We start from the raw sequence: 1,153,433 nt of genomic DNA on the forward strand, positions 1-1,153,433 counted from the left end.
GAACTGGGAGAGTAGGGAGATAGATCTGGAAGACACCTCAGGGGGATGCATATTTCCTCTTGAATTAGTTTCATATCTTAAATGTGAAGTTCTCATGAGCTTGTATTTAAACTTTAATGTGGCAAATTACATAAACTCTTTAATAAGAGCCAAAGGTCAAAAGTGCCCTCTTAGATTTGTTTTCCTTTTCCACTAAAACAGCATACCAAATCTGAATCTGATTAAGCCTGCTGAATTTGTTATCAGTGCTAGGAACTATGTATTCTGTCCAGAAAATTAACTTCACCTAGAAATGCATGTTTTTGTGGTTTTACGCCACCCCCCGCCCCCACAAAAAAAAAAGCAGGCTGGCTAGAAAGGCAATAAATCCTGGGAGAAGCCAAACTTCATTCTTCCTAATAAAGAATTGGGTTTGCACATAGGCTGAAAACAGGGCTGAAATTCTGAGTTTTGAAGACACATAATGACTTTAGGTTAAGTTAAGCTGTCAATGAGGGATGCCCTGGTTATTTTCTGCCTATCACTGTGTTTGAGACTTAGACCATATCTAGCTTTATTTTTATGCATCTATGTATCTATCACCTATCCATGTATATTTATCATTTAACTATCTCAAATTTTCCCAACCTCAGCACTACTGACACTTTAGATAATTCTTTGTTGTGTGTGTGTGTGGGTGAGGAGGTGGGGCTGCCCTGTGTACTGTAGGATGCTAAGCAGCATCCCTGGACTCTCACTACTACCCACTAGATACTGGTAGCATTCATTACCTATGGTAGTATGTATAACATAATAATAAACTATAATAATATGTAATAAATACATATTCTCTAGGGGAGAATATGTTTTCTACCTATTATCCTTGGTGGCAACCAACTTTTTCTGTGAACACTGCTTTCGGATACTGCTTAGAATATGTCATAAATTAACAGACAACATTTAATTGTTTCACTGAATTAAGTTAGTGAATCCATAGCAGATCATAATAATCCCAAAACTAAAGCTTGTTTGGTATATAAGAACTAGGACTTTTTGAGGGAGAAATGGGATTTTCTTGAATTTAAAAAGTGTTTCTTTAAATATCAACGGTCAGAACCCCAGCTGATTTAGGAATTTAAAAAAATGGACCAACAAGATTTGGTTTCTGAAAGCAAAGAGAGTTGTGCTCTATGTCCCAACTGGAAGACTGGGAAGAGATAGCTTTGTGGGATGCCCTGCCCCTATAGGGTGCAGCCAGAGCAGAGCAGAAATGAAGAAAAGGTCTTAGCTGGCTGGCTCCAAGTTTTCCTTGGCTACTCCTTGATGAGAAGGTAATTGGAGGTGTTCATGTGTCACAATAAGTGGTGTGGATAGAGTGGTTGGAACTTGAGAGCTGGGAACCTGCTAAGAGGTGTGTGTAGTGTTACTCTAGACAAAGGGTCCCATCCCAGAGGCTGCTATGAGTGGGACATTTCAGTCTGGGGCCAGTGAAAGGATGAGGCTGAATTGCAGGGCCTGGGTGGGAAACAAATTAGCAGGGATGAAGATCAAGTGTGTTGTCTACTCCACCTCTACCCATGCTTTGCCAATGAAATAGCCTTCCCTCACTTCCTCCCCACACTCAGACCACCCTTCCTAGGATAACTACAGAGGTCAGTAGAAGAGAAATTCTCAAGTTGGCTGGATTTAAGCTCTAAATAAACCACACTTCGAACCAGAAGTGACCTTTTTCATTGAATTCACAAAGAATTCTTACGCTAAGTGGAAACAGTGGCTTCAACTGAGTTTAGTTATAGAGAAATAATGTACTTTTGCATCTTAATGATGTGACTGGAAGTTTTAAACTTCCTACAAGTATAGAACTTACTAAAATAGCTAAGTCCAAAAATGTTGAAGAATAACATATTCAAAAGATGACTCACATTTTTATATTTATATCTTGAGCACCTAAAAGAGTACTCGGTACACTGGAAGTTTTCAAAGCATTTTGTTGAATGAAGGCACAAATACTAAGGAGAGGCCATTGAGAGCAGTTAGTAAAAGTGTAGATTCCAGAACCAGATAATCTGTCTTTAAATTTTCTCTCCACCACTCATTTTATGATTTGGAGCAAGTCACTCAATGCTTCTGAGCCTTAGTTTCTTCGCTTGTAGGAAGAAGGGAATCATGCCTGTCTCTAGGATAACTATGGGGATGAAATAAAAAACTATATATAAAATGTTCATCCCAGTGGCTTGCACACAGTAGGTCCTCAATCACTATCATCTAAAGTAAATCATGGCAGGTTTTTAAGAAAACATAAGTGATATCATTTCAATTTAAACTTTAATTTTAAGCAAAACCATAATGAGCACAACTTGGGTCAGTTTCTTAGAATCAAAATCTGTGGGTTTATATTTTCATGATGTATCAGACCCCTCTATACCACAACTGCTGTGTCATGAGTAGAACATAGACATTAGACTCAGAAGTTGACAAATGACCCTGGGCAGGCCATTAAAACTTGTTAAGGCTCTTTGATTCCATCATCTTGTAAAAAGGGAAGCATATTAATTTTTACTTCTTAGGCTTTTTCTGAGGATGAAATGAGTTCAGTTAGAGCAAGCGCCTTATAATAAACTTTTGTTAGGCATTTGTTTTAATACCCCTGGAGACTGGCTTCCATAGCCAATTGCTTCAAATTCAGTAGCAAAATTTATTTCTTCCTGTGCTTGACTCAAGAGCATATATGTGGAAGTCTGTTGACAAGAGTAAAACATTATAGCAATGGAGGTAGCAGTGTGTGCCCTACCCCTTCCAAGTAATTCTTCTACCCTGTATCTCTTCAAACAGGAGCTGGGTATACTTGAAAATATTGAACTCTCTTTTAACACTAGCAATTATTTAAGGGCTCCCAGGTCACCTACTCTCAAGAGGCAGACAGAGTGGAGACCAGCATCAGCCTAAAGTCAGGAATGAACAGTTTGTCAGAGCTGCCTTTGTTGACCTTGCCTTATGAAATTTTATCTAACTCCCTAAACTTGGTTTGCTTGACTATTCCATCTTGTGTTGCATGACCTCTATAAACCTGATCCCTGGTTTAAGTGACCTCCATGGCCTCATTTGCTGACTTTCTCATTCACTCACTCATTCCTTCAGTGATGAACTATATTCAAATTGTAGTTAATCAGTGATACTGAGTCTTGTGGAAGATCAAAGGATGATTCAGGACTTCACTGTGCCTTTACACATCTCAGAGCCTGAAGGGGAAGGAAGAAAATAATTACACACAGATAACTAATGCTACAAATGTATTACATTTATATGCCTGCTTGTACTACTAACATTCAATTATATATATGTATGTGTGGTGTACAAGTGTATATATGTAATACAGATGATAAATGACATAAGAAGAATCCAACTCAGATGTTTTTAGAATTTGATGAAAAAAGATGACAGATAAGGGGCTCATGCAAATCTTTGCTGAAGGGCATGTGAGGTGGTTTTTGGGCACAGATAATATTTGGGTGTAAGGAGAGAGTGCCAATACAGTTATTCATTTTATAAAAATTTGTTAAACTACACATATATGCTTAACTGAAAAAAATGTTGACAGGCACTTTAATCATCATGTTTCTTAACTTTGCACTACATTCTCTGCTCCTCTGACCATTCCAAAATGTGGTATCTGAAATATATATTTTAATTAGGCTAACAAAATTATTTTGTCAAACCACTTCTAACAATAATTGGGGTGTACTGATGAAATGGAAAGCCAGGATTGGGATTCATCCATCTAAGTCATCTAAAACCCCAAAACTAAGATAATTTTCTCAGAGAAATATAATCTATAGCTCTCTCTCTGTGTTCTTTGACTCACTCAGTATTTTTCTTTTAACATATGGATAATATTGTTTGTCTCCCTGAACTGTGTGGCTACTATGGGAGTTTCTAGGGCAATTTGTTTAAGTACTTTAATGAGCCCAGTGTATTTGAAATCAGTTCAGAAGATCTTTCTTCCATGGGCAGGCTGACCAAGGGTTCAGAGACCAGTTTCTCCATCACAGCATAAGACACCTTAGCAGAATCTACCCAATGGGTGGAAGGTGAACTCCTCACCCACAGTCCCTTGAGGGAAATTGACAACTAGATTGGTGAATGACTGAATGGCTTGTAGGGCTAGGGATGGTTGTGAGAAGGACAGAGAAGGAGAGGTAGAGTGAAATATAGAAGAAAGGAAGTCCAGGTACCAAGTGGAGAAAATGTTTCATTGACAAGCAGCCTTGGAAAGTAAGAGATTAGGAATCAGGGACTTAGGGGTTAAGCCTAAATGTGGGGATTTGTATATTCCAGTTATGTTTCAAAATCAATTTATAATAAGTGACACAAACTAAACAGAACCACTAAAATAAGGATAAAAGAGTAAGAACAACATAATAAACGAGGAGAGAAGCAGTTGCTTAGAAAGCAAGTACAGCAGAGTCATTAGAACTTAAAACAATGATTAGCTGCAGGAGCCATGGGAGCCAAGGCAGGAAGAAAAACGAGACTAATTACATAGTTTGCATGATACAAAGAAAGAGGAAACCATTTTACTAGCACCAAGAGATAGATATTTTAGCCAAGCATGATGGTCCACGTCTGTAGTTCTAGCTACTCGGGAGGCTGAGGTGGAAGGATCATTGAACCCAGCGCTTCAAGTCCAAGTTGGGTAATATAGTGAGACAAAATTTAAAAATAAAGGTATTTTATTCAATGGGTCATGTGGTAGGCAGAAGAATGCTTTCCCCCTCCCCCAAAGATGTCCTAATCACCAGATCTGTGGGAATGTTTCCTCACATGACAAAAGGGACTTTGCAAATATTATCAAGTTGAGGATCTTGAGATGGAAAGATGATCTTAAATTATCATGGTGGGCCCAATGTAATCACAAGAGTCTTTGCATAGGAAAGAAATAGGCAGGAGGGTCAGAGAAGGAGACATGATGATAGAAGCAGATGATTGCTGGAAGGGGACCATGAGCCAGGCAAGGTGGGCAGCCTCTAAAAGCTGAGAAAGGCAAGGAAACAGATTCTTCCCTAGAGCCTCCAGAAAGAATCAGCCCTGCTGAAACCTTGATTTTAGCCTAGTGAGAACCATTTTTAGAATTCTGACCTCCAGAATTATCAGACAATAAATTTATGTTGTTTTAAGCCACTAGATTTGTGATACTTTGTTATAGCAGCAAGAGAAAACAAATATAGATCTGTTTTATAATAGACTAAGAAAAAAATCACTAAAATATAACTTAGATCACTTCTGTTGGGACTAAAAATAATATGGCTGATTTATGTAATGTTCTGGCAAGGCTGTCTAGATGTAAGAAACCAGGTACATGAGAATTATCTGAAGAGATGGTGAACAATTCAGATCCCCAAGTCCTTCTCCAGTCCTGCTAAACAGACTCTGTGGCTAGGACCCAGGAATGTGGATTTTTAACAAGCAGGTGTAATATCTATCATTTCTACATACAAATTACCACAAATGTAATAGCTTGAAACACATACATTTATTATTTCAGTTTCTGTGGGTCAGAAATCTAGGCAAACCTTAGCTGGTTCCTCTGCTTCAGGATCTTATAAGGCTACAGTTAAGTAGCCAGTTGGGGCTAGAGTCTCATCTGAAGGTTTAGCTGGGGAAGGATCTCCTACTAAGCTCATTCATGTTGTTGGTAGAATTCAGTTATTTAAGGGCTTTTTTCCTCTCTTTATTTTTTTATTTTTCCATAGGTTATTGGGGTACAGGTGGTATTTGGTTACATGAGTAAGTTCTTAAGTGTTGATTTGTGAAACTTTGGTGCACCCATCAACTGAGCAGTATATACTGCACCATATTTGTTGTCTTTTACCCCTCTTATTTAAAGGCTTTTTGACTGAGGGCCTAGGTTCCTGGCTGGTTAGTGGTTGGAGACTGTCTTTAGTTCCTTATCAGGTGAGTCTCTCCAACATGGTAGCTTGCCTTATCAAAGCCAGCAAGAGAGAGTCTACTAGCAAGATAGGGCTTACAATCTTAGTAATGTAATCAGGGAAGTGTATGCCATTACCTTTGCTATATTCTATTGGTTAGAAGCAAGTCACAGATCCTATTCACATTCAGAGGAAGGGATTACACAATGGCGAGAATACTAGGAGGAGGAGATCAATGGGAATCATTATCTGGGATGCTGTTAGGTTGCTTCTAATTGACCTAACAGCATCCCAGATGATTTTTGTGTATGACCAAGTTGTGAAGTACTAACTTAGGATAATAATTAATAGAAGGAATCAACCATTCCAGCTGGGTTTTTGACAGGAAATGGATGTGAAACAATTCAAGACTGTGGGCTCTGGTGATGTCTCTGTTGTGTCCTTTTCATAACAAATGCTGTAAGTTAGCATAGTGTCTGGAACTTGGAGATAGCCATTATCACTACTTTCAGGCCCCTCTCTGCCTCTAGTCAATTGCTCCCTATTCCCAAGTTGACCTCAACATCTCAGGGGAGCCACTTTGTGGGAAAAGTGGGTAGGAAAGAGGGGGGGGGTAAATTGGCATGGTAAGAGTGGGTCTCTGTGGAATTCATGAGTTCTGATTATTTTTAGTTTCTTCTCAAAAAATGTAAATTTTGTCCTATCACAATATAAAGAGAATCCATTTCACAATTTACACAGCTGATTTTAAATACTATCCTATTTCAAGCTCCATCACATTTTCCTCAGATATTGAAATGTTATTCTGGCAGAAACATTGGCATGTACTTGCCAAGCCCTCCTGGGCACAACACTAAACATTTCCCAGCCCCTTGCAGTTAAGTGAGGCCAGGGAATGGAGTCAGCTTGTGGCAAGTGGCCTGGCTGCTGAAGCCTCCCTCATGGTCCCTGAAACTCTCTCTTCACTCATCCTTAGCTGGATGTTTGAGAACACAGAAAAGGCCTCTGAGGCCCTTGTGATGGCACAGGACTAAAGGAGTCTCTGGACTGAAGAAGCCTGGGGCCCCAGGCAACTATGTGGACTTCCCCTCCACTCTTATTGGCCAACTGCACAAGAGTAAAATGTGAGCAAGAAATGAACAATTGTGCTGTGATGTCACTATTCATTACAGCAGCTGACATTACCCTAAGTAACAGTTGTATTGTTTTCTTCTGCAGAATGGAAGTCACATGCTTGGTGTAGAGGGACATGTAGTAGTATAGTTCATAGGGGTGATGTTGATGTGCATATTCCCTTTGTGTTCTTTTTCTCTAAACTATACATTAGTATGGATCATTCTAGATGTCAATTCTCTATCTGTGGAAATTGAGCTCTTTCTCAGTGAGTCTGTATGACAGGCCAGGCCCACTATTCTGACTCAGACACTGATTCTAAGGGGACGGCTTGCCCTGAATTGCCATACTCCCACCAATCTAAATTGAAATAATGACCACCTGTGCCCCATCCCACTAGACTAGAGAGTCTTCATCCTGATGCCAGCCTGGTCCAAGCATAGGTTGGTTACGCTATTTAGACACCCTGTAGTGGAACGCTGGCTTCCACTTGAGAGTTCGGGGACTACTCAGACATTGTCTTATTTCTACATTAATACACTAACCTGTGCCGTTAAGGTACCAGCCTGTCTTTTGCAAAACCCCAAGACTTTCATTTTTAAAAGGGGAAAAAATGTCATTTAATATGTGTGAGGCCCTGTACTCATCATACATCATGTTTTATGTACTTTTATTTAAATGTCTGGGGTACAGTATCCGGATTATATTGAATCTCAGAGTAGTAAGCTTCCACACAGCTAATATGTGGGGAGAACTGGGATTAGGAGGCAAGTTTAATTCCAAAGGCAATACTATTAAGTTGTGTGTGTGTGTGTATAATGAATAGATTTTAAAACATATAGAAATATACATGTGCATTGAATAGTATTTAAACCATGTATACATATGTATGTATAATGAATAGACTTTAAACCACAAGTGCTTGAGAGTTGAGAATTTAAACCATATATATTTATGCATGTGCTGTATGCATATAATAGACTGTAAACAATGTTTACACATACATGTGTATGTGCATTTAATAGAATGTAAACCATGTATGTATGTATATGTGTATGCATTGAATAGGGTTTAAACCATGTATTTGTGTGCATGTGTGTGTGTGTGTAAGGAACAGAGTTTTCAAGGAGATATATTGACTTGGCCAAGGACACAAAGCCAGTGACAGAGGTGGAAACCCATTCTGGCTTCACAAATCTATGAAAGTTGGCCTGCTCGAAGTTCTAGATGTTAACTTCTTTCAGGGTAGCTTCTAAAAAATTCAGTACAATACATATTTGAAATGTTTTGCAAAGGGCTAGAAATACACACTTTCCACATCATGCCAATAGAAAAAGCCAACAGACTATATAAGATGAGGTTGTGCTGTGGTTTATAAAATAATATTAATAATTATTTCCTGAATTCATTATAATGCTGTATTTGAAATCCTGCTTTTAAAAAAAATTCATGCCATCTCATATAACAAATTCAGAGTCTGTGGGATTTATGCAATATGTACAATAATATTTTAAAGTACAGTTCTTAAGGTTTTTTATATAGTTTAAAAATATCTTTAACTTGGCATGCACATATATGTGTGTGTGTGTATTTTTATATATATATATATATATATATATTTGGAATATCATCTCCTAAACCAGCTATAAAAAATTTGGTAAAAATAGGACTTGGGCAGAAAATTTTCTTAGCTGGTATTCAACTAATAACTTATTTACTGAATGAATGAATGAACAAATGAATGAATTACTGATATGAGAATGCACATTATTAAACCTGTATGGTAATTAAGGCAATGAAGTATATACCATGGATTTTCTAGAGTAAAACTAAAACAAGATAAATTACACAACACCATTTTCCACACATATGAAGTGATTGTTAAGTTACACAATGTCACATCAGTTAACTGATGATAAACATCTTGGCAGTTTGGTTGATATTATGAATTAAATTCTGTATGGGTCATGGTTGCATATTTCCCAGTTTAGGGGGTAAATAATGAGGTCTTGATTTGACTTTTAATTTTCTAAACAACACTTTGGTTACATTTCTAGAATTTCGTTATACTGATTCCATATCACAAGCCCCTCATGTTCTTGGCTATGTAACAGGATTTCTCAACCTTGGCATTATTGACATTTGGAGCAGGATCATTCTTTGCTGAGCAGCATCCCTGGACTCTATCCACCAGATGCCAGTAGTCTCTGCCTTAATTGTGACAACTGAAAATGTCTCCATTCATTGCCACGTGTCCCTAGTGTAGAACCACTAGTGTAGAAAATGCAGGATCACATTTGAGAGATCAGGGCCTTCCGCAGGGAGCTGTAACCCATGATCTGGACTCCGTTGCAGCTTTCAACTTTTATCTCGGTGAGATTCAGGATGTTGACTTTCCTTTTGACTCTTAGTTGGCCCTGGGCCTCTTCTTTAGAAGGTATCCTGAAACTAACCAATGACCTTGTCCAATTTCTCCATCCAGTTTAAATTCTGGCCATGTGGCTAGAACTATTTTCCTCCATCAGAATAACTAAAGTTTAAAGTTCAATTCTCACTAAACTCTCTTGGGATCTAGCAGATCTACTTCAAAAAGAATGTGCTCTTATATAGGCTACTTTTAAAATTATTTAGACAGGAACAGATATTAAACTTCATGCATTTCACTTTGCTGACATCTGACAGCTATTAAAAAAAATCGGACGAGCATACATGTTTACATGTATCTTCTTTTTCAACAGAATTTCTCAAGTAAACAATCTCTTTTGTCTACACTTAGATGAAGTTTTAATAATATTTCATTAAGATCTCCATAAAATTTGCAGCAATATTTACCTTTTATTTTCATTACTATAGGAATCAATCACTTTTCCTCAGGAAAAATTAGGCTTCCACAAACACCCTACTGTTTAAGAAAAGCAGTTAATTACAAACACTAAAGGTTAGTGTTTCAGCCCAGAGTTAAAATGAAGAACCTCTCTTATCCTTTGAAACAAATAGAGTCTACTCCTGAATTTGCTACCAAAAATATATTTTCACTGATGCTCCCTGTTAGTTAAATCATGTCTGAAATTCCATAAAGTAAATGCATTATGTAGTAAATGGGCAGTCATCATTTAAACAAAGGAATATAAGTAACTATGCCTCTATACAAACAGAAGAGTTCTCCAAGTCACTCTCAAGTGCTTCCTCACTGTGATTCAAGTTTCTGTAAGTTCCTGTGTCCAAATTTTCAAATGTTGTTGTCGACAAAGTCCTCTGGACATAACATTTTATGCTTATCTACTCTTGGTAATTTCCTAATCGGTTTATTTGGAACCAAGATATGTTATTTCAAGCTGCAAGGTCTTCAAACCCAGCATGAGAAATCTGGGTTGGCTCCCATCTGCCTCTTAATTCTTTTCTCTTAATAACAATCCAGTAATCCAATTTTAGTTTGCATTCAACTCAGTGCTCTATCAGGAGGTATGGAATTCAGTTTGCTCATTTGATTCCCAAGTGCCTGGGCTAAAAATATGTCTTGTTATTGTCAAGGAAAACAATGCAATTTGAAGACTTATAAGGAATTAAAAGGATAAGAAAGAAGGAGGGGTGGAGCAAGATGGCCAAATAGGAACAGCTCCAGTCTCCAACTCCCAGCGCGAGTGACACAGAAGACTGGTGATTTCTGCATTTTCAACTGAGGTACTGGGTTCATCTCACTAGGGAGTGCCGGACAATCGGTGCTGGTCGGCTGCTGCAGCCTGGCCAGCGAGAGCTGAAGCAGGGTGAGGCATCGCCTGCTTCAGGGGAAAGGGAATCCCTTTTCCTAGCCAGGGGAACTGAGACACACAACACCTAGAAAATCGGGTAACTCCCACCCCAATACTGCGCTTTAAGCAAACAGGCACACCAGGAGATTATATCCCACACCTGGCCGGGAGGGTCCCACACCCACGGAGCCTCCCTCATTGCTAGCACAGCAGTCTGCGATCTCGCGGCAAGGCAGCAGTGAGGCTGGGGGAGGGGCACCCGCCATTGCTGAGGCTTAAGTAGGTAAACAAAGCCGCTGGGAAGCTCGAACTGGGTGGAGCTCACAGCAGCTCAAGGAAACCTGCCTGTCTCTGTAGACTCCACCTCTGGGGACAGGGCACAGTAAACAACCACAAAAGCAGCAGAAACCTCTGCAGACACAAACGACTCTGTCTGACAGCTTTGAAGAGAGCAGTGGATCTCCCAACACGGAGGCTGAGATCTGAGAAGGGACAGACTGCCTGGTCAAGTGGGTTCCTGATCCGTGAGTAGCCTAACTGGGAGACATCCCCCACTAGGGGCAGTCTGATACCCCACACCTCACAGGGTGGAGTACACCCCTGAGAGGAAGCCTCCAAAGCAAGAATCAGACAGGTACACTCGCTGTTCAGCAATATTCTATCTTCTGCAGCCTCTGCTGCTGACACCCAGGCAAACAGGGTCTGGAGTGGACCTCAAGCAATCTCCAACAGACCTGCAGCTGAGGGTCCTGACTGTTAGAAGGAAAACTATCAAACAGGAAGGACACCTACACCAAAACCCCATCAGTACATCACCATCATCATCAAAGACCAGAGGCAGATAAAACCATAAAGATGGGGAAACAGCAGGGCAGAAAAGCTGGAAATTCAAAAAATAAGAGCACATCTCCCCCGGCAAAGGAGCGCAGCTCATCGCCAGCAACGGATCAAAGCTAGACGGAGAATGACTTTGACGAGATGAGAGAAGAAGGCTTCAGTCCATCAAATTTCTCAGAGCTAAAGGAGGAATTATGTACCCAGCGCAAAGAAACTAAAAATCTTGAAAAAAAAGTGGAAGAATTGATGGCTAGAGTAATTAATGCAGAGAAGGTCCTAAACGAAATGAAAGAGATGAAAACCATGACACGAGAAATACGTGACAAATGCACAAGCTTCAGTAACCGACTCGATCAACTGGAAGAAAGAGTATCAGCGATTGAGGATCAAATGAATGAAATGAAGCGAGAAGAGAAACCAAAAGAAAAAAGAAGAAAAAGAAATGAACAAAGCCTGCAAGAAGTATGGGATTATGTAAAAAGACCAAATCTACGTCTGATTGGGGTGCCTGAAAGTGAGGGGGAAAATGGAACCAAGTTGGAAAACACTCTTCAGGATATCATCCAGGAGAACTTCCCCAACCTAGTAGGGCAGGCCAACATTCAAATCCAGGAAATACAGAGAACGCCACAAAGATACTCCTCGAGAAGAGCAACTCCAAGACACATAATTGCCAGATTCACCAAAGTTGAAATGAAGGAAAAAATGTTAAGGGCAGCCAGAGAGAAAGGTCGGGTTACCCACAAAGGGAAGCCCATCAGACTAACAGCAGATCTCTCGGCAGAAACTCTCCAAGCCAGAAGAGAGTGGGGGCCAATATTCAACATTCTTAAAGAAAAGAATTTTCAACCCAGAATTTCATATCCAGCCAAACTAAGTTTCATAAGTGAAGGAGAAATAAAATCCTTTACAGATCAGCAAATGCTTAGAGATTTTGTCACCACTAGGCCTGCCTTACAAGAGACCCTGAAGGAAGCACTAAACATGGAAAGGAACAACCGGTACCAGCCATTGCAAAACCATGCCAGAATGTAAAGACCATTTAGGCTAGGAAGAAACTGCATCAACTAACGAGCAAAATAATCAGTTAATATCATAATGGCAGGATCAAGTTCACACATAACAATATTAACCTTAAATGTAAATGGACTAAATGCTCCAATTAAAAGACACAGACTGGCAAACTGGATAGAGTCAAGACCCATCAGTCTGCTGTATTCAGGAGACCCATTTCACATGCAGAGACATACATAGGCTCAAAATAAAGGGATGGAGGAAGATTTACCAAGCAAATGGAGAACAAAAAAAAGCGGGGGTTGCAATACTAGTCTCTGATAAAACAGACTTTAAACCATCAAAGATCAAAAGAGACAAAGAAGGCCATTACATAATGGTAAAAGGATCAATTCAGCAGGAAGAGCTAACTATCCTAAATATATTTGCACCCAATACAGGAGCACCCAGATTCATAAAGCAAGTCCTTAGAGACTTACAAAGAGACTTAGACTCCCATACAATAATAATGGGAGACTTCAACACTCCACTGTCAACATTAGACAGATCAACGAGACAGAAAGTTAACAAGGATATCCAGGACCTGAACTCAGCTCTGCAACCAGCAGACCTAATAGACATCTACAGAACTCTCCACCCCAAATCAACAGAATATACATTCTTCTCAGCACCACATCGCACTTATTCCAAAATTGACCACATAATTGGAAATAAAGCACTCCTCAGCAAATGTACAAGAACAGAAATTATAACAAACTGTCTCTCAGACCACAGTGCAATCAAACTAGAACTCAGGACTAAGAAACTCAATCAAAACCGCTCAACTACATGGAAACTGAACAACCTGCTCCTGAATGACTACTGGGTACATAACGAAATGAAGGCAGAAATAAAGATGTTCTTTGAAGCCAATGAGAACAAAGACACAACATACCAGAATCTCTGGGACACATTTAAAGCAGTGTGTAGAGGGAAATTTATAGCACTAAATGCCCACAAGAGAAAGCAGGAATGATCTAAAATCGATAGCCTAACATCACAATTAAAAGAACTAGAGAAGCAAGAGCAAACACATTCAAAAGCTAGCAGAAGGCAACAAATAACTAAGATCAGAGCAGAACTGAAGGAGATAGAGACACAAAAAACCCTCCAAAAAATCAATGAATCCAGGAGTTGGTTTTTTGAAAAGATCAACAAAATTGACAGACCACTAGCAAGACTAATAAAGAAGAAAAGAGAGAAGAATCAAATAGACGCAATAAAAAATGATAAAGGGGATATCACCACCGACCCCACAGAAATACAAACTACCATCAGAGAATACTATAAACACCTCTACGCAAATAAACTAGAAAATCTAGAAGAAATGGATAATTTTCTGGACACTTACACTCTTCCAAGACTAAACCAGGAAGAAGTTGAATCCCTGAATAGACCAATAGCAGGCTCTGAAATTGAGGCAATAATTAATAGCCTACCAACCAAAAAAAGTCCAGGACCAGATGGATTCACAGCTGAATTCTACCAGAGGTACAAGGAGGAGCTGGTACCATTCCTTCTGAAACTATTCCAATCAATAGAAAAAGAGGGAATCCTCCCTAACTCATTTTATGAGGCCAACATCATCCTGATACCAAAGCCTGGCAGAGACACAACAAAAAAAGAGAATTTTAGACCAATATCCCTGATGAACATCGATGCAAAAATCCTCAATAAAATACTGGCAAACCGGATTCAGCAACACATCAAAAAGCTTATCCACCATGATCAAGTGGGCTTCATCCCTGGGATGCAAGGCTGGTTCAACATTCGCCAATCAATAAACATAATCCAGCATATAAACAGAACCAAAGACAAGAACCACATGATTATCTCAATAGATGCAGAAAAGGCTTTTGACAAAATTCAACAGCCCTTCATGCTAAAAACGCTCAATAAATTCGGTATTGATGGAACGTACCTCAAAATCATAAGAGCTATTTATGACAAACCCAAAGCCAATATCATACTGAATGGGCAAAAACTGGAAAAATTCCCTTTGAAAACTGGCACAAGACAGGGATGCCCTCTCTCACCACTCCTATTCAACATAGTGTTGGAAGTTCTGGCTAGGGCAATCAGGCAAGAGAAAGAAATCAAGGGTATTCAGTTGGGAAAGAAGAAGTCAAATTGTCCCTGTTTGCAGATGACATGATTGTATATTTAGAAAACCCCATTGTCTCAGCCCAAAATCTCCTTAAGCTGATAAGCAACTTCAGCAAAGTCTCAGGATACAAAATTAATGTGCAAACATCACAAGCATTCTTATACACCAGTAACAGACAAACAGAGAGCCAAATCATAAATGAACTTCCATTCACAATTGCTTCAAAGAGAATAAAATACCTAGGAATCCAACTTACAAGGGATGTAAAGGACCTCTTCAAGGAGAACTACAAACCACTGCTCAGTGAAACAAAAGAGGACACAAACAAATGGAAGAACATTCCATGCTCATGGATAGGAAGAATCAATATCATGAAAATGGCCATACTGCCCAAGTTATTTATAGATTCAATGCCATCCCCATGAAGCTACCAATGAGTTTCTTCACAGAATTGGAAAAAACTGCTTTAAAGTTCATATGGAACCAAAAAAAGAGCCCGCATCTCCAAGACAATCCTAAGTCAAAAGAACAAAGCTGGAGGCATCACGCTACCTGACTTCAAACTATACTACAAGGCTACAGTAACCAAAACAGCATGGTACTGGTACCAAAACAGAGATATAGACCAATGGAACAGAACAGAGTCCTCAGAAATAATACCACACATCTACAGCCATCTGATCTTTGACAAATCTGACAAAAACAAGAAATGGGGAAAGGATTCCCTATTTAATAAATGGTGCTGGGAAAATTGGCTAGCCATAAGTAAAGCTGAAACTGGATCCTTTCTTTACTCCTTATATGAAAATTAATTCAAGATGGATTAGAGACTTAAATGTTAGACCTAATACCATAAAAACCCTAGAAGAAAACCTAGGTAGTACCATTCAGGACATAGGCATGGGCAAAGACTTCATGTCTAAAACACCAAAAGCGACGGCAGCAAAAGCCAAAATTGACAAATGGGATCTCATTAAACTAAAGAGCTTCTGCACAGCAAAAGAAACTACCATCAGAGTGAACAGGCAACCTACAGAATGGGAGAAAATTTTTGCAATCTACTCATCTGACAAAGGGCTAATATCCAGAACCTACAAAGAACTCAAACAAATTTACAAGAAAAAAACAAACAACCCCATCAAAAAGTGGGCAAAGGATATGAACAGACATTTCTCAAAAGAAGACATTCATACAGCCAACAGACATATGAAAAAATGCTCATCATCACTGGCCATCAGAGAAATGCAAATCAAAACCACAATGAGATACCATCTCACACCAGTTAGAATGGCGATCATTAAAAAGTCAGGAAACAACAGGTGCTGGAGAGGATGTGGAGAAATAGGAACACTTTTACACTGTTGGTGGGAGTGTAAACTAGTTCAACCATTATGGAAAACAGTATGGCGATTCTTCAAGGATCTAGGACTAGATGTACCATATGACCCAGCCATCCCATTACTGGGTATATACCCAAAAGATTATAAATCATGCTGCTATAAAGACACATGCACACGTATGTTTATTGCGGCACTATTCACAATAGCAAAGACTTGGAATCAACCCAAATGTCCATCAGTGACAGACTGGATTAAGAAAATGTGGCACATATATACCATGGAATACTATGCAGCCATAAAAAGGATGAGTTTGTGTCCTTTGTAGGGACATGGATGCAGCTGGAAACCATCATTCTTAGCAAACTATCACAAGAACAGAAAACCAAACACTGCATGTTCTCACTCATAGGTGGGAATTGAACAACGAGATCACTTGGACTCGGGAAGGGGAACATCACACACAGGGGCCTATCATGGGGAGGGGGGAGGGGGGAGGGATTGCATTGGTAGTTATACCTGATGTAAATGACGAGTTGATGGGTGCAGCACAGCAACATGACACAAGTATACATATGTAACAAACCTGCACGTTATGCACATGTACCCTAGAACTTAAAGTATAATAATAATTAAAAAAAAAAGGATAAGAAAGAAAATGAGGCTCTATTAAATTTAATATGTCATCTCTCAGTTTTCTTTATTTAAAGGGCAACAGAATATGACTGTTTTCAATACAAAATATTGAAAGTAGAACTTAAAACAACTTTCATAAATAAGGAATTTTCTGAGGTGCTCCATGGATGACTCTGAAGAGTACAGGAATATCATGCGACACGACTGAGAGGATATGTTGATCAGCAGTTGATGCAAAAGTTTCTTTCTTGCCGCCCCAACTTACCTGTGTTATTAAGCCTCATAGCTAAACTATATTAGAGTGCTGGCAAATATTTGTTCCTCTCTATACAAAATTCTTAGCTTCGATTGTTGGCTCACGATATTTTAACCAGAAGAAATATCTCGCTTTAAATCAATTGTCCCAGGTCTCAGTTTAAAATTGGTGATGTACTGAGAACATTTCTTAGGGACAGAACTCCACTACATCTGCCTACCAGGTGGCAGAAATGTAAGTACACAGAGTAAATTTTATATCAGAAAGGCAGATAATTCTGACACAGGCAGACAAAGAGAAAAGCTGCCAAAATAGAGCAGGGAAGAAAAATACCTTAAGAGTGTTCCCCTTTTTACTGTTCCCTAGACGTGTCTCACCCCCGTCCCAAATTCTTAAAAGTCACCCTACAATTCAGGACTCCAAGCTCAGACTTCTCGTGTTCTTGTTGCGGCTTCTGACCTTTCAGCTGCCCCACTGATAACCTAGCATAAGATAGATTAACTAACCATATGCTGAAAGGTTGGACCATCCCTTAGGGGATATCAAACTACATGGAGAACTCTATGTCCTGGCAGGGGAAACACAGTCTAACCCAATTTTCTTACCACTGCATGCATTTCACGGGCCTGGGAAAAATGGATCTTCTTACTTGTTTTACCAAACTCCATGAAAACAAGACTAGGTGTCGCCCAAACAACTAATCAGAGCCTGGATTTTATTGTGGCTCGAGGGGAAAGCAGAAAGATCATTGACATTTTCTTGGCTCTAAAGCTACCTTAGGGGAACCTTGCAACCCAGACATTCCTCAAGGGATACCAAATATCACTGTACTTGATGTGGAAAAGCATATTAACTCAAGAACCCAGATATTCTTATTCTTGTTTTGGAAAATTGATTGACAAATATGAAGACAGTCATATTTGACATAAATATCACGCTACACTTGTTCTTAGCGCCTTCTTAAAGTTTAGTACAAAATATTGAGCTAATTCTCAAAGCCTCCTTTCTGATGCCAGAAAATATTTATGCAAGAATTCTATGCATTATCATCAGCAGAGTGCCACTGCTCAATCTGAAGTCATTGCCTGCTGGAATAAACTCTCTTCCAAAGCCAGAAATCTGTCTTCCAACAAAACAAACATCCAACACCAGAATGGCAAAGAACCACAGTCCTTTTCTCAAAGCCTCTTGGTCAAGGTGGGAAATATTTTAGTGATTATTACAAACACAAGTGGCATTACCAGTTTCAATCACTTCTTTACTTTTCATCTCTATTGCCCTTTCTTTGGTTCAAGCTACCATCCTGTCTTCCCTACAGTACTGCAACAGCCTTTTTGTTTTTGTCTTGTTTTTGTTTTGGTAAAGGTTGTTGGGGTGTGATTTACATACCATAAAGTTTACCCCCTCTATGTGTACATTTCAATGATTTTTAGTAAATTCACTGACTTGTACAACCATCACCTTAATCCAGTTTTAGAACATTTGCACACCTTCAAAGAGATTTCTCATGTCCATTTACAGTGAATCTCCATTCCTCCCTTCCTCAGGCTGCAGGCAGTCACTAATCTACTTTCTGTCTCTCTAGATTTGCCTTTTTGGATATTTCATATAAATGGAATCATATAATATGTGACCTTTTGTGACTGGCTTTTTTTCACGTAACATAATGTTTTCAAGGTTCATCCATGTTACAGCATGAATCAGTACTTCATTCCTCTTTATGCCTGAATAATACTCCATTGAATGGATGGACCACATTTTATTTATCAATTTACCCACTGATAGACATTTGGGGTCGTTTTCATTTTTTGGCTATTATGACTAATGTTGGTGTGAACACACACATACAAATCTTTTCTATGTTTCACTTTAGGATCAGAATTGCTGGGTCATGTAGATTTATGTGTCACAGTCTCTGAACTCTTCTACTTGTCTCACATCTGGGCCCACTTCAAGACCTTCTCCTTACTATGGCTAGAATGGTCTTTTTTTCTTGTTGAAATGTCTTTATTCCTAAGGTATGATCTTTCATACTTCTTTTTAAAAAATTATTGTAATGACCACATAATAATTATACATATGTATGGGGGTACAGAGTGATATTTTGATGCATGTGACTGTCCTGATTTTTTCATTACACATTGTAAAATGATCTTTTGAAACTGAAAATTCACATGTCATTTTGCCTGGTTAAAAATGCTCCGGGGGCTTCCCATTGTCCTCGAGTTAAAATCAAAACTTTGCAACACTGTTTGTGGGGCCTTGTATGATCTGTTTTCATTCTGCAGCCTCTAATCTTATTCCTCCACTTCACCTGGCTCCTCAATCTTCTCTGTATCAATCAGACTAAATTCTAGTTTTCGGTACAGACTGTGCTCCTTTAAGGCCTTATCTTGGGCTGTTCCCTCTATCTAGAAATCTCCTTCCCTTTAGGGTAGTGGTTAAAAGGGCAGCTCTGGAGTTAGACACCTGAATTCACCAATGAAAAGCCATATGACTTTGGGCAAGTCATGTCTCTGTATGTCAAATTCCCCATCTTTAAATCGAGGATTAATAACAGATCTTGACTCATAGGATCCTTGGAAGGATGAAATGTGTTACAATGTGCAAAGCATTTTAAACAGTCCTCAATAAAAGTTAGTGATGGCCAATGAATTCTTCATTTTTTTTTGGCTTAGATTTAACTTTCTTCTAGAAACCTTCACTGACCTCTTAAGTATGGGCTAGCTCCTTTCAGTGTTTCCATAATACTCTGTTCTTGTTGTGTTGTGTCATATTGTTATTGCCAGTTTACTTATCCGTCTTCTCCTGGTAGTCTCTGAGTTTTGTAAGGCAAACCAGAGTACTTCCATCTTCAGCATCTAACAGAGAGCATGGCTCACAATAAATGCTCATTAAAATATTTGCTAAATTGAGAAAAACTGTATTAGATAGTCTCTGTGTTCCATTCATTCCCACCCACCTTTGCCCAATTGTCTCTCTCAGAGAGACCTACATGAAATGTATCATCTAGACTACATACCAGCTGTGGTAAATAGTTAGGTTGGGTTTGGCCAAGAGGAAGCTCTGGCAAGAGATAGATGAGTGGGTTGAGGAAGAGGTCATGGTAATTTCCTTTCCACTTCCTCCCTGCTGTGGTTCTGCCAGTGACTGCATTCTGCTATAGCTATGGCTCCTGTTAAGACATCCCACTTCCAGAGCTCTAGCTCTTTCTGGTGCCATTACAGACATTCCCTTCTCTTGCCCACTCAGACCTAGGAGTGGCAGCTGCAGCTTCCCGTTATTGCTAATCCCATGGTGTTCTACCATTCCTCATCAGTCTTTAGCCCTGCCCAACCATCTGTAAAAAGTTCACTATTCTCTCTCCATGTAAACTCATTTGAGTGTGCCATCTGCTTTGTTTTGAGACCCTGAATAATAACAATGACTGAGCATAGCCATTCCTGCTAGGGGTTTCAGGTGGCAGAGAGTGGGGGAACTCTTTGTGTGTTTTGTTGGAGAGATAGTGGTGGGGTAGAATATGATTTCACTATTAAATAGCTTGCAATGTTTACAGTTCTTATTTTTATGTGTATATACGTCACTTGCCATATGCCAGGATGTGTTATTGCCAATGGTTTCCATATGGATAGTTCATAAAGCATTTTACTGTTGGATCATTCTTTCCGGTGCACTCTGTAGTGAAGACTTGGTAGCAGTGCTTGACTTGATTGATAGAAAATCATAGTCCACCAAGTGCTAAGTCTCTTCAAGTATCACAATTCTTTCCAGTTCCAGCTGATGGTATATTTCTTAGGCTATTATTTCTAGTTCTATTTGAGAAACAATGCTGGATATGTGAGCCCATAATTTTCATTACAGGAATAGGTTTCAGACAGCCGAGCATCAGACTCTGAAACCAGGAAAGACATATAGGTTCAAAGACCACCTCCTGGATATCTATGTCTCTTGTGTTAGTCTGTTGACGTTTATCAAGCACACACTCCTTACAGAGCCTGATCCTATTTGCTTAGTTTCTAAGAGACAGGAGGCTTGAACTGACCCTTCAGGTATTTTATGATATAACTATTGCTTTGTGTCAAATAGGTGGTCTTCTTGCATATGAACTTGGAGTTATAAACAGCACACACAAGGCCTTGGCATTATTATCCAGTTTGCATAATTTAAAATGATTCTTTGATTAGTAAAGCTCAGATTTCAAGAGTTCTAACTAGATTACTTTGTAGCCATTAAAATTTGTCTGGAGCTAAATGTGAGAGGCTATACTGAGGAATTGATGGTTTTTTTAAAGTACATATTCTAAAATTATGGTTATATTTGTGTCCTATAGCTGTTGTAAGAAGTTACCACAAATTTAGTGGCTTAAACAAAGCAAATTTATTATTTTATAACTATGGAGGTCACAAGTTCAAATGGATGTCACTGGGCTAAAATCAATATGTCAGCAGGGCTGTGCACTTTCAGGAAGTACTAGGGAATAATCAGTTTCCTCAGTTCTTCCAGCTGCTTGGGGCTGCCTACATTCCTTGACTCATGGCCCCTTCCTCCATCTTCAAAGCCAGCAATGCTGGTTGAGTCTTTCTCACACTGCATCACTTTGACACTGCTTCCATCCTCATACTGCTGCCTCTGACTATCTTGTCTCCCTCTTTCACTTACAAGGACGCTTTTAATTATACTGTGCCCACCTGGATAATCCAGGATAATTTCCCCACCTCAAAATCCTTAACTAAATCACATCTTCAAATTCCTTTTTGCCATGTAAAGTAACATAATCATAAGCTCCAGAGATCAGGATGGGAGGCCTTTATTTGGGCCTACTCCAATCTTTGGGGCCATTATTTTACCTACCACACCTATTAAATAATTATTTAAAAATTTAAAAACCTTTATCTTTGCTGTTATAAATAATTAAAAATGATGGAAATAAAAACTAAAAACTAAAAAGCATTCTATGGGTGTTTTCAGTTTTCTCCTGAGGCCATAAAAAAACTGAGAAACATTCTGTTACCTTGATGTCTTTAAATGGAAATAAACACAAACACTTTAAAGGACTTAAATTTTTTGAATTTAAAATGGCTAATACAGGTAAAATTACTGAAGTAGAGAATGTGCTCAAAAATAGTCCTCTATTCATTGCATACCATTTTGTAATACATATTATTTTCCCTAAGTTAAGAAAAAGGAATATTTCAGTAGTAATGATTATAATTGTTTAGGTTTCAGATGTCATTTTGTGATTTGGAAAGCTCTATGAAATAATTTCATAGTTCATATCATCTCATCTTCAAAATTAATAAAGAGGAAACACATTTTTTAGCCTATGTATATTTTTTACTTAAGTAGCTTTGGGTTTGGCTCTTTACAAGATAGGAACTAGAAAAATTTTTGGTTTCTGTGGTGGAAGCTAGGAATTCTCCCCCTAATTCACAAGCCAACTATGATGTATGATTCTTCATTTCAGCAACTGAGAAGACAATTGCAAAGTTTGAAGACGGCCAGGTTGTACTTCTTAGCACCATACAGTGTCATTGCCATGCCACTGTACTGAAGACAATGAAGTAAATGGCCAGCCAACAAAACGTACAGTAATCAAAAAGATAACTACCTGCCAGGTCAAGGAACAGGGGTGACGCAGACAGATAAGGCACCTGCTTTTGTGGTACTTACATTCTAATGGTGAATGAGAGAGAAATAATACACCAATAGGAAGGTGAGCCAATATACAAACAATGTAAATCCAGAGAATGGGAAATGTTATGGTGATAGTGATATGCTAGGTTGTGTCTGTGCCAGAGGGGAGGCTACTGTAAGGGAAAATGTCTCTGGGGAGGGGACATTTGAGCTGTCATTTGATGATAAACAGCACATCCTGTAAGTCCTTAAAAACCCAAATCCCTGATCTCCAAAATGGAGTATGTGCACTACCAAAGGCAAGCAAAAGAATCTATTGGAGTTTCGGGAAAAAAGATGAGAACTTCTGTTTGTATTTATTTTTATTTAGAAAACAAGAAAGAAATTAAACTTTGCTAACATAGGGAAGGAAAAAATTTCCATCACTAGGTTCGTGGCCAGTTTTCTATAACAAAAATTAGATTATTAACAAGAAAAAAAAACATAGAAATTTATTGAATATAAGTTTTATTTAACACAGGGGCCTTCAGAAATGAAGGTTCAGAATAGGTAAACTTGCATATTTGTATACTTAAGATTGATAAAGAATGGACAGTCACGGAGAAATATGATTGGAGGACGAAAGGATATGATCTAATGGTAATAAACTGGGGGGAATTTAGCAAGACTTGTTTGTTCAGATTTTTCTCTGCATCCCTGTGTCTTCAGATAAAAGGATGTTCCTTTCCTTCAGGTATAGTTCCTTTCCTACAGGGAGGAAACCTCTCACACTAGGGTCTTACAACTTGCTTCACGGGAGAACTGTGAAGGGAAGATGAGAGTGTCCTCCCTGTTTCTGCTGTTTTTCCAAATTTCAAGGTGCCATATTTTGGGGTAGTGTGTCCTGAACCCCATCACTAATATTTACATTTTTACATTGAAACCCTATATGTGGCCCATGTATCAGATAGTCACCCCTACTCTGGAGTATTGCAATGTATTGCACTGTTATATTATCTAATTTTAACTTGAATAACCCTCACATAATGGACCAATGGCTTTGAAAGTTTTCTACAAGGAAGCCACAGGTTGAGGAAGTACTACTATTGCAATCTTAATTCAGTGATAAGAAAATGTCAGAAGCAACTCTTTTCCTACTCCAAGTAGGCCATCATCAGCCACATTATGACTCTTTATTCAGAGTCAAAGATAACTCAGTCACAAATATTTAGTATTATCAAGAAATTAATATACAGCATGTATTAGCAATTACTTCCATTCTATACAAACTGTACCCTAAGAGGGAATTGTGCCTTCCCACAGGATGATGCTATCATGGTGAGCATCACGTTTCAAAATATTATCTATTTATGTCATCTTTATTCCATTATGTATGTTTTATAAGACACAACATGTATCGGTTTCTGGTTCATGTATGTAATTTGTAAATATATATATATATATATATATTTAGAATACATGTGCATTTATTGTTACTTCTACACATGCATAATCAAATATACTTTTCAATCGTTGCTCTAAACTATTTGATAGCTACGGCCCTTGTCAAAGACTCTCAGCAACTATATATAGGGCAACCCATCTCTGAATTCTGAAACTGATTTTCAAAGATGGTATGAAGTTTTCAGCATAATTAAGGTGCCAAGAATCACATAATCCAACAGAATCTAGATGAAGTGGCAATTTCCTGGTGCTTTGGAAGGTACATTCTAATTCCAACTAGAAGCTTCAAGGCATCTGTGCTAATCCCTAAGGCAATGCTGTAATTTCTGTGTCTTTAGTTCATATATATGGTGAGGGTCAAGATTTCTCTGCATATTTATCCCCCAGAAATAGAGTTCCATGAGTCTATACAGGTCCCATCATCAGCAAATTTTGTATGAGCGTGTGTGTATGTGTGCCTACACGCAGGCACAAACATACACCAAAGTGACACCAACCAGTCTTCCCTTGGGCTCCTTGTGATTTCATCACCTTTGAGGTGTTTCGATATTTGTCCTATTTTAACATGGATAAACTATTTTATATAAAAGTGGTTGTTAACTTTCTTTGGTCTGTAGCCAAGAAAATCTAGAATGCTGACAATGAATATATTTATAATTAAGAGTTAAATGTATTTTAAAGTATGTGTGTCTATTTTACTCTAAGTGGTATTGATGAAATAATTTTCAATTTTGTTTGTCCTTAAGTATAGGCATTCAATGCAGCAAATTTTCAGATGCTTTCATGTTATCAATTGTCTGTGGTAAATAGCAACTGGTAATATTTAAGGATTTCCTGGTGACTAGATTGGGATGCTTTTCTCTTTCCCAGGAGAAAAGGGAGCTGCAAAGGTGTCTGAAGGTTTCCATGTCCTATATCTCACATTTATCAAAGCAATAACTGTCCTATGAAAGGATTTTTCTCCTGTTCACTCTTTCTGCTCCCTTTGTCCCCTCTTCAGCTAGGCACACACATCCACTTCTAAGAACACAGACTAACTCATCCCAGAAACACAAGCAGGGTAGAGTTACTGAAGTCTCAGCCAGTCATCAGCATTTTCAGAGATTTGGTTCATTTCATTCCCATTGTTCATCTACATCTATACCATGCCATTCTTTGAAGTGTAATGCCATATAAAGAATTTTAATAAAAGTATTTTGTATAGGCAAATATATCTGTGCTCAGATAATGGTGTCCTATCTTTCTGAGGAGACAGATAAATTTATGGGAGTGTTCTAAGGAAGTCGCTGCTTCAGGCATTTATCTGTGTTGGTGTTGGTGTTGGTGTTGGTAATGGTGTGTGCGTGTGTGTGTGTGTATGTGTGTGTGCATGCATGTTGGCAGAGGTTGAAGGAATAGGCTTTCATAGAAAACCATCTTTCCCATACTGTGGGAAAGAAGACAGGTTGGAAACCACTTAAATTACTAATCAAATACTACCTGATGGTCCATATCAGGTACATGAAACTTATGAAAGTGGCTTGAATGATCCAAGAAAACTGTATATTTGGACCTGATTATTTGTTCCCTGGAAAATCTTTTCTATCCCTTTCTTATTTTTACCAAATGCCCTAAAGGTAGATTCTGGATGGAAGGTTCAGGGAATCTATGAGCTCCAAATCTATTTTAATAAAAACATTTCCAGTTCTCAGCAACTCGGGGATAAGTGACAAGCTAGCCCCTATCTGGGTGAGGCAGTTAGTGCAGAGAGGCACCTGGCAGATTTCATCAGCAGTGGGAAGGAAAGGGTGGGGATGAAGCCTCATGATCAGTTTGGTCTCTTCTTTCTTCTCTCCAGAGACCCACTTAATCATTTCAATCTTTCCATATCAAGGTCCTAGTAAATTTTTCTTTGGAGAGGACAACTTCCCAGGAATTTTCCAAAGCCTGCTGTCCTAAACTAAAAACACAGAAACTCAAGACCCCCACCCACCTCTTATCATTACAATAAACATGTACCACAATAGGATGGTTTAATTTATTTTACATGTGGAAGATTTTATTAAGTTTAAAGTAGATGGGTACACAGTTCTTTCATGCAGCTGCAGTTTATGATGAGGGTAACCCAAAACACATGACCACATGATAAAATAATGTAATGGAGTGCTTCAAGAATTCTGAGTGGACAGAAGGTTGGAAAGCAATCCTTTGTGTAAATAAGAGCTGGTCTCACATAATGGTAGATGCTTGTAGATCTAAAATCCAAAGAAACATGCACTTTCCCCCAGTATGTCATTTTCAGCATAATAAACATGATTCCAAATGCTTTTTTTTTTTTTTTTTTGAGACGGAGTCTCACGCTGTTGCCCAGGCTGGAGTGCAGTGGCGCGATCTCGGCTCACTGCAAGCTCCGCCTCCCGGGTTCCCGCCATTCTCCTGCCTCAGCCTCCTGAGTAGCTGGGACTACAGGCGCCCGCCACCGCGCCCGGCTAATTTTTTGTATTTTTAGTAGAGACGGGGTTTCACTGTGGTCTCGATCTCCTGACCTTGTGATCCGCCCGCCTCGGCCTCCCAAAGTGCTGGGATTACAGGCTTGAGCCACCGCGCCCGGCCGATTCCAAATGCTTTTATACAAATATTGTCACATGAAAAGCCTGGAGGTCTGTCATTCTCCAACACCATCTATTTGGACAAAATTTAAACCTAGAAATCACTGGAGGGGCTGTTTTTTATGAAGGTAAATTCAAGAAAGGTTCCAGCATTTCTCTTCTTGATCTTGCTGTTAGGTCATCGACCAACTCACTTCCTTCTGATGTTAGCCCAACTGGAGGAAACTTCTTAGATAACTTTTGCAGGTGTCTCATGTTCCGGAAGCTCATTGACTTTTTTTTGGCTAGTCTAGCTGCACATCTTCAGGCTCTTCAGACAGGAAAAACATGCAGCACTGTCCCCTCTATCACGACCAGGGACCTGTTCCAGCACTTAGGAAATCTTTGCAGAATGTTCTTTTTTTGCTCACAAGTATAATCCCCTCACAATACACAAAATACTAAGAGATAAAAATGCCATTTTGGAAAATATTTTGGATGGCATACACACGAATTTAACTAAGCATGAAATAGTGTAGTTTACTAGGAAGAGGAGATGCTGTTGAGTTAGGAGGCTTGATTCATGGTCCTCACCCTGCCATTCACCAGCTGGTGCAACTTGGGCAAGTCACTTTACCTCTGTAAGCCTCCTTATCCTCCTAATCTTAAAAGGCACCAAGAATATCTCCCCTACGTACTCACAGGGTACTTGTAAGAATTGGATTACTTGAATTACTTATTGATATACAATGATTGCAAACTGTGTTGAAGAAAGAGCAAAGAGTTACTGAGTTACTTCTTAGGGAATATTTGGTAAAACCAGTTCATTTTTCTGGATGAGTGATCCGAGGCATAGGAAAGAGAACTCAACATTTCTCATGGTTACACAGTGGATGTATGTTTAACATACAAAACAGTAACACAAACAGTTGTTTGGACTGTGTACTCACTATAATATTTTCCATGATATCTATGTGGAACCTGTTTATAGAACATGACAAGAGTATTTTTTCTCTAAACCTCTGCCTTCAAACATTTTCTGTCTGGCTGCCAGTTTCTTCCCCAAAGATATCCCAGGCAGATCCTTCTATTGATTGCTTATTTTCTATTTGAAATTGATCATCTCAGTCCATTATAAAACTTCGGTCCCATATTCAGCTTAGTAGGAACTCCTCCTCTGGGCTCCAGTGCTAGGCCTTGGCTTGAGGGGTTTTAGATAGGGAGAGAGCTTTTTCCACTTCTTTCACATTGTTCTCTTCTAGGTTCTTTCTTTTTATTTGGTGTCAGGGCTTAGGGAGAGGGAACAGGGTTGGAGGTGCCTGGGGGCAGACAACTCTGATAAAATAGGTACCTTTGTAGTCAACTCTCTGTTGACTATTGCTCTTCCCCGGAGGCCCTGTGCATACATAAATAAAATGCCTGCTCTGTCCTACAGTTCACGGAAGTATTTTTCCAGAAGTCCCTTGGGATGGGTCTTTCCACTACACAGTTCTCAAATGTGAAAGATGTGCTTCAGTTTGATTCAACTTCAAAGACTGTCTTTAGTGGTGGACCACACAACCTCTTGCTGTCAGGGACCCCTCACCCAGTAGGCAGCCATCATGGGTGGGGGCAACAGCCCAAACCCAAGTACCTTTCTTTATGTCCATTGGACTCATGGGAAACCCAAACATCCTGGACACATCCAGAATGTATGCTCATTGGTCTCTGCCATCTCCCTCTCCAGTGATTGTCTTGCCCCTACATCCAGAGAAGAAACCAGCAAATCTGTTATGTAAGCAAATAGCTAACTATGGAATAACATTCCACCCTCCATTACTGAACCTTTCTCATCACTTGACTTAAAATGTAGGTGTTCTCTGATGATTCTCCAGTGCATTTCCAGACTTCTGCTTGTAAAGGCTGAGGAAGTTGGTGAGGAGATTGCAGTTGTTTGGGACCTCCCAACTCTAATCAAGTTCTGCAGAGTTTGTGAACAGAGTGTGGGAATACAAGACGCCTGTTATTTTCACCCAGGTATCTTTATCTGCTCAAATGTGCTGTTGAGTCCTGCTGGTAAGTTTTTATTTTGGTTATTGTACTTTTCAACCTCAGAATACCTATTTGACTTTTTTTCATTAATTCCCATCCCTTCATTAAATGTTCTCTATTTAGTGAGATTTTGGTTCTTTACACATGATTTCTTTTAATTCTTTGAATATATTCAAAATCACTGATTCAAAGTAATTGTCTAGTGAGGCTCAAATCTGGGCTTCCTCAGGTACAGACAGTTTCTGTTGACTGCTTACCACCCCCACTCCACCACAGTGTATGGGCCACACTTTATTATTTCTTAATGTGTCCATAATTTTTTGTTGAAAACTAGATGTTTGAAATAATATAACATGGCAACTCTGGAAATCAGATTCTTTCTCTTCTCTAAGATTTGTTGTTATTGCTACTTGTTGTTTTATTGTTCATTTAGTGACTTTCCTGAACTAATTATGTACAGTCTGTATTCTTTGTCATGCATGAACACTAAAATCTTTGCTCAGTTTAGTGGTCAGCTAATAACTAGACAGATTTTTTTAATGTCTGGAATTAATAAGTCTTCCAGTCTTTGCTGAGGGGCATTTTGTGCATGTTGGGTCATACCTTCAACACTCAGCAAAGCAGCTTACAACTTGGCCTTAGCCTTTACTTCCTGCCTGCACAGATCCCCAAGGTTAGACAGAGGTGAGAACTTGGTGCCTTCTTATGCCTTTTTTGAGCATGTGCACAGCCTTGGGCATGCACACAGCCTTACACATGTGTGTAGCTGTCCAGATTCTCAGAAGTGTGTCAGAGTCTTTCAAATCTCTCTATGTATATCTCATTCTTTAGCTTTTTCTTTTAAGTTTTTTTGGTTAGCCTATTATTTGCCCTAACTGTTATCTACTGCCTGAGTTAGCTGAGATGTTTAACAATCATCTCTAATTGTTTTAGACAAACACTCCAGGGAAAATGCTGTTTGCACGGTGTGAGCCCTGAGTCAGGTCAAATAAAGACAGTCTCATGAATGGGGTCTTCCAGGGAACCATCAGATAGGTCAAGTAGACAGTTCTATGGGCATGAAGCTCTGAGGGAGATCTAACTCTGATCTTTCCCTTCCAGTGGCTGCTAAGCTGCTGATTTTCACCACGATTATGGACTGTTGGTTTTCAAGGCTACCACAAACCTGGGAGGCAAGGATAGAAATAGTACAAATTAAGATGCCACAAGTCTTGCTTTTCTTACTGAGATGCAGTCATTTTTTTTTTGAATAAATGCTTTCTGGATTTCTGCAAGTTTTTTGGTTAATTTCCATAGTTCTGAAAAAAGTTGATTCTGAAGATGTTTTGCTAGTGTTCTCATTTCTCCTATAAAGGAGAGAGTTTTTGGAAGTCTTTCCTTTCACTGCCATTCAGTTTGACCTTGGGGTCTTTGGCAGTAACTCTGGTACAAGAGAAATGGAATTCTTCAATAGCCTGTACATATACTAAGCACATATCTGTCTTCATTCAGTTATTTAAAAGCAAAAAATCCTCTTTACCTTCATTCACGTGGTCCTTTTGGGATAGCAGCTTGTGGTCATAGGTAACAAATAATATTTCTTGGCAATTTTACTTATGAATATCATATTTATACTTCTGTAGTCAACCACTATAATAGTTCTAAACTATGGCTTTCACATTATTTTAAACTTGTCACTCTTGGAAATGGCATCATCTTGCATTTGGAGTACAGATCTACACTTGGTCAATGTTTTCTTGTGGATCTGCCCTAAGTAGTCTCTCTGGATCCCCTAATGATCATAATGAAATCAAGGCCATGGTGTAGCATCTTTAACCTTACTGCTGTCTACACTCCCTCTAGGATCTCTAAGCTTTCAGTCTAACTGATATACACAATACATATCATTGGTTCTGGTTCCCCTACACACGTTTATTTCCCATGCATTTCCTTCTTGTAGAAGTTTGGCAGAGTATGAGAAAAGGAATAGAGCTCTATGTAACCTATGGGTCTAGTCTGAGTGTTCTAGGAATACCAAAGTTCTTGTAAGGATTGCTCTCTTAGCCAAAAACTTAGCCCAAGACACAAACCTTTAGGAGATCCTAGAGATGACTCCAGGTGAATAGATCAGATGGGCTGCCATGCCATAGCATCCCAGCTCACCATTCTTCTTCACTGCCTTTGCTTTCATTTTGGTGGTAGGGGCTACACCTGTTTACCCATATCTGGACTTCTTCTTTCCTGGAACTATGGGAGGACATATACTTAACCAATCCCCTTGCCATTAGACAGAGGGATGTGACTAGTAATGGCCAATAGGCTGTGGGCAGAAGTAACTTGCATCATTTCCCAATTGGGAAACTTTATCGCTATTGTGAGACCTTACAGCACTCTTCCCACTGATGTTATGGCCAGTGATGTTCCATATGTTGTTATTTCTATTAACCCAGGTCCCAGAGGCAGGATAACATAAAATAACATCCTTCATGGGCATCTGCTATTTATGAGGCATAATACAAAAATAAACTTCACTGTGTTATGTGACTAAGATTTTGGTGTTGATTGTTAATGCAGCTTAACCTGCACTAACCTGACTCATCTCATGATTTTAAGCTTGGCTCAACTATGGTCCTCTGGTTTGACTACCTGCATCATTTTGATCACATACGTCACATTCATCAGCATCTTTGTGCTTATTTGATGCTTAGTGAAGGGAGGCAAAAGCCTCATATTTTTTTTTCTCTCTGAGTCTCACATTAATATATAAAGCTATTAGCAAACCAAATATTACTATCATTTTCTTTATATCTCTCTCAAAAGAGGTTTATTTGACATAGACTCAACTAGCTAAAATTTAACTTATAAGAACATATACATACTCAGAGTTCCTATGCCTCTTTATAACTTGAGCAAACCACTATCATCTTGGGTTTCCTTTTGCTACTGTGTAAAACAAAGACAAGAGTGATATTTCCCAACATGGCTATGATAATGTGTGGTTGGGGGGTTGGGTATAACTAAGAGGATATTAGGGAAAGTTTTGTGTATTTTGCATAAAGTTCTGGAGTGAAAAAAGGCACTCCAGAACTTCCCAAGATGGCCAAATAGGAACAGCTCCAGTCTGCAGCTCCCTGTGTGACCGATGCAGAAGGCCACTGATTTCTGCATTTCCAACTGAAGTACCTGGTTCATCTCATTGGGACTGGTTGGACAGTGGGTGCAGCCCATGGAGGGCAAGGTGAAGCAGGGTGGGCATTGCCTCACCCGGAAAGCTCAAGGGATTGGGGGATTTCCTTTACCTAGCCAAGGGAAGCTGTGACAGACTACCTAGAAAAATGGGACACTCCCGCCCAAATACTGTGCTTTTCTCAAGGTCTTAGCAACTGGCAGACAAGGTGATTCTCTCCTGTGCCTGGCTCGGTGGCTCCCACACCCACGGAGCCTTGCTCACTGCTAGTGCAGCAGCCTGAGATCAATCTGTGAGATGGCAGCCTGGGTAGGGGAGGGGTGTCTGCCATTGCTGAGGCTTGAGTAGGTAAACAAAGTGGCTGGGAAGCTCAAACTGGGCCACCACAGCTCAACAGGGCCTACTGCCTCTAGACTCCACCTCTGTGGGCAGGGCATAGCTGAACAAAAGGCAGCAGACAACTTCTGCAGACTTAAACGTCCCTGTCTGACAGCTCTGAAGAGAGCAGTGGTTCTCCCAGCATGGTTTTTGAGCTCTGAGAACAAACAGACTGCCTCCTTAAGTGGGTCCCTAAACCCCATGTAGCCTAACTGGGAGACACCTTCCAGGAGGGGCCGACAGACACCTCATATAGGCAGCTGCCCCTCTGAGACAAAGCTTCCAGAGGAAGGATCAGGCAGCAATATTTTCTGTTCTGCAATATTTGCTGTTCTGCAGCCTCCACTGGTGATACCCAGGCAAACAGGGTCTGCAGTAGAACTCCAGCAAACTCCAACAGACCTGCAGCTGAGGGACCTGACTGTTAGAAGGAAAACTAACAAACAGAAAGGAATAGCATCAACATCAACAAAAAGGTCATCTACACCAAAATCCCATCTGTAGGTCACCAACATCAAAGACCAAAGGTAGATAAAACCACAAAGATGGGGAGAAACCAGAGCAGATAAGCTGAAAATGTAAAAATCAGAGCACCTCTGCTCCTGCAAAGGATCACAGCTACTCACCAGCAATGGAACAAAGCTGGACACAGAATGACTTTGACCAGGTGACAGAAGTAGGCTTCAGAAGGTTGGTAATAACAAACTGCTCTGAGCTAAAGGAGGATGTTTGAACCCATTGCAAGGAAGCTAAAAACTTTGGAAAAAGATTAGATGAATGGCTAACTAGAATAAACAGTGTAGAGAAGACCTTAAATGACTGGATGGAGCTGAAAACCATGGCACAAGAACTTCGTGATGCATGCACAAGCTTCAGTAGCTGATTCCATCAGGTGGAAGAAAGGCTATCAGTGATTGAAGATCAAATTAATGAAATAAAGTGAGAAGACAAGGTTAGAGAAAACAGAGTAAAAAGAAACGAATAAAGGCTCCAAGAAATATGGGACTATGTGAAAAGACCAAATCTACATTTGATTGGTGTACCTGAAAGTGATGGGGACAATGGAACCAAGTTGGAAAACACTCTTCAGGATATTATCCAGGAGAACTTCCCCAACATAGCAAGGCAGGTCAACATTCAAATTCAGGAAATACAAAGAACACCAAAAAGATACTCCTCGAGAAGAGCAACCCCAAGACACATAATTGTCAGATTCACGAAAGTTGAAATGAAGGGAAAAGTGTTAAGGGCAACCAGAGAGAAAGGTCAAGCTACCCACAAAGGGAAGCCCATCAGACTAACAGCAGATCTCTTGGCAGAAACCCTATAAGCCAGAAGAGAGTGGGGGCCAATATTCAACGTTCTTAAAGAAAAGAATTTTCAACTCAGAATTTCATATCCAGCCAAACTAAGCTTCATAAGTGAAGGACAAATAAAATCCTTTATAGACAAGCAAATGCTGAGAGATTTTGTCACCACCAGCCCTGCCTTACAAGAGCTCCTGAAGGAAGCACTAAACATGGAAAGAAACAACTGGTACCAGCCACTGCAAAAACAGGTCAAATTGTAAAGACCATCGATGCAAGGAAGAAACTGCATCAATTAACGGGCAAAATAACCAGCAAACATCATAATGACAGGATCAAATTCACATATAACAATATTAACCTTAAATGTAAATTGGCTAAATGCCCCAATTAAAAGACACAGACTGGCAAATTGGATAAAGAGTCAAGACCATCAGTGTGCTATATTCAGCAGACCCATCTCACGTGCAAAGACGTACATAGGCTCAAAACAAAGGGGTGGAAGAAGATCTACCAAGCAAATGGAAAGCACAAAAAAGCAGGGGTTGCAATCCTAGTCTCTGATAAAACAGACTTTAAACCAACAAAGATCAAAAGAGACAAAGAAGGACATTACATAACGGTAAAGGAATCAATTCGATAAGAAGAGCTAACTATCCTAAATATATATGCACCCAATACAGGAGCACCCAGATTCATAAAGCAAGTCCGTAGAGACCTACAAAGAGACTTAGACTCCCACACAATAATAATGGGAGACTTTAACACCCCACTGTCAATATTAGACAGATCAATGAGACAGAAGGTTAACAAGGATATCCAGGACCTGAACTCAGCTCTGCAACCAGCAGACCTAATAGACATCTACAGAACTCTCCACACCAAATCAATACAATATACATTCTTCTCAGCACCACATCACACTTATTGTAAAATTGATAACATAATTGGAAGTAAAGCACTCCTCAGCAAATGTAAAAGAACAGAAATCACAACAAACTGTCTTTCAGACCACAGTACAATCAAATTAGAACTCAGGATTAAGAAACTCACTCAAAACCACACAATTAGATGGAAACTGAACAACTTGCTCCTGAATGACTACTGGGTAATTAACGAAATGAAGGCAGAATAAAGAAGTTATTTGAAACCAGTGATAACAAAGACACAATGTACCAGAATCTCTGAGACACATTTAAAGCAGTGTGTAGAGGGAAATTTATAGCACTAAATGCCCACAAGAGAAAGCAGGAAAGATCTAAAAGTGACACCCTAACATCACAATTTAAAGAACTAGAGAAGCAAGAGCAAACACATTCAAAAGCTAGCAGAAGGCAAGAAATAACTAAGATCAGAGAAGAACTGAAGTTGATAGAGACACAAAAAAAACCTTTCAAAAAATCAATAAATCTAGGAGCTGGTTTTTTGAAAAGATCAACAAAATTGATAGCCCACTAGCAAGACTAATAAAGAAGAAAATAGAGAAGAATCAAATAGATGCAATAAAAAATGATAAGGGGATATCATCACTGATCCCACAGAAATACAAACTACCATCGGAGAATATTATAAACACCTCTATGCAAATAAACTAGAAAATCTAGAAGAAATGGATACATTCCTGGACACATACACCCTCTCAAGACTAAACCAGGAAGAAGTTGAATCTCTAAATAGACCAATAGCAGGCTCTGAAATTGAGGCAAAAATTAATAGCCTACCAACCAAAAAAAGTCCAGGACCAGAAGAATTCAGAGCTGAATTCTACCAGAGGTACAAGGAGGAGCTGGTACCATTCCTTCTGAAACCATTCCAATCAATAGAAAAAGAGGGAATCCTCCCTAACTCATTTTATGAGGCCAGCATCATCTTGACACCAAAGCCTGGCAGAGACACAACAAAAAAAGATAATTTTAGACCAATATCCCTGTGAACATCGATGCAAAAATCCTCAATAAAATACTGGCAAACCGAATCCAGCAGCACATCAAAAAGCTTATCCACCACGATCAAGTTGGTTTCATCCCTGGGATGCAAGGCTGGTTCAACATATGCAAATCAATAAATGTAATTCATCACATAAACAGAACCAACGACCAAAACCACATTATTATCTCAATAGATGCAGAAAAGTCCTTTCACAAAATTCAACAACTTTTCATGCTAAAAACTCTCAATAAACTAAGTTTTCATGGAATGTATCTCAAAATAATAAGAGCTGTTTATGACAAACCCACAGCAAATATCATACTGAATGGGCAAAAACTGGAAGCATTCCCTTTGAAAACTGGTACAAGACAAGGATGCCCTCTCTCACCACTCCTATTCAACATAGTGTTGGAAGTTCAGTGCAGGGTAATCAGGCAAGAGAAAGAAATAAAGGGTATTCAATTAGGAAAAGAGGAAGTCAAATTGTCCCTGTTTGCAGATGACATGATTGTATATTAAGAAGACCCCATCGTCTCTGCCCAAAATCTCCTTAAGCTGATAAGCAACTTCAGCAAAATCTCAGGATATAAAATCAATGTGCAAAAATCACAAACATTCCTATACACCAATAACAGACAAACAGAGAGCCAAATCAGGAGTGAACTCCCGTTCACAGTTTCTACAAAGAGAATAAAATACCTAGGAATCCAACTTACAAGGGGTGTGAAGGACCTCCTCAAGGAGAACAACAAACCATTGCTCAAGGAAATAGAGGACACAAATGTAAGAATATTCCATGCTCATGGATAGGGAGAATCAATATCATGAAAATGGCCATACTGCCCAAAGTAATTTATAGATTCAATGCCATCCCCATCAAGTTACCAATGACTTTCTTCACAGAATTCGGAAAAAAAAACTACTTTAAAATTCATATGGAACCAAAAAAAGAGCCCACATTTCCAAAACAATCCTAAGCAAAAAGAACGAAGCTGAAGGCATCATGCTACCTGACTTCAAACTACACTACAAGGCTACAGTAACCAAAACAGCATGGTACTGGTACCAAAACAGAGATATAGACCAATGGAACAGAACAGAGCCCTCAGAAATAACACCACACATCTACAACCATCTGATCTTTGACAAACCTGACAAAAACAAGAAATGGGGAAAGGATTCCCTATTTAATAAATGGTGCTGGGAAAATTGGCTAGCCATAAGTAGAAAGCTGAAACTGGATCCCTTCCTTACACCTTATACAAAAATTAATTCAAGATGGATTAGAGACTTAAATGTTAGACCTAAGACCATAAAAACCCTAGAAGAAAACCTAGGCAACACCATTCAGGACATAGGCATGGGCAAGGACTTCATGACTAAAACACCAAAAGCAATGGCAACAAAAGCCAAAATTGATAAATGGGATTTAATTAATCTAAAGAGCTTCTGCACGGCAAAAGAAACTACCATCAGAGTGAACAGGCAACCAACAGAATGGGAGAATATTTTTGCAATTTACCCATCTGACAAAGGGCTAATATCCAGAATCTACAAAGAACTCAAACAAATTTACAAGAAAAAAACAAACAACCCCATCAAAAAGTGGGCAAATTATATGAACAGACACTTCTCAAAAGAAGACTTCTATGCAGCCAACAGACACATGAAAACATGCTCATCGTCACTGGTCATCAGAGAAATGCAAATCAAAACCACAACGAGATACCATCTCATGCCAGTTAGAATGGTAATCATTAAAAAGTCAGGAAACAACAGATGCTGGAGAGGATGTGGAGAAATAAGAAAGCTTTTACACTGTTGGTGGGAGTGTAAATTAGTTCAACCATTCTGGAAGACAGTGTGGCAATTCCTCAAGGATCTAGAACTAGAATTACCATTTGACCCAGCTATCCCATTACTGGGTATACACCCAAAGGATTATAAATCATGCTACTATTAAGACACATGCACAGGTATGTTTATTGTGGCACTATTCACAATAGCAAAGACTTGGAACCAACCCAAATATCCATCAATGATAGAATGGATTAAGAAAATGTGGCACATATACACCACGGAATACTATGTAGCCATAAAAAAGGATGAGTTCATGTTCTTTGCAGGGACATGGATGAAGCTGGAAACCATCATTCTCAGCAAACTATCACAAGGACAGAAAACCAAACACTGCATGTTCTCACTCATAGGTGGGAATTGAACAATGAGATCACTTGGACACAGGGCGGGGAACATCACACACCAGGGGCTGTGGGGAGGTGGGGGCTGGGGGGGGGATAGCATTAGGAGAAATACCTAATGTAAACGATGAGTTGATGGGTGCAGCAAACCAACATGGCACTTGTATAGCTATATATCAAACCTGCATGTTGTGCACATGTATCCTAGAACTTAAAGTATAATAAAAAAAAAAAAGAAAAAAGAAAGAGGCACTCCATTCAACGGAGTGGTCTGGAGAACTATAGACCTTTGGAAGATGGTGGAATCTGTTTTCTATTTTCTGACATTTGTTACATGCTAAAGCCGTTTGGATGCTCATTCTCCATTGAGATATTTGGCCCCAGCAGTAGGTAGTGAAACATGGACTTGTTACACTTATTTACTGATTTAAGAATAGCAGCTAATCCAGTAAGAAGAGGATAATTCTTATATCAACCTGAGAGGGTAACAAAACATTGTGTTTCTGCAAATTCTAAATGCTTTAATTTTTAACATTTTATTATTTTGTTTCTAAAGCAATGGCCACTTTTTATTAAAATAGTAATATGTTTATGCAATGTTACAATAATAATTGCTATAGTTAGAAAATTTGCCCCTCTCAAAACTCATGTTGAAACTTAACTCCCAACATGGCAGTGTTGATAGGTGGGGCTTTTAAGAGATGATTGGATTACAAGGGCTCTGCACTCATGAATGGATTAATTCATTCATGAATTAATGGATTAAAGGGTTAAGTGATTAATAGGTTTTTGTGGGAATGGGACTGGTGGCTTTATAAGAAGAGGAAGAGAGGCCTGAGCTAGCATGCTCAGTCACCTTGCCATGTGACTTTATAAACAATCAAATGTGTCCTCTTGAAGTATGCCTTGGGACTCTGTAGAGTCCCCACCAGCAAGAAGGCCTTCACCAGATGTGGCTACCCAACCTGGGACTTCTCAACCTCCATAACTGTAGAAATAAATTCCTTTTTTAAAAAATAAATTACTGAATTTCAGATATTTTGTTATAAGCAACAGAAAATGGACTAAGATAATAACTAAGCTTATAAAGGATATGCAGGGATAACCACATTTCATTTCCACTCCAGGCATTCAGGTTCCAGTCCTCCCAGAAGCAATCCTTACTACTATTACACATTATATGCATATACAAGTATAATATGTGATACGTACAATGTTTAAAACCTACCCTTCCCATATATATCAACATAAATTGGAGAGAATGTGCACAGTATTTTTGACCTTGCTTACTTAACCTTGATTTTTTAAACTTAACAATGTTATCTTGGTCATTGCTCCTCTTTTGTCTATATAGATTTATCCATTCTTTTTAATGGCTAAATAATATTTCATTGTACATTTGGGACCTGGCTTATGGTGCAGATGGCCAAGCTGGAAAGCTGTAGGTGGGTCTGGCTCAAAATTATAGCATGCACGATACCCATTTTGATAGCACAGTTATGCTACATTAACAAACAATCCCCAGATGACAGACATTTATGCTTTTTTTCAGTCTGAGGCTATTGCAGACAATGCCATGAAGATCTTGCTCTACCTTTGTATACATGTGCAAGTATACCTAAAGAATAGGCCGGGCACGGTGGCTCATGCCTGTAATCCCAGCACTTTGGAAGGCTGAGGTGGGTGGATCACTCGAGGTCAGGAGTTTGAGACCAATCTGGCCAACATGGTGAAACCCTGTCCCTACTCAAAATATTAAAAAAAAAAAAATGTACTGGGTGTAGTGTGGTGCATGCCTGTAGTTGCAGCTACTAGGGAGGTTGAGGCAGGAGGATAGCTTGAACCTGGGAGGTGGAGGTTGCAGTAAGCTGAGATCATGCTACTGCACTCCAGCCTTGGCAACAGAGCATGACTCCATCTCAAAAAATAAATAAATAAAAATAAGATAAAAATAAAGTCTTAGCAATCAAGTGCTGAAATAAAAGGTATGTATATTTTTGTTTACTTTGAATAAACTTTATATACAATCAAATGCATCCTCTTTAAGTGTGCAGTTTGTGTATGTCCATGTTACCCTCAACACAATTCAGATATAGAATATTTGTGTTTTAATAGGCTTTATTATTACTTAGGTATGGTAAAGGCTGACAGAGCAGGAAATGACTGCCATTCAAAAGACAGTTTATGATACTCACAGTTTTCAAGAGAGGGAGTACACTTCTCACTACCGGGGAGTCACCTGGGGAATCACTGAGGGTAAGGTAATGAAGCCAGTGGGCAAGAGAAAGAGGAACTGTGGGTCTAAGGCTTTATCATGGTTTCTGGAGGAAGCACAAGGGAGGAGAAATGACCTTTGGTTGTTAGGGAAGGGAATGTAGACTCTGGATTGGTTGGTTTGTATTTAAAGTGACTTAGGTATTTCACTGGGTTGTCCAGAGCAAGGTGTGTTCAGCATATGCATGCAGGGCAGATGTTAAAGTATCAAATTTACAGACGGTACAAACATGGTTAACACAAATTTCATCACCACAGACGTTCCCTCACAACTGTTTGCAGAAAATCCCTCCCCAAACCCTAGCTCTAGGCAACTACTTACTTGCTTTTTATCAACATAGTTTTTTGCTTGTTCTAGAATTTTACAAATGGGATCATACAGTGTGCGCACTTTTGTGCCTGGTTTCTGTTTCTCAGGAGAGTTTTGAAATTCATTCATGTTGTTTTGTTATTAATAGTTTATTTTTTATTGCTGAGTAGTATTCCATTGTATGAATATACCACAATTTGTTAATCCATTCATCTTTGATAGACATTTGAATTCTTCCTTGTTGTGGGCTATTACAAATATTCTTGAAAATATCTTTCAGGGCCACAGGTGTACATTTCTCTTAGGAAAACACCCAGGCATGTAATTTCTGGGTGTGTGTTTAACTTTGTAATAAACGGCCAAATGGTTTTACAAAGTGATCATGCCATTTTATACTCACAGCTGTATACGAGAGTTCCAGTTGCTCTAAATCTTTTCCAATACATGATATGGTCAGTTGGGATGTAGATTTTGATAAATATTGTGCTCCAAATGTGTATCAGATGCAACGTTGTTGGTTGTTTAAACCAACGTCTGTTCCCACCCCCTTTCTTTCTTGCCTCTCTGCATTAAGCTAACACATTCTCAGTCTCCACTGCATCTATGAGTGTTGGATTATATCACAGTTCCAGCCAGTAGGGTATAAACCAAAGTCTGCTGGGACCTATCTAGGTAAGCTTTTATTTACATAATACAGGAAGAGATGTGTCAGCACTACTTCCTCTCTCCCTCCTTGCTCCTTACTGACTTGAATGCAGACATGGTTTCTGGTGCTGTGGTATGCATCTTGCCACAGTGAGAGGGAAAGGTCAAGAGAACCACAACAGATAATGGAAGCACTGAGCCACCAAAACAGAAGCCACATACCTTTAAACTTCTAATTAGGTGAGAAAAGTAAACCTGAACTTATTTAAGTCATTGTGCCCCAGGTACTCTCTTACTTGCAGAATATCGGACTAACATTTTTGTGTGTGTTTATCATTCATTAAAGAATACAAAAGGGAGTCAACAGCTGGTACCTCTATTGCATGGTTTTCATCTTTAGTGTTTTGTTCTTTTAATATACATTTACTTAATTATGACTGAATTTGGAACTTCATTTGCTTAAAAGCTATTCATTGTCTTTTCTGTTATATGCCTGTATACATCTTTCAGATAATGATTCGTAAAAATCTTTATATCTCAATAAACTCAGTTCTTCATCTGTCATTTTTCATTTGTCTCTCAACTTTGTGTAGGTAGGTTTTTTGCTAATCAGAAATTTTTAGTTTTTATATAACATGCTTTAAAATGAGATGTCCTATATTCAAATGTTGTTTTTGCTCTTTACCAGTTCTGATTCAGGGACTTTTCTACACTCAGTTATCTATCATTAATATGGTGGGAAATCCTTCCTAGGGTTCCTTTGAGGATAAAATGAGTTAATACATACATTATTTTCTGTGCACACCAATTAACTGAGAAGGCATATAATCAGTAAGGCATAAAGTACTTTGATAAATAGAAAGATCGTGGGGTTTGGAGTCAGGTGGACTCCAAACATATTTTCTCCATATAATGAGCATGCAAATATGAGGTTCCACTGTTATAATTTACAATTATGCTATTTACCTCATTATTAGGATTCAAGTTGTTTTCTTTTATGTCTTTTAGAGTTTGTGTCTTGCTTGGAAATCTGTTTTAACTATAAAATTATGTTTAAAAAAATCTCATCTTTTGAAATATTTATTTTATGATTTTTAAGAAAAATTTTGTTGCAGTTAAAGAACAGAGTTTTAAATGGCAAAGAGCAAAAGAGTAAAGGGTTTTTCTTTGGATGGTAGACTAAGGGATAGATATTAAAAATACTTTTATCTGACATTTTTTTAGATGGTTGGAATAGCATACAAAGACACAAGACTCTAGGCTTTCCAGTGTCTGAGGAACTTGCTTGGGTAGTAGATGTGAGTGCAAAAGCTGTTGGAAAATATCTGCTGTTTGATTGATAGATTCTTATAAAATGAAATGAGGTATATGTGGTACTGAGTTGAGCATGGGAAGGAAAGCATGCCCTGGATATCCTCCCAGGTAGCAATACTCTCTAGGAACCACGTAGTGGAAAAGCCTAAGACAGATGATATAATTAGAGTATTAGCAATTATTTGCAAAGTGCTATGCTTATTATTTTGTAAATATGTATTAAGAGGAAAGGCCAGTGCAATCAGATTGTTCTGGACTCAAGTCCCAGCTCCTCTACACCCTGTGTTAGATGACCCTGGGGGAGCTAACTGCCCTCAATAAACTTCAATATTTTTTTCTATTAAATGGGATAAACATGAGTTCCCATGTCATCAGGTGATTGTGATGATTGAACAAGATCATGCAGTGCACTTAGCACAGCGACTCTTCTAGTACACACTAAGCACCCAAGAAATGTTACCTGTAATTATTATCCAGACAACACCATTAGGTAGGTATTATCACCCTCATTTTGTGGATGAGGACAGTGCTGTCCAGAGCGCTTAATTAGTTTTCCCAAGTTTATCCAGCTAGTAAGTTATGCTGGGATTTGAACCCAGGTCCACCTGACTCCAAACCCCACGATCTTTCTATTTATCAAAGTACTTTATGCCTTACTGATTATATGCCTTCTCAGTTAATTGGTGTGCACAGTATTTAGATCATCTTCCTAAGGGAAATCATACCTGAAGTCACAGAGAAGACACTTTCTTCATTTTTTCTTTGTGAAATTGTGGCTCCCCTACGGCTTCATCTATAGGTTATAAACAGATATGTGGATCATCCTTCTAGAGAAATCATACCTAAAGCACTAAAAACACTGGCTTTCTTCAGTTTTTGGAAAGACTGTATTCATATTTCCAATCTTTTCTAAAAATGTGGCTCCTCTATGACTCCCTCTGTAGTGTACATACAGATACATGGTAGGTCCAAGTTGGTCTCCCAAGATCAAATTTTGTCTCCCTTTTGGTGGTCTCTACTAAAACAATTTGTTTTAGTTTATGAAATCTTTCAATGCCATTATCAATTGAACTTAAAATGTTATCAAAAATTTAAATTATTATTAACACAAAAATCTAAGAACTATGGACAGTCTGCTTACTGTGGGCTTATCTCTCCCTCGATGGCTATATAAGGGTGGGAATTTCATTTTTTTAACCTACATGAAATTAGAATTTTACAGTACATGCCAAACAAAAATCAGCATTTTTCTCAATCCTATTTCCATTTTAGACTGTAATTTTGCATTGGCTTACATTTTAATAAAGTTGGCATTTTTACATCTTCCATATCTGGAACATTTCCAATTGGCTTTTTCACATTGTGAACTGAAATAGTAATTCAGTTGTACTGAATTTGCTTTGAGGAATAAACCACCGCTTTTGCATTTTTCTCCTTTATGATTTACTGATTTTCAAGATGTGGCAGGAAATATAGAAATATAGGTATACATATATTGTATACATGTATATATGTACTATATACATGTGTGCATATGCACAACTGAAGTTAAAGTAAGAGTTGCATGCATAGTTGAGCTTACTGTTAATTTGATTTATTCATATAGAGTAGCTCTGAGGAGTGAGAAGCTGAATAAAAGCAAATTTAAGAGAGAGAACAAAATATATATATGTAGATTGTTGAGAACACAATTGTTTCCATCCCTTCACTGCTTCTGGAAAATAAGTATTATTTCAGTTTGTTCAATATTTAAATTTAAGAAGAATATATTCTGTCAAATCAGTAACTCTGGTAAATCCACTAGACACCCTATATCAATGTGACTCTTAAATGTTTGAAATACTATGACAGCAATTCAAGAAGTTTAAAGGGTCTTACACTTTTACTACCTTTGAAAATAAAGGGGAATGTAATTTGCCTGTCAAGAATAGCCACTCTGCCATTTTGTTTGAGGGTGAGAGCATGGTGGGGTGACCAACCATTCCATTTGCTTGGGATTGGGGAGGTTCCCAAGATGTGAGACTTTCAGTGCCCAGGATTTTCCTGGGCAAACCACAATGAGTTGGTTAGCATAGAGCAGGGAAACCTGTCATGGGTGTTACAAATTACACCCATCTGGGTTTGATATTGGAACACGTGACTGTCCTTCAAGTGCCCAGAACCGAGATCATCCCTGGAAATATTCACAGTGTCTAGATGGAGGAAAAAGTCCTGAAACCACAATAAAATCTTAAATGTTTTAAAAGGCTATAGTGAAGGCCTTTTGTAGTTTGATTTCTCCAGAATAGTCAGGATGTTGATATAAACAAAACATTTTCTAAAATTCAATTAAAGAAAACCAACTCTCCATAAGATAAGTGTCAAGTCTAAAATGAACATCAACTTAGTGGTTTGCCATAAGGGAAAGAGATGTTTATATATGGTTAAAATGCAATATTATGTTAAGAAGGCAATTTAGAAAGTAGCTTCTTTTATTATCATAAGCATTGAGTTCTCTAAGATAATAGGATGCCCATTTTACGTGAAAAAGTCACCAGCAGCTAATATTCTAGTGGCAAGTCCCAAAAAAGCTATACTTGAATCTGCCACTGTTGCCTACATTCAGCTATGTCCAGAATTGGGGACCATATTGAAATGCATTTTGTGTAAAGCAAAGAACTCTGAAAAGAAGATATTTATGCTCACAGATAAAATATTAAGTGCTTTTAAAATGACTAGACACCTCTCTTATCTCTTGTTCACAACTGGCCATTGTGAACAAGTTTTCGACCAGAACATTGGTTGAGGAAAGCATTCTGGTTGAGAACTTTTCCATCTACTTTTGAGTTGATTACACTGCTAGACAATATGCACAGACGAAAGACAAGAGGGGCTTGGCCTAACTTTCTCCTTTTCATTCTATAAGATGAGCCAGGGTATAACTCAGATGTCAGCTGAGCCATGCTTTCCCTTTTGATTGTCATTAAGTTGGTTGGTATCTCCATCCCAATACAGTGGAGGTCCTCCATGGATTCATGGAGGTAGGTGGGGCTTGGGTTTCTTCTACTTGTTTCTGACTCAAATTTCTGCTTCTGATGAATTAGACTGTTGTCTCGATCACCTTACCTTACTGAGTTTATTGTCTTTTGGTGACCATAGGCTTATGCCACTCAGATCTCCCTTTATGAGAACTTGCTGCCAGGAGTATGGTTAGCAGACAGCCACCAGCTCTTGTGCGTACAGCTCCCCTGTGGCATTTATGCCCTGACGTCACTCCCAGCCAATGACTGAGCACAGCAGAGGACTAGAGACAGACCCCTGTCTGATGTGGATTCCTCTAATGTGAAAGCTTTGTTCAGGGGCTCCCCATTAGCCAGGCCAAGATGTTCTTGGAGCTGCACTGCAGGTTAGTTTTCTGTCCCAATCTTCCTTCCTTCCTTCTTTCCCCTCACAGGTGTCAGAGTTGCATCATGGATTAATGACTCTCCCTGACTCCTCCTGCTTATCTTTCACTGACACTTTCTCCATCTGCATATGTGCTTCTTACAGGAGCCAATTTGACACATAGATTTTTCTTATTGACCTGTGCTAGACACCACTCAAAGTACCAATGACACAAAGTTCTATGTATAGCAGTTTTTCATTGAAGGCTGGAGGCACAGGATAGCATTCACCCTGTTATACACCAAATGATATGAAACTGAATCTTTAGCATCTCTGCCTTAAAATACTTTGCTCACCCCCTAATCTTGGAATTTCTCATGAACTGTCTTTCCACAGGCTACAACTTCTTGTCATGTCTTTCACATTCCCAGCCATGTATCATTTCTATGGTATCCATTCTGCACTCAATATTTGCTGTGCCCCCTAGATTCTTGTTAACATCTAAGCCATTGGGATATCATCTGCCACAGCTCAAGAAGCCTATCATTTATCTTCCTAAAACTGTCAAGCCAGGGTTAAAAAAATGACATTTTTTCAAACCCTATTGTGCATTATTAAGGATAAAGAACCACAAGTCTCATGTTTACAGATGAAAAAGGGACATAATTTCCATAACTCTATCCAACCAGGAAGTATTTCTTCATTCTCTGAAGCCATAAGAAAGAAAAGAACATCAAATTGGGTTAAACCAATGGTATTGTGGTAATAATTTTATATATTTGGTTCTGGCATTACATGAAGATGAAGCATTTATCTATTTCTTATGGTCAACATAATTTTAACTCAATGTGCATTCTTTCAACATTTATGTTTAATGCTACCTGTGTGCCCAATGCAGAGTTTGTTTTTAAAATAGTAAATCCTTTGTTTGTAAATATAATTTCTTACATTTATTTCTTAGACACCAGTATATGTAAAACAATTAAAGACACCTTACAACATTTCCATAAATACTTATAAAGAATTTGAAAAATTGTGTGTTTAGGGCAACACTTTTTGTTTGTTGAACATTTGGTTCAATGGTTTCCTTAACTCTTTCTTATTTTCTATGATTTTTACCATAGACAAATGCTTCTTCCACTCAGGAAGTTGGTTGTGTTTTAAATAAATAAATGAATGCAGACATATATGTGACCATTTTATAAATTTATATGTTTATTTTTCTGCCTTTTTTGTGTATGTATGTATTTCCTTCTGAAAGCACACTTGGCCATAATTATGAAAGAAGTACATTACCAGCGACCACAATCTCTGTGTTGAATATTCCTTTTCCTAAACTTTCTGACCTATGACTCCTGGAAGGAGGAAGCACAGAATGGCAGTGATGCTAGGCTGATACTTCTAATGATGCTTGTCTCTCTGGTACTTGGAAGGTAGGATGCATCGTGAAAAAACATTCTTCAACCAGAATAGTTTGGGCTACAAAAAGCAGTAGAGCATGGGATACTGCCCATTTTCAGCGAATGAAATTTGGAAGGAGGATTTCAGAAGTATTCTGGACAACTTGCCCAGTGCTTCAGTCCAGTGTTTAAATGCCAGTGGTGTTTAAAGTGAGACTGCTTGGAAGTCTAAAAGCCTCACATTCAAATTTCATTGCAAAGGGAGCATTCTTAAGTCACATGCAAAAAATATTATGTTTAGGTTCTGAATTATCTGTGTCTAAGCCCCTCTCCATTCCACAGTTAACAAAGATCAAACAGAAGTAACATTTCTGCCCTTATCCTCCTCTCATTGCATTATTTATTATCACTTGAAGCATTATGATGCTGCTAATCGTATGACTGTACAGCCTGACTTGCCCCTTGGGAAATACTCCCAGGACTAGAGTCTGCCAAGGCTAGGCTAGTCTTAATCTACAATTGGCAAGTCATTCATTTGAGATATTAACCAAGATGAGCCAAAACACAGCAGACTATCAGTCAGTAAGAAAGAGAAGAGAATGCTCAAAGAAATTCTCAAGAGGGAAAATGGCTCAATGAATGGCCATGGACTCAAGTCCCATAACCTCTCCACGTCTCAGTATACCTCTTTGTATAATGGTAGAGTTACACTGGAAAATTCTGGTGTCCTTTTAGTTCTAAAAGTCTATGAATTGAAGTATATGTATGTATTTTTTTGAATGACATCAGTGCCTTATCAAACTCTAAATCTGACAGAGCATCCTTTTTTTTTTTTTTTTTTTTGAGACAGAGTCTTACTCTGTTGCTCAGGCTGGAGTGCAGTGCTATGATCTCTGCCCACTGCAACCTCTGTCTCCCAGGAGCGATTCTCCTGCTTCAGCCTCCCGAGTAGCTGGGATTACAGGCACATGCCACCCTTCCCTGCTAATTTTTGTATTTTTAGTAGAGGCGGGGTTTCACCATGTTGGCCAGGCTGGTCTTGAACTTCTGACCTCGTGATCTGACCCGGCCTCCCAAAGTGCTGGAATTACAGGTGTGAGCCACTGCACCCGGCCCTGACAGATCATCCTTCAAAGGTGCACCCCTTGTGTTTTGTTTCACTAGTTTCACCATGTTAAAAAGAAAATATTTCATTTAGAAACCAACTAGTAAGCATAAAATTAAAAAATGTGGTGGAAGTTGTCAGTAGATATCCATGTATGTGTCAAAAGGTGATGAAAGGAATTGTCCAATTTGTTAACACCTCATTTTTGGATCAGCTTCGCCATAAATACCTTTCTCAAACCTCAGAAAGAACAAGAACAGAATATATGTAAGCTGGGCTTATTGAATGAGTCCAAAGCCTTGTCGGAAGATATGAAGCCTTGAAACCATAGCTTCTCACTAAGTGACACTCAAATGTATTCCAACTCTGCAGTCTGCCACTTAAAGGAAGCAGTTCTTATTACATCCTGGGTTTACTTATTTGTTTGTTTTGCTTCGTTTCAATTTTACTGAAGTTTGATCACATCTGGCAAATGTCTACACAGTAGAGGGGAGAGGGAAAGAGATGAAATGGGAATAAGGGAATAAACTTGCCATCGGAGGAGGGAGAGTTCCAGAAATATTTTCTACACAAGTTTCCATAGTAAGCCAATGGTAATAAGGTCTCACCACATGCCAGGCACTGGGTGAGGCCTACAAGGCACCATGCTAGATGGACATCAAACAGAGAGGGATGAAACGCAGCCACTTGGCAGACACTTCTGAGTTAAAAACCCTTTTGCATGGGCTTGAGAGAGGCTGTTGTCCCCTGGAGAGGCTTTGGCATGGCCAGAAGAAAACATCAAAGACACTCCAGACTTCAAATCCCCTCCAAGGGTGCGATCAGCGGGACAGGAAATGGCAAAGTCATTCTAGAAGGGATTTGGAAGGGAAAGGGCTTATCCAAGGATGCCCCTCACCCTGCACATGAGCTCTCACCGTGTGTACAGTTAACAGACATGATACGGTGAACAGCTTGGCACCCAGTCAGTAGCAAGTCTTACCCTAGCCCCCGACCAAGAAACTGTGGGGATAAGGCGACACAAGAAAAGATAGTGCAATAAGGATGTTTTGTCGTCTTCATGGTCAACTTAATAGTTTGAAAGGATACTATAGAACAGGGAAACTTGCATTCTAAAACAACAGAAGCACAAATAAATAACCAAAGATAGAAGTCCAAAGACCAAAGTCAACCAAAGGAAAATGAACAAATAGGTTTTGCCTGAAATAATATCTGGCATGCTAAACTAAAATTTCTGGTAACCCAGCAGGGTTGCTTCATGCTTATAGTACCCCAATATGACCAAGGAACCAAAAGTTGCCAACAAACACAAGGAAAGGCCTTTAATTCCATGTCACTGGGAAATAATGACAGACTATGAAATCTGTCCATGTGCAGAGCCCAAACAAGACTGAAATTTCACATGCGGCCTGCCATTGAAGTGGGATCATAAAAATGAAGTCAGCCAAGCTGTTTTTTTTTTTGTTTTTTTTTTTTATAAATACAAAGAGCTCCTACAAAAACAAGGAATAGAAACTTCTTTGAAGAGACAGGAATGTGCAAGCAAATGTATGGGATACTGTGGATGTATATTGGTTGATTAAACCAAAGAACACATGCCACATATGTATGCGTACACACACATATTTGAAGTTGAGCAAAGCTGAGATTTTTAAAGTAAAGCTGCAGCAAGCGATACATTTTTTAATGAGTTCCCAAGCCTGGTAATCTTCTCTACCACATGCCTAGTTAGCGAAGACCCACGCATGTAGCTTGATAGCTGTGTAGCATAATGGTCAAGCTTGGAGTTTCTGGAGTGAAACCTTCTGGCCTTAGCAGCTTCACTACCAACTATCAGTGTAACTTAGAAAAGGTCCTGGACCAGATCTCAGACAAAATGGGCATAATGGCAGTACTTACCATATATGGCTGTTGTAGGTATAGTGAGCTAATACATGTAAAACACTGGACTGAATCCTAGCACATATTATGGACTCAATAGATATTCACTATTAATATCATAAATTTATCATAAGCTCTGTGCCCCATATGTCTTTGTAGTATGCACAGCAACAGGGCAAAGAGTAAAAACAGTATTTATTAAATACCTGTTGTTTGATTTACAAATTAGGACTCTATTGTTTGTTTGATTTCCTAAGTCCCACAATATAACTGGTGACCTATAAAACAAAATTGTTTTCTTGTCTTTTTTCCTATGTGGTTATTTTCATCAGTTATTTTAAAAAATGTTTTTTCCTAGTGTAGTCAGTTTTAAAAATTCATCTTCTTAGAACAAAGTAAACACCTGTTCTTTGTCATTAGTATTAAATTCCATAAATAGTCCTTCTGGAGCCCAGCACAATATTAGCACCTCAGAATAATGTTCCTCACGATATCTCCAAGAAGCATATTCTTCAGATGTTCCTCTTTTTAAAAATACCATATTAAAGTTAATTTGAAAATGCTGAATTAAACAAAATGCTAATCAGGCATGCAGGACTTATCAGTCATAAAAATGCTAATATGTGCTGTGGATCTCCAAGAGATGAATATAAAATGAAATTCTGTGTTCCAACAGGTTACTTGTCCACACAATTCCTTTTTCATGGAATTACCTCTCTCACAGAACTATGACCCTCATACAGCAGTAATGCTCTGTGGTAGGCACTTTGGGACATTCTATGTTCAAGGGACGACCTGAAATCTACTGATTTTATCCTGGAAAGCGGGAGTCACCATCTCATTAGAACACAGTCACTTTTCCACTTAGGTGGTCTGCATATAAAGCAATGATAGCTAGAAAACATCAGTATCCTGATCCCCAGGGCTGATTCTGATGATTTTACTGGATGGAATGGCGTTTTTTTTCACTTGCACTACTCCCTGTGTAGGTTCCTCCTGCACCTATAAGCTGAGAAATATCAAATTCTTAAAAAGATGAATGTAGTACTGGTTTCATTCAAGGGCATCACTTATTCTGGATGTGCATTATGCTGAACACATCATCAGTGGATACTGCAAGAAAACACAACCTTTATTTGTATTGTGCTTTCCATAGTCATTTAAGCCTGCATTACAATTTAGTTTCTTGATTAGTGTTTCCCAAACTTTAGGATCATAATAATCACCAATGGAACTTGGGAAAAATCATGATTCTTGAGTTCCACCAGCCCTGCAGAGTCTCCAGTTGGGAGGCCATGTGTTTTGAAATGCTCTCCTAGTGAGGCTTACGATCAAGCATCTTTTGGAAATTCAAACTTGGTTTCATATTACATGTTTTATTTTTTTCCCAAATACTAGAATTCTAAACAAAACCCACTGCATCAGAATCTCCAAAAGTGGAATGGGTATCTGTATTTTTAAATGTCTAAGAAATTCAGAGTCAGTTTTTGAGGGGAGCCACAGCTCTATACCATACCCCAGAGACATACTGACAGCTAGGGATGAAACTGGAAACCAGCTTCTCCAATTTGAAGTCCCAGGTTTCTTTCATTGGACCACTTAATACTGGTCATGAGGTACTGACCAGCATGGCACCCTAAATGGGAGGAGCCCAAATACATACTGAATGAGTAAGGAAGGAATGTCAAAAGTAACACCTGAAAATAAATACTTTCCTCTGAAAATAGGCTGCGTTGAGAGCAGGGAATTCGTCCAAAATTTCCCAGTGTGGTCTGACCAATAGGCTCTTCTTGAGAAGATGTGATCATTCCACTTTACCTTCCAGTATTTTCTACAGTGGAAAATACCTCCATAGGTTTTCTTCAGGACATGAGATACCTCCCCAAACATTACCAGGCAGTTTTCTGACTAGTGATATGTTTTCCCAATATATTTTCATTTCTGTTTTGTCCCCCCAACCATGAGCCTGAATATATATAGAACAAGCTCTCCACAGGGAGACATGGCCTTCTGAGTGGGAAATGTGTGAGCCCTGCTGTAAAGGAGGAGACTCATCATCAGCTATTAGACTCTGGACACCTCATGCTAGAAAGAAGAGGCAATCTCAAGACAATTACAAAACTAGCTAATCATACTGTCAGCCCGGAGAAACTCTTATTTGAAGAATTAGCACAAATGGCAGAAGGAAGTGAGAAAGAATTAAAAGAGAACTTCTGGAACTAATTTTGTTAACATGATTCCTACAACAAGACACCTCTGAATAATCAAGACGTAATTTCATTTGTAAAAAAATTTTTTATATCTCCATAGGTTTTGGGGGAAACAGGTGGTATTTCGTTACATGAGTAAGTTCTTTAGTGGTGATTTGTGAGATTTTGGTGCACCCATCACCGAGCAGTACACACTGAACTCAGTTTATTGTCTCTTATCCCTCATCCCCTTAAGATGCAATTTCTTGTTAACAGTTAATCTTTCCTGGGAGATAAATTTTAGACTTACAGAAGAGTTTCAAAGATAGTACAGAGAGTTCTCATATATCCTTCACCTAGCTTTCCCTATCCTTCACATCTTATATAACCATCAAATTTTTATTAAAACTAAGAAATTGACTTTAGCTTAATACTATTAACCAGAGTACAGGACTTATTCATATTTCCTCAGTTTTCACACTGATGAAAAAGAAATCCTGTTCCTTGAGAGGTTTTTAAATCAAGACATGTCTTTTTTTGTTGTTGTTGCAGGCATCCATTGAGGATTCCACATTGCATTAACTTATCACATTTCCTTAGTCTCCTCTATTCTGTGAGTTTCTCTTTCTTTCCTTGTCTTTCAGGACTTTGACACTTTTGAAGAGTACTGGTTACTTCTTTTGTAGAATGTCATTCAGTTTGGGTTTGTCTAATGTTTTCTCATGATTTAGACTGAGGTTTCACATTTGGGGAAATAATACTACTAGATCACCTAGCTAAGCTGGTATCTGCCAGAATTCTCTACAATAAACTTACATTTTCTCTTTGTAATTATTAAATATGTTGGGAAAGATACTATCTAAACAAATATCCTGTTATTGCCTAGACTATCACCCACTCATTTTAACATTCATTGGTGGATTTTTCCTGAGACAATTGCCACTATAGTTTACTAATTCTATTTTTGAACTACTCAGTTTAGAAGTTCTATTTTTTTTATTTCCACCATTCTTTTTACTTTTATTCATTGGAATTCTTTGTAAGGTACAGTTGTTGCTTCTCCTCCATTTAAGACAAAGTATTGAAAGGATAGAAACAGGGTATATAATTTGAGGTAGACTGGTAGAACAGCATGCATAGTTGACTGGATCTTCGAATATGATACTAGACCACCACCCACTGATAGTATTCTACTCTGAAGACAAGCAAAACATGCACAGGGCTGGGCACAGTTGCTCACGCCTGTAATCCCAGCACTTTGGGAGGCCGAGGCAGGTGGATCACTTTAGGTCAGAATTTCGAGACCAGCGTGTCCAACATGGTAAAACTCTGTCTCTACTAAAAACAAAATTAGCCAGGCATGGTAGTGTACAGCTGTAATCCCAGCTACTCAGGAGGCTGAGGCAGGAGAATCGCTCGAACCCAGGAGGCGGAGGTTGCACTGAGGCAAGATCGTGCACTGCACTCCAGCCTGGGTGACAGAGTGAGACTCTGTCTCAAAGAAAAAAAAATCAACAACAACAAAAAACCATTCACAGGACATGAAAAGTTCTGGAGTTTAAACCTAAACTCCAGGTTTAGGGTGGAGCAGGGTGGAGATGATATGAGAAGGGGGTTGTTCCTGGTGGTGTCCATCTGAAGAAGATGAAGCACTAGCCAGGAACAAAAGTATTTCTGAGGTTCAGAGAGTATAAAGGCAGAAAAGGCTGAACAGGTGAGTGGCAATTGATGCTTGGTTATAACGCCAGCCAATATCAAAAGAATCCAAGCAAAAGGTGGCAGGGCCAGTGACAAAATTCCATAAGGAAAATAGGCCAAAATTTCATGGGGCTTAAGACTGAACACAGAGGACTTTGTATGACAGCAGGGAATCCAGACAAATGTAATAGACCCAGAAAACAAAAAGATTAGCTGGTATCATCAGAACTGTTCTCTGTGAATGGCCAGAAAGAAAATATTTTAGGCTTTATAGGCTGTATGGTCTGTTCAACAACTCAACTCTGCTGCTATCACATGAACATGACAATATACATTATGTAAAGGAACGGCCATGGCAAAATTTGACTTGCAGTAGTAGCCAGAGTGCAATTTGAGCACTATATAATTTAACTCTTGATCAGGCCTGTCTTGACTTAAAAACTTCCCAAGGGGCAGAGAACTAAAAAATGACTATGGTCACTTAAAATGAGGCATAACAATTTTACGAATTCTTGCTAATGAGAGAATCTTTGTGTTACTTTAGTTATTGTTTTTATCTAGATAGAGGGGTAAGCATTACTTTGGAAATTAACCAAGTTAGTTATTTATAATACATTTCCCCAAATTAGATACATTACACACTTTTATTTGGTAATTAGAGTTTAGAAGTACATTATGTTGAAGTTTCTTGAGATTTTTTTGAACCAAAATTGAATATAAGTCACTGTTATTATTAAATGACCTCTTAACTTGAAATTTTATTACATGAGTAATTTGAACCAAGTTCTTGCCTTGAATTATTTCAGTAAGTTGAAATAAAGGAAATGCTAAGATTTTCTCCATCCTTTGATTCATCTCTGGCGTGGTGTTTTGTTTAATGTTCTCCTTAAACATTATACCTTTGAAATATAAGCTTTTAAAGCATAATAGTGACTAAATAGAGGAGGATGAACCAGGGGAGAACTTCAAATCATTTCACTTTAGGAGGGTTAAAATATATAGAAAATGTTAAACGAATCCTTTTGGGAGTGAGATATCAATTCTATTTTCCTTGCACCCTCTGGGCTTTTCTTGAATCTTTGAAATCCTTTCCCTATAACTGGAATCTCTGTGAAAATATTTCTGCATATTTATTCTCAAGTAGCATAAAAACACTTTAGAATTCTTTGTTAACTTAATTTTATGATATTTTACAATTTTGACAGCCTTGGAACTTAAATGGACACAAATATAATGCCAGATAGACAAAATGCATGACCATTCACCTGGGAGATGAATAAAAAGAAAAATTACCTTTCAATATTTTCAGTTTCCATAATGTTCTATTAGTTCCCTGGAAATTTAATTTCAAACACATGTCATACTTTACAGATTTAATGTGAAGTACAGGAATAAATTTCAGTAAAATATCAAAAAGATGTTTTCACATTTTAAATTTCACTAGACTGAATATTGGTATAAGACATACAGGATCCATGTCACAATCTACTATTTTGTAACATTTGGAATTGAAATATTATGCAAATTATTTTTCATCTAAGAATTTTTTTCAGCAATTTGCTTTTACCTTGTGAAAAAAATAATAGTTTCATACCCCCAAACCAGTAGACAGACTATAGAATCATTTGGGTTTTAGGGCTATAGAAATTCCAATTGTTATATTCATGCTTTCCTTTGGGTATAAATTAAGTAGGCCATGGGACAGTTTTGTAGAATGACCACAGCTTTACAAACCTTATGGTTCAGCAGATGTGGTTGTAAGATATGGGTCCACTGAAAAATATTCACCACTAAGCAATTTGAGGACTCCATTCTGAGGTTTTGATTTAAAAACCTGGAATTTCCAACAGAAAATGGGTAGATTTACCATCATATTGGTCTTGGGATACAGAAATATTCAGTTGTCTCACGTAAGCAACAATGTGAATCAGGAATATTTCAAATTGCGGTATTTTTACAAATCTGCAAGTCATGAGCTGAGAAAGGTTTTCAGCACATGCAATGACTCCTATTTCAGTTTCTTTTTGTTGACCTCAAGATATTCTGGGGCTTTTCTTGGTGTAAAAATTAGAAGTCTTCATGGGAGGCATTCACTTTGAAAGATCACCTCAATATTTGAGTAAATTATTTGAACAGTGTATTCTCTGATTAGTAAAATATGTGCATTTTCAAGTAAATGTGGTATTATTGAAGTGTTCTAAGACTTTAAAGGAAATATCATAGCTACAATCATTTCCTGGGCTGTGGATTTGAATAACATTATCCATATGTACATTGAGAAATTTCATAAAATCCTGAAATGCAGAGGAACCAAGTAAGTACCTAGACATCCATGAGAACAGAGACAAAGGAGCTTCAGAAACACATTAGTCAACCTCATGCTTCAAAGGTTTGAGTTAATAAAAAATTGAGTCAGACCAGCAGTACTACTTTCATCTAGATCAAAACTTCCCACTCTAATTCCTTGACTGTGAGAGGAAAGTGTATTTCCAGATTTTTCTTTGTAAAATAAAAGAAAATCTGAAAAATGCTGACATACTTCCTCAATGGTTTTAGAACTTGTGAAACTCATTATGAAACTCGTTGAGTTACAATCTAACATTTCCATAAAACAGGAAACGCTGATGAAATTAACATGCTAAAAAGTTGCAAGGGAAACCTACCTCTACAATAAGGCAGGATTGCAGTGTTGATCCTCAATGAGTGCTGTTTCCCCACCTGGGGGATAATTCCTAGTTGGTGGAATACTTAGCCCTCAGAGCCTTTTAAGATGTTCCAGTTTTTCACTTACTTTCCCATGGAATATTCAGAGTATCACTTATGGTTTTATTAGTCAGAACTCTTTGGTTGCCCAATCATGACAATATTTATTTTTAAATGTTCCTGTTTACTTGTAGTGTCCTTGAAAATGACCATACAAAACCTCACTGAACTCACTCATATAGATAAATGAAGACCAGGAAGAATAAAAGTACTGTTTCAATTGCCTATGAAGTTGTCTGTTTTCTCTCACTAGATTATAATCTCTGTGAGGGTAAGGACATTAAGCATTTATCCTTCAGGATGTCATCAACACTAGTATGGTAGTTTGTACGTAATATAGGAGCTCAATAAACATTTTAGTTTGATTGATTACATCTGGGGTTATTAGACCCTACACAGTGTGTTTCCTCTACTTATTATCAATTAAACTTCACAATGACTTTTCCAGTTAGGCAATATTATCCTAATTTGCTAAAGTTCCAAGGTAACATCATAGGAAAGCAAAATAACTGAGATGAGAACTCAGGGTTTCTTAGTCCAGATTTATTATTTCCACTCCCCATCAGCTGCCTGAGAAAGTATTCAATGGACAGTAGTAGTTTAAAAATCTTTTCTCATTCCACAAAATAAAGGATAATAACTAGATAAAAAAAATTTTAATATAAATACCTAATATAAGAATCCTTTCTTGACCACAGAAAAGGAAGGCTTTTGAAATCCATTATTCCTTTCAACTTTGAAGGAACAGAAAAGTCTTCAGTTAATTATTTAGAGAAAAGACTTCCCAATCCCCAATCCAATATTTTCCTAATCACATTCCTAGTTGGAACATAGGCACTGAGTTTGGAACCTGAAGCTTATTTCCTGTCTAAAATTGTTTTCATTCATTGTATGTGAACACTTGTTTTTTTATTGCAAAGTTGTTTACAAAGTTGAGCTGCTGGAATACATTTCTTTTAATGAACAAAAGAGTGATGGAATATTTAGCTGGAAGGAATTCACAGAGTTGCATGCAACTCGGAAATAGTTTTAAGGTTTAAAAGTTCTAATGTAGGCTTTTTAGTCCAAAGTGGAGGAATATACAGGTAAAAAAAAATTAATAAAAGAAGTGAATAACTCAGGAAAGGAAGTTTCACAGTCTCTTCAAACTAAACAGAACTTGCTTTCATCTAAAAGAATGTTTCATTCAGTAAACATTAATGAATATAAAATCCTTGCTACATGCCAGGCATCAGGATACAAAGTTCATTAACATTGATCCCTACTCATAACATAAAAGATCAATAATTTTGTATCTTCATAAAAAATGGCAAATGATTGTTATTCTAAAGGCAATTCATATAAGTGAGAGCAAATATTCAGAACCCCAACAATTAGAACAATAATATCAACACATAAGGCTGAGATCAACTGCATATACAAGCTACCTTGAAGACAAAAACCTGGTACTTGGTCTATAGAATATGTGAATCAAAAGAGTGTTCCTTTTTTTAGTCGGTGAAACTTCAGTCTTTTTACTTAAATTAAGATATAATTCATGCACCATAAAATTTGCCATTTTCAAGTGAATGATTCAGTGGCTTTTAGTATACTTATAGAGTTGTGCAATTGTCACAACTATCTAATTCAATTTTCATCACCTGAATTAGAAACTCTGTACCCTCTAAGCTGTCACTAGCTTTTCCCTCCTTCCCCTAGTACCTGGGAACCACACATCTGCTCTTGGTCTCTATGGATTTGTCTATTCTGGACATTTCATATCAATGTAATTATATAATACATAGTCTTTTGTGATGGACTTCTTTTACTTAGCATAATGATTTGAGTTTCATCTATGTTGTAGCAGGAATCAGTACTTCTTCCCTCTTTATAGTTGAAAAATATGTCATTGGGTGGATGGACTACATTTTAATCATTCTTTTGTTGATGGACATCTGCATTGTTTATATTTTTTGGCTATTATAAATAATGTTAATATGAATGTTTGTGGACAAGTTTTTGTGTGAACATCTTCCTTTGATAGGATCAACTTAGAAAAAAGAAAATAAGGGTGAAAAAGGCAGCTAACACAGTGCCAAAGACAGCAAATGGCTTATTATAAATCCATAAATCAGGATTCTAATATTCCCTAATTATTCTGAAGATAAGTCACTATGCCCTTTGCTACAGGACATATTCATGGGCCCCAAACCAGGCATACTAAATTTGAATTTCCAGGGAAGTAGGGTGAAAATCTCTATATTTAAACAAGCCTCCCAAGTGATTCTAATCATTAGCCAAGTTCAGGGAACACTGGTTTAGTCTTTGCAACTCAAAGTTGATTCCTGAGAATCTCTAGCACTGCATCTCCTGGAAGCTTGTTAGAAATGGAGAGTCTTAAGCCCAACTCCAAACTTATTGAATCAGAGTCTCATTTTAACAAGATCCCCAGGTGAAAGGACTCCTTATTCAATAAATGGTGCTGGGATAGCTGGCTAGCCATAAGCAGATGAATGAAACTGGACCACCACTTTCCACCATATACAAAAATTAGCTCAAGATGGATTAAAAACTTAAATATAAGACCTAAAACTATAAGAACCCTGGAAAATACCATTCTGGACATGGACCTTGGGAATGAATTTATAACTAAGTTCTCACAAACCAGTTGCAACAAAAACAAAAATTGCCAAGTGGGACCTAATTAAACTGAAGAGCTGCACAGCAAAAGAAACTATCAACAGCGTAAACAGACAGCCTACAAAATGGGAGAAAATATTTGCAAGCTGTGCATGTGACAAAGGTCTAATATCCAGAACCTATAAGGAACTTAAACAATTGAAAGAGGAAAAAATAAATAACCCTATCAAAAAATGGGCAAAAGACACGAACAGACACTTCTGAAAAGAAGACATACAAGCATCCAACGAACATGAAAAAATGCTCCACATCACTCATCAACAGAGAAATGCAAATCAAAACCACAATGAGATACTATCTCACACCAGTCAGAATGGCTATGAGTGAAAAGTGAAAAATCAACAGACACTGGCAAGCCTGTAGAGAAAAGGGACATTTATACACTGTTGGTGGGAATGTAAATTAGTTCAGCCACCATGGAAAGCAGTTTGGAGACTTCTAAAAGAACTCAACACAGAGCTACCATTTGACCCAGCAATCCCATTACTGGGTATATACTCAAAGGAAAATAAATCATTCTACCAAAAAGACACATATACTTTTATGTTCACTTTGGCACTATTCACAATAGCAAAGACATGGAATCAGCAACCTAAGTGCCCATCAGTGGTGGACTGGATAAAAAAAATGTGGTTCATATATACCATAAAATACTATGCAGCCATAAAAAAGAATGAAATCATGCCCTTTGCAGCAACATGGATGCAGCTGGAGGCCATTATCCTAAGTGAATTAACATAGGAAAATATCTTAAGTGAATTAATGTAAGATCCCCAACCCTAGTTGCACATTAGATTTTACCTAGAGTGCTTTTAAGAAATATGATCCCTGTGTCCCACCCCAGAACAGACCAATTAAAGCAGAATCTCTTAGGAGTTGGAGGTTGGGCATCAGTATTTCATTTGATTATTTTAGTCACCAGGTGGGTTTAATGTGCAGCCAGCGTTGAGACACCTAGGAAGTGGTGATCCCTCTTCGGCAGCGGTCCCCAACCTTTTTGGCAAGAAGAACCGGTTTGCTGGAAGACAATTTTTTCCCTTGGATTTGGGGATAGGTTTCAGGATGAAACTGTTCCACCTCAGATCACCAGGCATTAGAGTCTCATAAGGGGTGCGCAACTTAGATCCCTCGCATCCTCAATTCACAATAGCGTTTGCGCTCCTCTAAGAATCTAATGCCACGTATCTGACAGTAGGCTGAACTCAGGAGGTAAGCCTGCCACTCACCTCCTGCTGTGTGGCCCTGTACCGGTCTGCTGCCTGGGGTGTGGGGATCCCCGCTCTAAGTTAAGGCTAAGAGGTGAGTCCAAGAAGAATACTACGTTGTCACACAGCCTTTCCCACTGCAATATAGGCATAACATTTCATGTACTTAATCCTTTAGTCCCACTATTTTCAAAAAGGGAAAAGGGAAGGGAAGGAGGAAGGGGAAAGGGAAGGGAGAAGGGAGAAAGCGAGTGAGAAGGGAAGGAAAATAAAAAAGGAAGGGGGAGGAAAAAGGAAGGGAAAAGGAAAGGGGAAAGGAAAAAGGAAGGGGATGGAAAAATGAAAGGAAAGGAGGGAAGTAAGGAGGGAGGGAGGGAAGGAGATATAAGAGAAGAAAAAAGTATTATAATATGCTACATAAGAACCATATAGTTTGAATCAATTGCAACAGTTTTTATTGGAGCATATAAAAAATTTCCCAGTTAAGTTTTTAAAAATTCTGTTGGGGTATCATTTACATACAGGGAAATTAACCCCTTTTTGTGTATTGTTCTGAATTTTGACAAACACATAAGCTTGTGTAACCACCAGGGCAATCAAGGCACAGCAATTCCTTCACTCCCAAAAATTTCACTCATGCTGACTCTGTGTAGTTAGCTCTTCTTTCCACCCAAAGACAACCACTGACCACTTTTCTGTCTCTATAATTTTGCCTTTTCAGAATGTCAAATAAGTGGAATATTGAGTCTGGCTTTTTTCACAAAGCATAATGAATTTCAGATTCATCCATGTTGTTTCATGTATCTGTAGTCTATTCCTTTTATTGTTGAATACTATCCCACTGAATGGAAATGCCACTGTTTGTTCATTCACTCACCAATTGTATGTTTGGGTAGTTTCACACCAATCGATGTTTGGGTAGTTTCTAGCTTTTGGCAATTATAAATAAAGTCACTATAAACATTCACATACAGGTTTTTGTGCGAATATATATTTTAATTTCTCTTGGGTTATTACCTAGGAGTAGGACTGTAGCATTGTATGACAATTCTGTGTTTAACTTTATAAGAGACTGCTAAGCTCTCTTCAAACAGATCCCAGTGTTTTGGCTTCTCATCAGCAATATATGAGAGTTCCAGTTGTTTTGCATACTTGTTAACATTTAATACTGCCAGGCTTTCTGGTTTGTTTCTTTTAGTTTTAGCCATTCTGTGTAGTGATATCTCATTGCGTCCCTTTAAGTTTTGATGCCCTAAATTATCCTCAACTGTATTTTTTTAAACTTGTTTTTTAAAATCTAGCAGGTAACCTGTTTTTTTGTTATTGTTTCTTTTTGGTTTCCTAGCATTAAAAAAAAAACTTGTGCAGAATCAGACAGAAGAGTATAATAAATCTGTGTGAACTGATCACCTAGCTTCAATGATTGTCAGTATTTGCCATTTCTTTTCATCAGTCACCACCATCAATTTTGTTTGTTTCTGGAGTCCTTTAAAGCAAATTTCATACTTTATTTCATTAGTTAATATTTCAATATGAATTCCTTGAGGAACTTCAAAAATAAAGCAAAGGTAATCATGTATAACAAAATTAGCAATGATTCTTTAATATCCGCTAATAATCAGTCTATTTTCAAATATCCTCAATTGCCTCAAGCATGTCCTTTAAAAAATTGCTTTGTTTACATTTAATTTGCTTATGACATGAAGAGGAAGCTATAAAATCCAAGGTCCTACTTTTTTTCAAATGATTGTGGTTCCACTCAATTTTCAGAAATAGTTTGAAGTCAGTTCAGATTTTACTGAGCTATAGTTTATCTATTCAAATTATATTTTTGTTATATAACAGCAATTGGGAATTATAAGGCAAATATTAAGAACATTGAATTGGCATATCATTTAACTCACAGATCAAAACAGTTAAAAGATGTCTGCCACTAATGGACAGTACAGTCAATTGATTCTGTTGGCAGTGAATATATGGGTTGGCATTACCAGCCCAGGGTAGCGGGGAGAGGACAAATGCGGTGGTAGGGGAATTGGAAGGGATTCTTTATTTGGCCAACAGACAGAAGGGCTCACTTCTCTCACCTGGCATTGTTACAAATAAGGTTTGTTCATAGTGGGCCCCTAGCACAACTATGGAATTGATAAAACACTATCAAGAGGTGTGTGTGTGTGTGTGTATGTATGTGTGTGTTGTCCCAGAGGTTTCATCCAAATACAATTTTGGTTTTATTTTGTTTAAAATAATTTTTTCTTTCTTTCACTTTAGTTAGTAAATAGAAAAGACTTTATTTTGAATTTGTTCCATTGTTGCTTTTATCTTTTTAAACTGCAGTTTAGTTCACAGCCGAGTTATATAAAAGTAATTAATATTTAGATTTGAAGATCAGCATCTCGGTGATTTCTGTTCTGATTTTTTTAAGTATATGGTTCAGTTTAGATTCCAGATTGGAACAAGCCTTTTTCTTCAATCCAAACCTATATGGATTCCTACAGCCTTGAGCTCTTTTTCAACATTTGCACAAATGTATTTGCTTGCTCTATTACCGTTTAGTACAGATAAGAAGGTTCAAGTAAATGTAACCTGCACAATAAGAATATAATCACTGTTTAAAATCAAACTTCAGAACAGGTCAACATGGCATAATCTCCTGTATAAATGATCTGTAATTTGCCTCTCCAGATAGTCATCTTGGCCCTGGAGTGGTTTAAAAGATAGTAGCTGCCAAAAATTGTTAACCATTAAACAAAGCTTTTCTTTTCTTTTATGTGGCAGGAACAAAGGTACACTTTTAAATTTGTGTCTGAAAAATGCATTGGTTTTGAATCCAATTCACTCTACAACCCTTGCTTTTGGGATCCAGGAGGAACCTTTCCAAAAAGGGTTTTTGGGTTTTGTTTTGTTTTGTTTTGTTTTGCCTTTATGGAGTGACCTGAGCCAAGGTATGTGCGTTTTATTTCCGGGGGCAAAGTTGACATAAAGAAAACTTGGAAAACCCAAGGGAGGCTTGAAAGGACTATGTATTACACTGGAATGTATTCCATCAATTGTCAGAGTACTTAGGAACACTGAGTCATCATGGGGAATGTCCCCTTCATGAAGGCAACAATGGGTTTGTATTATGGAGAATATTCATCTCTCTCATTGAACCATAGTGCAATTTGGCAGTCCACACATTCGCCTTTCATGGTAGCTAAAAAGTAAACATTTGTATTTATGTTCTATTTCATAAAATTAGACCACTATATTGCTTCCAATGTCAAATAATTCTGTAGTTTCACTTTCAAGGCAACTCTAGAAGACAGTATTTTAAGCACTAGGGGACTTGAGATGCATATATAACCAGCCTCTTATGGATTCAATTAGTTACCATTAGAACCTGAAGATCTAAGTTTCTACTTAGTTCTCTGTGCTCATGGTAGGTTTCTCCCAGGGGATTTATTTCTTTTTTTTTTTTTTTTTTTTTTTTGAGACGGAGTCTCGCTCTGTCGCCCAGGCTGGAGTGCAGTGGCGCAATCTCGGCTCACTGCAAGCTCCACCTCCCGGGTTCACGCCATTCTCCTGCCTCAGCCTCCCGAGTAGCTGGGACTACAGGTGCCCGCCCCTGCACCCGGCTAATTTTTTCTATTTTTAGTAGAGACGGGGTTTCACCATGGTCTCGATCTCCTGACCTTGTGATCCGCCCACCTCGGCCTCCCAAAGTGCTGGGATTACAGGCGTGAGCCACCACGCCTGGCCTAGGGGATTTATTTCATGGTTACATTTGGTTTCTGCCAAATTCTTCTCTTGATATTTAGAATGTCTTTTTAGACCTTTACCAATGGAAGGAAAATGCCAGGTATTTCATCAGCATAATGCACTTATATGCCAAAGCCAATCAGATTATCATGTTACTTGCCAAATTCCTTAGATCATACATGTTGGCAAAGTAATCGCTTCCTTCCACCTATTAGATTTGTTGTTTTTAATGCCAGATGAGAGAAACAAAGATACTTCAAGCAATCTTTTATAATCAGGTGACTTGCTACTATGAACATTTAGGGTTAGGCAATTCTTTGTTGGAGGTGGGGACTATCTTGTGCATTGTAGAATGCTTACCAGCATCCCTGACCTCTACCCACTGTTCCAATAGAAACCCCCTTGCAAGTCATGACAACCACAAATGTCTTCAAACATTGCCAAGTACCCCATGGGGAGCAAAACTGCCCCCTGTTGAGAACGAGTTTTATAAACAGCAAGACAGGTATTCATCCTCAGTCTTTTGAATTATTTATTAATTAATACGTTCCACAGTTGGCTTCTGTGTAAGGGGTGGTGCTAGACATGAGGGACTATTGGATATGATCCTTGCACATGGCTTGTTTTCACAAAGCTTATGAGTTAGCCTAGGAAGCTCACAATCTAACCTCATTCTTAACATCTCCCTGGCAAGAGTCAAGAATCAGGTCAGTGTAGGACAGGACCCATTTGGAAACTCACACCTTGCACTGGCTCATGACCTGCCTATTTGACCCTGAATCCCCAAACCAGAGCACCTGTGTAGCCTCAGTGGGCACTCAAACAGGGTGATTCCATTCTCTTTTGAACTCTTCCAGGGTATTAGATTTGTGCCATTGATTATCTACTGCCCAGTTTATAGACATTGTGTACAGTTCATCATTTTCTTATTTTTAATGATTAGCACCCTCCGTAAGGTGGATTTGGCTGGCTGCCTGGATGAATGGTTCGGTTGATTATTTTGGAGCATTTTGGCAGCCAAACTAAAGAGTTTGGAGACAATTTCTTTTAGTATGGGAATGACATGGCTGATTACTTAGTAATATCCACATGTCACGGTGCTGGGAAGATTTGGAGAGGGGACAGCATGAAGCCAAAAAGATAATAAAATGATTTTATATTCCTCCTATGGATCAGTAAAGTACAGTAGCAGAACAGCAGCAATATCAATGGGGAACAAAGGATCAAAAAGGAGAGCCATTTCAAAGAAAAAATAAATAAGATTTTGGAAGAGGAAATGATCATTACAGAGAAATTGAGTCAAAGGACTCAAGTTCAGTATGTGTAGATATGAAAATGTGGTTTCTCCATTAAATACAAATACAGGTATTGAGATGAATAAAAGATATCCTGATATACCGAGGCCATCATTCTTCATGTAACTTTCCTCATTTGAAAGTAATATTCTTATGAATTTTCTATTCTTACATTAAGTCTAGCTGTAAACTAAGAGCAACCAAACAGGAGGTAGGATGATTCACTTTTTTAACAATATCACATGTAAACAATGCTGTAAAAAGCAATGCAATATGAATACAAGAGGCCTGAAATCAGAATCAATAAATCTGGGCTCCCCAGATGATGTAAGTGAAGCCTCACATGGCATTATTCACCACTCAGTTCACCTCACCACATTTCTCTTTCCTCAATGTGAAAAAAGTGGCTGACAAGTGAAGCTTTCCTTAAATTGTAGTATTTTTAGAAATGCCAATTATATAAATGATATCCTCCTTATTAGTAATCTTCAAGTAGTTATATAATGTGCAGAATCATCTCAAGCACTAATTTTAAAGTAAATGAATATTGAGTGTCTCATATATGTCAGACCACTTTTCTGGGCACTGAGAATAAAGGGGTTTATAAAATAAAGTCCTTGTTCTTTTCCTCTTGGAGTTTACACTCTAATAGGGGAGACAGATAATAAACATATAAAGAAATGAATATGTAATAAATCATGTGGTAGTAAGTCCAATGAAGACAACTATGGCACTATAATAGGATTGAAGGTGATTGAGGTGTTATTTTTGATCAGTGAAGTGACATGTGAGGAGACTAGAAGGAAAGCAGGAAGCAGGCTATGCAGTGTACTAGAGAAGACTATTCTGAGCAAAGGAAACAGCAGGTGCAATGGTCCTGAAAAGGAGGAGTGCTTGGCCCCTTAGGTAAACATCAGTGAGGCCAGGTGGCTGGAGCAGAATGAGTGACAGGGGAAGGAGAGGAAGTCAAAAGGGAGTAAGAGCCAGTTTATTAAGGGCTTTGTAGACCATGGAAAGGACATCAGGGTTTTCTCCCCAAATGTGATGGGAAGAAATTGAGAATGTTTTGAGTAGACAATGACACAATCTGATTCAGAGTTTCCAGCAGTGGTTCTCAACCAGGGATAATTTTTGTCCCCAGGGTACATTGGGGAATGAATGTCTGGGGACATTTTGGTTGTCACAGCTGAGGAGAAGTGCTCCTGGTCTCCAGTAAGCAGAGATTAGCGATGTTGTTAAATGTCCTACAATGCAAAGGACAACCCCTTTCCCTTACCACTGCCCATTCCCACCACCAACGCACACAGCAAAGAATTTTCTGGGCCAAAATGTCAACAGTGCCTGTTTACAAGATATCTCTACCATTGTGAAGAGAACAGACTGTGGTGGGGCCAGGGTAAAAGCGGGGTAACAGTAGGAGTCAACTGCATTAGACTCAGGTGTCAGGGGTAGAGACTGGAAAGTGGTCAGATTGGGGATACACTGTGAAGACCACAATAATAGAATCTGTAGATAAATTTAGTATAAGAGATGACTCAAGAATGACTCCAAGTTTTCTGGCATGAACTACTGAGCTGAGGAATTTAGGGAGAGTAGCCAGTTTGGGAAGATATCAAAAATTCATTTTTGAACATGTTAACCTTGAGAACTTGCTAGCTATCTAAGTGTAGATCCCAAGTAGCACTCTATAAATATAAATCTTAGAAACGTGAATCTAAAGTTACATGTTTGGCTGCAAATATAAAGTTGACAGTGGTATTGCACAGGATTCTTAATTGCAGACAACAGTCCATTCTAGCCAGTTTAAATCAAAAGGGGATGTTACGTAGTTCCAACAATCTCTGGGTAGGATGGAACAAGACCTGATATTATTTGGTCAGAAACAATACAGCCAGGGTACACATCCAGCCACACCATAGGAAAGTTCTGGTAAAAACACCACTGTTGCTACTATCCACTATGACTTTAGGGACTGGAAATTGGAGATGTACTCAATTTGCCTCAGACCAAGCAGGTGTCTTAGCCTTCATGCTAGATAATCCTATTATCTCTCCTAGTCACAATTGTGCCCAAATCTTGTACCTGTACATTTGATGTCACATGTCTCCACTCTAGCTATAAGAAAAACATACAGTTTTAGCTTTGCAGTTTCTGTAATATTGGAAGGCGAGCTAGAACGGTTTGGAACGAGTGTTAATAAGTCAACTTGCTCCCTATATGCCTCAAGAAGCCACTGGCATATAGATGGATTTTACAGTTAGGGTGTTTGATATGTGGGGAGAGAAGAATATTTAGTGGGATGAGCTCTTAGGCATCCCAACACTTGGATGTTCAGTAAGGAGACTGAAAAGAATAATGTAGTGACAGGAATGAGAACCAGGAAATTGTGATATTCTAGAAGCCAAACCAGGAGGGTATTTCAAGGAATAAGTGATCAACTGTATTGAATGGTGCTGTCAGATCAATTATGGGCAGACAATTAACCAGTGGATTTGAAAACACTGAGGTTATTCATAACCTGACAAGAGACAATTCAGTGGAGTGACGGGGACAAAAGCCTGATTAGAATGGGTGCAGGAGAGACTGGGAGAGGGTGAAGTGGAGACAGTGAGTATAAAAGGGACAGAGATATAGTCCTGAAAGTTGGAGGGGGAAATGGGGCTAAAGAAGGGTCTTTGTTTTCAAATGGAAAATATTTAAAAATTAAATATTAAAAAAAAGGCATAACATGGCCACATTTTAAAGCAATCCAGCCAAGTTCTATATTGTAAATTCTCTTTCACAGAAATTGGTTTATATCTTGGTCTTTGCCAATACTGTGCTTTTAAACATTGCTCCTAATCATTTAGAAAGCCTCCATGGGGAATGCCAAGAGATTTCTGATTAGCAGCTCATTGCCCTCTGAGCCTTTTATGCATATATACATATACATATATATGTGTGTGTATATATATACATATATATGTATAAAAAATCATTGTCAAGATCATCCTTTCACAACTGAGATCTCTGATCTTGTTCAAGCTTTTCCTAAAACACTTTTCACTTTTCTCTACTTTTAACAAACGAGCTTCATTAGAAAATACTACCCTTTGTTATCCATAAGAGGAGTTCACTTTAGAAAGTGGTAGAATATGAAGATCTTGCTGTAATAATATATCTCTCTTCATCTGCTGAAGCACAGCTACTATGAAAACAGAATGAGTAACTTCTTCCATTCAACACTCCCAGCTCTACCTAAAGGGAACATGTCTGAAGAATTAAGTGATTTGGTCACCTTTAATACATTTTCATTTCCATAATATCCTCTTAACAATTCAAGTGACATGTTTCTCCATTTAAATCTCCCACTGGGCATCTCTATCTTTTCACAAACTGTTTTTAGTTATTATATTTGTATTGTCTATGGAGATTAGGTTTGCTGCTACAACAAATCAGGGGAGATTTTAAAGGATGACATTAATTTGACAATTTTAGGAGTATTTATTCATATCTTTAAATATCAAAAGGATTAGAACAGTCATTTGGTTTTTTCCTTATATATTTTGTATGTTAACTTTTTGTCAGATACATGGCAAATATTTTCTTCCATTCTGTAAACTGCCTTTTAATTTTGTTGATTGTTGCCTTTGCTTCGTTTGATGTAGTCCCACTTGTTTATTTTTGCTGTTGTTGGTTGTGCTTTTGGTGTCATATCCAAAAACTAATTGCTAAAATAAATGTTAGGGAGCTTTCCCCTGTTTTGTTTTCTAGGAATTTTATGGTTTCAGGTTTTACATTGAAGTAAATAATTTTTATGAATGGTGAAAGATAGGAACCCAATTTTGTTCTTTTGCATGTGACTATTTAGTTTCCCACCACCATTTATTAGAAAGACTATCCTTTTCCCACTGTGTATTCTTGGCACTCTTGTCAAATATTAGTTGACCATATATATGTGGGCTTATTTCTGGCCTCTCTGTTCCTTTCCAGTGGTTTATGTGTCTGTTTTCATGCCAGTACCATACTGTTTTGATTACTAAAGATCTGTAATATAGTTTGAATTAGGAAGTGTGATGCCTCCTGCTTTCTTCTACATTCTCAAGATTGCCTTGGCTATTCTGGGTCTTTTGTGGTTCCATAGGAATTTTAGAATTTTTTTTTTCTATTTCTGTGAAAAATGCCAATGGAATGTTTTTAGAGGTTGCAATGAGTCTAAAGATCACTTTGGGCAGCATGGATATTTTAACAATACTAATTCTTCTGATCTATGAGCACAGGATATCTTTCCATTTTTTGTGTGCCTTCAGTTTCTTTCATCAATGTGTTATAGTTTTCAGTTTACAGATCTTTCATCTCTTTGGTTAAATTTATTCCTAAGTATTTTATTGTTTCTGATGCTGTTATAAATAGGATTGTTTTCTTTCTTTTTTAGATAATTCATTGTTAATGAATAAAAATGCAACTAATTTTTCATATGTTGATTTTGTATTCTGCAACTTTATTGAATTCATTTATTAGTTCTAACAGTTTTTCTGGTGGAGTCTTTAGGGTTCTCTTGACATAAGATTGTGTCATCTTCAAACAGAGAAAGTCTTACTTTTTCTGATTGGGGTGTCTTTTATTTCTTTTTCTTGCTTAATTGCTCTGTCTAGGACTTCTAGTAGTATGTTGAATAGAAGTGGTGAGAGTGGGCATCCTTGTCTTGTTCCTGATCTTAGAGAAAAAGAATTCAGCTTCCCACTATTGAGTATAATGTTAGAGGTGGGCTTGTTATATATGGCCTTTATTATGTTGAGGTATACATCTATATCCAATTTGTTGAGAGCTTTTATTATGAAAAAATGTTGAATTTTGTCAAATGTTTTTTCTGCCTCTGTTGAGATGCCCATATGATTTTTATATTTCATTTTGTAAATGTGGTATATCACATTTATTGATTTACATGTCAAACTCTCCTTGCATCCCAGAGAAAAATCTCACTTGATCATGGTATATAATCTTTTTGATGTGCTGTTGAATTTGATTTACTAGTATTTGTGCATATTTTCAATTCTTTTCAGTTTGCTGAGGTTTATTTTATGGCCCAGAATATGGTCTATTTAAATTCAATATTCATCACACTTAGTGAATATTCATATATTTCACTACAGAAATATTCATGTGATTTATTTCTTGGGGCTGCCCTAGTCTTTAATGTGGGTGACACACTGTATATGTAGCATATAATATTCTTAAAATTTGAAAAACTGTGAATTCTGAAATACATCTTTTTTCAGGGATTTGGAATAAGAAATTCTTGGTTATATTATCATCCTTGTGATCAAGAATAAGTTTATATTATTTTTAGATTGTCACTGACATGAAAACAAATAAATTTTAAAATTTCATAGAAGAACTTGCAGACTCAAAAGAATATTTCCATAGACCATGGGGTCTGTGGTTCCCAGCTAAAAAAACTTAGCAATGATGAATTTACAGTATAAGGGTTGTTGAGTTTTCTTTGGCTCTAGTTGCTTTCTCAGCAAAGATCTTTGAAATGCTAAACTATCTGACAGGCAAATTTGGCTGGCACTTTTGCTTTGGATTTTCTTGGATGTGATCAGAATTGCCAAAGGTAATCAACCCCATTCTAGATCATAGCAATCTTGCTTATTGAAATCCGGTAATTATCAGTTGTAACTAAAAAGTTCTTGTTGAATCCAAGAAGGTTAGCAGTTTTAGAAGAAATTCTAAAGCCATTCCAAAATATGTGGTAATGAGCTGGAGGCAAATAATATATTTAAGGGTCCTTATAATTGCAAGCTTTAGTCCAGAATTAAATAAATAATGCCAATCTTTATTAAAAAATATTGTTTAGTGAAAATGATCAAGAGGCCTCTGTTGTGGTCGGTCATGGTGGCTCATGCTTGTAATCCCAGCACTTTGGGAGGCCAAGGAGGGTGGATCACTTGAGGTCAGGAGTTCGAGACCAGCCTGGCCAACATGGTGAAACCCTGTCTGTACTAAAAAAATACAAAAAATAAAAATTAGCCAGGCATGTTTATGTGTGCCTGTAATCTCAGCTACTCAAAAGGCTGAGGCAGGAAAATCACTTGAACGCAGGAGGTGAAGGATGCAGTGAGCCCAGATTGTGCTACTGCACTCCAGCCTGGGCGACAGAACGAGACTCCATCTCAAAAAGAAGAGGCCTCTGTTGTGTAGGATGAGGGGGAAAGACTCCAGATCAGCTACAAAAGTTAACCCGTTAAATTCAGTGGACACTGTATAGGCCAGCCAAACTTTTGGGTAAGAGAAAGACAATACAGGGAGAAAAAAACAGGCAAAGCTGTGACATGGTTTGCATTCTTTAAACATAAGCAATCAAGGAATCAAGAGAATCATGGGAAATTGACTAGATATTGTAAACGATGCCACAACTGCTCTGCACATTATGCACTCCTGATTGCCCAGGAACTAAGACCTCTGCCTTATTTCAATAACATTATAGAGAAATTAATGTGCTAAAGAGGAGAACAGTAATTGGGGGTGGAGCAGTACATCATCTGGTTGGCCCCACCTTGACAAAGTCTTGAACAGCAACTTGGATTTGATGTCATTAAATAGAACAATATTAAAAGTTACTTTTAACTGGCTGCTACTGCGTTGCTTCCCCTCTGGACTCTGGTTGGACTTCATGTTAAGTAATAAAAGTGATGTGATTATTCATTCCAGTTGAATGACATGGTCTCCTCTTGGATACCAGCTCGAAAGGAAAAGTTCAGGAAGCTGAGACTCAGGACTGGAAACAGATGAATGAACCATCTCACCATGCCCTGTGCAGGCTAGACAGTGAATGTCAGTGGGATGAACCTCCCTCTCCACCCTGGGGCTGGGGAAAGGTGGCACACGGAAAGTTAATAGGTTTTACATAGCATTCCTGACAAAGCACTTATTTTTCATTTATATTTAACCTAGATGTTTAAAAAACCCAAAAAAACAGATCAGAGTTTTTGAGGAATCCGTTACTAAATACAACCCTTGGTCAGGGATGTTACCTAGAAAATCCTATTCTGATTCCACTCCCATTTCAAATTTAGGAAATATACCTGCTGGTCTCAGTCTCCTCTACATCTGAAATCAACTTCAGAGGCAGAATGGAGATTTGGTTAGGTAAATGGTGGGTATCTATAGCATTCTTTGAAGAGAGAAAAAGGCAAAGCCAGGGCTGCAGGCAGTCATAAGTAGAATTCTTACACCCCGTGAAAAATCAAGCTGTGCATGATTCTGTTTCAGCACTGTCTACTCTTGGTTGCCTTAAGTGGCTACTTCCAGTGAATGCAAAGTTCAGTCTCCCAAACTGAACTGTGTACCTGAATATTCTGGGAAGGTATCCTTATTTTATTTTCCTTCAAAACCCTAAAGCCTGCTGGCCAGGTAAAGTAAGAAAACATATGGTCTTTATTTAGTTATTTTGTCCTTACCGCCAAGACTAAGAGGAGGGTGAGGAGTGAAGATTTCTTGGCTGTCTCCGATGCTTTCCTTTAATCTTACTTTATTTGCTAAGAGCTAATAAAAAAATCTGAAGTGCTTAACTGTCAAGTGTTGCTTTTTTTCTGGGCATTGGTATTTGATTTGTTTCTTGGCCTAAATTCCCTCCCTCTTTTTACCACCAAATGGGCGATTGTGAACATCCTTTGTAATGCTGTGCTCATTCTCCTTTCTTTGATATATTTTTCATCTTCTTGAAGTTATTGTCTTTTTCTACTCTTATTCAAAAATTTAAGCCACACTCATATTGGATTTATACAAAATAATTTAATTATAGAAGTAATATTTTTGGAAAAGATGAGAAAATCATTTATAATTTTACTGTCCAATTGCAGTAGCTCTTGATTTATTCTCTTTTAATATGTGTTGTATTTTCCATAGTGTCAGAGTGTGCATAGAATTCTGCTCTGAATGTCTTTCATGCCACATTATCCAATCAATATGATTTCATGTTCACTAATTCTGCTTTGTAATAATTAGATTGCTGGGGTACGCCCAAGATGGCCAAATAGGAACAGCTCTAGCCTCCAGCTCCCAGCATGAGCGACACAGAAGGTGGGTGATTTCTGCATTTTCAACTGAGGTACTGGGTTCATCTCACTGGGGTGTGTCGTGTCAGACAGTTGGCGCTGGTCCTCGGGTGCAGCCCGACCAGCAAGGGCTGAAGCAGGGCGAGGCATCACCTCACCTGGGAAGTGCAAGGGGGAAGGGAATTCCTTTTCCTAGCCAAAGGAAATTGAGACACACAACACCTGGGAAATCAGGTAACTCCCACCCTAATACTGCGCTTTACAAAGGGTCTTAGCAAATGGTACATCAGATGATTATATCCCACACCTGGCCCAGAGGGTCCCATGCCTACGGAGCCTCCCTCATTGCTAGCACAGCAGTCTGAGATCTAACTGAAAGGTGGCAGTGAGGCTGCGGGAGGGGTGCCTGCCATTGCAGAGGCTTAAGTAGGTAAACAAAGCCACCAGGAAGCTCGAATTGGGTGGAGCCCACCACAGCTCAAGGAGGCCTGCCTGCCTCTGTACACTCCTCCCCTGGGGACAGGTCATAGCTAAACAAAAAGCAGCAGAAACCTCGGCAGAGGTAAATGCCTCTGTCTGACAGCTTTGAAGAGAGCAGTGGATCTCCCAGCACTGAGGTTGAGATCTGAGAATGGACAGACTGCCTGCTCAAGTGGGTCCCTGACCCCTGAGTAGCCTAACTAGGAGACATCCCCCACTAGGTGCAGACTGACACCTCACACCTCACACCTCACACGGTGGGGTACACCCCTGAGACGAAGCTTCCAGAGTGAGAATCAGACAGCAACACTCATTGTTCAGCAATATTCTATGTTCTGCAGGCTCTGCTGCTGATATCCAGGCAAACAGGGTCTGGAGTGGACCTCCAGCAAACTCCAACAGACCTACAGCTGAGGGTCCTGACTGTTAGAAGGAAAACTAACAAACAGAAAGGACACTCACACCAAAACCCCATCAGTACGTCACCATCATCAAACACGAAAGGCAGATAAAACCACAAAGATGGGGAAAAAGCAGTGCAGAAAAGCTGGAAATTCAAAAAATCAGAGCGCATCTCCCCCTCCAAAGTAACGCAGCTCATCGCTAGAACAGAACAAAGCTGGACGGAGAATGACTTTGACGAGTCGAGAGAAGAAGGCTTCAGTTAATGAAACTTCTCAGAGCTAAAGGAGGAACTATGTAACCAGCGCAAAGAAACTAAAACCTTGAAAAAAGAATGAATGAATGGGTAACTAGAATAATCAATGCAGAGAAAGCCATAAAAGAACTGATAGAAATGAAAACCATGACACGAAAATTACATGAAAAATGCACAAGCATCAGTAACCGACTCAATCAACTGGAAGAAAGAGTATCAGCGATTGAAGATCAAATGAATGAAATGAAGTGAGAAGAGAAGTGTAGAGAAAAAAGAGTAAAAAGAAATGAACAAAGCCTCCAGAAATATGGGATTATGTGAAAAGACCAAATCTACGTCTGATTGGTGTGCCTGAAAGTGATGGGGAAAATGGAACCAAGTTGGAAAACATTCTGCAGGATATCATCCAGGAGAACTTCCCCAACCTAGTAAGGCAGGCTAACATTCAAATTCAGGAAATACAGAGAACGCCACAAAGATAATCCTTGAGAAGAGCAACTCCAAGACACCTAATTGTCAGATTCAACAAAGTTGAAATGAAGGAAAAAATGTTAAGGGCAGCCAGAGAGAAAGGTCGGGTTATACATAAAGGGAAGCCCATCAGACTAACAGCAGATCTCTTGGCAGAAACTCTACAAGCCAGAAGAGAGTGGGGGCCAATATTCAACATTCTTAAAGAAAAGAATTTTCAACCCAGTATTTCATATCCAGCCAAACTAAGTTTCATAAGTGAAGGAGAAATAAAATCCTTTACAGACAAGCAAATGCTTAGAGATTTTGTCACCACCAGGCCTGCCCTACAAGAGCTCCTGAAGGAAGCACTAAACATTGAAAGGAACAACAGCTAGTAGCCAGTGCAAAAACATGTCAAAATGTAAAGTCCATTGATGCTAGGAAGAAACTGCATCAACTAGCGAGCAAAATAACCAGCTAATATCATAATGACAGGATCAAGTTCAGACATAACAATATTAACCTTAAATGTAAATGTACTAAATGGTCCAATTAAAAGACACAGACTGGCAAATTGGATAGAGTCAAGACCCATCAGTTTGCTGTATTCAGGAGACCCATCTCACATGCAGAGACACACATAGGCTCAAAATAAAGGCATGGAGGAAGATCTACCAAGCAAATGGAAAACAAAAAAAAGGCAGGGGTTGCAATCCTAGTCTCTGATAAAACAGACTTTAAACCATCAAAGATCAAAAGAGACAAAGAAGGCTATTACATAACAGTAAAGGGATCAATTCATCAGGAAGAGCTAACTATCCTAAATATATATGCACCCAATACAGGAGCACCAAGATTCATAAAGCAAGTCCTCACAGACTTACAAAGAGACTTAGACTCCCATACAGTAATAATGGGAGACTTTAACACCCCACTGTCAACATTAGACAGATCAACGAGACAGAAAGTTAACGAGGATATCCAGGAATTGAACTCAACTCTGCACCAAGTGGACCTAATAGACATCTACAGAACTCTCTACCCCAAATCAACAGAATATACATTCTTCTCAGCACCACATTGCACTTATTCCAAAAGTGACCATATAGTTGGAAGTAAAGCACTCCTCAGCATATGTAAAAGAACAGAAATTATAAAAAACTGTCTCTCAGATCACAGTGCAATCAAACTAGAACTCAGGATTAAGAAACTCAATAAAAACCGCTCAACTACATGGAAACTGAACAACCTGCTCCTGAATGACTACTGGGTACATAACGAAATGAAGGCAGAAATAAAGATGTTCTTTGAAACCAATGAGAACAAAGATACAACATACCAGAATCTCTGGGACACATTTAAAGCAGTGTGTAGAGGGAAATTTATAGCACTAAATGCCCACAAGAGAAAGCAGGAATGATCTAAAATCGATAGCCTAACATCACAATTAAAAGAACTAGAGAAGCAAGAGCAAACACATTCAAGAGCTAGCAGAAGGCAAGAAATAACTAAGATCAGAGCAGAACTGAAGGAGATAGAGACACAAAAAACCCTCCAAAAAATCAATGAATCCAGGAGCTGGTTTTTTGAAAAGATCAACAAAATTGATAGACCGCTAGCAAGAATAATAAAGAAGAAAAGAGAGAAGAATCAAATAGACCAATAAAAAATGATAAAGGGGATATCACCACCGACCCCACAGAAATACAAACTACCATCAGAGAATACTATAAACACCTCTACGCAAATAAACTAGAAAACCTAGAATAAATGGATAATTTCCTGGACAATTACACTCTCCCAAGACTAAACCAGGAAGAAGTTGAATCCCTGAATAGACCAATAGCAGGCTCTGAAATTGAGGCAATAATTAATAGCCTACCAAACAAAAAGAGTCCAGGACCAGATGGATTCATAGCCGAATTCTACCAGAGGTACAAGGAGGAGCTGTTACCATTTCTTCTGAAACTATTCCAATCAATAGAAAAAGAGGGAATCCTCCCTAACTCATTTTACGAGGCCAACATCATCCTGATACCGAAGTCTGACAGACACAACAAAAAAAGAGAATTTTAGACCAATATCCCTGATGAACATCGATGCAAAAATCCTCAATAAAATACTGGCAAACCGGATTCAGCAGCACATCAAAAAGCTTACCCACCATGATCAAGTGGGCTTCATCCCTGGGATGCAAGACTGGTTCAACATACACCAATCAATAAACGTAATTCAGCATGTAAACAGAACCAAAGACAAAAATCACATGATTACTTCAATAGATGCAGGAAAAGCCTTTGAGAAAATTCAACAGCTCTTCATGCTAAAAACTCTCAATAAATTTGGCATTGATGGAATGTATCTCAAAATAATAAGAGCTATGGATGACAAACCCACAGCCAATATCATACTGAATGGGCAAAAACTGGAAGTATTCCCTTTGAAAACTGGCACAAGACAGGGATGCCCTCTCTCACCACTCCTATTCAACATAGTGGTGGAAGTTCTGGCTAGGGCAATCAGGCAAGAGAAAGATATAAAGGGTATTCAATTAGGAAAAGAGGAAGTCAAATTGTCCCTGTTTGCAGATGACATGATTGTATATTTAGAAAACCGCATTGTCTCAGCCCAAAATCTCCTTAAGCTGATAAGCAACTTCAGCAAAGTCTAAGGATAGAAAATCAATGTGCAAAAATCACAAGCATTCTTATACACCAGTAATAGACAGAGAGCCAAATCATGTATGAACTCTGATTCACAATAGCTTCAAAGAGAATAAAATATCTAGGAATTCAACTTACAAGGGATGTAAAGGGCCTCTTCAAGGAGAACTACAAACCACTGCTCAGGGAAATAAAAGAGGACACAAACAAATGGAAGAACATTCCATGCTCATGGATAAGAAGAATCAATATCGTGAAAATGGCCATACTGCCCAAGGTAATTTATAGATTCAATGCCATCTCCATTAAACTACCAATGACTTTCTTCACAGAATTGCAAAAAACTGCTTTAAAGTTCATATGGAACCAAAAAAGACCCCACATTGCTAAGACAATCCTAAGCCAAAAGAACAAAGCTGGAGGCATCACGCTACCTGACTTCAAACTATACTACAAGGCTACAGTAACCAAAACAGCATGGTACTGGTACCAAAACAGAGATATAGACCAGTGGAACAGAACAGAGTCCTCAGAAATAATACCACTTCTATAGCCATCTGATCTTTGACAAACCTGACAAAAACAAGAAATGGGGAAAGGATTCACTATTTAATAAATGGTGCTGGGAAAATTGGCTAGCCATAAGTAGGAAGCTGAAACCGGATCCTTTCCTTACTCCTCATATGAAAATTAATTCAAGATGGCTTAGAAACTTAACTTTTAGAGCTAAAACCATAAAAATCCTAGAAGAAAACCTAGGTAATACCATTTAGGACATAGGCATGGGCAAGGACTTCATGTCTAAAACACCAAAAGCAACGGCAACAAAAGCTGTTGTAGGGACATGGATGCAGCTGGAAACCATCATTCTCAGGAAACTATCGCAAGAACAGAAAACCAAATACCGCATGTTCTCACTGATAGGTGGGAATTGAACAATGAGATCACTTGGACACAGGAAGGTGAACATCACACACCGGCCGCTATTGTGGGGAAGGGGTAGGGGGAAGGGATAGCATTAGGAGATATACCTAATGTAAATGACGAGTTAATGGGTGCAGCACACCAACATGACACATGTATACATATGTAACAAACCTGCACTTTGTGCACATGTACCCTAGAACTTAAAGTACAATAATAATAATAATAATAATAATAATAAAATAAAAAATAAAAAAAAAAATTAGGTTGCTTATTCCACCGAGTGACATTGCCTCAATTTACTTGACCATCCTTTTCTCAGTGGGACATTTGGATTGATAATATCTGCATTTAAGGCTGTATTAATGCTGACAGGAGTTTTGTACAGCAATCAAACCTACACAAAATTAATGTGTAAGGCCTAATAATGTGTGAATCTTTGGATATGAAAATGACAAGTTATAAAAGTTTTGTGACAAATAACAAGAACAACTCTCCTTGGTTAGTTTCAAGACGTTCTTACAACTGTAGATTGGGAAAGTGAGCATATGTATGATAATACTTAAGAATGAGTATCAGCATTCTTAAAAAATAAAAGTATCACGAATACAATCATCCATACCCATGGTGTCAATTTGCTGTCATACCTTTTCTGTAGCTTACTCTTGAAAACGTGACTCTTGATATATCCAATCCCCAGGTCAAACTAATTATATCTATATAAAAATCTTCAATATTGGTACAATATAAGCATTTATTTCCTCATCAATTACATAGTAAGTAGCCTTTTAAATATCTTTCCATGTTCTAATATTTACACATTCTAATTTTTTTTCAGAGAAAATTAGAAAATTGATTTTTTTTCTTCTAGAAGACTTGTATTTATCTGTAGACACTAAAAATGGAAACTAACAGCTTAATAAACCTGACTGCATTATTACTATCCAGCCTAATCACCTTGTTTTGTGATAATCTGGAAATTGTAAAACAGACAAAAGCATGCTCTTCATCCTTTGTTAATTAGTGACTACACTATCTCTTTTTAAATAAATAGTGCCTCTTAATCTGGATATTGATCCTTTTTCTTTTTAAAATTCTTTCGTTAATGAAATACTTGAAATATACAGAAATCCTAAAGATTCTTGATGCAATCATCTCCTAGTCAAACACATTTTACCAATACCAAAACCTTTTAATAACCTTATAAGATCATTACTTTTTTCTTACCCAATCTTTTAGTATCTCTTTTCTTTCTATTTAAATATATTTTTCTTAAATTCTTCTCTACTTTATATACCTGTTTTGTTTTGGTAATTGGCCTTTCTCTGGATATATATTTTTTGCTCTCTCAAACTATTTAAAAATAGCTCGTGTCACTTTGTTTCATGTGTTTCTCTTGTGGGCAGCATATGGGTACATTTAATTTTTAATCCAATCTGATAATCTCCATGTTTAATGGTTTTATTAATCTTTTTGTGTATATTTTTACTGACGTGATAAAATTATTTATGCTGTCTTTTTTCCTTTTTCTTTATTATCTTTTGATTTGCTACTATTTTTATTTTCGCTTTCTAACATCTGTGGGATGAATAACTTTTTAAACTATTCTTCTTTTAATAAGATAAGGCTTGCATTTGTATTACTTTAGTGGTTATTCATACATGTTAGCATACACAGCAAGTTTAAATTTATCTAACAGCTTTAAGGTTATTTGGTAGTCCCACCCTCCTCCAGGACATAGCAAGAGCTATAATGCTTTAAATAGCCATAGAAACTTCCCATTCTCTTGTTATTCATGTCTATAATTTTACTCTTATCTCTTTCAAAAAAACTTTTTTATCAGAGTTATTTATGTTTATTTACATATTTTATTAATTTTAGGCTCCCAATTGCTTCTTGTACCCCACATTTTCTTCTGGGTTTCCATTTCTTCATTCAGAAGCCCCTCACTCCTTGTAACTTTAGTGAGTGTCTCTGGCTTTGAGTAACTGAAAATGTCTTGTCTTTGCTTTTGCTTTAGAATGATAGTTAACTGGGTATAAAATCCAGTGTTGGCATTTATTGTCAACATTTTGAGGTTATTAATCCATTATATTCTGGCATTCATTTCCAATTACAAAGAAATACACTGGGAATATAACCAACAGGATTCAGTTCTCTGTCTTTTCTCTCTGGCAGCTCTTAAGATATTTTGTATGTTACCCTTTTTGTATGTTACCCTTAATATTCTGTAGTTTCATTTCAAGTGTCTAGGTGTGGATTTATTTCCATTTATCCTCCTTGGTACTTGGAGCATTCTTTTAAATTGAAGACTCATGTCTTCTCCAATTTAGGTATTTTTCAGCTATAATAACAGTCATTTCCTCCATTCTTGGTGCCCCACTTCTCTGATGCCACTCCAACACAGTCAAAGTGGTGGTTTGGGGCATCTCATTACAGCCTGGCCAGAATGGAAGTCTAAGCTCTGCACTCTGCCTTTGCTGGCTGGGGTAGAGGTGCAGCTGCAATTTGTTCTTTTTCTTTTCTTTTCTTTTCTTTTTTTTTTGTGGAGTTTGACTAGTGTAGAGTGGTTAGTGTCTAAACGTTCTTCATATTGCCAGTTGCCCTTTTCCTGTTTTTTGGCTAGAGAGATCTGGCTTTTCTCAGGTTTTTTTTTTTTTTTTTTGTCTGTACCTATTGGCATTTCCAGGTATGCAGTCTGGAATATATGATGCAAAAAGAAAACCTCAGGTCCTAAGGTCCCTAGCTGGTCTACCTTCTTTTCTCCACCTTTCAGAGGCTTGTTATATTTGTTTTATGTTTAATGTTCAGGATTTTTTGTGGTACTTAGCTGGAAAAATAGGAAAAAGCATATCTACTCCATCTTCCTAGAAGCAAAGCCTATGTATTTTAAAGTATTTGTCAGACTCCTCCATAAATTAGTTTTTAAGTAGGAAGAACTTAAATAATGATTTAATTATCAATATTTTTGGCTATGTTCCTCATATTAGATTTCTTTGCCTGATTTTGCATTTTGGTTTTCAAGCACATTTTGAGAAAGAGGTTTTGCTTTATTTCTCTCTCTCTCTCTCTTTCAGTGATCCATTGTCTTTTTCTAGTCATTTCATGATTTCTTTCTCAAGACACTAGACTTCAATTCTAGAACCAGGTTTAAAATGTAATTCAAGGTCCTTCCTTTTTCTCAGTGAGCTACAGTTATCACAGTTCTGAACCCCAAGGCATTTGGTGACCTAGCTAAGTTCCTAGTGGATCAGCTATCTTTGAGTTCTTCCACTGGTTTGGCCTGTAGGTAACTATGAACTCAGTGAGTGGCAGCAGATTTTTCAGTCTGTTTTCACTGGTGGGGAAAGAGGAAGCCCCACTTCAGCCCTAGCTTTAAGCAATGAGTTTGGCCCAGTGCATCCGAAGTGGAGATGGAGAACCAGAGGGCATGTTAGTCTCGCTTACTTTGAAGCCCAACTGTCTTCTGTTAGGCTCAGGTTGTGAGAGGCTGCTGGGTTTCACGTTTCTGTTATTCTTTCTTTTGACCACAGCAATATGTTGGCCAGGATGGTCTCGATCTCTTGACCTCATGATCCACCCTCCTCTGCCTCCCAAAGTGTTGGGATTACAGGCGTGAGCCACCGTGCCTGGCCTATTACAAGCTTTTAAAATATTTTTGATATCTCATTCCTATGTGTTGGGAGCAGAAACTGTGCACCAAAACATGAACTTGCTGGGCTATCTTAATGGAAAGTCTAAATTTTACTTAAACACCTTTGGAGACACTTGTGGGGAGTAGTTTATATAAGATAACAAGCTGCAAAAAGCTCAGATTAGGTTAACTTCATTAAAGAACCAGTTTTTCGTTAATATCATGTATTTCTTAGCAATTTGGACATATAATTACGTAGTTTTCTTACATCCCCCTTCATATCAACCCATCATCCAAGTAACTTTGTGTTAAATTGTTATTCAGTATTATTGGGTGAATATAAGCCAAATGTGTACTATCACTAAATTTTCTTCTAACCTTCTATTCCCCTAGTGCTCATAACTGTCTCATTTTCCTAGGCTTAGTTATTTTTTTATCTATGGCTAATTCTTCTCATATCTTATTATGGGTAATAGAGATTTCCATGCAGTCAAATATCTCAGTTCATTTATCAGTTACCTTTTTCTCCTTTCTGACTTTCCTCCTTTCCTCCTTTCTGACTCTCCATCTTCATGTCCATTAAGGCCAATTACTTTCTTGGACTTCTGACAGTTGTCTTCTGGGAACTTCTCTTTGCCATCAATCTGGGGATTCCCTTTTCCTCTTTCATATGTCGGATCTCCTTTCTAAGGACCTCACTACTTCTTTCTGGATTTACTGTGGTGTGGCTTATGCTCTAGAGACTTCCTAAGAAAAGATACATGAGAGATACCTTTTTAAAAAATATTTGTTTTACTTTCACTCTCAATGAGTAGGTTGGCTGATATAGCATTCTAAGTTGAAAATTATTTTCACCTAGAATTTTTGGAAGTCATTGATCTATTTTCTTCTAGCTACTAGAGTTGGTAAGTCAAATACTGTTTTTATTCCTGATCTTTCATATGGGACCTGATTTTTATCTCTGGAATATTTTATGATATTCTCCTAATCATCTGTATTCTGCAGTTTCACAATTGTGTACCATCATGTGGGTTTTCTAAATTCTTTGAATTATGCTCTCAGGAGGTCTTTTCAATCTTGAGACTCAGGTACTTGAGTTCTGGAAATCCCTTTTGAATTAGGTGGCAGAACAACTAAACTTCTCATTGGAATTTAGTTTTTCTCCTTCCAGAGTCCACCCCCAACCCCTGTTCTCCTTACATCCAGGTAGGCCAGATGATAAGTTCTCACCAATAACAGGAGAAGTGACATCTGGGCTAAGGCATTGTAGAGGTAGGTGGCTTACACTACTCTCTTTCTTCCTATTTGCCAGATGGATGCAGCAAATGTCAAGGTGCTAGGATGGTAGAGCCACAAGGTAGAAGGATCATGGGTCCCTTAGTCATCATAAGGAGACAAGCAGCTTAGTAGCCAATAACCATGGGCATTCATCTGTTATGTGAGTGAGAAAAGTACTTTGTGAAGCCACCGATGTTTAAAGGTTTGTTATAGCAGTCAGTGTTCCCTGACTGATATATTTTTTGAAACATCCTACCAACTGCTTTCTCTGTTCCCAGATTTCTGCAGTGTTGATCAGTGAGATATTCAACTTCCTAGATTAATCTTCTAATTTCTTACATTTTCTCACATCCTATCCATCTCTTTGGCCTTTTTTCTCCACTTTTGGTGAGTTTGATTTGATAACTTCTTTCAACTATCTTATTGAAAAACTTTGGAGGGGGGATGGAGAGGGAGAGGGCTATCATATTTTTTTAATTTCCAAGAATATTTTCTTTGATTCTTCTTTTATGGTATATTTTATAGTATATAGTTCATGTTCGATTAACTCAATAGTCTTATCTCTGAGGATAACAATTATAGCTTTAAACTATTTCCTGATTTTTATATCATTAATTTCCTTTTTGTATGTGTATTGGAAGCTATTTCACAATGTCTTAATGATACAGGGCTGCAATACTTCTTTAGATTGAAGTACTAGAAGTCTGACTGAAAGCTCCATGTGGGTCAGGGAGCAACTAGTGAGCTTCCTGTAAAACAGTTGCATGGGCCACTGGCTTCTTCACTGGATGAGCTCCAATTATGAGTCATGAATTCTCCACTTGGCCCTGATTTTCTGAGAACAATACAGGGACAGGAGATTGGGTGGGAGTGGAGAGTGGGGTTCCCATCATTTTCTATGTATACTTTCACTTCACCCTTACCTTCACCTTAACATGTGCCAGGTATTACCCCTAGTCCCAAGTCTCTCTAGTTTAACGTATGCATGGAATAAGACTTCTAGCCTTATTACAAGGACTGGGAAGAAATAATTGCCTGATATGAAAACTAAGGCTGGGTTATGGAGGCAGAGCAAGATTGGTTGATTGGGATCTTCCACATTCCCAGAGTTCTGTAGGTCAAGTGGTGTCAGTAATTCCTTTAGCCAAGATGTGGGCAACACAGGAGAAATAGTAAGTGGGGCATGGTTTGAGGTTCTAGCTAATTGGCTTTTTTATAGGGTAGAAGGACCCCAGCAACAAGAAATGAGAGATAACCTGGATTTCCAGGGTATCTCACTCTGGAGTTGATTTGGAAAGTCATACCCAGAAACAGAAGTGAGTGACTGAGGACAGTGAGACAGGGAAAGGAGAAAAAGCCACAAAATAGTGAGTTATCAAGTTGGTAAATAGTGTGGGCAACAGGGGCTCAAGCTCAATTAGTGCCATCTGGGGAACTAGTAGAATAGATCTCAGAATTGTTACATCAAACTAAATGGAAGTGAAGTCATTTATCTATTGACTCTCATTGCTTTCTCATTGGTTACTCTTGGGGCATCAACATCCCCGTCATACTTCAGGGGAGTGGCTGTTCAAGGCCTAAAGGGTCTCTCTCTGCTTTGAGGAAAGTCCTGAGCAACAAAGCAATGATATACCAAGACTGAGATATGACATGTTGGCAGTATGCATGGAATGTCCATCTAAGATGCAGGGAGATCAGTTAGGTAAGAGCACATAGTAAAAGATACTATGAGTATCTGCTACACAGGGTGGTGGAAGGAGGTGACACAAGTGACTAAGCAGAAGAGAGGAGCACCTACCTAGCTCAAGGGGGTCAAAATCAGAGAGTTCAAGCAGAGATCCTCCAAGAGGCCCTCAAAAAAGGCTCACATGACAAAGGACCAGCTTTATACATCTGCCAAGCATAAAGAAAATGAAGGCAACTCAGAAGGGACCAACTCCATTCCCTTTCCCTTCCCTTTCCCACTCCTCCTTATGCCCAAACTCTTGAGTGGTCTGCCCAACATGCTAGGGGGTTGGGGAAGAGGAGAAACCCAAGTTGATGCCCATTTCTTCACTGGAGGATTCAAGTCTGGGAAAGGGATAAAGTGCTGCCTTTAAATCAAGCTTTCTGTTTTCATCTATATCTTGGATTAGACAATGACTTGAGAGCTGAGACTATTTGCAACTGTCTATAACCATAAAAACTACATGTTACCTGAGAAAGAACAGAAATTTTTTCATCTTGGGGAAGGGTGCATTCAACCCTTTCAAATAAAAGTTTTATCAGGAATGTAGCAGATAAGAAATAAAGCTACATTTTGATTGTAGCATTGGCTGTGCTTATTTGACCTACATGTATCTTTTCTTATTTTCTAGGGTAGACCATATTTTCCACAGTGAAAAATGTGATGAAGGATATGGCAAACAGAAAGCTTGGCTTGAGGCTATGAGAATGAATCCAAATTCCTTACCACTGCTCATAAGGCTCAGTGTGGTCCTGAGCCTGCTTATCCCTCCTAGTCATGTAACATTCTCTTCTTCAAATTCTATGCTTCACCCACAGGGAGAACCCTTCACTTCTGGCAGAGCACCAACATGTAGTTCCTCCCCCGTCCTCCACATTGTTGTTCTCTCCCCACTCTCCCACCTCCTCTGTTTTCTCTTATGTTCACCTAACTTACTATTCACTAGATCTCAAATTTCGCCTCCTTCAGGAAGACCTTCAAGCACCCAAGTTCCAGGTACTCTCTGTGCTCAATCTCTCCTAGCACCTTATCACTACTATATTTACTTGTTCACTTTGTGGTGTACTCCTTGCCCATACCCACTATTACAATCTCAGTAAGAGATGGTCTGTCTGGCTCTTGCCTGCATCTCCAGAAGTTAGTATAGTGTCTGGCATACAGTGGGAAATTACTGTCAAATGAATTAATTTGTGTATTTACATAAAACGTCTGATAAATGTACATCAATCAAGCCACAGATTTTAAAAAATAAGCTTTACTGTAAATAATAAAATGAAAAGATATAGGAACTATCCTGGAAAATTCAGGATTTATGTTGGCTATATATAGTAAGTATATATCTCTTAAAAGAGTGTTTCTCAAAGTGTTGTCTCAGGACCAGCAGCATCACCTGGGAGCTTGTTAGAAATGCAAATTATCAGCAGGGAAACCCACCCTACCTCACTCCCAACTCAGAAACTCTGGAAGAGGGGCCCAGCATCTGTGTTTAATAAGCCCTCTGGGGCATGCTCAAGTTGAGAACCACTGCCATAATATTTGAAATGCCCCTCCCTGCAAAGAGCTTAAGTCATATTTTAGAGGAGATGGTGCGTCTATTAAACATCCCTGAAAGTTGAGATCTGTATGTTCTCCTTCTCCTTGATGTCATTCAAGTTAACCATCCAAACTAAAGACTGTCCAACACAGTCTATTACAAGAGGACTCAGCTGGAAAGGATTACAAATGAGCACTACTGTCAATATCTACAAACGGTCTCCAGGTGTGTGCATCTGGCATGCCTCGCTAGGAAATCACTGGATTACTTGCTTCATTTAGTTCTGCATTTTAACAGTCTGACATTTTAAACTTTATGGCTGGATTTTTAATCAGATGGGTTGATCTCTGTACCTATCTTGGCATGACAATTTACTTTGTGGGAGAGTTGAATTAGCAAAGGTGTTAAGCCTCAGGTTTGGCCAAGGGGAGAGGAAGTGACATTTAAAATGTATGACCATTCCATATGGGACTTAAGATCAAAGCCTCCTGTTGGATAAGGACAGTGAAGAGCCATGTAGAAATCATCCAGAACCTTCAGTGGTTATTTACTGATTCCTTCACCTGAGGAAGTTGTATATTCTTAAATCCCTTTCAAGTTCAGGGAGACAGGAAGTCTTGTATCCTGGGTTAGATTATATTTTATCCATGAGGATCACCAATAGGACCAATGGGAAAGACCTAAGACATAGGAAGGAAAATACATTTTTAAATGTAGTAAAACAACAACAGTAAAAACAAAAACAAAAACAAGAAGAGCACAAAGAAAGAAAAAAAGAGTAAAAACTTGTCAATTAGGGTTAACAAAAAACAAATAATAAACAAATGAAAAATACCAGACACTACGTAGAGAAGGAAAAAAAAAAGAGAAGAATAAAAATGCCAACCATCTTACATGCTAACGGCTGTCTACTTATTCTTTACAATTGCTCTGTCCATGAAGGAAGCTGCTAGTCATATGAGGCTATTTACATTAAAATCAGTTAAAATTACATAAAATTAAAAATTCAGTTTCTCCATTACACAAGACACATTTCAATTGTTCTATAGCCACATGTCGCTACCATATTAAACAGCACAGATTAGAACACTCCCATCATCATAGAAAGTTGGATTGGAAAGTGCTCCTATAGAACTTACTTTAAGATCAAACTTGTACTTTTCCCTGTCCTTCCAGGGGTATCTAAATCCACAGAATATGGAAAACTAAAAGGTTAATGTCCAGGGATGCAAGTAATTTTGCTTAGTTGATGAATCAGAATTTTCCCTGAAATTCAGTGCACACATGGTCTGGTTTGTTTGTCTACACATCTCTCAAGCATATATTCAACACAATTCAACACACCAAATGTTAACTTGGATGCCTGCTCTGGGCAAGATACTACCCTGAGCACCACCTGAAGAGTAAAGATACATATAATATAGTCCCTGTTTTCCAGGGACATATTTGACAGAGCATGTAAGACTAGGACATAATTATAATACAAGATAAGAAAAATAGGTACATTGGGAGGGGTATAAAATAAGGTGTGCGTCTTTAGTCTTGCTGTGCATATAATTGCTTTGTTAAAAATACAGATGTTTCAGCATCATCCCCAGACAGGTGTATTTGTTGGCTCTGAGAGAAGCTTCCAGCATCAAGCATGTACCTTCTTTATGGATGCAGACATCTGTAAGATGGCTGGTGGGTTTAAGGAGGCAGGACAGTACAAGGGAATGGGCATTGGTGTGGAGGTCAAGAGAAAAAGGATTTATAAACTGGCTTTGGCACAGATATTTGTGTGCTGTTGATCAAACCACTTCAGCAACTTAACTAGTGACTATGGTCAAAATGGCTGATTATGATTCATGTTTGAATCTTCAAATGTCGAAAGAACAATTTAAATCCTTGAGTAGGAAAATGAACTCAGGCATTAGTGAGATCTGAAAGGAATAAAAGGGAAACCAAGTCCTGAAGTCACCAGAATTACTCAAGGGACTTAAGCCAAACCAGAGGACAATATATACAATCCTTTGGGGACAGACGAGTCATTTGTGATACTTATCAAGCTATTAATTAGTATAGGTAGAGCAGCAATCCTTAAGGGAAGAACATCCTCTTTATAGAGAAATAGAACACTTTTGGAATACAGGGAAGCATTCCTTAGGATACAATACATAAAACTGAGAGTAGCTGGTAAAATTATGTACAAAGATGCTGCATTTATCAGGTGAGAAATGAGTACCTTTCTGACCACATATTATCCATAGATATCTCCTAGCCTATTCCTTGGCAGTAATGGCTTTCACATTGATGGCTGATTGACTTGGGCCAGTGTGATGGACACCTCTCCTGTGGCTGTGCGAAACCAGAAAAATCAATACTAAGTTTGTGGTTGACTTCAATCCCATTGTAGCCTAAAAAGCACATAAGTATTTACATTTTAACTTTTTCATCCTCATCCTTGGTTTCTTTCTTGTCCATCTATTCTAAGATATTGCAAATACTTCCTTCCTCCTTCCTTTTATTTCTCCTCTCCTCCTTCTCCTCCCCTTCCTGCTCCTCCTCCTCCTCCAAGATTGGAGATGAAGGGGTTTGCCGTTTCTTAACTAGATAAAGCAGATAAAGAACAAGAATATTGGCTCACTCAAGGTTGTCCTAATTTCCTTCATTTTAACATATTTCCTCACCACCACCAGAATGCCTTCTCTAATGACAAACAATTTCCTGCTGTACCATATTTCAAGACTTTAATCCTTGTGAATGGCCATGCAAATGTTAGATTTGTAAGTCATAAGCAGTTTTCTAAGGAATTTTTAATCGAGTTTCATTGGACATGCAGGCTAAAATGCAATTTCTGGCTTTTATTACACACTAAAATTCTGTCTTTCAAATAAATCAGCAAAGGAAAATTGGGGTGCAATACACAGCAGATAAGAGGCAAGACCATCATATAAGACCATAGTAGTTGTACATTGCATAACTACAGGAAAAGTCATTCATAAAGTCTTTGATGTGAATAGTGTTCCCTGGAGTTGTACAGCGTACAACCTGCTCAACTGCTCATGACAGACATAACAGTAAGATTTCTATATAATTATCATGGGTTATTTGTTCTTGTAATTAAGTGTTTATTGGGTGCTGGTCATATGTCAGGCTCCGTGCTAGATCCTGGTGAGCTAAAGTAATGAAGTCTCTGTCCTCATGGGGTTAATATGACATTAGGAGGGTCAAAGAATTAAGGAAGTATTCATGATGAAAGCATGTTAGGTACTACAATATAAGAATTATAGGGTGACATGGAGCACAGAGAAGGGAGCCCCTTTGGGATGGGTAAGGGGAGATTCCTAAAGCAATTGACATTGTTTTGAAATATTAGAAATAAACAGGAATTAGATAAGCCAAATGAGTAATATGATTGGAGTGGAGGGGGGAGGGGATGCCGAGGAGGGAACATTCCAGAAAGACTATTATGCATGAAAAGAACTAAATGATGTGTGATGTGCTGAGTCATCAGCTACTTCCTGATGCCAGTTTTATTGGAGCCAAATGTGCTTGCTGTATTAGTGCTCATGGCAGAGTCAAGCCATGGGTCATGTTGGAGAAGATGTTATCTCTAGGCAGTCACATGGACAGGTGTACTTTGCACCTGCTTGGTGACACTTGTCTCTAATCTTATGTTTTGCTCCAAAGTAAATGGGGTACTTTACTCCCCACTCAACTGTGGGAGCTCATTAAGAACAGAGTATGTCTTTGTTTCCGATGTCCTTTATGCTATCTTTGTATGTGGCAGGTGTCCAATAAATATTGATAGAAAATAATAAAGCTATCATCTAACAAGATAAATCAGCATAAGATAAGGACTTGGGATTCTTTTTTCCTTTTTCCAACCTTTCAATTAAGTGAAACCAACAGACATGTAAGCTGGGAAGATTTTGAGCCTGGTTTTTCTGATTTCAATTGTGTTGTTAGTGAACACATAAAGAGTGGTTTCCTGATATTGTAATATGACAGAAAAATGACATTTAAATAATGATATTTGCAGCCAAAGATCCATGATCTTATGTTTTGATTCCAATCTTATAAACACTTGAAAGTAGCTTTATAGGTATCTTGGGCTAAGACACCTCTGAGAGAGCATATAGTTCTTGTGCAGTCATTGGAAAGAAAACACAGTATCCTGTTCCAATAAAAGTTTCAGACATGGCAGTAAATCAGGCTTGCCTTCCAGAATGCAACATTAGGCCATCGGTTTGGGCATAACATTTGGTAATATCATTGAGACACTGAGAGTGCTCACCATAACCCACATATATCTGCAGTTCCAAGGGCAGCTTTATGTTGAAGCCAGAACATGACGATGGCATGCAGTTTTGTTTTTTTTTTTTTTAACCTCATATGGTGAAGACCATAGAGACTACCAGCCAGTAACCCATTAACAAGATTAACTTCCCCCTTGACACCAGGGGAGTGACTTTTCTCAAAGCTCATAAAATATCTTTGTATCTCCACTGATAAGTTTGCAATGACAGTGGGGAAAGTTCTCAAGTTATTTCACTCAGCTTAAATATTTTTAAGAACTCTGATTGCAAAAATGCTCATTGACCTTTCAATTACACCACTCCTTTCTCTTATTAGTGACAATGTTGCCAGCAGCAGGGAGGATGAGTGACCTAAAAATGTGGGCTTTCATAATTTGGCTGATATTTTCAGCTTGTATTTAGGAGATTTTACTTCCAATTTTCTCCTGGCTTTTGCACTGCTTTAATTTCTCACAAGCTCTGTTTCCAGAATAGCTATGCCAAATTTGGTCATCCATGACGACAGTGGGGTAAGTTATAGAAATATTGGGCTCTAGATTTCTTTGGAGAACAAATTTGGATTTAATGCTGCCAATACCCCATATTTCTTGGGAGAAATATGCAAAAATCTTTGGTTTTACTTATAAAAATACTCAAATAAATGAATAAACTTGCCCATTGAAGAGCTTTACATTTACTGTATACTCTCATTACTTTAAATTCTGATAATCTTGGACTACATTGGGCTATTTCAACACTTAAGTTTTCATGGTTTCTTGAGGCTTTCAAAAAAACAAATGTACTTTTCAGGTACAAATAATCGATATGTTACAACATTGATATAAATATCTTTATAATTGAGCATCTTTCTATATTTGCTTTGTGCACAGCTATCCAGTGAATTTTTTGAAAAGAATGACTAGTTCTATAAATATTTCTCTATATCCATCAGCCAAAATATGTTAAGGCCAGACTGTCACCTAGATAATTTTAAAATGGCATACTTCCAATTGTAAAATGCAGTTCAAACCACTCATCATTTTCAGTCTTTTGGCATCTCTCTGGTCCTGAGGTCTATGTTCTTATAGGCCAGCCCAGCTCCTAGGAATACTCAGGTTGATCACAGTATTCAGTCACTGTGGCTACAGAAAACAGGGGCTAGAATATCCCAGTGGAGTGTCTAACAACTGGAAGGAGCATATTGGCAAACAATCCCATTAGCAGGCAGACAAGAGATTTCAGGAAGGTTCTTCCCCGAGCTGGTGGGGAGCAAGAAAATACAGCCCTCCACCATTGTAGGAAAACTAGAAGGGATGAAGATGGTATAGCCCTAAGGAGGCTGAGCTGATTCTGATTTACTGAGATTCAGATTGAACTCAAGAGATGAGCCAGTACGCTACAAATTGAGGTGGCTGTCCTGGGAACAAAGAAGAACTCCAGTTATATGAACCAGGGGCAAGATCAGAGCCAAAATGGCAGACAGGAGGGCATAAGAGGATATTCTGGGCATTAAACCAGAATTCCTTATATTACCCCCAACAAAGATAAAGGTTGGGTCTAGAAACTAGCATGAGATTAAAGTAAAGTGACTGTGCCAGGGTGACTTCAGTGGGTGGCTGTTTTCACACTGCTATAGAGAAATACCTGAGACTGGGTCATTTATAAAGAAAAGCAGGTTAAATCGACCATAGTTCACATGGCTGGGAGGCCTCAGGAAACTTACAATCATGATGGATGGGGAAGCAAGGCACGTTTTACATGGTGGTACGAGATATAGAGAGGAAGTAGTACACCTTTAAACCATCAGATCGCATGAGAACTCATTCACTATCATGAGAACATCATGGGGGAAACTGCCCCCATGATCCAATTGCCTCCCACCAGGTCCCTCCCTCATTCCAAGAATTCCAATATCTGATTCTAAGTCTTGAAGACTAGAAATACCGTGAGATAAAGCTTGGGAATTCTCCAGGATTAATTAGAGAAAGGATGATGACTAAAATGAGACTGCTGTTTTCACTTTTATCCGATCAGAACTCAATCCCCTTAGCCAACCTAAATTTTAATCTCAGTGCTGTGAGCCTAATTTAACTGCTTCTTCAGAATAAGGAAAATAATTACACCATGCAAATTTCAATTGCGAATTTTCCCAACTTAGGAAAAGATCAATACAGTTTAAATATTTGTCCTCTATAGGGCTTGGCAACAACATGGCTAAAAATAAAAGTGATATTACAACTAAAAAGAAAAACACCACTATAGCCATGCTATTGCTGCAGAAATTTTCATATACTTGACCTCTGATTAACATATCATCTCTCTAAAGAGCTATTCCCAATTTTACTCCAGTGTCTTAGTCTGCTCAGGCTGCCATAACAAAATACCATGGACTAAGTGGCTTAAACAACATAAATTTATTTCTCACAGCTCTAGAGGTTGGGGAGTTCAACATCAAGGCACTGGCCAGTAGGGTTCCTGGTATCTCTCCGAGGTCCTTTCTTATAACATCACTGATTTCACCACGAGGGCCCTACTGTCATGACCTCACCTAACCCTAATTATCTCCCAAGGACGCCATCTCAAATACCATCCTGTTGGGTTGTAGGGCTTCAACATGAGAACCTGGGGTGGAGGCCAAAAACATTTGGTTCATAACATCTGACAAGGCTTTCTTGAGACCAGAACCAGCTCATGAGAAGAGTCCAATCAGGTAAGCATAACTGGGCAGTTCCTACCACTTCTCCTTGGTGCCCCTTATTCCCCCAGGTACCAGTCCCTTAGTGTCCTCATGGGGGCCTCTCTCTAGGATTTGGGGAGCAACTGAAGGGGGCAGCACATTCCCATGTACAGAGGGCCGACCATGTGCAGGGGCTTCACAGATATCAACTTTCACCCTTCCAACATCCCTGCTGGGAGCATCTCTTCCATTTTCAGAAGAGAGATATTTGGCGTTGAACCAGTTTCAATAATTCATATGCCCATGTCACAGAAAAAGTAAGGACTAGAGCTAGTCTTTTCTTAAAGATACAATTCAGATATTAGAGAATTCACCCTTTCAAAGTATACAGTTCAGTGGTTTTTAGTATATTCATAACATGCAACCATCACCCCTATCGAATTCCAGAACATTTATATCATCCCTAAAAGAAATCCCATACCCTTTAGCAGTCACTCCTCATTCTTCCCTTTCCTTGGCTCCTGGCAACCACTTATTTACCTTCTGTTTCCATGGACTTGCCTATTTTAGACATTTCATATAAATGGAGTCATACATGTTTTTTGTTATCTGGCTTATTTCACTTAACATAAACATTTTCAAGGTTTATCTATGTTGTAGCATGAATCCCTACTTCATTCCTGTTTATGCCTTAATAATATTCCATAATTAAAAGTGGTTTTAATCATCTGTTTATCAATTGATAAACATTTGGGTTGTTTCCACCATTTTGGCTCTTATGAATAATGCTGTTATGAACATTCATGTACAAGTTTTTGTATTGATATATGTTTTCCTTTCCCTTGGCTATATACCTTAAGAGTTGAATTGCTGGGTCATATGGTAACTCTATGTTTAACCTTTTGGAGAACTTCCAAGAGACCTAGTTTTGAACCAAAATATGTCTGTGTCACCACATCAAGCAGTTATTACAACCTCCCTCAATCTTTGTTGCACATTCTAAGCACTTGGAGACCTTTGAAAATACCTTGAAGCCCAGGTGTCCCCTGTGCAAAAGATTCTGATTTAATTGGTCTAAGGTGGGGCTTAGACACTGGTGTTTGTTCAAAGCCCTGGGTGGATCCTACTGGGAAGCCAAGGTGGAGAATCATAGCATTCCACTTTATGCATTCCAGATCTATGGACCTTTCAGCTGAGGTCAGTCTCCCTACTGTTGATAAAGAGAAATAACAGGCTAAACCACTCTGGGAAGGTGTTTCCCCTTTCTTGGCCACATGATATTTTAACAGAGTAAAGATGCATATGTCTTTGAGCATTAGATTTGCCTTTGAAGCATGGTGAGGCTATGGTAGGCCGGCAGGCCCCTTGGTGCCTAGTGTGCATCCATGAAGGTAAGGGCCCATTACTTTTCCTAACTTCTGAGATAACGTTATTGTCTATGAACCTTGCGATAACCCTCTGAGACAGTGATTGTCATGATCCCCATTTTATAGATGAAAATGCTAAAGCTTGGAGAGTTTGAACCCCTTACCCAAGGTCCTCAAGCAGTGGAGCTGGAATTCAAACTGCAGGCATCCAACTCCAGAGTTCTCAGTTATAACTGATGTGTGATATTGACTCTATTCTAATAAACAACTTTAACAAAAATCTGTGATATTGACTCTCTTCTAATAAACAACTTTAACTCTATTCATCTTAATTACTGAAAAAATAATCACCAAACATAGTGCTCTATATGACCAAAACCAAAATGAAACACTCTGGTGAGAAATGAACCAAAGACTTTGAAATCTGGCTAAAGGCATTAAGAAAATAAGTACTGATATCAGAAAATTTCAGATGTTCTGTCTTCCAAACCTCTGTTGGGAACCTGACCCTAGAGCACAAGATATATTTTCCCTGTCCCCACGATGGATATATTTAATGATTCTTTTCTGGTCTGAGAATGAGGGTTCTGATAATGCACCATACACAATTATATCATCCTGAGTCTGGGAGGACTTTTGAAGGTTGAAAAGCTTGCTAAAAGTTTAACAGCACAGTGCAGCCTCAGCTGCCATCTCCTTCCACTGACCAAACCATATCAGTTTCAAAACCATCTCTCTCAGTAGCCTCTGGTTTTATTTAATTTACTGCATTTGGAATTTGATAAGTTCCTGGCTAGCTTTCACATTCTTTTGCATCCTAGTAATTCACATATTATCTTTCAGCTTTCAATTCTTCAAATCTTCTAGTTACTCCTAGAGAAAAACTGCTTTAGTGTTTTATCCATTTAATGCCTCAAAAACAGTCAAACACGGGGATATAGATTCTTATCCCAAAAATGTCACTGTGGTCCAGGAGCTCCTCAATGTCCAACGTTTTGGGAGGTCCATTTTTTTTGTGCACGCCCCCCACTGAGGATCTACAGATGAAAGAGTGTCCCCGCCCCACAGGAGCTCACATTTTTGTGGGAAGAACAGACAACAGCCAGTTAAAAAATAATATAGGCATTCCAATAGAGGTACAGTATGTGGTGCTGCTCAAACTCATGATTGAGGAAGCTTGCACAGACTGTGGAGGCCAAGGAATATTTTATTTTGGAGGTTGTGGGCCATGATGAGTAAACAGTGACAACTGCATACCAGGAGGTGGGAGGGCATCCCCAAAGCATCATCTGTGAAAGTAGATGTGATCTGAGCACAGACTGTGGGACATGGAGTGAAGAGATATAAAATGGCTAATCCATATATAGTCTTACTACATGCCACTCATAGTTCTTCCTGCTTAATCCTCACAACTCCTGGGAGATAGGTACTATTATTTGGAGATGAAGAAACTAAGGCAGAGAGAGGTCAGAGTGCCCAGTAAAGTATAAATCTAGGATGCAAACCCAGGCAGCCTGGAGCCAGAGTACACAGTTTAATTCTACCAGGCAGGTATGCAGAGCATGCATGAGATCATGACTGACTTTGCTAGTTCATTCCATTCATTCATTCACTCGTTCATTCATTCATTCAGCACATATTCATGGAATGCTACTATATGGCAGGGATGGTAGTAGACTTGAGGATAAAACAGACAAGGCCCTTGAAATTCTATCCTTAAGGCAATGGTGTGGGCAGGGCAGTGGGCAGGCTGCCATTTGACTAAGATGCAAATGGAATAATAAGACATGGGCCCTGCCTTCTGGGTGCTCAAGGTCTAACAAGAGAGAATGCTGTAAGAACAGGAAACATTCCATTTAAAAAATTCGTTCAATATTATGGAAAAAAAATTTAGACTGAGCATTGAACCTAACAAAAATTAATCTTAAAATGAATAAGTGAGCAAAGATTAGTAAAGAATAGGTTATCATGCAAATGGGAGAAAGTTGGAGATATTTGATACCAATCGAAAGGGGATGCAACTTGATATGAAGAGTGAAATGGAGCAAAGGCAGGACAAGCTTACAGGGCTGGCAAATGCCACCTGGAGGCACCATGAACATGACTTGGGTCTCTGTCAAAATCCTTCAGGGTCCAGGCACCTGTAATCCCAACACTTTGGGAGGCAGAGGTGGGAGGATTGCTCGAGCCCAGGAGTTCAAGGCCAGCCTGGGCAATATAGAGACCCCCACTTCTACAAAAAATAAAAAAAATAGCCAGATGTGGTGGTGCATATCTGTAGTCCTGGCTACTTGAGAGGCTGAGGTAGGAGGATCACTTAAATCCAGGAGTTGGAGGCTGCAGTGAGCTATGATCACACCACCGCACTCCAGCCTGGGTGATAGAGCAAGACCTTGTCTCTAAAAACACAAACACAAGAGCCCACAAAATACATCAAGACTTCTCTTGGAATATTCAAGGATGTTGTCAGTACATAGTAGCACCTGGAAGCCAGCCTCAAAAAGCTCTCTGGCTGACCAAGAGAAGAACTAAAGGAAGATAGTTACAAATTCTTCCAAGAACATACCCAATTCACACACTCTGGCCTTAATGACTTTGGCAGACTGGGCACAAAACACATGACCCATCAGCTCCCGACTGACTGACTTGCCCCAATGTGAACTGCCACGCCCCTACTCACCTCCCCTACCTCTTTCAAAACTTGCCAGTGACAGGAGAGTGGAAACTACTGGGCTCAGAACATTTTTTTCTTAAAAATCTTTCCAAAGTTCCTTTTTAAACCGAAGCAGAGACAACACTTTAGGAAACTCTTTCCAAAGCAGATTTTTCTGCTTGACCAAAGGTATAATTTTTCCTCCAGGAAGTGAAGGCACCTCATGCTGGTGTAATCGAGTTTCCCTGGGAAGAAGCCGCTGCCCCCTGGGTGGTCATTGCTATTGAAAAATTAAACACAGATGTTTGGCGTGTCGCCTCCCCATGCATCCCACTCTTTGTGTGTTTCCTCTTAGAGAGACAGGAGTGGATTCAGGACATCCCTGACATGCTGGGCCTACATACTCATCAACACGTCCATGCAGTTTGCTGTTATATGAACCTCTGAAACTAATTGGTCATCCAGTGAATCCATCAGGCACCACCATATTGGTTATCCCTTCTCCCAGCCATCATCCCAGCCAATGAACACAGCAGTATGCCCCTTCTTATTTGAGGAATTGTGAAAAAGCTTACAATCTGTGAAATGCAGATTTTAAAGCTATGTTCTTATTTACTCTTTTGGGAAATAAATGCCAATTATTTTAACCTTTCATATGAAGGGGAAATGATAGGGTGAAGGTTGTTTCCCTAATATGGTGCTATTAAGTGAGGATAATGGATATTGACTTGTTAGTGCAGCCACTAATTAATAGTAATTTTTGAAAAATTATGAGCAGAAATAGGAATGGGTTAAACTTTTAAATCTCACCTTTACAAATATCCTACTAAGTCTTCTATCTTAAAATAAAAACATATTTATTCCTGTCCCTCTCAAGTTAGTCCATCCTTTATTTCCTGTCATTTATAACAAAACTTTTGAAAAATTATCTGGACTCCCTGAAGCCAATTTCTCTTTTCCCATGCATTTTATGCTACTTCAATTTGTTTATGTCACTATAAAACTCATTTACATGAAAACTTCCCAAACATAAAACAAATCAGCTCTGTTTTTCAGCTAATTTCATTTTCTTTCCAGTCCTCTACTCTCTAATTTTAGGACCATGCTGTAATCAGGCTTGTGCATCAGTGCAAGCTGGCTTCCTGTACTAGCTCATTGCTATGCTCTTCCTTGGTGGGTCCTTAAACAGGCCAATAAAATCATAGTAAAACACTGTCTACAACTTCATTCTGCAGCACAAATATTAATCTATTCTAAGTTATTATTTGCAGGCAGCAGTATTTTCTATTATCAACAAATCTGTACAAATCTGGTATGATGCCAAAAAACTTGTCATGACACACAATTAAAATACTGTGTTTCCACCCATTTTAGTCAGGGCCCATAAATAGAGTATGTGTACATATGTCTGCTGTGTACCCTTTAAGAACACAAATGTCACTTAGTCATCTTGCACTTCTATAATTGTGCTCACTGAATGTGTTGCTTCCTTAATGATAACTGTAGGCTAGGGTGATTGATTGATTTGGAAGTGTATTCACTCTCCAATAGTAAGCCCTGCAAGCAACTTTTGAGTAATTATAGGGTAGGGAAGGAATAAGTCAAAGCTTTAAAATCATCTTCAAAACATGCAGCCATTTCTCCCATCTCCCAATTTTTCTCCAGATAGTGACACATTTCTCAACTTCCTTTTACAAGGAGACTCCTTCCAAGTGTTGTTTCTATTTCCTCTTTCCACTTTCCTGCCTCCCAGTCTTGTGAACCTTCTCTTTTCAAGCCATTGCAGTCACCAAAGCTGTTTTAATGAAGGATCACTCGTTACTTCAACATTACTACATCTAACATTAGTTCTCAGTCCACATCAGGCGTGGCTCATGGGCAGCATTTTACAAAGCTCATCACTGTCCCCGAAACACTTTCTAGGCTGGGCATGGTGGCTCGCACCTAGGATTCCAGCACTTTGGGAGGTCGATGCAGGAGGATCACTTGAGGCCAGGAGTTCGAGACCAGTCTGGCCAACATGGTGAAGCCCTGTCTCTACTAAATACACAAAAATTAGCCAGGCATGGTGGCACGTGCCTGTAATCCCAGCTACTTAGGAGACTGAGGTATGAGAATTGCTTGAGCCTGGGAGGACAAGACTGCACTGAGCTGAGATCACACCACTGCACTCCAGCTTGAGTGACAGAGCAAGACTCTGTCTAAAACAAACAAACAAACAAAAAGGAAAGAAAGAAAAAGAAGAAACATTTCCTATTCTTGACTGTCAGGATAGGCACAGGAAAACCATCTTGGTTTTCGTTCTGCCCCTCTGTTTCTCCTAAGCCTGCTTCACTGGTCCCTTCTCCTCTTCCTTTCTTGTTCCCTTTTTTTTCAAATTAAGGTGAAATTCACATAACACAAAAGAAACCATTTTAAAGTGAACAATTATATGGCATTTAGTACATCCACAATGTTGTCCAGCCATCCACCTCTATCTAGTTCCAAAACATTGTTATTACTCCAAGAGGAGATCCTGTATCCATAAAAAGGTCACTCAACATTCTCCCCTCCACCCAACCCCTGGTAACCACTCATCTGCTTTCTGTTTCTATGGATTTTATTATTCTGGTTATTCATATCAATAGAATCATGTCTTGTGTCTGGCTTCTTTCACTTAGCACAAGGTTTGCAAGGTACATCCATGTTGTCCTATGTGTCAGTACTTCATTCCTTTATGAATGAAGACTATTCTACTGTATAGATAGATCATAATTTATTTCTTCTGTTGATAGACATTTGGGTTGTTTAATTTTGTGCTATTTTTGCCCTTGACTTGTTAATATCAGCATGCTCTGGGGCTTAGTCCTTCCACCTCTTCTCTCTGTTTTCCTTTCCATATCACTCTTCAGTGGATCTACTCCCATTGCATGATTTTATGTGATATCTGAATGCTGTATATCTCCAGCTCAGACCTCTCTCCCAGTTAAATATACTCTTATATTTAACTGCCTGCTCAGCATCCATTGTTGGGTGTTTAATAAGCATGTCAAATGCAACATGTCTAAAATGATACTTTTTATATTCTCCCACCTACCATTTACTACCAATCCTGCTTCTCCCAGTCTTCCCCATCTCAGTTAACGACAACTCCATCCATCTGTATGCTTTGGCCAAAGTACTTAGAGACACCCTTGATTCGTCCTGTATTCATATTTGATCCATCAGCAAATCCTATCACCTGCTCTCATCACCTCCACTTGGACCACCCATGTCCACACTACTGTTACTCTTTTCTGGATTATCACAATGGTCCCTTGACTGGTTTCTCTGCTTCTGCCAAGGTTGGGTTATAAAACACAAAAAGACACACACACACACACACACACACACACACACACACACACATACGCCAATATCAACTCCTCAGGACTCTGTCTTCTTGGATGTTTTCACAAACTGCTAGCCTGCTTCTGATTATAAAAGATTTCTTAGGCAAAAGCATTATGACCTTCCAGGAGAAGTTGAAATGTATCCATTATCAGCTGGCGAGAATACTCTCAGATGAAATAAATATGGAAGAAATGACTTTAATTTATTCACTCTCAAATGTGCTTGTTTTCTGGCTTTATTTTCCTTGTTTCCAATCCTTAAGGAAAAAAAAAATCGACATAAATTAAGTTCCTTAGGTCTGCTCCAAGGGAAAGGAACAAATCCTTCTTTGTGCAATTTCGATAGTAATCTTCCTCCATCCATTTTAATATATGGACTAACTTCTAACACCCTGTCCAGCTTCTATTCCATATATGTGAATTAGCTCCATGTTGCCTAAGTATTTAAAAGGACAGTAAATTAACTCTACTGAACCTACTCACAAACAAAGGTCAGCATAGCAACACCAAAAACTTAAATCAGGGTTCAAGTAACCGCAAACTATTTTTTTTTCTTGTCAAATGTATAATTACACCACTATTATTTTCAAGAAAACAAAATTGTGATATAATATAATTGCCAACTTATCTTTCCATAAGGCAGTGATTTTCACCTTGGGGCTATTTTGTCTCCCAGAGCACATTTGGCAATAGCTGGACACATTTTTGGTTGTTGCATGGTGATGGAGGATTGCTAGTGGCATCTAGTGAGTAGAGGCCAGGAATGGTTCTAAACATCCTACAGTGCAGAGGGCAGTCTCCCATCACAAAGAACTACCTGGCCCAAAATATCACAAGTGTCAAGTTTTAGAAAATTAGCTTTGAAGTTACAACACCCATTTCTCCATGGGACCATGGGAGATAAGTCTAATTTTAAAAGATTTACATTTTATAAGTAGACTTCTGGTTTTCAGACTTTTGATGCCTTTCATTGAAGTCATAGCTTTTACATTTTCATCTCGGATAATGTTATTTAAATTAACATATGTCATGTTTAAAGTAACCTATATAACACTAAACTGACTTTTGGAACTACTATGAGAAAAACTCAGTAACAACTAATTTCCTGAAACACTGATCTGGTACCAAACAGATAACCTGGAGATGAATAGAGAAGCATGAAGCATAGTACACTGCCTATAGTGTGTGTGGGAAATATCTGGTGATGTCTTGACTCCAGTTCAGGATGTGTTTGAAATACAAGTTTCTGGATGGTTTGTTAGTGCCTACATTTATCAACCTGATATAGCATTCAAATCTTTTTTGGGTCTAATAGGGTCCCACAATTTCTATAAATGAACATGGTGTGAGATGACTTAGAATGCTTTTATTTCAAAACATTCAAATCAATCTCTCCCTATTACATGTATAAACATAGGTATAGGTATAGGTATAACCCTGTAACCACTGAGGCCATATTAAATTAAAAATCTCACATCTATTGTGTTCTCTACTTTAAGAGGTTAAGTAAAACATTAGCTTCCCAGAATGTGGATACTTAATGGACTTTAATGAAGATCTAGTGCAACCACTCCTTTTTATTACAAATGAGGAAGGAGAGGATCCCAGAGAATATGAGACTTTTCCAAGGCCACAGAGCTGGTTATTGGCCAATCCTGGACAAGAGCTCCTCTTCTGTTAAAATATTCTGTGATTATTCCAACAAGCTAATTTTTCTTTGCTTAACTTATTTGAAATCAAACTTTCCATAACTGCTGCATAAAGTTGTGTTGGCTAATTTATTGTGAGTCTATAAACTTGGTATAAGTCCCTGAGCAAGTTACTTATTCCCATCCTTTTGTCTGAAATGAAAATCTTCCACTAGGCACATAGCACAATGCTCTCTTCTCTGAAGTGAGCTGAAAAGTGTTATATAATTCAGGCTTTATAAGTGCAATGTGTGATACATAATACTTAATATATAATACGGTACAGTTAATGATTTTTTTTCTCATAATGACTTTTGAGGAATTCTACCACTTTTAGAACAATACTTTCTTCCCAGATATCAATTTTTTCACCCCAAAACACACTAAATAAACTAAAAGAAGTGATATGTCAACATTATTAATTTAGACAAAGATATCTTCACCAATTTACTTGACACAACAATTTTTAGTAAGAGAATACAGTAATATGAAACAAGTTTTATGTCTACCATGCTTGAATGAACTCAAAGGATTTTGCTTGGTTTTTAAGCTAAGCAAGAAGGATAAACTGGTTGATGGCTGTTGGCCACATGTGCCATTTCCACATTTTTGAGACACACCTTAATATTGCTCCCAAAGTATATATTTTTTTCAGCACTATAACTATTTGTAAGTGTATTCTGAATATAATGCAACCATGAGCTCTTAAAGATTGGGAAGTTGGGAAAGAAAACGAGTCAGAACAAAATGACTCAACAGATCTTCACAACATTTATATTTATAGGTACAAAATCTACTTATGTATTTATCTATTTAGTATCCATTTAATCTAATTAGTGAACTTTTTTATTTCATGGTTTTCAGTAATGAATTACTGTTGTTAAGCAAATAATAAAACTGAAAGTGATTTGGGATTTTTATCATAAAGCCAAGTACTCAAGCACTCTCCACAGTTACAACTCTACAGGTTGCCACTCCCTGTTCCCTAGCAGAATTAATTATTAAAACATTTGATTCCAGATCTTTTACTCTCTTTGCGTATCTTCTCTTTTTATCTTTTCCTACAAGCTAGATACCACAGTATTGTAACAGACACTTCAAAAATGCCTGGAGTCAGGCATGTGACTTTATTAGGAGGCTCTGGCTGGAGCTTTTTGCAATGAAAACTAAATAATTCTGCATTCAAATGGAAATGAAAATATTTCATCCTGAATTATCTTTACGAGATGATTTCAGCTTTAACATATGAAAATAGCAGTTGAGATTGTTATCTGCGAATTTCTCAGGAGCTCCATTTTCGGACTATGTGGTCTATTTTAAACACACCATATGGATTATGTACTCTAAGAACTACTCTCGACTAAAAAAAAAAAAAAAAAAAATCTTTGCAAACACAAACCACCCAGCTCTAAAGTCCCAGCTGGCACTTCTGTTACCCATAAGTGCTCTCTTCTGTTTATGTTTCTTACACCCACATGTATATATGTTTGCAGTTGGAATCCTTCACCCTTGTCTCTTAAAAATTCCTTGAGCAACAAGGCGACTGCAAGTGAGATTTTGCTCCATTTCTTGTAGCACGAACAAGGCCAACACTGCAGGCAGACAGCTGGTGAGAGAACACATGGTCCAGAATCTTCTCCTCCTCCTCCTCCATCTAAATTTGCTTGTCTTGTATTCCATTCCCTTGAGGCTCAACTCTCTGCTCTCACTGATGCCACCCAGTCTGATGAACCAGCATTTCCCAAAGATGTGTGTTTTAGCAGCTGTTAGCAAGAGTCCCATGAAAAGATGGGTTCCGTGGTTAAAAGCATAGGAAGTCAGAACTTCTCAAAACCTTTTATGCCCAGGAGTTTCCATGTTATTGTTCATTTTAAATATATTAGATGGGATAGAAAAGTACAGATTTTTAAAAAAATGTTTAAATATTTTCCTATTTCCCCCCTGAGAGTCCTATAGAAAAAATAGATCATAGAACTCTTTTTGGGAAATACTGCTAATGTTAATGGTGCAAAGGAACCTTTCAAGATCTAATACTATATCCCAGTGGCGTGAGTCTCAAGTAGTACAGGCAGGCTGCAGGGGAAGCTATTTTTAAATAAGCAGAGCTATTGGCACATATCAGGGCCCACCACACAAGTGGTGGCCAGTTTCAGTCTGATAATAGAGTTCCCTGTGACACAGTCACATTGTCACACATCTAGGAGTGACAGCAATGATTTCAGGGATAATGAACTACACAAGCGGCAATGCAGAAAGTAGACATAATTTTAACTGCATTTTTTATGAATTACAAATAGTAGCAATCCTTTCATCCTCCACTACACAATGATTACCTTAAAAATGGTAGTCAGGTTGTTCCTTGATGTTGCCCTGGGCTCGACTAGGTACAGGGTCTGGCACACGCATGCACTCCATAAATATTTGCAGAATGACTCATTGAAGCAGTGATCACCAGATTTGGTCATTCAGCTCAGTTTTTATCTTTCTATCTTCTCTACGATTCCAATCACCTTTTCACATATGATCATGGGAATCTGTAGATACGTAAACCAGAGAGGGCACCTAGTCTGCTATTTGTCAACAGTCTGAAAGCTGCATCTATTAGATGAATGACAGCTCCCCTATCTTTACAAACCCCAGTAAAAGAGTCTTCAAATCTTCCTTGTTACCTTGTTTCAGAGTTGAATTACACTCACTACTAGGAAACTCAATCTCAATCACACCCTCTATCTTGTGCAAGCATTCAAAAGGCACTGGAGGGATGGTGGCCATTTCCCTGGATGTATCAAGTCCAACCATAACCCTTTGGCAAAAGCACCAAAGAAACAGATTTTTCTTGATGCATGAAATCAGATGAAGGACATTCTCTGGAATCTAATTTCCATTCCCACCTTCTAAAAAACACACACACACACACACATATACACACATGCATATATCTGTGTGTATGAGAGTGTATTTATATGTGAGTATGTGTGCTAATATCATCACTTGGCTAATCATGTAGGTTCAAGATTTTAGCCATTTTCATATCCTCCTCCTCCTGTGAACTTTGCTCATTTAATTAACCACTGAATTGGGTTCATACTGCTTCTGAAATGATGTTCATGCCCATTGGATCATCTCCAAATTACTACTACTAGTTCAGCCTTCTTTCTCTTTTATTTAGACTATGCAGTAGGCTTCAAACTGGTAGAGAGATGTTTCCAAACTCCCCATCCAGTATTGTATTTGTATGGCGACTTATAACTGCTAAAATGTCTTCTAATATATTATTTTATGCATATGACAGTTCTATGGACTAGGCAGTATGGCCTCTGTGTGCAGATGAGGTCGTGGTGAACAGTAAACAATCAGCTCAGTGTCCCACCACTATTAATTTATGTGTCAACAAATCACCTCTTTTTTCCCCATAGACCTTAGGTATTTTTCAAGTAAGTTGTTAATGACTGCTAAACAAGAACGTATTAAGTGGGAACAGACAAAATTTGTCTTTATATATAATTTTAAAAGTTATTAACCATCAAAATATTAAAATAAATATTTATATAAAGTTAAATAATTCTACTTGAAATTAGTTAATTTATACTGTGAAAAATTATGCAATTTTTAAAATTCCTATGGGCATGTGAAAAGCAATATATGGCCATGAAAGAATTCTGTTATTTCCTGATTGTTGGGGTTTGTAGGTCTGACCAAGTAGAACCACATGTGGGGTTCAGACCCTGCATTTGTCCATTCTTTACTCCCAGCATAGGATGACTCTTTCTAGTATCTCCAATTTGCCAAATCCTGCCCACCCTCCAAGTCCCAGTTAGTATGCCATTCCCCTCCCCTATCTACTGCCCCATGAGGCCTTGTCTGTTACCTTAGGTTGTTGTTTAAAACTCTCTTAGGGAATTCAACAAATCCTAGCCTAAATCATAGTTATCTAGGGACACATTCCCCAGCCTTAGAGAATCATTCATTCATTCGCTGATTCAACAAATAACCTTTCAGCATTGCTACCATGCCATTCTGGGACCTGAAAATAACGGGAGTGAGAAGAAATAAATTCTGTCTTAAGAGTGCAATCTTGTGCAAGCAGCTGTTGTCTTTGTTATATCACATATATGAGTGAATAGTGCTGCTATGTCCAGTCCAGCAAATCTGACTGCAGATCTCAGTTTTCTGAGGCTGTTTATTCTACTGCCTCTCTAGTGTAGCCTGAGACTGTAAATTTATCAGAAAGAAATTCAGCATTTCAGCCTTGCATTTAGTATCTAACAGCTAACTGCACTTCAAATAGAATGGCGCTTCTTTTGAGAAAGAGGTATCCCTTACATGAGCCCAGCATTCCATGAACCAATGAACGAAAATGTTGTTTAAACATTCTATTTCCCCCTGAATTCTTCTCTTAATTAATTATGTAGCTCAGGGTAGTAACAATAGTAAGGAAATCTGTCACAGCCAGAGCTCTTTTTCACTAACAAACTAATTAGACCTTCTTGTTTATGTTTATATTTATATTCATATATGAGAGTGAGTTAATTTTATAAAATACTCCGAGTTCAGTGGGAGTGAGAAGTGTCCATGGCATCCTTGAACAATCGGGGACAATTGTTTGAGAACTTGGTGCTAACTGTAACTGTCAGTTCATCATTTATATAACAAACTCTTATGAAGAGGTGTTTCCACAGCCAGCATAAACCAATATGCTACCATTGGAGCAAAGGGAAAAAAACTTTCAGTAGACTTTATAAATTACAGATTCCATCATTATTTTATGGGTTGGCTAGTTCTTTCAAAGTAGGATTTGATATGGCTTACAAGTTAGTATATAAATTCCAAAAAAAAAAAAAAAAAATAGGGAAGTGAGGTCATGGAATGAAGTAGAAAAAAAATGTACACCGGCATATTTGATGGCACTAAACAAGTTTAACTCTGAGCTTCTTGCTGGCAAGGGAAAAAAGAGAAAAATGACGAATAACTGAGATATCATTAGCAGAATAGACAACATATATGAATGTTCTCCTTGGCTAACCTCCTCAGTTGGAGATTAGACGGTAGTTTCCTCATCTTTACCTCTCAGTTTGCTAAACTGGATCTTCCTTTCCAAGTGGAAGTGTTGGCTCCATTAAGTTTTACTAAGTTTCCTCTGTAATCAAAGGCAGTATTGTGTTTATAGCTAATAACTGGGATGGCTGCCTTTTCTCCTGACCCTGGTAATCCATTCTTCAGAGAACAGCTAGAGTGATCTCTCACAAACAGACATCAGAGCAGGTCTGTCACATACCCACCATCCTCCCAAGACTTTCCATCACATTTAGTATAAGTCCAGACTCAGACTCCTATGCCTAACCCAGAGGTCCCCAACCTTTTTGGCACCAGGGACCAGTTCCATGGAAGACTATTTTTCCATGGACCAGGGAGGGGGTATGATTCTTCCGCATTACATTTATTGTGCTCTTTATTTCTATTATTATAACATTATAATACATAATGAAATAATTATACAACTCACCAGAATGCAGAATCAGTGGGCACCCTGAGCTTGTTTTTCTGCAACTAAATGGTCCCAGCTGGGGGTGATGGGAGACAGTGACAGATCATCAGGCATTAGATTCTCATAAGGAGCATGAAACTCAGATCCTTCGCATGCAGAGTTCACAACAGGGTTCACACTCCTATGAGAATCTGATCCAGCCGCTGATCTGACAGGAGGCAGAGCTCAGGCGCTAATGCAAGCGATGGGGAATGGCTGTAAATAGAGATGAAGCTTCCCTCACTCACCCGCCCACCATTCACCTCCTGCTGTGTGGCCAGGTTCCTAACAGGCCAGGAACCAGTACTGGTCCATGGTCCAGGGACTGGGGACCCCTGCTCTAACCCACATGACCCTACAAGATCTGAACACTGCCTCAGCTTCCAACTCCCTTTCTTTCTCTCAATTCTACTTTAAGCACTGTGGTCATCTCTCTATTTCTGGAACACATCAGGCTTATTTACTCCTCTGGGTCTTAGCACTTGCTCTTCCCTCTGTCTCAAAAGCTCTTCCCTAGATTTTCACATGGTTTGCTCTTTCATGCATTCAGAAATAATGCAAATGTTAAATTCTCGAGAGGTGCTTTCCTGATGACCACAAAACCAGTCTGAATATCACATTTTATCACATTACTGGGTCTTATTTTCTTCACCACACTTAGCATCTGAAGTGATCTTGATGCCTGTCTCCATTTGCTTGTTTGTCTATGTCATCACTAGCATGTAAACCCACAAGAGAATCAATTTGAATATCTTACTCCCTTCTCTATCCCCCCAGAGTTGTGCATGACATGTGGTGGTGATGAAGAAATCATTAATGAAAGATATATTATAAATGTATTTTATTATTAAAATATATAAAATGAAAGAGAAATACAAATATATCATAGTTATTTCCTTTCCCAAACTATCTGGTTAATGTCTATATCAGTGAATTCACCTAATACAGGGGTTAGCAATTTTTTTTCTGTAAAGGACCACTAAATAAATATTTTAGGCTTTGTGAGCCATATGGTCTCTGTCTCAATTACTCAACTCTGTGCTTGTAGCACAAAAGCAGCAATACATAATACATAAACAAATGGGTGTGCCTGTATCAATAAAACTTTATTTAAAAAAATAAGCAGCCATTGGATTTGGTCCTTAGGCCACAGTTTAGCAAATGCTAATATAGCATGTAGATCATAGTTAGTATCAGGAAAATCAGAGTTGCTGTTAAAAGTAAAAACAAATAAACAGAAAAAAAATCAATGTTAAAAAGAATCCAGAACACTGGAGCGAAAATTCATATGTATAAAAAATGAAACAATAATAAGAATAACAAAAGAAAAACCAAATAGCAGCAATGCCAATGTCCATATCCTGGTTTAGGCCACACTCCCAAGCTTCACTCCATGATTGTGAAAAGATGATCCTCTCTCTAGAATATGCTGATGAGATCATACCTGGAAAAATGTAGGCAGGTCCAGGCACTTCATTAAGGAGAAAATGGAAAAAAATGTCCAAAAACATTGGAAAGCTTTCCTAGTCGCTGGAGTGCATTCAGAAGCATGCAACCAGAAAGGCAGCTTGGGAGGTGAACAGTTGCAGCAAGATTAAAAAGGCTGCAGGCTATGAAACAGGGTGGAATAAAGAAAAACTACAGGGGACACGTGAAAGCATTTATGTAAGAATGCTGCACAAGCTGCAGAAAGAGTTATGTGCTGTTCATTTTATCTGAGGATTTGAAAACATAAAATAGAATGATATTTGGAAAATACATATTGTATCCAAATTTTCCTACCAGAGTTTAGAAAAAAAATATTAATATCTCTTCTTTTTTTTTTGGCTTTCCTTCTCCTTTTTTTTTTTTTTTAAATTTATTTATTATTATTATACTTTAAGTTGTAGGGTACATGTGCATAACGTGCAGGTTTGTTACATATGTATACTTGTGCCATGTTGGTGTGCTGCACCCATCAACTCGTCATTTACATCAGGTATAACTCCCAATGCAATCCCTCCCCCCTCCACCCTCCCCATGATAGGCCCCGGTGTGTGATGTTCCCCTTCCTGAGTCCAAGTGATCTCATTGTTCAGTTCCCACCTATGAGTGAGAACATGCGGTGTTTGGTTTTCTGTTCTTGTGATAGTTTGCTAAGAATGATGGTTTCCAGCTGCATCCATGTCCCTACAAAGGACAAACTCATCCTTTTTTATGGCTGCATAGTATTCCATGGTGTATATGTGCCACATTTTCTTAATCCAGTCTGTCACTGATGGACATTTGGGTTGATTCCAAGTCTTTGCTATGGTGAATAGTGCTGCAATAAACATACGTGTGCATGTGTCTTTATAGCAGCATAATTTATAATCCTTTGGGTATATACCCAGTAATGGGATGGCTGGGTCATATGGTACATCTAGTTGTAGATCCTTGAGGAATCGCCATACTGTTTTCCATAATGGTTGAACTAGTTTACAATCCCACCAACAGTGTAAAAGTGTTCCTATTTCTCCACATCCTCTCCAGCACCTGTTGTTTCCTGACTTTTTAATGATCGCCATTCTAACTGGTGTGAGATGGTATCTCATTGTGGTTTTGATTTGCATTTCTCTGATGGCCAGTGATGATGAGCATTTTTGTCTCAGCCCAAAATCTCCTTAAGCTGATAATATCTCTTCTTTTAAAAATCTTCCAGTGATTCTAGAAAATGTTTCCAAGAATATATTTACATTTATTTAGCACTTCACAGTTTTAAAGTTACATTTGGATGCTCCATTCCAATGTGATCATTGAGGCAGGCAAGAAAAATTTTACTATCCCTGTTTTGTAGATGAAAGGACAGAAGTTCAGAGACGTGAACTGGGTTGGCTAGTAAGTAATTGGGTATAGGGCCTAAGCTTTGGAGCCATGTAGATCTGAGTAAAATTCTAGCTTAAGTCATTGGGCTTATTACTACTTAAGATAGAACTTTCTCTGAACATCTACATCTTCATGGACTCAAAAAACACACTTGGGAAATTTCTGGCTCGACATGAGATATAACTGAAGTACTTTTTTTTTTAAATGTAGCTATCCTTGGGCTTCACCCAGACCAATTAAATAAAAATTTTTGGGAGTGGGACTCAGACATCGGCAATATTTAAATATTCCAAGGTACCACCAAAGTTGAGAATCACTGATCTAGTACAAGGGTTGGCACATGTTTTCTGCAAAGGGCCAGATAGTAAATATTTTAGTCTTTGCTGACCATTTGGTCTCTGCCACAACTACTCAACTGTGCTGTTCCATGGTAAAAGCAGCCTTAGACAGTATATAAACAAATGGGCATGGTTGTGTTCCAATAAAATTTTATTTACAAAAGCAGGCAATGGGCCAGATTTGGCCCAAGGGCCATGGTTTACCAACCCCTGATCTAGTAGAAGATTTCTATGGAAAGAGATGTCTGGAGATGTTAAAGACCTCATCATTCATCAATAACAAAATCAAGGCCAGGATCCTGCTGTTCTGCCCACTGGCCTGCTGTGGTCCCACTACCAGCTCTCTCTCTGTCTTGGACATGCTGTGCTTTATTCTCAACAAGCTTAAAACATTGCTCCAGAATAACATATCAATCATTTAAGGGGAAGAGGGCTGCCTTTAGACAGAGAGAGCCATGGTTTTCAGTCCCAGCTCTGCCACTCATTAGCAGAAGCAGTTCCTTCAAACCCTCTGTGTCTGAGTGCCTTCATTAATAACCCAGATATGAGATTCCCCACAGGGAATTTCTATGTGGGTTAAATGAGGATGAAATGGCCTGGCACCACGGTTGGCACATGGTAATTGCTTGATACTGATTCCACCACCTACAGACTTTTATTATTTTAAGATGTGCTCTTTTACACTTCATGTAAAATATTGGAAAAAACTGAAGTCTTAGGAAGAGATATACATTTTACTAAAATTTACTCTCACAATCAGAGAGGAGAAGGAACATATTTAAAAGGGGATTGAAAGAGGGGTAAAGAAGGTATATGAAGAAGCTCCCCAAAGAGATTCTGATGGCCATGCCCAATGTGACACCAACTGAGCCTAGAGTCTGAATAGTCTTCCAGCATCCCAGAATTTGAAACAAGATGAAGAGAGTGCAAAGATTATATATATTTTAAGTCAGATATATGAGAAACGTGGTGTGGGTTTGTTTACTCCATCCTCCTAGGCTTGGTGGCTTAAATATGAATCTAAATACCATAATTCATTATTTTTCATTGAATATGAGAGACATGTTAGTCAAAGTGTGACTTCAGGATTTAATGGACATGATAAAATTGATTTATACTGATATTCGTGAATTCACTGACTTTTTAAAATATCTTAGGGTGGTCATCAAGCTACCTATCTTTCCACTGAGGTTTAGAAGATTTCTATGTCACATATTCTAAAAGATTGGGATACTAATTCCTATGAGCAGGAATTATTGGTTGACTGTACAACATCCATTTCCTTCCTTGCTTGCTAAGGGATCCCTATATCATTCAGAGATTTCTTGCTCCTAGGCCATCATGTGTTTCATGTGAGGGAGTCTGAACCTATGCTCAGCTCTACTTGTGGACCTGATTGATGTAGAAATAATGTACATCTTCTCACTTGTGATTGGACAGAAAACGGGTATGTTACCTTATTCTGGCCAATGAGAGATGAGAGGAAGTCACATAGGGCTTCTGGGACAGGTTTCCTAATTCTTTTGAGAGGGCAACAGGAGAGACTGTCTCTCTTCTTTCTTTGGAAAGCATTGTCTCTGTAGGCAATGCCAAGATCCATCATCTTGCCTAAAGTTAATCTGATAATAAAGGTGGCCATGGGGCAAGTGGTATCAAGAACTTGGATCCTTGTTGACATCATTATGTCATGGAATCAACCACCCTGAACATGCTGCATCTATGGATATTTCTTTATGTGAGTTAATACCTCTCCTTCTGGTTCAAGTCAATTTGATTGAGAATGTCTTGGTTCCAAAAGCATGCTCCTGAAGCCAAAGTACAGCATGGAGTAGCATATTTGCTACATTTGGTAACCTGAGGCTTCACAAGGAATGCAAGTAGTCTGGCATTTTGAAGATTTTGGAAGAGACATGTTCTTTATTAACAAATTTCTACAGACAAATCTCACAGCTGGATGGCAATATACCCAGAATTAATACCATTAATCCTTAGGGAAAGCAATGTCTTTGGAGTTCAGACCACTTGAATGCACGCATATTTGCCAATCTTGTACACAACTCAAAATTTTGGTTTTAATTCATCGTTTCGAAGTACAATCAAATGTTCACCAGAGCAACCAAATGAGAAAAACTTAAATTTATGGCTTTAAAATGATATAGGTTATAAATTATTTCTCTTAGCTCAGCATTTGAACTTCCTGTACTCATTCTTCCCGTAAATATTTATTGAGCTCCTATTTTGTGCTAAGTGTACAGAATATAGAAATAAAAAGGGCAAAAATCAATCCTTTAAGGGAATCAGAGGCTATCAGAGTCCTGTACAGTAAACCTTTCTGCAATGATGGAAATGTTCTATATCTCTACTGTGCAGTACAGTAGCCCTAGTCACCTGTGGCTAAAGACTACTTAAAATGTCGCTATTGCAACTTAGGAACAGAATGTTTAACTAAATTTAATTTTAATATAAATAGTCACATGTACCTAGTGGTTTCCATATTGGATAGTACAGTCTAGATGGTAATGCAGACAAGAAAATCAAAGGTGATGATATACTATGATCTGTACCACAAAAAGAGATGCATCTGGCTCTAAAAAGTAGGAATCCAGGGGAACAGTGCCTAAGTAATTCAGTCTGGGGCTAGAGGGCAGGATAAGGAAATACATCCAAGGAAAGTGGACCCTTGAACGAAGTCCTAAGGACAAAGAGAAGTTAATCACTGAATCCACTTTCTGTCTCTGACATTAAAGAATTATATTTGCATATTCTAGTATGTCATGAAATTAGCATATTCATTGTATATATACATTGGAGCTTTCCTGAATCACTCCACATTTGATCCAGAAGGATTTCTACTTGACGTTTTATGTTAAATACAAAATATTTTATGTTAATACAAAAACACTCATGTGCCAGTTTAAATAGGATATCTACAAACTTGTTTTTGAGCACATGCTACCAAAATAATTTTATCTGATCCCACTCTATGCATGACTTTCTCTCTCATCTATTCTAAATATTGGTTTTCAGATTACCATTAAAATACATATCTGAAAAAGTAAACCTCTAGTTATATAAATAGTATGTGTATGGAGATTCATTTTTCTTTCTATTGCTTATAGTTCACTGAGAGAGTCATTTCTGACTCTTGAGCTCTTTCTGAAGCCATGAGGCGCACTTGTCTCTGGAGCAGAACTGAGTGCCCACCTCTGTGAATTGATTCCAGGTCCTATCATACCCTGCATGGTTCCTAAGCACAACATTCTGTCTCTCCTGAAGGAGAGGAGCTGGGAAAATCTGCGTGTCTGAGTACAGTTGGCTCTAGAAGATTAATGGGTGAGGAGCGAAGAGAACAAATGTGGGCAGGGGTACTGCTGTGGAGGAGAATCACCAGGAGGCCTGGAAAATGAGGAAATGGAGAGGTAATTGGATCTCAGGTGATAGCAACAGAATGGACAGGCTTGGGGCAGAGGTGAGGAGAAAATGAGAGCACTATTCGGTTGGAAACACATTCAATACTGGAAGCAAAGATGGTTAAGGCTTTAAAGTAGGTGACTTTTAAAAATGTGGAGGATGCAACCTTGCATCCCAGGGATGAAGCCCACTTGATCATGGTGGATAAGCTTTTTGATGTGCTGCTGAATCCGGTTTGCCAGTATTTTATTGAGGATTTTTGCATCGATGTTCATCAGGGATAGTGGTCTAAAATTCTCTTTTTTTGTTGTGTCTCTGCCAGGCTTTGGTATCAGGATGATGTTGGCCTCAAAAAATGAGTTAGGGAGGATTCCCTCTTTTTCTATTGATTGGAATAGTTTCAGAAGGAATGGTACCAGCTCCTCCTTATACCTCTGGTAGAATTCAGCAGTGAATCCATCTGGTCCTGGACTTTTTTTGGTTGGTAGGCTATTAATTATTGCCTCAATTTCAGAGCCTGCTATTGGTCTATTCAGGGATTCAACTTCTTCCTGGTTTAGTCTTGGAAGAGTGTAAGTGTCCAGGAAATTATCCATTTCTTCTAGATTTTCATTCGCAAATCAATAAACATAATCCAGCATATAAACAGAACCAAAGACAAGAACCACATGATTATCTCAATAGATGCAGAAAAGGCTTTTGACAAAATTCAACAGCCCTTCATGCTAAAAACGCTCAATAAATTCGGTATTGATGGAACGTACCTCAAAATCATAAGAGCTATTTATGACAAACCCACAGCCAATATCATACTGAATGGGCAAAAACTGGAAAAATTCCCTTTGAAAACTGGCACAAGACAGGGATGCCCTCTCTCACCACTCCTATTCAACATAGTGGTGGAAGTTCTGGCTAGGGCAATCAGGCAAGAGAAAGAAATCAAGGGTATTCAGTTAGGAAAAGAAGAAGTCAAATTGTCCCTCTTTGCAGATGACATGATTGTATATTTAGGAAACCCCATCGTCTCAGCCCAAAATCTCCTTAAGCTGATAAGCAACTTCAGCAAAGTCTCAGGATACAAAATTAATGTGCAAACATCACAAGCATTCTTATACACCAGTAACAGACAAACAGAGAGCCAAATCATGAATGAACTTCCATTCACAATTGCTTCAAAGAGAATAAAATACCTAGGAATCCAACTTACAAGGGATGTAAAGGACCTCTTCAAGGAGAACTACAAACCACTGCTCAGTGAAATTAAAGAGGACACAAACAAGTGGAAGAACATACCATGCTCATGGATAGGAAGAATCAATATCATGAAAATGGCCATACTGCCCAAGGTAATTTATAGATTCAATGCCATCCCCATCAAGCTACCAATGAGTTTCTTCACAGAATTGGAAAGAACTACTTTAAAGTTCATATGGAACCAAAAAAGACCCCGCATTGCCAAGACAATCCTAAGTCAAAAGAACAAAGCTGGAGGCATCACACTACCTGACTTCAAACTATACTACAAGGCTACAGTAACCAAAACAGCATGGTACTGGTACCAAAACAGAGATATAGACCAATGGAACAGAACAGAGTCCTCAGAAATAATACCACACATCTACAGCCATCTGATCTTTGACAAACCTGAGAGAAACAAGAAATGGGGAAAGGATTCCCTATTTAATAAATGGTGCTGGGAAAATTGGCTAGCCATAAGTAGAAAGCTGAAACTGGATCCTTTCCTTACTCCTTATACGAAAATTAATTCAAGATGGATTAGAGACTTCAATGTTAGACCTAATACCATAAAAACCCTAGAGGAAAACCTAGGTAGTACCATTCGGGACATAGGCATGGGCAAGGACTTCGTGTCTAAAACACCAAAAGCAATGGCAGCAAAAGCCAAAATTGACAAATGGGATCTCATTAAACTAAAAAGCTTCTGCACAGCAAAAGAAACTACCATCAGAGTGAACAGGCAACCTACAGAATGGGAGAAAATTTTTGCAATCTACTCATCTGACAAAGGGCTAATATCCAGAACCTACAAAGAACTCAAACAAATTTACAAGAAAAAAACAAACAACCCCATCAAAAAGTGGGCAAAGGATATGGACAGAGATTTCTCAAAAGAAGACATTCATACAGCCAACAGACACATGAAAAAATGCTCATCATCACTGGCCATCAGAGAAATGCAAATCAAAACCACAATGAGATACCATCTCACACCAGTTAGAATGGCAATCATTAAAAAGTCAGGAAACAACAGGTGCTGGAGAGGATGTGGAGAAATAGGAACACTTTTACACTGTTGGTGGGATTGTAAACTAGTTCAACCATTATGGAAAACAGTATGGCGATTCCTCAAGGATCTACAACTAGATGTACCATATGACCCAGCCATCCCATTACTGGGTATATACCCAAAGGATTATAAATCATGCTGCTACAAAGACACATGCACACGTATGTTCATTGCGGCACTATTCACCATAGCAAAGACTTGGAATCAACCCAAATGTCCATCAGTGACAGACTGGATTAAGAAAATGTGGCACATATACACCATGCAATACTATGCAGCCATAAAAAAGGATGAGTTTGTGTCCTTTGTAGGGACATGGATGCAGCTGGAAACCATCATTCTTAGCAAACTATCACAAGAACAGAAAACCAAACACCGCATGTTCTCACTCATAGGTGGGAACTGAACAATGAGATCACTTGGACTCGGGAAGGGGGACATCACACACCGGGACCTATTATGGGGAGGGTGGAGGGGGGAGGGATTGCATTGGGAGTTATACCTGATGTAAATGACGAGTAGTTGGGTGCTGACGAGTTGATGGGTGCAGCACAGCAACACGGCACAAGTATACATATGTAACAAACCTGCACGTTATGCACATGTACCCTAGAACTTAAAGTATAATAAAAAAAAATGTGGAGGATGGCTTGGCTTCTTTTGGGAGTTAGGCGGGGTTCTGTTGGATTTGAGGAGCAGTGGGGTATGGATAACACAAATGTGGAGGTCAGTGATGCCACATTTAGAGAGATCACTGAGGGGGTAAGGCAGATGGGAAGGAGAGCAAAGTAAGGGGCAAGAGAATAGACAGGGAGCAACCACACAGAAGAACTAATGTGCTTGGAGGTTCTCAGGCCTTGGAAGAGGCTGTGGAGCCCAGATTAAGGTACTAAATGAGACAGTCAGGACAGAAAGAGACCTGGAATGGGGATAGATTGGGAACCACAGGTCTGTGATTCACATTAAACAATGGAGAATATGTCCCAAGAGTGCCTTGCTCCAGCAGAGGAAGTATGATGCCATGGTTAAGATCCCAGCCTCTGCCACCATTTAACCTGATTTGGAATTCTGTCTCTGTGACTTCCGGGCTGTATGACCTTGGACAAATCACATCGTCTTCCTGTGCCTCAGTTTCTTTCTTTCTAAAACAGCAATAGCAACAGTGCCTTGCGTGTCATTGTGAGGATTAAGCAAGTTAATATATGTAGTATATGGGAGAGGTGGAAGAAGGGAAAAAGTCTTTCCGAACTGGAGATCTTGAAGTTTGGAAAGCTTTGATTACTAATGGTGGTGGCAGGGACAAGTATCAAGGGTGAGGTGAAAATGGATGCCCAGAAAGTGCTGGAGATTGAGGAACTGGCAGATAAGTGTGTTGGGAATAACCTCAACATAAATGTTAAAGGAGAGCAAGCATAAAAAAGAGCAGAAAGGAGATTAAGTTTTTCTTGACAGCGTTTGCAATTTTAATATTAGCAGATATTACTGATCAAATATGCTAGCCTCTATGGTTGGCAGTTTATGTTCCTTTACCTCATTTTCTGCTCATGACAAATCTGCAAAGTCAATGTTTTCTGCCTTTTCAGAAAAAAGAAATTGAGACTGAAGTGGTTTACGTACAATGCCAAAGCTCCCACAAATAGCGCATGGAAAAGGAGCCCTTAGTACCTGGGCTTTTCTGACCATAGCTATATCATTGGAGGAAAGAGAATAGCTCAGATCGCCAAATTGCAGTATTTGTTGAGCTAAGATGATGATGTCAAGGGGAAGATAAGGAAGAATGCAGAAAAGATCAGTTTGCAAGACTGTAGGCTATTCGACATTGCAATCTGTATTTGGAAATCTAAAAGAGAACCAATCAGTTTGCATCAGTTCTTTTGGGTTCATTGCAGTTACCCACTGAACTGAGGAAGCTCTTCTTTTCTTTTTTCTCTTCTTTTCTTTTCTCTTTTTTTCCTTCCTTTCCTTCCTCCCTTCCTCCCTTCCTCCCTTCCTCCCTTCCTCCCTTTCTCCCTTTCTCTCTTTCTTTCTGTTGGAGAATAGCATTATCATTCAGATTGGTTTGAGTGTCTGACAATGTTTTATGTAGTCTTCTTATTTCCAAGCCTGAAAAGTTATTCCCCATGTAATAGTTCCACATTCCTTTTGGAATGTGTAGCATGATATGCCTCCCTCCCTCCTAGCACTTGTCTTCTATGATATATGCCATTTCATCCCTTTAGCAATTGGAAAATGTATTTCTAGAAGCCACTCTCTTGGCAATTGGTGCATTATTTTTCCATTAAAGAGAATATCCATGCATTCACTAAGAATTGCAGGTTTAAAGTGTTTTGTAATAATCTCTGGTTGTTTGTCAAGCAGAATTTCTGTCTGAACATGAAAATACAACATGAATATGATTTGCAACCATTCCACAGGGTTCCTAATTTCCTCCAGCAACACAGAGTTATTTTTCTTCATGCTTAAAATCCACTACAGGTGCTTACTGCATTTGGTCTCCTTTGGAGGTACATGTTCTAAGTCTGACACAGGAAAAAGTTGAAAATGTTCTAACCAAGTAATCCCCCCATTCCACAATCTTTTAACTCTGATTTATTCCAAAGCTGAAAGTATTCATCACTAGTTGAGCTAAAATAAACTAACTCTTATAACATATAATTAAATTACTGGCAGAAACAAAATCTGAAATCCCTCCACAGTACTTCACATAAACATCAGCAGAATAATTGGGTTGAGGTAAAACATTTTGTTGAAAGGCCAAAAAATCTCACCTGAAGGAATTTTTTTCCCCTAATCTCTGATGTTGTTTAATTTTCTTCATAATTACCAAAAAATTCACTTTCATGTAAAATCTTCTTTTCTTTTAGCTCTTCTTTACCTCACTTCTCTTTCTATGTCTTTACCAGAAACTGGGAATAAAAACATTAGAAAAATGTTTATACTTTTAGCTGATAGTCTCTCCAGATCTGGCTAAAATAAATTATGCATATACTCAGTATTCACAATTTCTAAGTTTAAATTCTAGAAAGGGAGAGTGTTACATTTCCATTTTGTCTATCTGAGTTTTCTTTTCAGTTGACCCAAGAACAGACTCGATTATCCTCAAGACTTTGTAACCAGGGCACATTAATTTGGTGAGAATAGTGATTTCCGGTTTCCTAATTAAATAGCCTTAGGGAGAGGGCCAAAAATGGCCTATTAGAAGCAGCTATGGAGTGAGGCACTCATGGAGAAGAATGAAAGGGGCAAGTGAATATAGCACCTTCAACTGAAATATCCAGGTGCACTCTCATTGGGAGTGATCAGGGAAACAACTACCCACAGAGAATGAAGAAAAGCAGGATAGGGGGACGGCCCTCCCAGGATTGACACGGAGCCAAGGGAACCCCTACCCCCAGCCAAGGGAAGCAGTGAGTGATTGTGCAACCCTGGGAAACCGCCACTTCTCCCACAGATGTTTGCAACCCATGGATCAGGAGATCCCCTCATGATCCCCTGCCACTAAGGCCTTGGGTCCAACACACAGAGCTGTATGGAGTCTCAGCAGGGCAACTGCTCAGGAACGCACAGAGACCCAGGAACTTTACATATTCTGGGCCCAGGATCCCCAACAAACATGTCTGCAACTCAGGCAAGTCAAGAGGTCCATACATATCCCTAGGAAGGGGACTGAATCCAGGAAGCTAAGCAGCATCAGTCCGCAGACTCCACTTCCACTGCACCTCTAAGGTAAGACCCACTGGCTTGGAATTCCAGCCTGCCACTGGCAACAGCATGAAGTCTGCCTGAGATGGGACAGTTCCCTCAGTGGGAGGGGCAGACCACCATCTCTGCTGTTTGATAGACTCAGCCATTCCAGCCTGTAGGCTTTGGAGAGTCTAAGCTGACAGAGGCAGAGGCAGTTCCCCAGCACGACATGGCTGTTTTGTTAAGCATAGCCAGACTGCTTCTTTCAGCTGGACCCTGGTCCACTCCTCCTCTTAGGTGGGTCCTCCCAGCCAGGGTGTCTGGCCATCCCTGCCCATGTTCTAAAGCAGACAGAGTTCTCACTTCACCCTGGGACTGAATGCCCAAGCAGTAGGGTAGGCTGCCACCTCAGCTGTTTGAGCGTCTCAGCTCATCCAGCCTGTGGGCCTTGGAGAGCCAAAACTGATCAGGTGCTGAAGGGATCCCCAACACAGCACAGCTGCTCTACCAAAAAAGCAGCCAGACTGCTTCAAGTGGGTCCCTGATCCCATTCGTCTTGACTGGGTGAGACCTCCCAACAGGGGTCTCCAGTCACCTCCTACAAGTACATTTGGGCTGGCAACAGGTCAGTACCCCTGGGATGGAGCTTCCAGAGGAAGGGGCAGGCTGCCATGTTTGCTGTTTTGCAGACTTCACTGGTGATACTTCCAAGTACGGGAAACACCAAGGTGACTAGGGTCTGGAGTGGACCCCCAGCAAACCACAGCAGCCCTATGGAAGAGTGGCCAGACTGTTAAAAGAAAATCAAACAAGCAGAAAAACAACAGCAACAAACCATAAAAACCCCATCCAAAGGTCAGCAACCTCAAAGATAGAAGGTAGATAAGCCCACAAAGATGAGGAAGAATCAACTCCAAAACACTGAAAATTCAAAAAGCCAGGGTGCCCCTTTTCCTCCAAATGACCACACCTCTCCAGCAAGGGCTCAGAACTGGGCTGAAGCTGAGATGGCTGAAATGACAGAAGTAGGCTTCAGAATGTGGATAAATCAAACTTCACTGACCTAAAGGAGCATGCTGTAAGCCAATGCAAAGAAGCTAAGAATCATGATAAAACAGTGCAGGAGCTGACAGTCAAATAGTCAGTTTAGAGAGGAGCATAACCAACATGATAGAGCTGAAAAACACACTACAAGAACTTCACAATGTAATCACAAGTATTAATAGCAGAATAGAGCAAGCAGAGGAAAGAATCTCAGAGCTTGAAGACTGTCTTTCTGAAATAAGACAGGCAAACAAGAATAGAGAAAAAAATAAGAAAAAGGGATGAACAAAACCTCTGAGAAATATGGGATTATGTAAAGAGACCAAATCTATGACTGATTGGGGTACCTGAAAGAGACAGGGAAAATGGAACCAATTTGGAAGACATACTTCAGGATATCATCTAGGAGAATTTCCCCAACCTAGCAAAACAGGCCAACATTCAAAGTCAGGAAATGCAGAGAACCCCAGTAAGATACTCCACGAGAAGATCAAGACACATAATCATCAGATTTTCCAATGTCAAAATGGAAGAAAAAATGTTAAGGGCAGTCAGAGAGAAAGGCCAGGTCACCTACAAAGGGAAGCCTAACAGACTTACAGCAAAACTCTCAGTGGAAACCCTACTGGCCAGAAGAGATTGGGGGCCAATATTCAACATTCTTAAAGGAAAGAATTTCCAACCCAGAATTTCATATCTGGCCAAACTAAGCTTCATAAGTGAAGGAGAAATAAGATCCTTTCCAGACAAGAAAATGCTGAGGGAATCTGTTACCACCAGACCTGCCTTACAAGAGATCCTGAAGGAAGCATTACATATGAAAAGGAAAAACCTTCACCAGCCACTACAAAAACACACTGAAGTACACAGACCAGTGACACTATGAAGCAACCACATAAACAAGTCTGCAAAATAATCAGCTAGCATCATGATGACAGGGCCAAATTCACACATAATGATACTAACCTTAAATGTAAACGGACTAAATGCCCCAATTAAAAGACATAGAATGGCAAGCTGGATAAAGAACCAAGATCCATCAGTATGCTGTCTTCAAGAGACCCATCTCACATGCAAAGATACACATAGGCTCAAAATAAAGGGATAGAGGAAAACTCACCAAGCAAATGGAAAAAAGAAAAAAGCAGGGGTTGCAATCCTAGATTCTGACAAAACAGACTTTAAACCAACAAAGATCAAAAAAGACAAAGAAGGGTATTACATAATGGTAAAGCGTTCAATTCAACAAGAAGAGCTAACTATCCTAAATATGTATGCACCCAATATAGGAGCACCCAGATTCATAAAACAAGTTCTTAAAGATTTTCAAAGAGACTTAGACTCCCACAAAATAATAGTGGGAGACTTTAACATCCCACAGTATTAGACAGATCATCAAGGCAAAAAATTAACAAAGATATTCAGGACCTGAACTCAGCTCAGTATCAAGTGGACCTGATAAATATCTACAGAACTCTCCACCCCAAAACAACAGAATATACATTCTTCTCATCACCACACAGCACTTACTCTAAAATTGATCACACAGTCGGAAGTAAAATGCTCCTCAGCAAATGCAAAAGAACTGAAATCATAACAAACAGTCTCTTAGATCACAACACAATCAAATTAGAACTCAAGATTAAGAAATTAACTCAAAATCACACAAGTATATGGAAATTGAACAACCTGCTCCTGAATGACTTTTGGGTAAATAATGAAATTAAGGCAAAAATCAAGAAGTTCTTTGAAACTAACGAGAAAAAAGATACAATATACCAGAATCTCTGGGACACAGCTAACACAGTGTTGAGAGGGAAATTTATAGCACTAAATATCCACATCAAAAAGCTAGAAAGATCTCAAGTTAGCAACCTAACATCACAACGAAAAGAATTAGAGAACCAGCAAACAAACCCCAAAGCTAGCAGAAGACAAGAAATCACCAAAATCAGAGCTGAAGTGAAGGAGATAGAGACATGAAAAATGCTTCCAAAAAATCAATGAATCCAGGAGCTTGTTTTTTGAAAAAAATTAATAAAATAGATAGACCACTAGCTAGACTAATACAGAAGAAAAGAGAAAAGATTCAAATAAACACAATCAGAAATCACTGATTTCTGACCCCACCGAAATACAAACCCCCATCAGAGAATACTATAAACACCTCTGTGCACATAAATTAGAAAATTTACAAGGAAGGAATGGATAAATTCCTGGACACACACACTTTCTTTCTCAAGACGGAACTAGGAAGAAATTGAATCCCTGAATAGACCAATAACGAGTTCTGAAATTGAGGCAGTAATAAATAGCCTACTAACCAAAAAAAAAAAAAAAAAAAAAGGCCACCACCAAATAGATTCACAGCTGAATTCTACTAGAGATACAAAGAAGAGCTGGTACCATTCCTACTGAAACCATTCCAAAAAAAAAAAAAAAAAAAATTGAAAAGGAGGGACTGCTCCTTAACTCATTCTATGAGGCCAAAACCTGGCATAGATACAACAAAAAAAGAAAACTTCAGGCCAATGTCCTTGATAAACATTGATAGAAAAATCCTGCACAAAATGCTGACAAACCAAGTCCAGCAGCACATCAAAAAGCTTATTCACCACAATAAAGTAGGCTTCATCCCTGGAATGCAAGGCTGGTTCAACATATGTAAATCAATAAATGTGATTCATCACATAAATGAAGACAAAAACCACATGATTATCACAATAGATGCAGAAAAAGGCCTTTGATAAAATTCAACATCCCCTCATGTTAAAAATTCTCAATAAACTAGGTATTGAAGGAACATACCTCAAAGTAATAAGAGCCATATATGACAAACCCACAACCAGTATCATACTGAATGGGCAAAAACTGGAATCATTCCCCTTAAAAACTGGCACAAGACAAGGTTGCTCACTCTCACCATTCCTATTCAACATAGTATTTGAAGTCCTGGCCAGGACAATCATGCAAGAGAAAGAAATAAATCATATTCAAATAGGATGAGAGAAAGTCAAACTATCTTTGTTTGCAGATGACACAATCCTATACCTATAAAACCCCATCGTCTCAGCCCAAAAGCTTCTTAAGCTGATAAGCAAATTCAGCAAATTCGCAAAATACAAAATCAATGTGCAAAAATTGCTAGCATTCTTATACACTAACAGGCAATCTGAGAACCAAATCGCAAATGAACTCCCATTCACAATTGCCACAAAAAGAATAAAATACCTGGGACTATAGCTAACAAGGGAAGTGAAGGACCTATTCAAGGAGAACTACAAACCACTGCTCAAAGAAATCAGAGATGACACAAACAAATGGAAAAACATTCCATGTTTATGGATAGGAAGAATCAATATTGTGAAAATGTACATACTGTCCAAAGCAATTTATAGATTCTATACTATTCCCATAAAACTGACACTGACCTTCTTCACAAAATTAGAAAAAACTATTTTAAAATTCATATGGAACAAAAAAGAGAGCCCAAATATTCAAGCAATCCTAAGCAAAAAGAGCAAAGCTAGAGGAATCATGCTACCTGACTTCGAACTATATTACAGGGCTACAGTAACCAAAACAGTGTGGCACTGGTATAAGAACAGATACATAGACCAATGGAACAGAATAGAGAACCCAGAAATAAGACTGCATATCTACAACCATCTGATCTTTGACAAACCTGACCAAAACAAGTAATGGGGAAAGGATTCCCTATTTAATAAATGGTACTGGGAGAACTGGCTAGCCACATGCGTAAAATTAAAACTGGACCCCTTCCTTACACCATATACAAAAATCAACTGAAGATGGATTAAAGACTTAAATGTAAAACCCACAACTATAAAAAACCTAGAGGAAAATCTAGGCAATACCATTCAGGACATAGGCACAGGCAAAGATCTCATGACAAAGACAACAAAAGCAATTGAAACAAAAGCAAAAATTGACAAATGGGATATAATTAAACTAAAGAGCTTCTGCACAGAAAAAGAAACTATCAACAGAGTAAACAGACAACCTACACAATAGGAGAAGATTTTTGCAAACTATCCATCTGACAAAGGTCCAATGTCCAGCATCTATATGGAACTGAAACAAATTAACAAGAAAAAAACAGACAAGCCCATTAAAAAGTGGGCAAAGGACACGAACAGACACTTCTCAAAAGAAGACATATATGCAGTCAACAATCATGAAAAAAGCTCAATATCGCAGATCATTAGAGAAATGCAAATCAAAACCACAATGAGATACCATCTCACACCAGTCAGAATAGCTATTACTTAAAAGTCAAGAACAACAGATGCTGGGGGGTTGTGGAGAAAAAGGAATGCTTTTATACTGTTGATGGGAGTGTAAATTAGTTCAACCATTTTGGAAGACAGTGTGGCAATTCCTGAAAGACCTAGAGGCAGAAATATCATTCAACCCAGCAATCCCATTACTGGGTATATACTCAAAGGAATATAAATCATTCTGTTATAAAGATACATGCACGCATATGTCCATTGCAGCACTACTTACAATAGCAAAGACATGGAATCAACCTAAATGCCCACCAATGATCGACTGGATTAAAAAAAAAATTGTTACATGTACACAATGGAGTACAATGCAGCCATAAAAAGTAATGAGATCATGTCCTTTGTAGGGACATGGATGGACCTGGAGGCCATTATCCTTAGCAAACTAACACAGGAACAGAAAACCAAATACCATGTGTTCTCACTTATAAGTGGTAGCTGAATGATGAGAACACATGGACACACAGTGCGGGGGCAGAGAGGAACAACACAAACTAGGGCTTGTTGAAGGGTGGGAGGAGGAAGAGCATCAGAAAGGATAGCTGTTGGATGCTGGCTTAACACCTGGGTGATGGAATGATCTGTGCAGCAAACCACCATGGCACGTAGCTACCTATGTAACAAACCTGCACATCCTGTACATGTACCCCTGAACTTAAAATCAAAGTTGGAAATAAAAATAAATAGCCCTGAGGAACACACCACCCACCTGGTCCCCAATACACATATGCTACTCAATCACTCTGTACTTTTACCCATTCAGGAACTTGTTAGGATAACTTCAGCTTTGTTTTGCTTAGGAGTTTGTTCTTTCTGTCACTTGAAATTTCAAAATGATATGGTCATTTCAGAAGCCAAAATTGCAGTGTCCACACCACATGGAAAATTTGTAGGTCAACACTTTCAGGATTCACCACAATATGAACAAGTTAATACAATGGTGGTTTACAAGGCAATAAATTTTTCCTCCAAGGTTTCGTGGTACCATTTTCATATTAACTTCTAAGTTTGAAAAATTATCTTAACCACCCCCTCCCTTTTCCTGTTGAACACCAATTTTTAAATTATCTGGTGGTTTAATAAACTTCTCTTATTTTTCCACACTCTCTTCAACTGTGCTAGTATTTTTCAGACTACTCTTCTTTCTAAATGCAGGGGGCAGGGAGAAAAAACAAAAAACTGGACTTGAATTAGGAAATTTGGGATTGGCCTCAACTCTGTCATTTATTAGCCATGTGACCTGTGGCTGGTCCTGTGATGCCTCTGAGCCTACTGGGCTCATCTATAAAACAATGATATAAATACCTACACAAGTGGAGGATTCAAAGATATGGTAGTTTGTGAAGAAGCTTTGTAAGTGCCAAGAGGCTACACATAGGTAATTTTTATTCAGAGGCATCTTTGTGACATAAAATATCTGGCAAAAGAATGCACTGACTTTCTTCTTCTCCCACTAGGAAGAAAGAGCACTGTCTCAGGTATCAGCATTCACTGCTGTAATTACAAATGTCTTCCCACTCTGAACTCCAGAAAACTCTCCTTCTCACATTTCAGAACTATCCCAGGCCTGTTCTCAAGAAGGTAACTCTACTCCTACTATTTTGCAGCCCATAGTCTACTGATAACATGTCCATATGCCTTCATATTCTCTAATGTCTCTGCCCCTTGCCTTATCCTCAAGGCTCTACCTCCCTTCCCAGCCTTTCCAAAGGAAGTTTGATTGTTCCTTCTCATACTTCCCATGACTTGGGGATGGGAGTAGAATGACTAGGAGGAGATGGAATATTCCCTACTTTCTTCTGTAGCTTTTAGGTTTCTGCCCCAACATCAACATGCTATAATGTTCCTAGTTTGCGGGGGTGGGGGTTGTTTTGTTTTGTTGAGACAGGGTCTTGCTCTGTCACCCAAACTGGAACACAGTGGTGTGACCATGGGTCACCGCAGCTTTGACCTCCCAGGCTCAAGTGATCCTTCCATCTTAGCTTCCTGAGTAACCGGGACCACAGGTGCATACCAACATGCCCAGTTAATTTTGTAATTTTTTTGTAGAGATGGGGTCTCACTATATTTCCCAGGTTGGTCTCAAACTCCTGGGCTCAACAGATTCTCCTGTCTTGGCCTCCCAAAGTAATGGGATTATAGGCATGAGCACTGAGCCTGGCTCTGTTCCCAGGTTTTAAGACTTTTGTCATATACTTACACATCTCTCCTTTGCCATTTATTGTTGTTCCATTCTGAGACACATTGCCAGGTCTTTTAAGACACTAGGCATCCACTGCTGTCTTTCTTTCCAAAGACATCATCCTCCAAGGCACTGACAACTGTACTGATGCCCCTTCTGACACCACAGTTCACAGATTCTTGTCCTTCAGTGCACTAAGAACTCATCTCTTTGGTACTTCCCCTCTAAGGAAGCATTGCAATATACTTGACCATTTCATTTTTGAAATTTCAAAATGATATGGTCATTTCAGAAGCCAAAACTGTGAGATTCCTCTAATAGACCACAACCTCCTGAACTTCCTATGCTTTCAAATCCTGATTCCTGCTTCTCCTTCCTCATGATAGCATCCACTTCCTGGATCCCTCCCTACTTTTCTAGTGGATTGCCAACTGTGGTCCAATGAATAATGACCCTCCCAAAGGTTTCCACATCTTAATCCCTAGAACCTGTGAATATGTTACCTTACATGGAAAAGGGATTTACAGATGTTATTAAGTTTAGGATCTTGAGATGAGGTGATTTTCCAGGAGCCCAAAGTAATCACAAGGATTCTTATAAGAGGGAGGCAGGAGGATTAAAGTCACACAAGGTGATATGAGGATGGAAGCAAAGACTGGAGTACGCAGCTATGAACCAAAGAAAGTCAGCAGCCTTTAGAAGCTGGGAAAGGCAAGAAAGATTCACCCTGGGGAAGTAGGGAAGACCTAGCACTGACACCTTGATTTCAACCCAGTGAAACTCATTTTGGATTTCTGGCCTCCAGAACTCTAAGATAGTAAGTGCTGTATAAGCCATCAAGTAGGTGGTACTTTGTTACAGCAGCCATAGGAAACTAATATACAACCATAGCTGAGTGGCCTCTTGATTCAGTTCTGAAAGAGCCAATGGTCAATAATTTGTTTTTCCCTTCACCCTAGACTTCTTCTTGCCAATTCTCAACTGACTTCTATTACAATTATGGAACTTTTCATTCCTACACATCCGTTTTTGAGTGATGTTAGAGCAGACCTTAAACTAGTTAATTAGGATCATTTATGAATTGCTGAATTATATAAATTTTCTTTTTCCTTGAAGATTTCTCACCAGTGGCTCAGTAGCAGATGCTGAAAATATTTCTACTCTCTCTGGGTTACCAAATCCACTTCCACCCATTTCAGTCTTGAATGAACCCACCTTCTCTGACAAAATTGAGATAATCTACAACCTTTCAACTTTTTTTTAGAACTGTTTTTAAATATATAATTTATTTTTTCTTTTTAATTGATATATAGTAGTTGTACATATTTTTAGGGTACACATATTTTGATAGATGTACACAAAATAGTTAGAAAAGAAGATTGGAATGTCCCCAACACAAAGAAAAGATAAATGTTTGAGGTATAGATATTCCAATTACCCTGATTTGATCATTACACATTGTATACATGTATCAAAATATCACATACACCTCCTTCTGCTTTTAACTGCCTCTTTTCTTCCCTCTTGTCTCAAATTCAGTGCCCCTTTTCCTTCTCAGTTCTATGTATGTCCTCTCCATATCCCCTAGATCCCATGCCATTCTGCATCTTCCTGGGTCTCACACCATCTATTAGCTTCAATCACTGAAGTGCATCAGGAGTCTAATGCACTGGGAGCTCCACTCCCAGGTTCAGGGAAGCACTACCTAAACCATCCAAGATAAAAATCATTCTCAAGTTGTTTCTCAAGGTCCCCAAAGCTAGATCCACAGCTTGTTTCCTCTTACCATATTTTCTTGCTTTAAATATAGAGACTTTCTCAAGTTGAAGAGAGCATTCTATTGTTTTGCCTTTTGGAGACACACAGGAAAAATAATAGACACAATGACATTAATAGGAATTATCTAAGATCAAGTGGATTGCAAATATTCTATACCATTGTCTCCATAAATATAAAATGATCCATTTGTTTTGTTTTGTTTTGTTTTGTTTTGGAAATTAGGGTCACTCTTCCCATGATACCTAAAGAACTGTGCCCTTTGTGTAATAGACACTCACTAAATATTTATTGAATTAAATATTCAAAACAGCTCAGTGAAATGGACATTTTTCATGAACTTCATCATCATGGGCATTGGACTCTTAACCGAAACAGCTAGATTTGCCTTCAGGTAAGAATCTCTCCATCTCTGTCCCCATAAATTTGTTACAAAATAATATTTTCATCAGTGTATAACCTTTACCATGTGGCTTCCTACTGTGAAAACAGAATTATGTGCTTTCTACTGCTGACACTGATATATGCTTGTTATAGGCTTCAAAAATGTCATGTAATAGTTCCAAAAATTTTTGTTGGCAATTGAAGCCCATGGATGAAGAGAAAGAAGCATAAAAGGGAACAGTTGTGTATATATATGTGTGTGTGTATATAAATACATAATAACTGACATTATGTCGATGTTAAAGATGTCAACATTTTGGGGGAAAAATATTGCTTATTTTAAAATGTCTAACATTATTCTAGCCAAATAAATAAAGAACCAAGCTCTTGGAGAAATATAATCCTTTTGAAAAAGATATAGATTTTTTCATATAGCTATTTTCTTTTTGCTTAAATTAATTGCACGCGTATGTAAAGCACACAGACCTATATTTAAAAAGTATATTACATATACTAACCTTCTCAAAATTTGTATTTTCAATCTGTGAATTTACATATATATGAAATATATAAACCATTTCAACGATAGTACCAGAATACATTTTAAATCCCAATTTATGAAAATATCTTAAAGAAATTATGAAGACATTTAAATAAGAAAAGCAATATGGAGTACTGAGAAGAAAGTACATGTTTGAGCTAAATCAACCTGGATTTGAACCTTTATCACTCCCTATGTATTATTTCATAAGTTCAATGCCATTAATACCAAAAATTACATATAATAATATTGTAATTCTCATCATCCTCAATGTTATGGAGCTTAAACGAGTCACAGCCTTTCCAAAAACATGGATTTCTTTTCTTCCTTCTGTTTAAGAACTATATCTAATTTTTCCCCCAAGAATGCCCAACACAATGCTTTAAACAAAGTAGATATTCAACAAATGTTTACTAAGTCAATCAATGCCTTGCAAATCACTTGGCAATGCACATTTCCTATTTTCCTCCACACTGAGAAAAACCTTCACAGATCAATCAAGTTAATCATTTCCCTTAACCTAAGAACTACACCTCATTTTCTTTCAGAGAACTTTACATTTTGAGTCTCTATGAGTTTCTTGTAAATTATCTGTCTTCCATGGGGCTTGGCAATCAAGTGGCTAAAAAGAAAAGAGATGCCAAAATTTAAGGAAAAGGAAAACACATCATTTTAGCCATGGTATTGTTTCAGAAGGTTTTATACACTTGACCTTTGATAAACATGTTATTTTTCCCAACAGCTATTCCTGATTTTACTCCAAGGTGGCTTTCCCAAGACCAGAACAAGCTCATGAAAAAAGAGCCCAATCAGGAAAGGGTGGTTAGACTCTAATCACCCTGGGCAGTCCCTGCCTCTTTTCCTTGGTGCTCCTCATTCCCCTGCAGGTACCAACCAGTCCTTTAGCATCCTCATGGGGCCCCTCTCTAGGATTTGGGGAGTGAGCAAAAGAGTCAGCACATCCCAATTTATAGAGGGCAGACCATGTGCAGGGGCTTCACAAACATCATCAACTTTCACCCTTCCAGCATTCCTGCTAGGAGCCCCTCCTTCATTTTCAGAAGAGAGACATTTGGGGTTCAACCAGTTTCAACAGATCATTTGCCCATGTCACAGAAAAAGGAAGGATTAGACCTAGATTTCTTTTTCTTAAGATACATCATATATCACACAACTTGCCCTTTTAAACTATATAGTTCAGTAGTTTTTGGTACATTCATGATGTTGTACAACTATCACCACTGTCTAATTTGAGAACATTTTTATCCCTCTAAAAGTAAACCCCATACTTTTTAGCAGTTACTCCTTACAACACTCCACCCTCAGTCTTAGGCAACCACTACTTTCTGTCTGTATGGATTTACCTATTCTGTACTTTTGATATAAATAGAATTTCATATTCTTTTTGTAAAAGAAAGAAGTAAACTAGGATATATTTTATATACATATAAAGAACCTATAGAAAGATATTTTAGTCTGTTTGGGCTGCTAAAACCAAATACCTTAGACTGGGTAATTCATAAATAATAGAAATTTATTTCTTACAATTCTGAAGGTTAGGAAGTCTAAGATCAAGGCACTGGCTGATTGATGTCTGGTGAAGGCCTGCTTACTGGTTCATAGAGCCTTCTCGTTCTGTCCTCATATGGTGGAAGGGGCGAGGAAGCTCCCTGGGGTCTCTTTTATAAGGGCACCAATACCATTCATGAGGCTCTGCCCTCATGACCTAATCACCTCTCAAAGTCTCCACCTTCAAATACCATCACATTGTTATTACGTTTAAATATATGAATTTTGGAGGTATACAAATATTCAGTTTATAGCAATGAGGGAAGGGGAAACTGAAGAGATTCTAAGGGTAAGAGGGGCTCAACCCACCACTGTCTGCAGGGGCCGGGGGAAAGCAAGAGAAAGAATGTAGGCAGCTGCTGGAAGCAGAGTGGTCTGACTGACAGCCAGCAAGGAAACAGGGACCTCAAGCCTACAACCGCATGGAATTGAATTGGCCAACAACTCCAAAGAACTTGGAAGTGGATTTTTCTCAGTCTCCCGAGGAGTGCCTAGTTGGCTGACACATTGATTTCAGCCTTGTGAGCCCCTGAGCAGAGAAACCAGCCAAGCCAACTCCACTTCTGACTTACAGGGCAGTGGGATTTTGTGTTGTTTTAAGTTGCTACATTTGTGGTAATATGTTGCAGCAGCAATAGGAAACTAATACATACCTAGCTGTATCATTTTTCTTCTTATTATAAATAAAGATTGAAAGCTAGTGGAAAACCAAACAGACCATGCTAAGATAATTGAAAGTAAGGCTAGTTTCTCAGTGACATAACTTATCCAGTCAAAAGGCCATGGTAGTTTTTAAATTTTGCTTTGCGTACCTACGCTTAATAATTTTAGTCTGAAAATTGTAATTTTGACAAAAATCCCCAGGGAAGCAAATCTTTCTAGTAAAACTTGAATGGCAGGCTTATTATCCCAATGTTCTCTGTCTCCTAAATCTAGAGCCTTCCCTTAATACTGAAATTCCAGGATATAAACATGGTTTCTTTGATTCTTAAGAAGTTGGTTAAAACTGATAAAAATTAAATTGATAGACTCTAAAGAGACAGACACTTGGCTTAAAGGAGGATGTTTGCCTTATCTAGGTGAAATGTCTAAAGGTTAACTCTGCACTTTATCTAACCCTTAACCATACAATTTTTCCTTTTGGTATTGGGTATGTTCCAGAGCTTTTCTAAAAGAGTTTAATGTTATTACATGGGGAAAAGGGTCAAATAAGTGGTCTTTAATACAGAATTAAGATGAAAGTTCTAAGAACACCATTTCTCTTATAATGATTTAGCTCTATATAGCTAACTACTTTGTGTGAAAACAAAAACATTTCAAAATTGACTACATTCTATGAGAAAAAGCAGAAATATTTTTCCTACCTAATTTTTTGGAAAAGTTAAATTAATTAATATTGAAAAAAACCCTACAAATTAATCTAGTTGTTGGGTAAAATCTACTTATTTTTAACATCATCTCTCCTCTTCTAAGACCTTCTAAGCACCTCTTGCTACCTACTGCTGATCAATATTTATTTCAGTAGTTCTCAACCCGGGGAGATTTTGCCTCCTAGGGCACATTTGGCAATGACTGGAGATGTTTTTGACTGTCACAACTGGGGGTGTGCTAGTCAATCTAGTGGGTAGAGGCCAGGGGTGCTGCTGAACTTCATACAATGCACAGGACAGCCCCCTCTACAGATAATTGTCCAGCTTCCAAATGACAATAGTGCCAAGTTTGAAAAATTCTGGTTTAGGTGGATCTGGAGAGGTGGGTCAGTAATGAATAAAGATATGGGGTTCTCCATTTAGGACAATTAATGAAAGCCATGTTAGTACAGGATTGTTGTGAGACAGGGAGAGGGATCAGGAAAGAAAGAGGTTTGACCAATGTCTATATTAAACTATATTAAAGTAACAGAAAGAGGGACCAAAAAGTAGAGGCAAAAACCAAGTGATCAGAGAAATAGGAAGACAAGGATAACAGAGTGTCACAAAAATAAGGGGGAGACGATTCTGAGGAAGACCTGCTCAGCAAGGTTGAATGTTATGGAGCAGTAGTGTTGAATGAGCACTAAGGAAACACCATGACTTTCATACTAGGATATTATGGGTGACCTCCGAAATATAAGCTTTAAGTGAACAGTGAATTTTGGGGAAGAGTTCAAGGCTTGAAGGAATAGGAACAGATGCTTGTTTTTTTTTTTTTTTTTTAATTTCTGTTTATTTTTGTTGTTTTATTGCCTTTTTAAGACAGAAAAAAATGGAGAATGTGGTTATGCTGACAAAACCACCACCAGGCAGGATAAAAAATATCATTGTGCTAAAAATTATCCTCCAAAATAATTAGCATTTCAATAATTTTAATTTTTTTCACAATTTCAAGCAATCTCAACATTTAAAGAGGCATATATCACATATGACATTTAAAGGGAGATATGAACTATCTTGTGAAAACTGAGACATAATTCAATACAAAGAAGATACTCTTCCCTCCTTGTTCTTCTTATACCTAGTTGTAAACTCCAGTTTATGCAACATCCAACAATTGAAAGTTAATTGGATCTGAACAATTAGTCAACTGGGATGAAGGGAATGCAAAGAGGAGAGCATTGCTTATACTGCTCTCTGGCATGATGACAACCAGTTGGGAAACCAATTTGGTTTTTGTATTTTTCAGCTGATTTTTCTGAATAGTATAGAGAGGTTAACTCTGATTTTCCCATTTGAAACCTAAATGGATTTGACATCAAAACCATTTCTTTAAGTAAAGCATAAAAATAATCTATTCAACTGTCTGCCTCCTTCATGCTGGGCTGCTGGTTGCCATGCTGGACTGCGAACTGTCACACCAGGCTTGAAAAGCCATTGCTTCACATAAAACCCAGGCCCGCCCCCATGGTCCCACATAGCTCTTGATGGGCATGCTCAGTGGCTTCTTGGATCAGGCCTGAGAGCTGGAAAGAGCTCGAAAGTCACTATGGAGCAGCAGACAGAGTCAATCAAACGAGAACTTCCTTTGGGCAAGTGCAACTACAGGAAACAATAATAGACTTCAGATTTCTGGGAGGGATTCTTCTTATCCAGTCTCTTAAAAACAGAAAGCTTTTCTCAGACCCTTAAGAAAATTTAGTTCTAGCTTTCTTTTAGCTTTGGGTTGGAGGGAATGTAGCTGAGTAATAACTAACAAGTATAATGCATTCATGGGGGGGTGGCCAAGATGGCCAAATAGGAACAGCTCCAGCCTCCACCTCCCAGCATGAGCGACACAGAAGATGGGTGATTTCTGCATTTTCAACTGAGGTACCAGGTTAATCTCACTGGGCGTGTTGAACAGTCGGTGCTGGTCAGCCAGTGCAGCGTGACCAGTGAGAGCTGAAGCAGGGTGAGGCATCGCCTCACCTGGGAAGCTCAAAGCGGAAGGGAATTCCTTTTCCTAGCCAAGGGAAACTGAGACACACAACACCCAGAAAAGCGGGTAACTCCCACCCTAATACTGTGCTTTACCAAGGGTCTTAGCAAATGGCACACCAGGAGATTATATCCCACACCTGGCCCAGAGGGTTCCACGCCCACGGAGCTGCCCTCATTGCTAGCACAGCAGTCTGAGATCTAACTGCAAGGAGGGCAGCGAGGCTGGGGGAGGGGTGCCCGCCATTGCTGAGGCTTAAGTGAGTAAACAAAGCCACCAGGAAGCTCGAATTGGTTGGAGCCCACCGCACCTCAAGGAGGCGGGCCTGCCTCTGTAGACTCCTCCTCTAGGGACAGGGCATAGCTAAATAAAAAGCAGCAGAAACCTCGGCAGAGGTAAATGCCCTGTCTGATAGCTTTGAAGAGAGCAGTGGATCTCTCAGCAGCACTTGCTGTTCAGCAATATTCTATCTTCTGCAGCCTCCGCTGCTGATACCCCAGCAAACAGGGTCTGCAGTGGACCTCAAGCAAACTCCAACAGACCTACAGCTGAGCTGAGGGTCCTGACTGTTAGAAGGAAAACTAACAAACAGAAAGGACACCCACACCAAAATCCCATCAGTACGTCACCATCATCAAACACCAAAGGCAGATAAAACCACAAAGATGGGGAAAAAGCAGTGCAGAAAAGCTGGAAATTCAAAAAATCAGAGCGCATCTCCCCCTCCAAAGGAATGCAGCTCATCACCAGCAACGGAACAAAGCTGGACAGAGAATGACTTTGACAAGTTGAGAGAAGAAGGCTATAGTCGATCAAACTTCTCAGAGCTAAAGGAGGAACTACGTACCCAGCGCAAAGAAACTAAAAACCTTGAAAACAGAATGGATGAATGGATAACTAGAATAATCAATGCAGAGAAAGCCACAAAAGAACTGATAGAGATGAAAACCATGACATGAGAACGACATGAAAAATGCACAAGCTTCAGTAACTGACTCGATCAACTGGAAGAAAGAGTATCAGCGATTGAATATCAAACGAACGAAATGAAGTGAGAAGTGTAGAGAAAAAAGAGTAAAAAGAAATGAACAAAGCCTTCAAGAAATATGGGATTATGTGAAAAGACCAAATCTACGTCTGATTGGGGTGCCTGAAAGTGACGGGGAAAATGGAACCAAGTTTGAAAACACTCCGCAGGATATCATCCAGGAGAACTTCCCCAACCTAGTGAGGTAGGCCAACATTCAAATTCAGGAAATACAGAGAACACCACAAAGATACTCCTCGAGAAGAGCAACTCCAAGACACCTAATTGTCAGATTCACCAAAGTTGAAACGAAGGAAAAAATGTTAAGGGCAGCCAGAGAGAAAGGTCAGGTTACCCACAAAGCGAAGCCCATCAGACTAACAGCAGATCTCTTGGCAGAAACTCTATGAGCCAGAAGAGAGTGGGGGCCAATATTCAACATTCTTAAAGAAAAGAATTTTCAGCCCAGAATTTCATATCCAGCCATACTAAGTTTCATAAGTGAAGGAGAAATAAAATCCTTTACAGACAAGCAAATGCTTAGAGATGTTGTCACCACCGGCCCTGCACTACAAGAGATCCTGAAGGAAGCACTAAACATGGAAAGGAAAAACAGGTACCAGCCATTGCAAAAACATGTCAAAATGTAAAGTCCATTGATGCTAGGAAGAAACTGCATCAACTAGCGAGCAAAATAACCAGATAATATCATAATGACAGGATCAAGTTCACACATAACAATATTAACCTTAAATGTAAATGGACTAAATAGTCCAATTAAAAGACACAGACTGGCAAATTGGATAGAGTCAAGACCCATCAGTTTGCTATATTCAGGAGACACATCTCACATGCAGAGACACACATAGGCTCAAAATAAAGGCATGGAGGAAGATCTACCAAGCAAATGGAAAACAAAAAAAAAGCAGGGGTTGCAAACCTAGTCTCTGATAAAACAGACTTTAAACCATCAAAGATCAAAAGAGACAAAGAAGGCCATTATATAATGCTAAAGGGATCAATTCATCAGGAAGAGCTAACTATCCTAAATATATATGCACCCAATACAGGAGCACCCAGATTCATAAAGCAAGTCCTTAGAGACTTACAAAGAGACTTAGACTCCCATACAATAATGGGAGACTTTAACACCCCACTGTCAACATTAGACAGATCAACGAGACAGAAAGTTAATGAGGATATCCAGGAATTGAACTCAACTCTGCACCAAGCGGACCTAATAGACATCTACAGAACTCTCTACCCCAAATCAACAGAATGTACATTCTTCTCAGCACCACATCACACTTATTCCAAAAGTGACCATATAGTTGGAAGTAAAGCACTCCTCAGCATATGTAAAATAACAGAAATTATAACAAACTGTCTCTCAGACCACAGTGCAATCAAACTAGAACTCAGGACTAAGAAACTCAATCAAAACCACTCAACTACATGGAAACTGAACAACCTGCTCCTGAATGACTATTGGGTACATAACGAAATGAAGACAGAAATAAAGATGTTCTTTGAAACCAATGAGAACAAAGATACAACATACCAGAATCTCGGAGACACATTTAAAGCAGTGTGTAGAGGGAAATTTATAGCACTAAATGCCCACAAGAGAAAGCAGGAAAGATCTAAAATTGATACTCTAACATCACAATTAAAAGAACTAGAGAAGCAAGAGCAAACACATTCAAAAGCTAGCAGAAGGCAACAAATAACTAAGATCAGAGCAGAACTGAAGGAGATAGAGACACAAAAAAACCCTCCAAAAACTCAATGAATCCAGGAGCTGGTTTTTTGAAAAGATCAAGAAAATTGATAGACCGCTAGCAAGACTAATAAAGAAGAAAAGAGAGAAGAATCAAATAGACACAATAAAAAATGATTAAGGGGATATCACCACCGACCCCACAGAAATACAAACTACATTCACAGAATAGTATACACCTTTACGCAAATAAACCAGAAAACCTAGAAGAAATGGATAATTTCCTGGACACTTACACTCTCCCAAGACTAAACCAGGAAGAAGTTGAATCCCTGAATAGACCAATAGCAGGCTCTGAAATTGAGGCAATAATTAATAGCCTACCAAACAAAAAAAGTTCAGGACCAGACAGATTCACAGCCAAATTCTACCAGAGGCACAAGGAGGAGCTGGTACCATTCCTTCTGAAACTATTACAATCAATAGAAAAAGAGGGAATTCTCCCCAACTCATTTTATGAGGCCAACATCATCCTGACACCAAAGCCTGGCAGAGACAACAAAAAAAGAGAATTTTAGACCAATATTCCTGATGAACATCGATGCAAAAATCCTCAATAAAATACTGGCAAACCAAATCCAGCAGCACATCAAAAAGGTTATCCACCATGATCAAGTGGGTTTCATCCCTGGGATGCAAGCCTGGTTCAACATACACCAATCAATAAACGTAATTCAGCATGTAAACGGAACCAAAGACAAAAACCACATGATTACTTCAATAGATGCAGAAAAGGCCTTTGAGAAAATTTAACAGCCCTTCATGCTAAAAACTCTCAATAAATTCGGTATTGATGGAACATATCTCAAAATAATAAGAGCTATGGATGACAAACCCACAGCCAATATCATACTGAATGGGCAAAAACTGGAAGTATTCCCTTCGAAAACTGGCACAAGACAGGGATGCCCTCTCTCACCACTCCTATTCAACATAGTGGTGGAAGTTCTGGCTAGGGCAATCAGGCAAGAGAAAGAAATCAAGGGTATTCAATTAGGAAAAGAGGAAGTCAAATTATCCCTCTTTGCAGATGACATGATTGCATATTTAGAAAACCCCATCATCTCAGCCCAAAATCTCCTTAAGCTGATAAGAAACTTCAGCAAAGTCTCAGGATACAAAATCAATGTGCAAAAATCACAAGCATTCTTATACACCAGTAACAGACAAACAGAGAGTCAGATCATGAATTAACTCCCATTCACAATAACTTCAAAGAGAATAAGGTATCTATGAATCCAACTTACAAGGGATGTAAAGGACCTCTTCAAGGAGAACTACAAACCACTGCTCAGCAAAATAAAAGAGGACACAAACAAATGGAAGAACATACCATGCTCATGGATAGGAAGAATCAATATTGTGAAAATGGCCATACTGCCCAAGGTAATTTATAGATTCAATGCCATCCCCATTAAGCTACCAATGACTTTCTTCACAGAATTGGAAAAAACTGCTTTAAAGTTCACATGGAACCAAAAAAGAGCCCGCATTGCCAAGACAATCCTAAGCCAAAAGAACAAAGCTGGAGGCATCATGCTACCTGACTTCAAACTACACTACAAGGCTACAGTAACCAAAACAGCATGGTACTGGTACCAAAGCAGAGATACAGACCAATGGAACAGAACAGAGCCTTCAGAAATAACACCACACATGTACAGCTATCTGATCTTTGACAAACCTGACAAAAACAAGAAATGGGGAAAGGATTCCCTATTTAATAAATGGTGCTGGGAAAATTGGCTAGCCATAAGTAGAAAGCTGAAACTGGATCCTTTCCTTACTCCTTATACGAAAATTAATTCAAGATGGATTAGAGACTTAAATGTTAGACCTAAAACCATAAAAACCCTAGAAGAAAACCTAGGTAATACAATTCAGGACATTGGCATGGGCACGGACTTCATGTCTAAAACACCAAAAGCAACGGCAACAAAAGCCAAAATTGACAAATGGGATCTAATTAACTAAAGAGCTTCTGCACGGCAAAAGAAACTACCATCAGAGTGAACAGGCAACCTACAGAATTGGAGAACATTTTTGCAATCTACTCATCTGACAGAGGGCTAATATCCAGAACCTACAAAGAACTCAAGCAAATTTACAAGAAAAAACAAACAACCCCATCAAAAAGTGGACAAAGGATATGAACAGACACTTCTCAAAAGAAGACATTCATACAGCCAACGGACACATGAAAAAATGCTCATCATCACTCGCCATCAGAGAAATGCAAATCAAAACCACAATGTGATACCATCTCACACCAGTTAGAATGGCAATCATTAAAAAATAAGGAAACAACAGGTGCTGGAGAGGATGTGGAGAAATACGAACACTTTTACACTGTTGGTGGGACTGTAAACTAGTTCAACCATTGTGGAAAACAGTGTGGCGATTCCTCAAGGATCTAGAACTAGAAATACCATTTGACCCAGCCATCCCATTACTGGGGAGATACCCAAAGGATTATAAATCATGCTACTATTAAGACACATGCAGACGTATGTTTATTGCTGCATTATTCACAATAGTAAAGACTTGGAATCAACCCAAACATCCATCAGTGACAGTCTGGGTTAAGAAAATGTGGCACATATACACCATGGAGTACTATCCCGCCATGAAAAAGGATGAGTTCGTGTCCTTTGTAGGGACATGGATGCAGCTGGAAACCATCATTCTCAGCAAACTATTGCAAGAACAGAAAACCAAACACCGCATGTTCTCACTCATAGGTGGGAATTGAACAATGAGATCACTTGGACTCAGGAAGGGGAACATCACACACCGGGTCCTATTGTGGGGAGTGGGGAGGGGGGAGGAATAGCATTAGGAGATATACCTAATGTAAATGACGAGTTAACGGGTGCAGCACACCAACATGGCACATATATACATATGTAACAAACCTGCACGTTGTGCACATATACCCTAGAACTTAAAGTATAATAATAATAATAATAAAAAGTATAATGCATTCATTCTCTTTAAAGCCTCTACCATACTATTTTAGGGGTAGAACTGAAGCCCAGTGCCATATGCATTTCAGCCCCTGTGAGTTGTTTAGCTTTGCCCTGTGTCACAGGGTCTCATCTTAAGTCAGTTTATATGAAGGGCTGTGGACAGAACATCATATTCTTTGTAACTACTGGAAAATAAAGACACCCTCCTTCTGATGTGAGTCCTATAGCATCTTGCATGAAAAGGAGAACATTATATTATTCTTGGTGATGAGAGTAGATGTTACCTAGAAGATACTCACATATACAATTTGATTTCCAATTCATTAGCACATGAGCTGGCTACCCTGCCATGTTCCCCCACTGGTTCAGCAAGTCCACAACCCTCAGTCTGTCCATCCCCCTCTTCCCCTTTCATGACTTTGGCATGACACACACTTATGTCTCTCTAACTCCTCCCCATCTACCACCTTGTCCAACACTTCAGAGTGGCACCCCAGGATCTTGGCATTTAAGTTGTGAAAAGTTACCAGGCCTATGTGTATCAATGGCCCTACTGAACGCTCATACAAAGAAATTATAGTTTAGTGTGAAAAACCCCATTGCCTTTGTAAATGCTGCGATAACACTCATTACATCAGAACAGAGCCAAAGAAAGAAGCTTAGATTTAATCTGTTTTAATCTCAGTTATTTCCTAATATAAAAGACTGTGGGCATTTTCACATTCTTTGGAAAGATTAGCAAAGGCCAACATGAATAACAAATTGACATTTCTGAAGTTCTGGAAGAGCCAAAAGCAATACTAAAGGAAGGCAGACAGATCAAATTTCTGAACAGAATTATTTTTCTTAGCAGAGTTTAAAAGTTAACATTAGGAACAAATGTTAAACAGCTCTGCCCGGTTATTTTTCTTTACCTGGAACACATTTTGCCAAACAGTTTAACTGACAATTTAGAAAGACACATCTTGATGTTATTTTTTTTGGTGAAGAGTATGTTGGTTCCCATCAAATTGTTGAATATTTGTGTTAAAAGAGATCTAAAGAAAAGTAATCTACGTCAGCCTTTCATTTCATAAATGAGGAAAGTCAGGCTGAGAAACAGTACCCAAGCATCCAGTGTCATAAAATAACAGATTTATGACAGTTCAGGCCTACGACCCTGGTTTTCTGATGACTTATCCAATGATCTTTTCATTATCTTTGTCCCTTTCCTCAAGAAGATTATATTTTATCATTATATAGTATTAACTTGCTCCATTATAACCACATTCCAGTTTGCTTTGATGTATCTTGAATCAAAATAGCAAAAACAAATTGATTCTTGTGGCTCTACTTGTCTTAATGTCCCACAAAGTCACTGATAAATGCTGTGAGGGTTGGGTCCATCCCAGCCCTTGAATATAGATATATTCACATCTAACAGAATTGTGAAATGAAAAGATTCCTAAGATATTAGTTCTATGACAGGATTCTATATCCTAACACATTCTGCCTTCCCTCTTAGTCCTAGACATGGGATTTAGTCTAAACCAGGGTTTCTCAACCTTACCACTACTGACTTTTAGGGCCAGATAATTTTTGTTGGTGACTATCAACCTGTGCCTTGCAGGGTGCTTAGCAGCATCCCTGACTTCTACCCACTAGATGCCAGTAGCACCCCATCCCTAAATTGTGACAACCAAAAATGTCTCCAGAAATTGCCAGAAGTCTCCTGGGGTGGGGGTACAAAATCACCTCAAATTGCGGATCATTGGTCTAAACCCTTTAGCAATTATATAAACCTTGATACAAAATAGGAGCAAAGCAGAGATGAAAAGTGGGATACAAAGGAACTTACTGGCACCTTTGACTATGAACCTTCCTTGGCTCTAAAGCCAATTAAATGTTTTGGTGAAAAAAAGGAAAGTTGTTTTAATCAACCATATGCCTTTCCTCACTCCCACCATACTTTTGCCTTAAAGTAAGTTTTTGTTGCCATGAAAACAGAGCCTGCCTGTTTGTAATTATAATATTATTCTGCAGCAAATTTCAGAAAGTGCCAATTGGTACACTTCCAACCTCAAATTCTCTCCCTCTTCATCTCCCTTCCCTAGCCAGGAGTTTAGAGAAGAGGAAGGAATGAGAGAAGAATGTCTGGTATCCTCAGCTCTGACCTCTTAATGCCTGCACTCAGCATAAAACTCTCAGGTCTCCAGGACCTGGCAATCAAACCTTCCAACACGGCCCTGTCTCGGACTGAATTTCATTTGCTCAGCATTTTCACCCAAAACCACAGAACTTTGATAAGAGTTAGTCAGGACTCAAAGATGGTGAAGAAAGGGAAGGAAGAGGTAAGACAAGTAGAGCCATGAGAATCAATTTGTTCTTGCTATTTTGAGTCAAGATACATCAAAGTAAATTGGAATTTACTTTGCAAGTAATACTATACAATGGAGCAAGCTAATACTATACAATGATAAACACCCATTCTTTCTTCAATTTTTATTTTTATTTTAAGTTCTGGGGTACATGTGCAGGATGTGCAGGTTTGTTACATAGGTAAATGTGTGCCATGGTGGTTTGCTGCACCTATCAACCCGTCACCTAGCATAAATACCCATTCTTAATGAAAATGAGCTATGGTATTATTTTATTCATAGCCTGTGTTACATCTCTGAATATGTCAGTAATAAACATGCTGTAGAAATTTAATAGAAATATCGAATAGATGTGGTTATAAACATGCTGTAGAAATTTAACAGAAATATCTAATAGATGTGGTTCTTACATAATTTCTTCTCTGGCATTTCATAGCTTGAGATATAATTTACATATAATAATTTGTTCAAATCTGAACTGTAAAGCTCTATAAATTTTTGCATATGTATATATTCATGCAACTGCTTCCCAGATGAAGACATATAACTTTTTCATTATAGAAAGCTTCCCCTATTTCCATCTAGTTAATACCCACCCTTACCTCCCAGGGCAAGCAATATTGTGATTTCTACCAATGAGAGATTAGCTTTGTCTGTTTTTTTATCCCATAAATTAAATTGTACAATATGTACTCTTTGTGCCTTTTTTCCTTAGAAACTCAATGTTTCTAAGGTTCATTCATTCAGTTTTGTGTGTCAATGGTTTGTTCTTTTTTGTTGCTATGTAGTATTCCTCCATCTAAATAAAACACAGACTCCTGTTGATGGATATTTGTGCCTGTGTATATGTATGTGTCTATACGGACTATTATGAATAAAAATGCAAAGAAAATGGGATGTACTAGTCTTTGTGTGGATATATGCACTTGTTTATCTTGGGTATATAACTAAGAATAAAATTATAATACTAAAAATGGAAAATATTAATCATCAAATTGAATTTTTTATATTGTTATAAAGACTTGAAGGACACAATGATCTTCTCCCATTTATTTTACACAAAGGGAATATAGATAAACCTTTTAAATAATTAATCAGGAAAATATATTAATGCAGATGAAGACACAGAACACCTGACAGTAAGGTGAATATAGAATTTTTCATGAAACTGGGAGACTTTCTGAGTGAAAGGGGCATGATCAATATTTATATTGGGACTGTTTAACCTGGACTTTGCTGAGAAAACTGGATCTTATGGCCACTCATGCTAATTCTGACTGAGAAGATGGAAACTAGGCCAGACATCTAATGCCAACTTCAGAATCAACTCCCTTTTTGACCTTGGTCAACTTGTTTAAACCTCTGTCCTTTAATCATGGCATTGGTCAGAATATTCTCCACTGAAATTTTATGAAGACCCCATAAATGGCAAGTCATAAATCATAAACCTCAAAGCCAATAAAGCTGTCCTGCAAGGATTGAGAGCTGGAATGCAGACTTCCAGGGTTGAGATGTATGCTTTCAAGAGCCTGGTTGTACCCGCTTCTAAAGTGCCACTCAATTAATTTATGAGGTTCTCTCTTCTCTTTCATTTACTTTTCCAGTTGTGACTTAAAATAAGTTTTGGCTAGCCACATATGCTCTATGTTATTTCACTGAAAAGATGTGAACTGCAAATTACATCAGTGGTTGCGACACATTTGGCAATATCTTTCCTCTTCATGCTTCAGTCAACTAGACTTACTGTGTGATGAGAATCCCAGAGGCCCAGTGTGACAGTCCCTGAAATTTTCACTAAGTCAAATCCCATGAAATTGTTTCATCGAGCTGACACTTGACATTGGGGGAAAGGGGGTTGGCATTATCTCATCAAAGTTGGTGTTCTTAGGCTCACATGGGACAACAATGCTTTATTTCTACCATGTTTAGAAACTTTCAGGCAACACAAGACAATAACCACAAAACAGCAATGCCATTTGAAAAGGAGGGGCTGCCAGTTTTTGCATGCATTTAAAACTACGTTTGTCAAAAACAAAAAGCAAAAAGATAGAAAATAGGTCTCTTGCAAGGGAAACAAGGTATACCGGCTACGTTTAGAATGTCCCCAGAGTCACTGGATTGAAATAATTAGTTGCAAAGAAAGAATAAATTTAGGTAAAATAATGATAATCTGATATTAAGGACATTGTGTTTCCTACTATAGAAAAACAGCCATTCCAAGTGAATTCATTGGGGAGTCATAACCTGTTGCAAAATTACAAGTTAGAACAAGGACTAAAAATATAGCATAAAATCAGAAACTAAAATACTATTTATAACATGAATTCTTTTTTATTTACTTTTAAAAAATTATGGATACATAATAGTTGTACATATTTATGGGGTACCTGTACCCCATAAATTGTTATATATATAACTATACATGTAATAGTTTTTATACAAGCCTGTAATATATAATGATCAGATCAGAGTAATTGGGATAGCCATCATCTCAAGAATTTGTGCTAGGAATATCCAATTCCACTCTTTTAGTTATTTTGAAATATACAGTAAGTTATTGTTAACTATCAGCACCATATTGTGCTATTGAACATTAGATCTTATTCCTTCTATGTAACTGTATTTTTGTACCCATTAGCTATCCCGTCTTTAATCCCCCCCATCTAGGACATGAATTCTTTGTGGATAAACTTTTGTTTTATAAAATCATCATTATCTTACCGCTAAGTTAATATTTTCGAAGTATAAAACATTTTTCACTGAGTGTATGCCTTCTAGATTTCAAATACAAAAATGTATCCACATTCATTAATTTCAAAATATATACTATGTTTTACATAAACATATATATTTTTAAGTTTTTAAAAATCCATGTCTATTTCTAAATCTGAACACACACACACACACACACACACACACACACATATACACCATACACAGTCTTCTTCCTACCTTTTGAGAGTCACTGCCTTCTGAAAAAACCCTTCCTAATGTAAATTTTCATAAGCAAAAAACAAAATCACCATTAATATGGCAAAGTTTTTAAAATTGTAAAGGTTTTATACATTTCCAATGCCCAAATTAAACCTATTTATGCTAAAGCAACACCAAGTCACACTAAAATGAACCCGGTAATGTCAATATTTAACACAAGTTGTTATAACACAACATAACAAGGGAATAGCCCTTTAATTCATCACTAACATGGTTACCTATCTGCATATGTTCCATTCTTTCCTAGCAGTTATGTATCATGCATATCATGCATGTAAACCTGTGATCATAACACACGCATTTGACCATCATTGTTTAAGTAATTGCACTTTTAGTTAAAAAATTAAAAAAAAAAAATGAAACTACCAGTGATAACAATGCAAATGCACCTGAGATCACGACTATTCCAAACCAGCAAACCAGGAGTTCTCTTGGAGGAAGAGATGGCAAGAAGCACCAACTGTTTCGTGCCTGTTCCATAAAACATGGCCATCTATTTTCTTTGGGCCAACCAACGAGCATTCAAATGCCCTTCCATCTGTCCTCTACCAAGCCCAGTCATCATGACTGGGTCATTCTTCTCTAGCGTTCTTTAAAGACAGCCAAGCGGACACAGGGGTGCTATCTGCAGAGTTTGGTGAGGACCTGATCAAAGATAAGGTGACTTTTGAAGCTGTCCCATATTAAGAGGTGTCTAGATAAGACAACAGAGTAGAGGAACAAAAATATACCATTTCAGTTAGAGCAAAAGTATCTTTATCTGTGTTTGTGTTAAACACATGTATGTCCATGTGTGCCGTGATGCATCTAATCACAGTTGGCAAAGTGTTCCTCAGTAATTTGCTGAGCTAAGAGACTTGGTGTCACTGGGAGAGAGTGAAGCCGACATAAAGAGTGTAATGCTTCCTTTGATAAAGACAATTCATCTCATCCCAATGAGTCTCTCCTTTTGCTTGGGATGCCCAAACTCTCCAAGGAAGGAGTGGAAAGAACAGAAAAGATGAGGGAGACAGGAAACCAGAGCAGAGGAGAAGAGAAGATACAGCAACCTGAGACAGAAAGTTAAAATCTATCGAGGATGGGAATTAGAGAGTTGCAGGTATGGACAGGGCCTCAGATACTTCCCACTCTAACCATCTTTCCCACTCTGAAGGAAGCAGGAAAAAGAGTACTGGGGCATCAGCCAGTCCTGCCCAGACTCCTCAGAGCCACCATTTTCACCCAGACTCTGTCTAGAACCCAGGTGGCTGCTCAACTCAGCTCACTTTGTACATGGGTCTCTGCATCCTCTCTGAAAAAAGTTAGGTGCTGGTCAGTTGAATGTGGCTATAGAAAGTAATGAGGAAGTATTCATGGAGATGACCAGACAAGTGGAGCCTTCTTAAGAGGAGATGCCTTAGGACTGGAATCCCTTAATCCATGGTTTTCAGCCAGGGGCATTTCTGACCCCTGGGCAACCTTGAACAATGTCTGGAGATATTTCCAGTTGTCACAACTCAGGGTAAGGGAGGATGCTACTGGCTTCTAGTGAATAGAGGCCAGGGATGCTGTTAACGTCCTAAAATGAACAGGGCAGCCGCCACAACCAAGAATTATGTGGCACCAAATGTCACTAGTACTGTGGCTGAGAAACCCTGGCCTAAAAGAAGCCAACCCTAAAGGTCAGCTTGGTGATGCAGGAGCAGCCAGATTACATGGCTAAGAGGGACATAGTTAGACAGAGTCAGACATGGGACATCTCTGGGCTTCAGAAGGACTTTAACTCAAGTGGATGAACAAATGAGAAGTCAGAATTGTGTTGCTGAAACGTCAGAAGTTTCAAAGTCAGAATCAAGATTCCAGCAATTACTTGATGTTTCCCAGTCTTCATTTTTTCATCTGTAAGACTGGGATCCTAACATTGCTCCATAGGAATTTGCTAAGACTAAAGAAGATATTATTGAACATGAAGAACTTCTCACCAGTGATTGGCAAGTAACAGGCACTTCACAAAGAGCACTTCTCTTCCCTTTTCTTGCTCTAGGTAACCTCTGGAATGAACATTACAGAGATATAGCAAGGAAGTGGATGGTTGGATCTTTTCCCCACAGCCTGACATTTTCAGAGCTCCTTGATCTTCTTTCCCTTTGTAATTTTTTCTTTCTACCCCACCTCCTTCTAAGAACGGAAATTTCCCATCCATCAGTGATCACAGACTCAGGCAAAGGCTTGAGGTGTAACTTTTTTCACCTTGTGACTCATGAAAATACAGTAGGGTGATCTCACCAGGAATCTATGCACATAAGAGACTAAAGAGCCTCATAGAAAATAACTTACCCTGGAAGAATAAAAAATCAACGGGAAAAGAGTGTTTCAAGGACAACAGCAAACTTTGAAAGAAAGGGGTCATTCTAAGCACAGCATAAGCCTCATCACGAATTCACCCTCAATCTCTGGACAAGGAAACATTAAAAAATACCTAGTAAGAACCAAAATTGTTTCTGCAAAATTTCTAAGGGCTACTGAAAGCACAAATATTATTAGATTTATAACTATGAAGGAGAAGCTGGCATTAGTGGAGACTTTGCTTATGAGGGCTGCCCACTTTATTCTGACAACCAAGTTGGTGATATGGTGGCCTCTATCCACCTCTATTCACCTTGACAGAATGCATTGGTTGCAACTGTAGCAGCAATGCTCTTTTTAAGCAATCAAATTCCTCCCCACAGAGACTCAGAGGAGGGGAAGAAAGAGGTGGTGTACTAGTCCGTTTTCACACTGCTATAAAGAACTTCTGAGGCTAGGTAATTTATGAAGAAAAGAGATTTAATTGACTCACAGTTCCATAGGCTGTACAGGAGGCACAGCTGGGGAGGCCTCAGGAAACTTAAAATCATGGTGAAAGGGCAAAGGGAAAGCAAGCACGTCTTCACATGGCAGCAGGAAAGAGAGAGAGTAAAAGGGGAGATGCTACACATTTTCAAACAACCAAATCTCATGAGAACTCTATCATGAGACAGCATTGGGGGGATGGTGCTAAAACATTAGAAACCACCTCCGTGATCCAATTACCTTCCACTAGGCCCCTCTTCCAACATCGGGAATTACAATTCAACATGAGATTTGAGTGGGAACACAGAACCAAACTATATCAGGTGGTGTGCATTCCCGCAGCATGGGGAGGACACATAGAGTACAGTGGGCACATTCTCTGGATATCCCCAAGATTATGGAGGGACAACTTGAGCAGTGGAGGCCAGAGCAGCCAGAGAAACACTTTTGGAGGTTGCCACTTTGCATTCTTTTCTTACTCGAACAGTTATGGCACAAGTTATAGTATAAGAGTAAACCATTATTCTCTCAGAACACCCAGTGGGTCTGCTTTCCTGTTGCTAAAAATCCTAACACCAGGTTTCAGCAGTAACAATAAGATGTTCACTGTGTCCCTGTAGCCATGCAAATACTGCAGAGCCTCAACTTGAGCCCACAAACCTTTGACAGGACAGATCCACTATAGCACATGATGGTGTTATGGGTAGGGGGAGGGAAATTACTGCTCTTATAACTTAGCTGATTCTCAATTGATGCTTCTAAGTTGCTGTATCCTCACTTCCCCACTAAAATTAATACACTGAGTCCAAATCTTTCTGCTTAGGGTAAGGAAAAGTAAAGCTAAGGCTGCTTGACTTGCCTTATGGCGTGCTGTGAGACAAACGAGAGCCCAGGGTCCCTTGCTCACCTTGACCATCACTGCCTGACCCTTGGAATCTATACAGTGTAAATAAAGATCTGAGGGAAAAAATTCCTGGCTCTCTGTGATGTTTTAGAGGAATGCAAAAAATTAGACCTAAGGCATTTGCATTGAAACTCTTACATTCCATTATTCATATCTGAAGCTCTTTTGCTGGTTCTTTATGTCTTTTTATGGACAGGATGTTAATCTTAAATCAAGATTGTAAAATTAAACAATTTTAAATATATGCATGCTTAACTAAAAGATTTTAGAGATTAAGAATCATTTGTAAAATTAGATTTTACATATTTGATTTAAAAACATGTATTGAATGTTAGCCCCAAGTCCCCAAATCCATTCATTTGTAGGTACTAAAGGCTCCCAAGAGGTGAGTTGATTCTAGCCCTAGCCCAATTAATCCTGACTCTAAACATTATATGTGTATTTTTATTGAGTGCTTCCAACATGTCGGGGTACTGGGCAAAAAGCTGTTTGAGCACTGTATCTAATATGTCTGCAATACTTCCCTCTTCACTGTGGGGAAGAAATGTTTCACTCTCCTCTTAATTTTCATATATATATATATGCATCTGTATCACACTTCCCTCTTAATTCTCTTACATATGAATAATTTATATGTGTATATGTGTGAATACACACACATGCATTTATATATACATAAAGATAAATGGCACCTAAAGTATGGCATCAGTGCTCACTCCAGCTCATTGATTCCCATGGGTTTGTGGGGCCAATGTCAAGCTTTTCATGAAAACAAAAATTTCTGAACTTTTTATTTAAATATCCTTGTTATAGTCTGAATTATGTCTCCCCCAAATTCATATGTTGAAGTCCTAAACCCAGTATCTTAGAATGTGACTGTATTTGGAGATAGGGCCTTTAAAGAGGTAATTAAGGTAAAATGAGGCTGATAGGGAGGGCTCTATTCCAATCTGACCAGTGTCCTTATAAGAGAATCTTTGGGACACAAAGAGACACACCAAGGATGCATGCATACAGACAAAAGACCATGTGAGGACACAGCGAGTAAGTGGCCATCTGCAAGCCAAAGACAGAGGACTCAGAAGAAACCAACCCTGCCGACACCTTCATTTCACACCTCTGGCCCCCAGAACTGTGAGAAAATAAATTTCTGTTGTTTGAGCTACCCAGTCTGTGTCATTTTGGTATGGTAGTTCTAGAAAATGAATACGCTCTCATTTTTGAAAATTCAGGTTTTTAACAGCACTGTGTAGGTCAAACAAAAACACAACTAAAATGAAGAATGAACTCTCATACATAACGGGAGTGTGCATAAATTGCTTCAATCTCTATGGAGGGTAACTTGGAAATATCTATCAAAATTAAAAATGATTATTTTTGAGTCAGATATTCCATTCCTAAACTATTTATCCTGCAGAAATATTCTCATGTGTGAAGTAATGTGTTCAATATTTGTTGCATCATTTCAATACAGCAAACCACATACATGACCACTGATATGGGACTAGTAAGTAAATTATAGCACACCTATACAATAGAATTCTGTGTAGTTATTTTTTAAATGAGGCAGCTCTATATAGAATGATTTTACAGATAGAGTGCCAAGTTAAAAAGTATCAGAACTCTGTGTGTGTGTGTGTGTGTATAACCATTTGTGTGAAACAATGTGTAACGTGTTTCAAAATGGCCCCTCAAACTGGGATGTGAAACAGAAAAAAATATATCTGATACTGAAGTCAGGGTTTTTGACCATGACCTTGAGGTATTTACTAGGGACACCATACCTATACCCAACCAAGATCTCTCGGCCCATTTCCAGATGAGCACTCAAATTTCTCAGTGCAGTTGGAGCCCTGCCCTACACAGCTAAGAGAGGCTGTGATCATCAGACTTCATTACTTCTTTTTCCCTGGGCAGGCTTCTACTCTGGCCTTTCCTGGCCCCTCCCTGCTTTGCCACTAAACACTGCCTGAAATATGGACAGCCTACCCAGAATGAACTCTCCCTTTGTGATGTCTCCTTGGGTGCCAACAAATGGGCTACTACTATATCCCTCTTTTGAGCAAAGGCTCTCTATGACCTGGTTAAAGCATTTAGCTTAGGTGGCAAGAGTATTCCATGGAGCATAAGAACCTCATTATTTATATGATCAACTAAATCTTACAAATGCTGCATACAGTTGCATACTCACAAACACATTAGCATATAAAGACTCTGAAGTCTCCGCAGTGCAGAAAAGTGGTTGCCCTTTTTCATCCCACAGTTGCCCAAGATTATTTAACTTATGAATCTTCCCTCTTTGTTGCACATCTATGTACATCATGTAAAACTAGTATTTCCTAGTGTGTAACACACTTGAGAAAATCTCTTCTAAGCCAAGTCCAGCTTCCATCCTTTTTTCCAGCTTGCTCTTCATAGAAAGACTCCAATTACCTTCCCAAACAAGGCTCCAAGGATCACCGCTAACAAGAAGAATAAAACAACAACAACAACAAAAATAAGACTAAATAGGAGAGGGAGAGAAACCCAATAAAGAGGCAAAATTTTTAATTAAATGTCAAATTTTATAATTTGATGGTTCTACTTATTTCAGATTAAGAAAAGAAACCTGATCATGGAAACTAATAAATTAGAATCCAGGAGGCAAGCAGGCAGGAGAACAGACAGGAATGTTGAAGGTCACGGCAGGCAATGGGTCATAAATCAGGAGCCAAGAGAACACAAACACCTGAAAGGAGGTCAAGGTCAATGGTTCTACTCTGGACAACCCACCAGGAACCATTAAAAAGCCATGGGAGTGAGATGGCTATAGATTCTTACCCAACAGATGATTAAAAGATTACTAATTTGGTTTGATTGGCCTGAATTCTCAACAGCCAACATGTTTACGCATGTTGTGCATCTAACGGAGCACCATTAAGATGGCTGACACTGTAGATCTGTGTATTTATTGACATAATTCTGACAGACTTTTTCTAACAAAATGTTTATATATTTTTTGTTTGTTCATTTGTTTCGTTTTTGAGATGGAGTCTCGCTCTGTCACCAGGCTAGAGTGCAGTGGTGTGATCTTGGCTCACTGCAACGTCTGCCCCCCAGGTCCAAGCGATTCTCCTGCCTCAGCCTCCTGAGTAGCTGGGACAACAGATGCACACCACAACGTCCAGCTAATTTTTGTATTTTTAGTAGAAACGGGGTTTCACCATGTTGGCCAGGATGGTCTTGATCTCTTGACCTCATGATCCGCCTGCCCCGGCCTCCCTAAGTGCTGGGATTACAGGCGTGAGCTACTGCACCCAGCCCAAAACGTTTATAACAATATAGAAATACATTATATTTCTAACTCATGCAAAGGTGCCATATGAGCAAGCAACAATCCTGCCCCAAGATCTGCCTGGTCTCTGGAAGGCCATGGAGGTAATGGCAGGAGGGCAGCTCTTGAAATCAGATGACCTGCATTCTATACCCAGCAGTTTTCCTCACCATTTTAGGTTTCAATGTCCTCATCAGCAAAATGAAATCTGTTCTAGATGATGTTTCAGTTACATGAATATATTAGATTCTTTCTCACCTCTGATTTTTCACATATGCTATTGCTTCTACTTGGAATGCTTGTCCTTCACTCATCCCCAGGCTGGCCCTCCACATTCTTCAAGTCTCTGCATAAATGTCAAATTTAGAGAATGCTTTCTCTTCTACCTTGGTTAGATCCCCTACTCAAGGCTTCCATCAGACATCCTCCACCCACCATCAATTCACATCAAATGTTATCATAATTATTTTTTTCACTGTTTGTCTTACCCACTAGACTTTAAATACCCATGGACAGAAAACCTCTCTCTCTCTCATTCAGGGCTGCGTCTCCACTACCAAGCACACAGTAGAAACTCAATAAAAATTTGTTAGACTTATATGGAGACCAATACATCTTTTTTTAACTTTTAAGTTCAGGAGTACATGTGCAGGTTTGTTACACAGGTAAACTTGTGTCATGGGGGTTTGTTATAGAGATTATTTCATCACCGAGGTATTCTCATTTTTTAAAAGAATTTTTCTGTATCTAGTATGCCACTTCGTTTGTCAAAGTTAGCCAAATTCACTTGTCTCCTACTTAAGAAAGTTAATTCTTGAATTCTGATTTCTTATCCCTGCACATTTTTATAAAAATAAAGTGCTATATAGGCACAAATATATTCTTATAAAGTTGTATATGTTTTGAGCGTGTGAAAACTAATTTCTACTTTAATTGTACTTAGCAACTCAAATGGAATGGAGTCGTCTTATTAATAAATACCCCTCCTCCCAATTTACTTAGCAAATTCAGATTAATTAGGACCATTTTACTTTAAAAGAGTGGACTCTTGGTGTTAACAGTGGGAGTGGTGGTGAGGGAAGTTCTGTTATTATCGATATGGAAATATCTTGATCATTTTCTCAGGGAAAGAAATCAAGATAAAGAACACGAGAAGTGTGATTTGCATGATCCCCCCACCTTGGTCCCATCCCCCAGTCTTCCAGAGGACTTCGTCTTTGGCAGTCATGTTTTGGAAGGCCAAAAATGATCCTCTGATACTAAAAGGGAATAGAAAGATGAGACCAACTGGATCTTATTGCGAAAAGGGGCAGCATTTGAGGGAGGTGGCATATACCCCTACAGGAGGAAGAATTTACTCCCTGGGAGGTAAGATTCTCAGCACTCACAGATGTTTAACAGCACAGACTGTGAAGCTGGACTGCCTGGGTTCAAATCCTAGCTCTACCCTACTATCTGGGGAAACTTTGTATGCTACTTAATGGCATGGTGTCAAGCTCACTCATCTGTAAAAATAGGGATAGTTATGGCAACTACATTATAGGGTTGTCATACCGGTAAAATGAATTAATGCATTCTGGAGATTAGAAAAATGACTACCATAATAAGTTCTCAATACTCATATATGTCAAGTTGGACTTATATTATGTTTAGCTCTATATTCATGGGCAGGGACTGAGAGGGAATTGCTTTTGTAAGATACAGAGTACACGCCAGCCTAGCCTGAGGAAATTGGCAAAAACTGAAATGGCAAAGTTCCTTTGGGTAGGGGAGCCCAAAAGAGCTGAGGTCACTTAGAGGCCAGACTATAATTGCTTGAGATTCTCCAAATTCTCTGACTTTGGTGTAGGCAGTGGTAGCAAGGGAGAAGACAGAAGGCAGGTGAAGACACCAGTTAATGCAGTAAGGGTGACAGAACTGGGAAACAAAAGCAGCCAAGAAGCAGAGATGGGAAATGCCTGGAGAAGATGATCACTAGACTCCCCAGTTAAATGTTTGCTAGGCTTTCCTTTTTAGGTGCCTTCTGGAGAACAGCATAACAAACTACCTCATGGTATAGGAGGCATCTAGAGCCCAAAGCCTGTATAATTGTTCCTCAGTTTTTTCTCAACAGGGAAAATCCTATTAGATAATTCCAAAGTGTTCCAATCACCCAGCCTCTTTTAATGGTGCCCCCTGGAGTTGTGTAACACAGATGCTGAGCTGAGAGATCATAAATTATGTTTCTCCATCTATAAGTAATTTGTTAGCCTATTATTTCCACCTTATAATTCTGTACCGTTTCCTTTCACTGCATAACAGAAACTAATTTATATCTGCAATTAATTTTTGCATTTACTTATGTATTTATTTAGAGACAGAGTCTCACTCTATTGCCCAGGCTGGAGCACAGTGGTACCATCTTGGCTCACTGCAACCTCTGCCTCCTGGGTTCAAGCAATTATCCTGCCTTGGCCTCCAAAGTAGCTGGGACTACAGGTGCATACCACCATACTCAGTTAACTTCTGTATTTTTAGTGAGAGAGGGTTTTACCATGTTGGCCAGGCTGGTTTCGAACTCCTGACCTCAAGTGATCTGCCTGGCTCGGCCTCCCAAAGTGCTGAGATTACAGGCGTGAGCCACCATGCCCGGCCAGTATTTTCATTTAGAGGCTACTGATTCATCACTAAGTTGTCAGGAGTGATATGTGTATGTTAAATAACCTCTTTTAAGAGGTTATTTAGAAGAGGAAGACACAATTACTCACTTCATTTATAAGAGTTGGTCTATTACAATTTGGTTGTTCCTTTCACAAAGCATTTGTGACATTGTTAGAACTTGTCATTAAGTCCCTTGGCGGAGGGCTCTACCTCTAATCTTTGCCCAGCACTAGCTTCTTACTGTCCTATTTTCTCACCCATCTCACACACTGCAACTGAAAATTGTGGCTGGGCTTGCATATGTAATTAGAGTTGTGCCTCTTTGCCAGGTGGTTTCTTCCTCCTCTACTAATTAGTCTAGTTTTCCCTTTAAGGCACACAGGAATTATCAGTTAAGTCAAATGAAAACAATAGTCTGGGTGATGTCAGTTTTTGAAACTGTTGATTACTTTCCATATTATATCATATGGTCATGAGGATTACTCTGCACTTATGGGTAAACTATTCAGCTACTCATTAGCTCAATCCAGACACATCGAGGCTTGTCCTGGTTTAACTAACTTTTAAGCCATGTGACATGGAAAAAAACGAATTATTCTTCAAGAGTTAAACTGACTATCATGCTAAGACCTTCCATTCCTGATGGCATTTGTAGTCATTTTTCTCACAACCCAACAGTTCCAAGACAAGGATTTGGAAGAAAAAGCAACAAAAATAATGGTGCTTGGATATCTCTTAAGAAGCTAGAGTCATATTTTGCAAATATATTATTGTCCATTTTTCAAGCATCCTAACAGGATGTGATAGACTCAGAAGCTTCCCAGTAGTAGCATAGGTTGTTCCAACACTTTTAACGTACTAAATTCAGAGGTTTATGGTTACCCTAGCACAAAGAATAGCAGCTTCAGATGTTGGTCATGGGGCAATTGTTACTCTTACTCCCATCTCTGGGAGTTCTCGAAAACTGTGGTCCCAGAACCAGCAGCATCAGTATCACCTATACACTTGTTAGATAGGCATATTTTTATGGCTCACTCCAGACACAATGAATCAGAAACTCTGTGGGTGGAAGTCAGCAATCTGAATCTTAACAAATTGTCTGGGTGACTCTGATACATCTCTATCACATGGAGCCCCATTGCCAACCATAAGGCCAAGTAGATATGGGCAAAGGAGGTCTGTACAGGTTTTGGTGAAATCCTTAAAGCTCATACTGTTACCATGAGTCTTAGACCACAGAAAGCACAGTGTTAGAATCATTGTTAATTCTATGCAGAAAAGGAAGAAGGAAAAAAATACGCCAATTTCCTGGTAAATTTCCCCAACGGTTTTAACAATCTTTACCATATGCAAAGTATAATGTTCTCAAAGATTAAATACCACTCTTGAGACTTAAAGAAAAGAGAATAGAAGACCATACTTGGGAAAAGAAATCTCTCTCCTGCTATGGGAGAAATATAACACTTATTATTAGGTAATTCAAAAATCTGTTGCACTGGTTTCTAAGACAAAGAAAACTTAGACTGGGTCGCCAAGATGAATGAGAATACCTTTCCAGAGTGACTTTTTCAGTGTTGACACACAACTTCTAACAAGAAATGTTCCTAAAGAGTTTAACCTAATTACTAAAGTTCTCTTTACTCCTGTCATAAAGGAAGGGGAGGGGAGTTCAGGTAAAATTGCCTTGAAATCGGAGTCCCAGACTCTTACACATTCCTTACATTCATGGCATTCATGACACTATCAGGAGACCACCCGTAAAGACAGACAAAAGGAGATGGACTGACGGCAGCACAAATACTAATTATCAAAGCCATTGCCAAGTGGTTATCCCGTGGAAACACATTTCTGTATAGTCGATAAGTGACAGCAATGATAACTGAGAGTATGCCAGCCAGTAGAAGAGCATGAACAGAACAAGATTCTTCCTGACCTTATCAGTAAGAGAGGACTTTGAGGGAATGGAGATGCCTGGGCACTGAGGTCACCAGCACTCAAGAGGCCACCCCACCATGTCCTCATCCTGTGTGAATCCAATTGCTTACTTGGATTAGCTTTGCCACTTTACAATAGATGCTTAGAGGAAATCAAAATAATTTATCATGCTAAGTGAAATTATACGAACAGGACTAACGGGGTAATTTAATGAAGAGGCACAGCCGCTTTGTTCATTAGCATTGGCCTTGGTCAAATTATGGAATTTCTCATTGCTTCAGTGACCTCATGAGTCTAGTGTGAATATTATTGCCAACATATTACTAGAAGACTCTTGAGAGAAATGGATAAAAAGGGGTGGGTTCTGTTGTATTGTACTCTAAAATTTTGAATGCATTTTTATTTGTATTTTGATGAACAAATTAGAAATAGCCCATATTCCAAGCCATTCTCACTGGAATCAAGTGAGGAAATCACTAAACCAGTAGGCAAGTATCATATTTTGCCTAACACTGAATGTTAAAAAAAGACCAGTGAAATGCTTCTATTAATAGCAGAGTTCTTCATTCAGTGTGTGTGTGTGTGTGTGTGTGTGTGTGTGTGTGTGTGTGTGTGTAGAAAGAGTACTTTAAGCCAACTAAAAGGCTAGATTGCCAACAGATCCTAGGAGTCTGAGAAGTTTGAGATAAGCGATGGTGATATAAACATCATTAAGCACTGAGTCTTTTAGAATACATATTCTATAGCTCTCCAGCAAACCAAGTCTTCACATGAGGAAGTCACTGAGGCAGCAGGTAGATGCCATGGTCCTGGTCATTAAGGTGACTCTACATTCACTTCTGCTTGCTAATGGCATCTCTTTGGGCCAGCTCCGAACCTCTCCCTAAGCAACATCAGTCCTTTAGGCTTAGCCAGCCAGAGTAGCTATGCCACGGCCCAAGGGCAGGGCAATTAAGATTTATTATGTCATATCAAGGGAAGAATTCCAAATACTGGGCCCTTCACCAACAATGCAGCATCCTCACCCTCCCACTTCAAGTCCTGAAATGTTTTCAGTAAAAATAACTTTAGCTAATCACAACTGCTAGGAAGGACAGAGATAATCTCAGTGAGGTCACAACAAGCTAAAAATAAGTTTTTTGAGATCAAAGAGTTATACTAAGAAGGAGACAGAAAATTGAGGATATAATAACTAATCTTATATCTTTCTGCTCTTTCTGAACCTCAGTTGGGGCTTGGATGCTGGGATGAAGGTGTTTGTCCCACACGCCAAGCCATATGCTGAATCAATTCCTAGTTCTATACAGAAAAGAAATATCATTTTAGTCTCAGATAAATTAATAGTATGCAGCTCAATAACTCAAAACAGAAAAAGTCATCATAGTGACAGAGTTGTAAAAGTCAGTTGCAGGAAATTGCACAAAATAAGCAGAATAAATATTACTGGAGTGAATTGGATGTTTTATACAACAACCACCTGACACTCCAACTTTCTTTCAAATTTCACTTTTCCTCCCCTCTCTTTTTTGCCAGATGAATGTACTTCCAGCTGGACTTAAGAGAAGCAACGGTGTCTAACAACGATTCATTAAGAAATACACACCTGTCATAAACGCAAGACCCTCTCAGGGGATATATTGAATTGCATTCCATGCTTCCTATGAAAAGGTGCAATGAAAAAAAAAAAAAAACAAATTAACTATCAACTACCAGATGTTTCTAGCATCTCTATTAGTTTGGGAAAGATGAAACAATTGCTGCATTGTACAGATGTGTAACTCACATAAGTATTTCGGATGTGGGAGGAAGGCTCAACTAAATGTGTCTTGAGAATAATTGATCTTTTCTTTTTGGCACTGCTTCATAATAACAGGAAGAAATCTCCTCCTCTCCTTGAATTGACACATTTTTTACCACCACTAAGAATAAATGAACATATATCTAAAGGTGCAAGCGTATGGATATGCATTTTCAGTCTGACTTTGCTTCACTGCATCAATTATAATTATCTTGAACTTCCTGGTGACACTCATACATGCACGTTTCATTATTTGAAAGCTTTCTAGTCATAGAAAGTTCTAAGTACTGTAAATCCCATTCTCCAAATAATAAGAATGGAGTCTGGTGAGGAGAGATTGTGTGGTCAATGGTACAGAGAAGGACAGAGCTAAAACTATTAGAACCTATGCTCTAAAACTATTAAGAGACAATATATACAAAATGTTTGAGTTACTCTTGTCCTCACAATCAATGCTTGATGTTCTAGTATATGGAGAAGTCATCAATATGTGTTACTCAAGAAAAGGGTCAGGAGTATATAGTGGCAACAGCCTCAACTTCTGCCTATGGTTCCACATTATTGCATCTCCCAAGTGAATGGGCTTTGGCTTCAGTCCTTTGTCATCTCAATGCCACAGGAGAGCTAAAGAACGGAAAGCAGAGGGGGAATGCCATTTTATGTCATGGAGTACAGGGCTCACAAACAGGCTTTAGCTCAACATGCCAGATCTGATGGATTTTCTCTAGTGACTGTCCAGCCTCTAACTGGAAAAGGATTCTGAGGTTGTATCTGGGCTTAGGTAGGAAGAGAGTTGAAATCTATTAGCAACATTTGCCAGTACTTTGGAAGGAGATGCTATCAGCTCATGAGGAATTTTCCACCTTGGGGCCCTGTAACGGTTAAGAATGTGGACTTTGAGGCCAAACCGATCTAGGTTCAAATACCATAGCTATACTAACTACAATCTCTGTCACACTGGGAAATTTACTTAACCTCCCTAAGACTTGATTTTATCCTCTCTCAAGTAGGGCTAACTAATATTATCCAAAAGAGCTGATATAAAGATTAAATGAAATAATGTATGGAAAGTGTTTTGTTGATTTCATGTCATAGAGTAAAAGCTACCAGAATGACAACTGTGGCTATGATAGTCATAGTATCCCTAGCCATAGTAATAGCAGTAGCAGAAGTATCAGCACTAAGGTAATAGTATCAGCAGCAACAGTCTCATAGTTATGGTAACAGTAGTAACAGTGGTAATATTAGCACAATAGTAATTTAAGGACAGGCCTAATTTTTTTTTCTGGTAGGGATTAGATATGAAAATGAATGAGAGAGAGAGAGAAAGAGAGAGAGAGAGAGAGCAACATGTTCTGATTAGCCAAGTAAACTGGAATCAGAAGCCACCTCTGGAGCTTATAGTACACAGGTAGGTAATCATCATTCAGTTGAGGTGACTCCCTCAGTCCCAGAGAGGTTTGCTTTTCTCTCTTGGTGCTCTCAGTAGTGTGGCATGTGCCATATCTATTGTACTGAAACTGTGCTGACACTCCTGAGGTGAAGGGTATAGCTTGAGCTCTCCAAGAAAGAGATGAGGCAATGATGGGTGGTCAGATATTACTGAAAATCTTTCAAAGGCAAAGAAAACAGAAATGGAGGGATGGCTACTGTCCCCTGAGCCAATTCATTATCCCACTGGTACCGGCCCTTATGATCCTGCTTTTTGAGTGGCACCTAAAGGTTAGTTATCACCTATCTTGAAGAGTTGAGAGCATGTGTGATGAGTAAGAAAAAGGGAGTTCGGGAGCAGTCCAATGTTGAGAACACAGGTGGTGACTATGTTCCCTTTGGATTCTGGAGCCACTAAGTGTAACAGAGTGGGTTTCACAGAATCAAAGATCATGGATGTTTTATAAAGGCTCTGTGCTTCAGTTAAAAGACAGTTCAATTCATTAGAGAAATAATGGTCAGCTTTGCACCAATAGTGGAAAAAGAACAAATTCAGGAGGAGGAGTTTAAAAGAATTTTAAAGAGCACTGCTGGTGGAATAATACAGGAATAGCAGCTATAGATCATAGACTTTTATTCCTGGAATAAACCTTTGAGATCATTTCATCTAACACCATTATTTACAGATTAATAAATGTACATCTTATGAGTAACAGGCATGCAGAAAGAGCTTTTAAAATCAGGAGTTATTGGACTAAAGAGAGAGAATGAGTCCAGAAATGGACATGCAGACTTTGGAGTCATCTAAGTACAAGTAGTAATTGAAATCATCGATGATGATACAGAGGGAAGAGATCCATTTCAGCTTCCAAGCAAAACATATAGAGAGTGACACACCCATAATGAAATGGCCAAATGGATACCACCCAAACATAGAGAACTATATGGTCCAAACAATGTGAATAAATAGAGGAAATTGGATGGCTATATTTCACATTTTTTGGCATATCAAGTGAACTTTAATTACTTTTTGCTCCTGGGATAAATTTTTCTGTCTCTCAAAGATTCTTAAGGAAATAAAAGCAGATTCAAAATTTGCAGTGTTTTTGGGAGGCCAAGGTAGGCAGATCACTTGAGACCAGGAGTTCAAGACCAGCCTAGACAACATGGTGAATCCACTCTACTAAAAATACAAAAATGAGCCAGGTGTGGTGATGCACACCTATAGTCCCAGCTACTCAGGGCATAAGAATTGCTTGCACCCAGGAGGCAGAGGTTGCAGTGAGCTGAGATCCCGCCACTGCACTCCAGCTTGGGCAACAGAGCGAGACTCAGTCTCAAAAAAAAATAAATAAATAAATATTTTTAAAAATTGCACAATGTGATACCACTTGGCTAAAACATATAAATATGTAAAGAAAAAAGAGTATAAGAAAGGTTGAAAAGGTCTAGTGGTGAACCAAATACTTATGATTATATTACAGAATGCAAAAATAATCATTCTTGCATGCAAAGCTAAACGAGTTAAAATAGTATTAAATATTAAACAATATGGATCTACAGTGACAAATAATTCCAACAAAAATCATAAGATGTGCCTACAAGAGGGAGGAATGAAAAAGAAGCTAATGACCTCAATTTAGATGGGATTCAAATAGTTTTATTAATTTTGTGACACTGATAATTAGAGATATACAGGTTGTGCATATTCTGTAATGTAACAGTAAAATCATAATATAAAATACATTCAGTGCTTCTAAAGAAAAAGCAGCCCCCAAAATAACTAGTAGTAGTTATGAGCACTGACTACTAAGATATCACTCTGAAAACATTTGTTCCTATAGCCCTCTCAATAACCTTACCCAATGGGTACTATTTTTATCCCTATTTTTCAAGTTTTAAAAATGAGAATATTTAGGCACAAAGAATTTAAGAGCTTCTGATTCTTGAAATATTGAAATGGGACCCATGCCCAAGTAGGCATATGCTTGAGCTTATGGTCTTAAACCAATATTCTACACGTGGATCAAAAGATGAAAACCAGTAAGAATAGTAGGAAGCTGTTTAAAAAAAACATAAATGAAGACATCAGAAGATAAAATATATTAGTATGAAAATAAACAGATTTGTTAAACTCATCTAAAAATATTTTAGCAATAGAATTATATATTATTTAGAAGAGATAATATATAGAACAAAATGTTCAGAAGTATTAAAAATAAAAGGATGGCAAATATGTATCAGGAAATTGAAAGAAAAAATAGAAATCATTAAATGCAGATTGCAATAAATAAAAAATATAGCAACACTACACTAATCAAAGATATAATCCACAATAAAATATAATAGTCAAGCAATGCTGTCCAATAGAACTTTCTATGACAATGGAAATGTTCTATACTTGTTCAGTCCAAAATGGTAGCCACTAGGCACACGGGGTTTTTCAGCACTGGAAATTCAACTAGAATAACATATAAACTGAATTTAAAATTTTATTTAATTTTAATTAATTTAAATGTAAAATGTCACATGTGGTGCTTACCATAATGAACAGTGTATGTCTAGGTCTCTGTAGAAATACATATGAAGTAATGTTGCTATAATTAAACAGTTTAAGAGAAGCATATTTCAGTGTTTTATTGTAAAACAATTCTGAAATATTCAATAGGCCAAAACAAAATACAATATAGAGAAACTGAATAATTTAATTGCTAAAATTACTTAATAGTTACATATAGAACTTTGCCTCAAGGAATGTGTATTCACATTCAGGGATGTTTACAAATTGTCACCCACAAATAGCCTATTTTTAGATTTCCCCAAAGTAGACATTTCACCAGCTACAATGTACCGACTTAGAAATTTATAACAAAATTTTAGGCAAATATACACCAACAAAAACAACTAACTGGAAATTTTAGAAGCATTAATCTAAATTTGTGCACGTATATAATGTAAATAAGCTCTACAACTAAAGATAATTACAACATATCAAGATAAACAGGTTGTGGCAAAATTATACTGAAAGGTAACTTCATAACATTTTATTGAAATTAATCAATAAAACAGTGGAAATAAATGAGCTAACTCACTTACCAAGAAGAGAACAAGATTACAAGAAAAGTCAAGAGAGGAAATAATAAAGGTAAAAGGCAAAATTAATGAATTAGAAAATAGAACAAAGTAATAATTTCAAAACCAAATACCTGAGAAATTGAAAGACTAAAAAAAATACAGAAAAACCCTCAGTTTAGTTTTAGAAAACAAAACTGAGAAATATCAAACACCAAAATGTGGAAATGAGAAAGGGAATATAAAAAACAGTCATGGAGGCCGGGTGTGGTGGCTCATGTCTGTAATTCCAGCAGTTTGGGAGGCCAAGGCGGGTGGATTACCTGAGGTCCAGAGTTCAAGACCAGCCTGGCCAACATGGTGAAACTCCATCTCTACTAAAAATACAAAAATTAGTCGGGCATGGTGGCGGGTGCCTATAATCCCAGCTACTTGGGAGGCTGAGGCAAAAGAATCACCTGAGCCCAGGAGGCGGAGGTTACAGTGAGCAGAGATCACGCCACTGCACTCCAGCCTAGGCAACAGAGTGAGACAATGTCTCAAAAAAAAAAAAAAAAAAAACCCATCAAACTATCTGCTGTACATTGAAAAATGACACACCTTGGAAACATAAAATTTACCTCAGATTTAGTATTAGAAATTTTATTACTTTGATTAAGCACTTGAATATGTCAAAGGAGAAAAATGTTATTATTTCAAGTGGATATTAAATGAGCATTTGTGTACAAAAGATTTGAAAAGACACTTCAAAAGTAAAATATACGGATAGCAAAAAACCCCATAAAAAGATGCTCGACATCACTAGTCATTAAGGAAATGCAAATTAAAATTACAATGGGACACAACTACACACCTATTAAATTAACTAAATTTTAAAAATTAACCATACCAGGTGTTGGTGGTGAGAATGCAGAGAAGCTAGAACTCTCATAGACTGCTGGTGGGAGTACAAAATCGCACAACCACTTTGAGAAACAATTTGGCAGGTCCTTTAAAAGTTAATTATACACCTCCCATACACTCCAGCCATTCCAAGAGAAAAGAAAGTATATATCCATAACAAAGACTTATACATAAATTATCAACCCAGTTTTTAATAGTCCAAAACTGGAATTAGCCAAAATGTCCATTAGTGGGTGGATAAACGAATTGTGGCATATCCATACAATGGAATACTATTCAGCAATAAAAAGGAATTAACTACTTGTATAAGCAACCATATAGGTGAACCCAAAATAATTATCCTGAAAGAAGCCAGAATAAAAGAGAGTACACATTGTATAATTCAATTTATATAAAATTCTAGAAATTACAAACTAGTCTATAATGACAGAAAGCATGTCAGTGGTTGCTTGGGGATAGGAGACAGAGAGGGGCTAGAGGGAGGGGTTGAAAAACATAAGGTAACTTTTGGAGGTGATGAGTATATTCATTATGTTGATTTTAATGATAATTTCACAGGTGTATATGTATGTCAAAAGTTACCTAATTATACAGTTTAAATGTGTGTACTTCATTGTGTGTCAATTGTATCTTTCAACAAAAGGGCGGAAGTGAAAGAATAAAAAAAGATTTAACAGAAGCATTCTGAAAGAACACTAGTACACATTAGCTAGAATAGACTTGACAGCAAAAGAGATTTCAAGGTATAGAGGATCTTCATAAAGTAGTAAATGAAAAATTCGCCAGGAATATGTAAAGATCCCAAATGTGTGTGCATTCAACAGAGTAGCCTCAAAATATATAAAGCAAAAAATGGAAAGTACTACTAGGAGAAATTGTGAAAATGATACTCATAGTAATAGAAAGGAAGATGACTCTCTCAGAAATCAAGTATATAGCAAGGAAATAGAAGACTTTGACAACACAATTAACAAACCTTAACTAATTGAAACAGAAAATTTCTGCACCCATCTAAGACAATTGAGCTTATTTTCAAATATTCATGGAACATTTACTGTAATGACCATGTAATAGTTCACAAAGAAAATCTCAACACCAAAGAACTAATATCATACAGCCCATATTTTCTAATCACAATTCAGTAACATACAGCGAAAAAATCATATTTAAATAATAATAAAAATACAGTAGGGATCTAAAAATCACACATCGAGTTTCCAATCACACACATCAGCCTAGATACACACATGTTCACCTCTATACCTTCCCCAAACACTATTAAAATTACAGGGATATAAAAAGGCCAAAACTCACAAACATAAAGAAGTAGGGGGAAAAAAGCCACAGCCACCACAGTTTGGAAGCAGAAATAGAGATGAAATTTACAATGGTAATAAGAGAAAACCCAAAGCAGGACGATTCATACCATAAAACTCCAGAATCACTCAGGAATTAGAACCACTGGTTACCTTTAAAATTGGGTTACAGGTAAAGTTGAAAATAGTACAATTAGCTGCATTTTAAAAAGCAGTTAGGGACATGTATCTCTTCCCTAACTCAAATAATCTGGAAACTACTCCCATTTCAGTAAAGGTCTGCAGGCCTATTCGCTGGCAGTGATGAATCAAAGGCACCCTGGACTTGCGGCTGGTCAGAGAAAAGGGTGCTGTACTATAGTCAGAACAATAAAGTAAAAATCTACTGCCTGATGAGTGAGATCCCACTGAGAAGCCAGCATTAAACACCCCAGGAAGAGATGGAAAACTTCTCTCTGGGAAACTCAGCTCAAAGAAAAGGCTCAAAGCTACTGAGATTTGTACCCCCCACCTTACCCAGATAACTCATCCCAGTGATCCTACATTAAAGTCCACACTCTATAAGGCCCTCCTTCCCAACACCCACACAGGAATCCAGATCTATCAATTAGCTCTTTTTTTTAACATGCTGGAAGCAAAGGATCCCCAGACCTTCGAGAAAGCCTCTAATGTCAATGATAGGTGAATACCAAAGAGGAATTGAAGAAAATAGAAGTAAATCAGTGAGAAGATACTTCAAAAAACTATAATATCATCCAAAAGATAAAAAAGATATGGCATTTGGGAAAGTAGAACAGGGTTTTATTTTTAAAAAGAAAGAAAGAAAAATCAGATCATAGAAATTAAAATCATGATAACAGTAATTAAAATTTAGGAGAAGGAGGAGAAATTTAGAAGGAGGATTAGAAGTTGACAATCTTTACCAAAAATTAAAACAAACAATTGGGAAAACTAGAGAGGAAGAGAAAAACATTAGAAAATAAGTTTAAGAGGTCTAAAATCCAAATTATTAGGAATTTCAGAAAGAGAGCAGAGAATAGTGTAGGGAGAAAAGTATATAAGAAATAATACAAAAATAAATTTCCTAAAATTTAAGAAGTTTCCAGATTAAAAATTCCTGTCAAGTACCCAACACAACAGAGTCCTTCAGTCAGGTTAAGGACTACTCTGTTATATTACATGGCTACAACACAGTGTACCATTAACAGTTAACTATATTCCAGCGAAAAATACAGATAGAGATATTCCTGTCAAGGAGCATAAAGATACATGAGGAAAGCAGCCCACAGCATCTTTGTATCATTATAGGATCAACTTCCCTATGTCGCCAGGAGGAAATACTCATAGAAATGTTCTGCCATATAATAAAAAAAAAGACAAATACCATATGATTTCATTCATATGAGGTACTTATGGTATTCAAAATCATAAAGATAGAAAGTGGAATGGTGGCTGCCAAAACCTTGCTGGGAGGAAAGAAGGACAAGTTGTGTTTAATGGGTACAGAGTTTCAGTTTTGCCAGATGAGAAAAGTTCTGTAAATAGATGGGGATGGTGGTTGCACAATGATGTGAATGTATTTAATGTGACTACACTGTACACTTAAAATGATTAAAATAGTAAATTTTGTTACACATATTTTACCACAATTAAAAAACATTAAATAAGGTATTGGGGAGTTATTGGGAAGCAAAACATTCAAAATTTTTTCTTTTGTAAAATAAGGAAAGAATGAAAGAACACTTTTAGTTAACATTCTCAACTGCATATATATTGATGTGTACACACATAAAAACATAATGTGTGTATAGCATTTTTCACTCAATATTTAACTTTGTTATTTCATACTGACCCCAAATGCATAGGTGTTTATGCAGATAATCACATGACTACATATAGTAACTCAGACTGTAATTTTACTGAAAATGGCTTTATGTTCGTGGGTGGTTATACTTATACTTAACCTAGCATCTTTTGTCTTACAATTATATGGCTTAAAATAAATGACTAATGTGCAGACATTAAAAACGAAAAACAGAAATATAGCTGGGTGGTCAGACAAGCTTTGCATTCTTTAAAGAGAATGTTCCAGAATGGTAAATTTATAATAGCATATGTTCAGAATATAAAGCAATGAAAAAGTATCCCCCCTTTATAGTTTTCTGCTGACAAACATCTTTTCTTATCTCTCTCTTCTATTATCCTCTTATCGGGTTAGAAACAAACTTTGAAAAGTTATCTTACTACTCTATCAGAGCTTTGAATGAGGATCAGTATTACACCATACTATTTATAGCCTCTAAGCAGGGAGATTTTCTGAGCTCCCTGATAACTCAGGTCTGCTTGAAATATCTTCTTCTCTTAAGTAATCAAAGCTCTTTATTTCTTTCCCACTTTGCATTTAGTGGAAAAAGAAACAGTTGAACTCTATGTTTTAGGTTCAAATTATTTTTTAATGTACTAATTGAAGAAACATTTTAAAGTAGATTAACGCTAAAAACAATAGTCTCATATACCATATGAAACCATGTATGTGCCATTCTAGAAAAGGAAAAACTTTCACGACAGAAAAAAGATCAGTAGCAGTTGTCTCGGGTCAGGGGTGAGAAGAGGGGATTCACCGTGAAAGGCCATAAGAGAACTTCTTAAAAAAAATTCAATAGTTTTAGTAGTACAAGTGCTTTTTGGTTACATGGATAAATTGCGCAATGGTGAAGTCTGGGCTTTTACTGTACACCCTTCACCTGAAGAGTGTACATTGTACCCAGTAGGTAATTTTTCATCCCTCACACGGAACTTCTTGATTGAAGTGGTGGTAACCAATTGTACATAATATCACAATGTATCACATTGCACACTAAAAATGGGTGAATTTTATTGTGTGTAAATAATATCTTAATTTTAAGAAATGCTTTGTTAAAAAAATACCAACCCTGTAGTCTCACTACTAAAACACAATCCCTATTAATACATTGGTGTGTTTTCCAACACCATTTCTCACAGACACTTATTTCTTCATTTGTAAACATAATTTGGATCATATAGTTTTTTTGTAGCTTGTTTTTATAACAATTTATTGTAAGCACTTGCTACATTACATGGTCTTGGAAAATAATCATTTTCAATGGCTACCTAATATTCAATCAAGTAATAGGAATTACTGAATGGTCAAAACTATTTAACCACTTGTCTATTGATAGCCACATTGGTTGTCACCAATTAGTTATATAAGTGTTACTGAGAAAAAAAAAATTTGTGCACAAACTTTTTTTTTCTTTAGGCTTCAAAATTCAGAAGTATTTTTAGGATATATTTCCAGAAGTACAATATTGAGCCAAAGGGTATAAACATTTTTAAGGCTCTTGCCAAACTCTAGATTCTTGTCAAAAAAGGCATACTAATTTACACTGCTTCCAGCAATGCTTAATGACCTTGTCACCTCCCCAGAATTGGATACATTATTTTTTTAATCGTAAAGACTTCCTAATGACCTCTCCCCACAGCCTTTCAGCCATAATTACCTCCTCCATTTTGTGTGTGTGTGTGTGTGTGTGTGTGTCAAGCTTTTAACAACTTTTCCTTTTTTGGTCCCTGTCTTCATTCCTCATCTTCTCTTCCTTCTTCCCTCCTGTCATCCCCCTAGGTCCCCTTACCTCTCCCACTGGTTTCTACTATAATTGATGTTTTTCTTCCTTATTCAGTGGAAAACCTCCACTGTAATATAAATTGGGAAGGAAGGTGTTGCTTTGACCAAAACAGAACTTAAGGCATGAAAAAAAAAAAAACAAAAAACAACTCTTCCCTGGAACATAGCATGGCCAGAGAAGCCAAAAGCATTTCAAAACCAAACTGGAGTATCAGAGACCAGATATTGAAGACTGTCTTAGGGAGAGGGAATCTGGGAGGGCAGAGCACTCAAGAAGACAGATGTGAAAGCTGTCAAACTTCCTGACTACATTCCTACATCAGGGGATAATGCTTGGAGGACAGCAAACCTTGGTCTGATGGGTATATCTTCCTAGATGTAGAGACACAGGTTCTGACTGTGTCGGGGTCCATGCCACCTGGACCTTTATATTGAGGCACCTGACCTGCTCTCAGAGTTGCATGACCCCTTGATAACAGAGGGAAGTGTTAAGGGCAACATGAGTTTGTGAAGGATTCAAGGATCCTAGCATGGTGTCACGAAAAGAGCATGAACCTTTGAGGCAGACAGACCAGGTCTGACTTTGTAGTTCAACACTTACTAGTTCTTACACATGTTAGTTACTTAGCTTCTCTGAACCTCTGTTTCCTCATCTGTGAAATATATTATCATTTCCTTTCTTAAATCTTTCCTTTCTTAAATCTTTCCTTTAAACAGCAAAAACCTGGGGACATAAGAGTAATCTGGCCCTGGTGGAACAAGCACACAATAATCAGCTAAAAGAATAAATAAATTCATAAATTTCCCTCCCCAGTTTGGACTCTGGGGTTAGTTATTTCACTGGCTCTCCTGAAAACCTTCAATTTGTCCATTATGCCCACTTCTGTCAACCTCCAACCCATAGTAGTCATTCGCTTTCACCATTCCTAAGTTTGTACTGAAGGCTGCTAAAAAAATTACATGAATGTTGTTAGTTACCATTATAAACGTATTTGTGATCCAGGATATTTCTGTTTGCAATTCATTGGATATGTCACTATGAAAAATGCCAGGTAAATATAAGATGAAAAGGCATGGGATTTGATATTGATGGTGAATTCTTATACCAGCAATTAGAGTGTGGGGCTCTTTCCCTTTGGATCTAGAAGTGGGCAGGGAAGAGTGTAGAGATGATTCCAGGTAGGATGGGACAAAATGGTAATAGCACATTAAAGGAACTGAGAATAATTCTTGCTCCTGGAGGAATCTTTCACAAGATGCAGAATTGTTGTGTGTCTGTAGAAGAATCTGGGGAATCCAATATTCAAAAATCACAGATGAGGAATTGATGAACTCAAGAACTAAATATCTAGAAGTAGGGACTAAGCCAACTCTAGTTTTTTAAGTTATTGTCAATGCTGAAAGTTATTGAAGGATTGCGAATAAAATTTCCTAGTTAGAAATCATAATTGTTAACTTCTGAAAAGAAAGGTTTCTGTACATGTGCCAAATGTTTCCATTCATGTGAACATATAAATTTGAATGTTGTTATGTGGATCACCTGTTGAAAACTCAAACTAAGGTGTCTGGACTGTCAGTATTATGCTCACTTGGTTGCCTTACCAGAAATCCTTGAGGGTAATAATTACCTAAGGAAATTTTTCACGTTGTCTGCAGTGATTTACCACAAGGAATTATTTGGGGGTTTTATCACTTAGAAATCTGTAAAGGAAATGAAGACTGTTCACTTTCTACAGAAAACCTAACCCATGTACTTAATGCTTACTCTATTGTATTTATTTTATGTACATTTTACCCTCTTCTAAAACCTTGAACATAGGGGTTGCAAGATGAATTAGTGGCAGTACCCACTGAACATAGTTAACATTCTGATGTATGCTATGTGGAATATTCCAGTGAAAGGAAAATATTTTTAAAGGTAATAGCAGGACCTTCGTGTTAAGATGAAGTAAAATAAGACATTAATTTCCAACAGTAGAAGACTCAAGGCTGCTTGAGTGTCACTTCTAGTTTTCTTTCTACATCTTTGATGTTCCTTTCCCAGTTTTCTGTCTTTTATACTGGTTTCTTTCTGTCCCCTTAAAATTACACCTCCCCAGCCCCTATCCAGATCTCTGCTCCTTTTTTCCCTATATACCCTCCCTTGTTTATTATATGCATGCCCATGACTCCAACTACCACTTAATTACTAATGGTTTTGAATTTTATCTACAACATTGACTGCTCTATAAAATTCCAGTTGTGTATTCCCAACTATTTCCTTCAAGTGCTTAAAATTTGATGCCTAAAATTAAGTTATCCTCTCACATTCACTTCAGGACTTGCCTTTCCCACTATAATTCCCATCTCAATGACTTTCATTACTATTCACCTAATAATGTAAATTAGAAAACTTGAGTTATCCCTATTTTCCTTCCTCATGACCCATTACTTTGTTTGTTTTTGGAGACAGTCTTGCTCTATCACCCAGGTTGGAGTGCAGTGGCATGATCTCTACTCTTTGCAACCTCTGTCTCCCAGGTTCAAGTAATTCTCATGCCTTGGCCTCCCGAGTAGCTGGGATTACAGGCATGTACAACTACACCCAGCTAATTTTTGTATTCTTAGTAGAGATGGGGTTTTGCAATGTTGCCGAGGGTGTTCTCAAACTCCTGAGCTCAGGCAATCCACCCGCTTTGGCCTCCCAAAGTGTTAGGATTACAGGTGTGAGCCACTGGGCCCAGCCCCATAACTTTCAATGTCATAAAGTCCTACTGATTGTCCTCTCTAGAGATCTCACAGATACACCTGCCAGTGCTCCCCTCACAGCCACATCTTCACTGTGACCATCTCATTAGGGACTCATTATTTTTCACATGGACTATGGTATCAGCTTCCAAACTGGTACTCCCACCATGAGCAACTCTTCATTCATGCCTCCTCCCAATACCACCAGGGTTCTTGCTTGAAAATAGAGACATCAAAATGTCTGTCAGTCTTTCAATTAAAACTGTCCAAAGTTTCCCCATTGCTTATGGAATAAAGTCTAGATAATTTAGAACTATATCCTAGTTTGCCCCCAGATCTGATATTAACTTTTCTCAATCTCCTTATATTACTCCCTACCTCACTACCAGTGGTCACGTCAAAACCATCCCTATCACACTCTAAACTTAGTCTGCTTCCTTAATTTCTTCTTTTCTTTGCACACCCTCTTCTTTCTGCCTTGGCCAAACCATAAATACCTACATATTTCTATCAGTCGAGGTCCTCAAGTCCAAACTATACCCATTCTAGCAAAAGGACATTTATTATAGGATACTGGTAGTTCACAAAACATACTGACTGGTATGAAGAAGCTTACAAAGTTTCCAGAAGAGTCAGGGACTTTTGTATACTCAGATGCCAAGAACAATACCCAAATACCCTAGCCTCCTCTTTGCGACTCAACATCACAGATTTCCTCACCCCTACATTGCTCACACTAAAGCTCTACTTCTGTCTCCAGAAGGCAAAACCCACACACCTACCACTTCCATTGCTCACCTCTATATCAATGTCTCTTGTTTACCCCTCTGACTGCTGAAATCTAGGTAATGGGCAAGTGTTTAGCTCCAAGTAAGTCTGGTGAAGAAAGGTTTTTGCCTTCTATATTGGGGATGCAAGAAGTTTCCCAACCATTATAAGAGTGTTTAAAGGGTCTAGGCAGCTAGAGAATCTGGCAACTATCCACAACATCCTCCCTCTTTGATGACCACATTTATATGTCCCTTCCAAAACTAATCAACAGATTCCTTCAGGCAATTGGCTCTCAATCTCATGAGGCATACCCCTACCGTGGCCCTCAGCATGCAGTACTGGAATTATGCATTTACGTTTCCCTCACTTAAAAATTCCAAAAAATCCTTGAGCATCATGGGTATGCCTGATCTTTCTTTACATTATTCTCTTCTCCTTATTTAACATATAGCCAATGCCTGGCAGATGGTAAGCACTTAATAAATGTTCTTTTTGGGAAAATGAGTAAAAATTGGAGTCATAATTCAAATGCTCTTCATCTGCAAATATTTTAGTGATATACCTTTAGCTGAATTCTTTTACTCAATATCCCCAATTCAAGGGAAGATTTTAAACTCTGCTGCAATAATATAGCATTTTAATACACAAAGTGTTTAACCAATATTAAAACCCTTTCAAATAGTATGTGGTTTTCTAATATGCCCTAGCAAAGCTGAAACTCTAGCATGAGTGTTCCCAAAGCTTAACAAAACATAAGCAATTTGAATTCAGGATCCTATGATGTCATTAACAAAGATGTGACTTTGAAATGGAAACAATAGTAGGGAAGAGTTCTGAGAGGAGATCTCAACTATAAAAGTCATTTTAAATGAATTCTATTTGTTTTGTTAATAATCATGGGATTTGCATTGATGTTATATTGCCTTTACTTTAAAGCGGTCTCTATGGATCTGCTGACAGCTTCATGAGCTGACTGTGACAACAGTCTATGTCCAATGAAAAGAAATGGGCAAGTAGGGAGTATGTATTTTTATAAGTGAACATAAAGAGAACAATGAATAAGCAAGTTCCCTTTTTATCTTTGAAATATACATGCTTAACTTTTCGAAAGAAAATTTGGTCATTCAGAGCCAATTCAAGCTATTTAACGTCCATCTTTGATAGCCAGTTAGTCTAAATTGTAAATCCATTAGTTCTGTGAGAAGAACAATTCACATAGAGCCTGCATCGTCCCTCCCTGCCCCTGTTCCCTAAGTTGTGGCCCTAATTCCATGGCTCTGCAGTCTTGTAGAGTAGACAATGTATGTGAGGGATGAGGGGTGGTATAGGAGAGGCATAACACAACAAATACCAAACATATTAGAAAACACTTGCTTGAAAAATGTGCATCTCAGATCCACCTTGATCACTGAAAATAAAGGAAAAAACAAAGTCAATTTTTATATTCAAATCCGCTCTTCTCCCCACATTTTTAAAGACGAAAACAAAGAAAATGAGAAACTTGACACTGATCCAAGATCATTCATTCTCTCTTAAGTAACAAAACTTCTTTAATATGAAAGGAAAACCATACGAACTTCCCTATCCTAAATGCACTTACTGTATTCATGAGTTTTTCATTAAAGAGAAGAAAGAATCTAGTTCAAATTCCTACAATAGTATATTTATCATCACAGGTACTATACAGGGCTAGTTTAAACATACCGAGAGCATTTCAGTTACAATATAATCTACTTTCCAATTATGACAGCTTAGTTTAATTTCATGGTAGACTTGGCAAGTGAGGAAGGATGGACAGGCATTCATCCGTAGTCTTGATACAGTTCTTGGCTTAATTTCACCAATATACAAGGTGAGCTATGAGGGACCATTAACTAAAGTCCAAAAGACCATGTGGAAGATGGATGTTTATTCAATGAAATGACTATTTTCTCAGCCTGTTTCTACACTGTGTGAATAAGGATTTTCCATCAGATGAAGAAAAGAGAACATTTCAGAAATGTCTGTGCTTCTCAATATTAGGCTGAAATTCAAATACTTCTCCTAATAAATTCTTGCAGTGTTTATACATGTTTTTAATCTAATCACTTATATATTTTTTTCTTCTAAAATAATTAATCTGTTAATGCTTGTGGTTTTGGCAAATAGCAGAATTGTGTTTTTACAGCTATGGTTGCCCTAGCCTATACATAGTTGTTACTTCTGTTTTCCTACAACAGTTCAGCACTAGATTTCTCTTCCTCACCCTTTCATCTGCATCCTTTCTTGCTCTATTTTTCTTCCTTTTTCTCTTTCCCTCTCTGTTCTTCTATCTCTCTCCATTATCTATTATCGTAATATAGAACTGAGATTTTTTATTTATGAAATATCTTGCACCTTAAATAAAGTGGAAACCATGATAATACTAACTTCATTGGGTTCTTGTGAGGATTAAATAATATACATAAAATGCTTAGAACAATGCCAAGGAGAGATGAAAAGTTATGTAAGGATAAGTTAGCAAGAATTATCTTGATTTTTGGTATTTATTAAATAGCATTTTATAATCCTTGTCATTAATTTAGAAGTGAATGTGTAAAATTTCTAGCGTTTGTTTTATGAAAGCAATATGAAAACCTTGCTCTTTATTTGTTCTTCAGTCTCTTCTCCTGCTTTTAGGAATTCCCAGCAGCATCAACTTTTTATATCAATCATTTTTCATCTATTGAGGACAACAACAAAAGCTCTACTGTACACCCCAGAAAACTACCTATATACACAACATTTTGCACATTATTTCAGAGCTCTCATCGATATCTTTCGTCCCTCTATTGACTCCTTAGTTGCCCGTAAACCTTACTTAAGAAACTCTGCTCCACAGAGCAAAAGTTTTCCCACCCTGACTAGTAACAGATTACACAAATGAAAAACAAGCTATGTGCTTAAGACACTACCAAGCGGGTGGGAGAGGGGGAAGAGGAAGGAAGGAGAGGGCTCTTTGAAAAAAATTGGTTATTGACACTTATAAATAAATAAAGTAGTTACCATGGGGAAAAAGGTGAGACAATGTGGTATGTTTTTGTACTTCTTTTAGGGTTTGGCATTATTTTATTTTGCATTACATTGGAGGAGTCATTTTTTTAGATGTCAGAGCCATGATCCATCCTGCCTGAAGACTGAAAATGGTGTGGTCAAGTGGAAACAGCAGAGATTCTGGAAGCAAGAGAATCGAAGTCTATGTTTGGATTCTCTTTTTCTACTTCCTTGGTTTGGACAAGGCACTACATTTCTCAGAACCCTTGCTTCCTTGGCTCTCTGAGGGTAAGATCACCACCTCTAATGCTTACTGGGGAGAATACAACATCAGTGTGTTAAGGTGCTTAATGCTTATAGGTTCCCTCGACTTTCTTTCAACAGTAAAATTGTGCTGAATAAATAGATCATGGTGGAACCTCTTGCTCACATTATTTTAATGGCGATTTTAGAGACTGTCACTCCATGATTTCCGTGCATTATTGATCATGAGTGACAGATTTTGTATTTTTTAACTGCAAAATTTGAAATTAGAAACATTATCATAGCATACTGTTGCTATTCTGAGAATTGAGACATCCTTAAACAACAGAAGGAAATTGTCCATGTGACTATTTTATTTTATAGGGGAAGATATGGAGAAAAAAAGGCTGAGAATAGGACAAGAATGAAAAGGCAAAACTGCAATTTCACATAAATTCCTTCTTCTTATACCATTTGCAGTAATTAATGTGTTGTAAATAGGACAATTTTTCTTATTTATAAATGAATTTTTACTGTGAGGAAAAAGTGCCATTTCCTTTATTATTTCCCATCCACCTCTTGTGCCAAAAGTGCACTTTTTATTATTTTTCTGTACTTTTAAATATTTCTACACAATTTATCAATCAAATATCCACCCAGGAAACCTAAATAGTGAGGTGGATATCTCTGAAAACAATTGTCAGAATTCCATTCCTTTTGAACGCCCATTCCACCAGGCATGAGGATTAAAGGGTATCTGGGTATCATGTGATTCTCCTTTGGGAGATAATGACACACATGCAGAGGTTGAACAATGTAAATAGGCTAACATCTCGGAAAACCATCCCAAAAAAATTGTGCATAAAGATTTAAAGATTTCTTCTCTTTCTTTTTACCTTTCTAACCTCGATGATTACTGTACTTATCTTTTCTAATTTCCCCACTCTTCCTGTGACAAAACCAAAGACGATACATGGTTTTCTAATTTCCCTATCTGAAGCATCCTATGTGAGATACACAAGTTTCATTCTCCTTTTCTTCTTTTATCTTCTTGTGGCGGGAAGAAAGCTCATGATTTTGATTTGAGACACTGAATCTAACTAACAATAACATTTATATGAAATGCCATCTATTCCATCAATAAACACTATTGAAGATCTACTATATGCACCAACATTAGGCACTAGGGGTACAAATATATGTTATATATAATTAGTGTCCTTTACACATGAACTGTCTAAGATGAGAAACAAATGTTTAAATAAGTTTTATAACATGAATACACTCTTTAATACAGGCATGCACTCAGGAGTTTGCTGACACAGAGAATGACATGATGAATTCTGCCTAAAAGAAAGGGGTATGAGAGATATGATCTCAGGAAGCTAAGATGTGGAAATGAATCTTAAAAGGTGAGGGAAGACTAGATCATTGGAACCACCTCTCCAATGAGGGACAAATTTGACAAGTTGTTTAAACCAACTTGTTGAGAAAAGCTGGAAAAGTTGTTTAAAAACAGCTGCTTTAAGGCATTGAACTACTAACAAGGGATTAAACAACTTTAACTTCAAGGAACTAGGAGCAGACAGAACTGCAGAGAGGTAAGCCTGCCATTTGGATGTTCCTTCTCCTTTAGAGACATTTGTCAAGCCCAAATGAGGGAACGAAGAAGCTGAGAAGTTGAGCAAAATGTCTGACAGTTTCCTAAATCTAGGAGAACAAAATTGGGAGTCCAGGATCACCAAAGAAAGTGAGAGCCTACTAACCACATAAGGCTGTGGAGTGGGACCTTGAGGAGTTGCAGAAGAAGAGTCAAGGTAAGTTGGAAAAACATTATTCCTCCCAAGGACTCCAATCCAAGCACCAGGCACATGGTGATATGCAATAAATGATTGTTGAACAATTGATTAAATGATCATATCTGTGAATCAAGGGAGTGATGGCCCCTCCTTTTGCCAGCTGCCCCATCAGACAGCACGTAGTAGCTGGATGGCCAAGTGGCAGAAGGCAAGTTGGCACCAAGTGCCAAAAGAATGTGAATCCACAGAGTCAGGGTTCTGAGGTAGGAGGAATTAGGCAACAAGAGAAAGAGGGTGGAAGGGGCATACAGCTAAGACCATCATCTCTAGCCAACTCTGTTCCACTTGGAAAACAGGAGAGAGAGGGTGGGGGGAGAGAGACAGAAGTATGTGAGTGGAAAGAGAGAGATGGGGAGAGGGAGGGAGAGATGGGGAGAGGACAGGAAGAGTAGGGGGGATGGTGGTAGACCAGAACTCAGTTAAGAAACAGGGCAAACTTCATTATATTAAATATCAATCATAGTTTTCTACACTTGTACAGAAAGTTTATTCCTGAAATCCACTACAATATTAACTATTAATATCAATTTCAATTTGCACCACACTGGAACTAGTTTCATTTTAACTATGGTCTGTGGAGATCTCGATCTCTCTTGATTTCTAATCCTACTCTAGATCCCCATTATTTAAGGGCTTGAATCTCCAAATTAAACTGTTTTCTTACCTGATTGAAATTGTTCTCCTTCCTTGTTAAAACTGTTTTCCAAGTTCTAAAAACTTAAGGTTTCATGTTAACCACACAGAAGAGAGAGTTCTTCAAATCTGTGCATGATTTTTTGAAAAATTAGAGTTGTGAGTGAACAAAGGCCAAGTTTCCATTTTGTAGCTCAATAATAAATGAGGTGAACCTAGCATCGCTTTTATAAAAAATGCAAAATAAAGATTTGTCTTTCTCTTCCTCTCATGCTTAGAAGAATAAGCTGACTGCCCTAAAAAGCATATTTATTCAAACAGCAAACCTGGTCTTATTGAACTATTCTCTGTGGGTGCCACATGTTTATAAATATCCTTATCCTAAATTTCTTCCTTTTCTCTCAAGCTAATATCCTGTATGGTGTGCATTAATGCAAAATTGTTTAAAGGGTGAAAAATCGAAAGTCAGGAAATGCCTAGTTAAGGATCTTTAGAACAGTGAGAACTTGGTCACATTGCATACCCTGGGCAAATTATGACACAGTTTTTACCGCATGAACAGAACTGTACTGAAGGTATAAATTTAACAAGGAAAAGAGGAATAGAAAAATTACATTCAGGCCACAACACCCATGTAATTAGGGTGTAGAAGTTTTGGAATTTCCTGACAACTTTTCTAAAGTTCGGTCTTTGCACAGAAATATTGTGATAACAGAGTTTTTGGATTTAATTCCCACGAGTTTGCAAGAGAAGAAAGCATTCTAGAGAAATCTTCAGTTTAGCAGTTCCTAACCCCAATTTTCTTTATTCATGTATCTTTATAGGACTGCAATGGAACAAAACCAATCAAAGCAAAAGATTAATATGTCTTTATAGGCTTTCATTCTTTACATTGCATTGAGAATTTTTCCTGAGCAATAATGAGCATACTGCTAAAGTGAAGTTTTAAGTTTGTCATTTGGAAATGTGAAAGCATAGGCATCTGTGCTTCTAAAAATTTTTTTTGAGCAAACGATAAATGGTTAAAGGCGAATGAAGAAAGAATCTGAACTGAGGAACTCTCATTCTTTCTCATTTTCTTTCCCAGCCAAAGTCTTAATGCTTGAAGAACTAAGTTTACACAAGGATAACTCTTTAGTATGCCTTCTTGCTCTATATGTGCAAATAATAGTCACATGTAGTAATGTGGTTACCTAGATAAGGTCAGAAGAATTCATTTGTATTTTCTGAGAATTAAAAGTCAGTGACTATTTAAACACAATTTTCCTACCAACTTTCCAAAGAACTTGCAGATTTCCAACAAAATTATTGTGAAATTCTAAGTGTGAAAAATAGTGTATTTTTAATTTTATGTAGGTATATGGATGCAACTACCCCTGTCATTAAAACATTTTCTGAATTGCAGATTCAAATGCATAGAAAAGACTATGCAGATTACTATAAGTTTCATTTAGTTTCATAAAAAGGGTAGAAATTAATTAATTAGCCATTTATTTCTTAAGCAAGGTGAGAAAATTCCATATACAGAATTGTAAAATTTATTTTTTTAAAAGTGGTAAATAGCTTTCATTTTTAGTATCTTTTATATATATATATACTTTAAGTTCTGGGATACATGTGCAGAATGTGCAGGTTTGTTACATAGGTATAAACATATCATGGTGGTTTGCTGCAGCCATCAACCCGTCAACCACATTAGGTATTTCTGCTAATGCTACCCCTCCCCTAGGCCCCCAACCACCAACAGGCCCCAGTGTGTGATATTCCCCTCCCTGTGTCAATGTGTTCTCATTGTTCAACTCCCACTTATGAGTGAGACCATGTGGTGTTTGGTTTTCTGTTCCTGTGTTAGTTTGCTGAGAATGATGGTTTCCAGCTTCTTCTATGTCCCTGCAAAGGACATGAACTCATCCTTTTTTATGGCTGCATAGTATTACATGGTGTATATGTGCCACATTTTCTTTATCCATTGTATCACTGATGAGTATTTGGGTGGTTCCAAGTCTTTGCTATTGTGAATAGTGCCGCAATAAACATATGTGTACATGTGACTTTATAGTAGAATGATTTATAATCCTTTGGGTATATGCCCAGTAATGAGATTGCTGGGTCAAAGGGTATATTTCTGGTTCTAAATCCTTGAGGAATCACCACGCTCTCTTCCACAATGGTTGAACTAATTTACACTCCCACCAACAGTGTAAAAGTGTTCCTATTTCTCCACATCCTCTCTAGCATCTGTTGCTTCCTGACGTTTTAATGATCACCATGCTAACTGGCACGAGATGGTATCTCATTGTGGTTTTGATTTGCATTTCTCTAATGACCAGGGATGATGAGCTTTTCTTCGTATATTTGTTGTCTGCATAAATGTCTTCTTTTAAGAAGTGTCTGTTCATATCATTTGCCCACTTTTTGATGTGGTCCTTTATTTTTTTCTTGAAATTTGTTTAAGTTATTTGTAGATTCTAGATATTGGCCCTTTGTCAGATGGATAGGTTGCAAAAATTTTCTCCCATTCTGTAGGCTGCCTGTTCACTCTGATGAAAACTTCCTTTGCTTTGCAGATGCTCTTTAGTTTAATTAGATCCCATTTATCAATTTTGGCTTTTGTTAGCCATTGCTTTTGGTGTTTTAGTCATGAAGTCTTTCCCCATGCCTATGTCCTGAATGGTATTGCCTAGGTTTTCTTCTAGGGTTTTTATGGTGTTAGGTCTTATGTTTAAGTCTTTATTCCAACTTGAGTTAATTTTTGTATAAGGTGTAAGGAAGGGGTCCAGTTTTAGTTTTCTGCATATGGCTACCCAGTTTTCCAAACACCATTTATTACATAGGGAAGCCTCTTTCCATTGCTTGTTTTTGTCAGGTTTGTCAAAGATCAGATGGTTTTAGATATGTGGCATTACTTATGAGGCCTCTGTTCTGTTTCATTGGTCTATATATCCGTTTTGGTACCAGTACCATGCTGTTTGGGTTACTGTAGCCTTGTAGTATAGTTTGAAGTCAGGTAGCGTGATGCCTCCAGCTTCGTTCTTTTTGCTTAGGATTGTCTTGGCTATATGGGCTCTTTTTTGGTTCCATATGAAATTTAAAGCAGTTTTTTTCTAATTCTGTGAAGAAAGTCAATGGTAGCTTGATGGGGATAGCACTGAATCTTTGGGAAGTATGGCCATTTTCACAATATTGATCCTTCCTATCCATAAGCATGGAATGTTTTTCCAGTTGTTTGTGTCCTCTCTTATTTCCTTGAGCAGTAGTTTGTAGTTCTCCTTGAGGAGGTCCTTCACATTCCTTGTAAGTTGTATTCCTTGGTATTTCACTCCCTTTGTAGCAATTGTGAATGGGAGTTAAATCATAATTTGGCTGTTTGTCTATTATTGGTGTATAGGAATGCCTGTGATTTTTGCACATTGATTTTGTATCCTGAGACTTTGCTGAAGTTGCTTATCAGCTTAAGGAGATTTTGGGCTGAGATGATGAAGTTTTCTAAATATATAATCATGTATTCTACAAAGTGAGACAAATTGACTTCTTCTCTTCCTATTTGAACACTCTATTTCTTTCTCTTGCCTGATTGCCCTGGCCAGAACTTCCAATATTGTGTTGAACAGGAGTGGTGAGAAAGGGCATCCTTGTCTTGTGCCACTTTTTAAAGGGAATGCTTCCAGTTTTGCCCATTCAGTATGATATAGACTGTGTGTTTGTCATAAATAGATCTTATTATTTTGAGATATGTTCCATCAATACCTGGTTTATTGAGAGTTTTTAGCATGAAGGGGTGTTGAATTTCATTGAAGGCCTTTTCTGCATCTATTGAGATAATCACGTGGTTTTTGTCATGGGTTCTGTTTATGTAATGGATTATGTTTATTGATTTGTGTATGTTGAAGCAGCCTTGTATCCCAGGGATGAAGCCAACTTGATCGTGGTGGATAAGCTTTTTGATGTCCTGTTGGATTCGGTTTGCCAGTATTTTATTGAGGATTTTCACATCGATGTTCATCAGGGATATTAGCCTGAAATTTTCCTTTTTTGTTGTGTCTCTGCCAGGTTTTGGTATGAGGATGATGCTGGCCTCATAAAATGAGTTAAGGAGGAGTCCCTCTTTTTCTATTGTTTGGAATAGTTTCACAAGGAATGGAACCAGCTCCTCTTTGTACCTCTTAGAATTCAGCTGTGAATCTGTCTGGTCCTGGGATTTTTGGAGGGGTTGGTAGGCTATTAATTACTGCCTCAATTTCAGAACTTGTTGTTGTTCTATTCAGGGATTTGGCTTCCTCCTGGTTTAGTCTTGCGAGGGTGTATGTGTCCAGGAATTTATCCATTTCTTCTAGATTTTCTAGTTTATTTGCATGGAGGTGTTTATAGTATTCTCGGATAGTAGTTTGTACTTCTGTGGGATCAGTGGTGATATCCCCTTTATCATGTTTTATTGTGTCTATTTGATTCTTCTCTATCTTCTTCTTTATTAGTCTGGCTAGTGGTCTAGTTTGGTAATCTTTACAAAAAAAACAGCTCTGGGATTCACTGACTTTTTTGAAGGGTTTTTTGTGTCTCTATTAACTTCAATTCTGCTCTGATCTTAGTTATTTCTTTTCTTCTGCTGGCTTTTGAATTTGTTTGGTCTTGCTTCTCTAGTGCTTTTAATTGTGCTGTTAGCGTGTTGATTTTAGATCTTTCCTGCTTTCTCTTGTGGGCATTTAATGCTATAAATTTCCCTCTAAACACTGCTTTAGCTGTGTCCCAGAGATTCTGGTACATTGTGTATTTGTTCTCATTGGTTTCAAAGAATTTATTTCTGCCTTAATTTCATTATTTACCCAGTAGTCATTCAGGAGCAGGTTGTTCAGTTTCCATGTAGTTGTGTGGTTTTGAGTGAGTTTCTTAATGCTGAGTTCTAGTTTGATTGCACTGTGGTCTGAGAGACTGTTATGATTTCCATTCTTTTGCATTTGCTGAGGAGTGTTTTACTTCCAATTATGTGGTCAATTTAAGAATAAGTGCGATGTGGTGCTAAGAAGAATGTATATTCTGTTGATTTGGGGTGGAGAGTTCTGTAGATATCTATTAGGCCCACTTCGGCAGAGCTGAGTTCAAGTCCTAAATATCCTTGTTAATTTTCTGTCTTGTTGATCTAATATTGACAATGGGGTGTTAAAGTCTCCCACTATTATTGTGTGGGAGTCTAAGTCTCTTTGTAGGTCTCTGCGAACTTGCTTTATGAATCTGGGTGCTCCTCCATTGGGTGCATATATATTTAGGATAGTTAGCTCTTCTTGTTGCATTGATCCCTTTACCATTATGTAATACCTTTCTTTGTCTTTTTTGATCTTTGTTGGTTTAAAGTCTGCTTTATCAGAGACTAGGATTGCAACCCCTGCTTTTTTTTTGCTTTCCATTTGCTTTATTTTGAACCTTTATTTCCATTCCTTTATTTTGAGCCTATGTGTGTCTTTGCATGTGAGACAGGTCTCCTGAATACAGCACACTGGTGGGTCTTGACTCTTTATCCAATTTGCCAGTCTGTGTCTTTTAATTGGGGCATTTAGCCCATTTACATTTAAGGTTAATATTTTTATGTGTGAATTTGATCCTGTCATTATGATGCTAGCTGGTTATTTTGCCCATTAGTTGATGCAGCTTCTTCATAGTGTCAACAGTCTTTATAATAATTTGGTATGTTTTTGCAGTGGCTAGTACTAATTTTTCCTTTCTATATTTAGTACTTCCTTCAGGAACTTTTCTAAGGCAGGCATGGTGGTGACAAAATCTCTCAGCATTTGCTTGTCTGGAAAAGATTTCTCCGTTGCTTATGAAGGTTAGTTTGGCTGGATATGAAATTCTGGGTTGAAAATTCTTTTCTTTAAGAATATTGAATATTGGCCCCCACTCTCTTCTGGCTTGTAGGCATTTGCCAAGAGATCCACTCTTAGTCTGATGGGCTTCACTTTGTGGGTAACCTGACCTTTCTCTCTGGCTGCCCTTAACATTTTTTCCTTCATTTCAACCTTGGTGAATCTAACAATTATATGTCTTGGGGTTGCTCTTCTCGAGGAGTATCTTTGTGGTGTTCTCTGTATTTCCTGAATTAGAATGTTAGCCTGTCTTGCTAGGTTGAGGAAGTTCTCCTGGATAATATCCTGAAGAGTGTTTTCCAACTTGGTTCCATTCTCCCCATCAATTTCAGGTACACCAATCAAACATAGGTTTGATCTTTTCACATAGTCCCATATTTCTTGGAGGCTTTATTTTTCCATTTTTCCTTTTCATTCTTTTTTCTCTAATCTTGTCTTCATGCTTTATTTCATTAAGTAGATCTTCAATCTCTGATATCCTTTCTTCCACTTGATCAATTTGGCTATTGATACTTGTGTATGCTTCACAAAGTTCTTGTGCTGTTTTTTCCAGCTCCATCAGGTCATTTATGTTCTTCTCTAAACTGGTTATTCTAGTTAGCAATTCCTCTAACCTTTTTTCAAGGTTCTTATCTTCCTCGCATTGGGCTAGAACATGCTCCTTTGGCTCGGAGGAGTTTGTTATTATGCACCTTCTGAAGCCTACGTCTGTCAATTTGTCAAACTCATTCTCCATTCAGTTTTGTTCCCTTGCTGGTGAGGAGTTGTGATCCTTTGGAGGAGAAGAGGCATTCTGGTTTTTGGAATTTTCAGCCTTTTTGTGCTGGATTTTCCTCATCTTCAAGGATTTATCTACCTTTGGTCTTTGATGTTGGTGACCTTTGGATGGGGTTTCTGTGTGCACATCCTTTTTGTTGAGGTTGATGCTATTCCTTTCTGTTTGTTCATCTTCCTTCTAACAGTCAGGCCCCTCTGCTGCAGGTCTGTTGGAGTTTGCTGGAGGTCCACTCCAGACACTGTTTGCCTCGGTATCACCAGCAGAGGCTGCAGAACAGCAAAGATTGCTGTCTGTTCCTTCCTCTGGAAGCTTCGTCCCAGAAGGACACCCACCAGATGCCAGCTGGAGCTCTCCTTTATGAGGTTGACCCCTGCTGGGAGGTGTCTCCCAGTTAGGAGGCAAGGGGGTCAGGGACCCACTTGAGGAGGCAGCCTGTCTCTTAGCAGAGCTTGAGCGCTGTGCTGGGAGATCCACTGCTCTCTTCAGAGCCAGCAGGCAGGAATGTTTAAGTCTGCTGAAACTGCACCCACAGCTGCCCCTTCCCCCAGGTGCTCTGTCCCAGGGAGACAAGAGTTTTATCTATAAGCCCCTGACTGGGGCTGCTACCTTTCTTTCAGAGATGCCCTGACCAGAGAGGAGGAACCTACAGAGGCAGTCTGACTATAGTGGCTTTGCTGATCTGCAGTGGGCTCTGCCAAGTTTGAACTTCTTGGTGGCTTTGTTTACACTGTGAGGGGAAAACTACCTACTCAAGCTTCAGTAATGGTGGACGCCCCTCTCCCCACCAAGTTTGAGTGTCCCAGGTCAACTTCAGACTGCTGTGCTGGCAGTGAGAATTTCAAGCTAGTGGATCTTAGCTTGCTGGGCTCCATAGGGGTGGGATCCATTGAGCTAGACCACTTGGATCCCTGGCTTCAGCCCCCTTTCCAGGGGAGTGAATGGTTCTCTCTCGCTGGCATTCCAGGTGCCACTGGGGTATGAAAAATAACTCCTGCAGCTAGCTTGGTGTCTGCCCAAATGGTTGCCCAGTTTTGTGCTTAAAACCCAGGGCCCTGGTCGTGTAGGCACCTGAGGGAATCTCCTGGTCTGCGGGTTGCAAAGATGGTAGGAAAAGTGTAGTATCTGGGTCGTAATGCACCGTCCCTCACAGCACAGTCCCTCACAGCTTCCATTGGTTAGGGGAGGGAGTTCCCCAACACCTTGCACTTCCCAGGTGAGGTGATGCCCCACTCTGCTTCTGCTCACCTTCCATGGGCTGCACCCACTGTCTAACCAGTCGCAATGAGATGAGCCAGGTACCTCTGTGGGAAATGCAGAAATCACCCGCCTTCTGTGCTGATCTCTCGGGGAGCTGCAGACCAGAGCTGTTCCCATTCAGCCATCTTGCCCAGCATCAAAACTTCTACTTGGTTAAAGTTAGAATTTTATTCTTAAATTTATTAACATGAATATTAATGTTTATTACTAATGACAGTTCTTTTTCCTGAATAGCAATTATATCAGCAGCTAATGCTTATTGACTTCTTACATTGTGCTAAGCCCTTTGCTTATTTATCTCATGTAAGCTACTCAAAAATCCCATATTGGAGATGTTATTACGATCTCCATTTTACTGAAACGGAGATAGCTGCTTAACAGGGTTTAGGAACTCACATAGTAAGTGCAAATAATAGTAAAAGGTACACCCTGCTGATGTACACTGGTGAATAATACTCAATAGAAAGTATGAAAACAACCACAATATATCTTCTTCATGACCTAGCTCAATTCCAGCATCTGGAGAGTGAAAAGTGTGAGAAAAATGCATTTAGATTCCAGCTACTCCAAATGAGAAGTTGATTGTTGAAGAAACAAACACTGAAATGTTTGATCTTTCATCAGGGGGTGTCAACATATTACAAATATTTTAGTGTTACTCTAAGGAACAAAAGGGAAAACAGAAATAATCCCTTCACCCCATGATGTGCTAAAAATTGAGAAATGGAAGCTCTTGTTTATTTGGTCAGGTTACTTCCTGAAGGTCATTTTGTAAGGGAAATGTTTGTGATTGGGAAGAGGAAATTCTTATTTTTTTGTGGCATTTGTTCATGCATAGAATAAGTGAATTGAATTTTACAGTTTATAATCTTGTTCACTTACAAACAGCCAATAAGTGGGAGGTATTTGAAAATACAATTAAATGAAAACATCATCTCAAGAACTAATATTATGTGTCTTTTATCTATTGAACTTTCAATTCTTTGCTTTAAATTTATTTTCATTTTTGTCCAAGTTACACATTCACATATTTTAAAGAGTCAAGTACTTTCACAAGGTTTCAATAAAAAACAAAAGTTACCTGCTTCGTCCACTCAAATGTTTCCCTTCCTAGAGGCACCATGATAGACATATACTGCAATTTCTGAATATTTTGTTCTAGCCATTGTCTATCACTCCTAGTATGAAAGATGAAGATTTTGCTTTTGCAAAATCTCACCCCACTCGTACTCCTACATATATTTCTCATCTTCATCCTTCCACTGTTTTTATCATGTGATTTTACTTAGACCATCATTTGGGTTTTACATCATACTGACTCTGTAAATCCTATTTATAACTAAGTTGCCTTATATACTATGACTATTTTTCTATGCAGCATTCTGTTTTTCTTAAAGTTAGCAATGATCTGGTGTTTGATTGCTTAGCTTTGTGTGTACTTACTACTAATACATTTCCCAATTATCCTCAAGTTGTATGTATCTCTCAGGACATTAGGACAATTTTATCTCTCTGGATAAATCCCTCTAGAGTCTGAGCTGCTTCAGTTTGAATTGTTTGCCATCTACACCTGCATTAATTATTTACTGCCACAAACTTGGTGGATTAAAATAGCACACATTTATTATTTCAGACTTTCCATGGGTTAGGAGTCCAGGCACAGCATAGCTGAGTTCCCTGTTCAGGATCTCACTGGACTGAAAACAAGGTATTGGTTAGGGCTAAATTCTTATCAGAGGCTCAGGGTCCTCTTCCAAGCTCACGTCACTCTTGGCAGGATTCAGTTCCTTGTAGATATGGGACTGAGGCCGTTGGCTTCTATAGACCACCCACCATTCCCTGACATGCGGTCTTTGCCACATAAATGGCTGTCTGCTTCTTTAAGGTGAGCAGGAGAGAATCTCTGATGTTTCAAATCTCTTTGATGCCTTCCCTGTATGATTTCTAGACCATTTTTAAAAGGCTCATCTAGTTAGGTAAGACTTCACCCAGGATAATCTCCCTATTGATTAACTAAAAGTCAACTGATTAGGGACTTTAATAACATCTGAAAACCTCTTCATCTTCACCATATAACATATTCACAGATTCTGCACACACTCATGTGAGGGGATTCTACAGGGCACATATATCAAGGGGTGGAAATCTTGGGGGTCATTGTAGAATTCTGCTTACCATTATACCTAATAACTGGAAGCCACCCAGAACTCTCCATTCATTATCTCCATTCATTATTATCACAGAGATTCTCTCAGCCTCTCTCTCGAATTGAATTCCCTGTTTCCTGGACTTTGTGTCTTTTTTTTTTTTCTTTTTTCTTGGTTCATTTCATAAATTTCTAGAAGCACATCTTCAAACAGCTTCCTGAAAAGGGACTACATGAGAAGTTTTGTTTTCTAGACACTGAAATGGAGTTCTTGAAGTTATTTTTCCTCAGAATTTTTAGTATGTTGTTGCTTCATTGCCTTCTAGCTTCCACTATTGTTATTGATAAGTCTGATGTCATCTTATACTTGATACTTTGTATGAAACCTGTTTTTTTTTTTTTCTCCCTGAGACTTTATATTGTCCATTATCCGTCCCCAGTTTTGTGAAATTCCTCGATAATGTGCCTTGGATTTGGTCTACTTTATCCATTGTTCTGGGTGCTCAGTGACATCCCTTTCAATCAGGACATTCATGTTCTTCATAGATTCTGGAAATTTTATTTTGAATTATTTTATTAGTGATTTCCTTTTATCTATTTTCAGTATCCTCTATTCATAGAATTCCAATTATTATTATTATTATTATTATTATTATTATTATTATTATTTTGACAGAGTCTTGCTCTGTCACCCAGGCTGGAGTGCAGTGGCACTATCGCGGCTCACTGCAACCTCCACCTCCTGGGTTCACGCCATTCTCCTGCCTCAGCCTCCCAAGTAGCTGGGACTACAGGCACCTGCCACCACACCCAGCTAATTTTTTTGTATTTTTAGTAGAGATGGGGTTTCACCATGTTAGCCAGGATGGTCTGGATCTCCTGACCTCATGATCCACCCGCCTTGGCCTCCCAAAGTCCTGGGATTACAGGCGTGAGCCACTGTGCCTGGTCAGAACTTCAATTATTCTAGAACATTCTAGATAAGTCTCTATTTTAAAAATATTATCTATTTTCTTCTCTTTCTTCTAGTCTTTCGGGGAGATTCTCTTGATTTTATCTTCCAATATATATTTTTTAATTTTTAATTTTTTTTTGAGATGGAGTCTTGCTCTGTTGCCCAGACTGGAGTGCACATGGCATCATCTCAGCTCACTGAAACCTCTGCCTCCTGGGTTCAAGTGATTATCGTGCCTCAGCCTCCCAAGTAGTTGGGATTACAGGCACACGCCGTACTCCCAGCTAATTTTTATATTTTTAGTAGAGGTGGGATTTCACCATGTTGGCCAGGCTGGTCTCGAACTCCTGACCTCAGTGATCTACCTGCCTCAGCCTCCCAAAGTGCTGGGATTACAGGTATGAGCCACTGTGCCCAGGGTATCTTCCAATAGTTTGTGTGATCATATTGTTTATTTCTAAGGTTTCATGTTCACTGGATATTTGCTTTATAGTATCTACTTCTTCATAGATTAATATTCTCTAAGGATATTAATACTAGTTATTATTCGTTATATTTGTACTGGCATTTAAAGGGAGGTGGGGTTTTTTTCCATAAATGCCTGGCAGTCTTTGGCTGTCGGTTCATATTTAAGAGTGAGGCAGGCGCTAAAAAGAAGGCTGGGAGCTCATGGCAGGGGGAGTGCTTCTCAATGGTGCTTTTCTCTCTAGGATAATATTTGGAAAACTTTTGATTTGAATGTCATGTGCTTATTTCTCTTGGGAGATAGGTTTCTCAAAGAAGATGCCTTTGACCCCCTCCACAGAAGGGGGAGAATGTTTTAGAATAGTTGAAATTCTATGAATAGAGGATAGAGAAAAACAGAAGGAAATCAGTAATAAAATAATTCAATATAAAATTTCTAGAATTTAAGAAGAACATATGTATCTGGCTCCCAACATTACTGAGCTATATGAGGGAAGGTGGCTAGAGAACTTAGGTCCTATACATAAGGTTTATCTTAGTCCCCATGTTTTCCGTTTGGTATCTCTGTTTTAGTTGTACCTTGTATTGCCTAATTCAAAGATCATCTGCTTATCATCCTTAGAGAATAAACTTCAAGTCTCCTGCCAGAATGCGGGATGGATATTTGTTCAGATGTATAAATTTGGAATGGAGATATGAGGGACCAAATTTTTAAACAGTCTTTCAACTGATTATTCCACCTGCCAAATCCTGCTTCTTTGTAGGAGTCTGCAATGTACATTAGGTTATTTCTCCTTTTCCAACTTCCAGATTAGGATTCAGCTTTCTCATGTCTGTTAAATCATTTAACCTCTACCATCTGTCCACCAACTTCCAAAATTGTGTCACTGTTATCTCCTGTCTCATACTTTGTTCTCATGTATTTATATCTTCTGTAAACATTCCTTTATTCTCATTTAGTGGGATTCTGGGAGGGAGAGGAGCTAAGTGTATGTTCAATCTACCATTTTTAACTATTCATATGCAAGACAATACTCATCAAAGCCCCAATGAGTTTTTTGAAAGGAACATCACCAGATGATTTGACTTGAAAGCCTGCCTGAAGGAATAACAAAACGTATTTTAAATATATAGTCAGTAAAATGGAATCATATTGGTGACTACAGACAGATTAATGGAACAAAAACACAGCAGACCAAAGACATTCCTGTATGATCACACAATATTTCAAATTAGTAAGAAAAGAATTAACCAGGTAACTAATCAGCTGATAAATGATATTAGAACAAATGACTAACAATTTTTCAATATATACATATAACATCAGAATAAAGTTTGAGGATCTGGTCTCCTTCCTAGGGTCTGACAAGAGTCCCAGGGTATGACAAAAACTCCAAGAGTGTCTTTCAGCATGTGGTTGTAACTATGCCATTTCTCTTTGCTCTGGCTCTTGTGGTCCTCCTGAAGGCAGCTGGCTTTTCTGACTCAGTCCCTCCAGTACACACACATGCACATGCATATGCACATGTGCATGTACACATCCTCCTCCCCCAGCGGATCATGACAGCCTTAACTGCAGTTTCCAAGGACACTGAGCTTAGTATTTGGTTGCCAGCCTTATCAGAGATCCTGCCTCTTCCCCAAAGCCAGATTGAGAGGAGGGCAACATCTCTACTGCTCTCACAACTCCCTACCCTTATCTACTGGGATTAGAAATCCTATTCCTTGTGGACTAGACTGCCACCTCACTGCTTGAACCCTCTGAGTCTTGATCTTGTTCACCCTGTTTGGAAATAAGGGCCTCTCTTATCTGTCCTTGAAGCAAAAAACTATCCACACCTCCAGAAGAGGAAGCCCTGGTGTTATAGTTATCTCATCTTGATTAACAAATCACGCCCAAACTTTTCATAAGCAATGATATGTTTTTTTTTGCTCAATAATTTGCAATTTGGGGCTGCTCAGAGGCTGAGGACTAGGATATAAAATCATCTAGAGGCTAGTTCACTAACATTTCTGGTGGCTAATGCTGGCTGCCAGCTGGGGGTCTCAGCTAGTGCTATTAGAGCACACATTGTCTCCTCATGTGGTTGAGGCTTACTTATAGCATGGTGCCTGGGTCTCAAGGGTGAGCATGCCAAAAAGGGAGAGCCAGGTAGAGCCATATTGCTTTATAGGACCTAGCCTTGGAAGTCATGCAGCATCACTTCCACTCCATTCTATTTGCTGACCATTCTATCTCATAGGTTCACTCAGGTTCCACTCAGGTTCAAAGGAAAACAAAGGAACATGTAGGACTGGATAGATTGCTGCAGCCATTTTTAGAAAATATTATCTGCCACATCTGGCTCACTGTGTTAAAAAGAAGAGGAAGAAACTGAAAAAAATTGAGAAAAAATTTATAGAAAGAATCAATGAAACCAAAAGTTTGTTTTTTGAAAGGATAAGCAAGATTGATAGACTGCTAGCTAGATGATTGACAAAGAAAAAAAGAAAATCCAAATAAGCACATCAGAAATCACAAAGGTAACATTACAATTGACCCCACAGAAATACAAAAGATCCTCGGAGACTATTATGAAGACTTCTATGCACGCAAACTACAAAAGCTAGAGGAAATTGATAAATTCCTGGAAAACTCCAACATCCCAAATTTGAATCAGGAAGAAAGTGAAACCCTGAATATATCTATATCAAGTTCCAATATTGAATCAATAATAAAAAAGCATATTAGGCTGGGCGCGGTGGCTCAAGCCTGTAATCCCAGCACTTTGGGAGGCCGAGACGGGCAGATCACGAGGTCAGGAGATCGAGACCATCCTGGCTAACACGGTGAAACCCCGTCTCTACTAAAAGAAATACAAAAAAACTAGCTGGGTGTGGTGGCGGGTGCCTGTAGTCCCAGCTACTCGGGAGGCTGAGGCAGGAGAATGGCGTAAAACCCGGGAGGCAGAGCTTGCAGTGAGCTGAAATCCGGCCACTGCACTCCAGCCTGGGCGACAGAGCGAGGCTCCATCTCAATAAATAAATAAATAAATAAATAAATAAATAAGCATATTAACAAAAAAAGCCCCAGACCGGATGGATTCACAGCTGAATTCTATCAGATGTACAAAGAAGAGCTGGTACTGATTCTACTGAAACTATTCCAAAAATAGTTATCGATCACTAACTCATTCTACAAAGGCAGCATCACACTGATACCAAAACCTGGCAAGGACACAACAACAACAAAAAGAAAACAATAGGCCAATATCCCTGATGAACATAGGTGCAAAAATCCTCAACAAAATACTAGCAAACTGAATCCAACAGTGCATGAAAAAGTTAATTCACCATGATCAAGTAGGCTAAATCCCTGGGATGTGAGGTTGGTTCAACATATGCAAATTAATAAATGTGAGTCACCACATAACAGAATTAAAAGCAAAAACCACATGATCATCTCAATAGATGTGGTAAAAGCTTTTTATAAAATCCAACACACCTTCATGATAAAAGTCTTCAAGAAACTAGGCATAGAAGCAACATAAGTAAAAATAATAAGAGCTATCTATGATAAACCCACAGCTAACATCATACTGAATGGACAGAAATGGAAGCATTCCCCTTGGAGCAAGACAAGAATGCCCATTCTCACCACATCTATTCAACATAGTACTGAAAATGCTATGCAGAGCAATTAGGCAAGAGAAAGAAATAAAAGGCATCTAAACAGGAAAAGAAGCAAGGTATCTCTCTTCACAGATGATATGATTCAATACCTAGAAAACTCAAATGACTCTGTCGAAAGCCTCCTGGAACTGAAACAACTTCAGTAAAGCTTCAAGATATAAAATTAATGTACAAAAGTCAGTAGCATTTCTGTATACCAATAATGTTCAAGCTCAAAGCCAGATCAAGAATGCAATCTTATTTACAATAGCCACACAGAAATAAAATACCTAGGAATACATCTAACCAAGGAAGTGAAAGATCTCTACAAGGAGAACTACAAAACACTGCTAAAAGAAATAATAGATGACAGAAACAAATGGAAAAACATTTCATGCTCATGGATTGGAAGAATCAATATCACTTAAATGGCCATACTGCCCAAAGCATACTATAGATTCAACACTATTCCTACGAAGCAAGCAATGTCATTTTTCACAGAAGTAGAAAAAAACCTTTCTAAAATTCATATGGAACAAAAAAAAACCTGAATAGCCAAAGCAATCCTAAGCAAAACAACCAGCATCAGATTACACGACTTCAAACTGTACTATAAGGCTACAGTAGTCCAAACAGCATAGTACTGTACAAAAATGGACACAGACTAATGGAACAGAATAGTGAATCCAGTTATAACACACCTAGAGCCATCCAATCTTTGACAAAGTCAAGAAAAATAAGGAATGGGAAAAGGACTCCCTACTCAATAAATAGTGCTGGGACAGCTGGCTAGTCACGAGCAGATGAATGAAACTGGATCTGTACTTTTCACCATATACAAAAACTAACTCAAGATGGGTTAAAGATTTAAACATAAGACCTCAAACTATAAGAATCCTAGAAGAAAACCTAGGAAACACCATTCTGGACATGGGCATTGTGAAAGGATTTATGACTAGGTCCTCAAAAGCAATTACAGCAAAAACAAGAATTGACAAGTGGGACCTAACTAAACTAAAGAGCTTCAGTACATGAAGATAAACTATCAACAGAGTAAACAGACAACGTACAGAATGGGAGAAAATATTTGCAAAATATGCATCTGACAAAAGTCTAATATCCAGAATCTATAAGGAATTTGAACAATTGAACATGCAAAAAGCAAATAACCCATCAAAAATTGGTAAAATACATGAACAAACACTTATCTAAAGAAGACATACCAGCTGCCAACATACATATAAAGAAAGGCTGCATATCACTGATCATTAGAAAAATGCAAGTCAAAACCACAATGAGATACCATCTCACACAAGTCACAATGGCTATTACTAAAAGGTCAAAAAAACAGCCAATGCTGGCAAGGCTGCAGAGAAAAGGGAACACTTATAGACTGTTGATGGGAATGTAAATTAGCTCAGCCACTGTGGAAAGCAGTTTGGAGATTTCTCAAATAACTTATGAAAGAAATGCCTTTCAACCCAGGAATCCCATTATTGGACATATATCCAAAAGAAGATAAATTGTTCTACCAAAAATACACTTGCACTCGCATGCTTATCACAGTACTATTCACAACATCAAAGACATGGAATCAATCTGGGTGTCCATCAATGGTTTACCGGATAAAGAGAATGTGGTACATATTGTGGGAAAGAGTTTCTGGGGTACCAGTTGAGTCTCAGTCTCCCCTGTGTGAGACACACATGGGAAGCCATGGGCGGCCTCTGAGGAGAAAAGTCTCCTTATTGCCTTCATGTCTTTATGCCCCCAGAGCATAACCGCTGAACATTCCACAGGTTGCTCAGGGAGGTAACAGTCCCTTGAAGCAGTGGAATATAATCACACATCTTGGCTACTCCTGAAACCCGCTCCCACCCATTTCAGTCCTGGTAAGTTAAAGATCTTAAGTAGTTTAGACACACGCCTTTGCTCAAGGAAAGTCACAGAAACTGCCACTGCTATACATCTCATCGAATGACTCACGAGTTCTCCTTCACTGATTAATCCTTTTCCTCATTCCTTCCTCCCCCTCCCCTCTGCCCTAAGAACAAAGAGCTTGTAAACCAATAAATTAGGTGGAGCCTGAGAGCTCCGGAGCATGAGCAAGCCTCCGATGCTCCCCTGGACCTGCCTTTTAAACTCTTATTCTGTCTCTTTCTAACTCCTTTGTCTCCTCTGGACTCGGGGTACCCGCTGGGTGCTGTGGGGCTGGTTTCCCCAACACATAGATGTCACAGAATACTACACAGCCATAAAAACAACAAAAGTATGTCTTTTGCAGCAATGTGGGTGAAGCTGAGGCCATTATCTTAAGCGAATTAATGCAGGAACAGAAAACCATATACTGCATGTTCTCACTTATCAGTGGGAGCTAAACGTTGGGTACTCATGAACGTAAAGATGGTAACAATAGAAACCGGGGACTACTAGGTGAGGAAGGGAGGGATCAAGGGTTGAAAAACTAACTATTGGGTACTATGCTGGCTACCTGGGTGACGGGATCATTTGTACTCCAACCTCAGCATTATGCAGTATACCCAGGTAACAAACCTGTACATGTACCCCATGAAACTAAAATAAAAGTTGGAAAAAAAGAAGAGGAAGAAAAAATGTTTCCTTTGTTTTTGTGCATTAAAAGCCCATAGGCAAGAAAATATACAGTTAATTTCTCAATTAGGCTACCCTGCCCATCTGGTTTCATGGTTGAGAGACAAATGCTAATGAATCCTTTGCTACGTCAATTAACTCTGCTTTGCTTCAAGGTCATGGATTAGGTCCCTACATCGAGTCAATCACCTTGAAAACAAATGATACTGCAAACAAGGATAACCAGACATCCTTCAAACCCTGCCAAATAGAATGTCTCAGTGTAAATCCTTTTCTACTGGCAAATAATCTACTAAAGAGACATCTTCTGTGCCTAAAAATGGGCAGCCCATAAATATTTACAGTGATAGGAGTAGAAAATTATTTTCTTTTTTCTTTTCAAATAAATCATTTGCACATTACCTCTCTATTGAACTCATGTATAGAAAACAAGATCACGGTTTTGTTTTTGTTTTGTTTTGTTTAATGAGGGACAAACCATGTTACTGTTAAAATGCCACGTTATTTGTCTTGGCAACTACATTTGGATAAATCTTTATGGAGGCTCTATTGTTTGGTTTTCAATCATTGCTATACTTTTTAAAAATGTGCTCGTGAACGGTTAGCAATTGCCTATCACAGTGAACTTTTCCTTTAGGAGTTGGGGATTTCTGACACACAGAACTGCATTTCCTTTATATTGTGTTACAAATACTTGGTAATTCAAAACAAATTCCAGGTTAGTCTTAGTAAAAGACATGCCCAACAAATGGCTAGTTTCTAAAATTCATAGGTGATATATTTGCATCTGGAGTTGGTAGAGGAAGATATAAGAGCAAATCTTGCATGAAGAAGAGTTTAGAGAAAGCTTGATTTAGTTATATTCTTTCTTGTTCCAAATAACATTTAAACTAAGTAAGCAAGCTTTGTACAATCTACTAAGGATTTTTCTTAAGAAATGAGTCAGAAAATAATTTGCTAATAACTTTAAATATATTGTGAACAAGAAACATGGCTCATTTAATTCCCAGATCTTACTTTGACAAATGGCATTTCCTGAGAGATTTGTTAGAAATATAGATTCCTAGGGCTACCCTTAATAATTTAAGTCTGGGATGACACTCCAGAATCTGCATTTTAAACAATGCCCCCATGTGAAACGGATACAAATGGACCTACTAACCTACATAAAATTTTATTTTTAGTTTTTAACAATTTAATAGAAAACTCTTACTCTATGTAAAGCAAGTATTAACTCATTAAATCCTCATAACTAATAATGTAGGGATATTGGCCCCAGTCTACAGATGACAAAGCTAAACCACAGAGAGGTCAAGTAACTTGTCCAAGGGCCCGCAGCTGAACCCAGGTGATCTGGCTCCAGAGTCTGTGTTTGGTTGACTTTTAAGAGACTTAATCACCCATACATAAAAATAAACTACATAAAATTAAATCAGCATGTCGAGAAGAACAAAAATAAAATATACAAAATCATTGAACTGTAGGATCAAAGACCAAAAGTCTGGAGGTCGTCAGCTTCCCTCTTTCTCAGACCTTTGTAGCTGGAGTTACTGTAGGCTCTATGCTACCAAATTTCTGAGACAAAGTGGCCATAGAGTATCAAGTGGTACCACCAAGTCCTACCAAAGGTGCTACTCAGTTGTTGGTCATTACAATTCCCATAATTCCCATTGTGGCAATCATCCTTATCCTTTGAATTATCCACTGGGACTGCCTGGAGCTCTTCTGTGATCCACACATGGTTGGTATTGTCCTAGCCATTGACAACTCTTGCTAACTTTGTCCCTGAGTGGTGGGTGTCATTTCCCATAATCCCATAACTACTGCCTGGGGTCCTTCTCTAAGGGACTCATGATCTACCACCACAAAGTCTGTCCTTCTAGTGTCTAACACTCAGACCCTGCAGCCAGACTACATTCCTCTGACCACAACCATGGTCCAGAACCAAACCCACATCTTTTTTAGACTTGACATCCTCAACCTCACACTAGCCCAATGCCTCAGAGCACTCAAATTCAGAAATAAGATGCACTGCTCCACAAGGATGCTTTATGGGGGTATTTCACACCTGAATATCTGGAATATGTTGATATATAACTGTACTTGCTTGTTATCAGATCTAACACAACCCTTTCCTTCTCTGAAAATGAAAAAAGCCAAAATGAAACTTTAAATTTTTAAATTTACATATAAATAATTTATGATGCCTTTGAATTAGACATTTTCAACTTTTGCCTTAAATAGATGGGGTCTGTCAGATCTCATAATTTGGTTTCAGAAGTTTAACTTCATGAATTGACTTTATATGAAATATTTATAAACATTAGAGATGTGGTATGGAAAATAGACTCATTAAGGTCCATTTTTTTAAGCTCATCAAGAGGTGCTTTAGGAAACTAGGACTCGTTCTTAGCTGCACATGGAGTATGAAAAGGTATAAGGCTAAATGTTTAATTCCTAGATATTTGGATTATATATAATCAATTTGATATTGCGTTTCCTTGGTTTTATTGCTTAATTGTATTTATATACCACAGGAGGCAGCAGAAAGAAAACGTGTCAATTAGCCATTCTTACAAAAGAAAATTTGAAGAGAAAGATAATCTGTCAAGGTACCATGGTATGGTGGAAAATAGTATTGTCAATGGAGTCAGAGATATCAGGGCAAAAATTCAAGTTTGCAACCTCAAAGGTTTTTAGCTTTTCAGAACCAAGTAGAAGTTAATGACCTTATTGCCATACTATAAATAATTCCCAGTAGAGAAGCTGGCAAATAGGCCTCATTGAAGAAAGTTAACTGGTTTCTTAAAACTACGCTTTGAACCATAGAAAAAAATGGGAGCAGGTACATACGGACCCTACCATGTGCCTTTTCCAAATGTCTAAATTTTGTATTATGTTATTATATTAAGTTATTTGGAGATCTAATAAGCTGGATTGGGTCATTTTAGAATTTGAGATAGTGTTAGGCGAGTAAAAGGGAGAGTAATTGTGCTGTGGATGTGAAATGAAAGGGTCAGATTGGTTCAAGTCATCTTTCATTCCCTGGTATACTCCATCAAGAGGTTAGGAGATGACAAGTTGCCATGGGTGTGAATCTCCAATTGAACCAATTAACTCCACCTAATTCAGAGCCTCAGATGAGAGTAATGGAGGTATAGCAGAAATATTGAACTGATTACATTGAAGAGGTCACCAAGGGAAGACTGCAGGGGAAAATTTATCCTGCAGGCATAAATCCACAACAAAAACAAGGAACCTGATGACAAGTGGACCTGGAAGAATCAAGTTCTTACTGCAATTTTGAGTTTTAAGTTCTCCCTCAAGCTCATGACTTTTCACTTCATTTAAGTCTACTCAAGTAACTGAGGTTTTGTCAAAGGTCACCAGTGAAACCTTGGCCACCAAACTCAAAAGCTGTTTCAATACTTTTCCTCTCTCAATTTAGCGGGGCTTGCCTCTGCTAAGACACGTCTTCCTTCAGAAGCATTCCCTTGATTCCAGGACAAGTTTTTACTGGAAGTTCCCACTTCCTTTTTTGTCCCTTTCTTACTTGTTTTATTCCCTTCTTTTCACCTCTTCAGGTTTCTAAATGAGGGCACATCTCACAGCTTAGTTTTGGGCTCTCTTTTATTAATATTTACCAGCTTTTAGTTAGTACATTTACGCCTTTGGCTGCTACTTTTCTATTTCAAACCTTGATAAACTTCTGAAGCGTGGTTGAAATTTCTAAACTTCTTATACACATCTCTAACAGATGTCCCACTGGCTCCTGAAACTTTGCATCCTGCCTGTATCAGTTGGTTCTCATACTGTTACAAAGAACTACCTAAGACTGGGTAATTTATAAAGAAAAAAGGTTTAATTGACTCACGGTTCTGTGGGCTGTACAGGCTTCTGCTTCTGGGGAGGCCTCAGGAAACTTACAATCATAAGAGAAGACAAGGGAAGCAAGCACCTTCTTCACATGGAGGCAGGAGAGAGAGCAAAGGGGGAAGTGCCACACATTTTTAAATCATCATATCTCGTGAGAACTCAGTCACTATCATAAGAATAACAATGGGGGAAACTTTCTCATGATCCAGTCACCTCCCACGAGGCCCCTCCTCCAATTCGACATGCGATTTGAGCAAGAATACAAATCCAAACCATATCACTGCCACTCTTCTTATATTCACTGACCTGTGCTCCCAAATTCCCCAACACAGCTCCTCTCACTTAAGTTGCCCAGGTTCAAAAACTTGGAATCACCTGGGACGTTGGCTTGTCATTCACTCTCTTAAGAGGTGCTAATTACTACAGATTCTGCCCACCAAAATTATCTTGGTCTGTGCCATTCATCTGATCCTTCCACAGACGCTCTGTGTCAACATTACGTCATGCCTGGAGCTAACACATCCCAAGAGAAATACAGGCCAAATATACTGGGAGTCCAGAGGAGATTATTAATTCTTAAATGGATCATTCATGTATCTGTTCCAGATGATAAAAGGCAAAAAACACTGAATGATTACCAATCCAAGGAAAGTCACCCAAAAGCGTACTGAAAGACTAAAATGAATGTTGTGTCTTAAATAGAAGCTAATTGTTGTAGAAAGAATGATATTTACAAATAGCAGGGCTCTTTTAAAAACAGACAAGGGAAAAGTTTCTTCCCTCCCCTAATCAGTCAATGGATGGTAATGATATGATGGCAACATAAGAACGTAAATCCGTTTTTTCAGGTGGTTTTTATGGACCTTCTGAATCAGAATCATCTGGGGTAACTGTTAAAATGCTGTTTGCTAGGTTTCATCCTGTACTCTTCTTTTGTAGTGCCCTGGGACATCCTTTTAAAACAAGTTATCCCTGTGATTCTTATGTACATTAAAGTTTAAAAGCCACTAAAACATAAGCAAGAGAAAAGGTCAACAATTACATCAAAATATGATAAATTACATTTTTTATATTTGTCTCTAGTTTTCAAATTTTATAGTTATATCAGAAAAAATAATGAGTAATTTTAAAGTTTCTAGTCTCTCTCTGGATTTTCACTATATATATCAGGCAATAACTCATAGATAAGTTCTTTTAAATAAGAAGAGTCTGTAAAAGGAGAAGATATTTGAGCCGGAAATTTTCCATATACTTTCAAAACTACTATTAAACTCAAGAGTGACCTAAATAATCTAATGTTTTTTTAATTCAAAAAGTTTTTAAAATTCCAGATGTGTAGGAAAAAGATAATAAAATTATGATACTATTGTTCTTTTTTCAAAACTCAAGTTCTCTTGCTAATTGTTAAGGATACTGATTTACTTGAAACATAACATGTTTCTGCTTCATAATAACATCTGTATTATTTTACATTTTTATTGGCAACTTTCACCGTACCCTGGTGATTTCTAGAAATCCTCATACTTCCCTGCTAGTAAAAGTTTCCAAAAAATAATAAACAAATGATTATTAACTCTGATCTTTTTATTCTATGACCATGTACCTTATCAGAAGCACTTGAAAAAGTGGAGCTATTAACTTTAGGGAAAATAGGATCCATATACCAGATCTCAACTGCAGGGATATTTTGTTAGGTAGACAGACCATCAAGAGTAGATAGTAAAACACCCATCACAAGTGTATTATTCCCAACAAAGAGTGTCAGCATTTGAACTTCCTTCCATTAGCATTGAACACACTCCTAACTTTTCACCTCATGAAAGGAATGTCCCCTGCTCATAGAGAAGTTGCTATCATGGCCAGTGTTGCTTTTTGCACAAGTGTCCGGCCTAGTGGTTCTCAGCTGGGGGTGTTTTGAGGCCCCAGGTGACATTTCATAATATCAGGTATATGTTTAATTGTCACATCTTGGGAAAGCTACCTTCATCTAGTGGGTGGAGCCCAGGTATGCTGCTAAACATCCTACAAAGCAGACAGCCTCCCATGACAAAGAAATTTAAAGTCCAAAATGTCAATAGTGCCAAGGTTGAGAAACCCTGGGCTGAACTCAGAGTTCCATAAATTAGTGCCTATTTCCATAAATTTTTAGGTCTGTCAGTTCCTGCTTCCTGACTTTCTACCCTAATCATCTGAAGCTTCAGAGCTTTTTTATATCACCATATTAATGGTGACTGATCTTTTTGATACCTCTCTTGACCCATATCCTCACCCCGATCCTTGACCCAACCCTGTGCATCAGGCAGTTTCGATCCTTCTTTATCATCTGAAACCTCTATTCAGATCATTTGCCATAAAATTGTCTGTCCCTCTCTCACACAAGAATAATCTTCTTGAGTGTGAGAACTCTTACCTTAGTCTCCCCAGCATCCATCATGGTGCCTCAAACGTAACAGGTGCTCAATGAATACTTGTCAAACTAATGAAATAAGACTTGCACTGTACCAAACACTGATGATAATTCACATAATATAAAACATAATCTTTTCCTTCAAGTACTTACATTTTTGGGTGAAGGTACACACCAGAAAAGATAGCTAGCACTGTAAAGCAGTGCTTAATGAGTAACAGATGTATAATTCAGACAATAATTACTATAAAAGATTTCTGGTGAGTGTGAGTTCCCTTAGAATGAAGGGAAGCGAGAGTGCCTCATTAAAGTGAAAATTGAAATATACTTGAAAGGATGAGGAAGCTTCGTATAAGCTAGGAAACGTGGGGAAGCCATTCCAGGGTGGTGAGATGAGGCTGGAAAGTAGAGCATGAGCAAAGCTTGTCTTTGCAGAATAATTTTGCCACATAGAACCATGGCATCTGAAAGCATGTTCATGGGGTCCTCTTTTGTACTTCTCATATAGTATTCCAAGAAGGGGGGGCGTACAGAAAAGCAGTGGCAGAAGCCCAGATGTCATCCATTACCCTAGATCACACTCCCTCCCTGGGAGGAGTTCAGATCCAGTGACTGTCAAATAGAGAGGGATCCAAAAGCCTGGTCCCCTTGCCTCAAGGCAGGACAACTTTGAAGAGCCATCCCAGTGCTAAAGCTTCCTGACCCATTACCATTTCAACTCCTCCCTCTGTCTCATCCTTCCGTCCATTGAGCACTTTCCAATAAATTACTTGCATGCAAATTTCCATCTTAGAGTCTATTTCCTAGAGAACCCAGCCTAAGGCCACAGGATGGGAAAAACAACCTATGCTGATGGCAGTTAGAAAGCTTGTGGTCTGGCAGCTTTTAAAACTGTCTCTCTTGCACACTCAGCAGTTCAGGCCATTGTAAGTAGGTAAGGAGTAACTGGTCAACCTTTTCGCTTACTCTACAGTATCTCACTTCCACTCCCCACTGACCCCTCATATCCCTAGGAATTTTCCCCACCTACCCTTTAACAAGACCTTCTCTGAAAGCCTTCATCATGGGGGCTAACTGACTGATGATACTTTATTCTCACCTAACAGGAATTAAGGTTGTCATTCAACCTTGATCAAAGAATCAGCTTGCCATTAGAGACTACTTGGGGAACATGAGGGACCTTTATGGTGCCATACCACAGTGAACTATATGGTATCAGAGACAATGCTATGAACTCACGAAATCCCATTTTTTTTGGTCCTCCTAGGAGAATAAAATATGTCCCCAATGTTATAGATTCCCCAGCCTTCTCTGTGATGCAACTAGGCCATATGACTGAATTCTGGCCCACATAATGTGGGTAGAAGTGATGCCTGCCACTTCTAGGCCTGTTCCCTTACCGCCTCCCTGCCCCCAACCCCCCATACACAATTCTTCATGCTCCTTTTTACTTTTTCTACCATTTTTTTGTAGTTAATCCAGTTGAATCCTAAGGTCTCAGGGCATGGAGCCATAACATGAATGGAGCCTGAGCCCCTGAATGCAATAGAGCCTTTCTCTACACTATGTCAGCCATGCTTGGGCTATGCCAGAGAGATTTTCATGTCACCTGGATTGTAATGCTTCCCTTAATACATTGACTTTAGCTACATCTGAATGCAGCCATAAGGACTAGGTTTGTCAGAAAATTTCTGAATGTTTTAGAAACTGTATTAGAGTAGCCCTGTACAACAGTATCCTAGAATATTCAGGAAAAAGAAAAGACTTCTTTGCCATTATAGGCATAGCAAGTGGAGATAATGTAATCAAAAGCATAATCACTTACAAACCAACAAACAACTGGCATCCTATATTTAGCTACGGAAGATATAAATGGATCATGTAATTATATTCACCCATACATATTACACACACCATTGCTTGTGTGTTAATGTGCTTACATTTTGTTTCAAAAACAAAATATCCTACCGTCATGCTCTGAGTAAACAGGTTCTTAGCAAAATTAATAAACAATGCCTGAAAAGAGAATAGGAAAACTTGAGGAAAATAAACCAAGATTTTCCCTGAAAAGTCAAAAATAGGAAAAGATATAAGGTTGGTTGGATAAATATAGAAATTATACAAACTAGAAATTTAAGAAGTATATTATTTTAAAGGCCAAAATAAACAAAGCATGATGTATATTAACTCACTATTACCATGCTTTCTAGATGTCTATAGTCCATATTTGGAAAAGAAAATAACCAAGTGAAACAGGATGACTTGCTTTTCTCTTTTAAGCAATTATTCTTTTCTGTGGAAGGATTTAGCTATGCTTCAATTCTCTGGAGGGACTCTATTTAAAAAAAAACAATTTATATTGTTATACTTGAAAGTATCTTCACAAAGGACTCAAATTTGAAGTAGTAGAAAACTGGTTTCAAACCTATAAATGCAACTAATTTTATTATATTTTAAATTTTATTCTCAAGGAGCACATTGCATATTTTAAGTCACTCTGGAAGGAGGTTTCCAAAAATCTTTCTGTTCATAGGAGAATTTGCTAAACAGCAACACTGTCAGCCACTCACTAATATCTGAGCACCTCCTACACTCAATGGCTCAGTCCACTGTGTGTTCGTGTGGGGGTGTGTGTGTGTGTGTGTGTTTCTCATCATTTTGCTGCATTGGAGGCAGTTTTATGCCTCCAATTTTTAATTTTTAATTTTTTTTGCATATATAGTAGGTGTATATATTTATGGAGTATATGAGTCATTTTGATATAGGCATACAATGTGTAATAATTACATCTGGGTAAATGGAATGTGCATCACCTCAAGCATTTATCCTTTCTTTGTGTTACAAACAGTCCAATTATACTATTTTAGTTATTTTAAAATGTACAATATATTATTGTTTATTATAGTCACCCTGTTGTGTTATCAAATACTAGATCTTATTCCTTCTCTCCAACCATATTTTTATACCTATTAATATTCCCCCACTTGCCCCTCCACCCACCCACTACCTTTCCTAGCCTCTGGTAACCATCATTCTACTCTCTATCTTCATGAATTCAATTGTTTTAATTTCCAGCTTTCATAAATAAGTGAGAGCATGAATTTGTCTTTCTGTGCCTGGCTTATTTCACTTAACATATGACCTTCAATTCCATCCACGTTGTTGCAGATGACAGGATCTCATTCATTTTCATAGCTGAATAGTAGTCCATTGTGTACATGTGCCATATTTTCTTTATTTACTCAACTGTTGATGGACATTTAGGTTGCTTCCAAATCTTAGCTAATGTAAACAGTGCTGCAATAAACATGCGAGCATAGATATCTCTTTGATATACTGATTTCCCTTCTTTGGGGTACATACCCAGTAGTGGGATTGCTGGATCATATGGTAGCTCTATTTTTAGTTTTCTGAGGAACCTACAAGCTGTTCTCCATAGTGGTTGTACTAATTTACATTCTCACCAACAGTGTATGAGGGTTCCCCTTTCTCCACATTCTCACCAGCATTTGTTATTGCCTTACTTTTGGATAAAAACCATTTTAAATAGAATGAGAAAATATCTCGTTGTAGCTTTGATTTGCATTTTTGTGATGATCAATGATGCTGAGCACCTTTTCATATACCTGTTTGCCATTTGTATGTCATCTTTTGAGAAATGGCTCTTTAAATATTTTGACCATTTTTAATTGGATTATTATATTTTTTCCTATAGAGTTGTGTGAGCTCCTTATATATTCTGGTTATTAATCCCTTGTTAGATGGATAGTTTGCAAATATTTTCTCCCATTCTGTGGGTTGTCTCTTCAATTTATCAGTTGTTTCCTTTGCTGTGCAGAAGGTTTTTGACTTGATGTGATCTCATTTGTCCATTTTTGCTTTGGTTTCTTGTGCTTGTGGTGTATTACTCAAGAAATTTTTAGCCAGACCAATGTTCTGGTGAGTTTCCCCAGTGTTTTCTTTTTTATTTTCATTCAGTTGCTTTTTTCTTTTGAGAATTCTACATGCAGGATGATCCCCAACATTTTCCTGTAGTAGTTTCATAGTTTGAAATCTTAGATTTAAATCTTTAATCCAATTTGATTTGATTTTTGTATATGATGAAAGATAGGAATCAAGTTTCATTCTCTTGCATATGGATATCCAGTTTTTCCAGCACCATTTATTGAAGAGACTGTCCTTTCTCCAAGGCATATTCTTAGCACCTTTTTCAAAAATGAGTGCACTGTAGGTGTATGTATTTGCTTCTGTGTTCTCTAATCTGTTCAATTGGCCTGTGTGTCTGTTTTTATGCCAGTACCATGCTGTTTTGGTTACTGTAGCTCTGTAGTATAATTTGAAGTCAGGTAACGTGATTCCTCCAGTTTTGTTCTTTTTGCTCAGGATAACTTTGGCTATTCTGGGTCTTTGTGATTCCATATAAATTTTAGGATTGTTTTTCCTATTTCTGTGAAGAATGTTGTTGGTATTTTGATAGAGATTGCATTGAATCTGTAGATTGCTTTGGATAATATGGACATTTTAACAATATTGATTCTTCTAATCCATGAACATGGAGTATCTTTCAATTACTTTGTGTCCTCTTCAATTTATTTCATGAGTATTTTATAGTTTTCATTGTAGATATCTTTCACTTCTTTGGTTAATTCCTAAGTATTTTACATTATTAGTGACTATTGTAAATGGGATTACTTTTTAATTTCTTTTGCAGATTGTTCACTGTTGGCATTTAGAAATGCTATTGATTTTTGTATGTTGATCTTGTATTCTGCAGCTTTAATGAATTTATCAGTTCTAATAATTTTTGGTCAAGTCTTTAGGTTTTTCCAAATATAAGATCATATTATCAGCAAACAATGATAATTTGACTTTTTCCTTTTCAATTTTGATGCCCTTTATTTCTTTCTCTTCTCTGATTGCCCTAGCGAGAACTTCCAGTATTATGTTGAATAACAGCAGTGAACTGGGTATCCTGGTCATGTTCCAGATCTTAGATGAAAGAATTTTAGTGTTTCTCCATTAAGTATGATACTAGCTATGGGCTTTATTATTATTATGTTATTATGTTAAGGTATGTTCATTCTATACTTAGTTTTTTGAGGGTCATGAAGGGATATTGAATTTTATCAAATTTTTTTTCAGCATCAATTGAAATGGTCATATGGTTGTTGTCCTTCATTCTGTTGATACGATGTATCACAGTGATTGATTTGAATATGTTGAGCCATCTTTGCATCCCTGGGGTAAATACCACCTAGTCATGATGAATGATCTTTTTAAGGTATGGTTGAATTTGATTTGCTAGTATTTTGTTGAGGATTTTTGCATCAATATTCATCAGAGATATTGGCCTGTAGTTTTCTCTTTTTGATGGATCTTTGTCTGACTTTAGTATCAGAGTAATATTGGTCTGATATAATAAGTTTGGACATATTCCTCCTCTGTTTTTTGAAATATTTTGTGTAGGCTTGGTATTAGTTCTTTAAATGTTTGGTGGAATTTAGCAGTGAAGCTACTGAGTCTTGGACTTTCCTTTACTGGGAGACATTTTGTTATGGCTTCAATATAGTTACTTATTATTGATCTGTTCAGGTTTTTTATTTCATCATGGTTCCACTGTGGTAGTTTGTATGTGTCTAGGAACTTACCCATTTCTTCTAGATTTTCCAATTTATTGGCATATAGTTGCTCATAGCAGCCACTAATGATCTTTTGAATTTCTGTGGTATCAGTTGTAATATTTCTTTTTTCATCTCAGATTTTATTTGGATTTTCTCCCCTTTTTTGTTCCCTAGTCTGGCTAAAAGTCTGTCAATTTTGTTTATCCTTTCAAAAATCAACTTTGTATTTTGTCGTTCTTTTATATTGTTTTCTTCATTTTGAATTCATTTCTTTCTGTTCTGATTTTTATTATTCCTTTTCTTGTACTAATTTGGGATCTGGTTTGTGTTTGCTTTTTTAGTTCTTTAAAATGCATTACTAGGTTATTTATTTGAAGTTTTTCTTCTTTTTTGATGTAGGCATTTATAGCTATAAATTTCCCTCTTACTACTGGTTTTGTCGTATACCATAGGTTTTGCCATGTTGTCTTTCCATTATCATTTGTTTCAAAAATCTTTTCAATTTTCTTCTTAATTGCTTCATTGACCCACTACTCATTCAGGAGCACATTGTTTCATTCCCATGTGTTTGTATAGTTTCCAAAATTCCTCTTTTTGTTGATTTCCAGTTTTATTCCATTGAGGTCAGAGAAGATGCTTGATATTACTTCAGTTTAGTTGAATGTTTTAAGACTTGTTTTGTGACCTACCATGGTTTATCCTTGAGAATGATCCATGTGCCAAGGAAAAGAATGTTTATTCTGCAGCCTTTGGATGAAAAGTTCTGTAAATATCTGTTAGGCCTACTTGGTCTATAGTATAGATTAAGTCTGGTATTTCTTTGTTTAGTTTCTGTCTGGATGATAAGTCCAATGCTGAAAATGGGGTGTTGACGTTTCCGGCTCTTTTATTGGGTTCTATCTCTGTCTTTAGTTCTAATAATATTTGCTTTATATATCTGGGTGCTCCATGGTTGGGTGCACATATATTTACAATCATTATATGTTGTTGCTAGATTGACCCCTTTATCATTATATGAGGACCTTCTTTGTCTCTTTTTATAGTTTTTTCTTGAAATCTATATTGTCCAATATAAGTATAGCTCCTCCTGCTCTTTTTTGGTTTTCACTAGCATGGAATATCTTTTTCCAACCCTTTATTTTCAGTCTATGTGTATCTTTATAGGTGAAGTGTGTTTCTTATAGGCAACAGATAATGGGATCTTGTTTCTTCATCCTTCCCAGGGCAGTTCCAGTAATACTGTCCAAGAGCTAAGGCCTGGACTCAGGGACCCCAAGAGCCTGCTTGTTGCTCTACTGCAAGGTGGCCAAGCTGGTACCTAAGGTACAAAACAAAGTCTCCTTTACTTGGAGTCTTTTCCTGTAGCCACCACAGCTGGGAACGTGCTGGGTCACACCTACAGTCAGCACATTACAGTGCCCAAGGCCAACAGTAGTGCCCAAGGCCTGATCATAGCTTTGGGTTATTCACGGCTCAAGACTCTTTAGTTAACAGGTAAGAAATCCTGCCAGCACTTTGTCCTTCCCTTCAAGGCAGCTTGTTCACTTTTGGCCCCAAGTGTGTCTAGAAATGTTGTCTGTGTACCAGGGCCTGGAATGGGGTCCTCATGACTCTGCCCAGTGCCCTATCCTACTGTGGTTGAACCAGTATCTAAGATGTAAGACAAAGTTCTCTTTACTCTTCACTCTCCTCCCCTTAAGCAAAAGGAAGGGGACACTTTCATTGCTGCAAGCTTCACTGCCTGGGGTTTGAGGAAAAGTGGTATAAGCAATCCTTTAGCTACCCCAGCTGGTATCTCCCTAGGTCATGTGCCACCCTAGTCCTCCAGCTCTGAGCCCAGCCCAGCACTAAGAGTTGCCTAGGAATTGCAAGCCTTGTGCCCTAGACTGCTATCAAGTTTACCTAGGACCCCAGAGCACTTTGGTCTGATGTGGCAAGACTTGCCGAGAAACTTGAGTTCAGACCAATGGAATGGGAAATTCCCCTCTGGCTAGGTCTAGTCCAAATGCTCTCTCCATGCACAGGCAATGACTGAGCCCAACATGGCTTTGCTCTCTGCTATGACAAGGCAGCACTGAGTTCAACGTAAAGTGCCCCAGTCACTGTGCTCTCCCTCCCCCAAGTGCACAGACTCTCTGCACTGCACAGCCACTGGTAGAAGATGGGAGAGTGTTGGCATTGGTGATCCAAGACTGTCTCTCTGACCCTCTTCAATGCCTCTTTCAATGATATGAAGTTAAAACCAGGTACTGTGATTGCCCACTTGATTTTTTGGTTCTTGCAATGGTTCTTTTCTGTGTGCAGATAGTTGTTAAAATTTGATGTTTCTGGTGGGGTACAAACCATGTAGACTACGATTCTGCCATCTTGCTCCACCCCCTCTGAGTTCTCATTACCCATTATTGGCCTTTTCAAGTTTTAGATTTTTTCATGGTTCAATGTTGCTAGGTTGTATGTGTCTAGGAATTTATCCAGTTCTCCTAGGTTTTTCAATTTATTTACATATACTTGCTCATAGCAACCTCTAATGATCCTTTAAATTTCTGTGGGATAAATTGTAATGTCTCCTTTTTCATCTCTGATTGTATTTCTTTGGGTATTATCCATTTTTTTCTTAGTCTGGCTAAAGGTTTGTCAATTTTGTTTATCTTTACAAAAAACCAACTTTTTTTTCTGTTGATCTTTTGCATTGTTACTTCATTTCAATTTCAGTTATCCCTGCTCTGCTCTTTATTATTTCATTTTCTTCTACTAATTTTGGGCTTGGTTTGCACTGCTTTTCCCACTCTTCCCAATCTCTCCCTGTGGCTGCCACTGCCCCAGGCCTGTGGCAAATATTGCCTGACTACTGCCAATGTTCATTCAAGGTCCAAGAGCCCTTCAGTCAGTTTGTGGTGAATGCTGCTAGACCTGGAACTCTCCCTTCAGGGCAGTGGGCTCACCTCTGGCCCAGGACAGATCTAGAAATGCCATCCAAAAGCCAAGGCCTGGAATTGGTGACTCCAAGAGCTCCCACTGTGTCCAAGCTTGTACCTAGGCTGCAAAACAAAGTCTCCTTTACTATTCTTTCTCCTTTTCTCAAAAAGAAGGAGTCCTTCTCCATAGTCAACTGAGCTGGTAATGTGCCTGGTTACATCTAAAGCCAGTACTTCTCTGAGTCCCACCCAAAGCTGATGACAAGTACTGCCTGGGTACTGCTGATGATTATTTGAGGCCCAATGGCTCTTTAGTCAGCAGGTGATTAATCCTGCCTGGACTGGGTCCTTCTCTTCAAGGCACAGGGTGTATCTGGAAGTGTTGTCTTGAAGTTAGGTCCTGGAATGAGGGCTTCAGGACTCTGCCTGGTGCCCTATCCTACTGTGGCTGAGCTGGTATCCAACTTGCAAGATAAAGTCCTCTGTACTCTTCTCTCTCCTCTCTTCAAGTAGAAGGAAGGAATGTCTTCCAGATTTGCAAGCTGCACTGCCTGGGTTTGGGGATGAGGTGGTGCAAGCACTCCCTTGGCCACCCCAACTGGTGTCTCACTAAGCCATGTGTCCCCCTCCAAGGCCACTGGCTCTGAGCCCAGCACACCACCAGGGCTTGCCCAGGAATTGACTTCCTGTGACCTAGACTGCCTTTCAAGTTTATTTAAAACCCCAGAGCACTTTAGCCTTCAATGGTGAGGCTTGCCACAACTAAGGTCCCAACTGCTGGGATGGGTAGTTCCCTTCTGGCTAGGGCTGGTCTAAATGCTCAATCCATGAGCCACTGTGGTAGGGCAGCACAGAATTCCAATGCAAAGTCCCATGATCACTGTGTTCTTCCTCCCCCAAGTGTCCAGATTCTCTTTCCATACCACGCAGTTGCTGCTGAGGGATGCAGGAGGAGTGGTGCTAGCAATTCAAGACTATCTCTCCTACCCTTTTCAGTGCCTCTTTCAGTGATTTGAAGTTAAAACTAGGTACTGTGATCACTCACCTGATTTTTGGTTCTCATGAAGGTGCATTTTTTTGTGTGAATAGTTGTTCAATTTTGTGTTCCTACAGGGAGGACAATCAGTGGAGGCTTCTATTCAGCCATCTTGCTCTGCTTCCTCTTTTATGTGTCTTTTTATTTGGAATCCTACACTGCCTCAGGGCAAAAAAAATACACTAGATAGACTAAGACAAATGAATGGATATTCAAGCAGCTATACATATAAACTTAAGTTTATATTTCTGGTAGTATACATTTATGCCCTGTAAATAAAACATTTTGATAAATTATATTTCTCTTGATTTATATAAAAATGCAAATAAATGTGATGCATTTATAACTGCAGCATCATCAACTATATTTCTGACTGAAGATGACTTTGAGTTTAAGTAGGTATCAGTGAGAACCAAATCCAATGCATACAATTTTACACATCTGATGATTAGAAAGATTGTCCATAGATAGGCTTCTGGCTACATACATTTCAAATCTTGCTTTTCTTCCACTATTTGCATACTTTGCTGACAAGTAACATGGGGCACACTCATGTCACAGTACAATCTCTGGTCTTGTGCTTTGAGTCACAACACAGGGTGGCTCAGCACAGTGGACAGTATTCCTGGAAGCCTTTCCTATACCAGAGCAACTAGTCATAACATACATAGAAGGGACTGGTAATCAATAAGCATATTCCACCAACGAATTGTGCGGGTGTCAAAGTGCATGTTTCTGCTGGGAATTTTAAATCTGTATCTTTCACCTATGAGTAAAGATAATTGAAAGTTATCTTATATCCCCAACTTAACTTTCCCTTAGTTAGATTCCCCCAAAAGTCTACAGCTGCTCAAACATCTCTCATTTTGAAGGGAAGTGTGATGGAGGGGCTTTTGAAAGGGGAAGGGACAACAGTCTTAGCCAACTGTGGTTAAATTATCTCACTTTTTCAAGTTTTACAGAAAAAAAATATGGAGACATCCCCAGGGCTCCTCTCAGCATTCTGGAAGGAACTCATCCAGTAGTGGATCCTCAGGCTTAAGCTTCATCAGCTTCAGGGTGTTCCTACTTCTACATATGGGTTTTCTTTATTTCCTTATAAAAACTTTATATTATGGAAATTTTCAAACATATACAGAAGTCATGATGATATATAATAACTCACCATATACTTATCACTCAGTTTCAACAACTATCATCTCAGGGCCCTTCCTATTTCCTCCATGGCCCTGTCCACTGTTCCCTTCCTTCCCCACACCACAATTATTTTGAAAACAAACCCTACACTTACATTTCACCTACAATTTTTTCTGTACATACATGTTTAGGTTTATATTTCTTATATGGGGTTTTATGCCAAATCTATCATTGGCCATAATTAAAATGAATGTTTTGACTTTTACAAGAATTATATTTATTTCTACTATTTTCATAATAGGAACCAAATCGATTCAAGACTACTCACTTTTAACATTTACAATAAAGATGAGTGCTCACTTTGACAGCACATATACAATAAAGATGAGATTTCATTTGAACTGACAATGACCTTTTATTTCACAATAGAGCCGTGAATAAACTTCTGTTCCATGAACTCCCATTTGTTTTATTTGTATAGCTAATAATAGTCATTAATCAATCATCACACATATATACATACAAATCACACAGAAAGACACATGTAATTTTTCTTCATGTATCTCACTTCTCTAGCCTAAACTGAACTAGAGTCTTCAATTATGGGTAAAAGTCTGTAAATAAGGCATTAGAGAAAGAAACAAGAAAAATACAAAAAAGTCATCTAACCTATTAATACTTAAAGGAACTTAGGCCACACCCCATTCCACACATGTGCAGATTTTTATATCACAGTTTGTTTGTTATTATATCACCATCATTATATGTCATGTCATTTTCATATATCATAAAGGATGCATAAAATAAAAATATTTTGAAACCTAATTACTAGCATTTTAGTCAAAGTTGAGAGAAGGAATTTAAGTTGGCACCTTTAGTTCAAGGAGAAATTTATATGATTTCACTATTTTCACTAGTAAAATAAAGCCCGTTGGGACACACTGCCTTAGGGAATTTTCCTTTAGAGCCACAAAGGCTCCAACACGAGAAAAAAATAGTATTTTAATATGTTAGAGAGCACTGGTATGTGCCTTGGCTCAGGAATTGCTCTGATATTGAAGAGTTGTGATAAATTCCTTCGTAATTTGAGAGTATACCCTAGGCTTGAATCCAAGAATTCTGGGGTAAACAAGACAAGCATGGTCCCGACCTTCTCAGAACTTATGATCTACTGAAACAGACCACTATGCGAGGAAGCACAATAAAATGTGGTACTTACTACAGCAGAATAATTATAGGGGCTTCGGTAGTGCAGAGTAAAGGAGATGAATCAGGGGTGACCTGGGAAGTGATTAAGGTGATGAAGCTGAGACTCAGGGTATTATTGTTGAGATTTCATTTTATTGAAAGGATAACTCTGTGCAGAGGGGAGGAGAGATGGGGGGAGTCAATGTCAAGACAGGGAGAACAGGTAGAAGACCACTGCCATGAGTATGGGCAAGGGAAGGTGGCACCCTACACCAGGGCAGTGGCAAGGAAAATGGGAAGAAGTGGACAGATTCAAGAGTCACTTCAGAGTTAACATCCACAAAGTTTACTGATGGATTAGTAGGAGTGGGAAGAAAACAGGGAATACTGGATATGTGTCCTAGAAGCGAAAGTGGCAATTTTTGTTGTGTGAAGTTGGACAAGCAGTTAAGTTATTTGACTTGCAGATTCCTATTTCGGTTGATTCCCCAGAGACAGACAAACATCTCAAAGTAGAGCTTAGCATTGCACTTCATGAAATTTTGAAGGATGTGTGCAAGTGGTGTAATTACTGTTATAATTTAATGGGACTGCTAGGAAGCAAGCATGCCTTTGTGTGTTCAAAATGCTAATTGAATTATCTCTGACTTTAGTTTATATTCCTTAAGTACAAACTCTTAAGTCAGGCCAAAGGGATCACAGCTATGTTGTACCATGCTTAACTACCTTTTTTATAAGCAAGGATTTTTATTCCAAAAATAAACAGAGGCATACAGACATAAACCCATGAAGTATGTGGGTTAGTACTTTAAAGAACTATGTATTTGCACAAGGACCAGGAGAAGCTTTCTTAAAAGGGACCAGGTCCTGGGAATTCTCTCTAAAAATGATTTATTTCTGTCAACATTCTTCTTCAATTTAAACATACACATTCACATATATTTAAATTGCTCCAGACATTTGAGTTTAAAGTTTTACTCCTGATCTACTGAGTAAATACCTTTAGCAAATAGGCAATAAATTAAGTGAAGGCAGCTTTTCTCTTTGAATATACCTTCCTCATACAAACCTCCATCTAAACACCTAAAGATTATTTGATAATATTTATTTCAAGATATTTCTTATATTTATATATGTATTGTGTATATATATAACATATATGTGTGTGTGTATATATATAACATATATATATTACAAACGATGGAAATGTCTAAGATTTGCTGGTTTTTTTCTCGCAGAAGAGTTTTCCTCAGCTTTCTGACAACGTAGATTTCAAACTTTATAGATATATTTATAGAATCATTTTCAACAAACATTTGTTAAACATCTACTCTATATGGGTGGATATGCTAGTGTATGTCAATGTGTATCATCACCGTAATAAGTCAATTGTCAAAAAAATCAGACAACTTAACTGACAAATAATAATATTAAACAACCTCATGGCCACAAATGGAAACAGACTTAGGTGAACACGTTCTACCTTTCTAGTTTATTTAGAGGACAACTAAGAACAAAAATAATCATTTAGAAAGATTGTTCCCTAGTGAATCATAGCAAGAATAGTCCCTTCTACAGCCCTGACAATACATTTTCCATAGAATTCTGATAGTCATCTTCAACAAAAAGATATTGTACATGGCCAGTGGCACAAGTCAAGTTATTTCACATCCCAAGTTGTTACTGAGTGCCCAGAATCTTAACATTATTTATATTTTCTGTAAAATAATCTTTAGTTTCCAGTAGGAGGTAACTTTGCATTAAATGATGTAACAGCACTTTGGAATATATATCCTATTAGTGTGTATCATATTAGTACATTATCCCTAATACAAAAATCTCATCTGTTAGTTTAATGGGAAGCTTTACTTTCTCCTCACTTATAACTTACAGAAAGACATGTTGAACAAGTTAGTTATGTCAATACATGTCTGTTAAGCTGTATTGCAAAAGGACTGGAAGAATTTCTTAAAATGCTCTGCTTACACTGCTGCTGCGTTAACATCGCTGACCCTATTAAAAACACATATGGACAGCTCTGTATTGGTAATATTTTGTATGATTTAAATGACAAGGTACCATAAAAGGGAGCCAAAATAGGTGTTTTGATGTTTCAGAAGCAATTCCCCGGAGCAGAGTGAGAGTGATTGTTAATTTGAAAGTGATGGACCTTTAAACCTGGGTTGGGAGATCATCATCATCCATAATAGAGTGAATTTTTTTGTGTAGCTGTTCTTCAAACCTTGAGGTACCAAGGAATCTTGCTGGTGTGAAGACTGGTTCATAAAAGCAGAAATCGCCCTGAGATGTGGTGAACTTGACCTTGTGACTTGACCTTTCAGTCAAGCGGCCCACCATACAACAAACAGCTGTCCCAATAACACAGCCCTTTGGCTCTCCCTTTACTACTCAATGAAATGTCATAGAGAGAACTTCTTATCTAGTTCTAAGTTTTGTTCCTCGGTTCCTGTTCCATCCCTGCCTTTACTCAGCTTCAAACATTTGGTCTCCACTTTCTGTCTTCTGCTTCCAGTCCCACACCTACACTTTGGGCAGATTTGGACACTTGGATTTTTGGCACCTTAACTTAGATGTGGTTTGAACTCACTCTGGTACCCATGAATCTGGCTACACCTCCACTAAAACTCTGGTCTCCAGGAGTTCTCTGCCTGACTAGTGTATCCACCAGACTCAACCCTGCCCAGACAGAGCAGAACAAACAGTCTGGCCTCTATCCTGTGAAGGTACTTTATCAATCAAGAGAGGCTTGGGGATGCTTCTGTGACCAACAGCTCCAAACTCTTCTGCAGTTTAAAGCAAAGGTTTATGTTTGGCTTATTCTATGGGCCCACCATGAGCCAGCTGTGACTCTGCTCCAAATCACCCTCACTTAGAGGCTCCTCTTTTTGGAACTTCACTGGTCACATAATATGAGGAAGAAAGCATATTGTATTGCAAAGCAGTTCTTAAAGACTTGCCCAGAAGCATATTGCATTGCAAATCAGTTCTTAAAGACTTGCCCAGAAGTGATACATTTCCAGTCACAATTAATTGGCCAATGCATCACATAAGCATGCTTCATATCAGTAGGCACAAAAGATCCCACCCAAAGACAGGGGAACCAAAGATATTGCTGAATGATATTAACTTCTACTGTTACCAGAAAGGCATCCTGATCTAGACCCCAAGAGAGGGTTCTTGGATCTTGTGCAAGAAAGCATTGGGGTGAATCCATAGAGTAAAGTGAAAGCAAGTTTATCAGAGAAATAAAGAAACAAAAGAATGCTTACTTCTTAGGCAGAGCAGCCCTGAGAGTTGCTGGTTGGCTATTTTTATGTTTTTTTCTTGATTGTATGCTAAACAAGGGGTGGATTATTCATGCGGTTTCCAGGAAAGGGTTGGGGAATTCCTGGAACCAAGAGTTCCTTGCCTTTTTAGACTATGTAAGGTAACTTCCAAGCATTGCTATGGCATTTGTGAACTGTCATGGTGCTGGTAGGAGTGTCTTGTAGCATGTTAATGCAATATAATTAACATATAATGAGCAGTGAGGACGACCAGAGGCCACTTTCATTGCCATCTTGGTTTTGGTGGGTTTTGGCTGGCTTCTTTACTGTATCCTGTTTTATCAGCAGGGTCTTTGTGACCTGTATCCAGTGACACCAGTCCTGCCAACCTCCTAACTCGTCCTGTGACTAAGAATGCCTAAGGTCCTGAGAATGCAGCCCAGTGGGTCTCAGCCTTATTTTACCCAGCACCTATTCAAAATGGAGCCACTCTGGTTTGAACGCCTCTGACACTACCACAGGCACCAATTTTTAAGCCAAAATTTTCCAACCTTTTGTTCATGGAACTGAAATAGACCACAGTATTGGTTGCTTAGATCTGTTAACTCTCATCAAAACCCAAAGAAAGCTTTAACTTAATGTTTAATTAGGACATAAGAGGGATTGACTGAGAAGAAATAAATTCTTCTTAGAAAAACTTCTCCTCCTGGAACAACAGTCATTTGTAGCAATATATTAATAATGACAGCTAACGTTACATTTATCAGGCATTTGCTATGTACCAAGTATACTTTTAAGCACTTTATATATATTAACTCATTTAATCATCCAGCAATCCCATGATGTAAGTACCCTTTTGATTCTTGTTTTATAAACAAGGAAACTAAGTCACAGTGATGTTTAGTAATGTGCTCAGGGTCAACAGCTATCATGGTTTACTGGTTGCTAATTTAAACATTAAATTATCAGCATAAATGTACAATGTGGTTGGTTCTTCTGATAACTCCAGGGTTTCTACACTGGGTCATTGTGAACATCTTGGCTTGTTATCTTTAAAGCAATGTCTTTCTCCAGGCTTCAGTAGACAACATTTCTGGCACATTTCAAGAAGGAATGAACTGGTAATGGAAGGGTAAAAATGTGCAGGACTTCCACTTCTGGCTAGAATGTAGAAAGTCACAAGAGAGCATCATTCTCACCCTAACCACCAAAACAAGCCTGATAAGCTACAAAATCAAAATTTTATAAAATTCACCAGAGAGTGGAGGAGGCAAAGAAACATAAATGAACATGGTTCCAGAAAACAGTGAGCCTCTCATAGGTGAGAAGACGGCCCTAATTGTTCTCAATCTGAACAAAATGATGGGTGGAGAAGAAATCCACCCTGGAAAAGAACAAGGAGAAACTAGGCAAAATTTTAATGAAAGTTTAATGGTCATATGTGGTCTGGTGTGACAGATGAGAATGCTAAGGCGCTCAGCCACAGGGTCTGCCCTGACCCATCAAATCATTCCCACAGGTTGTCACCAAATGCTCAGAGTTTTGTGCCAAAGGCTGTGTGTTGGACTGTTTTTGCATTGCTATAAAGAAATACCTGAGACTGAATAATTTGTAAGAAAAAGGGGTTTAATTGGCTCATGGTTCTGCAGGCTATACAGGAAACATAATGGCATCTGCTTCCGGGGTGGTCTCAGGAAGTTTACAATCATGGCAGAAGGCAAAGGGGGAGCAGGCACATCACATGGCCAGAGTAGAAGCAAAAGTGTGATGAGAGAGATGCCACACACTTGTAAACAACCAGATCTCACAAGAAGTCACTCACTATTGTGAGGACAGTACCAAGAGGATGGTGATAAATCATTCATGAGCAATCCGCCCCCATGATCCAATCACCTCCCACCAGGCCCCATCTCCAACATTGGAGATTACAATTCAACATGTGATTTGATTGGGGACAACATCCAAACTATATCAAGCTGGGATAGGTAGAAAAAAGATATACCTGTGAGATGAATGAGGCCTTTCCTAAGTGCAAGGCAGCCACGTCCAAAAACAGAACTGAAAACTCCAGAAAGCACATCTGAGGCACTCTGGGCTCTGAGGTACTCAATGCATGGGTAAGTTGAGAGAAACCTATCTGTGATACTCCCACAAGTCAACAACAGAAAGACAACCCAATAAAAATGGGCAAAAGAGTTACTCAAAGAGATACCTCACAAAAGAAGATTGTATGAAAGACAAGTAAGTACACAAAATAGTGGCCAATATCTTTAGTTACCAGATAAATGCAAATTAAACCAAAATGTAAAACAGACAACATCAAATATTGGTGAGAATAGGAAGCAACTAGAACTCTTGTGCATTTCTATTTACAGTGTAGGCTGGGCACAGTGGCTCATGCCTATAATCCTAGCACTTTGGGAGGCTGAGGCAGGAGGAACTCTTGAGCCTAGGAGTTCAAGGCTGCAGTTCCAGGGCAACAGAGTGAGATCCTTCTCTAAAAAAATAATTTTAAAAACCCACTAATTAAAAACGTTAAAATTCTAGTCAGAGTATGAAATAGTACAACCAATCTGAAGAAGTGTTTGGCAATTTCTAATAGTTAAACATACATCTGCCCTAAGGCCCAGCAATTCCACTCCTAGGCAATTACTGTAGCTGAATGAAAATGCATGTTCATGAAAAGACTTATTTACTAATATCAAAATAGTCATGCATAATAGCTCACAACTGGAGATTACCTACATGCTCACCGATGTGTAAGTGGATAAAACTATGTTCATACAATTGAATACTATTCAGCAATAAAAAATATAAGTTACTCATACACCCCCAAAGATGGATGTTTCTCAGAAACATTATGCTGAGTGAAAGAAGTCAAACAGAAGAGTACATATGTATGAATCCATTTATATGAAGCTCTAGAACCACCAAAATAATATATGATGATAGAAATTAAAACAGTAATTGAAGTGACCCGAAAGGGGCCAAGAGACACTTCTGGCGTGGTAGAAATGTTATTTGGTTTCGGATGGTTAGTACATACAGTTCTCAAAACTTAACGGAAACAAAGTTTTGTGCAATTTATTGCAGCATAATTATACCTCAGTTTTTAACTGTACATGGTCAAATATTGTTATTTCAGAATATTGAGAATGAGTCAGCTCCAAATTCAGTCCATGATACAAGAGTTAAAAGCCAGGTCCTGCAAGCCACCCAAGGTCAATATTTTTAAAATCATACTACTTTTCTTATTCATAGTATTTAATGGATAGCTACAGACAAGACAGGGCTTGCTATAAAAAGGGCACAATCCCATACTTGATGAGTGATCTTTTCCTTTTATCTGTCTCTAGCCAGTGTTATCTCATGTTGATTCACCCAAAACCTGCTGATGTGTCACTGCTATAATCTCTCAGTGTCAGCCTATAATTGTTTAGGGTCAGCCTTTAATTCACTGGGGATTCCCACTCTAATCATGCAGAGCTTATCGATTGTATGGCTGGTGAGAGCTCTACCATTAACTGCTGGACTGTTTCATTATTGCCACTTCTGATCTCAAGTTCTCTAGACAAGTCTGTGCAGACATTTTCCTGTGAGAGTCCTTTGAAGTACTCCAAACTGAATATAGGTGACTGTAAGTGAGAAAAGGAGCACCTCCTAGTCTTAACACTGCCTAAAATAGCACTTCTCACACTTTAATGTGCATACAAATCACCAAGGAATCTTGTTAAAATTAAGATCCTGATTCAGTAGGTCTGGAGTGGAGCCCAAGGTTGTGCATTTCTAACAAGCTCACAGGTAATGGGGCAATGCTGTTCCATGGGTCACATTTTGAGTTGTGAGGACCAAGTATTCTTTTCTCTATGGTTATGTTCTCTGTTTCTAGAAATTGCCTCTCTCCATGTGTAGATTTGCAATTCAGGCTTTGATATTCGACAGCTTCAGGTTCAAACGTGCAAGTGAGGGTTCCAGCAGTGGACAGAGGATAGCTTTTGGGTTTCAAAATAAACATTTGGACAGGCATTCTAGTTTTTGTGTATTCACTCAAAATCAATTCATCTCCCCCAATGCGTTCCCATCATCAATCTGGAGGATTTTCATTGACCAGCAGCTCCTGCAGGACAGGTAGCAGATCTTTCAGAATCATCTAAGACCAGAGCAGTGGGCCACATGCAGGAGCCTCGCCGACACTTCAGCTCCTGCTTCAGTAGGATAGCCAGGGAAGGAGGAATGTAGGTCAGGGAGTCCCTCTCTGGGATGGGCCAGAGCCTGCTTCAATAATCAGGTCGGGGAAAAGGGCTTCTTTTCCTGGTGGTTCTGCTGGGTGCAACGTTGCTCCTCAGGCAAACATAAAGGAAAACAGATTTTGCCCCAAAGTGACGTTTGGGCAATAGCATTACAAGAGATGGTAAGATTACAGTGACAGTATTATATCTGATATCCCATAGGGACATATTTTGAAAGTCTTAAATCTTTAAATAAATATTTAAGATGACAAAAATGTTGCAAAAATGCAAGAGTTCCAGACTGTATTTTTTAAAAATGTACTTGAATCATTGAATCTAAGCAATTCAGAATATTCATAAATCCCCCAACCATTTTCTTAAGGATTTAATTTATCATTTAGAATGAAACTTTATATTAAAACCGGAAATATCAGTGCTTAATGTGGTGTGATATACACATGAGTTATTTCAATTGATCAGGTTTATTGTTAATTGGGTCAGTGGCATTAATCCTCAGGCATGCAAATACACAAACAACTAAAACTCATAGGCATATAAATGATGGCAAAAGAAGAACTCTTCAAATTGTTCATACTTTTGCTAATTTAACAAGATGGACTAGTCATGGTATGATGATTAGGAGTTGCAAACTTTACATAGCCTGCTCAAAATGTAAAAATAAATTCTAAGTGAAGGCAGCCAGGTAAGTGCTTCCATTAAGGTACAGGGATCCATCCATTCACAGAGATCTGGAGATTTATTAGGAAATAGGGACTTCAAGGTGCTCAGCTGGGATACCAAGTACTCAGCAAGACAGTTACATAAACATGAACCAATAGTCAACTATTTATTTTATTTTCACTACTTGTCATCCCTTCTAGAAGTCTTCCTTTGCCATCCTAGGGTATTTTACGATAGTGGTTCAAGGCACTACTCAACATTTGACTGGGATTAGTCCAATATGTTGGTGGTGATCATAAAATGCATGTTCTCAGGCAAGGCAAATTTTCCTAACATGGGTTTAGCTAAAGAATCAGAACTTTTCTCCACACTCAAAATGAACAGTAATAAAATCTGAAAGTCATCAGATATCTCAGGATAAGCAGAGATAAATTATTATAGAAAAGCACTGGGTTCTTTTGCAATATAGTATCATTACCATCATCTCTGTCATTATCACCATTATTGCTACCATCATATACTATTGATAGTACAATAAATGGGAGAAGACTTATTAAAAATAATTTCGGTAATAACTATTAAATCTTTATAATTCATATACCATTTGAGTCAGCATTTTCTCTCCAAAATATCTATCCTGAAGAAATATACATGCAAAAAAAGCATGGAAAAGCTTAATATTATAAAATGTCAATCCTTGCCAATAAAAGTCCAGTGAAAGTCCAAATAGGATTTATTTTGAGCAAATTGGCAAATGAACTCTAAAATTTACATAGAAATATTGTTTAAAACAAGGAAAAACTGCAAACACCCTAAGTAATTTCGAAGACAAATTCATTTAACAAATGTTTATCAAGTGTCTAGTATGTGCCAAGTATTGCTTTAGCCAAAGGGATAATTAAATAAAACTTTGGTATGCAGCTATGATAGAGCACTAGGCTGAATATAATAAGAAAATAATTATATAGAAAAGAAAAGAAAGGAAAATAATTTATATATAAAAAAGAAAATAATATAAAAGTACACTTAATAGATGTGAAAAAACATGCAAGACATGTTGTAAAGTTAAAAAATCATAGTGCAATATATGCAAAAATGCTGTTTTTTAAAAAAATTATCTTGATCTGAGCATATAAATATATACATGCACAGAAAATAACTAGTAAAACATGTTATTAACAGGAGATGGATGATTACTTCTGGAGAGAAAAGTGGAATTGAGTGAGTCACGGAAAGTTTTATGTAATATTTGGACTTTTACCAGAACAATATACTTATCATATGTACACCTGAAATATATCAGGCTACCTAAAAAGCACTGATAAAACATTCCTTGGGACAATCTAGCCTAGAATAAACTGCACTTAATACAATGTTTTCAAATTCATATCATTGCTAGTCATTTTTCTAGGAGTTTAAATTCTGTAGGCTGATTGTAGACAAAGTTTATTTATTTATTTAATTATCTAGTGGTGGAGGGGGGTCACTGAAAAGTAACTATAATTTTTTAAAGACTTATTTTTTAGTAGTTCTAGGTTCACAGCAAAATTAAGAGGAAGATACAGAGATTATCCATATATCCCTGCAAAATGTATTTTTATTGGAAGAAAAGGCGGGCAGGCAGATAGGTATGACAGAGAACAAACTCGGATGATGTTTACCATCAGTCAAACTTGGATTCTCATCTTTATTATGGTGCCTGGTAAACATGTGTACCCTCAGAATGTACGCTTTTAGTAGAAAATAATGGGACGCCTAACAAAATATGACTTAAACAACAGAGATTTGTTAACTCACACAACCAAAAATCGAGAAACAGAACAGTGCTAGGCAGGGCAATCTCAACCACTCTCCCTTGACTTCTTCTTCGTAGTTGAAAGGTGGCTGCTGCGGTTTCAAACAAATACTGCATCTTCACAAGACAGCAGTCCAATGTAAGAAGGAATAAGGATTTTTATTTATGCAAGTCTTTACTTCATCAGAGAGAATACATTTTCCCAACAGCATCCACAAATTTCCCCTTACATTTAGTTGGCCAGAACCAGGTCACATGGCCACGTTCAAATCAATCACTGGAAAAGAGAAGGAATACCATGTTTGACTTAAACCCAATCATATTCCATACCCTGGGGCTGGGCCCTCTTTCCTGATCACAGAACTATGTGATACCTGCAGTAAATTGGATTCCTCTCTTAACAAAAGAAGAAAAAAAAGAAATCACCATTGAACACCCAAACAATCAAATTTGCTACAATAAGTAATTAAAGATTCAGTTTGTTCATCTGTAAATTGGGCCAAATGACCTATTCTCATAATTGCTTGAAACACTAACTGAAATTGCATATGTAAAGCACTTGGCTTATACTAGCTGTTTGATGAATGCCAGTTTTCTCCTTCCACCTCCTTCATCAATAATTCTAACATTATTTCAACAAGGAGCAATTATTACAACGGGAGGGGGAAGATTAAAGGAGATCAGAATTGGGATTCTCTACACCCAAACAGAAAGATGATCCTGGAGAAGTGGTTCTCAAACTTGAGTGTAGACCCCAACACCTGGTGAACCTGTTAAATCACAGATTCCTGGGCCCCACCCCCAGTAGGTCTAGGGTGGACTCTGAGAATCTGCATTTCTAACAAGCTCCCAGGTGATGCTAATGATGTTGTTCAGGACAACTCTTCACAAAGCCACTGCCCCGTAGTGAGGCATGAGCCATGGGCATGAATGTTGGCATCAGTTGTTCTCTGAATCCCCATCAGCGAACTCAGGGCCAACCCCAGCCAAGGACACTGGGGAGCAGAGCTGTGAAATGTATGGCATTTCTGAATAGTTTCAGATTATTTCCTGGCTGCAGAACTTCAGACTGAAAGACTTTATTTGGGGATAGGCCCCTTCAGGTAAGTTTGAAAGGAGAAGAGGAAGGCCACCTACCAACACAAGCCAGCTACGCAGTCGCTCACCTGCTAACTTCCCAACAAAGGGAGAACAAAATAACAAATACTCAAATTCTAAATGCCTTTAAGGGTTTATAAGTATTTCAAACAAATTACCCTTCCTCCTTTTATGCCTGAAAAAAACATTTAAGCAGAGACCCCAAGATTTTAGGGCTCTTTTGCTTCTTTGCCAAAGGACAGTTCTCCTTGATTGGGCTCCGTCACAAAATCCAAGAGTGGAGCCCCAGACAAACTGGCTAGACGAGCCTGCTGTCAATTGCTTTGCCAACAATGGACCAAAGAAGTGGATTAGCAAAAAAATTCTTTCTGTAATTCGATGCAACAGATTTTTCAAAACAATATTTTAATTTGCATACCAAGCCAAATTCCCTCTCAGAGGAGAGATAGAATGCATTCCATTGTGTAAGACAATACTCATTCATTCCCACTCAATGATGTCAGTGCTCAGCAAGCAATGCTCTTTCTGCAATTCTGTTTCTTGCCTTTAAGTTTCTATTATAAAATTTTAACCACTTCAGAATCATGCAAGATGTTGCAAATCTTTCTGTTATCGTTTTTGCAAAACCAAAAGAGACAAGGCTGTCACCAACTGCCTCACGCACAATTATTTAATCATTTTTTCCTCTTGGTATGAATAGGATTTCTGAAATCCATCTTTACCTCCTCCCAGGACTTTCTTCTCATAGGAATACTGATTTGGATAGTTTACTTTTGCCAGCTTTTAATGTTCAGGGAGCAGTCTCATTGTTTGCTGAAATGATAGGAGGCATTTCAGGGTTGTAAGGCTGAACCCTGGTAGGAATTTTGAGGTTAATGGGAAACACACTGGGCATTTTCTTAGTTAGGGGAAATACTCTGGCACAGGGAAGATTAAGGACAAACTGCATTCTAACACATAAATGATATAAAATGGCGTGAAGTAGCATAGCATGGCAGGGAGATTTTGGCAAGAGCTTGTTTACAGGATTACATGAAAAACATACCAAGTTAAAAAAACACAATGTTCGTTCTCTCTCTCTCTCTCTCTCTCTCTCTCTCTCCGTACAAACTTACCTGCCTGCCCTTGTTTTTTTTTGTTTTTTGTTTTTTTTTTGAGTTTTATTTAAGACTCAGGGAATACATGTGCAGGTTTTTTACCTGGGTATATTGCGTGATGCTGAGGCTCAGGGTACAAATGATTCTGTCACCCCAGATACTAAGCCTAGTACCTGATATGGTTTGGTTCTTCATCCCCACCCAAATCTCACCTTGAATTGTAGTCCCCATAATCTCCATGTGTCAAGGGCAAGACCAGCTAGAGTTAACTGAATCATGGGGGTGGTTTCCCTATGCTTTTCTCATGATAATTAGTGAGTCTCACAACATCTGATGGTTTTATAGGTGCCTGGCATTTCCCCTGCTTGCACTTATTCTCTCTCCTGCCGCCCTGTGAAGAGGTACCTTCCACCATGATTGTAAGTTTCCTAAGGCTTCCCCAGCCATTCAGAACTGTGAGTCAATTAAACTCTTTCCTGTGTAAATTACCCAGTCTGGGGTATTTCTTCATAGCAGTGCCAGAACGGATTAATACAGTACCCAGTAGTTAGTTTTTCAACCCTCTCCCCATTCCCTCCCTCCCCTCTCTAGTAATTCCCAGTTTGTATTGCTGCCATCTCTATGTCCATGGATACCCCATGTTCAACTCCCACTTATAAGTGAGAACATGTGATATTTAGTTTTCTGCTCCTGCATTAATTTGCTTAGGATAAACTGTCTACCTATTTCATATCTCAAAATTTTAATATTAAAGAAAAAATTGAATTTCTGTTTGAACTCCAACTGTGTGCTACTTCTTTTAATTGTGAAAAGCTTGAAAAATATAGCACAGTGAAGAAAAGAAAATAATACAGCATCAACCAGCCAAAATTAGCAATTGCTCACACCTATTCAATAAAACTTAGCTATTTTTAAAATAAAAAAGAGCAGTATAATTTTTAAAAACCCTTGATTTTTTTGTGCCCCATTTGCCTTTTCATTATTTAACTTGTTGGGTACTCTTCCAATACACAGGTTTTTAATTTTCTTTCATATACATCTTAATTCCATAATATATCCCAAAACAATACATAATATAGTCTTGTATGTTTTCTAGTATCTACATAAATGCTATTTCAAATAGTATTTATGATACTGAAAGTTGATTTTTTTCATTCAGTGTTATACTTTTGAGTCTATTTTCTTTGATACATACAAATCTAGGTTATTTTTAATGATGGCATAACATTCCATTCTATGATTATACTACAGTTTATCTTTTAATGAGCTAATGAAACCTTCAGCTGCTTTCCATTTTTCACCATTATAAACAGTTCTGCAATGAACAGTATTGTCCATGTTTCCTAGGCACTAGGGGAAGAGGTTTTCTTGGGACTATATTAAGGACAGAACTGCTTGGTCAGAACATCTGCACATTTTCGACTGTGCTAGATATTATCAAAATGCTCTCCAGAGAGGTGATAGCAATTGGTATTCCAACTGGCAGCACTGAAAGTTTCTGTTTTCCCTAATTCTTGTCAAAACTCTAACTATATCATTCTTAAATTATTCCATTCACCCAAGGGTCCCTGGTAAACAACCAAGGTGAGTTTTCTACCCACACCTGGGATGACACTGCACCAAGTGTCTCTTCCTCTCCTCTGCACCCCCAGCATAGAAACAGAGTGTCTCTTTTGAGTAGAGAACTGCTTTCCCACACACTGGGGTTATTAGTCATGAAGCTATGAAGGAGCTTCTTTCTAGGTACAGTGATTGATCCGAGGGTTGGCATCAGAACATGGCCAACCAGACTTTCTCTTTTGGGGTTAATATGTACAATGGGAGAGAAAATATCTCCCTTCTTTAAAGAACTTTAGGAGTGAGGACCAAGTTGTTTTCGCTCACCTACGGATGAAGCCATGGAGAGGAAAAAAGAATCAAGATTATAGAAATTCCACCCCTTGGTACATGTCCAATTGAATTGAAAACAGAAACTCAAACAGTTATTTGTACACCAATGTCCATTTCAGCATTATTCACAGTGCCAAAATATGGAAACAACCCAAATATCTATCTACCAATGGATGAATAAACAAAACGTGGTATAGACATATAATGAAATATTATTCCACCACAAAAATAAATAAAGTACTGATTCATGCTTCAACATGGATGAACCTTAAAAACATTATGCTAAGTGAAAAAAGCCATACTCAAAAGGACAAATATTGTATAATTCCACTTATATGAAATACCTAGAATAAGCAAATGCATAATGACAGAAAGTACATTAGAGGTTACCAGTGGCTTGGGGAGGGGGGAATTGGGAAGTTAATGCTTAATGGGTATGAAGTTTCTATTTCATATGATGGAAAAGATTTGGAAACAAATAGTCATGATGGTTTCATAACATTGCTAATGTAATTAATGCCATTGGATTATACACTTAAAAATTATTAAAATAGCATTTCATGTTTTATATATATATTTTTTATCACAATAAAACATTTTAAAAGGCACAAGATTACTGAAAATTTAAAAAGGAAAAAAGATTAAATGGATAGATAGATATACAGACAAACAGAAAGACACATATGTATATCTCCTTACCACATCATTTGACTCCCTGGATCATACCATGCCTGAAGTCTGCACTAATTCTTTTCACTTTTAGTTACAAAACACAATACATTCTACTTTTTAATCTATTTTGAATTGGCTGGCACTAGAAACTTAATAATTCTAGATCCTATTTTTTAGGCATAATAGTGTACAGTTAGGAAGAAAAAAGATACATCTTGAAATCTGTTTAGGTTCTAAAAATTTTATTTAAACCCCTGATATTAGCAGAAAATCAACCAAATCTTATTCTAGTCATGTATGTGTGTGTGTGTGTGTGTGTGTGTGTGTGCGTGTGTGTGTGTGTGTGTGTGTGTGTGTTAGCAGAAGCTGGTAATAGCTTGGATAAACATGATTTCATAAGTTCATTTAGCTGCTTGTTACAGGTCTAGCCCAACCATAGTTTTTCCAGATACATTTCTCCTTTGGTTAATGTGCGAAAAAGAATTAAGTGACAAACTGAAGGGGATAAAGAAGAGAGTCCACAAGGATGAGAAGATGAACAGTAAAAGTGATTATTTTATTCTGCTACCAAACAGAAAATGAAATGATCCAAAATTCTAAGGCAAAAATAATTCTCATATTTTAAGCATTTATAGTGACCTGGAAAGTGGGTGCTCCCTTTCCAAAAGTCATCATCTCTTTTAGAAGATACCAGGAGTCTCCTCCTTTTTTACAAAGGCAACTAATCATTATTCTCCTGATGTCACTTGTCCTTTATAGTAAAGAAATTGACAAGGCCTCAGTGGAAAAAAAGAAGAAGGGGCAAGGAAAGGAAGGAAGGGAAGAAGAGAACATCTCCTTGATTTTTATTTTCCTTTAGTTTGACATTTCTGTCTTCACATAAGTTTAGCAACAGACAACATAAATATAGATAGAACAAAATAATTAAGGATTCACAAAACTAGATAGATAATTTTTGCATTGAATGAATTATTGAAAACAAAAACAATTATACTTTGAATCTAACAGTTTCTTCTTTTCAGAAATTACACATATAGCAACTGGCAGACTGGCTTGTAATCTTGGTCATGATATGATAGAATGAAGCAAAAAATAAAATAAATTTGCAAAGAGTTAAGCTGTAGCCTTAAAAGTATTATTTATTGTAGAATTTCCTTAAGGACTTAAATATGAGTGGTGAACAACAAAGTTGTAAGACAGCCCCAAATAATTGAGTGTTATAAAAATCGCAGAAATGCAACAGTCTTCAGAACAGGCAAGAAAGAGAGAATGGATTTGTGTGTATGGAGTAGGGAGAGAGAAGCAAATTGGCAGACGCTAGTGACTCCAATAGGCAAAATCTGATAGTTAATAATAGGTTAGATTGCTTTTATAAGTGTTTCCACAATGGCCAAGTTTCAGAAATGTAAATTCAAAAGGAAATTCGGTAAAATACAATAAAAACGAATTATTTGTTCACATGAAAAGAAAAATGCAAACAGAAGGAATACTGCAACATTATGAAAGTTGAAACATTATTTTTCCCATGAATTTCTTTCTTTTTTTCTTTCCTTTCTCTTTTTTCTTTTTTTTTTTTTTTTTTTTTTTTTTTTTTTTTTTTTTTTTTGGCTCTGAAATAGCTCCACAAGGACTGAAAGAAGCAGGAGGAAAAAGGAAGCAGGGGATCTCATTGAAAAACAAACAGAGTTTCCAAAATTCATTTATGCTTTTCTTCATCCAGTTTAGTCCTTTTTCCATCTCTTTAAATGCTTGCATGGGTGCTTTTTCTGCCTGGTATTCATAAGCAAGACATTTTGAAATATATAGCTTCATACCAATAACAGGGTGGGGTGGGACACCACACAAAGGAGCTTGCCTTCCAAATATAAGCACAAGGAACTGCCTCTTGAAATCTGTAACATTTCCAACTCTGGGCAGGCACAACTGGCTTCATGTGTCAGTGCTAGGTAAGATCTTCCAAAAGGAAGCAACATGAATGGACTACAATGTATAGTCCATATCTTTTTATAACACAATTGAAAATATTAGCTAATTTTCCACTTCTGACATTGCGTGGGTTTTCAGTATGCTTTACTTTCATGGTAGCTCAGTTGAATGAATAATGCCATAGTTAGAGGGAAAAATTATTCAGCAGAAAGGAGGGACAAGTAGGGGATAGGAGGGATAACTGACATGGAAAGTCATTTGATATTCCCAGTTAAGCTTCAGAATTGGGGTTTTGAGAATAATTCCAAACAAAATCCAGACATTGGTTTGGAAAGTGTTTCTTTAATCTGTGTTCTACTTCTGTGGCATTCCAATGAATGATATCCCCAAATTATAAAGGCTTTCTTCAAACCAAATTTCCTGTGAATTGGCAATAATCAAAGTTTAATTGGAGACAATGTGATTAATGTTGAGAAGGATATATTTGCTCTGAAACTTCTGGAGGAAAACCTATTCTGGTTTGGTAAAATAAAATATGAACCATAGTCATAAATGATTCATCCTACAAGGCAGTTCTATGATACATTTGAGGGCTCATTTAAATACTGACATTTTCCCTTGTAATATTAGGCTATAATAATTAAATGTGTTTCAGGGAGTTGGATTCTTTATCTAACATCCATTTTAATTCAAAATCACAGTCTTAATTTCCTTTGCACAGCTCTGAATTGAGGTAGGAGGTGGGACTTGACTCCGGAGGTGGGGCTCTCAGACCCCAGATGAAATTGAGGACTAGCTAAAACAGGGACGAGTGGAAGCAGCTTTCCACAAGACACGCCCACAGTGTACCACATCAGCTTACCATTGCCATGTCAACACCCAGTTGTTACTACCCCTTTCCATGGCAATAACCCAATGACCTGGAAGTTACCACCCCCTTTCTAGAAATTTCTGCATAATCTGCCCCTAATTTTGCATATAATTAAAAGTGGGTATAAATATGACTACAGAACTGCCTCCAAGGTGCTACTCTGGGCACACTGCCTATGGGATGGCCCTGCTCTGCAAGAAGCAGTACCTCTGCTGCTGCTGTACGTTACAGCTTCAATAAAAGTTACTGTCTAACACAACTGGTTCACCCTTGAATTCTTTCCTGGACATAGCCAAGAACCCTCCTAGGCTAAGCCCCAATTTGGGGGCTCACCTATCCTGCATCATCACCTCATTTTCTCCTCATTTAAGCAGATAGGTTACTGCTTCTATTCATTGGCTCACTATTTACAAGCAGAGAGCTATGAAATTGTTGCATATGTACATCAATGAGTATCATTTGTGAAATAGGCACTCTAGCTTCTTTGTGTATTACCTAATTTAATCCTCAAGGCAGTGTTTTCATCTTCATTTCAGAGAGAAAAACACAAGTTTCTGAGGTATTGAAAAACTTGACTGAGGCTAGATTCAAACCCAGAACTGATACCACCACAGTTTGCACTGCATGCAATTTTCACTGTGCTATGCTATCTCCAACTGAAAGGAGTTGGCAATACCATCATAAAGGGGACTATGTGAAACTACCAACTAAATGTTCATTGAGGATGAATAGAACAAGCTATATCAGATTAAAGATTTTTCTCTAAAATATTACCTGCAAGAGCTTTAAAAAATATTCTAGAACTATAACCACCCCCTTATCCTAAATCACTAATATTAGTTATCTACATGTAAACTATTGGAGGTTTACTTTTTAATATCCTAATTAAGTGCTTATTAGTATTTTTAGAAATATAGCATTTACTACTTAATAAAATTAATAAAAATTGAAAGTATAAACAAACTTTAAGTTTTCAATAAAATACTTATATTGGACCTGAAAAATATTTCCTACAAGAAATCGAACACAGTCTCCTCGTCATCCTTGTGCCTGTTTTCCTCTTTACTTCTGAGAAGATCTGGTAATTTATCACAGGGCAATATTGAGAAAGAGAGGAGGAGAAGCAGTTGTGTTTAACCTGAGAATAAATCAGCACACTCCTGCCACCACTGTCCAGCAGCCCTGCTGGTGTCCAGGAGAGGTGCTGGGAATATTTCAGTTGCACTGCCTAATGTGGTGAAATTGTGTCTCCAACTCATAAATGCTGAATTAGCTACCTCATCTCTCTTTCTGGTATTTCACAGGGGAGAAAAGTGAAAACAAGGAGTCCTTAGATCAGACCTGGGAATAAAAGAGGAGGACTTGTTCACCAACTTAAGAATCTGAAAAAAAGTATATTTCTTTTTATTGAATAGGGAGATATAAATATATTTATAAATAAACATTTTTATGTGATTGAAATATTAACTATCACCAGACTACAATGTGGTATCTTTTTAGCAGACAGTAACACATATTTGAAACAAGGTTCTCAAATGCCATTGTGATTTTCATGATTCTAATAATGAAGTTCTGTTCTATCTTGTATGTTTACCCAAATGATAGCCCCAGAAGATAATTTGTAACAACATATAGAGCTTATGGTATGCAAATTAAAGTGGAATAATATTCAAGCACCTTTTCTACGTAAGTCCAAATCCATGCCTCCATATTTTCTTGTGTATGATTGAAATGATCTTATTAGATCTTAAGAACATAAAATAAGGTAAAGTGTGATCATCATAGGAAGCATATAATATTAAGGTATATAGATTTTAAAATAATATTCTGAGTCCTTCCAAATCCCACAATTTTGTTAACAGTCTGGCATACATTTTTCTACCTCTCTCTACATCTTCTCGGGCCCATTGTACCATGTACCTACATTAAAAAAAAAAACAAAAACTTTTTAAAAACTTTAAAAAAAATAGGACTCTATTACTCCACAGTTTGCTTCTATCATTTACCAAAAAATCTTTGATATATTTCTGATTAATACATAAAATGATTATATTTTAATGGTTACCTAATGCTTTGCAGTATGAATATACAATAATTTATTAAAATGTTCACAGTTTTATAGGCACTTTGGCTATTTCTAGTAATAAACTTCCATGAACAATAATTTCTAGTAATTTCTTCCACAAACAATGCTACAATAAACATCCCTTGCTCTATATATACAGCTATTTGTAATTTTATTTCTGTAGAAATGTCTCCAAATTAGGAGTATTGGGTAAAGTATATGTCCATTTTAAAATTAATAGATACTGCCAAAAATCAATAGCTATTTATGTTTGGCTTAATGTGGATACAAATGTTCACATATAGAAATATTTACAGATATGTGCATATACATGGCTTACTTTGCAAACATATATTTCCTAGCTCTGCCAGATGAAAGCGCCTACTAGTAAAAATCCAATTTAGCACCCAGATCTTCGTTTCTAATGTCATTCTCAAATAAAAGAAACCAGGGAGTTTTGGAGAGATGGCTAAGCCTAAAGCTGGTGCAGGAAACACACAAAATGAGCCTGGCACATCTTGTAGTGCTATAAGTAAAGAAGTGCCAAACAAACAAACAATCACAATCATGAGACTATGCCAAAGGGACACAGGAGCCAAGTCAAGAAGCTCCAAATGGCCACAGCTAGGACAATTTGAGCAACAAAATAAATAAAGTAGCATTGGAGTACAATGTTATTTTGTACAATGGAGTACAAAATAAATATCCATGAGTCCAAACTGTTATGAATAAATAACTGAATAAAATCCAAACAGTATTGGATTATAACCAAAAGTATAAAATAAATATCCATGAGTCCATACTGATATAAATAAATAATTGAATAAATAAATACATGGGAGAACAGACAAATCTTACATGCAGAAGATTTCCAAATAATTCACGTAGATCTTCTGTCCCTGGGGGGTAGAAGATAATTTCCCGCTCCTTAAATATGATCTATGCTTAGTGACTTCCTTCCAAAGAAAGTAGTATGGAAAGGGCCAAAAGACAGAATAACTTAGCAGTGGAGAAACCTGACAAACACTACTCAGCCAGGTGATCAAGCTGAATATCCACACTGCAAAGTCACATTGGTAGTATGTGCCACTGATATAACGTGATGAGAAGGGTATGTCAATTCCGTGGTCTTTCTCCCAATAACCCACAGCCCCAGCTAATTATGAGAAACATCCAGATGAATCCGAATAGAGGGAAATTCTAGAAAATACCTGTCAAGGTCATCAAAAATAAGAGAAGTCTGAAAAACCATCACAGCCAAGAGGAGGCCAAAGAGACATGATAACTAAATACAATGGGGTATCTTGGATGAGATCTTGGGTCATCAAAAGGACACTAGGTAAAGATTAAAGAAACATAATAAACAATGGGTTTTAGTTTTAATGTTTCAATATTGATTTGTTACTTTTGAAAATAACACCATGCTAATGTCAGATGTCAATATTAGGGGAAACTGGGTGCAGAGTATATGGAAACTCTCTCTGTACCATCTTTGTAACCTTTCGGTAAATGTAAAAATATTATAAAATAATAGTTTTATTATTTTAAATAACAGTAGTTTTAAAAACACCAATTAAAGTGGAAATTGAAAGAAAAATATAATAGCAAGAAAAACTACAAAATACTTCAAAATACATTTTTAAAAGCAGGTACAGAACCTACATGAAGAAAACCATAAAATTATATTTAAAAAATTAAAACAAGATTTTCTACAGGAAGAATTCCTTTCTGGGAAGACTTAAGGTCACAAAAAAGCCAAGCCACTGGTTTAATACTATTTCCATAAAAGTCCAAGCAAAGTTATTTGGAATGTGGGACTTTTTTTTTTCTTGATAGAGGGTTGGGAGGTTGAATCAGATCAAAACTGATTGTAAAGTTTCATGAAAATTGCAAGAAAATTTTAAAATGTAATAATGAAGATTTGCTTAATAATGTTTTAAAACATATTATAAAGTTACTATAATGAAAGAGTGTGGCATTAACATGACAAAAGACAAAGAGATCAGTATAACAGAATAGAAAATCCAGAAAGAGATCCAAGTATATATAGCATGTGTATATACACACACATACACACGTGCACGCGCACACACACACACATATATGAATTTAATGTCTGTTAAAGCAGTCATTCCAATTCAAAAGGAAAGGAATAGATGATGCATTTGGAAGGGAGAGAAGAAAGGAGGTAAATAGAACACTACAAGCCAAACTCAAAAGCAAAAGCGTATACAGCATTCCGAAAGGACTGAAGACATTTGAACAAGAGCACAGGGAGCAGTTTGGGATGAGGGAAAGCAGATAGGAGTATCTTTGGAGAAGGCTAAAATGCCAGGTAGTGTTTAGGCTTTATCCAATAGTGAAAGGACCACTAAGGAAAGATTTGATTGAGACAGAGTTGGGAATGGGAGGAGTAGAAGACTAACTTATTGAGTACTGACTGTGTCTTAGGTTCTGGGAAATTGACACAGGAGGTCATTTACTCCTCATTACAACTGTGTGAGCTTGGTAGTTTTCAATTAGTAGTTTGCTGTTGTTCTTGTTAGCATTCATCCCATTGTTTTATTTTTTGTGGTAATACTTACATTGTTACTTTGAAATATTGTCTTCATTTTTAAATATAGAGACAAGAAGTAATCATGTTAATAGTTTTATGTAAAAAGATTTTCCATATAAGAGAACAAAGTTATGATTATAAAACAAAAGAAGAAAAAAAAACCAGTACTGTTCACTTGAGTTGGAAATGTTAATATGAGCTCACAAGTTTAAAAATATGTATTTTCTGGCTCTGTCAACTAAAATGACCTAGGAGCAACAGCATTCTGCTAGAAATAAGTGCCCAAGTCCCTAGATTTTGGCCTCTAATTTCATTTCCCCACTGAAAGGTACTAGTGTTCCTTGGAGAGATAGTCAACTCAAAGTCTGGTGTAGTGGAAGAGAAGATACAAGATGAGCCTGTAACACCATGTAGTGCCAGAAATCAAAGAAGATTTCAAAGATAAATTGGATAATTTCAGAAGGAAACTAGAACCAGCTTAAAGAGGCTCCTACTAATCTATGATGAAAACATGAGCATCAAAAAGAGTAACTGCAGTTAAGTGTCCTTATTTTATAAGTAATAACTATAGAAATTCAAGCTGGGGGAAATTCAGTAATTTTTCCGAGGAAATGCAGCCTGTAAGTAGAGTCAATGTTGAATATGAGTTTTTGTGACTCCAAATCAGTGTTTCTACCATACACCATGCTTCTAGAGCAATGTTTAACTGAAGAGAAAAGTGCAGAATGGAGGAGAGTAGAAAGATATAGCTAGGAGGAGGCAGGTCAAGAACCCAAATTTATCTTTCACTGGAAGAATTTTCTAGTAAATAGTCCCATTCAACAAGACAAAAGGATGATTACAAATATCCAAGCAGCAGCTGGATAAGATGACCTTTTAGAGAAACCACTAAGGTCCCTTGGAATTAATTCCCTTGGAATTAATATCCAGATGTCCCAAGTGCTCCTGCTTCATTGTGGCACTTCCCTTTAATATCCCAAGAGAAGTGGTCAAATTCCCATCCCATGTCACAGTATATTTCCCTGCCCAGGTATCTTTGACATGGAGATTCCTAAAGATAGTTGTTGACTATTCCTTAAGTTCATTCACTCGTGCCCTTAAGGCTACAGCCAGCCCTGGAATTTAGCACCTTAATGTCTCACAAGCTTTCCCAGCAGGCTGCAATAACTGTTCTCACAACTTTGTCTCCTACAGAGACATTGACCACTCCTTTGATTTCAGAAAGCACCACTAAGACCAGGCTACAGGGTTTAATAAGACTTCACTGACCACAGGAGGCTAAAAGGAGAGAACTGTTATGCAGAAGAGAAAATGTAAAACTGGATATGAAATAGTGTAGCTCCCAGTGCCCACTACATTGCAGAATTGAGCCCACCTTCCCCACCCCCACCTACTCTTCCTGGAAAGGCTTTTGACCGTTGCCTCTCCCATACCCACACTCTCCTGGGACCTAAAGAGAGGCAACAAAAGTTTATCCTTGATTACCAGCCTCAGGTATGCCTCCTGTGAGTGTACATCTCTGACCTACAATGAAGAATGATTATGCAGATGGCTTAGAGTTATGACTTCTCTTTGGCATAACTAAAAGAGTTACTGTGGTTGTCTCTATTCCCCCACAACTAAGGAGCCCTGATCCTCAATGGAGAATCAAGCATCCATTTCTAGCAACAAAATAAACCACAGAAACTTCAACACTAGGGTGTCTTTTTCTCCCAAGACTCAAATATTGCAGGATTAATTTCTTCAATTAAGGCCCAGGGTTAAAATTCCAGGGATTCCTTTCATCCAGATTCAGAAATTTCAGTGAAAGGAAAGCTGTGGCCAAGCATGTGACCTGAGATGAAAAGATCAGCCTTGATACTGGGGGGAGGTAGGGTAAAGAGAGGAACCAAACATGATACCCCTCGCCTTTCCAGAGCAAACACCAAGGGACAGGTTACTCCTCCACCTCCCCCCACTCACTCTATGATTCAATTAGGCCCACGAACTGCAATTTATTTTGTGTCTCATCTTGAAAACTAAGAAGTTGCACTGATGTATTGTGACCTCAGGGTGGTATAGAGTGTAGACATGCAAGTTGGTCTCAGCCATCATCTGAAAACATTCTCCACACCTTTCCCCAGCCATCATAGGCTACTGTCCAGTGTCCAGTTGCTTGCTGCTTGGGAAGGACAAGCAGTGGGTCTCTCTCTCTCTCTCTCTCTCTCTCAGGATCCAGTAGGGGAAGAGAGGATTTGCACACTCCTCTCTTGTAGGTCTGGCTCTGTGCCCCTGGGGGCTGACCTAAATGGACTTTGTGAATGAGCCTTCCAATGGGGAGTCCCAGGATAGTATCAGAGAAAGTGAAGATATTCAGTTTGAAGTAGGAATTCACACAGTGTTGTAGCTGCAAAGTGATCTTGATCAGGTTCTGTCAGCTGAAGGTTACAGCCTGGCCAGGTAGCCCTCTTGACTCAGCTCTCTTTGTGTCTGGGTCCTGGAAGCTGATCTCTCCCCTCCACCCTTCTGGCATGGGATGTCAACAGTGTCCACTCACTAGCTTACTGGTAGTATACCTACACTTGAGGTTTTCACACCTTTGTAACTAGATCCTTTACTAAAGTCTTTTCAAAATTACTCAACATGAATGTGCCATCGTTTATACAAGCAGTTTAAAAACTTCTAACTCACACTGTTGTGAGATGGATTTGTACTCTCTAGGATGGCTGCCTTCTTGAGGCAGGTACCCAAGCTTTCACGGGGTCCCTTTGGGCCACCCTGACCACAACACCTGTAATATGACATGACCTTTTGTCTGACTCACCGTTCCCAGTCCCCTCTTAGCATCTATCCCAGCATTGTACACAATTGCCTCCTAATGCTGAGGTCCCCTTGTCTCGGGTGATGGACATTCCGATGTGTCATCTTGATCCCTTTTTAAGGAAAGCCTTGTTTGCTGAGAGTGCTGCAGGCAGACAGCTGTCAGCTGGCAGCAACTTGACAGCAGAGGGCTGCCATAGCCAAGGTCACATCCTTCCCAGGGTGGCCTATACCCAATGGCCACTGGTCAAAGCAAAGGTATAAAATTCCTGTCATTTGGCCCAAGTGCGACCATTAGGATAGGCCATTTTACTCCAGAACTCTCCATGGAAATGGCCAAAGCTGACTCTGGGCCTGCACTGAAGCTCAGCTTTCCTCTCTGCAAATCTCGCTTTCTTCCTCTCCTTTTCCCAGGTGTTGACCCCAAGGGTCATTTGCACACTAAAGTGTTGGACATGTGCACACTAAACTCCTTCTCATTGTGTACTTACTAGAGAAACCAACTTGTAACACCTTGCTATAAGATTCCTGTTAAAACAACCCTGGGCCAATATTCCCATCACGAGCTCCACAGCTGGTCTCTGGAATCCATGCAATTTTGGAGGGAAGGCAGTTTCCTTCCAAATGGAGTCCCCTCCCCTTTACCACAGGCCACTCAGGGTTCCTCAGATGAGTCAGGCACCAGCACTCTGGGCGCTCCAGTTTCAAGGCACAGACCTCACATCTCAGTGTAGGTTACGCAGATGTTCCCCTCACTAGAGTTGGGGCTAGAGGTAGGAGTCTCCTTGCCTCCATTCTTGGGAGTAAGAAATGGGACTCTCAGTGCTACTTCTCCCAAGGAAATCCCTCTACCAAACACCTCTTTCCTCTGTCCCCTTGACCCTTTTATCTGTCAGGTCATTGCGTCTTCTATTCAGGTTTTCCATAGTCTACTTAGAATTATTGTCCTGGTGGTCTCTTGGAGTGTGATGTTCATTGTCTTCATTCCCCAGTCAAAACTGACCCTAGACAAGTCCCCCCATTTAACATGTTACATTATGGAAATTTTTGAATATGGCAAGAATTATGGAAATTTTTGAATGTGGCAAGAACTCTAGCAGATGTCTCTAACTAGGAAAATGGGTGGCTCAGGGAGAGGGATGGGATTGAGACATAATTTTCACTTCTTTTTGTCTTCTGGGATTTTGTGCCATGTACATGCATGTTATACCTGTTAGGTTGAACTTTATGGAAATACAATTTTTGACGATTTTTTGGTCAAAGGTTTCTTATAACTTGTCTATACTCAGCATAGTCAAGCGTAAGAAACCACAGGTGAACTATTCGATGTTTCTCCTACCATCAGATTATAATCATTTCATGTGGCCTAAGCTGTTACCTCTTTCTCTCAAACCTGGAACTCACTGTATAATTTTCCTACTTACATCTTATACACTCTAAGATTGTCTTTAGAAGCAGAATAGAAACAGGATGTAATCTAAGGAAGATAGTCACATTCCCATTCTGTCCCACCCTACATCCAAGGTCCCAGTAAATCGCCCTCCTTCAAAACTCTGCTGAAATACCACCTTCACCCTGAAGTCATTTCTGTATTTCTTTTCACTGCTTCCAGCTCAATGAAGAAAGATTGACCATTTCATTGTGCAGGTACTTATGAGAAAGGATCTCATATGCATTATTGTCCTCACACATAGGCAAATCTTTTTCCCTTGTTAGACTATTCATTTTTAAGGAAAATATATAAATCTTTATATCCCAAATGAGAATAGTGCCAGGATCAGAACACTAGATGATTGCTGAATGAACAAATGACTTCATTACAAAAGCTGGCATTATTTTATAGCATAAATAAGTTCAGCAAACCTTTTATGCTGGACACTCCTTATTCTGTATGAGTAAAATATTCTCTCTAAATGTGCAATGAGACACAACTGTGAATCATTAGCTTATGCTGACTCACTCAATGGTCCATATATGATAGATGTCTTGGATACACAGTCCTAGCACACTGAAACATACTCTTTCTGAAAACATGTCTCAACAAAGAAGGGTAGCCAGTAAGACCCTGGCTCCTACAGACGATAATTCTGTTACGCTTCATAGCCTCCAAATTTCTATCTTGCTTCTAAGTGATGAGGAATTTCAAGTCTCCAAGGAGAACAAATAACATGAGAAAACTTTGTCAGGAAACTGCAGGCCCCTGGGGCCAGAGTTTAGAAAACACTTAAGCAGGTGAGGCTGTTTTCAAGAAGTTTCGACTATATAAATTCCTCTTTGTCAGAGTAACCACATATTAGTCCAAGACAGTTATTATATTTTCTTATTATAAGCATGCACTGTTTTCTGCATCTGGCGCATTTGCCAAATTGTAGATTTATTCCTATTTCTATGCATCTGTGAAAAGAATGTGTGTTCTATCTCATCAGGGAGTTACTTGAAGTCACAGGTTGCTAATTCCAAATGAATAGAAACAGTGATTAATCTGGGAGATATGGGCTCGCCACTATTCATGTAACAGATGTCCATTATGATGAGTTACACATTTGTTCCATGTTTACACTAGAATACAAAAAAGAGGATTCAACTATTTTGTATAAAAGAAAAAAATAAAGAAAGAAAGAAAAGAAAGAGAGAAAGAGAAGAAAAAAGGAAAGAAAGAAAGAAAGAAAGAAAGAAAGAAAGAAAGAAAGAAAGAAAACAAAAGAAAAGGGGGGATGTGGGAAGGTAGGGAATTAAAATTAATACTTGAAAATGTTTATTCAGGTGCCAGGTTAGATGCCACAGAGACATACAGTATGTCTGGAGGGTGGCAGGTAAAGAGTTGAGGGGAGGTAGAGAGCTAGGGGAGAGAGAGAGGGAAGTGGGGCTCAATATTCCTGGCTTCATTTCAGGGTGTGGAGATTAACTCAGTCAATCTCACTTGGCTGACAGAAGCACTAATGCCAAAACCGGCAATTTCATCAGCATCAGTTACACAGAAGATGGGATTTCAGAGGAAAGCACGAGAAAAGGGAGAATGATGTATGTGATTTTATTCAAATAATTAAAAACAAAGTTGGCAGTCTATCTTCCTGTCAAGAAGAATAAATATCAGACTATGGAGTTGGAAGGAGAAGTACAAGCAGCTTCCTCTGCTCCATATTAACTTTGGTCCAATACAAACTTTAGAGTTGACTCTTCACACAAACAAAAATCCTTTTCAAATGATTCTTCTACGTGTTTTTTCAGTTACTCTGTGCAGCAAGAGGACATGAGCCAGAGGTAAGTGTGGAGGAGGGTACCGGACTGAGCCACACTCAAGTTTGAGTGAGAGCCACAAATACTACTTCTCTATAGCTGAGCAAAAGAAGGGATTCTAGAAATTTCCTTTCTCTCCTTATTTTCATCCTGTCCTCATAAGTGCAGGAATCAAAGCGGGGCCTGGCCCATAGTAGGAACTGCATAGATAAGTAGATAGATAGATAGATAATAAATATACAATGCATGCATTTAAAAATGGATTAAATAAACATGGGTTGGACTTAACTAATGACATGTGCACATGGATGGATAATATTTATTAATGGATTATCTTATATACTATATTTGCAGGCTCACTGAATTATAGCAGAAGCAGCATCGTAACTGAAAGTTCAAGAATCCCTTCTGAATGTCATAATGTGGCTGCTATGTGTTCTAAATTATACTTTTCCAGAGAGTTTCTTTTTTATTAATTTTATTAATAAAAAATAAAAATTCGACTAGATTCACTAAAGGGTATTGCTTATAAAACATTTTAATAATCATTTCTCTATATTTCCAGTAAACTATTAAATTGCTTTTTAACTACTTCCAAAACATTGAATTTAAGATGAAAAATGCTTCACTTTTACATCTAAACCTTTCTTTTTATTATTTAATGATTACAACAGAAATGAGTAATCCTCTCTGCATTTGTAACATGCACAAGTCCAATTAGAGAGCAGAACTACTCTTCAGAAAAGTCCTAAATTGATTGGACTGCTGGGAGCCATACAAGGCAACAACAATATACATATCAACCTTAGGCAATGCAGGAAGGGAAACACTGCAAAGGTAATCAGATGATTATGGAGGAACTCAGCTACCTAAGAATGGCACATTGTTGTCCAGATTGGAAGTGTGAGTGCTCTGAGCCTGTTAAAAGGTTCTTTCAGGCATCCAAAACCTCTTTGCCAAAAGATTAGTAATTTTATTTAGTCTAATCCCACCAAGCGAGCCAAGTTGATGAAGACAGAAGAAGACTCAATTTTTGAAGGAGGTGAGAATTCGGATAATACAGGTGTCAGCAGACATTTTCTGTAAAGGGCCATATAGAAAATATTTTTGGCTTTGTGTACCATTTGGTCTCTGTCACAATCACTCAACTTTGCCATTGTAGTGAATGCATCCATGGACAACATGCAAATAAATGGGCAAAGTTGTGTCCCAATAAATTTTTGTTCATAAAAGCAAGTGGGCAAGCTGGATTTGCTTCACAGGCCATAGTTTGCTGACCCCTGGAATATTATGTAGATGGCTCTCCAAAACAGATCGAAGCCTAAGAAAAGACGTAGATCTCAAGGTCAAGTTGAAAATTATAGTGTTTTTAAGTTCCTTGTATTTTAAAATGTGCTTAGCAGTACCTTTACTTCTTGTATAGATCTTACGGTGTTTGTCTTCCAATAGAATTCTCCTTAAATGCATCTTTTAGATGTGCATGTCTTTTATCAAATTATCTGCATAAGCTTGAATTCAGTAAAAAAAAAAAAAAAAGAAAATCATTTTAAGCATTCCAGGAATAAAGAAATTACTACAAGTATTAGTCACACAGATACTGGAATACCTGGGGTATTAGGGTCAAGAAACTTTTGACTAGCGATCAGAGCATCAGACACTGAATATTTTAGCCTGGCACACCAAAGTGGGTGGTTAGCAGAAGCTTGACAGAAAACTGCTCCCACTTGCAAGAATATCTGAGAAATCGCTCACTAACTGTTTCAGTTTGCACCAGCAGAGTATCCTGTTCTCAAGCACTCCCTGCAAAGCCACTCTAAGTCTCCTGCCTGCCTACCATGTAGCTGCAACCAGCCCAAACATAATAGCTTTTGTTTATCTTTCAACTCTCCAAAAAATAGATTATGTTACTCTCTCTGGCAAACTAACTCAAGAATGTACAGGGAAGGGGATAGAAAATATATAGCACTCTACTTCTCTCCTGCAATGCAGAAGCACTCTTAGAAGACGATGGTAGTGATGCCTACTTGGCAATGGATAATCCACTGCGGTTTGCCCCTTTGTCAATGCAGCAGCCATACACACCCTTTTTACCCATTTTAAACTTCCAAATAAAGTAAACCACATAATGCTTCTGTCCTACTTGATGCAACTATTCTTCATACATCCAAAATCCACTCACACTTTCCCCCACAGTGGAGCCACAAAGTCCTTATTTGTTATTTTATCCATAACTGGTTGATCTTTATTTGTCTTCTAGTTCAGTCACAACAGCTCTTTATCCTGCAATTTAAATATTGAAATATGGGCTTAACTCAGCCCTTATATTCGATGACAGACAGAGGAATGGAGGACAAATTTCATTAATATGTTCAGATATATTCATATCAAAAAAGGAAGAAAATATACCTATTACCATCCGCATTTCTACAACTGATCACATGGCCCTTGTTAGCATCTACAACTTTATTTTTCTACCACTCATAAGGATCTTAGACACCCAGAACAGTCAAATGAGGTCATTGTCCATCCTGAAGGCCAAGTTGGGGTTTGCAATTCTCCAGTCATCACCAGGTGATGTGTGATAGTCCAGTTCAGGTCTTCCTAACTGCAGGGGCACCTAAGAGAGCCCAATGCCTCTCCTGCTCAAGTCACCCACTTCTGGGCAGTTTCCTGGCTCAAAGGAGGCAAACAGCCTACAGTCGGAAGTTCCCAGGAGGGGAACAGATCCACCCATGTGTCTGTGTTCTCATATACACTCCTCTACCTGTGACCCTCATTTTTTAACCTTTTAAATTTGGTCCCTGGTCCACTTGAGTGGTATAAAATCTAACTCTGTCTCTCCCACTCACTGTGAAATCCAATAGATTTTACAGAGAATATCTTCATTCCAATTACACCTAAAAGGCATGTATTAACTCTCTTTGATCTAAACTGGATAGTGGAGTTGATTACAGGCTGGAGTTCATGGATTTAGATTCTGCATGAACACATTTTGCTTTGTACCAAGAAAAACCTATTTCAGGACTTCAAAGTCTAACTCCTCCTGGCCAGCCAGTTCTCAATGTGTGCTAGTGGTCAAGGGCAAGGATAGTTTGTGTGATGGTTCAGTGCAATCCCTCCCTCATTCCTAAGAAACCCAAACAGAAAACTTTTCCCTTAATGATAGACTTAATGGGCAAGAGATAATGAGATTCTTCATTTAAAAAAATGGTCAAAATGTTAGTATCATCTGAATAAGCTTAGTCAATAAAAGTCCCTAAATACCCAGGCTAGAATGCCCATTTCCAAATTCTCTCCCCATCACACACACACACACACACACACACACACACACACTCTTCTCTTAACCTCAGTGCAATAAAGATCTGGGGATATTGAGTATCAAGATCTTTGGAACGTCAGAGTAAGGCACCAGAATTCTTGTTTGCGTGAGGACTTTTTAGAGGCCAGTGTTCCTCTAACTCTCTTAATGATAAGAAGCGTCAATGACACTTGTTAAAAATACAGCTTCTCAAGTGCCTCTCCTGGAAATTCTAACTCAATGGAAGGGAGCTATGCTGTATCCCTGGGAAAGCTTTAGAAAAAATACAGATTTCTAGGTCCCCAACCCAGACACACTGAACCTGAATTTCTAGGAATGGGCCCAGGAAACTGGTTGTAAAAAGTTCCTTGGGATATTAAACAAAAATTAGTCAGCTTTGGGGTTTGCTAGGAGAAATAGTCAAGATTTTAGGACTGATTGTCAGATTCTAAGACTAAGGTTTTGTTGTTGTTGTCGTTTTGTTTGTTTTTGTTTTTGCTTTGTTTTGTTTTGTTTGAGACGGGTTTTCACTCTTGTCACCCAGGCTAGAGTGCAGTGGCAAGATCTTGGTTCACGACAACCTCCACCTCCCAGGTTCAAGCAATTCTCCTGCCTCAGCCTCCTGAGTAGCTGGGACTATAGGCATGCGCCACTATGCCCGGCTAATTTTTTGTATTTTTTAGTAGAGATGGGGTTTCACCATGTTTTGGACAGGCTGGTCTTGAGCTCCTGACCTGAGGTGATCCACCCACCTCAGCCTCCCAAAGTGCTGGGATTACAGGCGTGAGCCACAGCACCAGGCCCAGATTCTAAGACTAAGATTCTTAAGCAAAGAGTCGTAAAGCCAGAGTCAACCTCAAGGCAAGGTTGATGTGTGTTTCTGAGCAAACAGGAAATTACCATGAAGTAAAAAGATGGAGAAAATGCATTGGCCCACCAAGGTTCACCCTCCTTGCTTAAAAAAAAACAAAAAAACAAAGAAACAAAACACAAAACAAAACAAACAAACAAAAAACTCCTCTGCCTTTCTCCAATCTGTCTGCAGTCCTATTTGAACATTTGAGCAGTTAAATAAGGCTTTAAACACTTCCCTTTAATCAATTAGCAAATTATTTCCTTCTCCTCAAGATGTCAGTTTCAATTTCAAAAAAGACATATGCCGTTTTTCTCTTGACATTTTAAGTTTCTCATTTTTCAGAAAATTTTCAATAATAGCAAAATAAACAACCATATACCTAAATTCACCAATTACTCATATTTTGTCACATTTGCTTTGTTCTCCCTCTCTCCCTCTCTCTCAACTATTTGAGCGTAAGATGAAGCTGATCTCACAGTACTTCATCCCTAAATTCTTCAGCATACATCTCTTATGAACAAGACATTATCTTTTTATCCTACTAAACCACAACACCAATACCACACTGAGAAATTTAATATTGATAAAATAACATTACTTAATGTTATTTTAAGAATCTGATGTTATTTAAATGTTAAACATTTAAATGTTACTTAAAATCACATTATTGAATATACAATCCACATTTACTCTTCATATTCACTGAATCATGTACTTCATGATTGTTTTCAAAAAATCATCCAAGAGGGGGGGCGCCCAAGACAGCCAAATAGGAACAGCTCCAGCCTCCAGCTCCCAGCGTGAGTGACACAGAAGACAGGTGATTTCTGCATTTTCAACTGAGGTACTGGGTTCATCTCACTGGGTCGTGTTGGACAGTTGGCGCTGGTCAATAGGTGCAGCCCGACCAGTGAGAGCTGAAGCAGGGAGAGGCATCGCCTCACCTGGGAAGCACAAGGGGGAAGGGAATTCCTTTTCCTAGCCAAAGGAAATTGAGTCACACAACACCTGGAAAATTGGGTAACTCCCATCCTAATACTGAGCTTTACCAAGGGTCTTAGCAAATGGCACACCAGGAAATTATATCCCACACCTGGCCCAGAGGGTCCCACGCCCATGGAGCCTCCCTCATTGCTAGCACAGCAGTCTGAGATCTAACTGCAAGATGGCAGCGAGGCTGGGGGAGGGGTGCCCACCATTGCTGAGGCTAAAGGGGGTAAACAAAGCTGCCAGGAAGCTCGAATTGGGTGGAGCCCACCACAGCTCAAGGAGGCCCACCTGCCTCTGTAGACTCCTCCTATAGGGACAGGTCATAGCTAAACAAAAAGCAGCAGGAACCTCGGCAGAGGTAAATGCCCCCCTCTGACAGGTTTGAAGAATGCAGTGGATATCCCAGCACGGAGAATGAGATCTGAGAATGGACAGACTGCCTGCTCAAGTGGGTCCTTGGCCCCTGAGTAGCTTAACGGGGAGACATCCCCCACTAGGTGCAGACCTACACCTCACACCTCACACCTCACATGGCAGGGTACTCCCCTGAGACGAAGCTTCCAGAGCAAGAATCAGACAGCAACACTCACTGTTCAGCAATATTCTCTCTTCTGCAGCCTCCGCTGCTGATACTCAGGCAAACAGGGTCTGGAGTGGACCTCAAGCAAACTCCAGCAGACCTACAACTGAGGGTCCTGATTGTTAGAAGGAAAACTAACAAACAGAAAGGACACCCACACCAAAACCCCATCAGTACATCACCATCATCAAAGACCAAAGGCAGATAAAACCACAAAGATGGGGAAAAAGCAGTGCAGAAAAGCTGGAAATTCAGAAACTCAGAGGCATCTCCCCCTCCAAAGGAACGCAGCTCATCGCCAGCAATGGAACAAAGCTGGACAGAGAATGACTTTGGCGAGTTGAGAGAAGAGGGCATCAGTCGATCAAACTTCTCAGAGCTAAAGGAGGAACTACATAACCAGTGCAAACAAACTAAAAACCTTAAAAAAGATTTGACAAATGGCTAACTAGAATAACCAATGTAGAGAAGTCCATAAAAGAACGGATAGAGATGGAAACCATAACATGAGAACTATGTGACAAATGCACAAGCTTCAGTAACCAACTCGATCATCTGGAAGAAAGAGTATCAGTGATTGAAGATCAAATGAATGAAATGAAGTGAGAAGAGAACTGTAGAGAAGAAAGAGTAAAAAGAAATGAACAAAGCCTTCAAGAAATATTGCATTATGTGAAAAGGACAAATCTACGTCTGATTGGTGTGCCTGAAAGTGATGGGGAAAATGGAATCAAGTTGGAAAACACTCTGCAGGATATCATCCAGGAGAACTTCCCCAACCTAGTAGGGCAGGCCAACATTCAAATTCAGGAAATACAGAGAACGCCACAAAGATACTCCTCGAGAAGAGCAACTCCAAGACACATAATTGTCAGATTCACCAAAGTTGAAATGAAGGAAAAAATGTTAAGGGCAGCTAGAGAGAAAGGTCGGGTTACCCACAAAGCGAAGCCCATCAGAATAACAGCAGATCTCTTGGCAGAAACTCTATGAGCCAGAAGAGAGTGGGGGCCAATATTCAACATTCTTAAAGAAAAGAATTTTTAACCCAGAATTTCATATCCAGCCAAACTAAGTTTCATAAGTGAAGGAGAAATAAAATCCTTTACAGACAAGCAAATGCTTAGAGATTTTGTCACCACTGGGCCTGCACTACAAGAGATCCTGAAGGAAGCACTAAACATGGAAAGGAACAACAGGTACCAACCATTGCAAAAACATGTCAAAATGTAAAGTCCATTGATGCTAGGAAGAAACTGCATCAACTAGCAAGCAAAATAACCAGATAATATCATAATGACAGGATCAAGTTCACACATAACAATATTAACCTTAAATGTTAATGGACTAAATGGTCCAATTAAAAGACACAGACTGGCAAATTGGATAGTCAAGACTCATCAGTTTGCTGTATTCAGGAGACCCATCTCACATGCAGAGACACACATAGGCTCAAAATAAAGGCATGGAGGAAGATCTACCAAGAAAATGGAAAACAATAAAAAGCAGGGGTTGCAATACTAGTCTCTGATAAAACAGACTTTAAACCGTCAAAGATCAAAAGAGACAAAGAAGGCCATTATATAATGCTAAAGGGATCAATTCATCAGGAAGAGCTAACTATCCTAAATATACATGCACCCAATACAGGAGCACCAAGATTCATAAAGCAAGTCCTTAGAGACTTACAAAGAGACTTAGACTCCCATACAATAATAATGGGAGACTTTAACACCCCACTGTCAACATTAGACAGATCAACAAGACAGAAAGTTAACAAGGATATCCAGGAATTGAACTCAACTCTGCACCAAGCGGACCTAATAGACATCTACAGAACTCTCTACCCCAAATCAACAGAATATACATTCTTCTCAGCAACACATCACACTTATTCCAAAATTGACCACATAGTTGGAAGTAAAGCACTCCTCAGCATATGTAAAATAACAGAAATTATAACAAACTGTCTCTCAGACCACAGTGCAATCAAACTAGAACTCAGGACTAAGAAACTCAATCAAAACCACTCAACTACATGGAAACTGAACAACCTGCTCCTGAATGACTACTGGGTACATAACGAAATGAAGGCAGAAATAAAGCTGTTCTTTGAAGCCAATGAAAACAAGGATACAACATACCAGAATCTCTGGGACACATTTAAGGGAGTGTGTAGAGGGAAATTTATAGCACTAAATGCCCACAAGAGAAAGCAGGGAAGATCTAAAATTGACACCCTAACATCACAATTAAAAGAACTAGAGAAGCAAGAGTAAACATATTCAAAAGCTAGCAGAAGGCATGAAATAACTAAGATCAGAGCAGAACTGAAGGAGATAGAGACACAAAAAACCCTCTGAAAAATCAATGAATCCAGGAGCTGGTTTTTTGAAAAGATCAACAAAATTGATAGACCATGAGCAAGATTAATGAAGAAGAAAAGAGAGAAGAATCAAACAGATGCAATAAAAAAAGATAAAGGGGATATCACCACCGACCCCACAGAAATACAAACTACCATCAGAGAATACTATAAACACCTCTATGTAAATAAACTAGAAAACCTAGAAGAAATGGATAATTTCCTGGACACTTACACTCTTCCAAGACTAAACCAGGAAGAAGTTGAATCCCTGAATAGACCAATAGCAGGCTCTGAAATTGAGGCAATAATTAATAGCCTACCAACCAAAAAAAGTCCAGGACCAGATGGATTCACAGCCGAATTCTACCAGAGGTACAAGAGGGAGTTGGTACCATTCCTTCTGAAACTATTCCAATCAATAGAAAAAGAGGGAATCCTCCCTAACTCATTTTACGGGGCCAACATCATCCTGATACCAAAGTCTGACAGAGATACAATAAAAAAAAGAGAGAATTTTAGACCAATATCCCTGATGAACATCCATGCAAAAATCCTCAATAAAATACTAGCAAACTGAATCCAGCAGCATATCAAAAAGCTTATCCACCATGATCAAGTGGGCTTCATCCTTGGGATGCAAAGCTGGTTCAACATATGCCAATCAATAAATGTAATCCAGCATATAAACAGAACCAAAGACAAAAACCACATGATTATCTCAATAGATGCAGAAAAGGCCTTTGACAAAATTCAACAGCTCTTCATGCTAAAAACTCTCAATAAATTTGCTATTGATGGAACGTATCTCAAAATAATAAGAGCTATTGATGACAAACCCACAGCCAATATCATACTGAATGGGCAAAAACTGGAAGCATTCCCTTTGAAAACTGGCACAAGACAGGGATGCCCTCTCTCACCACTCCTATTCAACATAGTGTTGGAAGTTCTGGCTAGGGCAATCAGGCAAGAGAAAGAAATGATTGTATATTTAGAAAACTCCCTTGTCTCAGCCCAAAATCTCTTAAGCTGATAAGAAACTTCAGCAAAGTCTCAGGATACAAAATTAATGTGCAAAAATCACAAGCATTCTTATACACCAGTAACAGACAAACAGAGAGCCAAATCATGAATGAACTCCCATTCACAATAGCTTCAAAGAGAATAAGGTATCTATGAATCCAACTTACAAGGGATGTAAAGGACATGTTCGAGGAGAACTACAAACCACTGCTCAGTGAAATAAAAGAGGACACAAACAAATGGAAGAACATACCATGCTCATGGATAGGAAGAATCAATATTGTGAAAATAGCTATACTGCCCAAGGTAATTTATAGATTCAATGCTATCCCTATTAAGCTACCAATGACTTTCTTCACAGAATTGGAAAAATCAGCTTTGAAGTTCACATGGAACCAAAAAAGACCCCGCATTGCCAAGACAATCCTAAGCGAAAAGAACAAAGCTGGAGGCATCACGCTACCTGACTTCAAACTATACTACAAGGCTACAGTAACCAAAACAGCATGGTACTGGTACCAAAACAGAGATATAGACCAGTGGAACAGAACAGAGCCCTCAGAAATAATGCCACACATCTACAGCCATCTGATCTTTGATAAACCTGACAAAAACAAGAAATGGGGAAGATTCCCTATTTAATAAATGATGCTGGGAAAATTGGATAGCCATAAGTAGAAAGCTGAAACTGGATCCTTTCCTTACTCTTTACACGAAAATGAATTCAAGATGGATTAGAGACTTAAATGTTAGACCTAAAACCATAAAAACCCTAGAAGAAAACGTAGGTAATACCATTCAGGACATAGGCATGGGCAAGGACTTCATGTCTAAAACACCAAAAGCAACGGCAACAAAAGCCAAAATTAACAAATGGGATCTAATTACACTAAAGAGCTTCTGCACAGCAAAAGAAACTACCATCAGAGTGAACAGGCAACCTACAGAATGGGAGAACATTTTTGCAATCTATTCATCTGACAAAGGGCTAATATCTAGAACCTATAAAGAACTCAATCAAATTTACAAGAAAAAAACAACCCCATCAAAAAGTGGGCAAAGGATATGAACAGACACTTCTCAAAAGAAGACATTCATACAGCCAACAAACACATGAAAAAATGCTCATCATCACTCGCCATCAGAGAAATGCAAATCAAAACCACAATGAGATACCATCTCACACCAGTTAGAATGGCAATCATTAAAAAATCAGGAAACAACAGGTGCTGGAGAGGATGTGGAGAAATAGGAACAGTTTTACACTGTTGGTGGGACTGTAAACTAGTTCAACCATTGTGGAAAACAGTGTGGCGATTCCTCAAGGATCTAGAACTAGAAATACCATTTGACCCAGTCATCCCATTACTGGGGAGATACCCAAAGGATTATAAGGCATGCCGGTATAAAGACACATGCACACGTATGTTTATCACGGCACTATTCACAATAGCAAAGACTTGGAATCAACCCAAATGTCCATCAGTGACAGACTGGATTAAGAAAATGTGGCACATATACACCATGGAATACTATGCAGCCATAAAAAAGGATGAGTTCGTGTCCTTTGTAGGGACATGGATGCAGCTGGAAACCATCATTCTCAGCAAACTATCACAGGAACAGAAAACCAAATACCACATGTTCTCACTCATAGGTGGGAATTGAACAATGAGATCACTTGGACTCAGGAAGGGGAACATCACACACCTGGTCCTATTGTGGGGAGTGGGGAGGGGGGAGGAATAGCATTAGGAGATATACCTAATGTAAATGACGAGTTAATGGATGCAGCACACCAACATGGTACATGTATACATATGTAACAAACCTGCACATTGTGCACATGTACCCTAGAACTTAAAGTATAATAATAAAAAAAAAAAAATCATCCAAGATCCAATAAAGGATTACCTATTGCATTGGGTACACCAGGAGAGGGAATCTTGGAGGCTGTCTTAGTATTCTGCCTACCAGAAATGAGCTTATTACTCCTTGGTAATACTCTGGTATGAAATCTACAATATTTGATATTAATATAGCCACTCCAGCTTTCTTTTGATTAGTCTTGTGTCTTTCCATCCATCTACTTTTACCTCTTTGCATCTTTATATTTAAAGTTAGATCATTAGGCAGCATGTAGTTGAATCTTGCTTTTCTATCCAATCTGACAATCTCTGCATTTAAATTGGAAGGTTTATGCCATTTATATTGAAAGTGATTATTAATATGATTAGGCTTAAGCATATCATCTTGCTCTTTGGTTTTTATTTGTCCCATCTGTTCTTTGTTCTCTTTTTCCTCTTCCTTTGCCAACTTTTCGATTAATTATTTATCGTGGTTCTATTTTATCTCCTCTGTGAATATACTCATTAAAATCCTTTGTTTTGTTATTTTGGTCACTGATTTAGGTTTCATAGTGTATATGTTTAACTTATCACAGTGTAACTTCAAGTGTTTGCTTTTTTTTTTTTTTTTTAGAAACTTTTATTTTAGGTTCAGGGGTACATGTGAAGGTTTGTTACATAAGTAAACTCATGTCATGGCGTTTGTTGTACATATTATTTCATCACCCAGATATTAAGCTCAGTACCCAATAGTTATCTTTTCTGCTCCTCTCCCTCTTCCACTCTTCACCCTCAAGTAGGCCTCAGTATTTGATGTTTCTTTCTTTGTGCTCATAAGTTTTCTTCATTTAGCTACCACTTATAAGTGAGAACATATGGAATTTGGTTTTCTGTTCCTGCATTAGTTTGCTAAGGATAGTAGCCTCCAGTTCCATACATGTTCCTGCAAAAGACATGATCTCATTTTTTATGGCTGCATAGTATTCCATGGGTATATGTACCACATTTTCTTTTTCCAATCTGCCATTGGTTGGCATTTATGTTGATTTCATGTCTTCATTATTGTGAATAGTGCTGCAATGAACATTAACATGCATGTGTCTTTATGGTAGAATGGTTCATATTCCACTGGGTATATACCCAGCAATGGGATTGCTATGTTGAATGGTAATTCTGCTTTTAGCTCCTTGAGAAATCACCATGCTACTTTCCACAATGGTTGAACTAATTTACATTCCCACCAACGGTTTATAAGTGTTCCTTGTTCTCTGCAACCTCACCAGCCTCCGTTATGTTTTCACTTTTTAATAATAGCCATTCTGACTAGTGTAAGATGGTATCTCATTGTGGTTTTGATTGCATTTCTCTAATGATCAGTAACACTGAGCTTTTTTTCATATGAATGTTGGCTGCATGTATGTCTTCTTTAGAAAACTATCACAGAAAGAATAAAATACCTAAGAATACAGCTAACCAGGGAGGTGAAAGATGTCTACAATGTGAATTATAAAACTCTGCTCAAAGAAATCAGAGATGACATAAACAAATGGAAAAACATCCCATGCTCATGGATAGGAACAATCAATGTCATTAAAATGGCTATACTGCCCAAAGCAGTTTACAGAGTCAATGCTATTCTTGTCAAGTTACCAATGACATTCTTCACAAAACTAGAAAAAACTATTTTAAAATTCATATGGAACTGAAAAAGAGCCCGAATAGCCAAGGCAATTATAAGCAAAAAGAAGAAAGCTGGAGGCATCACGTTATCTGACTTCAAACTATACTACAGGGCTACAGTAACCAAAACAGCATGGTACTGGTACGAAAACAAGCACATAGACCAATGAAACAGAATAGAGAGCCCAGAAATAAGGCCACACACCTACTACCATCTGATCTTTGACAAAGATGACAAAAACAAGCAACGGGGAAAAGACTCTATTCAATAAATGGTGCTGGGATAACTGACTAGCCATATGCGGAAGATTGAAGCTGGACCCCTTCCTTACACCACATACAAAAATCAACTCAAGATGGATTAAAGACTTAAATGTAAAACGCAAAACTTTAAAACCTCTGGAAAATAATCTAGGCAGTACTATCCTGGACATAAGAACAGGCAAAGATTTCATAACAAAGACACCAAAAGCAATCACAACAAAAGCAAAAAATGACAAGTGGGATCTAATTAAACTTAAGAGCTTCTGTACAGCAAAATAAACTAACAACAGAGTAATGAAACACCCTACGGAGTGGGAGAAAATATTTACAAACTATGCAGCTATCCAAGGTCTAATATCCAACATCTATAAGGAACTTAAATTTTCAAAAGAAAAACAAACAACCCCATTAAAAAGTGGGTAAAATGGTGATTATTACACCATTTCTTATATAGTATAAGAAGCTTCCAATAGTATATTTCCATTTCTCCCCCTCCCAATCTTTGTGCTACTGTTACCATACATTTATTTCTACCTATGTTATAATATGTATATGACAGGATTATTTTTTTTTAATCATACTTTACGTTCTGGGATACATGTGCAGAACATGCACGTTTGTTACATAGGTATACATGTGCCATGATGGTTTGCTGCACCTATCAACCCGTCATCTAAATTAGGTATTTCTCCTAATGCTATCCCTCCCCTTGCCCTAAATACTAACTGACAGGCCCCGGTGTGTGACGTTCCCCTCCCTGTGCCCATATGTTCTCATTGTTCAACTCCCACTTATGAATGAGAACATGTGGTGTTTGGCTTTCTGTTCCTGTGTTAATTTGCTGAGAGTGATGGTTTCCAGGGTTATTATTTTTATTTAAGCATTCAATTATCTTTTAATGAAATTTAATAGTAAGAAAAAACTCTTGTATATTTATCACATATAGTGACTATTTTGAATTCATTCTTTCCCTTTGTGTAGATATAATTCCATTTGATATCAGTTTCCTTCTGCCTGATTTTTTTTAAGTTTTCTCATAGTGTGGGGCTGCTGGTGGTAAATTCTTTCAGACTTTGATGTCTAAAAGTCTTTCACCTTTATTTTTGAAAAATAGCCTCATTGGGTATAGAATTCTAGGTCAACAGGTTTTTTATTTGTTTGCTTGTTTGTTTTGTCCACCCACCCCCAGTATTTTGAAGATGCAAATCCACTGTCTTCTTGATTGCATTGTTTCCAGTGAGAAATTTGCTGTCATCTTTATCTTTGTTCTTCTGTATGCAATGTATCTTTAGTGTCTTTATTTCTCTGTATGCTTTTATGACTTTTTCTTCATCACAGGTTTAAATTTGATTATGATGTGCCTTAGTGTCATTTTCTTGTTTTTTATGCTTCAGGTTTACTGACCTACTTAGATATATGAGTTTATAGTTTTATATTTTTGGCAATCATATTGAAATTTTTTCCTATAATCCCTCTTCCCCCTTCAGGGAATCCAATTGCACATATATCTTAGGTTGTATGAAGTTATCACACAGATCACTGATGTGCTGTTCATTTAAACAATTTTTCTGTATGTTTTATTTTGGATAGCTTTTATTGCCATATCTTCACATTCACTAACCTTTTCTTCCAGAATATCTACTCTGTCACTATTCCCATGTGGTCTACTTTGTCTCCAACACTGCGCTTTTGGTCTCTAGGAGTTTGAATTGGGTCTTTTCTATATCTTCCATGTCTCTACCTAACTTTTTGATCCATTTGGGTCTTGCTCTTAAGATTTGTTAGGCGGAGCAAGAGCTGTGTTTAGAACTAATTATTCTTCCATTACTGAGGCAAGATCCTTCTGAGTTTACCATCTAATGCTTCATGAATTATGAGGTTTTCTTTTTTATTTTTATTTATTTTTATTTTTTTGTGTGTACATGTACCCTAGAACTTAAAGTATAATAATAAAAAATAATTTAAAAAAATAAATAAAAAATAAAAATTATTTCACATCTGTGATAAAAAAAGAGGTTTTCTTTTTTTTATTATTATTATACTTTAAGTTCTAGGGTACATGTGCACAACGTGCAGGTTTGTTACATATGTATACATGTACCATGTTGGTGTGCTGCACCCATTAACTCGTCATTTACATTAGGTATATCTCCTAATGCTATTCCTCCCCCCTCCCCACTCCCCACAATAGGACCAGGTGTGTGATGTTCCCCTTCCTGAGTCCAAGTGATCTCATTGTTCAATTCCCACCTATGAGTGAGAACATGTGGTATTTGGTTTTCTGTTCCTGTGATAGTTTGCTGAGAATGATGGTTTCCAGCTGCATCCATGTCCCTACAAAGGACACGAACTCATCCTTTTTTATGGCTGCATAGTATTCCATGGTGTATATGTGCCACATTTTCTTAATCCAGTCTGTCACTGATGGACATTTGGGTTGATTCCAAGTCTTTGCTATTGTGAATAGTGCCGCAATAAACATACGTGTGCATGTGTCTTAATAGTAGCATGATTTATAATCCTTTGGGTATCTCCCCAGTAATGGGATGACTGGGTCAAATGGTATTTCTAGTTCTAGATCCTTGAGGAATCGTCACACTGTTTTCCACAATGGTTGAACTAGTTTACAGTCCTACCAACAGTGTAAAAGTGTTCCTATTTCTCCACATCCTCTCCAGCACCTGTTGTTTCCTTATTTTTTAATGATTGCCATTCTAACTGGTGTGAGATGGTATCTCATTGTGGTTTTGATTTACATTTCTCTGATGGCGAGTGATGATGAGCATTTTTTCATGTGTTTGTTGGCTGTATGAATGTCTTCTTTTGAGAAATGTCTGTTCATATCCTTTGCCCATTTTTTGATGGGGTTGTTTGTTTTTTTCTTGTAAATTTGTTTGAGTTCTTTGTACGTTCTGGATATTAGCCCTTTGTCAGATAAGTAGATTGCAAAAATTTTCTGCCGTTCTATAGGTTGCCTGTTCACTCTGATGGTAGTTTCTTTTGCTGTGCAGAAGCTCTTTAGTTAATTAGATCCCATTTGTCAATTTTGGCTTTTGTTGCCATTGCTTTTGGTGTTTTAGACATGAAGTCCCTGCCCATGCCTATGTCCTGAATGGCATTACCTACGTTTTCTTCTAGGGTTTTTATGGTTTTAGGTCTAACATTTAAGTCTCTAATCCATCTTGAATTAATTTTCATATAAGGAGTAAGGAAAGGATCTAGTTTCAGCTTTCTACTTATGGCTATCCAATTTTCCCAGCACCATTTATTAAATAGGGAATCTTTCCCCATTTCTTGTTTTTGTCAGGTTTGTCAAAGATCAGATGGCTGTAGATGTGTGGTATTATTTCTGAGGGCTCTGTTCTGTTCCATTGGTTCATAGCTCTGTTTTGGTACCAATACCCTGCTTTCTTAGGCACTATTCCCATGCCAGTGTGAGTGCTTCATATCATTCCCTGTAATCCTTTCAGATCATTCTTTGTCTGGTTCTGGGTAACATCCTCACTTGCATACATTGTTAGCACTGTGATGGATATTCTGCAGGTATCCAGAGTCCTATCTCTGGGCAGCTCTCTCCTCCCTGGTACTCTTTTCTGTGAATTCTAGCCTTCTTGTTCTCCCTGGACTCTCAGTTCCACCTCCTTGTATCATGGAGTTCATTAAGCTCCACCCACCCCCTTCCCCAGCATAGTGGTCTGGAAATTCTCTCAAGGCAGTAAGCTTAGGAAATCATAGAGTTCACATCATTTATTTATAATCTCTCAAGGACCACTGTCCTTCATTAGCTGACATCAGTGTCTTGAAAATCACTATTTCATATATTTTGTGTATTTTTTGTTGTTGTTGTTATTTCAGGTAAGAGGATAAATCTGGACCTTGTTATTCTATACTAGTCTGAAGTGCAAGTCCATCATTTTTTGTTTTATTCTGTTTGTTTTGTTTTAAACAATAAATAAATTAGGTCAATCTCTTGGGGACCTTCACTATAAAACATTGTTTTAACCTACTTTATTATACTTCCTATTTTAGAAAACTAGGCCAACAAACACATTTCAAATGTTGATTAGTCAGAAGTTTCACCAAGTTAGGTGGTTCTTACCTTAATTAATCAGAAGAGTAAAGTTTTCTTGTAATAACTCACACAAAATCCATGCTTATTTATAAACAATATCATCATAAAGCTAATATCAAATACAAATAAATCATAGATAGCCTAAGTATTGAAACATTTTAGACTTTTATCAAATAATTGGAATACCATAAATTAGCTCAATATTCAGAATTCCCAGAGTCAACATTCTAGCTCCCACATGATTTTTTTGGTGTCTGTTTATTTAGAACACAGACTGAGTTCACTATGAAGAGCTTCAAATTGAAAAGGTGAGAGCTAATTACATTTCAGTGTTTGTAGTTTTTTCCTTCTCAGTTTTCTTCCATCAAGGCTCTTCAGATCATTGCTGTCAAAGTCTGTATCCCTCCTTCATTTTTAGCCCAAGATCATATCTTGTTATAGTCTATCTTTGGCATAACTTCTAACTCTTAGTCTTTTTTTTTTTTTATCTTTTTTTTTTTTTAATTTATTTATTATTATTATACTTTAAGTTGTAGGGTACATGTGCATAACGTGCAGGTTTGTTACATATGTATACTTGTGCCATGTTGGTGTGCTGCACCCGTCAACTCATCATTTACATCAGGTATAACTCCCAGTGCAATCCCTCCCCCCTACCCCCTCCCCATGATAGGCCCCTGTGTGTGATGTTCCCCTTCCTGAGTCCAAGTGATCTCATTGTTCAGTTCCCACCTATGAGTGAGAACATGCGGTGTTTGGTTTTCTGTTCTTGTGATAGTTTGCTAAGAATGATGGTTTCCAGCTGCATCCATGTCCCTACAAAGGACGCAAACTCATCCTTTTTGATGGCTGCATAGTATTCCATGGTGTATATGTGCCACATTTTCTTAATCCAATCTGTCACTGATGGACATTTGGGTTGATTCCAAGTCTTTGCTATTGTGAATAGTGCTGCAATAAACATACGTGTGCATGTGTCTTTATAGCAGCATAATTTATAATCCTTTGGGTATATACCCAGTAATGGGATGGCTGGGTCATATGGTACATCTAGTTGTAGATCCTTGAGGAATCGCCATACTGTTTTCCATAATGGTTGAACTAGTTTACAATCCCACCAACAGTGTAAAAGTGTTCCTATTTCTCCACATCCTCTCCAGCACCTGTTGTTTCCTGACTTTTTAATGATCGCCATTCTAACTGGTGTGAGATGGTATCTCATTGTGGTTTTGATTTGCATTTCTCTGATGGCCAGTGATGATGAGCATTTTTTCATGTGTCTGTTGGCTGTATGAATGTCTTCTTTTGAGAAATGTCTGTTCATATCCTTTGCCCATTTTTTGATGGGGTTGTTTGTTTTTTTCTTGTAAATTTGTTTGAGTTCTTTGTAGGTTCTGGATATTAGCCCTTTGTCAGATGAGTAGATTGCAAAAATTTTCTCCCATTCTGTAGGTTGCCTATAACTCTTAGTCTTTTATCCACCATTAGTTCGGGTGTGGTTTGTTTGCAAAGAATGCATCATTCCACTATTGTAAGCATGTATGTACATGTAAACAAAACAGAACAAAATCCTTGATAGCATAAATCTCATTGCAACTGATACCATCATAATAAAAATTTTCATATAATAAAGGTTTTTCAGTCTCAAATACTGATTCAATTTATTTTAAGCAATGTTGAATATGCACACACACACACACAAAGAATTTTGTAGGACAGATAAAAATGGCTTTCAACTGGTATAAGACGGTGGGTTAAAGTATCAGTTTCACTTTTGCTCTGCCCTTACTGTGATTCCCTTATCATGTTGTTTAATATCTCTGAGCATCAATTTCCTCATTGGTAAAATGTAGAGAATTATAATTTTATTAAGAAAAATTATCTAAAAGTTGAATAAGGTTAAAAGGGTGTGACATGACCTTTCAAAATTTTACCAGAGCCCTGACTGGTGCTAAAAGTTACTTTATTATCTGGGGAATATACCTGTGTTTGACTTTCTATTTTCTATTTGATTAGAATTTAGATGATCTGAAGTTATGTTAATTCATAAATGTCTATCCAATAGAAAAGATAATATCAAATACTGTGGTTTTATTTCTTTGAAGGATATTAACCAGTTTTAAATGTAGCCTCAAAATCTTTTTTTTTTTTTTTTTTTTTTGAGACAGAGTCTCGATCTGTCACCCAGGCTGAAGTGCAGTGGCCGGATCTCAGCTCACTGCAAGCTCCGCCTCCCGGGTTCACGCGATTCTCCTGCCTCAGCCTCCCGAGTAGCTGGGACTACAGGCGCCCGCCACCTCGCCCGGCTAGTTTTTTTTTTTTTGTATTTTTAGTAGAGACGGGGTTTCACCGTGTTAGCCAGGATGGTCTCGATCTCCTGACCTCGTGATCCACCCGTCTCGGCCTCCCAAAGTGCTGGGATTACAGGCTTGAGCCACCGCGCCTGGCCTCAAAATCTTATTTAACACTTTTTTTTCCCTCAAAATGTCTATAAATACCAGATTCCTCAAAATGCTCTTGGAATTAGTTTAATCTTGTAATGGTTCCAATCATTAACTAGTTAAATGACTGTTCGGCATGTTTTCATTCCATATTTATACAACATTAATGTTTTTAACTTGTTAAAAATTATACTTTAACTGTACTTATAGCATAAGGTTATGATAATTAAATAAAAATAATATAAAGTAATTAATAAGGCCCTGACACATTTTAAGCAATGAATGTTAACTATGGTTATTATCTATTATTAAATGAACTTTGGTCCACAGGAAATAAAAAATATATTATATGCCAAACTTCACCTAGATACCCATGAGGATAAAACAAAATAAATAAAACAAAGAGAATATTTATTTCCTTTGGGACTTTTGAGTCTTCCAGTGTCTAGCCCAAAGAATCAAGTTTTGAATCAGTAGCCATTTTCATGGATGATGCTGGGACTTATATTTATTGGGATACATAATCATAAACAGAGTAAATATTCTGTCTCATAAAGAAAAAGAAATATAATTTTCCCACTTCACGTGACTGATCATAGATAAAATAGCTAAAAATTGATCAAAGTAAAAATTAATATTTTTCCTTTCAAGTCCTGCCTTGATATACCCAACTGCTAGCTTTCATTTTATTTCCTTTAATTTTAATGGGTTATCCCCTGATTTTTTTCCAAAAGTTTTTTTTTTTTTTTTTTAGACAGAGTGCTGTTCAGTCACCCAGGCTGGAGTGCAGTGGCGCTATCTCGGCTTACTGCAACCTCCACCTCTCAGGCTCAACCTCCCGAGTAGCTGGGATTACAGGCACCTGTCACCACACCCAGCTAATTTTTGTATTTTTAGTAGAGACGGGGTTTCACCACGTTGGCCAGGCTGGTCTTGAACTCCTCACCTCAGGTGATCTGCCCGTCTCGGCCTCCCAGATTGCTGGGATTATAGGTGTGAGCCTCCGCACCTGGCCTTTCCAAAAGTTTTGAATAGCTATATCCTTCACATCTTCGTGTGATTTCAACAACTGCTAAATACAGTGGTGGCTTCCCTCCAAAAAAATTGTCCCCTAAAAGAAAGTCAAAAATAAGAGGGATGCATGAAATTTCTCCAATTTCACTATGATTTTGGTTCCTGTTTATGCTCAAATAACTTTCTCAGATTATAAATCCTCAAAAAGAACTCAGTCAATTTTAGGTTTTGGGGGTTTGCTTATTTTTTAGATACTGGCCCAGGAGTTAAATCAGCTTTGGCTCAGAACCAATTGAATTGAATCAACTGAATAATTGAATAAACATTGAAACAGCACTCCAGAAGCAATTCTTCTCCATACTGATGTCTAAAGAACAATGAAAAAGCATCTATAGAAAGAAATACAAGTACTGGAGCTCAAAATTTCCACATACAAATGAAAGTGGAATTTACTCTGCACTGTACACAAAACCAGAGCTTGGGTCATCAACTATTTTTTAAATACCTTCAAACATTGAAATACAATGCAGGAACCTACTTAATTCATTTTAAAAAGCAAATAAATGAATATAGAGATTTACATCAAGGTTAAACATGCAGCTGTTGTTCAGTTCCAGTGAACCAAAGAAGTGTGCACTGAATTTAAAATAAAATGAAGACACATAATATGTGTGGTACTGAAGTGCTCTTTACATTTGCAGAGCTAGCTTATGCTTCCAGACAAGTTCAGACATACATGTACATAGATACACACATAGTTGTGTATATGCGCATGCATTTATACATATGTGTAATATATGTATATATATTCACACACACATTTCCTAACCAAAAAGGAAAGGCTTATTGTTTTCGTGTTGAGCCTTTGGAACAAGAGATTAGCACTGAGCAAGTGGAGAAATTAGAGTGGAAATAGCCATCATTCAACATTACTCCCAGATTCTTGCTACTCAAAATGTCATCCCTGGCTCAGCAGCAACAGTATCACCTGGCAAGTAGCTAGAAATGAGGAACCTCATGCTCCACCCGCACCTCTCAGAACAGAACCTAAGTTTTTACCAGATTGCCTAATTTATGTGCCCAAATTAAAGTCTGAGAAGTGCTGCCCTGGATATGTGCTGTCCATTACCAAAGTTACTAGCCACGTGTATCTATTCAGCTATTGAAATGTACTTATTGAGACTGAGAGATTGCATTTTAAAAATTTAATTAATTAAAATTTAAAAACTCATACTCAATTCAGTTATTGGAATACTTTTCAATATGTTTGGAACAACTTGGGTACATGAATCTAAATGCAGATAAGTATTTCTGGTGAAAATATAGCATCCAAATTGAGAAGTGCTGTAAGCATAAAATACACACCAGATTTCAAAGACTTAGTATAAAAACATTTACATAAAATATGTCATTGAAAATTTTATGATTACAGGTTAAAATGATAAAATTTCAGATACGTTGGGTTACATTAAATCTGTTCTTAAAATTCATGTGTTTCTCTTTTACTTTTCAAATGTGACTACTAGGAAACTGCAGCTCACATTCTATATCTACTAGACAGCATTTCTTTCGATCCATAGTTCTCAAGTGTAAAATTACTGGTGCCTGGCTCCCACTCCCAGATATTCTGGTAAAATTGGTCTGGGGTTGAACTGCGCATTGGGATTTTTAAACTCTCCCTGGTGATTCCATTGAGCTTCCAAAGTTTGAGAACCACCACCCTGGATTAATAATACATTCATTAATTCTGACTGATAAATAATGGCCTCATAAAGTCTTTATATCTTTTGGGAACTCCCATCATTCTTCAACTAAAATATAGAGCTGGGAAAATAGTACCATTTCTTAAGTAAAGATCAAAAGGCTGGAAGTTTGGGTGATATTATTCTCCTTCAACTTCAGGCAGAGTTAAATAAACCCAACCAGATGAAAATCAATGTTTTGGGGGCGGAGCAAGATGGCCGAATAGGAACAGCTCCAGTCTCCAACTCCCAGCGCGAGCGACACAGAAGACCGGTGATTTCTGCATTTTCAACTGAGGTACTGGGTTCATCTCACTGGGGAGTGCCGGATGATCGGTGCTGGTCAGCTGCTGCAGCACAACCAGCGAGAGCTGAAGCAGGGCGAGGCATCGCCTCACCAGGGAAGCACAAGGGGGAAGGGAATCCCTTTTCCTAGCCAGGGGAACTGAGACACACAACACCTGGAAAATCGGGTAACTCCCACCCCAATACTGTGCTTTAAGCAAACAGGCACACCAGGAGATCATATCCCACACCTGGCCGGGAGGGTCCCACACCCACGGAGCCTCCCTCATTGCTAGCACAGCAGTCTGTGATCTACCGGCAAGGCAGCAGCGAGGCTGGGGGAGGGGCGCCCGCCATTGCTGAGGCTTAAGTAGGTAAACAAAGCTGCTGGGAAGCTCGAACTGGGTGGAGCTCACAGCAGCTCAAGGAAACCTGCCTGTCTCTGTAGACTCCACCTCTGGGGACAGGGCAATAACAAACACAGCCGAAACCTCTGCAGACGCAAACGACTCTGTCTGACAGCTTTGAAGAGAGCAGTGGATCTCCCAACACGGAGGTTGAGATCTGAGAAGGGACAGACTCCCTGCTCAAGTGGGTCCCTGACCCCTGAGTAGCCTAACTGGGAGACATCCCCCACTAGGGGCAGTCTGACACCCCACACCTCCCAGGGTGGAGTACACCCCTGAGAGGAAGCTTCCAAAGCAAGAATCAGACAGGTACACTCGCTGTTCAGAAATATTCTATCTTCTGCAGCCTCTGCTGCTGATACCCAGGCAAACAGGGTCTGGAGTGGACCTCAAGCAATCTCCAACAGACCTACAGCTGAGGGTCCTGACTGTTAGAAGGAAAACTATCAAACAGGAAGGACACCTACACCAAAACCCCATCAGTACATCACCATCATCAAAGACCAGAAGCAGATAAAACCACAAAGATGGGGAAAAAGCAGGGCAGAAAAGCTGGAAATTCAAAAAATAAGAGCACATCTCCCCCGGCAAAGGAGCGCAGCTCATCGCCAGCAACGGATCAAAGCTGGACGGAGAATGACTTTGATGAGATGAGAGAAGAAGGCTTCAGTCCATCAAATTTCTCAGAGCTCAAGGAGGAATTACGTACCCAGTGCAAAGAAACTAAAAATCGTGAAAAAAAAGTGGAAGAATTGATGGCTAGAGTAATTAATGCAGAGAAGGTCCTAAACGAAATGAAAGAGATGAAAACCATGACACGAGAAATACGTGACAAATGCACAAGCTTCAGTAACCGACTCGATCAACTGGAAGAAAGAGTATCTGCGATTGAGGATCAAATGAATGAAATGAAGCGAGAAGAGAAACCAAAAGAAAAAAGAAGAAAAAGAAATGAACAAAGCCTGCAAGAAGTATGGGATTATGTAAAAAGACCAAATCTACGTCTGATTGGGGTGCCTGAAAGTGAGGGGGAAAATGGAACCAGGTTGGAAAACACTCTTCAGGATATCATCCAGGAGAACTTCCCCAACCTAGTAGGGCAGGCCAACATTCAAATCCAGGAAATACAGAGAACGCCACAAAGATACTCCTCGAGAAGAGCAACTCCAAGACACATAATTGCCAGATTCACCAAAGTTGAAATGAAGGAAAAAATCTTAAGGGCAGCCAGAGAGAAAGGTCGGGTTACCCACAAAGGGAAGCCCATCAGACTAACAGCAGATCTCTCGGCAGAAACTCTCCAAGCCAGAAGAGAGTGGGGGCCAATATTCAACATTCTTAAAGAAAAGAATTTTCAACCCAGAATTTCATATCCAGCCAAACTAAGTTTCATAAGTGAAGGAGAAATAAAATCCTTTACAGATAAGCAAATGCTTAGAGATTTTGTCACCACTAGGCCTGCCTTACAAGAGACCCTGAAGGAAGCACTAAACATGGAAAGGAACAACCGGTACCAGCCATTGCAAAAACATGCCAAAATGTAAAGACCATCGAGGCTAGGAAGAAACTGCATCAACTAACGAGCAAAATAACCAGTTAATATCATAATGGCAGGATCAAGTTCACACATAACAATCTTAACCTTAAATGTAAATGGACTAAATGCTCCAATTAAAAGACACAGACTGGCAAACTGGATAAAGAGTCAAGACCCATCAATCTGCTGTATTCAGGAGACCCATCTCACACGCAGAGACATACATAGGCTCAAAATAAAGGGATGGAGGAAGATTTACCAAGCAAATGGGGAACAAAAAAAAGCAGGGGTTGCAATACTAGTCTCTGATAAAACAGACTTTAAACCATCAAAGATCAAAAGAGACAAAGAAGGCCATTACATAATGGTAAAGGGATCAATTCAACAGGAAGAGCTAACTATCCTAAATATATATGCACCCAATACAGGAGCACCCAGATTCATCAAGCAAGTCCTTAGAGACTTACAAAGAGACTTAGACTCCCATACAATAATAATGGGAGACTTCAACACTCCACTGTCAACATTAGACAGATCAACGAGACAGAAAGTTAACAAGGATATCCAGGAATTGAACTCATCTCTGCAGCAAGCAGACCTAATAGACATCTATAGAACTCTCCACCCCAAATCAACAGAATATACATTCTTCTCAGCACCACATCGTACTTACTCCAAAATGGACCACATAATTGGCAGTAAAGCACTCCTCAGCAAATGTACAAGAACAGAAATTATAACAAACTGTCTCTCAGACCACAGTGCAATCAAACTAGAACTCAGGACTAAGAAACTCAATCAAAACCGCTCAACTACATGGAAACTGAACAACCTGCTCCTGAATGACTACTGGGTACATAACGAAATGAAGGCAGAAATAAAGATGTTCTTTGAAACCAATGACAACAAAGATACAACATACCAGAATCTCTGGGACACATTTAAAGCAGTGTGTAGAGGGAAATTTATAGCACTAAATGCCCACAAGAGAAAGCAGGAAAGATCTAAAATTGACACTCTAACATCACAATTAAAAGAACTAGAGAAGCAAGAGCAAACACATTCGAAAGCTAGCAGAAGGCTAGAAATAACTAAGATCAGAGCAGAACTGAAGGAGATAGAGACACAAAAAACTCTCCGAAAAATCAATGAATCCAGGAGTTGCTTTTTGAAAAGATCAACAAAATTGACAGACCACTAGCAAGACTAATAAAGAAGAAAAGAGAGAAGAATCAAATCGACGCAATTAAAAATGATAAAGGGGATATCACCACCGACCCCACAGAAATACAAACTACCATCAGAGAATACTATAAACACCTCTACGCAAATAAACTGGAAAATCTAGAAGAAATGGATAATTTCCTGGACACTTACACTCTTCCAAGACTAAACCAGGAAGAAGTTGAATCCCTGAATAGACCAATAGCAGGCTCTGAAATTGAGGCAATAATTAAGAGCCTACCAACCAAAAAAAGTCCAGGACCAGATGGATTCACAGCTGAATTCTACCAGAGGTACAAGGAGGAGTTGGTACCATTCCTTCTGAAACTATTCCAATCAATAGAAAAAGAGGGAATCCTCCCTAACTCATTTTATGAGGCCAACATCATCCTGATACCAAAGCCTGGCAGAGACACACACAAAAAAGAGAATTTTAGACCAATATCCCTGATGAACATCGATGCAAAAATCCTCAATAAAATACTGGCAAACCGGATTCAGCAACACATCAAAAAGCTTATCCACCATGATCAAGTGGGCTTCATCCCTGGGATGCAAGGCTGGTTCAACATTCGCAAATCAATAAACATAATCCAGCATATAAACAGAACCAAAGACAAGAACCACATGATTATCTCAATAGATGCAGAAAAGGCTTTTGACAAAATTCAACAGCCCTTCATGCTAAAAACGCTCAATAAATTCGGTATTGATGGAACGTACCTCAAAATAATAACAGCTATTTATGACAAACCCATAGCCAATATCATACTGAATGGGCAAAAACTGGAAAAATTCCCTTTGAAAACTGGCACAAGACAGGGATGCCCTCTCTCACCACTCCTATTCAACATAGTGTTGGAAGTTCTGGCTAGGGCAATTAGGCAAGAGAAGGAAATCAAGGGTATTCAGTTAGGAAAAGAAGAAGTCAAACTGTCCCTGTTTGCAGATGACATGATTGTATATTTAGAAAACCCCATTGTCTCAGCCCAAAATCTCCTTAAGCTGATAAGCAACTTCAGCAAAGTCTCAGGATACAAAATTAATGTGCAAAAATCACAAGCATTCTTATACACCAGTAACAGACAAACAGAGAGCCAAATCAGGAATGAACTTCCATTCACAATTGCTTCAAAGAGAATCAAATACCTAGGAATCCAACTTACAAGGGATGTAAAGGACCTCTTCAAGGAGAACTACAAACCACTGCTCAGTGAAATAAAAGAGGACACAAACAAATGGAAGAACATACCATGCTCATGGATAGGAAGAATCAATATCGTGAAAATGGCCATACTGCCCAAGGTAATTTATAGATTCAGTGCCATCCCCATTAAGCTACCAATGAGTTTCTTCACAGAATTGGAAAAAACTGCTTTAAAGTTCATATGGAACCAAAAAAGAGCCCGCATCTCCAGGACAATCCTAAGTCAAAAGAACAAAGCTGGAGGCATCACGCTACCTGACTTCAAACTATACTACAAGGCTACAGTAACCAAAACAGCATGGTACTGGTACCAAAACAGAGATATAGACCAATGGAACAGAACAGAGTCCTCAGAAATAATACCACACATCTACAGCCATCTGATCTTTGACAAACCTGAGAGAAATGGGGAAAGGATTCCCTATTTAATAAATGGTGCTGGGAAAATTGGCTAGCCATAAGTAGAAAGCTGAAACTGGATCCTTTCCTTACTCCTTATACGAAAATTAATTCAAGATGGATTAGAGACTTAAATGTTAGACCTAATACCATAAAAATCCTAGAGGAAAACCTAGGTAGTACCATTCAGGACATAGGCATGGGCAAAGACTTCATGTCTAAAACACCAAAAGCAACGGCAGCAAAAGCCAAAATTGACAAATGGGATCTGATTAAACTAAAGAGCTTCTGCACAGCAAAAGAAACTACCATCAGAGTGAACAGGCAACCTACAGAATGGGAGAAAAGCTTTGCAATCTACTCATCTGACAAAGGGCTAATATCCAGAACCTACAAAGAACTCAAACAAATTTACAAGAAAAAAACAAACAACCCCATCAAAAAGTGGGCAAAGGATATGAACAGACATTTCTCAAAAGAAGACATTCATACAGCCAACAGACACATGAAAAAATGCTCATCATCACTGGCCATCAGAGAAATGCAAATCAAAACCACAATGAGATACCATCTCACACCAGTTAGAATGGCGATCATTAAAAAGTCAGGAAACAACAGGTGCTGGAGAGGATGTGGAGAAATAGGAACACTTTTACACTGTTGGTGGGATTGTAAAGTAGTTCAACCATTATGGAAAACAGTATGGCGATTCCTCAAGGATCTAGAACTAGATGTACCATATGACCCAGCCATCCCATTACTGGGTATATACCCAAAGGATTATAAATTATGCTGCTATAAAGACACATTGCAGCACTATTCACAATATCAAAGACTTGGAATCAACCCAAATGTCCATCAGTGACAGATTGGATTAAGAAAATGTGGCACATATACACCATGGAATACTATGCAGCCATCAAAAAGGATGAGTTTGCGTCCTTTGTAGGGACATGGATGCAGCTGGAAACCATCATTCTTAGCAAACTATCACAAGAACAGAAAACCAAACACCGCATGTTCTCACTCATAGGTGGGAACTGAACAATGAGATCACTTGGACTCAGGAAGGGGAACATCACACACAGGGGCCTATCATGGGGAGGGGGTAGGGGGGAGGGATTGCATTGGGAGTTATACCTGATGTAAATGATGAGTTGATGGGTGCAGCACACCAACATGGCACAAGTATACATATGTAACAAACCTGCACGTTATGCACATGTACCCTACAACTTAAAGTATAATAATAATAAATAAATTTAAAAAAAAAAAAAAAGAAAATCAATGTTTTTCAGTATCTTCAGAAACTGGTCACCAGTTATTTCAGCAGTTCATTTCTATATTTAATGTAGTGGATCTCAGACTTCTGTGCATTTAGAATAGTCTCCTGGATAGTTTGTTCAAAAGCAGATTGCTGGGCCTTAGTGAGTCACAGGAGTTCTGGGGTAGCGTGACCAAGTGTCCTGATTTGCCTGGGACTTTCCTGGGAATTGCTCAGTCCTGGGCAAAGAGGGGCAGTGGATCACCCTAACCCAGGGAAGTGCATTACTACAAGCAGTCCAAGTGATACTTCTGAGCACAGTTTGAGAACTACTTTTAGAAACACAGGCTCTCAAATACTTTTTTAGTGATGCTCTTTTTGGATTAACCAACTGTCCTAGGAACGCAACCAATGAAGTTATACAAATAACCAGTTCAGCAAACAACTGATTGTGGAGATTGTTCTAATCCAATTAAGCATGTCATCAAATTGTTTTAAAGTGTATGAAAGAATTATAAAGAGATCGCCCTGATAGCCTTGATGGGAACAATTCCATTGTCAGAAACTTAGCAGATTGGGACCAGGGAAGCAAAGTAAGTATGTGGCTAGAAGTCATGTCAACGCTGAGTTTGAATCACAGCTTCTGCCATTTGCTAGCTGTGTAACTTTCAGGAAGTTCCTTAACCTCTTTTTACCTCAGTGTTTTCATCTATAAAAGATGAATAATTTATACTTACACTGAAGGTTAAGGATGAGAATGAGAAATAATGCATTACATCAGATTAATTCCAGCTGAGGGACATTCTACTACATACCTGACCAGCACACTTCAAAGCTGTCAAGGTCATCCAAAAGAGGGAAAGTCTGAGAAATTGTCACAGCCAAGAAGAGCCCAAAGAGACATGATAATCAAATGTAATGTGGCATCCTAGATGAGATCCTGAACCAGAAAATGTATATTAGGTAAAAACTAAGGAAATCTGAATAAATCTTGGGTGTTGGTTAATATTATTGTATCAAAATTGGTTTATTGCTTGTGACAAATGTACCATACTAATGTAAGATGTTAATAAAAGAACAAAATGGGGGTAGGGTAAATGGAAACTCTCTGTATATCTTTGAGACTTTTCTATAAATCTAAAACTATTCTGAATTTAAAAGCTTACTACCCCCAAAAAAGTGCCTAGCATAGTAGTGCCCAGGCCAGAAGTACACAGTTAACAACTGTTGTTACTATTTTTGTGAACTGTACATTAGAAATGATGCTAACAAGAAGAACATCATCTTGATTCAACATCTTTAGGAGGAACTATGAGCTTGAAACCCTTGGACATCAGAGTTGGGAGAAGAGGACAAAAGGCAAAATGAATGGGCATAAAGACCCCCAACCATGTTACTTCTGATTGACTTTCTTGCTGGCATTATTCAAATTCTGTACTTATTTTATTTATTCATCTGTTCTCTACTTTGAGCCCAACCTCTCCTACCTCTGCCCTAGAATATAAGTTCCTTGGAGGCAGAGACTTTGTGTGTCTTTGTCACTTCTGTATCCACCATACCCAGCACAGCACCTAACATAGCATGCAAATTTTATCTGAATTTACTACACTGAATGAAACAATTCCATTGGCCATCAAAGGGCAGAGGCAAACACTCCGGACTGGAGCTATAATCCTTTTTATACATGTTTTCTTCTCCTAGCTTCCTTGTAGCTCCCCACCTTTCAAACAAAGAAAAGCAAACAAATACCATCACCACTCCACTGACCAAGTAATTTACTTTAGGGAAAGAAAAGACTTCAACATTTGGGTCCAGATTTGCTCTCTTACGTTCTAGCTTACATTTGCAAATATGGATGACATGGCTGAAACAGAAATGTCTTGGTAATTACTTGTGCTATATCACACCTCGTGTTTTCTACTCAATTTAAGCCTCACAAAAGTTTTGTTACATAAGCAGGGCAGATGTTTTTACCTCCACTATAAAAATAGATATAAAATATAAAGCTTTATATAAAAGAGATATAAAATTTTCATACAAAAAGACTATTTTTATAAAAAGATGTTTTTAAAAAAAGAAGGAAGGAATTTAAGGTGGCATCATCATTTACCCAGCTAATTCACGGGGGATTATATTATTCAGCTGGGGCTGCCATAAGAAAATCCCACACAGTGGTTTAAAAAACAGACATGTATTTTCTCACAGTTCTGGAGGCTGAAAGTACAAGATCAAGGTGCAAGTAGGGTTGGTTTCTGGTGAGCCCTCTTTCCTCAAATCACTGTACTCTCCATGGTCCTTTGTGTGTGGAGAGAGCGAGTTACAAGCCCTGGTGTCTATTCTTCTTATAAGGACACCAGTCCTCACCAGTCCTATCGGATTAGGGCCCCACTCTTAATGACCTGATTTGACCTTAATTACCTCTTTAAAGGCCCTATCTCCAATACAGTCACATTAAGGGTAAGGCTTTTCAACATATGAATTTGAGGGGACACAATCCAGCCTATCACCAGAATGTTCTCTGACAACGGGCAGAAGGGTTAACAGGATGAGCAAGGAGGAGCTAACACTTATTGAACAGGGAGGAACTAACCATTAAACCAGGGGTCAGCAAACTATGGCCTTTGGACCAAAGTTGAGGGCCACCTTCAGAGTGTAAATAAACTTTCATTGGAGCACAGCCACATCCATTCATTTACACATTGTCTGTGGCTGCTTTCATGTAGAGTTCAGTAATTGCCATGGAGTCTGTGGTCTACAAAGTCCAAAATATTTACTCTGGCCCTTCACAGAATAAATGTTCTGACTCCTGAGTTAGATCAATATATGAGTGTTCATTTTCTCCATGAGATAATGCCGTAAAGTCAGTGTTCCTGTCACTTCACAAATGAAGCAGTGGAGGCTCTGAGAGATGACGTGATATCCACATCACATAGCTGACAGTCAGAGAGCCCAGAGTTGTAGCTCCATGACTCCAAAGGGTGCCCTTTCCAGGGCACCTCACCTCTGGGCCCAGGGCTCTTCTAGGCTCAGAATGGTGTGTGGATATGGCTGCCAGACTGTGGCCTACGTAAGTCAGCCCATCTGTACAATGGCTTCCTACAATCCTCTCAGCCTCGAAGATCAAGGATAATTGTCATTCAGACCAGAATGTCCCACCGTTTCCATTCACACCTTATCAGCAGTTGACTATAGCTATTTTTGGCCCTTGTTTCTTGAAATTTTATTTTGTTTTAGTTCATGTTTTATGCTGGGGCATGTGTTTTATATGACTAAGATTTACATAGAAAGCAGATCATTTGCATTAGGGAGTCTTGCAAATAATATGTAGACCTTAAGCGGTTTCTAGGGATAATTTTGGGACTTTTAGCCCCAAATGCAACTGTTGGTCCTTTTCATTATTAAACAGAATGTTTCCTTTTCATTTCAGCATTCAATATTGAACTCCTGGTGCTTTCCTTATTGTAGGAATAAAAGAAGAATGTGATTACAACTTGGGTTCCTCTTTATGGGCATTTGTCAATAGAAAACAGCTCCAAGATCCTCTTTGAGTTAGTAGAGGCATTTCCCAAATTATTTACACAAGAATCCAGAGCTTTTTCATTAGGCCTATGTTAGAATATAAGGAAGCAAAGCAGCAATTGGGATTAATTTTACTATTGGCTAATGGATCACTTCCTGTTTCCAGCTTGTTGATCTTCCTCTCCATACAGACAAATGATTTGCCTGGAGATTCCTGCTGCTTTTGTCTGTTCGGCATCATTTCCTCTGAGGAACATCCTCTCCCCCATTTCAGGTGGTCCCAGGTGGGCTGTCAATCACAACACACCAGACCCAGTTAATCATATTGCCTCACCTCCCCAGACACAGTAATTGAGCCAGGGGAAAGAATGTGACCCAGTCAGAGCAAATTCCCCCAAAAGTTAAAGAAGTTAGGAGAGAGGCCTTCACACTAAGTGGCATCAGGCCAAGAGATGGAGGCAGAGTGCCTGAATCCAGCCCTTCCTGAGGCTTTACCCACTCCTGGACTTCCTAAGAGTGTGATCCCAAAATTTCTTTTCCTGCTTAAGCTGACTCAAGCTGGACTTCTCACTCAAAATCCAAAATGTCCTCACTAATATAATATGCTTCCAGGTTTTCTGAGTGTCCCTCAGAAACATGTGTCAGCAACTTCCAGAGGACATAGGGCACTGAGCACTGGGATCCATGGGTCCTTATCCTAGCTGCAATCTTAGAGCCCTTAGGTTATCCCTATGCCAAGTTGGAGGGCTTTTGAAATGGAGAGCCTATTACACAGGGGATGCAACATGATTTCATGGATATATTTATGTCTTATGCACAAAAGTGCATTCTAGACTTGCTTTTTAAGTTCCATAACTCTTTGCCCTCTTTGGCCCTTCCTGGAGTGAAAGCAGGACAAATTATTGTGTTGATGACACTTTTTTTTTTTCTTTTGATATGGAGTCTCACTCTGTCGCCCAGGCTGGAGTACAGTGGTGCGATCTCAGCTCACTGCAACCTCCACCTCCTGAGTTCAAGCGATTCTCCTACCCCAGCCTCCCGAGTAGCTGGGATTACAGGTGCATGCCACCAGGCCTGGCCAATTTTTTTTTTTTTTTTTTTAAGTAGAGATGGAGTTTCATCATTTTGCCCACGGTGATCTTGAACTCCTGACCTCAGGTGATCTGCCCACCTCAGCTTCCCAAAGTGCTGGGATTGCAGGCATGAGCCACCACACCCGGCTGCTGATGACACTTTATTGGCAATCTTGGGAAGGAAAAAAAGACCAAGCAGAAGTAGCAACAGGACCCCTAACCCCCTAACATTGATATTGCTTGATGACTGGGCTGGCCAACGTCTGGTGCCAGGACCCCTATCCTACAACTGAGGGAATCTGGAAGGAGAAATAAAGCCCACAACACGCCACCAAGTGGCTGCAATATTACTCTTGCAGTGAAGATACTTTTTCTCCTTTGTTTTCCATAGTGTGCTTTTCTAAACCTGTCCAAACTCCCTCTCACTAGATTCCTTAACTGTCACTTAAAGTGTTACCTATGACTCAGAATTTCCTAAGATAAACTCTATAACCTCCCTCCTTTCCTCAGAAAACTGAGGCCTACCCACACCAACCAAAACTGTGATCCAAGTGGCTGTGAGATGTCTGAATGCTGTTTAAACTGTGCACTTCCATGTATTTGCAGGTAGTGATAAATAATAACTCTTTTGTTGTCGTGCTTATTCACAGTTTAACTTGGCTTCCTCTGCTTCAGACAGAAGGGAACCGAAGTAAATTCTTAAGACACACAAGCAAAGAAAGTTCTTTGCGCTGAAGGCGGTTCGCCAAGGTGCTAATTCCATCTTTGGTAGGTTTCTCCCAGGACTGTGTTCCTCATCCAGGAATTTCCCTAAGCTTGATGGTTCACACGTCCAAATTCCAGCTTTGAATAAATAAACCAGCTGAAGTGCTCAGTTGCCTCAGGGATTAGCAGAGCAGTTCACGAACTTCCATCGCCCCCCAGTGGCAATTATTTGGATCTTTATGTTAGGGATTTTCTTATGCTTAAAATTTAGGTTATCGTTCTCCTCTCCAAAGTTGTTTAAGTTTTTGTTTGTTTGTTTGTTTAATTCTCACATTGAAGGATATGAAGTATTTGTGTGGAGGCATGTTGGTAATGTCAAATTAATGGCTTCTGGGTCACCGGGTCGTAGATGGATAAGATGTAGTACCTGCTTTCATGGTTTTAAGTGAAAGACTGATTTTTCAACCTGGTCTCTATTCTGAGACTCCATCCTGAGAGATGGTGGAAATAAGCAGCACCAAATCACTAAATCCAGAAAGGACTCTCAGTGGGTGGCATCAAGGTAATCTAGAGAGCCAGTTAGCCTTGGTTGCATAGAGATGAGAACTCAGCCAGCCACAGTGATAGTATCTACTCCGAAAAACAAGATACAGACTATGTGAGATTCCAAAAATAAAAAGCAGAAACTGTGTTGAGGGAGAAAGCTTATATACATATGAAATAGCCAAGGAACACTTTTCTAGCATAATAAGCATAAATTCATGCAACATACAGTCAATGATTTTTGATGGATAGTATAAAGTACTTCATCTTGTTTTATAGAAAAGGAAGAAGTGGAATTTAGGAAAGTTCAGACTGAAGAAGCTTATCTTCAACTCAAAAAAGGGAAGGTTCTTGCCTCCCTGCCCACAATGGAGGTAGTACTTAAGCTTATTTTTCAGATCATAGTAAATTCCTTTGGTTCACCACCTGCCGTGCTCCAGCCCCAAACCCCTTTTAAATTTAAGGCCAGGTTTGTAGTCCTTTAAGTAATACTAACTCAGCTCTAAATTCCTACACACCAAACAGTCCTGCCAATGCTAAATCCTGAGTGGAAGTGTTTGTCCTTCAGCTTCCTTTACTCAGAATTTGTCTCCTTTCTAGCCAGAACATTCTCCTTCCCTGGCCACCCCTCTTCCCTTGGCTTTGGAAGGCAAACTTTACCTAATCTCTTCTGTTTAATAATCCTAAATCTTAGTGGTTTAAGGGCCTCAGTATTAGTACACACAAGCACACATATATACATTTAAGAACACAGAATGTTTTATTATCAGCTCATTGTACTTTGTATAATATTTTGTATAATATTTGTTTAATAAATTCACCCTTAAAGTATAAGCCTTTGTCAGTTAGGCCTGGCCTCCCTATCTCCTGGACCCCAAGGTCTTATTCACTTGAATCTCCCAGTCCATGGTCCATGGAATATCAAGTTTCTCTGAGTTATATGTTACTCCTCATGGACTTAGGCTCCCATGGTCACTTCCGCCTCTGGACTCCTCTCTCTGCTTGTGCTGGCTCACTTTACATTGACCTAGAGGGGAAACTCTACCCCTTTATCATCTTCTATGAAAACCCATTCACTAAATTACTTGCTGATTTTGTAAAACACTCATAACAAAATAGAGATATATGGATACTTCCTAAACATGACAAAAAAACTTTATGCCAATCTAAAAGTTCACAAAATGCTTAATGGATAAACACTAGACATCTTTTCACAAAAATTAGGAATGTCTACTGCCACTTTTATTTAACATTTTGCTGGAAAGTCTTAGCCCATGCAGGAGAAAGAAATTAGAGGTATTAGGCTGGGCGCAGGGGCTCACACCTGTAATCCCAGCACTTTGAGAGGCCAAGGTGGGTGGATTGCCTGAGGTCAGGAGTTCAAGACCAGCCTGGCCAACATGGTGAAACACCATCTCTACTAAAAAACAAAAACAAAAACAAAAAACAAAAATCAGCTGGGCGTGGTGGCAGGCACCTGTAATCCCACCTACTTGGGAGGCTGAGATAGGAGGATCACTTGAACTTGGGAGGTGGAGGTTGCAGTGAGCCGAGATTGTGCCATCACACTCCAGCCTGGGCAACAAGAGTGAGACTTCGTCTCAAAAGAAAAGAAAAGAAATTAGAGGCATTAAAGTTGGACGGGAGGAAGTAAAATCATTATTAGTTGAGATTATATGAAATAATCCCTGGGAAATCCAAAATAAACACACAAACATTAAGACTAAAGACAAGAGAATCCAAAACATAGCAGAGCATAAAATGGATTTAGTCATTGGAGCTTGTCTTTAGTCCATTTTGTGTTACTACAGCAAAATACCTGAGGCTGGGTAGTTTATAAAGAAAAGAGGTTTGCTTGGCTTACAGTTCTACAGGCTGTTCAAGAAGCATGGAACCAGCATCTTCTCAGCTTCTGGTGAGGGCTTTCATGTTGAATCAGACATAGCAGAGAAGGTCAAAGGCGAACCAGGTACATGTGAAGAGAAAGTAAACATGAGGGGGATCCTCACTTTGTAACAATTCTGCTCTTTCTGGAACTAATCCATTCCCCTTAGAATTAATCCAGTCTCACGAGAGTAAGAACCCACTACCATAAGAAAGTCACCAAGTCATTCATGAAGGATTTGCCCCATGACCCAGACACCTTCCATTAGGCCCCAGCTCCCAGCACTGCCACACTGGGGATTAAATTTCAAACTTAGCTTTGATGGGGACAAACAAGTCATATTAATACCATAGCACAGCTATACCTTATTCCTTTCACCAGGATAAGTTTCAAATATATAAATGGTTTAAAGGAAAAAGTATAATTTTTTTAATTGAAGAAACTTGGGAGAATTTAGGACTTAAAGAAAATGTTTTTAATTATGCCACAACATCCAGAAATCATAGATTATAAATTTAAGATCCATAAAAACTACTCAAAGCAAAACTTAGCAGAAGCAAAAACAAAAAAAAGAGATAATTTAAAAAAATATTCCAACCTCATAGTGTAGAAGGTTAATTTCCTTATAAAGAATGTCTACAAATCAATTTTTTAAAAAAGCAATACACTGTGTTGATGAAGGTGTGGAAAAACAGGCACTCTCATCCACTCCTGAGGGAAGGTACAAGTGGTGCAACCACCTATCCTGGGTCATTTAGAAGTGACTATCAAAGTTTTAAAAGCACATTCCCTTTGACACAGTCATTTTAATTCTAGGTATTACATAGATATGCTCACACAGTGTGAGAAATGATGTAAACACAACATTACTCACTGTAGTATTGTTGTAATAGGAAAGTATTGGAAATAACATAAATTTAGTTCATTAGTAAGGGACCAGTTACATAAATTGTATTAATCTATATGATGGAATAGTGTACATGTCCTAAATAAAAACAAAATGGAACACTGTATGTACTGATATGAAAAATTGTATTTTAATTATTGAATCTGTTAAATAAAAAGAAAGATGGATATGGAAAACCTCCAAGATATTTTAGGTGAAGAATAACAGTTAAATCCCTATGTAAAGTATGCTACTATTTGTGTTTTAAAAATGGGGTCCCCCAAAGCACATTTCTTTGAAAACTGCATTTCATGTTGTGGTGGTAGAGAATGGTTTGTCAGCTTGTCTTTTGTGGGTTTAATCTTTCAATCCCACTTTACAATGAGTCCAAACCACTCAGAGAGCTTTCCCTTCCTTCCTCTAAAGCCACTCATGCCTTGCCTTATTGATTTTCCTTCTATTACTCCTATTTTCTCCCATTTGTTAATTCACAATGCTTAGAATAAAAAATAAAACTGTCAAGGAGGAAGGAATTTAGGTTGGCTAGTGAAGCATTCTCTTCCTAATAGGAAAGCCAAACTAAAGTCACGAAGTTCTTTGGTAAATTTGGAATGAGAGCAAAGAAAACCAAAGCCTTGAAGGATTTTACCATCCATTTTTATGGCTTAACATCCAAGCAAATCTGATAACTTACTTTTTCTTATCTGCAACCAGCTCTTTCTTGAGTTCTAATTCTGTATTCTGAACTGCTTCTTGGATTTCACTGCCTAGATAACCATTATCATCTCAAGTGCAATGTGTCTAAACTGAACTCATCTTGCCCCAACACTAAATATTTCTCAAAATTAGCAGCCATTTTTTTACTCCTCTCTTATTTGCTTCACCTTAGCTTTCTCTTTATGCAGTAAGGTGGTAATTTCAGACAACTGTAATCTACCATGCTTCTCCTTTTTAAAAGAATAAGTATGTCAGAAGGTCTTTGGTTACAGTTTATGCTTTAAAAATTGGAGGGCAAATCCAATATACCCACTGGAAATTTCATTAACATAACCCTATGGTTTGTCCATTTCTCTCTACCATTAGTAACCAAATCCACTACTAATTATTTTGATAGGGAAGAAAACATGAAATTCCTCACTCCTCTAGGCAAGACTATACTGATGTCTCCTGCCTATGTGGGTGGTGACTCACATGGCTCTCCAGAGCTCCTCCCCAGAGCAATGTTCACTTCAGCCACTCTTACCAGTGCTATTCCCATCTTTTTCGGCACACCATGTTAAATCTAGTGACTCATAAAGGCCCACTTGTGGCAACAACTGGATCAGCAACTTAATCTTAATAACTCCAATAATAATAATTGTTCTCACCACTTGAAAATAGCGAGTCCCCACCCCCACTTCTGCTTCTGAATGATTGTGTGTATTGGTTCGGGGTAGAAAGAAGGGACAATGAGTTATAGTCCCAGCGTAGTTACATAATGCACACTACATGCCAGTATGTTTGCATTTGTGTATATATACATATATTGAGCAAGCTGAGAAAGTAGAAGCTCATGCTCTAGCTGCCAGGTATCAAGGAGAGGAAGTTTCTGGCCTTTGGTTTTCCAAGAATAGGGTCTCTTCACTTTAATATTATTGACATTTGGGGCCAGATAAGTCTTTGTTGCTAAGAGTTGGCCTTTGCATTGTAGGATGCTTAGCAGAATGCCAGACTTCTATCCACTTGATTTCAGTAGCAACCACTACCCTCAGTATGACAACTGAAAATGTCTCCAGATATTGTCAAATACCCCCAGGATAGGGACAGCAAAATCAGCCCCAGTTGAGAAGCACTGCCATAGAGGGAATCAGGGCCCTGTCTCCTGTCAAATCTCATACCTGCTGAATTCCCCAGCATGAGAAGAGGCTGGGCAATCTCCCTGCTGGCATTCATCAAATAATAGTCTTAAGTTTTCTGAATTGACCCCATTGCAGGTCCACTCGGACCACCTTGGCAGGTATCAAGGAAAGACCAGTCTTAAATAAGTACAGCTATAAATTAGAGAAACTTTCTCAAAAAGCAATGCTCTGTATACACATGGAGACATGAAACCAGGGTTCCTATAAGAAATTGGGAGTGATTCGTCATATAAGGTAGTCATCCACAATCAGCAAATTAATTCAATTTTTTTTTTTTGAGACAGAGTCTCACTCTGTTACCCAAGCTGGATTGCAATGGCATGGTCTCGGCTCACTGCAACCTCCACCTCCCGAGTTCAAGCAATGCTCCCGCCTCACCCTCCCAAGTAGCTGGGGCTACAGGTGCATGCCACCACACCCAGCTAATTGTTGTATTTTTAGTAGAGATGGGGTTTCACTATGTTGGCCAGGCTGGTCTTGAACTCCTGACCTCGTGATCTGCCCGTCTTGCCCTCCCAAAGTGCTGGGATTACAGGCGTGAGCCACCGCGCCCAGCCAATTAATTCAATTTTTAGAGGTCTATGTGAAGAAACCCTCGACTCTCATCAAAACACAAAAAAGCTTGGGACTTACCAATTAGTAATAATATATCCTCTAAAGTTATTACAATGGTTGTGAGAATAATAAACAGAATGATAACCTCTGGCCATCTCTAATTTTACTGGCAATAAATCCCTTTAAGGAAAAGTAGTGTTTATTTCCAAGAGTAAGAGGCAACCCCGGCCTTTGATGTAGACATGGTCCCTCTGAGTACACGTGATGAATCCTGGCAGACTCCATGGAACACAGACCTATAAGGGGGGTGGGGGTCTCCTAGCTATATCTTAGGAACTTACCATCATTCATTTAGGCCTTAGCAAAGATCACAGTCTATGAAGTTCATGGGCAGTGCTGGCATAGAACCAAGTGAAGGTCTCCAGGCGTAACTAGAGAGTGGTGAAGAGCAAAGTTGAGAAAAACAAGCTATCTCTATTGTCAGATCAAATAATTCTTCTTTTTAAAAACCCTTCCATGGCTTCACATTTCAATTAAAAGAAAATGTAACTTCCTCCTCATGGCCTATGGCATGATCCAGCCCCAACATCACCTCCTACTATTCTGCCCCCAACTCATTCTGTGTGGGCCACACTGGTCTTTCCCTGTTCCTTCTGATCTCAGAACATTTTACCATGGAATTCTCATTGTCTGGACCACTCTTTGCATTGATCTTTACATGGCTGGGTCCTTCTCAACATTCAGGTCTCAGCTAAAATGTCACCCTTCTTAGAGAGGTCTTTGTTGACAACTATATCTGAGAAGGTATCCTGAGCTCTCAATCTGTATCGTGCACACTGATCATCTGGGGATCATGTTACAAGACAGACTTTGACTCGGTGGTTCTGGGGTGGGACTTGAAATTCTGCATTTCTAACAATCTCCCGAGGAATACAAACTTTCTGCTCCACAGATCATCTACCCACAGGGGTGGGTAGACCCCCATTCCTCAGTCTTTGTCACACTACCTGTGTCATTTAATTGGTGGCTTTTATCAGGATCTGAAATTATTTATTTATCTGTTTGTGCTAGATTGTTTGTTGTCTGATCTATTCATTTACTAGAATGTAAATTCCCTGAGAGCAAGGAGTCTGCCTAGCACTTTTAAATTCTCAGCACTTCCCACAGTACCTGACACATCATAGGTGCTCCACAAATATTGTTGAATGAGTGATGTTGTTCAAGATTCATTGACTCTGTGATCCCTTCAGTGTCTGCTTCTGACTGCTTCAGTGAGCACTCAATTATACAACGGAAACTACACTGTAATGATAGGGCAGTGCTACTTAAGCGCCAGTCCAGGAACTGCTATGTATTGGCCAATGCTGAATTAAGAATCTTGTACTATAATATAAATCTGCTATGCCACTAAGCACAATTTTATCTGAGATGAGACATTTTTCATAGTAAGACTTTCTGGATGAAACAAGCAATGCTTTGCCTTGCCTTGTGGTGAAAGCTCCTCATCTTATATTAGAATGGTAACAGTGTGTGAACTGGTCCCCACTGGCAGGACACATTTTGAGTTGTGCTGATATAGGGGATATAAAGCCAAATAAGATCTATTTTTTAACTTCAGAAAATCCATACATAGGTAAGAGAATTACACATTCAAATACTTAGTTGCAAATCTTTTATCAAGTGCTGTAATATGGAATTAAGTGGAAGAACTCAGGCATTGTAGAAAAAAACAAAGAATTGGTCTTTATGCTCCCCCTTAGTCACACCTTTCCTGACACCTGCTCTCATTATAATCACAAACTCTCACACCGTACCCCTTCCTCCTAATCACACACCGCTTATCTGGGCCATGCTCCTCCACTTGGGCCCTGAAACACTGAAGTTATAGGACCAGGCTTGGGTCTTCTGAGAAATTGTGAAAGAGAACTGAGAATTGTGGTAGAGAACAGAAAATGATAGGAAAGATAGGTAATTGTGGGAGAAGGGAGAATTGTGGGAAAGAATAAAGTATCATGAGAGAACAGAGAATTGTGAGAGATGATGCGGAATTGGGAGAGAGACTAGGGAGCTGTGAACGAGAACAGAATATTGTGTAATAAGGGAGAAGTGCAAGAATGGAGAATTGTGAGAGAGAGCAAAGAATTGTAGGAGATATTAGGAATTAGGGGAAAGACAAGAAATTATGGGAAAGAACAGAGACTCATAGGTGAGACATGGAATTGTGGGAGAGAATAAAGAATGGGGGAAGACATCAGGAATTGTAAGAAAAACAGAGAATTGTGGGAGTGACACAAAATTGTGGACACACAGGGAATTGTGGGAGAGAAGGGAGAATTATGAAAGAGAAGAGATTATTGTGGGTGAAACATGAAATTGTGTAAGAGCACAGAGTATTGTGGGAGAACAGAATTACAAGGGAGACTAAGGAGTTAGGGGAGAGACTACAGAATTGCAAATGAGGATGGAGTATTTTAAGAGAATGGAGGACTGTGAGTGAAAGTGAGGAATTATCAGAGAGAAGAAAGAATTATGAGAAAGATGTGGAATTATGAGAAAGACAGGAAATTGTAGCATATAACAGAATTGTGGGAGAGAGCAGAATTGTGGGAGAGACATAGATTTGTGGAGAGGACAGGACAAAGAATTGTGGGAGAGACACAGGATTGTGGGAGAGAACAAAAAATTGTGGAAGAGACACAAAATTGTGGGAGAAAACGGACACTTGTGGGATAGAAAATTGTGAATGAGAATATTGTGAGAAAACAGAATTATGAGAGAATGGGAATTAGGGGAGAGACTGGGGAATTGTGAACAATCATGGAGTATTTTGAGAGAATGGAGAATTGTAAGAGTTGGGAATTCTGTGAAAGAACAAAGAATTGTGGGGGAGATGGGGAATTATAGGAAAGACAGGAAATTGTAGCATAGAATACAGAATTATGGTTAAGATAAGGAATTGTGGGAGAGAACAGAGAATTATGAGAGGAAACCAAAAATTGTGGGAAGAAACATGGAATTATGGGAGACACAGGGAATTGTGGGAGAACAGAAAACTCAGGGAGAGACAGAAAATTGGGGGAGAGAACAGAGAGTTATGGGAGATACAGGAAACCATGGGAGAGAATACGGTGTTGTGGGAGAGAAGGAATAATTATGAGAATGAAGGGAAAATTGTGAGAGAAAGGAAATCATGAAAAAGAATATTGTGAGAGAACAGAATTATGAGAGATAATGGGGAATTACGGGAGAGACTGGGGAATAAGAACAGAGTATTGTGAGTGAACAGAACATTGTGGAAATGAATAATTTTGACAGAAAAGAATTGTGAGAAACAGAGTCATAGGGAGTGATGGAAAAGACAGAACTGTGGGAGAAACAAAACTGTGGGAAATAGAATTTTGAGAGATACAAGAATTTGAAGGAAAGAATAAAGGATTTCTGAGAAACCCAGCAAATTGTAGGAAAAACAATAGAATTATGGGCAAGACAGGGATTTGTGGGACAGAAAAGTGAATTGTGGGAAACACGGGGAATTGTGGGAGAAACAAGAGAATTGTGAGCAAGACAAGGAATTGTGGGACAGAAAAATGAATTGTGGGAAGGAATAGAATTTTGGAAGTGACTTGGGATTGTGGGAGAAATAAGGAATTGTGGGAGAGACAGAAGATTGTGGAAGGAACTGAGAATTGTGGGAGACAGAATTGTGGGTAACAAAACAGAATTGTGGGAGTGAAAGGGAATTGTGGGAGAGACAAAAGAATTGTGGGTAAAGAGAGAAGTTGAGCTGTGATGTAGTCAATGTAGTTGAAATGGAATCCTTGGGCTATTCTGTAGGCAGTTCTGATGCTGGGATGGCCCTTCTGGGCTATCCTGTAGGCAGTTCTGATGCTGGGATGGCCCTTCTGAGTTGCCCCCCCTGGGGCTAGGGGTCTGGACTTACGTGCCCTTGCAGAGACCCTCATAGGATGCAGACCGTCCCCAAGGAGGGAATGTGATTTTGTGTGAGGAAATTCTCTTAGGCAGAGGACAATTCCTGGAGACTCAGGTGAAAGCTGTGAGCCCCCAACACTTCCTGCACCAGGGGGCATCTGGACATATTTCACAGAGCCACTATAGTTATATAGAAAGATACATGTTTCTTTATTAACACTTTAAGTAACAAGATCAAATTACCTTAATTTCAAAGTAGTGGATGGATGATATTTTGAGACAGGCACAACAACCATATGTGACATAATTTATCTGTGATGTTTATTAGTGCCACATATAGCTAATAGTACTAGGATTTGTTGCCTACATTCCTGACGGTAGAAAATGCTACATTTTTGTTGGAGGTAAATGAAAATACAGACATTCAAAATCACACACCCAGTTAAGAAGAACTTAGCAGCCAGAACACTGTGTTGTTCACTTTTGGATCTCCACCACCGAAGTTATGGGCATCTACTAACGTTTCTTGAATCATTGCTACAATTAAAACTGATGGGATAACATTTAAAAAACCAGAAATTTAAAAACTCCAAAGCACTGCCTCTGCCGCATAAAGCATACATAGTAGAGCTCTTCACTCTAGGGAAGTCTCTGGACCAGACAGCCTTACCTGCCACTGCTGGCATTTTGAAAAAGGCTCCCGGCCTGGAGGGGCGGGGCCAGAGAGCGGCCCCCGCAGCAGCTACAGGCCGAGGCGAGGAGGGGACGGAAGCTGCTCTCCGTGATTGACGGAAAATACTACTCTTCAGCCCGCCTCCCGCGTGCCCGGAAGTCCCGCCTTCTGAAAAGGAAGTAGGGGTGCGTGAGAACGCCGGCGGTGACCGTGACCACAGCGGTGACCCAGTGAGAGGAAGGCGGCGGCGGCGGGAAGTCACTGCTGCTGTGGGTTCGGGTTGGCTACTGAAGGCGGTACCGGCCTCTCGGAGCAGCCCGGGGGAGGGCTCAGGTGCAGAAGGGCAGGCTGGCCGCGGCCGGTTTGGTCTGGGGACCGCGGGCTGGAGCAGGTGGGCAAGCGCCGGGACGGTGTGGGGAAGACACTTGGCACCTCCTCGACCTCTGGTGTCACTTCGTTTCTTCGAATTCCTATTCATGCGCCGCACCCTTCCCGGACCCCCAGCCCCTCGCTAAGGCTCTGGGGTCAGGGGTCAAGTCTGGGCTCAGTGGGCCTCCCTTCTTCCTCCACCCGGGTCACCACTCCTAGGAAACCCTCGCCCCACGCCCGCCTCAGGCCTGTACCTCCTGGCTGTGGCGTGGTTTCTCAGCGACTGCCTCACCTCAGTCCCAAAATCCTCACTGCCTTAGATACGTGCCCCCAGAGGTTGGCCTGGGTTTCACAGTATTTCCCTAAGGGGGCGATATATGAAAGCTGTCCCTCGAAGTTAGTACCCTGCCTGGTAGATGCCCATGGGATGACAAAGAGGAGGGAGGAACAAGAGTTGACCAGATTAGAAGAGTCCAGAGACATTAATCTGTCTGTTTGTTTTGGCAGGTGGAAATTTAAAATTGTTTGGAGTCAACACTGTTTCCAGCCATGGGTTTGTCTCCATCTGCTCCTGCTGTTGCAGTTCAGGCCTCAAACACTTCAGCATCCCCACCTTCAGGATGTCCGATGCATGAAGGGAAAATGAAAGGTAATGGGCCGTTTGTCTAGAAAATGAAAACAAAAGATAATTCACGGCCGGGTGCGGTGGTTCACGCCTGTGACAGCACTTTGGGAGGCCGTGGTGGGTGGATTGCTTGAGCTCAGAAGTTCGAGATCAGCCTGGGCAACATTGCAAAAACCTGCCTCTACAAAAAAATACAAACAGTAGCCAGACGTAGTGGTGGGTGCCCGTAGTACCAGCGACTCGGGAGGTTGAGGTGGGCAGGATCGCCTGGGAGGCCGAGGTTGCAGTGAGCCAAGATTGTGACACTGCACTCCGGCCTGGGTGACAGAGTGAGACTGTCTTAAAAAAATTCTTGAAAGGCTCTAAAGGAAGAGGCAGTGTAGTATGCTGCTGAGGCTGGTAGGCATGGGAGTCAGGCACCCTGGGTCTGGTCCTTATTTTGCGTCTTATTGAGGTTTGTGAGTCTAGAAAAGTTAGCTCTGTAAGCCGCAGTCTGTCATCTGTAAGATGAGTGTATAATAATATTTCACAAGCCTGTCATGATGATTGAGATAGTACATGAGAACATAGTGAGTACTCTAAACCAGCCCCAACTTCCCAAAGTTTACTTGTGCCTACATCAGTGGTTCTTAACTGGAGGGGGGCAATCGCCCCTTCCCACAGGGGACATTTGCCAATATCTGGAGGCATTTTTGGTTGTCACAAGTGAGAGGAAAGTGAATAGAGGGCAGGAGTGCTCCTAAACATCGTACAATGTACAGAACAGCCCCCCAACAAAGAATCAGCTGGCCCCAAATATCAAGAGGGCCAAGGTTGAGAAACCTTGGTCTGGATCTAGCTGTCTTAATAAATAACCTTTGCTCCCATAGCCATTTCAGTATTCTTATATATAAAAGTAAGCCATCACCTAATGGGCTTGCTGTCCATTCTTTAGATAAGAAAATGAAAATGGAAAAGCTGTCTTTCATTATTAATTGATGCAGGTCTACTTTAGATTGTTTGTATTAAAGTGTGGCTTGAATCAGTAAGTCGTGAAGGGCGGAAGCAACATGGTGTGCTTACTGAGTACTAATGCTTGTGATGTTATTCATTTCTTCAGTCAGCCAGCCTATTCTGAGAGGTCACTGCCCATTCTGTACCAAGCACTGCTGAGTTTTGTTTGTTTCTGCACGAGAGAATAACATTATACAAAATGGAGCTTTGCCTGATGGAGCTTACATTCTCATCTTCATAAGCTGTGTGGTTGGTTTTTTCCCTATTTTATAGTCAAGGAAACTAAGACTTGGAGTAACTGATGCTCCAAGTCACATAGTAAGTGGCAAAGCCAGCAAAAGTTCTGTGACCTTGGACAAGGACAGACAGTGTTCTTCTGGGGTTTCTTTGTACAGGAAGAATTGAGACAGATCAGCCAAAGCAGGTGTGCTGCTGTTCTGAGTGTCCTCAGCGAGATCCTAGAACTCTTTCTTTGGTTTTATTTCATTTGCTGTATATCTTTGAGAGCTGCCAGACTTATTACATTAATAAAGAATGTGGGTGTCTATAGGAGATCATAGGGGCTACTGGTTATATGATGTGAAAAATTGAAATGTTATTTTCTTTCTAACACCCAGCTGGGATCTATGACTTGAAAAGGATTGGTGCTTTCAGTGGTAGAGAAGAAAGGCATAGCAAGTCTTCACCCCTAAAGTGGGCAGTGGCACAGGGCACCAGGAAATGAGGGCTTGGGAGGAGAAGTGCAGGGAAGGAAGTGAAAACAAACTCATCTTTTTCATGTGTATTGTTGTAGTTATTGCTGCTGCCTGAGGCCAAGATTCCATTACATGAGCAGCTGTCTTCTGTGTCACAGCTCTCCAAGTGCCTGCTCATTCTCTGAATCAGTTTCCCAGTCTCCCACTAATTGGGATCAGCATCCTGGGTCTTTGGGCATAACCCTTGCTATTGCTCATCTCATTAGGCTCAGACCTTCCCTTGTAATGGGCATCTTGATCCTGTATGGGTTGTAGAATGTTTTCTTTATTGTCTGCCTTTTCCTGTTAAACTCTTGCCGTTGACTGATGGGAATAGGCCCTAGGCCACGTGGTTTTCCTATGCCTTGTTTCAGTCTTGGGACAAAGCAGAGTGGCATTCAGATTTTTTTGCAGTAGCCTTTGTGATGTCTCCTCTGTTCATTTTCTTCTCCCATTCCTTGTACCTGAGATAATGCATCAGTAATGAAAGCCTGGATTGCAACTGTGTCCTGTTTGGGGCTGGACTTCTCTGGAACAAGTGAATGAAAAGTCAAGGAGACCCTGTGAAATGTGGCTGGTCCCCACTTAGGTTCCTCTAACAGCTCCCCAGCTGCTCCTTCAGCCAGGTTACTTAAACCATGGCATGGATAACACGTGCTCTTGCAACTGCCAAGGTTTTTTGGCTTATTTTTGCTGGGGGTGTGATACAATTAGAGAATGGGTACTCATTTTTCTTTCAAAGGAAATGTAAATTTGTAGAACCTTCTCATCTTTAGGATTTTGGAATGTTAGCTAGTTCACTTTTTGGTAGATTTAAATGGAAGAAACCTGACTTTTCCTGTGGTGGTAATCATTGGTCAGAAATTCAGCACTTTAGTGCTTCAATTGAGAGAGCTAGATGTCCTGCCTTCATGGTGACACCATTTTTATACTTGATTATTTCAGAGTGTCCAGTGAGTACAGAGCCATCTGGCCCAACCTGTGAGAAGAAAACATACTCTGTGCCTGCCCACCAGGAACGCGCCTATGAGTACGTGGAGTGTCCCATTAGGGGCACTGCTGCTGAGAATAAGGAGAACCTAGATCCTTCAAATCTGGTAATCCACACTCATGTTTTCTTTCTGGAGCTTTTTATGCAGAGTTGCTTGTACAGACTCCTAAGACAAGTTGCAGATGGCTAGGATGAATTCTTCTGTCCTTTGAAAACAGGGAAGTTAGATATTCCATCTATAGTGAAAATCTAGATGTGTTAGTAAGTGTAGTTTCAGGGAGTGCCTGGGGAAAAAAAAAAAAAAAAAACCAGTGATTATGAGCAGCCAGCATAGTTGTACTGGGAATAAGCCATACCAAATGAATATTTTCTTCTGGGAGAGTTACTAGGTAGGTGGTAGATGGGAAATTCTGTAAGAACCATAGCTAGAGTTAATTAAGGTATCTTTGGTCTAGGGAAACTTTGTAGACACATTACATGATTGGAGAACTTCTTCAGGTACAATAGGGTGCCAGCCTGCACGAGTCATTAGGGTGGTTCACTGTTGTGTGACTGCCAGCAAATTTAATGCCATTGAGAAGTGAGGGCAAGGTAGATGTGACATCACTACATTTTGTGATGGACAGCATCGGAGATTGTGGTCTAAAGTTTGCAATCATGTTTTAACAGGAGGCTCAGGCATATACTTTAAAGGGCCATGGGATTATCAGGAGTAGAAATTTTAGCAATGCCAGGCAGCATGTAAAGAAACTAGAAATATTTAGCCTGGAAAAGAAAGGGCGTGGGAGATACAATAGCAGCGTCCACCTCAGGAATCAACAAACTATGGCCCACTGCCTGTTTTTGAAAATAAAGTTTTGGACAATGCACCAAGATTATCTTGCACATAGGCCTTCAAATATTTGCACCAGAGGTCTTTGGCAAACTGCTTCTATAAAGGGCCAGGTAGTAAATATGTTTGGTTCTATGGGCCATAGGGTCTCTGTCATACTACTCAGTTCTGCTGCTGCTGCTTTCTCTGTAGCATGAAAGCAGTGACAGACAACATTATCCGAAGCCCCTGGCAGACCACTGGCCTAGATGATCTCTAATAGGTGAGTGGTTCAGAACATGGGCCTTTTGGAATCTTACAGACCTAGACACTTACCCCATGGGATCATGATATGTAGTGAGAATATGAATAGCAGCTAACTTTTCTTTTGGTCCCTTTTTAAAAATTTTTTCATTCAAGGCTAGCCAACTGAAGCAGTGGGAGAGGAGAAGGAACAAAGAAATCTGTAACTGGTTGTGATCAATTAGTTGTAAACTGTACTCAGACCAGCCTCTTTTGGTCACTTCTGTAGCATTTAAGCTAAGCACCCTACATTCTCCCCTTTAATCCTCATAACAACTCTGTGTGGCCAGTATTCTTAGTGTCCCCATTTCAGACTGAAGATACTGAGAGTGAAGGAGTCATTCACCCCACATCACCAGCTAGGAAGTGGCAGAGCCAAAACCTGAATCCTTATCCACCTCAGACCCATGTTCTTAAACACACTGTGTTTAAGTGTGTTTAACATAATGCAGGTAGAACACTCTGCAGTGCCTACCACACATGGCCCTTCCTGCTGTCGGTATTCTAACTGAGGGCCTTGTTGTGATGGAGACTTCTAATTAATGTTTACTAGGAAATCCTTTATACTTCTAACACAGAAAGTTCAAGGCCAGTCATTCCCAACCTTGAGTGATTTTGCGCCTCAGGCAAATATCCTGCTAAACATCCTACAGTACTTAGACCGCCATAACTAAAAATTGTCCAGCTCCAAATGTCAGTAGTGCCACGGATGAGAGACCCTGGCTAAGGCTAAGTGCTAGCATAACAGTATTGGTGACCCACATGTCTGGGAGAAGGGATTCTTCCCACCTTCTGACCTGGCAGTGTTGAGATGCAAAGACTCATCTGTAGTATATTTTGCCTAAGGGATGAAGCATAAGCAGAAACCTAAAAAATCTGAGAATATTTTTTAAAAAAAAGCAGTGCTGCCGGGCGCGGTGGCTCAAGCCTGTAATCCCAGCACTTTGGGAGGCCGAGACGGGCGGATCACGAGGTCAGGAGATCGAGACCATCCTGGCGAACACGGTGAAACCCCGTCTCTACTAAAGAAATACAAAAAACTAGCCGGGCGAGGTGGCGGGCGCCTGTAGTCCCAGCTACTCTGGAGGCTGAGGCCGGAGAATGGCGTGAACCCGGGAGGCGGAGCTTGCAGTGAGCTGAGATCCGGCCACTGCACTCCAGCCTGGGCTACAGAGCGAGACTCCGTCTCAAAAAAAAAAAAAAAAAAAAAAAAGCAGTGCTGTACATGTGTGCTATGAGACTTTTCCCCAGAGAGTGAGTAGTCATTTTTGAAAAGCCTGTCATAAAGTTTTTAGAAATGCCTGAAGATCATGGCATTAGTTTCTACTTATTCCTTGGTGACATTACTTCTAAATTTGTTCAAAGGAGAAAGAGGCCAAAAATTTAACCACATTGTTTACCATATTTGAGAACTTAATCAGTGAAGAAACACAACCTCAGTAATCTGACTCTTCAAAACAATCAAATTATCTGAGAAGTCTGAAATTTTGATGTCACTGATTTAATAAGTAATCTGTGCTTTCTGTGTGATGTATTGCTTTCCAGGAAGTGGTTAATTATATTGCCTTTTACTTTATATCCTATAAAAGAAAATCTGTTTATTTTATTTAGATGCCACCACCCAATCAAACACCAGCTCCAGATCAGCCATTTGTATTATCTACTGTCAGAGAAGAGTCATCCATTCCCAGAGCAGATTCAGAGAAAAAGTGGGTTTACCCTTCCGAGCAGATGTTCTGGAATGCAATGTTAAAGAAAGGGTGAGTGAACATATTATTTAAAATAAAAATTTGGTTGTCAGAATATCCAAGAGTTGTGTGCTGAAGAGATTTTTTACCTTCAAAACAATATAGTACATTTTAATGTATTAATCAGTTTATAATCACCTGGTTTTTCACACCTGTCAGATTGTAAGTGCAAGGCCAGTGTATTACATCAGGGTTCTCAAGAGAAACAGAACCAATAGGATATGTGTAGAGGGGCAGGAGACAAGGAGGGCAGGAAGATATGTATTGTAGGGAATTGACTTACACAATTATGTAAAGCTGAGAAGTCCCAAGATCTGCAGTCAGCAAGCAGGAGACCCAGGAGAGCCAATGGCACACTTCTAGTCTGAAAGTCAGCAGTCTCAAGATGCAAGAAGAACTGATGTTTCAGTTTAAGTCCAAAGGCAGGAAAAGCCCAATGTCCCAACTCAAGCAGTCATGCAGAAGACCTTCCCTCTTACTCATGGAAGGGTCAGCTTTTTTGTCATTCAGGTCTGCAACTGATTGGATATGACCCACCCATACGGAGTAGGGAGGGCAGTCTGCTTTACTTAGCCTACTGATTAGAATGTTACTCACATTCAAAAACACCCTCACAGACACAGTCAGCATGTTTGACCAAATGTCTGGGCATCCTGTGGCATAGTCAGGTTGACACATTAAAATTAACCATCAATAGGTTTTTTTAAAAAACTGAAAACACTTTTAGATAAAATGTTTAGAAAAAGTTAGGGGATCATTGATCAGTGGTACTATCTGAACAAATGTCACCGTAAAAATAGATGATTCTGTAAGTCTGGTTTACTGTGACTCAGTAAAATGAGACTAAGATGAACCTTTTATATTTGTTTTCAATGCTTCTGTAGTAGCTTTGGATTTATAGTGCTGCTCCATGATCATGGATAAATCTTGAAAATGAGCCTTAGATCTGTTAAATTCAGAGAAAGTGAGCATTCTTAGTTCTTTCTCAAAGGGGAATGTTGAATAAATCATCTTATGAAAATATGTGGATTAACTTTATGGCATTATTAGGAACATTTGTCAAATTTTACCATATGTTCTTTCCTAGGTGGAAGTGGAAAGATGAGGATATCAGTCAGAAGGATATGTATAATATCATTAGAATTCACAATCAGAATAACGAGCAGGCTTGGAAGGAGATTTTGAAGTGGGAAGCCCTTCATGCTGCGTAAGTATGTTTGAGATCTTAAAAACAAATCTTTCAAGCATCTTTCTTATTTCATATCAGCTTTCTAGAGTTTTAACATTTTATTCAAATCATTTGTTATTCTAATAAAACATTTTATGTAGCAGGCATGGCTCAGTGACAATTGTTGCATGACAGGCCACCCTTCTTAGTTGAAAAATAGCAACCATTTTATTAGACTTGTGGATTCAGTGGGTCTGGAATACGCCAAGGACAGGGCAAGGATGGCTTGTCTCTGTTCCTTGATATCTGGGGCCTCAGCTGCGAAGACTCAGTGGTCAGGATGGCTTCCGAGCCATGGGCTAGAGTCTTCTGAAGGCCTGCTCGTTTACTCCTCTGGCAAGTGGTACTGGCTTTTGGCCAGAACACCTCCACATGGCCCCTGAATATGGCTGCTTCGGCTTCCTCCTATCATGGTGGCTAGGTTGCAATAGCTAGAGTTCCAGAAAGCATCAGGAGCCTGCCCAGATTCAAGGGGAAGGGACAGAGACCGTGCCTCTCAGCAGAAGGAGCATCACAGCCCTTCAAAAGCAGAGCATGTGGGAAGGGAGATGCTAAAATGCCATCTGCCCCAAGGGAGGTGGGAAAGACATTTTTGTTCCCTCAATAGCATTTATTTAATCCCCATTAGGACTAAACACAAAGAGATGTCTTAACTCAGAGCCCTTTTTCTCAGGGAGAATAGGTAAATGCAGCTGTGTGTGTTAAAGGAGACAGGGCTTCAGTCTGTTGATAGTAGTGGTTGTCACACTGGAGCGTGCATCAGGATCATGGGGAAGGTTTGTTAAAACCTAGCATGCTGGGCCCCACCCCCAGGGTGTCTGACTTAGTCCGTTTCGGGTGGTGCCTAGGCTGGGTGTATCTAGAGCATTGCATATTCTGCTGGTTTGAGCCAGGTTATGTCATAAACAGTGGTTTTAAATTCATTGCACAATGTGATTAATTTCTTGGCCAAAGTCCACTTAATGATTTTTAAGGTGTTTTGTTTGTTTTTAATATTTGCACTCTGAAGTTCATTGGTTGCACTCCCTGGCTGTCACTGACTGAGCCTCAGGCCTGGGGTGGGTTCATGTGAGAGGGGAACAACTGCGACCATGTTGCCCTCAGTAACCTCTGGCCTGAGAGGAGCCACAAGTGTTTACAGTGACCTACTTTGAAAGTGTGTTCTAATTAAGACCACCTGCTAATTACTTGTATGATTATGGAGCAAAGAGAAGAGAGAAAAGGGAATTTCAGTTTGTCAGTTTCAATTCCTTCTCCAGTTATCTTCTGTCAAAATTAAGTAGACCTTTTAAAAACTCATGCTATGGTCTGCAGAAGAAAGTTTTGCCTAGATTGAGTTTACCTTTTTGCCTGTGACCCTCTTGAGAAGAGATGTTAAGGAGTAGTTCCTAAAAGGAGAAGAAAAGTAACTCATAAGTCCTCCAGTAGAAGTCCTTTATACCTTGGAAATTTTTCTCCCTCCCACTTACTTAGACACCTATCTTGTTATCCATGGGAGCAGCTAACAATATAGGTGGCCTCCTGATTTGGCCACCACTCCCTCTGTCTTGGAAACAGCTGTCTGTCTAGCCTGTAGGTGGGCTGTGAACTCCACGAGGACAGGGCTCAGAGGGTCTTGTTGGCACTGCTATACCCTGGTGCCCACAGAGGGCTGGCACCTAGAGAGTCCTCAGCAGGGGTCTGTGGGTAGAGGGAGTGCATTTGCCAGCTAGGACTCTGCTACACCTCATTTTATGTGTAGTTTTTAAGGAGCTGGTCCAATATTAATTACAATCCATTTCTAGGGATTAATCCATCATTTTCTTTTCTTCATAAAGGCTGTTCATTGGTTTGAAATGAAAGAATAGAATTTTCTTGTTTGTCTGAAAAACCCCAGCTGCTATGTGCCAAAGAGAAAGAAGCATGATGCACAATACTTGAGGCTGTTTTGTTTCTTTGTTTTTTTAATGTGCCTTTCCTCCTCCACGAAATGGAAAGGTCATGTGTCCTGACTCCTGCAAAGTGCAGTATAGATATCCAGAAGGAAGGGGAGGCGATGGAACGCACCCAGTCCAGAAGGAAAGAGAAACATTTTTAACAAATAGGCACTTGTTGTTTGAGTTGTTTTGGAACTTACCTTTCTCTGTAAATGTTATATTATGTGAAATGTATACAGGAAAAAAAGTATATTACTGAAAAATTAGAACATTATCTTTGTCAAAGAAAAGAAAGTATTTTAACAGACTTTTCTTATTTGGGGAATTCTAGAGAGTGTCCTTGTGGTCCATCATTGATCCGGTTCGGAGGGAAAGCAAAAGAGTATTCACCAAGGGCACGAATTCGTTCCTGGATGGGGTGAGTGTCAGCGTAGAAGTGTTGTTTCACCATCTTCAGATCCGGGTCAACTTTCTCTTCACACCAAAACCAGTCTAAGAATTGCAGTGCCATCTTGCAAAACCTAATCCATATTCAGCTGTAGATTTCTTTCTCTCCCTGAGGTTTGTCCATTAATGGGCAGATTTATTAGGGTGTAGAAGATTGCTTTCTATTTATCATAGGGTTGAATGGAGTTATCGTCCATGTTTTGGATCTGCCCTCTTACTCTTCCCATGATCTATGTCTTTGGGTTTATGCACTTAGCCATCCTCCCTTTCTTTTCTAGCATACTTGAGATTCTTTGCTCACACCTGCATTTCTGCAGTATCTCAGCTGACCTCCCTGGTTTAGGTCTCTTCCCTACTGACCTTAATTCCTTTGTAGGCAGATGAGCTGCCATGTGATCTGGACTTACCACAGTTCTTCAGTGCCATCTTCCCTTAGTACTGTTCACTATGTGATGCTTTGAGTCTGACTTCCCCAGTTAGGTGTTTGGGAGCAGGTGTTTGCATGTGCTTCTTGAGCTTTCACATAGCTTAAACTGGGACTAAATGCAGTGCAAGCATTTTAACACTCAGTGGCATGTTTTTATTCCAGGTATGAGTTGCCTTTTGATAGGCATGATTGGATCATAAACCGTTGCGGGACAGAAGTTAGATATGTGATTGATTATTATGATGGTGGTGAAGTCAACAAGGACTACCAGTTCACCATCCTGGACGTCCGTCCTGCCTTAGATTCGCTTTCGGCAGTATGGGACAGAATGAAAGTCGCTTGGTGGCGTTGGACCTCGTAAAGCACTGTTTGAGATGGAAAAATATAAACTATTTTTTTTCTGAGAGATACATTAAACTATTTTCCCCAAATTGAATTGCACTCATGATGTAATGGGAACTTCAAGTGGGTAATCACACTTTTTCCTTCACTTAGTGAAGGATACTATGCACTGTTCACTTTTGAGTTGCATTGTACCGTGCAGTTTATAGCAGATCATTTTGTTTTCTTCCTACTTAGCTTAAGTGGGAAGCAGTCCCTCAGTTTTTCCTTTACCCGCAGTATTGCCTGTGTATTTCATCTCGAAAAGCCTGAACAACCTCTGAAAAAGAGCTCTTAAAAAGTGATGAAAGTTGCTTTTTTTCTTACTGTTTTCTCAGGAATACTCGAGAGATGTGAAGCCTGAGAGTCCGTGGTGGTGCTCAAGAGCTTTCATCTGGCCAAATATTTTAACTAAAACTGTTCATTATAAATAAGAGGTGATTATACCTTTTTTTTAAAAAAAGTTACCATTATTTCTAAAGCCCCATGGTATGATTGTGACCTTTAACAAAATGCAAAGTTGTACACTGTAAAGGTACTCAGCTAAATTCTCTCCAAATCTGATTTATATGAATTTCTTAGACTGAATAGAGTACTTTCAACTATACCTTCCTTTGGAACATACCTTTTAAAAAATGTTCCCTTTAAATCCTGTTATTCTAATATGTAACTCTGCTCCCAACAAACAGGTCTCCTCATTGTTCCTGGTATTTGACAACTTATCCCAACTTCGAATCTCATTGCTTCCTTTGCTGGCAGCCTCCACCTTTCCCCGAATCAGTTGGCCTAATCCAAACCTTGAAAGCCTGGCTTAAGTCCTACTATCAGTGATGGTCCCCTCTAAAACATGATTTTATATTTGGCTGAGTGTTAAAATTCACAAGATGAGCCTTTTTTTCCCAGATGGAGAATGCTTCAACTCAGTCTAGATTTTGTTTGTTTTAAGGAAGCTCTAAGTTTGCCGTTGAAACTTTTTGTACCAGTAATCCATAAACTGGTTGTTCTAATTATAGCAGTATGTTACAAATGACTGCTGGTTTTTGTTTTTTTTTTTAACTGCCTATACTATTAAATCCTTTAATTTATCCTGAATGCTGTAGTGTTAAATTAGTGGATGAAATTGGCAGTCTGTGGGTGATTAATTTGGTATGGATTTGTCAGTTTTGTGTGGAGTTTAAGAAATACAACAGCCATAAACTCTGCATTTCAAAATACTTGTATATTTGAAAATAAAGCTGATTAGTTCACAGGTTTTGAAAATTTTTTGGAGTAATTTTACACTTAACGATTGTTTGTTCAGACATATCTTTATAAAACCAATGCTTTATAATAGAGTGATTTATAATCCAGCACACACGTTTATTGCAGCACTGTTCACAATAGCAAAGACTTGGAACCAACCCAAATGCCCATCAATGATAGGCTGGATAAAGAAAATGCGGCACATATACACCATAGAATACTATGCAGCCATAAAAAGGATGAGTTCATGTCGTTTGCAGGGACATGGATGAAGCTGGAAACCATCATTCTCAGCAAACTAACACAAGAACAGATAACCAAACACCGCATGTTCTCACTCATAAGTGGGGGTTGAACAATGAGAATACATGGACACAGGGAGGGGAACATCATACATTGGGGCCTGTCAGGGGCTGGGGGGCGGTGCTAGGGGAGGGATAGCATGAGGAGAAATACCTAATATAGATGATGGATTGATGGCTGCAGCAAACCACCATGGCACATGTATACCTATGTAATAAAACTGCACATTCTGCATATGTACCCCAGAACTTAAAGTATAATAATAATAAAGCAATGCTGCAGTCTCCGTACTCCAAGCGGCCACTTTTTCATCTGCTAATCACTTTTTTTTTTTGAGATGGAGTCTCGCTCTGTCGCCCGGACTAAAGATCAGTGGCACAATCTCAGCTCACTGCAAGCTCCACCTCCCGAGTTCAAGCGATTCTCCTGCCTCAGCTTCCCGAGTAGCCGGGATTACAGGTGCACGCCACCACGCCTGGCTAATTTTTGTATTTTTAGTAGAGACGGAGCTTCACCATGTTGGTCAGGCTGGTCTTGAATGCCTGACCTCGTGATCCACACACCTTGGCCTCCCAAAGTGCTGGGATTACAGGCGTGAGCCACCACACCCGGCCCTAATCACATATTTTTAAACTGTAGAGGAAAATAATTACTGTTGGCATTTTTGGGGGGGTCTTAAGTGCTATTGAATGAGTGTGGGATAAGGCATTCTTATGAAAAACAAAACACTGTAACTGGAAACAAAAAAATTATGCCAAAGGCAGGATTCACCTGTTTTATAGGACTATGGTATTATTTAAGATAAACAAGCTTTAAACTCAAGCAAACTTGATGACAAGATCAACAGTTTTATACATCATTTTATCACTTCCAGAAAAAAACCATGGCTTCCTGGATTGTCAGAGCTGTTTTGTGTCTAGATTATGCTTGATTGGGTCCAGGGGTCAATACTGATAGGAATTTTCGTGTACAGCTTGAAACTCATTTAGGATATTCTCTGGAGTTTTAAACTAAGTCTTGTGTCTGTGTAAATAGCACTATTCAGAATCAGAACAAATTACTGAACATCAGGCTAAGTATTGGCAGACAAGTTGGGGCTACAAATGGATTGCATATTAACATTTAGTATTCCTATGAGTTCACTGGCTAACAAAATGTTTATGTCCCGTTTGTGCATCATATAAGGAATACAAAATTGCAAAAGGTATAACCCTGATATGGTTTGGCTGTGTCCCCACCCAGATCTCATCTTGAATTGTAATAATCCCCACGTGTCAAGGGCAGGGCAAGGTGGAGATAATTGAATCATGGGAGCAGTTTCCCGTATGCTGTTCTCCTGGTAGTGAATAAGGCTCAGGAGATCTGGTGGTTCTTTAAATGGGAGTTCCCCTGCACAGGTTCTTTTGCCTGCTGCCACGTGAGACATCCCTTTGCTCTTCCTTCGCCTGCCGCCATGATTGTGAGGCCTCCCCAGCCATGTGGAACGGTGAGTCCATTAAGCCTCTTTCCTTTATAAATTACCCAGTCTTGGTCATGTCCTTATTAGCAGCATGAGAACAGACTAATACCCCTACTTGTAGGGAACTCACAATCTTATGGACAGTCTATAAATGAAATGGTGGTAAATGCTAGAACTCCAATTTAAGGAACACATTGTCGGAATACCCAGCGTGCGAGTTCATGTAAGTATTTTTGAATATATAGAGATGGTTATCAATTTCTTTACTGAGTCATCATTATGGTGTATCTTCTCCCAGAGATTGCTTCCTAGGGAAAGTGAAGCAATGCACATTTCCTGTCTCAGCTTTGCAGTGACTGTCAGAATTGTATGACCCGTCATTTATGTCACCATAGGCTTGAGGCTGTGTGTGTGATGATTACAAATGTGTGTCCTGGAGGCAGAGTCCTTGCTCTGCCCTTTAATTGCTGTGTGCTCTTAATGTCTCTGGGCCTTAGCTTTCTCGGCTATGAAACGAGAGTAATAGAACCGACCTACCAGAGTTGTTTTGCAGGTACTTTGAGGTGATGCCTAAAACCACTGACAACAGAGCCTGTGGGTGGAAATGTTCAGCAAATATTAGCTATCACCCCATGATCAATAACGGCAAGGAGAGAAATCAAAGTGCTGAGATGTAATCTACGTCTCTCATCCTCTGGCCTTATTCCCCTCCCCCCCTCCCCCGCCACCAGGAGAATCAGTTTAGAGGGGTAACAGCAGGCTCTAATCCTCATTTTGATCAATTTTAAGGATTACCAGGTGTTTGGGTGCTTGCTGTAAGAAAGCTCATGTTATTTAAAATCATCAAATGGAAAAAGAACAGGCTACAGCCTTTGATCTTTCAAAAAATATCAGGGTAACAAATTAGGTACTTGATATGCAAGTCCCACTTGACAAAAATAAATATTATATTAAGACAGAGGCCCAGGCTGGAGTGCACTGGCATGATCTTGGCTCAATGCAATCTCTACTTCCTGGGTTCAAGCGATTCTCATGCCTCAGCCTCCTGAGAAGCTGGGATTACAGGTGCCTACCACCACACCCGGCTAATTGTTTTGTATTTTTAGTAGAGATGGGGTTTCACCATGTTGTTCAGGCTGGTCTTGAACTTCTGACCTCAAGTGATCTGCCCATCTCGGCCTCCCAAAGTTACTTGTGCTTCTTAAATCTAAAATATAGCTCATTGTAATGTCCTTTGGATCACAAGGTTATCCCCCTCCATGAAAATATATTACATATCCAGATTCAAAACTTATTACAAGGTTATGTTTAGTGCAAAGAAAAAGGTATCAAAAATTATTTCAAAAGCCATGTATATTCCTTGTAACTTAAGGTAACATTTTAAAAATGATATAATTTTTGGGGTATACAGTATATTAAAATGAAGCATATGAATTATGCCTTGCTACACTCATGACAAATAATGTCACATGTTTTCATTTATAAGTGGGAGCTAAATGATAACACACAGGGGAACAGCACACACTGGGGTCTATTGGAGGGTGGAGGGTGGGAGGAGGGGGAGGCTTAGGAAAAACAGCTAATGGGTACTAGGCTTCATACCTGGGTGACAAAATAATCTGTACAACAAAGCCCCATGACACAAGTTTACCTATGTAACAAGTGTGCACATGTGCCCCTGAACTTAAAAGAAAAACATTTACTGCTGCAGTAGAGATTGTCACTGTACCTTCAGTAAAATTTCATGCAATAGGTATAAGTGGTAAAGTGTCTGTTTCATGCTTGTGCGCTCTCTAGTTTGGAAGAAAAAGCTGACAACACTTTCTGCAAATGATTCAACCTGAGGTTTACATATCACATGGCAGATATTCTAATGTTTTTGTGGAATCATACCAGATGCTGGAGCAAACATTATAGTTCCTAAGACTGGTTTAGGAAAATGAGGCATGTACATGTGCGTGCTATCTTGTATTTATAATTAGCTTTTAGTTGATGCTTTTACATACCCAAGGTCATATGTGATAGGGGCACAGAAATAATACATCTTGAGTGGTGTAACAGGAATTGTGAGACAAGGCTTCATGATCATAGTCGAGTGAAGTCCTAAAGAACAATGAAAAATTACTATTTTGGAAGTTACTATTTTGGAACTCTGTGCAGAATCATCATTTAAACACTTTGCTATTCCTTGTACATTTGTGATAACAATGTGACTAATTCCCATGCCCCTTCAATGGTTTGCTATAGAATATTATCAGGATGCTTTTGGCTTCCAGTAACTGAATCCCTGCTTGAACTCACAGCCAGAAGTGAAGAGGTTGGGTGTACACTTGGTTGATCCTGCTTCTCTTGACTCCCTTTCCTTCCATGTTCAATTTTAACTTCATCCATGTAGGGCTGATTCCATCAATGCTTCCTAGTTGCTTTGAGATCCTTGTTTATGGTCAGTAGATATGAGGTGGGGTGGGACCCAGCCATCTACCACAACCATGGGAAATAAGGTTTCTCTTCAATCTAATTGGGCCAATTCAGCACTGGGCTTGTGTCCTACCACCCCTCCCATTTTAGTTATGTTCCTGTGGGTGCTTCATGCTTAGATTAGCTCAGACAAATCATCAGGAGGACATGTAGTGACCACAAGAGGATTCCTTCACTGCTGATTTAAAATCTCATTCTTAGTCATCATTTCATTAAGGTCTTTTTCCTTCATTTGAACTTTTAAAAAATTTTTTTTCTGAGACAGGGCCTCACTGTAGTGCCCAGTCTGGGGTGCAGTGGTGCAATCTTGACTCACTGTAGCCTCCACCTCCCAGGTTCAAGTAATTCTCCCATCTCAGCCTCCTTACTAGCTGGGACCACAGGCACATGCCACCACACCCAGCTAATTTTTGTATTTTTTGTAGGGACAGCGTTTCACCATGTTGCCAAGGCTGGTCTTGAACTCCTGAACTCAAGTGATCTGCCTGCCTCAGCTTCCCAAAGTGCTGAGATTATAGGCTTAGGCCACCAAGTCCAGCCTGAGCCCTTTCCTTAGGCCAGGGTTTTAAATCTGGAGGTGGCGGCTAACGTAACGGCATAAAACAAGATTTGAGAGCTTTGTTTCTACACTGATTCCCTGCATTAAGCTGGGAGATTTGGGACAAGCCACCTTAAGTCTGTAAGTCTCAATTTCCTGAAATTATCTTAAAGACTCCTTCCATACCAAAATGTTTATGTGTTTCATGTGGCCTCGTATTAGGATGGACTGAATTGTGTCATGTTTCAGGTTGAGAATCTTTAAGTTAAGGGAAAACAATGTGGTATGAAACCGTATTTCAAACTTATTTTTACATAAACGACATCAGTAGACACACTCTTAAAAGACCTACACTTAAGCGAATTCCAAGTTAACCATTGCTTTCCTTTCCTTCTATAAAATGTGTTGGCTTGGGGACAATTCAAACATTCACCAGTTAGTAAATGGATAAACACATTTTGGTATATCCATGCAATGGAATATTATTCACCCATAAAAATAAATGAAGTACTGATAAATGCTACAATATGGATGAACCCTAAAAGCATTGTGCTCAAAGAGGCCAGAAACAAAAGGCCACCTTTCATATGATTCAATTTATCTGAAACCCTCAGAATAGGCAAATTTATAGGGGCAGAAAGCAGTTTTGTGGTTGTCAGGGCTGATGGAGGAGGAATGGGGAGTGACTGCTAATGGACGTGGGAGTTTCTTTTGGGGGTGATAAAAAAAATGCTCTAAAATTGATGGTTGTACAACTCTGACTGTACTAGAAACCATTGAACTGTATACTTTAAATGAGTGAATTGTGTGGTTTGTAATTATAGCTGTTTTTAAAAATGAAAAAGGAAGAAAAACGTGCTGGTTGATCCCTACAGCTAGCAGGTCCCCACTCTGCTCTTCCTAGTTGAGCAGTCAGTTTAGCATGAGCCAGTAACGTAATTATTTTAATTAACCAAAACAACAGACAATGCAATGTAAATGCATAAGCCAAGTATATAAAGACTAATGAATGATGAGAAAGGGTTTAAAGGAGAATCCCAAAAAATGTTGCTTTGAAACTGGAAGGGTTTTGGAAAATATAAAAATCAGAATAATTCTTCGCTCACTGCTTTGCAGTTGTTTCTTAAATTTGCTGTTAAAAAAAGCAAACAAACAAACAAAATCCCTGGAACTGGAAGAGATGATGCACGGTGGATGTGGTTCATCCACCGTGCATCAGTAAGAAGGATGAAGTGGCACTGCTGATGTACCGCACCCAGAGATACAAAAGGCCTTGGCTCTATGTTGAAAGATTAGCAAATGATGTACATTTATGCTTTCAGGTAAAATGTAACATGTGATCATTTTATGATTTCTAGTTTCAGCTGGATTTTTTTTTTTAAGTATGATTTGACATTGTTCAGGCTAAGCATTGCCTTAGAACAGCATTTTGGATCTTGCTGCCTTTCTCCTTCTACCTCTCTCCCTTTTGTCCTTTCCCCAGCAAAATGCTTTTCAAGCTTTTGTGTACTGTGTATCAGAATCCCCTAGAGGGCTTGTTAAAACGCAGATGGCTGGGCCCCCACCCAGAATTCCTGATCCTGTAGGCCTGGGGCAGGCTGAGAATTCTCACTGCTAACGAGCTCCCAGGAGATGCTGATGCTGCTGGGCCAGGGGGACGGATTTGAGCTTCACTTTCCTCTGGCATCTTTTGAATCCTTTGAGCTTCCACCCACCCCCATCTTTGTGATGCATTTCCAGTTGCCTCATAGTCACATAGCCATAGGTCAAAGTTCCCGTGCAGAAGATGCGAAAGCAAATCTTAAGTGTAAATACCACTTCCCCAATTTTGCTTATTTTCCATTTCTTCTTTAAAGCTTCTGCTCCCCTCACTTCTGAATGTTGCCTGATTACATCTTTGTTTTGCTTTAATAAAGAAAAGCTTTCCTGTGAAAGTTCATTTCTTCACATGACTTCTGTAGGTGATGATAGTGGGGGCAGGAAGATAATGGGGTGAAGACAATAGCCTCCCAGACTGGGAAACAGAAGGTCCCACTTATAGTGTGTGCTGCTTCTATGATAATTGTGGTCTCAAAAGGAAAACACTTTCTTGGTAGCACTCACTGGAGCAGGAGAGGTGCTCTGGGTGATTCCTGCTACTTGACCTTTGCTCAATACATTAGTTTGCTGTGGCTGCCATAACAAAGTGCCATATATGTAGTGGCATAAGCAACAGAAATTTATTCTCTCACAGTTCTTGAGGACAGAAGTCCAAGATCAAGGTGTCAGCAGGGCCATGTTCCCTCTGAAGACTCTAGGGAAGGATCTGTTCCAGGCCTGTTTCCCAACTTCTGGGAGTTCTTTCGAATGGGGCAGCATAACTCCAGTCTTTATATGATGTTTTCCGTTTGTGTGTGTGTGTGTGTGTGTGTGTGTGTGTGTGTCTGTGCCCCCAACATCTCCTTGATTTTTAGGACACCAGCCATATTGGATTAGGGCCCACCGTAATGACCTCATCTTAACTTGATCATCTGCAAAGACTCAATTTCCAAACAAGATCACATTCACAAGTACTGGGGGCTAGGACTTCCACATCTTTGGGGGGAACACAATTCAACCCTTAACACTCACATTTTCAGAATGACTGTGAAGAAATTCATCCAGGGTCAGGCCAGCTCATTTATCTGGTGCCTGTCACTGCTGAATTGCTCCACTTGTGCTCACTCGCACACTTTGCTGGGCCATGACATTGCAAACCAGTGTGGTTTGGCCCCTGTATTGGCAAAAGGGTGAACCCAGAAGGCTTCACCCTTTTGCAAAGCTCAGTGTGCTCCTGGCCCTTCCACAGACTGCATAACCAGCTCATGCATGCCTCTGATGGAAGTCTCTTGGTAAGAGAAGAGGGGCAGGGCAAGACAATCGTCTGATCCCCTGCAAAGCATCAGGAATGAAAAAGAGCCAGGTGGCTCATCTGTCCCAGTGTTCCTTTCATGATTGACTTTCCCAAGCAGATCCTGGGCCCAGACCCTTGGTGTCTGACCAAGTAAAGTGATTTGACTAGAAGAAGGCACTGAACACTGACCCTCTATGTTTCTTTCCTGCAGGAAAAAGACTGTTTCTAATCCCTTGTCTAATTCATTTACGTTCTAAGGAAATGAAGTCATCTCCTCTGTGCAGAAACAAGAAACAGCTTTGGCCTTCCCCTACTGGACATTTGAGGGTTCTGTTCTCCTTTTCATTCATTGGCCAGCATTACATTTGATCTTGGAACTAAGCGAATGGCTTAGTCTGTTAGGGCTGGTATAACAAAACACCATAAACTGGATGGCTCATAAGCAACAGAAATGTGTTTCTCACATTTCTGGAGGCTGGAAGTCCAAGGTCAAAGCACTGACAGATTTGGTGCCTGATGAGGGCTTCCTAGTTCATAGACGGTACCTTTTCACTGAGTCCTCACATGGCAGAAGGGGCGAAGGAACTGGAGCCTCTTTTAAAGAGCATTAATCCCATTCACGAGGTCTCTACTCTCATGACCTCTTCACCTCTCAGAGTTCCCACGTCCTAATACCATCACCCTGGGGGTTAGGTTTCAATATATGGATTTTGAGGGGACACCAACATTCAGACTCTAGCAGTAAGAGAAGCACACACTAAAAGATAATGCCAGAGAAACAGTGACTCAGAGATAAAAATACAAAAAAATATGATGGCAGAAATAGAAACACAGGAAGAAGAAAAGTATGGAAGGAAATAAGTGGAATGGATTTCGCATATCATAAACATTGCTCATACTCCCTGGGATGGAGCAAGGTACAGTTTTACCTTATTTTGCATTTTGGAATTATGTTCAGATGGAAAAGAGCTCTGTGGAGGAGTTAGGAACTTCGTAAAATGGCCTCAGGCAAAAGGCCCTTTAACCTCCTTGGACCTCAGGTGGTTCACCTGTACTATGAGGGGCTTCCTGTTCTTAAACTGGGTCCTTCTGTTTATCTAGCAAAGAATGTGACCAGATCTGCCTACATCATTTGCAAGTTCAAGTGAAAAATGAAAATGGGGCCGCTTGTTCAAAAGTATGAAAATTCCAAGAAGTCATTGACAGAGCATTCAAATAAGTGCTGGGCTCTTCCAAGCATGGGGTCCTCTGTGACTGCAAAGGAAGTCAGCCCTAATTGTGACCACACCATCCCTGATTTCTGCCAAGTTCTTTCTAAGGTGTTTGCTCCACTTCCAGAGACTGACTTTCTTGTTTGGGGTTTAACTTCAAAATCCAAGTAGCATTTTGTGCTATGGTCATTTCTCTGACTTTTTACCCTGGGAGAGACAGATTGATGGATGGATGGACGGATGATTGGTTGGATGGATGGATGGATGGATTGATTTATCTATTGATAAATTTATGCAACAATTTATGGTTTGCCTACCAGACACCAGCCACTGGCACATTTGCTGGATTTGTGGGACTTGACAGCATCTGCTGCCCTTCTTGTAGTACAGTTTACAAGAGTGACCATTTTATTAGCTGAGATATCTTTGAAGGCAGATTTGGACTTGTCTTATCTGTCTTTCTAATGGGCTTGGAAGCCTGTAGGCCACTGGTAAATATTGACTAGATAAGTTATTGGATGAATCCATCAACCCACCAATTGACCTAATAAAGACATTGCATGGCTATTATAGCTGTATGAACCAAAGGAAAATGTAAAGATAATGCTAAACTAAAATTAAGTGCAATACGTCAAATTAATAAACATGTAAATTGAATATTCTTAAGTATAATTCAACCAGGAGAGTTCAATGACGAAATCACACCCATTTTTCCCTGTGGTTTTGCTATCCAAAACTTTTCAAAAATAAAACCCTCTTTAGACCTTTTTAAATTTTAGCTTTAATTTCCCTTACTTCAGTAGGAAATGGGCAGGGAACCCAGAGCCCTTGAGTGCTCCCCTGAAGCTGTGGATCATCCCGGAGGCAGGAGCCCTCCCCAGGGGATGGTCCAGCTGAGCCCTCTTCTTTATGAGAGATACCCAGGGGCTCCAATAAGTAACAACAGAGCTTTGTTCATAGACTCTGCATTATACAAACAGCAGGTGGCACAGTTGGATGGCCTGTGACCAAATCCTGGTTCTGCACCTTCTAGATGTATGGCTTTGGGCAACTCATTTAATGTCACTTTGAGTCATTTGTGCCCTCTGGAAGATGAGGGGGTTAAATGAGTGAAAGTGCATAAAACACTGAGACTAGAGCAGAAGTTGTTAATAAATGTTAGTTATTACTACTGCATTTCACAGCAAGCTTCCCAATTTTTGTTTCTAAAATGGCCTCACATAGGACATGAATTACACTGCCATTTGTTGAATATTTGTTATGTGGCTAGCGCTGTTCTAGGTATTGTTTCATATAACCCTCAGAAGAATCCTGGGAGTTTGGTGTTTTTCTGCTCCAACTATTCTGAGAAAATGGAGAGTCGGCAGATTAAAGCAACTTTCCTGAGGTCACCCAGCTGATAAATGGGAAAGCCAGGAATCAAACTTTGTTGTCTTGGATGCTGAGGCCCATATCTTGAAACATCCTTGTCTTTTTGATCACTATTTGCATCTATTGCATGCTTACTAGGGAGCATAGAACTATACATTTACTTACGTCATTTACCATTCAAATTTTCATCTTAAGAATGGAAAGCCACCCACTTCCTCTGTCCCATACAGCACAGAGCTGAGGTGGTACATGTCTGCAGGGGAGTGCTGGTTGAGAGACCATGTCTCTGTGCTTGCTATCAGCTTCTCCTCAGACTGTCTCCTCCTTTCTTCAGAAACCTATTTTTATTTGGAAAATATATCACTATCTCTGCATTTGCCAGGTGGATTACTGGATGAATCTACCAATATTGGATGAATACAAGTTGACAGACATGTATTTTTCCTCTACTACATGATAAGCTGCTTGGTCATATTTACATGCATACATTCAGCAAAACTTTATCAAATGCCAACTGTTTGTCAGGTACCCCAGTCCTGAGGGTACAGAAAAGAAATACATGGTCCTCACCCTCAGGGACAGAGAGGAAACAACCTCCAGATTAAAGAATGAGACAGCAACTGTAATGCACAGCAATGCTTGCTCACACTGCCACGTGGCAAAGGGCCAGAAAAAGCTGTGTTGAATCATGTTTGTGGGAAGGGAAGGTTTGAGCTGATTTTGCAAGGAAAATAGCTTCCAATTGAACAGGAAAAGCAGGGAAGAGCATTTGATACCCTTGGAACAAAAATGCAAAAGTGTGCTGTGCACATGGGAATGAGGTTTTCTGTACATGGCCAGAGTATGGGGTGTCATGCTGGGGAGAGATACGAGGCAGAGGTTGATGAGACCAGATCGCGGAGTATGTTGATGTTATGGTGGGGTATGGACTTTGTTCTGTATATCCGGGAGCAGGAGGACATCATTGTTTTTTCAGCGGTGATGGGCCTCTGACACAATGTGCACTTCAGAACTATAAACTGTGGCAGTATGGAGGAGGGGTGGGAGGCCAGAGATGGAAGGGCCCACTCTGAGTGGGGTGGACAAACAGTAAACACGTGCACAGTAGGACAACAACAGGGGGATCGCAGGCCAGGCTGCCAGTGAGGAGCAGGAAGCAGTGCTCTGCATAAACATGGGAGTGGTGGCTGGTGAGAACATGGCTCACTGGTCCTTCAGGATGGTTGAGGCATCCAGGGACATTCAGCGACAATGTCAAGCAGGTTATTGGGGAATGGGTGGGGTATTAAGGTCGGAGATTAGGGTTGCCAGATTTAGCAAATAGGTGCTAGGTTCAACTTGATTGTCAGATAAATGACGAATCCCTTTTTAATGTATGTCCCATGCAATATGTGGGATAAAGAATTTTTTGAGCATAATTATGTCTCAGGTATTGCATGGGAATACTGATACTAATACATGATCAGTTGTTTATCTGACATTCAAATTGAACTGGGTGTCCTGTATCTTATTTGGCTACCCTACTTGAGAGATGCCAAGGTCAAGTGTCCTGGATCCCCCATGCCACCTTTCCCCACCCTGCCAAGTCATAGAATGGCCTGTGTCCCAGACATGGGAATTCATTCTTTTTTCCTAAACTAGGACCATTCCTGGGGAATCTGGGATGAGTTGGTCACCCTAAGCTGAAAAGATATTGGTTGAATTGAACTTAGAGATGCTTCTGGTCCTTTTGCGACCTCTTGGGGGCCTCCAGTTGGAGCTGACACTGGATACACTTTGGTGAATTGGGGGTCACACCAGTTCAGGGGTGGGTACCCCAGAAACCACGGTGTGCCGTTTGCCATCTCCATGACACCATCTGTCACCTTAACTGTGCCAAAGAAGAATTCCAACTTTTGTCGGAATTTTCCCTTGGTTTGTATTTTATTTTTTTCTTGAAGAACATTTGCTACTGATTTAGTCCTGTTTTAAAATTCTGCTCAGTTGAGATGTCCTGTTTTAACCTCTGTGTAACTCTTCTTCAGTCATTTCCTTTCTTCTCAGTTCAGTATAATCTACCTCCCGCGGTTTGCTTATCAGACTGACATACCCCACAGGCCTGGACTTTGTTCTGACGTCCCTTTATATTTAATCCCAATGCTGTTTCTCTGCCAAGCAGATGTGTATTAAAATGTGCATAAGAAAAGAAGCAAGCTGGGTTTATTTAGAAATTTCCTCAATTTGCACAAACTCCATTGATATAAGCGGGTTTTTTTTTCTATAAAAACCCACAACAAACATATGGTAATAGCTACTTAGATGGATCAAGACAAATTCGTATTTGGCTATTTCTGCCATCCCCATTCTGGCCCCTTTGCCAGAGACACAAAAACAATGGTTCATATTGTTTCAATGTCAATGTCAGAGTATTCATAGATGGAGAAACATATGTGACACACTGAAGCTTTTTTCATGCTTGTTGAAGTTCTCTGTTCATGGGGAATGAGTGACTTGAACAGCCTTTTAAAGGGGTTTTGGCCAGCTTGAAAGAGTTTTTTATTTTTTTCTTGTCAGGTATTATATCATTTATACGGTATTAGAAAGGGTAATTTCCCTCAGGTCTTTGGGTTTTATGTATTTTTTAAAAACTGCTTATTTTCAATATGATAAAGGCATTTAAGAAACAAGGCCGGACATGGTGACTCATGCCTGTAATCCCAACACTTTGGGAGGCCGAGGCAGGTGGATCATCTCAGGTCAGGAGTTTGAGACCAGCCTGGCCAACATGAGGAAACCCTATCTCTACTAAAAATACAAAAATTAGCCGGGCATGGTTTTGTGCGCCTGTAATCCCAGCTACTCAGGAGGCTGAGGCAGGAGAATCGCTTGAACCCAGGAGGCAGAGGTTGCATTGAGCACAGATCATAGCACTACACTCCAGCCTGGGCGACAGAGCAAGACTCCATCTCAAAAAAGAAAAAAAAAAAAAAAAAGAAGCTGTAAACTCACTAAGCTAAATATACGGCCCCTAGGCTTAAACGTACAAAGAGAGGGAGAGTGAATATTGAGGTATATTGTGAGTCCTGTTTTCTGGACTGCTTATTTTAGATCTATTAACAGATGGACATACTTTTCGTGACCTTTTCTGACATAGGCATCAACTTCAGGGCCATTTGATCTGGATGTTTTAAAAAAATAGGACTACTCTAGCAAGAACGTGGTAGAAAGAGATTCCCATTTATCAGGCCATCCAATCTAGGAAGGAGGGAAAGAGCCGATCAGATCATGGTCAAATTCAAAGCCAGGGAAGTAGCATCAGCAGGAGTAGGATGAGAGTAGGTGGCACAGAAAAGCCACCTGTGATCCACAACCAAGCAGCATTTCCTCTGGATCTTGTTGACAACTTTTGGCTGAGTGTGGGCAGTCAGGAGGAACCAGAGGTCTGCAGGCAAATCCTCCCTGAGTCCCAGCCAGTAGTGGAAGTGCTGGACCTGATGGCAGAGCCTGAAGCTATCTCAAACCATTCCCCAAATAAGAAATATCACATGCCACTTCTAGCTTTTATTATTTCAGCCCTGAAGCAAATTAAGCATCTAAGGCCCATAAAGCAGGTGTAACTTAACAGGAATTGCGTTGGGCAACACCTGCCCAACACAGTTCAGGAAACTCAGGAAATCTGAGTTTCAGTCCTGTAGAAAACCACCTCTTCAACAATCGAGGAAATCAGCCTTTACTTGCAACAAATTATTATACATTTCTAAATGCTTTGGTGTCACTGAGTTGATGTCCCAAATCCGTCTGATATTTTTAAACCATATTTTTTGCTATATATGTATATGCACAGAATTGCCATGATTTATTACACTTGGATCTGTGGATAGTGAAATATATGTCTGAAATGTGATGCAAATTCATTCAAGAGATTTAAAGCCAGGAAACAAAGTCTTTGCTTAACTTTTTATTCATCATGGCACAAGATAGAACCTTAAGAAACAGCACTGGAAATTTCATCACCAACATGAAAATTAAGAGTAGCATGTTTTATAAAAAGAAAAAACAAATCTTTTTTTATGATACACTTTCCCTTCAGAAGTGAAAAAAAAAAATTGCATAAAATACTGAAGCTTATCGCCATCTGCTGGTCAAAAATAGTTATGCACTTGAAAAACTTCAAACTACTAAAGTACGGTAGAACATTTTACAATACATATAAAATTACGAAAGAAAACATTTCCTCAGCCTTTGGCACAATGTAAGTACAAAGCTGTAGGCTTTCCACCAAATGTGATTTAGGTTTTAAAGAATTGCATGTAATTTGGCAAATACTGATTATGGGGCAAAGGGAAAAACATGTTCTATAGTTTGAATATTCTATGTAGATTCTTAAACACTTTATAGTTGGATTCCAGTTTGTAGTTTTGAAAAATACATAAAAATTATACATTATAAATATATATTATATATGGCCTATATAAAACTGAATTTGATGTAATGTGGGACGGACAACTTCTTAATTTCTTTGTGAGGCACTGCCTTTTTCTTGTTTGGTTAACTGAATCCTTTCTAAACAAGTTCTAAAAATATATTTCATAATCTGTCAGATTTAGGATTTTCCTGAAAACGTATTCAATATCAAAAACCATTCAGTGATTTTTCTTTTTGTATCTGACTCCTATATAAAAATATAGCTTCTCATATTCTGTTTCATCTTGTTAGTATTTTCGTTAGGTATTGAAGTAAGGGTTATCCCCAGTTATAAAGCTATGGCAAAAGCACAGAAACCCGCTTGTGCATATTCTAGAACATTCTATAGAATCTCATTGTTTAGTATATCTCATTGCTTAATGTAAGTGAAGTGTTTTTTTAAAATTGTTCCTTTTGTTTTCTCTTTGTGAATATATCATATATGATTATACATAATCTGTTACAGAATATACAATAGTCAAAACTGAAGACACATAAATACGGTTAGGCTATACCAAAGCAAGAGTTGTATCTTATATTATAGAGCCAAAAGGGACGTTTTTAGATTGGACATTGCCATCTGGTTTGGGTTCTGTTTGTTTTTCCTAAGGCTGGCTACGCAATGGAACCTTATTCTCAATGGCGGGGACGTGAGTGCTCTACCTCTGTAGGTGAACTGGATTTCTCTTGTGTCGCTTTTGAGAAGCGTGAAAGAAGAACACTAAATGTGCCAGTGGCCACCACCCACGGTCCCCCCTGGGCTGGAGGGTGTGGGGCGCTGGGCATGGGGTCTTGGCTGGGCACGGGCTCAGACCAGCGTCTCCGGCAGGGCATCAGGGTTGTCGGCAGACAGGAGCTCCCAGATCTGCCAGCGCTCTCTCTGCCAGTCGAGCCAGCCAGAGTCTCCCAGGCGCGGACTGTCCTCCTCGCCTGCTGGCAGGGAGTTGGCGCTACTCAGTTTTTTCTGTGTGACCTGCTGCTCTCGCTCGGCTGCTTGGCCTCCCTGGTCCGTGGCTGTCCCCACGCCTTCCGGGGGCCCCTGGATCTGGGCCGCCACCGTCCCCGCCGCCGCGGGCTTCCCCGGGCCCGGGTATGGAGGTGGGGGCCGCTTGTCATCCCTCCCGCTCCCACGGGGTCTTTGGCACTGAGGTGAGGCCCGGCTCTGCAGCCCGGCCACATCCAGCTCACTCTCGCTGAGGTCGTGGGTGCCGCTCAGGGTCAAGTACTGCTCCGATCTGGCCATGGGCCGCTCGGCTTTCCCTGCCACCTGGACGTGGGGAGTGCTGCAGGCACGCGACACCGCAGGGTGGGCCCTGCCCTCCGTCGCGGGGGCTGCGGGCTGAGTCCTCCGAGCCACCTGCGTGTCGCTGTACAGCTCTGCGGGGCTCCCCTGCCACCGAGGCCAATTCGGGGACAGGTTCCCTTGAGAAAGGGAGCAGGGCCCCACTCTTAGGGAGCTGCTTTCAAAAATGTCTCCAGAGGAACCTGGAAGTCAGAGAGAAAGCCCAATAAAGGTAGTCAGTTTGTAGAATCCTTGTTGGGGATTCAAATCCTGTTATTTCCTTCCCATTTCTAAGACGTCCCCCCGGACTTCTAAAACTGAAACGGCATAGTATGCTCTTAGCTGCTGCTACCTGAAGAAAAGAACCCTCCCAGGAAAACAAAAAAAATATAAATTGATTATTGGCTCAATTCATATGCCTAGACTCTGACAGGTTAGCTGAGATGTCAGACTAGATTAATAATTGGCTTTGCCACCAATTTGTGTTTCAGGAAAGGGCCCCTCTACATGGCTGGGAAAACTTTTCAGAATCCAGAAGGTGAAAGAAGCATTCCCTTCTTGTTCAATGCAATCTGTAATCCAGGAGAGATACAAATTATAATGTTTTCATGTTTCTATTGCATCAGTGAAGTTACTTGAATCTCAAGTACCCCATTCCATGCCAGAAGGGAGGCCAGCCACTATGCATATTCTCCTACCATCAATGCAGGAAAGGCTGACTTGGTGATCACCCAGTCGTTCCCCTTTACTTCCTACATAGCATTTTCCAGCCTTTCTGGCAGTTAGGAGGGCCACAGAAATGAGGTCTGGGCAACAAGTGTGGACAGATGTGATGTGAGCCATTTCTAGGCCTGAACTAAAAATAAAATAAAATAAATAAATAAATAAATAAATAAAACCCTAAACAAATGCCTTCCTACTGATCTTTGCTTTCCCCCTCCCCTTAACTACCAGCCCAGCATGAAGACTCCCTAGGTTCTGAAACTCTTGGAAGACTCCTGGGGCTCTGAGGATGGTGGAGCCACTGGATATGTAGAGCCTAGGCTGGGCCCCTTAGTAACTATGTGGAAGACAGCACTCCCTCCCCTCACACATTCCCACCCCTCCTCACCCCTCACAATCCACACTGTACTGGGACAGTGAGGGAGAAATCCAGTTGTAATAGGTTAAGCCACTGCCCCATTTCGGTGTTGTTATAGCAGGTAGCTTTCCCCAAAGGATACAACTTTCTTTAGGAAACTGAAAGGAAAGAAATAACAGTGCATTTTGCAAGGCAAAGGAGGAGTCCTTGGGGCATGTGTACCCAGACTACCATTTTCCTATGAATCTGCTCTGCCCCCCACTTCTTAAAAAGCAGACAAGAAACAAGAACACGGCCATGTTGGGGGCAGGGGAGTTGGGAGATGTGAGTATTTACAAAGAAACAAATGATAGCTGAAACAGGTGACAGCTGACACTGGAAAAGGAAAATGCAGTAAGGCTCTTCACAGGATACAGTGAGATAGAGTTAGAAAAGGAATCGGCGCTAGATGGCATTAAATTTAAAAATGTACTATGCTTTTAAAATGTAAGATGGGAGATATTACAAAACAATGAGAAGGGGAATATAAATATAAAACAACCAAACAAATAATTTACACATTTTATACCATATATAACACGTATTCCAGATGGATTAAAAAAATTAAGGTTGAAACAATGAAATAACATTAAAAAGAAACGCATAGATGACTGACTATCCAATGCTGAACTAAAGATTAATTTTATGAAAGAATTCACAGAAAAGAGACAGTGATAAAATTAATGATGTAAAAAAAGAAAATGCAAGTGGTAAACAATATGGAAAAAGAGTTAACATCTTTATTATATAAAGAGTTCATAAGAATCAATTTAAAAAACACTAGCATACATAAATAGGAAATGATAAAAGTAACAATTCAATGGGGGGGAAGTTCAGCAAATTAACAGAAACACTGAAAAATACTGGTAAGAAAGGAATGCAAATCAAATTAATAAATGCAGTTTTGTTTTTCAAGTTAGCAAAAATGAAAAGCCACTAATTTGCAATACTGATGAGACTTGCACACAGCAGTGTAAAATCTCCTACCATCCACAGTTTACAGAATGCAAGGTAGTGGGTCCTATACAGAATAGGTGGTGACTGTACTTCCGGATTCTTGGAAAGCCTTGTTATATTTGACCCACTTCCCTGTTTTGGATTTATAACCTTTGACTTGCTTTCCAAAATTTTGTGAATCTATTAAAAATTTGAAAAATGAATTACATAAGAGGCTTCTGACAGTGTAACTTATTACAACAATAAGAAAAACTTTCAAATGACTTAGTATTAGTTTGTAAAATATGAATATGTACTCTGTGGAATATTCCTTGCCCTTAAAAAGGATAATGGAGAATAACTGGAAAATGGAAGTTAGAAAATAATACAAAGTTGCACAGGCAGAATGATTGTAACTATAAAAACCTTTGCAAAGGAAATGGAAAATAAATATAGTCAAAGATTAGCATATTTGGGTGGAAAGCCTAAGGATAGTTTCATCCCCTCCCATTTTCAGCATTTCCCAAATAATGTTTGACAAGCATGTAATATAATGATAGTAAAGAAAACTTTAGAAAATAATTTTAAAAGTAAATGCAATAAAGTTTAAAATTAATACTTTACCTGTCATTCCTGGGTCTTTGGATCCGCTTTTTAATGTTGAATGCCAAGTTCCCCAGATATTGAAAGGCTCCTCTGACAGATCTAGGGAAAAAGTGTATAAAAAGGTATATAACACAAAAGGAAAATTAAAAATCAATGAACATTTTAATAACATCTCTTCTGTGCAAAGTATTGTATTCAAGATCCTGTTGCATACAAAACAATACAATTCAGATCCACCTTTCAGCATGTTCATTCTACTTGGGATTTACAAAAAGGCCCTTTTTATATCATGCTTGTGGCAGACAGAGTAAGGGCCCCTCAAAGATATCTGTGTCATAATCCCACAAATCTACAAAGATGTTATTTTCAAAAAGGACTTTGCAGATTTGATTAAATTATGGTTCTTAAGATGGGGAGATTTTCCTGGATTATCTGGATGGGGCCAATATCATTATAAGGGTCCTTATAAGAGAGGGGTAAGAGAGAAGATGCTGCTAGTGTGTTGGCTTAAAAGATGGAGGAAGGGGCCTCGATCCAAGGAATGCAGCAGCTTCTAGAAGCTAGAAAAGGCAAGAAAACGATTGTGCCCTAGGACATCCAGAAGGTAAAGAGGCCCTGTGGACCCATTTTAGACTTCTCACCTCTGGAACCATAAAATAATAAGTTTGCATGTTATAGGAAATGAATAGAAGGGTGATAGGTGGCAACAGCTTTATAGGCGCTAACCACATTAACACAGAACTAGAGGAACAATAGAGTTTCTGTACTTTGCTACTGGTATCATTGGATTTCTTCATGCATGCATTCACTCATAAATCCCCTTAGCTTATCCATCAATATTTATGGAGTAAGGCACTACATTAGGCTTTTTCACCATCTCATTTAATCCTCACTACAATCCCATGATGGGATTATAATTACGATTTATAGCAGCAGACGTCTACTGGGTGCCTCCACGTGTTCAGCAGTTCACATGCGTTATCTCACTTCATCCCTAGGAGGTTCCCAGGAGATCATTTTACAGACGATGCAACTAGCGTAAGGAGCAGGTAAGAAATGCACACAAGATTACACAGCAAGTATTATCGAGTGCGTATTACATTCGAAGTGCTGCGTTGAGGGCTTTACATGGATTAGTTCATTAAACTCAATGAATTAAATACTGTTATCATTCTGAGTTTTCACAGCAGGAGGAAATGGGACTCTGGGAAGCTCACTCACTCACTGGAGATCCTGCAGGTTGAAAGTGGCAGAGCAGGTTTGTGACTCCCAGTCTAGTGCTCTCTTGTCATTGGATACTAACACTATTTGGTTCTGGAAGGTTGTCTTCATACATAGTAGGTTCAGCTTGTTTTCTTTAGAAAAGTAACAGCAGTAATTGGGTGGCGCCTCAGACTAGCAAATATGCAACCCAAATCCAGTGTACATAAAGTTCCTAGTATGCTGGAGGGAAAAAGGATCAGCTGGGAATAGGAGTGGCTCCTCTGGGCATGTGTTTATTTCCCAGATATCTGAGAATTGGAGCGTGGCCTGCAGGGACCCTCCCAGCCAACGACTGGGCTCGCCACACCTTCCTCTTCCTAGTGTAGGAGTTCAGCAGGTACTCGGTAAATGCAGGTTGAATTACAGAAACATCAAATAAGGGAGAGACGAAGAGAAGGTCCGCAGAGCCCCCACACCATGCCACATGCAACAAGAGGAGGGTCACTTGTTTTGGCCAGCGCCGGCTGGCTAGGCTCCAGTTACCTTTCCCAAGCCTTGGTCCAGGAGAACTTTCCCTTGACTTTGACGACGACAAGTGGCCCACCAGCATAAACTGCCCTGGCACTTTGTAAAGCTTCTCTGAGCCCCCCGGGGCTGCGTCCTCTTGCATAGCCAGCAGGGAGCGCTCAGACAGCACTGGGGAGTTGTTGTCATAAGGGGAGATGTCTCCGCTGGAGGCCTTGTTGGAGTCTGTAGATGAATGCCTCCCTCCCACGGAAAAGGAAACTTCCGACTGCAGCATGTCAGGGCTTCTGGCACAATGAGACAATTACAGGTGTGTGAGTTTGTTAACAAGTAGTGACCAGATTTAAACAATATGGCTGTTATACAAATGACGGGAGGAGTATGCATGGACAAGGGCTGAAACAAAAAGACCATTTTGAGCAATGTTCCAAGATATCTACATCCATGAGGTGAAAGGGTTTCAACGATATGACCAGCAGAGGGCAGTAAAACCCAACAGATATAACAGGAAAAGGCAATGATGGAGAAGTGAGAATGAAACTGACAAGGAGCCCTGCATTTGCCAATGGGCATCGCTAAGTGCCTCAGGGACTCATTCCTGCTTCCATTTTTAAGTGAAAGTCTGATGCTCACTATCTATTAGGTAAGGATACACTAGTAGATAACTCTTTCACCTTCCTCAATATCCTGCATTAAAAATAATTCAGATAAAACTATGATTGACACTTTGCTTGAAGTTCATTATGGCTTTATGGACAACTTTTCCTTCCCCCAAAAATACTTAGTGTAAGTAAATCCATCCTTCATATGGTAAAGATGATGATGCCACCGGTGGGAATAAGTGTTTCATATATAAAGTGGTGACAAAAACAATAAATATATGACCGTCACTAGACTCCATTTTGTTCAAATACATCTAAAATGATTCTACAAGGCACTAGTGCTTTTACAAACTGATATGATGTACTAATTAGTATACCACTATCATAGTCCTGTGTTCATGAGTTGTCACAGAAACAGAAATAACAGTGAAAATGTATGTGGAACAGAAAAATGAGAATTTGAGCAACATGAAAAGAGCATGGGAAGTCTTACCTGGAAACATCTTTATTTTCTACCCTCCTCAAAACTGGCCCTGACAACATCTTGAAGGGAAACAATCACAGGTTGATTAAAAGTTTCAGAACCTACATCTTTTCCCCCTTACTTCACTTCTCTTTACTAGTCTTTGCTCTCTTTTGGCTTAATTTTTCAAAACAAATCCTTTTTATTTCTTAAAGAAGGTAAACACATGCCTGAACAACACTTTCCTAACCAAATGGTTTTGTGCATGCAAACTGGAGGAAGTGCATTCACAGGGATCTAGCTTCGTCTGAGGTTTTCAGCAGGGGTTAATATCGAGGGGAAAAACATCCGGGCTTCTGTGATACTGCCACAGCTGTAACTGAGGCAACCACAGGCTTGAACCATTTTGCTGAGGACATTTCCTACTGACATGGAATAAAGAAGCCCCTTCCTTGCCTCCTCTTTGAACTCATATCACATAATCTTATGGGAAGAAGCCAGAGGACTGCTATGAGGATGATTTTCCAGACCTTCAGGCCACCAATGAGTTTGAAGGAAAAATAAAAGGAACTTACTATTTCTGCTGGAAAGTGGTGAGAAGGCGGCTATTTAACCACCCTATCTATTTAAAGGGGAAAAAAAACTTCCTTATTCTAGCTGAGAAAACAAATAGAGACTTATCTGTTGTCATGGGCTATCACTGGTTAAAGTTTATTATGAAAATGAGAAAAATTGCATGTGTTGAACTGGAAGCTAACATGGCTGTCAGCTCAGAATCAGTGTTCTGTGTTAGATTAGGGCTAGAAATCTTATTACTGGAATACTTTCATTTGTTTTCCCTGTTTAGCTGCCATTTTTCCAGTCATTAATAAAAATGTCTTATGTCTACTCAGTAAGAATATAAGTCATATTTTTCTATCAATAACAGTGAGTACATAAAGCCTTACTGTACGAGATGACTTAAAGAGTCAATTCATTAGCTAAACCAAAACAAAATCAGTGCAACCAATGTTTTGTTTTGTTTTGCCCCACTCATATTGGGAGGAAAGTTTTGGAAAGGTCGTATTTTAGCTCATAGAGAGCCCAATAATTCTCTCATGTCTTGCTCATCCGTGTTACAACCCATATAGAACAGAATACATTCAACCAAGTGTTATAAGTTGAAGATTTAGCCAGGAGTTATGTGCATAAAGATACTCAATGGAAGAAATGTCCCTTAAGTCTTGGTACTAGGGACATTTGGGTTTCTACTGATGAGTAGGTTATTTTTACCCTATGGAGCCATGAATCATGTAATAAATAATGTATTTCTGTCTCCAATGACTGCTAAGAGGCTCAGAGAATTAAGGCTCCAATTGAGTTGGTGTTTTTAAGCTTGGAGATGCCTTTGTGAGTTTTGCATCCCAGCTTCATCTTATCACTCTTTGTATCGTGTTCCTTTCCCCAACATTTCAAATTACTTACAGCATCTCTAATTAATTACTTACTATGACATTGTTTCACTTTATATATTTTTCAAGCTGCTTCAAAAAATTTTTGGACTGATGTATAGGTAGGGGAAATTATACCTACATTAGTTGTTGGGGGTGGCGGGCTGGTGAAAAGGCAGTATGCCCCATGAGAGCGTTTAGTTTGGTGAAAACAACACAAAATAAAACAAAGACGATAATAACAACAGCAAAATTAAAGTTGCCACAGCATTTGTTCCTTTGTTTTAACATCTCTGATTGGATCTGATGAAGTAGAGGTGAGAGAGGAGGAGGCAGAGGGCCATTGTCCCTTGTCCCTTTCCTCTATTCTTTAGGTCTGCAAGATCTCATTGAGTGGTTGTGAAGCGTGAATCCCTGGGCAGCAGCATCTGTCTCACCTGGGAACTTTTTGGCAATGCCAATTCTACAGCTCCATTCTAGGCCTACTGAGAGGACTGGCTACATAATTTGTGGAGCCCGGTGCAAAATGAACATGTGAGGCCCCCATGTTTAAAAAGCATTAAGCATTTCAAGATGGCTGCTTTCAGTAAACCAAAGGTGGGCTGCTTCTCAGTGTGGAGTCACAGCCCTGAAAGCCAGCTCTGACTATTAAAAGGGAAACTCAGGGTGGGGCCAGCAAATTGTTTAAAGAAGCCCTCCAGGTGATTCTCATGCACAGGGATGTTAGGGAACCTCTAATAACCAAACCTTATTTTCCTCTCTCAATCTGTAGATGTGACAGTGGGCTAAATGTCTGCTAAGAGCCAAATCAGGAGGGAAACCAAAGATGGTAGCCAAAACTGCAGCATTGGCTGCCCTGGGAGTGAATGTGGTGGTCCTGACCTTGGGGTTACTGAGGCCACAGTTAGGGGAAGGAGGAAGAGTGTCCCCATCCTAGTTGATTCCTGAACCTTGTCTGTCTGCCTTAAGCAGGATCCAGACAACTGAATGTAGTGTAGTCCCATTGTGGATCAGAACATGTTGAAGTGAAAGGGGGAGTAGGAAGGACCAGTGTAGTGTTCTCTGCTCTTCTGGTTCAGTCTCCTAAGTCAAGCCGGCAAAGTGACCACAGCTGGGCCCTCCATCAGGGAGGAAACAGCAGGGGGTAACTGAAGCGAATCCCTGGAGGTAGAGGTAGATGAGGTGTCTCACAGTAGACACAGGCTCTGAACCTCCTTGGGATGGCTGGGGTCACAGCCAGGGACATAGACAGAGGGGGCATCCAATGAGAGATGATGTCTTCTTTTCAAAGTTTCCCCACCCCCCAGTGTATCCCAGCCATGGGAGGAGATACAGCCTGAATACACATGGCAAGCAGTTTGGGAAATATACTTATGTGAACTATCCCCTTGGCCTGTGAGGAGAGTAAAAGTTAATATTTATACAGAGTTAATTATGTGGCAGGCACTGTACTAAGCTACTGTTAACAACTCTTCTTTTTCCTGACCTGAGTCCGGGATTGAAAGAAACAAGGAGCTGACTGAATGCTGAATACCATGCTCTCTAGCAGCAGAGGCAGTTAGGGTTGGGATCCTTCTAGAATTTATTTGGTAAATAGTGTTCAACATTATTACAAATCAATAGTAAAATGCTCTTTCTTACTTAGAGTTAATGGCCTTTTAAAATGTTTAAAATATTTCCCTATCATTTTATTGTCTTAGCAGAGGTCAGGAAGTGGCAGCCAAATTTGCCTAAGAACCTATGACCAAGAATTATCTTCTCACATGAAAGCCCACCGATTAAAAAGAAAAAAACTGTTTTATTCACTCCTCAGGACTCTCATAACAACATAGGCAGTTCATAGATTAAAAAATAAAGTAGTGTCATTCTGTTGTTTTGTATCTGTCAGAAGCAAATCCAGGATCAACACATACACATACACATACACATATATACATACACATATATACATACACATACATATATACATACACATATATACATACACATATATACATACATACCCAGCACACATATATACATAAGACACACGCACATACATACACATATTCAGACATAAACACACACATACATATATGCATAGACCTATGCACACATATACATATCCATACAAACATGTATATACACACGCACATAAATATGACAGACATGTACACGTATACACAGAGACATATTACATATACACATACATGCAACGATATACACATGCATATATACATACACCCACTTAGGCAATACAGTTGGAAGTAAAGACACAGAACAGAGGGAGAGAGTAGGATTGCTGAGTGGAGACTGGAGTCTGGAGAAATTTCCAGAGACTTAGAAGCAGAACTGTGAGGGCCTTTCAGAGCACATCTGTCCTGTAATGGGGGCTCGGCATCCAGTCATTGTGGACACCTTCATTACACACCTATACTTCCTGTGTCTGTCCATTTTCCATTTTCTACTTCTAAATCTTTCTATTCTATCCCAGTTTCTGAAACATTTCTAAGTTTATGGAAGCTATTGTAAAAGCAGCTTGTCAAATGTATAAATCAGGTAAAATCTATAAAGTTCTGTAAGATTTTCCATATAAAAATCACAAATCAAAAAACAAATTCTTGTAATCCAGAAATTCTGCAAGAAGACAGGGTGTGAATAAATCCAGGTGTAGTGTAGTGGAAATGTGGATGGTAAAAGTATATAGGAAAGGAAATTTCTCTGGCCCTGAAACCTAGAGATAAAAGTGAGAAAAGAAAGAAAAACCCCCTTCCAGGCTACAACTGTCAGAGAAGTGGTTGTCTGCCAGGACCAGGGTGCCTGATAAGAGTCACTGATCAGAGTAAATATTTCATGTAAATAGATACATGAGTATTTTAATGCCTTTATTTGGGATGCTGAACTCAAAACTATCTTCTTAGTGTTGGATTATCCTGGAGTCAAATCTGAGAGAAGACATTGTGGTTGCTTATCACATTTTTCGGACATACCCAAAAGATGGTATGGTTTTCTAGATTTGACACTGAGTGTCCTGTGGAAAATCACTAAAACTCCTCCTCCTGGACTCATTTCTCCACCAGTGTTCAGAAATTAGAGTGCTGCCAATTGGAGCTGGTTTGTAGGAAGGTAATGCCCACTCAAGAAGCCCCCAGAGCTGACTCATAATGATGTGACATTTGATAGATTGAGGTTCAGAATGTTGGGTGGATGGGTTGCCAGTTGACATGAGTTGGCATCCAAAAGTGCCTGGTGGCTTCTCTTTCCAGTCTCAGAGCATCATGGATTGAGGTTGGGTGGACAGGTCACCAGTCTACATGGGTTTGCCTCCATGCACGGAGGGTTTCCCCGTTAGATCCCCAAACCCCAGGACCATCTACAGCATGCATGGCCAATCTCAGCTAACCAGACAAGCAAGGATGGGCATGGAGAGCGAGTCACATTCTCACCCTTAGCTGGTCCCTCCAGGTCAGGGCGTAAACATGCTGGCAGGGTACTGTGGGCAGGCCTGCACTGCAGCCGGAAGCACAGAACTTGTTCTGGGGACAAATGGAAAACTCCGGTTCAATCACCGGATGGGGCCTGCCCAGCACCTTGCTGAGCTGCCCCAGCAAGAACTGTGGAGATTTCAAATGTGTGTTGGCTTCATCCTTGGCTTAATTATTTGACTGATAAGTTCCAGTCTGTTGGAACTGAAAGCATTGTATCATCCATCTTGGATTGTATCAATGGAACTGGGAAAGGAATCCATTGCTGGAGCAGCTTTGGAATCATGAAGAATGTGCACATTAATCACCATCAGTTCTACAAAGCCTCCCTTACACAGATTGCTAGGGATAAAGGCGCTCCACTTCAAAGAAGAACTGACATGGCTCTAAACTCCCCACTGGATGATGAAGTTAACACCCTGGGCATAAGGCTTTGGTGAAATTTGTCCCCCCATTTGTAGTCCTTATTAATTCCCTCCTAATATCTCTGGCATATGGAGCACTTATGACAGGTGAAGATAAGACAGTGTTGTCTTCATTATTGACAGAGGGCCTGATAAAAACATCTTCAAATTAACATTCTGCAAATTTATAAAGAAGCCGTGAATCACAGTAAAGGTGTGAGGAAGGAAGGGGTGATATGATAAATTCTCCCTCCATCTTGAATGCCTTTCCATAGAAGGCATATATGCACACATTTTGGAATTTTTCATCATGGAATTCTCTATTCCACATAAGCTTTTTCTACAACTATCTGGCTGGAAAGTCTTTCTTGAATGGAGTGTGTATGTTGGGGGAGGGGGGCAGGGGCAGTTAATGCTTCATAATTTCCAGGGTATTGAGGCCAACAGCCACTACCACTCAATAGGACTCTTTGCTGTTACACTGTACTGGTAAAGTCAGATTTCTTGTCTGAAAATTTCCTGAAACCCTTTCTGATTTGAAAAATCCTAGTAAAAGAAAAACAAAAATTATAATCTGTCACATAACACTCCATGGATTTGTGAAAGAAGATATTTTTAATGATGAGCTTTGAAAGATTAAAAGAAATGATCTATGTGATATTTATTTGGTAAGTTAAATGTGATACCTTTAAATTAGAAGAAAGCCTAATGCTCCCCCAGAATGAAGAAAGCAGATTTGTCACTCAATAGGATGAATATCTAGCTAAACAATACAATTATTTTTCAGTACTGAAATTTTTTTTTCAGACTAGTACAGATCTTCAACCATGCTCTTGATACACTAGTCACCAGTTCTGCTATTTAAAAAAATTTTTTAATTTAATTTGTTTCAGTAAAAACTTTGTGAAGGCCACTAACAGAATTAACCACAATGAAATTTAAATATATATACCTGAGTTTAGTTCATCCATATCTGCCTTCTCTCCAAACGCAGTTAAATTTGTTCTATTTTGATCTTGTTTCCAGAGTATAGAAGGGAAGATACTTTATTTGGCCTTATTTAATTAATATTCTATTTCTGTGTAGCCCCTGAGGTTTGCGAGAATAAGAGCAAATCTTTATATGTTTCCTCAAGCCTATATTTAAAAATTACAAGACTTGTTATTGAAACTAGTTACTGTGTCACCGATGATCTGAGCTCTGCTGAGTTCTCCTGAGCTCCGGATTTATGGGGGATTTTCACATTAATCATGCTTAGTTCTACAAAGCATCCCTTATGTGGAACTTAGGGGCCCGAGATGCCTCAGGCAAAAGAAAACTGTGTACCTCTATATACATGGTTTTATGTATAATTTTTTTTTACCAGAACATGAAAGCAGTTGAAAAAATTGAAAAGAAGATACATTTGAACCTATAACATTTATGTTAAATTTAAATGTTTTATTTATGCCCAAACAGAATTTCCTTATTTTATTTCAGGTTAATTTAGTTAAAACTTATTTAAGATTGTCACTTGATCAAGAGAAACTGTCAAACATAGCAATTCTCTCAGTTGGAACCAAGATAAACAAAGCAGATTTTGAAAATCTTGCTTTGGGAGCTGAGGCAGGAAGATCGCTTGCACCCAGGCGGTTGAGGCTTCAATGAACCATGGTCGTGCCACTGCACTCCAGCCTGGGTGACAGAGCGAGACCCTGTCTCAAAAAAATAAATATGACTTATGAGTTGCTTCCATTTAATGCAGCAGCACATATTTTACCTTTTGTTTCAGGTTCTATGACTAAGCATGGCTAGTCTTTTTAAAATTTTGATATTTTCTTCATCAAACATTTTTGGCATTAGCTTGGATTTTTAAAAAATATTACAGAGGATTGGAGATTCCACCCACCATACTTACTTCTGGTTATGTGTATGAAATTATGCACCTGTAGTCTTGGAGGGGGAAACAGAAACACTATTTTAAGGCGTTTTTGATCATTCCGTTTTGGACTTCTTTAGATCAAAAGCAACAGAAATATGAACTCTTTGTGATGTGTCCTTGCAAACGAAGGAAGTGAGCCAGAATTTAAGTGTTCTAAAATAGGAGTTCTTAGTCAACGGGTCCATTGTCTGTTTTTATGGGCATACAGGGCACAACAATCCCCCTGAAACTCTACATACATGTTTGTTAATTTCCATTTTTCCAGGGTTCCATTGCCCAAATTATTTAGACTTGAGCTTTAGATCTGGAATTAGAGTGTTATACCTTTGAATGGTTTTGCAGAAAACTAATGATCAAGATTATGAGAATGGTTAAGAAAATCATACAACATCCATGGGATTGGACATTATATTGATAATAAAATTTACATTTATAAAATATTTGTGAATAGCTGCATACCAGGTATCAGGAAAACAAAACATAATAAGAATTTGTCATTAATGGAAAAATGCCTATGATCTTCATAGTTGTACGTGGCAGTTCTCAAAATGTATTCAGCCCATTTTTAAAAAATGGAAGTTTAGAAAACCTTTTGCAAGGATTGTATGTAATATGACCATTTTATTGGTTTTTCAGAAAAGAATAGAAGGGGAGAGGCCACATTTATTGAACATCTAATGTATACACAAAATCATGTGGTCTGTTTTCTGTATCTTTTCTCATTAAATGTGCAAAGGCCATTTCCCTGTTAATTAAGGGAAGTATCTTTATAGTAAAATGTTTCTAATTATGTAGAAGTGGCACAGCTAAAGGCTATTCAAGAAAACACAATGTTACATGGTTCCATCACATTGATATTTTTTAATTCTAGGCCTAGTATTTAGGTTTCTTTTAGTGACAAAAATGTACCCTCATCCCATAATGATAGTTTTAAATGTTTAATACTTCGAAATGTATTGATATTCTATTTGTAATGATGGAATTAAGGCAGACTCATTGCAAAAATGTCATTACCTAAGGAAGTTATGAAGAAGAAAGATCAACCCCAAATCCCCCCTGCCCATAGAAAATCACTTAAAAAATTTTCGTGTATCTGTTTCTAATTTTCATGTATGAGCATTTGTGTGTAGTTTTGTCACTGCAGAAGAGAATTAATAGAGACACAAAGACTCCAACTGTTAGTTTGAAAATGGAATCTACCTTAATTGTTTCTGTTAAACCAAAATTATGGTATGGTATTGCTTTGGACTGAGCTTCTGCACTAGGCTTCAACACACCAGACCAAACCAAAATGAAGTCACTCATGCTAAATGCCACATTATCACACTGAAACTTTAAGGGGACAGATAAATCTCAAAGTGAGTCTATTTTTCCTGAAAATAGGAGATTCCAGTCTAAATAACTTGATGTTCACCAATCCTTTCTTATTTTTATTTTTATTTTAAAAAAATTTTTAAGTGTTCCTCTTGCCTCAGCCTCCCACATAGCTGGGACTACAGACATGCACCACCAGGCCTCAGTTCATTTTTCTCTAGTTCTGTTATTTGTTCCTACCTTACACAAAACCCACTGCATTGCAGAAGGGCTCTCATTCTGTTTTATACAATGGAGGCTGCCTTGTTTGTGAATCCCAAATAAAAGTTCATGACATCTATAAGTCAAAAAAAAAAAATTACATTGCAATATAATCAATTTTAGTGACTGAGTTTTCCAGCATTCCCTTAAATTCTGTGTCTAGGCAAGTGTCTCACTTGCCTGTCACTAAGTCCCAGTCCTACTGTGATTCCTTTGTTCTGTTGCAAATACTCACGTTCAACATATGCTGTCCTGTTTGATTAACCTCCCATTCTCATTCCCTATTTCCTCACATCCTTAAATCAAAGGGGAGGGGAACTATTTTAAGTACCTTTGAAGAAAAGAGCATATATAATGCTAATAAATATACCTGACAAGTATATATATTTTTAAATCAAATTCTTTCTATCTTCTTCTTCTTCTTTTTTTCTAGAGACAAGGTCTTACTCTGTTGCCCAGGTTGAAGAGCAGTGGCATAATCTTGGCTCACTGCAGCCACAAAACCCTGGGCTCAGGTGATCCTCCCGCCTCGTCCTCCCGAGTAGCTGGGAGTACAGGAATGAGCCACCATGCCCAGATAATTTTTAAATTTTTCTTTAGTAGAGCTGGGGTCTTGCTATGGTGACCAGGCTGGTCACAAACTCCTGGTCTTGCATTCTCAGTCATAAAAATCTCTTCTAATCTCCCTCTGGCATCCCATTTTGGTTGAAGTCAAACATTTAATCAGACAAGCATGACAAAAAACAAGGAATTATCCTTTAACTCCTCCAATACCGATGTTGCATAAAGAAGTGAAAAACCCAAATCAAAACAAAACATTAAGTTCCCAAATATCACTAAACGTTTGCTCTTTCAAAACAGAAATTATAATATTTTCTTGTTCTTGGTTTTACACTCTTTTGAAAACTTGTTTCTTTTCTCCAAATAAAATCTTGTGCAGTTTCCACTTGGCCTCACAGGAATGTAAAGCTTTATTTAGGTACGTGAACTGGTGGCAGAGAACAGAAGCTTCAGAAAAAAAAAAAAAAAAAAAAAATCAAAGGGTTAGAAGCAAACATAGTGTTTGCTTTTAGACACAATGCTATAACTTAAAGTGAATGGGTTCTCTCTTGTGTCATATTGCCTGGAAGGTTGCTATCTCCTGAAAACCAAAGTAGAATCTAGTGATGGCCAAGCCTTTGGTAAGTAGTTGTAAATGAACAAATTGATGATGTTTATTATAAGCCAGACTATATTCTAAGAGCATAATTCTGTATTTAAGTTGGTGCTACTTTTTATCTCTAGTTTACAGATGAGGAAACTAGAGAAAGAGAGATCTATCTATATATTAACAGATATTAACTCTTAACTAATAGACCACATATCTAATAGCAATAGAAATGGAATTCAAACTTAGGCAATCTGGCTCTGGATCTGAAACGGTAACCAGTCTATTAAACTACACAAGCATGTGTTATTGACAGATAACTGACTACACAAACATGTGTTACTGATGGATAACTGACTTGCCAATGCAGTCAGCACCATCTGGCAGTTTAGAGTACTGTAATTTACTATAATTTAGCTTTACAGTAATCTATTGTCACTGCTTCTTGACTTAAGCACCACCCCTCAGCCTGCCATTTAAGGGCTTCTACCTTCAGTGCTGGCCAGCCTCTTTATTGTGCCCCCAGCTAGCCAACATATTTACTGTTATGTCCAGGTCCTGGTGCGAGCTTCCCAAATATCCAGGCCTGTTTATATCCTCCACAGTCTTCAAAGTTCACTGCAAATCCTTCCTCTTCCCAAAAGCCATCTCTGAGACTTCAAATCACACCTCTTTCCCTTCTCCAAACTCCAAGTGGATTCATGGTCTGGAGCATTGGTTCCCTTCCTTTGTCAACACAAGGATGCCTTTTTAATATCAAAAACCACCCAGCTCAAACTCCCATGTGATACTAAATTTGTGATATCCAATGTGGTGGATCTAAGCTAGAGGATCTTAACCCTGGTTGCTCATTAGAATCATGCAAGAGACTTTAAAAAATCCCAATGTCCAGATTGCAGCGCATAAAAATGAACCAGAATCTCTGAGGGGTGGCCCAGGCATAGTTGTTCTTCAAGCTCCCAGGTGATTCTAAGGGGCTGGTGAGTCTGAGAGCCAGTGGGCCAGCACCTGTTGTTTTGCATTCTACCCTTGGAGGCCTACTCCAACAAGTCTGAAAGCTCCTAAAGGCAAGAATACACTTTGATATTTTAAGCTTTTAAAACTCAAAGTGTGGATCATGGACCAGTAGTATCAGCATCACTTGGGAGCTTGTTAGAAATTCGGGTTCATAGACTACCTCCCCAAGTCCCACTGATTCAGAAAGAGCATTTTAACAAGATCTGGTGATACCTACGCATAGTAAAGTTTGGGAAGCATGAGTGAGTGAGTTTAAAGCACAAAAAGATCACCTACTTTGGGAGGCTGAGGCGGGTGGATCACAAGGTCAGGAGTTCGAGACCAGTCTGGCCAACATAGTGAAACCCTGTCTCTACTAAAAATACAAAAAATAGCCAGGTGTGGTGGCATGCACCTGTAATGCCAGCTACTTGGGAGGCTGAGGCAGGAGAATTGTTTGAACCCGGGAAGTGGGGATTGCAGTGAGCTGAGATTGTGCCACTGTACTCCAGCCTGGGTGACAGAGCAAGACTCGATTTCAAAAAAAAAAAAAAAAAGCAACTACAGCTGGAGAGGTAGCACTCTCAAGCCTCAAAAGATCACTAAAAGTAAACATTCACGTATGCATTTTTACTTCATGACATCATTCTCTGCCTTCTGGGCTGTTCCTTGTCCTGTACCTAGAGGAACACAAACAAAAACCAAACATTTTCTTCTCCTAAGTAAGTCTTCCCCCAGTGTTTTCTGTTCACTGGTAATGCTAGTCTCTGACATACACAGAGCTTCTATGGGCTCACTCTTCTTTTCTTGGAAGCCCTGACACTCACCTAAAATCTTGGTCTAGGGTCTGCTTACCTACACCTTACAATTCTACTTCTTACTCTTACGGATAGGGAACAGAAGGGGCTGGACAATTGTACAGCTTGGGATGGGCTTAATATGTGTGCTTCTTCCTTTTCCTAATAGAAGAGAAAGAAAGGTTAGCTTTTTTACCATGGCATTTATATTCAAAGAGCGTATTTGAAAACCATGTAAAAATAACTTCTATCAACTGTTCTTTAAAGTATAGTATTTATCTATCTAATAATGCCACACAAAAGCAGAAATTTGGCCAGGCAAAAATCAGTGGTTTTCTTCAAAAGTGTGTAGTTTAGAGCTTTCCCATATACTACTAACCATATTATAAGTGCAGTTTAATGAGGGGCTTATAAATAGAAATGCCACCATGTCTGTTTTCTGTACAAGGGAGGGAAATAAATGAGTTTATTAAAATTATGGTGGTGCGTGATCTGCTGAAAAGAAAAGTCATTTGTTAATTAAGACTTATACCTTGATGAGGGTTAGAAATCTACAAGAAATTTAGGTGTAAGCCTAATTCTCTGATCTGAAAAGCAAGATCATAAAATACTAGCTCATCTACACAATTTGAATATAATTTTATTCACTCATGGCTTTTGGGGCTTGAATTCAGGCCTTACTTTCAACAGAATTTGGTCCTATTTGAATCAGAATTTGGCCTGATAATGAATGGCCCAGACATAGATTTTTTAAAGTACATCTGAAAGGATAATCCAATTAAAAGGTCTTCCCTGCTAAGCTAGAAATGGAGTGAAGCTGAATTTAGTTGTGCTATCATTGTAATGACCTGGGAAACAAGGAGGTTGAACAACATGGAATTCCTTTTCACCAAATTTCTCTAAATAATGTAACTTTTTAAGTATCTGAAATAATCATAAGTGAAAATCAATTTATCAAGTTCAACACCAATATACAGGAATACATTAACATGTGTTACTGTTCATAAGACACCATCAATTAAGACATGCCATTATTTTAATTAATTAATTAATTAATTATGAGACGGAGTCTCACTCTGTTGCCCAGGCTGGAGTGCAGTGGTGCAATCTCGGCTCACTGCAACTTCCACCTCCCGAGTTCAAGCGATTCTCCCATCTCAGCCTCATGAGTAGCTGGGATTACAGGCGCCTGTCACCATGCCTGGCTAATTTTTGTAGTTTTAGTAGAGACAGGGTTTAGCCATGTTGGCCAGGTTGGTCTCGAACTCCTGACCCCCGGCGATCTGCCCACCTCGGCCTCCCAAAGTGCTGGGATTACAGGTACAGGATTACGTTAGGAGCTTGTCGTTGGTTATAAGATTAGTCTCAATTTCAGAGATGATAGGGCATGGGAGAAACATATCTTAGAATTGCTGAAATTTAGTAGATTAAAAGTATAACAAAAGTGATAATTTTATAAGAGCATAGCAACAACTTTTCCTGTCACAAATTTATGGTTTGGTGTCATAGTAGTAATACTACTCCTGGTTAATGATGCTATATTATGCCCTTAACTGGTATGCCAAATGCTCAGCGTCCCCACACCCTCTGCTTCTGCAGCAAAGATTGGAAGTAACCATAAAATCTGACTAATGCAAAAACTCTGCACTCCTCCTTTGGGAGCAAAAATGGCAGCAAGCCATAGCCTGCAGCATGGCTTGCATTTTACTAATTGCAAACATAAGTGTATGTAGAAACCCATGTGCATCTTTATCAAAATAATACTAGGTATAAAAAATGGGAGAGCTAAGAGGGTGCACACCTCTAATTTCAAATGGGCACCTAGGCCTCAGCTAAGGTCTGTCTTGTGGTTTGATAATGGGTTAATCCCACTGGTAAAGCTGCACAAGCAAGATGCATCCAGGCGCAGCCTTAAGGGCCCCTACGCATGCTTATCAGCATTCTAGAAGTAGAATCATTGACATGCATTATAGTCCCTTGCCAGTAATTTAGTGCTTTTTCCCTGTAAATGAAGTCAAAAGACCCTGAGAGGCTAGAGAAAGCTGAAAATGAAACAGAGAAATCTTGTAATGTGGTTTCTAATTTGGTAAGTGGATTGATGGGACTGAAGCATTTTCTGGTTAGATGGACTGATCAGAATCGTCAAAAACGTGCCAAAATTCCACTTCAGGTCACCCTGCATGTAGTTGTGTGAACGTTTCCAATTTCTCAGAAATGGAAATAGAAATCTCCAATGAGGCTTTAGAAGATGCAACACTGGAATACTCACGATGACTGGGAAGCCTTTCTTCTGAGTAAATAGTCCACGACGTCAGGATCGGTCTCTAACAGGCTGATCAGCACTTCGTTCTGGAGATCTGGGGGAACCTGAAGGAGCCAAATGTTGAGGCATAAATAAAACCATTCCCGAAATAGGCAAAATATGGTCATTGACAACTTTACTGTAGCATAAAACAGAGCCTTAAAAGTTGCAAGAGAGCAGAGTGATACGCTGGTTAAAACCAAAGCTATGCCAACCCATGCAGCTGCTTTAATTCTTAGGACCAACTGGATGATTACCAAATAGTCATATTCAATCCAAAATGTCACCCCTCATATGCCTGGAGATACAACTGAACCACTTGGATGCCTTTATTGCTCAGGCTAGATTTTCTTGGTTTTGAATAAGGAAAATATCATAGTTCAGAGAAATAGTGTCAATAATTTATTGCCCAAATGGGGACACTTTCTAGAGTTCACATTTATAATTATGCCAAGACAGCAGGCAGAAATGATGACTGTATTGGGCAGTTCTGGAATATATGATCAGTTTATTAAGAAGGCAGGCCCTTGAGCCAGACTGCTTAGGTTTGAATCTTAGCCATACCAGTCACTAGCTGTGGGAACCTTGACAAGGTACATCAACAAGGATCTTCCTAGATCTCAGTTTCCTCACGTGTAAAATGGGGATAACAATAGTACTCGCCACAAAGTATTGCTATGGTGATTAAATGACTTATTATATGTTGAGAATTTAAAACAGTACTTGGCCAATGGTAAATACTCAAAAAAATTGCTGGTTACTACATTTGCATATGTCACTTTGTTATTCGGTGCCTGCCTTTACTCCTTTCTTGCACCAGGTCCATCAATGATGAAAAGTTTCTCACTTTGTAATTTGTTAGGCATCCAGTAGAGTTCTATAGATGAGCATCATATGTTTTTCTAAGCCTAATCCATCCACAGTACATTAGAAGATGGCCTCACAACCCTAAGTCATCTGTGTGGAAATGGTCTATAAGAGATGCTTGAACCCAGCTCTGACTTGTGGTTTCTTATTCCATAGAAGCTGACAGCTCAACCAAAGGAAACTCAAACTATTGAGAGAAAATAAAATTTCAGTCTGATTCTCTCACACGTGAGCTCAGAGAGAAGACTTTTTAAAACTGCAGGGACAAGTCTTCTGAAAATAAGTGGTTGGCGGAAGAATTTGCGTCTTGCCTCTTGCAGAACTCTATGGTTCTTGGGCTCTGAGAATCTGGAAACAATTTTATTAATAAAAACAGGGATGAGAAAGCAAGGAAAGGCGTTCTGTCTCTTACAAGTCTGTTCCTCCTACTTCATCATGAACCTTCATTAATGACATTGCCAACTTCTCATCACACAAGCTCAAGATCTCAGAATTGTACTAAAGTTTCTCTGCATCCTCTCTCCATTCAGAGCCAGGAGGCCTACTAGACGTCATCTCTGTTACTTCTTTTCTCCCTTTTTCATTTCAACTGCAGTGACCCAAGTTCAAGCCCTCATTAGCCCTTTGTAGTGGTCATCTGTTCATCATTAAAAGTCTCCATTTCCCTCCTCTTATAACAGTTATATACCACGTTCCCTCTGGAAAACCAACTGCTACCCAACCCTTAGCTTGAGGGTGAAGTGTGTATCCTAGTCTAAGTCTATTGAGCCTTCCATTCCCAGATCATCATAGTTGCCTGAGCAATGGGCATGTGACTCCATTAGAGGCAATGAAAAGCCTGGAGGTTTCCCCTGAGACTTCTAAGAGAGGATGCAGGACCTGTATCCATATGAGGCCTGCTGATTGTGCTGACAATTGAGCAAACAATACCAAGAAATAGAGATAAAAGGGATGTCTTGATATCATCTGAGTCCTGGGACAAGCTATGTCTGAAGCCATATTTGCTTGTGGATTGTTCAGCTATGTGAGCCTTCAAATTACTTCAGCTAGTTTGAGTTTTTCATTGCAAAGAAAAATACATACTTGATGAACCTTTGATACAACAGCTTGCAAATTTGTGTGCTATTTCCTTAACATGTGCATCACATTTCTTCTCTACGTGGTTGTCAGAATGCCGTGGTCAAGACACTCACTTACTGGAAACTCTTTTTATTCCCGTGGCTGAAGCCATCCACTTGCTTGCTCTCCTCAATCTGTCTTTCCCATCTTCTCCCCTAGCAGTTGTTCCACACAAGCTCTACTTCAGCACCACTGTGCTTCTCTATCAGGTCTTCTTTTCCCTCCCTTCCTTTCATTCATTGCATAAATGTTGAGTGAATGCTTCCTGAGTGCCAGGTACTGGATGCTGGGAATTCAGTTACGAACCAAACAGACAAGAATTCTTGTCTTCACGAAGATAACAAATGTGGAAAGACGGGCATTAAACACACATACAAGGAAAACACAGAGAAACACAAGGCAAAGAAGGGCAATGAGAAATGCTTGGCAAGATGCAGTTTTAAATAGGATTGTCAGTCCCAGAGAAGCTGACATTTTAGCAGAAAACTGAAATTGATGAAGGAGTTGGAGAAAATCATTCTAGGTAGAAGGAAGGAAAAGAAAGCCAATGATAATGGTCTTGAGTCAAGAGTGATGAGGAGGCCTGTGAGGCTGGAAGAGAGTAGGAAAGGAGGCAGGTGGTAGGAAGGAGTCATGGGGCCAGGACCAGATGTCATGAAGTCTTATGGGTCATGATAAGGACTTCTGTTCTTACTTGCAGTGGGTGGGGATCCACTGGAGATTTTGAACAGATGACTAACATGAAGCAGCATCACTCTGGCTGCTGAGTTGAGAGTAGAATGCATGGAGCCAGAGATAAAGCAAGGAGAGCAGAGAGGGGCTGCTGATCTATCTAGATAAGATGATGGGTCCTGAACCAGGACGGTGAGGTGATGAGAAATATTTCCACCATGGACATAGTGAGGATAGAGGTGATAGCATTAATTTATTGGATGGAGAGAGAGAGAGAAGGAGAGGGAGAAGAAAAGATGACCTCAATGCTTGGGGCCTAGGCAACTAGAAAGATGGAGTTGCTGTTGACTGGTTTGGAGAAGCTGCAGGAGGAGAAGGTTGGGGGTCAAGTTTTGGAGTGTGGTTTTGATTTGATAATGTTTAGAGGTCTGCGAGACATCCAAATGAAGGAGATATCTTGTAGATAGTTGGCAATAAGGATTCAGAGTTCATAGGAGAAGTCTAGGTTGAACATAGACATTTAAGAGACACATATAGATGATATTTAAAACCTTGTGACCAGCTGCAGTGGCCTGGGAATGAAAATGGGGAGAAGGGAAATGACAGGATATTTAGGTCAAGGGTGAGATTATTCTCTTACTGTATAAATTAAACAGGAAGACATCATTTTTACTGTATTTTTTTTTCAAAGATCATCTTCCAACAGCCATGTGCTATTATAACAGTTTTTTAAAACGTAACACCTACAGGGTGAAAATGAGAAGAAAGAGAACTCATATTTTTTTAATGAACAGCAAAGCAAAAAATAATATAGGACAAAAATATATGTCCCAATCTCTTTTTTAGAAGATACTTCCATAAACAAATTAGGAAAAGTACTTGCATTTTCATCCAGTTTAATTTAAAATTTGTTAGGCTTAGACATGTAATAAAAAATTTCGCTCCGGCCGGGCGCGGTGGCTCACGCCTGTAATCCCAGCACTTTGGGAGGCCGAGGCGGGCGGATCATAAGGTCAGGAGATCGAGACCACGGTGAAACCCCGTCTCTACTAAAAATACAAAAAATTAGCCGGGCGCGGTTGTGGGCGCCTGTAGTCCCAGCTACTCGGGAGGCTGAGGCAGGAGAATGGCGTGAACCCGGGAGGCGGAGCTTGCAGTGAGCTGAGATCCGGCCACTGCACTCCAGCCTGGGCGACAGAGCGAGACTCCGTCTCAAAAAAAAAAAAAAAAAAAATTTCGCTCCAAGCACTAATCCATTCCCATTTGGATTTAATTAAAGAATAAACAATTAGAGTGCAGGCCCTTCAGAGTGGTGCAACCATGACAATATTAATTCTTTGAGAGTATGTAGTATGTCTAAGATAAATTATCAACTTGGATGCATTATTAGAATAGGTTTCAGAAGTATCATTACTTAAAAAATAACTTTCCATAAATTTTTGTTAAGCTAGTCTGCAATTCAGAGGTTTTCCTCATTCAACTAGGCGACCAATCATAATTATTGAGGCCTATTTTATGTAGCATACGTGACTCTTACTTGGTAACAAATGCAAATAGGAAGGGTCACAGTTATAAATCTATCTATAGTTTCCTTTTAAAAGGCCCATGGTACCATTTTGGCTTGGAGACACTATTTACAAATACATAAAAAAGATATAGTTTAAAAATTTAGATCCATGTATTACAGGAAGGCAAATAGTATTTTCCTATGTATTATGCAAAACTACAGTGTATATAATTCATTAGTTAATTTATGTATAATCCATTTTGTTACATAATGATTTAAGGCAGCTTCAAAATTTATGTGATTAAACCACATTTTAAAAAATAAAGGAATGATTCAGAAAATTGGGGTCAGTGGGAAAATGAGGTAAGAAATTTGAAATGTTGCCTGAAACTGATTTTTTTAATGTTCATACAACAGCACCCAGTACTGTTTTCCTATAATTCCTCTAATCTTTGACTATAACTGCACATTTCATTTCCTAACATTTAATAAAAATGTCAAACTACTGGCTCAGTTAAATTGGATGAACATTTGTTTCTCTATTAATTTAGGTACTTACTAGAGAAACAAAAGTCAAGTGAATAAACTAATAGGAAACAGAAGCTTGAAATAAGTAAGAAAGTAATATCTAGGTAGACCACTGACTTAAGCATAACTTTTTAGGAATTAGGATGCTGTAAAAAAATCTGACTGAGGCAATAGCCCCTGAAATCCAGTTTTGGCTCTGCTGTTTATAATTATTACTTAGACACATCAATCACCTTCTTTAGGATTCTGTTCCCACATCTGAAAACATATGCGTATTCATTTTCCTTAATAGGGGTGTTATGGGAATCAAAAGCGCCAAAAAAAAAAAAAAAATTGAAAATAGATTACCAATTGCAAAGAGATATAGTAATACAATGTTTTATTAGAAATAGATGAAATAAGTTAAACACTTGAAAAAATAAAAGCAGATAACATGGAGATGGACAATATTTGTTCTGCAATTATTATTAGTTTTTATTAACAGTCATCCATTTGCTTTCAGAGAAGAAGCACTCTCTTCTCTTTTACTTAACATTTCTTTTGGGTAACTCAGTTATAGGATTTTCTCTTGCTATGTCTCTGCTTCCAATCCCCCTCTGAATTTCTAGAGTTACAGCCTATGGCCTCTTGGCCCTTCAACTGCAATGGTCTTGAAGCCAGACTCTGTGTAGCCTCCCCCTTCCAGTTCCTTTTGCCAGACCTTGAATCTTCCCACCATTCACATCATTAGAAGGTAAGTTTCCTGAAGGCAGAGATTATCTGATTTGTTTACCCAGAACTGAAACAAGCTCAGAAATTTGTAGTTTTCTGTCAGCTAGCCTCCCTCAAAGCTAGGGCAAGATCATGTATGCACATGCTGGTACCTGAAGGGGGCATATAGGAGCTTCTGGAAAAGGTTATCTTCCCTATTGAAAATGGGTGCATGATAAGAAACATCATCTCTTCATTAATTAATGCAATGATGGCTGGAAGAGATGCTGTTATCAACTGTAGCCATTTTGCAGCTGAAGATGGCAGAGCAGAGACAGCAAAGTGCTACCGAGCTGCTGAAACTGTGCCCCCCTATATTTACTGTGTCACATAATAGATGCTGATGTCGAAAGCCATTTGCAGTTGACTATTGTTCTCCTTGCCAGTCAAATGTTTCCTAAATGATGTCTCATTTTCCTCCTCTAACTTTGCCTTCCTACTCTTTCCTCTCTGGAAGCTTTTACCTGCACTTCTATGACCTTCACCCACTTATTCACTTACACACTGTCACTTGCTCAATTTTATGCTCTTTCAGAATACAAGCTAGGGTGGTGATTTCTACCCAATGGATGTGCAGTGAATGTTGCTGAAATGGCTAAAAAAAATAATAATCTAAAATCACCCAGGATTATGGTCTGCATGTGTTATGTTACCCTTGTCTAGATGTTTCTATCTACTTATCAGTGGTACCAATACCATGCTGCAGCACAGTCTTCTTGCTATTCATTTCTAGAGTGGGAAAATAAATTTTCTTTCCCAACTGATTATCATCAGAATTTTTCTAAGTTCTCAAACTATTTTTCTTATCAATGCAAAAACTCCCAAACTTTTTGAAAAAGATAGCTCAATAATTAAACAATGTTTTCATTTTCTGCTTCTGGAATTTTTGTATATAGCAAAATGGGAACTAAGGAGAAGGGTAGTGAAAGACATATTACATTTTTTAAAAAATCAAGCAATTCTGCATATTAAAAAGAAGAAACAAAACCCAGCTCAAAGTGATTCTTCATTTACAATTCATTGTTTCACATCAAAATCTCTACTGGGCTTTAGTCAACCATGTAACAATTCTAGATATTTTCTAAGGGTACCATTTATGGTCGTGTTTATCTGGAGACTCAGCTCCTTAGATTTTAATGAGTTCCTTCAAAGCATAATGCTATTCCAAAAAAATCAAAAGAACTTTGGCCTCTCCAGCTTCAGAGAAAAAAATGTAAACACTGCACATATGAAAGAATAAAACTGTCACAATTAAAATCTACCCGATCAAATTAAAAATGAAACCTTGAATTATTGCCTAGGGTATGATTGCTATGAGGTAGTTTATTCCATAAACCACTGAGAGAGAAAAATGGTATGAGTTTTCTCCATTTACTAAGTCACCACAATAAACCATTAAGGGCTTTTCGAAGAGCTATTCCCAGGACCCAGCCCTACTGCGCTTGTCACTGGGTGTTCCACACCAATCCACCACTTTACACTTGACCAAGAAAGATGCTTTAGTATTTAAAACCCAGCAAAAGTAAATATCACTGGAAATCATGATGGCATTTTGTAGTTAACAAACACACTAAAATAAATCACTTTGGCTGTTTATGGGAGCAAAAGCTCAAACAAGGACAGGCCCAGCTTAGAACCTTTGGCGTGGCTCTGTGGTGACAGGTGGTTTAATAATTTAAGGGGATCTGGGTGCACAGGAGGGTCAAGATGCATTACATTTGGCAAATATTTCTCAAGTGCTTGATACATGCCAGGCAGCATGTTTTGGCAATTTAGGTACATTAGTGAACAAATACAGTGGAAGAGTCCAGGGCTCCTGGGATGATGTTGGAGGATAATTCAAGCAAAGATGAAAGAAATCAGCAGTCTTTGCTCCATGGCAACAGGTTAAAGGAAGTGGAAAAGATTCAGGAATAATTTACTTCTGCTTCCTTCCACCTTTGTGGGACACCAACAGTACACATGTTCTGTCTTTGCAGACAGGGCCAAAGTGAGCAGGCTATAGCAGGAACACTTGCTGGCTCTTGAAGCCATCTGCTGGCCTGAACATCAGGGGTGCTATTAGTCCAGCAGTATTACTGCTGTTAAACGTCTTCATTCCTCATTTTCAGATTGGCTGAAATATATTTTCTTATTCTTTCTCCACAAATGGACTCCATATCTGAGATACCACATCAAAGTGCCTCTTCTTTTGTGTGAGGAGGCCTCCTCCTCACACAAGTCTGACTGTCCTAGCCAGACTCTTAAATTGTGTGTCAACCTCTGCATCTAGGTGCCTCTTCTGTATTACAGGACGAAGCCAGGTTCTTTTCTGCCCTTTTCCATTAACTCAGAGAGTGGCCACTTGAAAGAGGCAGTCTCAGCATCAGGAAATGAAGGACGTTAGAACACTCAGAACAAATTTTGGGTCCCTGCCAGGCCTCTGTGAGCTTCTACATTATGCTGTAGAAATAATTAATTTAGTCACTGCATCACTTGGGCAAATGAACTTGGCTTACTCCTCTTGAAATGGTAGTGAGATTTAAACAAGCCAATGATGTATGTAATGAGTAGCCCATCCCTGGCACATAGACAGTGGTATTTGTGATATATAGAAAAGGAAATGGAAATCATATATAATTATGTGGATATACTGGGAGGGGTGGTTTCTTGCTTGATGACCTGGATGAATGCTTGACTCTTTGACTTGGCGTGCAAAGAGGCTTTAAGAAAATGCGATTTGCATCGGGGAATGAAGAGAACACAAAGCAAAGTTTGGCTTCTGACTTGGAATCCTCATCACAGCCTCTGACCCTTGCTCCCAGTAGTGCTCATTTGAAATTTCCCACGTGTACTAAGCTGGTCCCCAGTTCAGGCTGACAACTCAGTGGGGTGGGAACACACTGGCTTTCCCACGTCTCTACTGCACTCCGGACTTTTCATCAGCTTACAAGGGTGGTGTCTTCTCTTTCTTGCCCTTCTCCTAAGAAGGAGCCCTAGTAAGAAGTGTTTAATATCAGCCCTTAGAAGAAGCTGACAGTTTTCTCCATTTGCTCTGAAGTTCTTACTAATCCCAAGAGCAATGATGAGTTTTCTCTGGAATTCCCAATATTAGTTACAGAAGCAACAACTCTCAGAACAATTCATGTATCAATGATTTAGTCAGTGAGAACTTTCTGGTTAGGATAATACCAATGACTTTGTCTAGATATTCATGATTCTTATCCTTGATTTCCAGTGCTCCCACAGAGTATCATTTTATGTTAGCCAGTTTTTCAATAGGTGTTGATATCAGAAGTGGAGGGTCATGACTTAAAGATACGGGAATATAAGCAGTATGGACACTGGACAAAATCCAAACATCAAAAATACATTTTTTTTCTAGTAATACAGAATTGCAGTATTTATTCAACAAATAATTACTGAGCACCCATCTTCTGCTATGTACTTTCTAGCTGTTGTGAATGTCAGTGAACAGAACAAACAAAAATCTCACCTGATGTAAATGACGAGTTGATGGGTGCTGATGAGTTGATGGGTGCAGCACACCAACATGGCACAAGTATACATATGTAACAAACCTGCACGTTATGCACATGTACCCTAGAACTTTAATTAAAAAAAAATCTCTGCCTTTATCAGGTTTGTATTTTATTAGGTTTCAATAAGCATAAAAATAAGTAAATTATATAGTGGGTTAAAAGGTAATAAATGCTATGGAATAAAAAGAAGAGCAGAGTAAGGGCCTAGGAGTATGTATGTGTGGGATCAGGTCACAGCGTTATACACAGTGGGCAGAGTGGGCTTGATTTCCAAGAAAACACCCAAATATGCTTTGATAGAGCAGGCACCTTATCACCTTAATGTAATAATAATAGCAGAAATCTTTTTTTTAATGCCTAGTGTATGTTAATTCTGTTCTAGGTGCCTTAAAATGTCATTTCTAATTCTTATAACAATCCTGTAAATTAGGTCATGTTGTTTCATCTTTTGGCTAGGGAAATTAACTGGGGGGGCCCAAGATTACATACCAAATAAGTGGCTGAGCAGGGATTTGAATTTTGGTAGCTCATATTCCAATGCACATGGTCTTTCTACCATACCAGTGTTTCCCAAGATATGGTTTCCAAAGGTGTGGTTAGGAAACTACCAGAACTCTGTGGAGATCTTCACTAGAAAGTGCAGATTTCTGGGCCCCATCCCAGTGCTGCTCAATCTGACTCTCTGGAGTGCATCCTAGGAATCTGAATGTCTAAGTTTCCTTGCAACTCTGCTGCACACTCAAGTTTGAGAACCACCATTATAATCTACTGCCTTCGTATTTTGATACCTGTGGTCATGATATCTGCTATTATGATCTATTTCCAGCTCAAGGATTTCCAAATCAGTACCTGAAAAGCAAACAACCAATGCAAAAGACTGTCCTAGCCAGACTCTTAAATTGTGTGTCAACCTCTGCATCTAGGTGCCTCTTCTGTATTACAGGACGAAGCCAGGTTCTTTTCTGCCCTTTTCCATTAACTCAGAGAGTGGCCACTTGAAAGAGGCAGTCTCAGCATCAGGAAATGAAGGACGTTAGAACACTCAGAACAAATTTTGGGTCCCTGCCAGGCCTCTGTGAGCTTCTATAGCCCTTCCACCAGTTACTTTATGGAATCACTGCCTCCAGGTCTGTTCTGCCTTCCAGGACAAGCTCACAGCTACCTTTCCTAACAAGTCTTCCTTTCTAATGCTAATAGAAGTGACACCTCCCTTTCCAAGCTCCTAAACCCAAGGACTGTGAAACTGCACAATAACTAACTACTTTTAACCATCAGGCCCTGACTAGCTCATCCTTCTTTGTTTGGAATTATAATAATTCTGAAAACTTCTTTAAAAAGCCAAACAAAACAAAACAAAATAGCTATATACACGATTACATTTTTGTCCACCCATGCAGATCAGCTTTGCTGACCAACCACCAGCCTTGGTGTAGCCAACTAGTTTCTGAACTGCCAATATGCCAAGAGAATCCAAAATGTGATGAGATTAATTTTCTTCTGTGCTTTAAAAAAGGAAGGAAGGGAAGTCAGTGCTAGGGCATAGAACCATGCAGATTTTAGAACCAGAAGGGATCTTAGCTATTATTCATTCAAATCTAGTATTTGATAACTAAAGAAATAGAAACAGAGGAAGATGAGGTCATGTGGCCAATATATAACAGGGACAGGACGATAGTAAATTTTCTGGTTCCAGAGTCAGTTTCTTTTCATAGACCAAGGCTTGAGATATTTGTGTCCCTCTTCCTCCCACTGCACTGTTATTTTTCTGAATATATGATTACTATAATCCTTCTATAGAGATCAAGAATGATTATATTAATGGTTAACTTACTCCAAGAAAGGTATCCTTAATTTCTCCATGCCCAAATCTTTTCATACGTAAAAGGAGTAAGGCTCGGTAATATGGAAATCATATGTCACAGAACAACCATTGAGTCATTCATTAATTCAACCAATATTTATTGTGTTCCTACCATGTCCCAGGCACAGGGGTAATGCAGTAAAGAAAGTACTACAGATAGAAATGGACCCAAAAAATCATCCTGTCATGTAGTTTACATTCCTAGGGAGCAGGGAACATAAAACGAGAAATTTGTAAAACCCAGTGTTAACAGTGGTGAGTGCTAAGGGGAAAAAGCAGGGAAAGGAAATAGGGAGTGATGATGTGTGTGTGTGTGTATGTGTGCGATGGCGGGTGGAGGTGCATTTTAGACAAGGTGGCCAGGAAAGGCCCTATGAGAAGTAAAGATTGTAACTGGAGACCAAAAATATGAGAGAATGTCGACATCAATCCCTACAGAGAATGGCAAACAAAGATCAGATTTGGGAAAAGCTGGAAAAGGTAGAATACTGATGTTTTTATACTGTTGTTAGTAATTCAGGTGGCATGAAATGGAAAGAAAAGGTATGACACAATTAAAATGGCAGCAGCTGTATTTTCAAAGAAGCCAGGAAAAGTTTTGTTGGTATCTGAGTTGAAAAGAAATGCTCGATGATATGTGGTTTCATATAAAGGAGAATTTTACTTAGATAATAGAATTAACTTTGATGAGAAGTATTTTGTTAAAAAAAATCCAGAGAACATGAAGTAATGCCAAGACTACTTGGCAAGATGATATGTGACTTAAACTTGATGAAAATGTTGAAAAGTTCCGATATTTGATTCATCCAAATATGTAGTTATGAGGATTTAGGCTGAAGTGTAAATTTTATATAGAATCAATTATTAATTCAACATTTTTTGAGAGCTTAGCATATGCAACCCAGGGGCAATGCTTCAAAGACACAAACAGGAGATGTCCTTCTACCTTAGTGAACTTTTCATTTGCTCTTCCTCCTGGGCATCCAACCAGGACGCATTTCCAAGCCTCCCTTGAAGTTAAGTGTGGCTTGTGCATAAGTTCTGGCCAATGAAATTTGAGTGGACAATTTTCTGGGGTTGCCTGTAAAACCCTAAAAAATGTCAGAGCCTCGAAATACAAGGAGCTGGGATTCCTAAATCACCACCTGGAAGGTTGTCCACCTAACACCTGATTAAACTTTATGTCAGGGTGATATTTATTTCTGTGTTAAAGTACTGAGATTTGAAGCAGCACGTGTTACCCAACTAATATAATTATTAATTAACACTTGCATAAACTGCTACAGTTTTAACAATACTTTCACATATCAAATGATTCTGGTCACCACCTTGAGAATTACATCATCTTTTTGTTTTTCCCATTTCTAAAGCTAGAGTTGATGTTTAATGAGTATTGAATTACTTCGTTACAATCATGTAGGTAAGACACAGAGGGCAAATATTCTAAACCACTGGGTCTCAAATTTACAAAAAATAATTGGTATAAGACAAGCATGGACATAAATCTAATGCAAAGCACTTGATAAGTGTAGACAAATTACTAAAGAAATTTAAAAGAAGTAACTAGAATTCTTGGTTGAAGGAGCCACAAAAGGCTCTAGTGGAAAAGGCAGACTTTATAGCGTTTGCAAATTGACAAGAGAAATGGGAGAAAAAACATGAAGAAGGTTCCTGTAAATTTTGACATGCAATATTAGTGGTGAACAGAAATAGAAGAGAGTTGGCATTTGTTTTAAAGTTTCAAGGGAAGTTGTAGCAAGCAATGCAGTTTGATGAAGGAAAACAGGAACTGGTAATTCAATACAAATCAAAAAAATATTTATTGAGTGCCTGCCAGATGGAGGGCTTTCCAAAAGTGTACAGAGGATATGGAGAGGAGATAACAAGGGTGCAGTCCTTGTTTTAAATGCATTTATACTCTACTAGGGGAAATGGTCATAAACAACTATACACAATGTTGGGTAAGATAAACATCAGTAAGGACAGTAATGGAGTTCAGGAGACAGAGAAGTGGCAGGGGAATGACAAAGGAAGGACAGGTGAAGCTTCGTGTAGGAGGTAAAATGTCAAGATTGACCTTGGAGGAGGTGAAACCACTGAGGATGCTTATGAATACATGAATTCATGAGGGACACAGAATTCCATAAAGAAGGGTTTTATTAACATCTTGAGCAAGGACACTGCTTTATAATTAAATGACTCCAAAATGTGACCATGGTTTAGAGGACAACAAAATGAAAATTATAATTTGGTATGTTTGTTTAAACATGGAATCACAAACTCGAAATGACATCATAGTTGTGCAAATTTCTACTCCTGCTGAAACTGCCTGACTTCCAATGAATTCAGTAAGCAGCACTGCACCCCAGAGGGTGGTCTATTAGAATTTCATCCTGCCTCCAGAGGCAACCAATAGGCAGTTTGCTACGATGTCTTGCCACAGAAGGGCCACCTACCATGAACAGGGCTTCATAATTTTCAATCATCTTTTGCACCACAGCGATGATGGCTGTGCTCTCCTCAGCCCGGGCTGAACTCTGGACTGAGAATTCTTTGTCTGATGACTTCTGCTTGTGCAGCAGGTTGGGTCCAAATATGGTGGCTAAGTTTAGAGATGTCATTTTATTCCCAGTGACCTATGAGAGAACAGAACACAAGGACTGTTGTTATGTTTGCCCTTCAAAATACTGGGTGATTCAGTAATCAAGGAAACCTTTTATTATACATTTTTTTTTTTTTATCCTTCAAGGATACCATCATCTCTATTAGAATCCATGGAGGGCACCATGATTTTCCTTTTGCTTTCATATCTTGGATTGAACCTTATAGTTCAATGATCATCTCAATAGCATATAGAGTAAAAATTTGCAACTCTAAGTCGTTTATTGTAAAATGGGTACTATATAAAATTTCTATCCTGTTTGCACTTAAGAAATATTGACACCCATCCATCCATCTATTCATTTCTCCATCCATCAATCCATAATCTCACCACTGATCCATCCACTCAGCACCTATCAGAGGCTGGGCATTTTTCATATATTTTAATTATTTTAAAACTTTTCCAACCATGATTACAACACAGTCCTTATTTTAAAGGGCTCTCATTCTAGGGAGGAAATAAGCCTATCAATTACAGGTAATAAGTACAAAGTATAAAGCTCTCAACTCCGAAGGCCCCAGGGTCACTACCACAGAGGCAGAAGCATTTGCACAAACTCTCAAAAGAAGAAGAGTTTGCCAGGCTGAAAAGCAAAGGATCTTGGGTAGGGGGTAACTTTACAATGGAGAAAGCACCACACATGCAAAGACAGAAACATCTAAAATATGTCATGGAGCCCCAGGAAGCTCAGTGTGGTAGGGAGTTCTGCAGGAAAGACAGGCAAGGGCCAGGTGAGATGATCTTCGTGTGTCAGACCAAGGAATTCAAATTGTGATCTAAGGGCAAGAGGATTCTGAACAGAGTAGAATGGAAATGGAATCTGCATTTCAGGAAGAGCAATCTATGGAACAGGGGATGGGGGATGCAAGAAAGTAGGACTACCTGGGACATACCACAACAGTCTAGGCCACAGCAGCTAGTATCTGAACTAGGAAGGAAGAAGTAGGGATGAAGAGCAGCTTCCAGAGTTATGGAGGGGGTGAAGGGTGAGGAGGATAATGCAGAGGGTAAGGATCTTGTGTTTAAACAAATGAAAAAATGGAAGGACAGTTAAGTGAGGAACATGAAGGGCTGACAAGGGGTTCCTGGAGACTCCAGCACCCTTAAGGAGCAGCTGATGAAGGAGGCCAAGAATGGTTGAGAAGTTAGAAAAAAAGAAACTTCTGTCCAAGAAGAAATAACAGGGGTGTTTCAAGTGAGTTATCAACTGTGGCAGAGGGTCATCGAGATGTGACCCTTCCCTCCAGAATGGACTCTCTGATGGTTCTGATGTCCCAGCTAAGAGTCATGTCAGTGGTGTGGCAGGAATGAGCCACAGTTGCAGAAGTGGAAACAGTGAATGTAGACACTTTCTTCAAAAGATATCACAGAGAAGGAGGAAGAAGAAATATAGGAGGAGCTAAAGGGGAGTACAGGGTGAAGAAAGGGAACTATGTTTTAGCTTGAAGTATAAAAAATTACTCATATTCAATATATTAATAATTAGAAAGTACAGGTAAGCAAAAGGAGAAAAAATGCCCATAATTTCACCACTGCCAAGAATCAGCCATTCCAATGCCTTCCTGTGCACATATATACATGTATACCTGATATTTTCTTCTTTAAAACTGGGATCACATCCATATATTATTTTGTAATTTGCTTACTGTCTCTTAACAGTGTGTTACAATAATCTTTCCACTACGAAAATATCCTGTCTTCAGTCTTCATTGGCCCCTAGAATCCCACTGCATGAATAAACCATGATGTGTTTTAACCACAGTCAACTGATAGGCATTGATGTCGTCTTGAATTTTGTTATTATAAGCAATGGTACAAAAAATACCCTTGAAAAGACATTTTGTGAGCGTGGGTCAGCACTTTTTAGGAGTAAATTCCTACAAGTTGACTTGTTGTAATAAGGAATATGAACATTTTTAAAGGTTTGGGAATTTTTTCTACTTGTCTCTTTTTTCAGGTGAATGGGAGAGTCTGAGTAAGTTTCTCTAGGCTAGGGTTTCTCTACCTTGGCGCTAGTGACATGTAAGGCCAGATCATTCTTTGCTGTGGGGGCTGTCCTGTGCATCACAGGATGTGGAACAGCACCCCTGGCCTCAGCCCACTAGATGCCAGGAGCCACCCCTACCCTCAACCTACAGTTGTGACAACCAGAATTATCTCTAGACATGGTCGCATGTCCCTTGTGGGGTAAAATTGCTCCTGGTTGAGAACCACTGGTCTGCATGAATTTTTATTTATCTTGCCAATATCAATTGAGTGTCAGGATCAGTATGGGAACTGTGTCTGCTTGGTGGGGATCTTTTGCCTGGGAAGATCTACACAGCCTTTGAGAAGCACCTGGGTGCCCAGCATAGAATTCAGGAGTCCTGATGAACAGCTGAAACAAAGCCCTCTGAGCCCCACTCTCATCCTGTGGAGTCACGAGTTGGTGGCTGCCCTGCCCTACAATCCCAGCATGGTGCACGAGTTGTATTATTTTTAGAAGGCAAGGCTGTTTTTAGGTGAATGATTGGCCACCAAGGCATATTATTTCATGTGATAAACACAATTTGAAAGAAAGTACCCTTTATGTAGGATCGTTCAATCATTTTTCTTTATTTCATTGATAAGTTTTGTATTTCATTGATAAGTTTTCATTTTATTTTTCATTTCTTTTCCTGAAAATTCATGGTTAAGGTGAAAATCAAATACATGTCATTTTCAGATTCCTCCCTTTAGAACTCAGAAGTATTTGGAGTGTTTCCCCTTACCCCTTTAAAGTCATATTAGGGTTTTCTCATTTTTTAAAAAAACATTAACAAATGGAAGATTTTGTTTTCTTTTAAAAGAATGTTTCATACAAGAACAATCTAGAGCTCTCTTTCCGCTCTTTCCTTCTCCTGTTGCTATTCTGGGAATGGAATACAACCCATCTGTAAAACTGCACACAGATTCCAGCTGCAGACCAAGCTGCTTGGGGTTTGTTAACACTTTTGGGGTTTATTGTGTTTTATTGTTTTGTAACATGGAAAGGAGACTTGCTCCCAGGCAACATCCACCTTTTCTCCATGTGTTTCAGCATATATTTTTATATATACTATATGGTTGTATCTAGGTAATACAATGTACCCTCGAGCCAGGCCATTACTTCATTTTTAGCTAGCAATTCAAGAAAACTTTTATCTTCACTAAATGAACATCCTAGGTTATTTCTAAACTTCATATGAATAGCTCATATCTGTTAAAAGTCTAGTATGTACAGGTACCAGGCTAGGGGCTTTCCACTGGCCATTGCAATTCTTTCTCACTATAAGCTTAAGAAGCAGCTGCTGCTGTTGTCCCTATTTTATAGACAAGGGAAGTGATGCCCAAAGCTCAGAGCCAGGAGATGGTATAGCAAGAAGCAAAGCTGGTGGCCCCACTCTAGGCAGCCCTGCCCTCTTCATCCCATTGCTACATCTCTTCCCGTTTCCTGTTGCTTGGCAGACCCAGCCATGGCATGGTGAAATGGGAAAACGAGCTTTAAAACAGGGCTGGATGAGGGTGAGGGGAGACACAGGTCTTGCTAAGTTTCAAAGCCAATCTACCATTTCCTAGAGGCATGTACCTCCTCAAAGATCAGTAATCATGGCCCTACAATGGTATTTGTAACTTCTTTTTTGCCTCATAGACCCTTTGAGAACTCAGTGCCAGCTATGGACTCTCACCAAACAACTGCATATTCACACCACATTTTCCATGCAGTGCCAGGGGGTTCTTGAACTCTGAAAAACCACTGCTCAGAAGGTTTCAATTTTGTTCCTGCTATATTCTTTCTTGAAGAAATGCAATGTTTCTTACACTTGGGAATTTCTCTTTTCCCTAAGGAGCAAAGCAAATAGCAAACTAAACAAAATAGAAGAAAACAAAACAAACACAAGATAGCAAAACACCACAATTCAATAAAATACTGCTATTTTTTCCCAAAAAAGCACTGATTGACTGGTCAACAATTTTTCTCATGCCCTTCTTTTAGACATCTTTAAGACCTCACCAGTGAATGATGCATTGAATTTTAAGCACATATCAAAGAGGAAATATTATGTTCATTTTGTAGATGAGGAAGCTAAGACCATCCCCCATCCCAACTCTGTTTTCCTTCCTCTTCCTCTCTTTCATAAAGACAAGTTATGCAGAAAGGTTCTGGCAGAACCTGTGTGAGCTTTCAAGCTTCTTGACAATCTGCTTCAGGTTTCATCTATGTTGCAATCCCCCCAAACAACACCCTAACAAATAGATGATACACACTAAAAAATAGGTAAGAGAAGAAGTTGAAAAATGTTGGGTTTTGACCATATTTTACAGTTTGATATTTAGCTTTACTCCAGTCTGCCCATTCAATATTCTCTACCTGCTCATGCCAAATCGACTAAAAAATAATAACTCTTCTCTTGATCCTCTCCCTCTACCCATGACTTCTAACAGAAGAGGTTTGGCTAACTCCCATCCCAATGCTGTGCTTATGTGGCCCATGTACTCAATCCCTACGCACCCTTTGATATGCATCTTAAATTCAACCTCCTCCTTGAAGCCATTCCTAACTTTTCTGGCCCATGCTCATCACTTCTCTGAATGTCTGCAATGACTCTGCAGTGCATTCCCTAATTCTATATTTACCTTGTGTCCTCACCTCCTCCACCTCTTAGATGCCATTGTATCCTGAGGCCAGTCATTAGAAAATCTCTGAGCAATAGTCACTGGTTTAAAGGAACTTAGGGTAGATGCTCAGGACATGCATGGTTCAAATCCCAAGGCCATTCTTTTATATTTATTTATTTATTTTTGAGATGGAGTCTCGCTCTGTTGCTCAGGCTGGAATGCAGTGGCATGATCTCGGCTCACTGCAAGTTCCACCTCCTGGGTTCACGCCATTCTCCTGCCTCAGCCTCCTGAGTAGCTGGGACTAGAGGCGCCCACCACCACGCCCAGCTAATTTTTTTTTTTTATTTTTTTTAGTAGAGATGGGGGTTTCACCGTGTTAGCCAGGATGGTCTCGATCTCCTGACCTCGTGATCCGCCCACCTCGGCCTCCCAGAGTGCTGGGATTACAGGTGTGAGCCACCGCGCCTGGCTCCCCCATCAAGGCCGTTCTTACATGGAAACGTTTATAACAGGAACTACTGTTGTCCATATTACTATTGATACAAAAGCCTCCTAACTCACTCTCCCCTTGTCTCTAGCCAATCTACAACATGGATTATATCACCCATTAGTTGAATCCTTCCAAGGATTCACAGCTTAAAAGAATCAACCGCCTGCCCTGCACAGAGGCATTCAGCACTTATGAACATGGCCCAATTTCCCACTGTCTCCCTCAGTACTTCACTGCTCCGTAGCCTTTACTATAGTTCACAATGGCTGTGAGAGCTGCCTGCTCTCCTGTCACTGCTAACGATTTCACAGAAGCAATGCTTTCCTTATATTTATCCTGCTGCTTTAATCTTTGGCTATTAGTCTTTCATTTTGATGCAATGTTTAGGTCAAGAGTGTCTAGAAACCCTTGTAAACCCTGGCTTCCTTCTACAACTTCACCATCACCAGGATAATTTCATATTCCTTACAGTAAACTAGGTCTCTCAACCACTCTTCAAGTCTGGTTGAAGAATTTTCATTCCTCAAGTTCAGATGAGGAGACCCAGGTATAGGAAAGTTAATAGATTTTCCCGACAACACATGGTCAGTGAATTAAAGAGCTATCAAGCACTCTCAACCAGGGGTGATTTTGAACCCTTCCCCTGAGGGAAGACTTGGAAATGTTTGGAGATATTTTTGGTTGTCACAACTTGGTGGGAGAGGATATGTACTACTACTGGCATCTACTGGGTAGAGGCCGGGGATGCTGCTAAACATCCTACAATGCACAGGACAGCCCCATGACAAAGAATTCCTAGCTCCAAATATCAATTGTGCAGAGGCTGAGAAACCCTGACCTAGACCCCAGTACAGTTTTTTTTCTTATAATTCCTATTCTGTTAGACTGGCTCAGGTTCTATACACAGCTTGGACTTTGCTAGTAAGACTTTTTCTTTTCTCTTAGTTGTCTCAGGTTCTATACACAGCTTGGACTTTGCTAGTAAGGGGACCAACCAGACCCATTAACCAGTATAATGACATTGCCCTTCTTCAAGATCTTTTTCTATCATCCACTGGGATACGGTCCTAATAACTATGCAAATCTACAGTGACTATGGAGTCCATGGCACCTCCCCTAGAGTTGTGAAATGCACTAATATGCCACTTGTACAACCTTAAGTGGAAGCTCTCTGTGGGTTGCTACGTAAGTTACTTAGCCCCCCGGCCCTAAGTTTTCACTTCTGTAACATGGAGACAGTGATCTCTCTCTTGCCTGTTAAGAGGATTTGTATGTATGTGTGTGTGTGTGTGTGTGTGTGTGTGTGTGTGTGTGTGTGTATTCCCTAGCACAAAGCCAGCTCATGGAAGGAGAGACATAAATTGTAGCTAATATTCCAGCATACTGTTTCATTTACACCTATCCAAGAATATTTTCTTCTTTTTGGCATAGGCAAGGGAGATTTGTTCAGCATTTGAATGGAAAGAATGTCTGAAAATGATTCTAAAAGGGCAATAATGAGTTCAATTGGACATTTTGCTTTCTTCAATGCCTTCTTAATTACCTGAGACCCAATTTTCTCCTTCTCACATAGTACTTAAGAAATGTCAGAGAAGTGACTGAAGTACCTTTAAACACAGAGCTCTGCTTTCCCCAAGCAATTAGGCAGATAATGCTTACAGCTTCTGTTATAACTGTAGTTGATAAAGGCTGGCATCCAAATGAGTAATAAAACTACTTAACAATTATGAGAATTATAGTATGCCCATCAAAGAGCTGTGTATGCTGAAATAAGGTGTCAGTGCCATATTATGAAACCTGAAGCCATCTGGGGCTTCACTAATTATAACTTCTATAGAGATAAATGGCTAAGTCAGGAGAGTTCCATTCTCACACCCATAAGGAGGGGGACAAGAAGAAATGCAGAATTGCCTTTCTGGATTAGAGTGAAAAAATTATATATAACCACGTTATTTATTTATTTATTTAGTTATTTTTTATTATACTTTAAGTTCTAGGGTACATGTGCACAACGTGCAGGTTTGTTACATATGTATACATGTGCCATGTTGGTGTGCTGCACCCATTAACTCATCATTTACATTAGGTATATCTCCTAATGTTATCCCTCTCCCCTCCCCCCACCCCACGACAGGCCCCGGTGTGTGATGTTCCCCTTCCTGTGTCCAAGTGTTCTCGTTATAACCACGTTCTTTGGGAAAGAAATTTGACAAACACAGAATTGAAGCCACAGTGCAGCTGAGCTTTGTTTTACAAGGATTTACAAAAAAGTTCCTGTGGTTAAGTAAGTTTGGAATGCCTCTGGCCCCTTGTTAATTTACAGTGCATGTTAGCTTATTAAAGAGTCTAAAATCTCCTGAGGCATCCGAGGTCAGGGAGAGGTATAACTGCGTGGTATCAAAGAGGGAAGGGGGTGTCTCTTGTTAAGGTGAAGATTAAATAGGTTGGCTATTAGTAAGCAACTTAAAATTGAAGCCAGCATCTCATTTCTCCGAGGGTGAAACAACAAAAAAAAATCTTGAAATATGAGTGTAACCAAAGAGAACCAGAACCCAAGATCTTAGATTTGGTGGGGGGGCACACTGGGGCCTGACTGGGGATCAGATCCAACAAGAACATTTCTAAAGAGTCTGTGGGACTATGTACAACCTGCTTTGAGCAGTTGATACCATGTGACATCAAGACACAATGGCAATGGTCAGCAGATGAGACCTAGTTTCCTCCACACCTGGTTTGGAAGCAGAACTGACCGTCCCTTGCATTGAGCAAGTCCCTGTTTTTGGGGGAAGGTTTAAGAAAGGAAAGGATCCCTCAAAAGGGAGATACTAGACTTCTTGCTCTTAGTACAGATGGGAGCTCCCGGGACAAACTGGAAAAATAAAGAGGTGACATCATATTTGGGCTTCCAGTTATAGCAGCAGGTAAATCAATTACAAGGATAACAATCTCCTCCCACCCCCATCATTCTACTTTTACATGGTTGCAAGCACTTCTGTAGTGCATTGTTTTTCTTCTTTACTAATGGAAGTCCAGTCTTGAGTAAAGCCTCATCATGGAAAATGACAGCCTCATTTGGAAGTATACTCGAAACTTATAAGGAGACTCATGGCCCATGCACTCTTAGGAACTGTCCCTCCAGAGAAGGCCCTGCATTAGTCTCTTCCTACAGAGACAGCTAGGTTGGAGAAGGGGAGATGTCATTACCTCCAGGCAAAATGTTTGGCCATTTTGGTGGTATGCCCTTTTAAAATAGGGGAGAGGAAGAGTCACAGTGTCTATGGCAGCAAAGGCGTCTTACCTCTTGCCCGTCTTTGCTGATGTTGTCATCGGCATGCCTGGCAACGATGGAGAGGAACTGTAGGAGGCGGTGGAGGGTGTCACAATTGCAGGGAGGTAGAAGGTATATGAGGAGCTGCAAGGTGCCCAGCTGTTCCTCTGGCTCCAATACTAAGCAAGGCAAAAAGAGGTACTCAAATAAAAGGGGAGCCCATACCATTCAGGCACAGAGGAAAGGCCTCCTCTCAATTGTCTTAAGAAAGGGATTATCAAGGCAAGTCCCATTTCATGCCTTCACTCATTTGCCCATTGCTTTAGCAATTTACCAGCAAGATTCTATGAAATATATAAAGCCAAATTAGACCTGGAGAAGTGTAATATCTAGAAAAATAACTGTAATCCAGGTTAAAATAAAAGGTAACTCAATTTCCCTTACTTTCTTCTCCCCCCTTCCCTGGCATTACTCATCACCTAGTTTAAGGATTCCAGTCTTCCATTTTTGGTAAATATTTATTAACAATGGCTGAAAATTGGTGAACATTCTGAAATTTGTTTATAATGAATTTAAGGCTCTTTTCTGTTGAGCAATTCACAAGAGACAGATATTTTGTTGGCAATAACCATGATACAGCAAAGACAATGTATTCTCTCTCTGTTGTGATCCTATTGGAATTGTAGCATTGGAGGAAGAAACGTATGGAGGCTGACCCAGGTTTGGCCTATCTCTCCTCTACCTCCTCCTTTTTTTTCTTCTTCATAGGATCTGTAGCTACAGCCCAGAAGCAGCTATGTTGAAAACCCTGGCCCTGGGCTATGACATCTTGCTTCCCCTGGAATGTTGCTTTCCTCCTTTCTCACTCTGGGTTCCCATAGTTCCCTCCTTCTTCACACTAGAAACACAAGCTCATTTTTAGGCACAGACTCAATGTGAACTCTTGTTGGTACTCTAAGCACTAACTCATAGCACTTTCTACTTTTCTTGGGTCATTTGAAAGTATCTCAAATTCTTCTTGGTTATTTCCATTTGTTTTACTGCAACTTTCTTCTTGCTAATTATTCCCAGGGTAAATCTGAGAAATTCCCCCAAATAGCTCACTCTTTAGAGATTGATAAATAAGGACAAAAAATTATCAGGAAAGATATGCATAAAGTTATGATGAATGAGTTGGACATCTTAGTATTCCAGGGCCACTTTCCCACATATGACTGTATTACGCACAGAGAGTGTTGATGAAAGCTGTGTACAGCTCCCTGGTGAGAAGGGGGTCCGGCATGTCCCTCAGGAACTCTTTGAGCAAGGCTGCCACATCATGAACACTGTGCTCCTCCTCCAGAGAGACATCAATCCCACGGTCAAATTCCTCACGTAACTGGAAAAACAACGGTTCGAGTGGCAGTCACGTAACACCATATCTCAATGTGTAGTGCCCAGCAAAAGAAGTGCTGTGACATGTAGTATCTGGAGTTAAGTCTGCACAGACCCCAAGAAGGAGAAGCAAACAACATCCTCACCTTGATCTGCTGAGTTTACACAGTCCAGTTACGAATATATATATATGTGTATATGTGTGTATATGTGTATATATGTATATATATTTAAGCACTAAATAAAACTATCTGTGGATTTATTGTTAATGATGTATGCAGAATGGCTTAGTAATGACAACCAGGTTAGGAGGAACACCTAAGAGGTGGAAGACAATTTAGGTCAACTATAAATGTGGGAGGGAGGAATTAATCTATTACACAGCGTTTCTGTGTGTCACCAATTCTGCCATGTTTGAATGTTGATATTTTACTGAATCACTCAGCAAGAAAGCAAAGAGATTTTTTTTCCTGCACAAATGAAATTAAGAGCCCTGATAAGAGATTTATGACTAAGACTTAAAAGATGACAATAACTAAATAAAAGCTGTCTTAGATTTGTCAAAGTAGTCTTATTAACAATTACCAGAAGGATTTCCTGCCTTAATCATTATATTAGGTCTATTATCACTTACAGCAGCAAGAAAACACAGTGGCAAGAGAGTAATAACTCCACACCCTACTTTTATCTGTAGCATCTCAACTTTTCTTATGCATTGTTCTCTGCTGTAGAAATAATTATGTAAGTTCATAAACCTACACTATGCAACAAACTTCTCTAAGAGTTTATTTGTTTTTCAATCTTTCATCCATCCATTAATTCAACAAAGATTACTACACATTTCCTGTGTCAGACCCTGTTACAAGCCCACAAAATACACTAGTGAATAAAGAGGCAAAGTCCATCTAGAGAAACAAGGTGATAAGCAGGTAATCCCACAAATAATTCACTCTTAACATTGTGGTTAGTGATCTAAGGAAAAAGTGCAGGGTGCATAAGGGGTTATATAATAAAGTAAAATGATGAGTGAGTTAGGGCATATTTCATACTTGAAATCTACTTCTAAGTAAACACTGATTATATTTTTATTGGGTAATCCTTAAATACAACTCCATGCAAAGGTTTCCCCTTTAATGGATCCAGATATAACTGATGAGTAATTTCTGGCACTCGCTACCTGTCCACCTGATGAGAATGAATACCCATCACTGTCCTGAACTACTCATTGATTCCAGACAACACGCCATCAGCGTGTGTCAGGCAGCCAAAACAAAGAAGGCTTCCACTGGCACTCCTCCAACTTGTGATCATTCAAACACACCATGCTTCTTTTCCGACCATACATGCAGGCAGAAAGAATGGAACATGCAAAGAGCTTGGCCTATGAAGTTAATGGTGACTGGTTAAATTGTGTAATCTTGAATTATGTTTCTTAATCTCTCTAAGCCTTGACAGAAGTGGGTCAAAGAGGCTACTGTCACAGCGGTTGGCAGATTCAATGAGATAATATTTGTAAAAATATTCTGCAATCCTGCACAGGTGAGAGGCCTATGAAATATTACCATACTATCTTCCTGCAAGTTCTGTTATGAAACATTAAATGTTGATCCATTTAATGTTGTTTCTTGTGTGACTATTAAGAATAAAAACCAACCAACCAATCAGAAAACATATTTCCATTGAAAGCCTTTTTTGTCTTGACAAAAAAAGATAGATGAAGTATTTATTTCAATTACTTTCAATAATATGAACAAATATCATTTCTTCAGCTTCTTCCAACTAAAATTTGTTTTCATTTGAATTCATTTTTGAGTTGCTGAGTTCCTTATTTCCTTCCATTGAAAACAACAGGAAGAAAATAATGCTTTAATTTTCCTTCACCAACAAATGAACTCTTTTCCCAAAGGATGGTTTGCCTTTTATGAAGCCATCACGAACACAAATACCTGCCTCATCACAGGAACCTATTGTTGAAGGTCTAATATCAAACTTCAGTTGCAGGAATGTTGCACAGGGCTGAAGGAAACAAAGGAGCACAGTCCCTATGTGAAAAGCAAACTGGGGGTCAATGGTTCTATGGAAACTTCATAAGAATTATTTATTTTTGATAAAGTAAAGCTATAAAAATAGCATCTTATGTGAAGGGAATGTTAATGGCATTTTTCATATCACATTTTAGTAAAAATGGGTGCTACATGCAATTTTTTATCATTTATTGATTGGTCACTCTGAATTTCCTGCTTTTGCAATTTTCAATAAGATGTTTATAAATTAGTTTTGTTTGGCTGCACATGGCACAGATACATCCAGACGTTTTGCTTTCAAGTGTTTGATCCTAACTGTAACAACATTTCTGAGTTGTTGCCTTTTACCTCCTGGAATTCAATTATATTATAATAACTTGGAGGGTAAAAAAAAAAAAAAAAAGATCAAATGGAATTTGTATAAACTTGAACTTTGCAAAAGGTAATTCAACTGAAAGTCATGTGAAACAAAATATAATCTTTACTTTTCACTTACTTGTCTCACTCTCTTTTTTGAGCTTCCAACTCGGAATATCCCCACTGTCTGGAGGCCTGCAAATAAGCAAACAAAATCAACAGTCTTGTTTTATGACTTGAGACTCTGGAGGAAATCAAAATAGAGAGCAGAATGCCAGCACAGTGCCATAACATGCAGAGCAATAGTAACTTGACAGCATACAGTAACACTTCTTTCATCTCACACTATTTCTATTTTCCAGATACTTAAAGGTCAGCCCTTTACGCACCAGAATTTTACGTTAAATGTTTCTGATCAAATATTTTTCATGTGATATTTTATATTTCTAATCTTCTCCTTATCAGAGAAAATGAGCTTTTTTTTTCATTATTCAGAATTATTACCTAAACACACATTTTATAGGGATTCTAGCTCTTTACCAATTTCTAAAAGATATTTCTCGTTTGTCTGATCATAATTAAAGTGTGCTTCTTAAAGAAAATCTGGAAAATGCAGAAAAATGTAAAAATAATATACTTTTAGAAATACCTGATGTAGAAATAATCACTCTTACTTTTCTTTTTCTCCTCCCTCCCTCCCTCCCTCCCTCCCTCCCTTCCTTCCTTCCTTCCTTCCTTCCTTCTTTTTTTTTTGAGAGAGGGTCTCACTTTGTTGTCCAGGCTGGAATACAGTGGCGTGATTATGGCTCACTGCAGCCTTGACCTCCTGGGCTCCAGTGATTCTCCCACCTTGGTGTCCAGAGTAGCTGGTACTACCAGCACATGCCTCCATGCCTCCATGCCTGACTAATTTTTGTATTTTTTGGAGAGACAGGGTTTTGCCATGTTGCCCAGGCTCAAGCTCAACTCCTGGGCTGAAGTGATCCACCTGCCTCGACATCCCAAATTGCTGAGATTACAGGTGTGAGTCACCGTGCCTAGCTAATCTTTCATTTTTTAAAATCCAGCCTTTTCTACATGAATGTAGGTATTTTTACATAGTTGAGATAACGCTGCATATATATATATAATATCTATTGACAGAATGTTACTCCCTTCCCTCACTATCATGTCACATGAATTTTCACTCATGCTAGTAACAATTCCTTGGAAATGTCACTTAAAAGGGATAAAAGACTACCAGTTTGGTATAGTGTATATTGCTCAGGTGGTGGGTGCACCAAAATCTCACAAACCACCACTAAAGAACTTACTCGTGTAACCAAATACCACCTGTTCCCCCAAAATCTATGGAAATATAAAAAAGATGCAAAATATTCTATTGTATGAATGGGCCATAATTTACTCCATATTCCCCTCTGAATGGTGCACAGGTCCCCAAAATATACATGCTTATTTTGCTATTATAAATGACCCTATTGTGAACAACTCTGTGCACATGTTTTTGTTCACATTTCTGATTGCTTTTACTAGGATCATGTCCTAGATGTGAAAAATACAGTGTCAGTGCTGAGGTTGAGAAACTCAGTTCTAAAAAATTAGGTCTCTTAAAAACACAAGTAATTTCACTATAATATACTATAAATGTCAACAATAGTTCCTTAATGCATTACATTTCCAGTCAACATCCACATAAGGGTCACACACTGTGATACAGTCGATGTGCCTTTTAGTCTCTTAATCTGTGTTTCCTCCCTCTGTTTCCCTTTTCCTTATAATTGGTTTGGTGAAGAAATCTCAGCTATTTCCTACTGTAGATCTTCATATTGTTTGGATTTGGACACTCCATGGTGTCATTTGTATGTTCTTCTCTCCCCTTTATTTTCTGTAAAGAGATAGCTAGAGCCAGAGATTACTCTGATTGCGGTGTGATTTTATAGGGCAAGAATACTTCACAAAAAGTATTGTGTACTTCCTTTGGGAGCATGAAATATGTCTGAATGGTTCTCCTTTTTCTATGCCGGTCATTAATCATTGCCATTGATGAGCATCGTGTATATTCTTTCACTGGTGGCTCATTTTATCTTCATTTGGGACAATCAATTATGAGAGTGATGGGATATTGGAGCTGCTAACAGCCATTTGAAGCCACATGAAGAGAGCTGGTCTGAGAGTAAAGCCAGCAGAGGACACTCATGACATCATTTGAATCCTGGATCCAGCTGTGCCTAAATCTAGATCAGTCTCCCAGTATATAAAGATTGTTGTTGTTATTTGGGGGAGGTCACTTTGCTTAATCTAGTTTTATCTGGGTTCCTTTCTCTTGCCACTGAAAAATTTATGACTAGTACAATATATAATTAAATCAGAAAGAATTGTATTTTTTAGATACAGAATTGGGGTGTTGCTATATTACCCTGGCTGGTCTCAAATTCCCAGGCTCAAGTGATCTTCTTGCCTTGGCCTCCCAAAGTGTTGGGATTACAGGCTTGAGCCACAGTGCCCAGCCTTAAATCTTTGTAACATTATTTCTTTACATCCAGAAACAAAGTAAACATCTCAATTTCTTTTAGTTCTGTTTTCTATCTCTTGGTAGAAAGAGAATAGTCCCACCTGTGTAGAAAATGTCCTTATGTGATATCATGCTGCTGTAGAAATTTCAATTATTCAGAAACCATGTGAAAATAAAAAAATACATGCAGCCAAAATTAAAATTATTGCGACCTGCTATTAAAGTTTTCTATTTCATACATAGAAGATTCATTCGGTTCATTCAGAGTCTATTTCTCTCTCTATAATAATATATGCCAGGCACTATTCTAAGTACTGTATGCACATTAATTAATTGAATCATTGCACAACTTTTGAGGTGGGTACTTATGTTCATTTTGCAGATGAAGAAATATAATTCTGTATTTTATTTTAAATAGTGTGATTATCCTGTTTTCAAGCTCCCAAAGTGATAGAAGCAATAAATTAGGCAATTTCATTATTGTGCAAACATCATAGAGTGTACATACACAATCCTAGATGGTATAGCCTACTATACACCTAGGCTATATGGTAGAGCCTACTGCTCCTACACTACTAACCTGTATAGCATGTGACTGTGCTGAATACTATAGGCAACTGTAACAAAATCTTAGGTATTTGTGTATCTAAATATAGAAAAGGTACAGTAAAAATACAGTATTATAACCTTATGCAATCCCCATTGCCTATGCAGTCCATCACTGAGGGAAATGTCATTATGTGGTGCATGACGGTGTGTGTGTGTTTGTGTGTAGAGAAAGAGACGTACGTTCAAGGTACATAGGTAATACACAGGCATGTGAAAGATAAGGTAAAAAAACATAAAAGAACCTACACTTAAAATTTTGTATAAACAAATTTATTAGGTCATCCATATGTTATCCTGTGATTTCCTTTATAATGAATTAAGAAATTGAGATATATCCTTAACAAATTTTAAATCAAGTTCCATTTTTATTAGAAGGAAACAGATGAGAATGTTAATAGTAGTTATGTCTATATGGTAGCCTCAGAATTTTCTTTGCTTTCACCTTTACTTTATTACAATGAGCATATTATTTTTATAGTAAAAAAGTAATTAAACTTTTCCCACGTACATAACACACATGCTAACACTACAGCAAACAAATTTAGTTTATGAAAATGGCAGTTTAATAAGCCAGAAGTCTAAATTTCAGAAAAATTTTTAAAGAACTGTATATCATTCTTAAGTCAACTTAGTAACTGGAATTGAGTTGCAAAGGGTGACTTGGAGAAATTTTAAGTGGACAGCTTCCACAAAAACGCAAATGGCAATATATAAACCTGTTGTCAAAAATGATGTATTTTCTATTAAAAAAAACTGGGGAATCATCACTTAAGTTGAACTCTTACTTTTTAAAGGAACCCTTGTGAGTAACCTCCTAGGCTACTTTTATGTATAAACAATAAAAGTGGCTCTGGTCTGTTTGAAAGAGGTTCTAGTGACAAACCCAGCCCAACCAACCTGATCCTTCACTAAATTGCTTGGCCTCCAAAGTCACTTTTGAGGACTACTGGGAGCGAAGCAGTCTGAATATCATCAAGTTGATTCACCCCCTCCTCCAATCTTGTTTAGCCCCACAATCTCTTAAGCAAACACTCACATCTGTATACTTTCACACAGGAAATTTCAGTTCAGAGCTTGATCAGATGAACACATAATTGACATTGGGTACTTCAATGAATGATGCTTGAATAAATGAAAGTCCTTAGTACTTTAGACAGACAAGTCTACTTACCATGTTTTTCTAGATGCTGACAGCAGCTGTCCACCAGCCTAGGGACCTGTCTGTAAATAGGATTCAGACTGAGTTTCTTATCTCTGGCTTTTTCTTTTTTACTTTGAGCCTCAGCAGGCAAGGAAAGTTGTAAAGCTTCTAGTAGTCGAGACTGATTGTCATCAAGATCCGTGATAGAATCCACTGACATGGCACCCTGCAAGTGACACAGAGCTGTGAACATAAAGTACAGATAGCCAAAAAAACCAGCTGCCCCCAGATGCTAACCAATACATACTTTTGCTCATGACTCTTTATCACACTTGAAATAATATTGCTTGATTTCTTTAATTGTTCTGTTTGTATATTGAAAGAAAAAATATGCCTTTTGAAAAAGTTAGAAAACCTCTACAAGGTTTCCTCAAGCTAATAATGGCAGTTACAATTTCAACAATAGACAAAATTTTCCAAATGGAAGAACAAGTGATGGGAAACATATAATTAAAGTATTTTGGCCCAACCACTTCATTTCTTGAAACAAGAAAAAAATTACATACTCAATGAATGAGGTAGTCAGAGAAGTTTTGTAAATAAAAAACTCAACTATGGTTCTAGGAAGTAAATTTTTAAAATATAATGATTCCATAAAACAGCCTGAGCTTAGTTTTCCTGAGAAACAGCACAAAGTGCTTTAGTAGAGAGGTGGTCCTGGGAAACACCTATAGGGGAGGGGGGAAATGAGACAAGGAAGGAAAGGCAGCTGACGAAGGGAGCATTATCAAGTCTATTATCATTGTGGGCAACTGGAGTTCAATCTTTCTGGGGAGCTCTAGGAGACAGCTGTAGATCATGCACCTTAGAGCTATCCCTATCAAGTGAGAGAGCTGGGGTATTTATACACCAAGCCTCAGGAATCACTTCTTAAGGGCAGCCTCTGGTGGGGGCAGAGAGATAATATTATCTCCTAAGTACTTACAGCCTGCCATTTGGATGGGCTGGGTGCCTCTGGCATCAGAGAAAGCCCTCAGCAAAGAAATAAGGTGTTGACAGATGGAAGGTGAGCTGGCATGCTAGGAATGGTAAAGGGTCAGGGAAAGGGAGCAGGGAACCAATTGTATTTGCCACACCCATACTTGATGAAGCACTGAGAAAGCAGTTGGCTAGCCAGGCCTGGACAGAGGAGAGGGCATTTGGGAGAACAATTGCCTGAGCCCTACATTCCCAGAAAGCTAAAATTTAGAGTTTTAGTGTTATTGTTGTATGACAATACACAGTCTGAGACACAATGACAGAATTAGAAGAATAATTCCATCATGCAAATTCAGGCATTCCATAATTTTGTAATTTCTTCATTTTTAAACATAGTCAATACTGCAAAAACAGCAATGGATCAGGTCTCTCTCTACCTCGGACAAGCCCTGAATGTTAGGGGCTGATTGAAAAATGTGGGTTTTAAGTGGGAAGTGTCTGGAGTTTTAACTAGGGCAGTCTTCAACAGCTGGAGGTGGCAAAAATTTTGGGTCTCCACGTGACAGTGAAAAAAGGGAGAGAAGGTCAGGTGTGGTGGCTCATGCCTGTAAACCCAGCACTTTGGATCACTTGAGTTCGAAAGTTCAAGACCAGTCTGGGCAACACAGTGAGACTACATCTCTACTAAATAATAATAATAGCTAGGCGTGGTGGTGTGCATCTGTAGTCCCAGCTACTGGGGAGGCTGAGGCAGAAGGATCGCTTGAGCCCAGGAGATTGAAGCTGCAGTGAGCAGTGATCATGCCACTGCACTCCAGTCTGGGCAACAGAGCAAGACCCTGAGTCAAAAAATAAAAGATAAAAATAAAATGCAGATTTGTTTTTAAAAAGGGAGAGAAGATCTTCCAGTGACCTGGAAGCTTTAGAGATGCTTATGAACTGACTCAGCCAATCACCAACCAGTTTGCCTGAACAATTCAAATAATAGCACAGTACCTAGAACATAGTACTTAACAACTGGTACCATATTGTTAGAGTATTTGAAAGAGGATATATAGAGGATTCTATGGTTCTGTTTGAGAAAAAGAAATGCTCCATTGATAAGGAAAAAGCTCATTGTTTAGGAAGACCCACCACCAATTCATTTGGCCAGACATGTTCTCAGACTGGTGATGAAGAAAGTATTAATAGCTAAAACACCGGGCCTTGCCCTCAAGCCTCACAGTCTAGTGGGCAAGTATGGCAAGACTGACAGATTACAAGAGACCAGAATCAATGGTGATATTGTTGAATGTTTAAGAGAGCATGCAGCACAGATGTGACAAAGGAGGGACACCAACAGCTTCAAGAGGAGTCAGGACAAGGTCTGAGGCTATGCAAGGTGCCACATGCCCAGTGCACATTCTTCATTAATGGAGTTTGTTGACAGACACCTGAACACCAACTACATATCCAGTTTTCACATGAACAAAAAGTCAAAGAATAACTGTACATCTTCAGTTTTCCTAGCACTGGTGTCAGAGCAAATACTGGCCACCTTACCCTCCTCCTAGCCCGAGGAGCTGGTTCCGGGGTGTTTGGGGACGTTGACTCATTTGGTGTTTCTGAGGTTGAGCTGAGAGATGAGTTACTGCTTGAGAGTTCTTTGTTTTGTCTTTTATTTCCAAATGGGAGGAGGGAAGCCACAAAGTCAGATGCATCTTTCTGCTCATCCCTCTGCAAGTCCTGCTTGAGTTTATAGGCCCTGTCATTCGCAATGACTTGGGATAAGGGCATTCCAAATGCCTGCGGGATGAATTCTGGAATAAAAAAACAGACATTCACTTTCAGAGACTGACTGGACCAGTGAACACTCTCATTTATGTTTCAGACCTAAGTAAGAACAGACATGTTCAAAGGAATGTTTTCTGAAGAATTGACTTATCGATCAAAATAAAAAGGTGACATTCGTGTTAATCAGAATGGCCCAAGTTTCCATTTCAATAAAGAAAACTAGTATTTATAAACACACATCTTAGACATCTAGGTCTCTAGTTTTTCTCCATGTCTCTAGTCTATACATTCATTCAACAGGCATTTATTGATTGCGCGCTACGTGCCACAACAAGCTAGGCAATGGGAAGCACAAAGCTTATAAAAGATACAATCCTTTCTCCTGAGGTGTTCAGAGTATGGGTTGGGGTGAAGAAGTGAATAATCAGAAATGCAAATCATGGTAACAGACTGACTATTAGGTGTTATAATAGAGAGATGCATGAAGCTAAGGCTGAAATTTAGTCAACTGAATACACTTTGAGGTTCCCAGCAAGAATAACCTGACAGGCAGAGGAGCAGCTTGGGAACTGCTTGGGAAGGAGTCTGCTCTGTTTTCGTTGTGTTCCTTATCCCCACATTCTATTTCCAGCCAGCTAGGTTGGGGCTGTCACTCTCGTGATCTACACTCAAGCCATTCTACTGGCCACATGCAGAGTGGACTCAGCCACTAAATATCTCGTGGGAGGCCCAGGAAACAATTTGTTAAATCCTTTAGTAAGGAGAATTTGGGGAAAGGGGCATAGTGCAGAAATTGATGGCTTTATTTGGAGACATACATAGATTTCCTTTCTGAATTTCTGTCATAAATCTGTTTGTATACACATACCTTGGACCCTTAGGGCCAGGAGTTTTATTGGCAATATTTTAGATTCATGCTGAAAGGCACTAATAATGTAATCAGATGTATTATTCTTTTTAGACTACAAATTAGGTCTCCTAGCAGCAGTAAGTTGGAATCTAACCTCTCCATTGTTTTTAGAAGCCCTATGAATGAAACTAAAATGATCAAGGGAAAATAATTCTAAGGTTGGTTGTTCTTTTGAAAGAAAAAGCTAACATTAAATTAGGTAGAAAGATACTTTAAAAAGTTTTCCTCCTTGATCCATGGCAACATTTCGAACACCACTGGGCTAATGACCAAGTCTACATTAAAAGCAGAAATGTTACTTGAAAAGCCTGCACCTCTGGTTCTATAAAAGCATGCAATTTGTTTTGAAGTAAAAAATCAAAACTTTAGTATTTCGGGATTTTCAGAGGATGCTTGCCATTCTTTAGCAAAAAGCTAGGTGATATATGGTAATAAAAAATAATTAGGTACTTCTCCTTTGAGTGATCAATTTAGACAGTGTAGTGAGGTATAATTCTCACTATTGATAATAGGCTGTGTCTACTACTAGCAAAACCTTCTGTTATGTACCCTGAGGAGATGCACGCGTGCGCGCACGCGCGCGTGCACACACACACACACACACACACACACACATACATAGATATAATTTTGTCTGTAGAAATGATCAAATATTACTTTTAAAAGGTTGGAAAAGTCTGGAAACGTGGATGGTGAGGCTGACAACTACATGAAATAACAGAGGGCATAATAAGAGTGAAAAGAACATTGATAAATGTAGCAAGTGACACATCTGCTCAGGTGGGCATATGCATGGCAGGGATTTACTATAAGATGGGGACTACTGAGCCCTTTCCCAGTCATTTTTTCCATCTAAGGAAAACCAACCAGACTAGTTTAGAGACTTCTTTTACCTCTGGTGCAGATCCTCCCCACCAGCAAATAATTCTGCCTTGTTTCAGGAGAAGAGCACCCAGCAGATGCAAAGGCTCCAACTCTTCACACCTGCTGTACCTGTGCCCTACACCACCTTCCTTTGCATGATATGTAGGTGTGACTTGGCATCCTGCCAGCCTTTCTGCCTCTCCCTGGTTCCCATGCTCTCCCACCTGTCATTCAACTATGGATAAGTTTAAACCATGGATAATGGTATACTGCACTCAAGAGCTCAAAAAAATTATCCAATACTCTTCGAGTATAAATAGGGTTCAGCAATTATTTTCTGTAAAGGGCGAGATAGCAAATATTTTAGGCTTTGTGGATATGGCTGGGGCTTAGAATGGCTAGGATGCAAAATGATAGGGTGCTCGCACTCAGCATGGGGCAAGCGCAGAGTCAGCATGCAGACTGAGCATTTCCTTCAATTCTGTGGCCTAGGTGCTCAATTTGCCTCACTCCAGCCTCCACCCTGTTGGCAGGCTGCACAGTCTTTGTGGTAGCTACTCAACCTGCCAGTCTAGCAGGAAAGCAGCCACAGACAGTAAGTAAATAAATGGGCATGGCTGTGTTCTAGTAAAGCTTTATTTACAAAGACAGCTGGTGGGCCACCCCTGCTATAAATTACATCTTCTTGTGCCTGTATCTTCAACCTCTTTTTTTCTACTATGTTTTTACTACATATATTCAAGCAGCTACTTCTTAAAAAAAATAAATAACCCTCGACCCACTCTTTTCTTTTCTCCATGGTTTGCCCCCTCTCCTTTTGCCACAGTTAAAATTCTCTAAAGTGTTCCCTTTACTTTCTGGCCTATAACTTTCTCACCTACCACTCTTTCCTCACTTCATCCTGTCTAGCTGATACCTCCATTAGATTCTAAAGCAGCTCCCTCTAAGTCATTGCTGTCTTCAGGGTCATTAAATTCAGTGTTTTTGACAGCTCTGTTTCATTTGCCCTTTTGTCATCCTTTAACCCTGATTGCCATTTCCTGAAATGCTCCCTGTCCTTTGCATCTTGGATATACTAACTGGGTTTTTCTCTACCTCTCTGGCTACATTCTTGCCCCTTTTTCTGGCTTATCATCTTCTACCTGGGTTTTCAATGTGGAAGGTCCTCAGAGCTCAATCTTAACCCTCCTCATCACTCTTGTCTCTCTATGTAATTAACAGCATGATACCCATAACTTAAACTTCCATCCATACACATTTCACACCTTATTGCTACCTCTAGCTCAGACCCCTTCTTTGAGCACTAACCACTTCTTCCACCTTCTTATCTGGATGTCCCAAAGGCATTTCTTACTCTTCGTCTTCCCTTACAAGGTCTTACTCAGATTTCCAAAAGTTTGCCTGTTCTTCATGTGGGAGAACCAGAAATCTGAGAGTCATCCTTGATACTTCATTCCTTCTTACATCCCATTTTCACTCCATCATCAAATCTTTATCATGTCACTTTCACATTATCTCTTTTTTCCATTCACTTCTCTCCACTTCCACCATCACTCCCACCCTAGTCTAAGGTACCATTATCTTTCTCCTGAACTTTCAAATCAAAAGTCATGCTGTGGCCCAGTACTGTGTGAGCTGGCCCCTTCCTAACCTTCTCAGAAACCACACACTTCCTGGTTCTTTCCTCTCTTCTTATCCTAGAAGTACTACCACTCAATGACAACATTCAATATATGTTCTTTGATAATTTCTGCATAGTGATATCTGATAACTTGACTGTTCTGCTATTTAATATGGAGCAAAATTAAAAGTTGTATGAGCTATTTGTACCTAGTGTTACTTCACAGCTCACATACAGTGACATACCTAGACAGTGAGGAAAATAAAACATGATACAATATGATTTCACCATAAAGAACGGTGCCAGAACTGAACTCTTTCCAGATACACATATGTATGTGGATACATATATGGCATAATCCGAAAATATCCTGGCAAGGGTTGTTGGGGGTACAATCTCCCAGAGTTACATCGTAGTAAAACCTATTCCCCATGTGCTCAGTTTAGGAAGCCCATTAATAAAACAAAGTAGCTATTTTTAAAATTACTTAATTTTAAAATTACTTTTGACACAGAAAGAAATTTTCACAAGTTCTGAAAATTTTCAAAACTCTTTTGGTTGTCAAGAAATATAACTAAGAGAAATTAAGGACTTGGAATTATTCTGTATGAAAATATGTTTTCTGATTAGTGTCAATCTTGAATTAGTTTCCATATGTAAATCAAAAGTCACATGGGCACTGCTTAAGTGGCATGGGGAACATAGGAGTGTCACACGATCCGCTATATATCAAGGCAATTAAATAACATACAGGACATGATTCATTCTGATGAAATCAATTAATATGGTAGCATATCAACCATTTATGAATCACTATTGGGAGAGCAATTCGATTCTAAAAGGCTGCTTCTGTTTATTTTTAGATTACCTAACTCAGGAGATCATTTAGTTTCCTGTTTTCCTTCTTTTACTCTTGGTTTCAAATGACCATTTTTCACATGTGCAGCTGTTACAAACCCAAATGCTAATATCCAACTGGAAGGAAATTATGTGAATAGATTACATCTGTGCCAGATTGGCACCACCCCCCACCTCATCCTCACACCCTGGTTCCCAGGACATCCATGCAGTGACTCCCAGTGTTGACATGGACAGGGCTTTAAGTTCTGAAAAGATGCCATGTAATTAACCTTCACTTAGGCCTAGGTTACTTTGTTTTTAAACATTAAAGCTACTTAATTTTTTTTTTTTTTTTTTTTTGGCACGAAGCCTGATATTTCCCCCTTAGTTGGGTGGGTGATACGTCTTTTCTTTGGAACCACCAGTACCTGCCTTCCTCTTCCCACTTAGCTACCTTTGAGGCAGTATAGAACATTTCAGTTTTCACTAAGCCTATGTAAATATGATTTAGTTTAAAAAATATATAATGGCCCAGTATGTATTGTTCGATTACTTCCCTGGCCCTTCCTTCCATTTTAATTCAAATTCTTGCTTCCTGCTGCTTTGAATATATAATATATGTAAGCAAACATACATCTCCTTCTGTTGAGGGAACATCTCATCATTCTTTTGAGGAACCTCCTGCAAATATGCTCACTCTGCTTAGTCTAGCCAAATGGATACTTTCTGAAAAATCACCTAAAGTCCAGATTAGATGTATTTAAATCCCAATATCAATATCATCACCCTAGAATAAACCAAGTTTAAAAGAGAATACATTACTAATACCAACCTCAGTGATCCCTTTAATATGCTCTATACACATGGAAAATTGCTCTAATCTGGAGACGTAAAAGTGCTCTACTGCAGGAACAGAATGAGCAAAAACTCTAGTTTAAAAGAGCAATGCTGGCTATTAATATTTAGGTCATTACAAAAATAAGGGCACAAACATATCAACAATTAAATATAATACAATTTATCAGACTATAATAGGTAGCTGGACCACCCTTAGCCTTCATTATTCCAGCAGTAGAATCTGCTGTGACAGAACGTGCCCTGGTGAGTATCCTAGTTAATATGGATCAGAGTTCTCATCCTAGAAGTTGCACATTAGATGCTCTTAAAAACACCCATGCCTGAGGTATCCCTGCAGAACAATCAACTCAGACTCCCTGGGGTGGGGGTCTTGGACTTTTTAAAGGTCCACAAGTGATTCTATTGTGTAGTCAGGGGTGGGGATCACTGACACTTTCACCTTCTTTTTTCCAATTTGAGGTAAACATTTGAAATGTCTGAAGATATTTGGGTTGGGGGTGGTGTTACTGGCATCTAATGAGTAGAGGCCAGGGATGCTGCTAAACATCTCACAATCCACAGGATAGCCCCTACTCCAGATAATTATCCAGTCTAAAATGACAATAGTAGCAAGGTTGAGAAACCTCACTCCAAAGGAAGTAAAATAATGGTTTTCCATTCTTTAGAATTCTTCACTTTTTTTAGTCTAAAGAACCAAATGTCATGACTGTTCAAGATATAGGTGTAGAGACTGAGATCAATGGTATGGAATAGCTCTTGTCCAATACTGATCCCAATGCACTTTTTAATACCCTTGGTGTCATCGCCTTCCATTACTTTTAAGGCAGAAATTATATCATTATATAAAAGGACTCCAAGATGAGATGTGTATGGCTGTTCTCATTCAAGACTCATTGACTGTGTCACATAAAATGAAAATAAATGCATACATGGTACCATTTAGCAACCACTTCATAACAGACCATAAAAATAAGCAGCAAAAAGTGCGGTGGCTCACGCCTATAATCCCAGCACTTTGGGAGGCTGAGGCAGGCGGATCATGAGGTCAAGAGTTCAAGACCAGCCTGGCCAGCACGGTGAATTAGCCGGGCATGGTGGTGCGTGCCTGTAATCCCAGCTACTTGGGAGGCTGAGGCAGGAGAATTGCTTGAACCCAGGAGGTGGAGGTTGCAGTGAGCCGAGATTGTGCCAATGCACTCCAGCCTGGGTGACAGAGCAAGACTCTGTCTTGAAAAAAAAAAAAAGGCACAAAAAATTGGACTGCATCAATGGGGCTCAAGTGTCCATTATGTGGGCTCAAAGAATATCAGTTTTAAATGACCATAAATACCTCTGAGAGAGTGGCTAAAGTTTTAGTTCCCTAAATAGACACACAAGGGGACACAAAACAGTATGATGAGAGTAAACAATTCCCAAAACATACAAAGCAAAAGATGAGTAGTATACTGTGATCTAACATAAAAATGCTGAGAATGCATTTGTCAATTTTGGCTTTTGTTGCCGCTGCTTTTGGTGTTTTAGACATGAAGTCCTTGCCCATGCCTATGTCCTGAATAGTATTACCTAGGTTTTCTTCTAGGGTTTTTATGGTTTTAGGTCTAACATTTAAGTCTCTAATCCATCTTGAATTAATTTTCGTATAGGGAGTAAGGAAAGGATCCAGTTTCAGCTTTCTACTTATGGCTAGCCAATTTTCCCAGCACCATTTATTAAATAGGGAATCTTTCCCCATTTCTTGTTTTTGTCAGGTTTGTCAAAGATCAGATGGCTGTAGATGTGTGGTACTCTTTCTGAGGGCTCTGTTCTGTTCCATTGGTCTATATCTCTGTTTTGGTACCAGTACCATGCTGTTTTGGTTACTGTAGCCTTGTAGTATAGTTTGAAGTCAGGTAGCGCTTCTGCACAGCAAAAGAAACTACCATCAGAGGGAACAGACAACCTACAGAATGGGAGAACATTTTTGCAATCTACTCATCTGACAAAGGGCTAATATCCAGAACCTATAAAGAACTCAATCAAATTTACAAGAAAAAAACAACCCCATCAAAAAGTGGGTAAAGAATATGAACAGACACTTCTCAAAAGAAGACATTCATACAGTCAACAGACACATGAAAAAATGCTCATCATCACTCGCCATCAGAGAAATGCAAATCAAAACCACAATGAGATACCATCTCACACCAGTTAGAATGGCAATCATTAAAAAATCAGGAAACAACAGGTGCTGGAGAGGATGTGGAGAAATAGGAAGTTTTACACTGTTGGTGGGACTGTAAACTAGTTCAACCACTGTGGAAAACAGTGTGGTGATTCCTCAAGGATCTAGAACTAGAAATACCATTTGACCCAGCCATCCCATTACTGGGGATATACCCAAAGGATTATAAGGCATGCTGCTATAAAGACACATTCACATGTATGTTTATTGTGGCACTATTCACAATAGCAAAGACTTGGAATCAACCCAAATGTCCATCAGTGACAGACTGGATTAAGAAAATGTGGCACATATACACCATGGAATTCTATGCAGCCATAAAAAAGGATGAGTTCATGTCCTTTGTAGGGACATGGATGCAGCTGGAAACCATCTTTCTCAGCAAACTATCACAAGAACAGAAAACCAAATACCGCATGTTCTCACTCATAGGTGGGAATTGAACAATGAGATCACTTGGACACAGGAAGGGGAACATCACACACCAGGTCCTATTGTGGGGAGGGGGCAGGGGGGAGGGATAGCATTAGGAGATACACCTAATGTAAACGATGAGTTAATGGGTGCAGCACACCAACATGGCACATGTATACATATGTAACCTGCACGTTATGCACATGTACCCTAGAACTTAAAGTATAACAAAAAAGAATCGCCCTCTCATGTTCAACCATTATATTTCATTTATATATATTTTAAAAAACAAATTTTGTTGTACAAAAAAAAATGCTGAGAATGCACTTACAAGTGGGACCTAAACATGTTGATATGGACACAAAGAAGGGAACAAGACACACTGGGGCCTACTTGAGGGTGGAGGGTGGGAGGAAAGTGAGAATTGAAAAACCACCTGTTGGGTACAATGGTGATTAGCTGGGTGATGAAATAATCTGTACAACAAACCCTTGCAACACAAAATTTACCTATTTAACAAACATACACATGTACCCCTGAACCTAAAACAAGAGTTTAAAAAAAATACTAGGCCGGGCGCGGTGGCTCAAGCCTGTAATCCCAGCACTTTGGGAGGCCGAGGTGGGCAGATCACGAGGTCAGGAGCTCGAGACTATTCTGGCTAACATGGTGAAACCCTGTCTTTAGTAAAAATACAAAAACAAACAAAAAAACAACCCCCCCAAAAAAAACCAGCCAGGTGTGGTGGCAGGCGCCTGTAGTCCCAGCTACTTAGGAGGCTGAGGCAGGAGAATGGTGTGAACCCAGGAGGTGGAGGTTGCAGTGAGCCGAGATCGTGCTACCGTACTCCAGCCTGGGTGACAAAGCAAGACTCCACCCCAAGAAAAAAAAAAAAAGAAAGAAAACAAAAAAAGACTAATAGTCACTGACAATTCCCTAAGGTTCCTGGATTTTTAAAAAGGAAAATACTTAAGTGAATATCTAATCTGGGAATTTTAAATTTAGGGGGTGGCAGGGTGGGCATTGGATGAGTTTCAGGCCTTTGATAAAGCATCATCATTGTCAATGCTTCTTAAAGGGCTCTGTGACCCCCAAAATATTAAGGGCATTTGCTTTAACCTGTCTTGGCTGAGGCAATGTAGCAAAGTAAAACATAAGCATTCACATTGGTTACAAATAAATATTTTTCAACTGGGCGGAAAAAAAAATGCTGAGAATGGCCTATCTTCAGTAACCCATGAGGATGAGACTGTTTCTTTCCAGTAATCATGGTAGGTGTATTCAAACTCTCATTCAACTAACCCTGCCTGTCTGGATTTGCCAGACAGCTGGTTAGCGTTAGAGATGCTGTCCATGGCTTCTCAACCCAGATCCTCTTTATGTATAGCTGATTGGTCAAAATAATAATTGGAACCATAAACTTGGCTGAGGTCACACTCTCCTCAAACCAGCTGAATTCATCAGTTCAGTACAGGGTTGCTCAAACACAGAAGAGTAGACCAAAACAGCCCTTAATGACATTTCATTGTAGAAATCCAGTTTTCATAACAGAGTTGAACCATGTATACCTACGCAATTCAATAACCCCACCAAATTTAACCATTATGCTCCATGGAAGATGCATTTACATTAGTTACTTTATCTTTTACCTTTGTCTTTGTTTTTCTCCTTTCCTAGTGAATCCAGTTTCTTTCTTAAAGATTTCTTTCTCTTTTGTCCATCTATAAATATTAAAAGGAGAAGTTATAAAGATAAACATAGAAGTGATATTTTACAGTATCAATAATTACATTTGAGCAAAAGTATGGCTTTTCTCTTGCTTCACTGATAATTTGACATTTTAAACAAGTAACAGCTCTGAGAATACATGAAAATCCTGACTTGGATAGCACATATTACCAGAATTTTGGTATATATTCTTGAATTTCCTTTCAGTCATGGAATGTATAGGAAACGTACCTCCTTTGGAAGTAATTTAGCTTTGACATTTAGATAGGTGTAATTTTACTATTATCTAAGCCTCTTCCTCTTCTCTGTGGTTATATAACTTAATGTTCATCTTGAACCAAATCTCCATGAGAAGAGAATTAACAGCATATATAGCTTTGACATTCATGAGCTAGGAGAGTACAACTGGATAAGAAAATGGATTTGGAAGTCCATAGAACAGTACCATGCTGTTTTGGTTACTGTAGCCTTGTAGGATAGTTTGAAGTCAGGTAGCGCTTCTGCACAGCAAAAGAAACTACCATCAGAGGGAACAGACAACCTACAGAATGGGAGAACATTTTTGCAATCTACTCATCTGACAAAGGGCTAATATCCAGAATAAAATGGGAATTTCACAAGGTTGTTGTGAGAATGAAATGAAACAACACATATAAAGCTCTTCACAGGGAGCCTGACACAGGTCAGGCTACTTTCTTTGTGGGGAGTTCCATGTTATAGCTATATTGTAATTGAGTTAACCATTCCTCCATTGATGAACATTTTGGTTGTTTCTCATTGTTCACTATAATAAGTAAGAAATACATTCTTTTACAGTCTAGTATTTGCAACAAATGTACTTAATGTGTCTGTTTAACTCACCAAATAATAAAGATACCACTCATATCACTGGGCAGCTGCAATCAAATTCCTGGGCTGTCATCATAAAATATTGGCATTCATCATTGCCAGAATGCATTTTGAGGTTATGCAGCTGTCAATTTAGCATGTGGGAGGTGCAAATTCAGAATCCACACTGTCATCAAATAGGGGACATGCAGACCATGCCGCAAGGAAACGTATGGTGAAAAAAATGATTAAGAATTGTTTGTACAGGACACACTAAAAATGTAAAGAAAGAGATTCAGTCCAATACATTTAAAAGCAAGACTATAATATCAGGATAAAACAGAGTAAGCATTATGAAACAGAAATGAGCGTTCCTGGTATCCTCACAGAGTTGCAGATGTCCCTAACTTCTCATTTTTTGGAGGCAAAAGAACATCACAATATAATCAACAGGCACATTCAGTCCTTCCTTCTTTTCAAAGATTTCAAAAATGACTCTCCTGTCACCAAAAGAAAATAGTTCATAAGAATCTTCATTCTTGTAGTCACGTAATTTTTATAGGGGAAATTATCTAAATCAGTTGTAATGTATTTGATGGCAACAGCCATCAATCTCTTCCATTATGTATATGTTCATAGATATGAACAACATCTAAAAGATGATCTACTAGGGCCTGCCTGACTTATTACACAGATCGTAAACATACTAACTGTTCTCCAATTAGACCTTACAGGTCTTTTACTCTGTAACACTTTGTTCATAGCTAGTCCATATCTCAAATGTATTTGACAGTAACAAAAATTCTTTCATTTAAATAGTTGACCCAGCAGAATAATTAAACCATCTATTAAAGCTTGAGATTTAATTTTTCATAACAAATGGGAAGATCCTAAAATTCAAACAAGCTGTCAAAGAGTCAGAATACATACCAGATAGAGGACATTATTTTTAAAAGATAGAATGATTCTTAAGAACTTTTTAAAAACTTATGAGATGTATTCTATGTAGATGTGTATAAATATAAATGTTCTGTCTAAATAATAACCATAAGTCCAACTCCAACATATCTAATAGCCAAGTTAAGCCAAGTTAAGATGTAGACTATTGCTAGTACCTGAGAAACCACCTGTATTCTTCCCTCTTCCTAGCCCCAGATAATTACTAGTGTGACTTTTGCAATGATGACTTATCAGATTTTATTCATAGTTTTACCATCTATTCATGCATTTATAAAGAATATGATTTTGTTTTTCCTGTTTTGGGATGCAAACAGATGGAATCACATTATGGATACTGTTTCTTGCCTTGTTTATTTTGTTCACCAACACTTAATGAGATTCATCCTGTTGAGGCAGGTAGCTGTAGATCATTCCTCTTGATTGCTATATAGTAGGGGTTTTTGGTATGAATATACCACAATTCATTTCCTCATTGAACTGTTGATGGCATTTGAGTTGTTTCTAACTTGGGGTTATTAGGAACAATGTTTTTGAAAAATTTTGCTCATGTCTTCTTACAAGCATGTACGTATACAAGTCTCCCTGAGACAGTGGTTCTTAAAGTGTAGTTCTGGGACCAGCAGCATCAGAATCACCTGGGAACCTGCTAGAGGTACAAACTGTCTATGGTCCCACTCCAGATATGCTAAATCTGGAACTCTGGGGTGTCACTCAGCAATGTGTGTTTGAACACACCTTCTAAGGGATTATGGTGTACATTAAAGTCTGGAACCACCACTCCAGGGTATATGTAAAAGTTGCATTGCTGGATCTATGTATATGCAATTTCAGACTTTATTTGGTAAAATCAAACTTTTCAAAATAGTTTTGCTCATTTATATTCCCACAAATATGAGAGTTTACATAATCCCACAAGGATAATATATACCTTAAACTCCAAAACTCCAGACAACACCTTGAAGTCCCCTTATAGGCAAAGTATGATCTTTGAGAATGCTGGCCTATTAAAAAATACTTAATTACTTACAACAAAAATTTTTCACTTAATTAGATAGAGGTGAATGTTATGAATAGGTAACTATACAAAATGATGGATGACATGCAATAATGTGAAATGAAGCATTGCGTTAGCACACCATTTTCTCTTTTAAAATCCTCAGCAAAATGACCAGAGATGCACGGTGAAACTGCTTATTCCTCTTCTCCTTTGTGATTAATCTGTGGTTTGCCTTGGAGTCCCCCATTTTTGAAGAATAAAATGTCTCATCTTTTGTTCTCATAAAGCACAGAAAACTTTGTGAGAAAGCTCAAGAGGCTTATGTGCTTGCAATCATACAGAACAGTTTATGTTCCACCAGCTCCTTGGATGGCAATAACTGTGATTAAATGCCATTCTGTCTTTTAAAGAAATGCAAGCTCCACAACTACCAATACTGCACATAAGTGTTTTCATGGTGCATATGGTGATGACTGCGTGCTTGCTAACTGCTCCCAGTGTGTGCACTGTCTTACAGACAAGTGACCTGCAGGAAGAACTTGGGTAGCATGCCCTGATAAAATACATCTTGGAACAAGCACATAGGGATTGGCCACCTTTTGCCCTCTTTTCACTAGGAATTGTGGAAGTCCTCATTAATGTGTCCAGAGGAAACCATGTCCTACCTGAGAGACCTCACAGACACCTGTGACACAATAGCAGATGGCAAGGCAGCAAGCTTTCCCCGTCCTAGTGACCCCAAAGCAAAGGACCCAACTGTGTGGAAGGTGGTTAATCTGGGCATCCTCTTGGGAAATACCAATACCAAACAGTGTCTTCAGGAGGGTCGAAAACAAGAAAACATGAGATTGCTCCCTGAGACATGCTTTTTATGGATTCATTTGCTGTTAGGGATGGTGTTCCATTTTAAGGCTTCTTTCTCTAGTTAGACTAGCTCTCTGAGGGTGAAACTAGGCTTCCTAGGCTTTTGTCTCCTTCCAAGTGAATAGCCCAGTGCAGGGCATGCCCTGAGGACATGTCAGCACTGTCCAAAGCCAGGAAGTCAGATGGAGCTTTTGGGTTGGGTCTAAGCAATGAAGTACATATCTCCTAATTTTAAAGTGATCATATTCAGAGAATGAGGCTTGTAAACTGGTATTTTCCATATTACAATTAATTCTAGAGATAATAATAAAAATATTGTCCAAGGAAAGATTTGTTTAGGTGACAGAAGGAAGAGTAAGGGTTACCTTTGGGGAATAAATATTACCTGATAGAGGGTATAAGGGAAACTTCCGGGGTGCTGAGCATGTTCTATATCTTGATCTGGTTGGTAGTAACATGTCATTCACATATTAAAAACCTATCGAGCTGTGCACACTCATATTTATGTACATTACTATATATGTTATTCCTCAATAAAAACAATAACAAAAGACCTCATCATTTTTGCAGAAGTGCACTAATATGAGAGTTAGTTACATTCATGGAATGGGCCTGAAAACTCAGCAACAAAGTCCTTTGGAAGAAAGTTCTTAAGTGTTTAACTTTTCTAAATATCTGAATGCCAATGATCTCATCTGACCACCACAACTTCCCTGTGATACAGCACACAGTAGTAATAAATAGTCAGTGTTTATTGAGTAAGTACTATAAGCTAAGTGCTTAGTATCCAAAATCTTATTACATCCTCACAGCAATTCTATGAAGCCAATATTATTCTTTCCATTTTACAGATAAGGAGACAGATTAGGACAGAGTAAGTAACTTGTACGTGGGCAGGAGGTGTGAGATGATAAATTCAGAACTTGCTCACAGGACTATGCAGTATCAAAGCAGGTCCTCTGTATTACTCTGTCCTCATGCTGCTATAAGAACATACTAGAGACTCGGTAATTTATAAAAGAAAGAAGTTCAAATGACTCACAGTTCCACATGGCTGGGGAGGCCTCAGGAAACTTATAATCATGGCGGAAGGGGAAGCAAACGCTACCTTCTTCACATGGCAGCAGCAAGGAGAAGTGCAGAGTGAAGTGGGGAAAAAGCCCCTTATAAAACCATCAGATCTTGTGAGAACTCACTATCACGAGAATAGCAGCTTGGAGGTAACTGCCCCCATAATTCAATTAACTCCCACTGGGTCCCCCTCACCACACATGGGAATTATGGGAGCTACAATACAAGATGAGATTTGGGTGGGGATATAGCTGAACCATATCAGGTGGTTTCAACTTGCATGCTTATTTTTATGACCCTCCACTACTGTACCACTGTGCAAACTGGATGTGTGTGTGTGTGTGTGTGTGTGTGTGTGTGTGTGTGTGTAGCCTGGTCCACAGGAAATAGCAAGTATTGGCTGGTATTCTTAGCTATTATGGGTAAAGTTGTTTAGAGGTCAGTTAGCAGAGAAGTTGACCAAGTTTCTGGTCATCTGGGAGGAGTTGGCAGTCTTTCTGGAGTTGTAGCAGCATTTAACACCTGAGAATTTCTGTTCACTTGAAACTCCTTCATTTGAAGGAACTTTAGCACACAAATCAGGGACCCTCTGCCTAAGCATGTCCAACCATCTTTAAAAAGGCTTCAGAGGTGGCTCATTGAAGGCTCTCAAAATCTATAACCGGTGATGAGGTACTGTTCCCATAACCCTAAATCTATCTATAGGACCCTGGTGTGATAAATTAGATTCCTGGATGCATTTCCCTCCATCTACAGTCCCTGTCAGAGGATGGATAGTTACCTTTACAACACTAAAGAATACAGGTGCTTAAACAAATATGATATTTGAAAGCTTATAAGAAGAATTGGCTGGGCATGCACGCCTGTAATCCCACACTTTGGGAGGCCCAGGTGGGCAGGTCATTTGAGGTCAGGAGTTTGAGACCAGCCTGGCCTACGCGGTGAAACCCTGTCTTTACTAAAAATACAAAAATTTGCTGGGTGTGATGGTGGGCGCCTTTAATTCCAGCTACTCAGGAGGCTGAGGCAGGAGAATCACAGGAAGCGGAGGTTGCAGTGAGCCAAGATTGTTCCACTGCACTCCAGCCTGGGTGACAGAGCAAGACTCTGTATCAAAAAAAAAAAAAAAAAAAAAAAGACTTGACTGAGTGAATGTGTGAACATATTATGATATGTAAACTTTCTCAATATAGAGTAAAAGTGGGAGGTCAGACTCTGGAAACAGACAGCCTTTTTCCAAATCTACTCCCTGACCCAAACCAAGATCAACCCTGCTATCTCACTATGCCTCCATTGCCCTCTCTGTAAAATGGAGGATAATAACAGTAGCTACCTATAGGCTTGTGATGAGGATTTAATGAATTCATTCATAAAGCACTTGGAACAGGTCTTGTCATGTGGCTAGCAATCAGTACATTTTTACTCAATAAATAGAAAGCAAAACTTTGGGCTCCTGTTGATTTCCTCACTCTGGATACTTCCCCCAGGATATACCAAATTGCTATTCTAGGTGTAAACATTTCCAGAAACATTTCTGATGCCGTTTCTAAATTATGAATTTCCACTTCAATGGCTTTCAGAGCTCATCCACATAACCCTGGGTTTACACAAGGATATTGCAAGGATTTTACAGGGTTGAATTGTTTGAAAGAAATCAATTTCCAGAGCACGATTTTCCTAACAAACTCAAACTGCTCTTTTCAGAGGAACTCTTACTGTGATTCAGTCACGCCTCAATAATCAATGCCAGCACAGAGGAAATTCAGCTCATCACATTCTCCAGCCACTTCTAATTCACCAGTCTGGGATTGCTTGAAGCTTAGATGCAGCCTGTTGTCCTCTATAATGACATTAACAGCACCTCTTCACTCTCAAGGAGAGCCTGTTAAATTTTAAGCTTAGGAGATTTTAGCAAGAACTCCCTAAGATCATACCCAGTTTTCAGAATGGTTACGTTGTTTTTCTGGGGCGACATCTAAAACTTTCACGAGGTTCTCAAGAGAGTCTACAGGCCCAACAAGATTGAAGACCACTATTTTAGAGGAACAGTGGACCCTTCTCTACTCCAAGGCCAACTCCTTCATTCTCTCATTTAGACCCTCACTCCTACATACTCAAACTTTGGTGTTTCCACTCAAGTCCTTCAGCCTACATCTACACTCAAGTCTGAATCTTCATCTGTAAAATATCTTCCCTTTAGCAACCACCCTACCTTCCTTCTGTTCTTCCTGGCTCTACTTCTTCAAACTCTAAGTACTTTTCATCAAATTATTGTCTGTTTTTTGCTCCTTGCACTACAGCAAGTCCCTGATGATGTCTAATGCAGTGTACACATTCTAACTCTGATATAAACTCTGTGTGTGTGTGCAAGACTTGATATCATTTGGATAGCAATTTATGGCAGAAACATCCTCTGGTCTGACTCTGAGTCTTTTTACAATTGATAACTGAAACTATTACTTGAAGTTCTTCCTTCCTTTGGACTTGATGACATCATTCTTCACTTTTTCTTTTCCTGTCTCAGGGTCTTCTTTCTCAACCTGTTCTGTGGCTTCTTCTCTCCATGCAGCAATTCACATTATAAATAATATTGAAAGAATGAATGGATGGGGATCGGTTTTGATGAGACACTGCTCCAAGCTTGGCTCTGCCTCTGACTGGCTGCCTGACTTTGAGCGCCTTTCTGGGCCTGTCTGCATTCAGTCTCCTTGCAATATCATGGAGAGACTGAGATGATAACATATTGACTGTCCAGCACAGAATAGATGCTCAATAAATTAGTTGATCTTTCTCCCTGCAGGCAAATATTGTTTCTCTTAATGACACCCAGTGTTTTGATGACCATCGTGATGTTGCAAACTCTTAAACACATCTCTGTTTGAGGTCTCTTTACAACTGGAGACTTATTTTTCCCTTTGCTTACCAGGCATCTACATCTGAACCTCCCATGGGCACCTCAAAGGTCACAACTGTGGGTAGCCCTATACCTGCCCTCTGAGACTTCCTTTTATAGTCTCTCCAGCTACCCACTCTTCCGAACCAGCCACCTCGAAGTCATTCTGTAAACCTTCCATTTGGTGGCTAAACCCTTCTCACATGTAATTGGTAAAGAACTCCTTTTGATTTGACCTTCCTCTTTGCTCTGACATCTCCATCTCCATGGACACTGCTACAGTCCAGACCTCCACTGTTTCCATGTGAGAGTAAACACTGATCTATATGGTCTTCCAGCCTCTAGTCTCATCCTGTTTCATCTGATAGTCCCCATTGCTGCAGACAGTAGCAGTTGCCAACATCATGGGGAGATTAGTATAACACATTGACTGTCCAGCACAAAGTAGATGCTAAAGAAGTTAGTTGATCTTTCTCCCTGCAGGCGAATATTGTTTCCCTTATTGACACCCAGCATTTTGATGACCATTGTGATGTGGCAAACCTCCTAGAAAGTGTTGCATCACTTTCCTAGAAAGTACCTCTTTACTTCTCTCCCATATGTAAAATCTTTCAGTTACTCTCCATTATCTAGAGCAAAGTTGTTCACTCTAGCACTGTCAACATTTGGGGCAGAGTCTTTGCCATCGGGACTGTCCTATACAGTGTAGGATGCTTAGTGGATCCCTGGTCTCCATCCACCAGATGCCAGTAGCCTTCCCCCCTCCCCAGTTGTAACAGAAAAATATAGACCTTGCCAAGTATCCCAGGGAGGGAGCACAAAGTTGCCCCCGATTGAGAACCACTGACCTGCAAAAATAAAACCTATATTCTCTCTTGGCTTATAATATACCTCAAGATATTGTACCCAAATATCTTCGACTTTATCTCCTGAAACTATAACTCACACAGACCCTGAAATCTCTTATAGTTCTACAAAAAGTTTATTCTTTCCAAGTATACCCCACCTTTTATGACTCCCAGACTAAAATGCCCCATTTTTCTATTTTTTGTCCCAATTTTCTACTGGAGTACCTTTTTGTTCTTATCCTTCCAAACTAATCTCAGATAACTTCTCCTGTTGTAAAGTCTTCCCTATCTATACTATAAATAATTTGTCTTTCTTCCTTATGGATCCTCCATCACTTGCCATCTATTATAGGACTTGTCACTATAATTTCTTCCTTTCACAAGTGTATTTTACCCTGACCACTACTACCACCTACTTACAACTTTTTGAGTTTAGAAAAGAGATTTTATATACTTAGCATGTAGTACAATGCCCAACACATACTAGGAGTCTTGACAGCTATTAGATAGATGAATAAGGGAATGACTGAATGAGTGAATGAATGACGTCACATCCTTCTCTCCCTGGCATGGAAATATGTTGCATGTTCTGCAGGCAGAGTGAGTTGCTCGCCTCATGTCAAGGGGGAATCCCCCTTTAAGAATCGGATCTGAGCTGCTGTTCTCCATGTTACCTGAAATCCCACCTGTTCCTGAAACTTGCTCTATTGAGACTTGAGTTTCAACTTGATGCTAGAGAAAGTTGTTTAAATTTATTTTAATTTTTATTCATTAATGATTGTATCTGTAATGTCCCAGTCATAAAAATAATCTTATATTCAGTAAATCCCACTCAGAAATATTCTGCATGGGGCTCTGCTGAGCATATTGATGTGGAATTTATACCCAAGTCTATTTTGGAAAACATCAAATTAAACTTGTAACTATAAAGGAAATAAGAGTGTCCTTGACCTCCCAAGACTTAGATGATCAGCAGTTTTTAAATTACATTCCTTAAAAGCAAACTTTGATTTTTAAAGCACTAGGCATGAAGCTGTAATCAAAGGCACTGATGATATTTAGATGATTTAGAAGAGCAAAAGCTGATCTGCCAACATTCAGCTTGCAGGATACATTTATCTTCCATAAGTAGTATGAAACACCTTTGTTTTTATATAGATTATATTACTTTAGAAAATTATAGATTTTGCCTTGTTATATTACTTACAGTCAAAATAAATGATTATGGATATTTATAATTACAAGAAGCAGCTCATTAAAAGGGGCTGGTTTTATTGAGGCTTTGCTTTATTTCTATTGGAATAATTTTATGCACACAGCAGCATTACAAATAGAATGTACCAGAGGATGATTTTAGGAACTTAGTTCAAAAGCCCTCTCAGGATTTTGCATACATTTTAAATAATATTCAGCCAAACACGTAATCACGTTGTTCATATATTTCCAAAAATCCCATATGGTTAGAAATGCCTGCCAGATTTCTCTGTTTTGATAAACAGAATGACATTTAATTAAACAGTCCTGAAAAATACCTTCTTTCTTGACTTTATACTCAGGCGAGTTAATAAAGTTCCCATTTCAGATGATGAAATGACACATTTCCTGCCCCTATTCTGGTTTTCTGCCTCAAACGTCTTCCCGGAGAGACTCCATGTATGTCAGCCTTCTCAAGGATTTAAGAGTATTAAACCAAGGGTAGATGGTAGCTAGTGTTCTTTGATCTTACTGCACTCGTTGTTATTCATTTTATTCTTCTTTTCTTTCTTTCTTTTTTCTTTTTTTTTTTTTTTTTTAGATATGGGGGTCTCACGATGTTAGCCAGGTTGGTCTTGAACTCCTGGCCTCAAGTAATCCTCCCACCTCAGCCTCCAAAGTGTTAGGATTAGAGGTGTGAGTCACCACACCTGGCCTGGTTGTTGTTGATTTTTAAAAAGTGATTTCTTACTTTTTGTCCATGAAACTTGGTGTGCTCTAAATAGGTTGTTTGTTTCACTATATGACATTCCGTATATTCACCATTAATTCCAATTAATAGGAATTCCAATAGAATGGCTGAAACAAATTGAGTAGAACAATTACTAACCCCTTTAGACATTATTATGTTAGGTTGAAATATTTTCTACACTGGCTCTATCTATGGGTCATTGCATCTGGCTATTTAGATCACAAGGAAATGTAATTGAACTAAAAATCCTAGTCACTGAGAAACGGGCTGTTTTTGTTTTGCTTGGCTTTTTACCTCTTGGCTGGTTCCTCATCTTTGAGGTTTGCTCTGACAGCTCTGAAGCTTGGGCAATATACAACAATATAGGCAAAGTAAGGAAACAATTAGGTTGTATGATATTAATACATTCCCATCCTGAAAACCACAGTTTTAAAATATTCCTATTGTTTCCCCTGTCCTCTGCTCATTTGACAGTTACCACGAGCTTTGGGCAGAGGGGGAGAGAAGTGCATATGTTGTCACCTGCCGCTCTGCTGCTTCCATAGCCCATGTTAGGAATGAGCATGGTGTAGATTAAGTACAACTACACAATAGTCATCAATTGCCAATGTTATCAATACATTAGAAAAGGGCTTTGATTTCCAATTAAGTACTGAATAATTGAAAGAAAAATGTGTTGTTGCAGGTTGTTGAGAAACACCTCTACCTCCATTTACTCTTTCATTAAGAAACAGGGATAAAAAATATTGCAATATCAGGATATCTAGAATTTGGAAGATGTGGAATAATTCGTTGAGTCCAAGGGCAATCCAGAAAATAAGCTGTGATTCAGACTCTGATGTGCTCCGTGGATGCCATGGGTCATCCAGGAGTCTTGTTACCTAGATGGGGAGGAGGAACCACCTGGGAGGAATTTATTCTAAGGAAAAAAGTCATCCTGGCATAGTGACTTTGACCAGATCAAAAGCCTGGGTTGTTGAAGAGGAGCCGAATTCTAGGAGTGGTGTGTTTACAATGAGTGCTGTGTTTCCCAGATTTTCCCATCCATCCATAAGGATCTCCACATTTTAGGAAGAGAGAGAGAGAGAATTCAGAAAAAGAACTGAATGAGAGTGCAGTAGTAGGTTAGCTCAGCAGATCTGTGTTGTCCAAACCCTGTACTTTCCAAAGAAATGTTCGCTCTTTGACAACCTTCCAGGAGATAACCTCTAAGCCCTTGGAATATCCCACCTGATAATAATGTATTTGTTTACCTGAAGCTTTGAGTTATGCTAGATAGTTAATGCTAACAATGTGACGTATAGTAGGAGCTTTGGGCCACCTGTATCAGTCTTGACCTCTGGAGGGGCTGGCAACTAAGTTCAGTCATGCAGACAGTCTGCCATGTCTACATGCCCCAAAACCACACTGGATGCCAGGGTTGGGGGAGCTCCCTGGGCAGCAATGCTCTGTGCATGCTTCCTCACCTCACTGCTGGGAGAATTAAATATCATTTGGTTCAATTTCCCAGCTGCTGAAAAACTAATTCTGTTGGGGAGAAATTAATAATGTAACTTAAAAGGAAGAATGTTGATTGTGTAGATTTCGTAGAATTTTTTTTTTAAAATGTTAAGGGAAGAAGGGAAGACCAACTATGTAGAAAAGGGAGCCTTTATTATGAACACACAACTCTTTAAAAGAAGTAATACCCATGTAGAATAAAAGTAAAGAAAAAAGAAATAACTCAGATAATCACATAAGATTATGTTTAATCTTACATGTTATACTTACATATTTTATTTGAGACAGAGTCTCACTCTGTTGCCCAGGCTGAAGTGCAGTGGCATGATCTTGGCTCACTGCAACCTCTGCCTCCTGGGTTCAAGTGATTCTTGTGCCTCAGCCACCCGAGTAGCTGGGATCACAGGTGTGTGCCACCATTCCTGGCTAATTTTTTCTGCGTTTTTGGGAGAGATGGGGTTTCGCCATGTTGGCCAGGCTGGTTTCAAACTCCTGGCCTCAAATGATCTGCCTGTCTCAGCCTCTCCAAGGGCTGGGATTACAGGTGTGAGCCACTGTGCCCGGCCACTTACATGAAACATCTGATCACATTTCTGAATTCAAAATATATGAATATGTTATGCGGAAAAATGTTTTGAAAGTCCAATGAAAATTAATAACCAAATAGAATGTTTTACTTAGTCATTTTTGACTTATCTTTATAATAATTTTGTTTTATAATGTGAAAAATAGATCTATTGCTCATCTTGTCAAAAATATTTATGTACAGAACTGTATTTTAAAACAAGCAAGTACAAAAGAAAAATACAGTGTATGAATATTTTATTACCTCTCAAAATAGCCTTACTTGAAAAGACCATCACTCCATGGCCAATGGATCTACTTGATCCTGAAATAACTGTGGGTGGGGTATCTGTTACTATCAGCAGGCCAACCTTACAGCAACAAGAAGAAAGGCCTTTGACAACCTGAGGGTCACCACTGGGATTTCTATGGCCAACTTAAGTGGAAAGAATGAGCAGGAAACCAGTTGACTTTTTTTGAAGAAAAAACGACAAGAATCTCTCACTTAGTACCTTTTAGTCATCATTTCTTGGAAACAACTATACATCATACAGTTGCATGCAGGGAAATAAATTGAATATGTACTTTGTAAGAGAGCTTGGCAATAAGTAAGTGGCAATGACCATCCCTCAAAGTTATAAAGGAAGGGCAGTCCAATAGTATAGCTTTGTATTTGGGGCAGTATTTTGATAGAGGCATTTGAGCAACATACATTAAGCAGAGGCAGGCAGATGAATGGGTGGCTCTATTCTCTGCAAATCCATCACCACTTTCGTGATACTCCTAACACTCTTCACTGCCTGCCAGTTTACTGGAGTCCTTGCATCACTGTAGTACATCCATCAGTACAGACTGTTATTCCTGCTGAGTAAAGGTAGTACAGAACAACAGTACAGCCTTTTATTACTGATGAAAGTTGTCAGTATTGAGGTCCAAAGAGGAGTCTGACATTTTTTCTAAGTTAAAAATAGTGAGCATGGTACATAAATTAATGCAATTGTTTTGCATGTGAACTTCTGCTATAATAGTCCCTCAAAAAGCAAGAACATGAAAAGAATGATAATTCAGCCTTGTTGTAGCTGAAAGGATTTGAATGGTATTTCTTGACATTTTGTTGGCTTATAAGTGAACCATGCCACAGAATGCAATGGACACAGGGACATTTCTTTTGTCATAGCATCTTTCACAAGTGAAATTCCCTAGTTAGACTATAAATAAAAACAGCTGTGCAATTTTAGACAAGTTCCACAAACCGAAGATGGGTCAAATTTAAAAATGAAACAGTTATTGTGGAGTTTATGTTCCTCCAGCTTTTAAATATCATTACAAACAATGTAATAATGCATTTTAGACTAGTAGTGGTTTTTCAAAAGTGAAACCAGGAGATTCCAACATTAACCTAGAAAATTGATTTTGGTGTGTATCTTTTGCTACTATTTTTATGAAAAACGAAACATATATAAAGAAAAAGTATATTTCCATCAATAGAACTATTAAGTTACACATTTGATTAAACGTATTTTGAAGACTCACAAATGGAATGAGATTGAGAGCCTCAATATCTACTGAAAAGCCAAGTTTGAAAATGTTAAAAGTCTATTATTTGAATAGATGTCATTTATTATTCAGAGCTCTATCATTTATAAATGATACAACCAGCCTCATCTTATGAGAGTTCAGCAATGCTCTTTAAAAAATCTGGATGAATTAAGTGTCATTCACTCAAATACAAAACAGAAATAGAGAGAAATTATGAGAACAGCTTTTTTTTTTTTTTTTTTTTTTTTTTTTGAGATGGAGTTTCCTCTGTCACCCAGGCTGGAGTGCAGTGGTACGATCTCGGCTCACTGAAAGCTCTGCCTCCCGAGTTCATGCCATTCTCCTACCCCAGCCTCCCGAGTAGCTGGGACTACAGGTGCCTGCCACCACACCTGGCTAACTTTTTGTATTTTTAGTAGAGACAGGGTTTCACCGTGTTAGCCAGGATGGTCTCAATCTCCTGACCTTGTGATCCACCCTCCCCGGCCTCCCAAAGTGCTGGGATTACAGGCATGAGCCACTGCGCCTGGCCTATGAGAACAGTTTTGTTGTTGCTGTTGTTTTGAGACAGAGTCTCACTCTGTTGCCCAGGCTGGAGTGCAGTGGTGCAATCTTGGCTCACTGCAACCTCCGCCTCCTGGGTTCAAGCTATTCTTCTGCTCCAGCCTCATGAGTAGCTGGGACTACACGCGCCCACCACCACATCCGGCTGATTTTTGTATTTTTATTGGAGATCAGGTTTCACCATATTGGCCAGGCTGATCTCGAACTCCTGGACCCATGCACCCACCTTGGCCTCCCAAAGTGCTGGGATTATAGGTGTGAGTCACCTCGCCCGGCTGAGAACAGTTTTTAAAAATTGTGTATGGTAGAGGAAGGAAAACACCTTTAACTTAGTAAAGGAGTCTTATAAATATAAGAAACAGCTCCCTAATAAAGATAAGAAGATAGTCCATGACCTCATGGCGCTTTCAAGATCAAATTAATCAACTCAGTGCCCCTGCCAACCTCAATTTAGCAGAAATTCCAGGTAGTTAATTACCTTGCCCAAACTTGCAGAGGCAGTTGGCATCTGACCCAGAATGTGTCTCCTAATTTGTTCTAAACCTCATCAGTTTTACTATATTATTAGAATCCATAATATATATGTATTATATATTAATCTACCCAAAAATGTTATAGTTGGATTCCTGAAGTTGCCTTTTGAGGGTAACGTTCTTTGGTTTCTTTCTAGACATGTTTTCTTTAATTAGCCCTTTACTCTGAGTAGTCCCAGGTCATATGGCACTGGTAAGTAGGGGTAATAATTTTGTATGTTTCTAATTGGGGAGAAGTTTCAGGAACTCTGGAGCCTATACAGAGAAAGGAGTTCCTTCTCAATTGCCCCCAAAACTGCAGCTCCTGATGCCATCACTGTAACTCCTAGAGCACTGCTTTCAGAGATTTTGTGAGGCAATGGATAGCTATGTTATTCAGAAGTCCTTTTCTTCTCTCCTATTGACACTGAAGATCATAAACTCAGATCTCAGTCTCCCCGTGTGTCTCACACATCACTAGAGACCCTGAAAATATCACACTGACCCAGTCTAATTGAGTCCCATGTGTGTCTGCATCGTTTCCCAACTAGGAGAGAACTGACTGATAATGAACTAAATTCATGACTCACCTAGACAAGATTTCAAAGGTTAGGTCATGCTAATAAAGTGTCCCTGCATTACAATTGTCTATAGATTTCTATGCACAAAGGTAAAATTAAATTCAGCCACAAAATTACATACTTTGAGAAAAAAAATCTATATAATAAAAATTTAAAAATATATATAGGACCTGTAGATGCCAACACCACGAGGCTCCTCTGAGGGCCTGAGTCCTGGGTTCTTGCAAGATCAGCCAGCCCGCCTGCCCGTGCTCCTCGCTGATTGGTCGGCTCAGTGCACATGCAGGTGGCGGGGCTGTGTGGGGTCACGCCCCCTGCAGGTATGCCCTACCTCTAAGGGACCACTCAAGGAATCTGTGGACCCAGGGAGCGAGGGTGGCTCTTTGAGGCCTCTGTCCCCACGATACTCCAGCTCCTCATCCTGGCAAAGGAAGCAAGGAACTGGGAATGGGGAATGCTGGGAATCCTGTCCTGAGGAATGAGGCCAAGTGGATGGGGCCTAGGACCTCAACCCTGGGCTCATTCCAGCCACCCCTGCCCCTTTGGGTGCAATGGCCGTCACCCTGTGGGTGGGGCCCAGGCTCCCTCCCATTCCCTCTGTGCTCCCAACACACCCAGCTGCATCCTTTTTATCAATGGATTGTGCTTTTATGTTTTATCTAAGAAAATTGTTGACTCTCTGCTATAGACTAAATGTTTTTCCCCAGCATATGTCACTCTGTTCAACCCACCAATCCCACCACTGGGTATCTACCCAAAGGAAAAGACATCATTACATCAAAAAGACACCAGAACTCATATGTTTATCACAGCAATAGCAAAGATATGGAATCAACACTCAGGTGCCCAACAACGGATAATTGGATAAAGAAAATGTGGTTTATATGTGAAATGGAATAGTATTCAGCTATGAAAAAGAATGAAATCGTGTCTTTTGCAGCACCACGAATGGAACTATAGACCATTATTTTAAGTGAAACAAGTAAAACACAGACAAATATTGCATGTTCTCACTTATAAGAGAACGGAGCAATGTGTTATACAGGAACATAGAGAGTGGAAAGATAGACACTGGAAACTCAGAAGGGTGGGAGAGTGTTGAGAAATTACTTAAAGGATACAATGTACATTATTCAGGTGATGGGAACACTAAAAGCCCAGACTTCACCACTACACAATAGATCCATGTACCAAAATTGCCCTCGGCACCCTTAAACTTATATAAATAAATAAATGTTTGATTTTGCTGGGTCAAAATTAAAGGGTTTTTGAAAGCTTTTGGTTAAAATCATTCCTGGTGATAAAAATGAAACTGATAAACATTTCTATAATACTTGACAACAGAATTATAAAGAGAAATGATGCATGAATACATCTTAATTCTTGCCTTAGGAATATTCTCTAACTAAAGTACCCAAAGGCTTAAATATGCCCATTTTATGCCAGAGTAGAATTACCTCTGCAATTTAATCTATAAATATAAAAGGAAAACCTTTGCTTAAGTACACACACACACACACACACACACACACACGTGTGTGTGCATATACATATATATTTTTTTCCCCTCCAAAGGCAACTTCAATTTTCTTAGATAAAACATAAAAGCACAATTCAATGATAAAAAGGATGCAGCTGGGCATGTTGGAAGCACACAGGGCATGGGAGGGAGCCTGGGCCCCACTGGCAGGGTGATGGCCATTGCACCCAAAGGGGCAGGGGTGGCTGGAACGAGCCTGGGGGCAAGGTCCTAGGCCCTGTTCACTTGGCCTCCATTCCTTAGGGCAGGGTCCCCTGGCACTCCCCACTCCCGGGTCCTTGCTTCCTTTGCCAGGATGAGGAGCTGGAATATCATGGGGACAGGGTCCTCAGCGCCACCCTCTCCCTGAGTCCACAGCTACCATGGGCTGTCCCTTAGCGGGAGGGCATGCCTGCAGGGGGCGTGGCCCCAACGGCCCACCACCCACAAGTGCACTGAGTCGAACAATCAGCGAGGAGTGCGGGCAGGCAGGCTGGGTGCTCTCAAGAGAACCGAGGACCCAGGCCCTCAGAGGAGCCTTGTGGTGCCAGCGTCTGCAGGTCCTCTGAGCAAGCAACGTGGGGGGTCCCTCAGGTGTTGAGCCCACGGTGGGGAGGTGGAGAAGGCGGGCATGAGGCCCTTTAGGGATGAACGTGTGAAGCACGTGAGGAAATGGCCCTAGCGTCGTTGTCTGGGGCCTGAGTCAGGGCGAGGCCCTGAGGGCAGGCTGGGGTGGGCCAGGGCCGACAGCTGGAGTTGCCCAGGTGGTTCCCAGGGCCAGGGAGCAGCCCTGGGGCCTGTGCATATGTGCAGGGGTTGGGGAGTCGGTGTGGGTCCCTCCTGCCTGGCTGCCCAGCAGGACACTTGGGGGTCACCAGAGGTCCCTTGGGCGTCCAGGCAGACGGGTAGCAGTGCCCACCCTTGATTGTCCGGAACAGGTGCACAACCGGTTACTCCCATTGAGATGGCTGGGGAGTTCCTCTGTTACCCCACAGCCCTTCCAGCCACACGGGGTTGCTGGGGGACCCAGGGGCAGGGCTGAGCTCTGTCCCAATGGCTCCACGAGGATCCCCCAGAGGCCGTGGAGTTCAGGTGTGCGCTGTAGCTGCGAGCTCTGCAGCCAGCCCCGATGACGGGCTGTACGGGCCAGAACAGGAGAGGATGCTGGCATCTTCTCCGTGATCCCTTCTGCTCCCACAGGAGACTCGGGGCAGGCCAGCCCCACCCTTTTTTTGTTTTGTTTTGTTTTCTGTCGCCCAGGCTGGAGTGCAGAGGCCGGATTTCAGCTCACTGCAAGCTCCCCCTCCCAGGTTTACGCCATTCTCCTGCCTCAGCCTCCCGAGTAGCTGGGACTACAGGCGCCCACCACCTCGCCTAGCTAGTTTTTTTTGTATTTTTTAGTAGAGACGGGGTTTCACCGTGTTAGCCAGGATGGTCTCAATATCCTGACCTCGTGATCCGCCCGTCTAGGCCTCCCAAAGTGCTGGGATTACAGGCTTGAGCCACCGCGCCCGGCCCCCCACCATTCTTGAACCCGCGATCCCGATGGCTCTCCTTTTACACACCCCGTTTCCTTACGTATCTTTGCACTCACAAGATTCAGGAGTCACCTCTAACATCTGAGGACAGCCAGCCACGGAGCCCGTGGGCAGGAAGCTCATCAAGAGGCCTGCGAAGGCCTCACCCAGTGGAGGCTCAGGTTACGGCCACCCAGGAAATGGAGCATGGAGGTAAAAACAGTCCAGGGGACCAGGAAGAAGGTGCACGCTCAACGGGACGGTCTGTCTGCTCTCTGCATGGGGGGCACACAGGCAGCTCGAGACCCCCGGCCCCTTTGTTGCTTTGGAGTTCACCTTGCACGCGCTAAGATGCCCAAGCTTTTCAAAGCAGGCTCAAACCTTAGGTTTCCCATGGGAGGTTCTTCCTTATACCCGGGTTTACAGATACTCTTAGAGCAGCTCTTCTCCATGGGTGCGGTCCTGACGTCCAAGGGATCTGACATATAGTGCCTTGTTTACCGGGACTTGAACCCCAAAGGCCTTGCAAAAATGCCTCTGTAAAATGGTCAGGGTCCCAATGATCCCATGTATAGCGCCGCTTTAAAGCTTTAATGGGCAGAGAGCCAAAAGAGTCCCCAAATAGTACATTTCTCCACAAAAAAAAATCCACAACCGCGTCTTCCTCAAAAAAAAAAAAAAAAAAAAAAAAAAAAGTGTGTCTTTTTTGTTTTAATGCAGGAAAGACTTCAGCAATTGATGAGCAGCAGGAAAGAGACCATTTTGCTGAAATTGATGCGGAAGAGAAGGCGTAAAGTCAGTTTTGCCTGTCAGATAATGTCTTCTAAGAAAAATCAGCTTTGGAGCCAAGCATGGTGGCTCACGCCTGTAATCCTAGCACTTTGGGAGGCCGAGGTGGGTGAATCACTTGAGGTCAGGAGTTCGAGACCAGCCTGGAGAATATGGTGAAACCCCGTCTCACCAAAAATACAAATGTTAGCCAGGCGTGGTGGCATTTGCCTGCAATCCCAACTATTCAGGAGGCTGAGGCATGAGAATTGCTTGAATCTGGGAGACAGAGAAGTCAGCTTTGGATCATATAATCACTGTTCTATGCAGAACATTTAACATAAGACATTTCTTCTTAAACATGGCATTTTGTGTAGCATTATGTTAAAATTCTGATGTAACATTTTTCTTCTTTTTTATTATAGGGATACATGTGCAGAACGTGCAGGTTTGTTACATAGGTATACACGTGTCATGGTGGTTTCCTGCACCCATCAACCCATCATCTACATTAGGTATTTCTCCTAATGCTATCCCTCTTCTAGCTCTCCACCCCCGACAGACCCCAGTGTGTGATGTTCCCCCTCCCTGTGTCCATGTGTTCTCGTTGTTCAACTCCTACTTATGAGTGAGAACATGCAGTGTTTGTGTTTTCTGTTCCTGTATGAGTTTGCTGAGAATGATGGTTTCCAGCTGCATCCATGTCACTGCAAAGGACATGAACTCATCCTTTTTTATGGCTGCAACAGTATTCCATGATGTATATGTGCCACATTTTCTTTATCCAGTCTATCATTGATGGGCATTTGGGTTGGTTCCAAGTCTTTGCTATTGTGAATAGTGCTGCAATAAACATATGTATGCATGTGTTTTTATAGTAGAATGATTTACAATCCTCTGGGTATATATCCAGTAATGAGACTGCTGGGTCAAATGGTATTTCTGATTCTAGATCCTTGCAGAATCACCACACTGTCTTCCACATTGGTTGAACTAATTTACACTTCCACCAACAGTGTAAAAGCATTCCTATTTCTCAACATCCTCCCCAGCATCTGTTGTTTCCTGACTTTTTAATGATCAGTGTTCTAACTGGCATGAAATGGTATCTCATTGTGGTTTTGATTTGCATTTCTCTAATGACCAGTGATGACAAGCTTTTTTTCATATGTTCGCTGGCTGCATAAATTTCTTCTTTTGAGAAGTGTCTGTTCATATCCTTCACCCACTTTTTGATGGGGTTGTTATTTTTCATGTAAATTTGTTTAAGTTCCTTGTAGATTCTGGATATTAGCCCTTTGTCAGATGGATAGATTGCAAAAATTTTCTCCCATTCTGTGGGTTGCCTGTTCACTCTGATGATAGTTTCTTTTGCTGTGCAGAAGCTCTTTAGTTTAATTAGATCCCATTTGTCTATTTTGGCTTTTGTTGCCATTGCTTTCAGTGTTTTAGTCATGAAGTCTTTGCCCATGCCAATGTCCTGAATGGTATTGTCTAGGTTTTCTTCTAGGGTTTTTATGGTTTTAGGCCTTACATTTAAGTGTTTCATTAATCTTGAGTTAATTTTTGTGTAAGGTGTAAGGAAGGGATCCAGTTTCAGTTTTTGGCATATGGCTAGCCAGTTTTCCCAATACCATTTATTAAATAGGGAATCCTTTCCCCATTGCTTGTTTTTATCAGGTTTGTCAAAGATCAGATGGTTGTACATGTGTGGCAGTATTTCTGAGGCCTCTGTTCTGTTCTATTGGTCTATATATCTATTTTGGTACTAGTACCATGCTGTTTTGGTTACTGTAGCCTTGTAATATAGTTTGAAGTCACGTAGCGTGATGCCTCCAGCTTTTTTCTTTTTGCTTAGGATTGTCTTGGCTATACAGGCTCTTTTTTTGTTCCATATATGAAATTCAAAGTAGTTTTTTCTAATTCTGTGAAGAAAGTTAATGGTAGCTTGATGGGGATAGCATTGAATCTATAAATTACTTTGGGCAGTATGGCCATTTTCACGATATTGATTCTTCCTAACCATGAGCATGGAATGTTTTTCCATTTGTTTGTGTCCTCTCTTCCTTCTTTGACCAGTGGTTTGTAGTTCTCCTTGAAGAGGTCCTTTGCACCCCTTGTAAGTTGTATTCCTTGGTATTTTATTCCCTTTGTAGCAATTGTGAATGGGAGTTCACTCATGATTTGGCTGTCTATTACTGGTGTATAAGAATGCTTGCAATTTCTGCACGTTTATTTTGTATCCTGAGACTTTGCTGAAGTTGCTTATCAGCTTAAGGATATTTTGGGCTGAGATGATGGGGTTTTCTAAATATTCAATCATGTCATCTGCAAACAGAGACAATTTGACTTCCTCTCTTCCTATTTGAATACTCTTTATTTCTTTCTCTTGCCTGATTGCCCTGGCCAGAACTTCCAATACTATGTTGAATAGGAGTAGTAAGAGAGGGCATCCTTGTCTTGTGCTGGTTTTCAAAGGGAATGCTTCCAGCTTTTGCCCATTCAGGATGATATTGGCTGTGGGTTTCTCATAAATAGCTCTTATTATTTTGAGATATGTTCCATCAATATCTAGTTTATTTAGAGTTTTTAGCATGAAGGGATGTTGAATTTTATCAAAGGCCTTTTTCTGCATCTATTGAGATAATCATGTGGTTTTTGTCATTGGTTCTGTTTATGTGATGGATTATATTTATTGATTTGTGTATGTTGAACCAGCCTTGCATCCCAGGGATGAAGCTGACTTGATAGTGGTGGATAAGCTTTTTGATATGCTACTGGATTAGGTTTGCCAGTATTTTACTGATGATTTTCACATTAATGTTCATCAGGGATATTTGCCTGAAATTTTCTTTTTTTCTTGTGTCTCTGCCAGGTTTTGGTATCAGGATCATGCTGGATTCATAAAATGAGTTAGGGAGGAGTCCCTCTTTTTCTGTTTGGAATAGTTTCAGAAGGAATGGTACCAGCTCCTCTTTGTACCTCTGGTAGAATTCAGCTGTGAATCCGTCTGATCCTGGGATTTTTTTGGTTGGTAGGCTATTACTGCCTCAATTTCAGAACTTATTATTTGTCTATTCAGGAATTCAACTTCTTCCTAGTTTAGTCTTGGGAGGGTGTATGTGTCCAGGAATTTATCAATTTCTTCCAGATTTTCTAGTTTATTTGCATGGAGGTGTTTATAGTATTCTGATAGTAGTTTGTATTTCTGTGAGATCAGTGGTGATATCCCCTTTATCATTTTTTATTGTGTCTATTTGATTCTTGTCTCTTTTCTTCTTTAATAGTCTGGCTAGCAGTCTATCTATTTTGTTAATCTTTTCAAAAAAACAACTCCTGGATTCACTGATTTTTTGAAGAGTTTTTCATGTCTCTATCAACTTCAGTTCTGCTCTGATCTTAGTTATTTCTTGTTTTCTGCTAGCTTTTGAATTTGTTTGCTCTTGCTTCTCTAGTTCTTTTCATTGTGATGTTAGAGTATTGATTTTAGATCTTTCCCGCTTTCTCCTGTGTGCATTTAGTGCTATAAATTTCCCTGATGTAACTTTTTTTTTTTTTTTTTTTTTTTTACAGGGTTGAAATCCAGAAGCTAGAAGATATTGCAGGTATGTTTTAGGAGCTATTTGTAGTTTATGAAAATTGTTTTCAATCATACAACTGTTACAGTAGGCTGTACGAAGTAGTGGACAAGACTGTCTTAAATGCCTTCTTCTCATATATAGCATTTAACATAATCTGTTTGATAAATTTTTCTTACTTACCTTTTCTATGTTGATGTGGAATGTGAGAATTCTTCTAATGGGAAGCGAGAGGGATGGCTTTTCTTTCATACACGTGGAAATTTAATTGTTTGGGGGGATATTAGAGGACACTGGAGGAGAAACAGCTCTATTCGTTCCTTTTAGTGTACACACATTAAGTCATATATCAGTTTTTTTAGCTTTTATTTTAGGTTTGGGGGTACATGTGCAGGTTTATTATAAAGATAAATTGCATGTCACGGGGGTTTGGTATACAGATTATTTTGTTACTTAGGTTATAGCATAATACCAGATGAGTGGTTTTCGATCCTTACCCTCCTCCTACCCTCCACCCTGAAGTAGGCCCAGTTGTCTGTTGTTCCCTTCTTCCTGTCCGTATGTACTCAGAGTTTTTAATATGAGTTTTTCATGTTTCTAATTTAGCTATTCTATTGTCACAGCTTTCTGATTTTGTTTTCTTTAAAGTACCAGAAAAAAAATTGAATTCTCTAAAATGATTATTTTCTATTATTATTCCAGTAATAAACTGTGTAGTAGAAAAGAAAAGACAACTTTCCTACCCAGTGAGAAACATCTAATTAATTGGATCCAAAACCCCATAAATTTTATACTGCCATGTGAAATATTAGTTGTACTGTTATAGGACCATTTTTTCAAAAAAGTTTGAGAAAATTTCTGTAGAGACCATGAAGACAATACTCATTTTTAAAAAGCTCAATTCAGTTTTCAGCTCTTCTATAGCGATGATTCATACAAGCAGTATATTTGGAAAGCTTTGCTCTGCTTGGTGGTGACAAAGTGCTTGTTTTGTGAGCTGCCTGATACATCGACCACTATAGATGGATACTGTGTGTAAGAAATATTTGTATTATGGTGCAGCTCTTTTATGATTGCTGAAAACTATTCTTAGCAATTGATGGTAGATCTCTGATGTGAAACTATGTTTAGGAAAGCATTCCTTGCAGTATGACAATCTTCTGAAACACAGCACTATGGATAAAAATGTCATATAAAAAGCTCCCAGAAAATACTTCAAACGTGTTTTTAAATGTATTTCTTTATCTACTTAAACCTAAATTTTTATACCCATGGACATTGCTTCTTTTATTAAAATACAGTTAATAGCGTCAATCACTAGATTGCTTAAAAATACTTTCCTTATTGTGTATTAAGCTATGTCTACCCTTTTGATGGTCTTATTTTTATGTGCTTTACTTAATGAGTTGTGACAGTATTTCATGGAAACATGTCCTTTGAATTGTAGGACATTTTATAAATGTAGAAATTAAAGTCTGTTTGTTACCCTTTCTGCACATTTAAAAAATATAAACTGTTTTAACTATTTGCTTTTTTTCATCATCTGTCAATTAAGTGATTTGCTGTTATGCCAATTGGAATTGGAAAACTATTATTAATACCTGAAAGGTTTTACAGAAAATAAGTGAGTAAATCTTACTTTTTTGAAATGATCTTTCCATTTTACATTTTAAATATCCTTCTGATATTGCTGAACCATCATGTCCCATATTGTTTTCAATATATGCAAATAAACTACTTTTCAACATTAACTTTTAATGTATTTTCATTTACTATCTAGCTGAAATTAAAAAGGGTCTTGCTGCAAAGAGAAAAAGGATTGAAAGGGTTGCAAAAGCTTGCAACGAAACAAAGAACAAAATTAAACACATTTTGAGAACAATACAACTAAAAATGTATGATTGTTGGCTTTTTTGAATAATGATATTTCTATCATTTCTTTGTATTCGTTAGTGCAGAATTTCAAAAACTATCCTGTACATATTGGCGTCTGCAGTGAACAACATGTTTTACTTGACTGTTCCCTAAGCAGGTAAGTTTCTTTTGTTTTATAACCTAAGTTTAACAGAATTGAGGTATATTACCTAGAAAGTCAATGAAGATGACCTCTTTTTGCCTTCCAGATAAAAATAGTCTTCCTGTAAAATTAATTTTTATCAATTTCTAGAAATACGGCAGCTGCATGTAAGATAAATGTCTTCAACTTTTAGTCTGTAGATCCTTAAAAATATTAAGTTATGTAGAAAGGGACAACCTTATGTTGTAAATAAGTTATCTATTTTAATTAAATTGTTTTCACTATCCCTTTTAGAAAATCATCATTGTGCCAAAGTGGAGAAATAGTTAAGTGAAGTATTTCTTTTGGGAAATCTTACGGTATGAATGGCTATGATATTCTTGAACCTACTTATGAGAACCCATATGTTATTTAGTTTGAGGAAATGAAAAGTAAACTGCTGAAATCAGAGAAAATGATTGTTTCTGGGAAATTTATAGTGCTGTAAACCCTCCTTTGTCTTCAGCATGTAAAGAATGTAAGAGAGCTGCTCTACTAGTCAGTTAGGAAGGAACCCTTTCAGAATGAGAGTAGCTCATTTCACCTTTTCCCAAAAAGAAGATTTCAGCTGCTATTATTCCATTGCTACTTTATAGTATAAATTATGTCAAGTCAGTTTTGGTTTGAATAGGGTTAATTTTTCATCTCTCTATGACATATGACCGTGTTACGTATTATGTGTTACAGGCAGAAACATAGTTATGGATGTTCTCTGAAGTTGCTGAATGTCCTTGAAGAATACATCACAGGTGAGCAGAAAGATGAAGAAGAAAGGAAGAGAAGAACTAATTGTTGGTATCCAGCTTTGCTTTATGATTAACCTATTGTAACAATGTCTCAGGTAGTAATAGTTCATGCAGAAATCCAGCAAAGGAGGAGGACAGCATGAGCCCAGAGAGGGGGGCCTGTTAGTGGACTCATGGACTAGGGGAATATAATTGCCATGCAGCATTAGGGGTCCAACTGAGGTCAGCGTCATAGGGATTAAGAAGTTAAAGTCAGCCCAGATGGCATATTTGTGCAAGAGCAACTTTAGTGCTGGAATTTCCTGGGTTGGGGTGTAGCCGAGCACATTGATAGAGGGAGAGTTGGTTGGGCAGGGCATATATATATATATATATATATATATATATATATATATATATATATATGAGGGCGGGGGTTATGATGACTGGCTGTGGAATTTCAGCTGGGACTGAGTTACCTGAGCACATGGGGGTGGGGTATTGGGCAGTGAAAAGTGCTCCATACATTGGGTGTTGGGTCCCTACAGATTCCTGAGCTGTAGTACTGAAGTGAGTGACCTACAGTGACAGGGAGGTAGTGGCTGTGTATGTTGGGAAGATGGAGAAATAGCTGAGTGGAGTGATCAGGGCCTGGGACTCTGCAGCCACACTGCTTGGGATCCAACTCCAGTTTGACCATCGCTAGCTCAGAAACATGGGCAAATTATTTATCTCTGTGCCTCAGTTGCCTTATCTACGAAAGGAGACATGGTAAGAGTACCTACCTCAGAGTTGTTTGAAGGACGAAAGGGTTCTTATGTAATGGGTTTATTTAAATTTTTTAGGATGCGATCTCACCCATGGTTGCTCTTTATCGTTGCTATTATTGCTATTATTAATATTACGGGAGATGTTGCAGTCACTGGGAATGACAAAATCTAGGGGATGACTGTGTGTGCCACGTAGAGGAGAGGAGAACACTGTTGTTGGAGATTAGGTCAAGGTGCAGAAAGGCCATCATTATTGGAAGGTTCATCTATGTGCATATTGAAATGTCCAAGTGTTTAAAATCTTAGTAACAAAAGAATATTTCTTAGTGAATTCCTCTATAGATCTTACCTATCTGTGGTCAACAAATTATAAGAAGGGTCAACAAACACTCTTTATTTGAAATCAAGAATTAGGACATACATGTTGAATATGTATAAGAAGGAATATTCTTTACCCCATGACTGATGAAAAAGATTATGTTGTTTTAGCATATGAGTGTTGAACACAATTGTTTAAAATTGGTCATAAATGTTGTCTAAAAGAAAGTGTTCAGAAGTATTGATTTAAAGAGTATCTATTTAAAGCTAATACAGAATTATGTTTTTTAAGTATTAAAATTTACCCAATTTTAATCACTTTTTAGTTTTGTGGTTCTGGAGATTATTTCAAGAGCAACAAGAGGTGACAACAAGATGGGAAAGGAACTGACAGAGATTGAGCCGCCATTTGAGCAATTCACAAAGGTCTGTTCTATTTGGTATCACAATACATTCTTTTTTTTTTTAATTTATTTATTATTATTATACTTTAAGTTCTAGGGTACATGTGCATAACGTGCAGGTTTGTTACATATGTATACTTGTGCCATGTTGGTGTGCTGCACCCATCAACTCGTCAGCACCCATCAACATTTACATCAGGTATAACTCCCAATGCAATCCCTCCCCCCTCCCCCCTCCCCATGATAGGCCCCGGTGTGTGATGTTCCCCTTCCCGAGTCCAAGTGATCTCATTGTTCAGTTCCCACCTATGAGTGAGAACATGTGGTGTTTGGTTTTCTGTTCTTGTGATAGTTTGCTAAGAATGATGGTTTCCAGCTGCATCCATGTCCCTACAAAGGACACAAACTCATCCTTTTTTATGGCTGCATAGTATTCCATGGTGTATATGTGCCACATTTTCTTAATCCAGTCTGTCACTGATGGACATTTGGGTTGATTCCAAGTCTTTGCTATTGTGAACAGTGCCGCAATAAACATACGGGTGCATGTGTCTTTATAGCAGCATAATTTATAATCCTTTGGGTATATACCCAGTAATGGGATGGCTGGGTCATATGGTACATCTAGTTCTAGATCCTTGAGGAATCGCCATACTGTTTTCCATAATGGTTGAACTAGTTTACAATCCCACCAACAGTGTAAAAGTGTTCCTATTTCTCCACATCCTCTCCAGCACCTGTTGTTTCCTGACTTTTTAATGTTCGCCATTCTAACTGGTGTGAGATGGTATCTCATTGTGGTTTTGATTTGCATTTCTCTGATGGCCAGTGATGATGAGCATTTTTTCATGTGTCTGTTGGCTGTATGAATGTCTTCTTTTGAGAAATGTCTGTTCATATCCTTTGCCCACTTTTTGATGGGGTTGTTTGTTTTTTTCTTGTAAATTTGTTTGAGTTCTTTGTAGGTTCTGGATATTAGCCCTTTGTCAGATGAGTAGATTGCAAAAATTTTCTCCCATTCTGTAGGTTGCCTGTTCACTCTGATGGTAGTTTCTTTTGCTGTGCAGAAGCTCTTTAGTTTAATGAGATCCCATTTGTCAATTTTGGCTTTTGCTGCCGTTGCTTTTGGTGTTTTAGACATGAAGTCTTTGCCCATGCCTATGTCCTGAATGGTACTACCTAGGTTTTCCTCTAGGATTTTTATGGTATTAGGTCTAACATTTAAGTCTCTAATCCATCTTGAATTAATTTTCGTATAAGGAGTAAGGAAAGGATCCAGTTTCAGCTTTCTACTTATGGCTAGCCAATTTTCCCAGCACCATTTATTAAATAGGGAATCCTTTCCCCATTTCTTGTTTCTCTCAGGTTTGTCAAAGATCAGATGGCTGTAGATGTGTGGTATTTATTCTGAGGACTCTGTTCTGTTCCATTGGTCTATATCTCTGTTTTGGTACCAGTACCATGCTGTTTTGGTTACTGTAGCCTTGTAGTATAGTTTGAAGTCAGGTAGCGTGATGCCTCCAGCTTTGTTCTTTTGACTTAGGATTGCCTTGGAGATGCGGGCTCTTTTTTGGTTCCATATGAACTTTAAAGCAGTTTTTTCCAATTCTGTGAAGAAACTCATTGGTAGCTTGATGGGGATGGCATTGAATCTATAAATTACCTTGGGCAGTATGGCCATTTTCACGATATTGATTCTTCCTATCCATGAGCATGGTATGTTCTTCCATTTGTTTGTGTCCTCTTTTATTTCACTGAGCAGTGGTTTGTAGTTCTCCTTGAAGAGGTCCTTTACATCCCTTGTAAGTTGGATTCCTAGGTATTTTATTCTCTTTGAAGCAATTGTGAATGGAAGTTCATTCCTGATTTGGCTCTCTGTTTGTCTGTTACTGGTGTATAAGAATGCTTGTGATTTTTGCACATTAATTTTGTATCCTGAGACTTTGCTGAAGTTGCTTATCAGCTTAAGGAGATTTTGGGCTGAGACAATGGGGTTTTCTAAATATACAATCATGTCATCTGCAAACAGGGACAATTTGACTTCTTCTTTTCCTAACTGAATACCCTTGATTTCTTTCTCTTGCCTGATTGCCCTAGCCAGAACTTCCAACACTATGTTGAATAGGAGTGGTGAGAGAGGGCATCCCTGTCTTGAGCCAGTTTTCAAAGGGAATTTTTCCAGTTTTTGCCCATTCAGTATGATATTGGCTGTGGGTCTGTCATAAATAGCTCTTATTATTTTGAGGTACGTTCCATCAATACCGAATTTATTGAGCGTTTTTAGCATGAAGGGCTGTTGAATTTTGTCAAAAGCCTTTTCTGCATCTATTGAGATAATCATGTGGTTCTTGTCTTTGGTTCTGTTTATATGCTGGATTATGTTTATTGATTTGCAAATGTTGAACCAGCCTTGCATCCCAGGGATGAAGCCCACTTGATCATGGTGGATAAGCTTTTTGATGTGTTGCTGAATCAGGTTTGCCAGTATTTTATTGAAGATTTTTGCATCGATGTTCATCAGAGATATTGGTCTAAAATTCTCTTTTTTTGTTGTGTCTCTGCCAGGCTTTGGTATCAGGATGATGTTGGCCTCATAAAATGAGTTAGGGAGGATTCCCTCTTTTTCTATTGATTGGAATAGTTTCAGAAGGAATGGTACCAACTCCTCCTTGTACCTCTGGTAGAATTCAGCTGTGAATCCATCTGGTCCTGGACTTTTTTTGGTTGGTAGGCTCTTAATTATTGCCTCAATTTCAGAGCCTGCTATTGGTCTATTCGGGGATTCAACTTCTTCCTGGTTTAGTCTTGGAAGAGTGTAAGTGTCCAGGAAATTATCCATTTCTTCTAGATTTTCCAGTTTATTTGCGTAGAGGTGTTTATAGTATTCTCTGATGTTAGTTTGTATTTCTGTGGGGTTAGTGGTGATATCCCCTTTATCATTTTTAATTGCGTCGATTTGATTCTTCTCTCTTTTCTTCTTTATTAGTCTTGCTAGTGGTCTGTCAATTTTGTTGATCTTTTCAAAAAACCAACTCCTGGATTCATTGATTTTTTGGAGAGTTTTTTGTGTCTCTATCTCCTTCAGTTCTGCTCTGATCTTAGTTATTTCTTGCCTTCTGCTAGCTTTCGAATGTGTTTGCTCTTGCTTCTCTAGTTCTTTTAATTGCGATGTTAGAGTGTCAATTTTAGATCTTTCCTGCTTTCTCTTGTGGGCATTTAGTGCTATAAAGTTCCCTCTACACACTGCTTTAAATGTGTCCCAGAGATTCTGGTATGTTGTATCTTTGTTGTCATTGGTTTCAAAGAACATCTTTATTTCTGCCTTCATTTCGTTATGTACCCAGTAGTCATTCAGGAGCAGGTTGTTCAGTTTCCATGTAGTTGAGCGGTTTTGATTGAGTTTCTTAGTCCTGAGTTCTAGTTTGATTGCACTGTGGTCTGAGAGACAGTTTGTTATAATTTCTGTTCTTGTACATTTGCTGAGGAGTGCTTTACTTCCAATTACGTGGTCGATTTTGGAGTAAGTACAATGTGGTGCTGAGAAGAATGTATATTCTGTTGATTTGGGGTGGAGAGTTCTATAGATGTCTATTAGGTCTGCTTGCTGCAGAGATGAGTTCAATTCCTGGATATCCTTGTTAACTTTCTGTCTCGTTGATCTGTCTAATGTTGACAGTGGAGTGTTGAAGTCTCCCATTATTATTGTATGGGAGTCTAAGTCTCTTTGTAAGTCTCTAAGGACTTGCTTTATGAATCTGGGTGCTCCTGTATTGGGTGCATATATATTTGGGATAGTTAGCTCTTCCTGTTGAATTGATCCCTTTACCATTATGTAATGGCCTTCTTTGTCTCTTTTGATCTTTGATGGCTTAAAGTCTGTTTTATCAGAGACTAGTATTGCAACCCCTGCTTTTTTTTGTTCTCCATTTGCTTGGTAAATCTTCCTCCATCCCTTTATTTTGAGCCTATGTATGTCTCTGCGTGTGAGATGGGTTTCCTGAATACAGCAGACTGATGGGTCTTGACTCTTTATCCAGTTTGCCAGTCTATGTCTTTTAATTGGAGCATTTAGTCCATTTACATTTAAGGTTAATATTGTTATGTGTAAACTTGATCCTGCCATTATGATATTAACTGGTTATTTTGCTCGTTAGTTGATGCAGTTTCTTCCTAGCCTCGATGGTCTTTACATTTTGGCATGTTTTTGCAATGGCTGGTACCGGTTGTTCCTTTCCATGTTTAGTGCTTCCTTCAGGGTCTCTTGTAAGGCAGGCCTAGTGGTGACAAAATCTCTAAGCATTTGCTTATCTGTAAAGGATTTTATTTCTCCTTCACTTATGAAACTTAGTTTGGCTGGATATGAAATTCTGGGTTGAAAATTCTTTTCTTTAAGAATGTTGAATATTGGCCCCCACTCTCTTCTGGCTTGGAGAGTTTCTGCCGAGAGATCTGCTGTTAGTCTGATGGGCTTCCCTTTGTGGGTAACCCGACCTTTCTCTCTGGCTGCCCTTAAGATTTTTTCCTTCATTTCAACTCTGGTGAATCTGGCAATTATGTGTCTTGGAGTTGCTCTTCTCGAGGAGTATCTTTGTGGCGTTCTCTGTATTTCCTGGATTTGAATGTTGGCCTGCCCTACTAGGTTGGGGAAGTTCTCCTGGATGATATCCTGAAGAGTGTTTTCCAACTTGGTTTCATCTTCCCCCTCACTTTCAGGCACCCCAATCAGACGTAGATTTGGTCTTTTTACATAATCCCATACTTCTTGCAGGCTTTGTTCATTTCTTTTTCTTCTTTTTTCTTTTGGTTTCTCTTCTCACTTCATTTCATTCATTTGATCCTCAATCGCAGATACTCTTTCTTCCAGTTGATCGAGTCGGTTACTGAAGCTTGTGCATTTGTCACGTATTTCTCGTGTCATGGTTTTCATCTCTTTCATTTCGTTTATGACCTTCTCTGCATTAATTACTCTAGCCATCAATTCTTCCACTTTTTTTTCAAGATTTTTAGTTTCTTTGCGCTGGGTACGTAATTCCTCCTTTAGCTCTGAGAAATTTGATGGACTGAAGCCTTCTTCTCTCATCTCGTCAAAGTCATTCTCCGTCCAGCTTTGATCCGTTGCTGGCGATGAGCTGCGCTCCTTTGCCGGGGGAGATGCGCTCTTATTTTTTGAATTTCCAGCTTTTCTGCCCTGCTTTTTCCCCATCTTTGTGGTTTTATCTGCCTCTGGTCTTTGATGATGGTGATGTACTGATGGGGTTTTGGTGTAGGTGTCCTTCCTGTTTGATAGTTTTCCTTCTAACAGTCAGGACCCTCAGCTGTAGGTCTGTTGGAGATTGCTTGAGGTCCACTCCAGACCCTGTTTGCCTGGGTATCAGCAGCAGAGGCTGCAGAAGATAGAATATTTCTGAACAGCGAGTGTACCTGTCTGATTCTTGCTTTGGAAGCTTCCTCTCAGGGGTGTACTCCACCCTGTGAGGTGTGGGGTGTCAGACTGCCCCTAGTGGGGGATGTCTCCCAGTTAGGCTACTCAGGGGTCAGGGACCCACTTGAGCAGGGAGTCTGTCCCTTCTCAGATCTCAACCTCCGTGTTGGGAGATCCACTGCTCTCTTCAAAGCTGTCAGACAGAGTCGTTTGCGTCTGCAGAGGTTTCTGCTGTTTTTGTTATTTTTACTGTGCCCTGTCCCCAGAGGTGGAGTCTACAGAGACAGGCAGGTTTCCTTGAGCTCCTGTGAGCTCCACCCAGTTCGAGCTTCCCAGCAGCTTTGTTTACCTACTTAAGCCTCAGCAATGGCGGGCGCCCCTCCCCCAGCCTCGTTGCTGCCTTGCGGCGATATCACAGACTGCTGTGCTAGCAATGAGGGAGGCTCCGTGGGTGTGGGACCCTCCCGGCCAGGTGTGGGATATGATCTCCTGGTGTGCCTGTTTGCTTAAAGCGCAGTATTGGGGTGGGAGTTACCCAATTTTCCAGGTGTTGTGTGTCTCAGTTCCCCTGGCTAGGAAAAGGGATTCCCTTCCCCCTTGCGCTTCCCAGGTGAGGCGATGCCTCGCCCTGCTTCAGCTCTCGCTGGTCGGGCTGCAGCAGCTGACCAGCACCGATCGTCCGGCACTCCCCAGTGAGATGAACCCAGTACCTCAGTTGAAAATGCAGAAATCACTGGTCTTCTGTGTCGCTCGCGCTGGGAGTTGGAGACTGGAGCTGTTCCTATTCGGCCATCTTGCTCCCCAATACATTCTTATAAAATACAACTCGTGAACAAAATAGAAGACAGTCTGCTGGTTTCTGAATGTATGGAAAGACCTTTTGGTTATACATTTTAAATTACCTACCATTTTCACTTTGAATATATTGTTCCAGATTTTACATAATTGGTAAATGTATTTTTAGGATTCATGAATAGTTTTTTGGGAGTTATTTAGAACAGAAAAAGGCAAATTGGAAATTTTACCTAGAAATAGAAATCTTGTGTATAAAATTGATACTTTATGAACACATTAATGAAGATTTCATATTCAGTTTTTAGGAGATCAGCAACAGATCTTTAGTGGAAGGCAGGAAATCCATAAATCCTTTCTGGATGTCTTTTTCACTTGTCTTGTTTAAACAGTTTTAGTTAAATAGGAAGTAGGCAAGTGTTAACTACTGAGTATCTCTTTTATTTCCTGCTGGAATGTAGGAGTGTTTTATGGCATATTCACTTTCAAAATTATTAGTGACTAGTAATGGTTTTACATGAAATTTGTAATCATAAGAGATGGTTCAGATGTATAACAGAATGGGAAAGCCAGCAGATTATTAACACATTGTGAACTGTGAATTATCTGCTGTCATATAGCACATTAGCTAATCGTTATTGGACAATGACCTCTTCTTAATGTAGATGTATATTATTTAGGAAACAATGTAATTTTCTTGTGGGAGGTATTCTTTTTAATAACCTTGTGAAGAGACATATTCATATGTCACTCCTTTACACTAACTGAGATGCGTTAAATATACTGGGAAAAGAGTTTGAAAATAAAATTTTCAAGCAACTTGATGATCTGTACACAAACAGTTATTTATATAGAAGTCACGAGAAGAGAACATGTTGCTATAATGTTCCTCAGGAACCATTTATTAATTGGTATGAACATTAAACTAGAAAAGTTATCCTGTCAATGTTAATGCTACATGATACTTTGGTATCATCTTGGACTCTTCTGAGTCCATTATCCTATCCATGCAGTTATTGCGAGGCAAGTTTTACCTCTGTAATGGTCCTTTAATTTCTTTAAATTCTCACTGAGGCTGCCCTAGTTCAAGACCTCATTCTTCCTTGCTTGTACTATTAAACCCTTTTCTGAGTTCTCTCTTCCCTTCTGAGCCATCCTTCATTGATTAGCAATACTATCTTCCTAAAACCCTCCCCAGCCCTTCCCTCTTCCCAGCCTGTCAGTGGTGCCCATGTCTCAGTTCTTAGATATTGAGAGACTCTCCCCTTTACATGACCCCCTGTTAGGCTTGTTTTGCCACCCTCTGTCTTTCCTCCCAACTCTCCAGATTGACAGCCTTCCCTGAAGGAACTCACCGTCACTCCCATGCTTTGCTCACGCTCTTCCTTCCAAATGCTTTTAAAATCTCTTTTTTTTTTTTTTTGACCGATTGAAATCTTGTGCCAACTAAGTCAACATCAGTCTCCATATTTAGCTACGTGTCCGAGTGAGTTGCTCTTCCATAGCAGTAACACAAGTTTTGTATTACTTTGTTTTTTTATTCGTGCATTTGCTCATGTCACAGGAATATGGAAGAGATTGCGTGTTCATGTTTTACATCTTCCTCAGCATTAACATACAACATTTTAGGGAATAGGAACTGCCGAACTATTTGTTGAGGGAATAGTATATGTTTCAAACGTAGTTATGTTTTCTTTAACTTGATGAGGTCATATCACAGACCATTTTGTCCCTTCCATGAAATCCATGTTATGTGGACCATTAGTGATAACAAATGGTCACTACCTGGTGAAAAAATACAGTATTTCATGATATAAGACTGACAGTCTTTTTCTGTCTTTGGTCCATCTTGTCTGTAACATGTTCATCAAACCATTTTCTTCAAGCAAACTACATGACTGTTGGACCTGCTATAATAATATTTCACTGAAATCTGGAATTAAAATTTTAAGTATTTGGAGCTCCATGTATTGATTACAGTTTTAAAATTTGAAATAAATAACCAGCATCCTTTGAATATTAAAAGCTGTTTCCTTTTGATATTTAATTTACCCAGATGTAAAGTGATGGTTTGTCAGTGAACTAGACTTTTTGTTTTAGAGTATTGAGGACTTAGAGTATAATGAAAGCCCTCTTTTTGGTGAAGAAAGTCAACTTAAAAAATACATCACCATGTTCCAAAATAAAATTGTGTCAGAGACTGTAAGTAGTGGATATTTAATCTTAAAAACTCAGAATTGATATAAGCATGGGAATATTTTATTTGTAGAAATGTGTATTGCAATTACTTAAATTTCTTTTTTTGAGACAACTGCAGCAAGAGTTGGCACTTATTCAGAGGTCTCTTTAACCTCTGTTATTCTGATGGCTGACTAAAGAACTTGAACCTATGTTATATTATACAAGCATAACTTGAGCTACACTAAACCACATGACAGTATTTAGTTAATTAATTCTTGTATAAATTAGTATATCTCCTCTATCATTAGTCTGTTTATTAAATGCCAGGCCTTGTTACTATGATCTGTTGAATGAACCCTAGACAGTTCTGTGAGAAAGCAGCAATTGCACAGTTATATACATGGTCAATTAAATTTTAACATTAAAGATAATTCAGTTTTAGGTTTGGCCTCTGTGGATCTGTATCAGTTCCAAAAATGTAGAAAGCATGGGCATGGAAAAGTACATTTTTCTCTAACAAAAGAAGACAAAACTTATTTTATTTTACTCATTAGGTTAAAGAGACAATTCCAATGAAAGTATGACTTCAAAAAATATATATACTCTATGGCCTTTCAAAATTATTAAAAGTACCTTAACATCTGTGTTCTTGAAAAAAAATTAAACTTCTATAAATGATTAAGACAACTGAGCAAGATATATTAATAGCATTGCCGAGCCACTGGTTTGTGGGTATGCCATATTTCCAAAGACATCAAAATGCCATGTAGTTTGTTTTGGTCCACCATTCAATGATACCTCCCCTTGGCATTGATTCAAAGTATTATATTAAAATTTATGCATGCTTACAATTATTTCACATCTATGGCAAGGTAAATTATGTAGAGTGCTTTGGTTTTCAAGTTTAGTATTTGTGGAGTATGTGGAAGTTTAAGTATATATATGCATCTAAAAACTTAAGTGATGAATTCTCCTACCTTTCCTTTTGTAATGTGCAGTTTTTGTACATAACATACAAAATGTTCATTTGGAAACACTTTAGTAAATATGAAATTCAGAATATATTTGGAGTAAGTCAGTTAAATGTATTCTTTTGCTGAGTTTCTGAAATTCCATTCATGAATTGTTCAAAAACACAATACCCTCATTGAGAGGAGAGGAGCGACTTACTCTCATTTTCCCTGGTTCTTTTCATTTTAATTGGCCCCTATATACCACTCTTATTTTTTCAAGGTTTTCCAAGTTAAAGGAAAAAAAAGTTCATTCAGATTCTGCCTGCAGTCTGAGTAAGTGAATATACAGGAATAAGTGAATCCTTATGGGCAGCATTTAATTTCTAAAGCTTGCATTTTCATAAAGGATTTTCCTTTTACTCAAAGCATGTGTTGATGTGTAAGTCTAAGTACTACTTCAAGTTTCTAAGAAGATCCTTATTTGAGATTTCTTTCAGTAGTTACAGAGGCAAAATAAGCACTGCAGAGGTCCATGTGAGAGTTCTATTATACATACTGGGCTATCTGACTATTTATTCTATAGTGGAAGGATATGAAAGACACCACAATGTACTTAGTGATGGAACAGCTGATTTATTTATTTTTATTTTTATTTTTTTGAGATGGAGTCTCACTCTGTCACCAGGCTGGAGTGCAGTGGCACGATCTCGGCTCACTGCAACCTCCGTCTCCCGGGTTCAAGCGATTGTCCTGCCTCAGCCTCCCGAGCTGGGACTACAGGCACATGCCACCACACCCAGCTAATTTTTGTATTTTTAGTAGAGATGGGGTTTCAGCATGTTGGCCAGGATGGTCTCGATCTCTTGACCTCGTGATCTGCCTGCCTCGGCCTCCCAAAGTGCTGGGATTACAGGCGTGAGCCACCGCACCCAGCCAACAGTTGCTATTTATGTCACCTCTTATTACCTCAAATGAGTAACTGTGTACTTGAAGTCACTCTGGCAGCTATTCTGAAGGGAAGAAAGTTTTTGCCCTTAAAAGTTATTAGGGGTGTGTGTGTGTGTACATAAATGTGTGTATATATGTGTATATATGTGTGTGTGTGTGTATGTATATGCATATACATGTATGTATATAGCTTATATGCATATATATGCATATATGTATATGTGAATATATGCGCGCACACACATATATATTACTTTGTTTTTTAGAATTGTTTTTAGTTCACAACAAATTGATCTGAAGGTCTAGAGATTTCTCATTTACCACCTGTTCTCCCACCATAGCACTCCCCACTATCCATATCCCCCACCAGAATGGTGCCTTTCTTATAACCCATGAACTTACATTGATACATCATTATCACCCCAAGTTACTTCAGGGTTCACTCTTGGTTCCTTTTGTGTGTGTGTGATTATTTTCCTCACGTCACCTGTGCTATAGCCCCTGTTTTATTTTTCATTAAGATAACATTTAATTTATACTTTTTGTGACCATGAAATTTTAGGTTAGGATATCAGAAACAAGTAGCACTAAAACAAATGTAAAGATTCACTTTTCTCCTGAAAATGGTAAGACAGGTAACTTTTATTTACATACATATGCTTGAAAAATTGCAGTTAGTGCTTTTAAATTCTAGACTGAAGCACATATTTTATTTTATTCCATAATAAACACCCACTTTGAAGAATGGCTGGTATCAAGAGCATCATATCTCCTAATATTGTCTCACTCACCAGCTGAATGTTGAAATGTCCAGTCACAAAGCACTAAATATATCCTTAGAGCAATGATGTACTGAACAAAATTCAGAGGTCATACACAAAGACAGCACCCAAGAAAGTTTGCCCACAGACCAGTGGCAAGTCCTTTATTTCAGCAACTAAAACCAAGGAGAAACAGAGTCTCTTGCCTCTCTGCCTCTTGGAGAGGAGTTCTCCTGATACTGGAGGGAAAGGACCATCTCATTTCCCTGATGTTAAAATTTCATCTTGGAGTGATAGGCTTATATCTTTGTGAAGATATCTAAATTAAGGTGATCCAGTCAAATCACAAAATACTTGACTCACTCCTTAGGAGGAGCTTAACTCTGCCCTGATTTCTGTGCACACACCTGATTTATTGCACTCACAGTACAAAAGCTCTGAGATGTAAAATTGAGCCAGGCAGCACCTCGCATTCTTATCCAGGTGAATTAGGGCTCTCTCAGTGCTACTCACCCAAAGCACATTGAAATAATTCTTCTTATTTATTTGTAAAACAGTGATGATGGTATCTGTGTCAGAGGGTTACTGTGAGTGTCAGAGGAAACAATGATAGTGAGAAGGTTAGACATATGGTACATGTTGAATAAATGTTAGCTACCAATGTTAGTTATCAATATCTTCATGACTTTTATTGATATATAATAGTTGTAAATATGTATGGGGTAAATGTGATATTTTGATACATGAATATATAAAGATCAAATCAGGGTAGTTGGGATATTCATTACCTTAAGCTTTTATCAATTTTTTCTGTTGAGGACATTGCAAATCTCGTCTAGGTATTTTGAAATACATGATAACTATAGTTATTCTAGTGTGCTATTGAACCCTAGAACTTATTTCTTTTCTCTAACTGTATGTTTGTACCTATTGTCCAGCATTTCTTTTTCCCTGTCAACCCTGCTACTGTTTCCACCCTCCGGTAACCACCATTCTACTCACTACCTCCCTGAGATGAATTTTGTCCAGGAATGAAAAGCAAGTAAGTGGTAAAGATGGACCGGGTATGGTGGCTCACACCTGTAATCCCAACACTGTGGGAGACTGAGGCCGGCAGATACCCTGAGTCCAAGAGTTCAAGACCAGCCTGGCCAACATGGTGAAACCTCGTCTCTACTAAAAATACAAAAAAAAAAAAAAATTAGCTGGGCATGGTGGCATGCGCCTGTAGTCCCAGCTACTCAGGAAAGCTGAGGCAGGAGAATCGCTTGAACCTAGGAGGTGGAGGTTGCAGTGAGCCAAATCATGCCACTGCACTCCAGCCTGGGCGACAGAGGGAGACTCCATCTCAAAAAGGGAAAAAATAAAAATAAAAAAGAGGGACTAGTTGATAGTTAATAATCATGACTGTCTATTTATCTGCTACACTTTCTTTCATCTATGTGTGGCAAGTACCTACTTACTCTTTTAAGACTTGTGTCAAAGGACACCTTATTCTTCACCTTTTCTGGAATCTGTTAGTTCTCAAACAAAATTGCACCCCCTTTCCTCTCTTTTAGTGGTTCCGTACCCCTCAAACCCCATATTGTGGCTGTTATTTACTTAACTGATACCCTTGAGAGTAAAAACTTTATCATAATCCTAATTTTATGTTTGGAAACTGGGTATGTTCCCAGCCATACAGGAGGTGCACAATACACACGTACTCAATAAATTAATGGTCATTTGAAAGAGTAAATGCTGAATACACAGCAATTCTCCAATCTATGTGTTTATGCAAACACAAGAATTAACTTTATTGGCCTAATTCAAACATTATCTTGAAATTTATTCAAACTTCCCATTTTCCATGAATAACCATTTTTTGTTACTAGATTTTCACTAATTAACCAGTTAAATCTCTTTTGTCTTATATCATTTTAAAAGAGCATGTGGAACAAATTCAAACAGCTTAGGTAGTTCACATCTCTTGAGCTCACTATTTTAAGGAGTGAAGTTCACCCTGCCATTTGCCTACTTGCCTCAGTGCTCACACAACAATTGCATCGATGTCCTGCTAATGCACATTAAATCAAATATCCATACCTGGCTTTGAAGTGTGCCCTAGTCAACAAACAGGTCACTTGGTTATCATTGTCTTCCATCCAATATAAAGATAAAATATGTGCCAGAGAAAGATGTCTTATAGAGATTTTTCTGATGTACTAGTTACACAGAAACAAATTAATTTCTGGGGCAGACATTCCTACCTTTTAGAAAGAGAAGACTTATTAATAGGAGTTGAGAGTGAAGAAAATTAATTCTTGTTGAACTGATAAATGTCCCTTCTAGATAGTTTACATTGCCATTAAAGCATAAGGTTGCCATTTTTTCTTTATCTGTCAGCTACTTATTTCTTGCATGAGCTATTCTGGCTTTTAAAATCTTATTTCTTGGTCATTTGCCAAGCGCTTGGCTGTTGGGTACACATGGAATAAATTATCCAGTAAAAAGCATCTCAGATCTTTCCAGCTATTTTTGATTAGGTACACCTATAAATCTTAAAAAGCCTATAAAGAAATACCTAACTAGTGCATTGGATACAAGACACACAAATCTCACATAGGACAATGGTAACTGAAGTTCTGAATGGTGACTCAACTTAGGAAATTGCAATCCTTAGGGGGAAAATATCCTTAAACAAAGGCTTAAAATCCTCCTAGGTGGTAACCACCATTTATACACACATCCCTCTTTGTATTTGGGAAATTGATGGTCATGTTTCCTTTTCAGGGTAGAAGAAGGAATTCTCCGTTAAGAGAAGGGGAGGAAAATATAGGAAAAAGAACCACTCTTTGAAGGCATCTATTGTCCAAATCATGAGGAAGAGCTTGTAGTTCTGAGTTTCAAAAACGTGCTTTAGTTTTTTTTCTGTAGGATCCTGGGTGGGGTCCCCTGTTTCACAACAGCTGTGTCCTCAGACCCAGTGTAGGAGAAGGGCAAAATATGTTGATTGGATAAATGTGTTACTTCACTAGTTCATTACCTTTCTGAGCCTCTCTCGAAGCGGCTACAGGGAAAATTTCTCCATGTTTGTTATGTCACTTGCATATTTGGAGCTTTTCCTACTGCCCTTGTTATGCTGCTTTGCTTTGTTTTAAAGCATGCATTTTTCCCATTACATATGTTTTTTGTATTTCCAGGATCTAGCACATAACTGTACTCAATAAATATCAAGTGAATGAATGAATGAATGTATAAATGAATGAACATGACTTTCAGGTGTCCTTTACAGCTTTTCTCATTGAAGTATATGCTTGTTCTTTGCCTCTTCAAAACAGGTGCAACTCATTGAGAATAGGGTTGCCAAATGCTGCAAAAATAAACATAGTCTTACAAAACTAAACGCAGAGGTGCCATACAATCTAACAATTGCACTCCTTGGTAACTACCCAAATGAATTGAAAACTTATGTCCACACAAAAACTTGTATGCCAATGTTTAACCAGCTTTATCTATCAATGGCAAAATTTGGATGCAACTAACATATCCTTCAATGGGTGAGTGCATAAATAAATTATGGTACAATGGAATACTATTCAGAAATTATAATAATCTAGCAAGCCACAAAATGATCAAGAGGAACCTGAAATGCATATTGCTAAGTGAAAGAAGCCAATCTGAAGAGGCTGTAGCCTGTATGATTCCTGCTATATAGATGACATCTGGGGTCTGGAGGACTGTGGCCCTCTTCTCACAGCTCCTCTAGGCAGTGCCCCGGTGGGGACTCTCTGTGGGGACTTCAACCCCACATTTCCCTTCCACACTGCCCTAGCAGAGGTTTCCATGAGGGCTCTGCCCCCGCAGCAGACTTCTGGCCTGGACATCCAGGTATTTCCATACATTCTCTGAAATCTAGATGGAAGTTCCCAAACTACAACTTTTGACTTCTGTGTACCCACAGGACCAACACCACATGTAAGCTGCCAAGGCTTGGGGCTTGCACCAAGCAACAGCCTGAGCTATACCTTGGCCCCTTTTAGCCACAGCTGGAGCTGAATCAGCTGGAACTCAGGGTACCATGTCCTGAGGCCGCATAGAGCAGAGGGGCCCTGTGCCAGGCCCAGGAAACCATTTTTCCCTCCTAGGCCTTTGGGCCTGTGATGGAAGGGGCTGCTGTGAAGGTCTCTGACATGCCCTGGAGACATTTTCCCCATTGTCTTGGTGGTTAGCATTTGGCTCCTTGTTACTGATGCAAACTTCTGCAGCCAGCTTGAATTTCTCCCTAGAAAATGGGTTTTTCTTTTCTATTGCATCATCAAGCTGCAAATTTTCCGAACTTTTATGCTTTGCTTCCTTTTGAAGGCTTTGCTGCTTAGAAACTTCTTTCCCAGATACCCTAAATCATCTTTCTCAAGTTCAAAGTCCTACAGATCTCTAGGGCAGGGGCAAAATGCTACCAGTCTGTTTGCTAAAGCACAGCAAGGGTCAACTTTATTTCAGTTCCCAACAAATTTTTCATCTCCATCTAAGGCCACCTTAGCCTGGACTTCATTGTCCATATCATTATCAGTATTTTGGTCAAAGCCATTCAACAAGTCTCTAGGAAGTTTCAAACTTATCCACATCATCCTGTCTTCTGAGCCCTCTGTCTCTAGGAAGTTCCAAACTTTCCCACATTTTCCTGTCTTCTGCTGAGCCCTCCAAATGGTTCCAACCTTTGCCTATTACCCAGCTCCAAAGTTGCTTCCACATTTTCGGGTATCCTTATAGCAGCGCCCAACTCTACTGGTACCAATTTACTGTATTAGTCCATTCTTACCCTGCTATAAGGACATAACTGAGACTGGGTAATTTATAAATGAAAGAGGTTTAATTGACTCACAGCTTCGCAGGGCTGGGGAGGCCTCAGGAAACTTACAATCATGGTGGAAAGGGAAGCAAACATGTCATTCATCACATGGCAGCAGCAAGGAGAAGTGCAGAGTGAAGTGGGGGAAGCCCATTATAAGACCATCAGCTCGTGTGAGAACTCACTGTTATGAAAACGGCATGGGGGTAACTGTCTCCATGATTCAATTACCTCCCACTGGGTCCCTCCCACTGGTTCCCTCCCACCACACATGGGGATTATGTTCCCATAACTACAATTCAAGATGAGATTTGGGTAGGGACACAGCCAAACCATATCATGCTCTAATCTCTACCCATGCTGTAGTGGAGGAAATGTGGTGCCTGTTTCAGGGATGTGACAGTAAGAGCCAGATACATGGACTGGCATGCCCAAGGTAACATAGAGTTAGAGAGGGAGGGGAATGAGAAACTAACAATTTCCAAGCTCTAAATATGTACCAGGACTGGAAGAAGTACTTTTTTAATGATATGAAATATTTATATCATATACTTAATACATGTCAACACACAATCCATTGGGATTTTGATTTATTTGTTTTACAAGTGAGAGAATTGAAAATCTGAGAATTAACGCAAATTCTCTCAAAATCACAGAACTGGTAGGTGGCAGGGCTGACGTTCAATGCCAAATTCAAGTTCTTTCCAATAAGCACAGTTCTGTCTTGAGAGGTGTGGCTAAGAGCAGAACCCAGATACCTATGAGGAGAAGCTGGAAGTCCTTCTTTAAGGTCACTTTGCCTCTGCAACATGAAAGATGGTTCAGGGCTCTCCTATCCAGGAGGTTTTGTAAAACAATGGACATCCATTTGTGCAATGCATTTAGACTCTGCCCTCTCAGAAGTCTGGGTGATGGGCAAGAAGCACTAAGGCTTGTTTCTTATCCAGGCAATCATGGGGAATGAGTGTAAACAGCCTCAATTCACAGGTGCACCTGAACATGGGATATGGCATCAACAGTTAAGCCCTTTTAAATTTCTTCACTTGCAGAGCCCAATAAAGATTACATTACTGGAAAGGAAAGGAAATCACATGCACTGAAATATGAAATGATGGTGGAAAAGAATCTCTAAATGTCTGCTGGAGACAAAGCCCTCCTCTGGTGTTGCTACACACACAGGCAAATTTCTAGCCTCATGGGTGCAAAATGGCCATATCCAGTCCCCTACTATTCAGGTGGTATTTAGCCCACGCAAAGTTTTATAAAAAGTTGAGTCCTAATGCAAAATCTTGGAAAGTATACATACATATCTAGAGTTCCAGCCTCTTGAGGAAGGTGGAAGAGCTGGCAGCACTGGGTCCCACATTCCTCACATGTGCCCCAAGGCAGCATAGGCACCTAACCCTGGACCACTGTACCCACTTACATTACCTGGCATGCCTCAGAATTTGTGACCCCACCTTAGCCTAAAAGGAAGGTCCTAGTTTATCCAAAGCTTTGAAAAAAATCCTGCCGAGAAAAGACTGAAGGAATACTTTTTGGCACCATCTCCTGTTTCATTAGCCATAGCTGCCTTACTATGTACTTTGACCAGAAAAATAATAGACTCTTGGAGAAAGCAAACCAATGAAATTCACAGGCAATGAGGAGAGCTCAATGAAAAAGTAAGGGGAAAATGATTTAAAAAGATATACTTGGGGCCCGGCGCAGTGGCTCACACCTGTAATCCCAGCACTTTGGCAGGCTGAGGCGGGCAGATCACGAGGTCAGGAGATCGAGACCATCCTGACTAACACAGCGAAACCCCGTCTCTACTAAAAATACAAAAAATTAGCTGGGCATGGTGGCAGGTGCCTGTAGTCCCAGCTACTTGGGAGGCTGAGGCAGGAGAATGGTGTGAATCTGGGAGGCGGAGCTTGCAGTGAGTCAAGATCATGCCACTGCACTCCAGCCTGGGTGACAGAGCAAGACTCTGTCTCAAAAAAAAAAAAAAAAAAAAGATACACTAGGGTGGCAGAGTGGGAAGTGGTCCTTTAGAAACCGCATATAATCTGTGCCAGGATTTCTCAGCCTAGGCACTACTGACATTTGGGGGCAGATAACTTTTCAGTAGAGAATAGTCCTGTACTTCGTAAGATGTTTAGCAGCATTCCCTGGCCTTTATCTACTAGATGCCAGAGCACCCCACCCCTGTTGTGACCACAAATGATGTCTCTGGACACCACCAAATGTCCTCCAGGGACTAAACTTACTCCAGTTGAGAACCACTGGTCTATGTATAACTCAACTTAGAGAGCAGCTATGAACCCAAACCATGTAAATGTGAACAAAACATGCACATATCCCACTTGTCACAATGCTCAATTTATACTTTATCTCAGTTTCTGTTTTAAACAGAGCAATGTAAGAGTGTTTACAAATTATGAAGCCTTTATGTATCACATTGACTTTGGGGCACAATAACAATTTTCTTTAATTTACAAAGAAATGGGAGTCTGCATATAATTACCTTTCTACCAAATTTCTAAGACTACAGATGGGGGAATAAGCCAAGTTTCTTAAGGAAATAACCTTGTATTTCTTTGTATGAACTGTTTTTTTTCTCCTTGGGTGGGGCAGGATCAGGTATGGAACAGCCTCTGATGGTCAACGGTTATATGAAGGGATGTTCAGCATTCAGGAAAGACTCAGGAGACACTGTGGTTCTTTCCTTTTATTTAGAGGATTAAACATGGTGGATGAAGAGACTTACTGACCAGCCCTCCATGGGCCTGAATGAAAATTCAGGAAGATATCCTAGGAAGACAGTCTAGCCAGCAAATGGAACCAGTGGAATGAGCTGCTTCAAAAAAAAAAAAAAAAAAAAAAAAGCATCATTCACTGTGGCTTCCATTTGGTTGTATTCTGTCTTGCATCCCTCCACTTTGTGAGAAACCAGGTCAGGAGCAGCCCTATGCAAAAGGCTAAGGGGTAAGTCTCTAGCCAAAAGCTATACTAGTGAGCCTGGGAACTGCTCCTCCAGCCCCAGTCAAGCCCTAAGATGACTGCAGCCCCATTTGTGCTTGGCTGCAACTTCACAGGAGCCCCTGAACCAGAACACCCAAGCTAAGCTATTCACAGAAGCTGTTTTACAGGATAAATGTTTGTTATTTGAAAAAGAAAAAGAAAAGAAAAGATGCTCAGTTAAATGCAATGTGGTATCCTGAATAGGATTCTGGAAGAGACAAATAACATTAGTGGGGAAACTGGTGAAATCTGAGTGAAGTCTATAGTTTTGTTGATAGCAATGCACCAATGTTGGTTTCTTAGCTGTGATAAATGTACCAGGGTAATACATTTATGTTATTAATATTACCATAATAGCACTGATGTTATGTTATTATGTTAACAGGGCAAATTGGGTAAGGGGCATAAGGGAATTCTATACTATCTTCATAACTGTCTGTAATTCTAAAATTATTCCAAAATTTAAAAAAAGTCCTTTCTCCCAGGCACCAGATGTATTCAAGCAAAGGCTGGAAACTCATTTATCAAGCCTGTAAGAAAATGGAGGCCTGCACTGCTCACTGAAGTGCTCCACAGAATTGAAAGCTCAATTTAGTGACAAGAAGGGAGGTGACTCACAAGCCAGGCTGAAACTAGTGAAATAATCTCCTATTTGCATCTCCTGGATCTGAAAGAAAACATGTGCCTAAGCTGACATGAAACATCTATTATGTTTGCCATTCTGGTGGAGCATGTTTGCTAGAAAGGGAGTGGGCAGCTAAGATGGACCAGATTTGTTTTTATGGGGCTGGTAATTTTTTTTTATAGGTGGCTTATTAGGTTGTTGTAAGATTCTAAATCTTAGGTTCTCTAAATCCTTTTTCTGCTTAAGTTATCCAGACAGTATTTTTCATTTGCATTCATGAACACTGATTATTTGATTAGTACAGAAATCTTTTTATTTTTAAGCTCCAATGCCTATTCTGTAAAACAAAATATTGTTTTTAAAATAAAACATCTCTTTACATATATATGTACATATGAATGTGAATTAAGTGAGTTATACAATCTGTGGACATCTTGTAAAAAGGTTTACTAATACCATATTTTATCCTTTATTAAAACTAAAATTCATTATTTCATCTCATTATTTCTCACTTTGAAGGCTTTTTTTGTGGCTTTCAAGCCACAGACCTCCCAAAAAATCAAGAGAAAGACTGAACCAGATATTTTATTTCCAGTTTGGAACAGGAGGTTTGTTAAAGAAGTAACAATATTATTAATGACTCCTGGGCACTTGGGAGCCATTCATTGTGCCTGTATTCCATGTTTGGTGCTTTCTAATGATTAATCCCAGCAACGTAAGTTAAATTGGCCCAGTAAGTTTACATAGGAAGACAGGTGTTATCTGAGGACAACTCAGGCTGGACATAGGATCCACTTACTGCCACTGCCACCCCGAGTGGAATAAATTAAAAATTGCTCCTTCTACTTTGAGTTGCCTGCTTTATATTCAAAGTCTATCCCAAGAAATTGAAGGGACAGCAGCTCTGATAGGAAAGGGGAATAGTAATCTAGGAAAAGGAAACCAGTGGGACCAGGAAAGGGAAAACAGTGGGACCAATGCAATGCTCTGGTTTAAGAGTTAACCTGGGATGAATCCCAGAGATTTAGGAAGGGAGCCAAAACAGGGATCTCTTCTCTATTCTTAAGCAAGTATTCTCTGCCCAGGGATGTTGTACCATAGAACATGATGACTATTCTTGGCTTGAGAATATTATTTACAATATAATAGTTCCCTGTTTAAATGTCATCTTCCATATGCTGATCTATCCATCCATCCATCTACCCACTGATTGATCAATAGGTGAGATCCTGAGCTAGGTGCTATGAACCCAGATGAATGAATGCTATCTCTGCCTTTGAAAAATTCAAAATTCAGTGCTAGAAATAGACATGTGGAAACCTAATTAAAGCAAAATGAGGCCAGGCATGGTGGCTCATATCTGTAATCCCAGCAGTTTGGGACACCAAGGCAGGTGGATCCCTTGAGCTAAGAAGTTTGAGACCATCCTGGATAACATGGTGAAATCCTGTCTCTACTAAAAATACAAAAATTTGCTGGGCATGGTGGCATGTGCCTGTAGTCCCAGCTACTGGGTGGGGTGGAATGGGGGGCTGAGGCAGGAGGATCACCTGAGCCTTGGGAGGTTGAGGCTGCAGTGAGCTGTGATCGTGTCACTGCACTCCAGCCTGAGCGACAGAGTAAGTGTCACTGCACTCCAGCCTGGGTAACAACAACAACAAAAAAGCAATATGAAGAAATGCTTCAGTGAGGAGAAGACATTTACTAGGTGCTAGGACAGAAGAGAGAAGACTGCTTCCAGTTCTGCTTGCAAAGGCTAATATTTGAGTTCAATCTTAAAGGATGAAGTTATCCCTCTCTGGGGTCTTTGAATTTTGGTGGGGGTTTCCACCAGCTTAGTTTAGGACATCCTTCCTTCCTGATTACCCTATCCCTTTTAATGTTTGGTTCCTTATAATCCAACCCTTTAACAAGTAAGCATTCTATTGGTGAAAAAGATGAGAAAATTGCAAATTCAGGAGTGGATTGCTAGTTCTTTAAGTGGGAACCAAGGTTCAAGAGAGGGGAAAATAATAATTGTAGAAGAAAACAATCTATATGGAAAATAATAGAAAACGTATTCATGCCCAAACTGGTCCCATCATTCAGGCAACGTTGGATACGTGTGTGTGTGTGTGTGTGTGTGTGTGTGTGTGTGTGTGTGTGTGTGTCATCTTCAAGAAATCTTTCATACCCTAGAATGTTGGCTATTTAACCAAACTCATGTTATCAAAGCTTTTGCTTATTAACTTATACTTAACAGTTCTTCCATTAACTTGAATTGAAATAGACGAAGGCAGGTAGGAACAGGGTGATTGGGTCACTTTTTTTGGTATAAGTCCCAGTGAATTAAACACGTTCTTTTTCCTGCTAGTACTTTGTGGGCTAGGATTTCCAAAATCTCTTTCCAAAGTGTCTATGTTTCCCTGGGGAAGAAAATGTTTTATGGTATTCTTAAGCAATAGAGATGCCTCTCCTTAGGGCGGAGGCTCCCCAAAGTACTTGTGAAATGTACTAATCCCCACAGTTTACATGTTGAAGTGGTGGTGAAATTATCAAAGCTGTGGTCAGAAAATAAGAACATTCTGTGAGTCTCACTGCTGTAAAGAAAGTCAGCTCTTGGAGGTCACCATGCTTTCAGTTAAACACTAAGAAGAAACCTGTTCTGTTCTGTGTAAATTATTCTGGCAGGGTGATTAGTTCTAAAATTTTTCTATATCATCTTCAAGAGGAGAAAAAAAAATCCTTGAACCTCAGAGCAAGTGGTTTTCTATTACAGAAAAATCTTTAAGATATTTGATTTGTTGAACATGTCTCCTTGTTCTATAAAAACGTGAGGTAGGGAAGCTGATCTCATGCTTTAGATGCCATAGCTTTAAAGGCTCAACTATGGTTTTTCCTTAACTAGGTGTTCTTTGTAATCACTGCTTGCCGTAATAACTGCTAATGATCAAATTATGCCCTAGAAGGATCTTTTACTTGCTGTTATTTTTCCACAGTTATATGATTTTTTAAAAAATATTGTTTTCAAAGCTATATGCACATGTCCCAAAGGGGCAGCTCTGCTGCTGACTTTTCATAATCTAGGAGCCAGTATGTCCTTCCAGGCTCCTGAATTTGTATCTCTCATTGAACAGTGCTTAAATGGAAAACAATACTTTTAGCTTAGTCTAGGTAGGCACTGTCTTTGTAGAGACAGAAGTTTCCAAATATCAGGGCAGGGAAAATGGCTTTTGCCAAGTCATTTCTTTAAGCTACATTTCATTCCTGGAGTGTAAAGGAAAGGAAGTAGGTAGGAGAACAAAAATACAAAAATCATTTATCCCAAATAAATACCCTAGGTGGTTAACTCAAGAAAATTAAAACCCAAATTTTGGGAGTCTTATCATTACTTGTTAAAGTCTTGGAAATGCCTAAAATTTCCTGCCAGTTGCTCCCATGAAAACAGCTGTCTCTGATTCAGTAGCTGAAAAGATGATGCAATTAAATAAAACTATTATACTACCTATCCTTTTCTTTTCCATTCCATGCTTTTGATTATCCTTTGAGCCATTCAAAACAATTCTATATGGAAACACTATATAAATAAATGTGCTATGATTGAATTTTTAATGTGTCTCATTTAATTTCTCAAATATTTATTGTGCTGTAGGCATGTATAAGGCATTGTGCTAGACACCAAAGCATCACTTGTTTGCAATGGCAGAAGATGACAATGTTCTTCCGTATATCAGTGGTTTTTAATCTAAATCCATCTCTATCCTGCTCCCTTCCACCTACCTGCTGCAATTCTTTCTTGCTCCATTTTGTCAGTTGCTCACCCTCCATGCAACTCATCCTGGGATGAGTTATCACCCCAACCTCGGGAAACGAACCTTAGTTCAAGCCAATCCCAGTGATTTATTTCTACTTCCCAGTATTGATTTGGGCACTGGCAAGTGTTGCAATTCTAGGACATGAGAAAGGAATATTGGTAACTTCTCAGTCATCAAACAAGAGAGTAATAGTAAAAGTAATAAATTGTACTGAAGATTGACTTATTAAAGTCACCCATTTAATGCATAACTTAAGTGCCTATAGACTGCATGGTGGCATCAGTTGTCTAAACCAGTCATAAAAATATTGACTTTTATTTTTTGCTTAGTGCCACCAAAGGAACTCATCTCACCTTGAAAAAATATTTGGTCACATATGCAGTCATGCGCCACATAACAATGCTTTGGTCAACAGGCCATATATGAGACAGTGGTCCAACAAGATTATAATGGAAGTGCTTCATACAGCTATACTATTTTTTATCTCTTATGCAATATTTCTACTATGCCTTTTCTATGTTTAGATATACAGATACCTACCATTGCATTCCAATTGCCTACAGTATTCAGTACAGGAACATGCTGCACAGGTTTATAGCCTAGGAGCAGTAGGCTCTACCATATCGCCTAGGTGTGTAGTAGGCTATGCCATCTAGGTTTATGTGTTTTGCACAATATTGAAATCATCTAATGATGCATTTCTCAGTATGAATCTGTCATTAAGCAATGCATGACTGTAATATAACCACAAAAACATCTAAGAATAACAAAGGTCTGATCATTAAAAAGCACATAATTACTACATCATGAAATTAAAATAATGAAGAAATTGAAATGAACAGGAATAGTATAGTTGATCAACTGCATAAATAATAACAACGAATTACTATAATATTAATCTCAAATTAGGGGTTGGCAAGCTTTTTTCTGTAAAGATCCAGAGAATAAATACTTTTGATCCTGTGGGCCATAAAGTCTCCGTCAAAACTACTCAACTCTGCCACTGTAGCACTAAAGCAGTCACAGGCAATACAGAAAGAAATGGACATGGCTGGGTTTTAATAAAAATATAAAAACAGGCAATGGACTGGCTTTGGCCCATGGGCTTAGTTTGCCCACATCTATCTTAAGTGAAAACCTGTTAAACTACTCTTCCAGAGCTTTCCATATGTAAAGCTCTAGTAACACCCATTAGTTGAATTTTTAAATAATCTTGAGGGCTTGATTCCAAATAACCTAAAAAGGCTGATTGGTTAAAAAATACACTCAGTATTTAATTTCAATGTATACATATTTGCTTTTATTTTGCCCACGGGGAAACCAAGAAAAAAGGCAAAAATTGTTCATATTTGAAGGATGGGACATTCTTCATAATTATCAAGTTTACTTTGGGCCATGATCCCCACAGAGAATATAGCACAGTCTTGAATCTTTGAAAGGTGCCAGAATATTTCAGAAACTGCAATGACAGAAGTTTTGGTCAAGATGCCAAAGTCTTGTGCAATAGTAGTTGCTGCTCCAACAAGACATATAAATATATGTAAATGTGACCAGTTGAGACAAGACCTTGGATAGAAAATGATATTGTCTGAGAACATAAAGGAAGTCATTTGTGAATACCATGGTACAAAGCACATGGCTTAAAGAATCCCACACCTGCTTGGCACCAACACAGGACCATATAGTGGCAGCAGACACTTGAGAACTTTACATGGTAAAAACCCTGGGGTGCTAAGAAGAGCATCCAAGAAGAAAATTACAAAATAACCTGTAAGAAAATGTCTTTGTCATTCTTGTTTTTTACCCGAGTGGGTGGATGAGGTAGCTTCTATCTATAAGGATCACCAAAGTCACCTTGGACAGATCATATCCACTGTTCTATCTTTTAATATAATTGATGTATTTGTGTTTACTCTGTCTATTGACTAGGAACTACTTGATGATAGGAACTCCTTTTGACATAGTGTTGAATCCTCTATCACAGCTAGAACTTAAAACCTCACATATATATCTCCTTCAGGTTGTATATCCCTTGGTATTATGAGGAAAGAGCTGTGAGGCAGTGTAGGAAGCCCTCAGGGTGTCACTCCCTCAGTTTGGCTCTAGAGAGAGAAGGCATAAGATACTCAGGTATGGCTCTAGCCTTAGGTTCATCACCATGGCCCTATGGAAAAAGAAGTTCCCATCCACCTTATCAAGGCCCTGAGAGCCACAGCAAAGAACAACTAATTTTTCCATACTGATATTTCTGTTGTTTCCTTTGTGATTCCCTGTTCTCTATTCCATGTACCTTCCAAGATGTGTTACTGAATAGTGGGTTATAACCTATCAATAGATCAAGAAAATTTAGTGGATCATGAAAACATATCTTGAAAATGAAAGAGAATCAGACAGAAGAGGACAGGAGAGAATATTATAAAGAATACCCAAATGTATCTCTGATAAAGATACACTGTTTGGCTTCATGCATTTCCTGGGCTGAGATGTAAAATGTACTTCTCACTGCAGATAGGTTGTGGACAAAAAATCTGCAACCTGCTGTTCTAAGACAAATAAACAAATAAAAGTCTGTGGTGCATCCTGAGAACAGGCTGCAAACTAAATGGATTTCTTCCTTTTATGAAATAGTATCTCATATAAAATGGCTTTGATAGTGAGATCAGTAGACAATAGGGAGACTTGGACTTTTGTTTGTTTTTTGTTTTTCCAACAAAGGAGTAGCCACTGTGGTTGAAGATTCACTCTGGGGATTTTATGTGTGGTAGACAGAATAGAGGAGAAGTCCTGAATTGAGGAAAGTAGGTAGGAGGTCTATGACTATAATTAAAATCAAGCATAATGATGTAGTGACATAGGGTTGAGGGGAGATACAGGACAAAGTGATATGGTGATGGCAAAAATGACAACGATGATGATGATAATGGTGATGCATAAGTTTTATGGAGAGTATATAGGATGTCAGGAAGTGATTTAAGCTCATTATGGTTATTATTTCATTTAAATCTCACATCAACCCTATGAGACCATCAATGAAAGCTGGAAACTGAGCATGAAGTGAAGCAGTAAGGAAGTGTTGAGGTTGTTTTAAAATCATTACTGGAGACACTGGGGACAGTGGGAGAAAGGTGATTGATGCTCTTTAGAGATATAGGGAAGAGTGAGAGAAGGAGCTTAATTTAAAAGCTTATTAATAGATAATATGCCTGCATGCATCCATTCACATCTCAAAGATTTGCTGAGGGCCACTGGTGTATTAGGCAGTACAGCTGGTGTTCCAGATCAAAGACCAATAAGATGTAGCCCTACCCCAATCACCATCCTTTGTGTGAAGACCACAGAAAAAGTGATTGTGGACACACAGAAGGTACAATCAGCTCCACAGTTCACACAATAGAGACCTTTATTGAGGGCCTCTAAGCACAGCAGTTTCATTATTCCGTGATCATCCCTATTTGGTGGTGTTTGCTTCCCATTGGCATTTCTACCTACAGTGGATTTTGTGGCTTCTGCACCAGGTTTCAACCTTATTTTCACTTACACAAAAGGCTTTGGCAGACAGTTCTAGCACATCACCTCTTCAACTGGGCATTGCCGAAAAGAATAACAGAAATAGGACAGTTACATTTTTCTGTTGAGGGTTGTTATATAAACACTCAATCTCAATTTCCTTGCCCACCAGGTTACTTTTATTTTCTAAATCAACACTTAAATCACAAACTGAAGACAGCTGCAGTGTTGGTCGAGCATGAATATAATTTTCCTTATTTCATTGATTTGTGTACTTGGATTTGACATTCCCTAAAGGATAATGGTGAGGGATCACTTTATAAGAAAGTCATATAATTGAGCAATTTTGAGGCATTGGGGCACTCTTTTATGATACTATTGTCCATATTTTCTTAAACCATCAGCTATTCCTCATTCCATGATACTATTTTCAAAATGCATAAACAAAGCCTTTCTCAATTGTCATACCAGAAATGAACTGATACAAGAAAAAAAAAACCAACTCTAAATAAAACACAAATATGCATTTCTCTCTTATAGAACCATTCAACTGTAAATATTTGTTTACAATATAATGAGGTTAAGCCATATTGCCTAACGTGCTATAGTGATTGTGGCAGGAATAAGTTACTACTTTCTTTCATTTTACCATAGATCAGGCATCAGCAAATTTTTTCTGTAAAGGGACAGAGAGTAAACTTCTGAGACAATGTCACAACTACTCAACTCTGACATTGAGTGAAAAGAGGCATAGATGATATGTAAATGAACGAGTGTGGTTGTGTTTCAGTAAGACTTTATTTACAAAAACAGATGGTAAGCTGGGTTTGGCTGTGGTTCAGTTGCTAATCCCTGATTTTGACCATCTGTATTAAAATGTTACCAAAATAATATTAATTGGACCTAATATACTACTTGGTATATAAAAAGTGCTTTTCTGATGTGTTTTGAATAAGTGAGAAGTTTGTGTAGACCACTAGGTTTTGCTTAATTTCTTGACAATTTTTTACATTTGTTTCCTGGCTTTATGTCTAAGAGTTGGCCATTTACAAACTAGATAGTCTGATCCAAGAGCCTATGCCAAGAGCAGTCATTTGAATAATCAGTCCATGCTTGCCTCCATGGAGTAATCTTGGGCTTGCAGGGAAAATCATTGGTTCCTGATTTCAACCACTAAAGATTTCTCCAGATTCTCAAAAGCATTTTCAAAAGTCTCTTTTTGAACCATGTTAAGTTTAGAAGGGGTAACAAATTAAGCTCATTAGCTATTTTATCTTATTAGTTATTCAGTGTGTACATCTCCAGGCTAAATGGATATAGAGAAGGGAGGAGCCACAAGATGCAAGAAGCCTGGGTCCCTGAATAACAGCCTGGAAGAGAGTTTGCCCTTCTCACCCCATTGCCAACCTGCATTAGATAGTGCTTCAGTAAGAAAAATACTTTTATAGTGTTAAGGCACTGAGTGGTTAGCCTAACCCAATAAATACAAGTATGTATCTGTGAGATGCCTTCTAAGAATTATTGGGTCATTTAACATTTAGAAAAATGCAAGAACCCAAAAGCAAATGCAATAAAAACAAAGATAAATAGCTGGGACTTAATTAAACCAAAGAGCTTTTGCACAGCAAAAGGAAAAGTCAGTAGAATAAACAGACAACCCACAGAGTGGAAGAAAATCTTCACAATCTATACATTTGACAAAGTACTAATATCCAGAATCTACAACAAACTCAAATGAATTAGCAAGAAAAAAACCAAACAATCCCATCAAAAAGTGGGCTAAGGACATGAATAGACAATTCTCAAAAGAAGATATACAAATGGACAACAAACATATAAAAAATGCTCAACATCACTGATGATCAGGGAAATGCAAATCAAAACAACAATGTGATACCACCTTACTCCTGCAAGAATGACCATAATCAAAAAATCAAAAAATAATAGCTGTTGGTTTGGATGTGGTGAACAGGGAACACTTCTACACTGCTGGTGGGAATGTAAACTAGTAAAGCTGCTATGGAAAACAGTGTGGAGAGTCCTTAAAGAACTAAAAGTAGAACTTCCATTTGACCCAGCGATCTCACTACTGGGCATCTACCCAGAGGAAAAGAAGTCATTGTATGGAAAAGATACTTGCACATACGTTTATAGTCGCACAATTTGCAATTGCAAAAATGTGGAACCAACCCAAATGCCCATCAATCAATGAGTGGATAAAGAAACTCTCTCTCTCTCTCTCTCTCTCTCTCTCTATATATATATATATATATAAAATGGAATACTACTCAGCCATAAAAAGGAATGAATTAATGGCATTAACAACGACCTGGATGGGATTGGACACTACTACTCTAAGTGAAGTAACTCAGGAATGGAATGGAAAACCACACCTTTTTTTTGTTTGTTTGTTTTTGAGACGGAGTCTCGCTCAGTCCCCCAGGCTGGAGTGCAGTGGCGCGATCTCGGCTCACTGCAAGCTCCGCCTCCCGGGTTCACGCCATTCTCCTGCCTCAGCCTCCCAAGTAGCTGGGACTACAGGCGCCCGCCGCCACCGCCACACCCGGCTAACTTTTTGCATTTTTAGTAGAGACGGGGTTTCACCGTGTTAGCCAGGATGGTCTCGATCTCCTGACCTCGTGATCCACCCGCCTCGTCTCCCAAAGTGCTGGGATTACAGGCGTGAGCCACCGCGCCCGGCCAAAAACCACACATTTTATGTTCTCACTAGTAGGTGGGAGCTAAACTATGAGGATGCAAAGGCATAAGAATGACGCAATAAACTTCGGGGACTCAGGGGGAAAGGGTGGGAAGGGGGTGAGGGATAAAAAACTATAAATTGTGTTCAGTGTATACTGCTTGGGTGATGGATGCACCAAAATCTCACAAATCACCACTAAAGAACTTACTCGTGTAACCAAATACCACCTTTTCCTAAAAAAAACCATGGAAATAATAAATACATAAATACAATTTAGATAAATGTTGCCAAATTGCCTTGTACCTTGTTGCAACAATTTATACCTCTACCAACAGTGTATGAGAGTGTTTGTTTCCCCATAAAGTGTATCATCCAACTTTTGGAGCCATGCCATTCTGAGAGAAAAAAAATCTCCTTGGTTTTTAGCTTGCATTTATTTAATGAATGTGAGGGTGAGCATCTTTTCAAATCTATTTATACCACTTGTATTTTTCTGTGAGCCACCTGTAATTTGTCTATATTTTAGATTTTCTTTTTATATTAATTTGTAATTAAGTTTTATGTAGTAGAGAAGTAAGCCTTTAGTTTGTCAAATGTGCTATAAAGTTTATTTATTTGCTTATCTGTCAGAGATGATTCTGTTTTTTCAAATGTAGTGAAACTTGTTCCTCTCTTTATGTTTTCTGGGTAGGCCTTCCCTAGTGTAAAAAAATATATATCCACCTATGTTTTCTTCTGGTGCATCATTTATAGTTTCATTTTTTAATCTTCAAATCTTTCTTCCATATCAATTTATTATTTTCTTAATGATGATTGTCTCACTATCTCAAATACAATAATAACCTATCTTTTTCCCTTTACAAAAAATACCTTATTTATCATGTAATAAATTTTCATATATATTTTGGTTCATTTTTAATTCTTCAGTTTTGTGACACATTTGAATAAATGGACAGGGTTAATCTCCATTTTATCTCTTTATCAGATTTCCCCTGACTACCTTCACTTAATTATTTTACCAGATGTTTAGATTAATTTAGTAAAATTATCAAAAAGAAAAATTCTGTTGGTACTTTATTTTGTAATCACATTCAGCTTATAGATAATTAATGACATAATTGACATCTTTATATTATCGTATTTCTTCCTAATTTCCTTTGTTATCCAATTTAGGCTCTGTGTTGTGGGATTAGAATCATTCCCTTGGATACTGTATTAGCATCCTAGTGCTGTTATAACTAATGACCAGAGACTTAGTGTCTTAAACAACTCAAATTTATCATCTTATAGTTCTGGAGGCCAGAAGTCTGAAATGGGTCTTGCTGGGCTAAGATTAAGGTGTCAGCAGAGCTTTGTTCCTTTCTGGAGGCCCCTTGGGAAGAATTTGTCCCTTTGACTTTTCTAGCTTTTAGAGGCCATCTGCATTCCTTGGCTTATGGCCCCTTTCTCCATCTTTGAAGCTGGCAACATTGCATCTCTCTGACCATACTTCCATAGTCACATCTCTCCCTGATTACAGTTGGGAGAGTTTCTGCACTTTAAAGTACCCATGTGATTAGTTTGAGCCCGCCTAGACAATCCAGGATAATCTCCTTATCTCAAGGACCTTAACTCATCACATTGGCAAAGTTTCTTTTGGCCTGTGAGGTGTCATCTTCACAAGTTCCAGGGATGAGGATGTGGCCATCTTTGGGGGTCCATTATTTTGCCTACTACAGATATATTCTCAACTGCCATGTCTCTCTTCACCTTCATTGAATTGAACTAGAAAAATCCTAACTCAAAAGAGGATATTTGGATTAACTAAGGCTGGGGAATTAAAAGTCCAAAATGATGTATTTAGCTTAACAGTGTTTAGCTACCAGGATGTTTATTTTTCATTTAAAATTCCCAGTTACTAACCTCAAATGGACCTTCTGGCCTGTCCTGCAATCCTGTGACATTGCTGGCTCGTTAGCTGCCCTGTCTTCCACTCCTCTCCTCTTTCCTCAAACCTCCAGGACCTCTTCTCCATCCTCACTCCTAGTGGATTAAATTGCTTCCTATTTTGTTGGATGCTGAGAAGCAATCTGGAGTAAAATCCCACGTGCACTCCCACCATCTTCTAACTCACTTGCATCAGTGTCCATATAACGAATGTCCATCTATCATTATAGTGTAAAAGAAGGTCAAACCCTCCACTTGTACTCTGGATCCCACCCCTGTGGTCCACTCTAGGAAATCACCCAGTAATTTCCCAACTTCCCCATCCTCATTTCTTTCCTCTCTATGGTAAATTCTGGCAGCTGATGATTATGTTATAATAGCATTCATTTGAACCCTGGAAGCACCAGACTCACAGGAGAGGGTTCTGCAAATAGATAACCACAAATAAATCCCTGTGATCATCCTAATGTGACAGAGAACAGAAATGTGAGCTTGACTATGTGTCCATTTTCATTGTATCATGATTTTCATTATATCCTATTAGGCTTGACATCATTTCTTTAGGCGTTAGGTCCTGGCTACAGTATTTATCTTCCTGTGAAAGTTATTCACACAGTGAATCTGATCCTGTTTAGAACCTCCATTAGAAGATTTGCATGGGGACCAAGTGGCCAAATTTAGACCAAAGCTACTGTCATAGAGCTTGCCACCAGCCACACATTCCAAGGATCTCAGTAAATATTTGATGTCTATATTCATATACCCAATTCAGTAGCTTCAGAAACCCTCAGGTGATGTCTGTTTCTTTCACCAGCCACACAATTTCCTTCTCATCTATAAGTGAGAAAATTATTTGTAAATCATTAGTTCCTATTTTGATAGAAAATATGAAAATGACTGCTGTGGCCTAGGAATATCTTCAAACATTTCGATAGCACAAATCTTTCCCTGGATGTGCGGATAACCACACAGCCTCAGAAATAATCAATGGAGACAAAGCTTCTAGTAGACAAGTTTTATAAAACTGTTTTTGGTAAAGGTTATTTGTTTAGTGGACTCTCTAAAAAGCAGGAACAAAGAGAAAAATCAACTGGATTTAAAAACAAAGCCACAGAGAACATCTGTTCCCTGATATCTTATCTGATGCGCATTCAATCCAAGTTTCAAAAAATTTTCAAAGTCATCATTCCCTTCACTACAAATTAAGTTTGCTAACAATATTGCCATTTTTTTCCCCTGAGGAATGAAAAGAATGTCTGTGCTCATTAAAGGGAGACAAAACTCTTGGCCCGGGCCCCGCATGGGTCACTTTGTGAGTTAAGTTGGAGGGAGAACAGGCCTCATCTCCACCCTACAACCAAACCAATACCAGGTAAGGCAGGAGGGCCTTTCTTAAGGAGAAGAGCGACATGGCCTGACAGTCACTAGTATTCATTTTTCACAATTGCCTAAGTGATTTTCTTCTTATTTGAGCTGAGGGTCTCTATGTGTGAGATTAGCATGAAAAAATAAAACAGGGTGGGGATTTCCTCTTGGAAAGAACATGCTGTGGTTGTGCTAGTGAACAAAGTGTGACAAGAAAGCCAAAGGTGCAAGGCATATGCCAGTAAAATATGCATGTCTTGTCAGCCCATTGGCCTTGCCTATCTCTCTCTCCTGAACTCTGTCATGACCTCCAATGGAGTCTCAGGTTCCTGCTTCAAGAAAAAACATGGCCCTAAGACTCACTATCCAAAGAAAAACTCTGTCAGCATTTTTGTGCTACTCTTTCTGGTCAAAGAACTGAGCCTCCTACTGCAGAGGCAAGTTGCCCAAGTTCACACATGTGAGGAGTGACAGGATGAGTTCACAAGTCCTAGTCTTTATACCTCCAAGCCAGCATTCTTTCTGTTAGCCACAGCTGAGCCAAGAGACCTCCACCACTGGCACTGTGGGTGACAGAATGTGAACATATGTGTGTACAGCAAGGGAGGTCAACTTCAGCACATGGGGCCTGATAATTTTTGTTGCAGGGGGCTGTCCTATTTATTATAGGGTGTTGGGCAGCATCCTCAGGCTTTTCCCACTAGATGCTAGGAGCATCCATCCCCTAAGCTGCGACAACCAAAAATAAATCCAGACATTGCCAGATGTCCCCAGGGCATGGGGGGCAAAATCAATCCTGCTTGAGAACCACATATTTGTGTGTATATGTGTATACGTATATATGCACATATGTTGTGTGTGTGTATATACATATATATGAACTATTTATGAATAAATGTTCATGAAGCATCCCCTCAACCTCCTCCAAAAGAAAACAAAGTATAAGAGAAGTTTTGCAGATACCAAAATCCTCTGTGGAAATATTCTAGCTTCTAGAAGCTTCCTATCCCTCTTCTGCTGTCCTTTAAGTTTCGGGCACACTGCCCAATGTTGTTCTTCATAGCAGATTTACTCTATGTGTATAATATCATAGTTTTTCATTCTGTCTCAAAGTAGCTGTCTGCTACAAACTAATACAAATTAAAAAGGGCCTTTATAGGCCAGGCGCAGTGGCTCATGCCTGTAATCCCAACACAGCACTTTGGGAGGCTGAGGCAGGTGGATCACAAGGTCAAGGGATTGAGACTATCCTGGCCAACATGAGTGAAAGCCCATCTCTACTAAAAATACAAAAATTAGCTGGGCGTGGTGGTGTGCACCCCTGTAATTCCAGCTACTCGGGAGGCTGAGGTAGGAGAATCACTTGAACCCAGGAGGTGGAGGTTGCAGTGAGCCGAGGTCGTGCCACTACACTCCAGCCTGGCAACAGAGTGAGACTCCATCCCCCCCCCCAAAAAAAAGTGCCTTTATAGACAATAGTAAACATACAGAGACAAAGTTTTATGGATTCAAGGAATTCAAGTACATGTGTCTCATCTTTAGTGGAATCAGGATCTGTTTAAAAAACAAACATCAGCCAATCAGGTGTGCACTGGCTCCAGTGCAACATAGAACACACCAGCTGAAAAACTGGCTAAAAAGGAGTTAACTTCGGTAAAATCCCTGATTCCAAGTTGGCATAGGGTCAAATGACAAGTTTAACCGAGTGTTATGGCATTCTTTTCAAATGAGTTATTTTAAAACCAGACTGAGGTATTCACAGCTATTCTTCTGACCCTTTAAGATGACCTTTCTGAAAATTATTTTTAATTGGTTGTTCTGAATCCATATAGACTGTTGATATACATACAGCTTTCCTTTGTAATGCTCCAAGTTGACCTTCCCTTTAAATAAACATATTAGCTGACATGCAAATTGTCCCTCTTGAACATGTCCTTCAAATGGACACTAATGCCAGCCAACAACCAAGAAGCTTTAGTTTCCTTCCTGTGTGAATATTAGGTGTGAGAAGAGTTCACAGCTCATGGCTTTGGCAGAGCCAATATTTGACTTGCAGTGTTCCCTGGCAGAAAGGCAGACGAGGCCTTACCTTTGGGAATGGTGATCTGGCAGCTCAGGTCACAGTCCTGTTGCAACTGATAAAAAGCCACTTCCTGCAGCCGGGCCCTCTCCAGCTCTGAGAGACTCTGGATGGGGACTGACCTCAGCCGTACACTGCGGCCTGACATGCTGTTCCAGGTGAAATCACCCTGTAGGCCAAAGAAAAAAAAAAATCAAGAGTTACAGAGTTCACCTACCTCTCACAAATCTCATCCTCTCTTAGTAATAAAGTCAAGCAAACCACCTTTGTGTTCCAAAATTGGGTCTCAATTCCCAAAGTCAAATCCTCTTTTATTTCACTGTGGATTTTCTCAGTTAATTGCAAATGTCAAAATCTCAAGTATCTGCTGGGTCACATGATCTCATCTTATTATGCATATAGGCCTAAGGAAAATATGTAGAAAGATACTGTGAGGGTCCTACTTCTTCCTTTTTATGGGAACACACGGGAACTTTTAACTTTTGTGAAATACTGTGCTGCTGCTAATTGCCATCATGCACATCAGATATAGGGGGATGAGTGTGTATTGAGAGCCTGCTGTGTGCCAGTGACTGCACCACGGGCATTTTTAAAAATTGGCAAATAAAAATGGTACATATTCATGTGGCACATGGTGATATTTCTATACATATGGTTATTAGATATGTATTTCTAGTAATTAGTAACTAATCTCAAACATTTATTATTTCTTTGGTTGCTAACATTCAATATCCTCCTTCTAGCTATTTGAGATTATGTATTGCTGTTAACTATTGTCAAGGGCTTTTTAGTTAATCCCTCCAACAACCTTATGAAGTGGTTAACATTTTTTTACCTATCTCATATAAAATTTAATAATATAATCTAGTATATGACAATATAATAGATAGTAAAGTTTATACTTATGGTATATTACATGAATAGTATAGTGACATATAGTATCTATACATATAGTAATATAATATAGATGATGAAACTGAGGCTTGAGGAGGTTAAGTAATTCTCCCCAAATCATAAAACTTACAAGATTTGGAATGAGGACTCAAGCTAAGAATGTAGGGCTTTAAACTCTATGCTAATATTGTAACCATTGAGGTTCTATTTATATACTCTCATGAGTTATTTTGAACACAATAAGCTTAGAGATATGATCAATAGGAAGATGTTTAGTATTTATAGAGACATTTGATGCTAAAATACTCCACATCAAAGAGTCAAAGATTCCCACAATCTTAAAAGTGTACTCATGTGTACACATGCACACCCTTGCAGCCTACTGAGGGTGAATGGCTCCACCCTCAGTGCAGACAGTGGGAAAGTCATGCCCAAAGAAAAAGTACTTTACAATCCTCTGAAGCCCAGTGTCTCCTTACTAAAGAAGACTTCCTGTGAATCTCATATATAAGTCATGCTGCAACAGATTTGAAGAGGCAGCTGCTGTTGCTCAATGATCAAGAAAAGAAAAGTTCTATTGGGGAAGGAGAGGTGCTGGCACACGCAGGGACTCATTGCAATAAACGGAACACTTACAGAATCCCATAAGACTTCACCATCTTAAAGAAGTCACTCGCCTGGGCGCGGTGGCTCATGCCTGTAATCCCAGCACTTTGGGAGGCTGAGGTGGGTGGATCACTTGAGGTCAGGAGTTTGAGACCAGCCTGGCCAACATGGCAAAACCCAGTCTCTACTAAAAATACAAAATTAACCGGGCATGGTGGTGCATGCCTGTAGTCCCAGCTACTTGGGAGGCCGAGGCAGGAGAATTGCTTCAACCTGGGAGGCAGAGGTTGCAGTGAGCCAAGACTGCACCACTGCATTCCAGCCTGGGCAACAAGAGCAAAACTCTGTCTTAAAAAAAAAAAAAAAAAAAAAAGAAGTCACTCACCTTAAAGAAGGGAGACAGAAAGACTGGTCCCAGCAACAAAGTGCCATAGCACTTTGTTTCACACTGGTAGCAAATTCCTGCCTAGTGTATTCATTCCAAAAGTCAATGGCACTATGTTAATTCCTTGATATTTTCCATTTATCTGGGATTTCATTCATTCATTTAATATATGAGTACATTATACTCTGGTAGGGGCAGCAAATGAACGGGGTAAGTAAAAAGAATGGTGTGTTAAATAATGATAACTGTTAGGGAGAAGAAAAAGGCAAAGGGGAAGTAAAAGAAAGGAATTTGCAGTTTTAGAGACAGCAGTCAGGAAAGACATCACTGAGAAGGTAAAATTTGAGCAAGTGCTAAAAGAAGTTATGGCTTTTAGTTTCTTTGCCTTGACATGTATGAATTACATCCAGTGGATAATGATGAAGACTAGCAGGAACCCAGGAGGAGCTCAGGGAGGGTGATGCAGGAGGGCATGTGAGGAGAGGAGTGAGTGAGCAAATCTAGTCAAAGTGAGGAGGCTGCAGTCACATTCAGTGAACAGAAGAAAATTCTTCTGGGGCTAGTGTATTTTGAATTTTTTCTTTCTTTTTTCTTTTTTTTTCTTTTGGTATAACCAGTCTAAGAATAAATAGGACATGTAGATATTACGGTTGGGGACTCAGGCCTTGGGTGTAACCCTCACTCACACTCTAAGCTTAGAGCACAAGGAACACTATTGGGGAATTTTTTTTATTATTATTTTCTCCCAGATAGAAAGTCCCCAGATGAGTTTATAAATTTTAGATACGAAGCTTAGGTACCTAAGGGAGCTGATTGCTATTTGAAGTGTCAAAGCAGAATTACATACCAATTCTTTAAAAGCGTTTAAAGATGTGACCTCCAATGGGCTTAATTATCTGTAGTAGGGGTTTGACAATCTTTTTCTGTAAAGATCACATAGAAAATATATCAGGCTTTGTGAGCCATGTGATCTCTGTTACAACTACTCAACTCTCGCTTGGTGGCATGAAAGCAGCCACATATAATTGATAAATTAGTGAGTGTGGCCATATTCCAATAAAACTTTATTTACAAAAACAGCAGGCTGGTTTTGGCTGGCGGGCTAGAGTTTCCCAGCCTGTGAACTATAGCTTATGACTGAAATCAACTAATTCCTAGAAGGGACATTTTGTTCTTATTTACTAAGTCCTCCTGGTTAATTAATTCAAACAATATTTAATAAGCACAGATGAGATGCTAAGCTCTGTGGTAGGCTTGGGACTATTAAGATGACAACACAATCCTTGTCCTCAGAGTTAACCTTCAGGTAGGAAGAACACAAGCAATCCATAAAACACAGAGATTGTGATACTAGAAATAAGTACTAAATGCAATGAATGCCTAGGAGAGAAGGCTTTGTTATCTATCTGGAGGATCAAGGAAAGCTTTATAGAGAAGGTAGTGTTTCAACGGAGGCTTGAAAGTTGAGTAAGAGGGAGCAGGATGCGCCCAGTAGCAATACAACTTTAGCAGCAGGAGCCAAGGCAAATGAGTTTGAGAAAACAGGCTTGTTCAGGGAATTACAAGGCCGGAAGGAGGAAAATGGCAAGAGGTGAAGCCAAGCAGAAGTCAGGGCCAGATTCTGTAGGGCTGTCTCTGTTGGCAATGCAAACTAGATTAGATTTTCCTCCATAGGTGATGGCTAGTCATTCAGGAACTTTGAGCTAGAGAGGAACATGAGAAGATTTGAATTATAGGGAAGATGACTGGAAACAAGTTTCCTAAGGAATTAAAGGGGAGAGCAAGTCAAAGATGTGGGGATGAGAAAAGACTCTGTGCTAAGTAGGATGCTGATTCCAATTTGAACAGACATGGGAGACACTTAGAACCACATAGATGCTGGAGAATAAACTGGATGCAGTGAGGGGAAGAGAAGGAGTAATCTAGCATGACTCTTGAGTTTCTAGTTTCAGCAACTGGGCAGATAGTAACACTAATCACCAAGATGGGGAATGGCAGAGGGAATTAGGTTTGCAGGGGGAGAAGGAAGATCACCTAGTTTTGGACATGGTGAAAATGGTATTTTCTTTTGAAAAAATAGAATTAAAACATTACTAAGTCTGGCAAAACAGAACCTGGCCAATTTATATTTTTCTTGAGCCTTGATTTTCTTCTCTCAATTAAAACGGTTCCAACACAATCAAATAATATATGTTTTTTTCGAGGGCGGAGCAAGATGGCCGAATAGGAACAGCTCCAGTCTCCAACTCCCAGCGCGAGCGACACAGAAGACCGGTGATTTCTGCATTTTCAACTGAGGTACTGGGTTCATCTCACTGGGGAGTGCCGGACAATCGGTGCTGGTCAGCTGCTGCAGCCCGACCAGCGAGAGCTGAAGCAGGGCGAGGCATTGCCTCACCTGGGAAGCGCAAGGGGGAAGGGAATCCCTTTTCCTAGCCAGGGGAACTGAGACACACAACACCTGGAAAATCGGGTAACTCCCACCCCAATACTGCGCTTTAAGCAAACAGGCACACCAGGAGATCATATCCCACACCTGGCCGGGAGGGTCCCACACCCACGGAGCCTCCCTCATTGCTAGCACAGCAGTCTGTGATCTACCGGCAAGGCAGCAGCGAGGCTGGGGGAGGGGCGCCCGCCATTGCTGAGGCTTAAGTAGGTAAACAAAGCTGCTGGGAAGCTCGAACTGGGTGGAGCTCACAGCAGCTCAAGGAAACCTGCCTGTCTCTGTAGACTCCACCTCTGGGGACAGGGCAATAACAAATGCAGCCCAAACCTCTGCAGACGCAAACGACTCTGTCTGACAGCTTTGAAGAGAGCAGTGGATCTCCCAACACGGAGGTTGAGATCTGAGAAGGGACAGACTCCCTGCTCAAGTGGGTCCCTGACCCCTGAGTAGCCTAACTGGGAGACATCCCCCACTAGGGGCAGTCTGACACCCCACACCTCACAGGGTGGAGTACACCCCTGAGAGGAAGCTTCCAAAGCAAGAATCAGACAGGGACACTCGCTGTTCAGAAATATTCTATCTTCTGCAGCCTCTGCTGCTGATACCCAGGCAAACAGGGTCTGGAGTGGACCTCAAGCAATCTCCAACAGACCTACAGCTGAGGGTCCTGACTCTTAGAAGGAAAACTATCAAACAGGAAGGACACCTACACCAAAACCCCATCAGTACATCACCATCATCAAAGACCAGAGGCAGATAAAACCACAAAGATGGGGAAAAAGCAGGGCAGAAAAGCTGGAAATTCAAAAAATAAGAGCGCATCTCCCCCGGCAAAGGAGCGCAGCTCATCACCAGCAACGGATCAAAGCTGGACGGAGAATGACTTTGACGAGATGAGAGAAGAAGGCTTCAGTCCATCAAATTTCTCAGAGCTAAAGGAGGAATTACGTACCCAGCGCAAAGAAACTAAAAATCTTGAAAAAAAAGTGGAAGAATTGATGGCTAGAGTAATTAATGCAGAGAAGGTCATAAACGAAATGAAAGAGATGAAAACCATGACACGAGAAATACGTGACAAATGCACAAGCTTCAGTAACCGACTCGATCAACTGGAAGAAAGAGTATCTGCGATTGAGGATCAAATGAATGAAATGAAGCGAGAAGAGAAACCAAAAGAAAAAAGAAGAAAAAGAAATGAACAAAGCCTGCAAGAAGTATGGGATTATGTAAAAAGACCAAATCTACGTCTGATTGGGGTGCCTGAAAGTGAGGGGGAAAATGGAACCAAGTTGGAAAACACTCTTCAGGATATCATCCAGGAGAACTTCCTCAACCTAGTAGGGCAGGCCAACATTCAAATCCAGGAAATACAGAGAACGCCACAAAGATACTCCTCGAGAAGAGCAACTCCAAGACACATAATTGCCAGATTCACCAAAGTTGAAATGAAGGAAAAAATGTTAAGGGCAGCCAGAGAGAAAGGTCGGGTTACCCACAAAGGGAAGCCCATCAGACTAACAGCAGATCTCTCGGCAGAAACTCTCCAAGCCAGAAGAGAGTGGGGGCCAATATTCAACATTCTTAAAGAAAAGAATTTTCAACCCAGAATTTCATATCCAGCCAAACTAAGTTTCATAAGTGAAGGAGAAATAAAATCCTTTACAGATAAGCAAATGCTTAGAGATTTTGTCACCACCAGGCCTGCCTTACAAGAGACCCTGAAGGAAGCACTAAACATGGAAAGGAACAACCGGTACCAGGCATTGAAAAAACATGCCAAAATGTAAAGACCATCGAGGCTAGGAAGAAACTGCATCAACTAACGAGCAAAATAACCAGTTAATATCATAATGGCAGGATCAAGTTCACACATAACAATCTTAACCTTAAATGTAAATGGACTAAATGCTCCAATTAAAAGACACAGACTAGCAAACTGGATAAAGAGTCAAGACCCATCAGTCTGCTGTATTCAGGAGACCCATCTCACACGCAGAGACATACATAGGCTCAAAATAAAGGGATGGAGGAAGATTTACCAAGCAAATGGAGAACAAAAAAAAGCGGGGGTTGCAATACTAGTCTCTGATAAAACAGACTTTAAACCATCAAAGATCAAAAGAGACAAAGAAGGCCATTACATAATGGTAAAGGGATCAATTCAACAGGAAGAGCTAACTATCCTAAATATATATGCACCCAATACAGGAGCACCCAGATTCATAAAGCAAGTCCTTAGAGACTTACAAAGAGACTTAGACTCCCATACAATAATAATGGGAGATTCAACACTCCACTGCCAACATTAGACAGATCAACGAGACAGAAAGTTAACAAGGATATCCAGGAATTGAACTCATCTCTGCAGCAAGCAGACCTAATAGACATCTATAGAACTCTCCACCCCAAATCAACAGAATATACATTCTTCTCAGCACCACATCGTACTTACTCCAAAATCAACCACGTAATTGGAAGTAAAGCACTCCTCAGCAAATGTACAAGAACAGAAATTATAACAAACTGTCTCTCAGACCACAGTGCAATCAAACTAGAACTCAGGTCTCAGAAACTCAATCAAAACCGCTCAACTACATGGAAACTGAACAACCTGCTCCTGAATGACTACTGGGTACATAACGAAATGAAGGCAGAAATAAAGATGTTCTTTGAAACCAATGAGAACAAAGATACAACATACCAGAATCTCTGGGACACATTTAAAGCAGTGTGTAGAGGGAAATTTATAGCACTAAATGCCCACAAGAGAAAGCAGGAAAGATCTAAAATTGACACTCTAACATCGCAATTAAAAGAACTAGAGAAGCAAGAGCAAACACATTCGAAAGCTAGCAGAAGGCAACAAATAACTAAGATCAGAGCAGAACTGAAGGAGATAGAGACACAAAAAACCCTCCAAAAAATCAATGAATCCAGGAGTTGGTTTTTTGAAAAGATCAACAAAATTGACAGACCACTAGCAAGACTAATAAAGAAGAAAAGAGAGAAGAATCAAATAGACGCAATTAAAAATGATAAAGGGGATATCACCACCGACCCCACAGAAATACAAACTACCATCAGAGAATACTATAAACACCTCTACGCAAATAAACTAGAAAATCTAGAAGAAATGGATAATTTTCTGGACACTTACACTCTTCCAAGACTAAACCAGGAAGAAGTTGAATCCCTGAATAGACCAATAGCAGGCTCTGAAATTGAGGCAATAATTAAGAGCCTACCAACCAAAAAAAGTCCAGGACCAGATGGATTCACAGCTGAATTCTACCAGAGGTACAAGGAGGAGCTGGTACCATTCCTTCTGAAACTATTCCAATCAATAGAAAAAGAGGGAATCCTCCCTAACTCATTTTATGAGGCCAACATCATCCTGATACCAAAGCCTGGCAGAGACACAACAAAAAAAGAGAATTTTAGACCAATATCTCTGATGAACATTGATGCAAAAATCCTCAATAAAATACTGGCAAACCGGATTCAGCAACACATCAAAAAGCTTATCCACCATGATCAAGTGGGCTTCATCCCTGGGATGCAAGGCTGGTTCAACATTCGCAAATCAATAAACATAATCCAGCATATAAACAGAACCAAAGACAAGAACCACATGATTATCTCAATAGATGCAGAAAAGGCTTTTGACAAAATTCAACAGCCCTTCATGCTAAAAACGCTCAATAAATTCGGCATTGATGGAACGTACCTCAAAATAATAAGAGCTATTTATGACAAACCCACAGCCAATATCATACTGAATGGGCAAAAACTGGAAAAATTCCCTTTGAAAACTGGCACAAGACAGGGATGCCCTCTCTCACCACTCCTATTCAACATAGTGTTGGAGGTTCTGGCTAGGGCAATCAGGCAAGAGAAAGAAATCAAGGGTATTCAGTTAGGAAAAGAAGAAGTCAAATTGTCCCTGTTTGCAGATGACATGATTGTATATTTAGAAAACCCCATTGTCTCAGCCCAAAATCTCCTTAAGCTGATAAGCAACTTCAGCAAAGTGTCAGGATACAAAATTAATGTGCAAAAATCACAAGCATTCTTATACACCAGTAACAGACAAACAGAGAGCCAAATCAGGAATGAACTTCCATTCACAATTGCTTCAAAGAGAATAAAATACCTAGGAATCCAACTTACAAGGGATGTAAAGGACCTCTTCAAGGAGAACTACAAACCACTGCTCAGTGAAATAAAAGAGGACACAAACAAATGGAAGAACATACCATGCTCATGGATAGGAAGAATCAATATCGTGAAAATGGCCATACTGCCCAAGGTAATTTATAGATTCAATGCCATCCCCATCAAGCTACCAATGAGTTTCTTCACAGAATTGGAAAAAAACTGCTTTAAAGTTCATATGGAACCAAAAAAGAGCCCGCATCTCCAAGGCAATCCTAAGTCAAAAGAACAACGCTGGAGGCATCACGCTACCTGACTTCAAACTATACTACAAGGCTACAGTAACCAAAACAGCATGGTACTGGTACCAAAACAGAGATATAGACCAATGGAACAGAACAGAGTCCTCAGAATAAATACCACACATCTACAGCCATCTGATCTTTGACAAACCTGAGAGAAACAAGAAATGGGGAAAGGATTCCCTATTTAATAAATGGTGCTGGGAAAATTGGCTAGCCATAAGTAGAAAGCTGAAACTGGATCCTTTCCTTACTCCTTATACGAAAATTAATTCAAGATGGATTAGAGACTTAAATGTTAGACCTAATACCATAAAAATCCTAGAGGAAAACCTAGGTAGTACCATTCAGGACATAGGCATGGGCAAAGACTTCATGTCTAAAACACCAAAAGCAACGGCAGCAAAAGCCAAAATTGACAAATGGGATCTCATTAAACTAAAGAGCTTCTGCACAGCAAAAGAAACTACCATCAGAGTGAACAGGCAACCTACAGAATGGGAGAAAATTTTTGCAATCTACTCATCTGACAAAGGGCTAATATTCAGAACCTACAAAGAACTCAAACAAATTTACAAGAAAAAAACAAACAACCCCATCAAAAAGTGGGCAAAGGATATGAACAGACATTTCTCAAAAGAAGACATTCATACAGCCAACAGACACATGAAAAAATGCTCATCATCACTGGCCATCGGAGAAATGCAAATCAAAACCACAATGAGATACCATCTCACAGCAGTTAGAATGGCGATCATTAAAAAGTCAGGAAACAACAGGTGCTGGAGAGGATGTGGAGAAATAGGAACACTTTTACACTGTTGGTGGGATTGTAAACTAGTTCAACCATTATGGAAAACAGTATGGCGATTCCTCAAGGATCTAGAACTTGATGTACCATATGACCCAGCCATCCCATTACTGGGTATATACCCAAAGGATTATAAATTATGCTGCTATAAAGACACATGCACACGTATGTTTATTGCAGCACTATTCACAATAGCAAAGACTTGGAATCAACCCAAATGTCCATCAGTGACAGATTGGATTAAGAAAATGTGGCACATATACACCATGGAATACTATGCAGCCATCAAAAAGGATGAGTTTGTGTCCTTTGTAGGGACATGGATGCAGCTGGAAACCATCATTCTTAGCAAACTATCACAAGAACAGAAAACCAAACACCGCATGTTCTCACTCATAGGTGGGAACTGAACAATGAGATCACTTGGACTCAGGAAGGGGAACATCACACACCGGGGCCTATCATGGGGAGGGGAGAGGGGGGAGGGATTGCATTGGGAGTTATACCTGATGTAAATGACGAGTTGATGGGTGCAGCACACCAACATGGCACAAGTATACATATGTAACAAACCTGCACGTTATGCACATGTACCCTACAACTTAAAGTATAATAATAATAAATAAATCAAAAAAATATATATATATATATGTTTTTTTCAAACTGTTTACAAATGACTACACTTAGCATAATAAAAAGTGAGGTGGGATGCTTCAAGTTTACTTTAGTTCCTTATATATTGCAGCCCATGGTTCTTAACTTCTTGGATTTTTAAACTTCTTTGGTATATTTGGAATTGTTAACCAAAAGAGAGATCTGAGGTTATTTTATTATGGCAGACCCAGTTGACCAAGACAATCTCCGTATTTTTTGTTTCCTTATTTTTACTTTTTAAATTTCTGTGGTTCATAGTAGGTTTATATATTTATGGGGTACATGATTTCAAATTTGTTTAGATTTTATAAATGTAGATGAAATTGAAATTCACCCAATGTCTCTGGATAGACTAAAGACCTTGGCAGTTGTAAAAATATCTTTCTATTCTAGTGTACTATGTGACAGCATTAATAAAGGGCAGCAATATGACAAAACGATATAGGATAATGGTCCTTGGTGGGGTAATGTTGCCCCCAGTGAGCATTTAGCAATGTCTGGAGACATTTTTGGTTGTTATAACTGGGGCAGCGTTTGATAGTGGCAGCTAGAAGACAGAGGCTAGGGATGCTGCTAAGCACCTTGTAATGCACAGGACTACTGCCCAAAATCAAAAACTATCTGGATCAAAATGTCTATAGTGCAGAGGTTGAGAAACCTTGGTTTAGCATAAATAAGTCTGCTGTTAAGCCCAAATTACATAGCATCTCCATAAAATGATGGTGCTGGGAAATATTAACAATTATTTATATATTTTATCATAAAAATATGCACTATATATTCATATATATATCATGCATTACTATGTGTATTTTATATGTATTTTTCTACATATTGTACACATAAACAAAATCATAGGGCTTATTTTAAGCTAGTTTTAAGAGGCACAAATGCTACAAATCTAATTAAAAGAAGCAAACCAAAAAAAGTTTGAAAACAATAGAGTCTTGATTAACTGGAGAACAACCCACCAAAAGTGTTAACTAAAGAGATTTCCTTCCCACCAGAAGTATATGTCTCTATGTTTAGAAAAAAAGAAGCAAAAGACAAACTAAAACCCAAGCAATACAATATCTATGCTTTATTCAGAAAGTCATTCTTTTGAGCTAAGTTGCATTTTTACAAACAGACTTGATTTTCCCATGAAATAAAATTGAAATAATTTTGGTTTTGTTCTACACCACATTGTTTTCTTACATCCTTGGGGCTAGTCTCTAATTGCAGCATCTCTTTAATCTCATCCAACTGTAAACTCCCCAAGGCCAAACAAGGGGTGAGGCAGGGCTGTTCAAAATGTCGTTTGTGGACCCAAGGCATCAGAAACACCTGGGCAGATGATCATTGTTAAACATGTAGGCTCCTTGGGCTGTAAGGTAGATTTAGAGAATTAGAGTCACAAGGAATAGGTCCCAAGCACCTCCATTATAAAGCAGCATCCCCAGATGAGTCTTACTTTTTGCATAATAAAGGTTGAGTCTCACTGGTATGGTGGTGAAGACTTGGATTCAAATAGAAGGCAGCTCTTTGGTAAGATTCAGAAAATCTCTGATCATCGGTTTTCTCATTAATAAGATGGAGAAAAAACAAGACTTAACATTCAGTTTGTAGGGATAATATCAGACAATACAAATGAATTTCTTGTGGAAGGCTTATAATCTCCCACAAGACCTGAATAAATGGAAATTTAAGTTATAATTAATATTAATCATCACCACTCTAAATTTGCATCCCCATCTGATGTGGTTAGGATGTTTGTCCCCTCCAAATCTCATGTTGAAATATAATCACTAATGTTGGAGGTGGGGCCTGGTGGGAGGTGTTTGGGTCATGAGGGTGGATCCCTCATGAATGTCTTGGTGCTGTCCTTGCAATAGTGAATTCTTGCTCCGAGTTCATGTGAGATATGGTTGTTTAAAAGAGCATGGCACTTCTTCCCTCTCTCTCTTGCTTCTGCTCTTACCATGTGACAGGCTGCCTCCCTGTTGCCTTCCATCCTGAGTAAAAGTTACCTGAGGCCATTATTAGAAGCTGAGCAGATGACACCACCATGCTTCCTGTACAGCCTGCAGAACTGTGAACCAATTAAACCTCTTTTCCTTTCTTTATAAATTACCCAGTCTCAGGTATTTTTATGGTGATACAAGAAGGACCTAGCACAGCATCTTAACTTGGAAGTTTTAGAGACACCAAAAACTCTTAAGAAATGTGTGCTGAATTACACAGCAAGTTTTACAAGGTGATAAGAGGTAGAGAAGGAGGTAGCGCAGGGTGAGGGGAATAGGAGTGCTGCATGAGCTACCAGGAAAGCCTTACAGAGAACATGATTTTTGCACCAACCCTTAAGGAGGTGAGGGAATGAGCCAGGCGGGTTTCGGAAGCCCAGTAGCCCAGGCAGAGACTGGTTGACATAGGTATAGCATAGCATGGTGGCTAAAAGCAAGGGGTGGCAAGCTGGGCTGCCTGAGTTTGAGTCCCAGTTTTACCACTTACTAGCCAGCCATGTGGCTTTTTAGCAAGCTACTTACACTCCCCATGCCCCAATTTCCTCATCTATGAAACGGGGATGATGATAGGGATTTTGCTGATACAAGCTGACTAGCCCAGGAGCCAAGGACTGCCTACTTATTGTTTTCATAAATCAAGTTTTATTGATTTATGAAAACTACAGCCACACTCATTCATTGTTATTGTCTATGGCAGCCTACAGGCCACAATTGCAGAGTTGAGTTGTTGCAACAGAGAATGCACAGTCCACGAAGCTGCCCTTCCGCAAAGGGCCATTAACCATCTGGCCCTTTATGGAAAAAGTTTGCTGACCCCTGGACTGGACTAAAAGTAAAGGCACATCTATGATTAGGATCTGCCTTTTGCCATCACCATTTTCCTCCTCTCCTAAGATTTTGTCTCTGAGAAACATCCCAGAGAGCCTGTAAAAAAAAAAAAAAAAATCACACAACATAACAATGATTTAGCATATTTTAAAATATGCAAATGCTAGCATGAAATAGAAGTGGTTATCTGCAAATGACCTGTTCACCTGGGTTACTGATAAACTAAAGAAGTAGAAATGAACATTGTCAAACCCAGGGCTGGGCTAACACCATCTAAAAAAACAAATGTCACTTACATCTTGTTTCCAGTGGAAAGAACCTTTCCAATGGTTAGCATAGAGGGGACATACTGGAAATCCTCAAGGGCAAAAACGTCAGAGCAAAAGGTCAATTTCATTTCTGTGTAGTCCCAGTTGAATTGTGGACTTTTCTAATTGGCCATCAATTTAATTCTTAGTTCTAAGCTCTCTTGAGTCTTGGATGGGAGGAAGGTAAGACAGCCTGCACAAATCTCAGGGTTGCAGAAAGTGGAAACACTGGCATGAATTTGAAACTTCTCAATGACAGGGCCAGCAGCTAATGGTTCTACTTGTCTTTCTCTAATTAAATTTAGTTCACTGAAATTAGAACGACCTCCAGAGATAGCTTAGACCTTGAAGATGCTGCTCACATTTATAGATGGTCCACTCTCTGCTAGTTACTGTTCTAGGCCTTTTATTTATATTATCTCATTTAATTCTTACAACAACCTAAGGACTATGTTACCATAATTATTCCCATATTTCAGATGAAGAAACTGAGGCACAGAACTTAAGCAACTTGCCAAGAGCACACACCAATTAAGTGGCAGAGTTAGGATTTGAAGCCAGGCTTTAGGTTCTGGAATTTAGACTCATAACCACTATATGTATTTCATAACATTTCATGATAAATCAATTCAAACCTCTAACTTTACAAATGAGCAAAGCAGCTGCAGTGGCATAATGGGATCTGGGACATCAGGGTCATGTTCCCCTCTTTCCACCACCAAGCCCTTTCATTATGAGACATACCCTTATAATAATGAAAGCCAGACAGTGTTTAAAAATTCAGAGGCTTAAAGTTTCCTCTTTTGTAAAAGACAGTACAAGCACATCAGATTTATTATTAGCCTTATATAATATCCAAACTGTTCCCCCAAACCCATATTTATCACAGCCACAGCAACTAAAATGTTGCACCCATATTCAAGAAGCTAAGAGGGAAAGAAAACCACCCTTTCAGACTTCAAAATAGCCTGTGCCAGAATCTTTTACAGAAATCAGCCCAATTATGCTGTTCTGTTAATCACAACACAATCCTTTCTGCTTGAGTTTGCTCATTTCAAGCTGCCACAACATCATTAATCTAAAAATAAGGTTCTCATAAATCCATATCGACACAGACAGTTTTTAGCTGTCACACATCTCAGACACTGATCAATCCAGTTTTCTTCCTAAATCACAAGATGGATGTGAAAGAATCACAAAATTTTATTACAATTGTTTTCTGAAAAAGAAGTGTAAATGTAGATATTTATATTGCTTACCCATAAATTATAATCAGCTACGTCTTTGCTGTCCTCCCTAATCTAACTGAACTAAGCTTGGAGTAGGAAGTTGAGTCTGTTTTTAAAAAATTATTTTTTTGGTAAAAAATGCATCCTGAAATGGCAGATCATATCGAATGTCTGAGAAATGGCCTAGCTGGCATAGCTGTGACTCCCACGATACCTTTTGTTGCCAAAGACCTCCGCTACTGTGAATCTTGGGACCAAAAATATGCAGTCTTTTCATCGGATCATTGAGAAGTTCCTGTCCTTTCAGAACGAAGACAGGCTGTGTCCCTGAGTAAGTGCACAAATGAGTGAGTGCGTTTGTGTGTGTGTGTGTGTGTGTGTGTGTGTGTGAGAGAGAGAGAGAGAGAGAGAGAGAGAGAGAGAGAGAGAGAGTTGGGGAGGAGGAAAGAGGGGAGGGAAGGGACAAAAAGAATGAGAAATTGAAACTGGATTTCCTGTTTCTTATTTTAATAAGACCATTTTGAAGAAATATACTCGAGTTAGAAAAGGATTGCTCTAAAAAAATCCTCTTTTCCACAGGCATCTACAAATGGTAATTGAATTGTAACTGTGCAAACTGTCCTTATTAGGAATCAACCAAAGAATGTTGGAAGCCACTAGTGAAACCCCTGAGAGCAAGATAAAGCACATAGGATGCATTCTTTGTTTAGGACAAATTCTCAGTTCTTAAATTATGTTTTAAAACTACTGACTCCATTTTTCTAACACTAGCCACACACATTAAAAAGAAAAAGTTTTCATTCTCTTTTACACCGAAGCATAACACATGCTCTGTATTTTATCCTCTTTGTGGGACAGCAGTCCTTGAGAAGTTATTCATTTCCTGAACCGAGGGTGTGGAGGTCAGAGTGAATATGCCCACATGGCCATATCTAAGAGGGTTCAGCTTAGGGTGGGGGTTGGGGGTGGCATCCATGAAGAGCACAGGGAAAAGGGAAGATTAATTCCAATCGTGAATTACCTTGATCTCCATGTATTCCACATGGCACTGAACCAAATACAACTCGAAAAGACATATTTGTTTCCCAGTCAATAGGAAGTTATAGTTCTCTCATGGGTCTCAAGTGAATTCCAACAAAAGAATCATTGTGATTATAATTGACAAACCAGGAAATGATTTCATGGAAGATCTTACTGATTCAAAATTAAGGACTTGGTATGCTTTTACCAGGATTCTGTGAAGCTAATCATGTAAGCCACATGTTGGCAACATAGCCTCTGCTGCTGCTGCTGCTGCGGAAGGAATTTTAAAGCAGTAAAATATTCCAGGTGGTTTTATTTACTAGAATGATTAAACTTAAACAGAGATTCAGAGTAAAATCTACCTGTTACTGCACATACCTCCACCACCACTACCCCAAAAACTCTGAGGTTGAAAATACACATTATTCCAGTAGACAGTCAATATGGCTCATACTGGATACTCATCAATGGAAGTTACATCCTCATTTAAAGATATCTAACATCTTAATATATTATTTCACATGAAATTAATATATAATTCATTTTTTATTATTAGGCAAATGAGCCTTTAGTTTATGAATAGATGACAGCAACATGTAGTTCTGACTGAGCACTTACTAAGTGTCAGGCATTGTTTTAGGCATTTTATGGGTACTGACTTATCTAACCCTCAAAATAATTCTTAGCAGTAGGCTACATTATTATGCTCATATTACAGATGAGGAAACAGAAGCTCAGAGGAGTTAAGTAACTTGCCCAAAGATTCACAGCTCATAAGTAATGCGGTTGTCATCCCAACCACTATGAGCTTACAAATTAACTGGAAGACAAAGCCACAGTTCAGAGTCAGTACTAATAGGAGCCATGTTATAAGTATCTAATAAGGAAGGGACAGTGATGAAATAAGAATAATTATCTAAGACTAGAGTGGTCTGTTAAATCAATTATTTGATGGAGACATACACTGTCAGGTCAATAAATGTTTCATAAGAAGGTGACTATTTAAGTGAATAATCTCAAATAATCTCGAGAGACAACATCTTGTGAAATTCCTAGTCTGTTTTAAGAGTGGAAGCAAGGTAGGCCTTGAGAGGAAATGCAGAAATAATGGAGAAGGTGTGTATATTTGTTATTCTTTGGAAAATGCATTCAAATCAGGAAAACAAAACATAAAGATAAGGAATCCTTTTTAAGATTTAAATAAAAACTTTTTAAGTAAAACCAGTAAGAGACCAAATAGCCACCGAAAGAGCCTTGGAAATAAATATCAGGAAGCAATTAAAAGGTTCAAGCTGTGGAAGAGTTTTGCTAATCACAAAAATAGCTGAGAGCACAATAGTCATTTTTTCCCATTTAACCCTCCATAGCTAAGCATACCAAGAAACAATTTACAGCCTCAGAATCTATGCCATTAAGCATTAATTCTACCTTCTTCTTGGCTCTTATTCTGGATTATTTCTGTTTATATCACTGGTGATATTTTGCACATTTAAGGCAAAAATATCATAGAATCACTGTCAAACTTTTTGAGTGAACACATTTCTGATTATAGCACTCTTTTGCCTAAAACCCTTTGATGTATCCTCATTAGCTCCAGGACAAAGTCCAAATTCCTTAGCCTGGTATTCATTGCCGTGTGCATTTACTTAGATGGAATAAAATCAAATAGCCACTACATAATAGTGAATAATAACAGTAGAAGTTTACCGAGCATGTATTAGGTGCTAAGCACTTTATGTGTGCCATGCATTCACTGCCTCTAACAATTTCATTTTATAGAGGAAGTGATGGAGGCACAGAAATGGATGGCACACAGAGAGGAAAACACTGACTGTTCATGAAGGCCATAGCCCCCTTTTCATGGACATTCAGCTAGTGTACATTTCCCAGCCTCTCTTGCAGTTAATAGTGGTCATATGACTGGAGTCTAGCTAATGGAATGTCAGAGGAAGTGACAAGCTTCATTTCTAGCCCCAGTCCATACAAACCTGGAGACAGCATCCAGGCAACCTGCATAGCCATGTGTGGCAGTCCCAGGAGTGGATCACATTTTTCAGTGTTCTTTGCCTAGTGTAGTCCCCTGCCCTTCAAGCCTGCCTGGCTCTATGATTTACTTTAACCAACTGGATGTGGCAGAAGGGGATGCCAAGCCCATTCTGGGCCTGAGACATAAGAAGGCATGGAAACTTCTGTTTTTGCATTCATAGGACCCTTGAGCCCCCACGTCATAGGTGTAGCCACTATGTTGAAAAGACCATGTGGAGAGGTGACATAGCTAGTGTGAAAGGTTTAGTTGCCCCAATGTCTCAACCTAAATCCAGCCTACCCTACCTCCAGCTGAATGAAAGGAAGCAGCAGCCTAGGTTCAGAATCATTGCTTGGAGCACAGCTGTCCCACCAATTGTGGCCAATCTAACAGTATGAATGACAAATAGACTTATGTTGTGAGATTTGGGGATGTATCTGATGTAGCAGCTGACCTCACTTTCCTGAATTTCCCATATGAATACAGATAATAAATCTAAGCAGCCTGATCTGGAGCCCTTGCGCTTGAAACTCCTCCTATACTTCCCACTGAATGACATCACGACTCATTTCTTCCCTTCCTACATTCTCACTTGGAAAGAGAGTAGTTGATCAACTGGATGGTAAAGTAAAAATTGCTCTTTATACATTGTTTTGCTGAGCATGTAGAAAGTCTTTAATGTAAGACAAATATATTTCTAATGACATCCTTCAGATTTTCAATAATATATAGCCAATGGTTAGAAATAATCATTTATCTGTCAGAATCATGACTGAATCTAATGGCACAGTGAAATTTCATTTAGATTACATTCATTACTGATAAACCTTCCATTGGTCCTGGTAACCTTTTTTGAGTGTGTAGCATAGAGTTCACATGTAAGGTCTTAATATTTTCTTAAGACTGTATATAAAAATGCAAATTGTGAGGGACATTTTAGTTCATCTGCTGCCTTACAGTGCTCAGTGAAAAATGTGGTGCCATCAGTTTAACCATCAGACTCTATACTTGTATTGCTCAGAACTTCCAGGGGCTAGGTGATAAGCCAAAGTATATTCTCTCATTGCTGCCATTTGCACTTCCTTAACTGTGGCTGTCCATCCTTTTCCCATTCCTAGCACCCTGACCTTCATCTAATTGCTAGCGTCCTTCTGATGCTACTGTGACCTATTTGCATGGAGAGAATGTTTTGGATCCTTCAGATCTAAACTCTACCATCAAAGCAAATCTAGCAACTGGTAAGCTATTTAAGACCATGAATCTGAAACAGTCAAAACCACAATAAAGAATAACTAAAATTTACTGAGTGCTTATTGTCTCCATGAATACTCGCTATCCTCTAGGAAGCAGGTACTAGAATTATCCCCATTTTGCAGACAAGAAAATTGAAACAAAGGGAGCGTAAAGAGCTTGCTAGAAGTCACACAACTGGGAAGTAAGGAGTTGGCACTCAAACCCAGGCAGTCTGTTTTCAAATGCAATAATTTTAACTTGTAGGCAATATCACAGCATGCCAGCAACGTTTTCTTTATTCACTCCCTTGGAAGACCTACATACAAAGTAAGTATGACACAGAGCATCCAACAGAGACTGGAAGGCCTCTCTGCAACTGGGAGAATTCTGGTAAAAACATGGAGGACAGCTCAGGGCTCAAAGCCCTGTGGAATTGAGACACAGAAATATGCAGAAATAGACACAGGGCACCAGGATGAAACAGAGAAAAGAAAGCCAACAGATGGGGCAATGACCTCCAGGAGTAAGGAGAGGGACAGGTATTTCATTTAAAGAAAAAGGAACAGCCATGTTAGAAAACCTCCTGGATGCCAAATCCTTTACAAGTAGAACTAGCCACTCTCAGTTTTGGGTAGGGGTGTAACACCATGAAAGAGGTGTTTTAGGAAAGATGAATGAGGCCGAATGGTGCAGAACTGATAGGAAGGGGATAAAGAGAGGAAGCAAACATTGAGTCTACAATGTAACTGGTAAAGGGAGGCCCCACGTGTGGAATGAACTGGTAAGAAGTGAGTCTAGGCAGCAATAAAACAAGATGACGCTAGGAATTCTTTCTTTATCAGATTTCCTCTCTTTTTCCAATAAATATGAATCCCCAGAAAATTAAGCCCAAGATTATAGCTGGAGAAATACCTTTGAGTACAGAGTGTGAAATTTGCATCTCATTTTAGGTGCCCAGGAGGGTTGACCTAGAGAAAAGCATTTTATCTTGATTCTCATGGAGAAATCTGGATATCGCTTGTTCTAGCACACTGCAGAGAATGGTACGTATTTTGTAGCTGCTCTTTCTACTCATGTAGTGAGGAACACTGAGTTACAAGGTTGGATGCTTCAGATTTCTTGCAATAAGAAGGAAACTCAGATAAGAGGGCACTCATTATAGATGAGATGTCATGTGAACTCTTTGTAGGGCAGGTTATTTATTCTGTTATGGGTATATTCACTGCTCATTAAACATGGAATGGATTTCAGAGCAAGATTACCTAAAAGATACAGGGATGCTGAAGTACTGTCACCTCAAACTGAAGAACCCAATCCCAAGTCAGATATTTACAAATCAGCAGGATATAAAACAAGCCTTAAGGATAGATGAATATCATATTAGGAGTTTGAAAACTCTTAGGTCAAACAAGCTAGGCAAAATAAAAAATGCCAAAGTGAATTCCTTTCCACTTTCTCATTTCAATGCTATATTTGGTGACATTGTGTTTCATCAATTGCACTTTGGCACTTTGCAAAAGTCTCTTCTCAGTGGGGTTCTTCTCTAATGAGAAAGGAAAATAATTTCCTCAAAATTGCATGAGACTTCATAAACATATTAAGTTAATAAATTAATTTTGGATATCATCAAATATATAGAATCAGTTGCTCCTAATCTGTTGCCTAAAATGTGAGCTGCGGACAATGAGCCTCTCAGTTTTCCTATAAGATAATTTATCTTATTAAACTCTTTTAATAAGTAATTCAAAATCAGCACGAACTGTTGTACCACTTCATTCTAAGTGGGGCAAAGCAAGTTATGCATTTTTAGTTGCAGTCTGGTAGTTAACTCATCTAAACCTTGTAGAGTAAATGAGCAAGCAAGCTGCTTTAAATAAAAATACATGCAGCTACATTTCTAGGCTGCAGAAAAAGTCTAGCATTAATGATATTTTCAGAATCATCTTCCAAAGCAAAATTACCTCAGACATAAGTGGTGGTACATTTTAGAATAAATGTATTCTCTAAGGATCAACAGTTCTCTAAGCTCATTGCACGTTAGAATTACTTGCTGTAGTTTTCAAAAATTTGTATGACCATGTCCCTCTCCCCAAGAACAGCACAGTCCAACAGCATTTTCTATAATAATGGACATTTTTGTTAACAGTACTAACTGCTAAGGTGGCCACTAGCCACCCGTGGCTAATGAGCACTAGAGATACGGCCAGAGAAACTGAATATTGAATTGGTGATTGTATTTAATGTTAATTGATTCAAATTTAAATTACCACAGGTGGATAGTGGCTACTGTATTGGACAGCACAGGTATAGATCAAGTTAATTAGACTGTCTGGGGTTGGGGCTCAGGCAATGATATATTTATAAAGCTTTCCCCAAAATTCTAAGGTGCAGTCCAGGTTGAGAACCATTGCAATGACCAGGGCTTAATGAAACTATCAGGGAAGACAAATTCCTTGAACTTTTTCTAGGATCCATAACTTTTCTACAAATTCCACTAAGAATTTGTCATGTACCTTTGCTTCCCTCCCTCCTGCCTCCACTCCTCACTTCTTGTACCCTTCCACATACTCATGTGATGACTGAACTCTCCATATGTTCCTTCATTGACTGATTTTGCCAGATTTCTCCCACACCAAGAGCATAATGTGCCCTCATCTCAAAGCTCAGATTCTCTTTTTTCCTTTCTCTTCCACTAGCAGTGGAAAGAAAACTTAACAATGCTACCAATTAAGAAATTAAGTCTCCAAGCACATACATCCATAATTTAAAATTGTTTTTCACGTGCACAAGCTTGATTCAGATGTCACTTTCCACAAGCTCTGCCATAGATGTGATGGGGAATATTTTAAACAGTAGCACAGTTAAGCAGCTTTCATCTTAGCTGTTCATTTTGCCACTGTTTTGTTCAAATGGGATGCAGTGTTATAGCACAGTGGTTACAGGGAGGACTCTCCTTCAGGCTGCCTGTGTTTGAATTCAAGTTCAGCATATAACTAGCCATGTGAGTATCCAACCCTTTCAAGCCTCAATTACCTGCTCTGTAAAGTGAGATAAAATAGTCCTGTAGGGAGGAGACAGCTATGCATCTAACACTTAAGATAAATGAACGTGTCACATGCACTCCTAGACCCAGGTTTTGACTGCTTTCCCCCTACACCCCTCCCCACACCTCACCATGTTTTTGGTAAATAAAGCAAATAGCAGGGCCAACTTTTGAAGGAGAAAGTCATGAAATCCCTAAAATCACATTCCAAGTATTTGATAAATTAATATAGCAATATAAAGACCATTTTGAAAACAGTTACCAAAAAATCAATTACATGGTAATCTGATTTTTAAAAAATATTGAACATTTTTATTTTAGTGAGTCTTCATTTTTCTTTACTTCCATGCCACCAGTTAATATTAATAGGATGGACAAGAAAAGGCATGCTATAAACATAGCTACATTTTATTTCATTTGTTAAAAAAAAAAAGGCAGGCTCAGAATTCCAGAATTCAGTGATATGAACATAAAGAACATGATGTCCAATGTTCAAGTACATAATCGCTTTGTTGACCTTTTGGTAATTTTAACTGTTGTACCCTAACAACATGCTCCCATGTCATTTTCACTCATGGGCATTACTGGTTCGTGCATGTTCACATTTTCTACACTGAGTTTTGCTGCTTCTTTCTTGTTAAGTATCCATTTATGGGTAGATTTTTTTTTAATGTAAGAAACTACAAAATTACAACCCATTAGCAACATAAAAATTTGTAGTCACCACAACTATTAATTAGTGGTGCACAGTAAGGATTATTCATCAGTGACTCACAGCACAGATAAAATAAGCTGAGAGCTATGTCCTGGATCTAAATCCAAAAGATTTAGATATGTGGGGAATGACTAACATCTCTTGTGCATATAATGTGTACCCATTATTATTCCAGTCCCTTATTGTGTACTCATGGTTTTAATCATTAAACAATCTGAAAATGTGAAGTTTATTAATATGCCCATTTTATAGATGAAGAAATCAAAGCACAGGGCAGTGAAGTAACTTGTCCAAGGAAACATATTAAAAGTGGCATGGCTGAAATTCAAACTCAGGGACCTTAGTCCTGAGTTTGTGGTCTTAACCACTATCCTATGCTACTTTTCTGCACCTTGCTCTCCTACTCAAGAAAATTCATCAAAATAACTGTATGAGGTGGTTCTAGGCTCACCTCTAATTCTCTCTCATATAGTTTTCTTATAAAGATTCTAAAGTTTGTAACTTAATTATTATAGGTAATAAATTACTTCTAACACATTGACTGAGGCATGCATGCCTTGATCTTGAGGTGGTAACTGTTGACTTAAAGCAGGGTCAGCAAAGGACAGCCTGAGGCCTATTGTTGTAATCAAATTTCATTGGAAAACAACCACACCCACTCATTTACCTATTGTCTGTGGCTGCTTTTCCGATACAACAGCAAAGTTGAGTAGTTGCAACAGAGACAGTATGATCCACAACACCTAAAATGTTTCCTATCTAATTCTTTACAGAAAAAGTTTGCTGACCCCAGATCTGGACCCACTGAAAACAAATCACCAGACATATGACATAGGGGACAACAATGTTCACAGTTCATGGTGAAGCATTTCACTATTTCAAACAGCAAAGGAACTACATGTTTTTTTCTGTTTCTTTTTAAAATTAATTTTAAGTTCCAGGGTACATATGCAGGATGTGCAGGTTTGTTACATAGGTAAACATGTGCCATGGTGGTTTGCTGCACCTATCAACCCATCACCTAGGTATTAAGTCCAGCATGTATTAGCTATTTATCCTGATGCTCTCCCTCCCTCAACCCCACCACCTGATAGGCCCCAGTGTGTGTTGCTCCCCTTCCTGTGTCCAGGAACCACATGTTTTTAAAACTATCATTGTGACATCTCTGTATGTATGAGCAGATGGGTCCACAGAGATCACTCAATATCTTATTTTCTTTTATGCACATAATGAGAAAAAGCTCAGGGAAAAAAAGTGAAATCAATACCATGGATTTTAGTATTTGGTATGAGCTACTTCTTAGGTATCAGCATTTCTTCCAAGTATTCTTGAAAGAAAAGATATTCACACTAGAGTGATGCCTATCAAATCCACTACGGCCAGCCTGAGAAACTTGTAATTAAAAACTACAAACGTTATACATTTATCTCCATATTAAATAGATTTAACTATCTCTACATCTATTATATTTAATGTATTTAAAGTAATATATGTATCTCTTGACTATTATATATTTATTATATGATGAATTATATATGTAACATATTTACATCTTATATAGACAAATATTTATAATAGGTATGTGATAATACACAGTGGGTAAAGGGTATATATGCAAATGCATCTTGCTTTAAGTAAACCAATTATATGAAAATAGACACAATAAAATTAGGGGCAATGATTCTGTGGTTCAAATACATCAGTATGGGTTCCCTGCAATGACCCAGGAAAACTGAAGCAAAATCATTTTTAACATTACTTCCTATGTCTCTCCTACTGACACTCAGAAAGTCACCAGTTTCTGTGGATCCCACCTCATTAAAAACTGTCCTTTCCTTTAACACTTCCTCTCTGAGGAATGTCCACCAGCACTTCCACACTCTCGTAGGCTCTTTCTCCCTACAAAGCAAAACTCATCTTGTCCCTTCCCTTCTGAAAACCATCACCGAGGCTCCTAGCTTTCCAGATGAAATTCTCAACTCTGAGGTGAAAACACAAGATCGCTCAAGATCTGGTCACTGCTTAGCTCTTGGGCTTCACCAAGCCTCACTTACTTCACATCCCTTAATTTCAGCCACATGGAAGAGCCCAAAGGACTTCATGGTGAGGGTGAGGGGTGCTCTCAGCCCAAATGCTTTCTCCATGCCTTCCTACTCACCCTGTAATGCTTACTGAGCATCACCTCCTCTGAGAAGCCCTGTTGTCCCCCTACAGGGACATTACAAATTAACCATCACATTAACAAGAAAAGCATACCATCTAAAACACAAACAAGTTTACTATGGACCTATAAGGAACACTGAAACATGACCTAAGGAAATTCACCTTGTGTTTGTAAAAGAAGGCAAATCTGCTTCTTTCAAGTTTCCAAATGACCTAGACACTTGAGATGTCTAGACAATCACTTGTGATGTCTCATTGAGGGAGGAAAGAGGAGGGGTGGGAATGTTTAAATGTCAGCTATTTTTCCAGAAAACTCTAACATCGCAGATACGTCCCTCCTACGTAATCATCACACTCATCTCCCTGCTACCCTGCCCCATCTCAGCTATTTTCTTGACTCTTATTTAAACATTGGAAAGCTATTTGATTATCTATATTTGTGCCTTTTCTCCCTGGCTAGACTGTACGTTCTGGAAGAATAGAAACAGCACTAACCTTTTGTGCTTTTGTATATTTGCTGGTTGAAAGAAAATTTGAGGGAGAGTAGCAATTCTGTCTATACAGAAAATCATTTCTGTCTATTAGCATGGAAACAAGACCAGCAGGGAATATTTATATTTAGGACATTTATTTTAAAGTAGCTAAAATCACTTCCAGTAAAAATGCAAAAAAAAAAAAAAAATCTTGCCTCCTGATTTTTAGTATTAAGAGACAAACATGTAAAAGGGAAAATTGAAAAGGGAGAAACCAACATGAAGAATGACACTAAATGCAGGTATGAGGCGAAAACAAGCCATCTGCACTTACTGGTTCACATCTGATTTTCTAGTTGCCACTTTTCAGATTTATTTTTCAAAAATGTTTTCTCCTCAATATACGGCTTTTAAAATGATAAATTACACAGTGTTTCACAGACCTGGGTAAATACTTTTGCTCTGATGTATAGAAAATCATGCTTCCTCTGAGCAATGAAACATATTGAAACTTATGTTTCCAAAAATAAATTATGGTAAAATAATAGAAGAGCTTGGACATAAAAGTCACATACCATAAAAGTTACCATTTTAAAGTGTGCAATTCTGTGTTTCTATTTAGTATATTCGTAGATATGTATAACCATCATCACTGATTCCAAAACATTTTTATCACCCCAAAAGGAAAGCCCATACCCAGTCACTCCCCATTCCCCTCTCACCCCAGCCCCTGGGAACCACTAATCTACTTTCTGTTTCTATGGTTTTACATGTTTTTGATATTTCATATAAAAGTAGAATCATATAATATGTGGGCTTTTTGTGTCTGGTTTCTTTCACTTAGCATGTTTTTGGAGTTCATCCATGTTGTAGCATGTGTCATTACTTCATTTTTATGGCAGGATAATATTCACTGTATAGATATACTAAATTTTTCATGTCCATTCTTCAGTTGATGGGCATTTGGGTTGTTTCCACATTTTGACTGCTATGAATAAAGCTGCTGTGAATATTCGTACACACTTTGTGTGAACATAGGTTTTCACTGATCTTGGGTATATACCTAGAAGTAGAATTGCTGGATCATATGGTAACTATGTAGCCAAAAACAAAAACAGAAAACGTAGACAAATAGCAAGATTCAAACATTTATTTTAGTGCAAAACCTGTTTTCCACTAAATTCCATTCACATGAGATATCAACAATTACAAGAAAACTCATGCAATGTTTCCACTTCATACAGATCAGCCATCAGAGCTTTTGCCAAGCTGTGATAAGGAACATAATCCTTCAGTTTCTTTCGCTTTTTACAGTCTGATGAATATGAGTGGCTTGAAAAATTTAGAGGTTTCTAGTGTTCTTTTTTTTTTTTTAAATGAGCCCTGTAATGGCTATACCACAAAGAGTAGCTTAACCAATTTAATCATTTATGTTTATATTTTAACTCTAAAGACTAATTGTTGATATCCAGCATGACAATTTTACATGTTAAAGTACAGCTCAGACTCTAGTTCCTTTCAGGGAGATATTCTTGCCTATATCAGAAGAGAAGCTAAAAAGAAAATGCTACACAAAATAATTCAATAGGCTTGCTTTAATTACTCTTGTCCTCTCTGATTTTATTGCTTACTGGGTGAGGAAAAGCCAGAAGAACTTAATACCTCTTACAGGATAGTCATTGCACATTTCATGAGTTGCTAGGGTCAAAAGCAGATGAACAAATGCTGAACTTCTTCCTGGCTCTACAGAACACGACCCCACACCCTCCAGGGTTGAGAAATGGAAGAAGCTACTAGGATAGGTAGTGCAGAATAATGTCCCTCACCCCTCAGGTTTCCACACCCCGATTTCTGGAACCTGGAAATGTGTTACCTTACATGGCAAAAGGGACTTTGCCCATGTGATTAAGTTAATAACCTTGAGAGGGGGACAGAAGTCTAGATTACCCAGGTGAGCCCAATGTAACCACACAGGCCCTTAAATTAGGACAACCTTTTTCAGCAGAATTCAGAATTTGAAGGAGATGTGACTATAGAGGAATGATCTAAGAGATGTAACATTGCTGGCCTTGAAGCTGGAGGAAGGGGAGCATGAGCTAAGGAGTGTGGGTAGTTTTAGAGTCTCCAGAAGAAATGCAGCTCTGTCAACACCTTGATTTTCGTCCAGTGCAACCTGTGTCAGATTTCTAACCTACAGCACTTTAAGATAATAAATGTGTATTGTTTTATGGCACTAAATTTATGGTAATTTGTCACAGCCATGATAACAGACTAATTCAAAAGAAATCAGAATATTTTTATGCCTGCAAGGGACACATAAATTATTTAATGCAGGATTTGCCAGGCTGTTCCATAATCAAATATATTTGAAAAAGTTGTGCATGGTAGCGTCACCTTAAGTAGTCACAATAAACAATAACTAAGAATAATAGAGAAGTCCTGCAGAGGGGAAATTATAACTCAGAGTACCTCCTAAATACACTTGCTATAATCTCACCTCCTTTTATTTTTTATTTTTTAAATTTTCAGAACATCTCTCCATATCGCTCGAATTTCCCAGAATATAGTTGGGACATCTAAGCAGATGGTTCTAATTCCATCTGCTTAGAACCTGAGGCACAATGGGAAGAAGTGACAAGCCAAGGTGCAGCTTGGCAACACAAAGACATAACCCTGGCCTCATACTCTCCATCTGGAGTCCCATCCAGGATGCCACTCTGTCTTGCTTTATTTGCATCACAGATAATGGCAATAACAAAGGGATGCAGCCACAGTGTGTTTCTTAAGGTCCAGACCTAGCTTAATATGATGACTTGTTTTTCTATTGCCAGAATTTATGAAAGTTAGATCTTTGGTGGGAGAAGAGGGTATCAGGTAAAAATCAACCCAACAAAGCTCCTAACAGACAAATTTTTCTACTCAATAATATCAAAAATAATACAGCTGCTTTAGCATTGAATATATTTTATTATTTAAAATACAAGCATTCAATACACTATTGAAAGTTTACTAACTTCATATTAACAAGAGTAATACAATAAAATATTTCCCCACAGTGATTTATCCTGTTTCTAAAAATGCCTAATTGTGCTGCCAAAGTCTATTTTCCACAAATTCTAGTTTCCAAATGTTAATTTGAGAAGGAACAGAAAGAGACAACTAAATGCCATTTTCTTCCTTCATAGCACTTAATGTTTTCTCCACATTTCCATTTCCCACTGCCTGTTCCAAGAGCTATGAGCCCCTTGTCCTTTGATGTTTTTCAGATATGCATTATCCTCATCCTTTTTCCAGGATACACAACAGAACCCTTTTTTCCACCCCTCAATTTTTTATAATAATAATAAAGATTATGACTAATAAACCTAACAACTTTGAACACTTATTTTTTGCTAAAGACTATGCCAAGTGCATCACATTAAGAATCTCATTTAATCTCAACAACAACCAATTCAGGTAAATATTACTATTAATATCTGTATTTTACAGATGAGCCAAATGAGGCAGAGAACTTAGGTACTTTGTCCTAGGTCACATGAAAAGTGGCTGGGCCAGCATCTGAACATAATATGATTTAGAGCTGGGGTCTTCTATAAGCACTAGCTCAATAGTCCTCTACTGGGGTGATTCTGCCCCTCAAGGGACATTTGGCATTGCCTGGAGACATTTTTGGTTGTCACAACTGAGGAGGAAAGTGCTGGTTGTGATGGGTGGAGTCCAGGGATGCTTCTCAACATCCTACAGTGCACAGAACGGCCCCCACAGCAAAGAATGATCCCACCCTAAATGTCAATAGTTCCAAGGTTAGGAAACACTGCTCTAATCTAATGTCTCCTAATGTCAGGGCATTCTGAATAGGACATTTTTTGGTAAGACATGCAAGTGACTCTCACCTCCAGGTTAGAATCTTCTTTCTCTACCTGGGAAAGGAGGTTATCTCAATCTGGAGTGGATGGTACTTAGAGCCACAGAGTCCATTTGCTGTATATTATCATAGCATCAATTTACTCAAAAGTTTAAGCTGGCATCCTGGGACACTAGGTCATTTTATCTTTTTGTCCCTCAGTGGATACATGAAAGAGGCACTAGCTCACCAGAGCGTGACTGAAAAGAGCCAGAAGATTCTGGTTTTTGTTAGTCTTGCCTTGTAGTCAAGAAGACACAATAACAGTGTCTGTGTCACAGATAATGGTACTAGCAAAGGGATGTATCCACAATAGGTTACTTGAGGTCCAGACCTAGCCTAAAAGTCAAAATATTTAGGCCAGGCATGGTGGCTCACATCTGGAATCCCAGCACTTTTGGAGCTGAGATGGGAGGATCGCTTGAACCCAGGATTTCGAGGCTGCAGTCAGACATGATTGTACCACTGCACTCCAGTCTGGGTGACAGAGCAAGACCCTGTCTCAAAAAAAAAAAAAAAAAAAAAGAGTCAATTTTTTTTTTCATAGCAGTTCTGCCATACCTACTCAAAATGTAATTGTGAATACCATTTGACCCAGCAATTCTAATATCTACTTTATAGAAATACTTGCAAAATGTGCAAGATACATTCGCAAAGACATTCACTTCAGCATAATTTCTGATAGCAAAAAAAACCCAGTCACCAATAAAAATAATGGAAATGTGAGCATATGTTCACCAAAATATGTGTGTTGGAATGTTCATAGCAGCATTATTCAAAACAGCCCCAAACTGTAAATTATCCAAATGTTCATGAAAGTAGACTGAATAAATTGTGGTATATCACATAATGGAAAACTATGCAGTAACGGGAATGATAAAACAAACTCCAAACACCTACAACAATACAGATGAATCCCAGAGACATCATGTTGAGCGAAAGAAGTCTGACACAAAAACTAACATGCTGTAGGATACCACTAATGTAATCTATAAAACTAGATAAAACCAGTATGTGCTACAAAAATACAGAATAGGGGTTACCTCTGGGGAGAAGTGACTGGAAGGGAGTCCAGAGGATCCCTCTGAGGTGGTGGACAGGGATGGTTCTTCATCTGGCACAGGTGTGTTCACTTTGCAGAAATTAAGTTGTAAACTTATGTGCACTTCTCTACATGTGTATTATAATCTACCAAAAATATATAAATACTTATATATAATTAATTTTATATTAGTTATATACATATATACTTAAACAAACATAAAAAACCTAAGTGTCCATCAGCGGGCAACTGGCTAAACTATGGGATACCTATTCAATGGAATTCTGGGCAGTCATGAAGAAAACGTGGAGTAGCTCTCTCTGAATAAATTTGGAAAAATATCCACTATATGTAAAGTTAAACAAAGAAGTTGCAGAACATAAATTACGGACATAAATCTTTATTATAATTTAACAGGGAGATCCGAGGTTAAATGGCTATTAGTGGCTATCACTTGAGGATGGGATTTGTAGGACTTTGACACTCTGCCTAATGAATTTTTATAGTGTTGGAATTTATTTACAAATACGTATTATGTTTGTACTGAGGGAAAAAAGGACATTTAGAAAATTAAGATGAACAAAATATATCTTAAGTTTGAGATTGTTATTATTTCATCATCCATGAAGATTAGGGTTTTTGATAGATGAAGGAAAGAATAATAGAATAAACGCAGTGTCTTGCCTTCAGGGTTGCTATCTGAACCCATTGATGGAGGTCACTTTGGTTTGTTGCTGGCAATCTTAACAATGGTTTCAAATTAGCACTTCTTTGCTGGGTTGCTCTACATTCAAATCTAGTTGTGGTGTGGCCACCACAAACAAGATTCTTGGCCACACAAAGAATGCGTCTACAAAATGGTAAAACAACTGAATTTGTTTGATTAAATTAACAAAACCATATACTCAGAGGAAGGAAAAATCAAAACAGCTACACCCAAAGTAATCCACTCAGATGGGTGGTTCATGAAATGCACCCATTCATTAAATCAACATGTTAGCAGCCTCAAGTGGACTCTGTGAGAGATTCAATTGCAATGCAATACTCCTAAATAAATCAAGAGACCATAAAAGACACTTTCTTTGGCCCATCATTAGCAAACATTTTCTGAGTGCTCACTGTGGTTCTGCCATCCTGCTAAAACTCTGGGGATGTGATACCACCTATATAATTGCAAATGTCATTGTGTTGAGTGTTCTTAATTCCACCCATGACACTGAATGGAAATTAGAAAAAAATCCACTGATTCAGGCAAAGTTGATAAAACTACAACTTCTCATATACAATAAAGGTCTGACAGATGTAACAATTCATAAGGTAGAATAAGTTGTGTTCAATGGATCTCAACCATGGCTACATGTTATATTTGATCGAAACAGAATTTCTGGAGGTGGCAACTGGCCATCAATCTTTATAAAAGCTCCCTCAGGTGATTCAAAAACATAGTAAGAGTTGGAGCCATTGCTTAGACCAAGTAAATCAGAAACTAGGTAGAATGGAACCCAGGCAAAAATATTATTTAAAAGCTACATGAATGGTTCAAAAACATAGTCTATGTTGAGAAACACTACTTCTAAATTTATATTATAAATGAAGCCAGAGGTGACACTTCAAGAAGCATTTTGTAAAGAGACTCAATACCACCTCTCCTTATCTTGTGCAGTTTTATTAGTAAATGATCACAAGGTAGTATTCTACTGTGTTATGGTTTCAGATGTTTCATGTAAATTATATCTATTATCTCCATGTTCTCTATTTACAACATTTCATTTGATTTCAATGACAATCCTATACAGAATGTAATATCCCCATTTTACATAGGAGGCTAACAAGGCTTGACAGAGATTCAGCATCAATCCCTCAGTTTCACAAAGTCAAGATTCCACAGTCTATATAGTCATATTATGCTCTATATGCCTGAAAGCAGTGTACCAAACAAATAATGTTTTCTAAGTATCTATTATGAGCTAAATTCTCTTCTAGGCACTGAGGAGATGGAGAATAACTATAAGATAGGGTCTTCTTTAGCATACAGCTCACAGTCTAGCTGAGAAGCTAGTATCAGATAGCCATGTTTGGAGGATTTTGCAGGAAGATTTCTGAATTGGTAGGAGATTGGTCCTGACTGTATTCCTTCCAAGATTTTTCTCTATGACACAAATTTTGCTGGAGAATAAAAGTAAAATTATTTGTGTAGGAGGCAGAATAATGCCCCCAAAAATATGTCCACATCCAAATCTCAAGAATATGTGAATATGTTATGCTACCTGGCAAAGAGGAATTAAAGTTGCAGATGGGATTAATGTTGCTAATCATATGCTGTTAAAATAAAGAGATTGTCCTGAATTATGTATATGGGACTAATATAATCATAGGAGCAACTTAAATGTGGAACAGGGAGGCAGAAGGGTCAGTGTCAGAGTGATGTGATGTGAGAAAGACTCACCAGGCCATTTCTGACTTTGAAGATGGAGGAAGGAACCATGAGCCAAGGAATGTGAGTGGCTTCTAGAAAATGGAAAAGTCAAGAAAAATGATTCTCCCCTACAGTCACCAGGTACCATGATTTGAACCCAGTGAGACCCATTTCAGACTTCTGACCTCTGGAACTGTAAGATAATAAATTTGTGTTGTTTTAAGCTACTAAGTTTGTGGTTATTTATTATAGAAGCAACAGGAAACCAACACAATGTCTTCCCAATTTTTGAAGAGGGAAATAGAAGGCTCAAAAAGGAGAAATTTTGTAGCTTTTACCCAAGCTATCATATCTGTAGTCCCAAATCTTGATCCCTTTCTCAGGCCTATTAAATGAGAATCTGCCTTTCAACAAGGTCCTGGCCTAGTCATGTGATTTCTAGCAAGCTCCCAGGTGCTGGTGGTCCCCAAAGGTTCTCCGATTTAAGCATTAAAGTTCATCAGAATCATGGGGAAGCTTGTTAAAATAACACAGACTGCTGGGCCCTACCCCAAGAGTTTTGGATTCAGTAGGTGTGGGAGGGGGCTCACAACGTGCATTTCTAATAAGTTCCCAGGTGATACCAATGCTGCTGGTCCACTCACCACATTTTGAGAGCCACTGCATTAGATGACACTAATAAACATGTAAGAGGAAAGAAGTGGCACTTATTATTCAACTAAAATCCATGATGGACCTCATTATTAACTGACATTTTATAGCAAGTGAGTGATCTGTTTAACAGTCTGTACTTTATATACTTGCTCTGTGAAAAAGGCACCACATAGCCCTGGGGTTTCGGGCAACGCTTGTGGGCAAAAATAGCCACATCTTTGGAACACCAAAGCATCAGATCTATAGATGTATTTCCCCAAAACCCAAAAACACATTTTCATGTGTATCCGTATTTTCTCCTTGCAGCATTCTATATGGCACAACTGGCAACTGTGGGTATTGACATGCTCCACATCTTATAAGACAACCTGAGGCACTGGAAATTTGCTTGAGCAAGATTTCCCAACTTCAATGCTACTGACATTTGGGGTTGGATAATTCTTTATTTGGGGGGCTTTCCCGTGCATTGTAGAATACTTAACAGCATCTCTGGCCTCTACCCACTAGATGCCAGGAACATCCGTATCCTCCAATTGTGACAACCAAAAATGCTTCCAAATATTATAAAACGTACCCTGAAGGGCACAATCATTCCTGGTTGAGGGCCACTAATTTATCTGATTCTCATGAATGTTTTTACGAAGATATAATAGATCTGGAAAGAGATCATTGAGTTCCACAGCACACCTTGGACAGGACATAAGATTCCTGAGTTGCTGTTTGGTCAGATAATGAATTCAAGCTGATCCATATCATGTTGGGCCTTCTGTAAGCTACTGAGTGGGGAACATATCTTTCCAGATGAACAACGACACAGATTGTTTTTTTTCCAAACATTTTGCTCTTACTCAATTTTACAGCCGATCTGTGAGACCCAAACTCCCTCAGATGTTCTGTCTATTCCCCATCCTAAATACCAGGGTGGGAGAACAGGTAAAGGGGAGAATCTTAAAAATATGCACATTTAAATTTTGAAAACATCTTTGAAACATGTATTTTAAAATAAATGTAAGTCAGCTTGAGTTTAAGGGCCTCAGTAATATCCCTGATAAAAACAAGAGCTACATTCTGTAATTGGTACAGTCCACGATAAATAAAAAGGAAATATACATTTTGTACTTACAGAGAAGCCACTATATAATGGCAACCTACTTGTAAACACAATCTGGCTTTACTAATTTGCATCTGATAGCAATGCCATACACAGGGCATCAAGTCCTAGAGGGTCAAGGCTGCACAGTCTAAGGTAGTTTGAGAGAACGCTTCCTTTAAACTGAGAAAAACAAAGATACCAGTTACTACCACAATCACTTTGTGATTCCCACTCTGAGCAGGACAGATCCTAAGAACTAGAAAGGATCATAGTCATGATTTCTTTAGCCCATTTATTTACAAATGGATTTACCAGGGAGGATGAGAGCTTCCTTTACTTACACAATTCTGAAAAGAAAAGAGGTCACACTTATACTTTCTGAAATTTACACATTTCTAAAGTCCATGTGCTGCCTCTTTTTCCTCCATTCCTGAGACTAAGTTAGATTAGTAGGGTATGATCATACTGTGATTGCCCACTTGTTTTTGTTACCTACGGTATAAATCAAATTTCATGCTTCCTTTTGCTGTTCAAGGGGTGTTTATAGTCTGCAGAGTAATGTTAAAGCTGACTTAAGTAAGACTCTTTGAGAACCATTAATTCTTACTGTTGTAACATAAAACAGCCCAAATCCAAATTTAGACACTTTTTGAATTATTGACACCATTATTCCAGTCCTTTATAAGGAAGATAAAGACCACTGGCATATACTATTTAATTTTAAAAAATAATTTCTATCTTTTAAAATTTCTTTTTATTTCCATAGGTTTTTGGGGAACAGGTGATATTTGGTTACATGAGTAAGTTCTTTAGTGGTGATTTGTGAGATTTTGGTGCACCCATCATCACCCTCTATCTTTTTTAGTGACCGAAAAAATAAGTGTTTTTCCCCACCAGCTATTGTTTGAACAATAACTTCATCTAAATAACAGTTGTGCCTCTTGTCCCTAGTCATCTCTTTCCTATTTTCTAAAACGAATCACAGAGTTTTGGAACTCAGGGTACAAAGTTTGAACCTTCACAGACCCTGAAATAGTTGTCTTTCCACAACAGCACCCTGGGTCCAGGCACCCACCTCACTTTATACAATCCTACACCCGGCTCAGTTCTTAGGTAACTGCCAATCTGTGGGTTTCAACTGGGGGCGAATTTGCCCCCTCATTCCCCACCAAACATATGTGATGTCTGGAGACACTTTTGGTTAGTCACAACTTAAGAGGGAGGGTGGCTGCTGCTAACACCTAGAAGGTGGAGGCCAGGGATGCTGCTAAACATCCCGCAGCAAAGAATTATCTGGCCCCAAATGCCAAGAGTGCTAACACTGAGAAACCTTTATGTAGAGGTTCTCAGAGACCCATTTTCCAACCATATGTTGTATGACTCTATTTCTATGAAATGTCCCAAACAAGCAAATCCATAGAGACAGGAAATAGATTGGTAGTTGTCTAGGGCTAAGGGGAGGGGAATGGGAATTGACTGTTACTGGGTATGGGATTTCTTTTCAAGTGATGAAAATGCTCTAGAACTAGACTATGGTGATGGTGGCAAACTTGGACGAGTTGATGGGTGCTGACGAGTTGATGGGTGCAGCACACCAACATGGCTCAAGTATACACATGTAACAAACCTGCACGTTGTGCACATGTACCCTAGAACTTAAAGTATAATAAAAAATATATATATACTAAAACCCACTCAAGTGTACCCTTTCAACACGTGAACTTTATAGTATGTGAATTATGTATTAATAAAGTTATTAAATCATTTTTTATAGACCTTTCATTAACTAGCTTTTATTTCTTACTAAACAAAAGCTTATATTGTAGAGCAGTTTTGAATAGCTGTAGGTTTCTCTGGAGAATATTCTCTGGTAACAGTTTTTGAATGCAACCTTATATTTCACAGAAAAAACATTATGGTCTTTATTTTTACGAACTTATCTATTTCCAGTTGTTCTCATAATGTTATCGTTTTATCTGGGGCCCTGAGATATGCCTCATTCATCTGTGAGCAAGTGGGTGAATAGTGTCTGAGCCAGGGCCAAAGCCCAGGGGTCTTGCATCTGCTCTGGCTTTCAATGTGATGTGAAGACAGCCAAGTCATCTGATTGCTTTGTGTTTCTACTTTCTCATTCTTGACACAAGTCTGAGCTTCCAGATGAACTTTCTTGTAGAAACCCTAGCAAGCAAGGACAGTGGATACAAATGCTCAGTGCTTTGCCACTGCAGAGGGGACACAAGTGGATTTCCCTGTCCAACATCCAGGGTCTCTCTGTTCCCAACAGCCATCTGCCATTGCCATTTTTCTACCTAAAACCTCTGCTGCCTCCTAGCTGGTCTTTTTCTGCACACCAAGCATGCTCTGCCCATTCCCATTTCTCTTACTTCCAATGACTCAACCCTATGAGGAAATGGCCTCTGTGTCTATCCAAATCCTTCACATCTCCAAACCCTGAAGCCCCTGGCACACAATGAACAATAGAATTATTTTAGGCAAGGAATTCTACATTTAATTGCTAAGATCATGGAAGCATAAGAAGATGTCACCTTTTGGCCTTCAGCTCCTCTTATGCCCTCCACCTTGCACCACACCAGCAGTACTGGGTTCCTGCCAGCTAGCTAACACACTGGGACATTTCCATGCTGGTGCCTTTGTGCTGATCCCAGAGATGCTCAGGTGAACACCTCATCTTCTTCAAGAAATTGTTTAAAACTGACCACCCTATTGAAATGTGCAACTCAGTACTTCTAATCCTTCTTAGCTGCTCTACTTACTCCTTTTCCATAGGCTTTCTCTTCTTCTGCTGTACTTATTATATCCGTTGTTCATAGTTGCTTTCTGTGAGACTGCGAGTAGGAGTCTTTGTGTGTTTTAATCACTGATGTAAAACATAAACCTAGAATATACCCGGCATGCGGGAGGTGACCAATAAACATTTAAACATGTAAAATGCTTAGAACCATGGCTGGCAATAAAGGTTAGTTTTATCTTCATCATAGTTGTCATCATCAACTTTATCATCATGTGGCAACCCTTACACTATTGTTCTGTACCATTACACTATGTTTAGCCTTTTATGTATCTATATTTTACATAATGTATAAAGGCTGTAAATGTTTTGAGGGCTGATACCATACCATATATATTTGTTAATATGTGTCTTTTAAAAAATTAAGATATAGTTCACATACCATAAGAGTCACCACTTTAAAGTGTACAATTGAGTGACTTTTAGTACATTGACAAGATTGTGCAATCACCACCACTATCTAACTCCAGAACATTTCTATCATCACAAAAAGAAACCTGGTGCTCATTAGCAGTAACTCCCCATTTCCCGCTTCCCTCAACCCCTGGCAACCATGAATCTACTTTCTGTTTCTATGGATTTTGCCTATTCTTGGCATTTCCTATAGAATCATACAGTATATGGTATTTTATGACTGGCTTCCTTCACTGAATGTAATGTTTTCAAGGTTCATCCATGTTGTTGTATGGATCAGTGCTTCATTCCATTTTATGATTGAACAATATTTTTAAAAACTACTAATCTGTGTATGTCTCCACTGAACCTCAGCAGGAAAGTTGAATTTACTTTGGTGTATTTTACCCAATAAACAGGAATAAAAATGCTTGTTTTTACATTACTGTCCTACCTCTTTTAACACAGATGTACCATTTTCACTCCTGACAGTTACCAGTTAATTATAATCCAAACAACACACTTTTCAACTGCATATAATTTCCCTTGTTGAAAATTGTTCCACCTGATATTTAGCAAATACCTATGGAATTTTCAAATTACAAGTTGTATGAACTCTTACTGTGAATGTTTATATTATTAAAATATTTCCTACTCATGATTTAAAAGGGCTCTCTCACTTTAAAAAATCATGTGTTTTTTTTTTTTGTCTTGGATTTTACGTTCAATCTTTTTTCCCCCTAAGAATGAACATTGGATATACCCAGAGCCTATGCAAGTAGCACTATCACTTACTCATCTCTCTTGCTGAACACGAATGAGAAATATCATACTCCAAACTTCTTATATTTCCCCTGCATTTGTTGCATTCACAGATTATTTAAAAGAAATAAATTTAAACCTTGGCTACCCAGAGATTTTTCAAGGAGTCCCTAGATAACTACTGTTAGTCTTTTGATGAATAGCTCCCCAAATGGAGAAAAGGGAGAGCAGGGAGGGAGGGAGAAAAAAATTAGAGAAGGGGACTTTAAAAAACCTATTTTTCCACTTAACAATGTGTCACCAACATCTTTTTATGTTGACAAATACAGAGTGTCATCCTCATCTTGAATGCTATTTGTGCCATAATCAATTTGAACCAGCCCCACTATTGGTAGACATTTTGTTTTAAATGTTACTTCATAGGCCAAGCGCAGTGGCTCATGCCTGTAATCCCAGCACTTTGGGAGGCCGAGGCAGGCAGATCATGAGGTCAGGAGATCGAGACCATCCTGGCCAACATGGTGAAACCCTGTCTCTACTAAAAATATAAATATAAAAAGTAGCTGGGCATGGTGGCATGTGCCTGTAATGCCAGCTACTCAGGAGGCTGAGGCAGGAGAATCACTTGAACCCGGGAGGCAGAGATTGCAGTGAGCTGAGATGTGAAGGATTTGGATAGACACAAAAAGAAAGAAAAGAAAAGAAAAAAGAAAAAAACCCCACAAATTTATCTATCATAGTGTATTTGCTTGGAGTATATTATAATTTGAACTAAGAGGGTCAGAGCCAAATGTAATGAGAATGTTAGGATGATAGATCCTAGCACTTTTACAGCGTCTCCCTTTTCAGGTACTTATCAGAGGTCATTTGCACAAAAATCCACAGGAGCAGTTGACAGCGATGCTGAATTATCCATCTTAGCTATTAAAAAGATCCATCTAAATCACTGTAGGATTTCTTTCAGAATCCACATTTTCTATATTTACAATGTCATGGAACACTTTTCTACATTTTCATTAATTAATCAACACATTTATCTAGCACCTACTTTGTATAAGAGCTTTTTCTAGGTACCAAGGAGCACCCAAGAAAGTATAAGACACAATACGTGATTTCTAAGGGTTGCAATGGAGTCAAAGTTACAATGTATTTTGGGATTCATCAGTGGTTTTTTTGCCTAAGATCTGAAGATCATACAACTCCAACTCTACCCCAGCAAAAAAAAACAAATATCCTAGAGAATGATGTTTTCTTATAAGTAAACATCTACAGAGAAAATATTTAAAAGCCAACTTTGGCTCCAGCTACTTAAGAAGACTCACTGTTGAAATTATTCTAGAATATTGGACAACCCTGGGGATGCTTTAAAAGAAGACTCAAGAGTTGAACTCTTATAGATGATAGGAAAGGCTTTTCAAACTCATAATACCTGACTTATCCAAAGACCACCCTCATACCCCAAGTGCTGTTGAAACCCAGGCAGTAAGCCAGTGGAGAAGAACTCCAAAACAAAACAAACACCCTCCCAGCAGTCAAAAATAAGTGTCACAAAACCGAAATTCATTTGGTTTTCTCACAGGTGAGGCCCTCCCAGGCCAGCCCCACTTAAGAGTGTTCCTTTACTTTCAGTTCATCCATACTTTAACAAGCTTGGGCATATGACTTTCTAGCATACTATAAATTAGAAGCAGCAAATTAGAAGCGGGGAAGTTGCTAGCATAAGCATTGTGAGAACAGCAAAATGTACTGGGCTGCGAGTCAAGAAAAAGAATACCTACTACAAAAAATGAGCAAAAGAACTATTTTATGCAGTCAATTTATTCATAAATAAAATAATTACTTATAGGAAAAATATTTCAATTGAAATTTCATTTTCCTCAAAAACATTCAGCAATTTTTAAGCTGTGTAAGTGGGGCCTAAATTAGTAGAAGAGATTTCAAACACAGATCCATTATTTTACTGTCCTATGACTCAGGATATGCAGTAGGGGAAAATCAATTATTTCTATGGAATCGGCCATCAAAGCTTGTTCAACTGTCCATGGGGAATTAGCGGTAACTCACTATTCAGTGGTCCAGAGGAATTAACGCCACATTAAGGAAGCATCCTGTTGATCATTATGGCCAAATATATCATCCTTTCATTCTTAAAAGGTGAGAAAAAGTGTTAAGATCAATCTTTCTAAAACTACAAGGCCACTAGTAATTCATCATTGCCTTCATTAGTAGAGATTACCCACAACTTTGTAGAAAAAAAACATCCTGAGTCCTTTCAGGCACTCCAGTATATGTAATTATATAAAATGGGGGAAAAAGATTGAAAGTGAACATAATGTGACCCACATTTTCCTTCCTCTCCCTTACCACCTTGCTGTACACCCCTGCCAATCCTCCTAAGGTCCATTTTCTGACTTCTTTCAAAGGGAATCCTTCTTGTCTCTGATAAAAAATTCACCAATAAATATATTCATAAATAAATGCAAATCCTGAGGACATGTGGCTTTTAGAATCATATTCTATGTTTCTTTTCATGTATACATTTTACCTGTTACAATCTTCCACTTCCTTCTTTGCAATCTCTCTCTCCCTGATTGGAAGGTCTTACCTTTCTTTGCAATGTTCATCCCTACTGATTTATCCCCAAAGATCATCTTGGAATCTTGTTTATTAGCATTCTTTTAACATTTACTGTATGCCAGCTGACAGGGTTGGGGAGAGTAATAAATAGTCTTCCATTTCCCCAGAGATGTCGGTCATCTACTTTTCACACTAATTCCCTGAGCTAGGTTCTGTTATTATTCCCATTCTACATATCAGGAAATTGAGGCTCAGACAGGCTAAGTAATTTGTATATATACATATAAACATATATGTATATGTACAAACTTTATAAATATTACTTGAGTATTCAAAGAGATCCAGGTATAGCATCAACTGTATCTGGGTAGATATTCAGTACCTCCTTTGTTGATCTAATATTGATGGACGACTCGTCAGTTAGCTCCTGTCACTAATTACAAATTTGCTCAATTAGATCAATCTAATCAAATTCCAGAATAAAAGAAAAAAACCCATGTGTTATACCAAGGTAGAGGGGTAAACCACACATGAATTTAATAGGTATATGATCAGAGTTTCTTTTAGAAAGTGAATAGCTTTGGTTATTGCTTAGGGAAAGGAGAGGCTGCTGAGAACATGGAAACAAAGTAGCTAGCCAGACAGTTAAGAGGCTCTGGAAAATAGAGAGGAATTTGGATTTGCCTGTATGAGAAAGTGGGATTGGGCCAGAAGGATGTGAGCAAAGAAGGGAGGCCATACTGAGAGGCCAAGTTGCTCCGTGAGATGGGAGGGAAAGGACAACATCCCCTGTGACATGAGTTTGTTTGTAAAAAACAAAATTTATTTTTAAATGTGCTGTCTGGTGTGCACTCCTTGCCTTGTAGTATAGATCATCAGTAAAAGTTTTGCTACTGCAAGAACCTTAAGTTCCTGATTGTTTTTATGGTAGATCGGTTTCAGGATGGGGACGAGAAGGGGCTTTGTCCCCTGTTTTGGTGGACACCAGAGTGGTGATAAAGGAGCAGCCACAGGGAACAGAGAAAAATACCTTCAATGGAAGCAGAAAGTAGAGCAGTGGTGATCCCAAAATTGTAATTCCTCAGAGAGATACTAGAGAGAGCTTTGGGTTTTTACCCAAATGGGAATTTGAATCAATTTCTCCTGATCTGAAAGGGCTGCAAAAATCCTGGAGGATATCCAGATTACACTAGAGAATCTCAACCACCTAGCTTGATTTTTGTAAAGAACAATGTTGTTTGCTAGAACCGAGGAAAAGACGACGGCAGAGGAGCTTCTTAAAAATAAATCTGAATATATCAACATGTGCAGTCAACTAATTTGCTGACTTCAAAATAGCCTGATGAAACTCTTTGCCTGTTAAACCTATTATTGCCCGTAATGAAAGATTCCATATGCACTAATCACAACATACAGCCTTATGTCTGATCATAGCTTCTAAAAAATCATGATACAGGGATTTTTAGTTATACTCAACACATTTTTCCTTTAGAAACCGGATTGGTTGTTATAGATGCCATGAATGATATAAATTGAGCTCATAGTTGGAAGAAATCTAAAGGATCAAGCATCCCTGAGTTTCAAACAGAAACTTGCACTGAATACATTCAAAGGTATGTGGATTTTATTTATAATTTGATATCCTTTTTATTGTGCTTATTTCTTTCTCTGAATTTCTTTTAAAAGATACAAATGTATTCTACATTTCTAATACTATATGCCATCAATAGTTACTTTTTAGTTGGCCCATAATTAAATTAGACTCTGATTACCGAAATAATTTTTTTTTTTTTTTTTTTTTTTTACTTTATAATGCAACAAAGTGCTTGTTTAATTCCAAAGCTCTTTCTTGGGCCACATTTCACAGTAAAATATTTATTTTAGTTAATTATCACTTAAAGTAAAAATAATACTTTCACAGGCTGTGATCTACTACTTTGAAAAGCTTTCTATTTAATTACATAAAATAGAACCATCAATGAAGTGATTTTTCTCATTAACCCAGACAAAGAAAAAACAACAACAAATTTAGGAGTTAGGAAATCAGTGTACTTTTCATAGGCAGCATAATTACATGTAATATTCACTTCCTATACAAAATTTAAGGTCTTTCTTCTGACAGTTTTCCAAGTTAGTCAATAATTTGTGCCACAAATCAATGTGCACATTTTAGAATGACCTGTTTTGATTAATGTCCCAAGGGTCTTATTTATAGAATAATTACAGAGAAACATCAAACAAAACGAAGATTCCATTGAAAGAAAATGAAACCTCTGAGGCAGAAAGTATTCAAAATTCATTGAAAAATCACATAAAATTAGTACTATCCTCTCCTGTTAGTTCAGCCACATCTTTTGCTCCACAATCTGGAGCTCAGAGATGTTACTGGAGGGTCTTGCCTGAAGTTCTATAGATAGGAACTTCTGGAACTAAAATCTACTATCTTGGAAAATTAACATATTTTCTCAAATGATTAGTCCTTGCTTTTAACAGTAGCAGTACCCAGGTAGACTGTGCAGGAGACATTTCCGTGCCTCCTTGTTCTAAAATTATAAAATACTGTGCACTTTGATGATCTTCCCAACCTTTAGAGCCAACTTTATTCTGTTAATCATTAATTATAAATATCATTTAGCTTCTATGACTATGGGCTGTATGGGCATAGGAAAATGGCATGCAAAGTCATATGAGGATAGATCATTCATGTCCCTGTAACTTGTTCAGCCCTCAACCTAAATTAAATGCATCTTTGTCACTATTGTGACTCTACAAACAATGAAACAGGCTGAGAGCTGGAAATCACATATGACTGAAGTAAATTCACAAAGAATGGCTCCATCCTTCTTACTAGCAATAGACTAATGTAGATTACGTGTGTTTTATGGAGCATTCATTACATCCATGTTTCAGAAGAGATAAGAAAAGTGGATGTTGATTTACATTTCAGAACCATCAAGAAATGGGGACCTGGATTTTATTTGCCTGCCTCCTGGGAGCAGCTTTTGCCATGCCTGTGAGTAAAACACCCCTTGCATAAGTCTGTCCAATTTCACAAGCTTGAAAATAAAAATCTGCCCACAGTTGGTGAAATTAGGGTTTAAAACAGTATGAGATCAGATGTCTTCATACGTCTCCGGGTTGAAGAAACACTTCAGGAGCTTGTTTTAAAAAGACAGATTCTCAAATGCCTCTACCAAAAATTCTGATATGGTACAGCTGGGCTGGGGCCCAGGACTCCGCATTTTTATAAGCACCCCAGGAGATTCTGTTGGAACTGTTAGCTTGTAAATATCACCACCCATCTAGATGGAGGAAGCTTTTGGAGGAGACCCTTGAAAGGTCTCCACAGAAAGTGCTTAACCAGCTTTGGACAAATATTACAGAGATGCCAGTTTTGTCTAAAACCCAATTCCTCTCAGGTTTCCAAATCTCTTCCTGCCCTCCATATATTGCTGCTGTTACCCCTCAAGGGGTAAGACTTTTGTGCTAGGAATCCACTTTTTGAGCCATCTTCCTGTTCTCAGAGGCCCCACCTCTTTGGGTACATCTGATAAGTACATGGCTTTTTTTGTGGTTGCCTGGGATCCTGCCTACACCCAATACATAGTGATATATTTTATATTCAAATGTATTAAAGATCAGGACATTAGACCCACTCTGTCTGGACACAGGTGCATAAGGACAGAGAACTTAGATCACATGCATGCCAAGCAGGCTGCATCTGCTTTTTGGTGGAATAAAGAGCAGTTGATACAACCAGAAGCCAGCAAGCTTGCACGCCTGCCTCCTCTCTTCCTCTCTCACCCAGAAAACCAAGATTCTGTGCTCTGACTTCCTGAAATCCTGAATTGTAGCGATTCCTAGTTTCTTCAGGGGTCCCTGCCTTACAAATTCAGCCCTTTTCCCACTCTCTAAGCTGGTATTGATCAAGAGGGCATACAACCTGACTAAAACCATTCACATCCAGATGAGAGTGAATAAACCTTCCTATGAAATGTGAGCATTTTTAAAGAATATAATAGAGCCAATCCTAAATGAGGCCAATGTCTGAGGGAGATTTTCTGCATGACTGTCTCTCCTCCCTGGACCCCAGGAACAACCAGAGTTCCACAATACAGGCACCAGACACTTGGCCCCCAGTTTTGAGAGGATAGACAGTCCTGATTCAGATCATCATTCAGGTGGCCTTTTATTTTTAACTTTAAAATTTTTCTGCCATAAAACCATTGGCAGAATAATAAAAAAAGATTGGCTTAAACATCATAAATGAACTCTTTCATTTTCCATGCGATTTATAATGTTTCCACTTTGCTCCACCCATCTTGTTCTGGCATTTATCAATAATTCCCACCTTGTGGTTTCTTTTGTGGCTTCTTTTGTTGTATGGATGTGTTGTTTACTTTGCATGTCAATTATGAGAAATCCCTTTGAACGTAAAGTACTTGACCAACTCCTGATCTACAAGGGAACATTTGTGAGACAATTCTCTCCTTGTTGATATTTCTTTATTGTGTAAAAGAAGCACACTTCTCTCCCCAATATGGGATGAGTTTTATCAGCAAGTAAACTGTTGGGCAGGATAGGGTAGGATTCATCGAAAACACTGGGCGTGGGGGTGGGATGTTGTCCAAAGATCACTGGAGAATAAATGTGTGCTGGTTTCTGCTTCCAGGTCTCCAACCATAAGACTATAACCCCAGGAACAGTCATATAGCTGTTTTGGACCTCTTTAAAATAAGAGGTCTCCTCATCTACACAGCACATTTGTTCAAACTAAAAACAGACCTCAAGTATATTCTGTACTATATAGATTTTTAAAAGTAGCTTCAGTCTCCTTTAATGTGAACAATTGCATACTGACTTAATCTCTTCCTCTCTCTTCTCTTCCTTCACTCTCTCCTTTCCTCTCTCTTTCTATTCTCCTCCTCTCCTCCCTATAAAAGCTACCACCTCATCCTGGGCACCCTGGTTATATCAACTTCAGCTATGAGGTAATTTTTCTCTTTACTAATTTTGACCATTGTTTGCGTTAACAATGCCCTGGGCTCTGTAAAGAATAGTGTGTTGATTCTTTATCCCAGATGTTTCTCAAGTGGTCCTGATTTTACAGTTCCTACCACCAGCTTCCCAGTTTAAGCTCTGATGGTTGGCCTCAAGCCTGTGTCGTCCCAGCAGCCTCCTGCCTGGCCACTCTGACTCAGTCTCTCCTCCTAAATATGGCCGTAAGCTTACCCATCATGAACCACCACTCAGGGAGGCTCCATGATAGGGCAAAAAGTCAACTCTGACCAGCTTGGTTCTATCCCAGCTAGTAAAATGTAAGGATTAGGTAAGATGTTATTTAAGACTCTTTCCAGCTCAAAAACTCCTGATTCTAAGATAGTCACACTCTATGTGTGTCTCTCATTTGGCTCTGCTGAAATATTAGTGACTAAGTGGTATAGGAGAGACTCTGCAGAACAATGGAATGCATGAGTTTTGGACATTGGGTTTGAGGTTCTCCTCAACCTCTTACTAACTGTGTGACTTTGGGCAAATCATTTCCTCTTTCTGGAACCCTGGTTTCCTCATGTGGAGAAAGGAAATAATTATAATAACCATATATCAAAATATTGTTTGGAGAATAATATACTTAATGAATATGAAAAGTACTTTGTCAAGTATAATATGAGCAAGTTTACTAATTTTTTTGTATCAATTAAATGTCATATTACTGTATGAAGAATCCTCAAACCTAAGTCTAACCAAGTATATATACTGTTCAGAAAGGAATAAAATTCTTACTTTTCTCACAGGTTCAGGTAACAATCTGTGAGTTTATTTACTTATAAAAGCTGAAGACAAATGTTAATAAGAATTTGAGGCAAGATTTTCTGTTAAGCGTAAAAGATTGACACATCTGATGAGTAAATCTGTGTTTCCAGGATGAGGGACAGTGTTTGCACCTCTCTTTTTCCCATTGTGACATCAAAGAAAAAAATGAAATTAACATCATGTCATATTATTATGTCATAATTTTGTGTTTGTTTTGCTCTTACAATGAAAAGCAGGAATTACGGAATTAAACAGATTTACTCCTTTTGTCACCTCAGTCAAGTTAATGAACCTCTTTAATTCCCCATGATCTTATCTAAAAAGTGAGAGTAATAATACTTGCCTCCTAGCATATGAGAAAAGATGAAGAATGTGTGTGATGGATGTAAACACAGTGCCTGACACACAGGAAGCACCCGAAAAATGTTTACCTTCTTCTTTCTTTTGTAGAACTCACATTCTCAGGCTATCAATGTTGACAGGACTGCATTAGTGAGTCTATATTTCATACTGCATCAGTGAGTTTCTATATTGGATGAAAGTAAATTAAATCAAATGGGTTCTAATATCTTTTTCTCTTAAGGTGCTTACCCCTTTGAAGTGGTACCAGAGCATAAGGCCACCGGTATGTAGATATTTTGTTCTTTATTCCCTGAAAATATTAGGCATGCATTAAAATTCCCATATTAAGTGAAATATCATGTCTACTCCACATACAGACATTAATGGGAAATTTAGTTTGTAAAAAATCATATCTGTGTACACAGTTACAAATTTTTGCAAAGGAAAAATGAATAAAATACTCCTATAGCCATAATGGCAAAGAAAACACTGCTGCTTCTCTGGTTGGAGTCACCTGAGCCAATGGTAAACCTGCCTCTCTGTTTCTCACCAGTACCCTTCCTATGGTTACGAGCCCATGGGTGGATGGCTGCACCACCAAATCATCCCCGTGCTGTCCCAACAGCACCCCCCGACTCACACCCTGCAGCCTCATCACCACATCCCAGTGGTGCCAGCTCAGCAGCCCGTGCTCCCCCAGCAACCAATGATGCCCGTTCCTGGCCAACACTCCATGACTCCAACCCAACACCACCAGCCAAACCTCCCTCCGCCCGCCCAGCAGCCCTACCAGCCCCAGCCTGTTCAGCCACAGCCTCACCAGCCCATGCAGCCCCAGCCACCTGTGCACCCCATGCAGCCCCTGCCGCCACAGCCACCTCTGCCTCCGATGTTCCCCATGCAGCCCCTGCCTCCCATGCTTCCTGATCTGACTCTGGAAGCTTGGCCATCAACGGACAAGACCAAGCGGGAGGAAGTGGTGAGTATATTTTGAAGCCACTACAATGCAAATCCTGTTAAAATGGTGCAGCAAAATAGGTCCCAGAGTTCTAAGGTCTCTGACAACCAAGGGTCTAGAGTTGTAGTAGTTACAAGTCTATAATTCTATTAGTCCAAGCAATATGCTATACCTTTATATTAAAAACAAATTCATCTAAATGGCTTGGTAATTAAGACCACAGTTTTTATGGTAGGTTTCAATTTTACTATTACTGAATTTCTACCAGAATATATATTACCAAAACCCATTAATAGAAATATATATTACTAAACCCCATGAATGTTAAAGGCAACAGTATAAGGGAATATCAGTTTTCCTTATATTTCAAGGTTTGACTAGCAAGAATAGGCTAGAGTTGCACTGAAGGCTTAAGAAAAGAGGGAGCAGGTAATTTTGAGAGTGCAAATATCTGAACAGGTTACAAAAGGTAGACAGGAAATCTCTTCAAAAACCTACAGGAAGATTCCCCATTTCCAGTAGTTTTCAATCTAACTTGGAGGAGGCTAAACTAAACATACTGTTAGATTCCTTTTCTGTACTGGGATTCTACAGATGATTAAGCTTTTAGCAAGAAGTTACTGCAATTTAGCACGAAATCTTCCATTACAGGTAGCTCTTACAAATGAATGGGAATAGTCAACAAAACAACCTTAATCTACCTCCATAAAGTCTTACTTCTATGTATACGAGATTATGTGATCCTATCATGTATATGTATCCAACTGTAATTCCAATTTATACATGTTATGATGATTTGCCACTGAGAAGAAGAGAGAAGTGAGGTGGAAATGACCAGGATAAGAAGCTAGGACACATAGGTTCCAGTTGTGGCTTTGCCCTCAAAGAGAAGGCAGTATTGTGAAAGTCACTTCAAATGTATGGGTGTTTTATTTTCTTTTAAATGGGGGAAAATGACAAAATCAGATTATTTTCAAGCCTCTATCCAATTATAAATATCGTAGTTTCTGAATTAAAAAAATCATAATATATGTCATAAATGGCTTCATAATTGTGAGCATGTTTATGGAAAATATGGGGCAGAATTTTTTGAAAATTGATTGAATCCCAAGTAATCTGGCGCCTATCATTGACTATTTTAGTCTAAGGCACATGTTTTCTCTGTACATAGAAAATGCATTTATTTATCTCTTTATTAATAATTAACACCATGAAGTTTATAATGTGCTCACATCTTGACAAAGCTATTTATGGAAAGGTGACTTTGGGAAGACAGTTTGAACTCTTTAAAACTCAGTTTCTTTTTGTGTAAAATTTGAGTATAAACATTGATAGCTTCTTAGAGTTAATTTTATGGAAAATAAAATAGCATGATAAGCTTGGAGCCTGGCATGCAAGAAGTACTCCCCGAAAAGGTAGCAATTGTTATTTTGTTATAAAATAATAGGCTTTAAGTGTCCTGAAGGTGGAAGCAGTCCTCATGGACACCTAATATCTAATGACAACGAAATAACAAAGAAACTTTGGAAATTACAGAGTTCAGCTTAAATGGTTGTACATTGTTTTGACAAAACTGAAGCCAGACATGTTATAGTAAATGGTACTCACTAGGAACATTTGTAAATTATTTTAACTGTTCTTTTGCTATTTTTTTCAGGATTAAAAGATCAGAATATGAGAGGGGAATGAATACTTCAGTTGCTTTCAGGAATGACACAAGAACACAATGATTTTTGCTTATAATCACTTTACTTAGCAAATTCTGTAACTAAAAAAGTACCATTAGCAGACAATAAAATGCATTAAAAATCATTCATGTCTTTGTGTTCAATGAAACTTAAATTTTCCTATCATTTGAGACGATATATTATGAATGAGTATTCTTGAATAAGGTAGGAACTGCTCATTTAGTCATACAAATTCACCATTTGGCAAGCAAATAAGGAATATATTTATTTTTAGAGAAAATTTAAATTATACTATCTCAAATCTTTTTTAAAAAATGAAGTTTAAACATCAGTTAAAACAGTTGATAAAATGAAAATTTATGAACATGTACAATAACTAAAACCTGAACCAAATGAAGGGAAGTTTATATGAAAAATTCTTTACATTAAAAAATATAAACTTTTGAAGAATGTTTATATTATGAAACAAATTAGGACATGGAACACTGGCTTTATACTTCACACCACATTGGCAATCGAAATCTGGTCTTTTGATCTCACTCTATGGAAAAAGATTTTTAAATGAAATTATGTGATATGCATAATAATGTACTGAATTTAAAGTTATTCAAGTAATTTGTTTTCCCCAAAAAATGTTATCAATGGAGCTTCAAATAGAGAATTGCAGTGATTTTAAATACAAGTAATTTCTTTCACCTCATAACTTTAAGATGATAAATTGTACTGCATAGTCTTCAAAATGTTAACAAATGCATAAAATGGACTCAAAACAAGTTTTCTTTCCCACTCATATTTATATTTGAATCCTTTTTTCTTCTTACACCCACACAGAATTGTAAACAGTCTTTGCAGGGTTTATATTACACAAACCCATGGTAACTTTATTCCAGTACCTTTATGATTAAGGCCACTTAATCATTTTCTGGAATGAATAAACATAACTTTACTGGGAGGGTGTCAATATTCAAACAAATAACTTGATTTTAAAGAATTTAGATTCAATTTTTTAAAGGTAGAAAAGCTTAATTGGCATGGACCACTTCTAATCAATTGAGTCAATATTTATTAAGCACACTCTAGGGCAAGGCACTATTCCATGTGCTGGTGAAAATAGTAAGGCCCCATCCTTAAAGAATCTAGAATCTACCAAACGGATAAAATAAGCCCACAAATAACGATTAAAAAGTCCAAATGGTATTAATACTATGACAGAAGTACAGTCAAAATACTCTGGCAAACATGGCAAATATCCTTGGCTAGCTGTCCAATAGCTTTCCTCACCACTCCTTTCCTGTTGGCAGAGCTGGAATCTATCCCAGCATTCAGCCACAGTTTCCAAATCAAAATTCAGATATGCAGTGTGATAATACAGTGGAATGTTTCAAACCAGAGACATGCATTAACTGGTAATTATACTCTATACTTGCACTGTCAAATATGGTAGCCCTGTCCTATGTGGCTATTTAAATGTAAATAAATTAAAATTAAATAAAACTTAAAATTCAATTCCTTAGTCATAGTAGACACATTTTAAGTGCTAAGTAGTCACATGAGGCTAATGGCTACCATACTGGACAACAGAGATACAGAATATTTCCATCACCACTCAGTTTTATCAGACAGCATTGCTCTATGTACTACTTCTTGAAGTTGAAAAATAATTCTTATTAATTCAAATATTTTAAACAAAAGATGAAACAAAACAGATTTGCTGGTTGAAACTGAAAATCTCAACTACCCACAGCAAGTTGTTCCCCAAGCATGCCAGTAATCCTGATCTTGTATGAGAATTTTCTAAGAACTGTAGATGTGCCATTCTTTTCCTCAGGCCAAACTTCACATACTAAAATGGTTTCTCCTCTAGTTTTCATTTAGAACAGATAAATCCAGAGTTCAGGTGTATCCAGACTTCAGAAGATATTTACATTCTTTTCTATTTTGTGGTTCAAACTAATAGTGCAACATAACATAGAGGCAGGCACACATTCATGTTACACACACTCACATACCCATAATCACGCATGCCTTCTGGGTTTACCTGTAGTAAAAAGACACATGTGGAGACATGTGCCATTTGAGTAACTTGAAATTTTAAATAAAACTTCTTTCCATTACAATCATTTAGAGAATGATTATGTGGTTGTGGTATTCATTATCACCACCAAGACATACTACAGTTCTTCCAAAACAAAAATTATATCAAGAAAAAAATGATCAAGCTGTGCATTTCATTTGCAAGCAATGTCAAGTTTACCACCTCCTTTCTCAATTCCACACAAAATAAAAATACAGACTTTTCTCTAAATCTGAAGTTCTTCCTTTGGTAGTAAACAATAGCTGAAACTACCAAAATTGAGTTTAAGGCCAAGACTTTTAAAAAGAAAATAAATTAGTAGACAACTGTATTAATTGAGAAAAAATAACCCAAGAGATCCTGCTATGAACAGCTTAACATGAGACTAACAAGAGAAAAATGACTTCAACCAATTTCCTACATTTCCAGAACACAGTAGCATTTAGTAGTACTCCACATTGCTTTAATAAAATAGTCATCAGCTTATGTCTGTTGTGAAATTCTTGTTAGCTGGAGTTTTTACTTATTTTTGCGATTTGGCTTTCAATTCCTTTTGCCCCTATTTGATCTGGAGCCTTATCAGCAAGGGCCATAGGCTGACATTTAGATACTAAAAAATACATCCCTGTTGGGAAAAGTCCATGCTGGCCTCATTTGAAACACCTGACTCTTCCAGATGATAAATAATTATGGAGGAATAAGATTGGGCTGGGAATCGTGAGGAGTTGAAGAGAGAAGAAAGGAGCGATCATTTGGGTTCAAAACATTTACCTCAATAAATCACACTTGAATCCTCTATCACAAAATCTAAATCAATAAATCCCATTTGCAAATATCATTGTCCTATGGTCAACAAAAAACACCATAGCACCCAGAATTCACTTTACTTTTAATTTAAAAAATGAACAATACTAAAATCTCAATTCCTTCGAACAGCCAAATTTTGTTTGCCTCTCCAAATAATTTTCCATGCTTCATATTTGGCCATGGAACATGCAGGCTCTGGGGGTGTCAGTTTAGTGTCTACAGAAGCACAAAGATGGCTTTCCAGTGTGGTGGTAGGGGGTGCAGCCTCCATAACCAAACCATTTGATTCACAGTCATGACCACTGCCTATCTGCTGTGGAAACTTGGACAATTTTTTTGGCCTCTCTATGGCTCAGTACACCCGTCTATAAAATGTACTAATATCATGCTCTGAGTCTTTTCATGTTAATGAGTCCTAAGCTCAATAAATGTTGGCTACAATTCTTATGATGAGAAAGAGAACTTTGTCCTGCCTCTGTAGACTCCCAAAGAGAACACTACCCAGTTGGAAGCAGGAGTGATACAAAATTTAGATATGACATAGAAGTTTTTGATGCCACAGGCACTGAAGTACATCATGTTTGTCTTTTTTTTTTTTTTTTTTTTTTGAGACAGAGTCTAGCTCTGTCACCCAGGCTGGAGAGCAGTGGTATGATCTTGGCTCACTGCAACTTCCACCTCCTGGGTTCAAGCGATCCTCTAGCCTCAGCCTCCCAAGTAACTGGGATTACAAGAGTGAGCAACCACACCCAGCTAATTTTTGTATTTTTAGTAGAAACGGGTTTTCACCATGTTGGCCAGATTGGTCTTGAACTCCTGACCTCAAGTGATCTGCCCACCTCAGCCTCCCAAAGTGCTAGGATTACAGGTGTGAGCCACCGTGCCCGGCCCATGTCTGTCATTTATCAGTGCATCACTCTGACAATGTAGCCACCTGATCTGATTGCGACCCAACCCTTCAATGATCTTTGCCTTCTCCTACCTGATATCCCCAGACACTGTTCTTTGCTGCCTCCAAGACAAGCCTTCATCCTCAATTCACCACTCTGAGGGTAACAGGAGAGCAACACCAGGCAAGTGTCATAGGGGCACTCCGCTAGATGGAGGCTAGAACTTGAGACCACCTCTCTCTGCATGTCTTCCTTTTACCTTCTTTCTAGGGCTGAGCCTTTGTGTACAGTGACTCCCAACTCAGACCCTTCCCTTGTCACTCTGGCATTGGCACAGTTCAGCTAATTCCATTTTATAAGGATTTTTCTTTCTTTCTTTCTTTCTTTCTTTCTTTCTTTTTTTTTTTTTTTTTTTGAGACAGAGTCTCGCTCTGTCGCCAGGCTGGAGTGCAGTGGCGCAATCTCGGCTCACTGCAATCACTGCCTCCCGGGTTCAAGCGATTCCCCTGCCTCAGCCTCCTGAGTAGCTGGGACTACAGCCGGGCACCAGCATGCCCGGCTAATTTTTTGTATTTTAGTAGAGACAGGGTTTCACCATGTTGGCCAGAATTGTCTTGATCTCCTGACCTCGTGATCCGCCCGCCTCAGCCACCCAAAGTGCTGGGATCACAGGCGTGAGTCACTGCACCCGGCCTTTACCAAACCGCTTTCCTCTAGATGAGTGGTTCTTAACCAGGTATAGTTGTGTCTCCTAGGGGACCTTTGGCAATGTCTGGAGTCACAACAGGGAGCTAAACAAATCAAAACAGCTCGGGGAGTGGTAGGGGTGTTAAGGAGAATTTGCAAAATAAAGAAAGTGTTGTCCGGTGATTAAGTCAGCTAATGTCTCTAAATCAAAACTATCCTGTTAAAAGTCCAGATTTCACCACTATACAATATATCCACGTAAGAAAGTATGTCTACCCTCTATATCTATAAAATAAAAAGTAAATTAAAACATATTTTTTAAAAACCATCCGACAGATGTTAGAATAGTTATTTGCTTCTTCAGAACTTACTTAGAAGTGAGTTTGTTATTTGTTTCTTGGGAGGTTACAAAGAAGCTTGTCTCCTGTGAGTTAATTTTTCCTGCTTATTTGACCTTCCAAAGATGTGCTAAGGAGTTAATTGTAAATCAGTCTGAAGAACCTCTAAAAGTGATTGTGTCTGAGTGATAAAGAGGAGAAAAATAATCAATTTAGCCATGAGTATAACTACTGAATTCAAGGTTATTCAATTAGTCTGGGACAAATTCTGTTCTGAGATTTGCTTGGATCTGGCAGAATAATGAGAAATTAGTGGTTCCATCTATAAAGTGGGCAGTAATTTAAGATGCCTTAATTCTCATGATTTTCAGAACCACCACTTTCCAAAAGAATGATTCGATTAAGAAGTTTTTGCTACAAAATTGTTATGGAATAAAACCCCTACAGCCATGGAGATTATAAAGCAGTGTATTGTAAAGAGAGGAGATAATTAAGCACCGACCTTGGGCAGCTGAGAATATCTGACAGACCCAGGCCATCGAACACCCTATCTGTCCAAATAACCAACTCAAGGCACTTCTGAAGTGAGGATCTCCCTGCCTCCTTGCTGCTGTATCCCAAACATCCGGGAGCAGCCATCAGTGACCGTCACCTCAATGCCACCTCTTACAGAAATCTTCTCTCACTGCTCTACGTTGGCTGGCACTCCTGGAAGTGAGGTTCCCCTGTCTCCTTGCTCCCATATCCACACATCTGGGAGCAGCCATCAATGACCATCATCTCAATGCCACCTCTTCTAGAAACCTCTCTTGCTGGTCCACAGGGCTGGAGTGCACAGGCTCAGAGGTTTCCCAGGATATGTTGACCATGCCTCTCTTTCAAACAACTGCTTCTTTCTACTTTTTGTCTCCCCACTAGCTGGGGAGCTCCTTGAGGCAGATTTAGAAAAATACTTGGAAATCGGTTAGTATGTTTAATATCTGCTCAATGAGCCATCATTAGCATTAAACACCCAGGATGCTGTAATATAAAAGTAATGATAATAATAATACTGAACATTTACTGGGCTCATTATATTTCAGGCACTATTCTAAGCACATGACATGTATTAGCTCATTTAATTATCACAACATTATAGAATTGTCTCTATCACCAATTTACAAATAAGGGGTTGTTTGAACTTTAAATTTTAACAAGAAATTAGGCTCTTTTAAACACACACACACATACACACACACACACACTGCCCCATCTTTTATGAGTACCATTTGAAAGATAAACTAATTCGTTATCTGCCTCTAGGATTCTAATTAAATAACCTATAGCTATTTTTAATGGCAAATGTAAATTCAACTCCATTAGAGTGATGAAGCTTGTCTCCTTCTGTGACTTAATTTTTCCTGCCCATTTGTCCTCCCAAAAATATACTAGAGAGCAAACTGTAACTCAAAATGAAGAATCCCTAACTCAATAAATGCTTTGTAGTTGCATGAGGGGGTTGCCTCTTGTGCTAAACTGCCAAAGATAGAGAGGAGACAGCAACAAACATGGGCAAGTATCCCCTATGCTAGGACAACATTGCCATAGCAACCAGGGTAAGACCATCTATCCCAGCTTTGAGTGTGAACCTGCTCATGGATAGTCCTCATGCCTTCTCTAGTTCCAAAGGATGGAATGAAAACAAATAAATGAAAGTACAGTGCTTGTAGAAACCAGAAGGCTTTGTCTTTCTCTCACTGATTAGGTCAATAAAATAATCATGTGTTTTAGGAGACCCAGGCCTTAGCCCTCCTCTATCTTCCTTCTCAGACATCCCACTGAACACACGCTCAACACATACAGAAAGCCCATTTTAAGCAGCATTCTGAAATTCACTGAGAATGACCAGAATAATAAAGCTACTGATATATCCCTACCACGACATTGAAATAGAAGTAATTGACTTGCATACTCTCTCTACCTGGCATCTAATGCCCAGATTAAAATAGATGACAAAGTTCAAATATCCCAGTAGCTTCCTGCATTGCAGCCTCTACAAATGTTAGCTATCAAGGCAGTAGTCCAAACTGGCTCCTTCCATAGGGTCCTAACTAGGGAAGGAAATGTTTGCAAATTTGCACAGCTGCATGCAATAACAAATTCAGGCTCTGCAGGTTTACAAAATCCCATCTTCTCCCCGTGACTAGGAACTTAGGATCAACTTGGTTTCTACAAATGATTTTTCTTAATCTGGAAATAGGTACAATGGAGCAACTTCAAAATCTGTTTAAGACAGTTGTCAATTTTTAAAGTGCTTATTAAACATTGCTAAAATGTGCAGTTTTTATCAGCAGGATTTACAATGACACTTGGAAAGCAATGGGATTTACTGCTTTTGTGGCTTTTTTCGCCCATTCTGGTAGTGAAAAAAATGTTCCCAATAAATAGTAATAGATATCCAAAAATCTGTAATCACCACATTAGTTTATTTGATAATTGCTATTACTATAAATAATCAGAATCACAATAAAAAGTCTATGCCTACAAAACGAAATCACTCAACAAACTGTAAATAATCATAATCTAAGAGCAGCAAATTTTCTTCAAAAGCAACTTGGATTTAACAAACTAAATAATTCATATATATTTAAATTAGTTTATACCTATGGTGGCATGTGCACATGATAGAGAGAGGAAGAAATCTGCAAGTGAATTGATGTGGTCTGACCACATTGTTTAAGGTAATAGATCACCATTCTGCAGAAAAGCCAACGATCTTACTTTCTTGATGTTAAAACACAATTCACCAAATAAACCAATATGAGTTTAGGAAGGATTCAAAGCAGCTTTTACTTGTAGCTATATGAAACCACCGAGTATTTAATTAGACTCTGTGAACACTTTGGTAACATTCTAAATTTTCTGAAAAGATAAGTTTTAAGGTTCTTTCTATTAAATCATTAAAAACAAGACACTGGAATCATTAAAAAAAATAAAACTTGCACCAGATGCTACCTTTGTTGTATGAAAACAACAAAACCAGTTTTCTGAACCAGCCATCTGTCTTTGCTGTATGGAGCGGCCACAGGACAGAGTTGAACCACATTTTGTGGTTCCATATTAATACCCTAATCACTTATCAATGTTATAGAATCCTGATCCTTCATCATACTAAGGAAAAGGGCAACCTATGCCCTTGTCCCCAATCATCAGTCATTATATAGTACCCAACGATTGAGACCCAAAGAGAGGCTCCATAGCAATGATGTTTTGGCTCAGTTCTGTCCTGGATTAGTCTGGTGACCCTGGCAATGCCTGATTCACTCTGAACTTCAGTTTCCTTACCTCTAGCACAAAAACACTGGACTGGAAGATCACTAAGACCTATGCAACAGTAACATTATAAGCCAATGTGCATGTTAAAGTCAAATTCCATTGGTTTTCAAATACTGAGAAAATAGCCAAAAGGAATGGTGCAGAAAAAATGGTGGGTCCCTACTACGATTTGCTCTGAACTTTCAATAAAAATGTAAATGTCTTGGCAAGGGTATGTAATATTCCAATAAGCCTGGTTTGAAGACTCTGAATTTACTCTTAAGGCAACAGGCAGAGATAGTCTGACTCTCATTTGAACCACCTGAGCTTTGATGTTAAAAGAGACTCAAGTGCCAGGACACACTGAGCAAATCCCTTCAATGCTATTGCTTCTCTCCTTTCCTGCCTATATTCACCTTTTCCAGATGCTGCTCTGGGATTATTACTCCATGGAATCTTTCATTTCTTCCTGGCTTGGGTCCTATCTTGCTTCTAGCAGTAGGCATGAAACACGGAGCCTGAAATACACACACCCTATCTTCTTACCTCTCCAGGGTTCTTACATCTCAGCAATAGCAGCAGCTCTAGGCAGTAGCGAGCCCCCATGCTCCCAACGCAGAGCCCCTGTGCAGTGTGGGAACAGAGAAGGAGACAGGAGGCAGGGAGGGACACTGCTCAAAGCGCTAGAGGAGCTGGCTGGGCAGCCTTCCTGTCTGGAATGCACAACTAGAGGCTCTCGGAGGGAGAGAGCCTTGGGTCACTGTGATCCTCTGAGTCAGACACCCTGGGGAGCTCTTAGTTCTGAAAGTCCTCCCTAGGCACAGAAGGCTGAGAGCCCCCAAGCATCCACTAGGAAGAAAAGTGTAAAAGTTAAAAAGTTGAGATAAATGAGATAGACATATGCCAGCTTACAGTAGATTGTAGAAATGCAGTATGAATGCTGGAGGAACAAATCATTTGAATAAAATGCTCACTCACATATCTGATGAGAGACTTGTATCCAGAATCTGAAGAACTCTTACAATTCAATAATAAAAAGACAACCTAATTGAAAATAAGAAAAAAAATCTGAATAAATACTTCTCGGAAGAAGATATACAAATGGCTGATAAGCATATGAAAAGATGCTTGATATCATTAGCCATCGGGGAAATGCAAATCAAAATCACAGTGAGGCTCATGCCGGTAATCCCAGCATTTTGAGAGGCCAAGACGGGCAGATCACTTGAGCTCAGGAGTTCAAGATCAACCTGTGCAATATGGCAAAACCTTGTCTGTACACAAAATACAAAAAAAGAAAAAAATAGCCTGGTGTGGTGGTGCATGCCCGTAGTTCCTGCTACTTGGGAGGCTGAAGTGGGAAGATCACCTGAGCCCAGGAAGGTCGAGGCTGAAATGAGCTGTGATTGTGCCGCTGCATTCCAACCTAAGTGACAGAGTGAGACCCTATCTCAAAACAAACAAACAAACCCCAAAAAAACCAAAAAAACAAAACAAAACAAAACAAAAAAATCACAGTGAGCTATCACATCATGCCCACTAGGATAGCTTTAAAAAAAAGTGTTGGTAAAGATGTGGAGCCCTTACATACTGCTGGTGAGAATGTTTCTCCAAATGTTAAACATACATTTGCCATTATACTCAGCAATTCAACTTTTAGTTATATACTCAAGAAATACGGACATGAAAAACACGTAAGTCTACACAAAAACTTGCATATGAATGTTCATAACAGCATTATTCATAATAGTCAAACAGTCAAAACAACCCAAATAATCCATCAACAGATGAAGGAATAAACAAAACGTGTCATATCCCTACAATAGAATATTATTCAGCCACAAAAAAGAATGAAGTACTGATAAATACTACAACATGGATGAACCTGGGGGACATTATACTGAGTGAAAAATGCCAGACACAAAAGACCAAAGGAAATACTGGCTCTTATTCCCTTGCAACAATCATTCCCCAATTACACCAGGCTCTTCGGAGGTCACCATTACTCCTGCAAATTTACCTGTGTGGTTTGGCAGAAGCTACAGTGAGAGGAGGCTTCCATCTCAGTGTGGAGCTACAACCACTGGTCCTCAGCACATTCAGACCCTTCTTCTCAGCTTTGCTTCTAGGCCACTGACAAAAATTCTGTTCTGGCTTCATGGTTCAGCCCCACTCCTCCTCGACTCCTTCATTTCTGAGTAGTGGCTCCCTTCTCTCCATGTCTATGGTTCCTATCTGTGAGAGTTTTTTTGGAACTTACAGTTGCTCTTATGTATCAGGTAGTTGGCATCTCCAAAGAGATTAAATGCAACTGAAGCACAATGGACTCTCACACTTCAGTGGGTTTTTCATAACTGAAATTCAGTAATAAATTGTGACCCTCTGCCTTTTTTGCAGGGAAAGGATATACTTTTTTGAGCACTTAAACAAAAAAATTAGGGTATTGCCTCTAGGGGCCATTGTGCATTTTCACTATTATAAGTAAAAATGAAATTAGAAGGTGATGTCAATGAAGGAAGCAGTCCAATGAAGAGACTGCCACTGTGGTCATTGGGTTAAAGGTTGACATTCTTATGTAATTTTATCATCCACTAAGAGAAATACATTAGAGTTACTGACATTTTAATTATTAATTTTATTTCTTCTTCTTTTTTGCTTGTTTCCATATCCTTCATCTTTCCAAACTATTCCTGGGTACAATGGACAAATGCCCTTGAACGTTATTTTCTTAATAATAACTAGTTCTATCCTGTGTCATGCTCAAGGTTTAGTTCGATCAGTGCATTCTGCTAACAGGACAAAAGTCTCAAAAGAAAGATTTGCTACAACACACAGTTTCTGGAGTCACATTTTTGGCCAATATGTAACTTTTGCTTATTCTGGGTTTGTCTTAAAAATCTGAACCTTTAAACCCTTGAAAGTATCCATTTTTAAAGGTTGATGCCATTGCCTTCTGAAAAATGTCGATGGAAGTGTGGAGGAGAAGGCTTCCTGTCTAAGGATAACAAAGCTGCAAATGAATGTTCCCCAAAGGGCCAGCTGTGTTCATTTTGTACTGAAATGTCCATACAGGCTGATTCTGAAACACACTCGAGTGTTGTGGGTAATAGATGTCAAAAAATAAAACTCAGGCACATGCCATGCTATGTTACTTTTTAAGGGAAAAAAGTGGGGGGAAATCAAAGGGTTTAACAATTTTATTCATTGGCTTACATTCAGCGACTCCGAAAATTTGGCCACTACTCAGGTTTGCAAATTTCTATGGAAAATGAACTGTGTTTGGCAAGCTCAACGAAATATGAGGCTGATAAAAAAATGTTTCATGCTTTCTCAAGACCTTATGCCACTAACTGTGTGGGATTGGAAAAACTGTTTAAATGTCAATTTAAATACTGTAAATAAATGATTTTCTATATCCATATGAATTAATATAATTCTGTTGATTTCAGGCCATAACTTGAACTAAAGTTTCTTTGAATTTTGATGAGGAAATGTTTCACACACAACACAACACAAACTTCAGATTAAGTAGTTTAGTTCGGTAGAGTTGTTTCAAGAGTCAGAAATGTTAATGCAATACTTTATTTTACACTACGGAGAACTGACTGAAAATTCAATTAACACTAAGGTTTTTACAAAGCAGGTCTTGAACTAAAAAGAATTAGACCCAAAAAGATAAAAACATTATTGTAACAGCCCAAGCCATTATACAAAAAAGACATGGTGGTAAATCCCATTGCAACGTTCAGAACTCTCAAATATTATCTCCAAATCAATCATCTTTGTGTTTTATGGACCCAATTATCCAGCTGCCTTCTTGACCCTTCTACCTGGTGTCTCAGGGTCATCTCAAACTTCCCTTATCCACTAATGAACTCTTGACTTTCTCTTCTGGTAAATGTTTTGGTATCCTACCCTCCCACATCTTTAGAGGTGTTTATAAAGCATTTATCACAAAGCCTGCCTGGTATGCAGCACTCGCTTAATCAACGTTATTGTGGATGATGATGATGATGATGATGATGATTATGATTATGATTATTTTTATCCACCCAATTAGTTGAGCTAGGAACTAAGTCATTTTCTTTATTCTTCTCTTCACCGCATGTTCTACTTTTAATCTATTACCAACTTCTGTCAACTCTGCATCCAAAATAAATCAGGAATCTGACCCTTCCTCTCCATCTTCACTTTCATCACTCCAATTCCAGCCCCCATCATATTTCTCCCAAACAAATTTAGCAGCCTTCTAGACAACCTAGCCATCTGCTCTTGTCCTTACTCAATTTGTTCATGGGGGAAATAACAGTAATCTTCTTAAAGACAATTATTCATTTTGAGACATATATAGAGCATATCACATATTTATTAAATCTGCTAAACAACCTTATGAGGTAGGTACTGTTATTACTTCTATTTTACAATGAAGAACTGAGTAAAGAGACATTGGAACATGCTCAACTTTACTCTGCCTCTAAGAGGCAAAGCCAGAATTCCTGCCTGGGCAGTCTGGCTCCAGAGTTATGTGTTCAACTGCTACACAAAGTACCACACCATATCCAACCTTTAAAAAATAACAAACAGGCAAGCAAAGATCATCAATGGGCTTCCATTGCACTTAGAATAAAATCCATCCACATAGAACCTGCTTATGTCAAAGGATCTGGACCAACTTCCTTAGCCTCACCTTTCATGCCTCCTCTCTTTCCTCCTGTTCTTCAAACACTCATGGACAAGGAAAGCTGGGTCCTGATTAGGGGTTTCTGCCTGTGCTGTTTCCTGTGCTTGAACTAACTGCTTTCCTAAGGCGTCAGTCACAGGGTTGGCTCCTCCTTTTTCGGGTTTCTGCTTAAATATCATCTGCTCAAAAAGTCTTCCTTGACTTCCCCAATCTGATGTTAATGTTTCCTGGCTTCTTGATCTCAACACACTGTTGATTTTCTTCTTAGCACTTATCTCAAACTATAATTGATTTTACTTGTTTGTGCATTTGTCTGTTGGCTGCCTCTCTTACTGGGCTAGAGGCTTCACAATTAGAAAGATTGTTTATCACTGTATTTTTATAATATAGCATCATGCTAAGATGCTAGATTTAGGTGCTGAGAATTTTGATAAATGACTGAAGGAAGACAAGTATGCTTTGGTGATATGAAGCATCCCCACATAGACCTTAGATTCTCCAAGTGTGGGCAAAAGATCAAATATAGAGTCACCTGGGGTTGCTTTTTGTCAAAAGTAGAGTTCCGGGAACTCTGAGCTATTTTAAGCACTTACTTTTGAGGTTCATCTCCTTATATTATCAAGAATTTTTACAATTTTGATTTTGACATGATTTGGCAATAAGTAATTCATTGGATTCTCATTTGGCTGTGATTTTTAAAGTAATTATTGTGCGTGTTCAGGAATACTTATTAAGAGAACAAAATGTACATTACAAATTGTTTTTACATGTGATGAGATTGTTAAAAAATACTAATTGACAATGAAATTGGTAGTTGCTATGTTTATATATATATAGGTAAGTATTTACATCATTACTTTGGAAGTCAATAATTTCCTTTTCAGCTTGCAGAAATCTGTATGAGCTCCTGAATGGCTTGTGGATCCTCTGCCCTGTAATCAGATAATGGTGTGGGATGGATGAAATGGACCAGCTGGAGTCCAGTCCCAAATTGATCACAACAGAACTTCTGAGGTCAAGAAATCTGCATTTTAAGAAACTTTCCAAGAAACTCTTATGCAAAATAAAATTTGAAAACTATTTTTCTCATAGCTAGGTGTATGTTATTTTAGAAAAATTTACAATAGATATCCAGTGTTCACTCTTTAAACTTGTGGTTGAATTCTGAGAAATTCAAGATAATGTCCCACAAAAAGGGAAAACATTTTGCTAAGGATAATGGCCTCCACCTCCATCCATGTCCCCACAAAATATATGATCTCATTCTTTTTTATGGCTGCATGGTATTCCATGATATATATCCTTAGCAAACTAACACAGGAACAGAAAAAACTAAATACTGAGTGTTCTCACTTATAAGTGGGAGCTAAATGATGAGAAAACATGGACACATGGAGGGGAACAACACACACTGGGGACCTCTCAGAAGGTAGAGGGTGGGAGGAGGGACAGGATCAGGAAAAATAACTAATGGGTACTAGGATTAATACCCGGGTAAGGAAATAATCTGTAGAACAAAACCGCATGATACAGGTTTACCTATGTAACAAACCTTCACTTGTACCCCTGAACTTAAAAGTTAAAAAACAGAAAACATAAAAATATTGATAAGATCACCAAGTGTCCATAAATGCAAATTATCAATAATCGTTCTGGTGAAATAAATCATCTCTGAAAAATATATTTTGTTAGCCTGCATGTACAGATTGAGAGAAGGGACAGGCATTTCTCACCCTGGAGGGGCAGGATGAACCATTTGCCCAGATGGAAAAAAAAGCAAGGTAAGTTCCTTAGCCCATAGCTTGGCTATGTTTTAGATTAGCTGAGGCCAGGCGTGGTGGCTCAAGCCTGTAATCCCAGCACTTTGGGAGGCCGAGACGCGCGGATCACAAGGACAGGAGATCGAGACCATCCTGGCTAACACAGTGAAACCCCGTCTCTACTAAAAAATACAAAAAACTAGCCGGGCGAGGTGGTGGGCGCCTGTTGTCCCAGCTACTAGGGAGGCTGAGGCAGGAGAATCACTTGAACCCGGGAGGCGGAGCTTGCAGTGAGCTGAGATCCAGCCACTGCACTCCAGCCTGGGTGACAGAGTGAGACTCCGTCTCAAAAAAAAAAAAAAAAAAAAAAAAAAAAAATTAAAAAAAAATTAAAAAATTAGATTAGCTGACCCCAACCTTTTTTGGCACCAGGGACCGGTTTTGTGGAAGACAATTTTTCCACAGACAGTGCAGCAGGGATGGTTTCCGCATGAAACTGTTCCACTTCAGATAATCAGGCATTAGTTATATTCTCATAAAGAGCTTGCAACCTAGATCCCTCACCTGCACAGTTCACAATAGGGTTCGTGCGCTTATGAGACTCTAATGAATGCCACCACTGATCTGGCGGGCGGCGGAGCACCGGCAGTAATGCTCACTCACTCGCTGCTCACCTCCTGCTATGCGGTCCCATTTTTAATAGGCCATGGACTGGTACTGGTCTGCGGCCTGGGAGTCGGGAACCCCTGTTTTAGATGACAAGTGGATAATGTTAAGAAAATTAATAATTGACGGCAGGAAGAGGCTTCCTGGCTTACTCAAAAGACAAAGAAGGCTGTTTTTTTCTCTTTTAGGGAAAGAAACCCAAGTTCCAGAATTTGAAAGAGTTTAAGTTAAAAACAAAAACAAAACAACCAGCCATGTTTTTGACGTCAATTAACAAATGTGACACTAAGCTTTGTGGATGCCACACTCTCTTGAGTGTCTATCACCTCTCTGAATGTAACATAATGTTGGAATTCACCATGGCTCTGTTCTTGGATCTCCTTTATTTTTCATCTGCAATTCCTCTTTGGTGATTTTAACAACCTTATATCTTTGAATGACATCTATGCACTGATAGTTACCTACTTTACATCTCCAACTAGGACATTTTTTTCTTGAATTCCCTGAGTTCTTCAACTTCTTCTCAATATTCTTCTCTATAGTATTCCCCATTTAAGTCAATAGCAACTCAATTTTTCCAGTAGATCAGGCCAAAACTTCTACTCTGTATCACCAATGGGTCCATTTCATAATCCATAGTCAATCTGTTAGTAATTCTTGTTGGCTATGCCTTCAAAATATGTCAGAATCTGACCTCTCTTCTCATAATTTCAATGGTTCCATCTTGGTCCAAGCTAACATCATCTCTCACTTGGATTGCGAATGACTCAGTAAAGACACAGGTTCTGCAAAGCCCTTCTTTAAAGTAGTCATCTCTCCTGGTTGAAGGTAATTTCTCTTGGGAAAATCCAGATTGTCAATAAGCCACTTCCAGTCATACCCTTTTCTAGAAAGATATTAATGCAGATAACCCAGAAAAAAATACAGGTGAAGAAACACTTCCCCAAATCCCACAGAAAGGATTTAAATTGCTATGGAGAGTATGTTTATTCTTCAGCAGTTCACAGGATTTTTAAAAAATTAACAAACAGAAATTGTACATATTTATTGTGTACAAGATGATGTCCTGACATACATATCCAATTGTGAAATGACGTCATTGAACTAATTAACATATGCATTACCTACATAGCTATCACTTTTTGTGGTGAGAATACTTAAAATCTACTGTTAGTGATTTTCAAAATAAAATACATTGCTATTAATTATAGTAACCCTGTTGTACAATAGATCTCTTGAACTTATTTCTTTTGTCTAAGTAAAATTTTGTATCCTTTGACCAACATCTCTCCAACCCCCAGCCCCACCCCCACGTTCTGGAAAGCACCATTTTAGTCTCTGCACCTATGAGTTCAACTTTTTTAGATTCCACATGTAAGTGAGAAAGTGCAGTATTTGTCTTTGCTTTCTGTGCCTGGCTTATTTCATTTAACACAATGTCCTCCAGATTCATCCATGTTGTTGCAAATAACAGGAATTCCTTCTTTTTTTAGGGCTGAATAGTAATGATGCCTGAATTCCCCTCTCTTGCTAATAACAAAATAGTACTATTATATGATGGGCATTTATTGTTTTGGTAGATAGTGTATAGCATGGACATTCCACGTGCATTTGGGGGCTCAGTGAGCTGATCTTGGTAACACTGTTCCCTGCCCATGATTGATCTCAGAACCCAGGCCTAAAGCCTTCTATACTGTAGGCAGCAGCATGTGAGGGAAATGTGGCTGGAAGCCTTTGGAAATGTTTCCTAGAATGTAAGTGAGAGTTATAGGCAAAGGAAACCTTTCTTCTTCTATGCCAGAGTTACCCAGCACTATTGACATTTTGGGTTGGATCATTCTCTCTTGTGGAGCTGTCCTGCAAACTGAGGATGTTTAGAAGGATCCCTGGCTTTTACTCACTTGATGCCGGTAGCACCTCTCCACTTGTGGCAACCAAAAATGTTTCCAGACTTTGCCAGATGTCCCCTGGGGTGGTCACCCATAGTTGAGAAACACTAGCTTAGACATTGTCATATTTTTCCCCAAACTGCCATAGGTTCTCTTGCTATCAGCCTAGAGGTGACACTTAGAGAGACATAAAATGAAGAGCACTGCAGGAAAAAGATCATGTCACTGGATGAAACCCAACATACTTATTGATTTTGGTGACATAAGCCTCTAAAATTCCTATTTAAGCTAGTTTAAATGGATTTTGCTTTTATTACAAGCCAAGGGCATCAAAGTGATCCAAGGTCTAGCATCACAGACCACTGTACATTGCTTTCTTCCAGGGCATCATACTGCTTGGAGAAATGACCCCAGCCCCACCTTAGATCAGGATTCCATAGTGCAGCTTTACATGAAGGATGGCAAGTAGAATGGCTCATTTTCCTATTTTATAATTATTGCTTATACACTCTTGTTATGGAATTACAGAATTTTAGAGCAGGAAGTAATTTTAGGGAAGAAGAATTAAGCTAAAACCAATGTCTATGTTTATCTTCAAAGGAAGGCCTTCAAAAGAGGATCAAGTCCTCTGCCTCCAAATATTAGGGAAAGTGCCATTATCCACTTCAATACAAATCCTGAGCATGACAAGTCATATTACATCTTGTGTTAAAAGCAAAAGGAAGTATTTTCTTATAGTCACATACCCTTAAATATTCCCTTCTCCATAAATGGAAATTCTATTTGGTTTTAACATCTACATCAATTATCTATTTACAGCAGACTTCCTGTCATTTCCAAAAGCAGAGTTGTCATTTAATTCTACTATCCAGCAATATTGCTTTTAATGTGAAAAATGATGAAAAGATATAGCTGGCATAATTGTTGGCCTTTAAATTCATGGTATAGTGGGGAAAGGAAGAAGATAAAAAATACAATCAATTTATTTTACTTTTATATATATAAATCTGCATTATCTTTGCTTATAACAGCAATTTGAGCTTATAACTAATATAATCAGAAATATAAAAATAAGCAAAATGAATAAAATTAAAACAACCATAATCCCACAATCATTGGGGATAATATTCATTAAGAATATTATCTTAATGGATATTATCTTAATGAATATTATCCCACATTTTTTTGCATATTGAAATTTTCTTCTCAAAAAGTATGATATTATTTTGCAATCTACTATATTTAAAACATCCCATTTTATCAGATATTTAGCTGTTACTTTTTCATCCCCATTGCAAACAGTGCTGCATATGAATAGTTGGCTGAAATTATTAGGTTGGTGCAAAAGTAATTATGGTTTTTGTCTTTACATGGCAAAACCACAATTACTTCTGCACCAATCTAAATAAATTACATATGCTTAGAAACAAAAATGGAAGGATAAAACACAAATGAAGAAATTCTGAAAAATGGACCAAGATGTAGGAAATTGTTGGCCTTAAAATCCTGTGAGGATTCAACTGTTGATCCAATCACCAAAGCAATCAGATCTACCAATGGATAGAACCAGGGCAGACAGCAGCCACTAAGAAGACAGAGGGGAGGGAAGAGCAAACCAGTTTTGCAGTGAAGGAAACCATCCAGGTGGCAGACTTGATGGAGCAAACACTTTAAGTGAACCTAATGGAAAATGGTTCAACAAATGGACCACAAGTAGATTTTCTCAGTTTATAAGTGATAGAGCCATTGCCTAGAGAAAAGAATAGCTTTTATTCAATCATATAATAAGTAAAAGGAAATAATTTGCTCCTCTACAAAAGTCCTGTGATGGTAACTCCACATTTCTATATCTACCTATATCCATCTATCTATCTATATCTCAAAATATCTATATTCATATCTGTATTTGTATTCATATCTGTATTTTTACCCATATCTATACTTGTATTTATGTATGTATGTGTCATTGTACCCACATATCTTGCCAGCCATCCAACCATCCATCCATCTACATAGAAGTGGTTCTTAAACTGGAGTACGCATCAGAATCCCTTAGAGGGCTTGTTAAAACACAAGGGCTTGTTACTAGGCCCCATCCCCAGAGTTTCTGATTCAGTAGGTCTTCAACAGGGCCTGATAATTCGCATTTCTAATGTTTCAGGGTGATGCAGCTGCTGCTGGTTCCAGGATTACACTTTGAGAACTGCTGCTTACACCTATACCCCTCTCATTCTCTCTTTCTATCTCATTACCAAACTCTAATTTAGTGAACATACAGTTACCCTCACATACTTTGATTCATTATCAATTGTCAATATACATCATAGTATTAAATACTACGCAAAATAGACATTATGCTGATTTCAAATTTCTCTCCCCTTAATTTAATAATAAAAGATACAAAAATTATTACCATGTATATTTTTCCTCCCAGGGGAATAGTTAAATTGTGGTACATTTCTTGCTTTTACTTGGTTTTCCCTGTCTTTGGATTTAACTTGATGTATTTACATCTTAATGATTCAGATTTATTTTCCAAACAGTGAGATGAAACAGGGACAACTCAAAGGCAGCTTCATTTTGAAATTGGCCAGGCTTTTGTAAACAAACACTTGACAGAGCAATTTATAATTCTCTAAACAGCTGGGGGGAAAATATCACACAGAAAAGCAGATGTTATTCTCGTAACTTCTTTTTTTCAGGTCTACAATCACCATCTACAGCACCGGATCCATCATATCACTTCAAGTAAATTTTGACTTTGCTAGGTTTCAACCACATTACTCATATTGGAGATGTGAGTCAAAGAATAAAGCTTCTCAGAGACAACTCTGTGGATGCCTCTTCATGTTAGGTTGACAGCTTTTGATTTAAGGGTTCTGTTACCTCATGACTGCAGCATGAAATAGGAACACAGTTCCTCAGATGCCAACCCTAACCTAAACAAAAGCTAGACCTGCATCTCCTCAGGGTCAAGTTAAAGAATATTGGCTATGCTTTCTCAGACCTCAGCGGTTACCAATTACTGGGAGACAAGACATGTATAAAAGGAAATTTAATTGGTAATTTTAATGGATAAACAGCTGCAGGGTTGAGAGAAAGAGAGGTCACTTGTGCTGGTGGAGTTGGGGAACGCTTCATATTCCATGCATTCAGATCTTGAGAAACAAAGGTTATATCTCCAGAAAGCAAAAGGCAGATATTGAAAAGGGAAGCAAATCTTTACAGATGAGGTCACAGCAAAGACAATCTGGAGCCGGGAATTAACATGAGACAAGAGAGGGAATAATCCCAGGGATCATGAATTTCACTACTGAAATGATTATAAATTACAGCCACCTAAAACCTATTGTGAATGGCTTTTATGGTATCAGAACAGAATAGTTAAAGGAATAGGAAAAAAACTTGTGCCCTAACAAAGAAAAGGAAGATGTGTGTTTTGCTCAGTTCAAAGAAAATATCTCTTTATACACACACACACACACACACACACACACAGGTGTATAATATACACACATATATATCTATATAAATGCACACACATATATGTATATATACACACATACACCTATATATACATATATGCATACACATGCTCAGACTTTATGGAATAATTCCAATTATATATAAGTTCTCCTTGTTCCCATTAAACATTCAAAATGCCCCTAGTTGCAAATACTTCAGCAAATAGTCACTGAATAGAAGATGTGGTCAGCCAACATTGAAATAAAGCTGTTACTACAAAGAAAAATATTTTGCAAGAGACAACTCATAGACTACTACAATACAAAAGTCTGCATTTTAAGATCCATAACTGTATATGCATGTAGGTGGTGTTTTTAATGTTAAATACATGCTCAATATTTATTACTTTTTGTAAATTGTGCCATGAAGGAAATTTACTGGAAGAAAAAAAATAGGAGAAATGTTGACCATTTCTAAGTGTTTTTTTTTTTCTTTTTGAGACGGAGTCTTGCTCTGTCGCCCAGGCTGGAGTGCAGTGGCCGGATCTCGGCTCACTGCAAGCTCCGCCTCCCGGGTTTACGCCATTCTCCTGCCTCAGCCTCCCGAGTAGCTGGGACTACAGGCGCCCGCCACCTCGCCCGGCTAGTTTTTTTTTTTTTTTTTTTTTGTATTTTTTTTTTTTTTTGAGACGGAGTCTTGCTCTGTAGCCCGGGCTGGAGTGCAGTGGCCGGATCTCAGCTCACTGCAAGCTCCGCCTCCCGGGTTCACGCCATTCTCCGGCCTCAGCCTCCCGAGTAGCTGGGACTACAGGCGCCCGCCACCTCGCCCGGCTAGTTTTTTGTATTTTTAGTAGAGACGGGGTTTCACGGTGTTAGCCAGGATGGTCTCGATCTCCTGACCTCGTGATCCGCCCGTCTGACGGGGTTTCACCGTGTTAGCCAGGATGGTCTCGATCTCCTGACCTCGTGATCCGCCCGTCTGACAGGGTTTCACCGTGTTAGCCAGGATGGTCTCGATCTCCTGACCTCGTGATCCGCCCGTCTCGGCCTCCCAAAGTGCTGGGATTACAGGCTTGAGCCACCGCGCCCGGCCCTAAGTGTTTTCTAATGTAACAATTTGGCCTTCAGTTCTAATTTGTTTAAAAATTTGTTCAGTTGGGTACAAATTTATTTGCAAAATGGTATTTGATGTAAAAGTTAGTATAAAAAGCAGGAAAAGTGAACATTTTTCAAAATAAGTATCTTTTCTAAAAACAGTAATATTTTGGATATAAAAATAGTGCAATAAATGCTACTCACAAGTAACTTCTCAATAAAATGAACGATTGAATAAAATTATACATCTAAATTTGCAGGCTCTCAGATCTTAGCTCCCAGAATTTCAATAGCCACACATATATACATACACATTTTCAAATTCAATGTTATCCTATTAAAAATAAGCCTGTTTTAAAAGAAGTTGTAAATGTCCATCACATCAAAAATGCATAGGTTAGCCACAGCCATTATAGCAATTTTCATATTATTCAAAAAGAAAAGATTCTAAAAAGTACAAATAAAGCACAAAGCAGATATTCAAAACAAGTCTGCATCAAAAATTCAAAAACATTTTCCACAGGAATGGCGCACTCTCAGCATTAATATACACCTACTATGTACCCACAAACATGAAAAATTAAAAATTAAAACAAATTAAAAATAAAAAATAAACTGACCATAAATATTTGAGCTGCCAGTTTCCTGGTGAGAAATCTTTGTGAAGAAATTGCAGTTAAAGTGATGCTCTGAAAAATGAGATAAAGTGCCAATTAAGAGATTATCTTTTCTTTCTGCCATGACGTGACATATGTAAGACTGCTGGCATACCCACAGAAATAGTGATGCAAGTTAACACTTGCAAAATGTCCCAGATCTGAAGAACATCCCAAGAAAATCACTGGAGAATAAGGAAAACATTTTATTGATCATCTCTACAGTACAGAGTTTCTCAATCTCGGCATTCTTGCTATTTGGGCTAAGATCATTCGTTTTTGTGATGGGTGTTGCTGTCCTCTATACTGTGGGATGTTTAGCAGCATCCTTGCCAGTAGTAAATCACCCCTCTCAAATATAACCACAAAAGTCTCTGGACACTGGCAAATGTGCCCTGGGGGGAGGTGCAAAATTCCCCCAGTGAAAAAAAAAAACACTGATAGCATAGTTTTCTTTTCTTTTCTTTTTTTTTTTTTTTTGAGACAGAGTTTCACTCTTGTTGTCCAGGCTGGAGTACAATGGCATGATCTCAGCTCACTGCACCCTCCGCCTCCCAGGTTCAACCAATTCTCCTGCCTCAGCCTCCTAAGTAGCTGGGATTACAGGCATGCACCAGCACGCCTGGCTAATTTTTTGTATTTTTAGTAGAGACGGGGTTTCACCATGTTGGCCAGGCTATTTTTGAATTTCTGACCTCAGGTGATCCACCAGCCTTGGCCTCCCAAGATAGCATACATTCACATAAACTTATTTGATCAATTGATGTGGTAAATAGGATAAAACTGTCCACAATGTTATATTCATACAGAACTCATTCTGTGAATTTTGCCTGAGTGTTGTATGTATACATTTTTTTTTCGTATTTAAGCACAATAGATTGACAAATCTGGAGTGACCGTTTCTTAGGTATAAATTTTTAAAACTCTACTAGAATGCTTCTGCTGATTATATTAAAATTTCAAGGATTCTCACCCAGAAGTTGTGATTTGGGGCTTAACCCAAAATGTTATCACTGCTTCACATGATGTAACTTATATTTTGGATAAAGGAAAACAATCTGTTTCTGCTGTTTGAAGAGAAGCTCCAAGTAATATTGCTAAGCATAGTATACCCTGAAATTCTGAAGGTTTTGATATTAGTTATCAGAAATACCTTAGATGAATATGAATCGTTTGTAACAATTATTCAGGAATGAGCTGGAAAAACTTATCCCTGGAGAGAACTGGCAATAATACGGAATATTACAGAAATACTTAATTATAAAAACCATATAAGTCATACTTTTGACCTTAAAACTTATCTTAGTCAAACATGCTAGTAAAATTAACAAAGAGAAAGTATGAGGGGACTTCAAAAAGTTCATAGAAAATACGCATTATGAAAGAACTATGCAAAAATTTCAAACGTATATTGCACCAAAATAAATTCTTACTAACTTGTTATAACCTGTCTGAACAGGATCTAATTTGAGGCACTAAGAAAGATAAGACATCATTTTGTAAAGAGCCCCTGTCAGGGAAACATGAATTCTGCTAAAACTGAAGCAAGAACAAACATCAAATTTATGGTGAAGATTGGGTGGAAGAATGGTGAAATCACTGATGCTTTATTAAAAGTTTATGAGGACAGTGCCCCAAAGATATCAACAGTTTGCAAATGAAAAACTCATTTTAAGAAGGGATGAGGGCTAGGTGTGGTGGCTCATGCCTGTAATCCCAGCACTTTGGGATGCTGAGGTGGGCACATCACCTGAGGTCAAAGGTTTGAGACCAGCCTGGCCAACATGGTGAAACCCTATCTCTACGGAAAATACAAAAATTAGCTGCGCTTGGTGGTGGGCACCTGTAATCCCAGCTACTCAGGAGGCTGAGGCGGGAGAATTGCTTGAACCAGGGAGGTGGAGGTTGCGATGAGCCGAGATCGCACCACTGCCCTCCAGTCTGGTGACAAGAGTGAAAAACTCCATTTCAAAAAAAAGAAAAAAAAAAGGAAGAAGAAGGGATGAGATGATGTTGAAGATGAAACCCACAGCAGTAGGCCATCCATATCAATTTGTGAGGAAAAAAAATTCATCTTGTTCATGCCCTGATTGAAGAGGACCAATGATTAACAGCGGAAACAATAGCCAACACCATAGACATCTCAAGTGGTTCAGCTTCCACAATTCTGACTGAAAAATTAAAGTCGAGCAAACTTTCTACCCTAAAGTTACCAAAACCATTGTACTTAGATCAGCTGCAGACAAGAGTAGAGCTTCTGAAGGAAATTTTTCACAAGTAGGACCAAGATCCTGAAGCATTTCTTCAAAGAATTGTAACAGGAGATGAAACATGGCTTTCCCAGTACTATCCTGAAGACAAAGCACAATCAAAGCAGTGGCTACCAAGAGGTGGAAGTAGTCCAGTCAAAGTAAAAGCAGACTGGTCAAGAGCGGAGGTCATGGCAACAGTGTTTTAGGATGCTCAAGGCATTTTGTTTGTTGACTTTTTAGAGAGCCAAAACTCAATTAATATCTGTTTACTAAAAGAGTATTTTGAGAAAGTTAGCCAAAGCTTTAGCAGAAAAATGACTACAATAATGCTCCTGGCTCATTCCTCTTATCAAACAAGGACAATTTTGTGAGAATCTCTATGGGAAATTATTAAGCATTCACCTTCCAGTGCTGATTTAGCTCCTTCTGACTTCTTTTTGCTTCCTAATCTTAAAAAAAAAAAAAATCTAAAGGGCACCCATTTGTCTTCAGTTAATAAAGTAAAAAAGACTGCAATGACATGGTAAAATTCCCAGGACCCTTAGTTCTTTAGAGATGGACTAAAATAGCTGGTATCATTGCTTACAAAAGTGTCTTGAGCTTGATGCTGAGAAATAAAGTTTCTATTTATTACTTTTTATCTTTTAATTTCATTTTTTCCATGAACATTTTGAAGTGCTCTCATATATGCAGCACAAAGTAGTGGTTGGTTTCACTTTAAATGCTTTAGTCTGATAAAAGTTCCAAATAAGAAAAATAAAAAAATTTTTCTACTAAGTCTGTTTAAAGTGTGTGACTGCATTGTTTAATGATAATAAATCTAGAGATCAAAATGCTTTTCAATCACTAATAAAATTATAATGTCTTCACTGACAATACAGGAATCACTCAAATTTACCAAGAAATGTGGGAAACTTTTAAGAATAACTAATAAGCATATCAAGTGGGTACAATGTGCTTACTTCAATAATACAGGACAAAATATGAAAACTATTATTTTTTCTGAATTGTTCATTTCTTTGTATAATTTTCTAATGAAGATTATTCATTTATTGCTAAATATAATCATATCATTGTATCATAATTAAATGCACAAATGAGAAAAAACAGCTTTGTTAGTCTCTACATACAAATTATTCTTTCAGAAAATGTTGTCACTGTTATTCACATTCCTACACAGGTAACATCTGAAACCTGTATTTTGGCTTCTGTAATTATTATTTGTTATTGAAGTGATAATAATCTAAAATATACCTCATTTGAAAGAGAAAAACATCCTAGACCAAACTTATTTTTAAAAATAGTTACACTATTTTGTTAGAAATATGCTAATTTGTTAGATTAGTAGCTCTCAACTGAGGATGACTTCACACCCAATAGGGCATTTAGGGATGTCTGGAGACATTTTTCATTGTCTCAACTGAGGGGAAGGTGCTACTGACATCTAGTAGCTAGAAACCAGGCATCCTGCTCAACATCCTGCAATGCACAGGACAGCCCCTCACAAAAAAGAATGATCTGCCCCCAAATGTCAATAGAGCTGAGGTTTAGAAACCCTGCTACAGATAAAATTGTTTCCCAGTTTAATCTGTGCAACAAGGCAAGAAGCACACAATTCAAAATGGTGTGAAGAGAATCCCTGTTTAGAGAGTATATAATGGTTTACCAAAGGGATTTTTCTTTTTCTTTTTCTTTTTTTTTTTTTTTTGAGATAGAGTTTCGCTTTTGTTGCCCAGGCTGGAGTGCAATGGCATGATCTCGGCTCACCCTCCACCTCCTGGGTTCAACCGATTCTCCTGCCTCAGCCTCACGAGTAGCTGGGATTACAGGCATGTACCACCACGCCCAGCTAATTTTGTAGAGACAGGGTTTCTCCATGTTGATCAGGCTGGTCTTGAACTCCTGATCTCAGGTGATCTGCCCGCCTCGGCCTCCCAAAGTGCTGGGATTACAGGCATGAGCCACTGCACCCAGCTGGGATTTTTTTTTTTCTATGGAAAGTGGAATTTAAATTACCCCTTCTTGCTATTGTTGGCACCTCACAAGGCAGGAAACACAATAGAAGGTTGAGAGGAACATGCACTTTGATATTGACTCAAAGTAATGCCTTCACTATAAAACAGGAATTACTTGACATGCTAAGAAAAACCCATCACAGAAATCAATACAGCTAAAGCTTGAGTGAATCTGAGTAACTCTTTTTCCCTCCATGTGAAAAGTAAGTGGTAGCCTGTATTGCTTAGGAAGCACTATTAAAAACCAAACTTTTAACAGTCTTAAGTAAACGTTTTCATTTTCCATAAAACTAAATGATGGCGCAGTAATATGATTGTTTACAGCTGCAAATGCCTCATCATGAACTAACTTGTTAAACTTTGAGTAAAATTTTTCTTCAATGGCTTACAGTAAAATAAACGCATTTTTAAAATTATTTCATTAAATAATGCCATGGTAGATCACTTAGTTAAATCATGTCATAGACTTGACCCAATCATCCACTGATTACATGATAAGTACACATTAATTCTAAAAAAAAAAAAAACAAAAACAAAAAAACCTACATCCCCAAATACAAACTACTTTATAATTTTACATTAGGGAGTAGCACTGTATAAGTTACTAATGTTTTGCCCCACCCAAAGGAAAGAAAAATAGAAAACTTCATGCTAGGAAGGAAAAAAAAGTTTCTTGTGTGTTTAATTTTCCTAAGTGCCCAAGATATTCTTTACATTACATGTCATCAACACTTCAGGAGAAAGGTGTCAAGTTTCTGAATGGGGTAGTGAAGAGGAGCTGAGGTAAGAAAAGGACATATGACATTCATTCCTGCTAAGAAAGAAAAGAAAATCTTGCTCATACATTTCATTTTAAAGACTTGTAAGGGGGAAAAAAGTTTCTCTAAAATTTCAAATAATACAAAACAAAACATATTAGTCATTCACTTTTTAGTATGCATTACTTTAATCAGATTGTTTTGTTCTAAGGCCAAACTAAATTTAGCCCTTTAAAGATTGGAAAATATTTGATGTTGCTGGATGTTTTGCAAACTATCAAATAATTTTGGAATGTTGAACACCTATGGGAAGGGCATACTAAGTGAGTACCATAATCCAGAGGGATGTTGTCAAAGATAGGTGAGTAAAGAGGTATTTGAATACCAGCAATAAGCCAAAAAACATCACTCCTCTTAAACACAGATATTGTGGGTTCATTTAGTGACTATTACCATGCCCTCTATTGGTGCCAGGGATGTAGGGGCTCAGGTGAAAGGATATGAAAAAGTCAGGTCTGAGTCTGGCTTCACAATGGTACCTGGGAATTTGGGGGCAAACATAACCTGCTTTTGAGTGTAATCGTGTGCTACAGAGGAATGTAGATTGGGTTTATCAAAACAAAAGGCCTGGTTATTCATTTACAACAGGCTTGGTGACCACAGAAGTTATCCCAAGTCTTTGATTATTCTACTCCATTACAAGATACTTTACAGGGTTTTAAAGATACGTTACAGGTACTTCACAGGCCAAAGCATTAACACAGACATTGCTGATTTAGTGAGCATCTGGCCTGCTTCTCTGACATGCATTTATATGGAACCCTTTCAAACAATATTCAGTGATAGTTCATATTGAATCCTTCATGTCACAAGAAAATCACTTTTTTGGTAAATTATTTTGTTTTGGTATTAGATTGGTGTTAACTTTTCTCATTTCATTGTGAAGGAAGATAAAATGTTGTCTAAAGTCATTTCTGAACTTTGTACATTCATCTCCAAACATCTGAGCATTATTATTCTGTGTGGGAGATACAGTTATGGTATAGGAAGGTATACCAGTGACAAGTGGACCAGTGTAGGGCTGGAGAGGGTGGGGAGCACTAATGGAGTCATGTTGAAGACCAGATGGGAAAGCCAGCCTCAGATAGATTCTAATTCAGATGCAGCATTTATTGAGTAATTTGGGAGCAAGTTACCTATATGGCTCACTTTTAAAATGGGGATAAAAATCTCACTCTACTACGATTTTTGTGAAGTTGACAAAGATTCTATGTGAATGCATGATGAGTTCTTAGAAACCAGTAGCAGTTAACTGAATTCAGTGCCTGACCACCACCACTCTCTTCTGCCACGTCTCAGGGTACTCTGCCACACTGGCTAAAATCCAAAGGATTCCTACTAATTCTGTCAAGGATTAATGATGTACAAGTGTCTTCCCTTGCAGAACTTCTAGTCTATCCTCATAGTTGTTGAGAATTTCTGGGAAAATCTTTGTTTCTGCAGCTTGTTTGAGGTATTTTATTTTTTCACCACCAAAAACTTTTCAGTAAAACTTATTTCTAAGTGTAGAGATATCTTCATGTCCCAAAGTTGCTAAAGGGCACCTGAAGCCTTGCTGTACAAAAATTCTAATTTCAACTTAATTTTCAATACATTCAATCCAAAGACTATTAACTCATGTGGCTATATCACTCTTCAGACAAAATAACTGGATGTTATAATCAAAACCTTCCAGAGTTACAAAAAAATCTAATTCTGCAAAAGACAATCAATGTAATAATTACAGAGGTATTATGGTGACTCATTAGAAGAGGCAAGTGTTAGAAAGGAGCTTTTTCTCTAAATAGCAGCCCTATCATCTCTGCAATTCGACTAATCCCATTACACCTACACAAGAACAAATCTTAAATTTTAATAATAAATTTCATGAAGGCTACTGAACCTGGGCAATGTTGGCACCAGCATTATGAGATCATTATAGGAAGTTCCTGAACCTGGTGCTAGAGAGGTGATTCATCAGCTCTCTCTAAGATGGTAAAGATTTTATGGATCAACATGGGAGTAGGCATTTTTCAATGTTTCAAAAGCCTGGCTTGGGTATTCAACAGTTTGACATACTTAGCTGCAGCAGCAGCCACAGTTTGTTTAGCCAGGGGCAACACGTAAGAGTGATAAATCAGAAAATGTCAAGCCATTCTTTCCCTCACCTGCCTGACTTTAAGTAATTAATGACCGCTGTTTAAATGAATTGATTAGTTTAATAATTGAAAAATTCAAGACGCTACCCTTATTTCTGTTATTTCTCCCATCTCCTTCTAACAAGTTGTTCAAGAATTGTATCTCTGTTAAAGTACAATCACGTGTCACTTAATGATGAGGATATATCCTGAGAAAAGTGTCATTAGGTGATTTCATTGTGAACATCACAGAGTGTATTTATGCAAACACCTAAGCATTATCATTCAGTGTGGCAGATATACAAAAAGTTATACACAAAAAGGTACAGAAAGGCTTACCAGTGACCTAGTGGACCATGAAGTGAACATCACAGCATGTACTTACACAAACCTACTACACACCTAGGCTAGATGGTACAGCCTATTGCTCCTGTAATACAGACCTGTACGGCATGTTACTATACTAAATACTGTAGGTAAGTGTAACACACTAGTATTCATGTATCTAAACACATCTAAACATAGAAAGGTACAGTAACAATACGGTATTATAATCTTATGAGACCACTGTTGTCTATGAGGTCCATTATTGACAGGAACATCCTTATTTGAAACCTGACTGCATATTAACAAGCAGATTCCAGCCACCATTTTACAATAACAACAACAACCACATGCACAACAGCAAAAGCTAACAATTTTTTAGCACTGACTACATGCCAGTTACTGTTATAAGCACATCTCAAGGTGCTACACCAAGCTGGTGAGGCTGGGGGATGTCAGCAATGGGGTCAAAGGATGCAAAGCCTCAGAAAGGAGGAAAACATTTGATTTTTTTTGAGATCTACTGCACAGCATGTCGAATATAGCTAATAACTGAGTACCATACATTTCATAATTACAGAGAGTAAATTTCAAATGTTCTAATCACAAAAAAGATTAAATATTTGGGATGGATATGTTAATCAGCCCGATTTAATCATTCCACATTGTATTCAAAATTCATAACATCACTTTTTACCAAATAAATACAATCATAATTTATTAATATATAATTTTAAAAATTCTGAGAGCCCGTTAGATTTCTCAAGGGTTAACGAGATGCATGTGGGTCTCACAACTCCAGAAAGCATAGCAACTATCTCCTTGGCATCTCTAAAGAAGATGGTCTTGAAAACCAGATAAACACAATCTTTTACACATCCCACAAATATTAACTGAGGGCTTCCTTTGTGCCAGGCATAGAGCTCTATGCTCTAGATGTGCTTACTCATCTAATCATCACGACACCACCATTGCTCCCATTTCACAGATATTTAATAGAAGGGTGGAGAAACTTGCTCATAGACCCCCAGTAAGAAGGTGGCAGAGTCAAAATGAAGAGAATAGATTTGGCAAATCACTTGGAGTCACTCAGTGAATGGTGTCATCATCTCGGCACCCAACTAGAAAGCTGCAGGATGCCTCTCTTCCTTTCCTCTCTATTCTCATGGCTGTTAGAATAGTGCCTGGCACATGTTCAGCACGTTAAAATAATTTTGTTGGGGCTCAGAAAACAGTATCTCAAAAGGAAGACTGCTGCTGAGCATCTTCAGAAGCAAAAGTTTCTCTCTGACCTTCTCCCGTCCTCCTGTCTCTCAGTCCCATTTTGCCCTGATGCTAGCCATAGAAACTAGAATCCCTTTCCCCCAAGATAGGTCATAAAAATCAGAACCCCTTTTCCCAAAAGTCAGTCATAAAACCTAAAAAGTTCTATGTAAAAACTGGCCATGAAGAAATGATCTGACCTACCTTGTTTGACTGTAGATCCTAAGACTCCTGTTCTAGACAGGGTCCTCCCTCACACCAAGAATGAAGAAATGCTTCTCAGAGAGGCCAAGAAGAATCTAGACAGACAGGTCTTGCTGGGTTTCCCCCACTCAGTCCATTAGCATTTAAATCAGACCCTTTCTGTCCAATCACATTTCTACATGGCTGTCCACATGTTGTTGAACCTAAGCATAAAAATGGACAATTGTCCATTTTTCCTTGTATGTTAGGTATTCATTCCAAAGCTCCCTGTGTATACAAGTTAAATAAATGTGTATGCCTTTTCTTCTATTAATCAATCTGCCTCATGCTAGTGTATTTTCAGTGACCCTTTAGGGCGCAAATGGGAAGTTTCTTCTTGACTCCCTTACAGTTAGTAAATGAAATAGGTAAAACACATGAGCCAACTGCTCGCACTAAATGAGTAAAACCATGCTTAAGATAGGCAGAATAAACACAAGGCTCTGTGAGCTGCAAAGTGAAGGCATTTAATCAGGCCCACTAACCAAATTCTCTGTGTGAATTCAAATGCTATAGATCTGTTGCTGATTTACTGTGTGTTATTCTTCTTTATTGGTTTTGGAGGTCTGAGACTATCACAAAGAGGTTCTTGTGGTCTATTCTTGGCATCTCACAACATCTCACAATGTTGTCATGGGTAAGATAACTGATAACTGTTTGTTGATTAGACTTTCCTGGGCAAATATAACTGATTACAGAGAAATCATAGCCATAACTGGCCATGTTTACTTTAAAACTGTGAAGCTATATATAAACAACTAACAAAATGGGGCATATTGCTAAATCAATGAGAGCAAAGTACCCAAGTCCAAGACTATTTTCAAATGATATGTTTACCTTCTCACACTAATCTATTCATTTTCCTTCTTTGATTAGATTGTAAAGGTTTAGATCAAGTGTGGTTCTCACAAAAACTAGACATATTACTTCCACCTAGTGACCCTCTTGCCGCTATATTTTTCCCATCATTTTCATGAACAAGCTCCTTTTAGATCCATCCCCCAGAAATATACTTTCTCTGAATAATCAAATTATTCAATCCCTTTTTGTGCATTCTGCTCAGGGCTTCCCTATGATGTCTGACTCGCTCTGGTATTTTGGGTGCTGATGAATCTTAGAGATGTACACATATATTCTGACTCATTTGCAACTTTTTTCTTGATGCAAACAAACACAAAGCAAACGAAAATGTTCTAGAGGGCACATACATTCCCTTATTCACACTGCAGGGCCACAGTGTACAGACAGCAGAAAGTCATGTGGTTTGGCTTGCTGGTAATACCAGAGATCTTCATCCCTATGCTTTGTGAAGTGGATACATCAAAGTGCCTCTCTTTCAAGATGGTTTGACTCAAGTTCATGTTGAGAAATGCATTTTAGACTAAACTTTTTTTTTTTTTTTTTTTTTTTTGAGATGGAGTCTGGCTCTGTCGCCCGGGCTGGAGTGCAGTGGCCGGATCTCAGCTCATTGCAAGCTCCGCCTCCCAGGTTTACGCCATTCTCCTGCCTCAGCCTCCCGTGTAGCTGGGACTACAGGCACCTGCCACCTCACCCAGCTAGTTTTTTGTATTTTTTAGTAGAGACGGGGTTTCACCGTGTTAGCCAGGATGGTCTCGATCTCCTGACCTCGTGATCTGCCCGTCTCGGCCTCCCAAAGTGCTGGGATTACAGGCTTGAGCCACCGCGCCCGGCTAGACTAAACTTTTTTATTTTGAGATAATTGTAGATTCACATTCATCTCTAAGAAATAATATAGAGCCATCTCCTATACTCTTCTCCCAGCTTTCCCCAGTTGTAACATCTTTCATGACTATAGTACAATGTCACAGCCAGGAAACTGACATTGATTCAACTATCTTATTTAGAATTCACAAGTTTTACATGTTCTCATTTATGTGTGAATGTGTGTATGTGTGTGTATTTAGTTATATGCAATTTTATCACATATGTATCTTTGTGTGACAACCACAATAGTCAGGACACAGAACAGTTTCATTGCCACAAGGATTCCTCATGGTACCCCTTTACAGCTATTTGCACCTTCCTCTCAACTCATCGTCTTCTTAAATCTAGCAACCACTAATCTGCTTTCCATATTCAATGAAAAGAGGATGTCCAACTGGGCAGAGGCAACATCCAGCAGGAGACAATTACACATTCATTGAAGAGGATGCTCAGATAAAGTACAGTTACCTTCTTCATTGAGAAAAGTAAGGCTATGGCATCAGTAGAAAATTATGTTCTTTATTCTTAAATAAATCCACGTAGGATGGGGCTTGATATACTTTGGCTGTGTTCCCACCCAATCTCAGCTTGAATTGTAGTTCCCATAATCCCCACATGTCATGGAAGGGACCCAGTGGGAGGTAATTGAGTCACAGGGATGGTTACCCTCATGCTGTTCTCGTGACAGTGAGTTCTCACGAGATTTGATGGTTTTATAAGGGGCTTTTGTCCCTTTTGCTCAGCAATTCTCCTTGCTGCTGCCATGTGAAGAAGGACTTGTTTACTTCCCCTTCCATCACGATTGTAAGTTTCCTGAGGCCTCCACCACCATGCTGAACTGTGAGTCAATTAAACCTCTTTCCTTTATAAATTACCCAGTCTCCAGTACATCTTTATTAGCAGCATGAAAATGGACTAATACAGGGTAGATGGTCAATCCAGCAGTAGAATGGGACGAAAATCTAGGTTAGTTAAAAATCTTTGTGCATAAGGAAAAGAACAGCATGAAAAAGTAGAAGAGATAGCCTTCTCTTTTTCTTAAATAAGACAGGAAAAAGCACCTTTTATTGTCCTTGCTGTAGTGGCAGCAGACTCATTAGTTTTCATAAAACACAATTTCTGCAATATGGTCTGTTGATAAGGTTGCTCCATCATGGGAGGACAAACTTGAGGCTGACTGTTAATGACAGAACTAGGTCTTCTCTCAAAGCCTCTAATGTGTGCTATTTCTCATGAAGAACCCCTGACACCATAAGATGCTTCAGTTAAAGCTTCTGAAATATTGCAGTGGCATAATTGACAGGTTTGTTGGTGCTATGAGTTTCTCACACATGTAAACCCTTTTGGAAAAGTTGGAGATAAAAAGATAGGGGAGAGTTTGGTTTAGAGTCACAAAGTTCCAGATACCAGCCACAGATGCCTCTGCCCAGTGTCGCTACATGTTCTTTTCTAAGAAATGCATTCAATCACTCAGTATTATGCACTGTGATTGAAAAAAAAAAAGATCTACTCACCACCATCTACCCTCCCTTACTTATCCTCCATGTGAAGCTCATGGTAGCAGCAGCTGAAGACAGAAAAGTTGTATCTGTTTTCTCACACCAGAGACATTACTTGGTGACCTGGTGAATGGCATAGGCAAGATTATCCATGTTACTGGAGGTGCTCCCTGCCACAGGGATGCAGCCATCCTTTGTCATATAGATGGAAAACTCCTTGGTTAGCTTTTCCACTTGTTCAGGCTTTAGCCTTGTGAAACAAAGCATGCCAATTTAGTCAGTCATGTGTTGTCAGATGTGCGAGGAACTCTCCTTACTGCAGTTGGAGATCAGCTGAGTCTGCATGCTAATAATGCAGTTGGCCATGATTTTCACTTCTTGCAACCATTGTTTTCACAAACCCAGGCTGTTCAGAATGGTAGAGGCAATACAGGCCCCATTGAGAGAAGGGTTGGAATACATGGGACGGATCAGGATCTTCAACTGACTCCACTCTTTTGGTTTCATTCACTGTCTTTGCAGATCACAGTGAAGGCTCCCATATGCTGACCATATAAAGCCCATGTTCTTGGCATATGACTGACAGAGACAAACATTAATGCTCCGTTCAATGAAGTTGCACAGAGCCCAGGTATCCTTGTTACCATCACCACTGGCAAAACCTTGGTAGACCATATCAAAGAATGCACAGATTCTTTTCCTTTGCCACTATTATTATTTCCTTCCGCTGCTTTGCATGAGGGTCCCAGGCATGCAGGAGAAGAGCACTTTGCTCTGGTATTTTTGAAATGTCCTCCATAGCTCCCGTGAAGTCAAAACTGCAAGTCTTGGGGTCATAGTATTAATAATCTTGTAGTTGCATGCCAGCTGCCCTGAAGATTGGTGTGTGATTTCCCCAGGGTGGTTTGGGCAGAAAGACATCTCTGTCTTCAAAAATTTTTAAAATCTTTGCATAAAACTGGCTCCACCCCTTAAGGCCCTAGTTCCAGAAATGATTCGCACAGTGACAGACTGGCCACTTTTCAACACTTTGCTCTTCTCACCCAAGGCTAGTTCTGTAGATGCCTTGCAAAATTCAGCTTGTCCCCCAATGGGCAGGTATTCCTTGTCTAAATATTTTTAATTATATTTTGAGTTCTGGGGTACACGTGCAGAATGTGCAGTTTTGTTACATAGGTATACACATGCCATGGTGGTTTGCCGTACCCATCAACCCATCACCTACATTAGGTATTTCTTCTAATGTTATCGCTCCCCTAGCCCCTTGCCCCCCAACAGGCCCTGGTGTGTGATGTTCCCCTCCCTATGTCCATGTGTTCTCATTTTTCCACTCCCACATATGAGTGAGAACATGCGATGCTTGGTTTTCTGTTCTTGTGATGGTTTGCTGAGAATGATGGTTTCCAGCTTCATCCATGTCCCTGCAAAGGACATGAACTCACCCTTTTTTATGGCTGCATAGTATTCCATGGTGTATATGTGCCACATTTTCTTTATCCAGTCTATTATTGATGGGCATCTGGGTTGGTTCCAAGTCTTTGCTATTGTCTAAATTTTTTACTGTAATCTAACTGGGTCTCTTATCATCCCGGTAGGCACCAACTCCCAGATTCATCTTTTTGCTATTGATGCCCCTCTTAAAGGCTTTGGTGACTCCCAGGATGGGATCTGGAGGTCTCATTTCCACATGGGCCCACAAGGAGCTGGCTCTGGCAGAGGTCATGGTGGGGAGGCCTAGGTAAAAGGTGGCAGCGACCCCCTAGAGGACACGGCTGGAGTGGAGCAGGGTAGGGCCATGGTGGACCTTGAGAGTGCAGTGGGTAGACACAGGACAAAGTAGAGGGCAAGAGGGCGCAGACCCAGGGGGCATGGGCTCCTGCTGAAGGTTTTGTTCTTGTTTTGTATTATAAGACCTCCACAGTGGAGTGTAAAATGAAGTCAATTCTCTGCATATTTTGAATTAAAGCTTGCACAGGTGTTTCAGTCTGCTAAACAGTTCAGCCTGGAGTATTTCAGCTTTGAATTATTCAAATAATTATTTTAAAATATTTTAATATAATTTAGCACACAGAGAATGCCTCTGTGTAAAGTGGTGGTAATTTAAAATAACTAATGATCATAATTATTGGATTCTAGTCTCCTGGGCATTTTCTACTTCATAATTTACAGGGAGCCTATGAGAGTTCAAACACACTGTATTTTTGCCAAAGGAGCCTCATGCTTTGTCTGCATTTTATGGCTTCCTTTGCACCTGGAGCAGCTATTTTAGGACTGTCTAGACAATCACCCCAGCTTTAAAGGTCTTTTCCTTTCTTTTCACATAGTCACTGAGCATGAAGGGTAACAAATAGATGATGCTGGCACTCTCTCACCAAAGATACTATTCAAATAGAGACAGGAACAAGAATGCCTTTGCTCTGGCTCACAAAATCAAGGTGCCTTAATATACAGCCCCAGACGTCTACCAATTGGCCAGGCTTTCAACCAACAAGAAGGCCTTCCAATGTCCACATCTGTGTAGTAGCTGGATCATACTTTTTGGTTGAGCTGCGTGAAATGGTTACTATTTGACCATCTTGGACATATAAAAATGGCAATTTAAGATGTTTCAATCCAAGAGATTTGGGAAAGAATTTGGGAGTGCTCTGTTTCCTTTTTCCCTCTCCAATTCCCAAGCAACATTCATCTGGGTTCTAGCAAGGACCCAGGATGTACAACTTCTGCAGGTCACTTTTGCCAGTACAGGGAAATAATGTAGCCAAGCATGATTCTGGAACATTTCATACATACGTGTCCTAGGTAATACCTAAAAGTCAGTAAGTAATATCCCAGGGAGATGTACACCGAGTCAGTTTACTTCACCCCTCACAGTCCTTTCTTTCAAGAGGTAAGAGACAGCTTTTAAGCTCTCCACAGGACTCCTACAGTCCACCTGTCCCCAGGCTCTTTAATGGGTTCTGAGACTGCATCCCAATCTCAGACCCTCCTGGGAATATTTCTACTTGGTACTCTCTGATGGCAAAATTATTTCATTTTGGAGGAAAATAATACACAAAAGTAGATATCTACAGATATATAGATGTACATTGTATATAACATACAATATTCAATTATATTATATACAACATACACTATATATGCATTTTTACATTATATACTATATATATAATATGTCACCTAGCAATGATCAGTTTTATTTGCTTCCTTATAATGTTAGATATTTATTTCTCAGCACAAGATGTGCACATATTAATTTTCTGCTAACATCATACCATTTCTACTGTGTTGTTCAAGAGCTATCTCTACCCTTTACTCTGTCCCACTTTCTCCACTGATGATATGTGTACATGAATTAGTTTGGGGGTCTGAAGTCCAAAGCATTTCTCCTGAATATAAACTGGAGCTTCAAAAACGAGAGCAGCCCAAGAAGGTTGGGCCAAGGGCTGATAAATTTCATATCGGTGCCACTCACAACTGAAAACTTTGTGCCAGGCACTGGGCTAAATGCAATGGTAGTATGGGGATACAAAGTAGATGAACACTCAGTCTCCATTTAAACAGATACAATTCTTATAGGGGAATAAAATTACAACACCAAGTGGAGCAAACACAGCACAGAACCAAGTCAACAGATGTTGTCTTAGTCCATTTTGTGTTGCTATAAATGCTGGGTAGTTAATAAACAACAGAGGTTTATTTTGGTTCAAAGTTCTGCTGGCTTTACAAGATAGATGGCACTGGCATCTGCTTGGATTTCCTCAAGGGCTTTTGTACTCCATTAAAATATGTTTGAGAAGGTCAAAGAGGAAGGAGACACGTGCAAAGAGGTGTCCTGGCTTTCTAGCAACCCACTCTTGCAGGAACTAATCAATTCCCCTGAGAACCAATCTAGTCTCATGAGAGTGGCACCAAGCTATTTATGAGGGAATCCATACCTATAACCCAGACATCTCGTACTAGGCCCCACCTCCAATATCACCATGCTAACCATCAAATGTCAACATGAGATTTGATGGGGACAAACAAACCATGTCCAAACCACAGCAAATATGGATTCAAATTATCCGAGGGCCATGGCTTATGAGCAGTGTTATTAGGGCAATTTGCTTAACTTACCCTATTTCCTCCCTTGAGTATCAGTTAATGATAATTCCAATTTTACTTGGCATTTAATAAGATAATTACTGAAAATTTTATGTCAGGTAGAGTGAGACTGGCAAACTTAAAACACTATAAATGCAAGCCCTTATTTTTAGTGAGCATCCACTGCATGCATATACTACCCCATTTCATCCTCAGCAATCTCAATCTTTTAATGTATTACTACTTTCTTCCTTTTAGATAGACAAGTTGGGCAAAAATAAGTTAAATAATTTTACCACTAACAGAAGACTCTTTGCTGCAGGACAATAATGAAGTCCCGAACTGAAGGCAAATTTCTCCAAAGTCACCAGCAATTTTTCACTTCTCAATTGCCAATATCTTCTCACTTTGTCAGTTTTCACTTCCCAGACACTCCTTAAAGCAATTCAATCTGTTTTCTACTTCCACTATTCAGATAAAACTGGTTCGGTAAAAGTTCTCAATGCTGCCATGTTGTAAAGCTGAAGGGGGACTGTTCTGTTTTTATTCTACCTGACCCCTCAGCACCACTAAACCTAGCTGGCCATTCATTAGCTTTGCCATCTGGAATCAGTTTTCTCCCCTAGCTTTTGCTATAAGCACCCCTTTTCTCTCTTTTTCCTTCACTAGCCACTTGCTCTAGGTTCTTTGCTGCTGCTTCTGCTCCTTTAGAGCTCTAAATGCTGGCACTCTTCATGGCTCTGTTCCAGGCCAACATCTCTTAGTCAATCCTTCTGAAGATGTGCCTGGAATTTGTGAACCTCCTGAATCAGCCCCACCAGAAAGAAACAAACTTCACGAGGGAAAGAACCTTTGTACATTAATTACTGAATTCCCAACACCTGAAAGAATCTCAGGCACACACCAGGTGCTCAACGAATATTTGCTGAAGGAATGTGAATTGCCTAAAGTGCTTGAGATGCTCCTGGGATGCCCTTCTGGACTTCTAAATTGGAATCACAGTGCATCTGAGAACCAAAATCTCTGGTCTTCTACCACACCAACTTTTATGCATGTTCTTTCTTTATCTGATATCCTCTCCCACTTCCTCTTTCTTTAACGTGCAGGGAAGCCTTTCCTGACCCTCACCTCCACCCAGATTTAGTCGAATCTTCCTCTCGTGCCCTTTCATGGAACCCTCTCCTTTGTGGTACTGAGGTCCCTTAAATTTTACACATATCTATGTGACTACTGCCAGCCTGCCTCAGATCATATAGGCTTGCACTCACCATCATACCTCCATTCCCTCAGTAAGTCTCCCTCACAGTGGGCCCTCAATAAATATCAGTGAATAAACTGTTAATAATACAGATTTTATATTAATGTTAATATGTAAAAATGTATTAACAATAAATATATTTAAATTATATATTTATGATATAATGAATAATTAAAAGTTAAATGATGACACAAATTTCTCTCTCCAGCTACGAGTTTTCCTCTTAATTCTACACGCCCATCTACGGGCGTCACATTTCCAAATGGATGTCTGATGGGTTTCTCTATTTCAGCCTGTCCAAAACCCCAGCTTTTAAATTTTCCAATACAAACTTATTTCTCTCTCAATATTTTACTCATGTTAGTAAATAGCATCGCCCACCCAGTTGCTCAAGCACGATCTTGAGAGTCACATTTGATTTCCCCTTTTCCTTCACCAGCCCCTTACCCATATCTAATTAAACACTTAGTCCTGTTGCTTATACTTCTAAAATATATTTCAAATCCATCCCTTCTCCATCTCCACAGCTGCTGCCAAGCCCAATCTTCCATTAACACTCAACTGTTGGCTTGCAAATCAAGTGGTCCTCTGTATCCATTCTTACTCGTCTACCACAGATTTTCTACACAGAGCTCAAAACATCAACCAAACCATTCCCATTAAAGCCCCATCCTAATTCAATGGCTTCTCACTGCAATGCAATGAAGTACACACACCTTAGTGAGGCTCCGCCTATCTATCCACAGCACCTCATGCCATTGCTCCCTTCACTCACTAGACTCCCAACTGTCTTTTGTACATACTGTGCCCTCCGCCTGGAATGATTACCCCATGTGTCCCCACCCCTCACCCACCTCACACACCTGTTCCAGTCCTCAAATTACATGCTGCCTTCTCAGAACAACCTTCTTAACGGTATCTAAAATAGATTTCAGCCAGGCGCGGTGGCTCATGCCTGTAATCCCAGCACTTTGGGAGGCCGAGGCAAATGGATCAGGAGGTCAGGAGATCGAGACCATCCTGACTAATGCGGTAAAACCTTGTCTCTACTGAAAATACAAAAAAATTAGCTGGGCATGGTGGTGGGCGCCTGTAGTCCCAGCTACTCAGGAGGCTGCGGCAGGAGAATGGCGTGAAGCCAGGAGGTGGAGCTTGCAGTGAGCCGAGATAGCGCCACTGCACTCCAGCCTGGGGGACAGAGCCAGACTCCATCTCAATAAATAAATAAACAAATATAAAATAAAATAAAAAAGATTTCGCTGGCTGGGCGTGGTAGCTCACACCTGTAATCCCACCACTTTGGGAGGCCGAGGCAGGTGGATCACAAGGTCAGGAGATTGAGACCATCCTGGCTAACACGGTGAAACCCCGTCTCTACTAAAAATACAAAATATTAGCCGGGCGCGGTGGCGGGCGCCTGTAGACCCAGCTACTTGGGAGGCTGAGGCAGGAGAATGGTGTGAACCCGGGAGGCGGAGCTTGCAGTGAGCCGAGATCGCGTCACTGCACTCCAGCCTGGGCGACAGAGCAAGACTCTGTCTCAAAAAAAAAAAAAAAAAAAAAAAAAAAGATTTCGCCTTCAGATATCTGTTATCACAGAAATATTTCTGTTCTTTACACAGCATTTGCCACAACTTGGAATTACTGATTTACTACTGTTTATTATCTTGTTTCTAGATGGAAACTTCTATGTCAGTCTTGTTCATCATTTCATCCCTAGCACCTAAAATGGAGCTCAGCATAGATTATCAACAAATGGTTGTTGCATGAATGGATACAGTGGAGAAAAACAGATTAATACAGTTCCAACAGGTCAGTGCTTACCAGAGCCTGAGGGTGAAAAGAGGGGTTGACTATAAAAAGGCAGAATGAGATTTGGTGGTGGCGGGGGGTGGTATATATAGAATTCTTCTGTATCACAATTGTGGTGTTGGCTACACAATTTTACGTATTTGTCAAAACTGATAGAACCATACCCTGCAGAAGGTCAGTTTTACTCTATGTAAATTAAAAAATAAACTAATAAAATTATGATTCCAAAACCCACGTCAACCCAGAACAAATCTAAGATTCCAAGATTCACAGGTTTGGAGTGTTTTTTTTTTCTTTTTTTTTTTTCTTTTTTTTTTTTTTTTTGGTGGTGGTGGTGGGTTCAGTTAACTTCCTGTGTTCATGGTCAAAGTACTGACTCAAACCATACTTCCCTATTTTTCATTTATCAATTTAAAGAAAGGAAACCGGAAACAAAATAAAGGTGTGAAAGATAAACAATACAAGAAAAAACACAGTAGTAAAATAATATTTAAACTAATCATGTAATAAAATGTCAGCATTTATTCATGACATTTGGCTCTGTTTGTATTGGATCACCCCAGCAGGTCAGTGGCTGTGGGTTGATTTCATAATAGTGCCTCCCACATGTACGCCCACAGCTGACCTCTGCTTTGTGCAGTTGATAATGACTAAACTTCACATATTATGCTGGCAAAATCTACTCCTTGCCTGGAGGGCTGTTACACACAGGGAATTACAGTTTCACAGCTGAACAATGTTTCTCAAATTCTAGGATGATCTACTTTCATTAGAACAAAGTTATATGGGCTGATAAATTGCTGTCTTTTGTCAAAGTGTTACTCATCATTGTATATTCGCCCAACAGATGCCACTGAGAAACCCCATCCTATCAGGGGGAAAGAAGGATGCAGAAATATGTATAGATTGTTTAGACACAAGTTGCATTCTCTAAAGTAAGCACATGACATATGAATTTCATCTTACAACCTTCCCCCACCCCCACCCCCACCCCCACTACTGACTTTCATCCGTTAGAACGTGTTGATGGATATACCGTTTCAAAACGAAATATTTGGATATCTGACTCTGATTTGGGGAAAGGGAAATGGTGAGCTAATTTCCTCTTTTATCAAGCTGAATCACTAAGTTCACTCTGTTGCCATGCACGCATAAGTAATGCCATAGCAACCTCTCAGTTTGCTCTTAAACACACAACAGCAGAACTATGCGAATAGGTACATTTTGTAATCCTTAGATTTTCTTAGCAGCTTAAATTTTATAAGACATTTTATGGTACGGGATTATTTAGTTTACCTTTGGTAGTCTTATTGTTGACTGACACATATATCATCAATACCAACACAACAGAAAGGCTTAGTTCTTGGAAAATTTTCCAGTAACTTTCCTTTATTCTCAATCTCTAGCTCACAATTAAAAATTTGTACATTGGACACTATAGTCTGGATCCTCTTCAGGATTTTCTTTATAAGGATCTTAACTTTGGGACTGAAACATATAATTTGAAATTCATGAAATATAGAAATACACGGACCTCTCATATAGCTATTTAAGTAAATTCAATGAAAGTGTAAGTATCACTTGGTATGTACTAGGAATTATGTCAGGTTCTAGAAAGAAAGAAAATCTTTACTATCAAGGGATTCAGATGAACTCCTGTAGAAAATAAGGGATGGGTACTCTTGAATTCTGCCACTTTGGGGTTTAGATTTTTATGCCTACAAAATATACTGTAACATCTAACTTTAGACTAGTTTAAGAATATGAACAGACACTTCTCAAAAGAAGACATTCATATAGCCAACAGACACATGAAAAAATGCTCATCATCACTCACCATCAGAGAAATGCAAATCAAAACCACAATGAGATAACATCTGATACCAGTTAGAATGGCAATCATTAAAAAGTCAGGAAACAACAGGTGCTGGAGAGGATGTGAGAAATAGAACACTTTTACACTGTTGGTGGGACTGTAAACTAGTTCAACCATTGTGGAAAACAGTGTGGCGATTCCTCAAGGATCTAGAACTAGAAATACCATTTGACCCAGCCATCCCATTACTGGGTATATACCCAAAGGATTATAAATCATGCTGCTATAAAGACACATGCACACGTATGTTTATTGCGGCACTATTCACAATAGCAAAGACTTGGAATCAACCCAAATGCCCATCAGTGACAGACTGGATTAAGAAAATGTGGCACATATACACCATGGAATACTATGCAGCCATAAAAAAGGATGAGTTCATGTCCTTTGTAGGGACATGGATGCAGCTGGAAACCATCATTCTCAGCAAACTATTGCAAGAACAGAAAACCAAACACCACATGTTCTCACTCATAGGTGGGAATTGAACAATGAGGTTACTTGGACACAGGAAGGGGAACATCACACACCGGGTCCTATTGTGGGAAGTGGGTAGGGGGGAGGGATAGCATTAGGAGATATAACTAATGTAAATGACGAGTTAATGGGTGCAGCACATCAACATGGCACATGTATACCTAGGTAACCTGCACGTTGTGCACATGTACCCTGGAACTTAAAGTATAATAATAATAAAAAAGTCCACCTAAATTGAGAAAATGTGGATTTGTAAACATTTTTATTACCCTCATGCATTTCTTCACAAATGTATACATTTCTTTCTACTGAATGACAACAAAATGAGAGCACTAGTACTATGGAAATGCCTTTTACAAAATGCCATGTCACTGCTGTCTGTCAAGTGTCTTTGGCTGATAGACTGGATGAATCATTGACTTGTTCTTGAAATACCTGAAATGGGTTTCAGATTCCATACTTGAATCTAACATTATTTAGCCACCTCTGCCAAATATTTTACTTAAGGAATTAAGGTTTTATTATTTTATAGACAGGCAATACACTTCAATAAAATTTTAGATATCCCATCCACCCTTCCATGAGCATATGTTAATGTATCCAAAGCTAAGGAAATTTGGATCAAGTCATTTTTTTCACTTAAGCACTTACGTATAATTTGAAGGATACACATCAGGAAACAGAAAATACCAACTTTCTCACTGACCAGATGTGTTCAAAAATACTCAGCAAACTGGCATCCCTTCATTTCCGATCAGGTAGAGAGCTGTGCATTCTTAAGACTACTAGGCTTGTTCTTAAGCAAAGCTTGCTGTTGCTCGCTCTTGCTGCTCTTAGAACTGGGAGCAAAAGGTTTGATTCTATAGGGTTGTCTTGATTGTAACTGTAGAACTAGGAAGCCCTCTGTACTTCTTGATGAATCATATTTTAAGTTATTTGTATGCTACGATAAAATGATTTTTTAATTTTTTAGGAGTATTAACTTGAGGCTTTAATAGATGGTCCCCAGGGTTAATATTCATTTGAAATGCTAATATAGAGAAATTATTTACATTATTGATTGTCAAAGTATAGTCCCTAGGCGAGAAATGTCAATCTTAGCTGGAAACTTATTCGAAATGCAACTGTTTGAACCCCACTCCGGACCTACTGACCAAGAACTGTGGAGATAAGGCCAGCAATTAGTATTTTAACAAGCCCTCTAGGTGACTTCAATGTACTCTCAAGTTTGAAATCCACTGCTTTATACAATACACATTGCTCATTTGGGATAATACATACAGAACAATTTATGTTGAGAAATAGCTCTTTTCTTCTTTTTGATGGTGTGTTGTTTTTGTGTTTGCTTGCTTGTTTTGTATTCTGATAAAAGTAATTGAAAATGTTTAATATAAGGATTTTTGCTTATCCCAGTATGGTTATGACACAAGATCACTTGGTTCCTGATAAACTAAAAAGTCATTGTAAACATTGTGGTTTTGAAGAACAACCTACTTAAAATATATTTTATTAGCAGCAATAATAACAAGATGAATAATTTGAATAATCTAGCAACTTGAGACTGAGGAAACAATATGGCTTAGAGTCAGAGGGACTTTAGTCTAGCTTAAATCAGGGTTACTCAACATAAGCATTATTGACCTTTGAGGCCAGATAATTCTATGTTGGAGGGGTGCTATAGGATATTTGGCAGCATTCCTGGTCTCTACCCACTAGATGCCAGGGGATGCCCCTTCTCATTTGTGATAATAAAAAAGTCTCATTGTCAGATATCCCCTTGCAGGGGCAAACAGTCCCTAGTTGAGAACCACTGGTCCACTGGGGTTCTCAACCTCAGCAGTACAGTAGAATCAATTAAGAATACTGATGCCCAGCCAGGCGCGGTGGCTCACGCCTGTAATCACAACACTTTGGGAGGCCGAGGTGGGTAGATCACCTCAGGTCAGGAGTTCAAGACCAGCCTGACCAACATGGTGAAACGCCATCTCTACTAGGAAAATACAAAAATTAGCCAGGCATGGTGGTGGCAGGTGCCTGTAATCCCAGCTTCTCGGGAGGCTGATGCAGGAGAACCACTTGAACCCGGAAGGCGGTGATTGCAGTGAGCCGAAATTGCACCACTGGGCAACAAGAGGGAAACTCCATCTCAAAAAAAAAAAAAAAAAAAAAGAATACTGACGCTCAGACTGGTTGGATTGAACCAGTACATTTTCAAAGCTCAGTAGGTGGTACAAAGGTCCAGCCAAGACTGCCAAACACTGTACAGACATCCCAGTGCATCCATACCCTTACCTGGGAGAGAGCTGTAATACCATCTATTCTAACTATCACACAAGATCAGGCGAGAGAGCATTTATGAAAGCATTTACACCACAAGGCAATAAGTATGTTAAAGGCAGCAGAGAAAAATAATTTACTTTTCAAAGTTGTCATTGAAATTGAAAAATGTATCCAGCTCTCTATTATGAATTAGGATAGTTTATATTTACTGTCTCTTAGATTCATACCCCATTCCCAATAGGAAAGAGATGTGATGCATTCTCTAAGTCTCTCTTGGGAGTAGATTCATGATATTATTCAGTCTTCGATGGGCAGAAAACCATACAAATTGGATAAAATCATTCGTACTATGCACCAGTGATGCTCTGAATATATACTATAAAATCAATATTCTTTCTATTCTTTTGCGTCTCAATAACCAATTTTGATAAGTGGAAAAGAATTCAGATTCCTCTGACAATAGCTTCTTTAGAAAGAATGGGGAAAAATCTTGGGTTACAATTGTGTCAATCAAAGGGATTCTTTATTTTAAAAAAGATAAAAATATCCAAAGCAAATAATAATAAGTGTTAACAGTTACTAAATCTGAGTAACAAATACATAGATATTTGTTTTCGTTTTTCTGTATTTTTCTTCCAAGTATCTGACTAAAACTTGAAGAGGATGTTAAAATCAGTTTGAACAAAGTACCAGTGAATACTTCAAAGGAAAATAAAGAAAAAAGCACGTTTTTGTTGATGCCAGGTGACTATGGAGACCCCATGGGGATGGGGAGGCCAGCTGGGGGCCAAGAGGTTACATCTGACAGTGTCTACCTCAGTTTATATTGCCAGCTTATGCAGGGAGGGCACATTAGCCTTTGATATTCAAGAGCAGTTCTAACTGAGCAGTTCAGCTAGGGTGTAAGGAAATCTTAGTAGTTGATTTTTTTTTCATATGTTCTAACAGCTTTTAAAACAAGGAAATTATTATCAATATCTGCTTCTACCCTCCTTAATGAGTTGCAAAAGTGTGTAACCCCTGCCTTTCTCGCTAATAGAACCAATATGGTAGCAATGGGGACATTTTACACAAAAGGCAGAGTGAAAAGATGGCCTTTTAGGCACATTTTTTTTTTTTTTTTTAAGAGATGAGGGTTTTTCTATGCTGCCCAGGATGGATGCAAACTCCTGGGGCACAAGTGATCCTTCCACCTCAGCCTCTCAAGTAGCTGGGATTATAGGTGTGCACCATCATGCTCAGTTTAGGCATATATTATAAAAGAAACAATTTGCCTGAAGCACTACACTCCCCTGTAGACTGTGGACAGATAAGTAAGCAAAACAATTTTTCTCCTAGAGTAGGAGTTGGCAAACTACAGCCCCTGGGACAAATCCAGTCCACTGTCTGTTTCTGTAAATGCTGTATTAATTTAACACAGCCCAGTCCATTCGTTTGCATATTATCTATGACTTCTTTCAGCTACAACATCAGAGTTGAGTAGTTGTGGCAAAATCTGTATAGCCTCAAAAGCCTGAAATACTTACCATCTGTCTTATTACAGAAAAGTTCCCTAACTCCCATCCTAGAGTATTAACATAAATTTGTTCCATAGAGCCACTGTAATCCCAGCACTTTGGGAGGCCGAGAGGGGAGGATGGCTGGAGCCCAGGAGTTCGAGACCAGCCTGGGCAACACAGCAAAACCCTGTCTCTACAAAAATTACCCAGGCACGGTGGTGGGTGCCCATAGTGTAAGCTATTGGGGAGGCTGAGATGGGAGGATCACTTGAACCCAGGAGGTGGAGGTTGCAGTGAGCTGAGATCATGCCACTGCACTGTAGCTTGGGTGACACAGTGAGACCCTGTCTCAGAAAGAAAGAGAGAAAGAGAGAAAGAGAGAGAGGGGGAGAGAGGGAGAGAGAGAGAGAGAGAGAGAGAGAGAGAGAGAGAAACAGAGAGAGACAGAGAGAGACAGAGACTCAATAACAAGTGAGTGGACAAAATAAAATATAATATTTCTCAATGACTTTTATAGTCATGCAGTAGTATACATTTATACTACATTTTTGCTTTAATACAGAAAAAATAATTATAAAGACCCAAATATTGTCACCTTTTCTCTTAAAAAAAAAAAAAAAAACTAGTGTGGTCTACAAAGGAAACCTAAAAGAGGATGTGTTGGTAATTAATAAATTAACACATTGTTAAAATATTACTGTTTGATAGTTTCTCAACCTAGCCATTTCCTAGAGTAAGACTATTTTATTTATATACCTACTTGCAGTTGAATAACTGTAATACAGGTAAAAATACTAATGAAAATTCATAGGCAAAAATATTTCCCTTTTTATAGAAAAATAGAAGTCATAGTTCTATGCTAGAGAGAAATAGAAAAACAATCTTTTCTTTCAGTCTTTAAAAAATAATTACCTCTATAGGGAGTAAAGATGATATTTGTGTTTTGACATAAGTAAAAGCTTATTTTTAGTTCATTTCATATGCCTGGACTTTCCAATGTTTGGGGGAAATTTAAGAAATGGAGACGTTTTTGTAGCTTCATAAGACTCTATCATTTCCAGAAGCCTCATAAATTGAAAATGAGACTTTACTGACATTCTTTCTTTTGTTTCTCCTCAAAAGAATTCCCAAATAGGAAAAGAGTATGTAATAAAACAGAGAGTGCAGAGCTATGGTTGTCAAGGCAACTGTAATCATCTTGCCCTTGAACTGTGATAGAGCATCCACTGCAGTTCAATCTAACCTCATGTTTCCTCAGAATGCTTATATATGTTCGAAGTCCTTATTATATAGCAATATCATTCCAATCAATCAGGTGATGATAGGAATGTAGAAAAGGAACCAAAATGTCCATGGCATTCCCATTATGGAAGGCAGATGGGAAAACGACACTTGCTAGCATACAGAACAGCTAAGAGAACATGTCCTTCCACTCCACGCCATTCAACATGCATTTGGGACACTGTGCTGGCTACTACCATTAATAGAAACATGAGTCCAGCCCATAGATAAAGTAGTAAATACAGATTAAATGAGCTGCAATCCCGTGATAGATCCCCATACCCCTAGAGAACTATGACAAACTACAGAATGGCTGGTATACACACTCACAAATTGCCACTTTGTGGAAAAAATAGTGACTATTTGTGACCATCAGTTTGTCTTCATAGTGAAGAGAAGAAAACTTTCCCCACACAATTTGGAAGACACTGTTACTACTTATTTGTATCTCATCTGATGCTCCCTTCAGGGCTACAGAGGATTGTGTTTTCTCTAGGAGATAGTCAATGTCTTAGAGGCTGGGCAGCCAGAGTTTGCCTCACTGAACGCTAAATGATCTTTGCTTATATTTTCCAACACAGACACTTCTCAATTCTGAAAGTCTATTAAGATAGCTGGATATTTCAAAGTCCACGTGCATTTTCCCATAGAAATAATGATACAGTGGTTTTGGTTCATAGGTCAGCTCAAGTAGTCTCATTTAACCTATGACATACTTGAAGTACAGAGCAGGAAGTACAAATGTAACTGAGAACCCCATTCTTACCCTTCTGAGACTCTGGAAAACAGAAAAGAGTCCCCATTATGGGATAGGGGAAGGAGCACTGGGTTGCGATCAGAAGTCTTTGTATCAGTTCCTTCTCTGTGCCTCCAGGCCAGAGACCATCTCCTCTGAAGTCAGTGCTGAGGCCCCTGGATCCAGCTCAATCACATGGCTCACCATGGGAACTCAGCACATCATTTACTGGAAATAAAATAATAATCACCTTGCCATATGATCTGAGGTCATCATTTAGTCATTCGAACATTTATTTTTCTGTTTTGTTTTGTTTTGTTTGAGACACGGTCTCGCTCTGTTACCCAGGCTGGAGTGCAGCAATGTGATCTTGGTTCACTGCAGCCTCGACCTCCTGGGCTTAAGCGATTCTCCTGCCTCAGCCTCCCAAATTGCTAGGACTACAGGTGGGCACCACACCCCGCTAATTTAAAAATGTTTTTTTTTTTTTTAAGAGATACGGTCTCACTATGTTGCCCAGGCTGGTCTCGAACTCCTGGGCTCAAGCAACTGTCCTGCCCCAGCCTCCCAAAATTTCACTATTTCTGAAATTCAGGATCCTCCCGTATAAATTAGATGTTTGGGAAAAATTGGCCAGGCACTAAGCTTCTCTTACTCTCAAATTGTATTGTCCTTAGATCTGTAGAGAGCTTCTGTTATTCCTGTTTTTTTTTTGTTTTTTTTGTTTTTGTATAATAGTGATAACAATGGGTTCTATAAAGGGTGGATGGGAGGATATCATAAGGATAGAGACAGAGTTAGGATAAGCATTTTACTATTGGTGGGGAATTGAAGACTTACATTTTTGGAAAGGAATTTGCTGAAAAAATAGACACTGGCAATTTTTGCTACATTGACAATGTGATAAGAAGCACTCCCCAATTTCCCCTCTCAGTGAAGTTTATTTTTAAGTAACTCCTATCCCATCTTCCTGGTGTCTCATTCCACTCATTAAACAAACTTCTCTGTTTTTTGTTTCTAGTGTATCTATCACCATCTCACTTACCTTATTGTTTGCTGTGTATGTATTGGCCATCCTTTGGCCCTCTAGAAAGAAAGTACCATCAGGGCAGGGGTTTGTGTCTATTTTGTCCAGAACTGTATCTCCAAAGCCTAGAATAGCATCTGCACATAGTAGGCATTCAAAACATACTTAGTGAATAGATACATGAATGAATCACCGAATGACAGCAAAAAAAAAAAAGTATACTCTTCTTCAGATCTAAATAAAATAGACATTTCAAAGGATATGTTGAGGTATCCACTGAAGACAAATTTTGGAGTATTATGAAATCCAGTAGGAGGGAGATTACTTTTTGTCAGAAAAACTAAGGTAAGGAGACCCAATACCCCAGACTACTATCCAAAAGATTGAGTATCAGGGTGATTGCTTAGATAGAGATGTTCTTGATATATTAGAAGTAAACATGTATAAAGAAGGAATGCTTCTTGTATTTCTACTTAGACCTGGGAAATGTCTGGTATAATGGAAAACACCCTGAGGCAGAAGCCATCAGGCATCCACAATCAGTGGATTCTTGCTCTGCCTCTTAGTACCTGTTGACTTTGAACAGCTAGAGGACTTCCCAAACTTCAGATTTCTCACTTGTAAAACTGGAATATGGCCCCCTGCTTTACAAGGTGGTTGTGAGGGTAAAATAAAATGTAAGGAAATCCAGAAAAAGAAGACCTTCAGTAAATGATGGCCTCTCCTACTATTGCCATTACCAACAGTAGCCTTGCTCAAGTCACTGAATCCCTCTGGGCTCCAGTTCCCTTTTCTACAAAACGAACACATTGGATGAGAAGGATTTCAAATGGACCTGCCACTCCAAAAATCCTGTATGCTCAGTTTCACTCCCTCAAATATGTAACTATGGGGCTGGGTGAAAAAAAAAAAGATCTTTCAAAGAGAACCTAGACTTAGCTATAGAGGTTTATTAAATATGGTAAATTATCTGTGTTATCATTCTACATTCATAACCCTAAAATATAATTTTCCCTTAAAAATATTCTGGAAAAAAAGTTTCCCATGTCTTGGCAAACCAAACTCGAGAGTTTTCCAGTGTTTAGAAGGGCTGAAGGGCCCCAATATTTTAAAGATGAATATAATTTGGTGCTGAAATCTTCCTTTTGTGTTTATGACTATGTCCCAAAATAGAATCCTAGAAGAGAGAAGTGTGACTTAGAAATATCAAGAGACTGCCTAAGAATCCAGCAGGGCTTCATATACATTTTAGTTGATTTACACTTTAAAAATGTTATTCATTTACATGTTTCCATATTTCTACTATCCCAAATAGGATGAATTTGACAATTTGTGAATCATGAAAAAAGAAAGAAAATCAACTTAATAAACAAGTTATTTTCCCTTTGGGTCATATGTACCCCATAAGATAACTTTAAAGCAGTATTTATATTACAGAGACATTTGCTTGGGATTAGCAGAAAATAATTTTCAGGTTGTCGGTCAGTCTTTAAAAATCTTTTAAAAGAAATTATGCATTCAAAGAGCTCCCAGGGGGGAAAAAGTCTGTTAATTATAATACTTCTGGCCAACAAAAACACTAAATGGTCTGCAATACTTCTAAGTTATTAGTGAAAAAGACCTCCCTTTAGTACAACACAATTTTTAATTCCTTGAAGTATGTCTTGGTGCAACAAACACCCCCCTCCTTTAGGTCATATTCAAATTACACACACACACACACACACACACACACACACACACACACAATGCACCACCCACTTCTCCCATTTCCTCCTATAACCACAAAATGGAATGTTTTACTACAATCATGCACACTCATTTTATTTGCATAAAAATGATGGCTTTAAACTGGTAAAGAAGCAGGAGATCATAATCAGAACTGAAATTAGTCAAAATGAAGTAAAATCTTTTAAAAATAAAAATGAACCTTACATTCTAATATATTTGTGCCTGGATCCAGAGCTACTACATTAAAATAAACATTCATATCATATAACTAAATACAGGTGCCCTAGAAACAACCAACTTACAAAGATCCTGTACATGAGAACAGTCGACCTAAGTGAGCCAGGCCAGGAACAGGGTAGGCTCTCCCCAGACTTGAAGGCTAGAGAAGGATTCCTCTAGGATTCCCCTTGGTCTCGTCCTGCTGGATAGTGGCGCTGGAAGTGATTAGAGTAGAAAGGGGAAGTGAGAAGCCATGGGCCTTGTGCCGCCACAGTACTGTCTTTCCACCATTCTCAACGAGGACTCCATTTCCCATAAATGTTACAAAGAGTGCCTTGGTTCCCAGGCCGGTCCATCAGAAGTCTGCTGGACCCACAGTGCAGCTGGAACTGTGCTATTAATACTAGGCTGACTTCCCACTTGGAAGTCAACTCCAGCCCTGACAGTGCTGTCAGCTCTGTTATGGTTAAATGGATTTGTGGGCGGTCCTGGGAGCCTGCCAGTGAGAACATCCTTTCTGTGGGAAAATTCCTACCGAGGCCCAAACAGCTCACTGTCAAACAGGGTTGTAGACCACAAGTTGTGAGAGCCTTAGGCATTGACCAATCACTTCTCACCTTTCCCTTCTGGAAATACTTGAGTGATCATTAGAGTCAACTCTTGCACAGAGAAACATAAGGCAAGTCCAACACTCAGCAGGTGATCTGTTCCATGGCAAGTAATGGGTATATTTTACAGTTGTCATTAATAAAATGACTATAAAATAAATCATACCTCTGTAACATTATGTTCTAATCAACTGAGAGACATTATCACATAATAGTCCTCTTGAATAAGTGGAACTTATGTGTAGAAAGGATACTGTTCTCATCAATAGCAAAGAGTTAGTTTGGTACAAATTGATGAAATACAAGATCAAATAGTTTACACACACAACACACACACAAGGACAGCTAACAATGCAACAGAGATGGGGAGCTATTATAGTAGCAGATTGTAATCTGCTAGGAGATGAAGGATATTCACTGCCTGGGAGCCTTAAGTACACACTGTTAACGGTCCAAATAAGGCAATGGTCATGTTGAAGCAGGTACCTTTGGTATATCTGTAGTTTATTTATCAGTAAGAAGTAGGGTCTCCCTTATCTACTTAAAGACAGCACAGAAACCCCTGGAGACCAAATTAGGGCATGAAAAAGCAAAGGGTCTCCCAAATCTGAGGCCTTAAGTCAGTTGATCAAAGTTCTTAACCAAAGGACAAGGGAACAGACAAGGGCCAACTTCAGTGTAGTGACTTGTCCTCCATGTAGGGCGTCAGAAGAGAGATTTTGGCACATCTGAATAATTCTCAATTCTCCAGTCACTAGTGATAAGTCAGCTTTGGTGTTATATCTTTCTTACTTAATCATCCCCAAGGATAAAATATTCCAGTACCCATGGGGAATCTGAAATGAGGTAAGAGCAGATTTAGGTAGGTTTCTTAAATGCCTGATAATGATATTTTAGTTGGCATATAATATATGGATGCATACACATATGTAGACTATATATTATACCTATATACTATGTTCACCCAGATTGATGTATATATACTATGTATAGGTATATATACTACATATATATATGCATATGCACATATATATAATCTTTCATTTTTTATACAATAGATGCCAACTGACCTGTGGAAATGCCTTCAAATTATATTATTCAGTTCAAGCATACTTAGTACCATATCCATCTGTGGGTAGCCAATTAGAAATCCATGCCTCATTAACATGTTTCCAGACTGAAGGTAAACTGTAAGCATGCACGTCTGTGTTGGTTGTGAAAAACATCATCCTTTGCACTATTGAAGAAATCTTAACGCCAATCTACCCTCCAGAGAAGCCTCAGATCCTTGGAAAATTTTCAGTTTGATCAACACACAGAGGTAAGCCCCAGCAAAAGTTCTTTAACGGGTATTTGGAAAAAAGGCAACACAGAATTTCCCTCTCTAAGTTAGGCTGACTAGTGTGGTGCTGTGGAGACAGAAGGGGATATTAATTCCACATAGTGCTCTCTCCAAGACAAAAGCATTTTAAAATAAAAACAGCAAAAAAAAAAAAAAAAGAGTTCTAATTTCAAGTCACCCTGAGAACTAAACTTCTTCCTTTTAGGAAATTTACTGAACTTGGCCAGTACTTAGAAGTCTTTAGTGTTGAGATATTTGCTAGGGTGTCTTTATTTAATCAGAAACAACCTGTCTCAAGCAACAGTATTGCTTACACTATGTGTGTGTGTGGGTGTGTGTGTGTGTATGCATGGTAGTATGTCAATCTGAGCCAACTTGTCCCAAGGGCCACACCTATTTCTTGATAGTTAAACAAACCCGGTTTAGGATAAGGAGTTTGAAATTGGAAATGTGGCAAGTAGCCCAAATGAATTTTTGTCTGATCTCTCACTTTTATTTTAGTTCTCTCTTCCCTAATTGTTCTGCCTCCTCTCTGTACTTTCTGATCGTTTTCCTCGACCTCATCATTGGAAAGGGTGTACCCACAGAGTGGGTGAAGCCATATTCTAGAAAAGTCACTGCCTAGGATTTTTAATGAGCCAACAATCATTTGTGACTGCATCAGGCAAATTTTTCATGCAAAGAAATGCTTAGAAAGCCTGAAAAGACAGATAAATTGATTATCTCCAAGCTACCAAAACAGGCTGGATTTTTGGTGCCTGCTGGCTATTAAATGGTTATCTACGTAGAAGAATTTGCTCTTTCATACAATCTGGTAGTGACGTGGTAGTACGGCAGTTAACTTTTACCACTTGTCACTTCTTCAGTGTTTCCATTATCTACCAAAGAGAACCTAACAGTTGTGAACATCTAAACTGGTTAGGGTCAGTGAGCAACACCTAGCCTACAAGTTTGTTGCAATGATTACATGAGATAAAAAGTATAAAGCACTTCTGTAGTACCTGGCACATGGAAAGATATATATATATATATATATATATATATATATATATATATATATATGTTCATCACCATCATTATAACCATGATCACCACCACCACTATCATCACCACCATCATTGTCATCATTTATTGTAAAATGAGGACTACTAATTATAAAATTTTAGTTAGGACAGGAGTGCCATCTATGATAGAATAAACTGAAAGGTAAACACAATAATACATAGTTCTTCTATGTAGAAGGATCCCCTGAGAGTTCATCAGTCTCCACATATTTTCCCCACAAACCATATATCCACTTTTCTTCCATTACCATGGAACCTGACTCCAAAAGATTTAGATAAATTACTGATTTCAGCAGCGTGCTGGACAAACTTTTCTGGAAACTTTGTGGATCAGACAGTAAAATGTAGCAAATATAGCTGTACATACAGATGGACTGAAGAACTATGCATATCAGGTACTAATTAATAAAGTAGGCAAATCTACCATTGCAGGTACCTGGTCCCATCTTGTTTAACATCTTCATCAGCAACTTACATAAAAGCATGGACTATGATTTTCAAATTTTTACTAGACAACTAAGCTAGGAAGAATGCATAATATAAGAGAAGAGAGGGCGAGGTGGCAGGCGCCTGTAGTCCCAGCTACTCGGGAGGCTGAGGCAGGAGAATGGCATGAACCCAGGAGGCGGAGCTTGCAGTGAGCTGAGATCCGGCCACTGCACTCCAGCCTGGGTGACAGAGCGAGACTCCATCTCAAAAAAAAAAAAAAAAAAAGAGAGAAGAGAGAATTGGGGTTTTAAAATACAATTGTAATTTATATATAATTTTATTAGATCAAAAGGTTAGGATGATACTTTAAAAAATCAAGAAATTAGAAATTTGCATTTAAATTTTAACAATTAATTAGAAAGAGAGAAGCAACTTGAGTTTAATTCTGTGAAAAACAAGAGGTAGGATTTTTAATGAGCCAACAATTATCCAATAAGCTCAAATGAACTGCAAGTCTGACAAAAGCATTACACCAGGCAATGGAAACTTGGGCTGCATGAAAAAAACTCTGGAATCCAACTCAAGAAAAGAGAAAAGTGACCACGCAATGGATTCCACCCAAGCCAGAGCACACGTGGAGCACTAAACTCTGGTCTGGAGGTCACACCTTTGAAAGACATTGAGGCATCCAACAAGTTCTGAAGAGGGTAGTGAGGCTAGGGAGGGGAAGATGGTGAAAACTTGGTCATTTCACAAACCTTCGAAATCCATGAAAGAAACTGATATTTAGTCTGAAGTTGCAAAGGCTGTGCGGTAATAGAAATGCTGACCTAAAATATTTGAATGCTGAAGTAGTAGATCTGGCCTATCTTTCAAGAGAGCAGATTTCAAATGACAGAATGAGAATTTCAGGAAGTAGGCCTGGGCCTCCTTCAAGGAGACTCTATCTAAAGAAAACATTAACCCAAGGATAAGTGACTTTAAGGGGAAGGGGATTCTTAATACTTAAAGGTTCATGCAGATAACCATCTGATTATCCATTCTGAATGTGGTGAAAAGGCATCCTGTTTTGGGTGAGTGGCCAAACATATGACCGTTAGGGTACCACAACTGTAATTCAGTTCTCCTGTGTAAAGTGTCAATGAGCGATATAAGGAAGAGGGAGGGCTTCATTAGAGGAGAAGGGGATGGCTGGAAATGGGGAAAGAGCAGTTTACGGCTGGTTTTGGGTGGCTGAAGAGTGTAGCAGGTAGCATAGTTCCCATGATAAATGAATTAATACTAATTAACTAATAAAGGTTCAAACCAAACTTTAGAATTTTATTCAATGCTAGTCCTATTCTAATGACAACTGAGTAAAAGACAGCTGTCCCAGTGCCCTATGGCCTAGTCCATTCCCTCCCAATGCTGGAATGATGTTTTATTCTTTCTCACAGTCCTCATGACACCTTAGGCACTAGGCAGTAGCTTGATTAACTTTCTACTTTTGCTCCAGGGAGTTCAGGTTAAAGAATGAGGAATGAGTAGTCAACAATAGAAACTAGTTTGGCATACCACACATTCTCACTCCTAAGTGGGAGTTGAACAACGAGAACACATGGACACAGGGAGGAGAACATCACGCACTGGGGCCTGTTTGGGGGTGGGGGGCAAGGGAAGGGAGAGCATTAGAACAAATACCTAATGCACTTGGGGCTTAAAACCTAGATGACAGGTTGGTAGATGCAGCAAACCACCATGGCACATGTATACCTATGTAATAAACCTGCACGTTCTGCACTTGTATCCCAGAACTTAAAGTAAAATAACAAACACACAAACAAAACAAAAACAAAAAGAAACTAGTTTGGCAAGGTGACTATTTGCTTGACTACTTTCACTAGGATATATGACCCCAACCTAAGTGGAAGTATTTTGACATCAAGGTGATATAAACATTTTTGCTGCTTTTTTGAGAAAAATATCACAGTAATATGTTACTGTGGGTTTTTTCTTAAATCTCTTGATCACTGTTAGTTTTTAAAATTTGTCTTTTTAAAATATACTTTTTAATGTCTGATGGGACATTAATGAATATTGTTAGATTGTGCTTCGACACTATAGTGATGTAATATATTTTGATATGATATAAAATATATAGCATACATTATGTTTTGATATATGTACCTTAATATCTAACAAAACTTTCTAGAAGAATTACATCCATTTATGTATTAAATTATACTAAAGCAAATTGAGAATTTATTTCATAATTAACACAAAATATCCATATTGCCTGGACCCGGAAATAAGGAAAATGATGCTACAGTGTTAAAGTAAGATTAGAATATTATTGTAGAGCATAATTGATGGAGGGAGTGCATTTTCAAATATCCTCTTTACCTCCTTGTTGCTATGTTGGCTACCCACATAATACTACCTGAGCCTGTATCTCTCATTAATCCATTGTAACCTTTTCTTGCTGAGGAATTTCATAACCGCTGTATTACCTGCCAGTAAGTGATAGTTCAGATCAATTTAAAATGCTATGGCTTTTGATCCTGTTGTATTTCATTTTAGATTTTAATTACAATAGTATTGTCCTTATGGACCAACCCCAAACTGCATTGAATTGGGAAGTCATTTTCCTTTATTTACCTTTTATAATATAATTTCAAAATGACAGGCTTATACGCAAAGCATAATTCTTTATAGACACTGGCTCATCATTGGACTTTATCACTTCCAAAGCAATAAGGATGGAAGAAATCCACGGGGTCCTGATCCATGGAGATTCCTGGCTTTTTTCCCACTCAGTTGATGGAAAATGTTTTCTCTTTCTAAGTTAGATGAGGGATGGGGTTAGGGAAACTCACATCTTACACTCTTATGATTTGGCTCATGTCTTTATTGTTTTCCAAATTTTATGTGTTTGGGTCAGTTAATCAGACTCCTAATTCTATCCATTGTATTCAAACAGATATAGTACTTTTTTCTCCTTTCTTCCCCCAAAGCTGCATTACTTTTTGGATATGGGGTCTCTCTGGCCAGCTGCAAAGATTCTGCCTGTGTGACAGATGACATCTCCCTCGTGCTAATAAGTCTTTTAAAACCCTTTTAAAACCCAGAAATTATCTTGGGTATCCCACAAGTCATGAACAGCAGTACACTAGGGATATAGCGATTTACTTAATAAATAACTGTTCTGTGGATAGAAAAGCTAGAAATAGTAGCCAGGTCTGCTTTTTCTCGAATTTGAGTCTAAATTGTATCTTTCTTTAAAATTGAGATATAATTCACATACTATAAAATTTACCACTTTAAAGTGTACAGTACAGTGAGTTTTAGTACATTCAGAGTCATGCAACCATTATCACAATCAACTTTGGAGCATTTCCGTCACCCTAAAAAGAAATCCATACCCATTAACAGTTACTCCTCACATCCCTCTCCCTCAGCCCCTAGCAACCATGAATCCACTTTCTGCCTCTATGGATTTGCCTGTTCTGGACATTTCATATATATCCAATCATACAATATGTAGCCTTTTGGGTCTGGATTCTTTACTTAGCATAACATTTTCAACGTTTGCATGTGTTGTCACAGGAATTATCCCTTTTGTGGCTAAATATATTATTTTATATTGATATATCACATATGTTTATTTGTTCATGAACATTTGGATTGTTTTCACTTCTTAGCTATTATAAATAACACTGCTCTGAACATTCATGTACATATTTCCATGTAGACATATATGTTCATTTCTCTTAGGTAGATAACCAAGAGTGGAGTTTCTGGGTCATAGGGTCACATGGTAGTTCTATGTTTTAACTATATCTTTTTTTTTTTTTGAGACAGAGTTTTGCTCTTGTTGCCCAGGCTGGAGTGCAATGGCATGATCTCAGCTCACCGTTACCTCCACCTCCTGGGTTCAAGTGATTCTCCTGCCTCAGCCTCTCGAGTAGCTGGGATTACAGGCATGCGCCACCACACCTGGCTAATTTTTTTTTTTTTTTTTTTTTAGTAGAGATGGGGTTTCTCCATGTTGGTCAGGCCGGTCTCGAACTCCCGACCTCAGGTAATCCGTCCGTCTCAGCCTCCCAAAATGCTGGGATTACAGGTGTGAGCCACCGAGCACCCGGCCTTAACTATATCTTAACTGTTTTCCTCAGGTAGCTATGAGTGGTCTCAATTCTTCTGTAAATTCTTTTATGATTTGGTGGTTTCCTGCCTTTTTATAACAGAAAATTTGTTTTGTTATATTTTGTTCCATTTTATCATCATAAAGGTCCTCCATCCATGTCTAGAAACATTTTAATGCAAAGTCCCAAAGAAAGTTAAATCCTAAGCACTTATCTCCTTAAAAATAAATTCAGCTTGATTTAGAAGAATTTAGAAAATGGGTAAATTCCCCATTCATTAATAAGACTTTGTTATATTATTATCTGTTATGGCATCTCCTTATAAAGCAAACATCTCAGGTACTAAGTATTACAAATAATTTCTTCCTTGTATGAATGCCAAGTCCTCTGAGAGCTGATGGTATCAATCTATACAGAAGCATTTTCTGCTCACTGTAAAATCTGGTAATGCCAAACCCATCTTACATGAGACAAAGGGACCAATCTAAATTAGTGACACCAAAAACAAACAAGTTTTTTCATGTAAATATTTTTATATATAGGAACACATAATTATTCAGATTTTCAGGATAAGAAACTTTGTTAGATAATAAGAGGACACTATGTTTAATAAACAAATTAATTCTGTAAATGGCACTTAAAGGAAGATTAAAGGTAACCAAACAGTCTTGCTCATATGTATTGCCAATACAACTTCTAAATCTTATTTAGCCTATTAAAAAAAGGCTTGCTAAAAATGTGTATCAGTACCAAACCTCCTATCACCATATTCCAATGTATTCAAAATTCCTAATCATTTTTGCACAAGCATTATTAAACACTGTAATTCTATATTGTGATTTGCTTCCCATTTGAAAAAAGGTTATTTCCTCCCTTGTCTTCTAAGAAGATACTCCTTAAGGGATTTTATAGAGTTCAGATTTGCTGTCGTTCTCCTGCCTCCTTCAGCACCAGTCAAATCATTTTGTAAAATTCACTGGGATTAACAGCCATTAGTAATTTGTTTACCAGTCACATAGATAAAATTTGCCTTTGAATTTTACATGAATACTGTCCACAAACACAGAATGTTTTTTCTATCTTTTCAGTTGACTAAGAAAAAAACTACACACATGCGTATATAAAAAGCACTGTTTCCTTCTGATACTTCAATTTGAAAGCCCCTCAAAAGCTGAAGAAAGAAAATAAAACCATATGAATTAAAGTTGAGGTAGAGGATTTTCCAACAGCATCATTTCTGCTGGTTACTAAGTTCCACAAATAGCTAATGTGGCCAACCACCTTTGAAATCAAAGTGCTGTGCCCCATCTCCTAATGGAGCCATAGTATGCTAAGGGAAGTGAAACTTTTAGAGTCAGCACCCAGATGGTGTTGACAAAGAAACCCACGTGCATGGTGCAATGCAGACTGTATTTTAAATTGGCCTCAAACTCTAAAAAGCACACAAACACACATTTGGATCACCTTTGTTCCACCACACAAAACAATCCCAGTTTGCCTGTCTCCCCACTGCCTGGTTCACATACTGAATAACGGGATGCTATTTCAATATTTAGCTCAGGCCAACAACATTATTAGCAAAGCAGATTTTTCCCACCTTATTACCCATGGCCAAATATATAACTTCGAGGTGGTCTGTGCTGTCTGCTTCTTTCCATATGAGTATAACATTGACCTGTATGCATATGATTCTCACCAATATAGAGGTAACTGCTCACATCTATATCTTAGTAAGAGGCAATTGATGAAGTAATAAATGTTTAACAGCTAGGTGTCATCTCCCAGCTGTGTATGAATTTATGTTATAATATCGATGACAAATCATTGACTAAGCTTAGCTTATAAAAAGAAGTCCACTGAACTTGTTTTTAGACAACCTAAGTCGAAATTACTTTTCTGAATGTAAATTAGTTCAGCCACTGTAAAAAGCAGATTGGCAATTTCTCAAAGCATTTAAAACAGAACTACCATTCAGCCCAACAATCCCATTATTGGGTATATACTCAAAGGAATATAAATTGTTCTATCATAAAGACACATGCACATGTATGTTTATCGTAGCACTATCCATAATATTCCAAAGACATGGAATCAACCTACATGCACATCAACGGTAGACTGGATAAAGAAAATGTGGTACATATATTCCATGGAATACTATGCAGCCATAAAAAGGAACAAGATCACATTTTTTGCAGCAACATGGATGGAACTAGAGGCCATTATCATGAGTGAAGTAACGTAGGAACAGAAAACCATATACTGCACGTTCTCACTTATAAGTGGGGGTTAAACATTTAGTACACATGGATACAAAGAAGGGAACAACAGATACCAGGGCCTACTTGAGGGTGGAGGGTGGGAGGAGAGTGAGGATCGAAAAACTACCTATTGAGTACTATGTTTACTACATGGTTGATGAAATAATCACTACACCACACCCCCACAACGTGCAATTTACCTATATAACAAACCTGCATGTGTACCTTTGAAACTAAAAATGTTTTTTTTAAAAAAAGAAATTACTTTTCCACCAATAATTTGCTATGTGACCTTGGAAAAGTTAATTAACTTGATTAGCAGCCTCAGTTAGTTGCCTACCCAACAGTGATTTCCCCTTCCCTCCCCCTTCCAAAGAGAGGTCTAATGTTATTTGGCTATTCAACCTTCCCCTACGTGACCAAGGGTAGATGACCCATCCAGACTGCAAAGATAGATCCTCATTATTTTTAGTCCATTGTGGTTATACTATTCCATTTGCCGGGAATGTTTTAAGAAGGGAAATGCATATCAGATTAAGTTTGGTTGCATAACCACAAAAAAGAGCAAGAAATAAAAATAACAGTAGTTTTAAATAAGATGCAAATATAATTCCCTGGGGAATTATATTTATCTATTGGGGAAAAGAAGACAGGTGTTAGGCAACAGGGGGCACCCTGTTCAGGAGTAGATAGATGCATCCGGGATGAGGCTCCCAACTAGCTTACTTTTCTGCCATTTTGCTGTGCTATCTCAGGTCCAGCACTGCTGCTAGGAGCTCTGGACAACTTCAGCCAACAGGAAGCCCTTACTGCGGGGGACTCAGTCACATGATGACAGTTAGCTATACAGGAGGTAGTGAAAGGAAGGCGGGGGAAATGCAAGGAGAAGGGGAGGCAACTAGTAGTCATTTTCACAGCATGTGGCCCAATTCCCGCCTATGAAATATGAAGCTTCTGGGAAAGTCTCCTGCCATGAAATAGAAACAGAAAGAGATAAACTGTACTTCTCCCTCTGATCGATGTCACATCTCAATGTGATGTCTGAAACTGATGCAGCCATCTTGGTACCAGCCTGAGAGCAAAGCCAACAATACACAGAGCAGGACAGAGCCTGCGGAGAGAAGGACCCAACATCCTGACATTCTGTACAGTACCCAGATCCTAGGCCATGCTGGACTTCTTGTCATCTTAGATGGCAATTTCATTACTGTTTATTTCCAATGGAGGGGGAGTCTTCTGTTACTTATAGCCAAACGTCTTCAAATTCATTCGCCCTATCCAATAGGCCTTACAAATTTAAAGACAGTCATTTCTCCCTCTTGGTTTGTATTTTCACAAGCTAAAAAATTCTAGAGACATAGAAGATCAATCAATTCTCGTTTTAATCACTATTATCAAAATATATCTTGATTAATGCCTTAGCAATATTAAGTAATGTATATGCCTACAATGATTGTGTTATAGTCATATAGACCAAAACAGAAAAGCAGAACAAAAAGATAAAATTCATTAAATATGTCATATTCACATTCATTAAAAAATAATTGTTCATTTATCTTTTGGCTTATTGTTTTTTAAAATGAATGCAGAAAACCATAAAATATTTCCGGTATTGGGGTTCCAATTCCTGGCCTTACCACTTGCATTGTGATCTAAGGCAAATAATTTAATCTGTGAGAGCCATAGTTTTTTATATATTAAAAATGGGAGAGGAATACCACTGGTTTTAGTCAGCCTTGGCTGCCAAAACAAAATATCATAGACTGGCTGGTGTAAACTACAGACATTTACTTTTCACAGTTCTGGAGGCTGGACATCTGAGATCATGGTGCCAGCAAAGTTCAGTTCTGACGAGGGATCTCTTCTTAGCTTGCAGACAGCCACCTTCTCACTGTGTTCTCACATGGCAGGGAAAGAGCAAGGTCTGGTCCCTTCCTCTTCTTGGAATAATTGCACTAATCCCATCATGGGAGCCCCACTCTCATGAACTCAGCTAAACCTAGTCACTCCCCAAAGGCCCTACCTGCAAATAGCATCACATTGGCTATAGGGCTAGCCTTCAACATAGGAATTTTGGTGGGACACAAACATTCAGTCCATAAAACCATCTCTTCTTAAGAATGTGGGAAGGTTGAAAAAATATGTAAGTGGCATAATGGCAGTTATATAGTAGTTACTCAATAACTGGCAACTATGACATCATGGGCAGCCAGTGAGGATACAAAGTTAATAGATCTGATTCAATATTTCATTCATTCGTTTATACATACATACATTTATATTCCACCTAGTTCCAGAAGGCATTGAAAGCAGAAGGAAAGCAAATATAAAAATTATTGCAATGTTTTAAGTTATAGAATAAATTGTATCTATCAAGAAATTATGGGTAGATAAAGAGACAGCAGAAACTAAGAGACATCAGATGACACAAAGGAGCAGAAATCATGAGGGAAAGAGAAGAAAAGTCAAGGAAAGGTATTTGAGAGTAGACTAGAGCGATGTGGGTAAATGAGGGAGGTGGGGAGAAAGAAAGAAAGCTAGTTAGCTAGGTAGAGAAGTCAAGTCTACAGCCTGGTAAACGTCAAACGTTACTAGAGTCATACTTTGCACAGGGATGAGTTTCCTTTGAGTCTTGCATGGGGTGGTGTTCAGTTTTCACAAGGGCTAAGATGTTTTTCTCCTTTTAAGTTCTTTCCTGTGTAACTTTACAATGGATTTCTGCTACCTGAAATAACCAAGTGTGTCTTTGTTCCTTGCAACATGGAAGAACATAAGACAAAGTGGTAGCCTAAGCCACAGAATTGATAAAAGGGTGGAAGAAATGTGTCTACAGTGAGAGAAGAAGAGGCCTAAGATGGAAGTATGTTTAAGCAGCAGATGAGGGATAACATGCCTTCAAAGGAGAGCAAGACATATTACTTCCAGAAGTAGAAGGAGAAATAACAGAGTTATGGAAAAGGGAAGAAAAGAGGTGGTCAGGAAAAAAAAAAAAGCTGGATTCAGAGGTTCCAGAGGTAACATGCAATAAGGACTCACTCTCCTGAATTCACAGTAAAGTTGCCTATAACCCTGAAAACAGAAGACTCAAAGGAGTGATGGGGTAGAAGCCAGATAACAGAGAGTTCAGGAGTAGATAGATGAGCATGTGAACTAGCTTTGAGTGTAAACTATTCTTATGAGAGATTTAGTTGCAAAAGAGAGATGGCTTTCAGAAGAGGTTTGCTCAAGGAAGGGTTTTGACAAGACAAGATGACTGAGTGTGTAGAAGTTGAGGCTGGGGGAGAGTTAAGATGATGCTATCTGGAGTGACCCTGATGAAGCAGAACTGCATGGGATTTGGACAGGATGGCAGATGCCTTTGCCTCTGAGATGGGAGGAAATGGGGTCTGTGCTGCCCATTTTATGATGAATCTTTGACTACAAGGACAAATTGACCCAGTACTTTCATGTAGAACTAGCTATAACAAAGGAATATTTAAAGTTTTAAGTGAGGTTGTTTTAACCTCACCAAGTATTATGTATAAATAGTATGGTATTTAAAATTTCCCAATTATTGCTATTTGTTCTGGATCTTATGCTCATATCACAAGAACACTGATGGGGCTGAGTTTCTGGAAGTGACAGATCTTGTACTTGTGGCTGGCTAATGAATCACCCAGGAAGTTTGAGAGACCAGGATGTTACCTCCAGATTGTGGGGTTTCCAGGCTTCCGCCCTATCAGGCAGGCACATCTGCTTCTCCAGATGAAGGAAGCAAAACCAGAATAGAAGAGTCAGTTGGCAAAGTAACAAGGTCAATTCTTGCCCTCTCCTTCCTGGTTTCCTGCACTGACCTGGGACTATCTACGTGAACTGCCTTCAACCAATTCTGCACTCTGCAAAAAGAATTAAAGCAGGAAGGACTACACTGTTCTCCTCTTTCAGCATCCCTGAAATGGCATCTGACTCATTTACTAAACCCACAAGTTTTGACTGATCTATGCTGTGCACTAGACTCTGTCCTAGGCACTGGAGAAAGCATGGTGATAGTAAAATAGTTTTCCTATGTAGCATAGATTGCCATGGGTCTTGCATGAGGACTAATTGTTAATAAGGATTCTTGTTGCTTATCTAAACGGATGCATCTGTAAATCTTGCTTGAGCATACTGCATTACTGTTTACAAAAGGGTAAGGTTGCTGTTTATTTTTCAGCATGGAAGATGCACACATTGTACTTTTCATTTACAAGATACAGCTCAGGGTGAACAAAGCCTTAGGATAAATACTCTTTTCTAAAACACACAAAAGATGATAAACTCCAAAGCTTACATGTGTTCTAATTTTCATCATGGCCCATTTGGCCCAGGGTTCCATATCAGTCAGAAGATCCAGGTGACATATTAGGGAGGGTAAGGTTTTAGCTATCATCTAAAATAGGATTCTTATCCCTCCTCCAATTCTAACTTCCCAACCTGCCTTAATTATCACATTTGGATTCATCTTTCATGAATTAAAATATTAGACTATATCACTTCTTATAATACAGGATAGAAATAGAACCAGGATGCTTGCAATTTATGACTTCCATGAAGTTAACTCTAATTTTATGTTTCCTAATATTGCTGTTGTCAAGCTTAAAGGGTATTACCTAGTCCTGTTAAGTTCTGTTGTGTCTTGTCCATCTCATATCTCTGTAGCTTATAAAGTACCTGACAAAGAAGGAAAGAGCTTGATAAATATTTGTGGAATAAAATAATTTAATCAATAACTAATTGTCACCCATTTAAATTCATAGACTTTAAATTTCCTGTCTCTCTAGTTTCATGTTTTACAGTTTAAAGAATCCTGATATTTTGGTAGATTCTCACCAAATAAGACTTAGGTGCCCATATGACCCAGTTTGCTTAGTGCAGTTCTAGTGCATGCCTAATGTGCCAGGGTAATTATTCCTAGTGATCTTTTCCCTTTCAAAAGTATCCCAATTTGAATGACCTTCTAACCACTATTCTCCTGGGTCCCTTGAGCCCCTCTGTAAAATTCCACATGTGCATTTCAGAAGCTGGAGAAAGCTTTCTTTTTACAGGACATTGTGGTAGTTTCTGTTTGTTTTTTTGCCTACTCCCCTTCCTGATGATGAAGTGTCTCTATGAACCTTCAGACTACTGGGCAGGGGTTGTCTAGGAAAAGTCTAGGGCCATGCTTTTCAAATTTTAGTGTGCTTTAATGTATCACTGGGGGCTTCTGTGAAAATGTAGATCCTATTCAGCAGGTCTGGAATGGGGCTACTGATACTGTTGGGCTGAAGACAGCACTTTGAGTAACAAGAGTCTCCAAGTTTTCCTAGTTAGCCATGACTTAGAGCCCAGCTATTATGACATAACATTGCTTACTGCTCAACAACATCCTCGTTAGAAGCCACAGAACTGAGGTCAAACCTTGCCCTCATCACTTATACCTTTGTGACCTTACACAAAGTATTGATCTCTCTAAAGCTCAGTTTTCTCACATATGAGATACAAACAATAACAATTATCTCAGAGGAATGATGTGAAGATTAAATGAAATAATAAATATAAAACAGTACTATTTTCCCTCACTGTAAATGTTCAAAAATGGTGGTAGCTGAAATTGTCATCATCATAGTCAGAGTGTAGTTTGAATTCCTCCCCCGTTCTCTCTGTCCAGTTCTTCCCTGCGATTTCCCCCATTTTACTCAAAGCTTAACATCAGAAGGTACTTGTTTAGATAAATATCAGAGGGTAATGAGCAGAGCTAGATAGTGCCTTAAAAATGGACACCAGGATATGCTAAATTATCAAGTTGTCAGTACATGCAGGAATTACAATCAAGGTTTGGACAGATCCACAGGAAAGGCCAAAAGTTGGTAATTAATGCCAATTCATAGATACTTAATTATCACTTGACTGGATTAAATTCCCTGGGCTGAGGCTGCCTCCTTTAGTTAGCATGCGTCAATAGCAGCAGTCAGAAGCAATTCAATTGCATATACTCTTCTAAAACCCAGAATTACCAGCAGAAGAAAGAATGAATATTAGAAAAATAGAAAAGTTGAACAGATCAACTTATCAACCTAGATCTTGTTTTAAACTTTGTCTCCTCCTTTTCCTAACTGGGTATCAGGTAGCAGAATTCCAAGTATTCCAGTTTCACTTACTTTATTTTAGCCTTTCAAAAGTTACATAATCTAAACCTTCGTTTTAACTCATGGAAAGTGATAGGAGTGAAATAGCATTTTGTAAATAACAACTTACTATTTAAACCTATAGCATCAACATCATTGTTGCAGTCATCAAAATTGTTATTCTCTTCCTCATCTTTAAGTTCCTTTCTGGCTATAAACATTTCTCTTTCCTCTGATGTCAGTCCTAATGTAGGACCCACGTTCTTTCTCGCTGGGTAGAGTCACCAATGAAAGAAGAAAAGTGATATCAGAAACTTGGATAATTTTCTTACTAGAAAATCTCTACTTAGTCATTGTAAAACTGGATGTTGAGTTTGAAATGACAATGTGCTATAGGTTCACCTCCTACAATTCAAAGCTCACTATAGACTATACTTTTCCATTGATTAATTCATTGACTTATTCATTGTACACATGCTTAGACCATAGTACCTATGTCATGAAGAACATAATCAAATGTCTCTCCCTAATGAGAACTCACAGAACTACCAGAGCATGCTTCCTGAGGCCCATCACACTCTACAGGTCAATCATGATTCCATCTTGTGTTAACTATTCTTGATGCTTACATGGCAGGCCATTTTCAAAGTATGCCTACCAAAACAAAACAAAACAAAACAAAACAAAAAATATGTTCTTAATAAAGATTGGCCCAACTATCACAATGACTGGAAGGCCTACTTATAGAGATAGTAGAAATAACTAATTTATATTTTCCACCAGTGTTGCACTGAGCACTGACAGATCTTACTTATCTTACTTGATGGATAAGTCTCAAAATCCCTTAAGAAGATTTCTATGTAGAAAGGAAGAGAAATCACCAGCATATTTTCATTATTGGACTGGAGGGATGGCTGTTTCCTAGAGAACAGCAGCCAGGATATGTACAACATTAAAATTAACATGGTCCCTTAAGTGTTTCTCTCACCAGATTTGTTCTACAAGCACACAGCTATTTATCCTCTAAGCAAGGGTCAGCCAACTATAATCCATGGACCAAATCCAGCCCATCACCTGTTATTGTAAATAAAGTTTTATTGGAACCAGTCATGCACATTCATTTGTGTATTGTCTATGACTGTTTTTGTACTCAAATGGCAGAGTTGTGACAGAGATCTTATGGTCAGCAAAGCCTAAAATATTTACTATCTGGTCTTACTAAAAGACCATGCTACTTTACCAAAAACAACAACAACAAAACCATTAAGCTTGCATTGACATTTCAGTGATTTAGTTTGAAGAATTCATAGATATCTTTAATAATTTTAAATTACTATAATCCTTAATATAGGTAATTAAAAGCTACCATGAAGAGGTCTGGAATAAAACTTTCTATGCAAATATCCCTTTGGTATATGGTTAATCACTAACAAAATAATCAAATATTATTTATGAGAAAGATAATGCCTAGTTTTATATATTGGAATCTTAATGAAAAAGATAAGAAGTAAACATATTCAATAGCTCTGATTTCTGCCAGTATATCATAAAGTAAATACTAGTACTTGAGCTCATGCTCATATCCTAAGTATCTACATAATAATTTGGAATAGATGAGTTGATCCAAGACTCTGCTGTAAGTACTACAGGAAATGTCTCTGTAAAAGTATATTATCATTTTAATCTAGATTTAATGTATCTCATTATATGCTTTTAATAATGTATATGTGTAATCATTTGAGAATCTAGAGCCCAAATGAAAAAATATATATTTAAATGGAGAAGAGGGTTATTTCTGTATCCTGCATTAGTTAATTTTAAGACATAAATATCTAAAGTTGATAAAACAAAAGGGGAAACAAGCCCATCTGCAGAAATAATTTTGCAACTTATATCCAAGCTACTTTTGAAATATAGAACCTCCTTTCTCCTTTCAAAGACCCTCAAGTATTTGCTGTAGCTTTATTATTAAAATATCTAGATATGTCATTATAATCAGATGGAAAATTCAGCAAAATTATGTTTCCTTAGTAAATAAAGTATATACTGACTATATGTTTATATATTAACTTTTTCCCATGTGAAACCAGTATTTAAAACTAAACATTTTTCTCACTACAGATACTTTTTGACTAATGAGTCAGTGATTATATACCAAGTGAATATTAATAAAGAATAGATTTTTTAAAAATCACATTCACTTTATGATATTGATCTCATATTCCTCATTCTACGTACATTGTACAGAATAGCTAAGAAAGTATTGTTGGCCGGGCGCGGTGGCTCATGCCTGTAATCCCAGCACTTTGGGAGGCCGAGGAGGGAGGATCACAAGGTCAGTAGAAGGAGACCATGGCTAACATGGTGAAACACCGCCTCTACTTAAAATACAAAAAAATTAGCCGGGCATGGTGGCACGTGCCTGTAGTCCCAGCTACTCAGGAGGCTGAGGCAGGAGAATGACCTGAACCCATGAGGCAAAGCTTGCAGTGAGCCGAAATCGTGCCACTGCACTCCAGCCTGGGTGACAGAGTGAGACTCCATCTCAAAAAAAAAAAAAAAGAAAAAAAAAGAAAAAAAAGAAAGAAAGAAACTATTGTTAACTTCATTGGGACAATGATTTACAATTCTACTTATGCTGAAAGGTTAAGGAAAGACTTTGGAAATTCAAAAGCCAACCACAATTAATATTGCTTTATTCTTTTCTTTCTTATCAGGTACAAAAAATTTGAAATGCTTATAGAATGCTTGTCATATGTAAATATTGAAATAAAAATTATTCATACAAATCCCTAAACATGAAACTAAAAATTCTAATAATTCTGAATTTTTAAATATGAATATTTTCTAATTTTTTCACACACACACACACACACATATATATATATATGTACACTTTTAAAATTAGGATGCTAAATCTCTGCCCATCTGTGTCAGCCTTTTAAAGAGCTTGTGATTCCCAATCTGCAATCCCAGGATACACAGATGTTAGTAGGTGAGACAACAGACCAACAAATTCCTGCTTGGCAAGTAAAATAAAAAGTAAAACGTAAAACAGGAGATCTTGTTTTCTCTACTTTGGGGAAAATAAATCAAAACAAAACAAAATCATCACCAGCCCTCTCAAGTTCATAATAAAGACACTGTTTAAAACAAAGAGAGAGACAGAAAAAAGCAAATGATAGCAATATTTATCCCTGAAGCATGGTGGCTAAAAAATGTGACCGAAGTACTTCCTAACTATTGAAAATTAAATTACTGGTTTTGTGGATTTGAAAAATAGAAGGTTTGCATTTCAAGCATATAAATAACATGAAATAATTCTGTCTTCACTTTGAAAGGGCTATTTAGCAAAAGAATGTGACATTCTGAAGGACACACTTTGGGGATGAAATTTAAGCAAAGGTCACATCTCAAATTCAACCAGCCTTTTTCACTTGGGCTGCAATGGAATGTAATGATTGAACAAGTGTGAACTCCTAGGCAGGGTGGGCATAGGTGGAGTTAGTGGGTAAATTTGATTTGTTTGGTAAGGTTAGTGAGATAAATTTATTTCCTTTGGAGTGGGATTCTAGGTGCTGAAAAATAAAACACGGTGTTTGTAGCCACATTTCTTTACTGCATTTTCAAAATTTATCCAAATGAGATTAAGTTGACTGGTACTCTACAGAGGTAACAGCCACCTACCATTCTGATTAATATTTCAATGAGGAAGCAATGTCTTATTATTAATTGAGACCAAGCAATTATCAGCCTTTTGACTCTATAACATAAAGTAAAATAATCAAGACCAATCTCCCATGGAAATTATCTGAAGATACAACCACAAGCCTGTTGAGGTAAAGGACTGGAGTTTGAAGGGGCTCTTCCTCCTTCACAGAAGCACTATGGCCTAGCTACCCTCTCCGTGGTAGTAATATGGAGTGGGCCTAAGAGAGAACAGCTTTAAAATTCAAAACAAGATCCTGGAGGACTGTAGTTGACTTGGCCAGGTACTTAGGAGCCACAATTTTGCTCTTAAAGAGGCTTTGAGTAGTCACTCCCTCTCAGGTAGGCTCTAGGGTGGAGATTCAGTGTTTGTCGTCCTTGGGACATCTCAAACAAGAGACGTGGAGGCTATAAAGAAAACCTCTGAGGAAGACTATTCATTGGGACAGGGCAGATATTAAATATTTCCAGCATCACGAAATTTCCTATTGGACAATGCTGTATATCTAGGTGCTATAAAATGTAAAGTGTTAGCCTTTTAAAATTTATCTGCAACCATTTCTTCTCTTAATTCCCCAGAAGTAGGCAATCTAATACCACCTCTGGAGCCACTATTTCAATGAATAATCATATGTTTGCTTAGTCAAATTGGAAAATCAAATAAATCTGAAAGAGTATATTGTCCCTGGAATGTGCTAATTTCTTGTTACTCACTGCTATGCATAAGGAATTAAACTAAAACCTGTCCTTCACATTAACAAACAAAAAGGGCTTTCTTTGTCTGACTATCTAAATTGACTTCCCACACAGGAACCTAAGTGATAGAGGGCTGTTAACAATGGTTGACTCATCCTTTAAACATCAGGTCTCCTTTATGTCATATCTTTGATTGTCACCTTTTGAGAAAGCTTCCCTAACCATACTACTGACTCCCCTCCATCATTCTATCCCCTTATCTTCTGTATCACCACCTGGCATATTATATACTTATTGGCTTGTCAGTCTCCCTATTCTACAGCATCTCTTCAAAAGAAAGTATTATATTTTATTCACTGATGTATTCCTAATGCCTAGAACAGCATCTCAGTTTTGTTCACTTTATATATGCTTAGTAAATACTTTAGAATGAATTTATGAGTGAAACCTCCAGAAAGCAGATGCAAAATTTTGTTTGTATACATTCCTCTAGAGAGCAAATGTGTAACTCAGATCTTATTCTGAACAGATTTGTTCTGGGGTTTAAAAAGACTAAGAACCTGAGTTATACACATATTATGCCATTTCATTATCAGCAACATCATTCTCTGCAATGTCCATACAGGAAAGTTCTGCAACTGATCAAATGCTCACTTTATTAGAATCATACAAAATAAATATAAGTTGAAAAAGCAATGACATGAAACGTTTATATTTGAAAGGCTTGTTGTTGTTGTTGCTGTAATTGTAAAAAAAATTACACCAAAAAGAACTTCATCTATCCTAGGTAATTTAGATCACTCCAAATTCTATTCTGACCTTTCTTATTAAACATACCTATATATTTACCCATGTGTAATCAGTAATGATGTACCTTTTGTCTTTGATATTTCCTTAGAGATTTTAGCAGGAGCTCCAAAAGGCTCAAGTTTGGCTGCAGAACATGGGGCATTTTTATGTAGATCTGGGTTGTGATTCTCAGTACCAATGGCTTCTCCCTGCTATGTCTGCTTTCCCGCCTCCCATTTGTCAAGATATAAACCGCACAGTCAGAGCTGAAGAAGCCACAAAAGTTAAACAATGTGTGTACATGAAGATAAGAATTCTGCATGAGAGCAAGCGTTAGAAGAGGAAGCTAAGAAGGACAGAAAAAGAAATTGAGTCAATGTGGTGTAAAAATAGAGACCAAGAGGGCTCAAAGGAAAGTGATAAGAAAATTAAATTAGAGAGAAAAAGCCAGGAAGATAAAGCAAGTTCAAAATATCCATAAATAGCCAAATGAATAAGAAATACAAAGAAAATACTAAGAAGGAGTAAAGGATAGTAACAATAGGGGAAAAAAGAAATGTGTAGCAAGGGAAAAAGAGATGGTAAAAAAGGATAAACAGTGATATAGCATGAAAAGAGAAAACCAAAGAAGGCTGTAAATACAGAAGAGAGAAAATAACAAGATGATCATGTGCAAATACAAACATAGTGAGATGCGACAAGGAGAGAAATAACAGAAACTCGTCTATTGGCAGAAAGATGGTCTCCCAAAGATGTCCACACACCAATCCCTGGAACCTGTGAATATTTTGACTGACATGGTAATAGGAGCATTGCAGATATGATTAAGTGTACAGACCTTGAGAAGGAGAAATTATCCTGGATTATCCAGGTAAAACCAATCTAATCCCATGAGTCTTTAAAAGTGAGACTCTCCCAAATTGGAGTCTGTCAAAGGGAAATGGAAGAAAAGCACAAAGGCACAGGGAGATGCAACATTGTTGACTTTCAAGATGGAAGAAGGGCCCAAAAGCCAATGAATGAGGGCAGCTTCTATTAACAGAGGCTGAAAAGGTGAGGATCTGCCCCTGGAGCCTCCCGAAGGAACCCTGCTGACACCCTGATTTTAGTCTAGTGAGATCTCTGTCAGAATTCTAATCTACATAACTAGAAGATAAATACATTTGTAGTATTTTAAGACACTAAATTTGTGGTAATTTATTATTGCATCAATAGAAGACTAATACATATGAGATCACAAATTATTACAGCAGAATGCTTATTTTGTGCAGCACAATTGATAAAATCATGCTTGGGTGTCATTTTACAGCATACAAAGCCCTTTCCCATACATTGTCTGGTCTGATCCTTCTAAGACCTGTGGAATATAAGCAAAGACCATCAATTCTACCCCTGCTGATGAGACAAGGGGGGCCCAGAGAGGTACCATGTCCAAGGTCTTGGTACTAAATGTTAGAATTAAGGACAGAATGAGCTCTCCAAGACCTCAGTTTGCTTCCATAGTAAAACCATGATTGCCAGCAAGACATTCACATCTAATAAACTCAAGAGCACAATTAAAATAATTTTCCTGGTTCAATACTCTGGCACTTTGATGGCCTGAAGAGCAAAATTCTTCCAGTGTGAGTCCCATACCTCATGCTTCAACTTGCACACTCCAAATGATCTATCCCTCTGTTAAATGGAATGGGATTCATTGTTTCCTTGTTGTTCTACTTTCCCAGAAAGGTAAGCTCTTTTTCCAACTAGTGCCCAGCATAGTGCTTGGCACAAAATGGATCCCAAAGTTTTGTGTTAATTTAATTGAATCAAGAACACAGAAACGTGATGCTAAACGAAAGAAGCCAGTCACAAAGGACCACATCTTGTATGATTTCATTCCTATGAAATGCCTAGAATAGGCAAATCTATAGAGGCAGAAAGCAGATTAGTGTTTGCAAGGGCTGATGGGTGATGGGGAAAATAGGGTGTGACTGCTAATGGGTATGGAGTTTCCTTTGGAGTGATGAAATGTTTTAAAATTGATTGTGGTAATGGATGCACAACTAGAGGAATGTACTAAAAGCCATTGAATTGCACACTTTAAATCAGTTAATTGTATGGTATGTGAATCAGAGCTCAATAATGTTATTAAATTTTTTAAAAGATTATATCAATTTCCTCATTTGCCCCATATTCTGCTTAAAATCCAGAAGACTTATTTCAATGTCACCTTTGATTAGTCCCCCTTGTGAGGTTTTTAGTAGTAGCATTTGCTACCATTCATTCGTTGCCAACATTCAAATGAGGCTGAGGGCTTATAACAGTGAGACAGATAGGTCCAAGACAGAAAAAGTAAGAAGGATGGCAACTGGAAGGGAGCATTGAGAAGAGGAGCCAAGGAATTGATCCATGGGTCCAAATGCAGGACATACATATCAGATCTAGGAAAAGAGCGTTTCTGGTCAAGATGAAAGGGACTGTTTTCATGATGGATACAAGCAGCACGTCATTGTTACCTGCTGACAGTCTGGGCCAGGATGGGGAAGAAGGGCTCTTCCCGGCATCTACATGGAGTACCACTGGCATGGACACAGTAATGGCTCTAGACTGTGTGGCACATGTGGGCACCCCAATGGTTTGCTGCGTATAGTGTCATCTGAGAAAGAAGAGGAGGATGCTACCTGTACTTGACAGGATGAGTTTGGGTATTCAAATGAAAACAGCCCCCTCCAGGGACTATGGAACATGACTGGTGGGAATTTTCATTGTTTCTTTGTTTAACAGCTTTATTGATATATATTTTACATATCATAAAATTCAACAATTTCAAGCATGCAATTCAATGACTTTTAGAAAACTTACCAAGTGGTGCTACCATAACCATAAACCAGTTTTAGAACACTTTCTTCATCCCAATAAGATCCTTCATGGACATGGTTACTTTTAATAAAAACTCACTCATTAAATATCAGGTGTGACCAGGAGAGAAACATGGGTTTCATCTATAGACAACCAGAATATTTTTTCTTTCTCCAAAATTCTTCCATAACTACCCTTTCCATTCCCCAAGACCATCCTCTGCTTCAGAGCTTCATGATCCCAGTTCCATAACACTACAAAAGCCTCACAGGTAATATGTCTAGGGACAGCCAAACCATTCCTTCTAACTCATGGTTGTATTTACCTTCTTAAAATCCCTGTTCCATCATTCCATTATCTCTTCCTATTGCATCAGCTACAAACACTTAAGGCTTGGGTACCATTATTGTTTGGCCATGAACTCACTTTGTCTCAGTTGAAGACCTGGCACCAGATTATTTCTATGGCACTTTCACATAATACTATGATTCTTTTGGCTGGCTTTTAAACTCCTCTATAATTTGAGTCAGCACTTTCTATCCAGTTTTATTTTTGATTCTTTCTCAATAAGCATGTTCTACTTTACTCAAGCCAACTTTCTCATCATCCAACATGTTGATAGACCCTTCTCTTCACGGTTTCATCAATACTATTACCTTTACTTGGAAAATTCTTTTCTTCTCTACTCATGTGTATCAGTCAGCTACTGCTGTGTAATAACCTACTCGGAAACTGGAGAGTGGTTGATCCTGAATGGACTAGCTCATGCATCTGCAGGGGCTGTGCTCTAGGCTTGGCTTGGGTGGAGTTGCTTAGCTATGCAGCTCTACTCCACGTGTCTCTCATTCCTCTCCACCAATCCAGCTCAGACATGTCTTTCTCATGGCCATGGCAGAAGCACAAGTGGGCAAGTGTGAACAAGCAAGGCCTCTTGAGGTCTAGGATCACAACAGGTATGCCATCACTTCTCCATGTCCCTATTGGCCAGAGTCAGTCAAAAGGCTGACTCCAGAGTCAGAGGGCACTGCCATGTTACCTAAAGAGCATGTATACAGGGATGAGTGGAACACTGGGTCCATACATGCTACCACACAATCCAAATCCTTCAGATGGATTTCTTGGTCACTGTTGTATTTGGCATAAGAAAGTATTCCAGAAACTGAAGTCTACTGGAACCTTTCAAAGATGACAATGAGGGATCTACAAACAAATTAGGTTTTGAAGAGCTGGAATACTATGAGCTCATATTTTTAAAAAAGTATCATCAGGTTTAACAAACAAAATCCTTTAGCAATAAATAGCAATATTTGTATCTTCAGTCCCTGAAAATGTATGATAGAAATGGCTCCACTTATTCATGTGTCTGTTGTTTAGGGCTTGAACTATCCAGAACATAATCTTTAACCTGGAAGTAACCCCAAAGCTTTCTCATGAACTTTCTTCTTGAGATAGGGGAGCTCTGAGATCACCCTTTGGCTAGAGTTGATTAAGGTAGTTAATGAACTTGGTTATCTGGTTTCCTGTGTCAGCCTTAAATTCTACTCTTAGTTATAGGCAAGCAGTAGGAATCTGTGAGATGGGATGGAGGACAGTGAAGTACAAACTACCTAAACACAGATGTTTTGTCTGACATTTTTATCCTTTACAATGCATCCTTGCCTAGAACGTATGCCCCACAAAAATCACCTAAAATACCAAGTGATGAGCAATTATTGAAGAGAAACCCATATAAAAATAATATTTCACTGGTTCTCAGTAGACAATTTGTGATTAGAAAAATGCACAAATAGAGAAGATTACTTATTTGGGCCAGTAAATATGAAACTCAATGTAATTTGCAATTTAGAATTCTGTGGCTCTCCAAAGTGGGTTTTATCTAATTCAGTTTAAGGTTTAATTTTAGATAATCAAACCCCAAATCAAACCTGTGCATATGTTGACATATTTTGAACCTAGACTAAGTCTCTGAGACTTCCCTTCTTAAGTAGAGAAAATAAGAGAAAAAGAACCTTCCTAGATTTTCAGTTGGGTGTGGTTCCTGGATTTGTAATTGCACTGATTTCCCCATGAGTCACATTTGTTCCTAGCGTATGCCAGACTTTCCCCTTTTAGATGCCTGAGGAGATACTTCTATGCGACAACGAAACACTGAAAGTGGTGAGGAAACCATACGATTGTGTCCAGCTCAATAGACACAGAATGATCTGGTGTTTTACAGCAGAGCTTCTCTCCCTTGAGTGTGCAAGAAGAACCTGGGGGCTTGTAGAAGCACACATTCCTGAGCTCCAACCATGGAGTTTCCAGTTCACTGGGTCTGGGACAGGGCTCGTGATTCTGCGTTTCTAACAAGCTCCCACTTGTTGCAGATGCTGCTGTTCTGTGGAATACATTTTGAGTAGCACTGGTTTGGAGTACAGTTTCTCAGCCTTGGCCCTATTGGCATCTGGACCAAGTAATTCTCTGTTGTGGGGGCTGCACTGTGCATTACAGGATGTTGAGGGGCATCCTTGGCCTCTACTGACTAGTAGCATCTCTCCAGGTATGACAACCAAAAATGTTTCCAGACATTGCCAAGTGTCCTCTGGGAGTCAAATCACCCCCATTGAGAACTACTGGCTTAAATGATGGGTTCTGCATAAAAGAGACCTGAGCTGAAATCTACCCTAATCATTTGACTACCCATGTGGTTCAGGGGAGCAGTGTCCACATGGCTAAAGCATCGGTATGAGTATGCCTCCCTCATAGAGTTGTTGTAGGGACAGGTTAAGTAAGGATGTATTTAATTGAGTGGCACGGGGCCTGATCCCAAAGCAGCAGTCCATAGGGGTTCCTGAGTATTGTATCAAAAAATCTTTCTATGAGGCAATATCATCCAAACTCTATTTGGAAGGTAAGTAGGGTTACCTACCTAGAAGGGTAAGTTTCCATCTACTAAGTTCAAGTGTGTGCATTATATTTAGAATTCCAGTCTTTTCTCAGTTCAGAGGCAATAACAATAAAATAAACCCAACATCTATCTCTATGATCATGAAGCTTAAAATCTAGTTTCATGGCTAATACACTAAGCATATTTTTATGACCCTGAAATAATCTTGATTTGAAACATAGATTTGTTTTTCAAGTTGTTTCCGAAGCAAAATGCTTTGTCAGTTTGTCAAATCCCTTTCATCCCAACGACCATAGAAGATAAAAACCAGTTGTTGTCCAAAGAACAAAAGTAACCAAGGGGGCTGAGATAAAAATCTCAGGCAAAACTGGTGAAAAGGGTAAAGCTGTATTTACATATCTCATATCCTATCAATACCCTCCCATAAGGAGCACTAGTGTTAGTTTTTCCTTTCGCCACCAGGGGGAGAACCAAACTTTCTCACACAGTCATACATTTGTCAGATGTGCGTTACAGAGGCTGGCAGACCAGGGTTGAACAAAGCTTTTAGTTACTTCCTACCAGGATAAAAATATCTGCTGGCATGAATTCACGAGAGAAGGCTGTACGAACCACTTTTGTATACAAGGTCTTTTAAGCTTTTTTATTCCAAACACTGCAGCAACAACTATTTTTGATCCTGGGAGTCAAGAGACGACAAAGTTAACTATCTCTGGGTCTTCTTGCTTTCTTTACACTTAAGATGAGGCATTAGGAATAAGACAAGTAAAATTAATGTTACATAAGACATAAATGTACATTTGGCTCCCTTTAGCTTCCTCAAGATGATGACAATTAAAAGATGATGACAATTGTGATGACAGTGGTGGTGACTGACTGTAATGTTCGTTGTGGTAGTGATGGCAGTAATGATGATTAAGATGATAATGGTGATGGAAATTTTAGCTAAACATAATGAACACCTACCACCATAAGATAGATCCTTGGCTAAGCAACTTATATTAGTAGCTAATTAAAACCTTACCCTAACTTTAAGAGGAAAACATGGAGCTTTCTTCATTTACTTATTAAAATTTTAAAGTTAGAGGAAGTTTGGGCATCCTGATCACTGCCAGAAACCTTTGAACCCCCCACCACAGGAAAAAAATAAATAAGTAAATAGATAGATATAAAGGTGATTGGTAATTAAATGTTATATTAATAATAATTAAATAAAGAGTGTTTTTATGCTCAGATACGATTCTACAGAGCTGTATTTGTGAAGGCTAGCTCTTCATATGATAAACTATTGGCCTATTTTCATTGATGTCCCAAGAAAATAAGGCAAGAATACACATATGGATCCTGCTATGTACTCAGAAATTTTTCTTATTACAATCCACTCTTTATAATTTTGTCTATCTTTGCAACTTATTTAGAGTGCATGTTATATATAAAATAATAATGCATATTTCCATGTAACTTCCTGTGAATCTGTAAATATTTCATAATTTAAAACCTTTTTAAAAAGTGAAAAAAATACAGTGAAAAGTTTCACTATAGTGAAAAAAAGTGAAAAGTTTCAGATTTCATGAATTTAACAAAAGAAAAATGGTTTACAATAGTTTCACTGCCTATTGTAGCAAAAAAACTATTTTTGCTATCTAGATTTATATATTTAGTAGAAAGAATGACACTTTACACATATACTCTCACACTCACAAAAACACTGTATCAAATCACAGAATATACAGGGAAAAATGCAGGATGTAGAGAAGAGGTGGAGTTTGTTATTCCAAGAAACATTTGTTTCTGGTTGTTACTTTCTAAGTAAGGCCTGTCGGATACTATAAGCATTTTGCAAGTAGGCAAGGTATAGTATAACAAATAAGTAAATTATTTTTTCGACATATTGTTTACAAATCTAAATTAAAACAAACAAACAAACCGGAAAACTCAAGCTTGTAATAATGGGGAATTGTGATACAGTCTAAGTGAATGTAGGCCTTCATTTCAACTCCCATCTAGAAAATCACCAGAGTTTAGAAGCATTTTCATAGTTAGAGAATTTTTGTTGTTGTTGTTGAGATGGAGTCTCGCTCTGCTGCCCAGGCTGGAGTGCAGTGGTGCGATCTCGGCTCACTGCAAGCTCCATCCGCTGGGTTCACGCCATTCTCCTGCCTCAGCCTCCTGAGTAGCTGGGACTACAGGCACCCGCCACCATGCCCGGCTAATTTTTTTGTGTTTTTAGTAGAGACAGGGTTTCACTGTGTTAGCCAGGATGGTCTGGATTTCCTGACCTCGTGGTCCACCCACCTTGGCCTCCCAAAATGCTGAGATTACAGGCATGAGCCACCACACCTGGCCAAGAATATTTTTATGATTTAAAATGAAGTAATGATGTCATTTTTTAGACTCAATTGTTTTCATGGATCTTGGTGAGTTCTTGCAAAGTGGCAATTGTGTTTATATTTCTGCCTAAAACCATGGGCCCTAAGTTAGCAGTGTGACTTCTTGAAAGCCCTGCATTAATTATACTTCTAATAAAATTCCTTCTATCGTTGAGCCAGTTGCAACAGCAAGTTTTATTTTTGTCAAGAACAAAAACACTTTATTAGCTTTATTAGCTCCAGTGATTATAGCCTTCCTATCTGAAGCTCGAATTAATTTAAAGAAATAACAAAAAATGCCTTCTTAACATATGAACAATTTTGATTGACAATAAAAGCTGGCATTTAATAATAATAATAATAATAATAATAATAATAATGCAGCTTTGTCATCTTGGAATAAACAAAAGGTGTAGCTCCCCCAAAAATACCCAGAATAAACATCACTTGCATGTCTGAGTCTGAAACATGGGTACATGTATTGATTCAACTGTCTCCTAAATGACTACAGATTCACTGAGTTTTTGCCCAAACAAATCAAAGAAATGAGGAAACCAAAGACAATGACAAAATTACAAATGAAAATTCACCTGTAATGAAAGTCAGAAACAATCAGGTCAAAGCAGCTTATACTGACATCAAGTTTCACTTGGCTTTGTCTGTTAGAAATTTACCTCAATGGAAAAGTGGATGTGGCATCTCTAGTCATATTTTTAGTGATGATAATTATGATTTGGTGGGTGAATATACAAACTCCACATTATTTATTAGATACATTATTTCCTCTTGGTTAAAATCACTTTGGAGCTTAAGCCAAAGCCTTCCCTACATAAATGACATCAATGAGATTGGCATTTACCAGAACATTCCAAAATCAATAAGGCGTGTATTTTTAAGAGCCTTTTTTTGCTATCTTTAGATCAGCAAATGAAGGAGTCCTGAAGAACCAGGACTGGGAGTTCCACAAATAAACAGCATGCTTCATGGTTCCTTGTGGAGAAAAATCTGGAAACTCTCAAGGGGATTTTATTGCTGATCTGAAGTAACTTGACGAAACTCAGGATCCCAAATGAGGGGAAATCCTTTGATAGTAAGAGTTTGCCTAATATCTTCTAAGAGTGAATTCTAAAATTAAGAGTTAGGTCTAAGATCAAGTCAAAAAACACTGCAAAAGGGATGCCTCTTAAGATATGTCCCCTTCTCTCTCCCATCACTTTTCCTACAAAACAACCCAGGATGAGGGCAAAACTCACTAAAATAACATTTATGTGAGTTTTATTTTTGAGCCTTGGCCTGTGGTCTCTGCCATTGGTGGCTGTACTGTCCTGATTCAAGTTCTACCCCATACCCTAAATCTGTAGTCTCAGATACAAATTATTAACCCATATGAGGACTGAGAGGGTGGTCTGCTCATACATTTCTACCTCTTTTTAAAAGGAACAAAATAGCTACTTCCTGTCATTTCAGAGGAAAACCCACTTTCCACTTTATGTATAAAACTCAGTTGGCTATAACTTATGAAGAAATAAGCTAAGGAGTGATGACTCTTCAGAAAATATGAGTACTGGAGAACGAAGAAATTATCAAACTATAAAAGGAAATAGAGTTTGCATCTGGAAAAGACAACAGGGTGTTTCCCCTTGCCTCTCAGAATAAACTAGAAAAGAAATGAAGTCCATACACACAGTTTTCCTCTTTCTCAGTTGAAATTTGAAAGGAGAGTAAATAAAAGAGTGACAGAATTTTAATGCTTGAAAAAACCACAAAGAACACCATATTGGTTTATAGAAAAAAAGAATAAGGATAAAAAAGTATCTATACGATGGATAATGGGGATGCATAAAAACCATGTGAGAGAATTAAGAATTTCAATTTCAGATAAGATCACGGATCCAAGATCTACCTACTACCAATGCTCTTGTAAAACAACATGATGTGCACCCAGGTAGCCAAGATTTTGGTCTCTAAAACTTTCACCTAAAAAGTGAAAGACACAGGGATCCTTGAAAAGTAGTTGATGCCATGTCTTGTGGCAGGAAAAACCAGGATGAGTCTGGAACACTTTGCTGTTACCAAGAAGCTTGAATACTTTCAAGGGTGGTGCTAACTGGACAAATGGACCGGTTTAATGCAGTTGTCACTAATGAAAGTATAACAATTTAATCAACAACAAAAAACTCTGTGAAAAGTCATGAGAACACATATACTCAAAAACAACAAATAACATAATCTGCTCAAGAAAGATGTGCATGACTTCCCCCAGGAATATTTACTGGAAATACTTCACATTGATGAACCCAAACATATGCTTGTCAAATTCAAGTTTTGCTAAGTTCCAGGAGGTCAAAGTAGACAATAAAATGTTGCATAGGGTGTTTCAAATTGGGTAGAGAATGCAGAATGATGGTTCTCAACTTTGTCTACACATGAAAATCACTTGAGAAAATTTAAAAAATAACAATGACTGGGCACTATCCCCAGACAAATTAAATCAGAATCTCTGGAGGTAGGGTTTGGGTCCTGGTATGTTTGAAAAGTTCCCCAGACCATTCTAGTAGCAGTGGTGAACCACTGGCCTAGAATCTAGGATAACCAGTCATCCTGGACACTTTCCTGGTTTTAGCACTGAAAAGTCCCATGTCCCAGCAAACCCTTCAGTCCTGGACAAACAAGGATGACTGGTCACCCTCTCCAATCTAGCAATAAAAAGTTGTCACAGAAATTTTCAATAAAAAAATACATAAGAAAACACTGTAAGAAAATTAAGTATAAATGACCATGATTCACCAGACTGCAAGAAAAGGTTGAAGCTTAGAAATTCTTACTACTATATAAATGACTATAGCACAATAAAGGCCCAGTGAGGTTGAGGAATCAGAATGGCAAACCCTAGTTCTTGGTGTCTTGGTCTAAAATCTCTGACTGAAAATCCTGAATTTACAAATTTGAAGTCACATTCTCAACCAATAACCGTATCCATCATTTCTGTTTTCCTTATTTGGGTCAGTAACCTTGCAACTCTGAGAACTATACTAATAGTAATATAATTCTAAGACCAAGGTTAATTCTTTGCTAATAGTGTTGGTGCTGGTACTAATAATGATGATAGTTCTACCATTAACACTATTATGAATACTAATGATAATGCTTCTACTAGTATTAATAGTAATCAGGTACTAGTAGTAATATTGATAAAATACATGGGGCAAATGAAGAAATTAATCAAACTTTGGTATGAATACAATTGAGTTGAGTATAAAAATAACTTCTGGAATCAACATGTTAGGATATGCAAGTTCTATTTGTTCTTTGAGGTATTCGAATTGTTTTGGAGAATCTGACACACTGAACTTATGATTTTAACTAAAATACTTGGGATTTAATGATTTAAGTTTGTAATCTCTAAGTATTTGAGGAAATCTAGAAGGTTAAATTTTGTAAGGAATATTTAGATGCTCAGTAAAAATTTAAGTGTCAGATTTGAAAGTCTCACTAGCTAGTATTTAAGGGATCAAAAGAAAGGTGTTTTGTTTTGTTTTTAAACATTAATGCAAAAATGATAAATTTAAAAAATGAGATGTATAAATTGGGCTTAAAGGCTTAGAAAAGGTGTTTTTAAAAGACTAACTTGATATACTAGTATTACACAAAGTGAGAGTCAATGTTAATATTCTTGTACAAGTGAACCCACAAGCAAAAGCTAAGGCTTTAAAAAACACAAGTGGTGTGATGTTTCTGGAACAGCTGTGGAAGTATGGTCTCAGAGAACACCAGAAGACAGCAAAGACAATTCCTGGAAAATCAGAACAAGAGAAAGGACAGAGCAGACACAGCAAATCTAGCCTTAAGTCTCAACGAAAAGGCCCAAAAGGACCCAACGCTTTGCTGAGTTGTGGGAAGCTCCCCTGCCAAATCTCTGGAATGAACCTGAGATGCCTTTTTGCAGTGACTCAGATACTAGAATTGAAAGAATGTGACATAAGTTTTAGCAATGGGGCAATTTATGATTTATTTTGGAAGAACTATCTGAGGAAATAAGATGAAAGTTGCTGGTGGGGCTTAGCAGAAATGCTCTCAAGCAAGCCAAGGATAAAGATATTTGCAATATTACTTAGAAGACCAAAGGTTGCTAGAAACCACGGAGATTAGGGAGAGGCCAGCAACTACAGGGCTGGAAGGCAGGTGAGCCTATCTTGTGGGAAGGGGAGAGGTGAATCTAGACGTGACGAGATGCCTGAGGCCTAGGATGGTTTGCTTGGCCCAGATCCACCAGCCATAATAGGAACCTGGGAGCCCAGCAGACATGAGGTGTCACATTTAAACGCTTAGGTGGGGCAAACAGGGCCATAAGAACATACATTTTTAAATAAGACACAAACCAAATACACAGGTCTAAAGTTATAAAGTATAGAAAACTTACTTTCCCAGCATCTTGAAACACACTTAATTTACAAAATGTGAGCATGTCATCTAAGGATGGAAACATGAATAAAAAAGAGCACAAAGAAAAGAAAGAAAATTAAACTATAAATAGCAGTAAGGAAAAAGAAATAGAGGGAAATGGTGGTGGTAAACATAGACAGGAACTGCGTATAATGATTTGCTGGCAAAGGAAGAAATACCCACTTAAAAACAATATATTTTTTTAAGGTGGAATGAGGTTAACAGTTGAAATAAAGGCAGCAGTTGAAAGGAAGGCAGCAGTTGAAAGAAGGTCATGGATTAAGAAGGTTGATCCAGCAGTTTCCATGCAAGTCCAGGTCTGCACAAAGGAAAAACACTTGGAAAAAATCATTTGGTTAAAAATAATAACAAGGGATAGGCAGAAGAGTTTGACCAGGATGTTGCAGACAGGAAGAAAGCAGGCTACAGAGAAATGTGGGAAAGTGATCAGTGAAGGAGAAAGGCAGCAAAGCCCCATCTACCTACATCAGTGGGTGTCAACCCTGACTGCACTCTAGAATTACCTGGGGAGCTGTACAAAATACCTATGCACCACCCTCGACCATTGAGCTGGAATCGCTGGGGCTTGGGGATTGGGTATGAAGTGTCTAAAGCTCCCAGGTGATCTCAATTTTCAGCTAGGGCTAAGACCCACTGCTTTGCGTACAGAGACAATAAATGTGAGGTCCCGTATCTCCAAATTATCAGGCCCAAACAGCCACTTGCACCTGAAGCACTACAATAATTGCAGCCAAAGTCATTTCCTTATTTGAACTTGGCAGGTAAATGACTAGATTTTTCACTTGACTTAAGGAGCTTTAAAATTCAGAAGGAAGAAAGGAAGAAAATTTTCTCAACTAAACTCAGAAAAGGAAGTGGGGAAATACGTTTGGGTGGCTTGTAAGCTATCAATTATTTTACATATTTGGAACCATCTTTAAATAGAAATCCAATGTACCATTGGTCTTCACACTGATAACAATTCACTCAGCCACAAAATAAAAGCTAGCAACATGGAGATAAGAATGTCTTATTTAGGTCACAAAATATCTACAAATTCTTTTTCTGTTTTCATCTCTATTGATCAGTGGTTCTCAACTGGGGGCAGTTTTGCCCCCTCAGGGGACATTTGGCAATATTTCAGACATTTTTTATTGTCATGATTGGCAGCTTGTTATTGGAATCTACTGGGGATCAACCAGGGACACTGCTAAACAACCTACAATGCACAAGAAATCCCTTAAAGAATTATCCAGTCCAAAATATCAATGTGCTGAGGCAGAGAGATCCTGCTCTAGATAGTAAGGTTAACATTTCTGCAAATAATAACTAATACTCTCTATAATAACTATATATTGATACTCTCTACTAATAACTGCCTTTCAACCAAAACACAAATAAAATAAGTTTCAACATGCACCAATTATATGCTGAGGTAAAGAAAAACAAAAAAGTCTCTTACAGAAAATCAAAGCACTAATAAAATTATCTTGTGGGTTTACCACGATGATAGATCAACGACTGGAGAATTAAAGCATTGGCCAACCAAGTGAAGTTGCCAAAGCAAAAACCAAATTTCAAAGCATTTTGATTGTTGGAGTTGAGTTTACACTCAGACAAATTGAGAGTCCTCTAAATAAAGACTTCTGAGCATGCGTTATCATCAATATGTAATAAATTATGCTTAAAATATCTGTGTTTACTACATTTTATATGTCCTAAATAATACATTTGTAGGGGAAAAAAAGGCTTTTCAAGCTATACAATTATACTAATTTCTTCCAAACCACTTGGTAAATTTACTCACTTCATGGAAATCAAAACAAAGGTGGGAGAGGAAGATGTTCTTCAGAATTGCAATGCAAATACAGTGAGAAATAACATCACCCCCAAATATGAGAAAGTCAGTGTGGTTAGAGCTGGAGGAAGAGTCTTACCTGGTTTAGAAAGACAAGGAAAACTTATCTTGCATCCCAGTCTCTGATCTGTGATAACAGTAATGTTAACCACTAGTCTAGTTCTAATGGGAACTAGAAGTCTACTCTAGAGAAAGAAATTATTAAGATTATTCATTAAAAGGCAGAAAACATTAAAACGTGACTGGTACTCTCAAGCAAGCAATTTAAATAATTGATGAATCCCATTTCCACATGCTTGATAGTCATCAGTGATTGAGGGCCTGTGAGTGAGAACAATAAAGTCAGTGGTCTTCAAGTTTGGCTGTATGTTCTCATCAGTTGGAGATTACAAGCTTTTTCTTTTTTAAAATGATGCCAAGGCAGGCTTCTTCCCAGACCTAATAAATCAGAAGCTCTAGGAGTGAAGCTTGATCCTTGGCACAGTATTATACAGCACATCTCAAACTTTAACATTCATGTAGATTGCCTAGGGATCTTTGTAAAATGCAGATTCTAATTGAGTGGGTCTGAGGTGTGTCTGAGATTCTGCATTTTGCAATGTCAACAGTGCTGTTCCAAGGAACACACTTGGAACAGTGAGGTGTCAAAAGCTTCCTGTTTGATTCTAATGTGCAGCCAGCATTGAGAACCGTCTATGACTAAGCTCCTAGTTTTAAGTTGGGTGCTATGTGGGCACAGAAGTAAAATAGAAAAAGAAGCATTCCTCAAATAAGGAATTGCTCCATCCTAAATCACTGTCATGCAGTTCACATATCTTTGGCTTACCTTTTGCAAGAAAAAAGGGTCGGATTTTCTAATGAGAAGAAATTCCAATGTAGACCAAAACAAGCTCTGTTACTCCTCTGGAAGTACAGCCCGTTTGATGTTATCTTATATTAATACAGGTAACTTGCCCCAGCCTTAGCTTTTGCTGTTCCCTTTTCTGGACGGCTCTTTCAGCAGAGTTCTGCATGGCTGTTTCCTATTGATCATTCCGGCCTCCTCCTAGGTACCACTCCCAACCCCACCCCATCACTCTCATTTTCTTATCCTGGGTTTTTCACCAGCTGTTTATCACGAGTTAATTAATCAATAACAATAAATGACCAGTGAGCTGGAAGAAACCCACAACCATTCCCATGTCCGATTGAAACATGAATGAAGCCTGAATATTGGTCAGTACTATTGGTCTTGGGAGAGAGAAATCCTAAAAGGAAGAAAAATAATGAATGATCTTATTAAAAACTCACACTGGCTAGCATTTTGGAGGAGTCTTTACATTTATAGGTTAATCTCATATTGATTCATTTGATGCCTATGAAAAACTCATAGGGTGGGGATTTTCCCCACTCTCAAGGTAGGAAAACTGACTTTTTAAGATGCCAAAGAGCACAAAATCACAGAAGGAAGAATCGAAGGCAGGCATCTGAATTTAAAGTCTAAGGACTTTCAACTTCTCCTAGATGACTTCTTTATTTTTCAACACACTCTTAAGAACCAACGACCACTGAGGTACACCCCCATACTGAATGGGCAAAAACTGGAAAAATTCCCTTTGAAAACTGGCACAAGACAGGGATGCCCTCTCTCACCACTCCTATTCAACATAGTGGTGGAAGTTCTGGCTAGGGCAATCAGGCAAGAGAAAGAAATCAAGGGTATTCAGTTAGGAAAAGAAGAAGTCAAATTGTCCCTCTTTGCAGATGACATGATTGTATATTTAGAAAACCCCATTGTCTCAGCCCAAAATCTCCTTAAGCTGATAAGCAACTTCAGCAAAGTCTCAGGATACAAAATTAATGTGCAGAAATCACAAGCATTCTTATACACCAGTAACAGACAAACAGAGAGCCAAATCAGGAATGAACTTCCATTCACAATTGCTTCAAAGAGAATCAAATACCTAGGAATCCAACTTACAAGGGATGTAAAGGACCTCTTCAAGGAGAACTACAAACCACTGCTCAGTGAAATAAAAGAGGACACAAACAAATGGAAGAACATACCATGCTCATGGATAGTAAGAATCAATATCGTGAAAATGGCCATACTGCCCAAGGTAATTTATAGATTCAATGCCATCCCCATTAAGCTACCAATGAGTTTCTTCACAGAATTGGAAAAAACTGCTTTAAAGTTCATATGGAATCAAAAAAGAGCCCACATCTCCAAGACAATCCTAAGTCAAAAGAACAAAGCTGGAGGCATCACGCTACCTGACTTCAAACTATACTACAAGGCTACAGTAACCAAAACAGCATGGTACTGGTACCAAAACAGAGATATAGACCAATGGAACAGAACAGAGGCCTCAGAAATAATACCACACATCTACAGCCATCTGATCTTTGACAAACCTGAGAGAAACAAGAAATGGGGAAAGGATTCCCTATTTAATAAATGGTGCTGGGAAAATTGGCTAGCCATAAGTAGAAAGCTGAAACTGGATCCTTTCCTTACTCCTTATACGAAAATTAATTCAAGATGGATTAGAGACTTAAATGTTAGACCTAATACCATAAAAACCCTAGAGGAAAACCTAGGTAGTACCATTCAGGACATAGGCATGGGCAAAGACTTCATGTCTAAAACACCAAAAGCAACGGCAGCAAAAGCCAAAATTGACAAATGGGATCTCATTAAACTAAAGAGCTTCTGCACAGCAAAAGAAACTACCATCAGAGTGAACAGGCAACCTACAGAATGGGAGAAAATTTTTGCAATCTACTCATCTGACAAAGGGCTAATATCCAGAACCTACAAAGAACTCAAACAAATTTACAAGAAAAAAGCAAACAACCCCATCAAAAAGTGGGCAAAGGATATGAACAGACATTTCTCAAAAGAAGACATTCATACAGCCAACAGACACATGAAAAAATGCTCATCATCACTGGCCATCAGAGAAATGCAAATCAAAACCACAATGAGATACCATCTCACACCAGTTAGAATGGCAATCATTAAAAAGTCAGGAAACAACAGGTGCTGGAGAGGATGTGGAGAAATAGGAACACTTTTACACTGTTGGTGGGATTGTAAACTAGTTCAACCATTATGGAAAACAGTATGGCGATTCCTCAAGGATCTAGAACTAGAAGTACCATATGACCCAGCCATCCCATTACTGGGTATATACCCAAAGGATTATAAATCATGCTGCTATAAAGACACATGCACACGTATGTTTATTGCGGCACTATTCACAATAGCAAAGACTTGGAATCAACCCAAATGCCCATCAGTGACAGACTGGATTAAGAAAATGTGGCACATATACACCATGGAATACTATGCAGACATAAAAAAGGATGAGTTTGTGTCCTTTGTAGGGACACGGATGCAGTTGGAAACCATCATTCTCAGCAAACTATCACAAGAACAGAAAACCAAATACTACATGTTCTCACTCATAGGTGGGAACTGAACAATGAGATCACTTGGACTTGGGAAGGGGAACATCACACACCGGGTCCTATTGTGGGGAGGGGTGGGGGAGGATAGCATTAGGAGATATACCTAATGTAAATGACGAGTTAATGGGTGCAGCACACCAACACGGCACATGTACACATATGTAACAAATCTGCACGTTGTGCACATGTGCCCTAGAACTTAAAGTATAATAATAATAATAATAAAGTATACCTCAATAAGAGAACCAGAAATTACTCACTTGCAAGTGAAGGATTGAAATCAATCTTATACATTCAAAATAAATGAGTAACATTATAATGTATCATTTTCCTTCGTAGGACACCCATTTAGAAAAATCACAATATAATGAATGAAAATAAACATCATTTTTTGTTACTGCTTATTTAGTATTCACAGTGATCTGACCAAGGATCCATCTGTGGTTAATATAGAAACAGCCCACTGATCTACACACCAGACTTCTAAGAAATTCAGCTTTCTAAAATCAGAAGCAAAAAAGGCATCTGAACAGCTATCAGGATTGGCTACATAATTTATGGGGCCCTGATCAAAATGAAAATGCAGGATCTCTTGCTCAGAAGATTCATAATTTTAAAATGATGACAACAGAGCATTAGTCATGTTGTCCTTTTGAGCATGGGCCCTGTGTGACCACACAGGTAGGACACTCATAAAGCTGGCCTTGACAATCAAACTAGTTGCCACAAAAATTCTGGACTAAGGCCATGCATTTTATTCAAGAGCTTTATTCTGTAATAAAAGTCCTCTAACTCTCATTTTATTCTATATGCACATTTATGGACTTGGTTATCTCATTTGATGGATTAAGGACAATCAAAATCAACATGTAAGAACTGAGTGGAAGATTTCAGAAGTAAAAAGCCTCTTCTGAAGGGAAAAGTGAAGAAACACTAAGAAGCTAACCCAGCAATATGAATTATAATAATGGGACCAGGAAATAGTAACTTTTTTCTATTACACCCTGTTTGCAAAGACAGCAACATCTAATACATTTTAGAAAATATTCATCAAAAAAATAAAAGGAAGGATTCAATGGGGTAGGAGTGTGCTGATAAAACATTTAACAACTGGTTCTCTGGGGGAAAGCTCTGATTTGCAGCATTTGTCGACTTCCATAATATAAATACTCATTGTGGCAGATTCCAGGGTACCAAGGTGAGGACACAGGACATACAGTTAGGAAGAGATGCACACAATTGGTTCTCCAGCCAATGCAAACCAGCTCCAGCATACTGCTGAAATGAGGAAAACATTAGGTGCTACCAGCAGTGAAAATATAAGACAGGCCCGGGGCAAAGGAGAAGTAAAATTCAGTTCTGTTCCCTTATAAAACATTTTGTTCCAAGGGTCAGCAAAGAGAGAAGGTGACTGTCGCTATTTGCTAAAATAAGATACTAATTCCAATGGCAAAATAATCTTGGATAATCAAAAATTGACTACATAACTATTTCCCTTATCATTTTCCTTCCAAAAATAATTATCTCTGAATAATTTCACAGTTAAAGATTGTACGCCTAAAGAGCAACCAATTGTAAAAACAACTGAAAACTATGCCAGTGATATGGCTTTTAAAAAAATAGTAATATTTGTTTTTAAAAAAGAGAATATGGCCAAGTAAAAATATTTTCTTTTCTGTTCCAATGGTTTAACCTATGAATCACTCTCTAAGAGTACTATCATACCACAGATATGCAACTCTTACTCTTTACAGCAAAAGCGTAAGTCTTCACTATCAGTTTTAGTTGCTTCCAATAGAAAGGAGAGTAAGTGTGATGTTAAAATTAAAGATTTCAAATTGCCATAGGCTATCTTGAGATTCCCTAATTCAAAAGACCTCTCTCAACCTCAGGAACACTTTAAAATTTCTTCAGAGTCAAGAATTCAACCACATTCTGGCTCAGGGCATGATATCACAGAAGACAACTTCTCTGATGGTCTCTTAGGTGGCAGCCATATTACTCACCCAGCATGCCTGGCGTTTCCTAAATCCCTTTTCAATTGCCCTTCTTACACCCAGAAGCATCAAAGAGAGGTCTGGGGATGACTGCCCCCTCTTACTGTAGTCACTCTCTCCTCCAGAGGGCAGGGGTTAAAGTTATCTTTTTAAAAATTATCTAATAAAACCATAGTTGATCAATATATTTTTTCCAAAAGTATTTACAGAGTGTTTATTACATCCAAGCACTGTTCTAGGACTCATAATTTTGATATGTTTGTTAGGTACCAGTCCATTTCTGACAGTACTTGGAAGGCAAGTACTTTGCACTTTGCACATACAAGTCTGTTTAAAAAAAGTTCTGGAATGAATGCCAAGATGAGAGACACTGACTTACATTAGGGAAGCCTATACAACGATTATCTTCATTACCTCTGTTTAACATAAGCTCGGACATTTTTTAAAAAAAAAACTCAGAACCTATATGGACATTATCAGTTTTAATCTAGTGTCTTTTTTGCCTTTATAATTTTCTAGTATGAATGCTTAGAATGTCCTACTTAATTAGAGATCCTCTAGGCATGGTCGCCTAGAGATTTGGTAACACTCATTATTTTGGTTCATTAAAACATACACACACACGTGCACACACACCCTAAATGGGATCCATCTTTGGGAAGCCAAGTAGATGAGTATAGGTTTCTCATTCTTGGGAGTAGATAGTATCATTACTAGCAACTGCTGTGAGATGCCCCTGCCTATAAGAACTGCGACAAGAAACTCCTTTTGATGGAAGTTACCCCCAAAGCAGAAAGGTCAGAATCAGGCCGCAAAGCTGTGGACATGTCAGAGTCTTCGAATCTCTCTTCTACAAGGCATCCTCACTATCTGGAGATAGATGGAAATTATTGATCTTTCAATATCCTCTTCACCAAGAAGAAAGAATAATAATCTCCAAGAATATTAGTAGCGCTGTACTTCCTGAAAGTCTAAGAAGAATTATTACCCAAGCCATGGAAGCACATGGGAAAGGGTAGCCTGCAAGGGACTACACACATACATTTATATGTGTGTATAACATATGCATATATAAAATGTGGATGTATAGCAAAGACAGTATGACTACACGTAATATGAAAATGTAATATCATATATATGATCTATAATATATAATATATGGCATAGATAATCCATTATATAGACTATCAAACAGGTAGGTGACAATGTATATTTTATCTCTCACAATTAATTTCATTGCTCTCCTAAGCTGTATGAAAAAATCCTGCAAGCTGAACTGGTGACTCACGCCTGTTTTCCTAGAACTTTGGGAGGCTGAAGTGGGCGGACCAAGCCAGGCAACATAGCGAGACCCCATCTCTACAAAAAATACAAACAAAAAAAAATTAGCTGGGTGTAGTGGCACACAAATGTAGTTCTAGGCACTTAGGAGGCTGAGGTGGGAGGATCAACTGAGCCCAGGGAGCTCGAAGCTGCAGTGAGCCAAGGTCACACCACTGCACTCCAGCCTGGGCAACAGAGCGAGACCCTGTCTCAAAGCAAAAATAAAAACAAAAACAAAACCTGCATCCAAGTTGCCTCTGAAACCTGGCATGATGTCAGACAAACAGATTCCCCACATTGCTATTAACTAATTAAATCACCACTTTCTTTGAGATAAAGACTAGAACAGGCACTCTTTACTCTGGGGCAGGCCTACTCTACTTTGGAACAGGTGTCAAATCTCATGGGCTTACACTACTTGGCGACCTTACACAAGTTACTGAAACTCTCAGGTTCCTTATCTGTAAAACGGGGATAATAACTGTATATATTTCCTAGGGTTGTTATGAAGATTCAAGAAGTATTTGTAAAGATTCTAAACGAGTGCCTGTTAAATAGTAAGGACTGTGTAACTGCTTTAAAAAAAAAAAATGAAACCGTAGGAGTATCTTATTGTTTTCTAATGTTTGCAGAGGCAGTAAGAATTTTATTCATCTGTATATAATATGAGCACAAAACTCATTCTCAGTTTGATTTTTCTTTAACATAAACAAGCCTCTTTTCAGAGTTTAAACAAATCACAAAATAATTTTTAAGTCATTGTTAAAATTGACATGACTTATAAACTGGAATGAAAGTACCATTCTCATCCCTTAAATGCATCAGGTGATCAATACGTTTTTTCCTAGATAGAAATTCCTTTAGGTACCTGCTTTGGCATGGCTGGCATAGACGTATTTATATTAGGTAATTAAGAACTCAGATGAAAACAATTTGATACTATTGTTAAGCACAATATATTTTAATTATAGTCTTATATAATTATACCTTTATATATAGTATAACAATGCATTCTTTTCTACAGTTTGCAGTTTGATTCCTTTTATCCTTGATGTCATTTAGGAATTCTAAATGTGCTAATTTCCCCAAAACATTGACTGAGAGTTGCAGAAAGACAAACATAAAACCAGATTAACTGTAGGTGAAAACAGCATATGAATAATTTTTTCTGAATCCAGAGGAATTACATTTTTGAAGGTGCTTTGTCTCTCCTTAGCCTAGAGTATCAAGCAGCTTTTATACATACAAGTCAACAGATTAACATTAGTGATGATTCACTGTTTCAAAATAACTTACATGGTACATCCAAAGTTACTGCTAGAAATATTGCTGGCATTGAATTCTTTAAGCACATTTAAACATAAAAGCCCAACAGAAAAATCAGAGCTTCTACATTTGGACTAAAAAGAGGACACACACAGAGATCTGTTCTTTCTCTAATAGAATGTATTAAATAGCAGACTTGAGCGGTGTTTGTAAGTATGACATTGTGGGAGGGAAACTATATGAAGCAAAGGCTATACCTTGAATAGGCTGTTATTACTGCACCCATCACCCCAAAACAGGCCAATGTGATTGTATGTGCCTCCCCCACAAAATAGAGCTCCTTAATCAAAGCCTTAGCACTTACTAGTTCCTGCCACACAAGCAATCAAAAAAACACTGGCTTAAATAAAAGCCAAATAAATGGATCATTGTCCTAAGTAGCTTACAGTCTAATTTGGGAGGTGAGACTAATTTGGGATGTGGGATAATCAATCCTGAGGACAAATAGTGACATCAACAGACTTGTGCAGAGTAAAATACCAAAGAGGATATGGAGAACTCTGAATCCCTGTATTAAGGTTGGTGCAAAAGTAATTGCAGTTTTTCCCATTGCTTTTAATCATCATTGTTACATCACTGGTGGGAATGTAAAATGGAGCAGTCACTTTGGAAAACTGCCTGGCAGCTCTTCAAAAGTTTAAACATAGAGTTACTATGTGACCCAGCAATTCCACTCCTAGCTATATTTCATTTCAAGAGAAACAAAAACACATGTACACACAAAAACTTGCACATGAATGTTCATAGCATTATTCATAATAGCTAAAGTGGAAATAACCCAAATGTCCATCAGCTGATGAATGAATAAACAAAATGTGGTATATCCATACAATGAAAGATTATTCAGCCACAAAATGAAGTCCTGATACATGAACAACATAGATGAGCCTTGAAAACATTATGCTAAGTGAAAAGAGACAGTTACAAAAGAGCATATATTTTATGATTCTATTTTTATGAAATATCCAGAAAAGGCAAATCTATGGGGACAGAAAGTAATTAGTAGTTGCCAGAGGTGTTAAAGGGAAATGGAGGGGTGGTTGGCTGCTAGTGGATGCAGCAATTCTTTATGAGGTGATCTGAATGTTCCAGAACATGTGGTGATAAATGCACAATTCTGTGAATATGCTAAAAACTACTAAATTGTACACTTTAAAAAAGGGGAATTTTATGGCACGTGAACTAGACCTCAATTTCTTAAAGCATGCAAAAGACGCACCACTGCAGGAGTTCAGTGGAGAAATAATAACAAAATTTAGAGGACCTTAGAGACTTCCAGGAAGAGGGGATAATTGAGCTAGGTCTTCAGGGATGCATTGGATTTAGGTTTAAGGAGGGAAGGCTTTTCATAGGAGAGAAAGAAGGTGACAAAGTGAAGCTGGTCATTGTTCCAGTCATGAAAAAAAGAACCAACATACCCTGTAATAATATTGTCAATGAACGTGCCCCCCGCCCGCCACCCGCTAAAAGCACTGTCGTTTACTTCTGCTTCAGGTGGAATTTACAGTTCAAGGCAGCCAATATGCAAACCACCTAAGCCTCCATTTTCACAGCTGTGGCTTACCAATTTCTCTTTAAAATACCAACTTTTAGATTTCTGTCCCACTCAATTACATTGAAAGAAATCCGAGATATCCTATCTTTCATCCAGAAATATTTCAGCATTATATTCCTAATGTTTGACATTAACCTAGCATGAACCATCACTGTATGGTACTCATCCTGTGACTGTGCCATATTGTATTTGACTTTCCCAATATTTGAGGGTCTGAGTTTCAAGAAGGACATGAATGTTAACGTCTACTCATGTAAATAGAATTGAAAACTCCTAGTGCTGTTTACCTTGATAAGGTTTCTATAGTTTACTATTAAATATTAGAGGTCAAGCCTCCACTTGGAATCAGATCCATTCAGGAGACTGTATCATGGTGTTGCATAGCAGAATTGCTATTTAAGAATAACATTCTCAGTACATCCATCCACATTCCAAAAATACTCTGCTTGGCCCTGATGGCAGGATCTGAGAAGAAGCTGATCATGGTGAACACAAAGCTTGGGAGAGATTCTTGCTGAAATATAGCTCTGTGGTACAAAAGAGGAAAAGCACGGGATTCTCGGGATTGGAAGAGCACCCAAAAGCAGCTAATCCAGCCTCCCGCCCGATGAACAAATTCCCTCTGACAATGCTATTAGGTAAGTATCACCTTGACTTCAAATAGTCACAGCTTTATGTCCAACCAACTCCCGACTGGACAATTTTTATTTAGATGTCCTCATAGCGTGGCCAAAGCCACAAATGATGAAAGACATAATGAACTCTAGAAAAATACATAATATCAAGAGCATGTTTCTTAACCTAGGCCCTATAGACATTTGGGACTGGATAATTCTTTGTTGCAGGGGCTGTTCTGTGCCTTGTAGGATATTGAGCAGCATTTGTGACCTCTACTTGCTTATATGCCAGTAGCACCCCTCCCCAAGATGTGGCAAGCAAGTATGTAAAAATGTCTCCAGACATTGCTAAATGTCCCTTGGTGGGGGAGCTGGGGTTGGGGAGGGCAAAATTGTCCCCAACTGAGAGTCACAGGGCTAGAGGCATTACATGTGAAGAGCTACAGGAGGGAAGCTGCGACCTAACAGCCATTCATATGTACAGGATATTAGGATACTTACAACTTGAACAAAAATATACCCTTCATCACCCAACAGTAAGTTATTTGACATTACTGAACCTCAGCAAATGTTTGTTGACTTAAATAAAACCATATGATTGTATATATTTCCTGCTTAAGAATAATTCAGTAAAAAGACTAGTGCATTATATGTTTTCATTACATACATATATACATATACATAATTGAAAGAGATCTGATAACATGTTAAAATTTAAAATTCAGTGGTGTTATTATTTAGTCAAGCTTTGTCCCATCACAGTCCAACAACTTTATGTATATCATTCTGCTTAATTCTGACTCCATCTCTGAAAGATAGGTCTGCTGACTTAATTATGATATGATAATACTAAGGCTCACAAAGAACTTGCTGGAAGGCATCCAATTAGTAGATATGAGAGTTGGGATTTGAAACCACGCCTGATTCCAAACATAAACCCAAAGTACGACATTGTGTTGAGATTTAGGATCTGATTCCCAAGCTCTTAGCCACAAAAGTATGCTGTAAGTAAGTGTCTTAAGTTTGTCTGTCTCGTTTTAAAGAATTACAAATATGAACAAATGAGCACAATTCAAATATGTGTCAAGTTTTTTCACCCATTTTGGTTCCATCTTCTTTGAACATTTTCAAAACATAAAAGACTGTGAGTCAGACTTTGAGCCCATGCCTAATTTAAACAAGACTTTATATAGCAGATTAATTAACAAAATAGAAGATTGTTCTGCTCTATTTCACATTGCAACAACCCAGGTTTTATTGTACAGGGGTCACCTCCCTTCTAGAATGGCTTTATCCACAACTATGCTTGTGCAGAGAAGTCTACAAGTCACTGGCTCTCTGTGAGTATCAGCTACAAGACACTGCTCTGGCAACACCAAGGCATGTTTGCAATTTAACAAACCCTCTAAGTGGAAGGAAAAAAGAGCCTTCCACCTAAATGACAAATCTAAAGGTTTCACATAGGAGTGATGTTTGAAATATCTATTTCATTTTTGCCTGCCACTCCCCTATTCTCTCAGAGCTCTGTTACATAAAGCATTAGGTGTTCTGGGGAATAATTGAGCATCAGTTGTGGCAGCGCGTAGGAGGATGCCTAGGTTACCTCCATTATCACACACTCTATTTAGGAGGTGGGCAAATCCTATTTATATAACTCCAGATGAAGATACACCCTAGCAATTGGGAGGGTGATCACCAAAATAAATAGGTAATTTCACTTGAACACCTTGTACTAAGCACAAATCTGCTTACTGCTTTCATCTTCTTAGAAAGGAACAGGTGTCATGGAAAACAATAGTTTGTATTGACTGCTCCGTATGGGAAAGCCAAGGGGTTGAAATTCAAAGCTGAGAAGAACACAGTCAGAGAACAGCAGCTGAATTTTACTACGAAATGTGAAAACATGGCTCTGTATCCTCCCCACCTGTGAAGATAAGACATCCTGACTATTTCAGTGTGAGAAAAGTTCAGCAATCTTGGGGTGCTCAGGGCTGGGTGTAGGTATGGGGGAGAGTTAGAGACAGTTGATGTGAAAACTTCCCCAGTAGGAAACTGAGTCAAATCAGTCATCTTTTGGTTGCTCATTCAGTTCTCTAAAGTCCTGGTGTCAAATACGACAGCCACTAGCCCCAAGTGACCAATGAGTACTGGAAATGTGGCTAGTCAGAATTAAAATGTGCTGTAAGTATGAAATAAACATAGTATTTCAAAGACTTGGCATAAAAAATGTATATATCTCATTAGTAACTTTTCTATTGTTTCCATATTAAAATAATATTTCAGATGTATTAGGTTAAATAAAACATATTACTGTTTCTTTTTAAACTTATCTAAATGTGGCTATTATAAAATTTAAAATTGCACATGTGGCTTGGATTTCACTTCTATTGCACAGCACAAATCAGGCTGAAAGTTACTTTAAGGCATGATTTATGTTGAGCTCAAAGGAAGGCGCTTCCATAGGAAAGTGTTGCTTGACTGAGCTTGACTCTCTATCTCAAAATGTTAACTTCAAATATACTTCAAAATTGAAATTTCATTCACTGCCGTCTTGGCAAAATCTGTTAGATAAACAAATCTTTTACTCTTTGAGACATGAAAAAGGATGGTTAACAATGTAACTAAACTTTCTTCCTTTGCAGACATACTTAAACCATGTTAAAGCAGAGATAAAACAGGCTCTAACATTGAAACGGGCTCATAATTAGGTGCTAATGTTGAATATCCTGTAATGTTTCAAAAAGACATATAGATGGAGAAAGGCCAGGTCTGCACAAGGCAAGAGAGAAAACGTTGCATTTATGAATGCAAATATGTTACAGATATCCAAGTTCACCAGTCTATGCCTTACTGATACTTCTTGCTTTTTGGCATCTCCTCTTCATTTTAACTTCCACCACTTAACTGATTCACACCTGGGTCAGAGGCAAAGCTGTCTTCCTCATCTCTCTGATGAGCCTCTCCACTCTTTGCATCTCCCATTGCTAATCTGTCTTGTCCTCCTACCATTGCAAATCATCTCAACTTTTGGCTTAAGAACTTATCCGAGTAGCAAGCAGCCCAGGATCAAGGTCTTCCTTGCATCAAAGCCTTAAAATCCAATTCTACATAACCCAGCCAAGCAAGAGATTCCAAAGGCAAGCACAAGAATCATTAATAATGAAGTAGTCTTCCAATCTATGCAAGTCAATCCTCAGTCTTTTTAATGCAACATTTAAGTTAAAACTATGGTACATTTACCCACAAACGTCCATGTAAAAAGCATCCTAGTATCCTGTGGTTGGCAGTCGTGGTTGCTCCCAGCATGTTGGCCCTGATTAATGTGTGTGGGATGTGTGAGTAGGGGATATTGAAATATACTGTATCCCAGTGTCCAGTGAAAGGCCAGACTGTGTTCACATAAACAGTCCTGGCATATTCTGTTTCAGTTTCCCACGACATAAAATAAACTGTCACCTACAAACTGCAAGTAAACTGAGAAGACCGTTAAGTGCATATATAACAAAGAAACATCTAAAAAGATAACTGGGGAGTTTTTTTAAATAAGTAAATGTGCCTAGACAGACTATTACCTTACAGTGGAATAGACCATGCATGTCTAGCATTGCTTGGCTTTCTTGGTTCATTTTTTATAACTACATTATTGAGATATAATTCACACACTTTACAACTCACACATTTAAAGTGTTTGATTCAATGGTTTTCAGTATACTCACAGAGTTGTGCAACCATCACTACAACCAATTTTAGAATATTTTTATCACCTCAAAAAGAAACCCCATACCCATTATCAGTCACTCTACATTTTATCCCATCCCCAGCCCTAGGGAACCACCAATATACATTCCATCTCCATGGATTTGCCTATTCTGGATATTTCATGTAAGTGGAATCACAGAATATGTGATCTCTTGTGTCCAGCTCAAGAGAGACTTAGCACCATGTTTTCAAGGTTCATCCGTGTGTCAGTACTTCATTCTTTTTCTTATTGAATAACATTCTCTTGTATGGTTGACCATATTTTGTTTATCTGTTAATCAGTTAGGATGGATTCTTGGGTTCTTTCCACTTTTTTGCTCTTATGAATAATGCATGTGCATTCATGTATAAGTTTTTTGTGTACACACATTTCATTTCTCTTGGGTAGGTAACTAGGAGTGGAATTGCTGAGTCATATGGTAACTCTATGCTTAACTTTTTGAGGAACTGACAGACTGTTTTTCAAAGTGGCTGCAGCATTTTACATTCCCACCAGTAGTTTATGAGGGTTCTAATTTCTCTACGTCCTCACCAACACTTATTCTTTGTATTTTTTTTAATCATTACTATCCTGGTGTAAAGTAGTATTCCTTGTGGTTTTGATTTCCATATCCCTGAATGCTAAAGATTTTGAGCATGTTTTCATGTTCTTATTGGATAACTGTATGTATGTTTCATGTGTTCATTGGTCACTCGGAGTTGAATGGGGAGGAGGTGTGGGATGGTATTCAATGGCATAGTGTAGGAATCAGATACAGGAATGATATCCTATAGACCAGTATTATTTTCTTTCTGCTGGCACAATGAATGCTCTAAGGAATTTATGAGTAGCTTTTTAATCTTGAGCCTGGAATTTGTGAGCTAACTATAAATCACTTAACCAAAGCATGATGAAACGCTATTCAACAAAATGCTGAAGGAAGCAGCAAAATTAATAATTAAAGACAACAAATGACTTCAACACCATAACTTTAAAAAACCCCAAACAAAAATAGAACTATAAGTCTTCTGTCCATTGGTCAAAGGTGTTATCACTGGCTCCTGGGTCACAGATTGAGACCTTAGACTGGTTAGTCTGTCAAGCAGAGTTCACTGAAGTGAACATGTGTGTGGGGGTGGGGGCGGTGGGGGGGAAGCAGAATGGAACAGTTTATAACAAAAATCGCAACCAGATTCTCAATACATACAGTGTGGTAAGCATTGTATAAGCTTCACGAGCGAACTACAATATTGGTTATCCTTGCCACAAGTCTGCCAGGGTTTCTTAAAAAGTTGTTGCTCTCAGTGGTGGTTTGCTGGTCTGTAACCGAGAAGGGCAACAAAGTTCCTTCCATGTCCACAGTTTCCTCTTGCTCTGGTTAGTAGCCACAAGCAGCTTATAAGCATAAAACTCTATCCAGGTACAACAGAAGCACCCTTAGCCATAGCTATAATAGGCCCAGGGAGAGGAGGTGACTGATGCAGCAGTTACCCAATCAATAGGGGTCTATGAGGAGGCATGATGGAGGAGTTTTCCCAGTATGGACACTGCTGCCCAAAGTGAAAGTTGTAGAAATTGCTGTTCAGTGGGTGCTTGGAACAGACAGAAGCAGATTTAAAGGTAGTAGGACCACAAAGTAGTCATCCATGAATTCTTCCTACCAGAGTTCACAAGATCTCTGAGGGTGGCAATGCTATGGGTATCCTGGCAATAAAGGATCTCCTATTCTGAGTGTCCAAAAGGCTATAACACAATTTTATCATGTCTTTTTTTTTCTAATTGAGGAAATTGATCATCACACACACACACACACACACACACACACCCTCCAACCCTCACACTGCTTAACTGTTTCTATAACTTCCCCTTGCTCCAATATCCTTACTCTGTGGCCTGTAAGTCCCTGCCATTTTTCTTGACCACCCCATCCATCTCTCTAAAGCCCCGTTCTGCTACTGTTCCCCTTACTCCTTCACTCAGTCTGCTACCTTCTTCACTCATTTGCTTGAACTTGCTATGCCACTTTGTTCCTCAGCATCTTTGCTGAGGAATAAGTTTGCACAAACGATTCCTTCTTTTCTAGAGTGTTTTCCCTATGTTAATCCACCTAATAATCATCAGCCTGTAGGTCTTGGCCTAGTCTTCACTTTTAAAGCATAATAGATATAATAACTAGGGCCACAGACAGGTAGATCCACAGCCTGCAGGGAAGGGGGTAGGGGGTTGTCTCTGGCTTGTACCCCATGATTCACTGTATATCTATGTCAAGTGTTCACTCAGGAGCACAAGCAAGGGCCTGTGGCCACATGCCCTCTGGCCTCTCCAAGTCTTGCTGCCAAGTGCCAGGGCTGGAAAATGGTTGAGGTGGATGACCCCCTGCCACTTCCTCCAAGGTGACACTGTGAAGGTAGAGCAGGACATCCATACTCGGAAGACACAGATTCTCAAGCAAGGAGAGGTGGAAAGAGCCTTTTGTGTACACTTTACTTTTATAACGGATACTGCTGGAATATGGGCAGACTGCAGTGGACTATTTTTAAAGAAAAGGATCTGGTTTTAAATTCATACGTGGTTTTGTGATTTTAAAAGGAAGACTACAAAAAATAGTGTTGTGAAGCAAATAATCACCATCTAATGTGCCTCTTGTTTGTTATACAAATAAAAATTATAACTAAAATAAAACACTTCACACTGACTAGGATGGCTATTATCAAATAGACAAAGCTGGATGTGGTGGCACATGCCCATACTCCCAAGCTGCTCAAAAGATTGAGGTTAGAGGATTCCACAAACCCAGGAGTACAAGACCAGTCTGGGCAACATAGCAAGATGCTGTCTCTAAATATTACTACTACTACTAATAACAAGTACTGGCAAGGATGTGGAGAAACTGGAACCCTCAAATATCATTGTGGGAATGTAAAATGATGCAATCACTTTGGAAAACACTCTGGCAGCTCCTCAAATAGTTAAACATAGAGTTCCCATAATGACCCAGCAATTCTACTCCTACCCACGAGAAGTGAAAGCATACATCCACACAAAACATATACACAAAAGTCCATAGCAGCACTATTCATAAAAGCAGAAAAACTGAAAACACCACAAATGTCCATCACTTGATGAATGAATAAGCAAAGTATGATGTTTCCATACAATGAAATATTATATGGTGATGGAATGAAGTATTAATACATGCTACAACATGGGTGAACCTCGACAATATGCTCAGTGAAAGGAGACAGTCACAAAGGACCGCATATTGTATGATTCCATTTATGTAAAATCTCAAGAACAGGCAAATCCAGAGACAAAAAGCAAATTAATGGTAGTCAGGGGCTCAGAGCAGCATTGGTGGAGGAGATAAAAAGAGAGCGACTGCTAGTGGCATGGAGTTTCTTTTGGGGAAACAAAAATATTCTAAAATTAGCTAGTGGTGATGGTTGTACAACTCTTGAATATACTAAAACCCACTGAATTGTACACTTTAAATGGGTGAATTGTATCATATGTGAATTATATCTCAATAGAGGCTTTAAACAAATGATGCTATACCTTGAGTTTACAGAGCAAGATGTCCCTACATAACTTTGTGTGACCATGTTTGACCACTTAGCAGGAAGGCCTCTCAAGTTAATGAACACATTTCTGGCTCTCACAAGACAGTCTTACTGATTGCTATGAGACTAAAAATCCACAGGAACAGAACCACAGGAACAGAACCATCTGGATGACCCTGATGAGCAAGAGAATGATAAATACAAGTCAGAAAATTTTCAAAAAAGAAGGAAGGAAAAGAAGTTAAAGTGGGAATAGGGTGTTACCACTGTGTTAGAAAAAAAAAAAGAGAGAGAGAGAGAAACAAACAAAAAAATGGGTGAAAAGTTGTTTTTAGTAGAGCCTCTTTAAACAAAGGGAATGCTTTCAACAGTCCCAAGCAAATTTCAGTGTCACATGGTTAAGGCCAAAATATCCCAAAATAAGATGAGGAAGATAAGATTATGGCCCTGTTGCTGTGACTTCATTATGTGGAATATAGATATTGGGCCTGTGTCACCGGTAGACATTATTTAAATATATATATATAGAGATATATATATATCTCACACATACAAATATATATGAAATAAACATATGTTTATATGTTTACGTGTTATATTTATATATGCATATATAATAAACATATAAATATATAAACAAATGAATATATATTTATAGGAAGATAACTTTATTTTAGTATAATTGATACAGAATAAAATTTACCAATTTTATGTGTACAATTCAATGATATTTTAGTAAATGTACCAAATTGTGTAACCATAACTATTAATTCAGTTTTGCAACATTTTTATCAAATTATATGGACAGTCTTGGTGGCTGCTCAGATGTGTTTTTGCTTTTGAATTTAGAAAGTCGAGTTTCTTATAAGTCTGGTGTCTAGTTCAGTGGGATGTTTATGTCTTAACTACAAATGGGTGCTTGGTCAGATTGCTGAATCCTGAACAACTAGCAAAAAATAAAAAGGTGTTTCTCCTCATTTATTACATTTTGAGCTTTCTAACAGGTGGCCTAGAAAGGAAAAAACATATACCATTACTAACATATTTCAAGTTTGATTGTATAATATTGATTTTAATCCTTCATTTGTAAATAAGTACTTTTTAATTATCTTATTAACTCATACTCTAAAACAACTTCATTGAGATGTAATTTACATTCTATAAACTTCATCTGTAAATTTACTGAGTTGGATAATCATCTCCACAATCCAATTTTAGAACATTTTTGTCACTTCAATAACATCCCTGGGGCTCACTGACAGTCACTCTCCTTTCCCAACCACAGCCCCAGGAAACCACTAATCTATTTTCTGTTTCTATGGATTTCTGGAAGGCATTATACTTTCACACACAGATAGAAAAGATATAGCAAAAATATATCTCTCCTTTAAGAAAATCCTATCTCTACACCAGAATTTCAGTGTTTGTGATGCTTATAATTTTTAAGTAATAAATAAAAGTTGCCACAAACGCTATGAAAAACAGTCCCCCAAATGAGAAGTTTCTCTACCATAATATACTATTTTTAAATTTATAATAACCAACTAATAGACAGCACTTTAACACCATGCGATATTTTTCTGATTAAAGCCAAAAGCTACCAATTCTACCCTGCTCCACGACTAACCAGTCTCCCACCAAAAACAAAAATCCAAAACACTTTAGAGCACATATTGTTCATTTTATTTACAGACAAAACTCCTGGTCTTCTTCAAATTTGGATCATAAGCTGAATTAAGCAAGGGAAACTTCCCAAAATGACATCCTATTCTGCAGCTTTTTAGAGCTACGGAAACTTTTCTAGACATTAAATTCTCTTTAAAGATAATCCAGATTTATGTTAGACTAGTTTAAAAACCGCCACTTTTCATAGCAACATGATAATATTGTGGGCATTTCCAAGTTAATTATAGATCTGTCATTTTAAGGAATAATCATTGAGATCTTTTCATTTAATTAATGAAGGGATATTATACAGCTGCAACAAAATAACCTTTTTCTCCTTAGCCACCAATGGAGAGAATTCTTACCATGGTAACTTACAAGTTACCACCATTATGTATACGTATATCATAGTTCTCAAGAAAATATTGTTCCCAAATTGTCTTTTTCTACTAAAGAAATAACCATTGGTCAATATGACAAATATATGACATTGAGTCATTTCCACATAACTCTCCAGCATAACACATCTGTGAAGCTAGACAAATCCTGTTTCAATTTGGGTTTGCCATAAAACACAACACTCTTTTCAGGCCAGTCCATGGACTTCTGATAGCAGCCTTCACAGGCCACAGGTTGTCAGTTTCCAAGTCTAGGATGCTGTGGCTCTCACAAGGGTGCTGACCCAGCTTCTATTTTCAACTGGAATTTCCTCCTCTGGGGTCATTTGATCTCCACCCTCAGCGACATTTTCCTGGTTCTCTGTTCTGTGCCCCAACCTACCCCTTGTTTCAAAACCAAAAAGAATTCCAGGTTCATCCTCCTGCACAGTCCAGTGAGACAAAGACTCATAGACATTATGCTTTCAATCTGGTGGGAGCCATGGATTTTTGAGCTTTGGTGAGACTCTCTTAGAAGACACCAAGGTGACATTTACTCAGGAAGCTGCTGGGCTCTAAGACAAGACCTGCAGGAAATGATAGCGGGAGGCCATGGTGTAGAGCTAAAGCTGTTAAGACGTCTTCATTCAAAGGGTCACAAGAATGTGGAAGAGTCAGCCAAAAGAAACATCACAAAGTGTAAGACAGGGTTACATCCGTTGGCACAACACTGGCTGCATTGGCAGGACCCAGAGATGGCTCACCCCCAGCTCTCGTGGCTGAGTACTCAGCAAGCTACACAGAGTTTAAAGAACCGGAGACTGGTGTTTTTAGAGTCAGCTCCTGGAGACCCTTTATATTCTTGCCTCTGAGGGAGTTCTGGATATAGCAATGTAAAAATCTCAGATACATCCACAAGAAGAACTAGCATTTTAAACCCATGAGTAAATGATACTTTTCTGAGTTTAAGTCTCCCTTTTGCACTGGTAAGAATGGCAATGTTTATGAAAATTATTTTGCCTAGAATAATTGCAAAATAAACCATGAAACAGATACTATTTTTAACATAAAATTTTTAAAACATTTTCCAGTGATGTAGAGATTGGACAAGGCAAATAGTTTTCAAACACTATACTTGCAGATGCATCTTCTTATTCAAGAGGAAGCCTTAGAGTAAAAATTGGAGACTATCCTTTTAAAAAAATGTTTCCCTTAGTGCTACACACATACCCAGTTCTGCATATATACTGGTGAATCAATGAATGTTCACTGATATTTTACCCTTATCTGAAGTATGCCCACCATTCCCCTCCATACCAACAATGTATGTCCCTTTCTTTTGCTTTCATACTGATGTAACAGTAGACCTATCTACAGTGTCTGTGGTAATTTGAGACACAGCATTAGACTAGAGACAGGCAAACTTTTTCTGTAAAGGACCAGACAGTAAACATTTTAGGCTTTACAAGCCGTGCATTTCATTGTAACCAACCACTGAACTCTGCTATTGTAGTGTGAAAGCAGCCAAAGACAATATGTCAACAAATGTACATGGCTGTGTTCCAATAAAACTTTATTTATGAACACTAAAATCTGTATTTCATAAAATGTTCACAAAGCATAAAATATTGTTCTTTTGGTATTTTTTTCAACCATCTAAAAATGTAAAACTGATTCTTAGTTAATAGGAGATGCAAACGCAGGCAGTGATCTGGATTTGGCCTGTGGGCCATAGTTTGTTGACCAGATTTAAGAACTGAGCTACCGTAATATGGCAGACAGTCTACTAGATATGATCATGTACAGAGAAAACTGGAAATATCAAAACAAAACAGGACTTGGCAACTGTTCAATCAAGTTGATATAATAGGGGAAGATATGGTGAAGGTGTTCAAACTTCAAAGAGACAAGATTTTGTGTGTGTACATTAAGTGCATTGCTTTTAATGTAGTTTATCCATTTACATGTCAAAATTGATCAAATTAACAATCTAATTGCCAAACGTTGTCTCTGGTGTGTTTGGCCTAAAGGATTAATATATTTTTCTTTCATTCGTAAATCACCTCATCCTTAATTTCTTCTAGGCTTTGAAATAGTAGCTAAATTCAGAAATCATTTTAAAGTGACACTAGTAAAAAGAAGCATATTAAAAATCTCCATGGAGATGTTGGTCAAGGATACAAAATTTTAGACAGGAGGAGTAAGTTAATATTCCGTGTTCAACATGGTGACTATAGTTAATAACAACGTATTATATACTTCAAAACTGCTAAGACAATAGATTTTAAGTGTTCTCACCACAAAAAATAAGTATGTGAAGTAATGCATACGTTGATTATCTCAATTTAGCCATTCCACAATGCATACATATTTCAAAACATCATATTGTACATCATAAATATATTTAATTTTTAATTGTCAATTTAAAAATAAATTTTTAAAAGTCTCCAGGGAGGTGATTCTGAATGGTTTCTTTTTGATAGTTTGAGGAACCAGAGCTGCTACACACAAGGAAACAGGGACGACTGTCACAATTGTGTTTAAGTTACTATCATTCAGTCTATTTCTATATTCCCTTAATATCTACTCAGTCTATATCCAATCACTGTGGATTTATGGGAACTGATATCAGTGACAGAACCTCAAAATCCTGCTTTTGTCATTTAATTGGGTCATGATGACATAGATATTGACATCCATGACAGAAAGAACTCACTGACGAAATAGAAAAAGAAAATCAGGATAGATTTGTACCTTCTTAAAAATATTGGTATTCTCAGGAGAAATTGATTAAACACCAAGGTAAAGTGAATCAATTCCCCCATCTCTTCATCCCTCATTGCTTCACATCCTTACCACAGCCCCATCATGGAAGGAGTGCATTTCCACACACACTGAAGTTAGGCTTTGACATGTGACTTGCTGTGGCCAATGGCAGGTGGGTGGAGAAAACAGTGTGTCAAATTCCTGCCTATGTCTCAAGAGTCTTCAGTTGATCCCACTTGCTATCTTGTGCCTTTGTCGTTGCTGAACTTCTTTGGGTAGATGCTGCCAGCCTGGGTCCCAGAATAGATACACATGGGACAGAATTGACAGAAGAGCCATGACACTTTGACCTGTGGTTAAACAGCTGCGCTCTGTCTATGTAAGCCAACCCTAGCTGACCCACAGATCCACTAGGATCCGTGATGGTTTTTTTATGCCACTGAATGTCAGAGTAGTTTGTTACACAGCATTAGTGTGGTGATAGCTAACTGATACAAACACACTTCTACATTTTAGACAACACAGCTATAAGATAAAGCACGATTTTGTATGTCTATGTGCATATATGTATGCATGCTAGGAGTTCTATATTTCATTCCTTTCTAATGATACCTTAAATAAAAACGTGCCCTCCCCAACCTGCAGCAGCACAGAAATATCACAGAAGGCCCCATTCTCAAACCAAGGTTCCTCTTAGACCCACTATATGAGCCTTTGATCCTTTACAGATGTTTATGCTTGTTCATAAATACTTTTGGAAAATCCTGGCAAGGGCAGAGTGCCAGCTCTCATGTACCTTTTCCAGGCTGCTGCAAGTTCAATCACATGGTTGTTGGTCCAGAAATGGATGTGCCATTAGAACAGCCATGCAAAGAGGGAGTGTGCCACATTTACACAGGAGATAAACTCTGCCATGTTTCAATCAAAAGCAGTTTGCTAGTGAAAACACAGGAGTTGGAATTATAAAATTACCACAACCCTCAACTAAAAATAACAAACAGGATGTTCTTTATATGGGGATATATATATATATATATTGCTGACAACAAGGACACACCAAAATCCTCTCTGATCTCACTATCAATTCACCTTACTTTCTTCTGTTACGTTTATGGACGCTTTGGGTGTAAATAATCCATGGAGACAGGAATGTTTCTACTATGCGGGAAGAACAGGAGGAAGAATTTAAAATGTGTCATCTTATGGAGACAGTTCAGTGGTAGCCCAGATTCAGGATGAGGGCAGGAGTAGGGTGGGTGTGAATACAAAGGGGTAGCATGGGGGAGTGCTTTTGTGGTGATGGACCAGCTGTGTATCTTGAATGTGGTGGTGGATATGCCAGTCTGTACAGGTAATAAAATTGCACAGAACCACATGCATACTTACATACATAAAAGAACGCATGTAAAAACCTGGTGAAATGTGAATGGGGTCTGTAGTCTAGTTAATAGGATTGTCCCAATGTCAGCTTCCTGGTTTTGATATTGCACTATATTTATTTATACAAGATGTTACCATTGAGGGAAGCTGGATAAGGGTATATGGGACCTCTCAGTACTATTTTTGCAAGTTCTTAGAAGTCTTCAATTATTACAAAATGAAAGGCTTTAAAAAGTATTACCTCAAAGGTATCATCTTAAGCCAATGGCATGTCAACAATCACCCATTGCACAGTGGTTCAAGCATGAGACTTGGCAGTCAAATTAAGAGACAAGGATTTAAATCCCAGCCCCACTACATACTAGCTGTGTGGGCCTGAAACAGACATAAGGTCAATGCTTTGGTTTCCTCATCTTTTAAATGAGGATAATAGGACCTATCTCACAGGGTTATTTTAAGGATTAAGTGAGACAGTATATGTAGAATAAGCAGGACTCATAGAAAGTATTCAATAAATATTGGCTATTATTATTATTATTCTAAGTCAGACTAAATATTTCTGAGAGCTTTAAATCACTGATTAATTTCATTGACACTCAAGTACATACTAAACATCAGGTACATGCTATAAATGGCCAAGCATTGAGTCACACACAATATAGTCCCTGGTTCTGGTCTCTGCCCCTTTGGATTTTCTGGTTCTGTTGTGAATATGGTCTCCAAACAAGTAGGATGGATATTTATGAAAGTGGGTACACAGAAGACTCAAGGAGGTCTTCTGAGTCCTTAAGAATAAGAGGTACTTTCTTAATAAGAGGTACTTAAGAATAAGAGGTACTTTCTGCAGTCAAGGTTGAAATGAGAGTTTTCTCTCTGCTAAAATTTACTGGGGTACAGGGTGGTTAAACTGCATTGCTTAGCTGCAACAATTCCTTGACCAGCAGAGATAAATGAAAATTGCCTTTCAGTCAAGCACAGGTTAGACCCTTTGAGTTGATGTGCAACTTTAAGGGTTAAAACCCTTTACCCATCAACCAGAAAAAGAGCCAAACCAAATCTTCCTTTTTCTTTGTTTGGCAAGTAAATTACATTAGACTATCCTAATGGGCTTAGAGGGAAAAAAAATCTAATTGTAGTCTATATTAATACATTTACATATTTTGAATTATATTAATAAATACTAATACATTTAGACCAGGGCACTTTAATGAACTTTCCAATATTAGATTAATGACAAAATATATGTAGAATATATCACACTCTACTAAATGCCTCAATAGGTTTGTGATATAAAAATCCTTAAAAGCAAGCACACCACATATGGATAGAGCTGGCATGGCACCTGAGTACCTTAAATGTGGTAGTTAAAATAATCTACAGTGTGGAAGAAAGAGATATTTGAAGCAATTTGGGAGTCTTCTATTATACTCAGGAATTTAAGATCTTTCATAAATGTAAGCAAACCCCAAACAAGACTGAAAATGCTTGCAATGATATTTTGTGTTTGTCAACACCGATCCCCCCAGCCCTCAACAAAAACAGGAAATAAAATGTTCTGCCCTTCTCTGTGCTGGTCTTACTGGGTTGGCTGGGTTTGGGCCCAGAAGGAGATGGAGAATAGGGAGACCAAGAAGTCAGAGTATTTACTGTTTCAGTCTATCCCTGCTTCTCCATATTTTGCCCTTGCTGGAGTCTTCTCTGGGCACATTGCCAGCGTCCCTTCCAGCCAAGGCTGCAAGTCAGTGGGCTCTGGTAACACTGGTCCCTCCCTGGTAACAGCTTCTCAGTGTTGCTAATTGCTGGGCGCTCCACCACTCACCGTTGGTTCCCTTAAACCTGTCAACACACTGGCATAGTTCATTCCTCAAATTAAGCCTTTTGAGTGATTTATCTGTTTCCTGTTTGGATCCTGATCAACACAAAGCCCTTGACTGTGAATCAGTAGCTAATGTGGGAGGATGCCTTAACTTTTGAGATAAAAGTTAAGACCATGCTTTACATTTTGCTCAGACCATCAAAATGGCATCTTAACATGAATGGAACTGTTGAAAGTCATGTGCATAGATACCCACAGAAATAATACTATGTGTTATGTTACCATTTTCAAATTATTCTAGCAAACTCAATGTTCCATACCCTTGCTAAACTATTATGCCTCTGTGCGTCTAATTAATATGGCATCATCAAGCTAGGAACCTAGAGCAATGTCCAGGGATTTGTGCCTATGTGGAGAGGCACACACCTGGCACAGAGATGCTTGGCAAATATGGAGCCCACGTGCTCCACAAGCTGGTGAGATGCTTTTAGCCTCTGTATTGCACTTGGACTGGCTTATACATTTCTTTGCCAGATATTTTGGTCAACTGTAGAAAGGGGTCATTCAAAAATATGTTAAAAGTTTATTCATCTAAACTACTTCTGTTGCTGTTGCCATGGCAACTTTTCCCTAAAGCCACAACTCCAAATTCTTCTAAAATTGTTATTTCAGAAATCTAATTTAGCTGACATCCCAAACACTCAAATTTTACTATAAGATTTTTCATGTTAGAAAAGTTCTAAGAAAATGACAAGTATCCAAAAAGAAGAGGAGAAAAAGCCTGACAGGTTTTCATTTGAAAGGGTCATGGCATCTTTCAAGGAAATTGGAAGTGGAAGAGTCCTCAGTAACTGTATTTGAATGAAAAAAAAATTTGGCTTATATTTTGTATATGTTTCTTGTATTGAAAAGTATCCCATATTCACATCCAAGTAGTCACCACAAAGATAGTGAAAGCCGTACCACATAATGACTGGTGGGAGTCCTTGTTGCATCACTGGCTCTACCTTTAAGTTTTTAAGTATTCAGGGTATATTTAAGAATAAAATAAATCAGAAAAATTGGTCTTTTGAAAATAAGGTTAGAATGAGAAAACTTGAGAACAGAATGTACATTAAAAGATATTAGATTAATTAACTGTGTTTGTAAACAGTGGTCTCAGTCCAAAATTTGGCAAGCACCCAAGACCTTTAAATCTATCCCCACCCTCCCCATCAACTCGTAACTCACAATCTAAAACAGACCATGCTAATGGACATTCAGTGACATGGGCAGGAGTTAAGAAAGGGCTCTGCAATTCAATTGAAGGAGAATAGGTAGGCCACAAACCCACCTGCCACCCTGGGCTGCTCCGGAGATTTTGAACCCTGATGGGATTGAGAGAAAAACACTGGGAGTCGCAGTTTCCCTCCCTCTTTCCTTTGGCTTTTCTTTCAGCACCTCTTCCCTTTCCCCCAGAGCAGGCCAGTCCACCTCATTATCCTCAAGGAGTAGGGACAGAAGCAGGCACTCTAGTTTCTCACTTTCATACAGATGCAGATCCCACATCCACACACTAAGGCTGCTGAGCACTCCACACATCCCCATTTGGAGATTATAACTTCTAATTTTAGGCCCACGACTAACACATTTGTTAAACGGGTATTCTGGCTAAATCAGAATAGAGGTGGCAAATTAGGCAAGACTGTTAGAAGGTCATAAAGGAAGAAGTTAGCTAATGTCTGACATGAGAGAGAAGACAGTAAACATTTTTTAACCCAAGATTAGGAAGGGCATCGGCATTGAGGAGTGAAGAAACAAAAAGCCCAAGATGCTGAGGCTTCTGGAAGGACCACCAACACCCTCTCCAGAGTAATCCCCACACAGTATGAAACACACTGTTCATAACCGTGACTCACAGCCAGAGAAGCTCACTCACATTTTCTCACCTCTATCTCTCAAAACCCAAGAAACTACGAATAATGTATTTTAGAAAGTGCCATACAAAATTGTTCTCAAAAACATTTAAGATTTTGGTGTCTACTGAGATGCAATTAAGTCAGGGTTTCTCTATCTCAGCACTATTGACATTTGAGGCTGGACAACTCCTTGTTGGGTTGTATTGTGCTTTGTAGGATGTTCAGGAACATGTCGGGTCTCTACTTAATATATGCCAGTGGCAATCCCTGCCAGTTATGATAACCAAAAATGCCTCCAGACATTGCCCAAGGTCCCTCTGGTTCAGAACCACTGGTCGATTTTACCTAGAATATGGATACTGAGGGACATATTGCCAGACGACATTACATAGAGGAAGTATTTCTATACCTTTTGTATCATTAGAGAGTTTGGCTGAAATGAACACTAGGTGGTAAAACAAAGGACCTCTCTGAAAACTTGTACTAGATTATCTCAGAGTCAGCTGAGGTAAAGTATTGTATTGCACTTTCTGAATCTACTTTGCTGCTGATCCTACATTTTATAGGGGCTGCTTGACTACTTGAGTAGTAAGTGGTTCACCGTGTAAATTAATCAGTGTTTGCCAAACACACCTGATATTGGAACCACCCCCAAAGCTTTTTCAAAGGATTGATTCCAAGTCTGGTCCTTAGAGATTCTCATTTAGTAAGAATTCAGTGAAACCCTAAAGCTAATTTTTAGTCTTGTCTCTCCCTCAGACCTCAGACATCAACTAATAAAGGGTTAAGTTTGGAAACTCCTAGCGTAACCTACGGAAAAATACACAGACAGCCAGATTCATGTTCTCATAAATATTTATTGTGTGCCTACCCTGTGCCAGGACCTGCTCTAGGCAGTGGAAAGACAGTGGGAAAGGATCATTGGGTCTTTGCCCTGAATAAACTTACACACTAGTCAGAGGAGACAGACAAACAATGAATATATAACATAATACCAAGTGGTGATGTGAACAATGAGGGAGGTGGCTAGTGTGATCCAGGGTAACTGAGTGGGCTCAGAAAACACTTCAGAGAAAGCAGTCAGGAAAGGTGACATTTTCCTGCAATTTGAAGGATGTAAAAAATAGTCTACCACACAGAGGACATTCCAGGCAGAAGGGACAGCAAGTACAAAGGCTTGGGGCAGAAAAGAATTGGTCACATCTGAGGAACAGAAAGGGCACAGATGTAGCCAGGCAATGATAAGCTTGTGGAGTGGGGTGTGGTATGAGGCAGGGAAGATCATGTAAGGAGCACTTGGAAGGTCAAGGTCATGGATGAAGCTGTTATTCTAAATGGAATAGAAACCAACCAAAGAGCTTAAGCACTGAAATGTCACTATTTCACTACTTTTAAAAAGATTGCACTGGCCATAGGGATAGCCAACCATTCACTGAGATGGGAAAGTCTGAGAATGAAACAGGTGACAGGGAAGTGAGGAATCAAGAACCCAGTGAAGACTTTGTATGACTGGACAATAACTTCACAACCAAGTTGAGAGTCAAGTGTGTGTGGTCCAGGGTTATCACAGTGTGGGAACAGGAAGAGTAAATAATAAAAGTTCATCACCAGAAAGGACCAGGCAAAGAGTGGTAATTGTTTTCAAATGATTGGCAGATATGTCTGCTGTGTAACATCCAACAGGAATATGATTCTTTATCAATTAGTAGTGGTACTTCATGAGTGGTTTGAAGGAGGGGAGATGTAGCTTCCTAAGATGATGGGGCTTCTACACCAAAGAGGCCTCATCCAGGAAAATGTCTGCATGCAGTAGAAAAGTAAGCATGCTGGGTTGGGGGTGGGAGTAGAAAAGGTATCTACGATTAGTAGAGGTGTTAATTCAGAGGATTAAATAATCTCTCACTTATTTGTAAGTTGAAAAAATTTTGCTTTTATGAGGAGACAAATGACAAGCAGAGTGATATAAAAATGGTTTTATAAAAGTAAGTTCTGGGCCATGCCACAGGTCAGTATAAGTTCTGCTGAGTTTCCTAAGATGTCTACACTGTTTGCACTGATGGATGATAACTGATTCATATCAGCACAGGCCTGCAACGGCGCCCAGTTCTGGGCATCTTCAGAATTACTAGAGTATTCAATACCACTCGATTATTAAGCAAACTTAATGACTTCAAAGTCTTTGAAAATTGAATGTTCACAGAAAACAAACTTGGAAACTTTCATAATAAGACCTTAACCATTCTATGTGAAAACAGGTTATCTGTCAGGGTAAGCAGCTTGGCACTTCTGGTGAGTTCCTTAGGAAGGGGTTAACTGGAGCAAGGGCACAGTCAGCATCTGATTACAAGGCTGCGGTCAAAAGCACAGATGGTGTGGTGACCCGCACCAAACAGGAAGTGACATCAGCAGCAGAGGAGCTCAGACTAGACCAGTACAAGGGAGGAGAATGAGCAGCTTAGGACCTCAAAAACTAGCTCTCAACTACTAGATTCATGAAGTCATTCAACACATATCTACTGAGCACCTACTGTGCTTTCAGCACTCTGCTAGGTGCCCAGGTGACAGCAGGGATAAGACACACATAGTACTACTCCCAGCAAGTTTTCAACCTGCCAGTGAGAGAGAAGTGAATGATGTCAGTCCAGGGATTCCTGATGGTGACTGTATAATGGACATTGATTTGCTTCTCTCTGCCCCACTTGAGGGTTAAGACAGGTTGGGGCACCAGGAGAGAAAAGCTTGAGCCTTCTAAGGTCCCCAGTAAGTCACCAGGCCAAGGTTTTAATCCAGATTTTTTTTAATGTCTTTCAGAAAGACATAAAGATATGGCATTGAACTTAATGGATACTTAAATTTTTAGTTTTTGTCTACACTAGTCAAATTAAAGAGCTATTTGGCCATGGCAATTTGACAATATAGATAGTCACATGAAGTCACTGAAGGTCCAACATTTGGTTGTTGGTTTATTACTGTGGCAAAGTGGATTGCAGAGGGATGATTAGGTTTGACTATCCTGATTGTCTAAATGACTCAGAAAAGCACTACAGGATCAGGGCACCTGGTTAAAGCTTTCAGTTCTGTCAGCAGCGACACATGTGCTGCCTTGAATTCTACTGCTCTGAGCTTAGATTTCTTCAATCAGGAAATAGAAAACCTGCATAAGGCAGCAATTGGATTCGAGACTGAAATTGACCTAGACTGTGTTCAGATATTTTGCAATCTGTATAAGACAATAACGAGGGAAATATTATTATGATTATTTGATTATTATATAAACTTCTAGAGCTTCTCTAGAAGTGCTGCCAGAAAGTCATTGATTCATTCATGTCATCCTCATCCTTCATACTCTATCACTTCTTTATCCCATCCAAACTAAGTCTGATGGGTTCTATGTTCTAAGCATCTCTCCAATACACCAACTGCTCTCAACCTCCTGCCCAACTGCCACCCTAGCATCAGTCATCTTCTCGAATCTCTCCCAGGCCCGAATACCAGGATGCACTCTAGCTCCTCCTCATCCTGACTCCATGCTGGGATCATGGCAGGCTTCTGAAAATGTAAATCTGATTCAGTCACCAAAAGGCATCAAGGACAACACCCAGCTGGAAGGACGGAGTCACCATAACCTGAATGTGGGAAAACTGTGGGAGGAAATTTTTTGAGGACAACATTAGCTGCTAACACACATTTTTTCTGTGTGTGATGATAAAGCAAGAAGACAGCTGTACTATACTTTGAAAATGTCTGATTATATAAATGGAGGATGTTCTTGTCTAGTTAATTGCATTTTGCTTTCTGTGACCATTATGACCATTTAAAAAGATGAGTGAGATATCCGTAGCAACTCCTAACATTTTCACTATCTAATTGTCTCTTTGGAAAATTGACCAAATACCTGGAATACGATAGGCATTCAACAAATGTTTATTGAATGAATCAAATGTGAGCCACTGACCTCTTATATGCAGTCTCACCTTGGACAAATTAAAAAGCACTGAAGGGACCATTAGATACTTATCCCTGAATTATATTTCAGAGGAGGCAGGAGGTATTAGGGACACATGGAGGGTCATTCATGTCAAGGAAGACAGACCCCAAAAAACCCAAGATCACAGGAAAATGCACAGTGGGACAAAACCATGTTGAGCAAAGTAAGTGGAATATTTGTGCTAAAAGGCAAAACAAGCTCTGGAATTATCAAAACCCAAATGAGGGAAGTAAACAAAAGTGCAGCGTTAGAATAGATATTATACCACCAAGGGTTATACTAATATGAAAAACAATGGGTCACACTTAATAAAGAACATTCTCTGGACATGTGACTGATTCAGAGCTGCTGCTTTATCATCCTAAAGTATGCATAGGAAACTTCAGAGAGCCCGGGTGACTTATTCCAACCTGGAATCCCAATAAATTCCCTCTGGAATCTTCCTTTTTATAGTCTTAAATCAGAATATACATACATGATAATCTGCACTGGAATAAAGGGCTAATTCATCAGCAGTCTTCAGAGCCCCAAAGGGGACATTAGCATCGGCGTGACTCTTCAGTTTATGATTTTAGAAAAATGAGACAGCTGAATTAAAATCATAATTTTAAAATATTTTTGTAATACATTTACATAATTGAGGCAATAACCATTCATTGAATGAATAGATTGTTTTAAATTTAAGGAGCCCATTCTCACCTTTCCTCCCCCACCCCTACTCTTGTAAATGGAAAAGACCTCAGATCATGAATCAAAGGGTACCAACACACAGTTCAAAATCTGGAAAAGGTAGTGGGGTGGAGATGTTGAATGGGCACAATGAGCACAGACTCTACCTCTTTCAGTGCAAAGCAACCTCTGTTGAAAAGTGGTTATCCTTTAAACCACTTTAAAAGGCAAATCACCACTGAGCCACTAGTGTCTCCAAGACATAAGAACGAGCATTAGTAACTTACAAGTATCTCATTTGGTGTTTCAAGGCAAGTAACTATAGAAAAACCAAAGAAAGAGCTATCACAGGTTCCTGGAACGTTTGCCTGGGAAGGTATCTTAACAATTTCCTAATTCAGGCCTTCATTTTTCCAGTGGAGGAAAGTGAAGTGTACGAGGTATGCAATTTGCCCAATGACCCTGCAATTAATCCAGGAGCCCCCAGGTGACACCAGGAACCAACTGGAGCAGCTCCAGGATGCCCAAGTCCACCACCCCTGTCCACCTTGACTCCTTTTTTCAAAAAAAAAAAAAAAAAAAAAACACACATTTTCTTTTTTTTTTTATGTTGGGGATTGGATTTTGGAAGACACAAATTCCAGACAGTTAACTGTCTTTGCCTTATTATAAATATTAATGATTCTTGTCAACTTTCTGCCTGCTTCTCTCCAATTTTTAAAGTTGGCAGTCAGAACGTCCAGTCTCAACAGTGCAAATCAATTCAAGGAAAACTCAGTAAATTAGCAGATGACAGAACAACTGCAGTGTCTCATCTCAAAACGACACATCTCACAAGTGGAAAATCAATGTCTGAAGACTGGAGTAAGGTAAACCTTCTCTCTGCCCCCTTCCTGGAGGGGGCATTTCAAATTTTTAGAAGTAGTAGTCATTCCTCGGAAACAACTTTCCTTTTTGCCTTCTTTCCTTTCTTTTCTCTCTCTCAAAAATATACTCAATCTAGTATCTGGATTTGTCGGTCGTTAACCTTGAAATCTTGACTCCTTCAAAGAAGGCAAATCCCATGAGTTTTCTCTCTGTTGTATTTCCTGCAGTACCTGCAGCACCTAGCGCAGTCCCTGGCACACAGTAGGTCCCCAGTAAATCTTTGTATCAACAGGGAGAACAGAAGACACCATAAGGGAGGGAGAAGGTATGACAGAACAGCCCCTGGTATTTTCTTGTATTAGCGTGCAACATTAATGATAATGTGCAACATTCTGTCCCGTCACAAAATAAGAGGGAAATGCACTCCCTTTCCAAGGAGTGAAACGGCTGCACCCCAATGCTCCCGGCAGCATTTCTTTTGCAAGTCCACTCGCCACACACTGAGATCATGAAGCAGCCCTGCCTCCTGTCCAGTCTTATTCTCGTCCTTTCAACATATCTGACTGAAGGCTGAATGAGCGACCTAGGCCTAACCCCAGGAACCCCATTTGTCAGCCTTTGTCAGCGGGGCGGTGGCAGAGTCCAGCCCCGGTCCCGGATGCAGTGACCACAGCGTTGGGGCAAAGAAACACTGAATCCAGGGTTGGGGCTCCCCGTACCTTCTAAAAGATTTCAGGAAGCGCCACTGAGTGAGCAGGTGGCACTTCGGGGTGACGTACCCGACCACCCGCCACCCCCTCAGCTGTGGACCTGCGTGGACCTGCGGGGAGCCCCGACTACCATCGCCCCTCGCAGTCCCCACCTGGGGCGGCCCAGTGGCGCCCCCTGTGTCTTCTGCATGCGTCAGGACACTCACCGCGTAGTGCAGCTGGGGCTTCTCGCCGCGGTACACCGGGTGCCCCATGTTGCCTCCGGGAGGAGTGGCACGCCTTGGGCTCAGCCTGGGGTCACGGTGTCTCTCTGAGTTCCCCGTACTTCACTGCCATCCCGGGGCAGCCCCGGGGCGAGAGCCCTGCTCCGTGCGTGCCGAGTGCTATGCAAAGCGCCCCTGACACAGCGTCCCGCCGCAGAGCCGGTGGGGACCTGGAGAAGGCGGCGCAAAGTGGGAGGGGGAAGAGGAGGAGGAGGAGGGAGCGGCCGAGTCTGATGCGATGGGCGGGCGTTTAATTCCTTCCGCTCCTGGCTGGTCCCTGCGGCAGCCACCGCTGACAGCTGTTGGGGGGTTGCGGAGGCCGAACGCGCCCACGACAGGTGTCAGGCCGGCCGGCACGCCTGCCTCCTGCTACCCTACCCTCCCCGGACCCGTGGGACCCCGGCTGCTGAGGCGGGGACTGCCAAACCTTTCAATGCCAGTGAGAGGGAGAACTTGGGTTTCCAAGAAAGAGAGACTTTAACTTTGAAGGAGGTGTGGGCCTGACAGTGGAAGGAGATTCAGAGCCTTCTCCTGGGAGGGCAGAGTTTCCCTTTCTAGAAAGCCTTCTTCTGTTACAGTCTCAAATGCGGGGACCCTTGGAGAGGGCAGGACTGACAGGAACCAAGTCATGCTACCCAGGGGAACTGCTGAGGGGACAAGGCTGTGAGGGATGCTGGTCACCTAGGGCTAACCGAGTTCCAGGAGGGGCTTGCAGGACACATACTGTAGGTTCATAATAACCCTTAAAACTGGTCTCTGCTCTGAAATTGCCTCATGGAAACCTGTACTTTTAAAACACCTTGGAGAAGATCACAGAGTTCCCTCCACAGCCTTGTCATTCTGTAATTTACGTCCAGCCTCCCACAAGTTGAACCCAGACAAAAGCCAGGCCTGGGGCCAGAGTAGAGACTCCAGATTCATGAAATCAATCAATGCAAGCCCCAGAGGGGTGGCTACGAAGTGGGAGATGTGTTTGGGGGTAGCTTGTGCCAATTTGTCAGGGTCCCACTGTACTGAACCAGCTGAATGACTCTCCACTTGCTCTGTGTAAGAGGAGGAGGGAGGAAAGTTGGATGTGGCCCCTGAATTTCAGCCCTTACAATTTAGTTGAATGAACCATGTAACATTTTAAAACAATTCGCAGCATAATTGTAATTAGCAGTGGGAATGTGAAGCCAGAGGTGCAAGTGACCTGAGGAATCTACCATTAGATAGTCCCATGATGGTTTATCCACTTGGAAAACTGTATGGTTATATCTGCTAAACTCAATCATAGGCCTATCCTCTGATCCAGCAAATTCCACCCCTAGATATATAAAGTACAATAATCTCATCATATACAAGAATGTTCATACTGTCTTGAGGCATAATTGCCCCAAATAAAAGCGATCCAAATGTACACCAACTGGTGCATGACAAACCAACTATAGTCTGTGCACATGATGGAATACTACTCAGCAATAAAAAGGAAAATGCTACTGATGCACAGAACAAATGAATTAATCTCACAAACATTATGTTGGGAAAAAGAAACCAGACACAAGTGTACATACTGTAAGATTTCACTTATTTATTCTGCAACTGAAATTCAAATGTTTAAGTACAATAGGCAAATGGAATCCATGGTGATAGGTGTCATAATAGTGGTTACCAAAGGGGGAAGGTGGTATTGACTAGGAAGGTGGTACAAGGGAACCTTCTAGGGTGCTGGAAATGATCTATATCTTGATCTGTATGGCAGCTACTGGAGTATACCCATATGTAAACTTTCACTGAGCAGTACAGTTCAGACTAGTATAATTTACACCCTTCACTATGTGTATTTTATACTGCAAACATAAAAAATAAAAATAAATTTAAAATCAATCCCTTGCCAAACCCAGGAACTTCCAGTGTTGCCTGTCTTATGAGAAAGTCAATTGAACTATTTGCCCAAGTCTCTCGTTCTCCCGCACTATTTGCCCAAGTCTCTCGTTCTCCCGCGGTCTGACCTACCCAAGTCTCCTTTCTTCTGCTTTGTGAGAGAAATGAGCATGCCCATTCATCTTGGAGGCCTTCCCTGCTCTGCGACATGTCCAGGCAGAGCTGGAAAAATGACACACTGAAGTTCCCTCTACTTTCACTCTGTTCTGCTGCTAAAAGCAACCTTTAGAGGAAAGTCATCAAAGACCCTTAGAATAAGACAGAGAACCAGCTTGAGCTTCACCATCTGGCATCTTTCAGAGAACTGCAGCCAGGGCAGCCTGATGGGGGCATGTGTATACAGATGTAATTCAGTGGCCTAGACAAGCCCCAGTTTAGGGACTTTCACTTCACTGTGGTCTATTCAGAAAGATGAACACTCCAGCCTTAGAACTTTTTCTTCTGTCACACTTGCCTTTAAGCCCCTGAAGCTAAAAATCCCTTTCCCTACAAACACTATTTAATTATTAATCTATTTAAACAACACAAGGTGAATCCCTGGGTCTTTAAAACCTTAACCATAGCCTTTTGATCATTACCCCTGAGTAAGTCACCTCTTAAAACTGGGTCATCCTAGATTTGGTTTATATTCTTTCTTTGAAAAATGTAGTAAGTCACTAAATGACATTCTTGTAAGCCAAAAATACTCCATCATCCCCACACTGTGTACTTACATTTTAGGAATGACTTCTGCCTTCTAGCATTATTTATTGCTAAAGTGTCATAGCTAAGTTGGAGTAAAATGTTCAAGTGCAATAGGGTTGTTTTTTCTCTGTGTTTGAAGAGTTTTGTGAGATTGGGCAAAGCACTTAAAGAAATGATCAGTTCATGCTGCAAGACTCTTAAATCACCTTGGAATGAATCATCCACCTCCTTCAATTCTTAGTCCAATTGTTTAAGGCTCAAAGCTCCAGAAGGGATGTAGAAGATCATGCAGAACTCTAAGAAGTCTGTTCAATCTTAAACAATTTGAATTTCACACATTATTATTTCATTTAAATATATTTCAGGGTATATTTAAAACACTACTCTAATCAAAATTTCTTATTTGCATACCTGTACTTCCAAGTATCCTTCCCATGTTATTTGTTCACTTGGTCATGATTCAACAAATAATATTTTACATTTAACATTTTTATTTGTATAAATGTATGGGGTAGCAGTATAATTTCATTACATGGATAGATTGTGTAGTAATGAAGTCAGAGCTTTTAGGGTATCCATCACCAGAAGAATGTACATTTTGCCCATTAAGTAATTTACCATCATCCACCCCCACTGTCCTTCTGAGTGTCCATTGTCTATCATTCCACACTTTATAAATATTTCTAAGTGTATACTATGCACAGGTATTGTTCTAAGTCAACTAAACTGTATATTGACATGGCATGTGGTTTCAGAATGCATGTTTGATCCTTTGGGGGTAATGGAGAGAGAGAAAAAGGAGCAAGAAGCACATAAAACCTCACTTCAGAGGAGGCTAAAGTTCACCCAATTTGTTGGTTAAGAGCCTGCTAGGCTAATGTTATTCTTTGTTTAGTTTTTTTTTCTTTTTTAAAAAAATAAATTTATCAGATATTTATAATTCACCCCAGAAAGGACTTAAAAATAATCTGTATGAGTTACTCTACTAGCACCTTTAAGAGAAAATGTGCCCTGCTAACTGTGGAATTTCCACGTCTTCCTGTCCCTAAACGTTACAGCATTTCCAGAACTGAATGCTGCCCTTTCTGCCAGAGCATTTAAATTAAAATCCTTGTTTGCATTTATTCTGCCTGCCTATAGGCTGAGTTAAAATTTTCCACAGTTAATGCCAATGCAAGGGGATTACTTTTTTCAGAAAAACTTTACCCAAATCTGTGAAAGCAAATTCAACTTCATAGTGTAGGAAGAGCTGAGGGCCCATCTGAGTATTAAAAATCACTTCAGATGGCAGGACAGGCCCTTCTTGGAGGCCCAGCCCCACCATTATTAACAGAGTTGCTATGAGATCCTCTTAGATGGGTAACCCCTCCCCCAAACCCAGTGCCCACACTATGCCATCCTATTGCCCTGCTAATCTAGCCTCTAGAGCCCTAGAGTATTTTTAACATTTTGAAATGGAAAAATCATAGCATATAATGTGCAGCTTAATGAATTGTTACAAAACATTCACCTGTCTAACCTTCACTGAGGTCAAAAATTAGAATATTGCTAGTACCCTAGACCCCCATGTCCCTTGGCTGTACTTCCCTCCCCCATCCCAGTGGTAGACACTGTCATGACTTCACTTCTTCACTTCCTTTCTCCAGCAGGGTTTCTCAACTCCAACACTCTTGACATTTGGGAACCAATCATTCTTTGTGGTAGAGCCTGACATTGCAGAATGTTTCGCATCACCCCCAGCCTCTACCCACTATATGCCAGTATTATTCCCCCTACACCAATTGTGGTAACCAAAGATGACTCTAGACATTGCAGATGTCCCCCAGGGAGTGGGGAAAGGCATAATCACTCCTGGTTGAAATCCACTGCTTTTTAGGAAGTCAGGCATCCATAAATATTAGAGCTCAGTGTTGCCTGTTTCCTAACTTTATATAAACAGATTCGTAAGTATGCTTTTATTGTAGCTGACTTCTTTTGCTCAACATTCTGTTTCTAAGGCTCATTCATGTTGCTGTATGTAGCTGTTGTTTGTTCATTCCCATTGCTGTCTAGTACTCATTATATGTGTTTATTACTATTTATCTTTGTAACTGTTGATGGACATTTATGTGCCTTTCAATCTTGGACTACTGAAAACCACACTGCTTAAACATCATTATACATATCTCCTTGTGCATATGTGCATGCATTTTTATAGGGTACAAACCCAGGAATATAACTGCTGGGTCATAGGCATGCATATCTTCAACTTTACTAGACAATGCCTAACAGTTTTCCAAACTGTATTAATTAGAATCTTTATTTACACTATTGTATAAACAGACTGAACACAGTTTATATGAAGACTGAACACAGTTTAGAGTTGTCTCTTTTTAAAGTTTTTTCATAGAGCTACAGAGATGAAATTAAGGAAATCAAAGTCCAGGATCAGAAAGGAGAGTTGGAGTAGCAGCTTAAGGCCCTCCTCATCTGAAATCATGTGTCTCCTGTAAGTGAAGAACCTACCAGCCCTGCTAGGGCCCTGGCATTGGCAATGACAAGGCTGACTTCACCCATACTCACAGACAGGAGCAATGAATACACCGAATGTGCTTTTGAGGGAGGATATCTCATTAGGCAGAATTTCAGCAAACTGGGGGTAAAATCTCAGCCTGACAACTGTAAACATATATGCCATTTCAGGAATTATCATTTTGCTCTACAGCCATAATTTCTTCCCACCCTGTTAACCCTTCCAGGGATGTAGAGATAGAAGAAATTATAAGGAAGAATGAAGGTCCTCATTCTTTTTTCCAGGTAAGTTTAGGGAGACAACCCCCAGCCTGAAGACAGCTGGGCTGAAGAGCAGTGAAGGAAGAATTCCTGGTGTTTCCAAAAATGGTGCCTGGAGCTGTGGTCACATAGGAGAGATGGAGAAGAGAGAGGAGAACATCCTGGCACAGCATAGTACCATTGTCTTTGGCTTCAAATCCTAGTACGAAGAATATCATAAATACATGCATCAACTGGAGTCAAGAATATGATAATCTGAAAATTCAGGGAAAGAAAACAAGCAAGGAAGGGTGAGGAAAAAAGAATGACCATTACAGTAGGTTCTATTTGGTATTATTGGCTTATCTTGTTTTTGCCATTTTGATATTTTCACTGAAGAATTTCTACTCTATGCCACACAACCAGAGAGGGTATCCTTAAAAAGTACCTAAAAAGAGACATTTCTTATATGTTCAATTAAAGGGTCATTAGGCAAAAAGGAGAGGCCGCAATTTCTCCAGCTATGACTTCCCAAATAACCGTCTGGGAATTAAGAAATGATTTTTCATTTATATCCATAATCAAATGTTAGTCTATTGCCTTCATTCCTCTGATCATAATCTCCTTTCTTCTGCACAGTTGCACAGTGTTTCAGTTGTCTAAACCCTGCAGAATTCCCATGACAACGCCAACACTGCAGGTGCTAGAATTGTTGTTTGAAATGGTAACAATTCCACTATTCATTAAGCACCTACGTCACAGGCTCAACTAGATGCTTTGCAAACATCTGGATCCGCAAAACAACCCGGAAGGAAAGTATGATTATCTTAATTTTATTTATGAGGGTAATTAACTTGTTTTGCACATCTAATAAATGGTGGAGTTGCGATGTAAATGGTAGTTGACCCCAATCTCTTTGCAGGCCATTCCAGTATGTTTCAAGGTAGAGATTCTTTTTGACAAGTCAGACCCATTCATTAGATTGCTGGTGTCACATCCACACCTCCTAGGCCAGTGATTCTCAACAGGGGAAATTTTGCCACTGAGAAGAAACTTGGCAATATCTGAAGCTATCTTTGGCTGCCACAACTGCAGGGGAAGGGTGTCACTTGCATCCAGTGGGTGGAGACCAGAGATGCTGCTAAACATCCTGCGCTGCACAGGACAGCCTTCACAACAAAGAATGTTCTGGTCCCAAATGTCTAGAGTGCCAAGGTGGAGAAACCTTTCACAGACATAAGGAATTCATCCTTCAATAATTTCCACTTAGCAGTGCCTCTCACACTAACAACACATTTTCTTTCAGTGAAGTAGGTCTTGCACCACCCAAGAAAACAAAGAGAAAGTTCTCCAGAGCAGAAGAGTAGAACTGAGCCCTGGGTCTCCACCCATCGTTGAAGACTCATACACAAGTGGGTCTCCACGCAACATGGTGTGCTGTTAAAAGGCTAACAGACTGGGTAAAAATTGGCCATTTGTGTGATCAAAACTGACCACTCTGGAGTTCTTTGGAGTACTTGACTAGTCACCCCCCAAAAAACCACTTTTATAACCTCAAGAAACTCCTGGCTTCAGAGGCTCAGGAGTAGGATGAATGATGACACCTGGCATCACTCCGGTGTCTGCAGGTTTCAAAGCAATTTCACATATATTGGTTTCCCTACCCCCCTCACCTACTAATCTATCTTGTGATAATGATAGGGAGCAGAACATATAAGGCAAATGTTAAGAATTTGTTGTCAGGAGTGTAATAAAATGAGGAGAATAAAACAGAATGTCCTTTTCCTGCCAAGTCACTTAAACTGTCTGTATCTCATTAATCCAGCAAATAGAGAGGATGAGCCAGGGAGTTCCAGATCCCCCAGGAATGCTTGGTACATAAAGGTCAAGCACCAACAGTTTAGCAGGGCCTTCTTTGCCTTGCTGTGCAATAAGAACCAACCGAAGAAAACTGCTCCAAGCCTAATTTCTTGATTCTTTTCTTTGGGGACCATGCCTTATGAAGGTGGTTCTCAGCCAGGGGCAAATTTGCCCCTTAGGGCACATTTGACAATATCTGGAGGCATATCTGGTTGCTGTAACTTGGAGGGAGGGGGAGCTGCTACTGGTATCTAGTAGGTGGAGGCCAGATATGCTGCTCAACTTCCTACAATGCACAGGATAGCCTCCCACACACAAGGCAAAGAATGATCTGTTCCCAAATGTCAATAGTTCCAAGGTTAAGAAACCCTATTTTTGGTTAAAATTGTTACAGTCAAAATAATTCTAATAAATCATAATCTAAGCATCAGACTGGGACTTTTTTCATTATTTCAACTTTAGTTGTCTTCCTTTGTGTCCTTGCACACAGCACAGATGAAAAGATATTACCTGGAAAGATAATAATATTTCTTCTCCCTTTCGGTGGAATACAGAACACGAGGAAGAGGGACCAGAAGGAAATGGCTAGTCAGTGTTTTTGAAGGTATGGTCTTCAGGAAAATGGGCATCAGCATCACTTGGGTGGGTACTGGGTATATACCCAAAGGATTATAAATCATGCTGCTATGAAGACACATGCACACGTATGTTCATTGCGGCACTATTCACAATAGCAAAGACTTGGAATCAACCCAAATGTCCATCAGTGACACACTGGATTAAGAAAATGTGGCACATATACACCATGGAATACTATGCAGCCATAAAAAAGGATGAGTTTGTGTCCTTTGTAGGGACATGGATGCAGCTGGAAACCATCATTTTTAGCAAATGATTGCAAGAACAGAAAACCAAACACCGCATGTTCTCACTCATAGGTGGGAACTGAACAATGAGATCACTTGGACTCGGGAAGGGGAACATCACACACCGGGGCCTATTATGGGGAGGGGGTAGGGGGAGGGATGGCATTGGGAGTTATACCTGATGTAAATGACGAGCTGATGGGTGCTGATGAGTTGATGGGTGCAGCACACCAACATGGCACAAGTATACATATGTAACAAGGCTGCACGTTGTGCACATGTACCCTAGAACTTAAAGTATAATAATTAAAAAAGATATTCTAAATAATAAAATTTAGCCTTGAAATTAAAAAAAAAAAATAGATTGTGAGGACCTCTCTAGAGCCTACTTGCATAATCCCTTGTAGCACCACACCATTGACATTTTTAGTAAGATTCTTTGGTTGTTATCCCGTGCAACACAGTTTGAAAGCCACTAATGCAGTGATAGTACGATGCAGAAACTGAAACTCAGAAAGACCAGGTGACTTGTCCAACGTCATGCTGATAGCATGAGACAATGTCAGAAGCCATCCTGAGCTCTGGATTTAATGTTAAAAGAAGGTGGAAAATATTCCTAAGTATATGACTAACAAGCAAGGATCAGACCCATTCACAGCTACAGAAGAAGAAATGACCATAACATTTGGCCCAGTTCAGCACAACCCAGAGCCTGCTAAGTAACTTGCTACATTTTCCTGTGGTTTTGTCAAGTTTTCTCCCCATTGTCTTCATGACTAAGAATAAAAAGAATGCTATACGTGACTTCTTTTAAAGCTCTTAAGATAACTGATTTCCATCAAATTTTATTTTTCAGAAGCACAGAATTTTTTCTCACATTAACATGTCAAGAAATTACAAATGTATATATAAACTACACAAATCATTAGTCCTCTTGATTTCCAAAGGGAAAATCTATGCAGAGTCTATCAAAAAGCCTTCTTACCCAGAAAATAATTTGTTTTCTCTTATTTTGGCAAAATAACTTAGCCACTTGTTCCCTGTTGTTGATGGGAAAGTCTGAGATTTGGAACAAAAGAAAGCTGTTTTTTACATTATAACAGATAATGTAACAACCTCAAAGCTATCAGTTTGCATTTCTGTAAGTCCCATTTTTGCAGTGGAATGATTGAAAGAACAGAAGATACTCAGTCTTTGAAAGTTGAAGGAGCACATAAAGATGATGAATAATTTGAGGGGATGTCATGCATAAGAAAATCTTGTCCATATTTCTTCAGAAAGCTGGATAAGTACCAAGTGTGGAAGTTAAGGAGACTCAGAGTTTGTCTGAATATAGAAAGAACTTTCTGTATCTGACCTAGCAATTCTACTTCTAGTATATAGCCAAGAGAAATGAAAACATAGGTCCACAAAAACTTGTACACACATGTTCATGGTAGAATTATTCATAACGGCCAAAAGGTAGAAACAAACCAAATTCCCACCAACTGATGAATGAATAAACAAAATATGATCGATCCATACAATGAAAGATTACTTGGCCATTAAAAGGAATGAAATACTGATACAACATGGATGAACTTCGAAAATTGTAAGCTAATTGAAAGAAGCCAGTCACAAAGGACCAAATATTATATTATTTCATTTATACAAAATGTCAAGAATAAGCAAATCCACAGAGTAGATGTGGGATTGCCTAGGACTGCAGAGCTTGGGGGTTGAGGAGTTGAGGGGGTGATAGCTAAAGGGTACAGTTTTTCTTTACAGGGTGATGAAAATGTTCTGAAATTGATGTTAATAGTGGTTGCCCAACTTTGAATATATTAAAGACCAAGGAATTGTTCACTTTAAATGAATGAATTGTATGGCATGTGAATTTTATCTCCATAAAGTAGAAGGAAGGAAATAAGGAATGAAGAAAGGGAGGGAAGGAGGAAGGAAGGCAACTGTCCCAGGAGGTGGTAGTATCTTCTTCCCTGACCATATATAAGCTGAACCTACATTACCATCAGCCAGAGAGGCTGCACTATGTGGGCAGTCTCACTATACGACCTTCAAACTCTAAAATGTAATAGTCATTATTTCAATGTTTTATCATTTTCCTGTTTCCCTAACTACAACATGAGTAGTGCAAAGCTTCTATCAATTCATTCAGTCCATTATTTCATCCAATATTTCATTGCTAATTAAGGTAAAGCCTTGCAATGTTTCTCTGTCTTAATAATATATGTGCTTCTTGCTTTAGGTAGAGTTCCCCAGAAGCAGATACTAAGATAAGGACTGATGTGCAATTGATTTATTAAGAACCTGTTCCCAGGAGAAACGGGTAAGGGGTGAGCATAACAGGGTAGGGAAGGGAATAAAACCAAGTAAGCGTGTGATTTCTAGCAAAGTCCTAGTTGTCTCAGTCTGGTCCTGAGGGAAGGTCTGGGGTATTAATTACATCTAAACTTTGTCCCGCCTTCGCCAAAGAATTTGGACTTCAATATTTTCACACACATCAGTCAGTCATGGGCTGTGGGACACCCCCAGGGTGATGTAAACTCCCAGGCACATCCTGCTCTTTGTGAATATAGGGCAACTGCTCCAGAACCCCACAGAGTGTTCACAGATGTTGGTCATTAGAAGCAAAACTACCCAGAAGCTGGTGAATGGGACAGGCACACAGAACTGGTAAAAGATCTGAGATATTCCGGGCAGAGCACAGACAGAGTCCACTATGCTTTTTGGTTGAATACATGTTAAGCTCTAAAGGCTATTTATGACTTTGTTCCTATGTCCAGAGGTCTTGAACAGGGTAGAAGCTTGCAACCTCAAGATTTCAACCGGGGTGAGGTATGAGTCGATCTTTTCATTCTCCTCCTTACTGATAAATGCGTTGGCTGACATCTTTGCCTACATTCGACCTGTTTCATTTCATACACTGAAAATCTTCGGAAATGGGTAATCTGCCCACAAGCAACACAGGGAATTCCTCAACAGCTTTAGCATCCGTAATATCACCCCAAAATAGCATTGCTGTTCTGCCTCTTACTTTAAGGTTGGGCAGATGCCAAAAGCTGCAAACCCATGGAACCATCCATGACTGGGTACACTTACCAGATTTATTTCCTTCTCTTAAATTAACACAAATAGGACTATGATGCTAATTCCAGAGCCACATTCAAGTTTCACTGTTTCATCAGTCATTTCTCGAGCTCATTAGCTGATTAACACTTTTTTGTGTGGTGATTAAATTAGTGAAAAAGGACACTCATATGATCGTGTAATCGCTTAAAACACAGCCAGGCACATAGAAGCTCTGTATCAATGTTTGCTATTATTACACAAGTACAGAGCTTCTCTCAGGTTGTATGATGGGATCTTTGTCCTCAAAATCATTCTTCCTGCCAAAGGGCTTACAACAGTTTTTCTGACCTATTTCAATTTAAAAAAAAAAAAAAACTGTTTCTATCTTGCCTTTACTTCTACTACTTCTTACCAGCACTTTCTTCTTTCAAGTCCTCTGAGGTTATCACATACGATGGGGTTCCTGGCAAAATTCCTCAACACCTAGCAGAAAGACAGCAAATATTCCATAAACTGAAAAATGAGAAATTCTTTTTAAAAAGGGCAGAAACTAAAAGCTCCCAGAACCTCTTGACGCATATTTTGGTGGTGAAGAGCCAGAGGGCTTTGCTCCAGGGTATGCTTTTGTTTGTATCTCTGAAAGTGCACGAGTTGAAATTCCATAAATAGAGGAGCTTCTGTACCACTTTCTATTGCTAATATTTTCTTTTCCTCTGACGTCTGTCCCCAGCATTTCAGTTCATGGTGAGTGCTTAATAAATGCATGATGACAACAGATGTTAGAAAGTGTTACGAGAGCACAGAGCATTCTAGAAAAAAGTAGGAAAACACCAGTGGGGGAAAACATCATCATTTAACAAATTTATGAAAACTTTAAAGGGAAAGCATGTTGCTTTTCAACCAAGAAGTTTCTAACAGAACAAACTTGTGGGGAGATAATTGTCTCAGATCTAGCACAGGGTGGGTAAAATTTTTTTAACATTTTTGAATGGTTGGAAAAATTAAAATAACATTTTATGATATGAAAATTATATGAAATACAAATTTCATTATCCACAAATAAAGTCTTCTTGGAACATAGTTACACCCATTCGTTTACTTGTCTATGACTGCTTTCTCACTACACCAGCAAAGGTGAGCAGTTGCCAGAGACCAACCGCATATTCACTAAACCTAAAATATCCGGCCTTTTACAGAAAATGTTCACCGACCCCTGATTTAGAAAACTAAAATTGCAATTTGTTTCCTTTGAATTTTTTTCTACTTTTGGCTTTCATCTTTTCCCTCCTGGAGTTTTATAAGCCCAAAAGAAAAAATCATCTTCCATATATTCATCTCTACTAACATAGCAATTATTTTGTTTCATTTATAGTACGGAAAAAGGCAACCTACCAAAGAGAAACCAGACTGCTTAGGTCAAGAGGACTTCCAAATTGGATTCTACTGCTTCATGTATCTGAGTTTTTTTTTTTTTGGGGGGGGGCTTATACACTTTATTTATTTATTTATTTATTTTTTAATTTATTTATTATTATTATACTTTAAGTTGTAGGGTACATGTGCATAACGTGCAGGTTTGTTACATATGTATACTTGTGCCATGTTGGTGTACTGCACCCATCAACTCGTCATTTACATCAGGTATAACTCCCAATGCAATCCCTCCCCCCTCCCCCCTCCCCATGACAGGCCCCTGTGTGTGATGTTCCCCTTCCTGAGTCCAAGTGATCTCATTGTTCAGTTCCCACCTATGAGTGAGAACATGCGGTGTTTGGTTTTCTGTTCTTGCGATAGATTGCTAAGAATGATGGTTTCCAGCTGCATCCATGTCCCTACAAAGGACACAAACTCATCCTTTTTGATGGCTGCATAGTATTCCATGGTGTATATGTGCCACAATTTCTTAATCCAATCTGTCACTGATGGACATGTGGGTTGATTCCAAGTCTTTGCTATTGTGAATAGTGCTGCAATAAACATACGAGTGCATGTGTCTTTATAGCAGCATAATTTATAATCCTTTGGGTATATACCCAGTAATGGGATGGCTGGGTCATATGGTACATCTAGTTCTAGATCCTTGAGGAATCGCCATACTGTTTTCCATAATGGTTGAACTAGTTTACAATCCCACCAACAGTGTAAAAGTGTTCCTATTTCTCCACATCCTCTCCAGCACCTGTTGTTTCCTGACTTTTTAATGATCGCCATTCTAACTGGTGTGAGATGGTATCTCATTGTGGTTTTGATTTGCATTTCTCTGATGGCCAGTGATGATGAGCATTTTTTCATGTGTCTGTTGGCTGTATGAATGTCTTCTTTTGAGAAATGTCTGTTCATATCCTTTGCCCACTTTTTGATGGGGTTGTTTGTTTTTTTTCTTGTAAATTTGTTTGAGTTCTTTGTAGGTTCTGGATATTAGCCCTTTGTCAGATGAGTAGATTGCAAAAATTTTCTCCCATTCTGTAGGTTGCCTGTTCACTCTGATGGTAGTTTCTTTTGCTGTGCAGAAGCTCTTTAGTTTAATCAGATCCCATTTGTCAATTTTGGCTTTTGCTGCTGTTGCTTTTGGTGTTTTAGACATGAAGTCTTTGCCCATGCCTATGTCCTGAATGGTACTACCTAGATTTTCCTCTAGGATTTTTATGGTATTAGGTCTAACATTTAAGTCTCTAATCCTTCTTGAATTAATTTTCGTATAAGGAGTAAGGAAAGGATCCAGTTTCAGCTTTCTACTTATGGCTAGCCAATTTTCCCAGCACCATTTATTAAATGGGGAATCCTTTCCCCATTTCTTGTTTCTCTCAGGTTTGTCAAAGATCAGATGGCTGTAGATGTGTGGTATTATTTCTGAGGACTCTGTTCTGTTCCATTGGTCTATATCTCTGTTTTGGTACCAGTACCATGCTGTTTTGGTTACTGTAGCCTTGTAGTATAGTTTGAAGTCAGGTAGCGTGATGCCTCCAGCTTTGTTCTTTTGACTTAGGATTGTCTTGGAGATGCGGGCTCTTTTTTGGTTCCATATGAACTTTAAAGCAGTTTTTTCCAATTCTGTGAAGAAACTCATTGGTAGCTTGATGGGGATGGCATTGAATCTATAAATTACCTTGGGCAGTATGGCCATTTTCACGATATTGATTCTTCCTATCCATGAGCATGGTATGTTCTTCCATTTGTTTGTGTCCTCTTTTATTTCACTGAGCAGTGGTTTGTAGTTCTCCTTGAAGAGGTCCTTTACATCCCTTGTAAGTTGGATTCCTAGGTATTTTATTCTCTTTGAAGCAATTGTGAATGGAAGTTCATTCCTGATTTGGCTCTCTGTTTGTCTGTTACTGGTGTATAAGAATGCTTGTGATTTTTGCACATTAATTTTGTATCCTGAGACTTTGCTGAAGTTGCTTATCAGCTTAAGGAGATTTTGGGCTGAGACAATGGGGTTTTCTAAATATACAATCATGTCATCTGCAAACAGGGACAATTTGACTTCTTCTTTTCCTAACTGAATACCCTTGATTTCTTTCTCTTGCCTGATTGCCCTAGCCAGAACTTCCACCACTATGTTGAATAGGAGTGGTGAGAGAGGGCATCCCTGTCTTGTGCCAGTTTTCAAAGGGAATTTTTCCAGTTTTTGCCCATTCAGTATGATATTGGCTGTGGGTTTGTCATAAATAGCTCTTATTATTTTGAGGTACGTTCCATCAATAACGAATTTATTGAGCGTTTTTAGCATGAAGGGCTGTTGAATTTTGTCAAAAGCCTTTTCTGCATCTATTGAGATAATCATGTGGTTCTTGTCTTTGGTTCTGTTTATATGCTGGATTATGTTTATTGATTTGCAAATGTTGAACCAGCCTTGCATCCCAGGGATGAAGCCCACTTGATCATGGTGGATAAGCTTTTTGATGTGTTGCTGAATCCGGTTTGCCAGTATTTTATTGAGGATTTTTGCATCGATGTTCATCAGGGATATTGGTCTAAAATTCTCTTTTTTTGTTGTGTCTCTGCCAGGCTTTGGTATCAGGATGATGTTGGCCTCATAAAATGAGTTAGGGAGGATTCCCTCTTTTTCTATTGATTGGAATAGTTTCAGAAGGAATGGTACCAACTCCTCCTTGTACCTCTGGTAGAATTCAGCTGTGAATCCATCTGGTCCTGGACTTTTTTTGGTTGGTAGGCTCTTAATTATTGCCTCAATTTCAGAGCCTGCTATTGGTCTATTCAGGGATTCAACTTCTTCCTGGTTTAGTTTTGGAAGAGTGTAAGTGTCCAGGAAATTATCCATTTCTTCTAGATTTTCCAGTTTATTTGCGTAGAGGTGTTTATAGTATTCTCTGATGGTAGTTTGTATTTCTGTGGGGTCGGTGGTGATATCCCCTTTATCATTTTTAATTGCGATTTGATTCTTCTCTCTTTTCTTCCTTATTAGTCTGGCTAGTGGTCTGTCAATTTTGTTGATCTTTTCAAAAAACCAACTCCTGTATTCATTGATTTTTTGGAGGGTTTTTTGTGTCTCTATCTCCTTCAGTTCTGCTCTGATCTTAGTTATTTCTTGCCTTCTGCTAGCTTTCGAATGTGTTTGCTCTTGCTTCTCTAGTTCTTTTAATTGCGATGTTAGAGTGTCAATTTTAGATCTTTCCTGCTTTCTCTTGTGGGCATTTAGTGCTATAAATTTCCCTCTACACACTGCTTTAAATGTGTCCCAGAGATTCTGGTATGTTGTATCTTTGTTGTCATTGGTTTCAAAGAACATCTTTATTTCTGCCTTCATTTCGTTATGTACCCAGTAGTCATTCAGGAGCAGGTTGTTCAGTTTCCATGTAGTTGAGCGGTTTTGATTGAGTTTCTTAGTCCTGAGTTCTAGTTTGATTGCACTGTGGTCTGAGAGACAGTTTGTTATAATTTCTGTTCTTGTACATTTGCTGAGGAGTGCTTTACTTCCAATTACGTGGTCAATTTTGGAGTAAGTATGATGTGGTGCTGAGAAGAATGTATATTCTGTTGATTTGGGGTGGAGAGTTCTATAGATGTCTATTAGGTCTGCTTGCTGCAGAGATGAGTTCAATTCCTGGATATCCTTGTTAACTTTCTGTCTCGTTGATCTGTCTAATGTTGACAGTGGAGTGTTGAAGTCTCCCATTATTATTGTATGGGAGTCTAAGTCTCTTTGTAAGTCTCTAAGGACTTGCTTGATGAATCTGGGTGCTCCTGTATTGGGTGCATATATATTTAGGATAGTTAGCTCTTCCTGTTGAATTGATCCCTTTACCATTATGTAATGGCCTTCTTTGCCTCTTTTGATCTTTGATGGTTTAAAGTCTGTTTTATCAGAGACTAGTATTGCAACCCCCGCTTTTTTTTGTTCTCCATTTGCTTGGTAAATCTTCCTCCATCCCTTTATTTTGAGCCTATGTATGTCTCTGCGTGTGAGATGGGTCTCCTGAATACAGCAGACTGATGGGTCTTGACTCTTTATCCAGTTTGCCAGTCTGTGTCTTTTAATTGGAGCATTTAGTCCATTTACATTTAAGGTTAAGATTGTTATGTGTGAACTTGATCCTGCCATTATGATATTAACTGGTTATTTTGCTCGTTAGTTGATGCAGTTTCTTCCTAGCCTCGATGGTCTTTACATTTTGGCATGTTTTTGCAATGGCTGGTACCGGTTGTTCCTTTCCATGTTTAGTGCTTCCTTCAGGGTCTCTTGTAAGGCAGGCCTAGTGGTGACAAAATCTCTAAGCATTTGCTTATCTGTAAAGGATTTTATTTCTCCTTCACTTATGAAACTTAGTTTGGCTGGATATGAAATTCTGGGTTTAAAATTCTTTTCTTGAAGAATGTTGAATATTGGCCCCCACTCTCTTCTGGCTTGGAGAGTTTCTGCCGAGAGATCTGCTGTTAGTCTGATGGGCTTCCCTTTGTGGGTAACCCGACCTTTCTCTCTGGCTGCCCTTAAGATTTTTTCCTTCATTTCAACTTTGGTGAATCTGGCAATTATGTGTCTTGGAGTTGCTCTTCTCGAGGAGTATCTTTGTGGCGTTCTCTGTATTTCCTGGATTTGAATGTTGGCCTGCCCTACTAGGTTGGGGAAGTTCTCCTGGATGATATCCTGAAGAGTGTTTTCCAACTTGGTTCCATTTTCCCCCTCACTTTCAGGCACCCCAATCAGACGTGGATTTGGTCTTTTTACATAATCCCATACTTCTTGCAGGCTTTGTTCATTTCTTTTTCTTCTTTTTTCTTTTGGTTTCTCTTCTCGCTTCATTTCATTCATTTGATCCTCAATCGCAGATACTCTTTCTTCCAGTTGATCGAGTCGGTTACTGAAGCTTGTGCATTTGTCACGTATTTCTCGTGTCATGGTTTTCATCTCTTTCATTTCGTTTAGGACCTTCTCTGCATTAATTACTCTAGCCATCAATTCTTCCACTTTTTTTTCAAGATTTTTAGTTTCTTTGCGCTGGGTACGTAATTCCTCCTTTAGCTCTGAGAAATTTGATGGACTGAAGCCTTCTTCTCTCATCTCATCAAAGTCATTCTCCATCCAGCTTTGATCCGTTGCTGGCGATGAGCTGCGCTCCTTTGCCGGGGGAGATGTGCTCTTATTTTTTGAATTTCCAGCTTTTCTGCCCTGCTTTTTCCCCATCTTTGTGGTTTTATCTGCCTCTGGTCTTTGATGATGGTCATGTACTGATGGGGTTTTGGTGTAGGTTTCCTTCCTGTTTGATAGTTTTCCTTCTAACAGTCAGGACCCTCAGCTGTAGGTCTGTTGGAGATTGCTTGAGGTCCACTCCAGACCCTGTTTGCCTGGGTATCAGCAGCAGAGGCTGCAGAAGATAGAATATTTCTGAACAGCGAGTGTACCTGTCTGATTCTTGCTTTGGAAGCTTCCTCTCAGGGGTGTACTCCACCCTGTGAGGTGTGGGGTGTCAGACTGCCCCTAGTGGGGGATGTCTCCCAGTTAGGCTACTCAGGGGTCAGGGACCCACTTGAGCAGGGAGTCTGTCCCTTCTCAGATCTCAACCTCCGTGTTGGGAGATCCACTGCTCTCTTCAAAGCTGTCAGACAGAGTCGTTTGCGTCTGCAGAGGTTTCGGCTGTGTTTGTTATTGCCCTGTCCCCAGAGGTGGAGTCTACAGAGACAGGCAGGTTTCCTTGAGCTGCTGTGAGCTCTACCCAGTTCGAGCTTCCCAGCAGCTTTGTTTACCTACTTAAGCCTCAGCAATGGCGGGCGCCCCTCCCCCAGCCTGGCTGCTGCCTTGCCGGTAGATCACAGACTGCTGTGCTAGCAATGAGGGAGGCTCCGTGGGTGTGGGACCCTCCCGGCCAGGTGTGGGATATGATCTCCTGGTGTGCCTGTTTGCTTAAAACGCAGTATTGGGGTGGGAGTTACCCGATTTTCCAGGTGTTGTGTGTCTCAGTTCCCCTGGCTAGGAAAAGGGATTCCCTTCCCCCTTGCGCTTCCCAGGTGAGGCAATGCCTGGCCCTGCTTCAGCTCTCGCTGGTCGGGCTGCAGCAGCTGACCAGCACCAATCGTCCGGCACTCCCCAGTGAGATGAACCCAGTACCTCAGTTGAAAATGCAGAAATCACCGGTCTTCTGTGTCGCTCGCGCTGGGAGTTGGAGACTGGAGCTGTTCCTATTCGGCCATCTTGCTCCTCTATCGTATCTGAGTTTTTAAAGACACATTTGTATTATTTCTAGAAACCTTAGGTAAATGTATTTAGGATTCATTTTGTCTGAGGAAAGCACCTGCAGCCCCATTTCTTATAGAACAATATAAATTGTAACTAAAAACAATGTTTCCTTGTTGCATTTGTCTTTACTATTCTCAAACCATTTGATGAAGTATTTCCCTCTCACTAATTAGTGTTTTCTAAGTGTTATTGGAAGCAACTCGCTTGCCTTGCAAGTTTAATCCCATATTTGGACACATGCTTGTTAACTGGTTTCCCCTCAAAATTGAATGGGGCTTGCACCCATCTGCCCTGGATTCAATTATACCAAATGCCATGTGCTCTGAGAACAGAAAACCAAAGGATTCTGAAACATCCATGTCTGTATTTGGCCCTTGACATGTTATTATTCTGTCTTGTCTTAAAAACCCTAGGCCACTCACAGGAAGTGAACTCAAATTGCTATTTATTTTTATGGCATAAACTTTTCAACAGTCTGTGACTTCTATGTCACGTCACACTATATAGATAAATATGTGTGTACCTGAAATTTTTAAAAATCCGACCCATTGTTTTGCACTTACTACAGTGCACATAGCATCCTCTCCACACTTTGAAAATTCCAAAATGCAGCCATCCTTCTACTCAACTTCTTGCCAGAGGAGATGCCCACTGAAATTCTAGGTCATACATGGAATGTGATTCCTTTGTTTTCAAGGAGAAATTTCCCTCCACCTATAATGCTCTTCTTCCTCTGTCACCTCCCTTCCATTTCTCCTTTGCCTGTGTAACTCCCATTAGCCTCTCTGAATTTCCTGGAGGGACATTCCCTGATTCACCTCACCACCCTCCAATAGGAGCTCTGCTAGCTTCCTGTTCATACCTCTGTTATGATGCTCATCTTGTCTGTTTCCTCCTGAAACACTTGTCTCCTCAAAGACAAGGCTGTCATACTCATTTTTTACCCCCAGAGGCTGGTCCCATATACAATAACCACTTGAGTAATATTTGTTGAATGCTGTTACTAAATACAATTTCAGGAGATGAGAACAATCAGCATCAGTGGTTACAGCACCAGCAAATCAAGAAACAGTCTCATCAGGAATCAATTACAATGGCAATGACTGCTGCCTGGAGGAACCTGGTGAGTTATATAACATAATCATTCATTGGGCCCAGACTTGACTGCCATACCCAAGTGTTGAATGTTGCAGATGGCTCACCGTTCTCATTAGGACACTGTGATGTAGTATTTCAAAAGCAAAACTTTTCAGAATCATAATTCTGATGCTTAGGAAAGAATAAACCGTATCTCCAGAAAAGGACAGTCCACAGGAAATCAAAGGGATGCTGTCCAATCTCAGGGCTGCCATTTTTGGTTATAGAATAAATATATCAAAGGCCCTCCTATGAAGGAATTCAGTATGACCAAGAGGTAAATGCAGCTCCCAGAGCAGGGGTGCTTCCCAACCACACATTAGTCTATGTAGAGTTTAGGAGGCAGAACTCTCTAATTTGGTTTCTCACCAAAACAAGTGCAATCTATTCAAAACCCTTTGAAATGGCTGTGCTTTGATAATTGGGTCTTGTCTTTGCATACTCTCCCCTGATCAACTCTGTTATCAGTGAGACTAGCTCCTTGATGTTTCCAAACTGAAGCGCCATCACGGGGCAGAATAATTTGCTTTTCCTAAGACAAGACTCTCTAAATGTTTTGGTTCACAAAGTGAGAAGTCCAATTAGCAGCGAACCACAGGAGCTTAGCAAGGACACCCTTGTTCCAACGCCCCTAGTCCCCCAACTCAACTGTCCTCCCGGGACTGCCAAGTAAAAAAGAGAAGGAACAGGGAAGTTATCTCCCTAAGGAGCCCCTTGGGAAGCAGCAGTAACCCAAGCACAGGGGCCATGCCACTTTGCCTTCTACTGTCAGATTTTAATTTTCACAAAAATGAGAGTCATGAAATTTTCTGTGTTTTCTCCTAAACTAATATTTGGATTTCTTTTTAAAAAATGATCTTTTTAGGTGCTACACCAGACCTGGGAGGCTGCATCAAGATCACCTAACTCTTCTAAGATTCTTATACACAGCTCCAATTCCTTCTCATCACTTGCCAGGTTTTTTTGTTTGTTTTTTGTTTTTTCCCTTTGGAGGATGGTAACTTAAAAAGAAAACTCATGAATTTCTACACATATGTATTTGAAATATACATACACACATATATGTAACATATACACATAGTCTAAGAAACAAAATGATATTTTTAAATGAAAGATTTTGGATAATTATGAAACAATAACTAGTACATCTTATGTATATACCATTAACTATTGGATTGAATATCTAGCTTTAGTTACAGTTATTTAAATTTCATTTATAGCAGTGTCTTTAAAAAATTGCCATCAATTACCCTAATTCTTGGATTATTACATCCCTTCTATTCATTTTTAGCATTTGATATTTTTCTGTCCTTTATAACTCCCCACCGGCATCAATGAGAGGGGACAAATTTAACTATGTCAGCCAAAAATTTGGGTGATTTTTTTAAAAGACCTGGCTGTTTCTTCTGACCCTCTTCTAAAAATAAAAACAACAACAACTGCCTCAATTCTTCCCTTGGGAGTAATAATATTTGACTCCTTTTGTAAAATCTAAAATTGATTTTTTTTTTAGAAGTATACACATTTTATTTAGCTTCCCACATAACACTGGGCAGCCAGTCAAAACTCAGGAGCACAACTGAGGCAGACAACACTTTGCATACCAACAGCTCCCCCAGTCTCCAGCACCCCTTTACAATTTCACCAAGTTAAGACTAAACATAAATGGGGGAAAAAATCCTTCCAAATTGCCTTCTTAGGGTCCATAAATTCCACATTCAGCTTCCTTGCAGTCTTTGCTCTCTCTTTTGGCAAGAAAGCACAGGGGCATGCGGTCTGCTCAGTGGGTTAATCCATTGCAGTTTAGATACAACCTTTTTATTCTTGCCGTGGGGTATGTGGAGCTGAGACCACCTAGTCAGTCACACTGTCAGGGTAGATGTAGTCAAATGCAAAAATCTGAAGACAGAAAATTTATTCCATTTGTGAATAAGACTAGAATCCAAAGGGCCAGGGCTATTATGTAGGTTCATGTGGTTGTTTCATGAGGGACGTGTTATAGGCATCATTTTCAATAGAAAACTGGCTGAGAGCAAGGCTGATACATTTCTATCATTAAAGAGATGTGTATTCTTTTATTTTTTGTTTTTGAAACTCTTTATTGAAATACAATATATAAGCAGAAAAATTCTGAACTCATAAGTGCACAACTCAATGCATTTTGCCAAAGCGAACCCCCTGTATAATGACCACCTAAATCACAACGATTCCTCTCCCGATCTCTATCCCTAAAAGGAACCGTATATTCTGTCTTCAAACACCATTGATCTGTTTGCCTGTTTCTGAACTTTAAGGCAACAGAGTCAGTCTTGTCTGGCTTCTTTTGTCAATATTATATGTTGTAGCAGGTAGTGAGGCTCCTTTTCATCACTGAAAAGTATTCCATTGTATGAATAAAACACATTTTTCCCTTTTCTATTGTTGATAGACATTTGGGTTGTTACCAACTTTGGATTTTTAATAAATAGTGCCAACGTAAACATTCTGGTCCATCCCTTTTGGTGAATATACGTAGGCATTTCTGTTGGGCATATACCTGAGAGTGGAACTGCTCCATCCCAGAGGGGGACATTTGTTTTACTTTAGTAGACACTGCCCAATAGCTTCTCAAAGTCTTTATACCAACCTACAGTGCCACCAGCAATGTATGAGAGTTCCAATTGTCCCATATTAATGCAACACTTGATACTGCCAGTTCTTTCTTTCTTTCTTGATTATAGTCATTCTGAAGGGAAAGCAGTGCCATCCCACTGTGGTTTAAATTAACATTTCCTGCTGGGCGCGGTGACTCATGCCTGTAATCCCAGCACTTTGGGAGGCTGAGGTGGGTGGATCACGAGGTCAGGAGATGGAGACCATCCTGGCTAACATGGTGAAACCCCGTCTCTGCTAAAAATACAAAAAATTAGCCAGGCATGGTGGCAGGCACCTGTAGTCCCAGCTACTCGGGAGGCTGAGGTAGGAGAATGGCATGAACCTGGGAGGTGGAGCTTACAGTGAGCCGAGATTGTGGCACTGCACTCCAGCCTGGGTGACAGAGTGAGACTCCGTCTCGGAAAAAAAAAATTCCTGGTGACTAATGAGTTGGAACATCTGTTCATGTGCATATTGGTCTTTGGATATCCTCTTTGTAAAGTGTCTGTTCATGTCTTCTGCCCATTTTTTCATTGAGTTATCTGTTTAGAATAGGAGTTGGCAACATTTTCCTGTAAAGGGCCAGAGAGACCACATTTTAGACTTTGGAGGCCATATATATAGTCTGTGTCACAACTACTCTGTTTGACAGCACAAAAGCAGTCACAGACCATATGTAAATGAAGGGGTGTGGTTGTGTCCCAATAAAACTTTATTTACCAAAACAGTCAGTGGGCTCAATTTAGTCCACAGACAGTGAATGTTGACCACTGGTTTAGAAGATCTGTGTGGTTTTGACTTTTAAACACTAGCAAAAGTTGGGCTATATACCAGAGCTTGCTAATTGTCTACCCAACATCCATTCTCCTGCCATTTATTGGTAAGATAATACTGAAGGAGGTGATAAAAACACCTGGCTGAAAAACTATCGATTTTGGAGAATAAGTGTTAGGTGGAGGGCTTCAGTAATTTTGGGAAGCTGTCCCAGCAAGGATGTCCTTTTGAGCTCCCCTCTTCCTTATTCTTTCTGTCCGATACATGGGCATGATGGCTGGAAATACAGCATTCATCTTGTGAGCATGAGACAACCTTTTGAATGGTGTGGTCCCACATGATTATCTTACCTTCATTACTAGCCAAACATTGTGTCTTCACATTTCCAGGTGAGAGACCGATTCTGATTACAGGGTCGAGGGCATATTACTACCTGGAGACATTTGCACACTTATTTTAGCAAAGGTACACACCAGAGAACCATACAATGCAAATGTCCACTCGAGGCTTTAACAAGCACTCTCGTCTACATGTGACAGGATTTAATAAGGGGGAACAATCTTTTTTCCCCTATCTTTAACACCAAAGGAATGACCACTTTCAAACCACCTCTGGTTTCTTCAACTCTCTTGTCTCATAGCCAAGCCTGTTCTAAAATCGTTCTCTTCTGTCTGAAGCATTGCAAAGCACTTTTCCAAGCAGGAAGCCTGAGCCCAGCAATACTGTGATTGTAAAAGCAAATATGAAATCCATTATAAACTCAGCAGTAACTCCCTACTTAGAACTTCAGAATTTATTTTTATTGAGAAGAACATTCTTTTAAAAGCACTGTTCTCTTCCTTGTTGTCTGAGCTCTCTTTGCCTACTTGGACAAAAACTGAAGCTGTTAAGAGTTAAGGTTGAAGACTTGAGTATGTGGTCCATATGGGCATGAAATAGTTGAATTTCCAGGCTCTTAAAATAGTACAGGAAGGCATCAAAAACTGCTGCAGAGTAAAAGTTTTCTGACACTATAAGAACTCTTAAAACTGTTCCCCATTTTCCAAAACCACATGGGGGCCAGATAATTTTCACTCTTACTGTGTCACTTTTCAAAGTGGTGCCACTTAATAATTACATCCAGATGACAGATAAAAACTGGATTATCCTAGGCAAACCTAGATGTGTGGACATCCTACACACATTGCCCCTTCCCTCCAAGACTCAATGCAAAGTTGAGATCAAATATTCAGAGAGAAGCCTAGGGCAGCAGCATGCAGATGTAGCCAATGCTTTTTAGAATATCAGTTAAATGATATCAAACCTGGAAATTTGCAGTATCTTATTAGGGCAGTGGTTTCAACCAGGGTGATTCTGTCTCCCAGAGGACATTGGGCAATGTGTGGGGACATTTTGGTTGTCCTGACGAGGGTCAGGGGCTGGGCACTACTGGCATCTAGTGGGTAGATGCCAAGGATGCAGTTAAACATCCTACAGTGCACAGGATGGCCTCCCACATGTGGCCCAAATATCAACAGTGTTGAGGTTGAGAAACTCTGAATTAAAGCCAGCAGAGCCTAGAGCAATAGATAGGATGGGCCTTGTGTATTCCAAAGCACATCAGAATGAGCCTTATGCCCTGTGGATGGTTCAGAAGAAAGATCCAGTCTCACAGGTTGAGTAAAGTTAACTTCCCATCATACCAGAGTCAGGGTTCATCAGTTGCTTCAAGCAGAGGGTACAGAAGTTAGTGTCAGACTGTTATTATATATGTTCAAATTACATCTCTCAATAAACTAACTTATTTAAAAGTAATTTATTACATCTGAGAGGTTAATTATTGTTAATGATTTGTTTGGGCTTTTGTTCTACAACCTGAATTAAAGGATCCCTTCAGGTATTATTCCTTGAAATCACCTCAGCTGACCACTGTGATGAGAATTTCCATGTCCAGAGTGAGAAAAGCAGATCATGACTTCTGGTATCTTTTTTTCAGAATGGAGCCTGAATAAGTTCCATCTTATCTGGGCATGTTCCAAGTGAAAAATTCAATAATTAGGCTTTAGCAAGAAAAGAAATTGAAAACCAGCCATAATACTCAGCATTCATTTTCCAATACGGACCAACATGGATGTAAGGAGCTGTGTTTTTTCTCCTTAATTGCTTTTCACTCCTTCTTTTGATGCCCTACTCAGATAAATTCTCCATGTGACTCACACTGAAAAGAAAAAAAAATGAGAAATTCTCTTGCAGCCAGAAGAGTTGTTGGCAGAAAACTGACATTCCGTTCCTTTTCTGTCCTACCAACGTACACACATTTAATTCCAAAGAATGACTGATGAAAAAAAAATTTAAAAACCTCTGGACCCTGACTGAAACATCAAACCACCTCAGAGGGTGGCAACCTTAATAGTACGTATTTAATAGGCCTTAGTTGTAAATATCTAAATACTTTACAAAGACAATGAAACCACATAACTCTGATTGACGTTTTAAGGAATATCTATTTTATTTGTAGGGAAGTATATCTCACTTCAGTCTATCTTCTGAATCATAAGAACAACATTGAGTCTCACATCTTGTCAGATATTTTTTTTTGGCCAGGCCATATTTCACTATAAAAAAAGGTGCTTATTAATGAGGAGTCTCTAAATGCTAGGAACAGATTTGCAATCTAATGTGAGTTTTCCCAGAAGACACTGAATTTCCATAAGGAAATAGTTTAAAATACCATCATTGGTCTAGTCAACATTGAATTACACTGTTTCACATGTGCCTATGGATTACAAGGTTGAAGGAAATGACACTGTAGTGTCAGACACGCACTTTCTCCAAGATGAGGGAGGAGGTACTTGAGTCTTCAAGGGAGTAAATTAAGATGACAAGCCTGATGACTGTCTACATCAGAATATCATGACCTATTAGTTTTCCACAAACCCATCTGTACTTAGAACCTTCCATGTGTCATCATTTACAAGTTACTTCATTTCTATAGCACTGTAACAAACTATGATTTAAATGGGTTTTTTAAAGCCAAAATTGAAAAGTCAAATAAATTAAAATATGAACTTGGAAACCTTCCCACAAAATTACATAATCCACTAGAGTCTTTTATTATCTTAGATCAGGGGTCAACAAACTACAGCTCTCAGACCAAATCCGACCCACTCCCTATTTTTGTAAATAAAGTTTTATTGGAACACAGCCACAACTCATTCATGTATTGTCTGTTTGCTTTAAGATTACAAAAGCAGAGTTGAGTAGTTGTGGCAGAGATTGTCTAGCCTGCAAAGCTGAAAATATTTACTCTCTGGCTTTTTACAGAAACAGTTTGCTGGCCCCTGCCTTAGATTCCTGGGTCTCTTCCAAGTGAATACTTTTACACAGGGGTACTTGTATACATAATTAATAATCTTCAAGAAAGAATGTTATCTACAGACTTAGCAATAAAACATGCAAACAGTCACAAAGCAAGAACACATGGTTCTAGCAAGAAAGGTGTCTCTAAGGGATGCTGATTCCACAAAATTTTCACTTAAGGCATTGCAATTTTCATAAATAATTGTCAATTAATATAAAGAATTTGGCTGACATGTATATTTATTGATGCAAGGGTGGGTTTTTAAAAATAACAGATATAATAATAACCCACTCTACAGAAGACAGCTGTGCTGAAACATACAGTCACCATTGGACAGCCTTTGTTAAGGAAATTGGGAATAACCAAGGCAGACTTCTAGAACAAAGGAGTACAAGAAGACTAAACAAATATTTCTCCACACTTATGCTTCCACCTCAATTGGAACAGCTTTCACTTCCAAGCATATTCAGCCACTCTCTGTCATGCATCCACTATAATTGTACCACTTGGAAATCTTAACCTCAAATATTCCAGTCTTTGAGCACAGCCTCCAATCCTTCCTCCTTGATTTTCTTCTGGATCATCAGCCCCTCTTGACTTTTGTGCCTTCCTTATCCAGCCTGGATTCCAAAGGCAGCTGCAGAAACCCTTCTTGCCCTTCCATTGTCTCAGACCATACCACCATATCTCCCTTCCTCAAGTTGGATGGTAAATACACTGGGGCCAAAAGTTGCACAAATATGCACACTGGACACAGATCCACAATTCTTATCCCAGATGGGGTTCAGAGCACTGGTTGGCCACCAGTCCATTGCATTCCTTCCTCTTCCAGGACTTGCAGCTTTTAGCCTGTACTCACTCCACTTCTTTTCTCAAGTCCCTGCATGAACTGGCACCACTTAAAGTTACCTTTTCTCTTGCAGAGAACCAGCATGATTTCTCAGAACTATTCCTCCATCCCTTAAAATATGCTGCTGTAGAGTTCTGATATAATTGTTCTGGGGGTGGGCCTGGACATCGGGATTCTAAAAGGTCCCACAGATGATGCACTCAGGGCTGGGAACCACTGGCCTAGACTTTGATTCCTCCCAAATGAGTGTGTTCATCTTAGCTCTTTCTCTGAGTTCCTACCAAAAAGCTCCCTGGACATTCCCTGCATGTACATTCCACAGGCATCTCAAATTTATCATGTGAAATACCAAACATTATCCACACTTCTGTCCTACCATAAAGTATGTTTCATTGAAATGCCTCACCTTCATCCAATTTTCTAAGCCAGGGGCCAGTGATGCCTCCAGGGTTTTATATGCAGCAATATAGTTTGGTGCGGGAGACTGGGACTAAGTTTTGTTGACCTGGTTTCTATACTTATCTGGGGCAGCTGGGAACAAGATGTTGTGAAAGCTATGAGAAGCATATTCTTCACTAGCCTTCCTTTGTCACTGCCAGCTGAGACACCCACCTTTGGCCGCTAACCCAACAAGCCACCAAGGCCAGTGGGCCCCATGTCAGAATTCTCTCTTGAATCTATACTTTTCATTTCCTTTGTGTCCTCACCACCAATGGTTTATTCACTGGTCTCCCTGGCTTTGGCCTACCATCCCCACCTTCCCAAACCCCAATCCATATATCTTACTCTCCACTGCCAAAACCGTCTTTCTAGTGCCAGTTCAATCAATTACATCTGATTAGCAACAGAAGTCTGACATCCAGGCAGCCATTGTGTGTTGTTTGGGAGTCCCTGGAAGACCTCATGTTTATTTGTGCTCCCAGGCATGCATCCCAGATTTTCTCTCCTGCCTGGGCACATTCTCACTAGGCTTCTAGGTCTGAGCTCTAAAGTCACACCTCCACTAGTGGAGCCTCCTCTGACACCCACAGGCCAATACACCCCTACCTCTTTGGGCTACCCTGCCCCTGTACATGCCTCCTCTTGGATTAAAAGTCATCATTTATTTTCTACCTGTGCCTCCTTTCCCTTACCAAGTTCCCCTGAAAGCATGAGCCACAACTTGATTTTTAGATCTGCATCCTTCAGCACAGGGGCGGGCACACTGTTGGAGATATGCTAACAAAGCCTTACTAGATGGATGTGTCAAGGTCCAGGGATTTGGGAGGATTCCTGGATGATTTGTACCTGACTGGCATCAGCAATCATAGGTGCCTTAGGCAAAACTGGGAGTAAACACACGTGGACTGATATGTCAGAAATATCTTGGCTAGGAAGAAAAATGTCAGGTTGTGAAGCTCCACAGTGCTGCTGGGGAACACTCTAAGACACTTACACAGGTGTGATATCATTTCCCTGTGACAGGTGAGGTATTCACCCTGACAGAAATGGCTGATGAGTGGGTACATTCCACAGCTATGTACACTCACAGTTGTCACCAGAACAGCTCCTAGATACCAATGACAAGGCAGTTTGTTCTTGCTCCTTTAAGGGAGAGCTTTCCAGAAAAATAAGCTGACAGGTAGTTGATATTTGCATAGAGCATAAGTGATGTATGCTTGAAATCCCCTTTGTAGAATAAGAGTGCGTGTGTGTGTGTGTGTCTGTGTGTGTGTGTGTGTTCTTTTGCTATCTATTGTGTGTTTGATCCCAGGTTGATGAAAGGGTGATAGCTGAAATCCTGTAAGAAAACAGCTTGTTGGGCTTGCAGCCCTGTCAACATATGGTGTTCAAACTAAATACAACAAACGTGTCATTTCAACGTGCTCAGCTACCTACGTGAAATTCTAAACAAGTAATACAGTATGAGGAGAAGAGAAATGTTTTTCTGGAACTGAGCACCTGAGCCTGCCGGGCTTCTGAGTCACGCTAGTGTGAGATGAGCCCTTCATTGCAAGGGTCTGGTGAGCCTGCCCTTTGTAATGCATGTTCTTCCAACGCCAAACATCTCTGACATCCTCTAAGAAGTCACAGAAAACTCACCCTGAAGAAATCCATTTTACAGCATCAGATTCATACACTGGTTCTGTTAGTATTTCCTGAATGCCAGCCATTCCAAAAGATGAAAATCATGGTCCAAAGCAGGGTTTCTAATCTTCAGCACTATGAACAGTTGTGGGCAGATAACTTCATGTGGTGCTAGCTGTCTTGTGCATTGAAGGACATTTAGCAGTACCCTGGGCCTCCATCCACTAAATGTCATTTGCACACCTCCCTCCACTGTTGTGACAACCAAAATGTCTCCAGGCATCATCAAATGTCCCCTGGGTGGCAAAATCCTCCCCCATTTCCCCACCGACCTCCGTTGCAAACCACTGGCCTAAAGGATGGCATCTTGCTGGAGAATTACCAAGAGGGCTGTTAATATGAGTGCAGGTGAGAGACCCCAACATTCCCACTCATGGATGTGGCTGTGCAGCATAGTTTGCCCAGGGATGCTTAGCCTCCCTGTAACCTGCACACATTGAAAGTGTTCGTAAAGCCAATGTCATATTGGTCCTCAGGGAAGAGTTATCGCAATAGCTGCCCCTTACAAGAGTTCATTCCAATACCCTTAACAGTTGCAGGAATGAAATGCAGCTGTTAGATGCAGGGGCAAACACCAAGATGTGGCTTTTATTTCTTTCTTTATTTTTCATAATTACCCAAAGAGAAAATGTTATCACCGTGGCCTATAATGGAACTAAAAAGCAGGAGAACCACTTGTTACCACAGCAACAAAGCCAGAGTACATTTTCTGTACCCCTTGAGTTCACAGTACAGCTTTCTGGTGCCATCTGACTTGATTTTCTAATTGCTTTCACAGAACAATTAGTCCACTCAAGCATTACAGTTCAAGAAATAAAACCTCAGTTACAACTGATAATAAATATTCAAACGTGGTTCCTCAAGCTGAAAGAGGGTTTTATATGAAGGCAAATCTAGCAATACAAGTAAAAGTTCTGAAGAACAACATTCTGGAGACTCACAACCCCACTCATCTATACTTTCAGCTTTGCTTTTGCTGCTCACTCTGTCTATAGTACTTTCTGCACTCTGCACAGGTGTCACTCCCCTGCTCCCCAGGCTAAGACCATGCCCTTTCTCCATGATGCATAGCACCTTGGTAACAATCTGCCCCACTGTAGTGCCACTCCTTTACATGTTTGAAATTACTGCTAGACTGGAAACTCCTTGAAGGTAGAGATGATGTCTTCCCTGGTATTTAATAAGGGTTTAATAAATATCTGTTGAATTGAAATGACTCTTTATGTTTGACACTTAAGGTGAAAATCAACAGATAACAAAAGAAACTCATGCAAAAATTAGGAAAACAAGAAAAACCACAATTATGTATCAACCCCTGACCCCAGACTTCCGGCAGGAGATATAAGATTAGTATGGATGCAATCTGAAATCTTAAATATTCCATCAATGGGTTCAGAGTAACCACATTGTTCATTCATTCATTCATTCATTCATTCATTCATTCAAGGAATATCTATTAGATGTCTGTTATGGACTAGGTACATGACAAATTAAAATAATAATTTTTTTTTATTTTTTTGAGACTGAGTCTCGCTCTGTCACCCAGGCTGGAGTGCAGTGGCACAATCTCGGCTCACCACAAGCTCTGCCTCCCAGGTTCAAGCAATTCTCCTGCCTCAGTCTCCTGAGTAGCTGAAAATTACAGGCATGCGCCATCACGCCCAGCTACTTTTTGTATTTTTAGTAGAGATGGGGTTTCACCATGTTGGCCAGACTGGTCTCAAACTCCTGACCTCAGGTGATCTGCCTGCCTCAGCCTCCCAAAGTGCTAGGATTACAGGCATGAGCCACCATACCAGACTATGTTTTATATTTCTATAATGTTTTACAGTCCATATAACAGTTTTATTCACAGAACCTAATCAGAGGAATATCCAGAAACACACTGAGTGGTTGCATTTCCTAAGATCATACAAAAGTGAGAAATCTGGCTCTTCTGACTGATGCTATGCTTAGGGTTCTTTTTACAAAAACTTCCATTCAGAATGATACCTCTGAAGAATTGCATGCTTCTCAACAAGCAAATAATTGAATTTTTCAACCTTCAAAACTTCAATATTCTGCTCACATACCATGACAGCTAATGAATTTTACTCTACGGAGATTTTTTCATAGAGGCAGGCATTTGCACATAAGAATCTCTCTCTGTGACTGGTCCCCTGGGCTTTGTCCAAGGGCAGAAAGCTCACTTAGTTATTAAGATGAATAATAAAGGGAAGCCAAACAGAAGCTAAATGAATTCTACAATTTTTCTCAGCCTTGCAAAGTTGTGGAAAGTCAAGTTTTCCAAATCTACTCCTCACTAGTATATGCTGAAAGATTGACTTAGAGGCATCCTTACATGGGCATTTATTAAAAGCCCCTATTCAAAATAAGGAAACACTAGTGTGGATTTGGAAAACCCAGAAATAATTAGCTACACTTTGTCAACTCAGGAGTTAGAAGTGGTCAAGCTAAAATTTCATTTGGAATTTATTACATTTATTTTCTACAGTTTTATGTGGAATTGGAGAGATATATATATTATATATATATATATTTAATTATGAAGAATGTTCCTAGATACTCCCTTCTCCAGAAAGTTAAAGATCTTCTGGCTTGTCCAGCTTCAGTATGTACCCGCCCTGGCCTCCAAGGGGGACCCTCACAAAACTTGTTCTTGAGATTTTTGAGCACTTGAAAGAGGTACAAATCTGGTTATAGTGTTTAAGGATGGTGGATGGGAGAGGAAAGAAGACACTATAAGCAGTATTTCTGGCTACTAAATATTTAGTTGTTTCCAAGAAGTTCAAGTAAATGACTTGTTTTAAAATTACTTCTGGTTGTACCAATAGTATTCTCTTGACTCTTCTAAAACTAAGCCACACATGAGTTACATGATATATCCCCAGCCCTCTGAAGGTATACTGTCGCTCAGCAAGGCTCATAAAAAAGCCTATCCACTTGCTTTTGTTTTGTTTTGTTTAGTATTTCCAAAAGAGGAGTAAGCAAAGTAGCGTGCAGAGCATACATGTCAACTCTCGGTCTTGGTAATGATTACATTTTAAGATGCATTAATAATGTCTCTTCCTGAGAAATCTCTTGTGGTTTTGCACTTCAGCTGTTTTCTCATCTTCTTTCCTTGCCTTTGTCTCATGCTGTCCCAGAAACCAAAACAAGCTGGGTTTTTTGTTTTGTTTTTTTTTTTTTGAGATGGAGTCTCACTCTGTTGCCCAGGCTGGAGTGCAGTGTGTGATCTTGGCTCACTGCAAGCTCCACCTCCCAGGTTCATGCCATTCTCCTGCCTGAGCTTCCCAAGTAGCTGGGACTACAGGCGCCTGCCACCATGCCCGGCTAATTTTTTTTGTTGTTGTTGTATTTTTAGTAGAGACGGGGTTTCACCATGTTAGCAGAGATGGTTTCGATCTCCTGACCTCGTGATCTGCCCGCCTCGGCCTCCCGAAGTGCTGGGATTACAGGTGTGAGCCACAGCGCCCGGCCAAAAGCTGTTTCTTAAAGGATCATTGCAAACATTAGTGGGTTTGCATGGAACCTTAAATGATGAAGCTCCTTTTCTATAAAATCACACTCTAAAATATAAGCTCTAAAATACTTTCCTTGAAGCATTCAGAGTAAAGAAAAAGAGAAAGGACACCTAATTTTAAGCCCCTTAAATAAAACGGAGGGTATCTTTGTTAAAGAAAATAATTACCTGAATAAAAGAGATTTCTTTTTTCTTAAGGAAGGTTTCCAACAATCTGGCACTTGAATTCATTGGAGTATTTTGTATAGTAAGTTTCCATATGGGGTTGTACTGGCAAGAATCAAGGAGTATGGTTTTCAGGTCTTGGAGTTGATTCGGTTTATATCATTTCATTTACTGATTGGACAACCAGTCTAGCTCTGCCTCATGTGAGTGACAACCAGAAGTCCTGCTTGAAAATCTATAATTTCCACTTCCATATGAAACAAATGGTTCAACAAGGGAACTTAAGAGGTTCTTGGTGTGTACTGGGTATTTCAGATAGCATTTGGGATGAGACGGATCTCATGTGACAGGACATGTATGGCGTAAAATATTTGTTATTCAGTATATACACCTCAGTCCAGTTTGGTTTCATAATTGGAATCACTGCAGACTATGAACCAATATTGAACTACCTGGGAATAGGAGCTGTTTGGCTTTACAACAAAACATATTTTTTTCAAGCACAACTTGGGGAGATGCCAGATTTTTATTATAAACATGGAAACCAACACTTAATCGCTCAGGAGTTTTCCTGGACTCTATTTCCTTATTATCCAATGGGTAGATTCCAATATATCTACTTGACATTGGAGAGAAAACATAATCTCCAAGGCAGTGGAAGAAATTCCTATATTTACTAAATGGAAATTCCTCTATTTGCTTTCCAGGCCTCTTTTGAAAATAACCACAGGAAGAAATGGGATATACTCTTACTGAATCCAAACTCTAAAGCACTTTTGCAGATTTTACAGAGTGAAGACAAAAGAAGAAATTGTGATCTTCTATTTGCAATAATGGTTAGGATGACATAAACATGGCTAGACTCTTTGGTGACATCTTTGTCATTCTACAAAGCATTATGAGAGGCAGAATAGTTACTGATACTAGTTCCTACCACTTATGAGGCAACCATTAAAACTGCGGTAGCTGGATCTTGCCACAGTTGTATAACTGCAGCCAAGGACTTCATTACTTCAGTAGCATTGGGACAAAACTGAAATATTTACTTTTATAGATATACCAATAATACTAAACCTTGCAAATGGGAAAAAATAAAAAGGAGTCTGTAAGTCCCTATGGTCAATAAGTCAAGACTTAGCCAATTTATGATATTTTGATGTTCATATGGTAACTGAAATTATTTTCCTCTTTTCCATCTACCCCCACTATCTGTGGCTTCTCTCCAATTGCAGTTTTCATCTCCTTTTCAAGGTGAGTGATTTTAGGAGGCACAGTGTTGGACTGAAATAAGAGGACAAGAGACTAGATTCTTCTACTTCAGTCACTTGGTACCTGGTACCTATGGCAGGTCACTTAAAATCTTTTGATCTATTTTCTCACTTCTAAAAATGGAGATAATACTTGCTCTGGGAAAATCAGATGTCATAATATATGTGAAAATGTTTGAAAATTTCTATCCTGTTGTTATAATCTGCAGATGACATAACTTCCTGCATGGATAACTCAAGAGACTCCACAGATAAATTATGAGAATTAACAAGAGAGTTCAGTAAGGTGACTGCAATAATTTCAATATACAAAAGCAAAGTGCATTTCTATAAACTTTCAGCCAGCAGTTGTAAACTGTAATATTAAAAACTGTGCCATGTATAATTGCAAATATATAATATACAATAATCAAAATATGCAATATTTTATGTAGAAAATTACACATTTTAACTATTGTAAGCCATTAAGGTAAATCGAGAGAAATAATGTGTTCATGAATATGAAGACAAAATATCAATAATGATGTTAATTCTTCCCAATTTTTAACAGATTTTTTACAATTTCAATCAAAATCCAAACTAATTATTTTCCATTGAAGTTGCTAAGGAAAGTGTCAAAGTATCCCAGACTTTCTTCGAGGAAAACAAAAAACAGGTAGAGAGACCTGCCCTGCTCAATGTCATTAAGAGAATGTGACAAGGGTGGAAGAATAGACAAAGAAAACTTTGAAATGGAACAGAATTTAGCTACAGATCCAGATTATATTGGTGAAATTTTGATATATGACAGACCTGGCCTCATAGAATAAAGAACTTCAATTACCCAACTTAACCAGTGGCAAGGGGTGGGGGTGGGGCAAGCCCACTGATGCCTCCTTGGGCCCAGCAGAAGACAACTCTTCTCTGTATATCACAGTACATGACAGAACTCCTTGAAAATGGAAACAACATAAAACCTCCATTACAAAAGACAATCCTAGCAATTTTCTAATGTTTTCAACATAATTAATTCAAAAAAGAATAATTACAATGTTCACTAATCAGTGAATCTCTTCTATTCCAAATATTACAAAATAGAAAATGTGTCTTGCCTTGAAAAAATGAAATATACAGTGAGAATTCAATAGGCAATATATTTTTACACACTCATAGGTTTTGCCCCTAATATTTTTATCCTTAAAAGGGGTTTGGTCTACTCAGATGAACACAATGCTTAGGTCTGAGGCTCAATCAAACATGCTGGACATAATAGAGATTTTGTACTACCCTGTTAATACTGCTATCAATAGAGAGAAGCATAGCATTTGGTAGTCACAGCTGGAACCCTGTCCATATCCCCTAGATCCACCATGGAGGTCCCCAAAAACTGTGATAGGTCTGAAATTTTACTCTACTTTCAAGTGAATGAGTCATTCTGCCAGTTTCATGGATGCTGTTAGAAGACATGAGACACCTGAGTCCAGGACCAAGGACAATATATTATTCACAGCAATAGTAGTAGCCAGAGCATCACCATTTGCTCCAGTCCCTCCAAGCCCCAGTCCCTACAAGGTGACTTAAGGGAGTCAGGTGACACCTGCTCACATTATAGACTGCATTACAAGACATCATCCCTGAGCTTAGAGAACCTAAATCTTTTGTGATGGGTGGTAAGTTTGCCTAACCTTTGTCCCTAAGGAAGACATTCTCTTCCTTAGGGACAGAAAACAAACCTGCCCTTCTCTCTAGAGGGAGACATGACCTCTATCTCTCTTGAGACTGTTCACTAAACAAATATTTTTGAAAAGATATTCCAAAAGTGTGAGTTCCTCTGTTCACAAGATGGTAGAAATGCCAGCGACACATGGAGAACTGTCTTTCAACAGAGATCAGCTGCAGACAGCACCCCTAAATTCAAACTTCTTCAGGGCAATCTCTGGCAATGGGAGTCTACTAGGTCACCTGCACTGGGCAGGCTGGAAGTGCAGGGGTGGTAAGGGCCCAGAAAAGGTTACAGATGATGGCATATATACCCTTGCATCATCACCTATCACTGGGACATTTCTAAATTGTGATCTACACAGGCCCTCAGCCGCATTGAGCCCCACTTTCCCACAGTAGTAACCAACTCCTTAACATAGCTTCTACTAGCTTTCCTCCTTTCCATGTCTTACCTCCTTACTTTCTCACTGTGTTCCTGCAATTACCTCCTGAATAAACTACCTGAACTCAATTCCTGGTCCCAGGGTCTAGTTTTGAAAAATCCATAACAAGACAGATAGAGCAAAGAAATAAACCCATATCAGTTAGTGTCCATAACTGACATCTTTACTTTGTGATGTGTAGACATGGCCTAAAAAATGGAAGGAAGTCATACTTTAAAGATCTTTCCTGTATTAAGATGATCCCTGATTCAGAGTTACATGATGGTCCAAATCTTCATTATTCTGTAGTCTTAGCTGTATTAAAGCAAGATAATCCTAAACTTGATGCAGCTGAACCTCCTGCAATAGATTCAATAGATTTACTGAAGCCTTTAGTAAGGCTGTGGGCCAGGGAATGAGCTCATTCTTCAAAAATATGCCTCAGCCTCTTGCCACTCCAGTACTTTGAAAAGCAGCAGGGCAGGAATAAGGAATTGGCTTGGCATAAGCCAGTGGATCTAAAATCCACTGCATATAAACATACAAATTGCTTGTGGGTTACTAGAGCTGGGCAACAATGCCTGACTCATCACATCCACCCTAGGGTTCCTCCAAGCTTCTGCATATGGTATACTACAGCCAAAAAGAGTATGTGTTGGAGTAGCACCAACTAAACTGTGTATCTTCTGACAAGCTACTACATCTCTCTAAGATTTATTTTCTTCATTTATCCAAAGGTAGTGATAATATCTACATCTCATGGTTCTGTTGTAAGAGTTATATGTGATAATATAAATAAAGCTTATGCCACAGGTTCCAATTTCTTCCATTTAGCATGTATTTCCTGAGTGCTGCTCCTGTGCTAGGCATTGTTCTAAGATCCCGGGGTACATCAGCAAACAAAACAGGCAGAGATTTCTGTCCTCATGGAGCTTACATTCTAACAAGGAGAGATACACAATAAAAAGTAAATATAATATACAAGTAAATTATTTAGGATGTTAATGGTGATAAATTCTAAGGAGAAGTAAAAAGTACAGCAGGGTAGGGAAACATCAGGAAAGAGGGAGTGGGATGGGGTGAGGTGAGGAAGCTTGCAGTATTAGATGATGTGGTCAGGGTAGGCTTCAATCAGAGTTTGAGATTAGAGAAAATATTCAAAGAAGAGGAGGGAGTTGGAGTACTTACATCTGGGGGAAGAGTGCTCCAGGAAAAGACATAAATATATTTTAATGAACATTAACTTCTACTAGCCATCTTTATAGTAGCTTTTTAATTGAACTGAACAATATTGACAATAACAATAAAAAACATGGTAAAAGTTTATTTAGTGCTCATGATGTGCCAAGAACTACTTAGATTTCTCATCTATCAACTAAATCAATTCTCATAGGAATTCCTTGAGATATGACTATCTTTGAGAGAAGCACTATCCCACTTTTGAGATAAAACTGAAGCAGACAGAAATTAGTAAATTGCTTAAGGTCACACAGCAAGAAAGTAGGGAAGGGAAGATCCAAACAGCACATTCTGACTCAAGTATTGAGTGCCAAAACACTATACCATAATGACTTTATTTAATTAAAAGGACAGTTAAAGGAGTGCTGGAAAGGCTACCTGGTGGGAGTTGGGGTTGCAGAGAAGTGTCTGGACTATGAAGGGGCATCAGATATATTTTTGGGGTGATGGAAATGTTTTGCTATTGTTTTGTGGTGGTCATTTCACAACAATTATCAAAATTCATCCATTTGTACACTCGAAATGGATGCAGTTTATTAAACATAAACTATTGCTCAATAAAATGAACTTTGAAAAGGGGTTCCGGAAAGATTAGCTTGCATATACTGAAATCACTAGTTTCATTCACCCTAATTACCCTACAGAACATCTGTCTTTAATTACTCAAGATTCTAATTAATGGGCCAAGTGTGATTTTGTCTTAACTCCCTTATTTTTCCTTGAGGTGTGACTTATATGGTCTATTTAATATGTGACCATTCACAGACTTCAGCACTAGGTTGTACATTTAATAGTGAGTAGCCAACAAATTAGTGTTAAAAAAAAAGTGTTACAGTTTATCCTTGTTCACTGTTTTTGACAGGCAGAATTCCAAGATGGCCTGCAAGATTCCCATCCCCTGGTATATATTCCTGGTATAATCCCTTCCCATGTGAGTGTAGGAAGGACCTAGGAATATAATGGAACAGTCTGCCCCTTGATTAGGTTACCTTATATGGCAAAGGTGATGGGATGTTGCTCCTATGATTATATTACATTGTGTAAGACTCCATAGTAGCCTACAGGAGAGAGATGCTCCTGCTGGCCTTTGAGAAGTAAGTTGCCAGGTTGTGAGAGGGCTTGTGAGATGGTCACATGGCAAGGAACTTCAAGGGGCCTCTAAGAGCACAGTGCAACCCCTGGCTGACAGCTGGCAAGAAGAAGGTATCTTATTTCTGCAATGGCAAGGAGCTAGATTTTGCCATCAATATGAGCTTGGAAGAGGATCCTGAGCTGAAGACGAGACAGCAGCTCTGGCTGATACCTCCACTTAGGGTCATATGACCCTGTATGATCCTGAGTGCAGGATCCAGTTAGGTGTTCCTGGCCTCCTGACCCACAGAAATTGTGAGATAACGGATGTGTGCTATTTTAAGCCACTAGGTGGTACTTTGTTATGCAGCCACAAAAATTGAATATACTGCTCCTTAAAAAGATCCACTCATTCATTTAACATTTATTGAGATCCTGCTGTGTGTACCACTCCAGAGTAGCTTCCCCAGGCTGGAATTTTCCACCATACTTCCCTTGGTTGGACCTAATTATATCTAAGTGCCACCTCCCGCATTGTTGTGCAGTTTACCACAGTCCTAGGAGCTAGACTATCTGGGTTCAAATCCCAGTTCTACTGTTTACTAGCTGTGTGACTATGGGTAGATTATTACTTCTGTGTGTCATTTCCTCATTTGTAAAATGAGAATAATAATGGTTTCTACTCCACTCAAATGAGCTTATTTATTAGTCAGGTAAGGTTATGCTGGGGTAACAAATTAACCACGGAGCCTCACTGGCTTAATGCAATGGAAACATATTTTTCAGTGATGCTGTGGGTTTTAGGGGGCTCTACTTCTTGTAGTTACTAATGGACTCCAGCTGAGTGAGGGTCCTCCAAACTGAGATGCCACTATCTTAACAGATTGCTTAGACAGAGCTGGAGGGTCATTTACTTTCTTGGCCAGAAAGTAATACGTGCTACTTCCATTAACAGTCCATGCTGCAAAACCAGTCAAGTGATCTCACCTAACTCAAGCTGGTTGGGAAGAGACAAACAAAAAGAAGGAGCCCACCCTGTGGAAATCTTTTAATATACAGAGAAGAGCCAGTATAAAGGCTGTGGGGAAGGAATGACTGACATGTTCATGAAAGAGTAAGAAGCTCAGTGTGACAGCTGTATGATAACTAAGGACAAGAGTTATAGAAAAAATCGTTGGAGAAATAGGGAGGGGCAAGATCACACAGAGTGAGCAAAAGCAGAAGAGTGAGAGAGACAGAAAGTGCTGTCTGGGTCACCTCTTAGACTCATAGCCACACAAAAGTGGGAGTTATCTGTGTTTGTCACTTCTATCCCCCCTATCCCCCAAGTGCCTAACACACTTGCTGGACACTCAGTAGAACCGCAGACACTTTGTTTACTGAATGAATACATGAATGAGGTGGTGGGGTTGACATACTTGTCTCTCTGAATTTCATTCCCCAGGCCTCTCCAAGGTACAGACTGCTTCTTAACCATCACAACGAAGCTTTGGAAACATAGTTCAGGGATGATGAAGCAAACAAATTATCTTGTGTACAAGACAGTTCAGCAGAACATTATCAAGGAAACCACATTCCTATCTTGTAGGCTAAGGATGGTGCTGAAAGATGTGACTGGACTTTAGACTTCCTGCAGGCAGCAAATCTTCCCCACTGCAGCCTCCACTGGCTGAGAAACAGGAGCCTCTCCCAAGAAGACACATATCAGATCTGACCAGTGACTGGCCAGAAAGAACACCCTGCAGACTGCCTGCAGCCCAGGACTAGGAGGGAGGCTTGAGGAGGGACAATAGCATCTCTGGAAGTCAAAATATTTTCTTTTACCCAGCTGCCAACTTGCAAAGAAGAAATTAAAGCAAGGCTGCTTCCCTAATTTAGAGTGATATTTTCCATATTTTTGTAGAAATATTTTATTTATGAGACACAAAAGGAACCAGGGGATACAGATAGTAAGAGTGTCTACTGGCCTTTTAATGCGTGGTAGGCTGCACATTTCCTTCTTGTGCTTTAGAAATAGGTTCAATAAATGAAAGTCCAACTTGTAAAATCATACACATCTAATTCTCTTTGAGATTTAAGGCCACAAGTTGTGACCTGAACTGAGTCACAGCTGGGTCAAAGGGAACTGCCTCATCTCTCCTCCACCCACAACAATGCCCTCTCCATCAAAAATATCTAACTGTGTTTGTCCCAGATTAACAGCAAGCCTTGGGATGATGTGGGAAAGCGACCTTTGCATTGTTTGTACAGTGTAGTAATGGCATCCTTGTGTTTCCTCCATCCCAACTGAAAACACTTTCCAAATTTATTTCAGCTGTGGTTAAGGAATAACAGAATAGAAACATAGCAGCGATTTTGTAGTTTAATGACTCAATCAAGAAAGAAAACATTACCATCGTGCTGTGTTTGACAATTCATTCCAAATCGATTAATTTGATTTTTATAATGAGATTTGGGATGACATTCTGATTCCCTAAATCTTAGAAAGCAGCCATTTCATCCCTCAAATCTAATATAAAGGCTTTACCTGCATGGGATTCAAATTTATAATGTTGTGTGGTAAGGACTGTATGATGCATTTGCTCCCAACTTTTAAACTCAAATACCTATGGTGACACCACGAAAGCTAAAAAGACAATGTGTCAGCAAAAACTGGACCTCTGCCAGCGCTTTGCTAGACTGTCACAGGCGTTTCTACTAACTGCATGGCTGATTGAAACAGCTTTTAAACGGTAGTGGCGAGACCCTGAAAGTACTTGAGAGTATTCTTGTATCTCTCCTCTTGCAGTCTGCCCCATGGCTAAGAAATGCAGTCTGTCCCAGCCAGAAATCTAGGTGTCCATCTTTTTACTTTATGATTCCTTTTACGTGTCTCCCATTAGCATTGGTGGATTTCTCTCTTTCTGCGTCCAGTACAGAACTGCAGGATCCACAGATCGCCTGAGCAGAGTGGAAGGTGGTGTTGGAGGAGTAGGGAGACCTCACTATACAGTGAAGTTACGTAACATGCAAATATACCTACCTTGAATTCAACTATGGGTGTTTTGGAAAAGGCATGGGTGGGGCGTGTGGAGAAGGAGGATGGAGTGAAAAATGGGAGAATGCCTGTGAAAAAAACATAATTCAACTACTGTGTTGCTGTTGTTACTGTTGTTCTTTTGTTTGTTTGTTGATACAGGGTCTCACTCTGTCGCCAAGGCTGGAGTGCAGTGGCACGATCATGGCTCACTGTAGCCTCAAACTCCTGGGCTCAAGTGATCCTCCTGCCTCAGCCTTCCAAGTAGCTGGGGCTACAGACACTAACCACTATACCTGGCTTACTTTTTGATTTTTTGTAGAGATGGGGTCTCATTATCTTACCCAGGCTGGTGTCATGAACTCCTGGACTCAAGCAGTCCCCTTGCATTGGCCTCTCAAAGTGCTGGAATTACAGGTGTGAGCCACTGAACCCAGCCTGTAATTCAAATATTTGATTACATGCTACATTCCACTCATGAGTATGTCCCCCTGGGTATGCACATAACTTAGAAAATATGATTCCTTTAAAGTCATCACAACTGACTGTTCAGTTGGTGTCTGTCTTTGCATGCTTCCCACAGACAGCACCTGACTAAGCTAAACTATGAACTGCATTTAGTATTCGAAGTCATACATTCTTTAAATACAACATGGCCTTCAATTATAAGTCAACTGCTTCATAGTTGGCTGCCATAGCAACAGCCATCTTAAATCATGAAATGCCCTTCAGAAGAAAGACATGTGCTAGGAAGATGGAGGAGGGAGATTGAAGAAACCTGGGTCCCAAGTAAATGTGAAGTCACTATTCTAGTCTCATGAAAATCAGAAAATAATAACTTCCTATCTTTTTCAGCTATGGTTATTTTGAGTTTTTGGATAGATGCAGCTAAACCTCATCCTCATCTACACATTGTTTAAATGCAAAATGAATTCCACCTTGAGATATAATACAAGAAGCATGACCTCTTTGTGGCTGAATATAAACCACAGTGGAAGTTTCTCCAAAAGAGGAATCTATACAGAGCTATTGCCTTACCTCCAGGTAAGCAGAAATTATTTACTATTTTATTTTAAAAGAAATCACTGCATTCAATACAATGTATCTTGCTGAGCTTTTCTTGATCAGCATTTTAAGCTCATGTGATTAATTCTTCTGACTTTCTGAAGCACATAGACATGAAAACTGAAACTAAGTCACAGATAAACAAGGAGTACACACAAGGATGTATCAAAAGGCAAAGAAAAAAGTATTCTAACACTCAAACAAATATTCATAAACTGTAATTAGAGGGGAAAAGGCACAGGATGTTCCTGCCTGTTTATAAAGATTAACAAACCTTGGCCAAAACCTTCTTCTTTTCCTTATCTCCAGTAATTGCCAAGCAAGTTCAACTGCAAAGCTAAAGAATATGCCAATCTCTCTTCTTTCAAGACTTTATTCCTCTTTGTTTTCATTGCTCATTTTCTTCAATACATCATCACAAGTTCCTTAGACCTACCTTTAGATAAAATGCTTCTGTTTCTTTAACTATAATGAGCTTCATGTATGGAGAAACGCCAATATTTATGAAAAATTTGTCTTCCATTTCTTCCATCAAGTTAAATACCTGGCCCTAAAGTAATCTGGGTGGCCATCTGGTCTGGCCATGTCATCCTTCAAATGCTACAAAGAGACAGAGTAAGTGAGCTAGCTTCCCCATCTATCTACAGCAAAGTCAGAACTGGCTTCCAAGTGTAGAACAATCTTCTGACCGCACCACCTTCATCCCTCACGGCTCACCTGTTATCTTTCAGCTTTCTTAATCTTGTTTGCCAAGTCGCCAGGCATCACTCATTACTCATTGATCATCAGGTCTGTGATCCTTATAACTGCCCATGCCATTACATACTTTATAAATCAGATATTTTCACTGTCCCTTCCCTTTTCTACAGAACTTGTCTACCTTTTTATCCCTTTAAATAAAAGAATAATGATACCCAATTATTGACCCAGTTGTTACTGTGTTAACATGGGCTTTGCGTGCAACTCTAAATTTTGCCCTCTCAATACTTGTATGAAGCAAAAACCATAGGAGATAAGGAAACAGGCTCAGAGAAGATAAGTAACATGCTAAAGTTCCCAAGACACTCTCATTTTATGCTTCAACTTTCTCTGTAGAGTAGCATTGTCCAATAGAAATGTCATGCAAGACATACATGCAGTTTAAAATGTTTCAGTAGTCAGATAAAAAATGTAAAAATAAGTAGGTGAAACTGATTTTTAACTACATATCTCATTTAACCCAAATATCCCAAATAGTATTTCAACATGGAATTGATGTAAATAAATAATTATTAATAGGATATTTTACATTGTTACAGCATATCTCAATGTGGACAGTGGATTTTCATTAGAAATACTTGATCTGGAATTAGACTTCATAAAATATATGATAGAAAGAATAGATTCACATACCCAAGTTATTCCAAATGTACTTAAAACTTTTCCAAAAACTGAACACAGCATCACTTTTTAAAAAGTTTAAATTTCACTTCGTTGCAATTATATTAAATTAAAATGAATTCATCAGTCACATGACCCATATGTCAGGTGCTCAAGAGCCACATGGTAGTCAGTGGCTACCATGTTGGATAGCACAGTTCTAAATCTATGAATGCGTCCTTCCAGACAAACTCAACTATATTTTCCTACCTGAACTCATGCGACGAGTATGTCTCCTCCTCCTCCGCCTCCTCCTCCTCCGCCTCCTCCTCCTCCTCCACGAGAATAGTTAACCCTGCCCATCTTCCAAGGCCCAGTTCAGATGTCTCTTCCTACACAGAGACTTTCCTGATCCACTCAAAAGGAAGTAAGCTTCTCCCTTGAACTTCCAGAGCACTTTTTCTGGGCCTCTTGAACGTCAATGATCATATTTCTCTTTGTATAGTACACATTTCCTTTCACTCCTGGCTCCTGTACTATCATCTCTGGAAACCCATAAAGGCTTACCGCAAAACAATGTAAAAAGGAGCTCCTAAAAAATATTTTGTGCATGAATCACTCAAAATGATTTGTGAGGGAAATATTAAAATGACACAAGTCTAAGTCTTTGAAATAAACTATTTACTCTCCACCAACAAAACCAGAAGAGGAAAACTTCAGTAAAAAATTATAACCTCTTTGGTATCCTTATATAGGTTGAGAAAGAATATGAAAAAAACAATTATCATACTTCACTTGTTTTAAATTTTATAATAGACACATTGGTTTCACAAATTCAGGGACCTTTTTGTTTCTCTCTATAGAGACAAAGTCTTGTTCTGTCATCCAGGCTGGAGTGCAGTGGCACAATTATAGCTCATTGTAACCTCAAACTCCTGGACTCAAGCTGTCCTCCCACCTCAGCCTCCTGAGTAGCTGGGACTATGGGCACATACCACTACGCCAGGCTAATTTTTTGTTTCTTGTAGAGACGAGGTCTCTCTATGTTGCCCACACTGATCTTGAACCCCTGGCCTCAAGCGATCCTCCTGCCACAACCTCCCGCAGTTCTGATATTACAGGCATGAGCCACCACACCCAAACACAAGGGGCATTTTAAAAGTACATGTCTATATATGTTTCTTGCAGTAAGGTAGAATGAATACCCACACTAGCCTTCCACAGAAAACAACTAGGGATGTTGGATAACGTATTTTAAAGCTCTATTTAAAATATGCATGAGTGGACAAAAAAGTAAGAAAGAGTTATGTCTCAAAATAATCAGAAAGAACGTTGCAGCCCTACAGCCAGTGTTTGTCTTGAAATCATTTGTTGAACCTGGTGAATCTGAATTTTGTTTTCCTGACCTAACAAGATTCAGGGGACAAAATGCAAATTCTAGGTTTGCCCATGGTAACATGTTGAATGGGACAGTCCTTCCCATAAAGCTGGGACTCTGCCAGGCATGGTGGCTCATGTGTCTAACCCCAACACTTTGGGAAGCCTAGGCAGCAGGATTGCTTGAGCCCAGGAGTTCGAGACCAGCCTGGGCAACATAGTGAGACCCCATTTCTACAAAATATTTAAAAATTAGCTGGATGTGGTGGTACTCACCACAATCATGGCTCACTGCACTCCAGCGTGGGCAACAGAGCAAGACCCTGTCTCAAAACAAAAACAAAACAAAAAAACACTTTGGGTCTCTAAAAAGGATGTATCTCAATGATAAGGGAGAACAGTCCTCTCTCCAATCAAAGGCAGGAAAATTTCCTACCTCAAACTTTGCAGGTGAAAACAACTCAACACAAATCACAGTACAATGGATATACTGTGGTATATACACAGAATGAAATGCCACAAAGCAACAAGGAGCAATGGACTACAGATGAATGCAACACTGAGATTGAAACTCACAAATATAACGATAAGCAAAGAATCAGACATAAAAGGGTACACTGTAGATTTCCATTTATATAAAATACAAAAATGGCCCAAACTGGTGAGACACAGTGGCTCATGCCTGTAATCCAAGCAATTTGGGAGGCCAAGATGGGTGAATCACTTGAACCCAGGAATTTGAGACCAGCTTGGCCAACATGGCAAAACCCCATCTCTATTAAAAATACAAAAATTAGCCAGGCTTGGTGGCATGCACCTGTAGTCCCAGCTACTCGGGAGGCTGAGGCAGGAGAATCGCTTGAGCCCGAGAGGCAGAGGTTGCAGTATGCTGAGATTGTGCCACTGCACTCCAGCCTGGGCAACAGAGCAAGACTCTATCTCAAATAAAAAAATAAATAAATAGACAGACAGACAGACAGATAGATAGCCAAAGCTAATTGATGGTGGTAGAGGTCAGAATATTAGTAACCTTCGGAGATGGTGGGTTGAAGATCATGATTGGGCACAAGGGAGGTTTGTAGGATTCCAATGATGTTCTATTTCTTGATCAGGGTGCTAGTTATATGACTGTTATTACTTGGTGCAAATTCATGAAGCTGTACATTTATAATTTGTATACTTTTGTGTATATATGTTTCAGTATAATAATAAATGGAAACAAAGATGAAACTCAATGAACAGTTTCAAAGGTAGATTAAGCATAGCTGAATCAGTAACCTGGAGGATACATTTGAAGAAATTATGTATAATAATAAATGGAAACAAAAATGAAACTCAGTGAACAGTTTCAAAGGTAGATTAAGCATAGCTGAATCAGTAACCTGGAGGATACATTTGAAGAAATTATGTATAATAATAAATAGAAACAAAAATGAAACTCAGTGAACAGTTTCAAAGGTAGATTAAGCATAGCTGAATCAGTAATCTTAAGGACACATTTGAAGAAATTATGCTGAATGCAGCTCAGCCCCTGCCCCTTCATTTCGCAGTAATCTTTCTAAAGTCTTCTGCCTTCTCTCTTTCATTGGCTTTTTCTCTTCCACCTCTGTACCTCAAATCCTGCTACCTTCTAGTGTTCTAGCCATCACTTCCTTCTTTTCTTAACCACAAATTTTATTTTGAATCTTCTCAATAGTTAATGAAAAGAAATATTTTTAAAATGTAAAGAACATTTATCTGAGATGGACATTGTTGGCAAAAATATTAGTCAAGTGGTATCTGTTTAGTAGTAGAAGTACTTAAAATATCTGAAATGACTTCTAGAAAACATTTTCTAATCTGTTTTTTGCTTTGCAGTTTGAGAAAATTTCTCCCAATAAAATCCCAAACATAGAATTGATTCTAAGTGGTAATTTCTAAATGACAAAAAGGGAAAGCCACAAAAATATAGTTATATCAAGGTACTATGCAATGAAAGTTTGTATCCCTTCAAAGTGGATATATTGAAGGCCTAATATGTAATGTGACAATATTTGAAGGTGGAACCTTTGGGAGGTAATAAGGTATGAGGGTGAAGCCTTCATTGAAGGAATTCATGTCTTATAAAGACACTAATGTAGAAGAAACATGAGAGAGATGATCATGATGACATAAGTGAAAGCAGGCATCTGCAAATCAGGAAGAAGGTCCTCACTAGACACGGAATCTGCCAGCACCCTGATCTTGGATTTCCCAGCCTCCAGAACTGTGAGAAATAGATGTTTACTGTTCAAACCACCCAGTCTATGGTATTTGTTAGAGCAGCCTGACCTGGCTAAGACACAATGAAAATTACGTCTTTTAGAATATGATAATGCTTTTTAAGAAACTATGTCAGCATTCTAGGAAGATAATCTGCACATAAATTAGGCCTTTCTTAGAAAACAAATGTGATAATGTTATTAAAAGTAAATGATTCAAAGCAATCTTTAAGGCAATTCTATTTCTAATTCTAGAAACTTAATTAGTTGCTTTTCTATTTTGCTCTTTGAACTGACTTATTCTGTACTGTTTTAAACAAATTTGATTTTTTAAAAATAAAAGTTCCATACTATACTCAAATGTATGCATACCTACATAGATGTGTGCATGCATATATGCCCACAGAATGCTGACATAGTCTCCTGAGGATTCTTTTACTTGAAATCTCTTGGAGACTTCTAACAACTCTAATCCACTAAAGTACAGCCCAAAATTATAAGTGACAATTACCTCTTTGCACCCCAGGAACTAAGGTCCAAGGTCCAAGGGTGGGAGGATGTAAAGTATTAGATTTTCATACTAATTGCACACAATGCCTACATACAAAGAAGGGAATAATAGCAGAAGAAAAGCCTATGCCAATGTCATTCTCATAGGTCACCTGTCCATTTGCTCTCAGTGGGAGTTAATTCCCAGAAATTAGAGGGGCACACTTGTGAGTCAAAAGAGGCAGGAGAGACAGGTGGGTACATCTGTTCTATCTAACGGGATTCGGTTCCATAGTGGAGTCAGTGCTATGTTGTATAAACAGGAGGAAGCAGCCTCAGATCCAGGATACCTTTTTTACACCATGATGAATAGAACATGGGTGCAGAAGGGACACAGAAGGGAAGATGGGCCTAACTGGAATTATGTAGCACATGTGGTGTATATGTTGTAAGTTGTAACTATGTTGCTATCTGGCTAGCACAGTTAACCAAATACTGTAAGTGGACATTGTACCCTCAGATTTCAAGATATAATGCTGTTGAACATTGATAAATAAATGATGAAGCTAAACTAATTTCCAGCAATGTATTTCCCAGATACTTTCAAAATCTCAGTTTACCAAGACCTCTCATGTTTCATTTCCTCACAGGTCCTTTTGGTATTTCATCAGCAATGACTGACTGATGGGTTCCCTTGTGAAAGTGCCCCATTTGGACAAGTTAAATGAGTAAACCTGGTTAAAAAAATATGTTCACCAAGAGCCTCTGGGCATAGGTACAGTTTCCAAGAGCACAAGCATTCTTGGCTACTTGTAAGTATTATTGGAAGGCACTCAAAACAAACACTCCATTTGCCTGATCTTCAGCAAAGAAAATATCAGCCTGTGTGAGCTAATGTGGATGTTATTTTAGAATTAGCTTCACTGCCATTTCAGGATAGCTAACACTATTGTCCTCAACTCAAAGCCTTTTGAACTTAGATTTAGAAGGCAGGCGAGCTGCAAATCTTGTGACTTTGAGTGTTCTAGAAAAACTCAAATATGAGTAGATTTAGCTTGGTCGTGCAGGACACTTTCCCTTAACTTACTGAGGTATTTGTATCATGGAAGAAGCTGAAATATTTATTTCAACTGTAGGAACAGCAAGGGTAGCTTCACAGGCATGAAACCAGGCAGTGGCTCAGGGCTTCGCAGTACAAAGGACTCTGTGCTGAGTTAAATGCTCTGCTGCTGCCATCTTGACATTCTTAATAATTCTTGAACAAGGGGCTCTGCATTCTCATTTTGCGCTGGGCCTTGCAATCCTGGAAACAGCAATGTGGCTTTACTTCTACCGCCTTCCTAGACAACTTTCCTTCTTGTTTGCATATATAGGTTTCTCTATTCATATTAAATTTAAAATATATCTCTTAGTAGCTTAGTCTCTGAAAGGTTTGGCCCACCACAAGCATAAAAAAGAGGATGAGAGAACAGTAAAGTAAAATGATAACATTAGAAGTAATGGAAACTGGATACAGGGTATACAGGGATTATCTGACAATCTTTGCAACTTTTCTGTAAATCTAAAATTATTCTAAAATATAAAGACTAACTCATCTTCAATTTAAAAAGAAGGTAGTAATTATAAAGGGACAATTGTAAAATAATCAAACAACAATAACAAAAGCCTCTCACACTTGAAAGTTAAAAATAAAAAAGAAACAACAACATTCTTCTTAAAAAATCACTTGATCAAAGAAAATTAAAAATGGAAATTGTAAACTTGGGAATATATTACTATTATTTTTATAACCATTAAAGGATTTAATTAGAATTGTTTAAATATAGCAAAAATATGTTTAAAACTCAATAGTCTACTTTTGGACCACAACAATAGGAAAAATCAAAATCCCTTTATTCAGAAATGTGCATCAACTATACGTGTATGTGTTTGTGTGTGAATAAATTATAAAATTTGCTAAATGTTACTAAAGAAGACCCAAGTAAATGAATCATATCCTACTGCTGGATGGAAATAATTAATTTCATAAAAATATCAGACTTGTCTAAAGTAATACATTTTTAAAATTCTTTCTGTAATCTGAAAAAGATAATAAAAAAATCTCTGTACCCCTGGGGGATGCAGGGAATCATCCTGGGGGGAAGGACAATGTAATAGTCTAATCCTGAGACCCAGGGATGCAGGGCCTACCTCAAACTGAGGCTGAACCAGGTCAACAATGGCTTAATTCATTTAAAAACATGTCCCCAGGCTCAAAAAGCTAGGAAAGGACAGATTCAGGACTTGAGTCCATTCATTCAGTCATTAACTCATTCATTCATCCATCAATTATTTTTTGATCACCAACTCTGACCAGGGCATTGTTCTGGGGGAGAGAATGAGCAACAAACAAGACACATACCAGTTTGCTTCCCTGCTTTCTTGGGATATACATTCAAAAAGGATTAAGCACAGATTAGAGAATACAAAAGCAACAAATAAATAGGTTTCTCCACCTTGGCACTATGGACACTGGGGGAAGAATGATTCCCTGTTGTGAGGGTGGTTCTGTGCACTGTAGGATGTTAGCAGCATCCCTGGTCTCCACCCACTAGATGCCAGTAGCACCCTCCACCCCAGTTGTAAGAACAAAAAAATCTCATGTGTCTGTTGGCTGTGTGAATGTCTTCTTTTGAGAAATGTCTGTTCATATCCTTTGCCCACTTTTTGATGGGGTTGTTTGTTTTTTTCTTGTAAATTTGTTTGAGTTCTTTGTAGGTTCTGGATATTAGCCCTTTGTCAGATGAGTAAATTGCAAAAATTTTCTCCCATTCTGTAGGTTGCCTGTTCACTCTGATGGTAGTTTCTTTTGCTGTACAGAAGCTTTTTAGTTTAATTAGATCCCATTTGTCAATTTTGGCTTTTGCTGCCATTGCTTTTGGTGTTTTAGACATGAAGTCTCATCATCACTGGCCATCAGAGAAATGCAAATCAAAACCACAATGAGATACCATCTCACACCAGTTAGAATGGCGATCATTAAAAAGTCAGGAAACAACAGGTGCTGGAGAGGATGTGGAGAAACAGGAACACTTTTACACTGTTGGTGGGATTGTAAACTAGTTCAACCATTATGGAAAACAGTATGGCGATTCCTCAAGGATCTAGAACTAGAAGTACCATATGACTCAGCCATCCCATTACTGGGTATATACCCAAAGGATTATAAATCATGCTGCTATAAAGACACATGCACACGTATGTTTATTGCGGCACTATTCACAATAGCAAAGACTTGGAATCAACCCAAATGTCCATCAGTGACAGACTGGATTAAGAAAATGTGGCACATATACACCATGGAATACTATGCAGCCATAAAAAAGGATGAGTTCGTGTCCTTTGTAGGGACATGGATGCAGCTGGAAACCATCATTCTTAGCAAACTATCACAAGAACAGAAAACCAAACACCGCATGTTCTCACTCATAGGTGGGAACTGAACAATGAGATCACTTGGACTCAGGAAGGGGGACATCACACACCGGGGCCTATCATGGGGAGGGGGGAGGGGGGAGGGATAGCATTGGGAGTTATACCTGATGTAAATGACGAGTTGATGGGTGCCGACGAGTTGATGGATGCAGCACACCAACATGGCACAAGTATACATATGTAACAAACCTGCACGTTATGCACATGTGCCCTAGAACTTAAAGTATAATAATAATAATAAATTAATTTAAAAAAAATCTCCAGATTGCCAAATTTGCCCCGGGGAGACAAAATCACTCCATGTTAAGAACCACTGAAATAAATGAATTCAATAATTTCACATAGTGGTAAGTAATATGAAGAAAATAAAATTGGATGATGGATAGAGATGGAGAGGCACCACTTTAGAGTAGAAGGTCACAGAAGGTTGTTTCAAGGGGAGAAGGCCAAAAATCAGGCATTTATATATGAGGGCAGAGAGTTCTAGGCAGTGGGAACAGTGAGTGAAAAGTTCCTGAGGTGGTAAGGAGCTTGGTGGGTAAAAGGAACATAAAAAAAACAGAGTGACTGAGGTGTGATGACACAAAATGAGTGAGCAGGGGCCAGATCATACAGCAACTTAGCGTTTACGCTTGAAAAGACGATTCAGTTGCTCTTTGGAGAACAATTTGAGGTAGCCAGAATAGAAGGGGAAATTGGTAGTCTAGGAGAAAGATGGTGGGAGCAGAAATAGGGTTTCAGTGAAGGAAATGGGAGTCACTGAACAGATCTGTCATATGGTGATGTGGAGCTAAGAGGCCTTGCTAATAGACTGGACATGGACAACAAGTTCCCCTTCCCCTTTAGGTGTCTGCCAAGATGGGTCCCATTGTCTATATTCTGCTGGAAATCCACCCCTGCCTCCAACTAGGCCAGATTTGCTGTATACCTGTTTGGCCTCAATCTCTAATTCTTGGCCCCATTCTGTACCCTCATCTTCTAATAGGTTACCCCTGACCACTGCCCTAGTCAGCTCCATGGCCAGAAACCTCATCTTCCCTTAGCCTCGCTACCATTTTCTCACATCCGGTTTCCCTCCAAACATTGCCAGCACTTCAAGTCTCTTGGGAGCTAAAGCTGAACATTCTGTTTCTATGAATATAGAAACCCAAGAATGATCTTCATCATGAATTCCAGAGAAGAGCCTAGGTGTTTTCTCAGAGTCCTCTTATGAACAAAAGACATGGTACATACAGGGGTCAAAAATGCAAGAAAGAGGAATGTACAGTACAACATGGTAACCCCAAAAGGGATAAACAGTCATTGAAACCATGGGTTGAATTCTGTCCCCCAAAAAGATATGGTCAAGTCCTAACCCCCTGTTACCTGTGCATGTGACCTTATTTAGAAATGGGATATTTGCAGATGTGATTAGTTAAGATGGTCACATTGGATTCTGGTGGGCCCTAAATTTGTAAGGATGTCCTTACAAAAAGAGGAGGGGACACATACAGACACAAGCACACACAGGAAAGAAGTCCATGTGACAGTAGAGGCAGAGACTGGAGTAATGTAACTGCATGCTAAGGAGCATCAAGGACTGCCAGGAGCCACTGGAAACTAGGAAGAGGCAAGGAAGGAATCTCCCCTAGCACCTTCAGAGGGAGCATGGCCCTGCTGACACTTTGATTTTGGACTTCTGGCCTCCAGAACTGACAGAGAATACATTTCCCTTGTTTTAAACCACCCAGTTTGTAGTCATTTGTTTTGGCAGCCCTAGGAAACTAACACAATGCACATTTAGACAGTTAGGGCCAAAAAAAAGTACATTTTAAGTACATGTGAATTTCCTGTTGAAAAGCTGTAGCACAGAATATTTGAATGATGAAGGTTAATCAGATGAAGAACTCCAGCAGCTTGACCTTCTGAATTCAGTTGATATTGTACACATATGCCCTGTGAAAGCTGCTTTCTCAACACTCCTTTTGGCTGCTCAACTGTTCCACTAGACCCAAGCTCCTGGGGTCCAGGCTCTAATGCTGGATTCTTTGCAAAGTGAAATTCAATATGCATCCTCTGGGCTCTGAAGCGTGAGATCCATGGCTGAGGAAGCCTCAGTAAAGGCTGATTGAGCCTTTGCATGTTCTGATTACCCTTTCCCACAAGCTGTTAACTTGACAAGCACACACTACTCCAAAGAGACCTGGACAGTCTTCTAAAGGTGTCACCCTCACACCACACCACACCTGAGTCAACAACATTCCAGGGAGTACACAACAGTTTCATCCCCAAGTCTGTCTATAGACTTGTCTATTGGTGCTCCTTTGGGTCCACATACCACCTTTTCTAGATCTAATCAATGCTTCTTGTTTATATCCACCTCCATATCCAGCTAATGAAAATTTAAATGGATGTATAAATCTCACCAAATTATAAGCGGACCAAGGCATTGTAACTCAGAAGATAGAATGCTAGACAGCAAGAGAAATGTTTTGGATGGTGGCACTTCTCTGGCATGCTTTCAACTCTTGGGCAGGGGACAAGAAGCTTTTTTTCTTAGTCATACGGAAGAATAAAAATACGCAATCAAGCAAGATGGCCGAATAGGAACAGCTCCAGTCTCCAACTCCCAGCGTGAGCGACACAGAAGACCGGTGATTTCTGCATTTTCAACTGAGGTACTGGGTTCATCTCACTGGGGAGTGCCGGACGATCGGTGCTGGTCAGCTGCTGCAGCCCGACCAGCGAGAGCTGAAGCAGGGCGAGGCATTGCCTCACCTGGGAAGCGCAAGGGGGAAGGGAGTCCCTTTTCCTAGCCAGGGGAACTGAGACACACAACACCTGGAAAATCGGGTAACTCCCACCCCAATACTGCGCTTTAAGCAAACAGGCACACCAGGAGATCATATCCCACACCTGGCCGGGAGGGTCCCACACCCACGGAGCCTCCCTCATTGCTAGCACAGCAGTCTGTGATCTACCCACAAGGCAGCAAGGAGGCTGGGGGAGGGGCACCCGCCATTGCTGAGGCTTAAGTAGGTAAACAAAGCTGCTGGGAAGCTCGAACTGGGTGGAGCTCACAGCAGCTCAAGGAAACCTGCCTGTCTCTGTAGACTCCACCTCTGGGGACAGGGCACAGTAAACTAAACAAACGCAGCAGACACCTCTGCAGACGCAAACGACTCTGTCTGACAGCTTTGAAGAGAGCAGTGGATCTCCCAACACGGAGGTTGAGATCTGAGAAGGGACAGACTCCCTGCTCAAGTGGGTCCCTGATCCCTGAGTAGCCTAACTGGGAGACATCCCCCACTAGGGGCAGTCTGACACCCCACACCTCACAGGGTGGAGTACACCCCTGAGAGGAAGCTTCCAAAGCAAGAATCAGACAGGGACACTCGCTGTTCAGAAATATTCTATCTTCTGCAGCCTCTGCTGCTGATACCCAGGCAAACAGGGTCTGGAGTGGACCTCAAGCAATCTCTAACAGACCTACAGCTGAGGGTCCTGACTGTTAGAAGGAAAACTATCAAACAGGAAGGACACCTACACCAAAACCCCATCAGTACATGACCATCATCAAAGACCAGAGGCAGATAAAACCAAAAAGATGGGGAAAAAGCAGGGCAGAAAAGCTGGAAATTCAAAAAATAAGAGCGCATCTCCCCCGGCAAAGGAGCGCAGCTCATCGCCAGCAATGGATCAAAGCTGGACGGAGAATGACTTTGATGAGATGAGAGAAGAAGGCTTCAGTCCATCAAATTTCTCAGAGCTAAAGGAGGAATTACGTACCCAGCGCAAAGAAACTAAAAATCTTGAAAAAAAAGTGGAAGAATTGATGGCTAGAGTAATTAATGCAGAGAAGGTCATAAACGAAATGAAAGAGATGAAAACCATGACACGAGAAATACGTGACAAATGCACAAGCTTCAGTAACCGACTCGATCAACTGGAAGAAAGAGTATCAGCGATTGAGGATCAAATGAATGAAATGAAGCGAGAAGAGAAACCAAAAGAAAAAAGAAGAAAAAGAAATGAACAAAGCCTGCAAGAAGTATGGGATTATGTAAAAAGACCAAATCTACGTCTGATTGGGGTGCCTGAAAGTGAGGGGGAAAATGGAACCAAGTTGGAAAACACTCTTCAGGATATCATCCAGGAGAACTTCCCCAACCTAGTAGGGCAGGCCAACATTCAAATCCAGGAAATACAGAGAACGCCACAAAGATACTCCTCGAGAAGAGCAACTCCAAGACACATAATTGCCAGATTCACCAAAGTTGAAATGAAGGAAAAAATCTTAAGGGCAGCCAGAGAGAAAGGTCGGGTTACCCACAAAGGGAAGCCCATCAGACTAACAGCAGATCTCTCGGCAGAAACTCTCCAAGCCAGAAGAGAGTGGGGGCCAATATTCAACATTCTTCAAGAAAAGAATTTTCAACCCAGAATTTCATATCCAGCCAAACTAAGTTTCATAAGTGAAGGAGAAATAAAATCCTTTACAGATAAGCAAATGCTTAGAGATTTTGTCACCACCAGGCCTGCCTTACAAGAGACCCTGAAGGAAGCACTAAACATGGAAAGGAACAACCGGTACCAGCCATTGCAAAAACATGCCAAAATGTAAAGACCATCGAGGCTAGGAAGAAACTGCATCAACTAACGAGCAAAATAACCAGTTAATATCATAATGGCAGGATCAAGTTCACACATAACAATCTTAACCTTAAATGTAAATGGACTAAATGCTCCAATTAAAAGACACAGACTGGCAAACTGGACAAAGAGTCAAGACCCATCAGTCTGCTGTATTCAGGAGACCCATCTCACACGCAGAGACATACATAGGCTCAAAATAAAGGGATGGAGGAAGATTTACCAAGCAAATGGAGAACAAAAAAAAGCGGGGGTTGCAATACTAGTCTCTGATAAAACAGACTTTAAACCATCAAAGATCAAAAGAGACAAAGAAGGCCATTACATAATGGTAAAGGGATCAATTCAACAGGAAGAGCTAACTATCCTAAATATATATGCACCCAATACAGGAGCACCCAGATTCATAAAGCAAGTCCTTAGAGACTTACAAAGAGACTTAGACTCCCATACAATAATAATGGGAGACTTCAACACTCCACTGTCAACATTAGACAGATCAACGAGACAGAAAGTTAACAAGGATATCCAGGAATTGAACTCATCTCTGCAGCAAGCAGACCTAATAGACATCTATAGAACTCTCCACCCCAAATCAACAGAATATACATTCTTCTCAGCACCACATCGTACTTACTCCAAAATTGACCACGTAATTGGAAGTAAAGCACTCCTCAGCAAATGTACAAGAACAGAAATTATAACAAACTGTCTCTCAGACCACAGTGCAATCAAACTAGAACTCAGGACTAAGAAACTCAATCAAAACCGCTCAACTACATGGAAACTGAACAACCTGCTCCTGAATGACTACTGGGTACATAACGAAATGAAGGCAGAAATAAAGATGTTCTTTGAAACCAATGACAACAAAGATACAACATACCAGAATCTCTGGGACACATTTAAAGCAGTGTGTAGAGGGAAATTTATAGCACTAAATGCCCACAAGAGAAAGCAGGAAAGATCAAAAATTGACACTCTAACATCGCAATTAAAAGAACTAGAGAAGCAAGAGCAAACACATTCGAAAGCTAGCAGAAGGCAAGAAATAACTAAGATCAGAGCAGAACTGAAGGAGATAGAAACACAAAAAACCCTCCAAAAAATCAATGAATCCAGGAGTTGGTTTTTTGAAAACATCAACAAAATTGACAGACCACTAGCCAGACTAATAAAGAAGAAAAGAGAGAAGAATCAAATTGACGCAATTAAAAATGATCAAGGGGATATCACCACCGACCCCACAGAAATACAAACTACCATCAGAGAATACTATAAACACCTCTACGCAAATAAACTGGAAAATCTAGAAGAAATGGATAATTTCCTGGACACTTACACTCTTCCAAGACCAAACCAGGAAGAAGTTGAATCCCTGAATAGACCAATAGCAGGCTCTGAAATTGAGACAACAATTAAGAGCCTACCAACCAAAAAAAGTCCAGGACCAGATGGATTCACAGCTGAATTCTACCAGAGGTACAAGGAGGAGTTGGTACCATTCCTTCTGAAACTATTCCAATCAATAGAAAAAGAGGGAATCCTCCCTAACTCATTTGATGAGGCCAACATCATCCTGATACCAAAGCCTGGCAGAGACACAACAAAAAAAGAGAATTTTAGACCAATATCCCTGATGAACATCGATGCAAAAATCCTCAATAAAATACTGGCAAACCGGATTCAGCAACACATCAAAAAGCTTATCCACCATGATCAAGTGGGCTTCATCCCTGGGATGCAAGGCTGGTTCAACATTCGCAAATCAATAAACATAATCCAGCATATAAACAGAACCAAAGACAAGAACCACATGATTATCTCAATAGATGCAGAAAAGGCTTTTGACAAAATTCAACAGCCCTTCATGCTAAAAACGCTCAATAAATTCGGTATTGATGGAACGTACCTCAAAATAATAAGAGCTATTTATGACAAACCCACAGCCAATATCATACTGAATGGGCAAAAACTGGAAAAATTCCCTTTGAAAACTGGCACAAGACAGGGATGCCCTCTCTCACCACTCCTATTCAACATAGTGGTGGAAGTTCTGGCTAGGGCAATCAGGCAAGAGAAAGAAATCAAGGGTATTCAGTTAGGAAAAGAAGAAGTCAAATTGTCCCTCTTTGCAGATGACACGATTGTATATTTAGAAAACCCCATTGTCTCAGCCCAAAATCTCCTTAAGCTGATAAGCAACTTCAGCAAAGTCTCAGGATACAAAATTAATGTGCAGAAATCACAAGCATTCTTATACACCAGTAACAGACAAACAGAGAGCCAAATCAGGAATGAACTTCCATTCACAATTGCTTCAAAGAGAATAAAATACCTAGGAATCCAACTTACAAGGGATGCAAAGGACCTCTTCAAGGAGAACTACAAACCACTGCTCAGTGAAATAAAAGAGGACACAAACAAATGGAAGAACATACCATGCTCATGGATAGTAAGAATCAATATCATGAAAATGGCCATACTGCCCAAGGTAATTTATAGATTCAATGCCATCCCCATCAAGCTACCAATGAGTTTCTTCACAGAATTGGAAAAAACTGCTTTAAAGTTCATATGGAACCAAAAAAGAGCCCGCATCTCCAAGGCAATCCTAAGTCAAAAGAACAAAGCTGGAGGCATCACGCTACCTGACTTCAAACTATACTACAAGGCTACAGTAACCAAAACAGCATGATACTGGTACCAAAACAGAGATATAGACCAATGGAACAGAACAGAGTCCTCAGAAATAATACCACACATCTACAGCCATCTGATCTTTGACAAACCTGAGAGAAACAAGAAATGGGGAAAGGATTCCCTATTTAATAAATGGTGCTGGGAAAATTGGCTAGCCATAAGTAGAAAGCTGAAACTGGATCCTTTCCTTACTCCTTATACGAAAATTAATTCAAGATGGATTAGAGACTTAAATGTTAGACCTAATACCATAAAAATCCTAGAGGAAAACCTAGGTAGTACCATTCAGGACATAGGCATGGGCAAAGACTTCATGTCTAAAACACCAAAAGCAACGGCAGCAAAAGCCAAAATTGACAAATGGGATCTCATTAAACTAAAGAGCTTCTGCACAGCAAAAGAAACTACCATCAGAGTGAACAGGCAACCTACAGAATGGGAGAAAATTTTTGCAATCTACTCATCTGACAAAGGGCTAATATCCAGAACCTACAAAGAACTCAAACAAATTTACAAGAAAAAAACAAACAACCCCATCAAAAAGTGGGCAAAGGATATGAACAGACATTTCTCAAAAGAAGACATTCATACAGCCAACAGACACATGAAAAAATGCTCATCATCACTGGCCATCAGAGAAATGCAAATCAAAACCACAATGAGATACCATCTCACACCAGTTAGAATGGCAGTCATTAAAAGTCAGGAAACAACAGGTGCTGGAGAGGATGTGGAGAAATAGGAACACTTTTACACTGTTGGTGGGATTGTAAACTAGTTCAACCATTATGGAAAACAGTATGGCGATTCCTCAAGGATCTAGAACTAGATATACCATATGACCCAGCCATCCCATTACTGAGTATATACCCAAAGGATTATAAATTATGCTGCTATAAAGACACATGCACACGTATGTTTATTGCAGCACTATTCACAATATCAAAGACTTGGAATCAACCCAAATGTCCATCAGTGACAGATTGGATTAAGAAAATGTGGCACATATACACCATGGAATACTATGCAGCCATCAAAAAGGATGAGTTTGAGTCCTTTGTAGGGACTTGGATGCAGCTGGAATCCATCATTCTTAGCAAACTATCACAAGAACAGAAAACCAAACACCGCATGTTCTCACTCATAGGTGGGAACTGAACAATGAGATCACTTGGACTCAGGAAGGGGAACATCACACACCGGGGCCTATCATGGGGAGGGGGGAGGGGGGAGGGGGGAGGGATTGCATTGGGAGTTATACCTGATGTAAATGACGAGTTGATGTTTGCAGCACAGCAACATGGCACAAGTATACATATGTAACAAACCTGCACGTTATGCACATGTACCCTACAACTTAAAGTATAATAATAATAAATAAATTTAAAAAAAAACGCAATCAAAGGGCAAATTAAAAGCATAAAGCAGTGAACAAATGGCAATAATAATTTGCCTTTCATTTTAAAGTGTGGCATTCTATGGCATTGCTATGGTTTGGATACAGTTTGTTTGCCCTCACTAAATCTCATGTTGATATCTGATCCCCAGTGTGGTGGTATTGGGAGGTGGGGCTTAGTGGGAGATGTTTGAGTCATAGGGGCAGATCCCTCATGAATGACTTGGTGCCATTTTTGTAGTAGTGAGTTCTAGCTCTTGTGAAATGGAATTAGTTCTCAAGGGAATGAATTATGTCTCCCAAAAATGAGTTGTTATAAATCCAGGATACCCCCGGGTTTGGTCCCTCTTTGCATGTGCCCATTTCCTTTTTGACCTTCTCTGCCATGTTTTGACACAGCACAGAAGCCCTTACCAGAAGTCAAGCAGATGCTGGTACCATAGTACTTTTATAGCCTGAAGAACCATGTACTAAATAAACCTCTTTTCTTTGTAAATTACACAGCATCATATATTCCTTTATCACAACACAAAACAGACAAAGACAGGCATTGAATATTCTACAGTATTATCTTCAGTGGTTTAACAGCATTCCATAATAGTGCTGTATGATCATTTAGTCAATCCACTATTATAGACTGTTTCCATTCTTCCTTTGCCCTATTTTTAAAAAATACTGTGATAACACATCATTGAAACTAAATTTTGGCACACACCCAGGATTATTTCTGTAGGATAAATGTTTTGATGTGAACCTACAGACTTTCAGGAATTAACATCTTAAAGGCTTTTGGTTCCTACAGCTTTTGATTCTTATTACTGAATTTTTCCCTACCCATGCCAAAAAAAGTTGTATGCATTTGTACCTCCAGCAGCATAGCTTGAGTATTTCTTTCTCAATCCAATTACCAGCATTATATATTATATAATTTTCTCTTTGCCAAAGTTACCCATTAAAATGGTAAAAAGCATTTGAGTGTAATATTAAAGAAACTACACACACACACACACACACACACACACACACACACACACAGAGCTTTCAAGAAAATAATCATTGATCTAAAAACTTAAAAGCTTGAGCTTCTGCACAGCAAAAGAAACTACCATCAGAGTGAACAGGCAACCTACAGAATTGGAGAACATTTTTGCAACCTACTCATCTGAAAAGTGCTAATATCCAGAATCTTCAAAGAATTAAACAAATTTACAAGAAAAAAACAACCCCATCAAAAAGTGGACAAAGGATATGAACAGACACTTCTCAAAAGAAGACATTTATGCAGCCAACAGACACATGAAAAAATGCTCATCATCACTGGCCATCAGAGAAATGCAAATCAAAACCACAATGAGATACCATCTCACACCAGTTAGAATGACAATCATTAAAAAGTCAGGAAACAACAGGTGCTGGAGAGGATGTGGAGAAATAGGAACACTTTTACACTGTTGGTGGGACTGTAAACTAGTTCAACCACTGTGGAAAACAGTGTGGCGATTCCTGAAGGATCTAGAACTAGAAATACCATTTGACCCAGCCATCCCATTACTGGGGAGATACCCAAAGGATTATAAATTATGCTGCTCTAAAGACACATGCACACATATGTTTATTGCAGCACTATTCACAATAGCAAAGACTTGGAATCAACCCAAATGTCCATCAGTGACAGACTGGATTAAGAAAATGTGGCACATATACACCATGGAATACTATGCAGCCATCAAAAAGGATGAGTTCGTGTCCTTTGTAGGGACATGGATGCAGCTGGAAACCATCATTCTCAGCAAACTATCACAAGAACAGAAAACCAAACACCGCATGTTCTTACTAATAGGTGGGAATTGAACAATGAGAACACTTGGACACATGAAGTGGAACATCACACACTGGGGCCTGACATGGGGTGGGGGGAGGGGGGAGGGATAGCATTAGGAGATATACCTAATGTAAATGACGAGTTAATGCGTGCAGCACACCAACATGGTACATGTATACATATGTAACAAACCTGCACGTTGTGCACATGTACCCTAGAATTTAAAGTATAATAATAAAAATATACACATGTGCACACACACACACAAAATATTTTAGATAACAAAAAAAACCACAGGAGAATATCTTTTCGACTTTGAGGTAGGAAAACATTTCCTAGAATATAAAATTTGATACACTTCATCAAATTAAAAAAAAAAAAAACAACAAGTCTTGCTCATGAAAATACACCATTGCTGAAGTAAAAAAAAAAAAAAAAAAAAAAAAAAAAAAAAGCACCACAGACTAGGAGAAAATTTTAAAAACACATGTCTAACAAAGGACTTAAGTATTGAGATTTTTTAAATTCCTACAAATAAATAATGCAAATAAACAAAACAATAGGAATGGGAAAAAAGACATGAATGGGAAATTCTCAAAATACTCAAATGTTCAATAAATATGAAAAGGTGCTCAGAAAGGAGATGCATATTCAAGCCAGAGAGAGACTAAGATATCTGAGACAGTGTTACAAGGCAATCAAAAGATATGAAGGACATACACATTGAAAACAAAGGAGAAACACTAAGTTTTTTTCCCCAGAAAAGACAATCATGTATTAATTATGTAAGAAGAAAATCCATAAATCTACTTTAAAAAGCCACTAGAGCTATAAGTAGATTGAGCATGGCCTCAGGATGCAAAGTTAATATCCAAAACCAACTGAATTTCTATTTGTAATCAATGAAGGATTGGAAGATGAAACCAGAAAAACAATACAACTTATAATTTAATCAAAGCACGCAAACCACTCAGGAATAAATTTAGCCAAATATATACAACAATGTAAGAACTGAAAATTTTAAAATATTACTGAGAAAAGAAAAAAGACAAATAAATCAAACTATAATTTCAGTGTAATCTCAATCAAAATCCCATCATCAGTTCTTGCAGAAATTGAAAAACATTATAAATTGTATTGAAATACAAAGAACCCAGATTAGCCAACACATTTTGAATAAGAAGAACCAAATTATAGGACTTATAGTATCTGGTTTCAAGATTTACTATAAAGCTACAAAAATCAAGACATTGTATACAGTGAAAGACAGGGTGATATTTGCATAAAGACATACAGAACAATGGGACAGAACAGAGAATCCACAACACAGACTCATAATACAGTCACTGATTTCAACAAAGGTGTCAAAAGTAATTTAATGGGGAAAGGAGAGAGTTTCAAAAAATGATGGCTAGCAATGTTTTCTTAAAAAATTAAATTGTCCCTCTACCTCACACCATACATAAAAATGAATTCAAAATGAATCATAGACCTAAATGTAATTACTAAAACTATAAAATGTTTTCAAGATAACATAGAAGAAAACCTCTGCAATCTTGTGGTATACAAAGATTTCTTAAGATACAAGAAAAACCCAACAAGAACAGATGAAAATATTAAAAATTGGACTCCATCAAAATTTAAAATTCATGCTCTTTGAAAGATATCATTAAAAAATGAAAAGGCAAGACATAGACTAGGAAAAAATATCCACGATACTTGTATCAGATAAATGATTTGTTTCCAGAGTGTATAGAGATCTTACAACTCAAAAATTGACAATTTTTCAGTTATGAGAACTTTAAATATGATTAAAAAAAGATATGATTTTTCAAGCTGGTAAAAGATTTGGAAACTTAACAAAATAAGATAATAAATGGCTGATAAGCACATAAGATATCATATTTATCAGCACTATTCGTCAAGAAAATGTGAATTAAAACATGAGATACCACTAAACATGCTAGAATTTAAAAATATACTGTATGATTACCATATGAATGACAAATATTGGCAAGAATATGGAACAATTGGAACTCTTATGCCTTGCTGATGGAAGCATAAAATGTGACAACCCTTTAGAGAACTATAGGGTAATTTCTTATAAAGTTAAACATACGCTTACCATATATCCTGGCCATTTTACTTCTAGGTATTTACTCAAGAGAAAGGAAAATATATGTCCTCAAAAGAACTGTCCACAGATGCTTATTGCAGCTGTTTTCATAATAGCACAAAACAGAAAACAACTCAAATATTCATCCACAGATGAACAAGTAAACATATTGTGATATGTCTGTACAATGGAATATGAGTCAACAATAAAAAGAAATAAACTACTGAAATACACAAGGACATGCATGAATCTCAAAAATATGTTGAAATAAAGAAGCTAGACTAGAAAATACACATACAATATAATTCCAATGCTAAGAAATTCTAGACAAACAAAACCAATCTGTAGGGTCAGAAAATAGATCAGTGGTTGCCTGGTACCAGGCACTGACTGGGAAGGGGCATGAAGAGGTTCTTTTATGGTGATGGAAATATTTGATATCTTGATGTGGTGGTTGCATGGATATATATACCTGCCAAACTTAATCAACCTACACACTTAAGATGGCATATTTTATTGTATGCTAATCATACTTCAATAAAAGTGATTTTTTTTTTAAAAAAAAGATATAATTGCATACCCTTCAGTATGACTAAAATTATAAACACTGCAAGACCAAGTGTTGGCAAAGATATGAAATAATTAGAATTCCTGTACATTATGGAAAACTTCTTTGGCAGTTAAGGTTAAATAAACAGCTTCTCGATGACCCAGCAATTCCACTCCTAGCTTTATATCCAAGAGAAATGAGTATGTATGTCCCCAAAAAGGCTTGCAAAATAATGTTCACAGAAGCTTTATTTGTAGTAGCCAAAGGCTGAAACTCCCCAAATATCTATCAACAGGAGAGTAAACAAATTGTGGTGTGTTCATACAATGGAAAACTACCTGGCAATAAAGGAACAAACTAATGATGCCCACAACAACTTAGTCTCAAAAGCATTGTGTACAGTGAAAGACACATTAACTCATACAGTATTATTTCATTCATACGGATTTCAAAAACAGGCAGCACTAATCTATGTGGATAGAAATTCGGATGCCTCTGAGCAGGGGAAGTAACTGGAAGAGGCATAAGGAAACTTCCTGGGGTGATGGAGATGTTTTATGTCTTAATCTGGGTAATAGCCATGTGCATTTCTCAAATTTCTTCAAGATGTATACTTTAATATTGCTGCATTTTACTATATATAAATTGTACCTTACAAAACATGAAAAAACATAAAAATAAAATTTGAAGCCAGAAAGATTGGGGGGTTGAGAATTCATAAGAGCCTGTGTTCATTTGTACTTAATTTCTCATTTTCATAGAGATTTCACAGATGCTAACTATCAAGAATATTCTTCACCAACAATAAAATTCTTCCTAGAGCAAAGTGACACAGAGCTCTAGTTTCATGAGAGCACAAAGAAACAAAACCAGGAGACTGCTGAGCAGTGTAAGCCCAAACTCTTTGAACTCACAGAAGGAATTCTAAATTGAGAATCCAAACATTTTCTGTTTCCTAGCAGAAATACTCATGCATGCAAAACCTCCAGGCAGGCAATGGGGCTATTGAAATGGCAATCTGGCCATGACAGATGTCCTAAAATGCATTTGAATCCACTCGGTCCCCACTTTAACGAAAGGCAGCTTTCTCCCAGAGTTACTCATAACAACTCATGTAGTCTGTGGTCACAGTTAATCTGACTTACAGGGTCCTGAGTTTGAAGGGCTGTGTCTTGGAAGGTTTCTCACAGGTCATAAGACAAACAGTGCCTGCTGCACAAGAAGCAACACATCTTTCATGGTGTTTTATTGTTGCTATCATGAAATGTGAAGCGGTATGACTGTACAACCAGCAATGGCAACATCCTGGTTCAGCTCATCAGAACATAGCTCCAAAGAGATTTAATGTTGGAGGCACCTGGTAACATACTCATTTCTGGAGGGTAGCATCCCTCTGATCAATAGGTCATGGTGTACATTCAGCTGCTTAGGAAATATCTGCAAATGTGACATTCTGATTATAGGCTAGTACTCTACGGCAGATAGAATCGAGATATTTTCAAACTTAGAACTCTTCTCAGGGCTGGCTTCATGGGTTCACAACCTGTGCACACAGCCCCATACTCAGAAGGGCTCTGCACTTGGTTTAAGGCTCATCTCTTACCATCTTGAAATTCTAATAATTTTTTTCAAAAGGAGCCTCATGTTTTATTTTGTACTGGGTCCTGCCAATGATGTTGCCAGTCCCAGATGATGCTACAAAAGCTCATCTCTCGTGGACCTTGAGACTAAAAGTGAACCTTGGTCCCGCTGCTCTTAATCAAGAACCAATCTATATATTTTATTTGGTTCTTAAATTCACTGGGGGTCGGGGGTATACCGTGGAGGGAGAATCTATATACCACTGTGCCTTTATATTTGCAAATCTGACCAGGTGATTCCCCTTCAATTTGACTCCACAAAAAGTCTTACCTTGAAATACGCTACGGTGGGAGCAGAATACTGTGAAAACGAAAGGAAGGCTGGGCAAGGATTAAGTCAGGGTAATAATGAAGGAAAGGAAAGGGAAACATACTACAGCTGAGCTCTTAACTGTTCTCACTTGGATTTCTGCAGTTTGTTCTTTCTCTAGTTTGTTTCCCTGCCCGTCCTTGCCTATCCACACAAAAACTTGTGTGTGAATGTTCATAGCAGCAGTATTCATAATAGCCCAAAACTGAAAACACAAATGACTTTCAATTGATGAATGTAAAATGTTGTATATACAATGATATGTTATTCGGCAACAAAAACAATAAAGTGTAGATACATGCTACAACATGGATGAGCCTTAAAAACATTATGCTAAATGAAAAAAGCCGGAAATCAAAAAATATCACATACTGTATAATTCCATTTATATGATATACGCAGAATAGGCAAATCCACAGAGACATCAAGTAGATTAGTAGTTGCCAGGGGCTGAGGATGAGTGGGTATGGAGTGGGAGAAATAGGGAGTGATGGCTGGCTAATGGGTGTGGAGTTTCTTTGTGATGTGATAAAAATGCTCTAATTGATTGTGGTTATGGTGGTACACCTCTGTAAATATACTAAAAGCCATTTAATTGTGCGGTTCAAATGCGTCAATTGTATAAGTGAATTATATTTCAGTAAAGCCATTTTTCTAAAATGAAAAGTAATCATTACAGTTTTAGCATATTAGCTGCTTTTTCTCCCCCAATATTTTTTAGTTGAAATAACCAATACACACAAAAAGAACTCAACAATACACACAGTATAACTCAAGCCAAATTTCCCCTGGGTCACTAAATAAACAGTCACCAGAGTTATCGAGTCTCTCACATGAATTCTGGTTCCCATGATGCTGCATCCTGCACCTCTGCTGTAGTTCTCTTATCTAGCAAGAGCTCATCACTGCCCTCTCTGCCACAATGAATGTAAGGAAGATGACAAGCAACATTTATTTCCCTTATTTTTTACTTTGTTTTATTCAAATAACTCACGAATCAGCTGATCTTTTAGGCAATGATAGCATTAATAATAAAAGTCTTTTAGAAAAAATCATCCTAAAATATGTACAATATATGAAAGGTTAACTGCAGCTTGTCTTAAAAATGCAAACTACTAGGATCTCCCCTGGAGTGCTATTATTTACAGAGGATGTTTTTTCCTCTCCCTCTAATATTTTCATGGTGATACTAACTGGAGGCTTTCAGAATAGGGGCTACTGTGGAATGCTGGAGAATTCCTTCCCCAGGATCCTCTGTGGTTGTATTACTCAATGATTCGAATCCCATGAGCTTCTCTTAGGGAAGCTAAGAGTAATTTTTTTTTCACATGCAGGCACACCCACACATAATTGCTGCAGGCCTTAATCCAACTCCATATAATGAATTTGCAGAAAGACACAAAGGTTGAAAGAAGGGACAGGGCATTATGGAAAGTAGCAACAATGCTGAAAGTGCTGAGATCAAAACAGCCCAAGTTGTGGTGCCACGGTGAGTGAAGTACAAGCTAATCAACAGGCAGAGTGGTGACTCCGTGATCGAAGGATATGATGAGTGCACCAGAATACAGTAATGGCAGGCATTTCCTAGTGGAGTCCTTAGAGAAAGAATGCATGCCAAGTACAGTAGCCAAATAAACTACAAGACACCCAGTTAAACCTGGTTTTGGATAAAGAACACATACTTTTGTAGTATAAGTATATTCCAAATATTGCACAGGATATACTTATACTAAAATGCGATTTGTTTTCTGAGATTCCAATTTAACTGGATGCCCTGTATTTTTATTGGCTTAATCTGGCAATCCTAATTCTAAGGAAAGAAAGTCTCAGCTCACTAATGGCAGGTAAATGCGAGAAGGGAGAGGAAATTCTGAATACAGGTCCAGTATTCTTTACCCCCTTAGCACAGAGAAAACAAGAGACAAGTGACAAATTAACTCACTAAGCATAAGTCACACTAACTCTGACAAACTCCCATGAAGTTCATAGAGTTCCACAGCTTAGAGGGCATTTTCCCCAATTTAGCAGGTGAAACCTGGAAGCCACAGTTGCAGGAGCCCAGTGTTCTAAGCCAGTGGTTCTCCACCAGGAGTGGTTTTAACAAGGTCTGGAGGATATCTGTCACAACTGTGGTGGGGGAATGCTGGTGGAATTGGCTTCAAGTAGAGAGGGGCCAGAGATGCTACTAAATATTCTACAGTGCACAGGACAGTCCCCCACAATGAGGAATAATCCAGCCTCAAATGTCAATAGTACTTGGGGTGGAGAAACTCTACTCTCAGCTAAAAAGTAAGAGGAGCCTAAATGGGGGAAAAGAGGAATGGCACTAGAAGTCATTACTGACAGCTGGTATACTCCCAGCAGCTGGAGATAAAGAGAATCCAGCAGATTCCACACAGTACCTGGGCAGCCAACATTCCCGTTCTCATGTAAGACCTCTCCTGGAGGCACTCTAATGAGTTTGGTGAATGTGCAGAGGGCAGATGAGTGGGTGTCCTGAGATGTTGACCTCTCAGCATTTTTCTTTCCATAGAGGGCCACCTTCCTTGTGCTTATATTGTCCTGGTTCACTTGGCAACCATCAAGCAATGCCCACCGACACTGTAGCTCTGGGGTGCAGAGTTGATGCGGGTCTTGACTCTCATGGACCCTGTGGCAAATGTCCTTGGGGCTCAGCTCATATCCCCTCCATGTCCCCAGTGTTATGCTTAGTGGCTCTAATGGGCTCTTACTCCAAACAGCCAGCCGTGTGTCTCCTGGTTAGAGAACCACACACAGACTTCCAGGATCTCCTTTGCCTGCACATGTGAAGAACCAGGAGTGCCCGGAAATTTATATCCCCTCCCCACAGTGTTGGTGGGGTAATCCTGATGGGGAACACAGCACTGAGTGGGGTCTACACTGTCCCCAGTACTTCTCTGTGGAGTTGCACTTAAGTTATCCTCGGGGGGGGGGTGAATTTTATGAGACCTTGAACCCTGTGGAGCCTCCCTCCCTTCTTCATCCCGCTTCCTCTACCATTTTTTCCCAAGAGTATTTCCTCACCAATCCTTTTGCTGTTAGTCCTAGTCTTAGAGACTGCACCAGGGGAACACAGTCAAAGGCAGAACTCATCATGCTGTCCTCAGCAGATCTGAAGGATAGACATGTGATAGACATATGACCCAAAATGGGCTACAGCAGATATTGACCAGTGCCTTACCAACAACCATCTGTACACACACCCTCTCCTGCCATGCACACAGAACCTGCAATGTGTTCAAGAGGCAGGAACCTTTGATTTCAGGAAAAACTGTCCCTTCACTTAGCCTCAGAGGCCAAGCCATGATTTCTCTAAACCACTCATGTTAACCCCATCGTTTCTTGCCAATAATTGGTCTTGGAGTGGACATGTGCCCCACTTCTGGCCAATGGGATATAAAGAGAAGTCCACTGGGGATTTTAGAGATCTTCTACCCCTCAAAATAAGAGTGTTATCAGAGGAATGACCTCTTTTCTATCCTTTCTTCCTCCCTATGGTGCGGGTGAAGAAGTGATGCTTGCAGCTGCAACAAGCATCTGCAACCATGAGCATGAACTCAAGAGGGTCACAAGACACTGCTCAGCTCCCGCTATCACTGAGTCACTGACTCAACCCATGAGCCCCCTACCTCCAAACCTCTAGCTCTGTGAGATAATCAAATGTTTTTTTCTTTTCTTTTCACTTAAGCCACTGCTAATTACTCTTCTGCTTACCAATGAAAATATCCTGAGATGAAGGGCAATCATAGCCCTCCCATGAAACTGGTTAATAAATTGGATGCTGTAATAGAAATAGTCTCACTTCCTTTGGGATCATGAGCTGTAGGGATGGATGTCTCTGTTGGATTGTGATTATCTTTTATGACTATAGGGAGAAAGACATATGTAGTAGAAGAAATTAAAGCCAGCAGGGAGGGAAATAGAGCCGAGAGACTGTTCCTATAATATTGTTAATTCTTATAGTGACACCGTCTTCAACTCTCTTATCTGTAAAGTGGGAATAATAATTCCTGTTATGCAGGGCTGCTATGAGAATAATTTGATATAACATTTCAAATTGTAAAGTGCCTGGTTCCACTTCTCTTAAATTTTAAAACCTAGAGAATAAGGTATTCCAGGCTTATCTGCAAAGAAGCTTAATGTTTTGTTATTCAATAGTATTTGGGTTGTATCCTAAAAGTCAGTGTACCCGAGCTTGAAAACTGGCTTCCTTTGAAAAGACTTTGGCATCTGATGCAGCTTTGCCCTGGTATGTGCAGCAGCTGTGCTCAGAGATGTCCAAAAAAGAGAGGAGGGCAGGGGAGGGGAAAGGGGAAAAGGAGAGAGAGAAGAATTTTAGAGAAGAAGAAGTAGAAGGAGAAGGAGGAAAAAAGGAGGAGGAGGAGGAAGAAGAGGAAGGAGAATAGGAGGAGGAAGAAGAAAAAGAGAAGGAAGATGAGCATGAAGAAGAGGAAGAAAAAGAAGAGGAAGAGGAGGATGAGGAGGAAGATGAAGAGGAAGAAAAATAAGAGCAGAGGGGAAGGAAGAGAAAAAAGGGAAAAAAAGAAGAAAAAAGAAGGAGGCAGAGGAGGAGGAGGAAGAAGAGAAGAAGAAGAAAAGGAAAAGAAGAGGAAGAAAATAAAACATAAATTAGATCCCATTTGTCAATTTTTGCTTTTGTTGCAATTGCTTCTGGAGTCTTTGTCATGAAATCTTTGCCAAGGCCCGCTTCTACACAGCAAAAGAAACTCAACAGAGTAAACAACCCACAGAATGGAAAAAATGTTTGCAAGCTATGCATCCAACAAAGGTCTAATATTCAGAATATATAAAGAACTTCAGCAAATTAACAAGCAAAAAACAAGCAACCCCATTAAAAAGTAGACAAAGGACATGAAGAGATACTTCTCAAAAGAAGACATACAATTGTCCAGCAAGCATATGAAGGGATGCTCAACATCATTAATTATTGGAGAAATGCCAATCAAAACTGCAGTGTGATACCATCTCACACCAGTCAGAATGGCAATTATTAAAAAATGAAAAAATTGAACATGTCTTGAAGCAAAAAAAATGTCAAAATATAACTGATACTGGTGAGATTGCAGAGAGAGGGAAGCAGTTGTGCACTGCTGATGGGAATGTGAATTGGTTCAGTCACTATGGAGAGCAGTTTGGAGATTTCTTGAAGAACTTAAAACAGAAGTTTTAATTATTTGACCCAGCAATCCCATTACTGAGTATATACCCAAAGGAATATAAATCATTCTACCATAAGGTAGAATGTTCATTGCCACACTGTTCATAATGGCAAAAACATGGAATCAACCTAGGTGCCTATCAACAGTGAACTGGATGGGAAAAGTGTGGTACATGTATACCATGGAGTACTGCACAGCCATAGAGAAGAATGAAATCATGTTCTTTGCTGCAACATGGATGCAGCTGGAGGCCATATTGCTAAGCAAATTAATGCAAGAACAGAAAAATATAGCATGTTCTCTCTTTAAGTGACAGCTAAACATTGAGTACCCATGAACACAAAGAAGGGAACAATAGACACCAGGGACTACTTGAGGGTAGAGGGTGGAGGGTGGGAGGAGGGTGAGGGTCAAAAAACTACCTATTGGATACTATGCTCACTACTTGGATGATGAAATAATCTGTATACAAAACACCTGTGACACACAATTTTCCCAGGTAACAAACCTGCACGTGTACCTCCTGAACCTAAAATAAAAGTTGGAAAAGAAAAAAAAAAATAAATAAATAAAAATAAAAATAAAACAGAAAAATGAAAGAAATAAAACTAATTGTATATATAATTGGGATTCCAAAAAGCTTCATGGATGTATCATTCATCAAGTATCTGTTGCGCCCCACTCCATTAAAAAATTAAAAAGCTAAAATTTGCTGGCTGCTTCCTGTCATAGAAATCACGTTTAGCATTTAGTTTGCAATATTACATTTAACACTCAAAAATAAAAAAGAAAAACTATTAAATGGGGGCTTTTATTTTTCTTACTTTATATTTGAGAAAACAGAAGCTCAAAAAGTTATATAAGTTGCCCCAAGTCACACAGTTAAGTGGGTGAGCAGGGATTCAGACCAGGTGTGCCTAAGTCCTTAGCCCCACTCTTAGCCACTCTTGTGCTAAATGCCACTGAAGACATTCACTGAGAATGGAAAAAAACAAAACATAACATAACACATCACTCAGGTGTCATGAGCTAGCCAGTGTAATTACCCACTTATGTATATTTGAGATCCTTAACATAAGTAAAAGAAAACAAAATGAAATGTAACATTCCCCTGTCTAGAAGTTTACAGCCAATGGTGGAGACAAAGTGTAAATACATAGTTTTAATGCATGACCACTGTTCTAATGAACTCACTTGAGAGCCACTGCAAGTTTCATAGAGAAAATATTTTTAATGCCTAGTCTTCCAGGATGAATGAGGATTTATCAAGGAAAGAGTATTAGAAGAGAAGAGGGAGGGGGAAGTAAGCTTCCAAAAGGTATGCAAGGCACAAGGTGTTTTCAGAGAGTTGATCAGCATTGGAAGTAAAATTGTAGGAAATGCCATTTAACTTCCAAAAATATTCTGAGCTTACATAATGTTAGTCTCCCTTCTCAGTCCCCAAGTTCTTAGTCATGCAATAAACATTATTTTTAAAGTTCCCATCTACTTTTGTCTCTCTTCCACACACATAAGTAAAATAAACTTTGAAACTGTTCAGCAATTTATAATAGTTTCATGTGATTTTTTGAATCAGCTCTAATAAATGCTAAATGAAAATATAATTGTATATGCCATACCCATTCATACACACACTGCTCATTCTCCCTGTGATGACTTGGGGCAGGATGGGAGTGGGTGGGATCAGTGAGCCCAGTTGCTACATCTCTTCAATTTGCAGGTTCGTGAGGAAGGGATTTTTCCCACAAGAATTTAGCTAGCTGGTGAGAGGAGGAAAACACCGACCATTGCTTCCTGACCTCTGGGGACCTATGGGTGGGTGCCTTACTGCCTTTTCTCTCCAACTCATTCATAACAATTGAAGAGCTGGTCCCCGATTCTTTCTTTTATATGTAGAAGCAGTTTTACTGAGCAGATATTTTATTTGATAGCATAAGAAACAGAAGCTGATTTTGATCTCAGTATACAGAAATCACCGGTAGGCATATGATTAAGTCTGCACAGGGGATGAGAGCAGGAGAAGCCTGGGAGGCATGAAATGTGAGCCCAGCACAAACACACAAGCCACCTCCTAATAAGGAAAAATGATGTTTTGACCATACTCTTGCAAGAAAAGTCTGGGTTATAGTGACCTGAAAATAAACTTGCCCAGATGTCATGCTAGGTCAGGTAGGAAACCCCAAACAATCATTGGGTTACCATGGGTGAATCCTACATCAGATGTTAAGTAAGTTCACGGGCCAAGAGAAAAGAAATTTTTAGGAGAATTAAAACTTATTTTTTGGATGTGTAGAAACTTTAGCTCTCTACATATTCATTTGTTCATTAATTAACTCACTTTTTCATTCAATGGGTAATCTTTGAGTGCTTATGATAAAGTAAGCATTGTTCTGGTAATAAGGTAATCTGCCAGTGAATGAGCCAGGTTGAGGGAAAAACAGAATGAAAACATAAATCAATTATAAAAAATAATAAATAAGTTATACTGTTACATGGCGAGAAATATCTTCCTCCTTTCCCTCCTTCCTTTCCTGAACAATTAATCCAAGACCCATGATGTCAGGCCTTGCAGGACAGGTATCTGCATCAGGTGGGGCAGGAGTGGTGACCCAGCACAATGTATCAAGTATGATGAGGAGGGCATTCGCTCAAGGTGGTCTGTTGCTGGGGATCAAGCCCAAGTGGCATGAGGAGGGCATCCACATAGGGGAATGATGATGCTGCCCTGGCATGGGATGGTGAAACCTGTATCACGTGAATAAGGTGCCCATGTGTCACGTTGGGGGAAGTGGTACTGGCAGTGGCTTGGCATGGGATTTTGGAGACTGAGGCAGTGAGAGGAAGCACAGGGTGTGGTGTCAGAGCCCAAGAAAGGTGAGCAAAGCATCCGTGTGGGGGTGTGGAGGCTGGTGGTGGCAATGGGAGATTGGGTACACATGGGGGTAATTGATCAATTATGGTTGTATGGAGCGTGGGAGGACCAAATTTCTCACTGTTAAAGAAGTAGAAAAGGAAAATGAGCAATGTTCATGTGGTACTAGATTGGAAATAGAAGCATTGGTGTGAAGTCATGATTTTTCAATACATAGTGATATAGAAGTAAATGCATATGTAGATATATGTAAATATATGTATATGTGTAAATAGATGAATACATACATTGCCCTGGATCTCTCCACTGAGAATGTCTTAAGAGTTGTGACATTCTATAGTAATGAGTATACTCTGTGTACAGATCTTGGTTTCTAGATACCATTTTAGAATAAACAGACCCAGGTTTCTTTGGGGAAGTGGCTTACTTGAGAGCTGGAGCAAGAAAGGTACCAGGTGAGGCTACAGCATTTTGTTGGGCCAGAAATCAAAGAAGTATTCAAAGAATGATGGGGACATATCGAAAGAACACAGAATGAAGGGCCTCCCACTGCAGGGCTTTAGATTCAGCAAATAAAAATAGAAGATGCCCACTTAAACTTGAATTTCAGTTAAACAACCAATAATTTAAGTATGTCCATGCAATATTAAACATGTATATGCAATATTTTGGACATATTTTACTAAAACAATTATTGTTTATCTGAGATGCATATTTAACTGGGTGTTCTACATCTTATCAGGCAACCTTACCCAACTGCTAAATGTGGGACCCTTTGAGCATCAAAATAAATGAAAGTAATGGATTATAATCCACCGAATACCATAGGAATCAATGAATCTATGGTGATATAAATGAACAAATAGGAAGAGAAGAATTATTTTCCCTGTAATGGAATGCCAAATAATAATTATAGGAGTGATGGAAATCGAAAATCATCAAATGTCAACTATCACAGTAAAAATTAATTTAGCCAAGAAACACCACTAAAACTAGTAAGTGAAAGTTTGATGATGAATAGGATATTTATACCTCCTCAAATGTGATATTCATATCAAAAACATATAACTTGAAGTTAATTATAATGAATCATCAAATACAATTTTACGTTCTATAAAGCAGCTCTCCAGTACTCTTCAAAAAGCCAAGGTCATGCAAGTCAAAAACTGCTGAAGAACTGTTCTAAATATAAAGAGAGTAAAGAGATATGACAACCAAGTACAACTCATGATCCTGGACTAGATCTTTTTGATACAAAGGAGATTACTTAGACAATTAGTTAAACTTGTTAGAGCATGGGGACTAAATGGCTATCAGGTACCATGCTCATTTACTGATTTTGATGGTAGTATTTTGGTTATTTTTTGTAGGAATTACAAAATAAATTATTAGGAGGGATAGGGCATCATGTTGGAAACTTACTCTCAAATGATTTAGAGAAAAAGTTCCTTATACCATTACTTCAACCTTTTTGTAAGTTTAAATTTATTTAAAGTATCTTTAATCACTGCCATTAAAAATGACATAAAATGAAACAAAGCTCTATTTCATTTTTAAATAGTAAAGCAGCTTGTCACAGAGACCTATCAACAGTCTATACCAAGGGTACCCAATCCCTGGCTGTGGACCAGTACCAGTCCATGGCCTGGTACTGTTACGGTTAGGAACCGGGCCACACAGCAGGAGGTGAGCAGCAGACCCATGAGCATCACCAACTGAGCTCTACCTCCTGTCAGATCAGCGGCTGCATGATATTCTCAAAGGAGTGCAAACCCTATTGTTAACTGTGTATGCGAGGGATCCAGGCTGCACACTCCTTATGAGAATCTAACCAGTGCCTGATGATCTGAGGTGGAACAGTTCCATCCTGAAACCATCCCCCCAACAACCCTGGTCTGTGGGAAAATTGTCTTCCACAAAACAGGTTCCTGGTGCCAAAAAGGTTGGGGACCGCTGGTCTACACCTTCTATACCTGTCTGTCCAGCTCAACCCAACATTAAGCATTTTATCAGATGTAACATGTATGACATAATTCTTGTGTGCAATGATTTTATAATAATCTATAGGGGATCTAGGGCTTATGTAGGGTAAGACATAACTATTAAATCCAGATAGTTTATGAGAAGTTCCTAATGAATCATACATGCAAAACTGGGTAAAGTCTTTGAGCCAGTGTTTGCTCTCAGCCCACCCAGGGAAGGTGAGTTTCTGTTAAAAGCATAGAAAAATAAAGAGAAATAATTTAGAACTAGACAAGGAAGATCTTCAGATGCTCAAACAACAGCAATGAACCAAGGGCTTCAAAGAACAGAAGCTCTGAATAGCTGCTGAGGTCCAATTAGGAGATGGCTGAGTCAATTCAGGTGTATGATAACAAAAGCGCTAACCAAGGTGAATGATGGCAGAAGGAAGAGAAGGTAAGGAAAGAACACTATTGGAATTTTAAATGCAAAAGAAACAATCTTTGTCTTCTTTAGTTTAGAGCACAGGTTGGCAAATGCTTTCTGCAAAAAGCCAGATATTAAATATTTTCAGCTTTTAGGCCAGTTTCTGTAGCAACAACTCAACTCTGCCATTGTAGTGCAAGAGCAGGCATAAACCATACTTAAACATATAGGTATGGCTTTGCACCAATAAAACTTTATTTACAATAACAGGCATGTGGATCAAATTTGGCTCACAGGTCATAATTTGCCAACCCCTGGTTTAGAGAAGTCCAAGATATGAATAACTGTATGGTTTTGACTTAGGGTGACTTGAAGAATGATCACACCACTGAGATGAGTACAAAAGCCAGGAGGAGGAGGTATTCAACATAACAGCATCAGTTTCATTTACCCATCCTGCGCTTGAACACTAAAATGAGAGGGCTAGCAGAGCCAAGGAATTGGTACTCGACCATAGAGAAAAGGCGGCCATAGAGACAGGTAGCAGGATGCATTCTGTGAAGGTGTTGGAAATGTAAGGTAAAAGGTAATCAGGAAGTATGTGAGAGCCATGAGAATGTGAGGACCAGACAGGTAGGAATTTGAAACCAGGCACCAGACAGGCATCAGAAGGGCACTGAAGGTGAAATGGAAACAAGGTAGTGAGTTAAACCAGAAATACGCGTGGCAGACATATCCTAGGGTGACCCCCCTCCAGTGAATCACACCCTTGTACAATCCCTTCCCCTTGAGTGTGGGCAGAACCTGTGACTTACTTTGTACCAACTGAATATAGCAAAAGTGATATGATACCACTCCCATAATTATATTCCATTATATAAGACTCCATCTTAGCAAGCTGGGCTAAGAGACTCTCCCCTGCTGACTTTGAGGAAGTGAGCTGCCATGTTGAGAGGTTTGGGAAAGGGACATGAGGCAAGGAATGAGGGTGGACTCCAAAAGCTGAGAGTAGCCCCCAGACAACAGTCAGCAAGAAAACAGGGACCTTGATCTTACAACCACAAAGAAATGAATTCTGCTAACAACCACATGAGTTGGAAGTTGAACTGAAGCCCCAGAGAGAAATGCAGCTCAGGTGACACATTGATTGCAGCCTTGTGGGACCCTGAGCAGAGGACCCAGTTAAGCTGTGCCTGGACTCCTGACCTATGGAAACTGCGAGATAATAAATGTGTATGGGAAGCCTCTCAGTTTGTGGCAATTTGTTATGCAGCAATAGAAAACTAATACAATTAGGAAAATGGTGTCCCAGATGGTGCTGTGATTTCAGAATGCAACTGGTTTCCAGGTCTCCTTCTATTTACCAGTTTATGGCTATTCACAGTCTTTGGAAGGCCCAAGCCTAGAAATGCCTCAATTATTACCAGTTTTATACATCTTCTTGTCACTTTTCAAATAATGGGTGGGAGGTGGAAGGAAACCATGCTAGAATCATTTTACTTAAACACGAATTTGACTTCACTGTGGACAATAAGACCCAATCATAGTATACCACCATTGAAACATCAGATAAAAACCATTTTTCAAAAAGAATATGTAATGTTGGAATTGTAATGCCTAATGCGAATAGTGAGGGGTGAGAATGAAGCAGTCAAGAGGTTGGAATTGAAATGGGCATACATAATTCTTTGCTTATTCTTGCCTCTTCTGAGGAATGTCAACAGTGTAAAAGCAAGCCAGAACAGACTTTGGGGGAATTCAAGTTTGTCTCTAGACTTGGAAAACAGAATGCAATTTGCAGTGTATCATTTTAATGTCCCTTGTTATTTAACAGTGCAATAATAAACAGAACAAATCAACAATTCTTTAATATATGGTTTTAAATAATTAGAAACCAAACATTCTATATCAGAATGCAAATTTCTATACTAGAAAAGAATGGCTTAAAAAGAAAACCCTAGTGAACCATTCAAAAAGCACTGCTATCTACTGACCAAGTCGTATATATACTGAGCATTTAATGAAGAGCTAAACAGACAGAGGCACTCAAAAGACCAACTTGATAAACCTGATGGGGGAGCCTCATAAGAGTCAAGAATAATATAGTTAATATAGTTGTGGAAAAAGGAATATTTATATGTCCTAACATGGACAATGTTGAAGGTAAGGAAATGTGATTGTATACTGTAGTCCTATTTATGTTAAGAGAGAAAGTATGAAGTAGATGATTAGGTTGCTATCCACCAAAATTTGTTCTTTATTTCTTGTATATAATAGAATTGTAGTTTGGCATATTGTAATTTGGCCTATCTACATGGAGAGAGACATCTCTGAGCCAGGGAAGAGAGATGAACCGTATCTAGGTAATTGTAGTCACTGAGTCCCTGAGCTAATCCTGGAACCATGCTCCAAGTTTATGTCTGTGGCATGCTGACTCTAAGGTGGTCCTAAGGATTCCCCTCTTTCCCTTCCTGGTATTTATTCCCTTACCCAATCTCTTCCCTTTGAGTGTGAGCTGGTCTACCCAAATATCGCAAAGGTACTGTAACAAATAGACTCCACAGCACCTTCTAACAAATAGAATATGGCAAGGATGATGGGACGTCACTGCCAGAATTGTAACTTTTGTCTTGATAGCTGATTCTGCTGTTGCCTTCTTGACTTGCATGCATTCATAAAGTAAGCTGCCATGTTTGAGAGACCCATGAGGCAAGGAGTGGAGGAGGGTGGCCTCCAATCAACTGCCAATGAGAAGGTGAGGCCATTGGTCAAACAACCTTCAAGGAGATTCTGCAAACAACCAGAGTGAGCAGGTAAATAGGGCCTTCCTTCACCAGTTGAGCCTTCAGATAAGACCCCAGCTCAGGCTGCCACCTTAACTGCAGCCTCATATAACTCCTGAAGCAAAGAAATCAGCTAAACTGACCCACAGAAACTGTGAGATAATAAATATGCATTATCTTAAGCCACTAAGTTAGTGATAATTTGTTACACAGTAATAACTAATGCAATGGTTATGTGAGATAAAAGTTCTTACTATTTAAGCAACTTTCAATCATGTACTCTGTTAGTGCAGCCAAAAGTAGCCTAGCTGATACACAGGGAGATTTCTTGTGTCTATCCTATCTTTTTGTGCTTGTAATATTTTATTAGCACAAAAATGAGCTACTGCTTATTACCAAATTTATTCTTATATATCTGCTATTATAAGATTCTTTAAAAAGCTATGTGTTATCTTTATATTCAAATAAATGAGGGGTATTCACAAAATTATCAAGTGTTCCTCATTACAGTTGACATTTGAGAGTGATATATTTCAGTTAAATGTATTCTGATTATTTTTAACTACAAAAAAAAGAATTATTGTGCTTATTTGTAACATTTTAAAGCATTCTTATGCAAACAGACATTTTCTACATTTGTGTTATTGAAATAAAAGCATAGAGTTGGACCCAAGTATTCATTTTTTTTAACCATACATCCATTGCTGGATTTTAACAAAGCCAAATCATCTGTCAAATTAAATTAATATTGCTACTGTGAAACTTACTGATTGTTACATATAAAATATTTGTTTTGATTAATAGATTAGCAGTAGGTGGTTTCAATGCAGTAGAGGAACATCCCAGAAAATCATTATCCATAAAATATATAAATCCTCCTGCCTCTTATTTTGTAGCACCAAAGAGCTGCTTAGTAGGAAGCTGTATCACACATCAGCCCTGCAAGTTGTGGTGACTATTTTGGTGACTTTCTTTTGGGGCCCATATTTGAAATTCTGTTTATTTTCTCTGCTATGGATACATCTTTTATTGGTTTAGTGATCACCAGATCTTCTTTCTTCTGCTTTGGCTTCAACTGCTCTGGAGGAGGAGGACTTAATTTTGTGGTTTCCTGAGGGCCATCAAAGTGAATTTACTGAATGCTACAAAGCCTGTATTTTAAGTAAGGTCGTCAGAAACATAAATTTCTAATGTAATACATCCAGCCATGTTTGTGTGATACTAATAACTTAGTTGGATTATATAGATAAGATTTCTGAACATAAGAAGTTTATTCATAGTCTTACATAAATAACTATAGCTCTATATCAGTAAAATTAGAGTAAGTCAACACTGGGAATCAGTTATGGACTGCATATATCACCCAAAAATTCGTATGTTGAAGCCCTAACCCCCAATGTGATGGGATGTGAAGGCAAGGTCTTTGGAAGGTAATTAGGTCCAGATGAGGTCGTGAAGGTGGGACCCCATGATGGGATTAGTACACTTATAAGAAGAGAAAGATAGACCAGAGTGTGCCAGCCCTCCCCACCCCTCTTTCTCTGTCTCTCTCTCTGCCATGTGAGGACACAATGAGAAAGTGACCATTTGCAATCCAGGTAAAGAGGCCTCACCAGGAACTGAATCTGTCAGCACCTTGATCTTTAATTTCCCAGTCTCCAGAACTGTGAGAAATAAATTCCCATTGTTTAAGCCACCCAGTCTGTGGTATTTTGTTATAGCAGCCTGAGCTAAGACAGAGTTCATGAAAATTTTTCTTCCTAATTGATCACTACTTGAACAACAAAACTCTAGAGTAATGGTTCTCAACCTTCTTTTTTGTTTTCACTTTAACACACAAAACAATGATGCTCACATGCATGACATTCTTCCATGAGGGAATTATCCCCAAAGTTGTGCACAATTGGCTGCAACCTCTTTATCTTGCAATCAGAAAAGGATACTAGAATATAAGACAGCATATCATTATTGTTGCTGTAACCTTGAATTTGACTGAATTTCAATATATCAATTATATTTTGTCAAAATTTGAGATTTATCCATGTTGACACATATTGGCCCATTTCACTTACTTTTACTGAACTATTATCCCATAATTAATTTATCTATTCTCATAAGGGTATGTTCTTTCCGATATTTTCCCATCACAAATAATGTTGCAATGAACAGTCTCATGCATGTATATAAGAATTTCCCTAGAGTGTGTATTTGGAAGTGAAGCTGATGATTCAAGAGCCTGGATTCTTCCACTTTAATAGACACCACTATATTGCTCTCCATAGAGGTGGTACAATTTATAGGCTTTCATGTTTACATGCAATGAATGAGAACTTCAGACACATCCTCATTTTCTTTCACTTTCGTTAACTCCAAAAATTTATCTATGCCTGTTGCCAGACGACTAAAGAAGGAGGAGTATCTATATCACAAACTCAGCTCCACCTCATTCCACTCTCACTATCTGTACATTGAATCAGTCACTCCTTCAAAAGACATTGATAAAGGACCCACTATGTGCTCAGTCCAGTGGGGGTGTCAGCGTAGGAAAACCTGTCTGTGCACTCCCTACCATAAGATTTTAGGCTACTTATTTCAGCTCCCTGAACTTTGGTCTCATTTTAATCAAAGTGGGGTAACATTTACCTCATGGAGTAAATAGTAAAAAGTAAACCAAAGTTTGATTATATCGAAGCATCTGTGGGCTAGGGGAAATTTTTAAAAAGACAAAATAATGTCCCAATTCTCAAATACTTTTTTGTTGTTGTTGAAATAAAATTAGAAAATGTGGCACATATACACCATGAAATACTATGCAGCCATAAAAAAGGATGAGTTTGTGTCCTTTGTAGGGACATGGATGCAGCTGGAAACCATCATTCTTAGCAAACTATCACAAGAACAGAAAACCAAACACCGCATGTTCTCACTCATAGGTGGGAACTGAACAATGAGATCACTTGGACTCGGGAAGGGGGACATCACACACCGGGGCCTATCATGGGGAAGGAGGAGGGGGGAGGGATTGCATTGGGAGTTATACCTGATGTAAATGATGAGTTGTTGGGTGCTGACGAGTTGATGGGTACAGCACAGCAACATGGCACAAGTATACATATGTAACAAACCTGCACGTTATGCACATGTACCCTACAACTTAAAGTATAATAATAATAATAATAATAAAGAAATAAAACAATTATACATAGGTAGAAGAGGTGACCTCAATAATCCTGTCCAGGTTTTGAAACCATTTGGTAAAAGAGCAGTATCTGGAAGCATTTTATTTCATTTTTTTCTTTTGCTTATTTGACATATAATAATTGTACATATTTATGAGGAGGCATTTTGGCATGAACATGCTATGCTGTATTTGGTCAGGATCTCTGGTAACTTCCATTACAGATTTTAAGAACCAGGGTACCTATCAACTAAGTTATATCTAGAAAAGCACTTCTCCCCTTCCCTGTCCCAGTAACTAAAATAACATCCTGGAATGAGATATTTCTGTTGTAATATTTTCTGGCTATGTCTAAGAATGCCAAAACAAGTGAAAACTAAAACACGCAGGCAAATCAGGTACTTGGCACTGTAAGAACTGGTTGTTTCATTGACTTGACCTTTTCTCCTTCTAATACATTCAGTCAAGCTGACTTTTGTGTGTAGATGCACTCTAATGTTTATTGCGGAATTGGGAGTCATTCATCTTTAGTCAGTCATATGCTTGATGTGAAGATATTTGTGAAGTTTACATTTATGAAAATGTTTTCTCGACTTCAGGCAAGCAGTTTTCTCTCCCTTTCTAAACACACCATAGGACTTTTTTTCTATTAATTTGTTTATCTTCAAAATAGTAGTCTCCACTCCTTTGCTTTCTTAAACAAAATGGTGTCTCCTCATTCTCCCTCTCCATGCCCCTCTGGGGCCTCCAAGACTTAAAGATCCTCTGAATAGTTTTCTTGCAGTAATTCCTCTCCAAAGAGCAAAGGTTTCTCCGACTTTTAGGTGTTTATATAATGACTGTTTTCTCACATCTTTTTGCTATCTTGGGCTCTAGGTTCCCTGACCTCTGATTCCCAGTGTTAATGTTCTCATTTTTCATCTATTTCATCCTTACTGCCTGAAGGGACTCTGATCCTGCCTCTCCCAGGCACTCCTGGATGCAAATGGGAAGAGGAAGAAGTGGCATGGAGGTCTGCCCCTGGACAAGGGCCATCTTTACATTCTGAGGCATCCAGATTTGCCAAGTGTGACTTCAGCTGGAAACAATCTTGAGGCAGAAAGACCTACTGAGCCATATTCTGCAGTTTAATGAGTGTGCACATCAGCTTTCTTCTCAAAGACTGATTCAGATACCTAGGTCTTATGGGTTTTTAAAAATATTTGCTTAATTTTCTTACTGAAAGAGTAATACTATTTTCTAACAGAGTCTTTAGAATAGGAGGATATCTGAAGAAGGGAGAAAATTGTTTAGTCACATGTAGAAACTTTTCTGTGATTTTATAAAATGAAAGTACTTGAAAGGGCATTGAGCCACCTGAACCACTTTTTCTTGATTTTATTCTATCAATAAATATTCATGGACCCTTCCTTTCTTTGGAAGGTACTTCCCAAGTCACTTGGTCATCTACCTGCTTCATCCATGGGGGTTCCCTCTCCTTACTGACTTGCCTACTATGCTGTACTCCACTGAGAATAAAATACCCTTTTCCAAAGTACATTTTAATAACTTTTCATTAAGTCCCACAACTTAAGTTTCAGAAGCAAAGAGAAGGCCGGGCATGGTGGCTCAGGCCTGTAATCCCAGCATTTTGTGAGGCCGAGGTGGGAGGATCACTTGAGGTCAGGAGTTCAAGACCAGTCTGGCCAACATGGTGAAACCCTGTCTCCACTAAAAATACAAAAATTACCGAGGCATGGTGATGCATGCCTGTAATCCCAGCTACTCAGAAGGCTGAGGCAGGAGAATTGCTTGAACCTGGGAGGTGAATGTTGCAGTGAGCCAAGATGGCACCACTGCACTCCACCCCAGGCAACAGAGCCAGACTCTGTGGAAAAAAAAAAAAAAAAAGCAAAGAGAAACCTTTTTTTTTCAAAATGAAATTACTAGTATACCATTTAGAAAAATCATACAAAATAAATCAAGTCTTTTGGGAGGGAAGGTTATAGAATCTCAAGTTGAGCTCAGCATTTAACCATAATGACAACTCTTTCTAATAAGCTCTATTTATAATGTATATGAAGATTTCAATAAGATCATGGACATTAATGCCATAACATGATTCATGAAACACCCACCAGAACACAAACTAGAAGAGCTGGCATGAAACAGTCAACAGCGTGGTTGTTGGCAAGGTTTTGAAACCCTCAGAACTCTAATATAGAGGTTGGCAAATTGGTTCTGTAAAGGGTCAGATAGTAAATATGTTTGGCTTTGTGGGCCACACAGTTGCTTTCACAACTACTCAACTCTGCCCTTGCCACAGGAAAACTGACATAGACAATACATTAAAAAAAAAAAAAACAACTGAGATTGTGTTCCAATAAAATTTTGCTTACAAGCTGGCACAGTGACTCACGCCTGTAATCCCAGCACTCTGGGAAGCTGAGAACGGAGGATTGCTTCAGTCCAGGAAATTGAGACCACCCTTCTCTCATAGCAAGATCCCGACTCTACAAAAAGTTACAGAATTACCTGGGTGTGATAGTGCACACCAGTAGTCCTAGCCACTTGGGAGGCTGAGGTGGGAGGATCACTTGAGCCCAGGAGTTTGAGGCTACAGTGAGCTGTGATCTTACAAAACAAAACAGGTCTTCTAGCCATAGTTTGCCAGTTACTGCTCTAATACATTGTTGGTTAGAATGTAAATTTGTACAAGCAGGTTGGAAAACTAAAACTAAATTACAATTGACATTTGAACAACATGAGAGGAGTAGGGGTGTCAAACTCCCATGCAGTCCAAAATCTGTGTATAACTTTTGGACTCCCCCAAAACTTTACTTTTAATGGCCTGCTGTTGACCAGAAGCCTTATCAATAGCATAAACAGTTGATTAACACTTATTTTGTATATCATGTATTATATACTGTATTCTTACAATAAAGTAGGCTAGAAAAAAGTAATATTGTTAAGAAAATCATAAGGAAGAGAAAATATATTTACTATTCATTAAGTAGGAGTGGCTAGTCATAAAGTTCTTCATCCTCATCATCTTCGTGTTGAGTAGGTAGAGAAGGAGCAGGAAGAGGAGGGAAGGGTTTTGCTGTCTCTAGGGTGGCAGAGGCAGAAGAAAATCTACATATAAGTGGACCCACACAGTTCAAACTTGTGTTGTTGAAAGATCAACTGTGTATGTGTGCACATGTGTGTGTGCTTATATACAAATGAAGCCTCAGCAATTTCATTTACGGGTATAGACACATGCAATACACAAGTGTGTTTATTTAAAAACGTGTACAACAATGCATGACTTGCAACAGCCAAAACCTGGAAATAACTCATATGTTCATCAACAGAATAAATTGTTGTATATTTATACAATGCAATACTACATGGCAATGAAAAGTACATTAATTACAACTACATGTGACAACCTAGATAAACGTCACAAAAATGTTAAAGCCAGACACAAAATAATATATAACATGTGATTACATTTGTATAAAATACAAAACTAACCTATGGAGTTACAAGTTGGGATAATGGTTACCTTTGGCAGACAGGGGCAGATCATGCCTGGAAAAGGAGGCCTGAGAAGTTTCTGGAGTTCTATTTCTCATGATGCTCTATTTCTTGATCTGATGGTAGTCACATGGGTGAGTCCACTTTGTGAAAACAAAGTGAGGTGTGTATTATGATTTGCATACTTTTCTGCATCCATTTCATACATCAATAAATAAAATACACTTGACTCTAACAACGTGCATTTGAAATATGCAAGTCAATTTATATGCTGATTTTCTCCTGCCTCTGCCACCTCTGAGACAGCAAGACCAAGCCCTCCTTGACCTCCTTTTCCTCAGCCCACTCAACAGGAAGACATGAGGATGATAACCTTTATGATGATCTGCTTCTACTTAATGAATACTAAATGTATTTTGTCTTATAATTTTCTTAATAACATTTTCTTTTCTCTAGCTTACTTTATTGGAAGAATACAGGGTATAATTCATATAATATACAAAATTCATGTTAATCAACTGTTTATGTTATCTGTAAGGCCTCTGGTCAACAGTAGGCTACTAGTAGTTAAGTTTTTGGGGAGTCAGAAGTTATATGCAGGTTTTCTTTTCTTTTCAGATGGAGTCTTGCTCTGTCACCCAGGCTGGAGTGCAGTGATGCAATCTTGACTCACTGCAAACTCCACCTCCCGGTTGCAAGCAATTCTCTTGCCTCAGCCTCCCAAGTAGCTGGGATTACAGACATGCACCACCAAGTCTGGCTAATTTTTGTATTTTTAGTAGAGACAGTGTTTCACCATATTGGCCAGGCTGGTCTTGAACTCCTGACCTCAAGCGATCCACCCACCTCGGCCTCCCAAAGTGCTGGGATTACAGGTGTGAGCAACTGCTCCCAGCCATATGCAGATTTTCTATTGCACAGAGGGTAGGAACCCCTAACCCCTCATTGTTCAAGGATCAGCCATATTTACAAATAAAACTTGTGAAGACTTCAACAGCTCACACAGTTCAAATCCTGTTTCCTCAGTGAAATTTCGCTTCCTCCATTGGGTTCCCATGGCACACTGCACATTCCTCTACTGTGTGTATTAATTCATGATTATTTATATATGTTCTTGCCAGGGTTAGACTCCTGCTACCTGAAAACAGGGACTACATTTTAATAATCTTTTTGTCCCCAAAGCCTAACAAATAGACTGATCCAAAGCAGACTAAGAAAAAACACTATCAAATGATTTCAAGCACTTTGGATGATCACTGGAAAATGCTACTGTGAACTGATTACTCTTTAGCCCTTGCCAAAGACTCATTGCAGTCATTTGATAATCCAGGGAGAGATTCCCAAAGTTCGAGGGAAATGTTCTTTCTCTCTCTCTTGGATCTTCAGAGACATGACTCCTTATTCATTTGATCACAAGCAAAGACAATACCCAGAATGTATTAGTTCTGCAACTCAAAGAAATGCATTTCATCTCACAAAACCTAATGTTATACCCTCTGCTACTGTTTTAGTAGAGACTTTAGACCAGAAATATCCATTTGCACACACACACACACACATACAGACACACACACACAAACACACGCACATACGCATCTGTGTCTTTTGCAAAGCCATGGTTAAAAAATTGTCTATTTCCTTAATATCCCACATATAATGCCCTACAAGATACATTTCTCTTTAAAATCAATGGCAGGAAAAAAAAGTGGTCTTGGATGATGAATTTATGTATCAATTTTTTTGGGGGGGCGACCCAAAAACTGTTTCTTTTTTACTCATTTGTTAGGAAATACAGAACTCAATCAAATGTTCAACCCTAATGATTAAGTCATTTCAGTACTCCAGTGAAATCCTTGCTTCTGCTCCTTCTATTCTGTTTCAGTTCTATTTTTATTTGTAATTACTTTTTGTTATAATGTTTAATTTGTTAAGCTTCCTTGGAAAGCAGGTAGAGTACATATCTTAAATTAAGGTTTTTCTACCTCTGTACTATTGACATTCTAGACTAGACAATTTTTTGTTGTCAGACTGTGCTGCACATTGTAACATGTTTAGCAATATCCCTGACCTCCTCCCACCAGGTGCCAGCAGTATTACCACCACCACTCCCCAGTTGTGACAGTCAAAAATGTCTTCAGATCTTGCCAAATGTCCTCTGGTGGATAAAATTACCCCTCGTTAAGAATCAGTGTCTTAACTATAAAAATAAATATTGTAGAACCCTTTTAAGCCCTCATATCTAAACTTGCTCACCAAGAAGCTATTAAAGAGGATGCGATGAAAATTATTGATTAAAACCCCAATTATCTCTTTACCCACATTAAGTGCAAATAAGCAGGTCTTTAGCTGAATGAGGAAAACACGTACACACCCACTGGCTTACTGAGCCAGAAGACTGAGACTGAAGAGACACACAGTTAAAGTCAGGGAATGGACAATGGTGGTTTCATGCCTTTCCTGGAGGTAAACACATGGGGATAAAATGAAAAAAAATGGTTAACAGCCACCAACAATGCTAGACAGACATTTCAATGCCACATTGGAGAAGTTTTAATGGGAAGAGTAAACCCAAAAGTTAGCATGTGTTCCTTTTTGTACTTCTCCTCCCTAGCCCTGGTAAATGATAACATCTGGAAGAAGATTGGATTTGTTTTTTTCAAAGTAAAAAAATGACTGAGAAGTCTGGGTGGCTTTTCTTGAACAAACTTGGGAGCTTCCCTGAAATTTTCCCTGTAAAGACCAACATAATGAGGGAAGGAGCAACAGACTCCAAACTAGGCAGGTGACAAGCCAGTAAATAAGACCCACCTCCCACCAGTGTAGTGCATTATCCTTTCACCTATGAGCTCCCGTTTGGCTCTCTGTGGCAGCCTAGGCAGGTTGTGCTCCCCTTGTTTTATACTTGGGTTAGTCAAACATATAAATGGCACATATTTGTGAACTTGAGGTTTCATACTATTATTGAGTGTTACAACACAGAAGAGCTTCAATATCACTGATCATTAGAGAATTGCAAATCAAAACCACAATGAGATACGATCTCACATCAGTCAGAATGGCTACTATTAAAAACTCAAAAAATAACAAGATGCTGGTGAGGTTGTGGAGAAAAAGGAATGCTTATACACTATTGGCAGGAGTGCAAATTAGTTCAACCATTGTGGACAGCAGTGTGGCAATTCCTCCAAGAGCTAAAAACACAACCAACATTCAACCCAGCAATCCCATTACTGGGTATATACCCAGAGGAATATAAATCATTCTACCATAAAGACACATGCACGTGAATGTTCACTGCAGCACTAGTCACAACAATAAAGACATGGAATCAACCTAAATGCCCATCCATGACATACTGGATAAAGAAAGTGTGGTACATATACACCATGGAATACTATGCAGACACAAAAAGAACAAGGTCATGTCCTTTGCCGGGACATGGATGAAGCTGGAGGCCATTTTCCTTAGCAAACTAATGCAGGAACAGAAAACCAAATACCACATGTTTTCACTTATAAGTGACAGCCAAATGATGAGAACTCATGGAGACAAAGAAGAGAACAGACATTGGGGCCTACTTGAGGATGGAGGGTACAGGAGCAGAAAAAAATAACTAGCAGGTATTATGCTTATTACCTGGGTGATGGAATAATCTGTATAACAAACTGCTATGACACAAGTTTACCTATATAGCAAACCTGCACATGTACCCTGAACCTAAAATAAAGGTTAAAAAAAAGAACACAGAAGAGCTTGAACAGGGATTACATCAATTCTATGCAACCTACAAGACCCTCCTCTCTGAAGTCTCCCATGATTCTCCCCAACTCTCAGTCAGAAGCATTTGCTTCTTCTCTTCAGCCTTTCCTTGCTCTTTGATTAGCATTATCTGAGTAGGGGCTTTTTCCTCCTAATCTAGTACATATTGTCCTTTTTTATATATACTTTAAGTTCTAGGGTACATGTGCACAACATGCAGTTTTGTTACATAGGTATACATGTACCACGGTGGTTTGCTGCACCCAACAACCCATCACCTATATTAGGTATTTCACCTAATGTTATGCCTCCCCTAGCCTCCCACCCCCTGAGAGGCCCTGGTATGTGATGTTCCCCTCCCTATGTTCATGTGTTCTCACTGTTCAACTCCCACTCATGAGTGAGAACATGTGGTGTTTGGTTTTCTGTTCTTGCCATAGTTTGCTGAGAATGATGGATTCCAGCTTCATCCATGTCCCTGCAAAGGACATGAACTCATCCTTTTTCATGGCTGCATAGTATTCCATGGGGTATATGTGCCACATTTCCTTTATTCAGTCTATCATTGATGGGCATTTGGATTGGTTCCAAGTCTTTGCTATTGTGAATAGTGCCGCAATAAACATACGTGTGCATGTGTCTTTATAGCAGAATGATTTATAATCCTTTGGGTATATACCCAGTAATAGGATTGCTGGGTCAAATAGTATTTCTAGTTCTAGATCCTTGAGGAATCGCCACTGTCTTCCACAATAGTTGAACTAATTTATGCTCCCACCAACAGTGTAAAAGTGTCCCTATTTCTCCACATCCTCTCCAGCATCTGTTGTTTCCTGAGTTTTTAATGATCGCCCTTCTAACTGGCGTGAGATGGTATCTCATTGTGGTTTTGATTTGCATTTCTCTAATGACCAGTGATGGTGAGCATTTTTTCATAGTACACAGTGTCTTAATCATCTTTGTTTTCGCTACTGTTTTCCCTAAGCACAGAGCCTTGTAGAACTCCAAAAATGTTTGTTTAATTGAGCCTGATCTATTAATATACTCTTGAATCCCTACTGATTATTCAGTAGAGAAAGTTGAGTCATAAAAGCCTCATTCTAAAGGGGAGAGTAATTCCTAATATCTAGAGGTTTGTGACTCTGTGACCCTTCAGAAATAAGGGCAGTTATCAGCTCTTTGCAGGGGGACTCCTTTCCCTACAATCTCCAGGATGTGACCTTCCAGTGGCACTTGGGATGGACATGGCAGCACAGCTTTTAAACAGTGACTGAGGGTGTGCTTGAATAAGAAAGATTCCACATCTCAGTCTCCACGTCTTTAAAACAAGGGATATTTGCTCAGGTGACAGGGAAATTTATCTCAGGGGTCTCTACTGTTTCTGTGGAATAAAATGTACATTTGTATCTTTTTTTAAAAAAACACCATAATTTTTCCAATACACACTTTCACGTCATGAGTTCTCAATCCCTATGAGTACCCATGAGTCAGGAGATCCACTTCTATTTTGTAGAGAGAAACTAAGGCTTACAAAGGTTAAGGGACCTTCCTAAAGCCATTGTACCAATTAACGACAGGGCAAGTCATCTGATTTTCCATCTAGGGCCATGGGTTTCAACAGAGGCAATCGTGCTCCCAGGCAGACACCTGTATTTAAATATGAGAATGATAAAGTTAGGGGACTGTCATTCCTGTCTGGGCCACTTTGCCCCCAGCTCCTTGCAGCTGCCTCTACTGAAAAAATCCTAAAGCCCTTATTATAGAGTAGAACTTTGACCAGCAGCCTCAGAGAGACTTCTAGTAGTACTTGTAAAGTAGTCCCACTGCTAATAAAGTAGTATGCACTCATCTAACACATTTCTTGAGCCCCACCTATGTTTTTGCACAAAATTTGTTGAAAGTCAAAACACCCTCATGGAGCTTGGTTTCTCAAGAGGGAGACAATTGTTAAATGAAGAAATCACCCAAATAATGGAAAGGTACAAGGAGAGAAAAGTACGGGGTGTTCACCTAGCATGGATGTGGGTAGGTATGGTTGCCAGATTTAGTAAATAAGGTACAGGACATCCAGCTAAATTAGAATTTTACATAAAAAAACAAGTATTTTTTTAAGAGTAGGATTCTTGCTCTGTTGCTATGATACAGTGGTGCGATCATAGCTCACTGCAGCCTTGAACTCCTGGGCTCAAGTGATCCTCCCACCTCAGCCTCCCAAGTAGCTGGGATTATAGGAGTGAGCCACATCACTGGCTAAGTTTTAACGTAAGTATGTCCCATGCTACACTTGGGACAGATTCATATTGGCAATATTATTCATTATTTATCTGAAATTCAAATTCAGCTGAGCATCCTGTATTTTACCTGGCAACCCTAGGGAGAAAAGAAATGGCTGTAGCTTCAGAGATGCAGGCTTTCCCTGACCCCGACTGTAACCCCAACTCCTAACTCCATGCCACTAAGTCCGTCTCTCCATTTCCTTCTAAGCCGCATGCCAGTCAACTTGGCTGGGGTATTCCTAGCCTGACAATTTCATTGCTCCCAAGGACTGACTCCAGCTGCCTTTGAACCTACCCAGGGACTGGAGTCCTTCTGCAATATGCTCACCTCTCCAGTCTTCCACTGTATGCCTCCTATGCTTGGCATAGTCTCTGGAGTCTAAGATATCTCTTCGACCATCATTTCCTCAACCCTGACCCCTTTAGAATCTCAGCTTCCTTGCCTCTTCACTACTTCAAATGCTGATGAAATCCCAAAATGTGCCTCATGCCTTAGCCAACTCATATTATTACACACACACACACACACACACACACACACACACACACACCACACATCACACATGCAATCTATACGGTATTGGCATTTTATCATTTAGGTTTCTTTATTTACCATCCCTCATCAACATAGTCACAACCTTGATATTGGAATCATTAAGGAAAACTTCAAGTTACACCCATCTGAGTTTGGGTGCTAAGTTATGCTATTGATTCTAAACCTCTGCAAACAAGTGATTGATCTACTTACAGTGTTGATCATAATCCCATGGGAAGATCTTTTGATCAAAATATCTCATCCCTACAATGACAGCTAACAGAGTTCATCATACTGGGGAAAGTCCCCCAAATTGTTTATTTGCCATTCATCATATATTTAAGAGCATCTCCACGACTAATATTATTCAGCTAAATGAAATAAAATTTGAGATTTCTGTACCTAGGTCCAGGAAAGGATGGAAGTAGAAAAGAAGGGGGATAGCTAGGGAGATGAAAAATAATGTTTTGGTCCCAATATACAGGCCTATATACAGAGGATAGAGATGTCTTCTTTAAGTTGTATCTCAAATTCTATACAGAATTCTGATGATATGCATTTTATGGAACCTCAGAATCAAATTATATCCAAGTTGGGAGTGACTTTTCTTTTCACATGCAAACACTGAGGCTCTGCCAAACTAAGTGACCCTCCTAGCCTATCAGGTAGACCTTCACATTCTCAGTCCTCCCTGATATTTTGCTACATTCTGTTCACTAATTTATTACTTTTTAAATTCAGGGTACATATTTTTAAAAAGTGGTTTTTGTTTTGAGAAATGTTCTATTCAGGAATTTGAAATCATAAGTCTAAAATCCAGAAGGTTATCAGAAAAAGAAAATCCAGAAAGTGAAGGTTAGAAAAACATAAGATGCTTTGTCCTGTGTTAAAAGTTGCATCAACAAATGGTGAGGGGAAGGAATGTGGCTAAAGGCAAGAAAAGCTACGTTAAACAGTCCTCGCTCAGTAATGTGGGTATAGCCATTGTCAGGAAAAGGTCCAGTGGTTTCATAGGCTCCACTTCCAGGAATAACTCCTCTCACCTCCCTGTGTTCAGAATGAGAGGACCTCTAGGGTAACAGGGATACCTTTAGATGCCAAAGAATATTCACAGATAGCAGTTGGTGGTTCAAAATTCTCTCAAGGAAAACACTCAGTTGACCTTTGGTGTATCAGATCAAGCTGTGGAATATCCAAAGATACGTAATGGGTACTTTCCTGTATGATAGATATCAGATCAGGGCAAAATTATAAACAGCATTTTCCTGCAGATGACTAAGAGAGGTACTCATAGGAAGTTATTCCCTCCAGAAAGAATCTAAAATAGATTACATATGCCCTTCTTTTCTGTCTAGAAGAAAGTTGGAGGAAAAATAAGGAGATCATTATATTTTTCAATAAAGAAAGGGGAAGGTGAGTGTGATAGGCGGCTCTAGTGGCCCCAATTCTTCATGGCTCCCTGAATTCATACCCTATGTAGTTGCTATCACTAAAGAGGATATTTCCCTGCCTGCTGATTTTGGATTTGGCCATGCAATAGTATGGAATGGCCAATGACATGGTAGCCAGCTTGAGGCCACAGATGTACTTGGATGGTTGAGCTTGTACTTTTCCATGTCATAGCCATGAAAAAAGCTGCTGCCACCCAGCCTGGGTCCCAGAATGAATACACAAGGATAAAAGTTATTCCCATTTCAGTAAGAATCCAAGGTCACGTGGATCTAGAACCTGAATCAGAGTCACACGGCCCAAGCTTGCATTGTATACTCCCAACCAATCTGAAGACTACTCAGTGATAATGATGGCCGGTTTAAGCCAGGAGATGGAAAATTAAGGCCTTCGAACCAAATCAAGCTTCTATCAGCAAACCATTCGTGGATCTTACATTTTTAAAGGGTAGGAAACACACCAGAAGATGATTTTGTGGCATCTAAAAAATTTTATGAAATTCAAATCACAGTATCTATACATAAAGTTTTATTAAAACACAGCCATTCTTATTTATGTATTGCTTATGGCTGCTTTAGCCCTACAATAGTAGAGTTGAGTAGTCAGGACAAAGAACATATGACCCGCAAACCTGAAAATATTTACTATCTAGTTCTTTCCAGAAAGAGCTTTTTGATTCTCCTTGAAGCCACCAAGTTTTGAAGTGGTTTACTATGCAGCAATATGTAAGTGATTTTCCCCTACAATAGAGCGGTAAATAATTATTAGTAATTGTATTACAGGAAATGAGCATAATTAAAATAACACAAATGTAGAAGAATCAGAGAATCTACTGGTTCCTGAATAGGTTATACAAACCTCCTATTGTATCATATTGCGAGGGATTCTTGAGTAAATTGATTATATTTCCCATGCTATGATGGATTATTTTGCATCCAAATACAGTGATTAAAATAGAGGAAGGAGACATTTTTGCAATGCTGGCAACTCCAGAATAAATGCTCACCTTGCATTAGACTTGATACTGATTGATACTGCACCCAGAGAGGAAATCAAAATGGGTGTACAAGAGTTTCTTTCCGAACCCCTGGGAGGACAGTGGCCATGCCTTGTACAGTGTATACATTCCCCTCAGGTGTCTTGCACATTTCAAGGCTAACAGAAGATAACTGAGAAACATGTGCTGATTAAAGACGTATCTCTGAAGACAACATATTTCCATAAAGGCATGGGACTGAAGGTCTAGAGACCTGGCTTCTTTGCCTGATCCTGCAACTAAGTCATAGGATTTCCTGGACCCATTGATATCTTGGTCCATGCAGAACATCCTACCTGGCTTACTCGGCTGGTGGGTTACAGGTGTGTGGAGGTGGTAATCAACTTATCCCTTGAACCAGCCAGGTGAACCAGACCTGGGGAAGCCAGAACCCCTAAGACTACCTGCCCCACCCCTCGCCCCCGCCAATCACAAGCAGCCTTGTCCTTTTACTCTAGTGTGCCACAAAAATCAAAAAATTATGAAATTTTTTTTTTTTTTGAGATGGAGTCGTGCTCTGTCACCCAGGCTGGAGTGCAGTAGCTGGATCTTGGCTCACTGCAAGCTCCGCCTCCCAGGTTCACACCATTCTCCTGCCTCAGCCTCCAGAGTAGCTGGGACTACAGGTACCCGCCATCACGCCCGGCTAATGTTTTTGTATTTTTAGTAGAGACGGGGTTTCACTGTGTTAGCCAGGATGGTCTTGATCTCCTGACCTCGTGATCCATCCGCCTCGGCCTCCCAAAGTGCTGAGATTATAGGCGTGAGTCACCACGTGTTTTCTTTATGTGCCATGACATGAAAATGGGTAGGATACATTTGGGGCAAGTTGAGTCAGGATTTAACCTATAAGGAAATTAGTTTTGTGTGATGGCTATTTACTTTTAAAATGCAGGGTAAACCTTAGGCCTTTCAAATTCTTCACTGATCAAGAGTAATAAAAACACAACCTGGAAATTATTCTAGAAATCTCATTAATTACCATGGAGATCAGGATGCTCAGAAGTGAATAAATCAAGCTTAGTGTTCTCTCTTTCCATACTATGTAGCAACCTCCTCCCAGACTGTGGTGAGTTTATCTTACTGACGGAGCCTATTAATAGTGTCTCCATATATACCACCTTTGAAATATGACTTTGCACCTACTCTCATCAAGAGTTGGGTCTATTTCTACACCTATGAATCTGAGCAGGCCTCGTGTGTTGCTTTAGTTAACAGATGGTGGCATAAGAGATGGTACCTCAGTTTTGAGCCTAGACCTTAAGAGATCTTGAGTGTTTCCACTTTCTCTCACAGATCCTTGCCACACCATAAGAAAAACCAGGAGAATCTGATGGAAGATTAGAAACGATATGGAAAAGAACCCAGTTTTCTCAGGCATGACCACCCTAGACCTGCTGACTTCCAAACATATGAAAGAGGTACCCAAGATCAGCAGAGCCTTCTCCATGACCTACAGCTGATTACACATGCATAAGAAAGCCCAGCCAAGACCAGAAAGATCATCTGGCTGATTCATAAATACATGGCAAATAATCAATGTCTATTGTTTGAAGCCTCTGAGGTTTGGGAGGGTTTGTTACACATCAATAGCTAACTGAAACAAAGATATATAAGCATCAGGTTTATTTTCATTTTAATGAAAGGGAAAAGTATCCTTTTCCTTATATATGTTAGTCAAATACCTGTTGATCTATGGATTTAACAAAATGTTATTAACTATATATCCTGTGTCAGGCTCTAAAATGGACTCCGGGGATATAGCAGTGAAATCCACTCAACTGATGATTGCCTCCAAAACTATATCTGCAATGCTGCCCTCTTATCTAATGGCTTAGGGCCCAGCTCTTAGAATAGTCTACCATTACTGAAAACTCATCATGTTCAAAATCTTAAGTAATCACTCTCTCCTCCAGGAACCCCCAGCAAAAACAAACCACCACCAACAAAAAAACCCACAAGATTTTGTTATTTCCTACTTTTTTTCTATATATCCATACTTTCTTGCATGGACTGTGGGCCATAAACCTGTGCCCAAGCAAGTTGAGACTTCAAAGAGCAGTAAGACTCAAAACCACGTTTACAGAGATTATAGTTTAGTGAGAAGACATAACATCCCAGACTTGCCATTGTTGACTTACTTTGGACACTTGCACTGTTTTACCGGTTAAATGGAGTCTCTTGCTAAGCCCTCTGTCCTCATGCCACCACTTGCCCAGGTGCTTACAACTTGGCACTGAATCTGTAATGGTTTTCTAGCTGAGTTCTTTGTCCAGTCTCTCCCAGTGTGGGAGAAACTGAAACGTATGAGACCCAGTTCTTTTTCTCCTTGGGCACAGAAATAAACCACATTTCCTAGGTACCTTGCATCTAGGTGGAACCATGTGACAAATTCTTTCCAAAGGAATGTGAGTGGATTGATAGGTCACTTCTGGTCCAAGGCAGGTAAGAGCAAGGATGACTTCTCTAGGAACACACTCTCCTTCCCCTTCCATGTCTACCTTGGTACTACATATTAAAGACAGTGGCTTAGGCCGGGCATCATGGCTTATGCCCATAATCCTAGCATTTTGGGAGGCCAAGAAGGGCGGATCACTTGAGCTCAGGAGTTCAAGACCAGCCTGGGCAACATGGCAAAACCCCATCTCTACTAAAAATACAAAAATTAGCCAGGCGTGGTGGCACATGCCTATAGTCCCAGCTGCTCGGGAGGCTGAAGCAGGAGAATCGCTTGAGCCCAGGAAGTGGAGGTTGCAGTGAGCTAAGATTGTGCCATTGTACTCTAGCCTGGGTGACGGGAGTGAAACCCTGTCTCAAAAAAAAAAAAAAAAAAAAAAAGAAAAGAAAAAGAAAAAAGAAAAAAAATAGTGGTTTTACATAATGGAAAGTGCCTGAATTCCTGAATGACTTCTTGAAGGAGAACTCCCAGAATTTCTACCTCACCTAAAATACTTGCTTTGGTCTTTTCGTGAGCAAGACGGATTTTGTTGCATTAAATCACTGAGATTTGGGGTTACAGATTACAGCAATTAGCCTATAGCAGAATTGCTCAATTTAGCACTAATGATATTTTGGCCTGGATAATTCATTGTCGTGGGGGAATATCCTATCAGGATATCCTATCCTGAACATAGGATGTTCAGCAGCATTCCTGGCCATGGCATCACTAGAACCGCATGCCACCAGCCCCCCCGGACCCCGACCCTGCCAGCTATGACAACCAAAATCTCTTCAGATGTTGCCAAATGTCCCCTGGGAAGACAAATTGCCTCCACTTGAGACCCAATGGCCTCTTATGCCTACTATATCCCATTTCTCATCTATTTGGTATGCACAGGTTTCACTCGTCTAGTTATCAAACAATTCTCTATTTCTATAATTGGAAATCTAAAGTCCTCTATGTGATTTTCAATATCTTCTTGATTTGACCCACTTTTACTTTCCAAAGTTCTTGATAATTACTGTACAACAAATCAACTGAATCTCCCTAATATTGCCCTCTTCACCTTTGTCTATACATTGCACACACACACACACACTCATCCACACATTTCTACTTCTGTGTGTTTGATCCTACTATCCATTCCCATGAGGCTTTCAATTCCATCCTCACTGGTTTCTCCTATCCGTAAATTCTCATAGCCATATTGTCTAATACGGGATGAACAATGGGTTCCATCTCACAGAAAAACCATAACTGACAATGGCTGCTTGGAGCACAACATTGAAAAAGTGAGGGTGTATACAGGCTCAGCAACAGTATGTTGCGATCAATTAGTAATGTCTGTCATGGACGTGAAGTAGAATGTTGGTGGCCATGCCATCCAAGATAGATTGTCTTACATTGCTCTCTGTTGACTTTTCCCAGTCCTAGTATAATTTCCTTAAAAACAGGATATGTGTTTCATGCAGAAGGAAGAACTTTCTTGGAAAGTAAAATGTCAGTATGTAAGTCACTAAGGTACACATAAGTTTGTGAAATCATTCCTAAACATTTTCCTAATACATTTATCAAGAAGGAAAAGTTGCATCCTGATGGAATCATTCCCTAGGCTCTGTGTCAATCACAGTGTCACGTTAGGGAACATTATTTTGGTTTCATCAAAATTATCAGTTTGAGTAGCAGCTATACATTATATACTTACTGGAGCACATAACTACCTCCCCGTTTTTTAACAACCAAATCTTTCCCTCAAAAATCTTGGACAAATTTCTGCACTTGCCATGGAAATTCATACCATTTAAAATATGTTTTTGGACATCTGCCTCCTTAATGTTTCACTTTTATTTATTTTTCTTCTAAAACATATTTTTTATTAAAAGAACTAGATGTGTCATTGTCGTGGGCACAAAATCATCTTGTTTATTACAAAATGATTCATACAAATTAGTAATGAAAGAAATCTGTCCTTTTCAGAAGCAGAAAACAATTTGCACAAAACATTCTCTAAAATTTAGTTGAGCTTTATCTCAAAACCTCACATGATTTATGAAATGTTATTGGTATTTCTAAAACAAAAAATGAAGACTAAATTACTGAAATGGAGTCAAAAGCCCCCATGAACCTTTGCATTGCCAGACCACCCCCGAGGGGTGTTTCACCCCCAAACGTGAAATCTCCAATGAAAATCAACAATTTTCCTATTAAAGTTAATTGTCTATGAGTAGACATAGGCCATCAAGGTCTCCTATCAATCTAACATGACTATTCCTAGCCTTGTTTCTGGGGGAACTCTCTCTGCAACCATGTTTTTATTTACAAAAACCGCTATTGAGCACTTACTATATCTCTGATCTAATACTTGTCAGTCAAAAAGTTAGTCTACTAAGTATTTTTGTCAAGTTATATTTTGTAAGTTTCCTTTCATTCAAATGTTTTCTTTCTCTTTTATTTATTTTCTTGTGGTAACATATACATAATATAAAATTTGCCATTTTAACCATTTTTAAGTGTACAGTTCAGTAGCATTAAGTACTTTCACATTGTTGTGCAACCATCATCATCGTCTATCTCCAGAACTTTTTCATCTTCCTAAACTGAAACTCTATTCCCATTAAACAACAACTCCCAATTCCTCCCTCTCCCCAGCCTTTGGTTTCATTTTATTTTTCTGAGATGCATCCTTTTTCTCCTAAAAAGATATTTTCAATATCTCGCCAAGTATGTATGCAATATTTTAGCTATAATAACTATTGAGTTTCTTAGAAAATAGCTAACATTTACTGAGCATTCTATTAGATTTAACACATACCCTGATAAGTTTACTTATTCGTTGTAGCAACACTCAACATAGTTCCTCATTCCTCCATTTTGCAGACGAAAAAACTGAGGCCTTGGGAGTTTAATGTTTCACTTTTATTGATTTTTCTCTTGAAACATATTTTGTGTGTTTTTAAAACGTATTTTGCTCAAGGTCACATTGCTAGTAAATGGTAAATATATGATTGTGCAGAGATTTTCCAAGTCCCAAGGCTATGCTATCCTTGTCTTCTCCTTCTAGACTCCAGCCTCTTTCTCTGTCATCTTCTTCACACTTCCTCCAGAACTGTAAATGTAGGCATTCTCAGGTTGTATTCTCCATCAAGGCCCCTATTTGCTTTCACAGCTTCCGCTACCATTTCTTGGAAAATAATCTTCTACGTCTATCTGCAGACCTCTCTCCAGAACTCAAAATCCATGTTGCATAACAATAATAATCACAAAAATAATGAAATCTCAGAGGCCCATAACAATAAGACAAGAGGCATTGATGTAGCTCATGAGTGTCTAGGTAGGCTGAGGTTGGCTAATGTAGGCTGGGCTCTGCTTCACATGTCATTCATCCTTTACCTAAGACAAGCTGGTTAGCCCAGGCATGTCCTTATTGGCATAGGCTCACGATAACAAACAGACAGATGCAAAACATCTTAAGCTTAGGCTAGGAACTGACAAACTGTCACTACTGCCTTATCTATTGGCCAAAGCAAGTCAAAGAACTAAACATCAGGGGGCAGGGTATTATATACTCTCCCCCTTTTGTGCATAGAACTTCAAATTCTACAAGGGTATGGATGCAATGGTAGGTGAGGAATCAGGGCCAATAAAACAATTGGCATTACCAATTTCTGCTTTTAATCTTATCTTCTCATGCACACTGTTCTCTATCATGAATCCTTTCCACTTCCATAGGTTCAACTGTCATGTCTATCAAGATAATGTTAAAATGGTTATCTCTAGCTCTCATCTCTCTCCTGTACTTTAATCCTATGAGTTTGGTTTAAAATCTTCAAGCAGTATGATATTGGCTGTAGGTTTGTGATAAATGGATCATGTCCCTTGCAGGGACATGGATGGAACTGGAGCTGGAAGTCATTATCCTCAGCAAACTAACGCAGAAACAGAAAACCAAATACTGTATGTTCTCACTTATAAGTAGGAGCTGAACAATGAGAACACATGGACACAGGGAGGGGAACAACACACTCTAGGGCCTGTCAGGGGTGGGGTTGGGGGAGACGGAGCCTCAGGATAAATAATTAATGCATCCTGGGCTTCATATCTAGATGATGGGTTGATAGGTGCAGCAAACCACCATGGCACACATTTACCTATGTAACAAACCTGCACATACTGCACATGTACCCCGGAACTTAAAATAAAAATTTTTAAAAATTATAAACAAAATAAAATAATCATGCAAATATCCCAGCCCCAAATACCTTAACCTAACATTTTAAAACCTGAAATTATCAGTATCTTCCTTACCCACTCACTTATCCACAACCAAAATCAGTTTGTCCTCCTGTCTTCAATTTTCTTTTCTTTTCCTTGACAGGGTCTTGGTCTATCACCCAGGCTGGAGTGCAGTGGTATGATTATAGCTCACTGCAGCCTTGAATTCCTGGGCTTACATGATCTTCCTGCCTCAACCTCCCGAGTAGCTATGACTACAAGTGCACACCACCACACTTGGCTATTATTTTCAATTGTTTTTCATGGAGATGGGGTCTTGCTATGTTGCCCAGGCTGGTCTCAAGCTCCTGGCTTCAAGCAATTTTCCTGGCTTGGCCTCCCAAAGTGCTAGAATTACAGACACGAGCGATTGTGCCTGACCCAATTTTCTTTAACAGTTAGAGAATCAATTTTCTTTGTTAGAGAATTCCAGTTACCTTAGAAAAAAATTCTAGGCCATTGAATTCTCCTATGGAGTCTGCATCTCTTACACCTGTCTGTTTCTTTCCAGCCCCCATGTCCATTACCTTGATTTCTACCCATGCCTCTAGTTGTCTATATTGAAAAGTCTAAGTAAGATTGTCCTGTTTCTCCCCAGTAACAAAAGTAGAACCAGCAAGTGTGGGGGGGAGGGTGTGGAAAGGCAGATCTGGGTTCAATAGAAGAAATAACAACCACGGTACTCAAGGAGAAAACAGGAATGGTGGGTAGAACTTAGGTTTTAGCATCAGACAGTCTGGGTTTATAAGCAGGCTCTGACACTTATTGTGTATTTTAGAAAAATTATTTAACCATTCATGCCTTGGTTTCCTAAAATGTAAAATGGAGCTAACAACAGAATGTAGCCTATTAGGCTACTGGGAAAATTAAGTGAGTTAACATGTGCAAAATATATACAAATTCATAAAATACAGGTAATCAAAAACTGAAGTTACTATCGTTCTTATTATTATAATAAAAAAGTGATGTAATTGCACATTAGGGCAGAGATTGCTAACTAGTTGACAAAATATTCTTTCCTCCTCTTTCTGAGTAATGGATTAGTCCATACTGTATTTCCTAGCCTGCCTTGCATTGACTGATTTCTAGTCAATGGAACATGAGAGGAAGACGTGCGTGTTATTGCCAGATTTTACCCATATAAACCTCCTATACATGTTCCTCCACACCATTTCCCTATTTCAACTGACTGAAATGAAGGGAACCTGGTGTAGCTGTGGAAACAATATACTGACAGTGACAATCATGCCATCAGTTGATACCTTCTCATAGAGCAGAGCTGGGTCTACCTGCCCACTCCCCTGCCCACCCCCACAACCCCACCCTGGTCTAGCTTGAACTACCCTAGATTGTTATGGATGCAAAAATTAAATTTCTATTGCTTTCAACCATCGGATGTTTTGGTCTATTTGTTGCCTTATCCTAACCTTAGCACCAATGACATTTGGGACTGGATAATTCTTGGTCGTTGGGGGACCGTCCTGTGCACTATAGCAGTGGTCCCCAACCTTCTTGGCACCAGGGACCTGTTTCATAGAAGACAATTTTTTCCAAGGACTGGAGGGGAGGGGGATGGTTTCTGGATGATTCAAGCGCATTACATTTATTGTGTACCTTATTTCTATTATTCCATTGCAATATATAATAAAATAATTATACGACTCACCATAATGCAGAATCAGTAGGAGCCCTGACCTTGTAGATGGTCCCATCTGGGGATGATGGGAGACAGTGACAGATCATCAGGTATGAGAGCCTCATAAGGCATGTGCCACCTAGCTCCCTTGCATGCACAGTTCACAATAGGATTGATACTCCTATGAGAATCTAATGCTGCTGCTGATTTGACAAGAGGCAGAACTCAGGCGGTAATGCAAGTGACGGGGAGCTGCTGTAAATACAGATGAAGTTTCACTAACATGTCCACCGCTCATTTCCTGCTGTACAGCCTGATTCCTAAACAGGCCATGTACCAGTACTGGTCCATGACCAGAGGATTGGGGACCCATGCATTGTAAGATGTTTAGAGGCATCCCTACCTACTAATGCCACTAGCATCTTTCCTGACTCTGGTTGTTGGCAACAAAAAATGTCTCCAGACATTGTCAAGTGTCCCCTGAAGAGCCTATCTAACCATATACTCATCTTACTCATCTTCAGAGGTATTCACAATACTGCATGCATGATCTCTTTCCAGGGGTGGTTGAGCAGGAAATCTTGAGATGTTGAAGTCTGCCCATAATCTACAATCCTTTTCAACTCTGCAGTTGACACTGGGACTTTTACTGGTGCAAAAGATCACAGACACTTGTTGGTGAATGGATTGTTAGAGCTCATTCAATTCATAAGGAAAATAAGACCCAGAGGTGTTACACGCCATACAGAAATGAGGCTCCCAACTCCCATTTAAATTCTGCTTTTACTACCTCATACTGCCTTGCATAAGACTGATTGAATACATTGTTCTGCTTTATCATTGTACAACTTTCTCATTCAATAAAATGATCTAATTTATATTTTATAGTTCAGTTCAAAGAAAATGCCCAAATAACGATGCTAGGAGGGAAGCACTGAAGGACAGCAGTTATTCAGCATGTACTGTATACAAAAACCTATCAATTCTTTATTTATAGTGACCAAAATTTACAGAGCAAAAAAATCTACGTAAGCATAATTAATTTACGTCAGGCTCTATTTACTCATGTTGTTAGTAACTACATGGGCTCCTCTGTTGAGAACTGATATTAACCAGGCTCACCAACCTGCTTATTTTCAAAAGGCTGGACTAATTCTCAAGGCACTGAGGATCAGAAAAGTAACTGAGATATAATCTTTTCTGGTATTGATACCAATGTCAGGGTTCAAAAATATAAAATTCCTTAATCCATTTCTTAACATTGAGCTCTCCCAGAAGCAGAGGGTGAGATGAGAATTTGCATGCAAGCAGTTTAATTGGGAAGAGATCTCAGGAAGCTCTGGAAAACGATGAAAGTGAAACAAGGAAGGGAAGGTGACCAATTCAAATGCATTAATGAGCTGGTGACTACCGTGGGCACCTGGGACTTAGTCCTTCTGGGGGCCTCTGGGAGACTGGGTAAAGTTTCACTCTGAGTCATCCCACTCAAAAGGCAAGGAAGTTGGTTAAGAGTTGCTTTCTAGGTGTAACCACTTCCAGACTTCCCTGCTCTCCTACTGTCAGCTGAACATGAGTAGGGAGAGGTGGCAGAGAAAGTCATCAAGTCAAAAGTTGCCAATGTTTGTAGTATAAAGCCTTCAGGTTGAAGCAGGCAGGGCACCAGAATCATCTACTGTGGTTGAGAATTAAATCACTGACCCACCACTCCCCTGCACCTTGCATTTCTCCCCAGCTTCAGTAGTCTGTTTTCCTTTGGGTTTATTTCTACCTTCAGGGAAAGGAAGCTCATTCATCTTGGGTCTATCTCTAAGATTTAATTTCTCTAATATATAGATTCCCAACTTGTGGGACATGACTGCTTTGAGGTGGGAGTGGGAGAGCCTCAAGTTATATAAGGGAATCCTCCAATCTATTTGCACACTCAACATCATTTCTAGAATAAGAATAAATAATTTATCTGAAGATATCTTTTGCTGTCTTTCATATGTTGTTAGATGCTACTTGTATTGTGAAAATTACATATGAATACATTTTGATGGACAAATTAATTTGCTAATTTCTGTCATTATATTTTATTAGACAACTAAAATTACCATGCTTAGTAATTCTAACCATGAGAGGTTAAAATGGAGGAGAGGTGTCCATAATTTAAAAGTCTGAAAACCTTGATAAAATGGTTGGAAAACACTAAAGGAGAATTAGTCCTAATGATGCTTTGCTAATATGAGGAGTGTGTGTGTGTGTGTGTGTGTGTGTGTGTGTCTTTTAGTCCATCTGCTTCCAAAGTATTAATAAATGTCACTTAAGACTACACTGACGTGTTTAAGAGTCTAGGCTCCAAAGTTAAACTTGATCTTGAATCTTACCTCTTTGACTCAAGTAGCTGTTTGACCCTAGACATATGACTTAACTTCTCCAAGCCTGAGTTTCCACATCTGTAAAACAAGCTTTTTAATATGTCCTTCTTCTATGAGTGTTGTAAAATTTAAATGAGATATATATATGTATAAAGATTTCAACTATGAATTAACCAATTGTTGCCAGGCATGGTGGCTCACACTTGTAATCCCAACACTTTGGGAGCCTGAGGTGGGTGGATCACTTGAGGTCAGGAGTTGGAAACCAGCCTGGGCAACATGGCGAAACCTTGTCTCTACTAAAAATACAAAAATTAGCCAGGCATGGTGGCACATGCTTATAGTACCAGCAACTCGGAAGGCTGAGGCAGCAGAATCACTTGAACCCAGGAGGCGGAGGTTGCAGTGAGCCAAGATCATGCCACTGCACGCCAGCCTGGGCAACAGAGTGAGATTCCATCTCAAAAAATAAAAAGAAAAGAAAAGAAAAAATGATTAACTAATTGTCTGCTGCATCTTTTTTATCTGTTCCCACATCTTGACACTGTTCCCACATCAATGACACTAGATTAGGATTGCCAGACAGAACACAGGTCACTCAGTTAAATTTGACTTTCAGATAATAAATGAATATTTTTAGTATAAACATGTCCCAAATATTGCATGGTTCTAGATGGGTTGGGGAAAATATGATTTTAGAAACCTTGGAATTTTCAACCTTATTGTGCATTGTGGTCTTTTCAAAGCATTGCACAGGATCTACTTATAAATACCAAATATCACATGGAATGTACTTTAAAAATATTTGCTTTTCTGAAATTCAAATGTAACTGAGTGATTTGCTAAATCTGACAATGAGTTACATTAGCTGAATATGCCTAACCACAGAGGTGGTCAAAAGGCTTAAGGACTTGTGAATACAAATTTCAGTTCAGTTTTTATAAATTCCATTAATTTCAATAAGTATGGCTGGATTCCTTTTAGGAAACCTAGTCTAAAGATTCAAATTCCTTTATGAGCAATCGCTACAGAACAAGGGCCCCAAATTCTGTGTGTTTCTTTTAGTCCATCTGCTTCCAAAGTCTTATTAAATTCAACTTAAACTACACTGAGCTATTGATTGAACTATTTATTCTACCAATAGACAGTACCTATGGTGCCTTTCTGTGGCACGTTTAGATAAAATATTTGCTATCCTTTCAGCACAGAGGGAGATGAAGCCCTGCTAGTGAAGTCCAGCTTATCAAGGGCATATATTATATATTCCCCTGTTATTCTGGCACACTTCTGATTTAGCCCAGATGCTCTGTAGATTCTACCGATTCTTGCATTTCACTGCCTGCCTTTCACCAAAAGGTTGCCTAGCAGGGTCCACAGGGTTTCCAAATGCAGGAAACTATAGCAAAGGTTGCCTGTCCTTTTAATCCATAGACTGTTATCAACGCAGATTCTTTGAATGCTTTGAAAAGACCGCAATGGACAATGAGGCTGTGAATTTCAAGGCTTCTAAAAAACATATTTCCCCAGCTCTCCTAGAATTGAACCCGTTACAACAAGATCTTTATGCAACAGGGCCCAGATTCTGGACACTAACAGCTTTGCCCCTGGTTCAAGTAGGCCAGGTTTCCTTAAGCAAAGGCCGCTATTAAGCTTTTGGGTTCTCTACCAGATCTCCAAGGCATCCATGCATGCATAAACAAACAACCTGAAACTCAGCCTTTCCTGTACCCATGTGTAAGCTTAATGGTTTATATTACCAAAACATTACTAAAACCAACCCAGAAATAAAAGAAAATCAATGTTCAAATCAGTGTAACTATCAGTGGAGTGGTTGTCATTCTAGACTTTCTATCCCTGAAAGAAGTTGGATAGAGCCAGAAACATCTGTGTGTGCTTCTGATGTCACACACACAATCTCCCTCTCCCCCTATCTACTTTTACTTTTCTCAGTCCCTTGTTGCAAGGGAAATCTCTCGAGTCTTTAGCGTAATGTCTGGAACATAGTAAGTGCTTGATAAATGCCAGTTATCAGCACTATTAACAGGCACTGTAACCTGGTTTGAGGTCAGTTCGATTCCAAGGTAAATTCTCAGTGTTCCCTATAGTTCAGGCTTTGTGGAACTAAAGGCAATGCACAAATCATGCTCTAGAGCAGTGTTTCTCAAATGACCTGTATTGAAAGACAAGGTTTGCTTGCTTCCAATCCATTGCAGAATGATACTTTTGTAAAATGTAATAAAAATGAAATAAATCACTAAAAAGGGGTGGAGGGAAGCACACGAAACACAAACCCAATTTTAAAAATTAGATTCAATAGATATAAAATTACTCTCGCTTGATTTGCTTATATCCTTATGGACCTGCAAGGACTATCTAAGAATTGGCACTGGTCCGGGGACCATACTTTGAGTAGCATGGATCTAATGATCATTAAACATGCATTTCACTATCGAAAATATAGGCTCTTGAAATGGAATATGATTATTTTAATCAGTGAGTAAATTGATATCTTGTTCTTTTATTAATAAGAATAACTCTGATAAGTCAAAGTAATATATGGAGTATGAAAATTTAATAATATTTTCCCCAGTAGATTGAACTTCTAATTATGTGGTATTTAGGCTAATGTTAAAATCTGTATTTTCCTTAGTACACAGGCCATCAACAAGTGGAGGTGTCTGCTCAGGAATACAACTTATTTCTGTCAAAAATGTATTGTGGATAATACAATGTATATGCAGTATATAATACTCTCCAAAGAAGGATAAAAATCAGAAAAGCTACAATAGGTATGGATTTGCCACTTCAGAAAGCCACTGCCTTACCTGGATATGGCACTCTCAAGTTTACAAGACCGTGGCATTAAACCTTACTGTGTCTGAATACCTTTCCCATCCCCATCTACCAAGGAAAATTCTGCTGATCTTACAAGACCCAGATCAAGAGTTACCTCGAGTGCATTCTCAACATTCATTCATTCATTCATCATTCACACACTCATCCATCCAACAAAAGCATATTGCCTACCCTATAATATGCCAAGCTGGAAATGGCACATGGTAGGGTAGGTGCTTGAGATACAACATTGAACAAACCGTGGTTCCTACCTTCTAGAATTTGTGTTCTAATGGAGAGAAAGGAGAGAAAAACAAATTAAATATATTCATAATATTGCGTTTGGTAAGTGAAAATTGTTATGAAGCAAAGCAAAACATGGACTCAACTTGTTATCTTCATCTAAACCACAGAACACCAAAAGTGCTTTGACAGACTACATTCTCAATTTTCCCAAGGATGATGCACAGCTATTACCATTCTTGATACATACGAGAGAGAAGTTAATTCATTGCATACAATGGATGCCTTAGGGAATGACGTCTTAATTTTCAGATTGAGAGAGGGTGAAATAGAGAGTAACTGAGGTGCTATTTTAGATAATGTACGCTGAGTGGCCTCTGTAAGAATTATACAAGGGAGCAGAGATCTTTTTTAAAAAATCCTTGAGCATGAGCCATGTGGATAACTAAGGGAAAAACACTTTAGGCAAGAAACTGAAATTCAAATTCCCCAAAACATAGAGAACTTGTTGAGTCTGAGGAACAGCTGGGGGAGGCCTGTGTAATTGGAATGGAATAAGTGAAGTGCCAAGTACTGGGAGAAAAGGACAGCAGGTCAGGGTTGTCAGTAGAGGGTGCTCATACCAAGCCTTATTAGACTGTCACCTTGCAGTTCAATTATAGCAGAATCATCCTATTTTTCTTCAGTTAGCAATGGGTTGTTTGAAGGCAGAATCTGTGTGATGGTCATTTTGTATTTCGACATCCAGCACGGCAACACATTAATGCTTAAATGTGTGACTGAACAAGTGAATGGCTAGATGAATTAATTAATGTATTCATACAGGGCTTTCACAAAGGATGGCATTAATTATCTGCCATCCTTTCAGGAGGCAGATCTAGTCTTACTGCATCTAATTTACAGATAAAGAAATCTAGGATGTTCATCAACTTGCCTGCAGACACAGAATTGCTAAGATCTAGGAAAAAGGACCTTCCAAATTCAGATGTTCGACTCTTAGTTTAATGCCCTTCAAATACATTGAGCTTACAATTATGGTTAATAGAATGGACAGCAGAAGTAAGTTTTTTTAAAAAAATCACTGCATACCACAATACTTTCTGAAAATGGTAGATGCAAATATAAAAATTTACATTGTTTTTAGAGTGGGGACTGGCTGCCCTCTACTGGCAATATGAAAAAATCACATGAAGCAAACCCATTTCTCTAGTCAATCTAAGACATTCCTCCACCCACCCAACCACCTTACCCCTCTTCCCCATCTCTCTGTTTCCTTTCTTTCCTAGATACACTTTTCATTCATGTTTGTCAACCTAGATTAATGACAGGGGGTTCCTTTTTTTCTGTAAGATTTATTTTTAAAACCTGAACTGCATTAGATACATAATACCCATTTGTTTGCAAGTTGTTGCTTTAAAATTTATTATAATCCATAGCTATCCCAAGCTTTGAGCTTCAGTTCACATTCCTTTTATATCCTCATTTTCCCCAAAATCCACACAGCTGCCTGGGTTCCCAGGTATTACAGTCAAAACTATTGGTGATTACAGAGATGAAGAAACATGGTTTCTCTCATTAGCTCAGTACACTTACTCTTACAACTCAAAGTGTGTTCCACAGTCCAGCAACATCAGCATAATCAATATTAAAAATTCTGAAGTGCAGGCCCCATTGTGCTGGTAATATTTACCAGACAATGGCATGCACATTCTCATTTGAGGAGCTCTGCTCCAAAGATGCCATCAAGGCATTGGTGCTACACTGAGCCGGGGTTTGAAGGCTCCTTTGTTTTTAACCATGTGGGTGGAGGTTAGAGAAAGATTTGTTGAACACACAGCAGTGTAGCCACAATCTCTCATATAGTTCACGGTATTTCTTTAAAAATACAATTCCATTCATTCATTATTAATTGATGCCATTTCTTACGTTCATCATAATCCCTTTATATGTATGTATTGAGTTTAAAGACAAGGTCTTAAAGTGGATATGTTCAGGAACATGTGTGTATAATGATAAATACCAAGGGAACTTGGCTAAGAAATGGCATCAACTGATAAAGAATAAATGAATGAATAACAAAATTATATTTTTAAAGTAACAGGGTGGACTGTGTTAGAGATTGTGGGTACACTGCTATGTATTCACCAAAACCTATTCCTTCTCCAGCCTGTCTGTGATCATGTGACTGAGTTCTGGCCAATGGGATGGTGCTTGACTGATTCCAGGCTGGCCTAGAAAAAAACTTCCCATGCAAGATCCTTTCTCCAGCCTCTGGCTGGAAGTAAGGATTCCGAAGCCTTAGGGCAAGTGTTAACAAACTGGTTTTGCACTGCCTGTGGGCTAATCATGTATTTTACATTTCTAAGGTTGAAGAAAAATATAAAAGAAGACTATTTCATGAAAAACATATGAAATTCCAATCTCAGCATCCAAAGATAAAGTTTTATTGGAATACAGCCACATTCGTTCATTTACATATTGTGTACAGCTGCTTTCATGCTACAAAGGCAAAGCTGAGTAGTTTTGACACAGACCAGAAAGTCCACAAAGCCTAAAATATTTGCCATCTGGCCATTAACAGAAACAGTTTGCTGATCCCTGCCCTAAAGTCTCACTGAACTACAAGATGGGAGGAGCATGGATCCCCAAATCACTACAAGGAAGGCTGTGCACCAAATATCCTCATTGGACTCTTACATAAGAGAGAAATAAACTTTCAGTTTTAAAATTTCACTCAGATTTGAGGATTTATCTGTTTCAACTAATACAAAAAAATTTTTATTAAAAATTTAGATGTCCAGAGGGCAGTGCGACAGGTAAACTGAATAAAGAAGATGAGAATGCATGATTTTAAGGAGATACTATTTTTGTGCTTTGTATTCATAGCGTTTAAGTCATACTGGGGCTACCACTGAGAAGGGGACAACTTTTCAGTAACATATTTTAAAATAAGTGTAATATATCCCCTCATTTCCACTAGGTGGCACTTAAGACCTTTTACATTTTCAAAATGGCTCTACTTTGTAGTATATTGTGTAATATAATCCTTTACTCCCACTAGGTGGCACTTAAGATCCTTTATACTTTCAAAATTAATACATTTTGTAATGCAATGTGTAATATGTCCCCTCATTGCCACTAGGTGGCACTTAAGATCCCTTATTCAAAATATACATTTCAGGATCATCACAAAGTTTGTAACTTAATTAAGGTGGAACTATCAAAACCTACTGTATACTCGTTATTGCTGGAGACACAGAAAAAGATACAAATCAGAATCTCTCCCTCCAAAGAATTGATTATTTGTAGATTTAAAGTAAAACAAACAACATGTATCTTCCTATCAAATTTCCAAATTAAAATCTTCTCATTTCAATACACTTAACTGTTTGTTTGATAATCATTTAAATTGCATAAACACGTTTTACCTAAATGGTCACGGGTCCCACATAAGCAAAATACTGCCCTAAAAGTCTTTGTTTACAGAGAGAAAGGTCACCAATCCTGTCTTCAAGATGCATTTCTATTAGTGACAGCCATTAACGTGCATCATCTTGCAGTCATTTTGTGATTCTTGCCATATTTAGTCCAAAATACATTGTGCATCCTTGACAACAATGTGTTGAATCCAAATAATAGTTTCTAGACTGTGATAAAGAATGCAGGCTACATCCTGAGAGTAATTATAGAAATATCAAAAGGTTTTGGATTTTTGGAAAGAACACTGTGACATGGAGAAAGAACTGGAGGACTGAAGTGGTCAAGACTAGAGACTAGTTAGGTGGCCTTATCTAGGGTAGCGGGTCCCTACAATGGGAAGAAATAAATGGACTCAAGAGACTTGAACTTGAAGCAGTTACAGTTCTTATCTCTGTGGATGATAAAGCCCATAAGCTGAAATCAGCTGACTTAGATTCAAAATGGAGATGCTGCCCACCTCAATAGCGCTCTCATGGGAATTAAATAAAATAACATCAATATCAGGTGCTTGCTGTACTGCCTGTTGACATGCAGTTGAGCAGTGAAGGGTGTTATTATGGGTTCCACTGTCTACACTCTAGAGAAGATGCTTACACCCTCACACTTAGGTTGATACTGTACCTCCATATTGGGCTCTCAGTACCCTGTATCTGTGGTGTAAAATGGGGTTTCTCAGCCTTGGAAATATTGACATTTGGATAAAACTTTATGGCGGAGGCTTTCCTGCACATCACTGAATGTTTGACAGCATCCCTGGCCTCTACTAGAGGGCCTCTAGAAGGCTTCTAGAAGCATCCCTCCCCTCCAGCAGTGGCAACCAAAAATGCTTTCAGACACTATCAACTGTCTTCTTAGGGGCAAAAATCATCCCACTTTGAGAACCACTGGTACAGGACATGGTAGCAAACAGCCCTGTCCAACAGAAATATAATGTGAACCACAAATGAGAGCCACTATGTAATTTATAACTTTCTAGTAGCAACATTTAAAAAGGGAAAATAAATGGGTGAAACTAATTTTAAACTATATTTATTTAACCCAGTATAGCCAAGGTATAATTTTAACATGTAACCTACATAAAAATTATCAATGATATAGTTTACATTTTTTCATATTAGTCTTTGAAATTCAGTGTGCATACCTAACCCTAACAGCACATCTCAATGTGGACTCAGCACTTTACAAGGGCTCAACAGCTCCATGGGGTTAAGGGCTACTATACTGAACAGTGCAGAGACAGTATCTCATAGCGTGCATTTTTATATACTGACATCATCTTATTTTCTTCCCCCCTATTTCACCGTCATCCTCCTTTATCTTATTAGTTTCATATTTTTAACCACATATAGTATTACATACTTCCTTTTTATTGCAATAAGGGCTGGTAGGAATAAATTATCAACAAGTGGCCCCTCTCTCCAGTTCCTCCACCATGGCCACTGCTACCTTTGTTGACTTAAAACACACTTGCATTTTGCCACCCTGCTTCCCATATATCTGTGATATGTCCACCCCCATTGCCCATAGAAGTCTCTATCTCTTCATCAAATCCTTCTCTTTGCTGACTAACATTTACCTTCTAGAATTATTCCCATTTATATGGAGACAGCCATATTGTCTCCTTGGGAAAATTGCTTGAATCTTGTATGGAATGAGTCAGCAAACTTTAATGTGATGTTCTGCAAGCCATATGGACTCAACCGACATCTGCTGAAGAGTGGTTGGTCCTTACATGAGGCTATTTGTTTTATTTATCCTCAAAATAATGAGCCTTCTTGCTGAAAGCAGCAGGTCCCAGTAGCCCACCTTAAGCTTTTTCTCCTCAATGATCAACAGCTTTGATGTACTATAAAAGGAAGTTTTAAGGGCCTCTGCCCTTCTTTAAGTCACCATATTGTTTCCCCATATTCTACAACCACCCAGCATCTCTCATCCCCATGCCCATCTGGGTTGAAGCAAACACTGATTCTGGGGCTGCATTCCAGTCTCTCATTAACAGTGGTCTGGCTTACATCTGACAGTAAGTACGATCCAAAGATGGCCCTAATTAACATCCTAGAGAAGAGGAATCTGTGATATGTTCAAGGCAAACAACAGCAAAAAGTTCCATTTCCCATTGTTGCTCTGCAGATATCCTTCGGGTTGGAATTTAAAACTGTATTGCTATGGCTCCTGAAAACTAACTTCATATTTTTGTTAATGTTTATGTTTTCCTGACCATCAAGTTGATGAAGTTCATTCACCATTTATTCATCATGCAAGGATTTTTGTCAGCATCCTTTTGAGGTCCTGCTTCAACCCATTTTCCTTTGCCTATCTGACCTCAGTAAGCCCACAACATAACATAGAGCAAGGCTGGTGGGGCAGAGGCTGGTGAGTGAGCCAAGCCAACCAACCAGTGTAGAGGGTGGAATAGATGCTGTCGGTACCCTGTCATGTCCTCTCAGCACTTGCTGCTTCAGGACATTCCATGACATCCAGCTTCACACATAAGCAGCTCTCTGCCTATGAGCTTTCTCTTGATGAGGGAACAAAAGGAAAGCCAGAAGTGCCAGGGAGCTAATGCCCCTGGATGTAGCCCTGAGCCAACAGCATATGAGAGTTGGAGGATAAATACTTCAGTGTCCTTGTCCATTGGGTGGGATAACTCTGAGTTATGTTCTATACTGGCTTATAGGGTTCCCTAATGGGATTTCAGCCCATCTCCTAAAGTGGAAATGTGCTCAATAGCACACCCGTTATTGGATTCCTTCCTTCTCTGTCTCAAATGTCCACTCCTCTACTTTTATTCCCCAAATAAACTCCATGAATGTGAATCCTTGACTCAGGTGCTACTTCTGGGAGAACCTCACGCAAATCACACTTTGTTTAATAGATAAATATTTTGTTTCTTTGTGAATAATCACCATCAAGAGAGATGATAAAACCTTAATGAAAGTTGAAAAATAATTTAACTTGTGGTATGAAAATATGCACAAAAAACATATTTCTGGACAAAAACGTAACTAAAGAAAGCAAAGAGCCTGTACAATTATTTTTGTATTGTCTCTGATATTTGAATTTTTTACTGTGTAATATTTACCAAGGATAAAAAGTATGCTTGAACTCTCTCAAATAATAACATAATAGGAGTTTGAATAAAATGAAATTACCAATTAGAACTTTTTCACGGAAAGGCCTTCAATTTTTTATACCTAAATACTTCAGTAAAATCCAGTGACTTGTTTTCCTAGTGTTGATAGAATATGCTATCACCATCACAAATATTTCAAGCATAGATTCTCTTTCCACACACGATGAAAACTGGGAGCTGTCCCCCAATACTTGTTCTCTTCTTCTGTCACAGTAATACAACATCCAATTTTAGCTGGCATATACCCATCTACAACAAATATTAGATAACCCAGCCTGTTTACAATTAGGAATGGTTAAGTGAATAAATTCTAAACAATGAGAGGGAAGCAGAAACGTCCTGTTGCAATAACAGATAATTTGCCTTAAGAGATAGTGGTTCTCAACTGGGTGATTTGCCAGCCAGGGAAAATGTGGCAATGTCTTGAGACATTTTTAGTTGTCGCAACTGAGGTTCCTACTGTTATCAAGTGGGCAGAGACCAAGGTTTTTGCTAAACGTTCTACAATGCACAGGACAGCTCCTTTCAACAAAGAATTACCCTGCCCAAAATGTCAGTGGTGCAGAGATTACAAAACTCCAAATTAGACACTGGATTTGAAACAAGAACTCAGAAACAATTGCTTCTAGTTCTTTTAAGCTCTGGCACAGAATCCAAGGGTTTTTTGCATCTCTGATATCTACAAAGCAATAAAAGATGATGCTGGCTTATGTTATTAGCCATGGTATTTGAAATATTCCAAGTCCTGAACTTTTGTTCAACTTGATTCATTTTCTCTGTCAATCACTAAAGCAGTAGTTCTCATAACTTTCTGGTCTCAGGACCCCATTATGCTTGTAAATTATTGGAAGCTCCAAAAGCTTGTGTTTATGTGAGTTTTATCTATTGCTATTTATTGAATTAGGAATTAAAACTGAGAAAGTTTTAAAACACAAGAACACATTCTATTAGCTATCAGCATGATATTCATCGCACATGATGTGGTCTCTGAAAAACTCTTACTGCACACTCTTGAGAGAATGAGAATTAAAAAACACAAATAATATCTTCATATTATTATTAAAATAGTTTTGACCTCAAGGAACTCCTGGGAATAAAAAAACCCAAATAGTTCCTCAGACCATACTTTGAAAACTGCAGGACTAAAGACATCACTTTAAAGGCCCAGAAATTGATAAACATTCTAGTATCCTTTGTGACATAAAAGGGCTTTTCACCTTGTAAATATATGCTCATTTCTAAAAGATACAGAGAGTTGTCTCTTATAGCTTTTCTATGGCCCAAAGTATACAAACAAGACAAAAATCAACTATATCATGATAACAGCAACTTTTGATCTTTTAAAATATTGAATATGTACATTGGACTGGCTCATTGATCTTAGAGATCATTTGAGAAAAACAATCAGCCATTTTCATCTTCTAATCTGAGACATCTGAAACTATCAGAAGATCATGGTCTCATGTTTCATGTGCCCACATCCAGTGAAATCTGGTAATAAAAAGGGACTTTAAGATCTTGAATTATATTTTCTTTGCTTTTCCTACCCGTTTATATCTGAGCACCTGTCAATAAAATGCATCTTTAGGAGAAGAGTAACTAACACAAGCTGTACCCCAAAAATTCAATTACCCACAGAGAAGACCCAGAATGGCTCTTTTCTTTATGCAGATTTCAGGAAGAACTCAATATTTTTATAATTTTTTCTCAATTTGATAAAGAATTAACTCCTAGAATGTGTACAATAATAACCAAATACTGAATATCTAAATGCTTCTAATTTTAAAAATATTAAGGTACTTCATTTTTAAATAATCATTTTCTCCATTTAATATTCTGAACACTTGTTTTTTCAGCACAGATTAATTGAAACTAATCCAGATGTTAGATTAATAAAGATCAAGATTTCTTAGCCTTGGCACTATTGACATTTGGGGCCAGAAAACATTTTATTGTGGGGAGCACTGGGTGCTTTTTTTTTTTTTTTTTTTTTTTTGAGACAGTCTTGTTCTGTCACCCAGGCTGGAGTGCAGCTGCAGTGGCGTAATCTCAATTCACTGCAACCTCCGTCTCCTGGGTTCAAGGGATTTTCATGTCTCAGCCACCCAAGTAGCTGGGATCACAGGTGTCTGCCACCATGCGTGGCTAATTTTTTTTTTGTATTTTTTAGTAGAGATAGGGTTTCTCCATATTGGCCAGGCTGGTCTGGAACTCCTGGCCTCAAGCAATCCACCCGCCTTGGCCTCCCAAAGTGATGTGATTACAGGCATGAGCCACTGCACCTGGCCCACTGTGTGCCTTTTAAAATGTTTAGCAGCATCCCTGGCCTCTACCCACTAGGTGCTAGTAACATTCCCCAAGTTGTGACAACAAAAAATATCTCCAGACAATGCAAAATCTTTCTTGGTTGAGAACCACTGCTACAGGTCTATCAATTTATCATTCAACTGTCTGAGAAATGAGCCACTGAGACAATTAACACATCACCCTTCGCATGCAAATTTAGAGGACTTCGGAATATGACTGAACTTTCTTGGCACCATCCCCATAACAGCTTTGTTTCATTACTATGATTTCAACTTAAAATTGTTCCATGAATTCCAAGAAAGGTAATTTCCATAGCATTCTGCAGAGTTGCCTACCCTGCTGAACAAATGACAGACCCCCTAACCATCCACGTGGGCATAAATTCAGACACTCGAGAGTAAACAGCTTTTTCTCACCCTCTCAGGAGATGTTTCAGAGACCCAGACCACAGCTCCCACTTCTGAACTAGCCTAAGCGATCCAACATCAGAAAATACCCACATTCAATAAATGTTAGTGGAGTGCCTAACCATGGCCTTCCACTGTTTTAGGAGGGGCTGGGGATAGAAAAAGGAATGTGACTTTATCCTCACTCTGGCAAAGAAATACAGACCTCCAAATCACCAGCCACTTAGCCTTTAGTTAAGTCTGTAAACAGCGCTTTTGAACCTGTTTAGAATGAGAATCAGTAAGCTTAATGGAGATAACTAGCCAGAGGAGATTAATAAGCCCTTAATCTCATTGGTTATCTAGAGACAAAAAATGAAAAAACAAAAACAAAAACAAAAACAAAAACCTCGGGCTGGGTACGGTGGCTCACGCCTGTAATCCCAGCACTTTGGGAGGCTGAGGTGGGTGCATCATGAGGTCAGGAGTTCAAGATCAGCCTGGCCAATATGGTGAAACCCCATCTCTACTAAAAATACAAAAATTAGCTGGGCGTGGTGGCAGGCACCTGTAATCCCAGCTACTCAGGAGTCTGAGGCAGGAGAATCGTTTGAACTCGGAAGGTGGAGGTTGCAGTGAGCCGAGATGGTGCCACTGCACTCTAGCCTGGATGACAGAGCAAAACTCTGTCTCAAAAAAACAAAAACAAAAACGAAAACAAAAAAAACCCACAACAACTCAACAAGTGCAAGTGCAATACTGAAAAGGTTTAAATATGAAAAGTTACCATGAGGAGTAATACTTCAACTTTACAGAGCAGCTAATAGGAGGAGGAAGGGGTCCTATGCTATAAGAGACCTCAAATTTCATTTGTTCACCCAGTTCTAAAATCCTCTTTTCAATAATCATAGCAAATGGTCACCTTTGGGGTAGAGAGCAGAGTTCCACAAGCAAAATTACCCATATGACAGATAACTGTATTTCCTTGGCCAAATAGCTAGTCATTTGGATGTCCCCCCCAGCTTGAGAGAGTCTTAGATCCCTCTTTGGGATCTCCAGAAGTAACCAACTCCTACCCAGCAGCCACCAGTGGCTTTCATTGTTGAAGATGGCTTAGTGGCACCAAGAAGGCTTGAGAGAATACACAGAAAATTCTATAGAAGAACATAGTATACTTCCGTAAAGAAGAGCATGGTGAACCTTCAAATAAAGAAGGGACAAAGCAATCATAGGGTGCTGGAAGTAGTCCATAAGTGAGACTATTTAAACTAACTGATTTCTCTGGGTTGTAATTTAAGAACAGCGTGGAAGTCATCTGTTACACTTGCATAAACCAGGACAGTGGGGAGCCAAACAGCTGTTGTGCACCAACCACGGCAGAAGAATTGCATTTTGTGGCACAGCGCAGCACAGCTATGAGCAGCTTGAAAACAGCGTCCAGCTGTACTTGTCTCCTGAGTGCCTGCATGGGGCTCCACAGGCATGCAAATGTTTCTAAATGTAAGTTTTGTTATTATTCAGGTATAGTGAGGCTAACAGATCAGTAGACAATTGCCTTTGAAAAAACAGCTTGTTATTCACAGTTCCCAAGAGGAGAGGCATGTCACATCACATAGGGCCACATGGGGAAGCACCAGGGCTGGTCAGGAGAAAGAGGGAGCAAGGAGAAAACATGGGCAAGAGCCTTTATTGTGGTTTGTGTGGAAAGGAATGGGTGAGGCAGGGCTAGCAGGCTTAGGATTGGCTAGCTTGAATAATTTAACTGGACTCTGGGGTGTAGAGGCCATCTCTAGTGTGTGGTACCTGGCCTGGGGTGATTAGGGCAAGGAAATAGTGGCCCAGAGTTTCAGAGCCCTGTGAGAGCCCAATAAATGAGGTGGTTGGGGTATGGGCTCTGGATTGGTTGGTCCACATAGGAAAGGTATAATTCCAAGTGAGTTGTTTACTATCCCTAGGAATTAGCTAGCTCTCCCAGGGGAGGAGCAGTCCCTTCAGGATCAGCAAGGCTCCGGATATCAAATGATCAGAAATACAGAAATTAAAAAGGCTTAATTAATCCAGCAGTTAACGTAACACTCACCACTCCATCACAGGATTAACCATTCAGAGGTCTTCCCCACAAAACTGCTGGCTTTTTATTTGTCTTTGTTGCCCATGACTTAGCACATCTACTAATTGCTCAATAAATTTGAAATCCTAGAGCCACCACTACTAGCTGCATACCTTAGGCAACTTAACCTCTCTATGCCTCACTTTCTTTATCTGTGAAATGGGGATAATAATAATAATAGTAATAATACCAACTACATAGGATTGATATGAGGATAACATTGGTTAATATTTTTAAAATCACTGCAAACACTGTATAAGTGTTTGGTTTTCAAAATGTCAGTAGAACTGGACTGAAAGCATATGACATCACATACTGGAATACAAACGCAGAGCTTTTTGTGAATGATTTCTATCTTCTAAGGTTGTGTTTGTGTTTTTCCTTGCTTAGATTTAGACTGTGCATTTGGTTTTCTAGAGCTGTAAATAATGGTTAGGCAAATCTGTACTTTTTTTTTTTCTCACTCCCAAAGGGAGAAGACAACTCTGCTTAAATGAATCCTATTTCTCTCAGCTCATTCACTGGAAGACAATTAAATCTTAAGATTTCTGGCTGGGTGCAGTGGCTCACGCCTGTAATCCCAGCACTTTGGGAGGCCAGCTGAGGCAGGCAGATTACCTGAGGTAAGGAGTTCAAAAACAGCCTGGCCAACATGGCGAAACCCCATCTCTACTAAAAATACAAAACAATTAGCCAGGTGTGGTGGCAGGCACCTGTAATAACAGCTACTCAGGAGGCTGAGGCAGGAGAATCGCTTGAACTCAGGCGGCAGAGGTTGGCAGTGAGCCGAGACTGTGCCACTGCACTCCAGCCTGGGCGATAAAGCGAGACACCATCTCAATAAAAAGAAATAAAAAAGATTTTCTGTGCCGAGAAAATCAAAAGAGAGAATTGGTGGGGAGAAGGAGTGGTCAATAGAGTCAGAAGAGGGAGAATGCAAGGATGAAAGAAACCATCTATGGTTTATGGGTAGATCATGCCCATGCCCCTGCCCCAATCCCCTAATTCAAGCAGTCTGCTCAACTTCAAGTCTGAGTTTGGGGCAATGCCTTCAGAAAGGCATGATGGAAGGGCATAAGTGCTGACTGTACTTCCAAAAATGGGTTTATTTATTCCCCTTCCCTCTCACTTTCACCCCAAGAACATACAATCTGTCACATCTTGGATGTGAACTTAAGGCTAGTGTGAAAATATTTCTTTGAGGCTAGGAGTCTGTGAGTCCAAGTTGCAAAGTTAGAAAACCCTCCAAGCTTGACAAATAGGCCAGGAGAGCAAACCAAAAGATCAGCTAGCGCACATTAGTCTACATAGCAACCACCTTACTGACCATGAGTCAACACACAGATACTTTAGGATGCAGAGTGGGAAGGGTCTCCTTTGGGAAGGAAAAAAAATATCATAACAATATTGTAATCAAAAACAATAGCTTTCACAAATGAGAGATGAAGCAATGATTTGAGAAATGGAGCCAGGGGATTTTACAAAAAAATGTTGATTTACTGTAGATACTAATGGAACTTTAGGAGAGCAGGAAATATAGATGGGGGACCCTTGGGGTCTCCTTACAGCTTCTGTTCTATGTAACCTCTCAGTTCAAATGTCCTTAGTGGCTTGATTCAAGTTTCCTTCTCTTCTGAGTCTTAGAATGTCTAATGGTTATTTTGCTTTAGCAAAAGGAGGTTATTTTGTATAATTTTAGAATAGTAGTTCTCAACCGGGGCAATTTTGCCCTACAGGGGACATTCGGCAATGTCGTGGGACATTTTTAGTTGTCACAATTCAGAGGTGAGGAGCATGCTACCGGCATCTAGCGGTTGGAGGCCATGGGTGCTGCTAAACATCTTCAATGCATGCAACAGCCACCACCACAAAGAATTATCCAGTTCCTAATATCAATAGTGCTGAAGTTCAGAGACCCCAGTTTAGACAATGCAAAGGTATTTTGCTGAAATTAGCTGAGACCATAAAAACTCCAAAAGGTAAGTATTATCCTCCCCTCTTGGTTGCTTTCATGAGGATGGGAACCTGCCAGTGGCAACAAGTGACACTGCCACTAGACAAAGCTGAGTTTGGACCTGAGACTGTCTGAATCTAAAGCCTATATTCCTAAACAGAAAGCTATGTGCATAGCCCAGAAACCTTGTAAACAATTGCAAATGTGTATGTATGTGTGTGTAGAAAGAGGGACAGAAGGAGTTTTATATTCTAGTGCTTATTTTGTTAATTTGCTCAATTTTTGAAATATTTTGTTAAAGTCAAGATTTTCTGAGGAACAGAGCAATGCATTAAGAACAGATACCTGTTATAGATTGATTACCCAATTTTGTAAGCACAAGTGCACAAGGAAATTGACTTAATGCTAAAGCCATATCAAGTGTAATTCAATTTTTGATTATTTACAAGGTACCTTCACTCTTAAGGCTCCCTACAGCCCCTTTCTTGTATCTAGAGCTGGTCAATTGTTTTAGGCACTTGGGATAATCATGACGCACGCAAAGCGAAACACAGAACATGTGAAAGGTGTGTTGTCCATGTAATGGATAATGCTGAGTAAGAGATGAAGAGAAACAATAAATGAAATGATAAAAAATAATGCATGGCTACAAGATCTACATTAACAGCAGATGCCTAGTGGCCCAATGTTTATTTAAAAGAATGCAATATGTTTGAAAGCTTGAGATCCACATATGGGTAAAGTTCCACAGGCCAGACTTTAGCCAAAAGCCACAGATTTATCATATGTAGGGCAGAGAGGCAAATGTTTAAACCATGCCAAAAATCAGAGTGACCTTAAGAACATAATCAAATTTCCAATAAACCCTAAAATTTGGGTTACGCTTGTCATTTTGAAATTGGCTTCACAACCACTTCAGTTCTGAGGTTGAAAAAACTGGCACCCAAAACAAGTCACTTTTTAGGTCTTCATTTATGTTTGTTAATGCTATGTTTGGAATGAGGTTCACTTCATGGTTCATCTTGTTTATTTGTTTCAAGCAAGGGTCAATCTCAGTATCATCAGTTCTCTGGTGGAATTTAATTTCACACTGATATCTTGGGTCACTTGAATCGTGTGATTTCTTTCTTGTGAATAAATTGATTCTCCATCAGCCTTTCAGAACCCAGCCTGTTTTGATGCAGTGGTAAGAAGATCAAACATTTTAGCAAATGAAGGATATGATGAATATTTTATGCTAGACTTACATAATGCAAGTCTTCCAATAGGGCCAATGCTATTTGGCAGAAATTAAAACATTATCTCAAACAAATAAAACCTTTGAAGAAATGATCTCATCACTCTGAAACTCCCTACAAAAAATATGTAGATAGTTCATAATTATGCTTAACATTCAGCTGGAGATCCACTGCAGAGTGGACTAGACAACCTCTCAGGTTTCACTCATTTCAGACACCAGCAAGTTGTGTGACCTGGGGCATATGCCTTTCCTTCTCTGATTTTTTCAGCTATACAATGATGGGGGGCAGGGAGTCAGGAGTGTTCTACATGGGACAAGAAGTGATTCTTGGCAAGTACAAAAGACCCACGATTCTATTACATAATTCTCCAGAATAAGAAAAAACCTATTTGGCAAACCAATGTTTAATTCACCAAGTAATAACGCCTTTCAAAAACCTTGACTTCAAGGAGATATTGTGCTTCTTATTTGCAAACATTAGATTGAAGTACATCTCTAGTACTTTCAATAACCTTGAAATCTAAAATACATTCAGGTAGCTGCATGGTTTATTCCCTTCAAAGTTTTGCATAGTAGGAGCTAATCATCTCAGATAAAGCTATCAGGTTTTCTTAAAAAAACTAATTTGTGCTTCAAAATAGCAGATAAACTACGACTCTCAGATCACAAAACAGACAGTGTGCAAGGCAACATTTAGAAGCTTAAGCATAGAAGTCAGGCAGACATCCTCGCTCTATCCTTTATTTATAGCCAAGATTTGGAGAAAAGTATACCCTAAACCTTAACCTCAACATCTCTACAATGACAATAAGAGAGTTAGTTCAGCGAGCTGCCCCAAAAACTGCATGAGCTGATGTGTTTAAGAGTGGCACAATGTGGGCTCAAGGTAACTCCCCAAAATGCAGGCTTGAAATGTTAATAATTTTATTATTCACAGAGTAAGTTCTTACTATTACATTAACAGCATGCTTTCTACCAGTTTAAAAAAGTGAACTGGAACAAAATAATTATGGATCATGTTTTTGTGAAAGGATGTAAAGACTTCCAACTTAGGAAGGTAAACGAGGGTGACGCCCATCTGGATATGCAAGAATGGAGCGCTGTGATTTGCCCTGCAATTGACCTTCTGTTTTTATTCCTTTTTGAAGTCCTGCCTTCAAAATAATAAAGAAAAACATGAAAAGTGAGCCTTCTCCTACTGGGAAAATTAAGAAATGAACAATGATTTAAGGATTATTTCATTGTTTTCTGTGAACTCCCGAAAAATATATATAAAACACACACACACACACACACATATATATATATATAGAGAGAGAGAGAGAAATATATATAGATATATATACTTGGCACATAAATATATATTTACCTTTTATGCTGAGACATTATTTATATCTGTAGCCCTAATGCCTGGCACTTATTGGCTTTGCAATAAATGACTGCTAGCTGTTACACAAATGTCTTTCTTTTGATCATCATACTGGGCAGAATTTAATTATGGTAGTAAGAATCTTTAACATCCATATTTGAAATTCCTATAAAATATAATAATAAAGACTAGGAAAATATTAACTCTAAACTCACATATCTTCTTTCCCAAATTCTATCAGAGTGTTGTCTGGTTTTCAGAAGGTTATAAAGCAAGGGGTAAAGATGCACATTTGGAAACTACTTTCAGCTAATTCTATTAGACTTAATTAATTCCTGCCCATGTCATTTTTTTCTTTGAAGGACCATGTGTTGCTGTTTGGATTTTGCAATCACTCTTTCTATCTCAATAGACTATCTCAAGTGGCTGCTTTCTTATTTGTTAAACACTTGCTGGCAGGTTTCAAACTCCTCTAACAAAAATGAGGAAACTTGAACTTCCACCACACCTTCTCTTTTCCAGGTCTACATCCAACGTTCCTCCCCACTTCAAACTCCAAGAAAAATTTTAGATGGAGATGGTCATTCAATAAAATATTATGCATATTGAATCAATTTCTTGTTCTACTTCTCTGATAAATCAGTATCAGGAAACATGACTTGTCATTGGAAATAAAAAGGGAGAAAATAACCCAGCAAATGAGACACAGTAAATACAAAGGTTTCGTTTGTTAGTAAAACAGGGCTGAACTCAACATCAAACACCCAAGATATTTTTAGAAATGCAAGAGTTACAAGAAAATCTGAGACACATCAGCTTCACGTTCTTTGGAGTCATTTGGGCAGCAGAATCTTTGGCCTGTCCAGAAAACCTAAAAATAGTTTATGGCTCCATATGATGGCATGTAGGTAGTGGTTTTCCAATAGAATATGTCACAACACTTCCACTGCAGTATGGAAATAGGTGTTTGAATTTCCAAGGGAAGAATGTGCTCGATTCTTCATAGCTTCCTTTGTGGCAAGCTCATCTTCCATGACAGCAGAAGGAAAACAGAGGAATTGAAAAGTAGTTTGAGAAAAGAAATATTCTGCCTCTTACAGACCACCACTTCTTAAATTTGAATGTGCATAGCAATCACTTGGGCACATTGTTGATGTCACAGATCTGGTTGAGGCCTGAGATTCTGCATTTCTAATGATCTCCTAGATGGTGCTGATGTTGCTGGTCCATGGCCCACATTTGAAATAAGATAGTAGAGTATTTCCAAATGAGGTCTATTCTCTAGTCCCTCCTCTGGGATTTGCCAGTTGGCCCACTGAGAAATCTGAGCTTACACGAGTAGAAATTGAGACACTAAAAAGTCCAGTTGAGCAGTTATGAGAGTGGATCTCTATCTATTTCTAATTCTGTTTCTAATAATATTTCTATTTCTGTGTTCCTCTTTTTATCAGGGAGAAAGTCACCCAGCATATTTTCTTTATGTCTTACTGAACAGAACAGGGTCACAATAATTGCTCCACCTCAATAAAAAAGACAAAGGCCCTGCAATTGCACTTTAAAGATGCACCCATTCATTTTCAGGAACTGCTGTGCAACAAAAGGTGAGGAACCACTGATCTAAGCAGTCCTCTTTAAATACCCACAAAGGAATACCTTAGCTGTGGTCCTGAGTTTCCTAAGTGAAGGGAATGGAGTAGTAAATGAGCATCTGAGAACCCGAGCTGATTTGAAGGTTAGAGCAATGGCTGGCCACTTTCTGGGACTTTATGGACACTGGGCTAGCTTAGTGCTGGTTCCCACTCTGGGCTGCATGCTGGAGTCACCTGGGAAGCTGTAAAAAGAAAATATTGATGACTGGGGGCCACCCCCAGAGATTTTTAGTTTAATTCATTGGGACATATCTTGTGTAGCAGAATTATTTTTCCTTTTATGTTTAGTTGACATGTAATAATTCTACATATTTATGGGATACAGAATATTTTTATAATATATACAATGTATAATGATCAAATCAAGGTAATTAGCATATCTATTGCCTCAAACATTTATCATTTGTGTTGTGAGCATTCAAAATCCTCTCTCCTAGTTTTCTGATATATACAATAAGTTATAGTCAACCATATTCACCCTACAGTGCTACAGAACACCAGAACTAATTCCTCCTACCTAGATGTAAGTTTGTATTCATTAACCAATCTCTCCCCATCCTCCCCTCCCTTCTGACCTTCTCTACCTCTAACACCCACAATTCTACTCTTCACTTCCTTTGGCTCAAATTTTTTTTAGCTGCCACATCTGAGTGAGAACATCCAGTATTTACCTTGCTGTGCCTGACTTATCTTGCTTAACATAATGCCCACCAGGCTCATCCATATTGCCAAGAAAGACAGAATTTCACTTTCTTATGGCTGAAAAGTATTTCTTTTCTTTTTCTTTTTTTTCCTTTTTTCTTTTTTTTTTCTTTTTTTTTTTTTTTTTGAGATAGAGTCTCACTCTAGGCTGTAGTGCAGTGACGTGATCTCGGCCCACTGCAACCTCTGCCTCCCAGATTCAAGTGATTCTCCTGTCTCAGCCTCCCAAGTAGCTGGGATTACAGGCATGCACCACCACACCCAGCTAGTTTTTATATTTTTAGTGAAGACGGGGTTTCACGATGTTAACCAGGCTGGTCTCAAACTTCTGACCTCAGGTGATCCACCCGCCTCGGCCTCCCAAAGTGCTAGGATTACAGACATGAGCCACCATGCCTGGCTGGCTGAAAAGTATTTTATTGTGTATATGTACTACATATGTAGAAGAATAAAACTAGACCCCTATTCATCACTATACACAAAAATAAACTCAAAATGCATTGAATAGTTAAACATAAGATCCAAAACCATAAAACTACTAGAAGAAAACACAGGGAAGGTCTTCAGGACATTAAGACATTAGGCCTAACCTTATATATCTTCTTTCCCAAATTCTATCAGAGTATTGTCTGGTTTTCAGAAGGTTGCAAAGCAAGGGGTAGAGATGCACATTTGGAAACTACTTTCAGCTAATTCTATTAGACTTAAGTAATTCCATAAAATTTGTATGACTAAGACGTCAAAAACAGAGACAACAAAAACAAAAATAGGCTAAGGGAACTATATTAAACTAAAAAGCTTCTTCACAGCAAAGGAAACAATCAACAGAGTGAAAAGACACTATGTAGAATGGGATAAAATACTTGAAAACTATTCATCCAATGAAGGACTAACATCCAGGATATAAAAAGAACTCAACTCAATAGCAACAAAAACAAATAGGATCTGTATAGACAATTCTCAAAAGAAGGGAAGCAGAATTTTTCGAAGCCCCAGGGGTGAATCTAATATGCAGCCAAGGTTGAGAGCCACTGCCCTGGAGCTGTGCTTCTCAGTCTGTAATGCGCACACAAATCACATAGAAATGCAGATTCTGATTCAGTAGGCCTGTGATGAGCTCCAAGCTTCTGCATTTCTCAGAAGCTTTCAAGGATGCTGTGATGCTGCTAGTCTACAGACTCCACTTTGTCTGGAAAGGCCTTGAAACAGTACTCAAAGTGTGGTCCATGAACCAATGTGATCTGAAAATTGCTTACTGCTATTTCACAAGGAGAGAATTTGAGAGCACTGTTTAGAAACATTTATAGCAACTTGACATTGCAGAGACACCCAAGTGTTGAACTTTGTATTTTATAAAGGTAAAGCATATTACAACAAAACACCTGGTTGTGTAGCACTGGTAATCTGTGAAGCACACACCTAGAGGATGTCCTGTTTGGGCATGCAAACTTGAGGCGGAAATTACATTTTATTATCTATAGAATGCTTGGTAACAGGCCATAAAGGGCACTTAGAAAATGTTGGTTGAATGAATGAGTAAAAAACATTAGCCATCTGGTTGTGGCTAGGGATAGGCTTCAAAAAGAGATAAGCCTAAGCTTATATGGCCTTCAATATGCAGAAAAAAAGGTTGGAAAGTTGGGGAAAGGTTGTAATTTAATTTGATTTCAAACATTTGCTAAGAGCTTCTACACTATACTTTGGAGACAGAAAGATGAGAAAAATGTGGTCCTGGACCTGACAGACCTCCGTTCATCACCCTGTTATACAAAGTGTGGACCAAAAACATCACTGGTTATTAAAAATACAGAACCGTGGCTGGCCCCAGACCTGCTGAATGAGAATCTGTATTTCATCAAGACAATTACTGCACACATTAAGATTGGAGACATGTTGCTCTAAATAAGTAGTTCTCAACCCTGACTGAATATTGGAACTTTTAAAAATCCTGATGCATAGACCACACTCCAGACCAATTAAATCAGATTATCTTGGGTGTGGCCCATGCATCTTTAGTTTCTAAATCTCCTGAGATGATTCAATGTGCGACCAAGACTGAGAACTACTTGTTTGGAGCTCTAGTAGGTAGGTATGTGAAGGTAAGATGTCAGTCTGAAGAATGCATTCATTGAATGGGCAATAGATGGAGGGGCCTAGGATTTTGAATGCAAATTGCTTTTCAGAATTACACATTAGGAAGATCATTGGAATAACTGCATGTTAATGTAATAAGATGAGGTAGAGACTAGCCACTTGGAAAGTCTCTTAAGAGGGCATCACACAATACATATCATGAGAGGACAGTATATTATCTTGTCAAATTCTCCACTTTGTGGAGAAACTAAGGGGGCCCAGTCTGTGCTGGTGAGTGGACTCATTGGCAGTGGTGACTGATGTCAAAAGGACTAGTTAGGATGGCCCATCCAACAATTTGATTTCAATCAGGGACAGCCAGTAGAGCATATCTAAGATAAATTCTTTAGGTGGCATTGAGCAAAAAAAATTGAGAGAACAAATACAAATGTACAAAAGTAGGGGAGAGAAGCAAGATTTAGGAGCTAGAGGAGGGGTTAGAACAAGGAAGAAAGGACTGAGATAAAAGTCATAGACAACACAAGGATGACTTGGGACCAAGATAAATGTCCTGGACAACATCACAGTGTCTTGACTTTGCCATAATGGGCAGGCAGGCTTATGAAATGAAATGAAGAGTCCAAAGTCAGGATGAATACTAAATAGAAGGATTTTTTTTTTTTTTTTGAGACGGAGTCTCGCTCTGTCGCCCAGGCTGAAGTGCAGTGGTCGGATCTCACTGCAAGCTCTGCCTCCCGGGTTCACGCCATTCTCTGGCCTCAGCCTCCCGAGTAGCTGGGATACAGGCACCCACCACCTTGCCCGGCTAGTTTTTTGTATTTCTTAGTAGAGACGGGGTTTCACCGTGTTAGCCAAGATGGTCTCGATCTCCTGACCTTGTGATCCACCCGTCTCGGCCTCCCAAAGTGCTGGGATTACAGGCTTGTGCCACCGTGCCCGGCAGAAGGATTGTTAATCATCAAAATTTCTATTACGTATATTCTACTGAAGGAACCAGAGCTGACATCTTGCATAGTCATCTACAGGCTAACTGCCAGCAAATTAGAAAATTCCATCTGTTAGAACCTCTCATCCTACTCAGTTAAAGTTTTACTATATCTAAAGAGTCAAAGTTAAACATTTGATAAACCAGAGAGTCCAATATTAACCCATGTTAATAATGCTGCAATGAATACTTTTGTTGGTTTCACTAACTCTGGAGTTTCACATTTCAGAAGATGAGTGTTATGGGATGAATTGTGTCTCCAAAGAAAGATATGTTGGAGTTTTTACTCCTACTACTTCAAAATGTGACCTTATGTGGAGATAGGGAATAAACAGAAGTAATCAAGTTAAAATGATGTCATTAGAGTGGGTCCTAATCCAATATGTCTGGTTGTCCTTGTGAAATAGGGAAGTTTGGACAGACAGAGAGATATGCACATAGAAAGAATGCCATGTGAGGATGAAGGTAGAGATTAGGGTGATGCATCTACAAGCTAAATGATGCCAAAGATTGCCGGCAAACCATTAAAACTAGGAGAGAGACTTAGAATAGATTCTCCCTCACAGCCTTCAGAAGGAACCAACCTTGCTGACACCTTGATGTAAGACTTCTAACCTCCAGAACTGTGGATCAATACATTTCTGTTGTTTAAGCCACTCCATTTGCACCACTTCATTACAGCAGCCTTAGCAAACTAATACAATGAGCTGTAAGAGAAGATAGCATAGATGAAATTAAAACCTGGAAAAGGTATAAGCAACTAAAACAACTCAACAGTAAGAAAATAACCCATTTAAAACATGGGCAAAATACCTGAATTGGCATTTCTCAAAAGAAGACATCAAATGGCCAATATTTTTTCAATATATGAAAAATATACTCAATATAACTAATCATCAGAGAAATGCAAATCAAAACTACAATGAGATATCACCTCATACCTGTTAGAATGGTTATCAAAAATATGAAACATAAGAAGTGCTGGAGAGGATGTGGAGACAAAGGAACCCTTGTACATTGTTGGTGAGAATGTAACTTTGAACAGCCAATATGGAAAACAGTATGAGAGTTCCTCAATAAATTAGAAACAGAACTGCCATATAATCCAGCAATCCCACTACTGAGTATATATCCAAAGGAAATGAAATCAGTATGTCAAAGAAATATCTGCACTCCCATGTTCACTGTGGTAGTATTCACAAGAGCTAAGATATGGAATCAACCTAAAGTTCCATCAGTGGATGAACTGATAAAAAAAATATGCTATATATATACAATGGCATACTGTTCAGCCTTATAAAAGAAAGAAATCCTACCATTTGCAACAATGCAGATGAACCTGGAATTCATTATGGTTAGTGAAACAAACCAGGCACAGAAAGAGAAATGCCACATGATATCAATTTATATGTGAAATCTAAAAAAGGCGAACTCATAGAAGCAGAGAGTAGAATGGTGGTTGATAAGGGCTGGGGATGGAGAGGGAGGATTGGAAGATGTTGGTCAAAGGATACAAAATTTCAGTTAGCAGGAGTAAGTTCAAGAGCTCTATGGTACAACATGGTGACCACAGTTAATAACAATGTATTGTATACTTGAAAATAGCTAAGAGAGTAGATATTAAGTGTTCTTACCACAAAGAAAGATAAGTATGTGAGGTAATGCATATGTTAATTAGCTTGATTTAGTCATTCCAAAATGTATACATATGTCAAGATATTAAAAATAAGACAGGGGAAGTTTATCTGTTATAAAATTAGGACAGTGTTACTAATGAAAACAACAATTAATTGAGAATATATTTTGTGAGAAAGTGCTTTATTTGTGATAAATCAGGCTTAAATAGGTAGAAAATTCAATCTTGAACAAATAAACAAAATCATTGCTTGGAACTTTTTTTTTTTTTTTTTTTTTTTTTTTTTTTTGAGACAGGGTGTCACTCTATCACCAGACTGGAATGCAGTGGTGCAATCATGTCTCACTGTAGCCTCAACCTCCTGGGCTCAAGCAATCCTCTTACCTCAGCCTCCTGAGCAGCCGGGACTGCAGGCATGCACCACCATGCCCAGCTAATTTTTGTATTTTTTGTAGAGAGGAGATCTCACCATGTTGCCCACGCTTGTCTCAAACTTCTGGACTCAAGCAATCTGCCTGCCTCGGCCTTCCAAAGTGCTGGGATTACAGGCATGAGTGCTTGCACCTGGCCAGAACTTTTTAAAGAAGGGCTATGACAGAATGAGATCCCCAAGAATACAGGAAATAGTCCTTTCTTCTTTTTTTTCTTCTTTTTTTTCATATGTCAAAGATTTTATGTTTTATTTTTCTTACCTAAGAAATAACATATATTCAACCCATACGGATAAATATATATTTTTAGCCAAATGCACAGAGGCAGAGGGTCGCATAATCTTTTTTTTTTTTAATACTTTAAGTTCTATGGGACATGTGCACAACATGCAGTTTGTTACATATGTATACATGTGCCATGTTGGTGTGCTGCACCCATTAACTCATCATTTACATTAGGTATATCTCCTAATGCTATCCCTTCTCCCCCTACAACAGGACCCAGTGTGTGATGATCCCCTTCCTGTGTCCAAGTGATCTCATTGCTCAATTCCCACCTATGAGTGAGAACATGCGGTGTTTGGTTTTCTGCTCTTGCGATAGTTTGCTGAGAATGATGGTTTCCAGCTGCATCCATTTCCCTACAAAGGACACGAACTCATCCTTTTTTTATGGCGCATAGTATTCCATGGTGTATATGTGCCACATTTTCTTAATCCAGTCTGTCACTGATGGACATTTGGGTTGATTCCAAGTCTTTGCTAATGTGAATAGTGCCACAATAAACATACGTGTGTGTTAAACTATACTACAAGGCTACAGTAACCAAAACAGCATGATACTGGTACCAAAACAGAGATATAGACCAATGGAACAGAACAGAGGCCTCAGAAATAATACCACACATCTACAGCCATCTGATCTTTGACAAATCTGACAAAAACAAGAAATGGGGAAAGGATTCCCTATTTAATAAATGGTGCTGGGAAAATTGGCTAGCCATAAGTAGAAAGCTGAAACTGGATCCTTTCCTTACTCCTTATGCGAAAATTAATTCAAGATGGATTAGAGACTTAAATGTTAGACCTAAAACCATAAAAACCCTAGAAGAAAACCTAGGTAGTACCATTCAGGACATAGGCATGGACAAGGACTTCATGTCTAAAACACCAAAAGCAATGGCAACAAAAGCCAAAATGGACAAATGGGATCTAATTAAACTAAAGAGCTTCTGCACAGCAAAAGAAACTACCAGCTACCATCAGAGTGAACAGGCAACCTACAGAATGGGAGAACATTTTTGCAATCTACTCATCTGACAAAGGGCTAATATCCAGAACCTATAAAGAACTCAATCAAATTTACAAGAAAAAAGCAAACAACCCCATCAAAAAGTGGGCAAAGGATATAAACAGACACTTCTCAAAAGAAGACATTCATACAGTCAACAGACACATGAAAAAATGCTCATCATCACTCTCCATCAGAGAAATGCAAATCAAAACCACAATGAGATACCATCTCACACCAGTTAGAATGGCAATCATTAAAAAATCAGGAAACAACAGGTGCTGGAGAGGATGTGGAGAAATAGGAACACTTTTACACTGTTGGTGGGACTGTAAACTAGTTCAACCATTGTGGAAAACAGTGTGGCAATTCCTGAAGGATCTAGAACTAGAAATACCATTTGACCCAGCCATCCCACTACTGGGGATATACCCAAAGGAAATAGTCCTTTCTAATTTGAAAAGCAGAGCATTTTTACTCTTGAGGCAATTCACCATTAAGTTTACTAAAGCAGATAATGGCTTCCAAAAAGTCAAGGGTGAGGGAACAGAGTCAGGGAAAGAAGAAAGGAGCCAAATGGATGAATAAGGAAAGGAAGAACAAAGAATATCAACATGTATTGTACAACTATTTCTTGAAAAATATGTCAGCTTATACCAAGCTGGTTTCAACTAGCAAGTAACTAGCCAAACTCCTTTGGGTAAGAGAGGCAGTGATACAGAGTCCAGTGTGAATACCAACTTAAATTTTAACTACTTCAGAAAGACATTTCAAGGGCATTGAGTAGGCAGAATGTACTATATTCAAAAGCTACTAAAATGCTAAAAGCCACGGCAAATGTTTAAATGTAATTGCCTAAATGTAATCAGCTAGAAGTTGCTTTTAAGAATCACCTTGTTCAATGAATGGATAGAGAAAATGTGCTGTATGTAATATACACAATGGAATACCATTCCACCATAAAAAAAAAAAATGAAAATCCCATCATTTGCAGAAACATGGATAGAACTGGAGGTCACTGTGTTAAGTGAAATATGTCACACACAGAAAGAGAAATACCACATGTTCTCACTCACATGTGGGAGCTTAGAAAGTGTATTTTATGGAGGTAGAGAGTAGAATAATAGTAACCAGAGCCTAGGAAGGGTGGGGTGGGGGTGAGATGAAGAGAGGTTGATTAATGTGTGCAAACATACAGTTAGATAGAAAGAATAAGTTCTAAGGTTCGATAGCAGAGTACGGTGACCATAGTTAACCACAATGTATTGTATATTTCCAAATTGCTAGAAGATTTGAAATGTTCCCAACACAGAGAGATCATAAATGCTTGAGGTGATGGATACCCTAAATACCTTGACTAAATCATTGCTCACTCTATGCATGTAACAAAATATCACATATACCTCCTAAATATGAACAAATACTATGTGTCAATTAAAAAAAAAAGAATCATCCTATTAAATCTTTTGAAGTTAGAAATTTGGTTTATCCTACAGAACCTGTATTTCATCAAGAATAGAAAACATATTCTCTGGCTTTTACAGCTTTCTTGGTAGTTGGTCTTTGGTGCAGTGGTATGAATATAAAATTAAACCTGAATCCACCACATGTATTTGAGAGTGGAAATATAAATACTTTTGTATAATCTCTCCCTCCCATAGATGTCTACAGTGAAAAAATACAGTTTGATAACGTGTCAAAACACAGGAAGGAAAACAAGGCGACTGAAAAATGTGGGGAAGCAGAGCAAAAAAGAAAAGCAATACTCCTAAGTGGGCACCTTTGAGACAATCTACCAATGAATAAGCATTTACTGAACAACTACTGTGTGAATGGGTTTGTGCTGGGCTCCATTTGGGACAACAAAACACATCTGATAGGATCTCTGTTCTGAAGGGGCTCATACAACCAAGAGGGTGATAAGAAAGACAAACCCTGGCTAACACGGTGAAACCCCGTCTCTACTAAAAAATACAAAAACCTAGGTGGGAGAGGTGGCGGGCGCCTGTAGTCCCAGCTACTCCGGAGGCTGAGGCAGGAGAATGGCGTAAATCCGGGAGGCGGAGCTTGCAGTGAGCTGAGATCCGGCCACTGCACTTCAGCCTGGGCGACAGAGCGAGACTCCGTCTCAAAAAAAAAAAAAAAAAAAAAAAGAAAGACAAACCTAGAAAGATACTTGAAATATATGCCAGTTCATGAAATGTGTCTTCTGGTGGTATAAGCAATTCATTAACTCATTTCAAATTAATTCAATAATATTTACAAAGGTATGCCTATATGCCATGCATTGTTCTAGGTTCTGGGGAAATGCCTATGACGAAAACAAAGGAGTTAGTCCTCATGTAGCTTAGGTTCAGTCGAGATGGAGAGAGCAGAGATAGGCCACAAATACACAAATAATATTTAATATGTAAATATTGCAAAGAAAAATAAAGCTGGATAAAGGGACATGGGAGGGAGAGAGGGGTGCACAGTGGTCAGGGGGAGACCTCTCTGAGAAGGGGACATTTAAGCAGAGAACTGAGAAAACTAAAAAGTGAGCCACATTGGGGCCAGGCATCATGGCTCACACCTGTAATCCCAGCACTTTGGGAGGCCAAGGTGGGAAGATCACTTAAATTCAGGAGTTTGAGACTAGCAGGCCAACATGGTGAAACCCCTATTCTACTAAAAATACAAAACAATTAGCCAGGAGTGGTGGTGGGCCCCCAGTTACTGAGGAGGCTGAGGTGGGAGAATCACTTGAACCTGGGAGGCAGAGGTTGCAGTGAGCCAAGATCATGCCACTGCACTCCAGCCTGGGCAACAGAGCAAGACTCCGTCTCAAAAACGACAACAACAAAAAATGAGCCACATTGATATTTGGGGGAAAGCATTCCAGGCAGAGGGAAGAGTATATGCAGAGACCTCCAGATGGGAATGTGCATGTGTTTGAAGAAAAACAAAGAAACCAGTCTCTGGGGAGTGATAAGAAATGAGGCCAGAGTAACATCAGAGGAGAGCCAGAATACATAGGTCAACAAAAGAAATAATACAGGGTGATGCTGATGAAATGGAAGTCCACTGGAGGGTGCTGAATAAGTGGGATGGCATGCTCTGCATCAGGTTTTAAGTGGGAAACTCTAACTGCTCACTCCATCCACAACAAACTTTCTGAAATTCCTACTCTGCACCAAATACTAGGTATAAAAGAATAAGGTATAGTTCCTACGCTATTATTATCATCATATATCCTTATCATTAAGCACACCAGCACCAGCAGCACTATCAATGCCATTATCATCATCATCACCATCATCACTATCATTATCATCCTCCTCAAAATGCTGTTACTTAACTATACAACCGGTGGTCAATACACTTTCCTGAGTAGTGGGCCAAGATCCAACACCTTTTTCTTTCCAGGATAGATGAGTGCATTGGGTGAGAGTTAAGGATACATCTGACTTTTGTGAAGCTACCAGGGCTTGCAAAGTGATTTGAGTTACAAGGAAGACCCAAGAGGCCAGGCTATGTGCCAGTGTGAATTGGCCAACTTATGCCATACCACAGCAAGGCTGCTATCTGACTAGTTAACATCCAGTTGGACAACTTCCTGCAATGGACCCATTCTTTGTGGATTACAAAGTTTCTTTAAAAGACCAGTAGTCAAAACCAGACTTACAGTTTCTTGTTTTAGATCTCCCATGAAGGTGAGGCTCTTTGTGGACTAAAGAAAAGGAGTTCCTCAGGACAGGAAAGAGGTTACTATTAGCATAACTAACTGTAGCTAATTTTGTTATGGTATGGTTCTAGGGTGGCCCTTATTTTCAGGAATTTAATTTCAGAACCTCAACTACTTCTTTAAAAATAGAAATCACCTACTTTCAGAGCCTTTGATATTTCTAGAATATCCTGTTCATTCCTTCCTATGTTATATTAAAATTTTCTGTTTATGTAACTGTCCCCCTACTAGGTTCTGAAATTTCCAAGGACAGAGACTATGTCTTATCCATGTCTGTACCCCAATAACTTGCTCAGAGTCAGATAAACCTTCATTGAAATATGTAGTTTTTTCCTGCTTCTTCCCCTACAACAACAATCAAATTTCTACCCCTTGGACACTGCTATTGAAGAGTACAAAGATACTGTAATAAAAAGGAAACATAAAGTTACTAAAAATTGAGCTTCGATAATATAAAAATGAAGAGGAAGAAGAGGAGAGGAAGAAGAAAAAGGAGATATTCAGGTGTGATGCTTTGCTCTTTCCAATAAGGTAATACCTGTTATTCAGTTGAAAGTTTCCCCATAAATCCTATCACCCATGTAAAAGTCTTTTCTGGAAGCAGATCAAAGTTTTGAAAACACCCTGTCAGAGACAGTATGACAGCTATGAATAGAATGTGGCATGAATGCTAGATTACTCATGATGAGAAAGATAGCAACCGCAATGCTGCAACAGAAATAAAATACTAAGAGCTTGTACGGGTAAAAATGACACCAACAGGCTGCAAGTATTACCCTCAGAGCTACAACAATCCCTTGAATTTTAACCATTTGTTTCTGGGGTTTTTTTGTTTTGTTTTATTTTTGTTTTCTGAAAGGCAAAAAAAAAAAAAAAATTATGAAAAAAAGACCAAAAGAAAAAATTCCATGAAAAAAACGAATAGAGATATTACATGAGCCAAAACATGAACAAAATCATTTCAGGAATAATCCTCTAAAAATAAGAAAAGAAACTGCCTTTTGCAAAGATGGGCCTTGCAATTCATCCCAGTGTTAGTTATCAGGAAAAAACCCTGTAAGCACAAAGAACTTCATCCATAAACCATTCTTCCATTAGGTACCATCGAGTCATCCTAGCTAGGAAAATTTTATAAGTGCCACAATATAAAGTGGGAATTTGGGATCAGAACACAAGAAAGGAAGTTTCTAACTTACAACCTATTAATCAAACTCAGCCTCGGTTTTGAGCAAATCTTAATTCCAAAGTTACACTGCAGGCTAATGTGGCCTCCAATTATATGTATGTATGAGAAATAACTCAGCCCGGGAGTGGCCTCTGTGAATCATTCTAGACAGATAAGGTGAGTAGACCTACCACAATGCATGCTCAAATCTCTAAGTTAAAGCAAGCTGGAATGGGCCTATCATCTGGAATTATTGGGACAGAGCTACCATTTACAACCCCATATGCTCCGTGTTTTTTGCTGCCAAAATTAAAATCCAAGCAATCTGCTTGGGAAACGATGAAGCCTGACCATCGTGATACTTAGAGGAGAGCCGTAGTATGTCCTCAAGGCATTATTTATTATTGGTGTTTGCTTACTTTCCCCCCAAAGTCTGTGGCTTATCCATAACATCTGGGCTTCATCGTTGACTGGAAAACTTATGAGAGCCCTCGTGCTGAGTGAGGCAATGGAAACAGAAAATGATGTCGGAGGATTGTCAACAGGCATTTAGACATTGCCAAACGTCATGTTCTTTTCCAAGGAACATTCAGGATGCAAATAAAAATCAAGTAACACTTCTTCTTGGCAAAGGAATGGGCTTAATTTGCTTTTGTTTTCTTCTCTCTTGGTTTTAACTTGAACTAGGCTGCAGAGGATCATGATGACTTTATCAACTTTAGTTGCACTAAGATAAAGAGCTGTAGCTACAGTTTAAAAAGGAGAAATTTTGTCAGGTGCGGTGGCTCACCCCTGTAATCCCAGCACTTTGGTAGGCCCTGGTGGGTGGATCACGAGGTCAGGAGTTCGAGACCAGCCTGGCCAATATGGTGAAACCCCATCTCTACTAAAAATACAAAAATTAGCTGGGAGTGGTGGTGGGGCCTGTAATCCCAGCTACTTGAGAGGCTGAGGCAGGAGAATTGCTTGAACCTGGGAGGCAGAGGTTGCAGTGAGCCGAGATCATGCCATTGCACTCCAGCCTGGGCGACGAGAGCAAGATTCCGTCTTTTAAAAAAAAATAAAAAAACAAACAAAGGAGAAATTTTCCGCAGTGGCATAAAGCAGCTCCCCTTGTGGAGAATTCTATGGCTAAGTCACGTAAATTCCCTCTACTACAGTTAACTGCTTTGAGAATTTATTGGGAACTTTTGTTCCGCTTCTGCTTGTGCACTTGTCTACCCTGTCCACAGCTATTTTTCAGCTATAGTGACAGATCTGCATTAGCCCTTCCTTTAAAGGGAACAGAGATGGCAACAGCTCCTCCAGAACATCAGAGTCCTTCATGTTCCAGCAATCGCTAGGTGATGGCCCCCTGGTGGCTGGTGGTGATATGGAAGGGAGAAGTAATGCTACTTTCACCTCTTAAATCATCTATGCACTTGGGCTTTCATGATGAGGCCCGTTTCTTTTTCTGTCACTGCTTCTTCCACTACTTCAAACTGTTTAAAGCTGTTTAAGATCCAGCATCTTTGTACATGCTTAGTGTACTTTCTGCCTGCCTGGAATGTGTTCTTCTTCCTTGTTTGTCCAATTCCTTGTTATCCTTCAAAATGTCACCTTTCTGCACTAGCAAGCCTTTGTTGTCCTCTGGGATAACATGGAGGGCTCCTCCTCCCATAACAGTTCCTTTACACCTCTGTTACCCTTACAATCACTGATTTATGTATCTATGTCAACTATTGGCCCCCAAGTTTTTTCCCAAACAGGAAATCAATATAATTTGCCTTTGTATTCCCAGGCGTGAACATAAGAGGTTTAATAACTATTTAAGAGACAGTTTAATAACTGTCTGCTCAACAAAGCAGGAGGGCCAGACGCAGTGGCTCACGCCTGTAATCCCAGCACTTTAGGAGGCCAAGGTGGGCAGATCACGAGGTCAGGAGATCAAGACCATTCTGGCTAACACGGTGAAACCCCATCTCTACTAAAAATACAAAAAATTAGCCAGGTGTGGTGGCAGGCGCCTGTAGTCCCAGCTACTCAGGAGGCTGAGGCAGGAGAATGGCGTGAACATGGGAGGCAGAGCTTGCAGTGAGCCAAGATCGTGCCACTGCACTCCAGCCTGAGCAACAGAACGAGACTCCATCTCAAAAAAAAATAATAAAAAAGTAAGAATTCACTATATTAAAATGATAAATCAACCAAACAACCATGCCTGTTCTTTAAAAGACAAGAAACATGCTGATTGCAAGTTCTCCATCCTAAAAAAATAATAATAGATCCCCTACAACTTCAGAGAAAAGAGCACCCAATTCTCAAAGTTGGGGGAAAATAGTGCAATCAAAAAGACAGGTTAGCAAGCTTTTTCTTCCATAAAGAGTCAGTAAATGTTCATTATCATGAGTTCTACATTCTCTATTTCAGTTACTCAAGTTGTCTGTTGTAACATGAAGGAAGCCATAGGTAATGTGTAAACAAATGCATATGACTGTGCTCCCATAAAACTTTATTTCCAAAAATAAGCAGCAGGTTGAATTTGCCCTGCAGGCCTTAGTTTACTCATTCTTAATATCGAACGTCAAAGAATTTAAAAGCATCAACTTTAGTGTTTAATGAAAAGGGAAGTACTTTCATGTGTTCTCTAGAATCCCAGAAGGAGGGAAAAGCCTATGTAGGACATTTGTATGTGGGTATCATAAGGATGACATGCATTTTCAAGAAAATCCACTCATCATGCAAAACCAAATGACTTTAATAACCATGAGCTATGTTACCATACCCTGTTTTGTGGGTGAATCTGAGTTTACTAGTCATACTGATGGCCCATGGGGCAGGAAGCAAAATTTCAAAGAGTAGTTGTGCTACAAAGAGGTAGATAATCCTTCCTCCATTATATCATTTTCTTATTCCTGTTTACTACACTTTGAAAAGAGGTCAAAACGTCATCTTAAACAATTTTTTGAAATGCAAGGAAGTCAAATGCTCTTAAAGTCATGCATTTTCTATTTTCCATACCTCTTTTTTGATACAAGTGTATTTTTCAAATCTTTTACTGTTTAGCATTCTCCTTATTCTAATGACAAATTTCCCGACAAATTACTCATCACTCAAATAACAGCTATTTGTTAAACACTTTCTGCAGGCCAGTCACAGTGCTAGGTGCTATGACAGTCTCTCAAAACTGAACATCTAGGGCGGGGGCCACACCTGGACTGCAGCCTGTTTTTATAAACAAAGTTTAATTGGAACTTAGCCACGTATAGTCTATGGCTGTTCTGGTAATACAGAGTGAAGCAGTTTCAACAGAGACCACATGGCCTGCAAAGTCTAAAATATTTACTATTTATCCTTTACAGATGTTTGCCAGCCCTTGATCCAAAGCAAAGATCCTAGGCAACAGAAATATCCATCAGTAGAGTACAGGTTAAACAAATTAAGGGATCACTATTTTATAATTAACCTCCATATAATGGAATACTATAAAACCCTTAAAAATAAAAGCTAAAACAAAGGAAGCATATGTACACCCAGAGATATAAAACTATCTCCAAGGTATGTTAAGTACAGGAAATTGTGTAAAAATTGTGTAGTATAATTTGTACAAAAGTGGTATACATAGATTCAGAAATGTGCATGCTTATAAATGCATACAATAACACAGGAAGAATGGAAATGTATGCAAGACATTGGTATCACTTGTCTCTGGGTAAGTAAAATGGTAGACTCAGGACTAGAGATGAGAATGAGACCTTTAATAAAAGCGCATATTGTTTAAGACCATTCAAATTTTTTATCCATATGTATACACGAACTATTCAACATTAATAAGTATATAAAAATAACACGTTTTGAAAATTGATGCATTAAAGAAAATCAAGTTTGGCTATGACCCCAAAGGAAATAAAGTTATATCTGGAAAACCCAAATTTTCTACCAGCTCTGGACAAAAATGGACTAGTGATTTCAAGTTTCCCTATCCACCTCCTTTTTTCATGTCAAAGAAGGGAAGCTGCAGAAAGCCCTGGCTTCCTTGGTATCAGGAAGCATTGGTTGTTCCACATGAACACCAAGGATGCAACATCTGGATGTCCACACATGGCTAAGGCAGTGAAACAAATTCAGATGGAGGCTAGTGGCAACAATCACAAAATGGAAGCACTGTGGGCCTACCACTGAAGCTGCTGGGGCAGGTGATACAGCATGTCCTTTGGGAGGGGCCAGAGGCAGGGCTGACTCTATCTATAAGCAACAAGAAAAGTGCTGCCCCACCTAAGCACCAGAAAAGAGAGCAGGAGCTCATAGGAAGGGCAAGAAAGCAAAAGCAACAGGGGTAATACGTTATGAAGGGACTAGGCCAGACCTGAATACCAAGGATGACAACAAAATGAATAGCTGCCACACTGGGGGAACTACTTAAAAGGTGTGTGTGTTAATTCTTTTTAAGAACATGCCAGAAGTTATAAAAAATGAAAATTGTCTTTCAAAACAGTGGATCTACCATATTAATTTGGGGAACTGCCCTCAGATCCACATCAGTGGTCTGTGAAACTGCAATCTAGCAGCTTGTAATGGAAATGGCATGCTCATTCATTCAGACAATCTTAAAATGTTCCTGTATAGAATTTTTTAAAAGTCTATTAGCATGTAATTGGTATATTAAGGAAACACAACGCTTAGAGTCAACAATCTCACACAATGAGATTATTATTTGGATTTGTTTCTTTCAAAAATGAAAATAACTTTATTATTTGAATGTTAGGAAGACATAAACAACAGAGAAAACTATAAAACAAGGAGAAGTTTTAAAAACCACCTTAAGTTCCAAATTCAGGAATTATTTAACTTTCTGATTCCCACCAAAAAAAAAAAAAAAAAATCATACCATCTAGCTAAAAATCTCAAAATAGAGTAGCAGGCATTACCCTAGATGATTTCAAAGTTAAATCTCCTCTTTGCCACTCCAGCACTAACAGTGACCTTCCCTCTGGCTCCCACCTTTGAAATGCAATGTCACTCAAGGTTCACTGGCTATTTTGAGAATAAGCAAATCAAATTACCCAAGATTTTTGCAAACTCACGCCTCCTAGAAAAAGTTAATAATGCCTTTATGTTAATTTGATTCACCTTCTAATTTTGGAACTTTATTACTCTGAACACATGTCAGCTGTTATATTTTTAGTTTAATTGCCTAATTGTGAAATTTCTATGCCATGTGTATTGGACTAACTTCTGCTTTGGGGAGAAAACCCACAATAAATACAAGTTATTTTTAAAAGAGACATAAGGGCTATTGAGCACCTGGAAAAATGCATAATTATAACCACATATTAATGTCATTTTTTAAAAAGACATTGAGTTAAAAAAAGAGAGGAAGAAAGGAAAAATATGTTTTTATTAGAAAATTCATAAGAAAATAAAAATGATATTAAGTGAATTCATTTGAAATAAGTAATTTATCAATATTAAAATCCTTGAAGAAATTATTTACCAACTGTAATTTTGTGAGCCAAGAGTTGGAATACCCACTTATTAAAAAATCATAAGATAATCCAATTTAATAACAATAAAGAAGTTCAAATATATAAGTAACAAAAGTAATGGAGCAGGCATTATGGAAATGTGTTATGAAGAAAACTCAGTATTATTGTTCTTTCTAGCTAATTTTCAACTGTATGAAATCTCACAAGATGTATATAATCAGAGGCACATTAACTGAGAAAAGTATTTCTCCCTCACATGTGTACACATGCATATGAGTACATATCCACCTACTAATTAGAAAGATACTCCTGTGAGCCAGAATAGGACATCTCTGCAAAGATTGGAAACTTTGCAAACATTCATCATTCATAACAATTAAGAACTTTATTGCAGCTACAATCAAGTTCCTAATTTCACATCACAACCTAAGTCTAGAAGGAACTGGCAGAAATTCACACTTATGTTTATATTTAAAATCGAAGTGAAGTTAAATTCTGGAACAAATACTGGTATTCTTAGTTTCTCCTGCAATGTGAAACATAATACTCTTTGATAAGTTACTGTTGGTTAACTTAAAATAATTTCTTGCAGGCCTTATTTTCAGTAACATGTCTCCGAGTATTCTTAGTTTTGACTTGTTGCATTTTTGAGTCCAGAGCTCTAAAGCATCGCGTGTTAAAGGTCACAAAGAGAGGCAGCCTCTAAAACTACTCATTTATAAAACATTTTGTTGACTTGTTAGCTTATCATTGTCAACAAAAAAATTCACATAAGCTCTAAAAAGTGCCTTTATTCCAATGAAAGACAATAAAATGATAGATAGCAAGAATAGATAAATCAGCATTCAGTGCAACTAGGGAGATTTCCAATATATACAGGTTAAATAATTCAACTTCCAATGAATTAACTGGAGGTTATTATGCCTTTCTCTTTGCATGTTAATCATTATAAAAGAAACAAAATTTCAATATTAGGTATAGTATCTGTGAAGTATTTTTCAACTAGAATTTTTTAAAACTTTCAGAACACTATTGATTACAACTTCCATACACATTTCCTTAAAAAATGATTGAAAGTATTAATAAAGTATTAAGGAAATTTGAAGTTAGTATCTCAGTTTGGTTAAATTAAGGGCCCATAAGTGCTCGGGTATAGTACTTTTTATTTGACTTATCCAAGAGAACATTTTTTTTTTTTTACAGAGTTCTGGTTTTATAATATATTCTTGAGAGGAAAAAAAATATCATTATTTGATATTTAATACTAATTCACCTAAATACAGTAAAATTTCTTTATAAAACCTAATAATGAATATACAAAGACTATTTCACATCATGATGAAAAGAAAACTGACTGCTAGCATTCTATGAGGAATAAACCAGACTTTATGACTTCTAACATGTAGTAACATTTTTATACAGCATTAGGTCAATTTCATGGATTCCTCAGCCTTTAAGTCTTGTATCTAGGCCAAAAGCATGGGTTTCTGGAAGCAAATGTTATGAATCCGATGACAAGTAGAATATGCCACTAAAAACAACCCCAAAAGTTGTTCTACCACTCCTGGCCAGGTCTCATGTCCTACAGGACTGGTTGGATGGAGCACCTGTGCAAGGATAACCTCCTGGACAAATTTCATTGCCTCCTGGAGACTTTTTCCAAGGTTTGTCTCTGAAGGAGAAAACTTATCCAAAGACTCTGACCTTGGCATACAGGAGTAGAGAAGACACTCAGCCAGCTGATTAAAGTGCACAACATATTTTACCAGAAAGCAGGGAAATCTCAGAGTACTATTCTACTATGTAGAGTAAGGATATGGTTAGGGAGTTGCCCAATTTTCCTGGTAGCTCTGTGTGAAGCATAGGTACCAGTCTTTTCCTATTTCACATCAACAACTATCACTGAATCTTAATTTTGAGGGTCATCACATCTCCAGTTGCTATTTCTCCCTGATTCTATTACCCTGCCCCAGATCAGAAATGTTTTTCTCAGCACTTTCAGTTTTGGAGGAACAACATCCTCTTCTTTGGGCACCCCAGGCTCACAGATCAGTTTCAGAAAATCCCCAGAAACACAATATGGCCTGAACTATCAGTAGGCTACTCAGAACTATATTCTTTCCTTTATGTTATTCTCTGGATCCCAGCAGCTAGAAGCTTGGGAATTACATTTTCCAGACTCCTTGCTATACAGTTCAGGGTGAGGTCACACAAATGAGATACATTCACAGGCCTAAGAGAAGCCAAAGTTCAATATGGTGATGGCAGGCAGATGAATAGGCCTGGGCCAATGGCCAATGGGAGGTGTTGCTAGATGCTTCCAGGTACAGTATGTATCTGAGACCATCAATAGTGTTTGCCTGCTGTTATTATCGTCCTAATTTCTTGAATGCTAGTTGAAGTCCTTTTCAATTCTTTAGTAAGCCTCTCACTCCTGTAATAAATCTTTATTCTTGAAATATCTATAGGTTTTCTGTTTTCCCAACTGAATCCGTGCCAGCACAGAATGGCTCAGTCATAACTCAGGTGCACTGTTGGTGGAAGGGCCAAAGGGGGTTAACTGGCCTCCATAGAAGCAGCTCAGGTACCAACAGCAGATAACAAGCAAAGGTTCAAGAAATCAGACTGAGTCCAATATAAGGGATGGCAATTGTCAAGGGGCGACCTATTCAGAGCTGGCTATCAAAGGCAATATTCTAGCTCCTGGAAGAAACAGCATCTATTAGCTTTAGAGCTGACTTCAAAATTCAGTGTTCACATTTGAGATAGTGATGCACTTCCTCTTCATCCCAGATACGAATTTAGCGCAAGTATGATAAAGACTCTGTGTAAACCAACACATGGTACTCGTGGTGTCCTGGTTGGTGATGCAGAAAATATGGACTATAGTGTTCCTGGCGCTGATAATCCACCAGAGGCTGACAGCAATAGTGAAGGAGGTTTCCTGGAAGGTGAGAAAGCACTGGGAAAATGCTGCTTTCATGTCTGGTTCACTGGTGTTCATTTTGTAAAAGAATGTTAGCATATAGAGAATGTTTACTCTTTCCATTACATGAAAATGTGGCGAATTAACAAATCTAAAAGAAGACCAGACTTAGGACGATTGCTGAGGTCTGTATCCATTCATCCCCAAATTCCCCTACCCTACATCCTTGCTAATACACACTCTGCTTCCCTTGGAGATTACATTCTCACTCTGTTGCCTTTGCAGAATTGCTGATCACATGAATAAAATGTTTATGTTAATTCATGACAAAACAAAAGTGCTGAACAGAAATTCACTTAAACTCTTCTGGAACTTGGTTTTCTTTATCATTAAATTGAGATTATAATCCTATTGTTTAGGGGGTTTGTGAGAATTAAATGAAATATACATATAAGAGCTTTCGAATGTGAAGTATTACCAGTAAAAAATTTATTGCAATCATATCCATACAAAAATGTCTATGAAATATCTCCATGAGTATTATGCAAAACCATGTACAAGACAAAGTAAGTTAAGGCCATGAGAGCAAAAAAGGATTGCAAAGCATAACAAAAGCCAAAAATGAAAACAAAACAAGACTTTTGTTTCTTTAAAAATAATATCACCAGCCAAACTGCTTAACTTTCAAAGTTATGGCTTAGAGCATGCTCAAACAATTTCTAAAATGTGAAAACATTTGTGGAACTTGTGGGAAAACATAATTTCCAAAAGCTCTACTCACAACAAACCCAATAAAAATAACAATGCCCACATCATTGCAGACATACACAACAGTGCACAGCAATCCCTGATGCAGTCTGGCCCACCCAGAATGTAGACCTTAGAACATTTGGTGACAACACTGATCAACAGCATTTCATGAACAAGCCTTTGTGAATTAGTTCAAGATTTCTCTAAACATGTTGAATCATCATGTTTATAACATGGATTCTTGGTTTGGGTTCTCCCACAAGTAGAGTCAGAAACAAGGATTTGACTGTAAGTAGTTTATTTGGAAGGTGAGACAGAGAAGGGAAAGAAACCAACAGAGGTGTGTTATCACACAAGTTACTTCTGTGAGCAATTTGATCAATCCTACTAGGTAATACTGAGAGACAGTATAGAATATGCCTCAGAGACCCCGTCTCTACTAAAAATACAAAAAAAAAAAAAAATTAGCCGGGCGTGGTGGCGGGCGCCTGTAGTCCCAGCTACTTGGGAGGCTGAGGCAGGAGAATGGTATGAACCTAGGAGGTGAAGCTTGCAGTGAGCCGAGATTGCGCCACTGCACTCCAGCCTGGGAGACAGAGCAAGACTCTGCCTCAAAAAAAAAAAAAGAATATGCCTCACAGTTGTCCTAACTGGGAGACTAGGAAGCTGGGGCAGCTATTTGCCAAATCCCCATTCATCCAGCTGCTTGTTTTCTTTTCTTTCTCTTTTTTTGACAGGGTCTTGCTCTGTGGCCCAGGCTGGAGTCTGGAGTGCAGTGCTGCAATCATGACTCACTGTAGCCTTGAATTCCTGGACTCAAGTGATCCTCCCTTCTCAGCCTCCTGAGTAGCTAGGGCTACAGGCATATACCACCACACCCAGATTATTATTGTTGTTGTTGTTGTGTTGTTATTATTGTTATTGTAGAGAAAGGGTCTAGCCATGTTGCCCAGGCTGGTCTCAAGCTCCTGGGTCCAAGCAATTCTGCCTCAGCCTCCCAAAGTGCTGGGATTACAGGTGTCATGAGTCACCATGCTGGGAGAATTGCTTTCATGGCCATTAACACCCAGCCAATTCTCATTGTTAGGAAAAAAACACCCTCAGGTGGCAGAGTTTTAGGTGTTCCCAATAAGCAGCCTTCCATGCATAGAGTAAATGCTAAGGGGACATGAGAAAACACTGAGAGTATTACAAATTTAAGTCCCAGGGAGGACGTGGAAAAAAAAATTCTATCAACTGCACACAAAATAACTGCTGAATCTACAATAAAAAATAGTATGGCATCAGCATATCCAGGTACATGCCATATAGCTGAAAGCTACAGTGGTCCAAAGTATGTTGGGAATATTCACTTTAAAAATGTATTCATCACCAAATGAGTATATTGGAAGTTCTCAGCAGAATAAAAGAAATCACAATTCTTTAATTCCTTATTTCAATAGAGATTCTAAAGATTCATTCTCTTCAATCCTGAAGCAATTCAGTAATGACAAAATTGGTAAATAAATAAAAATCAAGCAATGCAACTGGTAGTAATAGAAAATTGTAGTTCTGGCCAAGCGCAGTGGCTCATGCCTGTAATCCCAGCAGTGGGCAAATCACTTGAGGTCAGGAGTTCGAAACCAGCCTGGCCAACATGGCAAAACCCCGTCTGTAGTAAAAATACAAAAATTAGCCGGCTGTGATGGCGAGTACCTGTATCCCAGCTACTCGGGAGGCCAAGACACGAGACTCTCTTGAACGCTAAGGGTAGAGGTTGCGGTGAGCTGAGATTGCGCCACTGCACTCCAGCCTAGGTGACAGAGTGAGACATTGTCTCAAAAAAAAAAAAAAAAAATTGTAGTTCTGCTCACAAAATCAAAGTTTTACTGAGGCCATTTTATGCAGAATATGCTAGCAGGAACTTCAGAGATATGTTTTAAAATGAAGTCATTAACTTGTTCTTTTCTTTCATACAGGAGTAACAAAAACTGATTTATTACAAATGGAGGCTATGGCAAAAACATAATTGGTAAAATCTATGTCTAGGCCCAGCAGGACAGAAGGTACTTAGTGATGAAAAAGCTCAGAGCAAAGACTTGGAATCAACCCAAATGTCCATCAGTGACAGACTGGATTAAGAAAATGTGGCACATATACACCATGGAATACTATGCAGCCATAAAAAAGGATGAGTTTGTGTCCTTTGTAGGGACATGGATGCAGCTGGAAACCATCATTCTTAGCAAACTATCACAAGAACAGAAAACCAAACACCGCATGTTCTCACTCATAGGTGGGAATTGAACAATGAGATCACTTGGACTCAGGAAGGGGAACATCACACACCGGGGCCTATCATGGGGAGGGGGGAGGGGGGAGGGATTGCATTAGGAGTTATACCTGATGTAAATGATGAGTTGATGGGTGCTGACGAGTTGATGGGTGCAGCACAGCAACATGGCACAAGTATACATATGTAACAAACCTGCATGTTATGCACATGTACCCTAGAACTTAAAGTATAATAATAATAAAAAAGAAAAAAAGAAAAAAAAGAAAAAGCTCAGAGCTAGGTGGGATTAATTAATGAATTGTTTTGTACAGGTGAGCTTTGAGCAGCGTTATAAAGGAAAACAAGGAAGGACAAGTAGAGCAGAAGAAAGAGGGGGTTCTACACTAGTCGTTCTTAAGTGCAGACAATCGTGACCCCTAGGAGGCATGTGGCAGTGTCTAGAGACATTTCTGGTTGTAGCAACTTGGGGAGGGGTTTCTGACATCTAGTGGGTAGAAGTCAGAGATGCCACTAAATATCCCACAATGCACAGGACAGCCCCCACCACAAAGAATTGTCTGGCCCCAAATGTCAATGGTGTCACAGTTGAGAAGCCCTGTTTTAAATAAGGAGAATCGTATGGATGCTAAAAGGTTAACATGTAAATCAAAGGAGGCACACTAATCTGTAGAGGATGTCATGGGTGGTTAGTGCAGGTGTTGGGGGAAGGTATCAGTGCTAGCAGGATTTCAGGTTTTGTTAATAAGAAATTCCTCTCCTCTAGCTTATGTCTTAATAATGTGTAAAATCCATGTAAGGTGATAAAAACCAAAGCTCTGACTCTAGCACCAATGGGAACATTACTGGACCACTGTGCATTTCCATCGCTGACTTCTATGGAAATTGGGATGGGTGGATGTCTACACCACAGTGGCCTCTCCTAACCACACCCCCCATCCTAACTGAGGTCTCAGTAGCCCTGCACCTTCTGTAGCATATACTGTTTATAAACACTCTTGAATATTCCTTTCGACACCTCTGTCCTTCACATTTCTTCGCTCAAATTTCTGCTTAAACCACCCAGGGGTCTAGGCTTCATTCCACAGAGGACTCAACAGGCATTTCTGTTGCTGCCACAGAGTCTTCCCTCCATGGCATTTATTTTTGTCATATTTAAAATGTTGGCTGAGCAGAAGCCTAGGAATGTTGTGAAAATGCAAAAAGAGAAAGGCTCTGAGTAAAATGCAGAGCAAAAAGATCTAAAAATAAATTTCTTGTTTACAGCAAGCTCAAGTCAGGAGCATAAGTAAAAAGAAACATGTTAGAAACCTTAGAATAATGGGTCTTGGATCAAGAGGCATAAGGAGAAGGGCAGGTTGAGAGGATGGTTTTGAAAGTGACACTAAGTCTCATGAGCTATGACATTAAATTTATATCTATTTAAGTCATTGACAGAATTAGAATCAAGTTTACAAACTCTAAATTACAGGAAAGGCAGAGAAAACATCAGATCAAAAAATTACTAAGTATTACACTTACTAATCTACAGCTGAGATTTCAGAAGCAAATGCAAGTTAAAAATGAGATCATGGGATGATAGTTTTTCTGTTCATTTGAAGAATGAACATGATTTATTTTATATGCTATTGATACGAAATTATAAATATTTGATAATATGTTTAATAGGTATCAACCATCTAGGCTGAAGGTTGGTGATAACAATAATAAGATGATGATGATGATGATGATAATGATAGTAATGGTGGTGGTTAGAAATTATTGAGTGCTTACAGTGTCCTAAGAACTATGATAAGTGTTACAATTTCAATCTCTCAACACAACCAGAAGATACCATTATTATTATCCCCCACTTATGGTACAGAAGCTGAAGCATGGGGAATCAGGGCAAGTAAGTGGTGGTCCTTAGACTTTATCCAGATCTGTCTACATAGCCCACCATCATACTATCTCTTTGGTGGTGGCATTTTAAAAGATCCAGTATTACTTTGGTGCCTAATTTTTAAACACTAAATCTACAATTTTAAATGTAACTATTATTTGAATTATATATCTTACTAACATTTGAATATTTTTGTCCCCTCCAAAAATTATGATGAAAGTTAATCCCTATTGTGGTGGTATTGGGAGGTAGGGGCCTTTTGGAGAAATGGTTAAATCATGAGGGCTCAGCTCTAATTAAGTGTATTTGTGCCTTGTAAAAGGGCCAGAGGTAACCAGCTTAGGCCCCCTTTTGCCCTCCTGTCCCTTCCGCCATGTGAGGACATAGCATTCTTCCCCTCTGGAGGATGCAGACAGCATCATTTTTATGCAGACAGCAGCCCTCACCAGAAAATTACACGGCTGGGGTCTTGATCTTGGACTTCCCAGCCTCTAGAACAGTGAGAAATAAAATTCTGTTCTTTATAAATTACTCAGTCTGTGGTATTTTGCTATAGTAGCACAAATGAACTAAGACATTCCTCTAGGTTAAGAATTAGGGTTGGGCTTTCCTTCTAGAAAATTCTTTTGGGATTGTCCACCACTGATTTTCATAGAGGGGTCACCTGATAGGTAGAAAAGGCACAGACTCTGATGCCAGATAGGCTGGGGTTTAAATCCTTGCTTCACTCACTACTCTCTAGTCATATGAATTCAGGCAACTCACTTAACTATAGTAGGTAGAATTCTAAGGATAGCCTCCCAAGATTCCCATCCCATGGTTACTAAATTAAATACTAATCTAGGTACTGCTACAAAGGGATTTTGAAAATGTAACTAAGGTCCCAAATCACTTACCCTCACATGTGGAGATTATCTGGGTGGGCCTGCTCTAATCACATTAGCCCTTTAAAAGGAAGAAGTCAAAGGCTGGGCATGGTGGCTTTTCAGGTGTAAACTTGTAACCTCAGCATTTTAGAAGGCCAACACAGGAGGATAGTTTGACCCCAGAGCTTAAGACCAGCTTGGGAAACTTAGGGAGACCTTGTATATTAAAAATAATAATAATAATAATAATAATAATAATTAGCTGAGTATAGTGCTGCGTGCCTGTGGTCCCAGCTACTCTGGAGGCTTAGATGGGAGGATCACTTGAGCCTCTGAGGTTGAGGCTGCAGTGAGCCATGATTGCATCACTGTACTCCAGCCTAGGAGACAGAGGCCCTGTCTCAAAAATAAAAAATTAAAAAGGAAGAAATCAAAGAGATTGGAAGCATAACAAGAATCTGACATACCACTGCTGGCTTTCAAGACTGAGGTACCATGAGACAAGAAATGCTGACAGCCTCTCAAAGCTGAGATAGACCTGCTGTCAACAGCCAGCAAGGAAACAGGCATTTTCCCAAAAACCAATGTTAACACCTGTTGATTAGGGCTCAAGTCCATTAAATTGATTAACCTATTAGGTGCTGAACTATTTGCACTATCAGGATAACCAAATCATAATGGGTAATGAGGTTTCTTTGAAAAAAACAATCCCTCTCATCCTCTCATCTGTACCATATGTTTTACTCTAAAAGGAACTCTCAGATCAATTTTGCATTTTTCACCCACATAGCAACATTTTGAAGTAAGCACAAGAGGACGGAGATGGCTTGCTGATGACTAAGGGATTGTGCTAAGCCAGTGTTCACATTTCCTCACCTCCCTTGTAGCTAGGATGGAGCCACGTGATCAAGTAATAGTCAATGGAATGACCAGAATTCTGGTCAAAGGCAGGAGTGATGTCAGGCTCATGGGATCTGCCATTTTCTCATGCCATTCCATGGAGCACACAGATTGAACATGGGGGTGCCGCAAGACAGAAGAAGCCTTGAATGCCCACGTGGAAGCCTGCCCTCCAAATGCCTAATTCCAACGCAAACAAAAACTAAACTTGTGTAAAGTAGCAAAAATGTTCAGTTTGTTTTTTCCAGCAATTAGATTTTTGATGCAGCAACAGGACTACCCTACTTGAGATATTTGAACCTTAAAGTGAGGTACTGACATAACCAAGACCTAATAATGAATTTAGAACTGGCTTAGTCCTCAGGTACAGACAAAGAGGAACTAGATACCAGAGGTTAGAAAGACAGGTGACAGCAAAAAAAAAAAAAAAAAAAAAAACAACTTGCTACAACTTTTACCTGTGATAACCTGGAAGGGCGACCACATGCCTTCAAAGCCAGCACCTTTAGAATTAAAATGTTAGCATATGTTGGCTACTCTTGACTGTGTCTGACAAGGGATTAAAAGGAAAGTGGGTGGGGGAGAGATGGGAGAGAATTTGGCCATTTTGAAAGCAGAAATGAAAGCAACAAGGATTCCAGAATTTCAGGTTAAAGTGTTAAAAAAGCTTACTCTACTACATGCCCAACCATATAAAACAGAGAAAGACCTTGGGACATTAGCGTGTGCTGACTTCCACCCATAACTGTTGTTATTTAACAGATGCAGTTCAGAACAGTTAAATTACTGCCTGAGAGCTCATGATTTTGTCAAGTGACAGATCCAGGATTCGAACTCATATCTTGCAAATCTGACTTCAACTTTCTTTCCGTATATTTCACAGCTAAAATGCTGCAGTAAATTATCGTTGTTTAATGTGCTGATGGTTCAGAAGCTAAACAACAGTGAATTTCCTTGGGAACAAAATAAACTTTCCATGCTTTTTATGGGAATCTAGAAGGTGAAATCAGTGTTTCAGTTTCCCTAAAATTGGATCCCTACATTGTTTACACTGAGAACTCCTTGTCCTTCTTCCTTTTCTTCTACTGACAAAATAAGATTGGCCTCTTTTATTGTCACTTTATTAAAAATTAGATTTGAGAATGTGTTTTCTTGTTGGCAGTGACTATATTATTTTATACACCATTGTGTATGGCATATATTTATATACTTGATGCTTTGCTCAAGGTTCACATTAGATGCATTATAAATACTTACAGTTATTTGACTAGTAAAGAAAAAAGTGCTCAATAGTACAAGACACATGCTACATTTTTGTGGCATTTTCTATTTCCACTGTTAGAATGTAAGCTCCATGCAGGGAAGGCCTGAGTTAATTTCATCTTTGTGACTTGCATTACAGAAACATCAAGCATATAAAAGGGCACAATAACTAATTGTTATTGAACAACTGAAAAACACTGATATTTTAACCAAGGTAAAAATAAGCATACAATATCAGATTGGGAAGTGTCTTAATTTGGGTTCTCCCAGAAGCAGATGCTGAAGCAACAATTCCTGAACAAATCGTTTATTTAGGAGGGGTATTAATTTCGTGTCACTGCTGTAACAAATTACTGCAAATTTAGTGGTTTAAATGAACAAACATCTATTTTCTTTCAGTTCTGGAGGTCAGAAGTCCAAAATGGATCTCACTGGGCTCAAACCAAGATGTTGGCAGAGTGCATTCCTTCTGGAGACTCTTGGGGAGGATCCCTCCGCCCTCCTTTTTTTGTCATTGTCCAGCTTCTAGAAGCCACCTGCAATTCTGGGCTTGTGGCACCTTCCTCCTTCTTCAAAGCCAGCAGTGTACCATCTTCCAATTTCTCTCTAACTCTATGGTTGTCATCACACTTCCTTCTCTGAATCTGACTCCCTTGCCTCCCTCCTTCACCTATGAGAGCCCTTGTGATTACAGTGGGCACACCCAAATAACCTAGGGCAATCTCCCCATCTCAGGATCCTTAATTTAATCTGCATCTGCAAAGTCTCTTTGGCCATCTAAGAGAGCAGATTCACAAGTCCCAGGATTAGGATGTGAACATCTCTCAGGGTATTTATTCTGCTGACCACAGGAGGTAACACCAGGAAACAGTGGTAGGGGAGTGAGAGGAAGTGAGGTAGGAAAGGGAAAGAAGTCAATAAAACATGAGTTAACAACACAGTTATCATCGAGGGAAACTGGGACTCAGCCCTGCAGGGAGACTCTGCGAGACAGAGTGGATATGCTTCAGAGTTACCCTGAAAGAGTTAACCTAGAATAACCCACTAACTCCTCATCCATCACCAGTTGAGGGCTGCCCCTAGGATCATTAACTCTCGGTCACTTCTGAAACCTGTCCTGTCATGGCAGAGTATGTTCCCATGACCAGAAAGAGAGTACTAGAAAGAGAGCTGCAGGTGTTTTAACCAGGTACTTGCCATCGGGTGTATGTCTAGGAAATATATAGAGGGTACCAACAGCTTCTTGTGAAGGAAGAAACTTCTAGGTCATCTAATCCAATGACATCTTTTTTCAGAAGAGCAACTAGAGGCCCAGAATGGTGGTGGTGGTGGGCGGGGGGGAGGAGGATTACCCAAGGTCTAATGACCAAAGAAGAGCACTGATGGTGGCTTCCCTTCAGTGTCTCAGGCTACTATGTGTTAGGCACTGTACCAGTAGCTGGACACATGCTCCCAGTTCTTAAAACTCAACACAGCCAAAATGAAACTCATAATCTTTCTGCCTATACCTATATTGCCTCCTTTCTGGTCCCCAGCCTATGACTGTCTCAGGGGCCACATCATAGTCATCGTTTTGAGGGACCACTTCTATCCTCATACCTAGCATACTCTCCAGTATGCATGAGTGTACTACTTAAATTTTGAAGGAAAAAAGGAAGGAAGAAAAGGAAGGAAGGGGGAAGAAAGGAAAGAAAAGAAGGTATTTTTATACTCTTTATGCAGTGGCTTAAAATGGAGGTCTAGAGTGGAAAAGATGTAAAGGCAGCACTGCTGCATTCAGAAGAGATGAGGTCCCAGGGCCCCTGCAGCCAGGCATAGGCATCCCCCACCCTCTATACTCTAAGTTCCATGTATAACAATGTGAAGATTCCCCCATCTAAATAATGGGATATTATCTCACCAATGAAGGGTTATCACTTCCACTCTGCACATGGAGGATCTCTTTTGCTGTCATGTTAAAAAAAAAAAAGCCACTTTTTGGGCAAAGGATATGAACAGACACTTTTCAAAAGAAGACTTTTATTCAGCCAACAGACACATGAAAAAATGCTCATCATCACTCGCCATCAGGGAAATGCAAATCAAAACCACAATGAGATACCATCTCACACCAGTTAGAATGGCAATCATTAAAAAGTCAGGAAACAACAGGTGCTGGAGAGGATGTAGAGAAATAGGAACACTTTTACACTGTTGGTGGGAGTATAAACCAGTTCAACCATTGTGGAAGACAGTGTGGCAAGTCCTCAAGGATCTAGAACTAGAAATAGTATTTAATCCGGTGATCCCATTACTGGGTATATACCCAAAGGATTATAAATCATGCTGCTATAAAGACATATGCACACGTATGTTTATTGCAGCACTATTCACAATAGGAAAGACTTGGAACCAACCCAAATGTCCATCAATGATAGACTGGATTGAGAAACTGTGGCACATATACACCATGGAACACTATGCAGCCATAAAAAAGGACGAGTTCATGTCCTTTGTAGGGACATGGATGAAGCTGGAAACCATAATTCTGAGCAAACTGTCACAAGGGCAGAAAAGCAAACAATGCATGTTCTCACTCATAGATGGGAATTGAACAATAAGAACACTTGGACACAGGGCAGGAAACATCACAAACCAGGGCCTGTTGTGGGGTGGGGGGAAGGGGGAGGGATAGCATTAGGAAAAATACCTAATGCAAACGACAAATTAATGGGTACAGCAAACCAACATAGCACATGCATACATATGTAACAAACCTGTACGTTGTGTACATGTACCCTAGAACTTAAAGTATAATAATAATAATTTTAAAAAGCCACTTTTATTCAAGGGGACTTTCTTTAGAGAAACATTTGGACAATCATGGGCCCAGTGAGGAAAAGAAAATGATTTTAACGACAGATTATGAAACATCTCTACTTGCCTTCTGAGCTAAGAAGTAAAGAGAAGATAACAAATCAGCCTCATAGTGTTATCTGCATGGTGATACTATAGTATTACTGTAGTATAATGTTACAAATTATAACTTTATTATTTAAGTTAAATTTTAAAAATTACAGTCCCATTATTTCAGAGTAGATATTTTCTAACTTTATCAATGTGTGTATAATAAATGTTAATTATTAAAACGTGCCAGAAATAACATCTTGATTAACTAACTCTATCAATAAACCGATTTCCCATAGTCCTTCTTACCTTCAGATATGGAAAATTCCCTAAGGGCCACTTATCTGGAGGCAGAGCTCTTTAGCCTGCCTAACTTACCGAAATCTATACTCCAGAAAATTTCTAGTGGTTCCAGTTGCCAAAAAGGTATCTCTAAATGAATTATTATGATTCTTTATAGCTTTTGGGTTTAGCCATATTTTTAGAGGGAAATTTCAAATTCCGAAGGAGATGACTTCATCTGGGCAAATATTTTACTGTAAAAGGTACGACACTCAGTACTTGTTAAACTCTCATTCAAAACTGCGTCAGGAGACAAAATCTCCCCCAAGGAAGGGCAGAGGAGAAGATGTTGACAGGTCCATAATGAGCTATAACCATGTATGTGCATCCCTAGAGAAATCATTTTCTGGGCTCATATTTTCCATTTTAATGTCACAACAGAACAGGAAGCGCCTCCAAATTATACCACCAGCCCCTGCAACCAGTCTTAACTACTGCTATGACTCATTAAAGGCCAGAAAATTCCCTTGAAAGTGAAATCATATGTCCTATAGGGTAGGTGAGGTATCTATAAGGATAGCTACCAAAACTAAACAAACAAAAAACTAATTTGAACAAACTCTAGTGTTCACAATTGATTTCATTACATTGATTTTTTCATTTGCAGTTTCTTTTCCAAATTTGTGCTTTTCATTGCTCCTTCACATTGTGAGGGGAATTAAGTCCCTGGAAATAATATACCTTTATATTGGGATGCTGCCAAGACTGTAGGCACATAAATCTATGAGACACGTGTTGGCCACTAATTCTACAAATCTGGCTGGTTCAGCCAGGGTCACTCCCCTTTCTTCCTGTCCTACATCAATGCAAGTGCCTCCCAACGAAGCATGACCAAAGAGGATGATGAATAATCTTTCATTAGAAGGAGACTGTGCCTCAAACTGTTTTTTAAAGGCAAAAGATAATAAATAAGTACTAGAAAGTCCAAACTTACAGCTACATCTGTAGACAAAACTATTTTAAAAAAGGAAAGTAAATCTAGTCACTTGGCAAATACTGCTTCTAAATGCTTTAAATTATAATACAAGTATTCAAGAAAAAAGTTAAATTATTCTAACTATATCTTTATTTTCAGACACTAATATAATGTTAGCTCTCTTTAAAATAGAATATATTATATTTTACATTTCTCTAATACTTCCATTTGTGGAAGTGAATATAGGAAAGAATAAATAAAATGTAGGTTTTGTGTTTCTCTCTTCAAATGGCTTTTCTGAGTAATACATAAAAAGCCAATCATGAAGCATCTTAAAAAGGGACCTAAGTGAAGCAGAGTCTGCATTTTAACCAAGTCCCCAGGGATTTGTGTGCAAGGTCAAGTGTGAACAGCGATTAATAGCTCAATAAAAATTACCAGTGTTACAACTTAATAATTGAAAATACAACCCAATTAAAAAATGGGCAATAGATTTGAATAGATATTTTCCCAAAGAAGATGTACAAATGGCCAGTAAACACATAAAAAGATGGTCTACATCACTAGTTATCAGGGATATGCAAATTAAAATCACAATGAAATATCACTTCATAGCTACTAGGATGGCTATAAACAAAAGCATAATAAGAAGTATTGGTGAAAGTGTGGAGAAATTGGAACCTTCAAACATACACTGCTGGTGGGGATGTAAAATGGTGCAGCAGCTTTGGAAAACAATCTGATAGTTCCTCAAATGGAATATAACCTAACGATTCCACTTTTAGACATATACTTAAGAAAAATAAAAACATACATCCATACAAAAATGTGTACATGAGTGTTCACTGCAGCATTATTCCCTATAGCCAAAAGGTAGAAACAACTCAAATGTCCATCAATTAATACATGGATAAACAAAGTGTGGTCTATCCATACCCTGCCACGCAAAGAAATGAAGTACTGGTACTTGCTACAACATGGATAAACCTTGAAAACTTTAAGCTACATGAAAGAAGCCAGTCACAAAAGACTAAACATAGTACAATTTAATTTGTGTGAAACGTCCAGAATAGGCACATCTATAGAGACAGAAAGTAGATTAGTGGTTGCTTAGGGCCAGCTAGGTGGACAGGGAAAAAGGGAAATGAGAGTTATTGGGTATGAGATTCCTTTTGGGGGTCATCAGAATGTTCTAAAATTGACTGTGGTGATGGTTGCACATATCGGTGACTACACTAAAAACACTGAATTTTTTTTTTAAATGAACCCCACTCTCCCAAACTTTCATGTATGGCATACTGCCTAGCCGGAGATATGATGACTTACACCTTAGAACAACAAAAATAAACTTCCAAATAACAAATGCTTTGTACTAAATGACACATTACTTACTGAGCACTTCGTATGTGCAGGGTCCTATGTTGGTCCTACACAGGTGTTTTCTCTTGTAATTCTCCCCACAGTCCTGCGAGATAATTATTATTATTATCACCATTTTACAAACGAGGAAACTGGAGCACTAGAAACACACCCAAGGTCAACTGGCTGATGACCAGTAGCAAAGCTCAGATTTGACCCAGGGACTCTGGGAGCAGAAGCTGCACACAATCTCGCTGTCTTTGGAGTCCCCCTACAAGATACTTTTGCTAACTGTGAACTGGTCAACACAGAGGTGATAGAAGAGCCTCCTCTAGAGCAATGAGAGGTGTAAAACACCCTTCCATTGCTATTTACTATGGTTGGCCAATGTTTAATGATTTGCCCTTGTATCAGTAGACAGATTCTGATAATCAGCTTCAATTTCATCTATTTGAATTTTTCAAAATGTAAAATATTGTGAGAAAAACAGCCAGCCCTTTTTTTTTTATTGGAAAAACATTAGTCAAACAAATCTGCCTATTTTCAGAAATTCCTTGAATGAGTAAAGGACTAGTCAAATTCCACAAGGGGTATGTTTCCATGGGTTACATATAAGGGAAAAAAAGCAAATTTTTCATGTGTGATCATAGGACTCTCATTATCTGTAACAAAAACTCCTGGCAAATTGATCATTCTAATTTGATTATTTAAAGTCACAGCTTGTAGTTAATAATGTATTGTATACTTGAAAATTGCTAAGAGAATAATCTTAAATATTAATATTAAATATAACTGTGAAGTAATAGACATGATAATTAGTTTGATTGTAATAATCATTTCAGAGTGTATACATGTGTCAAAACATCACATTTTATACAATATATATACATATGCAATATTTGTGAATTATACCTCAATAAAGCTAGAAAAATTTTAAATTAAAAAAAGGAAAAAATTACATTGAAACAAAAAATAAATCATAGCTAGCACATATGTAACACTTACTATGCACCGAGTACATTTTAAGTCTTTATATTTACTCATTAAATATTCACAATAGCTCAAAGGTACCTTAAATAATCCCATTTTTAAAATAATAAAACTGAGGAATTTAAGGTTTTCACAGCCAGTTAATGGCAGAGCTGTGAAGTGAAACCAGCTAGTTCACACTCTCAACTGCTACACCTTACTAACTGCTCTCCAGGATGACTGGTGGAAGAACAAGCTATAGCCTCTGCAACTAGAAATTACTGGGCAAACATTAATGTAGTACATTGAAATCAAGTACATCCCACAGTTGTAGTAATTTCTGCAGGCTCAGAAAAGAGTTTTGACAATAAGTGATGCTTGTCACTTAGGAGAACTGGACTAGATTGTTTAAACACACAAAATAAGCCATAAGGGCTGTTCGGTATTACACACTAGATATTTTATCAGGAAAAATATGGCCCACACAGCCAAGAAGTCATCTCTCTGTTACGATCAAATCCTATTGCTCATGTCAGCATGGAATGAAATTATTTTTAAAAGGGAACAGCATAGCCAACTAGTCTATTTGTATTCCTTGCTATAATTTCAAACTTCATGGTTCATTAGATATTTTGGTTTACTTAGCCAATAAGTGTTTCTTAATGGAGAATGATTACAAAGCTAAGCAAATAAAGAACTCCACAACAATAAATCATGATCAACCAGGCTTTATCCCAGGAATTCAAGAAGGTTCAACTTTAGGAAAACTATTAATGGAATTCTCTATGTATTTATATTAAAGATGGAGGAAACAAACATGATCATCTCAAGTAATGCTAAGATATATTTTACAAAACTTCACAGGCTTTCCAGGTTGAAATAAAAATATAACTATCAATAAGTCAAGATGGAAAGAAACTGATTTATCTTGCTTAAGTTAAAAAGTGGTCTCATTAAACTCAGGAGCAAGGCAAAGATGCCTAAATTTGATATTGTACCAGAAGTCTTCAGCAATATGTAAGAAAAGAAGATTTTTTTTTTTTTTTTTTGAGATGGGGTCTCGCTCTGTCACCCAGGCTGGAGTGCAGTGGCCGGATCTCAGCTCACTGCAAGCTCCGCCTCCCGGGTTCACGCCATTCTCCTGCCTCAGCCTCCCGAGTAGCTGGGACTACAGGCGCCCGCCACCTCGCCTGGCTAGTTTTTTGTATTTTTTAGTAGAGACGGGGTTTCACCGGGTTCGACAGGATGGTCTCGATCTCCTGACCTTGTGATCCGCCCGTCTCGGCCTCCCAAAGTGCTGGGATTACAGGCTTGAGCCACCGCGCCCGGCGAAAAGAAGATTTTTTAAGAGCCTTAAATATGGAAAAGGACTATGCCAAAGTGTTATTATTAACAAATAAATGACTTTCTGTCTACAAATCCAACTTGTCAATTTAAAGTTTATTGGAACTAATATGAAAGCAATAATGTCACTAGATACAAGACCAACTTACAAGTTAATCGATTTCCTATGAGTCATAAATAACCAAATTGAGAACATAGAGGAAAAATATATTTCACCCAGATAAGCAAACACAACCAAGAAACAAACAAAAAATAAATCTGTAAACTACTAAAGAATAAAATTAACAAGAAATGTACCAGATCTATATAAGACAGTTACAGAAGTGAAAAAACTATTAGTTGTGAGGATTACTGTGATCAATAATTATCATCAGATGAAAACTAACATCAGCCACTAAAAGTCTATGGGGGAGAGATACTGAATTATTCTCTTTGATTACTCAGATCCAATTTGCCAAGTAAGTGGTATTTTTCTGATGTGGCCAGCTTCAGAGCCCAAAGCACACCTAATCCCTTTGGTATTTATCCTCATGCTCTCAAGTGTTTATCAACCCCTTCAAGAGTAGAAGGCCCCAATGATATCTTCCTGGACAGCATTCTGTGATACCCCACACAGTACCTTGAACAGGAGGGTCTGCCCACAGGCAGTCATGTGTTGGAGTATTATGAATTGCCATACTATTTCAAAGAATATAAACAACCCATTTATTGAGCAAAATCCCACCTGAGTCTCTTATCTATTCAGATAATTTTGCTGTCAAAACTATTTGGCAGTGCTGATCGTTTGAGTCTGTGCAGCTCTAAAGTGTTATGACTATAATAACTGCAGATGTGTAACAGCATAAAACTCAACAAACATTTTCTTTTTTAATTTTTAAGTTAAGGATACATGTGCAAGTTCATTACATAGGGAAATTAGTGTTATGGAGGCTTGTTGTACAACAAGCCCCACCCTCCATGCTCCACCCTCCACCCTCAGAAAGGCTCCAGTGCCTGTTGTTCCCCTCTATGTGTCCATGTGTTTTCATCATTTAGCTTCCATTTGTAAGTGAGAACACATGGTATTTGGTTTTCTGCTCCTGCATTAGTTTGCTAAGGATAATGGCCTCCAGCTCCATCCACGTTCCTGCAAAGATCTCCTTCTCTTTTATGGCCACATAGTATTCCATGGTGTATATGTATCACATTTTCTTTATCCAGTCTATAATTTATGGTCATTTAGGTTGATTCCACATCTTTGCTATTGTGCATAGTGCTGCAATGAACTTATGCTTGTATGTGTCTTTATAATAAAACGATTTATATTCCTTTGGGTATACATCCAGTACTGGGATTGCTACATCAAATGGTAGTTCTGTTTTTATGTCTTTGAGGAAGTGCCATGTTTTCTGCAGTGGTTCAACTAATGTACATTCCCACCAGCAGCGTATAAGTGTTTCTTTTTCTCTACAACCTCGACAGTGCTTGTTATTTTTTGACGTTTTAGTAATAGCCATTCTAACTGGTGTGAGATGGTATCTAATTGTGGTTTTGATTTGCATTTCTCTAAAGATCAGTGATGTTGAGCTTTTTCTTCATATGCTTGTTGACCACATGTATGTCTTCTTTTGAAAGGTTTCTGTTCATGTCCTTTGTCCACTTTTTAATGGTGTTTTGTTCTTTTTCTTGGAAATTTAAGTTCCTTATAGATGTTGGATATTAGACCTTTGTCAAATGTATAGTTTGCAAATATTTTTTCCCATTGTATTAGTCCATTCCCATATTTCTATAAAGAAATACCTGAGACTGGGTAATTTATGAAGAAAACAGGCTTAATTGGCTCACACTTCCACAGACTGTACAGGAAGCATGGCTGAGGAGGCCTCAGGGAACCTATAATCATGGCAGAAGATGAAGGGGAAAGCCTTCTGCCTATATTGTCAGAGCCTATATGTCCAGAGCAAGAGGAAGTGGGAAGAAGATACTACACACTTTTATACATCCAGATTGTGTGAGAACTCACTATTATGATGACAGCTCCAAGGGAGGTCATGGTAAACCATGAGAAACTGCCCCCATGATCCAATCACCTCCCAGCAGGCGCCACATCCAACACTGGGGATTAAAACTCAACATGAGATTTGGGCAGGGTCACAGATCCAAACCATGTCACCCATTCTGCAGGTTGTCTGTTTACTCTGTTGATAGCTTCTTTTGCTGTGCAGAAGCTCTTTAGTTTAATTAGATCCCATTTGTCAATTTTTGCTTTTGTTGTGATTGCTTTTGGTGTCTTTGTCATGAAATATTTGCCCATTCCTATGTCCAGAATGGTATTGCCTAGGTTGTCTTCCAGGACTTTTACAGTTTTAAGTTTTACATCTATGTCTTCCATTCATCTTGAGTTGATTTTTGTATATGGTGATAGGAAGGGGTACAGTTTCAATCTTCTGCATATGGCTAGCCAGTTATCCCACCACCATTTATTGAATAGGGAGTCCTTTCCCCATTGCTTGTTTTTGTCAGGTTTGTCAAAGATCAGATGGTTGTAGGTGTGCAGTCTTATTTCTGGGCTTTCTATTCTGTCCCATTGATCTATGTGTCTGTTTTTGTACCAGTACCATGCTGTTTTAGTTACTGTAGCCCCATAGTATAGTTTGAAGTTGGTTAATGTGATGCCTCCAGTTTTGTTCTTTTTGCTTAGGATTTTCTTGGCTATTCAGGCTTTTATTTTTTTGGCTCCATATGAATGTTAAAACAGTTTTTTTCTGGTCTGTGAAGAATGTCATTGGTAGTTTGATAGGAATAGCACTGACTCTATAAATTGCTTGGGTAGTATGGCCATTTTCACGATATTGATTCTTCTTACTCATGAGCATAGAATGTTTTTACATTTGTTTGTATCATCTCTGATTTATTGGATCAATGGTTTACAGTTCTTCTTGCAGAGATCTTTCACCTCCCTAGTTCACTGTATTCCTATGTATTTTATTCTTTTTGTGGCAATTGTGAATGGGAGTTCGTTACTGACTTGGTTCTTGACTTGACTGTTGTTGGTGTATAGGAATGCTAGTGATTTTTATGTGTTGATTTTGTATCCTGAGACTTTGCTGACATTGTTTATCAGAGTAAGGAGCTTTGGGGCTGGGACTATGGGGTTTTCCAGATATAGGATCATGCTGTCTACAAACAGGGATAGTTGGACTTCCTCTCTCTATATTTGGATCCCCTTTATTTCTTTCTCTTGACTGATTGCTCTGGCTAGGACTTGCAATACTATGTTGAATAGGAGTGGTGAGAGAGGGCATCCTTGTCTTGTGCTGGTTTTCAAGAGGAATGCTTTCAACTTTTGCCCATTTAGTATGAAGTCAGCTGTGAGTTTGTCATAGATGGCTGTTACTATTTTTAGGTATCTATAAAAATTTTAAAGCAATGTGTTTGGTAATACATATGAGGAATACATTGCATGCCAAGGAAGAAAAAGATTCTTTCTATATAAGAATTTGGGAGATAATCACAGACATAGAGAGCAATCTGAAAGAAGACCCTAAGTCAAGACTGATTAAAGAGTTCCAAGAACTACAGCCAGCAAGAAAGACTAGCGAGACTGGTATAGAAGGATGGAAGATGATCATGCAGTTAGTTATAAGGGTAACTGGTATAGTTCTGAGCCATCAGTTCCCAATAATTTAAAACAGGAAAAGAATCTGAGATGTTTTTCTCTCTTCACGAAAAGACTGAGCTATACTGCTCCCATTGGGTCAGCCCTGGGAAGAAGTTTGCTAGGAATAACCACTGCAGGTCACATATGCTGTTCAGGGTCTGGAAAAGTGAGCCTTTCAGCAGAAATGGATTTCCTGAAAGGAATTAACTCCTTAATGTGCTGCAAGATGGAGAACACTGTAAAAATCTATGGGCCATAGGATTCTTCACCTTCACATAAAGAAAGCAAAGGGAGAAGAGTTAACTTTACAATAGAATAAATTCTTAGAGTATGATGGTTTCAGTGGCATGACGTTTTCTATATATTTAACCCCTCTGCTTTCTCCCTGAACACAGTGATATGTGTTCATTTTAATAAGAATTAACATTTTCTGTTAAAAAGAGAAATATGCTTTTTACAGATATGTTTGCCATTTATGGAATTGCCCTTGAGATGTTCAGAGTTTGAGGCAGACACATCCATTACTCAGGTCCCAAGCTCCTGGCTTCCATCTCTGTCACTGGACATTCTTAAAGAAATCTGAGAGGGCTTCATTTCAGGGGTGATCCAACATTTTGAAAAGTAATATAGGTTTATATTATTGACTTTGGCAACTTTTTTAAGCTCTCTGGGCCACCACTTTCTGGTCTACAAATGTAGATAATCATCACCTCCCATGATTGCTGTCAGTTTAGGAGGGTGTGGCAGCTTTGCAAAATGGTTTGCCAATTCCTCCAAAGCTTAGAAACATAATATTACTGCACGATCCAGCAATTCCATTCCTAGATATATACCCAAGATAACTGAAAACATCTGCCTACCCAAAAACTTATACATAAATGTTCATAGCAGCATTATTCACAAAGGTAGAAACAACCCAACTATCGATCACCTGATAAATGAATAAACAAAATGTGATCTATCCATACAATAAATTATTCAGCAACAAAAGGAAATTAACTACTGATACATGCTACAACATGAATAAATCTTGAAAACACCATTTTAAATGAAAGAAGTCAGTCACAAAAGACCACATATTGTATGACTGCATTTCTATGAAATGTCCAGAACAGACCAATCCATAGAGATAAAAAGTAGATTTTTGGTTTCTTAGGGCTGAGGAGAATGGAATGAGGGGTGGCTGCTAAAGGACACAGGATTTCTTTTTGAGATAATGAAAATATTCTAAAATTAGATAATGATGATAGTTGCACAACCTCGTGAATATACTCAAATCCCCTGAATTGCATGCTTTAAAAGGGTGAATTTTATGCTATGTGGATTATATCTCCAAAAACGGTATTGTTAAAAAGTAATCCTGTATTCTGTTGTTTGTCTGTAATTCTATTGTCAGTATCTGTATGTGGGATAACAAGATACATTTGTCTCCTCCGCTGGAATTTTTTGTTTTTGTTTTTGAGATGAGTCTTGCTCTGTCACCCGGGATGGAGTGCAGTGGTGTGATCTCAGCTCACTGCAACCTCTGCCTTCTGGGTTCAAGTGGTTCTCCTGCCTCAGCCTCCTGAGTAGCTGGGACTACAGGCGCATGCCACCACGCCCGGCTAATTTTTGTATTTTTAGTGGAGATGGGGTTTCACCATCTTGGCCAGGCTGGTCTGTAACTCCTGACCTCAAGTAATCCTCCCGCCTCGGCCTCCCAAAGTGCTGGGATTACAGGCATGAGCCACCGCACCAACCTGTGCTGGAATTTATACTGGCTTGTTCTACTACACTTTTAAATAATGAAGAACTTGTATAACTCAAATATAACCTTTTTTTTTTTTTTTTTTTTTTTTGCAGTTTCTCATGCATGGATATCAAGCAGAAGACTGCATGGAAAGAGACATACTATGCTTCTGGATGTTTGTAAGTAGATTAAACTATAAAAAGCCTGAGAAAAATATACTCACTTGGAGAACTTGCCTCTGAGAAGGATTTCAGCAAGCTCTTCTTGTTTTCTATAAAAACAGGGCACTTTTCTGAGTGAAGGAAAGAAGGTGTTTAGTTACTATCTGCTGAAATGCTGAGTCCAAACAAAATTATCTAATAGGGAGCCTGATAGGCTGGTTTGGAGGGGAAAGGCTGATACAGGAGAGTGACAAAATCCAGACCAGCCCACTCATGTGGTGATGTCTCATTACGAGCCTTGCAGAAGAAAATTTACCTCATTGCAAAAACTTCTACCCACACTTCCCCAGTCCCCCTTCATCTGTGTGAACTGTTACCTTATCGCTAGCTTATGAGAACCCTGAAGTTCAGCAATGAGACAAACTCACTCACGCTCCCATTGGAATCTACAAGGCAACTATACAGCCTTTGATGAGAAAGAAACAGTTAAGACTAATGAGGCATGCCTTTAAGTACCAGCCCTATAGTTGAAGAAACAGAAAACTTGAGACAGAAGTGATTATGAGAAGGGCAGGGTGAAGAGTGGGAGAATAAGGGAAAACACAGCTTATACTGACTCTCTGTGTTCTGAGATTTCTATGGTCCTGAATCGGAATCTGATATCTTAAAAATACACAGCAATGGCGTGTATGTGGAGATTTTTAAAATCCATTCAGATTTGAGAAAGATTTAGATCATAACTCTACAAAGGTAGTGTCCCAGAGGTTAATTACTATAATTCTTTATATCTCCCTTTTTAATCTAAATCATTTCTTGCCAATCTTGATTTCCAAAGCTCTGTTTTATCATCTCCAATAATACATATGCAGTTGTCAAATCATGCCTTGAAATTTGGTTTCAAAAACATAACCATTTATTTCCAGTATCAAACACAATGCCTGGCATAATACTTTTAAAAATTGTTGAATTATTAAACAAAAAATAATAAATGAATGAATACAAATAACTTAAAGAAAATGGAATCAGCTGAGCGCAGTGGCTCACACCTGTAATCCCAGCACTTTGGAAGACCAAGGTGGCTGAATCACTTGAGGTTAGTATTCAAGACCAGCCTGGCGAACAAGGTGAAACCCCATCTCTACTAAAAACACAAAAATTAGCCAGGCATGGTGGCGCACGCCTGTAGTCCCAGCCACTTGGAAGACTGAGACATAAGAATCACTTGAACCCAGGAGGCAGAGGTTGCAGTGAGCTGAGATCGCACCAATGCACTCCAGCCTGGGTGACAGAGTGAGACTCCATCTCAAAAAAAAAAAAAAAAAACAAAGGAAGGAAGGGAAGGAAAGAGGGAGGGAAGGAGGGAAGGAAGGAAGGAGGGAAGGAGGGAAGGAGGGAAGGAGGGAAGGAAGGAAGGAAGGAAGGAGAGAAAGGAGAGAAAAGAGAGAAAGGAGAGAAAGAAAGGAAAGGAAAGGAAAGGAAAGAGAAGAAAAGAAAAGAAAAGAAAAGAAGAATCATTTGATTTAAAAGATTGAGGGGGCCAGGCTCAGTTGCTCACCCCTGTAATCCTAGCCAAGATGGTGAAACCTCGTCTTTACCAAAAATACAAAAATTAGCCAGGCGTGGTGGCATGCGTCTGTAGTCCCAGCTGCTCGGGAGGCTGAGGCAGGAGAATCACTTGAACCAGGAAGGTGGAGGTTGCAGTGAGCCGAGATTGCACCACTGCACTGCATTCTGGGTGACAGAGTGAGACTCGTCTCAAAAAAAAAAAATTCCAGCCCAGTAAATGTATATTGTTATCCCACATACAGATACTGATAATAGAATTACAGACAAACAATAGAATACAGGATTACTTTTTAACAACAGCCTTAAATGTAAAATATGTTTAAAAGCTTTTAATTTTTAATTATTTAATTAAATTATGTAATTATTTATTAATTATATAATTATTAATTAAAAGCCTCTATTAATCAATTATTAATAATATTCCAAAAAGTAGAAACAACCCAAATGTACATCAAGGAATGAACAGACAAGCAAAAGGTGCTCAATCCATACAATGAAATACTAGCCATAAAAAGAAATGAAGAACTGATACATACTACAACACAGGTGCTAAATTAAGGCACATACAAAAGATCACATATTTTATGATACCATTTATACAAATTGACCATAATGGGCAAATCCATAGAGGCATAAAGTGTATTGGCAGTTGCCAGGGGCTAGGGTGGAGGAAAGTGAAGATTAATGTCATTTACATGGGCATGATGGGTCTTCTTGGGATGATGAAAATGAATCATTAGCAAATTTACTACATATATCATTGAAATGTATACTTGAAAGAATAAATTAAATAATATGCAAAGTATATCTCAATAAAGTTTCTAAAAATTCATAGAAAAAGACTGACAGCAGGTTTCTTGGAGGGTAGGGAAATAGTATGATTCATTTCCTGTTCTTTTTTTACACTTCACAATGATTTGCAACTTTTCTACCTCAACAAATTCTTACACTACGTTCCCCAAAAGTAGTCCTGAGATGAAGAACTGTGTAAAAGTGATTCATAAGAAGTAGTCCCAGGAAAAAACAGGAGCATGAGAAAGGGAGACTAAGTAGGTAAGAATGGTGAGTAAACATGTGACATCAGACAAAGAGCCTGAGAGGGTTAACTATGGCTCCATCCTGCAGAGGAGGAAGATGGGGGAAGGGGAAGTTGATGAGACAGTGTGGGTCCCACTCAAAGTCATCTGCTCAGGAAGCTGGAGTATTTATAATACCACCCATACAAACATAAAACACACAACACCAATCAGCCATTGGCTGACACCCCTACCTCCACCCCTGCCTGGAATGGTAAATTCACAGGAACTTGTGGTTCTTTGTGTGCCACAGCCTAAGGTTGATCCTCCAAGAAAGAGATACAAGTACTTGGCTATTGGGAGTGAAAGTACCCAGGAACTGATGTGCACGATAAATGGTACAAGGAGGCATGAGAATACAGATGAAGCTCTGGCAGCATCTTCAACAAGCATGTTTTCATTATATAAGCAGGAGAAGACAAAATAGGGATAAAAGTATATTCCTGGTATATAATATATACAAAAATATAGTACTATATCATTATATGGTATTATAGTATTAGTGGTTATATCTCTAATATATTTAGTATATACTAGTGATATAATCCACATGTACATAATAATAAAGGTTGAACACTACTTCTGAGACAGTATATAAAATTTTAGAAAAGCCCAAAAGAGAAGATGTGCTTGACCTTTTCTTTGAAGAAATGAGAATTAAAATCCAAAATGTCACAGAAGACAAGGAGTTGTTTGTTAGCTCAGAGGAAGCTGTTGGTGGTGGGGGCTGCATTTGGGGAAAGCAAGGTCTGAAGAGCCTCTGGTGAATTTCTTGCCAGAAGATGACCCTCACTACCTGGCAGCATTCTATTAGAGCATATTTGCACCTTTAATTCTAGACAGACCCCAGAAGTAATGTCTCTGAGTACAAAATTTGGACATGCAAAATAACTTTAGTGTCTGGAATCAAAGAAAGGATATTGAATGTATCTCATCAGTTAGTTGTTTCCTAAACAGTTTATTTCTTTGGAATTTGCAACAAATGACCAGTCAGTTGAAAAGATCGGTCAACTCTGTATGTACTTTGAACTATTCTAGAAATACAAAAATCCTGAAGAATAACACTTCAGTGTTTATTTATCCTCTAATCCTCTAAAGTCAATTGCTCCTGCAAAACCTCCTATTCTCATGATTATTCCAGGAGAAGTGGAAATGTGACCTTTGGCTCTCATAGAGTGGCTGGCAGAATTATCTGAAACTAGCAGGGGAAAAAGCAGTGAAAAGAAGCCTATCCAAGTAGACTACATACCGTATGATTCCAGTTCTATAACATTCTGGAAAAGACCAAACCATAATGACAGTAAAAGATCATTGGTTGCCAGACTTTACGGAGGATGAGCAGGTGGAGTATAGAGGATTTTTAGGGTAATGAAACTATTCTGTATGATACTATAATGGTGGATACATGTGTTATACATTTCTCCAAATTCACAGAATGTACAACACCAAGAGTGAACCCTAACGTGAACTATAGACTTTGGGTGATAAAGATACGTCAATGTAGGTTTACCAATTGTAACAAAGGTATCACTTTGGTGCAAACCTCTGGATAGTGGGAAAAGCTGTTGCAGTGGGTGGACAGGGCATGTATGGGAACTCTGTACCTTCATCTCAATTTTTGCTGTGAACTGAAAACTGCTCTAAAAATAAGGTCGATTTAAAAGAAAAGAAAAAAAAAAAAACAGTGAGGAGAAAAACATGGTCCTCTCAGAAGGTATTAATTCACTATACCCAATGACCTAGAGCCTTGGCCAGGGTCAGCTAGGTAACTGGCAGGGCCCAGCGCAAAATAAAAATGCAGAGCCACTTGGTCAAAAAATTTAAAATTCCAAAATGGTGGAAACAGCATTAAATCAAGCATGGGGCCTCTCTAAACAATGGGCGTTCATTCACATGCTGATGAAGTTGGCTCTGGCCTTGACATACAGTTCCCTGTTTAAAACCCTTCAAAGCCCCCTGTAAACAGTGAGGAAATTGGAAGTCCTTAACTAATTTGACATGCCCTTCATGATATCCCAGTCCCATTCCCCCTTCAGCTTTATTTCTCTCAGCCCCACCCTACTCTCTATGCTCTTAGTCACCCAGAGCTTCCTTTACTTTCTAAAATTTGGCATGCTCCCTTTGCCTCAAGGCCTTTGTATGTATTTCCCTTACCTGGAATACAATTCCTCCAATTTTTCATCACTCTGCTATTGATCCTACAGGTCTCAGTTCAGCAGAGAAGTCACAGCTAAGTAAATCAATGCTTACATTATATATTAAGTACTATTTTAAATATATTTAACACGATTTTAAAATGCTATAAAATTTAGAAAAGAAAAATACCTTCCTTATGCAATAAATAACCTAATTCAGGGGTCATCAACTCCCCCACCACAGACCGGTACTGGTACATGGCCTGTTAGGAACCAGGCCTCAACAGCAGGAGGTGAGCATTGCGTGAGTGAACATTACCACCTGAGCTCTGACCTCTGTCAGATCAGTGGCATTAGATTCTCATAGGACCATGGACTCTATTCTGAACTGCACATTCAAGGGATCTAAGTTTCATACTCTTATGAGAATCTAATGCCTGATGATTTGAGGAACAGTTTCATCTTGAAATCACCCCACCACACACCACCTATGAAAAAATTGTCTTCCATGAAACCAATTCCTGGTGCCAAAAAGGTTGGGGATACTGTTCTAATTGCTTCATACATAAAAATCTGTATTTCGCAAAGCAGTTTTATATAAAATAAGGCACACTTGTAATTTTCAATATTGCTTGTCATGTTGCTAGTTGTTTAAGAAGCACAAGGTTCTGAACACTTGCTCTTGTTTACACAATAGAAAACAAAGCCTGAGATGATGCAGTCTTCTTGTTAAACACAACTTTCTGGAGATTTCTTCATTCTCTTAAAAATGAATGATCAGTTGGGCGCAGTGGCTCACGCCTGTAATCCCAACACTTTGGGAGGCCAAAGCGGGCAGATCACGAGGTCAGGAGTTTGAGACCAGCCTGGCCAACATGGTAAAACCCCATCTCTACTAAAGGTACAAAAAATTAGCCGGGCGTGGTGGCGTACGCCTGTAATCCCAGCTACTCGGGAGGCTGAGACAGGAGAATCACTTGAACACGAGAGGCAGAGGTTGCAGTGAGTCAAGATCGTGCCATTGCACTCCAGCCTGGGTGACAGGGTGAGACTCTGTCTCAAAAAAAAGAGAAGGATCAAAAAAAAAAAAAAAAAAAAAAAAAAGGTTCCCTGTTTAATAAATGGTGTTGGGAAAACTGGCTAGCCATATGCCGAAAACTGAAACTGGACCCCTTCCTTACACCTTATACAAAAAACAACTCAAGATAGATCAAATACTTAAACGTAAGACCTAGGACCATAGAAATCCTAGAAGAAAACCTGGGCAATACCATCAGGACATAGGCATGGGCAAAGACTTCATGTCTAAAAACACGAAAAGCAATGGCAACAAAAGCCAAAATTGACAAATGGGATCTAATTAAACTAAAGAGCATCTGCATGGCAAAAGAAAATATCATCAGAGTGAACAGGCAACCTAGAGAATGGGAGAAAACTTTTCCAATCTATCCATCTGACAAAGGGCTAATATCCAGGATCTACAAAGAACTTAAACAATTTTATAAGGGAAAAACAAAACATCAAAAAGTGAGCAAAGGATATGAACAGACACTTCTCAAAAGAAGACATTTATGCAGCCAACAGACATGAAAAAATGCTCATCATCGATGGTCATTAGAGAAATGCAAATCAAAACCACAATGATATACCATCTCACACCAGTTAGAATGGCGATCATTAAAAAGTCAGGAAACAACAGATGCTGGAAAGGATGTGGAGGAATAGGGACACTTTTACACTGTTGGTGGGAATGTAAATTAGTTCAACCATTGTGGAAGACAGTGTGGCAATTCCTCAAGGATCTAGAACTAAAAATACCATTTGACCCAACAATCCCATTACAGGGTATGTACCCAAAGGATTATAAATCATTCTATTATAAAGACACATGCACACATATGTTTATTGTGGCACTATTCACAATAGCAAAGACTTGAAACCAACCCAAATGTCCATCAATAATAGACTGGATAAAGAAAATGTGGCACATACACCCCATGGAATACTGTGCAGCCATAAAAAAGGATGAGCTCATGTCCTTTGCAGGGACATGGATGAAGCTGGAAACCGTCATTCTCAGCAAACTATCACAATAACAGAAAACCAAACATTGCATATTCTCACTCATAAGTATGAGTTGAACAATGAGAACACATGGACATAGGGAGGGGAACATTACACACCAAGACCTGTCGGTGTATGGGGAAGTAGGGGAGGGATAACATTAGGAGAAATACCTAATGTAGGTGACGGGTTGATAGGTGCAGCAAACCACCATGGCACATGTATACCTATGTAACAAAACTGCACGTTCTGTACATGTACCCCAGAACTTAAAGTATGTTAAAAATAAAAAAGAACTTAGACTACTCCCCCATAAAAATTGCTTTTATAATATTGTAATTTTTGGTCCAACTTGCCCCAAATTCTCCAAAATTAACACCCAAGTCCTTAGAGAACAAGGTTTGGCCCCCAGGCTTGGAATTTGAAAGGTGTTCAAATTTGGCCTCTTCTAAATTCTCTGGTCTCATGACTCACACTTATCTTTGATACTCAAAGGTTTCAAAGCACATTGTCTTTGATCATAGCTATTTTCCTGGCTTGTGAGTGTCTTGATATCTCTTCTTTGCCCACCTGATCCAAGCATGTAATAAATTATTTTTTGTTAAAACTAATGTGTGGCACTTTTCATAAAACAACTCATGCTATTATTTTGATATGTAGCTAGGGTGATCAACTCGTACCAGTTTTCTTGGGACCTTTTGTTTTTTCTCATTGAAAATTCAATTTCTCAGGACTCCTTCCCCCACTGAGTCCCAGGCAAACTGGGACGGTTGGTCACCCCATACCCTTTGATTTAAATTATAAGCTTATCTGTGTTTTTCACAGGCTTAACACAGGGCTTTAAGCATAACATTTACTCAGAAATATTTGTGATTAATTTCAATTGCATGCATTTTTGTTGCTGCATTTTTAAGCATCCATTTCCAAAATAGTGGTTTTCTGTGAATTTATCATAAGGTCCAAGTACTGTTATAATTAGACAAAATGGTCTGCCAATTCCTGGCAACCTAAAGAGAAAAAGGAAAGTTCAAAGCCAAAAATGTTAATAGCTTTTAAAAAAAATACAGCACAGCTAGGAAAATCCTTGTTAACTAAGTCTACATCTTATCTGTGACCACTGAGAAATATTTCAGTAGGAGTGAAGTTTATGGCCAATTTAATATAGCTGATTAGCATCTGTTCTACCGCCTTTTTTTGTGGGTAGTGATAGTCGAGTATTGAATCTGCCCTTTTTTCCTTGTCAAATATGTTGCATTAAAAATTACTTTGAATCCCCATGGGAGAAGCAAATATCATTCTGTAAGCTGTAAGGAATTATAGAGTTTATCACTGTTAACATAAAAAGCAAAGCCAAAATCAACATTTTTACTCAGAAACTGACAGCAGGTCAGGGCTTGAACTTGGCTTTTGAGAAACACAAGCAATCAAGACTAAGCAATAATGTTCCAGGCAGAGAGAAGAGCGTGAGTAAGGACTTACAAGTGAGGGACCATGAGGCATATTCAAGAAGTGTGTTTTGTTTGCAAAAAAAAATTGAGGACAGCATAGAGTTGGGGCTAAGGATGAAAAAGTAGAGAAGTGAATTCAGAGTTTAGACTTGATTCTAAGAGCAATGCGGAACCATCAAAACATTTTTGCAGGGAAGTAGATGTTAGAAATTTATTTTCAAAAAATCACTCAAATAACAAAAGGAGAGAGTGCATTGTTGGTGGGTCAAATTGGAGGCAGAGAGTCCAGTCCTATGACTGTCACAGGTCGTGGTGTGATCTCACATGGCACACTGGAGAGAGGGAAACTGGAGAGATGTTTAGAAAATGGAAGACATACCACTTGATAACTGATTGGATGTAGGGTGGGGACACGGGACAACAGAAGGGTAGAAACTGACATTCAAGTACCTGGCTTCAGCAATCAGTGGACCTGGTGTCCTTCACAGGGATGGAAACTCTGGAAGAGGATGAGAGGGGATGGGGAGATGATAAATTCAGCTGTTTTATACACTGACCCTTAAGTTGACAAAAACCTACAAAGAACACCAGCTTACAGTGCCACTTTCTTTAAAACAGATACATACTTTTATTATTTTTTTTTAATTTCAACTTTTATTTTAGATATGGTGGTACATACAGCAGGCTTGCTATGTGGGTATATTGTGCCCAGGCAGTGAGCAAAGTACCCAACAGGTAGTTTTTCAATCCATACCCCCTCCTTTCCTCCCCACTCTAGTAGTCCACAGTGTCTATTCTTTCCACGTTTATATCCATATGTGCTCAATATTTAGCTTCAACTTCTAAGTGAAAACATGCAGTGTTTAGTTTTCTGTTCCTGTGTTAATTCACTTAGAATTATGGCCTCTAGCTCCATCCATGTTGCTGCAAAGGACATGACTTCATTCTTTTTATGGCTGCACAGTATTCCACGATGTATATGTACCACATTTTTATATTCTAAATCCATAGTTTCCATTTAAGAAACACAGCCATGGCCAGGCATGGTGGTTCACATCTGTAATCCCAGCACTCTGGGAGGCTGAGGTGGGAGGATTGCTTGAACACAGGAGTTTGAGACCAGTCTGGGTAACATGGTAAGACCCCCATCTCTACAAAAACATTTTTAAATTAGCCCAGCATAGTGGGGCATGGATGTGTTTCCAGATACTTGGGAGGCTGAGATGGGAGAACTGCTTGAGCCTGGGGGGTCAAGGTTGCAGTAAGTCGTGATCATGACACTGTACTCCAGCCTGGGCAACAGAGCGAGACCTTGTCTCAAAAAAAAAAAAAAAGAAAAGAAAAGAAAAGAAAAAGAAAGCTATTTATTTTCAGGCTGAGTAATAAACCGTGTGTGTGTGTGTGTGTGTGTGTACCTCATCTTCTTGATCCCTTCATCTATCTGTGGGAATTAAGGTTGTTTCTATGTCTTGGCTATTGTGAATAATACTGCAAGGAACACGGGAGTGCAGGTATCTCTCTGAGATCCTGATTTTAATTCCTTTGGGTAAATATCTAGAAGTGGAATCTCTGGGCCACATGATAGTTCTATTTTTTATTTTTTAAATTTGTAATTGCTCCATAATAATTGTACATATTTATGAGGCACAATGTGATGTTTTAGTGCATGTATACATAGTATAATGATCAAATTGGGGTAGTTTTATATCCATCATTTTAAACACTTATAATTTCTTTACAGTAACAATACTCAAAAATCTATTTTCAAATCATTGAAGAATCTCCATGTGTTTTTGGACATTATGGTAAATGAAATAAGACAAATACTACATAATATCACTTATATGTGGAATCTAAAATAGTTGAACTCATAGAGGCAGATAGTAGAATGGTAGTTTTCAGGGGCTGCGGTAACAGGGGAATGGAGAGATGTTGCTCAAGAAGTACAAGTTTCAGTTATGCCAGATTAATAAATTCTGGGGCTCTGGCGGATAGCATGGTGACTACAGGTAACAATAGTGTATACTTGAAATTTGCTAAGGGGATAGATCCTAAGTGTTCTTACCATACACACTCAAACCGGTAACTATGTGAGGTGCGGATATGATCATAAACTTGACTGTAGTGATTATTTCACAATGCATATGTATATCAAATCATAAAGTTGTATACCTTAAGAACATACACAAAAAGGAAACACAGCAGTACAATGAAATGTGTGGTTTCAAAACAAATGTTTCTACTTGTGCAAAATAAAGAATGCAGAGAGTAAACGGAACAGAGATGTCAATTTGTAATAAGTCTGGGCTTTCAGTGATATAATACCCTATGTTCTAGGGAAGCTCTTTTTTCTGGAAACTCTCATAGGTGGCTGGCTCTGCAGTGATAGCCAAGATACCATGCACCACTCTCAAAAGCCATTTGACCAGAATACAGGCGCAGCATGCTGCCCATACATGAATTCCTGGGAATCCAAAGTAAGCCAAAGTAAAACAGTATCCAGAAGTACAGTTGTAATTTTGACTATACAAGAATCCCAGAGTATATCTGGATGGTAACACACCAGATTAACCAGACTGTCAAGGACCAGATGCTTTCAGTGTTGAATGTGGGGGAAGAAACACTCTTGCGTTCTATTTCATAAGCTCCAAGCCCAGAAACAAATAGGGAAAATCTCAGCATTGCAGCAGAATAACAAAGTCTTTTATAAAATTTAAACTTGTGAAACAGATATTATTGATGCCCCACCCTTGACCTCTACCTCTGCTTGCTGAAGCCTGCCTACTGGGAACACCTGTAAATCTCTGCCTGAGGGCTTTTCTTCTGGCTGAAGGAGCAAGACCTCCTGTTCAGGGCTAAATGGAAATACCAGAAAGTTAATGTCCTTGGAAGAAGCCCTTACCAATGACAAATGAAGTGTTGGTGGGCAAATACATCAACCTCCCTGGTCCCCAGTTGGGATAACTCTGAGAGGTGTTCCATACTATCTCCCAAAGTGTTCTGGCAGGATTGAGCCCAGTGGGCAAGCATGTGAGTGTATGGAGTTTATTTTGCTGATGTTCCCAGGAAACACCAGTAGGGGAGTGTGAAGTGAGATTGGCAAGGGAAGAAAGCCAGTAGCACAGCTTCCCACTGTGGGCCACTGGGGTTCAGTTCTGCTGGGGACCTTTGCGAGCCTGGGTGGAACATGTCTCAGAGATTTTATAGCAAAGCTAAGGAAGCACACTGGACATGTGCTAAGGGTTGATCCCGGCAGATGTGACTGCTTGGCACTTCCAGCCTGTGCCGTGCAGAGGCTAGAAAGGCTGCAGCATCCACAGAGGCATGTCCATAGAGTGGCATGGGCTGGTAGACGGAAGTCAACAGTCAGACCATACGGGAACAGTGAATGTTAAGCACAAAGAAGCACAAACCAGGAAAGAGGGTACCAGCAAGCAGTTCCAAGTGACTGATTGGGATAAGTCCTAAGGACTAGTAGGAGCTAGTAGGGCTTGGGAGAGGGGTGTGGGAGAGGGACAGCAGCAGTGTATGGGAAGGGAGCCATCATGAAGGGAGGCCTATTAGGTGGGAGGCTGGTGAACTTATCCAAAAGAGCAGTGGCGCCTGCCTGGTGGCAGGGAGAGGAGGTAGAGCTGGAGAGAGGGGATGGAATCAAGAGGATGTGGTGAATGGTGGGAGGGTAAAGAATCACAGAAAGGAGGAAATTCTCAGATGTCTGCCTCCAGACACCAGATGGCTGCACCATTCATGGTACCAGGGACACAGAGGGACAGACCATTTATTTATGCCTCAGAGTGAGCATCACGAGTTAGTTTTTAACATGTTTAGTTTGAGGCCTATGGGGTATTGAAATAAAAGCATGCTATGGACATTACTGGTAAGGAACCTAGAAGCAGTCTGTGCTGAAGACAAATATTTCATAGCATCCAATATAAGATAAAACTGATTCAACAGAGATTTTTTAAAATGTCTACTATGTGCCGGCCAATATGTCAATTTCTAGAGACATGAAGTGGTGAATATGAATTAAGAAGTCCTTTCCTTCTTGAAGCTTATAGCACAACCATGTTGGCAGTAACCACAGCGCCTGAGAAGATGCCCAGGGAGAGCATGGACATTAAGAACAGAACTCTGAGCGACTCCAACATCTGAAGGACGACCACGGCAAAGAAAACACTTAAAAGAAGCTAAGAATAAATGGCAAGTACAAAAAAAAGTGAGACAAAGCCTGAAAGAACCTAGAATTACAGTGCAGTTTTACTAGTCAGAGTGGTGCTGTGTGTATGGAGGTGAGAGGGGGTTGCTTAGCAAAAATGGAGTGAGTTCAAGAGTTAAGGATGAGAAAAGAACTAGGGATATTTATATTGTAACTGTAGACAGCACAAATATTCTCTACCACTAGATAGTAAAATGTAACTGACACTTTTTTAAGTCTTATTTTGATGCTTCATAAATATATATAATTTGTTCTTTAGATCATGACATATCTTAATAAAAAAAGCAACACCTCCCATCAGTAAAATGCTTTAAAGTTTATCAAACAAAACATTTGTCTGGGTATCTGCTAGGATTCTTGGTTGCAAGTAACAGAAATTTAAATCTAACTTAAAAAGCAAAGGGTTACATTGCAATATATTGGAAGAATATTAGCATTTTCTCAAGATTCAGGCTTGGAAAATGCACAGGAATCTAGGGAGGCTACATAGGTGTCTCTAGTGGATACCTGACACTTTCTCAGTGCCTGTGCAGTGCCACTGTCATGGGACCCAGTGGCCACACTACCCTGCCACTTACCTCCAGGCTACAAGTTCAGGAACAAATAACTGATTGGTTGAGTCTATGTTATGAGCCCTTGCTCTGCCCACCGGGGCATGGGAGAGGGATTATTTTCCCCCCTCAACCTCTTGCAGAAGGAGGTAGGGATATGCTTCCCATCCCAATTCACACGGTGGGTATTGTCCAGTCGAGGAAAGGGGTGCTAATGTGGCACTGCCAACTGTCCACAACCTCTGGTGTGCTTATCTGCCAGACCCATGCTGAAGTTCTTTACTAAACCTCTATGTGGTCAATTACCATTATCCCTAATTGACACTGGAGGACACTGGAAATCAGGGCACTTACATGCAAGCATTAGCAGTAGGATCCCCACTGAGGAGGTGAGCTCAACTCATTTGAGTGCTTATGGACTCATGCTTTGCCCAAAACACCAGATGTGTCTGAGTGACAGGACAGTAGAAAATCCCGAAAGACTGAAAACCACTAAACTGGCCCACCTGACTTTATGATTATTCTTAAGTCACAGAGATTGTGATACACATTTTCATCAGCATGGCACTGATTGAGGTTATGTGCTCCAGAAAGGGCCATGAACACGATCTTCGCTCTGAAAAGCAGAGTGGAATTTCTGCCCTGGAAACTAGCACTAAGGTTGCTCATTCCATCCCACTGGTAGTGGCTCTCAAGCAGCATTTAAGCCCTGAGCAAAAATTGTGAAATTCCTAACTTGGTTTTCAGGCCACTTAATCCACTGAGAGTGTAATTTATATCCTGGGAAATAGCAAATGCTACCCTGATGAAGGGGATCTACAGATGTGAGCATTTCAGTCCTGTTTTTATAATTTTTAAAAAAATTAACAGAGCTTCAAAGTGAAAACTGTTTTGCTTTTCACATAAAACAAAGTGCAAAATAATGCTGTAGAAAGTGTTTTACCCTCAGTCAATTGCTGCTTTGACTTACAAATGCATGGGTAGGTATGTATGTGCAATGTTTACAGACCTCATTTGTGTATATGTATGTGTAGAGGGGGATGCTTTAAATACATCAGTTTTGAGACATCAAAGGGTCTGTGGTTTCTGTGACTCTGATATTAGATATTACTTGTGATTTACTAACAGGAAGCTTTTGCTTTATCCATATAGTGAGGAAAGAGGGATGAGATTATATGTTAGAATACAATTTATCAAGAAAAATAATGCAATTTATACTTAAAGAAGAAAACAGGATTGTGTATAGAGAAGACCTAGGTTTACATATAAAGAACACAATTTCTTAAAGGTGTACTTTTATGGTCTGTATGCATAATGTCTCTGATTTAACAAGATAAAAGAGTATAATACATTAAAATGGAAATGAAAAATTCACAATATCTTACGGGTGAAACTATCAAAAATGTTAAACCAAACTGATGAGTTACTGTTCTGTGTCCAGCAGTAACAAGTCTCATCCAATCCTATTCAGTGTCTCTGTTTCAGACTGCAGTCAGCTTGGTTTGGCTCAGGCTCATCTGTTTCATGAAGCCCAGGATGAAAGAGTAGTAAGTACCTGGAGCATGCTCTAATCACAGCAATACTGGGAGACCAGAGGACAAGCCTAACCAAGGAAGCATATGTAAAACCTCCACTTGCATCATAGCTACTAGCATTCCATTGGCTAAAGCAAGTCATATGGTCCCCAACACCAATTATTGGTGCAAAAATATACTCAACCCACTCTAGTGCACTGGAAAATCATACTGCCTTAGAGAGAATGAAGCACTAAAAACACAACCAAGTTATCACACTGTACAAGAATCCCATCATTATGACCCAAAAAGGGCCCAGATCAAGTGCCCTAAACACATTTTGATGAATAGTTTTGTGTAGAAGATAGACATAAGTGATTTAGTCACTGAGTTTATCAACAGTGGGAAACTGCCATATAAGTCACAAAGTGGCTCAAGTTTCATGAGTGAATTTGGAGGCTGAATTCTGCAGACATCTAGAAATTCTCAGTGTCCACATGAAATCTACATACTTCATGCATAAATAGCTGCTATTTATTGTGTAACTGGGCTCAAACCTAGCCTATCTGGGGCCTCTCCCAAGTCCCCACCCTCTCCAAATAAAAGTATTTGTGGGGTCTTAGATTAGGTTCTCTAGAAAAAGACTGAGCCAGGGAGTTGCATGCAGAAGGTTTATTAGAAAATCCTCTAAACCTATGAGGCAGTGAGCAAGGAAGAATCAGGCAGAAAGAAGAGTTGGCTTGCAATACAATTGCAGAGGAGGCCTCAGCTGACCCAACAAGGAGCTCTGGAGCTGTGGTGACCCTTCAGAGGCAAGGAAGCTAGACCTTCATATCCCTAAATCAGCCAGTCAATGGCAATGGATTGCCCTTTCAGAAGAAGAGTAATCTTTGGACAGCCAGTTCCCTGGGGCCAAGGACAACTCTGGTCAGGGGACAGCTGTGAGCCTTCAGTACACACCATTCCCAGAAGCCAGGATTGAATGAGCTGTCCCTGAAGAGAGGCCTGGATGGAGCCTCACAGCATCCACTACAGTTGGTATCTACTGATCTGTTTGGGAAGCCATGCTAGGTAACAGAGGGAGGAGATGAGAGTTGGTGGTTGTGCACAAGGGACAGGGGGAGAATGGACTCAATGTTCTCCATTTGGTCCCTAAGTTTGGGTTTGAGTTCTCTGGTTAAGGCTCTCAGATTTCCATGGGAGACTCAGTACCCAAGCTTCAGGTCAAAATGACAAAGCCTAAGAGCTGGGGAGGTGTCCACTCTTCCTCACTTCTACATGGAAGCCAGCAGCAAGCTGACATACAGAGGATTGGGAATTTTGGAGTGCCTGGTGATAGATACACTGGTATTCTGCTATAGGGCAGGTGTTTGGGTGAAGCTTCACCAAGTGGCTTCGGAGATGGGGCAGGAGAAGAACAGGGGGAGTGGCGGTGGGCATGGCAGCTAACTAGTCTGTGTTACTTATACAAGAGTTCTCCGGATAGTCCCCCAAATAATAAGGACACTGTTCAGACTCTACTGCCATGTGAGGAAGGCAAGTAGGCAGGCATTTGGGTGCCTGACACTTTCTTTTAAATGTCTCATTGTAATTTTGAATTTAAAGAGATTTTCCTCTAATCTAGATTTCCCAGGAGGGCTGAGAAATATAAGACTATTTCTCCCAGAAATACTCCATGAAGCTGATGTGACAGAGGAAAATCCTAATAATGACAATTGAATATTCACAGCCTCCCATCAGCCCCCAAAAAAGATGGAGTCTGGCCGGGCGCGGTGGCTCAAGCCTGTAATCCCAGCACTTTGGGAGGCCGAGACGGGTGGATCACGAGGTCAGGAGATCGAGACCATCTGGCTAACACGGTGAAACCCCGTCTCTACTAAAAAATACAAAAAACTAGCCGGGCGAGGTGGCGGGCGCCTGTAGTCCCAGCTACTCGGGAGGCTGAGGCAGGAGAATGGTCTAAACCCGGGAGGCGGAGCTTGCAGTGAGCTGAGATCCGGCCACTGCACCCCAGCCTGGGCGACAGAGCAAGACTCTGTCTCAAAAAAAAAAAAAAAAAAAAAAAAAAAAGATGGAGTCTTTTTTTTTTATTGAGAGTACAGGGTCTGGCCTTTATTTGTATGATCTGGGTAATGGGTAGAAACATGAACTGAAAAAAAGCCCAGAGAAGACAGTATGAGCTATATGAGAGCCAAGAGCAACCCCATATCAGGAAGAAAAGAATAGATCCAGAAATTAAGTTGTGGGGCATGGAGTGCTGTGAGAGAGGAAGCTGAGTGGGGAATGGAAAAGGAAGGGTGGGAAGAGGAGAGCAGGAAGGACAGAAATTATGCAAAGGCAGTTCTCTGTGATGAATAGGATTTGGATTTGGGAGTTTAGATTGTTGAAGATTTTCAGGATGATTTTCTGTGTGTTACGCAATTTAATTTCATCATAAAGAAGATAGCAACAAAGATTTAGTTTATTGAATTTGTGTTGATTTGAATGTGACACCCACTTGGACTGTATAGGAAGTGGCTTAGCTTTATCGAAGTTATACAAATGAACTGAGGGAATTAATAAACATTTGCCAGGATAGAGCTGCTACACTTAGAATTCTTTGTAATGGTTCTCCAAAGGTTGTCTTGCATTTTTATTAAACTCTTTGCTATGTTATTCACTTCTGAGAACCCCAAGAAGGCACTCTTGTTGTAGTTTCCACTTATTGATAGCATGTACATGCTTTATGATCTCTCTGAAGGCAAGGTTTGTCCATGCAGATCCAAGGGTCTTAGCAATCCTTGCAGCAAACAGGATCAATGAAGCCTGTGAGAGTGAATGAATAGATCCTGATGAGGTCACATCATTAGAGTGAAAATGAAATCAATGACCAGGATCTCCCTTAGACATAGTCCAGGGAACACATAGGGGAAAGTACAGTGGGAGCATCTTATTAGTGTGAGGATACCATTTCTCAAATTACTTTTATGTCTCTTGAGGCTCAGTTTTACTCTTTAAAATCTTAAAACTTCATCTGGACCCAATAGAAAGTTTAGTCATTGTTTAATTTAGGTACCACTTTCACTTTCGAATGAAACCTATATATGAGGAGTAATTTAACAGCTTAAATACATTAGGAAGACCACTTAGCAAAACATAAATGTTGCTCAAAATGTAGTGATTACAAATTCCACGTTGCAAAACCACTTCATTCAATACTTCATTCTCTCCAGTCTGTTTCTTATTTGTTTCATTCTTTGAATTTCTCATAAGAAGATGCTCAAATCCTTCTGCCTCAGTCAGTATTAATTTGATGAAGTAGGATTTTGTTCTTACAGTTGCCAACTCATGAACTAATTCATAGTTCCCATTAAAAAATATTGGAAACATCTTCATTGTAATCTTTGAATGCTTAGCTGTTACAGACAGTAAGTGTATATAATAATCTGTATGAACATATTCCTGGCAGACTATACTTTTTGCCCTTTGCATTATGACAACTTACAATTCTCACCTCTTCCTGCAGTCAATGCTGCCTTATAGAAAACCTTGTTTCTCTTATCATAGTCTGTCATCTCAAGCAATGATATCAACAGAGGTCCAAAGAGATGTTGAACAGTGACAATGTACAAATGATGGAGCTTCTCTAGAGGCAGGATTTTGTTTCTGAAGTACCCCGAAAAGGCCAGATCCAGAAATGAATGGATATAAAAGGACAGATCCCTGGTGATGATTACAGCACAATAGTTGATTCCATACTTCTTTCCCTAATAAAAAGCAAGCTGAGAAGGTATTTCCACCATTATTTAGTGTTCAGAGATGGGTTAGATGATGTTTGAGTTACTCAGAAGAAAAATTCATGAAGCTAACAGAATTATAGGCAAAGTAACTGAGAATCTGAGGTTATGTTCAGCGTCTAAAATCTCCATCTTCCTTTGTAAATATGTATTTTTAAAATAGCCATGAAGGAATGTAATCAATTTATTGTTGGCTTGGTTACTGTTAAGTTAGGCCATTTATAAAAGTATAGCTTGTAACAGTGACTTTACAGTCTACTTAAATTTATGTTTGATTGTAGCCAAAAAGCTGGGGCAACAAATAACTTATCATCCTCTGGCTTCTTTCAAGTTTTGAGTGAACCAGTGCAAAAGCCTAACAACACATCTGATACTATAGTCTTCAATGAAAAGTAAAGGGAAATAATCACATTTGGTTCTTCTTTGGGTATATTCTTCAAAAACACTGATTTAAGAATTAAGTCTGCAATCTGTATGCAATTATATCTTGTGGATACAGCAGATTATTATTTAAGAAGGTTTTGTCCTTACTTGACAAAAATAGATAAAGCCTGGTTTTCATTAATCTCCCATTTACCACCATTGCATAAATATATTTCAGTTTTACAAAGTGATAATTCACAGCTACAACTCTAGAGTAAGTAACCCTAAGGTAACCCGGCAAACATGGCAGGACTGTATGAGCACAGTAACTGAAATGATACTTTTCCTTCAAGTACAAATAAATTTAAGTAACAGAACAATAGTATCAGTGAGAAAATGGTGATTCTGGTACATTTTAGTGTTCAAAATATAAAAATTTTTTTTCTGCAAAATTGGATTATTAAATCTGAGGACGTGGTTATGGTACACTGCACATTCCCAGGCTCAAAATTGGTGCCTAGTAAACTTTGACAACCAAATCTGTCACCATCATCAATGTTATCATCATAACCACCATGAAGCATGAGGCTTTTGGAGAAGAAACCCAGACTTTGAAGCTGGACAAGTCTGGCTATGAGACATCATGACTCTGTGTCCCTTCAGCTGTGTGGTCTCTGCCCATTGATATGGTTTGGCTCTGTGCCCCCACCCAAATCTCATCTTGAATTGTACTCCCATAATTCCCACGTGTTGTGGGAGGGAACCCATGGGAGATAATCTGAATCATGGAGGTGGTTTCCCCCATACTGTTCTCGTGGTAGCGAATAAGTCTCACGAGATCTGATGGTTTTATCAGGGGGTTCTGCTTTTGCATCTTCCTCATTTTCTCTTGCTGCTGCCGTGTAGGAAGTGCCTTTCATTTCCCGCCATGATTCTGAGGCCTCCCCAGCTATGTAGAAATGTAAGTCCAATTAAACCTATTTTTCTTCCCATTCTTGGATATGTCTTTATCAGCAGTGTGAAAACGGACTAATACACCCACCTAAGGCATGGCTAACCACCTATGGGGCACCAGGAATGGCAGATTCCATCATAATTAAAAAAGCAACTCCTGGCTTGCAATAGTAGTTACTGCAATGGCTGAACGACAGAATGCCCTGCGACTAGATAGATGTAGGTTGCAAACCTGACTCCATTGCTTAGGGGCAGTGGTCCTGGGACAAGTTCCCCAACTTCTCCCTAGCCTTAGTTTTTACATTTACAAACTCATTATCTTAAATTTGGGTTCCACCAAGAGAAGACCCTGGAGAAGTATGGGGATGCAGGGAGTTTATGTAGGAAGTGATCTCAAGAGGCCCAAGGGAGGAAGTGAAATGTGAAAAGAAGAAAAAAAGTTTAAAAGTACGTAGATGAGCAGGTTCCTGCTATGGACAGGTGGGGCTCAATCTTGTCAAGCACTCTCTGAGAAACCACAAGGAACACAGCTTAGAATCACTCACTAGATGGGAGGGGGCTATGGCATTTTTCTACTTACTTCTATCCACTATTACTTGACTGTTCTCTGAGGTGTCAACCCACCTTGACACTTTCAGGTTGCCTCTATATACAATGAAGCAAGCTCCTGGGATGCCAGAGGAAGCCCTCAGGCAGACTTTAAGAAGGAAAAGAAGGAGGAGAGGCAGCTATGGCAAAGAAGACAATGGCAGGACCTTGCAGTGGCAACCTATCAGCATACCAAAAACTGCACACTGTAAAGCTGCAGGGAATATCAGGCAGAAGAAAAGTGGAAAGGGCATCAACAGCATCTGCTACATTCAGGACACTACTCACCTTTACAGGAGATTGTGAGGATCAGAGATAAGGAATATGAAGTGTCTGGTCCATAACAGGGATGCAACAAATGGGAGCAATGGTGGCAAAGATGCCCTAGAAGAGGAGGCTGGGCACTACTAAACGGAAGAAACTGCCAGTAACCCAGGCTGGCCAACCCAGTGTTCCTCCTCTCCTCTAGGTGTATGCCTCCAGGTGTGTGCAGGTGAGCTGCTCAACACAGACTGCTTGCACTGTTGCTAAATTGCTGGTATGATTTTTGCTTGCACTGTTGCTAAATTGTTGGTATGATTTTAGAGGAGGTTTTTGTTGAATTTGCAGAGCAATAAGATAAACCCAGCCTGTGTCATTGAGCTCCCACGTTCAACTGCCCATGATGCCTTCCATGGGCCTGAGGTACCTTTGTTTCATGGGTCTCTTCCTCCAGAAAAAAAAATTACAAAATATGTTATTTGACCACATTGGTGTAAAGACAAATAAATTAGTATTATACATTAAAACTTTTTATTGGACCTAAAAGGACATCTTTCTTTCTTCTGTGTTTCAAAGAAGTTAAAACATTCTCATGGGCCCCTGAAGTACTATAAGCCCCAGGTACTGTGCCTGCTGTGCCTAATGAGTGAGTCACCTCACCTCACATATACCATTTCATTTAATTCTTACAGGGACTGTGCAAAGGTGGCTTCTTATCCCCATTTTTCAGGTGAGGAACTGAGGTTGAGAAAGATGAAATGACCCATCCAAATTCACACAGCCAATGGCAGAGCCCTGGATTGTTATATGCACTCTAAATTCCTCCAGTGGTCATATGGAGGAAGTGCCCATGGTAATGATGCTCGCTGCAGTTGCCAAAATCTGAAGCATCATAAATATATGTAAATATATGCACACAGAAACAAACATACATACACACACAGAAATGTCTTTTATTTTGTAAACAGATTTATGAAGGTGTAATTTACATATGATATAATTCACATATGATACATATGATAAAATTCAGAGGTTTTTAGTATATTCACGGGGTTGTGCCACCATAGTCACACTTAATTTTAGAATATTTCTTCGCCACACAAAGAAATCCCATCTATGTTCATTAGCAGTCATGCCCCATCCCCTCCTCCAACCTCTCCCCAGGCCCTGACAACCAATAACCTACTTTCTATCTTTATGGATTTGCCTGTCCTAGACATTTCATATAAATGGGACCATAGAATATGTGGTCTTTTGTGTCTGGCTTCTTTCACTTAGTATAATGTTTTCAAAGTTCATCTATGTTATAGTATATACCAGTACTTCATTTTTATTGCCATATTATATTGCATTTTATGGATGTACCATATTTTATTAATCCATTCACGAGTCAACAGACACTTGAGTTGTTTCTATTATTTGACTAGTATGGGTATTGCTACTATAAACATTTGTGTGCAACTTTTTGTGTTTTAATTCTAAATATGCATTAGTTTTAATCAGATTGTTTTCATATAATCCATCTTAGCATAAAGAGGAAAGAGCTCTACAGCTAGGGCTCTAAAAGATAACTTTTCTAACTATTGAAGGGAATAATTACTAAGAACCCATAATAAAAGACACTTTACAAGAAAATAGAAGACCTTGTAGGGAATGAAACACACCTTTAAGAAAACCCGCAAGAAGCTAGGGCATAATGTGCTTGTTAAAACGGAGTGTAACTACATTTCTGAACACAACAATGAGAAAAAGTTATCCAGCATTCTTTCCCCTTGACTTAGTGCATGACGAGGAACAAATAGGATTACTCCCATTAGGGCAAAAGATGTAGTTGCTAAAGCTTATCTTTCCAAGGAATGAATCACTAGTTGGGATCTAGTGAAGATTTAATAATTTATATGTCCCTGTCTAATATTCACTCCGCAGCTGAGAAAAAATCCTCTTAAAAAACGTTCCAAAGGAAGTGCACAATGAATTTTTTCAATTTAAACCAACAAGCAGTAAATCCCCTCTTTACAATAGCCCTTCTCGCGTCTTGCCCTTCCATTTCCACTTAGAAGTTTTTCATCCTTCAAGGCTACTCACTCCATCAAGTTTCCTTGGAGTTCCCCCAAGTTATAACCATTCTTTCTCTCACTTCATATCACTGAGTGCTCAGGGGCACCAGACGACACGCAGTGACAACTGAGTGACTATAATATGCCAAGCATAGTGGGTGGTACACCCTGTGGACAGAAAAGTACAAGAAAAAAATAAAGGCCTCAAAGAACTTACCCTCTTTTGAAAAACATGGAGACTAATCAACCAACCAAATAAATTATCAAAAACATTTCATATACAGAGATACACATACATTCTTGGTTGTAAGTAATAAAAATTCACCTCAAATTAGCTTAATCTTCCTAGTGTGACCACTGATAATGTGATCTCAATCTCACAGACCTGGAAGGGCCACATGTACAGTTGACTTCAGGAGGAAGTGAAAATCATCATAATTCCACGTGTCTGTTTGCCTGCACATAGCTGAATATAAAGCTGAAATGCATGTTTTATGTGAGCAACAACTTCTCTCTTGTTAAATACTGTACACCCAACTGCTAGCTTCTGGTACATTGTAGATGTCCAAACTGACTAAGGTCTTCCAATCTCAATTCTAAATTTCAGAAGAGAAAAACCAGGTTGTCATTTGGGTCAGGTATCCACTTCTGATCTAAACAGCTGTTACTTGGGATGGGAGATACTATAAATGGAATGTTTGTGTACCCCTTAAATTCACATGTTAAAACCCAGTCCCCGATGTGGTGCTATTTTGAGGTGGAGCCTTTGGAAGGCCCTAGATAGTTCATTTGCCCCTTCTGCCATGTGAAGGCACAGCAAGAAGACAGCTGTCCATCTATGAACCAGGAAGTAGACCCTCACCAGATCCTAACCATGCTGACACCCTGATCTTGGACTTCCAGCCTCCAGAACCTTAATAAATAAATTTCTATTGTTTATAAACCACCTAGTCAAAGACATTTGTTATATGGCAGCCTGAACTGGCTAAGATGGGAAGAAATAACACTTGTCATAGAGGAGAGGTCTACAATAACTCAGCATCCATAGTGATGCAACTCCAGTGTTCTTTCAGTGTTCTTCAGTGTTCTTTCAGTAAGTGGCACTATGATCCAGCTAGTCCTTCTACATTCTCTCTTATCACTCCTTGTTTACATACCAACCAACTGAGCCTACTAGCTGTAAACTTAGAAAAAGGAAAGAACATTGTTTAAACACTAAAGTTTCCATTCTCTAAAATGCCCATAATTTATTGAAATTGAATGGTTTATTCTGGCTGAAAAAATCAGTGATCACTGCCTGTAGCAGATAGCTTCAGAAGCCAACAATACAATATTATTTTCTCTGGGACCTTCCATCTACTAATCTACTCACTGCATCCCTATTCCAAAGGTTGGCCTACAGCAACCATATTTGTTCCATTATGTGTGACCAAACTCAAGCATTAACCTGACCCAAGCAGGGTTGATCACACTCTTGCATCTGGGAATTGAGACTGCAAGGCTGAAGAACTGTTAGCAGGCTCTGTGAGGAGCAGGGCTCATTTGGTATAACCTCTGAAGATAGGCTACCTTTTGGCCACCATGGAAACTGAGAATCTGAGGACAGTGAACAGAGAAAGATGAATAAAGCAAATACATAGCAATCAGAGATTCTGGAATAATGCATATATAATTCTAACTTTAGGTTTCAGCCTTTTCTGAGATCTGGCTCCATCCCTGCTTTTCAGACCCACAGACATTCCTACACACTTTCACAAAATGTCCTTTAGCTAGTTCAATCAGCTTAGATCACTATCGACCAGAGCCCTATCTAATATAGAAGGTTCTGGGAAGCTCTGACAGAGCTTTTTAAAGAGTAAATGATAAAGGACAAATGTGGAAGTTTCTCACAGCATTTCTTCCTTGGCATTCCCTGTCTATAATTCAAATATAACTCTTTTGAGCATCAATCCCATCATTCTTCTGGCAATGTAGTTAGTGACCAGGCTGTCATTCTTTGAAAAAGAGAAAATGGAATCACACTCTTAGGAAGAGTCAATGGTTGGTGCTGTTTGATAGCTTTGGGCTAAATCCTGACTGTATTTACCCTCTGTACCCTGTCCACAGGTTCCTGGAAGAGTTACATGTACCAAGAAAAACAGCAAAACAGAAAACAAGTTTCTACATTACTTTTAGCTGGGCCTTTGCCTAATAACCCCAGATGAGGCCAAGAACCCTTAGCAGGAACCAGGAAGGGTTTTGGTCTGCAGACCATCATGGCACCACATCCAGGGCTCCCAGACCACTGGCACATATGGTCCCTGTGCGGGCACCACCCACTTCTCTATATGGCAAATTCAGTAAATAGGACTTTTTCCATGGCCCACCTAGCCACCTCCACCCCAACTCTATCCTCAAGGGCCTTCTGGGCAGACATGTGGCACACAAGCAGGATCATACCCCCATACCTCTCAGAAACTCTTACTTCAGCTTTCTCCCCCAAATGTTGAGAAAGAGATTGTTTTAGTGTAGCCCCTTTGTATTAGTCCATTCTCACGTTGCTATAAAGAACTACCTGAGACTGGGTAATTTATAGAGAAAAGAGGTTTAATTAGCTCACAGTTCCACAGGCTGTACAGGAAGCAAGGCTGGGGAGGCCTCAGGAAACTTACAATCATGGAGGAAGGTGAAGAGGAAGAGGCACGTCCTACATGGCTAGAGCAGGAGAAAGAGAACCAAGGGGGGAACTGCTACACACTTTCAAACAACCAGATCTCATGAGAACTCACTCACTATCACGAGAACAGCAAGGGGGAAATCCACCCCAACGATCCAATCGCTTTCCACCAGGCCCCTCCTCCAACATTGGAAATTAACAATTCAACATGAGATTTCAGTGTAGACACAGAGCTAAACCATATCACCCTGAAACACAGAATGATTATTAAAACCTTTTTGAGTCAAGGGAACCAAAGCCAAGAACACAACTCATGAGTGACAAGTGTAGCACATGTATTCTCAACTAGGCAATATCACCACCAAGGGGGTGAAAATCAATTATCGGGAGAGGTGAAAAAAGCATATTATTTTTATGTATAAAGCACAGAAATACATGACACAAGTAGATAAATAGGATATCTGTGCTATTTAAATTTCATGGGTGGGGTCTGGGAACATTGAGAAAAAATGTTTTAAAAAGCTTCCTTGGGGGGGCAATAATGAAAAAAAAAAAAAAAAGGTAGAGACACGTTAGAGCCTGTAGTGGATGCTGTGGTGCTGCCACAGACTCTTACTGCTGGTGGACCCATTCCCAGTTGCTAAGAACTCCTAGCTTACTCCTTCTCCCAAGAATTGGCCTTTGCAAAAGGGGACCCACCTTTCTTAGGGAGGCTATGCTCCTATGTTCTCCTTTTCTCTCTCTTTCCTTCATGCTATGCTCCATTTCCCAAAATGTCAAACCAGTCCACGCACTTTTTCATTCTGTATCTTTCTCAGGCCTTTCTCTGACCTTCCCGTAAACATTGTTTTGCAACCTCCTCTTTGCATTCTCCTGACTCTTTTCCAAGTACCACTTCCATCCAAATACTTTCCATTAATGTCTATGCCTTTTCTCCTACTAGTCTTGCAAGCACTCTGAGGGATAGAACCTTGTCTCATTCTTTTTTCTACTCCCAGGACCCAGCACTATTCCTAACAGGAATGGGTGTTCAATAATTGTTGGGTCAAAGTAATTTACAGAATATCTCTGCAACATCCTTAGGCAGGTGTACCCTGTGAGAGCTGAGAAGGCCACAGAACAACTCCCAGTTATTTCAAATTTGATCAACCCATTGAAAAGATCCATTTCTACTTATTTCTGTACTCCCATGAGCACCCGCAGACAGGAAAATAAAACATCTTGTCTACACTGTAGTCCAATTGTTATAAATAGGGCATTAAAAATAAGTTAAATATTATGAGAAAATACATCAGTACTGAAATAGCTGTATTTACATTCAAGTGCTGAACATAAATAAATAAAAACAATGCTGAGTTTATCTTACAGAGTATCTACAGTTTACAGAGCTGTTTTATCTACACTGTCTCTTTTGAGGCTCAAGCAGCCTAGATAATACTTTTCGCATTTTAAAGAGGACGAAACTATGTTAACAATTTAAAGTGGTTCCTCTTTCAAGGTCACAGTAATGTATGGAGAACAGAATTCAAACCCAACCCTTCTGCTATGGCTTGGATAGTTTATTCATCCCCGCCAAATCTCATGTTGAAATTTGGCCCACAGTGTAGCAGTGTTGGAGGCGAAGCCTAGGGAGAGGTGCTTGGGACATGGGGGCAGATTCCTCATGAATGGCTTGGTGCTGTTTCACTCTAGTGACAGCAGATTAGTTTTCAAGGGAATGGATTAGTTCTGGCAAGAATGGGTTGTTATAACTAGTACACCCCGGGTTTGGTCCCCCTTCCCAAGTGACTGATTCCCCGTTTGACCCTCTCCAAAATGTTTTGGCACAGCACAAAAGCCCTTGCCAGTAACCAAGCAGATGCGAGTGCCATGCTTCTTGCACAGCCTGCAGAACCATGAGCCAAATAAACCTCTTTTCTTTTTATTTTTTTCTTGAGATGGAGTCTTGTTCTGTTGCCCAGGCTGAAGTGCAATGGCATGATCTCAGCTCATTGCAACCTCTACCTCCCGGTTCAAGTAATTCTTCTGCCTCAGCCTCCCAAGTAGCTGGGATTGCAGGTACCTACCACCATGCCCAGCTAATTTTTTTGTATTTTTAGTACAGACGGGTTTTCGTCATGTTGGCCAGGCTAGTTTCGAACTCCTGACCTCAAGTGATCTGCCTACCTCAGCCTCGCAAAGTGCTAGGATTACAGGTGTGAGTCACTACGCCCAGCCAACCTCTTTTCTTAATAAACTACCAAGTCTCAGGCATTCCTTCATAGCAACACAAAACAGACTAACACACTTTCTATGTTTAGCCTAGTAGTTCTCAGCTAGGCACAATTTTGCCACCCAGGGGACATTTGGCAATATTTGGAGACTTTTTTGGTTGTCACAACTGGAGGTTTGCTCCTAGAATCTAGTGGTAGAGGCCAGAGATATTGCTAAACATCCCACAATACAAAGGACAGCTTCCCACAACCGAAAACTACCTGATCTAGAATGTCAGTACTGTCAGTGTTGAGAAACCCTGGTCTTATTCAATGTCTTAGCCATCATATCACATTTCTTTGAGTAGACAATATAACTCTTAAATGGGTGTGGAGCTATAAAAACCTTGGCTACAGAGTTGTGCTTCCCAAAGTAAGACCCATGAGCCACATGCAGCTATTGAGCACATGAAATGTGTCTAATCCATATGGAGATATGCTGTAGGTTTAAAATACATTCCAGGTTTTGAAGACATTATAAAATAAAGCATATCAATATCTCATTGATATTTTTATATTGACTACATGTTGATATAATATTCTGGATCTACTGAATAAAATATATAATTAACATGAATTTCACCTATGTTTTAAATATGGCTACTAGAAAATTTGAATTTCCAGATGTGGCTTGCATTTGTAGCTTACATTGACCATTGGTCCTATAGAGATTGCTGCTATAGAAAATACATAAATAATATGTGTCATATTCATCATGCAAAGTTGCATGAGTACAGGCTATTTCAAAATAGTCTCCCAATTTCATATACCTTTGTGATAGGCAAAATAACCTCCTGCCAAAGATTTCCACTGAACTTTTGATTGTGTTACTTTACATGGCAAAAGGGACTCTGAAAATGTGATTAAGTTAAGGACTTTGAGATGAGGGATAATCCTGGATTATCTAGGTAGGCTCAATATAATTGTCATGGTTAATGACTATCTGAAGCCAGTGCATGGGTGGTAAAGGAATTTACCAAGATAGTAATGAGTTTAGAAAGGCAGATTTATTTAGAGGAAAAGGGGAGATACATTGCAAGACAGCAGAAAGAAGGCTGTCTGCTATCTGCAGTCAGGAGCTGGAAGGGGAGTTTTATAAGGTCATGCTGCTTGAGCTGAATGCTTGCAGACAGAATGCTTGAATGCAGGTGGGCCATGAGCTGAGTGCTTGTAACAGGATGCTATGGGTGCCAGTGAGCCTTCTGTGGTTGACTCCGTTTCTCAAAACATTTGCACCCCTTACCTATTTCTGTTCCTGCCAGGTAAGCCCATTTTCCAATTTTCTTTTAACTCCTTAGGGCTTCACAATAATCACAAGAGTCTTTATAAGGGAAAGAGGAAGGCAGGAGAGCAAGAAGGAAATGTGGTAACAGAAGCATTGTCAGAGAGAAAATAGAAGAAGGTATACTACTGGCTTTGAAAATGTAGGAAGGGGCCACAAACTAAGGAATGCAGGCAGATTTTAAAATAGAAGCTGGAATAGACAGTGGAACAACTTCTTCCCTAGACCCTCCAGAATAAACAAAGTACTGCAAACACCTTAGCTTTAGCCCAGTGAAATCCATTTCAGACATCTAACTTCCAGAACTGTAAGATAATAAATTTGTGCTTTTCTAAGCCACTAAGTTTGTAGTAATTTCTAACAGCAGCAACAGGAAATTAATACAGCTTTATACACATACACAGATAGATTACATCGCACATCAGCTTTCCTTCAAAGTGAAGGATCCTACCAAAATATATGACTCCATTTTAGTAAGCAGAAATCTATATGACTATGATTAAGGACATTCACTGATAGCTGATATATTCTAGGTGTCTATCCCATCTCCACATTTATAATACAATGCATTTCCTAAAACTACTTTACCCAGTGAATCATTGTAGATTGTACCGAGCTTATGCATGATTAATTAATCTGCACAATATGCATGGGGTCACAAAGAGAAATCACTAAAGAGAAAAATAAGATAAAATTTTGAAATAAAAATTCAGTTGTCCTATATAATGAACTTGCTTCATACACAGTACCATTTTCCTGTAGATAAACAAATGGGTAGTCATCACACAACCCATGCTGTTGCGATTCTGACATAAAATAAAATTACTGTGAGTAAACAACAATTACATATATCAAGGAAAAGACGTTCTACATAACCACCTAAGTGGAAGTAGGAGCATAGTCACTGTGTGTCCCTCTACCTGTCTATAATATTTAAATTCATGATTACCAGGAAAGAAAAGGTTTCTTTTTTAATGCAGACAATCCCTATTCACAATCCTCTGTGTTTGAGTGCATAACTGGAGAGTTAAATCTTTAGAAAATATCACTTTTCAAGGAAAGTGGGTTTTAGTAAAAGTTTTTTTAAAAAAATAGGAGGGATTAATAATACACTAATCTCCTTAGTAACTGAAGCTAATTTATGAGAACTATAAACTTTAATCTATTTCCAACGTTAAAAGCAGAGAATAAGTCAACCAGAAAAGTATTTATGGCTAGCTACCAAAATTAAAATTGATTATCTTTTGGGCAGAAGTAACAAGATCTTTGGATTAGAGGGAAGACAAGGGATCTAGTCCCTGCTCTGCAACCAAGATATTGTGCACCTTTAAGCAAGTCCTTAGGACTCTCAAATCTTGTTTTTCTCCAGACAATATTAAATGTTGGACCAGTTGTGTGTCTGTAAAGCTCTTAGCAGCTCAAAAGCAATCTATGCTTAACCATTAATGCGGGTTTGTTTTAATAATTTCATTTTTGTTAACGTATAAAAGCATAACTTCTAAAGACATTTAAATCTTAGGTTGTGTCCATGACGATGCATGCTGGATGACTCAATGAAAAAGGGAACCATGATTTATCATATGGTTAATTCAGTGTTTAGGTATTTGATTTCTTCACTTGGCATACAGTGAAAATGTTGACATGGATTACTGCCCTCTAATAAAAATAATTTTTTATCATATTTGGCCAGAAATCTGTGTGTGACAAAGAGTAGGATTCAAACAACAGATGAGCATATCAGTCTCAGCAGCTTTGCCTCCTCCCTTCCTCCTAACAGTCCTCCTCCCCACTTTCCTATCTCTCTCCAACATCATTAATCAAAACCAAGGCTTAACTATAAATAGGCACTGGAATTGATTTAACTAACTTTAACATGGAGGGAAAGGGCTGGGGTAGGTTCCAACTTGGCTACATTTCACTTCATTCCTGAGGATTTTCCAGCAAGGTCTAAGCCTCCTGCTGCCCTCCTCTCCCTCACAGTCTTCACTGTCCCTCTGTGTTATAACTAACTACAGTCTTCCTGTGCTCTGACTTTGTAGGACAACCTCCTAGTTGTCTTACTTTCCCAAATGCAATGCCTGTGCTCAATTCTGATGAGGTCATACACAAAGTCATAGAGATGTCTGTAGAAATCATTCAAAAGTATCTAATTTTTATTAGTCTGATCAATACTCCAAATATAGAATTTGACTACAAATAAAGCAGGTTTATGGAGACTTTTGGTAATCACAAAGAAGCAGCAAAAGCATAATCAAGTCAGGGCAGTAAGGTAATAAGGCATCTAAAATGTTGAACTATCAAGAAGTGCAATTAAAAAAACACAAACATTTTTTGAAAAACTTTCTTCTATGACTTCTGGTTAAGAAAGAATTTTAAGTTCATGCTATATGGTGTCCCCACTGCCTGAAACATGCAGTTGTGATAAGTGAAATATAACAAAAGAATACTGAAAAGAAAATGCCAGAATATAAATTAAGATATACATCCTCAGGGACCAGTAATAGTGAGTGTGATTGAAGCCACAGCCTGATGGGTGCTGAGCCCCAAATCAGGCAGTGAGACAGAAATTTCTTTCCAAGGGGAGATGAAAAGTCCTCTACTTACTATGAAAGGCTGAAGCCAGGCTTTAGGCTTAAAGCTGGACTGGATTTGGCACCCTTTCCTTGATAAAGGAAGATAAAATCAGACATTGCCAATTGACTCCAGGGTTTAGAGGTTTTACCATTGGTTATCAAGGGGGAGTCGGTGACTTTGTTCCCCAGAGGACATTTGGCCAATGTCTGGAGACATTTTTGGTTGTCATAACTGGAGGGAAGTTGGCACTACTTGCGTTTAGTGAGTAGAGGCTAGGGATGTTGCTAAACATTCTACAATGCAAAGGACAGCTCTACACAACAAAGAATCATCTGGTCCAAAATGTCAACAGTACCCTACTGAGAAAACCTGGTTTATATGAAGCTAAAAACCTACAGATTTAAGAGACATCAACACAGCCTCTGTCTAGACAAAGATCTGAAACAAGCTGCTACTGGCCTGGAGACTGGCTTTGCATTATTTTACTACAGGGCAGGAGCTCCAAACCATCACCTAAAATGTGGTTTTTTCCTGGGAGCCCTGGTGGACATCAACTGAAAAATACCAGCCACAAAAAGAAGCTCATACAGAGAGAAACTGAGTGAGAGGGAATGAACATACATGAACAGAGAGCAAGAGACAGAAAAACACAAACAAAAAATTCACTCAAAATTAGCCTGTGAATCAAAATTCCAAAACATGTGAATAAATGTAACACTGAAGAAAACAGCCAACATATCAATATCCAGAATGAGTTTACTGTGGTGAAATTAATTTTATAAAATAGCTTGACAAAGACTTCAAAACAAAGATGTTTAAAATATTCAGGAAGATAGATGAAATCACATGTATAAAAATCAAACAAATTATGACACAAAATCAGGCAGAAAGGAGATAAGAACAGGTGAATATAAAAATAAACTAATATTTTTAAAAAATTAGTGTTTTAAAATGAAAAATTCAAAGGATAGGATAAGCTTTAGATTTGAGGCAGTTGGAAAGTGTTTTAGCGAATTAGATTTTGATACCAAAAAATTTACCCAGAAGCTAGCAAAAAGAGAAAAAGTAATCAAAACTAGTAAAGGAGCATTTAAGAATCAGGGCAGATGGTTTGAGAGCCTCTAGCTTCAAAGGCCTACTTAAAATTCAGAACCTATGCTTAGAGACTTTTTTAAATGAAGAATTGTATTTGAACATTAATATCCAAGAGTTTTCCAGAATCAGAAAAAAATGAGAATCCTCAGTTGAAAGTACCCTATGAGTATTCAGAAACATAAATATAAGTAAGTCCTACACCTAGACACATTTTAGTCAAACTTCAAAATATCAATCTTAAAATTTAGCAGAGACAAAAGATAGTTTGATCTGTAAAGAAGTTACTATCACATATACAGAAGATTTCTGATCATCACAACAAATGGTAGAAGAACCTGAAGCAATGCCTTTTAAAGTGATGAGGAAAAATAACTGCCAATATAAAATTTTACTCCCAGAGAAACCATCATGCAATGTTGAAGATAAAATGATGATATTACAAAATATAAAACATTAAGACTGTTTAACAACCACAGGCACTCATTAAAAGAACTATGAAAGGATTCATTTCAGCAAAAAGATAAGTGAATTCAAGGGAAAGGCATGGGACAAAGGAAACAATTTTGTGTTTCTCATCAATGAAAAACAAGTGACAATGCTGTGGTATTTAAGCTGCTTCACTCTCAGAAATGCCAAATGCCCTTGAGTTTGGTGGTTTTAATATTTTACCTCATACTTCCCACTTTAATATATTGCTTTTAATTTCACTATGAGAGAAAATTATACTTTCAAGTAACGAGATGAAAAATAAATTTGGGCAAGGAAAAGCATTTAGAAAATTTAATAGGAATTTTAAATGACCAGAATAAATCAATTATACATGGAAAAAAATGTACCAAAGAAACAGAAAGACTCTTCAGAGAAATAGTTATCAAACCAGAGGGTTGGGGGAAGATAGGTAGGAGAAGTGTCTAGAACCATAAAAAACAGGAGAACTATTGTAACCTGGACGCTGCTGTGTCACAAAAATGACTGATTACTTCAACTGCTCAATATGAAAAATAAGGGATTGAGAGAAATCAAATTTCCTTGATCCTAGATCAAAGATGTTGGTTAATCTAAAAGGTTATCATTATGGTATCTTTAAGCTGTACTATTTAGCATAAATGATCTAGTAGTCACAAGTATAAAATATTTACCTGGAAATATGTATATGGATTAGAAATGTTGCTGTTTCCAAGAAAACATTTTGTATTTTTCCAATGGCTCTATGCCAAGTTTTTAGTAGTATATATTTAATAAAGACCATGGGACAAAAATGTAATTATCAACAACCTAAGTAAAATGTTAATATTTATAAGGCAAAGAACCATATTCTATGTTACCTTTACCGTTTGCTGATAAAATTGCAAAAGATGAGATCTGGAAAAAGAAGGATGCCCACTTTCAGCACTTTTATTTGACATAGTGCTGGATGTCCTAGCCAGAGCAATGAAACGAGGAAAATAAATAAAGGACATCTGTATTGGAAAGGAATAAGTCCAATTGTCCTTGTTTGCAGACAATATAATCGTGTATTTAGAAAAACCTAAAGACTATTAAAAAAATCCTAAAGACTCTGCCAGGAAAATGTTAGCATTGATAAACAGATTCAGTAAAGTTGTAGTATACAAAATCCACATACAAAAATCAGTAGCATTTCTAGATGCCAACAGCAAACAATCTCAAAAAAGAAATCAAGAAAGCTATTTATAATAGCTATCCAAAAATACCTAGGAATAAACTTAACCAAGAAAGTAAAAGATCTGTGCAATAAAAACCATGAAACTCTGATCTTAAAAAATTGAAGAGGACATAAAATGTTGGAAAGATATCCTATGTTAATAAATTGCAATAATATTGTAAAAATGTCCATCTTACTCAAAGCAATTCACAGATTCAATGCAATCCCTGTCAAAATACCAATGACATTCTTCACAGAAATAGGAAATTCTAAAATTTGTATGCAATCACAAAAGAAAACAGAATAGCCAAAGCAATCCTGACCAAAAAGTATAAATCTAGAGGCATCACACTACTTGATGTCAAAATATACTGCAAAGCTATAGCAACCAAAAAGCATGGTACTGGCATAAAAATAGACATAGACCAATGGAACAAAATAGAGAGCCCTGAAATAAACCCACACTTTATAGCCTACTCACTTTACACAAAGGCACAAAAACATGCAATGGGGAAAGGACAGTCTTTTCAACAAATGGTGCTAGGAAAACTCAATATCCATATGCAGAAGAATGAAACTAGACCCCTATTTCTCATCATATGCAAAAATAAAATCAAAATGAATTAAAGACTTAAACCTATGACCCGAAAGTATGAAACTACTAGAAGAAAACATCAGGTCAAATGCTTCAGGACACTGGTCTGGGCGAAGATTTCTTGAGTAAGACCTCAAAAACACAGGCAACCAAAGCAAAAATTGACAAATCAGATTACATCAAGCTAAAAAGCTTCTGCAGTGGAAAGGAGACAATCAAGAAAGTAGAGAGAAAACATACAGAATGGAAGAAAATATTTGTCAACTATTTATCTGACAAGAAGTTAACAACCTGAATATATAAGGAACTCAAACAACTCAATAGCAAATATAATAATAATCCAATTTTTAAATGGGCAAAAGATCTGAATTTCTCAAAAGGATACATAAAATTGGCCAACAGGTATATGAAAAAATACTCAACATCACTAATCATTAGGGAAATGCAAATCAAAACCACAATATGATGTCATATCACCTGAATTAAAATGGCTTATATCCAAAAGACAGAAAATAACAAATGCTGGTAGGAATGTGGAGAAAGGGCAATGCTAGTATACTGGTTGGTGCTAATGTAAATTAGTATGGCCATTATGGAAAGCAATATGAAGGCTCCTCAAAAAAACTAAAAATAGAACTGTAACACCATATGATTCAGCAATTCTGTCAAAGAGATATCTGCATTCCCATGTTTTTTACAGCACTATTCACAGTAGTCATAATATCGTATCCATCAATGGATTGATGGATAAAGAAAATGTGGAGAGTGTGTGTGTGTGTGTGTCTGTATATATGTATAAATAGAAAGAATAAGATCAGGTATTCTGTAGCACAATAGGACAAATATAGTTAATAGTAATTTGTTATAAATTTCAAAATAGGTAAGAGAGAAGATTTGAAATGTTCCTAACACAAATAAATGATAAATGTTTGAGGTGATGGATATCCCAATTACCCAAATTTGATCATTACACATTTTATGCTTGTAACAAAATATCACATGTACTCCATAAATATATACAACTGTGATGTATCCATGAAAATGAAAAATGAAAAAAATTACAAAAGAGTCATTAAGTTTCTAATAGCTACTGAAATTTTGTACTAAGCGTATGCCAAATCTCTAAACTGTGCCTGGTCTGTAATACATTCTCAACACATTTTCACAAATAAGTAAAATTAAATACCATGAAAAAACAGAATAAGAGAAAAGCAGAAATTGATGAAATACAAAACAATATGTAATAAAATATACGTAAAACCAAAAGCTAGTTTTTTACTGACAAACTAGTAAAATGGCAACCTATAGGTCAGATATGCCAAAATAAAATATACATATACACAATATTAAGAATTTAAAAAATAAAAATACAATAAAATCTTAAATCAGAATAATATGAATGTAATACAGTAAATTTTGAAACTTGGGTAAAATGGATAATTTTCAAGAAACATATAAATTATAAAAACTACTCAAGAGAAAACATAAAACCAGAACAAATAAATAACCATCAGAGAAATTCAATTGTCAATTTGAAGTCTGCTTGAAAATGATATCCAGGCTCAGAGGGTTTTATGATTTCTACAAACTATTTCAGAAAATGGGAAAAAAAATTACCCAATTCTCTGAAAGAAGCTAAAATGTTCTTCGTACTAATTTGATAAGGATTGTATAAAAAATTAAAATATGAGATCTACCTGACAATGAACATAGATGTTAAAGTCTGGAAGAAAATATAGCAGGTATTTCTTAATGCATCATATAATGTACATCAGGAATGCAAGGATGGTTCAATGGAAAAGAAAATCTAAAAATGAATACACCACATTAGTAACTTAAAGATGAAAACCTGTTATCTGCATCTCATTGTATTTACCAAAAAATCCATAAAATTCATTATTCATTATTATTAAAACTCTCAACAAAAATTAAAGAACTCTCAATTTTTAACTTGATAGACATTATTTTAAAAATCTAAGACAAGATGTTAGATCACCACTTTCCCTCCAAACTTTTCTGAAGGCCACAATCAATGTAAATAAAACAAAACAAAAATAAAGGAGTTAAGATGTCTAAGAACTAGAAAGAAAGAGATAAAACAGCCCATACTGGTAAAAATATGATATTCCAAAGAAAATCTCAGAAATTCATAGAAAAACTATTAGAACAAGTTAGAGAATTCAGCAAGATTGTTTAATCAAGATCAACACTCAATCAATACCCTTGTCACATAAGAGTAATAACAAATTAGAAAGTGAATACACCATACAAAAAAAAAAATCAATGATAACCCTAAGGTTCCTAGGAATACATGCAAGAAAATTCGTACAGGGCATGTTGAAAAAGTTTTAAAATATTACTAATAACATACAATATTACTTTAGTAAATGCAGAGATATACCATTTCATGACAAGAAGGCTCAATATCATATATATGCCAATTTTGCTAAATTAACATACAAATGCAAAACAATTCCACAAAATATTCCAACATGATTAATCAGGAACTTGATAAGCATACAATAAAACTTATGTAAATGAAGAGGTGTTGAAGAATAGCCAAGAAAATTTTGAAGAATACTGTTCATCAATAGGAAAAGAGATAAAATAATTGATATTATACTCATACAATGGAATACTATATAACAAAATGGATCATTAGAACTATGCTGAGTAAAGAAAATATGTTGCAGAATAATACCTATCAAATAATAGCACTTACACAGATTTTTCTGAACATGCAAAAATGCTGTTAGTCATTAATACATAATATACAGGTCACAATAAATTGTCTTTATTATTATGCTTCTCCCAGTAATTAGGTCAAAGTGATTAGGAACACACATCTGGCTTCAAGTCTTGGCTTTGCCCTTATTGTGTGATTTTGAGCATCTTATCTAATCACTAGTCGTCAGTTTCCTCATCTGTAAAGTGGAGAATTAACATTATTTACATGAGATTAATGAGAGATAAAATGCAATTACTAATCTAACTCACTCAGTACCTGGTGTAATAAGTAGTAATTTCTCATTAAGTGATGATTGCTATTGTAGACATCATTTCCACTATGGAGTTCAGACACTGTGGTATATGCAACCTTCAAGCCTGCAGGTAGTGTACACTATTCAGAATAAAACTACTGTTTCCAAAAAATTAATATCCCCAATGGTTAGTTTTCCAGTCAATTCACTGCCTTTTGTCTCTATTTTTAGACCCACAGGTAAACTTTCATTAACAATGTAATATAAAAGTGTACTGAATGTCACTGGTAATTTGAGAAAAAGTTGAAACAAAGATGAGGCATTTTATTTGCAATAAAGCAATTCAATATCCAATTGTTTATTAGGCCACAGCTTTAAAAAGAGCTGACTTGGGTAGTATTTGAGATTTTAGAAGAAAACAAAATGTACTAGATAGATCTGTCTATCATCTAAAATGGTTGACATAGGGGAAAATATTTATGATTGTGCTGTCATGGCTTCTGAAATAAACATCACAAAGTGATTTCACAGACAATTATTTGAAAGCTACAGGGAAAATTCTATTATGGTTACATTTGAAAAGCAACTTTTCCCCCAACATCATCTTCTGATTCAGTAAAGGTATAAGTGAATCCGTAAAGAGGGAATTGTATTATTGTGTAATGTTGAGGATTTAAAGGATTTCTTAGAAAGCTTACTAGTTTCTTTTTACAAAGCTTTCTTTTAAAACAGCTATATTCTCTGTATATTTTGAATACATGCAAATGGTAGCAAGACAATGTTTCTTTCTGTGATACTCTACAGCTAGTTGGATCACCAGAGCATGAAGAGATTCTAACCATTCACAATTTTAGGTACTGCTGTGAACTAGAATAATGATAGCCATTTCCTCCAGAGCTCACCATCTAAGTGTCACTAAAAATCTGCTACATGAAAGCAAGTAAGCAATGAACAGATCAACTCCTCTTCCCTAGTATGGAGTCTTTTCCGCAAAATGGATATAATAAACGTTTGGCAAAACCAGAATTGTTTTCTCCCTGTTTAAATATTTCAGTTGGGTATAAATACTTCCTGTCTTGTTATTAGCAGAAAATAATTATGTGTACTAATCATTCCATAACATCCAAACCCAGCTATTTTGGTCATCTGCTTACAGTAAGTGTTTAATTATTATTACTGTCACATGATCATCTCCAAGCTTCAGATATGTGTGTGTGTGTGTGTGTTTATGTGTGTGTGTATACACGAGCTAGAACTCAAGTCTTGCAGATCTTCTACCTTTATACATCTATACAAAAGTATTTAGTTCATTATAAGAGACAGCTAGGAAAGGAGGGAACCTGCCAACTTTCCTCCATCTCCACCACCTTCTTCTGCCATTACCTTTAGTGGCTTCAACATCAGAGCATACTATTACCTCACAGTTCCACAGTTTTCTCAGGTCCAGAGAATTCTGTATTTATTCCAATGTTGCAATTCATGAGTGTGGTCACCCCATCTTAAATATCTGCCATCACTTGGAAGTGCTTGACCTACAAATGTTCTCTGACTACCAACTTCTATTCTTCAATTTAACATATGTCCTTAATCTTTCTACATGTGCTCTTTGTGGTCATTTTTCACTCACTCATTTATGCATTCATTCATTCAACAAATATTGATATTTATAATGTATGCCAAGCACTGTACTTGGAACACGGAATAAAATGATAAATAAAAAAAAAGATCCCTGATCTAAAAAAGCAATTATGAATATAATTGTATATATTCATATATATATTCTCAATAGGACATTGAATCCTTAATAAAAATTTACAAGTCACTCCTAAATCCCAAAGGAAGCATTCCATTATTAAAGCACATACTCCCACGAATTGTAAGACAAAGGCATTGCTTCTGTACTCAGGAATAAGCCGCTCCCCAAGGCACTGAGTGGCCACAAGATGGCTGGGCTGAGGCTCGCATTCACACACCCTTAAGAGTTCCCTGCCAAACCTGACCTCATGTTTCAACCACAAACACACAGCTAATAATAGCTTCTGCTCTTAACTTACAAAATATAATTCTTAAAGGCAATTTTTGAGAACCAGCCAGATTTCCAAAAGAAAAATTTCCAAAGCCTAACCAGTAACTATTACCAAAACAAAACTTCTCCCAGCAGGCATATGGCACTTTCAAGTCTCACCAGCAAAGACCTTTGAAAAGAATCAAAGCTCCCCCAACTAGTGTGTGTGTGTGTGTGTGTGTGTGTGTGTGTGTTCACCCTACAGGTCAAGTCTATTAATTACCTCCTGCCAGTTTCTGTTCTCTCAATGACAAGCAATGGGTGGAAAGCTTTTGGGATAGGATCAACAAAAATGTATTACCAAATATATATACATGATAGATAGATAGATACAGAGTTGTTAGTAGAATTTGGCATGTGGTATCTCTGAGGGAAATGTTTATGTAAAACATTATATTCACTTAAAAAGAAAAGATGCAATGTCATATATTTTTCACGCTTCAATTAAAAAATCTGATTATAACCTCTCCAATACACTATTTAGACTACTTGTAAAAGCAAGACATCCAAGAGTTCCAAGTCAAATGATATCCAAAAGGGCAGATTATGAAACATATAGACATCAAACTCCACTTATGATATAGATGCCTGGGCCCTACAAATCTGTGGACAAATAAAATCCATCCTCCGTGCAGCTCTGCCAAGTAAAAAAGACACTATGAGGACAGGGACCATGTCTCTTCTGTTCACAAATGTATGTCTACTGCCTAGTGCAGTTAGCAAAATGGCTGGCATGTACTCAATAAATATTTCATGTTTGAGTTAATGACGAATGAAAGGATGGATGGATGCATGGACAGATAGAAAAGCAGATGAATGCATATAGTTACCTGGACAGGTGGAGAATGAGTTGGGGTAGAGAATAATCAATGATTTAGGAGAAGATTTCTGACCAATGTTAATGACATTCTTCCTTTGACTAGCAATAAGACAATACTCTGAGCAAAGCTTTGAAGTTAGATGAATCAAAGTGTGGATCCTGAAGCGACCTTTGATTAGGTATGCAATGTTGATGTGAATAGCATCACCTTTTTTGTCCCATTTCCTCATCTCTAAAATTGAAAAATAAAATTTATTTGTAGGGTTATTGAGAGGATGGAATGGAATAACAATGAAAGCGGCTGCTGGGCTGCCTAGCTAGGCACTGTTTTTTTAAAATGCTGGGACAAGGTAAATTCAAGAGAGTTGATGATTGTCTCTATGCCAAAGGACATGTCACTCATGTAAACAGAACAGAGATAATAGATCAGATAATTCAGGCCCCTGGAAATCTACAGTCACTTCAAATATGCATAGATAAAAGATATTGTGCAATGTCTGTGTTGTAGCCATATGTCTTTAAGTAAAATGCTCATCAAGATAATCAACTCTTCCCTCAAAAAGGTAAAATGCGCTGGGTGCAGTGGCTCAAGCCTGTAATCCAAGCACTTTGGGAGGCCGAGGTGGGTGGATCACCTGAGGTCTGGAGTTCAAGACCAGCCTGCCCAACATGGTGAAACCTCATCTTTACTAAAAATACAAAAAATTAGCCAGGTGTGGTGGCAGGTGCCTGTAATTTCAGTTACTTGGGAGGCTGAGGCAGGAGAATCGCTTGAACCCGGGGAGCAGAGGTTACAGTGAGCCAAGATCATGCCATTGCACTCCAGCCTGAGCAACAAGAGCAAAACTCCATCTCAAAAAAAAAAAAAAAAAAAAAAAAGTTAAATGAACTTCATTTCCAGTGTCTCCATAGCATGATTCTCCAAGTTCCAAGTGTTCTAATGTTATTTTAAGAGATCACAAACTATGGGCAAAGGGAGGCACAGAAGTCTAGGGCAGGGAGCAGCAAACATTTTCTGTAAAGGATCAAATAAAAATTATTTTAGGCTTTGAGAGCCACCCAGTCTCTGTCACACCTACTCAAATCTGCTATAAAAGCACCAAAGCGGCCACAGACAATATGTAAATAAATGGGTGTAGCTATGTTCCAATAAAGCTTTATTTGGACCTTGAAATTTGAATTTCATGTCATTTTCATGTCATAAAATATTGTTTTGATTTTTTCCACCGTTAAAAAACAAAAACCATTCTTTGCTCACAGGATGTACAAAAATGCATGTATGAAAGGCTGAATTGGGCCCATGGGCCATAGTTTACTGACCCTTGGTCTACAGCAGGTGGTTTTTAAATACCCGGCTAGAGTGCTTTAATGACTCAGGAATATTTGCCTTAAATATGATGTAAATGTTATAATCTGACAGTAACAGTTAAGAAATACATTTTATATTTTACCTAGAAATGAAGAACTATTGTCAAGCTACTCTATTAGTGAAATTTGTGAATACTTAAAACATGCAGGTATTTGCTGCCAGACACAGATTAGCCAATATCTACATTTTCTAGCAAAGACATTAGATTAAGAAAACAAGGGGGGCAGAGCAAGATGGCCGAATAGGAGCAGCTCCAGTCTCCAACTCCCAAAGCGAGCGACACAGAAGACCGGTGATTTCTGCATTTTCAACTGAGGTACTGGGTTCATCTCACTGGGGAGTGCCGGACGATCAGTGCTGGTCAGCTGCTGCAGCCCGACCAGCGAGAGCTGAAGCAGGGCGAGGCATTGCCTCACCTGGGAAGCGCAAGGGGGAAGGGAGTCCCTTTTCCTAGCCAGGGGAACTGAGACACACAACACCTGGAAAATCGGGTAACTCCCACCCCAATACTGCGCTTTAAGCAAACAGGCACACCAGGAGATCATATCCCACACCTGGCCGGGAGGGTCCCACACCCACAGAGCCTCCCTCATTGCTAGCACAGCAGTCTGTGATCTACCGGCAAGGCAGCAGCGAGGCTGGGGGAGGGGCGCCCGCCATTGCTGAGGCTTAAGTAGGTAAACAAAGCTGCTGGGAAGCTCGAAATGGGTGGAGCTCACAGCAGCTCAAGGAAACCTGCCTGTCTCTGTAGACTCCACCTCTGGGGACAGGGCACAGTAAACTAAACAAACGCAGCAGACACCTCTGCAGACGCAAACGACTCTGTCTGACAGCTTTGAAGAGAGCAGTGGATCTCCCAACACGGAGGTTGAGATCTGAGAAGGGACAGACTCCCTGCTCAAGTGGGTCCCTGACCCCTGAGTAGCCTAACTGGGAGACATCCCCCACTAGGGGCAGTCTGACACCCCACACCTCACAGGGAGGAGTACACCCCTGAGAGGAAGCTTCCAAAGCAAGAATCAGACAGGTACACTTGCTGTTCAGAAATATTCTATCTTCTGCAGCCTCTGCTGCTGATACCCAGGCAAACAGGGTCTGGAGTGGACCTCAAGCAATCTCTAACAGACCTACAGCTGAGGGTCCTGACTGTTAGAAGGAAAACTATCAAACAGGAAGGACACCTACACCAAAACCCCATCAGTACATCACCATCATCAAAGACCAGAGGCAGATAAAACCACAAAGATGGGGAAAAAGCAGGGCAGAAAAGCTGGAAATTCAAAACATAAGAGCGCATCTCCCCCAGCAAAGGAGCGCAGCTCATCGCCAGTAACGGATCAAAGCTGGACGGAGAATGACTTTGACGAGATGAGAGAAGAAGGCTTCAGTCCATCAAATTTCTCAGAGCTAAAGGAGGAATTACGTACCCAGCACAAAGAAACTAAAAATCTTGAAAAAAAAGTGGAAGAATTGATGGCTAGAGTAATTAATGCAGAGAAAGTCCTAAACGAAATGAAAGAGATGAAAACCATGACACGAGAAATACGTGACAAATGCACAAGCTTCAGTAACCGACTCGATCAACTGGAAGAAAGAGTATCAGCGATTGAGGATCAAATGAATGAAATGAAGCAAGAAGAGAAACCAAAAGAAAAAAGAAGAAAAAGAAATGAACAAAGCCTGCAAGAAGTATGGGATTATGTAAAAAGACCAAATCTACGTCTGATTGGGGTGCCTGAAAGTGAGGGGGAAAATGGAACCAAGTTGGAAAACACTCTTCAGGATATCATCCAGGAGAACTTCCCCAACCTAGTAGGGCAGGCCAACATTCAAATCCAGGAAATACAGAGAACGCCACAAAGATACTCCTCGAGAAGAGCAACTCCAAGACACATAATTGCCAGATTCACCAAAGTTGAAATGAAGGAAAAAATCTTAAGGGCAGCCAGAGAGAAAGGTCGGGTTACCCACAAAGGGAAGCCCTTCAGACTAACAGCAGATCTCTCGGCAGAAACTCTCCAAGCCAGAAGAGAGTGGGGGCCAATATTCAACATTCTTAAAGAAAAGAATTTTCAACCCAGAATTTCATATCCAGCCAAACTAAGTTTCATAAGTGAAGGAGAAATAAAATCCTTTACAGATAAGCAAATGCTTAGAGATTTTGTCACCACTAGGCCTGCCTTACAAGAGACCCTGAAGGAAGCACTAAACATGGAAAGGAACAACCGGTACCAGCCATTGCAAAAACATGCCAAAATGTAAAGACCATCGAGGCTAGGAAGAAACTGCATCAACTAACGAGCAAAATAACCACTTAATATCATAATGGCAGGATCAAGTTCACACATAACAATCTTAACCTTAAATGTAAATGGACTAAATGCTCCAATTAAAAGACACAGACTGGCAAACTGGATAAAGAGTCAAGACCCATTAGTCTGCTGTATTCAGGAGACCCATCTCACACGCAGAGACATACATAGGCTCAAAATAAAGGGATGGAGGAAGATTTACCAAGCAAATGGAGAACAAAAAAAAGCGGGGGTTGCAATACTAGTCTCTGATAAAACAGACTTTAAACCATCAAAGATCAAAAGAGGCAAAGAAGGCCATTACATAATGGTAAAGGGATCAATTCAACAGGAAGAGCTAACTATCCTAAATATATATGCACCCAATACAGGAGCACCCAGATTCATAAAGCAAGTCCTTAGAGACTTACAAAGAGACTTAGACTCCCATACGATAATAATGGGAGACTTCAACACTCCACTGTCAACATTAGACAGATCAACGAGACAGAAAGTTAACAAGGATATCCAGGAATTGAACTCATCTCTGCAGCAAGCAGACCTAATAGACATCTATAGAACTCTCCACCCCAAATCAACAGAATATACATTCTTCTCAGCACCACATCATACTTACTCCAAAATTGACCACGTAATTGGAAGTAAAGCACTCCTCAGCAAATGTAAAAGAACAGAAATTATAACAAACTGTCTCTCAGACCACAGTGCAATCAAACTAGAACTCAGGACTAAGAAACTCAATCAAAACCGCTCAACTACATGGAAACTGAACAACCTGCTCCTGAATGACTACTGGGTACATAACGAAATGAAGGCAGAAATAAAGATGTTCTTTGAAACCAATGACAACAAAGATACAACATACCAGAATCTCTGGGACACATTTAAAGCAGTGTGTAGAGGGAAATTTATAGCACTAAATGCCCACAAGAGAAAGCTGGAAAGATCTAAAATTGACACTCTAACATCGCAATTAAAAGAACTAGAGAAGCAAGAGCAAACACATTCGAAAGCTAGCAGAAGGCAAGAAATAACTAAGATCAGAGCAGAACTGAAGGAGATAGAGACACAAAAAACCCTCCAAAAAATCAATGAATCCAGGAGTTGGTTTTTTGAAAAGATCAACAAAATTGACAGACCACTAGCCAGACTAATAAGGAAGAAAAGAGAGAAGAATCAAATCGACGCAATTAAAAATGATAAAGGGGATATCACCACCGACCCCACAGAAATACAAACTACCATCAGAGAATACTATAAACACCTCTACGCAAATAAACTGGAAAATCTAGAAGAAATGGATAATTTCCTGGACACTTACACTCTTCCAAGACTAAACCAGGAAGAAGTTGAATCCCTGAATAGACCAATAGCAGGCTCTGAAATTGAGGCAATAATTAAGAGCCTACCAACCAAAAAAAGTCCAGGACCAGATGGATTCACAGCTGAATTCTACCAGAGGTACAAGGAGGAGTTGGTACCATTCCTTCTGAAACTATTCCAATCAATAGAAAAAGAGGGAATCCTCCCTAACTCATTTTATGAGGCCAACATCATCCTGATACCAAAGCCTGGCAGAGACACAACAAAAAAAGAGAATTTTAGACCAATATCCCTGATGAACATCGATGCAAAAATCCTCAATAAAATACTGGCAAACCGGATTCAGCAACACATCAAAAAGCTTATCCACCATGATCAAGTGGGCTTCATCCCTGGGATGCAAGGCTGGTTCAACATTCGCAAATCAATAAACATAATCCAGCATATAAACAGAACCAAAGACAAGAACCACATGATTATCTCAATAGATGCAGAAAAGGCTTTTGACAAAATTCAACAGCCCTTCATGCTAAAAACGCTCAATAAATTCGGTATTGATGGAACGTACCTCAAAATAATAACAGCTATTTATGACAAACCCACAGCCAATATCATACTGAATGGGCAAAAACTGGAAAAATTCCCTTTGAAAACTGGCACAAGACAGGGATGCCCTCTCTCACCACTCCTATTCAACATAGTGCTGGAAGTTCTGGCTAGGGCAATCAGGCAAGAGAAAGAAATCAAGGGTATTCAGTTAGGAAAAGAAGAAGTCAAATTGTCCCTGTTTGCAGATGACATGATTGTATATTTAGAAAACCCCATTGTCTCAGCCCAAAATCTCCTTAAGCTGATAAGCAACTTCAGCAAAGTCTCAGGATACAAAATTAATGTGCAAAAATCACAAGCATTCTTATACACCAGTAACAGACAAACAGAGAGCCAAATCAGGAATGAACTTCCATTCACAATTGCTTCAAAGAGAATAAAATACCTAGGAATCCAACTTACAAGGGATGTAAAGGACCTCTTCAAGGAGAACTACAAACCACTGCTCAGTGAAATAAAAGAGGACACAAACAAATGGAAGAACATACCATGCTCATGGATAGGAAGAATCAATATCGTGAAAATGGCCATACTGCCCAAGGTAATTTATAGATTCAATGCCATCCCCATCAAGCTACCAATGAGTTTCTTCACAGAATTGGAAAAAACTGCTTTAAAGTTCATATGGAACCAAAAAAGAGCCCGCATCTCCAAGACAATCCTAAGTCAAAAGAACAAAGCTGGAGGCATCACGCTACCTGACTTCAAACTATACTACAAGGCTACAGTAACCAAAACAGCATGGTACTGGTACCAAAACAGAGATATAGACCAATGGAACAGAACAGAGGCCTCAGAAATAATACCACACATCTACAGCCATCTGATCTTTGACAAACCTGAGAGAAACAAGAAATGGGGAAAGGATTCCCTATTTAATAAATGGTGCTGGGAAAATTGGCTAGCCATAAGTAGAAAGCTGAAACTGGATCCTTTCCTTACTCCTTATATGAAAATTAATTCAAGATGGATTAGAGACTTAAATGTTAGACCTAATACCATAAAAATCCTAGAGGAAAACCTAGGTAGTACCATTCAGGACATAGGCATGGGCAAAGACTTCATGTCTAAAACACCAAAAGCAACGGCAGCAAAAGCCAAAATTGACAAATGGGATCTCATTAAACTAAAGAGCTTCTGCACAGCAAAAGAAACTACCATCAGAGTGAACAGGCAACCTACAGAATGGGAGAAAATTTTTGCAATCTACTCATCTGACAAAGGGCTAATATCCAGAACCTACAAAGAACTCAAACAAATTTACAAGAAAAAAACAAACAACCCCATCAAAAAGTGGGCAAAGGATATGAACAGACATTTCTCAAAAGAAGACATTCATACAGCCAACAGACACATGAAAAAATGTTCATCATCACTGGCCATCAGAGAAATGCAAATCAAAACCACAATGAGATACCATCTCACACCAGTTAGAATGGCGATCATTAAAAAGTCAGGAAACAACAGGTGCTGGAGAGGATGTGGAGAAATAGGAACACTTTTACACTGTTGGTGGGATTGTAAACTAGTTCAACCATTATGGAAAACAGTATGGCGATTCCTCAAGGATCTAGAACTAGATGTACCATATGACCCAGCCATCCCATTACTGGGTATATACCCAAAGGATTATAAATTATGCTGCTATAAAGACACATTGCAGCACTATTCACAATATCAAAGACTTGGAATCAACCCAAATGTCCATCAGTGACAGATTGGATTAAGAAAATGTGGCACATATACACCATGGAATACTATGCAGCCATCAAAAAGGATGAGTTTGTGTCCTTTGTAGGGACATGGATGCAGCTGGAAACCATCATTCTTAGCAAACTATCACAAGAACAGAAAACCAAACACCGCATGTTCTCACTCATAGGTGGGAACTGAACAATGAGATCACTTGGACTCAGGAAGGGGAACATCACACACCGGGGCCTATCATGGGGAGGGGGGAGGGGGGAGGGATTGCATTGGGAGTTATACCTGATGTAAATGACGAGTTGATGGGTGCAGCACAGCAACATGGCACAAGTATACATATGTAACAAACCTGCACGTTATGCACATGTACCCTACAACTTAAAGTATAATAATAATAAATAAATTTAAAAAAAAAAAAGAAAACAAAAGTAAGGGGAAATAATTTTCTTCTGGTTTCAGCTTAATCAATTGTTGAAGTGTGTTTCAGAGTGATGACAATTGGAAAGGTATTAAATATACTTCATTTCCCAATAATACATAACGACTTGCCATCCTGCTGGTAGAAAGCCTTTGGGGTTGCCATTTATGTGACTATTAAAACCTACCTTTATGGGTAGAGAATTGAAATAGCCTAACCATAGCGTAACTATTAACATTTGCAAAGCTCCAGTTTGATTTGAACACTAACCCTCTAAGTTAGAGACCTGGAATTATTTGTTCTATTCTTTATTTTCCTTTAGCAAATTGCAGTTTTAATTGACCTAACTCCCACAGATTCTGCATGAATGGTTACAGTGTAAAGAACTTAATATAATTTCTACTTCTGTCTGGTACATTAAGACCCAGCAGGAACTGAGGAAATTAGAACTGCCAAATTAGACATTTACAGTTCTCACAAATACATGTATTTAAGTGGACGCACTGCCATATGTAGTTTAAAACATGCTGTAATGGGCACTGCTGGTAGCCACCACATCTTCTAAGATCTCTTTTACTAACTTTGTGTGCCCATCCCTTGGCTTTTGTGGGCTTTGCTGCTAGTGACTGGCACCTGTCCCCTTGGTGCTGAAGCCAGCTCACGCATGCCAGAAGTGCCTGAGACACTCAGCCATTGACTGGTGTGTGAGTATCAATGCCCAGAGCCTTTGACTCATGGTGGAACAAACTCTGAGGTATAATTTACCCTCCCAAGCACCCCGTGGGATCTAGGCTGACCCTGGGACTCCACCCAAAACTACACCCTTGCTTGGCTTCTTCCCCTTCCTATTCCACTACTATTGTGGCTTCTTTCTAAAGCTCTTCCCTATAAATCACTAGCACTCAAACCCTTGACTCTGTCTGCTTTGTGGAGAACACAACCTAAAACATATGCAATTGTCTAAATGCTGCTGGTGCCAGCTATGGCTACCTGGAAAAACATGCCTTGGTTTTTGTTTTATCTTTTCCCTTATAGTATTGGTTGTGTGGCAATACACCCTCCCTGTCCCAGTGCCATGAATGCCTTTGCAGAAACAGTCATAAACTTGCCTATGAGTAGCATCTCCTTAAACTTGCCTTTTGTTTCTCTCTACCTCCCCCATTACTTCTCTATACCTTCTTCGCAAGGGCTGAGCCACTGGGAGACCTCCTGTGACCTGCCATGATGGGTCATTCTTAGCATCACCCCACTATGCCCACTGTTCCCAATTCACTGACATTCCATCACCCTCTCATATTGCATGTAGCCTGTTGGAGTTCAACCAACCTATATTTACTGAGCACCTGCTTTGTGTGCTTATTCCTCATAGGAAATGTGGAATTGGAAGGCGGCTGGACAGACTAGCATTTGAGTTCTAAATCACAGTATTGACAAGCTGCACAACCTTGAACCATTCACTAGACAGGATGCATTTTCATTTTTCTGATCTATAATGAAGGAATTGATGCCTCCTTTGGAATTTAGTGAGTGGATGTGGCTTTTTGTTTGAAATGGGGGTGTCTATTACATATCAGTCAAGGGCATGCCTATCTCCAGCTTCCAGCCGTGTGCTAGCTGTGCTGCTCTCAGTAAGTTGCTTTTTGCCTATTTTCTGTAAAATAGCATTTATAGTGGTGCCTGACTCAGAGTTGTGAGGATCAAATAAGTTAATATTAGTAAAACAAATAAGGAGCACTTGATAAATGTTCACTGAAAAGCATTCTGCTATGTGTATATTTACTTATGGATCGAGTGGTTTAAGCTATGTGCTTGGCAATATTTTTTTTTTTTTATGTGAGACAGGGTCTCACTCTGTCTCCCAGGCTCCTAAAGGTTTGGGACTGCAGGTGTGCACCACCATGCCCAGCTGAATTTTTTATTTTTTGTAGCGATGGGGTCTCCCTATGTTGCCCAGGCCAGTAATTATTTTTATTTAAATGCTTAATAAGCTTTAACTAATGAACTCAAATGGGTCCATGTGAAAAGCTCAAAGATATTTTACTGGGCCTAAATAAAATTCTGTTCAGCTTCTTCCCAAACCTAATTGGATTTTTCACTAATTGATTTTATCCTGTACTCTGAATTTGTTAGCTGTAATGTTGATTTTTTTTTGGCATTTTTAAGTCTTCTTAATTACCAGTAACTAGATGACTTAAATTAAAATGATTCTTTTGAAATTCTCTGAAATTGGTTTTACAAATGCTCAGGTAATAAATAGTGATGAATTTCTCCTTATGGAGAAAGAAAAATGAGAAAGATGTTCAATAATACAAAACAGTTGTTTTTATCAAAACAATATGGTCAAAGCTGAAAGAATGACAATTTTTCAATGAAATCAAGAGAAATCTTATTTTTAATTCCCATGAGGAAGCAAACCAGAGGCTTAGGCAGATAGAGATAGCTAATAACACAAGCGTGGCATCCAGTGGTTGGACACCTTTTGAAAGCAAAATGTAAATAGGTATCACCAGAAGAAACAAAAGTGGATAGAAAAGGTTGTTCTCAGGTATTTAGCATCTAGGAATATATACTCTAATGTAAAATAAATTCTGACTAACATTTTCAGTTGGACTGAAGAAAATGACAAATTCAAAAAAGAATAAGAGTAACACTGAAAAATATACACAGAAGCAATGAAAATTCAGTGGCCTGAGGTGAATTTGCCTGCCTTAAATTTTTGAAAGTTGTTTACAAGTCAGTACACATTAAAACCTGAAGCTTGAAATAGTGTTCAGGTTCTATGTGAAAATAACCAAACTTCAGGTATTTAGATGAGTTGTCCACATGATACACAACGAATTTGAACTGTTGAGATACTTTTAGTGATTACTGTCATCTAAAATTCATTCTATACCCCCTATTAAAATCTCTACTTGTTTTCAGTTGCAAAAATAATCCTAAGGAGTCAACAAGCATACAGAGAGAACAGGGCCAAATTATTACCACCCCTCAATATTAAACGCAAGTTTTAATCCCCAACCCAAAGGAAGAAGATAGTAATTTCTAGCAGATAAAAGAAAAATTATATATAGCCCAAGACTATTAAATACAAAGTCATGTCAAAACATCTTATGTACCTCACAAATATATATACCTACTATGTATCCACAAAAATTAAAAATGAAAAGGATTTTTAAATAAGTGTATTCACTACTAAAAGTGGTCAAACTACTAAATTTATAAATTAGAGTGAATAAGACCTAATGGATAATGAACACCATTTTTAGATAAACATTAGGCTGCGGAGGAACGCCACACTTGTAAATCAGAAAGTTTATAATTTAGCTGATCTGAAAACTGGAGACTACAGGAAGCATGGATTGACACTCTCATTTGAAGGGATTTCTGACTGCCAAAAATCAGGAATGGAAATCCAGAGTCTAAGGAATGTGAAAGGGTAAGAAAGTGACAAGACAGTAGGAATGGAAGGGAGAAAAAACATAAGTCTGAAACAAGGGAAAAAATAAGTCTGAAAAAAGGGACATTGGGGAAGATTATGAAAAGAGTATAAATTATTTTACAATTATGCCTTTTCTTTTTTTTATTGTACTTTAAGTTCTAGGGTACATGTGCACAATGTGCAGGTTTCTTACATAGGTATACATGTGCCATGTTGGTGTGCTGCACCCATCAACTCATCATTTGCATTAGGTATTTCTCCTAATGCTATCCCCCTTCCCCAGCCTCCCACCCTCCAACAGGCCCCGATGTGTGATGTTCCCTGCCCTGTGTCCAAGTGATCTCATTGTTCAATTCCCACCTATGAGTGAGAACATGCAGTGTTTGGTTTTCTGTCCTTGTGATAGTTTGCTGAGAATGATGGTTTCCAGCTGCATCCATGTCCCTGCAAAGGACATGAACTCATCCTTGTTTATGGCTGCAGAGTATTCCATGGTGCATATGTGCCACAAAAAAAAAAACATACCTTCTTGATTAGACAGCTGCACTGTGGTTTAGCAACAAATTATCATGGGACTTCATTTTTGTTATATAATTTAGAGTGTATATCTGTGAGAGAAAAAGAAAGAGAGATAAATTAAGAGAGAGATGGGGGATTGAGAGAGACTGAAAGAAAAAGAGAGATTGAAAGAGACAGAGACATGGAGAAAGAGAGAGGGAGAGAGAGAAAGATAATCACCAATCCCCTCCTGATCCCCCACTAACTTCTAACCCCCGTGCCCCTGGTCTTAACCATTGGATTTTTAAAAGTAGATCAGAACCATACTTAATATTTCAAAAGCCTCCTTTTAACTTTAAGCCATTTTTTATTAAAAATTTTAAGTGATCTTTAGTAAGCAAGAAGGTCATGCTACAGCTATGATTTTGTGCCAGAAAAAAAGTACATGTTTAGATGACTGCTGATGTTAATAGAGGACCGAATCCTCTCGCCACTCCTTTATTCACTGTGTTCTCTTATAGTAATTTTTTTTATCAGCTTCTGATTCCTTAGTTTAAAATCTAATAAAATGTAAAGGAGATGTAAGAGCAGTGCCCTGGGAAAGCAGACATGAATATTCCACTCCCTACTTCACCCTCACTGCTGTCTCATCAGGCTATTTGTTGATTCCATGTCCATTGCTCAAGAACACATCAACTTGGCATCTGCATTGTTTTCTAGGTTTGTGTCTGCATTTTGCTTCCCATCCGAGCATTACAAAAACCCCAAAATACTCATTTGTTCAGTGAGTTGAAGAAAAATTCTACACTGGAGTTGGGTGTTCAGCCTAACTCTGTTTCTTTGCTTCCAAAAGTCATAGTGTTTTCAAAATTGAAAATATAAATGCAAGTCTGACGAAGAACAGTGCTGCCTCGCCTTAAATAACTTTCTATTGTAAATTATGTGATGGGGCAAGCACAGATAAGATAATAAGAGGTTTGCTCAAATGTCTAAACACTTGCTTTCTGGTTTTGCTGCTTTATCCTATAACTGGGACTCCTGTCGTAATTTCACACTCACAGTGAATTTCACACCCATCTTCCTTGGAGTTGCTGTTTAGGCTGCTTCTCTCCTGGAGGCATTGTTTGTTTCTTCCCCAACCTCAAACACCCAGAAGGGTGTCCACTTCATATATTGACATTCTGTTCTGTCTACCTCCAGAGGCAGCTCAAAGTACCCCCATCTGTGAGGTCTTCTTTGTTCACTCTCAATCATCCCAAATTCTCCCTTATCTAAATATATGTGGAATTGGCAGGCATCCTCATATAGTTTTATCCCAGTTTAATACTGATGTGTTATTCTGTAAATTTCCCTGTGTCCTACCTACCTAGAACGGTAAGCTGTATGAAGGTTAAGGCAGTTTTACACCACAAGCCTGTGTAAGTGACGGGGCATGGGTGTTTAACAAATACTTGCTGGCAGAGAGATTGATCAACCCATTTTTTTTCTGGACTAGTAAATGGGAAAAATATAGGGAGAAGACTTGTCTTTGGAACCAGTGGTCCTTAGTTATCTGGTTTCACAAAGGATCACAACATAAAAATTACATTCTGCCTCAGGAGAAACATGGGGCAAATATGGCCTCTTACTTTGACATTCACCACATCCTTCAAATTGGCAGTCCCCCTGAATTAACAGTAACAAGACTTGCCAAAATGATACAGGGAATGGAGAGAGTAAAAATCTATTCCCTTGCATAGAAGCGGAGCAATTTCTGGTTCCAAAAAGATGGCCCAAATGGGAGAAAATGTTTTCCAAAGACATTTATCTTGTCCTTCAGTATGAGCAGCAAGTAGCCTGGGACTTTGCATATTGACAACTGTGGCAACTATCTCAAAGTCTTAACATTTAAGGATAACCTTTTCCTTGTGATATGCTAAACCATCACTTTCAACCTGAGGAAGGTCACATCACACATTAACAGCTTGGTCAAGTTAGCAGATGATGCAATAAATTTGGTCATATAGATACTGCAAAATTTCAGAGAGGAATACAAATTTTAAAAGCATGTATTTAAATTATATGAAAAATTCTGGTACATGCATTATAAATATTTTCACAAGCTATTTTTGGAGCATTTCACCAAGGCATACATTCTACATGTTTGAATAGATGCAGTAGAAGGAAAAAAGGCAATATTCTCTTTGTTTAAATGCTCTTATGCTGAAGAGTTTTAACAGCCTCCCAGGAAGGAAGCATAGAAAGTACTAAAGCAAATTCTAAGCATGGCCACGTTGTTTCCGCTCAGCTGCATTTAATTATCAATCATCTCATCATTACTTGCTTTCTCTTCTTTTCTCATCATGTGTCTTCTCCCCGTGGAAAAAAAAAATACCATTTTAAAAAATAACAAACATCCAGAGTTTTTCTACATTGCTTGACAGACCAATTTTACCCTTTCTTTTACTTTTTCGCAGTCCATAGGTACAGATCCATTTTCTCTTTTTCAATTCACCTTCGAATGCATGTTGATACCAAGTATATGTAATACATCATATATTTAATATTTACTATAAGATTTAATTTTTAATAGATGTAGTACAACTTGGAAACAAGCCACAGAATTTGCACAATCACTTCAAAAATACTTAGCTACAGATGCTGGGGACCTATTCCAACTTGGGTGCCATCACTTAAACGTATCTATAGATCTACTTTTGAGGAACTCTCCTAGAATGATTACTCATAACATGTCCTATATTCATACGGTGTTTAGGCCAAAAAAAAAAACATTCCCAGCAAAATCAACTATCATATTTGCCAAACACACCTAAGCAATACATTTGTTTAAGCCTCACTGTACTCAGAAATTCCAATGCTACATATATACCCAAGAGAACTGAAAACATGTATCTACACAAAGAATTGCACAAGAATGTTCACGGCAGTATTATTCATAATAACCAAAAAGTGGAAAAAACCTAACTATCCATCAACTCATGAATGGATCAACAAGATGTGGTCTATCCACACAATGGAATATAATTCAGTCATACAAAGGAATGAAGTTCTGATACATACTATAACATGAACATGGATGAATCTTGAAAACATCTTGCTAAGTAAAATAAATTAGGCACAAAAGGTCACATATTGTATAATTCCATTTATATGAAATATCCACAACTGGCAGATCCACAGAGATAGAAAGTAGATTAGACAGAAACTGGGGGCAAGAAACAGTGGAGAGTGACTGCTTAATGGGCACAAGGTTTCTTCCTGGGGGTGATAAAAATGTTCTAAAATTAAATGGGTGAACTATATGTTAGGTGAATTAAATCTCAATAAAGATGTTTTTTTAAAAAAAATAAAGGAAATAATGTCTATAACTGAAATCTACTTAATATGGGTTCTCCTGTAGCATTTCCCTGCTTTTGTTTTTGTGAAGAACTCATTTGAGATTTGTCAGAAGGCACTGAGGAAGAAAAGCTGTTTTCTATAGCCATTGCCCCATCCATAGATCCACCACCAAGCTGTCTACTCAACATCAAACACACACAAAAGTCCATACTATAGAGCCCTTTCCCCTGCATGATTCCAGTCTTCCAAATTTAAGAGGATAACACCAGAGCCTTGTCTCCCCTTCTACAGTCATTCTTCTTAGCACACAGCTATTGTAAAAAATAAGTCTAAAACCTCCAAAGGTTTGGTAAAAGCCAGAGGTTCCCATCTACAAATAGTGTATTTAACATTTTATGCCAAAAAAAATTCTGGACAAGTTTACTCCCTGAAGGACTACTATTTACAATTCTTGCAATTTGGGAAGAAATGTTAACACCTTTCTCACAGACAGAATTAATCACTCCCTCCTTCTTTGTTTCCAACACACTTTATAAATTTTTTACAACTATTGTTTAACTTACACCAAGCAATATCTATTTATTGTAGAAAAACAAAGTACAAAAATGCAAAAGAGGATTTAAATTCATTCAGAGATATTATAATATTTTGATGTATTTTTCTGGGTTCTCTTTTTATACTACACTCATTTCAAAATTCCAAACCATTTATACATAAAGGAGATTGATTACAGAATCAACCCCTTACATTGTGAAAGAAATTTCCATTAATAGATGGAGTCTATGTCCCCATGCCTTGAATTTGGGCTGGCCTTGTAGCCTGACCAATAGAAGATAGCAGAAGTGACAGTTCATAGTTTTCAGCCTATGCCTCAAGAGGCTTGGAGCATCTTCTTCCTCTCTTACAACTCTGCTTCCACCATGAGTATAAATCTGAGCTAGCCTGCTGGAGAATGAGACCATAAGGATCAGCATGAATTATCCCCAACAACATGATAGCTGACCGCATATGCATGAGCAAACCCAATAGAGATCCACCACACTCTTTCCACATCAACCAGACTACACAAAACTACAGACCCATGTGCAAAATTAATTATTCATTGTTGCAGGAAACCAAGTGTTGTGGTTGTCTGTTATACAACTTTATCATGGCCATAGATAACTGGTGCAGTAGGTAATTCAATGTTGTACTTTAGGTTCTTAGAAGTTAACTCCACCTAATGAAAAATGGAGTTGTGAGGATATTGGGCAGCTAATGGGATCATGGAGGGGCCCAGGACCAAGCTTACCAGAAAAATTTTCAAAAACACATAATGGAGCTGACCTGGCAATTTAACTGAATTTGGCCCTCTTCAAGCTCCATATGCTATAATTTATGTTTCCTCCCAAACCTAAACTTTACTACAACCACACTGTCACCAGATGGATGCCACTCTCATCAGAAACTCAACTTTGCTGCCACTGCTGCCTGTAAAAGCTAGAAACTTCTGCTTCTAGCCACCCTTGCTAGAAAATGGATGCCTTCATTATGCTGTTACCTAGAAAAATCTAGGAAGAATTTTCTTACAAAAATTAAATCTACCTGATTTTTAAAAATGGGCAAAGGTCTTGAACAGACCCTTCACCAAAGAGGATATAAGGATGGCCTATCAGTACATTAAAATATGGTCAGCATCATCAACTGTTAGGGAAATCAAGCAGAACCATGACAAGATACCACTCATTAAAGATACCACCTATTAAAGTGAAAAAATAGAAACTACTAACAATACCAAGTGCTGGTAAGGATGCAGAACAACTGAAACTCTCATATATTATTGATGGGAATGAAAATGGTACAACTACCCTGAAAAATAGTTTGATAGTTTCTCATAAAGTTAACCATACACTCACTATATGAAACAGCAATCCTACTTCTGGAATTTACTCTAGAGAAACTGAAACTCATATCTACATAAAAACTTGTAAATAAACATTTATAGCCATACTAATTGCCCTCAAACTGGAAACAAGCCAAATTTACTTTGACAGGTGAATGGAAAAACAAACTTGGACATCCATATCATGGAACTTACTACTCAGCAATAAAAAAGAATAAAAAAGAACAAACTATTGATAATGCAACAAGTTGGATGAATCACAAAGACATTATACTGAGCAAAAGAATCCAGTCTCAAAAGGTTAAATGCTATACAATTCCATTTCTATGAAATTCTTAAACAGACAAGACTATAGTGATGGAGAACAGATCAGTGTTCGCCAGTAGGGGCAGGTTAGAAATGATAAAGCAATCATTCAAGATAGCTTTTTGGGGACACTGAAACTGTTCTGTATTTTGATTGGGGCAGTGGCTACACAAATTTATGCATGTATTAAAATCCATAGAATTATACTCCAAAAGAAAAAAAACATTTTTTTTTTTTTGCTATCCCTTATATTAATATGGACTACTCAATACTCCAGACATCTCATCCACAGTAGTTTCTGGGGGAAATGTTACTTCATTTCTAAAAAAGAGAAACTATAATTCAACAATATGAAGTGGCTACCAAGGTTCTCAGCAATTCATGATTGCCCAACCCCGAAGATGCTATCATAGTTTACATGGAAAACTGTTTTAAGTCATTGTCTCAGAAATTAGACAAACACACTTATTTTATTTGTCTCTAAACTTTTCAAATAAAATACTTGGGTGCTCTCCCTCATTGGCTTTTAGAGCCAAAGAGATGACTGCGAAATTTGAATAAGGTTGTTGAAGAGTGCAAAGCAGCAGCTTGGAATTAGGAAAGAGGAGGAGAGGAGTAGGAATAAAGAAGACTTCTTTGTTCCAGTAGGTCTTCTACTGGAAAAGGACGGGCAATGGGCTGATGACTGTAGGAAGGGTCTGTATGACAGATGATATTTTGTCTTGATTGTAACAGGGACTTCATAACAGGAAATTAAATGATTATGTTAATTATTATTAAATTATATTATTAATGCATAAGGAAAAGGAAAGCATGGATTAAAACAAGGTTAACCCATCACCCAGGACAGTAGTTAGAAGGTTCAGTGTATTAGACCGTTTTCACACTGCTATAAAAAAATACCCAAGACTGGTTAATTTTTAAAGGAAAGAGGTTTGACTCACAGTTCCACATGGCTGGGGAGGCCTCGGGAAACTAACAATCATGGTGGAAGGCAAAGGGAAGCAAGGACCTTCTTCACGTGGTGGCAGGAAAGAGAAAAGCGAAGGAGGAACTTCCACACACTTATAAAACCATCAGGTCTCTTGAAAACTCACTCATTAACATGACAGCAGCATGGGGGAAATCACCCCCATGATCCAATCACCTCTCTCCCTGGATACATGGGGATTACAGGTCTCTCCCTCCCTTGACACGTGGGGATTACAAATCAAGATGAGATGTAAATGGAGACACAGAGCCAAACCATATCACCCAGCATGAGAGACAAGGGCCGTGCCCGGCGAAACAGGGAGAAAAGGCTAAATAGGAACATTGCCTAGAAAAAGAGACAAGTCTTGGGGGGGTCATTTGAATACAGAATATAAATGCTGAGGAACAATAAGAAATGTGTTCAAGATTCCAAGGTTACAAAAATGGTTATCACAGAAGAAAACAGGAAGGTTTAGAGAAGGAATTGGTTGTGGTTTGTATATTCATGTATTTACTTTTCCTTCGTTGGGGGAAAGGGTTGGTAATTATTTTAAACATTTAGAGTTTGAAGTGATGGTAGAGTCAACAAGTAGAAACATTTTGTTTGCAAATAGAAATATGGAACTAGGGTTCAACTGGGAAGAGAAATAACAATTTTTACCTCTAAAGGATAGAAATTATAGTTGAAATAAACTAAGACATGACATAAGCCAAACAAACAAAATTGCTGAGAAAACTCATTTCTTCCATTTGACTAAAACATTTTGACAAACATGAATATCTGATTTAATCTACAAATTCCTACCATGAAAGCACATTATGAACATCTGTTTTAGTGTCACTTCATTTTAAAAGAATCTTTGTTATATTTGTCTTCCAAAATAAATTTAATTAGTGAATATTGTACAAAATAATGGAATCAATTTTTGTCAATCAAGAGAAATATTTATTTTAAAATCAAACTCATAGGTAACAAGATCAGTACATTCAAGGAATGCAGTATAAACCAGACACATTCTGCTCCTCTTTGCAAAGCACCTTCCAATACCATACTTTGTTCTCTAGAGATGTTAACGTAATTGCTGAGGATGCTTGCCAGTGGTATTTTTTTCCAATGGTATTTATTATAAAACAACCCTGGCAAGTGAAGGAAAACAGCACACACTGCTAATATTTTGGTAGAATTGTGTGTTTATTCTAGCACTGTTAATAAGAGAGATGTAAGCAACCAATGAGCACAGAAGAATGCTGCTGATGTAAATGAATATGTACTCAAAGCTTAGCTCTTCCTCCCCCTTCTGAGAGGGGAATGACAAGGAGTATTTTCATCTTGGATTTCTCCCAGCCTCCCACATTAACAAATGCAGCACCCAAAGACACGCTATTGATGCCCCAGGGCGGCAATAAGGACAGACAAAGCAATAACCTGCCAGAGAGCTTCCCATGTAATGGAAAAAAAAGGGCAGGCAAATCCAAATTACAGAAAAAGAGAATCCAGCTGAAGGGCCAATGAAGTCAGTTAGTTGCTAATGAGGTCACTTGTTAAAAGGTGGCTTTCTTCAGTCCCTCAGCACAGCCTTCAGTATTGCATCTTATCAACAAGCATATGGCCATGCTACCAGGCAGACAGGACAGGAGAATGTGGGCTAATTGGGTGAAAAGCATCACCAATAATAGAAACATTGTATTTTACTAATATAGATAAACAGTGACACTTGGTGTTCAAATGATGTTTTGCGTATTCTTCCCAGTATCCCATTCTAATCATGCAAAATCAGACAAACTGAAATTGAGGGACATTCTACAAAATACCTGACCAATACTTTTCAAAACTAGCAAGCTCATGAAAAATAAATAAAGACAGATTTTAAAAATAAATAAATAAAGGAGAATAAGAACCCTTGCCAGCCTGATGTAATGTTAGATTCTGCATCAATCAGGTCCTGGAGCAGGAAAAGGACATTAGTGGAAAAACTGATAAAAATCCAAGTAAGTTCTATATTTCAGTTAAAAGTATTTCAAAAGTTACAGTTAGACAGGAAAAATAAGTTCTGATGTTCTATTGTACAGTAAGGTAACTATAGCTAATAACATTAAAGTGCACACTTCAAGATAGCTAGAAGGTATAGAACGTTATCTCCACAAATAATAAATGTCTACAGTGGTAGACACAGTAATTACCCTGATTTGATCATTCTACAATGTATACATGCATTGAAATATCACACTGTACCCCATAAATATGCACAACTGTTATGTATCAGTTATAAGTTTTTTTAAAGTATTAGTTAAAAATATTACCAAGATTACCCCAGTAATAAACCTGTTGCCGAAGTTTGTTTCTTAGTTTCCATGAATGTAGAGGATAAACTACACTGTATCATAATTCTTCAACTACTACGTATTTTCCCTACAGTTTAAAAAACCTAAAATTGCATCTTACAATTGCTGCTTACATTTACCGTAGTATTGTTGCCTTTCCTCTTCCCCCCCGAAGGACTGTAAAATTGATGTACACCTTCCTATGACAACATTTGAGAACGAATTAAAGTAATAAACAATAAACACTTCTACATGACCTCTTATAGCATGTGTACCCTCATCCAATTCATTTCACAATCTCCTACAAAGTACATACTGTTATATTCCCCTTAAACAATTGAGAAAACTGAAATTCACACCTAATAAATAGAGGTACTGAGATTTGATCCTAGGCTTAAGATCATATTGTCCTTCAGTTATGTTTTTGAGTAGCTAAGATTGTGGGTGACTGATTCTAAATGCTACTTCCCAGGAGCCTGTGCTAAAGTTTTTGAGTTCTGCTACAACTGTGCTGGGCAGTTCTGTGCAAGCTTGGACTGACGTTGTGTGCTGCTAGTGATTCATCTCTAGTGCACACCTCATCATATGTAAGAAGCACGAGGTAGTTAAAACCCCAGAAACAATCTTAAAAAATAGAAGACGGAAACCAACAGAGACATTCTCCAGCTTCCCATCCTTTAGCTCGTGGCAGATTAAAGAAGACAACAAATTCTTTGTCACTTCTTCCATCAAGGGGTAGACTCTTTTTCCCTTGCCCTAGAATCTGGGCTGGCCCTGTGACTCACTCTGATCAAATACCATGAGACCAACATGCAGTGAAGAAGCCCAAACTAGTCAGTTGGAGAGACAAGGACCACAGGGAGGATCACTGAGGCACCACACTTGTAAATGAAGATACCTTGAACTTTCCAGGCATCCCAGACACCAGCTGGAAGCAGCCAAGTGAGCGAGCCCAGCCAATGCCATGCAGAGCCAAAGAACTACCCAGCTGAGCTGTGATCTAATTTCTGATCCACAGAATCATGCCACTAAGTTTGGGGGTGGTTTGTTATGCAGCAATAGAGAACTAAAACATGGGTAGATCATCTCGAGAGACAGCCTACACACTTTCCGGCAGTCCTGGTGGAACTTGAATCATCCCTTTTTCCAGTTAAAACTTCCATGATACAACTTTACTTCCCCTCCTTCCCCATTTCATTATTCCCTTTTCTTCACTACTCCTTCCTGAGATTACCTCCCAAATAAACTGCTTTCACCCCGGTCCTGCCTTTGGGAAAACTCAGACTAAGAGCTTTTGCCACTCTTATCTTTTCTTCACAAAGTTTTTAAAACTTGTATTTTCATAAAAATAATGTATCCACATTGCTCCAATTATATATGGTAATAACCTTTCATTTTTTATTATAAAGCAGTTAAAAGTTATATGTATGTACATATAGACAGAGAGAGAAATTATACCAATAGATTGTGATCTAAAACTCTGTAAGAAGTCTTTTTAAAAAGAAAAAATCAACTTTCTGCATTGTAAAAATAGTGCATAGAAACATTTAATTAATTGGAAGGAATCTTTGCAAATATATTGTTAATTTTCTTCTTGACCATTCAACTTTTTTTTTTTTCTAAGACAGAGTCTCACTCTGTTGCCCAGGCTGGAGTACAATGGCATGACATGGTTCACTGCAACCTTGAACTCCGGGGCCTAAGCAATCCTCTTGCCTCAGCCTCCCAAGTAGCTGGGACTATAAGCACCTATCACCAAACCTGGTTAATTTTTTAAATTCCTTCATAGATATGGAGTCTATCTATGTTGCCCAGGCTGGTCTCAAACTTCTAGCCTCAAGTGATCTTCCTGCCTCAGCCTGCTTTCGAGGGGATTATAGGTGTGAGTCACTGCACCTGGCCCAACCATTCAACTTTCTTATTCAATGAACTTTTTTTAAAAATTATTTTTAGATTGGGTAGATTCAGTCAATGAACGTTTATATAAGCAACATCTACCATATCTTTATATAAATTAGAAATGATAACCTCATAAGGAGAGTAAAACACACAGCAGGATTTTAAACATTTTCTGTAAAAAAGGCTATTTCTTGATGAGGAAAGGCAAACTAGACAATCAAGATCCACTGACTCTCCTGCATCTGGCTCTCCCCAGGGAGTACCAAAACAGAATATCTCAAAGAAAATGAACTATTTCACATTTTTTAAACTTGTAACTCTGAATAACTAATTTCAGCCAAAGAACCCTGAACAAAAACCTAAATATTTGATCACTTCCATAACACTATACCTATCTTTCACCATACACTTTCAGCTACATGAGAAAAAGTAATATATTTACAATTCAATCATAAATTAGAAGATTAAAATATTGCCATTGCAGCAGAACAACAATATATTTGCTGAGCTCATGCCTTGGAGTGTCTGGAGCTGGTGTGGGATTCATATCACACTTTGTGACCTTCAAGCCTGTGGATAATCTTCATATCACTTTTCATGTTTACTTTCTCAGTATTTTGATGCATTGACAATATAATTTATTGACATTATATTAAAATATTAGAAGCCAGATTCAACACCCCTCCTTGAGGACTTGCTGAAATACCTAGAGTAACACTCTGATATGATATAAAAGCTGTACTTGTCTTTGAGCTCTCTTATAAATCATGAAATGAAGAAACCTGACTCTTTGCATCAGCAGCAGGAATCTAGAGACCGTGAGTACTAATGCTAGGTTTCTTAACTTTTATTTTAGGTTTAGGGGTACATGTACAAGTTTGTTACATAGGTAAACTTGTATCATGGGGGTTTAGCTATACAGATTATTTAATCACCCAGGTATTAATCCTAGTACTCATTACTAGTTATTTTTCCCGATCCCCTCCCACCTCCCATCCGCTGACCTCTGGTAGGCCCCAGTGTTTGTTGTTCCCTTCTTTGTGTCCATGAGTTCCCATCATTTAGCTCCCACTTATGAGAACATGGTGGTATTTGGTTTTCTGTTCCTGCGTTAGTTTGCTAAGGATAATGGTCTCCAGCTCTATCCATGTTCCTGCAAAGGACATTATCTCATTCTCTTTTACGGCTGCATAGTATTCCATGGTGTATATGTACCAGATTTTCTTAATCCAGTCTATCATTGACAGTCGTTTAGGTTGATTGCATGTCTTTGCTATTGTGAATGGTGCTGCAATGAACAGGCATGTGCATGTATCTTTATAATAGAAAGACATATTCATTTGGGTATATACCCAGTAATGGGATTGCTGGGGTTGAGTGGTAGTTCTGTCTTTAGGTTTTTGAATCACCCCACTGTCTTCCACAGTGGTTAAACTAATTTTCACTCCCACCAGCAGTGTATAAGCATTCCTTTTTCTCCACAACCTCGCCAGCATCTGGTTTTGTTTTTTTTTTTTTTTTTTTAATAGTAGCCATTCTGACTAGTATGAGATGGTATCTCATTGTGGTTTTGATTTGCGTTTCTCTAATCATCAGTGATGTTGAGCTTTGTTTCATAGGATTGTTGGCCGCATTTATGCCTTCTTTTGAAAAGTGTCTGTTCATATCCTTTGCCCACTTTTTAACAGCATTGGTTTTTTATCTTGTAAATGTGTTTAAGTTCCTTATAGATGCTGGATATTAGACCTTTGTCAGATGCATAGAAAGCAAAAATTTTCTCCTATTCTATAGGCTGTTTACTCTGTTGATAGTTTCTTTTGCTGTACAGAAGCTCATTAGCTTAATTAGATCCTATTTGTCAATTTTTGCTTTTGTTGCCATTGGTTTTGTATTTGTCATGAAATATTTGCCCATGCCTATGTCCTGAATGGTATTGCCTCAGTTGTCCTCCAAAGTTTTTATAGTTTTTGGTTTTACATTTAAGTCTTTAATCCATCTTGAGTTAATTTTTGTATATGGTGAAAGGAAAGGGTCCAGTTGCAATCTTCTGCATATGGCTAGCCAGTTATCCCAGCACTATTTACTGAATAGGGAATCCTTCAACCAACCCAACAAAAACAAGCAATGGGGAAAGGATTCCCTGCCTAAACCTAGTTTCTATAAGTGGTTTGCAAAATGTCTTTGGGGGCAATAGTTTAACTTTAGTTTAAAATATTTTCCAGTTGTAGTTGGATATATTCACAATTCTTATCTGCCAGAAAGAAAATATGACCCAAACTTTTGTGTTGATTCTCAGAAAGAAAGTTAAGTCAACCCGTACTTCCTTAGCAACAATAATAATGCAGTATCGGTGATTTTCTGTAAAACCAGAGAGGCAGAATTTGTCTGTAACATGATGAAAGTTTCAGGGAGACTGGTTGTGAACACAGTTCCATGGAGAATTTCTATGTCCATTATAATCTAAAAGCAGAACCATGAAGGTCTCTGTTTGTGGGTGATAGCTAGGCATAGACTAGGGGTGTCGTGGATGGGATTTAAGCATGACATGGATGTTTGGAATAGAAGACCTTCAAGGATTTTTTCTTCCTAATATTCTGTTTGCTCATAGAATGCTAAAATCAGTCTAGAAATGCTAATGGAGGTTACGTTTAGATTTTGAGCAAAAAGAGAATCTGATTGTAGATAGGATTGTCTTAACTTAGTGCTGCTGCCTTTTTACCCTGGAAATATGTTGATGAGATGGGCCTTGAAAAGCAGTCAACTTGGTCTCAGGTAATTACCGTAGTACGCGGAAACAAAAACACACCTGGCTTGAAATGAGAAGCACACTGCCATTTGGCAGTTAAAGAACAGGACTCGACTGGGAACTTTACCGTTTCTAACATTCTAAATATTCTACTAAAATAGTGTCTACATGCAATGAAGTTACCATGTACTTGAATGAAGGCAGCCCCTTGGCCTGTTGGCATGTCTTGGGTTACACCAAATCCACAATACAAGTCTGACACATTCCTGTGTTCCAAGTCACTAGGCCAAAATGCCTGGGCTGTCACTCCAATGCCTACCATGAAAACTATACCTTATTTAACAGCTTGCAAAATAAAGTTCCACTTGCCTTCTGCTGTTGTCTGATGCAGCTGGGCTTACTCACTGAGTTGTTGATCACTTACGCCCTCTTTGGCTGCCATGGTGGAAAGACCAAAGTTTCTGGCACATAGTAGGTGCACAATAAGTATTTTCGACTAAATTAATTCTTTAGCTTAAGTCCTACCTCTGTTGCTTCCTAGTTGTGTGACCACATCTCTAATGTTATTTAACCTTGCACTCCTATGCATCTTTTAGTACTTCCTATGTGCTGGGCACTTTCCAGGTAATTATGACATGAAATCCTCACGAAAACTCTTTGAGGTAGGCACTTTCATCATCCCCATTTAATAGATGAAGAAACCGAGGCACAAAAGGGGCTTAATAATTTGTTTAATGTCACAGAACAGAGCTGGGATTTAAACTTAGGCAGTGTAGTTCAGAGTCTAGCTGAACCGATTCACTTCATTTTCTCTGCAGCTAAATCTGCCTACCTCTGAATCTGAGTCTCAGTGTCCTCATCCATAAAATGAAGGTTGATACTATCACCCCACAGAGTTGTTCTAAGAACACTAGGCCGGGCGCGGTGGCTCAAGCCTGTAATCCCAGCACTTTGGGAGGACGAGACGGGCGGATCACGAGGTCGGGAGATCGAGACCATCCTGGCTAACACGGTGAAACCCCGTCTCTACTAAAAAAATACAAAAAAAAAACTAGCCGGCCGCGGTGGCGGGCGCCTGTAGTCCCAGCTACTCGGGAGGCTGAGGCAGGAGAATGGCGTGAACCCGGGAGGCGGAGCTTGCAGTGAGCTGAGATCCGGCCACTGCACTCCAGCCTGGGCGGCAGAGCGAGACTCCGTCTCAAAAAAAAAAAAAAACAAAAAAAAAACACTAAACTGGTGTGCATTCTACAAATACAAAATTATTTTGTCTATCATCATCATATCATCATCACCCATCAATAATTATTTGACTGAAATAAGTGAGCAAGAAATCACCTGGAGGTTCCAATTTGATCAGAATTATACTTTGCTCAGAAAGTCTGGTGGCCCAGTCAAGGATTTCCCTGGACAAAATTACTAGCTATAGCAAAGCCCTTGTTATATTAAATGCTGAGGCAGCATGGCTATTGTTGCCAAAGGCTTCTCTTTCCCCTACTCCATCTACATCTGGGCCTCAAAGTACCAGCTTCCCAATTGTTTCTCAAACCCCTGAGAGATGAAGTTATCAGTAATATAAGCTGAGAATTGATCCAATGCTTATTGACACCTCAGCTCCTATAGGTGGTATTAATTCACCTGTTTCCATGAGCTGTCCACTTCTACAGAAATGAAAACATGTTATTTTCTTGGTCCATCAAGCCACATAATTCAATTCACTTCCAATTTCTCCAAAGATGTGGACAGCATCTTAGGCTCAGCATTCTCCTCTTGGATCCATCAGCATATCATTCAACAGGTGGTTTCTAGAATTGCTGTTACTTCTAATGGCTCCTGAAAATCTTTGGCTTTTTAATAATTCAGGTGAGATAAGGTCAGGCAATTTTTCAAGATTGTAAGTAGTTTTTAAAATCTCTGCCTTTTATGAAAAAGCAATCTTTTAATAGCTTCTCTGTGCTTGCTTTCAAAGTGTAATAATCAGGACATAGAATTTCCACAGTAACCAATCTCAGAAAATCCCACGGCTGGCTGCTGACTCCTCCGTTGAATCTCCCAAAGTCGTTACTACCTCCCTCGTTTCATGTTGAATACATGAAGCTTCCACTGACTATATAACTGCTCTTCTACATTTATATTTATGTTTTATTGAAAAAAGATGTGGCAACAATATATTTTCTGAAAGTTATAAATATCATTTTTTAGGTAAAATTCACAGACCATATAATTCACCCTTTTAAAATATACAATTCGGTGCTTTTTTAGTATATTCACAAGATTGTGCAACCATCACCTGTATCTAATTCCAGAACATTTTCATTACCCTAAGAAGCCTTTACCCATTAGGTGTCACTCCACATCCCTCCCTACCAGCCTCTGACAATGAGTAATCTTTTTGTCTCTATGGATTTGCCTACTCTAGACATTTCATATAAATAGAATTATACAATATGTGGACCTTTGTGACTAGCTTCTTTCATTTAGCATGTTTTCAAAATTCATCCAAGGCATAACATTCATCAGTACTTCATTCCTTTTTATTGTTGAGTAATTTTTCATTAATCACATTTTGTTTAACCATTTATCTACCCATTGATGAATATTTAATTGTTTCTACCATTTGGCTATTATGAATAATGCTGCTATAACATTCATATACATGTTTTGATGTGGACATACATCTTCATTTCTCTTAGGTATATACCCAGAAGTAGAATTGCTGAGCTCTGGAGTAACTGTTTTACTTTTTGAGGAATTGCCAAACTGTTTTCCAAAGCTGCTGCGTCATGTTACATTCTCACCAGCAGTGTATGAGAGTTCCGATTTTTCCACATCTTGTCAACACTTGTTATTATCTATCTTTTATTATGGTCATCTTAGAGGGTATAAATGATATCTCATTGTGGTTTTGATTCACGTTTCCCTAATAGCTAATGAAAATATCGTTCTTTACCAGATAACACAACTAATTTCATTTTTTCACATTACATTCCAAGGGTTTTTCTGCCATGTCATAACATAGTTGCAATCACAGTCTCACTCTCTTTATCTAAGTAATAGCTCAGAGAGGATGCAGTAAATTTTAGAACAAGATGTCACGCCCCAAAGGCATACCTCTGGGAATCTGGGAGAACTGCTATCTGCATGCAGACTCACTCAGTCGTTGACTAGATTTTGATATGAAACACACTTTCTCTTATTCAAGCACCATATTGGAAGAATGTGAATCTCACTATGAAAACATGAGCTTCTGTTTCTGCAAATCTGGAACGTCATGACATGTACTAGAGTCAAGCTCATTTATTTGGAGGCACCTGACTGAGCCATAAAGTACAAATGGAGCCTTCTCAGGTAGATATGGGACCAAGTTATCAAAAGTAAAGTGAGAAGGAAGGAAACAAAATCTATGTGGGGAATCTTTACATTAAATGGTAAAATCTATATCATTAAGGCCAAAGTCCAGCGAGACTTATTCTTCACCATCTTCCCCCTCCCATAATCCATTCTAGTTGGATTTCTCTAAATTCTTGAAGCATGCTACATTCCCTTTTCAGTACAGGCCATTCCTTCTCGCAGGAGCACTGTGCCCTTTCTTTTCGTTTGGCAAATGCCTCCTCATCCAGTGATTTCAGTTGAGACATCCCAGACCTGTTTAGTCCTTGTATCAGTTTCCTATCACTGCTCGAAATTACCACAAATTTTGTAGCATAAAACAACAGACATATTCTCTTACAGTCCTCAAGGTCAGAAGTCTCACTGAGCTAGGATCCAGATGTCAGTAGAGCTATTTTCTTCCTGAAGGTTCTAAGAATGCATTTCTTTGCCTTTTCCAGCTTCTGGGGGCTGCTACAGCCAAGGGCTGTGGCTGCTTCCTCCATCTTCAAAGCCAGAAGTGTAGCATCTTCAAAATCTCTCTCATCACCCTACCCCTCCCTCTCTTCCTCTCTCCCTCTTTCTCTCTCTCTGCCTACTTTCATCCTCACATCTCCTTATCTGACTCTGACCTTCCTCCCTCTTATAAGGATCCTTGTGATTACACTGGCCCCACCCAGACAATCCATGATAATCTCGAATCTGCAAAATCCTCTTTTGCCATGTAAAGTGGCATATTCACAGGTTCTAGAGATTAGGACATGAACATCTTTGGGGGACATTGTTCTGTCTACCACAGTCCTCTCATCAAAATGCCGTAACACTCTGAAAAACTGTAGAGAGTGATTTGAAGTTATTGCTTTCATAAACTGGGAGCACCTTGCAGAGTCATACCTATTTGCTCCACATACATTCCTAGTGTCCATTGCATAGCTGGCATGCTATAAAAATTTGATGACTATCTGTGTGAGTGGCCAGCTTGGCTTTGCTGGACTAGAGTTCCTGGGAGAAGGCAGGCTGAGATGATGTTGTAAAAGGCATTGAAATGACTAGCTAAGTAGTTTGGATTTTATTCTGTACACTCTGAGACCCATCAAAGGTTTTCAATCAGGGGTTGACATGATTACAATTGTGTCTTTTGAGGATAAGGCCAATATGCCAACAGGGAGAAACTGAAGGCAGGGTGACCAAGAAGAGGGTCACAGCAAATGAGGACCCAAGCTAGGCAGTAACATTGTGAATGAACAGCTGGAGAGAGATGTAAGAACTCAGACACATTCCACTTCAAATTCCTTCTAGAATGGAGCAAATGGGAAGCACACACTACAGGATTTGAAAACTTATGGAAACAAAAAAAGGGAGAGGAGTAAAGGCATTCTGACCTGGTAAACCTAGGCAAGCGGAAGAACAGCGATACCAACCAAAATAAGGAATACATAAAATGAAACATGTTCAGAGGAAATGGGAGCTGACTTGTTGTTTCAGACATGTAGAATTTGAGTCCATTGGACATCCATGAGCAGATATCTAGGAAGAAATCAGAAAATATATATTGGGAGCTCAACTACAAGATTCCAGCTAGGCACCGAGTGAGGAGTCTCCCCCAGAGGGATGATGGTTGAGGTCACAAAAGTGAATGAGACAATCAAGGGACAATGACCTGAAGGAAAAACACAGAACTGTAGGGTTGATCAAAGACAATCCCAGAGACAGAGGAGTAGGAAGAAAGGTAAGGAGGAAACTAAGATTCTCTGTGTGTGATGGGGATAGGAGGAGCAGGGAGAGGAGATGGTGCTCTCAGTTTTGCCCAGAAGTCTAGCCAAAGGGGTCTAAGAAGATTCTTGGAACTTAGGGAACTTTGAGATAATGGTTTCAGTAAGTAATCTGGATAAAAAGTGATTGCCAATGTTTAAGGTGCTCAGAGAATAGAAGTAGTCGGGGTCGCTTACTTTTTCCAGAAGCTTGGCAGTTTATATAGAGAGTCAAGAAGGATTTCAGGGTGGTTCTACCCTTGGCTCTTTGCCTGAGTTTGAGTGGCTTAAGCTTTACAGTCCCTCTCTTCAACTGTAAAGTAAGCAGTTTGGAGCTAGATGCTACCCAAGGTTCTTTCTGAGTCTAAACTTTGCTCTTTCCAACCCTCAAATCTCAAAATGTTGGTGAAAACTCAATTCTAAGTCATCTGAGAAGCTATCTTCACAGTATTCTCCATTAAAATTAAAAATTGCCTTCAGAAGGAATTGTAGCAGAGAGATAGCCTGAGAGTGTGTATGTATAAAAGTTGAATAACTCTTTTTCCTAACTTAAAAAACCTTAAGGTATTATACTGATTTCAGACACAAATCCTTGTAAAACACTTTTTGTCAATTTCTTTTTGAAGCTGTCTTATTCTAATTACTTTCTCTTTGGTGACATGAGTGAGCCTCTACTTTTAAATACAATATTTCTCTCTGCTGCATTTTAAAATTTAATTCCAGTTTCCATCATTATATATTTACCATTCACTTCTTCCCTGTAGATATATTTAGACATCCCATATTTTTTTCATATGCTCAATACCTATTGAAAGTCATTTTTCTTGAATTTCAAAGCCTTGGTTGACATATACTAGGTAAGAAGAAAATGACAAAGAGTAAAGCCACAAGCATGAGAGAAAATGGTACTGAAAAGCAAAACCTAGAATTCAGTTTCTTGTATACAGAGCGTCTCAACCTCAGCACTATTGACATTTTATGCATGATAAGTATTTGTGTGTGGGGGCTGTTGTGTGTGTTGTGGGATGTTTACCAGTACCCTTGGCCTATACCCACTAGATGCCAGTAGCACACTGCTGCCCCAGTTCTGGCAATAAAAAATGCTGCCAGGCATTGCCAAATTTACACTGTGGTGCAAACTTTCTCCTGGTTGAGAACCACTGGTCTTTATGATGATCTCTCTAAAACCCCCAGAGTACAGGGGCCAGATTTTAAGAATTCAAAGGTAAGTAAGAGTTCTGCTTTCAAGGAGTTCAACAGTGCAAGAAAAAATTTGCTAAAATGGAGAAGTGGGAAATATAAAAGTATTACGTTTATATGCCAGCTCCCAATTGTTTATAGGATGCTTGGCATGATTTCCCCATGCCCACCTCCTCTGAGGATCTGTCCTCCACTTGTTTCATGCTTCTAACCCATGCTCCCCCAGACACCAGTTTACCTCTAAAACACATCTGATCATGTTACGCCCTCATGCTTAAAAATCACCAATTTCTCCCACTCTCTACAGCAGGGTTTCTCAGTCTAGACACTCCTAACATTGACTGCCAGATGATTATTCCTTGTGGGGCTGTGCACTGTAGGGTATTTAAAAGCACCCCTGGCCTCCTACTAGATGCCAGTAGGAACTCCCCTGTGGAAGGCAGAATAATGTACCACCAAAATGCCCACGCCCCAATCCCCAAAACATGTGAATACATCATAGCAAAGGGGAATTAAGGTTTCAGGTGGAATAAAGGTCACTAATCAGCTGACCTTAAAATAATGAGAGTAGCCTGGATTATCCAGGTGAGCCCAATGTAATCACAAGAGTCCTGAAAACAGTGAGCGAGAAATGACCACACAAGAAGAGTCGATGAGATGTGACTTGGCTAGCTTTGAAAATGAAGGAAGGGGGCCACTGGAAAAGAAACCACAACAGATCCTAGAGCCTTCAGAAGGAATACAGTCAGGCCAACACCTTGAAGTTAGCCGAGTGAAACCTGTTGGGATTTCTGAGGTCCAGAACTGTAAGACAACAAACCTGTGTTGCTTTAAGCCACTAAGTTTGTGGTCATCACAGCAGTGATAGGCAATTAATAAACCACCACTTCCAGCTGTGACATCCTAAAATGTCTTCAGACATTGCCAAATGTCCCCTGGGGACAAAGTCACCTCCAGGTTAAGAATCACTGCTCTACACAATATAGAGTTCAAACTCCTGAGATGAGCACAGTGAGACGCTTCGTAATTACCACTATCCTACCTGTTGAACACTATTATCCTGCACACAGCAAGATACATCCTCTGCTCCAGGCACACCAAACTTCACTTGGGCAACACTCGATATGCCTTCACTCTCTGCAGTTGTGATGCCCAGGGGCTCCTTGGAGAGTAATATGCTTTGACCAGTCTCTCATTTTTATCCATACCCATAATTATCCTCCCAATAGAGGCTGGGTATGGTGGCTCATGCCTATAATCCTAGCACTTTGGGAGGGTGAGGCGGGCAGATGGATGGAGGCCAGGAGTTCAAGACCAGCCTGGCCAACATGGTGAAACCAATTCTCTACTGGTACATGCCTGTAGTCCCAGCTCCTGGGGAGGCTGAGGCAGGAGAATCGCTTGAACATGGGAGGTTGCATTGAGCCGAGATTGTGCCACTGAACTCTAGCCTGGGTGACAGGTCAAGACTATCTCAAAAAAGTATTTCAACAGGACTGATTTCTGACTTTGTTAGGTCAGGCTTTTATTACATGAAAAGCCATGTGGTTGCTACATATATCAAACTGCAGGTGCCCTAACCTGCTCCTCCAAACAAATTATTGCACTTAGGGCCCTCTAAGTCTTCTTTGTTGGGAGCTGTAGCATCACCAACACCTCTGTGCCTTTGCCTGTCCACTCTTTTCTGCCTCATCAAGGCATCACTTTCCTTCTTCTCCTTAGAAATGGCAGTCATCTTTGAAGATCAAGTTTAAATGTTCTCTGCAGAGTGAAGTCTTCCACGGCCCCCCAAAGCACACCCTCCCCTCTCTGTTCCCTCATTGTACTGATCTCTTGTACTGTACCTATCAGTTAACTCACCTATCCCCTCATTAGACTGTGAGCTCTTTAGCCTCTCTGCATTCCTAGTACCTACAGAAATGCTTATGCTCAAGAAATGCTTGCGCCATGAGTGAGGAAAAGTATGGATGCCAGTGACATATAGAAATCATTTTAATTATGGGTTGCAAAAGTTGGCAAAAGTTGGCAAACTATGGACATAATCCCAGCTCTGATCTGCAAGAATTAGGAGAAGCTCAGGATTGAAATGAGAGTTTATTGCTTTTCCTGTGATCAGAGTCGGGGCAGAGCTTGGCTGCTAAAAACACAAGTTGAGAAACACGTTGCAACTGTGTTACCACGTACCATTTACCCTTTGTCTCTTCCATGTTTCTATTCAATAGATGATCTACCCAGCATGTCCAGGAATCGGATTTTGTTAAAGCAATCCTGAAACACATAGTGAGGAAATACTAACGAGATCGTAGCTGACTTTGCCTAACACTTCCCAGGTTTAGGCCATAAAATGGTCATTTGTAAGCTTTGAATGAGCACAAGTAACAAAGCTGCAGGCATTTGTGAGAGTCTTGGGAGCAGGGGCTGTTGTATGGACAATTTAGGTTAAAAGCAGACAATATCTTGAAAGAACAAAGTGGAAATGGATGAGATCCATCAATGGCTAAACCTGAAGGTGAATTCTTAGGATTTCATATGGATTCAATGGAAGAGAAATAGAAAATTTGAACAAACTGTAAGGGGTACATGACTCCAGAGGGATCCTCGTGGTTTTGGAATCAAACAAAGGCCCCAAGCAAACTTTAGGCCAGCTGTAAACACTTCTGTGGGCACGCTCTTGATGGCCAGCATGGGGTACTATGTTCAACCTCACTAATGCAGCAGTTCTCAACTAGGGTGATTTTGATCCCTAGATGATATTCAGCAGTGTCTAGAAACATTGTTGTCACACTGGTCTGGAGGAACGCTACTCATATCTAGTGGGAAGAGGACAGGGATGCTGCTAAATACCCTGCAATACCCAGGACAGCTCTGTAGCAAAGAATCATTCAGCTTCAAATGTCAATAGTGCCAAGGCTGAGAAACCCTGAGCCAGAGCAACCAGAAAAATTCAAGAACCAAATCTGTATGAACCAGTTATTCCAGGGCCTCTAAGCAGCCTTGCAAGATGCTCATTGGCTGACGTTTTGATGTCATTAGTAAAGATTCTCCTTTAAGAACCAAAGACCCATCTTGAATTAATTTTCGTATAAGGAGTAAGGAAAGGATCCAGTTTCAGCTTTCTACTTATGGCTAGCCAATTTTCCCAGCACCATTTATTAAATAGGGAATTCTTTCCCCATTTCTTGTTTCTCTCAGGTTTGTCAAAGATCAGATGGCTGTAGATGTGTGGTATTATTTCTGAGGACTCTGTTCTGTTCCATTGGTCTATATCTCAAACAGTATGGAGATTCCTCAAGGATCTACAACTAGATGTACCATACGACCCAGCCATCCCATTACTGGGTATATACCCAAAGGATTATAAATTATGCTGCTATAAAGACACATGCACACGTATGTTTATTGCAGCACTATTCACAATAGCAAAGACTTGGAATCAACCCAAATGTCCATCAGTGACAGATTGGATTAAGAAAATGTGGCACATATACACCATGGAATACTATGCAGCCATCAAAAAGGATGAGTTTGCGTCCTTTGTAGGGACATGGATGCAGCTGGAAACCATCATTCTTAGCAAACTATCACAAGAACAGAAAACCAAACACCGCATGTTCTCACTCATAGGTGGGAACTGAACAATGAGATCACTTGGACTCAGGAAGGGGAACATCACACACCGGGGCCTATCATGGGGAGGGGGGAGGGGGGAGGGATTGCATTGGGAGTTATACCTGATGTAAATGATGAGTTGATGGGTGCAGCACAGCAACATGGCACAAGTATACATATGTAACAAACCTGCACGTTATGCACATGTACCCTACAACTTAAAGTACAATAATAATAAATAAAAATAAAAAAAAAAAAAGAACCAAAGACCCAGCCTGCCTGCAAGTGAAAAGGACAGGCAGTGCCCAATAGGATGTATTTTCTTGTTTTTTGAGAGGGTTCCAGGGCGTTAAACCTTTGAAAGGTAATCCATTAAATTAGAGATCCAGGGGTTATGTTAGGATATCTTGGCCTTTATTAAACAAAACCAGGGTTGGATCTACATGCTAGAGTTCTATCTAATCACTCCATGTCTGCCTCAAGCATAAAGGAATTTCCGAAACACACACACACACACATACACACATATATATTCTATGAGAAAATGTTGGCCTTTTGCTACATGGCTACATCCTTAGTTTTAATCACCACGAAAAGGTGAAAATCATGGTAGATGAGTTTTGTGCAGACTGCCCACTGTGTGGAATAGAAGCCACCCAGTATCGCTGCAGTTCAGATCCTTGTCCATTGATTATGAGATGCTAATACATAAGAAGATAATTTGCAACAAGTGAAATCATCTACAGCCAAATGCCTTTTGGTTATAACAGTAATGAGCAGCATCTGTATACTATATTCCAAGTATGTATATGGTTGCTAAGAAAAGCAGAAATGTTCTTAATGATGCAATTAGTTTTAAGCACGAATGTTAGTGGCTAGCTAATCCAAAAATGCTGGCTTGCTTTTGTTTTTCTCTTTCTCTCAACTCGTACAGATTAATCTGATAATGTGTGCTCCTGAAATATAATGAGAATCCAGCCCCTCTTAAAGACCACGAGAAATTCAACGTTTCAAATTTTGATGCTTTCTAATCTTGAGTTCCCTAGTTTGGAGGTAACATCTTGCCCTCTGCCTCGACTTTCCTTTCTACTGCCTATCTTTCTCAAGAAAATAGGCAGAAGACTTAGCAATATTTGTTTTTTGAAATTTATACCCCCAACACCTAACAGCCTCAGTTACTTTGACACAACATTAATAATACGTGATGCTAATAATTCTGATAAATGATGCTTATTTTTCTAAGTCAGTCTATTAAAGCCAAAGTCTAACACTTATCTCACATTAACACAGCTGAGTATGATCTCAGATGCTATTTTCAAACAGTTTTTCTTGGTTGTGTATTTAGCCTACATCTCCAGCAATTACATGGTATTTCATTTCTGTAATGCTAACTGTACTTTAAAATATTAAATTATAACTGATGGAATCTCCCTTCCCTTATGGAAATAGATCCAAGGCAATCCTATAGAGTTTGTGGACTGAAGGGGATAGGGGCTGTTCATTTTTAAAACAATTACTATGTATTCTTTGAAAGTGTGTTATTTTCCAAGTGCCCATCAGTGACAGTTTCCCAACAGGTCAACTCACTATTCTTCTTAACTGGACAGCAAACATTTTAAGGGTATCAGATAGCTCCCTCTGAGTCCCCTATGTATTGTTGATTCTTCACTAAACTACTAATTGTTCTAAATGGAATTTAGGTATCAGCATATTTCCATGATCTCTCACACCCCTACACAGAGGTTTTCTTCTTCTCCTAGGTTAAACTAATACTCAGTACCATAGATTTCTGAAATTGCCCTTTTAGGGAAAGAAAAGGTGAAAGCTAGATAATGCTTTTCCCCCTTGCCACCTAAACACACACACACTCATACAGTCAATGACGCCTTCCAAAATAATGTTTCTGAATTATCTATAGAACAAGATGGCAGACATATTTCAAAATATATTTCATCCAATCGTTACAAACAGCTTAGCAACAGATCATTTGAGTTGGGAAAAATATTAACATTGGGTGAAGGGATAAGGTGACCCTTTGAAATTGCCTGCAGCACAAACAGAAAACCAAAACACCATCTCTTTCTCCAGCTCCCATGACTGCTCCAAAGTAGAGCCAACAAGTCCTGCAAGACACACACGCGGGTGGCCACTATGGACGTCCCATTTCCAGGCACCATTTAGCAAGCAGAAGAGGAAAACCCACACCACGGAAACCCTTTAGTGAGTGCCTCGCTCTGTAAATGTAATGGAATTAAAGGCGGTCCCCTGGAACTGCCTGGGGGGGACTCCGCCTTGGGCCGTGGGACACGCAGCGCTGGTCCCTACCTCAGATTTCCACACGACGTAGGGGTGCCCGTGACTGTCGGGTGGGGACTGGAACTTCCTCTGCTGGAGCCACCTCCTAGGAGAAGTGAAGATGCCATTGGGGCCTCCCCCGGAGGAACAGAGGATACTCGAAGCGCTTCGGCTACTGGTTGGCCCGACCAGGACAGAAGGCAGGTCCCAGGCCATGCTCTTCTTGAGGCCGCCGCGACCCAGGGGAACCTCATAATCAAAGTGAAAGCTGCCGGATGGTGACTTCTCCTGAGGGGTGCTGGGTGTGGAGAAGGATGAGCAAAGCGGTCCAGGAGGCGGTAGCCGGGTGGCCCTAGGGGGCGGACCTCGGGGAGAGGACGCCAAGCGAGGGCCGAGACCCTCGGATGGGAGTGATGGGGTGTAGAGGCGGCCCGCCGTGGCTCCCCGCGCACTGCCCTCCGCGCCCGCCTCGCCACTCCCGCAGCCGCCGATCAGGGCCGGGTCCAGGCTGCGGGTCTGGCGCAGTTTCCTCTTGGAGAAGCCCTTGGCCGAGGCCGCACTACTTGAAGCGGGCGAGGAACAAGAGAAGACGCTGTGGAGCAGGCTCTGCGCCGACATCTCGGCGGGGCTGCACCTGAGGACCACCTCCTCTTCCCTCCCTGGACGCTGGTGGCTTTGGGTCGGGAACGGAAAGGGACTCGGGCAAAGGTGCCAGGCGGGGCTGGCCCGGGTTTGCCCAGGACGGTGGAGAGCAAAGCCCAGCTCACGCGCCGCCGGTGCGCTCCAAGTGCCCCGGCGGCGGCAGGAGCAGCAGATCCATCACCAGCCTTCTAGGAAAATGGGTCTGGGGACCTCCTGCAGCCGCTAGAACCTTCCTCCGGAGCCTAAGACGCGAAGAGGGTCAGGAAGAGGAGGAGGAAGGTCAGGCGCTCGCTGGGTTCCCAGTTCCAGCCTGCCAGCGCCACTCCCCCTTCCCAGCTGAGGCAGGAGACGCAGCGCTCCTGCTCGCTGGCTCTGGATGGCTTCTAAAACTCCAGCAAGCTCCTCCTTGCGGCCCGAGGACAGTCCTGAGGGCCAGGGAGGAGGCCGCCTAGGCGTGAGCCCAGGGCGCGTCCACCGCGCTCCCGGCGCCGCTAGAACTTCCTCCTGCTCCTGAGTCGGGCGCCTGAGCTGCGCCTCCTGCACTCTCTCCTGCTCCGGCGCCCGAGGTTGCGCGCCTGGCCTCAGCTGGGCAGCTGCTCCCACTCTTCCGACTGGAGAGGCTCAAGGGTGGTTTCAAAGCTCAAGGTTCTCGCGGGGTCTCTGTCTTGCTGCGGTGTGGGGACACCGAGCGTGCTGCGCCCGGGACCTCCAAAGGCTTCGTGCCCACGGTGGGAGATAATTCCCGGCTGCGCTCAGCGCTCTCCGTGGAGGAGGGAGCTCAGGAGAGAGCCCCAAGGCCGGGTGTGCGTGTTCCGCCGCAGGGGAACACGAAATTCGCAGCCCAGCCTTGGGCCCAGGGCAGACGCGGAGATGTCCCCGACGCTCGCTCTAGAGGCAGCGAGAAGGGGGCGGCCAGGAAGAGTAGAGCTGGAGGAATGCCGGGGCTGGAGCTGAGGCGGAGCCAGGAGCAGGAGAAAGCGGAACGTGAAAAGAGTTTGCCAGGAGCCAAACCTGCAAGCGGCGAGGAGAGAAGGCAGCTCGCCACTAATACCGGGTCTCTTGGAGAGAAAGTCGTGAGGACGGAAGTGCGGACCTTCTCCCCCGTCTCCCCACCCCCAGATCAAGGGTCGCGCCAGCTCCACTCACGTTTCTGGAAAGGAAGGGAAGTGTCAGATTGCACCCCACCCACTGGTGTCAGATGGGCAGCCGGGGACGGTTGCTCTGAAGTTGGAGTTAAATCTTCTGCCTTTTCTCCCCGCCCCGCCCCCCACCCCACCCCCACCCCCCACCCCACCCCCACCCCCACCCCCACCCCCGGCTGTTTTTGTTTTTAAAAAGGAAGGATAGATAGGAGACTGTCTAAATGCAGTGGCTGCCAATGAATGAGCTGGAGATGGAGACCTACTAAGAAAGTGGAGGGGGAGGAGCTTTTGCCGTGGAAGGGCTCCTGAGCACGTGCGGAAACGTGCTCTAGAAGGAGGTGTGAGGGAGGCCGGGCAGGGGCCAGAGGCCGGGCGCAGCTTCAGCCTAGAGGGTGCAGAGATTGGCGCTCACAAAGCTATCTGTCTCCACGTCCCGCTCTGGGACGCCTCTGGGCTCAGCGCGCAGTGGCCACAGTCCTGGGAAGCTGGAGAACGCTGGTGAAATCAATCTTCCCGGCAAGGAAATGAGTCTGAGAGCAGCTTCTCCCGCTGTCGGACCCCTGGAATCTATAAAGCGCAAAGCCTCGCCCTCCTCTTGGAGGGCTTTTTGACCTAACAGTTAAGCTTTGCAATGCAACTTACAACCATCTCGGCAGGGAGCAGACAGAATGTTGGAAATGTCTACTTTGTGTTTGTGTCCTCTTTTATCACTTAGGGATCAAGAGAATTTTATACAAATGTAAAGGTGACTTTCCTTTACCATTTCTTTTATTTTGGAGAAAAAATACAATGAAGTTATAAATACAGATATTGGACACGAACATTCGTCTTGCACATCTACCAGAATTGTCCAAGTTTGATTCTGGAAGACTTTCTTTATTCCCTATGACATTTTCAGGGTAAAAGTTAATTTACTTTGACTCTTTGAAGAGCGTGTTCAGTGTTCCTAGGTGTTCAGCTATTTTGGAGGAGGTACGTCATGAAATCTAACTAGGAGAATTTGATGCCTCCACAAAGGGCGTCGGACTCCCAGGTCTTGGCTGTACTCGTTTTTTGTAAAAGCAGCCGGACAGACTGCACCCGAAGAGTTTTTTTTCCGGTAGCTTTAATGAGCTATCTGCGGTCTGAAGACAGAGTGCGATTCTAGTTTCCCATCCCCCATCACTGTCCATCTCTTCTTACCCTGAGCCTCTTAAGTATTTTCAGTGGCTGTCAATCAGGTGTGCTGCTGAGAGGCACAGTGTTTGAAAAGAGCTCTTGCTCCCCTGCCTAACTACACACAGGCCAAGTTACATTTGGGGGCTTGTTGGCATTGGCTTTCTTCCCTCCTCATACAAGTCACATTAGAAGTAAAAGTGGGTGGGTCTTGTCTGCCCTTTCTTTAGTAACAAAACTGTGTAACTTATCACTGGGGAAACACTTAATGTCTCTACCACTGGGATACCATTGCATGGTTATGCCTCATTGCATGGTTATGCCTCATTGGATTTTGGTATTCAGGGTAGATGGTTAACAGAGTCACTTCACAGAATCACTAGTAACTCAAGGGGGGTGAGCAACTTGATGATTGTATTTGATGATTTATATAAGTTATATTTCTCTAAGCCCATATGATAACCATGGGGTAGCAAATGCACCCCTGCCACGACTGTATAGGCTAGTATGAATGCCCTCCAGACACAAGGGCATACATTCTTGGTCATGGGTGTTGGAGAGCCGACCAGAGAGGGATTCTTCTATTAGCACTCCTAGGGCTTGGAGCAGACACATGTCAGTTAATTCATCATCTAGTTTCCAAGTGTTCCTGACCCTCCAGGAAACTGGAAACTTGTGTCACTGTTCGGAACAGTGAATAAATTGTTTTAAATATTAATCAAATTAGACTGGGACTCCTTTTAAAAACTCAGTGTAAGTATGTGTGCTTTTAATACATGGGATAGGGGATGTTGATGTTCTTCTGGAAAGAAAGACTTTGTAATAATTTTTTTGGATTTTTTTAAAAACTATTTTGATTTTCAACCTGACTGCTGTTAGGTTTACCTTGCAGTCATAGTGGCTTATGGTGGATTCATTCATTGCTATTTAAGGCATCCTATTTAACTCTTGTTTGTTATATATTCTGTTTGCTTATATACACTCAACTCACATTGGCCTTTCTGATCAACTGTCAGGTTATGCCAAATTCAATTAAGATCTATGGGTTTTGATTACCAATTTCAAAAAATGGTTGGTTTTGTTACATTGCTTCCCAGAATCCTTCTTACAATTCATCAGCTAACTTCAGAAGCAATATAATTGGTAGTCAAGAAATAAATAGTTTTAATGTATATACTTTCAAAAGCAGGTTTCTAAGACTTTGCTTCTCTATTAGGACATTTGATGTTGAAAATAGTGCCTATATTTGTTAATTTTTTCCTCAGAGACAAAGTTAATCAAGGACTTGGGATACCTTTTATTAAAGAGCAGAACATTCTGTTCACTATTCATTCCCCATGATAATTATTGTAGAAATCTAAGATTTAAAAAACATCTTATGCTATCTATTCCATCTGGACATGGCACAAGAATATTCCAATGGAAGTTCTAGAATCCTTGGACTGACATCAAGCTATCCTGTTATCAGAGATCCTAGAAAATTCATCAGTATTCTTTCTATTCCCTTGAGAGACTGTTCTACAAACACACACATCTTATTATCAAAGGATATATTCTGATGCTTAACCTAAATTTCCTTTTCCTTAACTTTATCCCTTGAAGCTTTTCATATCTCCAGCCAAAATTCCTCTTTATCCTTGGTGTTTAGATCCCAAAGCTATTTGTAGATTTTTATCATGCCCTTTGGGTCTGACTCTGCGGTTTGGCTACACTATAAAGTTCGCATTTTGCTTTAAAAATATCACTGTAGATTATCTTTTCTGGACTCCCTCCAGTTGCTTTTTTTTTTTTCAGTCCTGAGGTCCAATATTCCAGGTCAGGGCATCCTATTTTGCTCTTGTTTGTTACATAATCCCATTGCTTAAACAGCCTCAAATCACATTGAACTTTCTGATTGAGTGTCATATAATATTTCAGACTTCTATCTGATTGGCTCCCAACTTTTAGCATTGTTGATTTTCGTTTCATCCTGCCCATGTCTCTCAAACTGATCATGATCCCCCCGATATCATTTCTATATTCTTAGTGGGTAAACAGTTCACAGCATCTCACTTGCTGGTAAAAGTCAGGGTTCTGTCTCCAAGCTCCTGGAACATGAAAAAGAAGCATCATTTAAATCTGTGTGACATGCATGGAATATATGAGAGATATGTGGAGAAATTTTACAAGACTTAAGAATGCAAATTGCATTAAATAGCCCAACTTCCCCATGCCTGAACTAAAAATGTTTCTTTAGATTCCTATGTCAGCTGCCAAAGCACTTAAATTACAATTGACAAATGTCAGTGGAATTAAACCTAGAGTCTTTGAGTACAGGAAATTTTTGTCTTCTATTACATTTATATACCAACAGGCAAGGTTTGTGGCTCAATATTTTGGTTCAATTTCACATAGCCCAGAATTGGAACCATGAACCCTCCAGGTACACACTTGAGGTTTTAATGTTCATCTAGTTGATAACCAGATCTGTGACATTTTTTTCTGATGTTATATTCGGAAACCCAAATGACTATTCTTATTCCTCTTTCCCAGTTTTTCCCCATTCTGTGTGCCTAATTTTGCCATTTCTCACCAATTGTGACCTTAAAAAATTAAATTCAATAAAAGAAAACTACTGGCCGGGCGCGGTGGCTCAAGCCTGTAATCCCAGCACTTTGGGAGGCCGAGACGGGCGGATCACGAGGTCAGGAGATCGAGGCCATCCTGGCTAACACGGTGAAACCCCGTCTCTACTAAAAAAATACAAAAAAAAAAGAAAAAGAAAAAGAAAACTACTGTCTCTGTGTCCGCATCTGCATTGAACGCACAAACATCCACTTGCAACATTGTCCATTTTCTCATTTTCTGTGCAAATATTAGCAACATGTTCTATGTTTTCTAGTGTTTCATATTTATCTTCTAGACTTAAAAAAGCAGGAATTTGGCATAGGCACATTTTCTGCTTTTTTACTTACATGTTTATTTCTTGAGCAGGTATGAGTACACTATTTGTTTCCTTTTTTTTTTTCTTAAATACAGTTCACTCTGTTGCCCCGGCTGGAGTGCAGTGGCGCTTCGTCTCACTGCACCCTCCACCTCCCAGGTTCAAGCAATTCTCCTTCTTCAGCCTCCTCAGTAGCTGGGATCACAGGCACCTGCCACCATGCCTGGCTAAGTTTTGTATTTTTAGTAGAGACAGGGTTTCACCATCTTGGCCAGGCTGGTCTCAAAGTCCTGGTCTCAAGTAATCCTCATGCCTCAGCCTCCCAAAGTGCTGGGATTACAGGCATGAGCCACCGCGCCTGGTCGGGGTACACTATTTGTAAATGTCAACCATCCTGTTTTCATGGAACCCAAGTTAGCAAGGCAAGTGAAAAACAAGGCTGTATAAGAGTCGTAAACCAAGTTGCAGTGTAGATGTGCTCAGTAGGATCTCAGGGGCAACTCCTGAAACAAATAGTGGTTACTCTTTACCTGTGGCATGTGAAAGAATCTTCCAATATCAAATCCTAAATGCATGACCATCATCCCTTTTGCTTTAGGCTTTGAATCTTGATCTCAGGAGACTTTTAGTAATATAAATTGGCTGAAAACCAAATTCAGTTTTGGTTGATAAACATTTTTGAACACACACTGTGCGCTAGTGGCATTCGTTGTTTTACTTTCTTCTATCTTTGTGGTGAAAGTGCACTTAGAATCTCAAAACAAGTTAAATTTATCTGAACCTGGTATATAATTCAGCTGTACTAGTTACTTAAACTAATTTTTGAAGTCTTCTGTAGCGTATGTCTCAGAACTACTTTTGAGGATGAAGAATTCTGTAATAATGTAAACAATTTTAATAGATACTTTGTTAATTACTTTAAATTGTTCATAATCTAAGCATTCATCAACATTTCCCATTTGAAAAAGCAACCAAATAACATGACGCTTCATTGCCTATGAAATGTTAATTTTCCCCCAAATCTTCACTTTTCTATATTGAATGGAAACAGGAGGACCTATTTTGCCTAACATGTTTCTCTGGTGACAAGGTAGGATGGGGTATGGAAGGGAAAGAAGAAAATAAAACAACTGGTACTATGCCTAGGGTACATATATACACATATGTATATATTAATATCAACTTTACTGAGAAATAATCTACATACAATAAGCTATATAGATGAATTTTGGCAGCTGCGTATACCAATGAAACCACTACCATAATCAATAAACAGAACATTCCTATCACCTCCAGTGTATGCTTTTTATTAACGTTCAATGAACATTGACAACTTGAGTTTTGCTATATTCATGGTTGAGTCGTGCCTTCGGCCAATATAGAAAGGGAAGGAGGGAAGAGGAGAGCAAGGGAGGGAGGACAAAATAGAGAACAGAGCTTTTTTAGTTCTTGTAGTGGGTTGAAGTGTGTTCATCTAAAAGGTATATCCAAGTCCTAATCCCTGGTACATGTGAATGGGACCTTATTTGAAAACTGGGTTTTTGCACAAGTAATCAAGTTAAGATTAAGTCAGACTAAATTAGATGGGCCGTAAATCCCATGACTAGTGTCTTTGTGAGAGAAAAGAAAAGGCAATTGGAATACAGACACATGCATGTGCACGGAAGAAGGCCATGTGAAGACAGAAGCAGAAATTAGAGTGATACAGCTACAAGCCAGAAAAAAAAAAAATGCCAAAGATTGCCAGCAACCACTAGAAGCTAGGAGAGAGGTGGAACAGATTTTTCCTTAGAGCCTCCAGAAGGAACCAACCCTGCTGACACCTTGATTTTTTATTTCTAGCCTCCAGAATTGTAAGTGAATAAACTGTTTTTTTTTTTTTAAGGCCACCCAGTGTGTGGTAGTTTGTCATGCCAGCTCTAGGAAAATTTTGTATTTCTTATTGCCACAGCTTGGTTCTCCTTCTTTCAAACAGTTTAATAAAACCCAAGGAATTCATTGAGCAAAAAGAAATCCCAAAGAATTTTGAAAGACAAGAGAATGGCTAATGAATGCTTATCAGTGTTTCATTTTCAAAGGAAAAATGATGGATTAGAAATCCTGTCTCCTGCTAAGCATGGTGTCATCATTATGTCAGCAGCCGAGCTGCAGTTAGGTCCCACGTGTGCACGGCTCCGTCTTCTTTCGGGATGGACTTCACTTTCCCCTTGGGGGACTTCTGCCCTTCTGTGCATTTGTTTCAACAAAAGGGGCTCAAACCAGAAAGAGACACTCAAATTCAGAGGGCTGAGATGCTTTGGTTTGCCTTTTTTGGTATTTAATTTGCTCTGCATTAAAGGGGCTGAGCACACACCTGAGACACAAATGAGCTCAAGTGTCAGAACAAACCAGAAAGAAATGTTTTTAAAAAGAGATGGAAGCTGCTGAAACTCTTCAACAGGCTTCATGGAAACCAAAGCCTGGTAAGCCTTTCTCTAGGGAAAACTTCCGGGGATCCAGTTGAAAAAGCAGAGCTGCTTAAGCTAATAGCTGCATGCCCTTTATTTGCCTCCTGTATGATTTATTGGGAATTCCTTGGGTATTTTTCACAATTCACTGCTTTGTAGCATGACACAGATTAGAGACATACCAAAGAACTCTCAGCCCCCTTTAAAGATATAGGAATGAAAATAAGACATTCACAAGATTGTAATAAGCGGGTTGTGTGTCAGGGAGCTAAAAGTAAGGGGTTCCCCCCTTTTAATAGAAATGGCTTCGTGAACCAGTTTATAGAATTGGCAAAAGCAAAGTGATGGAAGTTGTTGGAGGTTCATGGAGCAGTAAGAAAAACTCAGTAATGACAATCATAGATCTAACTCTTAGTAGAGGCTTGGCTACTAACTAGCTCAGTCATCTAACCTTGTGCAAAGGAACCCCCTACTCACAATTTAAGCCTACTTGGTTTAAACGTCTCTTGCCTGGCCTTAGGCTCCTACTCCAGCTAAGGTAGTTCTCATGGTATAACTCTCTTACTTTCAGACCTTCCCTTTATTATAGCACTTACCAAAGTTGTAAGCATATGGGATTCATTAGTGCAATTATGCATGTTCAATCTCTAACATCCCTAAGACCCTAAGTTTCATGAAGCAAGAGCCATCACTGATAGGTTTCCCTTGTAATCCTAGGGCTAGAATGGCTCATCTCACGTAAGAATAAAGGTTCGATCGATAACCATAATCTACCTCTCAACCTCAGTCTCCTCATCTGGAACTTGGCTCTTCAGGTCTCTGCCAGCTGTTGCCTTCTGTGTCTCAGACACCTTGGACTTATCCACAGGCATCAGTGGGAAGTTCTATTAATTTGACTCGTCACAGAAGAACTAAAATGAGTGATAACTATATAGATGTCTACTAGTCAAAATTGTTAATATTTCCTTAAATGTATGGGCTTTGAGTCAGACATCTCCAAGTTAGAGTCCTAAGTGTGCGTGGGGTGCGTGTGTGTGTGTGTGTGTGTGTATGAGAGAGAGAGAGAGAGAGAGAGAGAGAGAGAGAGAGAGAGAGACCAACCAGTCTGCTTTGGGTAAAGTTATTTAATTCTTCAGAGGCTCAGTTCTTCCTCTGGTACACAGAGTTAATAGCTATACATTGTAAAGCATTTAGTATGTTTTGTGGCATAGAACAAACACAAAATAACTGTTGTCTGTTATTCATACATTTGTTATCATTAATTACAGAAATAAGACACATAGTATGGCTTATTCAGGTTTGCCTATCTGTACATATTATAAAATTGAATATCTAATAGTAACAGTAGTAATGAGTCAACCTTTAATACGTATCAGGTACTGTGACAAGTGTCTTACATGGGTTATTTTATTTAATCCTCACAACTCATTGAGGTAGTTCTTTATCATCTTCATTGTTCAAATGAGGAAACTGAGTCACTGAGAGGTTAAAAACTTGCTTAAGTGAGCTAGTAAATGGTGGAGCCATTGATCTGCCCAAGTTACCTAGGAAATAATGAAGCCAGCAAACTAATCCTCATACACTATACAACGTCACTTTTTAAAACATGTTTTCTATGGAAAATGTGTGACAAATAGAAGTCATGCTCATCTCTCCATTTACATGATCTACACTACATAGATAGGACTGGGGGTGTCGGGGTATGGGGATCAGATATGGCGAAGGAGGGCTTAGCATTTCCCAAGCATCTATTCTGTGCTAAGAACTTTACATACATGATTTCTACACAACATTGCTGTGAGGTATTCTTATTCCCATTTCAGAAATCAATGATTCACACCAACGTCTGTCGTGTCACAACCCATGTGTTCCCTATAATACTCCTTGAATGGTTAATCTGGCTAGCAAATCTAAATAATCACAGTCATCAGAAAACATGACCATGAACAGGAATGTCATATTCCTAACTCGTACATGCCCTTTGTACTTTCTGAGAGCAGGTGGGAATTAGCCACAGCTCTGTGTTTCCTGTGGATATTTTCACTTATTAAGAGAATTCTAGCCTTCTTTCCTCCAAGCTAAATCTTTAATTATTTTCCTCTGGCATCTCTATTATGTGCTGTAAACATGTTCTTGTGGGCGTTTTTTAAGTGCTGCATTATTCCTTTTAAGTTGTGAAGCACCAAACTGGATACAGTGCTATCTAAAGTGACATATCCAAGCTGTGTTTAGTTTGATTTACCTGTGCTGATTAAGAAGTTGTATAGAAGGCTTTTATTCACCCTTTGTGATTTTCCTGATGTCTTTAGGATGATGGTAAATAAATCTTGTACATCAAATTATTGTTATCTGTAAGGTGAAAGAAGGCCAATCCTGACAAATTGGTTTCCAAGATTATAAGAAGTTGCTCTTACTAAATTCCCTATTATTGTTCAGAACAGTTCCATTTGCCCAAATGAGTTCTCATCAATGGAAAGTCAGTGCACTTGAGCCAGATGATACTTGAAGCATTTCCAAATTGTATGCTTTACAGTGTCTTTACAAATGGTGATTGAGCAGATGAAGCAGAGAACCAAGAAAGTGAAACCCACCCAATAGTCCCATAGATAGTTTATTTTTATAAACATAGAAATTGACCCTTCTGGTCTTAAAGCTTGAAACTTACATTTATTTTGTCTGAGTTCCTTCCTCAGGAAACAAAAGTACTAAAGAACTGAAACTCACCAGATCACCACATCCAGATAATGAGATGCCAGACCCCCCATTCATCATGATTGCTTCCTTGCCCCTCCGTAGTTCCTGTTTTCTTACACATTATTTATTTCTTCCCTGCTATCTAAGCCCCTAGTTTTGGTACCTCAGGGAGATGGATTTGAAACTGAGCTCCCAGCTCCTTGGCTGCAGCACCCTATTAAATCCTTCTTCCCTAGCAATACTCATCATCTCAGTCATTGGCTTTCTGTGAAGTGAGCAGCAGAACCCAGACTGAACCCCTTGTTTCAGTAACAAAAGGATCTACTCAGCTCAAGCTTACGACACAACTTGGATCATTAAGATAACAACAACAAAAAATGTTTACTTGACACCCTGATTTGAAGAAATAATAATTAACTTTGATTTGGTTGCATAAACCTTTTATTGGAAAGTACTGAATTAAAAAAAGATCCTTTTTTGACACTACTTACATCACAGCAACCGATAAGGTAATCTTTTATGCATTTAATATTTCCTTAAACCTATACCTCTCACTTTGACCTAGGTGTTAGCATTTGTGTTCCATTCATTTTTTTTATACCCAGAATATTCTAAAATAAATGAATGAGTGAATGGAAATAAGAGATTTCTGGAACTAGAATTCTTGCTACCTGACACACCAAGGTCACTGTCCATATTATTTTGAATCACATCTGTGACATTAATTCACTGGGCGCCATTCATTGTTTTTAACATCTTTATTGACATATAATTCACATGCCATAAAATTCACTCATTTTCAGTTTAATTCAGTTTCACTCAAATTAGCTAAATAGGGATGTTACATATATTTATTTAAAGTCTGCTTAAAGATTTGTTAAGAAACAAGGTAAATGTGCACAGTTAAAACAAGTTTTGGAATCCATCTCTTGATTTACTTAACGCATCCCTTGAGACCACCAATTGAGAATTGAGTGTATTTTCCAAAATATATGTTGGCTATAACTAAAAGAGAGTTTTTAAGTACCTTTTTAACTTGGTAGTGAAATTATTATAATGACGAGGAGATTGTTTTTTTGAATCAGCATCTTGCTAATAAAGAAGAGCTTGCAAAGCAGAATCATGAGATTCTCAAATGATTGACCAGATCCAGAGGCTACAGACTTCTAAGGCGAAGCCAGATGGATTTATTATTACTGATTCCCAGCAAGATAAAACATTTATTTTCACAGATTGCTTCAGTGTCCTGGTTTGACATTTGCTGTTGTTTTAAAAGGCAAATTAAAAACACTAGAAATGAGAAGTCCAGATAAAACATAGTTCCAAACTATCCTGGAGGGATGGAGTAATTGATAATGGTGACCTCAAGCCCCCTTCTGCAGCCTGGGCAGACCAGAGCCCCAAGGACTATTTGGATGGTGCCTCTTTTTATTTGAAAATCTTTAATTTATGGTCGACCAGTTCCTTTCTCTTCTAGGAGTTCAAGTTGTTAGTCTAATCCAGAACATCATCAGCTATTTAAAGAAAGCCATGAACACAATGGGACTTTCATTTGGTAAGATTGAAAATCAAAAGAAAGTAAACTACTGATGAGAAAGACATTTTCTGTTCCTTTTATTGAGCCAGAGTGTGGGGGTGGGGGAGAGTCACTTTTTATGTTCTATTGCTAAAGGAAATAAAACTTCTCCCAATATGTGCCCCCCTTTATGTGGTAACCACAAGACATCTTGGAAATACTGATTTTCACACATGACCTTTCTGGAGAAAGAGAAAATTTGGCATAGATCTGTTGATTAACCTGACCTTCAAATTAGACCGTTTTCAGCAGGTGCCTTGGAGCCTTCAAATTCTATTCAAAGCATCTCTTGAAATATTTCATCCCCAAATGAGTGATCATGGCTTTACATAGTCATACAGCCACCAGATATTTATTAAGTAACCACTTATGTGCCAGGAATTCTCCTAAATACTGGAATACAGCAGTAAATAGGAAAGAAAATGTCCCTGCTTTCAGACAGCTTACCAAATTGTGAAGGGAGGCACATGATAAACACATAAGCAAGTTAATATATAATTTCAAGAACTGGTAAGTGCTATGAAGAGTCGAGAGCAGAGAGACTGGTGAGCTGCTTTAGCTACAATGGTGAGAAGAAAACACCTTTCTGAAGAGGTGGTAGTTGATTTGGACTAAGACAATAACTCTAAAGGTCAATGATAGTAACCCTATATACACTGAGCAATCAAGGAAAACCTAAAGCCTGAGCCTTAATAACCCTGAAGCTTTCTCAAAGGTTTGCTTCACTGTTCTTATGAGAAAAGTAAAGTCCAGCTTCTCTCAAGAGACCTAGAAGAGGCTTTTTTTTTTTCTTTTTTGATAGAGTCTTGCTCTGTCACCCAGGCTAGAGTGCTGTGGCATGATCTCGGCTCACTGCAACTTCTGCCTCCCAGGTTCAAGCGATTCTCCTGCCTCAGACTCCAAAGTTACAGGCACGCACCACCACGCTCAGCTAATTTTCGTATTTGTAGTAGAGACAGGTTTTTGCCACGTTGGCTAGGCTGGTCTCGAACTCCTGGCCTCAAGTGATACACCCGCGTTGGCCTCCCAAAGTGCTGGATTACAGGTGCCCATCCCTGGTAGAGAATTTAAGTTACCACCTGCCTTGAGTTAATCCAGTGATGCTCACCTTTAGGAGACCAGGTGTTCCAATTCAACCCATAGATCCACAATCATTTTGAAAAGATAGTACTTCTGTGACTTTAAAAAAAAAACAAAAAACAAAACAAAAAACAAAACAAAACAAAAAAACAAAACAAAAACTTTTTGTAAAAACACTTCACTTACACTCGAAATATAGTTTTCAGAACTAAATTTAGTTTTGGCACATATGCCATTGGCCGACTTCCTGCATTGTATTTGCCTTTAAGGGCATGTGCACTTTCTAGTTCTCATGCATTCAGAGGCTGCCACCGGTTGAGTTCACAGCCCTGCGGGGGCAGTGTTTAAATGACCTCCCATGTTTTCATTAATTCTTAAAAAATCTTACACAAACATTTCTGGTCATATTAGGTTTTGCAAACCTTTGCCCTTATGCTTTTTTTCTTTCACAAAAACCTAAATTTGGTGTTCAGACTAATTTGACCTCATAATATATCATCTTTTAAATAAATACAAGACTTGACAAGATCCAGAAACTGGTGCTGAAATGGAAGTCAGGATCCTCTCCAGTTTTCTGAGGCCAGGTCAACAGAGCTACAATCATCCCGATAACTCAAGGGGGAAATAAAACGTTCATTTTCGGGGGGGAAAATAAACATTCAAGGAGAGTATCTATTTTGGGAGGAATTGATGACAGAGCTCTCGATGAGTGTTACCTGAATTCATCATCTGCCCAAATATTTTGTGTTATTTTTCTGGAGCCTACTTCACCTTGGGTTGGTCCTGAGGTCATGATTTCTTGGTCATAAACATACAAGAGAACTCAAATGATCAGTAATAAATAAACTAATTGAACATGACTCCAAGATTCAAGGAACTACTCCTTACCCCAACTAACCATATTCCAATTTGGTTAAGTCTCTAAACAATTGCATCCCTTTAGCTTGCTAGTCTGATGGTGAGAATGGTGATAAAAGTCCACTAAAACATGTCAGGTATCTTTGTTCACTCACTCATCCACAGTGAGTCAGTACTATGTAAATATCAAATGCCCTAGTAGTATTTAACAGAATCAGTTCACTGTGGCTTTAAAAGAAGATAAATATGTGTCTTCTGAAGCCACGCTTACACATATCACTTTCATTACTTGTTAGGCTTTGAAGGATAATTTGTAGAACACAATTTCCAAGCCATTTTTTTACCTTATTATTTCCACAGAACCCACAAGAGGAATTAAACAGGATAGCTGGGTAGTTACATGACTAATTCTCATGGAAAAATAGCAGCTTTTGAAAGACTTTCCTGAGTATTGCAGCACTGTAGAGATGATAAAAGAATGCTTTTTAAAAGTGGGGCTGAACCAAGATTAATTAAGATACTGGTTCTTGGAACATATAAAATTTAGCATATCAGTGGATACATCCTAGGGCTAGGTTCTTCAGCTCAATCATCTATGAGACTCAGAGATAAATTCATAGCTTTCAGGAAGATAACGATTTAGAATAAAGACTGAAAACTGAGAGGAGCAGGGAAAGACTCGAGTCCACCAACCCAGATTGTTTCCTCTTTATCCAACTGGGCTTTAACTAACAGAAACCAGGCAAGGGAGGGAAATAAAAAAGCGGTAAGGTCAGAAACTGAAGGCAGACAGGATGCAAAGGGGCTTGCAGCCTCTCAGGAAGTGGGGAGAGAGATGCAATGGGAGATGACAAATGACAAATAAGAAAGCTCTCTCAGGCCCCCTGTTACAAACTTTGCTGGCCATGGAATACTGCAGTGCCACACAGTTTGAATTGTTTTCTTTTCTTTCTTTCTCTCTTTCTTTCTTTCTCTTTCTTTCCCTTCCATCCCTCCCTCCCTCCTTCCTTCCTTCCTTCCTTCCTTCCTTCCTTCCTTCCTTCCTTCCTTCCTTCTTTCTTTCTTTTTTTTTTGATGGAGTCTCGCTCTGTTGCCCAGGCTGGAGTGCAATGGCACAATCTCAGCTCACTGCAGCCTCTGCCTCCCAGGTTCAGGCGATTCTCCTGCCTCGGCCTCCCCAGTAGCTGGGACCATGCCCAGCTAATTTTTGTATTTTTAGTAGAGATGGGTTTTCCACATGTTGGCCAGGTTGGTATCAAACTCCTGACCTCAAGTGATCTGCCCGCCTCATCCTTCCAAAGTGCTGGTATTACAGGGATGAGCCACCGTGCCTACTCTGAATTGTTTTCTTTCTGCAAGGGTCATCATCCAGAAAATAATACAAACAGCGAAAGTATATCCAAGATGCAAAAGAGTAGGGGCCAGGAGCAGGGATGCTGGGATCAGAGCTGGGGTTGAATTCAGGCTCTGCTCCTTACCAGCTCTGTGCTTCTGTTTCTCCTGCTGTAAAATGGGACAGTAGAAGTCTTTGCTCCTGGGTTATGATGAGCATTCAATGAGTTAATATTTGTAAAATGCTTAGAACTGTGCCTGACACACAATGAACACTGTCTGTTTGTTAAATTGATAAGGACAGTGACACCAGCATTATTTAATCTATGTTTTGGTAGGTTTAGCAGTTGATAGAAAACAGCAAGCATTTTTGAGTGCTCATAATTTTATTTCTTTTATTCTTATTTTTATTTTATCTTTTTTGAGACAGAGTCTCATTCTGTCACCCAGGCTATAGTGCAGTGGTGCGATAATGGCTCACTGCAGCCTCGACCTCCTGAGCTCAAGCGATCCTCCCACCTCAGCCTGTAGCTGAGACTACAGGCTCATGCCACCACATCCAGCTAATTTTTGTATTGTTTTTGTAGAGATGGGATTTCACCCTGTTGCCCAGGCTGGCCTCGAACTCCTGCGCTCAAGCCATCCACCCACTTAGTCCTCCCATAGCACTGTGATTACAGGTGTGAGCTGCTGGGCCTGGCCAGTTTCACTTCTTTCTTTCCAACTATTTCTGTTTATGAAGAGTAACTGCTTATAATATTACATTTATTTTTATAATTTTTACAATTTCTGAGTAAATTATCTAATAGAAATTTAATTAAAATTTTTTTTCTCTGAAATGAATTTGGTCTTCAGAAAGTTGATTCATTCCATCAAGGCCACCCAATATTTTCTTTCCTGCATAGCACGTTCAAACAATGCATTGTAGGTGCTGAGGATTTTTTTTCTCCACTATTAAACACAGGGCTTTCAAATAATCCATTTGTGATTTTATGGAAACTTTTCTAATGGATGGTGCTGCTTTTGAAGTTGCACACATTTATTCTGTGGAAAATATAAGTAACACTTGGCAGGAAAGAGCAGAAAAATTCTCAGAAGTAAGCCAAAATATTTATATATTTGTCCACAAAAGATATGCACCAATGATCCTAGGATATATAGGAAAACAAGCTTTGCCCTCAACACTTAGACCTAAACCCCTTTCAACAATGACATAAAAGATGCCACAGGCTTTCCCTTTGTTACAGGGTTGCCACAAGAATGTGAGTTGAGTGAACTACTTAGTGTCCTCAGCACTATCTTTAGCTTCGAGTCTGGTGGTCCTTCTTGGAGCCAGACTTCTCTTGTTAACTCAAAACTGTTTTTACAGAATGTAAAATAGCTGTCTTACTATTCTTCATATTTTGGAAAAGATCATTTCAAGTTAATGCTAGTCTTTGAGTTGATTCTGTTTCTTACGCTACTTTGCTTTTGTCTAGTTGCTCTGCATTCTTACAACTTCAATTTGGATACTCTGTAAATGATTTACATTTGATTGATTTTATTTCCCCAACAGTATTTTAATGCCAATTGTTTTCCCCAAAGAAAATATATTGAATGGAATACAAAATAATTTTATCATTACAATGAATTTTTACACATTTAACTCTAGGCTGCTGGGTTATTTAAAAGGAAAAATCAGAATAGATTTATCTTCCAAATATGGTTGTCCCTCAGTATCAATGGGAATTGGTTCTAGGACCCCTATTGGATACCAAAATCCATGGATGCTTAAGTCCCTTATATGAAATGGTATCGTATTTGCATATAACCTAAGCACATCCTCCCATATGCTTTATTTATTTATTTATTTATTTATTTATTTATAGACAGAGTCTTACTCCCTCATCCAGGCTGGAGTATAGTGGCATGATCTCGGCTCACTGCAACCTCTGTCTCCCAAGTTAAAGCGATTCTCATACCTCAGCCTCCTGAGTAGCTGGAATTGCAGGCATGTACCACCACACCCAGCTAATTTTTGTATTTTTAGTAGAGATGGGGTTTCACCATATTGGTCCAGCTGGTCTCAAACTCCTAACCTCAAGTGATCCATCCACCTCAGCCTCCCAAATTGCTGGAATTACAGGCATGTCCTCCTATATAGTTTAAATCATCTCTAGATTACTTATGATACCAAATACAATGTAAATTATCAGTAAGTAGTTGTTACACTGTATTGTTTAGTAAATAATGACAAGAAAAAATGTCTGTACATGTTTGGTCAGATGAAACCATCCTTTTTAAAAATATATTTTTGATCTGTGGTTGATTGAATCCACAGATGCCAAACCTACAGATACAGAGGCTGACTGTTAATAATTCCTAATGTGTCCCAATTGTGTTTGTGAACATGCATATACATATATATACACACACATATACACATATACATGTATACATACATATATACATATACATATATGTATATATGTATATACAGCATAGATGTTATAAATATGTCCACCTAGCTTTCTTCTGTATATATTTCTAATGATTTTCAATGTGTAATGACTTCTCTTCAGTGAATGACGCCAGGGGAATTAAACACAGGAACTTTAAAAATTCACCCTTGGCTCTCAACAGGAAGGATAAATATCAAGCGATCACGTCCAAAGGCCATAAGACATCAAAGCAGGTTTTGATGCTTTAGCATATTACTTTACAGAAAACATAGTCTGCTTGAAAAGCTGGTATAAACACTGCCGAAGAAAGCAAGCTAAGGTGTGTCCACTAGTCAAATGCCCTTCCTCCTAAGGAAGGTATATTTTCCTACTGGGAGCTGGTGTATACCCATGTTTAAAGGTGTACTTTTCTCCAGGTAATTATATCCCTATCCTGTGCCGGTGGCCAAGAATCTGCTACATGAAACCTAAGAAGCAAGTCACACAGGCGCTTGACACCAAGTACCCTGGGAATGCTCTTCCAAGGACACGATGAACAGCCTTCCTTGGCTCCCAGGAGCGCACATGCATGCAGATCAATACTAACATATTCCTTATAAAGCTCAGCATTCTCTTCAATTTTTTCTTTGTAGAATTCATTCAAATATTCTAAGCTGCATGTTCAGGGTGCATGCGGATTGATTTGGGCCCTCAGTTTTGACTGGACCCGTGGACCCTTCTAACAGTCATCAGTGCATATACCAATAGTCGCACTCAGGGAACATAACTACTAATAAGAATTATAGATGTTGAGTACACATGGACACAAAGAAGGGAACAATAAATACAAGGGCCTACTTGAGGGTGGGAAGAGGGTGAGGATCAAAAAATTACCCATTGGGTACTATGCTTATTACCTGGGTGACAAAATAATCTTTACACCAAACCCCTACAACACACAATTTACCCATGTCACAAACCTGCACATGTACCCCTGAACATAAAATAAAAACTAGGAAGGAAAAGAAGAAACAGAAAACAAATAGCAAGATGGTAGATTTTAACCTTGCCTCATTAAATGAAATAGTATAAACATCCCCAATAAAAACATATGGATTGTAAGACTGGGAAAAAAAGTTATAGATGTTAAATAGAACTGTTTTTCTTCCTACTACTGGGTTAAGAAAGGGATAAGCAAATACTTTCCCTCTGCAACTATTTGTTATCTAAATAATTCTAGAAAATAAAAAAAATAGTATACTGATCTCACTTCTGCTACAATGAGAAAAGACATGAACTCCATAATGTTACTATTACTCTGAGAGAAATCTCAAGTTCACAAGTGGGAAACAAAGCAGTAGCCCCAAAGGACTGGAGTGGAGTAAGGGCTCAACCTAGAGAAAGGTGCTCAGGAATTCCAGCCTAGTCCTGGAGGGTCACGGTTCATAAAATGGAATAGGGGAGGTAAGTCTGTTCTTCAATCCAGAATTTACAAAATTCTCATCAGCACAGGGATACCTGCCTTCACTGGCAAAAGGAGAACTAAATCTCCTCCAGCTATGAAGTGAATAATTTAAACCATTTTGAGGTTCAAACAAAACAAAACACAATATTTTCTTTTTTGTGGTTGCACAAAAACTTCAAACTGATTGGAGATTTGGGAGTGTTAATTAGGCACATTCCCCCATCTAAGTGACAAAAAAAAAGCCTCAAAGAGGGAATGAGAAGTAAAATACCAAGAATACCCATTTGACATTAGTTTACAATATGGTGGCCCCAAAACAATACTCTAAAGCCATTTGCAAGACTTTCCACATCAGTCAGCACATCAAGCAGCCAAACAACCAGGTTAGTTTAGAGTAACAGATTTTCAGAACCAGAAGTTATCTTGGACCTAGTATTACCCATCTCCTTCAGTTATTGAGGGAACTGGGGCCATGCAAAATATTACTTGGTGAAAGTTACCCCAAGCTGGGTTTAGTCTTTGCATCTTAGATTTGGGTATAAATAGTTTGGTTATTTTGTAACTGGAGCGCTTGAGTCTTCTGACTTGCTGGGTCCTTGAATATCCAAATAAACTAACTCAAGTCTAGTGTTTCTTTCACTTCACTATGCCCGGGCCTGCTCCAGTATTTTTAACGGGTTCTGGCTGCATCTGTATCCTAGTGGTGGATATCTATTGCTCCTCACCTGAACTACCCATCACCACCCATCCTCAGTTGCTTATCCAGGCTTCTTGCTACCTATGTCATCAAACCACTTTGTCTAGGTTGGATGCACACAGTCTCCTCCTCCTCTCCTTCACTGTTAAGGTGCAACTAACAAAAGTGCCATACTATGCAACAAAGCCTATCAAAGGTTAAAAAAAGTCAAGAGTAAAATTGATACGTAGTTCCAGAAATCACTTAAAATTAGACATCAACATCCTCTGGGTTTCCTCAGCTATAGCTTCTGGAGGAATATAGCTTATGGAGGAATCTCTTTTTTTTTTTTTTTTTTTTTGAGACAGAGTCTCTGCCGCCCGGTCTGCAGTGGCTGGATCTCAGCTCACTGCAAGCTCCGCCTCCCGGGTTCATGCCATTCTCCTGCCTCAGCCTCCCGAGTAGCTGGGACTACAGGGGCCCACCACCTCGCCCGGCTATTTTTTTGTATTTTTTAGTAGAGACGGGGTTTCACCGTGTTAGCCAGGATGGTCTCGATCTCCTGACCTCGTGATCCGCCCGTCTCAGCCTCCCAAAGTGCTGGGATTACAGGCTTGAGCCACCGCGCCCGGCCTGGAGGAATCTCTTACCAACTCTTTTCTCAGGCTTCAGCCTCTCAATGTATTGCCTCTCTCCTCTTCCCTCAGTTCTAAGACTTCAACTTCATCTCTCCCATGGTGCAAAGCAGGTAGCTCCATCTTCCTCAAACTCCTGATCTGCGACTAGGTCCAGAGATATGACCTTTGCAGAGCACAAAGCCTCATGAAGTGTTTTCCTAAACCAAAGAGAAGTTATTTTCCTCAATTCTATCTCCTAGCATACATACACAACTACACTTTTTAAACATAGCACTACTTTTTCTTGGGTCATGGCCATGTTAAACAAAATCGAAATAGAACATCAAAATCTCAATCCATCAAAATCTGCTCAACTTTTTGAGTCATTGGTGGTTTAGAAATTAACTGTACTCCCTAGATACCTCTCCAACCTCTTACTTCTTTTGCATCTTCATCACTATTGCCATGGACCAGGTACTCCCACCTCACCCTTTATTCTTGCCACAGCCTTCTAAATGTTTCTCCCTGATACCAGTCTCTTTCTCTTCCATTCACCTGGCCATTAAAGTTTTGCATCAAAAATTCAAACTTAATCATGACATACTCTCAGTTAAGTATCACAAGGACCCATCACCAGCTCTCAGAAGCATGTGTGGTCTTAACCAGTCACAATCTAGCCCCAACTTGGCATTTCATCCTCACATCCTTCCATCCTCCTAATGGCATCTTCTCTTTTCACACCTTGGTATCTTATCATTATTATTTTAGAGACAGGGTTTCATCATGTTGCCCAAGCCAGGCTCAGACTCCTGGGCTCAAACAATCAGCCTCAAGAATAGCTGGGACTACAGACATGTGCCACTGGCTACCTTGATATCTTAAACAGGCCCTTTCCTCTTTTGGGGGTGTGACATATAACCTCCTTAAAAACCAAGGCCCAACTTAAACATCACTTCTATGAAATCTTCCCTCTTCTCATAACCTTCAGTGCATGCCATCATTTTTGCGGTTTCCACATTATGTTGTTAATGTGGATGTATCTCCCCAAGTAGACTGCAAAGTAAAAAAGGAACACCAGCTTTAACTCATCTGGATTTCCTAGTATTCAGCATTCTACTTTGAATAGAGGCTTGATAAATATTTATTTAATTAAATTCTATAGACTTAGGACTGCTTAACTATATCAAGAAATAAAGCATGATGTTTAAGATCCTGTGTGAAGCATTTTAAGTTCATTTCAACTTAAATTTCTTCAAAATAATGGAGGAGAGAGTACCTTGACTTACTTCATTCAAAACTAATGCCAAAAATGTTTGCTAGATAATATTGGGGAAATTGGCTCCATTTATGAAGAAAAATACTTTGGATCACTATCCCAAATGATTGTGAAAAAGTAACCTCAAAATGAATTAAAAATCCCGAAATGAAAGTCATCCATCAAATTAATAAAATGTAGTAAAAGTGTAAGATGGAAAACAAAGAAGTAATCAGAAGTAATGCAATAAAGTACATAAAGTTAGACCTATCTTTAAAATAAGGAAAATAGTAAGAAACAGAATGAGATCTAGACTATAACAGTATTTATATAAATTAGAGATCAGAAATATAAAGATAAAAACAACAATGAATGCTTTTTCAGGCGACCTTCTTATCAAAGATATATATTAACTATGTTACAGTGTAAGCCTAAAGCAAGGTACAGAACGAGAGAGAAAATTAGTAAAGAAAAAAAAAGAAAAGAGATTACCCAAACAGATGGTAATATCAGACCTGGAATGAGGATTTTTCATGGGCACATTCAGATCTAAAGACATGTATTGAACCTGTCAAGGTGGTGTAGTATGAGAGGAAAATAAAAGAAAAAATAATGAAAATTTTAAATGGATATTGTAGGTGATAGTGTATTATGCCCTGAGGAATATAAGTAACTCAGTTGTGGATCTTAGTTTTAAATAACGCAATTAAAAGCCTAAACAAGGGGACACTCCAGATTGATTACCTAGAGCAATGGGGTCAGGATCTATAGAGCAACAGAGCATTTGTCTTCATGGTGTGATGTCTCTTCTGGCATCTGAGGATCCCTTGGGAAGGCAGTGATGGAGAACAGGCCAAGGGTCAGACAGAAAATCCTAATGCCTGCTCTGTCTGGGACTTGCTGTGGGGCCCAACAGGCCACTCCACTCCCCTGGGCCTGGTTTCCTTATCAGAAAGTCATAGATAACAATCCTGACATGTCACCAGGGAGGGCTGCAAGGGGAGCAAGCAGAAGGGCCTGCATCTCAGAAATGAACCCTTTCCTTCCAAATATGAAATCCATTAAACAAAGCAGGGACTCCAGCTCCCATATGGACACTGATGCCTGTCCCCCATTGTTAGAAGCCTGCAGCCATTATGTGGGAATTAGGGAGGGAGAGAACAAAGGAAGAGAAATGGTCCACCCGTTCAACCCACATAGCTGTTGTGTGGCAGCTTTTGTCTTTGGATCTGTTGCAGCTCACTTATCCATGTGTGTTTGGGTGATCATCCAGATTCTAGGGATATATGGTCAACATAACCTAGACCTTCTGAATTACTGGACATTTCCTGACTCCCATTTCATCCCTAGAGAATGGGGTTGGAGGAGCGTCATGTGATAACAGCCTGAGGCCTACATTTCAAGGGCCTGAAGACAAGGTAGGCTCCATGCAGGAGAGTTGCCCTCAAAATTCTCTTTCTACTTTGATTAATGAAAAACTGTTTACTGCTTTTGTGGGACCAAATGGAAGGTTCACCTGTTTCAACCATCTGCCAACAAAAATAGGTAAAATCCTTATTATTTTATATGAAACAATGGATCTGGATTTATTAAATATTATTGCTATTTTGATACAATTTGTAGTCAGTATATCCTACAGTTTAGACTGAAGGCAAATATTTATAAAATGTGAGAAATTAATTTTTAAAAGAACTCTAAAATTACTTATATCCAAAGAGAACTGTAATTGTTTTAATTAGCCATTAATTGTTCAACCTACTGTGTTAAAACCATGAACTCTTCCAGAAGTATTTACTTACGCTGAAGTTTTATCTTGAGCTATTACTGATAATGTCTTATTCATTAGCTTTCTGCCTGGGAACTTTACACTATTTGCAAGCCATATCTTACTTAGCCATTATAACATGTGGCTATATGTTGGGGACATGTAAGTGACTAATTGAAAAAATCTCGAAGGGGAAAAGAATGTTGGCTGTTGAAATTACTCATGGGACATGATCAACATGAGTTGGGCCTAGAACCCAAGCCTCAGAGTTGATCTTAGAAACCTGAATTGATCTTGTTGCTTTATGATAGCAATTAGCCTGTCTATGCAGGACCAACAACAACAACAAAAGGCATATTTTTCTTGATGCAAAAATTCCTGACTTTGAGCTAAACATTAAAAAAGTGGTGCTCTCTGAATTGGCAGTTGTAGGGACAAGTTGCAAATGGCTTTTTAATATTTTGTTGTAAAGTGGTATGTGTGTGTGTATATTATGATACAGCTCAACACTGTTCTCATGGAAAAAAAAAAGCAAGCAAGGAGCAAGGGGGGCTAGTTAGAGAATTAGAGAAGAAAAGTAACTTTATCTTGGACCTATTCAGCGGCTTTTTGAAACTTGAGTCATTGGTTTGTGGTTGTCCCGTGGGAAAGGGCCAGGAAGTGATAAACACAATAAATGATGAAATTCAAATGGAAAAGCACTGTTCTTTGAGCTATTGGCTGCATAAAGAAGAAGAGAGGATACAAATGTTTATCCTACCAATGTGCATGCAATAGTTAGACAAATCAGTTTCTAGACTAAAAGCACAGTTATGTGGTATTCTGTTCATTCTTTCTGTGCACGGCCTTCTGATGCCACTTAATTTACACAGTCATGTTCTAACAGCAGAAAACATTTTTGTACTGTAAAGCATCAGGAAAGCAACAGTAGTGATATAAATTGAACTAGATAAATCTGATGGCTCTAGTACCATTGACGTCATTCCTTGCTTACTGTCAGCATAAGGAAATCTAAACCTCCAGTTTTCAGCCTACTCAGTTCAACCCATTGACAAGATGTTACCCTAATCTGGGAAGACAATCATAGAAAGAATTCAAAATAAAAATAGAAGGATTGATCATCTTATTGGACTATGGTAAATATTTTATGATTATTAGAGGTGTGTGTAATTTCTTTAAATATCACTCAGATCCTAAATTTTAATTAATAAAATAAGGATAATAAACCTATTGTTATCTTTGTTTAATGGCTCAACAAAAATGTGCTTTTTAATCTCACACTGTATACAAAAATCAACTCAAAATGGATTTAAATGTGTCACCTGAAACTATAAAACTACAATAAGAAAACAGAGGAAATGCTCCACAGCATTAGTCTGGGCAAAGATTTCTTGAATATGACTCCAAAAACAGAGGCAACAAAAGCAAAAATAAACAAATGGGATTGTGGTTGCATCAAATAAAAAAGCTTCTGCATAACAAAGGAAACAATTAATAGAGTGAAGAGACAACCCACAGACTGGGAGAAAACATTTGCAAACTACATACCTGATAAGGGGTCAATATCCAAAATACCTAAGGAATTCAAAACAACTCAATAGCAAGAAAGCAAATGACCCAATCAAAAACTACACAAAGGATCTAAATAGACATGGCTCAAAAGAAGACATACAAATATATGGAAAATGTTCAACATCATTGATCATCAGGGAAATGCAAATTAAAACTACAATGATGTATCCTTACACTTGTTAGAATGGCTATTTCCAAAATGTCAAAAGATAAGAGTTGACAAGGGTGTGGAGAAAAGAGAACCTTGTGCACTGCTGGTGGAAATGTAAATTAATACAGTCACTACAGAAAACTATATGAAAGTTCCTCAGAAAAGTAAAAGTAGAATGACCATGTGATCTAATAATCTCACTTCTGGGTATACCTCCAAAGTAATTGAAATCAATATGTCAAACAGGTATCTACAGTGCTGTTTGTTGCAGCACTATTCACAATAGCTATAATATGGAAGCAACCAAAGTGTACATCATCAGACGAATGGAAAAAGAAAATGTGGCATATATATGCAATAGAATACTATACAGCCTTTAAAAAATAGTTAAACCCTGTCATTCATGACAACATGAACCTGGAAGACATTATGCTAAGTAAAATAAGCCAGGTGCAGAAAAACAAATACTGCATGATCTCACTTATATGTGGAATTTTAAAACATCATAAAAGTAGAGATGGTTATAAGAGTCTGGAGGATGGGGGATAAACGGGGAAAGGGGAAATGTTGATTAAAGGGTACAAAGTTTCAGTTAGGAGGAATAAGCTTTAGTGATCTATTGCACATAATGGTGACTCTAATAAATAACAATGCATTGCATAGATCAAAATTGCTAAGAAAGTAGATTTTAAATATTTCCACCACCAAAAAAAAAAAAAGTATGTGACATGATGGATCTGTTAATTAGCCTAATTTAACCATTCCAATACTGTAGACATATATCAAAACATCACTTTCTACCCCATAAATACATAAAATTATTATATGTCAGTTAAAAATAAAATTTAAAACTAAAAAAATTGTTTTAACAGACGAGGTTGACCAGGCAAACTATGTTGCCCAGGCAAACTCCTGGGCTCAAGTGATCCTCCCACATCACCCTCCTGAATAGCTGGAACTACAGGCATGCACTACGAAAATTTAAAATTCTTGGCTCCAAAGTTTAAAATGCTTGGGTCCAAAATTTAAAACACTTTTCAAAAGAAATATGCTCTTCAAAATAAGAACCATACTTTTCTTTAATATGTGAGATATTATATGCAAGATAGTAAACATTGGTAAATAGCTAGCATTTATTGAGCATCTATGAAGTATTAAGTCAATGGTTTTATTCATCTGTTTCCTCAATCTAAGAGATATTAAATTAGCAAGGCAATTTGATTTTCTTTTAAAAATCTGCTAGCTGAGTGAGGACTCCAACATAACTGCCTACAGAGGTGGTGCCCCTCTTAGCCTTATGCTTTCTTTGCTTAAAATACGTGAAAGCCCTTTAATCCAAAGAATTTCCAATGCCAGTTGAGAAGGAAATAATGCTTGCTTCTTTATTTTAAAGCTACATATTGTTTTGGTTTAAAATATATGTTTTTCTCCTCTACTCATCTTCCTTATCAGGGTTGACTCAAGTGGTTTTTATCTGAGTCAAAAAATTAAATATATTCTCAAAAGAATTATCACTGTGGTACTAAGCATAATTTTGGAAGAGGGGTTCTGTAAGTTTAATGCCCCCAAGTCTTTGTTGAAGGGAATACTTGACCTTCTTTTAGAGAAATAGGTTCTGGTGAGATTGCATAAAAAATATCAACCACGGTGCTTTACAGGACAGGTTTTTTAACTCCCTCCCTGCCCTCTTCACTCTCATTTGGGGTTTGTATTTGTCCATTCTCACAGTGCTATCAAGAACTACCTGAGACTGTTTGTTTATAAAGAAAAGAGGTTTAATTGACTCACAGTTACATATGCTGTACAGGAGGCATGGCTGGGAAGGCCTCAGAAATCTTACAATCACGGTAGAAGGCCAAAGGGAAGCAAGCACATCTTCACATGGTGGCAGGAGAGAGAGAGAGAAAGTGAAGGAGGAAGTGCTACACACATTTATTTATTTATTTATTTATAATACTTTAAGTTCTAGGGTACATGTGCACAATGTGCAGGTTTGTTACATATGTATACATGTGCCATGTTGGTGTGCTGCACCCATTAGCTCGTCATTTACATTAGGTATATCTCCTAATGCCATCCTTCTCCACTCCCTGCACCTCACGACAGGCCCCAGTGTGTGATGTTCCCCATCCTGTGTTCAAGTGATCTCATTGTTCAATTCCCACCTATGAGTGAGAACATGCGGTGTTTGTTTTTTTTGTCCTTGCAATAGTTTGCTGAGAATGATGGTTTTCAGCTTCATCCATGTCCCTACAAAGGACATGAACTTATCCTTTTCTATGGCTGCATAGTATTCCATGGTGTATATGTGCCACATTTTCTTAATCCAGCCTGTCACTGATGGACATTTGGGTTGGTTCCAAGTCTTTGCTATTGTGAATAGTGCTGCAATAAACATACGTGTGCATGTGTCTTTATAGCAGCATGATTTATAATCCTTTGGGTATATACCCAGTAATGGGATGGCTGGGTCAAATGGTATTTCTAGTTCTAGATCCTTGAGGAATCGCCACACTGTCTTTCACAATGGTTGAACTAGTTTACAGTCCCACCAACAGTGTAAAACTGTTCCTATTTCTCCATATCTTCTCTAGCACCTGTTGTTTCCTGACTTTTTAATGATCACCATTCTAACTGGTGTGAGATGGTATCTCATTGTGGTTTTGATTTGCATTTCTCTGATGGTCAGTGATGATCAGCATTGCACACTTTCAACAACCAGATCTCATGAGAATGCAACTCACTATCACCAGAACAGCAAGGGGGAAATTCACTGCCATGATTTAATCATCTTCCACTTGGCTCCTTCTTCAACACATGGGGATCACAATTTGACATGAGATTTGGGTGGTGGAGACACAGAGCCAAACCATATCAGGGTTCTTATTTTCCATTTCACTGAGAGCAACAGAAGACTTTGTCCTTATCATTTCAGCACTGTACCTGTGCTATACACTCTCCCTTCCAGTCTTTCTTTCTGGAAGAGCTAGTCACACTCCAATCCAGTGGTTCTCATTATCTTTTAAATCTCTGTGCATCCGTAGCTATCTGTCTTTATATTCCTAATAGTATTGATGTTTTCTTTTGTTTTGTTTTCTCCTTCTCTATTTTATGAGTTTTGTCAGTTGCTCGTCACACTGTTAGTCTTTTAAAGTAAATAACTTGACTTTTATTTTAATCTATTTTCTTATATCTTTTCATTTACGTTCTTAACTTTATTATTCTCATCCCTCTACATTGTTCAAGTGTATTCAGTGTTTCTTTTCTGATGTCTTAATGTGGAAGTTTAATTTATTTTTACCCTTCTTTTATAATAGAAGCATTTGAGTCTATAAACTTCCTGTCAAATACCACTGATATGGTTTGGCTGTGTCCCTACCCATATCTCATCTTGAATTGTAGCTCCTATAATCCCCACATATCATGGGAGGGACCCAGTGGGAGATAATTGAATCATGGGGGCAGGTTTTCCCATGCTGTTCACATGAACATGAATAAGTCTCATGAGATTTGATGGTTTTATAAATGGGAGTTCACCTGTACATGTTCTCTCTCGCCTGCCACCATATAAGACACACCTTTGCTCCTGCTTCACCTTCTGCCATGATTGTGAGGCTTCCCCAGCCATGTGGAACTGTGAGTCCATTAAACCTCCTTTTCTTTATAAATTACCCAGTCTTGCATATGTCTCTATTAGCAGTGTAAGAACAGACTAATACAACCACTTTAGTTGCACCCCCAAAATTTGATTGTAGCATTTTTTTATTTTTAGAGACAGGGTCTCACTATGTTGTTGCCCAGGCTGGCATCAAACTCCTAGACTCAAGCGATCTTCCTGCCTCAGCCTCCCAAGTAGCTGGGACTACAGGTGCATGCCATCCTGCCCAGCATTATTTTTAATATTTTTAAATTATAAGTGTTTTCTAATTTCCAATGTTATCTGTTCTGTGAACTACATATTTTTTAATTTGCTTTTTTTCTTAATTTCCAAAAGTGTGAGGTATGTTTTGCTTTCCGTTGTTTTGTTTGTTCTTGTTTTCTAGTGTAGTTGTGATCAGAGGGGATGAACTGTATGCTAATGTTTTTTTCTTGACATTTTTGAGATTATTTTAGGTTCTGCTATATAGTCAGATTTTGTAAAGTTCTAGGTGTGTTTGAAAAACATATTATGTATTCTCCAGTTATTTGTTTTATATTTTATATAAAACTTTTAGTAATATATTTGTATATTACTCTTAGTGATATATTTTGCCTTAAAGTATGTTTTGTCTAATAGTACCACAAATATACCAACTTCCTTTTGATTAACATGTATCTGGTATGACTTTTCCAGTCATTTTACTTTCAACATTCCTGTGCTCCTTTGTTTCAGTTTTTTTCTCATAAACGATACAATTTACAAGAAGTTTTTGTTAAAAAACATTCAGGCTATGATCATCACTTTTGAACTAGAGAGTTTTGTTGCAATTGTTGTGATTACAAAACTGCTTGGTTTCATTTTTTCCATCTTATTTTATGTCTTGCCTTAGTTCCAGTTTTTGTTTTTCTTTTCCCTCTTCCCTCTTTATTCCTGCTGTCCTTTGGGTTGTTTAAGACTCCTCCCTATTTTATTTTTCTCCTCTCCTAGGGTCTGATGCCTGTTTCTGCCAGATTGCTGGGCACTGCCCTGGAGTGTGATGAGGCATTAGGGATCTACACATAGGCCACTGTTTCTCTTTCCTTGAGTTTTCCCCCAGCAGGTCTGGGGTATATCTGATTGAACAGTTGCTCTTATCTGCATGACAGTAATTCTAGGTAGATGGAGAAATATCTGACTTCAATTCATTTTCATTCAGATGGATAGGTAGTCCCAATCTAGTCTCTTTTTTTGAGGATGTTACATGAATGTTATCCACTAGTATATTCCCTAGACTTTTCAGCAGGCAAAGCCTATTTTATATTAGTAGTTTTGTTAAACGGATGAAGCAAAAGTATTTCCTAATTGTATAGACTCAGTAAATGTCGATTGCTTTCATGGGGTACAGAAGTGTAAGAAGTCTCTACTCCTGCTCTTAGCCAATGGAAACTCCATTTGAGAAGAAGAGCATTTCATGCCCAAAACAACAGCGAACAAGAGAAAGGTCAAGGATTAAGTATGATTAAGGGCTAAACTAGTGGTAGAAGACTGTACTGTAGATGTTCAGAAAAGGGTGAGACTTGAGATTTTGCATTTCTACAAGGTGATGCTGATGCTGGGGATGCCGGTTCAAAGACCACAGTCTAAGTGGCAAGGTAAACGATTATTAGTTCTCTGAGGCAGAGACTATGTTTCATTCACCTTTGCATTCCCAAAACCTAGAGCACTGCTTGGCACATAGTAGGCTCCATAAACACAAAATGAACTTACGAATGAATGAGGATTAAGGATAAAGAATATCATTCCAGGTGAAGGATATATTTAGAAGGACAATGGGAAAGGACAATGTTGATGTCTGAAGGACAGAGTATTAGTCTGGTAGGTGTAGAGAACTGGGTCGATTAGGAATAGATTATGATGCTCCATGAAAACCAAGCCTAGAATTTTATATTTCAAAAGTCTTAAAATATAGAATCAGTAGGGACTTTGGACAGAGGACAAGAGAGATGAGAGATGGATTTTAAAGAGACAGATTCTAAAGATAAATTTTTCATTAAAGCATAAAACTTAGAGATTTTTTTCTACAAATAACTGCAATAATTACATACTAAATACTGATCTTATTTGATTACAGGATTTCTATAGGATGAGTGCTCACTAACTCATACTTTTTAATATGTCTGCAGCGCTGGTCTAAACATACTGTAGCCCTATGCTCTCTTACTTTTAGAATCTCTCTTCCACATTATATAAAATATACTAGTCTGGACTCAGTAGCTCATGCCTGTAATCCCAGCACTTTGGGAGGCTGAGGTGGGTGGATCACCTGAGGTCAGGAGTTCAAGACCAGCCTGGCCAACATGTGAAACCCCATCTCTACTAAAAATACAAAAATTAGCCGGGTGTGGTGGCACATGCCTGTGGTCCCAACTACTAGGGAGGCTGAGGCAGGAGAATCACTTGAACCCAGGAGGCAGACAAGATCACACCACTGCACTCCAGCCTGGGCAACACAGTGAGACTCCATCTCAAAAAAATAAAAATAAAAAAAATAAATAAATAAAACATATTAAAACAAACCCCGATCCCACAGGAAGCATAACTCATTATTGTAAAAAAAAAAAAAGTTCAGGATTTTATAATTGTGTTTTATGATATTTGGCTACAAGTAACTTTTGACTTATGAATTGGTTATAATTTCTCAGTAGTTACTATGCATACACACCAACTCTCACAAAGTGACAAATATGACTTATATATGGTTTTAAATGTAGTGAAATGTTTATAGATACTAAATTTATTAATTAGGGAAGTTGATATAATGTTAGGCTTTGTATACATTTAATTAAACATTTATTTACATTTTACAGTTCTCACTTTGTATTTTTAAGCCCATAAATTTGATTTCAAGTCTTGAAGATTTTTAAGTCCCTGAAAAGCACCAAAGCCTTGATCACATGCTCACAGTGCTTAATGGGCATCTCCTCCCTCCACTTCCTGCCTCCTCTGATCCTGCATCAGGAATATAACCAATTACTTTTATAACCTCAGGAACAATTAGCAAATATGATCACTATATTGTAGAAGAAGAGATCAGTCTAATGTGATATTGCTATAATAGTGAATGTGCCATTTTGGAACCAAAACATCAAGTAGGAAGTTGCTTCTCATTTCTGCAGTGTTGGTATACCCACTTTCATTGGAAATGATCTTTGCTGCCCAAGTTCTGTCTGCTGTAAGACTTCTTAAATTCAGACACTAATTGATGTGATTTTTTTTAAAAAAGTTACTTAAAGTATGAAGCAAAACAAGCTATTATTAAGCCTAATCTGGTCTATGGAATTCATCAGTTCTTAATAATCTGTACCACACAAAGTTTGCTAAAGGTTGAGACTTCCAAATGGTGAAACAGTGGAAAATTGTCAAATAATTTACATTTGCCTTTAGATGTTATTTTAGTCTTTATCTTAGATATCCTGAGGACTTAACAATCCTTTAAAGTAATGGAATCATCTTGTTAAGATATCGTGGTCTTCCCTAATATGCTTTCTCTCCAAGCACCTTTCTAATATGCTAATATCGGAAAACCAAGCAACAACAGAAAACAGAGTGTGAGCTCCCTAAATGGTACAGAACATGAAAGAAGGAAGTTTTCAAGAGCCTACTACATGCCTGACACCTTCCCTACATCCTCTCACTTAATCATCAGAGCAATTATACGTGGTCAACATTGCCATCGGGGCAAAGGAATAGTCTGAAGTCAAACAGCTGAAAAGGGCTTTAAAATCAAAGTCATGTCTTTGCACATCAACTCTGGAAATGTCTTTTTTGCGGGGTGGGGGATTCATACCATCCCTGGGGCACAAGAGTAATTATGTTGACTTAATATTTTTATTTATAGCCTCTAATAGACTGAAGTTCCCATGTATATTAACTGACTGATTCATAAAGTTGGTGGAAATGTCAATATAGTCTCAAATAATTGAAATCTGATTTTATTATTGACCTCTAATTTGACAGTATGAGGTATGAATTTTGTTTCTCTTCCCCATTTCCGTAGAGTGTTCAACTTTCTTACAAAGTAAATCTGCTTGTCTTTTTCGTGTTATGAATTATTATTTGCGTAATAATTTTACTTGACATCCACTAATTTATTTGCCATGAGTTAAATACATTATTGTAACATCCAAGATTTCTTAAAATAGGAGCTAGAGTTATTTTCACTGAAATAATTCCTCCTTAGAAGCATCATTTGCAAAAGTCTATTTTAGGCATGCTGTTTGAACTTAATTTTGATCTGTGTATCACTAGTCTTCTATTTATAGACAGGGGATTAACATTCCCATGTTCCCTTTGACCTATTATTCTTGACATCTAATTCCTTCACTGAGCGCTAATTTGAATATAAATTAAAGTATTTAATTTGAGCCCAAATTATTTAAGTGAGTGACGTGGTCTGTGTTCAGTAAGAATCTGAGCATTTTCTTAAGGAATTGAAAGCTGACTTTATTAACTCACAATTATACTTTGTGTATTAATAAATATCATATTAGACTTGTATGATATATAAGAGCTGAGAAAAGCAATTCCTCTACTGGGGCAGCTATGTAAACCTTCAAAGGGTTACCAAGTATCTTCTGAGTATGTATGAAAAGATCAGGTATCAGAGGAAAGTTACATAGAAGTTATTTAACAAAGGTAGGAGGAACCTAAATAGAGTAGTCTCTGCTAGTTGCCTATTCAGTACCCACTCTTTCTTCTCAGAAGGCTCACTTTCTCTGTCTTGGAGTGTGGATTGGCCATGTGACACTAAGATGATCATTATAACATAAGCCAAAGCTTTCAGGAGGTTCTGAAAAACTTTTGCTCTCCAGATAGAAGTGAACAGCTGGCATGGGATATGTCTCTTCTCACTACCTTGAAATGTGAACATGAAGTCTGAAACTGTAGCATCCAGTTTTATGGCCATTCACCAACAAGCCTGAGGGAAAAGCAAGAGTATCACAGTTATGCTAGGCTTGATATCATGGTGCCACACAAAACCAATGCTAGTAGCCATCTACCTCCTCTAGATTCTTAATGCATGAGAACAAATCCTGATAAGACACTGTTAGCTGGTGTTCTGTTACATGCAGCTGAATACATTCCTAACACCACATCTGTGAAATTTCCTTCTACGACATTGCCATTTAAAGCATGGTCCTTGAACCAGCAGCCTCAATGTCACCTGGAAGCTGTTAGAAATGCAGAATCTCAGGCCAAACTTAGACTTCCTGAATCAGAAAAACTGAGATCACCAAGTGATTTGCATGCATGTTAAAATTTGAAAATCATAGTTCTAAAACATTATGGAGACACAGAGAAAAATACACTCTATGTACACATCTATAGAATAACAGTAATTTTCCAAACATGCAATTACTGGAAAAAAGGGGGAAACAGGGGGCTCAATTTCAAACATTTGCTTGTATATCACCTTCTATATTGCAGGCACTTATACATATATGTATTAGCTATAGTTTATATTAATTATTTCCTTTAAACCTCAGATACGGTAAGCATTTACTTTGTCCGTCAAGCACACTGCATAGGTGAAGAAGTGGGGCTTTAAAACATGAAGTGATTCCCAGAGCCATTCAGGCAGAGCTGCTTTTCAAACCCAGGTCTTGCTGACTTCAAAGCCCACCTCTTTCTGCTCTACTACATGGACTTTCTGGCTACATGTTGAAAGAAGGTGGAAAGTGAATAAGACTTTTGAAGGGAGGGAAGCTATGCTTTAATGGTGAAGGACCAAGAGAATGAACTGCTAAAGTCTGTATCTCTGGGAGGAATTTAGGAGATTAGGGAGATCAAAGTCGCGGTGGGGGCGGGAAGAGAACAAGATGGGAAAACATGGGGGAGAAGGGAGTTTACATTTTGAATGGCAAATTACAGGCACACACTTAATTCAGATGAAAAAATAAAGCTGTTAAGGATAAAGAAGCAACCAACAACATTATGAAATTGGCTTGCTTCAGAAATCCCCAGCCAGAACTCTAAACTCACACAGTTGTTTTCTGGCATGAAGTCTGGGAGATCACTTCTTATCTGAAACACTCATTTTTGTTCATATTCATAGGCAGTTCTGCTGACTGTTGTTGGCTTAGCATAGCACATCTGGTTAGGAGGCCTCAACTGGGCAAATCTGAACTGCCTAAAATGGTGGTGATTCATATAACCTGTGAAAACATGGATTCAAATTAATAGATATTAGGGCATATTTATATTTTTCCTTTAAGAATGATAATGTTCAGTGGAAGTGATTGTGAGGGAACATCTGGATCCAGTTGTAGTGGACAGTCACTGACACTGTATGGATCAAGGGCAGACCCAACATTCCCTGCCTTTTTCTGAAAAACCTGGCTCCTTCAGCAACATCATCATTAGCAAAAGCCAAAAGAGAAACTTGCCGACCTACACTGGGTAGGTGCTAACTTGTCTCGGACTTCTCACTTTTCTATTTGGATCAAAAGTTTCTATTCTTAGAGATCCCCCTAATTAATTTAGAAAACTAAGTGAAAGAGTTGTCCCCAGAAAAGCACCACTCAATAAATGTTTCATAAAAGTAAGAAGAGAGGAAGCCAAAAGCCTGTTCTTTCCCTAGTGCATGAGTGTTTATTAAGCAAAAAGAAATGTAACTTTCTAAATCTTTGTTTTGATAGTGTTATTTCCTTGCTGTGAAAAAATGATCAGGCCAGGCACAGTGGCTCACGCCTGTAATCCCAGCACTTTGGGAGGCCAAGGCAGGCAGATCATTTGAGGCCAGGAGTTTGAGACCAGCCTGGCCAACATGGTGAAACCCCATCTCTACTAAAATTCCAAAAATTAGCTGAGTACAGTGGTGCATGCCTGTAGTCCTAGCTACTTGGGAGCCTGAGGCAGGAGAATCGCTTGAATCCCCAGGAGGCGGAAGTTGCAGTGAGCCAGATCACACCACTGCACTCCAGCCTGGGTGACAGAGCAAGACTCTGTCTCAAAAAATAAAAATTAAAATTAAAATTAAAATTAAAAATTTATCCCTAGCCCCAGTCATCCTCTTTCTCACGATCTTATTTCATTATTTTTACCACAATTGTTATTATCTTGATCTTATTTTTATTTATTTATTTATTTATTTATTTATTTGAGACAGAGACTTGCTCTGTTGCCCAGGCTGGAGTATAGTGGCATGATCTCTGCTCACTGCAGCCTCTACCTCCTAGGCTCAAGGGATCCTCCTACCTCAACCTCCCAAGTAGCTGGGACTACAACTGTGTGCCACCACAGTGGGCTAGTTTTTGTTTTGTTTTGTTTTGTTTTTAATTTTTCATAGAGATGGGGTCTCTATGGGTAATTATGTTGCCCAGGCTAGTCTCCAACTCCTGAACTCAAGCCATCCTCCTGCCTTGGCCTCCCAAAGTGCTTGGATTACAGGTGTGAGTCACCACACCCGGCCTGAATGATCTTGTTAATTTGTTTTCCGGTTGATTTTCTGTCTTCCTCCCTTCTACAATGAAGGTTCCAGAGCTGCAAGGAGTATCTTAATCATCACTGCATTATCAGTTCCTGGGACTGTTCCTGGTACTCCATAAACACTTGATGATGAATAAATCATCTAACAGAAAGAAGGTAAACTCCAAATTCTTCCTTATTCTCACATGCAAGACCTTCTATGGGCTGAATGCAACTTCAGTTTTCCAGGCTTGCTAGTCCTCTCCTTTAGTTTTTGATGCCAGCCACATTCACCTTGTCATTGATTCCTAAATAGGGGGACTTCTTTACCGCCAAGGTTTCTTAGTGAGTGCTGATCTTCTTCCCTCTGCCCACTCAAATGCTGTCCCATGTCCTGTTGAGGTCTTCCCCTCCTGTGAAGCCACACAAATTACTCCATCCATGTGCACTTTGTTGTCTGCACCCCTTTCGTGTCTGGAGACCCTATGTGCCCAGAAATCAACTATGATCTGCCTGCATTATCCTTCTCCTCTCATATTGCTGTATTTCATATTATAGATTTGTTATTTATATCTTTGTGTGTTTCTATTTTGTCATACTATATCCACTAAGTGACTTTTTTTTGCCTTTGCTTCTCAAATAACAAGTTGCACAGGGATTTTCATATAATAGACTTTTAAAAGACATTAATGGAATAACAGATAAAACTCACTAATTGACACTTAGAAGTACAGCGATAAAAGCCTGAAGAGGAAGTTTCCTGTGAGCTGGAGAATGTTAAGAGAGCAATAAAAGAGGAATTGTCTTATGATTGGTGTTGCCCTATAGACCGGGGAAAGAAAATAAATTTACTTTCAAGAGGCAAGTTGAGGAATAAACACTTCTCAAAAACAACTCCCTGTGCCATGAATGGAAAAGTAGCAAAATTAATTTCCTTGAAAAATCATGCTTGATTTTTAAATGGGATGATTTTGATATTTTAAATTATCACCAGACATACTGAATTTTTGTGTATTTATTTTTTGAGACAGAGTCTCACTCTGTCACCTAGGCTGGAGTGCAGTGGCGCAATGTCAGCTCACTGCAACCTCTGCCTCCCAGGTTCAAGTAATTCTCCTTCCTCAGTCTCCTGAATAGCTGGGATTACAGGCATCCACCACCATGCCTGGCTAATTTTTGTATTTTCAGGAGAGATGGGGTTTCACCATGTGGGCCAGGCTGATCTCAAACTCCTGACCTCAGGTGATCTGCCCGCCTGAGCCTCCCAAAGTGCTGGAATTACAGGCATGTGCAACCATGCCTGGCCAGACATATTTTAAAAGTCATACATTCCATGTTTGGTCCTCAAGACCTCCCAGGGTATAATACATGCAAAACAATGAACAGACACAGGATTGGCAAAGATTCATCTATGATCATCTCCCTCACTGCCTCATTGGGAAATGTATTTTATTACAGATAACAGTCTCAGAAACCAGTTTTCGCTTGGACAAATAATTAATAGGTACCTAACAAATAATTGATTGTTCTTCCTGGCATATTGTCTAATTTAATACTTGCCCCCACATTTTGTCCTTTTCTGCACAGCAGGATACAATTTCTAAATGTGTAAATGATAACAAAGTCAGTACTTTAATAAGATGAATAGGAAGAGTCTCATATGCTGATTTATAATCTCTTGGCTCGTTTTCAAAGTTGACATGTATATCTCAACTTCACTGCAATGCACAAATGCATGCAAAACTGTTCCCCTTGTTTAAAAAATCCTGTATTTTAAAAAATCGCTTGTTATACTAACTGCTTAATTTACTGTGTCTGATCAATGACCCAGTTCAGACCCAACACTCCCACACTTATTGGGGACAGCTGAGGCACAACCAGCCGCACAATACTAAACTGAGCTGCTGCTGGGAGTCCAGGCTTAACCCTACAGCAAGCTTGCAAACTTCACGTGTAAGTATAGTCTGTATAGCAAGGAAACTCTGGCCAGAGACGACATTTGATCCCACAGTTCATCAAGTCTATGTACGACATTTCACATACCACCCAATAGATGTAATGACAAGATAATATTTACAGCAACCACTTTCCTGGATCAATCCCGTGCCACAGACACCACTCCAATACAACGGCCACACATTGCATTAATACCCCAAACCTATTCTCAATTTGTTAAATATGCTGTAAGCTCACAGTTAGGAGGATGCAAATCTAGTTGAGCCAAAGAATCCCTGCAGCTCTGGGAGCCAAGGTGGAGGGCCACTTCAGGGCTTTCCAGTACCCGCAGCTGTGGCTCAGACAGCTGCAGCCAGGAGCTAGTGAGGTGGGATAGCCAATGCGGGAAGTAGAAGTCAGCTGGCCCAACTTGGGGAGGTATCTCTCTCAGCATCTCAGCTTTGGGACTCTGTCACCACCTCTTCCTAGCCCAAGCTGCTGCCTAAACCAGGCATGTTGAAGGGTGAACAGTGGCTGCCACAAGGCCAAGGCCAAGAGATTGCTGAGAGTCCCACTCCTCTACCTGAGCCCCTAGGCCTGTGACAAGCCACACTGTCCTCCAGAACCCATCTAGCTCTAGGCAAAATGGCTTAGGCTTCTGACTGAGGAGTCCACCAGGGTATAAGTAGCAAAAGCCAGGAGCTGGGCTTTCCAGAGGGCAGGGCCTCTTTCTTTCCAGTCCCCCAGCCTCTTCCTCTGCTTGAAAGTGACTGTTGCAAACAGACAGGTTGTTGTCCATAAGTTCTCAGCCAGTCTCTGGTAATTAGGTTTGAAAACATGAGGTAGAAGCTTCCCCTCGCATGGATGTTGTGCCTGGCTGGCTAGAGTCACCCTCCGGCAGGTGAACAGAAGCCAGCCCTTTTCCTGACTCCTGGCCAGTTGTGCCATACACCAAGACTCTTCAAAACCTACTCCCTCAAGCTCTGCTCCAGGAAGAGCAGGACCTGGAGAGGAAGTGGGGAGCACCACTGTCGTTTCACACCCTTTGAGTGCCTTCTGGCCACCAGTCTTTCCTTTGTCCACACTTCCACTTGAAGGCCTCCTGCACCCAGCTGGACTACAGACTTCAGAGTTCACAGGCAGGTTCACCCTGGGATCCTGCCTAGCAAGTGTAATCTATTACACTAATCAGCATGACCTGGAAGCTCCTGGGTGGATCTGAGTAACAGATTTCCTCCTGGCCCAAAGGCCAGGCTTTTTTTTTTTTTTTGTCTTCTTCACAGCTTTCAGGTGAGTGCTGGATTTGCAGAGAGTAACCAGGCCCTCAAACCTATGGAGATACATTTTCCTGGTGGTGCATCCACTCGTCTCCTGGGGAGATAAAAGAGATGGCTTGTTCTGCTTCTTTTTTGTTTTTGTTTTGAGATGGAGTTTTGTTCTTGTTGCCCAGGCTGGAGTGCAATGGTGCGATCTCGGCTCACCGCAACCTCCGCCTCCTGGGTTCAAGCAATTGTCCTGCTTCAGCCTCCCGAGTAGCTGGGATTACAGGCATGCGTCACCACGCCCGGGTAATTTTTTGTATTTTTAGTAGAGATGGGGTTTCTCCATATTGGTCAGGGTGGTCTCGAACTCCTGAACTCAGGTGATCCACATGCCTTGGCCTCCCAAAGTGCTGGGATTACAGGTGTGAGCCACCGCACCCTGCCGGCTTGTTCTGCTTCTAAATGAGCTGCCAATCCACACGAAGCCCGAAAAATCCTGCTCACAGCAGGGATGGGGTACAGAAGAGCAATGCTGGCTGTGGAACACCCCCCTGCAGGGGGCTGGGCCAGGGCTAGTGGGGTGAGTCTTGGATCAGGCCGTACTGCATGCTCACAGTGTGGCCCAACTCCTCCAGCCCTACAGGCAGCGGGATGCCCAGCTCCACCAGGTACAGGGAGTCCTCCAGTTTTGAGACTGCCAGTCTGCTCTTGGGCTCCAGTCTGCAGCAGGTCGTGGCCAGGGGGAAGAAGGTTGGAGGGCAGTCTGTGGGGACAAACTTCTCCCAGAAAAGCATCATGCTGAGGCCAAAGTCCAGTGTTTGGGGAAGGAAATCAGGATCTGCATACATCTGCTCAATGGTCTCGCAAAGAATGACCCCAAAAGAGAAGACATCCACATTTCATCATAGCTCTTTCTATTCAGCATCTCAGGTGTCACCCAGTAGAGGTTTCCTACCACTGTGTAGCACTTCTTGAAGTTGTTCTTATGCAAATTACATTTCTTGCTGGTGGCCATTCTGGAGGCAATGCCTTTGGCCAAGCTGACTTCCTGCTGCCAGGGGAATGGGTTCACACTTTGCGGAAAGTCCTTCAGTGTGCCCCCCTCAATGTCCTCTCAGCAAGTTCAGCTTCTTGTCCTTTTACAGCACGCCAATGAACTTGAGCACATTGGGGTGGTCCAGGCTTCACGTCACTTTCACTTCAGTCAGAAAAGTCTTCTGGTTCTCCTCATCACATCTCATTAACTCCTTCATGACCACCACTTTGCCTGTGGCTTTGTGTGTCACTTTGATAGACTGCCCAAAGAAGCCCTTCCCCAGGACCTCCCCGTGGATCAGGTCACAAGACCGGAAGATCTGCTTTGAATAAGTGCTAGAACAACAAAGGGATTCCCAGTGGCTGACGTCACAGCTGAGCAGCAGGGGCTCCTTTGGGGAGCTAGGGCTAGGGGACTTGGAGATGCTGTTACTGAGTCTCAGGGAGCATCTTCTCAGCATCCCTTCTGGATTATCCTTGGTGTCCAGGGTGATGAGGGCGTGAGGGTGTCCAGCATTCTGCATGTGAGGAGAGAGCCAGGCATCCAGCCGCAGCTGGGCTGGGCACTGGGAGACGGGGTCATGTTCAATCAACAGCAGAAGTGTCTGGCTCATCTGGTTAATTGCATCCTCCAACTCCTCTACTTGGAGTGTGTGGATGGGGGTTCCACTGATCTCCAGGATGTGGTCCCTGGGGTGGATGGCATTGTGGCTGTTTGGACTGATATGCATCTGTTTGACCTCTTTTACTTGCATGGTGGTAATGTAGTTGGAGCAGGCATTCTCCACGGACACGGAGAAGCTCTGCCTGCCCTCTGTGGTGGCCAGCATGGACATGAGCATGACAGAGTAGGGCAGCTGGTCCTGAATGGACTCTGTGGAGAGTCTCTCAAATATGGGTGCCAGCACCACCTCATTGTGGTACTTTCCACAGTATAGGGTGACACACAGCACCAGGGCATATGCATCCCCATCCTCAATGGTCACCTTATAGCTCATACAGGCAAAGCATTCTGGATGGTACTTGAACTCCCTATTCGCAGCAGCAAATCTGCATGGGTCTGCAGCAACCTCAATTCTTGCCTCCTCAGAAGAAATAATTTCACTGAGGGGCATAAGACAGTGAGAGGCCAAGGCAAGTTTCAGAGCAGGAAAGAAAGTTTATTAAAAAGCTTTAGAGCAGGAATGAAAGGAAGTAAAGCACACTTGGAAGAGGGCCAAGCAGGAGACTTCAGAGATCAAGTGTGCAGTTTGACCTTTGACTTGGGGTTTTATATGTTAGCATTCTTCTGGGGTCTGCATCTTGTCTCCCCTGATTCTTCCCTTGGGGTGGGCTGTCTGCATGCGCAGTGGCCTGCTAGCACTTGGGAGGGGCTGCATGCGCAGTGTGTTTACTGAAGTTGTGCATATGCTCACTTGAGGTGCTTTCCCCTTACTAGTTGAGCATTCCTAGAGGAAGGTCATAGACCACTTAAACTCCATCATTTTACCTCTTAGTGCACATGCTTGAGCCCACTCACCCTGCTCCTGAGATCTTATCAGGAAGCTGCTGATCACCAGTTTTAGGGTTTTTTTTTTTTTTTTTAATGTTTTGGGAGACTGCCTTTCTCTGGTACGAGCCGCAACCAATTATTATTTTAGAGAGATGGTTAACAACTGCCTGACCATCACCTAATGGTCGCCTGACATTCCTGGTGTGGAGGAGCCCTCTCCTGCCCTGCTCATGTCTGATTAACCACCTACTGTAACATCTCCAGCCACTATAATAGGCCCTGTCATCAGCAGGGAGCACCCATGACAGAACTCCCCAAACATCTCCCAGTAGTCCTGTGACAGTAGAGCTTCCTATCCTTCTCGTAGAACCACCTGGTGAGGGAATCCTGGCATTCTGAACACCGGAAGCAACAGCTGTGCCAGGCTTCATTGACAGTCCTGTACCATCGTTGGCTTGGAGCAATGTGGTCCCCACAGCCCCGACACCTCCAAACATCTTCACCTTGGTTCTGGCATTACCACTAGTTGAGTGACCCTGGACAACTTCATTTTCTTCCCTAAGCCCCAGTTTCCTCATACATAAAATGAGGAGATTGTACATTATCTCAAAAGTCTCTCCTGGCTCTAGCACCTACCAGTGCAGACCTGGTCCCAGGAGCATAGAAATGGGGAGGAGGAAGCAGGGCTGCAGCAGCCCCACTAAGCTCCCACCTCTGCCTAGGCAAGGGAGGACCTCAGCCCCAGGCACGAATGGGCGGATTTTAAAATCTATGATTAATCTAGGATTCCTTTGAGTAAGACTTCAAAAAATAAATTTAATATCAGAAAAGGCTTTTGATTGTTTTCCTAATAAATGTGAAAGGAAAACATTAGATCATTTTTCGTGGTTTGAGTTTTAATCTGATATTTAATTATGTTTCTGCTTTGCTACAATCAATGAAAGTATGTTGCTTTTGTTTTTGAAATCTTAACATCAACCAAGGATAAATGAATAAAATTTCAAAAAATTAATTTGCTATCACAAAAGGCTTTAGTTATTTTACTTTTAAATGTAAAGTTACAGAATAGCCACCATTACATAATTTGAGCTTTAATAAACTTTAATAAGAAACATATCCTCGTTTAAAATATTAGAACATAATTGCTCTATGCACATTGATTTTTTCTTTTCTATAATTGCTATGCATTTTGGTTCAAAATTAGTTTTTATAGGATTTCTTTTATAAATTATTATTTTGGAGCCTATAAGTAACAAATTCCTTTTCTCTGATCATTCCATAAGCCAAAATATTTCAAACCAGATGTACATGTAAGTTGAGTGAGCATTCTTTATCCACTGACATTTCAAAATTCTATTTAATTATATCTTCATATTTTAAAAATCAGATGATTCAGGGGACTGATTCAATAAGTTGTCTTACTTCCACTAGTGGAATACCATGCAACTGCAAATCCAAGGACTAGGAAGTTCTCTAAGTTCCAATGTGGGAAGATGTCCAGGTCATATTGTTGAGTGAAAAATCTAAGGCACTGAACAATGTTTGCATATATAGAGAGAAGACTACCTTTTGGAAAGAAAAGGTGGAAAATAAGAATAAATATTCATAGGAGTAAAACTTCTTGAGGAATAATGTTTCATGTATTTTGCCTTTTGAACCAAGTAAATCAAAGAATTATTCAAAAATAACAATAAAATGAAAAAAAATCTACTAAAAATCAAGTGAAACAAGATTTTGATCTGGTTAATAGAACATAAAATGATAATTAAAACATTAGCTAAAAGTATGATTCATATTCAAATTCAGGGATTTTTATTATGCTCACAAAGTTGTACAACCATCACACAAATTCCAGAACTTTTTCATCACCTCCAAAAGAAGCCCTGTGCTCATTAGCAATCACTCTCCATTCCCCTTTCCCCCAATCCACTATTTAACTTTTTGAAAAACAAGTTATAAAACACTCAAGCACAACATAAATTCCAAGCAAAACTTAAAACTGGTTTCTAAACAGCACTCATTATAGTAGCACCTGTGACCAATATCCACAACATGATTTCTAGCAGGTTGATGTCTACTATTTAGTTCAGTATCTACTCCTTATTATTACTATTCTGAGGACAATTTGGGCCCCACAGAAGCACAATGCTGACATTCCCACTGTGTCGCCAACCTTCCCACACCAAATTCAGTTATCACCACTAGGTTTTCACCTTGTTTGTTTTTTGTTTTGGTTTGGTTTTGGGTTTTTTTTTTTTTTTTTTTTTTTTTTTTAAGACAGAGTTTCACTCTGTCGCCAACGCTGGAGTGCAGTGGCACTGTGTTGGCTCACTGCAACCTCCATCTCCTGGGTTCAAGCAATTCTCCTATCTCAGTCTCCGAAGTAGCTGGGATTACAGGCATCCACCACCACATCCGGATAGTGTTTATATTTTTAATAGAGATGGGGTTTCACCATGTTGGCCAGGCTGGTCTTGAACTCCTGACCTCAGGTGATCCACCCGCCTCGGCCTCCCAAAGTCATCTTCTTTTCTACTGAAGGGAAACTTGGCAATTTGCACATTTATTATAATAAACACCTAACAACTCTGCTGTCTATTCAGTTTTTGGTTTTTACATTTTGATTAAAATATCAAAGTGAATTTCCAAAAAAAACATTGGAAGAGAAGGGAAAGAAAAGAAAAAGAAGGCTTCCTCTTCCTGACATGTCAATATTTTAATGTGTCACGAATAATCCTTATCTACTACAGAAATTCAAATGCTACAAATAAAACTGAAGTTAAAACAATTTATCTGTAGAATAAGGGTGTGAGAATAGCATAAAAGGTTAGCTTAATTAATGAAATAATTCAGCAAATATTTGAGTGCCTCTAATGCGCAAAGCGTGGTGGAAAGTGATGAGAAGAGGGTCATTGGAGGAAAGAGAGAAGGTAAAACTGTCTTCACCCACTATTCTTATATTTATTATTTTGTCAAGGATCTTTCATTCAGTTGTTATTCCCCATTTCTCCCAGTTTCCATTTTCAACATTGTATTGTTTTGCTGGTCCACTTGAATCTCCTTTTCTCTGCCTCCACAGCTATCACTTTGGCTCATGGCTTTACCTTCTCCCACCTGGATAAAAAGATGTCTCCTCCCTTGGGTCTCTCAAATTCTCCTCTGCAATCTGTCCTTCTCATTGATACAGAGGCATTTTTCTAAAGCACAGAGCTATTCATGTCAATTCCCTCATTAAAATCATCCAATAACTTCTCTTTGGCTGCAGAATAAATTCTGCTCCTAGCATAACATATAAGGTCTCCAGATCTAGCCATAGGCCACATTTCTAGCATAAACAATCACATATACCACCTCCTTCCAGGGCTGCCAATTCAACTAATTCCCCACAGAGCATTGCCCCAGACAGGTCAGACGTTTCCCCACATTCAACCATGAACCACAAGAACGTGAACTCTTGTTCATGCTGTTCCTATCTCAACAGTCCCTCCCTACCTCCACTGACCTAGAACACTTCCCCAAAATTCAATTCAAATGGTATCTTTGATGCCTTTTTTAGTTAAAATGCACTACCAATGCAGATATGATGAGTTGTTCATTCATTTATGCTTATTATCATCATGCAGTTATTGAGTGCTATGGTTTGAATGTGTCCTCTCCAATATTCAGTGTTGTCAATGTGATAGAATCAAGAGGTAGGGTCTTTAAGAGATGATTAGGCTATGAGGGCTCCTCCCTCATTAATGGGATTAAGGCGCTTATGAAAGAGGCTTCATGCAGGGTTTGACCAGCATGCCCTGTTACCTTCTGCCACGTGAGGATATAACAATAAGGTCATCACCAGATTAGATGCTAGCACCTTGATCTTAGATTTCTCAGCCCCCAGAAGAGTAAGGAAGTAAATTTCTGTTGTTTTAAAATTATCCAGTTTCAGGTGTTTTGCTGTAGCAGCATAAAATGGACTAAGACATTGAATCATAGCTCAATCTTTTCCATGCATGTTATGAGGTCTTTGAGGGCAGGAACCCTATCTCCAAGAAGTTGGGTTAGGGAAAGAAAACTGTTAAGGGCAGTGTAGGTGTGACTGCAGGGGCCAACTTTTGAGCTTTCCCAGAAGACTCTGGAGCAGTGAACAGCTGTCCAAATGAATTTTCTGGGGCACTCCCTGGTTCTTGCATCATGTCTTTCTATCAAACCCTTCCCTTCTATGCCCTCCTCTCTTAGTTTACTCAATTCCATGTGGAGATTTATCTTTGTCCATCTTTCTTTCTATATGAGCCAGCCAGACATTAGGCTCCATATTACCCTCCAGTCACTCCAGCAAACCTTATAGCTACCAGAAAGTTTTCAGTAACTATCACAGCTTTTAAGAGGAGTCAGTGTTGGAAGTCACTTCAAGGTCATCTGGTCAGTTGGCTCATTTTTATATATTTTATATATGTGGAAAGCAAAACACAGAGCATGGGCTCTACTTGGAGGCTCCATCAGTATTTACAACACAGTGCCATTGGTCCTGTTTTTAAAAGACTCAAGATTCAAACGGGCTTTCTTAAGTACCTCCTTCCAAAGTCCTGTTGTTCAGGAGTAAAGTTGGGCTATCCTCTGAGCATAGCAAGTTTTTATTTTGTGTCTGGTTGCTTTCAATAATAGGAAGAGTAGTTGAGCATCAGTGATGTAAGATACAATAATTATGGCTGCCAACTCTTTATGAACCTAAAAGAGTGCTTGGTAAGTTTGAAAGGGAACTAGAAAAACTCACCAAAACCCTGACCAAGGAAGACTGTCCAAAGACTTTCAGTGGTGAAATGGAATGCAAGTTTCAATATGTGCTATTATTTTCAGTCAGCCTGAAGATGTCAGGTATAAAATAGCAGACTACAAGCAACAATACCAGGGGCTGTGTCTGTTGTCTCATTGATTTTTCTGGTGGTTTTGTTGTGTAATAAATCAAGTCAAACAATTGAAAGTTATGTTTTTTATGCATCTTCATATTTCAGATCAGGATAAACAACTATACTGTGATAAACTTTTGTGCAAGGTTTAAATTTTCAATCAGGGTCCAGTCAGGAAAATGAAAATCAAATCAAGTATGTGAACAGAAAGAATTTAATCTAAGAAATTGGTTGAACGGGTATGGGAGTACTGAAGGGACATAAAGGGCCACTGAGATAAGGTAGAAATAGTAACTTCAAGAAGCAGCTACCACTCTTGGGCTGAGGGAACAAAGGGAAGAGTTTGGGCTTATCAGAGCCTAGGAGATCAGAGGAGAGGCCACATAGGAATAGACTCCAGACTTCTCAAGAGGGGACACTGCTTGGCTGATGCTAGTGTCTTTGAAGAGGTACAATGAAACTGGTTCTAGAGATATGAAAAACAAATCCTGGAAACGAATGAACTGCCACTGCCAGGCATAGAACCATCACTGGGATGACACGGACAGGAACAAGCAGGCAGTAAAGAGCAGGCCCCTTCTGCCTCCTCCAGCCTCAACTGGCAAAAGACTCTCAGCTCCAACATCCAAGAGGAGTGTGGAAGACTGGGATTAAGCTGAGATACAATAGCTTTTTGGCATACTTCCTAATTTAATAATAATCTATTTAAGTCTTTGCTTCAGTATAAGAAAAATCCCCACATAGGAACAAATGTATGTGAATTTAAATAATAAAAACCTATCCACTTTTACAATGAGAAGTTACACAGTTTATGTCTGACTATCCTAGATTCATGATTTCAGGGCTTCTATCAATTAATTCTCAGTAACAGATGCCTCAAAAATTCTAAATTTGGGCTGGTGCAGTAGCTCACACCTGTAATCCCAGCACTTTGAAAGGCCTAGGTGGGTGGATTGCTTGAGGTCAGGAGATTGAAACCAGCCTGGCTAACATGGTGAAACCCTGTCTCTACTGAAAATGCAAAAATCAGCCAGGCATGGTGGCAGGCACCTGTAATCCCAGCTACTTGGGAGGCTGAGGCAGGAGAATCACTTGAACCCAGGAGGTGGAGGCTACAGTGAGCCGAGATCGCGCCACTGCACTCCAACCTGGGCAAGAGAGGGAGACTCTGTCTCAAAAAAAAGAAAAATTATAAATCCACTTTGGGATTACAATCAACATCGATGAGATCTGTATTTACTGAATGCATACTTTAAAGTTGCGTTCTTGTTCCAAGAGATGCCAGTAGCACTCCCATCCCCCAGTTGTGACAACTGAAAAATATCTCCAGACATTGCCAAATGTAACCTGGGGGTTAAAAGTAACCCTGGCTGAGAAACACTGGCTACCAGCACTTGAGCACAAATGTTGAATCAATGTTTTTTTAATAATGATAAAGAATAATGAGAAATGGGTCTCTTATTCTTAGCGTCCCTAATTGGAATGGCCTCTCTGCAAACTCAATGTAAAATTTCTAACTAGTTTTCACAATTCTGTTGGCTTCATTTTGGAAAAGAAGATTTCTCATCTTTGGGGAGACCATTCCTATATTTGGACTGGAGTCTTTTAATCTGTGCTTGCAACTGAACAGAAAGGATTCCTGAATCTGAGTGTGTTGTGCTGCATTCCCAACATCAAAGCTCAGACTACCGAGTTTTTGTTTTGTTTTGTTTTTTGTTTCATACTATTTATCTTAGGCTTTTGTGGTCAAAAGCCAGAGTTCTAAGATGTCTGAATTGTGAAAGCCCTCAAATTGGAATTTAGAAAATGGTAGGGGAAAGAAAATTTTTCTTAACAGTCAGTTCTTACACTCAGTAAAGGAACTATTAAACACAAGTACTAAATAGGTAAGACATTTTTTTCCCACTTTTTTCCTCTATTTAGCCTATGAATATTTGAAATAGTTGATCTAATGTTTGAATGTTTCTTTCCCCCTTTTTTTCATATGCTTTCCAGAGAAAACCCAACAAAAATAAATAAAGCATAATGAAAATGAATGCTTTCAAAGCACTAATTAGTCATGTTTGGCTTATATTTGCTTAAGAAAGTCATTTATTCCACCAGAGCTATTCCATACAATGCATGAATACAGCCAATATAAACAGTCATAAATAGTTCAATCAAGAGCATATCTTTTATCACTGATGTTGTCAAAATAGTTTCTGTCCAAGGAGATTTGGTCTCTCTCCCCTAGTTCCTTTATCTACCTCCCTTGTAGTGCATAATACATGCTCAATTTGGAAAATTTACACAATAATTGAAATAGCAAAGAAATAACAAATCTCATTACCTAGAGACAACATTTCAGTGTATTTCATTACAGTATATTTTCTCTCCAATATTTTTATCAATGTATTCATTCATCAAAAAAGCATAGCTGTGAATTGGGATCATACTTTTAAGTTTTGTAGCTGAATTTTTTACTTTTTTTTTTGAGATGGAGTCTCACTGTCACCCAGGCTGGAGTGCAGCGGTGCAATCTCTGCTCACTACAACCTCTGCCTCCTGGGTTCAAGCAATTCTCCTGCCTCAGCCTCCCAAGTAGCTAGGATTACAGGCACACACTACCATGCCCGGCTAATTTTTGTGTATTTAGTAGAGACAGGGTTTTACCATGCTGACCAAGCTGGTCTCGAACTCCTGGCCTCAAATGATCCACTTGCCTCAGCCTCCCAAAGTGCTGGGATTACAGGCATGAGCCTCTGTGCCCAGCTCAATATTTTTTACTGAACATTATGTTGTGTATGTTTTCTCACAGGGCTAAATATTCTTCAGAAATATATACTATTCTTAACTCATTTATGTTTGAGTAATATTTTGCTTGACTAAGTGTTTTTATGATAATTTTTCCTCTAAAAGTATTAGCATTCACAAAGTTGGGCTTCTTTGATGGTTTAATTCAGTGTTCCTGTGATTTTCAATTAAATCTACATTTACTCCAAAAAAATGTCTCTAATTTTCTGTTTCCTAGATTCTTGTCTTTATTTTCTGCATTACAAGAAAAGCTGAGGGCCAGGCATGGTGGCTCACGCCTGTAATCCCAGCACTTTGGGAGGCTGCAGGGGGCAGATCACCTGAGGTCAGGAGTTTGAGACCAGTCTAGCCAACATGGCGAAACCTCGTCTCTACTAAAAATACAAAAATTAGCTGGGCATGGTGGCATGTGCCAGTAATCCCAGTTATTCAGGAGGTTCAGGCAGGAAAATTGCTTGAACGCAGGAGGTAGATGTTGCAGTGAGCTGAGATCTCACCACTGCACTCCAGCCTGGGTGACAGAGTGAGACTCCATAAAAAAAAAAAAAAAAAAAAAAAAAAAGCAGCAAAGCTGAGATTTATCAATTTGTAAAGCACTCCTTGCTGTGTAAAGCAGTTATCGCAGTGCTTGGGCACATAGATTTCAATGAAAGCTAGTCAATATCATTCTTAGGATTTTCACAATTATTCTGCTTGAAACTTCAGCTTTGAGAATAAAGCAAACTTCATCAAAGGAGTATGTAGACATAGTTAATTTTCACGTGTTACTCCCGGTCAGGGTTTCTCAACCTTTGCATGACTGAAATTTGGAACTGGACAATTCTTTATTGGGGGACTGACCTGTACATGATAGGATGTTGATCAATGTCACTGATCTCTACTCATTAGCGTCCAGTAGCAACCCCCGATCCCCAAAACAGTTGTCACAACAAAACTTATCTCCGGACATTGCCAACTGATCCCCAGGGGGGCAGAATTGCTCCATGTGGAGAACCTCTGCAACAGGTAAATCTGTCAGAACCCACAGAATGTTCCTTTATAAAGACCACCTGCCATCTCTGAGCCTTCAGCATGAGTGTTTTATTATTAAATCTCCGTATGGCATGAAGTTGCCTTTTCTCCTGAGAAGTCTCTTAAGCTTCTTCCTGTTATTCTTGAGATACTAAAATGTGAATGGTGCCAGAACAAGTCACCAGAGATGTCTGAGCCAAAAGGATTTAACAAACAGACACACATACAAGTATTTGCCTAAAAGTCTGTGCATTTGGAAATTAAAATATCCTTCTATTCTCATCCCCAAACTGGGTAGGACTACATGACATTGGAATGACAAATGAAAAAGTGACATGAGAAGAACACATTGCCTCCTCTATCACCCTTAGCTTCTCCTTATTTGTGTAGTATAAAGACCATGGGTTATGGCATTACTAATAGTAATAGAAAATTAAGAAAAAATTAGTTTTTAAAAACGAAGTTACTAATATAACTGATATATCTGTAATATGTAAGCACTTTTTACTTCGTAGGAAATTAGTATCTATCTATCCATATAACGTCCAAAGTTGTGATGATATAATATTTTTTTGCTTTCCTTCACGATTAGTTTAAAATCATATTGGAATTTAAAGGAGCATTTAGCAGAACATCAACTTCTGTGAGAAAATGATGAAAGGAAAAACAATTGGGTCTTTTGAATGCAACAGTTAGGTTGCTGCGGGTGGCTATAACAAGTAAACTGCTTAAGTTCAATGTCTAAATTAAACAGGACAGAAGCTTAGTTCTCACTTCCATAAAAAATCGATTTGAATATTTTCGGTCACTGAGCATGCAGTTGTCCTCCATGGAGTTCTGCTATCCCCTAATGCCTCAAGTCCTCTGCCTCAGGAAAAGAGAATAGAAAAGGTACCAGTGTCTTTGAAGACTTAAACTGAACTGACAAACCTCAACTCTATCCACACATCAGTGGTGAGAACTAGTCATGTGGTTACAACTAGAAGCAAAGGCAGCTGGAAAAGGCAATGCTGGGTGGGGCAGCTGCCTCACCATGACCACAGCACATGATGGAAGGGGCAGACAATTATCAGTGGACAGATGGCATCCTGCATCCTGCCATCATGAATGAACCTTTATAACTCAAAATAATTTGAAAGAAAGAAACTTAGCTATTGTTATGGATTGGATTTTGTCCCCCAACAAAATATACTGAATTGCTAAGCTGCAGTACCTCAGAATGTGACCTTATTTGGAAACAGGATGGTTGCAGGTGTCACTAGTTAAGATGAAGTCTACTGGAGTAGGGAGGGCTCTTAATCCAATATGACTGTTGTCCCTATAAAAAAGGGAGAGACACAGTGAGAAGATAGCCATGTGATGACAGAGGCAGAGATTGGAGTGATGCCCTACAAGCCAAGGAATGCCAAGAACTACCAGCAACACCAGAGGCTGAAAGAGCCAAGGAAGGGGTCTCCCCTAGGGGCTTCGGAAGGAGCATGGCCCTGCCAACACCTTCATCTCAAACTTCTGGCCTCTAAAACCGTGAGACAATAAATAAAATATCTGTTGCTTTACAGCCACCGAGTCTGTAGTGTCTTGTTACAGCTGCCCTTAGAAACCAATACAGCAATCCAGTACCAACATGGAGGACAAAACCATCACACCAACGCTTCCCAGGCCCTGTGTCCTGCCTACCTTTGACTCCTACACATCTCTACTTTATATTTGCCAAAGGAAGCCTGGCTGATGGTGGGGCAATGGGGAGCAGGGCTGGTTGGATAAATACAGCCCTTTAGTCATGACTCCATCAGCCTCATTCAAACTCCCTCAGAGAGACAGTTACCTCTCAGTGTATATCTTTCTCCATCCTCTGTTCCTTGAACTTCTCAAAAATAGCCCTCTGGATTTAGCCTCTTCGGGTTCTAAGAAGGCCCCTAGGCCCCCAGGCTGCTTTCAGGACACTTCCCTCTCGTCTTCCGTGGCTCTTCTGACATCTCCCTCATGGACACCTCTGCTTCCTTCCTTGTGTTCCATGATTCTCCATCTTCTGACTGGCCAACGCACACTGTATTCTTCTGCCCAGATGCCACTGGGAGCTAGTCTCATCAGCCTTGTGAGTTTCCACGACCGCATTAGGCAAAATCTTTACACCAGGCCACCTCAGGAGTCTCCCCAAGCTATGGAAACTCCACTCTTTGTTCTTGGTCCACCCTACCCCCACCCAGGTGGCTACCCCATGCTAAGAACAGGCTATCACAGATTCTCCTTCAAGGCACTGTGGATGGGGTGTGGCCCGCTAGGAGGGAACTTTGCACTTTCCAGGTTAGTGTGTCTGACAAGTCCAGCACAGACCCAACATATGTTCTAGTAGTCTTTCCTCTATCTTAATTGCTTATTCTTGATATATGTCATTTTATCTTTTGAGGTGGCAAGGTTGCTCAACATAAGTATAGACACAAAGGCTGGGTGTGGTGGCTCACACCTGTAATCCCAGGGAGGATTTTGGGAGGCCGAGGCGGGTGGATCACCTGAGGTCAGGAGTTCCAGACCAGACTGGCTAACGTGGCAAAACCTCATCTCTACTAAAAATACAAAAATTAGCCGGGCATGGTGGCATATGCCTGTAGTCCCAGCTACTTGGAAGGCTGAGGCAGGAGAATTGATTGAAACTGGGAGGTGCAGTAAGCTGACACCATGCCACTGCACTCCAGCCTGGGCGATAGAGCGATACTCTGTTTCAAGCAAACAAACAAAAAAGACACAAAAGCACAGCCTGGAGCATCCATGGGCTAGTTCAGAGGCTATGCCATGGGAATAATAATGGTTCGTACTAATAGCTAACTCTTGCAGATAACTTTTTAAGAGGCAGACAGGCAATCTTCTAGACGCTTCACATAAGTTAACTCATTTAATACTCACAACAGCCCTCTGGGGTGGACACCATTAATATGTCCCATTTTGTGGATAAAGAAACTGAGGCACAGAGAGTCCAAGGAACTTGCTACATGTGTGTATTCATAAATGAATAAGACTGTATAGGTTTTAAAAAAAATGAAATTCCTTGAAGAACAAAGACATTTGAACTGAATTTGGTGAGACAGAGAGACACTGAGATTTTTGAGCCCAGAATGATTCAGCAGGAGCGAGATGGATTAGGGGCCCCTGAAACTAGGGGTAGTGGCTGATTCAGAAAGCTCCTGCAGAGATCCACATTCAGGGGGAAGCTCTGAACTGGAGTTGTGGCAAAGACAGTTGAAACAAGAAGCAGGTACTTTGGGAGGCTGAGGCGGGAGGATCACGAGGTCAGGAGATCGAGACGATCCTGGCTAACACGGTGAAACCCCGTCTCTACTAAAAATACAAAAAAAAAAATTATCTGGGCGTGGTGGCGGGTGCCTGTAGTCCCAGCTACTCGGGAGGCTGAGGCGGGAGAACGGCGGGAACCCAGGAGGTGGAGCTTGCAGTGAGCGGAGATCACGCCACTGCACTCCAGCCTGGGCAACAGAGGAAGACTCTGTCTCAAAAATAATAATAATTATTATTATTATTATAATAAATAAAAAGAAGCAGGTAGACAAAATTGCAACATCTTGTAGGACTTCGAGTAATGACAAGAGCTGTAACCATCAGGGTTCAATGAGAGAAAGAAAACTGCTAGGAGAGTGTGATGGATTGAATTGTTACCCCCAAAATTCATATGTTGAAGCCCCAACCCCCAATGTGGTGGTATTGGGTGGGGGGTCTTTGGGAGGCGAGTAGGTTTAGATGAGGTCATGAGGGTGTGCTCCTCAAGACAGGATGACTGCCCTTATAAGAAGGGGCACCAGAGAACTTGCACTCTCTGCTCTCTACCACGTGTGGACACAGTGAGAAGGTGGCTGTCTGAAAGCCAGGAAGAGGGCCCTCACCAGAATCTGACCCTGCTGGCACGCTGATCTTGGATTTCCAGCCTCCAGAACTGTGAGAAATAAATTTCTGTTGTTTAAGCTACCCAATTTGAGGTATCTTGCTATGGCAGCAGAAGTAGACTAAGAGAGAGGAATGGATAATGGATGCATTTATAGTGGATAAGGCTTATGCAATTGTGGGAGTTGGCGAAGCAATCTACAAAGATGAGCAATCTGAAAGGAAAGCTTGACACTGTTCATGAGACTGGTGCCCATTGCAACAGAGCCAGCTGTCTGCACACTTGGCCCAGGCCTTGAGGAAGCCGAGGGGGACATCAGAAGGAACTGGCGGAGCTGTGGTACAGGTGCTGGCCTCATGTCAGCAGATCTCATGTCAGCAGATCAGTGACAATGTGCAGAAGCCCTGCTCAAACCTTCAGAGTGTACAAGATGTGACTTCTGCTTCAATTCCAATTTCCAAGTTGCACACAAAATGTACTGGGTGGCCAATATTGCCTAGAATCAAATGGCAAAGGGGATGCTGTGAAACCTAGGCTTAGCTGAGCTAAGTTAATACAGCACAAAGCCAGCAAGATAGTGGATGAGAAAAAGCAGACAAGTTAAGATGACTCCAAGTTTTTGTGCATGCTTGACTAGAAAAATGGTGATGATTCTAGGAGATGTTGGAAGAAGATGGTGAGCTTAGTTTTGCTGTAGTCTTTGGCATGTATGTAGAAACATCTAGCAGGCAATTGAAGACTTAAAGAGAGGACAAGACTGGAAATAAAGACATAGGAGTTTTTAACCAAGTGAGGTTATGTACACTTCTCCATTCTCCATGCTCCTGAAGGAAATGATGCAGAAAGTGCATGGAGGCATTAAAAACTGGATTTTGTTCCTTTTAAGAGAAAACTTTATTCTTCATTTGATTCTTTCATTTAATGACCACTTATTGAGCACGTGTATAAGTTCATCATAGTGGTTATAAGATAGAAAATCTAGGGTCCTGTAAACAAAAATCACCTAAAAATGCCTCAGACCAGGCTGTTATAGGGTTTTCCTATGTTGTGGAAGCTGCTTTGAATATTACACTTGGAAAAGAAAGGAGAAGGCATTTAAAATAATCAGTATGTGTGAGATATAGAAGTTTTTGTACTTATCCTTCACTTTATAACGAGAGGTTAGTTTTCAGAATGGATGTATTGCTTTATTATTTACTTATTTATTTTTATTTTTGTAGATATGGAATTTCGCCATGTTGCCCAGCCTGGTCTTGAACCCCTAGGCACAAGCAATCTGCCCACCTCGGCCTCCCAAATCGCTGGGACTACAAGTGTGACTGCCAGATGATGTAATGCTTTAAATCAGTGAATTAAGACAAGGGGTCCACAAGAAGACCATAAAAGAAAAAAGACCACTAGGACATGTCTTCCCTGACTTCCTCTTCTTAAAGAGCTACAGAAACTTCAACATTCCCAGGTCAGCCTCGCCCACCTCACCTAAGCAGACCTAAGTCTGGCATCAAGTGGGTCTAGCTTGGCTCTTGCTGCCTCTACACTTAGACCTCTTCACATAGAGATCCTCAGTCCCTCCAGCATCTCCTCAAGTTATGTTCTAGTCATAGCACCCCATTAGGAGCTCTGCCTGAGAGCCATTCCATTTGAATGGGGCCTTGACAATCCTTTCTGACTTTCTCCCTGGGTGCTGAAATTGGAGAGAGAGCTTTCTCCACCCCTGACCACAAGTTTGAACCCCTGCCCATGAAGTGGTGCCAAATGCCCTTGCACTAATTGGACCTTGTAATTTGCACAATCAGCCACCTGTTTATTCAGGCCTACAGAGAAGAAATCTCCTGAAATCAGTAGCTTTATATCTGTGGTCATTAGATCACCTACCTCAGAATCAAATGTAGGGTTGTTTTTTAAAAAATGCATTGTTCATTTTGCTGACTCAGACTCTCTAACAGTGTGGCTTGAGAGTCTGCCTTTTTAGCAAGTATTCTAGGTGATTCTTTGTACATTACAGTTTGAGACCACTGATAAGATCAAGCATAGACTAACTCCAGGGGTGCTCCCACCTCCCCAAAAGCTATTGGGCTCCAGACTGTTTCCTTACCAAGGCTATTGTTAGTTTGACGTGATTTAGTTGATCTCTGTATTCACACTGTTGGCAAAGTGTTGTTTTAAAATTATGCATAGGGTATCTTCGTAAATTTTGATGTACTATTAGGCCATTATTGTAGTCGCCATCTGGTGGCCACAGTAGAGAATGGCATGTTTTACTGAAGAAATCATGGGCAAGTGTAAAACTGGGGAAATTTTTTAAAAAGTTTCCTTGGTATCTTAAGGGACTGGCAATCACAGTCTTTCTTTTTTATTTTGTATGCTCTAAGTTTTTCTTTATATAGGCAGAACATTTTGACACACAGCTATGGACTGTACTTTCACTTTCAAACAGAGATGATTTCAATTAGATGACCTAGCCCAGCAAGCGCTTTCTGCAAAGGGCCAGATAGTAAATATTTTAGACTTTGTGGGCCATATGGTCTCTGCTGCAGTTGCTCAACTCTGCTGTTGTAGGATCAGGGTAGCCACAGACAATATGTACACAAATGGGCATGGTGTGTCCCTATAAATATTTGTTTATTAACACTGAAATTCGAATTTCACATCTTTTTCACATGTCACAAAATATTATTCGTATTTTTCATTCATTTAAAAATTCAAAAACCATTCTCATCTTTGCAGGCCTTGCAAAAACAGGCAGCAGGTGGAAGGTGTTTCGCAGTCCATAGTGTGCAGACACCTGGCCTAGCCTATATAAACCGCTTTCCTTCAGGAATATTGTGAAGGATACACAGTGTGTATTTGTGCTGAGTATCTCTTTGTTTGCATTTCCATATACTCAAGAAGTGTGGGGCTGTGGGACTAGTGTACCTTCTGGTCTGGGAACTTTGAACCCTGTAGAGCCTTGGCAAATGACCATAAAAGCTAATAGGCTGAGTAAAGGAGCCCTATAGAATACATTTTGTTCTAAATATAGGGCTGCAGACAAAATTTACAAAGCATTTGAGGAAATCAAATGCCATGAGCAATAATAAGGAACTATGGATAATAGAGTCTGATTTGACGATTAAAAGGAAGGAGCCAATAAATGAATTAAACAGTATGGTAAACACAGCTCAGCAGAAAGCTATGAATTTAGAGAGGGCTCTAAAGAATAGGCCAAACTATAGTGCAGAAGGCAAAAGACATAGAAGTTGCTAAAGAGAAGTTAAAAAACAAGACAGATAAACAGTAAGCTGCAACATACAATTAGTAGGAATTACAGCTAAAGGGATGGAGAGGGATAATAATCGAAAGGCTAATGCCTAAGATATGTCCAGGAAATTTTCTTCTAGGCATGTGTAAACTCGATTTTAGCATTAGTAGAGTGCATGAAAACGTGGACTTTGGAATCAAAGAGATTTTGGTTTTATCATGATTACGTCACTTAAAACATGGGACCCCAAGTAAATAACTGAAGAGTTGGTTTTCTCATCTGTCAACCAAACTTACACAAGGAGATTGTGACAACAAATGTAGGAAAGACTTAGCACAGGGGCTGACTCTTGTTAGCCACTACAATTACTGTAACTGAGAGGCACATAAGAGACCTGAGTGTGGCACTGATCTTGGAACTAAGGATCATACCTAAGAACTTCTCACTTCAATTCTTAAAGTGTTCCTCTCACAAAATGTTCTTGAATAAATCATTTTTATTTGTCTTAACTCCTCTCTCTTTCTATCTTTTGGGTTTGATTTGTTTTCTTTGTATGTTCCCTGACATCTTGCACTGAGTTCCCATCATGACCAGTTTCCCTAGTGAGAAGTGTCACTGTATCAAGGAATATTTGAGGTATCCCATTGTAGTCATCAGGCTATATTTGGATCCTCCATTGCTACTTCGATATCTGGCTTTTCATATGTACATAGAGTTTTTTTTTTTTAATTTATCATCTTGTCTTGAAGTTAGAGTCCCCTGGGATCTTTAAGAAATGAAAACCCCATGTCACTTAGCCATTCCTGGGAGAGCAATTAAAAATAAAAATAAAGAGCAATAAAAACAAATTAAATTTCTTTGAACACCAAGTGGTTTCTCACTCTTAAGTGACTTTCTTATTTTTTGTTTTTATGGAGCCCAGGATAATGACACTCTGTCTTGTCCTTGAGGATTTCAGTAGGAAAAGCACTTGACTCACAGGGAGAAATTGGCTGCCCTCACTGCCGTTGTTCCTGGATTAGCATCTCTACTTTGATCCTGTCTTCCCTGACTGCCTACATCCCACCCACAGTCTTCTATAAATTGAGATCATTCCTTTGCAAAAATAATCAACTAAAGTGTTGTAGAATAAAAATTAGAAAAAACAAGTTCATGCCATAACATCTTAATATTAGCTGATAATGGGGACATGAGTTTGGGTAAAATTGAAACCAGTAAAATCCTTTGTTTATCATTGAGAATCAAACTAGTAATTAATGGCTTTGGTAGCCCTGGGCTGCAATTCTCCTTGGCCTGGTCTTTTTTTAATAAAAAAAAATTACAACTTTTATTTTAGAGACAGAGAGTACACGTGCAGGTTTATTACATGGGTATATTGGATGATGCTGAGGTTTAGGGTATGAATGATCCTGTCAACCAGGTACTGCACATAACACCCAATAGGTAGTTTTTCAACACCTGACACCCTCCCTCCATCCCCCCTCTAGTAGTTTCAGTGCCTATTGTTGCCATCTTTATGTCCATGAGTACCCAATGTTTAGCTTCCACTTATAAGTGAGAACATGCAGTATTTGGTTGTCCATTCCTGTGTTAATTCACTTAGGATGATGGCCTACAGGTGTATCCATGTTGCTGCAAAGGACATGATTTCATTCTTTTTTACAGCTATGTAGTATTCCATGGTGCATATGTACATTTTCTTTATCCAGTCCATTGTTGATGGGCATCTAGGTTGATTCCATGTGTTTGCTATTGTGAACAGTGCTGTGATGAATATGTGAGGGCATGTGTCTTTTAGTAGAACCATTTGTTTTTTGGGGGGTAGCTACCTAGTAATGGGATTGCTGTGTCAAATGGTAGTTCTGTTTTAAGTTCTTTGAGAAATCTCCTGACTGCTTTCCACAGTGGCTGAACTAATTTACATTCCTACGAACAGTGTATAAATGTTCTCTTTTCTCTACAATCTCACCAGCATCTGTTGTTTTTTGACTTTTTAATAATAGCCATTCTGACTGGTGTGAAGTGGTATCCCATTGTGGTTTTCATTTGCATTTTCCTGATGATTAGTGACGTTGAGCATTTTTTCATATGTTTATTGGCCACTTGCATATCTTCTTTTGAGAAGTGTCTGTTCACGTCTGTTGCCCACCTTTTGGAGGGGTTATTTGTTTTCTGCCTATTGAATTATTTAAGTTCCTTATAGATTCTGAATATTAGATCTTTGTCGGATGCATAGTTAACAAATATTTTCTCCCATTCCGTAGGTTGTCTGGTTACCCTGTTGATAGTTTCTTTTCCTGTGCAGAAGCTCTTTACTTTAATTAGATTCCACTTGTTAATTTCTGTTTTTGTTGAAATTGCTTCTGAGGATTCAGTTACAAATTATTTCCCAAGGTGGTTGTCCAGAACGGTATTTCCTAGGTTTTCTTCTAGGATTCTTATCGTTTGAGGTCTTACATTTAAGTCTTTAATCCATCTTGACTTAATTTTTGTATACGAAGAAAGGTATGGGTCCAGTTTTATTCTTCCACATATGGTTAGTTAGCTATCCCAGCACCATTTATTGAATATGGAGTCCTTGCCCCATTGCTTATTTTTGTCAAGTTTGCTGAAGATCAGATGGTTGTAGGTGTGTGACTTTATTTCTGGGTTCTCTATTCTGTTCCATTGGTCTATGTGTCTGTTTTTGTACCAGTACCAGGCTGTTTTGGTTACTGTAGCCTTGTAGTATGGCTTGAAGGTGGGTAATGTGATGCCTCCAGCTTTGTTCTTTTTGCTTAGGATTGTTTTGGCTATTCAGGCTCTTTTTTGGTTCCATATGAATTTTAGAATTTTTTTTTCCTAATTCTGTGAAAAATGACATTGGTAGTTTGATAGGGATAGCATTTAATATGTAGATTGCTTTGGGGAGTATTGGTCTGGTTTCTATTATACTTCACCCTATACAGGAGGGTGAGACCTGGAAAACGTACTGTCTTTGCTCTGTGCTTTGCAAATCAACCAGTATAGGCCCAGAGAGAGAAACTCTCTAGCACCTTCCATCTCCTCTCCTTTGCACTTCTGCTGCTTTTCCTCTCCTACCCTCATCTCCAAAGACAGTGTACTTAGCTGTTGCATGAGTCAAGTGTACAATTTGGGATGTTGGAATATCGATTTAGTCTCATGACTCCCCTTTGACATCTGTGGACTTTGGGGCCCACTGAAACGAAGTGGATTATAATAGCAAGTGTATTTGCTTCCTTTGGCAGCTGTAACAAATTACCACAAACTCAGTGGCTTAATGCAACACAAATTTATTATTTTAGTTTCAGAGGTCGGAAGTCCAAAATAGGTCAGCAGGACCTTGTTCCTTCTGGAAGCTCTAGAGGATAACTTATTTTCTTGTCCCTTCCAGATTCTAGAGACTGCCTGAGTTCCTTGGTTCATGGCCTTGCCTTCCTCTAATCTGCTTTCATCCTTACATCCCCTTTGCCTCAGACTGTGCTGCTTCCATTTTATTAAAACCTTTAAGATTACATTAGGCCTTGGTACCAAGATAATCCAGGATAACCCCCTCATTTCATGATCCTTAAATTAATCATGCTTGCGAACTCCCTTTTATATGCAGGGTAACATAATCAGAGTTTCTGGTGATTAGGATGTGGACATTTTGGGCGGCCATTATTCTGTCTAGCACAGAAGTGTTGGCTGTACTTGTCGCTGATGACATGCCTTCTATCGATGTCCTGGTATGTAAGTAGAACATTTTATTGCCACTTAACTTTTTCAAGTTTATGTCCTCTCCCCACCATTATCAATGCAGTTTCTTTGAGGGTAAAGACTATTCCTTAGAAGCCTTTTGTCCCCTCCAAGGTCAGAACTTCACACATGGTAGGTGCTTGGTAATTTGGACTCAATTTGATTTTCTCTAAGATCACATGACATAGAGGATTATCCAGGTGTAGACACCTGATATTTTTTCTTCATAGAACATGCATAGAAACTTCAAAAGAATGTATAAGGGATAGTGCCAACAGCATATTTTTAAAATGCCTATTGTGGACAAAGAACAATGTATAAGATAAATATTTAATATTTCTTATTAAGCTGCTTGAAATCAGTCATTCTCCTTTATTTTTATGTGTTTTCTCCATGTTATTCTCCATGTATTTTGGCCGGTTGATGCTAAGTCATGAGTCAGTCTCTTACATGTAGAAAGTTAACTTCTGTCTCCACATCCTAAAACTTAAATTATGTTTTATGATGATGATGAGGTATGGCTAAAATGTAATATGATAATCAACATATGCAAACTGAGTGGATTCAATTTGTGAAGTTTCCATGTCATCAATGCTACTCATTACCCCCTTAATCATTCTGAAGTAAATGGGGAAAAACTGAGTCTTAGAAGTGATTGAAAATGGCCCCAAAGTTTGTGCATATGCAAAATGAATTTCTGAGCAGACCACCAATATTTGGAGCACCAGTGAGGGACCATCTTTATACTTAAAGCACCACAATTACTCATTTCTATCATTTTGAATGAACTACATGAAATATTTGAAAAACAAATGAGCACCTAAATAGATTCTTAGCTGCTAAGTGGATGGCATAAACTTGTACTAAGCTTATATTTCCTTAGAGAACTATTTTTGTTATATTAAAGATATTTAAGACGTTCCTGTTTGTGTACAGAGATACTTTCACTGACCCCTTTCACCAAGGGGTCATTGGAGGATAAGTGGTGGTACTGATTCATCATTGTCTTCTTGCTCCTTCCTCCTTGTGACTAAATATATGATTTTTTCAATGATGAGCTAGGATCCATAGGTAAAGAATAAAGAGAAGTATACCTGGCCCTGACATGTCAAATACGGACCTTTAAATTCACTAACACCATAACAAACTGTAAAATAAAATATGTACAAGGGAATGAAACAATGCTCAAATTCAGCTGTTAAGGTATGTCAGTGTGTATGCAGATGTGTATATTTATGTGTACATATACATATCATAAATCAAAGCAAAAAGCAAACTTTTCATCAAACTAAAAACTTCTCTACAACAAAGGAAACAATCAACAGAATGAAAAGACAATCTACAGATTGGGAGAAAATATTTGCAAACTATACATCTGATAAGGGGTTGATATTTAAAAAGGTAAGGAACTCAATACAACTCAACAGCAAGACAACAAATAACCTGATTAAAACATGGACACAGTACGGAATAGACGTTTCTCAAAAGAAGACACACAAATGACCAACAGGTGTTTGAAAAAATGCTCAACACCACTAATCATTGCATAAATTTAAACCACAATGGGACATCACTTCACATGTTAGAATGACTATTAACAACAACAAAAAAATGATATCAAGTTGGAAAGGATATGGAGACTTTAAAGGAAACCCTTGCACACTTTTGGTGGTAATGTAATTGGCGTAGTTATTACAGAAAATAGTATGAAAGTTTCTTTAAAAATTAAAAATAGAACTACCACATGATCCAGCAATCCCACTTTGGGGTACACATCCAAAGGAAACAAAATTACTATGTCCAAGAGATATCTACACTCTCATATTTATTTCAGCATTATTCACAGTAGCTTATATGGAACTAACCTAAGTATCCATCAGTGGATGAACTGATAAAGAAAATATGGTCCAGCGGATTCACAGCTGAATTCTACCAGAGATACAAGGAGGAGTCGGTACCATTCCTTCTGAAACTATTCCAATCAATAGAAAAAGAGGGAATCCTCCCTAACTCATTTTATGAGGCCAACATCATTCCGATACCAAAGCCTGACAGAGATACAACAAAAAAAGAGAATTTTAGACCAATATCCCTGATGAACATCGATGCAAAAATCCTCCATAAAATACTGGCAAACTGAATCCAGCAGCACATCAAAAAGCTTAGCCACCATGATCAAGTGGGCTTCATCCCTGGGATGCAAGGCTGGTTCAACATATGCAAATCAATAAACGTAATCCAGCATATAAACAGAACCAAAGACAAAAACCACATGATTATCTCAATAGATGCAGAAAAGGCCTTTGACAAAATTCAACAGCCCTTCATGCTAAAAACTCTCAATAAATTCGGTATTGATGGAATGTATCTCAAAATAATAAGAGCTATTTATGACAAACCTACAGCCAATATCACACTGAATGGGCAAAAACTAGAAGCATTCCCTTTGAAAACTGGCACAAAACAGGTTTACCCTCTCTCACCACTCCTATTCAACATAGTGGTGGAAGTTCTGGCTAGGGCAATCAGGCAAGAGAAAGAAATCAATGGTATTCAGTTAGGAAAAGAAGAAGTTAAATTGTTCCTGTTTGCAGATGACATGATTATATATTTAGAAAACCCCATTGTCTCAGCCCCAAATCTCCTTAAGCTGATAAGCAACTTCAGCAGTCTCAGGATACAAAGTCAATGTGCAAAAATCACAAACATTCTTATACACCAGTAACAGACAAACAGAGAACCAAATCATGAATGAAATCCCATTCACAATAGTTTCAAAGAGAATAAAACACCTAGGAATCCAACTTACAAGGGATGTAAAGGACCTCTTCAAGGAGAACTACAAACCACTGCTCAGTTAAGTAAAAGAAGACACAAACAAATGGAAGAACATACCATGCTCATGGATAGGAAGAATCAATATTATGAAAATGGCCATACTGCCCAAGGTAACTTATAGATTCAATGCCATCCCCATTAAGCTACCAATGACTTTCTTCACAGAATTGGAAAAAACCGCTTTAAAGTTCATATGGAACCAAAAAAGACCCCGCATTGCCAAGAAAATCCTAAGCCAAAAGAACAAAGCTGGAGGCATCACGCTACCTGACTTCAAACTATACTACAAGGCTACAGTAACCAAAACAGCATGGTACTGGTACCAAAACAGAAATATAGACCAATGGAACAGAACAGAGGCCTCAGAAATAATACCACACATCTACAGCCATCTGATCTTTGACAAACCTGACAAAAACAAGAAATGGGGAAAGGATTCCCTATTTAATAAATAGTGCTGGGAAAATTGGCTAGCCATAAGTAGAAAGCTGTAACTGGATCCTTTCCTTACTCCTTATACGAAAATTAATTCAAGATGGATTAGAGACTTAAATGTTAGACCTAAAACCATTAAAACCCTAGAAGAAAACCTAGGTAATACCATTCAGCACATAGGCATGGACAAGGACTTCATGTCTAAAACACCAAAAGCAATAGCAACAAAAGCCAAAATTGACAAATGGGATGTAATTAAACTAAAGAGCTTCTGCACAGCAAAAGAAACTACCATCAGAGTGAACAGGCAACCTACAGAATGGGAGAAAATTTTTGCAATCTACTCATCTGACAAAGGGCTAATATCCAGAACCTACAAAGAACTCAAACAAATTTACAAGAAAAAAACAAACAACCCCACCAAAAAGTGGGCAAAGGATATGAACAGACACTTCTCAAAAGAAGACATTCATACAGCCAACAGACACATGAAAAAATGCTCATCATCACTCGCCATCAGAGAAATGCAAATCAAAACCACAGTGAGATACCATCTCACACCAGTTAGAATGGCAATCATTAAAAAATCAGGAAACAACAGGTGCTGGAGAGGATGTGGAGAAATAGGAACACTTTTACACTGTTGGTGGGACTGTAAACTAGTTCAACCATTGTGGAAAACAGTGTGGCGATTCCTCAAGGATCTAGAATTAGAAATATCATTTGACCCAGCCATCCCATTACTGGGGATATACCCAAAGGATTATAAGTCATGCTGCTATAAAGACACATGCACACGTATGTTTATTGCGGCACTATTCACAATAGCAAAGACTTGGAATCAACCCAAATGTCCATCAGTGACAGGCTGGATTAAGAAAATGTGGCACATATACACCATGGAATACTATGCAGCCATAAAAAAGGATGAGTTCGTGTCTTTTGTAGGGACATGGATGCAGCTGGAAACCATCATTCTCAGCAAACTATCGCAAGAACAGAAAACCAAATACTGGATGTTCTCACTCATAGGTGGGAATTGAACAATGAGATCACTTGGACACAGGAAGGGGAACATCACACACCGGGTCGTATTGTGGGGAGGGGGTAAGGGGGAGGGATAGCATTAGGAGATATACCTAATGTAAATGACGAGTTAATGGGTGCAGCACACCAACATGACACATGTATATATATATATGTAGCAAACCTGCATGTTGTGCACATGTACCCTAAAACTTAAAGTATAATAAATAAATAAATAAATAAATAAATAAAAAGAAAAAAGAAAATATGGTCCAGGCCAAGCATGGTGGCTCACACGTGTAATCCCAGTACTTTGGGACGCTGAAGCAGGTGGATCACTTGAGGTCAGCCTGGCCAACATGGTATAACCCCATCTCTACAAAAATACAAAAATTAGCCAGGCATGGTGGTGTGCACCTGTAGTCCCAGCTACTTGGGAGGCTGAGGCAGGAGGATTGCTTGAACCCAGGAGTCAGAGGTTGCAGTGAGTCGAGATTGCACCAGTGCACTCCAGCCTGGGTGACAGAGCAAGACTCTGTCTGAAAGAAAGAAAGAAAGAAAGAAAGAAAGAAAGAAAGAAAGAAAGAAAGAAAGAAAGAAAGAAAGAAAGAAGGAAAGAAAGAAAGAAAGAAAGAAAGAAAGAAAGAAAGAAAGAAAGAAAGAAAGAAAGAAAGAAAGAAAGAAAGAAAGAAAGACAAAAATGTGGTTCATGTGCAGGATGGAACACTACTTAGCCTTAAAAAAGAGAAATCCTGTTATTCAAAACAACATAGATGAATCTGGAGGACATTATGTTAAGTGAAATAAGCCAGGCACAGAAAAACAAACACTGTCTGGTCTCAATCATATGTGGAATCTAAAAGAGTTGAACTCATAAAAGTAGAGAGTAAAATGGTAGTTACCAGGGGCTGGGGAGATGGAGGGTTTGGGAAGTTGTTGGTCAAAGGATACAAAATTTCAGTTGGATAGGAAGAATAAGTTCAATAGATCTATGGTACAGCATGGTGACTATGGTTAAAAAGAATATACTGTATTTTGAAAATCATTAGAAGAGTAGATTTCCAGTGTTCTCAGCACAACAGGTGATAAGTATGTGAGGCAATACATATGTGAATTAGTCCTATTGAGCCATTTCACAAAGTATACCTACTTCAAAACATCATGTGGTACACAAAAATATATACAATTTTTGTTAATTTTAAAAATTAAACTTAATTTAAAAAGAAAAAATCAATTAATCCATGGAGTTCTATCAATTAATGATGGTAAAGAATCCACCCAAAAATTATGCCAATGGTGTTGAAACTCAAGGCAATACCATCTGTGTATCTTTGTAGATAAATAGGCTTGATGGTAGAGTTATATTCCCGTTGCTTCAGTGGTCCTCAGCTCTGGCTGTTTTGCAGGGTGCTGATGTCCAATCATGTAATTATTTATAATTCAACTTTGTCCTGAGGAACCCTTTCATTTTAGGATACCAGGGTATGTTCCTGGGATGTATGTTACCATCTCCCAAATGGACTCAGCCAAAGGTCAATCAATGCCATTGATAGCCAGGAACATGTCACAGGTGTGTTTTATTTTCCATTGAATTAAATTAGAGGAAATTTTGAATGATTCAGGGCCCTGTCTTCCTACAAATAGTTTTGACTTTTGAAGAAAATGTAAATTAAGGAAGCATATTCAGAGAGATTACTTTGTTCCCACCTCTGAACCCCCTAGCTGTGTTCCATTCTGGTTCATTGTCCACATGAAGTAACTAAAAGAGTTAACTGAATAAGTTACTTGAGGAAACTTGCAGAGAATACTCATACCACAATAGAAGACAAAACTTCTGAAGGTAGTGACTGTAACTGTGACATCACAAGAGGTAGGGTTAGTAGCAGGGTGTGGGTTCCCCTGCAGGTCCACTGAAACCGTTTCATCCCCTCCATCAGGGCTGCATCTTCACCTAGGCCTAGAAAGCAGTTATGGAAATCTGGACTGTTTTAATTTTTAATGTACCAATTAGAAGAATTACCTTCTTCTATAATTTATGAGTCAGAAATCGAAGCAACTTCATATATTTTTTAAAGTTGTAAAATTCTTTTTTCTAACTACTTTCCATATTCTCTCACTAGACCTGCTTTTTTCTCTAAAACAGAATGATGTCTGGAAGACTAGCTGGCATGAGTAGAGTCAAACATCTGTGTGCCATCTGTAGCAAACTCCAGACCAATCATTTGAAGTGAATTGGGCAGAAGAGTCACAAAGAAAGTGGGTTGTGCAGGGCATGGAAATCTCCGCAGAGGTTAGATGTCTTTGTTTTCTGTTCTCTCCTGTTATCTCTTTTTCTCCACAGATTTCTCTATTCTCTTTGGCCCCTCCTCTTTGCTCCTGTTTCTAGTTTTAGAACATCATATTATAGTTCGGTGATAATGAATACTTTATTCCACAAATGGCGGTTATTTTTAAAATGTTTTTTGTACAAAATTCTTACCTTATGAATTTGCCTCTCCTGTGCACACATCAGGGTACAATAGTTTAGACTAGGGTTTCTTAATCTTGGCACTGGTGACATTTGGGGCTGGATAACTCTCGTGGGTGGAGGACTGTCCTGTGTACTGTAGAATGTTAAGCATTCCCTACTAGATGCCAGGAGCATCCCTAGCTCCATTGTGACAAACAAAAATGTCTCCAGATATTGCCAAATGTCCTGGGGGCAGGGGCACAAAACCACCGTCAGTTGAGAACCACTGATTTAGAAGAATGTAGGTCTCTTATTTCCCCAGGGTTACAATTAGTATAATTAATGAAAAATATAAAATTTCTACTAAAAGTCTCATGCTATAGCTGGATATTTTGATTCTTAAGTGGGAACTATTTTCACATCATTTCAAGTGCCTTAACAGTCTTTCTAGCCTAATTAATATGTAGCCCTTATAATGTTAAGATATTGTCATATAAAGTGCATGTCACTGTCAAGCTTGATGCTCATGCATGGTTGAGCCACGGCTGTAATCGCTGTTTCTCTTGTTGCTCACCCTGTATACCAACCTATGTGACAGTCGCAATTGCAACATCCAGACTTCCTACCCTGCTCTTTGAATGTAACCTCATCTTCTATTTTCCATTCTGTTTCAGTCTCAACTTTTTGTTTTGTTCCCTAGCCAACTTCTCCTTTTTCCCAGAGTTCCATCAAGAATCCCTGCTGTCTTGGGTTTAAGCAGCCCATTGTATGGAAGAGTATCAAAGGCTTTCTGAAAATTGAGATTATCCATGTTGTATGAATTATCATTTTCCAATGCATCTGTAAGCAGCTCCAAAGTATACAAGGAAGCCAATGAAGTTAGATACAGGCATCTTTCTATATAAAGCCCCTCACTCTTTGTCTTCTTGAAGCCAAAACACCCGTCTGAAAGGGAGAAAGATGCTTGTTGAATATGTTTTGAATGCATTCCAAATATTTGTATGTTTGACTTCATGTTGACAGCCATTTGGAAGGCTGATGAAATTTTTCTTCTGGATTATTTGGGAGTGTGTAGCCAGAGCTTCTGTGTCTTCATTTAATACTATTGGCTGTGGCTTATTCAGAGTTAATTAATATTTATTGAGTCCTTTACAATATCTATTTGATCTTCATGACCATCACATAAGGTATGTTTTTGTCCCCATTTTACAGATAAAATAAATGGGTCTTGAAGACTGCAGTCACAAGATAAGTGGCAGACTTCAATTTAAACGTCAGAGTTCTGTCTCCTACTCCAGTCTCCCTCCTCTACGACATAGGGAAAGAACCCAGGGTCCTGTGCCCAAGACATGAGTTTTAATCCACATTAAGTAACCACATCTTCACTACTCAAGATGTAATCTTTGGACCAGCAACTTCAACAACATCTATGTACCTGTTGGAATTGCAGAATCCTGATCCCCACCTAAGATCTACTATATCAGAATTGGCACTTCAACAAGAACCCCAGATGATTCCTATGTACTAAATTTTGAGAAGTACTGCTGTTCAACTCCATGAATATGGAAAGATAATGACCCAGTTGTGTCACAATGCTGTGTTCCTTTGTAACACTGGGTTCCCCAACAGCTTAGCCTCTTCATGATGCCCCTGACTGCCTTCCTCTACTATGGTATTCTTATATCCTCCTATGGTATTCTTCTAACATTCTACCTTACATTTTAGGTCAGAAAAGACCAATAGGTTTTTACCTCCTTTGCCGACACAAAGTTGAATTCACAATGGTTTCCCAAAGCATTGTGTTGAACAGGATTCTGAAGTTCTGTCTGGCAGAGGCTGGAAAAAGTATGATGTTTGCCATGGGTGTAGGAAGTGAACGAAAAAAGCATGTATGCCATGGATTTGCCATTCTTGTTCTGGACACTCCTTTTCTACTCACTATCAATGCTTATGTATTTATTACCTCACTGTCTCAATGCCATGCTAAGTAACTGCACAGAAAATGTGATGAGCCAATTCCAGCTAATGGTTGATCAGTGATTATTACTTATTTATAATTCTCAAGTAACTATGTGCATTTTGATAGGGCACTTTAATTCTTCGCAAAAGCAAAATTAATGGTAGAACTTTTACTCATTGGGTATTTTGTCTTTTTTCAATTCCATCCGTTTCAATAAACTTAGGATCACAATATGCTGGTTGGGACCTCAGTTCCCCTATCTTCTTGTATATTGGCAACATTGGTGAGGAAAGGCATCTTGTAAAAAATATACTGGACCAGTCTGTGTCCATTGACATCACCAAAGAGAAAGGAGCAAGACCTGCTTAAGGACACCAGAAATGGAGGATTTTGGGGAACAACTGAGCCAGTTACAGAGACTGGCCCTACCAGGAGCAGTTCAGCAACTCAGACCCAGCCACACAGGGCACTGACAAACCACAGGAGACTGAATGATTATAATTACTGACCACATTTGCTTAGAGTGTTACCACGTACAAGATGCTTTCTCATTTTTCTGTATTGATTGATCCTCTGAGTTATTTGGCCAAGCGTTACTTGTAATCAATGTTTTTTAGATTCCCTATATGCTTTCGCTGGGGTTGGGGGCAGGGTCACTGAATGTGATTCTTGGAAGGTGGGTTTTTATGAAAGAAACAAAAAGATTTATTGAGAATCCTGAGTCTGGTCTAGGAAGTGAATGGGTAAACTATGTCCAAATAGTAGTAGGCATACAGGGTTCACGATGACTATAAAAGGCCAAGTAGTGTTTACACAGCCCTTTCCATCAGGAATGTGTGAAAATGTAGCTAAACGTGGATGGGATTGTGCCATCTGCCCATTTGCCCATTTAGTCAGGCAGTCAACAGACACCTGGGGACATGTACTGCTACAAAGAAACAGCACTGCACTAGACCAGAGGAACATAGATGACTAACATAATTTCTTCCCTTAGAAATTCACCATATGCCTTTATTCAGCTCCAGATTGTCTTCTTTCGTTATCTGGGTAATGTCTTCTTTCATCTCTTTTCCTTGCTAATCCACATCCAGGCTGATTATGAAAGTCCATGTAAAGACATTTGCTTTATTTTGCTAGAGTTCTGTTTCTTGTCCTTTAGCTCATTAACATTCCGTTTCTAAAGTACAAGTGCTTTCTTTGCAAATTTAGTTTTAATTACATGATGACTGCATGAATGCATTCTCATTTGTAAGAGGGTCGCCCATACAGCTTCATTAATTCACCTTTGATATTCTCGCCTCCTAAACCCAGTCTGAGGCTTCTCCACATAGGTGATGACTATTCTCAGTTATCCTGAACTGTTCAGCATCCCTCTAACAATGTCTGTTCATATTTGCAACTCACCAAACACCTGGCTTGGCTAATTTTATCTATCCATCAATACCTTCTACAAAATGCTTTCCCTGACTGTGGTTAGAGAATGATAGTGCTCTCTGGCATGAAAGAGCAGAGAACTGGGGACAAGGGGCACTATCTCCAGTACTAAGCATTCCCTCAAAGATTCTCCTTTCCTGTAGCCTTTAGTGAGCCTATCATTTTCACCTCTGCAGATTCCCCTGAGCAACTATAGGCTGGAGTTATAAGCTTACCCTGGTTACAGAGTTCTGCCTTGCTGCAGTTGGGTTGTTTGACCATATTGTCAAAGCCACGCTATTTTAGGGTAGGCTTTAGAAGGATGACAGTCAGAGGACATGGAGCTAAGCTTTACTAGGTGCCCAATTTCAGGAGATGGTTGACTAAATTCAACCCTGCTTTGACTAGTGTTTCTCTCCCTTCTTAATCTCCCCACCCCCGCCCAAGTGAAACTCAGTTATGGTTCTCTAATGCCTTATGTTTCCTTACCCTCGGGCATGCCTAGCTGCCCCTTTTCCCTTTTGTCTTAGAATATTTCCTTTCTTTTTCTCCTTATTTGAGAACTAGGACACTTCTAGAACTTTTTCAGTGTTTGCAGAAAGGTGGTGTATGTCAAAAGATGCTGGATGTCTAAAAGATGAAGATGGTAAAATTGCTAGATGGGACCCAAGGGCCAATATGGTAGGCTTGTTCCTTCCACCTATTTCAATGATGTTCTGGTCACTTGCAATGAGATGCAGTTGTAAGGTAATAACAGTGGGCTTGTCTGCAAGTAGATTGTGTCTATTTGTTTACTTTATAAAACTTTATATAAACATATCCCATTGAGATGGGCTTGGATATTGTATTGTCTGGACTCATGATGCCAGCAGTTATAATGAGACCAGTAAATTTATTAAATTCCTGAGGTTAGACTCTTGCTGCCTTCTCTATGTTATATCATATATTGGTTTCTTATTTGCTATAACAAACTACCAAAAGTTTAGTGGCTTAAAATAATACATGTTTATTCTCTTGCAGTTGTGGAGCTCAAAAGTCTAAAATGAGTTTTAATGGACTAAAATCAAGGCAGTTTTTGGCTCTGGTTCCTTCTTCCATCTTCAAAGTGCATCACTCCAATTTCTGCTGCTATCATCCCATCTCCTTTGTTTATTGACTTTCTTGCCTCACTTTCATAAAGGCCCTTGTGATTACATTGGACTCATCCACTTTGGTATGCCCAAGTCAGGAAGTCAAGAGAAGGCTCTGACTGGACATTTGGGAGTAATAAAGATACGGAAAACAACTGAAGTCATATTGGATGATGGCACACTACATAGAGCAATGTTTCTTAATCTTTGAGGACAACTGAATGAACCCTAATGATCTTTGCTTCAGAAAAATGCAAATTCAGACACAATTTCACATGCAATTTTAGGGGCTTAAGAACTCTCTAGGCATACATGAATGCAAGGTTAAGACCTCCTGATGTATAGCTATCTAGCATAACTATTCAGTTGGATCCTTACTTCATACCTGTCACCAAAATACATTCCAATGGCTCAAGGATTGGATCATTACCAAAGAAAACATAGAAGAGTTTAAAAAATATTGGGTATGACAGAGGCATTTCTAAGTATAAGACAAAAATCTCTAACACATGAAAGGAAAGATTAACAAATTCAACCACACAGGAATGTGTGTGTGTGTGTGTGTGTGTGTGTGTGTGTGTGTGTGTGTGTGTGTATTCTGCATGGACATAAAATCATAAACAAAATCAGAAGGGAAATAACAAAACGAGAAACATTTTGCAACTCATACCACAGTCAAAGGGCTAATTTCTTAACAGTAAAAATTCTTAAATTGATAAGAAAAAGACCAAAAGACTAACTGAATAAATGCGAAGAGCAAGTTCACAGAAATTGATACAAAAACTTTTCTGAATCTTGAAAAGATGCTCAATTTCATAAAATGCCATTTCTTTTTCCTTTTTGAGACAGGGTCTTGCTGTGTCACCCAGGCTGAAGTGCAGTGGCACCATTATGACACGCTGCAACTTCTGCCTCCAGGATTCAAGATTCTCATGCCTTGGCCACCCTGGTAGCTGGGATTACAGGTGCACGCCACCATGCCCAGCTAATTTTTTTTTTTTTTTGTATTTTTAGTAGAGACAGGATTTTGCCATGTTGGCCATACTGGTATTGAACTCCTTGCCTCATGCAATCCATCCACCTCTGCCTCCCAAAATGCTGGGATTACAGGCGTGAGCCACCATTCCTGGCCAAGAGAAATGCCATTTTCAAATATTAATTTGAAAAATATGAAGACAACTGAGCACAGTCTTAGTGATAGTAGAGGAAGAATTCCATACAGATACTGCTATTGGGAAATGCAGTATGTACCACCTCTAGACCAGTGTTCATCAAACTGAAACATGCACACAGAATATCTGGGAATCTTGTTAAAAAGCAAATTCTGGTTCAGCTGGTCGGGGGAGGGGCCTGAGATTTTGCATTTGTTTTTGAGATAGAGTCTCACTGTGTTGTCCAGTTTGGAGTGCAGTAGCATGATCACAGTTCATTGCAGGCTTGACCTCCTGAGCTCAACTGATCCTCCCACCTCAGCCTCCCTAGTAGCTGGAACCACAGGTGCATGCCACCACACCAGGTTAAGTTTTATATTTCTTGTAGAGATGGGGTTTTGCCATGTTTCCCAAGCTGGTCTCAAACTCCTGGGCTCAAATGATCTGCCCACCTCAGCTTCCCAAAGTGCTGGGATAACAAGCACAAGTCACCATGCCTGTCCCGAGATTTTGCATTTCTAACAAACTCCCAGGTGAGGCCAGTACTGCTGGTCCACAGCCCAGACCACACTCTGTGTTATAAGCTCTGGTAATTTGTAAATGTTTAATAAAATTTTAAACAAAAGTCTCTCCTAAACCATCAATACCATTTCTTGGAATTTATCCTACTTTTATTCTCACATATGTGGGAAATGGTGTGTGTTCTAAAATATTCCTCATGAAATTGGGTGTAAAAACAAAAGATAGCAAGCTACGTGAATATCTGTCATCATAAGTGTGCTAGCATTTTCTTTCCCCCTGCTTTGTTCCTACTCTTTATCTACAAGGGTTTCGATATTTTAGAAGACTAAAAACTACATTTATCAGACTCATGCAGCTAGGATTTGTGACATGATTTAGATTTCATCGATGAACTGTATTTTCATGAAATGTAATGTAGTGATGAGACATTTTCCTGATGCTTTGAAGTCTGAAAAGGAAAATGAGGCAGACATGAGCATTTGCAACAGCTGGACTCCACATTCCAGCATGTACTTACTAGCTTCATGAGCATGAGATTCAGCTGTGGGAGTGTCATGACAGCATCACAGTTCTCTGACTTTGTAATCACAGCAATTATGGTATGACTTTTGTCTTTTTAAAAAATATACCACACAGCATGAGAATCGTGTGACTTTTAAACCATTAGTCCATTGGCAATCACCTGAATTGCTTCCAATGAGTTTCCAAGCACCTAATTTTCTGTGTTAAAACTCTTTCTACTTAAAATGCCTAGAGTGTTTACTGCACATAATCCTGAATAAAACAGTATTTGGCACCAAGATGGAAAACTAAAATTAGTTATCTAACCTGTTTGTGTTTGATGACAGTGATAACAACACCATACTAGTTTGTATTGTCCTACCATATAAATAACCCTATCCAGATGAAATACTATTCAAGGGCAAAGGGAAAACAGAATGCTAAATGAAGAAAGAAACTTCACCAAGAAAAACCTCATGAGTAGTTGTGAAATCAAGGAATATAGTAGCTACATACATTGTTTCCTTGCCATTTTGTGTATATACCTTTATATAGTAACCAAACTTCATTTCTCCATTTTCTCCTTCACTATTATTTTATATAAAGGTGTTAAAAGTATAATTTAGTTTATACTAAATTAGTATAGTGTTTAGTTATAATTTAGTGTTAAGTTATAATTTAGTCATTGTGTTACAAGACATAACATTTCAATGTGACTAATTTAAAATAGTAATTAAAATCACTCAGAGTTTGATTCTGCAACTAATAGAATTGGTTCTCCTTTATGGGGAGAGGGTGAATGTATTTTCACTGTAGAAGGTAGTATATAATATAAGGTGTGACCATATTGTTGCAATTTAAGGACAGGTGGAAGGATACGTATTTATGGTGAATAATTCAAAGGGGTAGACAGTGTCCTTCAATCAGCTTTTGGTATCCTTTTCCACTCTTCTTTCTGTTTTATTTAGGTTATTCCATGAGTTTCTCATATACAACAAGAAAGTGACTCCGAGCTGAAAAGCATTCAGACTAACAGTAAGACAAGGGCCACCTCTGTGATATTATGCAGGCTGCATACAAAGTCAGACAGGTATGAATGTATGTGGCTGTTGGTTTCCATCTTCCAGGGTCTACTCACCAGCTTCATGGTATGAGATAGCACCATTTATGGCCATGGTGATAGCAACTTCTGAATCTCTGGATGACAGCTATGGTTGTATAACTTTGAAACCAGCAATTTGGTGGCAACCCCATTATTTCCACTTTTCCTTCCCTTTCGATTACTTCATCTCACCTAATTCCTTTTATTTATATACCAGAAAGCAAGTGAATTTCTACTTCCTGCATTAAACTCTGACTAAGAGGGCTGGTTAAATAAATTATAATACATCCATATGTAGACACACTCTACATCTACATGCACATGAAAGATGTAGCTCTAGATATACATATATACAACAATCTGTGATACATTATTAAACAGTAAAAGCAAGACACAATATGTATATAGTATTATACAGTATCTTGTATGTGTCTATGTCTGTGTATACATAAAATATCTCTGCAAGGATACACAAGAAATCCATAACAGAGAGTCCCCTAAAAAGAGAAATGGGGTGTCTGAGAGTCAACAAAATACAAAGGAGACTCTTCACTTGACACCCTTTGTATCTTTGGAAGTTTCATCAACTGAGTATATTATACCAACAAAAAATGTTTATGAAACAAATTAAAAAGAACTTCTGATCCAGGGTGAGAGAAAAGAAGGCCTAGAAGAAAGCCCTAACTATTATCGGCAGATAAAGGAAGAGCATGTACAAAGGAAACAGAGAGTGGCTTAAGAGCTTGTAGTAACAATGGGAAAGATAGGGAAACAGAGGTAAAGGTAGTGGAGTGTTTCCAGAAGGGCAAGAGTTAGTGCCTGAGTAAGTGCTGCCAGAAAGCCAAGTAAAGCAAGATAGAAAACCCAATTGTTACTTGGGTTAGCACCATGGTCATCCAAAGTCTTGGTGAAAGGAGTTTTAAGGGAATGCATGCTTCACTCCTCTGAAGAATATGAGGAGGTTATTGGGTTGAAAAAGGAGAGACAGCATCCCTTTTTTTAAAAAGGTTGTATTGCTTGCTCAAAGGTGCAGTCAATTCAGATGGCCTTAAAGATTCAAATCAGTTTAGAGACCCCTACATTCTAGTGGGTTATCCTAATAAGCTGTTGTGATTTTTTTAAAAGTCTCTCTATTGCCTACCGAGTGAAATAAAGTACTAGGTGAAATTTAGAATATACCTACTAACATAACTTTCTGGGAAATAGTTTCATTATCCAGCAGGATCTGGGCTTTTATCTCTAAATTATAAAAATAGTATGGAAGCAACAGGATGTAAAGTCCTTAAAAGACTGGTGAGTACTAGTAGTTTGGAGGGTGACATGCATGGCTGTCTTTAGTTTTCATATGGAAAATGAGAGTCAAAGCAGTGAAGTGCTCTCAAGGCTGGAGGAAGGGTCATTAGGAGGACAAAGCCATGCCATGGGTTTTAGATTTATTTTATTTTAATTCTTATCCCTAAATCCATGAGAAATTCCACTATATTCATTTATCTTCTAGAACAATTTATTAAATAATTCAGTAACTTATTAGCCACATTTTCTGCCTCCTTGAACTTAAAATCTAGTATAAACAACATTGATATGTATATAAACTGAATGTAAACAGGATATAATTTAAATTAGTATACAAGTTGCAGATATATGTATTTTATTCTAAAAGCTTTATCATCTGCACTTATGAAAACATGAAAAACAGAATATACATTTTGCTGCTTTCATGCTCTTTTGGGGATGTCTTTTGGTCTCAAGTCTGTAGGAGACCTATTTGCAAAATAACCAGTACTCATTTAAAAATTGCCTGGAAAATGTTATTAAGCTAATAAAAGTGAATTAATATTTGGGTCTAGTTGAAATGATACAGTTTAAACAGTGAGAAAAGAATGCCTGGCTTGGCCCAAGTGCTATTTTACCACATCAGTTTATTATAATCCTTTAAAAGCTTTTTTATTTTTTTGAGGCAGAGTCTCACTCTGTCACCCAGGCTGGAGTGTAGTGTCTTGGGTCACTGCAAGCTCCGCCTCCTGGGTTCACACCATTCTCCTGCCTCAGCCTCCCCAGTAGCTGGGACTACAGGCGCCCACCACCACACCTGGCTAATTTTTCGTAATTTTAGTAGTGACGGGGTTTCACCATATTAGCCAGGATCGTCTTGATCTCCTGACCTTGTGATCCGCCTGCCTTGGCCTCCCAAAATGTTGGGATTATAGGCGTAAGCCACCACACCCGGCCTAAAATTGTTTTTTAAACAATATTGGATGAAAATTTCAAAAGTTTTTTTTTTTTAAAAAAGTAAGTTTGATAGCACAGATCCATCTGGTCAGAGACATTGTCTTTATAGGGAATCTAGTAGCTTTCTGTTTATAAAATTAATCAAGTATTATTTGTATTTTTTCCTTTGGGATATAAACAAGGAAAAAAATGGCACGAGATTCAATACAGGGAACTATAAAGTTATCACACCTAATCTATTAATCTCAATGAGCAGGTCCAAAGGAGGTTAGGTATGTTTATAAGACAAGAGACTTAGGTTAGCCACGATCCAAGGATTTAGCAAACACAGTGAACTGATGTGAAATGTTTGACCATATTTTCTCATTGTCAGCTGTGGTCAAAAATGTCATGCTGGGCATTAAGCAACTTTTGAACTTCCCTTCCATGTCTAGACTAAGTAGGCTTTGTTTTCATCTTCTAAACCTTTGCACATGCTTTTTCCATTTGCTCCACAATCAACTGTTCCTCTCCAATCCCTTTTTATCTTTCAGCACAATTTCTCTGGAGGAGGAATATCTGTGCTCCAGATATTCCCTGACTTTCAGACATGAAGTTGCTCACCCCTGCTATGTCCTCCTATAGCACTCTGTACTTCCTTTCTCATTACATTTTTTTTCTTCATTAAGTTTATAAATTCATCTGTCAATTCAACTAGTCTTGGCTTCATAGGGCTAGGGACTGTACTAACGTGCTGCCATCTCATATCTCCTCCAGTGTCTAGTGTCTAATAAATACCTTCTGGATAAATGAATACTCTAAATGACCATACTGCATAATTCTCATTCCTATTCTTGGTGTTGCTTAGTCACTGTGTTTCTCTTCCTGGTGCACATACATCTTTCAAAATGCAGAATTTACATTACAGATTAACTGCAACTTATATAAGTTTTATATAAACTTGTAATATTTTACATAAACTTTTGTAAACTTATCTCCTTGGTGTAAAAGTACTGCTGGATAGAAAAGGTGTAGGTCTCTTTAGGACTTTCAAGTTCTGAATTGCACCCACTGTTACTGAAGCACCAGGGGTTTGGACTAGGTCCTGCTGCCTGTCACACAGAAAGCCACAATGACTATTGCCAAGGAAGAAGGCTTTAACTGGGTGCTGCAGCCAAGGAGATGAAAACTCAGTCTCACATCTGTCTCCCTGAGTCTCAAATCCATCTCCCTGACCAGCTAAAACTAGGCGTTTATATAGCAGTGAAGAAATGTAACAATGTGTGGGAAAACAGGAGTTTGGAGGGGCAAGAAAGCAATCATCATGAATGAGGGGTCCAACCTCTAATTGTATGGATGTACTTAGATCTTGTGAGTTTTAGTTCTGTCATACTTTTTTTTTTTTTTGAGAGGCCTGCAGGTCTTTGCTTCCTGAGGAAGGAGCTCCCATAACACAAATGTAAGTTTCAAGTTTTAAGACCAGAAGGGTCAATTTTTTTTTTCTTGAGAGAATGAGTCTCACTCTGTCACCCAGGCTGGAGTGCAGTGGTGCAATCTCAGCTCACTGAAGCCTCCGCCTTCCAAGTTCAAGCGATTCTCCTGCCTCAGCCACCCGAGTAGCTGGAATTATAGGCATGCCACCACACCCAGATAAATTTTGTATTTTTGGTAGAGACAGGGTTTCACCATGTTGGCCAGGCTGGTATTGAACTCCTGGCCTCAAGTGATCCACCTGTCTCAGTCTCCCACAGTGCTGGGATTACAGGTGTAAGCCACCACACCTGGGTCCCAGAAGGGTCAATTTCTGTTTATCCAAAAAATTATCTCTGGGACTATTGGATCGGTTTTACTGCCACAAACTTTTATGTGTTCATTTTAGTAATAGACTACAAAAGTTTACCTGTATCTTACTTTATGCATTTTCATTGGTCTGCCTGCCCAGACACTGCTGCAGAAAAGGAAAGTTCTGAAAGGAGTGTTCATTTCTACTTTTGGGGTTTACATTTGACCAAGTTCAGAAGGGACCTGAGGAGCAGAATAAAGTAGTGGTGGATGATGACAACAATGATGATAGGAAACAATTATACGTACTGAGCACTGTGCTAAGTACCTTACAGTATATTATCATTTAATCTTTCCAACAATCCTGAGTTAGATATGGATACATTAATGAATTGACAGAAAAAAATCGAGATGTGCATTTTCACATGTATGAGCATGCATGCACACACACCCACCACACATTACGTGGAGTATGGAACCAAATGACCTGGGTTGGAATACAGGTTTCACCATGAGCTATTTCTGTGTGCCTCTTAGAACTGAACCCGCCATACAAGGGAGGCTTTCTAGGTGCTGACCATGCTGTTTCTTGACCTCAGTTGTGGTTACAGAAGTATTCATTTTACAATAATTTGTTAAGTCATGGGTTTACATTTTATACAATTTTTATATGAGTGTAATATTTTATAATAAAAAAAGGTTGGGGCTGTGCGTGGTGGCTCATGCCCATAATCCCGGCACTTTGGGAGGCCAAGGCAGGAGGATCACTTGAGCCCAGGAGTTTGAGACCAGCTTGGACAACATGGTGAAACCTTGTCTCTACGAAAAATACAAAAGTTAGCCAGGGGTAGAGGCATGTGCCTGCAGTCCTAGCTACTGGGGAGGCTGAGGTGGCAGGATTGTCTGAGCCCTAGAGGTGGAGGTTGCAGTGAGCCGAGATTGTACCACTGCACTCCAGCTTGGGTGGTAGAGTGAAACCCTGTCTTAACAAGAACAAGAACAACAACAACAAAAAGGTTGGAAGAGGAAAAAAAAGAAGGAGAAAGGAGGAGAGGAGGAAGAGAAGGGTGGAGGGAAGAGTGCGAGGGGAGAAAGGAAGGTGAGAAGAGAGGGAGAAGGAGAGGGGCAAGGCGGGGACAGGAAAGAAGAAGCCTAGCATAAATTTAGCATTTTATAACCATTAGCTATTATTAGCTAAAAACAATTTTCTAGGCTTTTAGGTACATTTTTGAATATAGAAACAAGGTATTGATCAGTAATATATATCCCAAGAAGTGTCATCTGCACATACATACACACAACTAGCTCTTTTACTGAGGGGATTACTTTTGTGGAAAACAGTCCAATGTTTTACCATTTATTCCTGTTAACATTTTTTATTATGAAATATTACAAACACACAGAAAATTAGAATAATATAACAGATACCTGTGTACTCACTATACAGCCTTGTCAAATCTTTATATTTTGTCCTATTTGTTTCAGTTAAGTAAAAATTAATTATGCAATTGGAACACTCCCTCCTCAATATGTACCCCTTCCCTCATCCTATTTCTCTCCTATCTTGGAGGCAACCACCATTCTGGATTTATTGTTTTTGTGCATTCTTATGCACACATTATACACTATCGTGTGTCTTTAAGAGTTTTTTACTAACTGCTACAGTTTTGATACAATGGCTCTATGTTATTTCTTTTATGTGCTGTTGTATTCTATTGTATGAATATTACACTTATCTATTTCTACTTATATTTAGATCATTTTCATAATCTTTGTAATAACAAGCAATACTAGAAAGAAAATTATGATACTCATCTCCTGTTACAAAGTATTTTTCCAGATACATATTTAAAAATGGAATTGGAGAATCAAAAGACAGGTGTGTCTCCAACTTTTTTACATGTGGCCAAATTGTTCTCCAAATCAGTTGTCCCCATTCACACTCCCGCTAGCAGCAGATGAGAATTCCCACCTCTTGGTATCTTTATATAGCTTCACATTTTTGCCAATTTGAAAATGTGAAACTTACATTGTTTTAGAGGAAACATTTCCCTAAACACTAACAGTTCATACCTATTTTGAAATGCTTCTGCCACCATAATTTTCTCCCATGTTACTTGCCTATATCTTTGCTTTGCCTATTTTTCTTTTAGGTCATTCATCTTTTCCTTATTGATTTCTAAGCATTCTCTAAAACCTTTTCTCAGACATCTTCCTCCATACTGCAAGCAGATTCTTTAAGTAAATTTTTAATTAACATATAACATACAGACAGAAAAGTACAAAGATTATAAGTGTATAGTTTGACAAGTTTTCACAAAGGTTACTAGTGGCCACATCACCAAATAGAAACCTACTAGCACCCAGAATATCCCCTTTTGTCCCTCCTCCAAAGAGTAACACAATACCAACTCCTAACACTATGCATCATTTTTGCCTATTTTTGAACTTTATATAAATAGAATTACCACACACTATGTACTGGTTAGTGTATGGCTTCTTCCATTCAACAATATTTCTGAAAGATTCACCTATGTTGTTTGCTCTTTCTGATACATTGTATTTCATTGTATAAATGTATTACAATTTATTTAGCGGAGCTACAGTCAGTAGTATGGATGACAGCTTCAGGGCTCTTCCAAAGAGTGCCACTATGAACATTCTTTTGTACATGTCTTTTGGAAATTCATATCTGCATTCCTGCAGGGCATATACCTAGGAATACAACAGTTGGGTGATAGGGTATTATATGTTCAGCTTTCATAAATACTTCCAAACAAGTTTCAAAGGCAGTTTTTTCAACTTATACTCCCATCTACAGTGTTTGGGGCTTGCAGCTGCTCATAGCCTCATCAAGACTTGGTATTATTTGTCTTGCTCATTTAAGACATTCTGGAGAAAATATAGTGAAATCTTGGTAATTTGCATTTTCTACTGAAGTTCATCACCTTTTCAAATATCCTCTCCCACACTGTGACTTGCTTCATTATTAATTTTATGGTGCTCTTTGATGAACACAAGTTATTAGTTTCATGCAGTCCCCTTTTTCTTTTTAATGAGTGCTTTTTGTGTTTAAAAATTTGCTATCTCAAAAGTCATGAAGACATTATTTTATGCTTTCATTTAGATGTTTTATTGTTTTAACCTTGCACACATAGATCTACAATCCATCTGAAATTGATTTTTACATATAGTTGAAGTAGGAGATCAAGATTCCTTTTTTTATATGGACATGCAATTGATCCAGCACCATTTATTAAAGAGATCATCCTTGCCTCACTGCACTGAAGCAATCCCCTTCTCAAAATTCAAGTGGCTTGTGTGGGTCTGTTACCGGACTCTATTCCAGTGGTCCCCAATCTTTTTGGTACCTGGGACTGGTTTCGTGGAAGTCAAGGGGGGCATGGTTTTGGAATGAAACAGTTCCACCTCACATCATCAGGCATTGGTTAGAGTCTCATAAGGGGTGCACAACCTAGATCCCTCGCATATGCAGTTCACAATATGGTTTGCGCTCCTATAAGAATCTAATGCCAATGCTGGTCTGACAGGAGGAGGGGCTCAGGTGGTAATGCTGGCTCGCCCGTGGCTCATCTCCTGCTGTAAAGACTGGTTGGGGCTTGGGGAGCCCTGCTCTGTTCTGTTCAGTTTGTCTATTTGTCTTTTCTTACATCCGTACTACAGCATCTGAAATACCGCAGTTTTATAAGAAGCCACAATATCTGATGATAAAAGCCCTCTAGGTTTGTTCTGCTTTTTCAAAATTTTGGTGGTTATTTACAGCCCTTTTCATTTCCATACAAATTTTAGAATCTGCTTTTCAATTTTCAAAAAACTTCTAGGATTGCATTGTATTTATGAATCTATAGATCAATTTAGAGAGAACTGGCATCTTTATAATATTAAGCTTCTCGATCTATAAACATGATGTATTCCTCCATTTACTTAGGTCTTTTTAATTTCTCTTAATAATTATGTGTTTTTCACTTCTTCTATTAGATTTATTCTAGGTATTTGACCTTTTTGATGCTGTTGTAAACGCTATTCTAAATTTCACTTTCTACTTGCTTATTGCTAGCATACAGAAATACAATTGACTTTGTATACAGCGACCTTACAAAGTATCTTTATAGCTTATCTACCGATAGAGTCTCAGGACTTTTTTGTGACATAGACAATTGTGTCATCTGAGAATAATGATAGCTTTATTTCTTTGTTTTCAATCTCTATGCCTTTAATTCCTTTTATTTGCTTTATTGTTTTGACTAAGACCTCAATATTGAATAGAATTGAGGTAAAATGAGCATCCTGTCTTAGTCCCCATCTCAGGGGAAAAACTTACCATAATTCACACTAAGTGCAATGTTCTGCAATGATTTTTTTATCCCTAGATTTAAAATATTCATTACATGAGTAGTTTGCTTCATTTGAGAATCCATCTCTTTCTTATCAAAAAAGTAACCTTGAGTTCCTTTAAATTATTTAATTTAACAACATTCAGTAGTACTTGATAAATTTCTGACATATGATTTTCACCTTGAATATTAATGTAATGTATACCAGTATTTTTTAAGGAGTCTACCTCTGCTTTGCTGCTTGGATCTCACCTATTTGTGTGTGTGTGTGTGTGTGTCTTTAAATAAAAGGAAATAAGAATATATAGACTGGGGTTCATGCTAAAGCTATTCAGGTCACTTATGCATTTATTTATTTATTTATTTATTTATTTATCTATTTATTTATTTATTTAGAGGCTCACTCTAGCACCCAGGCTGGAGTGCAGTGGTGTGACCTCGGCTCACTGCAACATCTGCCTCCCGAGTTCAAGCGATTCTTGTGCCTCAGCCTCCCGAGTAGCTGGGATTACAGGTGCATGCCACCCAGGCCTGGCTAATTTTCATATTTTTTTTTTAGTAGAGATGGGGTTTCACCATGTTGGCCAGGCTAGTCTTGAACTCCCAACCTCAGGCGATCCATCCGCCTTGGTCTCCCAAAGTGCTAGGATTACAGGCATGAACCATGGTGCCCAGCCCACATTTTTTTGTTTTTATTATACTTTAAGTTCTAGGGTACATGTGCACAACATGCAGGTTTGTTACATATGTATACATATGCCATGTTGGTGTGCTGCACCCATTAACTCATCATTTACATTAGGTATATCTACTAATGCTATCCCTCCCTGCTACCCCCTCCCCACAATAGGACCCGGTGTGTGATGTTCCCCTTCCTGTGTCCAAGTGATCTCATTGTTCAATTCCTACCTATGAGTGAGAACATGCAGTATTTGGTTTTCTGTTCTTGTGATAGTTTGCTGAGAATGATGGTTTCCAGCTGCATCCATGTCCCTACAAAGGACACAAACTCATCCTTTTTTATGGCTGCATAGTATTCCATGGTGTATATGTGCCACATTTTCTTAATCCAGCCTGTCACTGATGGACATTTGGGTTGATTCCAAGTCTTTGCTATTGTGAATAGTGCCACAATAAACATACGTGTGCATGTGTCTTTACAGCAGCATGATTTATAATCCTTTGGGTATATCCCCAGTAATGGGATGGCTGGGTCAAATGGTATTTCTAATTCTAGATCCTTGAGGAATCACCACACTGTTTTCCACAATGGTTGAACTAGTTTACAGTCCCACCAACAGTGTAAAAGTGTTCCTATTTCTCCACATCCTCTCCAGCACCTGTTGTTTCCTGATTTTTTTAATGATTGCCATTCTAACTGGTGTGAGATGGTATCTCATTGTGGTTTTGATTTGCATTTCTCTGATGGTGAGTGATGATGAGCATTTTTTCATATGTCTGTTGGCTGTATGAATGTCTTCTTTTGAGAAGTGTCTGTTCATATCCTTTGCCCACTTTTTGATGGGGTTGTTTGTTTTTTTCTTGTAAATTTGTTTGAGTTCTTTATAGGTTCTGGATATTAGCCCTTTGTCAGATGAGTAGATTGCAAAAATGTTCTCCCATTCTGTAGGTTGCCTGTTCACTCTGATGGTAGTTTCTTTTGCTGTGCAGAAGCTCTTTAGTTTAATTAGATCCCATTTGTCAATTTTGGCTTTTGTTGCCGTTGCTTTTGGTGTTTTAGACATGAAGTCCTTGCCCATGCCTATGTCCTGAATGGTATTACCTAGGTTTTCTTCTAGGGTTTTTATGGTTTTAGGTCTAACATTTAAGTCTCTAATCCATCTTGAATTAATTTTCGTATAAGGAGTAAGGAAATATTTTAAATTTAAACTAAAATGAGATTGGGATGATATTTGAAGCCTGAAGATCCACTGATTTATTTTTTTCATTCGACAAGCAATTTTGCAGCAATTAGGATGCACCAAGAACCAGTCTCTGGGGACTTTGAAGGCTGAGTATTTGCTAATTATTTTATTTAACAAGCTTTTTTTTTCCCCTCAAGAAATTATTATGTATCTTGAACTGTACAAGGTCCTGGAGATATGGAGGAGATCTCAAGGAGTTCCTATTGCACAGGGAGAAAATGAGACATAAACAGATATATCCCACAGTATGATAAACACAATAATAGAAGGATGCATGTGGAGATACACATAGGGGTCCCCAGCTCACTCTTGGCCAGGGGCAGTTGGCATCTGTGAAGAGTTTGTACAGGAGACGATGCCTGAGTTGAAGCATAAAAGATAAATATGAACTAACTGGGCAAAGAGGAATAGAGGTAGAAATATTGCATCAAAGCAAATGGCCAAAAGTAAACAAGCAAAACAGCATTTGTTCATTCAACAAATATTTCTTGAGTGGTTCCTATGTCACAGACATAGCATTTGGCATAAGTTTCTGATAAATAAAAATAGACATAGTCCCTGCTCTTCTGAGTAATTTTCAGAAGTAGGGTAAGAGATATTTATAAAATCCTATTTGAGACTTTTTGTCCAAGTATTCATTAACCTCCAAACATATTCTTATAGTCTGAATATTATTACATTACTAAAACAAAAATCAGTGTCTAATAAGTAGCTATAATTTCAGAGGCAGTTTTCCAATACTTTTAGTGGGAAGTCTCAGAAATTCATTTACAGTTTGATTTTTCCATCTTGGACTACAGTTTCTGTTTTTTTGAGACGAGGTCTCACTCTGTCGCCGAGGCTTAGGTGCAGTGGTATGATCATAGCTCACTGCAGCCTTGAACTCCTGGACTCAAGTGATCCTCCCACCTCAGCCTACAGAGTAGCTTGGACTAGAGGCATGTGCCACCACGCCTGGCTAATTTTTAAATTTTGTTGTTGTTGTTGTTAGAGATGAAGGTCTCACTATGTTGCCTGGGCTGGTCCTGAACTCCCGGCCTCTCATGATCCTCAAACCTCTGTCACTCAAAGTTCTGGGATTACAGGCATGAACCACTGTGCCTGGCAACTTAGACTACAGTTTCTAAATGAAACTGTTTTATAAGTGATGGTTAGGTTTACCCTCCAGCACTCAAAGCCTATTTAACCCATAATATACATAAAGTATTAATAGTTCTATTTCAAATACACTGAATCACTTATTTTGCAATATCTATGAAAAAATGCTAGGCTTTAGGGATACATGTTTGTAAAAGATGACACAGCCCTCGGTCTCATAGAAGTTACAATTTAGTAGAAGAGACAAATAACTAAACAACCACACAAATGAATGTATGATGATGATCTGAGATGATGGCTATAAAATGAATGGACCAGCGGAGACATAATGAAACACCACAGCCTACACCTTGGGTCTGGAAAGACCAATGTGGCATCCAGGCAAAGGAGTAGAGGAAGAACATTCTGGAAAAGGTATTAAAGGAACTGGGACAAGGTCAGTGTGGGTGGTGTAGGGCAAGAGAGGAGGACAGTGGCATGAGAAAGGCCATGTCCAGACTATACTTTGCCTAGTGAGCCATACCATTTCTTTCTAATAGCAAAAAGAAGTCCCTGGGAGACTAAAAACAGTGCAGTTAGTATCATGATAGATTTACATATTAAAATAGTTCATCCTACCTACACTGTGAAAAAATATGCTACAGAATCCATGTGAAAAAAAAGATGCTACAGAGTCCAGTTGGATGCAAGGCATCCAGTTAGAAGATTTCTGCACTGATGAAGGAGAGGTGACAGTGGCTCACACCAGAGTGGCAGTAGTAGAGATGTAATAAAAGATTAATGAGCTAGAAAGCTACTTATGTGATAGGACCTGGTTAGGGATTACTGAGAGGGTTGAGAGAAAGGGGTTGTCTAGAATGACTACACATTTTCAGGGCTACTTAGGAAGTAGAACTGATTGAATGTTGGGGGTGAAGGAGAAAAATGAATGGGCAGTATCCAGATAGATATACAGCTTGAACAATAGGATGTATGGTGATATAGCCACTAACATCAACTAAGACACAGCAGGAGGCTTAGGAATAAAGGTGATGAGTTCCGTTTTGGACTTGTTGCATTTAGATACATTGGGTATCGAGATATGAGGCTAGCATATGATTACAGGATAGCACTCTGATACTTGAAGACTGGAGAAGAGATGTATATATGGGGAATCATCATTTTGCAGGTTACACATGCCCCATCAGTGGGGTTGAGATGGGATTGTGAGGAAGCACAACTGTTAAGAAAATAGGGTTGCAGGTCTGATCACCTCTTGCATTAATTAATGCAGAGTCCAATTAATGAAAGTCCAAATTAACAAAAGAGTGCAACCTCTTTTCAGTAAAATGTTTATACAGCTCCCAATAATTTATACCTTGTCCATGCAATCTCCCTAGGTCTAACTGCTGGCTTGCCTCCAGGAAAGCAAAGTGACTGAGAATCAGATCCACTAGTCACCATTTTACTCTAATATAGTGAGATCGTGCATTGAGTGAAGAAAAGCAGAATTATTTTCAAATTTCAGCCTTTTTTGCAATCTTACTGTTCCTGTCTGAGAACTGGTCTTTCACCATTCTTTCTACTACTGCGACATACCAACGTTTATGGAACAGTACACCCAAGCCAGGCTCATTGTTTACCACTTTCAGGAAACTATTTGCAAACCCGAGATGGGATTAGAACACTCATTATAGCTAACATTTATTTTTTTCATTATTAAACTTTATTGGGTATCAACAAAATGAAAAATTAGATTTGGTACAAATCTTGAGAAATAAACTTTTATTTCAAGCCTTGTTAAAAACATGTCTAAAATAATTTGGTTCACTTTCCTGCTTTCCAGAAAACCACTACATAAAATATTGGCTACACCTCAAGGTATTCAGAAGGTTCTATTCATTAGAACTCTTGGTTGCAAGTGACAGAAACCTACCTGAACAATAAGCTGCTTTCTTTCCACTTGAGTTGCTTTCTCCCTGTGTCTAAGTAGCAAGAACATGGAATAATTCTCATTGGGCTTGTATCGCACCAAGGTGCCTTTTTGCCCAATCACCTTGGTGAAGAGATGAGATATTGCCTTGGATCATGCCTGGGCCATTTACCCAACTTGTGGTCAGAAGGAAAGTTCTGCTACCAGAATAAAGAAGATGGCAAATTAACAAGACAGAATAATATAGTTACTACAACACAATTCACACGATGACGATGAGAATCCAGTACTTTGGTTGGCATGAAAAAAGAAGTGACAATACCTCAGAGTCATCACTGTGAATGATGATTGTCATTGGAGACAATCATCAGAGTAAGATTAGGGGTGAGATAAAAAAAAGTCACTGTACATTCTTAGAATTTTTAAGGTTTTAAAGTCATCTTTGTAGTAAATTATTAATCTCTGGAAGCTAAAATATGAAAATAATTTTCAGTTACTTTTTGATCTAAAAATTACCATTTTTAGTTTAGGTTTTACTATATATAATCCAAGTATAATGAAGGATAATTTAGGTCAATAATTTTTAATTTGATAATTGAGCTAATATTTTCATGATCCATTAGTCATAGACTCATATGGTAATTTCCTCATGAGATTCTGTATTAAAAAACAATGTCAGCCAGGTAAGGTGGCAAGTGCCTGTAGTCCCTGCTACTCAGGAGGCTGAAGTGGGAGGATGGCTTGAGGCCAGGAGTTCGAGGCTGTAGTGCACTATGATTGTGTCTGTGAATAGCCACCGCACTCCAGCCTAGGCAACATAGCAACACTTGTCTCTAAAAGAGCAAACAAACAAAAACTGTCCCCCCAAACAAAACAAAAAACAATGTCAATATGATATCTTATGAACATTAGTTATAGATTTGAGTAAAAAGGAAGCTGTATCTAGCCATGGTTCCCGGCAGAACTGAAAGCTAATAAAAAATACTCAATGTAGCCTGATTCTTTGTACCACTCTTTCTTCAAAAACTTTAAAAAAAAATTAATTACAAGGATGACAAAGCCACTTTTCAAATATGATAAAAACAGAGAATACTGTTTTTAAGAGTCACTCACTGAAATGTGAACACTTAAATGACCAAGAAACTAATAATTTCCAGAATATGTTTCAATAGCAAAATTTGAAATTTATGTGTATTTTGTTCCCTGTTATGGTTCACCAACAGTTCATAATGTACAATTAATAGTAGTTTTATTGTTCATAATACATCGTCGTTTTTATATGAAATTAGTCAAGGACAGTTGTTTTACTCAGAAACATCATGTGAGTCTTAAGTAAAGCAAATTTCAGGTGAATAAGACATTCGATCTTCCTTTTAAAATTCTTCTGCCAAATTTCAAATAGGCTTTCATGCTTTAGAGGTCTTGGCATTTGAAAGTTGTCATGTAGTTAACATTTTTTAAACTCGACTTCATATTTTGAACCTTTTTGAAAATGATTTTGTGTAAATTTCCCTGGAATTTCAGCTGTAAGGGTACTCTTCTAATCTGGCTTTTGTAGGTGATATGGTTCAATCTCATGAAGACTAAAATGATTATATGACTGCAAGTTCAGTACCCTTTTTAATGCAAATAATATTCTCTGTGTTTGTGTTAATTTGATATGTCACAGGTGCAGAAAGCATTGATTACGTAGCTGTACAAAGACAGAGATATTTGAAACCTCCTTAGAGTTTTACAAGAGTTTTAAAAGCTTGTAAAACTTGGGATGTTAACAAATGGAGAAAGTGGGACATGAATATTAGATAGAACCAGATTGGAAAACACCTTGCCATTCTGACGTTTATTCATGCGCTACCTTGGGCAAGCCCCTTAACATTTCTGAGCCTTAGTTTTCTTGTTTTTAAGTGCAGATAATAATTATCTAGTTCAGAGGATTGTTTATGGGCTAAAAAATATGACAAGTGGAAAAGCTGGCATGTAGCCACTCAATAAATAGCTGCAGTTATTATTTGGTTCTGTTAAATGGAATAAACCTCAACTTTGAATATTTAATCTTGAATAAGAAGCTTGAGGACCTAAAGTTATTTTTAAAGCTTATCACCTGGGCCAAATCTTATGCCCAAGGTGGCTTTACTCAAACTTGCCAATAGATGTAAATAATCATTCTCTCCATCTTCAAAAGTATCCACTGACCCTAAGTACAGTGTCACAAAAGTGCAAACTGACCACATTCTACAGCTCTGAATTCATCAGAACCCAATTATATCCTGAATGTTACCCATTAAGGTTGTTGATCATACAACAGGAAAGCCTGACAAGTACCTTCCTCAGTTTACACCTGAAACAGAATACTGGGCTTCATCTGTACAGTAAGAATTTCAATTTTTGAATTCACAGATGCTGGAATTCCACTCTGATATTTCAATTTAATGAGTCTAAGCTGCAGCTGTAAAAAGCTCCTCAGATCACACAAATTCTGTTTTTTAATGTGTTTGTCTGTTACCATACTGTTCACAGTTTTTCTATGTTAGTAAATATCTTTCTACAACATAACTTTAAATGGCTTCATAATATAGGCATGCTGCTGGACTTTGTTTCAAACTTGTGATTACCTTCCAGTGCAAGATAGACATCATGTATGTTAATACTCTTGCTATTTATAAAGTGACAGTGACTTGAGTCTTGAATCTTACAGCCCAAGCCCAGTCACAACATTTTGCGGAGAGGAGTGATTACCAGCATCACTGGCTTTGGTGTCAGCCTGAATTCATGCCCCATCTTTGGACAAGTCAGTTAGCAATGCAGGTCCCTGTTTCTACCTCTGTTAAGTGAGGATGATCATAATACCACCTCCTAAGGTTTCAAGAATGACTGAATCTGAGTATGTCAAACGCTTAGCACAATGCCTACCACATAGCAAACACTCAATAAACCTTAATGATTGAGGAAAAACTAGGCAACCTCTGACATCCGGGAGCTGGCCAGGCATGCACAGCTGGGCCTGGCTATTCTACTGATCATAAACAATGTCATAGAATATCAGGTGAAACCACTTAGGGACCATGATGGAGCATGACAAGAACAAGACCACTCTAATCATGCCTGAACACAGGCAAAACACAACTACTGTCCAAACCACAAAATCCAAAACAGTCCCTAGCTAATATGAGTGACAGCCACTTCTTTACCAATCACAGCTTCAGTTGCAATCTGCTCTTTCCTCCTCCTAAGTAAGATGTAATCAAATATCGAATCCTAAAATCCCCTCTTCATGACACTAACAAACGCAGAGGAAAACCTTACTTCCTTAACTCCTTCCAAGGAGAACGGCTTCAAGCCACCAAATCACCTAACACAAGCTCAAGTCTTCCATTAAGCCTTTTCTAACTCCCTCACTGAGGCTCCCCACAACTTCCCATGGCGCGCCTTCTCCCTGGCTGAAATAAACAATACACAACTTGTTCAACTCAAGTTCAACAAGTGTGTTCCTAGTGGTCTTCGGTTGGAGGGCACTGACGGCAGTATTCTGGAACACTCTCTTCATAATATAACCACAATCTAGGTAGCTTGATTTTTCCCTTGGAATTACATCCCTATAACTTCTGAAGAATTAGGGGTGGAAGCCAAGAAGCAATGAAAGTCAACTCCACTTGACCTGAGAAGCACCAACAGAGATTAAGGATTAAGAAGCATTGCAAGTTTTGTAAAAGGATCACTATAACTTTTATCAGAATATTCGTTAACCACAAGATACCTTTTTAGGATGTAGGTCTGCATATTACCTAAGACCAAAAGAAGAAAAAAAAAATCTAATTGTAAGGTCATCCAGTTCTAAGGTCAAAGTTGTAAGGTCATAGATTGTTCTTAACTCTATAAATGGGTTGTTCCAGAAATTCATTTAAAGTTTGTTTCTAAGCTAAAACAGACATTCTAGTTGAAACCATATCATAAATGGTAACTAGGTTTACCCTTCATTCCCAAAGCCTACTGAATACTGAATACCTGTGAAACGATATTTCAAATGCAACATCAATTACGTCTACATGTCCATGGCAAAATGCATTCTCACCATCAGTCTATCTCATCAGTGTCACCAAAATTAGCAAAAAACATCATGCCAGATGCCAATAACCTAACTCTACAACTGCAGGAGGGGCGTGACCAGGATGCTTTTGCTGCATGGAGGTTTATTATGTTACAGAGCAAGAAGTTTGGCGTTTGGCAGCAGGATTAGTTAATTCAGTGCGTCAGGGGCTCAACAGCTCCCCAGTGACAGAGGTGAGGGAGTGCTAGCCTTGGGCTCTCATTCTCAGAGCCTCGGTGATGATGGCCAGCTCCGTGGTGCCAAGGTGGCTACAGCACTGACATCTTCCCTAACCCCGCATTCTGACGCAGACGATAAAACGCAGTGAGGAAAAGGAGACTTTATGCCAAATGTATTTCTTTTGGAGGGAGGCAGGTGGAAAATATTTTCCAGAAGTACTCACAGTTCCCCATTTTAACTCGCTATGAGAATTTCTCATTGGCCAGGAGTGTATCACATGACCATACTTAAACCAATCACTGTAAGAGGAAGGGGATTGCCGGATTGGTTCAGATCAGTAGTTCTCAGCCCCGCCTGCACAGTGGAATCACCTGGGAACTTTGGAAACAAAATTCCAACTCCTGGCAACAGTATTTTTAAAAGTTTTCAAAGTTCCCCAGCTGTTCCAGATGTATACCCAGAAGTGAGTCCTACTGTATTAGCCCGATCAAGTTTCACTCCAGCCTGAGCCCTGGTGGAAGGTCTGCTCTGACAATGTGGGATGGCAAACACCTGAACAAAATTGGGCCGCTGCCAGCGGTGGGGGGTCGGGGGGTGGGACGCAACTAACTGGATCCGGCACTGCACTCACCTTGCTAAGAGAAGGAATTCCTGTAGGTCAGTGACCCCTAGGTGACCTATAATGAGAAATCAAAAAGATTTGTTATAAGATTTAATGGTTATCTTAATTCCAATAAAAACAAGACCACTCTAATCATGCCCGAATACAGACAAAACTACTGTCCAAACCTCAAAAACTGGAAAATGAGGAAAACACCTAAGCTGCAATTGAAGACTGCTTTCCTCTCTGAGGCTTTTCCAGACACTCTCCCTCCTCCTAGAGAGAAGTAAGCTCTTGTGTCTCCTCTATTCCACACCAGCTTTATTAGGGTATGCACATAAGGCCTGAACTTGATTGCTTGCTGCTCTGCCCTCCTGAAATGTGCCCTCTGGGAGGAGGGGGGTAATGTATGTATTCTACTTTGTGTGTCTAGCAACCAGCACACAGGAGGTCCAATAAATATTTGTTGAATGAATGAATGAATGAATGAATGGGGGACACGGAGAAACAGATAAGAAATGCCTGATGTTAAGAGCAAATATTTACCCAGCACTTATATGTCAAGCACTACGCAAAGCCATGTACACTGAATTGACTCATTGACTCCTAAAAAAACCCTACGATGTAGAAGCTACTATTTCCTTCATTTTAAACATGAACAAAGTGCATTACAAAGAGACTAACCACTTGTCCATGGTCACAAGCTAGAAAGTGACAAGCATGGGACTGGGTCCTGGAGAGTGGTTTGCAGAGCCGGCCACGTTCTTAACCTTTACACCCGAGAGGAAAAATGATGCTCCTGCATTAAGGATGTAGCCCTCTCTAATGGATCCTAATCTGGAGGAGGGCTGTAAGGGGTGCTGCCATTGGCAGGCTTTGTAACTTTTAGGTTCCTGAAGGCTTTTGCATTCTTGGACTTTTTAGAGGGACAGGGAAAGAGGAATTCCTCAATGACATAAGAAAGGGTGGAAATGGGGAGAAACAAAGGAAAGCATCTAAAATCCTAATCCTGAAAGGGTAAAGCCTGGAGCAGAACTCTCCAATCATGGGCAGGAAAAATAAAAAGGTGAATACTTCAGTTATGGTTTACACAGAACGTGCAATTACATGTGCTTCCAAGCTGCCCCTGCCATTTGTGGGGACCACCACCATCTACTGTTCTCATCTCTGATAAACCACAACCTGGAGAGGAATCATGGTTCCAGTTCTAGTTTCTGCACTGCATTACCCCAAAGGCCATTTGACCATCTTCCCCCAACCTTTAACTCCTCTGTATTGCCCTTATTCTGGCGGATGCAGCTATTACTCACCCAATTCCTTGGGCCAGAAAACCTGGAAGTCTCCCAAGATTCCTCCTTCCCTCTCCTTCCAATTGGCCTTCCTTCCTCTCCAACTGGCCACCGAGTTTTGTGGGTTCTATTTCCTAAATGAATCTGTTCATTCATTTCATATTGATTATGGGCCACGAATACGCCATGACTTGGATAAGACCCCTATCCCCAGCTTCAAAGAGCTTACCGTCTTAATAAGGGCATTTTGCAAATGAACAACCCATTCTACAGTACAGTGGTACACGCAAGAAAGGGGTAAGCAGAGTCCTGGGAGGGAACACCTCAGGGCTTTATGATTCATCTTGGGAAGCCTGAGGGCTTTTCTGCTGGCAATACCCATGCTGAAATGTGAAGGATGTATACCAGGAACCTGGTGAAGGAAGTGTGCGGAAGGGAAGCAAATGCAACTTTCTGGAGGCTAGAACAGAGTAGTGGAAGTTCACCAGGTCCGCAGAGATTAGCCTGGAAGCTGGTCTCCAGCCCGGTCCTAATCCAGTACCACTGCCCAAAGCTTTCCAAAACTCAAAAGAAAAAACCCAGCACCGTCCTTTTTGTCCCTGGAAGTTTGTCCTTCAAGTCTCCCATCACTTGTCATTCGTTCATCAAGTATTTACTTAACACCCACTCTGTACAGGTACCATATTGATAGCGGCCTCAAGGGCGCCTTCCATTTAGGGAATTTTTAGTCTATTGGAGCAGATAGACCGTGGGGGGCATTCCGGGGATGCTGGGGGCTGTGAGGTCACGCTAGAAGCTGACACTGAAGATGTCAACTACCCTTTAAGGACCCCTCTGCCTCACTGCCCACTGCTCACCCCCTCACTGGGGGCTCCAAGCCTGCCACCGGCTTGTCTTCTGAAGGGATAAGCAAGTGTTCTATTCACTGCCCGGAGTGCCCTTCTGCCCTCGCCCCAGGCCACTGCCCGCCTGGGGCCAGCTCCAGTGCTGCGTTCTCCTAGCGTGGCCACACTCATCGGCGCGCGGCTCTGCCAAGGGGGCTGACGCGGCGCGCACGGCCAGGGAGCTCTTGGGGGCAGACGCCTTCCAGCCTCCCGGCCGCCGGGTGCCTACTCCAGATCGGCTCTCTTCCTAGGCGCCTCCCACGCCCGGGCCGGAGAGCGGGCGCTCGGGGTGACGGACGACCCTGCGCGCACGTGGGCGCAGCCTGGAGGCCGCGGGGACCCTCTCCCATGGGGGCGACGGGAGACGTCCCGCCGGTAGACCTTGGCTAGGGGGTCGCGCTCCCCGCCCGCACCCCTCCCGAAGCCCCGGCGGGGACGTGCGGGGGCGCGCCCGGGCGGGAGCGCGCGCGCCAGGCGCCTCCGAGGTCCCCGCAGCGGCTCGGGGCGGGCGGAGGAGGGGCCGAGGGCGGGGCGGCCGCAGCCTCCGCCATTCCCGGCCCCCCCCTGCCGCGGCGCACCGCCTCCCCGCCCCCGCCCGCCCTCCCCCACAGCGCGCGCTCCGCCCGCCCCGGAGCCTCGCCCTCCGCCACGATGAGCAAATGAGCGCGAGCGAGGGCATGAAATTTAAATTCCACTCAGGGGAGAAAGTGCTGTGCTTCGAGCCTGACCCCACCAAGGCGCGAGTGCTGTACGATGCCAAGGTGCCGCCGCGGAGGGACAGGGAGGAGGCGCGGGCTGGGGGACCCGGGACCGAAGGCGGGGGCGGGGGCGGGGGCGGACGGCCTCGCGGAGCTGAGGGACCGGCCGGGCTCCTCGGCCTGCGAGGAGCGGTGCAGCCGGCAGGGGGCGCTCACAGGGCGCTGCGCCTGGGTGTCGGGGCGGGGTCTGGGATGCTTCCACTTCCTTCCGTCAGGCCGGGAGGCGCACGCGCGGTTGGGAGCCTCGCCCGTGCTTTGTCGCGTTACCGGGGCTACCGTTTGCGTCCCGGACTGCAACGGTGGCCGCTGAGGGAGGAGGCCTCTCGAATACGGTTTCTGTCTTCGCGTTAAATCTCTCCTCCTCTGCGGCCCAGTGCCGGGTGGGCTCCTGTGGGACGGCCCTGGCCGTCCGATCCAGGTTCTAATTCATAGTTCCACGGCGCTGGCCGCTGACTTGCGACGTTGTGTCCCTGGGACCCTAGTCCAGTTTAGGCCCCATCCTTCCTGTAGGCCGTGAACCCCACCCTGAGGGCAAGGTTGGCCCAGTGTTTTCGTACCGCAGGGCCTTGCAGCATTTACGTTTTCAAACTCTGAAGGATTTACGTGGGTCTGACCATAGTTGATGGGAATCGCGCCCTGGGCGGGTCCACCTAAGTCTCCGAGAGCTGAGCCACATCTTGCAGCTCCTCAGAATTGGGTGGCGGGCAGGAGTTGGCAGCAGGTCTCCCAGTTCCCCAAGGAAAGCACCCAGGTGCTTTCATTTAAGAGACTTGGCTTCCTAGGGCCTCCTGGGCGAAGCCTTAGGCGGCAGAGACAAGGGCAGTCCCACGTGTGTCTTTGGCGATGTCTGGACAGCTCTGTCAATTAGAGATGCTAAAGGACATCCCTAAAGGGATGAGCATATTCTGCCTTCAGTTCCCTCTCCTGCTGCTCCTGTCTTCTAACCTCGTCTGCTGTCCCTCTTTCTCCTTGACCCCGAGCCTCCTCACGGGGCGACACGCCCCATCATTAGTCTTAGTTGTTCCCTCTAGGGACACAACAGGGAGGGATTCCAGAGTCTCCAGCCAGCCGTCCTGGCACTGGATATAGGGGAGCCCAGGAAACTACAACTCCCAGAGGTCTCAGGGCTGCAACTTTCATCTAGCCTGGACTCTTTCCTTAGTGACAAATCGGCCGGCCAATGGCTTCAGAAGCCTCACACTGTCTCACGCTCAGAGACCAATCACGGGGTGGTTGGACGGATGTTTCCTATTTTGAAGGCGTCCACTCGGGGGAAAAATGATAATTGAAAGGAAAAATATTTCAACCCAGCTCTCGGTCTAAAAGAGGAGAGAATGCTTTCTTTTCTTTAAAAAGGGGTCTATGAATTAGTTTTCCTGATGTAACTTCTAATTTTCTGTATGTCCTATCATTTGTGGGCAATATTTCTTGGTTTCAGATTGTTGATGTTATTGTTGGGAAAGACGAAAAAGGCAGAAAGATCCCAGAATATCTGATCCATTTTAATGGTTGGAACAGAAGGTGAGTGAACCTGTTAAACCAGACTGAAAATTGATTGTCTTTGCAGCACAGGAACATTGCAGACTTCTTTTTAAGTTTTAGAAACACTTGTAGAGAACTTTGTTTCATTTCCTGTTTTTACTTTGTAACACTGCAAACTTCTTTACGTTTTAGAAACACTTGTAGAGAAGTTTGATTCATTTCCTGTTTTTACTTTGTTACCAGAACTTGCCTATTCTGAGGAATAGTTACTTTTAAGTCGATTGTATTTGAATTCTGTCTGGGTGATTCTGGAAACCCCAGTTGTTTCTCTGTCTGAATGAGTTACTTTTTCAGTTTATTTGCCTCCTCTTTGTGATTTTAAAATATTTAAATCGTTTTCTAAAATGTAATTCTGGGGCATTTCTATTGCTTTGAGGTACTTTTAGCCTTTGTTTTATATCAAACTAAAGTACTGAATTTTCCTTTTTTGTTCAATTAGCTGGGATAGATGGGCAGCCGAAGATCATGTGCTTCGTGATACCGATGAAAATCGTAGATTACAGCGTAAATTGGCAAGAAAAGCTGTAGCTCGCCTGTAAGAATACACAAATCAAGATATAAATGTTATCCATTGTGTTTTCTCTTAGTGTTTTAGAGTTTTATGATAGTAATAAAATGACAAATATTTATTAAGTAATTTTACATATTTAAAGTGTGTAAGAGGAAGAGTGTTCCTATGGTATTCTAAATAACCTTAGTGTTTTCAGATTGGTTATTGTATAATCTTCTGAAATGGAAATTACCATTTATCTTCTGAAGTTTAATGATTTTTCAAATGTATTTCATTGTTTATTATATCTTGTTTTGATCTCAGGACTCAAGAGTTCAATGTCAAAATTTATTTCAGTTGTTTGCTACTCTTTTTCAGGAGGAGCACAGGAAGAAAGAAGAAGCGCTGCAGGTTGCCTGGTGTTGACTCTGTCTTAAAAGGCCTCCCCACTGAAGAAAAAGATGAAAATGATGAAAACTGTGAGTAGCTTCACTTCATTTTCTTTGGCTGAAAGAACTTCCACCTAGACTGAGAGAAGGATTCATTGAAATTCCAGACAGGGAAACACTTCAAGCTCATTATGTATAATATTTGCTCCATTTATTTTTGACAATTAAAGTAGCAGTCAATATAAGTCGAAAAGTCAGTAATAGCACCTTAGCAGAGTCATGCTTGTGATTGCTGCCCTCTCAGCCAGCATCTTTGTACAAACCCCTCATGGGTGTGTTCTCATGGGATCTGTTCTCTTTTTGGCACCTCCCAGACCTTAGTCTCATTTATGAATGCAACAGGAAACTGTAGGATCCTAACTGACAAAACACTTTCCGATCATTAGCTTGTGTGATTTTTGCATCTGTTGAAATTGGTTGTCAAAATAAATTTCTATTGTGAAAGATACAGCATTTGTGTTTGGCATTTAAAAATACATGGAATTGCAGTTTGTTATTTCCAATAGCACCCGCACTACAGGTGAAGATCTGTAGACATAAGGGTTGGTGAAGTATATAATGCAAGTTCACCAGATGCTTTTGTTTCACCTAGCATTAAGCAGTTCCTCTGACTGTAGTGAAGACAAGGATGAAGAAATAAGTGAAGAAAGTGATATTGAAGAAAAGACTGAGGTGGTATAAAGTTTTTATTGTAAAAACTTTCTCTTTGTTGTATATTTTAGTGGTAAAAGTTCACAGTGAAATACTCCAGTTGTGAATTGTTTTCTAAAGATACATCTTTTAAACCAATAATGTAAATTTTTATCTGACATTTAAAGAAAAACAACCCTTATAGTCACCGTATGAGTCTCTCAGTGGCTCTTTATGCCCCTAAAATGTTTCCACAAATTATAGTTATCTTTCTTTCCAGTCAAATAATTTGTTTTATAATGATAAATTTCTTTTAATGGAGTCTACAGACTGTGATGTCTTCTGCCTGCCTCCAAAGTTAGTATAAATCTGACTGGTAAACTTAAATGGGAAAGAAATGAAATACATATTTGCATTGTGTTTAGTGCCGCCAAACAAGTTAACTTTTGGCCGTTAACATACTTTTAATTAGAACACCTGGCATACTATGATTGTTGAGGATTAGCTGGGTTTGTTTCATAGCAGGCCTTCCTTGGATATTGACTCTCCTACTGTTTTAAATAGTTAAAAATGGAATTTTGATATTGCAGAAAGAAGAACCAGAGCTTCAAACAAAAAGGGAAATGGAAGAAAGAACAATAACCATAGAAATCCCTGAAGTTCTGAAGAAGCAGCTGGAGGATGATTGTTACTACATTAACAGGAGGAAACGGGTATGTAGGGAGAATGCATAAAACATTGATTTGTTTGGCATTTTCATTTTGCCATATTTTGCAGTCATAGACGTAAGCAATAACGAATTTTGGAGGAATGAAATTTATATTTTTCAGCTTTGTCTGAGTCAGGTTTTAAAGTTCTCTGCCAGTGGTGCTGTGCAGCTGATTAAATTATAACTCACACAGCCCTGGCTGCCCATTAGGGTTGTGTTGGGAGCTTTCCAGAATCCTGCTGCTTGTGCTTCAGCCCAGAAGTTAAGAATTAATTGATCTGTGGTGGAGCCCAACTGCAGGTATACTTGAAGGAATCCCCCAGGTTGTTCTAACAGATCACTAAGCTTAAGAATCACTGCTTACATCTATTCAAAAAAGTAATATTGTAATCAACATAAGGTTATGATCAGTAGAGGAAAAAAGATCAAAGAGATTGCAAACATATTTAAGAAGTTCTATTCAAACAGAATTGGCTTTGCTTTATTTTTGAGTTAAAAAATGGTACAGACATGACCAGTGTTTCTTGGAATATGTGGTTTGTTACATTAGGATGCATACATCAGATGTCTATGTTTTTGTTAACAGTTAGTGAAACTTCCATGCCAGACCAACATCATAACGATTTTGGAATCCTATGTGAAGCATTTTGCTATCAATGCAGCCTTTTCAGCCAATGAGAGACCTCGTCACCATCACGTTATGCCACATGCCAACATGAACGTGCATTATATCCCAGCAGAAAAGAAGTGAGTACTGGCATGTTTGGTATTTTGTGGTTCTCTCTGTATTAGGTGGCTTCCATTTAGAATAGGTGACCCTTGTCTCTACTCAGTTATTTTGAATTCATTTAATGTTTAATAATTGATAATTCATTGAATAATATTAAAACCTTGTCACTTTTGTGAAATCTTCAGTACTTCAATAACTATTTACATATCTGACGTGGATGCATTGAAAGTGCACTGCCTCAGCACAGAGACAGTTTTTTCGGTGATACTGTTTAGGGCAAGAACTTTCCTTGAGAAGCACCAGAATGGGCAGTAAGGATTTCTCAAAGCTTGTTTACAAACAGATTTTCATTCCAGTCAGAGAAAGCTTCCTTGTATCCTGCCTGGCATGCATGACCCAGCTGGACAAGAGGCAGAAAGGTGGAGTGTTGGAGTTAAAGCAAGGGTTAGGGGTTCACTAGGGTCAAGCTGTTTCATTTTGCAGTGATAGGGGTGTGTCCACCTGTCCACTTTTGCAGCACAGGCTGCTGGACACCTCTGTGGCCTTGAACGTATTTATTTGTGTTTAGTGGGGTAAGGTAAAGTGACTGCTGTACTTTCTGCACTTATGTTTTCCTATGTAATCTTGACAGCTACAAATCCATTTCATTTTGTGTGTACGTAGGTGTAATATATAATGATTAGATTTCAAACTGCCCTATTAAAAATCGGCAACTTCATTGTGAAATTTTGGAAAGTACCTCTTACTTAATTGTGTCTGTAACCTCTTCTTTTTAATCCTGCCAGTGTTGACCTTTGTAAGGAGATGGTGGATGGATTAAGAATAACCTTTGATTACACTCTCCCGTTGGTTTTACTCTATCCATATGAGCAAGCTCAGTATAAAAAGGTGACTTCGTCTAAGTTTTTTCTTCCCATTAAGGAAAGTGCCACAAGCACTAACAGGTAAGTTATATAGCCTGCACTTTCACCCTCACATGTCAGCAGTACAATAATAAGATCCTTATTTTGAAGAGTTCAATCTGATAGTGTGGACCAACATGTTTGGAGGAGGGAAGGAAATGAAAATGTGTGTCCTGGAGGTTTTCTTTTTTCGTGGGTAAGCTAAGTCATCATTTCACTTTCATATGGCTCTGGCAGATTTTACCAAGTGAAGACCCCAGCATAAAGAACTTAGGTGGGATGATGAGCAGCTACCCCATTTTTGGGGAAGATGGTAGGGGGTGGGGTGAAGAGAGCACAGGCTGAGGAGAGTGGAAGGGGCAAGTTTGAATTGAGCCCCCTCACTGGCTGTTTGTGTTAGTGGCAGAGGTTCCTTAGGAGCCTCCTTCTTTTGCAGGTGTGGGATGGACTGAAGGCAAGCCTAGCCAGTAATATTAAATGGGAATGTTCACACAGGGCCTGCAAACTTTGGCCTTCAATAAAAGTTACTTCTCTTCTTGCTCTGCGATATCACCACTTTTCCTCCCTCAGTTACCAAGCATGCTCTGTTCTTTTTTGAGGGGGCAGGGAGGGGGATCCTGCAACCTAAAGTCTTTCCCTTAATCTCTGTAAGGTATTGTGCTCGCTCCCTCTTGCCTCTCTTCCTGAGAGAGTGGTCTGTTCTCATGATTTCCATTCATCTGTCTCCTCTGTTAACCACTTATCATCTGCCTTCATCTACTGCTGTGCTGCAAAACTGCCTGCAGGTGAACTGATAACCTCCCACTTGCAGCGTGTTGCCCTTTGCCTTGGCCACCTTGCCCTGCCCTCCCTTTCTCCCTCTGCTTCATGGCTATTGGCTCCCCAGCTTCTCTTTCCGCCTGGCCACCATCTCCTCTCAGCCATCCTTCCTTTGGTAGCGTCTCTCTCCTTTCCCTTTCCCCATGTCAGTTTCACTCCAGGTGAGAGGCCTGCAGGACTCACTGGGGGTGCCTTGCAGAGTTATGGAGAGGGTCCAAGTGACTTATGTACATATTTACAACCCTCCTGGAGTAGAGAGAGCATTTCGTGTCTTCAGAAGCTCTCCATGTTCTGGAAAGGCCCTTTGAGCCAGCTGTGTGTGACATTCTCCATCTTCCCTAGGAGCCAGGAGGAACTCTCTCCCAGCCCGCCTTTGTTGAATCCATCCACGCCACAGTCCACAGAGAGTCAGCCGACCACTGGTGAACCAGCCACCCCTAAAAGGCGCAAAGCTGAGCCAGAAGCATTGCAGTCTCTGAGGCGGTCCACGCGCCACAGTGCCAACAGTGACAGGCTTTCCGAGAGCAGCGCTTCACCTCAGCCCAAGCGCCGGCAGCAGGACACGTCCGCCAGCATGCCCAAGCTCTTCCTGCACCTGGAAAAGAGTAGGTTCATTCTCGGGTGCTCCAGGCCGGGGAGAGCCAACGTGTACCTTGTGCCTAGTCAGTGCCAGGCATGGTGCTGAGGTTACGTGTTTATGTACAGTGCATGTGATTCCCATGTCCAAAGTGCTGTTAATGCTGCCTGCTTCCTGGAGCTGTAGACAGTTGAAGCACCTGGCGCAGATTGCAGTGCAGCTGTGGTGGAGGCAGGACTGGGCTGTTTCCTCAGCCTTTTTTTGCCATCACTCTACCGATTGTGAGCAAATTGAGTTATCAGAATTCTATATATTGTGTAGCTAGGCCTAACGAAACATTCAAAATGAGCAATTCTAATGGGTTGTTTAGCTTTTTGTTTTCTTTGTACTCTATCTCTGTAGTCTCTCCATTCTAAAGTTAATTTGGAAAGGTCTGTCCTAAAATATCAAAGTAAGAATGCTCAGATTTCCATAATCTCTTCTTACCTCCTCTCAGCCCAACTCAAACTCCATCAGATCTGCTCACCTTGATTTTCAGCTGGAATGTTTCAATGGGTAAAATAAATTAGACAAGAGTTAACTTTCTTTTTTTCCAAAATACACACAGGTTGATTTGCTGTAGTATAAAACTTAGAAGTAAGCCACTGCTAATTAATCATTTTAAACTGTCAAAAACTGCGAAAACAGGTGTCATGAATCAGATACAATTACTGTGGAAACTAACATTAGCTATCATACACTAACCAGGCATTTTTTCCCCAAATTAATTAAAATCTGGTTGTTTAGCCTGTGCTAATGAAGCGCTCTTACTAGGAGTATTCACTTTACATTGAAGATCTCATTCACAAATCAAATACAGGGTGCTCTGTGCTTATATGCTTCCACCCTTGACTGCCAACAACGTGTGAAATGGAAAGTTGATGGCAGCAGGGCCGACGATGCCACCTGGTGCCTAGCGGGCTCAGTGAGTTAGGAAGTCAGCAGTAGGGGAGGCAGCTTTCATGCCTGTCCACCGGTACACTGTGTGGAGGTGGAAACAGAGCTACACCAGCAGGTGCCAAGCACCCAACTGCAGAGATGGAAGCCTAGTTGCCTTCCTTTCACAGAGCTCAGCTGCTCGCAGGCTGTGAAATCTAAGACACCCCTCATAAATATCAAAAACACCTCCAAAGCTAAGGTCAGTGTAAAACTATTTGGAGTCGAATCCCCATGCCCCAGTAGGCATATCTTGTGTATGACCTGTGCCCTGTTCTTCCCTCAGCCCCTCCTGCTGTGCTGACTCCTTCAGGGGTCCTTCTAAGCATCATCCTGTTGGAACTCCCAAAACTGTCATCACAGTGCCATTCTGTGTTCAGGTGCCCGTTTCCTTGTGTACATCCTGTCCCTGCCGTATCATAAGGTCCTGAGAGAAGGGACTGACTTGTTGATTGTGTCAGCCCATCACAGCTCAGTTTTGGGGCATAGTTCCAGGTGCGTGAAAGTATTTGCTGATTCTTTGAAGATTGAGAAAGCTCAGAAAGGCAGAGTTGAAGAAGACATACCTTTAAGAGAAGCCCTTTGAATAATCAAGTGCTAAAACAAAGTTAGGTGCTTTTTAAAAACAGCTTGAAACATACCTTAAAATTCACACATTTAAAGTTTTTAGTGTCTCCAGACACAGTGGCTCATGCCTGTGAGACTGGGGCAGGAGGATCACTTGAGGCCAGGAGTTCAAGATCAGCCTGGGCAATATAGTGAAACCCCATCTCTTAAGGAAAAAAATAGCCAGGTGTGATGATGTGCACCTATAGTCCCAGCTACTTGGGAGGCTGCAGCTGTGGCTATGGCTGAGGCTGAAACTGGAGGATCGCTTGAGGCCCAGAGTCCAAGACTGCAGTGAGCTCTTATTGGGCCACTGCAGTCGAGCCTGGGCGACACAAAGAGACCACACTGTCTGATAGATAACTAACAAAATAATTTCAGTTGGGCAAAACTAAAGAGTTGGGCAACCATCACTGAAATCAGTTTCAGACATTTTCACCACTCCAAAAAAGAAACCCCACATCGACTAGCAGTTACTCATTTGCCTCTCCCTATGTCCCCTGACAATCATTAATCTATTTGTCTCTATAGATTTGCCAGTTTGGGGCATTTCATATAAATGGAATCATCTGTATGTAAGTGGGTAATAAGGATTGGTTGATTGAAGATTGAAAAGGGTCAGCTGGGAAAATTTTTAAAAAGACAGTGTTTTTAAAAGTGCTACAAAATAAAGTGCTATCTTTTTCTGTTTCTCTTTGTATTTTTTATTTTTTTATTTGTATTTATTGATGTGAAATTCACATATAAAATTAACCATTATAAAGTGAATAATTCAGTGGCACTTAACAGCTTTATTGACACATCCACATATACAGTTCAATCCAATAGTTTTTAGTGTATTCACAGAGTTGTGTGATCATCTGCACAGTCAATTCCAGAACATTTTTAGCACCCCCAAAAAGAAACCCCATACCCAGTAGCAATCACTCCTCACTTCGCCTTCTGCAAGCTCCTGGCAACCACTAAGCTGCTTTCGGTCTCTCTGGATTTGCCTACCCTGGGTATTTCATATAAATGGAAACATAGTATGTGGCTCTTTGTGATTGGCTCCATTCACTAAGTCTAGTCTTTTAAGGTTCATCCACATTGTAGCATGTGTCAGTGCTTTATTCCTTATTTTTTTAACCAAACAAAATTCAGGTGCTGTTATAAAAGGAAAGTCTTATTGTTAAAGGTTGGTACTTTCTGAGAACCAAGTTTAGATTTATGTTCTGCAGTTTTTAACAGTCTTGAGGCAGTCTTTAATTCAGTTGCTGTGTGAATAATTTCATGTTTTTCTTTGGAAGAAACACCTGTGCATAGCAGATCATCTTCACCTATTCCTCTGACTCCTAGCAAGGAAGGGAGTGCTGTGTTTGCTGGCTTTGAAGGGAGAAGAACTAATGAAATAAATGAGGTAAAGAATGTTTGATGTTTGTTCCCAATGGTTCCTTCATTTGTGATTACTTTGATTCTACAGGTGGAAGTCAAGGTTCTTGAAGCATCATGTTGCTATTACTGTAAACATTAACAAAATTGTACGTAAGATTATGCTTAACACTGTGGGTTTTGGTTTCTAAAGCGAGAAAATTGTTAGGATTTCAGCCCTACACTGACAATTATCTTTTAAATAAGTGCAATTATTGAAATGCCAGTATTTTTACTTTATAGAACAGATGTCAATACACCTTTTCCACAGAGGGCCAGAGGGTAAATACTTTAGGCTATTTGTGGGCCATATGGTGTCTGTCAAGGTTACTTAACTCCAAAAGTAGCCACAGATAGTATGTAAATAAAATGAGTGTGCTCTATTCCAATAAAACTTGATTTATGGACACTGAAATTTGACTAGCATTTAATTTTCATGTGTTTGAAAATTTTGTTTGTTTTTCAATCATTTAAAAATATAACATCCACTCTTAGCTTGTGGGCAATATAGAAACAGGCAGTAGTTGGGCGGGCTGTGACCAGCAGGCTGTAGTTTTCTGACTCCAACTTTAAATACTTGATTCCCCTCCATCATTAACAGTAATACCAATAGCCGTCCCTTCAGGGATGTGCTCTAGGCCACCACTGTGCCAGACACTTGAACCCAATTACTTTGAATTCTCGAGATCAGTCTTGCCACCAGATTTCCACTTGATAGATGGGAAAACTTTTCATTTTAAAACTATTTTTAAGGCCCATTAGGTGATCTGTAGGTGGTGAGTTTGTCAGGGATTCTAAAGACGTCTCAGTCTATCAGCAAATTCTGTGAAAGTCTCCTAGGAGGTGAGATTTCTTTTTTTCTTTTTTTTTTTTTTTTAAGTGAGTAGGAGTTGCACAGGGGAAAATGGCTTTGCTAGGCAAAGAACATTTTTTTTGACACAGGGTCTCACTCTCATGCTGTCACCCAGGCTGCAGTGCAGTGGCAGGATGTTAGCTCACTGTAGCCTCCACCTCCTGGGCTCAAGCGATCCTCCTGCCTCAGCCTCCCGAGTAGCTGGAACTACAGGCTCAAGACACTATGGCCTGGCTAATTTTTGCATTTTTTGTACAGACTAGGTTTTGCCATGTTGCCCAGGCTGGTCACCAACTCCTGAGCTCAAGTGATCCTCCCACCTCTGCCTCCCAGAGTGCTGGGATTACAGGCATGAGCCACTGTGCCCAAACTAGGCAAACAGCACTTGATGATGGGAAGAGAGGTCACAAAACTTTCTTCCAGATGATAACTATCTTCAGTAGTGTGTACCCTAAGGTCTCTCCAGAGACTGCTCAACTCTGCTGTTCCAGCAGCAAAGCCATAAACAAAGGGACGTGGCTCTGCCTTAAACAAAGGGGTATGGCTCTGTGTGCTGCCCCCTCAATTCATTCATGGACACTGAGAATTTAATGTTATATGATTTTCACATATCACAAAATATTATTATTTTTTTTCCCCAACCATTTTGAACATACAAGCATTGGGCTGGACTTGCCCAGGGGCTACAGTTGGCTGACCCCATAGAGAATCTAGAAAGCCTAATTTGTGTTATGATGATTGTTGAGGGTAGGTTAGGAAATCCCTAGTTCAAGCAGTCTCTGACACGCCCATTTTTCAGATAAGAATGCACTGCGAATTTTATTATTGAAGGGAAATCGTGAATTTAAGGGGCATCTGAGTTGTCAAGGGCCGTTCCCACACTGGTCTGCAGTGTGAATGCGCCATCTAGTGGTTATAGGTACAGCTGCAACTTACAGTTTAAAAGTGCTTTCTGGGAAATGGTTGGGGTTCAGGCGACTCTCACAAGGACTCATGAGACCTTCGTGGATTCCCACCTTCTTACGTACCTCTACCACTGTATTTTTTGACCAGGGCTCTTTCTCTCAGTACTAGTCACTGCTCCACAGTACTAGGGGGCTGGTCTGGGCCAGCGCATGCCAGTAAAGACCCATCGATGGTTCCCATACATACCCCATTGGGAATTCCCCCGACTAGAAACCTACTGTTTTCCCCCTGGAAAATGTGTCTTCATAAATAGAAGGTTATAAACTGCCTTGAAACACAGAATTGAGTGAGTGAGGTAGAGCCAGATGACCTGCTTTTGTACATGCCAAGTGCTGTTCATGCCTCTGAGATTGCAAAGTCCTGTATGTTTCCTTTGAGTCACTTTCAGAACAGTTCCAAAGCTTCAGCTGTGTGCACTGGGCAGGTGCTGGAGATGTTGTAGAGTTGCTGGAACGATCCCTTCCCTCAGTGCTCCACAGTGCAGAAGTGGGCGCTGCTGGTGGAGACCTAGGCGAGAATCTAGGCCTGGCTAGGCAGGGGCCGAAGTGAAGCTAGGCCTTTGTCCTGGATCCTTCAGGGCCACCTTGGTGCTTATTAGCTTCTGGCAGTTTCATGTTGTTAAACTGACTATATCAGCATTTCTGAGTTTGTGGGGGCAACTTTCTGCTTTGTCTGCTGGAGGGCTTTCTGCAGTCTGACTGTTTTCATATTGAATATGACGTCCCAAAAGCCAAAGTAGCAGCTGAGTAGAGTAGGCTCTGGTTCTATAATTTACTAAACTACTTTTACGGAAATTCATCAGAGATTTTTGAAATGCAACTCTCCCTTTAACAAAAGCCCCAAGTCCACCCACAGTTCAGAAATTCAGAATGAAGACAAATCAATTATCAGGTTTGAAGTCTATTTCAGTTGATTCAAGGATTAAAAAATTCAAATTCATTTCCATAAGGAATCTAACAGCCAGAAATTAAGGAATCTTGAAACAACAGTAATACTATTCAGAACATCTATGGATTACTTTTTAATGCTTCATTCTGTCTCTAGTGCAACAGGATTTTCTTTTTTCTGGGTGGGGGGAGGGAAGGAGGGGCAGAGTTTCACTTGTCACCCAGGCTGGAGTGCAGTGGCACAACCTTGGCTCACTGTAACCTCTGCCTCCCCAGTTCCAATGATTCTCCTGCCTCAGCCTCCCAAGTAGCTGGGATTACAGGTGTCCACCACCGCACCTGGCTAATTTTTTGTATTTTTAGTAGAGATGGGGTTTCAATGTATTGGCTAGGCTGGTCTCAAACTCCTGACCTCAGGTGATCCACCCATCTTGGCCTCCCAAAGTGCTGGGATTACAGGTGTGAGCCATCGCACCTGGCCATGCAGCAGGATTTTCAATAAAGGGGCTAAAGAACCCAAACAGAGTTATTTATAGGGAATAACTGTTGCGAGTTAAGAAATTAAAGACTTTTTAAATCTATTTTAAGTGTTTTTGCCTTTCATCTTTGTTTTTTGTAAGCTTGTGTTTATTTTGATACAACGGCTTATTTTTTCCCCTCTACGTACAATTTACTATCATAATTGTTAGGTGGTTGGAAGTGTCTCCATTAAGAGTGACAAAAACAATTCAATTCGTGCTTTTTCCAGGTCCTTTCCTGGAAACTTGTGCCTGACAATTACCCGCCAGGTGACCAGCCGCCTCCACCCTCTTACATTTATGGGGCACAACATTTGTTGCGATTGTTTGGTAAGAATCCTGATTCCTGCTTTCTTTCCATTTTTCATTTTGCATTCTCTTGTTAGCTTTCTATACACCTTGTGGTTTGGGCTATAATTGTCTAAGAAATTTGGGGATCTAAGAAAAATCAAAGGTAACCTATCAAAAGGCACTGAATGAATCTTAAATTTCATAAAAATTATGTTTGTAATATTTGTACTGCTACACTGTCTTTGTTCAGTAAGAGTTTGGGGTTTTGTTTGATAATGTGGATGTTAATTTCAGTTCCAATAGAGATAAGGAGGGGCCCAGACCTTCCCTGAGTGAATCCTATGCATTGTCAGATTCTACTAATTGTGAATGGTTTTACCTTTATTTTTAATGCAGTGAAACTTCCGGAAATCCTTGGAAAGATGTCCTTTTCTGAGAAGAATCTGAAGGCTTTATTGAAGCACTTTGATCTCTTTTTGAGGTATTTTTATTACTTTGTCAAAACTTACATCTGTTGCCGTATATGTGGCTTCTCTGAACTTCTCTTTAGCACATAGGGAAGTCAGCTCTGTGGTATTTTAAATAGTAGAAGTATTACCTAAGTATGGTTGGTTCTAACCGTAATGGGAATTAGGAGTGGGTTTTTTTGGTATTTCTTTTTTCCATAATTTCTCTGGTTTCTGAGTTAGGGGCATTCATTGTACAGAGGTGAAGCTTTTTGTCTCACTAGAAGAATTTAATTAAAAAACCTTATACATAGAAAATAAATTTTCTAAAGTAGAAGTGATTGAGATTGATGATAATTTAGTTTTACATTTTTTTATTCAACAGTACCTCAAGCATTGGACTTTCCTTTGTTGCATGTACATAAACTAACGTAAATAGTAGCATGTATAGGTTGGATTTTGGTGTTTAGAATTAAGAGAAAAGACCCCTCGTCTGTGTTGTCATGTATGAATTCAGACAAAGGTATTGTTTCCTGCAGCTGACAAAGCCAGTCATTTTTTTTATCTAATAGGATCATTTGACCTGAGGCTCTGCTGTGTCCTCTCCCTTCCAGATGATGCCTGTGGACCACTTCCTCTCCTTGGCCTTCAAGGCTAGTCATTCCCCTGCCTCACCCAGCTCATCCTGGCTACCTGACTTTGTTTCTTCCTTCTCTTTAAGGAGCATCTCTTCCTTGTATCCAGGCCCCACCCTGACTCATCAAAGTAGGATTTACCACAGAGTGGAGAGCATCCCAGCCAGGGAAATTGTCTTGTGGTTTTAAGAGATCCTTTCATGTAGGCATTTTGAATAAAATGTCCATGAGTGAAATTAGACTTTACAACATTCTCTTGGAAACAAGTTTCCAAAATACCCTCTTCCCTCCCAGCCTCTTCCTCAACAAAACCCACAACTCTGTTTGGCATAAAATTTTATAAACTGAAATCAAATAGTGCCAAGAAAATATGAAGAGTCAGCTGCAGGATAGCATAGGAAATCCTGCTTATTTTGATGCATACCTAATACAAAATAGAAATTAGAATTTTAGGAAGTAACTTAGGAGGATTTATTAATAAACCTAGTAAGAGGTTTTAAAAATGTATTCGAAGATAACAACCAGAATCAATGGACTCAATGATCATAGAGTACATTCATAGAAGAAAATGAGTTAGCTATCCAGTGAGTTTTGACTCAATTTATACTAAAGAAGGTTTGTACATTTTTAGGAATTTGGGCAGGTGGGAGTCACTGGGAAGCAAGCATAAGGCTAATGTGCTTATTAGTGAATAATGCACATGTGAGAATGTCTTAGCCCTCCATGGCAAAATCAGTTGAATTTTGAGTCAAGATATCATCTGTGTATTGCAGACTCTTGAATGACCAGCACATTTTTTAACATCCGTCTTCATACATATGAGTCTTTTCTATGTCTTGGTACTGTCAGCTAGAACTGTAACATCTTTTGGCATGGCAAATTAGGACACCAAATGCCCTTACTAGTTGTTCTGTTCAATTTTCGTATGACTTTGCTCATATAAATGATGTACATTTCTCAAGTGAGATTTATTGTTTATAATCGTTTTTTATTTTTTATTTTATTTGCTTCTTTTTTTTTTTTTTTTTGAGACAGAGTCTCACTCTGTCGCCCAGGCTGGAGTGCAGTGGCACGATCGTGGCTCACTGCAAGCTCCGACTCCCAGATTCACGCGATTCTCCTGCGTCAGCCTCCCAAGTAGCTGGGACTATAGGCACCCGCCACCACGCCTGGCTAATTTTTTTGTGTTTTTAGTAAAGATGGAGTTTCACTGTGTTAGCTAGCATGTTCTCGATCTCCTGACCTCGTGACTGCCTGCCTCGGCCTCCCAAAGTGCTGGGATTACAGGTGTGAGCCACCGTGCCCAGCCTATAATCTGTTGTTTTTAATAGTTTGTTTGAACAACAGAAAAATGTAGAAACATTCACGGGCTTCCCCCCGCCACAGAAGTGTTTATATAACCAGACTGCCACCTAGTGGAGTGTAGGTTCTGTTTCCATTTGTACACTTGATGATGGTGAAGGCATTCAGATAAGTAGTAATTCACATAGAAGCTGGATAAGTGCAGTGAAAATAATATAGAGAGATCAAAATTATAGTCATTTTTTTTCTTCCTAATACCAAAAAAACAGTTGAAATGTTAGTAGGTTGAAAGTCAATATTTTGCTTGATGATATTTAGTCCTTAGTTAGTATGGTGCTCATTGGGGCTATTTTTTCTTTTCAGGTTTTTAGCAGAATACCATGATGACTTCTTCCCAGAGTCGGCTTACGTCGCTGCCTGTGAGGCACATTACAGCACCAAGAACCCCCGGGCAATTTATTAAAATGTTGATGGTTCTGTAAGAGCAACTGCTCTGTCTAGTTTGGCGCTCTGGATTCCAGGTGAACAACTTAACAAGGTGGTGGGTCTTTACCCACAGCACAAACACAGTGCCCACCTTGGGGCTCTGTTGTTTGAGTTGCCCACATACTGCAGTTATTCTGTTAGGAATGATTCCCTGGGTGCCTGAAAGTGTTCTGACACGACACTTGTTACTGTGCAGGCCATCTGTGATGGCAAGGCAAAAGCAACTATGTTCACAGTGAAAGGTTCGTGGAATAGGTTAGGCCATTTCAGTAGACATTGCAGTTAGTTAGCAAGAACCACGTTGTCTCTTTATGTTTTATTTTTTATTTTTTGCAAATTGGTTTTATTTTTTTGATGAAGCTGAGCAACTCTGTCCAACAAGGTTTAGTTTGTACTTGGAAACCACAAAGTAGTCTCAAAGTATTTTAAAGGGAATCGATATTGATGGCAAAAGAAAATTTGCAGCTATACATTTGCTTCTAACGGTTCCCTCTCTGTGAAACATTATTTTTGGTGATCTAAAGAAAGCATTGCCTTTCTTGTTTGAGATTTTAGGGCTATACTTTGTTGTGTAATGTTATGGTTCCCTTTCTGTAAAATGTTATTTTTGGTGATCTAAATAAAGCCTATCTTGTTTGAAAGAACCAGGAGAGAGAGTTTTCACTCTGGCCTTGTCCTCTTTAATGCAGGATAACAGTGGGGTAACCTTTTGACTCATAACTTTAGGTTTCATTTTGTTTTTCCTTTGTGCCTTTTTTGTTAAATCCCCCTTTGGTTTTGCCTCACTTGGCAGCAGGACCAGACAGTGGTTCCTAGAAGTTTCTGCAGTTCTGTGCTGTCTTGTTGCTGCATTGTGGGCTCATCTGGGGCCAACCCCAGTTTATCCTCCTCCTCCCTCATTACCAACTGACAGTCTCTGCAGTCACTCCTCTAATCCTTATTTTAGTTTCACATGCCTCCCCCATCTTCAGATGTTTTAGAAAGTTCTAACTTCGTAGAAAGGGTATCAGTATCATACCAGCATTGAATATAGCACGTGCTTTGTGACTCAACTCAGTAGACCTTAACTTCCAAAGACCACTGGTTGTGAACAAGGGCCACAAGGATTTTTTTAAAAATCTGTAGATGGTTTCATCAAAGTGACTTATGCATACACTGACCAATGAGAATCAATACTGTGCACTTAATTGCTAAGTTAGACGTGGGTTTTGGTTTCTCATCCGGAGTAGTACTCAGGTTCGTGGTAGTTTTTATCTCCATTTGGTTTATGCAATGCTTGTTTAAATCTGGTGCACCTGCAGTGTGCTCTGAATTGCTTAAAAAGTTGAATCAGTAATTACTTATGGCCAGGAAAAGGAAAAAGATTTTCTTTTGTACGACTCAACTTGTTTAAATGTCTCCAATGAAGTGAGCCCAGACTTTGTTGGAACATTTGTATAGGCACATACCTTGAGTTTACAGTTAATTCATTTTCCAGTAAGGAACAATTTATTTTCTTCCCCTAAAGGCATTTTTTAAATGCAGCTTCAAAAGTTGATGATGTTCAGCTTTGGTTGATTCAAGTACTAATTTTTCATCAAAACACCTATCCCTCTATTGTTTATTACTAATAATTCAAAATATTCCTCAGATAAAAATATTTAAATGTCTAAATAATCCTTATACAAATTACAAATTATCTTCCTTTTGTTAATTTTTAAACTGTTACTTTCTTAAACTGCCAAACCTTACAGTTGTTAAGTCTTGCATTCATTGTCAATGTTTTCCTTTTAGTAGTAATTTAAAAGCATGTTGAAAACGATATTTCAATAACTTCTGTATCAGATCCTTGTACTAGATCTTTGACAAAATCTTGTGAGAACAAAAAAACAATTTCTGAGCAGAAATAGAATATATAAATCATTCCAGGGTATGGTGTACACTAAAGAAACCAAAGAAAACTTATCAATTTATAAAAGTTGCCATCTCTCATTAGATATTGTCAACTCAAAAATTTGAGCAAGTATAATGACCCTGTTTTGCCATTAAAAAAAATAGTTCAATTGCCTTTGCTCTTTAAGATTTGGCTTGTCAAGAGTTAAGTTTTTCTCAACCGTTTTTGACTACTTATTCTGCTGCCAGAAACTAGTAGGTATAGGAAACAGGAAGAACAATAAGGCATGGTCCTTGTTGGAATACAGGTAAGATAATTTTTACAGGTACTGACCATCATTTTTACTAAATCAAGTTTGGTATTAAGGAAGTGTATTACTTTAATCAGTTCATAATATACAAAAGTGTAATGTAAAGGTCAGCATTTTCCAAAATTAACCCTTCCATTGTCCCAAAAAGAAAGTATGCTTCTACTTTTTTAACTGGTTTTCATTGAATGTTTTCATCAGTTATGAAATCTGGCCAAGATGGTGTTAAGGAACTTGATATCCACTTGGGTAAAGGGGTTTCAACAGATTAAGTTGAAAGCAATTACTTGGAAATCATGTTTATACTCCAAAGAGGCATGAAACTCCTCAATAAACTAGTTAAATCTTTTGAACTGGATGACTTTAGTGTATATTTGTTTTTATGTTATTCTGATCAAAAGATCAACTGCTTCCCTCTTCTCTGGAATCCATCCTTTAAACTCAACATGAATTTATCAATGGCCATTTCTTGCCTTCAGCTTTCCCTCCAGTGTAAATTATGGAATATCTAACCAATGAGCAGAATAGAAGTCCCCAGCAAATTGTCTCAGGGCCTGGGATGTACCTAGCCAGCACCACTCCCTTTGCATGGTGACAGGCACAGCAACTGGGAGGCTATCCCACATCATACCCAGAATGGACGTGTTGCCAACATGCATCATACGTGGAAAATACATGTGTTAGATCTTTCATCACACAGTGAGGAATGCAATTACTAGAAACTGGTGAATAACCAAGAGTTCACATGTAGTTGAACAGCTGGGTTGGTGGAAATCAGGAGACCTTTCCTACAGGATGATGCTACTCCTGCTTTGATGGGCAGTCTTACTAGAATGTGGGTTCTGAGTCAGCAGGCCTGAACTGCTAGTGAGCTCCCAGTCTGCACACTGAGCAGGCGGGTTCTGAGATATTGTTTGAGGGGATAGGATGTAGGAAATCAGGTAGGAAGCAGGATTCAGACGTAGTCCTTTATGCCATACTTTATGTTCTTCCTTTTGTTCTCAGGATAGCTGCATAAGGAAGGTATTATGTCTTACATAAATCAAGGAATTAGAATTCAGATTAGTTAGAAGACAGGAGAGAATTCAAACAGATATGTTTTGATTCTAAAGCTATTTCACCCCAACTTTTTCCAAGTCGAGGCAAGACAATAGGCAAGCTTTATGGGTCAGAGGGTAGAGGAAAGAAGTAGGGAAACATTTGGAATCATTTTTCTGCAGTCTTTCCACTTTCTCCATCTTCCTCACCCTTCCCACATGTTCCCAGGATTCTTACTGTTTTAAACTGCCATCTGCTTGGCCATTTGCTTGATTCTGGTATTAAAGGAAGAGGCAGTTCTTAGTTTAAGGCTTTATGGTTTATGTAGCTAGATCTAAACTGGATTTATTTTTTGTAATTCTGAAATGTGAGGGCTGATTGCAAAAGAAGAAATATATTAAGTTCATCCAAGATTCAATGACAACACCTTTCACCGACCACACTTTCAAGAGTTTTAGAGATGTTTGGCTTCCTAGAGGATTTAACAATATCTTAGTTTTGGCATCCAAATCCGTTGTTGCATGGGGGTGTAATGAGAACTGTAAAATAGAATATGTGCTAAATGGACACAGTGATCATAGCTACATTCAGAGAATACTGGGAAATAGATCTCTAGCCTAGCAGAAGTAACTCAAGGCACTACCAGGCAGTAATTTCAAGGTACTAGTGTGCTCATAGTGACTGATTTCTATGGACTAACACAATCTAAATGGACACAATAGTGGAATCTTGTATTTTTATCATTAAGCTATTTCACTTTTTATTAGTCTCACTGATGTTAACAGTTATCTATTCCGAATGCCACTGAATTTATTAATTAACCTGATTTCCAAGGTAAAAGTTAATTAGTACTTAGGTAAAGTGATTATAGTTCTAGGGAGATGCCTCACTCACTGATAAGGTGACATCTGAGCAAAAACCTGAGTTTAAGGGAGTGTGACATACAGATAGCTGGAGGAGGAGCATTCAGGCAGAGGGAATAGTCAGGACCAAGACACTGAGGCAGGAGTGTTCTTGGCATAGCTGGAGGAAGAGCAAGGAGGCCGGTGTGGCTGGAGCAGAGTGAGGAGGTCAGAGAAGTAAAGGGTCAGGGGCTTAAGGACAGATCATATGGGGCCATATAGACTGTGTTAAGGGTCTGCATGTAATCCTGGAGGCAATGATTTCCAATGGCGATGGTTGGCATCATTAAGTTTGTATTTTCTGAATCTCACTCAGCTGCAGTGTGGAGGATGGATTAGAAAGAGGTGAGAGGAAGGCTGGGCTAGGTGGTTCATGAGCCTGTAATCCCAGCATTTTGGGAGGCCAAAGTGGGAGGATCACTTGACCTCAGGAGTTCGAGACCAGCCTGGGCAACATAGCAAGCCCTCATCTCCACACACACACACAAACAAAATAATAATAATTAGCCTGGTATAGTGGTGCATACCTGTAGTCCCAGCTCCTCAGGAGGCTGAGGTGGGAGGATCGCTTGAGCTGGGGAGATGAAGGTTACAGTGAACTACAATCATGCCACTGCCCTTCAGCCTGGGTGATTGAGTAAGACCCTATCTCAAAAGAAAAAACAAAAAAGAGGTGAGAGGAAAGTAGGCCAGCTGGGAAATTGTGGCCTCCACAAAATTATTGAAATGGGTATGAGGAGAGGAGGCAGAATGTTTTGAGACTTATATGAGATGAAAGTTGTACCTCAGGAGGAAGAACTGGGAAGGAAATACAGTCTGTGAAGTCACCAGAACATAGGTGGTAAATTCTGAGATTGACTAAGGTCACCAGGGAAGAGAGTATGGACTGAGTAGAACATGGGATTCCTTCCTTCCTTCCTTCCTTCCTTCCTTCCTTCCTTCCTTCCTTCCTTCCTTCCTTCCTTCCTTCCTTCCTTCCTTTCTTCTTTCTTTTCTCTGTCTCTCTCTGTCTCTCTCTGTCTCTGTCTCTGTCTCTGTCTCTCTCTCTCTCTCTCTCTCTCTCTGTCTGTCTTTTGACAGTCTTGCTCTCTCACCCAGGCTGGAGCGCAGTGGCGTGACACTGCGGCCTTCATCTCCCCAGCCCAAGCAATCCTCCCACCTCAGCCTCCTGAGTAGCTGGGACTACACGTGTGCCACCACACCAATCTAATTTTTTTTTTTTTTTTAGTTTTTTGTGGAGATGAGGGCTTGCTATTTTGCCCTGGCTGGTCTTGAAGTGGGTTCAAGTGATTTTCCTGCCTCAGCCTCCTGAGCAGCTGATATTACAGGCCTGCCACCATGCCTGGCTAATTTTTGTATTTTAGTAGAGATGGGGTTTCACCATGTTGGCCAGGCTGGTTTCAAACTCCTGACCTCAAGTGATCCGCCTGCCTTGGCCTCCCAATGTGCTGAGATTACAGGCGTGAGCCACCGTGCTAGGCCAGAACATGGGATTTCTCATCAGCAACCCCAAATGCAAAAGACAGGGCTGACAAGTATCTTTAAAGTGCTGATTACAAACAATTTTGGACACAGACTTTATTACCCAAAAAACCAAGTCAAGAGCCAGAGTCTCTTCCAGCACTTTGGGCTCTCAGGGACCCTTCAGTGTGTTCCTGGCCACCTTTCCAAGCACTGATTTCAAAACATGCCAGTCACAACAGCCTTGAAACTCTGGTGGCCTCTCAGTGTGGTGTATTCAACACCATGGACCCCAGTGTGACAGGAGAAAGCACACCCAGGTGCAGGTGACCCTCAACACTAGGTCCTGAGGGCTGAGTTTCTATATCATGTCTGGGCTTGCTGCTGTATAGTTCTCTGTGGCAAATTCTCTACTCAGCTTGCGGCAAGGAGACCTGTCCACAGCAAAAAGCATGAAAAAGACAAAAAAGCTATGTACTCATATGGGAGTCTAAATGTGGCAGGGAGTAAGAATTAATTCTCTCTGCTGTCCCCTGCTCCAGTTTCCAAAGCCTTTTGGTTGACCAAGGGGGGCCCAAATGCTGCGGGCCTCGACAGCCACCTCATGGGCGTGCTCAGGTGTTGAAATGCAGAACAGTATTTCCAGCTGGTTTCTGGGAGGAGGGGCTTTTGGGGAGGCCAGTGCAGAAGAGAGGGAGGCAGAGGATGGAGAGGAGGAGCTGTCTGCTGCCATGAAGGGCTCAAGTCCCTAGCAGGAGAGGCCTGAGGACCTAAAACCAAGCAATGTATTTCCTAAGGGACTTTCTGTACCTCTGGGCAAAGGCAGAAGGCCAGAAGCTGGGGAGACATCACAAGAGCACTTGTAGACTCGAGCAGAGCTGTTTGGGGGCCCAGATGACAGAGGTGACACAAGCTTCACACTTCTCTGACTCCATGGCAACTAAAGCTTGGGGCCATCTGGAGGTAGCCCACAGTGCATGCAGCACTGATACTCTCGCCATGGCCCTATCATCGCATGGAGGGAGGCAAGTCTCTTTCAGGCAGCTTCCAAATCAGCTCTGCACAATCCTCCTCCTTATTCCCTTTCTCCTCCCCCTCCTCCTCCTCCTCCTCTTCCAAGGATCTCCTAAAGTAGTTAGAGAGGAAGAACTTGGCAGACTGCTTGGTGACCACAGCTAGCCAACTGGTTTGTGATGACTCCCAGATAAACAGAGGGACCTGTTTTAAGGGTTTGGTTCCTTCTAGGGCAGGTTTGTAGGAAGATAAGCATCTTTTTCACTTATGCTCAGATTATAACACTTTCAACATTTTGGAGTCCATACTAATTTTCTACTGCTGCTGTAATAGATAATCACAAATTTAGTGACTTGAGACAACACACATGTATTAGCATACAGTTCTGGGCCTCAGAAATCTAATACAGGTCTCATTAGGTGAAGATCAAAGTGTCAGAGGGCTGTGTTTCTTCTGGAGGCCCTAGGTGAGAATATGTTTCCTTGCCATTTCAAGCTTCTTGAGGCTTCCTGCATTCCTTGGCTAGTAGCCTCTATCTCCATCTTCAAAGCTAGCAAGTTTGGGCCGAGTCCTTCTCACGCTGCCATGTCTCTGATTTTCTGACCACAGCCAGGAAAGCATCTCCGCTGATGAAGACTCCTATGATTAGGTTGGGCCCATGTAGATAATGTCCTCATCTCTAGGTCCTTAGTCTTAATCACATCTGCAAAGTTCTTTTTGCCATGTGAGGTAATATACTCACAGATTCTGGGGATTAGGATGTGGATGTTTTGGTGACTGTTATTCTGCCTATCACAGAGTCCTGGCCTGTGAGGCCAGGAAACATTTGCATTACTCAGATGTTCCAACAATCCATGGTGTTGACTTTGGAGCAGAGGTAGAATGACCATGGAGCTGGTGAAGCTGAAACTTCAAGGCTCCTCATTTGCTTGTGTGCACCTATTCCAAGCCCTCAGTTTTGTAGTCATAATTGTGTGCTCTATTTCTTTTTTATTTATTTATTTATTTATTTATTTATTTATTATTATTATACTTTAAGTTGTAGGGTACATGTGCATAACGTGCAGGTTTGTTACATAAGTATACTTGTGCCATGTTGGTGTGCTGCACCCATCAACTCGTCATTTACATCAGGTATAACTCCTAATGCAATCCCTCCCCCCTCCCCCCTCCCCATGATAGGCCCCGGTGTGTGATGTTCCCCTTCCTGAGTCCAAGTGATCTCATTGTTCAGTTCCCACCTATGAGTGAGAACATGCGGTGTTTGGTTTTCTGTTCTTGTGATAGTTTGCTAAGAATGATGGTTTCCAGCTGCATCCATGTCCCTACAAAGGACACAAACTCATCCTTTTTTATGGCTGCATAGTATTCCATGGTGTATATGTGCCACATTTTCTTAATCCAATCTGTCACTGATGGACATTTGGGTTGATTCCAAGTCTTTGCTATTGTGAATAGTGCTGCAATAAACATGCGTATGCATGTGTCTTTATAGCAGCATAATTTATAATCCTTTGGGTATATACCCAGTAATGGGATGGCTGGGTCATATGGTACATCTAGTTCTAGATCCTTGAGGAATCGCCATACTGTTTTCCATAATGGTTGAACTAGTTTACAATCCCACCAACAGTGTAAAAGTGTTCCTATTTCTCCACATCCTCTCCAGCACCTGTTGTTTCCTGACTTTTTAATGATCGCCATTCTAACTGGTGTGAGATGGTATCTCATTGTGGTTTTGATTTGCATTTCTCTGATGGCCAGTGATGATGAACATTTTTTCATGTGTCTGTTGGCTGTATGAATGTCTTCTTTTGAGAAATGTCTGTTCATATCCTTTGCCCACTTTTTGATGGGGTTGTTTGTTTTTTTCTTGTAAATTTGTTTGAGTTCTTTGTAGGTTCTGGATATTAGCCCTTTGTCAGATGAGTAGATTACAAAAATTTTCTCCCATTCTGTAGGTTGCCTGTTCACTCTGATGGTAGTTTCTTTTGCTGTGCAGAAGCTCTTTAGTTTAATGAGATCCCATTTGTCAATTTTGGCTTTTGCTGCCGTTGCTTTTGGTGTTTTAGACATGAAGTCTTTGCCCATGCCTATGTCCTGAATGGTACTACCTAGGTTTTCCTCTAGGATTTTTATGGTATTAGGTCTAACATTTAAGTCTCTAATCCATCTTGAATTAATTTTCATATAAGAAGTAAGGAAAGGATCCAGTTTCAGCTTTCTACTTATGGCTAGCCAATTTTCCCAGCACCATTTATTAAATAGGGAATCCTTTCCCCATTTCTTGTTTCTCTCAGGTTTGTCAAAGATCAGATGGCTGTAGATGTGTGGTATTATTTCTGAGGACTCTGTTCTGTTCCATTGGTCTATATCTCTGTTTTGGTACCAGTACCATGCTGTTTTGGTTACTGTAGCCTTGTAGTATAGTTTGAAGTCAGGTAGCGTGATGCCTCCAGCTTTGTTCTTTTGACTTAGGATTGCCTTGGAGATGTGGGCTCTTTTTTGGTTCCATATGAACTTTAAAGCAGTTTTTTCCAATTCTGTGAAGAAACTCATTGGTAGCTTGATGGGGATGGCATTGAATCTATAAATTACCTTGGGCAGGATGGCCATTTTCACTATATTGATTCTTCCAATCCATGAGCATGGTATGTTCTTCCATTTGTTTGTGTCCTCTTTTATTTCACTGAGCAGTGGTTTGTAGTTCTCCTTGAAGAGGTCCTTTACATCCCTTGTAAGTTGGATTCCTAGGTATTTTATTCTCTTTGAAGCAATTGTGAATGGAAGTTCATTCCTGATTTGGCTCTCTGTTTGTCTGTTACTGGTGTATAAGAATTCTTGTGATTTTTGCACATTAATTTTGTATCCTGAGACTTTGCTGAAGTTGCTTATCAGCTTAAGGAGATTTTGGGCTGAGACAATGGGGTTTTCTAAATATACAATCATGTCATCTGCAAACAGGGACAATTTGACTTCTTCTTTTCCTAACTGAATACCATTGATTCCTTTCTCTTGCCTAATTGCCCTAGCCAGAACTTCCAACACTATGTTGAATAGGAGTGGTGAGAGAGGGCATCCCTGTCTTGTGCCAGTTTTCAAAGGGAATTTTTCCAGTTTTTGCCCATTCAGTATGATATTGGCTGTGGGTTTGTCATAAATAGCTCTTATTGTTTTGAGGTACGTTCCATCAATACCGAATTTATTGAGCGTTTTTAGCATGAAGGGCTGTTGAATTTTGTCAAAAGCCTTTTCTGCATCTATTGAGATAATCATGTGGTTCTTGTCTTTGGTTCTGTTTATATGCTGGATTATGTTTATTGATTTGCGAATGTTGAACCAGCCTTGCATCCCAGGGATGAAGCCCACTTGATCATGGTGGATAAGCTTTTTGATGTGTTGCTGAATCCGGTTTGCCAGTATTTTATTGAGGATTTTTGCATCGATGTTCATCAGGGATATTGGTCTAAAATTCTCTTTTTTTGTTGTGTCTCTGCCAGGCTTTGGTATCAAGATGATGTCGGCCTCATAAAATGAGTTAGGGAGGATTCCCTCTTTTTCTATTGATTGGAATAGTTTCAGAAGGAATGGTACCAACTCCTCCTTGTACCTCTGGTAGAATTCAGCTGTGAATCCATCTGGTCCTGGACTTTTTTTGGTTGGTAGGCTATTAATTATTGCCTCAATTTCAGAGCCTGCTATTGGTCTATTCAGGGATTCAACTTCTTCCTGGTTTAGTCTTGGAAGAGTGTAAGTGTCCAGGAAATTATCCATTTCTTCTAGATTTTCCAGTTTATTTGCGTAGAGGTGTTTATAGTATTCTCTGATGGTAGTTTGTATTTCTGTGGGGTCGGTGGTGATATCCCCTTTATCATTTTTAATTGCGTCGATTTGATTCTTCTCTCTTTTCCTCTTTATTAGTCTTGCTAGTGGTCTGTCAATTTTGTTGATCTTTTCAAAAAACCAACTCCTGGATTCATTGATTTTTTGGAGAGTTTTTTGTGTCTCTATCTCCTTCAGTTCTGCTCTGATCTTAGTTATTTCTTGCCTTCTGCTAGCTTTCGAATGTGTTTGCTCTTGCTTCTCTAGTTCTTTTAATTGCGATGTTAGAGTGTCAATTTTAGATCTTTCCAGCTTTCTCTTGTGGGCATTTAGTGCTATAAATTTCCCTCTACACACTGCTTTAAATGTGTCCCAGAGATTCTGGTATGTTGTATCTTTGTTCTCATTGGTTTCAAAGAACATCTTTATTTCTGCCTTCATTTCGTTATGTACCCAGTAGTCATTCAGGAGCAGGTTGTTCAGTTTCCATGTAGTTGAGCGGTTTTGATTGAGTTTCTTAGTCCTGAGTTCTAGTTTGATTGCACTGTGGTCTGAGAGACAGTTTGTTATAATTTCTGTTGTTGTACATTTGCTGAGGAGTGCTTTACTTCCAATTACATGGTCGATTTTGGAGTAAGTACGATGTGGTGCTGAGAAGAATGTATATTCTGTTGATTTGGGGTGGAGAGTTCTATAGATGTCTATTAGGTCTGCTTGCTGCAGAGATGAGTTCAATTCCTGGATATCCTTGTTAACTTTCTGTCTCGTTGATCTGTCTAATGTTGACAGTGGAGTGTTGACGTCTCCCATTATTATTGTATGGGAGTCTAAGTCTCTTTGTAAGTCTCTAAGGACTTGCTTTATGAATCTGGGTGCTCCTGTATTGGGTGCATATATATTTAGGATAGTTAGCTCTTCCTGTTGAATTGATCCCTTTACCATTATGTAATGGCCTTGTCTCTTTTGATCTTTGATGGTTTAAAGTCTGTTTTATCAGAGACTAGTATTGCAACCCCCGCTTTTTTTTGTTCTCCATTTGCTTGGTAAATCTTCCTCCATCCCTTCATTTTGAGACTATGTATGTCTCTGCGTGTGAGATGGGTCTCCTGAATACAGCAGACTGATGGGTCTTGACTCTTTATCCAGTTTGCCAGTCTGTGTCTTTTAATTGGAGCATTTAGTCCACTTACATTTAAGGTTAAGATTGTTATGTGTGAACTTGATCCTGCCATTATGATATTAACTGGTTATTTTGCCCGTTAGTTGATGCAGTTTCTTCCTAGCCTCGATGGTCTTTACATTTTGGCATGTTTTTGCAATGGCTGGTACCAGTTGTTCCTTTCCATGTTTAGTGCTTCCTTCAGGGTCTCTTGTAAGGCAGGCCTAGTGGTGACAAAATCTCTAAGCATTTGCTTATCTGTAAAGGATTTTATTTCTCCTTCACTTATGAAACTTAGTTTGGCTGGATATGAAATTCTGGGTTTAAAATTCTTTTCTTTAAGAATGTTGAATATTGGCCCCCACTCTCTTCTGGCTTGGAGAGTTTCTGCCGAGATATCTGCTGTTAGTCTGATGGGCTTCCCTTTGTGGGTAACCCGACCTTTCTCTCTGGCTGCCCTTAAGATTTTTTCCTTCATTTCAACTTTGGTGAATCTGGCAATTATGTGTCTTGGAGTTGCTCTTCTCGAGGAGTATCTTTGTGGCGTTCTCTGTATTTCCTGGATTTGAATGTTGGCCTGCCCTACTAGGTTGGGGAAGTTCTCCTGGATGATATCCTGAAGAGTGTTTTCCAACTTAGTTCCATTTTCCCCCTCACTTTCAGGCACCCCAATCAGACGTAGATTTGGTCTTTTTACATAATCCCATACTTCTTGCAGGCTTTGTTCATTTCTTTTTCTTCTTTTTTCTTTTGGTTTCTCTTCTCGCTTCATTTCATTCATTTGATCCTCAATCGCTGATACTCTTTCTTCCAGTTGATCGAGTCGGTTACTGAAGCTTGTGCATTTGTCACGTATTTCTCGTGTCATGGTTTTCATCTCTTTCATTTCGTTTAGGACCTTCTCTGCATTAATTACTCTAGCCATCAATTCTTCCACTTTTTTTTCAAGATTTTTAGTTTCTTTGCGCTGGGTACGTAATTCCTCCTTTAGCTCTGAGAAATTTGATGGACTGAAGCCTTCTTCTCTCATCTCGTCAAAGTCATTCTCCGTCCAGCTTTGATCCGTTGCTGGCGATGAGCTGCGCTCCTTTGCCGTGGGAGATGCACTCTTATTTTTTGAATTTCCAGCTTTTCTGCCCTGCTTTTTCCCCATCTTTGTGGTTTTATCTGCCTCTGGTCTTTGATGATGGTGATGTACTGATGGGGTTTTGGTGTAGGTGTCCTTCCTGTTTGATAGTTTTCCTTCTAACAGTCAGGACCCTCAGCTGTAGGTCTGCTGGAGATTGCTTGAGGTCCACTCCAGACCCTGTTTGCCTGGGTATCAGCAGCAGAGGCTGCAGAAGATAGAATATTTCTGAACAGCGAGTGTCCCTGTCTGATTCTTGCTTTGGAAGCTTCCTCTCAGGGGTGTACTCCACCCTGTGAGGTGTGGGGTGTCAGACTGCCCCTAGTGGGGGATGTCTCCCAGTTAGGCTACTCAGGGGTCAGGGACCCACTTGAGCAGGGAGTCTGTCCCTTCTCAGATCTCAACCTCCGTGTTGGGAGATCCACTGCTCTCTTCAAAGCTGTCAGACAGAGTCGCTTGCGTCTGCAGAGGTTTCTGCCAAGTTTGTTATTGTTTACTGTGCCCTGTCCCCAGAGGTGGAGTCTACAGAGACAGGCAGGTTTCCTTGAGCTGCTGTGAGCTCCACCCAGTTCGAGCTTCCCAGCAGCTTTGTTTACCTACTTAAGCCTCAGCAATGGCGGGCGCCCCTCCCCCAGCCTCGCTGCTGCCTTGCCGGTAGATCACAGACTGCTGTGCTAGCAATGAGGGAGGCTCCGTGGGTGTGGGACCCTCCCGGCTAGGTGTGGGATATGATCTCCTGGTGTGCCTGTTTGCTTAAAGCGCAGTATTGGGGTGGGAGTTACCCGATTTTCCAGGTGTTGTGTGTCTCAGTTCCCCTGGCTAGGAAAAGGGATTCCCTTCCCCCTTGCGCTTCCCAGGTGAGGCAATGCCTCGCCCTGCTTCAGCTCTCGCTGGTCGGGCTGCAGCAGCTGACCAGCACCGATCGTCCGGCACTCCCCAGTGAGATGAACCCAGTACCTCAGTTGAAAATGCAGAAATCACCGGTCTTCTGTGTCGCTCGCGCTGGGAGTTGGAGACTGGAGCTGTTCCTATTCGGCCATCTTGCTCCGCCCTTCTGTGTGCTCTATTTCTTAAAGAGGGCCTCCACGATTACAGAAACTTGAGGCCCCACAAAACCTGAAGGGGGTCCTGTTCTCGAATGTGTGTCTGATGAGACAAATGGAGTGCCCCCAGGAGGCCTTTGAGGGGCAAGGTGTGGTGTGGTCTGGTCCACAACGAGCATGTGCTTTTGACTGTTAAGTGAGATACCCAAAGGAAGAGTTTGGAGAAGCATCTGGGGAGGAGGTTAAGCTGTGGCTCAAGGGGGTGGCAGAGATTTCTGAAGAGGAAAGGAAAAGAAAAGTGAAGAACGATCTGTTTCAGAAAAAAGAGAAGGATTGAAAGCAGGGCAGGTGCATTTTTGCTGGGTGATGTGCTTTGTGAGCCTCCCCTTCATCGCTGCTCAAATGTCAGACATTTGCTTAATGCTTGAGGAGCTGGATTTGTGCTTTTGAGCTTTTGTGGAAATGGTCTGCCAGGCTGAAACAGGCCTCCAGGCAGGCAGAGAAAGAGCAAGGACACTCCGAGAGTCAGGAACATCAGGTTCATGCGCTCTTTCATTCATCAAAAAGGATCTTGGAGAAGCCAGAAACAAAGGCCACATATTGTATGATTCCACTTACATGAAATGTTCAGAATAGGCAAATCCATGGCGCTAGAAAGTACATTAGTGGTTGTCAGAGGATAGGGAGAGGAGGGAATTGAGACCAACTGCTAATAGATATGAGCTTTTTTGGGGGGGTGATGGAAATTTTTGGAATTAGTAGTGATCATTATACCACTCTGAATATACTAAAAACCACTAAATTGTCAGCATTTAAAGGGTGAATTTTATGGTATGTGAATGATATGGTTTGGATTTGTGTCCTTGCACAATCTCATGTTGAACTGTAATCCCCAATGTTGGAGGCGGGGCCTGGTAGGAGGTAATTGGATCATGGGGGTTGTCCTTCATGAATGATTTAGAACCATTCTCTTGGTGCTGATCTTGTGATAGTGAGTGAGTTATCACAAGATCTGGTTGTTTAAAACTGTGTAGCACCTCCCACCTCTCTGTCTTGCTCCTGCTTCTACCATGTAAGAAGCTTGCTCCCCCTTTGCCTTCTGCCATGATTGAAAGCTTCTGAGGCCTCCCCAGAAACAGAAGGTGTTATGCTTCCTGTACAGACTACAGAACCATGAGCCAATTAAACCTCTTTCCTTTATAAATTACAGTTTCAGTTATTTCTTTATAGCAACGTGAGAATGGACTAAAACAGGGAATTATATCTCACTTTTTAGAAAGGGGTCTCTAAGAATTGGCTGTGCCTAAAACTCAAGGAAAATACACTATGAAAACTCATTTTTGAGAGCTGAAAGGCTACTTCTTTCAATACTCCAGTGAGGCTTCTTTCACGCATCACTGCTTAAAACAGGCCAAGGTTCCTCTTGTCATTCCTCTGAGTTCATACCTCCTCTGAAGGTCAGAAAACCTGTGCCTTTATACAGCTTCCGTTGTAAGCAAATATGGGGTTGAGAGATCTTCAAACTGCTTTGGCTTTCTGATTCTCCAGCTTAGCAAGATAGGGCATAAGGAATAAGTATATACTGATACTGTGATATAAGCAAAAAAGTTAATGCACAGAGGTTAGTGACAGCAAGAATAAAATGAATTGTTAAGACTAATGCAAACCAGAGCCAGTTAATCTTTACAAGTCTTCCATGTTTTGGAATTTCTTTGCAACATCAATCTTCATCCTTCCAGAGGATCATGAAAATCATAGGTAGTAAAGTGCTTGACTATGTTTTTCTATTGATTTGTACTTTTCCCACTTAGATTTACAACTCTCAGTGGGATGATTTAATAAGCCATTTTGGAGATATGGCTTGGCACAAGGTAAATTACACCAGCCTGCAGGCTCTATTTACTGCTCAATCTTCACTATTGTAAAGGTGACTTCTGAGACAATTTCAGGTCACCAGCCTCTATTAGTCGTCCATTAGTATCCAGAAAATAATTTTGGTTGAGATGATTTTGAGCTGCATAGAAACACACCTATTAGTGTCAGAGGATAAAGACTGTTTAAGTGTGCTTGGACAGTATATAAAACAAAGTCTGAAAACTGAAAACACTCTATTGGAGGGAAAACCTAGTAAGATTTTCTTTTGATATATGATATTTCATCTTATCTTGTATATTCTGTAGCATGTAAAGCATAACCAATCAGGGACTCTTAGTTAATTTGGTGGTCCACAAGAAGCCATGGTGTGATAGATGGATTTAAAAATGTTCTAAATCGTTACACACCTAACACCACCACCACCACTACTCCCTTTCCTAACCTGTGAAATGTGAGTTTGAAGTTCCTCTAATAAAGAAGTGGGGTCTATTTTCTTTGCTGTTGAAAAGGGCAAAGAAAAGTCTGGACTTATAACTTGCTTTAGCCAAGGCAATATGGCAGAAGTCACTCCCTTCCATTCTCTCCCTTGGTAACTTGCTGAGATGTGAACAAATCCCAGTTAACCTGCTGGATGATAAGAGCCATATGGCCAGTTGTTCTTATTACCACTGCTAACAATCAGCCGAATAGCCAACATGTGAAAGAAAAACCATCTTAGACTGGCCAGCCGCTAGCCTACCTGCCAGCCCTCAACAGATGCATATACAAGCCAGTCAAGATCAGCTAAGTCTAGCCCAGGTTAGCAAACCCATCCAGGTGACCCATGTACTGTTGATCAATAATAAATGCTTATTGTTTTAAGCCACTGAATTTTGGGATGCTTTGCTATACAGCAATAGCTAATGTTACAACCTGCCTTTTGTGGTGCGTATGTTTTACTCCCTGTCTGTGGAACAGTTTAAACTTCATTGCCTTGGCTGAAATCACTGAAACCCTGGCATGTTCAGAAGCCATCAGATGCTCAAGGGAATATATACCTGCCCTTGCTACTGCTCAAGTAACAAGGAAGAAAGTAGGTGGAGACAGCAACACATCTTTGGGATCCTGTAGCTAGCATGAGGTCTGGTGGGGGAGGTGGGGGGCAGTTGGTAAGAAATTTAGAATTTGCAGAAAACTAGAAAGGAGGATATAAAATACATTTTCACTATAAAGTTTAAAAACTATCATTATTTTGTAATATTTGTTTCAACCACTATTTGTAAAACAAAAAAAAATTTATATTTGGCTAAAATTCCCTTTAACCATTACCTGGGTCTCAATCCCCTGCCCTTCTTCCACAGGCAAAAATAGCCTGAATGTGGTATAGTGTGGACTCAAATTGTACAATGAAACTTTTTGCTATTTTACTCATCATAGTTTTGACATACATATATATATGACATACATCCATATGTATATATACATATATGTATGACATATGCATAAATATGTAAATACGTGTTTTACTTATACACACGTTTAGTTTAATACTTTTAACTGCTGTACGATAGTCTATCACATGGATGTAATATCCTGTATTAATTCCTTCACCATTGTTGAATATTCAGATGGCTTCCAAATTCCGCCTTTACTCACACATAGGACTGAAATAAATAACACTTGTATATAATTCCTTGTATTCAAATGCCAGTCTTCCTCTAGGTCACACAGCCAGAATTCTGGATGCTGGGACACATACTTTTTTGCATTTTCTAGAGTCTAAATTTATCCCACCAGACAGGAACCTGGCTTTATAAGATTTCCTTGATGTTAAGTTTCAGAGTGGTTGTCTTGTGGGACAAATTTATAACACAAGAAGCTAAAATAAAAGAAAAGCTAGATGGAAACTTGAAATCTCTTTGAAATGTTCTCCAAATGGGACAAACACATCACATTAGATCATTACTGAGAAGTCTCAGATTCATTATTCAATAAGGCAAACCAGTTCTTTTGCTTTTTTTTTTGGTTTTTCTCAATGGAGAAGTCAAGTTTAAAATTCTGTATTTTACCGTGCCAAGGCATGGTATGGTAAACATACCATGTATGATTATGGTCAAGTTCAAACAACTTTCCCTCTGTAAACAGAACATTACTTTGTTGCTTAAGTAGTAAGTAGCTAAGTGCTCTTAGATTTTGACACATCCTCGTCAAAAGGGAATTAGCACACAAGAAGCCTGCCATCATAATAAATGTTCTCAACAAATTGTGTGTACCCTTTGTCTTTTGGGCTCAGTGCAGACCAGCTGATCATAATAGGATGATGTCAACATCACCCCATTGCTTTCGATTTGTAACCATATCTGAGAGCTGCCTGAGGTTTTCTTGGTTTATGTCAGGTTACATTATAGATATTCTATAATGGAGATGCTCTTAGTTTTACATTTTTACAACTGGTGATAAGAATTGCTGTTTTGTAGAAGTAATACTCTATCATGCACTTCGTATAGAAAATGAGGAGAAATAAACTATGGGAAAGCGAAATCTTTGTCCTCAAAACTCCCAAGCCAGCCTGATGACAAAATGTTGATTAACACAAGTAATAAAATAACTATATTAATGAAGTGAAATCCTGCTGGCTTCCAGAAATCACTCTGAAAGGAACATCTGACGCTAGTTTTTTAGTTTTTTCCTTTAAGATTTGGGCAATCAAGGCTCTGGTTTTTGGAATATCCTGCATGTTTTGTACACGTGAGGGGAATTTTATAAAGAGATTTCAGGTGTTGTCAGATTTTCGGCGATTATCAGGCAGCTCCAAATACATCGCTTTCTGTTATGCTGAAAACTCCTTTGCTCTCTTGCTTCCTGTTGTGTTTTGCCAGCAGGGGGCACTGGAGAGGGACAACTGAACGGGAGAAGGGGCTTCATCCCGATTGGCTTACTTCTTCGTCAGGATGCAGGGGCGCTTCATTCTCTGGCTGCAGCGGCTGGTGGCAGCCTCCGCCTTCTTTCCGCACTTCCAGAAGCATTCTCCCGGAGCCGGTCGGTTAGCCTGGCGTCTCCTCTAAACCCCTGCTCCCAGCAGCAGCCGGGTAGCCCTCCCTCCTCCGCAGGTATCAACATCTATAAACATTTTTAAAGTCCTTGATACATTTGCCAAATTGCTTTCCAGACGAATTATCGTGATTTACACTCTCACTGGTTGTGTGTGAAAATGCTTCCAGAAACCCCCTCCCATACGATTATTGTTGCTAATTAACTAATCATTGTCGTTGGTTGATTTTTATATTTAACTCTTGAATTCAGCGGTTCTCAAATGCTAGCTCCAAGACATGCTGCATCAGAATCATGGGGGAATATAGAGTCCCAGATCTTACCTCTGGAGATTCTGATTCTGTTGAAGCTTTCTGAAATTAATTACATAACTTTTCATGTTTTTATATTCAAACTTCTGAATTTTTGACTTGGAATTATCCAGGCCCTGAAAGCTGAACCAAATCTACTTCAAAATCATCAGGGCCCACAGTTCTTTTTGAAGTTTCATTGCTTGCCCAGTTTCTTCATCTGAAAACTCCATGAACTCCCTTATGGGAGTTTTCAGATTGTTTACTTCTTGCTGACTTTTTTTTTTTTTAATAAAAAAAGGGACTTAAAGGAGAATGTTGAACCTGAATCCCAATTGGAGTAACTGCACTGGATCACTATAGCAAAGGGAAGACCTGGTTTCTGTATTTGTGGTCCCTCTCACCTCTGGCTAGTGCGTCTTACTCTAATTAATACTTTCTCCAATACCTAGAGCCTTGGTTCCTATGTTCAAAAGCTTTTAAGATGACATATTCTATAATTTTCCTTACGTCGAGGAGTGGGCCTGAGATATTTCCTGAAAAAAGAGTCTTTGTGTGTACTGATAGACCATGATGGAAGTTTTACTTTGCCTCTGTTTGCCCTCTAAGGTTTATGACACTTTGGTTTTTTAATATAAAATGTGGAAGCGGGATGCCTATGGATTCTGAGTATCCAGAATCAGTGTTTGTTTAGTGGTATCTAATTAGGAATGCTATCCATGAGGATGTCAGTGGCCCAGGAGAAAAAGATACAGTAGCTCCAGCTCTTTATTACCTTGGTGAAGGTTGTCACAGTGATGTGGGAAGGCCAAATTTTACGGGAAAAAGAACATGAAGGAAAAGTGACCCCAGCCTCTATCACTTAATAATTACAACCTGTGGGCCAAATCAGGCCTCCTGCCTGCTTTTCTAAAGTTTTATGGAAACACAGCCACACTCTTTCATTTAAATATTGTCTGTAATTGCTTTCAAGTTATAATGGCAGAAGTTGAGTGGTTGCTACAGAGACTGCATGGCCTACAAAGCTAAAAATATTCATTATTTGGTCCTTTACAGATAATGTTTGCCAAGCCTGATCTAGATTTTCAAATATATTACAGCTGTGCCTGCTTAGTTATTTCTTGCAGTTTCAAAGGATTTTTTTCAGCAGCTGTTGTCTATTTTAACATTCATAATTCATTTAATGGACATTTTTCTCATTCCTTTCTATTGATTATGTTTGGCAAAGGTATTCTCTCTCTCTCTCTCTCTCTCTCTATATATATATATATATATATTTTTTTTTTTTCCCCCAAGAAACTTGCACTCTTGGGCTTGTAAATAATGCTATGATTTTCTATTTTCTAATACATTTGTTTTGATGCTTTATTTCCTTCATCCTACTTATAGACTTAAAAAATCCTTATCTAAATGGTAATTATTATTATTTTTGACCCAACTAACTCCCATTTCTCTTAAAATTATAGGAAACTAATGTTTTCAAAATATAAAAACTAAAAACAAAAAGACACAGACACATCAAAGCACAGATAAAAGGGGGAAAAAAATCGTCCAACATCATGATGCCGTAGCTAGTCACCAGAACTATTTTGGAGTTTTTCCTTCTAGACTCTTTTTAAAAAAATTTTTTTAAAGTTTTTTAATAGTAAAGAAACATAATAACATAAAATTAACCATTGCAATCATTTTTTAAGTGTACAGTTCAGTAGTGTTAAGTACATTCACATTGTTGTGCAACAGATCTCTAGAACTTTTTCATCTGCCGAAACTGAAACTCTGAACCTATTAAACAAGTCCTTACTTCCCCTTTCCCCCAGCCTCTGGCAACCACCATTCTATTTTCATCTCTATGAATTTGATGACTCCAGGTACCTCATATAAGGGGAATCATACAGTATTTTTCTTTTTGTGACTGGCTTATTTCACTTAGCATAATGTCCTGAAGGTTTATGTTGTTGTAGCATGTGTCAGAATTTCTTTTTATTAAAGCTGAATAATAATCCATTATATGGATAGACCACATTTTGTTTATCAGTTTATCTGTTGGTAGACACTAGAGTTGCATCCACCTCTAGGCTATTGTGAATTATGCTGCTGTGAACATGGCTATGCAAATATCTCCTTGAGATCTTGCTTTCAATTCTTTTGGATATAGAAGTAAAAGTGGGACTGCTGGGTCAAATGGTAATTCTGTTTTCATTTTTTGAGAAACCTCCATGCCGTTTCCAGTAGGCACTGTACTAATTTGTCTCCTTTATGAGGCACATGTGTTTTCAGTGGTTAGTTCAAGTCATCATTTTCTTTAAATAAAATTTAAATAAATGTTGCCTAAGTGAATCTCCTTTTCTATACCCTACAGAAAATACAGTCCCCTGCTCCAGATGTCTCTGTCTTGAAGACTTTTATTGTCATGTTTGCATCAATTTCTTCTCTCATTGTTTTCCTCTATTTTCTCTTTTTTCTGGGAGTATTTATCAATTTTTGTTCTTATATTACTAGTCAATTGTAAGTTGCCTGCCACCAGCAAACTTAAATTTAACCGTGTTTATTTCCTTGAAGTCTTTCTCCTGACCTGCTTGCTTTTTAGTAAGACAAATAGATTGAGAAAAGAAATGCTTTCTTAAAAAATGAGATTCTGACCCTGACCACTTAGATCATGATAAAACCTTAGGAAATGATAAAAACCCTGACCACTTAGTTCGTGGATTAAAAAAAATCTTCTTCTCAGCATTTAGATGAGATTTTGTATCTTTTTGCTATTGCCAGATAACTTTGCTTTTTCTTTGATGAGTCTTCATGTCTTACATGCAGTTTATGAGAGACATTTTTCATCCAATCTGCTCACACTGCCATCTGAACAGAATGATGTTTCTTGCTTTTAAGATATAAAAGAAGATGATAGAGTTGTCTTGTTTTAGAACTATTTTAAAATATCCTAAAGAAAGTTTGAAATACTAAATGGAACATCAAAACTTTGAGTTCATTTATTGCTGCATAATGACAGTTTGGTGGTTTAAAACGATGATTTATTCTCCTCACCCTGTTGGTTGCCTAGGCTGAGCTAGGCAGTTCTTCTCCACACAGTGTTGGTTGTGGCCACTCCTGGGGTTGTATTCAGCTGGGAGCTTATCCGCGGCCAGGATCTCCAAGATGGCTTCACTCAAAGACTGGTGCCACAGCTGGTGTGTCTGGGACTGGCTGAGCCTCTTTCCAGCAGAGGAGGCAAACTCTCCACATGGTGACTCAGGGCTCCAAGAGGGAAAGCAGAAGCTGACAGGCCTCTTCTACCATATTGTGCTGCCAAAGCAAGTCACAAGACCACCTCATATTCAAGGGAAGAAAAAATCAACTCCAGGTCTTGATGGCAAGTGCGGACTATTTGGCAGCTGTATTTGCGGGGGATATACCAAAACTTAATATGAATTCCTTTAATTTTCTTCAGGAAAATAAATCAGATATTGAACTTTTACATATCTGTTATTTATTGTGCCATAGTGATAGTGAGGGTAACTAATGAAATGTCTAGTGTATTAGTCAGCAGATATTTTCTGTCAAGGGCCAGGTAGTAAATATTTTAGGCTTTGTGGGCCATACAGTTTCTGTTGCAACCACTCAACCTTTGCTGTTATAGTGTAATAGCAACCAGAGGTAATACATAAATGAATGGGCATGGCTATGTTCTAATGTAACTTTATTTACAAAAATTAAAAAAACGACAAAAACAGGTGGCGGGCAGGATTTGTCCTGTGGATTATATTTTTCTGACCTCTGGTCTAGAGAAATAGTGTTTTCCCTGCATTCTAAATAGATTTAAAATGAATTATGAGGCCAGGAGCAGTGGCTCATACCTGTAATCCCAACACTTTGGGAGGCCAAGGTAGGTGGATTGCTTGAGCCCAGGAGTGCGAGACTAGCCTGGGCAACATGGTGAGACCCTGTCTCTACAAAAAAATACAAAAATTAGCCAAGTATGATGATGCACGCCTGTGGTCCCAGCTGCTTGGAAGACTGAGGTGGAAGGATTGCTTGAGCCTGGGAGGCAGAGGTTGCAGTGAGCTGAGATTGCGCCACTGTACTCCAGCCTGGGTGACAGAGTGAGACCCTGTCCCAAAAAATAAAAATAAAAAATAAAATGAATTATGTAGGAGTGAAACCTCAGATTCTAATAATGCCCACATAAGGTATCTGAAATGAACTGAAGTTAATACAAAAATGATCACATAGTGAGCTTGTATTTGTTATTTTCCTATCATCTGCATCATCCCCTACTAATAGCATCAAGCACCATGTATTGAATCTGTTTATTACTTGAGGCTACACATAGAGGCACAACATTTTTCCTTACTTAATTACCATTGCTTTTTAGATTCCATAAAATCATTTAATGTCCTGGGAAAAAGGATATTCGATAATGTGAAATGCTATTTGGTAAGCAAAAGACAAACAGTGGGATAGTTGTTATTTGCAAAACACATTTACTAGCTTTATGTTCCCATGACACCAAATATTTGAGTTCTTGGGTTCTGAATAATGAATCAAAAGGAAAGTTATGATTTCAAAACCCTCTTGACCACTTTTTAGTAGTTAGTACTTTTTTTAACTTCTGCACTTTTCAGCAAACTCTTAACACCTCTTATTTCATTCGTAATACTTTGGTATTTTATGAGGTCACATTTTGTTTTTTCCTTGCAAATGAGACACCAGCATAGAAATACTTCTCATTTTGCTGCCCTCTGGGCTTTGTTTTTCTCAGGTGTTGAATGACAGGTACTAACAGTCTGTAAGAGCTAATGTGAAAATGCTGCCTTTTGTGGTTGTGTCGTCATATTTTCCAGCCTGCCACCCGGGACAGGCTGTCACCACGCACCTGCAGAGTGAAGGAGTTTCAGGCACAGTTCCAGGCCTCTGCTTCCTGAGATGGTGCAGCAGAGGTTTGGAGGGAGGTGCGTGGCCCAGTGTGCTCCCCGGGGGAAATTGTGAGAAAACCCACGCCTCTCTGGAGAGTTGCTTTTACAAAGTACCTATTTGGTAAGTGTGAAGGGACTTGATTTACTTCTCTTGTGTATCCTTATCCATATAGCTCATGTGTTAAAATAGCACTGGGCATTCAGTGTTCATTGCTTCACAGACAACATGTGAACTGCTTTAGACTGAAAATTTATACATCACTAGAATAGCAGTTGTTGCCTGAGCTCCTCCTACTCCTGCCATAGAAGTTCTCTCAGCTCCTCTGCCTGCCATGAGTCTGTTGAGGCTCAGAGCAATACCCCAAGACTGGTACTTTGACATGCAGAGAGGCCTCAGAATCAAGGTCCCTCTTACTTTGTCTTGTCTCCCCCCGCCTCCCTCTTGTCCCCCAAGCTCTGGGAGGGACTGTCTCTGGAATCTTCTTATCTCACTAAGAAAGCATCTTCCCAAAAGAAATGTAATTGTCTTAAACCGCCTGCCTAGGGATCTCATCAAATATCTAGGAAAGATCAAACATCTATGAAGAGAAAAAACTGGGAGTCAGCACCAGACTCAGAATTTTCATCTATTCTTCTGAGGGCAGCTCAGAAAGATGACCTGGAAGACTCCATCTGCATAATAAGACAACCTTTTTTCCTGTGCACCTCCACCTCTCACCTTTCTGTAATGTCTCTTACCTCCACAGTCCATTTTTCTCCCTAATGGTTTACTGCCCCTGAAAATAATTGTCTACATTCCCCAATGATATATAATAATGTTTCGTGATCCTAAATGTCTCAAAATGGTGTCACTTATGACAAATGACTCAGCCTACAGTGAAATTGCTGACCCCTCAGTGATAAGCACATGTATGGAAGACATCACCTGCTGTGGCCAGGCACTGCTGAGACCTGACAAGAGAGTGAAGCCAAAAGGTGACTGAGATCATGGCCATGGAGGGCCATAAAAACCACAAAGAAACTGACCACGGTCAAGATGCCAGCAGAAGCTCTGCACGTGGCAACTCTGAGGCCTCTGTTCCATCGGCAGGGGCTGTAGGAAGGTCTGCTGGGAGAAGAGCAGTGACAGTGACCCCCACTCCAACCCCAACCCAGGAAAAAATAACAGGACCTGCCGGATTGTCTGTCAGCGTGCTGGCCTCCTAAGCTAATGAAGCTACTCGCTGTGTTTCCACCCTCCTCTCTCTCTTACTAGTGCCCTTGTGTGTTGAATATATTTGCATGATTGCTGGTTTGTGAAAGCCTCACAATAAACCGTGGATTCATCAGCATTTAATTGGCCACCGACTCAATGTGAAACCTCCTGGCCTCAGTTAGCACAACGAGGCTGATTAGAACCTGACAGGAGAGCCATCTCTCCGTCCCCTGTGAAAAAGGGCATATGGGCTTCTGCACTGCTGTTGGTCAGAGGGTAATCATTCTCCTGTGGTTCCCCCATGCTATGCACATTAAATAAACTATTGCATGCCTTTTCCTTTACTAATTTGCCTTTTGTCAGCTGATTTTCAGCAAACCTTTAGAGGGCGAAGGGGAAGTTTTCTCTGTACCCCTATAAGTTTCTCCAGGAAATGACTCAAAAATAAAATAAAAAGAAATAGAATCTATTCCTAACCCTTCTAAATGGATGTTTCCTTTGTATTAACCTTTCATTTTGTGATGTGTTCCTCCACTCCTGAGCACTCAGCCTGAGCACTGGCTCCTCCCCTCTGATTTGATGGGATCAGGCTTCTAGAACCCAGCCTGGAGCCTAGGTCTCTGAGAGGGGCAATTTTCCTTTTATGCTTCTCTTAAGGAAAATCAATCCAAAGCGATGCACACAGACCTTATTCTGTTTCATCGACCAGCTAGCTGATTGGCACTGTTTTGTACATATGAAGTTACCAGGCATTGGGTTTGTTTCTCTAAGCTTCCTTTTGGAATTGTCTCCTTTGGTTCTTGTCCTAGTTTCTTTTCCACCATCTGTTGAAATATCTTCTTTACAGATACCGAAATTGAGACACTAAATATGCTTGTCTGGCTCATGGCTAATGTTGGTGATTCAGGCTTGAGAGGGCAGGCAAGGATCAACTGTGAAACAGAACACCCCTTTTCCTATATTTTCTAAAAGGCATAGCGTAGTTTGAAAAATACCAATGATAGTTTGTTGAAGACTTAGAAATGACAGTTATTTTATTTCGATTTCCTAGATTACTGTGTAAATTATCAGCTAGTAAGGATCCACACCTTGACAGGTGGAAAATGAGCTGTTTAGGACATGCCATTCACTTTTCAACCTACTTGCCTTCGTAGAAGCATCTATATGCTTTCCATGGACACTTCGCAGTATGTATTTTTGAAAAGTTATTCTTCTAAGAGACTGTTCATACTTTTTATTTTTTATTATTATTTATTATTATTATTTTTGAGACAGAGTCTCACTCTGTCGCCCAGGCTAGAGTGCAGTGGCATGATCTCGGCTCACTACAACCTCTGCTGCCTGGGTTCAAACAATTCTCTGCCTCGGCCTTCTGAGTAGCTGGGATTCCAGGCACCTGCCACCATGCCCGGCTAATTTTTGTATTTTTAGTAGAGACGGGGTTTCACCATCTTGGCCAGGCTGGTCTTGAACTCCTGACCTTGTGATCCATCCACCTTGGCCTCCCAAAGTGCTGGAATTACAGGTGTGAGCGACCGCGCCCGGCAACTCGAAATGAATTATTTTATCTTTAATGTCTCATTGTAAGTGATCATCTTAAGGATACTTTTTTCCTGAGAATGTTTTCCTGTTTCCCAGATTTTCTACACCTAAGTAAACCAAATCTACCACCTATTCCTGTGATGTACTGCAAAATTGGCTTGCTATCAGTATATGCAGATAGAATGGTTTTGCAAACAACATTTTCAGTGTTGATGACTCAGTTGTGTATTTGATCAAGTCAAGCAAAGAGCATCTGAGCATATTGTAGTCAACTTAAAATATGAAATTATTTAAGACAGCATTACACAAATAATACCTGGGAATTAGTGGCAATCACACTGTTTTTGCTGGAGACTTGCTAGAATCGTGACTTGGCCTTCAGTCAACTTGAGTACGTGTTTTTCAGATCCCGTTGTTCCTAATGGGCTTCATCATGGTCAGTTTGATAAATAATGCATGCCTGGGTCGCTCTAACTGAAGTACTGTTACTCATAGTTAGCTGTTCTGCAGTCAATTTGTTAGGATGGAGTCTGCTGTAAGTTGCATTAAATTAAGTGACTTAACTTGGGCATTTCTACGTGACTCTGTAATATTCATTTTGTGTTGGGAGAACAAGGAGATCCTCTACATATTGATTCCAAATCCACAATGTAAAGCAAACACAAATTATATATTCAACCACTTCTGGAACAAAGAAAGAAGAGAAAATTCATCTGGGCAATGAAATATACTTTATGTTTAATAACAGAAAAAGATGGTGTAATGATTTTCAGCTGAAATGAAAAATATAAATTCAGTATTTTAAAAAACTGGCTTAAATCTATTAAAATATTTATTTCAGAACTATATTATGAGAAATGTTGAACATATACAAAACTTGACCCAGTAGAGAATATTGAACCCTTAGGTATAATCACCAGCTTCAAGAATTATTGACTCATGGCCAATCTTATTTCATCTTTCTTTTTCTATACTGACTTCTCCTCCTTTTCTCATATTATTTTGAAGTAAATTCCAGATATCATTGCATATAAAATTGCCTTTAAAAATAGAAGCATTTTTTAAAACTTGGATAAAATAAAGTATAAATAAAATATAAGGTAACAGCAGCTATGATGTCAACATAATTAAAGAAAATGGAGGGAAGTCTGGCATTTAAAATGTCAACCTTATGACAAACCCCCAAACTATTACAAAATAATGAACTAGGTGTAAATTAAGAACCAGTCAGATTAAAATGTTTTAATTGTTCAATAAATATTTATTTTGTAAATAAATAAGGTATATATTATTAGTCCATTCTCATACTGTTATAAAGATACTACCTGAGATTGGTTAATTTATATAGAGAGGAGGTTTAATTGACTCATGGTTCCACATGACTGGGGAGGCCTCAGGAAACTTACAATCATGGTGAAAGGTGAAGGGGAAACAGGCACCCTCTTCACAAGGCAGCGGGAGGGAGGGAGAAGCATCACACTTTAAAACCATCAGCTCTTGTGAGAGCTCATTCAGTATCATGAGAACAGCATGGGGGAAACAGTTCCCATGATCCAGTCACCTCCTACCGGCTCCCTCCCTTGACATGTGGGGATTACAATTCGAGATGATATTTGGGTGGGGAAACAGAGCCAAACCGTATCGACAAGTGTGGGGCAGGTCCTCAAAAAGTTCATCTAGCGTTATATGACCTGACAATTCCACTCCTATGAAGATACATGTCCACATAAAAACTTATGCACAAATGTTGACAGCAGCATTTTTTATAATAGCCAAGTAGTGGAAATGACATGAACCCATAAGCTGATGAATGGATGAACATATGTGGTCAGTCCATACAATGGAATAGCATTTGGTCATAAAAAGGAAGTACTGACACATGCTACAACATGGATAAACCATGAACACACTGTGCTATGTGAAAGGAGCCAGTTCCAAAAGACTATAAATATTATCTGATACCATTTATATGAAATATCCAGAATAATCAAATACATAGAGGCAGTAGGTAGATTACTGGTTGCCTAGGGTTGGTGGGTGGAGGGGCAGCCAGAGGGTAATTGAGGTCTGAGGAGGGACTGCTAATGGGTACAGAGTTTCTTTTTGGGGAGGATGAAATTGCTTGAGAATTTGATAGTGGTGATAGTTGCACAACTTTGTGAATACCCTAAAAACTGCTGGCCGGGCACGGTGGCTCATGCCTGTAATCCCAGCCCTTTGGGAGGCTGAGGCAGGTGGATCACCTGAGGTCAGGAGCTCAAGACCAGTCTGGCCAACATGGTGAAACCCTGTCTCAACTAAAAATACAAAAAATTAGCCAGGCATGGTGGTAGGCACCTGTAATTCCAGCTACTCCAGAAGCTGAGACAGGAGAATTGCTTGAACCCGTGAGGCGGAGTTTGCAGTGAGCTGAGATCATGCCATTGCATTCCAGCCTGGGCAACAAGAGCAAAACTCTGTCTCAATAAATCAATAAAAATAAAAACTGCCCAACTGTATACTTTCAAGGAGAGAATTCTGTAATATTTCAATCATATCTCAAATTTTAAAAATGCTATGGAAATATGAGTATCTAATCACACCAAAGAAAAATAGATAGATCTACTTTGCCACTAAAAGCTTGTGGGGTTAGGGCAAGCATGTTCATCATTAATGAAAAATAGTGAAGTGTTTTTAAAATGTCAATTATAAAATTAACACAAGGGAGGTATGACTTTTTTTTTTTTTTTTTTTTTTTTTTTATAAACAGTCTCTCCCTGTCACCCAGGCGGAGTACAGTGGTGCAATCTTGGCTCACTGCAACCTCTGCCTCTCAGGTTCAAGTGATTCTCCTGCCTCAGCCTACTGAGTAGCTGAGATTACAGGCACACATCATGACGCCTGGTTAAGTTTTGTATTTTTAGTAGGGATGTGGTTTTGCCATGTTGGCCAGGCTGGTCTTCAACTCTTGGCCTCAAGCAATCTGCCTGCCTCGGCCCCAAAGTGCTGGGATTACAGGCATGAGCCACTGTGCCTGGCCTTGAAAATTTATTTGATGTCTTCTGCCCAAGTCACCTTTCAGGATACTGAGGCTCAATCATTTTTTAATATCAACTTTCAAAAATGCAGCTTGTACTTAGCTGCCTTCTTGAACACTGGGTATCAAGTATTACATAACCTTTTCTATATTTGCCAGGATACTTACTACATGCCTTAGTCACACTGGGTACTCAGTAAGCATTTATTAACTGCATGGATAAATGAAAGAGGAAACACAGAAACATTCTTTCTATAATATTTTCTTAAAATATTATATGTGTAGAATTATTCTTCCCCTTACAATGAATGATTACAGAATGTTGTATTTTGTTTTTGTATGCTTTAAAGTTTCTCACTTACTTCTATTCATATGCTTAGTCATGTTTTTCAAAATTTAGTTGTTTGAATTAGGATTTAAATAATGTTTAAAAGTTGCAATTATCGAAATGTCCTTTAGTCTCTTTCAATTTGTAGGTTTTCTTCTCTCTCTCTCTTATTTATCCCCTTGCATTTTTTTAATCAATAAATTAGTTCTTTGTCTTATAAAACTGCTCACAGTCTGGACTTGCATTTACGTGGTATTGCACTCACATGGAAGCTGCATTTACATGGTATTGGTTAACATGTTCCTTTGTCCCCTCTAGTTCTTATACATTAGTATATAGAACCAGAGACTTAATCAGATTCAAGTTTAATTTTTTTCACTGGACTACTTCGTAGTTGTTGTTGTTACTTCCATCAGTGGGACTTCATGCCTGGTTGTCTCTCTTGTTGTGATGTCAATGGCCATTGATGATTATAGTGTAGATCAATTAATTCATTGAGGGTTGAGAAATGGTGTTTGCAGTAGCCTGCCTTGAAGAGGCCCCCAGTGCTCCCTGGCTCCTGTGATTCACAGCTTCATGTATTGTCCTCCTGTGCTATTTCAGGGTTGGTCTGCATGACCAATAGAACATAAGAGAAATGCTGTTATGTCACTTGTGAGGGTAGGTCATAAAAGGCAGCGTAGCTTCTGCTCCTCTCTCTCTTGGGCCACTTGCTCTGGGCAAAGCCAGCAGCCAAGCCATGAGGACTACGTGGAGAAGAACTGAGGCCTCCTGCCAGTAGCTGTATGAGTGAGGTTGGAAGTCAAGCCTTCAGGTAGCTGCAGCCCCAGCTGGCATCTTGATTGCAGCTCCTGAACCATCCTGAGCCGAAACTCCTAGCTTGGCCACTGCTGAATTCTTGACCCATGGAAAGTTTATTTTATTTTTATTTATTTATTTATTTATTTATTTATTTATTTATTGAGATGGAGTCTTTCTCTGTCACCCAAGCTGGAGTGCGGTGGCGCAATCTCGTCTCACTGCAAGCTCCGCCTCCCAAGTTCATGCCATTCTTCTGCCTCAGCCTCCGTAGTAGCTGGGACTACAGGCGCCCACCACCACGCCCGACTAATTTTTTGTATTGTTAGTAGAGACGGGGTTTCACCGTGTTAGCCAGGATGGTCTCGAACTCCTGACCTCGTGATCCACCTGCCTCGGCGTCCCCAAGTGCTGGGATTACAGGCGTGAGCCACTGCGCCTGGCCGGAAAGTGTGTTGTTTTAAGCGTCTGTGTTTGAGGGTAATTTGTGACTCAACAATGATAATTAATTTAGTGTTATTCTACTTCATTCATTCAATCTTCATTTACCAGCTAGAATACTTCTATAAAGAGAAACTTTCTTTTAACAATTATTTGATTACCCTGTAGTACAGTTAGTATAGGAAAGATGCTTACTCTTTCAATGGTTATAATCATACTATATATGCTTTTGTACACACATGTATACAGACATAATAGATAGAAAAATTTAAACATTTTAAAACATTAAAATATTTTTATAGGTTATCCTGAATATATATTATCTGTTATATAATATTCCACTAAGCTTATTTAACTATTCTTCTTTGTTGGAAATTTGACTTGTTTCCAATGTTATTGCTAATAGCCAATCAATTGAAAATATTTTTACATAAGGCTTTTTTTTTTTTTACTTTAAGATTGTTTCCTTAGATCAGATTCCTAAGATTTACTGAATCCAAAGCGATAGACATTTTTCTAAATTACATTCCAAAAAGAAAAACTCAATTTCTACTGGCACCAGCCATGCCTGTGTGGCCATTTCACTTTATCCCTTGTTAGGGCTGTGTGATATTTATGCTTTACAAACATCTGTAAAGTGCCAACTGTGTGTCAGGCACTGCTCATAAAACACAACCAGAAAATTCAACTTTCTTTTTTAGTCTGATCTGATAGTACCCCACAAATTTTGTTTGTTTATATCTACTTTTTAAGTATCTCTTGAGACATCATCAAGAGTATTACCCTCTGAATCAGGCAGGAATTTTTTTCTGCTCACTGCTGCCAGCCTTGCAGTTCACTTCTTCAAACCATCTCTTTCCATCCCTTTCCTGTTTTACATCTTTTATTTCTCATAGGCTGGAAACCCAGATAACCACCCTTGTTAGGACCATGAATTAAATGAGGCGACTTGATCCATCTACTGCTACTACCCATTCTCGTAAATGGAAGTGTAAATCTTTTTCTAGGCCATATTTTATTTAGCTTGATTTATTATTTCTCACAAGAATAGCTTTCCCTGAAAGTCCTGGAGGGAAAGGAACCTTGTAAAGAAGCAACAAGATGTTTTCCAAGAAATTATCTTTTGTAGCAGAGACTGTCATTCTCTAAACTAAAGAGACATGGAATAGTTTCTCTTTTAGCAACTTTTAGGGTGATAAATTCAGAACAGAGATTAGATTTCCTTTACAATCAGTGTCTTGTAGATTACATCTCTAAAGGAACCAGTGGTTAGTTCCGGACCAAATCACCAAGTAGATTAGTTTCTTTTAAAGGGCTCCTTTTTGGGCGGTCTCAAGTTCATTTTAGATAATAACTATCCCCCCTCCCAGCTCCTGCATTCTAAGGGTAAGATAGAAAATTTGGAAAATCAGAAGAGTAGGAAGGAAAAATTAGCCATTGCCTATAGACCCACCACCCAGCAATGATCACAACCAATATACAGCTTACAGCTGTCACACGGGTGGTTCCTTAGTCTCTGGGTCACCCATTAGGATTTTGGATAAATTATATGTTACAGAGTATATGGAAAGAGTAATAGGGAAAGGGTAGTATGAGTTCAGGATCGACTTGAGATGAGAAGCACAGGCACCTCTTCATTCCAGGGTTCCACAGAAAGGAGTGCTAAAGTCAGGGCTTTTGGCTATGTGTTGGAGCCCCTGCCCTTTATGAGCTTTCATTTTATGATATAGCATAACAGAAGCCAAGTCAAGGGTGAGGTCATTGGAAGGGTGGCACTGGAAGCCTAAGTTTGTGTGCCAGCTGTTTGCAGGACTTGCCCAGAAAGGTCAGCTACCCAAGACCCAAGATTACATACATGTATATATTATATACATTATCGTTCTATTCTTTATTCTGATTTTTTCTATATTGTATACATACATGATATATAAAAACATCTTTCTGTCTATGCACACAAATATGCACACACATTCCCCATAGTTTCTCAAGTGTATTCTAGTTCACTTTCAGACACAGAGTTCTTTATATTACGTTCATACCTGTAAAGCATCATGTCAGTTCTGTTTTATTTTTAGTATGCTCTTAACATGGAGTGGTTTTGCTAATGTTATATTCTTTTTTATTAAAACAGCACATAATCATATTTTATTTTAATGGATAAATACTAATTATGTGTATATCTATAGGGTACAATGTGATGTTATGTATATGTATATATTGTGAAATGATTAAATCCAGCTAACATATCCATCACCTCACATACTTATTTCATGGTGAGAACTTTAAAAATCTACTCTTTTAGCAATTTTGAAATATATAATATGTTATTATTAACTAAAGTCACCATGCCGTACAGTAGATTACTAAAACCTATTCCTCCTGTCTAACTGAAATTATGTATCCTTTCACCAACCTCTCCCCATTTCCTTGCCTACTCGCCCCCGTCTCAGCCCCTGGAAATTTCCATTCTACTCTCTACTTTTATGAGCTTGACTTATCTAGATTCCATAATAAGGGAAATCTTGTGGTATGTGCCTTTCTGTGTCTGGCTTATTTCACATAGTATAATGTCTTCCAGGTTCATCCATGTTGTTGCAAATGGCAGAATATCCTTTTTTTTTTTTTTTTTTTTGCGTTATGGAAAACAAAATGGAGGTTCTTCAAAAAACTAAAAATAGAACTACCATATGATCCAGTAATCCCACTTTTGGGTATATATCCAAAGGTAATGAAATTCATATGTCAAAGAGATATCTGTACATTGGACCACTGTTCACAATAGCCAAGATATGGAAGCAACCTAAGTGTCCAAATAATCATATTTAAGTGTAAAAGTTTGTGTGTGTTTTTAAAAGATAAACACCATCCAATTTACAAAAACTAGATTTATTTCCGTCTTTCTTGGGACAGATCTTTTAAGTCAACCAAGCCATATGTTCTGTCAATGCTATTTCTATCATCAGGTCTTGCTACTTCTCAGTTCTTGGGGATACAGATGACAAAGGATGAGGCCCGGGCTGTGGCTGTTTCATTTACCTCAGTTTATTTCAGTCAAAATTGGGATTTTTCTGTACAGAAGCAGGAGGTAATTATACGACCATTACGTGAGTTCTGTTTAATTCCTAGTATGGAGAGAACAAAGCAGAGCTGAATGACTTGGCAGGAAGTTTTAGAAGTTTCAAGTCCAAGCCAGGGATCAAATGTTGGCTAAGTGCCCCCTAAAATGTTTGTCCATGTCACCTGGCTGGGGGTTTGTGTGAAAAGGATGGGAGAGGAGAGACCTCTATTAGTTTAGCACCTTCTGGGCCAGAATATCATGTGCATGCTCACTTAAGCCTCCCAGCAAGTCCTGGAGGAATCTGTGGCCCTGTTCAGTAGACCAGGAGACAGAGACACAGAGATAAATCACATGCAGCTATGTTAAAAGCAGGAATCTGAACCCAGATCTGTGCTGTCTCCAAACACCACATATTTCCTGCTATTAGAACCAATGATGCCTTCATGGGCTGAAAGTACTTTTGCCTCGATGGGTCCATCCTTCACCAAAAAATACTAATAGCTATATTTTATGGCTGTCATGGCATAAAAACAAATGTAAGCAGAGCTGGATTCATTATTATATACACATTGTTATCCTTTTCTTCTGATTGGAAAAGATTAAAATTTTAAGAGAGTAAATTTTCATGGGTAAACACATTCTGGGCTCTGGCCCTGGGCTGATTATCCAGGCCTGATGGAGAAGTTGGCCCTGTCCACTGTAACATTCTTTTTCTTTCAATTTATTGGTTTTCTAGGAGAAGGGAAAGTTAAGGGAAGCCAGAGCTTTGGGGTTGAGAGAAATGGCATGAGTCATAGAAGTAAAGTATATCTAGCACTAAGCAGAGTTTTAAAGTCATTGTGATCAGTCATTTAAAAAACCTTTCTTTTGTGTTATAACTCATTGTAAAAAGATGAATTCTTATATGCAATGCCAAGATATAAAATTGGTCAAAATGGTCAAATTGGGCAGGTACTGCAACTCCCGTTCCTAACATCTCAACTCCCATCCTGAGTGACCCTTGAAGGACCTTCACTGACCCTTAAGTCTCATTGAAACAATTTGAAACTTCACCTCTTTCCCAGGGGAATTCAGTAAGACCCAGAGAAGCTGAGCTGCTCCCAGTTACACAGTGGATCAATGATCATGCTGAGACCCAGGCCCAGGTATCTGGATTTCTGGGTTAGGGATGTTTCCACTAGCATCCTCCCTGGCTTACGCCTTCTTGGGTTCAAAATAACACAGCCAAATCCACTTTTGAAACCTCTGAACATGATTCAACTTTAAAACGTGAAAATACGATAGGTTAACAATCTTCCCTTCATCTGCAGAGGACTTTTTAACCTTTGGTTCCCTTAGCATGTTAGTTTGGGACCAAATAGCTGTGTTCAGTCAAGTGTAGGGACCTCAGCCACCATAATGTCCCTGTTCTTTGGAGGGTGCTGCTAGGGTTTCCTAGTGACCTATGCTTCACGATCCTAGGTGTAAGAGATCTCTAATACATTCCTGTGCAGTGAGGTCTCATGGACATAATGGAGAAGTTGGCCCCACATCTGCTGCCAACTCTTCTGGCCTATAAGGGCTATGGCCATCTCACTGGTTTCCCTAAGGATTACGTGTGTGATGGCTCGGATAGCCATCGAAGCAAGGGCACTAGCTAGTTGTAATACGGAGTCACAGATAGGAGCACAATCCCTCGAATGATAGGTTTTGCTTGATAAGCATGCTACACATAGTAGCCAATCAATTAATAGTGAAAATGAATGAAATAATGAACGGTGAAGATACTTACATGCCTGGAGAAGTTTTCAGTTTCTCTGTGAGGTCTCCTTTGGGCCTGTAGCTCAGGCCATCAGGTCCTCCTCATCCTCAGTCTGATGGGTCCAATTGTCCCTGTAATATTTGGTCCCAGAGATCCTGGGGTGTAATAAAATGCCGGAGAGGAAAATACCTCATCTGGGGAAGGGCAGATGGCTCTACAATGTGAACACAGCCTCACACAAATCCCTCCGTGTCTCCCTGCTGTCAGTGCCAGTTCTGCTCTGGGCTTCACTCTCTTTTGCATCTGGAGGTGTCTAAGGAGAACGTGAGATGTGAGCTTCAGAAAATCAGACAGTCAATCCCCATTCTGCTATGTGGCCTTGGGCAACCTATGTAATCTTGCTAAGCTTTAGCTTCCCCATCATTGGGAAACAATGATGCCTATATCACATCACTGCTTGAAGGTCAATTGTGATAATATCTGAGAAAGCACTGAAAACTCTCTTCTGGATATATGTCTCTGGGAAGTTCTCACACAGACACATAAGGAATATTTTTGATGCGGTTTTTCATGGCATTTTTAGGAGTAGAGTGTTGGAAACACTACCACTTGTAACGATGGGGAGGGGGGTGGTGTATTAGTAAACTGCTGTGTCTTTTAGCAATTAGAAGGTGCATACTAGATTTGCACACAGCAATGAAGCAATTATTTTACTTCAAAACAATGCTGAGTGAAAAAAGTCAAAATGGTGTGAGTCTAGAGCCCAATACCATGTGTGTAACACATGTACACATGCATGTACACAAACACACCCCCAAATGCTACTCAAAGACACATACAAATAAAAGGATATACGTCAAATACGTTAGAATGGTGGAATGGGGAAAGGAAATAGAAAAGTAATAAGTAGAAGAAAATAAGGACCCGGGGAGTCCAATGATGAAAACGTGCCATAAACTGGGGAGTTTGAATAATCAAATACAAATAAATCTATTTGTATCTTAGATCCAAAAATACAATGGCTCAGCAGTGAGTCAATCACACAGTAGACCTAGTCCTACCTAACTCTAGAGCAGAGTTTCTTGATCTCAGCACTATTGATACTTTGAACTGGATCGTTCTTTGTCCTGGGGGCTGGCCTGTGCATTGTATGATATTTAGCAGAATCCCTGGCCTCTAGATGCCAACAGCATCACTTCCCCAGCTGTGTCAATCCAAGACATCTCCAGACATTGCCAAATGTCCCTGAGGGTACAGACTAACTCATGATCAAGAACCACTGACTTAGTGGCATTAACAAAACTGAGGATGGGTTACCAAAAGAATCATCTTTCTGCTGTGTAGTTGGCGAAGGGTTATAGGTCAAAAACATGTATTTACTATGACAAAGGTATGTTCACATAGAGAAACAAGAAAAGAAATAGGAATGACAAAGTACTGACAACAATCAGACCTCTATACCACTAGCAAACCAGAGTTCCTCATCGAGGGCACTTGCCATTGGAAGACACAGCATATTTCATTTGTAAAGAAGTTGAGGCCGGGTGCAGTGGCTCACACCTGTAATCCCAGCATTTTGGGAGGCCGAGGCAGGTGGATTGCTTGAGGCCAGGAGTTTGAGACCAGCCTGGCCAACAGGGAGAAACACTGTCTCTACTAAAAATACAAAAATTAGCTGGGTGTGGTGTTGCGTGCTTATAGTCCTAGCTACTTGGGAGGCTGAGGCAGAACAATCACTTGAACCCGGGAGGCAGAGGTTGCAGTAAGCCGAGATTGCGCCACTGCACTCCAGCCTCAGTGACAGAGCGAGTGAGACTCCATCTCAAAAAGAAAAAAAGAAGTTGAGAAAAAACACTTCATTATTATTAAGATGTATGTGTGTATGTACATATGCATATACGTGTGTGTATATATATATTCTATCATTTGTTCATTCATTATTCTGAATATTTTTGTTTCCTCCCCTGTTGATTCTAGGTAGGGTGAAGTATTATACTTTTCTTTCTGAGTCATTTTCTAAGCAGATAGTAGTACGTAATTCGACAGAGTGAAAGAATATTCTTTGGAAGAAATTTGGGAGTTTTCATATAGTGAGTGTTTAATAAATATGGACTAGGTGATATCTTCCTCAATTTTGTCTGCTCTGTGGCATATATTTTAATGCATTCTTGTGTACTTTGTATTCTGTCACTTATAATTTATGTTCCTTTGAAAAGGTAGGTCTTGTGTTTAAATATATTATTAGCATCCCGTGAACACATCTGTTTTGTAAACATTCCATCAATTCTGTTTCCATGGCATGTTTATAGTCAAATTGGACAACCTCAGAAGAGGTAAGAGTAAGGAGAATAAGGATGTTACCGGTTTCTAAAACTCTGGTTGGTGTTAATTGAAAATGAACTTTCATTCCCCTTGTCATTTTGATGTATCTCTGAATTTTTGTAAACGGATTTTCTTTTAAGCTTCAGAGATTACAAGCTATGCAATATTCCACCTCAGCTGCTGTAATTGATTAGACAGATTTTCCATTTTAACAGTGCACTGGCTAGGGTGAAAAATAATAGATTATAGTTCCAGGCTTCTAAATCGAACTTCAGTCTGCTGCATTTCAGCTTGGGACAAAAGAGTTTCTTCAGAGTGTCTAAGTTTATCTTCAAGATCATTGTTTTCAAGTGTGGTGCATACTTAATTTTGCAGAAATTATTTTTTAAAATAAATTTAAGTCTATAAAGATGTGCTACTTGGGTTTGACTATAAGCCAAGGTTGGTTCCTACACTTAGATGGATAGAAGACCAAAACAAGGCCATTTTATTTTTAGATAGTAAGTTAGCTCAGGGTCAGGAAATGTATCTGAAAGAAAATGCTTTTCTCAGATAATAGAAAAGATTGTCATCTTCCTAATTCAGCCCTTTATTTATGAAAATCTATTACTATCTCCTAAGTTTGAGTGTATCTATGTTGAACTGTAGCATTTCAAAGAAACTTTTCATTCATATATATACCTGAAAACAGCAAGCTGAGGAAAAATGATTTCAGTGCATCAAAATTACAGTGTGACCTGCCTTCCCAAAGTTTTATGTGAGGTAGGATTTTTTCAACTACATTTACAAATATGAAGAACTGATTTATAAATTTGACATAATATAAACTTGCTAATCTTTTAGTTTTTTAAACTATTCTCAAATGTCTAGCTTTCTCATCAACATGTTACTACTTACTAAACATGATTTCTCTACCTCTGTTGGGAGCAAGTGCATTCATAGTAAGATGCACTTGATAATTTGGCCCTGGTGCAGTGGCTGTCACCTGTAATCCCAGCACTTTGGGAGGCTAAGGTGGGCTGATTGCTTGAGGCCAGGAGTTTGAGACCAGCCTGGACAACATGGCAAGATCCCAGCTCTACAAAAATTTTAAAAATTAGCAGGGCATGGTGGCATGTGCTGGTAGTCCTAGCTACTTGGGAGACTGAGGTAGGAGGATCACCTGAGGGTAGGAGTTCAGGGCTGCAGTGAGCTATGATCGCACCACTGCAACCTAGCTTGAGTGACAGAGTGAGACCCCATCTCAGAAAAATGCAAGAAAGAAAGGACAGTTAGAAGAAGAAAGAGCTTGCCTGTTTGGGTGATGAGCTGGTACGTGGATCCAGGGCTGGAATCTGTAGGGTGGAACAAGGAGTGCTGAGTTAGGTGGTCTATTACATCCAAGCTGCGGAGGAAGCAGCTGAACTTCACACAGCAAGGCCAAAGGATCGAAGGTGGACAAGGCAGAGCTTCAAGACTTCACAGTTCAGAGCCTAGTAATAATCAGATTGGAGGTTTGGGACAAGGCAGAATGGAGGAACCACTGTAAGAATGGCTCCTTCCATATTCTCAAATTATTCTCCAATTCCAGTTCACAGACATATGCCACAGTTCTAGGGAGAGGAGACTGAACATGTGATACTGAGAGCCCCCGTGTGCTGTGGAAAGACTGGTTAGGATTGCCTGACCCCACAGGCAATCACTGCAGATGCTAGGGGGCAGCAGAACCAATCTCATTTTCAGAGGGGTACCCAGCCACCTGGACACAGAGCCCCACAGCTGACTACGGAGAGCTGCACTGCTGTGGCGACAGAACACAGGTGTGAGATGTCATGGGGGACAGTGAAATTACCTGGGTGAGTATAAGGCTCCTGAAAGGGGTAGCAGAGCAGTAAGGAATGCTATTAGCTCTTCCACACGTGACCTTGAACCTCTGTACTCTCTGTGCTAGTGGAACCCAAAGAAACAGCATGAACTATTAACTTATCATTATTATTACATCCTTTTTAAATAGAAAGTATTAGTAAAACAGTGTTAGAACAGTTGCACTAATTTCTTAAGGTATTGCTTTATTTGGAGCTTTTGAAAAAAAATACATTTTAAAATCTTGACTGATGGGTAAAATGTGGAAGCAACAGTGTATGTACCCATGGCCTCAATCAAGATATAGATCATTTCTATCTTCCCAGAAAGTTCCCTCTTGTCCCTTTCCCATCAAATTTTACACTGACTCCTCCATCACCAACTCCAGCTACCACCAGTTTGATATTGTCACTATAGAAGCTTTGTTTGTTCTAGAAATGTGTATAAATAAAGCCATGCAATATGTGCTATTTCACGCCTGCCTTTGTTCCCTGAACATGCTGATTTTGAGATTCATTCATGTTGTTGCAGCTATCGGTGGTTTGTTTCTATTTGTTGCTGAGTAATATAACATTGTAGGAATATACTACAATTTGGTTATCCACTCCCTTGCTGATGGAAGTTTGGGTGTTTCCTGTTTTTGGCTACCATGAATGAAGTTCTTATCAACATTTGCATACAAGTCTTTGTGTACACATATGTTTTTGTTTCCACTGGGAATGAAATATCTAGGAGTGGAAACACTTAAGAGTAAGATTATGGAAACTTTATAAGAAAGCATCAAACTCTTTTCCAAATATATTTCACCATTTTACACCCCTCCACACACCAGCAATGTATGAGAATTCCAGTTGCTCCATACCCTAGCTAACATTTGTTAATGCTAATCTTTTTTTCTTAACTATTTTATTGGGTTTATAATAGTATCTTGTGGTTTTAATTTGCATTTTCTGATGACTAATGCTGCTGAGTGTCTTTTCATGTTCTTATTGACCATCTATAATCCTTTGTGAAGTGTATTTTCAAGTCTCATTTAAAAAATTAAGTAATTTGTCTCTCTATTATTGATTTGTAGTCATTCTCATCTGGATTCATGTACTTTGTCGTGGATTATGTATTGTAAATATTATCAGAGTCTGTGGCTTGCCTTTTCATTTTCTTAATGGTATGTTTTGGTGAGCAGAAGTCTTTAATTTTGATTAGAGTTCAATTTATCATTTTCTATTTTATGGTTAATGCTTTTGGGGTTGTGTCTTAAAGAATCTTTCCCTACTCCAGGATCAAGATTATATTTTTCTATGATTTCCTCAATAAATTTTATCATTTTTGCTTTTATGTTTATGCCTCTGATCCAGTGAAGGCATTTGTTATTTACTACTTATATCCAAATCTGTCAAGGACAAGAAAAACACTTTATGTAATAAAACAACTCTTTGTGAAAATAATGGCATGCAAAACATATGTCATAAAAATAAGATATTTATAGTGTCCTGTTAAATTGCAATCATGTATTAGTAGGCAAGTGATTTAGAAAATCAGCAGCCTTTCATTCATTCTGTTGGAAGAGCTTGCTAATTAATGTAAAACTTGCTTTGTAATAATATGAGAAAGATAATCTAGCTGAATTCAGTTTTGCTAACAAAATAATGTGCAGGTTTTCACATGCATTTCTTTTGCACAGATGCATTTCACAATTTGAAATAATTTCTTATCAATGGCATATTGTCTCTAGAAATAGTTATGACTTTGGAAATCTCTTTCCTCAGATTCTATACAGAACAACTCAACCACCCTTTTCTTGAATGAGTGGCACATGGCAAACCCTCCAAGAGGTTCTGAGACTGGTCTTCATCAGTAGCAAGGCCAGCTGTTACAGATGATCTCTCTCTCTCTCTCTATATATATATATATATCCAAGCAGTAACTCCAGAAAAGTTCAGTTCACAAATGGAAATTTATGAAGCACCTCTGATGTACCAAGAGGTAGTATATATAATCATGGGAGGCCACAGATACTTCTTGATCATTAAATGTAATTTTCCTATTAATTTTTACCTACATGAAATATGTGCATAACAGGGTTCTCCAGAGAAACAGAATCAATAGGATATATACGTATGTATTTATCTGTATATCTAAATATGTGTGTGTACAGAGACGGATAGATTTATTTTAAGGAATTGGCTCATGTGATTGTGGGGCCTGACAAGTTTAAAATCTGTAAGGCAAGCTGGCAAGCTGGCAACTCAGGCAGGATTTTTATATTACAGCCTTGAGAAAGAATTGCTTCTTCTCCAGGAAACCTCAGTTTTTGCTCTTAAGACCTTCAATGGATTGGATGAGGCCCACCCACATTATGGAGAGTGATCTTTACTTAAAGACAACTGATGGTAGATGTTAATCACATCTACAAAATACCTTCACAGCAATACTTAGACTCGAGTTTGACCAAGCTACCAACCATAGCCTAGACAACTTGAATCACTATAACATATCGGGGATACTTGACTATTAGGTCAATTGGAACTAAAATCTTTTATAATAAAGTCCAATTTTTTCAAAAGCAAGCCAAATGATCACAAATTTTGTGATAGGGAACTGTGTGCATTCACAATTTTGTAAATGAAAATATTTATTCTTGCTTACTTGAAGGTAAACGATGCCTACCATAGGCATAAAGTTGTTGCTTAGTGTCTATAGAAATGATAAAGGGGGAGTGGGATCTTTTCTCTCAGATCCTGGCAGCAAATATGCCCAGTAGTGGATAATCCAAGTCTTATCTTTCCTCCTGGAAACAAACGTGAAGTATCTGATGAAGGAGCCAACTTCTCTATCCTGTGAGCTAGTCCTCTAGCCCCGCAGGCTCAAATTTGTAATACGGTATTGCTATTTGGTTGTCTAAAGGATATCTTGACATTAGCATGCCTAAAAGAGAATTATTGAAGTTTCTCTTTAAGCTCCTTCCACTCAAGTTTTTCTTAACTTGGTAACAGGACTACCAACCACCTGGTTGCTCAGGCAAATATCCAGGCATTATCCCCAATTGCTTTCTTCCCTTCCAGTAGCTACTATCCATCACTAAGTCCTGTTAATGTTACCTCTAGAACATATTTTCATCAATCCACTTCATCTCCACTAATACCACCCTGGTCTCGGCCACTGTCACATGTCACCTGAACCACTGAAATACTTTCCTAATTCTTTCTCCTGCTTCTGTTTTTACTTCCACAATCCTTTCTCCAGTTGTCTGTTATTTTAATATATAGAGAGCTGTGACTTTCCTATATAGGAAGGCTAAGAAAAGACTACAGGGACCACTCAAGTCTCTAGAGCTAGAGGAGAACGTGATGAGTATCTTTAGAACCCACTAAATTCAAAACGTGTTCCCTTCACTGTTGTGTATAAGAATCTCTTAGGGGAGGCCGGGCGCGGTGGCTCAAGCCTGTAATCCCAGCACTTTGGGAGGCCGAGACGGGCGGATCACGAGGTCAGGAGATCGAGACCATCCTGGCTAACACGGTGAAACCCCGTCTCTACTAAAAAAATACAAAAAACTAGCCGGGCGAGGTGGCGGGCGCCTGTAGTCCCAGCTACTCGGGAGGCTGAGGCAGGAGAATGGCGCAAACCCGGGAGGCGGAGCTTGCAGTGAGCTGAGATCCGGCCACTGCACTCCAGCCTGGGCGACAGAGCGAGACTCCATCTCAAAAAAAAAAAAAAAAAAAAAAAAAAAAAAAAAAAAAAAAAGAATCTCTTAGGGGTTGAGGCACGGGCCTGTTTTCTAGAAGACAAGCCCAAGCCCAAATATCACCTGTGGATGTAACCCAACATTCCTGGAGGATGCCATACTGGTTGATTTGAAAACATCAAGATGCTCAGTACTTAAATCAACAGTTACGTTTCCTTTTAATCTAAAGAAAAATTGTAATTTAGAAAAAAATTAAGAGAATCAAAACTATAGCATTAATACTTTGTGTTTAAGAATACTATATATATATTTGGTATTTTAGATGTTTACTATGTTTAAGAGAATTTGGCTTATTAAGATAACTTTATCAGCTTTGTGATACCATTCAAAATGTGTATTTTACTTATTGATTTAAACTTGTGATTTTAGCTTGAAATCTTATGAAGTTTATCAGCAATATTAGAAAATTCAGGAAACTTAAGTTTACCAATATATTTACAAATTTAATCTATTAGATTTATAAATAGTATATGAGTACTTGTGAAGGTTTGTTACTCACACAACTGAAGCCCGTAAAAAAGGAATAGAATAAATAGAATATATTAAAATTTTAAATATTGCTTAACATACCAGAGAGAGTCTAATCAACTACGTTGGCAATGGGAACAAACATTAATTAAAGATCCCCCAAGAGTGATTATTAAAACTTGGTAGATTTATACATACAATAATATGATTAGTGAGTTGAATTTAAAAGCTTGAGAAGGACTAGTTTCTGAGTTGGAAATTTTAATAAATTAGTTTTTTAACATCAAAGGTAATTTTAAATATTTTTGTGTGCAAAAACTGACATATGAGAAAAAGAAAATCTACTCATCAATATTTAATGTTGAAACTTCCTATTTTTGAGTAGTCAGAAGCCACCCAAAGATTATGATTCAGCTCTTGGCATAAGTATGTGAACAAGAAGGCTCACTAAAATGCCCCATGACACATCAGAGTCAGTTGGAAGGATAAATACCTATGGCAATTGAGGAAGTAGATTTCTAGAAGTTTAGTTACTTCTTCTAATCAGCAAATGCTAAGAAATATTAAGCTTGAATCTTGGGGTATTTTGCCAGCTATCACAAGTTTTTTTTTTTAAAAAAAAAATGAGAAAATAATAACTTGTTTAGTCTACCTAGTAACCTATGAAGTAGCCACTATTATTCTCCCTGTTATCTAGATGAGGAAGGAAAGGTACAGGGTGCTTACAGGACTTGCTATAGTACACAACAAGCAAAGAGTCCTACTGAGATTCACCCCCAGAGGTCCATATATAAGATCTTAACTGTCTGGGTGAAGATTTTTCAGTGTATAGAATATGAAGCAAAAATACCAAGGTAGCCGATTAATAACCTTAACACTTGGAAACCTCTCCTGGGGCTTTGGGTCTTTGAAGTCCAGTCCTCCTAGTTCTTAGCCTAACCTTTCTGTTCTCTTTCTTCTAATTATCTTCCATTCTGCCATTCTCCCTCTACATGAGAAGTTTATGTCTTTGATCTGAGTCTCTCCACCCATTGGCTGGTAAACTCTTCCATTTTCAGCTGTATCAGTGTTTATTTCATTTACCATTTTCATTTGTTGTCTCATCTCTAGTTGTGGCGTTTGCCTCTATATAAAAATAATTCCAGCATTCAGGAAGACCTTTGTGAAGCAAAAGTATTCCTAAAATCAAAGATAACCCCTTGTTTCCTTCCAGAAGTTATTCTAGCTAGTTTTAAAGGCCTATTCCTGGACCTTTTGGCAGTTGTCAAAAAGGGAAGGGCTTGTGCTTTTTAGATGGAGTTTGCATTAGGTTTACTAGCAAGCACACTTGTCTTTGCCTGTTCTCTCCTGCCTTATGTCATGGTTTAGAATATGTCCACAGATTCTTTGACATGTTATTTAAAAAGTGGGGTGTAATTCCTCTCCCCTTGACTGTGGTCCTTACTTAGTGATTTGCTTCTAATAAAGAAAATAAGGTATAAATGATAATATGTGACTTCTGAGATTATATCATAAAAGCTGCCTTGTTGCTCGCTCTTGGATTCACTCTGGAGGAAACCAGCCACCATGTCCTAAGGACAGTCTATGAAGAGGTCCATGTGGCAAGGAACTGAGGTCTCCTGTCAAGAGCCAGCATCAACTTGTCTACCACATGGTCCATCTTGGAAACAGATCCTTCACCCCAGTCAAACCTCCAGATGACTGTAGCCCCAAAAATATTGTGACTGAAATCTCATGAGACCCTGAGCCAGAACTCAGCTAAGTTGTTCCTAAGTTCTTTACCTACAGAAACTGTGAGATAATACATGCTTACTGGTTTAAGCTGCTAAATTTCAAGGTAGTTTGTTATATAGCAATAGAAAACCTAGTACACCTTCATTGGTTGAATCCCAATCTAGGCATCTCCACATCCTCACTTACCCCTAAATAACTCCTCCTCACACCAATTCACTCAGGGCACCTAAGAGCATATCTTGGTTTTCCTATTATTTTTAAACATTTCATATTTAAGGTAATGTTTATACCACAAATTTTTTAATGTAGTGCTGTGGATTTATTATGTCATTAATGTTAAATTTCTTTCTGACATTAAAGCTTTAAACAATGATACATGTTATTGGAAACACTTTTCATTCTTCAGAGAGAAATTCCTGTAATTTTGGGATAATTTTAATGTATTGTATACATTCCACATTCTCATTGACATTAAGAGCTTACTGACATGACTTCCTTCTGATAAAGCTCCTTGGATATGAAGGAGACACATCCACTTACTTTGTGGTCTTTGGTTAAAAAAAATGAGCAGATAGATTATTGGTTAAGAAAAATGAGCAGATAGGTTATAGAACTACTGATCTTCCAAATTTTAGAAGACCTTCTAAAATTAATTTTTTTTTTTTGACAGAGTCTCACTATGTCACCCAGGCTGGAGTGCCGTAGCATGATGTTGGTTCACTGCAAACTTCACCTCCAGGTTCCAGTGATTCTTCTGCTTCAGGCTCCCAAGTAGCTGGGATTACAGGCATGCACCATTATGCCTGGCTAACTGTTGTATTTTTAATACAGACAGGGTTTCACCATGTTGGCCAGGCTGGTCTAGAACTCCTGGCCTCAAGCAGTCTGCCCACCTCAGCCTCCCAAAGTGCTGGATTGCAGGCATGAGCCACTGTGCATGGCCCATGATCTTCTAAAATTTAGATCAGTAGTTTTCAACCCTGACTATACATTAAAATCACCTGAGGAGCTTCACCAAACAAAACAAAACAAAAAAACCCAGAATCTCTGTTGGGGTAGAGGTAAGAATCCATATACTGTGTTTTCAAAGGCTTCCACGTACCTTCATTAGACACCAAGGTTGGGACCACTGTTTTGGATCAACCTAGGATAGAATTCATTCCTTCAGTACCAGCTCCAAAGTAAGCACAGCGCTGGTGGTTCTGCAACTATTTAGCTATTTCATCTTAGTAAAGTCACTTCATCTGCTTGGACATTCAGTTTTTAGGCTAGAGCAGTGGTTCTAAACCTTGGCTATGGTACTAGGGAGCTTTAAAAACAATGATTCCTGAATCCCAGTCCCAGTGGTTCTTATGAAACTGTTTGGGGGCATTCCTGGGCATCAAGATTTTAAAAGCTGCCCCCACCACTACCGTGATGATTCTAAAATGCAGTCAAGATTGAGAACTAAAAAATGAATTATTGCTAGGATCCTTTCCAGCTCTGTTTATATTTTGAATAACTGTGATTAGAGTTGATACAATCTGTGATACTAAAACATTTTACAGTCATGGGGAGAAAGAATGATCAAACTACACAGCTTGACTCTGGACATAGATGTAGCATTATTTGCAAGTTATGTGAAGCTATTCAATAAATAGAAGGGTTGGAACTAGAGAGGGTTAATCCTGGAGCACTTTTAAGTTTTTAGTCAAGTTGGCAAGTCAGAGGAGACTGCAGAACAACTGAGAAGAGTAACTCTTCTGACACGAGATTTCATGGATTGTGCATTGTATTAGTCTGTTCTCACACTGCTAATAAAGACATACCCGGGACTGAGTAATTTATAAAGGAAAGAGATTTCATGGAGTCATAGTTACACATGGCTGGGGAGGCCTCACAATTATGGTAGAAGGCAAACAAGGAGCAAAGTCACATCTTACATGGATGGTGGCAATAGAGAGCTTGTGCAGGGGAACTCCCCTTTATAAAACCATCAGATCTCATAAGACTTATTCACTATCACGAGAACAGCACGGAAAAGACCTGCCCCCATGATTCAGTTACCTCTTACTGAGTCCCTCCTGTGACATGTGGGAATTGTGGGAGCTGCAACTCAAGATGAGATTTGGGTGGAGACACAGCCAAACCATATCATGCATGAATGTGGACTGAAGGCTATTTTCTGAAACTAGATGATATTGACTTTAGTTTTTTCCATGGCTACCCCCATCCTGACCTTGTTGTCTTGATGTTGTACCATGGCAACAGATAGAATGCACATCATCTTTTATTTTCTTCCTTAAATGGTGTGATGGAAGAATAGTCGTGCTTTCATTTCTAGAATTAGGAATGGAAACAATTCTATGGTTGCTTCACAAAATTTCTATTGCAAGCTGGTTTGAAATCAGTGATTTCAATAAGAAGTGCTTGTGGTGGGTGGTTTATGAGACCTCCCAGTTTGGAGAGATTAATGTAGTGACTATAAAGTCCCTTCTGTGTGGGCACAAGTATTTCATAGGGTCTGAGGCCTGGGCCTCTTTCCATAGAATTCTGAGACAAGCCCAACCACCTTGGGGAAATGACCCAACATTCTTGAGGATACCATAACTGCTGGAATAAAAACATTAAAATGCACAATGCTTAAGGAAACAGTTACATTTTCTGTGAAAATAAACAAAGACCAGCCAAATGAGAAAGGCAAAAGCTATTAATTCAGAGCTTGCTATAGCAAGACAGCCATCATCACTGCATTTGGCAACTATTCCTGACCACCCTGATGGGTCAGGACTGCACCAAGGAATTAATGACTGAGGAAAATCTAAAAATGTTCAGAAAAGAAAGGAAGGATGGAAAAATGCAACAGATGTTAATGTGCTAGCGCAACATTTATTATGCTGAGATTTAGCATACTTTTCTCATATTTGCCTCCCTCAACCACCACTCTTATGTTTGCAAAAAATTATAGAATAATATGTAATATAAAACATTTGGAAAATAGACAATATTTACTCACTATCCCATTAATATATAGTCACATCTTACTACATTTTCTTCATCTGTTTGAAAACTATGTTCAATAGGTTTAGAATAGATAGATAGAATAGATAGACTAGAATAATGGCCCCTCAAAGATACCCATGTCCTAATCCCTGGAACCTGGAAATATGTTCGGTGACATGATAAATTCAGAATTAAGGTTGCAGATGCCATGAAGGTTGCTTATCAGCTGACCTCAAATAGATAAATTATCCTGGATTATCTAGGTGGGCCCAATGTAATCATAAACATCCTTAAAAGTGGAAGAGGGAGGCAGAACAAGACTCAGAGGGACATGTGACTAAGGAAGGAGGTCAGAGTGATGCAATGTAAGGACTCTACTGGCTTTTGGGGCTTTGAAGATGGAGGAAAAGGTCACCAGCCAAGAAATGCTGGTGTCCTGTAGAGGTTGAACAAGTTAAGGACCTAGATCCTTCCCTAGAGCCTCCAGAAAGGAATGCAGCCCTGCTGACACCTTTATTTTAGCCCAGTGAGATATGTTGGACTTCTAACTGCCAGAATTGTAAGATAATAAATTTGTGTTGCTTTAAGCAGATAAGTCTGAGGTAATTTGTTAAGAGCAGCAATAGAACACTAATACACCTTTTTTATATAGTTCCATCATTCTTAAACATTTTTTTATCTTGCTATAGTTTTTGTAATTATTTGAAGGGCCATATATTATCCTATGGAGCTGAAGTGCTGGTATTTCCTTAATCACAGCCTGTAAACGAACATTAGATGTGTGAATATCTTTCTGCATTTTTTTTCCACAAGTCTGATTATTTCCTAAGGATATTCTGCCAGAAATTCAATTTGGACTTTGAGTTCCTTCCATTTTTTCTATATTTAACTTAAAAAAAATCTCTTAAGTCCACTTGGGCTGGGCGTGGTGACTCATGCCTGTAATCTCAGCACTTTGGGAGGCTGAGGCAGGCGGATCACGAGGTCAGGAGTTTAAGACCAGCCTGGCCAACATGGTGAAACCCCATGTCTACTAAAAATACAAAAATTAGCTGGGTGTGGTGGCACGTGCCTGTAGTCATAGCTACTCAGGAGGCTGAGGCAGGAGAATTGCTTGAACCCAGGAGGTGGAGGTTGCAGATCATGCCACTGCACTCCAGCCCGGGCGACAGAGCAAGACTCTGTCTCAAAAAAAAAAAAAAAAAAGTCCACTTGGAATTTACCTTGATATATGACATAGGGGAAACACTTTTTTCTTAATCTGTTTCTTCAACTGCATATGCTAAATGATTTTTTTCTTTTCTGTTGTTTGATGAATGCTTTCTTTATTAAATATTCAGTTTTATACAAAGGAAACTCATTTTCTGGGCTACTGATTCTTTTATTTTAACTGATTTCTGTCTGTTCTTAAGCCAGTATTGTACTGTTTGAGATCTTGTTGCCTATAATACATATAAATTCCTGTGAGGACTAGTCTTCTTCCTCTGTCTTATTCCCTTTTCTGTTGCCATAACAGAGTACAAAAGACTGGGTAATTTATAAAGGATAGTAATTTATTTATTACAGTTCTGGAGGCTGGGATTCCCGAGGTTGAGGGGGTGAATCTGGTGAGGGCCTTCTTATTGGTGGGGACTCTTTGTAGAGTCTGGAGGTGGTACAGGGCATCATATAGCAAAGGGGCTCATGAGAGATGGCCAAACTCGTTTTTGTCACACCTCCTCTTGTGATAACTAACCCTCATGTCCCAAAGTTCCTACCTCTCAACACTGTTGCATTAGGGATGAAGTTTTCAACACATTAACTTTTGGGGGACAAATTCAAACCTTAGCACCCTCATTTGTTTAATTTCTTAAAATTTTTATATGAATTTTAAATAATTATTTCCAGCTTCTAGAAAAATCCCATTGAGAGTGAGTCCCTGGTGTCCACTGCCTTGACAAACACCTTCAAAACCTTAGCCTGACTGTAAAAGGCCTCAGTCATGTGACTGTACTTTTCCTATTCCCATTTTTCAAAGACTTCAATTATATGTAGGGCATTTCTTTGCTACCTTCCCTGTAGATCATTTTCCTTTTTATGAGTCTTTTCTTATTTCTTTCCCAGCCCAGATTGCACTCATCACAGTGATTTGTCTCACAGGCTTTTCATCAGCAGCTTGGCATATGTAGAGTGTGAGTGTTGGAATCAGACAGTACTGGGTTGGAATCCCAGCTCTGTTTCTTACTAGCTGTGTGGCCTTGAATGAGTCACTCATCCTCCTTGAGGGTCAGTTTCCTCCTTAAAATTAGGTCAACAGCATCTTCCTTGCAGGGTTGTCAACTGAATTATAGCTAATATAGGCAAAGAATCAAGCAATTGGACAGTTGTTTTGTGTCTTTTGAATCTAATAATAAAAAAGCTTGTATTTCATACATATGCTTTTAAAATTTCATTTTCTAGAGATTTATCTTTGTTGTATTTGTAAAAGTCTTGTTTTACAGTGGATTGGACATTCTTTAAAAATTGGTTCTTCACCACAGGAGTTGGAAAACCATTATTCTACAGCAAGGGGTTGACAACCTGTAGCCTTTGCACCGGCTACCTATTTTTGTAAATGTTTAATTGGAACACAGCTACATCCATTCATTTATGTATTATGGTTATCCCTCCATATATTTGGGTTCTGCATCCATGGATTCAACTTCAGAAAATATGTGAAAAAAGAAAATAATAAAAAATAACAGCATAATAAAAATATAACAGTAAAAAAATTACAAGTAAAATACAGTGTAACACCTATTTATATAGCATTTGCATTGTATTAGGTGTTATAAGTAATCTAGAGATGATTTAAAGTATACAAGAGGACATAAGTTATATGCAAATATTATGCTATTTTATATTAGGGACTTGAGCATCCATGGATTTGGGTATCCATGGGGGTTTTGGAACAAATCCCCCAAGGGTATTTGAGGGATGAATGTATCTATGGTTGCTTTTTTTTACAAGGACAGAACTGAGTCATTGTGACAGAGACTGCGTGGCCCGCAAAACCTAAAATATTTGCTATGTGACCCTTTACAAAAAAAGTTTGCCAATCACTGCTCTATTCTGTGTTTCATAGTTCCCCAGCTGAATTGATGTCTAGTTGTCCTCAATACTGACTTCCTTGATAACATACCTTCTCTTGCCTTCTTTCCTTTCCCTGTCAAGTTTTCTCATCTGCCATTTCTTAGATCTTTTCCCACAGAAACTACCTTTACTTACATTATTGACCCACGGTTGACTTCTAGGGGTATCCAACTGCTGTGGTCTGAATGTGTCCCCTAAAGTTTGTATGATAGAAACTTGATTCCCAATGCAGAGGGGTTAGGTAAGGCCTATTGGGAGTTGTTCGGGTCATGGGGCACCACCCTCAGGAATGCATTAATGCCATTATTGTGGTAGTTGGCTTATTAACATAGTAGAGGGACTCCTTATTGTGGTAGAGGGCTCCTTACAAACAGATGACTTTGGCCCCTTCTTTCTCTCTTACCCTTTCTTTGTTTATCTGCCATGTGATTATGCAGCATGAAGGCTCTTGTCAAATGCTGGTCCCTTCATCTTGGACTTTGCAGCCTTCAGAACTGTGAGAATAAATTTGTTTATTATAAATTACCCAGTCTCAGGTATTCTGTTGTAACAGCACAAAAGGGACTAAGATGTAAACCTACACATGCATCATATCTTTGTCTGTCCTGCTCTTGCCCCTACCACTCACCAGATTGACCCTAGAACATGTCAGCTTCAGAACATCAGTTAAGCTACCAGCCCATATCCCCCACCCCATCTTTACTGCAGCACCATATGAAAATTCAACTTTGTGGGCATGAATTTTTCTAATTTGTTTCATCTATCTTACCAAACACCACCTCAGCACCAGGGGTGGTAGAGGGGAGAATGAAGGTGGGACAGAGGAAAGAAAATCCATCTTGCCCTACATTTGACGCTCGTTTCTTAATATAGCTTGTAAAGCTTATAGCCGATCCCAGGGTGTCAATGTATCTGAGTCATGGTTGATTGTTTTTCACTGGCCTCTGGACTTTTTCAACCTCATAGGACATGACCAAGTCATTGCCCACCCCAACCTTATTGCTGCTGCTTTCATTTGTTTCTGTCTACCACTTCTAATTACTTAGGTCACTTCAGGCTTTAAATCTGTCTTCTAAAGTGTAACGCAGCCATAATTAGGCCATATGTTAATTAGCAGGATGACACCCTGTGCCTTGTCACTCGTGAGGGATGTGGATCATCCCAGAAAGCACCATAGAAAGGGGAATTCAGTGAGAAGAGGAAGTATAAGAAGGCTGGAAGTGACTCTTTACTCAGCAAAATCTGCCTTAGAGAGCAGGAGAAAATGGCAGTGTGCAAGATGGGGAAAGGATGGGGTCACACAAAGAAAAAGAGCTAGAGTTGACCTCTTTTCCACTCCGGGAATGAGATGTAAGCCAGGAGGCAAGCCTGAGACTGAGACTCCACCAGGGATGGCAGAATCTCCTGAAGGATTGGAGGTGGTGGTCAGGGCAGAAGCCAAGGTCTTGACGGAGGCCACTGATGAGGTGAGTATCAGGCATGCCCCTATCTCTATTGCCTGGAAGTTTGTGGGGAGGCCAATCAAAAATCAAGACCAGTCTCTGCTTCTATGGCTACTGTCAGTGCCTTTTAGGAAGTCTAAAAGAGTTGGGTCTGATTGGTTGGGACTGTTTCTATGTGCCATTTCCTAATTTATTTCTGGTTCTTCTTGTTTTCTATTAACTAAACTTGTTTTCTGATGTTCTTGACATAGGAAAGTTGAAAAGGAGACTGGATAGGTTCCGACTATTTTGTATTTCAGATATTGTCACCTTCATCACTCAGGAGACGATTTCCAGGAAACTAATTACTGAGGGAATTCATGACTGGATGGGATGACATGTGAATTATAAAGATATTAACTTCACTCCAGTTTGCTGTCAACCCGTGATGTGATAGAAACCTGTTCTGTTGTCACCTAATGGATGCAAGGGACTAAAGGCATTCATTTTAAGTTACATATTTGCTTGGATTTTAGAAAAAGGCATTTGTCACAAGAACTCTGAAAGAATGCCAAAGGGGACATTTTGAGGGCTAAGTTTATGCTAATAATAATTAGTATTACTATTTATTGCTAGTATTTGTTGAGTTCCTACTATATTCCAAATCTTTACAGGCATTACTTCTAACACTCCTGACAATTCAAGGAAAGTATCATTATCCCATTTAACCTGAGGCTCACAGACATTGGATCATACTCAAAGATCACACTGCTAGCTGAGACAAAACTGAAATCTGTATTTCTTTTCTTTTCCTATTTAAATTCTAAAATTTGAGCTCATATCACTTTACTGGGGTCAGCAAACCTTTTCTGTAAAAGACCAAATAGTAGATATTTTCAACTTTGCCAGCCATACGGTGTATGTTGCAGCTACTCTACTCTGCTCTTGTAGCATGAAGGCAGCCATAGACAATTCGTAAATGAATGAATGTGGCTATATTCCAATAAAGCTTTGTTTGCAGACACTAAAATCAGAATTGAATATGCTTTGCACATATCATGAATTATTACTGTTCCTTGGGTTTCTTTTCAATCACATAAGAATGGTAAAATCATTCTGTTCACAAGCCATATAAAAACAGGTGGCAACCCAGGTTTGACCCACAGGTAATAGTTTGATCATCCTTGCACTGTACAAAACTGCCTTTCTAACAACTTGTGAAAATAATGAAGTAAAAGCAACTGAGCTACATATTTTACCTAAGGAGCCAAGCCAAATATGGGGAAGCTTAAGGGGCCATAGTTCTTATTCTGGCTTTACCATCAAATTAAATTTTAATCATAGTATGCCTGTACCAAATGATTTCCATAAAATCACAATTTGAATATAAGGTGACAACTTTGGTGGCACCATCAGCAATATGGGGAAGACTGGGGAAAGAGTAGGAATGTGGGTAACATAAAGAGTTTAGTTGTGAACAAGTTAAGTTTGGGGCACATAATAGATATAAGTGGGGACAGCTGGACATAGAAATCAGGAATTCAGAGAGATGGCAGGACTAGATATTGAAATTTCGGGGCCATTAGCATGTAGACTGAATCTGAGTACATCATGGTATCTTTTAGGGCAGGATTTCATAACCTTGGCCATTGACCTTTAGGGTGGGGTAATTCTTCATTGTAGGGATTGTCCTGTACATTGTAGGATGTTGAGCAGCATCCCTAGTCTCTACCCAGTAAATGTAAATAGCATACTACCCTCAGTTGTGACAACCCAAAATATCTCCACACATTGCCAGACATCCCCTAGGGTGAAAGTCATCCTTGGCTGACCATCACTATTTTAGGCTGAGAATGGTCCTTCATGACTCCAACTTTGGAAATCAGAAAGAGAAGGAGAAAATGGGAAAAGAGACAAAGAAGGAGTAGTCAGGAAGTAGAAAAATTCATTTACTGGGTCCCAACGGTTTAGACTAGACTTGGTTTAACATTTGTTGAAAGCCAGAGGTGGAGTGTGGACAAGAGGTAAAGATCCAGAGATCAGGGCTGAGCCATAGTGAGCTCCACAATATTTTGTTGATAGGATTTCCAGTGGTGGTTAAAGGGATGGGGTAAACCAGGCTCTAAATGCATGGAGCCTGAGGGTGATGCAATGGATGGAGTGTTTTCTAGTAGTGAATGGTAAAAATTAAAAAGTGGTTAAAAATAGCATTGGGAAACCAAAGATAGAGACCTTTACATGTTTCTTCTTCTTTCTCATTTTATTTTTAGAAATAACTCTCAAAGGATAAAACTGTTATGGTCTGGGTGCAGGAAAAAAACAAGAACAGAAATAGAGTTTCTATGGTTTTGAGGAAAAGCAAAAGTACTTGAGAGATGCAGTTTTTAGCATCCTGAGCTGCAGGATGTGTCTTCTTTGTGTGTGTGGTCTCTTCACTCATCTCATGCCTAATTGTAGTAAAAAAAAAAATAGTGAAAGGATTGTGTGAACTCTCTTTATACATTCAAAAATTGAAGAGCTGTGGCTTGATAAAGGCTCAATATAAAGGTTAAAAAATTGAATCACTCATATTGAAATTAATGTCATTAAACAAATGTGCCTCTCAGTCACATGATAATAAAATACCAAAAGAAAGGGAAATGTCTGCTTTTTTTCCTTTTAAGTCTTCTCACTTCAAAATGAGGATAATAAACTTATCTTATAAGGTTACGTAGAAGTGCTTATCAGTGTTTAATACTTAGTTGGACTTCTGTAAATGCTTAAAAACAATAACAATATGTATCCTGATAGTAGTGGTGGTTACACAAATTTGAACATGTAATGAAATTTCATAGAACTACATACACTGCACCCCCCCCACCAAAAGAGCACATAAAAGGAGTGAAATCCAAATAAGATTATTAGTTGAGTTAATACTATTGCACCAATGTCAATTTCCTTGTTTTGACAATGTGCTATAGTTATGTAAGATGTTCTCATTTAGGAAAGCTGGGTGAAGGGTACACAGAACTCTGTATTATTTTTGCAACTTCTTGTGAATCTTAAACTATTTCAAATAAAAGCTAAGACTATTGTGTAGCTCAGAATCATTTTGTTTTATTGTCACCTTTACCTCATGGATTCATTTTTGTTTTTTAATAGAGACTTATATTATAAGTAAGTCAAATTATTAGGTTCTATTTATGAAAGACAAAATAGAATCTGATCAATATATGTTTAAGCTAATGCAATAGATTATAATCCAGATCATGAACTTAAATTACTCTTAATAAGCATGGTCACAAAGTTCAATTATAGGTGAAAATCTGAAATTAAACAGGACTGCCATTTAGTTTTTAGTTTTAGCATATTTTATTTTTGGATAGTCCAGGACTCATCTAAGTTTGCCAAAGATTGAAATATTCACACAACACATTCTTAAAGTCCCTGAGAAGTAGAAAGTAGAGGTGGCTTGCCTACTTTTTAAGGTGGGAATTTCTATTTCAGCAGACTTTGGGGAGGGCAAGCGTCTTCTGTCTTGCTGATATGCCTAGGATGTGATCTATTTATATTACAAACCATATGCAGAGCCTGGCAAGCTTCTCTGCAAATGAGCTCATCCACTCTGCCCTAAAGGAGGAGGATAGGAGGGGGCGAAAAGACATTAGGGACCTTTAACAATCATTACACCTCTTGATGCTAATTGAACAGGAAGGATAAACAAAATCTATGATTTCTGACAGGAAGGATAAATAATAAATACCTGTCAAGGGGAACTACATATTCTCTTTAGTCATCTTTGTAGGTCATCAAAGTCAAGTTCCTAAAGACTGGAGTACTTCTTAATAGGTTTCTCTTTTTGGCATGTTGTACAAATTACAAGTACAGATAATTTCAGATTTATCTTACCAATGGGCCTCCTTTAAAGTGTGATAAATTCTATCTAGAGCTTCACTCAAATCAACTAGTATTAATAGAACATTTATCCAGTGTTAAATAATTAGATCTGTCTGTAAGGAAATAAAGAAGAGCAGTTGCTGACCTTAAAAGGTTCTCAAAGAGGAAAGAGGCTAGAAAACAAAGTGTATTACAAAATGCAAGCACAGTGAGAGAGGTACATACAAGGCTCAGAGAAAAGTAGGAGGAAGAAGTGTCATGAACTGTTTTGGACAATGTGTGGCAAACTGGGCCTGCAAGAAGGATGAATTCCTGGGGCATGCCGAGTTTGCCACAAGAATTTAAAATTTTTGTGTTTTATTTAGATGTAAATTTTATATATATGTATATAACATATATAAAATATGTATATAACATATATAAAAGGTGTATTTGTATATATATGTAAATTATATATATAATATACCTTTTATAAATTATACCTTTTATACCTAAATGATACCATATATAAATTACATATATCATATCATATATATGGTATAATTCTTTTTTCCCCAGTCATCTGGATGAGTGTGAGTGTGTATCTTATTGAATACTCATGGCCATGTGATCTTCATGCATCTGTACACTGTTCAAATGAGTGATTTAGTTTAGTTTAGTTCAAATGAGTAATTTGCTTTAGTTTGAATGGGTGGAAGTAGATAAGAAAACCGAGTCATTTCATAGCAAAGGGTAGTTGGGGACATGGGACTGGAAGAACCTGGACTTGAACATTACTGGCATTTTCTGAGTTCCAGTGGTTGTTTTGCATAGATGCCATCTTTATTTGTACTAAGTAGCAAGACTTCTAAGAAGATATGTAGTAGTCCATATTTAATGAAGAATTTGTCTGTTCGTACTTCCAATCACAACCGGATAAGGCAGCCATTTAGTGCCTGAATAATGTCCTGGTGCTTACTCTGTGTTTAAGGGAATCAAGAAGCTGTGCCTGTGACAGATCATTACCCTTTCTCCATATTCTTGCCATGAGCAAGGTAGTGGAAATTTTAAAACTTTAATGAAAAGGCCAAAAGAGCTACAGATGCATGGACAGTGTGTCAACAGTGTATCAATCAAATTTATACTTAGTTGCTAGTAATGAAAAATTATAAGAGAGTGGCTTAATTTATAGCTTTATTAAGTCCAGAGTGGGTAGTCCAGGGTTGTTTTGATGGCAACATCATATAAACAGGGACCAATGATCCTTTGGCTTTCTGCATTGTCATCTTTTGGGTGTGACCCTAAGCTTCCTGTTCTCAATATGGCTGTCTGTACTCAAGCCATCATATTTTTATTTTCATACATGAAGAAAGGATAAAGCACAGTAAAGAAGACATATGCCAACTGTGTTATCCCCATTAAAATTGCCTTCCTGGAAGTCACCATTTGTGATTGTTATAACCTAAAATTGTCCAGGAGTATTTAAAATATTCCTAGTTGTAAGGAAGGCTAAAAACCTTGCTTGTAGCTTGTTACATTGTCCCTTCAAATAATCTCAGGTTTCAACTAGTACAAAAAAGAGAAAATTGACTTTTGGTAGATAGCTAGTAGCCTCTGCAACATTGTGTCATATATCATTGATCCAACTTCAGCAACTGCCCACACCAGACTTCTTGATATATGAGAAAAGGAAACCTTTATTTGTTGAAGGTCCTGCTATTTAGGTATCTGTTATTTGCAGCTAAACATATTCCTAATTGAAACAATATGTAAACACTGTTAATTGGTGTTTAACTTTTAGAATGGGCTCATTGACCAGGAATCACAAATTCAAATATACCAGAACCATACAGGCACTGTGAGTGAGTGAGAGAGTGGTTTGGGAGGGGGTGGGCTTGTCAAACTGGCAAGTGTGTGCCCCATCGAAAGTGGGCAAATGCTGCCGCTGCTGCTGAACTGAGAGGGGTGCCTTCCTACAGAATTTCTAGCCCACTGTTCTGAGACAGCAAATTTCAAGAGAACCAGAAAGCTGGATCTTTATGCATGTTGCAAGGTCGCAATTTTTTTTCACACCACAGAATGGATATGAAGAAAAGAATCCCATTACTTTATTTAGTCTGTAATTATGGCCTTCTCCCAATCTCTTCTGCTGCTGGTTTGAAGAAAAACACAACAAAACACCAGCAACGCCTAAAAGTCAATCTTGTTTAACTGTTAGTCCACTGACAGTTTTGGAAATGTTGATGGTGCAGGTCTAATCTGAAAGTGACCAGGCTCAAGCCCCATGAAGAAGCCTTCTGAAGGCAGGAAAGAGCCAATGTCCCAACTTGAAGGCAGCCAGAGGTTCAGCCTTTTTGTTCTACTCAGGCTCTCAATTGATAGGCTGAGGCTCACCCACATTATGTGGGACAATCTGCTTTATTCAGTCTACCAATTTACATGTTAATCTCATCCAGAAATACCCTCCCACAAATACCCAAAATAATGTTTGACCAAACATTTGGGTACCCCATGGCCCAGTCAAGTTGATACATAAAATTAACCAGCACAGGAGGCCTTCAACTATCATACTATTTATGATATAGTGGCAGAGATAAACTGATTGATTACCTATTGTCAGGCTATTATAGAAATCTATGAGGCTGGATCCTTGAAGCTTGGCCTTTGGCAAGCTTAACAGAAATATAAAGTAAACTAGAAATATCTTTTCTCAAGAAAATAGATAGTTTAACTAACTGTTGGGTAGTATGCTCACTATCTGGCTGACAGGATCATTTATATCTCAAACGTCACTGTCACCATATATACCCATGTAACAAACCTGCACATGTACCCCCTGAATCTAAAATAAAAGTTGAAATTATTTTGTAAAAAAGAATAACCACTAGTTTTGGAGGATTAGTGTCCTGCTTCATAAGTCTATTTTTGAAGATCAGAAGATGAATATTTCCTTAGGTTCTGTCTTTGAATTTCCTCTGTAATAAATTCTGGTCTCTCTCCAGACAGTTGGATGACTGAGAATTCTAGGGTGAAGTTCATGTCATTGAGAAAGCAAAAGAATAAAGCACAATAGAAATATTAAGAAAATAGGGACCTTTGTTACACATGAAATCTCAGTTTAAAATACAGGGAAACTCGTTCAAATTATAAATTTCTGTTTAAATCAAGCAAAACTATATCGTCTTTCACTTAGGGACCAACAGTTTGTGACCCTTGTTGGACAAATCACAGACAAGTTTTGTTACAGAATCAGATTGGTGAGGACTGGGAAAAAGAGTTGGAGGAGAAGGGGAGAACATTACTGCTTTCCCTTATAAAGTGGAGAACAAAGAGACATTGCCTATGGTGCACAGAACATAAAATAGGAAAATAGATGCTTATTTTAGAATGCTTAAGAATGCTGTCAGCAACAGCACTGACTAATGGAGGTCTTGATCTGGAGATATAACTATAATACATGTATAAATATAAGTGGACCCTGAATATGAGTCAAACCATCATTTTCCTAAATGAGAAGGTTGGAAACAACTTTTCTTTTTTCAACTTAAATATACAACATTTAAAGAAAGAGTTGAAATAGCCAATGTCTACCTATGATATTTTAAATTTTAGTTATATATGTATATTTTAAACCACATGTTATGTAAACTACACTGTTATACAAAATTGCTCTTTTTCACTCTCATATTTCATGTTTTTTTCAAATGCCACACATGCACGTTGGCATTCATTTCTCCTTCATCTGGAGCCACTTGAAAACAGTGCCATATTCGCTTACACTAAGTTGTTTGACTACAGCACTTTTTGAATCTGAATTTGATGTTGCCATTAGAAATTTTATCCTAATTCACATCTACTCATTAATTCATAGTGAGCTCCACAACATAAGCATTTAATGTATTATAATAAAGTAATTTTTAACAAAAGGCTTGTATGCAATGGCATCCAGAACTGCTATTTGAAACCATTTCTCCAGAAATAATGACTCAATCTGTGTTAAATTTATTTACCATCCCCCGTCATGTCAGATACCCTTTATAAACATCCAAATCTAGCTTTAATTGAGGTCATTTCAGGTTACTGTGTCTTCCCCAAATAGTAATTTGTTGTTTGAAGTTAAGTAATTAAGAGACTGCTTATAATATGAAAATCTTAATAAGGACTTTATTTTTTATGGGATAATTTTGAGCAAAAGTCTTGCCTTATATTTGGCTACATACAGGCTTTTGGGAAGGGCTACTGGAAACCTGAGGGTAAAGGAAGTAGGTTAATTCTTCATCTCTAGTACCAGAAAAGTAAAAGAAATATCTTATTTTGATAAACCAAGAAATTGTCACATAAACCACATACTATCTAGAGATATTGAGACAATTACTAGATGATCAAAAACCTGTGGTAGTTTCAGTTAGTGGCTTGTGGGGAGCTAGATTGGGACAGGGTAAGACTGAGTCAAAAAATTGTTGTTCATTTAAAAAGCACCTGAACTATGATATATTATAATGAGAAAATTTAAAACTTAAAGCAGAATATTATAGTCCAAATGAGAAATGAATGACTGTGTCATTGGTAACAAGAATGGAAGGCAGAGGTTGATTTTAGAGCTGCCTGGGGGTAGAGTTGATGGGATTTCATGCCTGGATTATGGGGGTTCATGGAGAGGTAAGAATGCAGGATGACTTCTGTCTAGTCTCCCAGCTTTGGAGACTGCATAAATATGATGCTGAGTTGGAAATGCATGAACAGGGGAGTGAACAACAATTAAATCCATTGTGAGCATGTAAACTCTTAGTATATCTGACCTAGTTGAGTAAAGATGACTCTGGGGCTCTTAGGAGAGATACACACTTAGAATTCATCAGTATACGAGTATAGATACAGCCATGGGACTGGATAAATTACCCAGCAAAGGTGTTTCATGTAAGATAACAAAGGTAGGGATTGGGCTTTGGGAAAACCATCATTATTATTGTTTTTTGATGAATACTTTGAATTTATTTATTTATTTATTTATTTTTATTTTTTATTATACTTTAGGTTCTAGGCTACACGTGTACAATGTGCAGGTTTGCTACATATGTATACAGGTGCCATGTTGGTGTGCTGCACCCCTTAGCTCATCATTTACATTAGTTATATCTCCTAATGCTATCCCTCCCCCCTCCCTCAACCCCACGACAGGCCCCAGTGTGTGATGTTCCGCTACCTGTGTCCAAGTGTTCTCATTGTTCAATTCCCACCTATGAGTGAGAACATGCGGTGTTTGGTTTTCTGTTCTTGTGATAGTTTGCTGAGAATGATGGTTTCTAGCTTCATCCATGTCCGCACAAAGGACATGAACTCATCCTTTTTTATGGCCACATGGTATTCCATGGTGTATATGTGCCACATTTTTTTTAATCCAGTCTGTCACTGATGGACATTTGGGTTGATTCCAAGTTTTTGCTATTGTGAATAGTGCCGCAGTAAACATACATGTGCATGTGTCTTTGTAGCAGCATGATTTATAATCCTTTGGGTATATCCCCAGTAATGGGATGGCTGGGTCAAATGGTATTTCTAGTTCTAGATCCTTGAGGAATCGCCACACTGTCTTCCACAATGGTTGAACTTGTTTACAGTCCCACCAACAGTGTAAAAGTGTTCCTATTTCTCCATATCCTCTCCAGCACCTGTTGTTTCCTGACTTTTTAATGATCGCCATTCTAAGTGGTGTGAGATGGTATCTCACTGTGGTTTTGATTTGCATTTCTCTGATGGCAAGTGATGATGAGCATTTTTTCATGTGTCTGTTGGCTGCATAAATGTCTTATTTTGAGAAGTGTCTGTTCATATAATTTGCCCACTTTTTGATGGGGTTGTTTGTTTTTTCTTGTAAATTTGTTTGAGTCCTTTGTAGATTCTGGATATAAGCCCTTTGTTAGATGAGTACAGGCAATCCCATTCTGTAGGTTGCCTGTTCACTCTGATGGTAGTTTCTTTTGCTGTGCAGAAGCTCTTTAGTTTAATTACATCCCATTTGTCCATTTTGGCTTTTGTTGCCATTGCTTTTGGTGTTTTAGACATGAAGTCCTTGCCCATGCCTATGTCCTGAATGATATTGCCTAGGTTTTCTTCTAGGGTTTTTATAGTTTTAGGTCTAAGATTTAAGTCTTTAATCCATCTTGAATTAATTTTTGTATAAGGTGTAAGGAAGGGATCCAGTTTCAGCTTTCTACTTATGGCTAGCCAGTTTTCCCAGCACCATTTATTAAATAAGGAATCCTTTCCCCATTTCTTGTTTTTGTCAGGTTTGTCAAAATCAGATGGTTGTAGATGTGTGGTATTATTTCTGAGGGCTCTGTTCTGTTCCATTGGTCTATATCTCTGTTTTGGTACCAGTACCATGCTGTTTTGGTTACTGTAGCCTTGTAGTATAGTTTGAAGTCAGGTAGCATGATGCCTCCAGCTTTGTTCTTTTGGCTTAGGATTGTCTTGGCAATGCGGGCTCTTTTTTGGTTCCATATGAACTTTAAAGGAGATTTTTCCAATTCTGTGAAGGAAGTCATTGGTAGCTTAATGGGGATGGCATTGAATCTATAAATTACCTTGGGCAGTATGACCATTCTCACGATATTGATTCTTCCTATCCATGAGCATGGAATGTTCTTCCACTTGTTTGTGTCCTCTTTTGTTTCATTGAGCAGTGGTTTGTAGTTCTCCTTGAAGAGGTCCTTCACATCCCTTGTAAGTTGGATTCCTAGGTATTTTATTCTCTTTGAAGCAATTGTGAATGGGAGTTCACTCATGATTTGGCTCTCTGTTTGTCTGTTACTGGTGTATAAGAATGCTTGTGATTTTTGCACATTGATTTTGTATCCTGAGACTTTGCTGAAGTTGCTTATCAGCTTAAGGAGATTTTGGGCTGAGACGATGGGGTTTTCTAAATATACAATCATGTCATCTGCAAACAGGGACAGTTTGACTTCTTCTTTTCCTAATTGAATACCCTTTCTTTCTTTCTCCTGCCTGATTGCCCTGGTCAAAACTTCCAACACTATGTTGAATAGGAGTGGTGAGAGAGGGCATCCCTGTCTTGTGCCAGTTTTCAAAGGGAGTTCTTCCAGTTTTTGCCCATTCAGTATGATATTGGCTGTGAGTTTGTCATATATAGCTCTTAATATTTTGAGATATGTTCCATCAATACCAAATTTATTGAGAGTTTTTAGCATGAAGGCCTGTTGAATTTTGTCAAAGGCCTTTTCTGCATCTATTGAGATAATCATGTGGTTTTTGTCTTTGTTTCTGTTTATATGCTGGATTACGTTTATTGATTTGCATATGTTGAACCAGCCTTGCATCCCAGGGATGAAGCCCGCTTGATCATGGTGGATAGCTTTTTAATGTGCCGCTGGATTCGGTTTGCCGGTATTTTATTGAGGATTTTTGCATTGATGTTCATCAGGGATATTGGTCTAAAATTCTCTTTTTTTGTTGTGTCTCTGCCAGGCTTTGGTATCAGAATGATGTAGGCCTCATAAAATGAGTTAGGGAGGATTCCCTCTTTTTCTATTGATTGGAATAGTTTCAGAAGGAATGGTACCAACTCCTCCTTGTACCTCTGGTAGAATTCGGTTGTGAATCCGTCTGGCCCTTGACTTTTTTTGTTTGGTAGGCTATTAATTATTGCCTCAATTTCAGAGCCTGTTATTGGTCTATTCAGGGATTCAACTTCTTCCTGGTTTAGTCTTGGGAGAGTGTATGTGTCCAGGAATTTATCCATTTCTTCTAGATTTTCTAGTTTATATGCATAGAGGTGTTTATAGTATTCTCTGATGGTAATTTGTATTTCTGTGGGGTCGGTGGTGATATCCCCTTTATCATTTTTTATTGTGTCTATTTGATTCTTCTCTCTTTTCTTCTTTATTAGTCTCGCTAGTGGTCTATCAATTTTGTTGATCTTTTCAGAAGACCAGCTCCTGGATTCATTGATTTTTTGGAGGGTTTTTTGTGTCTCTATCTCCTTCAGTTCTGCTCTGATCTTAGTTATTTCTTGCCTTCTGCTAGCTTTTGAATGTGTTTGCTCTTGCTTCTCTAGTTCTTTTGATTGTGATATTAGTGTGTCAACTTTAGATCTTTCCTGCTTTCTCTTGTGGGCATTTAGTGCTATAAATTTGCCTCTACACACTGCTTTAAATGTGTCCCGGAGATTCTGGTATGTTGTGTCTTTGTTCTCATCGGTTTCAAAGAACATCTTTATTTCTGCCTTCATTTTGTTATGTACCCAGTAGTCATTCAGGAGCAGATTGTTCAGTTTCCATGTAGTTGAGCAGAAAACCATCCATTGAGAGAAAATGGGCCGGAGATAAATGAGGTCAGTACCATGAAGGGGAAAGTATCAAGGAAAAGAGTATTAGCTGTTTTAGATATTGAAGGAATACCAAGTGAAATAAGGATGGAGAAGTATCCAGTTGATTTGGTAAAATATTTTTATATTTTCTAAACAAGGCCATGAACTCCTTAAAAGATAGATCTTTCTGTCTGCATACAGTTTAGAAGAACCTCTTGAGAAAATTCTGACTTATGAGTGTTTAGTTGAAATAAACTGAATATCCTTCAAGAGGAAAATGACCTTGGCACAAACTAATGAATGTGCTTTTTGGCCCTACTCGCCCATAGCCTTGCACAGTGGTAGCCTTACCAACAACTAAACTGAGCCCCTGTTTTTGTTCTCCAGGAACTCAAGGTCACTCTGAGCCCTGCTTGCTTTCCTCTCTGGTTCTGTTACGTTATTGCTGATCCCTACCTCATTTTCTTCTAGTGCCCATTTGTCTTGCAAAAGCTTCCCATTTACTGGTGGTATACTCTGTTTAACAGATACTGGATTTGCCTCCAGACACTACTCTTTCTGATTCCCATGGATATATCTAATGGGCAATAACTATGGGGAGACAGACATCTCAATGCAAGAAAGACTCTCAGACAAAGTGATTCAAGGAGGTATTGAAAGAGTTAATCAAAGAGACACCAAATTTCCATTCTCTGAGCATCATCCAGCACAGACTAGATGACCTTTCAGCAGTTGTGCTTCAGAGGAAATAATTCATCTATCAGAATTCATCCATTGGATGACCTTTAAAATCCCTTTCTGTCCTAAGAGTCAGTGGTCTCTCGGTATCAAACAGAGCACAGAAATCAGGGAACCTCAGGGTTGGAAGGGGCTTGAAGAGGTCATTTGATTCACTTTCTACCAAATAAATATGTCCCTTCTAATACCTTATTAAAGAGGAGCATCCCCAACTCCTTTTTTAAACTAATAAACTTTAGTTTTTAGAACCATTTTAGGTTCACAGCAAAATTGTGTGGAAAGTACAGAGTTCTCAAATATCCCTTGTCCCACTGCACACAGAGACTCCTTCATTATTAGCATCCATCACCAGAGTGGTACATTTGTTACAATCAACCTACATGGACACATCATCACCCAGAATCCATAGCTTGCATTAGAGTTCACTCTTGGTGTTGTACACTCCATGAGTTTTGATAAATATATAATGACATATATCCACTATTGTAGTATCATACAGAATAGGTTCACAGCCCTAAAAATCTTCTGTGTTCTGCCTATTCATCCTTTCTCCCTACTAACCCATGACAACCCCTAATACTTTTACTGTGTCCATAGCTTTGCCTTTACCAGAATGTCATATAGTTAGAATAATACGGTATGTAGACTTTTCAGATTGGCTTCTTTCACTGAGTAACATGCATTTAAATTTCCTCCTTGTCTTTTCATGGCTTGGTAGCTCATTACTTTTTAGTGCTGAGTAATATTTCACTGTCTGGATGTACCGGAGTTTCTTTATCCATTCATCTACTGAAGGACATCTTGGTTGCTTTCGAGTTTTGACAATTATGAATAAAGCGGCCATAAACTATAAAGTATAAACATCTGTGTGCAGGTTTTATGTGGATATAAGTTTTCAGTTCATCTAGATAAATACCAAAGAGCATGATTTCTGGATCATATGATAAGAGTATGTTTAGTTTTGTAAGAAATTACCAAACTGTCTGCCACAATGGCTGTACCATTTTTCATTCCCACCAGTAAGGAATGAGAGTTCCTATTGCTCCCCATCCTGTCTGCCGCAATGGCTGTACCATTTTTCATTCCCACTGGTAAGGAATGAGAGTTCCTGTTGCTCCCAATCCTCACTAGTATTTGATTTTGGATATTGGCCATTCTTGGCTTCTTTTTGAATGCCCCCCAAAATGATAATTCACCATGTCAGAAATTCAGGATACTTTTAGTGGCTGGGAAAAGTAGAGCTTTACAGGAGAGTAAGCTGAAATAAAGAATGTTTGCAGCTTCTCCACCTGAACACAGAGAGGGTTCGGTCTGGGTTTTGGGCAGTGCACCCTCCTGCAGCAGAGAATTCACTGAATATCTATTTCCTTTCCCCCATTTTGCAGCCTCTCTTATAGTTGGGTTGGAGCATGTGATTGAGCTCTGGCCAATGGGAATATGAGCAGAAGTGACACCTCACTGCAGGTCAGGCTCACTTAAGAGTATGGGCTTCTTCCTTTTTCTGTTTCTTATGTTCAGAGACCTTGGAGTACTCTGTGATCCAGATGAAACAGCTGTGACAGATCCTATGAGCTTGAGCCCCAGAAAGACTGTGTGGAACAAAGATCCCTCTGAACTGGGACATGCATCTTGAGTAAGAAATAAACTTTGGTATGTTAAGTCACTGAAATTCTAGGGTTGTTACCTTGACATAGCCTAACCTTACCTGCTAGTACACCTCTTTCCTGACCCTTAAGTTCTCTCTTGGCTCTTAGTCCTTTTTTCTCCGTCCAGTTGTAACTCCCTTGTGTGTCTGTGCTATACTTTAACTTCAGACCACTTAAGTTATATTTGGCAACCTGACCCATCTCAACAAGCAATCTATCCATGTCAATAAAGTTTTCCAAGGACCCAGTTCATTTCTGGGGGCTGATCTTTGTCTTTGGACTCTGTGGGAATTTATATGTTCACTTGTCTGTCCAGCCTTTCCATTGGTTCTCCAATTATTTCTCAGTCTCACTGATATGCGGGTTCCAGTCTTGATCTCCCTTGATGACAATACCCCTCACGTGACAATTACCACATAAGACCACACCATCTGTTTTTAGAAGAGTCTAAATTATATCTTGGTTTTCTCTTTAAGTGAGCTTAATGTGCCCTGTGAAAATTGTCTTGTGTTTATTTGGTCAACCTCCATTCTCTGGAGTTGTGAAAATATCTTCTTCCGTGTGATAGACTTGCAGGTAGCTGAAGATGGAAAGCTGTCATATTCCTTCAAATTTATTATCTAGGGTGTCTGTTTTTATCCAGATGAATATATATATAACAAAAGTGAATCCTTCTTAAGAAAATAGAATGATAAAAGTATAGTTATTTTAGTACATCAATATAGTTATAACTAATATTATACATTTAACACAAGAGGAATGAACTTATTTAAAAAACCATAACACATCCATAGGATGAATGATTATACCTATTATCCATCTGCTTTTTATACTTTTAGTTTTTTTGGGAAGATTTCACTTGGGGTTGAAACTTGGCAAAGCCTTAGTCTGACAGCAATTTATAAAATGTAAAATGTGAGAAAAGGAGAAAAGGATCTGTCATATTTTTTTAATTATAAAAGCTCAAGGCGAGGAATAGCTCCTTTATCTTCTTTTCCCTTTTATGAATTTGGGAAGTCACAAAAAAGGAAGGGTTGGGAGAATATAACCCTAGCACCTATCAGCTTTTTGAAAAACTTGCTCTATGAATTAAAATGAGAGAAGTAACCACTGACCACTGACTTCTTTACAGAATTCAAAGAGGCCACTGTAATTTTAAAAGTACACTCAGAAGAGCCCATTCTGCCATGATATTTTCCCAGTGCCTCTTGTCTTCTAAAGCCAGAAAGACTACATATTTCTTTATAAGTTCAGAGGGGCTCTGGGAGCCTGTTGTTGTCATATTGTTCCATTTAGCTCAAATGCCTTTTTCTACCTAATCTTATCACTATTGGGCTTTCTCTCCCTCCTCCATCTCCTTCTTTCTTATCAAAGCATCTAGATAGCACCAAGGCAGCAGGACTAAGGGAACAGGTGTGTACATAAATAGAGAGGATGAGAAATAAGCATGTGCAACGTGGCATCATAGGAAGAGGAATGGGAGGTAGGGCATTGGGATGAGCAACATTAAGCAGGGGTACTATATGGTCAAGTGGCCCGAGTAAGAAAGAAGCCAGTTTGGCTTAGCCAGGTGACTGCTTTCTCTCCTTCCTGACTTCCCTCTTCTTTTTCCCTGATTTCTTTCCTTACCCCCTGCCTAGTTACTTCATTTCCTCTCTTTCCTTTCAACCATTTCGTCCTTTGACTGGTTTCCCCAGTTTTTATTAGTCTTCTTTCTGGTAACTCCTGCCCTCATCCAAGTGTTATCACTTGACATGCTGTGCAGGAAAAAGTTAACAGAGTAGGCCTGACAGTGCTATTTTTAAAAGGCCCTCTTTCTTTTTAAATTTTTTTTTATTATACTTTAAGTTCTAGGGTACATGTGCACAACGTGCAGGTTTGTTACATATGTATACATGTGCCATGTTGGTGTGCTGCACCCATTAATTCGTCATTTACATTAGGTATATGTCCTAATACTGTCCCTTCCCCCTCCCCCTACCCCATGACAGGTCCCGGTGTGTGATGTTCCGCTACCTGTGTCCAAGTGTTCTCATTGTTCAATTCCCACCTATGGGTGAGAACATGCAGTGTTTGGTTTTTTATCTTTGTGATAGTTTGCTGAGAATGATGGTTTCCAGCTGCATCCATGTCCGTACAAAGGACAGGAGCTCATCCTTTTTTATGGCTGCATAGTATTCCATGGTGTATAAGTGCCACATTTTCTTAATCCAGTCTGTCATTGATGGACATTTGGGTTGGTTCCAAGTCTTTGCTATTGTGAATAGTGCTGCAGTAAACATACATGTGCATATGTCTTTGTAGCAGCATGATTTATAATCCTTTGGGTATATCCCCAGTAATGGGATGACTGGGTCAAATGGTATTTCTAGTTCTGGATCCCTGAGGAATCGCCACACTGTCTTCCACAATGGTTGAACTTGTTTACAGTCCCACCAACAGTGTAAAAGTGTTCCTATTTCTCCATATCCTCTCCAGCACCTATTGTTTCCCGACTTTTTAATGATTGCCATTCTAACTGGTGTGAGATGGTATCTCACTGTGGTTTTGATTTGCATTTCTCTGATGGCAAATGATGATGAACATTTCTTCATGTGTCTGTTGGCTGCATAAATGTCTTATTTTGAGAAGTGTCTGTTCATATCATTTGCCCACTTTTTGATGGGATTGTTTGGGTTTTTTTCTTGTAAATTTGTTTGAGTCCTTTGTAGATTCTGGATATTAGCCCTTTGCCAGATGAGTACAGGCAATCCCATTCTGTAGGTTGCCTGTTCACTCTGATGGTAGTTTCTTTTGCTGTGCAGAAGCTCTTTAGTTTAATTACATCCCATTTGTCCATTTTGGCTTTTGTTGCCATTGCTTTTGGTGTTTTAGACATGAAGTCCTTGCCCATGCCTATGTCCTGAATGATATTGCCTAGGTTTTCTTCTAGGGTTTTTATAGTTTTAGGTCTAAGATTTAAGTCTTTAATCCATCTTGAATTAATTTTTGTATAAGGTGTAAGGAAGGGATCCAGTTTCAGCTTTCTACTTATGGCTAGCCAGTTTTCCCAGCACCATTTATTAAATAAGGAATCCTTTCCCCATTTCTTGTTTTTGTCAGGTTTGTCAAAATCAGATGGTTGTAGATGTGTGGTATTATTTCTGAGGGCTCTGTTCTGTTCCATTGGTCTATATCTCTGTTTTGGTACCAGTACCATGCTGTTTTGGTTACTGTAGCCTTGTAGTATAGTTTGAAGTCAGGTAGCATGATGCCTCCAGCTTTGTTCTTTTGGCTTAGGATTGTCTTGGCAATGCGGGCTCTTTTTTGGTTCCATATGAACTTTAAAGGAGATTTTTCCAATTCTGTGAAGGAAGTCATTGGTAGCTTAATGGGGATGGCATTGAATCTATAAATTACCTTGGGCAGTATGACCATTCTCACGATATTGATTCTTCCTATCCATGAGCATGGAATGTTCTTCCACTTGTTTGTGTCCTCTTTTGTTTCATTGAGCAGTGGTTTGTAGTTCTCCTTGAAGAGGTCCTTCACATCCCTTGTAAGTTGGATTCCTAGGTATTTTATTCTCTTTGAAGCAATTGTGAATGGGAGTTCACTCATGATTTGGCTCTCTGTTTGTCTGTTACTGGTGTATAAGAATGCTTGTGATTTTTGCACATTGATTTTGTATCCTGAGACTTTGCTGAAGTTGCTTATCAGCTTAAGGAGATTTTGGGCTGAGACGATGGGGTTTTCTAAATATACAATCATGTCATCTGCAAACAGGGACAGTTTGACTTCCTCTTTTCCTAATTGAATACCCTTTCTTTCTTTCTCCTGCCTGATTGCCCTGGTCAAAACTTCCAACACTATGTTGAATAGGAGTGGTGAGAGAGGGCATCCCTGTCTTGTGCCAGTTTTCAAAGGGAGTTCTTCCAGTTTTTGCCCATTCAGTATGATATTGGCTGTGAGTTTGTCATAAATAGCTCTTAATATTTTGAGATATGTTCCATCAATACCAAATTTATTGAGAGTTTTTAGCATGAAGGCCTGTTGAATTTTGTCAAAGGTCTAAAAGGCCCTCTTTCAACTTTGCATTTGAAATATTCTCTAAGCTGTAGGTTGTTGTGCCCATGTAGAACACTAAACACCTGTTTCCTTCTGGGAATTTACTATTACAGTAGTTGCGGCAGGTTGTTGTGCCTACATGATGATAGAAACTTTGGACTCTGAGTCTCAAGCAGGCCTCAGTGGAAAGAAACAGTATACATATATTAACTGGATCTCATTACTAGAGGAGGGAGGGAACATAGGAAACCTGTGCATGGATTCCTCCAGACTCCTCCTGACATATCTTTTCCTCTTGGTGGTTGCTGTAATAAGCTATAACCATGAATACAGCTACTAAATGTGTGGGTGGTGTTGGGACCTCTGAAACACAAACCAAAGCTAATGCTTTGCCTGGCCCATCTTTGTTAGCTTCAAAGTGGTATTTAAAAGGCAGATAAAGGACTACTGAGTGTTTTCCTTGTGAAAATTATTATTATTTCACATTGGAAAGAGACTTATTTTAAAATTAGAGGTGAGGGTGAGTGGCAACTACTATGTACCAGGCACTGTGCTAAGTGCTTTATATACATGTGTCATTTAAACAACTCTGTGAGGTAGTAATTGTCACTCCTACTCTGAATGTGAGGAAGTTGACTCATCAAAGATTACAAAGATGGGAGTTGGAGGAGGCAGGACTTCTGAAGTTTAGTTCACTTTAACAAATATTTACTGAACAACTAGTATATACTAGGCAACATGCTATATACAAGAGAAAATGATAAATGAAACATAGAGCAAGCTACAGAGTTGTTTAGGGAGGAAACAGACAGATAAACCTAATTGTTATACTCTGATGAAAACTATGCCTGGGGTGCTATAGGATTTGAATCTAAATCTTTCTGATGGCAAATTTATGCTTTTTCTTCATAGTGTTCATTATTGCTATATCCTGCCTTTCAAAGGAAATGCACATGAGGAAATTTAAAAGTTCTGTTTCATTATTCTTATTAGGTTTTGAGAACTAAGAGAATTATATGTTCATGATAAAAAGCTCTGACAGTTCAAAAAAGTATGAAGTGAAAAGTCAAAATCGACATCCTTTTTCAACAGTTTCCTCCATTCTGTTCCCTCATTGGAACCACTTTTCTGTTTTCTTATTGTCCTACTCATTGCCTAATACTGTGAAATATCAAATAAAAAGATATGAACCCCCAAATACCCAAATTTAATCCTTCAAATAACAAATCACTTTCCTGATAGCCTTTCTGGGCAGAGTTTAAGCATCCTGAGTGGCCATGGCCATGCGGGACTGAATTTGCATTTATGACTATGAATTATATTACTGACTATGAATTATATTTTAGTTTATATTTCAGTTCATTTTTAAAGTGAAAAAGAATTGTATTTCAGTACATTTCTTTTTCATTAAAAATATTACTTGTCAGTTCTTTAAGTTAGGAGTCTTAAATATTTATGTTGATTCTGAATTTTGAGAAAAATTTTTTGGAATGTCCTTATATTCAGTTTTTCCAAAAGCTGAGATGATACATTTCTTCTACCTTTGATCTGAAAAACTTAAGTTCCTAAGGATGTGGTAAAAGAATCATGCAACAAAAACAGATTCATGTTCAACTACTGCAAAAATACATAATAGTGGGTAGAAATGATACATTTTTATCAAGAATAATAGAGGGCATGATTTATGTTAGGACTGGAGGGAATCTTGGAGCTCATCCAGTGTGTCCCATCATTCTGCATGTCAGACTCTTCAAACTGCTAGTCATGAAAAGCAGAAGTGAATAGTAACTTACAATGAGAATACAGTTTGTTTGTTTGTTTTTAAATTCTAGAGGCTGTTTTGTTTACCCCCGTATATGAGTTTTATTGTGTATGTTTAAGGAATTTGTAGCAGTATAAGCTGATTAATTAATAAGTAGAAAGCCACTATATTAGATCTGGTTTAGGAGAATGGCTCTGTCTCACCAACCTTATTCCTATGAATTTAAAGCAAATATGTTCAGTTCAAATTAAGTCATTAAGAATCTAGCACAGATTCTTGACCTATATTCTAAGGTACTCTAAATTCCATGGGGAATAAGACCCCCAACATGAAAAATTAGAAAGCAATATCAGAGCTCAAATATGACACACAGACAAAGGATGCTATAAGGATATTCACATACTTTTATAAGTTGAAGAAGACACTTTTTTTGCATTTGGCACCTTGTCTATATTGATTTCCACAAGTGTTCTTTTTTAATAAGGTTAATGCACACATCAGAACACACCACAAAGATCTGTTACATATTTACAAGGCACCAACCCTTTCTCATCTTTAATGTGAATTATGCAAATCAATGAAAAGCATATCAAGATCCTCCCACCCACAAAAAAACTGTAATATAAATATATACTTCAGTACAATTCATGAATAGATGGCCTGAGAATAGCAAAATAATCCAGATAGCTCTTACAATATAGAAACTGTAACCATTTAATAGCTGCCTTTAGGATTGGTGTATTATGCAAAAGTTATTATTCTGGGGGTAGGAATCAAAATGGCAAAAACAAACTATATAAAATGAAAAAGACACTTTCATTATTTGTAAAATAAATATTTTACATTAAATTAACCCAATGGTTTTTGTTTTGTATTTTTAGTGAATGTACAGAGTTGTGTAACCATCATTTCAGTCTTAGTTTAGAGTTTTTCCATTACCCCCCAAATTTCCCTTGAGTCCATTTGTAGTCAGTCCCCACCACTATGCTCCCCACTTCTGCTGCCACCAGGCCCAGGTAACCACTGTTCTGCTTTCTATATCTACATATTTGGCTTTTAAAAATTTCATATACATAAAATTGTACAATATGCAGTATTTTGTATCTGGTTTCTTTTATTTAATGCCATGTTTTTGAGGTTCATCCATGTTGTAGCATGTATCAGTAGTTTCTTTCTTTTTCTTGCTGAATAATATTCCATTGTATGGATACACTACATTTTGTTTATGGAATCACCAGTTGATAGACATTTAAGTTATTTAATTTTTGACTATTATAAATAATGCTGCCATAGACATTCATATACAAGTGTTTATGTGAATATGTGTTTTCATTTCTCTTGGGTAAATTCTTGGAAGTAGAATTGCTGGCTTGTATATTTAGTTTATGTTTAAATTTTAAGGAAACTGCCAACTTGTTTTTACAAAGTAGCTCTACCGTTTTACATCCCCATCAGTAGTATATAAGGGTTCTGGTTTCTCCAAATCCTCACCATATTTAGTTTATGTTTAAACTTTAAGGAAACTGCCAAATTGTTTTTACAAAATAGCTGTACCATTTTACATCCCCATCAGTAGTATATAAGGATTCTAGTGTCTCCAAATCCTTACCAACACTTGTTATTGTTTCTTTTTTACTGTAGCCATTCTAGTGTGTGTGTCATGGTATCTTATTGTGGTTTTTATTTGCATTTCCTTAATGACTAATGGCATCTTTTCATATACTTATTAGTTGTTTGTATGTCTTTTTTGGTGAAGTGCCTATTTAAGTCTTTTACCCATTTTTAAAATTGTGTTGTTTGCCTTTTTATTACTGAGTTCCAAGAGTTCTTTACATATTCTATATAAAAGCCCCTTATTAGATATATGATTTATAATATTTTATCCTTTTCTGTGGTTTGTGTTTTAATTTTTTAATTGTGTCTTTGAAGTGAAAAATATTTTAATTTCAATAAAGTCCAATTTATAAGTTGAAGGTGATGAATTTTTTTCTGTTGCCTTCTAAAAATTTTTTATAGGTTTAGCTCTTACATTTAGGTATAGGATATACTCTGAGTTAATTTTTGTGTGTGATATGTGGTAAGCCTCTACATTCCTTTTCTTTCTTTCTTTTTTTTTTTTTGTACATTGATTCTCAATTTTCCCAGCACCGCATGTTGTAAAGACTGTTTTTTTTTTTTTTTTTTTTTTTTTTCCTAACTGAATTGTCTCAGTGCCTTTGTTGAATGTAAGTTGACAATAAATGAAAGGGTTTATTTCTGGTCTCTCAATTCTGTTCTGTTGATCTATATACCTATCATTATGCCAATCTCATATTGTTTAGATTACAGTACAGTAAGTTTTGAAATTGGATATGTAAGACCTCTAACTTTGTTCCTCCTTTTTCAAAAATATTTTAACTCTGCATTTCCATATAAATTTTAGGATCAGTTTGTCAATTTCTATAAAACAGTGTGATGAGATTTCAATAGGGATTATATTGAATCTGTAGATCAGTTTGGGGAGAAATGCCATTTTAACAGTACTGAGTGTTTCAATTTACGAATATGGAATGCTTCCCTATTTGCTTAGATTTTTCCCCAATTCTCTCAGCAATGTTTTGCAGTTTTTAGTATACAAACATTACACTTCTTTTGTTAAATATATTCCCAAGTTTTTTATTTTATGTAATATTGCAGATGAATTTTTTTAAATTTCATTTTTATTCATTGATAGTACATAGGAATGCAATTAATTTTTTCATGATCTTGTATTTTGTAAACTTGCTAGACTTGTATGTTAGTTGTAGTAGGTTTTGTGTAAACTTTAGGAATTTTTAACATGTGGAATCATATAACCTCAAAATAATTGCATGTCGTCTTCTCTAATCTCTGTGTGTGTGTGTGTGTGTGTGTGTGTGTGTGTGTGTGTGTGTGTTTAGTCTCATTGCACCAACTAGAACCTGCAGTACAATTTTGAATAGAAATGGCAAGGATGTTCATCCTTGTTTTGTTCTTAATCTTATGGTAAAACTTTCAGTCTCTAAGTATGATGGTAGCTATAAGTGATTTTTGTGCCTTTTCTCAGGTAAGGAAGTTCTTTTATATTTTTATTTTACTGAGAATTTTTGTCGTGAATAGATGGTAGATTTTGCTAAATACTTCTCTTTTCTACTGAGATGATCACATGGTTTTTTGTCCTTTATTCTATTATTATGGTGCATGGAATTAGTTGGTTTCCAACATGTTTTATATATTTTCTATTCCTAAGCTATATTCCATTTGGCTATCTTGTATAATCCTTTTTACATGTTACTGAATTTGGTTTGATTACATTTTGTTAAGGATTCTTGCATCTATGTTCATGAGGAATATTGGTTTGTAATTTTTTGTGTATATGGTATCTTGGTCACTTCTCTATAGTCTGGAAGAGTTTGTGAAGGTTTAATGCTATTTTTTTCTTTAATGTAGAATTTTTGGCTCTAGTATATCTCCTTTTCCTACTCCCTCTTTTCTTTACTATTAGTGTCAAATATATTATAACTCTATATAAGTCCTACAAAATAGTGTTATACTTTTTCTTGTGTTCTTAAAAGAAGCTTAAAGAAGAAATAAGAAAAAATATATTTATTTATAGTCTTTGATACTTATCCATGTATTTAGCATTTCCTTCCTTCTTTCTTCCCCCCCCCTTTCCTTTTTCTTTTTCTTTCGCTCTGTCACTCAGGCTGGAGTGCACTGGTATCATTATAGTTTGCTGTAACCTTGTCCTCCTGGGTTCCAGTGATACTCCTGCCTTAGCCTCCCAAGTAGCTGGGACTGCAGGCATGCATGACCACATTCAGCTTATTTTTTATTTTTTGTAGACATGGGGTCTTCCTGTGTTCACCAGGCTGATGTTGAACTGCTGGACTCAGGTAATTCTTCTGCCTTGGCCTCAAAAGCACTTGGGATTTCAGGCACGAGCCACTGTACCTGGCCTTTTAACATTTCTTATGCTCTTCATTTCATCCTGTGGATTTCATTTACTATCTTATGTCAGTTCCTTTTAGCCAGAAGGGTTTTCTTTAACATTCTTTTGTAAGGCAGATCTGATAGTTATGAATTCTTTTTTCTTCTTCTTCTTCTTCTTCTTTTTGAGACAGTGTTGTGTCTCACTCTGTCGCCCAGGCTGGAGTACAATGGTGTGATCTCAGTTCACTGCAACCTCTGCCTCCCAAGTTCAAGAGATTCTCCTGCCTCAGCCTCCCGAGTAGCTGGGACTACAGGCATGTGCCACCACAGCCAGCAATTTTTTTTTTATTTTGTATTTTTATTGGAGACAAGGTTTCACTATGTTAGCTGAGCTAGTCTCAAACCTCTGACCTCAAGTGATCCGCCTGCCTCAGCCTCCCCAAGTGCTGGGATGACAGGTGTGAGCCACTACACCCAGCCTGATAGTTATGAATTCTTTATGTGCTTGTTTATTTCTATATTTCACCCTTATTTTTGGAGGATTTTTTTTTCTGAATATAGGATTTGTGGTTGACATTTTATTTTATCTTTTTCCAGCTCTTCAGATTTATCAGTCCACTTCGGGATGGTTAATTTTATGTGACACCTTGACTGGGCCATAAGGTGCCCAGACTTTTAGTCAAACATTTACCCTGGGTGTATCTCCTATTGTTTCTGTCTGAAGAACCCTAATATGCACTATTTTGTGGCCTCCATTGTTTCTGATGAGAAATTAGCTGCTAATCACATTATTTTTTTCTTTATATGTAGTGATTAGGTTTTCTTCTGCTGCTTTCAAGATTTTCTGTTTGCCTTTTTATCATGTTGTGAATTTCTTTGTGTTTATCTTACTTGGAGTTTGTTGAGTTATTGCATTTAAAAATTACTGTTTTAATCAAATTTATGAAGTTTTTATTTATTATTTTTGTGAATACATTTGTTCCTTTCTTTCTTTTCCCTTTCTGGTGATTCTGTTATGCATACATTTTTACATTTGCTGTTGTCCCACAAATTTCTGTGCACTCTGTTTAATATTCTCAATCTTTTTTCCCGTTTGTTCTTCAGATAGGACCATTTCTATTGATTTAAATTTAGATGTTCTGGTTTGTCTACTAGCTTAAGTCTACTGTTGTGCCCATCCAATGAAATTTCTGTTTAATTGCTTACACTTTTCAATGTCAGAATTTCCATCTGGATATAATGATTATCTCTTTGTTGAAACTCTTCATTCATTGAGTTACTGATATCATACTTTAATTGTTTCAGTATGGTTTGAATGTGTTCATAATAGCTGCCTTAAAGTTTTTTTTGCTAAATCTGGCCTCTGGAGACACTCAGAGACAGTTTCTATTGACTATCTTTTTCTCATTATAGTTCCCTCTTTCATTCTTTCAAATCGCAAGGAAAATAAACACAAAGAAATTCATGTGTGACAAAAAGGCAAATGGAAAATCTTGAAAGCAGCAAAAGAAAATCTTATCACTACATATAAAGACAAATAATATGATTAGGAGAAAGAAAGAACAAATATGTCCTTTCTTTTTTGGAATACTGTACATTTTAGGCAATATATTGTAGCAGCTCTGAATTCTTATTTTTCCCCTAGAGAGTTTCTGTGTTTGCTGATTGTTCTCTTTTTATTTGTTTTGTTTAGTAACTTGCCTGCACTTAATTTGTGGAATTGCCCTACCTGATGCTTTACCCTTAGATTTGTGGTTGTTGCTGTCTCTGCTGTTTTTCCCTTCATTTTAACTTTTTCTTTTTTAAACTTGGCTTTCTAAGTGTTACTCCTTTGCCTGCATAACTTAACATTCAGCAAAGATTGGTCAGAAAATTGTGTTTAAATCTTTTTAGTCAGTAGGGTTTCTGCTGTCTGCTGATAAATCTGTTTGTGGGCTAGGGAGTACATTCAGTCCATTTTTAAGTCTTCCTTCAACCTGTTTTTTTTTTTTTTTCCATTAGGCCCTCTTGCATCTCCTTTGCACATACATGCAGACTCTTTCATCCAGGGATATGTGGATGGTTTGGGCCCACTTCAGTCTCTGCTGTGCATGTGCAGACTTTTCAGTCAATTTGGGATATGTAGGGTGCTCATCAAGCCCCTTGTGGATGATCCACTTCTAGGAACTCCCTGTTAAATTCCCTCCTAACCTACTAGTCCATTGCTTCCTGCAAACAAAACTGAAACTTCAGACTCCCAGAGCCACTGGTCTTTCATATTCCCCTGTAATTGAGATCACCATTTTAACTGACTATATTCAATATGTTCTATAGCTAACATCATACTCAATTGTGAAAGACTGAAAGCTTTTCTTCTAAGATCAGAAACAAGAGAAGGATGCCTGCTTTCACTACTTCTACTTAATATAGTACTGGGAGTCCTAGTCAGAGCAATAAAGCAAGAAAAAGGGATAAGATATATCCAAATTGGAAGACAAGAAGGAAAATTATCTCTGTTCACTGGTGACATGATCTTACATGTAGAAAACCCTAAGGATTCTACAACAAAACTGGTAGAACTAATACATGGATTCTGCAAAGTTGCAGAGTACAAAATCAACATGCAAAGATCAGTTGCATTCCTTTATAACAGTGATCAATCTGAAAAGGAAACTTAGAAAATAATTTCATTTACAATAGCATCAAAAAGAATAAAATACTTAGGAATAAAAGGAGGTGCAAGACTTATACACTGAAAACTATAAGACATTGCTGAAAGAAATTAAAGAAGATACAAATAAATGGGAGATTTATTATCATTAAGATGTCAGTACTACCCAAAGCTATATCCAGATTTAATCCAAGCCCTATCAAAATCCCAATAGCATTTTTTGAAAAAATAGAAAAGTTCAAGGGACACCAAATAACCAAAACAGTCTTGAAAAAGAAAAAAGTTGGGGGCCTCATACTTTTAGGTTTCAAAACTTATCACAAAGCTGCAGTAATCAAAACAGTGTGGTACTGTCATAAAGACAGACATATAGACCTATGGAATAGAATAGAGAACTCAAAAATAAACACTCACATAACATGGTCAAATGATTTTTAATGAGGGTGCCAAGACAATTCAATGGGGGAAAGGACAGGGGTTGTTTTTCCCAGCAAGTGGTGTAAAGATGAGATATCCACAAGCAGAAAAATGAACTTGGACCCTTATCTTACATCACATATAAAAATTAACTCAAAGTGGATCAAAGACCTAAACATAAGTGCTAAAACTATAAAACTCTTAGAAGCAAACATAGGAGAAAAACTTCATGACTTTGGATTTGGCAATGATCTCTTGAATATGACACCAAAAGCATAGGCAACAAAACAAAAATAGATAAACCAGATTATATCAAAATTTAAAACATCTGTGCATTAAAGGACACAATCAACAAAATGGAAATCCAACCTATGGAATGAGAGAAAATATTTTCAAATCATATATCTGATAAGGGGCTAATATATTCAGACTATATAAAGAACCCGTACAGCTCAACAACAAACCAAATAACCTGACTAAAAAATGGGCAAGGGATTTGAATAGAAAATTCTCTAAAGATGACATACAAATGACCAACCAGCATATGAAAAGATGTTCAGCATCACTAATTATTAGAGCAATGCAAATGAAAACCAGAATAAGATACCACCTTACCTATTAGGATGGTCACTATTAAAAACAAAGAAACAAACCAAAAAAAACAGAAAATAACAAGTGTTAGCTGTTAGCGAGGATGTGGAGAAGTTGGAATTCTTGTGTACTGTTAGCTGGAATGTAAAATATTGCAACAATTATAGGAAAAGAGTTAGATATTTCCTCAAAAAGTTAAAAATAGAATCACCATAGTATCTAGCAAATTTACTTCTGGGTTTATACACAAAAGATTTAACAGCAGGATCTTGGAAAGATATTTGTAGATATATGTTCATAGCAGTATTATTCACAAGAGCCAAAAGGTGGAAGCAACTGAAGTGTCAGTTGACATGTGAACAGATAAACAAGATATGGTATATACATACAGTGGATTATTATTCAGTCTTGAAAGGAAATCCTGAAACATGATACAACATGGATAAACTTTCAGAATGTTGTGCTAAGTAAAATAAGTCAGCCAGTCACAAAAAGACAAGTATTGTATGATTCTATACATATAAGTACTTACAGTAATCAAATTCATAGAGACAGAAAGTGAAATGGTGGTTGCCAAGTGCTGGGGAAAGGGAAGAATGGGCTGTAACTCTTGTTTAATGGATATAGCATTTTAGTACTGCAAGATAAAAAGAGTTCTGGAGGCTGGTTCCACAATGATATGAATGTACTTAACACCACTGAACTATACTCTTATACATGGTTAAGATGGTACATTGTACATTTTATGTTGTGTATATTTTACCACAAGTTTTAAAAATTAATAAAAGACAACCAAGTGAGCCTCCTCAGGTGGATACAATGAAGCTATTGATGTTCATGACTTACCCTGCCCTGGTTGAACTACTGCATGAACAGAACTGGCACAGGTAGGGTAGAAAGGTAGTGGAGGGAGCAGGCCAAGGTAAGAATGCCACAGATTTAAGCTCTTCCTACCTGAAGATCTATAGTTTTCATGAATAAATGTTTCTCTGTTTGTTGTATGCTCATGGTCAAGTTTCAGATTGCTGAAATGGTGGTTGTTTTTTTAAACAGATTTGTCCAGTTTCATGGGGAGAGGATTTTTGATTTCCTCATCCCAGAAATGAATCTGTCTCCATTGATTTTCAATTTTAGAATCATAGACCCTTCTCCATTGACAGATTACTGGAAGAGTAAACAAAAGGAATAAAACGAGAACTCTGGCTGTGCTCAGTTGCCCCCTGACTTTTATGTCACATGCTCCACAGCCCCTGAATGAGTTCAGAGCAACCCATTTAAGGTTCCTTAAGACACAGTAGAAACAGCCCCTTTACTAGGTATCCAAATAGAATCCCATTTTAATAAGTAAGTAGTTGACACTTGGCTTTGTCATGAAATTATGTCTCATTGTGTGGGCAGGATTTTTTTTATGGTAGAGAATAAGTAAATATGGTTATTTCAGAAGAAGAAATTATTCATTCCTTTTCCTGTTCATTTCTTTGATTTCTTTCAGATTAATGCTAACTATCTTCCTCAAAAAAAGTAGCCTACATTTCTTTCTATAAGGTTTCTAAGACAAAGACCTAAGAAATGAATTTTTAATTTTTCAACTCTTCTATTGGATTTTAACAAAAGATCTCAGGAAGTACTTGACTTTAGCTTTGGTGTGATGACAATAGAAATTTTTGAGAATGGTTAAACTCATACCTTGGAATGTGAATTATATGCAGTTTATCTGAAGTAACTTAGGTGTAAATATTATACAAAACAAAACAAAAACCTCTAAGAGATAGACAGTGGAGTTCTGTCATCAACTTCTAATTCTTTATCATAAAGTTAATAAAATCTTTTCATCTGGTATGACTAAGAAAAGAGTCTTTGTTTTGGTCCAGTGGCAAAACTTGCTTTTTTTTAAAAATTATTATTATTATACTTCTTTATCACTGGATATTGACTGACAATAAGAGTTCGGTCCATTAGGTTAAAAAACGAATAGTGGCTTTGGTGGGGGTTGAGGTATTCCTATGTAGCCATTTTATGCTTACTAATATCTGGGCCACACAGTCTTCTATTTAGGAACTACTTATGTATCATTAGGAGGGAGCAGCAGGCTTTCTGAGTAATATGGGCCACACTTCACTTTCTCAGGGTTTATGGTAATGGAATATACTTTTTCCAGGAGGCTGAGGTAGGAGAATTGCCTGAGCCTTGGAGTTGGAGGCTGCAGAGAGCCATAATCATGTCATTGCACTCAGCCTGGGTGACAGAGTGAGACCTTGTCTCAAAAAAAAAAAAAAAAGAATATAGTTCGTTATGATTTCAGCCTTTGCAAATTTATTGAGACTTGATGTGTCACCCTGTCTATATGCTATCCTGTAGAATTTTCTGTGTGTACTTTAAAAGAATGCTTACTATGCAGGGGTTCCAATCCTAGTTTCTGAGAAAACAGACTTTAAACCAACAAAGATCCAAAAAGACAAAGAAGGGAATTACATAATGGTAAAGCATTCAATTCAACAAGAAGACCTAAAAATCCTAAATATATATGCATCCAACACAGGAGTACCCAGATTCATAAAGCAAGCTCTTAGAGACCTTCAAAGAGACTTAGACTCCCACACAATAATAGTGGGAGACTTTAACACCCCACTGAGAATATTAGATAGGTCATTGAGACAGAAAATTAACAAATATATTCAGGACCTGGACTCAGCACTAGTTCAAATGGACCTGATATATATCTACAGAACTCTCTACCCTCAAAGAGAAGAATATACATTCTCCTCATGGCCATGTGGCACTTATTCTAAAATCAATCACATAATCAGAAGTAAAACACTCCTCAGCAAATACAAAAGTACTGAAATTGGAACAGACTCTCAGATCACAGTGCAATCAAACTTGAAATCAAGACTAAGAAACTCACTCAAAACCATACAATTACATGGAAATTGAATAACCTGCTCCTGAATGACATTGGGGTAAATAATGAAATTAAGGCAGAAAGCAAGAAGTTCTTTGAAACTAATGAGAAAAAAGATACAACATACCAGAAACTCGAGGACACAGCTAAGGCATTGTTAAGAGGGAAATTTATAGCACTAAATGCCCACATCAAAAAGAAAGATCTCAAGTTAACCACCTAACATCAGAATTACAGAACCAAGAGTAAACAAATCCCAAAGCTAGCAGAAAACAAGAAATAACTAAAATCAGAGCTGAACTAAAGGAAAAACCCTTCAAAAATCAACAAATCCAGGAGCTGTTTTTTTTTTTAAATGAATAAGATATAATGCTAACTAGACTAATGAAGAAAAGAGAGAAGATTCAAATAAACACAATAAGAAATGACAAGGGGGGTATTACCACTGACCCAACAGAAATTCAGACAACCATCAGAGAATATTATGAACACCTCTATGCACATAAACTAGAAAAATTAGAAAAAATGGATACATTCCAGGACACATACACCCTCCCAAGAAAGAAACAGGAAGAAATTGAATCCCTGAACAGACCAATAATGAGTTCTGAAATTGAAGTGGTAATAAATAGCCTGCCAACCAAAAAAAGCCCAGGAGCAGACAAATTCACAGCTGAATTCTACCAGATGTACAAAGAAGAGCTGGTACTGTTCCTACTGAAACTATTCCAAACAATTGAGGAGGAGGAGGGACTCCTTTCTAACTCATTCTATGAGCCAGCATCATCCTAATACCCAAACCTGGCACAGATACAACAGAAAAAGAAAATTTCAGGCCAATATTCTTGATGAACATTGTATTAGTTCATTTGCATGCTGCTATGAAGAAATACCCCAGACTGGGTAACTTATAAAGGAAATAAATTTAATTGACTCACAGTTCCACATGGCTGGGGAGGCCTCAGGAAACTTACAACCATGGCAGAAGGCACCTCTTCACAGGGCATCAGGGGAGAGAATGAGTGCCTAGTGAAGGGGGAAGCCCCTTATAAAACAATCAGATCTTGTGAGAACTAACTCACTATCATGAGAATGGAATGGGGGAACTGCCCCCGTGGTTCATTTATCTCTACCTGGTCCCTCCCTCAACACATGGGGATTATGGGAACTGCAATTCAAAATGAGATTTGGATGGGGACACAGCCAAACCATATCATTCTGCCCCAGGCCCCTCCCAAATCTCATGTCCTCATAGTTCAAAACACAATCATGCCCTTCCAACAGTCTTCCAAAGTCTTAACTCATTCCAGCATTAACTCAAAAGTCCAAGTCCAAAGTCTCATCTGAGACAAGGCAAGTCCCTTCTGCCTATGAGCCTGTAAAACCAAAGGCAAGTTAGTTATTAGTAATGATTCCTTGATACGATGGGAGTAAGGTATTGGGTAAATACACTCATTCCAAATGGGAGAAAGTGACCAAAACAAAGGGGCTAAAAGCTCCTGCAAGTCTGAAATCTAATGGGGCAGTCATTAAACCTTAAATTTTCAAAGTGATCTCCTTTGACTCCATGTCTCATGTCCAGGTCATGCTGATGTAAGAGGTGGGCTCCCATGGCATTGGACAGCTCCACCCCTGTGGCTTTGCAGGGTACAGCTCCCTTCCTGCCCTTCCTGCCCTTCCTGGCTGTTTTCACAGGCTAGAGTTGAGTGTCTGCAGCTTTTCCAGGTGCATGGTGCAAGCTGTTGGTGGATCTACCATGCTGGGGTCTAGAGGACAATGGCCTTCTTCTCACAGCTCCACCAGGCAGTGCCCCAATGGTGACTCTGTGTGGGGGCTCTGACCCCACATTTCCCTTCCACACTGCCCTAGTAGAGATTCTCCATGAGGGCTCCACCTCTGCAGCATACTTATGCTTGGACAACCAGGCATTTCCATATATCCTCTGAAATCTAGGTAGAGGTACTTACACCTTAATTCTTGATTTCTGTGTACCCACAGGTCCAACACCATGTACAAGATGCTAAGGCTTGGTGCTTGAACCCTCTGAAGTAATGGCCTGAGCTGTACATTGGCTCCTTTTAGCCATGGCTGGAGCTGAAGCAGCTGGGATGCAGGGCACCATGTCCCAAAGCCACATAGAGCAGGGAGGCCCTGGGCCTGGCCCAGGAAACCATTTTTCCTTCCTAGGTCTCCAGGCCTGTAATGGGAGGGGCTGCCACAAAGGTCTCTGACATGGCCTGGAGACATTTCTTCCACTGTCTTGGTGATTAACATTTGGCTCCTCGTTATTAATACAAATTTCTGTAGTCAGCTGGAATTTCTCCCCAGAAAATGTGTTTTTCTTTTCTATTGCATTTTTTGTCTACAAATTTTCCAAACTTTTATGCTCTGCTACCTCTTGAACACCTTGCCACTTAGAAATTTCTTAAATGATTTAGATACCCTAAATCATCTCTCGCAAGTGCAAAATTCCACAGGTCTCTAGGGCAGGGGCAAAATGCCATCAGCATCTTTGCATAGCAAGAGTGACCTTTACTTCAGTTCCCAACAAGTTCCTCATCTCCATCTGAGACCACTTCAGCCTGAACTTCATTGTCCACATCACTATCAGCATTTTGGTCAAAGGCATTCAACAAATATCTAGGAAGTTCCAAACTTTTCCACATCTTCCTGTCTTCTGAGCCCTTCAAGTTTCTAGGATGTTGCAAACTTTCCCACATTTTCCTGTCTTCTTCTGAGCCCTCCAAATGGTTCCGACCTCTGCCTGTTGTTTAGTTGCAAAGTCACATCCACATTTTTGGGTTTCTTTACAGCAGCACCCCACTCTCTGCAGTACCAATTTACTGTATTAGTCTGTTCTTATGTTGCTATGAAGAAATACCTGAGACTGGATAATTTATAAAAGAAATAGACTTAATTGACTCACAATTCCACACAGCTGGGAAGGCCTTAGGAAACTTATAGAGGAGGGCACCTCTTCCCAGGGTGGCAGGGGAGATAATGAGTGCCCAGTGAAAGGGGAAACCCCTTATAAAACCATCAGATCTCGTGAGAACTAACTATCATAAGAACAGAATGGGGGAAACCACGCCCATGATTCAGTCATCTCCAACTGGTCCCTCCCACATGTGGGGATTATGGGAACTACAATTCAAGATGAGATTTAGGTAGGGACACAGACAAACTGTATCAAACATTGGTGCAGAAATCCTCAACAAAATACTGGAAAACTGAAGCCAGCAGCACATCAGAGTTTATCCACCACAATTAAGTAGACTTCATCCCCAGGATTGGTTGGGGATGAAGTTGGTTCAACATATGCAAATCAATAAATGTGATTCATCATATAAACAGGACTAAAGACAAAAATCACATGATTATCTCAATAGATACAGAAAAGGCTTTTGATAAAATTCAACATCTGTTCGTGTTAAAAAAAAAAACTCTCAATAAGCTAGATATTGAAGGCACATACTTCAAAATAATAAGAGCCATATGTGACAAACCCATAGCCAATATCATATTGAATAGGTAAAAGCTGGAAGCATTCCCCTTGAAAATTGACACAAGACAAAGATGCCCTCTCTCACCACTCCTATTCAGCATAGTATTGAAAGTTCTGATCTGGACAATCAGGCAAGAGAAAGAAATAAAAGGCATCCAAATAGGAAGAGAGGAAGTTAAATTATCCTTGTTTGCAGATGATGTAATCCTATATCTAGAAAACCCCATAGTCTCAGCCTGAAAGCTTCTTAAGCTGATAAACAACTTCAGGAAAGTCTCAGGATACAAAATCAATGTGCAAAAATCACTAGCAATCCTAGACACCAACAGCAGTCAAGCCAAGATTCAAATCAGGAATTAACTCCCATTTACAAATACCACAAAAAAATAATAAAATGCCTAGGAATACAGCTAATTCATGAGGTGAAAGATCTCTACAAGGAGAGCTACAAATGACTGCTCAAAGAAATCAGAGGTGACACAAGCAAATGGAAAAACATGACATGCTCATGGACAGGAAGAATCAATGTTTTTAAAATGGCCATACTGCCCAAAGCCATTTATAGATTCAGTGATATTCCTATTAAACTACCATTGACATTCTTCAGAGAACTAAAGAAAACTATTTTAAAATTCATATAGAACCGAAAAGGAGCCCTAAGCAAACAGAACAATGCTGGAAGCATCATGTTACCTGATGTCAAACTGTACTACAGAGCTACAGTAACCAAAACATCATGATCCTGGTACAAAGCAAAAAAAAAGAACTATAGACAAATGGAACATAATAGAGAACCCAGAAATAAGAATGCGCACGTACAACTATCTGATCTTTGACAAACCTGACAAAAATGGGGAAAGGATTCCCTATTCAATGAATGGCACTGGGAGAACTACCTAGCCATATGCAGAAGATTGAAACTGAACCTCTTCCTTACACTGTGTATAAAAATTAACTCGACATGGATTAAATACTTAAATGGAAAACTGAAAACTGTAAAAACCCTGGAAGACAACCTATTGCCTGGAAGGTAATACCATTCAGGACATAGGCACAGGCAAAGATTTCATGACGATGCTGAAAGCAATTGCAGCAAAAGCAAACATTGACCAATGGGATTTCATTAAACTAAAGAGCTTCTGCATAGCAAAAGAAACTATCATCAAACAGACAACCTACAGAATAGGAGAAACTTTTTGCAAACTATGCATTTGACAAAGGTCTAATATCCAGCATCTATAAGAAACTCAAACAAATTTGCAAAACAAAGACAGCCCTATAAAAAGTGGGCAAAGTACATGAACATATCCTTTTTAAAAGTAAACATACATGTAGCCAACGATCATATGTAAAAAAGGCTAACATCACTGAGCATTAGGGAAATAGAAATCAAAACCACAATGAGATAGCATCTCATGCCAATAAGAATGGCTATTATTAAAAAGCCAAAAAATAACAGATGCTGGCAAGGTGGTGGAGAAAAAGGAAGGCTTATGCACTATTGGTGGATGTAAATTAGTTCAGCCATTGTGGAAGACTGTGTGGTGATTCCTCAAAGACCTAAAGACAGAAATACCATTTGACCCAGCAATCTCATTACTGGATATATACCCAAAAGAATTTAAATTATTCTATTAAAAGACACATGTACGTGTATGTTAATTGCAGCACTATTCACAATAGCAAAGACGTGGAATCAACCTAAAAGCCCATTAATGATAGACTGGATAAAGAAAATGTGGTGCATATACACCATGGAATACTATGCAGCCATAAAAAAGAATGAGATCATGTCCTTTGCAGGGACATGGATGGAATTGAAGGCCATTATCCTTAGCAAATTAACACAGGAACAGAAAACCAAATACCACATGTTCTTACTCATAAATGGGAGCTAAATGATGAGAGCACATGGTCACAAGGGGAACAACATATACCAGGGTCTTTCAGAGGGTAGAGGGTGGGAGGAGGGAGAGGATCAGGAAAAATAACTACTGGGTACTAAGATTAGTATCTAGGTGATGAAATACTCTGTACAACAAACCCCCATGACACAAGTTTACTTACATACCAAATCTACACTTGTACCCCTGAACTTAAAAGTTAAGAAATAAGAATGCTTATTGTGGTCATTCTGTTTTACCCACAGAAATTTAAAATAAAAGACAAAAGTAAAAATTAAAACTTAAGAGAATGCTTACTATGAAAAGTCTCAAAGAGGTAAAGAAGTTGATTCTACCTAAAAAATATGCTGTGAAATGCACTTTGAGTCAGTTCATAATGTCCTGTGTAAATGAGGCTTCTTCCTCTTCTCCTGACTAAGGTAAATTTAATAAGAAGATGCATTTATAATGTAAATTAATAAGCAAATCTTATACTTGCAGAAATCCTTAAAAATCTAGCTGTCAAATAATTTATTTTTTCCCATCCTTGGTTCTAATAAACAGCTGAAGGAGTGAAAATATTATTTGCTTCCTCACCATGTTCTTCAACATTTGCGTACATAATACAGGCTTATTAAGGCCATTCCTATGCATAAACTGAACTCTTTCACATTTATTTAATTAAAAAATTATTCATTTACCGCACATGGGAAGAACTACACTTGCAGACAAGGACAAAATTGCCCAGGATATAAATTTTTATTCTCTGCAATAAAGGTGAGATAATAGCTAAAAGCAGGGAGCAAAGAAGCAAAGCACAGCATTATGCAATATTTTGAGACTTTATTATATAGTGTTCAAAGGAATTTCAGGTTTTCAAATGATAAAGTTTTGTAAAATATATTTACCTTTGTTCTTTCAAACTTAGAATTGATCATTTTTGAGTTAGAATCTTGAGATAAGGTAGACATTTTCTAGGATAATTTAAAAAAATATTAGAATAATAGAGTTGCTTCATTTTGCATAAAGTAAGGAAGGCCATTTTCCAAGACTTTGTATTCCTGCCTTTTCATGTTTTAGAAGCTAAGTCGTTTGCTTTGTTGTGTAATTTATAACTATTTTAGAAATAGCACTGAAGCTCAAGGTCAGGAAGGAATTACTGAAATGGTTTTCTCCACATATTTTAAGAATTTTGCTTTTTGGGTTATTTCTACCATCCTGCTTCTGTTTTTTGTTTGTTTGTTTGTTTTCAGTTACATTAAGTGGTTTCCTTAAGGTTTAAATGCCAATCCAGCACTAAGATTGTACTTATAATTCTTGTCCCCACTGTCCTGTTAACCCCCAGCTGCTGCTGCCACTTCAAGTAAAATGCTCATTTTTATTTCCTGATGTTTCCACTCTGCCCATGCCCTTTTCTTTCTTTTCAGTATCTTCCTTTTGTTGGGTGCACTTGTCCTACCCTTTATACTTGAGGATCCGGACTGTCACTTCTACTAACTTTGTTTAATTTTTGCCTTGCATGTGGCAAACTCCCAAGAATTATTCACTTAAATGAGTCAAATTACCAATTAAATGCAACAAGGATACTCCTTGGGACAACATAAAATTAAGATGTATTTGCTGGAGCAGTTCAAATGTACAATAATAGGCATATACTTAGAAAAGAATCATTTCTCAAGATAATGTTTTCTCTTTAAGAATGGGTTGCTGTGGTTCTTGGCTGTCTTTTTTATTTTAAGCAAACTTGTTACACTTGGCTACTATGTCTCAGGCTAATCACCTTTTTGATTGATGTGCAAGGAGTCGAACTGCCTGATTGAGGATTGTCTATGGGATCTTGGCCTGAAGTTAGCTGCTTTCAGGGTTTAACTGGACTGTGTGATTGAAGACACTCTGACTCAGGTGGTGTTTGCAATCTTGATTTATCCCTTGCTAAGCAGAATTTTGATGCTACAGAATGTATCCTGATTATCTTTAAAGTTCCCTTTGCTTAGATATACTTGGTTTTTCTCTGAGAAGGAATTGGCAACTCAGAGCCAGTTGGCACCTGATTAGCTATTAGTATTGTGTTCTCCCTCTGGGTGTCAGCTCCCCACGGGATGTGTGCCAATCACACTTTAATGATATTTAAAATAGGTGAATTGTCTTGGAGAAAAATGTTTCTGCCTGGGAAACATCTAATGAGGTTCTTAAAATCTGATTATAAATGAACTCACGAAAGAGATAAACATTTGTAAGTCAGTTTGGGTTTTTCCTAAACCAAGTTAGTAATAGATGTTCTTTCATTCCTGAAAGTGAGGTGGGATGAGTTTTAAGGGCTTTCTGTAAGTCTAACATTCTTTGTTATCCTGGGAGATGAAGTTTGATTAATCTTCATTTACCACTAATTGTTCTTTTATTGAAAAGTTTACAAGGTTCTCTATTCACATAAGAGCAGAATCAATTTGAAGATTTTCCTTTTAATCTAGACTATTGAATTCAGTTGAAATTATTTCAAAAAGTAATTAAAAATTTAAATAAAGAAGTTAGTCTCTGTTATGTGACTCATAACATTTTGAGGTATTTAATAATTTTATTTCTTTTAGTAATTATGGATATGTTTGATACAAAGATGAACAAGAGGCATATGCTCTAATATGAAATTGACACTGAGGTCTGAGATAAGTGATAGCTGAGAAAAAGGAAATAGATAGCTGAAGAGGTATTATTATGACCTTATACTCAAATCTCTCAAGAAAGAGTCATTTGTTGGGTCAATTTGCTATGTGACTCATTATACTATGTGTATTTCTCCATGACTTCAGCAGTGATGATATATCTCTTATCATATCTGTGATTTTTTTCCTTTTATTTATTTTTTCCCTTGCATGTTAGGATCAACAGTACTTTGGATTTGATAGTTCCTGCTTATCTCATAAAATTAAAAAAATCAGCACAAATACAAAAAATAAAATATAAAGAAGGTCATTTAGCTTAACTTTTACTCCTGGATAGATAGTAAGCACCAGGTCAGAATTTGTCTTTCATTAATTTGTCCATTTGCCTATTCAATTTATGGTTTGCTTGATATTACAGCAATACAAATTAGAAATAGGTACAATCCTACCTGAGGTCTGCTATAGAAATAAAACTTATAACAACTAAAGCATAAGAAAGTGCTAAATACTCCAAGTGCTCGTCTCCAAGTAGATAAAGTCCTGTAGAGGTTCTAAGGTGAGAGAGGACCTTTCTACTAGGGATAGGGTTGAGAGCATGGTGGGGATAAGAGTTATGAGTTCGACCTTAGTGTTTGTATTAGTCTGTTCTTGCATTGCTATAAAGAAATACCCGAGACTGGGCAATTTATAAAGAAGAGAGGTTTAGTTGGCTCATGGTTCCATAGGCTGTACAGGAAGCATGAGGTCAGCATCTGCTTGGCTTCTGGGGAGGCCTCAGGAAACTTTCAATTATGGCAGAAGGCAAATGAGAAGCAGGCATATCTTACGTGGCTGGAGCAGGAGCAAGGGGTGGGGGGAGGTGCCACACACTTTTAAATGACCAGATCTCACAAGAACTCACTCACTATCACATAAACAGCACCAAGGGGGAAATCCACCCCCATGATCCAATCCACCTCCCACCAGGTCCCACCTCCAACATTGGGGGTTATAATTTGACCTGAGATTTTGGTGGGAACACAGATTCAAATCTTATCAGTGTTAAACTGGCTTTTCAAATGGCCCTTAAAAAGTAGGTAGGATATTGAAAAGAAGGTTTCAGGTAGAAATGTAGTAGAGGGAGGAAACAGCAAGATGGAAAGCACTTTGGTGATCTTTGGGGCTCATATGGGTACCAAAGGGTATTTAGGCTAATGTAAAGTGGCAAAAAAAGAAGTTCTAGGAAGTAAAGTTTACACATGGATTAGGCAGAGATTGGGGAAAATTTGGATGCCAGGCTCAAAATTTATTGTATAAGTATAAACACTTGAATTTTTATATAGAAATGGTATAGGAGTGTTGGCTCTGATAATATGCCTTACAGACCCCCTACAGTGGGGAGCAGTTGTGTCAGGGCTCAAGCTCCTACAGTCTGTAATCCCTTGTGGATGATACACCATAAGGGTTGGACTGAGCATGATGGGGATACTAACATGCACTGTCCTAGGAGACAGAGCCCTTCCTTGGCCGAGCTTGGCTCAAGAACTCCCTTACAGTTTTGCTGAACCTTCCTTAGACATTAAGGAAGTCTAGGACTCTTTCATCCAAGTCAAACTGAATGTGTCAGCTCTCTTAGCTTTGCTGAGCTCTGTCCATATTTTTCTTTACACAGGCATTTTTGCTAATAAATAAATAAATAATCTACATTTGATCTCATCTTGATGTCTATATCTTTGTGGACCAGGACTAACTAACGTGTTTAAGGGTAGCAACCTGATTGGAGGTGTGTGGTTAGGGAACTTGTTTTGAAGCTGTTTGTACAACAAGTCTGCTGCTTTTATTCACGTTGCACGAATTTTTTAGGAGACTTTGGTGGGAACTGAAAAAGATTACGGAGGTCTACAGCACCCCCTAGGCTACCCTGGATGTTGGTAGTAGAAAGTCATTTACGTTTTTCCCTTATTAAAAGAATGATGACACATAGTTTTTACAGTGCAATCATAAACTACAACCAAAGTCATACAATATTACGTATGACTAAAGAAAACACATTAACACTAATTAATTCAATATAAGTTAAAAATAATGAATAATAATAATTTCTGCCCCTAGTTCAGTGCTTCTGAGGTGAAAAGAATTGATATCTTAAATGTTTGATGAATACAGCTTAGAAATGTTTTTCTCCATTATTTTTTCCCCTCACTATCCTTTCAATACATTTTATCTGGAATTTTGGCATGGCCATACAATGTCTTAACTTACAATGCTCCTTCTTTGAATAATTTGCGCAAGAACTCTTTTGACGGCTAGAAATGACTTTGACTCGATTTGATATTAATAAAGATATATGTTGCAGCTTGTACGTTTTTCACCTGTTACTCAGATTTGTGTTATGCTTTCTCTTGCATTGAAATACTTCTACGTTTAGGGCCTTGCCATTGGTTGGCTTGAATATCATGGTAATGTCACAACTTTAGGCTGTGACTTTGCTGCAGGTGTTATTAGAAGGAGGTAATAGGCTGCCAGGCAGAGGAGGGGAAGACTGGATTCCCACAAATGCTGTGGCCTTGGCAAGTCACATACATTGCATGAATCTATGAGAATAACATCTACAGGAATAACTGAAATGAATAAATAAAGACTGCTCAGAAAGTTAACAAGAGTGAAGGGATGAGGGAGCAAGCAGAGAGGATCCTGGGTGTGTACTGAGGGCAGTTTAAGGGCATTGCATTGGCAGCACTAACGGAGTGTTTAGACATGTGGGAGGGATGAGGTCAGAGGAAGCCACCTAGGGGATGCCTGAGCCCACAAGACTAAGCCAAGACTGAACATTGTAAGTAGAAGGGAAGAAGAAAATGACCAGTGCTTTTGATTTGCATGCACATTTGGACAATTGGAGCTTTTGATATCCTTTGGGAAAAGTATATATTTCTTCCTGAATGACTGAGGGGTTATTTAGCAAACTGAAAAGTGATCATGCCTCTTGACTTTATATGCAAAGCTATCCTATCATTCTTTTGCTGCTTTGTGAATATTCTGGTGAATTGATGTTCTGTTTATCCATCAAGACTTCTACTCATCTGCTTTCCTGCTAAGAACAAAGATGCATTCCAAAATTGAAAAAAAAATTAATGGACACTTTCCGTTGACCTTATGGCTCTTTGATGTTGTTGGCATTCTTGACTATTCTGTTTATAGTAAAATGTGTTTCCCTCTCTAGTAAAATGGATTTTTTTTTCTAGTAAATGTTCTTGTGCAGAAAAATGTGAAAAAGGCCTATACTATAATTCATTGTTAGCAATAGTTTCATAAAATTGACCATTATTTAAATTGAGGGTGGTAGAGGTAGAAAAGAACATCCATTTGTGATGTTTTCAGGAAAAAATTTGCAATGAGTAAAACTGAGTGAATTATGCTGTTCTTTAAAAATGTGTAACACATTTTATACAAAGAAGATAGTCAAACCAGGTATCATTTTTCTTGTAGGTGAATGAAAAAGAGACCAAGTAAAAAAATAAGTTGATTTAGTGACCTGAATGTATCCCATAGAGTGGAAAATAAAATACAGGATCCCAAACCTTGCCCTTCCATGTCATCATCATCTTTGAAATATACAGGTAAGTGGTTACATTCATTTTGAGAGTTGACCTAGTGGCTATGAAATAGAAAGTGGCCAAGACAACAGTGCCAGTCTGACCAAAAGATTGTTTTAGTATTGTTGCACATATAATTAGGATGGTATTGTTTTCTTCTTCATGAACATGAAAATATGTTACCTTGTGTTTTTTTTTAAAGCTCATCTAGACCTGTATGTGACATATAAAGATGTACCACACAGAACTAAATCTCCACAGCAAAGACAACTATAACAATAGTAATAGTAGTAGCTACAGCTTACAAATTAATCTTTCTATGCTGAGCCTAGTGCTAAAGTGCATTCCATAGATTTTCTAATCAACCCTTATAGCAAGATTAATTGGAGGTAAGTATTTTCACGATTTTATGAATATAGAAACCGAGGCATAGGGAGGCTAAGACATTTGCTAAGGTTCATATGTCTAATATGACTAGTCCAGGTTGGTTTGTCTCTCTCCAAAGTTAGTACTCATAATCAGGGCAGAATGTGTTACTGGTAAACTGAGTGGTGGTCAGGATAAACCAGAACTTTCACACACTTTGTTTTTCTAAATGGATATTCAATTGTAGAGTGAGCTGAATCAAAATCAACTGACTCATACAAGTCTTTGACATGTAACTATTATAAGGCCTGGTCTCTTATGCTGTCTTATGTTCATTAATACTTTCTTTGGGGACAAGAATTTGCAAGTAGGTACAGTTTGTCAAAAACTCAAATTTCAATAAATTGAGTTTTAAAGGTCTAATTGGCTTTTATTAGCAATTCATGAATTGGACAGCATCCAGTTTACAAAACAGAAAGAAACTCCCATTAGCTGAGCAGGGAAGGTGGGCTTTATAGGCCGAAAAAGGTGAAGAAAGCAGAAACAAGGAACAAAAAGCAGATTGGTCCTTTCTAAGTTACTTTCCTTATAGGGAATCCTGTTGGCTTCATGGGATTTGGCTATCCTCTCTCTTCTGATTTCTTAAAAAGGTCAGATCTTACAAGTAAACAGTATAGGTTTCAGTTTGGTGACATGTAACCTTAGCATGAGTGACTCCATTTTGGGTTGGTCTACTGGGGCCTCATGCAGGAATTCAGCCCAAATCAAAGGCCTTCCGCAAATTTTGTTTAACAGTTTCCAGGCTAATAGTTCAGGTAATAAAGGGCCAAGAACATTGGGTTTAGGCAACAGTAGGAGTAACAAGGTGAAGAAGCAGAGTCCTCCATTCTAGGGTTCTGGAAATCCACAGATGGCCACTGAAGATACACAGTAGACAAATTCTGTGAGCTACAGTGATGGTCTTCAAACTTATTTGTTCACATATCACCTCAGTAAGAGAAAAACAAAAAAACAAATAGTAATAATGTCAATATAGATGTGTGTCTGTGTATGTATATAGATCATTACAAATAATATATATATAACTAGATTAATATATTAAGAGATCTTAAAATAGGTTTTTAAACATGCATCAAGCTTAGTAAAATTTCTAAAGTAATGGACTGAAGGTTGTCTTGTGTTTTTAATATTACTGAAAAATATTATAGTGGTTTGTTTTCTTGGCCTGGATGTTTAATTTTTAAAATACTTTTCAAATTGTGGTGACTTCATGCTACCATTAGCAAATTTTTAAGTGGGGAAATATACTTTTGTGGTAGTATTGATGGTTAACAGTAATGGATGTTAATCCATATTTCAGATCGTCTCCTTAATTTCAGTTTTTTGGCTGATTTCTCTTTGGATCTGATTGTATTAGTATTTTTCAAATTGCATATCACAACAGCCTATTGGTAGATTATAATATTAATGATAATTATTTAATAAAATAGAGAAAATGTCAGAGTACATTATTAAGTATTGTTCTGAAAAGCTCTCATTTCAATTATACACCTGTATCTCTATATCTGTATATATTTACATGTCCATATATGCATATCTGAATACTGAATCGTGATATGAAATATAGTGATCAAACACTCTTGAAAGTGTTGAATTAGATAATTATTGTATTTACCCAAAACCTGTAGCTGTTGAAGGGCTTATAGTAGAAGGAGAAATGTAAAGTCTACTATTTTCTTGCTTTCCTTTTGTACTTCCATTATTAACACTGTTTCTAATACTTGATTCCTTTGCACAGAGCTTTTTAAGTCAATTGTATTCACTTAGTTACAACTAGATAATATAATCTGTGAATTCACTTAACAAGGCATATATCAGCTGCAACAGAATGAATATATTGCAGGTGCCCTGATAGACCACCTGAAAACTCTTTTACCTTGGGAAATTTCCAGTACCATACCTATTCATAACCTTCAGACATCCTGACTGAGAGAGGGTGCCAGTGGCAATCTTTATATGACCTAATTAGCAAAGCTTAATTTCTTTCTAATTTTTTAGACAAAAAATACATTTAAATAAAAGTGCTGATATTTTCAACCTGCATCCCAATGGGTCATTTTCGGTCATGCCCTGTGGAGTGTGTCCCCTGTTTGTAGGAGACACTGACTCATAGGCATGCTGGCCAGGGGTTGCAGCTACCCCTGTTTTCTGTTGTGACCTCATCTCACACCAGTCTTGTACTTATTCGCCTGCTCTAGTCTAACCACACTGAATGCACCTGTTCTTCTGCTTCACTTGGGCCAGTCCCTTTGGGTCTCCTCTTCTCATTTGTTTCCAAAATTGGTTCTTCCTCATGATATCATTTGGCAGAAATACTGTGTTAGGAAGGATGGGGTGATGGAAGGTGAGCCAAATGCTTTGAGAACTCCCTAGAAGAAAGGCTTATCACAAGAACAGGAGAAGTGCTGAGTCATTCATTGAATCTTTTCAGCCTTGACAATGCAGATAGGGAAGTGAATAGTGGAGACCAGGGTCCTGTTCTAAGGGAGTCTGAAGTAGAGTGAAGGAGCATTAAATATATAGTAGTAACTTCTGTGAAAAAAATAAAATAAATAAGAGCATAATGGAACAAAGAGTAGGGGCTGTGGAAGACAGAAATGGGCTACATAAAATACAATGAGTAGGGAAGTCCTCTCCAAGAGGTTGTCTTTTGGGATAAGTTCTACATGATGACAAGGAACTGACCTCATGGGGATCTTGGAAATGTGGAATCCCCTATTGTGCCTTATGTCTTAGATGAATAAAGGAATGAATAAATAAATAATGAATAAATAAATAACCATAGCAAATAATGAAAGCTGGATCTGGCCAGTCTCTGACATTATTCATGTACATCAGGGTTTGGTAAACCATTACCCACAGGCCAATTCCAGGCCACCACCACTTTCCATAAATGAAGTTCTGTTGGAACACAGAAATGAGGATTTCCAGGACCAGCCTCCCATCCTCAGCCCCTGGGTGATGCTCACTCATTGTGGTAGTGCCTTATGCACGACAACAGCAGAGCTGAATGGCTGTGAGAGACTGTATGGCCCATAAAGCCTAAAACATTTACTATCTGGCCCTTTACAGGAAAACTTTGTTGATCCTTAGGCTAGAGAATGTCACTTAACTTCTCTGGGCATTGATTTTTTGTTTGTAAAATGAGTTGGACTTAATGGTGTCTGAAATCCTCTTCAGAGCTCACATTTGGTTTCCCTGGAATCTAAGACTCCATGTCCATAAAGAAATTCAAGGTGATACTAACTTAATTTTGTACTCATCATCTTCTCAGAAAACATATGATTTCAAGAAGTCATGTACTCATTAAATGGACATAAAGGTTTTACCACATATATCTCTAAGACATATGGAGTATTGCAGATTGAGTTCATTTCTGCGGTTTGATATTTAAGTACTTGAAGCAATAGATTCATTATGTGGCTTAGTATCTTCCCACTGCTTTCCCCAGGGCCTTTGCTAATTGTAAAGTAACTCAGAACTCTAGATAAATGGGTTCACTCACAATCTATAATGCTTTAAGTGTGGATCTGGCATATATTTCAAAATAACTAAGGAAGTAAATTTCAAATGTCTCATCATAAAATATGATAAATAAGTGATGTGATGAATATGTTAATTAGCTTGATTTAATCATACCACATTATATACATATATCACAACATCACATTGTACCCCTTAAGTTTGTACAATTATGATTTGTCCATTGAAAATAATACTAATGTTAAAAGAAATGAAAATAATGTTAAATATATCATTAAAATCACTGTTGAATTTCTTTTGACTTGCTGTGAGGTCATTTCTGAGCCAGATAAGAAAAGTATTAGTCAATACACACCACAGGAGAAAAACTCTGGTTTAGGAAGAAAACTTTGTCTTGATTAAGTTAGAATCAATTATATTATCTTGATTGATTTTCTTGTTTTGGTTTAAATTATAAAGCTTGAGTAAATAAAACCCTCATGGATACCTTTCAAAGATCATTAGATCTGCAAGAATTTTGTTCAGGTCACAAAATTTGCATTGGATATTTCTTTCCATACATGTCATCTTTTCCCTGTTACTATTGACTGCACCCTATATCATGGGCCACTGAATATGAACATCACCATCAAATCATGTAGTCAATCCTTCCTGAAAAACTGCACAAAAAGAAGTAGAGTACATTGAATTTTGATCTGAGGATAAATAGTAAGTTGCAATTCAGGCATTCTGTCTTTCCATTCATTAAACATTTATTAGCACTCTACTGTGTGGCAGTCCTAGAAGCTAGCGAGCTAGAAGATCTGTTTTATGTTAACTTTCATAGATTGCAAATCTATGGAAATTTAGAGATTTTGCACCATGATCCCACTTGATGATTACCCCAAATTTGGGGAATTATCAATCCAAAGTTTTTACCCACCCCTCAGGTTTGTGTGGGACCTTGCTGGAAGAATATTAAAGTGGTGGGGTAAAGAGGTGAGCCCATTTCCAGGCCTAGCAATGCCTGGAAATGCTCCATCCTCCCCAAGGTGAGCTTCTTTATATGGGATGTTGGTGTGGATGGGGGAAGACCAGGCACCTTATGGACCTAAGGGCAGAGAAAAGGGCAGTGACATGGCGCTGGGGCAGGACAACCTCTGCATGCAAGAGGCCTGATTCATAATTCTTATACTGTTCCGCCTCCTAGACAAAAGCAGGAGGCTGGGTTTTCAGTCCAGGGTGAGAGGGGCCCTTTTGGGTTTTCATAGTGCCCAGATACCCACTCCCAACCAAACTGCAAGAGCTGTGTCTCCCTTGGGATATAGAATGGGAGGACCAGTGAAGGGTCTATGAAATATGAAAATTCTTTGCAAATCATCCATCACTCTTCAATGGTGACCCAACAGTAATAAAAATAGCATTCTTGGACTGGCAGTAGGTAACTTTTTTTGCCTTTGGACAAGAAACTCTCTGAGCCATAATGTACTAGTGTGTGAAATAAGGGAACAGGACTAAATTAACTTGGAGGTTTTACTCAATTCTTACTTGCAATAGTTTTTGAACTTACATTGGCCTCCCAAATTAACTCTGCTTATATGAAGCTCATGCTCCACAGATCTCATGATAGTAGATGCAGCCGTGGCAGTGGCTGTTTGTATTCCCTAGGTACTCACCATCTCTGGGGCCTGTGCGCAAGCACCTATGGCTCTGCCAGAGGTTGTGGTCTGGTTGCTGAGACACACTTGGCTGGAAATGCAGAAGCATTAAAATCTTCAGGAACAATCCTCCATTAATGCTAAATATGAGTTGAAGAAAGATACCCCAGGATTTTTGTTCCCTGGGGGAGAGAGACATCTCTGAAGTCCATTCTTACCCACAGCAGTAACTTGTTTGTTAATGCACACTGTGTTGGCTCCTTCCCTTTCTCTCTTATGTCGCCTCCCAAAAAAACCACTTACACTCAGATCCTTATCTCAGGGTCTGCATCTGGGGGAACCCAACTGAAGACCAACCCCAAGCAAGTTCTATTGTGATTTGTCTAGTAGCATGCACATTAATTCAGAGTGGGCAGGTCTTTGAGGAATACATTTTATTTGCCCCTACCAGGGCAGCCAGATTTGGTAAATAAAAATACAGGACTCTATTTAAATCTGAATTTCAGATAACAGTAAATAATTGCTTAGTATAAGTATATCCCATTCCAAATATTCGATGAGATGTACTAACAAAATTCATTGTTTACTTGAAATTCAAGCATAATGGGAGTCATCCTTAATTTTTCTGTCATCTTTAATCTCAACTCCTGTTGGAGGGCATTGAGCATTGCAGCTAGACTGAATTCCACAGCTGGGGAAAGGAAGGGTGGTTTGGGATTGGCTTAGAAGATGCAGAATGTGGAGAGAGTGAAGTAGACCTAAAGCACAATGTCCAGGGATGAAGCTGGATCAAGAATACAAGAGTAGATGGGTGTGGGCTGGTGAATAAGGAATTATCAGTTTAGTGGGCTTGGGCAGGGAGACAAAAACAAGGTGCAGCACAACAAAACTGCAACCAACAATCTCAAACCTTGTGGGGAGGGAGATGCTGAAGTGACCAAACTTGCACAGACATTATTCATTTCCCTATCCCTACTGCCAAGAACAATGTGTAACTCATTTTTGGTGATCAGTAAACATTGAATGAATGATAGGAAAGGAAGATTGTTAGAAATATGAAATTTTGCCAGCTGTGAGTTTTATAGAATATGGTGCCCAGTGAAAAATGCACAGAGCCTTTTTGAAAAATGACTTGCATCTGATTATAAATGCATAGAAAATATGAATTGCTATGTGAATTCTAAGTAATGAGCTTTTCTAATGCTTTCCTCATGTTTCATTGCAGGTACAATTCAACTTAAATCTTTCATGGTTAGACAGGTTTTTGAATGCCACTTGTATGTTCAAAGCTAATTTACTTAATAGCTACCTTATCTGAACCTTGAACAATATTACTGAAGCATTTAGATTGAGAGAAAGAGTTTGGGCGGAACATTTCCCATCCAATTTCAGAAGACTAATCAATTTACATTTTTAATGACATTTCCTTTTCTTTCTTCAGGAAGGCTGAAAGGGAAGATAAAATCTCATTCTATGTTTATTATTTCTAACTATAAGTTCAAAGTTGAGAAAGGTTGGTTTTATTCTCAGCAAACCATGTGATATTTTCCTTACTCTTTTACAGAGAAAACAAAGGGAAAAAGAAAGATAAATGACAGCATGTAAAAGTAGAGCCAACACTTCCTCAATTTTACTTTTGCTTTGCAAAATGCAAGCAGGCTGCTCTGCAAAGAATAGTTCCAACTTAAAATCATTTATTCTGTGGGTGATCTATTTTTTTAGAGTTAACATTTTGAGTTAACACTGTATCAGCCGTATAAGAAGGGCTGAAATCTATATCAAGGCATGGTCAGTTTTTCAGACCAATTCTATGCGTAAAATATTTTTAGAAAAGCTTGAAATTACTGAAGAGCCAACAAAAGCATGAAAGTGAAGGAAAATGTAAAATAACAAGTGTCTGTGAGGATGTGGAGAAATTGGAACCCTTGTGTATTGCTGGTTGAAATTTAATATGGTGGCCGGGCGCGGTGGCTCAAGCCTGTAATCCCAGCACTTTGGGAGGCCGAGAAGGGTGGATCACGAGGTCAGGAGATCGAGACCATCCTGGCTAACACGGTGAAACCCCATCTCTACTAAAAAATACAAAAAACTAGCCGGGCGAGGTGGCGGGCGCCTGTAGTCCCAGCTACTCAGGAGGCTGAGGCAGGAGAATGGCGTAAACCCGGGAGGTGGAGCTTGCAGTGAGCTGAGATCCGGCCACTGCACCCCAGCCTGGGCGACAGAGCAAGACTCCGTCTCAAAAAAAAAAAAAAAAAAAAAAAAAAAAAAAAAAAAAAAAAAAAAAGAAAGAAATTTAATATGGTGCAGCCACTGTGGAAAACAGTTTGGTAGTTCCTCAAAAAGTTAACCATAGAAATTCCATATGACCCAGCAATTCTGCTCCTAGGTATATGCCTAAAAGCCCCCAATTTGCAGAAACACAAAAATATTTTCTCTACACTCCCGACTGTTGAAGACTACACTTTCCAAATTTTTATAAAGTTCAGTTTTTCAACTCTTTGGACTATTTAATAATGCTTTCCCCCTAAGATCAGGAACAAGGCAAGGATTTCCACTCTAATAATTTCTATTCAGTATTTTATTGGAGGTCCTAACAAGTGGAGTAGCAAGAGAAAAAAAAAAAAAACAGATTAGAAAAGAAAGAAGTAAAACAGATTTCATTTGCGAATTAATACGATCATCTATGTAGAAAATTCTACAAAAATTTAATAGAACAATAAGAGAGTTTAGCAAAATTACAGGTACAAGGTCACTTGTATCTGTACAAGTTATATTGTGATGAACAATCAGAAATTGAAATTTTATAATTAACATTTACAATAGCATCAAGATATCAAATACTTAGGGATAAATTAGCAAAGGATGTTACTCTTTGCTGCCTTTTGCCATAGGAACCTCAAAGCTACATCTGTACACTGAAAACTATAAAATATTGCTGAGGGAAACCAAAGAAGAACTAAATAAACAGAGTTAATACTATATTCATGAGTCAGAAGTCTCAATATTATTTAAATGTCAGTTGTCCCTAACTGATCTATAGAATCAACACAATCTCAATTGCAATCCAGCAGGCTTTAAAAAAGAAAAAAATAAATTAACAAGCTAATTGTAAAATTTATATAGAAATACAAAGGACCTAGAATAGCCAAAACAATTTTGAAAAAGAAGAACAAAGTTGCAGGATCTATAATACTTGATTTTTAGGCTACAGTTACCAAAACTTATCTGTGAAAAGTCAGGCATATAGGTAATGGAACAAAATAGAGATTCCAGACATGGACCCACACATATATGGTCAATTGATTTGAAACAAAGGTGCCAAGGCAATTTAACATGAAAACGATAATCTTTTCAACAAACGATGCTGGAACAACTGGATAGCTATATTTCAGAAAATGGATCTCAATCCATACCAGACACCATGTAAAAAAATGAACTAAAAATGGAACATAGATGCAAATGTAGCAGTTACAACTACAAAATTTCTAGAAGAAAACATAGGTGAAAATCTTAGTGGCCTTGGTTTTGGCAAATACTTAAAATAGGATACAAAACATAGGAATTACTAAAGAGAAAAGCAGATAACTTGGACTTAATCAAAATTGTAAGAGATACTCTTCAAGAGGTACTTATGTAAATGAAAAGGCAAGTGAGAGAAAGTATTTGCAAAGCGTATTTCAATGAAGAACTTGTATCTATAATATATAAAGGACTTTTACAACTCAATAATATGAACGCAACTCAATAATAAAAAAGATACTTCAGGAAAGAAAATATACAGACAGCAAATACACAGGTGAAAAGAAATGAAGTAGCGAGTTAGAGCAAAAGAGAATCGTCAAGGGAATCCAGGTGGGCTGGGGACAAGGAAGAAGTGCATGTAATGTATAGTCCTAAGTCTGCTGTTTGTAAGTTGTGGGCTGCCTGTAATAATTACACTAAAACTCAAGTGACATAAGAAACTAACTTGAGGACTACCAGAGACCCTTCTAAAATTCCTAGATATTAAAGCAATTATCTTTAGAGATGAAGATGAATGCTTTCCAGTTCCATGATCTTTGGGTGTCCTGCTTGGTAGGCATTGCTACTATTTAAGCTTTAAAAATAAACTTTCATTGTCCCTGTCTGTTAAATAAAGATGAAAGCGCCATCTCCTCTCATTAAAGTTCAGGGAGAAATAGCCACAAATGACTCATTTTACAAAGAAAAAAAGTGGAAAATTATCCCTTTGAGGAATGTGGTATGAATTCCTTTAGAAGGAACACTGATATTTATGGGAGGTAAAATCTCAGTTAATAAGCCCACCTGGAAAACCTAATTTAATTGTTTTCTCCTTGAGTGAGAGGCAAAAGCTAGTAAATGCATATTTTCTTAGTAAATCTATTTCTTCAATTTTATGTAACAATTTACTGAGTTTTATACTATGTGTCTTATATTAAGCACTGCACTACATGGTAAGTATTTTGCCTTTGAAAAACTTACAATCTAGTAGGAGAGAAACAATTTACTTATTTCAACTTTTATTAGTTGAAGCCTGCTATGGGTCAGTCCATTGTTCTTGGTTACACCTATGAACACAGTACAGTAAGCCCTCAGCATCTGTGGGTTCCACATCCGTGGATTCAGCCAACTGCAGATGGAAAATTCTTTTTTAGAAAAGGATGGTTGTGGTTGGGCGTGGTTGCTCACACATGTAATCCCAGCACTTTGGGAGGCTGAGGCAGGCGGATCACATGAGGCCAGGAGTTTGAGACCAGCCTGGCCCACATGGTGAAACCCCGTCTCTACTAAAAGAGTACAAAATATTAGCTGGGCAACATGGTACATGCCTGTAATCCCAGCTACTTAGGAGGCTGAATCTCAAGAATCACTTCATCCCAGTAGCAGAGGTTGCAGTGAGCCGATATTGCACCACTGCAGTCCAGCCTGGAGGACAAGGTGAAACTCTGTCTCAAAAAGAAAAACAAAAGCAAAACAGGATGGTTGTGTCTGTACTGAACATGTGAACATATAAAGACTTTTTTTTTTTTGAGTCATTATTCCCTGAACAGTATAGTATAACAACTATTTTATTTTTTGAGACAGGGTCTCATTCTGTTACTCAGGCTGGAGTGCAGTGGTGCAAACACAGTTTACTGCAGCTTTCACCTCCAAGGCTCAGGTGTTCCTCCTGCCACAGCCCCTCCTGTAGCTGGGATCACTATGAATGCCACCATGACTGGCTAGTTTTTAAAATTTTTGTAGAGACAGAGTCTCACTTTGTTGGCCAGGCTGATCTCAAACCGCTGGGCTCGAGTGATCCTTCCGCCTCAGCCTGCCAAGGTGCTGGGATTACAGGTGTGAGCCACTGTGCCTGGCTATAAAAACTATTTACACAGCATTTATATTGTATTAGGCATTTTAAGTAATCTAGAGATGATTTAACATATACAAGGGAATGTGCATAGGTTGTATGGAAATACTACACTATTTTACATAAGGGACTTGGGCATCCTCGAATTTTGGTGATTATCAGAGGGAGGTCCTAGAACCAGTCTCCCACATGGAGCTTGCATTCTACAGTGAATACAGGTACTTGCAATGTAGGGCAGAATGTGATCACTACTTTTACAGAGGTACGAAGTCCTTTAGAAGTACTGAGGTGGGGAGATTAATTCCCTGGAAGAAAGTGGAAGACATCATAGAAAATGGCCTGTGAATCATGTGTTTGAGGAAAGATTGGTTTGGGTCAGGAAGAAGAGAAATGGTGTTCTAGTGTCAGGGAATATTGAAAAAAAAAATGTTTGGAGGTGAAGATTCACAGGGAGCTCATCATATTCCTTAACAGGATTGGCACTAAAAGCATGACAAATGGCAGAAGGGAGGAAGGGCCAAAAAGGGAGACTGGAAAGAGGAGGCAGAGGCCTTGAATGTGAATGTCAGGCTGTGGATTAAGGAGTTCATCTGAACAATTTTAAATAATTCTCAACCTTCCTTAAAAGGACATAAAATTATTTTTATCTTGGTCAGTCAAAAAAGCTCATATTCATAAATGATTTTAAAGGCACTCAAAGTATACCTTTAGATTTTAAAACTAGGAAAAATCATACAATTTTATGTAAAAAGCATGAAATCTTTCTAATCTGCTCATGGATATTTTCTTTATTATCTTTCTAGATAATCCTAGAATATAAACTCTTTGAGGGCAGGGACATGTGATTTAATTCTTTCACATTTGCTGCTGTGCAGGCCATTTGATAGGTATAACCAGCTGCGATATAAAAATGCTCTCAAACATTATTAAGAAATGAGCATTTCCAAATTTTAAAAAGGAAAGAAAAATCCACAACCTACAGCCAAGGAATAGATCTGGAAAACAGACTAGAAACAAGAGATTTTGTTTCTTGAAGCTCCTGCTCCCAGATTCCAGCTCTCAATGGAGCTCCCCCACCCCACCTCCATCCAGGCCACACTGAACATCTTGTGCATTTCCCAAGGCCAACAAGCTTCCTCCTCCTAGAATCCAGCCCCTAGAAGGGGACACAGTTCACCCATCTCAGGACACCATTTTGCTTTGTTGAATACTCTTTTCCTCCTTTTTATCCCAAAGGAAATGGGACACAGAACCTCTCTTTGCGGCATGCTCAATACCCTCTCCCATTGGGAAGCACAAACTTCTGTCCTTCAGCCACTGACCCCTCTACACTAATCTCCAAAATAAGCCCTAGAGGGGACAGAAAGCCTTGCTCTGACACCGCTTACACTTGAGGATCTTTTTTTTTTTTTTTTTTTTTTTTTTTTTTGAGACGGAGTCTTGCTCTGTCACCCAGGCCGGAGTGCCGTGGCGCGATCTCGGCTCATTGCAAGCTCCGCCTCCCGGGTTCACGCCATTCTCCTGCCTCAGCCTCCTGAGTAGCTGGGACTACAGGTGCCCGCCACCTCGCCCGGCTAATTTTTCTGTGTTTTTAGTAAAGACGGGGTTTCACCGTGTTAGCCAGAATGGTCTCGTTCTCCTAACCTCGTGATCCACCCGCTTCGGCCTCCCCACCTGAGGATCTTGTCTTCTTTTTGATCACATTCACTCCCAAGACAACTCCCACTCTACTATTTCTTCCTCTAGCATGCCATTCTTTTTAATGAAATACCATCACCTGTAAACTTGCTGAATTGCACTTTTGCTTTTGAAACAATCCATCTAATTTTCTCAGTGTTGAATTTAGATCGACTGTTGTTCATGTATTTAATCGAAAAGGTTTTTTTCCTCGGTTTTATTTTATTTTATTTTATTTTTTTCCATGAATCTAAGGCTCTTTAGGAAACATCCCACCTATGGTTGGTAACAGTTACACAATTGGGCATGAGATTTATGTCCTCATTATCTCTGCCTTGATTGGTTTTGCTGTCAAAGATCAAGTAGGCATAGTTTTCCAGAACAAACGCTTCTTGCAATGGATGATAAATACCAAGGTAAAATAAGAAATATGTAACTGAGGAGAAATGAGCATATTCCAAATAGCAGGATTTGGGAACTTGGAGACTATAGCAGTGAGAGGTTTGGCAGATGTCACTGGAGAGTTATTTCCCCACTTTAAATGTGTCTCCATTGTGACAAATCAAATTGGCCTCCTGCACTTGGGCATATGAGTCCTATGTTTCACCCAAACCCTTGACTGTTTACCTACAATTTGTCTTTGGCATGAGCCCATCTCAAATGTAAGTGATACTCCTCCTGTTTTGAACAACTTCGCTAAAGAAATGGGTCTATAGCAGTGGTTTCAACTGGGGTTGATTCTGCTTCCCAGGAATATTTGGCAATGTCTGAAGATATTTTTAGTTGTCACAACTGGGGAGATGCTACTGATATCTACTGAGTAGAGGCCAGAGATGCCACTAAACATCCTACAATGCACAGGTCAGCCCCCCACAGCAAAGGAGTAGCTAGTCCAAAAAGTCAATAACGTCAACGTTGAGAGACCCTGGTCTAGAGAAAAGGAGACCTTCCATATCACCCAAAAGAGTATTCCCTAGTGCCCTCTGTCTATGGCATGGGAAGCTCATGCTTTCTAAAAGCTTTCTGGATCAGCTTTTTCTCACCGAGTTTAAATTACTGGATAGCATCTAGCACTGAAATTGGTTTCAAATAGCTTTAAGGTAGATGCGTTAAATCTCAAATTTGGATGAGACACAAGAAAGCCATGGGAGAAGTTAAGCAGCAATTTGAAATCTAGGAGCAATGTGAGAACTGTGTGCAGGTGGCTTCACTCCAGCTCAGAGCGCCAAATATCCCATCGTGAGTTCTCAGATGGGGAGGAGCAAATACACATTTTTCATCAGAGGCAGATGCTGAAGCTGCAGTTATGGCCCCTTCAGACCTTCAGAAGGTGCCCCTTCATTCTCAGTGTGATATCACTTTGATTCTAACTGCACTGGGTTGTCCTGATTCAGAGGGGTCAGCACAGAACTACGATCAGGGATTTTGCTTTTGACTTGTCCATTTTTATGTTCCATGTCATACCTAATTGCTGTTTTCTTTAATAAGTAGTCTGTACATCTTTACTTGTGGTCAGGAAAAAAAGTCCCTGTTAATAATTTACAAAAGGCAGAGCCACTCCTCTTTTGCATCCTCAAATCTCTCAGAGCGTGTGATTGTTTAAGAATATCTGGTTTCCAAGTAGCTGAGTGATGAAATATGATTGGCCTCTCAGCATCGATTCCTCCTCTCCTTCCTCTCTCACTCTCTTGGATAGCAGTTGTTATGACACAGTCATTCTTCTTATAAAAGAATAAAGAAGAGGTTCTTTCTTTCATCCTTAGGAAAAGGTGGGCTGTTTTGGCTTCCTACCATGGAGGAGGACCTTGAAGGAGAAAACTGGCAGACCTTCTCCATTCCCTGGGGCTTCAGCAGGGCAGCTGAGGATGAAGGAGAACATATTTGCCAGTGAGTAATGGTCTTCAAGGAAAAAATATCAGGGGTCTTATTATTGCTTTCTGAGATGAGCATGTGCTTTTCAGTAGGATGAATTTATTTGGATAGAATTGAAAGCTCTGTCTCAGAATTATACAAGAATGATGCCTTTGGAGAAAAATGAAGTCCTTCTGAGTTTTGTTCAGGCAATTCAAAAATTTAAAAAGAATATTGGAGGCAAGGCAGGAATATCCTGTAAAACAGAAGGACAAAGCTGTATACTACTTTGGTCATTTATTTCCTTAGGAATAAATGTCCACAGGCACTTTTGGGAAAAGAGAAACTGATTTTAGCTGCCTGTTCATTTCTATGGTATTATAATAGGCTATAATTCACAGTAAACTTTTAGCTGCACTTTTTGCAAGGGAACTGAATTGTGTGCTGTGTTTATTTTCTTTTAAAAATCCTATCTTCTCAGTGACAAATATATCTGTCAGGATGAAAAGTTTTGATTTTTCAACAGAAAATGCTATGTTGGCTATGCAAATTGGTTTGTATTTAATTGTTTCTTTATGTTCAATGGTCTTGATAAATAAGTTTTTCTCCCTTGAGAAACATCACAATTTTACAGAAAGTTCACACTATTGCAGAATGGCTTATGATTTATATAAATATGTAATTCTTTTCTTGGGGTTGTCTAGCTTTCAAATATGAGAAATTCATCAGTAATGCACACACTTTGGAATGCCTATTGGAAAATTTCCAGTCATTCTGCTATTTAATGCTTTCTCATTAATCACTGGCACTATATATTATAAGACTCGTAAATTTGTTTAGATGATATTCTTTCAGTAGATTCTATGATTATTGAGTGTTTAAGCAGGGCAATATGAACATTATGTGCAGACCCAAATATAGAGGAACTGCCACAGGTTAAGAGAAGCTCTCCAAATTGATAAAAGTCATTGCCCTCGACTTTTGCTACTTGAGACTTTGAGCCAAATGTTTTTGAGTTACCATAATTTTTCATGACAGTAATTACTTGGTAGCACTATTTGTCTAGAACACCTTCAGATGAGTGCAAATGAAACCTTTTTTTTAAATGCAGTTCCCTATAAAGAAGATTTAGAAATTGATGTTATTCTACGAGACTCAAACACACAAAAGAGTCTGACATTTGGAACTAGTTACTGTGATCCCCAAAAGCTGTTGGCTTGCAGCATAATTTCATTGGATGACTTTTCTTTTTAGCACCTACATTTTTCTCCTGATTTCTTACTTGAAGGGTGAAATGATTAAATGTTTGGGCTCTGTAAAGTCATCACTTAAAACATAGGATCCTGGGATTTGTGCCTCCTATCTTTCCTAATCAATAACATTCAAAGAAATAGATTCAGCTCCAAGCTCACTGAAGCTTGTTTATGGGTTTGGGAGGAAGTAAGCAGTAAAAGAGTTAAGAAATATTTTAAATCAAAATAATAGGTCAAACCACTGAATTCCAGTTCAATAGTCTCTTGGTTATAGCATGCATCTAGTAAAAGGTCTGGGTGTGATTTGTTCTATTAAAATTAGTGCTATATATGTCTCTAAAGACTGAAGCTTTTTATTATCCCTGGATGTACCTAAGAGTTGATAGTCATTAGATTATCCAGGTTACTATATTATTTTATATATAAAATTCTATTTTATTTTTAGAATCAACGTTAAAAAAAAACTGTTATTATCACTTCAGCTTAGGTCTGCAGTGGAGAACACTCTCAACTATAGAACTATGTAAATGTAGTTCAAGATTCAATGGACAGGGATAATTATCATAGATCCACAAGTGATGCTAGTTCAGTTTGCTCAGCTGAGTCCTACTCACGCTGTTAGCTTCATGAGAATAAGGTCTATAATTTTTAGTCTGTCTTCCAATAGACCAATTGAGGTTTCCCAGACTGGGGGTCTCCATGCTCCTCCATCTGTATGCCTCATGGCTGATCTGAAGGAGCTATTATCATAAGACTCAAGTAAAGAGAGAGGTTTACTTTTCTAAAGTTTTATAACTCCTCAAAATTAAAGTGACTTGAGATTATTTTTGTTGTTTTGCTGTTGATTAAAGAGCAGCTAGTTCCTTTGCCAAGTAAAGCAGGTACATGGAATGGTTAGGACCGTGTTTTCTGAAACCAGCTTGATCTGGTATGCACCCTAGAACCTTCATTTATTGGCTATATGATTTTGGGCAAGTTTGTCAGCTTCATTAAACTTCAGTTCCCACATCTCTAAAATGAGGATAATACCTGTTTCATTGGGTTGGGGGGGGGATAAGTGAGTTACCATGGGAATTTCTCCTAACACAGTGCCTGGTTCATCCAATTATCTAATTATTCATGGTGAGTGATTCTTATGGTTAGTACTATTAGCAGTGAGAATAGAGACTTTCAAAAGCTCTTGATTGCATGCCTTCAAGTTCAGTTTGTTGAGTGAAAATTATAGGCTATATGGCTATATATCCTAATAGAAAGAATGATTCATTTAGGACTTGGGAAAAGGAGTACAGGAAGATGAGAGAAAGAGAGAGTTTAATACTTCTGTCCTGTGCAATTTTTTTTCTAACACAAAGCTTAGTATAAAGTGCAGTGAAAATTGCATTTATTTATTTTTATTTATTTATTTTTTGAGACAGAGTCTCACTCTGTCACCCAGGCTGGAATACAGTGGAGCAACCTCAGTTCACTGAAACCTCTGCCTCCCAGTTTCAAGTGATTCTCGTGCTTCAGCTTCCCAAGTAGCTGAAATTACAGGCACGCACCATCACACCTGGCTAATCTTTGTACTTTTAGTAGAGACGGGGTTTTACCATGTTGGCCAGGCTGGTCTTGAACTCCTGACTTCAAGTGATTCGCCCACCTTGACCTTTGAAAGTGCTGGGATGACAGGCGTGAGCCACTGTGCCCGGCCTTGAATTTATTATTAGTGGGTTTATTAAATGAGGCAAAACAACAAGATGAGTGTATTTCAGTTCAACAAATATTTACTGAGAACCTACCACATTGCAAAATGCTGGAGTTCAAAGATGAAGACAAAGCTACAATAAGATGCCGTGCCATACCTATGAGAATGGCTGAAATAAAAATGCTGGCAATGCCAAATGCTGGCAATTCGAAATGCTGGCAAGGATATGGAACAACTGGAACTCTCATACATTGCCAGTACAATCTATTGGCAAAATAGTACAGTCACTTTGGAGACAGTCTGGCAGTTTCTCATAAAGCTAAAAATACATTTGCCATAATGCCCATATAATCCCCACCCCTGGGTATTTACCCTAGAAGAATAAAAATTTACATTCCCACAAAACCTTCTCATGAATGTTTTCAGCAAGTCTATCAAAATTGCCCCAGACTGGAAACAACCCAAATACCCTTCAGTGGATGAATGAATAAACAAACTATGTTAAATCCTCACAATGGAATACTACTCAGTGATAAAAAGAAACAAATTATTGATACACACAACAAATTGGATGAATGTCAAAGGCTTTGGCTGAGTGAAGCCAGTTTCAAAAGGTTATACACTGTACGATTCCATTTATAAGACATTTTCGAAGAGACAAAACTATAGTGACAGAGAACAGATCAGTGGGTGCCAAGGATTAGGGGTTGGAGGAGGGTGTGTCAGCACCCTGGGTGATGGAAATATTCTGTATCTTGATTGTAGTCATGGTTACACAAACATATACATGTGATAAAATTTATGGGACTGTACATCCTCAAAAGCCCATTTTATTTTATAGTCATTTAAAACATGAAAAATAAGAATACAAGTTTCTTGCCCTTAAGGAGTTCATAGGTTCAGTGAGGGAAAAACACAAACACGAATAAGTGTAATACAGTGCAGTGAATGTAGCGATTAAGACTAAGACATACCAAGAACAGAGCTACCAACCAGCTTGACATGCCATGCTGGTATGCAATGAATGGGTTACAAAAGTACCCAGGTGTTAATGCACAAGGTTTATGAAAGCCAGAGACCCAGGCCAGTTGCTTGTGGCCATGCACAGTCTTGTCTACCCTCAACCATTTTCTATGTATGCCAAGATATTTTTAAAAGTTTGAAAATAGTCCTGGCATAGTGTATTGTGAGAACATAGAAGAAGAACACATAGACTGGCAGACTGGGAGGGGAAATTCCCAGTGAAAGACTTCATAGAGGAGACAGCACCTGCACTGGGAATTAAAGCGTAAAGAGGAGATAGCCAAGAGAGGGCTTCTCCAGGGGAGGGGGAGGACACTTCAGCAAGTCATTCCTTGCCTGAGAAAGGTACAGAGGAGTCAAAGAGTGAGGTGTGAGTTGGGAACTCTAGGGAATTCAATATTATAATAGTGTGAGTGGGACTGGCAAAATGAGACTGTGGACAGATTTATAGAGGACCTTGTATAATAAAGGAGCATTTTGTTTTATGATATAGTTTGAGCATCCCTAATTTGAAAATCCAAAATTTGAAACTTTTTGAGCACCAACATGACATTACAAGTGTAAAATTCCATACCTGACCCCATGTGACAGTTCACAGTAAAAATATGGTTAAAACTTTGCATCATGCACAAAATTATTAAAAATATTGTGTAAAATAACCTTCAGGCTATGTGTATAACATATACATATGAAACATAAATGAATTTCATGTTTAGACTTGAGTCCCATCCTTGAGATATTTTGTATATACAAATATTCCAAAATCTGAAAATATCTGAAATCCAAAACACTTCTTGTCCCAAGCATTTTTGATAAGAAATATTCAACCTGTAGTAGATTTTGAGCATATTTAGGGGCTCCCAGGGATGAGGCAGCAGAGAGGGTGATTTGATAAAAGAGAGAGGAGGCTGGAGGGATGAGGTAATGGGAAGAGGTATAGGGTTTGATCTTAACTGTCAAGTGCTAGAGAACTCTCTGGCAACACATATGGCTTTAATGGAAGACAGTGTCTCCTAGGGAGGTCCCTGCATTCATTCATCCATTATTAATTCATTCAAACACTTTACTGAGCACCTGCTGTCTGCCAGGCACTACTCTAGGCCTTCGGGATCCAACAGTGAATGAAACAAAAGACTAGCCTTTACAGAGCTGATATTTTAGGGGTCAAATGAGCTGAGTTTTGGCAAATTTTAGAGTGTAAGGGGCCTCTGAGACATCCAGGTTGGCACTACCTAGTAAGTAGAGGGTAGCTGTGAAGAGCAGTCTGGGCTGCAAATATAAATTGGGGATCATTGGCACAAAGACAGAAATTGGAAACTTAGACATTGGTTAAATAATCTATTTCTTTCACTTCAGTTCTCAGTGATTTGACTTTGGATCTGGTCCTTATGTGTGAGGAGAGATGTATCTAGCTTATGCCATAATCTCAGTGTGCTCATTTACCCGTACTTCTTTTTTTTATGGCATTCTGGCAAAAGGCTCTCTAGTCTTTCTTGAGGAGATTGTCTGAAAATTAACAAATATCTTGGACATGCAAAGCATTAGAGTAAGCTCTAGGGGGGATGGAAAATAAATAGTAGATCTAGTCCCTGTTCTGAAAACACTTTGAATCTACAAGGAGAGATCACCCCTATACACTTTGTAAATGGTCCATGATGCTTGAGGACAACCATAAGCAAATTCTAGGCTACTAAGGAGATTGAAATTCTAGCTGAAATTCTAGGCTGCTAAGGAGATTGAATCTTCCAGTACGTATGCACAGGCAGAGCTGTAAAGTAATTGTCAAGGACGCTTCCAAAGGGCATATGGTTTGAAGCTGGTTTCTGATGCCCTGAATCCACACTGGCTTGGAATGACTAGGCCAAGTTATTGGGTCTGACTTGGGATGATTCAAATGGGCACATGCATTTTGAAACAATTTTGACCCAGCTGTGTTAGAGCTCTTGTGTCTCAGTTACCTATTGATGCCACTATGTTGATGTGGCCCCAGAACAAATCATTGAAATTCCAGCTGTTCTGATAACCAGGAAATAAACAAATGGATGTCCTTTCTTCATCTTAGGGCCTCATCTCCCCTGTGGTGGAGTTGGGATAAGGTGGGATTCAGAGGTGGGATGGGTAGGCTACAGGCTCCATCTGGCAGGCAAATAACCCATGACAGGGATTCATGTGCTAACCTTGTCCTCTGCTCATAAAGGACCTTTTGTCATTCTAAGCTGAGTGATTGCTCATTCTTAGAGACATCATGGACACCTTGAATAAATGGTCTACATCTCATGTTAATTAGTTTCACCTTTAAAATCATGATGGCTCTACTTGTTTATATTCAATAAAGAATTACACTTAAAAATATTTCCTTTTCCATTTGATAATTGAGGGGATAGATATCTCTGCTATTTTGAAGGCTTTTTGGTTATACTCAGTTTTATTGATCAGTGTTATGTTGCTTGTTCAGGGAGAAGGATGAGGAGGAATATACATGTCCTTATTCTCAGTGCCACACTGAGCAGAAAGTCTTCAAATAAATTCTTAACTGTTTTTTCTAATGTGTATGTATATATATGTGTGTGTGTATATATATAGTATATGCAAACACACATTAGAAGAACAGTTAGGAATTTATATATACACATGTATATATACATATACACACACAAACACACATATACACATACAATATGAATATATATATATTCACCAATATTCATATTATAAATTTACTTTGAATTTATGGTTTTAAGAGATAGTTGAGATACCCTTTGAGACTTAGTTCTAACAGACTTAAAAAGAGCTTTATTACCTTTTTATTATAAAATTAATTCATTCTTATACAAATTTTTAAAATACTGACATGAATAAAGTAAAATGTGAAATCTGCATAATAGAGGAGAGGTTAAATATAGAATAAGGATCAGGAATGTCTATCATGTGCATGACTTTGTAATAAAACACAGATTTCACATTTTGGTGGGCCCTTTTGACACGGATCCCAACTCACAATTGCTAAATCATAATGTTCCTTGGCATCTAACAGGCCCATCAAAATGGATGCACCAAAACTGTTGTGTCATTGCACTTCTAGGTATATTATCTAAAAGAAAGCAGAATATCAAAGAGATATCTGTACAGCCATATTTACAGCAACATCATTTATAATAGCTAAGAGGTGGAAGAAGCTCAGTGTCCATCAGTGGATAAATAGATAAGCAAAATGTGATATATTTATACAATGGAATATTATTCAGTCATTAAAAGGAAGGAAATGGACACAGGTTACAACATGGATGAACCTTCAGGATATTATGCTAAGCGAAATAAGCCAGTCACAAAAAGATAAACTGCTATATGATTCTACTTATATGAGGTATCTAGAGTAGTCTGATGCATAGAGACAGAAAGTAGAATGGTGATTGGCAGGGGCTAGAGGGTGGAAGAATGGGGAGTTGTTTAGTGAGTATAGCATTTCAGTTTTGCAAGATGAAAAGCATTGTGGAGATTGGTTGCATAATAATGTGAATATATTTAGCACTACTAAGCTGTACACTAAAAATGGTTAAGATGCCACATTTTATGTGTATCTTACCACAATTAACCATTTTTTAAATGTTAAAAAAAATTAGCCATTATGTTAACATACTCTGCTTTGGTGTACCTACCACCAATAAAATTAGGACTCTTTTCCTAGTGCTGTATAGACCTGAGGTATTACTATTGTTACACTCTTTGTCTTCCATTGTCTCTAGGGCACGGGGCTTCAATAATCCAGGAGATCCATGAACTCCTCTATACTTAATGCAATTTTATATCTGTTTAAGCATTTTCCTGGGAGAAAGGGCCCATCACTTTTTTCAGTTTCTCAAAGAGACATGTTATCCCCTTGCCCAAAAAGGGAAGCTTAGCAGCATAGCCACATAGATTGTTTCTATTCAATTGACCGTATTAAATTGTGCATGAAAGCTATTATTTCAAAGCTTTGAGTTGAATGTATACCCAAATAAAGCAAAATCTTATTAAGGTTCATTTATGCTATTGATTATCCATCTATATTTTTAGTGGCTGAGATGACTTTATGGCCAAATACTTATAAAACCAAGGTGCCCCTTTGAGATGCCCAGAGTAGAGCATGCTTTATTCTGCAGGGCTGCACATGCCCCCAAGGAATCATATTTGTTAGTTTCTCAGCTTTTCCCACACAAATCAGGAAGGTGTGACAAATAGTGACTGATGATTCTAACTCCATTAATCTGTACTACCTATTCATAATTTTCCCCAATATGCACCCCAAGTTTTTGAAGATTTTTAAGGTGACAACTGAGGAGTCTTCTGTCTCAGTAAAGTGGATTTATAGAAGGAAACAGTGGGGAAATATGTTGAAATTACAGAGAGGAGATCGATTTAGACAAACCATTTTTTTCCCCTGATTACAAAGCACAAAGCCAGTGCTTTGAAAAACAAACAGAGATGTCAAAAGGTCTTTCCCCAGGCAATTCAATATGTACCTGAAGGACCCTTCTCTGACAGTGACTGTGCTTTGCCCTTTCAAAGCTCACTCTCAGGTGGAGGTTGTTATCCAGTATTACAGATAATTGCTGACTGGATTTAACACAATTCTCCCAGGGGACTGAAGCTAATGGGTTAGAAATTCTGTGTGTTTAATGTGTTTGCCCAGGAAGACCATCTCTCCCCTTCCTAAAACAGAACTCAAACCCCTAAAGTGAGGAAGGTGCTCACATACTCTATACACATAAAGTCAGCTCCAGTAATCGTGACGTTTTTTTTGTTTAACTTTTTTGCTTATTCTATTTCTCTATTTAATTTTATTATTTAACAAATCTGATAATTATATCTTAATACCAACCCTCCTTTCTGACTCAGAACTTTGGTACTAATTGTTCCCTTTATCTGGAATGCTCTCTCCCACATGTCTCTGGTTAGATGTCTCCTCGGAGGGACCTTTCCTGATGACCTCACCTAAATATTGTTCCTGCCCACCACTCTTCTGACTCAGCTTTAGTTTTCTACAGCATTCTCACAATCATCTAGCATTCTTATGCATTTATTTCTGTGTTTATTGTCTGTTTTTCCCCACCAAGATATAGGTACCCAAATAATATCCCTTTACTCCAATTTTAGGTTACTGTAACTTTTTCAATCTTGGCCTTTTAACTTCATTGTTAAATGAATAGATGAAAGAATATTCAAGGAAGATTTAACTGCAATGGGTTGAGTTAACCCTTCTTGTTTCTTCTTGTTTCCTCTATCCAAGGCCATCCTTGAGAAAGCTTGTATGCATTGACATTCATCCTGTGGAGTTCTAATAAGATAGGTAAGCAACAAAAAGGAAGGGGCCCCAGGTCAGGGAGAACAATTGTTCTGAGACAAGGAAAATCACAGACAACCTGCTGGCATTACCCCCTGTTCCCATATACCTCGCTCCACATGTAGCCCCAGCAGCAGGAGCTTATCTGCACACCTTATCTGCACTTAGCCACTCCAGTAGGAACCTACAAAACTTCCCTCTATCCTTTGCCTCTTGGCAGACAGCCCCTTCTTTGCTGTGCTGCCCATTGCACCCTTGCAACATATGTTTCTACTTTCTTTAATAAATCTGTCTTTCTTTACCTACAACTCTCTTGGTAAATTCTTTTTTTGCCTGTGACACTGGCCCCAGCCAGTCACACCCGGGACAGATTTATTTAATTACTTCATTGAATGCTAACTGTGTACCCAGGCCGATCTATGTGCTGGTAGGAAGGTAGTATTATATCATTATTAAACTAGTCCTTTGTCTCTCCAAGAATATTTAAACACTCAATCATGATTTTTGGTTGGAACTTTCATTTAAAATGGGTGTTATTCTGAGGTCTCACATTACCAGTATATCAGAATTGTGTTCTTCCCTCTTGGATTTTCATAAAAAGAGGTAGCAAAATGATAACATAGATAAATGAAGTTTTGAGAAGTTGCCTAGAAGATTAATTTCCTGTTCTAAAAAATGGATTTATTTTCCAGTACAGTTAAAACATTATTTAAGTAATTGCAGAATTTTCTTACAGAAGTGTGCATAAAGAATATTATAAAAACAAGTATAGTTTTGTTTTTTCTTATATCTTATTCTTAACCATTGAACTCATTTTATTGGACTATCGTTGGAAAATTTTAATTCTGAGGTTTCACATTATCAATAGCAATCACTTAGAAAATATTTTCCAAATAAAACATATTATAACTAGGATGTGGATGAGAGGGCTAAAGATGATCACTACGTACATCAAATCCTTTATATTTATTTCCCAAATTCTACTTTGTGTACACTTTTCAAGAGTCCTATGTTGTAATTTTTTTGGCTTTAACACTACACTTTCACATTTTTTACCTGTATGACAACTCTGAGATTCTATTCATATTTCTATAGCATATATTTTACAATAACCTTGTGTCCTCACAATGTACTAATTTAGTGAAACTATGTGTGCCTTAACAAAAATAATTTTAAAGGTCTATTTAAAATCATCATCCTCTGTATAAACAACTTCTGATACTTTCTAGAATGTATTTGTCAATAGGGCTGTTTCATTTTTGTATAGAAAATTTGAACACCATGACTCAACCATTACGTAGTTCTTTTTACTCCCTCATTTATCCAAGTTTAAGTTATACAGGCATACCTTGGAGATATTGCAGGTTGGTTCCAGACCACTACAAGAACGCAAATGTTGCAATAGAGTGAGTCACACGAATTTTTTGGCTGTCCAGTATATACAAAAGTTATGTTTATACTATAGTTTATTAAGTATACAGTAGCATTATTTCTAAAAGAACAATATACATACCTTAATTTGAAAATACTTTGTTGCTAAAAAAATGCTAACATTATCTGACACAGAGATATGAAGTGAGCACATGCTGTAGGAAAAATGGTGCTGATAAAGTTGCTCAACACAGGGTTGCCACAAGCCATTATTTGTAAACAAAACACAACAAAGCAAAAACTATCTGCAAAGCACAATAAAGTGAAGAGCAATAAAATGAGATATGCCTGTACTTCTTCGCTAAACTGTTCTCTAATTCTGGAATACACTTACTGAGTACCTTCTAGGCATCCATAGAATTTTGTTGTTGGTGCTAAAATAATTTGAGTCTCAAGTATATGTTTAGTATACTATTATTAATTGATATGTGTTCTCTAATTTTTTTGTAATATATGCTATAGCATTCCCAAATATAATGCGAGTTTCTTGGAATTACATCCCCAACTTCTCACATTCCCCACTAGCCCTGAACAAATAGGTGCTCCTCAACTTAGAGTGGGCTACATCCCAATAAGCTCATCATAAATTGAAAATGCTGTTAAGTCAAATGTGCATTTTTGACTTATAATGGGCTTATCTGAACATAAACCCATTGTAAGTCCAGGTGCATACTGAATGTTGTAAGTTGAACCATTGTAAGTCAGAGACTGTCTGAATGAATTGAATTTAATACAGAAGAGAGGTCTTCATTAAGAACTATGTAAATGTAAGAGTCACTTCTCAGCATATATTCAGCTTTCCAGTTAATAGGCATATTTCTTTATAATTCTTCCAAATGTTGTGGCTTTAAAAATTTCTGTTATCTCCTATGTCAGCAGAACATGTGTATCAGCTATCAATTACTGTGTAACAAACCATCCTAAGACACAGTGGCTTAAAACAACAAAAATTTATTATTTCTCAGAATATTGTGGATGAGTTCAGCAGTGTGGTTCATTTGCTACACGAAATTGTAGCTGGGTTTTCTTGTGTAGCTACATAAAGCTGGAAAGTCAACTGGAGCTGGAATGTCCAAGAGGACTATGCTCATGTGTCCGGCATCTCAGCTGCAGTGCCTAATAGAGCTGAGTGCTGGCTATACCATTTTCTTTTCCTTTTCAGCACTCTAGCCTTAGCTTCTTTACATGGAAGCTGGATGCCAAGAAGTCAAAAAATAAAAAAATAGAAAAGGAAAGCTGCCAAGCTTTCTAAGGCTTAGGCCTGGAAATCACAAACTTTTACTTCTGTCACACTCTCCTGATCCAAACAAGTAACAGGACAAGCCAGATTCAAAGGGAAGGGCTCTTTCTCTTGTTGGAAAGAGGGACAAAGTCGTGTAGCAGAAGGGTTGGGGGAACTGTTGGCAGCCGTTTTTTCAGTAACCTATTGCAACATGGTAGCAAAGAAGGATTGTGAAATTATCTAGGTAAACATTTAAATTTTTGCATTTGAGAAAGTCAAAGTTTAGAGAAGTTAAATAGTTTGTTCAAGGTACTACAACTGGTTTTCCAGACTCTTGCTGTGCAAAGTGCTGTCCTTAGATCAGCACCATCAGCACCTTTGAGAACTTACTTGAAATGCAGAATCTCGGACCCCACTCAGAACATACTAAATCAGAATCTGCCTTTCCCAAGGTTCCCAGGAGCTCTGAATGCACAGTAAAGTGTGCTGAGACTCTACTGCTCTTTTTCCTTCCACAACTGAGACAGAAGACCTACCACCTACAAAAGAAGATTGTTTTGTAGTCAGGGATTTGACTTAGCATGGAAAAGTCTTTGTTTTACTTATTGCCTATTATGTTGTTTGTTTTTCAAAGCCTTACCCTTAGCTCTTCACAGATACTATCAAATATAATCCTCACAACTACCTTGAGGGATAATTATCATAACTCTCATTTTACAAAAGAGGAAACTGATGTTCAAAGACAGGTGGTTAAGTAATTTACCCATGTCACCCACACTTGTACATGGAGAACCTGAATTCAAACCCAGGGCTTTTGGACTCCAAATTGCATGCTCTTAATTATCGTAGAGTATCCACTGGCAACTGCCACATGGCAGCGGTGAAGGAGACTAAATGTTTAAAGGAAGAGATTGTTAGAGGGGAGTCATGGCATGTGGCTGGCTTGGTGAGCTGTCACTTCTCTTCAGACGCCTCCCACTCCCAACTAGCCTGAAGTGAAGATGCTGGCACGGGCGCGTGACAGATGGTGCGGGCCTGCTCTGCCGTATGTGTGCTGCTCCCTGTTCCTGGGCACACAGCTGCCTGACACAAGCCTTGCCAGCTGGGCAGCTGCCTCTTGGGGTATCTCCAAGGGCTGTTGCTCAGAGAGTGCAGTCCAGCATTTTCTCTGCTTCCTCTTTTAGACATGTCTTCCTGCCTTCCCTCGGCTCCTTGGATCTCTACCTGGGACAGAGAGCACTGTTTGGGTTCTGACTGGGAGCCAATGCCAGACCTTGAACTGCACATAACAGGTGACCGATGGATAAAGCTCATCCAAAAATGGGGGAGCCATGGGAAGGAGCAGGGAATGGCTCCTCCTGGACTCCCTCTCTTGGGAGAGCTTGGCGCCTGCCAGAGCTTTCTTGCAACAGCTGTGCGTGGGATGGAAAGGCAATTTCCTCCTTGCTGTTCCCTTTCCAGGAATGGGAGAGGAAGAAATGAAGAATGAAGGACAAGTGCAAGGCAAGGGCACTCCTCTTCCTAGACCCAGAAGCTGAGGGGAGAGGGGGCCAAGAAAGCAAGCTGGAGAATCCTTCCACATTGGAGTAAAGAGAGCAATATTTGCTTTGTTTGCTTTGTTCCAGTCAGCACTTCATGCCACCACAGGATAGGTCAACAGTTGACATCTAACACTGGGTATGCAGTATTGTGCTAGCTCAGGTAATTACTCTCTCTGGATTAAAATCTATGTGTTATCATGTTCCTTGTAGTAAGTTACTTGAGCTTACTAAGCCCCAGAGTTCTCATCTGGAAAAATGGGAGTAATAATTTTATCTCCTCATAGGGTTGCTGTGAGGAATAAATGGGATAATACTTGTAAAGTGATTACATAATCCAGTAACTGGCATTTAATACATATTTGATAAATGTAATTTAGTAGTATCAAAATGATTGTGAGAGTAGAAACTGTCTAGTTCACTATTATATCCCCAGCTCCAAGAACAGTTCCTGGCACCTAGTAGTACTCAGTATTATTTGATGAATGAATAAGTGATTTGATGAATGAATAAGTGAACAAATTCTCAAATATCCTAACAGTAATTTTGTGCTTTATCAGAGGACTCAGTATCTTATGTGTAGAGAAATGAGAACTTCTATGTGTGTGCATGTGATTATGTATATGTGTGTATGCATGTTTAGGAGGTATATAGTATATGTATATAGGTGGGGCTAGACAGATTTTTCAAGTGCTATTTAGTTGGTCAGAAATGACACTGCATTTTTTTTCTTGGACCAAACTTCCCTTTTTCCTCCCTCCCTTTCTTTTCTTTCTAAATTCTTATTTTGACTTTGATGTCAAAATCCTGCCTCAGAGCATATCTATAGGTGGCTTTCATGCTCACGGTAGAGCAGAAAAGAGTAAACTGGCTTGAACCCCAAGGTCCTTACCAAGTGTAATGACAAAGCATTTCTGACATAAAGATGGTCTTTCAGCAATTCAAACGAAGCACCAGGACAGGCATTTCACAGTCTTCCTAGGGTGAGTGAGTGGTCCGTGGGAGTGGAATCCCTCTTGATCTTGTCCTGTTGGAGACCTTGAGGTCTGATAGCCACCAGCTCCTTCACTCCTGCACATCTGGAAGGAAGACAAGATGAGCAGAAAGCCATAGAATCAGTACATCAAAATCTGCCGGACAGGAAATGGAGTTACCCTGCTCAATAATTAAGTTCTGAGATCATGAAACTGAGGGGAATCTTTCACAGTTCAAGAAAGGGCAAAGAATGAAAGAAGTCTAATCTCCCATTTCCTAGGGGTCTGCTGCTTTTGGTCAGAGTCTGAGAGAGGCCAGCAGGGAATAGATTGCTCTCTTGTCCCTAGTGTATCCTGTGTTTCCTGAAGGAATGATTTTATAACAAGAATTGGGAACATAATCTATTTTCTCAGAAGTGAAACTTCGGATGGGTCTCAGTTCTGAGATTTGCTTCACAATCAGTGAGAGCTTTCTTGATATACATATACCTGGATGTCAAAATTAAAAGAAAAAAATTCTTGGGGGTTGCATCCCAGGTTTTTTTATTATTAAGTAACCTTGTTTATTTTATAATAATTTTGGATTTACAGATAACTCGCAAAGATAATACAGATAGTTCCTATGTAGCCCTCATTCTGTTTCCCCCATTGATAACACCTTTGATTTTGATGGTACTTTAGTACATTAGTATTCACTAAACTACAGTCTTTATTTGGATTTCACCAGTTTTTCTACTACATCTTCTGTTTCAGGATCTCATCCAGGATGCCACTTTGCATTTAGTTGTCATGTCTCCTCCTTCTTCCCTGGTCTGTCAGTTTTTCTGTCTTTCCTTGTTTTCCATGACCTTGACAGTCTTGAGGACTACTAGCCAAGAGTACATTTACTTTATAAAAATTTCAAGTAGATTTTTTTTTATTATACTTTAAGTTCTAGGGTACATGTGCACAATGTGCAGGTTTGTTACATATGTATACATATGCCATGTTGGTGTGCTGCACCCATTAACTTGTCGTTTACATTAGGTATATCTCCTAATGCTATTCCTCCCCCTCCCCCCTCCCCACATTTTGATTCAGAATAGCACTGCTGTTAAGAACTCCTTCCTGTAGAGACACTTGGGCCTGAATTTTGGTTTTGAATATATGTTTTTCCTGAATTCTTAAAGGTTTTAAGTTAGGATTTCTTACTGCCTATCAAGTATCTCTTACATTTTGGTGACTAATAACCTATTTTTAATTAGGAATGAAAATGTATCTTGGCTATAATATAAGCCAATATAAAGTTGAAATTGAGATTTGACCATATCAAAATACATTATATGAACAAACACTTTATATAAGAATCTTTGGCTAACTAAACTTTTATGGCTTTAATAAGGGTAATAATCACAATTATTGAATGCTAACTATGAGTGAGATACTGTCTTCAGTGAGTTAAATGTGGTAAAGTACTTAACTCTGTGATGGCCTTGGATGTATCAACTTGCCTAGGTGCAACTACCATCCAAGGATTCCCTTCTAGGGAATTCTTTTTCCAGTTAGGGCAGGCTAAAAGTAGTCCCTAGAGAGTTAGAAGAGGAATAAGAGGTAGTGACCATTTTGTAGCACACACATCTTGCCCCAATTTTTCAATCAAATACTAATCTATATATTGTTGTGAAGGGATTTTGCAGGTGTAATTAAGATCCATAAGCAGTTGACTTTAAATTCATCATAAAGGAGATTATACTGGGTGGACATGACCTAATCAGCTTTAAGACCTTCAAATGAGGGTTTAGGCTTCCCTGAGTTAAGAAATGCCTGTGGACAAGCTAAAACTTGTACCCCTGAAGCTGCAGCCTGCTTGTGATCTTCCCTTCCTGACCACCCGCACTCTGAACATTGGACTTGATAAGCAGCCTGCACAATGACATAAGCCAATTCCTTGTAATAAATCTATTTAGTATACATATTGTCTGGTTCCGCTGCTCTTATTGAACCTTGACTGAGGGAAACTCTTATCATATGAGAGAGTTATTCCTTATTCCCATTTACATCTAGAGAAACTGAAGCACAGAGAAATTAAATAACTTTCCCAAGATCACATGATCGGTGACAGTTTAAATTCAAGGCCATGGTGTTTGGTCCCCAAACCGGGCTCTTGATTGTTATATTATACTGGCTCTTATATAGGCATTGGAATGTACAAATGAAAGAAGCCAGTAACAACCATTTTAAGAATGATTAATCCAGACCAGTGGTTTTTATCCTTGGCTGCACAGGGAACTATAGAAACCCAGTGCCCAGGGTGAATCCCAATTACATCAGGTTCTCTGGGGCTGGGATCAAGGTGTGTTTTTAAAGGCCTCCATCAGATTCCAATGCATAAAAAAAATTCAGGAATCAGTGCTTTAGACTAGAGCAGCGTGTCTCAAATTTTAATGTGTGTAAGACTCACCTAGAAATCCCGTAGGTTTTAACTCCATAGGTCTGGGTTGGGGCAGAGATTCTACATCTGTAAGAGGCTCTTTCCAGGTAATGTTGATGCTGATGGTCTGGGGACCACACATGGCTAGCAAAGGTCTAGAGTGTGTTTCAAAGTGAAAGAAAATTTAGAGGAGGGGACAGACTGAAAAGAAGAGTGTATCCTTGGTTGTGAATAATAGGATATGGAGTGATCTACATGCAGCAGATAGGGGAAGGCATTGGAGACAGACCAAGCAAGTGGAATCACCTGTCTGATGAGGGTTATCAGTAAAAGGTCTTAGAGCCTCTTCCCAGAAATATGCTCCAAGGACCAGAAAATATCCCAGAATGGTTATTTTGAACAAGATGATTCTTGCTCTTGCTTGTACAACAGATTACAGCAGAATAGTTTCTTAATAACAGCACTTATTGACTTTGGGACCAAGTGATTTTTTGTGTGGGGTTGTTGTGTGCATTGCAGGATATTTAGCAGCATCCCTGGCTTCTACACACTAGATTCCAGTAGCACGTTACAACCCCACCAAGTTGTAACAACAAAAATGTTTCCAGACATGGCCAAATATGCCCTGAGGGACAAAAATCACCTGCAGTTAAGAACCACTGGAATAGACTGAACGTTAACACAGGACTGTTGCACTGAAGTCCAAGATCAAGTGTTCAGAACATTAATGAAAACTGTTGGGAAGAGTGAGTGATGGATCCAATCATTACTCTGGTAAACAGGGAGCACTTGATCAAGGGGGAGAAGAAAATGAGGGGGACAGTGAGACTTAAGTTCATTCAATATAGCATGCGTTACCTTATTAAACTCAGCAAATTTTTTTTGAACTTCAAAATTCAGCAGTTAAATGAGATGGAAATGGGACTCCCCCTGCTGCTGCTGGTAACATTGCAGAGACAAGGGGATGAGAAGATAAACTGTTGTAATGTGCAGGTTCATTTACATTATGTTAAGACTGGGGATGTTAAGACTGCCTTTTAGTCTTCCATTAGTTGCTTACCTGGGGCCTGTGTGCCATGTTGTTCTAGAAACCTCTCAACCATGTAATAGGTAGAGCTCCGTCTCACATAAGTTGTTTTCTTCCTGTAGCTGGGTCAATGTTTATGGTTCTGAAAGTTGTATAAGCACCCTGAGATTTTATAGTTATTTTAAAAGTCACTATTTATATTTGCACCTGAGTCCTTTTCCCAGTATTTTTATCCCCTCTCATCAAGCTACTCTTTGTGCTTTGGATGAATATATAAGGGCTCAAAGATTCTTTCCTTTAAAGGAGCTGTCTCTTATGATACTCTTCAATGTGATTTATCAATTTCAGGCTTCCAGCCATTGAGTTCTGAATGATTTCCCCTGTGTAATTGCACAGAAACCCTTCTTGAGCTCTTTAGGCTATCATAGTTTCAAATAATTCAATTAGCTTTCCTAAATCTTAGAGGCATATTAAAGTATTTTAAAGAGAATTCAAACTCAACCACATGACTTGTTTTTACCTGCAGTGTTCTTTCCTTATCTTTTCACCTCCCCCCTCCCACCCCAATGCCCAATTGTGATGTTTGTAAAGAGGCCAAGTTACTGTGATCTGAATGTTTATTTCCCCCACAAAATTCAGATGTTGAAATCTAATCACCAATATAATGGTGTTAGGAGGTGGGGTCATTAGGAGGTGATTGGGTCATGAGGGTAGTGCTCTTGTGAATGGGATTAGTGTCCTTATCAAAGAGATCCCAGAAAGCTGCCTCATCCCTTCTACCATCATGTGAGGACACAGCAAGAAGGTGCCATTTGTGAAGCCGAAAGTAGGCCTTCATTAGACACCAAATCTGCTGGTGTCTTGACCTTGGACTTCCCAGCCTCTAGAACTGTGAAAAATACATTTCTGTTGCTTTTAAGGTACCCATTTTGTGTTGATTTCTTATAGAAGCCTGAATGGACTAAGACACCAATGTAACATTAGGAGTCCTTGCCTAGTTCATGTCAAGTGACCATAGCAGTAAAATGTGCTTGGAGCTGAGCCCTGTGGTCCATGGATTGGGCCACTGAGCCATTCCCGAAAGAATGTTTAAACTGGTGTTTCTGAAACCAGAAAGGTGTCCACGAATCCCCTGGGCATCTGATTAAAATGCAGATGTTGATTCAGCAGGTCTGGGACAAAGCCTGGGATTCTGCATTTCTAGCAAGCTCCCAGGGGATGCCAATGCTGCTGGTCTCTAGAACAGACCACACTTGGAGTAGTGAGGACTTAAACTGATCTTGCGTTTGGGGGTTTGGAGGCTGCTAAATTCAGTGTCTGAATTAATCTGGGTGTAAATTACTTAACATTCACCTCACTCTGCTTTCCTGAACCACCTTGATAATTACCGTTCCAATTTCCTAATTTAAAATCTGGTATGGAACATGGATGAATTACAACAAAAAAAGTATGCTGAGCAAAAGAAGCCAGGCACAAAAGAGTACATTTAATATGATTCCATTTACATGAAATTCGGGAACAGGCAAAACTAATCTAGAATGACAGACATCAAATTAGTGGTTGCCTGCTGCGGTTGGTGGTGGTTGTGGGGTTGCCTAAATTTGTTAGGGGTGATAATGATCCTTATTTCTTAGACATAATACTGATATATTTATGAATAAATGATACAGTTCCTGGGATTAACTTCAAAATAATTAGCTGGAGAAAAGGGTGGGGTATGGCTAAAACAGAAGTGACTGTGTGTTAGTAATTGTTGAAGCTGGGTGTTGAGGACATGGCCCTCATTGTATTATTCTCTACTACTGTATCTATGTGAATATTTCCAGAACACAAAATATTATAAAAAGTGGTTTTCAGTTGGAACGTTTTCTCTGATGATTAAAGCTTTTTATGAATATAGGAAATATTGTTACCAAAGACTGCTTTTATTCATTCATTCAGTATACATTCATTGTGTACCATGTGTGCCATGGATTGCGCTAGACAATGGAGATAAATCAAGGAATAAAGTTGAAAAACCTCCTATGGTCCTGGGGCTTGCATTATAGTGCAGAACACAGGTATAACTAATGAACAAAATCAATAAGTAAATACATGGCATAGTATGTTAGACATAAGTGCTATGGTAAAACTAGGGCTGGCTAAGGAGATTGAAAGGAGAGGAAGGCTGGGTAGGAAAGGCAAGGGCTCATTGAGGAGCCTGGTGCTCAGGGCAGGCCTCCCTGAAAAGATGACATTTGCATCAAATCCAGAAGGGACAGGTTTAGCCCATGCAGATAAATGGGGACAGAGTATTCTAGGCAAAGAACAACCAGTGACAAGGCCTCATGTAGGAGCAGTTCAAAGTTCCAACACCAAGGAAGAGGTCCTCATGACTGAAAGATGTGTGTGTGTGTATTGGGGGTATGGGAGGCAGGCAGGAAGAGAGGCAGTCAGGGCTGGATGGATCTAGATCAGTGGTTGTATTGACGTTGGCTTTTCCTCTGAGATGGAGGTGCCCTGGGGGTTTTTAAGCATCTTGGCATGGGGCAACCTGACTGCTGTGTTAAGAAGACTCTACAGACAGGGGTGGAAGTGAGGAAAGCAGGCACTCACTTGGTCTGTCCCAGTGTCTTCTCTCATGTGCTGCTTGTAGATGGCTTGGTATCCTATTATTTGCAGCTGAGCATACCCTCCTCTTTTTCAATCTGTCTCCTCTCAAACATCCTTCACTTTGAAACACACTCTAGATGTAGTCCCTGGACCAGTGGCATCAGCATCACCTAGGAGGAGCCTCTGAGCTGCTCCATCAATAATCCATATATAGAAATATATAGGTAAGTGAGGTGATGAATATGTTAATTAGTTTGATTTACTCATCACACATTTTATGCATGTATCAAAACATCACATTGTATTCCATAAATATATACAATTATAACTTGTTTATTTAAAATAATATTAACTAAAAAAGAAAAAGATAATAGTAATTATCCAGATGAGAGAATATGGGGGAGTCAGACTAGGTAGAAGCTCTGGAGGTAGGGAGAAGTAGGATTCTGGAACTATTTTGAAAGTAGATCCAGCAGGATTTCCTAAGTGTTTGGCTGTGTGCTGTGAAAGTCACAGAGTAAAGGATGTCTCCAAGGTTTGGGCCTGAATAAGTGGAAAGATGGACTTGCCTTTGCAATGAGAAGACAGCTTGGGGTGTCCGAGTAAGGGCTAAAAGGTTGTTTCACAAACCCTCCACCCTGCAGTAAACATAACATCCAACTTTCTTAAAGCCAGACATTATGTTTGTGCAATAGCTCCCTAAAAACTACGAAATGGCTTTTCCATCAAAGCAAATTTGAAAAAGTATTGAGAAATACAGAAAGTCTGAACTATAAATTTGTAGGGCATTTTGTATGATGATAGCAGCTAATGGCAATATGCTCTATATTCTTCTCTGTGGCATCCTAATTTGTCATGCCTAAAATGCACCTGGGTGATTGAGAATGTATTTGCTTCCTTTCAGGAAGTGGCTGGTGACTATAGCAAGAGGAATGTTGCAGAATAATTTGTTATTACAGAAGAAAATGGGTGAAAAGTTTATGGCAGACTAAAACCTGACATCAATCCGAATCTTATTTTTACTTGCTGTGACTCACGAGTGATGTTGACTTTTCTGTTTTTTTGCAGCTGACACTTTGTGCTGCCAACCTCCCTTTCATTTATTTGTGTTTGTTTTTGCTTTTTATTATTACCCCAGTGACATCTTTCTCTTTCTTCTCATAGAGAGAAGGATTCAGATTTCAATGATAATATAATATGAACATGTTTATTTAGCCATGGTCACTGAGTCCCCAATAATATTTTCATTTTTATAAGGAGTTTTGAATATAATCACACATTCATTTAAATGGACTGTTATGTGAAAATTTTTCATGGCTGCCTAATGGGTTGGTTTGTGCCAACAATAGTGAGCACAATTTCAACTGAACAATATTGCTGTTTTTCACCAATTCTGTTATTCACTATCAGTATAGCATCATACTTTCCTCAGTCATTTTCTGCTATTACCACAATCTGAATGTAATACAAAATACTGGGTATTAATGAATTATCCTAATGCAGTCTTTGGAAAAATACTAAATTTGTGATTCAGTGGTGCATACTTCTGAACAATGTTTTTTCTTTCAAAACTTGATTTTATTTGTATTTATCACCATTGCTATACCCTATAGGTGTAAGATTTGGTCTCTTTACATGGTTGACCTTTTTTCTACAGCCCCCTCTGGAGATGTAATAGATAGTTTTAGGTCTCTGGGCCTCCCTAGGCACAGGGCTTCCTTGGATTGGTGGAGTTATCTGGGGGTCTCTTGGTTCTGATTTTATTTCTTATTTAACATGTGGTAACAGACAATTGTTGGCTTTTTCCCCTCTCTTATGCTTTCTTGATTGGGTGATAGATGTTTCAGAGGATTTTTTTTTTTTTTTTTTTTTGGTCTGCAGAAGGATGAAGGAACAATTTATATCCTCATAGTTGTCTTGTGTACCTGGTAAGGCAAGAGAGTGAACACAGAAGGGCATTGGTTTAGAGGAAGAAGATGGGGACAAAATGGGAAAGGGGGCTTCATAAAGGGTATAGGTTGAGGAAGGGTTTTTACCAGGCCAGGAGAGGATAGGGCTCTTGGGGGAATGTATGGGGAAGAAGAGAAAGAGCATGGGTAGGGTTATCTGACCTGGCAACTGTCTCTGTATTTGCACTGGCAAGGGGCCGTCCCCTCTTCACTTCTTCAGCACTTGTGGCTGATTCTTCTCTTGTGGTTGGTTGGTCCATACTGTGCTAAATGTCTATGGTTTATCTGTAATCTCAGCCATGTTGAAGCCTTCTAGTGGTCTGTCCCAGGGAGCTCCCCCTGCCTATATATACCCTCCCCGAGGCAAGGCAAAGCCACACTCTTAAGCTGCGCTTGGTCATCCAGGCACTGCTGCAGCCAATGGTAGCCCTGGAGTATCTTGGATATCACGAAACACAACCCCGACACCTCCACTGGTGGTTGGGTGGTAGTGAAGGGATGCTGGAGAGGCTAAGATGCTGTGATTGGAGAAAGGGGTTTCTTTAACACCACATAAAGAACTTTCCCAAACTGACTTGCCACCCCCTCCTCTTCTCATATTCAATTCTGTTGACCCCCATGGGAGAAAGAGGGTGCTTTCTTCAAGTTTTTACCCATGGCCATCACATCAGTGGTTCATTCTTTTCTCTCCCACCCTTCACCATTATTTACTATTTTGGATGTCTTGCCTAAAATCCCTCTAAGGTAATGTGTCCATATTTAAGTCTCTGTGGCCATGTGACTCATCCTACTTGTCCCTAATTTGTGTGCTTGTTTTTATTTATTTCAGTAGTTTTTGGGGTACAGGTGGTTTTTTGATACATGAGTAAGTTCTTCAGTGGTTATTTGTGAGATTTTAGTGCACACATCGCCTGAGCAGTGTACACTGTACCCAATATATAGTATTTTATCCTTCACCCCCTTCCAACCTTCCCCTTCACTGAGTTACCAAAGTCCATTATATCATTCTTATGCCTTTGCATCCTCATAGCCTAGCTCCCACTTATAAGTGAGAACATATGATATTTGGTTTTCCATTCCTGAGTTACTTCACTTAGAATAATGGCCTCCAGCTCCTTCCAAGTTGCTGCAAAAGACATTATTTCATTCCTTTTTATGGCTGAGTAGTATTCTTTGGTATACATATACCATGCTTTCTTTATCCACTCATTAGTTGAGGAGATTTAGGTTGCTCCCATACCTTTGCAGTTGTGAAATATGCTGCTATAAATGATGTGTGTGCATGTGTCTTTTTCATATAACTTCTTTTCCTCTGAGTAAATAAATACCCACTAGTGGGACTGCTGGATCGAATGGTAGACCTACTTTTAGTTACTTAAGGAATCTCCATGCTGTTTTCCACAGTGGTTGTACTAATTTACATTCCCATCAGCAGTGTAAAAGTGTCCCCTTTTCACCACATTCACACCAGTATCTTTTTTTTTTCTCTTTTTACTTTTTAATTATGGCCTTTCTTGCAGGATTAAAGTGGTATCTCATTGTGGTTTTAATTTGCATTTCCCTGATGATTAGTGATAGTGAGCATTTTTTCATATGTTTGTTGGCTGTTTCTGTATCTTCTTTTGAGAAATGTCTATTCATGTCCTTTGCTTGCTTTGTGATGGGATTATTTGTTTATTTCTTACTGATTTGTTTGAGTTCCTTACAGATTCTGGATATTAGACCTTTGTTGAATGTATAGTTTGTGAAGATTTTCTCCCACTCTGTGTGTTGCCTGTTTACTCTGCTGCTTATTTCTTTTGCTGCGTAGAATAGGCTTCTGAACAATTTTCTATAGGTCAGTTTCAGGTCTGTCAGGAACTGACTTCTATGTTTCTTTTTTGCTTTTTTCATCAAATTGTAAGCAATTCTCTATGAAAGATGCAATTTGAGAAATTATTAAATTGCTGTCTTTGTCAGCTTGGCTGCTATAACAAAATGGCACAGACTTGGTGGCTTAAACAACAGACTTTTTTTTTCTCATAGTTCTGGAGACTGGAGAGTCCAAGATCAAGGCACCAGCAAATTTGGTTCCTGGTGAGGGCTCTCTTCCTGATTTGCACATGGCCACCTTTGTGCTGTGTCCTCACGTGGCAGAGAGAGAGCTAGAGAGCAAGAGAGTGAGAACGAGAGAGTGAGAACCCGAGAGAGCACTCTGGTCCCTTGTCTTCTTCTTCTAAGGATGCTAATTCCATCATGGGGACTCTAGCCTTATGAACTTATCTATTAATAAACCTAATTACTTCCCAAAGGCCTTACCTCCCCTCCTCCAAATTCTGTCACATTGGGGGTTAGGACTTTAATGGATGAATTTTGGGGTGAAACAGTCCATAATAATAGCCTTTCAGTAAGATTTGTCAAGGAACTCTCACTTCAGGAATTTTCTCTGTGGCTGCTCATGCTTGGCATGGGAAATAATCTCTTAGAATAGAATCGAAATGGAAATGGTGGGGGCCTCTTACCTCCACGTCATCCAATATAAGGTAGAATTCCCAGAAGGAACATGAATGGCAGAAGAGAGAGCAAAGATGAGGGCAGGAAGACTTGTTGGGAACTTATTGCAGTAATCTGGGGGAGTGATGATGGAGGCTAGGACGACTGGGTTGGTTGTGGGGTTTGTAGGTGATGTGTAGGTTGCAGATATGTTTTAAATATAGGACTAACAGAATTTGCTGAATGATAAATGTATGGTATGGTTTATGGATAACTCCAAGGTTTTTGAAGGAAACTGAGGAAGGCAGAGTTTGGCAGAATGAAGTGGCATTGAACAGGAGACAGCTGCCATTCTCCGTTTTGTTCACAGTCTTTGATTGTGATTACTAGTCTAATCTACCACTGGACATTTTTCAAATCTTTCCAGTAAATGAAAAATGCTGGGAAACGGAAATGGTATGTGTTTTTGTGTCAGTATTGAGCACAGGCTTTAACCCCCAAATGGAATATGTTGCCCTGGCTTTCTGAACCATAATATTTTCTATTTTAATATTTATGCTAAGATAATACTTTTATTGAAGAACAAATTGCATCAAACTTTGGTTGAAGAGCAAATTAAAGCAATCCATGCTTATACACAGTTTTAATTCCTTGAGTCAGAACATCAGAATATTCAGTGTAGATAACAAATAATGAGGCTGATTAATAAACTACCTAAAAACCCATCCTTGATTCTTTATAGCCCTACTCTTCTCCAATTCAAACCCAAATTACAATTTCATTTTCTTCAAATTCCATCTTTTAAATTCCATGCTTTATTTGTTTGAAGTCAAGACATTTTAAATTACAAACTTAAAAGTCATCAAATTATATCAGAAACCCAATATTTGAATCATAGTTGTAAATTTAGATTATTTGTTCTCCAGTGAAAATTCCATAGAAATTTCTCATTGTAGCCCTTCAGCTAGTAAAGGGCTTCTTTTTAAAAAACAACTTATTTTAAATCCTTTATTGTTTGATTTCTAATATGTCCTGCTGGGTTTTTTTTTTTTTTTTTTTTTTTTTTTTTTTTTTTTTTAGACAGAGTCTTGCTCTGTTGCCTGGCTAGAGTGCAGTAGCATAATCATGGCTTACTGTAGCCTTGACCTCCTGGGTTTGGGCAATGCTTTCAGCTCAACCTCCAGAGTAGCTGGGACTACAGGCACGTGCTGCCAAACCTGGCTAATTTTTAAATTTTTTTTGTAGAGATGGGGGTCTCACTATGTGCCCAGGCTGACCTCAAACTCCTGGGCTCAAGCAATCCCCCATCTCAGCCACCCAAAGTGCTGGGATTGTAGGCATGAGCCAACTTGCCTAGCCTGGCCTGCTGGTTTGAGTATAATATTGCAAATGTTAAGTGAAATAATCAGGATATTGTGGAAGAACTGCCAATTTATTTTGAAATAATCACATTTATCCCCTCTGTCTCTTTCAAATGGACAGGTGCATATGGTCATCATCGGGTTTAAAGCATTGCTATTTTTATTTCTTATGATGTCTGTTTCAAGAAAAGTCAGGCAAAGCCCTCCATCATGAAAGGTAGACCTCATAAAGTGCTGCCTTACTGAATTAAAAAAAATCAAGGAGAGACTTTGCCACTAGGCTCAAAGCTGAGGAGGGGTATGGACATACATCTCTTCATCAAGTCCTGTTTATCCTTGACCCTCTTAGATGAAAGGCAGGGGACATTGTTAAAATGTTGGCTGCAAGAAAGGTGAGAACTTGATTTGGATTTTAAATTTATCATTTTGCTTTGTTCTACCAACATTGAGTCAAGTGGTTCTATATGATTAGCCGAAATAAACATTGAGTTTCCTGTCTTGTTCCTTGCTTTCACCCTTCTCAGGAAGCAGCCAGAATTGACTCTGCATTGGCCTTAACCTCTAAGACTCATGTGAGGTTAATACTCATCAGTCACCTTTTAAGAATATCAACAATTACCATACTAGGACAGCATCATTATTGATCCTTTGATTGCTGTTCTCACTTTAATGTCAAGATCCTGAAGCCTTGACCTTGTACTCATAGCCCTTGAGCTTTTAAGAGATGATTATTTTTAATGATACAACAGTATTATTGACATGTAGGAATCTATTTTGGTGATAATAGAAATAGCTCCAAATAGCAAGAGTGTGGTTTTTAAAATTACTTTCTGTGGCAGACACAGTTGGTTGTATCCACAAGGGCATTTCCCCTTCTTCTTTGCTACCAGGAACTTGATTTTGTTTAGGTGGTAATGTGCACAGCCCAGGGGATGAGTCTAAATCAGTTGTCTAAGCTGGTGGTGTAAATCAGTGCATGGCAATTCAATGTCCCCTGGACAAATACTCCTTTTTCCAGTCCCTCTTGCAAATTAGGTGGCCATGTGACTTTTAGCCAATGAGACATAAGGGCAAGACTGCTGGGGGAACATCCAGGAAATACTTTATTGCCCGATAAAAGAAAGTTTGGAAGGATACCTCCTCTGCACTGAACTTTCCCCCTTCTTCCTTCCTTGAATGTGATTATAATATGTGATTCCCAGATCTGCAGTAGCTATTTTGAAACCATGAAGTTACAAACCTAAGACAAAATGTGGAGGACGGCAAAGTTGAAAGAAAAAAATGAGCCTGGGACCTTGGTGATATTGTTGATCTAAGATATTAAACCAGGAATTCCCTATCTTCTTTTATTTTGAAACAATAAAATATATTTATTGTTCATGTCATTGTTAATAATTCTATCCCTCAACAAGAAATCTTCCTATTTGAGTCAGCTTCTGTTGTATTTTTCAGGAAAATCATCTACTTACTCTATTTTGTAGAAACAAGCATAGCCTATTAGAAAGAGCCCTCAATTAGCCCAGATTTGGGCTCTAGTCTCAGAACACATATTTGAATACCTACTTTCATATAGTACTGTAATATATATTGGGGGTATTAACATTGATAATATGTGCTCCTAACCCCAAAGGATCTTATAAACAAGTGGGAGAGATTGACTTTAAATAGATAATTTTGATACAATTAATCAAGTATAATAATGGAGGTATAGACTAAAAAAGTTATGGGAGCAAAAACTGGCGTCATGGACTCCATTTTATGAAGCACACAAAAAGTTTTTGAACAGACTATACTCTTTTAAAAAAGTTTAATGAGGTATAACTTACAAGCAATAACATCAACCAATGTGAAATGTAAATTTCATGTATAATTCTATTACAGCCACAAAATCAAGATATGAAACATTTACATCACTTTAAAAAGCCAGTCTTCTCCCCAAATCCCCTGATCATGGCAAACATTGATCTTCATTCTATCACATAGTCTTGCTTTTTCTAGCATGTGAAATGAGTACCTTCAGTTTCCCTTCATTTTATTTATTTTTTATTTTATTTTTTTTAATTTTTTTTATTTTGAGGTGAAGTTTCACTGTCACCCAGGCTGGAGTGCAGTGCCACAATCTCGGCTCACTGGAAGCTCTGCCTCCCGGGTTCACGCCATTCTCCTGCCTCAGCCTCCCAAGTAGCTGGGACTACAGGCACCCACCACCATGCCTGGCTAATTTTTGTATTTTTAGTAGAAACAGGGTTTCACCGTGTTAGCCAGGATGGTCTCAATCTCCTGACCTCGTGATCCACCTGCCTCGGCTTCCCAAAGTGCTGGGATTACAGGCATGAGCCACCGCACCCGGCCCAGTTTCCCTTCATTTTCAAAGGTAGTTTTGCTTAGATATAGAATTCTTGGTTGACAGATTTTTTTTTGTGGGTTTTTTCATTCTGAATATATTGTTTCACTGCCATCTCGCCTCCATTACTTCTGACAAGTCATTTTTTATTGTATTTTTTTTCACTGTATATAATGAGTTATTTTTCTCTTGATTCTTTCAAGATTTTTCTTTTTCTATGGCTTTTTAACAGTCCAACTGTGGTGTTTTTAGGTGTAGATATCTTTGTGTGACTCCTGCTTGGGGTTTCTTAAGCTTCTTGGGTCTACAGATTAATGTGTATTTTTAAATTTGGGAAAGTTGTAAAAATTATTTCTTGAAATACTCTTTTTCCTCCTTTCTTCTTCTAGCACTCCCATTACATATAGGTTGGTATGCTTAATATCGTTTCATAAGTCTTCAAGTCTCTGCTAATTTTTCTTAAATTTTCCTCTCTGTTGTTCAAATTGGCTACTTCTATGGATCTATTTCATGTTTACTGATTCTTCTGTCTTCTCAGTTCTGCTACCAAGTCTGTCCAGTGAATTTATCATTTCAGTTATTATACTTTCCAACTCCAGAATTTTCACTTGGTTATTTTTAATATTTAATATCTAATAATATTAAAATATTTAATATTTTAAGCATTTAATAATGTTTATGTTTATGTTAATATTTCCCATTTCTTAAGTTATTGTGATCATATTTTTTTTTAATTCTTAAACATGGTTTCCCTTAATTCTTTGAACCTGTTTATAACAACTGCTTTAAAGTCTGTTGAATCCAGCAACTGGACCCACTCAGAGTCTGTTAAAAAAAACAACTCCATTTGTTTCCCTAAATATGGGTTATACTTTCTTATTTCTTCCTCTCATTATTTTTTGTTGGTGTTATTGAAACTTGGATAGAAGGCTAGATATTTTAGATAATTGTCTTAGTTCAGGCTGCTATAACAAAATACCATAGACTGAGTGGCGTATAAACAACATATATTTATTTCTCACAGTTTTGGAGTCTAGAAGTCCAATGTGAGGTTGCAAGCATGGTTGGATTCTGGTGAGACCCCTCTTTGAAGTTGCAGACTGCCATCTTCTTATTTTCTTATGCAGTGGAAAGAGAGTGAGAGAGCTCTCGGGAGTCCCTTTTATAAGGGCACCAATCCCATTCATGAGAGCTCCACCCTTATGACCTAACTACCTCACAAAGGCACTACCTTCTAAAACTATCGTATTGGAGATTATAATCGCAACATATGAATATTGAGGGGACACAAACATTCAGTTCATTGCAATAACATATTGTAGAAACTGTGGGTTCTTCATTTTTTCCCCTTAGTGCTGTTGTTTTTATACCTTTTTTTTCCTTTGGTTTTATTTTGTTTGGTAACTTGCTTTGCTTTAATCTGTGGAATATTTTCCACCTCTCCCTTACTTGTAGCTGTTATGTGGCTCTTCTTCTTCTTTCCTCTTCTTCCTCCTCCTCTTCTTCCTTTCTTTTCCTTCTTTCTTCTCTTCTTTGTCCTCCTCCTCTTTCTCCTCCTCTTCCTACCATGTCCTTCTTCTTCTTTTTCCTCTTACCTTTCCTTCTCCCAGCTTCCTATGGGTCACCCTTTTGTCTGTATAGCTTAGTTGTCAGCCAATAATTAGACAGAAACTGTGCTCAAACAATTTATGCCAGTAAAGATTCTACTTTCTGCTGACTGATCTGTGTGTAGCTCCATAACTTTCAAAGTTTAGGAGTTTTCAATCATCTTTAACTTTTTGCTGGATCCTCTTGGGTCTTCCTTGCATGTGTGAGCAGTCTTGCAATCATCCAGAGACTGTGAAGAGCTTGGACCCACTCAGTTCTGCCTGTACACTGCCTCCTAATTAGCCAAGGATGTATGTAGAGCATTTCTAGCCCCTCTGTGGATCTCCAGTTTCCAGGATATCCTTGTTAAAGTTCTGACTTTCTAGCTAGTCTGCCACTTATTCCCAGTGGGGCTACAACCTCAAGCTAACAGAGCTATGGACTTCCATCCCTTTTGTTTCCTACCAAATTTGCTCATTTGACCGGCAACACTTGTGGGTTTTCACCCTTTGCTTCAAATCAAGGCAGCTCCATCTAGTGGCAAATCTTCTATTTTACACTGCTAGCCCCATCTGACACTACCACAAAGTAGCACTACTTTGCAGATTAATATGGGTGGGTGGATGGGGGTGTATGTGATCAGTTCCAGGCAAGAATACCCCAGACATGACCATTTTACTCAGAGTTCACTAGTTTTTCATGAGTAAATACATCTCAATTTGTTGTCAGCCTTTCATCTATTTTTAGGCCCTTGAAATGATTATTGTTAGTTTTTCCAATTTTATAATTGTGTTTTGGGAAGATATTTTCTGACCATATTACTCTGCTATTACCAAAAGTTTTTCTTTTATATATTACATCTTACATTTCTAGAATAAACCCTACTCAGTCATGACATATCCTTTTTATATGTTGCTATATTTGATTTGATAACATTTTGTTAAGGATTTTCTTGTCTGTGTTCATAAGTGATATTGGTTTCTATTGTCTTTTTCTTATATCTTTTTCTTGTTTTAATATCAAGGTAGTGCTAGCCTCATAAAATGAACTAAACATATTCCCCCATATTCTATTTCCTGGAAAAGTTTGTGTATAATTGGTATTTTTTCTTCTTTAAATATGTGGTAGAACTCACCATTAAAGCCATCTGGTCTGGAGTTTCCTGTTGGGGAAAGCTTTTAACTGAAAATTCAATTTCTTTAATAGATGTAGGCTATTCAGGTAATCCATTTCTTCTCAAATGAGTTTTGGCAGTTTGTGTCTTTCAAGGAATTTGTCCGTTTTACCTGAGTTTTAAATTTTATTGTTGTAACAGTGGTCATAATAGTCCCTTAATATCGTTTAATGTTTGTAGGATGTATGATGATGCTTCCTTTTTATTCCTGACATTGTTGATATGTGTATTTCTTTTTTTTCTTGATTGCTATTATTTTTCCAATTTTATTAATCTTCTCAATAATGGTTTCATTAAATTTATTCATTGTTTTTCTGTTTCATTGATTTTTGCTATTTATTCATTTTTTTCCTTCTGCTTGCATTATGTTTCATTTGCTTTTCTTTAACAGATTTTCTTGAGTTGGAGCTTAAAACACTGATCTGAGATCTTTTTTCTTTTTAGTATATTCATCAATGTTATAATTCTCCCTCTAGTCACTGCTTTATCTGCATCCCACACCACATTTTGATAAGTTGTGTCTTCATTTTCAAAATTCCATTAAAAGTGTTCTAATATCCATCGCGATTTTTTCTTCAGACCATGAGTTATTTAGCATTGTGTTGTTTAAATTCCAAATGTGTGAGAGATTTTCCTGGTGTTTTTCTTCCATTGATCTCCAGTTTAGTTCTGTTGAATTCAAAGAAAACATTTTAATCAACCATCTGAAATATATTCAGCCTTGTTTTATGTCTCAAAATATGGTCTATATTGGTGAATATATACCATACATGCTTGAAAGTATGTTCTTGTTTGTTGGATGAAATTTATATCAAGTTGGTTAATAGTGTTTGTCAAGTATTTTATATCATTACTGACTTTGTGCTTACATGTTATTATCAACTTCTGAAAGAGGAATTTTAAATCTCCAACTATAATTTTTGATTTGTCCATTTCAAGAATCTTAATATTTAAAATGTAAGACTTCTCCACTCACTAGATAAATGATGTAAACAATGCCACTAAGGCCACCAGATTCAATTTTTTTATGGTTAAAATGCTGATTCTCTTTCTACCTCAGAGTATTGTGGTGTTTAGCAAAATAAATAAGAAGAGGCATTATAAACCATATACACTAAGTAAATATATGATATCATTAATACCCACATTGAAATATTATATAAACATAAACAAAATAATTTATAGGAATATAGGATTAGAATTTATGATAGCATTTTTTTTCTGGAGACAGAGTCTCTGTTGCCCAGGCTGGAGTGCAGTGGCATGATCTCGGCTCACTGAAACTTCTGCTGCCTCCTGGGTTCAATCTATTCTTGTGCCTCAGCCTCTCAAGTAGCTGGAACTACAGACACGTGCCACCATGCCCAACTAATTTTTTTGTGTTTTTAGTAGAGATGGGGTTTCACCGTGTTTCCCAGGCTGATCTTAAACTCCTGAGCTCAGGCAATCCGCTTACCTTGGCCTCCCAAAGTGCTAGGATTACAGGCGTGGGCCACTGTGCCCAGCCAATGACTGCATTTTTAATATGGTTTTCCAACCAAAATATCAAGCCTTCTTCATAGGTATGTGACATGTCAAAACATAGAGATATACCTGGTAGAACATATACATATGTCTTATAAATTAATATTAAACATTTATATTAGACATTAAAAATCACCATTTTTATAAGAAATGTACTTAATTTTCCTGTTGCAAAAAAGAAATGTAACCCCTCCCCGCAAAAAAAAAAAAAGTCTTCCAAGAATCCCTTTAGAGAGATTGTCTATTCTCCTTAAGTGTCATAACACCATATATTGAGCTCACTGTTAGTCTAGCCAAAAGGTCAGCAAGCATTTTCTGTAAAGGGATATATGGTTAGGCTTTGCCATCTCTATCCCAGCTACTCAACTCTACTGTTATAGTGCAGAAGCAACCATGGACGATATGTGAACAAATAAGCATGGCTGTGTTCCAATAAAACATAATTTACAAAAACAGGTGGTGGATCTGATTTGGCCTTGAGATGTCGTTTGCCAACTCCTGGTGTAGACAGTAATCCCTGTTTTGCCCTGTTTCAATTCAAATACTGACTTTGTTTGTCTCTGTACATATGTTTGGTAACAGAGAGGTGAGAAGATATTCTGTTCAGGGAAGGTGGCAGTGGAAAGAAAGATGAAAGAGGTTAGAATGCCCACTTGAGCTGGTTTTAAACTTCCTACAGTGGAAACAATATAGAGGGCAATGTTAACAGAATCATTCAAGAAGAACTTTAGGAGACCCTGCGTACAATTACAGAAGCTTTATGGGGCTGGCTGCCAAAATGTGACACTGTTTTGCAGCAAAGGGCTTCTCCTTTCCTCTGAATGGACTCCAACTTCATGGTGTCACCTTGGAGAACCTCTTTGGCATAATTTTGGTGGAGTTTGATATATCCTGGCAGCAGGGAGACTTCTCCTGATGACTGAGTGGGCAGGAGATGGAGACCAGGTTAGCAAATGCAATCAAAAAGACCAAGGTAGACATTTGGGAAGGACTGCTGGTAGCAGACATTTATGTGGACACATGAAAAGCATCATTTGGAATATTGAGAGAGATTATAATGATAATGATAGGAAGGAAAGTAGGAGACTTCAGTCCAATTGCTTTGCAAGTGATTGCTATTGAGCTAGAAGATATTTCAGCAATCAGGGGAAATAACCAAGGCGAGCCAAAGTGGTGCCACAGCCAGATTTGGACAGAGAATGGAAGATGGGCAGGCAAGATCCATACACTTTCCCTCAGGGTGTTTTGATAGTAGCAAGGAGGTGGTATCCTGGCTCTGTTTGCAGGTTTAATTGACTGGCTGGTTATCAGGAAGAGATTAGCAGTACCTAAAGAGAAGAAGAAGGCTTTCACAGTCTACTTCAACTGGAGGTGCTGACTTCTCCAACCCAGAAGCCGCCAAAGAAGAAGAACATGCCCTTTTGTCTTTTCAATTGAAGTTGGCAGCTGGAAGGGAAGCAAGCTTCTGTAAGCCACTCCCAGCTTCTTTTCTTTTTCTTTGCCTGTCAGTTTGAAAGTTTTGGTGTAACCAGATTGGTCTCACATCATTATATGTAGCTCAGGCTTGGAATATTACCATTGGAAATGGAAGCTCATGCTTAACACTAGACAAATTTTATTCTCATTTTCTCAGAGATCAAAAAGGGGAACATTTATTGAAAAGGTATTTTCCTCCCTGTCTTCAATCTAAATGATTGACACAATGAACAGACAGTTTGAGTTTAATACTGCTCCTTTAAGTTAGAGAGCAAATGGTTTGTTGGGATAATAACACATAAAAGAAATATAAAGGTTCAAATTCCTCCAAAGACAAAAGCATCACTTTAGAGATGAGTCTGCTGGCCTGATAAGCTAGTGAACTTATCTCAACCTATGGAGGAAAAAAGTCCCGTGTGTGCATGGTAACAAAACAAGATTTTGAACTTTGCCTGTGGATTTCAATTTGGTCGAAGAGATTACTTTTAAAAGCCCCATCAATACTTGTATTTTTTTAAACATGTGCAAGTTACTCTGTTCAATTATACTGTAGGACATGAGAACAAATTGATTATTTTCTGATGGTTATAGCAGAACAAATGGAATTATAAAAAAAAGAAGAAGAAGAAGAAGAAGAATCTGCCTCTAGACAGTAGAAAAATGGTGAAGGGACCAGGAATTTATAAGTCTGCCCCAGGCATGGGATTGGGTGCTGTAGTTTTAGTACTTCATTTTACTTTATTTAATTCTGAGTTCATTACCATTACTCCATTTTAGAGATAAAGAAACCAAGGCTGAAGGGAGCCTGAAACTGCTTCTTAAAGGGGGCCTGCAGCTTCTAAGTGACCTAGTCGAAATTCATAGCCATATCTGCCTCCAAAGCCAGTTGTCTTTGAAGCTGTCTACTTTGTCTAGCCTGTGATTCACAGTGTTTAGTGGGCCTATGCATTTCAGGGAGAGCCAGATAATATGCACATTCCTGGCCCCTGACTCTTGGGATCCTAATTCTATTGCTTTTTGGTGAGTGCAGTCAGGAATTTCCATTTTCCAGGCATGTTCCATGATTGTGAGGCTGACTGGCTAAGGATAGTACTTGGAGGAATGCTGGTCTGGATCTAAGGTTCTCCATGCTAACTGCACATTGAATCATCTCAGAGGTTTACAGAATACCGGTGCTTGACACCTCACCCCAGATTCTCTGGGGGTGGGGTCAAGGCTAAAGTCCCACCCTCTGAGAGTCATGGTCATTATGATGGACAGTGAGGATTATGAATCTCTGATCTAGCTGATTCTGGTCTGAGTTTCATTGCTGAGTAAATGCATGATCACTGATAGTCTTTGCTCCTCTGTGGAAATTTAAGATATTGGACTCTAACTTCAAGATCTCTTCTAGACACCTGGATCATAGAAGAAAATTAGTTGACATTGGAAGCACTGTTTAGTTTTCAAGTAAAAATTCCAAATATATTATGTATGTTTTCTTTCTATAATTAAATTTTTAAATATCATTTTCCCTTTGGTAAATAAGGAAAAACATAATGTTTACAGATAAAATCTGATTGTGTTTCAGTACTTCCTGTAGAATAAAGATTAAGAATTCAAGAATTTCCCTGTAGCTATGAAATCAAACTAGGGAAGAAGGTCAAGGGGTGAAGATAATCGAGTGAGTGAGCAGAGGCAGGGGCTCCATGCCTGGTCAAGTTTCCTGTTTGAGTAGGACTCCAAGCAAACTCTGGAGAAAATAGATATGGAGGAAACAGAATGACATGTTTTTAGATTTGGTAATTGTAGTCATTTTAACCACGTTAGACAGTGAGAGTTTCCAATACATTCTAGAATTATAATTCAACTGGAATTCTGGGACTTGAAGAACATGGTCTAAAACTCCCTCTGTATTCCATAATATCTCTTGGATAAATTAATTCCAGATTTATAGAATGTTCGTAGATGCAGAAAGTGAATTTGTCTTTTAAAAAAGTGATTAATACATCTAGCATGGCAAATTGATGGCCTGTTGCATCTGACTAGTGCATTGCACAGTGTCCTTCAATTATGATGTCCTTTGAATAATAACTAGGTAGAAATATGACTTTTTTTTTTTTTGTAAACATCTAAGTGCTCTGAGTTCCTCTAACAGAATACCACCTCATCTGGGGCTGAAAACTCAAAAGCCTACAGGATGCCAGGCAAGTAAACTAAAAAGGAGTACTGAGTAGCAAGAAGGGACCATGGCAATTGTGGAAAGTTTGAGCATGCAAGTCTAACTGAAGGCATTCAAACACGTATTTTTCAAAACACTGGGGAGGCTCAATGAAACACATCCAAGGACCACCACTTTGCGACTCCTGAACCAAGCAAAACCAACTGGTGTCCTGTTGTAGGCTTGTATTGTAGAGCTTTAAAGCTATAATCCCTTGAATTATTTGATATTTCTTTATAACTTTTAACATGCCATTTTCTTGCCAGCCTCTCTTCTCCTCCAGAGAAAGAAAACAAAACTTGAAACAGACAAACAACCCTGTGTGTTCTTTAAACTGTAGCAGCTGTGGCTAAACATTTAGGAAAAAATTATTTCTATGGATATTATTATTCCCTGTGTACTATTCTGGATGGGGAGAAAAATAAACTTTTTTCATGTATATGTTAAATAACATGGTGTAGACACAACATATGCTGCCTTTGTCACTTAGACATTTTCACGTTGAGATTTGTGTTCAGAAATTTAAATTAATGTAACTTCTTGATACAGATATCTGCCAAAGTTTACAAGCATAAATCTCCATAGGGTATATGTTTTTTTGGGGATAAAAGAAAAAAAGAACTTTCTAGCAATGCAAAAAAAGAGCTTTCAGGGTGTGCTTAATTTACTGGAGTTGACTTTTATTTCTTATTCCTTGGCACATTGTGCTGACCTTATAAATACTATTGGATGTTAACCTTGTAAATATAAATAGGAATTGTCAATAACGGAAATTGTATTTCTGAACACAGAGGTCAGATTCTCCTTTAAGCTGCATGAGATTGCTTTGTGAGCTTTTAGTATGGAAGAGTAATAAAATGATTTTGGGGGGAAGCTTTTTCAATGAAAGTGGTTAACCAAGTTTTCTAATAATAGAGATTGCTTAGCACATGCTGCACAATGGAAACTCAGCAAAATAGTCTTGTTCCTCAGTTGAAGGTGTAGAAATGCTGCCCTACACTTGTGTTAGAGAAGGAAATATGCTTGACTATTTCAATCTAACAAACAATCTAAACTGAGTCATGGGACATCTGATGAATAAAGAAGTCCTTGCCCTCATATGGAGAGCATATGGTACAGAGCTGTGCTGTCCAATATGGTAGCGACTAGCTACATGTGACTATTTAAATGAAAATTAATTAAAATTAGAAATCCAGTTCCTTAGTTCTACTGGTCACATAACAAGTTTTCAATAGCCATATGTTGTAGTGACTATCATATTGAGCAGCACAGATATAGAACATGTCCATCATCACAGAATCCATTGGGCAGCACTGGTGTAGAGATAGTGAACTCACCTCTGGAGTCAGACTGATTGGGTTTGAAACTAAGTTGTACCACTTACCAGCTGTGTGAACTCAGAAGAGTTTCTTGGGATCAACATGCCTCAGTTTCCCCTATCTGCAAAATGGGAATGATACTCATGAGGGCTGCTATGAGGATTAAATGAATTTATTCATATAAAATACATTTAAAAATACCTGACCTATAGGAAGTATAGAGTAGATATTGGGGTTGTTCCTCAGTAGATGTTTCACAGAACATTCTGAACACCCAGAAGAGGCAGCAAATTAATTCTGACCCAGAGAGACTGAGGAAGCTTTGTGGAAATGGTGATATTTAAATTGTACTTAGAATGATGAATTTTAAAATGTGAAGAAGAGAAGTAGATGGGGAGGGGGAGAGTATTCCAGGCACGTGGAACAGCTTATGCAAGGGCATGGGGGCAAGAAATTACATGGTATATTTGCACAATGGCAAATCACCCAATTTGTCTGTGGAAAGAGGAATGGATGGCAGAAAGTGAGGCTAGAAGGGCAGGTGAACAAAGACTGTGTTGTTCCTTGCATGCCATGCTGAAGAGGCTAGATTTTATCTTATAAATAAGGAGCCAGTGAAGATTTCTGACATGACCATATCCAAGATAACTATGGTGATATTGTGGAAGATGGATTTAAGTGGGGGTCCAGCAATCAATCAGAAAGGGAAAAAGGGGGATAATGAAATCTTGAACTCAGGCTGAGAGAGTGTGGAGGTGAAAGGGAGAGGAGTGTTGATAAGTGTTCAGCATGAATTACATGTGGGGAGGCAGAAAGAGGGGATTCAAAGATTTGGGTGGAGACTTCAGGAGAAGGGTTGGGTATCTCATCTCCCATGAAGGCTTCCTTGACCTCGTCAGACAGTGCTGACAGCATCTTGCTTTGTGCCTCAAATTCCAGCTCTAGATGGCAGCGGCCCCCAGTCACCAGTGCTGCCTTATGCTAATCTGGTTCTCCCTGTGGTAGGTTGTGATTCCATAAGGAGAGGACTGGGCAGTGTCTATACCATTAAGAGGGGACTAGACCATGTCTGCACTGTCATGTGCCTTTTTGTGGACCCTCCCACACCCTCTTTCTTGTCATCAGAGCTCCCCTCCCCTCCTACTAAAATGCCAGATGCCTGTGTTCCTAGCCTCCCTCACAGATAAGGCATGGGCACATGATGCAATCCTGACCAATGTGAACTGGGGAAATACTGGGGCTGAGGCTGGGGCTGTACAAAGACTTTCTTCCAGGACTGAAGGAGAGAGTTGGGAAACTTCCTACCTCTTCCTGCTCAAAGACGCTGTTCTGCAAAAAAGTAGGCAAAGGTCATGAACAGATACTTGTCAAAAGAAGGCATAAAAGTGGCCAATGAACATTTGAAAAAATGCTCAGCATCACTAATCATCAGAGAAATGAAAATTAAAACCACAGTGAGATAACATCTCACGTCAGTCAGAATGGCTATTCTTAAAAATTCAAAAAATAACAGATATTAATAAGGATGCAGAAAAAAGGGAGTACTTATACACTGATGGTGGGAATGAAAATTCATTAAACCCCTATAGAAAACAATGTGGAGATTTATCAGAGAACTAAAAATAGAACTTCCATGTGACCCAGCAATTCCACTACTTGGTTTCAACCCAAAGGAAAATAAATCATTCTATCAAAAAGATGCCTGTGCTTGTATGTTCATCACAGCACTATTCACAATATGAAAATCATGGAATCAACCTAGGTGCCCATCAATGGTGGACTGGACAAAGAAAACGTGGCACATATACACCGTGGTATACTATACAACCATAAAAAGAGTGAAATCATGTTCTTTGCCACAACATGGATACAGCTGGAGGCTATTATCCTAAGTGAATTAACACAGAAACAAAAATCAAATACCACAAGTTCTCATTTATAAGTGGGAGCTAAACAGTGGGTACACATAGATGTAAAGATGGAAACAATAGACATTGTGGTCTCCAAAAGGAGGGAGGGAGGGAGGGAGGAGGGCAAGGGCTGAAAAACTACCTATTGGGTACTATATTCACTACTTGGGTGATGGGTTCAGTGGAAGCCCAAACCCCAGGATTACACAATATACCCATGTAACAAACCTGCACACATACCCCGTGAATCTTTAAAAAAAAAAATAGCCATCAAAAGAAAGACACTGTTCTGTGAAAATGTAACAGTTAGATATGTGGCTGCCCTATTGTCACAATGAGGCAAAGGTGAATAGATCGTAGAAGGTGATTCTGAGCCCTGATATTGTTGAGGCTCTGGACTAAACATGGAACTGCCATTCTCCACAAAATTCCTCCTATCCTTGCTCTTTATGTGCCCTTTAAATAGGTGTTGTCTTACTTCACTTAAAATCACTTTAATGGAAAAAGGATTGTGTGTGTCCAGTGATTACACTGCAGCAAGCACATACCAATGTTTTATAAAATGTTTAAGTTTAGTTGTGCAAATTGGGTTATTAGGAGTTCTGTTTGTAAGGGAGAGAATACATTTGGTTTTGATTGATTCATTTGATATATCTCTGAGATATAGAAAGGAACACAGGCCAGGCACAGTGGCTCATGCCTGTAATCCCAGTACTTTGGGAGGCCAAGGCAGGTGGATCACCTGAGGTCAGTTCGAGACCAGCCTGGCCAACATGGTGAAACTAAAACTACAAAATTAGCCGGGCGTGATGGCACATGCCTGTAATCCCAGCTTCTCAGGAGGCTGAGGTGGGAGAATCGCTTGAAACCGGGAGGCAGAGGTTGTAGTGAGCCAAGATCATGCCATTGCACTCCAGCCTGGGAGACGAGCAAAACTCCATCTCGAAAACAATAAAAGAAAGGGACACAGCTAGAATGAACGTGTATTTGGGTCTCACGGGAGAGAGAATGACTAAAGTTACAGATTTGTATGTCCTAGCCACACATACATGCAAATTTACATGTTGGGGAAGTGAGGCCATCTAAGCAGAGCATGCAGAGATAATTTTTTAAAAAGGGTTGGTCGCCAATCCTCTTGGTGGGGGTGGGAGCAGTGAATGTTGAGAAAAAATGAACATAGACACAGTCATGAGGGGAACCAGGCTGAAACTGAGATGGCAGCCAAGGAGGGAAGATGTTTCCAGAATGGGATGGCAATGCCAGACACCTTGGAGGGTTACTCCCTGTCCATGTAGACATGGTGGACATCTGTCCTGTGAATTTTCTCCCAGTGACCTGCCTTTTTTCTCTGTCTCCTGTTCCTTTCCAACAAAGTCATTTTAATTGAAGACTTTTCTGCTACTTGCTGTGGACTTGTTATTATCTATTATCTTCTAGGCCATCTTCAAGGTTTCTCAGTGTTAGCATTGTTAGTATTTTAGATTGTCCTGTGCATGGTAGGATACTTAGTGGCATCCATACCCTGTATATACTGGATACCAGTAGTACCTCCCATTCCCCCATTGTAACAAACAAAAATATCTCCCAACATTGTCTAATACCCCATGAGATGCAAACTTGCCCTCAGTAGAGAACCACTGCTCTAGGCAAAGGGTTTGGTTATATGCCAAAATCTAAAGAACAAATAGGAGAGACTACGTAATATCTGTTATAAATCATTGGTAAGCCCATTAGAATCCATCAAACAGCCTACAGATTGGGTGGTTGGGAGGGCAGGGCCAATGGGGAATGGGAGTGGGTGGCTGTGCACAGGGGATCATCAGTGCTGTGGAGGGAGGATTAGTGTGGCTAGAACATTTCAGGGAACTTCTAAGGAGTCAAGGGGACACCAAGAAATCACTCTTGGTGGTTATCATTGGAGGAATTCAACGACAGTTCCTGCCTAGTTGGAGATATGACACTGGTGATAGGTTTTTGGGAAAAGGGCTCCCCAAATCAGGAACTCCACCATGAAAACTAGTTTATATTTCAAATTCAAGGCTGCAAATTAAAACTGCCTCATTATACTCAATTCTCAAGGTTTTAAAGCTGAAATAGAATACAGCATCTTTACAAAATCTCTCCCTTCTCCTCCTTGCCCCTCTTCAGAGATTGTCAGTTTATACACAGTAAAGAGCTCAGTATCTGTGACAGCACTGCATGCTATCTGCTGGATTAGTATTAAAGTATTCTGGAATCAGCAAAGAATTACTGCAGGACAATACGGCAATGAAGATTCAGAGAATGGATATTTATTAGTGAGTAAATCTCTTTTTAGCCCTGTAATTCCCAAATTAAAAACAACACAGCTGGCATCCTTTTATGAAACATTAGGCAAACACATCAAACTCCCTTCCCTCCCACCATCTAAATTCCTGATACAATTTCTAAGATTCCTTTCCCCCACCATTGTGTTTCTAATAAAAATAGAGAATTTTTATTCTGGGCCAATGAGATTCTGTATTGCTAGGACCAGGGGAAAAATAAGGCGGAAAAGAAACCCCAGCATGTTTTCATTTTTTTCAGGAACTGTGGGCTTTAATCACAATCGATGATTAATTCTAACATCTTTATTTAAATGCCAGCATTGTTATGATGAGTAAACGCCAGTCAGCTGCACAGTGGCCCTATTAAATAAATGCACTGAACCTTTCTTCTTGCCTGCCGGTTGGTCCCTGCAGCCTTTGCCCTTCCTTTCCCATCTCTACTTTCTCCAGTTCCCAAATGATTAATCACAGTATCTTCTGTATGGTCATTAGTCCTGGAAGATGTGCCAACTTGAAATAATGATTTTTGGAACAAAGGGGAATATCTCTTGTGATAAGACTGAGACATGCTAAGGTTTAACTTCCCCTTAGGAGGAACTTTTTCAGTTTCTAAGAAGAAAGAAAAATAACATTTAATGAAAACCTACTGGCTGCTAGGATTTTCTCTCATTTGCTTCTCACAGCAACCCTGGGAAGCAGATAGCAGTTTTTTTTATTTGACAAATAAATTAAAACTCAAAGAGTTAATGAAATCTGCACAAGGCCATAGTGTTAGTAGATAATGAGCTCAGATTCCAAGGACAAAGTGCTTTAGCTATGCCACCAGACGCTTTCCTGCGGGTCCAGCTGCTGCTCATTCTAGGAAGTCTAGGAGCAGAGGCAGCCCTAGACAAATGGAGAAGAGAGAGATGCATTTTATCTTCAGTATCCCCCAAAGTACCTTTCTGCATGTGTCTAGCTGGACAATCTGAGGCATCTGAAAAGTCAGGGTAATAATGGCCAACTGCTTTAGCAAGCGTTCTCCAACTTCAGTGCTGTAATGTGGTAAATGGTTTAATTGCCCCCAATTGTTTAAAGTTATAGATCAGGTCCTATTATGTAAGGAGATTGTCATCCACATCCACTGCCCTGTAACTTGCTATGCCTTTCTATGGGGGGTGTATTAGTCAACTTGGGCTGTCGTAACAAAGTACCACAGACTTCATGGCTTAAACAACAAAAATTAATTTTCTCACAGTTCTGGAGGCTGGAAGTCCATTATCAAGGTGCCAGCAGATGCGATTTCTTCCAAGGCCTCTTTCCTTGACTTGCAGGTGGCCGCCTTATTGCTATATCTTCACATGGCCTTTTTCTGTGTACATGTGCGTTCCTGGTGTCTCTTCCTCTTCTTATAAGGACACCAGTCCTATTGGATTAGGGCCCCATCCTTATGTCTTCATTTAATATTAATTACCCCTTTAAAGGCCTTATCTCCAAATACAATCACATTGGGAGTTAGGGCTTCAATTTATGCATTTGTGGGGGACATGATTCAGTTCATAACATGGGGAAAGTAGAGTTTCCATCCCATTGACTGGGGCTTGGTAAGTGGAATTTGAGCAAATGTAATAGATGCTGTATCTTAGTGGAAGTTTAAGAGCTTTGCATAGCAGTTCTGTTGCTGGTTCATTTTCCCCTATGCCATAAAAACAGCCCCAGGCCAGGCATGGTGGCTCACGCCTGTAATCCCAGCACTTTGGGAGGCCGAGGCGGGCGGATCACGAGGTCAGGAGATCGAGACCACAGTGAAACCCCGTCTCTACTAAAAATACTAAAAAATTAGCCAGGCGTGGTGGCAGATGCCTGTAGTCCCAGCTACTTGGGAGGCTGAGGCAGGAGAATGGTGCGAACCTGGGAGGCGGAGCTTGCAGTGAGCAGAGATCGTGCCACTGCACTCCAGCCTGGGTGACAGAGCAAGACTCTGTCTCAAAAAAAAAAAACCAGCCCCAAATAGGGAGTGATCCTTCAGCTTGGATTCTGGAATAAAGAAAGCATAAGGAGCATGGCCACAGTCAACAGCAGTTAACACGTAATATGAACCACAAATAAACTTTTGTTGTCATATGCTATTGAGAGTTTTGGGATTGTTACCACAGTATAACCTAACAAAAGCTAACAGATACACCTAGTAACATTTTAAAAAAAAATGTATTTCTTGCTCAGTTACAGTATGATGCAGGTTAGGTATCTCTCCTTTTTGTCTCTCTTTCTCAATAGTAATTTAGAAATCTGAGTTCTTTGTATCATGAGGGTAGCTACACAGCTGGAAACAAGACAGAGCCAATGATTTCTTGGGAGATTTTAGTGGACAGGCCTAGAAATGGAGCATATCACTCTGTCTTCATTTCTTTGATGAGAATTAATCATGTGGCCCAAACTTAAATGCAGGGTGTATTAGGCATTCTTGCATGGCTATAAAGAAACATCTGAGACTGGGTAAGTTATAAAGAAAAGAGGTTTAATTGGCTCACAGTTCTGCAGGCTTTACAGGAAGCATGGTGCTGGCATCTGCTCGGCCTCTGGGGAGGCCTCAGGAAGCTTAAAATCATGGCAGAAGGCAAAGGGGGAACAGGCATATCACATGGTCAGAGTAGGAGCAAGAGAGCGGGTGGGGGGGTGCCACATGTCTTTTAAACAACCAGATCTCTTGAGAAGTCACTCACTATCACAAGGACAGCACCAAGAGGATGGTGCTAAACCTTTCATGAGAAACCCAACCCCATCATCCAGTCATCTCCCACCAGGCCACACCTCTACTACTGGGGATTACAATTCAACATTAGATTTGGGATACAGAAGCTGGGCTGAAGGGAGAGCAAGCTGGGAGCCCTGCATGGGCTATCACACACTGGGGCTTATATTGGAACCACAAAAGCTCCAGAGGAATTGGTGATTTAAACTGGCAAGGAGCAACCTGCTCTCACCACAGACCTCTGAAACCCCAGCAGGAGGGGACCCCTTGACACTTGAGGTGGCAGGAAGAGCTGCTTAGAGAAGTGGTGGGACAGCAAGCCAGCTGATGTGGAGCCTAGAGAGTTTGGTGTGGGAGCATCTATAGCAGAGCATGGCCAAGGATGGCCTTTTCTTTAGGCTCGACTTGTTTCCATAAGGACCTTAGCCCTTTAGGGAACAGTTGGACCTGATCTCTGCAAGGTAGTCTTGCACATCAGGTGGGGCAGGTCCGACCTGAGCACCTCTTGGTCTGCTGGCCTCTCCTGGGGCCCCAGCCAGGCCATGCCTACTTACAGGGCAGTCTCAGGTGCTCTGGGTGCCCACACCATAACTTCTGCACTGGCAGACCATGACTGACCAGTGGAGAGCTCCAGTGAGGTAGCCCCTTTGGCCATATGCAGCAGCCCACGTGCTCCCTCCCCATACTGCAGCTTCCCCAGGCCTACAGCAACTCCCTACATTGCTTTGCTGGCATGTGTCTGCATGAGCAGCTTTTGCTTTACTTGCCATGCCAGCATGTGGAAAAGCAGTCCACTCTCCTCCACTCCACCAACTCCCATTGCAGGTGGAGACTTGGTGGGCACAGAATCAGCAAGCCCCACCCCTGCCAGTGCCCTACCCTTGCACTAAAACTGTACAGAGAACAGCAGATTTTCCCACCCCCTGAGTGATCACTCCTGTTTGCTGGGCACAAAGAAGGCACCTAGACCTGTGCCTGCCAGCACCCCACCCGAAGCCAACACCACCTCAAGCGCAACCATGCATACAGTCTCCAACAGGGCCCCCTTACCGCCACCCCAACTGCATTGCCTCTGACACTGTGGTGAATATCTGCAGAGAGGTAAGCACCCTTGCATCCACTAGCACTCTATTGCAGCTGCTCATCTCAGCCCCACCCCCACAGTGGATTCCAAGCTTGAAGAGCCAGAGAACAAAGTTGGGGCCCAATACAAGTCCCCCAGCATTAGAACATGCAGTCCAGGTGTTGAGAGTTGAGCCTTGACTTCTAAAATATCCCAGAAACAAAGTCAGTTGGCTGAATCCACCTTATACCACAAACCCTCAAGGTCATCAAATAGGATAAAAGAAAATTTAAAAACCATCCAAAGGTTGGCAACCTCACGGATTGGAGGTGGATAAGCCCACAAAAAATGAGAAAGAATCAGCACAAGAATGCTGAAAACTCAAAAAGCCAGAGTGCTTTCTTCTTTCCTCTAACTGACCACATCACCTTTTCAGCAAGGGTTTGGAACCAGGCTGAGATTGAGATGGCTGAAATGACAGAATTCAGAATATGGATAGGAATTAAGATCATCAGCTATAAGAGTACATTGAAACCCAATGCAAGGAAGCTAAAAATCATGATAAAATAATGCAGGAGCTGACAGACCAAATAGCCAGTATAGAGAAGAATGTAACCAATCTGAGAGAGCTGAAAAACATAGTACAGGAATTTCATAATGCAATCACAAGTATTAATAGCAGAATAGACCAAGTAGAGAAAAGAATCTCAGAGCTTGAAGACTAGCTTTATAAAATGAGACAGGCAGACAAAAATAGAGAAATAAACAATGAAAAGAAATGAACAAAGCCTCCAAGAATCTGTGACTGAGTGGTGTCCCTGAAAGAAATGGAAAGAATGAAGCCAACTTGGAAAACATATTTCAGGATATCATTCATGAGAACTTTCCCAATCTAGCTAGAGAGGCTAGCATTCAAATTCAGGAAATGCAGAGAACCCCAGTAAGATCATCTACAAGAAGATCATCCCAAAGACACGTAATCATCAGATTCTTCAAGGTCGAAATGAAAGAAAAAATGTTAAAGGCAGCTAGAGAAAAAGGTCAGATTACCTACAAAGGGAAGCCCATTAGACTAACAGCAAACCTCTCAGCTGAAACCCTAGAAGCCAGGAGAGATTGTGGGCAAATGTTCAACATTCTTAAAGAAAAGAAATTCCAACCTAGAATTTCATATCTGTCCAAACTAAGCTTCATAAGTGAAGGAGGAATAAGATCCTTTTCAGACAAGAAAATGCTGAGGGAATTTGTTACCACTAGACCTGCCTTACAAGAGCTCCTGAAGGAAGCACTAAATATGAAAAGGAAAGACTTACTAGCCACTATAAAAACACACTGAAGTACACAGACCAGTGACACTATAAAGCAACCATATAAACAATTCTGCAAAATAAGCAGCTAACATGATGACAGGATCAAATCCACATATATCAATACTAAGCTGCAATGTTAATGGGCTAAATGTCCCAATTAAAAGACACAGAGTGGCAAGCTGAATAAAGAACTAAGACCCATTAGCATGCTGTCTTCAAGAGACCCATCTCACATGCAGTGACACACATAGGCTCAAAATAAAGGGATAGAGAAAAATCTAAGCAAATGGAAAACAAAAGAGCACAGGTTGCAATCCTAGTTTCTGACAAAACAGACTTTAAACCAACAGAGTTAAAAAAGAAAAAAACATGAAGAAGGGCATTACATAATGGTTAAAGGTTTAATTCAACAAGAAGATCTAAGTATCCTAAATATATATGCACCCAACACAGGAGCGCCCAGATTCATAAAGCTGGTTTGTAGAGACCTTCAAAGAGACTTACACTCCCACACAATAATAGTGAGAGACTTTAACATCCCACTGACATTATTAGATCATCGAGACAGAAAATTAACCAAGACATTTGGGACCTAGACTCAGCACAGGATCAAATGGACCTGATATCTATAGAACTCTCTACCCCAAAACAACAGATTATACATTTTTCTCATTGCCACATTGCACATACTCTAAAATTGATCACATAATCAGAAGTAAAACACTCTTCAGCAAAAGGGAAAGAGTTGAAACCATAATAAGTAACCTCTCAGACCACAGTGCAATCAAATTAGAAATTAAGACTAACAAATTCACTCAAAACCATACAATTACATGGAAATTGAATAACCTGCTCCTGAATGACTTTGGGGGTAAATAATGAAATTAAGGCAGAAATCAAGAAGTTCTTTGAAACTAATGAGAAAAAAGATATAACATACCAGAATCTCTGGGACACAGCTAAGACAGTGTTACGAGGGAAATTTATAGCACTAAATGCCCACATTGAAAACGTTAGAAGGATCTCAAGCTAACAACCTAACATCACAACTGAAAGAACTACAGAACCAAGAGCAAACAAATCCCAAAGCTAGCAGATGACAATCTGAGTTGAACTGAAGAATTATTGAGACATGAAAAACGAGGGAAATTTATAGCACTAAATGCCCACATTGAAAATGTTAGAAGGATCTCAAGCTAACAACCTAACATCACAACTGAAAGAACTACAGAACCAAGAGCAAACAAATCCCAAAGCTAGCAGATGACAATCTGAGTTGAACTGAAGAATTATTGAGACATGAAAAACCATTCACAAGACCAGCAAATCCAGGAGCTGGTTTTTTGAAAGTATTAATAAAGTAGACTGCTAGCTAGACTAATGAAGAAGAAAAGAGAGAAGATTCAAATAAACACAATAAGAAATGACAAGGGGGATATTACCACTGACCCCACTGAAATACAAACAACCATCAGAGGATAATATGAATACTTCCGTACACATAAACTAGAAAATTTAGAAGAAATGGATACATTCCTGGACACATACACCCTCCCAAGACTGAACCAGAAGAAACTAAATCCCTGAACAGACCAATAATGAGCTCTGAAATTGAGGTAATAATAAACAGCTTACCAAAGAAAAAAGAAAAAATAAAAAAGCCCAGGACAAGATGGATTAACAGCTGAATTCTACCAGATGTACAAAGAAGAGCTGGTACCATTCCTATTGAAACAATTCCAAAAAATTGAGGAGGAGAGACTCCACCCTAACTCATTCTATGAGGCCAGCATCATCCTGATACCAAAACCTGGCAGAGATGCAACAACAAAAAAGAAAACTTCAAGCCAGTATTCTCAATGAACATTGATGTAAAAATCCTCAACAAATACTGGCAAACCAAATTCAGCAGCACATCATGAAGCTTATCCATTACAATCACGTAGGCTTTATCCCTGGGATACAAGGTTGGTTCAACATATGCAAATCAATAAATGTGATTCATCATATAAACAGGACTAAAGACAAAAACTACATGATTATCTCAATAGATGCATAAAAGTCTTTTGATAAAATTCAATACCCTTTCATGTCAGAAACTCTCAATAAACTAGATATTGAAGGAACATGCTCAAAATAATAAGAGTCATATACAACAAACCCACAGTCAATATCATACTGAATGGGCAAAAGCTAGAAGCATTCCCTTTAAAAATCAGCACAAGACACGGATGCCCTCTCTCACCACTCCTATTCAGCATAGTATTGGAAGTCCTGGCCAGGGAAATTAGGCAACAGAAAGAAATACATGGTATCCAAATAGGGAGAGAGGAAATCAAACTATCCCTGTTTGCAGATGACGTTATCCTATATCTAGAAAACCCCATAGTCTCAGCCCAAAAGCTTCTTAAGCTGATAAACAACTTCAGCAAAGTCTCAGGATACAAAATCAATGTGCAAAAATCACTAGCATTCCTACATACCAACAACAGTCAAGCCAAATCAGGAACATAGTTCCATTCACAATTGCCACAAAAAAAAAGTATAAAATACCTAAGAATACAGCTAACTGGCGAAGTAAAAGATCTCTACAAAGAAACTACAAAACACTGCTCAAAGAAATCAGACATGACACAAATGGAAAAACATTCTATGCTCATGTATAGGAAGAATCAATATTATTAAAATGGTCATACTACCCAAAGCAGTTTATACATTCAATGCTATTCCTATTAAACTACCATTGAGAATCTTCACAGAACTAGAAAAAACTATTTTAAAATTCATATGGAACCAAAAAGGACCCTGAATAGCCAAGGCTATCCTAAGCAAAAAGAACAAAGCTGGAGGCATCACGCTACCCAACATCAAACTGTACTACAGGGCTACAGTAACCAAAACAGCATGGTACTGGTACAAAAACAGACCCATAGACCAATGGAACAGAATAGAGAACCCAGAAATAAGACCACACACCTAAGGCTATCTGATCTTTGACAAACCTGACAAAAACAAGCAATGAGAAAAGGATTCCTAATTAAATAAATGATGCTAGGATAGCTGGCTAGCCATATGCAGAAGATTGAAACTCGACCCCTTCCATATACCATATACAAAAATTAGCTCAAGACGGTTTGAACACTTAAATGTAAATCCCAAAAGTATAAAAACCCTGAAAGACAACCTAGGCAATACCATTCAGGATATAGGCACAGGTACAGGTAAAAATTTCATGATGAAGACACCAAAAGCAATTGCAACAAAAGCAAAAATTGACAAATGGGATCTAATTAAACTATAAAGAGCTTCTGCACAGCAGAAAGAGTAAACAGACTATCAAAAGAGTAAACAGACAACCTACAGAATGGGAGAAGAGTTTTGCAAACTTTGCATCCAACAGAAGTCTAATATCCAGTATCTATAAGTAACTTAAACAAACTTACAAGAACAAAGCAACCCATTAAAAAGTGGGCAAAGGACATGAACAGACACTTTTCAAAAGAAGACATATGTATGGGCAACAATCATATGAAGAAAGCTCAACATCACTGATCATTAGAGAAATGCAAAACAAAACCACAATGAGAAATCATCTTTATTAGTCTGTTCTCATGCTGCTAATAAAGACATACCAAAGACTGGGTAATTTATAAAGGAAAGAGGTTTGACTCACAGTTCAGCATGGCTGGGAAGGCCTCAGGAAATTTAAAATCATGGCTGAAAGGGAAACAAGCACGTCCTTCACGTGGCAGCAGGAGAGAGAAGAATGAGAACTGAGTGAAAGGGAAAGCCCCATATAAAACCATCAGATCTCCTGAGAACTCACTCACTATCACATGAATAGCATGGGGGAAACCGTGCCCATGATTCAGTTACCTCCCACCACACATGGGGATTATGAGAAGTACAATTCAAGATGAGATTTGGGTGGGAACACAGCCAAACTCTATCACCATCTCACACCAGTCAGAATGGCTATTATTAAAGTAAAAATAGATACTGGTGAGTCTGTGAAGAAAAAGGAATGCTTATACATTGTTGGTGGGAGTGTAAATTAGTTCAATCATTGTGGAAGACAGTGTGGTGATTCCTCAAAGACCTAAAGACAGAAATGCCATTCAACCCAGCAATCTCATTACTAGGTATATACCCAATGGAATGTAAATTGTTCTGTTATAAAGACATATGTACATGCATGTTCATTGCAGCACTATTCACACTAGCAAAGATATGGAATAAACCTAAAAGCCCATCAATGATAGACTGGATAAAGAAAATGTGGTACATATACACCATGGAATACTATGCAGCCATAAAAGGAATGAGATCGTGTCCTTTGCAGGAACACGGGAAGAGCCAGAGGCCATTATGCTTAGCAAACTAATGCAGGAATAGAAAACCAAATACCACATGTTATAAGTGGGAGCTGCATGATGAGAGCACATGGACACATAGTGGGGAACAGCACATGCTGGGGACTGTCAGAGGGTGGAGGGTGGGAGGAAGGAGAGGATTAGGAGAAATAACTAATGGGTACTAGGCTTAATACTCGGGTGATGGAATAATCTGTACAACAGACCCCCATGACACAAGTTTACCTATGTAACAAACCTGCAGATGTACCCTTGAACTTAAAAGTTAACTAAAAAGAGATGTGAGTGGGGACAAAGATACAAACTATATCACAGGGGAGGCTTAGAAATACTTTTTCAGAATGGCTAGGAAAAGGAAATGTCTAACTTCTCTCTGCATGATTGCCTGTCCTCACTGTTGACTTCTTGAGGGGGCTCTTCTCCAGCTGTTAGTAATGCCCCAAGGGTGTTAACTGACCTTGGCATAAAGTGCTGGATACACATCTGTTTTAACAAAAACCTTTTAAATACCAGAAAGCTTTGTGAGCCCCAAAAGAATAAAATGTCAATGATCTTCCTGACAGATGGAGGTCGAACCTGTGTGCATCTGTTCACAAAGCTAGTCTTAACCTGACTGGTTCGGTGAGTATTTATTAAGCATTTGGCCATGCCCTGGACACTCTCCATGTGAGGCCCTTTGTAATGTGCTGTCAGAAGCAGGAAGTGACTAATTTTGCTTGTGAGGTATTGAGAAGGTTTATGAAAGAGGTGACATTTGAGCTGGCCTGAAAGACGTTGGGAAGTCTGGAAAATGCGAGGTGGCAAATGGAATTCTAGTCAAAAGGGCACCATCGGCTGGGTGTGGTGGCTCACACCTGTAATCCCAACACTTTGGGAGGCCAAGGCTGGTGGATCACCTGAGGTCAGGAATTCGAGAGCAGCCTGGCCAGCATGGTGAAACCCTGTCTCTACTAAAAATACAAAAATTAGCCATGTGTGGTGGCATGTGCCTGTAGTCCCAGCTACTCGGGAGGCTGAGGCAGGAGAATGGCATGAACCTGGGAGGTGGAGCTTACAGTGAGCCGAGATCATGCCACTGCACTTCAGCCTGGGCAACAGAGTAAGACTCTGTCTCAAAAAACATACAAACAAACAACAAAAAAAACTGGCACCATCATGAGAACGCTATCATACAGACACATGGAAAAGCACAATGTGTTGTGAAAAGTGAAAGTGGTAAAACATGGCCCAATCACAGCCTGCATTGGGCTAGGGATGCAGGGAAAAGAGATGACATGGAGTGACTTGAATGTTGGCTCCCCAAAAGATATGCCCACCAGGAAACTGTAGATATAACCCTGTTTGGAAAAGGACTTTGCAGATGCAAATAAATTAATAAGGATCTTGACAGGTGTTATCTTGAATTATCTGAGTGGGCTCTAAATCCAGCAACGTGTGCCCTTATAAGAGGAGGAGAAGAAACATACACACAGAGAAGGTGGCCATGTGAAGATGGAGGCACAGACTGTAGAGATGCAACCACAAGCAAGGGATGCCTGTAGTCACCACAAGCTGAAAGAGGCAAGGAAGAATTCTCCTCTAGAGTTTTCAGAGACAGTGCAACCTTATAGACATCTTGATTTCAGATTCTGTCCTCTGAAACTGTGTGAGAATACATTTCTATTGTTTTAAACCATGAAGCTTGTAGGAATTTATTATGGCATCCACAGGAAGCATGAAGATTTGACGAATCTGATTCTCTCTTGCTGAGGAGATTGTACAGCATCCAGAGAGCAGAGGATGGGCAGGGGAGGCAATTTGATCATCTTTAAGATTGAACCGATACGGTCTGCTTTGGACATCAGAGAGGCAGCTCTGGTGACTCTCTGAAGGATGTTGGGCCGTTATTATCAGTCTGCTTATGCTTAGGGAGTAGGTCAATGATGAGTTGTGGGTGAGTCTTGAAGTGTAGTGGGGATGAAGCTGGTACATCTGCATTGGCCATGAGGTTCCATAGTCACTTCCCAACCTGCGAGTTTCCCCAGCAGCCTCTCGGGGAAAACTTAATGTGCTGCCTTTATCTGGCTCCCTGAATAACCAGTTCATGACTAAAGAGAGGAGAAATAATTATTTTCTGTGATTTCTTTCTGAAAAAGACAGACATTTTGTAATCATCTGACCATACAGTATATGTAGTACTGACCTTAGAAATATTTCAGGTGCTACTGTGTGTGTGTGTGTGTGTGTGTGTGTGTGTGTCCCATCAGTGAGCCCGCAGATTCCATTGAGGCTTATTTATTTATTTATTTATTACTGCATAGAAAAACACCCCAAAACTTAGTGGCTTAAAACAACTACCTTTTTCTTCTCTTTTATAGTTCTATGAATTGACCAGGCTCAGCTATGCAGCTTTTCTGCTGGCCTTCCTTGAGGTCTGCCACAGTTGTAGTCAGATAACAAGCTGGGTCTAGAGTCATCCGGAGGTTCACCTTGGATATTAGGATGCCTTGGGCTATCTCCCTCTCTGTGTAGTCTCAGTACCTCTCCTCTCTTCTTAGCTTCTCCACATGGTCTCTACAGAAGGGCAGTGTGACTTCTTACATGGTAGTTTAAGGGTCTTAATGTGAGAGTTCCGAGAGAGAAGTGAAAACTGCTAGTACCCTTAAAAGTGAGTCTGAAATTGGGACAGACTTAACTCTGCTGCATTCTGTTGGTTAAAGCAGTCACAGTAAAGCAGATTCAGGGAAGGAGAAATAACTTCCATTTCTTGATGGGAAAAGACAAAGAGTTGGCAGCCATCTTTAGTCCATTTCAAGGCTATTTCTGAAAAGTTATACTTTTGCCATTTTCCTTAAGCAGTACAAATGGAAATGGAGGAGGCACACTGTAGATATTCAATAAATATTTGATGGATGTATTGAATGAATGAATGTATATATGCAAAAGAGTTGGCCGTGTTTCAGAATTTCTAAGGGACCTTAAAAAGAGGATTTGCTAATAGCTAAGATATAGTACTGAACCTGCCCAGGGATATTGTTTAAGGGTTAGATTGGAAAAAGAAATGCTTCATGTCTGATTAAAAGCTTAATGTCAGCATAGAATGGTGTTACTAATTAAATCATATTATTAACTACAGAGTACATATATATACCACAATGCTGGGCCTGGGGAAGACTCAATGTTTGTCCACTCCCTTAACATTTAGGTGGTATACTTATCACAAGGAAATATTAATGATATTTCATTTGTTTATGAATTATAATCTAGCAGATAAAACTGTTGTAGACATGAATTCAGAAAGATGAGCTATTCACTTAAAAACTTAATAAAATTAAAAGGCTTTAAAGTCAATATATATATTTCATCTTTACTGAATAATTCTTCATTCATAAATCACACTGTTTCCTTTGCCCAACTTTTCCTAATATTTACTTTTCTTCCTTTCCTATGATAGGAATCCTGAAAGTCATAAGTTTTCTAACTTAAGGCAGTACTATTGCTTTAATATTATAAAGTAAATACTACTAGTTATTTTACTGATTTAGGCAGCATACAGAAGTCATATCAAAATTCTGAGGGAAAATAACAATAACTTTTTGGGAAAGTGTTACTAATAGATTAGTCAGCTGTCCAAATGGGAGTTGGGTGTGTAAAACTGTGTACTAGGTATTAAATGCCCAAAGCAAGTACTGTTCTCCTGTTTGAACAAAGGCAAGTACTCATGAGGACCAAAGAATAAAACAAACATAAAAAAAAAAAAAAGACTTGAATTTGAATGTCTGTTCCTGGGTGCCTTTACTTGTTCTACTCTTTGCCATATCCTTCATTCTCCTCTGTCTAGAACTCACAATTTCACAGGATTTGCTCCTGATTCCATTCAGATGCCTGCTCAAATTCCACCCCACTCACCAGAGTGTCCTGTCCTTATGACCCTTGCTAAAATAGCATCCCCATTGTTCTAACTTTCTTCATGACACATACACACAGTTGTTGCTTTCTTGTTTATAATTTGCCTCTCTCCACTGACAGTAGGGGCACTGCTTTCTCACTGTCAGCCCTGCAGTGCCTGGCACTTAGCAGTTGCTCAATAAATACCTGGGAGTTTAAGACCGAGTCCCCAAACATCAGCTTAGCGTAATGCACAAGAGATGAGAGCTCAGACACTCCAGACCTAGGTACATGTATCTGCAAAAAAAGAAAGATAAATACTGATGACTTAGGTCCCAGCCTTAGATTCATCTACACCAATTGTGGAAAAGGCTGCTGGTTCCAGATTTGACCTCGTTATTTACGGATCATAAGTAAACATTGTTTCTTCCTCTTTCAAGATTTCTCACCATAGGTATTTATTGTTTCATACTAACCATGCCTTTGCAACACTCCTCAGGAAGACAGGCTTCCTCTCATAACACCTCCTCCAGTTCCACCGTCCACTGGCTGCCCTACTTTTGGATTATAAGCTATGAGCTATCTTGGCAGTCTAAAATGATTGGTTGGAAATATCCTTCATTTGGATTGTTCAAAGTTTTCCAGATGTGTGGAGTAGTAGTCAGCCAGGAAAAAGTCAGTAGAATATCAAATGTGTTATTTTATTACTGCAAAATGATTTTCAACTCTTCTTACACCCAAATAAGTGCCCAGAAATTCCAAAGAATCAAAAACATCATTGTTTCTCAATGCTTCCACCATCAATTCTATTTCAGGAGCCAACTGTACTCATTCCCAAATGGGGAGAATAATTGTATGCATTTGTAGGATTGAAACAGAGTTTCCAAAATATTTGGTGACGTTATTGAGGCTGGCTTTGTGGGTTTTTTTTTGGGGGGGGCCAATCAATATCTCACGAGTAAATGTAGCATCAAATTGCATTATTTTAGTGGCAGGGCTTCTAATTATGATTCAGTTGATCAATCTGGTACTAAGTATGCAATAACCTTGCTCCCTTGTTTATGTTTGCCTCTGTGCTAATTTTCTTTTTAAATTGAACTCTTCAGAAGAGAACTTAAGGTGTAGAATTTTTTATTTCAGTTAGTTTTGGTTCATTCATAGTATATACCCAGCTCTCCTGGCCCATTGCCAGTCATACTTAAATGGTGGTTGAGCTAATCAAGATGGTTTGATCATGCCACGCAACTGCTCTACTGCCTCATAATCTCAGTTCAAATAATTCCAAGCAAGAAATGTAGAATTGGTCTACTATGCTGGGTAAATGGGAGGACCACTGCATGCTTACTGGGTCACTTCACTTGGTACTAAGACTTGAAGTTGTTAAGATTTTATCTGTTTGCTTGCCTTACTTGAGTCTCCCTAATTCTTTTTTTTTTTTTTAAATTTATTTATTATTATTATACTTTAAGTTGTAGGGTACATGTGCATAACGTGCAGGTTTGTTACATATGTATACTTGTGCCATGTTGCTGTGCTGCACCCATCAACTCGTCATTTACATCAGGTATAACTCCCAATGCAATCCCTCCCCCCTCCCCCCTCCCCATGATAGGCCCCGGTGTGTGATGTTCCCCTTCCTGAGTCCGAGTGATCTCATTGTTCAGTTCCCACCTATGAGTGAGAACATGTGGTGTTTGGTTTTCTGTTCTTGCGATAGTTTGCTAAGAATGATGGTTTCCAGCGGCATCCATGTCCCTACAAACGACACAAACTCATCCTTTTTTATGGCTGCATAGTATTCCATGGTGTATATGTGCCACATTTTCTTAATCCAATCTGTCACTGATGGACATTTGGGTTGATTCCAAGTCTTTGCTATTGTGAATAGTGCTGCAATAAACATATGTGTGCATGTGTCTTTATAGCAGCATAATTTATAATCCTTTGGGTATATACCCAGTAATGGGATGGCTGGGTCATATGGTACATCTAGTTCTAGATCCTTGAGAAATCGCCATACTGTTTTCCATAATGGTTGAACTAGTTTACAATCCCACCAACAGTGTAAAAGTGTTCCTATTTCTCCACATCCTCTCCAGCACCTGTTGTTTCCTGACTTTTTAATGATTGCCATTCTAACTGGTGTGAGATGGTATCTCATTGTGGTTTTGATTTGCATTTCTCTGATGGCCAGTGATGATGAGCATTTTTTCATGTGTCTGTTGGCTGTATGAATGTCTTCTTTTGAGAAATGTCTGTTCATATCCTTTGCCCACTTTTTGATGGGGTTGTTTGTTTTTTTCTTGTAAATTTGTTTGAGTTCTTTGTAGGTTCTGGATATTAGCCCTTTGTCAGATGAGTAGATTACAAAAATTTTCTCCCATTCTGTAGGTTGCCTGTTCACTCTGATGGTAGTTTCTTTTGCTGTGCAGAAGCTCTTTAGTTTAATGAGATCCCATTTGTCAATTTTGGCTTTTGCTGCCATTGCTTTTGGTGTTTTAGACATGAAGTCTTTGCCCATGCCTATGTCCTGAATGGTACTACCTAGGTTTTCCTCTAGGATTTTTATGGTATTAGGTCTAACATTTAAGTCTCTAATCCATCTTGAATTAATTTTCGTATAAGGAGTAAGGAAAGGATCCAGTTTCAGCTTTCTACTTATGGCTAGCCAATTTTCCCAGCACCATTTATGAAATAGGGAATCCTTTCCCCATTTCTTGTTTCTCTCAGGTTTGTCAAAGATCAGATGGCTGTAGATGTGTGGTATTATTTCTGGGGACTCTGTTTTGTTCCATTGGTCTATATCTCTGTTTTGGTACCAGTACCATGCTGTTTTGGTTACTGTAGCCTTGTAGTATAGTTTGAAGTCAGGTAGTGTGATGCCTCCAGCTTTGTTCTTTTGACTTAGGATTGTCTTGGAGATGTGGGCTCTTTTTTGGTCCCATATGAACTTTAAAGCAGTTTTTTCCAATTCTGTGAAGAAACTCATTGGTAGCTTGATGGGGATGGCATTGAATCTATAAATTACCTTGGGCAGTATGGCCATTTTCACGATATTGATTCTTCCTATCCATGAACATGGTATGTTCTTCCATTTGTCTGTGTCCTCTTTTATTTCACTGAGCAGTGGTTTGTAGTTCTCCTTGAAGAGGTCCTTTACATCCCTTGTAAGTTGGATTCCTAGGTATTTGATTCTCTTTGAAGCAATTGTGAATGGAAGTTCATTCCTGATTTGGCTCTCTGTTTGTCTGTTACTGGTGTATAAGAATGCTTGTGATTTTTGCACATTAATTTTGTATCCTGAGACTTTGCTGAAGTTGCTTATCAGCTTAAGGAGATTTTGGGCTGAGACAATGGGGTTTTCTAAATATACAATCATGTCATCTGCAAACAGGGACAATTTGACTTCTTCTTTTCCTAACTGAATACCCTTGATTTCTTTCTCTTGCCTAATTGCCCTAGCCAGAACTTCCAACACTATGTTGAATAGGAGTGGTGAGAGAGGGCATCCCTGTCTTGTGCCAGTTTTCAAAGGGAATTTTTCCAGTTTTTGCCCATTCAGTATGATATTGGCTGTGGGTTTGTCATAAATAGCTCTTATTGTTTTGAGGTATGTTCCATCAATACCGAATTTATTGAGCGTTTTTAGCATGAAGGGCTGTTGAATTTTGTCAAAAGCCTTTTCTGCATCTATTGAGATAATCATGTGGTTCTTGTCTTTGGTTCTGTTTATATGCTGGATTATGTTTATTGATTTGCGAATGTTGAACCAGCCTTGCATCCCAGGGATGAAGCCCACTTGATCATGGTGGATAAGCTTTTTGATGTGTTGCTGAATCCGGTTTGCCAGTATTTTATTGAGGATTTTTGCATCGATGTTCATCAGGGATATTGGTCTAAAATTCTCTTTTTTTGTTGTGTCTCTGCCAGGCTTTGGTATCAGGATGATGTTGGCCTCATAAAATGAGTTAGGGAGGGTTCCCTCTTTTTCTATTGATTGGAATAGTTTCAGAAGGAATGGTACCAACTCCTCCTTGTACCTCTGGTAGAATTCAGCTGTGAATCCATCTGGTCCTGGACTTTTTTTGGTTGGTAGGCTATTAATTATTGCCTCAATTTCAGAGCCTGCTATTGGTCTATTCAGGGATTCAACTTCTTCCTGGTTTAGTCTTGGAAGAGTGTAAGTGTCCAGGAAATTATCCATTTCTTCTAGATTTTCCAGTTTATTTGCGTAGAGGTGTTTATAGTATTCTCTGATGGTAGTTTGTATTTCTGTGGGGTCGGTGGTGATATCCCCTTTATCATTTTTAATTGCGTCGATTTGATTCTTCTCTCTTTTCCTCTTTATTAGTCTTGCTAGTGGTCTGTCAATTTTGTTGATCTTTTCAAAAAACCAACTCCTGGATTCATTGATTTTTTGGAGAGTTTTTTGTGTCTCTATCTCCTTCAGTTCTGCTCTGATCTTAGTTATTTCTTGCCTTCTGCTAGCTTTCGAATGTGTTTGCTCTTGCTTCTCTAGTTCTTTTAATTGCGATGTTAGAGTGTCAATGTTAAATCTTTCCTGCTTTGTCTTGTGGGCATTTAGTGCTATAAATTTCCCTCTACACACTGCTTTAAATGTGTCCCAGAGATTCTGGTATGTTGTATCTTTGTTCTCATTGGTTTCAAAGAACATCTTTATCTCTGCCTTCATTTCGTTATGTACCCAGTAGTCATTCAGGAACAGGTTGTTCAGTTTCCATGTAGTTGAGCAGTTTTGATTGAGTTTCTTAGTCCTGAGTTCTAGTTTGATTGCACTGTGGTCTGAGAGACAGTTTGTTATAATTTCTGTTCTTGTACATTTGCTGAGGAGTGCTCTACTTCCAATTACGTGGTCGATTTTGGAGTAAGTACGATGTGGTGCTGAGAAGAATGTATATTCTGTTGATTTGGGGTGGAGAGTTCTATAGATGTCTATTAGGTCTGCTTGCTGCAGAGATGAGTTCAATTCCTGGATATCCTTGTTAACTTTCTGTCTCGTTGATCTGTCTAATGTTGACAGTGGAGTGTTGAAGTCTCCCATTATTATTGTATGGGAGTCTAAGTCTCTTTGTAAGTCTCTAAGGACTTGCTTGATGAATCTGGGTGCTCCTGTATTGGGTGCATATATATTTAGGATAGTTAGCTCTTCCTGTTGAATTGATCCCTTTACCATTATGTAATGGCCTTCTTTGTCTCTTTTGATCTTTGATGGTTTAAAGTCTGTTTTATCAGAGACTAGTATTGCAACCCCCGCATTTTTTTGTTCTCCATTTGCTTGGTAGACCTTCCTCCATCCCTTTATTTTGAGCCTATGTATGTCTCTGCGTGTGAGATGGGTCTCTTGAATACAGCAGACTGATGGGTCTTGACTTTATCCAGTTTGCCAGTCTGTGTCTTTTAATTGGAGCATTTAGTCCACTTACATTTAAGGTTAACATTGTTATGTGTGAACTTGATCCTGCCATTATGATATTAACTGGTTATTTTGCTCGTTAGTTGATGCAGTTTCTTCCTAGCCTCGATGGTCTTTACATTTTGGCATGTTTTTGCAATGGCTGGTACCGGTTGTTCCTTTCCATGTTTAGTGCTTCCTTCAGGGTCTCTTGTAAGGCAGGCCTAGTGGTGACAAAATCTCTAAGCATTTGCTTATCTGTAAAGGATTTTATTTCTCCTTCACTTATGAAACTTAGTTTGGCTGGATATGAAATTCTGGGTTTAAAATTCTTTTCTTGAAGAATGTTGAATATTGGCCCCCACTCTCTTCTGGCTTGGAGAGTTTCTGCTGAGAGATCTGCTGTTAGTCTGATGGGCTTCCCTTTGTGGGTAACCCGACCTTTCTCTCTGGCTGCCCTTAAGATTTTTTCCTTCATTTCAACTTTGGTGAATCTGGCAATTATGTGTCTTGGAGTTGCTCTTCTCGAGGAGTATCTTTGTGGCGTTCTCTGTATTTCCTGGATTTGAATGTTGGCCTGCCCTACTAGGTTGGGGAAGTTCTCCTGGATGATATCCTGAAGAGTGTTTTCCAACTTGGTTCCATTTTCCCCCTCACTTTCAGGCACCCCAATCAGACATAGATTTGGTCTTTTTACATAATCCCATACTTCTTGCAGGCTTTGTTCATTTCTTTTTCTTCTTTTTTCTTTTGGTTTCTCTTCTCGCTTCATTTCATTCATTTGATCCTCAATTGCAGATACTCTTCTTCCAGTTGATCGAGTCGGTTACTGAAGCTTGTGCATTTGTCACGTATTTCTCGTGTCATGGTTTTCATCTCTTTCATTTCGTTTATGACCTTCTCTGCATTAATTACTCTAGCCATCAATTCTTCCACTTTATTTTCAAGATTTTTAGTTTCTTTGCGCTGGGTACGTAATTCCTCCTTTAGCTCTGAGAAATTTGATGGACTGAAGCCTTCTTCTCTCATCTCGTCAAAGTCATTCTCCGTCCAGCTTTGATCCGTTACTGGCGATGAGCTGCGCTCCTTTGCCGGGGGAGATGCGCTCTTATGTTTTGAATTTCCAGCTTTTCTGCCCTGCTTTTTCCCCATCTTTGTGGTTTTATCTGCCTCTGGTCTTTGATGATGGTGATGTACTGATGGGGTTTTGGTGTAGGTGTCCTTCCTGTTTGATAGTTTTCCTTCTAACAGTCAGGACCCTCAGCTGTAGGTCTGTTGGAGATTGCTTGAGGTCCACTCCAGACCCTGTTTGCCTGGGTATCAGCAGCAGAGGCTGCAGAAGATAGAATATTTCTGAACAGCGAGTGTCCCTGTCTGATTCTTGCTTTGGAAGCTTCCTCTCAGGGGTGTACTCCACCCTGTGAGGTGTGGGGTGTCAGACTGCCCCTAGTGGGGGATGTCTCCCAGTTAGGCTACTCAGGGGTCAGGGACCCACTTGAGCAGGGAGTCTGTCCCTTCTCAGATCTCAACCTCCGTGTTGGGAGATCCACTGCTCTCTTCAAAGCTGTCAGACAGAGTCATTTGCATCTGCAGAGGTTTAGGCTGCGTTTTGTTATTGTTTACTGTGCCCTGTCCCCAGAGGTGGAGTCTACAGAGACAGGCAGGTTTCCTTGAGCTGCTGTGAGCTCCACCCAGTTCGAGCTTCCCAGCAGCTTTGTTTACCTACTTAAGCCTCAGCAATGGCGGGCGCCCCTCCCCCAGCCTCGCTGCTGCCTTGCCGGTAGATCACAGACTGCTGTGCTAGCAATGAGGGAGGCTCCGTGGGTGTGGGACCCTCCCGGCCAGGTGTGGGATATGATCTCCTGGTGTGCCTGTTTGCTTAAAGCGCAGTATTGGGGTGGGAGTTACCCGATTTTCCAGGTGTTGTGTGTCTCAGTTCCCCTGGCTAGGAAAAGGGATTCCCTTCCCCCTTGGGCTTCCCAGGTGAGGCAATGCCTCGCCCTGCTTCAGCTCTCGCTGGTCGGGCTGCAGCAGCTGACCAGCACTGATCGTCCAGCACTCCCCAGTGAGATGAACCCAGTACCTCAGTTGAAAATGCAGAAATCACCGGTCTTCTTTGTCGCTCGCTTTGGGAGTTGGAGACTGGAGCTGTTGCTATTTGGCCATCTTGCTCTGCCCCCCCTCGAGTCTCCCTAATTCTTAAAGCAGGAACGTGTGCTTGAGTTATCACATAAGCAGTTCAGTCAGTGGCAGTTAGTGTACCTAGAAACAGGATGTTATGGCTGGAAGGAACACTTGATTTGCAGTTTCCCCAAGCACAACACCAACATGCAGGCTATTGAGAAATGGAGAGCATCTTCCTGGCTGCTTGGGACAGTGGTTTCTAGGCTGTAGCCACTCCCAGGGAAGTCTCCATGGTAAGGGTAATTTAGTTAAGTCATGAGAAACACTGATCTTCATTATAATTGTAAAGAGAGCATTTGGGGGAACAATTGCAGTTCCAGTTGTGTGTTTTTGCCAAATATAACGGGGGGCATTTAGTATTTTGAGATGATAGCTTGAGGAAGGAAGCCCTTATCTTTTGTAAAACAATTACTTGTTTATAATTAGTTACATACATGTGTTCCTTTGAGATTATAAACTCTTTGAAGTTATGAACAATGCCTATCTCTCCCACTGCTCTATTCTCAAGGCCTAGAACAGGGTCTGACACATGGCAGACGGTCAGTAAATATTTATAGATTGAATGATGAAGGAATGAATGATGTCCTTGAAGTTCATAGCAATTGCTATCCAAGATCATTTTGTTGTTGTTGTTTAATTTAATTTGTTTGTAGAGTAAGAGGGATCTTCACCATATTATGTGAACAGCAAAATTACGGGCAAGACAAATTACATGCAATTGATCTTTTCTTGTGAATTTTGAAGGTCAAGGTCTTTCATATATACCAATCTGTCAATAAACTTTGGCCTTTTGTGACACTGGATTTCTAGCAGCAACTATTAGTGATTTTTTTTTTAACAGTATTGTTGGGAGGTTTGAGAGGTGATTATTATGAGAAATCTCATATTTACCTATAGGTCATTCTGGTATTTGCTTACAACTGCATTCTCCACAGCCCCCAGCACTTGGTAAAATATAGAAGCATTCTACTCTTCCTCTCCCACAGTTAGCCGTATGCCACTTAATATCTGTAGGTACTTCCTACACATCACTCCCTCTTGGAGAGGAAAAACAGCTCCAATATACAGTGGCTTATTCTAAAATGTGTTTAAGAAATACTTCAGCCTCAAGTATTTAAAAGCTTAAAGAGAGCAGTACCTTAGTTGGAATAAATCCAGTGTTCAAAGTTTGAAGAAATCCGGTCGGCTTCAAGCAAGCGTCTAGATTTATCCCATAGTTTAAAAGACTTAGGCAAGGGAGACTAAAGGCATGGAAGTTATTTTTAGCACCACTGAAATTGTGGAGGGACACTTACTGCTCTGCAAGTTGAGAAGGTTTTTCTGCTGTGCTTAAAACATGAGGTCTCCTTCCTCCCAAGGCAGTAGTAGCTTCTAAGCCAGTGTTTGTGAGGCTGATAGGAGTCTTGTCAATTGTCACTCCTCAGTTGTGACCAGAGGCTTCTGGAAAGAACGTGCAGTGGAGATAAGAAGAAAACACACTTTCCAGATGCATATGAATGTTAAAGCTTTAAAGATGGACAAAGGCTAAAGAAATTAGCTTCTGATTTTGATGTAATGAAATAGCAACGTCAAAGCCTATACTGTTCCCTCTCAGTATAAACTTACATATTTAAAAAGAGTCGTATTTTAGCATAATTTTATGCTGGATTTTACATTTTTATAGTAAATTTGTTTCAACCTCTTACCCTGGGGGAATTTCATAGGCAATTATGTTGATTGTTTTTCTTTCCTTTTTTTTTTTTTTTTTTTTTTTTTTGAGTCAGGGGTCTCACTTTGTTGTTTGTTGCCCAGACTAGTCTCGAACTCCTGGGCTCAAGCGATCCTCCTGCCCCAGCCTCCTGAGTAGCTGGGATTACAGGTGTGCACCACTGTGCCCGGCTATGTTGATTGTTTTTCTAATTGCAAGGTGCAGTTTAAAATTTATCATTACTTAAGTAAAAATGTAATGACTGAAATAAAAATTAAGGCAGAGAGGAAGCACAAGGAGAACTCTAGTTATAGTAAAATTAAGGGTGAAGTAGTAACCTCCTGCCTCATGAAATCTAACGGAAATGAGAAAGTGGAAGTTTCCCCAAACACAGTAACATTTGTTATCCATTTAGGATCAGATTTTTGCCTGACAAAGGGGTGTTAAGGATTAGATTGTCTTCCACAATATTGGTCTCTTATTTTTAGAATATGTAAAAGGAAAGCACAAGATCAATTTTTTATTGTGATAAAATATACATAAAATTAACCATTTTAAAGTATACAATTCCAGGGCCTTTTAGTACAATGTTGTGCAACTGTCAGCACTAGCTAGTTCAATAACATTTTCATCACTCCAAAAGGAAATCTTGTACCTATTAAGTAGTCACTCCCCTTTCCCCTCTCCTCTTAACCCCTGGCAACCAAGTACCAGACTTAGGTAACTGGTAAAAGCTGCTTTCTGTCTTTTGTATCTGCCTATCCTGGATATTTCATATAAATTGGATCTATTTTTTAAAAGGAGAAAATCCAAGCTAGCCATAGTTATCATTTGGTAAGTGACATAAAAGCAAATAGTTGGATTTCACAATCAGGAGACCTTTCCTTCTGCCAGCTAGCCATACCATAAGTGAAGGACAAACAGGGGAATCTTGATTGTTGAGCAGAAATGAGTGTTGGAATACCTAGGTACTATAGATGAGAGCCTAGAATTTCAGGTGAATTCCTGTGTCCCAGAAATTTTAAAAATTATTTCATCAATAATTTTCTGTCTGCCATTTTCTTTTTACTCTTTTTGGAGTAAAGACAGAAAAATTTTATTACATTCTGATTTTGGATCACTGGGCTGCTGATCCTTTGTCATTTTTTCCCCCTCTACTTTTAAGGCATTTACTCCATACTATTTATTTTTATTTTTTAAATTGTAAATAAAAGAAATTTATTTCTTACAGTTCTGGAGGCTAGTAAGTTTAATAGTATGGCACAGGCATCTGGTGCAGGTCTTCATGCTGCATTATCCCATGGCAGAAGAGCAGAAGGGCAAGGGAGCATGTATGAAAGAGAAAGCATGAGGGGCTGGGCTTGCTTTTATAACAACCCACTCTCTGGATAACTGACCCACTCCCAAGATAACTACATTATTCCATTCATGAAGGGTCCACCATCAGGACCTAATCATCTCTTATTGGGCCTCACTACCCAACACTGTTGCATTGTGGATTGTTTCCAACAAGTGAATTTTGGGAGACAATGCTATTTATTTTTAATTCCTATGAACTCTTAGAAAAAATATCTGGATGTTCGTTTTCTACAGGATCTGGGAAACTGGAAATCCAGTTGCTTCTTAAACATAATTTCAGCTTTTTTCCCTTTTTTATAACTCCGTCTTCTCCCCAGTTCCCTGAGGTACTTAATGCTGCCAGTTCCTGAGGCTTTCGAGTAATCTATGGCAGGGATCAGCAAACTTCTTTTCTAAAGGGTGAGGTAGTAAATATTCTAGACTTTGTAAGCCATACAACTGCTGAACTATCAAATACAACTGCTCACAACTGCTCAACTCTGTCATTGGATTAGGGAAGCAGCCATAGATGATACAGAAATGAACGGGCATATCCTTGTTCCAATAAAACTTTCTTTACTGACCCCTGGTTTATGATCCATCTCCTTTCCAACTTCCAAGCTTTTGTTGCTGTCATTTGTCCCCACTCCATTTCTTGTTATTTTGAGACTGTTTATTTGTAATGCTTTTATAGTCATCTTACTGGAGTTTTAGGAGTGAAAGTACATAAAGATTTTGCTTCATCATCATCTTTACCTGGATACCACAGGTGAGTATGAATAAGGGGTAGTGTGAAGTATGAAAGTTTGGTATTTCCATTACTTTTTTTTTCCTGTAATTGGACCCAGACACCACAGGCTTTTTACACCCACTAATTTGCATCTTTTAATCTTCATTTTCCTTTCTTGTAACACAGATTTTACTGTCATTTCAGCTTTTATCTAGAAATCTATTTTCAGCAATAGGTAGGATCTTAGCATTTGTGATTTCATGTAAAATTAATAGAACCTAGATTATGGGCAGTGCAGTCAGTGTAGGAGACTAACTTGCAAAGGGCAGGTGAGAAAAACAGCCCTCCCAAAGAAGGGCTAGCATCAGCAGAACATGCTGATAATCTGGAGGCTGCAGCTTCTCTGGCTGCCCACCAGGGGTAGAACTGAGGCCACTGAGAGCAGTTGCTAGTCCTCGCACCCCGAGACCTCGAGTAATGGTGGCAAATAGGACAGGAAGCCACTCTCTGAGTCAGCAGCTCCCAAATATAAGCCAGGAGTAGCAGCACATATGTTCCCAAACTGTGATTATGCTCTACAATCCCCTCCCTTCCTCTCCCAGAGCAAATTACAACCATTCTCAGTGTGCTACTGCTGAGGAAGGAGAACTGGAAAATAAATCCACTGTTTTTTTCCAATGAAAATACTGTTCATAAATGTTATAGAAGCAACAGCTTTCAGACATGACTGCACGTTGTGATCACCTGGGGAATTTTGAAAACTCCTAAAGCCCAGGCCCCACCCTAGACTGTTGATGTCAGACTCTCCGAGGGTGGGGCCCAGGCATTAGCATTTTAAAGCCCCCTGGAGGATTCCAGTGAACAACCAGGTTGAAATCTCATTTTCCTGCCCCTCCAACCCCCCAAGGATTTTCTTATCAGCTCGTTTCCTCAGCAAAGGTAAATTGACACTAGGACATGACAAAGAGAAAGAGTGTTCTGACGGGACAGGAAATTTAGGAAACGGTAGAGTATGATTATGGTTTTAGAACATAAGATTTTTTAAATGTAAGACAGAGTTATATCATATTTAATAAAAGTTCGAATTTAGGCACTATTTTAAGCACTTTCCATATATCATCTCATTTAATCTTCATAACAAAAGTATGATGGATTATTATCATTTTCATATTATTACCAAAAGAGATCCTAAAGCACAATGAGGTTAATTTACTTGTATTAGTCCATTTTGTGTTACTATAAAAGAATACCCAAGGCTGGGTAATTTATAAAGAATAGAGGCTTATTTGGCTCACAGTTTTGCAAGTTGTACAATCATGGCAGCAACATCTGTTCAGCTTCTAGTGAGGCCTCAAGAAGCTTTTACTCATGGTGGAAGGGTGAAGGAGGAGCAGGCATGTCACATGGAGAGAGAGAGGAGTAGGTGCCAGGCTCCTTTTAACAACCAGCTCTCAAGCTCTCAATAGAGAGGGAACTCACTCATTACCAAGAGGATGGCATTAAGACATTTATGAAAGACCCACCCCCATGACCCAAATGCCTCCCACTAGGTCCATTTTCAACACTGGGGATCACATTTCAACATGAGATTTGGAGGGGACAAATATCCAAACTATATCACTTGTCCAAGGTTACACACAAGAAGTAAGTGGCAGACTTTGGGGTCCATCCCTAGCATTTAAGGTCATGGCTACACTGCCTCTACATCTAATTTTGCAAATAGATGATTCCTTCATAGAAAAGAATCAAATTATAATAAATATAAAACTGAGCAAAAATATAAATCTGTGGGTACAGCACATGTCCACAATCTTTTATCTCAATTCTGAAATCCCCCAAAGCTTTAAAAAAGTTTTGGAAATTTGGCCCCCAAACTTATTTGCCTTTAAGACCTGAATCTAACCCATGTGAGGCCATGCGTAATCCGTTTTTTGCCCATTGTAGTATAAATATTCACGTTTTTTGTGGCACAGTTATTACGTTTTACTATTCTTTGCTCTGGCAGACTCACCTAGGGCTGTTAGGTAATATATAGCTGTGGAAATCCAAAGTGCTGTGTGCCAAATGCTTCTAGCCCTCCATCCTCTAGACACATTGTAGTGTTGCACTTTCCTTCCCTTTTAAAGTTGGTATGATCATGTGACTTGATTTGGCCAATGAAATGTGAACAGATG

General features: G+C 39.0%; 4 protein-coding genes, 1 long non-coding RNA gene and 2 pseudogenes across 12 annotated transcripts; 4 read left to right on the forward strand and 3 right to left on the reverse strand.

Moving 5' to 3' along the window:
- Positions 1-288,844: 288,844 nt before the first annotated feature.
- HCCS (holocytochrome c synthase) lies at positions 288,845-300,888 on the forward strand. Of its 3 annotated transcripts, none has more exons than XM_001094439.5 (7): positions 288,845-289,046; positions 289,532-289,673; positions 292,322-292,473; positions 295,093-295,241; positions 296,317-296,436; positions 298,705-298,791; positions 299,410-300,888. In XM_001094439.5, the coding sequence occupies exons 2-7, from the start codon at positions 289,574-289,576 to the stop codon at positions 299,606-299,608; spliced, it is 807 nt and encodes a 268-aa protein (XP_001094439.2). In that variant the 5' UTR covers positions 288,845-289,046; positions 289,532-289,573; the 3' UTR covers positions 299,609-300,888. The 3 variants fall into 3 exon arrangements, with proteins under 3 accessions (XP_001094439.2, XP_014982418.2, XP_014982419.2); XM_015126932.3 differs by having other exon boundaries at positions 288,845-288,988; XM_015126933.3 differs by having other exon boundaries at positions 288,845-288,924.
- Positions 300,889-315,026: 14,138 nt separating this feature from the next.
- Positions 315,027-861,956, reverse strand: ARHGAP6 (Rho GTPase activating protein 6). 4 transcript variants are annotated; one of them, XM_001094565.4, is made up of 13 exons: positions 860,035-861,956; positions 440,630-440,789; positions 378,329-378,400; positions 368,721-368,977; positions 366,231-366,426; positions 362,078-362,133; positions 359,411-359,561; positions 358,214-358,362; positions 349,600-349,779; positions 336,286-336,383; positions 321,236-321,504; positions 319,508-319,588; positions 315,027-317,030 (listed from the first exon to the last, which is right to left on the reverse strand). In XM_001094565.4, the coding sequence occupies exons 1-13, from the start codon at positions 860,620-860,622 to the stop codon at positions 316,354-316,356; spliced, it is 2,934 nt and encodes a 977-aa protein (XP_001094565.3). In that variant the 5' UTR covers positions 860,623-861,956; the 3' UTR covers positions 315,027-316,353. The 4 variants fall into 4 exon arrangements, with proteins under 4 accessions (XP_001094565.3, XP_014982420.3, XP_077845828.1 ...); XM_015126934.3 differs by lacking the exon at positions 860,035-861,956 and adding an exon at positions 612,665-612,912; XM_077989702.1 differs by lacking the exon at positions 860,035-861,956 and adding an exon at positions 543,292-543,606.
- Positions 458,779-460,573, forward strand: LOC144338852 (uncharacterized). The gene is made up of 3 exons (XR_013413242.1): positions 458,779-458,915; positions 459,412-459,531; positions 460,477-460,573. It is a non-coding gene; the product is annotated as an uncharacterized LOC144338852 (long non-coding RNA).
- AMELX (amelogenin X-linked) lies at positions 483,162-490,484 on the forward strand. Its single transcript, NM_001098513.2, has 7 exons — positions 483,162-483,183; positions 484,518-484,583; positions 486,514-486,561; positions 487,835-487,876; positions 487,968-488,009; positions 488,280-488,705; positions 490,342-490,484. Exons 2-7 carry the CDS (start codon positions 484,530-484,532, stop codon positions 490,345-490,347), a joined length of 618 nt encoding a protein of 205 aa, NP_001091983.1. The 5' UTR covers positions 483,162-483,183; positions 484,518-484,529; the 3' UTR covers positions 490,348-490,484.
- LOC106995153 (aspartate aminotransferase, mitochondrial pseudogene) lies at positions 524,920-526,799 on the reverse strand (annotated as a pseudogene).
- Positions 861,957-900,629: 38,673 nt separating the features above from the next.
- LOC100429035 (LIM domain kinase 2 pseudogene) lies at positions 900,630-903,082 on the reverse strand (annotated as a pseudogene).
- A 54,515-nt stretch (positions 903,083-957,597) lies between these two features.
- Positions 957,598-974,609, forward strand: MSL3 (MSL complex subunit 3). Of its 3 annotated transcripts, none has more exons than XM_015126936.3 (13): positions 957,598-957,751; positions 959,187-959,269; positions 959,730-959,825; positions 960,159-960,259; positions 960,822-960,901; positions 961,450-961,572; positions 962,155-962,315; positions 963,084-963,242; positions 964,362-964,624; positions 967,464-967,573; positions 971,039-971,138; positions 971,496-971,580; positions 973,846-974,609. In XM_015126936.3, exons 1-13 carry the CDS (start codon positions 957,650-957,652, stop codon positions 973,943-973,945), a joined length of 1,563 nt encoding a protein of 520 aa, XP_014982422.1. In that variant the 5' UTR covers positions 957,598-957,649; the 3' UTR covers positions 973,946-974,609. The 3 variants fall into 3 exon arrangements, with proteins under 3 accessions (XP_014982422.1, XP_014982423.1, XP_077844608.1); XM_015126937.3 differs by lacking the exon at positions 957,598-957,751 and adding an exon at positions 957,914-958,166; XM_077988482.1 differs by lacking the exons at positions 957,598-957,751; positions 959,187-959,269; positions 959,730-959,825 and adding an exon at positions 959,479-959,666.
- Positions 974,610-1,153,433: the final 178,824 nt, after the last annotated feature.

Source organism: Macaca mulatta, chromosome X (assembly GCF_049350105.2).
Source record: "Macaca mulatta isolate MMU2019108-1 chromosome X, T2T-MMU8v2.0, whole genome shotgun sequence".
NCBI lineage: Eukaryota > Metazoa > Chordata > Mammalia > Primates > Cercopithecidae > Macaca > Macaca mulatta.

Bases quoted from the DNA above. Each gene is read 5' to 3' on its own strand.
- HCCS (XM_001094439.5), top strand. From the start codon at position 289,574: ATGGGTTTGTCTCCATCTGCTCCTGCTGTTGCAGTTCAGGCCTCAAAC. The intron at 289,674-292,321 runs GTAATGGGCCGT...TGATTATTTCAG, and splicing joins GCATGAAGGGAAAATGAAAG to AGTGTCCAGTGAGTACAGAG. The intron at 296,437-298,704 runs GTAAGTATGTTT...GGGGAATTCTAG, and splicing joins TGGGAAGCCCTTCATGCTGC to AGAGTGTCCTTGTGGTCCAT.
- MSL3 (XM_015126936.3), top strand. From the start codon at position 957,650: ATGAGCGCGAGCGAGGGCATGAAATTTAAATTCCACTCAGGGGAGAAA. The intron at 961,573-962,154 runs GTATGTAGGGAG...TTTTGTTAACAG, and splicing joins ACATTAACAGGAGGAAACGG to TTAGTGAAACTTCCATGCCA. The intron at 964,625-967,463 runs GTAGGTTCATTC...TTTCTTTGGAAG, and splicing joins CTTCCTGCACCTGGAAAAGA to AAACACCTGTGCATAGCAGA.
- AMELX (NM_001098513.2), top strand. From the start codon at position 484,530: ATGGGGACCTGGATTTTATTTGCCTGCCTCCTGGGAGCAGCTTTTGCC. The intron at 484,584-486,513 runs GTGAGTAAAACA...TCCCTATAAAAG, and splicing joins GAGCAGCTTTTGCCATGCCT to CTACCACCTCATCCTGGGCA. The intron at 486,562-487,834 runs GTAATTTTTCTC...TTTCTTTTGTAG, and splicing joins ATATCAACTTCAGCTATGAG to AACTCACATTCTCAGGCTAT.
- ARHGAP6 (XM_001094565.4), bottom strand. From the start codon at position 860,622: ATGTCGGCGCAGAGCCTGCTCCACAGCGTCTTCTCTTGTTCCTCGCCC. The intron at 366,427-368,720 runs GTAAGGTGGCCA...TGTCACTTGCAG, and splicing joins CTCCTCGGGCTAGGAGGAGG to GGTGCCATGTCAGTGGATTC. The intron at 359,562-362,077 runs GTAAGTGAAAAG...TTGTTTTTCCAG, and splicing joins CAAAAAAGAGAGTGAGACAA to TTACGTGAGGAATTTGACCG.